The sequence below is a fragment of the Meles meles genome, chromosome 10 (assembly GCF_922984935.1).
Source record: "Meles meles chromosome 10, mMelMel3.1 paternal haplotype, whole genome shotgun sequence".
Taxonomy (NCBI): domain Eukaryota; kingdom Metazoa; phylum Chordata; class Mammalia; order Carnivora; family Mustelidae; genus Meles; species Meles meles.
In genome coordinates this window covers 106873718-107948119 of record NC_060075.1, presented here as the reverse complement: position 1 = coordinate 107948119, position 1074402 = coordinate 106873718, and the positions used below count along the sequence as shown (strand labels likewise).

At 40.0% G+C, this 1074402-nt stretch overlaps 3 protein-coding genes, 1 long non-coding RNA gene, 1 other non-coding gene and 1 pseudogene across 12 annotated transcripts; 2 read left to right on the top strand and 4 right to left on the bottom strand.

The window, feature by feature from the left end:
* Window positions 1-8257: 8257 nt before the first annotated feature.
* Window positions 8258-8360, bottom strand: LOC123952386. Its single transcript, XR_006820636.1, has one exon. It is a non-coding gene; the product is annotated as a U6 spliceosomal RNA (small nuclear RNA).
* A 53079-nt stretch (window positions 8361-61439) lies between these two features.
* On the bottom strand, window positions 61440-63790 carry LOC123951985. Its single transcript, XR_006820548.1, has 3 exons — window positions 63642-63790; window positions 62369-62462; window positions 61440-61794 (listed from the first exon to the last, which is right to left on the bottom strand). It is a non-coding gene; the product is annotated as an uncharacterized LOC123951985 (long non-coding RNA).
* Window positions 63791-89426: 25636 nt separating this feature from the next.
* CDK13 (cyclin dependent kinase 13) lies at window positions 89427-224757 on the top strand. Of its 3 annotated transcripts, XM_046020097.1 has the most exons (15): window positions 89427-90640; window positions 126029-126670; window positions 133104-133274; window positions 134675-134814; window positions 136484-136654; window positions 175441-175630; window positions 176833-176889; window positions 197406-197507; window positions 197604-197681; window positions 207130-207246; window positions 207809-207940; window positions 213053-213100; window positions 214602-214807; window positions 217263-217535; window positions 218165-223601. In XM_046020097.1, exons 1-15 carry the CDS (start codon window positions 89427-89429, stop codon window positions 219013-219015), a joined length of 4392 nt encoding a protein of 1463 aa, XP_045876053.1. In that variant the 3' UTR covers window positions 219016-223601. The 3 variants fall into 3 exon arrangements, with proteins under 3 accessions (XP_045876053.1, XP_045876052.1, XP_045876055.1); XM_046020096.1 differs by lacking the exon at window positions 213053-213100 and having other exon boundaries at window positions 217083-217535; window positions 218165-224757; XM_046020099.1 differs by lacking the exon at window positions 213053-213100 and having other exon boundaries at window positions 218165-223598.
* A 30197-nt stretch (window positions 224758-254954) lies between these two features.
* LOC123951966 (M-phase specific PLK1 interacting protein) lies at window positions 254955-257252 on the bottom strand. The gene is made up of 2 exons (XM_046021138.1): window positions 256788-257252; window positions 254955-255843 (listed from the first exon to the last, which is right to left on the bottom strand). The coding sequence occupies exons 1-2, from the start codon at window positions 257124-257126 to the stop codon at window positions 255643-255645; spliced, it is 540 nt and encodes a 179-aa protein (XP_045877094.1). The 5' UTR covers window positions 257127-257252; the 3' UTR covers window positions 254955-255642.
* A 275-nt stretch (window positions 257253-257527) lies between these two features.
* On the top strand, window positions 257528-1050647 carry SUGCT (succinyl-CoA:glutarate-CoA transferase). Of its 6 annotated transcripts, none has more exons than XM_046021132.1 (14): window positions 257528-257727; window positions 282690-282741; window positions 284155-284228; window positions 291143-291228; window positions 291799-291849; window positions 298214-298334; window positions 374957-375048; window positions 411277-411420; window positions 464320-464415; window positions 610935-611006; window positions 617611-617708; window positions 670681-670783; window positions 941993-942056; window positions 1050237-1050647. In XM_046021132.1, exons 1-14 carry the CDS (start codon window positions 257628-257630, stop codon window positions 1050398-1050400), a joined length of 1317 nt encoding a protein of 438 aa, XP_045877088.1. In that variant the 5' UTR covers window positions 257528-257627; the 3' UTR covers window positions 1050401-1050647. The 6 variants fall into 6 exon arrangements, with proteins under 6 accessions (XP_045877088.1, XP_045877092.1, XP_045877091.1 ...); XM_046021136.1 differs by lacking the exons at window positions 941993-942056; window positions 1050237-1050647 and adding exons at window positions 712840-712907; window positions 731085-731125; XM_046021135.1 differs by lacking the exon at window positions 411277-411420.
* Window positions 765306-765436, bottom strand: LOC123952343 (annotated as a pseudogene).
* Window positions 1050648-1074402: the final 23755 nt, after the last annotated feature.

Sequence of the window (1074402 nt, the reverse complement as noted above, 5' to 3'; positions counted from 1 at the left end):
GCCCAGTCAGACTTGTCACAAGGCATAATTAACATCGGTACGCAACAGCTAACTACGGACTTCATGGGATATCACCCGTGTCCCCCCTCTTTCCCTTTCACATTCTAACCCAGAATCCACACTGCACTTAGTCTTCATGTCTCCACTGTCCTCTCCAGTTGACGACAGTTACTAACAGAGTTGAGCTGAAGGCGTGTGGGCACGGGCCCCGTGGCAAAGAAGGCACCATCCGGTATGAGCTCCCCGCTTCCCCTCACCGGCCACCTGTCTGAATCGACTCCTCTTCGCCCTCAGACAGCCCCCATCTTGGCAGCTGGTCGGCAATCGACATACGAAATAGTGGGTCTTACATTCAAAAGGCATGTGGTTGTCGGCCAAGGTGTGGGGAAACATCGTGGAAGGTGATTTGGCACCATCTATTAAAATATAAGAAGCATAGGGCGCCTGGATGACTTGGTCAGTTGAGTGTCCAACTCTTGATTTCGACTCAGGTCATGATCTGAGTCATGGGATCCAGCCCCGCGTCAGGCTCCCCATTCAGCGTGGGGTCTGCTTGGGATTCTCTCTCTCCCTCAGCCCTGTCTCTCATTCTCTCTCTCTCTCTCTTTCCCCCTCCCTTTCTAAAATGGATACAATCTTAATATATATACACATATATATGTATGTATGCATATATATGTGTGTGTGTGTATAAATATATGTATGTGTATAATACCTTAATATTCTCAACACTCCCTTTCTCTGTATTGTGCTAAAGAAACACTCACATGTGCCCAGAGCCCTGTAGGGGCCGGTTCACTGCAGCACTGTTTGCTGGAGACCCATTGGGACCCAAGTGGACGTCTAGGAGCAGAGGTGTGACTAAACATAAGTCAGTCATACAACGCAAGGCTTTTTACAACCGTGTGAAGGAACAGACCAGAGCTATCTATCGGCATTAAGAAGCTTGCTAAAATATCCCTCATTCAATAATGCATCTTGCACTGTGATACAAACAGTATAAGTTTTTTGTAAAACCCATATACAAAACAGCACCATATACATTGTGAGTTTGTGTATCTTGAGAAAAGTATTTTTAAAAAATCTAGGTGCTATACCTCAAATACATAATGATGGTTATCCCCGGGAGGATGGTGGAAAAGGAACGGATTTGGGGGTTGAAACTTTATCAAACTTACTTTACTATTTTAAATAAAGAACACATCCATGTAGGGCATCTGAGTGGCTCAGTTTGTTGAGGCTCTCTCCTCTTTTCTTAAGATTTTGTCAGAGAGCACAAGCACAGGGAGTAGCAGGCAGAGGGAGAAGCAGACTCCCTGCTGAGCAAGGAGCCGGATGGGGGACCTGATCCCAGGACTCCAGGATCATGAACTGAGCCAAAGGCAGACTCTTAATTAACTGAGCCACCCAGGTGTTCCGAGTAGCTGACTCTTGATCTCAGCTCAGATCTTGGTTTCAGGGTCATGAATTCAAACCCCGTGTTGAGCATGAAGCCTACTTAAAGAAAAAAAAGAAAGAAAGAAAAAAATACATTCATGTACTACTTACATGATTGAAACTAATTTTTTTTTTAATGTTTTTTTTTTTTTTTAATTTATTAATTTTGACAGAGAGAGATCACAAGTAGGCAGAGAGGCAGGCAGAGAGAGTGAGAGGGAAGCAGGCTCCCTTCAGTGCAGAGAGCCCGACGTGGGACTCGATCCCAGGACCCTGAGATCATGACCCGAGCTGAAGGCAGCGGCTTAAACCACTGAGCCACCCAGGCGCCCCTGAAACTAATTTTTTTAAGTATGTGAGTACACATACCCAACAAAGGCCTTATATCAAGAATTTATAAAGAACTTTCAAAACTCCACAGTGATAAGCAAACTAACCAAGAAACAGACAAAAGGCATAAACAGGTATTACACTCACTGGCAAATAAACACATGAAAAGACATTCAGCATCATTAATCATTAGAAAAATGCAAATTAAAGACAGTGTCAAGAAAACGAAAAGACAAATCACAGACTGGGAGAAGATATTTGCAAAAGACACATCTGCTAAGAGAACGGTTATCCAAAAATACACAAAAAAACACTTAAAATTCAACAATAAGAAAACAAAATTTAAAAATGGGCCAAAGACCTTAACAGATACTTCATCAAAGAAGACATAGGCTGGCAAATAATCATACGAGACGATGCTGCACATCCTCCGTCATCGAGGAAACACAGATTAGAACAAGCGAGATCCCACTACCCACCTATCAGAATGGCCGAGATCCAAAACACTTACAACACCAAATGCTGGTGACGATGTGGAGAAAAAGAACCCGCATTTGTTGCTGGTGGGAATGCGAAATGGAACAGCCACTTAGCAGGACCGCGTGGTGGTTCTTAGAAAACTAAACATATTCTCGCCATACAATCCAACAATTGTGTTCCTTGGTATTTACCCAAAGAAGTTGAAAACTTACATCTACACAAAAACCTGAACCTGGATGTTTATAGCAGCTTTATTTTTAATTACAGAAACTTGGAAGCAACCATGATGCCCTTTGGTAGGGGAATGGATAAATAAATTGCGGTACATCTAATAATGGAATGTTGTTCAATTCTAAAGAATTAAGTGCATACCACTAAGGGAAAGAACTGAGCCTGAAAAGACTCCACATTGTATAATTCCAACTAAATAACACTCCAGAAAAGGTAAAATTATGGAAATAGTTAAAAGATGTGTGGTTGCCAGGGTTTAGAGAAGAGGCAGAGCACAGAGGATTTTTAGGGCAGTGAAAATATCCGTGTGATACCACAATGATGGTTACATGTCATTATAAATTTGTTCAAGTCCAGAGAATGTGCAACGCCAGGATGTACACCTAATGTAAATGATGGATTCTTGGTGATAACCATGTGTCTGTACAGGTTCACCAATTGTAATAAATGTGCCCCACACTCCTGTGGGGGATGTTGATAATGAAGGAAGCTGCACTTGTGTAGGGGCAGGGAGTACATGTCTCTTAATTTTGGTGTGAACGTAGAACTGCTCTAAAAATGGCTCAGTTGGTTGAGCAACTTTCTTCAGCTCAGGTCATGATCCTGGATCCCCAGATGGAATCTCACATGGGGCGGGAGTGGGGGGTCCCTCTGCTGCGGGGAAGTGGGAGAGTCCTCTGCTCAGCAGGGAGTCTGCTTCTCCCTCTGACCTTCACCCTCTCATGCTCGCTCTCTCTCATTCACTCTCTCTCTCAGATAAATACATAAAATCCTTTTTAAAAAAATAGACTTTTAAAAAAAAAAGATTTTATGTATTTATCTGACAGACAGAGATCACAAGTAGGCAGAGAGGCAGACGGAGTGGGGAGGGAAGCAGGCTCCCTGCTGAGCAGAGAGCCCGATGCGGGGCTCGATCCCAGGACTCTGGGATCATGACCTGAGCCGAAGGCAGAGACTTTAACCCACTGAGCCACCCAGACACCCCTAAAGTCTATTTTATTTTTTTTTAAGATTTTATTTATTTATTTGACAGAGATCACAAGTAGGTAGAGCAGCAGGCAGAGAGAGAGGTGGAAGCAGGCTCCCTGCGGAGCAGAGAGCCCGATGTGGGGCTCAATCCCAGGACCCTGGAACCATGACCTGAGCTGAAGGCAGAGGCTCAACCCACGAGCCACCCAGGTGCCCCTTTTTAAAGATTTTATTTATTTATTCCCTAAAGTCTGTTTTAAAAAACACAGGCACCTGGGTGGCACAGTCAGTTAAGTGTCCAACTCTTGGTTTCAGCTCAGGTGGTGATCTCAGGGTCAGGAGATCCAGCCCCATGACGGGCTCTGCGGTCAGCACAGAGTCTGCTTGAGATTCTCTCTCTCCCTCTCCCTCTGCCCCTCCCCCCACGCCACCCCACACTTACATGCATGCTCTCTCTCTCAAATAAATAAAACTTTAAAAACAAATAAATAAAAATAAAAATGCATGCTAAAAAACCCTCTCCATTTGCAAACAACATGATTTTGTATATAGAAAATCCTAAGGAGGGGGCGCCTGGGTGGCTCAGTTGGTTAAGCATCTGCCTTTGGCTTAGGGCATGATCCTGGGGTCCTGGGATGGAGCCCAGAGTCAGGCTGCCTGCTCAGAGGGGAGCCTGCTTCTTCCTCTCCCTCTACCCCTTCCCACTGCTCATGCTCTCTCTCATTCAAATAAATAAATAAAAATTTTTAAAAAGACAAAAACAGCAAAAGAAACATACATAGATAAATTGGACTTCATCAAAATTAAAGTCATTTGTGCTTCAAAGAATACCACCAAGGAAGCATAAAGAATGGAAGAAAATATTTGCGAACCACAAATCTAAGGGACTTGAATCTAGATTATGTGAGAAAACTCTTACAACAATAAGAAGATAACCCAATTTAAAAATGGACAAAGGATTCAAATAGACATTTTTTCCAAAGAAGATATGCAAAAGGCCATAGAGCATATGAAAAAATGATCAATGTCTCTAGTCGTTAGAGAAATTCAAATCAAAACCACAGTGAGGGACGCCTGGCTAGTTCGGTCGATAGAGTGTGTGACTCTGATCTCACGGTTGTGAGTTCGAGCCCCATGTTGGGAGTAAAGTTTCCTTAAAAATAAAATCTTTAGGGATACTGCTGGAATGAACTTTGACGACATCCTCCTCAGTGAAAGAAGTCAGACTACAAAAGGCTAAATAGATATGATTAAATATTAAATGATCCCATTTGTAGGAAATGGTCAGAACAGGCAATTCTCTATAGACAGAAAGCAGATCAGTGGTTGGGAGGGATGAGGGTTCGGGAGAAATCAGAAGACCGTGAGGACTGGTGGAAAGTTTCTTTTTGGGGTGACAGAAAGGTTCTCACTTGATTATGCTGATGGTTGCCGTCATCTTTTACTACATTAAGGCCCCTCAACGGTGCACTTTAAATGAATGGTATGTGAGTTATATATCCCTCAAGCTGTCACCTTTCAAATGAAGACTGCATACTTTACAAGTCCATTTATAGAACATTTCTCATCTAGAAACGGGTGGGTGTGAACACAAAGAAGCAGAAGGAAGTTCTGTTTCAGTGATGAAACAGATCCGTATCTTAATGCATGAATTTCTATGCAGATCCATACAAGTTGCAAACACAAATGAATACAGGTTTTTTTGGTTTTTTGGGTTTTTGTTTTTAATTTAAAAAGTGATGAAAAGTGGGATGCCTGGGTGGCTCAGTTGGTAAAGAGTCTGCCTTTGGCTCAGGTCATGATCCCAAGGTCCTGGGATCGAGCCCCACGTTGGGCTCTCTTCTCCGCACGGAGCCTGCTTCCTCCTCTCTCTCTCTCTCTCTCTCTGCGTACTTGTGATCTGTGTCTGTCAAATAAATAAATAAATATTTTTTTAAAAAAAGATGGCAAGAAATATATATAGTTAGTTCGTCCACGGGCTGGTAATCAGAAAGGCTTTTCTAAAGCAAACTTGGATCTGCGGCTCTGCAAGCCCTGGGATGCCCCCCACCCCCACCCTGGGCCACACACCCAGGCCTGAGTGTGTGATCTGGAATGTGGAATTCTCCCAGAAGTGCCTGGAAGGGCCAGCTGCCCTCAAGGGCCCCAGGTGACCCAAAGCTCTTTATCTTCTGAGGCTGACACAGTACCTCAGTTCAGCTCTCACTGAGCAAACCCAGCCCCAGCCCCGGCTCTTACGTAATGAAGTTGGAAGTGGACAGGGAGTAGAGGAGAGGCTCTTTCCAGAAACATCGCCAATAAGAAACAGAGCAACTTCCAGCTCCAGGAGCCATCCGAAGTTGGAGACTAAGTCTTACTTTTGAATCCCCCCCAATCACCCCTGCCCCAGTGCCTAGCCCAAAACAAGAGAAATACCTTCTGGATGAAGATCTCGAATTGTTCCCTCTCAGTCCTAGCGGGTCTCAACTATGGCTACACATTGGAGCTTTTAAAACATCTGCCACAGCCAGTTCCACACCAGAACAGTTAAATCAGATTTTGCTCTTGTGTCTTGCTTTCCGATTTCACAGCAGCCTCAATGTCCTTCTTACATCGCCCTCAGTGGTGAGCTTCTGAGGGATGTTTTTTTATGAAGACCTTCCGTAGAGGACAAGAGCTATCAATCCCCAGGAGGTTTCAGTCAAGTCGATATCCAGTTTGAGGCTTATCTAAGCGACTGTCAATTTATTGTCTCTACTTTTTTTTTTTTTAAGATTTTATTTATTTATTTGACAGAGAGAGATCACAAGTAGGCAGAGAGGCAGGCAGAGAGAGAGAGAGGGAAGCAGGCTTCCTGCTGAGCAGAGAGCCCGATGTGGGGCTTGATCCCAGGACCCCGAGATCATGACCTGAGCCGAATGCAGCGGCTTAACCCACTGAGCCACCCAGGTGCCCCTATTGTCTCGACTTTAATACATGAGTCAGCAAGCCCTCTTGCTCAACTATAGACCCCAACCATTAAAATCAGAAACATACAAGAGACAAGACCGCTCAACTCATGCTGTCACTGAAACCCACGGTTCTTACTTCTTGTTGCAACTTCTTGAGGCATGGAAGATGTTTTGCAATGACTGCAACATTCCAATTGCCAGGTCGGGCTTCCCTGGGAGCAATGGAACGCCTTGGAGGACCACCCCCACAGGTCCACCCCCATCCCACCCATGATCACATGCGGAACACCACCCCCCCAACCTCACGTAGGAGCACTGGCTCTCTGCCTGTTCCTCACACCTGTCCCGGCTGCCAGCACCCGAAGTAAGTCTCTCCCTTTCTCATTTCCAAAAACCTTGTCTCTTGAGTTATGGGCTTCTCTTGCTGCAGGTCTCTCTGAGTTTGGTTGGCAACAGCATTGGCAATCCCAGCCAAGAGCTAAGTTTTCAATTCGTCCAGCCCCTCCCCACTGACCAGGGTTCTGGGCTCACCCGCTCATTTCCCAAGTTTGCGCCCTTTCCAGATCGTTGGGTAACACCTGCACTTAGAAACCATAAACCCCAAAGAGCAAAAGTTGTACAGTGAAAAGCAAGTTGACTTCCCACCTTGGATCCCCAGAGGCCATCCTATGTACCAGCTTACGTTTTCTCCCAGACAGAGCACAAGCAGGGGGAGAGGCTGAGGGAAGAACAAAATTCCCGCTGAGCAGGGAGCCTGACGTGGGGTTCAACCCAGGACCCCTGGATCATGACCTGAGCCGAAGGCAGACACTTCACTGACTGAGCCACTCGGGTGCCCCTGGAGGTAGATTCTTAAAGACATCGTCCAGTACTGGCATTGTCGGACACCGCATAGAGGTGAATGCTCATGGCACAGGCTCACATTTGATAAATTAGCCAGCCTGTCCTCGTTCCTGGTGGTTCCTGGGCCTTCGTGCCCTTTCCCCTATGAGGGCATAAGCTATGGCAATCTGGACTCTCAACCCCAGGGAAAGGAAGGGAACAGCCGCACAAAAATGTCCATTCTGGAGTTCTGGCTTTCAGATTACATCTTGAGACAACAGGATGAGAGAGAAAGGTTTTGAGTTTCAAAAGCCAAAGCCCCAAGGGACTCAGAGCAGGCTGTTTATGGCAGAAATCATAGATTTGGGTGAATGCAAAGGAGCAATTTTTTTTCCTGCCTTAGGAGACTCTCTGCACTGAGGAAAGGAGAAAAAATTCAGAGGAGCAGAGAGAGATGAGGCACCGGTGAGCCCCCGCGAAGGGGAGGACGTGACAGAAACCCAAGTCAGTTGGAAAATCTGAAAGCCAAAGGACCTGTGCTCACTTCCCTGTGGGAACTCTGAGGGAAACCAATCCCCACGGTGCAATCCCAAGCCCAGGACGGCACAAAGTGTACCAGTAGGAACTGGATTCAGCCGCTATGGGTAGGATCTCCACAATAAAGTATTTACACACTTTGAAATTTCTTTTAAAAAAATTATTTTAATTCCAGTGCAGTTAACATACAGTGTTACATTGGTTTCAGGTGTACGACATAGTGATCTAGCATTTCCATACATCCTCCCCCTCCCCCCATCACTGACAGGTGCACTCCTCAGTCCTGGTCACCTGCTTCCTCTGATTTCCCCCGCCCCTCTCCTGTTGGTAACCATCAGACTGTTCTCTACAGTTAAGAGTCTGTTTCTTGGTTCTTCTCTCTGGGTTCTTTTTTTTCGCCCTTTGCCTATTTGTTTTGTTTCTTAAATTCCACATATGAGTGAAGTCATATGGCATTTGTCTTTCTCCCACTGGATTATTTCACTAAGCAGGACCCCATGATATCTTCTAGATCCATCCATAAGAATATAGAACACTTCACGAATTTGCATGTCATCCTGGCTCAGGTGCCATACTAATCTCTGTATCATTTCCAATTTTCAGTATATCAAAGTGAGCACTGAAATTTTTTTTTTTTAAGATTTTATTTATTTGAGGGGCGCCTGGGTGGCTCAGTGGGTTAAAGCCTCTGCCTTCAGCTCAGGTCATGATCCCAGAGTCCTGGGATCAAGCCCCACATCGGGCTCTCTGCTCAGCAGAGAGCCTGCTTCCTCCTCTCTCTCTCTCTCTCTCTCTACCTACTTGTGATCTCTGTCAAATAAATAAATAAAATCTTTAAAAAAAAAAAGATTTTAGGGGCGCCTGGGTGGCTCAGTGGATTAAGCCGCTGCCTTCGGCTCAGGTCGTGATCTCAGGGTCCTGGGATCGAGCCCCGCATCGGGCTCTCTGCTCTGCAGGGAGCCTGCTTCCTCCTCTCTCTCTGCCTGCCTCTCTGCCTACTTGTGATCTCTCTCTCTGTCAGATAAATAAATAAAATCTTTAAAAAAAAAAAAAAAAAAAAAAAAAAAAAAAAAAAAAGATTTTATTTATTTGAGAGAGAGAGCACAAGAGCAGGGTGGGGGGCAGAGGGAGAAGCAGGCTGCCCCATTGAGCAGGGAGCCGAATGTGGGGCTCAAACCCGGGACCCTGAGATCATGACCTAAGCCGAAGGCAGACTGACTGAGCCACCGAGACGCCCCTGAAATTTACTTCTCTTGAAAGTAAAAGTTAAGGTTGAATGTCCAGGGCTGGAGGTGTGCTCCCCACTATGAGGAACCCAGGCTCCTCTGCACTGCTGCTTCATCTGCAATGGTCTCAGCATCAGAGTTCAAGTTCTGGGTGGCAAGACAGAGGAAGAAACAGTGACAAAACAAAGGGAACCCACAAGCTGTTTCCTAAGGGCGGGCTAGGGACATCTTGCATACTTATTTTCTTTCTTTCTTTTTTTTAAGATTTTATTTATTTGAGAGAGAACGAGCGGGCAGGAGGAGAGTGAGAGGGACAAGCAGACTCTGTACTGGGCACAGACCCCAATGTGAGACTCGATCCCAGGACCCTGAGATCATGACCTGAGCAGAAGGCAGATGCTTCATGGACTGAGCCACCCAGGCGCCCGGCTCTTGCATATTTCTATCACAGTCACTTAACAGGAGGTTAGTCACCTTGTATTATGGGTTGAATTATGTCCCTCAAAAAGACATGTTGAAGTCCTAATCCCCATGCCTGTGAGTATGACCTCATTTGGAAACAAGATTTTTGCAGATATATTCAGGTTAAGATGAGGTCAGCAAGGATGGGCCCTAATCCAACATGACCCATGGCCTTGTAAGAAGAGAGGGACAGAGGCACTGGGAGACACGTAGGGAGAAGCCAGCACATGATGCGGGAGGCAGACATCCCTCTGCAAGCCAAGGAACTCACGGAATGCCAGCCAGCAGCAGAAGCAGTAAGAGGCAAGAGAGGATTCCTCTCCTAGGGCCTCCTGAGAAAGATGGTCCCATGACACCTTGATTTCGGAACTCTAGCTTCCAGACTGTGATACAATAAAGTTCTGTTGTTTGAGCACACCTAGTCTGTGGGACAGAATGGACGGTAGGGAGCCACTGTGGCTTCCGAGTGGGATAATGATGTGAGGAAAGTTGTTCTAAGGAGACTGTCTCCTTATCGCGCCATTAGGATACTTAGCCACTCATATAGGAGCCAGCAGGGGCCAGATCTTAAAGGATCTTGAATGGCAGTCTTCGGAGTCCTCCAAGGGTGGAAAACACCCAACATGAGACGCCCGCATTTACTCTTTGAGAGGGTCCTACGACAAGGTCATGTGCAGAGGGAAGCTGTCAGCAGAACTTTCTAGACTCCTGCAGCCCGCGTCTTACATAAATGAGCCAAAGATGGCCTCCATCTATCAGTCCCTAGGCTGTTCATTCCTTCACTGTGGGCTGAGACCCATCAGCTCAAAAGCACTCCCCCCTTCCCAGGGCAAAACTCAAATTTTTACATATTCGCTTATTTAAAAAGTAGCTCTAACAAGCAGATTTTTAGGCATTTAGAGCCTGCCTGCTTCACATACCTTGCAGGGCACAGCTCCCCCCACGTCTGCGATCCAGAGATAAGATAGAGTCTGAGAGTTGTAAGACTCCAAGCTGCCCTTTGACTCAGACACTGCCCCCTACCCCGCCTCCCACGCCGCTGAGCAACAGGAGCAAGACCTGTAAGCCCCCTCGTGGAGTCCCACCTCCCTGGGTGTTCCCTTGCCTCCCTCTGCTGGGGGTCGGCTCCTTCCACTCACTTTAAGCTTCGCAGGCCCTCAGAGAGTTCCCCTGGAGTGCACTTTTGTTCGAGCCCAACCTTGTTAAAACTTGTGTGTGTGTTACTGCCTCTCAAGGCTGTATGTTTTTCCTTGGCTGGGCCCCAAGTCCCTGGACCCTCGATCCCGTACTCCTCTTGCTCCTGGACCCTCGATCCCATACCCCTCTTGCTCCTGGACCCTCGATCCCGTACCCCTCTTGCTCCTGGACCCTCGATCCCGTACCCCTCTTGCTCCGTCCTGAGACTGCGGCTGAGGATAGGACTGAGCTGCTCGAACCCAGGCCCAGCTCTTCCTGGTAAATCTTCTGATTGCAGACCCAAGGGGAGAGAATGTACTGGGGCCAAGGGGATGGATACTACCCAGAGGCCTGGAGAGTTGGCCCTGAGACCTCTGTCCTTAGCACAAGGGAAGGGCAGCTTTGGGGATATGCTCGGGATGCCATTAAGAAAGGATACATTCCTGGGGTGCCTGGGTGCCTCAGTGGGTTAGAGCCTCTGCCTCTGGCTTAGGTCATGATCCCAGAGTGTTGGGATGGAGCCCCACATCAGGCTCTCTGCTCAGCAGGGAGACTGCTTCCTCCTCTTTGTCTGCCTCTCTGCCTACTTGTGATCTCTGTCAAATAAATAAAATCTTAAAAAAAAAAAAAAAAAAGGATACACTCTTCAGGGAAAAGCCCGTGAAAAACACATACTGCATGGGATTGCTTATATGTGGAATCTTAAAAAAAGAAAAAAAAGCCAAATTCATAGAAACACAGCGTAGAAAAATGGTTGACAGAAGCTAGGATGGGGGGGGAAGGGGAAATAGGGACATTTGGTAAAGGGGTATAAACTTCCAACTGTAAGATGAATGAGGTCTGAGGAGGTGATGAGATGTGTTAATTAACTAGATGGGGGAATCCTTCCACAATGTATACCTACCTATATTAAATCACTGCGATGTACCCTTCAAATATCTTTTTTTTTTCTTTTAGAAGATTTTATTTGTCAGAGAGAGTGCGTGTGTGCGAGAGAGAGCACAAGCACAGGGAGGGGTAGGCAGAAGGAGAACCAGGCTCCCCATTGATCAAGGAGCCCAACACAGGACTCGATCCCAAGATCCTGGAATCATGACCTGAGCCGAAGGCAAATGCTTAACCCAGGCATCCCTACCCTTCAAATACCTTGTAATTGTATATGCTGATTATACCTCAACAAAGCTGAAATTTTTTTTAAAAGGGGGGTACCCTCTTTTGCGACCATGTCTGGTCGTGATCTCTTCCCTACATTCAGCACAAATGATACTTTCAGAGCAGAGCCTGGAGTCTAGCATCTAGAAGGCAGGCTCCAATGCACCCTAGAATGCCGTCTCCTGGAGGGCCTGAACTTCTTGTGTGTGGTTCTCACTCGTCTATCTCCAGTCCTTGGACCAGGGTCTGGCTCACAGCTGGTCCTTACCAGGCACTGAGAAAGGGAGGGAGGGAAGAATGGTGGACTTCCCTCCAGGGACCCTCTCCAAGCTGGGTTGAGCCAGGTTCTGTGGCCTTCTAAGAACAGCCCCAGAATCTTCTGGGCCCAAAGAATCCTTAAGAAAGACACCCCCTTCCTCACCCCAACCACAAATACGAGTACACGCTTCCACATAGGAATGTCCCCTCGGGCCTCCGCGGTGTACAGACCCACGTTTCTCACTGTCTGCCGGCCGCCTCCGGGAGGAGGTAGTGGACAAGGCCGGCGTCCAGGCTCCGTACAGCTCCGCTCGGGCCAGTCCCCTCCTTCCCCCAGGCACGCCTCGGCTCAGCCCACTTCTGTTTCCAGGGTGGACTTTCCCCCTCCACCCTCACCGGTCCCTCCCACTGCTGCCTGCGCCCCTCCAACCTTTCCAGGCAGAAGCAACAGTCGCCATCGGATGCCTTAGCGCAGGCTTCTCTGACAACGCTCCTCTCCCGCCCTCCCCGACCCGGGGCCACTCGCTTGGAAACTGAATTCGGGAGGAGGCGCAGGTAGGGGGGTGGGCGGGGAGGCCGGTGAATCCGGAGAGATCACGAGAGGAGGTGCCCGTGGGGCATCCAGGAGGAGAGGAAGCTGTGCCTCTTGGACTCCCACCTCAATTCCTCGCCCCGCACCGTCCTTCCCAACCCCCAGCCAGAGGCTCCCTCCGCGTCCGAGGCTCCGCTCTCGGCCAACGCCCACCTAGCTACCGTCGACGTCACAGGAATCCCGCTATCTCATTGGTCGAAACCTTGCGTGGGAAGGAGGGGGAGCTGTGGTCCCCCGTGACGCGGGAGACGGTTTCCGTGGCGACTGCAGGAAGGAACCAAGTTGGGCGTCCCCCGGCCGCCTCTAGGAGACGGGATCCCCCCGGGCAGAGGCGGCTGCGTCCTCCCTGCCGGGAAACCGGAAGCCGGACCCTCCCAGCTCCCGCCGGGCCGCACCTGCGCGGAAGGGAGGCGCGGTGAGGAGGCGGCGCCCGGCCTCCCCAGCCTCCAGCCTTTAGCAGTGCGCCGGCAGCCGGCTTTGTTCTGCTCACGCGCGCGTCTCCTCTGGGCCTTTGTTCCTTTGTTCCTCCCGTGGAACCCCGGGAAGGACTGTCCGCGCTGGCCCGCGAGCGGCTTCGGCGTCCCAAGGGGAGGTTCTTGTCGACCCCCGGAGCCCTGCGTTCTAGACCCGGCGTTGCCTCTGGCCTCCGTTTTCTCGTCTGTAAAATGGGGATGGTGAGATTCGGACCGCCGAGCGTTAGTGCAGGGGCGCCAGAGCCCCTCGAGACTGCTGGTTCCAAGCCCGGGTCTCTCAGCTGCCAGGTGTCTTTAAGGGGCTCGAGATGAAGGCCCTTGCCCCAGGTCCCACAGGTAGACAGTGGCTGAGTCGGGACGTAGGTCGCTTCCAGCGCTTCGAACCAGCAAGGCCCCGGGCGACCTTCCAGAGCCCGCGTTTCCTCGCTGGTAGACGGGACTGCGGATCCTTCAGTGCGGTGTCCCTGGGATTACGGGAAACGATTTCCCCCTTTGGCGCGTCTGGCTTCCGGTGCTTCTCCCTCCCCCAACCCTCAATTCTGTAACTCCCAGGCACTCAGCTTGCTTCTCTCTTCTGATCGCTTCACTGCCCCCACCCCCACCCCCAGCTCCTGTACCCCAACCTGCTGCCATCTCCTGGGTTTACTATCTCCAAAGACAAGACCACAGATTTTGCCATAATTAATAGTTTTGTAGTTTTTAGCGCAGGAACACAATCGGGTGCAAGAAAAATAATGAACCGATATAATTATGAAGCTTGAAATGAGACCAAGGTATAATGGAACTGCTCTGCTCGGCACTTAAATGTTAGCATCCATCTGGCTACTGGCCTAGGCTCACGTTCCACCTCAAGCGCATCTCTGCAGACGGTTCCCAGATCTGTCGCCAGCTCGTATCTCTCCTGCGCTGTGGACTCAGCTGTGTGCTGTGCAGATGTCCTCATTCTTCCATTCAAGAACATGGACCTCCTCACTTGTCTTAAGTGGGTTTCAGAACAAATCAGTGAAAGACAGGCCCCACTTCTGATCTGACAGCCTGGTAAGGGAGTGGGCCCGGCAGGGGGCCACCTACGTAGGGCAGGAATGGGGGATGCTGTGTGAGAGAGCTGAGCCCCTGTACACATTTTGCTTAGTCTGATGCTTTGAGACCCATGAGTTTCTAGATTCCCCAACTCAGGCAGGAACTGAAAGTGGATCCCAGCAGAGTGAAGCTACAGAGAGCTCTGGGCTAGGGAAATGTTTTGATACACTGTTTCCTCCTTTCTCCTCTAATTAACTCAGGCCTTCTGGAGCTCGAGGCTGTCAAAACCTTTCACGGATCTCTTTCTCCTCAAAATGTACTTAGCACATGTTCTTCTCCCTGTCTAGAACATTCCTGGCTCCCTGTCCCAGCCCTGCAACTTACATCCTCACCAGACTCCTTGTGACCCGTCCTGATCTCAACTTAGATGTCGCTTCTTTTAGGAAGCCTTCCTAAATCTAAAAAATTGGTGAAATATCATTAACCATATGCATATCACAGTATGTGGGAATGAAGTAACATGTCTAGGATTTGCTATACAATTATGTTGAAAAAAGTAAAGAGGGATAAATGATCAGGAGTGGCCAAATTGTAATACTTAATGAAGTTGGAGGGTTGTATATGAGAATTCATTATACTATTCTCTCTTCCTTTGCATATATTTGAAATGCTACCAGCTAAAAAAGAGAGAGGGAAGAAAAGCACATAGATACAATACACAGAATCTTAATTAGGAGTGACAAGGCCCGGCATAGACCCCTTTGCCTTTGGTCAACATCCTGTCTTTGTCTCATGAGTGATTGGCTTAGAACTATTTGTCCCCTTGAAACTCAGTAGACAAAGGAGTGCCTGGGCGGCTCAGTCAGTCAGGCATCTGCCTTTGGCTCAGCTCATGATCTCAGAGTCCTGGGATTGAGCTCTGCAGCTCCCCCTGCTTGTGCCTGCTTGTTCTAGCTCTCCCAAATAAAATCTTTTTTAAAAATTTTAAAAAATAATAAAAGAAAAACTAGGTAGATACAGAGATAAACATTGCCCATTCAGCTGTCTGAGACCTCTCCTAACTGCAAAACAATCCCACTGTTTAGTTCTCCACACCTCTAACCTGCCTACTCATTCCTACCAAAATCTCAGGCAAAACCCTGCCGTCTAGACACTCTGACCTTCAGGTCTGGGAAGCTATCTCTAGTGCAACTGACTGACAAGCATTTATCTTTGTCTGTACTATGATTTCATAGTATTCCTCTCCACTATAGATACTATCTGTCTGTCCTCCCCAGCATCAAGCACAATGCCTGACATAGGGTCGATACTCATTAAATATTTGTTAAAAAGTGGTCATTCTGTGACTCTTCTTTCTGGTCTAGCCACGAGGGTTCTTCTTTTCAGTACTTTCTATTTGAAGGAATAATGTGTACCATATGTTTATTACAGAATGCTTATCTTTCTGTTCTCTGTAACAGGAAAATGAAATCTAGCCCACTTAGAAGTTTTATACTTTTAAATGAACAAATTGAAAAGAAGGGAGGGCCAGATCATAGTTCTGTATTGGGTTTTCTAACAGTTTAGTTCCAAGACCGTTTTCACGGAGATCTCATCTTCCCCTTTCCAGTGGGTGACAGCTGACCGTAGAGCTCACCTGGGGGTTTAAAAAATACTGATGCCCCGCTCCCACCCCCAGAGATTCTGGTGTAATTAGTCCAGGGCTTGGTTGGCCAATGGATTCTTAGAAGTTCCCCAAGTGATTCCAGTGTGCAGCCCCCAAACTGAGAATCACTGTTAGATCTGAGGCATCATTGGGGTCCCCTCCTGCCCAAGTGGTGGAAACAGCCTTGGTGGAACAATGGAGTGAGACCATGCTTGGGTGGCACAGCCCTGGGAACGGCAATCTGACCAGCAGTCTCAGAAATGGCAGCCCTAGTCAATTACAGACATTCCGGCATCACCAATCTCGACGGGTGGCAGGGAGCCATCTCTGAGGTGGATCAAGGTCTGGTACCTCCGATCGGATCACCAAGAGGCCTTGGTTGGTTGGGGGAAATCGGTCTATATAGCCAGACCACAAAAGCGGCTGAGAGAGCTGGCTGATGAAGAGGACTAATAAGGCTCGCATTCTCAATCTCAGGGGCTGATGATCTCAGCATTCTCACTGGAAAGTTACCTGCCTCATAAGTCATGATGGGGAATAAACGAGTCAGTCTACTGAAGTGTTATTAAGTGGGGTCTAAGTCTTAGCTACGATGACTACGGCTTGGAGAGGTGAGGAAACAGGGTAGCTGTTTTAGTGGATAAACCAGGAGGACTCCCTCCCCTACCAGTGGGGTCTCCTCACAGGAAGGTGTTCACAGACGACTTTGCCTCTAGTTCCTATCCCTCTCTCGCTCTCTCTCTCTCTTTTTTTAAGATTTTATTTATTTATTTGACAGAGAGAGAGAGATCACAAGTAGGCAGAGCAGTAGGTGGAGAGAGAGGTGCCGAGCAGAGAGCCCGATGCGGGACTCGATCCCAGGACCCTGAGATCATGACCTGAGCTGAAGGCAGAGGCTTAACCCACTGAGCCACCCAGGCGCCCCTCTAGTTCCCATCTTAATGAAAGTGTGGCAGTGTTTACAGTGTCGCAGCATCAGTGAACTTCCGCTTCACACGTCATGTAGTTTTCACTCACTAACATGCTTCATGTTCCGACAGGCTTCTGATCATTGCATTTTCCTCGTTTGGAACATCAGCTAGACATTGGGGATTACACTAGGACTTGTCATGTTTGAGAAGGCACCTTATGGCCTTTTGGGGCATGGAGTGACATTTGGGAAGGACCCCACATCTCCCTGCACCACCCAAATGTGGGGCTTATAACCTGTGGCCTGATGTCCTGGTCTAGATTATTGGGAACAAGACACAGGAGGCTGACACTCTAGCACCAGGGACCGTTGGGTGTGCCGTGCCCTGTCTGTGTGAAGTCGCTGGGTCATGGATGCTGAATAGTGAGAGTCCAGCTGCTCTGGCCCAGGAATCCTGACCTCAGCTGTCTCAGAGCTCCCCTGTCACCAGAGCTCCTCCCAAGTCCTCTGGGCGGCTCACCCTGCAGATATTAAAGTTGGAGCACAGGGGGCGCCTGGGTGGCTCAGTGGGTTAAGCCTCTGCCTTTGGCTCAGGTCATGATCTCAGGATCCTGGGATCGAGCCCCGCGTCAGGCTCTCTGCTCAGCAGGGAGCCTACTTCCTTCGCTCTCTCTGCCTGCCTCTCTGCCTATGTGTGATCTCTGTCTGTCAAATAGATAAATAAAATATTAAAAAAAAAAAGCTGGAGCACAGGTGCAGCAGCGCCACCTGCTGACAGGGCTGAACAAGACTATTCTGCCCTCACCAGGCAATCACGTTTCCTGTTTCTTCCGCCCTCCTGAAGGAAAACGGTCCAGGAACTGTCAACAGATTTGATCAAAAGCTGCTACCACAAGGCAAAAAAGGACCTCGTAAGAACAAAAGACCGTAGACCATTTTCTAATTCCCTGGAAAGCTGAGCATCTGTCGAAAGGATTGTTGCATCCCAAATCCAAATTCTGATACGAAGAGCCTTGAACACAGCAGAAGCAGGGCTGCGGCATTCAGGGGCGTCTTTGGTGCATCAGCCAGTGATCAGTGCTTTATGTACAATGAAATATTTCAAATCCTGTAAACCCAATTGTCTTCATTTTCGTTAAGTTGGAAAAGGAAGCTCTGAAATTAGAAGAGGAAGTTAGAAGCGGTGAAGTTAGAAGAGGAAGCTTCTAACTGCTATGCAGGCAACACCCCCAAGGTAATGTGACTGACAAGTGGTTAAGGCTGGAACGCCATTCTGGATCTATCTGCAGAGTCTGTGTACTTCGGGGAAGTAAGGGTTTTACGGGGCGCCTGACTGGCTCCATCAGTCAAGTGTCTGACTCTTGAGTTCAGCTCAGGTCTTGATCTCAAGGTTGTGAGTTCAAGCCCCACACTGGGCTCCATGCTGGACATGGAGCCTACTTTAAATAAATAAAATAAATTTTTAAAAAGAAAAATATGGGTTTTATAGAAAAGGTGGAAAATATACTGAGGCAAAAAGCAATCAAGTAATCAATCCCCCATCCCAGGTTACTGCTGAAAACATTTTAGGGTTATATCTGAAAACATCAATACATTCACCTGCTTTTGTCATCTGAGCCTGTGTAGTGAGCCTTTTTCTAGGTCAATAATTCATCTGTTGCCCCTACCATTAGACATTTAGATTGTTTCTTAGTTTTATTTTTTATGAACAGTGCTCTGATACATTTCCTTGTACATCTTTACGTAATTTTGTTATTATTTCCTTAGGGAAAAAAGTCATAAAATTGAAATTGCAAGGTTAAAGGGAAGGCACCTGGTAAAAGACCAACTCGTATACAGAAAGTGCACATATGAGAAGTGGACAGTTTGATCAAGTATCTCAAAGGGAACATATTTGTGTAAATACTACCCAAAGCAAGAAATAGAAAAATGTGAGTAACCAGAACCCCTCTCCTCCCTCCTCCTATCCTTTCCCGCCCTCACATTCCCAGATGTAACTGCTCTTCTGAAATTTAACGCCAAAGATTGAGTCTAGCTGTCTTTCTGCTTTGCATACATGGAACCATAGAAGTGTGCACTCATCTGTGTCTGATTTCTTTCACTCACTATTATCCCCGTGAACTTAATCGTGTTGTTGGTTCAGCCGTAGTTTATTCATTCTCACGGATGTATTTTTTTGGTATATTCTAATAGTGAATTTTTTAAAAGTCTGTATTCCAGGCACCTGGCTGGCTCAGCTGGTGAAGCATTTGACCCTTGATCTCAAAGTTGTAAGTTTGAGTCCCACCTTGGGTATAGAGATTACCTAATAAAATCTTTAATAATAACAATAAAAATAATAAAAATTAAAAACCATAAAAAATAAATAAGTGTATATTCATGTGAAACCAACATGCCAGGAGCCTGTCTTGTACCCCTTAGCAGTCACTGTTTTCACAAGGTAACCCCTCTTCTGGTTCTGATCACGCCTGATTTGTTTTGTCTATTTTTGAACTTCCTGTATAACTAGATCATACAGTATGTGTATTCTTTGATGACTGCCTTATTTCCCTCATCGTTATGTCTCTCAAAGGCACCCACATTGCTGGGTGCAGCCGGAGATCATTCTCTATTGCTGTAAATAAATTTTATGAATATACAATGATTTTCTTATCCATTCTACTGCTGATGGGCACCAGGATTTTATCTAATTTCTGGCTACTAGCAATAATTCTACATGAACATTCTTGTACATGTCTTTAATATTTGAAGGGGAAATGTCCCTATCCCTATTTTTCCTTTTCAGAATTCTTGGGCTATTTTTGTATGCAATTATTTCACGTAGATATTCTTTTTTTTTTTTTTTTTTTAAAGATTTTATTTAATTTATTTATTTATTTGACAGAGAGAGAGATCACAAGTAGGCAGAGAGGCAGGCAGAGAGAGAGGAGGAAGCAGGCTCCCTGCGGAGCAGAGAGCCCGATGCGGGGCTCGATCCCAGGACCCTGAGATCATGACCTGAGCCGAAGGCAGCGGCTTAATCCACTGAGCCACCCAGGCGCCCCACACGTAGATATTCTTTAGTACCGTTTGGCAAAAACCTCAGAAAAGCTAACGTTAGCATTTTGATTTGCATAATGCAAAACACATAGGTTAATTTAATACTTTAAGTTTGAGAATTCTTGTTCAGTGTTTATTTAGTTTCTTTTTTTTTTTTTAAGATTTTATTTATTTATTTGACAGAGAGAGAGATCACAAGTAGGCAGAGAGGCAGGCAGAGAGAGAGGAGGAAGCAGGCTCCCTGCTGAGCAGAGAGCCCGATGCGGGGCTCGATCCGAGAACCCTGGGATCATGACCTGAGCCAAAGGCAGAGGCTTTAACCCACTGAGCCACCCAGGCGCCTCCAGTGTTTATTTAAAGAATTTTATTTTATTTTTTTAAATTTCTTTTCAGCGTAACAGTACTCATTGTTTTTGCACCACACCCAGTGCTCCATGCAATACGAGCTCTCCTTAATACCTACCACCTGATTCCCCCAGCCTCCCACCCCCCTCCCCCCCCCCCCCCCCCCGCCCCTTCAAAACCCTCAGGTTGTTTTTCAGAGTCCATAGTCTCTCATGGTTCATTTCCCCTTCCAATTTCCCTCAACTCCCTTCTCCTCTCCATCTCCCCATGTCCTCCTTGGTCTTTGTTATGCTCCACAGATAAGTGAAACCGTATGATACTTGACTCTCTCTGCTTGACTTATTTCACTTAGCATAATCTCTTCCAGTCCTGTCCATGTTGCTACAAAAGTTGGGTATTCATCCTTTCTGATGGAGGCATAATACTCCATTGTGTATATGGACCACATCTTCCTTATCCATTCATCTGTTGAAGGGCATCTTGGTTCTTTCCACAGTTTGGCGACCATGGCCATTGCTGCTATAAACACTGGGGTGCAGATGGCCATTCTTTTCACTGCATCAGTATCTTTGGGGTAAATACCCAGTAGTGCAATTGCAGGGTCATAGGGAAGCTCTATTTTTAATTTCTTGAGAAATCTCCACACTGTTCTCCAAAGTGGCTGCACCAACTTGCATTCCCACCAACAGTGTAAGAGGGTTCCCCTTTCTCCACATCCTCTCCAACACGTTGTTTCCTATCTTGCTAATTTTGGCCATTCGAACTGGTGTAAGGTGGCATCTCAATGTGGTCTTAATTTGAATCTCCCTAATGGCTAGTGATGATGAACATTTTTTCATGTGTCTGATAGCCATTTGTATGTCTTCGTTGGAGAAGTGTCTGTTCATATCTTCTGCCCATTTTTTGATATGATTATCTGTTTTGTGTGTGTTGAGTTTGAGGAGTTCTTTATAGATCCTGGATATCAACCTTTTGTCTGTACTGTCATTTGCAAATATCTTCTCCCATTCCGTGGGTTGCCTCTTTGTTTTGTTGACTGTTTCCTTTGCTGTGCAGAAGCTTTTGATCTTGATGAAGTCCCAAAAGTTCATTTTCGCTTTTGTTTCCTTTACCTTCGGAGACATATCTTGAAAGAAGTTGCTATGGCTGATATCAAAGATGTTACTGTCTATGTTCTCCTCTAGGATTCTGATGGATTCCTGTCTCACGTTGAGATCTTTTATCCATTTCGAGTTTATCTTTGTGTAGGATGTAAGAGAATGGTCGAGTTTCATTCTTCTACATATTGCTGTCCAATTTTCCCAGCACCACTTATTGAAGAGACTGTCTTTTCCCCACTGTATATTTTTTCCTGCTTTGTCGAAGATTATTTGACCATAGAGTTGAGGGTACTCAACTGGGCTCTCTACTCTGTTCCACTGGTCTATGTGTCTGTTTTTATGCCAGTACCATGCTGTCTTGGTGATCACAGCTTTGTAGTAAAGCTTGAATTTATTTTTAAGTAATCTCTACATTCAACATGGAGCTCGAACTCACAACCCTGAGATCAAGAGTTGTATGCTCCACCAGCTGACCCAGCCAGGCACCCCTCATTTAGTGTTTAGTTATCAAAATCTTTATGTCTCTTGGCAAAGTTTTACAGTTTTCTTCACATCATTTGATGCATTTATTTTTAAGTTTATTCCTTGGTAGTTTTTATCTTTGGTTGTCTTTGTAAATAGGATCTTCTTCTAGGGAGGTCTTTAAATGACACTGCACAAAAGAAATAAGTGCGTACTGATTAGAAATTCAGTTATCTTACAGAAATTTTGCTTGTCTCTTTTGTTTGTAAACAATCATTTAGAATGTTCACAGTGACTTCATAACGTGTCCCCTTGGCTTTTAATTGCATGGTGGTGAAAGATAACATAGAACTCCAGACAAATCCCAAATTACATGGTGGTGTTGGAAGCGTTCCCAGTTGGGGAGTCGCTACAGAATTTCTACTCCCGCTGACAGGGGAGCATCTGCAGACCGGGTCATGTCACTGATCCTGGCCATGTGCCAGGGACTAAGTGCTGAGAAGAGTCATCAACCGTCAGATGACGTTAAAGGCATGTAGAGAGCTTTCAGTTTCCACACACCGGAGAGATTCCACAAGTTATCCAGTAAGAGCAAGAACTTTCCAGACAAAACCACCTGGTAAAAGGCCCAGTGGTGGGATGTTGCTGAGCACATTCAGAGAACAGAAGCCTGTGGCCCCGTGGTAGTGAGTAAGGGGCGTGTCCTGAAAGGAGTCCCCACCCTCCCCCTTCCCCATCCCCTCTCTGCCCCATGTGGGGAAGCATCTGCAGGGTCACCTGGGGACACAGTACCGGTGCTCCTCACCACTTTGGCTGACCCGAAAAGACCCAAAGAAGTGGCCAAGGGTATGAAGGAGCTGGAGGCAGGAAGTGAGTGGTGCGGCAGCACTGGCTGGGAGGTGGTGTGGGAAACTGAGTCAAGGTCCAGAGTCGGCCTCCTTCTATTGGTGCGTGAGTGCCAGTCACCTAACTCTCCGTGCGTCCAACATTGAGCCGAACATCTGGCGTTTTAGCTTCCTTCCCAGTGAAGTAAAAACCATAACTGGCGAAATGACCACTGAGAGAGAAACATATCAAAATACGTTTTTAGGCAGCATCATGGCAGACTTACCTCAGTTTTTAATTCTGTTTAATAAGCAGCAAGCTGGGACACTTCAGCTTTTGGGTTCTCCCTCTGTTAAGCGTGTTAACAATCTGCAAGTGAACGCAGGACAAGCCGCTTCTTAAAAGGACCCTTCTGAAAAAACAGGGAGTCCTTTGCTCATGGGAATAATTTCCCCTCTAATTCGATGCAGTAAGATGGTAAGTGATAAGCATTCTGTGTAACCAGGTCAACGACTGCCCAGTGTGGGAAGGGTTATGTGTATACACACGGAATCCCTTTTACTCACACTCTGCTGTGTCCTGTGTTTCTATGACAGATACCCGCTCGTTCCACTCACTCCCTCCCCCGCCCCCCAGGAAGCCATGGTGCGGCCCCAAAGAGATTTAGTGTGTGAAAGTGGTTTTTTACTGAAGAGCTAGACAGGTTGGGGTTATCATTAAATTAGATACTTCCTGGGGTCCCTGAGCATCTGGGACCAGAGGTAGCCCAATCAGAAAGAAGAGGAAGTGATACCCCAGGCCGCTGAATGTCAAACCAGACCTTTGAAATGTAATTTTCTTTCTTTTCTTTTTTTAATTTTTAAAATTTATTTTAGAGCCAGAGAGCCCAAGCAGCCAGAGGGGGAGGGGCAGAGGGAGAGGGAGAAGCAGCCTCCCCGCGGAGCAGGGACCCCCCCTCCCCCAAGGCAGGGCTCATCCCAGGACCACAGGATCAAGACCTGAGCCAAAGGCGGACACTTAACCGACTAAGCCACCCAGGAACCCCAAAATGTAATTTTCTTTCCAAAGTGGAATTCCCACAGTTCAAAATTGGGCACTAGTTTCCATGGAAAAAGGCTGTTTGCCTCAGCCCTGTGACCACATTCAGGACTCCAGGTCCAGCTGCCACATGGGCCCAGCCCAGCCCAACCCGGCTCCTGAGTGCCAGGGAGGGAGCAGTCACATGCCTCAGAGAGACCGTGACCCCATCTCCCAGCTTGCCTGCAATACGCCCCATGTACGCCTTTGTCCTGGTGTCACGACTCATCCTGCCGCTTTCTCTCTCCAAAGTGCCCCAATATGGGGGATAAATGACAGGTTTTCCTTACTGGGAACCTGACTTGGGTCTGCTCCTTCAAGAGTTAGCAAGACTTGGAATGGAGAAAGGGTCCAGGGTCATGGGACTGGTTCCCCAGAAGTAAAAGGAATGGAGAGGGCGTGAGAGGGTCTAGACTGTTCTAGACTCATAAAGGACAGACCCAGATGGCAAGGATACACGATCTGGTTCACCTCCACGTCTGGCTCCCCCTCATTTATGTGAGCGCCCATACTTGGGCTCCATGTTCTAGGAACCTGCATGCAGAAAGCAAGGTACACTGATCACAGCCTGTGCTTGGGAGGAAATCAGACATCTGTCCCAGCTAGCATTTGGATCATCTAGTATGTTCTGTTGAACACTTGCTGGGCCAGGAATAGGCACAGATACTGGGAATCCAAAAAGGATTTCAGGCGGGTATGCAGTGAGGTAAGTGCTGGAGGTGAGCTCCAGGTGCCCCCAGGAGCCCCGAGGAGGAACCAACTTACTTTTCCTGGAAACACCTCAGCTGGGGTGGTGGGGTGGGTCCCGGCAAAGCTGTCACAAAGGAGCTGTTTGAGCCTGGGCTGCAGACAAGACAAGGTATCAGCCCTCTCCATGTGGGAGGCAGGGAATTCTCAGCTTTCTAGAGCCAAACAGCCTGACTGGAAAGAGGTAAGCGAAAGCCAGCAGCAGGACGCAGGCAGCTGGAGGAAGAGGACGTGTCTGTTCCCGGAGGGTGGGCTGGCGCTCCTTCCAGACTTCTCTGTCAGGGGCAGCTTGCCAGGACTCGAGCTGTGGCCAGGGCTGAAGGTCCCCGGCATCCAGATGGCAGGTGGGAGGGAAGGGTGAGGCCGAGAAGCCGGAGGGCTCTGATAAAGTTTATCTGATAACAGATAAACTTCCTGGGGAACAGGTGGAACTGTGGGCAGAGGGTGGCCATTCAGAGAAGGAAAAGAAAATGGGGGAGCCCTAGGCACCAGGTTATGCTGGACCAGAGGGAAAGGTTTAGCAACAGGTCTGCCCTCACCACCACCCCGCCCCCCCCCCAACCTCTGTACCCTCCGGCATCCCTCCAGTGATGGCTTCACTCAACAGTGTGGTGGGGGATCTGGACACGGAGGATGCCATTAAGTTTCAGTGTCTGGATGAGGTCACTCAGTGGTTCTCAAGCATCAACATCCCCTCAAGAGGCCTGTTAGAACACAGATTGCTGGGTCCTCCTCCAGAGGTTCCCAAACCATACGTCTGGTGCGGGGTGTGCAAAAGTACACTTGTAACAGGTTCCCAGGGGATCTGGATCTCAGGTTTGGAGAACTGCCCAGGTAACCCATGCCTGGTGTGGCTTTGACCTGGTCCCTGGTGTGTGTGTGGAAGGTGCGGGGGAAGGGGGTGGGAGGGTAGGTGGAGAAGCTGCCTGGGAACAGGCACGTGCATTGCACATGGAAGGCTCTGGTGGTGGGCTGGCCTGGATCTTCCAGGTCCCTATCTATCTATGTATCTATCTATGTATCTATCTATCTATCTATTTATCTATCTATTTATTTATTTGACAGACAGAGATCACAAGTAGGCAGAGGAGAAAGGCAGAAAGAGAGGAGGAAGTAGGCTCCCTGCCGAGCAGGGAGCCCGATGTGGGGCTGGATGTGGGGCTCGATCCCAGGACCTTGGGACCACAACCGGAGCCGAAGGCAGAGGCTTTAACCCACTGAGCCACCCAGGCGCCCCCAGGGTCCCCCTTTATAAAAGGGTACTTCTCAGTTTCAAATGAGGTTCAACTTTCGATATCAATGTGCTTGAAGTTGCAAAACGTGCTGTTTTCTTCCAAAACCGTGAGACCGGGACCTCAGGACCACGCCCACATCAGGCTCTCCCCGGCCGCCGCTTACAACTCGCCCATGTTGTTGGTCTGCATCTTGGGTTAGGGTCCGCTGACAGTTTGTGCACCACCAGCGGATACTGGGGAGTGAGGTGGAGACGCACGAAGTCATTCAGGTCGACTGTTGGGTCACTAAGATCGCCCCCTCCTGGCGGGGGCCTGTTTCCGTGCGGGCCGCATGGACAGGGGGAGCCTGTCCTCTCCAGGAGGTTCCTCCCGCCGCGCAGCGCCCAGCTGAGTGCCGGGCGCCCCTCCTGGCCTCGAGGTTTGTTACTCGTCTCTCTACTTGGCGCGTCAGAGCCTCCCACGTGAGTGCTCGGAACCTCTAGAATGTCAGAGGGAAGTGTGGTTCTCTTTTTTTTTTTTTTAATTAATTAATTTATTTTTATTTGCTTATTTACAGCATAACAGTGTTCATTGTTTTGGCATCACACCCAGTGCTCCATGCAGTACGTGCCCTCCCTATTACCCACCACCTGGTTCCTCAACCTCCCACCACACCCCACCCCCTCCCGCCGCCCCTTCATAACCCTCTGGTTGTTTTTCAGAGTCCACAGTCTCTCATGGTTCATCTCCCCTTCCAGTTTCCCTCAACTCCCTCTCCTCTCCATCTCCCCATGTCCTCCATGTTATTTGTTATGCTCCACAAATAAGTGAGACCATATGATACTTGACTCTCTCTGCTTGACTTATTTCGCTCAGCATAATTTCTTCCAGTCCTGTCCATGTTGCTACAAAAGTTGGGTATTCGTCCTTTCTGATGGAGGCATAATATTCCATTATGGGTATGTACCACATCTTCCTTATCCATTCATCCGTTGAAGGGCATCTTGGTTCTTTCCACAGTTTGGCGACCGTAGCCATTGCTGCAATAAACATTGGGGTACAGATGGCCCTTCTTTTCACTACATCTGTATCTTTGGGGTAAATACCCAGCAGTGCAATTGCAGGGTCATAGGGAAGCTCTATTCTTAATTTCTTCAGGAATATCCACACTGTTCTCCAAAGTGGCTGCACTAACTTGCATTCCCACCAACAGTGTAAGAGGGTTCCCCTTTCTCCACATCCTCTCCAGCACACGTTGTTTCCTGTCTTGCTAATTTTGGCCATTCTAACTGGTGTTAGGTGGTATCTCAATGTTGTTTTAATTTGAATCTCCCTGATGGCTAGTGATGATGAACATTTTTTCATGTGTCTGATAGCCATTTGTATGTCTTCGTTGGAGAAGTGTCTATTCATATCTTCTGCCCATTTTTTGATATGATTATCTGTTTTGTGTGTGTTGAGTTTGAGAAGTTCTTTGTAGATCCTGGATATCAACCTTTTGTCTGTACTGTCATTTGCAAATATCTTCTCCCATTCCGTGTGGTTCTCTTGCACTGGAAACGTTTCAGCCTCTCTTTAAGTGTCTTGACTGCTCGTGATTTTGCCGTTCCGGTGTTTTGGCACGAACTGTCCAGAAAAGGAGGTTGGGGCGTTTAGGTTGCACAAGTGAATGCAGACTGGGTGGATCCCTTCTTGCGGGAGTGCAACATTTCTTCGGAGGTGCCACGTCCCCTACACGGGTGCGGCTCACTGCCCAGCAGCCCGCCGAGCCCCTGGAGGGTGTCTGAGCTGTGGACCTGTGTGCGGCTCATGGACCTTCTGGGGCTCCGTTCAGCAGCGAGCCCCAGAGCCGTTTTCCGCGACACCTAGCATTTCCGGAGCAAGAAAGCACGCAGAAGCCAATATGAAATTCCCACTATGCTCAGACAGTCCCCTGATGCATGGATTGTGCAGACTAAGCTGGGCGCTTGCTTGTAGCAAAACTGTCCATGCTGCTCCAACACTTGAATGCAGTCGTGCAGAATATGCTGATGTGGGAATGCCTCTAAAATTAATTGTGAAATGAAAAGCTCCAAGGTGCAAAATAACTAAAGTGCCACATCTCAGCAGGCGGGCAGAGAAAGTGTCTGTGGAGACCTGAGAACCCGAGACTTCTTGGGAGAATCTGCCAAATTGCCTGGTATCCCAGAGCTGGAGGACGGTTTAGAGCCATTCTTCCCAACATAATGTGCACACCAGCACATGGTGACTAGTATGAGGTAAACTGAGGCACATTAAAAATCTGGGGCTATTTGAGCAAGCATCCTTTGAATCAGTCAGTACCAGCAAAAAGCGGTCAGGAACCCTCTGGACAGGAGCCGGCAGAAAGGTTTTCAGGGAGAAGGTCCGGAAGCCAAGCAATGATGTGACTGGCTGTCGCTTGAGTGGTGGCCCTATTTGGGATAGCCTCCTTGGCTGTTTGTCCTTAAATTTTGTTTTCTGGAATTCCATGGCGCTGACTCTGGCTTAGGTTTTGGTTTATTTACGTAGACTATCAAGGCGTCAGAGCCACCCCAGTCCATGGCTTACACGGGGGTTCACTCTCGCCCTTGTCATTCTGTGCGTTTGGACGTATTTATAATAATCTGTATCCACCATTACAGTGTCATACAGAGCAGTTTCGCCGCCCTGAAAATCCTTTGTGCCCTACTGAGCCACCGCTCCCTCCTTCCTGACAACCGGAATGTTCTAGAGCTGGAATCACTCAGTGCGTAGTCTGTCCAGATGGGCTTTTTCACTCTGTAATATGGACTTCAGTTTCCTCCATGCCTTCTAGTGGCTTGATGGTTCGTTGTTTTTCAAAACTAAATATCATTCTATGTTGTAACTGCTGAAGATTCCAGAACCTTTTCATCTCAGAAGGAAACCCTGTACCCATTAAGCATCCCCTCCCCATGCCCTCCTGTCCCCAACCCCTGACCACTACTGAGCTACTTTTGGTCTTTATGGATTTGCTGATTCTAGACATGTCGTACAAAGGGAATCTCATGACTTCCTTTGCCTTCCTTACACTCTGGTCTTTATTTTTTTTTTTTTTAAGATTTTATTTATTTATCTGTCAGAGAGAGAGAGAGAGCACAAGCAGGAGGAGTAGCAGGCAGAGAGAGAAGCTGGGTCCCCACTGAGCAAGGAGCCCGATGAGGGACCCTGGGATCATGACCTGAGCTGAAGGCAGAGGCTTAACTGACTGAACCACCCAACCACCCCTACCCTCTTGTCTGAACCCTCTGTTCCTCGTGGTCATCTTCTTCTCTAGCTTCTCAACACTTCCCTCTCCGAAGTGTGAGCCTGTGTTAACATCCCTTGGAGTCTCTGCGTTTTTTTTTTTTTTGTTTTTTTTTTTAAATATTTTATTTATTTGACAGAGAGAAATCACAACTAGGCAGAGAGGCAGGCAGAGAGAGAGGAGGAAGCAGGCTCCCCGAGGAGCAGAGAGCCCGATGTGGGGCTCGATCCCAGAACCCTGGGATCATGACCTGAGCCGAAGGCAGAGGCTTTAACCCACTGAGCCACCCAGGTGCCCCAAGTCTCTGCGTTTTAAGCCGATATGAATGCAGCCGGTGGAAGGCAAGAAGCATGTATATATCCTGAATCCTATTTCTGGGCCTGGCTTGGATCGCCTTCCACCGACACCACCTGGTTCATTCTTTGAGTCACCTAGGGAGTTTCATCAAATGCACGGTGCACCTGCGCGCCGGGAACTCTTATCCTGGGTGTCTTTGGTATGGCTTGCAGATATGGCTTTTTGTTTGTGCATGCTTGTGAGCGCACTGGGGCACCGCTGAAGGTGGTGGAAGGCAGGCCCCGAGGTGCAGCATTTAGAGAACAACTCACACTGCCCCTTAACCTCACCCCAGTCAGGGCCCGGCTCTGGGGTCTCCTAAAATCATGTGGGGAGTTTTCTTAGAGAGCTGGCACCAGGGGCCTGCATCCAAACGTCATACCTACAAACCCTCCTGATATAAATGATGTGGGTTTTCACTGTTACCTTTTAAAAACTGATGTCTTTAGGGGCGCCTGGGTGGCTCAGTGGGTTAAGCCTCTGCCTTCGGCTCAGGTCATGATCTCAGGGTCCTGGGATCCAGCCCTGCATCGGGCTCTCTGCTCAGCGGGGAGCCTGCTTCCCTCTCTCTCTGTGCCTGGTTCTCTGCCTACTTGTGATCTCTCTCTGTGTGTCAAATAAATAAATAAATATTAAAAAAATAAAAACTGATCTCTCTAATTACTAGTCACAGCCGCAGGGCAATGTTTCTAGAGAATGCATGCCTTTGGGCCTAGAGATGTCCCAGAATTATTCATAACTCCTGCCATTACATTTTCTCACGTGGAAGGTGTGTAAGTTGTTGTCCTCGTTTCCTAGGACTGCTCTAACCCGGTTCCCCGAACTGGGAGGCTTTGAACAATGTATTCAGTGTGGGAGGCTAGAAGTGTGAAACAGGTGTCAGCAGGGGTGTGCTGCCTTGGAAACTTGTAGGCAAACCTTCCTTGGTTCTTCTAGCTTCTGGCGGCTGGCAATCCTCTGTGCTTCTCAGCGCGCAGCTTCGTCCCTCCAGTCTCTGCCTCCATGGCCCCACGACCTTGTCCTGGTCTCTGTGTCTCGGTCTCCAAATATCCCTCTCCTCAAAAGGCCACCACGTCACTGAATTTACGACCTCCCTGGATCCGGTATGAGTTCATCTTAACTTGATTCCATCTGCAAAGACTTTCCTTCCATAGAAAATCACATTCAGGGCACCTGGGTGGCTCAGTCATTAAGCATCTGCCTTCAGCTCAGGTCATGATCCTGGAGTCCTGGGATCGAGCCCCACATTGAGCTCCCTGCTCGGCAGGAAGCCTGCTTCTCCCTCTCCCACTCCCCCTGCTTGTGTTCCCGCTCTTGCTGTGTCTCTCTGTCAAATACGTAAATAAATAATCTTAAAAAAAAAAAAGAATGTCATATTCATAGGTTTTGGATGGACATGAATTTGGCAGAGTGGGGACCCTATTCAACGCAGGAGAGGTGTTTTCTCTCCTCAGTTGTACAGCTCTTGGTTTTTCATTTGATTTGGATTCAATCGCTTTCCCCCGGCTCCAAATAAACTGGAGTCTTGTAACGATGTTAATGGTTGTTGCCGACCATCTGGTGGCAGTTTATAAAGAACAGACAAGGATACTCTTCTGCCCAGGTGCATTGGCACAGCAAATTATCCTTGCGCTCTGCTCCCCGGTAGAAAGGCACGTGGATAGGGGAGCGTCCTTTAGGATTTCACCACCTGTGCCCACTGGTACCTTTCCAGATGTAGGAGACAGTACACCTTCGAAGGGTTCTCTGTTTCGAGGAAAGCTGGGATGAATAAAGAGAACTCCTGACGTGTTCTTGAATTTGGCAAGGAACAAAGGCTCGCTCATGAAGGTAGTGCCAGGGAGACCTGAATGTTGACGTTCTGCAAAACAACATGGAATCACCATCATTTGGGAGCCTCGAGGAACATGAGGTTCACCTCTGTTTATAGTCAGTTGAGCCCCATGGAGGCTGAGTGATTTCCCAAAACCACACAGTTCATCAGTCACCAACAAAATAGTTACTGACTCCCTACTACGTGAAAATCTCTATACTCAGTAGTACAGGGACCAGATTAGAACCCATGACTGTTTGACTCCTGGTCTTTGCTTTTTCCTATTTAAAATGCTGTTTCAGGGGCACCTGGGTGGCTCCGTTGGTTAAGCATCCAACTCCTGATTTGGCTCAGGGCGTGATCTTATGGGTTATGGGATCGAGCCCCACACTGGACTCCATGATTAGCGGTGAGTCTCCTTGACATTCTCTCCCTCTCCCCTTCTCCCCATTCATGCTCTCTCTCTCAAATAAATAAACCTTTTTTTTTTAAGATTTTATTTATTTATTTGACAGAGAGAGACACAGCGAAAGAGGGAACGCAGCAGAGGGAGTGGGAGATGGAGAAGCAGGCTTCCCGTGGAACAGGGAGCCCTGGTGCGGGACTCAATCCCAGGACCCTGGGATCATGACCTGAGCCAAAGGCAGATGCTCAACGACTGAGCCACCCAGGTGCCCAATAAGTCTTTTTTTTTTTTTTAAAGGATTTTATTTATTTATTTATCTGAGAGAGAATGAGAGAGAGAGAGCGTGTGAGGGGGAAGGGCAGAGGGAGAAGCAGATCCCCCCGCAGAGCAGGGAGCCCGATGCCGGGCTATATCCCTGAACTCCAGGATAATGACCTGAGCCGAAGGTATCACTCAACCAACTGAGCCACCCAGGTGCCCCTCAAATAAATAAATCTTTAAACAACGACAACAACAGAACTCTGTTTCAGCTCACAACCTCCTGTCCCCTGCCTCTGAACATCAGACATTATTTGCCTTTATACTGTGTTGAGTTACAGCGAAGAGCAGTGGCAGTAAATTTGTTGGTGCCTCAGAGTCAGTGAAGGCAGTGGCGCCAAATTGTACGAGTCATGGTGGCGTTCTTCATCTCCATGCCCTGCTGATTTTTTGAAAAGCCAATATCATTTAAGAACGTTATTGATAAAGCAGTAAAAAGTCACACATTATATCAACTCTCATTCTTGGCATACACATCTTTTTGATATCCTGTGTATGAAATAGGTATGCATAAAGCACTCTGTTGCAAACTGAAGTCCAACGGTTGTCCAAGAAGAGCACTGGAACCACTGTTTGAGTTGCAGACTGAACTAGCTGCAGTGTTCACTTCCTGGAAGAACACCAAACAGACAAACCAGATTTATTCACCCTTGAATATTTGGCAGGCATTTCCTCGAAAATGAGTGAAGGGAGCCTGTCACTTTAAAGACAACAATTGACAGCATTTGTTGGCAGTGATACAATTTGAGTTTTCAAGTAAAAATTAGAATTTTTGGAAAACTCGTATCCACCAGTATGAATTTGACAGTTTTCCAGCATATAAAGATTTTTTGAATAAGACTGATAGTCATATTTTTTACTATTTTTTATTAACATATAATGTATTTTTAGCCCCAGAGGTCTGTGAATCGCCGGGTTTACACACTTCACAGCACTCACCATAGTACATACCTTCCCAATGTCCGTAACCCCGTCACCCTCTCCCGACCCCCCCCTCACCCACCGGCAATCCTCAGTCTGTTTTGTGAGTTTAAGAGTCACTTATGGGGGCGCCTGGGTGGCTCAGTGGATTAAGCCGCTGCCTTCGGCTCAGGTCATGATCTCAGGGTCCTGGGATCGAGCCCCGCATCGGGCTCTCTGCTCAGCGGGGAGCCTGCTTCCTCCTCTCTCTGCCTGCCTCTCTGTCTACTTGTGATCTCTGTCTGTCAAATAAATAAATAAAATCTTAAAAAAAAGAAAAGAAGGGGCACCTGGGTGGCTCAGTGTATTAAGCCGCTGCCTTGGCTCGGGTCATGATCTCGGGGTCCTGGGATCGAGCCCTGCATTGGGCTCTCTGTTCCACGGGGAGCCTGCTTCCTCCTCTCTCTCTGCCTGCCTCTCTGCCTGCTTGTGATCTCTCTCTGTCAAATAAATAAATAAAATCTTAAAAAAAAAAGAAAAGAAAAGAAAAAAAAAGAGTCACTTATGGTTTCTCTCCCTCCCAATCCCATCTTGTTTCATTTATTCTTTACCTACCCCGAAACCCCCCACCTTGCCTCTCAACTTCCTCATATCAAGGAGATCATATGATAATTAAGACTGATACTCATATTAACAAAGGTGATTTTTAAAAATATCATATTATGAAATGTGTCACATTTTTAAAGATCTATATAACTCAGTTAATCAGTATTTTCCAAATGATCAATGCATAATGTTGAAAAAAACATGCATGGGTAAAAGATCGATTCAAAATACAGGATGGATTTTAATGCAGCAGAGTATGAAAAGTACATGGATATGGTTTCAGGTTCCACAATGCAACTTAGGAAACTACCATTTGTCAAGTCTGGGGCAGTATCAGAAATAGCTGTGGTTATCTAAAGATGTTATTAAGATACTCTTCCTCTTTCCAGCTATATAATAGTGGGGATGAATTTTCTTCAAACACTTTAACCAGAGAAGCTCATTGCAATAAACTGAATGAAGAATATGAGAATCAAAGTGTCTTCTATAAAACTAGGCATCAAAGAGATTTCCCCCCCAAAATGTAAAAAAAATGCCATTCTCCTCACTGAATGTTTTCCTGTTTTAAAAAATATTTATTATTTTTAAATATAAATATTTTAAATATAAAATATTTTAAATATAAAAATATATTTTATATTTAATATAAAATAAATATATCGTTCATATTTAATAATTATATTAAATATAATAATATTTTATATATTAACAAATATGTTAAATATAAATATAGATTTTAAATATAAAATAAATATTAAATATTTTAAATATAAATAAGTATTTTTAAAATATAATTTTTTTTTTTACTTAACATGTTAATGGGTTTGTTATTGTTATTGTTGTGGTCACCCCTTGGAGCTGTATGGACCCCACACCCAAAATATGCCTCAGCTTTTTAGACTGGTGCATCACATATACACCAAGAGGGCATAAAGCAATTTATTACTCACATAATGAGGCTTTCTGGGAAGAGCAGGGAAGGGACCAAGATGGTCCATACATGGCTCGAGAAAGCAGGGAGAGGCGACTGGCTTGGGGTTTTCTGATGGTTAAGAGGCGGGGCTGGAGCAAGTGTGCTCTCGTACGGACCAGAACTTGTGTGTCTGAATGTTTTGTTGGCGCCAAAGGAAGATGCTCATGAGCTTTCTTACCAGATGCAGGCAAGAGGAAAGGAGGCTGAAGGACGTCAGCCCTCCAATACATAAAATGGAGTCAGACTGATTATCACAACTCACTCCTGCTATTTGACTGATGACTGGAAACGCCCTGGTTCCTTTAACTGAACGTGACTTTAACAGATAAACTACTACGGTGCCTGATGAAACTGTAGCCTGAGTCTTGTTAGGGATCTCAGTCAAAGACCTTGTTCAAGGGCCCAGCATCGTGTATTTTGTAAAGTGAAATGTGTGCCTTGGTCACTGTCAGTAGAGTTTAGAATTGCAAAGAAGTGTCTCGGTGAACCCTCATATTGTGGTGTTAGTATGTACAGAGGTATGGGTAACCTTGGTTTATAACTTGGGTGTCTGTTAGCAATAGATTTCCAGAATTCTTTATCCATAAGGATGCGGCCTTGGATAGGGAATTGTTGCTGCTATTGCTGGACCAGATGGCTGAGCACTGGCAACAAATGACCCCAGTACCTGTAAAAATGTGCAGATGGGGTCAGTTGTCGGCCAGGGATCCGTGCTAAGCTGACTTCCTGTAGTGCAGCTAATTGTGCTCACCCTTGTGTCCCATCCTTAATAGGGATGTCCCAGGAAAGAGCTGGAAACCAGCAACTCTCCGGCAGGCTCCCTCATGTGTGATGGTGGCCATACTGTCATAAAGTAGCAAACCCCTATTGCTATTCATTGCTGATCCCCAGGGTCTCCTCATGGAGCCAAGGGGTCCTCCAGCATCAAAGCATATGGCAAAATCTGAGACATATGACCCAGGGCTACTTTAAAGGGGGTCTCGGGGCACCTGGGTGGCTCAGATGGTTAAATGTCTGCCTTCAGCTCAGGTCATGATCTCCAGGTCCTGCAGTCAAGCCCCATGCCAGGTTCCTTGCTCAGTGGGGGGGTCCGCTTCTCCCTGTCTCCCTGCTTGTGCTCTCTCTGTCTTGCTCTCAAATGAATAAATAAAATCTTTATACAAAAATAATAAATAAAGAAGGTCTCGATCCAGGCCTTGGGTTGCTTGCCTCTCTAACAGAGGCTTGATAGGACACAGCAAATGCAGCACAAAATAGCAAGTTCGAAGTGCCGTCTCCCCAGCAGGTAGCAGCACAGCTCAAAGAACACTCTGGCCGGCAGGCAGTGGCTCAAAATACACGCTCAGTAGCGGGCAGCAGAGCCGGTTAGCAAACCAAAGCAAGAGAAGAGAGACTCTTGGCAGTGGTCACCACTGAAATACCCTGTTCGTTGTGACAGCTGTTGGGCTCATTCTGCCTCCTTGGGGTGACCACAGCAGTTGTTAATATAAAAATTAATAAATTAATATGCTTTAGGCTTGTCTGAAGGTAGTGAGTTGTTTCTATTGATTGTTAACAGTCAATTACAGATTGAATGCTTTGTTCTACTCTTTCCCCCTTCTCATCAACTTCACTTGACTAGTCTAAAATATATACATATATATGTATATATTTTAATTCTCAGTTTTAATTTCTAATACAGCAAATATCAAAAGATGTATCCTACATAAGCAAAAAACTGTGGGAGGTCCTGCCTGTATTTTAAGGCTGCGAAGAGATTCTAAGAACCAGTGGCATTTTAACTGTAAAACTGTAATAGGAGTCTCATCGAACAATTGTTTCCTGATGTCATGTGGTGCACCCTGGTATTTTCTTCTTTCTCCTATTCTGTTTCATCCTTTTTTTTTTAAAGGATGTCAAATCATGTCCATGAATAATTCTTTAGCTAAGGCTTAAAAACACTGATGTAAAGCATGAGGATGGTATAATACCATTTTCTGGGGGACACGTTTTTTTTTTTTTTTAAGATTTTATTTAAAAGATTTTTTATTTATTTATTTGACAGAGAGAGACCGCAAGTAGACAGAGAGGCAGGCAGAGAGAGAGAGAGGGAAGCAGGCTCCCTGCCGAGCAGAGAGCCCGATGTGGGACTCGATCCCAGGACCCTGAGGTCATGACCTGAGCCGAAGGCAGGGGCCTAACCCACTGAGCCACCCAGGCGCCCACACTTTTTTTTTTTTTTTAAAGATTTTATTTGTTTATTTGACAGAGAGAGAGAGAGAGAGAGATCACAAGTAGGCAGAGAGGCAGGCAGAGAGGAAGGGAAGCAGGCTCCCTGCTGAGCAGAGAGAGCCTGATGCGGCTCCATGATCCTAGAACCCTGGGATCATGACCTGAACCGAAGGCAGAGGCTTTAATCCACTAAGCCACCCAGGTGCACTGGGGGACACTTTTTACTTAAACATGGTTGTTAGAGAAAGAAAGGTCTAAGCTCACATTGGCCCTTTGGATCATGTACTCACTTCTAGATGGAGTTGAAGTTACCATAAAGTTAATGAAGCTTGGACTTTAAGGCTCCTCCCCTACCCGGGTCTCCTCTTCTAGGGTAATATGGCATTCTTTTTCTTAAAGATAGCCACCCAGTCTGTATAAGCTTCAAACCGCACAAAACCTGATTCATGCCTGCTTCTAAATCATTTTTTCCCCAGTCGATGTGCTGAAATGTTTTAAAATAAAATTTTGCTGCTTTATACTGAGAAATAATAGTAATAATTAGAAACACAGCTGCTGTTTGCATTAGGTCCCTTTAAAGAAACTTACACGAGTTAGTTATCTCAAGGAAAAGGTAGTTGACTCTAAGAATACATGTGTACTGGGACTAGAGAACTATGCAGAACAAGTCTGTCCCTTTCTCCAGTGGTGGCCCCGTGATCTAACTAATGGCCTCTCTACTTGTTTCCTGTGAGTCTGTCTGCCCCGTCCTCTTCTTCTTACCCCTGGGCTTCTTCATACTTTCACTTTGCCTGTGGTCCACAGTGAGCCCTCCCTTGGTTCTCACAGCTAGCTGGCCCAGTCGCTCCAGCATCACAGGTTGCTGGCTCACCTGAGATGGGTCACCATTGGATCGAATGTCCAGTAAGCCATAGCTGGGGGTATGGGACAGGGTCATGAGACACAAACGAGCCAGGTAAGTCCACAGAATTTGTAAATAGGGCCTTATTTCTTAGGAGACTGGTCAGCATCAAGCTCAGCACATGGAGGTTATTCTGATCATTCAAATTTTGAGTTTTTGCTCCACATTCTTAATTAGATTTTAGTTCAATCGTAACTTGACTTAAAAAAAAAAAGATTTATTTATTTATTTATTTTAGAGAGAGAGAAAGAGGGTATGTGAGTGGGCGGAGGGACAGATAGAGAGGGAGAGAGAGGATCTCCAGCAGACTCCCCGCTGAGCACGCAGCCCACAAACCTGAGTTCATGTCCCAGGCCGAAATCAAAGGTCGAGAGCTTAACTGACTGAGCCACCCAAGCACCCCTTACCTTAATTATTTTTGAAATGCCACTTCCAAATACATATGGGTGTTTCACTTCACTTTTCACTGTTTAAGTTTGGAACACAAGGGAGGATGTTTATTTTTGGTATTTTCCATTAAAAAAAATTTCTTTTGGAGTGTATTGATCTCCCAGTTGCCTACCTTCTGGATTTTTTCCTAATTATTGGAAATTTGATGCAAGTGAATGATTTCAAAGAAATAATATGTTGCTTAGCTTTGCTACCTGCCAGTCTTAAAGAACGGTTATGACAGAATTATCAATAGAATGCATAATAAAAAGTTTAATTATGATATTCTTAGCTGCTGGAGAATTTAAGTTGAATCTTGGCCTTTAATTTGTGAGTAAGATACACAAATGCACTGTGTGAGTCAATCCCAAAATGTCTCCAGTTTCCTTTGTCTCTCTGGCGACACCCTAGGAGTCCCTGAATGTTTGATGTGGTGTGTGCTGCTCTGTGTTACTGCTTTGTTGTTGATGGCAAAAAAACATGTCTCTCTGGTTTTTTTTTTTTTAAACAGAATTCACGCATAAAGAAGTCTATGACGGGCATGCATTCCATGGCTTGTCAGGGACTAGCGCATTTTGAAGGCCAGGCAAGAGACGATGGCCAGACCCCACCCTTGCTCTGCAGCAGACGACCCTGCAGAGCAATGCTTTTCCAAGTGGGATCCTAGGACCAGCAGCAGCCTCACCTGGGAACTTACTAGGAATGCACCTTCTCAGGCTCCTCTCCAGACCTGATGAATCAGAGACTGTCAAGTGGGGTTAGCAATGAGCCCTCCAGGTGATTCTGATGCAGGACAGATTTGAGAACCATTGTTTGGAGGCTTGCATTTCAAGGTATAGCGATATGCAACACACACACACACACACACACACACACAGTACTTAGAACGGAACCAAATATACAACCCACAAGATACTACTCTCCTACCTTCGGCTGTTTCTCCAACTAGAATATTCTTTCTCTCTCCCTGTCCAGGCCTGTCTGTTAAAACATTGCTCATTGTTCAAAGCCATACCAGTTCAAAACCTGCTTCCTCTGAGAAATTTCTCCAAATCCATCCACCCCTCTGAAATGTGAGATCTTTCTTCTGAAGGGAAACCAATAGAACACATCTTGGTCCTAAAGATACCTAACAATTAGAAGCTTGACATATCCAGGTAAAAATAATTTGAAATGAGTTTAGGGGGCTCTTTCCCGTGATGACTACTGATTGAGGTCTCTGGATGAAACTTTCCTTTGCTTTCAATCAAGTTGTGCATGCTCCTGCTTCCAGGCCCGATGCTTCCGTCTCTTGGAATGTTTACTGGAGATCAGGGGTCACAGATCAGAAGTCAGCAAACATAGCCCACAGCTTACTTGTGTATAGCTTCTGAGCCAAGAATATTTTTTACATTTTAAAATGGTTAGAAAAGACAAAAGAAAAATAATATTTCGTGACCCATGAAAAGCACATGAAATTTAAATTTTACTGTCTGTAAGTGTGGGATTGGCGGGACATAGCCTCATCCACTCATTTATGCTGTCTGTGGCTGCTTTCTTGCCCCTAGGGTGAAGTCGAACAGTTGCAGCAGAGACCATATGACCCGCAGAACCAAAAATATTTGCTGTCTGTCCCCTCACAGAAAAAATTTGCAAACTCTTGTTCTAGATGACCTCACATTTCCCTCCATCCTTTATTCAGGTCTCCACTCGAATGTCACCTATCAGAGAAGTCTTCGTGGACCCCCCTACCTAAATGGAATGCATGCCCCCATCTGCTCTTTGCATCCATATGATGTTTTATTTTTCTTGGTAGCACTCATCTCTAGCTGATGTCATGTATGTATTTGTTTCTTATAGGTCTCTCTCCATTAGAATCCAGCTTCAGGAGATCAGAGCCATTGTTTTGGTTCATTACTGCATGCCCAGATGCTCTTAATTAACATTTAATGAATGAATAAATACTCTCTCAAAAGAATCCCTTCCAGGACACTTCCTGGTGGTTAAATTATTATTTTTTTTTTTTTGGAGGGACAGTGGTCAGTTCAGTATAGTTTCTAGGCTAAGTGATGGTAACATAAGGAAAATCTGAGATACTATTTGTCTTAAAAAATAATGAACACACACTGTGGGATAATTTTTTAATTAAGACCTGGAGGCAAAGCCTTCAGACCTGGTGGATGTTGATCAAAACAGTTCCTCTGACATGTAACGGGACTACCCAGAGTTGCCCGCTGGAAGTCTAGAAATTGATTTTGATCACTTGTTTTATTTTAAAGAGGTTTCAGGGACTTTTTTCTCCCATTCTGTTTCTCTTTTATTTCAAAAGTCTTCCGTTTTAATCCAGTTTTACAGAAAATAGAATATAGGTCCCTTAAAATGGCTTCCAAGACATAATTGCTGTTTAATTTAGGATAAGAGTTTTTCCAGAAAAGTAGCCAACATCACTCAAGACAAGAGCCTCAAGTGATCTTCCCAGGCCCCTTCAATCGAAGTCACATCAGTTGTTTTTAAAGGAATAGGTCATCTGTCTTTCCTTTCTCTTCCTAAGGCTCATCTTCCTTATTATAATAGAAACGGTCTCAAGTTGACCTTGCATTGGGTGAAGAGCGCTTGGTCACAGGAATCTGCCTCTCCCTGTCCCCTCTCAAAACAGAATAAATGTATCCATCTGAAAGGACAGATTTTGTCATTATATTAGGGGGAAAATTTATACGAATAACATCTGTCTGGACAATATGAATTATGAGATCTCAAAGTTATGATTTTTTTTTTTCAGGAGGACACACATTGTCACTTTGGGGACAATTATGATTTTGATTAAATTCTAAAGTATTTGGTTTTTTTGTGTGCTTTTTTGATATCATGGTCTAACCTCCAGATAATATCTGTGGCTTAGCTGTGGTTACACAGCCCTCTTTGGACCCATGCGTCTTGCATCCATCTCCCAGGTTTCATGCCCCTTCCCTGCAGCCTCCAACACCTCCCTAAAACACACTCCTGTGTTTTTCTCCTTCAGATCCACATGAAGGGAAAAACACAGGCTCGACCATCACTGGGTTTCCTATGTTTAATATTTGTCTAATTGTTGGTTAAGAATGGAGAGAGGCTCTCTCTCTGCCTGCCTCTCTGCCTACTTGTGATCTCTGTCAAATAAACAAATAAAAATATTTAAAAAAAAAAGAATGGAGAGAGACTGATTTAAATTGGATTATTTTTTTTTAAAGGTGTTTCTGGATTCTACTGAGTGGAAAATAAGAGGAAAAATGAATACATTCCTACATCAAGGAATGGTAGGACTTTTTGAGGTTTGATGACTATAGAAATAAAATGTGTGTTCTTCAAAGTACACTAAGCACTTAGGTTCAGAAAAGATTTTCCCAAATACTCTTTGGATGTAAAACAAGAGATCCCTTTGTCCTGGTGCTGATACATCTGGGAAGGTCAATGCCTCTGGGCTTAAAGAAACTGCCCCAGGGGAACACAATGGCCGTAGGGTCTGTTATGATGGCATTTGATCACTTAGAAGCTCTATGATCTGAATAAAAACAAACATGAGAAGAAGTGAGGAACAGCCACAGATCATCACCCTACACCAAAGAGCCCTCCAGTTTCTGTGCAAGATGAAAACTTTCTGTCATTTGAATAGGCAGGAGAATAAACAGGTTCTTTTAGAAAGATCAGTCTCAAAAGACCTATAGGTTAGAACAACAACAAAAGGAAAAACTGGGCTTACGTTTATTTACTTGAGTAACATTTAGTGAAATTATTTCAAGGGACATACTTTTATTTTTTTAGCACATACTTTGCAAAAGTAGGATATAGATGCAATTTCCTCCTGCTACCTAGAGCTAAGAGTTAGTTCAATTGAAAAATAAAACAAAATTAGACAGATCCAAATATCTCTCAGAGTAAGTGGTGCTACGAATAGAAGAAGGGATATTAAAATATTTATTGCACCAAAGTGAAAAATTAGGTGAGGGCCTACGTATGTTCTGATTGTGGTATCTCTCACTTTTGCCACACATAGTAGGCATTTATTGTTTTGGTATGTGTAACTGTCAGGCACCCGTTATGGGGAGAATGCATTGGATATTTGTTGTTTCTGTTGCTTTCATCCAGTTCTATTCTGTAGAAATAGTATTCCAATTCTGCTGTGAAAAACCAGCCCTCCCCCAAGTCTGCGGCCAGCAGATGAACCTGAATCCAGTCCTTTGCTCCCAGGGAGTGGTGTGTGAACCAGGCTAAACTAATCAGCACTATTTCCCCTGACAACAGTAATTGATTCAGGAGAGAATACATGACCCAAATTGGACCAATCAGGGCATAAAAGACTCCATTCAAAAAAAAATGATGAGTGACCTGTACCTGGGGATTCTTTCTCTGAAGATGTGAATGGATAAAGATGTGATGATAGATAGGTAGATGATAGATAGATAATAGATGGTAGAGACAGATATAGATAGATACACAATAGAATATTACTCAGCCATCAGAAAGGATTATTCCTTACCATTTACATCAACACGGATGGAACTGGAGGGTATTATGCCGAGCAAAATAAGTCAAGCAGAGAAAGATAATTATCATATGGTTTTACTCATATGTGGAATAAAAGAAACAGGACAGAAGATCGTAGGGGAAGGGAGGGAAAATTGTATGGGAAGAAATCAGAGAGGGAGACAAATCATAAGAGACTCAACGGTAGGAAACAAACTGAGGGTTGCTGGAGGGGAGGTGGGTGGACCTGGGACAACTGGATGACGGGCGTGAAGGAGACCAATGTGATGTGATGAGCACTGGGTCTTATACACGACTGATGAATTCTTGAACTCTACATCCAAAACTATTGATGTATTTGTTGGCTAATTGAATTTAAATAATAAAAAAAAACAAAAAAGAGTAGAGCTACTGCTATCATGCATTGCTGGGGAGAGTGCAAAATGTTATAGCCTTACAGAGGCGAATTCACAATACCCAAAGAGGCTGGCAACAGAACATGATTTATAATCTATGGCTTTCTTTGCCTATAAAAGGGAGCTCTTGGGTGGCTCAGTTAGTTTAGCATTTACCTTCTGTTCAGGTCATGATTCCAGGGTCCTGGGATCGAGTCCTGAGTCCAGCTCCCTGCTCCACAGGGAGTCTGCTTCTCCCTCTGCCCCACCCCCCACTTAATTCCCTTCCTCAAATAAATAAATAAAATCTTAAATTTTATAACTCAGACAATTAGTGAAATTGGAATAAGATGTGTGGATTAGCAGGCACTATATCAACCATATTATCTGGACTCTGATCATTGTATTTTGATAACTGTATTGTGGTTGATATCCTTATTTTTAGGTGATATACGCTAAAGTATTTAGACATAAAACGTCATCACATCTGCAACTCACTCACTGCGGTTCAGGAAGAATTACATTACACACACACGCACTCTCACACACGCAGGAATAATACATTAAAGTAGGGGACAAGAAAAAGAATGGTAGAGCAAATGGTCTGAAAAGTTAGCAATGGAGAAACCTGGTTAAAGGGTGTGGTGTAATAAGAGATACATTTGGTCTTTTTTTTTTTAAAGATTTTATTTATTTATCTGACAGAAATCACAAGTAGGCAGAGAGGCAGATAGAGACAGAGAGAGGGGGAAGCAGGCTCACTGCCGAGCAGAAAGCCTGATGCAGGGCTCCATCCCAGGACTCTGGGATCATGACCTGAGCCAAAGGCAGAGGCTTTAACCCACTGAGCCCCCCAGGTGCCCCTTGGTCTTTTTTTTTTTTTTTTAAGATTTTATTTATTTATTGGACAGAGAGAGACACAGCAAGAGAGTGAACACTAGTAGAGGGAGTGGGAGAGGGAGAAGCAGGCTTCCCGCTGAGCAGGGAGCCTGATGCGGGGCTCAATCCCAGGACCCTGGGATCATGACCTGAACTGAAGGCAGATGCTTAATGGCTGAGCCACCCAGGGGCCCTAACAGATACATTTGGTCTTTGTCCATGGTTCCTGGGACAGAGTCCTGAAAACCCTTGGCATTTTGTCATTCACAACAGGCCCCTCTTGCGCACTTTCATGCTAATGAGGTGACTTAGGCTGGGCCCCAAATCTAACCTCGGGATTTGGGCACCAGAGAGACCAAATAGAGAGCTGGAAATTTCAGCCATGCCCACCAACCTCTGGAAGGATGAAGGGGCTGAAGATTGAGCTCCATAAAAACTCTTGAACAGGGGCGCCTGGGTGGCTCAGTGGGTTAAGCCGCTGCCTTCGGCTCAGGTCATGATCCCAGCGTCCTGGGATCGAGTCCCGCATCGGGCTCTCTGCTCAGCGGGGAGCCTGCTTCCCTCTCTCTCTCTCTCTGCCTGCCTCTCTATCTACTTGTGATCTCTCTCTGTCAAATAAACAAATAAAATATTAAAAAAAAAAAAAACTCTTGAACAACAAGGTTTGATGAGCTTTAGGGTTGGTGAAAACATTCATGGTTTTGCATCCCAGTTTCACGGGGACGGAACGTCTTATCCTCGGGCCCTTCCAGCTTCCAGACCTTACCCTCTGTACCTCTCCATCCAACTATTCGTCTGTTCCTTTATAATAAACCAGTAAATGAAGTAAATGTTTCTCTGAGTTCTGTGAGTGACTCTAACAAGGTAATCAAACTTAAGAAGAGGGTCATGGGAACCTTCCATTTATAGCCAGTTTGTCAGAAACCTGTGAATTGTGATTGCCATGTGAAAACGGAAACAGCCCTTCACTGTGGGATCTGACACTATGTCCAATTAGACAGTGTCAGAACTCAGTTAACTTGCAGGACACCCAGGCGGTGTTGCAGAATTGCTCAATGTGTGTAAAACTAGCACACCTTTGGTGTCCGCAGTGAAGTGTGGGAGTGGTGTCGAGAGCAAAGGAGACACACAGGAAGCGAGTTTTCCTTTACAGAGGATATAAAGGGATTCTTTCCTGTTTTCATAACTCTTCTGTAAATCTAATTATGTCAAAATAAAGTTTACTGGAGAAAAAGAGCAGGAGGGAGAGGAGGAAGTGGCAGGAGAGGAGGAGGAAAAAGAAAAGAGTTGCTGTTGGCAACCATCTTAAAACCACACTGGGAAAGGCTGTCTCAGAATAGAATAGACCCGAAGAAGCAGAGCCAAGACGTGGGTCCGGGTGACTTTGCTGGAGCCCTACATTAAGTTTTAAATTAGTGAATCAACTCTTCATCTATACTTTTCAGTTTAAGTGAGTCAAAAAATTCCTTTTTCATAAGACTTGCTGGTGAAATATGTAATAATTCATCAGATTCCAGCTGGAAGCTACTACATTTCTTTTGCTTTCTTCTATTTTTATTTTTAATGTTGTTTACATTCCTAAATAAACACTGAAACTACACAAGAAGCTACACGCTTTGCCGGCAAAATACAAAAAGAGCTAAAAGAAAAAAGAGGAGGACGGAAATTACTTAGAGAAACACAACCATCAAGAGTTACGTGGACAACTCAACAACAATAATGCAAATGACCTGATTTAAAAACGAGCTAAGGACTTGACTAGAAGTTTCTCCAAGGAAGAACAGCCAACAGATACATGAAAAGATGCTCACATTAGGGAAATGCACATCAACACCACACTGAGACGTCACCTCACAACTATTAGGATGGCGACTATTAAAAAAGCAAACAAATAAACAAAATATCAAGTGTTGGCGAGGATGTGGAGAATTGGAATTTTTGTGCACTGTTGGTGGGAATATAAAATGGTGCATCCACTACAGAAAATAGTATGGAGGTCCACCCCTCAACCCCCCAAAAGCCACAAACATAGAATTAACATATAACCCAGCATATCCCCCCAAATAATGAAGACGTATTGAGTAATTGAAGAGTATACACCCCAGCCATCTTGAAGAGGTAGTTATATACCCATGTATTCCAGAAAGTGAAAGCAACTGAAGTGTCCAACAACCGATGAATGGACAAATGCAATGTGTCATATCCATACAATGGAATGTTATTTAGCCTTAAAAAAAGAAGGAAGGTCTGACACAGCTACAACCTGGACAGACCTGGAGGACATGGTGTTGAGTGAAGTAAGCCAGTCACAGAAGAACAAATACTGTGTGAGTCCACTTAGATGAGGTACCTAAAGCCTTCGAGTTCATAGAAAGTAGAATGGTGGTTGCCAGGGGCCAAGGGGAGGGGAAAATGGGGAGTTGGTGTTTAATACGTACAGGTTTCAGTTTTGCAAGATGAAAGCGTTCTGAGGATGGATGATGGTGGTGGCCTCACAATAATGTGAATGAACTTGATGCCACTGAAATTTCAGTATGTTTTTCAACGGTTGGTAAGATGGTAAATTTTATCTATGTATACTTTGCCACAATTTTAAAAAAAGTTATAAAGACAACTTGCTGTAGGACGGACTAAATAACTTACATAGTTTGGACAGAAAATGGCTACAGTTAAAAAACAAAACAAAACAGGTCACCTAAAGGAAGTGAAAAATCCTGAGGAAAAGTAAAATTTATTGTAAAAATCTAAGATAAATCTATGTAGAAAATCAGGAAAACTTCAACCAAAGGGAATTTGACCCTGACACATTGGTGTTTTAAGATTACAAGTAAAGGATTACTAAATAGGGATCACTGGGCATGGAGTCTCTCTTCTTAATTCTAGGAGTTCTCAGAAATATTGCCTCCACCAACACTCCTCCGACCTCACTGACGCCTTCCATCTCTTTGAGGCTTATTACTTTGGCTTAAGGCTTTTTTCTTCTGTCCTAACCTTGGTCCTAAATTCCAGCACCACATTACAAAAGCCTACTAAACTCTCTCCACCAGTTCTTCAAACCAGTATGTTCAAATATATGATCTTCTCCTCAGCATCCACTCCTTTAGATCTTGCCAATCACTCCTCCCTTGCCTCCAAATCTTGGAGTAAATTTTCCCTCCCCCACCTTCTGTGCCCTGTGTCTGTGTGGTGATTCCATCCTGGCCTGTCTCCCTCCCCAACTCTCTTTTTTGTCTCTTCTTTACCCCCTCATGGCCCCTACCCTATCCTCTGTCTATTGACTCCTAGGTCGCTGTAGCAAATCCAAACTGGCTCTCCTCCTCCAGCCTCTCCCCGGCCCCATAGGAGAAAGACTAAATACACATGTTGGCAAGCCTCAGGAAAGCAGGAAGGAAGGGAGGGAAGGAATGAGGGGCAGTAGGAGGAAACAATACTGGAAAAATTTCAAGAATTTGAAGATAAAATCAAAAGACTCATCATGAGACCCCTTTTCCCCCCAACGTTCGTGTGGCCGAAGGGTCAGACTATAGGTATCCTTGACCTGACATCTCCAGAGAGCAGAGTGCAAACTGCAGAGGCTGGAGTCAGGGCAGAACAGGCATTTAGAGAATTTCTTCCCCTCTTTGACCGAGTTTGAGTTGAAAGCAGTGTGGATGAAATTGTAACCGGGGACGTATTATATTTCCTGAAAAACCTCAAGGAAAAGCAACAGTAGTTGCCAGTGGGTCAGGCTTTAAAGGAAAAAGTGGAAACATTCAACCAGTTAGCATGGAAATTGGAGATAAATCTCTCTTCCCGGAACATGGAGGCACCAAAGTAGTTCTAGATGACAAGGATTATTTCTTATTTGGAGATGGTGACATCCTTAGAAAGTATGTAGACTAAAATAAATCACTGAAATGACACCAAGTAAAGCTGTCCATTGAAGTTGTGAAATCCTTCTTCATGTAAATAATTCTCATGGCTCTCCTTTAAAATAAATTAATGGTATCCAAACAAAGAAACAAACAGAAAGATTCATTATGAGAAAAATATAAAAGCTACCTTCCTTAACAAATTGCATTCCTTGAATATAATCCTTGTACATATACTTTTCCAATATTTTTTCCAAAATTTCCTAAAGAAAATAACACACACTTCCCACGAGTCCAGCCAGACCACAGTTTATGAATCATCACGATTAAATAAAGCATATAAGAATCAGTCCCAGCATATAGAACATAGCATGTTGAGTCTGGGATTTTGGGTCCAGAAAATCTGTCCAAGAATTTCCAGCCTTTTAGAAGACAGGGTGTCTTAAGAGGGTTACTAGGCAAATATTGTTTAATAATAATTTTCCAAGTTCTGATCTAAATCTGTTCTCTTTATCATCAGACTGACCCTTATGTAAAATTTGAGGGAAAGGGAGTTCAGCTCAATATAAGAAAAAAATCAACAATAGTATCTACTCTAGAATGGGCTGACTCAGAGGAAAGTGATTGGTCCCTCACTGGGGCTAACACAGGCTAACTAACACAGGATGAGTGTTTGTCAGGAAAATGTAGAATGCATTTAAGCATTAATTGATGGAGAGAAATCAAGGAGCTCCTCAATCAATCGTTCTCAAAATGGCCAATCATCGCGATCACTTGGAGCGCAACTGGTTTCACTTGTGGAAATTCTAATTTAGTAGGTCTGGGATAGAGCCTGGCGTGCGTATTTTACGGAAATCCCCAGAAAACTCTAACATAAAGCCAGCTTTGGGATCCACTACCTTATGTTGGTTTCGCAAATTTGGGAATACATAGTCTCCCCTAAATATGCACTCCTCACCCCAAAAGCCAGAAGCTAGAAGAGGCTTCGGTGGGGGCAGAGGGGCGGTGAGCCCAGCCGCTGCCCGCAGCAAGGTCAGCCAGCAGATCAGGGCAAGGGGAGCGTGCAAACCCCATCATATCTCACCTGGCTGTCCAAAACGCTGAGGGAGAAAACAATGCCTACAGAATTCCCTTTCTTTAGTATTTACTTTGTGTTTTGTTGTAAAACGAAGGCGTATTCCCTGCTGTCCGCCGCTGGTCTGAACACCTGTGTGGGTCCTTCGCTTCTCTTGGGAACCACCCACGACCTCTGTCCTTGGACTTCTCCCCACGATCAACAGAAAATCCCATAGAGTCACCAGGGCTCTTGAGGAGTTTGGCAAGTGCAGCAATTTTTTTTTTATGGTTTTAATGATATAAGCATTATGCTCAAAAAAATACTTCTCCTTAATTCCAGGACAGTGTCTTTTGAATACACCATACAGACGTGAAGTTACACTGTGTCTGTCATTCTGCTCTCTAGGGTAGGTCGAGGCCCCGAGTTACAATACTTTACAATACTTTGTAAAGTATTCTAACATTTGGAGGTAGTATTGCCTGGACCCGTGGTTGTCAGACTTTGGCCTGTGGTAGGATCACCTGGAAGTCTGGTTAAAACTCTGGTGGTTTTCATTCCTCTGATTAGGAAACTTGGGAGTGGGATCTGAGAACTTGCGTTTCTGTCAAGTTTCCAGGTAATGATGAGGGCACTGCTGGTCTGGGGGCCACAGTCTGAGAACCACTGGCTTTTTGGTTAAGATCACAGGGTCCAGGTCAGACTCAGTGGGGTGGAATCCCAGCTCACCACCTGTTGTGTGACCTTGGGATATTCAGTATCCCGTGCTCAGTTCCTTTCTAGGTAAAATGAGGATAATAATGGCATGTATGGGGGGGGGGGAGTTATGGTGAGGATTAAATAAATTAATCCACATGAAATACAGGTACTGTCCGAATCCACAAAGCATTTCATCCACAAAATACTTCCTCCACATAAAAATGGATATGGCATACAGTAAATACTCAAATGTTCGCTATTATTTTAATTCAGAATACGTTTTGTGAGTCAGTGATTATACTGCAAATGTCCATTATAAAATATACCAGATCCACAGCTCTTTCACACTCATAAAGGCTGAGTCTAGAAGAAATTGACATTTTAAAATTTAATTCTAGTAATTAGTTGTGAAATTTTCACGTCTCTTCGGTTTTTGTCTTTTCGTATTTCTTTAGTGGAGATCATGGAGCTTGCAAATACCAAGCAAATGCATTAGGAAAACAGTATTACGAAAGAATTACAGCAAGTACCTGCTCTTTTACAAAATACCATTTTATTGGAAAAAGCTCTTTACAGTGAGAGTTTAATTCCCTAGTTGAACAGAAGGTGGCAGCACCACACAGGGATTTGGCCGGAGACTGTGGCTCTGAGCCGCGCGCTCCGCCCCGCCAACCCTCCGCCCCACGGCCCCTGCCCCGCCCGCCAGGCCAGCTTTTCGCCCTTTGAACCCTGTTTCCCGGGTCTCAGACTCTTTCTTATCTTTTCTGAGGATTTAGAACATCTGCGGACCGAGAACCCTTCTTAGTGGGGACCCCAGTGCCCGTTCATGGGTGAAAAAAAGTTTCACCTCGACTGCAAGACTAACCCGAGCAGGTCCCTGTGTCTCCGTGAGCCTCAGTTTCCCCTGGAGGAAACGAGCACACTGGAAGAGGGGCTCACGAGGTGATCAGCCCCGACAGCCCAAGTTCGGGTCGGAGTTGGCAGGAGGCGGCCAGCAGGCGGGTGGGTCCGCGCTCCCCAGCGGGTCGGGGCTGCAGCGATCCAGGCTGGCGAGTGCGCGCCAGTGCGCGTCCGACACCAGCGTCCTCTGCAGCGTCCTGCGGACTGAATGGGAAACACCGTATGCTCTATCGAGACAAACCAGGAGATTCGGCGAAAAGTTGCACCAATTCTTAACATAAAACTGATGACAACAAAGTTGCATGCCCGAGGGAGACTCTCTAAGGGGCCGCCGGTCCGCCCTCCTATGTCCTTAGGGCTATTTCCGTGGAGACTGTCGCCTTGGGCAGGTATCGTATTTCATCGAAGCCTAACGGGTTTTAATGAACAGAAATGTCTTTTTTTGGCGAAGGATCCTCTAGCGCCCTCTGGGGACGCGTGCACGGTAAGGCATCACTCTCCGGACCCCGCCTTGGGCTCCAATAACCCAGCCTTTGCCTTTTTGAGCTCCATGGCACTGGGCTTCTGGATTATTAATTTTGCAGCTAACTCGATGACCCTCCACGATTCCACTTTGGCAATATGGACTGCAAGTTGCTGAGAGCAGAAGCGCCCATGAAGTAACTTGGAGGAACCGCCACGTGTTTGGGGTTGGCTCATTTCCTAGGAAAACGTGCCTTCCAGAGCCGGTAGTCAGCCCTGGCCCGGAGAGGGCACGTGTGAGAGGAGCCTCACATTGGCTGTGCTGTGGTTCAGAGAGCTGGCTCTCGGAATCCTTTTGCCCTCACCCCTAACTCCCATCTCTGGGCTCAACAGGGTGAGTAGGCATCCACCTGACCCAATGTTTGAGTTCCCTGTTCCTCACAGAATGGCTCCTCTTGGGCCCTAACAGCTTTCCCCGCAGTCTTGGTGAGTAAGGAGCCAGATCCGGCTCCTTGCACCTGGAATTGTTGCCAGCAATACCAGTCCTTCTCCAGGGACCGAGTGCATCAGAGTCTCCTGGGCTACTGCTTACAATCGGAATCCTCGGGTCCAGCTGGGGATTTGCTGCCACAGACTCTCCCAAGGTAGAGGGGCACCTGGGTGGCCCCGTCAGTTACGTGCCTGACTCTTGCTTTCAGCTCAGGTCCTGATCTCAGGTTTGTGACATCAAGCCCCGCGTGGGGCTTCGCGGTCAACATGGAACCTGCTCGAGATTCTTTCTCCCTCTTCCCTCCTCTCTCTAAAATAAAAAAACAAAAACAAAAACAAAAACAAACCAACAAACAAAGAATCTCTGAAGATAGAGATAAGAAGCATTTTAAACCAGACCCCAAAGTGATCACTGGGCAAGCCAAGGTTTAGGAATTGCTTCATCGATTTGTGACTCATTGTCATGACATTCTCTGTCCACATACCGAATGTGCGCATTTTGGCTGCCACCTTCCCACCTGCTGCCAACAGGATGGTACCTTCTTAGATCTGAGCCCCAGCCAGGCTGCACAAGCCTGGACCTCCTGGCTCCTGTCAGAGTTAATGTTCCTGCTCTCTCCTGGACCCCTCGTTCCCTTCATCATGCTGGTGAGTCTGAGGGGGCAGCAAGACGCTTGGCTGAGCAACCTGAAGTTGTATGTTCCGGTGACGTGTCAGGGATGAAGAGGGGACAAAAGCAGAAGTAATCTGAAACATACATGGACGCAGAATCATGCACATTTCAGCAAAGCAAAGCTCCCTCCCAGGACAACTGGGTGGCGTTTTGATAGCTTTGCTCAGCTGAGGCACCTTTGGTCTCTATTTGTGTCTATGTCTGTCTTTCGGTCCCTGGGAGGTATGGCGCTGACTTCGTGTACTTGACACTGACAGGAATACTTTGACATTGAGCATCTGCTGTTTCTGTTAGAAACAGGAGCCTGAAACCCACCCTAGGCTCAGGGACTCGGCGTCAGGAAGGACAAAGCCCGGCTTCTTCCCCAGGACAGCAGTCTCTTCTGCACGCACTCACTCAGGGGATATTATCTTAGACGTCTGCAGCTGTCCGCCTTGGACCTGTTTTCAGCGATACTTCTCCTCTAACCCAAGTTCTTCCTTGCCCGGCAAGGCTCACGAATGAGGCAGAGAACAAAACAGCCTACCAGTTCACTTAGTCTGGTCACTCATATCACGAGCGCTGATGCCCACATCTCAGACGCTAGAGCAACACAGTAGCCACAAGCCACATGTGGCCATTGAGACCTTGTTATGTGTCTCAAGCAGAATGTGCTTGAAATTGTGAAACGCACACAAGATTCTGGAGACCTTGCAAGAATGTCAAATATCTCATGAGTAATCATACATACATACTGATTGCGTGTTGCAACAATGATATTCTGGATTACTGGCTTGGATAAAATATATTATTAAAACTAATTTCAGTCGCTTATTTGTCCTTTTCAAATTTGGCTACAAGAGGGTTTAAAATTACGTCAAGTGTGTCAACCCTGCTGATCTGAGCCTGTGCTATTTCTCTGATGGTCCCTACTGTCACTAACTGCTTGGGGCTTAACCACTTCCCTAGGGTACTTGATCCATCTGGTTCTTTCTAGTTCTTGCCCTCTGACCAGCCCTATCCTATTTCCCACAGAGCTGTGTGACGCATGACAGCTCTTGCCAGGGAGCCTTGCTGGAATGCCCCCAATGGCTCCATGCACAAGTCCAGCTGTCAGAAGTTTCTTTCATAGATAAGCCAAAATATGCTTCTTTGGGACAGCTTGCTTCCTTTCTTCCTTCCTTCTTTCCTTCCTTTATCTCTTTCTTTCTTTCATTCCGATTCTATTTCTTTATCTGACAGAGAGAGCTAGAGAGCACAAGCAGGGGGAGCAGCAGAGGGAGAAGGAAAAGCAAGCTCGCCGGCCAGCAGGGAGCCTGACACGGGACTCTATCCCAGGATCCCGAAATCATCACCCAAGTCAAAGGCAGATGCTTAACCAACTGAGCCACACATGCGCCCCCTGGGACAGCTTTCTATGAGAATAAATGAGTTATGCTTAATGACTAGATAGTGACAATTTATGCCATATCTTTAACCGATTCCCTATTGTGAGTTACTGAATTATTTTCCGGTTTCTGAAAGTTGTGTTAAGACAATCATCCTTACAGTCAAATCTTTATACACGCTAAATGACTTCCTTTGGATCAATTTGTACTAATACAGTCTTTAAAGATTTTGACACTGTTCTGTATTATATGAACACCATTGGGAATTATGATTTTTTTTAATCTTTGTGATTCTTTGTGTCATTTTTGTTAAAAATGTTATATGAAAATGGTTTGAAATGAGTTTAAAATGGCAAATGTTGTTTTCCTTTGCTTCAGTGGCACAGTATTTTACCTTTCTTTGTTTCAAACATCATTTCTTCTCAAGCTCCTTTTCTGTTGATGGTAGAAATGAGATAGAATTCAAATGTCAGTTTCTGTGTGTGTGCTTTCTTCTAGAACGTTCTACACATTCCACACAAAGCTACCGTCCAATACACATTTTTCTATGTCCTTCATTTCCATATTTATTCTTTTTTTTTCTTTTACCCTTCTTTAACAAATGTCACCTGCTACCATCGTCTTATAACAACCACAGGAATCACTTTAAGCAGCGGTTTCCTTTCCTTTCCTTATTTTTTTCCTTTACATTTTATTTTTCTTTCCTTTATTTTCATTTGTCTTTTTGTCAGGTGGAAGAGGGGGCAGTCAGATCCTGAGTATCCAGGGGACCCACGACGGACAAGTTTGCTCACCCTAGCAAGGGTGGACACTGAGCCCCTGGGCTGGAGTACACCCACGCACTTCTCTCCTAGAAAACCTGCTGGGGGAGGCAACACATGAGAAACGACCATTGTCTCCTTCATAGAAGGAAAGTCCAGTTTCTCCTCCACGAGCCCCAGGTCCATTTCTTTCTTTTATCTCTCTATCTTGGTTTAACAATGCTTTGCGTATAATCAGCACTATACAAACGCTTGTTGAATGAATGAATGAATGAATGAATGAATGAATGAATGACAATATCAGTGGGCGAACACTAACCCTGGAGATCCCTGGGTAAGCTTGTTCAAGCAGTACCAAAGGCTGTCATCCACGTAAATGGCTTACCATGAAGGACCAATGACAGCGCAGCACAAACACTCTTGGGATATTACAGAATCACATATGGTTAGAGCTGAAAGAGGCCCTTGAGGTTTTCATGTCCCAAGGTCCTAAACTGGTAAATACCATTAGACTTCAGCTGACCGATTGTTTTTTCGCCTGCTCAGTCTTGTTGCTGCTGAAGTATAAATGTTGGGAGATTTCACAGAAAGTGTTTGGGGGCTTTTTAGAATTTTTTAACTGGCAAATCTGGTGCCCCTGAGTCCGTAGCTACACGTAGCCTGGGCTGAGTCACTGCTGTCTCTGAGACGAGATGTGGTCCGGTCATCTGGTGCGGCCCCTGACACACAGCGTTTGCCCAGTCTCGCCTAATCCGGTGGGAAGCCACTCTGCCACCCGCTGAATTCACCTCCTTAAACCTTTCGCTTGATTTGGGCTTCATCCCTGCAGTCTCTGGCCAGAGTAATTTCTGGAAGACCCAAACCGGACTAGGTCACGCTCCTCCTTAAACTCCCTCAGGGGCTCCTTCCTGCCTGAGGATCCCAGTCTTCTGGTTACGACACCTTTTGGTGCCAGCCCTGCTTTACCAATCTTTTTTTTTTTTTTAAAGATTTTATTTATTTATTTGACAGAGAGAAATCACAAGAGAGGCAGGTAGAGAGAGAGGAAGGGAAGCAGGCTCTCCGCTGAGAGAGACCCCGACGCGGGGCTCGATCCCGGACCCTGAGATCATGACCTGAGCTGAAGGCAGTGGCTCAAACCACTGAGCCACCCAGGCGCCCCTGCTTTACCAATCTTAACTCGGACAAGTCTAACTCACCAGGCATGCTGAACGCCTTCACGTCCCACTGTCCTGCCACATCTTCGGTGCCCCTGTGTCTCCACGCATGCTGTTCCCTTTGCCGCCACCGCTCTTGCCTACCCTCGTTTGTCTGGCAGAGTCTTACTCATGTTCAGTATTTGGCTCAGGCACCTGCGGTTCTAGCCTGTGAATCCCTCCCCCCTCACCTCATTATCTCTGCCATGGGACCCAGTTCAACGCCTGTTGATAGTTGTTAGAACAGTCTGTAAAACACCTCTAACCAGAGTATGTGATCCTTGAGGGAAGGGACCACAGATCATGAATTTTTATCCTTAGCATTTATCCCGTGCTCAATAAATGTTGAGTGAATGGATGGATGGATGGATGGCATCCTTGCTCCAGGTGACTTTGTTAGGGACACAGCTGCAATAAATTGTGGTCTTCTCCTGTTCCTTGTAGGGTTATGGCTGGAGTCCTCCACAAACCTGAGAGAGTATGGAGACAAGTGACATCTTTCTTCTATTCCCAGACTATCTCAGGAAACTTGGTCTTCACCTTGTGTTGTTTCTAGCCCTCCTCCTTCGTCTCCCACACAAACTGTATGCCTCATTTTGGCTTTAGCGTCCCGGTTATAAAGTTGGCTCCAAACATCCACTTGATTCCAAGTGATTAACATAAACCGATTGTCAGATTCTATACTCCTTGCTAGTGTTTGCTGCATGGATAGGCTTAAGACCAAAACTGGGTTAGTGAGATATGAGGAGAATCCTGCTGGACAGAAGAGGCTCTGAGAAATGTTCCTCCATCCATGGGAACAGATGCTTCCCCCTGTTATCATCTGGACATTGCCATTTCAGATTTTGATGTATGGAGGGGCACCTGGGTGGCTCAGTCGGTTAAGTGGCTGCCTTTGGCTCAGGTCGTGATCTCAGGGTCCTGAGATCGAGCCTGGCATCAGGCTTCCTGTTCAGTGGGGAACCTGCTTCTCCCTCTCCTCTTGTGTTCTCTGTTGCTTGCTCTCTCTCAAATAAATAAATAAAATCTTACAAAACATATATATATTTAAAAAGAATACGATGTAGGGAAACATGGAAAGTATCCTGCCACGAACCTGGAAATGAAGTCAATACAGAGAGATGGAATAAAGCCTGGAATGAAGGCATCATTGAACAGCTGAATCAGGGTCAATTTATAATTGCCACATTAGATAATAAATTTCTTTCTTGTTAAATGGTTTAAGTCATGTTTCTACATTCGAATTTAGAACTAAAACATACCACCTGATATAGTCATCTGATTTCCACTATCATCTGTAAAATAACTACATACGATCCTCCACATTCTGATTCTTCTGTTAGTCTATGAATGGCCTAACCAGATACGCTTTGCATGATCTAAAATTGAGCACCATAGAGGGGGAAGCAACATGACTGATAAAGTACATCTTAGAGGTGGCCAGGAGGGAGCCTTGTGGGTCATTCTTACTGTGCAGCACAGAGTCAGCTTGCATCCAGACTATAGCCAGGGTCCTTCCTTCCTAACAGCACCCAGGTGTTGTTTATAAGGCTATCCCTCTCCTTGTGGTCTCAGTACTCCCAGTTCTAAATACAGACCTGAGTCTTCCACAGATGATCACGCTGCACCTTGTCAATGGGTGGTTATGAACGAGACTGAGACTCCATTCTGGCCAATGAGACACAAAGAAAAGTCCAGGAGGAGGCTTCTGGAGAAACTTCCCTCGGTCCTGAGGGGGAGCTATAAGAGAAGTCATCCCCATTCCACCTGACAATCTTGTGAGAATGTGGAAACAAGCATTGCCGCTGATGTCTTCTTACGAGCATGAGGACGCAGCCAACACCAAGGACTTCAGAAGAGAAGGATGGAAAGAATCCAGGTCCTTGACTGCACACAGAGCTGTTGAACTGACCAATCCTGGAGCACTCCTCACCCTGGTAGAGACTTTTAGTGATGCGAGATAGTGCGTTTTCTTATTTTCAATCCAATTCGATTCAGACTTTCTGACATCTGCAACTTAAAACATGATACATCTCCAAAGCAGGAAAGATGTTTCATACTTAACCATTCTTTCCTTTCCTTATAACCCTAGGATCTTTTCGTATATTGTTTTTGATGGTTGAATTTTGACTTTTCCTTAACTGTCTGACACGGGGGTAACGTGACTGAAAAGAACATTTTAGGAAACAGCTACTCTTCAGTTCTCTTTCCCAACACAAATAACTGGTACATAATTATATTAGGATAGGATAGGATAGGATAGGATAGGATAGGATAGGATAGGATAGGATATAGCAACAAACCCTGAAATCTCAGTGACTTAGCACACATTAAAAAGTTTATTTCTCACCAGCACAAAATTTGATGCAGATGAGCCAAAGCTGTCTTCCACCTGATGAGTCAAGAATTCAGGCTTCTTCCATGTAGAAATGCTGCCTTCTCAATCGGGGGCTTCCAAGGTCACCATGACCAGTGGAAGGGTACATGGAGATAAACACTAGCTCTTAAACATCTTCATCCAGAAGTGACACATCCCACCTTACTCTCACATTTCACTGGCAAGAACAGTCAGGGAACACAGTTTCTCCTGATGCCTAGAAAGGAGAGGAGAACCAGGTGTGAAGAAGCCCTTTCAGTCTCGTCACTGTACACATATACTTGTGTGTAAAAGATGTACGTCTGTGTAATCCGACCAGCAACGCGTATTCTTTTCAATGTGTAAGTAGAGGAAACAACTCTATTATACAAAAGGGATCTCTACATTGTTTGTTAAAGTGGACTTCTCTGTTCTGAGAAGTAAAAATTATTACAAAAGTTGCCTTTAATTGCATCCCCCTTTTTAAAAGCTAGATATTTTAGTGCTTCACACTAAAATAACATTCTTTAAAAAGAGGGACTATGAAAGGGAAAAAAGGGGGGTATATTGTCCAAAAATATCAGTGTCATAAAAGACAAAAGCTAATGATGAACAGTTCCAGATTAAAGGAGACTAAAGGCACATGACAACTGATAGGATATGTGATCCTGGTCCGGAATCAGCACTAGAGGAAATAATGTTATAAAGGACATTGTGGGGTCACTTGGAAAAATGGGAATATAGACAAAGGATAAGGCAAAAGTATCTATGTTAAATTTACTGAAGCTGATAGCAGTATTATGGAACTACAAGAGAATATTCTTATTTGGGAAATACACACTGAAAAATTAAGCAATAAAGACTCACGAAGTAAGCAACTTACCAAAAAAGTGTACCATGCTCATGAATTGTAATACTCAATTTTGTTAAATGTCAGTTGTTGCCAAATTGATCTATAGATTCAATGCAATTCTGATAAAAATCCCAATAAGCTCTTCTGCAGAAAGTGCCAAGATGATTCTAAAATTTATCCAGAAATGCATACAATATAGAATATTCAAAATATGTTTGAAAAAGAGGACAAAATTGGAGGACTTACACTAGCTGACTTCAGTACTTAGTACCAAGCTTCAAGAGGGAAGACCACGTGGTAGGGGTGTGGGGGTAGACAGAAAGATCATTGGAACAGAAAGGGGACTTCAGAAATAGAGCTGTATATGTACAGTCAATTGATTTTCACCAAGGCAGCTCAGTTCCACCGGGTGCAGGCATGGAAAGAGTACAGAGTCGTGTGAAGTAGGAACTTCCCAGGTCCCAATGGGAAATAGACGACAGAGCAAATTGGGATTATTTCAGATTGGCTTAATAAAGAGACTACTCAAAAGATGATGGAAGTGACCCTCTGCCAGTTCCAGGCCTTGAACCTTGGGAAAGCCTGTTAGCTTCTGTCCTTGCAATTTTGGGAGCCCTTGAGTCACCAGGTCCAGGTACTCTGCTGGAGAGACCACAGGGAAAGAGCTTGCGGCAAGCCATTCAGAAAGGGGCTCATGACTGCTTGGGGAGAGAGAGAGAAGTCTTACCTTCTCAGCCCCCAGCTGGGCCCAACCTTCCTGCTGTCCCCACCTGACATGAGAGCGAAGACATATTGGGCATTCCAACCACCATGTGACTGCAGCTTTGTGAGAGACAACTTGTGAGACCAGTGGAAGAATCATTCAGTGGAAATTTGGTCAGTTCACAGAACCATGGGAAACAATAAAATGGTGATGGTTCTGTGTCAGTCAGTTGTGGGTTTTTTTACGCATTTATTTATTTATTTGAGAGAGAGAGCGTAAGTGGGGAGAAGGGAGAGAATCTCAAGCCGACTCCCCGCTGAGTGCGGTCCAATGAGGGGCTCAATCTCACCACACTGAGATCATGACCTGAGGTGAAACTAAGAGTCTGACTCTTAACTGATGGAGCCACCCAGCATCACCTAAGTCAATCAGGTGTTTGTTTGTTTTTAAGATTTTATTCATTTTGAGGGTTTTGAAGGGTCAGGGGTAGGAGGTTGGGGCAACCTGAGGGTTTTGAAGGGTCAAGGGTGGGAGGTTGGGGGAACAGGTGGTGGGTAATGGGGAGGGCACGTTCTGCATGGAGCACTGGGTGTTGTGCAAAAAGAATGAATACTGTTACGCTGAAAAAATAAATAAAATGGAAAAAAAAAGATTTTATTCATTTATTTGACAGACAGAGATCACAAGTAGGCAGAGAGGCAGGTAGAGAGAGAGAGGGGGAAGCAGGCTCCCTGCTGAGCAGAGAACCCAATGTGGGGCTTGATCCCAGGACCTGAGATCATGACCCAAGCTGAAAGCAGAAGTTTTAACCCACTGAGCCACCCAGGCACCCCAGTCAGGTTTGTGTTTGTTTGTTTGTTTGTTTGTTTGTTTGTTTTAATAAAATACTTACTTGAGGGAGAGAGAGTATGAGCAAGGGGAGAGGTAGAGGGAGAGCAAGAAGCAGACTCCCCACTGAGCAGCCTGACATGGGGCTCAACCCCAGTATCCTGGAATCATGACCTGAGCTGAAGGCAGACGCTTAACCGACTGAGCCACCCAGATGCTCCAGTCAGTCAGTTTTTTGATAGCTAACTAAAACAGCCGCCAGGCAGCAAACCCCCAGAGAGGGAGCCTGGAAATAAACATTTCAACTTCACTCTTCTCGCTCCCTCTAGTCTCCCTGTAGGTGTTCCTCATAATTTGAACTTAGACAGGAACAGAAGATAAGGGAGCCTTCCACATTCTCCACAAAGGTTTCCATAAGAGGCTTCTTAGAGCACAGAGCAGGGGAGAGGAGAATGGAGACTGGATCTGGAGAGGTGAACAAAATATACTGAGCAGAGTCCAGCCCCTTCCCCCTTCAACATTAAACCTTGCTCTAGCCCAGGTGAAAATCTGTCTTCCTGTTACAGGGGATATTCAAAGTTCTTCAAATTCCATGTTTTGGGAAAATGTCTGCTCAGTCATGGTTCCATCTGAAACCTGAAATATTGGCTAACACCAGTGTTCTTCATATCAGATGGTTAGGATAAGGGAGTGGAAGATAACTAATTAATATGAAATGTAGCTATTACCATCCCTGCTTCTGTGACTGGACATGAGGTCTAAGTAGGTGGTGATCATATCTGTCCTCTTCCACATTCACTTCATGTTTCTCATAGAGCCTGAGCTGCATGGAGTTCTTTTGCTGGCAGGAGGGACTCAAACCTTCGTTGTTACGGGATTTGAGTCCTTCGTGGTCTGGTTTTATTCTGTGGCTACCACTTCCCCTTGACAAGGACAATTGGACAATTGAGTACTAGGAGGCACCCAGCAAATCCTCTGTGACATTCACAGCGTTCTCTGCCATCCTCACGGAGCAGCAACCCAATTTCTCTCTGCTCATCGGGATCAATGACCCCAGTCAGCACAATAGCCCCATTCTTTGATTTGCTCCCTTGGGCACCAGGATCTTTAAACCCCCAGAGACCAAGATCACAGGGACAAAGAGCAAATATTTTTCAATAATGAAAGAGACCACTTCCTGGTTCCCAGGCCTGTGTATTCTGGTTAGGAAAAAAGAAGACACCAAATATTAGTTACTGGTTAAAAGTATACCTTAATTCATCGGTCAGCAGCCCAACCTCACAGGGTGATGTTTCCCCGCCGGTGTCAGGACTCAGCCTTCAGCAGGTCATTCCACTGCTCTGTCACACCAACTGCTTCCACGGCATGTGGCATGGGGCAAGACAGCAGAGTTCATAGACGGTGAGCCCATGGCTCCACTTCTCCTGCCCTAAAATGCCCTGCCTAGTCTTATGCAATTGCTGTGTGGGATTTGATAGTGGTGGATAAGGTGTCCCAAGAATCCAAAAACTGGGGGAACCGGCAAAAGCACTGAGATCTTGCCACCGATTTTCCAAAATCAATCTTTCCAAGTCCCTGACTGATAGAGTTACTCTTCACGTATCACTATAGTTCTGCAGGTCAGGCTGCCTCTTCTTCCATGTGAAATGGACAGTGAGATGTGGCCTCTAGGGATTCCCCTCTACCGTTGTCTTTCTGGGCCACCCTTGAGCAGAGGGTTAGTGCGGCAGCCACCCACTTCCAGCGGTGACGGTGTAACAGGTAGATCCAGCAATACGTCTAGCTTATTTTTTCCCTCTATTAACTGGCCAGGGAACTGCTCACAGGGCCCTGGTGGAGGCTGAGAAAGAGCCAACAAAGCAGCAGGAGCCCGAGCTTGGGAGTCTGTGCCACCTGCTTCTGCAGGTGACTTGTCTTCCAGACCTGCTTCTGCGGCTGAGCGCACCTCTTTTATATTATAAGAGATCTGTTGTGCATGTCTTCTTTTGATGTTTGATGGAATATATAACACCCAGTTTGTGATGGGCAGTTTGGGTCAGAGTTGTTTGTTTGTTTGTTTGTTTGTTGTGAAATGGAGAAGAGTTGAAGTCCTTTCCTGAGCTGAGTCCTTCCAAAGAGGGATGCAGCCATCCCTCTCTTTGATCTCCTTCTGGGTTTGCTAAGGGCTGAGCCCCAACGGAATCCAGAGAACGAGGGGTTCATTGAAGACTGTTAGATCATCTATGTCTGGATCTAGAGGGGCAAATAAAAGATATCTTGCATCGGGAGATTATAGGAAAGGGATGTCATGACATTTAAGCAGGGTGTGAGGGGGTGCCTGGGGCACCTGGGTGGCTCAGTCTATTTAGCATCTGCCTTTGGCTCAGGTCATGGTCCCAGGGTTTTGGGACCAAGCACCTCGTGGGGCTCCTCACTCATTGGGGAGTCTGCTTCTCCTTCCTCCCTCTTGTGCTTCTGCTCTCTCTCAAATAAATCAATAAAATCTTAAAAAAAAAAAAAAACATGGCAAGGGGGTTTGTGAGGACACGCAAAAGGGAGGAAAACAGTGAGAGAATGCAGGACCCATATCTATGGGTCCAAATGCAGGTCACAGGGTAATTAAGTGAGGTTACTAGACCAAGTTGGAAAGATAGAAGGTGCCTGTCAGGGGAAGGAACTGCTCAAAATAAAAATTCTGTGTGAACTATTGGTTATACTTCAATGGAACATTCTGCAATGATGGAAATATTCTGTATCTATCCCGCACCTGAAAGGTGACTAGTGTGAAGGAGAGTTTTTAAATTTTATTTAATTTTAATTGACTTACCTTTAAATAGCCACACGAGGCTAGCAGCTGGTGAATTGGACAGTACAGGTTTAGAGTAGGATCATATCAACTCCTTTATTGGAGGGGTGCAATCCTAGGGCAACAAAGAGTGATAGAAAGAAAAAGGGAAGGGGGGATGCACCCATAATGTGGCGGATAACTGAGCTGTCACAGCTTCACCAACAAACACACTGGCTGAGCCACACGGGATGTCTCTGGTGGTGCCGTGCAGCACTGTCGAATGTGGGGACAGCCCATTCTGCGGAAGAAGGGAAATTCACTCATCTACTGGCCCCTTGCCACCTCCTGCCTTCCACCGTCCTGTGCCCTCCACACAGCGTTAATACTCCGCTATGAGCTGGGTGGGGAAAATGGCGCCCAGCTTCATCTAGTCTGCGAGTGGCGGAGGAGCCAGTCGGTGGGTCCGCTGGGACCTGGTGCTGAACTACTGCTGCTTCATGAGCCAGTATGAGCCAACCCCTCAGCCTGGGGGAGTCTCAGTCAGCGGGGATGTTGGATGGGGTGAGCCCATTGAGCAAGAGGCCAAGGCTGGCGTATGGGGTCAGAGGGAGCCTGGCCTGAGGTCTGGGTGGTGCATAAAGTCAATTTGGGATCTTGTAAGGGGCCTTAGAGATGTCACCTGGCACTTTGTACCTTAGTACTCTCCTCTGCACAATGGGTAACATCATGACTTACGTCACACACTGGCTCCCATCGTTCATACATGTCACCCGGTATCATCACAAGAACTTTGTAACAGTAGGTGAGGAAGCTGTCATTCTTGTCATATTGCAAGAATGAAAATGGAGGGTGAGGGAGAGTAGATGAAAATACTGATTAAAGCAGAATCAGAGTACGTCTGACTCAGCCTCTTACGCCTGCCACGATAATCCACTTCCCCTTGAGATTTCTTCAAGGGACTGGATTTCAAAACTCTTTAAGAGAAAGATTCCAGCAGGAAAGTGAGTTAAAAGCTATACACAGGTACAGATATGATAAAGGGTAAAATGTTGGGGGGACAAGATGTGACCCTACAATTTCGTAACTGATTTTAACGAAGTAAAATATGCCCTGTACAGTTTTAGAAGGACTCCAGAAAGCATTTGTTTTGAATTCATTTCTTTCTGTTGCACTGCAGCGATCTGTTGTAACGTAAAATAGAGGACTCAGAGTTCCAGGCAGTTTTCAGGGGAACCGGTCTCATTTGACAGGCGAGCACAGCAGGGGAGCAGGCATCCTGAGATCACCTGCACTCCGACTTGTCAAGACCTACCTTCGTGTTTCCTCCTGCCAAGTGACAGCTGCCTCTCACGGCCAGAGCCTCAGTCGCTCAGCTCCCACCGCAGCAAACCTGTTGCAGATCTTAGCTCCAAAGAAAAGCCAACCAGAGGGAAGATTATGCAAAAAAAAAAAGAAAGAAAGAAAGAAGGAAAGAAAGAAAGAAAAAAGAAAAAGAAAGAAAGAAAAAAAAAAAGAAGAAGAAAAACTCCTCCGGACTGCTCTGGGTAAAAGGCAGTAATAACAACGAGCTGCAAAGGGTTTCATGTCTTTGCACTTCATGGAAATACAGAGCGAAGTCAAGACTCTAAAAAATAGGGCTGCTGCTTTCCAGCCTTCAAACGCTCTGCGAAAAGCGATATGGAGCGACTTTACTGAGATGGAGCTCGATATGGAGCGACTTTACTGAGATGGAGCTCGTCAGAGCCCTTAAAGAATCCTGCGGGTTCCCGGAGGCGCACGGCAGAGAGCAGCCCTTGCGTAACTGAAGACGTCTGTACTTCGAACCGGCTTCATCAGCCGAGGGAAGCAGAAGCTGGCACCCGTCAACTCCTGTTCCTGCCCTGGGAAGCTGTTGCCGGAAGGGATGAGGCCGTCCAAATGCTCCGCCGAGTCGGGCGTCCTGGACACCTAGACGCAAATGAGGATTCTGCGTCGCCAAACTTACTCCCCTTGCCCTCGACCAGAAGGGGGTGGCAGAGCCCAAAGGTACCGTGATGGTCACTAGGTTGAGGTACGACGAGAACCAATCAGCTTTGTGGGGAGCTGAACGGGGCGGGGCGTGGGGAGGAGGGTCACTACAGAGGTGGAGACCCACAGAACTATCCCCAAGGCTGTTTCTCATGATAGATAAGAGTCTCAGTGCTGCCATGCGGTGGGACAGTGGAATGCTGTAGAAGCAAAATTGAGGTCAACCTTCCTCGGAAAGAGATGGAAGTAGGGCTCAACGAATCTTTGTCATCAATCCTGATAGCAAAAAGGACTTGATTAAAACAAAACAAAACAAAAATCGGTCCTGGGCTTTCCACAGTAATTATCTGTTTGTCTTTCCCTGTTGGTAGTCAAGGGATAAAAACACGTGGGCTTTGACTTCACATTATCTCACGAGGCATCAGCAGGCTGTCATTTCACACACAGCTGTGAAAAAATGTTTCAGAACTATTCGTCCTCTCTAGTCTAATTCTCATTTCATCTCCTCTCCTTTATCCAGCATTTACAAATGTCACTTAAGATTGTGCTCCTTGCTGGGTGTGTGACAAAGGGCATCGTTTCTTTGATCTCACATTTCTACATTTGAGAAGTAGGGATAATAAGAATTAGAATAAGAATCCCTACATCCCAGGAGTGTTCTGAAAAATGAATGAGCTATTGTCTGTGAATGTTCTTAGCAGGGTGCTTATGCACGGTAGCTGTTCATAGCACTCTTGGGTTAACCAACGTGCAAAAATGACAGTTAACTTTCACCGACGATATGAAATTTCTCTTTGGACTCTGATGTGACTCTCCACAGGAAAAGAGAACGGAGCACGAAATGTTTGGAGAGTACTTTTGAGGAAAGTCGATGGTGTAGAACTGAAAATTTTTCTCAGATTTAGGCCAGTTCTGCCTTTTCTGAAAGACGGACAGTTTGAGTTTTCTTTTGTTTTTGGAGAATTGTGTGTAAATCAAAGACCTTCATATATCTGGCTTATTTTCAGAGCAAATACCAAAAAATCATCAGGAAAAAAAAAATCCTGCAGAATTTCTGGTTCTACCTGGATCTAAATTGATAGATTCTTATCATCTGTTGTATCCTTTTCTTGTAAAATGGGGCAAACTGTTTAACTTTCTTTTTTTTTTAAAGATTTTATTTATTTAAATCTTGCCATTTGCAACGATGTGGATGGAACTAGAGGGAATTATGCTGAGCAAAAAAAAGTCAACCAGAGAAAGACAATTATCATATGATCTCCCTGATATGAGGAATTGAGAGGCAGAGTAGGGGGGTGGGGGGGCAGGGAAGGAAAAAATGAAACAAGATGGGATTGGGAGGGAGACAAACTGTAAGAGACTCTTAACCTCACAAAACAGAGGGTTGCTGAGGGGAGGAGGATATGGAGTCGGTGGTTGGGTTAAAGACATTGGAGAGGGTGTGTGCTATGGTGAGTGCTGTGAATTGTGTAAACCTGATGATTCACAGACCTGCACCCCTGGGGCAAATAATACCTTACATGTTAATAAAAATAATTAATAAAAAAAGATTTTATTTATTTATTTGGCAGAGAGAGAGTGATCATAAGTAGGCAAAGAGAGAGGGGGAAGCAGGCTCCCCACTGAGCAGAGAGGCCGATGTGGGGCTTGATCCCAGGACCCTGAGATCATGACCTGAGCTGAAGGCAGAGGCTTAACCCACTGAGCCACTCAGGGGCCCCATAAGCTGTTTAACTTTCATGAATCCTGTCATTCTCCATTAAAATTTTGTGGGAAAAAAAACCAAAAACAAAAACAGTTAAAAACCACTCCTCATGGAATGTTTCTGCTAGTTAAGTCCAGAGACTGATGGAAATCAGGTCGTTTGAAAGATCGTCACCAGCAGCAAATATTTAGTGATTGCGTCCCATTTAATGCAATATGCTCACAACAGGACGTGATTCAAGCCTCTAGGATACTTATGTTCAAATCATTCAAAAGGAAAGTTAGGTGAGTTGATTAGGAATGCATTATACTATGAGAAAACAAACCTCTTTCTTGACTATTTTTTTTTCTCTTTGAATTTTTATAATTCTGGTAATAAACTGGGACACCTCCCGTGGGGAGTGGGAAGAGGACAACTGGAAGTGAAGGGATCTGAGGGTCAGATCTGGCAGGACAGGCAGGGGTTGAATTATTCATCTGGCTTGAGATCTGTCTGCTTTTATACATGAGCTAAGAACTAAAGCCATTATTTAGAAACAAAAGAAGAAACTTCCTCATTAAGCTCAACTGTTATGGTCATAAGGTGACAAGTCCACTAGTGAAATTAAGGTCAGGAGAGAGGGGGTGAACACACCAAGCTATGATGAATTATCCAGTAAGATCCTATGGAAATGCCCAGGATAGCATACAACCCAGCCATGGAGGGATGAAGAAGGCCCCTTCTTGGAGGAGGTGGCAGACCTAACTTGGACTTTCATTGATAAGTAGGAGTTAGCCATAGGAAAGAGGATTGAGAGGGAAGGAACTATACATGCCCAGGAGCTCAGATCCAAGGACCAGCAACCCCCACTCTTAGGACTGGGTGGAGAGCTTAGAGATGAGGCCAGAATGGCAGAGCAGAGGTCAGGTCAGGAAAGACCTTAACTGTCATGGAGGCAATGGAGATTCAGTAGAGGATTTAGGTTGGGGGAAGGCTTAAGCAGATTTGCCTTTGTGTAAGGACCTTTGGGATAGTGTGAACAGATTGAGGGACATATTCTGGCTTATTGGCCCAGTTTTCCTGCAGTGTTTCAGAGGGAAGAAAGTGACATATAATACCCCTGTTTCTCATGTTTAATATAATTTTAATTTCCTAATGTTGTTCTTAGAAGCAACTCAGAGATCTCAAATAATTACCTAACTCTATAAATTCAATTTGCGAGCTCCATGTAAATCTATACGGAGAATATGTTCATAGGTTTTTATAGAAACAAGAATTTCAAGACAAGCTGGGTATTGTTCTAGAGATGATCTTGCCCTTGTGCAATCGCTATGGTTTGGCTCCTTTGATTGGCTGTTTAAAATCATTAGTCATTGTTTTGTTTTGGATAACTTGTTTTTGTTTGTTGTATAACTAGGGATCTATACTCCCTCTTTGAAGGGCATAAAACACCTCCATGAAACACAGATGGTACCTGCAAGGGTTTTCTTAGGTGATTCAACAATGAAATCAGAATGGGGCGCCTGGGTGGCTCAGTCAGTTGAGCGGCCAATTCTTGATTTCCGCTCAGGTCCTGATCCCAGGGTTCTGGGATTGAGCCCGGCATCAGGGTCCCCGCTCAGCAGGGAGTCTGCTTCTCTCTCTGCAGCTCCCCCTGTTTGTGCTCTCTGTCTGTCCAAAAAATAAAATCTTTTTAACAAATCCAAACGTGTAGCTTCTCACAAAAAGTCAAATGGGGTATGTTTTAGTTTCCTAGGACAGTTGTATCAAAGCATCACAAACTAGGTGCTTAAAACAACAGAAATTTATTCTCTCCCCATTCTGGAAGCTTGAAGTCTGGAATCAGGGTGTTGGCATGGGCCATAATCTCTCCGAAAGCTCTAGAAAAGAATCCTTCTTTGACTCTTCCCAAGCTACTGGTGGTTGCCAAGAAACCCTAGCGTTTCTTGGTTGGTAGATGTTATCAAATTTCTGCCTGAGTCTTCGTGTGGCTGTCCTCCTTCCAGGTCTGGGTCTCCTTGTCCAAATCTCCCCTTCTTGTGAGCATACCAGCCATTGGATTTAGGGCCCACCCTGATCCTGCTTCACCTTAACTAGTTATAACTGCAAAGTCACTATTTCCAAGTCAGATCACATTCTGATGTCCCAGAAGGATGAATGTGGTAGGGACGGGGCTGGAGAGGCATGAACCCAATATATGGCCTATATGACCCTGTCCTAAGAACTGACCAAAGCTGGGCCAGTAGCTGAACTCTCCAAGTGGGGCAAGCACATACGAGTACACCAAAATTCTCATCACATCTATGAAGCAAACACTTGCACCAATACCTGAGCCCTATTTCTCATTTATGTTACCGGCTTTGCCCCCATAAAGAGCTATGTGGTAACTGGGCTATTGTTTACCTTTATAACTTTTATCTTTCTATTATCTATCTATCATCTTTCTATTATCTATCTATCTATTTCTATTATCTACCTTTCTATTATCTATCTTTCTATTATCTATCTATTTTTCTATTATCTATCTATTGGGTCCATAGGCTCCATGACCAATGTGGGCTTGAACTCAGCTACTGGCTGAGCTAGCCAGCTGTCCCCCTTTTATAACTTTTAAATAATATACCAGAACTCCTATTTCATGTTTCAGAAGCTTTTTCAGTATCTCACAGCTCCCTTCTTGTTTTGTAAGACCAAGATATTAGATTTTTTCCACTTTCCCCTCTCTCTTCCTTTCCCTTCCCACCTCACAGATTTTGCCAGAAGCACCTTAATTATTGTTATGGGTTGAATTGTGCCCCCCCCCAAATTCATATGCCAAAGTTCTAATCCTCAGTACCTCAGAACAGTGACCTTATTTAGAAATAGGCTGATTGCAGATATAATTAGTTAAGATGAGATCATACTGAAGTAGGGTGGGACCCTAATCCAATATGACTGATGGCCTTAGAAAGGGGAAATTCGGAGACAGACATACGCACAGGGGAATGCAGAGACTGGGGTGATGCAGCAGAAGCCAAGGAATGCCAAAGATTGCCAGAAAACCTGCAGAAACTAGGGGAGAGGCATGGAAAAGATTCTCCGTAACAACCCTCAGAGGGAACCAACACTACCGACATCTTGATCTCCAATTTCTAGTCTCCAGAAGCCCAAACATTGCTAGACGATGTCACTGAGCTGAGGAGCCAGAGATAAGGACTTGGGGAGGCTGGGATGGCTGTAGTTGGTAGGAGCAGAATATCAAAGGGGAGGGAGAGATGCAGAGAAAGAGATCCAAAAATTTGCATGGGGATGCCCTTATTGTTTGACAGAATAGTAATCTGAAATGATGTAAGGTGAAACTACATGTTCTGAGCAAAGAACACAACCTGGGAGCTATGAGCGAAACAATCCTGCAGCTCAAACAGGGCTCAGAGACGCTATCATCTCCTAACCATGTGAAGAAAACATAAAAACCTGAGGCATTCAATAGAGAACCAAGAAGTGTTATGTCTTGTAGAGGGACTAAATAAGCATTTAGAATAAAAGCTACTTTATTTTTAAGATTGATTGATTGATTGGTTGATTTGGGAGAGAGAGAGAGCACAAGTGAGGGGAGGGGAAGAGGGACAATTCTTGATCCCACAGTCCTGAGATCATGACCTGAGCCGAAACCAAGAGTCAGACACTCAACCAACTGAGCTACCCCAGTGCCCCAGAATAAAAGCTACGTTAGATCTCCCTGAACAAAGCTTTGTCTTTTTAAAAAAAGATTTTATTTATTTATTTGTCAGAGAGAGCGAGAGCATGCACAAGCTTGGGAAGTGGCAGAGGGAGAAACAGGCTCCCTACTGAGCAAGGAGCTCAATTCAGAACTTGATCCCAGGACCCCCGGAGCATGACCCACACTGAAAGCACGCTTAACCAACACCCAGGTGTCCCTGAACAAAGCTATAAACTAGGTCTTGAAATAATTAAGCTGATCCTCAAGTAACTAAATTGCCTGCCAAGCCAATTTAACATTCATCAAAAGAATACAACTCAAATATTCAACATCATAATATTCACAGTCAAAAACCACTAGACAAGTGAAGAAGGTAAAAATATGACCCCTAACCAGGAGAAAAATGAGCCAATGTTTCTTTCTTTCTTTTTTTAAAAAAGATTTTATTTATTTATTTGAGAGAGAGAGGGAAAGAGCAGGGGAAGGAGCAAAGGGAGAAGGACAAGCAGACTCTGTGCTGAGCATGGAGCCTGACATAGGGCTCCATATCCCACGACCCACGAGATCATGACCTGAGCAGAACTCACGAGTAAGACACATAATCAACTGAGCCACCCAGGCACCCCAAAGAGAACACTTTTAAAGAAGCCAGAAAAAAAGAAAAAATTATCACAAACTGCTCACTAGAAACTGTGTTTTAAGGCAGAAGATGGTGAAACGGTTTTCAAAATGGTGAAAGGAAAAGAAACTTCCAGACAAACAAAGCTAAATGAATTTGTTTTTCGCTGACCTATACTACAAGAAAGGTTGAATAATATTCTTCAGGCTGAAGGAAATGATGTCAAATAATATTGGATCTACACAAAGGAGTGACAAGCTTCATAAATGATAAAAATAAGGGTAATTATAACAGATCCTTATTTTATTTTAATTTCTTTTAAGAATGTTGATTGTTGGGCACCTAAGTGGCTCAGATGGTTAAGCATCTGCCTTTGGCTCAGGTAATGATCCCGGGGTCCTGGGAATGAGTCCCACATCAGGCTACCTGCTCTGCAGGGGGCCTGTTTCTCCCCCTGCCTCTGCCCCTCTATCTCTCTCTGTGTCTCATGAATAAATAAATAAAATCTTTAAAAAAAAAAAGACTGTTGATTGTTTACAACAAAAGAAACAATTTGCGTTCTGTAATAGATATATAGAGAGAATTAAAATCTTGACAAAGAAAGCATAAAGGGTAGAAGGCAGAAATGGAAGTATATTGTGGTAAGGTTCTTTAAAAAAAAAGGTTTTAGTTATTTAAGAGAGAGAGAGATAACTTAAATAACTCAAGTTATTTAAGAGAGAGAGGGCATGTGCATGCATGAGTGGAGGCAGCGGGTAAGGACCAGGGAGAGGGACAAGCAGACTCCATGCAGAGCACAGAGCCCGGGTGGAGCTCAGTCCCAGGACCCTGAGATCATGACCTGAGCCAAAATCAAGAATTGGACGCTTAACCGACTGAGCCACCCAGGTGCCCCTGTGGTAAGGTTCTTACACTAAACTTGAAGTAGTGTAATATTTAAAGTAGCTTCTGCTAAGGTAAAAGTGCATATTGCAAGACCTAGAGCAAGAACACACACACACACACACAACAGAGGTACAGTTAACAAGTAAATAATGGAGATAAAATGGAGTACTTGAAATTGACAGAATACTCTAATTAAAAAGTAGGGATTGTTGAACTGGATTTTTTTTTAAAAAGCAAGACCCAAATAGATGCTATATCTATCTACATATAATATATATAATACTTACATTAAATGTAAACAAGAAACTTGCTTTTTTTTTTTTTAAAGAAACTTGCTTTAAATGTGAAGACATGTATAGGTTAAAAAGATAGAAAAAGACAAAACATGCAAAGAATAATCATGAGAGAGCTGGAATGGCTCTAGTAAGAAAAAAAATAAACATCAGAACAATGAATATGCCAGATATAAAGAGGGACATTTCAGTATGAGAAAGGGTGGAGGGTCAAACTCATCAGCATGATATAATTTCTAAATGTATGTACAGCTAATAACAGCATTTCAAAATACATGAAGCACAAACTGATAGAATTAAAGGAGAAACAGAACGATCTTCAATTGCAGTGGGAAGATTCCACTCAGCTCAGTAATTGATAGATGAAGTAGGGAATCTGTAAGAATTTACAAGACCTCTAAGCCACGTTGACCCACTGACATTTACAGAATGCTTTCTCCTTATCACAGAACATTATACCCAACAACCAAAGAATACACATTCTTTCTAACTGACTTAGAGTAATCACTAAAATAGGCCATATACTGGACCATAAAACAAGTTTTGATAAATTTAGATGTACTGAAATCATAGTGAGTAGGTCCTCTGACCATAATAGAACTAAATTAGATAGACAAAAGATATATGAGTAGAGTCTAATTTATCCGGGTAATCAACACATTTGTCATTAATTTATGGATTAAAAAAGAAATCACAAAAGGAATTTTAAAATGTTTTGAACCAACTGATAACAAAATCACAGCATATCAAAAACTGTGGGATGCAGCTAAAACAGAGCCTAGGGGAAATGTATAGTTTTTAATGCTTGTATTTTTAAAAATGAGGTCTAAAATCAATAATCCATGTTTCATCTCAAGAAGTTAGTAAAAAAGGAGTAAATTAAATCCAAGGTAAGTGTAAGGAAAGAAATAGTAAGGAGTAGAAATCAATGAAATAGAAAATGGACAAACAAATATGAATAACCAAAAGCTGGCTCTTTGTAACATATCAATAAAAATAATAGCTACTAGCTAAATTTAGCTACTAGCTAAACAGATAACAAAGTAGAGACAACATATATTAAAAGTAACAGGGTTGAAAGGGGGAGACCACAAGACACACTGAAAGATAATAACATGATACGATGAAAAATTTAATGAAAATAAATCCTATAACTCAGATGAAATGGACAAATTCCTTGGAAGACAGAAATAACAAAAATTGGCATAAGACTTAATAACTATTAAAGAAATTGAATTTGTAATTTAAAAACTTCCCACAAAAAAAGCTCTAGTTCCAGATGGCTTCCCTAGTCAATTCTATAAAACATTTAAGGAAAAAAAATAATACAGGTTCCCAGAATGGAGAATGAGGGATTAATTCCCCTCATTTTAAGAAGCTAGTGTGGGCGTGCCTGGGTGTCTCAGTCAGGTCATGATCCCAGGTCTGCTTCTCCTTCTCCCATCCCCCCTGCTTGTGTTCCCTCTCTCTCTCTCTCCCAAATAAATAAAATCTTAAAAAAAGAAGCTGGTACATATACCAAAACCTAAAAAGACATGAAAAAAAAAGTTTATAGACCAATATCCTCATTTACTTAAGTGCAAAAATCCTTAACAAAATACTAACAAGTCAAATATCGATATACAAAAATGATAATGTATGTTGACCAAACAGGGTTTACTCAAGGAATGCAAGGTTGGCTTACCATATTAAGAGACTAAAAAAGAAAATCTATATGATTATCTCAATCAGTGTATTTCACCATGTTAGTGAAACTAATGACAAAAAGCACATTGTTCTTTAATAGATGCAGAAAAACATTGAGACACTCATTCAGGAAAACATTTGCACTCATTAATGGTATAAACACGTAGCAACTCAGGATTAACATGGAGCTTCATCCAATGTATAAAGGATATCTGTGAAAAATACACACCTAATATTACAACTTAATAGTGAAAGACTGAATGTTCTTTCCCTAAGACCAGGAACAAGGTAAGGATTTGGCTCTTATGACTTCTACTCAACACTAGAGTTCCAAGCTTATCAAAAACATTTTAAAAAGGCAATAAAAAGCAACACAGACTGAAAAGGAAGGAGTAAAATGTTTATTAGTGATAGTATAATCATGTGTATAAAATCCTAAAGACTCTACAAAGAACTTAATAGAACTAATATGTGAATTTAGCAAGCTAAAAGAATAGCAGGCCAATATACAAAAATCAGCTGTAATTCAAATATTAGCGGTAAACTGAAGAAAATGAAGTATTAAAAAGCATTTTATATACCTTTCACGAAAATTAAAAATCAATCACTGATCAAATCTTAAACTGCAAAGCTATAAAACTTCCGGTTGGAACATAGGAGAAAATACATTTGACCTTGGGTTTGGTGGCGAATATTTAGATACACCAAAAGCATGACCTATGAAAGAAAAATTTGGTAAGTTGTACTTCATAAAAATTAAAAACATCTGTCCTGGAAAGACAATCAAAATCAAGCCTCAGACAGGCAGAAAAATATTTGGAAAACACATATCTGATAAAAGACTTGTATGAAAAACATACAAAGAATGCTTGAAGCTCAACAATAAGAAAACAACCAAATTGTAAAAAGGTGCACCAGATTTGAAAAACAAAACAAAACAAAAAACTCCCCACACACATCAAAGAAGATATACAGATGGCAACTAAGCATATGAAAAGCGCTCAGTAGCATTTGACATAGGGGTCTTCAAATTAAAACAACAATGAGGTATTACTATGTACCTGTTAGAACTGCTAAAATCCAAAAACTGACAATACCTGTTGCTGGTGAGCATGTGGAGAACAGAAATTCTCATTCATTGCTGGTGGAAATGGAAAACGGTACAAACATTTTGGCAGTTTCTTACAAAGCTAAAAAGAGTTTAGACATAATAGTATTAGATGATCCAGCAATTGCACTCTGAGGTTTTTACTCAATTGATTTGAAAAATCATGTTTACCCAGATATCCACAAAAATCATTATCTCAGCTTTATTCATAATCACTCAAAATCGGAAGCAACAAAGACACCCTTTAATAGGTGAATAGATAAGCAAATTGTGGCACAATCATACACTGAAATATTTTTCAGTGATAAAAAGAAATTAGTTATCAAACCACAAAAAGACATGAACGAATCTTCAGTACATAATGCTAAGTGAAAGATGCCTGTCTGAAAGACCACTGTATAATGACAATGACAATTACCTTATGGAAAAGGTAAATGATAGCAATGTTAAAAAGATCAGTGAGTGGCCAGAGGCTTGAGGGGAATAGAAGAGGGTTAAATAGGTGAATCACCGGAGATTTTTCAGAGCTGTGAAACCATTCCTTTTTTTTTTTTTAAAGATTTTATTTATTTATTTGACAGAGAGAGATCACAAGTAGGCAGAGAGGCAGGCAGAGAGAGTGAGAGGGATGCAGGCTCCCCGCTGAGCAGAGAGCCCGACGCGAGACTCGATCCCAGGACCCTGAGATCATGACCCGAGCCAAAGGCAGTGGCTTAAACCACTGAGCCACCCAGGCGCCCTGTGAAACCATTCTACATGAGGCTCTAATCGTGGATATGTGAATGTAATAGTTTTATACATGATAGCTATCCACTGGAAACAACTTGAACGTCCATCCTGGAATGGATAAACAATGTGGTATGTCCATACAATGGAGTATGCTCAGCAATAGGAAGAAAGGAGTTCTGATAAAAAGCTACAACATGACGAATCTCAAAAACATTACATTCAGCAAGAGAAGCCAGTACTGCATACTTTATGATACAATTCATCAGAAATTATAGAACATGAAAACTCGTGAGGGGTGCTGGTAGCAGTGGAGATTGATTGCAAAAGGGCAGGAGGAAACTTTTTGTTTTGTGAATGAAGAATATTTATTCTTTGGTGGTTACATGCCTTATACATTTGCCACTATATCAATTGATTTCATTTTTTTTTTTTAAAGAGACAACAGTAAGACTGACTGGATGATTTGTACACAAAGAAGGAGATTCTCAGTTGATAGGGCTCCCTTGAGAGTACAGGTCAAGGGCTAGTTTTTGTGATGGAAACTTCTCATATGCCAGAAGGAGGAGGTTTTCTCTACTGCACCAACACCTTCCTAGCAACCCTAACTCTCTCTCGGCAGTTCTCTAGAAAGGAATTCTCCTCCCCAACCTCCAGGTGTAATTATCTGTCTGGCAACTATTCTCTTTCACAGGAGCTCTGTTCCCTAGACTCCTTGAGATCATTCTGATTCTGCCTCCCTGCTTTCTTTCCCTCTGTAATACTTCCTATACCCTACAATTCCAGAGTTGTTCATGTGTTCTTAGGATTTTTACTTTGTGATGTGGATCCATTGATTTAATCCTCGTTGATAGGCATTGTATTAGTTATCTATTGCTGCATAACAAATACTGCAAAATTTAGGGGCTTAAAACCGCAATAAAAGGGATGTGAGGATCATTGGGGCTCACCTTGGGGGCTGGCTCACCCCGTCAGTAAATACTTTCTTGTGTGTCTATGTCCCTCTACTTCATTTTTATTCCTCAGCATGTTTTCACCTGCTACTTATGAAGAAAATACCAATCAGTTTTTATTAGGATGGTCGATACTATGATAGACGTAGCTAAGACATTTATAGTATTTCAAAGTTACACTTGCATGTGCCTCTCTCTTTTTAAAAAAAGTAAGACTTTATTATTTTGAGCAGTTTTTTTAGCAGGCAAATTGAGCAAGACGGAGAGTTCCCATATATTCCTTACCCTTTAGTTTCTTCTATTAACACTTTCATTACAACAATGGTATTTCACTACCATACAATGGTATTTTCATTACAACTAGTGAGCCAGTGTGGATTCGTTATTATTAACTGAAGTTCATGGTTTACGTTGGGTTCATGCTTTGAGTCGCACATGTGTATGGATTTTGATGAATGTATAATGACACATACCAACCTTTACAGTATCGTACAGAACAGTTCACTACCTTTTTTTTGTTTATTTTTTAGGATTTTATTTATTTGTCAGAGAGAGCGAGAGAGTGTGCATGAACACCAGCAGGAAGCAGGGGGAGCGGCAGGCAGAAGGACAAGGAGCCTCCCACTGAGCAAGGAACCTGATGTGGAACTTGATTCCAGGACCAGGGATCATGACCTGAGCTGAAAGCAGATGCTTAACCAACTGAGCCACCCAGGTGTCCCAACAGTTCACGTCCTTAAAAATATTCCTTTCTCTACTTACATACATCCCACCCTCCCCTAAGAATCTCTGATCTTTTTTTTTTTTTAAGGTTTTATTTATTTGACACAGAGAGTCAGGCAGCAAGAGAGAGAGTGGGAGAGGGAGAAGCAGGCTTCCCGCTGAGCAGGGAGCCTGATGTGGGGCTTGATCCCAGGACCCTGGGATCATGACCTGAGCTGAAGGCAGATGCTTAAGGACTGAGCCACCCAAGCGCCCCAGAACCTCTGATCTTTGTACTATCTCTAGTTTTGCCTTTCCCGGAATGTCATATAGTTAGAATCCTATAGTAGGTAGCCTTTTCTTTCTTCCTTTAAGGTTTTTTATTTACTGGGAAGAGAGAGAGCACACTGACCGAGAGGGAGAAGCAGACTCCCCACTGAGCAGAGAGCCCAACTTGGGGCTCCATCCCAGGATCCCGGATATCATGACCTGAGCTGAAGGCAGATCCTTAACAGACACACAGATGCCCTTAAGCAGCCTTTTCAAACTGGATTCTTTCACTTAGTGGTATGCACTTGAGTTTCCTATATGTCTTTTATGGCTTGATACCTCAATTCTTTTCATTGTTGAGTAATGTTCTATTGAATGGATGTACCACAGATGGCTTGCCTATTCAGTTATGAAGGATACCTAGGGCGCTTCCAAATTTTGGAAATTATGAATAAAGCTTCTGTAGACACTGATTGTGCAGGTTTTTATGTGGACATATACTTCTTCTTCATCCCTGGTTCTTCAGGTTTATACTAAACTTTTTTTTCTTAGGTGGTTCATTTCTTCCATATCTGAGAAAAACTCTTCATCTTGTTTATATAAGCCTGAATTCTTGTTGGTTCTTAGTAAATATTAACCGCAAGTTTTCCTCAAAATTCAGACCAACACTTTTAACTTTGTTGAGTGATTTTCAGAGTCCTTTGGATTTCTAGGCTGATGCCTGTTTCCACAGAAAGGGAGAACCATGGGCTACAATCGAGAATGTAGCAGGAAATAACCTATCTGTAATGCAACCCAAATACTTGAAGTTCTTTTCAGTTGAGGTTTTAAGTGTCTATTTTGTAATATCTCTTTCTAGCCTTAACTGAGCTCTTCATTAAGTAAAACTTCTAGCATAAACACATCTGAATTACTGAATATTCCATTTGACGACAGAATGAAGATTATGTTTCTCTGAAAACATCACGCTCAATTCTTGCGTTTCATTACTTTTTAAGCTATTCTAGATGCCGCAAATACACACATGGTACCAAAACAAACTGCTCTGTATGGGAACACATACTTTGCTTTAGTTCTAGACAGCTGTAATGGACAGCTGGACTAGCTCGGCCGCACCATAACCATCCCTGCTTCCTGTTTGTGGAAATTTCTCTACTGTCTTACCGACAGGCAGGCCCTCCTTCCCATTCTGGAAGTGGAAGGGGCCATATCCCCTAGCACCCTGCATGGGCGCATGAGCTTTAGCCAATGATCACTTTTTTCAGAAATTTGAATCTTGAGCCAATGACGCAAAGATCAAGAGGGGATGAGATTTAATTCACAGAGGTGGGGAGATTACCGCCAAACAGCAGTGCCCTACAACAGAAGTGGTCATGTCCTTCCTCAGCTAGTCCTGCTAACGTTTTCCAGCTTTCTTGTGGTCTGGACTTATCTGGGTCTTTAGATTTTCAAGCCCTGGCGTTAGAGCTTCCTGTCAATTCATGAGTCCTTTACGTGTCTCCAACAAATTCCTTTTTAACTTGAGATTTTTAGAGTAGCTGTTAATTTTCAGTGGCATTATTTTAATTGACAAATCAGAAAAATCAACCCAGCCATTCATTAATTTTCCCAATATCCATTAAGCACCTCGGTACCATACGTAGAGTGGGCCTTAATAGGATGGTGAGTAAAGTAGACACTGTCCCTACTATCTTGGACCCTACAGTCTACTGGAGGATATCAATGAGGAAAGAGATGATTGCAGTACAAGCTTGGTGGAGAAGGACACTATTCGTCAGGAATACAAAGAAGGGGCATTTAACCCAACCTTTGTGGTGGGAGTGGCAGGGGATGTCAGAGAAAGCTTCAGAAAATTTAGATATGTAAAAATCAGACATACTTGAGAGGTAGGAGTTGGGGTGAGTATTCCAAATAGAAGAGACAGCCCATGAGAGGGCCCGGAGCTGAGAGAGGTACAGGACTTTCAAAGAGCTGAAAAGAAGTTGTCTGTGACCGAAGTGCAGAGTTTGCACAGAGATAACAACATAAATATGGAGCAATCAGATCATGCAAAAGAATATGAATCCCATGAAAGTGTTAGCACCTTCTCACACAAGCAGTCCATATTTTTTTTCCATTTTATTTATTTTTTCAGCGTTTTTTTTTTTAATTTTTAACAGTCCATATTAAGAAGGGTTTTAAACAGAAATCTTATTATACAGCAACCTGCTGCCTCAGTGCCTGAGAATATTGTGTAAGAAAATGTTGCAAAATTTGGGGGTGTGAGCAAAAATCTCTGTTATTTCCAGACTTTTTTTTTAAAAGAAAGTAATATTATGCTTTCTTTTATGTGTAGAAATGATATTAACGCGTTAAAAATTAGCAGATGGTTTGAGGATTTTCTTCTACAATGGTAATGGATTTTTATGAGTCATCAATATACTATAGAGGATTGTCTGTAACAGTAGCCTTCAGGTTTTTCTGCTTGTACTTCCTAAAATATTTTGAAACCCTCTATATACCTTTGCACATTTTAATATTAACATTGTTCTTTCATTATAAATTAAAATTAAATATTTGCAAAGGAGGCAATTTTCTGTATATTATGTTAACATTGATGTTTTTGAGATTTATTTATTTATTTGAGAGAGTGAGAGACAGAGCTGGGGGAGAGACAGAGGGAGAGGGAGAAAGAGGACCTCACGCAGATTCCCCGCTGAGCACGGAGTCCGACCTGCAGCTTGATCTCAGGACCCTGAGATCACAACCTGAGCTGAAACTAGAAGTCAGAGTCTCATTTGAGACTCATTTGAGTCCTAATTGACTGAGCCACCCATGCGCCCCTATAAATATTAATATTTAACAATAAAACTATTAGATTACTTTCTGTGTATCTAAAAGACTCTCAAATGATAGCTATTTGACACCCACTATCATTCTTCTGTTTGTTTATTTTGTCGGATTTTCTTTTTAAGTAATTTCTACACCCAAGGTGGGGCTGGTATTTACAACCCCAAGATCAAGAGTTGCCTGCTTTACCAACTGAGCCAGCCAGCCCCCGGCCCCCACTATCATTCTTTTAGAAAAACTGTATCAGCCTTCAATAGGCAGAATTTTACAATGTTCCTTTCTCTTTGAATTTATATTTTCATTCAACTTCTCTCACATAATTTTGTCCTAATGTAATATACTTACAGTTTTGCTTTAAAGTTTTTAATAATAAAAATGTAAAATAAAAAAGTTTTGATCACCTTAACACACTGCTATAAAAGTATGTAAAGAAGTAGAAATTTATGGGGCGCCTGGGTGGCTCAGTGGATTAAGCCGCTGCCTTCGGCTCGGGTCATGATCTCAGGGTCCTGGGATCGAGCCCCGCATCGGGCTCTCTGCTCCGCAGGGAGCCTGCTTCCTCCTCTCTCTCTGCCTGCCTCTCTGCATACTTGTGATCTCTCTCTCTGTCAAATAAATAAATAAAATCTTTAAAAAAAAAAAAAAAGAAGTAGAAATTTATGAAGGTTAGAATGTTTCTCCTAGTGTGAAGCAAAATTTTGACTATCAGTAATATACAATTGATCAAAACAGCAAAAATATTTCATGTTTGGATTAATCTTTTTTTTTAAGGATTTTATTTATTTATTTGACCGACAGAGACCACAAGCAGGCAGAGAGGCAAGCAGGAGGAAGCAGGCTCCCTGACCAGCAGAGAGCCCGATGCGGGGCTCGATTCCAGGACCCCAGAATCATGACCCGAACCGAAGGCAGAGGCTTTAACGCACTGAGCCACCCAGGCGCCCCTGGATTAATCATTTTTAGACATTAGTTCATATGCCCCCTATTAATTCTTCTGTCCATAGAAATATATTACCGACTACTATAATTAGACAGGTTGTCTTTATCTAAAAATCCTTCCTCACACTAGTGTTTTGATTTGTGGCTTGTTTTGTCTTTGTTCTTAGCTTTTGGGCAGTGAGTCCTTAGGATTACAGAATGAGGGGTGTTATCTTTGTTTTGTAAAGTGGAAGGAGGAGAACCTGCAAGAGACCTTTGACCACGAGAACGTTCTCAAGCAGGTCAATTTTAGAGGTATGAAGTTGAGCATCTGACCACTAATTTCTCAGAACTTTTCCAGCACATACGCCCCTTGGAATGTCTTTGAGTACCACTAGTGAGTTTGAAAATGTGAGTCTCATGTAAAGAGTACTGCTTGGGAGACCAAAAAACCCTGGATTTCTAATACAAAGTAGCAGTAGGACCTTAAACAAGACATTTCATTTGTGTAAATTTCAGTTTTTTATCAATAAAGAGAGTATGGGGCGATTGAGTTCAACGTTAAAGATTCTTTCCAGCTTTACAATACCCTGATTTCCACTAGAAATTCCTAGCTATGCTCAGGTCACTGGGAAGAAGGCCAGGTACCAAGAGGAGGGAGGAAGAAGAGATGGATGACATTTGTGTGGTCACTGAGGACAGAGTAGAGGAAAAGGAAAGGATTGCGTGGCTGGCTATACACCAAAAAACACTGTCTTAAGAAGTGTTTTTACTTGTGTTTAGAATGCATTTTGCAGGGGGGCACCTGGGTAGCTCAGTCGGTTGAGTGTTGGACTCTCAATTTTGGCTTAAGTTGTGATCTCATGGGTCGTGAGATCGAGTCCCATATCTGGCTCCCTCATCGGTGGGGGTTTGTCTGAGAGTCTCTCCCTCCCTCTCCCTCTGCCCCCACCCCCACTTGTGTGCACGCTCTAAAATAAATAAATAAATCGTAAAATAAAAAAGAATACATTTTCCATTAACATTCCAATTTCATATTATTGTTTCTGTGGCTGTAGACAATTTAATCTCTTTGAGCTGTACTTCCCTTAAGTGTTAAATGGGAATAATTCTGTCTACCTTGGGGTGCCTGACTGGCTGAGGCCACAGAGCATGCAACTTTTGATCTTGGGGCTTTTTTGTTTGTTTGTTTGTTTTTGATCTTGGGATTTTAAGTTCAAGTCCCACATTGGGTGTAGAGATTACTTAAAAACAAAATTTTAAAAATACTGTCTACTTTGTAACTTGGGTGACAATTAAAAGACAGAAACTAAGACTGATTTTGGCATAATCCTTTCAAAGTTCGTCTGTGTTGTAGCATGCATCAGAAGTCCGTTCCTTTTTATTGCTGACAAATACTATATTGTATGACTATGTCACATTTTTGTTTTTCCGTTCATCTATTAATGGACATTTGGGTTCTTTCTACTTTTTGGCTATTATGAATTATGCTGGTATAAACATTTATGTACAAGTTTTTCCATGGAGATATGTTTTCACTACTCATAGGTATCTACTTAGGGGTACAATTGCTGGGTCACATTGAAACTCTATGATTAACATTTTGAGGAACTGCCAAACTGTTTGCCGAAGCAGCTGTACCATTTTTACATTCTTGCCAGCAATGGATCCAAGGGTTCCATTTTCTTCACATTTTTCAACAAAACTTGTCTATTGATTATAATAGCCACCCTTGTGTTCGAAGTGGTATCTCATTATGGTTTTTAACTGAATTTCCCTAATTGCGAATAATGCTGAGCATCTTTTCATCCCCAGATCATTACAAAAGTTGCTCCAGGACAGGCATGAAACCTGGTTTAGTTGCTGTTATCTCTGATCTGTTGGTAATGGGCCTCTGAACCATGTGAGACATGAGTGTGGGAGCAGCACATCTATTACTGCAAAGTTTTACTAGCGAAATTCACCTTAAAATTTTATCACAAATATTACCTTATTCTGAAATGCATTACCTTTCTCTCTCGATCCCAGGCTTCTTTCAGAACAAAGTGGTGAGTAATGGTTGGATTAACATCAAGAGCATCACTGAACTTGACCTTCCCTCCAACCAATTCCCCAAACGTTTTGTCCCCACACGCATTGTGTTCCCAGTTCCTTCCTTAGTGAATGAAGAATTTAATTCCAAAAGCCATGGTATAAACGCCAGGGTTCTTCTCCCGTAGCTCTCCCTTCTCTTCTTTCTCAAATCCTGGGAAGGGGCAGACACCTCAGTCTGAAGGCATGGGGGAGCCCAGAGTGGTGAGGGACACACAGGGAAAGGATTTACCCTCAGGGAAAGGCTTCAAGGAGTTCAGCCTAGTGGAGTGAGGCACTTAGTCTAGGGTACCAAAATGAGGCCCTGGTGCTACAGAAAAGGATACTGGTGCCCCTGAGATAGGAGACCTGCAGCCTCAAAATCCTTTCATCCTGAAGAGTCACTGCTAAATTGCTTGCCCTTCTGGTGAGGGCCACAGAACCACACTTGGAGCATGTCCTTCTCAAGCCCAAGCTGCTGGGCAATGTAGCTGATGTGCTCCTGTGTGGGTTTCAGGCACTTATGTTGAGATGGAGTCTGAGGCCATATTTAGAATGTGCAGGAAGGAGTGCTGTCGTTAATTAATGATATCCATCATGGAAGTGGAATGAACATGGGTCACACCGCAATATTTAAGAATTTAGTTTGGCTGTAATAAAACTGGAAAAAGCAGTGGCTTAAACATATTGCCAGCTTTATGTCTTTTTTGTCCAGGGTTGGTTTGACACATGCACAATATCCTCAGGGAGACAGGCCCCTCTGGCCTTCCTTCACCTAGTAATTCTTAGCACATGTTTGTTTCTTTGTAGTCACAAGACGGCTGCTCCAACTCCAGTATTGCATTTGAATTCCAGACGTAAAGAAAACTAAGACTGAAGGGAAAAGGCACAGGGCACTTAAATTTGCCTTCCATTTTAAGAAGTATTTACGGAAGCCTTATCCAATAACTTCCACTCGCATTTCATTGGCCAGAACTGCATAATACGTTTAAGTCCTTCATCTGCAAGGAGTGCTGGGAGTTGTAGTTTTTCACCAGGCATATTTATACCCCCTTCAAACCAGTGTTCTGTTACTTATGATCAGGGAGAATCCATATTAGGAGGGTCTCTAGTAGTTCAGTCCACCATTCCTGTTCTATAAATAAGAACCCTTCAGCTTTATTGAACCAGGAAGAACTCTTTTCCTCCTCACCTGCCCCCCCCCCACCCCCGCCCCCAGCCCCCAAATCACCACACACAGAGGCAGCATTGCTCTTCTGCAAAGGATTGTTAGCCAGTATGGGCTCTGAACTGTGTGAAAGATGAGCATGGGAGAGGCACATCTTTTATTTCTGAGTTTACTAGTGAAATTGATCTTAAAATTTTATCATAAATTTTGCGTTATACTATTTTGTACTGGGGAACTTATTACTATATCTGTGTTCAGTATAAGTCTCAGGACTGATAACACTGTGAAACATCTTGTAATTTTTTTTTTAAAAAGAGGGAGGAGCCAAGGGAGAGGGAGAGAGAGAATCCCAAGCAGACTCCATGCCCAGAGAGAAGCCCAGTCTCACAACCCATGAGATCATGACCTAAGCCAAAATCAAGAGTCAGACGCTTAACCAACTGAGCCACCAAGGTACCCCAGGAACATCTTGTAATTCTTAAAAGACTGGACTATAAACCTAGATGGATTTGGGTTAGGATCCCAGAGCTATATTTACTAGCAATGTACATTTAATCTATCAATGCCTGTTTCCTCATATATAAACTGTGGATAATAATTCTTATAAGTGGGATGATAGGATAATTTATGTCCAAACTGGAAAATTTTAATGTGATGGAAAGGGGATAATATTAACTATTATGCTTGAACAAGTGGCATAAGCCCAGAACTATGGTCACCCTACTTCTAGGTACTGATGAGAGGATTAAATGAGAAAATAAAGCATTTAGTACAGAGCCTGATACAGAGCAAGTGCTCAGTAAATTATAGCCACTACGTTTTTATTTTTCAATTGAAAATTTCCATTGTTTCAGTTTTTCTAACAATAATACGTTGATAATCTTCCTTATGATAAAGAATAGTGGACTGACATAACAAGAGCTTGATTTTTTTTCAAGGTGGAGAAAAACCTAATTAAAAGTCAAACAGCCAAATTCTCCAGGGGAGGAACCGTGTTGAAAGACATTGCAGAAATCATTAGAAGCACAAAGCAGGGAGTCAGAATTTTAACGATTTTGTATACTATTTCTCAAAGGTTTTGGTCTGAAGATCCTCTTATACTCTTAAAAAATTTTTGAGGACCACAAAGAGTTTCATTTATATGAGTTATATCTACTGATATTATAAATAAAAGTGGAAAATATTTGAAAGTATTCATGCAAAATAACAATAACCCCATCATATATTAACACAGCGAACATTTAATTATCTTTACAAATAAAATAAGAATGAGAGGATTAATATTTCGGCAAATCTCCTTATTGACTAGTTTAATAGAACTGAAACTGATTCTCACTTCTGCCTTTTATGCAATTTGTTGCAATATGTTGTGTTGGTGAAAATATATGAACTGAGATAGGTCCTTGGAAACAAGGGAATATTTTAATAGCCTTTCTGTGGTTATTCTTTTATGCTACACCAAAACTCCACAGTAGTTTTTTTTTTTAATATTTTATTTATTTGACAGAGAGAAGTCACAACTAGGCAGAGAGGCAGGCAGAGAGAGAGGAGGAAGCAGGCTCCCTGCGGAGTAGAGAGCCGGACGTGGGGCTCGATCCCAGGATCCTGGGATCATGACCTGAGCCGAAGGCAGAGGCTTTAACCCACTGAGCCACCCAGGCACCCCTCCACAGTAGTTTTTTAAAGGTTAGATGTAAAGTGGAATCTGAAATCCTATCAATGAACTTTTTGTACTGTTATTTCAAAGCCTGCTGGTCAGTCTTGCACTTTGATGAATGTTTTACTCAAGATTTTGTAAAATCATCCATTAGTTTATTGAGTCATTCAGATATTCCAAATGTTTCACATTTGAGAAACCTAATACTGTATAACATTCTAGAAAATATAAGAACACACAAGCACACATTCCATTAGCCAGAAGAATGATGATGTCATGTTGTGTCTGGAAAACTCCATTGTAAATTCATGAGATGAGAGTGATAAAAACAAATCATGTTTTTTTTATTATGAAAATAGATTTGACTGCATGGGTCACTGAATAGGTTTTAGTCTCAAGACACACTTTAAGAACAGCTGATATGGTATGATATGACCGTTAGATAAATAAAACAAATTTAGGGGCGCCTGGGTGGCTCAGCAGGTTAAAGCCTCTGCCTTCAGCTCAGGTCATGATCCCAGGGTCCCGGGATCGAGCCCCGCATCAGGCTCTCTGCTTGGCTGGGAGCCTGCTTCCTCCTCTCTCTCTCTCTGCCTGCCTCTCTGCCTACTTGTAATCTCTATCTGTCAAATAAATAAATCTTTAAAAAAAATAAAATAAAATAAAACAAATTTACCACCTGCTTTTTTTTTAAATCAGGAGGCAATAAATTATAACACACAAACAGTGAGATACTAAAATATAATTCCAAATGGCAATTTCAAATCTTTTTATATGAAGACAAGTAGACATGCTTAAGAAACAGATGGCTTCTAATTTATAGGTCTTTCTCATTTTTTTTTTTTCGTTTGAACTCGATTATTAGTATTTCAACGTATGTAGGCAGGTATCTTTGAGAAGCTCATAATTTTTCGTTTCTTCCTCCTTTCCATTCTTCCCAAGACAGAATCTTTGCAGAACATGTAGGCAGCAAAACCTTACTAAAAATATTTTAGTACATCTTTTCTGTTTGCAACCTGGCCTGTAAGCTGCCCACTTATTATGGGTCGAGGTTGTTTTTTGTTTTTCCGCAAGTATAGATGACATTCTCAAGTGAAATTGGTTACAGATTTGAGAACCTGCTAAGTAAACTTATTCTGCTTTCCTTTTCTGTTACTCCAGGCTTTTCAAAGTACAATGATAGTAGTTAATCCTATTTTTTGGAAAAAACCGCTTGCTAACTGGTCTCTAGCAGGCTATAAGACCTCCACGCAGCAATACTACCAAAGAGAAATTTGTTTTAGGCACCCTGCCCCTTACTTTTCTATTCAGTTTCTCAATGCCCTTTCCACTTCCTGCGGGCTGCACACGAACCCCCACTGTGTGGCCCACCCAGGTCTACCTTCCTGGGCAATGCTTTGCCTCCTCCTTTATCCTTCAGCAAACATACACCCTTTGTATTCATTCTTTCACTTTAGTCTGATTTTCATCTTTGATTAGTCCAGTCTGAAATACAGTGTTAGTGGATGTCAAGCCAATTAAAAATATTTACACTAGGGCATGAATGATGGATGGGTACCAAGTGTTTAGGAACTAAGAACCAACTGACGGTCTGAAAAAATAAACCTGCAAAGGGGTTGCTATATGTAGTCCCTGAGTGGACTCCTTAGCTTTTCTTTTCAAGCACATGAAAGCCACCTGGCTGGCTCAGTTGGTAATGCACTGGACTCCTCCCGATCTCCCCGTAGTAAGTTGGAGCCCCATGTTGGGTGTAGAAATTACTAAAAAATACAATCTTAGAAAGAAAAGAAGATATTGCAAGCACAGTAAGAGCCAATTATCCCATGAGCCCAGTCTATCACTGAAAGGTAAGCTTAGTAAGGCAAGAAATTAGATGTGAAGACACCGAATGGCTACATTCGGCGCTTCCACAGGTTTAGACATTAAGGAGAAAGTGGGTGAAGTGCTGAGAGGGCAGCCCTGATTTGAGCAAATATTTTTACTTCAAGCAGCTGTAATAATTCTGGGATTTCCAGTAGTCCCTTTTGACGTTTCATTTACTCCCTGAATTAACGTTAAGGCTTTTTTTTTTTTTTTAGATTTTATTTATGTATTTGACAGAGAGAGATCACAAGTAGGCAGAGAGGCAAGCAGAGAGAGTGAGAGGGAAGCAGGCTCCCTGCCGAGCAGAGAGCCCGATGCGGGACTCGATCCCAGGACCTGAGCCGAAGGCAGTGGCCTAAACCACTGAGCCACCCAGGCGCCCCCTCTTTTTTTTTTTTTTAAGTGAATTTCAGTGTTACTAATGCTCAAGACTGTGACACCCAAGTGTGTTTTCACGTTAAGATGGGGCCGCGAACTTGGGCGTAGGTAAGGCGGTTTAAACACTGCCACCTCCACCTTCTTTTGCGGGCTGCCCTCTCTTCTCCCCAGGGTCTGGCTGAGGGCACATGATGGGGTGACTACCCAGTCCAGGAGGCCCCCAACGGAATTATTGAGTCCCCAAACTCTTGCTGTTGCCCTGACCTTTCAACAGGCGGGCGGTGCAACTCCACGTTGGACCCAACATGCACGACCGGCGTGCGATCACTGCGAGAGACTCAAGCGACAGCAGCACGCGAACACGAACCCTCCCTCTCCTTTCTTTAACCCTGCCTCACATGTAGTCCCGCCCTCACCGGAAGTGGAGCCGTTTCTACATTACGCCACGTCCGGTCCGCGCGCCCGTCTCTGGCGGGAGCGAGCACGCTGGTGCGCGGCAACTTTGTTCCCGCCTCCTTTGCCCCAACACCACTCACCTTCGGCTTTCTCGGAACGTGACGTGCGTGCGCGCCCCCGGCCTTGCGTCAGGGCCGAGGGGAAAGGCCGAAAGAGCGAGGCGAGGAGGGGTTGTGGAGGTTAGGGCCCAACCAGCAAGTCCCGTTGCCCTCCCTCCTCCTTGACAAGGATCGGAGAGGGAAGGGGAGGAGCGAGCCGGGGCCGGCCGCGCACACCAGGAGCCTCCTCGTGGAGGGGGGGGCGGAGGAAAGGGGAGCTCCGCCACCTCTGTTCGCGGCGGCGGCGAAGGAAGAAGAAAGTCAGGGCCCGTACCCACCGCCACAGGCTCAGAAACTTCCCCCTCCCCGCCCCTATCTCCCCGGAAACAGCCCCCCGCCCAGCCCCGCACACTCGCTGCCCCAACCGTGAGCCGCAGCCCGGTCGCCCCCGCCTCGCCCCGCCCCGCCGCCGGTCCCTGCGGGCGGCAGAGTGCGCGAGGCCCTAGGCCGGGAGTTGTTGTCAGGCCCAGGCCACTTCCGAGGCACCCGCCGTGTGCCGCCGCCACCACAGGAGGACGACGTCGACGCGGCGGAGGCGGCGGCGGCGGAGGCGTGTTGTTGTCTCGCCCACTCCCCTCCCCTGAACTCGCACCCAACGTCAGGGCGCGATGGAGTGAAGCGGAGACGAAGGTGGTACTTCCGCGTTGCGCTGCCCGAGTCGAGAGCGCGGCCGAGGCCGCTCCCCCACCCCCGGGGGCACTTGGAGGACTCCGGACTCCCCCGCAGGTCAGCGCCCGGCGCATCTGCTGTGCTTGCTGCTGAGGATAGGACGACGAGCACGATCGCGAGCTCCGCCACCTGGATTCCTGCTTCCCTCAGGCCCGGAGGCCGCTGCATACCCGACTGTGACCTGGAACCCAGGGACCCGAGTCCTGACCCGGATTATCGTGGCGTGTCTTCTGGCCGGTCCTGGCGCTCGTTGTCCCTCCGCCGCCGCCGCAGTTCGCGTTTCCGGCGGGGGAGATGGCCAGGATCTGACCCGGGAGGAGGCCGCACCCGCGCCGCGCTCTGCGGCGGGCTCTAGGCGATGCCGAGCAGCTCGGACACGGCGCTGGGGGGAGGCGGGGGCCTGAGCTGGGCGGAGAAGAAGTTGGAGGAACGCCGCAAGCGGAGGCGATTCCTGTCCCCTCAGCAGCCGCCGCTGCTGTTGCCGCTCCTGCAGCCGCAGCTCCTGCAACCGCCGCCGCCCCCGCCGCCTCTGCTCTTCCTGGCTGCTCCCGGCACGGCCGCCGCCGCAGCCGCCGCCGCCGCGGCCTCCTCCTCTTGCTTCAGCCCGGGCCCCCCTCTGGAGGTCAAGCGGCTGGCGAGAGGCAAGAGGCGCGCAGGAGGGCGGCAGAAGCGGCGCCGCGGGCCCCGCGCCGGGCAGGAGGCGGAGAAGCGTCGGGTCTTCTCGCTGCCCCAGCCGCAGCAGGACGGCGGTGGCGGTGCTAGTAGCGGCGGGGGTGTGACCCCGCTGGTGGAATACGAGGATGTGAGCTCCCAGTCCGAGCAGGGGCTGCTGCTGGGGGGGGCCAGCGCGGCAACGGCGGCGACGGCTGCCGGGGGAACGGGGGGCAGCGGCGGGAGTCCGGCCTCCTCCTCCGGCACCCAGCGGCGCGGGGAGGGGTCGGAGCGCAGGCCCCGCCGGGACCGCCGCAGCAGCAGCGGCCGCAGCAAGGAGCGCCACCGCGAGCACCGGCGGCGGGATGGGCAGCGCGGCGGCAGCGACGCCTCCAAGTCCCGCAGCCGCCACAGCCACAGCGGCGAGGAGCGGGCCGAGGCCGCCAAGAGCGGCAGCAGCAGCAGCAGCGGCGGCCGCCGGAAAAGCGCCTCGGCCACGTCTAGCAGCAGCAGCAGCCGCAAAGATCGAGACCTGAAGGCCCACCGGAGCCGGACTAAGTCGTCCAAGGAGCCGCCTTCGGCCTACAAGGAGCCGCCCAAGGCCTACCGGGAGGACAAGAGCGAGCCCAAGGCCTACAGGCGGCGGCAGCGGTCCTTGAGTCCGCTGGGAGGTCGGGACGACAGCCCGGTGTCCCACAGGGCCTCGCAGAGCCTGAGGAGCCGCAAGTCCCCCAGCCCGGCAGGAGGTGGCAGCAGCCCGTACTCTCGGCGGCTGCCGCGCTCCCCGAGCCCCTACAGCCGCCGCCGCTCCCCCAGCTACAGCCGCCACAGCTCCTACGAGCGGGGCGGCGACGTGTCCCCCAGCCCGTACAGCAGCAGCAGCTGGCGCCGCTCCCGGAGCCCCTACAGCCCCGTGATCAGGTGAGTCCGCCCCCCGGGCGTTCGTCCTTTGCTGCGCCGACCTGTTCCCCGGGAGGCTGGCGAAGTGGTGATTGGCCTCTTCCGAGCCGCCCCAGTCGGCCACCGGCGCTAGAAAACCCAACTTCAGGCTGGGTTCAAGTAGGGAGAAGCGTTTTCGCGCGCCCAGGACACCTTTTAGCGGGGTGGAGGGACAAAGCAACAGGTCCAGCAGAGTTGTTCTCCTCGCTGGGGCAGGGAACATTTCGAAGAAAGAGTTCCCAGAGTTTTAAACTTGTTGCATTAACATATTAACGGGGTTTCTCTCAACGGCTCTTTGCATTTCCAGCAGTTTCTCTGGGAAAACCTAGAGGTGGTTTAATTTGTCATAATTTTGAAAGCCCTCTGAAGAGGTTTCATCTTTGGAGATTTAGGGACCGACCCACATATTGTGGAGGAGACTCGCAATCACTTGCTGATGTCAGAGTTAGATGTGGATTGCACATGTTGCAGGCGATGAATACAGCGATGGAAAGAGCAGCTTTTCTCTAGAGTTTATTTTAATATGTGAAAAAAGCTTATGTGGAAACTTACAGCTCTAAATTCTTAAGGAAGATGCTCATTTTGTGATATTCTTGTGTGGAATGGTTTTTTTAAGTGTCAAAAGAAAAAAAATGACAAGATTGTGGTTTCACTGTTGGTTTGTGATGACACCCAGTTGCTAATAACGTATAATTAATTGGTGTAACCAAGTGAATGGTCTTGTTCGCCGTTACAGTATTACACTGTTTACTATTATATTAAATTACTACTTACATTTACTTTAAAGTTAGCTATATTTTTAAATATCACCATCATTGTTCAGAAATCTTTAAAAGGTATAATTTAACGTAGCGAAATTGGAGTAAATCTTTTATGTAGTTGTTATACCTTGTTATATAATTCTGTTCTTCAGGAAAAGTATGAGCATTGATCGATGCATACCTGTTAAGCAAAATTAATTAAAAATAACTTTTGAGTATTTTGGAGGTTCTATTTCTTGAGCTGTCTGAAAATTCTTGTAGTTTAGTGTATTATAGTTTAGAATATTAAAAAATGACTTTTCGCTGGTTGTGTTTTTCCTATTGGTCTTAGTTTTCAGTAATGCCAAGTGGATGCAAGTACTTCTGAGTAGACGTTATGTTGAATCTCGGTGCATGTACTTGTAAAATTACCGGATCTCTTTGAAGTATCAGCCTAGTAAATATTTGTCAAGACGGGATGCAAGTAGAGATCTGGTTGTGAGTTGTCCTTAAATGAAAGCAGCTGTACAAATCTCTTCATTCTTACAATGTTCAGTACACTTAAAATGCTAGTAGATGCTTTAAGGAAAAGTCTATCAACACTGATAACTCAGTTCACCAAATATATCTTTATATCACTCCTTGCATTTTACTTTTAGTTAAAATATTTTAGATTTGCCAGAGGTTTGCATTTTTTAATTGTTTGTTTGTTTTTTGCAATTAACATTGTTTTTGAAAACTGACTAGGTTAAGTCTCAGGACTTTAGATAGCAGTTTTGAGGGTTTGATGCAATTTTAAGAAATTGGGTTTGTGGGGCGCCTGGGTGGCTCAGTGGGTTAAAGCCTCTGCCTTCGGCTCAGGTCATGATCCCAGGGTCCTGGGATCGAGCCCCACATCGGAGCCCCACATCCGGCTCGCTGCTCTGCAGGGAGCCTGCTTCCTCCTCTCTCTCTGCCTGCCTCTCTGCCTAGTTGTGATTTCTCTCTCTGTCAAATAAATAAAATATTAAAAAAAAAAAAAGAAAGAAATTGGGTTTGTGTTTATCTGAATTTTTAGTTGCTGGATACTTCAGCAAGGTCCTACCCTTAAGAGTCACAGGTATTTTATATATATCGTGTAGTAGTGTCATGTATGATTAGTATTATTTGTATTTAGCAAATATTTACTCAGCACATCATATGCTAGTTACTGTTCCAGGGCCTGGAATAGATTCATGAAGGAAGCTGAAGTCCTTGCCTTCATGAAGATTGCATTCTAGAGGACCATTCGTTGCTGAATCTTTTCATGGTTTTTATACTGACCACCGGTATTTCTAAAGGATTGGATTTGGACAAAGCTTTAGAGTATCTTGGCCAACATTCCAGACAGCTGTCCATTTGGTGTGTGCCTAAATACATATAGACATGGAAAGACATTACTTTGAGACAGTCTCTTCTGTTAGATTTGGGACTTGAGAGTTCTAGACTGGACTGCTTTGCCCCAATATCCTAGCAAGACTCTCCCTTAGAGACTCAGTTTCCTAAACTGTAACAGAGAAATACTTGTGAGGTTTTTTGGGATTATTTCAAGGATTAAGTGAAATTTTATGTTTTGTAAAGTATAGAAATACTATAGATCATTATGGAAATGTAATGTGGTTGAATTATTATTGAATAGTTTGAATTATTAGAACCCTTCACATTGAAACTGAAATCTCCTTCCGTATAACTTTCTATCCATTGCTTCAAGTTTAACCAGAGCAAACTCGACTGTATGCTACTACTTTAAAAAAATGTAAGACACTTGCAAGTCTTCTGAGTCTTTCCTTCTTTGGTCCAAAAACTTCATTTGTCATGAGGTATGGTTTTCAGATTTTTCACATTGTATCTGTTTGTCAGCTGTCCTGCTTAAAATTTAGGGCCCAGAATTTACACCTAACATAGCTGATTGGAAAAATTAAAAAATTTTTAAATACAGCAAGTGTGTTATTACTGTTTAGGAATAGTTAATTGAACACATTTGTCCAGTTTAATGCAAAAAGTTTTACTTTAAGAATTTAGCAATGTCTTAATGGCCTGTGTTATTTAATGAATAGTCTGCTGGATTTTGAGCTCTGAAGGCAGCTATCCTGTCTTAACCCACCATTGTATTCCTAGTGTTCAGCATAGTATTTGGCAGAAGTCATTGCTTAGTAATTGTTGAATGGGTAAATGAAGGGATGATGGAGTTTACTGAGCATATGAAATATTGTGGGCCTGGATTGTATAAGTATTTAATAGAGACCATGTGTTATGCTATAAGAAAGAGCAGTATGATCTTTTACCAGCCCGCATGGACCTTATGTATTAATGACTTGTCAGTATAGATATTTTAAGGAGATGCATGCACATTGAAAATAGTATTCAAACCATAGTATGAAGATTTTTCTTGGTCTTATTTAGTTCCTGTCATGTGAGAGTATAGTAGAGCTGTTTTTGAAGGGAGGGAATGGTACTGACATTTGGGTCTTACCATGTGCCAGGCATTGATAAATACTTAACAACATGCATTCACCTCCTACATTTCTATTGATAGATGGGGAAACTGAAGCTCCAAAAAACAAGTGATTTGTTCCGAAGTCAGCTTGGATTAAAACCCTAGGTTGACTGAAGTGACATGTGCTTTTTTTTTTTTTTTTTAGATTTTATTTTATTCATTTGACAGAGTGAAATCACAAGTAGGCAGAGAGAGAGAGAGGGAGAAGGAGGCTTCCCGCTGAGCAGAGAGCCGGGCTTGGCTCAGGCCTTGATCCCAGGACCCTGAGATCCTGACCTGAGCGGAAAGCAGGGGTCCAACCCACTGAGCCACTCCGGCGCCCCTGAAGTGACATGCTCTTGATACTAGGTATTGATACTGTCATGGCATTCAAGGGAGCTGACCCCTTCAAGTAGTGATCTGTTTTGCTAAAATTCATCTCCTGTTTGGGTGTTTATGTATCAATTTATTCTACATGGCCGTTTTTTGCAGCATTTTCAGAATTGTGAAAAACAAATTCTTCTAGAGATTCTTTTGGCTCATTAACTTGTAGTTTTTATGAGTCTAAAAACATGTCCTTGAAGACTTTAATTATATTTAGTTATTGACAGTTTTTTTTTGTTTGTTTTTTGTTTTTTTTTTGCAGTGGGATATCTTGATCTGAACTCACTCTAGTCAGATCAGTTACAAACAGGACACTAAATTGTTATATATACTGTTAATTGGTTCTGTTTATGAACTTACGGAGAGTGAGATTCTTTTCCATTGAGAAGCAGCAGAAGCCTCCATTATGGAGCAGTATAGCGACCCTGGGAGTCTAAAGATGGGTGGACCGGTAGGTGTAAGTAAGTGAAGTTACTAGTATTTACTTGTGTATGGTATGGGGTACTTCTGTCATGGTTTATTGAATGTAATTGTCCTAAAAACTGTGTTCAGAAATATACAAAATGAAGACATTTCAGAATAAGGAAAAAAGGTCCTGTTAACTCATAAAGTGCTGCTGATTTGATTTGTGCTTAATAGAACTAAATCACGAGTATCATTAGGTGAATGTTATGCTTAAAATGTTTTTTTAAAATGTCAGATGTGTAGGATACTAGAATAACTGCAGAAACACTCAGAAGGAATGGAGATTTAGGTGAAGCCTTAAGTCTCCAAATCTGTAATCACTTATTTCATTCTCAAGATGGCCTTGTGTTTTGTTCCTTCTCTGACTAAACTTTACCCAACATTTACATCCTGCACAGTCTTTATCATTTATTTGTTCTAACACTAATATTTATCCCATTTCCATTTTCAGCAACTCAGTTTAGGCCTTTGTTTTTAATCAGACTTCCTGTTACCGTTCTTTTCTTGCTGTTCTTCCATTCCTTTCTTCCCAATTCATTCTTTTTCAGGAGAATTTTCTTAAGGTCTTGGTCAGATTGTGTCACTTCCACAGTCCAGATTTGCCAGTGCGTTGTCAGGTAATGCCTTTTATGAACTGGCCCCATTCTATCAGAATTCTATTTTTAGAGGCACTTTTATTTCTCTGTAGTTTTACTCTTGCTGTTCTTTTACCTTGAAATGCCCTCTTCCCCCCTTCTCTGCTTCAGGCTTTGCTTCAAAACCCAGCTCCCAATTCAACCATCTCAAGATCTTGCTCCATTCATGTAGAAAAAGTTCATTCTTATATTCCTATGGCACTTTGCTTTTTCTTTGTTATAGAGCTTTAAAAAATTCTACTTAATATTCTCATTATTTGGCTGGCTACATTTGTATTTTCTCTACTAGACTGTAAGCTCCTGGAGGACAAATTTTAATGTGTATTTATTAGTGGTTGAATCAGTTTAAATAGCATTTTCTCCACAGATTAATGCAAACCAACTTTGCACAGATTGCACTTGCATCTTGGAACTTACTTGCTATTTTGGTTCACATATACTCTAGGATAGGTGAAGTGATTGGTAAGGAGAGAATTTAAGAACCTTCTCTTTCCAGCTGCTGCTTTACTGGAATGAGTTGAGGATGCTAGGAGTCACTTCTAGTGTGAATAGAATAAATTCAGACCTCGTGTTTGTATTTGCATTCTGCTGTACTAATCAAAATAGGTGATATGTTTTCTTCGTGAAGATTTTCTGAACAAACTGTATGCCAAGCTTTATTTCCTAACTCTGAAAAATTATAGCTATTTCTCAAAAATCAGTTGACAATTAATATTAATATTAATATTTTAGATAATTTTGATCTCTTATTCTCTGCTTTTTCTATGAATAGCACTTACATTTTTATTGTTGTTTTTGTTTTTGCTTGGTTTTGTTTTACAGGTAGATATTTGTAAACTTTAAAGTGGATGTTAGAAGCAAAAGTAAGTGTCAGGCTAGAGTCAGAAGTATTACTTGTTTGTAGTGATTTTTTTTTGTTCCTTGAATTTCCACACATCTAAATTGTGAGAGAATCTAGTTTTCTTAGTATATTTTGGAAACAAAATAAATGTAGATTAGAGGATTAAAAACTAGAATTTATTTTATTCATTTTTTAAGTTTTTATTTAAATTCTAATTAGTTAACATATAGTGTAATATTGTTTTAGGTGTACAGGATAGTGACTCACCGGTTCCCTGCAACACCCGGCGCTCATCACAACAACGGCGCTCTAATCTGCATCACCTATTTAATCCATCCCCGACCCCCACCCCCAACCTCTGGTAACCATGTTTGTTCTCTGCAAAGAGTCTGCTTCTTGGTTTGCCCCCCCTTTCTCTTTTTTTCCCTTTGTTGGTTTAAAAACTGGGATTTGTAAAATGGAAATGAAAAAGGTAGTGAGAGGAACTGAAAACTGAAAGTAGTTAATGGGCTGCAGTCTCCCCACTTTTCTGTTTCTGCGTTTTCACTTGCATGGGGTACTTTCATTGAGATATTTTATAGACTCTCCAAACTTATCTAACATTAAATTAATTATTTCACCTTTCTTGGAGTCATTTCTTTTTCTGATACTGCTCTTCATTACTTTTCACCTGTTCACAAAGATACTACAGGCTCAAGGTGGAAGTTTTCAGTTAGTACAGAAGAGTGAGAGAGTAAAAGTCTTTATGAATCCAACCATCTAAGATGATCATCTTTGAGGTTTTAAATTACATTCTTCCTAGATTTTCCTCTGCATGTATGCATTGGGACAAAAGATTTTATGTAAATCTTAGGAATTGTGGGAACATATTACAGCTACTTTGTACACCATGCTCTGTACTATGTTCTTGTTGGCGTCTGGTATTTTGTAGTATGGATGTACTATAACTTGTTTGGCCAAGTCCATTTTGTTAAACTCCTAGTTTTTTATTTTCAAAATTTTTGAGATGTGTATTTATCTATTGCAAATAGCTGGTGTGCACATTTGTCCCCTTATCTCCTTATATGTTGGATTTCTTGGAGGTAAAATTGTTGAGTCAAAAATGGTATACACTTTGTAATTTTGATACTGTGTCATGTTGCCCTTCAGAAGGCTTTTGCCAATTTTTGTTTCCCAACAATGTGCCAGTGCTCATATCCTTAGTCCCATCATCACTTAGAGTTGTCAGGTACGCTATTTTTCCATTTGCATTTATTTAATAAGACTGAATTTATTTTAATTTGTTTATTGGATGTTTTAATTTCTTGATTAATTTCTGTTACTAATTTATTTTTTTAAGTTTTGATTTTTTTTAAAAGATTATATTTATTTATTTGACACAGAGAGAAAGATCACAAGTAGGCAGAAAGGCAGGCAGAGAGAGGGAGAAGCAGGCTCCCTGCTGAGCAGAGAGCCCCAATGCGGGGCTCCATCCCAGGACCCTGAGATCATGACCTGAGCTGAAGGCAGAAGCTTAATCCACTGAGCCACCCAGGCACCCCTCTGTTACTAATTTATAAGAGCTTTCTGTATGTTAGAGATATTAACTGTCTTTGTGGCATAACAAGTATTTTTCATGAATTTGTCTTTTGTTCTTTAACATTATGTAATGTTTTGGTTTCTTTTGTTTTTAAAGATTTTTTTTTTTTAACATTTATTTACTTGAGAAGGGGAGAGATGGCACAAAGTGAGAGGGAGAAGCAGACTCCCTGCTGAGCAGGAAGCCTGATGCAGGGCTCGGTTTCGGGACCGTCAGGTTATGACCTGAGCCAAAAGCAGATGCTTAACTGACTGAGCCACCCAGGCACCTCAAAGTGTTTTGTTTTAAGAACTGTTGACTTGGGGGGGTACCTCATGGCTCCGTCATTAAGCATCTGCCTTTAGCTCAGGTCATGATGCCAGTGTTCTGGGATCAAGCCCCGTATTGGGCTCCCTGCTTAGCATCAGCGGGGAGCCTGCTTCTCCCTCTCCAGCTCTCCCATACTTGTGTTCCCTCTCTTGCTATCTTTCTCTGTTATAAGTAAATAAATCTTAAAAAAAAAAAAAAAAAGAACTGTTGACATTTGTCTATGTTCATGTATCTTAAGTTACAGTAGTTGCTCCCAGGCACTCAGTGCCAAAACTTTAGTAATACTTAATCTCTTCTCCTTCCCCAGTTCTTGTGAATTTTTGTCTTTTCTGTTTGTCCTTTTGTAGCGGTCTTTATCTATTCTTACTTGGTTTGAAACCCCTTTGCTTATGTTTTTAATGTTGGATCTGATTACTTTGGGTTTTTCCTCTTCAAGCCTCTCCTGTTTTCTGGATTCATATTAATCTTAAAGTGCCATTTTGAGTCCTTCATATTTCTCTAAAACATACTTACAGAATCAAATTCTTGAACTGGGCACTTAAGATTCCTTACCTGAGACAGACCCAAACTTCCCTTATTTCTCAGTAAATGTGCTGATCACAGTACAAACTGGACTCCTTACTATTTAAAAACATGGAATTATAGGTTCCCTACACTTTAGTTTATGCCCTTCCCTCAACAGGCTAATCCTACTTGGCCATTCTTCCAGCCATAGTTGAGGTGTCATCTTCATTAATTTCATCCAGAAGTGATTTCTCATGTTCAGACTTGCATTAATTTGAGTTGGTTGCCCCTCCCCCCGGGTATTGGACATGTTTCATCTGTTCATTAAAACAGTTTTATTAAGGTATAATTTATCAATTTTAAATATACATTTAAATGGCTTTTGACAAATAGATGTACTTGTGTAACCACCACCACAGTCATGATAAAGAACATTTAATTACCCCAAAAAGTTTCCTGTGGCCCCTTTGTAGTTTGTCCCCTACTCTACCTGTGGGTCCTGGCAACTGCTACTCTGCTTTCTGTCACATTAGTGTATGTGTATGTGTGTGTGTATACACACAAATATATATATATGTATATATAATAAATCTACAAATTTGTAAAAGAACAAAAATAAAAACAACAAAATAAAAAAATATATGTATTTGTATATATAATAACAAATTTACCTTTCTTAAACTTCATATCAACAGAATTATATTGTATGTAATTTTTGGTGTGTGCTTTCCACTTAGAGTCGTCAATGCTATTGCATGTTTGAGTCATTTTTTCTTTTTTATTGCTGAGTAGTATTCCATCTCCTTATACATTCCATATATATACAGTAATTTGCTTGTCATTACCCAATTGATGAACATTTGAGTTGTTTCCAGTTTTGGGCTGTTATGAACAAAGCTGCTGTGAACATTTGAATATAGTTCTTTTGTTTTTATCTCTCATGAATAAATTAGGAGTGGGATTGCTGTGTTGTGTAGTTAGTGAATTTTTGACTTTATAAGCAGCCCGTTTTCCAAATGGTACCATTTTGCATCCTAGTCAACAGTGTATGACCATTCAGTAGCTTCACATCCTCTCTAAGACTTCAGTTTCTGTCAGTCTTTGTTCTTAGCTGTCTGTTCTGGTGGGTGTGTAGTGGTACATCATTGTGGTTTTATTTGTGAATACCTAATAACTAATAATGTTAAGCATCTTTTCATATGCTTATTTGCTCTTCATATCTTTTGTGAAGTTATTTGTTTTATTGAATTTTAAGAGTTGTACATACTCTAGATAAGTTCTTTGTCAGATACAAATACTTTGCAGATGGTTCTTCTCATTCTATGGCTTGCCTTTCCTTCACATAATTTTGAAGAGCAGAATTTGATGAAGTCCAATGTAGCAGTTTTTTTCTTTTATGAGTCATGTATTTTTTGCCACCCCAAAACTAAGCCTAACGCATGGTCACAAAGATTTCATTTTTGGTTTTATAATATGCATCTTTAATTTATCACAGTCTGTCTTCTAGTATAATATAATATGAAAAGAGCATGCTCACATTTTTCTCCTTTTATGTACCATTCTTGTCATATGTCTTATTTCTGTATATATATATGACTATGTATGTTAATTATGGACATGAAAAAAATGAGAAAAATCATGTATATCTGCTTTAATTTATATCTTTTCAGACACTTCTCATTCCTTTGTGTAGATCCAAAGTTTGATGTATTTTCCTCTACTGAGAGAACTGGCTTTCAGCATTTCTTACAGTTTCTTACAATGTAGCTCTGCCATTTTATTTGTCTGAAAAAGTCTCCATTTGAAAGATATTTTGGCTGGGTATGGAATTCTACATGGACTTCTTTTTCCCTTTTTAATTCTTTGACTTATTCTGCTTCTGGTTTTTGTAGTTTGATGAGAATTTACATAATATTTATTTTTTGCTTCAGCCACTGGATTATAAGTCCCATGGGGTTCTGTTTTAATCTTAATGTCTCTTAAGCACTTACCACAACATGTGATAGGAAATAGATACCCAACAAATGTTATAAAATTGATTTGTGTAAGAAAATATCCAGCACTTTACACTTTGAAAAAAAAAATCCTTCTGATATTAATAGGGTCTAATATTGGCTTATGTATAAATTTGTCATGACTAGAGCTGGATCAATCAAAAGAATATGCCTTTGTGCAGATCAAGTATTAAGCCTTCCCTCTACTTCTTACCATCTTTCCTTTTTCTCTCTTCAAAAACACGTATCAGGCCATGGTTCAGTGAAACATGAAGACAAGCATAGTTCATGTGCTCAGTGGACTAGAACTTGTTTGCCTGAGAAAATCCGCAAAAAGTCAGTCATGACTCTTATTTTCTCAACTTTCAGTGTTTCAGAAGGAACTAACAGGAAATAAGCACAAACATTTCAGTTTTATGTTATTTAATTTTTCTAGTTTTTAAAATAACATTTTTTGAGATATAATTCACCTACCATGCAGTATACTCCAATTTGAACTAGTACAATCAGCGGCCTTTAGTATATTCAGAGTTGTGCTGCCATTACCACTAATTTTAGAACATTTTAATCGTCTCAAAAAGAAACTCCATGCCTGTTAGTAGTCAGTCCCCATTCTCACCTCTAGCAACCACCAATTTTTTATCTCATGGATTTGCCCATTTTGGACATTTCATATAAATAGGATCATATTATTCATATTTTTTATGGCTGACTAAATTCATTTAAGCATACTGTTTTTAAGGTTCATCTATGTTGTAGAGTGTATCATCGGTTTTTTTGTGTGTGTGTGGCAAAATAGTATGTCATTGTATGAATATTCCACATTTTATTTTCAGTTGATGGACATTTCAGTTGCTTTCAGTTTTTGACTACTATGAATTATACTTCCTCGAACACTTGTGTTTAGTTTTTGCGTGAGATTTTTTTTTCATGAGATATGTTTTTATTTCTTTTGGGCATGTGTCTATGAGTGGAATTTCTGGGTTATATGGTAATTCTGTGTTTTAACATTTTAAGGAATTACCAACCTCTTTTCTTTTTTTTTTTTTTTAAAGATTTTATTAGAGACAGCCAGGGAGGGAACACAAATAGGGGGAGTGGGAGAGGGAGAAGAAGTCTCCCCTCTGACCAGGGAGCCCAATGACCCTGGGATCATGACCTGAACTGAAGGCAGACCCTTAATGACTGAGCCACCTTGGTGCCCCGCCAACCTGTTTTCCTCAGTGTCTGCATCACTTTTATATTCCAACCAGCAATATATGAAGGTTTCAGTTTCACCATACCCTTGACAGTTGTTTCACATATCTTGACAAGTTTTTAAAATTGTATTCTGATATCTCCTTGTACTTTTGATTTGCATTTTCCTAGTGACTGATACGGAACATCTTTTCATATGTTTATTGGCCATTTATATGTCTTTTTTTGGAAAATGTTTATTCAAATCCTTCACCTATTTTAAAAAATGGTGTTGGGGGGGGTGCCTGGATGGCTCAGTCATTAAGTGTCTGCCTTTGGCTCAGGTCATGATCCCAGGGTCCTGGGATTGAGCCCTGCTTTAGGCTCCCTGCTCAGTGGGAGGTCTGTTTCTCTCTCTTCCCCTTCCCTTGCTTGTGTTCTCTCTCTTGGCTGTCTCTTTCTTTCTCTCTTTCTCTCTGTCAAATAAATAAAATCTTAAAAAAAAAAAGTTGGGGCTTGTTGTTGAATCTCTAGAGTTTTTTATATATTTTGGGTACTAATATGCCTGTGACATTTCTTCTAGAAAGAAGAACTCTTGTATTTGGGAGAGTCAGTTTTAATTTAGTGGGGAAAAAAAAAGGACTCTTCCCTAGGTATAACTTATTTGTCAGTGTGGACCATAAGAAGAAAAAAAGAAGGAAAGAATTTCTAGGATCAAGTGTTAACAGAACAACCAGAAGATTCTTACCTAGTTGGCAGATCTTCTTTCTTGGGTTGACTGGGTAAATACCTACTATAAAGGAAAAAGCAAAGACTAGAAATTTACAGGTGTGGATTTAGGTACTAATTCTGGTGCTTTCATAGCAGAACACTATTAATCACTTTACTTATCCTTTTGGAGCTCTGGTCTTTTTACTTGTAAAATGGGAGAAATGATGCCAACCTAGCTTAAGAAAAAGAACAAAAAAATCTGGGAACAACCCAAGTACAGTCAATAGGGGAGCAATTAAATTATGATACAGATAGATGATTTGCAAAAATTTTTCCCATTGTATCACCGTTGCCATCCATTAATGCACAGTTTTTAATTTCGATGAAGTCCAGTTTATTTTTTCTTTCGTTGCTTGTGATTTGATGTCATGTCTAAGAAGACTTTGCCTAAACGAACATCACAAAGCTCTATTCCTATATTTTCTTCAAAGAGTTTTATAGTTTTAGTTTTAGTTTAGTCTTTGATCTATCTTGAGTTAATTTTTGTGTACGGTGAGAGAAACTGGCCCAACTTCGTTCTCTTGCGTGGAAAGCCATTTGTGCCAACATCATTGTTAAAAAAATTTTTTCTTTCTCTATTGAATTGTATCGGCATCCTTTTTGAAAATGCATTGACCATAAATGTGAAGGCTTGTTTCTGGACTGTCAGTCCTAGTCCATTGATTTACATGTCTATCCTATGCCAGTATCATACAGTCTTGATTTTTCTAATTTTTTTTTTTAAAGATTTTGTTTATTTATTTGACAGAGAGAGATCACAAGTAGATAGAGAGGCAGGCAGAGAGAGAGAGAGGGAAGCAGGCTCCCTGCTGAGCAGAGAGCCCGATGCGGGACTCGATCCCAGGACCCTGAGATCACGACCTGAGCCGAAGGCAGCGGCTTAACCCACTGAGCCACCCAGGCGCCCCTTGATTTTTCTAATTTTGCAGTAGTTTTTGAAATCAGAAAGTGCAAGTCTTTCAGCTTCATTCTTTTACATTGCTTTGATCTTATACCCTTTCTTAGGAGGAGAAGGGTTCTTTTCATTTCCACATTAATTTTAGGATCAGCCTCCCAAATTGTGCAAAAGGCAGCTTGGATTTTCATTGGAATTGGACTAAATTTGGAGATCAGTTTGGGAGTATTGCTATCTTAATGTTAAGTCATCAAATATGTCAATATGAAATGTCTTTCCATTTATTTATGCTCCCTCAATATTTTCATTGGTAATTTGAAGTTTTCAGGGTACAGTCCTTGAAGTTTTTGAGATTTATTCATAAGTTTACATTTTAAGGCTATTGAAATGGGATTTGTTTTGTAATTTCATTTAATTGTCCATTGCTTAGTGTATGGAACTGTAGTAGATTTTTCTACATTGATCATATATCCTGCCGCCTTGCTAACTTGTTTATTAGTTCTATTAGTTTTTAGTAGATTTCTTAGGATTTTCTGTGTACAAGATTGTCCTCTGCAAATAGTTTTACTCCCCTTCCTCCCCCAGCCTGGATTCCTTTTATTTATTTTTCTTGCCTAATTGTAATGGCTAGAATCTCAAGTACAGTGTTGATTAGAGGTGGCAAAATTAGATTTCTTTGTTCTGATCCTGATTCCATAGGGAAAGCATTTTAGTCTTTTTTTCTACAAAATGATGGTGGCTGTGAATGTTTTATAAATGTCTACTTTTATTTTTCTTTAAAATTGTTTCCATCAGGGTCTAATTTTTGGTATTGAAAAAAATTGTGGATGCTTTGGTTGTCCCTAATACATGAACTGGTGTAATTATTTATTACTGTCCTAGGGTCTAGGAAAAGAGGAAAATTCCTATTTTGTAGTATGTATAATGGTTAGCTGTATTGATTTCCTCAGTATGCATAAAGAAACATTTTTATTATGGGAAGTATATGCATTAATGTTTATAGCATTTTTAAAATTAGAGCTACTTAAGTACTCATGATTTTCCAAATTTAATTTTTTTAAGGTTAAGTAATTGGCATACTGGAGTAAACTTTTTTATTTTTATTAAAAAAAGTGGCAGTGTTTCTTTGTACCATACATTTTGGTTTGATGTAATTTCTGGTGTTCCTCTTTAAACTTTTTTGTTGGTGTTTATTTATTTATTTTTTTGATAAGTTTTGAGTATTATATTGTTCGTTGTTTGTTTTTAAAGTAATCTCTGTGTCGAACATGGTGCTTGAACTCATGACCCCGAGATCAAGAGTTGTATGCTCTATTGATTGAGCCAGCCAGGAACCCTGTTGGTGGTTTTTTTTGGTTGGTTTGTTTTTTTAAAATTTTATTTATTTTTACTAGCAAAAGTGGATTTATTTGGGAATAACAGAATAGCAATCAAGGGCATAAAGGCTACAACAGAACCATTGGCAAGTTCTGTTAGTGTTTATTTTTAAACTTTTCTGTGTTTTTCAATTCTCTACACTGAAACTGTTACCTTTTTTTTAAAAATCCATGCTCTGTGTTTAAAAGTTATATACAAGATGCTTGAAAACAGTCCAGAAGCATACATAGCAAGGTGTGAAAGCTACCCTTTATGTCCTTTTAAAATATATTACCAGTAGCTGTTGTATGTCCTTTTTCTGTGTATGTGCTTATATTCAAACTTAAATACATACACATAAACATTAAGAATGTTACCATACCATAAATTTTTTTTACATGCTTTTTTTGTTTAGCAGTAGGATTTGAAGGTCTTTCCAGATGGCTGCATAGAACTCCAGTATTGCATGAAATGTTTCAGGTTTTATTTAACTATCAGTTGCTGGGTACTATTTTTTCATTTTTTATTTATTACAGCCAATCCTTTTAAGAATATCTGCAGTAACTTTTTGACACATACGGAAGTGTTTTTATCAGATATGTTCTTATAGGTGAAGTTGCAGATCAAAAGCATAGGATAGATATAAAAGTCTGTGCAATTTTATATTCCTTCTGATAATTTATATAAGTGGCCATTTCTTTGTATTCTTATGAATAATTGATATTTTCAAAATTCCATTTTTTGCCATTCTGATGGATGGCTCCTTTTATTTTGCCTTTTCTGGTTACAATAGAGAAGGGAGTATTTACATTTCTTTACTGCCCATTTGTATTTCTTCTGTGACTATATATTTTTTTAATCTAGAGGACCCTGTAGCTACTAAAAATAAGAAATAAAGATAGTTTTACAATAGAAAAACTAGTTTCACTTATTAAATCCCTGTAGGATAATGGATGGAAAAGGTTTGGTTGTTAATAAAAATAATAAAGTCATCTCAGTGTTTATATGGGTTATTAATTTATATGGGTTATTAAGGGTTATTCTGTCTTCTAAATCTTAGTTTAAATAGAATTTTATCAGTGGACCTATGCCTATTAGTTAATTAGCTGGATAGCAGTTATACAAAGCGTTCTGCTTGTATTTGTGGGCAGCATTTAGGAAAGTAGTTGATAAACATGTTCTTTGTTCTTTTATTCATCAATTCAGTAAATACCTTTTGATTATTCCACACCAGACATAGTTCTGGCACTGGGGATATAGTAATGAACAAGACAGTGGTGGGAGGAGAGGGGTATATGATATGCCCATTTATCTTTCTGATGTGGGAGAGCCTCACTGTAGGGGTGATAAATAAATAGACCCCTGAATGACGAGATAGAGCAGCTATGTGATTTAAGCATCCTAGGAAGAGAAAACAGTATTGCTAAGACATCAAGTCAGGAAAGAAGCATAACTCTTTGAAGAACCAGAAAAGAGGCTAGTATGTGTAGATCATAGTGAGTGAAGGAGGGTGTAATAGAGATGAGAGGTTATTTGGGTCTTGCAGATCACAATAAAGATTTTTATTTTTATTCTAAATGCATTGAGAGGCTATTGGAGAGTTTTAGGCAAAGGTATAGCATAATCCAATTTATGTTTTTAAAAGATGGAGACATATAATACAAAGCAATATGTCACAAGCATTATGTGATTTTAGCAAATGAGGAGGTTATAGAGGAGGTGGGACTTCAGCTTGATCCTTAAAGACAGATAAGAATTAAATAAATGGAGGGGAAGGATGTAGTCTGTTGTGGTAACAAAAAAATAGTCCCTGGCCTTGAATTGGAAGACGTGGTCTTCATATTGACTCTATCTCTTTATAGCTCTTGAACTCTAAATAAATTTCTTAAATCTCTTCTTAGTTTCCTCATCTCCTTTCTGTATACCTTGGTTGCTATGAAGAACAAGTCAAATGGAAAATGTCTATAAAAGTGTTTTGTAAACTGTGAGGTTTATTATATGTTTGTTTACTCAGTAAAAGACTACCATCTGTGTGGTATGCTAAGGGCTGTGGAGTAATAAAAAAATGAATTAGACCTAGTTTCTGCGCCTCAAAGAGGATATAGTCTAATAGTGTGGTAAATATCTAAAATACAAAGTTATGAATGGTTAAGATCTTAAGAAAGATGCAGATAAGGCCCAGTGAGGGTTCACAGTAAGGGAGAGCCTTCTTGGAGTTGGTGGTGAGGCTTTATGAATAAGTAAGAACTTGAACTACATTCTTGGGAGGATGGATAGGACTTCGGTAGAAGACGGTGGAAAGACTCTCAGTGAGTCTGGGGGAGTAAAGACATGGTAGTATTAGGCAGAATCAGAATTTGATAGAACCAGGAAGATCATAAGTGAATTCTGTTCAGTAGAAATACTCTCACCAGTGTACCTGATTCTACAAATATTTATCGAGCATCTGCATTTGCCAGGTTTGTGCTGGTTAGGGCTGTGGAGGTACAGTGATCTCAGTCTAGTTGGGGAAGACAGATTATCTAATTATTATTCTCATGAGGTATGAACAAAGTAGTAGGATCATAGGATGAGGAACATCTCCAGCTCTCTGGCATAATGAGGGAAGGCTTGAAAGTGATGTGGTAAGTATCCCTGTACTTAGCCAGATATAAAAGGTGAAGAGAGGAATGTGAGAACAGCTTTCTTTGCCTGACTTTGTATGTTTTGGGTTGGCTGCACAGGGTCTTTGTATGTAGTGCAAGACTGTCAGGAGCTTTGGTAGAAGGGGAACTGAAAGATTGAGGTGGTGGTAGGGAAAGGAAATTGCAAAGGATAGAGATTTGAGGTGGGAAACCCAGAGAGAGACTGTTGCACCCGGCCAAGTAAGAGATGATACAGGATCTGATGAGAAAGAATAGCGTTGGGGACAAAGAGCTTGGAAAACTGTCGAGATGCTTAAGATACAAAATTGGCTGGACTTGGAGATCAGTTGGATGTGGAAGAAGAAAGGAAAAGGACCACGTGGGGTATAGAATGATTTCTGGATCTTTGCTATTTCAGAAATTCAGAATCTGCCATTGCCTGTGGATAGGGTATCTGTAAGAAGAAAAGGGGTGGATTTTGGATTTAATTGTTTTATCTGGACTGTGTTGAAGTTGCATGCATGTAGGATAATTGGGAGCGTGGAGGATGACTTGGTGGGGTAATCAACTTTTAGGTGATAATTTAAACCATTCATAGGATAATTAGATTCTTGTGGGTGGATGAACTTAGTGAAGAAGAGGGATCTTAAGAGAGCACTGAGAAATAGCCATAGAATATAATCAGGAAAAAGAAAAGTAAAAGTGGTTAGCAAGTGTTTTTAAGGGTGTGGACAGCATTGTCATCACAGGCATTGCTATTCCCCCCCCCCAAAGATAAATCATTGGTCACCTTAATAATTTTGGTGAGGATACAAGCCAAGTTAACTGTGGTTTGAGGGCTATGTGGGGGTGTGTGTGTAGGAGAATTTGGCTGTAATTGGAAGGAGAGGAAAAAGATAAAATATCAGAGTACCATTATTTGCTTGTTTTTTCTTACCTGTTTTAAAAGATCTTAGAGACTCGAGTTATTTAATCCTTGAGGGGAAATAGTCAATGGATAGCAAAGAGTTGAAGTCACAAGTCATAGAGGAGCCTAGCATAGTGCATCTCAAACTTTAGTGGGGGTCTTACTAAAATGCAGATTCTGAATTGGAAGATCTGGGTTGGGGCCTAAAATACAGCATTTCTGACAAACTCCCAGATGAGGCAGAAGCTGCAGATTTGTGGCCGACCCTCTTTGAAGTAGGATCTCGAGATAGGACATTGCTAGCATTGTACAGGAGTTAGCCTTGGGTAGGAAGAGGAGTATCTCTATTCTGAGCTCAGGTAAAATGTGAGGTAGATGGAGATACAGATTAAGCTTGCAGGCAGGAGACATGGCTAATAATTTTTGTGTTTTGTTTTATTTTTCTGCAAAATAGAAGTACTTTGGAAATTGTTAACTTGAAGACGGGTAGAAAGGTTTGGAACAGTTTGTGAAGATTTGGAATAGCTACTAAAAAGAGAAGGAAAGAGTGAATTTGGGACATGTAATATTCACTGAACAGTGAAGATTAGTTCAGTTATAGTGTCTGTAGAAATAATTGGAGCAGATAAAGACTAGATAGGAAGATTTTTTAGGATGATAAGGTAGCCCTGAGGGAAGATAATGAGGTCTGAAACAGAACAGGGACCTAGAGAAATAATTAGAAATTGCGGTCCACCCAAAGATGTCCCTGTGAAACTGTTAGTATGTTACCTTACGTGACAAAAGAGACTTTGTAGGTCTGATTAAAGTAGGAATTTTGAGATGGAGAGATTATCCTGAATTGTACAGGTGGGTGCCATGTAATCACAAGGATCTTTATAAAAAGAAGCAAGAGGGTCAGCAGAGTCAGAAAAGGCCATGAGAGGATAGAAGCAGAGGAAGAGGAAATGTGATAAAGGAAGCAGAGGTCAGATTGTTGGACTGAGAGCCAAGGCATGGACCTTTCGAAGCTGAAAAAGGCAAGAAAACAGATTTTCCCAAGAAACTGCAGAAGAAACAAAGCCCTGGTGTTGTTGATTTTAGCCCAATGCGACTGATTGTCGAATTTCAGTTCTCAAGAACTGTAAGATGATAAATTGGTGTGGTTAAACCATTATGTCTATGCTTAGAAGCGTGGATGTATGGGAATGTAGAGTTAGAACTGATAAAGTGAGACAGTTGATGGGATTGATGGGATGTGGTCTGGGCATCAGGAATCTGGGAAGATTTCTAGCCTGGGTAAATGGGTGGAGGATAGTGGTGAAATACAGAATTGCAAGGAGTAGATGTTAAAGGAAGGTGTTTATTTTGCAGTAAGTATGGATTAGATAGGGTGAAGGAAAATCTAAAGCAGGGAGAGGAATTTAAGAGGCTGCCATGGTACTGTTTATAGTTAATTGAAAAAAATGGGGAAAAAAAGTTAACTGAGCTGCTAATACCAGTATATGGCAAATTACATAGGAATATTTAGAATTTTTTTGTTTCCCCATTTTATTTATTTTTTTCAGCATAACAGTATTCATTGTTTTTTGCACAACACCCAGTGCTCCATGCAAAACGTGCCCTCCCTATTACCCACCACCTGTTCCCCCAACCTCCCACCCCTGACCCTTCAAAACCCTCAGGTTGTTTTTCAGAGTCCATAGTCTCTTATGGTTCGCCTCCCCTCCCCAATGTCCATAGCCCCCTCCCCCTCTCCCAATCCGACCTCCCCCCAGCAGCCCCCAGTTTGTTTTGTGAGATTAAGAGTCATTTATGGTTTGTCTCCCTCCCAATCCCATCTTGTTTCATTTATTCTTCTCCTATCCCCCTAACCCCCCATGTTGCTTCTCCATGTCCTCATATCAGGGAGATCATATGACAGTTGTCTTTCTCTGATTGACTTATTTCACTAAGCATGATACACTCTAGTTCCATCCACGTCGTCGCAAATGGCAAGATTTCATTTCTTTTGATGGCTGCATAGTATTCCATTGTGTATATATACCACATCTTCTTTATCCATTCATCTGTTGATGGACATCTAGGTTCTTTCCATAGTCTGGCTATTGTAGACATTGCTGCTATAAACATTCGGGTACATGTGCCCCTTCGGATCACTACGTCTGTGTCTTTAGGGTAAATACCCAGTAGTGCAATTGCTGGGTCATAGGGTGGTTCTATTTTCAACATTTTGAGGAACCTCCATGCTGTTTTCCAGAGTGGTTGCACCAGCTTGCATTCCCACCAACAGTGGAGGAGGGTTCCCCTTTCTCCGCATCCTCGCCAGCATCTGTCATTTCCTGACTTGTTCATTTTAGCCATTCTGACTGGTGTGAGGTGATATCTCATTGTGGTTTTGATTTGTATTTCCCTGATGCCGAGTGACGTGGAGCACTTTTTCATGTGTCTGTTGGCCATCTGGATGTCTTCTTTGCAGAAATGTCTGTTCATGTCCTCTGCCCATTTCTTGATTGGATTGTTTGTTCTTTGGGTGTTGAGTTTGCTAAGTTCCTTATAGATTTTGGATACTAGCCCTTTATCTGATATGTCGTTTGCAAATATCTTCTCCCATTCTGTCAGTTGTCTTTTGGTTTTGTTAACTGTTTCCTTTGCTGTGCAAAAGCTTTTGATTTTTATGAAATCCCAATAGTTCATTTTTGCCCTCGCTTCCCTTGCCTTTGCCGTTGTTCCTAGGAAGATGTTGCTACGGCTGAGGTCAAAGAGGTTGCTGCCTGCATTCTCCTCAAGGATTTTGATGGATTCCTTTCTCACATTGAGGTCCTTCATCCATTTGGAGTCTATTTTCGTGTGTGGTGTAAGGAAGTGGTCCAATTTCATTTTTCTGCATGTGGCTGTCCAATTTTCCCAGCACCATTTATTGAAGAGGCTGTCTTTTTTCCATTGGACATTCTTTCCTGCTTTGTCGAAGATTAGTTGACCATAGAGTTGAGGGTCAATTTCTGGGCTCTCTATTCTGTTCCACTGATCTATGTGTCTGTTTTTGTGCCAGTACCATGTTGTCTTGATGATTACAGCTTTGTAATAGAGCTTGAAGTCCGGAATTGTGATGCCACCAACTTTGGCTTTCTTTTTCAAGGAATATTTAGAATTTTTTTTTTTTTTTTTTCTCATTTTATTTATTTTTTCAGCGTAACAGTATTCATTCTTTTTGCACAACACCCAGTGCTCCATGCAAAACGTGCCCTCTCCATTACCCACCACCTGTTCCCCCAACCTCCCACCCCTGACCCTTCAAAACCCTCAGGTTGTTTTTCAGAGTCCATAGTCTCTTATGGTTTGCTTCCCCTCCCCAATGTCCATAGCCCGCTCCCCCTCCCCCAATCCCACCTCCCCGCAGCAGCCCCCAGTTTGTTTTGTGAGATTAAGAGTCATTTATGGTTTGTCTCCCTCCCAATCCCATCTTGTTTCATTTATTCTTCTCCTATCTCCTACCCCCCCATGTTGCTTCTCCATGTCCTCATATCAGGGAGATCATATGATAGTTGTCTTTCTCCGATTGACTTATTTCACTAAGCATGATACACTCTAGTTCCATCCACGTCGTCGCAAATGGCAAGATTTCATTTCTTTTGATGGCTGCATAGTATTCCATTGTGTATATATACCACATCTTCTTTATCCATTCATCTGTTGATGGACATCTAGGTTCTTTCCATAGTCTGGCTATTGTAGACATTGCTGCTATAAACATTCGGGTACACGTGCCCCTTCGGATCACTATGTTTGTATCTTTAGGGTAAATACCCAGTAGTGCAATTGCTGGGTCATAGGGTAGTTCTATTTTCAACATTTTGAGGAACCTCCATGCTGTTTTCCAGAGTGGTTGCACCAGCTTGCATTCCCACCAACAGTGGAGGAGGGTTCCCCTTTCTCCACATCCTCTCCAGCATCTGTCATTTCCTGACTTGTTCATTTTAGCCATTCTGACTGGTGTGAGGTGATATCTCATTGTGGTTTTGATTTGTATTTCCCTGATGCCGAGTGACGTGGAGCACTTTTTCATGTGTCTGTTGGCCATCTGGATGTCTTCTTTGCAGAAATGTCTGTTCATGTCCTCTGCCCATTTCTTGATTGGATTGTTTGTTCTTTGGGTGTTGAGTTTGCTAAGTTCCTTATAGATTTTGGATACTAGCCCTTTATCTGATATGTCGTTTGCAAATATCTTCTCCCATTCTGTCAGTTGTCTTTTGGTTTTGTTAACTGTTTCCTTTGCTGTGCAAAAGCTTTTGATCTTGATGAAATCCCAACAGTTCATTTTTGCCCTTGCTTCCCTTGCCTTTGCCGTTGTTCCTAGGAAGATGTTGCTACGGCTGAGGTCAAAGAGGTTGCTGCCTGCATTCTCCTCAAGGATTTGGATGGATTCCTTTCTCACATTGAGGTCCTTCATCCATTTGGAGTCTATTTTTGTGTGTGGTGTAAGGAAGTGGTCCAATTTCATTTTTCTGCATGTGGCTGTCCAATTTTCCCAGCACCATTTATTGAAGAGGCTGTCTTTTTTCCATTGGACATTCTTTCCTGCTTTGTCAAAGATTAGTTGACCATAGAGTTGAGGGTCGATTTCTGGACTCTCTATTCTGTTCCACTGATCTATGTGTCTGTTTTTGTGCCAGTACCATGCTGTCTTGATGATGACAGCTTTGTAATAGAGCTTGAAGTCCGGAATTGTGATGCCACCAACTTTGGCTTTGTTCTTCAATATTCCTTTGGCTATTCGAGGTCTTTTCTGGTTCCATATACATTTTAGGATTATTTGTTCCATTTCTTTGAAAAAAATGGATGGTATTTTGATAGGGATTGCATTAAATGTGTAGATTGCTTTAGGTAGCATAGACATTTTCACAATATTTATTCTTCCAATCCAGGAGCATGGAACATTTTTCCATTTTTTTGTGTCTTCCTCAATTTCTTTCATGAGTACTTTATAATTTTCTGTGTATAGATTCTTAGTCTCTTTGGTTAGGTTTATTCCTAGGTATCTTATAGTTTTGGGTACAATTGTAAATGGGATTGACTCCTTAATTTCTCTTTCTTCAGTCTTGTTGTTGGTGTACAGAAATGCAACTGATTTCTGTGCATTGATTTTATATCCTGACACTTTACTGAATTCCTGAACAAGTTCTAGCAGTTTTGGAGTGGAGTCTTTTGGGTTTTCCACATATAGTATCATATCATCTGCGAAGAGTGATAGTTTGACTTCTTCTTTACCAATTTGGATGCCTTTAATTTCTTTTTGTTGTCTGATTGCTGAGGCTAGGACTTCTAGTACTATGTTGAATAGCAGTGGTGATAATGGACATCCCTGCCGTGTTCCTGACCTTAACGGAAAAGCTTTCAGTTTTTCTCCATTGAGAATGATATTTGCGGTGGGTTTTTCATAGATGGCTTTGATAATATTGAGGTATGTGCCCTCTATCCCTACACTTTGAAGAGTTTTGATCAGGAAGGGATGCTGTACTTTGTCAAATGCTTTTTCAGCATCTATTGAGAGTATCATATGGTTCTTGTTCTTTCTTTTATTAATGTGTTCTATCACATTGATTGATTTGCGGATGTTGAACCAACCCTGCAGCCCTGGAATAAATCCCACTTGATCGTGGTGAATAATCCTTTTAATGTACTGTTGAATCCTATTGGCTAGTATTTTGGCGAGAATTTTTGCGTCTGTGTTCATCAAGGATATTGGTCTGTAGTTCTCTTTTTTGGTGGGATCCTTGTCTGGTTTTGGGATCAAGGTGATGCTGGCCTCATAAAATGAGTTTGGAAGTTTTCCTTCCATTTCTATTTTTTGGAACAGTTTCAGGAGAATAGGAATGAGTTCTTCTTTAAATGTTTGGTAGAATTCCCCTGGGAAGCCGTCTGGCCCTGGGCTTTTGTTTGTTTGGAGATTTTTGATGACTGTTTCAATCTCCTTACTGGTTATGGGCCTGTTCAGGTTTTCTATTTCTTCCTGGTTCAGTTGTGGTAGTTTATATGTCTCTAGGAATGCATCCATTTCTTCCAGATTGTCCAATTTGTTGGCGTAAAGTTGCTCATAGTATGTTCTTATAATTGTCTGTATTTCTTTGGTGTTAGTTGTGATCTCTCCTCTTTCATTCATGATTTTATTGATTTGGGTCCTTTCTCTTTTCTTTTGGATGAGTCTGGCCAGGGGTTTATCAATCTTATTGATTCTTTCAAAGAACCAGCTCCTAGTTTCATTGATTTTTTCTATTGTTTTTTTGGTTTCTATTTCATTGATTTCTGCTCTGATCTTTATGATTTCTCTTCTCCTGCTGGGTTTAGGGTTTCTTTCTTGTTCTTTCTCCAGCTCCTTTACGTGTAGGGTTAGGTTGTGTACTTGAGACCTTTCTTGTTTCTTGAGAAAGGCTTGTACCGCTATATATTTTCCTCTCAGGACTGCCTTTGCTGTGTCCCACAGATTTTGAACTGTTGTGTTTTCATTATCATTTGTTTCCATGAATTTTTTCAATTCTTCTTTAATTTCCTGGTTAACCCATTCATTCTTTAGAAGGATGCTGTTTAGTCTCCATGTATTTGGGTTCTTTCCAGCTTTCGTCTTGTGATTGAGTTCTAGCTTCAGAGCATTGTGGTCTGAAAATATGCAAGGAATAATCCTAATCTTTTGATACCGGTTGAGACCTGATTTGTGACCCAGGATGTGATCTATTCTGGAGAAGGTTCCATGTGCACTAGAGAAGAATGTGTATTCTGTTGCTTTGGGATGAAATGTTCTGAATATATCTGTGATGTCCATCTGGTCCAGTGTGTCATTTAAGGCCTTTATTTCCTTGTTGATCTTTTGCTTGGATGATCTGTCCATTTCAGTGAGGGGAGTGTTCAAATCCCCTACTATTATTGTATTATTATTGATGTGTTTCTTTAATTTTGTTATTAATTGGTTTATATAGTTGGCTGCTCCCACGTTAGGGGCATAGATATTTAAAATGGTTAGATCTTCTTGTTGGACAGACCCTTTGAGTAGGATATAGTGTCCTTCCTCATCTCTTATTATAGTCTTTGGCTTAAAATCTAATTGATCTGATATAAGGATTGCCACCCCAGCTTTCTTCTGATGCCCATTAGCATGGTAAATTGTTTTCCACCCCCTCACTTTCAATCTGGAGGTGTCTTCGCGTCTAAAATGAGTTTCTTGTAGGCAACATACTGATGGGTTTTGTTTTTTTATCCATTCTGATACCCTGTGTCTTTTGATTGGGGCATTTAGCCCATTAACATTCAGGGTAACTATTGAGAGATATGAATTTAGTGCCATTAGTAGCCTGTAAGGTGACTGTTACTGTATATTGTCTCTGTACCTTTCTGATCTACTACTTTTAGGCTCTCTCTTGGCTTAGAGGACCCCTTTCAATATTTCCTGTAGAGCTGGTTTGGTGTTTGCAAATTCTTTCAGTTTTTGTTTGTCCTGGAAGCTTTTGATCTCTCCTTCTATTTTCAATGATAGCCTAGCTGGATAGAGTATTCTTGGCTGCATGTTTTTCTCGTTTAGTGCTCTGAATATATCATGCCAGCTCTTCCTGGCCTGCCAGGTCTCTGTGGATAAGTCTGCTGCCAATCTAATATTTTTACCATTGTATGTTACAGACTTCTTTTCTCGGGCTGCTTTCAGGATTTTCTCTTTGTCACTAAGACTTGTAAATTTTACTATTAGGTGACGGGGTGTGGACCTATTCTTGTTGACTTTGAGGGGGGTTCTCTGCATCTCCTGGATTTTGATGCTTGTTCCCTTTGCCATATTAGGGAAATTCTCTCCAATGATTCTCTCCAATAGACCTTCTGCTCCCCTCTCTGTTTCTTCTTCTTCTGGAATCCCAATTATTCTAATGTTGTTTCGTCTTATGGTGTCACTTATCTCTCGAATTCTCCCCTCATGGTCCAGTAGCTGTTTGTCCCTCTTTTGCTCGGCTTCCTTATTCTCTGTCATTTGGTCTTCTATATCACTAATTCTTTCTTCTGCCTCATTTATCCTAGCAGTGAGAGCCTCCATTTTTGATTGCACCTCATTAATAGCTTTTTTGATTTCAACTTGGTTAGATTTTAGTTCTTTAATTTCTCCAGAAAGGGCTTTAATATCTCCAGAGAGGGTTTCTCTAATATCTTCCATGCCTTTTTCGAGCCCGGCTAGAATGTTCAGAATCGTCATTCTGAACTCTTGATCTGACATATTACCCATGTCTGTGTTGATTAGGTCCCTAGCCTTTGGTACTGTCTCTTGTTCTTTTGTTTGTGGTGATTTTTTCCGCCTTGTCATTTTGTCCAGATAAGAGGATATGAAGGAGCAAATAAACTACTAAAAGGGTGGCAAAGACCCCGGAAAAATGCGCTGTAACCAAATGAGAAGAGACCCCAAATTGTCGGGGGGAGAAAGGGGATAAAACAGCTTCTGAAAAAAAAAAGAAAAAAAAAAAAAAAAAAAAGAAAGAAAAAAATTTAAAAAATAAAACAAATAAAAAAATACAAAAAAGAAAGAAAAAATATATATATTTAGATGAACTAGTCAAAAAATGTTAAAAAAGAAAAGGGTAAAAGTTTTAAAAAATTTAGCAGAAGAAGAAAAAAGAAAAAAGAAAAAAAAAATTGAAAAAAGAAAAAAAATTGAAAAAAGAAAAAAAAAAATTGAAGTAGCCGCAAGACTAAAGAATCATGGGGAGAAAGCCATGAGTTCCGTGCTTTGCTTTCTCCTCCTCTGGAATTGCTCTGCTGTCTTAGGAATTGAATCTGCTTTCTCCTTGATAGATGAACTTCGTTCTGGCTGGATATTTTGTTGATCTTCTGGGGGAGGGGCCTGTTGTAGTGACTCTCAAGTGTCTTTGCCCGAGGCGGGATTGCACCACCCTTACCGGCGGCCGGACTAAGTAATCGGCTCGGGTTCGCTTTTGGGAGCTTCTGTTCCCTGAACGCTTTCCGTAGAGTTCCGGAGGACGGGAATGAAAATGGCGGCCTCCCAGTCTCCGGCCCGGAGGAGCCGAGAGCCTGGGGCCCCACTCCTCAGTGCGCCCCCAGAGGACAGCACCCAATCACTCCCGTATCCCCAGCCTCTAGCCGCGCTCGGAGCTCACCCAGCCCGCGACCAGTTCAAGGTAACCCCGAGCTGAGAGTTCAGTCCTCGGCTCTGTCTTGGCAGCCGGCTTCTCCGTTCTAATAGCTGCGAGCTCTCCGACACTCCGACACCCCCGATCCTTCTGTGACCCTGCGGGGCCTGGGGCCACGCTGGCCCCGCGTGGGCTTCACCCCGGTTTAGCCCCTGGAGCAATGTCCCTCAGTGGAACAGACTTTTAAAAGTCCTGATTTTGTGCTCCGTTCCTCCGCCGCTTGCCGGGAGCCGGCCCCTCCCCCCGCGGTCTATCTTCCCGTCGTTTTAGATTCACTTCTCCGCCAGTCCTACCTTTCAGAAAGTGGTTGATTTTCTGTTTCTAGAGTTGCTGTTCTTCTTCTCTTCGCTCTCCCGTTGGATTTGTAGGTGTTTGCAATGTTTAGATAAGCTATCGAGCTGATCTCCTGCTACCTGATGTAGTCTCAGGCTGCTACTTCTCCGCCATCTTGACTCCTCTCCCGGAATATTTAGAATTTTGACTGAGAATGTAACAAGGGATGATTGGGAAAGGCTTTTGAAACATTGCTACTACTTTACTGTTTCTCAGTTTAGAAAGCATTTTTTTTCCTGGTTTTATTAAGATATAATTGACAAAATTAGGGGCACCTGAGTGCAGACACTGGTTGGGTGTCTGCCTTTGCCTTAGGGGCCCAGGTCATGATTTCAGGGCCCTTGATGGAGCCCAAGTTCTTGCTTCTGCCCCTCCCCTCCATGCTCTCTTGCTCCCAAATAAATAAATAAGTCTTTTTTGAAAAGATATAATTGACAAAATTAATATATTTAAAGTATCACTTTGATGATTTGATACATGCATATATTGTGAAAGGATTCCCATAATCAAGTTAAGTAATACATCCATCATCTCATACATTTATTTTTTTGTGTGGCTAGAGTTCTATTTTTTTTAAAGTTTCATTTATGCAGTATTATCAACTATAATCATCATGTTACACATTAGATCCTCATACCTCATTAATCTTCTAACTGAAAGTTTGTATCCTTTTACCAGCTTCTCCTTTTCCCCCTCCCTCCTAGCTCCTGGGAATCACCCTTTATTCTGCGAGTTTGACTTTTTAAAGATTCCGCACATAAGTGATACCATGCCATATTTGTCTTTCTCTGGCTTATTTCACATGGCATAAAGCTTTTTAGGCTGTGTTGTTCTAAATGGCAGAATTTCCTTCCGTTTTAAAGCCTGTATTGTATTCCATTACACAGACATGTATACACACCACATTTTGTTCATCCATTCATCTGTTGATGGGCACTTGGGTTGTTTTTGTACCTTGCTATTGTGAATAGTGCCACAGTGAACAGGAGAGTACAGGTATCTCTTTGAGCTAATACTTTCATTTCCTGGGGTGCCTGGGTGGCTCAGTGGGTTAAACCTCTGCCTTCAGCTCAGATCATGATCTCAGGGTCCTGGGATCAAGCCCCACATCAGGCTCTCTGTTCAGCGGGGAGCCTGCTTCTCCCTCTCTCTGTCTGCTTCTCTGCCTATTTGTGATCTCTCTGTTAAATAAGTAAGTAAAATATTAAAAAAAAAAAAAAAAGGAAAAAATACTTTCATTTCCTTTGGCTTATATACCCAGAAGTAGGATATCTGGATCACTTGGTAGTTCTATTTTTAACTTCTAATCTCTTAATATTATTTTTCATAGTGCTGTATCAGTTTACATTCTCACCAGCAGTGTACGAGGGGTCTTTTTTCTCTACATCCTCACAAGCATTTGTTATTGCTTATCTTTTTGATGATAAATATCCTAGCAGGTGTGGTGGTATCTTTGTAGTTTTGAATTTCATTTCACTGATGATTAGTGATATTGGGTGCCTTTTCAGATACTTGTTAGATGTTTGGATGTCTTCTTTGCAAAAATATCTGTTCAGGTCCTTTGTCCACTTTTTAATTGGGTGTTTTGTTTTGTTTTATTTTTCTCTGTTTGAGTTATATGAGTTCCTTGGATATTTTGAATGTTAACTACTTACTAGATTTGTGGTTTGCAAATATTTTCTCCCATTCACTCTTACCTTTTCATTTTATTGATGATTTCCTTTGCAGAGCATAGTTTTTTAGTTTAATGTAGTCCCATTCTTTTTGCTTTGTTTTGTTTTTGGTGCCAAATATGAAAACCATTGCCAAAACCCGTGTCAAGGAGCTTATTCCCTGTGTTTTCTTCTAGGAGTTTTATGGTTTCAGGTCTTAAGTTTAAGTCTTTAATCCATATTGAGTTGATTTTTGTGTATGTTGTAAGATAGGGGTCCAATTTCTTTTCTTTTCTTTCTTTCTTTCTTTTCTTTTCTTTTTTTTTTTTTTTGCATGTGGCTATCCAGTTTTCCCAACACTCTTTATGAAGAGAGTATCTTTTCTCCATTGTATATTCTTGGCTTTTTTGTTGAAAATTAATTAGCCATATATATGTGGATTTATTTCTGGGCCCTTTACTGTGTTTCATTGATTTGTCTTTTTTTTTTTTTCCCCAATGCCAATACCATACTATTTTGATTACTGTGGCCTATAGCTTTGTAATACAGCTTGAAATCAGTAAGTGGATGTCTCTAAAATTGTTCTTTCACAATTGCTCTGGCTGTTCTGGGTCTTTGGGTTTCCATATGAATTTTAGGGTGGTGGTTTCTGTTTCTATGAAGAATGCCATTGGAAATTTAATAGGGATTGCATAGACTCTGTAGATGGTTTTGTATAATATGGACATCTTAACAATACTAATTCTTACATTGCATTAGCCCTGAATATCTTTCCATTTATTTGTGCCTTCTTCAGTTTCCTTAATCTGTTTCTTTCACTTCCTTGATTAAATTTATTCCTAAGTATTTTATTCATTTTGATGCTGTTATAAATAAGTTTATTTTCTTTCTCTTTTCAGCGATTTGTTGTTAGTCTATAGAAACACAATTGGGGTACCTGGGTGCCTCAGTGGGTTAAGCCGCTGCCTTTGGCTCGGGTCATGGTCTCAGGGTCCTAGGATGGAGCCTCACATCGGGCTCTCTGCTCGGCGGGAAACCTGCTTCCTCCTCTCTCTCTGCCTGCCTTTCTGCCTACTTGTGATCTGGCTCGCTCTCTGTCAAATAAATAAACAAAATCTTAAAAAAAAAAACACACAATTGACCCTTGAAGAACATAAGTTTGAACAGTGTGGGCCCACTTATACATAGAATTTTTTTTCAATAGATAGTACTGTAAATGTATTTCCTCTTTTTTATGATTATTTATTTATTTATTTTAAGATTTTATTTATTAGAGAGAGAAAGAGAGCATGAGAAGGGGGAGGGTCAGAGCGGGAAGCAGACTCCCTGCTAAGCAGGGAGCCCAAGGCTGGACTTGATGGGACTCTAGTATCATGACCTGAGCTAAGGCAGTCACTTAACCAGCTGAGCCACTCAGGCACCCTTCTTTATGATTTTTTAAATAAAATTTTCTTTTTTCTAGCCTTTTAAAAAGGAATACAGTATATAATGCATATAAATATACAAAATATAAATTAACTGAATGTTTATGTTACTGCTAAGGGATCAGGTCAACAGAAGGCTATTGGTAGTTAAGTTTTTGGGGAGTCAAAAGTAAAGGTGGGTTTTCAACCATACAGGAGGCCTCGGGCTCTCCTAACTCCTGCGTTGTTCCCGGGTCAACTGTTGATTTTATATCCTGCAACTTTATTGAATTTGTTCATTAGTCCTAACATCCTTCTAGTGGTATCTTTGGAAGGGTTTTCTACAAACAGAAAATTTTACCTCTTTCTGATTTTGGTGCCTTTTTTAAAGATTTATTTATTTATTTTAGAGGGAGAGAGTCTGTGTGCACACACCCACAACTCCCCCCCCCCCCCCCCCCCCCCCCCCCGACCAGGGGAGAGGGAGAGAAGTCCTCAGGCAGTCTACTCCCCACGGATAGAGGAGTTGTTGCAGGGCTCAATCCCAGGACCCTGAGATCATGACCTGAGCTAAAATCAAGAGTTTGACACTTAACCGACTGAGACACCCAGGTGCTGCAGTTTCTTATGTTTTAAAAAGAAGATTTTGGGGGGCGCCTGGGTGGCTCAGGCAGTTAAGCATCTGCCTTCAGCTTGGGTCATGATTCCAGGATCCTGGGATCAAGCCCCGCATTGGGCTCCCTGCTTGTGGGGGAAGTCTGCTTCTATCTCTCCCTCTCCCGCTGCTTGTATTCCCTGTCTCGCTCTCTCTCTCTCTCCCTCTCTCTCTTGCTCTGTCAAATAAATAATCTTTTTTTAAAAAATCATTTATTTATTTATTTTGCCTAATTGCTCAGGTTAGGCCTTCTAGTATTATGTTGAGTAAAAGTGGTAAGAGTGGGTATTGTTGTCCTGTTCCTGATCGTAGAGGAAAATCTTTCAGCTTTTCATCATTGAGCATACAATATTAGCTGTGGCCTTGTCTTAAATGGCCTTTATTATGTTGAAGGTTCTTTCTGTACTCAGTTTGTTTAATTTTTATCATGAAAGGATGCTGAATTTTGTTAAATGCTTTTGTGATTATGTGATTTTTATCCTTCATTTTGTTGATATGGTTTGTTGGATGATCCTTGCATGGGAAGTGGTTTTTATATACCTTTGGGGAGGGTAATCAACAAGTTTTTCAAATGGGTACAACTGCTATTAGCATGTAAAAGAAGCCGGGTAGGGGTGCCTGGATGGCCTCAGTCCTTTGGGTGTCTGACTTTTGATTTCAGCTCGAGGGCTCACACTGGGCTTGGAGCCTGTTTAGGATTTTCTCTTTCCCTCTCCTCTCCTCCCTTTCCCGCTGGCATGTGTGCTGGTTCTCTCTCTCTTTCTCAAAACAAAATTAAAATACTCTTTATCATATACTAAATTCCCATACTAGAAAGAAAAGAAATAAGCAGGGTAGAAAAATTAGGCTTAAAAAATGTTGAAAATAGTGGCTACTGTATCAGACACAACATGTATAGAAAGTTCCAGAAAGTTGTTTTGTTTTTTAAAGATTTTATTTATTTATTTATTTGTCAGAGAGAGAGAGAGCGCGCGCGGCGTGCGCACATGCTTACAAGCAGGCAGAGTGGCAGGCAGAGGCAGAGAGAGAAGCAGGCTTCCTGCTGAGCAAGGAGCAGGATGTGAGACTTGATCCCAGAATCCTGGGATCGTGACCCGAGCCAAAGGCAGCGGCTTAACTGACTGAGCCACCCAGGCATCCCCAGAAAGTCCTTTTGGATAGCACTGTTCGGTATTGTTTTATATAATAAGGGATTAGATCTTATTATAGTAAAATTATTAAGAATCAGTGTTTGCTAATTATGCACCATTTCAGAAGACCTGAACTCTTGGAGAGATTGTGTGATACAGTTGAGTGAATGGTACACCATGCTCTCTTTTCTAAGGAACACTAACCTAATTAACAATGAACACTAACCAGTTGAGTTTCGGGATACTGAGTTTCTTTTGTGCTTCTGCTTTGTGTTACATGAATTTGGAAACCTTAGAAACCTAGAAAGTTCTCTTCCTAAAGAGGTACTGTCATCTCTTGAAAACATTGGGATGCCTGGGTGGCAAAGTCAGTTGAGTGACTGCCTTCAGCCCGGGTCATGATCCCAGCATCCTGGGATCAAGTCTCATATCAAGCTCCCTGCTCCGTGGGGAGCCTGATCCTCCCTCTGCCTATTGTTCCCCCTTCTTGTGCAATCTCTCTCTCTCTTTCACAAATAAAAAAATCTTAAAAAAAAAAAAGCTTAAAAAAACCCCATTAATAACAGACAAAGAGCTAATACATATTCACTGCAGATTCTGTAGTATAGAAATAATTAGAAAAAACTTTTTTTAGAAAGAAGAAAAATTTTATCTTTAAAAGAAGGACTTGCAGGGCGCCTGGATGGCTCAGTTCGTTAAGCAATTTACTCTTGGTTTTGGCTCAGGTCATGATCTAGGGTTGTGAGATTGAGCCCCAAGTTGGGCTCTGTGCTCAGTGCAGAGTCTGCTTGTCCCTCTCCCTCTGTCTCTCCCCACTCTTGGTCATGCCCTCCGTCTGTGTCAAATAAATAAAACCTTAAAAAAAAAAAAAAAAGAAAAAGACTTGTTGTCTACCATCCATTTCAGTTCTTTTACTAAAACTTCATGATGTAATTCATTATATAGTCTCAGAGATGCACTTTCTTACCCTCCTAACTTTGGGTGGCTGAAGTTAGGTCATTAGTAAAAATGACCTAAACTTGGATTTTGTGATTATGTGTAATTTTGGGTTCCCAAAACATGTTATGAACATTAACTATATCATTGACATTTATTAGTAAATACGCACTATGTGAAAGAATGAATGTTTACTAGGACATGAAGTTAAAAAGTTAAGGAACTTTTAAAGAGAAACAAATTGGAGAGGAAAGGAGGGTATGGTATATTTTTTTAAGTCTTTGCTGATAATGCTTATCCAGATTCTCTCCAGTAAAAAATAATTTAATAGGCCAAAGGTGTTAATTATGTTGGGATTTTACCTGATATATTTGTCTCTCTTTTCTTAGGTGAAACTTAGTGGCCATAAATCTCTCAGTTAAATATAATTTATGTGTCTGTATGAATTTGGTGACCAGAATCTTGTTAGTGTAGGAAAGTTAATTTAACAAAAATTCTGTGCTATTACCTCTGATGAAATGATAGTCCCTTTGCTCTCCTCCTGCTCTACCTTTCTGCTGCTCTAGAAGCATGGTCAGACTTGTTTTGAGGTCTAAGGGTCTGAAGGGAGAAAAAATAAAAAATGTGGCTGCCTATTTCATATTATGACATTTTTGGTTCTTATACTAAAGTTGTCTATTTAACAAAACAGTTCCTTGCATTTCCACAAATACTTGTAAGCTCATTGATAATTTTAATGATTATTTAATGATAAGCAGGTGTTAGATTTGAATGTTTTCTAAACAGTGTTCCCACTAATCTAAAATACTGTTACATAAATACTATGTATAAAGTACCTCAGTGCTGAAGAGTAATTAGCCCTTAGTACATTTTGAAATCTTTTTGAAAAAATGAGGGTGAAGTTCAGTTTGTATTTGAGTTTATCTTAATCCTAAGTATCATTTCATTTTCATACTAGAATTGTAGAATGTTTCTTGGTATTTTCTTCCATGCTTTATTCATGTCAAATATAAACAAAATTCCCAGTCCTTCCTTTACTCTCTGCCCATTTTAATTAGGGGTTTTTAGGAGTTTTGTTGCTTTATGTACCCTCTCCATGGAACTGCTACAGAGTGTCAGCAGGAGCTGTCTCTTCCACAGTGTGTTCATTTGTGTATCCTGTTGACCTACCTACTCTTCAGTCAGGAGGTCTGGGTTTAAGACGGCATACGACTAGATCAGGCAAAGTTCTAGAAGGAAACGAATCCAGCTGAGATGGTGCAAGACACTTCAGTGAAGGACTGCAGAGCTAGGGGTGGATTAAGGGAACCCCCAAGGGATGTTTTCTATAGTTACAGCAGGAAGCTTCAAGGGATGGGGAAAATACAGTGTTATTAGAGCCTGGGGAGAGGAAGGGGGCAAGGGTGCCTGACAGGAGCCATGGTAGTCGGGTGACAAAGCTTCTGTCAGAAAATGTGACCAAAAGGAGGGAGAGTGCTGGAAAGAAATAACCCAGCATTTTTCTGCCTTCTGACCTACCAGTGACAGGTAGCACTGAAACCCAGAAGATGTGTCTGTTAAGGTTAGCCTCCTTGGGCACTGAGTTGGGCAGAAGAGTATTGGAGGAAGAGGGTAGTGGTAGTGAGATAATTACCAGTACATTTACTGATAAGTATGGGATTGATTTTAGGTTACATGGTATTTTAGATTAAATTTCTAATCTGCAAACTATAGATACTTCACTGGGGTTGATGTGAGCAATGAAAATGAGACATGGCAGACTTGTGAAAGTGCTATCATAGTGCCTTTGTCTGGTGAGTATTTGTTTTTAGTTTTGATAAGGTATTGATTTGAAAACTTCAGCTTCCTTTCACGTGGCGCTGTGCTGCGTTTGTTTTACAGGAATTTTGGTTGCCACCATACTTCTAAGTATGTGATAGCTTTTGTGTTTTCCAGTAATTTTGGGGAAGTGAATTACACAGTCAGTATTAAATAGTTTCCAAAATTTAGAGACTGTATTTACTCTCTTATGATAGGCATTTATCTTTTTCACTCTTGCTTTGGACAGAGCACTGCTGACTTCTGAGCTTGTGGGCAAGGACGCTTTTCAGGTGTAGAGATGGTCTCCCTGTTGAATGATTGGTCAGACTTGACCTGGCTGCTGCCACCATTGCTGTGTCCTTGTTGTATACTTCTGTTTTCCAAGACAGCGGGGATGTCTTGTCACACTTTTTCTCCTAACCTTAACAGTATTTCTTCTCACAGAGATCTGCTTTCATCCAGTCTCACCTTGGAGCATTCAGAGGCTAGACCAAGATCAATATAATCAAAATATATGATGATTTTGAAATTAAATAAATTTCTGTTTGATTTCACAGGCTTCGGTTCGCAGTTTTTATAAATTTCGAATTCACCTCTTCTGAATTACTGACTATATCTTCATTATTTTCCACCAGACGTTCTGCCAAATCCCGAAGCAGAAGCCCATATTCATCTAGGCATTCAAGATCTCGTAGCAGGCACAGATTGTCTAGATCCAGAAGTCGTCATTCTAGCATTTCTCCTAGCACACTAACTCTGAAGAGTAGCCTGGCAGCCGAGTTGAACAAGAATAAAAAAGCCCGGGCTGCAGAGGCAGCGAGGGCTGCAGAGGCGGCGAAGGCTGCTGAGGCCGCTGCCAAAGCTGCCAAAGCTTCTAACACTTCTACACCTACAAAGGGGAGCGCGGAGACCGGGGCTGGCGCGTCACAAACCAACCACGTGAAGGATGTGAAGAAACTGAAAACTGAACATGCACCTTCTCCCTCAAGCGGTGGAACTTTAAAAAATGACAAGGCAAAAACAAAGCCACCTCTTCAGGTAACAAAGGTGGACAATAACTTGGTTGTAGATAAAGCCACAAAGAAAGCAGTTGTAGTTGGGAAGGAGAGTAAATCTGCTGCTACAAAGGACGAACCAGTATCTCTTAAAGAGAAAACCAAACCACTTACACCAAGCTTAGGAGCCAAGGAGAAGGAGCACCATGTGGCTTTAGTGACCTCTACATTACCACCATTACCTTTGCCTCCCATGCTGCCCGAAGATAAGGACACTGACAGGTAAGTGCCAGAGAGTGTTGTCACCAGCAGTTGAAAGGAAAGTTTGAAGTGAGAACCTGTCTGACCCCCCAAAGAGAAAGGTTCTATAAAAAAATCATAAGTTGTCTTTATTATAAATGAAGCACATTGCTTGTAGGGTGGCAGAATTATAGTTTAAGAATTCCAGGAAGAATTTGCTGTTGCCTTGGGATACAACGTGTATTTCAGCTTGGGAATTGGAAATGCACATAGTGTGTTTTCTTTAGCTTAGTGTTCCTTAATGACACTGTCAGAAACGTGACAGTTTATGAGAGACTCTACCCTGGGTGAGATAAAGCAGGTGTATTGGTTATTTTTGGGTTTCTTCAGCGGTCTTATAAATTTATCACTCTGGGTAGCATTATGAGTTTATAGTTTTTAAGACTTTCTTGAACCTTTTGATTTTTTTTGCAGTTGGAAATTAATTATATGTTGCAGGAAACCCATAATGTGATTGTTTTCCTTTAACATGTTTACAGATTTCTATGTGAATATTGGGGGTGTGGGGTTTTTTAAAATTTTTGAAACATTTTTATTTTTTAGAAGATGAAGATAAGAGTGAGTTGAGTGTAAGGTAAATGCAGTTCTAAGAATATCTCTGAAATGTATGCTAGGATAGAAGCATTATGCTGCTGTGTAATATCTGTCTGTTATACCACTTAACATTTTTCATTTTCATTTTTATTTTTATGGAGAAATTAAAGCTGTTCTCCCCTCATTTTCTGTTAAAAAACAGCTATGTGAGCAGTTCTCCTAGCTGACATCTTTATAGGATTTGAAAAGTGGATGAAAATGTTGTGTGGGTAGGTCTTTCAAGTGCTCACTTTGGCTGGCATTATGAAAATTTTATAATTTAAAACAAAAAAAGAAATCATAATTCCTGTGTTTCATGCCCTCTATGATTTCTTTTTTCTATAATCAAAAATGTTGCCAAGAGATCTCATCATTATAATCAGGTATTCACCAATTATATCACTCTAATTATGGTATTTACAGGTTTGACTGTTCTCTAGGAACACTGAAGGTTCATAACAGAGTAGTGATTTATAATTTGGATGAGTCCGGGAATGGGCTCTTCATCACAGGGAGGCATGAATACAGAATTGAGTCACTTCATTAGTGAGTGAATAGCCCAGTTGCGAAGAATCCAGTAATCCGAGGGCGCCTGGGTGGCTCATTCAAACATCTGTCTTTGGCTCAGGTCATGATCTTGGGGTCCTGGGATTGAGCCCGAATCAGGCACCCCACTTGGTGGGAGTCTGCTTGTCCCTCCCTGCCAGCTCTCCCCCCTCCCCCCGCCATTTGTGCTCTCTCTATCTTAAATAAACAAGTAAAATCTTAAGAAAAAAAAAAAATCCAGTAATTCTGAGCCAGTGAGACTCGTTTTCTACTTTTCTTCATATATGCTTTGGAAGTAAATTTTTACTGGTGGTATCTTTAAGAACTCATCATATATGCAAGTGAGTTGCTTAAGGAGGGTATTCTTTGTGCATCTGTTTTTAATGGGGTGATGGTACATGTCATGCTTATCATTAAAAATTTTTTTAAAAAGATTTTATTTGACAGAGACAGCGAGAGAGGGAACACAAGCAGGGGGAGTGGGAGAGGGAGAAGCAGGCTTCCTCCCTAGCAGGGAGCCTGATGTGGGGCTTGATCCCAGGACCATGGCAGATGCTTAACGAATGAGCCACTGAGGTGCCCCTAAAAAATATTTTGACCCACCTTCTTCTCTGTCTCTTCTGCTTTTCTCTTCTGTTGTGTCTCTGCTCTTCTTTCTTTGAATGTGTCTGTATATTTCATGAATACAGTACATGGATACTACGAATTTGTGTGGCCAGAGGTCAGTTCGACACTAGTCACTCTTCTTTATGATGCTCTAAATGTCAGTGGGAACTCCTTTAAGCTGACTTATTTGTCCTTTTGACATGACCTATTTATTTTTGAGTACTTTCTGGCCAGGTAATATCTTTTAGGCTTATTTTGAACTTTGCTTCTCTTCCAGACCTGGAATTTATTATTCTCTGAAAATCACAAGGTAGACTGTTAAACTGTATGCTTTTGTATAATAAATTGATTTAAAAAAAAATTAGGATCATACTATGCATAATACTCCTTGACTTGTTTTTCTCATTAATGTATTAGAGATCTTTCCGTGTCGATATATAGATAGGTTTAATATTCCTATCTGTAAGAATGGATAAATCATGGGGTGCCTAAGTGGTTTGGTGGGTTAAGCCTCTGCGTTTGGCTCAGGTCATGATCTCAGGGTCCTGGGATCGAGCCCCACCCCCCCCTGCTGCTTTGCCTACTTGTGATTTCTCTCTCTGTCACGTAAATAAATAAAATCTTAAAAAAAAAAAAAGAATGGATAAATGATGCTCTTATTTACTATTCAGCTATTTATTAAGGGATACTTAGATTTTTAATTTTTTGCTACCAAACTCTATATTAATATTTTATGTGTACAAGAGCAATTTTTATAGGATAGTTATCAGGTTAAAGTATATACATTTATTTTTAAATTTTTATTATTTTTTAAAGATTTTATTTACTTGAGAGAGAGCAGGGGGTGGAGGGGCATAGGGAGAGGGAGAAGCAGACACCCCACTGAGAAGGGAGCCCAACGTGGGGCTTGATCTCAGGACCCTGGGAGCTGAAGGCAGCCCTTAACCAACTCAGCCACCCAGGCGCCCCCTCAAATTGTACTTTAATAAGACTGTTACCAATTTATTAGTCCTTAAAATATGGAATTATTTAATTTTGCATTTTTCTGATTATTGAGATATAGCAACTTTCTGAATACTTGTTGGGTATTTATTTTTTCCAGTGAACGACTTGTTCATCTTATGCTAGCTTTTCCTTAACATGTTTCCTTTTTCTAATTGAGTTGCAAGGTGCTCCTTACATTACGGATCTTGATCTTTGCTTATCAGAGTCTTTTTGCTTGTCTTTGACATTTATTTGTTTTGGTTTTGGCTATTTTCATTTTTTTTTTCCATTTTTAAATGTTGTCGGATCTAATAATTTTTCTTTATATCTTACGGGTTTATAAAGTTAAAAAGATTAAGTCAAGTCACCCAAATTTTTTTTTGTTTATTACATGAAGAAGAAAGATGCTCTCCCCCATCTCCCATGTAGACTGATAGATCCAGTTGTTTCTAACAACATTTAGTGAATAATCCATAATTTGTGGTGCCATATATAAAAATTATTATGGATACCTGTGTTTCTGGACTCTCTTTTCTATTATCATGTTTTATTATTTCTTTGCCAGTACTTCTTTGTTTTAACTTCTTTAGGTGCATGGTACATTGGTTCTCAGATTCAAATTTCTGCTATAGGGGTACGCAGCTAATACAAAAGTGAAGGGATAGAGTGAATTACTGATTAGCGAATAGCTCTGCTGTTCAGTCTCCGCTTCATTGTTGCTGAAGCCCACATAAATTGGGGCCCAGTGTTGCTAGAGCTTTTGATTTTTTTTTTTTTTAAGGAAGCCTGAAATCTGAATCTTCTGATTTAAAAATATTGGCAATTTAACTCATAGTTTTTTATAAAATGTTGGGTAGACCATAATACATACTCCTTGACTTCAGCCAATCTTGGGCTTCTGGTTTGCGATCTTTTAAAATAGGTTGACCACATGACAGGGCAAATTGCACTTAATCTTTTTCAGAAGATTTTTGGCAGATTTACCTTTATTCTTGACAGATTTTATAGTCAGTCTGCTTGTCAAGTTACTTTAAATTGTTTGGGACTCAACCAAATGTAGATTAATTTGGAGACTGATGGCTTTACAGTATTACAGTTTTCCATACAAAAACATGGCTTCTTTCTGTTCATTCAGATCCAGTTTTATGTTCATCAGCCCTATCTTTCAGTTTTCTTCTATTGATCTTGTGTATTTCTTGTTGAGGTACTTTATTGTTTTTGTTGCTAGAACACATGGAAACTTTTAAAAATCAAACTTCCAGGGCGCCTGGATGGCTCAGTGGGTTTAAAGCCTCTGCCTTCAGCTCAGGTCATGATCCAGGGTACTGGGATTGAGCCCCCGCCCGCATCGGGCTCTCTACTCGGCAGGGAGCCTGCTTCCCTCTCTCTCTGTCTCTGCCTGCCTCTCTGCCTACTTGTGACCTCTGTCTGTCAAATAAATAAATAAATAAATAATCTTAAAAAAAAAATCACACTCCCTATTTGGTTATTACAAGTACTCAGTTAAAATAATTATATTTTTAATTACATAGTGTTATTCTTGGAAAGTTAGTATTTCATTTCTCTGAAGTCTGGAAGCCTTGCTAAATTTGGTAGTTCATGTAATAATATATATCAATATAGGCAGTCTCTTAAATTTTAAATTATAAGTAAAATTAAGATTTTTAGTTTTTCCCTCTAGAAATGTTCATTTGAATATTCAGCCTAATGAGAATTTTTTGACTAAAACCTTACAAGTAAGAAACTATAGTTTTCTAAGTAAATTATTAGAGATAGGTTTATTTCCAGGTACAGTTCCTGTGGTATCTTTTTTAGAAAGAAGCTTTTACTGTCTTTCAGTCCTGATTTAGCTACCCTTCAGCTGCATTACTCTAGGAAGCCCTTTGTGTAGTACTTTATCCTGCTGCTTATTTGACTGTGTTCTCCCGATGACCATCCAAGCTCCTTTCTGAGAGGAGTTCTGTCTTAATGTGTTTGTTATTGTCTTTGCTGTTAAACACCAGTGCCTTACCTAATGCCTAGCACATAGAAGCATGAAATCAATGTGCAAATTGGACAAAACATTAGTACTGAAAAGTGGGCTGTGTGATACTATTATTTATTTATTTTTTAGAGAGAGAAGGGGGGAGAGAGAGAGAGAGAGGACACTTGGCACAGCATTTGGTGTGTTAGGGCAGGGCAGAGGGAGAGGGAAAATCTTGCACAAGCTCCCTGCTAAGCATGGAGCTTCATGGCTCAGTCTCACTACCCTGAGATCATGACCTGAGTCAGTTAAGATTAAGAGTCGGTTGGTTAACCCACTGAGCCACCCAGGTGCTCCCATACCCTTACTTGAAAAATAAAACTACAAACCAGTTTCCTTTTGAGCATATTTTCTCTGTTAAAGAACTTCTGGGGTGCCTCGGTGGCTCAGTCATTTAAGCCTCTGACTTTTTTTTTTTGGCTCAGGTCATTATCTCGGGTGGTGGGATCCAATCCTCAATGGGGTCCATGTTCAGTGTGGAGTGTGCTCTGGGTTCTCTCTCTCCCTCTCCAATGCCCCACTCCTGCTTAGTCATTCTCTGACACGAGCGTGTGCGCTTTCTCTCTCTCTCTCTCCCACTTTCTCTCTCTCAAATAAATAAATAAGGTCTTAAAAAAAAAAAACCCTTCTAGTGAGTATCACGAGGTTATGAAGAAAAGGCACAATTTTATTATAGTTATTGGTAAATGGTTTTTATCAGATGGTATTAAATCATGCATTTGTACAACAATGTTAATGTTCAAAATGAATAAGAGAAGTTAAAATGATTTGCTTTACTAATGTATTGGTAATTTGTGACCCCAGTAATATAGTCTCACTAAACTTTTTCATTATGGGACTCATAACTGCTATGAAACTGTGGGAAGTCCAAATTCTACTATCATAAGATTCTCTTTGAAGAATTATCTTATTATTAAAGAGATTTTTTAGTAACTGGGAGGTTTAGAATACTCAGATTACCTAGTTAAGATATATTTTATGCATTCAAAAAAGTACAGAACTAACTGAACTTAAATTTTTACCTGTAACATCAGTAAGCTAGAACCTTAAAAAAATTTAAAAGAATTATTGTCTAGTTTAAGAAAATTAACCCTATAAAGGGGCAAAGCTAGACTAGTTTGTGGTTCTTTAAATGGGCAAGATAAATAATAGCATGTATTGTTATTTCTTAGAAAACCTCTTTATGTTTCTCTAATAGTGTCAAACAAAACGCAATCACAAAACTATTCAATTTTTCTGTGAAGCATGGCAAGTTGACTTTTTTAGTATTAATTTACAATTTTATAGTAATTCTGTATCATCTTTAAAAGTATACTCTTTTTTTTGGAACAGTGCTAGATTTGCATAAACATTATGGTACTATCCATATACCCTGTAGTTAGTTTCTTCATTATTAACATCTTATATTAGTATGGTACCTTTGTTACAATCCGTGAACACATAACAGTACATTATCGTAACTAAACTTCACACCTTGTTCAGATTTCCTTAGTTTTTCTCTAATTCTATATCATTTTTACCCCCAAATTTTATATTTTGTAATTGAATATAGTACATTGTTTTAGCTGGAAAGAAAAGAAACTTGGTTTAGTATTTTGCCATTGCTATTTAAGTGTGAGAGGTGGCTGCGTTTTTATTTCTCAGATGTTTGGGTTTTATTTGTGTGACTCCTTTCTCTTTTAGCTTACGAGGAAATATTTCAGTAAAAGCGGTTAAAAAAGAAGTAGAGAAGAAACTCCGATGTTTACTTGCTGATTTACCACTGCCCCCAGAGCTACCAGGAGGAGATGATCTCTCAAAGAGTCCAGAGGAAAAGAAAACAGCAACACAGTTACATAGTAAAAGGAGGCCTAAGTATGTGCTTGCTTTCTGCCTGCTCTTACATTGGCCACAAATGATTCTGGGTCATCATAAAATCATAAAACAAAAAATTAAGATTTAAAATAATAAAAAGTGTATTTATTCTTTAAACTTAAGTATATGAATAAATTCTAGAATTTTAAAAAAATTTTCATAATTCCCCACATACCTATTCAAAATGACTAATAAAACCAGATTTAATTTTCTCTCACAGTTTGTAATGTATTAATTTCTTGGGTTATTATATGTTAAAGATAATTTCTATAATTAAGATATTTAAATAATACAAACCACTGAAATTGGAGAAGATGGAAGTCAGCATTCAGTGAGCCCAAACGAAATTAGTAATGGGCAAGCTGCTGTGTTTTCCTTTGCTTTTTAGCTCCATTTGCTCCCCTAACTAAATGTATTTTTCATTCTGCAAGAGGTGGAGTGGAAGAAGGTTTGAAATCTGTATCCTAAATTAGCTTCAAGTAAGTGCCTAGAACCAACTCTTTCCCTTGAAACCTGTTTATCACTTAAAGGGGGAGAATACTGATTCTTTTTTTTTTTTTTTATTTCTACTTAATCAAGGGAAAGTGTGAGTAAGACCTTGAGTTAGATCTGATTTTAGAATTGCCGTTCAGGTGCCTAGTGTGAGTATAATGTGATTTCCTAGTATAGAGTAGAAAACTAGAAAACTTTTAAAATTCTGAGTTTTGTAGCTTTATTCCTTTAGTGAATTTCTATTATATACCAGAATATTGAGAGACTACAAAATTACCTATTTTTTTAAGAATATCAAATATTTGTCATATGTATATATATATATATGACATATCCAGATACACATACACAGTGTGGATTACTGAGAGTTGATTATAGTAATACTTTTGTACTTTCTTGGACTAAAATTCTTTCTTGTGTTTTCATTTTTAAGGTAATTTCACTGAGCCATAAGTTTAAATTTGTCAGTAAGCTTTATAGTTAGATTTTTGGTAATATTCATTATCAAACTTGTTTCTTGAAAAATGAGTGTCATATATATATATATATAATGGATGAAAGAAAAACTTCTGGAGGTTGGTTAGAGAGCGTGACTCTTTGTATTAGTGTTGGTTTTACCCATTCATTGAAAATTGTGTTTTATTTTTGAAAGTTCTTCATAAAAGCTTTACTTATTTTTCTCAGCTTGTTCGTCTATAGAAGAAGAGCTGGTATGGAGAAATGATGCCTTGACTTTCATGATAATTTATAATAGCAAATTACAGTGTTACTTGTCTTACATGATCACAAATATTCAAGGGTGGGGGGAAATAAAGGATATAAGATTGGGGGAGGGTGGGTATTAAGTAGTAAACAGTTTATTCAGCTTGCTTGACTGCATATAAAAACTTCAGAACTGTATTTGATAGAATATGTGGGCCTCGCTATGGTGAAATCAAAGAGAAAGATATTGACTGGGGAAAGCGCTGCGTGGATAAATTTGATATCATTGGAATTATTGGAGAAGGTACCTATGGACAAGTTTACAAGGCCCGGGATAAAGACACTGGTAAGTATGTCAGCTGCTGTGGATCTCTAGATCTATTGAATGTACTTAATTTGTTTTTCTCTTCAAGTGTGTAATTTGAAGTTTGTTTTTTTTTAAGTTAAATTTGAATTTATTATGCTTTTGTTTCATCTTTTTTGTTTTATATGTACGCTTAATGTAAGGTATGAATACCTGTAAGTGGGTATGTAAATATTTTTAAAGTTTTTTAGTATTTGTGATGTGTAGTATGGTAGGATTTTGATTTCTTTAATTGTGAATAAATTCTTATGTTATTAGTAATCAGGTAACAAAAGTGTCTTCACCAACTTGTAGTAAATTTTGTTTTATTAAGTCTTATGTAACACTTTTTATTTTACCCAAAATATTCTTCTTTTGAAGTTACCCTTTGTTTGGAGGCTAGATTTAGCAGCCTAATCTTCTAGAACATAATCAGGAACCTGAGAGAAAGTTTTAAAAGTTTTTGCAGCAGAGTAAAAAAGTAACTATGTTAGAGGCTATGTATTTTAGCAAGTAATGGGTAGAGCCTGTACTTAATCTTTACTTATAATTCCTTGTTAAAATAACCCGTAGATTAAAATAGCAGAGTTATTTGAAGCCATTTAGTATAAGAAAACTCTGGAGGGCAATTACAGCATAGAGTAATAATATTTATAATGATTCTGTATTATCAAAAAGATTAAGTTATAACTTCTAGAAGCTGTTTATTAAACAAGGAATCATACATTTTAGACTTCTGTCAAAAAGAATCAAGGAAGTTTTGATAATTAAAAGCATAAATGTGGGCGCCTGGGTGGTTCAGTGGGTTAAGCCGCTGCCTTCGGCTCAGGTCATGATCTCAGGGTCCTGGGATCGAGTCCCGCATCGGGCTCTCTGCTCAGCAGGGAGCCTGCTTCCCTCTCTCTCTCTCTGCCTGCCTCTCTATCTACTTGTGATCTCTCTCTGTCAAATAAATAAATAAAATCTTTAAAAAAAAATAAAAGCATAAATGTTATAAATGTCCTTTTGGAAAATATTTAAGTACAGAATTCCTTTTTTCTCCAAAGAAGTGGAATGATAGTGAGTTTTTTCTTATAATGGGATATGTGTTTGTATGTTCTATTAATAGATCTTATCTGATGAGAACTCATTGATATCTGAATTGTGAAACCATTTAGTGTAGTGGGAAGAGCAGAAATACTTTTGAGATAGCTGATTCAGATTTTGAATCCCAGTTTCACTGCTAGGCAACTGGGCAACTTTGTACAAGTTAATATGTCTGAGCTTATTTTCTCACTTTCACAATGTACAGAATCTTCTCTGTTCAGAGATTTTATGCATGTATAACCATATTGGGTAAATTTATCCTCCCCTCCTTCACTTTTTAAAATTAGTAGTGTAATACATCTACTGTTCATCACATCATCTGTTTTTTTTACTTAATATATCTTGGAGAGCACAAAATAACAGTACTTATGTACCTGCCCCCATCCTTTTTAACAGTTGTATAGTATTCCACAATTTGGATAAATATTTTATAATTTTATTTAACCAGAGATTTAATTTCTTGTACTATAAACATTGTAATTTCAAGAGGTAGGAACAGACATTATGAATTAAAATAAAGTTTAAATTAAGAAAAATGTCATTTCGTTTTATCATCTGGTAACTTGATTTTACTTAATTTTTATAGGAGAAATGGTAGCCCTAAAGAAAGTACGTCTAGATAATGAAAAGGAAGGCTTTCCAATTACAGCAATTCGAGAAATTAAAATTCTCCGGCAGCTTACCCACCAGAGTATTATCAATATGAAGGAAATAGTGACTGATAAAGAAGATGCTTTGGATTTTAAGAAGGATAAAGGTATGCATACCTATTTACATAACCAATTTTGCATATGCATGATGTTGCTCACTTGGAGATTTTGTCATAGGTATTGACCAGTTGAGTAATTACTGGGTACATAAAACTATTGCATTAATGTCATACTCTAATTTTAAATGTGGTTGAGCTGAAGAATTAATTTTCTTTAGTAGTTTTTGAGTCACCCTACTAAACAAAAAAGCGTATTTGTCAATAGTAGTAAGTTTTTTGAACATCAATGCGTAATTTTTAGTCTGCTTTTTTTAGTTATTGAAAAATAATTTATAGTAGTACAGAATATATTTACCTTACATTTTTTAACATCATGCTTTAACATATAAGGAAACTTTATGGTAAACATGTTATTTCTGAAGGTGTGGAGGCCAAAATCTTATCTGAAGTTGACTTTAATAAACTATAGTGGCATATGCTTGATATTTAGTAGAAAAGCTAAAAAGAAATTAGCATGACTATTAAAGTGGTTATCATAAGGGATATGGTGAGTAAAAGGTTCTGCTTCTGCTAGGTTTTGGATCTTCAGAGTAAGATGTCGGAACCAAAGTTAACTGAATTATAATCTGTAGTTTTCAAAGAGAAAGAGTAAAATAGGTACATTCTGATAGAAATGGTATTTAGCCCCCTTCCATCCCCAACTGACACAGATGCATCTGTGTGTGCACACACCCACACTTACTCTTCTGGGGAACAGTATCAAAATGATTGACATAATACACGGTAATTTTGTAGAAAGGAACTTCTTTTGTCAGTATTCTCTATGTACTATGAAGATAATTAGAATCATCTTTTTAATGGGGGTCCTTTCCATTAGTTTTTGTCCGTGATAATACCCATATTCCTTAGCTTGATTTTTAATCCAGTTTGTACTTTTCACCTTATTTTTTGTTATTCCTTTATGTAGTAGAAAGGTGTAACTTGTGTTGCAATGTCTGGAATTCATGACTTTGCTTATGAGCAGTGCAACCTTATTAGCAAGTTCTTAGCCCTTCTGAGCCTCTGACCTATTCATCTATTAAAGGGAAACATTTCTCTTAACTGTGTATTAAGGATTAAATTAAGATCTTATACATGAGGGTTGTGTGTAATGTTGTTTTTCATTAACCTCCTCATGTAGTCAAATTAATATATTTGTTCTTCCTCCAGCATACCCTGGACCTCCTGCTTCTTTGATCTTTGGGATCATGCCCCTGCCCATTTCTTTACCCTCATCTCTGCTGTTTTTCTGGTCTTCCACCAAGCTTCAGTCATATGGGAGTTTTGAGTTGTCAAATATGCCAATGCACTTCTCTGTCTTAGAAGTCTTTACATATGCAGCTTTCTGGGCTTACACTTCATCCGCAACGCACATGCATATACACGCACGCACGCATGCACACACCATTTGGAAGGCTGACTTCTCATCCTCCGGGTCTCAGACTGAATGTTACTTTATCAGTGAGGCCTAACTGGACCACTTTCTATTTTATGTAGACACATGCAACTTAAAAGGCTTATTTTTTTCTTTATAACTTCTCCAAATAACTGATTTGTTATTTGTTTTCTCCACATGAGGATGGGAATCATATCTGTTTTACTCATTATTATAACCCCTACTGGTTAGGCCATGGAAGAAGATACTACGAATAACTAATTGCTGGATGTGTAAGTCAGCTCGAGTTGTTATATCCTGTGCATACTTTAAATAACTTTTTAAAAGACTGTTATCTTTGAACATAAAAGTATTCATAGTTTTCCTTGTATTATATTTATGACTGTAAGTTATTTTCCTTACTATATTATACATTCCCTTGAGTACTTTGTTTTTTGTTTTGTTTTGTCTCCCTCACAAGGCCTAGCACTGTAGTTTACAAATCATAGAATTCATATATTTGCTTCCTCATCTTCTTTTCCCCCCACCATAATCCTGTTTATAATTATTGGAATCATGATAAATAAGAAAAAGTCTTTTACTACAGAAGTTACATTCAGATGCCAAGTGTTAGTTAAATATAGTACAGTATGTCAGGGATATAATCATGGGATATAGATTATGTCAGCATAAAATCCTCTTTCAAAATTATTGAGATATAATTGACATATTAGTTTTAACTAATATAAGGATTACATTAACATAATACATATAATATTTAACACAAGGATTTAATATTACATATATTGTGAAATGAGCACTGCAATAAATCCAGTTAACGTTCTGATTTTTGTGTGTGTGTACACATAGAACTTTTTTTGTGTGTGTGTGATGAGAACTTCTAAGAGCTCTCTTAGTAACTTTCAGATATCAATACAGTATTTTTAACTATAGTAACCATACTGTGTATTACATCCTCATGACTTATTTATTTTATTATTGGAAATTTATACCTTTGACACCTTTCGCCCATTTTGCTACCTCCTATTTCTTGCTTCCGGTAGCCACCAGTCTGTTCTCTGTCTCTATATGTTTGTTTGGTTTTTTTTTTTTTAATTCTTGTTTTTTGTTTTGGATTTTGCATGTAAGTGAGATCATACGATATTTGTCTTTCTCTATTTGACTTCTTATTACAATGCCCTCAGGGTCCATTCATGCTGTTGCAAATGTCAAGAGTTCCTTCTGTTTTATGACTGAATATTCCATTGTATATTTATAATACATTTTCTTTACTCATTCATCTTTTGACAGACATTTAGGTTGCTTCCATGTCTTGGCTGTTCTCAGTAATGCTGCAGTGAACGTGGTGGGTGCATATATCTTTTTGAGTTAGAATTTTATTTCTTTTGGATAAATAACTGGAAGTGGAATTGTTGGATCATATAGTACTTCTATTTTTAATTTTTTGAGGAACCTCTATACTGTTTTCCATAATGGCTGTACCAATTTACATTCCTACCAACAGTGCATGAGGGTACCCTGTTCTCTACATCCTCACCAACACTTGTTATTTGTTGACTTTTTGATAATAGACATTCTAATAGGTATGAGATAACACAATCCTTTTTTAATGAATCTTAATTTTGATGGGAAACATCATGAGACAGCCTGATTTGGTGAAAAGGGAACTAGATTTGAAGTCCTTAGGTTCTAATCTAGCTCTGTGCCATTATACTAATTGTGATTGCTACCCTGGAGCAGAAGGACAGTGTGGGAACTATAATAGTTCATATTAAAATTCATAAGACTAAAAAAAAGTAAAACCAAATACTTAAACCAATTTAAATATGAAAATTTTAAACAACACACATACCAAGTAAATTTGTAATATAAAAATATAAACATTTAAAAAATATATAAACATTTGAATTATTATAACCAAATACTTGACTATATAGGAATAACACCATCAAGAGTTTTTTAAAAACTTGGCTCTACTTAAAGATGAAAAAAAATTATAAAAAATTGAGAAGTTGAAAATAAAATACTATTTTGTTTTAAAGAGGAAATCATCCTTAAGAAAGCAGGGTTAAGTAGTATCAGTAATTCAAAGGTGGATTTTTGTGCAAGATCTTAGAGATGCTGAATGAGCTTTTTGTGAAATCATCTGGGGGAATGGAGGAAGGTAAACTAATTCTTAGTTTTTTCCTAATATTCTTTATTTCCAGACTGTCCTGTCTTTTTAATAACCGAAGAGATCTTTACATCTTTTTGTCTGTTTTTCAATCTTTTTATTGCCTGCAAGGGAGAGCTTTTGTTTCAAAGGAAACATTTCCTGTACCTATAGATTTTTAATTGATTTTCAAATATCAAGAGAGTGAGATGCAATTATGGTATTAATTTTAGTACTCTAGTGTTCATATTTCACTGTTCATCATATATTTGAACTAGGGTGTGAATTATTTGGTAGTGGAAGCTTTGCTTTTTTTTAAATTTTTTTGCTCCCACTGAGGATTATGAATTTATAGAAAGATACTTTTTGAACGAATGTAATTATACTCGATTTAAAAAATTAAAGCAGGGACGCCTGGGTGGCTCAGTGGTTTAAGCCGCTGTCTTTGGCTCGGGTCATGATCTCAGGGTCCTGGGATCGAGTCCCACATCGGGCTCTCTGCTTGGCAGGGAGCCTGCTTCCCTCTCACTCTCTCTGCCTGCCTCTCTGCCTACTTGTGATCTCTCTCTGTCAAATAAATAAATAAAATCTTTAAAAAATAAATAAAAATAAAAAAATTAAAAAAAATTAAAAATTAAAGCAATTTGGGACACCTGAGTGGCTCAGTCGGTTGAGCGTCCAACTTGATTTCTGCTCAGGTCATGGTCTCAGGATTGTGAGATCAAGCCCCATGTCAGGCTCTACACTCAGTGGGGAGTCTGCTTGAGATTCTTTCCCTCTGCTCCTTCCCCGACTCAGGCTCACATGCTTGCTCTCTCAAATAAATAAATAAATCTTTAAAAAAATTTAAAGTGGTTTATAATTCTCTGGATAGAGAAGACTTTTTGTTTTGCAACTATATGCAGTATAAAATAAATCTATAGTCATTGATCTCCATCTCAAGATGTGAATATTTAGTATTCAGTTTAAAAAAACAAACAAATACTATTTCAACAAAATAGTATTTTCGTACTTAAAATTAATATGATATCCTGGATAACCAAAAACCAGTGTTAATAATTGCTGTGTTCAAATTAACTTAAGCTGTGATGCTTTCAGTATTAGTATTTGAAGAGGAAATTCTGATTTGGAATTTTCCTAAAAATCAGGAAAAAAATATTCTATAGTAAATGCATGTGGCAAAATGCCACTGTATGGTTGAGGGAAAAAGTCTCAATGTCACTCTTTGATAATCTGTGATTCCCACATGGTACTCCCCGGCCTTTATCGCATGTTATAGACAGTTCTGTTAGACAGTGGAGCCCGATATCCTTCCATTCTAATGTCTTTGTACATAAAACTCTTATCACATCTGATTATTCCCTAAGTAAATTAATAGAAGTAGGGTTACTAGAATTTGAACTTTGAAATTTCTTGACACATATCACCAAGTTGTTTTACAGAAAGGTTGTGCCAATTTATAAGGCAGGAATAGAACAAACTAGGAATAGAAGGGAACTATTTCAGCCTGATGAAGGGCATCTGTGAAAAACAAGAACGTCTGCTCTCACCATTTCTGGTCAGCATTGCCAGGGCAATTAAGCAAGAAAACTAAATAGATAATAAGATTGGAAAGGAGGAAGTAACTATCTCTAATGTGTTTGTGGTACACATGTGTGTGTATATACACACTTTATAGAGAATTCTATAGAATCCACTAAGAAACTCTTAGAATTAATAAATGAGTTCATCAGAGTGGAAGGATATAAGATCAGTACTGAAAAATCTGTTGTAGTTTTATATACTAACATTGAAGACTCCAAAGTGAAATTAAGAACACAGTGCAGGGGCACCTGGGTGGCTCAGTCATTAAGCATCTGCCTTTGGCTCGGTTCATGATCCCAGGGTCCTGGGATCGAGCCCTGCGTTGGGCTCCCAGTTCAGTGGGAAGCCTGCTTCTCCCTCTCCCCCCAACCCCCCAACTTGTGTTCCCTGTCTCTGTCAAGTAAATAAATAAAGTCTTTTAAAAAAAGAAAGAAAGAAAGAAAACAGTTCAATTTGTAATAGCCTTAAAAGGAATAAAGTATCTAGGAATAAATCAACAAAAAAATCTAAGGTCCTATACCTTGAAAACTACAGAATGTCATTGGAAAAAAAATTAAAGATAACCTAAATAAGTGGAAAGACAGTCTCTGTTCATGGATCCGACAAATTCCATATTATTAAGATGGCAAATTGATCTGTATATTCATTCCAATTTCTTCAAAATTCTAGCTCGCTTCTTTTCAGAAACTGACAAGCTGATTTTAAAATATATGTGGAAATTCAAGAGTGATAAAACAGTCAAGAAATACCTTTAAACAGAAGAACTCATCTCCCTGATATGAGGACATGGAGAAGCAACATGGGGGGTTAGGGGGATAGGAGAAGAATAAATGAAACAAGATGGGATTGGGAGGGAGACAAACCATAAATGACTCTTAATCTCACTAAACAAACTGGGGTTGCTGGGGGGAGGTGGGGTTGGGAGAGGGGGAGGGGGTTATGGACATTGGGGAGGGTATGTGCTATCGTGAGTGCTGTGGAGTGTGTAAACCTGGTGATTCACAGACCTGTACCCCTGGGGATAAAAATACATTATATGTTTATAAAAAAAAAAAAATTGGAAGGGGAAGCGAACCATAAGAGACTATGGACTCTGAAAAACAACCTGAGGGGGGCGCCTGGGTGGCTCAGTGGTTTAAGCCGCTGCCTTCGGCTCGGGTCATGATCTCAGGGTCCTGGGATCGAGTCCCACATCCGGCTCTCTGCTCTGAAGGGAGCCTGCTTCCCTCTCACTCTCTCTGCCTGCCTCTCTGCCTACTTGTGATCTCTCTCTGTCAAATAAATAAGTAAAATCTTAAAAAAAAAAAAAAAAAAAAAAAAACAACCTGAGGGTTTTGAAGGGTCAGGGGTGGGAGGTTGGGGGAACAGGTGGTGGGTAATAGGGAGGGCACGTATTGCATGGAGCACTGGGTGTTGTGCAAACAATGAATACTGTTACGCTGAAAAAATAAATAAATTGAAAAAAAAAAACAGAAGAACTCATACTTCCTGATTTCAGATCTTAACTACAAAACTAGAGTGATCAAGACTGTATAGTACTGGCTTTAGGGTAAACATAAGAACAGGAGAATAGATTTGGAAGTCTAGAAATAAAACACTAACATTTTTGGTGGTCAGCTGATTTTCAGTGAAGATACCAGGATAGTTTAGTGGTAAAGAACAGCATTTCAGTAATCATTACTGGCGTGCTCGCTTCGGCAGCACATATACTAAAAAAAAAAATAGTAATCATTACTGGCTCAGGTGGATCTCCATATGCAAAAGAATGACATTGGGCCTCTTCCTCACATCATACATAATAATTAACTCAAAATAAATAAGTGACTTAAATATAAGAGCTAAAACCTTAAAACTCTTTAGAAGAAAATAAAGGAATAAATCTTCATGACCTTGGGATTAGCTAAAGCCTTCTTAAGACACCAAAAGCAGAAGTAATAAAGGAAAAGGTAGATATATTGAACTTCATCAAAATTAGAAACCTTTGTGCTCCAGTGAATATTACTAAAGAAATGAAAAAACAATTTACAGAATGGGAGAAAATATTTGTAAAGTGTCTGTCTGATAAGGAACTTATATCTAGAATACATAAAGAATTATTAAAACCAAATAATAAAAGGACAAACCTGTTTAAAAGATGTAACAAAAGATCTGAATCAACATTTTTCCAAAGAAGAAATGCAAATGACCAGTAAGCACCTGAACAGATGTTTAGTATCATGGCTATCAAGGAAATGCAAATCAGAATTACAGTGAGATTCCACTTCAGTGCACAATAGGATGGCCATAAGAAAAAGGGTAGATACTAAGTGTTGGGAAAGATATGGAGATTGGAAGATTCAAACATTACTTACTGGTGGGAGACTTATACACTACTGATAGGGTTGTAAAATGGTACAACCATTTTGGAAGAAAATCTGGCATTTTTTTCAAAATAGTAAACACAGAGTTATCATGAGACCTAGAACTCCTACTCTTCAGGATATATCTAGGAGAAATAAAAGCATATGTCCACCCAGATACCTGTATACTAATGTTCATAGCAGGATAATTCATAATAGCCAAAAAATACAAACAACTCAAATGTCTATCAGTTGATGAATGAATAAAATCCGGTATATCCATACAGTGCAATATTATTATGCCATAAAAGGAAATGAAGAACTTATACCAACAAATTTGATAACCTGGGTGAAATCGAAAAATTCATGGAAATGTGCAACTTAAGAAGAATTATGAAGAAATAGAAAATCTGAACAGACCTGTAACTGTAAGGGAATGAATCTGTAGCAAAAAACTTCCAGCAGTTACAACTAAAAAGCCCAGAACCAGATGCTTTCATAGGCGAATTCTACCAGTCATTTAAAGAAGAATTAACACCAATCCTCTCCAGACTCTTCCAAAAAATTGAGCGTGAAGAAACACTTTGAAACTCATTCTTTGAGGACAGCATTATCCTGATAACAAACCCAGGCCAAGACATGACAAGAAAAGAAAACTATAGACCAATATTTCTGATGAACATTTATGCAGAAATCCTCAGAAAACACTAGCAAACTTGATTCAGCAGCATATTAAGAGGACTATATACTATGACCAAATGAGATTTATTCCTGGAATGCTAAGATAGTTAACATACGAAAATCGGTCAATGTAATACATTGCTTCAACAGAATGAAGGAAAAATTCTCACCATCATCTCAATAGATACAGAAAAAACATTTGACAGAGTTCAGCATTCTTTCATTTTAATATCACTCAACAAACTAGGAATAGAAGGAAACTATATCAACATATTTAAGTCCCATTTATGGAAAGTCCACAGGCAACATCATACTCACTGCTGAAAGATGGGAAGCTTTTCTTCTAAATCGGAGAAAACAAGGATACTCACCTTTGTCACTTCTATTCAGCCTAGTGCTGGGAGTCCTAATCAGAGCAATTAAGCAAGAAAAAGAAAGAAAGTCATCAAAATTGGAAAGGAAGAAATAAAATTTTCTTTGTTTATAGATAATATAATCTTAATGTAGAAATCCCTAAAGATTCTACCATGCCAAAGTTGATTAATAAGTGAACTCAGCAAATGGAAGGGTGCAAAAGACATGAGTTTCTGTATTCTAACAGGAAAAAAATCTGAAAGGGACATGAAGAAAACAAGTTTATTTACAGTAGCATCAAAAAGAATAAAATACGAATAAATAAACCAAGGAGAGGAAAGACTTGTGCATTGAAAATTACAAAATATTGCTTAAAGAAGTTAAAGACACAATAAATCAAAGACATCTGTGTTCCTGGATTAGAAGACTTAATATTGTTAAGATGTCAATACTACCCAAAGTAATCTAAAGATTTAATTGAATTCTAATGAAAATCCCAACAATGGTTGTTGCAGAAATGGAAAAATTCACCCTGAAAGTCATACGGAATTTCAAAGGACCCCCATATAACCGAAGCAATCTTGGAAAAGAATGAAGTTGGAGGTTTCAAATTCCTAATTTCAAAACTTATTACTGAGCTACAGTAATCGGATTGAAGTACTGTCATAAATACATGTATACATCAATGGAACAGAATTGAGAGCTCAAAATGAAACTCTGACGTATATGGTCAAATGATTTTTGACGAAGGTGCTAAATGGGAAAAGTGGGAAAACTGGACTTCCTTATGTGAAACAATGAAGTTGGACTTTTAACTAACACCATATTAAAAAAAAAAAAGCAACAAACGTAAAATGGATCAAAGACCTAAATATATGAACTAAAACTAGAATACTCTTACAAGAAAACATAGGGGGGAACTTCACTACCTTGGGTTTGGCAGCCATTTCTTAACATCAAAATCACAGGCAACAAACCCAAACAAAAAACTGGATTACATGAAAACTAACCCTTTAAACTCTACACCAAATGTAACGTGTGGCTCAAACTCATGACCCTGAGATCAAAAGTCCACATGCTCTGCCGACTAAGCCAGCCAGGCACCCCCCCAAAATAAAATTTTTTGTGCATCAAAGGACATAATCAAGAGAGTAAAAAATCAACTCATGAGATAAGAAAAAATATTTGCTAATCACATATCTGATAAGGTTTTATATTCAGTCTAAGAACTACAACTCAATACAAAAGTGCAAGGGACTTGAATGGATTTTAGGTATGTGAAAGACATTCAACATCAGCATTAGGGAAATGCAGATTAAAACAACAGTGAGTTACCTCTTCATAACCATATGGCTATTGCCGAAAGAACAAAAATAAAAACAACAGAAAATAACAGGTAATGCCGAAGATGTGGAAAAATTGGAGCCGTTTTTCTTTGCCAGTAGGAATGTATAATGGTAAAACTGCTGTGGAAAATGATACAATGATTCCTTAAAAAGCTAAAAGTAGGATTCCCATATGAGCCAGCATTTCCACTTATGCTTATATACTCAAAAGAACTGAAAGCTTCATCTTGAAGAGATATTGGTACCTTATGGTCATAGCATTATTCAGAGTATCCAAAACGTGGAAGCAACCCAGATGTCCTCAGATGGGTGAATGGATGAGCCAAATGTGGTATATGCATGCAATGAAATATTATTCAGTCGTAAGAGGGAAGGTAATTCTGACACAGCTACAACACGGCTGGACCTTGAGGACATTATGCTAATAATTAAAATAAGCCAGGAGAAATACAAAACAAAAGGAGAAATACAGGATGATTTTACTTATGGGAAGAACCTGAGGTAGTCAAATTTATAGAGAAACTGCTTTCTAGAGAAATAGAATGGTGGTTACCAGAGAGTAGAGGTGGGCGGTGCAAAATTGGCAGTTATTGTTCACCAGATACAGAATTTCAGTTTTGCAAGATGGAAACAGTTCTGGAAATGGATGGTGTGATTGGTTGCACACAGTGTGAATGAGCTTAATGCCACTGAACTGTACACTTAAAAATAGTTACCGTGCTTGATATATATATATATATGCATACATACATTACCACAATTTTTAAGAATTTTTTAAAAGAAGAAATGAAGAACTGATAAATGCTATAACATGGAGGAACCTTAAAAACAATATGCTAAGTGGAAGAAGCTAGTTTAAAAAAGACTTGTGTTATTCCATTTATATAAAATAGGCAAATCTGTAGGAAAAAATAGAGTGGTTGTTGTCCGAGCCTTGGGGAGGGGCTGAAAAAGAGGAGTGACTGCTAATGGGTATGAGGTTCTTTTTGAGGTGATTCATTGTGGAGATGGTTGCACAGCTCTGTGAAAACATTAAAACTGGGGCGCCTGCGTGGCTCAGTGGGTTAAAGCCTCTGCCTTCGGCTCGGATCATGATCCCAGGGTCCTGGGATCGAGCCCCGCATCGGGCTCTCTGCTCAGCGGGGAGCCTGCTTCCTCCTCTCTCTCTGCCTACTTGTGATCTCTGTCTGTCAAATAAATAAATAAAAATCTTAAAAAAAAACATTAAAACCAATTGAATTGTATACTTCAAATGGGTGAATGTATAGTATATGAATTAGACCTCAATAAATCTGTTATTTAAGACAGAAGCCCAAAGAGCTCCCCCAAATTCTTGGTTTTGATGAAGATACCGTGTAAGCTGAGAGGAGTAAGTGTCAGATGGAAGAGGAGGCTGGAAAGGAAGGCCGGGACCAAAAAGGGTGCTTGACCTTAAATGCAGTGCCAAGGCACCAAATATTTTTTACTTTTTTCAGAAAAAATAGGTCGGAGCAATGATTTTGTAGATCTTTGACAATTCGGATAGGTAAAAAATGGTATCCTGTCTTTTTAATAATTTTTATTACTATAGAGGTTAGGCAGTTTCCTGTGCTTACAGGCCATTTATATTTCTTTATCCATATATTGCTTATTTTTATGTCCTTTGCCCATTTTTTTTTAAGTGAGTGCATTTCTAGTGTTAGTGTTTTTCTTAATTGATTTTGAATACATTTGTAACATAGTAAGAATGTTCGTCTCTGGAGTGATTTATATAAAAACTATCCAGGCGTCTGGTGTCCTTCTAATCCTGTTTCTCATGGTAGTGTTCAGTAAGTGTTTGAGTTGAATTGAGGAGGAAAATATTTGTAAAACAGATTGTAGTCTGTTCCAGAATAACCAAATGAACCTTAAATTATTATCAATTTTGCGTAATCAGTTAAAAGATATAGGAAAGTATTTAATTAAATATAGCATGTAATGTTTTTAAAGGAAAAAATGTAAAATCTTAATTCTCTTCTCTGGATCACAAGGAAATATAGAGTTAGCATCTTGTGTTGAAATTTATAGTTAACTTTCATTTATTTGCTTTTTTTAGTTAAGTAAGCTCTACGTCCAAGGTGGGGCTTGAACTCACGACCCCGAAATCAAGAGTTATGAGTTCTGCTGAGCCAGTCAAGCACCCCTGAAATTTAGGGTTTTAAGAATATAGAGAAATCAGAATGTAGGTGCCCACCAGGAGTTGATTTATGGCAGAAGGATTGTAGAGTTCATGGGACAAGAAATCTTTGGGAATGTTGGGAAGGAGTAGATGGGCCTGAAAAGTGGGGAGTGCCTTTCTCTTGGCAATATGTCCTTTACAATAAGTATGTTCTTTTAGGGCACTTGTTACAGGGTAGTAGTGATGAGAAATGTGTGTCATGGTTAGAAGTGTACTTTGAATCCATGCTTCTTCCATCAATTATGTACGTTTTGGTTTCTTCATCCGGTAAATGGAGTAATAATGCCTAATTCCATAGGTTGTATTATATGAAATATATGAAATATATATGAAATATAATATATGAAATATAATATATGAAATAATGCATATGAAGCACTTAAGAATATTGCAGACAGTAAGCACACAGGTTTGCATTTATTATAGTTTAGTAGTCTATTGATTAGGGCAGAAATAGATCAGTAATACAATAATTGTTTATAATTGAGCAGAGAAGATGGAGGTTTGGGAGAACTATATATTTTAGTTTTAGTCCTCTAGTGAAATTTTATTAGGTGGAGAGCAGACCCAGAAATTAAGAAAAAGAAACTTTTTTTCTGAAAGCTTCAAAGTAGTCTCTAATTACTAATAGTAAAAGTTGTCAAGAAGAGTGTAAAACTTGGGGCACCTGGGTGGCTCAGTGGGTTAAACCTCTGCCTTCGGGTCGGGTCATGATCTTGGGATCAAGCCCTACATCAGGCTTTCTGCGCGGCGGGGAGCCTGCTTCCCCCTTCCCCTCTGCCTGTCTCTCTGCCTACTTGTGATCGCTCTGTCAAATAAATAAAATTTAAAAAAAAGAAAAAGAAGAAGAGTATAAAACTTGTCACATATGACTAGCTTTAACTGACTAGTTAACCTACCAGAAGTTAAAAAGTGAGGTCCTCAGTCAGATCAAACCCAGGCCTAGAAAAGGAAGTCCTAAGAGTAAAACTCAGCAACAGGGCATGTAAGACAGATGCCAAGTGCAGAGGCTATGGTATCAGTTTGAAATGGAGAGTAGAGGGGGAAGTGAAGAAGCAGGTGATCCGACATTGAGGATACTGTGGCCATTAATAAAGAGAAAGAATCCTGCGCTTGAATTCTGCAGGGGCCAGTGAGGGTGGAAGTAGCAGAGCCCCGTTCAGGGCATCATCACCAGTAGAGCAGTAAACAAAGGCTCAAGATTTTTCATGTTTTTGCCATTTCTTCTGGGAATTGCCTGTTTCTTTGGCATTTGCTACTCACAGGAAAGGTTTATGAAAATATAAATGTTTTGTGTGTTTCACATATAATTTTTCCCATTTCCATTGTTTGCCCTTAACTTTGTTTTTCTCTGTTCTTTGTTATTCTGAAACTTGTATGTGGTCATGCCTGTCAGTTTGGGGGATTTTTTTTTTTGAGGGAAGGTGATTTGTCTCATGCTTAGGAAGGCTCGACCCTCTGGAAAGGTACAAGAATGTTTTTTAGTTGTTTTTTTTTTAAAGATTTTATTTATTTACTTGACAGAGATCACAAGTAGGCATAGAGGCAGGCAGAGAGAGAGAGAGAGGGAAGCAGACTCCCTGCCGAGCAGAGAGCCCGATGCGGGGCTCCATCCCAGGACCCTGAGATCATGACCTGAGTCGAACGAAGGCAGTGGCTTAACCCACTGAGCCACCCAGGCGCCCTGGTTTTTAGTTTTTTAATTGATTAATTTTCAGGTATTAAAACAATTTTTAATGTTTTTAATTTAAATTCCAGTTAGTTAACATACAGTGTAATACTAGTTTCAGGTGTACAATATAGTGATTCACTACTTCCCTACAGCACCTAGTGGTCATCACAAGTGCGCTCCTTAATTCCCAGCACCCAGGTACCCCCTCCCCGAAACCTCTTCTCTCTAGTAACCATCAGTTTGTTCTCCGTAAAGACTCTGGCTTTGAGCCTCTCTCTCTCTCTTTTTTCCCTTTGTTTAGTTGTTTTGTTTCTTAAATTGCACGTATGAGTGAAATCATATGGTCTTGTCTTTCTCTGACTTATTTCGCTTAGCATAATACTCTTTAGCTCCATCTGTGTTGTTGCAAATGGCAAGATTTCATTCCTTTTTATGTCTGAGTATTACTATATATATATATAATCACATCTTTATTCATCTGTCGATGGACACTGGGGCTGTTTCCATAATTTGGCTATTGTAGATAATGCTGCTACAAACATCAGGGTGCATGTATCCCTTTGAGTTATTTTTGTCTTAGGGATAAAAACTTAGTAGTGCAATTGCTGGATTGTAGAGTAGTTGTATTTTCTGATTTTTAAGAAAAATTTCTGTTTTTTTTATTTTTTTAAGATTTTATTTGTTTGACACAGAGAGAGAGAGACAGTGAGAGAGGAAATACAAGCGGGGGAAGTGGGAAAGGGAAAAGCAGGCTTCCTGCCAAGCAGGGAGCCTGATGCAGGGCTCGATCCCAGGACCCCAGGATCATGACCTGAGCCGAAGGCAGATGCTTAATAACTGAGCCACTCAGGTGCCCCCTCTATTTAAGTTTTTAAAAATATTTAGGTATCTAAATTTCTTATGCTATTCTGTCATGTCTATCCTGTATAAAATGTGTACATGTTCTGGGCTCTCCTGTTCTATAGATCCTTTTGCATGTCCTGTTAGCACACATTGTTTTAATTATTGCAGCCTCATATTACATTTTAATTATGTTAGATAAAGGTTTCCTCCCAAATTCCACTTGCTTATTTTATGCATTTTAGGTGTTTATGAAGTGTGAAAACTTAACAATGGAGATTTGACTGGAATTATGTTCAGATTTATTTGGGGGAGGATAAGGATTTTTTAAAAAAAATTGTCAGTGTATGAGATCATAGGTAAATTCATCTAATGCTTGAGAGTGAAAATTGGTAAAGTTTTCATAGAGTAAGGGCATGTATGGTAGCTGGCACACACTAAAAGTGTAAGTATTTATTGTTGATATTATAATAATTATTTTTTAAAATGTAACGTGTTCTTTAACTTAGCAGTTCATTATTAGAAATATAGAAGGAAGTAGTCATGACTTCACATAAATATAGCTATGAGAATGTTCTTCATAGTATGACTTACAGTGCTAAAATGTTAGAAATAATGTAAATATCTTAACAACAGAGGATTATTGAACAGGAGTATGGCATATTATTACTGTGGAGTACTGTGTAGCCATTAAAATTGTGTAAAAGTTCAAGATAAGGAAAATTGTTCACTATATATTATGAACTGGAAAAAGCTTACAAAGGAATATATAAAGTTTAATCCATTTTCTGTATTAAAAGTATACTCCAGGAGCACAGGGAAACCTTTTGAGGGTGATGAGTGTCTTAGTTGTAGCCATAGTCTCAGAGGTGCTTACCCATATGAAAACTACTTAAATTGTACCTTCTAATTTACTATTGTTAATTAACACATTAAAACTTTAAAACATTTTTGTTCCGTTAAAATGTAAATGTAATAAGCTCAAGGAAAACTATTGAGTTTATTGCTTCAAAAATGAAACCAATAGAATAAGTGCACATACAGAAATTTATTTTAAGAAACTGGGTCATAGAATTGTTGAGGTTGGCAAGTCTGAAATTTGTGAGAGTGGCTAGTAAGCTGGAAGTTCTCACAGGAGTGTGTGTTGCAGTCTTGAGTTCAAAGGCATTCTGAAGGCAGAATTTCTTTAAAGGACCTCCGTCTTTTCTCTTGAGGCCTTCAGCTGATTGGATAAAGCCTGCCCACATTGTTGAGAGTAATCTGTCCTCAGAGTCTACCGACTTGGGTGTTAATCTCATCTAAAAATACCTTCACACTGGCCATTGTAGCCTAGTCAAGGTAACACATCAAATTAACCATCACACGGTATCAGAGTGATTTTAGCAGAGTGACAGGAAGTTCAGTTGAAATGGTTTAAATCCGATGGGAATGTATTAGCTTGCATAAGCAGTGGTCCAGAGATAGCGCAGGCAGGGTTAGTTGATTCAGTAATGGCTTAGGGATGTCATCAAAGGCTCAAGTTATACCATCCACAGTGTCTGTTTCATTCTCACTGTAGGATAGTGGGAAGAGGCGATTGGTTGTTCCTATCTGGTAAGGGGGAAGCCTGGCTTCCCATGGCTTTCTAAAGTCCATGAAGGGTTCTCTCTTAGGGACCTTCCTCAGTGCCTCAGTGGGCCCAAATCTGTGCTGTGCCTGCAAATCTGTGAACCACTTCGCCACACAGGAGGGTTATTAAGAATCTATTGAGCCTGGGCAGCTCAGTTAAGTGCTTGCCTTCAGCTCAGGTCACAATCCTTGATCCCAGGAGATCAAGCCCTGCTTTGAGCCTGTGTTGGGCTCCCTGCTCAGCAAGGAGCTTGCTTCTCCCTTTCCTTTTGCCCTTCCCCCCATGCATTCTTTCTCTCTCTCTCTCTCTCTCTCAAATAAATAAGAATCTTAAAAAAAAAAAAAAACTTACCATAAAATGTGCTGGAATTAGAATATGATTAAAAGAAAAGAAGCTTAAGAAAAGTACCACTTCCGGTACTCAGGATTTGTTAAGAGGGAGGGAGATAGCTAAGTCAGACAGAAGCTGGTTCTTGGCCTCACATGAGATCTGAAGACACTGCAATGTAATAGAAGATCAAGAAATACCTACTCTGCCATGCAAGTAAAAGTTACTCAAACTTTTTTCTGTTCAAGTTACTCTATGTCTCTAGGACAGGTGGGAATTGGCAGCCAAAATGCTGAGTCATAAAGTTAATGGAATTACTGACTGTTTTTAATTTAGGATATGGAAAGTTGCATTAATATCCTCTTAATGTTCTGACTTCAGTGTTTTATTTTAGTGAATGTAGTAATTATTTCCTCACTGCTGCTTCTATCACTGGGCTTGTTCAATAGGGTTTATGTTCATTTCACTCTTAAGTTTTTCAGGTACCAGACTTTTAATATGGGGATTTGGGGTCATTTTTGTGTATAGTGGGATTTTTCTAACAAATGCTGTATAATCATAAGATTTGTCCATTATTACAGATACTTGGGGTAACAGGAATTGAATGAGTTTTGCACTTCTCGACAGCTTTTTTTGGTTATTTGTTTCTGGTTGTAATAAGTTTTCTGAAAATGAATTGGAATGTTATAGTATGTTCTAGACTTACTATAACCAATAAACTTTAAAATTCCACAAGATCAGATTCTTGTACCACCTCATGTCATTTCTGCAGCAGCCGCTTGGCCAGCTGGATTCCCTTCACTGATACGTCTACACACTTGGACTCTTTCTTTTAAAGCTGTTCCCTTTCTCCCGGCATATTCAGTTGCATAAGAAAGCCTACACTGGCATGTTGTCCCTAAAATGCTTTGTGATTATATTTGTCCCAGAATGTAATTGAGGTTGCACAGACTTCTCACTGTCCGTCCAACTCTTACAGCAGAAGCTGCTTTAAATGATGCAGAGGCGCCTGGGTGGCTCAGTGGGTTAAGCCTTTGCCTTCGGCTCAGGTCATGATCTCAGGGTCCTGGGATCGAGCCCCGCATCGGGCTCTCTGCTCAGCGGGGAGCCTGCTTCCCCCCTCCCCGCCCCGCCTGCCTCTCTGCCTACTTGTGATCTCTGTCTCCGTCAAGTAAATAAATAAAATCTTAAAAAAAAATGATGGCAGTTTAATGGAGCACTCATGATTAAGGTAAATAAAAGTTGCTCAAACATAACAAAGATACTTTTAAGGGGGTGATAATATAGCTGTAGGTAAAACAGGTTGTAGATAACATTTTTAAAAAAGCAAGGCAACTTTAGGAAGGATTAAGCATACCGGGAAGTTACAAATGTTAAAGTTATAAGTTAAATTAATCTGAAAATCCCGAAGAGCAGTTGATGTGCTAGTCTTCAGAAATGATAATTTTGACTGTGTGAATGCTAGACAGTTCTTTTCAAGGTAGATTTAAAAAATTATGAAAACACTAAAAAGGTAAAGTGAAGGGGTGCCTGGGTAGCGTAGTCTGCTCAGGTCTTGATCTCAGGGTCGTGAGTTCAAGCCCTGCCTTGGGCTCCATGCTAGGCTGAAGCCTACTTAAAAAAAAAGTAGAGCCAAATATATTTTTTTGAAAATTATTCAGAAAACTAATTTAACATATTTGAAAGATGACGTAATGTTTTATTTAGTAAAATAATGATGATAATGATGCTTACTGTGGGCCAGGCACTATCCTAAGCAGTTTATAAAGATTAACTCATTTAATCCTCATAAAAAATCTGTGAGTAACAGAGAAGGAAATGAGATACAGGAAAAGTCAGAACCACTTTCCGATGTACACAATACCTGATACATGAAAAATAGTGACTAGAAATACTTCTTTTCAAGCAGATAGTCATTTCAGTTTGTTTGATTTTAGTAGGATGTGGGAAAATCTAACTGTGATGTATCACAGTATACCTGTGGGGAAAGTTATTAGGAATACAGATATTGAGGCCAGGTACACACCTGTTTCCTCCCATTTCCAGTTGTGGCATTAAGTGGATTTCTTCTCTTTCTGGTTCTGTTACCTTTCACATGGTGGGTACGTGTTTCCTAACCCAGGTCACTGTCACTGGTAGTGGCCTTAGAGGCCTGAAATGAGGAATGGAGAACCTCAGGTGACGAGCCAGGAGCTCTCAGGTTTTCAGAGTTGGAAGCTTTGGGCCAAATCCAGATAAGTATCTCTGGATTTGAGGTATTTGGTTTCAAGTTGGCACAAAGTCTCTCTTCTGCCTTTTCAGAATTGATCTATTTCTCTTTTGATTGCTAGTGACTGCCACTCCCAGCCACAACTTCTTGTAATGTATAACATGTATATATCCGTTTTTTGTTTTCTACCACTAATACCAATGAGAATGAGGGGGACGGGTTTCTGCCTTCTGTGTCAGTACCCACACACCAGCCCCTTAACCCAGATACATTTTTCTGTCTCTTTGGCCTGTGGGAAATGTGAGCTACAAAAGTGACTTTTGAGTAAATAAAAATGCTGAAATAAGATTGTCTGGATACTTTTAGAAGAGATTACTAAATATTTGTCGAGTACCTGTCATCTACCATGCGTTGTTCTAGGGGCTAGGAATAGGCAGTAAATTAGATAGACAAAATTCCTATCTTACAGTGCTTAAGTTCTAGTTGAGTAATACTTGGGCAGTCTTGGATATTCTACCATAAGAACTGAGGATTGGGGTTAGGCTGGGAAGGATTTAGCAGAATAGGGGAATGAAGAAGATGCTTTTCACTGCTCCAGCTTGAACAGAATGACAGAATCAAAAGCGAGGGGGAGTAATGTCCCCCATCCACTCCAGTGATACTATGTGGCTGGGATGCTGGTGCTAGTTTAATCATTTCCTCCTGTTAAAGCTAGAAATGTTTTCTGGCAGTTACAGGTTTAAAGGCAGAGATGACCAGAAGAAGAAATACTTTTTCTTTCTTTGCAGATTTGAGGCAGAAATGTTTTTGAATTTTATAGAAATGTCTTGAAAAAAATTTTTTTAATTTAATAATTTATTTTTTTGGTATTTTTTTTATTTCTTATTTTTTATAAACATATAATGTATTTTTATCCCCAGGGGTACAGGTCTGTGAATCGCCAGGTTTACACACTTCACAGCGCTCACCATAGCACATACCCTCCCCAATGTCCATAACCCCCCTCCCCCTCTCCCAACCCCACCTCCCCCCAGCAACCCCCAGTTTGTTTTGTGCAGTTAAGAGTCACTTATGGTTTGTCTCCCTCCCAATCCCATCTTGTTTCATTTATTCTTCTCCTATCCCCCAACCCCCCATGTTGCATCTCCAAATCCTCAATCAGTCGGAGAAAGATAACTATCATATGATCTCCCTGATATGAGGAAATGTCTTGAAAATTTATACATTACGAATTGAGTCTGTATGATTCTTTTACTTGTTTTAAGAACAATGCACTTTGGGTGTCGGGGTGGTTATTAGTTTATTGGCTGCCTTTGTGGCTTAGGTCATGATCCCAGCGTCCTGGGATAGAGCCCTGAATCGGGCTCCCTGCTCAGCGGGAGCCTGCTTCTCCCTTTCTCTCTGTCTGCTGCTCTGCCTATTTGTGCTATCTCTCTGTCAAATAAATAAATTAAATCTTTTAAAAAAGAAAAAAAAACAATGCGCTTCTTGCAGTCCTTAGTTTTATAGTGAGAATTGTTAAATCATCTCCATAAACTTTTCTTCCCTGATTATTTCTGATGTTACACAACTTATACTTCATTTTTGATTGTACATTTTCAGAAAGTAAAGATACTTGGAGTCATAATTAATGACTTTGGCCAGGAAACTCCTACCTCTTGATATCTGTCCTTCTGTTCTACCTGTCTGCCCAAACCTTCAACCTTGATCACTTTTCTTTTAAAAAGATTTTATTTATTTGACAGAGCGATTACAAGTAGGCAGAGGCAGGCAGAGAGAGGGGGAAAGCGGGTTCCCTGCTGAGAGCCCGATGTGGGGCTCAATCCCAGGACCCTGAGATCATGACCTGAGCCTAAGGCAGAGATGTAACCCACTGAGCCACCCAGGCGCCTCTTGATCACTTTTTTGATAATAAACTTACTTGAGAAAAATGACTGAAGTGTCAGGGTTTTTTTCCTCTCTAGGTTTTGGTTTATATTACTAGGACTTCAAGGCTCCTTAGACAACCCTTTGCTCCTTCTTCAAGTCTTTATAGCAAAGCTGATTCCTTCACCTTCCTAGGATCTTGGTTGCTTGTTACTTCTGCATTTCATCCATTTGCCTCTTCGTCTCCTTTCTTTCAGCACTAAACTTACTTAGGTCTCTTCTGTCTTGAGCAAAACAAAAAATCTTGTTCTGATAGGAGTCTACTATGACGCCATTACTCTTTTTCCTTTCCTTTGTTGCCAGACTTTTGGAAAGAGTAATCAGCATTTGCTGTCTGTACTTCCTTTTTCATTCACAAATTGGGTCTGAATTTTCTTACCACTTCATTAAGATAAGGTCACTAAAGATCTCTTGTCAGCCAGTGGTAATTTTTCATTTTTTTTCTTTATGTGGGCAACATTTATTATGTTGATTTGCTTCTTGAATGTCTTCTTGTCCTGTATGAAAAATTCTAGTCAGATTTGCTTTTCTTTGTGGCTTCATAGTCTTAATTGTTGGCACTTTCTTTGCCTTATCCTTAAATGCTGGTGTTCCTCGGGGTTATGTCCTTGGTGGTCTTCTCTCCTATTACCAGATACTCTTGTTGGCTAAGGTTGTTACCATCACTGACTCTGTGCGATTACCTTGTAAAAATATTTCTACCCCTGAGCTCCAGATAGTTACAGGCTATTCAACTGATTATCTCCATATTGACATTTCTCAAGCATTTCTCAAACTGAGTGTACCTCCTGTACCCATCACCCTGCTTGCTCCTAGCCCTAATTTTAAGCCCAACTTAAAATGTTTTTTTCTTGATTCCCTAATCAGGATACCAGCTGCATTTTAGGCCTAGCAATTGAAGTACTGTAGTATTATTTTATTTACTTAATGTCTGCAGTGCTGCCTTATTAGGCTCTTGATGTCAGCAGCTCTTAGTCATCTTTGTACTTCTAAACAATAAACTTCTGTTGACTGTTTTATTGAAAAATGTCTCAGGTAAAATTATAAAATGATTGAGATCATATAAAGAGCTTACATAAAATAATGTAACCTAGAAAATTATGATTTACAAATGGAAACCTGTAGTTTCTCATTCATATTCACTATTTCTGTTCCTTTTGTTTACTTCTAGGCATTACTGATTTATTAGCCTTGAACAGGTAGAATCTAGGTTAATGTAGATGATTTCTAGAATGGATGATTGAAAGTAGATTGGTCTTTCACATTCTTTCTTGAATAGTTTTCCCTATTAGGAATAATCTTACTGTGTAAGAATTTTAAAACATTTTTATAAATTGTGCTAGGTGATTTTTTTTTGAGAGAGAGAGAGAGAGTGTGCATGAGCTGGGCAGGGGAGGAACAGAGGGAGAGGGAGAGAATCTTAAGCAGGCTCCACACCCAGTAGGGAGTGGGGTGTAGGCTGGATCTCCAGACCCTGAGGTGCCCCACCAATTATTTTAAATAATACTTTATCTAAAACACCTCAAGGTGCATGTGCCTTTGTGGCTGAGTTGGCTAAGCCTGAACTCTTGACTTTAGTTCAGGTCATGATCTCAGGGTCATGGAATCCAGCCTCCTGTCAGGCTCTACTCTCAGCAAGGAGTCAGTATTTGCCTCTCTCTCTCTCTCTCTCTCCACCCCCAACTCCCTCACCCTTCCCCCACTTGTAGGTACTCTCACTCTCTTTTAAATAAATTAAATAAATAGATAAATAAATCTTTGTAAAAAAAAGATCCTCTCCTCCTCTCCCATACACATTCTCTCTAAAATTAAATAAAATATAAATTAAATAATATTAATATATTACATAATATATTAATATTTTATGAATATTTTATTTACAATATAAAATATATAATTTATAAAAATAAATAAAAACAAAATTTCCTCAGGTACTATCATTTCAACATGTAATGAGTAAAATTACTGAAATATTTTACATGTTTCTGTACCATCTTCAAAATCCATGGTACATCTTGTCTCATTGAGTCTAGCCACGTTTCAGTTACACCATAGCCACTTGTGACAGGCCTTTGAATGGACAACATAGTTCTAGAATATAGCTTGATATTGGCTTTACTTTGGGGTTGATACTGTATTTGACATGTTTTGATGTCTCCTACCACCAGTTTACCGTACTTCTTAGTGCCTTATTTCCTGTAGCCGTGGGCTTTTTGTCTCTGGGGCTCCACCTTCTACCTATTCATGTAGCTGTACAGCTAACTCCACTCCCAGCTCCTTAGGGGCACGTCACTGGTCAGTTACAGTAAGGTTTTCCTGTCCATGAAATTGAGACTTAGTCCTGAGATTTCATGCGTAGAGTGGGTTCCTCTTGCCTGTGAGGTATAAGCCTGAGAGCAAGAAGGAGCTCTTGCTCCAACCACCACCTTGTAACAGTCTGGGCTCTGCGTGTAGAGCTAGCACTGAGGGGCAGATAGGGAACCTAGACTTCTGCCACCTGACTTTGAGAGCTCTGTTTCATTCTGTACCTGAAACAAAGAATGTTTAGGAGATTGATAAATTGTCTTTTTTGTTCAGGTCAGTGTGCATTGGCTTGTAGGTATGGATTAGGGAGGTCCATCTTAAAATAGCCTGTGGTCTTAGAATGCCCTCATAGCACAGGGTTGTTCTGGGATTGATTGGAGGGTTTCTGCCAATTATAATTCAGGTCAAGTCGGGATTCCCAGGCTTCAGGCCTCAAATTCTTGACTTGACTTCTTATAAAGGGTTGTTCCAAATCTGGTGTGGCAGACATTTAAGGATTTAATCTAATTACAATGAACAGCAATGACTCAACTATCTATTCAGTGAAAGGGATCAGAAGTGCAAGTAAAATATAATTTAGTCCCCGGATTTATTTGTTCTTCTTACTGCATTTTATTGCTTTGCCTTTGAGTGTAGAGCTTATTGTGATTAGCTTTTACTGAATTTAAAATCTCTTGTATTTAAGGTCTTTTAACTATAAATTCTTTATTTTTAAAATTAAAAAAAAAAAGATTTTATTTATTTATTTGACAGAGAGACACAGCGAGAGAGGGAACATAAGCAGGGGGAGTGGAAGAGGGAGAAGCGGGCCTCCTGTGGAGCAGAGAGCCTGATGTGGGGCTCGATCTCAGGACTCTGAGATCATGACCCAAGCCGAAGGCAGATGCTCAACCGCTGAGCCACCTAGGCTCAGCTATTTTTTTAATATTTTTTTGAAAATAAAGTTCTGTAATAAGCATAAAAGTAAAAATGATTTTATCCTAATCATTGAAATAATATAAATATATATAAAGAAAAAATTTCCCTTTTTCTTCTTGCTACTTCCCAATCCAGGGTTAATAGAATGTTACATATCCTTCAAGACGCTTTGTGCTTAAAAATGGAAATAGAAATAATAGAAAAATATATTTAAATGTATAGATTGAGAGAGAGTGTCAAACAAGTGAAGCAGGGATACAGGGAATTCAAGTTTTGGTAGTCTGAGAGAGACTGTTAGAGACACAGAGAAAGAGAGACAAAAGGGCACAGAAAATCTCACAGGCACAGAGAATCTAACATCCCCACGCACAGAATACTCTCACTGTCTTAAAAATTTACCCTTGTGTTCCACCTGTTCATAGCCACCTTTTGAAACTCTGGCAAATACTAATTTTTTTTTACTGTCTCCATAGTTTTACCTTTTCCAGAACATCATTATAATTGGAAACGTGGTATGTAGCCTTTTCAGATTGTCTGCTTTCACTTAGTAATACACATTTAAGTTTGCTCCATGTATTTTTCACGGTTTCACACCTCACTTCCTTTTTAATGATGATTAATACTCCATTGTGTGGTTGTACTACATTTCTTTTTCCATTCATCCACTGAAGGGGACATACCGGTTGTTTCCAAGTTTCGTATAATTATGAGTAAAGCTGCTGTAAACATTCACATGCATGTTTCTGTTTAAATCCAAGTTTTCAGTTTCTTTGACTAAATACCAAGGATTGGTATTAATCCAACGATTGCTGGATCATGTAGTAAGAGTATATTTGGTTTTGTGAAAAACTTTCAAACTGTCTTTTTTTTTTTTTCAAGAGAGAGAAGAAAATTCATTAGGTAACAGAAAAATAAATAGATTCTACAAAACAAAAAATGATGTCATCCTGTGAAATAATTACCACCCAAAAAAGACTGGGCAATGACATCTCACAGGAACACCACTTGACACTAATAATTACAATCTGGTTTAGTAGTCACAAACTCTGTTAGTGCTTGTTTGTCTGGGAAACTCTTGATCTCTCCTTGGATTCTGAATGGTGCCCTTCCTAGAGTCTTCTTGGATGCAGATTTTTTTCGATTCTTTTTTTTTTTTTTTAATTCAGTGAATTAACATACATTATTAGTTTCATAGGTAGAGTTCAGTGAGTCATCAGTTGGGTATAACACCCAGTGCTCCTCACATCAAGTGCCCTCCTTGATTTCCATCGCTCAGTATCTCATCTCCCCACCCATTTCCCCTCCAGCAACCCTTGTTTGTTTCCTATAGTGGAAAGTCTCTTATGGTTTGTCTCCATCTCTGATTTCATCTTTTTTTTGTTTTTCCCTCCCTTCCCCTACAATCCTCTCTTTTGTTTCTTAATATCCACATTTGTCCAGAAAACAGTATGGAGTTTCCTCCCAAAGTGAAAACCGGAGCCACCCGATGAGCCAGCAACTGCACTGCTAGGTATTTATTTACCCAAAGGATACACAGAGGTTAGAAGGGGCATGTGCGCCCCAGTGTTCAGAGCAGCATCGTCCCCAATAGCTGAGCTACGGAAAGAGCCCAAATATCCATCGACAGAAGAATGGCTAAGAAGATGTGGTGTGCAGATGTGTGTGTGTGTGTATATGAATATACAGATTATGGAGTGTTCCTCAGCCATCAAAAAAATGAAATCTTACCATTTGTGATCAGAATATTCTTCCCATTCAGGACGTTGAATAGATCATGCCACTCCTTTCTGGCCTGCCATGTGTCTGTGGAGAGGTCTCTTCCTTCCATTCTCATGTTCATTGCATCAAGCGTTTCCTGTCTCAGTTCCTGCATTTTTCATTTCTGACTGGGTTTTTTATTTTTTTTAAACTCTAATCTCTGTGGTAAGGGCTTCCCTGAAGTTCTTTTCTTCATCCCAGAAAGTATCCTTAGGATTGTTGCTTTAAGTTCTCTATCAGGTGTGTTACTGTCTCGCTTAGATCTCTGGCATGGCTTTCTCTCGTTCTTTCATTTGGGATGAATTCTTCTGTCTTGGCATTTTGTCTGAGTCTCTGCCTTCTGGGTGCAAGAAAAGTTCGTTTGTTTCTCCACTTTGGAGAGCAGTGGCTTTATGAAGCAGAGGGTGTTAGTGCCTGGTGTCTGGCACTTGAGCCAGCGTCTCTGTGTGCGCCGCATGCACTCTCCTGCTGGGGTTTGGCCGCTCTAGCCTTTAGGCCGGTCATCGGCAGAGGCTCTCCTGGCCAGCTGTGGACAGTGTTTGGTCTCTGGCTGGACTGTGGCGAGTTTGCACTAGGTGTGCTCTGCTGCTTGTGGAATGGGACCCGACACTACTTGACTAGAATTGCAGCCCTGCAGAACTTCTAGTCGGAATGCCGTATGTGCGGGTGCTTGTGCTGCTCTTCCGGGCAGGGGCCTGCCAGTCTGGGACTGAGGCAAGCTTGACGGAGAAGGACAGCAGGGCCAGAGCGCCAGAGTGTGGGACTTGGCATCAGCAAGTCAAGCGGCCCACGTTCTTGCTGTGCTGCTTACCACCTCAGGTGGCTCTGTGGTCATGGAGGAAAATGGCACTGGCCACCCCCATTGTCCCTGGAAAGCAGTCGGCTTCTGAGGAAGGTTCTCTGAGAAGAACAAATCATCTCCCCTGATGTGTCCCAGGGCTTTTCCAGGTCACTCTTTTTTTTTTTTTTTTTTAAAGATTTTATTTATTTGACAGAGATCACAAGTGGGCAGAGAGGCAGGCAGAGAGAGAGAGAGGAAGAAGCAGGCTCCCTGCCGAGCAGAGAGCCCGATGTGGGGCTCCATCCCAGGACCCTGAGACCATGACCCGAGCCGAAGGCAGAGGTTTAATCCACTGAGCCACCCAGGCGCCCCTCTAGGTCACTCTTTCCAGGCCATGTGCCCCTGGTTTGCTGGCCTGCCTCCTGACCAGGAGCAGCGCAGTTGCCCTGTGGGTTCTATCCCAGTCGAGCCTGCTGACTTCTCAGATTCCAGCCTTCAGGGGTATGGTGTGGGCAGGGGTCTGTGCTGGTCTTCTAGGGGAGGGTCTCTCTGCGCTGGGGCTGAGGTGAGCTTGACCTGAAAAGACAGTCTCACCAGATTGCAGGGAAGTGGGGTCTGGTGGAAGCAAGTAAGGCAGCCTCTGTTGTCTCAGTGCCAGCTCCTGCTGGTGCATCGGTGTTTCTGCTGAAGGGCGCGGAGAGAAATGACGCCAGCCCTCTTCTGCGTGTCCACTGAGGCCTCTCCAGGAATGCTACCTCTCCAGCTCATCGAGGAAGGGCAAATCTCTCTTCAGACAGCTTGCCTCCACGGTGTTTGCCTGCCTTCTCTCTAGGAGCAGGACAGTACCCTTGGGGCTCTAGGCCAGCCAAGACCACTGACCTTTCAGACTCCAGGCTTGAAGCCCCGCTGGCTGAAAGAACTCAACAAAACTCACCCCCTCTTTTTCCCAGCAAATGACTTTGGGGAAATGTTCTCTCTGTAGGTTCCCCTCTGTGCTCCTCTGACTCTCTTGCTTGCTCTGTCTCTGTATGTCTCTCCCTTTCTCTCTCATTTCCTCAGCCAAGGGTCTCCTTCCTCCACAGCAGTCATGATTCCTTTCTTCCCCAAACCACACCTCTGCCCTTCCTGCCCCCTTCAGGGAGGCTTCTTCTCTCTGTTTAGTTGTAGAGTTTGTTCTGTCTGTCTTCAGGCATATTTCTGGGGTGCTTCGGATGACTTGATAGTTACCTCTTTGTGTTTCACCGACAAGACTTGCCTAGGGGCCTCCTACTCTGCTGCTATTCAGACTCTGTTCGGAAGTGAGCTGTATGGTTTTGTGCTTCCACAAGTAATGAATGAGAGTTTCGTTGTTCCGTATCCTCACAAGCATTTGGTGTTGTCAGTGTTCTGGAGTTTGGCCTTTGTAATAGGTATGTATGGAACCCATTGTTGTTTCAGTTTGCCATTCTTTAATGAGATATGATGTTGAGAATCTTTTCATATGCTTATGTGCCATCTCTGTGTGGGTTTTTTCTTTTTCTTTTTTGGTTTTTTCTTTTTCTTGATGAAGTATCTGTTCACATTTTTTGCCCATTTTTTAATTGGTCTGTTTTTTATTGTTGAGTTTAACAACTTTTTTGTACATGTTGTATACCAGTCCTTTATCAGAAATGCCTCTCCCTATGAACTGTAGAATTACTTTGTCAGTATTCATAAAATAACCTGCTAGGATTTAATTGGGATTGTGATAAACACATAGATGTGACTGTGAAAAAATGACATCTTGACAATCTTGTGTCTTCCATGCATGTACATGGAATATCTCCATTGATTTAGATTTCTGTGTCTTAACATTGAGGTTTGTAGTTTTTCTTATGTAGATCATGTACATATTTTATTTTTTATATTTATTATTTATAACTTAAGTATTTAATTATTTTTGTTCCTAATGTGAATCATATAATGTTTTTAATTGGAAATCTCAGTTCATAGCTGGTATATAAGAAAGGCGCTAACCTTGTACAGCAATTTTATATCTTGCAACCTTGTTATAATTGCTTATTAATTCAGGGACTTTTTTTTGGTGACTCTTCGGGATTTTCTGCATATACAGTCATGTAATTTGTGAGCAAAGACATTTTGTTTTTTCCTTTCTAATAGTGTATACCTTTTATTTCCTTTTCTTGTCTCACTGCATTAGCTAGGTCTTCCAGTAGGGCAGCAAATAGAAGTGATAAGAGGGGCTGTCCTTGGCTTGTTCTTTATTGGTGGGAGATCTCTCACCATTAACTATGATGTTAGCTCTAGGTTTTGTAGATACTCTTTCATAGAAGTTCTTTATTTTTGGTTTGCTGAGTTTTGGTTCTTTTAAATCAAGAATGAGTGCTGGATTTGGTCAGATGTTATTCCTGCCTCTCTTGCTATGATCATATGAATTTTTTTTTTTTGTTAGCCTTGATGTCATGGTTATATTAATTGATTTTTTTAATGATGAACCTGGCTTGCATATCTGAACTAAATTCCACTTGGTCATGGTGTATATATTTTTTCACATATTGTTGGATTCAATTTGCTTAAATTTGGTGAGGATTTTTATTTATTTATTTATTTCTTTGAGAGAGATTGAGAGAGTGATTTTGGCGAGGAGCAGTGAGAGACATAGACTCCTCACAGAGCAGGGAGCCCAAGGGACTTGATCCCAGGACTGTGGGATCATGACCTGAGCTGAAGGCAGACACTTCAACCAGCTGAGCCACCCAGGTGCCCTTGTGAGGATTTTTACATCTATGTTCATGAGAGATACTGGTCTGTGGTTTTTCTTTCCTGTGATGTCTTTGGTTTTGGTATTAAAGTAAAGCTGGCTTTGTAAAATGAGTTAGAAAGCAATCTGTCTCTCTGTATTTTCTGGAAGAGATTGTAGAGAATTGATATTTCTTTCTTAAGTTGTTAGTATAATTCAGTAAACCCATCTGGGCCTGGTGCTTTTGGTCTTGGAAGGTTATTATTGATTCATTGTCTTTAATACAGGCCTATTTAAGGGTGCCTGGCCGACTTGACTGGTAGAGCATACAACTTTTTTTTTTTTTTTTTTTAAGATTTTACTTATTTATTTGAGAGCAAGAGACAACAGAGTGAGCGAGTGAGTGAGCAAGAGTTGGGGGAAGGGGGCGCAAAGGGAGAGGGAGAAAGCATGCTCCCTACTGAGCAAGGAGCCTGACTTGGGGCTTGATCCCAGGATTCTGGGATCATGATCTGAGCCAAAGGCTGATGTTTAACAAACTGAGCCACTCAAGCACCCCAGAGTGTGCAACCCTTGATCTTAGGGTTATGGGCTCAAGCCCCACATTTGGTGTAGAGATTACTTAAAATAAAATCTTAAAAAAAATATATACAGGCTTATTTAGATTATCTGTTTTTCCTTGTGTGACTTTTGGTATATTGTGTCTTTAAAGATACTCTTCCATTTCATCTACATTATTGAATTTGTGGGCATAGAATTGATCATCTCTTCCTTTACTATTATTTAAATGTTCTTCAGAGAAATAGTGATGTCTTCTCTTTCATTTTTTATATTAGTAATTTGCACCGTCTCTGTTTTTTTCCCCTAATTAACCTGGCTAGAGGTTATTATTTGACCCTTTCAAAGAATTAGCTTCTAATTTTTATTATTTCTTTCCTGCTTGCTTTGACTTTAATTTGCCCTTTTTCCTGAGGTGTGGGTGCTTAGGTTACTGATTTTATTTTATTTTTTTAAAGATTTTATTTATTTATTTATTTATTTGTCAGAGAGCGAGTGAGCACAGGCAGGCAGAGGCAGAGGGAGAAGCTGGCTCCCTGCGGAGCAAGGAGCCCGATGTGGGTCTTGATCCCAGGACACTGGGATCATGACCTGAGCCAAAGGCAGAGACTTAACCCACTGAGCCACCCAGGCGCCCCAGCTAATTTTTTTTTTTTACTCTGTATTTTACTTTTCTTTTTCTTTCTTTCTTTCATTTTTTAAAAAAATTTTATTTATTTATTTGTGAGAGAGAGCTAGAGAGAGAGAGAGAGAGAGAGAGAAGCACACTCCCCGCTGAGCAGAGCCCAGTGTTGGGACTCAATCCCAGGAATCTGGGATCATGACCTGAGCCAAAGGCAGATATGTAACAAATGAGCCACCCAAGCATCCTGTATTTTACTTTTCTTACTAAAGAATACAGCATATCTCTAGGTGATAAAATTTTTTCACATAGCTGTATAATGTGCCACACTCTGGGTATACAGATTTATTCAACCCATTTCTTCATGAGTGTTCAATTTTTCCCATTGTTTTTTCCATTACAAACAATAGTGCTAGAAATGGTCTTATTCATGTATACATGCATACTGTTGTTATTATTTCCTTTGGGTTATTCCCAAATGTGGGATAGCTAAGTCAACAGACATTTGTATTTTTAAAATTAATAGGTAATTAAGTTATTTTGCCAAAAAGTTGTAGTGGTGTATGAGTTTCATCTGGAAATCCCTGGATGTTGTCAGTCTGATAGGTGAAACTGTACTTTCGTGATTACTAGTGAGGTATGGAGCATCTTACATATGTTTGTCATTTTGATTTCCTATGTGCATTCTTTATAACATTGCCATTTCTTTCAGTTCGGTTATTTGTCTTTTCCTTATCAAATTGCATATTAGATGTAGTTGTTAATATATTTAAAAATCACTGTTTGTGTTCCTAGTAGAAAAGTCAGAAAATGGCAGCATAACAGGAAAGTAAAAATCACCCATCTGCTCACGCAGAGATAAGCTGCTCTTAGAATTTTGGTATTGGACATTTTTCTAATTCTATGTATGTATATAAGTTCTTACCAAAATGAAAGTTTACTTGGCATGCTGTATTATAAAAACTACTATAACGTATGATTTTATTAATGTTTAAATACAATATAAGGAAAAATAATATGCAGTAGAATGAGCTTTTTAAAAATGCAGGTTGTCGGGACACCTGGGTGGCTCAGGCATTAAGCGTCTGCCTTTAGCTCAGGTCATGATCCTGGGGTCCTGGGATCAAGCCCTGCATTGGGCTTCCTGCTTAGCGGGAAGCCTACGTCTCCCTCCCATTCTCTTCCTGCTTGTGTTCCCTCTCTCTCGCTCTGTCTCTGTCTCTCTCTCTGTCAAATAAATAAATAAATAAAATCTTAAAAAAAAAAAAATGCAGGTTGTGAGATGCCTGGCTGGCTCAGTAGAGCGTGCAACTCTTGATCTTGGAATTGTGAGTTTGGGCCCCACGTTACATGTACAAACTACTTAAAAATAAAATCTTTAGGGCACCCGGGTGGCTCAGTGAGGTTAAGCCTCTGCCTTCAGCTCAGGTCATGATCCCAGGGTCCTGGTATCGAGCCCCGCATTGGGCTCTCTGCTCAGTGGGAGCCTGCTTCCTCCTCTCTCTCTGCCTGCCTCTCCGCCTACTTGTGATCTCTGTCTGTCAAATAAATAAACAAAATCTTTAAAAAAAAATAAAAATGAAACAATATTTTGAAGTACTTAAACATACTTAAAATAAAGAAAATGGGATGCTGACCCCAGTATCACCATTTCTCACATTTAACTGTTACCACATTTTACTATTCTTGTTTTATCTCTCCCTACTTGTTTTTATTTTGGCTTGACTATTTTTAAGCAATTCCAAGGCATCATATTTGAACATAAATACTTGATAATCATCTTTCTATAATAATGAAATTGTGTTTATATTAAGAGAAAGAGGCCTTATACCTAACAAAATGACAGTTTTATAATGTTATCTAACAGTCAGTGTTTACATTTACCCAGTTATCTTATAAATATTTTTTATAGGAGCTTTGTTTGAATATGGATGCAAACAAGATCTATATTGTATGTGGTTAATTATCATTTTAGATCTCCTAGAATCTGTAGTAACTTCTCTTGCTTTTTTGACATTACATTCCACTTATTCATTGAGGAATAGGCCACATTTTGGATTTGGCTAAATGCTTCCTTTTAGTGTTTTTAGCTTGTTCTAACTCGCATATTTCCTGTGTATGGTAATTAGAGCTAGAAGCTTCTTTAGACATAATCCAGTTGTTCGGCAGTTATACTTCAAAGATGATGCTGGAAGCCATTATCTCTTGTGGTTTCTATGGGCAGGGATTTGGGAGCATCTTGGCTGGGCAGTTTTGTTTGGCTCAAGTTCTCTCATGAGTTTGCCATGAGATGTTGATCAGGGCTGTACTCACAAAAAGTCTTGACTGAGTTGGAGAATCAGCTTTCCTCACATGGCTGGCACGTTGTAGTTCCATTATGATAGGGTGGATGTCTCATTATGACAGGTAGGATGTCTCAGTTCCTCACATGGGCCTTTCAGCAGAGTTGTTTGACTATCTTGACAGCTTGGTGGCTGACTTTCCCCAGGGCAGATTAATCCAAGAAAGTAAAATGGAGCCTGCAATATTTATGTGACCTTGCCTTGGTAGCCAGTGACATCACTTCTGCAGTACTTTGTTGGTCACACAGACAGTCCTTAAATCACTGTGTGAGGGCATAGATACTGGGAGATAAGAAGCATTGGGGCCATCTTAGCGACCTGCTACTATAGATTTTTTTTTTTTTTAAGAGAAACCCTTACTTATTTTTTATTTTAAGTAGGCTCCACATGCAACGTGGGCTTGGACTCATGACCCTGAGATCAAGAGTCATGCTCTATTGACTGAGCCAGACAGCTGCCCCTACCATAGATGATTTTAATTTAAAAGAATAGGGTTTCTGTTTTTTTATCTTAAACTTGTCTTTATTTTATACTAAAAATCTTGATTCCAGAATATTAATGCAGACCTACAATATACATAAAATAATTTTCAGAAAACAATATTAATATTAATTACTAAAAAAACTTTTTAGTTTTTTTTTAAACCACGGAATAAAGTTTTAGATTTCTTTCTGTTTCCTTTTATACCTAGGATATACCGCACTGGGGTGGTTAGTCAAAATACTATGATATAGATCATATGCAGCCAGTTTGACACACATTTAGGTTCATCTGTTTCCAGTTTTTAGGCATTTGTTTTTTTACCCCTTTGGTTTAATGATGTATATTAATCATGTAAAATATTACATGATTCCAAACTCAAAACTTTATTAGGCCACATGCAGAATAGTCCCACTTCATTTCTCTTGTTTTTGTTCTCTCCCTTACCTATGGGCACCTGGGTTTTATTTTTGAAATCATTCATCATTTTAGTTCCTTTCCTATATATTCACCCTCCCCTCTGTATATAAAAGCAGCATAATAGTAAATGCTGTACTGTGTATCCTGAAGATGAGTCCCCTGTCAGTAGAGATTGTCGGCATCCCTTTTTATGGATGTACAGTACTCCACTGTGTGGATGTGCTGGTGTATTCAGTCAGTCTCCTCCTGATAGACATTTGCATTGTTTTCAGTATATTACTGTTAGAAGTAATGCTGGGGGCGCCTGGGTGGCTCAGCTGGTTAAGCGTCTGCCTTCAGCTGGGGTCACAATCCGAGGGTCCTGGGATTCATCTCTGTGTCGGGCTCCCTGCTCAGTGGGGAGTCTGCTTCTCCCCCTCTCCCTGCTGGTGCTCTCGCTCTCTCTCTCTCAAATAAATAAATAAAATCTTAAAAGAAAAAAAAGAATGTTGCATTGAATAGCTCTGTGCCTGCATCATTTTGTATTTTTGTCACTGAATTTTGGGACAGGTTCCTAGAATTGGGCTTTAGTCAAAGGGAAATGCTAAATGTGATTAAACTTGATATTGCCAAATTCCTAGCAGTGTATGAGGGTTTCTCACAGTTTCTGCAGTAGAGTCTGGTGTCATTCTTTTGGATTATTGTCAGTTTGTTATTGTGGTGAAGTTTCAGTTTGAAAAATAAATTTTTTATGAGTAAGGTTAAGCATCTTTCCATTGATTTAATGGCAGTTTACTGTCCTTTCCCGCCCCCCTTCTGCCCACTTTTCTGTAAGGTTGTTAATCTTTTTCTTTACAACTTACAGGGACCTTTTATGATGGATATTATTTAGTTATCTGGAATATAAGTTTCAAATGAATATTTGCCAGTTTGCTTTACTCTTCTAAATTTGTAGTGTTTTTAGCCATGCATTAGATTTTTTTTTATAAGATTTTATTTACTTATTTGACAGACAGAGATCGTAAGTAGGCAGAGAGGCAGGCAGAGAGAGAGGAGGAAGCAGGCTCCCCGCTGAGCAGAAAGCCTGACACAGGGCTGGATCTCAGGACTCTGAGATTGTGACCTGAGCTGAAGGCAGAGGCTTTAACCCACTGAGCCACCCAGGCGCCCCATTAGATTTTTGTTTTTACCTAGTCACATTATTGAAGTGTTTTCCTCTTATTTTTGCTTGATTTGATTCGTAGTTAGGAAAGTTTTCCTCGCTCTGAGGCTATGAAGAAATTCATGTGTGTTTTTTGTTTTTTTTTAAAGATTTTACTTATTTGACTGAGAGATCACAAGTAGGTAGAGAGGCAGGCGTGGGGATGGGAAGCAGGCTCCCTCCCTAACCCCCCCCCCCAAATGTTGGAATCAATCCCAGGATCCTGAGATCATGACCTGAGCTGAAGGCAGAGGTCTAACCCACTGAGCCACCCAGGTGCCCCCAAATTCATGTTTTTTTAAAAATGTTTTCATGACTTTATTTTTTAATATTTATCACTGGTTCATGTGCTTTTTTAATGCTGGTATATGTTGTGAGAAACGGATCAGTTTGAGGAACTGCCTATTCAGTTCCTCAAATATTGCTGGTTAATAAGTCCATCTTTTGTCCCATTGACTTGATATGCCATCTTTATATTAAAGTTCTATACATGGCTGGACATATTTCTGGATTTGTCTTATTTCATGTTCACTTAGCAATATTACACTTTTTAGTTCTAGACCTTAATACCTGGTGGAGCCTCATGCCTAGATCCCCTTTTCTCTTTTAGGTGTTTTTGTTGCTATTCTTATTTATTTATTTTTCTCTGTGGTTATAACATCGACTTTGTGTTTAATTTTAGGAAAAAAAACCCTGTATTTTTAAAAATTGAGCTGTGGGGGCTCCTGGGGGGGCTTTGTTAGTTAAGTGTCTGTCTCTTGGTTTCAGCTCAAGTCATGATCTTGGGGTCGTGAGATTGAGCAAGCCCTGCTTGTGGCTCTGCACTCAGTGCAGAGTCAGCTTGAGATTCGTTCGCTCTCCCTTTCTCTCTCTGCCCCTCTCCCTGCTTGAGTTTTCTCTCCCTCTCTCCCTTTTTTTTTTTTTTTGAATAAATAGATAAAGTCTTAAATAAATAAGTAGAAATTGAGCTTGTGCTTAATTTATAAATTATTTAGGGGAAAAATTTTGACATCTTTATCAGGTTGAGCCTTCCTAAGAATTTATGCATTTTTTGTGTGTAAAGTTTTCTGTCTTCTGAATTCATCTTTGAAGGATTTGGTACATTTCTAAGTTAAAAAAAATCTCTTACTAGAAATGGTGTCTTCCCTTTTGTCTTTTAATTGGTAGTTATGTTAATGACTACTGTATATTTTCTGCTATTTTTCTAAATTGTGTTACTGTTTTTAATAATTTAATTAAATTAAAGAAATTAAAATAGTGTCTTTTTTGGGGAAACAAAAGATCATGTTATCTGCATCGAGAGATGATTTTAGCTCTCCAGTTTCAGTTCTTATACAATGCAGCTCTAATAGAAATAGAATGCAAGCCATTCCATTTTATTTTAAAATAATCTCTTAGCCTCATTTAAAAAAAATCACTTGCTAATTCAAGTATTTTTACTTAATCCAGTATATCTAATAGATCAGTGTAATCAATACAACAGTTATTGAGGTATTTTGTATTTTTTTTTTTGTTGCTGTAGGAAGTCTTTGAAATCTAGTGTATACGTCACATTTCCAGAACATTGGTTTGACCACATTTGAAGTATTCAGTAGCCAGTGTGGCTTTGTTGCACTGTGTAGACTTTAAATACTTTTTTGTAACTTAATGCCATCAAAGATAGATCTATCAAGTACCTATTATTTTATAATCTACTTACTTTAACTCAACATCAATAATACATTTCCACATTAATATCATACCTCTGCAATAATTTTCAAAGTGCATGGTATGGTGTATATATACCATAATAACCAGTTTTTTTGTTTTTTGTTTGCTTATTATTTTGCTTTTAAATATTTAATTCTACATTGCTTTTAGTGAACATGCTTGTCACTAAATCTTTGCAATCTTTATTTCATTATGCTAAATATCTATTAATCTACTTGCTATGTAAAAGGATATGTAATTTTTAAAGCTTTCATGTACATTGCCTAATTTTATAAATCTTCTGATTTACTAGCACTCTCTAACTTATCTGTTTACTTCACAGTATTTGTTACTACTGTGTATTTATTATCTTTCTTTTTGAAATCTTTTCCCTTTAGTTAAAAGTATTATATTACTTTGTATATTTTGGTTAATAGTGGGATTAAACAGGTTTTCATGTATTTTGTACAAAAATATCGTTTGCATGTTGACAGTTCATTTTATTTCTCATTTTCTCTTGTGGGATTGATCTTCTTTTGTACTGATTTTTAAGGCTTTGTCTTATATTAAGGATATTAACCCATTTTGTAGCAAATGTGTTTCTCTGGTTTATCATTTACCTTTCCCTCTCTTCCATTTGTTTACTTATGTACGTGATTCTAAATTTTTATTTAGTAAAATTTCTTGGTTTTTAATGGGGTTTTGTTTTGTCTTTGTTATAACTCCCCATCTTCCTAACGTGTCACACATTCGTCCCATTACCAGTTTGCCTCTTTATTTTCACTGATGGTTGCTTTCATAATTATTAGATGTATATTTAAGCTTTGTTTTCTGGTGTATATCGTGTTATACTTTTATATTTGTCCCTACAGGTCATATTAATCTCTGATAGGTTAATTTTCAGAAACATTTTAGCTGGTACTTTGGTTCTTGTTTAAGGTGAACTTTAGAATTATTTTGTGAGGTATCCTCTCAGCAAAAGAAAATAGAAGCAAATCCTTGATTTTCTTATTGAAATTGTTTTAAAATACAGAATTTTACAGTTTGGTATTTAATGAATTTGTATAGTTCTTGTTAAAGTTTATTCCTAATCCTTTGTAGTAATTTTTTTCCTTTTGTGGAGTTATTTAAATTTTATTTTCTAATGAGTTGTTACTTGCATATATGAAGTTTTTTGCTTTTTATATATGATTTTCTCTAACCCAGGTACTCTCTTTATTCTGTTGGATTTCAAGAAAAATAGTCATCTTTATCAATAATTATTTTTTTTCTATTTCAGTGTTTATATGTTGTCTTTAATTTTATTCACTAAATAATTTTGCTTACTAAACTTTTAGAGCAGTTACTAGTAATGAATGTTTTTGTTATGTTTTACTGGCATTTCAGTGTTCGATAAGACTTGGTTGTTGATTTGAGAGAGGTACCATTATAAACTTAAAAAACAATTTTTAAATTACAGTTAGTTAACATACAAGTGTCTCAAGTGTTAGTTCAGGTGTGGAATTTAGTGATTCAACACTTGTATATAACACCCAGGGCTGATCAGAAGTACACTTTTTAATCCCCAACTTTTAAGAATCATTCTAAGTTTACTGTGAGTGAGATGTTTGTTTTTAATTAGGAACTGATTGTTAGCTTTCTTCAGATGACTTTTTTGGCATACAAATAGCTTTTTTCTTTGATAGATATGTTGAATTTTGTTAGTTTTTCCATTCTTGAATTGATAAATTAAACTTAGTCTGATTAGAATATTTTTAGATACAGCTTTGGTTTCAATTTGTATGAGCTTCAGTTAGGATTTTTGAATCATGATTGTGTATGTACTATGTGTGATTTTAGGTTTGGGTAGCAAGATTAAGCTGGTCTTATAAAGTTGCAGTTTGTGTGCTTTCAAATGCTCTGGAGCTGTATAAACAGAATGAAATTATATGTTTTTTGAAGGCTTAATAGAAATCATCTAAAGTCCCAGCTGGGCCCAGAGGTTTTTATTTTTGTTTTGTTTTGTTTTTATTAAACACAATTGTTTTAACACTTTTAAAATTTTCTTTGATGAACTACACTGATTTTATTCAACTTCTGCTGAGAGACAGTTTGTTCAATATATAAAACAGTTAAGAATTTATTTTACTTTAATCACTACCCAGAAACTATGCACTGTAGAGTTGATTTGGCATTTTAACAGTTTTCTTCTAGAAAACTGAGTTAGATGTTTCCTTGGGATGCATTTATTGATATTAAATTCAGAGAGAAAGATGAATGTTATTGAAGTGACAAAGTAGGACTTCTTTTCAAGGAATAATTTTCTCCACAGCATTTAATTTTTAAAAATTTTGAACCTATAGAAAAGTTATAAGAATAAAAACTTTAATGAATTAATTATTCTTCTTCTTAGGTGCATTTTATCTGGTGTTTGAATATATGGACCATGATCTGATGGGACTACTGGAATCAGGCTTGGTTCATTTTAATGAAAATCACATAAAGTCATTCATGAGACAGCTCATGGAAGGTCTGGATTATTGTCATAAGAAGAACTTTTTGCATAGAGATATTAAATGTTCAAATATTCTTCTAAATAATAGGTATGATGTGAGTTTGATATGTGTTTAAAATCAGTATTGTATAATACATGCCTTGATTCTGTTAAAAAAACTTAAAATTTATTTTATTGCTCAGACTGTTTGAACATGAGCAGCAGTATTACTGCTTGAGGTATATCTGGACTTGTGTTAAATATACTTTAATTAATTTCCTATGATGGTTTTTAATGTACATAAAATAATACTTAATCGAATTTCTCATTAGATATTCTTCCAAATAATGTGAATGGATATTCTAGTAATTCATAATGTGATTTCAGCTTTAGGTTAAGAATAGATCTAAGAATTTTTATTTAGAAATTGTTTTTATACCAGTATCACAGTTTTAAAAAGAGCTTTTCTGAAGTGTGTATACACACACATATGCATAAGTTGATTTTTTTTTTTTTTTTTCCCCAAAGAGAAAGTGCAAGTGGAGGGTGGGGGGACAGAGGGAATGAGAGAGAATCTTAAGCAGTCTCTGCACCAGTTCAGAGCCTGACAGGGGGCTCAATATCATGACCCTGAGATCATGTCCTGAGCCAAAATCAAGAGTTGGACACTTAATTCGACTGGGCCACCCAGGTGCCCCTGCATAAATGGATATTTAAAGTGTATGTTAAAAACATTTACGGACAACATAACCTGAGCTCTGGTAATTCTGTTGTAGTTGGTGTTACTTGTTAGTTTAAGTGAGGCATGCCTAGTTCGACTTTAGTGTGTGAAAGGGTTTTATGTACCTAGTCCCTCTAAGAACTGGAAAATTAAACATAGATTTAAAATAATGTGGTTTAGTCTTAATGCATTATTGATTTGAATTGAACAAGTAATACATCGAATTACTAAATAGAAATTATCTCCGTTTATTTTCATTGTCTCATACTTTTCTAAATAGGAACTAAGTAGTACTAAAATACTGTTAATACTAGTACAATAAAAATGGTGGTGGTGGTTCTAGATAGAATAGTAGTAGCAGAAGTCACCAAAGGAGAAGTACTACTTTTTTACTTTGTTGTGAGATTATCTATTTGCCTTTTCTTTTAGGACTTAGGGTACTGCTGTATGATCAAAGTTAAAGTTTATATATTTTTTATTAGTTTTAGGAATAGAATATGAATGTGTATAATTAGATATCTATGAATGGATACAAATGTGTATGATTTCAGAGTAGACTAATGCTTTTTGTTCATTTTGTCTTCTACCAGAGGGCAAATAAAACTTGCGGATTTTGGACTTGCTCGATTGTATAGCTCAGAAGAAAGGTAAGAGTACTTTCAAGTGACTATTAAAGACAATAGAGACCAGTTTTAAGAATACCTTATTAATACTTTATTTTTTTAAGAAAAGGGAAATTTACTTTTCATTGTTAAATATGTGAAATAATATAATCTTGTACCATATTGGATTGACTATTTTAATTGCAGATTTTACGCATTTATTTCAATTTACAAATAATTGTTTTTTGGCATTTGGAGGTAAATATAATTTCTTTTTAAAAAACTCATACTTAAATTTCTAATGTAGACTCAGATATTAAGATGTTTATGATTTTTGTGTTAGTATATGCTTTTTTTAATATTGCGTGTTTAAACGTACACACTTTTAGTTATTATTTTGGACTTCTGTTTTTTTAAAACTATACTTTTATCGACAGTTATATTTGTTTTAATCTCATTAGAGCCTTTTATTTAAACAAACTATTGTGAAGAATTTCCATTGCATAACTTTTCTTTGTGGAGCTTCTGTGGCTGCAGTTAGGATGTATATTCCTTTGGCTCCTTTGGACATGGTGGTGGTGAAATATGACTTGTCTTATTAGAACTAATATGGGGTTAGCTGGCTGGCTCGGTCCGCAGAGCATGCGACTCTTGATCTTGGAGTTTTAAGTTCGAGCCCCACATTGGGTGTAGAGACTAGTTAAAAAATAAAATCTTTAAAAAACAAAAGAACTGATATGGAATTTCAAAATAAAATACTTCTGTGATATAATGGATTTTATGTAAATATATTGCAGACTTAATTGGCTTTAATATATCTCTAGTGTGGCCCATTTCTTGCCTGTCAAACAGTACTGTTTCTTTATTTTCACTTACATATTCTGAAGTACTTTCTGTTTGTCAATTCTGTAATTTCTTCAGTGTAACCATAATTTAATGTAATGATGCATCAGTTAATTGGAATTCTTAGAAACAAGTGTTTACTTTCACTGAATGTTGGCCAGTTTCTGGTTAGTTGGTAGAATATTCATTTTTTAATTTTTTACAGTGAAAATTGGTTTATTTTTGAATCTGGCCATGTCATCATGTCATTCTGAAAATTATTTTCATTATTTAGTGTGGAGAGGTTTTTAAATGGTGTGTTTAAGATCCATTAGAATGCATTAAACCCTTCAGAAAACTGTGGTGTAGACAGTTGTTTTGAACAGGGTTCCAGTCCCCTATACTTCCTTTAGCCAGAGTTTTCCACTTTTATTTGTTTTACTTGCTACACTTTTAATTAATGCCTTTTTTTAAAGAAACCATTGTGGTTGTTTTTTGTTTTGTTTTGTTTTGTTTTTTAAGTTTAACACTGTTTAGGTGGCTTGGTGATGGACATTGGGGAGGGTATGTGCTATCGTAAGCGCTGTGAATTGTGTAAGACTGAGGAATCACAGACCTGTCCCCCTGAAACAGATAATACATTATATGTTAATTAAAAAAAAAAAAAAAAACTGTTTTAAAGCACAAAAGCTGTAACCCTCATTTTGTATTTGAGACAACTGAGACCTAGAAATGGTTGAGTGACTTTAAAGATCAGAAAATATTTGTTGGCAGAATCAAGAGTGTATAATTTCAAGTTTCCAGCTATCAGGTTGTTTTTTGTTTTGTTTTCCATCTTATAAATAATACCTCTTGGTAGAAATTGAAGGAAAAAACAGACTGGCCAAATATGCACTTAATTGAAAACTCTCTTGATGTGTATTTGTGTATTTGGATAACCAAATTTCAATGACTGTTCTTTGGGGTGGGGGGAATTTTGCTTAATTAAGGATTCTATCTGCGTAGGTGGTTGATATTTCACTGTAATTTAGATCATCCTTAATACAGGTGTATGTGTTTGTCAATCTTGAATGTAAATCCCTTCTTATTTTCACGTTAGGTTTCAGTGGAGATGGAGAAGAGCAAAATTACTGTTTTCATCTTATAGATTCCTTTTTTGCTGATATTTATTCACATTAGAATAGATACATTCCAGGATAACTGACTGTAAAGTCAAATTTTACGTATTAGACTCCCATTTCCCTGTTTACTTTACCTTTTTAAAAATGGAATGTTGAGTTTCAGTGGAGTGCCAAGGGTGTGAAATGTTCATTGAGCCATGATCCCCATTGCTCTACTGAACTGATACAGGAATTTTGAGCTTACTAAAGTAGAAAATATAAAATTTGCATCTTCAGGTAACATATACTAAATTTTCCTGCTTACCCAAATTCGTAAGCTAAAAACTTGGTATATTATTTTGTTTTGTAAGCAAATATCCTGTCTTTTAGGGGCTTATGTATTCCCTTACAACTTTTCTTTTTGATTTTTGATTTGAAAAATTCTTTAAAATCGGAGAAGTAGGCTTAATTTTAAAGGAATGACTTTAAAAATACATGCATTGTTCTAGTAAATCTTAATAACATACCAATTTTTACCGTACTGCCTTTAGCAGATTTAATATTGTCCCAACTTTTCTAGATATTTATTGAAATAAACATGACAAATGACTTTTCATTCATATTTTTTTGTCATTATAAGCAGGAAGAAGGGTAAGCCTTTATCGTAATAACACCCGTACAAATGTTAAGTCACTTTCAAGTATTTTCTATGTAATTAGCTATTACAGGTAGAGTAACTGAAGTGTTCAAGAAATTATTGCAGTGTTTTTTGTTCCCAAAGAGAACACATTTCAGCTACCTACTGTAATAGCTTAACTACATTCTCACTTATTTGGTTTCAGATACCTTTTTTGAATTTGAGAACTAGATGAAGTGTGATAGTTCATACTTAGGAGTTGAGGATCGGGGGTGGTGCGACCGATGTGGATCTCTTCTGTCATGTGTGCTAAGTGGAAGAAAAGAGAACCACTGGGTTGAAATTAGGGGGGAAATGATTTTTCTAAACTTCAATAATCATTTTCTTATTTTGTGTATCAGTATTTATACACTGTCCCATCTGGTCTTGGAAAATACAGAACTGGGGACCAGAGGTTTTTGCCCATTTCTTTATACCTGTTCATTTTTTTTCAGTAGCTATTTTAAAATCAACTTTTCCTGAAACTTTTAGCCACAGGAATATATAACCCATTTCTGAGTTTTTATTTTACCAAGTCATTGCTCCAGTGCTCTTCCAAATTACAGGATCTTTTTCTCTTTATGTGACCATCCCATATGAGTAAATACGTGCTTTCCACATAAACTGAAGATAATTTCATTTTCTAGAAAATAAATTAGAACTTAGCACATTTTTAATGAAAGGAACATAACACCCTTAGAGCTCAATCAGGGAGACTTTGGCTCTAGTCCTGTCATTGCCCTTTATTTAAACAGTTGTGGAATCTTTGGCAAGTCAGTTAATGTCTGTCTTATCATTCTCAACTATAAGATGAAGGATTTAAAATCTCTGAAATCTTTATTTAAAGGGTATTAGAAAACATCTCTTACAGTTCTACAAGTTACTGTGATCAAAACAAGTTTCTTGAACATTTTTAAGGCAATATCACCACCTAGTGGCTTTTCATAAAATTGCCATTAAAAGCAAAACTAAACTTTTCCTATATATAGGAAGGCTATATATAGGTATCAGGGGAAGAGGGAGAAAGTATTACCTCTTGCAGCTTATCCAAGGACTAGATGAAATTATATCCAGGACTTATTACTTGTGTTCTTGTCTTTACACTCAAGCTAGAATTCTAGTTGATTTAAAGACAGGGACCATATTTTAAATGTTTATGTTTTTACCCTAAAGTTTAAAACACATTCACAGTAATTGCTTGATCAGTTCTGATCCAAGAGAAGGCCATTCTGATCTGGCGGGCCCTCCTAATATCAATTAGTGCAGGGAGCTTTGGGGACTGTAGATAATTCAGAGGATCTTCTGGCCCAGTTATTAGAACCATAGTAATAAGATCATTAATAACATATTAATAATAGTAAATAATGTGACTAATGTGACTAAACAAGCTTTAGGAATAGAAATCTCATTTAGATTGCTGACCTAATCACAAGATCAAGATTAAATTGTACTTCCTTTGGCCCTAATGGAGTAGCTTACATTTTTGAGCATATAAAATGGGAAAGGCAATTTAATTCTCTAGGGTATGGTGTGCCCCCTCTTCATGTAGGGGAAATCTGATCCATTCCCTTAATGCTGAAGATTTACGAATCTCAACTTCAAGACTTCATCTTTCTTTTGATCTCTAAACCTATGTGTTTACTGGACAGCTCCACCCAGGTGATGTAGGTACTGTAAGTTAAACATCTTGTTACAAAGCCTGTCTTCACATTCCCCAGAAAAACGTCTGCTCCTTTTCCTTTATTTTCTATTTTAGTTCAAGATACCCGGTCACTCTCACATATAGATATGTCTCCTGTAGACCAAATAGAATATATAGAATTATATTGGTTTTTGTGCTTCTGGTCTTTTTCCCTAACATTATTTTCTTATGTCCTTCTTACTACTGTCCCCTGCCTGCTGCTCCCCAACCCCTCCCCCGCACCGGCAAGCAACCCTTGAGTTATTTGTAGTTCCCTAAACAAGTTATATGCCTCTCTGAATCTGCATAAGTTGTTAACTTTTATATGCAGTTAGACTCTGCATGATCTCAATCTGACAAATTTGGTTTTTTGCTCCAGTTTGGTCACTACCACTCCTGAAAAATTTACCCTGATTCCTGTAGTCAGCGTTGGGCACGTCTTCCTTTATGTGTCCAGAATACATCTTTCATTAATTTACATAGTACTTAAAGTGTATTATTATAATTTCTATTACCGCCAGATTCTTAATTAAGGCTTTAAACAGCTCCAACCATGTTGGTGGTTGACTCTTTCGGCCAGCCATCTCTTGGTGCTTAGTACAGTACCGAGCTCAGAGTTGCATAAATATTTGTTGTTTATAAAAAAGGAACAAACTTAAGTAGCATTTGTGCATGGTAGTTTAGTATATATAGTCCCCTTTCACAAGAATTATTTTAAGCAAAAGCAGCAGTTTTTCTGAAACAGGTGGTATAGATATCATTCTTATGTACATTTTATTTTTTATTTTATTTTATTATTTTTTAAGATTTATTTATTTGACAGACAGAAGTCACAAGTAGGCAGAGAGGCAGGCAGAGAGAGAGAGGAGGAAGTAGGCTCCCTGCTGAGATGCGGGACTGGATCCCAGGAACCTGGGATCATGACCTGAACTGAAGGCAGAGGCTTTAACCCACTGAGCCACCCAGGCGCTCCATTATGTACATTTTAAATATAATGGAACTGAAATTTACATAATTTCAGTATATTTCAAGATTACCTAATTAGTGGTAGAGCTAAGAATCAAACTCAAATCTTTTGACAGAAAGACTTTATTTTCATTATACTGGAGTGCTGCTTCAGTAAGATTCTGCATCTAACCTTGATTTCTTAAAAGTATGTTCTTTTTAGATTTCCCACTTCTTAAAGTATCTTCTAAGTGCTGAATTCTTGGGGCATCTAGAGTCTGCTTTGGAGGTACCATTAGGCTGATGGCAGGTTTTTACATTTGTCAAAACAAACAGTCGCTGAATTTTATTGTCTCTATTTTCTTGGCCTTCAAATAATATATTTTATTTTTGCCCATTGAAGGATACTCATTTAGTTTTCCAGCAAGTTGTATGATATTTCCATTTCTGAATCTCCCGTAAAGCTCCTTAAATACCAAATGAGAAAGATGTAATTGAGACGTATTTTGATAGCATCAGATGTTTTAAATAACCTGAGATTTCACATGGAAGTTTTATTATATACAAGTCATCAGGCTTGTGAAAATACATTTTCATACTTTGTTGACCATATTAAGGTAGAAGTTTTGAAAAAACAAAACAAAGGGAGTATTCTTCTTGTTGTTTTTAGAGTGTTGGGGTTTTTTCAACCTAGCAGAAAAGAGATAGTACCTGCTTTCTTCTCAAAAACTGTGAAGATATTCAGTAAAAATTGAAATTCAGAATATTTACTGTTGAGACCATTATTTCTGGATCCTTACAAAGTTTAGTTTTTACTAAGAATAATAGCTTATTGGAATTACTGTTTGGTTTTTTAAATTTAATGCCAGAGGGATTGCATGTGTGTCTGTTTTGCCAGTTTATGGAATTTATTGCTTGGGAGTTTAACTTAATTATGGGAGTAAATGGGGTGGTTTATTTTCCATTTTTTGGCTTTTTTTTTTTAAAGATTTTATTTACTTATTTGACAGAGAGAGAGCACAAGTTGGCTAGAGAGGCAGGGTGTGGGGGCGGGGAGCAGGCACCCCACTAAGCAGAGAGCCCGATGTGGAACTCTATTCCAGGACCCTGAGATCATGACCTGAGCCAAAGGCGGAGGTCTAACCCACTGAGCCACCCAGGCGCCTAGGCTTTCTTTCTTTTAAAAGACTTATTTTAGAGTGCGCAAGCAAGGGGAAGGGGAGAGGGAAAGAGAGAATCTCAAGCAGACTCCCCAGTGATTGGGGAGCGTAATGCAGGGCTCAGTCCCAGGACCCTGAGATCATAACCTGAGTCAAAACCAAGAGTCAGACCCTCAACCAACTGAGCCACCCAGGAACTCAGGTTGTCTTCTTTAAAGTGTATTTATTCTGTACCATCTAAGAACCTCTTTGTTTCTCATTCCTGTTTCTTTTTTCATAGTTATAAATTCGTTTTTTATGGAAATACTGGGTAGAGATATCAAGAATATAATTTTTTAAAAATCCATGAAAGAAAAATAAAAGCATCATATATAAGGTGTCACATCAGTTGCATGTTTGTGATCTAAGTAAGACCATCTTGAGGATGTTGATAATGTGTAGCTAAACTTAGTAACCAAAAACAGGTTTGTTTTTGGGGCTTTGGGGTTTTCACTTATTTGTCTAATTTTGGATAATCTGTTTTCATATTACAACAGTACTTTAGTTTTCTTGAGATTTAAACTTACTGGTTTTTTATTTTTCAAAGATTTTGTTTCTTTATTTGACCCAGAAAGAGAGAGACAGAGAGAAAGGGAATACAGGCGGGAGGAGTGGGAAAAGGAGAAGCAGGCTTCCCACTGAGCAGAGAGCCCGATGTGCGACTCTATCCCAGGATTCTGGGATCATGACCTGAGCCTAAGGCAGATGCTTAATGACTGAGCCACCCAGGTGCCCCAAACAACCTAGTTTCAGAACATAGTTTCAGTTACTTTTATTTTCATCATTATGTTTGTAAAAACAGTTTCATGATCATAACATAGAATATTTTAGTACTTGTTTGTTAATCACTTAAATTAGTGAATTAGGTGATTTGAAATTGGCTTTATTTGCTAACTCCATCTACTTTGGAATTTGCTTTTATGATTAAAGTCTGTGTACTATCTCAGTGTTTGCTTCCATCTCATTTAACACTAAGGTGGAAAGTGAGGCAGGACACCTGTTTTGCAAAATTCTTGAATAAATCATGTTTTTTTTTCTTGACTAATAAAACTATCATTTTCATTGTCTTTTGCCAATGTTAACTTCTAAAAGTTTATTATAAACCTTATTTAAAATATTTAAGGGGTGCCTAGTGGCTCAGGGGTTTAAGCCGCTGCCTTCGGCTCAGGTTGTGATCCCAGGGTTCTGGGATCGAGCCCCACATCGGGCTCTCTACTCAGCGGGGAGCCTGCTTCCCCCTGCCCCTGCCTGCTTCTCTGCCTACTTGTGATCTCTCTCTCTCAAATAAATAAATAAAATCTTTAAAAAAATAAAATGTTTATTTAAAAAATGCCTACCTCAAACATTTAAAACATAATTATACCGCCACTATCTTCTTGAAAGTTTTCCTGCCAGCTCCGCTCTCTCCCTGGCTTTTTCTCCTAGCTGTAGAAAATGAACATTTGCTCAACCTTCTAAGGGAACTGATGGTTCATTGTGGTTGGAGCAAGAACCAAGTAATAAAGATTTTTATGGGCCTTGTGTGCATATTCTCTAGGAGGCAGCAGCGTGTATTAAAGGTATAAGATATTGACATTTTATGCTATCACTTTGACTTTATTTTGAAAAGTGGATTGACTTTGTAAGTATGGAAACAAGGGCAGTCAGTTAGAAAGCTGTTTCAGTAAACCTAGGCAGGATGATTATGGTTAGAATTAGGGAATGGGCATAGATGTTAGAAAGATGAATTATATCATAAGATATAAAATTGGTAGAACTTGATGGTTGAAAACGTATTGTTAAACACATCCCAGCTTGTACCCCTACTAAGATTTCTGCTTAAGCAGCTGGCTAAATAGTTTGTTAGGGTAAGCTAAGCTTTTACAACAAACAAAACCTCAAAATTCAGTGGCATAAAGAATACGAAATTTATATGTAGTTCTCACTTACAGATCAGGAGTGGTTTTGCTTACCTCAGTAGACAATTAAGAGTCCTTAACCATCTCATTATCATTAGGTCAGGGGGTGCTGACTTCATACAGTCATTCAGGGATCCAGGTTGGAAGATCTGCCGTCTTCATATGCCTTCCAAGGTATACTACCTCTTGTCAGCCAGAAACTAGAAAAAAGGAGGGAGGGTGTTATGAGCCAGACCTAGAAACGGCACTTATCACTTATATTCATGTTCCATTGGTGAGAACTTGGTCATGTGATCACACCCAGCTACAGTGATAATGGGAATGTAGTGTAGTGGGCAGCTACCACCGAAGAAAAGAACAGATTTTGGAAGACCACTTTCTCTGCAGGAAACAGGCTGCAAGTGGGTAGCAAAAAATGGTAAATGTCCTTTTGGATGTGTTTAGATACGGGTACTTATAGGACTTCTAAATTTATAGGACTAGTAAAAACAGAAAAGTGATTGTAAGGTGATCTCAGTTGGGAAAAAATTACTTTGGTTTCTCTGTAGCAATGTTATAATACAGAAGAGTCGCTTTTCATGGAATATATCAAAAGATAAGGGAGAAAACTGTGTTATATAAATTTATGGCATAGGTCAGTTGATTAAAAATATCAATAAGTGCTTATTACTCTATGCCTAACACCAACCGTAATGCCTACAGGTTAAGTATTAGAGCTACAGCTCTGACAGACAGACTGGGTCTCTGATCGCATTTACATGGTGGTGAAAGAAGGTAGACAACAAATCTATGGAATAAAGAATTTAAAATACTTAAATGCTACAAAGCAAATAAAGTAGTGACTGAACACTCTGGGCATGTGGGTAATTTTTAGGTAAGGTAGGTAGTACAGACCTTTGACAAAGTAAAACTGAGCTAGGACCAACCTGAGTGATGAGAATGGGATAACTTAAAGAAAAGAAGGTATAGGCCACGGACATTGCAAGTAGAAGGAGCTCAGCAGCTGCAAAGCTTGGGACTAGACTGGGAAACTTTAAGGGCTAAACATTTTCCCAGTGTAAAAATAGGAAATGAGACACTCGGGAATATGGTCTTACCCACTGAGGTAAAGTTTAAATGTTACGTAGGTACAGTAATATGAGCTGATTCTATGCTTTTAGAAAAAAAACCTTAAAAAAAAAATGGAGAAGGAAGGCTAGGGATAGGTACGGCAGAGAAACTAGTACCAATGAAAAGATAATGGTGGCTCAGACCAAAAGATAATCTTGACTTACACTTTCTGAAATTGTGGAAAATTGTTGGATTTTGAAATGATGGAAGTTGTTGATACATCAGATGTAAGATATGAAGGAAAGAGAATCAAAGACGACAGACGATTTTTGACTTCTGAAGCATAGATGTTAAAATCAGACCCCAGATTTCTTTTGTAGGTTTGGTAGGTGCTTCTGCAGTAGATTCTGAGGGAAGACATGGATTTGTGCATATGATAAATTTCGTTATTAACTGAAGGCTCTCCCATGTTTTTCTTAAAAATATTATAGTCTAAAAGAAGTATAGACTAGTACATATGTTGAAAAAAATGAAGCATTTATAGCAGTTTAGGTATTTCCTTTAATATAATTCTTTTTATTTCTTGTAAGAATCTTTAAGATTAGCAGCTCTGGTTTGTGTATTTTAATTATCCAGAACCTTCCAAGTACCTCAAGGGCCTAAGATCTTGCTCTGAGCATTTGCTTTTTGCCTTTTATCTGTTTAGACCAAATGGCAGGCTCAGCCACCTGCCAGCCTGGGGACACACCCTTAAGGTGGTACTTTTGTTTGTTGGGGGTAAAGGTAAGGAAGACCATAACTATTTCTCATCTCCCCTGATCCACCCATCTTTTGAATTCCTGGGATTATCTAAGGGCAGAGTATTGAGATCTGTCTTTGATCTCTATTGATACGTCATTGGATGTAAAGAAAAATACATTGAAAATTCAGTGATGGTACTTTGTTTTATTAAAAGTACGTATCAGTCTGAATATTTTATTCATTTTACAAATGAAAGCATTTCCACAGTTTTGAGATATTTATGTTTTAAAATTGAACCTCTGGTGTGCCTGGGTGGCCCAGTTGGTTAAACGTCTGCCTTTGGCTCAGGTCACGATCCTAGGAGTCCTGGGCTCGAACCCCGCAGTGGGTTCCCGGCTCGCGGTGGGGTCAGGGGTGGGGGATGTAGAGCCTGCTTCTCCCTCTCCCTCTCCCTGCTGCTTCCTCTGCTTGTGTGTGCGTGCTCTCTCTTTCTGTGTCAAATAAATAAATCTTTAAACGAATAAATAAAATTGAACTTCCTGTGTTTATTTTACAGTTGAATGTTTTTTCTGACTTTACCTAGTTCTTGTGGCAGAAACTAAGAATTTAGAAAAACTTGAAAAAGCCATTAATTGGTATACATGAAATACTTTTGCCATATACTTAGAAGTATATTTCATCTAGTTTTGTGTTTAATCATTTCTTTAAAGACTTTATTTATTTATTTGACAGAGATAGAGAGAGCATAAGTAGGCAGAGGGGCAGGCAGAGGGAGAGGGAGAAGCAGGCTCCCCACTGAGCAGTGAGGGAGCCCAATGTGGGGCTGGGATCATGACCTAAGCCGAAGGCAGTCGCTTAACCGACTGAGCTACCAGGCGCCCCTGTTGTTTTCGATAATGCACTAAATATTTTCACTTCTGAATTTGATAGAAGAGTTAAAAAAATTAAACTAGTCTTAATTTTAGCTGCTAAAGATAACTATGTTCTAAATGCTACCTAGAACTTAATACACAGTATATAAAATAATATTTAAATATTCTTTTTAATAAAATTTAATAACTTTCTTGTGTGATTTATATAATTCAACATATTTTTACTTTAAAAAATATATTTAAAAACACTCAAACAAAAAGATAAAGTATTAACTGTTTACAGAAGGATTTATATTAATTTAAACATTTTCTTGAGACCATAGGTATTCAGTTACATTTGAGTTAACAAGACCATAGGTTTCATATGCTTACAGATCCTTGAAATGTTTTTTGAAAACTGGTCATTATAATTTTCATAAACTTTGTTCTCCCACCCAGCTAATGCATGTATGTCAACTAAACTTAAAAGGCCACATACCTTTTTTTTAAAGATTTTATTTATTCATTTGAGACTGATAGAGAGATCATGAGCAGAGGGAGAAGCAGACTCCCCATTGAGCATGGAGCCTAATGTGGGGCTCGATCCCAGAACCCCGGAGATCATGACCTGAGCCAAAGGCAGACACTTAACTGTCTGAGCCACCCAGGCACCCCTAAAGGCCATATACATTAACGTATCTGACCCATGCCCCACGTTCTGGGCTTTGTCTATGGGGGTCATACCAAAAAATGGCACCTGGGTTTTTTGTCTTCTGGGAAAGATAGAAAACCCAAAATAGAATATAGTCTTAAGTATGATTTAAAAAATAAGAACGTGAAATTAAATCTGTTGATAATAGAGATTAGAATTTACAGAGATTGGTCTTTCAGTATGTCTTGAAGGAGGTGTAGGATTAAATGAGAAAAATAGGGGATTTCAAATTTGAAAGGAGATAAGGCATAAACAGGTGAACTTTTTTTGATCAAGGTATAATTGACATACAGCACCGTATTAGTGGGGCACCTGGGTGGATCAGTTGGTTGAGCGTCTGACCTTTGATGGTCTCAGCTCAGAGCCTGTGCTGCTCTGGGGCTCTGCTTCTGCCACCTGCCTCTCTCTCAAATAAATAAATGATAATAAATCTTTAGGGTTGTCTGGGTGGCTCAGTCGGTTAAGCGTCTGCCTTCCACTGGGTCACAATCCCAGGGTCCTGGAATCAAGCCCTGCGTCAGGCTCCCTGCTCAGCAGAGAGCCTGCTTCTCCCTCTGCCTGCCACTCTGCCTGCCTGTGATCTCTGTCTCTCTGTCAGATAAATAAAATCTTTTTTAAAAAATTAAAATAATAAAATAATAAATCTTTAAAGATTTTATTATTTTTAAAAGATTCTATTTATTTGAAGGAGAGACAGAGATAGCAAGAGAGCGAACATGAGCAGGGAGGAGAGAGAGAAGTAGACTCCCTGCTCAGCAGGGAGCCAGATATGGTGCTGGATCCCAGGACCCCAGTATCATGACCTGAGCCAAAAGCAGATGCTTAACTGACTGAGCCACCCCGGGAACTCCTATAATAAAGATTTTTAAATAAAATCTTAAAAAAACCATTAATCTCAGAATGTAATGATTTGACAGTTGTATACACTGTGAAATGACCACAGTAAGTCTAGTCATCATTTGTCACTATAAAAAGTTACAAAATAAAAATTTCTCTTATTCTTATGACAAGAACTTTCAAGATCCACTCTCCTGGCAACCTTTAAATATGCACTACAGTACCACTGACTGTAATCCCCATTCTCACACCACATCCCTATGACCTGTTCATTTCACAATGAAAAGTCTGTGCCTCCTGAACCCCCTTCATCCACTTTGCTCTACCTCCTCCTGGCAACCACCTTTCTGTTCTTTATATCCATGAGTTTTTTATTATTTGTTTGTTTGATTTTTAGATTTCATATATAAATGAAATCATATGGTATTTGTCTTTTTCCATCCACTTATGTCACTTAGTATAATACCTTCATGGGCCATGCATGTTGTCATAAATACCAAGATTTCATTGTCTTTTATGGTTGAATAGTATTCCATTGTATATGTGTAATCTCCCTGTCTGGGTTTTGTGTTTCACAGATTCAGATTACTGCGATTAACCCCAGTCCAGAAGCAGATGATCCTTCTGATGTATCATCAGAAGGTCAATAGTAGCCTAATGCTACATCACAGTGCCTACACATCATTCACCTCACTTCATCTCCTCACATAGGCATTTTATTATCTTAAATCATCACAAGAAGGATGAGTACAGGACAATAAGATAATTTGAGGGAGAGAGAGACCATACTCACAAGTTTCATTACTGTATGTATTATAAATGTTCTGTTATTGTTGCTAATCTCTTATTGTATCTAATTGATAAGTTAAGGTTTATTATAGTTATGTATGGATTAGCAAAAAACATAGTATATATAGGGTTCAGTACTATTTGTGGTTTTAGACATCCATGGGGGGTTTTAGATGGTATCCCTTATGGGTAAGGGGGACTACTATGTGTGCCACATCTTTTTTATCCATTCATCCATCTGTAGACACTTAGGTTATCCCATATCTTGACTACTATAAATAATGCTGCAGTGAACATGGAAGTACAGATTAGTACTTCCATTAGTGTTTCCATTTTCTTGGAATAAATACACAGAAGTAGGATTGCTGGGTCATATGGGATTTCCATTTTTAATTTTTGAAGAAACCTCCATACTGTTTTCCATAGTGACTATACCAGTTTACATTCCCACCAACAGTGCACAAGGGTTCCTTCTTTACATGCTTGGTAATCCTTATTATTTCGTGTCCTTTTGATAACAGCCGTTCTTACAGGTGTAAAGTGATCTCATTGTGTTTTTCATTTCCCTCATGAATAGAGAAGTTGAGCATCTTATATGCCTTTTGGCCATGTGTGTGTCATCTTTGGAAAAATGTTTCTTTGGATCCTATGCCCATAATTTAATCAGATTTTGGGGGGTTGTTTTGCTGTTTGGTTGTATGCGTTCTTTATATATTTTGGATATTAACCCCTTAGGAGATACATGATTTGCAGATATTCTTCCATTCAGTAAGTTGTCTTTTCTTCCGTTGATGGTTTCCTTTGCTGTGCAAGAGCTTTTTAGTTTGATATAGTCCCAACTTATTTTTGCCTTTGTTGCCTTTGCTTTTGGAGTCGGATCCAAACAAACAAACAAACACCTGATATCAGGGAGCTTGTTGCCTGTGTTTTCTTTTAGAAGTTTTATAGTTTCAGGTGTTAACATTCAAGTCTTTCATCTATTTCGATTTAAATGACATAAGATAGTAGTCCAGTTTTATTCTTTTGCATGTAGCTGTTCAGTTTTCCCAGTACCATTGATATTTAAGAGATTGTCCTTTCCCCAGTATATATTATTTTTTTAAAAGATTTTATTTATTTACTTGTCAGAGAAAGAGAGCACAAGTAGTGGGAGCAGCAGGCAGAGGGAGAAGCAGGCTTTTTGCCAAGCAAGAAGCACAGTGCAGGACTCAATCCCAGGAGCCTAGGATCCTGACGTGAGCTGAAGGCAGACACTTAACCCACTGAGCCACCCAGGCGTCCCTCCGCAGTGTATATTCTTGCCTCCTTTATCATAAATTACTTGACTGTCTATGCATGGGTGTGTATCTGGGCTCTCTATTTAGTTCCATTGATCTATGTGTCAGTTTATATTCTGTAATGTTTTGATTACTGTAGCTTTGTAAATTTGTTTGAAATTAGGGAGTGTGGTGCCTCCATGGCTATTTGGAGTGTTTTTTTGGTTCTGTATAAATTTTGGGGTAGTTTGTATTATTTTTGTGAAAAATGCCTTTGGTCAAAAACGAGTAATGTATTACAGAGTGGCTAACTGAACATAATAATAAGAAAAAATGCCATTGGGATTTTGATAGGAATTTCGTTGAATCAATAGATTGCTCTGGGTCGTGTAGACATTTTAATGATATTAATTTTTCCAATCCATGAGCATGGAACATCTTTCCATTTATTTATGACTTTGGTTTCTTTCATCAGTGTCTTTATGGTTTCAGTGTATAGGTCTTTAATCTTCTTGGGTAAACTTCTAGGTATCTCTTTTTTTTTTTTTTTGATGCAGTTATAAATGGGATTGCCTTCTTAATTTCTCTTTCTCATACTTTATTGTTAGTGTATGGTTGATTTCATATCCTGAAATTTTACAGAATTTATTACCTTTAACAGTATTTTGGTGAAGTCTTTAGGGTTTTCTATATATAAAATTATATCATCGATAAATAGTGACAGTTTTACTACTTCTTTTTCAGTTTTAGTGCCTTTTTATTTCTTTTTATTACCTAATTGCTCTGGCTAGGATTTTTCAGTGCTATGACAAATAGAGTGGATAGAGTGGGCATCATTGTCAGGGATTTTTGTATCTGTATTCATCAGGGATACCGGCCTGTGATTTTGTTTTTTGTGATGTCTTTGGTTTTGTTATAAGGGTAATGCTGTACTTATAAAATGGTTTTGGAAGTGTTCTCTCCTCATCAATTTTTGAAAGAGTTTGGGAAGGATAGGTATTAAATCTTCTTTAAATGTTTGGTAGAATTCATCAGTGAAGCTGTCTGCCTGGTCCTGGACCTGTTTGTTGGGAGGTTTTTGATTACTCATTCATTCTCCTTACTAGTAATCGGTCTGTTCGGATTTTATTTTTCTTCATGATTCAGTCTGGAAGATTATATGTTTCTAGGAATTTTTATTTGAGCCTTTTCTCTTTTTTTCTTGAGTCTAGTTAAAAATTTGTTACCTTTGTTTGTTTGTTTTCAGAGAACCAGTTCATGGTGTCTTTGATCTTTTCTGTTGTCCTACTAGTCTCTAATTCATTTATTTCTGCTCTTTGTTATTTCCTTCTTTCTAATACCTTTGGGTTTTGCTTGTTCTTCTTTTTTCTAATTCCGTTAGGTGTAAAGTTAGATTGTTTATTTGAGATTTTGGTTTTTTTGAGGTAGGCCTCTATCACTTTGAACTTCCCTGTTAGAACTGCTTTTGCTGCATCCCATAAATTTTGGTAAGTTACATTTTCCATTTTCATCTGTTTTGAGGTTTTTACTTATTTCTCCTTTGATTTCCTTATTGACCCATTGGTTGTTTAGTAGCATATTGTTTAATCTCTATGTATTTGTGATTTATTTCCCAGTTTTTTTCCATTCACTTCTACTTTCATACCATTGTGATTGAAAAAGATGCTTAATGTGATTTCAGCTTCTCAAATATATTGAGACTTATTTTGTGGCCTAACATAATTTATCTTGGAGAATGTCCATATGCACAAGAGAAGAATGCGTATTCTGCTTTTGGTTGGTGTGTTCTGTATATGTCTTTATAAAACCATATGATCTAATTGGTTGCTTAAAGCTGATGTTGCCTTATTGATGTTTTTTGTCCACATGATCTGTCCATTGGTGTAAGTGGGGTATTAAGTCCCCTGTATTATTGTATTGCTGTCCATTTCTCCTGTTAGGTCTTTTAATATTTACATTATCTAGGTGCTCCTATCTTGAGTGCTTAAGCATTAGAAATGTTAAATCCAGGCGCCTGGATGGCTCAGTTGGTTGAGCAACTGTTTTCAGCTCAGGTCATGATCCTGGAGTCCTGAGATTGAGTTCTGCATCAGACTCCTGGCTGAGCAGAGGGTCTGCTTCTTCCTCGACCTTCCTCCTCTCATGCTTGCTCTCTCTCTCATTCTCTATCAGATAGATAAGTAAATTTTTTTAAAAAAAAGAAAGAAAAGAAATGTTATATCCTTTTGTTGGATTGACCCCTTTATCATCATAAAGGTCTTCTTTGTCTCTCTCTCTCTCTCTCTCTCTCTCTCTCTTTTTAAGATTTTATTTATTTTATTTGAGATAGAGCATGTGAGCATGGGGTTGCCAGGGAGAAGAAGACTTCCCACTGAGCAAGGCACCCAATGTAGGACTCAGTCCCAGGACCCTGGAATCCTGACCTGAGCCATAGCCAGATGCTTAACCAGTGAGCCACCCAGGCATCCCTCTTCTTTGTCTCTTATTACACTCTTGGTTTTAAAATCTATTTTAAGTAAAGCTTATATAAGTAAAGCTACCCCTGCTTTCTTTTGGTTTCCATTTGTATGAAACGTCTTTTTCCATCTCTTTCAGGCTGTGTATTATTAGATCTGAAGCAAGTCTCTTGAAGGTTGCAGATAGAAGGATCTTGTTTTTTTGTTTGTTTGTTCGTTTGTCTTACTTAGCCACTCTGTGTCTTTTGGTTGGAGAATTTAATCCATTTATATTAAAGTAATTATTGATAGATCTGTACTTATTGCCATTTTGTTCATTGTTTTCTGGCTGGGTTTTAGTTCCTTTCTTCCCTTCTTGCTTTCTTCCTTTGTGGTTTGGTGGTTTTCTGTAGTGTTATGCTTAGATTCTTTTCTTATTATCTTTGTGCATCTCTTACAGATGTTTGCTTTGCGGTTATCTTGAGCTCACACATAGCAGCCTATATATAATCTATTTTAAGTTGATGGCAATTTAATTTTTTGTTTTTGTTTTTAAGGATTTCCTTGTTTTAGAGAGAGCATGCATTGGAGCAGAGGGAGGGACGGAGGGAGAGAGAATCTCAAGCAGACTCTGCTTAGTGTGGAGCCTGGTGCAGGACTCCCTTGACCTGAGCTGAAACCAAGAGTTGGACCCTCAACCAGGCATCCTGATAGCAGCTTAAGTTTGAATGCGTTCTAGAACTCTACATTTTTACTTACCCTGGCATTTTATGTTTTTGATGTCACATTTTACATCTTTTTCCTTTGTATATCCCTTAACTGATTATTGTAATTACAGTTCTTTTTACTAATTATGTCTTTTAACCTTTATAGTAGCTTTATGTGATTTAATCCAGTGCCATTAGTCTATCTTTACCAGTGAGATTTATACTTACATGTTTTCTTGTTATTAATCAGTGTACTTTCTTTTCAGCTTAAAGAATTCCCTTTAACATTTCTTGTAAGGCCAGGTTAGATGATGAACTTACTTAGCTTTTACTTGTCTGGAAAACTTTATCTCTCCTTTAATTCTGAATGATAACCTTGCTGGGTAGAGTACTTTTGTTTGGGAGTTTTTCCCTCTCAGCCTTGAATATAATGTGCTCTTTCTTCTGGATTGCAAAGTCTCTGCTGAAAAACCTGCTGAGAGTTTTATGCAGACCTGGGGGAGGGGAGGTCCTTTGTATGTAAAAGTTGTTTTCCTCTTGGCTGCTTTTTAGATTATCTCTTTATCTTTTACTTTTGACATTTTATACTGTGTCTTGGTGTAGATTTTTGGAGTTCATTTTTTTAGGCTCTTTTGGGCTTCCTGGATCTAGATATCTGTTTTTCCACGTTAGGGAAGTTTGCAGCCACTGTTTCTTCAAATAAGTTTTCTGTCCACTTGTCTCTCTCTTCTCCTCTGGTACCCGTATAATGTGGATGTTACTCTGCTTGGTGTTGTTCCATAGGTTCGTTAAGCAATTTTCAGTTTAATTTCTTCTTTCTTTTTGCTTCTCTGCTTGTTTGAATCCCATTGCTCTATCTTCTAGATCACTGCTTTGCTCCTGCTTAATGTAGTCTGCTGTTGAATCCCTTTAGTTTAGTTTCTCCCCCCTCCCCCCAGATCAGTTACTGTCTTTTTCAGCTTTGTGACTTCTCTTTGGTAATTTCTTACATTTTCTACCTATTTTTGTTCATTGATTTTTTTCCCCCCAAGTTCGGTGAACATCCTTATAACCATTTTCAGTCTATCAGGTAAATTCGTTGTCTCTGTTTCATTAGGTTTTTTTTTCTTCTGAGGTTTTACCCTTTTCTTTCATTTGGACATATTTTTTCTGTTTCCTCTTTTTGCTTGATTGTGGTTATTTCTCTGTTTAGGGAAAATAGCTGTCTCTTCTAGTCTTGACCGAGTGGCCTTGTATAGGAGATGATCTTTATCTTTCAGCCTTGCTCTAGCTCTTCTGTTTCTCAAACCTTTGTGTTTGTCTAAGCAGTCTGATTTATATTTGATAGGAGCCAACTATAGAGGATGTTCTAAGGTCCATCAGTGATGCAAAGGCAGGGCTCAGTCAGCACCTAGATTCAGGCTGATTGGAAGCCAGACCCTCAGGCAGCAGCTTTTAATGTATGCAAATATATATAGTCATATGGGACCACAATCATAAATCCTCTGGCCTGCAGACCAGGTTAATCTGGAGATATCCCTTGGACTACAGTTGGAAAAGTCAGAGCATAAGATGAGTAAAAGGCTCCTTTCTGAGAGGTACCAGTAATGAGGTCAGTAGAGAATGCAAGGATGGTGTCCCCTGCCCTACTTTCCTTGAGAGTACCTCTGTAGACTTCAGACATGTGGCAAACCTGAAGTCTGTCCCTTAGGCTGAAGCTCCAGGACATCTAGGTAGGCCTTCTGCCCGGAAAGACTAGGGGTGTGTTTCAGTCTGTGTAATGCCCTGAGCATGGTAGCCTGCCAAGAACTGTTTGATTATTACTTTCTCATGGGACCCAGAAATGCAGGTCCCCCTGGCCACCAGAGCCAGGTGATCAGGGAGCATCTCCTGTGTGGCGTGTGTGTGACCAACAGCTTTAGTGCAGCTGGGGGAGAATACAGGACTGGGGTGCACCTGCCAGCTTTAGTGGGGCCATAGGAGAGCGCAGGGTCGGAGTGCACCACCAGCGCTATCAGAGTAGAGGGAAGATGCAACAGTGGTGCCTGGCAGCACCTTTGTCCTTGGACAGAGCCTCGACAGGCCCCTGCCCCTGTTGTGGCTGGCTTAAGATCAGCCAAGGAATCTTCTCACAACAGTCTAGTGGCTTTTCATACAGCTGCTTTGTTGTTCATCCCTGGCATGAATGACTGCAGGCAAGCCTTTTAGAGAAGTGTCTCAGTTCCGTTCTCTACAGCCTATTTGGTCCACCAGATAAGCCCCACTGGCAAATAAAGAGGTAGCAGTATGTGTCTATCCTCTCTTTTAGAAGGTGACAAAAGAAATCGTCTGAAAAAGTATCGTACCTATTCCCAGTGGTACTTTGCAGAACAGACCTCAACTACTACAGTCTACATTTATGTACTTTGTATTTGCATACTGAAGTGGAGTTGCAGTCAGTGAAATATTGTCAAAAATATGCCCAAGTGAAAATTTTTGTTAGGCGATTCCAATTTGCACTATTATCTTGCCACACATTAGTAATTTGCCAGATTTGGTCAAAATCAATCAAGTCCTTTAAGTCAGTTAATCCCCTTTAAAGTTATGGAAAGGAAAAATAGAACTGAACAGTTGGGGCCTTTTTTTGACCAGATGACAGTTAAAATCAGCCATCTACTTCTCATTTTTATGTATTAAGGAAATTTTCAGTTAATCATGTTGCTCTCAAACGTATTTTTTGATCACATACGTCAGATGTAATAACATGTCTGAATTTAGTAGGCAGATGAAATTGGTTTTAGTTAGGACTATAGGATTGCTTTGATGAGCCAAAATAATATTTCTTTAGAGAATGTCTCTTATTAACAGATACTAACTCAAAAGAGTGCTATCTGTGTTTTGTAGTCGGCCGTATACTAACAAGGTCATCACTTTATGGTACCGTCCACCTGAACTGCTGTTGGGAGAAGAAAGATACACACCTGCTATTGACGTATGGAGCTGTGGGTAAGATGGCTTACTGGCTGGTTTAATTTACTTGAAATTTTTGGTAGTGAAGTAAAATCATATCATTTGATAATGATGCATATTTTTTTCCACTAGCTGTATCCTTGGTGAACTCTTCACTAAAAAACCTATATTTCAAGCAAATCAAGAACTTGCACAACTAGAATTAATAAGGTAAGCTCATGATTGTAATATTTGTTGGGGGTGTGTAATACTTCATAGGAAGTTTAAAGTCTTTCAAGTTTGTGTCTTTAGGAGAACAGCATGGTTTTCTTGAAGGCTAATGATTGCTGCATGGAGGAGAAACTAGAATGTGGGTACTTCCTGATACTTGAGCTAGTAAAATTAAAGATCTCAAAGTCCCTAAATCTTTTTGCTATTAAATGAAAGGGTGGGGGGGGGGGGGCAAAAAATAAGATGAGGAAGAAAGAGTAAATAACTATGAGGAAGGAGAGAATAAATGGTAGATAAATTTTTTTTTAGTATGGCAGGATGGAAGAGTTCATGTTTTGGGGATACTGTAAAGACAGACTCTGTTTTACATACACATATGCATACATGTTTATATGTGAATGTTTATACATGGAAACGTGTATGTATGTACCTACAGGCGTCAGTCTTCATTATTTGGAGTCTATCGTAGGGCCTAAGTCATAAGGCCATACATGCTAATCACCTTTCTCTTCATGTAATGTTTTATTAAAGTAATTCTTTTATTTAAAAAAAAAAGAGCTTTGGCTTTCATATATAATAATGTTAATTTGCAACTTCTAAGTTTTGTGTGTGTCTCAAAATATGGATGAGAACTTTTAGGAAAGATATTGGTATAAGGCACAGATACCAATATACTATGAACCTTCCCTTCAACAGACTTATTGGATTAATTGATGCTCTCCAGTCCCTCTGTAAGTAACAGTAGCATGATAACATGACATGCTGAATGTTTGCAGCTGGTAGACTACTGTTCTCTAGTAAGACTCTGTATTTATCCTACCCGTTGAAGTATAATGACTAAGAGATGGTTGTTTCCAATTTTGTATACCAACTTTTTATTATTATATGTGTGTCCTTTAAATATACACAGATGCAGTGCTTGCAAAGACTTAACAAAGTTGCTATCAAATTAACTGGGTGGGAGGCAAGTTACTTTAAGTTAGAAAGGTAAGTCATAAAAACTTAGAAGAATTTAGTACTGATAATTGCTTTAAATCCTTGATAATGTGGTTTGTTCAAGAAAGCTAATGCAGAGTCCCATTCAACAGATTCTCTGTTCAAAGAGAGGCCTTGCCCTGTGTCAGAAAATTGGAGAATGTATATTTTAAATTTTTCAGTTATAATAAAATATTTAAATTACATATCTGTGTTTCTTTATTATTATTTTTTTATGATTCCCTCTTACCCATTTTTTCACTTAATAAGGCAGTGGTCCTGATTCTTTGGATACTAGGGCTTCTATTAATGATCCTAACTTTTATTTATACGTGATGCAAGCATTTTTCTAAGAATCTCACTTGAATTAGCCTCAGTTAAGCTTCATACAGCCTTCCATTTACTTTTTATAATTAAGAAAATGGAACCTTAGAAAGTGAAGAATTTGTCTAGAGTCATATAACTAGCAAGCAGCAAAATCGAGATTTGAATTTAGACAGTTTTACCTTAGTAGCTAAACTTTTAACTAATTCTCTACACCATGTAAGAAATAAGACTTCCTGGAGCTTTTAGGTTAGTATGACACATATATCAATAATTGACAAAAACATCCAAAAAAGAAATTCTTAAGGAAAGATTAGCCAGCCATATCTAGCTTTTCATTAAAAATCAACTTGCTGAATGGAGCACTGGGTGTTGTGCAAAAACAATGAATACTGTTACGCTGAAAAAATAAATAAAATGGAATAAAAAAAAATCAACTTGCTGAGTCAGATAGGAGTCATTCAAAGAATACATGAATGTTGCAGTTTTAGGACATCCATTATTATAATTCACCACTTTAATAGAAATAATGTAATATGTTTTTCTTGGTAGGTGTTGAATAAGCTTTTGCTAGAATACAAGCTAAGTGTAAAAGTATATTTCTTTAACATGGTGAAAATACGTATTTTAGACTAATAGCCAGAATAATATTTAGTGGCAAAATACTAGAAGATGTAAGACAAGAATGATAAAAAGCGTCTTCTAGTATAATTATTTTAGGAGTGTTTTAGAAGTACTAACTGGTAAGAAGTACATACCAGTTAACTGGTAAGTGACCCAGTAAGAGGTATAAAGAGTGGCAGGATGAAGGCGGTATTGTCATAATTTGTATCGGAGAGCATTGCATACAGGCAACCTGCAATGAAATTACCTGAAACACCTTAAGTAAAAGAGTCTAATAAAATGACAAGTGTTGAGAAAATATGTGCTTGTGTATATTGTGTGTAAACTTATGAACACAGTATCCTAATATAACATATGAATACATACATACTAAAAGCAGTAGCTTCTTAAAAATACGTACCAGTAATAACCAGTTAGAAATGTACATGAGGAAGAAGATGCCTTTAACAAAAGTACCACCATATATACTCCAGGGATATTGAAGACTATAATGTCTCACTGAAAATTGTAAAGTAGATTTAAAGTAACTATTGGGAATGGAATATCTCATTTTTGGTTGGAGGCCTTAACTTTTTAAAATATGACAGTTCAACCTGTATTAATCATTGTAGTCCTAATGCGGATTTCAAATGACAGTCTCCCTCCAGATAAACATTAAAATAACTGGAAAAATTCTTAAAAAGAAGGAAGATTTGGCATATTGTATGTTAAAATTATAGCAACTAAAACCATATTACCACAAGATACATAGATGAAGTGGTGGCAGTACAGGGGAAGTCCTGAAGTAAAGCAAGTTGATACGGGCCTTCGAATATGATACAGAAGTCATTTCAAGTCAAGGGGGATGAATTGAACAAGTATCCATCGGTTTCTGGTTGTGTGCCAGTTCCGGGGCACTGAGGATACAGTGAAGGGTGGGGGTTGTATCCTCAGTGCCTGGTAACTAGCTAGCGCACAGCTCTTTCTAGTTTCTAATTGGGAGAGACAAGACAAATTAATAAAATACATCAGGTGGTTATAAGGGCAAGGAGATAGAAAATTATAGGAAGCAGTGTTACAGAGAGAGTCCGGGAGTTTCTCCCAGAGGTATCATTTGAGTGAAGAGAGGGAACAACAAAGTAATAACGATCCTGAGGCATGAGTGTACTTGGATTATTTTATGAACATGTTAAGTCAGTTAGTGAACTATATAGAAAAAAGAAAGCTCAATCCATCCACTTGGTGATATACTGTATAGATATGAAAAAGGAAATGGTAGACCTGGGGATGCTGACACAGGAAAGCAACCTTGTTTCATGATAAGCCGCTCGATAGAAGGCTGTGTTTGGTTTGCTCCCATCTAGTAAAACAAACACATCAGAAGAGTCTGGAGTTGTTACGTGAGCGTGGATTTGTGAGAGGGCTGTGAAGAGGACTATTTTACATTCCAGTTTATATATTTCAGCATGTTTTTGTTGGTAAAACCACCAGATATCAGTAATAATACAAAAGTGCTGCAGTTTTGATTCTGTGGCATTATTTTTAAAACACGAAGGAAAAAGTAAGTTTCTGACAAAAGAAACAGTTTTCTCCGTTAGGAAGGAGGCAGCAGTGTATTAACTGAAAGGTGGGGCTTTGGAATCTGACAGACCTGGGTTCTAATGCCAGCTCAGCTGCTTCCTGCCCTTGGGACTTAGGGTAAGTTCCACAGTGCTCTCAGTTTGTTTCTTCACAAGTAAAACAGGACGAATCGTATTCTTAGGGTACAGGAGTCCAATAAATGTAAGTTTCCTACATATTTCTTCCCCTCACTTTACTTGCAGTAATGCGGGGATATATCCCCAATCTGAAGCCCCAGGAATGATGAGTTCTAGTCTGCATGGTACAGAAATATGTATGAACTAATGAAAGGTGGGAGTACTAATCAGAATCTGTCTTAAAATGTTTCACACAGCAGTGATCAAGTTATTTGTGTTTAGCCTTGTTCCAAACACTATTTTAGGCAAAATACAGAAGTTTTGTGATAGAAATAGAGGGGATTTAAAAGGGATGGCAGGGGCACCTGGGTGGCTTAGTCGTTAAGTGTCTGACTACAGCTCGGGTCATGATCCCAGAATCCTGGGATCGAGCCCCGCATCAGGCTCCCTGCACAGTGGGAAACCTGACTCTCCCTCTTCCACTCCCCTTGCTTGTGTTCCCTCTCTCGCTGTATCTTTCTCTGTCAAATGAATAAATAAATAAATAAATAAACAAAATCTTAAAAAAAAAAAAAAAAAGTGATGGCAAAAGGCGCCTGGGTGGCTCAGTCGGTTAAGCGTCTGCCTTAAGCTCAGGTCATGGTCCCAGGGTCCTTGGCTTGAGCCCCGCATCCTGGCTCCTTGCTCAGCAGAGAGCCAGCTTCTCCCCTGCTTGCCGTTCCCTCTGCTTGTGTTTGCTTTCTGTCTTTCTCTCCCTTGCTCTCTCTGTGTCAAATAAACAAATAAATAAAATCTTAGAAAAAAAAAGTGAGAGCAAAAGAAAATGAAAAACAGGTGATGACAAAATGGGATGAATAAAGGCAAAAAATGTTTTTAACATAAGGGTCACATTTATAACCCTAAGCCTTCTAGCAGCCAGAAAGAACCTTTATATCACACAGTTATACATTGCTTATGAAATTTTTAAAAAATTGCAGTCATGGAAAAAATTAGATTGGAATGAAAAGAACCCTTCTTCTGTCTGACCTCCACTCCCTTCCCCCGACCCTAAACACACCAGGCCTGAGGCCTAAATGGTCACATAGGTGAGATTTTTATAACTTTAAAGGCTTAGACTTTGTTCTAGAATATATATAAAGAAGGGAAGCTCCCAGAATTTTTAAAATGAAGCATGTGTGTCTTCATAGAACAATAGCATAAAAAAATCCTATAAATTGCTACTTTTTGCGCTAAGAATTTCTCTGCACTCCTCAAAATTATGAAAGGTCCCAGGAGCTTTGTTTATGCTAGTTATATCTATTGATATTTATCATACTAGAAATTAAAACTGAGAAAGTAAAAATACCTATTTTAAAACAGTATGTTAACATTGTTTAATTATAAAATGTCTATATTTTCCAAACTAAAATAAATGTTGGTGAAATGAGTAGCACTGTTTTACATAAGATATTTTACATATCTTTTACAAAAGATTTTACATAAAAAGACATTAAAAGAAATGTCTGGCTTAATAGAGTAACATCTGGATTCTCCTCTCTGATACGCTGTTTTTGGTAGTCTTTCAGGTCATTGTGCATGTTCTTCTTTGCAATTACACTAAATAAGTGGTAATTTCTTATAGGTTAGTTGTAATATACAGTCTGAAAACATATGAAGGGATATTTTGTATTCTAATATATTAAAATCCATTAGTGTGTCTTGCACTCTGGATCTGTGATGATTTTGTTAACACTGGTAATACGGAAAATAGTGGGTCCCCTATTTCACAGATCTTCTAAATGTAACATTTCTTTATATAATTTTGGTTATCACCACTAATCTCATCAGAAAAGCCTGTAGATATTTATTGTGAAGCTGTCAAGTCTATGGCATAGATGTAAGCTTCCTAGTATTCTAATTTTCTCCTGAAAGCTTGAATTTTATAATTGAACATAAATACTGCAATTATTGTCCTTGAAGTAAAAGTGGACTCGTTCACATGTGAGAAAATGTCTGGCAGATACCCAACTCTGAGTGACCACAGTGTGTTGCTTGTTCATATAGGTAAAAATGACGGTCCATGAAAGACACACGGCTGCTTCAGCTTGTGGCTCAAATAATTGCACAAGTGCTTCTCAGGATAGCTATCAGAATTTCTTGAGCAGCAAAAGTACTTATGAGTATTTTCTGTATCATCACTGAGAATATAAAGAAGATATATACTGTTCCAAATAGTGTTAGGGTTTAATAACATTAACGATTTTTTAGTACATTCTTAAGTGGCATGTGGTGTATCTCTCCTCCACCCCCGCCCCGGGAGATGGTATAGTAGTGAAGAGTATTTACTGCCTGATAGTTTGGTGCCACTGCCTTGAATCGTGCTAAGGTGCTGGTCATTCTCCATTCTACCATCAGTGCAAAGTCAACACACTGAAAAAGGCAAATAATGTATTAGTAACACCTTTCACCTGAAGAGTCTGAACCCCATTTTTGAGAACTCCTGTATACCAGTCTCACATAGGAATATTGATGTACAACATCTAAATGAACAGGTAGGATACAGCATTACACTAAAATGGTAGTATATTACTAAGGCCAGGAAGTATTCCTCTGTTGAATATAAGTGTGGGTATTAAGAATGCTCTTAATATGATTCGTGGCATTAGTTATTCAGGGGGGAAAATGCAGATGATGATTATAATAGTTTCTAAAAATGAAACTAACAAAACTGAAGTATCCTTTAAAATTTAAAAGTCACAAAAATAAAGCCCACAGTAAAAAGGAATAAATGAATTCTTAACAGGATATATATGTGAGTTTGTGTGTGTGGCTGTGATTATCTTTATTATGTGTTGTTTTTCTCAAACCAGAAGTCATCATCCTTCCCATTTGTAAACAGTGAGAGGGGGTACTCCCATTAAGGTCAGAAACCAAACGAAACTACCCAATATTATGTGGCATCATTATCATTGTAACATTGTTTAGAAATTGCCACATATCATACCATATCAGGAAAAAGAAGTATCCGTGTTTGAAAAAATAGAGAAGAATTGATTGTAGGTGATAAGATTGTAAAGCTGGAAAGCCTCAAAGAAACTATTAAAACTATGGTAGGAGCCATAGGATCTCAGATGGCTATCTAAAACTTTGTATGTCATATTTAAGATGTCTTCTATAACAAAACTTCCCTATTTACTGCTTAGACTGTTTAGTAGGAATAAGAATACATTCAAAAAAGCAAAAAAAAAAAAAAACCTGATAAAAAGTAGTATATAAGGTCTAATTGAAGACATGTAAATATAAAACTGGAGGAAATAGAAAAATTGGGCATTTCTGGGATAGAAGTGTTAAGCCTTCTGAAGATAGCAATCCTTTCTAAAGTAATCTATGAATTCAGAGCGGCAGTTGGATCCAGACAGTGCTCTCACTTGTGGAGTGTGACGGCATTGATCCCAGGTTCATCCTAGGAGAATGCTGAGGAGAACAATTAGAGGAATGGATTATAGAAGGCTTTGTCCTGTTGGCCTCACAGAAATTAAAAGCTACCAGAGTACATACATCAGAATAGATTCCCAAAATAGACCTCAGGTATTTGCAGATTTAGTGTATGAGCCATCTCAAGACCTCTTCGGTAAGTGATTTTGAGATCACTGGCTGGCCATCAGGCTAGTTTTTGCTAATATGCAATTACCATCAATTGCTGTCCTGTCTACTTCCTTAGTTCCTAGTAACTTTCCCTGCCTCAGTGAATCTGTTCCGTCCGGTGTGCTACTCCAGCTAGATAACCACTCAGCTGTCTTCCCACAACACCTAAAATAACTGAAGCTCTTTAGAATAAGAGGTAATGAAACTTACTTTTATCGAAGAGCTTTTGAACAGTCCAGATGCCAGCTCATTTAGTCTCACAGCTTTGAAGGGAAATGAACCTCTCTTTAACAAAAGAAGAAACAGATTCTTCAGCAATGCAGTTTGACCAGTATCACAGACAGAATTCAGTTTTAAAGTTTGTTTTCAAAGTCTATCTTCATTATAGTTAGGCAAATTGCCTTTTAAAACATTCTGTGGCTCCTATCTGTGCTCTCAGCTAACCCTCCCTGAGCCCCAAGTTCTACCTGTTTCCTCTGTCTTCTTCCCACATGTCTGTCCTTGACTACTTCATGACTGTCTATGCACTTCTGTTTGCCAGGAACGTTTCTCTTACTCACTTTTGACCTGTCTGTTGCTCACTTATCTTTGGAGCTGTAGCCCAAATTCCGCACCTCTTCCATATCTGGAGTGCATGTTCCTGTGTTTCTGCAGTTGAAAGTATCCTTCATTTTTAAAAATTGCAGTGAACTTCATACTTCTGTAATAACACACCAGCCTGCCAAGGATTATTTATATTTATATACTTACTTGGAGAAATACACAAAACCATGAGAGACACGGTTCGCTTTAGTGAGCGAAACAGACAGGTCAACCAAGATACAAAGCAGCATGAAATACGAAAAAGTGTCCAAAGAAGCAAGTAGAATGCGAAGGGACCCTTCTGAGCAGCCATGAGGATACAGAAGACTGCACTGAATGGACTACTTTTGATCTGAATCTTGTGCAATGAAAAGATTGTCCACTAGTTAGAATCAAGGGAGAGAGAATCTGATCACGGACGTGGGAGAGTGTGATTGGGCAGTGGGGAGAGATGAATTGGGGAATGAGACTAGGAACGCGGCTTGAGACGCAAGGTCAGCCTTGTTTCCTAACGGAGCCACTGTATTTTTGAGGAGGTTGTAAAAATCTAGTTGGGAGGAAGAAGAGACTGGCCATGTACAAAGAATAGGCTCTTACTACCTTCTTAGAAGCTTGTGTTTCCAAAAATTGTAATATCTGTTGAAACCAAAAAAGTACATTTTAGGGACATAGCTTAAAAAAGATGAGCAGTTGTCTTATGTAAATATGTCTGTTTCTGAGATAGCGTTCTACAGCTCAGCTAAAGGATGGCTGGACACCGTTAGTCATCCTTTGTTTGTGCACACTGGTGCATTTATATTTATTACGTACAGAACATTTTTATTTTTAGTCGGTGATATATGGACACTTCCTCTTCACATGTGAAGATCAGCTGAGGATTTTATGTTCAATGTACATTTATTTTTGAGGTTCAGTACATGCAGGTTAACCATATTTAACAAATTTTTCATCTATATATTGCCGAGTGAGTTTTCAAATGCTTACCAGCTGGAGTTACCTCTACACGTTATTGTAACAGGGACTTAGTAGTTAGTACAAAAATAGGGCTTTCGAGCTACAGATAAGCACAGAGTAAAGCAGTTAAAATTTATCAATACCTTAAAATCAGTGGTATTACTTAAGCTGAAGAACTTCTGTGTTTCAAGAGTGTTACTTTGAGGGTCTTCCTGTTGATGGATGCAGCAGCAGACATGACAGTATCGTTCCCTTCCTGGGTGTAGGAAATTTGTTTCCGCGGTTCTCACAGAAGTAATGACAGGTACCTAGAAGACCAGAGAAAGACATAAACCTACGCTTTGGTTCCTTAATTTATTGGCATAAAATTTTTTCATCTCGGTTCAAGATATGGTCGGCATATTTAAAGCATTACCTGTGTTTTAAGACTTGATTTTGAAAATGTGAAGGTTTTCTTTTTTGGAATTGGAATGTTTGGAGTGTTAGAAATATCCACTGAAAATAAATTGATTCCTTAAAGCAAGTAATTAAGTTGGGATGCTAAAATATTTAATGAAATTTCTTACATATAGTATCAAGACTCCAACTTTTCTGTGTTGAAGGATGAGGGGATTTTTATATAGCAGTTGTTTGTATTTTTTTCTTCTGTGGAGTTTATATTGATGTACCTCTTTTTGTGTGTTGTTTAGCCGTATATGTGGGAGTCCATGTCCTGCAGTGTGGCCCGATGTAATCAAACTACCATATTTCAACACCATGAAACCAAAGAAGCAATATCGTCGAAAGTTAAGAGAAGAATTTGTTTTGTAAGAAGGGGATGCTTACGTGTCCATATCGCATTGAATTTTCTTTCCTTTTTTTTTAGTTATTTCTTGAGAATTCTAAATGTCACTCTGTCCTCTATTGACCCAAGGTAGACCTATCACAGTTCTTCTGTGTTCTTTACTTTTGAGTTTCCCTTTGCTACATGCAAATTACCATCTCACTGTCATTATGGTATCAGTGATTTAGGTGTGTGTGTTTCATTTGGAGCTTACATGACAAAACTTGAACACCACTTAATGGAGCAACTTTCATGTTATCTGAGCTCAGGTTTTTATTTTGTTATGGGAAACTGTTCTATTCAGCTCTTAATTTATGGCATAATCACAAATTTCCAACAGTAATAAGATACACCATTGTTGGCCAAATTTCAAATTATTTAGAATAGTAGTTTAAAAAAATTATGTAAAAATGACTGTTTCTTCAAAGCAAAATTTGGAATTTATTGGAATAAAGTAGAACAAACATGTTATGACATGTCAGCTTAAAGAAACACTAAGCTTGTGTCAGAGACCATGCATGACTTCTGTCGTCCTCTCCTGCCAGTATTCCTGCAGCCGCACTAGACTTGTTTGATTACATGCTCGCCTTGGATCCCAGTAAGCGCTGCACTGCAGAACAGGCGCTCCAGTGCGAGTTCCTGCGGGACGTGGAACCCTCAAAAATGCCTCCACCAGAGTAAGTGGCTTTTCATTATGTTAGATCCCATCTGGCCAGTTTTAATAGCATCTATATAAAACAATCAGAACCTCTTCCATGATTAGTTAAGTCAAAAGACGTAGCATAAATCAAAAGAAATAGAATAGTAGTAACACACATAATTCGTACATCTAGAATGCAGAACTTGTTTCATGTTCAGCTAACCAGGGTTAGCAAAAGCAGCCTTCCTCTTTCTAATTTTACTAGATTTCAACTCTAATATTCCTGCTGCCAATATTATTCTGGTACTACTTCTACCAGTCCTAGTGTTTATACTGCTGCTAGTTCCTGTAGTTAAAAATTTGAGTGCTCTGCTGAGCATTTTTCTTGTACTCCCTTCTATCAGGTGGGTATTATTATTGTCACTGTTCTGCAGGGGAGGAAGCAGGCTCAGAGGTTAAGAAACTTGCCCAAGAATACAAATCCAGTTCAGGGTGGAGCCAGCAAGTTCAGTAAGAAAGAGCAGTTCTGAAATACTCCTTGGCAGACTATCCAATAGGAAATCCTAAGAGCGTTAATAACAAAAGCCAGTATAGAATGAATTTATCGTACGATTGAGAGAAAATGTATAGAGAGTCACAGTAGCTGGGTTCTTGAACCTTCATTCCCTTGTGGCTCCTATAATTTCTCTAGATTTATTTGGGGGGTGGGGAGAGGGAGGGGACAAAGCAGTCCATTTGGTTCTTTTTGATAGGCTCTAGAAACTTTGTAGGGATAACTTTAAAAATTTATAAAAAGCAAGCCTATTTCTGTAATAAAATGTTTCCATGTAATAAAATTAGCATATTATGAATGAACAAACGTGGGCTTTGGAGTTCCAAATCCTGGCTCTTCCACTTATGACTTAGATTGGGTTTATTATATTTTCTAAGACCTTCATATTCAGCTTTATTAAGTTTTTATTGAACTATATATGAATTGCCATTATGGATGGTTTGAAAGAAAAAAAGGATCTATCATTTGAATGTTGAAGGATCTGAATCATTCTGTTGACACTTTGACTCTTCTTCCTTCAAAGAAGAATTCTTTTCAACTTTTGATTTGGAAACATTTCACCTCTACAGAAAAACAGGAAGAATAGTACAATGAGCATTTGTATAACCTTCATGTAGATTCAGTAGTTACTGACATCTGCTTTATCACTATATATAATAAACTTTTTTCCCTGAACTATTATATTGTGAGAGTGACACAACACTTATCAATGATTTGCTGTGTTTCTGTAAGAACTAGGACTTTATAACTACAGTACGATTATAAAGCGTAAGAAATTTAACATTGCAGTATCTAGTAGATAGTCCATATTCAGATTTCTCCAGTTGGGCCAGTAATTTCCTTTATAGTCTGGTTTTTTGGGCTTTTTTTTTTTGTCTTGGATGAAGAATTCATTCAAAGCTCACACATTTCATTTAGTTGCAGTGTCTCTTGAGTCTTTATTTAATTACTCTTCGGGTAGGGCTTTTATGACATTGAGATTTTTGAAGAGTTGAAGCTACCTGTTTTGTAAAACATTCTAAAATCTAGCTCTAATTGCTTTCTTGTGATCAGAATTAGAGTAACATTTTGTGTGTGTGTCAAGAATACTACTGAGGTAGGAGGTGAGCTTCCTGCTTTATCCTGTCAAGAGGAATATAAGGTCATTTTTCTCCCAAGGTAATACTAAGTTGATCTCTTAGTTTAAGTGGTCCGCAGGAAAGAATTCTGGTAAAAGCTATATTGAGCACATTTTTTAATTGGTGTATAAACTTTTTTAAATCAAGGGTTGGAATAATTGCAAAAGATATAAATTTCAGTGTATGGTAAGTGTTGACATTTTTAAATGGGCAGTTACATCACTCTTGTAAATGTGTCCAGCGGGATCAAAATATCTTAGCATTTTGATATTCACCAAGAGTCATTTAGAAAATACAAAGCCTTTTTTTTTTCTTCTTAATCAAATGATCTTTGCAAATATTACTACTGTGTATTTAAGTTTAAAAATGGAAAGAAGGGGCACCTGGGTGGCTCAGTGGGTTAAAACCTCTGCTTTCAGCTCAGGTCATGATCTCAGGGTCCTGGGATCAAGTCCCGCATCGGACTCTCTGCTCAGCAGGGAGCCTGCTTCCCCCTCTCCTCTCTGCCTGCCTCTCTGACTACTTGGGATCTTTGTCTGTCAAATAAATAAATAAAATATTTTTAAAAAAATGGAAAGAAAATTGTTGAATCACTATGTTGTACCCCTGCATCTAATATAGTGTTATGTTAACTCTACTTCAATTAAAATTTTTTTAAAAAAAGGAAAGAAAGGGGCGCCTGGGTGGCTTAGTCAGTCAAGTGTCCAACTCTTTGATCTTAGCTCAGGTCTTGATCTCTGGGTCGTGAGTTTAAGCCGTGTTGGGCTCCATGCTGGGTGTGGAGCCTACTTAAAAAATAAAAAATGAATGTGTGTGTGTGTGTGTGTGTAAATTTGGTTGGTGATGCAACCTAATGAAATAGTAGGGCTATGATCCCCCCCATGTAATTTTAATATCTGTCAGTTAATACGCTTATTCTAGAATGAAAGTCCCACATTAATTGTAATTTTATTTTTTATTTTTATAAGTTATAATTTACCCTTGTAAATAAGCCTTCGCGAACAGATGGACTCTTGTCATAGTTTTGTCACTGAATTCTTTGCATTTCTTCCACATGGCTTGCAAAAATCACAAAGTGATTTGTCATCAGATATTATTTTTTTTTTTTTAAAGATTTTATTTATTTATTTGACAGACAGAGCTCACAAGTAGGCAGAGAGATAGGCCGAGAGAGGAGAAAGCAGGCTCCCCGCTGAACAGAGAGCCCGATGTGGAGCTTGATCGCAGGACCCTGGAATCATGACCCGAGCCAAGGCAGAGGCTTAACCCACTGAGCTACCCAGGCACCCCGAGATTTTTTTTTTTAAGATTTTTATTTATTTATTTGACAGAGAGAGAGAACACAAGTAGGCAGAGAGAGACTGGGAAGCAGGCTCCCTGCTGAGCAGAGAGCCCCAGGTGGGGCTCGATCCCAGGGCCCTGAGACCATGACCTGAGCCGAAGGCAGAGACCTAACCCACTGAGCCACCCACGCGCTCCTGTCATCAGAAATTACTACAATGATCTTTCAGATGTCAACTTTAGGATTCTTTCTCATAATTTTCTTGATAGTAAAGAATAGGAAACCACGTGACTTGAAGAGACTTTTTAAAAATCCTTCTCAAATTTTTTTCAGAATTTGAGAAAGTAAGCTAAAGAAGCTTTACTAATACTTACTAAATGACTTCTTGTTTTCTTTTTTGTTTTTTTTAGAGGAGGGCACATGAACCAGGGGTGGGGGGCTGGGGAGGGGCAGAGGAAGAGGGAGAGAGAGAATTTTTTATTAAAGATTTTTGTTTATTTGAGAGAGAGAAATCCCGGACCTGGGGATCATGACCTGGAGCCAAAGACAGCCGTTTAACCAACTGAGCCACCCAGGCACCCGGGGGAGAGAATCTTAGGCAGGCTTCACACCCAGTGCAGTCCCGAACATGGGGCTCCAATCTCACAACCCTGAGATCATTACCTGAGCCTAAGTCAAGCGTTGGTCGCTTAACCAACTGAGTCATCCAGGTGCCCCTAAATGATTCTTTACACTTGGTACTTTTTCTTTTATTAGTGCCCGTTTCATCTAGTATACGTAGAAAAGTTTAGGAAGTCAACAGGTAATGTCAGTACAACTTAGCCAGTCCATATGTTAGATTGTTTTTCTTATTACATGTTTTTGTGGAAACCTGGGAACTGTAGATACATCCCATTCATGGGAAACGCTTGCCACGTAACCTAATTGGAAACTCCCCATATTGTCAAACACATCACCTAAATTCACTTAATTTTTATCAGAACACAACTGACTCATTTCTCCATTAAAAATAAGGATGTTAATACACATTTTGGTGAACAGGCTGTAATCCAGTAATAAATTAGGGATATATCACTAAAGCAGTCAGGTTGTAATTAAAGCTGTTGATTTAATGTATAAATTAAGAGTTATATAAGCATCTCGTTATTTTGTAATATGTAATAGGTAGTTAAAATGATCAGTTATCTGTGAGGTGAGGACTATGAAGAAAAGCATTGGCGTGGTATTCCTTTGGGAGCTATGTGTATGTATTAAACTCATCATTTTTTTTGAATAATCAAATGAGAATGGGATATTAAAACAAAAAACCAAAACAAAAATCTCTCAAATTAATTGTATTAGACATGGTGTCAGATTTTTCTGATTTAGCGAAAAGAAGGCATTTACTGCTAAAAAGTGAATTAGAGTGACAACTAGCCTATAATTTTATTTTCTCTTAACAGCAAGTAAAAAGCACCGAACAATTTCTAAGATAAAATGTGATCAACTGTAATTGGAGTAAATATTTCATGATGTGATTTGATTAAAGTAGTTTTCAGCTGTGGTGTTGAATGACGGTAAATGGTATCAAACATGAATAGAGTGCCTGCTGTGTGAGAGGCACTGTCCAGCGCCTGCGTATGTTAACATGTATTACCTCTACCCCGTAAGGTAGATTGTATTGCTAATCTCATTTTTAAAGATAAGGAAACTGAGGCACAGAGGTCAAGTTACTTGCCTGATGAGACACAATAAGTAAGTGGCTGAGCCAGTATTTGAACCTTCAGAAAAGCAAATAAAAATTTGGTCATCCTGGAAAACATCGCTGGTGTATCCAGAGTCAGCGTCACTAACCTGTACCTTTGAGCTGTTTGTTGGGTATTGCTTATCTTTCCTAGAGATGAGTGTTGAGATAATCCACAGAGGAAGCTCTTAGCTTTAAACTGTGGGAGGGAACCAAAGCCCTTGTTAGTGGAGTTCTTTGCTTGCTTTCCTCTCATGGGGCTTTACCGCAAGAGCATCGAAGTGAAGTCACTCCAGTTTCCCTACTCCGCAGTGTATCTGAATTCAGAATATCCCACCAGGGACATAAGGCCACACATCTTATGATACATGCACATGCACAGCGCACAGAAAGGAAAGTCTTCGGCGGGTTTATGATGCCTTAAAGCTTCCCAATATCAATATTTCAAATTGTACCTTTGTTTGTTACTCCAGGAGGTTTTTACACGCTGAGGCAATGCACCATAGTAAGATGGCTGAGAGGTATGCCTTTGTTTTGTTTTTGGACCTCAGGTGCATAGACTTGGTTTAATCATAATCCTTGTGTCACTCATCATTGGTCCATGCATGGCTCTCTTTTTTTTCTTTTAGTTACTTAGTTATTTTAAATGATTTTAATAAGCAGCCATGAACCTACCAAATAAAAGCTAGAACCTTGACAGTAACCTCCGTTAGTCATATCATCCCCTCTCCCCACCCCCTGCCCTACGACCTGTCCCCTTGCCTCCCTCCACCTGAGGTAACCATCATCCCTGTTTTCTTTTGTATATACTTTTGTTGCCATCTATATGTATTCATAAAAAGTTCTATTTAAAAATTTTAGTTGTTTTTAATTTTATTAAGAATTTATTAAAAGGGTGTCATGCTGTTTGTAATCTTTTGGGAATGACTTTTTTTACTTAATATTATATTGCTAAGATTGGACCATATTGTTGCATATGCCTTTACTTTGTAACGTGAGGTGAGAGTAACCGAAGAGGAGGTGTGAACGAACTTGCTGTGCAGGCCACTCTCCAGGGTCGAGGTCAGGAGAGAGGACAGAGAGTCTCGAATGATTTGACAGCAGCTTCAGGTGTACCCCTTGGAGAGCGTCCTGAGAGGGAAACATACCCAGGTTGAAGACGGCAGATCCGTCACCAGGTTGGGGCTGTGTAAGGGCATTTGTAGTTATTCTGGGCAAGTTTATTAACCTTTCCAAGCCTCAATTTTCTCATCTTTAAAATAGATACAGTAGTAACTTCCCACTGGAATTTTTATTAGGATAAGAAGAAAACAACTTACAAATCAAACATTTATGTCTTTAAGCAAAAGTTACTCTATAGTGTTGTCAGTTTTATGAAATCACATTAAGGCAGAATTGCTTCAGAATTGTGGGTAATTTTGATAGTTGCTAGTTTTTCAGAACTCTTTGTTGTTGGGTAGTCATGAGCCTGGATTACCTACTTTTGAAACTTCTCTGTAGCATAGTTTAATTTTAGAGCACTTCATTATGGAAGTAAATAAGAGGGCATTAAAAAAGTAAGACGCTTTTACTAGGAAGTTTTTCACAGACGTTATCTCCTAGCTTTTACTCCTTTTTAATCCTGTTTCCATTTTCTGCAAATGGCATATTTTTTCCCTTTTTTCCCATGTCCTGTTCAATGTGTGGTGGACTGTGAGAAGACCTGGCTTTAAAAGGTTGCACCAAGGATGATAGTAACATACTTTTATGAACTTGTGTTCTTCGTTCATAGTTTTACTAAATGATTATTTACTGATTATTCAGAAGTCACAGCAAAATAGTCTGGCTGTAGAGGTGAAGCTCTGAAGTTGGGGGGCAGGCGTCAAGGCTGTTTTTACTGAGGAGTCACACAGCGTGTGTCTGCAGTCTTCAGGAACGACTGGCGGGATGGGGGGGTGGGGAGCAGCTCTGTAGTGACTGTTAGCAGCTTTGGGGTGTTGTTAAGAAGTAACATTGCACACAGTTGGATACTTTTTTTTCCAGCCTTCCTTTATGGCAAGACTGTCATGAGCTGTGGAGTAAGAAGCGAAGACGACAGAAGCAGATGGGCATGACTGATGATGTGTCCACAGTGAAAGCCCCCAGGAAGGACTTGTCTCTCGGCTTTGACGACAGCAGGGCCAGCACCCCGCAGGGCGCACTGCCATCTTCGCAGCTGAAACCTCAGGCCAACTCGAGTCTCGCACCTGGTCAGTAGTGCTTTGCGCGGTAGTCGGTGTTCTTCCCTTGTTCTGGCCTCACGGTGATGAGACTGCTCTAGTGTAAGCATCTGTGGCCGAAACATTCAGGTTTATTCCCCACACTCGACACTTCCCTGGGAATTGCCTGCGCAGACGCCGCACTGTCCCCGGCGCCGCAGTAGGAAGCCACCGAGGCTTAAGATGGACTTGGCAGAGAGCGATCAGTGAACGGTCAGGTTTCTTGACTTCCTGTCTGCCCTAGTGCAGGAGTTCGTAGACAGAGGGAAACAGCCGAATTCCTAAAAGAAGCTCTTTTATGTGGCTTATAATGTCCACAAATCACTCTTAATATAAGTCCCATTATAGTCTAGAATCTCAAAGATTGGACTCTCCTGTGTGCCAGAAAGGACTTGATGTATGATGAAGAAGGCTATTTGGGGGAAACAGATTTCTTCCTCTGACTCAGTTGTTCTAAGAGTCAGCTGCTTCCTGAGAATGAAACCTTTTCAGTGTGGTTGGAAATTTATTAAACTCATTCTGTCACTTAGTTTTAAAGGTCAGTTGGTTGATGAAAATAGAACTGATCAGATTCAACTTTTGGTGGTGGAGTATAAATACAGAGTAGATTAGTTGAGAAAGCCTGAGAAAGATTACCTTTAATGCTTTCCCATGTAAGCTGCAAGCTTATACTTGACCTTGGTCAGACTACATTAAAGCGCTGATACATGTTACTTTACAAACCAAAACCAGTTGTTAGTTGTTGGTCAGCGTTTCATTTTTTGTCCCCCGCCCCTTTTTTAACTGTCACTGTTAAGTGAGAATTCTGGTTTTGTGAAATAGAAATGAATCCTTTGTGCTCCAATTTTGTCATCATCATCTGTCTTAAAATTAGAAAATGCCCTTTCTGTAGAGGAGAGAGCATCGTCACAGAAGCTCTGCTGATAGAGACATGAACTGGAAAATGAGGGAAACTGGCTCTTAGCGCCACAGCAAACAGGCTTGGCTCCTTACTTAGTAATGCCTGCGGGTCATAAGAAGAATTTGCAAAAGTTTGTTTCAAGTTACCCTAAAATTAACAAAGAAGTAATAAAAGTATCTCAGGATATATAAAGAGAGAAAATCAAAGGATAGCCTTAATCATCAGTGTTTTCATCTTCTTGAAGTCTCTCTTCTATTTGCCTTCTATTCTTTTTTTTTTTTTTTTTTTTTTATTTATTTATTTGACAGAGAGAGAGGTCACAACTAGGCAGAGAGGCAGGCAGAGAGAGAGGAGGAAGCAGGCTCCCCACGGAGCAGAGAGCCCGATGTGGGGCTCGATCCCAGGACCCTGAGACCATGACCTGAGCTGAAGGCAGAGGCCTAAACCACTGAGCCACCCAGGCGCCCCTGCCTTTTATTCTTATAGAAATTGCTTATCGATGTAGTATCACTGAGCTTCCACAGTAGTGTATACCCTCGAGCCTTGTTCCATGTGACTACAGAGGCTTGCACAAGAACCTGTGTAACCATCACAAGTCTAAACGGAAAATTCGAGAAAAACAAGGGCATCTGTTTTGCTGGTGCTGAGCAGATGAGCTTGTGTGCACATCATAAGCATGTTTCTGTAGGAGGTCCAAACTTCCCAAAGTGAGTTAACTTAAAAAACAGTGATTTGAATAAAATACATTTATGAAAGAGTCTACAACATTGCAGTGTGAATTTACTGCAAAAACAAGGTGCAGTCCTTAGATATAAAAAGCATTATTTGAGACGAGCAGTACAGTGAGTAGAGCTCTAAGTCTGGAATCAGAGCACCCAGGTTCTCACCTCAACTCAGCCACTTAGAGTGTGTGACTTCGGGCATGTGAGTTAGTGTCTCTGGAGGTCAGTTTCTTCAGTTAAAAAAAAAGGAGCGGCGCGTACTAATAACAGATCACGGCTTTAAGGTTGTTGTGAGGAGTAAAGGATGTGAAATGCTTAGAGAATGCTGACTCTGTAGGTGTCCTCCTCCTCCGCTCTCCTGATTCCCGCTTCTGTGTAGGGGATGGGCTTCCAGCCACAGTCTCACGTTTCCTTTTTGAAGTATTTCCCCCTTCAGAATGGGCCACAGTTTCAGTTTTAACTTCAGAGCAGTTCCATCTTAAACGTCCATGAAATTAGAACTAGACTGAGATGCCTTTTTCACAGCGTTTCTTAAACACTGTCCCACAAATGTACATATGAATATGGTCACACAGGGCCATTTTGGGGGGCGGGGTGTGCTATGAATGACGGCAATGCTAATTAATACAAATTTTGTCTTTAGTAAAAACAGGCCCTGGACAGCAGTTAAACCACAGTGAATTGGCAATTCTCCTAAACCTACTGCAGTCTAAAACAAGTGTTAATGTGGCTGATTTTGTCCAAGTGTTGAACATTAAGGTAAACTCTGAGACTCAACAGCAGCTAAATAAAATAAACCTTCCTGCTGGAATTTTGGCAACAGGTGAAAAACAGACAGATCCATCCACACCACAGCAGGAGTCTTCGAAACCGCTGGGAGGAATTCAGCCTTCTTCTCAGAGCGTGCAGCCTAAAGTGGAGACTGACGCTGCGCAGGCGGCCGTGCAGAGCGCGTTTGCGGTTCTGCTGACTCAGTTAATAAAGGCCCAGCAGTCAAAGCAGAAGGATGTGCTGCTAGAAGAGAGGGAGAATGGATCAGGACACGAAGCGTCGTTACAACTCAGGCCACCTCCAGAACCTAGCACCCCAGCGTCGGGTGAGTGTGCGGATGGCCGACCTCTAACACGCTGCTGCCCGCGCCGTGTGTGTGGTGTTGGGGGGCAGCGGTGACGCGGAGTGTCCGGTGGCATCGCCCGCGGATGGGTTCTGAAAAATCCCAGGTCACCGGTTATGGGTTGTTTCCTTATTCATTTATTTCTAGGAGCAGCTTCTTTAACAAATTATCCGTGGGTGACGTGGCTCATTTTGAATGCCGTAGAGTTTTGTCTTGTAAACCTGTAGTTGAGAAATAGTCTTTACTCCAACTACAAGACGATACTGACCAAGGCAGAGACTCTGTGTATAGGAGCTTTTGTTCTTCAAGCTATAAATAGGTAGATGTGAGATACCTTTGAAAAGTCAAATGCAGTTAAATTTTTCAGTCACCATAGACTTAGAGTAGCCCGCAAAGTAGTACTTATATCGCTTTTTCCTTCTTTTGCTTTCCCTTCCTCTCCCTTTTTTCCTCCTTTCCTTCCTTCCTTTCTCCCTCTCTTTTTTTTCCCTTTCTCCAGAGATGGAACTTCTAATGTTCTTTACAGCCACCCATAGGAAACATGGACTGTTTTGAACTTCTAGTTTTCCATGATAACTTTTAACTCTCTTTTTTCACTTTGTGTCACTTAGGGCAAGATGACCTCATTCAGCACCAAGATATGAGGATGCTGGAGCTCACACCAGAACCAGACCGGCCTCGTATTCTGCCTCCTGATCAACGACCTCCTGAGCCACCTGAACCACCACCAGTCACCGAAGAAGATCTGGATTATCGGACAGAAAACCAGCATGTTCCCACCACTAGCTCTGCGTTAACTGACCCTCACGCCGGAGTGAAAGCAGCCCTGTTACAGCTGCTCGCCCAGCATCAGCCCCCGGATGACCCCAAAAGAGAAAGTGGTATTGATTACCAGGCAGGAGACACTTATGTACCCACATCCGACTACAAGGACAATTTTGGATCCTCTTCTTTCTCTTCCGCTCCCTACGTTAGCAGTGACAGTCTGGGAGGTAGCTCTGCTCCAACATTGGAACGACGGAGCTTCATTGGAAACTCGGATATTCAGTCTTTGGATAACTACAGTACTGCTTCATCTCATTCTGGTGGTCCGCCTCAGCCTTCTGCCTTTTCCGAGTCATTTCCCAGTTCAGTAGCTGGATATGGAGACATTTACCTCAATACCGGTCCCATGTTGTTTAGTGGAGACAAGGACCACAGGTTTGAATATAGCCATGGCCCCATTGCAGTCCTGGCCAACAGCAGTGACCCTCCCGCAGGGCCAGAGAGTACTCATCCTTTGCCAGCAAAGATGCACAACTATAACTATGGCGGTAACTTACAGGAAAACCCGGGTGGCCCTGGCCTCATGCACGGGCAGACCTGGACTTCTCCTGCCCAAGGACCTGGATATTCACAAGGATACAGGGGACACATTAGCACACCAGCTGGCAGAGGTCGAGGCAGAGGGTTACCATACTGAGTATCTGTTTTTCCTCAGGCACATCGTTTTTATCTGGAAAGACTTTTCTAGCTGCAGTTTAAGGCAGCAATCCAAGAGACTTGAATAATATTAATTCAACAACAGCTTTATTTTTATGTGGAAAAGGGTCTTGCATACAATAGTTAAAAAAAAAAAAAAACCTTTGCTTAAATTCATGCTGTTCTAAAAACTAGATCTGTTGATTGTACATCTTCACAAATTCTAGTTAACTGTTTTATTTTGTATTCTTGCAGTTTTAAGTGGATGCTAATCTTAGGGACATAAGAGTCTTTTATGGCCCTCTTGCAGATCTTCTGAACTATGCACATTTGTGCTTTTTTTTGTAAGTTTGGACCAACTTTTATGTAACAACCAACCAGTCGTCCCCCCCTTCCCCGCCCCCCTCAGTTTTACAACAATCAGAAAGGGCACTGATTTATTTGGTATTTTCTTTTTACAAAGCTACCTTTAGTCAAAGGTCACTGTCAGTCTTTGCACCTGCTTTCAGTGTTATTGTGAAAGGTGTACTTTGTGCTCACTTCAGAAAATAAAACACAACCTTTCTCTTGATGCAACAGTTTTATAAAAAAAAAAAAAATGGTCAACGTTATTTTTGTTTTATTTTGCAGATTATCATAGCTGAGCAAAATGCATTCAAATGAAATAGTGGGTTTTATATGAAAAATATGGGGTGGGGAGGGTAAGTAAGTGCCTTAACAGGTAAGCTTAAGGTCTGAAAAAGCAGTTAACCTTTACACCCATTTGTCTTCTACAGGGAATCAATACACTGTATTGAAGAGGCAGGGAGCTCTCCAGTGTTTTCGGGGCTGCCTGTCAGTTCCTGCCAGATCCATTCCCTCTGCCTGTCCCACTTTCTTCTTTCCTGCCTGTCGTTGGGCTGTGTTACCTTCCACTATCACCTTGTCTTGATAGGAGAGTGAGAGCAAAGAAAGGGACTAGAACTCCAGTCAGGACCTTGTTACTTGCAAGAAGTTCTACAAAGTTATGTCATAAGTGGTTGAAAGTAATAGCTAAATGAGAATTTCCGAGTACCATTTTTTTCCGGGCTGCCATACTGTCCCTGTTTCCTTTTGTCATGGATCATTGGAAGGCGGTAGTGTAGACGCAAGGCTTCAGAAACAGAATTTCCCCGATTCTGTTTCAGCTCATGGGGGGGGAGGGAGGGTGGCAAACATCATATATCTTAAGTTATGCAATTGCCATTTTAAGAAAAAATTAACTGTTCAGTTTGTTAACTAGAAACATTGCCTAGATTGAATCTACTGATGCTAAAAAGAAGTAGTGAGAGAAAACCTCTTATCTTCCCTCCTCTTACCTTCTGTGAGGTTTATTACGACTTCTGCCAGATTTAGAGCAACTTTAGTTCATTTTAACATTTTTTTCCTTTGTTTAAAAGCAACAAAGAATGACAGACTAACCCCTATGTAAGCCGTAATGGTGTCAAGTCTGACTAACATTTTGTGCACGCTCACGCGCACACAGAATTATAATAATTCTCAACAGGAACCAAAGGTGAAGAACCAGTGTTTCCGTTATCACTAAATGGAAAAATAAACTCTGGAAATGAGAGTTGTGCCAATTAGCCGTTTTGTTTTCACTGTTCTCCTGGTAACTTACTTTTTGATTGGAATTGTAAATTGAAAAAACTGTTTTAGAATGGAAATTGCTCCACTTCTAAACTCAGTCTTTTTACCCCCACGCCCTCTATCTGACTTGTGACCCTTCATTTCAAAACAGTATATGGGAAACATTATAGTTTGGTGACAGTAAGGATATTTTAAAGTGGATATTTTACCATTTTACTGCTATAAAATGAGTTGATGTCAGTTGATCATTTTATTTTTTCGATGGAACTTTTTTTTTGTTGGGGAGAAATGAATGGAAGAAAAATTATTTTGCTTTTATTTGAATATTGCGTACTAACAACATAATAAAACTACATTGCAGGAAGTGAAGAAATATTTTGAAATTTAGCAAAATAGCTACAGTATTCAAGTATCTGAAATTTTAATATGGTGAGTCTTAGCGCTTTAGACTTTCCTATAAGTGACAGTATCTAAGTTATTCTTAATAGTCACACTCGATAATTCTGCTGACCATAGCAGCTAACTGAAAATTGAAGATATTTATGTGACATGAATAGCCTGTGTTTTAAAAATTAAATATTTTGTATAAAATTGAACTGTGTTTGGATAGTTCTTCCAACATTTCAGTTATGTATTTATGTTGGGTGAGTGGCTGGGAGGACAGGGAAACTGTTGATTGAAATTTGAACCGCAGCTTCTCGTATTACCCTAAGACATCGTTAATTGTGCGACATACCAGTATTTTACGTACCACTTAGAAAAAAATTGTTGCCAATTAAACGACAACACAATGCTAAGATGCATGAATTATGACACTTCCCAAATTCAGAGATGTTAGTCTACAAAAGAATCGATGAAATACGGTAGTAAAAATCTTAATGCATCCCTTCCGTACCATTGAATACTTGAGCAAATTTGGTTTCATAAAAAGAACAGGGATGGAAGTCACTAATTCCAATTATAATTACCGTAATCCCTGAGTATTTCTGAGTGAAATCTCAGGAACATAATATATTACTTAAGTTTGGGGGACAGACACAGGTAAGTCAGATGGCAGCTATAAAGATGAAAGTTGAAGGCTCAGAAGCCTGACCTACCAAAACAAGGCATTTTACTGTCTCCCCTGTGAAGTTCCCTTTTGCGTTTCCTGACCCAGGAAGTTCCTGCATGCAACTCAAGTCTCCTATTTGTTGGAGAGTTGTGGTCACCCATGAAATGTTAAGAGACTCATTTTAAGGGGTGATTGATGAAAATGGTTTGGGGGAATGTGAATTAGGATAATGCTCTAGCTGTGATTCAGGGCTCCGTTCTGTCAGTGAACATACCGTCAGCGCCTGCCCAGTGCCAAGCACCTGGGACGCGTCAGTACAGTCAAGTACCTGGTATGTCAGTACCCGCGAGGGGCATTAAGTCATACTTGTGGTGGGCTGCCAGGCTACTCAGCTATATCTAAGTTATGCATAAGCGAATGTAAGAGATGACGATGTGAGCGTGAAATTTTGAAGTCAAATTGGAAAAGAGCAATAACATTCCAGAAAGAAATAGAACTACTGGAAACTCTATCATGAAAACAGATTTTAACTTGCATCTGGCCAGTTTGTAAAAAGCCCATCTGCAGAAAAGATCAGGATTTCGTAAGAAAAATGGAAGGTGAAATGGGTTAAATGCTTCCAAACTACTCACAGGAACTTGTGAGTCAAAGTTCTGCTGTGTTTGCTGGGAGCACAGTCCAGTTTTACGCAACTTTTCACCATAGGTCCTTTTTTCTTTCTTTTTTTTTTTTAAAGTAAACCTGAAATACAAGTTCTGAATGAAGATCTACTGATCCTCGGGGATACTGGTTTGGGTACTTTTAAAGTCTGAAACGTATGTTCTAATAATCTAGTATCATATGATACTTCCCTTCGCTTTATATAGCTAAGAAAAAGGTTCAGAGATGGGTTGCCTGGGCTGTCCCTCTAAGCCTTATCTAAATTCTGCAGGAAACACTTAACTTTTTAACAAGAAAATGGACTTAAAATCGTTACCAGTGTCTAAAATAATTAAATTTATAAACCAAACAATGAGTTTAACACAAATGGCTTCAAAAAGTCAACTCTAAAAACAAAAAATAGAGAAATAGAAAACTTATCAGAAGCCTATAGCAGGATGTATAGGTTTTAAAAAAGAGGTTCCCTTTTTTTTTTTTTTTTTTAAGACAGTAGTTATTTAAAATCTGACAATTCGGTAGTAAGACAAAATCTTTCATTTAAATCTGTTTTCTGTTTGTAGGAGGAAAATCAGTAGGCCTCTGCAAACATTGCTTTTAAATTCTTTCAAGGTTTTATAATTTCCAGCGGTGTTAGGAGAGCGCAACAGTTTCTCATTTACCAAGCCTCTTTAGATCATTTCTTAAAGTGTTTTTAGTTTAAAAATAAAAGCTATTAAGAACAAATTAATAAGCTATCAAGTGATCCAGTTCAAGATGGAGAAAACAGAATATTGACCACAATGGAAAAACCTTGTCCTTTGAATTATGTAGACTAACAAGTCTTGTGGGTCTTACTCCTTTCAAATGTCCTATTAAAAAAGAATTTTTAGTTCTAATTGCATTCAGAATGAGGCCCTGTAAATGAATCACCCTTTGATTTTTTTTTTTTTACAGTTAGTTTGTTGTAAAGGTGTTGTGCTTTCTTGCAAGAACTTTTAGTAAAGTCTTGTAACTGTGAAATCTGATGTGTTTAATATAAGCCATTTGTTTAAAAAAAAAAAAAAGGCTGTATATGATAGTCTGTAAATAAACTGCCGTAAGAATTCCAGGCCATTTTTAGCCTTGTTTTATTCTTGCTTATACCCAGAACAGACTTTCAGGAACAATCTTACCTGACAAAGAGGACTACTTGTTATCCATTGTGCCATGTTTTAGGGACAAAGCTTAAAACCCAGAACACTGAATTTCCAGGGTGCCTGGGCGGCTCAGTTGGATAAGAACACTTATTTTTCCCTTTTTAGCCTGGTACACATCCGAAATGTAGGAACACATCCAGTCATAACCATTAATATTTAGCCTCGATGGATGTATATAAATGAGCATCTACTCTTCTTACAACAAATGGGGTTATATTGCCCATAAGTTTGTGGTTTTGTTTTTTCATTTAATAATACATTGTGAACATCCTTCTCTGTCAATAATTACATTCTACCCTCTTTTGGATGGTTGTCAATTACTCCTTTAAAGAAGAACTATAACCTAAAATTTCCTCATTGCTGGATACAAACTATTTCTAACTTTTCTGTTAAAAATGACAGTGTGCTAAAAATCTGCATCAATACACAATACCCATGATTTCCTTGGCATTGCTGGCGCAAGGAGTGTACTTCCAAACCTCTGCTGAGCCCGAATTGCCCAGGAAAGGTCTGCAAGTTTTACATTCATTCCTATCACTCTTCCTTTAGCTCTGTTAAAACTTTTAAAGCTGCCATTTGGACAGGTGATAGATCATCTTAATTTGTATTTCTTTGATTGCTGATGAAATTCATTATTATTTCATGTCAGCCAGGTATCTTATCTTTTATTAACTATTCACATGTTTAATTTTTAGGTGTTTATCTCTGTCGCTTTGAAGAGCTCTTTGTATAAGAAAGAGAGCCTTATGGAAACTATAACTTTAAAAATACTATATGGTGTGTTTTGATGTAGGAAAATTTAACAGTTACATATATATGTAGTCAGTTCTATTCTGTTCCTACGGTTTCTCCTTTGAAAAGCTTTCTCCAAGATGATTTTAATTTTCACACAAGTTTTGTTTTATTTCTCTGGCTTCCTACTCTCACCCTTCCGTGCTAAACCATTTTAGGATTTAATTGATTAGATGTTGTGAGGTAAGGGTCCAACTTTGTTGCTTTCTTTGAGTGGCGAACCTATGCAAACAGCCTTGGTGAACCGTACGTCCTAGTCCTAGTTCGTAAATGCCATCTCTGTATTCTGGGGGTCTGTTTCTGGGCTTTCAGTTACGTTCCACCCTGATTTCTTTTGTTACAAGTTTGCTTGGATCATATCTTTATCAATTATGCATCTGACATTGTAGTGTTTTTATCACTGTATTTTCAACTCTTTGAACAATGGGTAGTACATGGCAGACAATAATACTGTTGTAGGAGGGAACTTAAGTGTCCCTTTTTCAAAGGTTTCTATTCTGGCCTGTTTATTTTTCATTGTGACTATCAGCATCATTTTGATCACTGTTCCTATGGTATCCTCTTAGGATCGTAACTGGAAACATTAAGTGTTTAATTTACTTAGAAGTGTTTCTGTTGAGAGCATAGAATGGTTTTTTTCACATGTTCCTCCTTAAAAGTTCCAAAATTTTCTTTACCATAGTTCTGACATGTTGGTTTTTTAAAAAAGTTTCCAAAAAATATTTTTGTTGACTTTAGAAATGGCCTCTTGTTATATAAGTACTGTAATATTTTAAACTGGGCACTGCATAAATCAGAAAGGTGTCATGTGAGGGGCGCCTGGGTGGCTCAGCGGGTTAAAGCCTCTGCCTTCGGCTCGGGTCATGATCCCAGGGTCCTGGGATCGAGCCCCGCATCGGGCTCTCTGCTTGGCTAGGAGCCTGCTTACTCCTCTCTCTCTCTCTCTGCCTGCCTCTCTGCCTACTTGTAATCTCTATCTTTCAAAAAAATAAATCTTAAAAAAAAAAAAAAAAGAAAGGTGTCATGTGGGTTTTTAAAACACTGGCCACATTAACTTTTACTATGATTTTTAATAATTTTCAGTTGATTGAATATGATGAGCATTCTTGTTTCTGATTTTATGCACATCTAGTTTTTAGTATTTCACTCCTGTGTATAATTTTAAGTACAGATTAGAAATTGAATATTAAGAGTATGCATGAAGCTCATTTATTAGGAACAGACATTAAATTTTTTTCAAATGACTTTTCAATGTCTACCATTATATAGATTTGCTCCTTTGAGCCACGGATAATAGAAACAAACTATGTTAGTAGAAGCCAATATTGAGCCGCTCGTTTAAAATGCTGCTGTATTCTATTGACTAACCATGTATTTAGAATTTCGTATTTATGTTTATGCATAAGAGACAAGTCTGGTTTTGATTAACAGGTTTTGATAGCTTTGCAGAATAAACTGGGAAACTATCTCGTGCTTGATTTAGAATAGTTTATATATTGTGAGAATTACCGGTTTATTGACATTGACTCTTCTGCAAGGTGATTTTTTCAGTTTTTTTACTTCCTCATGTGTTCTTGCTCTGTTCAGGGTTCTGTTTCTTGAGTACATCTTGTAGTTTTCCCTTTTCTGGAAATTCATTGTGTGGTCTACCTTATATTTAAAATGTTTTCCTGGGGCGCCTGGGTGACTCAGTCGGTTGAGCGTCTGTCTTCAGCTCAGGTCATGATCCTAGGATCTTGGGATTGTGACCTACGTTGAGCCCTGCATTGGGCTCCCTGCTCCACAGGAAGACTGCTTCTCCCTCTCCCTCTGCCTGCTGCTCCCCCTGCTTGTGATCTCTCTCTCTCTCTCTCTCTGTCAAATAAATAAAATCTTTAAAAATAAATAAAAATAAAATGTTTTTAGCATTAGGGTACCTGGGTGACTCAGTTGGTTAAGTATCCGACTTCAGCTCTGGTTGTGATTTCCTGGTCTTGGGATAGATCTCCCCCTCAACCCCTACCTTGCCTCCCCTTGTTGGCTCCCCACTAGTGGGGAGTCTTCTTGTCCCTTTCCCTCCCTCTGCCCCTCCTGCTCTCTCCCTCAAATAAATAAATAAAATCTTTTAAAAAGTAAAATGTTTTTAGCATATAGTTGCACTTAATAATCCCAGTGTTGTAAATACATTTCTTATCTATTATAGTATGATAATTATAACATAATACTATCTATATTATAATGTGTCATTTTTTGTCTTCTCTTAGCCTGGCAAGGGTTTGTCCCTCCATTCTTTCTCGCCACCAGAGAAGAATGATCTCTTCCTCATTTTCTCATTTATTTCAGCATTTTGACTTTTACTCCTTTCTTCTACTTCCCTTACTTATTCCTACCACTTGAGGATCCATTACTGACTGATACGCTTGTTTTTCTTTCTCCAATTCTCAAACCATGTTACTGTTAGGAATTCTCTGATGGTTTTAATAATTTTCAGTTGATTGAATATGATAATGAGCATTCTTGTTTCTGATTTTATAAATATCTCGTTTTTAGTATTTCACTCCTATGGCTCCATCCCATAGGTTGAGAATGGTGTGTTTTCATTATTGTTTTCTAAATATTTGGTGGCTACAAATTTGATTGCTTGTTCGATCCAAGGATTATTTAGGATAGTGTGTTTCAGTTTGTAGGTGGTTGGCTGCATTTTTAATTTTTTTACCTTTTTTCTTGTTATTAACTTAGAGTTTCTATTTATAGCCAGTGCACACAGGCTGCTTTTTAAGATTTATTAAGGATTTCTTTTTAGCATGCTAAGCAAACACATTTTGTAAATATTTCCTGGTTCTCTGGTACAGGGTATGTCCTTTGAAACGATGTGTCATATAACAATTAGGTCAATGTTATTAATTGAATAGCGGTAAGAGTCTCTCGATCCTTCTATCTACGCTCTGCTTCTCTCAAGGAGAAATGTAAATTCTCATACTGCTCTTACACATTTTTCCTTATACGCCTAATCCTCTTTGTCTTACATAGTCTGTGCTGCATTCAGGACTTACAGGTTCATAGAGTCATAATCTTTATTCCGTTTATTCAAGTTTTGTAAACCTCTAATTCTGCTAGGTCCAGTTTTAATATTATCAAACCTACCTAGTCTTTTGTCAGTTGATTTTATACTCTTCTTTTTTCAGTGTCACCTTGCTGGCTTTGTTTTTAAACTTCTGCTAACTTTCTTTTTCTCTCTCTTTAAAATTCGTGTTTGGGGGCCTTCTGTTGATTTGTAATGTTCCTGTTTAGCTTTAAATGTTTGGAAGACATATGTAAACCCATTTTTTGAATGAATGACCTCAGGTATAAAGGAGTTGCTGTAGACCATCACCAAATAAAAAAGAAATCTGCCCACTTTCCCCATATCCTAGCCCTCCATTTCCTTGTGTATTTTTGGAAGTAAAATTCATGATTTTAGACTCATTTAAAAAACATGATGTTTCAGTTCTGTTACATAACTATTATAATCATTACCTAAACCTAAAGCCACATGGAACATACTGGCACAGAATGTTAGACATGCTCGTTTTAAGATCAGGAAGGGACAAAGATGCCCATTATTAGTTACTACTTGGTATTCAACATTTCGTGGCAGGTCTTTGTTACACAGTTATGAAAGCGGGGGAGAGAGAGAAAGGAAGAGAAAAGTAGGTTTGGAAGGGAAGAAAAAGTTCTTAATGGCAGACTGTATGACTGTCCACCTAGGACATCAAAGTGAATCTATAGGAAAGTTAATAGCATTAATACACGATTTGAGAAAGGTGCTAGAAACATTTATACAGAAGAACAGAGGGCCAAGAATAGCCAAGGTAATTTGGGGGGAAAAAAAAACAAAACAAGAATTTGGACTTGCTCTACTGGACATTAAGTTTGCTGGGACAATTGGTTATATACAACTACAGATACTAAAGTCAAAAAGAGAAAATGTTTAAAATACACATTTTGAGGGCACCTGAGTGGCTCAGTGGGTTAAAGCCTTTGCCTTTGGCTCAGGTCATGGTCCCGGGTTCCTGGGATCGAGCCCCGCATCTCAGCAGGGAGCCTGCTTCCTCCTCTCTCTCTGCCTGCCTCTCTGCCTACTTGTGATCTCTCTGTCAAATAAATAAATAAAAAATCTTAAAAAAATAAAAATAAAAAAGGCAGGTTCCTAAGCCAGCATCAAATTCTGGCTTTACCATATTTTGTTTTGTATAATCTTAGAGAAGTTATTGAAACACTGATTCTCAGTTTTGACATTTGTGAAATGGGTACAATACTAAAGTGTTATGGGTTTATTAACTCGATAGTGCCTGGAATATGGTAAATGCTTCAGGAATATCTGGTCTTGTTATTGACAGATTGGGTGGGAGTGGGGAAGGGCAAATTTTGCTTCCTCATTCATGCTTGCTTTTTATCTTAATATCTTTTTTTTAAGATTTTATTTATCAGAGAGAGAGCAGAAGCAGGGGGAACAGCAGGCAGAGGAGGTAGAGGGAGAAGCAGGTTCCCCGCTGAGGAGGGAGCCCAGTGTGGGGCTCAATCCCAGGACCCTGGGATCATGACCTAAGCTGAAGGCAGCCGCTTGACCGACTGAGCCACCCAGGCGTCCCAATATCTTTTTTTTTTAAGATTTTATTTATTTGACAGAGCGTGCACAAGCAGGCAGAGAGAGAGGGAGAAGCAGGCTCTCCGCTGGGCAGGGAGCGGGATGTGGGGATTGATCAGGACCCCGAGATCAGAACCTGAGCTGAAGGCAGATGTTTAACCGACTGAGCCACCCAGACGCCCCTCTTAATATCTTTTTGCAATAAGATAAATTTTAAGTTGGAAGATACCAAGCTCAGTCAACAAATAATAACATTCACCCTTGAGGCTTTCCACAGAATATAAAAACTGTCTTGAAGTATCTCCTGTCTGGTGTCTTCTTAAACATCAGAAGGAAGAGATGAACAGAGAACTGTGTGTTAATTCATGCACTCTTTTTTCCTTTGAACACTAACGTTCACTACCTTCAGATTTAGAGAAACGACTTCTTTCTCTATTCGCACTGGTGGAGGGAGGAGTGGGCTGGTTCTGTGTTTACTACGAGGAAATGGTCTAGGTCTTCCTGCACTGGAACCGCTCACTCTGGAGATCGAGGTCTCCCTCAGCGTTCAGATCGGCTGCCTCGGGCCACACTTGCATCCAAAAGCTTCAGCCCCCGGTGGGCATGAGAGTCACAGGTCAGTCTGACTTTTAACTTCGCATTTAAACTTTTATGTAAATATAACATGGATACATTAATGTAACAGTAAGAGCATCTAAGGCTTTTTTCTGTAAGTTTACACGGATGTAACCACCACCCGGATCGAGATAGACAACACTTCTATCCCGCTACAAGATCATGCTCCTTCCCAAGCAGTACGTCTAGGAATGACCCATCTAACTTCGGTCGCCGTGCATTAGTTTCGCCTGTCCTTACGCTGTACAATAAGGGAGCCGGACAGTATAAACTCTTATTAAACAACTTTGTTCCAATAAATTTGATAAATTTGTTGAAACAGACGAATACAACTTAAGACTGACAGAAGAGATTTAAACGTCTTATTTCTATGAGAGGAATTGAATCTATAATTAGAAACGTTTCCCCCCAAACAAAACAAATACAACTGCAGGCTCAGAACACTTTGCTGATGAATTCTTCTGCCTAACTCTTAGAAATTAGACAGGGGTATGTTCCAACTCCTATTAGGAGTTCAGCATAACCTGACAACCCAAACCTGATGTGGACTGTACAAGAAAATTGCAAGCCAGTATCTCTCATTGAACATCCCTAACAAAATGTTAGAAAATCCATATTAAAACAACAACAACAACAACAACAAACGATGGAGGCATGATGACCAAGCGGAGTTTACTCCAGAAATGCAAGTCTGGGTTAAAATTCTTAAATCAATGCAATTTACCACATTCACATGATAAGAAAAACTATATCATCATCTCAGCAAATGCAGGAAGTATGAAGATTAAACATCCATTTATGACAAAAATTCAGAAATAGACGGGAACTTCCTTAATTTGATAAAGGGTAACTATTTAAAACCTTTTACTATCATACCTAATGGAGAAATAGCAGACCCTTCCTCCCTGAGGTCCAGACAAGACAAGAATGTTATCACTGCTGCTGGTCAATATTTTACTACAGGTTGGAACCATAAGACAAGGGAGGAAATGGAAAGTTTGGGAAAAAAAGAAACAAATATGTCTTTATTTGCAGACACAAAATACAAAAGAAACCACAAAAAAGTTAATTTAGCAAGGAAACTGAATATAAGATCGAAATGCAAAAATCAATTGTATCTATATAAAATAGTACAGTTGGAAAACTGAAATTCCTTAAACATCACTAACATTAACATTAAAAAACCAATATTTAGGAATAAATCCTACAAAATTTAGCATATTTCTATGCTAAAAACTGCAAAACAGGGTGCATGGGTGGCTCAGTCAATTAAGCATCTGCCTTCCGCTCAGGTCATGATCCTAGGGTCCTGGGATCGAGCCCCACGTGAGGCTCCCTGCTCAGTGGGGAGACTGCTTCTCCCTCTTCCTTTGCTTCTCCTCCCAACTCGTTTTCTTTCTCTCTCTCTCAAATAAATAAATAAATCTTAAAAAACAACAACAACAACAACAACAAACAACTACAAAACATTGCCAAGAGAAGTTAAAGGAGACCTGAACGTACAGAGAGAAAGAAAGAGAATGAGCTAGCTCACGGATATAAATACATTAAGCTCACAGATCCGAAGCCTCAGTGTCGTTATGTCGATTTCACTCGTACTGGGCTATGTGTAGATTCAGTGCAATCCCAATCCCAGTAGAGGGGTGTGTGTGTGTGTGTGTGTGTGTGTGTGTGTGTGTGCGTGAGAGAGAGAGAGAGAGAGAGAAGGAGAGAGAGAGAATTGACAGATCAACATTAAAACTTAAGGGCACGTAGGAAAGGAACAAGGATGGACCTTGAAGAGCAAAGTTGAAGAATTTACTCTTCAATGTTTAACGTAAAGTAATGCTTTTAACAGCATTGACACAGGGGTAGACAGGGACCAATGAACAGAATACAAGTCCAGAAATAACCCCCACATACACATGCACTTTTGTGTAATTCAAAGAGATAAAATCATTTTTTTTAAAAGATTTTATTTATTTATTTGACAGACAGAGATCACAAGTAGGAAGAGAGGCAGGCGGGGGCGGGGGGAGCAGGGTCCCCGCTGAGCAGAGAGCCCGACGTGGGATCCATCCCAGGACCCTGAGATCATGACCTGAGCCGAGGGAAAAGGCTTAACCCACTGAGCCACCCAGGTGCCCCGATAAAATCATCTTTTTAGTAAACATTGCTATTGTAATTAGTATCCACGTGGGGGGAAATGAAGCTTGAGTCCTATATCCTATCATATTCAAAAGTTGATTTGAGATAGATCATAGGCCTAAATGTGAAAGATTGAGAAAGCAAAGCTTGTAGGAAACAAGAGACTTGTCGTGACGGAACGAAACACAGAGCACTAACAGTACTTCATCACATTTAGGAAGAAGGTCACTTCTTGTAGTCACTCTAAGTGGTATCCACAGATTCAAGTGGAAGTCAGAACATTTAAGTACTTCTAACATCTTCTTGATAGTTTGCAGAATGACCTTAACTAACATTTTACTGGTATGCCTTCAGTTTTTCATCTAGAGACACTGCTCATGAAATTAGGACTGCATTTGCTCTAAGTGATTCTTTAACCAACACTCTGGTGTTTACTGCGCTAAGCACTGTCCGAAGTTCTTTCTAAATATTAACTTACTTAATCCTAATAAGTCTTAGGAGCTGGATACTAGTCATAGTACATTTTACAGAAAATCATACTGCTGAAGAAACACTAAACAAATTGCCCACAGTCACATAATCCGTTACAGGCAGGGCTGGGGTTTGAACTGGCGGTAAGAGACTACCACAGGCGGGGGCTGACATTTTAAATGGGAATTTGCTTCTCCTAGTCTGGAGGCTGGAAGTTCCAGACAAAGGTCCAGCAAGTTTCTGTTTCTGGTAAGAGCTCTCTTCTGACTTGGAGATGGCCACCTTTCCCCTTTCTCTGAGTGTGTGGGGAGGCAGGGAGAGAGAGAGAGAAAGAGAGAGAGAGAGGGAGAAAGCGAGCGCGCACGAGAGCGAATGCAAACCCGAAAGCTCTCTGGCATCTGTTCTTGTAAGGACACTAATCCTCGCGTACCAGGGGCCACTCTAATGACCTCGTTTAACCTTAACTACTTCCTTACTCCATATTTAGCTACAACAGGGGGTTAGGACTTCAGTTTATGAATTTGCCCAGTGCGGGGGGTGGGGACCCAAACATTCGGTCCCTAACAGTCAATCTTGCTCCAGAGTCCCCACAGAAGCACTTATTTTAAGGGCCACAGAAAAACAGTTTCTTGAAATCAGTGCAGGGAGAGATTCGCACATTGAGCACACTCTCCTCCTAAAATGTATGTTTTTACAATTCAGTAACAGCATTGGAACACAGGCCTCTGTGTCCCAGAAGTTCTTAGAAATTCTTGGAAGATAGAAAGCAAAGGAAGTCGGAAAAATTTGAATAGAATACAATGAAAACCAAGGGGGAGACCCCACGGTGAAAATTTTCAGAGAAAGTCGAAGCTCAGAGCTACTAAATGTAGATCCTTGTGATGCCAGTGGAACTGGTGTGGCAGAAAACTACTCACAGGGAATCCACTTACAATGAGGGGGTGGAAATGGGGGGTGTATAACAGGGAAGAAAGTTTGCCTGGTACCCGATCTTTAATGATTATGAAAGCTATGAGAATAAATGTATTATAGGCAACAAAACTCATCATAATTGCAACTGTACTGTCTCTAAAAGGATACCAATTGAATAGCCTTTTTTTTTTTTTTGGTCATTTGTGATGTGATATTTGGAATGAAGCAGTGTAAGGATGAGACCCTGTTCATTCCAGGCTTCATTTTTGTAATCTCTTCATCCCTCTGACTTTCTCCTCCACGACATCTGACCTTGGGGCGATATGAAACAACAGCCTTGGGTAGGAAGGAATGATTCATGGTTGCATAGTTCTGAGAAAGGCCGAGTAAAGTTTATCTTTTTTCCTCAGTCTTATCTCCTCCTTTGTCTTCCACATCCTGGGGCAGAGACTTCAGCTTTTCAAGCCCGGTGGTCTTGACTTGAATCACAGTATGTAGAAAGGATTTCTGCTTTTAGGTAGGTCACCTTCGGCGGGGCGCAGCTCTTTCTTGTGGGCTACAAGAAATAACCAACATAGTCCAACATCCTAATTTTTCTTCCCACCATTTTGCTAACTCTACGCTTCTGTAGGTAAACCATGAGTGTCCCAACGTGTAAGGTAACAACGTAGCCAAATGCAAGGGTTGTCCAAACCTGGGACAGTGGGGATCACGTTGTCCGATTTTCTAGCTCCTTCACCTGGTTAATTATACACTTCAGGAAGTGCTCCTGGGATCACCCCACCTCCTGTAACCATATTCTCTACCAGGTCCGCACGTTTTGGTTGCACAGAATAGAAACTCCAGCTCATAAGCAGCAGGGAAATGTATTTTCTCACATAAATCCAGAAAAGGTTAAGCTTCAGTCCCGGTGTCAGGCTCCTTCTTCACTTCCTTGCAGCTTTCTCGGTTCTGCCCGTCTCTGTGCATTGGTTTCATCTTCAGTGGGGTTGCAAGACTGTTGTGGCTGTTCCCATATAATCAACAAAGCTCTAGAGCAGAAGGTTCACCTCTTGAAAATTACATCTCATTAGCCAGAACTGAGCTACATATACATTGCCAATTCAACTCCTGATAGGAGCAATGAGGTTACATGGTTAAAAGAACGTTGGAGAGTCAATTCTCATTAAGCATTTATTTAAAAAAAGAAAAAGGCAGATGCCCTCGTGGCTCAAGCAGTTAAGCATCTGCCTTCTGCTCAGGTCATGATCCTGGAGTCCTGGAATCGAGTTCCGACTCAGACTCCTGACTCAGTGGGGAGCCTGCTCCTCCCTTGCCCCTCCCCCTGCTTGTGCTCTGTCTCTCTCAGATAAATAAGATCTTTTTTTTTTTTTTTAAAAAAAAAGAGGGGCATCTGGGTGGCTCAGTGGGTTAAGCCTCTGCCTTTGGCTCAGGTCATGATCTCAGGGTCCTGGGATCGAGCCCCCATTGGGCTCTCTGCTCGGCAGGGAGCCTGCTTCCCCCCCACAATCTCTGCCTGCCTCTCTGCCTACTTGTGATCTCTGTCAAATAAATAAATAAAATCTTAAAAAAAAAAGATCTGACAAAAGTAAGAATCAGAGTTCTTGGGTATTGAAAACATGACTGCAAAGAAACAAAAAAGGGGCTGGGCTGTGGAACCAAATATCCACAGCTGAAGGTCAAATCAGTGACCCTGACAGAAGTGCCGAGGACGGTCCCTCCCAACATTCACCACAAGACATTTAAATGAAGAGAAGTATAAAAAATTGAATAGGAACATAGATAACGATCGCCTGCTATTCATCTGATAGAAACTCCAAAAGGGGAGAACAGAGCGAATGGAGAGGAGGAAATAAGCAAAGAAGTATTAGAAGAAAATTTCCCGGAGCTGGAAAAGGCAGGAGGCTTCTCGTTGAAGAGGCCAGAGCAAGACCTGTGGTCAAAGAGTCACACGTGAAATACATCAAAGTAGTATCTCAGAATTTTAAATTTTATTGGAACTTTAGATTTATTTATGTTGAGGAAGTAACAGAAGAAACAGTCAGGAGAAGACAACCTGCCATCAGAGCGCTCCCTGTGAACACTGGAGGCTAAAACTACGGCCAAGTCCAAGGGAAATGACTGGGACCCGAGAACACCCTCCTTGGTGTGTTCAGGTGTCTTTGCGTCCCTGGGGCCTTCCTGCTTTGACAGATGCCTGACTCCTCTCTAAGGATCCCGACTGCCCTGCCGCCTTCTCAGGTGACAGCTGTTTTCACTCCCTCATACCACGGGGCCTGGAATCTAGGTAGGTTTCCTTCTCGACCTTCGTTTTCCATTTCAGACGGCCCTTGCTGCCTCCTCAGAGCGACATGGTTTCCCCTCTGCTCTCATCAGACTGTTCACTCCCTCACTCCCGACCGGTTATTTTACTGACCTCTGAGTCATCTTTCCCTTTTCGCCCTCCCCTCCCCGCCGCACTCCACCCCCTACCCATTCTCGGAGAGTTTTAATTCCTGGCTCACTCAATCTTGCCTCTTTCTATCTTGATTTCCACATGTGGATGATCGTGCAAGTCTTGGCTTGTTTCTTGGCCACTTCTCCAACAGTCTTATCCTCCACCTCATCTCGCGGCTCATACCCTTGTCAGACACTGGGCTTTATCAACACCAATAATACAATCCTCCCACAAATCTGTTTCCAGCATACTGCGTACACTGCTGTTTGAAATCCCTCCTAAGATGCAGCTTGCTCCCCCTCGTCCTGGGCTCTGGCTACTTGCTTCACTCAAATCTCTCCCTCATCTACCCCTTCAGCTGCCTTGGGCACCCCCTTGCTTTCCTGTACTCATTTGCAAAAACGAACTCTATTTAGATTCATGCTGCAGAAACACTGTTTATTTATTTATTTTTTAAAATTTTATTTATTTGTCAGAGAGAGAGTGTGTGTGAACACAAGCAGGGGGAGCAGCGGACAGAGGGAGAGGGAGAACCAGGCTCCCCAATGAGCAGGGAGCCCAACGTGGGACTTGATCCCAGGACTCTGGGATCATGACCTGAGCCAAAGGCAGACGCCCAACCGACTGAGCCACCCAGGCGTCCCAGAAACACTGTTTAAATCCACTCTGTGTCCACATGCGTGCAGCGGGACATAGTAGGAAAAACAAACCGTGCTGACCAGTTTCACCTTCCTTCACCATCACGTCTCACTGTGGACCTGTGAGGCTGTCCTGCCACGTAATCGGTTCTAGAACGCACCCGTGTCTCCGGAACGAGGGCGTGTCTCACGAGTGCCACTAGGACACGCCACGCTGTAACTGGCAGGGTTTCCCTTTCCTGTGGTTCCTAAAATACTGGTGTGTCCTTCAGTGAGCGGCATTTGAGATTCGATGGAGACTAGCATGATTCTCTAGTCCTTCTGCGCGATCATTTCGCACATGCCCTCTCTCCGCAGACCCAGTACTTCCAGGAGGAAGTCGCCGGCACGGCCAACGCAGCTTCCCGCCGTGTGTCCACACAGTCTTCCTTCTGCGCGTGTCCACGCGTCCTGCCCGTGCGCCCGAACTTCCTCCTATCTGCACACACGTCATATGATAGGGGCCCACACTGACAGCCTCATTCTAACGCCATCACCTTTGTAAAGACGACTCTCCAGATACAGGGACATTCTCCGGAACTAGGGGTTAGGAGTCCAGCATGGGGATCTTGAGGACACACAACTGAGCCCGAAGCACTCTCCCAGTCTCACTTTCAGCTGACGGTGTTGTTGCCTATCTTACAGATGCAGAGATGAGAAATTCCAAAGTTCCTACATCACCTCCGCCTTTCAGGAATCGCCCCATTTCATTAGCTCCTTTCCTGTTATCACGCATAAACCAGGGACTCCCAGAAAATCTCTTCTTCCCAGACCAGGAGATCCAGTTCACCCCTCTCTCCTGCGTCATCAGTTTTCCCCATACAAACTCCGAAGGCACTAGTCTGTTTGGTTTTGTTCTCTACTTCCAGCCTCTAGCAATGCGTCTGGCACACCGTACAAACTCCATGTCCAGTGAACAAATACTGACTTTATATGTAAAAAGGAAACCCTTCACTGGAAGTACAATTGTAACGACATCGAGTAAGACAATAAAATGACACAAAGTTAAGTCAGTCTAAGAAAGACAGCGCGCTTGGTAGGAATAAGCAGCAGTCCCCCGAAGGAAGAAGCCTCCGTGTTTATCTCAGATATTACCGTGTATCAGAGACAAGAGATTGGGAAAGAACCACGGCTGATGAAAAATCTCACTTTACTGTCCAGATAGACTCTGCTCTTCTTTTCAATTAGGGTAGATGTGTGTTTTCATTTCTTTCCCAGCCTAATGGAACCCATCCTTCCACTCTTCCTCCTCCTCGTTCTCTTCCTTCCTCCTTCCCTCCTTGGTTCCTTCTTCATCTCTTCCCTTCCTCCTTCTAACTGCAAATAACCTGTCTCCTTGCCACCGCTGCAATACTGAGTGTGGTGAACTGGTTAAGTTTGTGATTCAGTCACACTTTGCCAGAAGGAGTTGTACTGTATCAAACCCCAAAACAGAAATATAGATCATTCCGGGCTTTTTTGAACTTCAGTATGAATGAATAACGAGACAGAGTTGTTCCTGTAAAAATATGTGCTTTGACATATATGGTAGCTACATTTGATCAGGTGTGACTATTTTAAAAAGTGTGTGTAAGCTGATTGCAGTGAATCCTGGGACTGGATCCTAGAGAAGACATCAGCAATGGAAGCCTGATGAAATCCAAAGCCTGCCACTTAGTATTCTTAGTCTTGACAAATGTACTGCGGTTATGTAAGATGTTAGCATCGGGGAAAGTTGTGTGGAAGCTATCTGGGAACTCTCTGTCCTATCCGTGCAACTTCTCTGTAAACATTAGAAATACAAAACAAAAACAGTGTATGTATAAAGAAACCTATATATGGCAACTGAACTGCCAAGAGATGGAATGTTTTTTCTTACTTAGCATTCATTTTCCCTTTGTCGAGAATATCCTTTCTATTGGGAAGCTACGCATTCTTTCACTCTCAGTCCTCATGATTAGGAGAACCACTGACTTGCCTCTGCCTCTGGGTGACGGGTGCCCAAGCATGACCTGCAGATCCACACCACATTCTCTGAGTCACATGAGCTTCAGGGATGGGCACGGCCTCAATCAATGCCTGGGAGACTCAATTCCAAGACTCTCATGAGACTGTTAACAAGGTAGGATCTCTCCTTTCCACTGGGGTTGCTAAGGGTTTTATCAGCCTTACTATCCTGAAGCAAGCCTGCTGGAACATGGCACCAAGACAGGAAAGAGCAGAACAACTAGCCAAAGGGATCAAACCCAGGAAGAGATAACATTGTCCAAGCTCCTCTATCCAGCCAGCCTCGGACTTGGTCAATAAAGTACATTTGCTGTGTGGGTCAATTTAAGTAGGATTTCCCGAACCTTGCAATTTGAAGCCAGTACCAAAATATCTAACTATAGTGGGTTAATACTAACCTGTGCATCTAGTGTGATACCCATTAAAATGTACTTGTGCATATAAAATCTTTGGAAAGATTTAATCCACTAACTGGGCTGGGGTCACGAGACTTTCACATCCTGAATTGTTGGGATTTTTTCATAAGGAATGTATGTTATTTCTATCATCAGAAGTAGCAAACATTAACCAGAACTGCTGTCCTATGAAGTATCCATGATGAAGAAAACAAAACAAAAAAATAGCTCAACCTTAGTTATTTTAATTTGCCTTGTTCAGTTAGGTAATTGAACCAATTCAAGGCCTAGACTGAGACACTAAAATTTTTTCCTTAATAAATGCCAAATAGCTGAAAGTGATAAACACTTCGCTCATGACAATGTACAGAATTTTGTGTAGGCATGAAAAACATGTGGCTTTTGAGAGAAAACTCTAGCAATGTGCAAACTTTTATTTTGTTAACATCTATTCCCTATAGTTTTGATTTTTGGTCCAATTCATTTTTGAGGGTTATGAATTTAAAATGATTATAGCATAGTACATAGTCCCAAAGTTTGAGATTAAATTTGTCATTGTTTTAAATTCAGGATTCATAATACAGTATTATCTTTCAAGAGGAATTTCATTCCATGTTCTATAGGCTCATGTAGTGATGTTGATTACATTAAAGAAAAAAAATCACAATCATCTATTAAACTTCGTTGAAGTACAAAACTGGTTGTAATATGTAGAATGTCAACCAACGAGAAATCCTTTATATCTACATATTTGGGAATTATTCAGAGAAGTTACTTAATAGATTCTAATCCTAGCTTAAAAAGTGACCTCCCCCATCCCTGGCTCAGCATTTACTGAGTGACATTAAAAGCATTTACAAAGGGACAACACGTATACATTTCTCTGCTGGTTGCTTAGAACAAAGGTCATAAACTGATGAGCCAAGGTTGGGATTCAGCTTATAGGTGGTTTTCTTTTACATAAAATGTTTAAACACTTAATTAATTTGAAACTGGGAGGGTTTTCGTAAAAAAGTTCAGATTCTAGGAGTCATTTGAAAAATGGGAAAAGCTGGCATCATTGCATTTCTGCATCAGGCATTTCGTACAAACTTACAAAGCGATTAGTTTCTCTACATTAGGAGAAGAAAGGAAAAGTGAAGTGGGGGAAACCGGAGGGGGAGACGAACCATGAGAGACTGTGGACTCTGAGAAACAAACTGAGAGTTTTGGAGGGTGGGGGGATGGGGTTTGGGTGAGCCTGGTGGTGGGCATTAAGGAGGGCACGTATTGCATGGAGCACTGGGTGTGGTGCATAAACAATGAATCCTGAAACACTGAAAAAATAAAATTAAACTAAAAAAATTCTCTGCTTCTGTCACGTGTAGAAGTAGGTCAGAAAAAGATGTCAAGAGACAGGATTCCTCCTCTTGCTCCGTCTCTTATAGCTGAATGTTGACGATGCTTCAGTAATAGAGAGCTCACTGTTCTACGAGAAGCATTAGAGCTTCTGATTTTCAAAGGATTAATACAATATAAAAGACCAAAGGGAATGGTAGTATCCAGTATTTATTTAAATGTTGCTTGAGCAGCATCAAATTACAGATCTAGTATGTTTAAAGGTCATTTGATAAAATCAAAACAAATGAAAAGCATGCTGATACTTTCTTATGGGGAAAGCTTACCCTAATTATAAAATGAAATAGAAGAAATGAAATTCGAGTACTAGATACTAGGTATTTATACAAAGGATACAAACATAGTGATCCGAAGGGGCACATGCACCCCAATGTTTATAGCAGCAATGTCCACAATAGCCAAACTATGGCAGGAACCCAGATGTCCGCTGGCAGATGAATGGATAAAGAAGGCGTGGTGTATAAATATATACGATGGAATATTACTCAGCTGTAAAGAATGAAATCTTGCCATTTGCAACGATGTGGACAGAACTAAAGGTATTATGCTTATTGGAATAAGTCAGTCAGAGAAAGACAAACACCATATGATTTCGCTCATATGTGGAATTTAAGAAACAAAACAGATGGAACACAGGGGAAGGGAAAGAAAAAATAAGAAGAAATCAGAGATGGAAAAAAACTGTAAGAGACTCTCAACTATAGGAAGCAAGGGTTGCTGGAGGGGAGGTGGGTGGGTAATGGGGTACCAGGGTGATGGGCATTGAGGGCATTTGATGTAATGAGGTATTATATGCAACTGATGAATTACTAAATTCTACCTCTGAAACTAATAATATGCTCTATGTTAAATTGTTTTAAATAAAAAAAAAGTAATTTGAGTGCTAGACATGAAGCTCAACCAAGTATATTTATTTCAGATGATATGGTCACCTAAAGAAAAATAAAATTTTGACGGTTTCCTTTGACTCTTCTTACTCTAGCCTCATGGGCACTGGTTTTTGGTGCTCTTTCTTTAACAAATCTTAACTACTAAAAAAGTTAGTGACCTATCAGGATTTGGATAATCTAGATGGCCCAGACACTCACTGATACTGGTGAGGTAATGAAAGTTGGTCTGCTGGTCTGTATGCAACAATTTCAGCTCACAGGATTATCTATCTGTTCTCTTCCCATTCCTCACTCCCCCTTACAAAAACAAAGAGGTATTTCCAGATAACAGCAGAACTTTACTTTTAGTATCGCTATGGATTGTGTTACAGCTAACCAATCAGAGTTTAAGGCATGAAACAAAATACACTATATTTATTAAGTGGGAAGGTTCTTTTTTTTTTTTTTAAGATTTTATTTATTTATTTGAGAGAGAGACGGGAGAGCGTCAGAGGGAGAAGCAGACTCCCTGCTGAGCAGGCAGCCCACTGCGGGACTCCATCCCAGGACTCCAGGATCATGACCTGAGCCAAAGGCAGTTGCTCAACCAACTGAGCCACCCAGGCGCCCACGTGGGAAGGTTCTTAGAACACCACCGGAACACCTGAAGGAGCAGGATCTAAGCTGGACCCCTGGAAGGCTGTCTGCAAACACAGAAGTCGTCCTTAGGGAGGTTCCTGCACTGAGGGAAGACTAGAACTGGAGAAACCACCAGCAGCAACTGCGTCCAGGTCCTAGGGAATCAGACCAAGAAGCTGCAGGCACCTAGAAGGCTGGCAAACGAACCCTGGAATCTTCTCAGATTCCACAATCTTTCTAGCCCGTGGCAAGAGCCCGAAAATGCTGAATACGGACTCGACTTACTTCTGCTTCCCAAATCTTGGGCAAGTGTTCTAATTGGCAAAACCAGATTTTGATTCCGGAACTGGGTCCAAAGGAGTCAGAGCATTTGAAAAAGCAAAGCAGCTTTCTACCAACGGAAGGTGAAGGGAAGTTGAGGGCCCACGGGAAGTATTTACTACGTCCCTGTTTTTGAAAACGACTTTGTGTCGAAATATTTTCACGAATGTATATTTAAAGGTATGTAGAGTTAAGGTGGTCCAGTGACAATTCTATGCATTTACAAGTATTTAACACAGATTATATATAAGGTAACAGGACTGAGAGAAAAACAAGAAAGAATACCTCCCTCGCACAGAAGCTGTAGGACTAATCCGGTAAATCTCCTTACTCCTGGAATCCGCCCTTTTCCAGCTCCCCTGTTGCTGTCTTGATGCAATTCATGACCACCTCTGACCCTGATTAACTTAGTGGCTTACTAAAGATCAAGTGTGGAGAATCTATCAACTCATTTCCAGACTGAAGTCAAAGTTAAAAAAAAAAATTAAATTAACAGACTTTATTTTTCTCACTTTAGGTTTACAGAAAAATGAGTTGAAAACACAGAAAAGTTCCCATATATCCCTTCATCCTCCCTTTACCCCATTTCCCCTGCTGTTAACACCTTGCATTAGTGTGGCACACATTTTATAGCTGATGAGCCATTATCAACACATTATTTAACATATAAGGCCATAGGTTAGAATTCACTCTTTGTGCTGTACATGCTGTGCGTGTGGGTCAATATACACTGACACGTATCCACCGTTAACAGCACCATACAGAGTAACACAAGAGGTCCACGGCCCTAACCATCCCCTGTACTTCAACTACTCATGCCTCCCTCCACCCGCCAACCCCTTCCAACTTCGATGACCACTCGTCTTTTTAACGGTCTTCACAGTCTTGCTTTTTCCAGAATGGCACATCGGTGGAATGATACGGTGTCAGGCTTTTCAGATTTACTTCCTTCCATTAGCAATATGCTTCTGGATTTTCTCATGAGTTCTCGTGACTTGGTAACTCATTTCTTTTTATTGCTGCGTAACTTCAGTGTATGGATGTACCACAGTTTGTTACCTGTTGAAGGGCATGGGGTTGCTTCCAAGTTTTGGCAATTACGAATAAAACTGTTTTAAATATGGATATGCAGGTTTTTGTGTGGACATGTTTTCAACTCATTTTTGTAAATGCCAAGGAACGTGACTGCTGGATCATTTGGTATGAGATCATTTAGTTTTTTTAAGAAATTGCCCCCATTCTGCATTCTCCCTGGCAATGCCTCAAGGTTCCTGTTGCTCTAAGGCCTTTTAAACATTTAGTGTTCAGTGTTTTGGATTTCAGCCATTGGATTAACCATTGTAACAGTATCTGTTTCGCAAATGTTTTTCCCTATCCGTGGCTTGATTTTTCATTCTCTGAACACTGTCTTGAAGAGAAATTTTCAATATTAATGAAGTTTAACTTACTTTTTCTTTTGTGGATCATGCTTTTAGTGTTGTGTTTTAAAAAGTCATCACCACAGCCAAGGTTACCTAGATTTTCTGTTACCTTCTTTTATAGGTTTGTTTTACATGTAGGTCTATGATTAACTGAGTTAATGTTTTTTGAATGTTGTACTTCTAGATTCACTTTTAATGGCCTGCAGATTTCCAGTTGTTCTAGTGCCATTTGCTGAAAGACTGTCCCTTCTCCACTGAATTGCCTTTGATCCTTTATCAAGATCAGTTGAGTATATTTGTGCTGGTCCGTTTCTGGTGACTGTACTCTGCTCCACTGACCTGGCTGGCTGTTCCTCCAATCCCACATGGTCCTGGTTACTGCAGCTTTGTAGAAGTCTTGAAGTCTGAAAATGCCAGTTCTCCAGCTATGCTCTTCTTCAATATTGTGTTGGCTATTTTGCTTTTATAATTAAACTTTACAATCGGTCTTTTGCCTATGAAATTCAATTAAGCTTTAGAATCGATTTGTCAGTATTTGCAAAATGACTTCAAGATTTTGATTGGGATGGGATTGACTCTATAAATCGACCTGGGAAGAACTGACATCATGACATCATTACGTTTTCCTGTGCACACGGCATCGCTCCACTTACTTTGACCAGTGTCGTAGTGTTCCTCATAGAGACCTTGCATGTATTTTGTTAGATTTATACTTGAGGTTTTTTTGTTTGCTTGTTAGGTGCTAATGTAGGCCATTTCGGATTTTTAAAAAAGATTTATTTAGAGAGAGAGAGAAAGAGAGAGAGAGAAGGAGCAGTGGGTTGAGGTGGGTAGGCAAAGGGTGAGGGAACCCCAAGCAGACTTGGTGTGGAGCCTGACCTGGGGCTCCGTCTCACGACCCTGAGATCATAATCCGAGTTGAAACCAAGAGCTGACTGCTCAACCGACTGTGCCACTGAGGCGCCCCACCCCAGTGGATTTTTTGGTTCAAATATTAATCACTCGTTGCTGTAAATAAGAAAGGAATTAACTTTGATATTAATTTTGTATACTGCAAGTCTTTTGTAATTGCTTATTTCGGTTGTTTGTTTTTTAATTGTGATTTTCTACATACACAATAGTATCACTTGTGAATGGGGTTTAATTTCTTCTCAATTTGTATACCTTTAATTTCTTTTTTGGGGGGGACTTCCAGTACACTGAAAAGCCATGATGTGAGGGGACATCCTTGCCTTGTTCCTGATCTTCGCTGAAATTTATTTTCTCACGGGGTGCCTGGGTGGCTCAGTCCCTAAGCATCTGCCTTCAGCTCATCATGAGCCCAGGGTCCCAGGGTCCTGGGATGGAGCCCTGCATGGGCTCAGCAGGGAGCCTGCTTCTCCTTCTCCCACTCTCCCGTCTGTTCCCTCTCTCGCTGTGTCTTTGTCAAATAAATAAAATCTTAAAAAAAAAAAGCAACTTACTTCTCTCATTAAGGATGGTACTAGCTGTAGGTTTTTGCAGATATTCTTTCTCAAATTGAGAAAGTTCCTTTCTATTCCTAGTTTGCTGAAAATTTTCATCATGAATGGGTGCTGGAGTTTGTCGAATACTCTTTCTGCATATACTGATAAGATCATATTTTTCTTCTTTAGCCTGTTGATGTGACGAATTACACTGACTTTTGAATACTGAATCAGACTTGCATACCTGGAATCCCACTTGTTCATGGTATATGACTCTTAATAGCTTGTTAGATTCAATTTGCTAATATTTTGCTGGTGATTTTGGCATCTATGTTCATGAGATAATGGTGTACAGTATTCCTATCTTGCAATCTGCCTGGCTTTTGTATTTGGGTGATTCTGGCATTACAGAATGAGTTAAGAGGTCAAAATGAATTTTTATTATGAAATACTTTAAAGAAATGAGGAAAATAAACACGTATACCTCATAGTCAGTCTTAATAAATCTTTTTCCAAATTTTGATAGCTTGTAATACACTCATCTATCCATTCACCCAAATTCATTTGAACCCTAAATCCCCCTACCCCCAAATCGTTACTATCATGAATAGTATTTCTTACTTTCATTCATGCTTTTATACTACTTTAGTTTGGCAGACTTTTAAATTTTCATGTAAAGAATATCACTAGCTTTTTTTTTTCCTCTTCTTTACAAAAAATTATTACTATTCTTAAAAAGATTTATTTGACAGAGAAAGAGAGACAGCGAGAGAGGGAACACAGCAGGGGGAGTGGGAGATGGAGAGGCAGCGGGGAGCCTGATTCGGGGCTTGATTCCAAGACCCTGGGATCAAGACCTGAGCAAAAGGTAGACACGTAACGACTGAGCCAGCCAGGCGCCCCCCATGAAATTATTTTGGATTTATTAATATTGTGTCATATAGCTCTAATTAACTTGACTGCTGAATTCTATTACATTTTGCAAATTTAAAACTTAAGTAATCTTTTTCCTATTGATGGTCGTTTAGATTATTGCTCATCTTTTGATTTTACAAACATCACTGCAAAGAACATTCTTGAATGTATCTCTGCAAAAATACAAGCACAAGTATTTATCTAGGTTACATACTGCAAAAGAAAATAGTTCATATTTTAGTTCTCTAATTTATTTCTAAAAATAATTTCTTCAGGGAGGTTTTCAGATATTTTATTCAGTAAGAGATTTAAATATATTTTTATGTTGAGTTCATTGTAAAAACAATGAGATCACGGTCAGCAGGTTATTATACAAAGTTTGTGAGCCAATTCACCTATAACAACTTAAGTAAACATAAATTTTATGCAGAAGTATTTTTAATAGTTTACTTTTCTATAACCTCATGTTGATATGTAATAATCCTTGGAGGGCAACAGTAAGTGCAAATCTAAGATTACAGCAATGTCTTTGGGCTTCTGAGTAAACACTTAACATTTAACTTAGAATTTATAACTGGTATGCAAATATTCTTTAAAAAAAAAAACTTTTCTAAACATATTTGCATTCTCCAAAGTAATTTTCGGCCTCAGAAAGTTTTCCTACTATAACCTTTTCTGATTTGTCGCTATGATATCAGCTACAGTTTTAGACAAGTCTGAATTACACTTAACACTTATAATCTAATTTTGTTCCACAATAGCTAGATGTGGATTTGCTGGGTTTCAGGTTTATTGAGCATCTCCAGCTTTGCTATATTGCCAAATGCTCTCCGAAGTGGTTCTACCTTATTATACTTTTTGTGGGAACTTATGTTGGATGCTCTGACACTTGGTGTTGCCATAAAAGCACATGATAGCTCACTGTGACTCCAGTTTATAGTCTTGTAATTACTAGGGACTCATGTACTTATTGTCCGTATGGATTTGCTCTTCTGTAATTGTCTTCTTGGCTCATTGAGTTGCTTGACTTTTTCACTGAATTGAAGGAATTTGTTATATATTGATATAATTTGTCATGTGTGTTGTAAAAATCCAATTTTTAAAAAAGATTTTTATTTTAGAAAGTGAGTGAGAGCAGGGGGAGAAGTAGAGGGGAAAGCAGAGGGGATGGTTAAGAATCTCAGGCAGATTCTGTGCTGAGCACAGAACCCCATGTGGCACTTGTTCTCATGACAGAGATCAGGACCTGCGCTAAAACCAAGAGCAGATGCTTCATCAGCTGAGTCACCCACGCACCCCGGGTCCCCTTTTAAGATTTTGTTTAGCTATTTATTTTAGAGAGAAAAAATCCCACCTTTTAACTTTGTTTATAATGCCATTTGTTGAGTTTTTAATAGTCAAGGTTGTCAACATTTTATATGGCTTCCCTATTTGCTGTAAGAAATCCTTCCCTAGGGATGCCTGAAAGCGTCCGCCTTCAGCTCAGGTCATGATCCCAGGGTCGTGGGATGGACCGCCGAGACCGGCTCCCTGCTCAGCAGAGAGCCTTTCTCTTCCCTCGGCTTGTGGGCTTGCTCTCTCCCTAATAAAAAAAAAAAATCTTAAAAAAAAAAAAAAGAAATCCTTCCTTATTACAAGTTCATAAAAAAATGCTGCTGCCCATGTTTTCTTGTTTTTATTTTTACTGTTCACATTTGGGTCTTCATTCTACTTGAAAATTTGCTTTTGAATGGCATAAGGAACCACGTTTACCTTTTTTGTAAGCCTAAATATTTTGAGTTGTGAGCACTTGTCTGTCCCGTCCCCAGTGAATTCCAATGCTATCTTAACCATATATCAAGTTTCTATAAATGTGTGAGTTTCTGGGGTCTCTTTTTTTGTCTTTAGTCTATTTATTCCTGTGCCAACCAGTCATTATGTTTACAATCTTCTTTATCTGGTAGAGCAAGTCTGCTTACATTTTTCAACATTATTATGACTAATCTTGACCACTTCCTCTTCCATATAAATATCTGGATCGTTTTGCAAGGCAAGGATTGAGATTTTTATTGGATTGAATTTATAATTTAAGGACGGACAAATTTACAATATTGTCTTTCCATCCATGAATAAACTCTCCATTTTCATGTTTTCTAAAAAGTTCTTAAAAAATGCTTTGCAGTTTTCTCTGTAGTTTCTCCCTACAAGATTGATTGCAGCTTTTTTACCTGTCATCTTTGACTGGTGTAATGCTCTAATTGTATATTGCTCTTGGATTCAGAACAATAATTCAAAAGTTTGCCTCCCTTGCAGTGGTACGCAGACGTCACCTGCAATAGGATTAGTTTCTTCTCTTCCTTTACACCTCTCATACCTCAGGTCTCTTTCGGAGCTCCCACTTCTCAAAGACTTTTGTGTAATTTTAAGAAATGCTTTGTCTTTGTTAGTGCGTTATTAGTATAGATCTTCTCCTTCAATCAGGTGTAACAGAAACAAATTTTCAGATGCCAAAGCATCACTGCAACTCTGATATACACCCTATTAGTTTTTTTCTTCACTTTTCTCTTGTTGGGTAATTGCTGAATTGTGACCTTATTTAAGATTTTTAACAACTATGTTCATAAAGACTACAATTTCCATTTATAGTCCTTGGCCAGGCCTGAGATCAAGTTATTATGAAGACTGTAGGCTGTGTTCGATACTTTTTCTTCTCCTTCCTTTTTTTTTTTTTTTTTAAGTTTTCGTGATACAGGCATTAATATGTCCCATGAAGACTTGGTAAGTCTGGTGTCCATTTATGGGGAGAATTATTATCAACTCCGTATCTTTCACGGCTATTGGTTTATTCTGGCTTCCTATTCTGTTTGAGTCAATTTTGATCATGGCCTTTTCTAAAAAATTACTCATTTCATCTGTTTTCAAATGCTTTGGTCATACTATGTTTGAGTGACTTTCAAACCCTCTATCAGAAGCAATGTAATTTCTTCATCTTAATCTTCAGAAAAAAGATAAGTCATTTGTCATCTGGGTCCAAAAGACCCTTTTAATTTTAGAAGTATTTTAAGTTCAGCAAAATATACAGAATATACAGTGAGATACAACTTTACTAGAAATTAGAATAAAAATATAAACATAGCAAATCCAATTTTTATTTCCCTGGTTTTCATGGTAATATATGAGGTACTGGGTAATCCTCAAATGCAATGGACATTCCTTAACTGTCACAAAGCCTAGAACATATTCAATGCATAAATCGTGACGCCAGATTCCAAGTATATCTCTAATGGGCTCTGAATTAGTATTCCTTTTGGTGGTTCTTACACTTCTTACAATCTTCAAAATGCAGTATAGTTTAAACATTTTTGAAGAGGATGGCCATCTTCTGTGCTTCATAATTGCAAAACATTTTCACTTTTAGATATGCAAACACCAATTAGAATGGTCAGTCCAATAGATTTTTCACTTTTATATCATTTACTTCATTTCAATCAACTTTGAATATGCACCTGCCTTTAAAGTTTGTCTTACAAACTCATCATATAAATTTTGATAAACAGGGGCGCCTGGGTGGCTCAGTGGATTGAGCCGCTGCCTTCGGCTCAGGTCATGATCTCAGGGTCCTGGGATCGAGTCCCGCATCGGGCTCTCTGCTCAGCAGGGAGCCTGCTTCCTCCTCTCTCTCTGCCTGCCTCTCTGCCTACTTGTGATCTCTGTCAAATAAATAAATAAAATCTTTAAAAAAAAAAATTTTTGATAAACAAACCCAAGAGATGTTCTTATGACATAGTATTGTGTGACGAAGTTCTTTCTTTTGGATGTGTTTCCTTTTGTCCTTAGATATGTATGTTCACTCATTGATTCCTGAATTTGAGAAAATTTTCTAGGATAGTGTCAACTGAAAATTTATAGTTAGGGTTAGAACCCAAAGTGCTCATTTGTCTAACAATCATGAAACACCTGTTAATTTTTTCTTTGCCATATGAATGCAAAATAAAAAATGACAAATTCCTAACTGTGCTCAATGAAAGCTTAAAAACTTTACATGGATAGTGTTCGCTAGACTTCTTTTATACCTTCTTGAAATATGATGCAGTACCTGGGCAATGCAATAAAAAGTGAAGGGTGATGCAATAATGAAGATTTATTTCATTTCACTATTGCATTATCCTTCTTGGTGATTCCATCACTATTGTTTTCTTACTGTAGTCATTTTTTTTTTTTTTTTTTTTGCAGAGTATTGATGTTATACCAAAGGTTAATATTATATATTCCCCCCCAACCAATTATTGTTTAGTTTATCCAAATAGGCTTTTGCTTTCTTAACATTCACCATAGTTTGTCTTCTGTGTCATGGACCTATTTATTTTTTGATGGAGGGTACTTTTTGTTTTTAAATTTATCAAACATTTTGGTCAGAAAACATGGTCTGCATATCAATCAAATCTCTGAAATTTGCAGACTCTTCGTGATTTAGAACATTTATAGAAGTTATTATATGCTGTGTGTACTTGAAAAGAATATTCATATAATATCTATAATCTCTTTTGTGCACCATTTCTCTATCCTTACAAATTCCACATCTGCTTGCTATATCCATGCCTGGTAGAGCTGTGCTGAATTCCCACCGTGAATTTGAATTTTTATAATCCTTTATTTTATAATCTTTCATTTTACTTTTTTTTTCTTTTTTGAGAGAGAGAGCACATTTGGGGGGAAGGGATAGAATCTTAAGCAGGATCCATGCCAGCATGGAGTGTGATGTGGTAGCTTGATCTCACAACCCTGAGATAATGACCTGAGCCAAAACCACGAGTCGGTTGCTTAAGTGACAGCCACCCAGAGGCCCTTATAACTCTTTATTTTAGATGTATCTTTGTAAAACAAGCAAATAGATGGATTCCATTTTCCTAATCCAATCTGATGTTTTTTTAAAATGAATTTTTATTTTTCTTAGATTCATTGTGATATATTTGGACTTAACTCCTGTCAGTTTTGCTTTTTCTTCCTTCTCTGATTTCTTTGGATTTATAGTTTACTGCATTGTATTTCCTTTCTTCCTTCTCTGCTGGAGATCTTTAAAATTTTTGGTCATATATTCTCTAAAATATTTTGAAAAGTAATATACCCTCTTCTAACATGGTCAATATAAAAACATTTTTACCTAATCTTAAAAACTGTAAAGGAAGTTTTTTCTGTAATATTAAAATTTTAAGCTAAATCTAGTACATTACAAAGGTATCCAGCTGAATCAATAAATCACAGCAATCTGATATTCACTATCACTCCCTAAAACAGTTAAGAGAAATTTTATGCTATTTTATTCCCGATTTGTATCTCCATTGTACTCTCCTATGTAATTTTATCTCATTGCAATAGTGTATTGCTTCAAAGTCTTTTACTGATACTCTATGATACATCTGTCCCAAAATACATGAAATACATATTTACTAAACTAAAAAATATTTTTAGAAATTAAATACATTTCCAACAACCATAAAGCTCCAAGTGTTGAACATTGTGTGGCTTATCATTATTATTCAAATGATAAAAAAATATTAATTTTTATAAATTAAAAACACAAAACAAGTTTTATTGGAAATGTATCTTAATGAGATGGATAGTGCTGCACTTTCTCATACTCATGGATAAATTCTAGCCATTGCTAGAATAAGACATCAATTTTATTACCATTTTTTATTTAAAGGTATAAACGCTGAGAAAACACATGTATATAGTAAAAAGGGACAGAAAGAATTGTTATAGTGATGCTACTCAATTCCTGGACTCCTTTTAAGTTATATGTCAAAATTATAAACTGCCTGTCATCAAGTTATTTTTAATAATTTTAATTGACAATCTGATTGAGGCTTCTTCAATTTTGAAAGCAAAAAATTGAAAACCACTCTCACTAAAGACCTTGTTGTTCAAGCCATTCTCCTTCTTGATTCTTTGGAAAGTTAACTAAAAATGTTTAGTAAGACTTATCTGTAACTTTTTCACTTACTCATCTTGCTGACAGAGCTTAAAATTAAGACACAACTGAGTAAAAAACACCCTCTACAAAATTGGAAATTGCATAATTTCTTGAGGATAACTCTATATAGAATAAATTTTACGTCTGAAAAACAATCATGTTTTTTATTGAAATTAGGATGTCATATAAATATCTGAAAAGGGGGGCGCCTGGGTGGCTCAGTGGATTAAGCCGCTGCCTTCGGCTCAGGTCATGATCTCAGGGTCCTGGGATCGAGCCCCACATCGGGCTCTCTGCTCCGCAGGGAGCCTGCTTCCCCTCTCTCTGTGCCTGCCTCTCTGCCTAGTTGTGATTTCTCTCTGTCAAATAAATAAAATATTAAAAAAAAAATTGATGGCATATCATAATTTACTGGGCAGTTTTTACTAAGTGGTATGTAATAGTGAGTCACACAGTAGTGTCTTAGATTAGATGAAAAATTAGATCGGAAATTAGGAGCAAAAAAGATAACGAATCACTAGCAAGTTCTGGAAACATGCAAGGTATACTGATGACTATTATATGTCTTATTTACAACAAACTCCATAATATGTTTATCTTAACATGGGGAGCGCCTGGGTGGCTCAGCAGGTTAAAGCCTCTGCCTTAGGCTCAGGTCATGATCCCAGGGTCCTGGGATCAAGCCCGGCATTGGGCTCTCTGCTCAGTGGGGAACGAACTTCCTCGTCTCTGACTGCCTCTCTGCCTACTTGTGATCTCTGTCAAATAAATAAAATCTTTAAAAAAATTGTTTATGTTAACTTAAACCTAAATGCATGTTAAGAATGAAAAAATAGGAAATAAAGAAGAAAGCTGAGCTATGTAAAAAATTAATACGTTTTACAGAATCTGATAATGAACTGGCAAAGGTTAAAAAAAATGTTCCTCCTAAGAATCTGAAAAATATACAATCATGAACTTACCTTTGATATGGGATCTTTTCACTGGAAAATCTAGTATTAGCATGTCAGAAATAAACATGGAACTTCTAACTTCTTCCTCCTTGAAATCATGCTAATTATGCTACTGAGACAGGTTTGAGACATATTTATCAGGCTTTTTACTGTTACGGAGAATGGTGGAAATAGCTTGCATAACAGCATTCACCAAAACCCATCATGCTTTTGCACCAATTTTGAATATTCCAAAATAGATGAGGCAAATAATCTAATCATTTGTTGCCTAAAAATAAGGTAACTTTACCTTCATGTTATGTTCTTGTTCTCTGCTTTACTTTCACATGATTCACCCAGGAAAAATGGTTTTTTGAAGTCAGGAAACAAAAAAGTCAAGGCCATTAAACAAAAACTGTCATTATACTATTTCCTACTTGACAATACATCTGAATTCTGAACATCTCCACATGGGCCAACAGACCCATTTCTAAGACCACACTTCACAGATAATGAAAACTAACTTCTACCATACTTTCTTAAATTGGGCAGTCAGAAAGGTCTGTCTGGAACAGGTTGAAAGGGAAGGGCTGTAACTCTACATCTTGACGGGGTAGTGCAAGGTTCTATAAGACTACGTGGGACCTGAAATATTGTTAGGGTTATTTTTATAAAACACAAGCTTGCCATAGTTGTATTATGTAAAGTGGGAGAGGATGACAATGAAAAGGCGGAAGGTAAAAAGAACTGGCATCATCCATTGAACATGGAAATGTTCTTTAGACGGATCATTTTAACAAAGAGTATATATATGGGAACTGAGGATCTGGAATGTTTTCTATGCCTGCATTTCCCTTAGAAGGTTGAAGACTCCCAGAAGTACACATACCCTTGTTTGAAGACCCAACTTCCATTCTTTAGTTACCTGAATATTTAAGATGTATACTTAGCTGAAAAATTTTCTAAGTTATATAACATTTCTACGGAGGTAAATATGTGTATTTTGGAACACTAAAAAACAATTATTTTTCATTTTAAAGAATGATCAATTCTTTGATTCAGCTAAACAAAGGTAGACTAATAATAGAAACAAACCAAATTATCAATGTCGCAAGAATTTTGTTAACTGAATACACTACCAACTAGAGCCAAACTGTAATGCGCCTTTCCTGAGGACAAAAGTTTCTCTCAGGAAAGTCAGAAAAGCTCGGCTCTGAAGTGGATGTTGGTGACTTAGCAAAAAAGAAATTTTACATTTAACTAAATATTTAATATTATACTTACAGTGAAATAAAATGCACGTAAACCATTAGAACTGTTACAATTTGTGTATCTTCCAAATACGTTATGAATACAATGAATATAATGGCACAAAATCCTTTCTGACTTCCTTTTTCATCTTTGCCAATAACCCAGTGATCTCTAAGAGGTGGTTTAATAATTATTTCCAAATGCCATTTCCTAAAGATGATATTTCTTACCTATAAAATTCATTAAAAGGTTTACAAAAGTATTCCATTTGCTCTAATTTTCATCACACTTCATGACCTCAAATCATCTGGGAAAGACGTTAGAGAAAAAAGACATTTCCTTTAAAATACTGGGGAAAATGACTAATTTACTATTCCTTTTATAACAGGAGACAAGGCAGAGCAATACAGTAGTTATAATCAGAATGCTTGCATTCATTCACCAAATATTTATTAAGCACCTACTATTTCCCCAGACATCATTCTAGCAGCTGAGGCTCTATAGGGGTGAATGAGAAAGTAATAGCTACCATTTATTGAGTGCTTACTATGTGCCAGGCTCTGGCCTAAGAGTTGCACACATATAAACCCTTTTAATCCTCAAACACAACACCTCTATGACATGGGTACTATTTTCATTTTACATATGAAAAAATTGAGGCATAGAGAAGTTAAATAACTCATCCAGCTTTTAATTGGCACAAATAGTCCTGGCTGTTGTGGAGCTTCTATTAGTCTAAACTCTTTCCCTCTCCTTTTCTTCTTTGCCTCTGAGACCCAAGAGGTAAGAAACTGAGTATGGCTCAAATAGGTTGTGTGGCCATTTCATTTTTAGATGTTTCTTTTTAGGAATGTTTAAAGAGATTTTAACTACCTTTATCTTCATCATGTTGTGATATCAAAATATCTAAAAAGCCTGAATGTTAGAAGATTTAGTTTTGCTAAAATATTTGGGGAGAAATAGTTAATTTAGGTATACACATGTAGCATCCCTTCCTTTGGAAAACAACTTTTCTAATCCAGGTAGGCCTAGTCGGGCTGAAGATTATGGAGCCCTTCTTATTATAGGGGAGGTTCATAGCTCAAGCTAATTAGGTCTCATTTCTTGGGCCATTATTGGTTCAGGAATACAGGAACATGATCCAGGCAGGACAAATCTGTCTTTCTTGGGATGGACAGTGTTGGGAGATGTTCTCTTCACAAAGGAAGTGATTTCAGAATGCTGGTACCCATCTTCCTTGGCTCAAGAGAAAATGACTCCAAAATATTGAGAGATGTTGAGAAATTCAGATACAGAACACTTTAATCTAGCTATGATCTATCATTGCCTTTTCCAGTTAAATGAGTATAAAAAGTATAAATACCCTTTAAGTGGGTTTCTGTGACTTTCAAGTTTCAATGCATTTACAAAAGCATTACATAAAATATGCACAAAGAACAATGGTTATAATAAATATGAATAGAATTCTTTTCTGTTCTCTTCATTCACCCTCTTTCCCTGTGAACAAATACAGAACTGTCTGTATCTCTAAGGATGGTTTATTTCATTTTCAAAAGTAGTATGCAAAATATTTACCTACGAATGCTAAGCAAGTGATTACAGGCAATACTTTAATAATTCTACTTCTTTAGCATACGACAAAACCACAATATATCTAGAAAGACAAAATGTTTTATTTTAAAACACTGGAAAACCACTGAAAGACAAATGTCCATTATATAACCATGAACGTTAAATATTTGGAAACTGAATCTTCTAAAATGTGGTAGGCACTTCCAAAGAGCTAAATATTGCAAATTACTCTACTGTATGTCTTCTCTAATCTCAATAATACTTGATAAGATGAAAAATACCAAGAAGACTCAGCTAATTATTCAAAGTCACCATCTTAGGCTTCAACTTAATTACAGGAGTAAAAGTTTTGTCCAAGATGTTCCTGACACATGAAGCTTCCGGGTGAATTTCAGAAATGTTAACAAAAGTATCTTCCTTTTTTGCCTGTGAATGTTTGAGTATTGCTGTATTGTTGGTTAATATCCACTACAGATACTGGTTCTAGGCCAGCCCAAGGGTCTTCAAGCATTGAAGGCTTGAAATAATTTTCCAACTCATTAGACATTCTTTTTTCTCTACCACGCCCTGATCCAAATGGTGTAGATGTCCTTGGAGAACCCTTTAGAAAAAAAATCATCAGTTAAAAAAATGTTTTGTAGAGATAATTGGCAATTTTTTTTTTTTAAAGCTAGTGGGGATCACACTGCTAGTTAAAAGTTATTTTGAACCCAAGCATGTTCAACTGCAAAGTCCTTTTAATCTAGTGTTTTTGTTTGTAAAAGTATTTAAGCCAATTTGACATATTTGTTTATTAATAACTCCATTCGTCAGCTCAAATACTTTTTGATTTCTACTGTAGTAACTCTGCAGGACAACTGGTGATGAAATAACAAACTGTGCTTTAACCCTGCAGCTTCAAAATTCCATCCTATGAAATTTTATCTACTTAGCTCCAGACTCAAAAGGGGTAGGGTTGGTTTAGCACAACGAAAAGCAGAAACCGTTTAAGTTTTAAATCACATGAATCCTAGGCACGCCAGAAACACTCCCTCGGTCTCCTGTGCTCACTGAGAGGAACGGGCAGTTTCCAAAAATCACCGATTTTTCCCTAGAAGACTTGGAGCAGAACCCAGTGCAGTCTGAAGCTCCCCTCCCACCACCTTCTCTCTCCCACCCCGCCCACGCCAAAATGTGTGCCAGTAGTGGGAAGACGGCACCAGTCTATAACCCTATACGCTGGGAATTCATTCGTTTTACCCCTCGGAGAGTAATTTACTCAGACGAACTGGCACGATCCCTGGCAAGGACAGGAATTAGGGACGGCAGTGTACTAGTTCAAAGCGGGAAGGCTCTAGAAACAGAAAGCACAGCTCCGCTACCTAATGTCACCTGCCGTAAGTTACTTAACTTCTCTCTCAGCCTCAGTTTACTCATCTGCAAAACAGGGCCAACAATAGTATCTCACCTCATAGAGGATCAGACAAAATAATCCATGTGAAGGGATTATTATTAGTACCATGCCTGCCATACAGTAAGAGCTCGGCAAACGCTGGCTATTATTACCTGGGGGTGGGTCTGCTGCTGCCCTGGGGAGTAGCCGAATTGCTGCTGGGACCCCGCGGGGGACTTGGAGTAGGAGCCAGGGTAGCCGCCAGGGGACGGAGACCCGAATCGGCCCCCCGGGAAGCTGCCGCCGTGTCGCGGAGAGTGGCTGCTCCCGTAGGGCCTAGACCGGGGCCCGTACGGCGGCGTGTGGTGCGGACTCCCGTACCCGTCCCGAGGGGAGGACGGCCGCGGTCCGCCTCCGCCCGGGGTACCCCGGAAGCTGCTCCCGCTACCCCAACCTCCTACACCCGCGCCGGGGTAGGGAGGAGTCGGGGGTCGAAAATTCTGTCGGTGCATCTCAGGAGACGAAGACGAAGACCTCACTGCCGCCTTCTCCCGCCGGAACTGTCCCGACCAACCCTTCTCACAGACTTGGTGGTCCTTGCCAAAACAGTCCTCCGGCCGCCATAGAGGCACAGCATATTGGTTCCGGCCTCACAAAGGTTCTGGCAGGCGCACGTTAGAAGTGGGTTGCTGAATTGGGTAGAGATCAAGCAGATTTAAATAAAGGCAAGAGAAAGAAAAAGGACAAAAGCCGAACACTCAGCTCCAGCAAAGGCATTTACGGCCTTGCGCCGCCTGCTCAGGACCGACTAATCAAACCACTGCACCAACTGGAAGGTACCGCCCGGAAAGCACTAACCGCGCAAGCACTGCCCGGCGAGGCCCCGCCCACTAGGCGGGAGGAGGGCGGGGCCTGGTTTGTTCAAGGGCGCCCCCAGTGGCGGCGGGCCGCTGGCGGCGCGCGCGTTGCACTCTTTCCTCACGCCGGCACCTAGGCTCTCGGAGAGGCGCGGGATGCTGGCGACGCTGGCAAGGGTCGCGGCTCTGCGGAGAACCGGCCTTCTCTTCGGCCCGGGCGGCGGGAGGGGTTTGTGGACCGGCCGCCCGCAGTCAGGTACCCTCCGAGACGCGGTCCGGGCGGCGAAGGGGACTCCGGCCCCGGTGTCCCCCTCCGGCGGCGCCGTGGGGCGAGCACCCGCGCTTTCCCGAAGCGTCTCCTGCCCCCACAGCCCAGCCTCTGGCCTTTCCCGCCTCTCGGGGCCCTCGCTCGGTGGCTCCGCGGCCGGCCTGGCCCCGCACCTCGGCCGCCCCGGGATCACCCTGCTCGGCGTCCGGGCCGGGGGCGGAGAGCTCGCGCCCCAGCGCGGTCGTCCTGGGCTCGCCTCTGCCCCGTACCCCTACCCTGCCCCGCGTCCCGAGTTTAACTCAGTTTGAGCAGGTCCACCCGGCCGCCTTTCAGAAAGGATTTCCGCGTACAGCTCTGCGGGGCGGGGGGAGAGGCCGTGGTAACTGAGGTCGAACTGGACTCCTTCCTGGTTCTGTGACACAGGGGCGGGAAGGGAGGTGGCCCCGGCGCACGGAGGCTGAGTTTGACCAAGCTCTGGAAATCTTGACTGTTTCACAGACTTTTGGTTATGAAGACAAATGTGCTAATGCAAGCATGACACCTGATGTCTAATAAAACACGCTTTGGTACCAGACACCTGTCCCAGAATTTCATTGAGATGTGGTTTGAAGTTATTGCCGTTTTGTAGAACTTTGTTGCCTCCCTCGGAGTTTGGGAACGATGGTCCCGCGTGACCCGTGGACTCAGCTTGTGGGAAGCAGAATCCTGAAGAACTTTGGGGCTCCTGAGATCACAGCCCAGGGGGCGGGGAGCCGCTCCTCGCTGTCTCTGTGACACAATTGCTCGGGGACAAGGCCAGCTGAGGTGGATGTGTTCTCAGCTTGCATCCCCCTCCAAGCGTGGAGGCGCCAGTGGCTTTCGGTGATTCCGAGGGAATTCTGTTCCCCTCATTTCTCCCTTTGACACAGTTGTAGAGTCAGTCAAGTCAGGATCGTGCCTTCAAGGCGTAGTGATGCAGTTAGGGCCTGAGGACCCCAGATGACCCACTTCAGTCTGTATTTCTCTATGTCGCCCCAAAATTTAGCCTTTGGGCGTTGTCTTTGGTGCTTAGCTTAATGCCTGGTTAACTGGGCACTCAAATATTTATTGAATGAACCATGGGGTCGGTCACATCATGATGGTTCAGAGATTCTCACTTGTCTTGCCTTTCATATCATCAACCACTCTTTTTTGGGTAGAGAGGGCAGAAAAATGAAGGCGATGGGGACCAAAATTACCTTTGTTAATTTTTTTTTAATAACTGGCAACTGATTTGCAGAATTGATTAAAATACAGTATGTTGTTTTTTACTTGGCCTACACTTCTAGAATGTTCTTTCTTGTAGTGATATCTTGCTGTCTTCTACACACAGGAACTTCCATTAGAAATGGGGGAAGGAAAGAAGTACAGTGCAGAATTTTTGACAGGTAGCTAACAGTGTACCCTTCATCAGGTTTGCAGGGATATGTAAGTGTTGAGAGTTAGTTATTATTATTATTTTTTAAGATTTTATTTATTTGAGAGAGAGTGAGAGAGAAAACACGACAGTGGGGGAGGGTCAGAGGGAGAAGCAAATTCCCCACTGATCAGGGAGCCTGGTGCAGGGCTCTATCCCAGGAACCTGAGATCAAGGCCTGTGCCAAGTAAGACGGCAAACCGTCTGAGCCACCCAGGCATCCCAGGAGAGTTAATAATTATATGAAAACTCCGAATCCCACTTGGATCACTTCTGAGAATAGGCAGTTTGCCCTTTTAGAGATGAGAAATAGGCCAAAAGAAGTTAAGTTACTTGCTTAAGTTCACGTAACAAGCAGAGGTGGAACCAGAACTCAGGCTTCTTGAATCCCAGGAGATTTTTTCCCCCTAAGTAAAGAGATATGAATTGACAATAAGTCTGTCCTTTTTTTTTTTTTTTAAGATTTTTATTTATTTGAGAGACAGGGAGTGCACGCGTGTCTGTGCGGGTGCTACCAAAAGCCTGAGCTGGGGGGAGGGTCAGAGGGAGCAACAGACTCCCTACTAATCAGGGAGCCTGACACAGGGCACCATCCAGGACCCTGGGATCGTGACCTGAATTGAAGGCAGATGCCCAGTCGACCGAGCCACCCAGTCTAACCTTTGAAAAATGCAATAGATAGGGGTGCCTGGTGGCTCAGTCAGTTAAGCATCTGCCTTACGGTCAGGTCATGATTCCAGGGTCCTGGAATCAAACCCACCATCAATTTCCCTGCTCAGCGGGGAGTCTGCTTCTCCCTCTCTCTCGGCTGCTCCCCCTGTTTCTGCTCTCTCTCTCAAATAAATAAACAAAATCATAAAAAAAATGCAATAGAGAAACATTGTAAATTTTGGAAGTGCTGTATAGCATATTATTTTAGATTTAGAGATTAGCACGTATAACCATAATATTGAATTTTTATAAATGTCGCTAGAATCTTCCCATGTGTTAGCATGGGAATTGCAATCTGGCGCCTGAACTGGTGGGTCTGAGGAATCTATTTGTATTCAGTTTATTTGTATGGTGGTGAGTGCAGGGGAAGAGAGGTGAAGGGAGGGGGAGGAAGTTTTATGTTGGGTTACCTGGAAGTAGAAAAGTGAGGAACTGGGATGGTGGATATGAGAGTATGGTTGGCTGTTCCTTGAACTCTGAGTCCTGTGAAGAGAAAAGGGCACTTATTTTTGTGAGCAGCAGAGGTTTGGTTCCTCCCAAAAGAGAATTACAGCATTGTTTAGGGAGGATCAGTAATAGAAAACAGGATACTGGATAGGGCAGTGCTTTCATGGAAGACACTACTCGTGTTTAGGTACTTTTTTTCAAGGGGCATTGAATACATAGGACATCAACAAGCAGAACATCAAGAACTTTCTGAGTACCTGTGAACTATATCTGGAGCCCCAGAAATAATTGGTTAACTTTGTGGTGTTCTGTGTTTCATTAGGTTTCACATTAATGCAAATACGAGCACCACACCAAGAAAATTTAAGTGTAAACATAAATGAAACCATGTCTGTTTCTATAAGACAGGATTTTTATTTAGGTTGCCCAGGATTTTTTGGTGGGTACCCCCCTGCCAAGGGGATTTCAAATATATATATATATATATATTTTTTGGTAGAGCCTTATCTTCAAAAAACATTATTGGAAGCCCAAAATTTGAGAGCAGTTGGGATGTATTTGAAGCAGGAATTGGGGTTTCAGAGCTGTGCTCACTCTGCACCTCTAAATGCCCCCCTAAAAGAGGCTTCTGGGGCAACTCCGAGGAATTCCCTAGGGCTCTCCAGAAATGGTGTGAAAGCCAATATTTTAGGAGGTGTCAAATATTAACAAGGGCTGCAAATATAAATGTTTTGGTTCATTTTACTGTATATTAATCAGGAAGTGTATATTTTTATGTTTCTGTATGGTCACAGCTTTGTAAGCCAAGAAAACTAGAACTTGGGTTAAAGGGCAAGACTTAGAAGTTAAAAGATTGTTAAGAGATTAGATTGTTAGAGAATGCCCAGGAAGTTTGTTTCTTTTTTCAAAGGGTTATAAAACTCAGAGCCAGAGACACATTCAAGATTGAGATTGTAAACCCGGTGAAGTTAATCTCTCCGGAGACATTTATTTACATTCCAAAGGGTAAGAACTCTGAGACCTTCCCTTTTCTAGGGAGAATTTGCTTACATTTGGAAGATTAGCTTTTTTTCTGCCTTTCTCTGGGAAAGTAGCAGTTGGGCAACTATGATAGTTTTGGGGCCCTTCCCTGTAATTCAACCCCTGTATGTACAGGCCTACCCAACTGGCTCGCTATAGGATGCCTGTGACATATTAGGTGTGGGAAAAGTGGTATACATTTTCTGGTGTAAGTAATAATAACTCTGATCTCTACTCCAGAACCTTGTAAATGCATACATGTAAATATTAAAAACATGTTTTTGACATAAGACATTTTGTTTTACAGGAGAGTATATTTAATAATTTATATGTATAGAAATGTTTATATGTATACTTAGAATATAAAATATAATATTTACCTTGGTATTTACTGAAACTTTCAGATTATTTCCATTTTTCTTATAGAGGTCCTGTTATTAGCTGTTTCATGTTAAAGACTTCTAGTAGTAAAAACGTCAGTGTATTTCTGGGATGTGATTAATTCAGTCATTTATAGGGTTAGGTCTATACTGAACACAGTGGATCACTTAACTATTACCTATGTAATATTTTCAGTGATAAAGCAAGTATTAGAAGCAACTTGTTCTCAGGAGTCTCTGAGAGCCAAACTTTACTGATGATCATCTTCTTTTCAACTCTAAGCATGTATGTATTGTCTGTGGTAGTCACGCATGGGTGAACTGTTTTTTTTACATAATTACTTATTTGTAGACTAATATTCTTTTTAAAAAAATACCTATATATTTAAAATATTTATTTATTTGACACAGAGAGAGAGAGAGAGAGACAGTGAGAGAGGGGACACAAGCAGGGGGAGTGGGAGAGGGAGAAGCAAGCCCCCGTTAAGCAGGGAGCAGGATGTGAGGTTTATCCCAGTACCCTGGGATCATGACCTGAGCCAAAGGCAGACACTTAACAACTGAGCCACCCAGGGCCCCTTAAATATATATTTTTAAAGATTTTACTTATTTAACAGACAGAGCCAGAGTGAGCCCAAGCAGGGGGAGCAGGAGAAGGAGAAGCAGTCTCCCCACTGAGCAGGGATCCCAGGATCCCAGGATCATAACCTGAGCTGAAGGCAGACGTTCTGTAGACTAATATTCTTTACTCAGGGGTAACACAGGTGTTAAAGCATTAACTCACACTTATAAAAATTTTCATTGCGAATAAAATTGCAGACAGAATGCTTCAATATGATGGAGAACCTAAGAGTATAATTATTGTTTTTGAGACACAAATTTTTATTTTGAAATTAGAAAATAAAATTTTATTTTCACTGGAAGTTGTATTTTTGTATTTTTCCAATTATAAAAATACAGACATTTTGTAGGTAACCTGAAGTGTTTAAGAAAATAGAAAGCAAGAAAAAATATTAATTGCTTATCCAAGAAGCAACTTTTAATATTTAAATAGAAAAAAATAAGCCTTAGATAGTTTTAGTCTTTAAATAAAATAGAAGCTTTTTAAATGGAAAACCCAGCTATACATGAGAATTTAGGTGATCTAGGTTTGGGAAAACATGGTACCTGTGCAGAAGAGTTAACATATTTATTTTTTGAGAGAGAAACTGGGAAGAACAGAGGGAGAGAAAGAGTCTCAAGCAGTCTCCTGGCCCATCATGGAGCTTGATGCAGGGCGCGATCTTAGGACTCTGAGATCATGACCTGAGCCGAAATCGAGAGTTGGACACTTAATCGACTAAGCCACCCTGGCAGCCCTCAGGCTGCTGTCTATAGAAGGACCATCTTAGAAGTTTAGCCCTTGGGTGGCATCTGGAAACTTGGCACTTGAACTGCTTCCTAATTAATAAGGGTGCCTAGATGGTTTGTACAGTCCTTGTGATTTATCATGAAACTGCTTTTCCTCTGAGTCTGGAAAGACTGGGAAGCAGAGCATGTCTATGTGAATAGCGCTCAGTAAAAACCTTAGATTCTGAGTTTTTTTATAAGATTTCCCTGAGCAGAAGCATTGGACATGTTGCCTTTTTGTTTGTTTGTTTCTGGAGAAAGAAACTGCTTGGTGTGGCCCCTCACAGAAGGAAGAGAACATAAGAAGCCTGTGCATGGATTTTTCCAGACTGTGCCTGTCTTTTTCCCTTGCTGATCCTGTAATATATCATTTTGCTGCAATAAACTTTAGTCACAAATACAACTATATGCTGAGTCCTGTGAATCCTTTTAGCAAATCACTGGAAGCGTGGGTAGTCTTTTTTTTTTAATTAAAGATTTTATTTATTTATTTGACAGAGACACAGTGAGAGAGGGAACACAAGCAGAGGGAGTGGGAGAGGGAGAAAGCAGGCTGCCACTGGGCAGGGAGCCTTGATGTTGGGCTGTATCTCAGGACTGTGCGATCTTGGCCTTAAGGCAGACGCTTAAGACTGAGCCACTCAGGTAACCTGGAATTGTGGGTAGTCTTGAGGAATCCTGATACAGTACCAGAGGCGGAAAGTAAAATGATTTTTTTGAAAGCGAAATTCCAATATAACTCAGAAAGCAAACGAGATAGGGAAAAGTTATTTTCACAAAATATGAATGATAAAAAGTTAATATTCTTTCTTCAGAAAGAATCCATACAAATCAGTAATAAGACAAATGCACCTTAGCAATATGGGGCAAGATAATTTACAAGAGAATTTATAATAATTTATAAGAGAAGACATGAAATGAGCGTATATGAAAAACTTTCAGAATTTGATTTCAGAAGTCATTAAATGCAAATTAAAATGACAGTGACATGCAAATTTTTAACTGTCAAATTTGCAACAAGTAAAAAAAAATCCCATAAAAACAAGAGATCATATCCAGGGTCATGGAAGATGATGGAGAATATATACCATTTTCATATACTGTTGGTGCCAGTATATATGGACACTTCGATAATTGGTATTAACAGTATTGAAGAGTTTGTAACATGAACACATGCAGGGCCTGCCTCTGTACTTGCAAACATGTTCTTTGCTTTCCCTTTTCCATCCCCCAAAACTCTAAATCCTTGAAGAATAATTTTTATCTTTACTACTTGAAGTTTCTGGGAGGGTTTCATAGACCCTCACATGGAAGCACCCTAAATTCTAGACCTCTCTTCTGCTCTTCAGAATTACCCACTGGAAGCTGTTAAAAACAAATCAGGGGCACCTGGGTGACTCTGAGTTAAAGCCTCTGCCTTCGGCTCAGGTCATGGTCCCAGGGTCCTGGGATCGAGCCCCATATCGGGCTCTCTGCTTGGCAAGGGGCCTGCTTCCTCCTCTCTCTCTGCCTGCCCCTCTGCCTACTTGTGATTTCTATCTGTCAAATAAATAAATAAAATCTTTAAAAAAACCAAAAAACAAATCAAATTGTAAAACATATTCTTTTTCATGTGTATATCCACCCAACACACTTTTTCCAGGCTGTGCCTTCCTATGCCTCCCCTTCCCCACTATTCCTCTTAGTTAAATATTTGCAGTGTTCTGTAAAATAGGACTCAATACCTTTTTTTGTGTCAAAAGAGAGCTCATCTTATTCACAGTCTAACACTGCAAAATCCCCCCCGCCTCCTTGCACACACATTTTCTTCTTTGCTGTGATTAAATTATAATTTCCCTCAATACTATCAACACATAATGATAGTGTTTCATGAACAACCTAGAGGGAGCCCTGTTTTGCCAGTTCTCTAGAAGGAGATGCCTTTTTCTAATTTGTGCAAAGAACTTACGTTTGGTTAGTCTTCTCACAGAGGACAGCCACAACAACAACGTTGAGTTCAAGGAGCGCCTGGGGTTTGTGAGCACTCATAGTCAGTAGTTAGTAACTATCATTTGCTCCACTAGTTCCTGGTTCAGCCACTTTGATCATCTGAGTAGTTAACTTCAGGATGGCGCATTAATGAGTCCTGAACATTGACTTTTTTTTTCCTCTGGCTTTCTGACTTTTGGTTATAAATTCTCTAACTCTAAATTGATTTACGTGGTCTATAAATTGATAGTGTTCCACCTTTCCACATACCAATCTGTAGTAGTGGTCCATCTCCTAAAGGACTGAAGAAACAATCCCTTGCATATAAGTTGGTATTTAAAAATTTTTATCCCTTAAAATACATTTTATAATAACTAAAGTGAGAGTAAGATCTGAGATGTGTGGGGAATATGCTTTTCTTTAGCCCAGTGGGCAGAAGGGTTGTGAAAGAAGGCTTAGTTGTAGGCTGATTAATTTTAGGCAAGAATATGTATGGAAGTTGAAAACCCGGAACTTGATTTCTTTAAAATGATTCATGTATCTTGTAGAAAGTCTCCCCATATCTCAAGGGACAGTAAAACAATTCCCCTGAAATGGACTTATCAGTTGTTAGCTTTGATGCTGTGACATTGCCTAGAGGCTACCATTTTTCTCCAATGCTGAGATCTCTACTCACGGTAGGCTTGGTTGTGCTGCAGTACAAATTAGCCCAGGATCTTCATGGCTTAATACAATAAAAACATCTTTTTTGGACGTCTAACTTCACTCTTTGTAACTTGCAGCCTCCAAGGTCACTGTAGTGTGAGAAGAGAAGCCCGGAGGATTTCATGCGGTATTTTTAAGGGTCGGGTCTAAAATGGCTTTTGTTACTTGTGCCTGTTCATTTCATTGGCCAGACCCCCGTTATTGGACCCCAATCTAACTGCAAGAAAAAGCTGGGAAGTGTGGAAGAACAGAGGGATTTTGGATTGGTGCTGACTTGTATTTTGGCTGTGCATGCTTTGCTCATGACTCAAAAGCCCCCTTTCTGATCTTTTTACATCATTCTTCCTATAAACTCCTCAAGTTTTCCTTAAAATAGTGGCATCCAACAGTTCCAAAACCTGTCTGATTGCAAATCCCACAGTAATAGTGGAGTTCTTACGGGTGAAGGACAATTGTTAAGAAATAGGATGTCAGCTATAAATTATTGTAAGTAATTACCCACCCAACTACTCTCTGGTGGTCTCTGTGTGATTGCCTTGCAACTTGAGCATCACTCCCACTCCACCTTTTTGCAGCTCTGAAATTCTTCTTTCCTTGGAATGTCTTCAGTGGATACTAATTTTTAAAGTACTCTAAACTCCTACAGTTACCTGTCAAACTATACTGTTAGGAACAGAGCTTTTTTCCAAGACTTCTAACCCATGCTAGAGAGAAAACATCCTGCTAACTATCCTAAATAAAGCTTCAGCAGATTTGGAGAACATGCTTTGAGAAGATGTCCATCTCCTGCTTTCTTACTCCTAAGTTCTGGTAGTTAAGTTCTCTGTAAAATATCAAATTGAAAAATCCTTTTAGTGTATATTACATGTTCTATTTGACATAATATTTGATCAGTTTGTTTTATGACTTGTTTTTTTTTTTTCTTTTTTCTTTTTCAATGTTCGCTAGTACAGTGGGGAGGGATGCTGTCACACAGATGAGCCACTTAGGTGGGCATCTGTCAATTATGTCTACTCTAGTGCTGCTCAAGTTTGTCTGTGTCCTGGAAACCTTAGGGCCAAATACCAGGGGAGACTTAGAAGCAGCTCTGGCAAGCATAGAATTGATGGTGCCTTCATTATAATTATACTTCTTTGCATGATTACTCAGCTGTATCCTTATAATAGCTTTTACTCCTAGAGGCTAAATAAAATAGAGCGGTATACAAGCTGCTCAATAGATCACAACAAATTAACAACTGATGCCCTTTCCAACTGTTTTTCCTCTTATAATCACCCTTTATTCCCATCCAGCTTATTCTTGTCTTTCACAAACTGGCAAAATATGGGTGTGTAGATATCCTTCTTAAGTACAGGGTATTGAGAGTCATGTTTATTTCTGTTCCTTCAAACAATCATGTGTCCTTCTTTCTTTCTTTCTTTTTAAAGATTGTATCCATTCATTTGACAGAGATCACAAGTAGGAAGAAAGGCAGGCAGAGAGAATGAGTGAGAGAGAGAGAGAGGGTAAAGCAGGCTCCCCGCTGAGCAGAGAGCCCAATGCAGGGCTCGATCCCATGACCCCGAGATCATGACCCGAGCCAAAGGCAGAGGCCCAACCCACTGAGCTGCCCAGGTGCCCCGTGTTTTTCTTATCTTGTTTTAACATTTGGAATAAGTTATTTACTTTAATAGGTGGTGTGACTATATATAATACATGTATGATAGTGATAATAATGACAAACGGAAACTTTTAGTAGGCAGTTATCATATGCCAAAAAGTGTGCTGAACACTTTATATACAACATCTCATTTAATCCTTGCAAACTCTATGATTTAGGTGTTTCAAATGAGGTTAGTTCAGAGAAGTTCAGAGAAGTGAAGTTATCTTGAAGGCCAGTGGGGAGTAAGTGCTGGGGCAGAAAATTGAATCCAGTCAGTCTCCAGCATTCATGCTCTTCACTGTGTAAAACTCATTCAGTGATTTGACTTCAATGTGCTCTGGAAGTTCTGTCTGGTAGTTACCTTGTATTATTTACTTGTATTATCTGTCTTCTCAAATAATACAAGTAAAATTCTATTGCCTGGTGTAAAGTGAGTTTAGTTTTTTGTGAGTTTAGTTTTTTGTGAAGTTTTTGCTTCACTAAACAAAGTTTTACTAATTTATTATGGCTGTGAGATGGCATTGGTCATGAAATGTAGACTTCCTTTACTAGATTTGGAATGAAATGAGCTTTATGGGATGAAGAGACCCCTAAATGTATTTCATGCATCATTTCAAATAAAACAGGGGCCCTGAAAAGAGATCTGAGTACAGATGACCAGTACTTTTGGAGATCTATGCAACAAGAAGAATTACTTGTTTATTCATTCCTAATGTCAAAATATCTTCTCATATCTGAGGTCTTTTTATGTTTTTTATTGTTGAAAGTATTTTTCTAATTTTGTGGATTTTTTATGTTTTCATTTTTTGCTTTTTGTCTTTTTTTTTTTTGCTGATTAGAAACATAATCACAATAAGCAAAATTGTAGAAATATATAATTTAGCTGGTAAAAGTTCTCAATAAATTCCTTCCCCAAGATTTAACCACTGATAGAATTTTATGAATGCTCCTACAACTACCAACATTTATTATTATTATTTTTATTTAGGGAGAGAGAGAGAGAGAGAGAGCTCACATATGCATGAGCCGTGGGTGGGAGAGGGACAGAGAGAATCTTAAGCAGGCTCCACACTGGTCCTCTATCATGACCCTGAGATCATGACCTGAGCCGAAATCAAGAGTTGGTTGCTTAACTGGCTGAGTAACCCAGGTGCCCCTACCAATATACATTCTTAATGTTATTATATATTTAAATATATGTATTTATGTATTAACAAAATAGGATTATATTATACATCCTATTCTATAATTTTATTTTATTTTTTTAACTTAGAACTGTATCTTGGGTCAACTTTCATGTCAGGATATATAAATATGTTTCATTTTTCTTAGTATCTACTTGAGAGTGTGTTGTAACAATGTGCGAGTGCTTATTTAACATTTCACCTCTTGTTCAATTTTTGTATTGCTTTTAATATTTTTCTTCAGTATTAAACTTAGAGGGGCAATTCACAAAAGAAGATATATGAATGACCAATTATTACATGAAAAGATGTTCGACATTATTCATCAGAGAAATGCAAATTGAAACCACAACAAGAAACATTATCTACCCATTAGAATGACTAACATTAAAAAGAATAACAATTCCCAGTGTTGTGAGGACGGGGAGCATCTAGAACTCTCATGCACTGTTGTATAACCACTTGGGAGATCTGTTTGGCAGTTTCTTAGAAAGTTAAAGATACACTCACCATATTACTCAGCCATTCCACCAGGTATTTACTCAAGAAAAATTAAATCATGTTCACACAAAGACTTGTACATGAATGTTCATAGCAGCTTAATTCACTCTTGCCTAAAAATGGAAACAACTCAATGTCCATCAATAGTTGAATGGATAACAAATATAGTAGAATACTACTCGCTTATAAAAATCCAACAACAGGGGCACCTGGGTGGCTTGATCAGTTAAGCAGCCGACTCTTGGTCCTCTGCCCCTCCTCCTGCTCGTCCTGTCTCTCCCTCTCTCAAATGAATAAATAAAGTCTTAAAAAAAGCAACAGCATGAATGAATCTCAAAATTATTATACTTTATGGAAGAAGCCAAACACAAAAGAATCCTTACTAAATGATTTCATTTACATAAAATTCTAGAAAATGCAAACTAAATTGTAGTAACAGAAAGCAGATCAGTAGTTTCCTAAGGCTGGGATTGGAGGGAAAGATAGTTTGCAAAGGACTGGAGGAAACTTTCAGCTGATGGAAAGTTCTGTTTCCTGATTGTGGAGGTGACTTCACTGGTGTATGTATCTGTCAAAACTGAATTAATTGTTACTAATTTTTTTTTTTTTTTTTTTTTTTTTTTTTTTGGTCTTAAGTAATCTCTACCCCCAAAGTGGGACTTGGACTCATGAACTCAAGACTCTGAGAGCAAGAGTTACATGCTCTACCCACTGAGCCAGTCAGGTGCAAAACTTAATTATTGTATAATTTATTGTATGTGAATTATTTTTAACAATGCTGATTGGAAGATATCTGAAGTATAGCAGAAAATCAAAATAAGTTCTGCAGTGAATGTTTTCTTACCTATGTCTAGGCATACTTGTGGAATCTTTTTGAGAATTATATTCCATCAACAGGAGAACCTAGTCAAAGGATTTTAACATTTACCATTTTTATGGGAAGTATTAAATTGCTGTGCTACAGAGTCATTAGTGATTTACATTCTACAGTGTATGAAAGTGCCCATTTCACCACATCCTTGCCAATACTGGGTGTTAATTTATGAATGTTTGCCAATCTGGTAAGAAAAAAATTTCTTATTGTTAAAATTTTCATCTTCTGCTTGCTCATTTTTTTTTTTTTGAAGATTTTATTTATTTATTTGAGAGAGTAAGTCAGAGCCTGAGCAGGGTGGGGGCAGAGGGAGAAGCAGGCTCTCCACGGAGCAGGGATCCGATGTGGTACTCGATCCCAGGACCCTGGGATCATGACCCGAGCTGAAGGCGGATGCTTAACTGACTGAGCCACCCACTCGCCCCTTGGGGGCCATTTTAAATGGTGAGATCACCAAAAAAACATCGAAATGTGAAAATGTGACACTAAATAAGCAAGTGCTTACAGTGTGAGACCTGAAGCAAGAAGGCCAGTGTGTTGCTTACTTTGACTTCAGCTGGGAACATGTACATCAAGTGACTAAAATTTTTCTGCCTTCTGTGCATGTTCTGGACGAGTGCAGAAGCCCTGCAGTATTGATCTTGGAGTCAGTGAGTAGTTGAATTCTCAAATATAGAATTTCCGAATAATGTGAATGGACTGTGGTTTCCCCTCTGAAGCTGCTGCCGTGTGTGTGAATAATGAATCAGGGAAGGTTTCAGAGTGACCATATTTGTTAAAACACTGCAGGGGCATCCCAGAAAGAAACGAGACTTCACCTGTTGCTCATCAGTTTAACATTACTTGTTTTTTAATTTTTGAAAATCAAGGTTTTACATATACTTCAGATCTGTAATGTTAATTATGAAAAACAGTAGCCTCTTAACGTCTCTCTGCCCTTTTCCTTTTTCCAGAGATAACATCCGGTTCTTTCAGCTGTTTCTTTTAGTTTTTACCTCCAGATCTCTAACTAATAGGATTATGATGCTGCTGCTTGATTTTGTTTTTAGGCGTTATATGTAGTGATAAAGACTAGCTTTGTCTTACTGTCATTCCAACAATTACACATACACTTTCCATCTTACCAAATAGTAAATTTTGCTAGACCAGTTCAGTAGTTATATTGTTAGGATTATACAGGTATTTTTCATATTTTGATTACGTTGTTGCCCTTACACACCTTTTTGTTTTTCCCTTGTGTTAATATTTATCTGGCTTCTTTATTTACTTTCTCAATATCTTTCCTTAATTCATTCTCAACTGTACCATAAATATAAATAAATATTTCAGCTATTGTGTTAGTATTTTCTTTATTATCATCCCGAGGATTCCTTTCATCTTTCTTCTCCTTTAGATCCTACATTTTCTGACCCCATATCTTATTTCTTATTCTATTTTTGATGGATCATATCCTCTAGAAATCATTTCCCCAAGAAAGGATAGGAAGGCAAAGTTTTTGAACATTTGTTTGATTGACTATATTCTTTTTCTAACCTCACACAAGACTCATGGCTTGACTGGGTTTAGATTTAAAAGAGAAATAAATTTTCCTCTCGGAATTTTAAGGTTTTGTTCCATTTTAATGTTTTAGTTTCCAGTACTGTTGAGAAGTTCAATGACATTCTGCTAGCCAATCCTTTTTGTATGCTTTTTTCTCCCTAGAAAGTTTTCAGATCTTCTTTTGGCAGAGAAAAAAAAATCTAATGTTCCAAATTCTTACATTGATGGGTCTCGGTGGGTGTCTTTTAATATAGTTTTTTAGTTTTTTAAATTTTTAGCACTTTGTTATTTTTTTTAATTTTAAATTTCTTAATTGAAGTATAGTTGAAACACAATGTTATATTAGTTTCAGGGGTGTTATGCCATATTCACCACAAGTGTAGCTACTGTCTGCCGTCATACAATGCTGTTAAAACACCATTTACTGTATTTCCTATGCTGTACCTTTCATTCCCATGAATTATTCATTCTTGGCATGTGTCCTTTTATTTTTATTAATTTAATTAAATTAGTAAATTTTTTCAAAGATTTTATTTATTTATCTGACAGACAGAGATCACAAGTAGGCAGAGAGGCAGGTAGAGAGAGGAGGGAAGCAGGCTTCCTGCTGAGCAGAGAGCCTGATGGAGGGTTTGTTCTGAGGACCCTGAGATCACGACAGGAGCCAGAGGCAGAGGCTTAACCCACTGAGTCATCCAGGAGCCCCAAATTGGTTAATTTTTTGAATTTTAGTATAGTTGATATAGAATGTTACATTAGTTTCAGTTGTACAATACAATGATTTGACAAATCTGTACATTGATGTTGTATTCATCATAAGTGTGTCACCATGCAATGCTATTATAGTATCACTGACTACATTCCCTAGGCTATACCTTTAATTCCCATGACTTATTCATTCTGTAACTGGAAGCCTGTATCTCCAGCTCCCCTTTACCCATTATGCCCATCCTCCTACCCCTCTCCCCTCTGGCAACCATCTGTTTGTATTTATAGGTCTGATTCTGCTTTTGGTTTGTTTATTCATTTGTTTTGTTTTTCAGATTCATCTATGGGTGAAATCTTACGTGATTTGTCTTTCTGTCTGACTTATTTCACTTAGCATAATACCCTGTAGGTTTATCCATGTTGTTGCAAAAGGCATGATTGCATCCTTTTTTCAAGGCAGAGTAATATTCCTGTGTGTGTGTGTGTGTGTGTGTGTGTGTGCGCGCACGCACGCGCGCACGCATCATGTTTTCTTTATCTATTTATCTATTGATGGACACTGGGGCTGCTTCCATAGCTTGGCTATTGTAAATAATGCAGTAAATATAGGGGTGCATATATCTTTTCAAAGTGGTGTGTGCCTTTTTAAAATCTGTGCAGGGCATGCAGAGGGTCTTTTCAATCTTGAAATTCATACCCTTCAATTCTGTGAACATTTTCTGAATTATTTGTGTATTAATGTTCTCTTTTGTGTTTTTGCTGTTCACTCTTTGAGCAGCCTATATTATCAGAATTCCTGGGATGATCCTTTATTTTTCCTCCTTCTTCTCCACTTTTCACTTTTATTATTTCTTTTTGTTCTGTCTGGGTGATTATCTTTTTTTTTTTTTAAGATTTATTTATTTGAGAGAGAGAGAGGAAGAGTGAGTGGGGAGAGGGGCAGAGAGAGAGAGAGAGAGAGAGAGAGGCAGAGAATCCTCAAACAGACTCACTACAAAGCATGGAGCCTGAAGTGGGACTCAATCACAGGACCCTGAGATCATGACCTGAGCCAAATCAAGAGTCTGCTGCTTAACCAAATGAGCTACCCAGGTGTCCCATCTTATTTTTATTTTTCTACCTTTCTCTTAAATTTTCATTCTTGTATCTTTTTTTAAAGCTCTAAGATCATATTTTTATTCTCTAAATATTTTTTACAAGTATCTTTTTTTGTTTTATTGGTGCAAATTCTTCATATTTCTGATAATGTTGATAATTTTTTATGGAGGTAAAGTTTGCATACAGTAAAATTTTTTTTTGTATATAGTTCCGTGAGTTTGGACAAATGTATGGAGTCATGTAACCATCACCATAATTAAGGCACAGAACACTTTCCTTACCCCTCAAAATTTGCAGTCATTCCCTCTCTTCATCCCCAGTTTCTCCCAACTCTTTCATGTTTTCTATCTTTATCTTTTGCCTTTCTAGAATGTCATATTGATGGAATCATAATGGTAGTTTTTTAAAAAGTTCTTTTACCTGCCTTATATCTTTTTTTCTCTCAGTTTCTTTTTCATGTTTGCTTTTGTCTCTTTCTTTCTTGATACAGTTTTCCCTATATTTTGCTGATTTTTGGCTGTTCTACATGATAAGAGATGGATATTAAAAGAACTGTTTGGAAACGGCATGCATTGGTAGAGCTTTATTATGGGCTGAATTGTGTCCCCCCAAATGCATATGTTAAAGTCCTAACCCCTTGATCCTCAGAATGCGACTATTTTTGGAGGTAGGTCCCTTAAAGAGATACTTTAAGTTAAAATGAGGCCATTCTGGTGGGCCTTTGCTGATTGGTGTCTTTTTTTTAAAAACATATATTTTTTAAGATTTTATTTATTTGAGCAAGAGTGAGTGAGTGAGAGAGAAAGCAGAAGAGGAGGGAGGTTCAGAGGGAAGCCTACTCCCTACTGAACTGGGAGCCTGATTGCAAGTCTGAGTCCTGTGGCTCCAGGATCATGACCTGAGCCGAAGGCAGATGCTTAACCTACTGAGCCACCCAGGTGCCCTTAACTTGTGCCTTTATAGGAAGAGGTTAGGAGAGATATCAGGGATGTACTCCACAGAGGGATGACCATGAGAAGAGGCAGCAAGGAGGTAGTAATCTGCAAATGAAGGAAAGAGGCTAGAGGAGAAAATAAACTTCCTAATACCTTGATCTTGGACTTCTAGATTCTAGAACTGTGACAAAATAATTTCTGTTGTTTAAGGCCCTTAGTCTATGGTATTTTGTTATGGCAGGGCTAGCACACTAAAGTAGGCTTCTTGACTGACAAATTTTGATATAGGATAATATGGCTGGACTTTTATGTATAAATGACTACTATCAGTATTTTTCGTTATTTTCTCTTGGGTTGGTAAAATTCTTCCCCAAAGAATAATTTTCCAGTAAGCTCATTTGACATGAAAACTAGAGAAGAAAGGGATTTGGAGTCTTATCGAGTGGAGAGGATTTGCAGTAGCTGTTTTGGGAAGAGACTCTTGTTGGGTAGCAATGAATTTGAAGGTAGGCAACTTAATTTTGTAGGGGACAAAACAGACAGCCCTCTCCAAAAGCTTGATGTTTATGTTGCAGTGTGTTAAGTGGTAAGGGTGCTTGAAGTCATGGTGTGTACACTCATTAAGGGAACTGAATTAAAAACGGACAAAAGTTTCAAGTAGATGTTTAGTTAAAAAAAAAAAGACATGATAATGGCAAATAAGCATATGAAAATGTGCTCAACATCACTTGTCATCGTGGAAATACAAACTAAAACCACTTTGAGTATATTGCCCAGTTTCCAAGATGGCTGTAATGATCCTTTTTTCCTCATACCCCCTTGTGTGAACACTCCCTAACTCCGCACCAGTTGGCCTGCGTGACTAATCGCATATGGCAGAAGTGATAATATGTTGCTTCTGAGATTAGGTTATAAAACACTGCAGCATCCATCATGGGCGCCAAGAAGTCCTACTTATCATTGCTGCAGTGGGCTTACATAATATTTTTTACAGTGTTCCATTATGACAGTCTATTAATACATTGTGGCAAAATGTGAGGACATTTTTTCTTCCATTCTGTCCTGTCTTCCTTCCATAAACATTTATTGAGTTCATACTACATTTCAGGTGCTAGTGTTTGGTATTGGAAATACAGAATGAAAGTCTGTTTTCTCAAGACTTTATCATCTAGTTAAGACTGACTAGAAGTCATAATTCAGAAGAGTGCTATTGACAGAGACTTGCTCAGGATGCTGTCATGAGCAGGAATGCCTCCTAAGGATGTTGACTTAGGAAAGATGGAAGGACTTGCGTAGGTGAGACAGGGCAGAGGATTGTTACAGTCAGAGGAAAGAGCACATACAGCGGCCTGGAAATGTGAGCGATTTGAAAGAATTATGACTGGTAAGACATTTCTTTTTTTGCAGATTGAAATTGAAAAGGTGGACAGGAGTGAAACCATGAACAATAGTCTCGTTTGCAGTTGTAGGAGGAAAATAGACTGTAAGCTTCATGAGGGAAAGGACCACGAGTGAGTGTGTGAATGAACAAGAAAGTGGCATAATGAGTTCTTCATTTTGGAAGATTACTCTGGAAACAGTGTTGAGAGTGGATTGGTGGGGACGGAGGTTAGGCAGAAATAGGTGAAGATGCTTTTGCAGGCAGTTGGGACAAGAAATGATGAAGGCCTGAGCGGAGGCAGTACCAGGGAACTGGGGGAAGAATCAAGCAGATTTAACAGAAAATTGATGGCTGATTGAACGTGGGAAGTGACGAAGACATGCCTGGGAAGGTTCTAAATTCTATCTTAGAGCAGTTGATGATGCCATTAACTGAGATAAGGAAGAGAGGAATGATATGGTTGAACAGATATGGTTGAAAAGATTGGGCCAATTTACATTTTGAAAAATAATTCTGGCAGCACTATGGAGGGTGCCTTTTCTTTCCCTTTTCTTTCTTTTGTTCTCTTCTTTCTCTTCTGTTCCTCCTCTACTCTCCTCTTTTTTTTCTTTAAAGATTTTTTATTTACTTATTTGACAGACAGAGATCACAATTAGGCAGAGAGAGAGGAAGGGAGAGAGGAAGGGAAGCAGGCTCCCCGCTGAGAAGAGAGCCCGATGTGGGGCTCGATCCCAGGACCCCGGGATCATGACCTGAGCCGAAGGCAGAGGCTTTAACCCACTGAGCCACCCAGGCACCCCTTCTCTTCTCTTTTTAATGTAGGCTCCAGGCCCAGTGTGGAGTCCAGCAAAGGGGTTTGAGCTCATGACCCTGAGATCAAGACCTGAGCTGAGATCAAGAGTAGTATGCTTAACCAACTGAGCTACCCAGGTGCCCCTATGGATATTGTTTTGAAGAGAGCCAAGATTGAAGCCTGGCAGAAGAATTACTAGGTTGTTAGACTAACTCAGGAGAGAGTTGATGGTGACCTGAGCTACAGTGGTGGCAGTGGGGATGAGAGAAGAGAAGCGAGCCAAGAGATATTTTTGAGAAAGACTATGCAATGAGTGGTTCTTTATTAAATATAAGGGGCACAAAAAGAGAGAGGGTTCAAGAATTTTGTTTGGGTTTTTGACTTGGGTAACCAAGGGTAGGAGTGCCATTTACTGATTCAAGAAACACAAGACAAGTTTGGGGAGAAGGTAGAAATGATACTGACACGAGCTGACATTTTTTGAGCTCCATGGCTAAATGCTTGTAAGGCAAGGTTTCATTTAATTTTTTACGGGGAAATCAAGGTAGAACAAGGTCGTAAGTACCAAATACCAAATTTGAACCTAGGATGGTACTCTTAATCATAATAGTAATTGTATCTTTCAGTTTTCCCCGGTAGATCATGAAATAGGAGGAGGAAGGGATATGATGCCTCTCACGTTGTATCTTCATAGAATGATTAGCACATAGTAGGGACAAAGGTTGTTTAATGGGAACTTTTACTCAGGTCCTACCTTGTGTACCTATTCTACTCACTCTGCCATAGCTCCAACTCACCCTCTTTTTAAAAATCTTCCCAAGAACCACTCATATAAGGTATTTGGGTTTGTGCTAGGCTTTACTGGATTAATTTGGTAATTTTGGGTAGGTACCACATATTATGTAAAATCTAATAATAACACTTGTAATATATTAAAAAAAGGTTTTTGAGCTGTCTTGTTTTTTTTTTTTTTTTTGAGCTGTCTTGTTAATGGAAATTTTTCCTAGGTAGTTTTTCTTCTGTCATTTTTCCTCAGCTTCCTCTCTCTGTCTGATTTTCCTTTCCATTCTAGCTGCTTACCTTAATCTCCAAATGCCCACTGAGTTCTTTGGCAGAGCATTTTCACTGTGTCTTTAACTGTGTCTTTTTTTTTTTTTAAGATTTACTTATTTATTTTAGAGAGAGAGCACACAAGGGCAGGGGAGGGGCGGAGAGAGAGAATCTCAAGCCTACTTCCCACTGAGCACAGAGCCTGACGTAGGGCTCGATCTCACCACCCTGAGATCATGACGTGAGCCGAAATCAAGAGTTGGATGCTTAACCAACTGAGCCATTCAGGTGCCCCTAACTGTGTCTTTTCCCACCGTATTCAGACTCCAGGTTAGAGAAAAATCAGCTATCTGACTTTGAAGATTCTGGTCTCTTTTAATGATTTTAGTAAGTTTGGGCTGCTATAATAGAATATCACAGACTTATATACCATAGAAATTTGTTTCTTATGGTTCTGGAGGCTAGAAATGTGAGATCAGAGGGCCAGCATGGTTGGATTCTGGTGAAGTTCTCTTCCGGATTGGGGGCTGCTTACTCCCTGCTGTGTCCTCACATGGCAGAACGGGGGCAAGGAAGTTCTTTGGGGCTCATCGTATAAGGGTACTTATACAATGTATAAGTAAGAGGGTGAAGGTTCCACCTTCAAGAGCTACCTACCTCCCAAAGGTCCCACTTCCTAATATAACTTCGGGGGCTAGTATTTCAACTTACGAGTTTTGGGGGGACACAAACATTCAGTCCATTGCAATGATCATATGAATTATTAAGTATATGAGTTCTTCCTCCCTCCCTCACCACTTCCCCGTGTGACCCTTCAGCTAATTCTTAGTGAGTGCCTACTGTATGCCGGCCACTGTTCTGGCAGGAGATACAAGACAGACAAGTCCTGCCTTCATTGAGGTCACTTTCTAGTGGAAAAGAAAGTACAATAAATAAACATATCAGGTAAAGTGAAGTAATCGTAGGTATTATAAAGAAAACGAAAGCACACTGAGATCCAGCGGGGTGCTGTTTGAGAACGGATGAACAGGCAAGATTTCTCTGAGAGTGCGGTGTTTGAGCAGAAATTTGAGTGAAGTAAGCAAAACATGCAAATGTGTGGAGGAAAAGAGTTCTAAGTCTAGAGAATAGCAAGTGCAAAGGTCCGTCACATCTCAGATTCTCCAGAAAGCAGATGTTGAGACAGAGTTGGAACAACAAAGGATTTATTGGGGAGTAACACCCATGAAAGGGAAAGGAAAGAAATAGGATTGGGCAGAGGAGCCATCAGACCTGCATGCACCTGTCAAATTCAGTACAGCAAGGACAGATGATACCGCATTTCACAGGAGGAAATGAACAGGCCTTTCTGCCCAACTTTGCTTGGTCATTTGACCAGGGACTGTCCTGAGAACGGAGCGCTCTCAGCTGAGTGAGGAAAGGTAGACCTTGAGGAAACTAATGCTGGAGCTCTAAGTTGACCATGCTTCTTGTAGGTTGGGCAGAAATTCCTTTCTTTGAAGGGGAATCTTGGTGGTCCAGCTCTGTTTCTGCCATAGGCCCCAAAACAGAAATATGCTCAGTCTGTTCAAGGAACTGCCAGAAGGCTAATGTAGCTGGGGAAGCCTGGGCGGGAGGGATGGGGTCATGGCCGGAGAGGTAGCAGAGGGCCAGAGCAAGCAGCATCCACGGCTTTGGGAAGATGCTGGGTTTTATTCTAAGTTTGGTAGAAAGCCATTAGAGGATTTCGAGCAGGGGCATGACATACGTTTTTCATTTTGAAAGGATTGCTCTGCCATAGCCATTGTATCTGTTTATCTATTTCTCTACAACAGACCACTTCAAAACTGAATGGCTTAGAACAACAGTGGCATATTTTTTCTCAGAGTTCTGTGAGTGTCCTGCTAGACTCACCTGAACTCACTCACCTGGCTGGATCTGAGTGTTTTGTTTTTTTTTTTAAGATTTTATTTATTTATTTAACAGATGGAGATCACAAGCAGGCAAAGAGGTAGGCAGAGAGAGAGGAGGAAGCAGGCTCCCTGCTGAGCAGAGAGCCTGATGTGGGGCTTGATCCCAGGACCTGAGCTGAAGGCAGAGGCTTTAACCCACTGAGCCACCCAGGCGTCCCCGAATCTGAGTGTTTTAAGATGGTTCACCCACATGTCTGGACCTCACCTGGGACAGCTACAGACTGGGATGGCTAAGCCTCTCTCCATTTGTTCTTTCGTCCTCTGCTTTTTCATCTGAAGGTGGAAGTGTTCCAGAAAGTCAAGCCCTACTGTGTGATGTTCCCTTGGCTTAAAGCAAGGCAGTTGTCCAAGCTCAGAGTCAGTATGGAAGGAGAACGTACAAGCGGGTGAATATCTGGAAATGTGATTCATGGAGGCCACTGCTGTAACAGTTTACCAGATTGAACATTGTTGTAGTTACTTCCCTTTTTCTGATCCTCTGCTCATCAGTTTATCCTCTGCGTATAATTTAGTTTCCCAAATAAGTGTGTTTCCAAGAAAATAATGCACCAGTTACATAGACTTCACATATTTCCTACTGCTGCGATAGCAATTTTTTATTGTAAAAGAATACATTGGCTGGTTTCAAGGACAAAATGCCCTTTGCTTATTTCTTCCTAGAGCAGTGTGGCCTGGGGACCCTCCTAGCTAAGAATGATTGTGCCACTGTGATACTTCTCAAGACTGTAATGGTGTGTGTGTAAATGTGTGACTCCTGCAACTTCCACTGGTGATGGAGCTGCCTTGAGATTTTTTTTTTAAAGATTTTATTTATTTGACAGAGAGAGATAGAGAGAGAGATCACAAGCAGGCAGAGAGAGGGGGAGGGAAGCAGACTCCCTGCTGAGCAGAGAGCCCGATGTGGGGCTCCATCCCAGGACCGTGGGATCATGACCTGAGCTGAAGGCAGAGGCTTTAACCCACTGAGACACCCAGGCGCCCCTGCATTGAGATTTTTTTAAAAAATGTATTGGACTAAGGAATTCTCATTCGTTGCTGGTGGGAATGCAAAATGGTACAGCTCCTTTGGAAGATGGAGTGGAAAACTAAACATACTCTCACCATACTATTCAGTAATCGGTACTCCTTGAGAGTTACCCACATGAGTTGAAAACTTATTCCACACAGAAATGTGCACACAACATTTTAGCAGCTTATTTCATAACTGTCAAAACTTGGAAGCAACGAAGGTGTCCTTTAGTAGGTGGATGGATAAATAAACTGGTGTATCAAGGTAACGGAGTATTATTCAGCACTGAAAAGAAATGATCTGTTGAGCCATAGAGGAAATTTAAAAGGCGAAAGATTTATGCGATCTGAAGAGAAACCAGAGCATAGAGGAAATTTAAACGCATAAAGAAGCCAATCTGAAAAGGCTACCCGCTATCTGATTCCAACTACATGATGTTCTGGAAAAGGCAAATTGTGGATACAATAAAACCCAATAAACCCAATAGAAAGATTGGGTTCCGGGGGCATCTGGGTGGCTCAGTGGGTTAAAGCCTCTGTCTTCGGCTCAGGTCATGATCCCAGGGTCCTGGGATCGAGCCCCACATTGGGCTCTCTGCTCCGCAGGGAGCCTGCTTCCTCCTTTCTCTCTGCCTGCCTCTCTGCCTCGTTGTGATTTCTCTCTGTCAAATAAATAAAATATTAAAAAAAATTAAAAAAAAGAAAAGTTTGGGTTCCAGAGTTTGTTTGTTTTTTTTAAATATTTTATTTATTTATTTGACAGAGAGAGATCACAAGTAGGCAGAGAGGCAGGCAGAGAGAGAGGAGGAAGCAGGCTCCCCACAGAGCAGAGAGCCCGACGTGGGGCTCGATCCCAGGACCCTGAGATCACGACCCGAGCCGAAGGCAGCGGCTCAATCCACTGAGCCACCCAGGCGCCCCTGGGTTCCAGAGTTTTGAGGGGAGGAATGGATGAGTAGTCAGAGTCAGAAGAGTAGTCAGAGCACAGAGGACTTTTAGGGCAGTGAAATGATTCTGCATATAATAATGTTTGGTACATTCCATTATCATTCCATTATGTGTTTGTCTAAGTCCATAAAATGTCCAAGACCAAGAGTGAACTGTGAATTAAGTGATAGGAACCCTTCAGTGTATCTCCATCAGCTGTAACGGATGTGTCTCTCTGGGGAGGGATGTCCAAAGTGGGGGAGGTTGTGCACTTGTGGGAAAAGAGGTACATGGGAATTCTTGGTATTTTCTGCTCAGTTGTACTGCCCAAATCTAAAACTGCTCTAAAAAATAGTCTAATTTAAAAATGTACTGAACCAGTAGTTCATCATTTTTCCCCAATAATTCAGCTTGGTATCAGTCATCATGACATAAACTTTGTAGACCATTTGGCGAGAATTTAACGTTGTGATATAATGTTGATGTTAAATGTTTTTAGTGAATTAGTGATATAATTGTTGACCTATCTACTTATTTTTAGAGCTGGTGGGTGAAGAGAAAAAGGACATACACATTTGATTGTTTAATAAACTTTTGTTTATTAAGTTGTTTAATAAACTTTTAAAAAATGCATATTGTCTCCCTGTCTTAATGTGGAACAGGTATGTGGAGGTCTTTGTTGTTCCTTTTTTGTTGTTTAGTTCACTTTTTATTTTTTTTTAAGACTTTTTTATTATTATTTTTTTTTACAGCAGTTTCAGGTTTACAGCAGAATTGAGAGGAAGGTACAGAAAATTCCCATATGTCCCTTGCCTGCACACATCCCCCCTTATCAGTATCCTCCCACCAGAGTGGTATGTTTGTTTCAGTTTGTTACATTTTATATCTATCTATCTATCTATCTATCTATCTATCTATTATGTTCAGTTAGCATGTCATTAGTTTTTGATGTAGTGCTCAATGATTCATTAGCGTTACAACCTATATTAGCGTAGTGCCCTAAAAATCCTTTGTGCTCACCCGGATGTTCATCCCCCACGACTTTTATTTTTCATTAGACAAACTATCTTAAGTGTAGCTGTGGACTTCATTAACGTGTATCAGCCCTTGTAATTTTTACAGGTTGACTTCACTGAATCAGGTCAAGGTTTCTGTGTTACATAGAAAGCAGAAATATTGTGAAGGAAAACATATATTTTTGGTAGTGATACAGATTACTTAAAACACAATACGAAGAATTCTGCATTCTTCCTCCTGAAAATTAGTAATCAATACTCTTAAAATATTTTCTGTGTTTTGCCAGATACTGACAACATGAAGCCCTTGGAGGGTGTGAAAATTCTGGATCTAACAAGGTTTGTATTGGTTTATCTGTGTTTTGGTGATTGAAGTTTTCCCTTCTTTCAAAAAAAATACATTTATTTTTTGGAATTATATTGCTTACTATCAAAATTTTAGAAAGGAAAACAGAAAAGAAAAATTTTTATATTTTCTAATTCTAAGAGCAATAGTATATTTGTGCATTTTTTGCCAATTTGCATATTTATATATAATTTTTAAAAACAAAAATTGGAACCATATTGAAATTACAGTTTTGGGGGCATCTGGGTGGCTCAGTCGGTTAAACATCTGCCTTTGGCTCAGTTGCTCAGCTGCTTCTCCCTCTCCCTCTGCCCCTACCTTGCTCATGCTCGCTCTCTCAAATAAAAAATAAAATCTTTAAAAAAATTGAAATTACAGTTTTGCCCACATTTAAAAGATAATGTTGTATTTTGAGTTTTTTTCCGTGTCACTCAAAATTCAAGAAAAATGTAAGATGATACTTTATTATATGGTTGTCATATAATTACTCTTCCCCTAATATTTCACAATTACAAATTAGGTTTCCTTTTACATAAATCTTTGCCTCAGGAAATCTTAGGATTTCTTCCTTAGTGTAGAATTCTGGAAGTGGAATTATTGAATCAATGGGAATATACTTTTTTTTGAAAATTTTATTTATTTATTTATTTATTTTTTATATTTTTTTTTTTTTAAATATTTTATTTATTTGACAGAGAGAAATCACAACTAGGCAGAGAAGCAGGCAGAGAGAGAGGAGGAGGAAGCAGGCTCCCTGCGGAGCAGAGAGCCCGATGCGGGGCTCGATCCCAGCACCCTGGGATCATGACCTGAGCCGAAGGCAGAGGCTTTAACCCACTGAGCCACCCAGGCGCCCCGAAAATTTTATTTATTTATTTGAGAGAGAGCGCGGGTGCTCACGATGGAGGAAGGGCAGAAGGAAAAGCAGACTTCCCACTGAGGGGCTAGATACCAGGACACTGAGCTCATGACCCTGATATCATGACCTGAGCTGAAGGCAGATGCTTAACTGAGTCACCCAGGCACCCCATGGGAATATACTTTTTTTTTTTTTAAGTTTTTATTTATTTATTTGACAGAGAAACAGTGAGAGAGGGAACACAAGCAGGGAGAGTGGGAGAGTGAGAAGCAGGCTTCCCACTGAGCAGGGAGCCCACGGGGCTTGATCCCAGGACCCTGGGGTTATGACCTGAGCCTAAGGCAGATGCTTAAAACTGAGCTCCAGGGTGCCCTGGGAATATACTTTTTAAAACTCTTAATACATAGTGCCAAATTGCTATTTTTGAAAAGTTTTAATAATTTTAATTCTTACTATCGTTAAATGAGTTTATCTATGTTAGTGAGCTATTAAGAATTAATATAAAAATCTGCAAGGTGGTAATTATTTATCATTGTTAATATTGTAGAGTACTGGCGGGACCTTTTGCTACTATGAATTTAGGAGATCTTGGAGCAGAAGTTATAAAAGTGGAAAGACCAGGTAAATCTATTGCTCTCTTTAAAACATAGAAACTAATACAGGTTTTTCTTTTTTAAAGATTTTATTTTTAAATAATCTCTACACCCAACGTGGGGCTTGAACTCATAACCCTGAGATCAAAAGTCACATGCTCTTCCAACAGAGCCAGCCAAGCGCCCCAAACTACTACAGTTTTTAGATGTTTTTTTTTTAAATAACCATGTGTCTGTATATGGAATGACGGGACAATTGAAATGAAATGATTATTTTTTTCCTCTCCATTCCTTACTTTCTCTGAACCTATACTAGTGATTTCTTCTTACTCTTTTTTTTTTTTTAATATTTTATTTATTTAACAGAGAGACAGTGAGAGAGGGAACACAGCAGAGGGGAGGGGAGTGAGTGAGGGAGAAGCAGCCTTCCCACCAAGCAGGGAGCCTGATGTGGGACTCCATCCCAGGACACTGGGATCGTAAAATGAGCCAAAGGCAGATGCTTCACGGCTGAGCCACCCAGGTGCCCCTCCTCTTACTTTTTATAAGTGCCAGGTTTTAAGGCTTTAGCCAGGCCCTTCACACGTACCTGAAAGCCTTCAGGAGAGACTGAGATGCACCATGCAGTGACAGGCACAGGTCTTAACACTTGGCCTGTATTAATTTATTTAATCTCTGCTACAAACTTATGGGCTGGCCCTGTATTATTCCGAGATTATAAACACAGAGACACAGAGACATAAAGCCATTCGTCCAAAGTCACACAGCTGATCAGGAATATCCACGCACTCACCCTGGCCCGGCCCTCCTTAGCCCCATACAAGCTACCATTGAGACTGACTTTAGAGCTGGCCTGACCACCCTTCCTTGCTGGGGGATGAGGGGAAGGCCAGGAGGAGGGGAGGGTAAAACGGAAGAAGCAGGACACACAGGAAGGAGAGAAGGAAAAGGAATCCGTGTCCTTCCAAAAGGAACCCAGATACTCCAATATAAGTCATTATTTTCTGTTTTTAATAAAAGAAACATTTTCTCATTTTATAATTGTAGGCATTTTGAGAGAGGAACACTGAAACTGAGATCAGTTCTTTGGGTTTGTTTTTCATCACATCTTTCCCATTTTTCCTTTCCTCTTGGTCTACCAAATCTATTCGGTGTACACAATTCTCACTTTTATTTGGTGCCTTCTTAGTATTTCGGTGTTTAGCTCATGCTATTATTGAAAGTTACTTCAGTACTTACTTTTGAAAGAAATTATTGTATGCTTTTTCTCTCCTACAAGCACTTAAAGGGCAGAGTCCATCTTCTCCATGTCCTCTGTATCATCCTATAAGGAGCTCATTTTGGAAGGTTTCAAAACTTCGCATTATTATTTATTCTTCAAGTTAGATCCTTATGGATATGGAACAGAATTACCAAATTAGTGAAAATGGTCTAGCCTTGAATAGTATGAGTATATCCGCAAGACTCATAAAACACTAGTTTATAATTACATCACCTTATTAATTTCCCAGAAGTGATTAAATACTATAAAGTAGAAAACATGGTGTAGAAGATGCAACTTTCTGCTTATTAGATTTCTTAGGAGGCCAAATCAATCAGCAGAAGATTCTCTGATCAGCATGGGGAATACTCCGTGTTATTATATCGTATTTATTTGATCCTGTGTTTACCGGGCTCCGGGTGGTGGAAGAGTCTGGTGAACCCTGCTTTCCAGATGTAACGAAAGCTTTATTTACCCGGTCACTGATGTTCACCACATTTGGTTGTTGTGGGATGCATGCTGAATAATGTTTACTTTCTGGTTGAATACCTTTTTGTCTTTTCCAGGTTTCATAAAACTTTGATTTCCATGTTACTATGCAAATTCAATACCACGGCACTTTCTCATTTCAGCCATTGAGTCTTCCCGTCCTAGACGGAGCATCAGGTCTACTTTCTCTTGCTATTTCATTTGATCGCTAGTCTAAATGTTTATGTTTATATTTATATTAATTTTAGAGGTCATTATTCCCTCTTTATGTAGTCCTTATTTCTCCTTTGTATGTTTTCCTTTCTTCAGTAGGGGGTACCTTCCTTTGTCTAGGCCTTCACATCCCATAACCATACAGTTGGGATTGAGCTTTGTTCCCAGTAGGTCATTGTTCATTGTTTTTTCCCTGATTGGTCTCTTTCCCTTAATCCTTCTGCATGATGCATTTTATTATTTATTTATTTTTAAAGATTTTATTTATTTGACACAGAGTGAGAGAGAGAGAGAGAGAGACAGAAAGAGAGAGAGGGAACACAAGCAGGGGGAGTGGGAGAGAAAGAAGCAGGCTTCCCACTGAGCAGAGAGCCCGATGCAGGGTTGGATCCCAGGACTCCAGGATCATAACCTGAGCTGAAGGCAGCCGCTTAACAACTGAGCCACCCAGGCGCCCCGGCATGATGCATTTTAATGTTCATATTATGTGTTTAACTGTTTCGGGTTTTGAGATGGTTATTCAACACAGATCTAAGGAAGAGTAATTTGGCAGGATTTTCAAAGTTCAGGAGAGAATTATTCTTTTCTCAGGCCACTCTTCCAGTCTTCCTTCCCGCTTGCTTGCTGACTTCCTTCTTTCCTTCCCTCCTTTTAAAAAAATTTTATTTATTTATTTGAGAGTGAGCGAGCATAGCAGGGGGAGAGGCAGAGGGAAAGGGAGAAGCAGAGTCCCCATTGAGCAGGGAGTCTGATGCAGAGCTCCATCCTAGGACCCTGGGATCAGGACCTGAGCTGAAGCAGACACTTAACCGATTGAGCCACCCAGGTTATAGCTTTCTGATTTGGGACTTAGACTATTCTTATTTTTGTAATCAAAGAGCCCATAGATTTTCTTTCTCTTCTTTCTGTAGTTACTTAGCTGGGCAACGTGGACTAGGGAGGGCAGCAAATGATGCTGCTGGTACTCGTGGCTTGTGGCCCTTAGGCAGGAATATGAGGGCAGAGGTGTGTGAGGTCCTTTGTTCACTGCTGTGTCTACTCTGCCTGGAGCACTGTCTGGGATGTAGTAGGTGCTCAGTAAGTATTTGCTGAATGGATTGAATGTGTCAAAATATCTTTTAAGAAAAGCAGTCTGAGGGGTGCCTAGGTGGCTCAGTGGTTTAAGCCGCTGCCTTCGGCTCAGGTCATGATCTCAGGGTCCTGGGATCGAGTCCCGCATTGGGCTCTCTGCTCGGCAGGGAACCTGCTTCCCTCTCACTCTCTCTGCCTGCCTCTCTGCCTACTTGTGATCTCTCTCTGTCAAATAAATAAATAAAATCTAAAAAAAAAAAAAAAAAAGAAAAGAAAAGCAGTCTGAAATTTTATATGAGATCTCCAGACTTTGAAATCATGGCAGCTAATTAAAAACTTTAAATTTTGTGTGGGTCCAATATAACCTCTGTGTTTCCCCAGTTGGTGACCTTTAGCCTTTATTTCTTGTCCACACCAATTCTTTCCAGGGCCCACTGATCCTCTCTAAAGCCCTGGGTAGGAAAACCATGTAGGCCTCCATTTAAGATTCCTGACATTATTTCCACTCTGAGAGATGAATGTAAACATGTAAAATTACCTAAATTTAGCCCTACCTTGACGTTGCTTTATTTTAAGAAAATTCGTGTATTGGAAGCTTGAGAAGAGTAGAAGTAGCTGGACTTTCTGTTTACTCTGAGAGGTCCTGTCTGATCCTGAAGATCCAGATTCACACCTGCCATGAAGCCTCTTACTGTTTTATTCTTGGAAGATTGCCTTTCTGGGATCTTAGAGTTTACTTTTCCCCCTTTTATTTTGAGCATGCCATTCCATTTGATGCTTACCGTTGATTTCTTTGTTTTGTTATTGGTTCATCTCCAGTTAGAAATAATGTGTCTTCTTTTTTTATTCAGATTTTATTTATTTATTTATTTACTTGAGAGAGAGAGAGTGGGTGGGAGCGCACGAGTTGGGGAGGGTAGGAAGGGAGAGGGAGAAGCAGACTCTCGCTGAGCAGGGAGTCTGACAGGACACCGGGTTCGATCCCAGGACCCTGGGATCATGACCTGAGCCAAAGGTAGACGCTTAATGGACTGAGCCACCCAGGTACTCCTGGAACTAATGCTTCTTTTTTCCTCTGGCCTGTGTTCTTTTCTCTTGGGAAGTTGTTGTTGTTGTTATTATTATTATTTTTTAATAAATGAATCTATTCTTTGGCCTCTGTTTTTTTTCCAAAAGGTTATGTCCACTTTTCTTGATCAGTTTTAGTGGTAAAGTCTAATGGGCTAATAGGTTAATTATATTATTTAGATGAGATTAGAATTTAAAGTCTAACTGGTATTCACAAATAGTCTCTTCATGGGGACCAGTCTTTAATTGTAATTACTTATATAGTGATTAGTTTCTTTTTTTAAAAGATTTTTATTTATTTATCTTTTGACACAGAGAGAGACACAGCGAGAGAGGAACACAAGCAGGAGGCTGGGAGAGGGAGAAGCAGTCTCCCTGCCAAGCAGGGAGCCTGAGGCTGGGGTCCATCCCAGGACCCTGGGATCATGACCTGAGTGAAAGGCAGACTCTTAACGATTGAGCCAACCAGGCACCTCATAGTGATTAGTTTCTATTACCAATATTTAATCAGGCCTTATATTATAAGATTCTTAAATGATACTATTTTGTGCCATTTAATCATTGATGGATTTTCTGAGTTCTGTCTACATTGTCAACTGCTTTTGGTGCCAAGGAAAATTTTTCTGTAACCCTATAGTTACAGAATTTAACACAAACATATGACTTGAAGTAGATGTCCAGAAAAATACACCCTATATTTTGATGGTTTTAAACTTCTCCTTTGAAGCAAGACCTAGTTGACTTAAAGTTTTATTCCAGAATACTATTTGAAATTAAATGAATCTGCTGTTCAGTAACTTATTTTGTCTCTCATGATTTGTTGCTGTAACACAGATGTTTTTCCTAATTGTATTGAGAAATAATCAACATACATCATGTATAAGTTTGAGGCACATGGCGTGATGGTTTGATTTACATACATCGTTACCACATTATTACCACAGTAGGTTCAGCTAACATCTGTCCTCTCGTGGAGATATGATAAAAAGAAAAGAGGAAAAGAAAAAAGGAAAAAAAATTCTTCTTATGATAAGATCTATTAGGATTTGCTTTCTTAACAAATTTGCTATATAACATATAGCAATGTTACATGTTACACCTTTGACCACCTTCCTCCAGTTCCCTCCGCCTGCACCCTCCACCTCCGGTAACCACAAGTCTGATCTCTTATTCTATGAGTTTGTTTGTTTTTTTTTAAAAATTCCACATATAAGTGAGATCGTACAATATTTGGCTTTGTCTGACTTATCTCATTTAACATAATGCTTTCAAAGTCCATCCATGCTGTCACAAATGGTAGGATTTCCTTATTTTTTATGGCTTAATAGTATTCCGTTGTGTATATATACTACAACTTTATTGATGGATGTATCCATCAATGGGCACAGGTGTTTTTGTACTTGGCTATTGTAAATGATGCTGCTATGAACATAGGGTTGCATATCTTTTTGAGTTAGTGTTTTTGTTTCCTTTGGCTATATTCCCAGAAGTGGAATTGCTGGATCATCTTGTAGTTCTCTTTTTAATTTTTCAGGATCCTTCATACTGTTTTCCACAGTGGCTGTACCAACTTACATTCCTACCAGCAGTGCAGGAGGGGTCCCCTTTCTCCACATATTCAACAGCATTTGTTATCTCTTGTCTTTTCACAGATGGCCATTCTAACAGGTGTGAGATGGTTATATCTCTGTGGTTTTAATTTGCATTTCCATAATCACTGGTGATGTTGGTCTTCTTTTTCTGTACCTGATGGCCTTTTGTCTGTCTTCTTTGGAGAAATAGCTTTTTGGGTCCTTTGCCCATATTTTGATTGGGTTATTTGTTTTTTTATTTGAGTCGTGTGAGTTCTATGTATGTTTTGGGTATTAACCTGTTATGAGCTATTTGGTTTGCAAATATTTTTTCCCATTCCATAGGTTGTCTTTTCACTTTGTTGACGGTTTCCTTTGCTGTGCAGAAGCTTTTCAGTTTGATGTAGTTCCATTTGTTTATTTTTGATTTTATTGCTTGTGCTTTTGGTATCAAATCCAAAAGAATCATTACCAAGACCCATGTCAAGGAAATTTGTTCCTATGTTTTCTTCTAGGGGTTTCATGGTTTTAGGTCTTATGTTTAAGTCTTTAATTCTTTTTGAGTTAATTTTTGTGAGTGATGAATGGTGTAAGCTACGGGTTCAGTTTCATTCTTTCACATGTGAGTATACAATTATCCTAGCACCATTTGTTGAAAAGACTGTCTTTTCTTCATTGAGCGCTCTTGGTTCCCTTGTCATATATTAGCTGACCATGTACGCTTGAGTTTATTTCTGGGATTTCACAGAAACTTAAAGATTTATTTATTTATTTATGATGCCATTTTATTATAAAATCTCACCATTATTCTGGTTTAATTATTTAACAAAGCTCTTTTGCAGACTCAGCATTTCTTTGCACATTTAATGCCAAGAAACACAGAAAGAGCTGAACTAAACTACCAAAGCTTTTTACTTTTTGACCTAACGTGCCAAAGATTTTTACTTTTTGCTTGCCAAAAAATGAAAGCAGTTTTTTTCTTTTAAATTTGCCATTTATTAAATCTGAAGACTGCTAAAAGATATTTCTTTCTGGATATTGACTTTCAGGGGTGGCTTCTAGTGAGAGATGATACAGTAGGACTTAGTGAATAAGGTAGAGTTTGGAGAGTTGGAACAAGTTCTTATGACCCCTGTAGATTGCTTAATTCCACTGAATTGAGGTGATTTTGTGTAGGCATCTGTGAATGTATATGATGGGTGAATGTTGGTTTGGATGTCTCATGATGTTTAAGAGTTAAAAATTAATTGCTCATACTCATATTTTCAGGAGTTGGTGATGATACACGAACTTGGGGGCCACCTTTTGTGGGGACAGAAAGTACTTATTTCCTCAGTGTTAATCGAAATAAAAAAGTAAGAATATAATTTCTTTCTTTGCTTTTTTTAATATAATTCTTTTGTAATAACAAAAATATATTTTTGTTATCATGATATATATATGTTATATATCATGAGCCATGATATTATCTTGGCTCATTCATTTCTATCCTTTTCTTGTATGTATAATTAATACTTAAAAGAAGGTGAAATTTTATTCATTCACTAGTTACAAAATAGAAACAAGAGAGTTTTGTACTTATTTTCCTTCTCTACTAACTTATTTCATGAGAATTTATAATGGTTTATAATGGAATAATTTTATTAAAGAGAGAAATCATTTGATTCTTTACATTTTATTCTTTCAGAGATTGCTAATTGCCTAACACTTGGTATTATTATTTGAAAAAATTTTACTAGAATTCGTGCTATCATCCTGATGTATCTCCATTGCAAATAAAATCAGTAAAGGTAATTCAAATGTTTCTTCATGAGGAAAATACACTTTAACAGGAGAACATATGATAATATGAATGGCTTCCTTATTGAACTGTCAGTAATATGAAAACCTTTATATTATTTTAATATATATATTTTAATTTTTAGAGTATAGCTGTTAATATCAAGGATCCAAAAGGGGTGAAAATCATCAAAGAGGTACAGTATGCTCTATGGAAGATATCTTACCACCTGGGTTGTAACTGGAGATTTGAACATGAGTTAAAGTGTTTTAAAACTTTATTTCATTGGCAATCGCTAATTTTCCTGTAAACGCCATTTAAGAATTTAACTTTACATTTATTGTAAGTAAAATTTGCTTTCTAATTTCTTTTCTTTTCTTAAAGATTTTATTTATTTATTTGACAGACAGAGATCACAAGTAGGCAGAGAGGCAGGCGGAGACAGAGGGAGAAGCAGGTTCTCCGCCAAGCAGAGAGCCTGATGCGGGGCCAGATCCCAGGATCCTGGGATCATGACCTGAGCTGAAGGCAGAGGCTTTAACTCACTGAGCCACCCAGGCACTCCTGCTTTCTAATTTCTTATTTGTTTTGTATAATATTTCTCTACCCTGTGAAAGTTTTCAGTCGTAATACTGTATCTACTGTTGACCGAGTGCCTTCTCTGCATCACTCTTAGGCTTGGACACTTTCCATATATTATTCCCTCAGATCCTCAGGATTTGACTTATACAGGAGTATTAGAATCCTCATTTTCATGGGAGGGCAGTGAGTCTCATGGGGCTCAGGGGATGCTCCGAAGAGGACATAGCTGGTAAAGGGAAAAGCTGATGTTTGAACCTGGTGATGTGGGTCCCATCACTGGAGAGCTCAAGCTTTCTCTAACTTTTATTCAGATAGCTAATATGTCCAGAGCTGATTTCAGCATCTTTGCTTGAGGGGCAAGATTGGGTTTCTGGTTTGGTGCACCCTAGTGCTCCACTGCAGAGGTTCTAATCCTTCTTTCTTTACTTACTAGCTTATGTGACTTCAGGTAGGTGATGTTAGTTGGATTTTTTAAAAAAGATTTTATTTATTTATTTGATAGACAGAGATCACAAGTAGGCAGAGAGGCAGGCAGATAGAGAGGAAAGGAAGCAGGCTCCCTGCTGGGCAGAGAGCCTAATGTGGGGCTCAATCTCAGGACCCTGGGATCATGACCTGAGCCGAAGGCAGAGGCTTTAACCCACTGAGCCACCCATGGGCCCGTTTTTGTTTTTGTTTTTGTTTTAAGATTTTCTTGCCTTAAGATTTTCTTGCCTTTAAGATTGATCTTGCCTTAATTCTCCTCTTTCTGTTCTGTCTCTCAGTATCATCTTCAGGGGTCACAGTTCCTGCTTCTTTCCTTCTATTTCAGAGCATTCTGATATTTTATCCTAAGTAGTCAAGGTTTCAGATTTGACTGAGCAAATACTTTGTGGTTTCATTAGAGCTTCTCAATGGGTGGAATTCATAATTCTTGCTACTAATGCATAAGTGTGCTTTTGAGTATTTTAGGAATGCATGTATGATTCTGACCAAAGTAAACAAATCTCCAGGACTTCCTTCGCACTGTCCTTGGATCTCGCCAGTCTTTTACCATTCTACTTTGAATTACATTTACATTCTACCTTGAATTAACTTTTTTCTTTTTTTTTAATAATTAAAAAAATGTTTTAAGGATTTTATTTATTTATTTGACAGAGAGAGAGAGAGATACAGAGAGAGAGGGAACAGAAGCAGGGGGAGTGGGAGAGGGAGGAGCAGGCCTCCTGCCAAGCAGGGAACCTGATGCGGGGGTCTATCCCAGGACCCCGGGATCATGACTTGAGCTGAAGGCAGATGCCCAGGCGCCCCTGAATTAACTTTCATTATGAGCTTGATTTCTCTTCATGTCTGATTGATAATAGTAAAGTACATTTCAAGTCATATTAAACTTAAATAGATTGTATGGGGACATTATTGATGTCTGTTGCTTTTAGCTAGTTACATGTTTTTAGCTTTTAGCATGTTATATATCTTATTGCCTAGGGAAAAATTATTTTTTGCCTAGTCTTTTTAAGCTTTCTGGCATCAATTTCTCTTTTAGCTTAAAGTAGCAAAACAACCTCTTTATTCAGACCATGGTGGCTATGATTGCTAATATACTGAGTTTAGTTTATGGAAACAGTTCCAAAGTAGCATACAAAGCAATCAGCTGGATACATGAGAGCTTCAAAAAATATGACTCCTTTGTCTTCTAGGCTAACTAGAAACAGCTTGAGCAAAAAACAAAACTCTGCTTAGAAAATCTATGTAGAGCCCAGTATTTTCATAGCAATATGATTTGATAACTTTTTGACATATCATTTATATTTCAAATAATTCTCTATGTTAACTAGTTGACAGTCACAATATCCGTATTGTGTGCACATGATATGTTCCAAAGAGCAATGTCATGGATTTTACTTTCTTTCTTTCTTTTTTTTTTTTAAGATTTTATTTATTTATTTGACAGAGAGAGAGAGAGATCACAAGTAGGCAGAGCAGCAGGCAGAGAGAGGGGGAATCAGGCTCTCCGCTGAGCAGAGAGCCCGACTCGGGGCTTGAGCCCAGGACCCTTAGGACCATGGCCTGAGCTGAAGGCAGAGGCTTAATTCTCTGAGTCACCCAGGCGCCCCTGGATTTTATTTTCTTATGAAAAATTCAGACATACAAAATAGCTGAAGGAAGAGTATAAGGAACTTTCTTCAACCCTATGCCTAGATGCAATAATGTTAATATATTGCTGTATTTGCTTATTTACATATGTATGCTTATTTACATATGTGTGTGTTTGTGTGTGTATTTTTAAACTATTGTATTTTTCTAAGATTTATTTATTTATTTATTTAAAGAGAGTGAGCAGGCAGAGGGGGAGAGGAAGAGGGAGAGAGAATCTCAAGCAGACTCTGCACTGAGCGCGGAACCCAGTGTGGGGCTTGATCATGACTCTGAGATCATGACCTGAGCCATAATGAAGAGACCGATGCTTAACTAACTGAGCCACCCAGACGCCTCGTGAACTATCTTAAAGTGGAAGATAGGAAACTTTGTGCTGAAATCTTGCAGAATACTTTTCCTACAAATAAGCATATTCTTTGATATAACATTTAAAAAATTACTTTATGATTTCTTTAGCAATGTGGTGAAATATTATCATCATTTTCCTTTCTATTTCTGATCTCCACTGTGTTCTTAAATTACATCTAACAAAGAGATCTCAGAATTAGATACTCTGTAGTTCAACTTAATTTTAGTTCTTATTTACTCTTTGGCTAGATGGAGGATTTTCTTTTTTCTGTTTTAGAAAGAAAAAGATAGTAGCTTCTCTACCTCATACAAAATTGTGCTTGCTTTTTATTCTGGGCCAGATTCTAGGATAGGTTTTTTAGGTGATTTGTGATCGCTTAGCTGAGGAAGAGGTGATCAGCAGTAAAACTGGAAACCAGTCTTCTCACTTTATTTCTTAGTAAATTACTGTATTTGGGAAATGCCAGTAAATAGTTGGTCTCCTTTGAAGCAATTGTCATACATAATACTTGTAGTTAGAGGGGGGAACAGTGTAACTCAGAGAGAGTTTCTGACGTTATGATTTTAGCACCCCCCCCTTTTTTTAAAAAAGATTTTATTTAATTGAGAGAGAGAGAGAGTGAGAGAGAATGAGCAGTGGGGAGGAGCAGAGGGAGAGAGATAGAGAAGCAGACTCCTTGCTAAGCAGGAAGCCCAATGCATGGCTCCATTCCAGGACCCAGAGGCCGTGACCTGAGCCGAAGGCAGATGCTTAACTGCCTGAGCCACACAGGTGCCCGAGATTTTAGCACTCTTGTGTTAGAATTTTTATGAATGATTAGCTGAAGCTTTAGGAAACATACATGATCTTGAAATGGGTGAATATCCTGAAACAGAGAAGGAGAGAATACGTTGAATGACAGAGCAACTAAGAATCAATATCTAGCAAGCGGCTAAGATATTTTTAAAATAAATATTTATAAAATGGAGAAAAGAAAAATTTCCGCACTATATACTTTTTTAAGGATGGTTCTTTATAAATATTATAATGCATGCATACTCAGTTCTTGGGTAAGCTTAAAAACTACTGTGCATCTTTATGAGTAGAAATGTGTAGCTTGGGGCGCCTGGGTGGCTCAGTGGGTTGAGCCTCTGCCTTCGGCTCGGATCATGATCTTGGGGTCTTGGGGTTGAGCCCCGCATCGAGATCTCTGCTCTGGTGGGGAGCCTGCTTCCCCCTCTCTCTCTGCCTGCCTCTTTGCCTGCTCTTTGCCTCTCTTGGTCAAATAAATAAATAAAATCTTAAAAAAAAAAAAAAAGAAAAATGTAGCTCTTAAATTCACCTGTTCCTATTTTTTTTAATAATGTGATAGAGCCTGACTGCCTGGTGCTCTGAGCACAGCTCTTGTTAGTTAAAAGAATCTTTGTCATGTTACACAAATACTAATATGTGTTCATGAAAAAAAATTAATATTTTACTGTATCAAGTCAAATCTCTTTATACCCTTATATACTCATTTTTCCCCCAAACATGAGATAATGTCATGTATATTGTTTTTTAATTTGCTTATTTTGAGTACTTAAAAATATATTTTTTTAAAGATTTTATTTATTTATTTGACAGACAGAAATCACAAGTAGGCAGAGAGGCAGGCAGAGAGAGAGGAGGAAGCAGGCTCCCTGTTGAGCAGAGAGCCCGATGCGGGGCTCGATCCCAGAACCCTGGGATCATGACCTGAGTTGAAGGCAGAGGCTTTAACCCACTGAGCCACCCAGGCGCCCCTTAAGAATATTTTTAATACTTTTTTATTAGCATAACTTATTCATTATATTTATTTTTTTGTCTTACTGAAACAGTGAACTTATTTGTGGTCCATCTGGATACTTAATGTAGATTGAAATGTGATTTGGGGTTCCACAAGGTCTGAAAATACAAATAGCCTACACAGTTAAAATGTTTTGTGTTGTGGTAGAATATATAGAACATAAAAATTTCCGTTTTAACCATTTTTAAGTGTACAATTCGGAGGCATTAGTTACATTCATAATAGTGTGAATCACTACTGCTGTCTGTTTCTAAAATATTTCATCACCCCAGACAGAAACCGTACCTGTTAAGCAATAATTCTCCACTTCCCTCTCCCTCCAGCCTCTGATAAACTCTCATCTACTTTTTGTCTCTGTGGATTTGCTTATTCTGAATATTTTATATAAGTGAAATCATACAAGTTTTATACTTTTGTGTCTGGTTAGTTTCACTGAGCATAATGTTTTCAAGGTTTGTCCATGTTGTACCATGTATCAGAACTTCGTTCTTTTTTTAATGGCTGAATAATATTCTACTTTATGGGTACATTTGTCCGTTGATGGGCACTTGGATTATTTCCATCTTTTGGCTATTGTGAGTCATGGTGCTATGAACATTTGCATACAAGTACCTGTTCGAGTCTCTGTTTTTGGTTCTTTAGAGAATATTCCTAGGAGTGGTATTGCTGGGTCATAGGGTAATTCTATGTTTAGCTTCTTGAGGCACCCACACAGGGTTTTTTAAAATTAAAAATAATTCATTAAATGCCCTTTGCATAAGGTACTACATAATGCACCGTGCAGAATGTATGCAACGAGAGTTGACCCATGTGGAAACCTACATGTGTTTGATGTAGTTTGTGTCCTTTACTGCCGGCAAGAGTGCCTACATGGGGTTACCGTTTAATAGTTGTTTTTTTTAATGGTTAATTAAATACATTTAGAACTTTTTGGAAAGGAGGCATCTGAAAAGTATAAAAAGATTTCTGAATCACATTTATATGTATTAAGTACCCGTATGTGCAGGTTGTAATGAGGAATATTACATAGTAAGGATGGAGAATAGCAAAGACATTGTATCTAGTTTCTTGTAAAGGATTTAAGATGTTTTTCATATATTTTTATTTATTTATTTATTACTTATTTATTTAAAGCTTTTTCTATTTACTTATTAGAGGGAGAGAGAGACAGCGGGAGAGGGAACACAAGCAGGGGTTGTAGGAGAGGGAGAAGCAGGCTTCCCTCCAATCAGGGAGACCGATGGAGGACTCCGCCCCAGGACCCTGGGATCATGACCTAAGCCAAAAGAAGCCACTGAACGACTGAGCCACCCAGGCGCCCCTGTTTTTCATATATTTTTGTACATGTATTTTAACTTTTCTATCTAAGCTACTTGAGACTGTATTTGGACCATGTCACCTAGATATTTCTTACATTTGCTGTAAGCATATCCCCTTAACACCACGATATTTGCTGAATATCTTGGTGGCCATTGTCTATTGTCCGTAATATCTCATAGTAGTTGACCCACTGGTGCCTTTATGTTCATTTAATTCTACTTTGTCATTCTACTTTTCCTGTGATTTTTCTGGACTATTACCATGTGAGGATCAACTGTGTTTACTAAAATCCAAATTGTGTCATGTGGGGGTTTGTTCAAAGGTTGGAAGTCCCTTAAGAAGTCTGACTCATCTTCCCTCCTTCCTCAGCTTGCAGCTGTTTGTGATGTATTTGTGGAAAACTACGTCCCGGGCAGACTGTCTGCTATGGGCCTTGGATATGAAGATATAGACAAGATTGCCCCTCACATCGTCTACTGTTCTATCACAGGTATTTTGACTCCACACTCTTGTCAGTGAATAGATTTTCCAGTGAGTTGGCTTTCTTTGTTCCTGTAAGAAACCTCTTGCTCGTGTTGGTTCTGGAAGTGACTCTGTTCTCCCTAGCCCTCGCCCTCTAATTAATCATTATAGGTAACCGAAATGAAGATTTTTCATGTATTTATTGGCTGTTTGTATTTCTTCTTGAATTGTACACCTGTAGTTTTGTTTGTTTGTTTTCGCAAATTGATATTTTACAGACATTTACAAAATACTGTTACTAATTCATACATAGAATTGTAGGTGAAATATTAATTGGCTTTAGGGTAGCACAGGAAATCGGCATATCCCCTTAATTTATTCAAAGGTGTTAAGCCAGGTGAAGGAAAGAAAAGAGTTCGGTAAAGTCTTCCAGATTGTTTAGCTGGGGAATGTTGTGGGTGTTTGTGTGTGTGTGTATGTGTTAGGTCCAAGGAAAAAGGTTATTATTTTAGTTAGTTTAATCTATTTTTAAGCACTTAGCTATTAATTAGGGAGGTAATATAGAAAAGTGGCTCTAAAAATTCTTAGTTACATTAATAGTTTTTATCAGAAAAAATTATAGTATTTTCAGTTCAGTCTTCATTCATCTACCAAATATTTACTGTAGGCGTGTGATTTGCCAGGCAGTATTCTATGGTTCTGGGATGTGGCCGTGGATAATACATGGAGGTTTGCCTTATATTATAGGTTAAGGAGATAGACAGTAAATAAATAAACATATTCTTTTTTTTTTTTATCATTTTATTTTTTTATTTATTTTTTCAGCGTAACAGTATTCATTCTTTTTGCACAACACCCAGTGCTCCATGCAAAACGTGCCCTCCCCATTACCCACCACCTGTTCCCCCAACCTCCCACCCTTGACCCTTCAAAACCCTCAGGTTGCCCCAACCTCCCACCCCTGACCCTTCAAAACCCTCAGGTTGTTTTTCAGAGTCCATAGTCTCTTATGGTTCGCCTCCCCTCCCCAATGTCCATAGCCCGCTCCCCCTCTCCCAATCCCACCTCCCCCCAGCAACCCCCAGTTTGTTTTGTGAGATTAAGAGTCATTTATGGTTTGTCTCCCTCCCAATCCCATCTTGTTTCATTTATTCTTCTCCTTTCCCCCTACCCCCCCATGTTGCTTCTCCATGTCCTCCTATCAGGGAGATCATATGATAGTTGTCTTTCTCCGATTGACTTATTTCACTAAGCATGATACGCTCTAGTTCCATCCACGTCGTCGCAAATGGCAAGATTTCATTTCTTTTGATGGCTGCATAGTATTCCATTGTGTATATATACCACATCTTCTTTATCCATTCATCTGTTGATGGACATCTAGGTTCTTTCCATAGTCTGGCTATTGTAGACATTGCTGCTATAAACATTCGGGTACACGTGCCCCTTCGGATCACTATGTTTGTATCTTTAGGGTAAATACCCAGTAGTGCGATTGCTGGGTCATAGGGTAGTTCTATTTTCAACATTTTGAGGAACCTCCATGCTGTCTTCCAGAGTGGTTGCACCAGCTTGCATTCCCACCAACAGTGGAGGAGGGTTTCCCTTTCTCCACATCCTCTCCAGCATCTGCCATTTCCTGACTTGTTAATTTTAGCCATTCTGACTGGTGTGAGGTGATATCTCATTGTGGTTTTGATTTGTATTTCCCTGATGCCGAGTGACGTGGAGCACTTTTTCATGTGTCTGTTGGCCATCTGGATGTCTTCTTTGCAGAAATGTCTGTTCATGTCCTCTGCCCATTTCTTGATTGGATTGTTTGTTCTTTGGGTGTTGAGTTTGCTAAGTTCCTTATAGATTTTGGATACTAGCCCTTTATCTGATATGTCGTTTGCAAATAATCTTCTCCCATTCTGTCAGTTGTCTTTTGGTTTTGTGAACTGTTTCCTTTGCTGTGCAAAAGCTTTTGATCTTGATGAAATCCCAATAGTTCATTTTTGCCCTTGCTTCCCTTGCCTTTGCCGTTGTTCCTAGGAAGATGTTGCTACGGCTGAGGTCGAAGAGGTTGCTGCCTGCATTCTCCTCAAGGATTTTGATGGATTCCTTTCTCACGTTGAGGTCCTTCATCCATTTGGAGTCTATTTTCGTGTGTGGTGTAAGGAAGTGGTCCAATTTCATTTTTCTGCATGTGGCTGTCAATAAATGGTGCTGGGAAAATAAACATATTCTTTAAGTTTTTTATTTTTTGGTAATTGAGCCCATTAATGATAAGGGCTAAAGAGAAATAAAGTAGGGCAAGAGGAATGGGATGAGGAGGAGCTATTTTATACTTGGAGATAAGTGAAAACTCCCTTGGGGCTGCCCAGGTGGTTCAGTTGGTTAAGCATCTGCATATCGCTCAGGTCATGATCCTGGGGTCCTAGGATTGAGCCCCACAGTGAGCTCCATGCTCAGCAGGGAGCCTGCTTTTCTCTCTCCCTCTGCCTCTCCTCCCCTTCCCTCTACCTCCCACTCATGCTTTCACTCACTTTCTCTCAAATGAATAAATAAAATGTTAAAAAAAAAAAAAAGAGAGAGAAGTCTCCCTCGATAAACTGACATTTGAGCAGAGTCCTGGATGAAGTAAAGGAGTGAATCATACAGATATTGGCAAAGATGCCTTCAGGAAAGGGAAATAGCAAGTGCAAAGGACCTAAGGCAGGAATGTGCTGGGCATGTTTGAGGACCTTCAAGGATGGCTGAAGCAGGGAACAAGGGGAATGTAACAGGAAGAAAAACAGGAAGATATTGGTTAGCAATATCATGAAGAGCTTGTTGACAACTCTTAAGGAATTTGACTTTTACTTTGAATAAGTTTGTAAGTTAATGGAGTATTTTGAACAGAAGAATGATAATGATCTGACATATTTTAATTTTTTTATTTTTTAAAAATTTCTCCTATTTATTAATTAACATATAATGTATTATTTGTTTCAGGGGTACAGGTCTGTGATTCATCAGTCTTACACGACTCATGGCACTCACCACAGCACATACCCTCACCAATGTCCATCACCAGCCACACTATCCCTCCCACCGCCCTCCACTCCAGTAACCCTCAGTTTGTTTCCTGAGATTAAGAGTCTGTTATGGTTTGTTTCCCTCTCTGGTTTCATCTTGCTTGATTTTTTCCTCTCCTCCCTTATCTATCCTCTAGATGGAGGATCTAGCCCTTGGAGATAGATAGATCCTCTGCCTTGTTTCTCAAGTTCCATATATCAGGGAGATCATATGATAATTGTCTGTCTCTGATTGACTTATTTTGCTTAGCATGATACCCTCTAGTTCCATCCACGTGATCTGATGTATTTTTAAAAGTATCACTTTACCTTTCCTTTCCTTCTCCTAATGTCCTGAGAAACAAAAACTGAGGATTTTGGAGGGGAGAGGGGTCGGGGCTTGGGTGAGCCTGGTGCTGGGTGTTAAGGAGGGGATGGATTGCATGGAGCACTGGGTGTGGTGCATAAACAATGAATCTTGGAACACGGGGGAAAAAAAAAGCCCTTCCCCCCCCAAAAGGATCACTTTAGCTACTGTGCTGAGAACAGACTGTAGAGGACAACTGTAGAAGTGGAAGAACAATTGTGAAGCTCTTAAACTACTCCAGGCTAGAGATACTGGCAGCTGGAGTGGTGGGGGTAGTTGAGGAGCAATAGGATTAAAAATGTTTCTTTATTAGTCATAAAGTAATAATAACCAAAATACTCCCGTTTCTATGCATTCAGGTTAATTGAGATATAATAATGCTTTGACTATGACATATTACTTTAGTATAAATGATGCTTTTCAAAGTATAATTATGTGGTGCTTTTTATTTTTATTTATTTATTTATTAAAAAGATTTTATTTATTTATTTGACAGAGATCACAAGTAGGCAGAGAGGCAGGCAGAGAGAGAGAGAGGGAAGCAGGCTCCCCGCTAAGCAGAGAGCCCGATGTGGGGCTCGATCCCAGGACCCTGGGATCATGACCCGAGCTGAAGGCTGAGGCTTTAACCCACTGAGCCACCCAGGCGCCCCATGTGGTGCTTTTTAAATGTAGATTAAGCTATAACTGCAAAGTTTGGTCGATACTATTTTAGAGGGGATGATCATTAACTTAGCTACCGAATCAACATGAGAGCCAGCGTCTGTAAATAGTAGATGACTCTTTGCCACTAAATCTGACTCTCTCTTAAATGTACTATTTTATAGATATGTAATCACACTTCAGTCTTTGTGTCTGTATATCAATATTTATATGTGTCAGAAAGAGGGAAAGGTTTTTCCTTAAAATTTCACAGTCTATTGGAAATGTGGAGGTCTAAATTACTAAAATAGGTAAAATATTATCTTCAAATTACCTTGTTATCATAAAAATGCTACATAACTTGCAAATGCACCATCTTCAGTGACGGTAAATATTTATTTCTCATTCCCATGAATTTGCATTGGCTGAGGTTCAGCTGATCCAGACTGGTTAGATTTGGCTCCAAGTTTCAGGGGCGGGGGGCCTGCTGTGCTGTACTTATCTTTCACAGTCCTTGGACCAGTGGCCACCAAATGGGTGTTTTCCTCATAGTGAAAGGCAAGAGTACAAGAGAATGAGCCTAACCTCACAAGTACGTTTAAAGCATTAGCTACATCCTATTGGCTTGCATTCCTTTGGTCAAGGCAAGTCACTCGACCAAGCCCAATACCAATGCATGGTGAAATATGTTCTACTCTTGTGGCAGGATCTACAGAGTCACATGGCAAGGCATGGATTCCAAGAGGGGTAAAGATTAGGAATAATAATGTATTTTTTCACATCCCCCAGCCAAACAAAAATGCTGATCCACTTGGGGGGCACCTGGGTGGCTCGGTTGGTTAAGCATCTAACTTTATCTCAGGTCATGATATCAGGATGGAGCCCCACGTTGGGCTGCCGGCTTCCCACTTGTCAGGGAGTCTGCTTCTTCTCTCCCTCTGCCCCTTCCCCTGCTCCTGCGCTGTCCCTCAAATAAATACATAACATCTTAAAAAAAAAAAAAAAAAGCTACTCCACTTGGGAAGCCTCACAGTTCCCAAAGTTTCACATCTATAACTAACTACAGTTAAAGCCAGCAGTTCTTCTGGGTCTTGGCTTGTGGTTAGAGGATCTCCGCATTTTCTTCCAGCTCTCAGATCCCGTGTTCACATTTTAGTGTGTCGAAGGGCCCTGGAGATAGATTGTATAATGCAGGAGTTTTCAGCTACGGGGAGAGTGCAGATTTGATATGCTCTTTGGTGATAGGGATGGGGGAATAAGGAGGTGATGGGGAGAGGCACTTACAGTCTGAACAATCACCTTCCATAATTTTGTAATCCTCTACATCCCCATCTCCTGACAACCATGAGAAAAACACCCATACAGTTCATTCTCCTTTATTTCCTGATAAGGAAAGAGGTCCGGAATGTCCAAGAGACCTCTGGTCACACAGCTATTTCATGGCAGACGGCTTTACAATTCAGGCCTCTTGACTAAATATTAAGTGCCTCTGTGTTTTCCATATTTAGGTGTATATCATTGTTGTATGTTACATTGTTATAACTTACATTATCAAGTGATGACAAGACACTGAACAGCTTGACTTGAGAAGAATATTGTCTTGGTCTTCTCTTTCATTTGTTGTTAATCATATTTACTCGTCAGGGAGTCTAAATGTCAACGGAGTCTTTGGAAGCAGAGGTTGTTTATGAGTGACAAATCTGTGTGTATATAAAGTAAGGGCCATCTCTTTTGTAAAAGTTTGATATTCTTGGTAACCAGTGTTTGTTTTTGATTTTTTTTTTTAAATAAGGCTGATTAGATCAGTCTAAAGTTGCACATGTTATGATTGGGATCCTAAACTTCCCTGCTGTTTCCTGGTGGCCTTGCTGTTCTGTCAGTGCTGTCCAAGCCCCAATAGTCTGTTCTCACTCACATGTTGGCCTTAGTGCTGATGAGAGTAATCTTAGAATGGCTGGGAGATTTATTTTAATGCACTCCGACAGTTGTGTGGTTGAGATGGCCTCAGTCTGTGAAATCTGGTCTGCAGGACAAAAATGCTCCACTGATCACAAGGGAGGAAGGACGGGATTATTTTTGTCAGCGAGGTCCTCTTATCATTTCGGAGTATGAACAGTAGGGGGCAGTGTTTAAAAAGCTATCATTCACTAGGAATTACTTTTTGAGAAAACTCATGTTTCCTCTGTATCAGTGGGTAAAGAAAATCTCTGAAAGGGCATATTTATATTTTTAAAGAAGTTTCGTTTTTTAAACTGACCATTCTCTACCTCTTTATACTTTTAGTATAATGATATTCTCCATGGCACTTTAATTTTAAGTTGTACCCTCTTTCCTTTATTTCTTCTGAGCATGTTACTAATTATAAAAAGTTAGCAGTAAAAATCCTCTCTACCACATTTAAAAATATTTACTTTTTTTCTTCTTATTAACTTCATTGCTCTTTTTTCCTAGAAGGATAAACATTGCATTATAGTATTGACCAGACTAATTTTGTGGTAGGAACATTGTGTATGCCCTTTAATAATTTTTTTTTGGGGTTGGGAAAGGGCTTTGCAAAGTACCTTTTTGATTTTTGTGAATTCCCCAATGGCATTTTCTTAATATCTGTCCTTGTATGGACAGATTACAGGATTCTGCTTGATGATAGGTCCTCAAGAGGGACCTCAGAACTCATTATCAGAGAGAATATTTTAAGAGAGTTAGACCCATTCTTTAGTTTTAAGTAGAAAAAAAATCTGAGAGCTCTACTTATGAGCTAAGAATAGCTAAGACAGTTTTAAGGAAGAACCTGGTGGGCAGATTTGCCTTGTTAGATAAAAAGACTGATAAAACCTGTAGTAATAATATAGTGTGGTATTCGTATGAGGATAAGAAATACATCGATGGAACAGAAGAGAGAGCTCAGAAACATGCTGGCATATATGGAAACATGTTTTTTTTTTTGGGTTTATAATCCAGATCATTAAAGGATAGAATATGCAATAATTGATGGTAGAACATTGGTTATCCTTACGGGAAAAGATAACCTGGATCTTGAGTGTATTCTATATAGTGACATAATATTGATTTATACCCTAAATATAAAAAGTAAAACTTTAAAACTTTTAGAAAACAATATGGGACAATGTCTTTATGACCTTAGGGCAGGGAGGAATTTTTGTAGACAACATACGAAAAGTATGAACTACAAAGGAAGAGACTGATAAACTTGACTACTTATTAAAATGAAAAACTTTTGTGCATCAAAAGCCACTATAAAAAAGCAAGCAGATGAGTCACAGATCCCTGGAAGATAACTGACAAAGGATTAATAACCAGAATATCTTAAAAATTTTTCTTTAAATCCAATAGAAGAAAAGAGAAACAGTTCAACAGACAAATGGGCTGAGCTCCAGAAAAGGAAACCCAAATGGCCGTAGACAGTTAGTCAGGCTCAGTAGTTTTTAGAAAAATGCAAACTACACTGTATGTTAACGAACTAAAATTTAAATAAAAAAAGAAAAATGCAAATTAAAACAAGAATAGTATTCCACTTCACACCTAAGAGATTGACAGACATTTAAAAACCTGACTCTACCAGACAAAGGAATCTGTGAACGTTGCTGGAGGACAGATACCCATGTTGGAAAATGATATCCATGTTGGGAGCAATATGGCAAGCTGTTTTGAGATTGTACAAAAATCTACCCTATGATCTTCAGTTTTCACTTTTAGGTACATCCCTATAGAAAGTCTCGAACATGTGCATGAGGGGACATGAAGAATGTTCATAGCAGCATTGTTTGTAATAGCAAAAAGGTGAAAATATGAGATGAAGTATATTTCAGTAGGAGAATGGCTAAATGTGTAATATAATGAATGGGATACCATTAAGCAATGGAAAGAGTAAGCTGGAACAACATGAATTCAGTTAGATTAATTTTCCAAACGTAAAATTCAGTGAAGAAAGCAAGTTACAAACAGTGATACGCAGGTTGATACTGTTTATGTAGAGTTAAGATAATAAAAATTGTATATATTTTTTAGTAATTCACTTAAGTGTGGTTAAAATATAAAGATATACGTGGTGATGAAAAATACTAAATTTAAGAGAATGATTACCCCTGGGGAGTGGGGAGGGAGGGATATGGGACAGGATAGGGACATACACGGGACTTCAACAGTATTTGCCAAATACGCATGCGTATTTGTTATATTATTCTGTGTACCCTTTTATTTTCAGCATAGCAAAAGATCCAGAAATACCCAAGTAATTCCCTCTCCCCCTCCCTCCCTTTCTCTGTCTCTCTTCTCCCACTCCAACGCATATTTCATGAGCTTCTGTATTTCCCCGCTCATTGAGTGTACAGGATGAACAATGCAGACCTGATTTCTGCCTTTAGGAGCTTACAGCCTAGTGTTAGAGACATTTTATAAAGAAGTTAAAAAAATCGTATGGCAAGTACTAATAAATTGTGTTAGTACTATGACAGAGATTCATAGAGGAGGGGATGCATAGTGTCAGAAAAGGCCTTTCTGGGGAGTTATCATTTAAAGACCTAAAACGGGAGAAGCAACCAGCCTTTTAAAGATCAAAGGGAGGAGCATTTCAGGAAGCAAGGACATTATGTACAAAGGTCCTGAGGTAGGAAGGATCTAAATTCCTTTAAAAGCCTACGAGAAAGCCAATGTGCCTGAAATACCAAAAACGATCAGAATGCTTGAGAAGACACTGTGTAGGGGTGAAAATGCTATGGCATACAGGGAAGGATTTGAGCAGTAGAGGGATATGATCCAGATTACATTAAAAGTAATCTTTAAAATAGGTAGGAATCAAATACTGACTAACCTGCTGAAGGACTTTCATTAATAACATTGGACATGGAATTATGCAGCCATAAAAAAGGATGAGGTCTGACATTTGTGATATTGAATGGACCTAGAGCATTATGCTAAGTGAAATAAGTCAGACAAAGACAAATACCATTTGATTTCACTCATATGTGGAAGCTAAGAAACAAACCGAATGAATAAATAAACAAAAAGCAGAATCAGAAATACAGAGAACAAACTGATAGTTGCCAGGGGTGGTGAGGGGGTGGGCCAAATAGGGGAAGGGGAGTGGGAGGTACTAGCTTTCAGTTATGGAATGAATAAGTCATGAGAATAAGAGGCACTGCACAGGGAATATAATCAATAATGTAATAGTATTACATAGTGATAGAATGTAGTTACATTTGTGAGCATAACAATGTATAGAGAGTTGAATTACTTACATTGTACACCTGAAACTAATATAATATGTGTCAACTCTGCTAAAAACAAAAAACAAAAAACTGACAAACTTCTAGTCATGCTGACCAAGATAAAAAGATACAAAGATACAAAGTTAACCCATATCAGGAATGAAAGAAGGGTCTTCACTTCTGACAACAAAGACATTAAAAGGATATCAACAGAGTATTGCAAATAGCTCCATGCCGGTTAATTCAAAAACTGAGATGAAATAGAATAGAATAAATCCTTAGAAGACAAAATGTACCAACACTTACTCAAGAATAATGTGAATTGTGCCAACCTATTAGAGAAATTACATTTTTAGTTGAGAACTCTTTGGAAAAAACTTCAGGCCCAGATGGTTTCACTGGTGAATCTTACCAAACATTGAGTAAGAAATACTGTCAATTCTACACAATCTCTTCCAGAAAAGAGAAAAGGGAATCCTTCCAAATTCATTTTATGAGGCCAGCAGCGCCCTGATTCCAAACTAAAGACATTCCAATAAAAGAAAACCAATGACCAGTATCTCTCATGAACATGGAAGTAAAAATTCTCAACAAAATAGGGACAAATTGAATCCAGCAGTATATAAAATCATAATACATCACAATCGAGTGGGGTTCATCCCAGGAATTTAGGCCGAGTCAACTTTCAAAATCTATGCTAAGCATATTAGCGCACCATAGAAGGGCATAAGAGAAAAGCTGCATGACCTTTGGCTTTGGCAGTGACTTTAGACATTTGATGGCAAGAGCATGACCTACTTGGCCATCAAAGGGAGTGTGGTCCTGGATGAACCTCAGAAACATCAAACTGTGTGAAACAGTCCAGATGCAAAAGGCTAGGTATTGTCTGATTCCATTTATATGAAATGTCTAAGAAAAGACAAACGTATAACCTGGAAAGCAGATCAGTGGTTGCCTAGGGCTGGAGATGGGCTTGGGGGATTAACTGCAAAGAAGCATGAGCAAAGTTTTTAGATTGTGGTGATGTTTGTAAAACTCTGTATGTTGATTTATGGACTTTCAATGGATGTATTTAATGCTGTATAAATGATGTTTTCATAAAACTGCCTAAAAAATGAAAAAAAGAAATCACTGGACATCGAAAGAAGGTTCATATTTCCAGAGAGTAGTGATTAAGATAAAATTTCCTTAGATTACTGAAGAAATCCCCATGCCTCCATAGTGTTTCAGCATCAGTAGCAGAGAACAGTGAGCCCAATGGCCATGGCAAACCATCCAGTGACTGCATCCAACATTCATATCATGGCAACGACAATACAAAACAGAACATTGCTGCACTTGGATTCTTGGGGAGTGAGCTGGTCTGTATGTGTGTGTGTGTATCTTCTCGTCATTTTCTGCATATTCACCACATAACCTCATCTCTTAAAGAAGAATTACTGGGGCGCCTGGGTGGCTCGATGGGTTAAGCCTCTGCCTTAGGTTCAAGTCATGATCTCAGGGTCCTGGGATCGAGCCCTGCATCAAGCTCTCTGCTCAGCGGGGAGCCTGCTTCCCCGTCCCGCTCCCCCCTTCCCCCGACCTGCCTCTCTGCCTACTTGTGATCTCTGTCAAATAAATAAATCTTTTTTTTTCCCATTCTTTTTTTTTATTTGTTTATTTTCAGCGTAACAGTGTTCATTGTTTTTGCACCATACCCAGTGCTCCATGCAGTACGTGCCCTCCCTATTACCCACCACCTGGTTCCCCAACCTGTGACCTGCCGCCCCTTCAAAACCCTCAGGTTGTTTTCAGAGTCCATAGTCTCTCATGGTTCAACTCCCCTTCCAATTTCCCTCAACCCCCTCTCCTCTCCATCTCCCCATGTCCTCCATGTTCTTTGTTATGCTCCACAAATAAGTGAGACCATATGATACTTGACTCTCTCTGCTTGACTTATTTCGCTCAGCATAATCTCTTCCAGTCCCGTCCATGTTGCTACAAAAGTTGGGTATTCATCCTTTCTGATGGAGGCATAATACTCCATTATGTATATGGACCACATCTTCCTTATCCATTCATCTGTTGAAGGGCATCTTGGTTCTTTCCACAGTTTGGCGACCGTGGCCATTGCTGCAATAAACATTGGGGTACAGATGGCTCTTCTTTTCACTACATCTGTATCTTTGGGGTAAATACCCAGCAGTGCAATTGCAGGGTCATAGGGAAGCTCTATTCTTAATTTCTTGAGGAATCTCCACACTGTTCTCCAAAGTGGCTGCACTAACTTGCATTCCCACCAACAGTGTAAGAGGGTTCCCCTTTCTCCACATCCTCTCCAACACACGTTGTTTCCTGTCTTGCTAATTTTGGCCATTCGAACTGGTGTCAGGTGGTATCTCAATGTTGTTTTAATTTGAATCTCCCTGATGGCTGGGGATGATGAACATTTTTTCATGTGTAAAAAAAAAAAAGAATATCTAGACGTCTGCCTGTACTGTAATCCCATAAACATGTTGAAGGGGAGAAAAAGAAGGAAGGAAGGAAAGACAGGAGGAACGGATGGAGGGAGAGAAGGTTGGAAGAAAGAAGGGAAGGAAGGAATGAAGAGAAAAAATTAAGGTATGTGGGATAACAATGGGCAAGTTTTTGTTTTTTTTTAACCTCTGAAAATTGTAGTTCAGTTTAGGTCACATGACATTCACATGGCAGTAAGCATCATTTCTAGACTGAATAAATAATCAGTATGGATACGACACGGAAAGGGATCCTTACAGTCAAAATAATTGGAAACTACTGGTCTGAATTATGAATGTCTTGGTTGCACCCTGTTCTCTCTGGAAATGTTTTTTTTTCTCAAGAAATTCAGAGTATTGTGACCATCTGTCCAACTTTATAGTCAGTGATCCCCAGCAAAAGTGTGGTTTGACATATTTACCGTTTCATACCAAACTCATTATTTAAACAAATAATGACACCATCTCTGCTGGGGAAGGAAACTTAACACAGAAATACAAGATTTCAAAACACAGCCCATAAAGCTAGGGACTGAGATTATGTTTTGTCTGTAGACATGGACTGACTCCAGAAAGTGACTTTATGCCTTTATTTTATCCCCAAAGGGAATAACCTCTTTATCTTTAAATACTTCTTTTTACCCTTACACATATAACAGATGTGTTGTACGAGTTGGACTCAGTGGAGTAGACACAGAAACTTCATTCTCTCCCACCCTACCTCTGCAACCTGTATCCTCGACTCATTTTCATTTTTCATGGATGAAATCCCAGAGAAGTCCTATTTTTTTTTTCTGGTTGTTTTATTTAAAGTATTAAAAAGTCCAGCCCAATCTAAAACTATAACTTCAGACTCTTGTGCAGTTTATGACTCTTCCCTTTTCCCAACTTGGGCCTGCCTTTTTGGGAGCCTGGGGAGAGAAAGAGAGAGGTCGAAGGGGAGAGAGAGGAGACAGAGAGAGAGAGAGGGAAGAGTATGTGTGTGTTGGAAGGTGATAGTTTCTTCATTCGTCCATGATTCTTCTCTCCCCTGTTGCTAGCTGCTGTGTGTAATTCCTTCAGAGTCAGGCTCTCTTAGGAAAAGGGAAGTGAGTATCCCCTTAGGGTACACAAAAGCCTTTGATTGACGGGTGTAGTTGTAGCCTTGGATTGGAGACTTCTGTATACCTGAAACTCAGTTGGTGGTTCTTTGTCTTGTGGGGAGCTTTGTAGGATCCTGAGACCTCAGACTGTAGTTCTTCCCCTTCAGCCCCTCTCTTTTTGTGGTCCTCTGTACACAGTCCTCTGTACACAGACCATGTGTACACACATGTTCCTATAGGCATCAGAATAAAATTTCTGCTTAACTTTATGGGTAGAATTCCTTTTAAACAAGCTAGTTCTGCTCTTCTGATGGGCCACTTGGCTCATAGGGCATACCATCCGTTTCTATCATTGGGGGTAGTGCAATTTATTTCCAAACCTGTTACTTTTGCTGCATTTAACCGATGAAACCGTAACATCTTGCTTTTGGTATGTTTTTTAGACAACAAGTCAAGTCCTTAGGTAATTTCAAGTTCTCAGAACACAGGCCAAGATCACAGATGCTTTTCTTTTTGTTTTTTTTGAAGTCTCCTTCAACTGGCTTGAAGTAAGGGGGAAGCAATTTGCCCCTCCCCTGTGGCAGGGTGAAATGCACAGCATGCTGACAGCTCTTTCTAAGGAAGCCCTTGCTAAAGGTCTTATTTGTCTTATCTCCCTACCTTTTCTTGCATACCTTCACATGGATGATAAGCTAAGGGCAGCAAAACTGGTTTCACGATATTTTAGTGTCATCCACACTGGTGTTCTGGCACTTCCGGCCTTCTTTTTGGGTTTGACATCTCAGATGAACAGAGACAAGAGAGTTCCATTTGAACATTCTTTAACTCAAATTTTGACAAACCTGAGATAATTGGTCTTAAAATTTTTTAAGTATGAAAGGATAATATTTGATGATAAAGTGTCTTGACTGATTTCATATGCATTCTCAAATATTTAAACACAAGTGTAAAGGTCAAGTTTTTCCATATACACAATTTCTAAATAAAGATCTTTTCCCATTAGCAAATACTGCTTTAAGGCTGATACGGAGTTGTTACTGGATATAAGGAACATTATGATAGTTTCCCTTGGGAACTCTTCATGAAACTGTGAAATTAAGGGAATCTACTGGACTGGAACATGAACAAAATGACTTCCCATTACGTTAAAAGAGACGAAATTGCTCTTCTTAAAAGAGTTCTGCTTAAAAGCATTCTGTATTTATGGATATGCACTGAGTACTATCTCATCACACAATTTTATGCATGAATGTATGTTTGATCTACTTCAGTCCCCAGTTACTTTTATTTTCCATATACTATTGATCAATGAAGGAGGAGCTCAAGATTTGAGAAGGAGGTTGAGCTGTTTTCTGAATGCTTTGTAATTCCAGAAGCAAAGAGATCGGCTCGGCCTAGCAATATGGTATAAATCTAGAGTCAGTTGGTTTCACCTTTGGTCTCTGATTTCTAATATATGGATGATAGTTCCCAATTTAAAGAACTCCTTGGGAACTCGAGACCAGCAGGAGGGAAAAAGACGACAACATTAGTTCATGTTAAAGTAGTAATTATTTCAAAATTGTCACAAATCAGATGATTTATGGATCGTGCCAGATAACACATGTCAAGACTTAGCTCTCATCCCAAAATCCTGTCATCGAACTGAATTGTTTCCCTTTATGGTATTAAGCCTGGGAAATAAGTCCATAAATTTAAAGAAGTAATGCTAGATAAGAAGAAATGTTATACTTAAAAAGATGCAAAAAATAAATGTTAGATAAAATTTAGATAGCATGTATTTCATGAGTGCTAATAATACTTTTTCCATTCTGTCAATGGTCTTCCAAGCCAGCATTAGTGCAATGGTACAACTTTCAGTCCTTTACTTGAACTACAATATTTTTCATCACTGAGCTTAAAAGTATGTGGAGTTAAGTCATAGTCACACAATCCTGAAAGATCAGAGATGTTGATAAACTATCAGATTGCGGAATCAGTGATTCTGTTTTGTAAAGAATGTAAAACCCACAAAAGTTTATCAAGTGAAAAAATATCAGCGTTAAAAAATTTGGCAAACATATTTGGGTATAAGAAAAACTAATCTAACAAACATGCCAATTAAAAAATGGGCAAAGGACCTGAATAGACATTTCTCCAAGGAGGATATACAAATGCCAACGAGCACATGAGAAGATGCTCGACAGTATTAATCGTTAGGGAAGTTCAAATAACGACCAAAATGAGATACCACCTCATACCGATTAAGGTGGCTACACAAAATTAAGTGTTGGTGAGGTTATAGGGAAATTGGAACCCTTATGCACTGTTGGTGGGGTATGTAACCCATGATGGAGGTCCCTCAAAGATTTGAACAGAATTACCACATGAGCCAGCAATTCGACTTCTGAGTATATGTGCAAAAGAATGGAAACCGGAGACTTGAACAGGTATTTGCACATGTATGTTCATCGCAGCAGCATTATTCAGAATGGCCGGAAGTTGGAAGCAACCCAAGTGTCCATTAATGAAGGCATGGATGGATGAAAAAACTGTGGCATATACATACAATGGGATAGCATTCAGCTTAAATGGAAAGGAAATTCTGACACGTGCCACAATGTGGATGAACCCTGAAGATGTTATGATATGTGAAATAAGCCTTACACAAAAGGACAAATACTTACATCCCGTTTACAGCATCCTGATTCATAGAGAGAGGAAGTAGAAGGGTCATTCCGGGGGCGTGGGGGGAGGGAAACGTGAGGAAGTGCAAAGGTTCAGTTTGGGAAGATGAAAAGTTTAGGACCCAGTCGGTGGTAATGGTTGCACAGCATCAACGCTCCCGCACTGTACACTTGAGCCTGGTTAAAATGGTGAATTTTATGTGGTGTATGCTTTGTCACCATTGAAAACGTAAAAATTAGCATGAAAAAATAGAATAAAAGAAAACATTTAAGTAAAAAAATAGTTTAAGCTACAAGGTAGACTATGGGAAAAATTATAATTATTATGTCACAGCCACAGGAAAATGTCTTGCTGTATCTGGAATAGTGGTATGCAGAGACAAGCACTTGATGACTAAGTATAAAACGCTCCTTTGTTCAGGAATAAACTGATTCTTATGGGTGTAAATTAAAAACCCTTTATTTCAAGGATTTTTCTTTTTTGTTTCTTTTCAGTCTGATGGGATTAGTGTATATATTAGAATATACCTGTACATTTGCTTAATACTAAATACTGATCAACATTCCATTTTTGGGGAGTCAAAATCCTATTCCATAATAGTACTTCTATGCCTTCAGATTCTTATGCTATTCACCCTATATTATCATTCCGTTGTAAATAATTTCTCATTCCTAACATTGTCTAGGAAATACTCAAAGGGTTGAGGCAAATATTTACTCATTTAAATGAATACTTTCTGGAGAGAATTGCCTGCTAGGATAAATAGTTACAATCATGCATTATAATTGATCAGAATTTCTGGTCTTAACTTCAAAAGAAAGAAAGAAATGCTTAAGTGTTGTCAATCTGACAGATGAATTTTTATGGTCCCAAATATTTATTTATTTTTAAAAAGATTTTATTTATTTATTTGGCAGACAGAGATCACAAGTAGGCAGAGAGGAAGGCAGAGAGAGAGAAAGAGAGGAGGAAGCAGGCTCCCTGCCAACGAAAGAGCCTGATGCGGGACTCGATCCCAGGACCCTGAGATCATGACCTGAGCCAAAGGCAGAGGCTTAACTCACTGAGCCACCCAGGCGACCAGCCCCAAATATTTCTAGGAGGGTACATTTCTGCTACTCCAGCCAGAAATTTCAATCTTGCTTCTCACAGCTCTCCAAGGAAAGCCAAAATGATAGTGGGGGATCTACCTTTATCTCAGTTAGATACACCCAGAATTTTATGTGTTCTCTTTACTATCCTTATATTTTGAGTCTTCTGCTCTTCCTGTATGGTGGTGTCTCGTGTGCTTGGGCTTATGTACTCTCAGTTCTGTTTCTAACCCAGCATATGGGTGCAGTGATTCTCCCAAGCTGTACATCCTGTCCACACAGATAACCCTCATTTAGATCTTTTACCTGCCGGTGTTTGGTTGAAGGTGCTCAGGATCATTTATCAGCAAAAGTCGTCAGTGTTTATCTTCAGTGCTTCTGTGTGTCTTTCCCTCTTTGAACGGAATACTGTATGCCTGTGTCCTCTATTCCTCCATCATTTCCGGTCTGATCTGCCCTTTGAACTTGAACTGTTTCTTAGGACACCTGGAGGTCCTGGGGATTATGGACGTAAGCTGTTTGGTCTGTCTTCTTGACTGTCGTGAGTTATGCAGTCTTAAAAACAACCAGAGCTAACGTGAAAGGCATAGAATCATTAACCGTGTGGCCCAGATACTTCTCAGTTGAAAAATAGGGGGTGGGAAAGAGGGATAAGTCACAGGAGGAATCTCATATTGTGAGACATAGGTGTGGAGAGGCACCTTTTGGAATGTTTCCCTCTTGTTCTGCCTGCCACCGCACTCCCAGCATTTCACTGGATTCTTTGCAGTTCCCCAGTTCAGTTACAAGAGGAGGGGCCTGTCATTTTTGAACATAAAGTTTTGTAGGAACACAGCCATGCCCATGTGTTTATATATATTATCTACAGCTATTTTTGTGTTGCAACAGCAGAGTTGAGTAGTTCATCAGAGAACATCCTCCCACCCCAACTCACAAAGCCTAAAATATTTACTATCTGGTGCTTGGCAAAATCTGCAGGCCCCAGATCTAGAGTATTTGGTATTCATGTCCTGGATGGCAGGATGACACCACAGGATGGAGGGAAAAAAACCCACCCTTTTCCTTTTATTTTATTTGTCCATTCCCTTTTACTCCCTTTTGAGTCAAAACTCTGAGGGTTTTTAAGATAGAAAATGCATTATGATGTTAAAGCTGGGAATCTAAGTCCTGTGCCTACAGTCCCAAGAATGAAAATAATTCTCCATAACAAAAGTGATTACAGATGTAATAAGAAACGAAATCAGGAGGCGCCTGGGTGGCTCAGTGGGTTAAAGCCTCTGCCTTTCGCTCAGGTCATGATCCCAGGGTCCTGGGATCGAGCTCCACATCGGGCTCTCTGCTTGGCAGGGAGCCTGCTTCCTCCTCCTCTCTCTCTCTGCCTGCCTCTCTCCCTACTTGTGATCTCTATCTGTCAAATAAATAAATAAAAAATCTTAAAAAAAAAAAAAGAAACGAAATCAGGAAAATATTTACATTTGGCTTGGCTATATAAAATAATATCTAAGATTTATTGCGTACTTATTATGTGTTAGGCGCTGTGCTAAATATCTATTATGTATTATCACATAAAATGGCACGTAATTGGCATAATTTACATATAGGCAGATCTTGTAATTATGTTAATTGCTTATCAATTATAAAAGATACCAGGCAGTGTCATCCAAAAAAGCTCTCAATGAGGATTTATGAGACTTGTATGAGATTGTCTTCTGACCTTGGGGAAGTCATTACATTGATCTGATCTTAAATGTTCTCATCTCTAAAATGGAGGTAAATCTGCCTGCTTACTTCATAAGCTTCTAGTGGAGTCTGAGATGTAATTTGTGAATGTTCCTTCAGATTTGTAAATTGTTATGAAGATATTAAAGATTAAGTCATTAAGTATGTTTCAGGTTATGTTACATGAATTTTATAGGGGGCATAATACTAGTCCTACTTGGAGCTCTTTTTCATGAGACTATGTAATGGAGAACAAAGGCCCAGGGGTTAGGGGACCTGGGGTGAATTCCTAGTTCTACCGTTATGGCTGGAGAACTTCGGTCAAGTTTTTAATCTCCTCTAATTTCTGTTTCCTGGCTGTAATACAGGAACATTGATGCCGGTGCCTCCCCCAGCAGTGGTATTATAAAGATTCAATAAAAGTGCAAATGGATCCTTAAAAGTGATACAATCTTCACGTGCAACGTTACTCTGAGACCTGAGTCTTCTACTCCCGCTCCTCCACAGTCCTCCAGACATTTTCCCTCCACAGACCCTCTGCTCTGGCATGTGGACAGCGAGGCTCAAAACTGACTGGAAGCTGCTCTCCTGCTACCATGTCTCAGGGCAGAGGCTGAACTAACTGTCCTAATGCTCACATTCTAACATTTCCCACATTCTGTGACTCAGGGCTGCTTTCTGTGCTTACTTCACTGTATATGTATTAAGATGCCATTATTTTTGATTTCTTAGATGAGCCAAAATTAAAAAGAATACAAATGTTAAGGAAAAAAAAAAGAGGGGTGCCTGGGTGGCTCGGTGGTTTGGGCCGCTGCCTTCGACTTGGGTCGTGGTCTCGGGGTCCTGGGATCGAGTCCCGCATCCGGCTCTCTGCTGGGCGGGGAGCCTGCTTCCCTCTCACTCTCTCTGCCTGTGATCTCTCTCTGTCAAATAAATGGATAAAATCTTTAAAAAAAAAAAAAAAGAATTTGTGGGACTTCTACTGATGTGACGGAATAGCTATCCATTCAAGAAATATGTATTGATGTAGATACTGTGGTGAATAAATGGGGTGTCTCGATCAGATGGAGGCCCCCCAAAAGTGGGGCAACGATCGGGTGGAAGCTGGTGGTGTGGCAGTGAAAGGGTTCACCGGAGGGAGAACAAAGGAGATAGAAGTTTACAGAATACACTTCGAGGGGAGCAGTGGGCAACTTAGCAGAGGAGAGACACTGTCTGCCACGAGCCAGTGCGTGAGGCTGTTTTTAAAGGCGGAAGATGAGGGAGTATGGGGACATATGGAATCTTCCCCTTTTTGGGATCTGTGCCTAGTTGTAAGTGGCCCACTGGGTACTCAGGGCCTATGGATATTTTGAGGTGGGTCGTCTTATGGGCCTGCCTGTATTCAGCCGGGGGGTCACTGTGGGTCCTTTCCATCCATCGCTCAAGTTTGTTTGTGCAAAAGTGGCCTCTACAGATACTTTGATAGGTACCAGGAGCATAAAGATTAGTAAGACACAGGGGCAGCCAGCAGCCCCTCGGGAAGGAGATCGTTCATATGGAACCCAGTCGTTACAGATCCATTTAAGGAATGGATAGAAGTGCTATGAAGCTCAGATTAGGGGCTGACTAATGCCGCGGTGGTTGTGGGGTGCTAGGGAAGTCTTAGCACAGGAGGTCATCATTAAGTTGACTTTTGAAATACGATTTTTTTTCTCCCCTAGGCAGGGAATGGAGGTAGAAGACATTTTAGACAGTTCGGCAGAGGAACTGAGACACAACTGACAAGTCGTGTTCAAAGAGCCGTGCAGAGGCCTGGGTGGATAGAGCCTGAGGTGGAAGATGAAGCTTGAAAAGTAAACTGAGGCCACCCAGAGGACTTCTATGCCATATTTTCAAGCTCAGTCTCTATCCTGTTATTAATAGGAAACCATCAGAGATTTTAAGCAGGGAAATGCCCTGGTCAAATCCATTTTAGGAGGATAATTAAGTGCACGTAGAGAATTGCATTTAACCAGAGCATATCCTGATAGCAGTTCACGAATTTCAGTAAAATAATGGGAGAAACAGAAGCAGTGGGTAGAGTGGAGGGGTGGATCAGAGAAGGATTTAGCACATGCACTAAGTGACCAAAAGAAAAGAGAAAGAAGGGAATTGAAATGATTTCAAATTGCCTAGCTTGAGCCATTATGGGATCTGGGAGAAATGAGAAATGAAAATAGGTTAAATATCGGGGGGCATGGGAAGAGAGAATTTCAAGGTGAAGATAAAATGATCAGGGTCAGATACTCTGCAGAGGACATTTTTGACTTGTAAGTTCATAGCCCTTTTTATACTCTTTTGATTTTAACATTTATTAGATTGCATTTATTCATCCAAACATGCAAGCATGCATGCGTCCACCCATTCAGTCATTCATTCATTCAGCAAAATAAGTGTTGTATATGCTCCCTGCCACGCAATATAATGTAACTCTTGAATTTTTTTTTAAATTTATTTATTTTTTTCAGCATAACAGTATTCATTGTTTTTGCACAACACCCAGTGCTCCATGCAATACGTGCCCTCCCTAATACCCACTACCTGGTTCCCCCAACCTCCCACCCCTGCCCCTTCAAAACCCTCAGGTTGTTTTTCCGAGTCCATAGTCTCTTATGGTTTGCCTCCCCTTCCAATTTTTTTTTTATAAACATATAATGTATTTTTATCCCGAGGGGTACAGGTCTGTGAATCGCCAGGTTTACACACTTCACAGCACTCACGATAGCACATACCCTCCCCAATGTCCATAACCCCCTCCCCCTCTCCCAACCCCACCTCCCCCCAGCAACCCCCAGTTTGTTTTCTGAGTTTAAGAGTCATTTATGGTTTGTCTCCCTCCCAATCCCATCTTGTTTCATTTATTCTTCTCCTATCCCCCTAATCCCCCATGTTGCATCTCCACGTCCTCATATCAGGGAGATCATATGATAGTTGTCTTTCTCCGATTGACTTATTTCACTAAGCATGATACCCTCTAGTTCCATCCATGTCGTCACAAATGGCAAGATTTCATTTCTTTTGATGGCTGCATAGTATTCCATTGTGTATATATACCACATCTTCTTTATCCATTCATCTGTTGATGGACATCTAGGTTCTTTCCATAGTTTGGCTATTGTAGACATTGCTTCTATAAACATTCGGGTACACGAGCCCCTTCGGATCACTGCGTTTGTATCTTTAGGGTAAATACCCAGTAGTGCAATTGCTGGGTCATAGGGTAGTTCTATTTTCAACATTTTGAGGAACCTCCATGCTGTTTTCCAGAGTGGTTGCACCAGCTTGCATTCCCACCAACAGTGGAGGAGGGTTCCCCTTTCTCCGCATCCTTGCCAGCATCTGTCATTTCCTGACTTGTTAATTTTAGCCATTCTGACTGGTGTGAGGTGATATCTCATTGTGGTTTTGATTTGTATTTCCCTGATGCCGAGTGCTGTGGAGCACTTTTTCATGTGTCTGTTGGCCATCTGGATGTCTTCTTTGCAGAAATGTCTGTTCATGTCCTCTGCCCATTTCTTTTTTTTTTTTTTTAAGATTTTATTTATCTATTTGACAGACAGAGATCACAAGTGAGCAGAGAGGCAGGCAGAGAGAGAGGAGAAAGCAGGCTCCCCGCTGAGCAGACAGCCCGATGTGGGGTTCGATCCCAGAACCCTGGGATCATGACCTGAGCCGAAGGCAGAGGCTTTAACCCACTGAGCCACCCAGGTGCCCCTGCTGCCCATTTCTAGATTGGATTGTTTGTTCTTTGGGTGTTGAGTTTGCTAAGTTCCTTATAAATTTTGGATACTAGCCCTTTATCTGATATGTCGTTTGCAAATATCTTCTCCCATTCTGTCAGTTGTCTTTTGGTTTTGTTAACTGTTTCCTTTGCTGTGCAAAAGCTTTTGATCTTGATGAAATCCCAATAGTTCATTTTTGCCCTTGCTTCCCTTGCCTTTGCCGTTGTTCCTAGGAAGATATTGCTGCGGCTGAGGTCGAAGAGGTTGCTGCCTGCATTCTCCTCAAGGATTTTGATGGATTCCTTTCTCACATGGAGGTCCTTCATCCATTTGGAGTCTATTTTCATGTGTGGTGTAAGGAAGTGGTCCAATTTCATTTTTCTGCATGTGGCTTTCCAATTCTCCCAGCACCATTTATTGAAGAGGCTGTTTTTTTTCCATTGGACATTCTTTCCTGCTTTGTCGAAGATTAGTTGACCATAGAGTTGAGGGTCTATTTCTGGGCTCTCTATTCTGTTCCATTGATCTATGTGTCTGGTTTTGTGCCAGTACCATGCTGTCTTGATGATGACAGCTTTGTAATAGAGCTTGAAGTCTGGAATTGTGATGCCACCCACTTTGGCTTTCTTTTTCAATATTCCTTTGGCTATTCGAGGTCTTTTCTGGTTCTGTATAAATTTTAGGATTGTTTGTTCCCTTTCTTTGAAAAAAATGGATTGTATTTTGATAGGGATTGCATTAAATGTGTAGATTGCTTTAGGTAGCATAGACATTTTCACAATATTTATTCTTCCAATCCAGGAGCATGGAACATTTTTCCATTTCTTTGTGTCTTCCTCAATTTCTTTCATGAGTACTTTATAGTTTTCTGCGTATAGATTCTTAGCCTCTTTGGTTAGGCTAGGTATTCCTAGGTATCTGATAGTTTTGGGTGCAATTGTAAATGGGATTGACTCCTTAATTTCTCTTTCTTCTGTCTTGTTGTTGGTGTACAGAAATGCAACTGATTTCTGTGCATTGATTTTATATCCTGACACTTTACTGAATTCCTGTACAAGTTCTAGCAGTTTTGGAGTGGAGTCTTTTGGGTTTTCCACATATAGTATCATATCATCTGCGAAGAGTGATAGTTTGACTTCTTCTTTGCCGATTTGGATGCCTAATTTCTTTTTGTTGTCTGATTGCTGAGGCTAGGACTTCTAGTACTATGTTGAATAGCAGTGGTGATAATGGACATCCCTGCCGTGTTCCTGACCTTAGCGGAAAAGCTTTCAGTTTTTCTCCATTGAGAATGATATTTGCAGTGGGTTTTTCATAGATGGCTTTGATAATATAGAGGTCTGTACCCCCTATCCCTACACTTTGAAGAGTTTTGATCAGGAAGGGATGCTGTACTTTGTCAAATGCTTTTTCAGCATCTATTGAGAGTATCATATGGTTCTTGTTCTTTCTTTTATTAATGTGTTCTATCACGTTGATTGATTTGCGGATGTTGAACCAACCCTGCAGCCCTGGAATAAATCCCACTTGATCGTGGTGAATAATCCTTTTAATGTACTGTTGAATCCTATTGGCTAGTATTTTTGTGAGAATTTTTGCATCTGTGTTCATCAAGGATATTGGTCTGTAGTTCTGTTTTTTGATGGGATCCTAGTCTGGTTTTGGGATCAAGGTTATGCTGGCCTCATAAAATGAGTTTGGAAATTTTCCTTCCATTTCTATTTTTTGGAACAGTTTCAGGAGAATAGGAATTAGTTCTTCTTTAAACGTTTGGTAGAATTCCCCTGGGAAGCTGTCTGGCCCTGGGCTTTTGTTTGTTTGGAGATTTTTGATGACTGTTTCAATCTCCTTACTGGTTATGGGCCTGTTCAGGTTGTCTATTTCTTCCTGGTTCAGTTGTGGTAGTTTATATGTCTCTAGGAATGCATCCATTTCTTCCAGATTGTCGAATTTGTTGGCGTAGAGTTGCTCATAGTATGTTCTTCTAATTGTCTGTATTTCTTTGGTGTTAGTTGTGATCTCTCCCCTTTCATTCATGATTTTATTTATTTGGGTCGTTTCTCTTTTCTTTTTGATGAGTCTGGCCAGGGGTTTATCAATCTTATTGATTCTTTCAAAGAACCAGCTGCTAGTGTCATTGATTTTTTTCTATTGTTTTTCTGGTTTCTATTTCATTGATTTCTGCTCTGATCTTTGTGATTTCTCTTCTCCTGATGGGTTTAGGGTTTCTTTCTTGTTCTTTCTCCAGCTTGTTTAGGTGTAGGGTTAGGTTGTGTACTTGAGACCTTTCTTGTTTCTTGAGAAAGGCTTGTACCGCTACATATTTTCCTCTCAGGACTGCCTTTGCTGTGTCCCACAGATTTTGAACCGTTGTGTTTTCATTATCATTTGTTTCCATGAATTTTTTCAATTCTTCTTTAATTTCCTGGTTAACCCATTCATTCTTTAGAAGGATGCTGTTTAGTCTCCATGTATTTGGGTTCTTTCCAGCTTTCCTCTTGTGATTGAGTTCTAGCTTCAGAGCATTGTGGTCTGAAAATATGCAGGGAATGATCCTAATCTTTTGATACTGGTTGAGACCCGATTTGTGACCCAGGATGTGATCTATTCTGGAGAATGTTCCATGTGCACTAGAGAAGAATGTGTATTCTGTTGCTTTGGGATGAAATGTTCTGAATATATCTGTGATGTCCATCTGGTCCAGTGTGTCATTTAAGGCCTTTATTTCCTTGTTGATCTTTTGCTTGGATGATCTGTCCATTTCAGTGAGCAGTGTGTTAAAGTCCCCTCCTATTATTGTATTATTATTGATGTGTTTCTTTGATTTTGTTATTAATTGGTTGATATAGTTGGCTGCTCCCACGTTAGGGGCATAGATATTTAAAATTGTTAGGTCTTCTTGTCGGACAGACCCTTTGAGTATGATATAGTGTCCTTCCTCATCTCTTATTATAGTCTTTGGCTTAAAATCTAATTGATCTGATATAAGGATTGCCACCCCAGCTTTCTTCTGATGCCCATTAGCATGGTAAATTGTTTTCCACCCCCTCACTTTAAATCTGGAGGTGTCTTCGCGTCTAAAATGAGTTTCTTGTAGGCAACATACTGATGGGTTTTGTTTTCTTATCCATTCTGATACCCTGTGTCTTTTGATTGGGGCATTTAGCCCATTATCATTCAGGGTAACTATTGAGAGATATGAATTTAGTGCCATTATTAGCCTGTAAGCTGACTGTTACTGTATATTGTCTCTGTACCTTTCTGATCTACTACTTTTGGGCTGTCTCTTTGCTTAGAGGACCCCTTTCAACATTTCCTGTAGAGCTGGTTTGGTGTTTGCAAATTCTTTCAGTTTTTGTTTGTCCTGGAAGCTTTTTATCTCTCCTTCTATTTTCAATGATAGCCTAGCTGGATAGGGTATTCTTGGCTGCATGTTTTTCTCGTTTAGTGCTCTGAATATATCATGCCAGCTCTTTCTGGCCTGCCAGGTCTCTGTGGATATCTGTGTCAATCTAATATTTTTACCATTGTATGTTACAGACTTCTTTTCTCGGGCTGCTTTCAGGATTTTCTCTTTGTCACTAAGACTTGTCAATTTTACTGTTAGGTGACGGGGTGTGTACCTATTCTTGTTGACTTTGAGGGGGGTTCTCTGCATCTCCTGGATTTTGATGCTTGTTTCCTTTGCCATATTAGGGAAATTCTCTCCCATAATTCTCTCCAATAATTCTCTCCAATATACCTTCTGCTCCCCTCTCTCTTTCTTCTTCTTCTGGAATCCCAATTATTCTAATGTTGTTTCGTCTTATGGTGTCACTTATCTCTCGAATTTTCCCCTCGTAGTCCAGTAGCTGTTTGCCCCTCTTTTGCTCGGCTTCTTTATTCTCTGTCATTTGGTCTTCTATATCACTAATTCTTTCTTCTGCCTCATTTATCCTAGCAGTGAGAGCCTCCATTTTTGATTGTACCTCATTAATAGCTTTTTTGATTTCCACTTGGTTAGATTTTAGTTCTTTAATTTCTCCAGAAAGGGCTTTTATATCTCCAGAGATGGTTTCTCTAATATCTTCCATGCCTTTTTCGAGCCCGGCTAGAATGTTCAGAATCGTCATTCTGAACTCTTGATCTGACATATTACCAATGTCTGTGTTGATTAGGTCCCTAGCCTTCGGTACTGCCTCTTGTTCTTTTGTTTGTGGTGATTTTTTCCGCCTTGTCATTTTGTCCAGATAAGAGGATATGAAGGATCAAATAAAATACTAAAAGGGTGGCAAAGACCCCAGAAAAATGTGCTGTAACCAAATCAGAAGAGACCCCAAATTGTGGGGGGGAGAAAGGGGATAAAAAGAGGTTCAGACCATGAGAGACTATGTACTCTGAAAAACAACCAGAGGGTTTTGAAGGGGTGGGTGGGTGGTGGGTGGGAGGTTGAGGAACCAGGTGGTGGGTAATAGGGAGGGCACGTACTGCATGGAGCACTGGGTGTGATGCCAAAACAATGAACACTGTTATGCTGTAAATAAACAAATAAACGAATAAAAAAAAATAAAAAAAATAAATAAAATTAAAAAAAAGAGGTTCAGAAAAAAAAGAAAAAAATTTAAAAAATAAAACAAAAAATATAAAAAAGAAAGAAAAAATATACATATTTAGAGAAACTAGTCAAAAACCGTTAAAAAAGAAAAGGGTAAAAGTTTTAAAAAATTTAGCAGAAGAAGAAAAAAGAAAGAAAAAAAAATTGAAAAAAGAAAAAAAAAATTGAATTAACCGCCAGACTAAAGAATCATGGGGAGAAAGCCATGAGTTCCGTGCTTTGCTTTCTCCTCCTCTGGAATTGCTCTGCTGTCTTAGGAATTGAATCTGCTTTCTCCTTGATAGATGAACTTCGTCCTGGCTGGATATTTTGTTGATCTTCTGGGGGAGGGGCCTGTTGTAGTGACTCTCAAGTGTCTTTGCCCCAGGGCGGAATTGCACTGCCCTTACGGGGGGGCCGGACTAAGTAATCTGCTCGGGTTCGCTTTTGGGAGCTTCTGTTCCCTGAACGCTTTCCGTAGAGTTCCGGAGGACGGGAATGAAAATGGCGGCCTCCCAGTCTCCGGCCCGGAGGAGCCAAGGGCCCAGGGCACCACTCCTCAGTGCGCTCCCAGAGGACAGCGCCCAATCACTCCCATATCCCCAGCCTCTAGCCGCGCTCCGAGCTCACCCAGCCCGCGACCAGTTCAAGGTAACCCCGAGCTGAGAGTTCAGTCCTCGGCTCTGTCTCTGTAGCCGGCTTCTCCGTTCTAATACCTGCGAGCTCTCCGACACTCTGACACCCCCGATCCTTCTGTGACCTTGTGGGACCTGGGGCCATGCTGACCCCGCGTGGGCTTCACCCCGGTTTAGCCTCTGGAGCAATGTCCCTCAGTGGAACAGACTTTTAAAAGTCCTGATTTTTTTTTTTTTTAAAGATTTTATTTTTATTTATTTGACAGAGAGAAATCACAAGAGAGGCAGGCAGAGAGAGAGGAAGGGAAGCAGGCTCTCTGCTGAGCAGAGAGCCCGATGCGGGACTCGATCCCAGGACCCTGAGATCATGACCTGAGCTGAAGGCAGCAGCTTAACCCACTGAGCCACCCAGGCGCCCAAAAGTCCTGATTTTGTGCTCTGTTGCTCTGCCGCTTGCCGGGAGCCGGCCCCTCCCCCCGCGGTCTATCTTCCCGTCGTTTTAGATTCACTTCTCCGCCAGTCCTGCCTTTCAGAAAGTGGTTGATTTTCTGTTTCTAGAATTGCTGTTCTTCTTCTCTTCGATCTCCCATTGGATTTGTAGGTGTTTGCAATGTTTAGATAAGCTATCGAGCTGATCTCCTGCTACCTGATGTAGTCTCAGCCTGCTACTTCTCCGCCATCTTGACTCCTCCTTTCGTAACTCTTGAATTTTTTAAAGATTTTGTTTATTTATTTGACAGAGAGAGAGGGAGAAAGAGCACAAGTAGGGGAAGCAACAGAGGGAGAGGGAGAAGCAGGCTCCCTGTTGAGCAGGGAACTCAATGTGGGGCTTGATCCCAGAACTTTGGGATCACGACCTGAGGCAAAGGCACATGCCCTACCAACTAAGCCACCCAAGCACCCCAGTGTAATGTAATTCTTTAGCTGACTTCCTTCTCCCTTCAAATATAAGTCTGCGATCACCTTGATAGCACTACTATGTCTTTTTTCCTTTGCACTCCCAATACTAGCATAACATTTGTAATACAGAAGTAATTCAAACAGGTGCCTACATGGCTCACTCAGTTAAACATGTGACTCTTGATTTCAGCTCAGGTCATATCAGAGTTACGGGATCAAGTCCCATGCTCAGCATCAATCTTCTCCCTCTGCACCCCCCTCTATCCCCAACTCGTGCTCTCTCTTTCTGTCCCTAAAAGAAATATTATCTGCCTTGGGGCGCCTGGGTGGCTCAGTGGGTTAAGCCTCTTGCCTTCAGCTCAGGTCATGATCTCAGGGTCCTCGGATTGAGCCCCGCATCGGGCTCTCTGCTCAGCGTCCCCCACCCCCCTGCCTGTCTCTCTGCCTACTTGTGATCTCTGTCAAATAAATAAATAAAATCTTAAAAAAAAATATCGTCTGCCTTTGGCTCAGGTCATGATCCCAGGGTCCCAGGATCGAGCCCCACTTTGGGCTCCCTGCTCAGTGGGGAGTCTGCTTCTCCTGCCTGCTGCTCCCCTTGCTTGTGCTCTCTCTCTCTGTTTCAAATAAATAAATAAAATATTTAAAAAATTAATGAACTCTAAAAAAAAAGAAATAATTCAAACAGATGTTCATTGGGTTCACTTTTTTTTTTTTAAGGATTTTATTTATTTGACAGAGATCACAAGTAGGCAGAGAGGCAGACAGAGAGAGAGAGAGGAGGAAGCAGGCTTCCTGGCGAGCAGAGAGCCCGATGTGGGGCTTGATCCCAGGATCCTGGGATCATGACCTGAGCTGAAGGCAGAGGCTTTAACCCACTGAGCCACCCAGGTGCCCCCATTGGGTTCATTATTGATCCAAATAGGATATGGACTGTAAAAAAAACCCATTAAACAATTAAGAGGCTAAATTAAACAATTGAAAAGTTATTGTTAATCCTGCAAGAACAATTCCCTAGACTTCTGGGAGAAGATGCCAATTTATAAGGGTGTTTAGGAGGGAATAGGAGGTGTTAAAATAACAAGCTGTCAATTTTTCAAGAGTTTTTGGATGATGGTTTCGAGGGCAGAAAGTGTTGAGAAGGCTTTGATAATACATGTGTTTCTTGAAATGCAAAAAAAGTGTCAATATTATATAAAATTTTAGAGACTGGATAATGCAACATTTAAACTGTATATACCATTTTAAAGTCAGCCTTTCGTTTTGCTATATAGAAAGGCAGATGACTTTGCTGACTGAATGACCTTTAAATTGTTACTGCCCAACTTTCTGCTGAAAATCCTTTTCCATCCCTAAATATGTCCTCATCAAATTGTTCATATTTTCCCTTATTTCCTTAAGTACCATACCCCTGGGATGTCTCCAGTTCTGTATTCTCAATTCAGCAGACGTATTTGTTGTCAAATGCCAGTTTACATGTTGTATAAGTCAGGGTTCTCCAGAGACATAGAATCAATAGGGTATCTATATCTATCGATACCGATATATGTGAGGAGATTTATTATAGGAATTGACTCCTGACGTTATGGAAGCTGAGGAGTCCCAGGATCCTCCCTCTGAAAACGGAGAGCCAGGAAAGCCAGTGGTGTGAATCAGTCCAAACCTGAAGGCCTGAGTATGGGGTAGGGAGGGGCCATGGTGTAAATCCTGGTCTGAAGAAGTCTGAGAACCAGCACTGCCAATATCTGAGGGCAGGAAAAGACAGATGGTTTAGCTCAAGCAGAGTGAGAGAGAGAGAAAATTTGCCTTTCCTCCACCTTTTTGTTCTATTCAGGCTCTCAGCAGATTGGATGATGCTAATTCACAATGGAGAGGGTGATCTTTACTCACTCAGACCGCTGATTCAAGCGCTCTTCTCTTCCTGAGACACCCTTACAGACACACCCAGAAATAATGTTTTACTGACTAGCTGGGCATCCCTTCGCCCAGGAAAATGGATACATAAATTAAACATCACACATGTACTTGCTTGATTTCAAGAATCCTACCTTAACTAATAATAGCTTCTATTTATTGAATCTTACTATGTGGTCAAAGCTTTACATGCATTACCCCATTTGGTCTTCATAAAAATTAATGTGGTATACTAATGATTTTTATTTCAGTGATGAAGCTGAGGCCTAGAGTCTTGTCCAAAATCACAAGTCTGGTGCCAAGATTCAATCCTTAACACTAATAAATTACCTCAACTTTTTAAAATAGAATATTGCTATAATAACTCCAAATTCTCAATGACTTTATACACTAGAAGTTTATTTTTTTCTGATGTCACAGCCTAACGTTGTGTCAGTAGGGGCTTTGCTCATGCAATCATTCAGGTATCTAGGTTTCTTAACTGTTACAATAAGTTCCAAAAACTCAAGTCATCTTTGAAAACCATCAGTGGGGAGAAGGGGATTAGGTAGGCTCCATGGATGGGGGGGTTGGCATTGGAGCAATGGCCTAAATGAACTGAAGGATCATACAAACTCGTATCTCGAAGAAGAACATTCATTCTAAGCAGTTTCAAGGAAACTTGAGCAGTTAATGTGGCTGGCTCGGAGTGAGTGAGTGGACAATTAGTGAAGTTTAGGTTAGAGAGGGGGTTAGGGATTGGATCCCATGGGGCCTTGTGGGCAGCTTTAAGGACTTTGGCTTTTACTCTGAGATGCCAAGCCCATGGGGGATTTTTGAGCAGAGGAATGATACAATCTGATCTGTTTTGAAGGAATTAAGGACAATTTGCAGGTCTCCCACAGGGGGCAGCGCACCCAGGAGTGGAGGAGCCTGAGAAGGGTCTGGGGAAGCCAATGGGTGAAGATACACCAAATGGAAGAAAGTGGGAGTTTTGCAAGGGTGGGGGAAGAAAGGGAACTGTCAGCTACCCTCCCCTCCCTTTTTTAACCTTTAGGGCTGAATGTAAATTGAAGATTTGGATCAATTTGGACAAGAAAAGAAACGCCATTATTTTAAAGTAGATTGAAGAAGTGATTTTTTATTTAAAACAAAGAAAGCAGAACTAGAGCATTTTAAAAATCCTTTTAATCCTTTTTTAAAATTTTTAATCCTTTCTTTTTTTTTTTAATTTAATTTTATTTTTTTGACAGATAGAGATCACAAGTAGGGAGAGAGGTAGGCAGAGAGAGAGAGAGGAGGAAGCAGGCTCCCCGCCAAGCAGAGAGCCCGATGCGGGGCTCAATCCCAGGACCCTGGGATCATGACCTGAGCGAAAGGCAGAGGCTTTAACCCACTGAGCCACCCAGGCGCCCCTTTTTAATCCTTTCTTTACATGTTACTTAGACCACTTTTGATTAACAAGAGTAGAAAGTGAGTAACTGCCCCGAGCCAACGCCAGGCAGTGGTGCGCGTCAGTTTTCCAGAGTCCTGCTTTGCGGGGTGTCTGCGTGCGCCTATGTGATGGGGGGTCCCCACGCACACTCGCTGGAGTCAGTCGCGCCCCGTATTGCTTCGTAGACTCTATAACGTTCTTACCGAAGTTTCCGCGGTCCTTATTCTTCAGCGAGGCCAGCCCGCAGTGGGTGCTGTGGCTGGGGATCGTTCACCAGCGCTAGGAGGGACTGGGTTACTTGGTGGGTTTTGGGTGCTGGCTTCGTTTTTAGCGCTAATTACCAGGCAGATCTGCCCCCTCGTCATTGTTCTGGTGATCTTTCTTTCAAATGATGTTTGGTGGTTTGAATGGAAACGCTGTTGGAAAGTTGATTCGCATGAGGAGGGCCCCCTTATTGATGGAGACTTGTCAGCCACAGTCAGTCCTTGCCAAGTTAATGCATTAGCTTCATCGACTTGGATGTGACCCAAGTTTTTCATTCTACTTGGGGATTTCTTCTACCTCCTTCATCAGCTTCCTCTTGGCCGCTGTCTTGCATCTGGTGCTGCTCTACAATCCTTTAAATATAAACAGATTAACATTACCAGTCAGTATCAAGGACTGTCAGACTAGATTTTTAAAAAACCACACTTTAACTCAATATTGCTTATGGGACATACCTTTAAAATTTTTTTTTTCTTATTTTTTAAAGTAGGCTCCACACCTAAGTTGGGGCTTGAACTCTCCACCCTAAGATCAAGAGTCACATGCCGTACTGACAGAGCCCGCCTGTGCTCCACTTATGAGACACATCTAAGACAAAATAATTCAGAAAAGTTGAGAACAAAAAGCTGGAAAACGATGTAGCATGTAAACATTAAAAGAAAGTTGGTGAAGCTATGCTAATACTAAAAATAGATTTTAAAGCAGAAAGCATTTTTAAGCAAAATAAAGGGTACCTGATAAGGATTCATGCCTTATGATTCACGTGGTTTGTAATGATAAATTCATGAGAGGTTTGGCAGTTCTAAAGATACATACCTCATACATACATACATAACATAGCATCATAATACATAAAATTGACAAAACTATGAGGAAAAACATAAATTCACAGTTATAGTTGAAGATTTTTATTTTAAGATTTTATTTATTTGAGAGAATGAGATCAAGAGAGCATAAGCAGGGTGAGGGGTAGGGGGACAGGGAAACCTGAGCAGGGAGCCTGGCGAGGGCTCAGTTTGGGGCTTGATCCTGGGACCTGGGCTGAAGACAGACCCCCCCTTTTTTTTTTGACGATTTCATTTATTTATTTATTTGTCAGAGAGAGAGAGAGAGAAAGTAGAAGCAGGCAGAGTGGCAGGCAGAGGCAGAGAGAGAAACAGGCTCCCCAGGACCCTGGGATCATGACCTGAGCTGAAGGTAGTGGCTTAACTGACTGAGCCACCCAGGCACCCCTGAAGACAAACCCTTAACCAACTGAGCCATCTAGGCATCCTTAGAGTTGAAGATTTTAATACATCTTTTTCAGTAATTCATAGGACAAGTAGATCCAAAAAAGTCATTAACAATTTGGAAGATTTGGATAATACAATTTTTTATCTTGATCTACTGGAAAGAAACCTTCCAAATCTTAAGGCAGAATGGTATTTTTTTATTAACATATAATTTATTATTTGCCCCAGGGGTACAGGTCTGTGAGTCATCAGACTTACACATTTCATAGCACTCACCATAGCACATACCCTCCCCAATGTCCATAACCCGGCCACCCTAACCCTCCTCCCCCACCCTCCAGCAACCCTCAGTTTGTTTCATGAGATTAAGAGTCTCTTATGGTTTTTCTCCCTCCTGATCCCATCTTGTTTCATTGTCTCCCTCCTTAACCCCCACGACCCTCTGCCCTGCCTCTCAAATTCCTCATATCAGAGAGACCATATGATAATTGCCTTTCTCTGACTGACTTATTTCGCTTGGCATGATACCCTCTAGTTCCATCCATGCCATTGCAAATGGCAAGATTTTTTTCTTTTGATGTTTGCGTAGTATTCCACTATATATATATATATATATATATATATATATATATATATATACACATACATACCACATCTTCTTTATCCATTCATCTGTTGATGGACATCTAGGTTCTTTACATAGTTTGGCCATTGTGGACATTGCTGCTATAAACATTCGAGTGCACATTCCCCTACATTTTGTATCTTTAGGGTAAATACCCAGTAGTGTGATTGCAGGGTCATAGGGTAGCTCTATTTTCAACTTTTTGAGGAACCTCCGTACTGTTTTCCAGAGTGCTTGCACCAGCTTGCATTCCCACCAACAGTGGAGGAGGGTTCCCCTTTCTCTGCATCCTTGCCAACATCTGTCATTTCCTGACCTGTTAATTTTAGCCATTCTGACTGGTGTGAGGTGGTATCTCACTGTGGTTTTGATTTGTATTTCCCTGATGCCAAGTGAGGTGGAGCACTTTTTCATGTGTCTCTTGGCCATTTGGATGTCTTCTTTGCAGAAATATCTGTTCATGTCCTCTGCCCATTTCTTGATTGGATTATTTGTTCTTTGGGTGTTGAGTTTGATAAGTTCTTTATAGATTTTGGATACTAGCCCTTTATCTGATATGTCATTTGCAAATATCTTCTCCCATTCTGTCAGTTGTCTTTTGGTTTTGTTAACTGTTTCCTTTGGTGTGCAAAAGCTTTTGATCTTTATGAAGTCCCAGTAGTTCATTTTTGCCCTTGCTTCCCTTGCCTTTGGCGAGGTTTCTAGGAAGAAGTTGGTGTGGCTGAGGTCAAAGAGGTAGTTGCCTGTGATCTTCTCAAGGATTTTGATGGATTCCTTTCTCACATTGAGGTCTTTCATCCATTTTGAGTCTGTTTTTGTGTGTGGTGTAAGGAAATAGTTCAGTTTCATTCTTCTACATGTGGCTGTCCAATTTTCCCAACACCATTTGTTGAAGAGACTGTTTTTTTTTTTTTTTTTTTCCATTGGACATTCTTTCCTGCTTTGTCGAAGAGTAGTTGACCATAGAGTTGAGGGACCATTTCTGGGCTCTCTATTCTGTTACGTTGATCTATGTGTCTGTTTTTGTGCCAGTACCATACTGTCATGATGATTAGAGCTTTGTAATAGAGCTTGAAATCTGGAATTGTGATGCCACCAACTTTGGTTTTCTTTTTCAACATTCCTCTGGCTATTTGGGATCTTTTCTGGTTCCATATCAATTTTAGGATTATTTGTTCCATTTCTTCTTCTTTTTTTTTTAAATATTTTATTTATTTATTGGACAGAGAGAGAGATCACAAGTAGGCAGAGAGGTAGGCAGAGAGAGAGAGAGAGAGGAGGAAGCAGGCTCCCTGCTGAGCAGAGAGCCCAATGTGTGGCTTGATCCCAGGACTCTGGGAACATGACCTGAGCTGAAGGCAGAGGCTTTAACCCACTGAGCCACCCAGGTGCCCCATTTGTTCCATTTCTTTGAAGAAAATGATAAGGATTGTGTTAAACGTGTAGATTGCTTTAAGTAGCGGAAACATTTTCACAATATTTGTTCTTCCAATCCATGCATATGGAACATTTTTCCATTTCTTTGTGTCTCCCTCAATTTCTTTCATGAGGACTTCATAGTTTTCCGAGTACAGATTCTTTACCTCTGTGGTTAGGTTTATTCCTAGGTATCTTATGGTTTTAGGTGCAATTGTAAATGGGATCGACTCCTTAATTTCTCTTTCTTCTATCTTGCTGTTGATGTATAGAAATGTAACTGATTTATGTGCATTGATTTTATATCCTGACACTTTACTGAATTTCTATATGAGTTGTAGCAGTTTTGGAGTGGAGTCTTTTGGGTTTTCCACATAAAGTATCATATCATCCGCAAAGAGTGAGAGTTTGATTTCTTCTTTGTTGATTTGGATGCCGTTTATTTCTTTTTGTTGTCTGATTGCTGAGTACTTCTAGTACTATGTTGAATAGCAGTGGTGATAGTGGACATCCCTGCTGTGTTCCTGACCTTAGGGGAAAAGCTCTCAGTTTCCCCACTGAGATTGATATTCACTTGGGTTTTTCATAGATGGCTTTGATGATATTGAAGTCTGTACCCTCTATGCCTACACTGTGAAGAGTTTTGATCAAGAAAGGATGTTGTACTTTGTCAAATGCTTTTTCAGCATCTATTAAAGGTATCATATGGTTCTTGTTCTTTCTTTTATTAATGTATTGTATCACATTGATTGATTTGTGGATGTTGAACCAACCTTGCAGCCCAGGAACAAATTACACTTGGTAGTGGTGAATAATCCTTTTCATGTACTATTGGATCCTATTGGCTACATTTTGGTGAGAATTTTTGCATCTGTGTTCATCAGGGATATTGGTCTGTAATTCTTCTTTTTGATGGTGTCATTGGTTTTGGGATCAAGGTAATGCTGGCCTCATAAAATGAGTTTGGAGGTTTCCTTCCATTTCTTTTTTTTGGAACAGTTTCAGGAGAATAGGTATTAATTCTTCTTTAACTGTTTGGTAGAATTCCTCTGGAAAGCTGTCTGGCCCTGGGCTCTTGTTTTTTTTGGGAGATTTTTGATGAACGCTTCAATCTCCTTACTGGTTTTGGGTCTGTTCAGGTCTTCTATTTCCTCATGGTTCTGTTTTGGTAGTTTATATGTCTCTAGGAATGCACCAATTTCTTCCAGATTGTCAAATTTGCTGGTGTATAATTGCTCATAATACGTTCTTACAATTGTTTGTATTTCTATGGTGTTGGTTGTGATCTTTCCTCTTTCATTCATGATTTTATTAATTTGGGTCTTTTCTCTTTTCTTTTTGGTAAGTCTGGCCAGGGTTTTATCAATCTTAATTCTTTCCAAGAACCAGCTCCTAGTTTCGTTGGTTTGTTCTACTGTTCTTTTGGTTTCTATTTCATTGATTTCTCCTCTGATCTGTATTATCTCTGTTCTCCAGCTGGTTTTAGGCTTTCTTTGCAATTCTCTTTCCAGCTCCTTTAGGTGTAGGATTAGGTTGTGTCCTTGAGACCTTTCTTGTTTCTTGAGAAAGGCTTGTATTGCTATAGACTTTCCTCTCAGGACTACCTTTGCTGTGTCCCATAGGTTTTGAACAGTTGTGTTTTCATTTTCACTTTTTTCCTTGAATTTTTTTCAATTCTTCTTTAATTTCCTGGTTGACCCATTCATTCTTTAGTAGGATGCTCTTTAGTTTCCGTGTATTTGAGTTCTTTCCACCTTTCCTGTTGTGATTCGGTTCTATTTTCAGAGCATTGTGGTCTGAAAATATGCAGGGAATGATCCCAATTTTTGGTACCATTTGAGACCTGATTTATGACCCAGGATGGGATCTATTCTATTCTAGAGAAGAATGTGTATTCTATTGTTTTGGGGTGGAATGTTCTAAACATGTCTGTGATGTCCATCCAGTCCAGTGTGTCATTTAATGCCTTTATTTCCTTGTTGATCTTTTGCTTAGATGATCTCTCCATTTCAGTAAGGGGGGGCATTTAAGTCCCCTACTATTATTGTATTATTGTTGATGTGTTTCTTTGATTTTGTTACTAATTGGTTTATAGATTTGGTTGCTCCCATGTTAGGGGCATAGCTATTTAAAATTTTTAGATCTTCTTGTTGGACAGACCCTTTAAGTATGATATAGTGTCCTTCCTCATCTCTTATTATAGTCTTTGGCTTAAAATCTAATTTATCTGATATAAGGCTTGCTACCCCAGCTTTCTTTTGATGCCCATTAGCATGGCAAATTGTTTTCCATCCCCTCACTTGAAATCTGGAGGAGTCTTTGGGTCTAAAATGAGTTTCTTGTAGACAGCATATTGATGGGTTTTGTTTTTTTTTCAATCCATTCTGATACCCTCTATCTTTTGATTGGGGCATTTAGCCCATTTACATTCAGGATAACTATTGAAAGATATGAATTTAGTGCTATTGTATTGCCTGTAAGGCGACTGTTACTGTATATTGTTTCTTTTCCTTCTTGACCTGGTAATTTTAAGCTCTCTCTTTACTTAGAGGACCCCTTTCAAAGTTCTCTGTGCCTCCTGGATTTTGATGCTTGTTTCCTTTGCCAAATGAGGGAAATTCTATGCTATAATTTGCTCCAATATACTTTCTGCCCCTCTCTCTCTTTCTCCTTCTTCTTCTGGTATCCCAATTATTCTAATATTGTTTTGTCTTATTATATCACTTATCTGTCAAATTCAACCCTCATGATCTCCTGACTCTGGAGTTCCACAGTTCTTGTTGATCGGTGAATGTGGTCTTGGCTAGATGTTCTTGCTGATCTTCTGGGGGAGGGCCTGTTGCAGTGATTCTCAGATGTCTTTGTCTGAGGCGGAATTGCACCACCCTTGCTGGGGGCCAGGCCAAGAAATCTGCTCAGGTTCACTCTTGGTAGCTTTTGTTCCTTGAATACTTTCCATACAGTTTCAAGGATGGGAATGAAAATGGCAGCCTCCCAATCTCTGACCCAGAGCAGCCGAGATCTCGGGGCCTCACTCCTCATTTTGCCCTCAGAGGTAAACTATCAATTTCTCTTATTGCCCTGGTCTCTGGCCACACTCTGAGCTCACCCGGCCTGTGACCGAGCATTTCTTTCTCTGGTGCATGAGCCCATTTGGAGTCTTCAAACCCAGCAGATTCTTGCTGTGTGCTCCTGCACCACTCCTCCTGGAGTAAGGAGGGGATCTCCCCAGATCTGGTGCTTGTGGGGTCTCTGCTCGAAGAGCAGTGGCCTGACTGTGCCTTGGATCGTGGCTTATGGTAATCTGAGTTGAGAGCCCCTCCTCGGCTCCATCTCTGCCGCCAGCTTCCTTGCTTCAATATCTGGGAGCTCTGACACACTCAGACACCTCTGGTGTGTCCTGAGACCACACACTGTTCCTGTGAGGGCTCCGCCCCCACGCTTAGCTTCTGGAGCAACGTCCCTCAGTGGAGCAGACTTCTAAAAGTTGCGATTTTTTTGCTTCACTGCTCTCTCACTTGCCAGAAGCTGGCCCCTCCCCTGGCGTTCTATCTTCTTGTCATTTCAGATTCACTTCTCCACATGCCCTACCTTCCAGAAAGTGGTTGAATTTCTGTTCCTAGAAATGCTATTCTTTTCTTCTCTCTCCTGTTGAGTTTTTAGCTGTTCAGAATGGTTTGATAACTATCTAGCGGAACTCCTGGGACCTGATGATATCTCAGTCTCCTCCTCCTCTGCCATCTTGCTCCTTCCAAAATGGTATTTAACCTTGAATTCTACACCCAGACAAATCAAGTATAAGAGTAGAGTAAAGGTTTTCAGATGTGTAAGTTTTACTCAAGTTCAGAAGTTTTACTTCTTTGCATACTTTCTCTGGAAGCTACTAAAGGATGTTTTCCAGCAAAATAAGGGAATAATAATGTAATAAATTAATAATTCAGTAGTAGTGAAGGAAGACCTGGGTTTTGGGAAACAAGAGATCCAACAGCATAGAGCTAGGTGTAGGAAAGCCCTAGAAAGCAGGCTTTGGAGCAGGTCTGAAGAACATCTGGCCCAGGCTGGATAGGAGGACACAGGACTCCAATTTAAAAAAAAAGTGGAACTTAGAGATTGCCTCATGTGTCTGGTCATCAGATAGGAAGTTCAGTTCTATTGGAAGGGTAGTGGGGAAAGATTTAGTATTAGGTATATAAAAAAACTAAGCACACTGAAAAGTAGAGAAAAAGAAAGATAATGTGACTCAAAAGTACACAATATTTTCTTTTTATATTTTTTATTTTAGGTAGGCTCCACAACAAATGTGGGGCTTGAACTCATGACCCTGAGATCTAGAGTGACATGCTTTATGGACAGAGCCAGCCAGGCACCCCAACAATATTTTCATGGCCATACTGAGATAAATACCAAAATTGACTATATGATTTTATATGGGACGTGTTGCAAAATCCACATCTTCCATAGCAGAAAGCTAATATTTAATGTCTGAAGTTGAAATTCTAGAAATAGTAATATGGATATAATTTTAAAAATATTAAGTTAAACACATAATTGTCCTATATTGTTTTCTAAAAGTTTTAAAGTTTTACTTTTTATATTTATGGCATAAATCAATATTATGTTACTATATAGAATAAACTCAAGATCAGTGTTATCTAGCTAAAAGAGTTGGGAATGATTGTCTGTTGGTAATGGGATTTGAGCCTAGGGAAGTGTGAGATGGAAGATTGTGTTTTTTTTTGTTATAAATCTTGTAATACTATTTAACTTAATAAACTAAATATGTATATTATTTATATGAAATGAAAATTGCATTACAGCAAACTTGAGGTTAGCAATGAGGCGTTATTGACATTTGCATTAAATATCTCCAGCACTTCTTGTTGGAATTAGTGATAGTAAAACTCCCTTTGTGGTTTGTCTCTCCACTTGCTTGCTGCTGCATGGCTGCATGTCAGTACAAAGTTAAGATCTGTGTTGTTCCTCTGCTCCCCAAAGGAATAGGGTACTTGCCGCAGTTATACATGATGACATTCTCTCAGTGCTTTCCTCCTTCGAAATTACTGCAGAACCGCACACCATGATATTTGGATTTCATTAGGAACAAACTTGGCTGTAAACACATTAATGCATGCACTGAAATTCTGGGTTAGTGCTTAGTTATGAAGTTGTCAATTAGGTGACTAAACTATGTTGGTGTTAATTATTTTGGGGAGGTTTATTACTGAATTGAAAATATAAAATTCAAAATTCTCTAAGAAAACACTTACCCACCAATTAAAGTCTCCAGAGATTTAAAAAAAAAAAAAAGAAAGAAAACACTTATCCATGAGAATATTTGCCAACCCTCTGCTGCCGTCTTTGGTGTGAAAAACATTAACCTCTGCTCTAGGTCTTATTATTTGTTTATTTAACATTTAAGATTTTTTTTTAAAGATTTTATTTATTTATTTGGCAGACAGAGATCAGAAGTAGGCAGAGAGGCAGGCAGAGAGAGAGGAGGAAGCAGGTTCCCTGCTGAGGAGAGAGCCTGATGCGGGGCTCGATCCCAGGACCGTGGGATCATGACCTGAGCCGAAGGCAGAGGCTTTAACCCACCGAACCACCCAGGTGCCCCTCTAGGTCTTGTTATAATAAAGTCCTAAATCCTTAGAAGATGACTAGATCTCTTATAGGGCTGATTTGACCTTGAATTGAAATACCTTTTAGTTCAGGGATTTTTTTTTTTTTTTTTTTTTTTAAATTTAGCAGTGATGCATTTATCCAATAGGCTTTCAGATAAACAAAGGCAGATTCAGGTTTTCAGACTGTCCAGGCTACCTCGTCTCAGCCCAGCAGGTTGGGGCAGTGTCCTGGTTGTCTCTGCTCCTACCGTTGTGCCCTCCTCTAACAGCAGCCAGAATGACTGCAGAGCAGCTCAGGTTCCTCTCCTGCTTTCCGCCCTCAGGTGGCTCCCTCAGAACCCCTCCTCATGCAGGTGGAGTAAGATCCAAAGCTCTCATTATGGCCTGTGGGACCATGCCTCTATCTACGGCCTCGTCTTAGAGTATATGCTAGGCTACCGTGCTCACCGACCCCTGTCACTCTGGTGTCCTTCTTGTCCCTCAAACTTCCAGGCTAATTCTTAGTGCGGGACTTTTGTGCATGACATTTATGCCTGGATTTTCTTTATCCAGTCCTTCTAATGGGGGCTTTTGTTTCTTCGTTCAGGACTCAGGTAAATGTGATCTAAGAGAGAACCGAAGGAACTCTCTTTCCAACTCTCCCATCCCTGCTGTCGCTTTGCCCCTTTTTATTGTTTTGAAAGCACTCACCCCCTATATTATGTATATTTCCAGTTCCATGCCAGCTCTTTTCTTTGTTTTCTATGGCTTTCTTTCCTCCAACATTTCTAACAATTTCCAGGAGTACTTACGTGTGTGGTATCATCATCCCTTTGTTAGTGGGTCCTGATTAAGGACATTTTTCCTCTAAGAGAGCATTTCTTGATCCTGTCTACACAGTGGCATCATCTGAAATTATTTTAAAAATGCTGATGCCAGGCTCCACCCCATTCAGCCAGAATCTCAGAGAGGGCAGGGTGGGGCCTGGCTCACACTTTTTGCAGATGTTCACCAGGTAGTTAAAATGTGCAGCCAGGGTTAAGAACCTGCCCTCAAAGTTAGTGGAGGGAGGACCAGAGGGAGGAACAGTGCTTTTTGTCACATATAACCTGAGCCACTGCCCGAAGCTTTCCAGGCCTGCTGCCCTTTCTGTGGCTGTTACTGTCCCCTAAGTTCTGTTCCTTCCACCAAGTGTGATCTAGTAATAGAAAGCCTCTAGGGACCCTGCCGAAGCTGGAGCCAATCTGTTCTAGACCACTGGGCCCCTGCCCTTTCTTCTCTCCATCTTAGATGCTCTGTTTATTTTCTAACACTTATTGGTGCTATGTGGTAAGGATATGATAAGTTCCTAAAAATTTGTATTTTGGCATAATTTTAGATGGAAAGGAAAAGAGCAAAGATAGTGCAGAGAGTTTGTATTTGCTCTTTGCCTTTTTCTAATGTTAACATCTCCTATAACAAGGATACATTTGTCAACATTAAGAAATTAACACTGATATCATATGTTAAACCCCACTCTTTATTCAGATTTTACCAATTTTTCCACAAATGTCTTCTTTCTGTCCCAGAATCCATTCCAGGATATTCCATTGCATATAGTTACTATGTTCCCTTAAATTTCTCCAACCTGTAACAGTTCCTCAAGCTTCCCTTATTTTTATGTCCTTGACACTTTCAAAGAGTGCTTGTTTGATGTTTCATAGAACGTCCATTACTTTGGGTTTATCTGATGTTTTCTTTTTTTTTTTTTAAAGATTTTATTTATTTATTTGAGAGATTGAGATCACAAGTAGGCAGAGAGGCAGGCAGAGAGAGAGAGAGAGAGAGAGAGAAGCAGGCTCCCCACTAAGCAGAGAGCCTGATGTGGGACTCGAACCCAGGACCCTGAGATCATGACCTGAGCCTAAGACAGAGGCTTTAACCCACTGAGCCACCCAGGTGCCCTGTATCTGATGTTTTCTTATGCTTAAACTGGGGTGATGGGCTTTTTTTTTTTTTTTAAATTTTTTATTTATTTGAGAGAGAGAATGAGCGAGAGCCAGAGAGGGGAAAGGGTCAGAGGGAGAGGCAGACTCCCTGCCAAGCAGGGAGCCAGATGTGGAACTTGATCCCAGGACTCCAGGATCATGACCTGAGTCAAAGGCAGTTGCTTAACCAACTGAGCCACTCAGGTGCCCGGGTGATAGGCTTTGGGGGAAGAATAGCACAGAGGAGAAATGCCCTTCTCATGGTATCGTGTCAGGGGTACCCAATGTTAGCATGGTCCATCGCTGATCATGCTAACTTTGATCTCCTGGTTAGAGTGGGGTCTGCCAGCTTTCTCTACCATAAATTCACTGCTTTTCCCTTTCTGTACAGTATTCTGGTCACTAAGCTCATCCTACTCTCAAGTTGAGGGGAATTAAGCTATACCTTCTGGGGGTGGGCAGTATCTACGGATACTTGTAATTATTCTGAAAGGATGATTTGTCCATTCTTCCTCATTTATTTGTTTATTCATTCATATCAGTACGAACTTGTGCATATATGTCTTACTCATTTGGTTATAATCAGTTGCTATTGTTATTTATTTTGTTGCTTAAATTCAGCTTGGAGCACCTGGGTGGTTTGGTTGAGCTAAGTGTCAGCCTTCAGCTCAGGTCATGATCCTGAGGTCCTGGGATGTAGCCCCACAGTGGGTTCCCTGCTCAACGGGGAGCCTGCTTCTCCTTCTCCCTCTGCCCCTCCCCTGTGCGCTCTCTCTTTTTCTCTGTCTCAAATAAATAAAATAAAATAAAATAAAACTGTGAAAGCTTCTCCAGCTTTGGCCATGGGTTGCACTTTTAGATTGGATTCTGTGTTGTCTCCATCTTTTCCTTTCTTTTGCTCTCTCTTGTTCTCCCTACCTGTCTCTACCTCTCTTCTAGCTTTTCTCTGCCTCTTTTTAATGTCAGTTTCTGGCACCAGAACATGTTCATTTTATTTTCCTTGCCTTAGCCCTGCAACTAAGTACTTTTCTAAATATACATCATCTCACCAAATCCTCAAGATAGCCCAGTGAAGTGGATAGGCATTAACTCCATTTTTATAAATCTTTGAGGCTGAATCCATGTAGTAAGTGGCCTACTGAGAACATGAAACAGCATTGTTTGAACCAAACTGCACCATTTCGTTATTGACCACTAAGGTATATGCCTTCTCCTTCTGAGAAGTTCATTCTGAGACAAATCTGTGGGGAAAACACTGACTGGTATGATGCAAACTGTTTCCCATAACTCTTCTTTCTCCTTGCCGGACTTTCTGTCCCTGGGAACTCAGCAATGAACAAAACAGAAAAATCCCTGCCTTCATGGACTCTACACTGTAGTAGGATAATAATAGTAGTTATTGAACATAAAGAATTTTAGGTACTGTTTGTCACTTTATATGTATTAAGAGAGAGAACTGAGTCACAGTGAGGGTAAGTTACTTGTGCAGGATCACCCTGCCAGTTCAGTGACTGGTCCAGGATTGCCCTGCCAGTTCAGTGACTGGTCCAGGATCACCCCAGCAGGTTCAGTGACTGGTCCAGAATGCACTTGCCAATTCATTGATGTGTCTAGGATCCCCTTGCTGGTTCATTGACTTGCCCAGGATCACCCTGACTGTTCAGGGACTGGTCCAGGATCACCCTGCCAGTTCAGTCATTTTTCCAGAATCCCTCTCTGGTTCAATGTCTGCTCCGGGATCGCCCTGCTGGTTCAGTCATTTGTCAAGGATCACCCTGCCGGTTCAGTGACTTGTCCAGGATCCCCCCCTGCCAGTTCATTGACTCGTCCAGGATCCCCCTGCCAGTTCATTGACTCATCCAGGATCACCCTGCTGGTTTAGTGACTGGCCCGGCATTGCCCTCCTAGTAAGCAGTGGAGCCAGACTTTGAACAAGGCAGTCTCGCTGTTCTGCCTTTACCACTATATACTCTCTACTGTTGCCTTCCTGTGAGGAGAGGAAGCTTAGAGGGGTGAGTTACATATCTACACTCTAGACCTATGTTCAAACTAATCCCATTTGAGTTGTGTGTAATAGAAGTTCCTGATAATTTGGAGGCCACATTACAGATTTCCTCCTTTTTGTAGTTCTTTGGTTATTTCTGTTAGAATGGGGAGAGCTTACTATCTGTGCCTGGAAACCCACTGGACATTTTTAAGTAGGGTTTTGATTAGTGCCTCTTTGTGTGTCAGAACTGTGGACTGGAAGCCGAGGTTGGGGTTACAGTGGCGTTCTTCATGAGGCATATCTTGGGTCTACACTGAGACTTAAAGTGGAAAGGCTGTATGGAGACGAGGGAATGTGAAATCTAGGAGATAATCTAGGTGTCAGATTGATAGGCCTTGATGATGTGGGGAATGAGGTAAAGGACTGAAAAAGATCCCCAAAATTTCTAGCATGGGCAAATATTTTAGAGTCAATCAAAATTAGTGATGTCTCCCTTTTCCTGGGCTATATTATGTGTTGGTATTTTTAGCTCTAATGATGCAGAACTTTTAGGATACCAGCAAACAAGAGCCGATCTAAGAGTTTTGTGTGTCATTTATTTCTTATCAAATGCTGATAATATTTTGAGTAAGCTGAGGGTTTGGAACTTTCATATTTTGAATGGCTCTGGATTTTGGAATGGCTCTTTCTCCACTAGTAAGTAGAGTTAGGTGACTGCAACCCATAAGCCAGACCTTTTAGAAAGAGCTGGCTCTAATTTTCTTTAGTAGGACAGAGATATTGGATCAAAACTAAAATTTACTTATAATTTTCCTCCACAGGAAAGCCCTGATCTACTTCCTTTACTTGTTTTGGGAAATAAAACTGTTCAAAAATTTTTTTCATTTTTCTTTTCTTGGTGCAGACATACAGATAGCTTGCAAGAAAGCTTGAAGGGAGGTGGGTAGGGGATGGGCAAAACAGATAAGAAGGATTCAGAGGTACAGACTTGCAGTTATGAAGTACATAACTCACTGGAATGAAAAGCACAGTATAGGGAACATCATCAATAATTCTGTAATTACATTGCATGGTTACAGATGGTGACTACACTTACCCTAGTGACCGCTGAGTAATGTACAGAATTGTTAAATCACTCTGTTGTACATCTAAAACTAATATAACATTGAATGTCAATTGTACTTAAATAAAAAAGGAAGCATAAGGGACAAGCTGGCTAAACTTGCCTCAGAAGGGTGTTGTAATTTATCTGTACCATCTTTCTGTACAGAGGGGAGAAGGATGACGGGCCCCTGGGGAGGCCACGTGCAAGGATGTTGCTGGTCAAGTGTTCTCTTCTATTCTCTCCACCAGGACGCTGGTGCCTCCCTTCTCTCAACACTAGGTCGCATGGCTGATTGTTCATGGAATCCATATCTGAATTTAGCTAGAGGTTTGCTGCGCTGAGGTTTTTAGTCTCTTGCTTTTGTTGCCTGATACTGTGATGAAGCTAGGGCCACAGATATCACGTGAAGTCCCCTCCTACTCCGTCCCCAGCCAAATTCCCAACCCTGAGTTGCTTCTAGAGTTACTCTTGTCTTTCCTCCTGCTCACAGTGCTTTTGCTTCACTTTCAAAGCATCCCAGTATCCTGCTCATCTACAATCCTTATGCAGCTTCTCCTGTTTTGTACCAGGAATTTGTTGGAATTTGAATGGTTATAGAAACAGAAAAGTGAATGGCCCTGATGGTGGACCCAAATTCTGGTTCTGGAAATCTTTTGTTTTTATGCAGTTTATGGGTTCTAGAATTACTGACTGTGCCAGGGTACTCTTGGAAAATCTTGCGTTTGTGGACAGAGTCACTTGCTATGTGATAATCCTTCTGGAGAAAGATGGCCTTGAAAAACTGTCACTAGCCTCACTCGAGTAGGTCAGCATGGTTAGGGAGTTTCATTCCAAGAGGACAGTTCACACAATTTAAAGGAAAGGGATGAAAACAAGAGATGCTTATTTTACTGTTCAGGGAACTATGCTACTATGCTATTACTACTTTGTGGTAGTAATTTTTCTATTCCAGAACAGAGGAAACCTGGCTCCCAATGCTCCAAATGAAAAAAAAAAAAAAAAAAAAGGTTTGTAATTGGATATCACTCATTTATTGTCACTAGGTGATCAGTCATCACAATTACAAACATCAGGTCACCTTGTCTCTTCGAGGGGCAGGGACCAGGCCATGTCTGTAGAGATTTTCCTTGGGTGAATCTTTCTACGCCAGTCATGCTGGTTGTAAGGGTCGTGACTGCTGTTTGTGTGCTTGAAGCAAACATCAAGCAGACACCACAAAACAAAAGCAAAAAATTAAAAAGCTCTTATCTGCAAAGGACTGAAAGAAACCACTGCAGATAATAACCATGTAGAAATTAAAAGGGACCTTATTAAAAGAAATGCCTTTGACCAAACTTTTTTCCTTAGAATTCTTAATTTTCTGTTCACTATCTCATAAAAAGTATCAATTACTTAATTAGGACCTTGTAAAGATAAGGAAGTCTACCCTAATCTCTGGCTGGTTTTTGTTAGCATAGGAACATGTGGGGAAAAAAAACCTTTCTTTCCCCCTATTGGTTTGAAGGTGGCCTGTATGGTTCCGGCTCAGAATAGTATGCATGTGATGTATCGCTCAAGAATGTGCTTTTTAATTCTTTGTACCAATGATGCTTTTAGTGGAAGTCTGCACCTGACATTGTTGGTGATGTTATCTTCCCTTCAACGTTTTTTTCTTTCTTCCTCCCCCACCTCCACTGGGCTCCATCCCTGCCCCCTGCACCCAGGTTTTGATCTTTACTATATTTCTCTATGTATTTTGATGGGATGTTGAGAGAAAGCATATTGGCCTGGCTGTCTCCTGCCATGTTAACTCCGAAGTTAGAAGAACCCTGATACTTCATCTGGCTCTAATGATATTCCCAGAGTGCTCCAGATGTTTATTTATATCTGGTGCAAAGATAGTATTAATTAAAAACATAAAGCTGGCTTTGGAACTTGACTGTATCAGGAGGAAGCTTGTCCTTGGTTCCCAACTTTGTGATAAGTCTGTTACCAAGTACTTTTAGGCTATCAGACCATCAGGCCGTGATAGTCCCTGAGTGATGATGGAGGAACGAGCTGCTTAATGGAAGTTGCATGTGGAAATGACAAAATCTGAAAGTCTGTAATCACTTCATCAAGGATATTTAACTGAGGGCTGCAACAGAGAATACGTTTTATGCAGTGATTTCTCATATAATTTGGGAAGTTTTCTATTCCTGGCACAGTTCCGTAAATAAATAGAAATACTTATTTCCTACAAAATAATGTTAGCCTACCTTAGTTTCTTATTCTAGCGTGGCAAATTCGAAATTATTTATTTTTGGATTATCCGCAGAAAAATGTTGAACCTGGTTGGACTCTCCCTGACACAAAATGTTTGGAAAAAACCTTTCTTTGCCCTTGTTTGGTTACTTGAAAGGAAATGTAATTCATCCTTTTTTTTTTTTTTAAAGATTTTGTTTATTTATTTGACAGAGAGAGAGAGAGAGTACAAGCAGGGGTAATGGGAGAAGGAGAAGCAGGCTCTTGCTGAGCAAGGAGGCCGATGTGGGGCTCGATCCCAGGACCCTGGGATCATGACCTGAGCCAAAGGCAGATGATTAGCTGACTGAGCCACCCAGGTGCCCCCAAAATGTAATTCATCTTGATGTGAGTTTAATTCAAACAATGAGGAAGATACATTTATTGACATAAAACCAGTTTTATAGTGGGAATACAGTAACTGGCAATTTTTTTTCTTTTTTTGAGTCAGTGTCTTTATCATTAGTGGAGATACTGTAGATGAGTATAGTTAGATTTCTTCTTGACATTTGCCATGCAGTTTGGAAAAAAAAAAGCAGTTTTCCTTTCATATTGGGAAGTATACTTTGAAACTCTTGTTCATGGAACATCTAATTGTAGAATAAACCAGATATTTACATTATCTATGTTTTTCTTTAGTTAAAATATTTGTTACTGCTTTTTGTCAGTCACAACAGGGACAAATGTTTATTGTGGGGAATTCTGAAAATAGAGGACTATAAAGAAGAAAATAATTATGAGTGAGAATGCTACCACCCTGAGATAACTGTATATGATTTTGGTGCATTTCCATAATCATTTTTAAATTAAAAAATTTTTAATCCAACACTTGCAGTTTCAAAAGAAATACTTCTGCTAATTTACAATCTTAAACCAAAGGAAAGGACCTTAAGTGGGACCTCTGGGAGGATTTGGTGTTTGTTCCCTTGAGCTTGGTAGATAAGTGGATTGATAGTGATTCATGCCTGAGGTATTTAGGGAGACAGAGGATGTCTGGAGAGCTGCGGTTTGGGAGCCACTGTGGTCTTGCCAATATTTCTCGTGGATCAGAGTGAGAAAGAGAAAAACACCGTGTGACCGCTTTAGATCCTGTCCAAGAGGGCAGAAGGAAGCTGGTGGTGTGCTGATGATGTCCGGGGCTGAGGAGGGAACATCCGTGATTAGCTGGAAAAGAGAGAGATTCTCCAGGGTAAAGAGACCCTGGAGGTGAGAAACCCCCACTGATGGAGTAGGGGAAATGTTTGAAGAAGCCATTAAAGTACTCTATGAAAACAGTAGGCTTTTAACCTCTGCCAAGCCTAGATCAACATGATAGTGCCAATTAATAAGACATTCCATACTGACTATGCTCTCATTTCCCTCTATTTCCACCCCTTCTAGCATATGCCCAACCACAGATGCAACAGAAACTATACTTAGCAAAAGGGGAAGCTACATTGAATTGGATTCTGTCATTATTGGACACCAGTGGTTTTCCCTTTGCTTTTTTTTAACCCATGGTTTTTCTTAAATGCTACTGATTTTCTTGCAAGTAACATTTACACATAGTAGATATTCAGTAGATACTTATCAAATCAATATTAGTGGAATAAAGTGTTGTATCTGATTTACTAGAAATGAAAGGACGATCCAGGTTCCTGCTTTGGGTTTGAGCACTGTGGTGGGTGTTCTTTTCCTTCCTGAAGTTTTGCTTCAAGTTCAACTGGGCTTAGCTCGTCCTGACCTCTTTATAGCCTTGGTCTTGTGTCTTCACAATGATAGTGTCATTGCAGCTTCAGGGAGGTATCTAGGAACATTATGAGGGAGGATAGTGTAATATAGTGTTTTAAAGTTATTTGGCCTTTTCTTCAAATACTTATATAGCAGCCTAATGCAGAGGAAGCTGGAACTGCTCGAATCAAAGCAGGGCAAAGAGAGCAGGGTGACTCAGTGGGTTAAAGCCTCTGCCTTTGGCTCAGGTCATGATCTCAGGGTCCTGGGATCGAGCCCCATATTGGGCTCTCCGCTCCGCGGGGAGCCTGCTTCCTCCTCTCTCTCTGCCTGCCTCTCTGCCTAGTTGTGATTTCTCTCTGTCAAATAAATAAAATATATATTAAAGAAAAAAAAAAGAGAGCAGGGTGTTGTCCGCCGTACAGTGGACGGGTTGACATGTCGGCTCTGTCACTTACTGCTTGTGTGGCTTTGGATGTGTTACTTACCCTGTCCTAATGAAATTTTCTCATCTGTAAATTTTAGGGTTATTATAAGGGTTAGTATAGGGTTATTACAAGGAAACGTTCAGGAAATGGTAGCTATGCCTCCTTCAATGCTGCTGCCTTCCCCGCCTCCTTTTCCTGTTTATCTTCCTCTTCTTCAAGCCTGGGGCAAGTTAAATGGTGTTCAGGTGTGTGTTAGAACTCATTACTAAAAAGAGCTAATTAAGGAAATAGAAACAAAAAGAACTCATTACTTATTGTTTATTATCCCGTGAACTTGGATATAAAAATACTTTTGCTCTAACCTTCTTTCTGCCTCTATCTATCATCTATCATCTTTCTACATTTTTGTGAACCCAATAAGAGTAACAAAAGTGTCCCTTTTTACAACAGGGAAGAGCTTTCCTTTTCCTTTATATCAGTGTTGAATTCATGTTTTATTCTATCAGTTCTAATCCTTTATTATCATTATTTATTTCAGTGCAGATTACCCTAGATTTGGCCAGTGGGAGTACCTTCAGGGTGTCCCCTGTGTCCTTTTGATATATCCTCACCATTTTTTGAGCACTTCTTAAATTTTTGGCATACGATGTTCTAGGTTTATCCCATTTTATGTCACTCTTCCTCCCCTGTCCTAATCCTGCAATCGACCATTTCTCCAAGGAGCCCTGGAGCAGAGAATGGTATTTAAAAACCAAGGTCTGAGCACTAGATGTCCTCTTTTTTTTTTTTTTTTCATGAGTAGACGAAACACATTTAATTCACAAGATACCTATAAGCAGTCTGAGATAAGAATGGATTATTTTCCTATTAGTATTTGCAACCAGGAAAATTAGACACAGCCCTATTTGGGACTATTGGCAAGTATCTCCCTTCTGCCTTCTTCCAAATTCTGTCCTGTTCCTCTCTCTCAAACAGTATCTCAGGATGAAATTCTGGCAAGTGGTCTAGGGCTGCCTGAGGTTCACTCCTTACTCTTCACAGATATACAAGAGACAGTCCTGGGGTGCCTGGTTGGTTCAGTTAGTTAAGTACCTGAGCTGAAGCTCAGGTCATGACTAGATGTGCTCTTAACTGCAAACTTTTTAGAAGCTTCCTTCAGTTTATTCTACAAATGAAGATTTTCACCAGTGCCGTTATATGTTATATACTTGTTGTCCTGATTTCTTGTTATTTTCCTGGATTTGGATTTGTTCTATACACATATATAATACTATGTATTTCCTTGTTTAGGAAACATTGCTTACCCAGAAGTCTGCAGTTTTGGAAAGACTTTAATTGCTCCCAACTTCGGCCAGTTCAAGGATAACTGGATTTCATTTAATATCTTTCTTCCCTGGGTTACTGTTATGCTGTTGTTTCATTGATCTCTATTAAATAAAGATGTAGACTGCACTTAATTGAATATTTTTCTCTTGGCAATGAAAGAAGGCTAAAGGTGATTCTTCTTAATTTGTTACTCAGTAGAGTTATCCACTTATCTGGATTTGATTTGAGATGGTGTTTAGTCTCTCAAAAGAGGTCAGTACTGAACATTTTTATGTTCTTTGCCTAGAATGTTCTTTCATAGTCTGACGTAGTGCTGCTATTTGGGGTGTGGGAATCTAGCTATAGGGAATTGGTTTTATGTGAGAGTCTGGCTGAATTTTTATTTTCTTTTCTGCTCACAGAGTATGTTTTATATTTCTGACATTTAAAATTTGATTTTGTACCTGAAAATGAAAAATACATAGCAATGGTAATTCTGTTCTTCTTTAATCATTTTATGGGGTCATTTATCAGACTATGAGCTGCATTTGTCTTATAGAAAATGTTGACTCTTGGGATATAGATATAACTGCTAATATAATTTCTTTAGAATACAGCCCATGAAAATTGAGTTCTTTTTTTAAATTCTTTTTTTAAAAGGATTTTATTTATTTATTTGTCAGAGAGAGTGAGCACACGAGGGCAAGCAGGGGGAGCAGCAGGCAGAGGAAGAAGCTCCCCGTTGAGCAGAGAGCCCGATGCAGGACTCAGTCCCAGGACCCTGGGATCATGACCTGATCTGAAGACAGATATTTAATCCACTGAGCCACCCAGGCATTCTTATATTTGAATTCTTATTTGAGGACAAATTCTGCAATTTATTTTCATTATATAAGTTTGGTTTATAGTAGTGTTGTGTAAGTCTTCTGGGATTTAGGATAACTGGTTTGTGTGTGTGTGTGTGTGTCCATGATTGCAGTGTAGTTAAAGTCACGTTTAACGGGATACCTTGACGTGATCCTGAAAGTCTTTGAAATTGTAGATTCCAGTTTCTTGATGGAGGTATTGAAGAGTTTTAATTACTTTTCCATAAAAACATTGTGTATATTATAGACAAGATAGTATCTTGATATCCAATTTCCTAACTCCTGTCAGTCCTGTAAAAACATTTATTTTGATAGTTTACATGAAGAATATCATAGGCATGCATGAAATACTGTAAAATACAAAAATATGCACCAGTCAGGTGACAAATGTTTACATTAAGTGCTTACTATGTGCTTATTGTTATGTTAAGTAGTTGGGAAAAATAAAACCTATGCCCAAGGAACATTCTTTTTCTTTTTTTAAATTAACATATAATGTATTATTAGCCCCAGGGGTACAGGTCTGTGAATCTCCAGGTTTACACACTTCACAGCACTCACCATAGCACATACCCTCCCCAATGTCAATAACCCTACCACCCTCTCCCTATTCCCCTCCCCCCAACAACCCTCAGTTTGTTTTGTGAAATTAAGAATCTCTTATGATTTGTCTCCCTCCCAATCCCATCTTGTTTCATCTATTCTTTTCCTATGCCCCAAACCCCCCACATTGCATCTCCACTTCCTCATATCAGGGAGATCATATGATAGTTGTCTTTTTCCGATTGACTTATTTTGCTAAGCATAATACCCTTTAGTTCCAACCACGTCGTTGCAAATGGCAAGATTTCATTTCTTTTGATGGCTGCATAGTATTCCATTGTGTATATATACCACCTCTTCTTTATCCATTCATCTGTTGATGGACATCTAGGTTCTTTCCATAGTTTGGCTATTGTGGACATTGCTGCTCCAAACATTCGGGTGCACGTGCCCCTTCGGATCACTACATTTGTGTCTTTAGGTTAAATACCCAGTGGTGCAATTGCTGGGTCATAGGGTAGCTCTATTTTCAACTTTTTGAGGAACCTCCATGCTGTTTTACAGAGTGGCTGCACCAGCTTGTATTCCCACCAATGATGTAGGAGGGTTCCCCTTTCTCCGCATCCTCACCAGCATCTGTCATTTCCTGACTTTTAATTTTAGCCATTCTGACTGGTGTGAGGTGGTATCTCATTGTGGTTTTGATTTGTATTTCCCTGATGCCGAGTGACGTGGAGCACTTTTTCATGTGTCTGTTGGCCATCTGGATGTCTTCTTTGCAGAAATGTCTGTTCATGTCCTCTGCCCATTTCTTGACTGGATTTTTTGTTCTTTGGGTGTTGAGTTTGATAAGTCTAAGGAACAATTCTTAAACAAACTTACACATACATATTAACATCATCAAATTGGATATTGTGAAACAAAGTGGTAATTCTGTGATAAAGACAGATATCATCAGAGTAAGCTTTTTTTAAAAAAGAAACTTCTAAAAAGTATTTATTTATTTGACAGAGAAAGAGAGATCACAAGTAGGCAGAGAGGTAGGCAGAAAGAGAGGGGGAAGCAGGCTCCCCCATGAGCAGAGAGCCCAATGTGGGGCTCGATCCCAGGACCCTGGGATCATGACCTGAGCTGAAGGCAGAGGCTTTAACCCACTGAGCCACCCAGGTGCCCCACTCATGGAGATATTTTGTAAAAGTGGTTGCACAGAAACGAGGATCCACAGTTTGATGATGACTTACAGATTCATGGTGAGTAGCTATGTGACCTTGGGGGAGGCACTCAATCCCTCATAATTTCATTTTCCTCAATAGTAATTAAAGTGCCTCATGTACTTTTTGTGAGACTGTGATGAAATGGCACAGAGCACCAGCGCAGTTCCCAGCACACAGAACGTGCTCTGTACATGTTAACTATTATTCTTGAATCAATTGCATGAAATAGAAAGTGGCTAAGAAGATTCTTCAGAGGAATAAAACTCTCCTGTTCAGATGAAGGAGAACCTGATAGGGAAACTGAAATCTTGAGTGTTTGTTCTAGGTTTGGTAATGATTGGCTTTATGACCTTGGACAAGTTACTTGACCTTCTCAGTTTTCACATCTGTAAAGCAGGAATTTTTGCCTCAGACCCATTCAGCTTTAATATTTCCTTGGTGTACTTTAAGATGTATACAGTGAAATTTTCATATCATTAAAAATTTATTTTTTGATATTTAATGTAGTTACATGAAAGTAGAGAGAATAGTATAATGATTCTTGAGGTACATGTACAACCAGCTCACGGCCAATCTTATTTTGTCTATAATCCCACATATTCTCCCTCTCCTGGTTATTTAAAAGCAAATCTCAGATTTTATATCATCTCATTTCTAAATATTGCAGAATATATCCAAAAGAAAAGGACTCTTTATAAAGCAGCAACACCTAATACATGTAAATAAAAAAATGAGTATAATTCCTTAATATCATTAAATATGCAGTTGGTGTTCACATTGTCCCAATTCTCTCCCTCTTTCACTTTACAGTTTGTTATTTTGAATTGGGGTCCAAATGAAGTCTAGTCATTGCAATGGATTGTTATGTTTCTTTTTTTCTTTCTTTCTTTTTTTTTTTTAGATTTTATTTCTTTATTTGAGAGAGGGAGGGTGCACTAGTTGGGGCAGCAGGGATAGGGGGAGGGAGAAAGCAGACTCTCAGCTGAGCAGGTGCCTGTTGTGGGGTGAGGACACTGAGCCCAGGACCCTGAGAACATGACCTGAGCCGAAGGCAGATGCTTAACTGACTAAGCCACTCAGGCACCCTGCAAATGATCGACGTGTCTTAAATCTTTAATTTATGTAGTTCCTCCTCAGTCTCTCTTTTCTTGTAAGTTATTTGCTTAAAAAATCAGTTTGTCGGTTGAGTTGTTTGAATTTGCTGATTATATTCCCATTTGTTTAATTTTGTTTTTGTTGTTCTTTAAAAATTGACATCTGTAGTCTTGCTCAGATTTTGGTTTGATTTTTTGTTGTTGTTGTTGTTAAGACTATTTCATAGGGGGTGCTTGGGTGGCTCAGTCATTAAGCGTCTGCCTTCAACTCAGGTCATGATCCCAGGGTCCTGGGATCGAGCCCCGGGGAGCCTGCTTGTCCCTCTCTCACTTCTCCTGTTTGTGTTCCCTCTCTGGCTGTCTCTCTCTGTGTCAAACAAATAAAATCTTAAAAAAAAAAAAATTTCATAGACGGTGATGTGTAGTTCCACTAGGAGGCAGGTAAAGGCTGGCTCTTGCTCTCTTTGTGATGTTAGTAGTCATTGATGATGATTGCCTAGATCTCTTAATTCATTAGAAATTAGAAAATGATAACATCCTAATTCTGTCATTGGTTCCTCATACGTTGGTTGGAAAATTTCTATAAAAGGATAGCCTCTCATCAACTATGTGATTAGCTTGGATTAGTAAAGGCAAGATGCATGTAAATTCTTTCCCTTTATTTACTACCAGTTCTCATAATAATGAATTTATTTCCTCTTATCCTCCAAGGGTGACTGATGACTTAAAAAAATATCATTATGACTTTTCAGAATCTAACATATTTGATGTGTTTCAGTCCATTGCAGCTATTATTTTTATTCATACTCAAAATGATTTCATTTTTGGCTATTGTGGGCCTTTTAGGTGTGGATTCTGCATTTTTCTGACATGACCAGTAGTCTTTGATAGCTTCTTTGATTTCTGGTGTAACAAGATATTCTAGGTGGATTTTGTATGTTTCCTGTGCCATCCTGGAATCAACAATTTCTCCATGTAATCCTAGTTCCTTTTTGTAGGAAATGGCATTTAAAGACTGCAGTCTGGATGGAAGAATGCTCATTGCCACTGGATTAGTCTTTGGTTCTAGGCCTTTCCACGGAACAAATAAGAAAATAAATATTAAAAAAAAAAAATGAAATCCAGGGGCGCCTGGGTGGCTCAGTGGGTTAAGCCTCTGCCTTCGGCTCGGGTCATAATCTCAGGGTCCTGGGATCGAGCCCCACATTGGGCTCTCTGCTCAGTGGGGAGCCTGCTTTCTTCTCTCTCTCTCTCTCTACCTACTTGTCATCTCTGTCAAGCAAATAAATAAAATCTTTAAAAACAATAAAATCCATTAGTAGTTCTTAATCTATCATTTTAGATTCAGAAACACTTTATACACAAGAAAATGAGCAAAGAAAGAAACGAAGTCCAGATTCAGTGGATCTTGAAAATGTGGGGGTTAGAGGTATTGAAACTCAAGCAGTTGAAACTCTGCATAAAGCTTTTGGCCCCCCAAACTTTACTACTAGCCTACTGTTGACTGGAAACTTTTCCAATAACATAAACAATCAATTAGCACATATTTCATATGTTCATATATATTATGTACTGTATTCTTAAAGCAAGCTAGGAAAAAAGTTTTATTAAGAAAATCGTAAGGAAGAGAAAATATATTTACAGTATTGTGCTATGTTGGAAATAATCTGCATCTAGGTGGACCTGCATGGTTCAAACTTGTGCTGTCCAAAGTCAACTATATTTATATGCATTTTGAGGATGACTTTATTTATTGTAAAATATTTTGTTGCCTTCTGATCTTCTTTCAGGTAAATAATCTATTATTGGAATTTCTGTAATTGCTGAAATAGTCGTATTACCTATCTAGTGAATAGCATGGTATTCCTGTTTTGTTTTTGAGTGCATTAACAGGATAGATAGTAGTCCTCTTGGAAACCGCCTTCTTTATTGTCCTTCCTAGTCCATTATCAACTAAGTCTGTATTTTGAGGAAGAGTATCTTTACTAGACAGATGGGAGAGGTGGGGTCACAAGTAAAATGGCACATACAGAGGCCTAGAGGAATGAAAGAGCCTTGAATAATTGGAAAGCAGCTATACGAAGTATGACTTGCTTTGGAGGAGTGACAGGAGACAAGATGTATGGAGTAGTTAGGGGCCAGGTCACAAAAGACTCAGTCAGTCATATTAAGGAATTTTTATCCTGTAGGGCAACTTAATAAGAATTTAATAAAGGAAATGAATTGATCATAATTACATATTTGAAAGGTCTCTGTAGCCATGTGAACAATAAACTGAGACAGGGGGACCAGTAAGGAAGCTCTCCCAAGACATGAGGGGTTAGATGGATTTGAGAGTTAGGATATTGAGAGACATGGATCTCGCCGCCAGTGAGCTCAGCATTTATGACAAACTTTCAGAAACTGTTGATTTGGTGAGACAAACAGGCCATCAGTGTGGCATGTCAGAGAAGGCAATTGAAAAATTTATCCGACTGCTGCTGGAAAAGAACCTCAGCGGGGGCCACCCCAGTATCCTCTCCTGATAGCTACGTTTAAGGTATTTGTAACCCTGGGATTAATCTTGCTTACCGCCTACTTTGTGATTCAACCTTTCAGCCCATTACTACCTGAACTGGTGCTTTGTGACCGATTGGATATGGATAGGAACTGAAGGAATTCGTGACCGGCTGAGAAAAGAATCCAGGGTGCCTCTTCGGTTTCTGGGTTGTGCAGATGTGTGTGCATCAGTGACGTGAATGTGGGAGAGGGAGCAGTCTGGATCGGTGGCCTGTGGGGGTGACTAAGGTGGGGTGATACTTTCTGATTAGGGTAACTTTAAGCTTGTGGTACCTTGGACTTTTTTGGTGGGGATGTCTGTACACACACAAGCAAACATTTTTAGATATAAGGATTCAGACTTGGGTTAAAATCTTAGTTCTGCTACTTCCTATCCATGTGGCCTTGGACAGGTCACTTAACCTTCCTAAGCTTCAGATTTTATAGCTGTAAAAAGGGGATAAATGGTACCTAACTGGTAAGGTTTTTATGTGAATTAAGTGATCTTGTGGACAAACATATACCAGTGTCTAATATGTAATAACCTGATACATAGTCATCATTATTCTAGACAGGGGATTGCCAGTATCTTGTTTGGAGCTGCGGTAAGCATGAAAGCCATTAGAGAGAACACTGAAGATGAGAGGGGACCAAAGATGTATGGACTCCTGGGGGATGTCGGAAGTTGAACCTGGGGAATTTAGTTGCCTGGACCTTCCCATATTGTTCTTCTGCCCAAGCCCCAACCAGGTTATTTCAGGTATTACTAGAGGAAGTACAGTTTAATCTTTGTTTTATAGCCAGTAGAAGATAAGTGTTAGTTTATTTATTTATATTCATTCATCTGTTAATACACATTTACTGAGATACTGGTAGACCTTATTCTAGGTGCTGAAGATATCACAGAGAACACACACCCCCGTCACAGCTAACATTCTAGAGGAGAGAAATATATTCATCTGAAAAGTTAAATATCAGATAGTGATAAGTACTTTAGAGAGAATGAAAATATGACAAAATGCTAAGGAGTTCTTAGAAGCTTCTATTGGATTGGGTGCTCAGGGAAGGTGTGTCAGGATCACAAAATCAGTAGTAGCCCCCCATGTGAAGATCGGAAGAAAGACCATTCTAGGTCCCGCAGTCTTCAGGATGGAAATAAGTAAGCTATGGGTGTATTCAGAGAACAGCAAGAAGACCAGTAGGACCCATGATAGAGGGCAGTGGGGAAATCGATGAGATTAGGCCGGAGAGCAGACAATGACTAAGACACAAGGATACGGAGTTTGGATTTACTCTGGGTGACTTGGAAAGCCCATAGAAAGCACTGGGCAGGACAGTAGGACACTCTGATTTAGATTTTCGGGAGATCACTATGATCACAAGAGGCGAGCATGAGGGAGGGAGGCCAGAAGTAGGAGGCTAATGATAGAGGCTGTGAGAGATGCTTTATTTTGTTCCCTTTTCTTTTCTTTTCATGATTGAGCCAAATCCCCATGCCGGAGCTCTCAGCCACTTGGAAGCCCCACAGCTGTCCTTGAACTGATCCCCTCAGGAGAGTTATGCTGATCAGGGAGGTGCTGTGGGCCTGGGGTGGGGGGCAGAGACAAGCAGGGATTTGCTTGCTGAGGGCCCTTGACCTGCCTCTTCACCAGGGCTGCACGAACGGGATTTGAAATGTGTTCAGTTATTTTCTTCTGGGGAGAGTTCATAGCTTCTCTCCCCAGGTTGCCAAAGGCCTGTTTGGCCGTCAGAAAGTTAACCTTTGCTAGTGGGAGGTGTCATAGGAGTCATAGAAAGCAAAAGTACCAGTGGGAGTTCCTGCTTTCTAAGCACTCAGAAGTTAGGAAGAGAAAGAAAACACAGTTAGACACAATTAAGAAGAAAGGTGAGCGAAGCCAGGAGCGGGAAGGCCAGATCATCTGGTATTCAGGGCAAATAGTAAAAGAAGAAATCTTTTCCCTTTAGTTTCTTTTCCTCACAGTTTGGCTTGTATGTCTAGGAATGCATTTTGCTTTATAGTCAATGTTCATAAAAGCCACAAGATGGCGGGGTTGCTCCTTAAAATGAAAGTGAGCAAGGGGGTGGGAGGGAAGAGAGAGAGGAGAGAGATTGACAGAGACGGAGGGAGGAGAAAGGGAGGGAAAGAATGAATGTATGTGTAGTGTTCCTCTCTGATTTTTCATAACCTCCTTAATTTTCCTTGAACATACAATAATTTTACTTGAACATACAATAGAACTGACATGCTTAGATATTTTCTCTTTAATTTGGAGTTTGATCATGGTGCTTTTGGAGTTGTAAAGCTAGAATAAAATGAAAAAGAAGTACCTGGATCCCATCCTTACCATTTTTTTCAGCTCCTTATTAAATTATTAATAAATCACTCTTCACATTGCCAACAGAGTAAACTTTACGAAATACCATTTGATAATATCAGTTCCCTGCTTTAAAACTTTCTATTTATTGTCAGAAATATTTGTTGGTTGTCCTGATAATCAGTATTCAAATAGTTAAGTTTAAGTGTAAGATGAAAAGGTGGAATGATTTTTGACTAATACTGTTACAGGATGGTCAAGTACAATGGTCAAGAAAGAATTCTTGGAAAAAAAAAAAGAAAGAATTCTTGGGAGGTTGTATGGTACAACTTAGGAAGTTTATTTAAGTAGCACGGGGAGAGGACCCATGGGCAGAAAGAGCTGCACTTTTTGCTGTATGAAGCTGGCGGTTATATGCTTAGTGTTCAAGGGGGAGGGGATGTGCAGGGAATATTAGATTATAAATGTCTTCTTAGAATTTCTACTTATAGTTTTGCAAGATTTCTCTGGTGCTTATCATTCATTTTGATACAAACTGTCAGTGAGATGTGTAGGCAGTCACGAGACCCTTTTAGAATGTGGCAACCAGCACATATTTGATCTTTATAGAAACCGTGCAGGCTGTAGGTCAGCCTTCCAGGCTAAAGATGGACATTTTTCTACTTCTGTCCCTCATCAGTGTGTGTGTGTGTGTGTGTATTATATATATGTGTGTGTGTATGTATGTTGTATATATATGTGTATATGTATATACACTGCTTATATAATTATATATATATTATTGTCAGTTTCTTCTCTAAAATGAACAAATGCAAGTTTCCAAGTACAAAATCTTCCAATTTTTATATGTTTTTAACAACATAATTACAGTGCTTTGAATATTTATTCTTATCCATTCAACCTACCTTAAGGCAATCTTCTTTTTGTTATTCTCAATATGTTGTGGAAAGGGTAAGCTACTATGTTATTAGTATATTGATTAATGCATATTTATTAATGAAGTGTATTTAGCTCTCAATGTAAAATGTGCTTTGGTTATGCTTTCTTATCAAATAGAATCCTCATAAGAAATCTATGTGATAAATGTGAATATTGCCGTTTTACAGATGAGGAGATGGAGGACCAGGGAAATCAGATAAATTGTTAAAGACTTAGTAGTTCGCACAGGGATACTTTGAATCCAGGTTTTTTCAATCCTGAAACTCATCCTTATTCACTACGCCATACTACCTCCACACGAATAACTATATTTCTCTTTAAAAATTAAATTATTTTTGAGAGAGATAGAGAGTATGTGCACACTTGAGTTGCAGGGAAGGGCAGAGGGAGAGATGGAATCTTTTTTTTTTTTTTTAAAGATTTTATTTATTTATTTGACAGAGATCACAAGTAGGCAGAGAGGCAGGCAGAGAGAGAGGGAGGGAAGCAGGCTCCTGGCTGAGCAGAGAGCTTGATGCCGGGCTTGATCCCAATACCCTGAAATCATGACCTGAGCTGAAGACAGAGGCTTCAACCCACTGAGCCACCCAGGCACCCCGAGAGAATCTTAAGCAGGCTCCACACCCAGTGCAGAGCCTGATGCCTGGCTCTATCTGACCACCCTGAGATCATGACCGGAGCAAAATCAAGAGTTGGATCCTTAACTGACTCAGCCACTCAGGTGCCCCTGTTTCTCTTTAAAAGAAGTACTTGGGGGCGCCTGGGTTGCTCAGTTGGTTAAACAACTGCCTTCGGCTCAGGTCGTGATCCCAGAATCCTGGGATTGAGCCCCACGTCGGGCTCCCAGCTCCGCAGGGTATCTGGTTGCTTTTTCCTCTGACCTTCTCCCCTCTCATGCTCTCTCTCACTCTCTCTTTCTCTCTCAAACAAATAAACAAAGATCTTTAAAAAATATATCTGGGGCGCCTGGGTGGCTCAGTGGATTAAGCCGCTGCCTTCGGCTCAGGTCATGATCTCAGGGTCCTGGGATCGAGCCCCGCATCGGGCTCTCTGCTCCGTGGGGAGCCTGCTTCCTCCTCTCTCTCTGCCTGCCTCTCTGCCTACTTGTGATCTCTCTCTCTGTCAAATAAATAAATAAATACATTAAAAAAATATCTAAAAGAAGTACTTGGAAGTTGTAATTTAAAGTAATTAGGTATTTATGCCTTCTCTTTGTTGTAAACTGAACAAAAAAATTTGTATCACAAGACCACTATTATGGTGCACTTTTATTTAGTAAGTTGTTTGTTTTTCTGAGCATATTTTCCTGCAGGCCTTTGTTTAGAAGACTCCCCTGTTGGTGAGGGTCCTCGATTTGTCCCATTTGAGGGATTTGGGCTCCTGGCCAGATTCCTGAGCACCTGATTTTCCTCACTGAGAGCGGACTGAAACTTAATTCCTTCTCTTGACTTCCTGTTGAGATAACAGGTGGTTCAGGGAACACAGTGTTCCTGTCTTATGGTGGAGCTTATCTCTGCTCCAGGGGACCAGTTTAATGCTGGAGATACTGTTGTGTTAAAATTACTAGGGGCACCTGGGTGGCTCAGTGGGTTAAAGCCTCTGCCTTCGGCTCAGGTCATGATCCCGGGGTCCTGGGATCGAGCCCCACATCGGGCTTTCTGCTCCACAGGGAGCCTGCTTCCTCCTCTCTCTCTGCCTGCCTCTCTGCCTAGTTGTGATTTCTCTCTGTCAAATAAAAAAAAAAAAACAAAAAAAACTATTTTGCGGAATACTGGAAGCCTGGTGTAAGGTGCCCTTTATAGTTGTAAACTAGGTGCTCTGGAATATAAATTCACTCCTAATTCTTGGTATTAATTTCTGTATTTTTGCATAGAGAATATTGCCTTAACGTTTCCCATTATGTTCCCTACGTATCCCATTTGTGCTTATCTAAAGATTTAAAAAGTAACAGTTCAGAATTTACAGATTTTTTTTTTTTTTTTGAAATTGGAATACAAACATGACAGTAGGATTTTGTGTGACTGGTTTTTACCTGAATCAAGACTTTTTTTATGGTTTTACTTTGTTCTTCATATAATAGTTTTTTTAAAAAGATTTTTAATAAAAAATTTAAAAATTTTTTATTAACATAAAATGTATTATTTGTTTCAGGGGTACAGGTCTGTGATTCATCAGTCTTACATATTTCACAGTGCTCACCACTGCACATACCCTCTCCACCGTCCATCACCCAGCCACCCTATACCTCCCACCTCCCTCCACTCCAGCAACCCTCAGTTTGTTTCCTGAGACTGAGTCTGTTATGGTTTGTCTCCCTCTCTGGTTTCATCCCATTTCATTTTTTCATCTTTTCCCCCATGATCCTCTGCCTTGTTTCTCAAATTCCACATATCAGTGAGATCATATGATAATTGTCTTTCTCTGACTTATTTTGCTTAACATAATACCCTCTATTTCCATTCACGTCATTGCAAATGGCAAGATTTCATTTTTTGATGGCCATGTAATATTCCATTGTATATACGTACACACCGCATCTTCTTTATCCATTTATCTGTCAGTGGACATCTAGGCTCTTTCCATAGGTTAGCTATTATAGACATTGATGCTATAAATATTGGGGTTCAGGTGCCCCCTTTTCACTACATCTGTATCTTTGGGGTATATACCCGGTAGTGCAATTGCTGGGTTGTAGGGTAGCTCTATTTTCAACTTTTTGAGGAACCTCCATTCTCTTTTCCAGAGTGGCTGCACCAGCTTGCATTCCCACCAACAGTGTAGGTAAATAGTTTTCTACCCCCTCACTTTAAATATGGGGGTGTCTTTGGGTCTAAAATGAGTCTCTTGCAGACAGCATTATTGATGAGTCTTGTTTTATTTTTGTTTTTGTTTATCTAATCTGATACCTTGTGTCTTTTGATTGGGACATTTAGCCCATTTACATTCAGGATAACTATTGAAAGATATAAATTTAGTGCCATTGTATTGCCTGTAAGGTGACTGTTACTGTGTATTGTCTCTGTTCCTTTCTGGTCTATGTTACTTTTAGGCTTTCTCTTTGCTTAGAGCACCACTTTCAATATATCTTGTAGGGCTGGTTTGGTGATTGCAAATTCTTTTAGTTTTTGTTTGTCTTGAAGCTTTTTACCTTTCCTTCTATTTTCAGTGAGAACCTAGCTGGGTATAGCATTCTTGGTTGCATATTTTTCTTGTTTAGTACCCTGAATATATCATGCCAGTCCTTTCTGGCCTGCCAGGTCTCTGGCCTGCCAGATGGGTCTGCTGCCAATCTAATGTTTTTATCATTGTAGGTTACAGACCTCTTGTCCTGAGTTGCTTTTAGGATTTTCTTTTTGTCTCTGAGATTCATAAGTTTTACTATTAGATATCAGGGTATTGACCTATTTTTATTGATTTATTGATCTCTGTGCCTCCTGGATTTTGATGCTGTTTCCTTCTGCAAATTAGGGAAGTTCTCTGCTATAATTTGCTCCAGTATAGCTCCTACCCCTCTCTCTTTCTTCTTTTTCTGAAATCCCAATTATGCTGATTTTATTTTGCTTTATGGTAACACTTATCTCTTGAATTCTCCCCTCGTGATCCAGTTTATCTCTCTTTTTCTCAGCTTCTTTTTTTCTCATGTGGTCTGTATCGCTAATTCTTTCTTCTGCCTCATTTATTCTATCAGTAAGAGCCTCCATTTTTTATTGCACCTCATTAAAAGCCTTTTTAATTTCAACTTGGTTAGATTTTAGTTCTCCAGAAAGGGATTTTCTAGTATCTTCTGTGCTTTTTTCAAGCCCAGCTAGCATCTTTATAATAGTTATTCTGAACTCTAGTTCCAACATCTTACTAATGTCCATATTGGTTAGGTCTGTGGCAGTTGGTACTTCCTCTTTTTCTATTTTTTGAGGTGAGTTTTTAAATTTTGTCATTTTGTTAAGAGAATAATAGATGAATGAGAGAACAAAATGCTAAAAGGGTAACATTGACCCCAGAAACATATTTGCTAAATTAATCAGAGAAGACCTGAAACTGGAGGTGGGGGTGGGGAAAAAGAATATGATCAGGCTGGTGAATAGAACAGAGCCACACACGATATTGTGCATGTATTTTGGTCTATTGGAAGAAATTGTCACCCAAAATTTTAAAGAAAGGAAAATTTTAAAGAAAGAAAACTTACATATATACAAAAATAAGGATAAATATGATGAAGGGATGACTGTGACTATAAAAATGAAAATTAAAAAAGATTTTAAAAAAGGAATTGATAAGAGGTTGATTGAAAAAAGAAATAAAAAAGATTAAAAAATAATAAGGAGAGAATGTGATCAGGCAGGTTACTAGAACAAAGCCATACACTAGATTTAGGGTATATTTTGGTCTGTTATATGAATCCACATCCCAAAATTTTAAAGAAAGAAAAAAATATATATATGTACACATATATATACACAAAAATAAAATTAAATACAATGAAGGGATAGAATATGACTTTAAAAATGAAAATTAAAAAAAAAATAAAAAAAAGGAATTAATAAAAAGTTGGTTGAAAAAGGAAAGAAAAGGGGCACCTGGGTGGCTCAGTTGGTTAAGCAACTGCCTTTGGCTCAGGTCATGATCCTGGAGTCCTGGGATCAGGTCCTGTATCAGGCTCCCTGGTCAGCAGGGAGTCTGCTTCTCCCTCTGACCTTCCCCCTCTCATGCTCTCTCTCTATCTCATTCTCTCCTTCTCTCTCTCTCAAATAAATAAAATCTTAAAAAAAGGAAAGAAAAATTAAAAAGAAATAGAAAATGAAAAAAATAAAGAAAATGAAAAATATTAACTTTGAAAGACTAAAGAATCACGGGAAAAAAACCCATGAATTCTGTGTGCTATATTCCGCTATGGCTGGAGTTTTGCAGTTCTCATTGATCGGGAAACTTGGTCTTGGCTGGATGTTCTTGCTGATCTACTGGGGGAGGAGCCTGTTTTATTAATTCTCAGTTGTCTTTTCCCCAGGTGGAATTGCACTGTGAGGGTCCAGGCTAAGTAATCTGCTCTGGTTAGCTATATGTGACTTTTGTTCTCTGAAGGCTTTCTGTGCAGCTTTAGAGGATGAGAATGAAAATAGGGGCCTCCCACTCTCTGGCCCTGGAGCCAAGTGCTTGGCCCCTCTCCTCAGTAAGCCCTCAGGGAAAAACAGTGAATCACTCCTGTCTCCCTGGTCTCTGGCTGCACTCTCTACTCACCTGGCCTGTGACTGAGCATTTCTATCCTAGGCACATGATCCTGTTTGCAGTCTCCAAACCTAGCAGATTCTTGAGGTGGGCTCCTGTGGTGTGCTCCTGTGCTCCTCCTCCCAGGGGGAGGAAGGAGAGTCTCCCCGGATCTGCCACTTTTTGGGTCCCTGCTCAAGGACTAGTGGCCCAGTGGTGCTGCAGATCATAGTTTATGGCAACCCCGAGCTGGAAACCCACTCCTCTGCTCACTGGTTATGACTGGCTTCTCTTCTCCAATACCCGGGAGCTCTGCCACACTCGGGCCCCCTCAGTCTTTCTGTGACCCCGAGAGTCCTGAGACAACACTGTTCCATTGAGGGTTCCACCCCTGCTTAGCCACTGGAGTGATGTCCCTCAGTGGAGCAGACTTCTGAAAGTTCCAATTTTGTGCTCCACTGCTCTGTCACTTGACAGGAGCCGGCTGATGGAGTCTCCCTTCCCCTCATGGTCTGTCTTCCCATATATTGCCACAGATTCACTCTAAGTATGTCTTACCTTCCAGAAAGTGGTCATTTTTCTATTCATATAACTGCTGCTATTCTTTTCTTTGATCTCCTATTGAGTTTGTACGTGTTCATAATGGTTTGATAACTATCTAGCTGAATTCCTGGGAACAGATGAAATTTAGGTCTCTTATTCCTCCACCATCTTGGACCTCTGAGTCATATAATAGTTTTAACTGAAAAATAAATATAGTGGAAAGAAGACTGTCTATGAATAAATAATTATGGAAGTTGCTGATGGATTTATTATATGATTCTCTCTACTTTATGTGTGAAACTTTCCATAATAATGCATAAAGGAGATACATGTTGTGACATCTTTTCTGTCATCAGTAATGATAAATATAATTTAATCTTGAACTACTTTAATTTCTTAATTTTAAGTGATAATTTTATCTGGGGACTTTTTTTACATATCTATATTTCTTCTTTATTCCCAAGCCACCTGAGAAAAAATGACAAAATTGTGTATATTTAAAGTGCACAGCGTGTTTCTGTATCTTTGCTATTGTGAATAATGCTACAGTGAATATAGGAGTCCAGATACCTTATGGAGACACTGATTTTATTTTATTTGGATACCCAGAAATGGGATTGCTGAATCATAGGATAGTTCCATTTTTAATTTATTTTTTATTTTTTTATAAACATATAATGTATTTTTATCCCCAGGGGTACAGGTCTTTGAATCACCAGGTTTACACACTTCACAGCACTCACCATAGGATAGTTCCATTTTAAAATTTGTTTTATTGAGGAATTTTCATAATGTTTTCTGTAATAGCTACACCAATTTACATTCCTATCAATATTGCTGAAGAGTTCCCTTTTTTCCATGACCTTGCCAATATTTGTTAGCTCTTATCTTTTTGATAATAGCTATCCTAACAAGGATATGGTAATATCTCACTGTGAGTTTGATTTGCATTTCCCTGATGCTTAGTGAAGTTGAGCATCTTTTTGTAACCATTGGTCTTTTGTTATGTCTTCTTTGGAAAAATATTTATTCAGGTTCTCTTTGCCCATTTTTAAATCAGATTATTTGATTTTTTCGTGCTACTTGGTTGTATGAGTTTCATGTAAATTTTGGATATTAACCCTTTATCAGAAACATGGTTTGCAAATACTTTCTCTCATTCTGTAGGTTGCCTTTTCATTTCTGATTGTTCCCTTTGCTTCGCAGAAGTCTTTTGAGTTTAATATAACTCCATTTGTCTATTTTTGCCTATGGTTTTGGTGTCATATCCAAAAGTTATTGCCAAGGTCAGTGTGAAAGAGCTTTATCTTTATGCTTTCTTCTAGAAATTTTATTATTTCAGATATTATATTTAAGTCTTTAAACCATTTTGAGTTGATTTTTGTGTATAGTGTAAGATAGGGGTCGATTTCATTTTTTTTTTTTTTTTTTTTTGCATGTGGATATCTGTAATCCACAGACTGTCCATTACCATTCTGTGTTCTTGGTACTATATGCATGGGTTTATTTTTGGGCTCTGTATTCTGTCCATTGGTCCATTTGTCTGTTTTTATGCCAGTACCACATACTGTGTTGATGACTGTAGCTTTGTAATATATTTTGAAATCAGGAAGTGTGATGTCTCCAACTTTGTTCTTTTCCTGACCAGTAGCTTTGGCTATTTGGAGTCTTTTGTGGTTTCATATAAATTTTAGGATTATTTTTCTAATTCCATAAAAAGTGCCATTGGGATTTTGATAGAAATTATGTTGAATCTATAGATGGCTTTGGGTAGTGTTGATGTTTTAACAGTGTTAATTCTTCTAGTCCAAGAGCATGGGTTATCTTTCCATTTAATGTGTCTTCAGTTTCTTCCATCAGTGTCTATTTATAATCTTCAGTGTATAGATCCTTTATCTTTTTGGTTAACATATTACACATATATTTTTTAGAGATTTTATTTATTCATTTGAGAGACAGAGAGAGCACAAGTAGGGGGAAGGGGAGAGGGAGAAACAGACTCCCTGCTGAATTGGGAGGCTGATGTGAGGCTCAATCCCAGGACCTGGAGATCGTGACCTGAGCTGAAGGCAAATGCTTAAGTATCCATATCCAGTATTTTATTATTAATATATATCATTAATATAATATAGTAATATTTAACATTTAATTTATAATATTAATATATTAATATTTATCATTTATTTATTTTTATATATTTTAAATATATTTTTGTATATAATATATAATATATAAATGTTATATATTTATATATTTATTAATAATTTATCAATAAATCATTAAATATTTATTAATAATAAATATTTATTTATTTATTATTTATTATTTATTAATAATAAATATTTAATATATAATATATTAATAATATCCAGTATTTTATTATTTTTGGTACTACTGTAAATGGGATGGCTTTCTTCATTTCTTTCATATGATTTGTTGTTGGTATATAAAAGTGCAACAGATTTTTAAAAAATTTATGTATTTATTTGGGTAAGGGAGGGAGAAAACAAAAGAGAGCATGAATGGGGGAGGGGCAGAGGGAAAGAGAAAATCTCAGGCAGACTTCCCTCTGAGCACAAAGCCCCAAAATGGGGCTTGACCACAACCTGGAGATCATGACCCGAGCGAAACCAAGAGTTGGAGACTCTACCGACTGAACCCCTGAGGCACCTCAGATGCAACAGATTTTTGTATAATGATTTTTGTATCCTGAAATTTTACTAAATTTGTCTCACAGTTTTTTGATGGAGTCCTTAGGGTTTTCTCTATATAAGATCACATCATTCAAAACCAGTTTTACTTCTTTCTTTCTGATTTGAATGCATTTTCTTTTCCTTGCTTAATTGCTTTGGGTAGGTCTTCCAATACTATGTTGAATAGAAGTGGTGTGAGAGTAGGTACTATTGTTTTGTTCCTGATTTTAGAGGAAAAGCTTTTGGCTTTTCACCATTTCATATGGTGTTAGCTCTGGGTTTGGCATATATGGCCTTTATTATGTTGTGCTACATTCCTTCTATACTCAATTTGTTCAGAGTTTTTATTATAAATGGATGTTGAGGGGACGTCTGGGTGGCTCAGTGGGTTAAGCCTCTGCCTTCGGCTCAGGTCATGGTCTTAGGGTCCTGGGATCGAGCCCCACATCGGGTTCCCTGCTCAGCAGGGAGCCTTCTTCCTCCTCTCTCTCTGCCTGCCTCTCTGCCTACTTGTGATCTCTCTGTCAAATAAATAAATAAAATCTTAAAAAAAAAAGAAATGGATGTTGAATTTTGTCAGATGCTTATCTGATCTATTGGGATGGTCATATGATTTTTATCCTTCACTTTATGGATGTGATATATCACACTGATTGATTTGTAGATGTTGAACCATCCTTTCATTCCTGGAATAAATCCCACTTGGTCATGGTGTATTTAAAAATATTCTATTGAGGGGCGCCTGGGTGGCTAAGTGGGTTAAAGCCTCTGCCTTTGGCTCGGGTCATGATCCCGGGGTGCTGGGATTGAGCCCCACGTCGGGCTCTCTGCTTGGCAGGGAGTCTGCTTCCCTTCCTCTCTTTGCCTGCCTCTCTGCCTAATTGTGATCTCTGTCTGTCAAATAAATAAATAAAATCTAAGAAAAAAAATGTTCTATTGAATATGGTTTGCTAATTTTTGCTGAGGACTTTTGTGTCATTGGGGATATTGACCTGTAATTTTCTTTTCTTGTAGTGTCTTAGTTGGTTTTGGTTTCAGGATAATGCTGGCCTTGTAAAATGAGTTTAGTAGCTTTCCCTCCTCTTCTGTTTTTGGGAAGTATTTGAGAAGGGTTGATATTAATTCTCCTTTAGATATTTATAGTAGAATTCACCAGTGAAGCCATTTGGTCTTAGACTTTTGTATTTTAGGTTGTTTTTTGATTATTGATACAATCTCCTTATTAGTAATTGGTTGGTTCAGATTTTATATTTCTTCATGAATCATTCCTGGTAGGTCATATGTAGGAATTTATCCATTTATGATAGGTTGTCTGGTTTGTTGTTGTATAATTGTTCATAATATCCTTTGTATTTCTGTGGCATCAGTTGTAACTTGCCTTTCATTTCTGATTCTTCTTACTTGAGTTTTATCTCTTTTTTCTTAATTATATAGCTAAAAATTGTTTTCTTAGTTTTTCATATTTACTTGTTCTGATTTTTGTTATTTCCTTCCATCTGCTAACTTTGGCCTTAGTTTGTTCTCCTTTTTTCTAGTTCCTTGAAGTGTAAAATTAGATTGTTTGAGATCTCTCTTTTTTTCAGTGTAGGTATTTTTCACTGTATACTTCCCTCTTAGAATGGCTTTTGTATTTTATAAGTTTAGTTAAGTTGTATTTTCATTTTCATTTGTCTCAAGGTATTTTCTTGGTTTATCTTTTGATTTCCTCTTTGACCCTTTTTTTTTTTTTCAGGAGCATGTTTTTTAATCTCCATGTATTTGTGAATTTTCCAACTTTCTTCTTATAATTGATTTCTAGTTTAATACCTCCATGATCAGAAAAAGTGCTTGAGAAGGTTTCTGTCTTCTTAAATTAATTAAGACTAGTTTTGCAGCATAATATATGATCTAAGGTTTCAGGTGTATGCTTGAGCAAAATGTGTATTTTGCTGCTGTTGGATGGACTGTTCTATGTCTGTTAAATCTATCTGGTTTAATGTGTAGTTTAAGTGCAACGATTTCTTATTGATTTTCTTTCTTTATTATCTATCCATTGTTGAGAGTAGGGTAGTCAACTCTACTGGTATTGTATTGCTGTCTATTTCTCCCTTCATTTTTGTTAATATTTGCTTTGGGGCACCTGGGTGGCTCAGTGGGTTAAGCCTCTGCCTTCAGCTCAGGTCATGGTCTCAGGGTCCTGGGATCAAGCCTCATGTTGGGCTCTCTGCTCAGCGGGGAGTCTGCTTTCCCCCCCTCTCTGCCTGCCTCTCTGCCCGCTTGTGATCTCTCTCTCTGTTAAATAAATCTTAAAAAAAAAAATTTTGCTTCAAATATTTAGTTGCTTCGATGTTAGGTTCATAAATATTTACAAATGTTATATCTTCTCATTGGGTTGACTTTTTTATCATTATGTAATGCCCTTCTTTGTCTCTTATTGGAGTCTTTGGCTGACAGTCTATTTTACTTGATATAAGTATACCTACCCCTGCTTTCTTTTGGTTCCATTTGCATAGAATATTTTTTCTATCCCTTCATTTTCAGTCTCTGTACTTAAAGCTTAAATAAATTTCTTGCAGGCAGCATGTAGTTGGGTCTTTATAAAAAGAAATCCGTTTAGCTATTATGTCTTTTGATTGAAGAATTTAGTGCATTTGCATTAAGGTAATTATTGATAAGTATGGACCTTCCTGTGTCATTTTGTTAATTGTTTTCTGGTTGTTTTGTAACTGTTGTTTCTTTCTTCCTCTTTTGTTTTCTGTTATGATTTGATGATTTTCTGTGGTGCTAAGCTTAGATTTCTTTCTCTTTTGTATGTCTGCTATAGGTTGTTGCTTTGTACTATCATGAGGCTTATGTAAAATATCTTACAGTTATAATAGTCCGTTTTACTTTTACTTTTTAAAAAAATATTTATTTATTTATTTATTTATTTATTTAGAGAGCACACAGGAGCAGAGGGAAAGGGAGAGAGTCCTAAGCAGACTATCGCTGGGCATGGAACCTGATGTGGGGCTTGATCTCATGACTCTGAGATCACAACCTGAGCTGAAACCAAGAGTTGGACACTCAACTGATAATGCCACCCAAGTGCCTGTATAACAGTCTATTTTAAGCTGATAACAACCTAACTTGGGGTGTATGGAAAACTTCTGAATTTTTACATTCTCCCTTGATATTTTAAGTTTTTGATTTCATAATTTACATTTTTTAATGTATCCATTAGGAAATTACTGTGATTATGGGAATTCTTAATAGTTTGGTCTTTTAACTTTTTGTTTTGTTTTTTAACTTTTATATTACAGTTATAGAAGTGATTTACCTACCACCACCACAACATTAGAGTATTCTGAATTTAACTATATATTTACCTTTTCTGGTGAGTTTTATACCTTGACATGTTTTAATGTAACTAATTAGCACTCTTTCATTTCATCCTGAAGAACTCATTTTAACATATCTTGTAAGCCTGGTCTAGTGGTGATGAAGTCCTCTAGCTTTTGTTCGTCTGGAAAATTCTTTATCTCTTCTTTGATTTGGAAGGATAACTCTTAGATAGGGTGTCTTTGCTGACAACATTTTTTATTTCAGCACTTTGAATATCTTATTCACTCCCTTCTGGCCTACATGGTTTTTGTAAAATCCACTGATAGACTTATGACAATTTTCTTGCATGCAACAAGTTGCTTTTCTTTTGCTGGCTTTGTTTGTCACCTTTGACAATTTAATTATAATGTGTCTGCATATGAATCTCTTTAGATTCATCTTATTATTATTATTTGGTACTTTTTGGGCTACCTGAATCTGGACATCTTGTTTTTTCTTTCAGATAAGGACAGTTTTTTTTTTTTTTTTTTTTTTTTAAAGATTTTATTTATTTATTTGACAGAGAGAGAGATCACAAGTAGGCAGAGAGACAAGCAGAGAGAGAAGGGGGGAAGCTAGCTCCCCGCCGAGCAGAGAGCCCCATGTGGGGCTCGATCCCAGGACCCTGGGATCATGACCCGAGCCGAAGGCAGAGGCTTTAACCCACCGAGCCACCCAGGCGCCCCGATAAGGACAGTTTTGAGGCATTTCTTTAAATTTGCTTTTGCCTCTTCCCCTCTCTCTCTTCTTCTTTTGGGACCTCTTCAATGTGAATATTTTTCTTTTTGATGATGTCCCATAAGTCCCTTAATCTATCTTCGCTCTTTTTCCTCTTTGCTTCTCTGATTAGGTGTATTCCATTGCCTATCGTCTAACTTGCTGTTCTTTTCTTCCAGTTGATCTAGTCTGTGGTTGAGTGTCTCCATCAAATTTTTCACTTCAGTTATTATATTCTTCAGCTCTATCATTTCTGTAGCACTTTTTGATATTCTCTCTCTTTGTTGAAATTGTCACTTTGTTCATACATCACTCTTCTGATCTTGGTGAGCATCTTTATGTTATTTTGAGGTCTCTATCAGATAAATAGCTTATTTCTATTTCTGTCAGATCAGTTTCTGGAAATTTACCTTTTTCCCTTGTTTGGAACATATTCTTGTTTCTTCACTTTCTTTGATTCTTTATGTTGGTTTCTATATATTAGCTAAAACAGCCACCTTTCTCAGTCTTGAAGATGTAGGAGTGTACATCTCCAGTGTAGGAGATGACTCTCATCAGTCAGTCTGGTCTGAGCGCCAGGTTCCTTCAGATCTTTATGATTGCCTTTGTTCTTTGTGGCTCCTCGTGGTTGGGGGTGTGCCAAGATCCATCTGTGTCCCCAGGGGGATGATAGCAGTTGGCACCTAGATACATGTTGATTAGAGGCTGGACCTCAGACAACAGCTGGGAAAGTATGCAGTCAAACCCTTCTGGGGAGAAAGGTAAAACACCTGGTGAGAGACCGGTGTTTGTGCCTTCTCCTTCTGCACCGAGCTGGGATGCATAGCCATGGAGTTTGCTCCTGAGCCTGTTTAAAAACTGCTTCTTTGTCTGGTATAGCCCGTGTCTGCAAAACCCATTGGCTGTCAGAGCCAGGTGATCTGGGGGCCCATCCCTTGGGCAGTAGGTGCAAAGGCTGATGTGCCAGACATGTGTAGAAGCTCTTTCCAGAGAGACACTGCTTACCTCATATTGGAGTGAGCGTGAGTGTGACCCACTAGCTCTTTTGGGTTCCAGGAGCGATTGCAGTGAGCACCTAGATATATGTCAATTACAGTCCAAATCCTCAGGTAGCAGCTTGTAAAGTATGCATTGAGACCTCTTGCAGGGAAAGACTGGGAGATGGATGGTTTTGCCTGATCCCTCTGTGCTGATCCCTGGAAAGATACCTGTGGTTAGTGCTCCTGTGCCTGTCAACAGCTTCTTTTTCTGTTTGTTATGGTCAGATGGGACGCGTGAATGTAAGCTCTGCTTGGTCTTACAGCTAGGTACTTCAGAGGCCTGCTCCTCACGTGGGAGCCTTTAAAGTTGGGGCCCCAGACATGTGGTCCAAACCCTTCACTCTTTGAAGAGAAGCTATGAGTTGGGGGCTCCCTCCTGAATATATGGTGTTGTGCCTGGAGTGGGGTTTAAACACCCATTTAGATGCGGGTATTTTCTTTATCACCAATGCGTAGGAGTCAGACAAATAGTTCTGGATTTCTCTCAGAGGGAATTGCTCCACGTGGCGCTGTACATTTGTCGTGTCTGTGAGAGGAAGACAATTCAGAAAGCTCCCATATTGCCATTTTGGTAAAAAACAAAACAAAACAAAAACTTCTTTAGTTTTTTTTTTTATTAAATTTAGTTGTTATAGATTGTTTTTTTTAAAAATTATTTTATGTGACAAGTATTCATTCATTCATTCATTTTTATCAGTGAGTGTTATTAAATTCTTCTCTAGATGCAGTGAATCAAATAGAAAAAAGTTTGGAGCACAGATTTAGGTAGGAGAGGAGACAGAAAATAAATCAATAAACACATAGCTATATTATATATCTTGTAATAAGTGCTACAGAGACAAATGTAAGGGGGATTAAAAGTGAGAAGTGAGAGCGCTCTTTTACAAGAGTTCTCTGGGGAAGCTCTTTCTGGTAAGGAGATGTTTGAGTACAGATTTGGAGGATGTGAGAGAGTGTGAGGTGTGTGGATCTATGGCGTGAAAAGGAGGGAGAGCATTTCAGGTGCCTGGAGAAGCAAGCAAAGGCCCCGAGGTACCTCTTTTTGATCTTTCTAAAGTGAGGTATGCAGGACATTTCAGCTAATAGCTGATGGCTATTCCATGTGTCCTCTCTGTGGTTGATAACATAGGATATGGAGACAGATTCATGTAGCACCTGAAATAACCTTTTTCATTCAATAGTAAGTGCCAGGACTGGAGGAGAGCAGGAGAAACTATTGTGTTCTCTTGATTTTTGCTGATGGCCAAAAAAAAAAAAAAAAAAAAAAAGGAAAAGGAAAGAGAAAGAGAAAAGAAAAAGTAAGACCTTCACTTTCTTTTTGTAATCTTAAAAAGCACTGCTAGGTTATATAATCGTATTGTTTATGATCAAAAATTTTAGCTGGGGCACCTGGGTGGCTCAGTTGATTCAGTATCTGCCTTCGGCTCAGGTCATGAGCCCAGGGTCCTGGGAGCTAGTTCTGCATTGGGCTCCCTGCTCAGCGGGAGCCTGATTCTCCTCTCTCCTTGCTCCTCCCTCCGTCCCCTGCTCATGCTCTCTCTCTCTCTCTCTCTCTCTTTCTCTCAAATAAATAAATAAAATCTTTAGAAATAAATTTTAGTCATCATTTATATATATGTATACACACACAGACACACACATATATGAAAAATGTAAACAGAATCCAGAGAAACACTATTTTATTTTACTTTGTTATCGTTTTGTATAAAACAAGAGTAGCATGTATGAATGGAGCTGGGAGGCAAGATTGAATAAGTGAATCAGGCTCAGGCATTAAGGAGTAAGAGTCACGGAGGAATGGCAAATTGGAGAATTTGTTTCCCTGTATAAAGGGAAGAGCTGTTATTAACTCTAGTTGATTGTTGTGTGGGCCTCGTTTTGAACTATTTTCTGATATTTCAAGAAATTTGCATTTTATGTGCTATCTCCTGCTTCTTTAAAATGTTGGAAACTAAATGAAGACATTTTAGGTCCCTTGTCAGGCCAGACAGAACATTCATGCAGTGGGATCTTGCCCTCAAGTTACCAGTTTGCAATGTTTTGGGATATAAGATCATGAATAATTTTTATTGCTTCCTTTTCAAGGGGTACTGTCAATCTCATAGTAATAAATTGCTCAAGATTTCTGGCTACAAACATGTCATTGTACTCTTGCTCTCCTTGCACGATGCTGCTGACTGTATCCATTCTTCTCATTTTAGGGTATGGCCAGACAGGCCCACTGTCTCAGAGAGCTGGTTATGATGCGGTTGCCTCTGCTGTTTCTGGTCTGATGCATATCACAGGGCCCGAGGTAGGCATGATTCTTTAGAATATTCATAAATTTCCCCCCTGTTTATTCCGAGGGGATTTTCTTATTCACTAACCTATAAGCTTAAATTTGAGTTAATTTTAGAAAGAAACTAGGGAGAGTGAAATCTTATTGAAAATGGAAGTGTTTATTACAAATGTACTTGAGGTTAAATGTCAATGTGGCTCCATGGAAGAATAACAATTTTTTTTTACTAACATGTAATGTACTATTTTCTTCAGGGGTACAGGTCTGTGAATCATCAGTCTTACACACTTCACAGCACTCACCATAGCACATACCCTCCCCAGTGTCCATCAGCCAGCCACCCTCTCCCTCGCCCCACCCGCAGCAGCCTTCAGTTTGTTTCCTCAGGTTAAGAGTCTCTTATGGTTTGAGTTTGTCTCCCTCCCCGGTCCCATCTTGTTTCATTTTTCTCTCCCTTCCCCCTACAGTCCCCTTCCCTGCCTCTCAAATTCCTCATATCAGAGAGATTATATGATAATTGTCTTTCTCTGATTGACTTATTTCGCTTAAGCATAATACCCTCTAGTTCCATTCACTTCATTGCAAATGGCAAGGCAAGATTTCTTTTTTTGATGACTTCATGGTATTCCATTGTATATATATACACCATGTCTTCTTTATCCATTCATCTGTTGACGGACATCTAGTCTCTTTCCATAGTTTGGCTATTGTGGACATTGCTGCTGAAAATATTTGGGTGCACGTGCCCCTTTGGAGCACTACATTTGTATCTTTAGGGTAAATACCCAGTAGTGCAATTGCCGGGTTGTAGGGTAGCTCTGGAAAATAATATATATATATTTTTTTTAGCAAGAAGCAACAGACCAATTAATGAACACTTGATCTGTTTTTGCATTATAATTTTGCATTTGTATTTAATTACTCAAGCTTGGTATAGGCCCTGGGTGTGACTTATGAATATTCTTTCTGTGAAGTGGAATAGTTGACTAGACCAGATGGCAGATGCCCATTTCCGTCAGAGTACCTTCATGTGGCATATGTACTCAGTGGAGGGTCTCTTTTTCCCTCTGCAATATTAATAAGTGGTTATGTATGTTAAAATTTGTTACTTAAGGCCTTAGGTGGAGTTGTGTCTGATTGTTACATACATAGGTTCTGACAGTGGGGGAATTATTTGATTTTATAGCAATCCCTATTTTGATAATAGGTTAGAAATTTCCTAGAAAGTATACAGATAGCTAAAACGTGTTATCTTACATGGAAGACTCTTAGAAAATGGACTCTTTGAGAAAACAGTAAGAATGGCATGAAAGTTAAAGGAAAGTGTGAGAGCCTAATAATAAAAATAATGAAAGGCATCCATTTTCAAAACAGCTTGGACTGGTAGGCGTAAAAACTTTTTCCACTTAGGTGTTCCTTCCCTGAATCGCTTGCATCAGTGATTTCTTTAGGAAACACAGTTGCAGTTCTGGGATGAGCGGAGGCAGAGTGACCTCGAGTTTTACTTCTTTTTGTTAATTTTAAAGCAGCTGTTGGGATTTCAGTGACTTGAGATATAGGTATTTGTACTTTCATTGTCTGTTTCATTTTCATAAGTCTAGGAAAAAAATGTATAAACTTTCTTTAAAATATTTAAGGATACCAGATTTCTTTCCATCCGCTGAGAGAATGGAGCATGGGTCTCTTTCTTTGCTCTGTCGCCCAGAAGTGCTTATGTGTATAAGACAGGATTGTTGAAAGTGCTGCACTCAGCCATGAATATGTGAAAAGATCTTGGGCTGTTAAAGTTGCACATTCACATGTTAAAATGAATTAACTCAGAAGCCTCTGTTGTGAAGGGTTACTGTGGTTCCTTTACTGTGTTAAGCCCTGCTCTGACAGGGCTAACCACACAGCGCATGCTCAGCCTTGTCATTTGTCAGTCACTCACAGGCCTTCTCTCTTTCATTGTGCTACTTGGTAGATGATGAGAGCGTTGACTGAGTGCTCACTAGGTGCCCAGCACTATTTTATAGACTTGACATGTGTTAAGTAAACTGAACTTCCATACACCATGTTTCTTCCACATGGACACACCCTTACGTCTTAAATCATCGATCCAGTGACTGGTCATTGCACATACTCCTTCTGTATGCTGGAAACTGGCAGGCACTGGCGAGACAGCGGGCAGCGGGGTAGGCACAATCCTTAAGTGGAGAAAACAAACATTAACAGAAAATAAACAGTAGACACAAATAAAAAGAACTCTGAAAAAGGGCTCGATATAGTATTAACATATGTCACAGTGGGCCTCAGACCATTAACATACTTCCAAAGTTCTCTGCAAAATGTAGTCTGACAATCAGGGATAAAAGCAGAAATGAGGAGAACTGGGCCGTGTCAGGAGTTGCCCTTAATAGAACTCCCTGTTAGAAAAACCATAAGAGACTCCTAATCGCAGGAAACGAACTGAAGGCTGCTGGGGGGCGGGGCTAGGGAGAGGGTGGCTGGGTGATGGGCACTGCGGAGGGTATGCGCTGTGGTGAGTGCTGTGAAGTGTGTAAGACTGATGATTCATAGACCTGTACCCCTGGGGCAAATAATACATTATATGTTGATAAAAAAAAAATAGAACTCCCTGTTACCAGCAATGCATTCTGCATCATGGCAGAGGAGGGGTCACTTCTGAAAGCCCCGGCTGACCTTGTCAACTGGCCAATGTAGAGGCATTATTGTCAGTTATATCGTGCTGCTTGTGAAATTTCATCAAACCGTACAGCTGTGTCTTTGTGCTGTAGCATAACTCCATTTTGTTAGATGACTGACGGGAACCCAGGCTTCTCCATCATTTATCGTTATCCCGAGGCTTCACCATATTACCCTGTATGATGCAGCCTGACCTCGCTGGGATGGAGGGTCAGAGAGGGCTTCTTCGAGAACCAGATGTTTAAGGTGGGACCCAGTTAGGGATTAGGCTGGTGACCGGAGGACCTCGCCATGCACGGTGTTTAACTGCTGGGGAGTTGGTAGGTTTGAGGAGCCAAGGAATGCCAGTGTCATTGGGTTGTTGTGAGCTGGCAAAGAAGGGAGAAAATTAGGTTGGAGAGGTAGGATGTGGGAGCTGGACTTACTGTTCAGGGACTTACTATATTACTCAATATTTCGTTAAGAAGAGATGATGCATTAGTATACATACACATTGTTTTTTAGTGATGATCTAATATATATATATATTTAAAATATTTTATTTATTTATTTGACAGAGAGAGAGAGATCACAAGTAGACAGAGAGGCAGGCAGAGAGAGAGGGGGAAAGCAGGCTTCCCACTGAGCAGAGAGCCTAATGTGGGTCTCGATCCTGGGACCCTGAGACCATGACCCGAAGGCAGAGGCTCAACTCTCTGAGCCACCCAGGCGCCGCTGATGATCTAACATATTCTGCCTAGAAAATGAGTGATAGTCCCACAGTATAGACTTGTATTTTGATTAAAAAAAAAAAACAACTCTCCTCCTCTGGAATTGCTCTGCTGAGGGTAAGTGCTATCGTGAGTGCTGTGAAGTGTGTAAACCTGGCGATTCACAGACCTGTACCCCTGGGGATAAAAATACATTATATGTTTATTAAAAAAAAAAAATTGGAAGGGGAGGCGAACCATAAGAGACTATGGACTCTGAAAACAACCTGAGGGTTTTGAAGGGTCAGGGGTGGGAGGTTGGGGGAACAGGTGGTGGGTAATGGGGAGGGCACGTCTTGCATGGAGCACTGGGTGTTGTGCAAAAAGAATGAATACTGTTACGCTGAAAAAATAAATAAAATGGGAAAAAAATAAAAAAAAAACAAAAAAAAAACAACAACTCTCAGCATGTTTTTTTTAAATAATGGGATAATATTGCCATTTTTATCCCAGAAGGGCATCATCTAAGTATATAATATATGATCAAATTTGTGAAAGCAGTCTTTATGATGAAATTTAAGCAAACTAGTGATAGCTGACTTCCAGTAAATCTAAAATTTAGCGTTTTAGGTTAGGTATGCAGTGGTATAGTGAGATGAGGTTCACATTTGATTGTGGGGAAAGAGAGAACCAGTAACATGGGCCTACATTCTGCTAGACCCATGCTTGATCCTCACACTGATCCTTCCAGGGCTATTGATAAATTGGTATTGATAGGTATTGATAAATTCTGTAACTAAATCTTAAAAGCTTAGATAAATTGTGCAGGTTGCTGCCTTGCTATATAAAGTGCTGAGGGTGGACTTTGAACTCAGGTTTGCTCTACTCCTTATACTCTGATGCCTCGAGCCACTCTCCATACTGCCTGTAGAATGAATCCTGATTTTTACTGTATTTGCCTCTTGCTTATGCTTGCTACATGATATGATGCATTACAGTTCGTGAACCAACCATTTGGTGGAGTGAGAAAGCACTCAATTAAGAGTCTGGGGGGCGTGGCTCTATCTAATTACTCTTGTGTAATGTTTACTGGCTGTCTAAACTTCTCCCCAGGAGACTATATGCCTCGTAAGAGTCTTTGCTTGGTCGCTGCTGTATCTCTATGCCTAGACCAGTTGGAACTTAGTCAGCACTTGACAAATTCATGCTGAATGAATGAATAAATGCATACCTGGCATTGTGCTAATTGATCTTGAATATATATAGCTTCTCTGTGTTTTAGTGAAGTGCATCTGGAAGTGATACACACTTTCTCTTCGAGATACGGTAATATGCAAATAAAATATCTTTTATAAGACATAAAAGCACACAATTGTGTATAATGCAAGATGCTACACAAAATAATCAGCCAGGCCTTGGTATATCTGCAGATTTCTCAGCTCTGTTCTTGTGGGCTTTAACCCAAATCAGTAATGCATATTTAATGATGGCCTCAAATGCTTCTGATGGAGATGGTTTGTGGGTAACTCTTAGAAACACTATGAGAGGTATTATTATTGAAAACCCTTTTGCATTAAAGGGGGTAGCAGATATTCTTTGATAGTCTCTAACAGAAGTTAATGACATTATTAAGGTCTATATATTATGATCTTCTGCTTCAAATAAAGTATTTTTTCATATACATGGATCAGTGCTAACCAGTTATTACTCAAAACAAGTATCTATCTATCTGTATAGCTATCTCATTTTTTTTAATGCATAAGGAATTTGAAGAGGGGATTGGAAAGGAGATCAATGAGTATGAGATTGTGGAAAGTAAATGACTGATAAATATGTAATATGTATTCTAAGTAATAAGTCATTAAACATTAAGAAAGTCATATTCGTCAGTTGATGAACAATGATGTATTGACTATATGGGTATAGTTTTCCCATTGACAGTTTCTTAAACTAAGACAACAGAGTTTGCTGCATTGATTACTCTTTCTTTCACGAACTCTTTCTCAGCAAGTGATGCTGCTTGATAGCATTTTACCAGAGTTCATGGTCTGAGAGTCAGTCCTCTCAAACAATGCCATTGTTTTATCAGCTAAGTTTGTCATATTCTAAATCTATTTTAGTCATTTCAGCAGTCTTCACAGCATTGTCATCAGTAGTAGATTCCACTTTTTTGCTCACGCATCAGGAGCAACTCCTTGTCTGTTCAAGTTTTCTCATGAGATTGCAGGAATTCAATCACCTCTCCATGCTCTAGTAGTAGCCTCAGAGATCACTGATCACAGATCACCAGAACAAATAGATAATGAAAACTTTTGGAATATTGGGAGAATTACCAAAATGTGACACAGAGACATAGCAAATGCTATTGAAAAAATAGTGCAGACAGATTTCCTTGATGTAGGGTTGCCACAAACTTTCAATTTATAAAAAATACAATATCTGTGAACTGCAATAAAGCTAATTGCATTAAAACAAAGTATGCTTATAAGGGGCACCTGTGTGGCTCAGTGGGTTAAAGCCTCTGCCTTCGGCTCAGGTCACGGTCCCAGCGTCCTGGGATCGAGTCCCACATCGGGCTCTCTGCTAAGTAGGGAGCCTGCTTCCCCCTCTCTCTCTGCCTTCCTCTCTGCCTACTTGTGATCTCTGTCTGCCTAATAAATAAATAAAATCTTTAAAAAAATAAAACAAAGTATGCTTATAACTAGAGATATGGCTCCTCTTAAACCCACACACATAAACACATACTTTCCTTTTTAAAAATTCTACTGTATTTGATCATTGGTTAAAATGTATGCTTCTCGACATTATTTTTATAACACTAGTGCCTAGTGCATTAGTTTGTACTCATTAACTATTACAAGGATTGTGAGTTCTTAGGTTCATCAAGTATATTTTCTTATTTTATGACTCACGTCAGGATAATATGTTTCCTTGATCTTAATCTTATTCATTAATTATGAATATTAATATATTAATAAAAGAAGTTAGGGGCGCCTGGGTGGCTCAGTGGGTTAAACTTCTGCCTTTGGCTCAGGTCATGATCTCAGGGTCCTGGGATCAAGCCCCGCATCAGGCTCTCTGCTCAGCAGGGAGCCTGCTTCCCTCTCTCTCTCTCTGCCTGCCACTCTGCCTACTTGTGATCGCTGTCGAATAAATAAAAAAATCTTAAAAAAAAAGAAGTTAAATAGTCCATATTAAATAATCAACTTGCCCTTAATTCATGTACCGTTCTAAGGTAACACTGCTTAAACATAGCTGATCATTGATTAGTCAGATTTAATGGTGAAGAACTTGCAAGTTTTATTTATATTTTATTTTAAATTAAAGTAGTTGATTTTATAAATAATAAATACTCATTATAAAAGGTTAGTTTGTGACCACTAAAACAGCCCTTCAAGAAATATTAAAGGGGACTCTCTGAGGGCAAAGGAAAGTTTAAATGTGGCAAAGACAAGAAAGGATTAGAGAAAATTTCCAGAAACAATGAAAAAGCAAGTAATAAAATGGCAATAAATGCATATCTATCAATAATTACTTTGAATGTAAATGGTTTAAGTGGTCCAACCGAAAGACATTGGGTGTCAGAATGGATATAAATAACAAGACCTATCTTTATGCTACCTATAAGAGACTCATTTTAGATCTAAAGATACCTGCAGATTGACAGTAAAGGAATGAAGAAACATTTATCACGGAAATGGATATCAAAAGAAAGCCAGAGTAGCAATGCTTATACCAGATGAACTAGTCTTTAAAACAAAAACTGTAAAAAGAGACAAAGAAGGGCATTGTATGATCATAAAGGGAACAATCTGACAAGAAGATATAACAATTGTAAATATTTATATACCCAAAATGGGAGCACCCAAGTATATAAAACAATTAATTACAAGCATAAAGGAACTAATTGATGATAACACAATAATAGTAGGGGACTTTAACACCCCACTTATAGCAGTGGCTAGATCATCTAAACAATATAAACAAGGAAACAGTGGGTTTGAATGACAGACTGGACCAGATGGACATAACAGATTTATTGAGAACATTCCATCATAAAACAGCAGAACATACATTCTTTTCACAGATACACAGGAGTTCTCCAGAATATATCACATATTACGTCAAAAAACAGTCCTCAACAAATACAAAAAGATTGAAGTCATACCATGTGTCTCTTCTGACCACAGTGCTATGAAACTAGAAGTCAACCATGAGAAAAAATTCTGGAAAGACCACAAAGACATGGAGATTAAATATCATGCTACTAAATAATGAATGGGTCATTAAGGGAAATGGAGAAGAAATTAAAAAATACATGGAAACAAATGAAACTGAAAACACAATGATCCAAAACCTTTGGGATGCAGCAAAAGTGGTCTTAAGAAGGAAGTATATAGAAATACAGGCCTACCTCAAGAAGCAAGAAAAAGCTCTCAAATTCAACCAAACCTTACACCAAAAGGAGTAGAAAAAGAACAACGAATGAAACCTAAAGCCAACAAGAGGAAGGAAGTAATAAAAATTAGACCATAAATAAATAAGGAAACGGAAAAAAAAAAAAAAAGAAGAACGGGGTGCCTGGGTGGCTGAGTTGGTTAAGCATATGCCTTTCCATACAGAAAGGGTCCTGGGATTGAGCCCTGCATCAGGGTCCCTACTTCTCCCTCTCCCTCTGCTGCTCCCCCTCCTTGTCCTCTCTCACATGCTTTCTCTCTCAAACAAATAAATAAATAAAATCTTTAAGGAAAAAAAAAAAAAAGAGCACACTGTTTTCCAAAGTAGCTGCACCAACTTGCATTCCCACCAACAGTGTAAGAGGGTTCCCCTTTCTCCACATCCTCTCCAACACACGTTGTTTCCTGTCTTGTTGATTTTGGCCATTCTAACTGGTGTAAGGTGGTATCTCAATGTGGTTTTGATTTGAATCTTCCTTATGGCTAATGATGATGAACATATTTCCATGTGTCTGTTAGCCATTTGTATGTTTTCTTTGGAGAAGTGTCTGTTCATGTCTTCTGCCCATTTTTTGACACAATTATCTGTTTTGTGTGTTGAGTTTGAGGAGTTCTTTATAGATCTTGGATATCAGCCCTTTGTCTGTACTGTCATTTGTGAATATCTTCTCCCATTCCATGGGTTGCCTCTTTGTTTTGTTGACTGTTTCCTTTGCTGTGCAGAGGCTTTTGATCTTGATGAAGATCCAAAAGTTCATTTTCACTTTTGTTTCCTTTGCCTTTGGAGACATGCCTTGAAAGAGGTTGCTGTGGCTGATGTCGATACAGGTGTAGTGAAAAGAAGGGCCATCTGTACCCCAATGTTCATAGCAGCAATGGCCACAATCGCCAAACTGTGGAAAGAACCAAGATGCCCTTCAACAGATGAATGGATAAAGAAGATATGGTCCATATATACAATGGGATATTATGCCTCCATCAGAAAGGATGAATACCCAACTTTTGTAGCAACCTGGACAGGACTGGAAGAGATTACGCCGAGTGAAATAAGTCACGCAGAGAGAGTCAATTATCATATGGTTTCGCTTACTTGTGGAGCATAAGGAATAACATGGAGCACATTAGGAGCAGGGAAGGAAAAGTGAATTGGGGGAAATTGGAGGGGGGAGATGAACCATAAGAGACTGTGGACTCTGAGAAACTAACTGAGGGTTTTGGAGGGGAGGGAGGTGGGGGGTTAGGTGAGCCTGATGGTGGATATTAAGGAAGGCCTGTATTTCATGGCGCACTGGGTATGGTGCTTAAACAATGAATCTTGGAACACTGAAAAAAATAAAATTAAATAAAAAAAAAGAACAGATCAATTAAACCAGCAGCATTGAAAAATCAATAAAAATTGATAAACCTCTAACTAGACTTATCAAAAAGAAAATGACCCAAATAAATAAAATCACAAATGTGAAAGGAGAAATAACAATGAACACTGCAGAAATACAAACAATTATAAGAGGATATATGAAAAACTATATGCCAACAAATTAGGCAACCTTGAAGGAAAGGACAAACTTCTGGAAACATATAAACTACCAAAACTGAAACATGAAGAAACAGAAAACTTGAACAGACTGATAAACAGCAAAGAAATTGAGTCAGTCATCAGAAGACTACAAACAAACAAAAACCCAGATAGTTTCAAAGGCCAATTCTACCAAACATTTAAAGAAGAGTTAGTGGGGTGCCTGGGTGGCTTAGTTGGCTCAGTGTCCAACTCTTGATCTTAGCTCAGATCATGATCTAGTCTTGTGAGATTGGGCGCCATTGTCAGGCTCTGCACTGAATGTGGACCCTGCTTAAAATTCTCTTTCTCCCTCCCCGCCCCTTCCTCTGCTTACAAGTTCTCTCACTGAAAAAAAAAAAAAAATAAGGAAGGAAAGAAGAGTTAGTATTTATTCTTCTCAGACTATTCTAAAAAATAGAAAAGGAAGGAAAATTTCCAAATTCATTATGTGAGGCCAGCATTACCCTGATACCAAAACCAGATAAAGACTGCACTAAAAAAAGAGAATTACAGGCCAGTATCCCTGATGAACAAGGATGCCAAAATACTCAATAAAATACTAGCAAATTGAATCCAACAATACGTTAAAAGAATCATTTGCCGTGATCAATTCAATAGACGCAGGAAAAAAAACAGTTGACAGAGTACAATATCCATTCATGCTAAAGACCCTCATCAAAGTTGTTTTAGAGGGAACATACCTTAACATAACAAAGGCCATATATGAAAAATGCTCAGCTAATATCCTCAAAGGGGAAAAACTGAGCTTTTCCTCTGCAGTCGGGAGAAAGACAGGGATGTCCACTTCAACCCTGTTACTTAACATAGCACTGGCACAGCAATCAGGCAACAAAAAGAAAAGGCATCCAGACTGGCAAGGAAGAACTAAGACTTCCACTGTTTGCAGGATAACGTGATACCTAGAAAACCCAAAAGGCTCCCCCCCGCCCAGTTTGCTGGAACTGATAAATGAATTCAGTAAATTTGCAGGATATAGAATCTGCATTTCTATACACCAATAATAAAGCAGCACAAAGAGAAATTAAGATATCAATCCTATTTACAACTATACCAAAAACAGTAAGATACCTAGGGATAAATCTAACCAAAGAGGTGAAAAACCCGTACTCTGAAAACTATCGAATACTGATGAAAGAAATTCAAGATGACTCAAAGAAATGGAAGGGCATTCCATGCTTCTGGATCATAGAACAAATATTGTTAGAATGTGTATACTACCCAGAGCAATCTACACATTTTATGCAATCCCTATAAAAAAATCAACAGAATTTTCCACAAAGCTAGAACAAACAATCCTAAAATTTGTATGGAGTCACAAAAGACCCCGAATAGCCAAAGCAACTTTGAAAAAGAAAAGCAAAGCTCAAGGCATCACAATTCCAGACTTCAGCCTGTATTACAGAGCTCTAGTGATCAAATAGACAAGATCTATTACAAAGATCTAGTGATTACAAAGATCTTGTGATGGTGCTGGCACAAAAACAGACACATAGATCAATGGACAGAATAGAAAACCTAGAAATGAACCCACAATTATATGGTCAATTAATCTTGGACAAAACAGGAAAGAATATCCAATGGAAAAAAGGCTGTGTCTTCAACAATTAGTGTTGGGAAAACTGGATAGCCACATGCAAAAGAATGAAACTGGACCACTTTCTTACACCATACACAAAAATAAATTCACAATGAATCAAAGCCTTAAATGTGAGGCCTGAAACCATAAAAATCCTAGAAGAGAACACAGGCAGTTACCTCTTTGACATCAGCCATAGCAGCTTCATTTTAGGCGTGTCTTCTGAGGCAAGGGAAATAAACTGTTGAGCCTACATCAAGATAAAAGATTCTGCACAGTGATGGAAACAATCCAACAAAACTAAAAGGCAACCTTTGGAGTGGGAGAATATTTTTGTAAATGACATATCCAATAAAGGGTTAGTATCCAAAATCTACAAAGAACCTATAAAACTCAACACCCCCAAAACCAAATAATCCAGTTAAGAAGTGGGCAGAAGACATGAAAAGACATTTTTTCCAAAGAAGACATCCAGATAACCAACAGACACATGGAAAGAGTCTCACCATCACTGATGATCAGGGAAATGCAGATCAAAACTACAATGAGACATCACCTCACACCTGGCAGAAATGCTAAAATGAAACATGCAAGGAACAACAAATATCGTCGAGGATGTGGAGGAAGGTGAACCCTCTTGCACTGTTGGTGAGATTGCAACTGTTGCAGCCACTCTGGAAAACAGCAGGGAGTTTCCTTAAGAACTTAGAAATAGAACTACCCTACCATCCAGCAATTGCACTGCTCGGTATTTACCCAAAAGAAAAAAAAAGTACTACCTCAAAGGGGTGCATAGACCCCAACATTTATAGCAATATCATCTACAATAGCCAAACTATGGAAACAGCCCAAGTGTTCATCGATGGATGAATGGGTAAAGAAGAGGTGGTATATGTATATTCCACTATATATACAGTGGAATATAACTCTGACATAAAAAGGGATGGAATCTTGCCATTTGCAATAACATGGATGGAGCTAGAGAGTAAATGCTAAGTGAAAAAAGTTAATCAGAGGAAGGCAAATACCATATGATGTCACTTATATGTGGAATTTAAGAAATTAAAGAAATGAACAAAGTGGGAAAAAAAGAGAGAGAGAGAGCCAATCCAAGAAACAGACACCTAGCTGTGGAGAACAAAATGATGGTTACCAGAAAGGAGGTAGGAGGGAAGGATATGCTGAATAGGTAGTGGAGATTAAGGAGGTTGCTTGTGATGAACCCTTGGTGTCGTATGTAAGTGTTCGATCAACATATTGTACACCTGAAACTAATAATACACTGTATGTTAACTAACTGGAATTTAAATAAAAATTTTAAAAAAGGAGTTAAGCAATGCAAGAAATAATGGATAAGAGAACAACAAATTATCCTAATTTTACCACTCAGAAGTTACTAGTAGTAATATTTGGTGAGCATCATTCCAGACATCTGTTTATGCTTTATAAGTGGACATAGTCACAGGGGATGATGATGGGAAATAATTTCATAACAAGATCATAATATATCTTGATCATAATATTCTTGTTAATTTAAAGCAAATAAATATTAAATTTAGTTGAATTTGACAGGGGAACAATAAACAAGTGAAATGGAAGACATTGCTCAAATTTAGCCTAATGTTTCTTTACAAAAATAATTGTTTGTAACAGATCCTTTCAAGGTTGAGACAAGAGATGATGAAAACCTTTAAAATGACGCTGGAGCGATTTCATGCTTTGTTAATTACCTTCATGCTCAATTTTAAATATTATGTGTTGATTTCGTGCTATGAATAGTTATTAGCACTCTTACATTTCTTCCCTCTATCTCCCTTTCGTCACTTCCCAATTTTTGCTGATGAGTAGTTTTACTTAGTTAAAGTTTAGTTAGTATTTATACTTTAGTACTTTTACTCACTTATTCTATCTCTGTTACCAGCCCTAAGCCAAGTCAAGTTCCATAGCCCTGAAGATCTGGACTGCCACAGTCATTTCCCAACTTGGAGCTGCTTGAGGAATGGGTCGAGGGTGAAGAAAAGGTGTGGGATGAGGCCAAGTCTTGCAGGACTGCAGCCTTTACCTGGATTTAGTGTTACTGTTTTTCTTAGACCCCCAAAAGTGCACTGTGCTAGGTCAGCTTCAGCCAGCTAAGGGAGAATGGAACTCCCATATGTATGGACAAGGATCCTGGTGGCACTTTTTGCCTTGGTTCTGGGCCTTAGACTTTCTCCTTTAAGGTTATTATTATTATTTTTGAAGATTTTATTTATTTGAGAGAGAGACAGAGTGTGAGAGCACAAGCTGGGGCTTGGGGGAGGAGGAAGGAGGGAGGAGCAGAAGGGGAGGGAGAAGGATGGGGAAAGAATCTCAAGCAGACTTTGGGTTAATTTGGTTAATCTGCCACTGGGCTTGATATCACAACCCTGAGATCATGACCTCAGCTGAAACCCACCAAGTCCAGTGCTTAACCAGCTGAGCTACCCAGGCACCCCTCGTATAATGATATTTTTGTTAACTTTTCTCAGAGTTTTTGTTTTTGTTTTCCCTTTCATTGTGCTTCTTTCCTCTTAGAGATTTTTCATCTGGATTCTCAGGATTTGGTCAACTAAACCTATCTTTCCTTAATACTGTGTGGGCAAGGAAGGAGAAGGGAGGAGCTATACCTCATGGGTGCATCTCACTCTTTGGCTCTTTTCATCTTTTCATGGCCTCTGCCATTCAGCATTACCTCATAAGTTTTCCCCAATCCGTAGTTTTATTATAATAAATGTTTTGGGATAGCATCCAGAAAAATGGAAGATGTTTTTTGAGACACAGCAAATGTTAGTAAGAATTTTCAAATATTATTACTACAGAAGTTATAAATTATAATTCTCAAAGTACTGAATTTTTAGAATTAAGACATATCATTCCTCTTATTTCCTAACATCTCTCAGAAATATAGTGTATCAGAAGGATTTGATTTATGAAAACTTATGAAAGCTAATGAATGTTGTAACTGTGGTAAGGAACTGTAGTTTGGAAACAGTGAGGCCATTTTGATCCATATCAGAGCAATTGTGTGTTACAGGGCAAAGAGCATGGACTTGGGAGTCACAGAGAGTTTGAATGTAGGCTCTGCTCTTTCTTATGTAAGTAACTTTAGACAAGCTACTATGAACCTCCATTTCTTCATCTGTAAAATGGCAGTAATGTACCTGTTTGTCATGGTTGTCATTAAGATTACACCTATTTTGTGCCTAAATAAGAACATGTGCTCAGTAAATGGAATACTTCAATTAATGTCCTATCAAGTAGATTTCAATTCTGAAAGGGCAACAACCCTTTTAACTTGTCTACCCATTCCCCTAAGATTTCCAATTACTTTCCAATGCCTTATCCTCCTTTATTTTTCTTCATAGCACTTCCCATCATGTGTGAAATTATATTTCATTCTTACCAGTTTATCATTTACTGTCTGTTTTCACCTTGAAAATATAAGCTCTGTGAGGTCAGGGTCATGTTACTTTACTGCCCAAATCTATGACAATGCATGGAACATAGTGGGCACTCAAATATTGGTTGACCGGATGTAGATATATATTTACATGCATTAAAACAACTAGATCCGGGGCGCCTGGGTGGCTCAGTGGATTAAGCTGCTGCCTTCGGCCTTTGGCTCAGGTCATGATCTCAGGGTCCTGGGATCGAGCCCCACATCGGGCTCTCTGCTCCACAGGGAGCCTGCTTCCTCCTGTCTCTCTGCCTGCCTCTCTGCCTACTTGTGATCTCTCTCTCTGTCAAATGAATAAATAAAAAAAATCTTTAAAAAAAAAACAACAACTAGATCCTAAGTCAGTTCAGTGATACTGCCAGTAAATTTAGAGAAAAGAAGTCATCCTGTTTTTTTCCCTTATGTGTAGCTGATTTGTTGGTTAACTTACTGACTATCCAATTTACTTTAATTAGTTTAAGTAGAATTGGATTTATTTATTCATTTATTTAAAAATTTTTTTAAAAGATTTTATTTATTTATCTGAAAGGAAGAGAGAGAGAGAGAGCGAGCAAGAGCACAAGAGCAGTGGGAGGGAGAAGCGGATTCCCCACTGAGCAGGGAGCCCACTGCAGGGCTTGGATCCCAGAACGCTGGGATCATGACCTGAGTTGAAGGCAGATGCTTAAACTGACTGAGCCACCCATGTGTCCCTATCATTTAATTTTTGAAGTGTTATTTATTTATTTTAGAGAGCTCAAGAGACTGTGAGTGGAGGAAGGAGTAGAAGGAGAGGGAAATAGAGAGAATCTCAAGTAGGTGCCCTGCTGAGCATGGAGCTGGACAACCTAGGGCTTGATCTCATGACCTTGAGATCATGACCCTGAGATCATGACCTGAGCCTAAATCAAGAGTTGGATGCTTAACTGACTGAGCCACCTAGGCCCCTCATAGCCACCGAGGCCCCTCATTAACACTACTGATATTTATTATTGAAGCTTATTTGATATTTTAGCTGTTATTCCATCGAATGTATTTGACAATGTAGTTTTGGTTTGTTTTTCTCACATTTGACCCCTAAATGGAACTAAACACAAAGAAAGACAGAATCATCTGTGAAATTAACGAAAGAATGCAGAAATTATCAAATTCCTCTAAAACAGATTTCAAATAAGTGATTTCACACACATACATGCATATACACTCACACAATCCCAGTTTTTTAAGAAATGAACTATAGTTCTTTGGGGGAGGAAAGGACTCATTTATTTGAGATAAGTGTTTTCTTTCAGAGAAAGCATTTTGTTTTGGAAGGATTATGTCTTATTTTGAAATATCTAATGCTTGCTAAAAATTTCTTTATAGTATGAAAAGTCATGCAGTTTCCTATAGTTTAATACGTTGAATTTATTCTCTATCACTGTTCCCTTTTCTGTAACTCAGATGCTTTTAAAAACATACCTGTTCTTTTTTCTAGAAAACTCCTTTTTCAAAAATTTAATAAATGTATGTTTAATGATTCTTTAGTTTTCATAGGATAAAAACCAAATATTTGCTTTAAACTTTGAAAGAGAGTACTAATAGGGATGTCCTTCAGTTTGAACTTATCCATAAATTGCAGTGGGAAAGAACAATAGGAGGTTTAGATAAGATGTGATTAATTAATTAATTTTATTTTTTTAGAGGGGGGAGGGCAGAGGGGGAAGAAGAGAGATGATCTTTTTTGTTTTTTTTTTCTTTTTTAAAAGATTTTATTTATTTATTTGTCAGAGAAAGGGAGAGAGAGATGGAGGTAGACAGAAGGAGAAGCAGTCTCCTTGGGAGCCTGATGTGGGACTCTATCCAAGGCCCTTGGGATCATGAGCTGAAGGCAGAAGCTTAACCGATTGAGCCACCCAGGTGCCCCCCAAGAGAGAGAATCTTAAATAGGCTCCATCACAATGCTGAGATCATGACCTGAGTCCAAATCAAGAGTCAGATGCTTGACTGACTGAGCCACCCAGGGAACCCAAGATATGATTTTTTTTTCTTCGTTCCATGAAAGAGTCAAAAAAGAAACAGACTGAATAGTCTGCTTATAATCTGTAGGTTTGTGTATTTTCTCTTATTCATAATCTCATTTTCCCTTGACATTTCCTTTCGATCATCAGTCTAAGATTATGTCATCTCAAAAACTGTATGTTACCTAGACTGATTACCTAGACTGAGGAGTGAGGGTGCATGTGTATTACCCTTTCTGGGGTGAAGAAATCTAAGCACCTAGTCTGTTTGGGAGTGAGGATTCTTAATGGTCTGTAGTTCTTGTTGTAGAGGCTATTATTGTTACCAACTTGCTAAGCTGTCTAGTAGATACAATCTGAATTTGAATACATTTATTTTATTTAACATTTTATTCAACTGAATTATTTATTTATGTTGATTGTTTTGATATTGTCAATGTCATTTTACGCTCTATCCACTCTTGTTTCACATTGCAGAGCAAGAAGATTATTATAGTTTATCTATATATAGTACTGGTACTCCTGGAATTATAATACTGAGTTGATTTGTAAACACCAGAAATGCCAGAGAAATGTCAACAAGTTGGAAACATCCCAAAAAAGTGTTAAAAAAAAATAAGCTTTTTTTTTTAAACCAGGAGGAAAGACTGAAGTAAATATAAACAGTTTGTTTAAATGTTGTAGGACAAAAGAGACATTTAATACCAGTATAGAAAGGGATTATAGATTGGGATAATTGTTTTGAAATATTATTTGTATTATGTATGGGTAATAGTCACTTTTTTTTTTTTTTTTTTCAAAATCCTCTCATTTGGAGGATGCTCATTCTTGGCTATTACACCTTCTACAAACTTCAAGCTAAGGGGGTGGTGTCCCAGTCTTCTTGCTGTCCATCCCTCCTTCTAGTCTGTGGTGCTACAATGTAGGCCAACATTCACTCCACTTCCAAAATCTCTGCACAAACTCTCTGTTTCCCACGCTTCCAGCTTCAGTCATCCTGGTCTTGTCTCTCTTCTGCCATCCAGGAACTTGACTCTCACAGTTGTTGTGTCCAGTCCAGTTTCTGTCATTACCTTGAACAGTTTTAACATCTCCATTAATGACCTGTTTAACACCTTCATTGCATGGTGTCAGGAATTAGAAATCTGGGTTTGAATGTTCGTCCTAGTCTGTCATACAGTATAGCATTAGAAATGTTGTCTGCATTAAGTTTCTTCCTCTGTAAAATAGAGAAGACATCATTTTAACATGGTGGTTGTAGAGTTGTAAAGTGATGGTAGAAGCATCACATGAATTAGAGGTGAAACCACGCTATAGTCTACTCAGTGGCTGTTCTAGAGTTATGTTTACTCAGTGCCAGTTTGATAAACCAATTTATATGTTCATGTTTTGTATTCTATTTTCTATATGAAGATTGTATTTTGGGCTGTATTCTCTGCGTCTTCCACACCACAAACTCCTTGACCATATTATCTTGTAATCTTTTAAACCCATCTTATTCATTTAGTCATTCACCTTTCTTTTACTCCATTTCCCCTGCTACTGTCCATAACTGAGAAGAAGTAGGATGATGGGTCTCTTCACTGTGTGGTTTCTGAGCTTGAGGTATCCTGTGCTCTAGCAATGGTTTTCATTTGGGGTAGTAGTCCTCACCCCTACCACAGGGGAGTTTTAAAATGACATGTGAGGTATTTGGGTTGTTATTAACATTTTAGTGCTTGGGGTTGGGATGGGTAAACATCCTTAATATTTGGGATGGGCTCACGAATCTAAAATTCTTCTTCCAAAATGCCAGTGGTGCCCCTAGATATCCAGGACTTTTGTTCATCCTTTAGTTACTTTCTTAGCCTTTTTTAGGCAAAACTTGCCACTTCTTTATGTCCCTATATGATTTTCATTATGCTGTTAATTGTGTGTCTATCTCTGTCTTTAGAATATAAGGGGCATAATTCAGGGAAAGTGTCTCAAGGACACTTACTCTCATATCCTAGAGTATAATATGGATCTTATGCATAGTTGGTATTCACTGAGCATTTGCTACATATGAATTTGGAATCTCTCTTTGTTCCAGGAAGGATTCAGCTTTCATTTGGTAATAAGAGGTTGATAAAATATAGCAACCTTTATGACATTTGAGTTTCTTTCTAAAGTTCTTTAAGAGACATAAAAATAAAAAGAAAATCTTTCCAATTGGGTAGATCACTTCATGTAAACATCTCATTCTCAGAAAATGTGAATAAGAGAATTTTGGGGTTGTGATTGGAAAAAATATGGTAAAATATTTGAAAAAATGCACAGTCTGAGGTACGATTAAAAAGTATTTAAACAAGTTTCCAATGTTTTTGTTCTTTGAATCATAATGGAAAGATCTTTCTCCTCCCTTTTTTTTCTATCTCAGTAAATGGTTACTTTTTAGAGATTTGTATTTATTTTGAGTCATAGTGCTTTGAAAAAGTTTATAATCAGGGAAGATCCTGAAAAAAGAATGGCCAAAATTATCCCAGGGATATAAAATAGTGTTTTTTGTTTTGTTTTGTTTTGTTTTTTTCCCTCAATGAAATCCCATAGGGACTGGATTTGTTTATTGTAAATAGGGTAAAGAAATGAATTGACTTCTGTTTTTACCTGTGTTTGAGGAGAGAATGTGGAATAGTTATTTTCATTGTTCATAGAATAATGAATAGGAAAACGTGAGCTCACATCAGAGAAGAGATTTTAGTTAGCTGAATGAAGCTTTCTGACCATTTGGGTGTTGAACAGTGCAGTGCCTAAAGAAACAGGTCATGCCTTTTCTTCTGGCATTGTGGGGTGGAAAGATACTGGGCTTTGAGACAGGAATCCTAGTCACACGTAATATCTTTGAACCTCATTTTTTTTTTTAATTTGCAAAAATGAGAATACTAAAGCATGTCCTGAAAGATGTCCTCGGATTAAATGAGATAATGTGTAGGCAAGCACTTGGGAGATAATGCTGGCTCTGTTCCCCTTTCTGGCACATGCCTAGTATGTTCTAGATACTCAACAATGGTTCTCCTTCCTCTGGAGATCTTTAAGGAGAGGGGAATAAGCATCACTGTTGGAAGATTAAGAAATATACCTGTCAAAGGGTACACTATAAAAGATGAGTTTAAACGGGTCCCTAAAGGGCAGTAGGCATCTTTGAGGAAATAAGATTTAGGTCAGTTAGTCTTAGTTTCTGAACCACATTCTTTTTACCCATTACTGTCCCTCTGACTTGCCCTCAGGCACTATAACCCTCTTTGGTGGTAACTGAGAAACAGTTTCCACATTAATTTTTGAAAAGGAAGTTTAATTTTCTGTCTTTTACTACAAGCTCAAAGAAGAATAGACACCTGCATTTTTGGCATGAAAAAAATCTAAAATATTAGGAGGAATGAAGTCTGTAAAAAACAATACCTTTTAGTAGAGTCAAATGCGATTTTAGTCAATGCTGGAAGTAGTGTTTCCGTTTATAGGCTGAGGATAAACAAGTGCACAAGTATTAAATACTGGGCTTGGAGTCCTAGTCTCTGGAGAAAAGAATTTCGGATTTTTAATAAAGCTCACGCTTGTGTTAGTAAATCATAATTCCTCTCCTGACATGTAAGGGAGGTTTAGGGACTGTCACCACAGAAGAGGGTCAAGACTGCGGCTGGGATCCTGGTGTTTCCTAGGTATCCTTTCACAGTGTGCCAGTTTCCTTCTTGGCCAGTTGTAAGCCCAGATTTCTGTTCTGCTAACAATTACTGTGTAGTAAGTCACCCTCAAACTTAATGACTTAAAACAGGAACAATTATTTTATTAACTCTCATAGTTTCCATGGGTCAGGAAATTGGGAAGGGCTTAGCTGGGTGGTTCTGGCTTGAGGTTTCTCAAGCAATTGTAGTAAAGCAGAGACAGTGGGGGCCAGAGCAGCATGGGGCTGCCAGGCATCTCTCCCATGTAATCTCAGGGCTTCTCCACGTGGAATGTGTGCATGAGGGCTCCAGGCTCTGCCCATACAAGTGTTCCAGTGAGCCAGGCAAAGGCACCATTACCTGTATGTTTGGTGACGTAGTCGTGGAAGTCACACTCTAACCCTTCTGTAGCATTTTATTGCTTCTCATCATGTCACAAGCCCACCCAGATTCACGGATCAGGAAGTGACCAGGTACTAGAAGGGCATACGGGATGGGAGATATTGCAGCCGTCTCTGGGAAATACAATCTGCCAGTCTTTGAACGTGCCACAATGCTTCATGAAGAGCAGGTGGGATGTAGGTGCGACCCGCTTTACAGAGAAATCTATTAGTAACAATGGACTTTTTGTAGATTTAATTGATATTTTCATGGCATTGTCTGTGGTAAAAATTGGTTGTGGGCTAAGCTTTAATGATCTCAATATAAACCTTCTCTACTGTTAGTGTTGTTATTAACCTAATTACCAAAGAAGGAACCAGGATGAGAGGAACAGAGCAGTTATCTCTTGACACATTGAATAGCAATGTTGAGCAGGTAAAATGATATGTTTTCACTGTTTATTCTTCACCTTTTAAAACTTGAATCTTAAGGATTTGATAATCCATTTGGATAAAGCAAATGCACTGCCATAGACACCAGAAAGGTAAATTTTTCTTTATGTGCTGATGGTTTCTCATTATGCACCAACATTGGTTATATATATATATATATATATATATATATATATATTCTGTCTAACTTTTGTCATGACTAAATAACACTAAAATAATCATTTTAATCAGATTATATCATGTTTTTATTTGGCTTATTCTAGCAATTCCATGCATATGGAGGGTGCAGGAAGAATCGTGTTGGATAACTTACGATACTGATGTAGAAAGATTCTTCCATCAAAAGTAATTGCATTCAAAGTTCATAGTTTGGGTCTTTGAGACATCATTTATTGGTGGGAAGTGAAATTAAATGAAGTAGGTAAAATCACAGGATAGGAAAAGCCCTCAAGAGTTTATCTGTTTTGTTGCTTCTAGGTATAGCTTACTTAAATTGTACCAGCTGTAGACTACTGACTAAGGTCTGGGGTGGTCTCGAACACCTTGCTGAAATACAATGTGAGGCTGTGTTCAGAGGAGGTTTTTTAAATGTAGGATTGATTATATGGAGATCTTAGTGGATATGAATGTTATTTTGTCTCAGAAGTTAGAAACATTGACTTTTTGTCTTCTTAAATTCATATTTGTTATGTCTCTTTTTTATGTGATTTGATCAGGGGTTTCTTCTGTGTGTATGTAAAGAAAATGTGTATTCTGTTTTTCTTGGGTGGGATGTTTTATATGAATCTTTGAGAACCGTGTATTCTAAGTATGCTTCAAGTAAAAAAAGTTCTTGTTGAAAAAAAACTTTAACTGCGGGTAATCATTTAAAATAAAGCTTATCAGAGGGAGACGGGTGGGGGGATGGTGAAGTAGGTGAAGGGGATTGAGAGTGTACTTAAGATTTAAGTCTTCTTAAAATAAACGATGACTTAATGATGACTACTGAGTAATGTTATATAGAATAATTGAATCACTACCTTGTGCATCTGAAACTAATATAATGTTGTATGTTAACTATACTGGAATTAAAATAAAAAAACTTAATATAAAAAAGAAACATTGACTTTTAGATTTGTTTTTGCTTCTTGCTGATGCATCACAGAAAGCTATAATACAGAAACTATTCTTGAAGAACAACATGGAAAGAAGTAAAAAAAATTTCCAAATTATTTCTTAGTCCATCTCTTAAAATATCACAATTCCCTAACCATCCATTCCATTTTCTCCCAGTCTTACCCTATTTAAACTTCAGAGGACGGCCAGGCGGGGTGATATTTTGGGCATCTCACTGTGGGAGTTAACTCAAAATGATTTAGATGGTATTTAATCGCTGGATAAGAAAATACTGTAATTGGTATGTTAAACATTTTGGAAATTTGTAATTTTGTCTACTTTTTAATTTGGTGGGCTCCCAATGAGTGGATTTTTCGAGTTTTCTGAAAAACGTCTGGTTTACATTTTTCACATTGGTAAAATCGTTTTTCTCGGTTAAGTGCGTCAGATTGTGCAACTCACTTGAATTACTTTGAACAAACCATCCACATCAGGACTGATGACTTCTTAACTGTAGTTGTAGAAATGACAAATCACCTCACCTCTTTACAATTTTGCTCTCTAGTAATCATCTGAAGAGGAAAGATACTAGGTATTGGAATTAGAAAAATGTACAGTGGCAAGATGGCAGTGAAAAGAACAGAAACTTTAGGGTCAGAGTTGGTGAGCTCTAGTTCTAATTGTACCATTTGCTCTCTATGATTTTGACAAGCTCAGGTATCATCTGAATCCTCCCATCATAATCTGTAAAATGGAGGTAGTATTGGTACTTATAGAATTACTGTTGAGAGCTAAATGTAACAGCATATGTTGAAGCATCTTGAAAAGCATGACATTTTATATAACACTGTAGAAATGCAGGAGACCTGAAGGGAGCTCCTTACTGGCTTACCAAAGAGATGGTAGTTAAGAATCCAGACCTGGTAATGAATCCTTTTTTTTTTTAAGATTTTATTTATTTATTTGAGATAGAGATCATGAGAAGGGGAAGGGTCAAAGGGAGAAGCAGACTTCCTGCTGGTACTCCAGGATCATGACCTGAGCTGAAAGCAGTCTCTTAACCAGCTGAGCCACCCAGATGTCCCAAGACCTGGTAATGAATCCTGGAAGACAGCTGAATGCAGTAATATGGTAGAGTCAGTGGGCTCAAGGTCACTTGATTTGCGGTCTCAGCCTGACTCAGCTACTAAATGATTGTAACGTCTTACAGTATTTAGTTAACCTAGCTGTTGCTCAGTTCCTTGTCCATAGCAGGGATTGCTTACTTCTGATTGTGCAAAGAGTTAGATACTGGTTTTAAAATGCACTATAGAATGTTATATTCTGTAGCTTTAATACCTCTCAGTTATACTTTTAATGTTTAGAAGTATAAAAAGTTTAATTTATTCCCAGAAAGAAATTCATAGTAGGTAGTGAAGTGTTCACTAGCAGCTGGAGAATGGCACAAATTGGTTTGTTTCATTTTCCCTTGAGCTGCCTGTTTGATACGGACTCTCTGATCTTTTTTTCTCTTGTCCTCTCAATTTCTCTTTTTCTTCCCTCTTTCTGGGGTCCCAGTTTGTTGTGGTTTTGGCTTCTGACTTGTGCTTTGTCAAGGTTGAAATGGAGATGTGTGGATGATGGATGGGTTGGGACTTTGAGTCTTCTTTTTTTTTTTTAAGATTTTATTTATTTATTTGATAGAGATCACAAGTGGGCAGAGAGGCAGGTAGAGGCAGGTGGAAGCAGGAGCCCTGCTGAGCAGAGAGCCTGATGCGGGGCTCGATCCCAGGACCCTGAGATCATGACCTGAGCCGAAGGCAGAGGCTTAACCCACTGAGCCACCCAGGCTCCCTGAGTCTTTCGATTTTTGATGAAGAAAATGATCTTCCTATTCCAGTCTCTAGGTGAAATGTCTGAAGATTTTTGTCTTGTTGGTACTGTCCACCCCTGAGAGCCTGGATTTAATGTATTACAGTTGGGAACACTGTTTGCTAGTAAGTACCAGAGATTGATCTCTTCACAGCTATACACTTTCCCGCTTTTCTGTCTTCACCCATAAGAGGACTGAACTATTAGGTCCTTTCAACTTCTAAAAAGATGTGATTTAGGCTTGAGGCCTCTGTAGTGTCAGGGAGGCATGTACAGGTAGATTTTGTTGTGCTTCTTTTTAGGTGGGAAAGTGAAGGCACCTAGGAGTTGGATCTGCAGCTCTGAGTTCAGTGTTTGAGCCATTACTTGGAATTTCCTTCCTATAAGGGAAATATTGCTTCGTAGAAATTTGTGTGTGAGTGTCAATATAAGCGTATTTTTAGCTTCAATGAGTGGTTTGAGGTAGAGGGTGTGTTTAGAGCAGGAGGTTCAGATACGGTGTGATTCCATAGTCTGCACCCATGAAATGGAAGGCCATGACTATAGACCGCATTCTTCTGCGCTAAAATATTTATTTGTTCTGAATATACCATTTTTTTGTTCTCCGTGTTGCCCTTTGTACTAAAGATGCTTTCCTATTCCTACTAGTTGGAGCTGTAAGTCTTACTTACAGTGGTTTTCATAATCAAAATACTACTCTCGTATTAAGAACAATTTCCTGTTGATTGTTTTTTCAAATTAATTTAATTTTAACCTCTCTTTTCACCCAATCCATACTCAAAGTCTAAGAACTCAAATTTCTAAGTATCTCTGGAGTCAATGTGTGCTCTCTTCCTTAATTGAGGTTCGCGTTGGCTCTCTCCCTTGGACTATTGCTGAATGTTTCTGATGGTGATCTCCTAGCACGACACCAAGTATCTCATAAAAAGTCACATTTGTGGGGGTGCCTGGGTGGCTCAGTTGGTTAAGCAACTGCCTTCGGCTCAGGTCATGATCCCGGAGTCCCAGGATCGAGTCCCACATCGGGCTCCCAGCTCCATGGGAAGTTTGCTTCTCCCTCTGACCTTCTCCCCTCTTATGCTCTCTCTCACTCTCAAATAAATAAAATCTTTTTTTAAAAAAGCCACATTTGTACAGAAAGTGCTTTTATTCACATTTTCTTGTTAAATTCTCATACCTACTGGTGAGGTAGATTTTATCATTACCTACCTTTGACAATTGGGAAAAAAGTAGAAAGGCTAAGAACTTTCCACAGATTACATGGTGAGTAAATGGTGGAAGAATTCATATTTCCGAAAACAGGTCACTAAAAATTCATGGGCCCCAAAGTAGGAACAAAATTTTCTGTAAATTACATTAGTATAGTGAATGACTGAGTATGAAATAAAAATATGACATCTAGACAGATACATTTAAGGATTTTTTTTTTAATTTTGGAGATGAAGCCAACTACTTAAAAAAAGGTTTTCACAATTTTGTTGTTTTGTGAAGTAATTAGTTTGAGTAATATAACTAAAAAGAAAAATGTGTGACTTCAAATTCCTGCCACTTTACTGAATATCTGCCAGAATTGATTTATAGTTTCTTACATATTTTTTTAACAAAACAAGGTTTTAAGTAATAACTTAGAAAAACATAATTTTTCTTTCTTCCACCCTTCCTTCCTTCCTTTAAAATCTATTTGGTAAGCTCTGAAAGTAGTGGGAATAGATATGGAGAAATGAGTGAAAATATTATACAGTCTTAAATCATATATGAGAAATAATCTTTTTAAAATTCTTAATTTTATAATTTAGGCCACCGTGATGACCTAAATTCCTATAGGTCACCGTGATGACTTAAATTCCTATATGTTTTAACAATACCCTTATCTATACCCTATATCCTTGAGTCCATACCTTTTACAATTTTGTAATGTTAACTCTTTATGAAACCATAGTATAATGATCAGAACTAAGAAATTAACATTGGTTCAGTACTATTAACTCAACTCTATTTGGATTTCACTAGTTTTTTAAAATTTTATTTATTTAAAAAATTTAATTATTTTTATTAACATATAATGTATTATTAGCCTCAGGAGTACAGGTCTATGAATCATCAGGCTTTCACATCGCACAGCACTCACCATATCACATACCCTCCCCAATATCCACAACCCAATCACCCTCTCCATACCCCTCCTCCCCCCAACAACCCTCAGTTTGTTTTGTGAGATTAAGAGTCTTTTATGGTTTGTCTCCCTCCCAATCCCATCTTGTTTCATTTTTTTCCTCCCTACCCCTCAAACCCCCCACCCTGCCCCTCAAATTCCTCATATCAGAGAGATCCTATGATAATCGTCTTTCTCTGATTGACTTATTTCACTCAGCATAATACTCTCTAGTTCCATCCACATTATTGCAAATGGCAAGATTTCATTTTTTTTGATGGCTGCATAGTATTCCATTGTAGGTATATACCACATCTTTTTTATCCATTCATCTGTTGATGGACATCTAGTTTCTTTCCATAGTTTGGCTATTGTGGACATTGCTGCTATAAACATTCAGGTGCACGTGAGGTTTTTTTTGTTTTTTTGTTTTTTTTTTTTAACTAATGTTTAGGTTTTACTTTTGAAATGCGTAAATGAATGGGGGTGAGAGAGTTTAAGAAAACAACACTGGTAACAGTGAAAGTGCAGAAATACATGAATGAATATGAAAAGGGAGTAATTGAGAAGACTTAATTTTTAAAAAGATTTTATGTATTTATTTCTTTAAAAGATTTTATTTATTTGAGAGAGAGAGAGAGAGAGAACACAAGCAGTGGGATTGACAGACAAAGGGAGAAGCAGGCTCCCCACTGAGCAAGGAGCCCATTGCAGGACTCGCAGGATTCCATCCCAGGACCCTGGGATCATGACCTGAGCAGAAGGCAGGGGCTTAACCGACTGAGCCACCCAGGCGTCCCTGAGTGGTGCATCTAGTTATTGTTATCAAACAGCTTTGGATGAAATGTAACTTCTAGAGTTTCCACTAAATATGTGTTCCTTAGCAGGCCTTTAAAAAGACTTCTTCAAAACTTCATTTCTAGGGGTGCCTGGGTGGCTCAGTGGGTTAAGGCCTCTGCCTTCAGCTCAGGTCATGATCTCAGGGTCTTGGGATAGAGCCCCACATTGGGCTCTCTGCTCAATGGGGAGCTTGCTTCCCCCCCCCTCTGTCTGCCTCTCTTCCTACTTGTGATCTCTGTCTGTCAAATAAATAAATAAAATATTAAAAAAAACCCTTCATTTCTAATTATTTCTGTTTATTTTTCTGTTTTATTATCATCATTATTATGATGTTTAGAAAAATAAAACAGTTTTACGGACATGTAATTCATGTACCATATAATTCACTCATTTAAGGTGTACAATTCAATGGTTTTATATTCATAGTGGTTTTTATATTCACAGAATTGTGCAGCTATCACCACAATCAATTTAAAACATCTTCATCTCTCTAAAAAGGAACCCCAGACTCATTAGCAGCCCTTCCTGTTCCACTTCCTCTCAGTCCCTGGCTCTACTTTTTGTCTCTATGGATTTACCTTTTCCGGACATTTCATATAATGTGTGTGTAAGGACCTATTTAGCCAGAGGCTTCCATCCAGGTTAAACAATAACCTTGTTGTTTAACCCTTAAACTGTCCCTGTCCCCCTTCCCCCAAGGGACTTACTCAAAAACAAGTCCCGGAAACCAGCCCCAGGTAACAAAGCCCAAATACAAGGGTGGGTCAGGCCAGGTGGAGACATCCGATCAGTGGGGCGTGCATACTGTCTCCCTAGCTACCAAGGAGTATGGGCCCCTTCCTTTGGGCACCTTTTGGGCACCAATTCTGACCATGGTGATAGGCTGGTTCAAATGTCTACTATAGGGTAAATTATAATTCAATTGGTCACTTATATGTGACCTAGCATGACTGTGCAGCTTTCTCTGTGTGTTACAATTTCATTGGCCACCTGTGCATGGCCAGGCCCAACCACATGGCCTTTGCCCTTAAAAGCTAGTCTGTGAAACAGAGAGAGGTCGCCCTCTCTGTAAGAGGCATGGCCCTGGCTGGTCAGTTTGATTCTTGATGCTTGGCGCGAAATAAAGTTTTGCTTAACCTTCGCTTTGTATTAATCACGGACCCATTATTGGGGACCTAAGAGTGTGTCCTTTTGAGACTGGCTTCTGTCACTTAGCATAAAGTCAGTATGTATCAGTACTTTATTTCTTTTCATTGCCTAACATATCCCATTGTATGGCTATCCCACACTTCATTTATTTATTGGTTGATGGACATTTGGGTTCCTTCCACTCTTTGGCCATGATGAATAATGCTGCTATAAAAATTTGTGTATCCGTTTTTGTTAGGACGTAGGCTTTCATCCTTTTGGGTATTTTCCTGGAAGAAGAATTGCTGGGTCATATGGTAACTGTATGTTTAACTCTTTAAGGAATGGCCAGACCATTTTCCACAGTGAGCATAGCATTTCCAATCCCACCAGCAGTGTTTAAGAATTTTTATTTTTCCACATCCTTGCTGACCCTCGCTATTATCTCTCTTTTTCATGACAGCCCTTCTAATATGTATGATGTGGTATCTCATTGTGGTTTTGATTTGCATTTCTCTGATGACTGATGATCTTGAGCACCTTTTCATGTACTCATTGGTTATTTATATGTCTTTTTTGGAGAAATGTGTGTGCAAACCCTCTGTTCATTTTTAAACTGGGCTGTCTTTTTGTTGTTGGGTTGTAAGCTCATTGTGGTTTTCATTTGCATTTCCCTGATGACTAATGATGTTGAGCATCTTTTCATGTGCTTATTGGCTATTTGTGTATCTTTTTTGAAAGTGTGTCAACACTCTGCTCATTTTAAATTGGGTTGTCTTTTTATTGTTGGGTTCTAAGCTCATTGTGGTTTTCATTTGCATTTCTCTGATGGCTAGGGATGCTGAGCATCTTTTCCTGTGCTAAAGGCCATTTGTATATCTTCTTGGAGAAATGTCTGTTCAGATCCTTTGCCCATTTAAAAAAATGGGTTATTTCCCTTTTTATTATTTAAGCTATAAATTACTGATTTTCTTTATAAATTCTAGTTATAAGTTCCTTATTGGTTATGTGACTTGAAAAAACTTTAAAGTTGTCTTCATTTTCTTGATGGTTTTCTTTGAAACACATATGTTTTAAATTTTAAATATGTTCCATTTATCTTTTTTTCCCTTTTGTTGCTATTGGTGTCATAGCTAAGAGATCATTGACAAATTTAAGATCATGAGAGCTTACTTCTGTATTTTCTTCTGCTTTATAGTTTCAGCTCTTATGTCTAGGTCTAAAATCCATTTAAAGTTAATTTTTGTATATGGTGTAAGGAGAAGTTCTAACTTCACTCTTTTGCATCACCATTTTTTGAAAAGACTATTCTTTCCCCATTGAGTTATCTTGGTATGCTTGTCAAAAAGGAATTGAAAGTAAACTTGAGCATTTCCTTGGTCTGTATATCTGTTTTATTCAGTATATTTTGAAATTGGGAAGTCTGAGTCTTCCAACTTTATTCTTTTTCTATATTGTTTTATCTATTTTCCTCATATTTCCATATGGATTTTAGAATTAGATTTTATTTCTACAAAAAAAGGGACCTAGGATTTTGGTAGATGAAGTTGCATTGAATCTGTAGATCAGTTTGAGGAGTATTGCCATATTAACAATATAAAGTCTTCTGATTCATTCCAGTGGGATGTCTTTCCATTTATTTAGGTCTTCTTTAATTTCTTTCAGCAGTGTTTAATAGTTTTCAAGATATAAGTTTGTACTTCTTTTGTTAAATGTATTCCTAAGTATTTTATTCCTTTAATGATATTGTAAATAGAATTGTTTTCTTATCATTTTTAATTTATTTATTGTTACTGTGGAAAGACAGTCGACTTTTATATATTGCCATGTATCTTGCAAACTTGCTGAACTCATTCATTAGTTCTGAGAGTTTTTTAGTGGATTCCTAAGAATTTACTATATATAGGATAATGCCATTTGCAAGCATAGTTTTACTTCTTTCTTCCAGTCCAGATTCCTTATATTTCTTTTTCTCTCCTAATTGCACTGGCTAAAATCCCCAGTGCGATGTTGAATTGAAATGATGAGAACAGGCATCCTTCTCTTTTTCCTGATATTAGGGGGGAAAGCATTCAATCTTTCACAGTTATGATGTGACCTGTGTTTTTCTTCACATATGTCCTTTGTGGGATTGAAGAAGTTCACTTTTCTACCTAGTGTGTTGAATATTTCATCATTAAGGGTGTTGAATTTTATCAAATGCTTTATCTACATCTGTCGAGATGATCATTTTGCATTTGTCCTTTAATGATTTGTTACATTGATTTTCAAATGTTAAATCAACCTTGTTCCTGAGAAAATTGATCCCAGTTCCTCATGATGTATAATCTTTTTGTATATTGCTAGATTCAATTTGCTAGTGTTTTGTTGAGAATTTGTGTTCACACTTATAAGAGATACTGGCCTGTATAGTTTTATTTTCTTGTGATGTCTTTGTGTGGCTTGACCTTAGTATATTACTGGCCATGCAGAAGAGGTTGGGAAGTGTTCTTTCCTCTTCCAGTTTTTGGAAGCATTTGCAAAGAATTAACACTAATTCTTTAAATGCTTGATAGATGTATGATTTTACTCATATGTGGAATTTAAGAAGCAAACAAATGAACAAAGGGGAAAAAAGAGAAGCAAACCAAGAAATAGACTTTTAACTATTGAGAACAAACTGATGGTTACAAGGGGATAAGTGGGTGGGGAGAGACAGGTTAAATAGGTGATGGAGATTAAGGACTGCATTTCCTGTGATGAGCACCTGGTGATGTATGGCAGCATTGAATCACTATATTGTATACCTGGAACTAATATTACACAGTATGATAACTAACTGGAATTTAAATCAAAACTTAAAAAAATGCTCGGTGGAATTTTCCAGGACTTTTTGAAGTTTTTTGGAAGCTTTTTGATTACAAATTCAGTTTCTCTAATTGTCATATCTATTCAGTTTTTCTATTTATTTGCTAGTTAGATTTATTTTTACTTTTTTTTTTTTTTTTAGAGTTCAGCTACAGGGGCACCTGGTGGCTCAGTTAAGCATCTGCCTTCAGCACAGGTCATTATCTCTGGGTCCTGGGATTGAGTCCTGCATCAGGCTCCCTGCTGAGTGGAGAGTCTGCTTCTCCCTTTACCACTCCTCCTTGCTCATGTTCTCACTCTCTCTCTCTCAAATAAATAAATAAATAAATAAAATTAAAAAAAAAAATAAGGTTCAGGTACAAATTTGTCAACTTCTGTTGATCTTTTCAGGGAGCCAACTTTTTTTGTTGTTGTTGATTTTTCTCCATTGGACTACTATTCTCTATTCATTATTTCCTGCTCTACCCTGTATTACTTCCTTCTTTTCACTTGCTTTGAGTTTAGTTTGCTTTTCTTTTTCCAATGTCTAAAGGAGGAATGCTAAGTTATTGATTTGAAATATTTCTTCTTTTAAAATATAGGTATGTACAGCTATAAATTGCCCTCAAATACTGCTTTAGCTCCATCTCATACATTTTGGTATATTGTACCTTTATTTTCATTTGTCTTGAAACATTTTCTTTAAAAAAATTTTTTTTCGGGGCGCCTGGGTGGCTCAGTGGTTTAAGCCGCTGCCTTCGGCTCGGGTCATGATCTCAGGGTCCTGGGATCGAGTCCCACGTCCGGCTCTCTGCTCTGAAGGGAGCCTGCTACCCTCTCACTCTCTCTGCCTGCCTCTCTGCCTACTTGTGATCTCTCTCTGTCAAATAAATAAATAAAATCTTAAAAAAAAAATTTTTTTTTCTACTTGAGTATAGTTGATATACACTGTTACATAAGTTTCAGGTGTACATCATAGTGATTCTACATGTTTATACATTATGCTATGTTCACCCAGGTGTAGCTACGATCTGTTATATTCCTTGTGCTGTTGTGCCTTTTATTCGTATGACTAATTTATTCCATAACTGGAAGCCTATATATTTCTCACACCCCTTCATCCATTTTGCCCATCCTCCACCTCCCATCCCTTTAGCAACCATTAGTTTGTTCACTGTATTTATAAGTCTGATTCTGCTTTTTGTTTGTTAATTCATTAGTTTTATTTTTATATGATATTTGTCTTTCTGTTTGACTTATTTCATTTAGCATAATACCCTCTAGGTCCAACCATGCTGTCTCAAATGGCATGATCTCATTCTTTTTTATGACTTTGTAGTATTTCAGCATATCTGTGCATGTGTGTGTGTATATGTACATACACATGTCCATACATACCACCTCTTCCTTATTCATTTGTCTACTAATGGACACTTAGGTTGCTTCCATATCTTGGCTATTTTAAGTAATGCTGCAATAAATATTGTGATGTATATATCTTTTTGAATTTGTAAATATCTTCTCCCATTCATTTGGTTGCCTTTTTGTTTGTTGGTGGTTTCTTTTACTGTGCAAAAGCTTTTTATTTTGATGTAGTCCCAATAGTTTATTTTTGCTTTTGTTTCCCTTGCCTTAGGAGACATACCTAGAAAAATTTTGCTACAGTTGGTGTTAGAGAAATTAGTGCCTAGAATTTTTATGGTTTCAGGGCTCACATTTGTATCTTTAATCTATTTTGATTTATTTTTGTGTATGGTATTAGAAAGTGGTCCAGTTTCATTCTTTTACATGCAGCTGTTTAGTTTTCCCAGCACCATTTATTGAAGACTGTCTTTTCTCCATTGTATATTCTTGACTCCTTTGTAATAGATTAATTGATCCTATAAGTGTGGTTTCATTTCTGGGATCTCTATTCTGTTCTATTGATTTATGTGTCTATTTCTTTTTTTTGCCAGTACCAAACTGTTTTGATTGCTACAGCTTTATTTTTTAAGATTTTATTTATTTATTTGAGAGAGAGACAATGAGAGCACAAGTGGGGTGAGGGACAGAGGGAGAAGCGGACTCCCTGCTGAGCAGGGAGCCCAATGTGGTACTCAATTCTGGGACTCTGGGATCATTACTTGAGCTGAAGGCATGCACTGACTGAGCCACCCAGGTGCCCTGATTATTATAACTTCGTAGTGTAACTTGAAATCTGGGATTATGATTCCTCCAGTTTTGTTTTTATTTCTCAAGATTTCCTTGACTACTTGAAATTTTTTGTGGTTCCATATAAATTTTAGGATAATTTGTTCTCTTTTTGTAAAAAAGAAACAACAAACCAAAAAAACCCACTATTGGTATTTTGATAGGGATTGCAATCTATAGATTGCTTTAGGTAGTATGCATATTTTAACATTCTTAATTCATCTAATCCATGAGCATGAAATATTTTTCCATTTGTTTCATCTTCAATTTCTTTCATCAGTGTTTTATAGTTTTCAAAGTACAGGCTTTCATCTCTTTGAGTTTATTCCTAGGTATTTTATTTTTTTGGTGCAATTGCAAATGAGGTTGTGTTCTTAATTTCTCTTTCTACTATTTTGTTATTAGTATCTAGAATGCTACTGATTTCTGGGTATTAATTTTGTATCCTGCAACTTTACTGAATTCATTTATTGCTGCTAGTAGTTTTTTGGTAAATCTAGGACTTCCTATGTATAGTCTCATGTTGTCCGCAAATAGTGACGTTTTAACTTCTTTACCAATATGGATGCCTCTTATTCATCTTGAAGTATTTTCTAATTTCTTATGTGATTTTCTTTGTTACTTATTAGTGCTTTGGAATTATGTTGTTTACTGTCCACCTATTTTTGGGTTTCCAAAATATGCCTCTGTTAGTAATTTTAAGTTCATTCAGTTATTATTTGAGAAAATATTTTGTATGAACTCACTGCTTTTAAATTTTTTTTAGTTTGTCTTATAGCCTATGATATTGTCTGTCCTAGAGAATTTTCCATGTGCACTTGAGAAGAATGTGCATTTTGTTGTTGGATGTGTTTTCTAGATATTAAATATACTTGGTTTATAGTGTTCAAACTTTTCTTTCTTTTTTGATTTTCTATCTGTTTGTTCTATTCACTATTCATATTTGAGTTTTGAAACCTTCTATTATTCCTGAAGTGTCTGTTCCTCCTTTCAAATAAGTCACTTTTTGCTTTTTGTTTTTTGGAAGCTCTGTTGTTGGGTGCATATATGCTTATACTTGTTATATCTTCCTGATGCAATGATGCCATTTTCTCTTGTGACATTTTTTTGGTTTGTTTTAATATCTATTTGCTCTGATATTAGTATAGCACTCCAACATTCTTATGGCTATTGTTTGTTGACATGTTTTTTCCCCATGCATTCATATTTTTAGCCTATTTGTGTCTTTGAATCTAAAGATGTTAGTAAGCCTGATTCATACTTTGAAATCTAAGTATGTTAGTAAGTTGGTGTTTCACTAAAATTATTTGATACAAATAATTTTATCACCTTTAACAGTGATAATGTTGTCTCTGATATATTGATGAATTAATGTTTACTTAATACTTATAATCTCATACTGTTATTCTGGATAATGTAGTGATGTTTTTGGAATATTAAGCAGGTATAGCCTCCCCTTTTCAGGAAGTTTAAATATAAGATAAAGGATTTATTGTCTAATTTATTCCTATTGGTCTGAGAAGTAGAGCAGATAAAATATGAGTTTATTCATTTTATAGCAAGAAAATGTGTCTATAAACTTAAATTTGGACTTTTCTCTCATTTTTTAAAAAAAGATTTTATTTATTTATAAATAAAAGACAGAGACTACAAGTAGGCAGAGAGGCAGGCAGAGAGAGAGGAGGAAGCAGGCTCCCTGCCGAGCAGAGAGCCTCATGCGTGGCTCGATCCCAGGACCCCGGGATCATGACCTGAGCCGAAGGCAGTGGCCTTAACCCACTGAGCCACCCAGGTGCCCCATAAATATGAACTTTTCTCTCATTTTTAACACTGTAAATAATCTTAAATCCCAATGGTGAATTTAATTTTAAATTTACTGATTCGAGCCACTACAAGTTTTTCTAATCATAATGGGTAGGAAACAGCCAGAGATTTCCAATTTTCATTGCTATCTCTTCATTGAAATTGTGTTGAAAAGCAGAGAAAAAGTTTAGTCATTAAATATTCTCATTTACTTGATTTTAACATTTTTCGCCCTCTCGTAAGATGATTGACATAGTTTATGTATGGACTGCAGGAAGGGAAAAATTAGCTTCTGAAAATGATTGAATAGCAGCTGGAATTAATGAATAAGGAGGTGATTGAATGAGTATATCAACCAGATAAAATATAAGCTTTTTAAATGTATTCTTTGTGATGAAATGGTTAACAGAATTCAAAGTAATGCAAAATAGAAACTCTATGATATAACAATGACTGATAATAATATTAATGATAGTGTTAGCTGATTTTTATAAGATACTTATTGTTTGCCAGGCCCTATTCTAGTATCTTTACATATAGGTCAAGGATTGGATTGTCAAATCAGACTAGCATGAATTGAAGATGTTAATCAGTATTAAGTTTTACTTGTAATTTTAAGGATACAAGGAACTGAAAGTCACAGGAAAAGCAGACAGAGGTCCTGGACATTGAGAGAGGCACCTAAATCCTTTCTTCCCATGGTAGACAAAACTCTCAATCCCGGAGCAGTAGATATGATCTCTAATGATGTACATGGGTTACCTTGTACAATAGGGAACATTATAGACTGAACTATTCCATTTTCTACTCCCATAATTGCATAGGTGATGTCTCTTATAAACCTACAGATTCTAGGTTTGTTTATCATAGTAGTTCTAAAACAAGAGTATTCTGCTAAAAGCCTTCTATGGATGAGTACTTTTTTTTTTTTTTTAAAGCTAATACCATTAGTATATTTGTCAGTAACTAACGTACTTATAAGGAGAGTAGACCAGGTCTTCTGCCTTCTTTTTTCTTGGGAGAGCCTCCTACCCAACAAGAAAGAAAAATAAGACAAAACCAAACCTCTCTTTCATTTCCAATGAATTTCCTCATTTAGATTCAAATTCAATTATTTATTTTTTTTCTGCTAAACTAGGTAAAATATATTAAGAAGGAACTTCAGACATGTTTAAAATATTCCATTTTATTTTATTTGGTTTGGTTTGGTCTGTAGGACATGGAGTGAGAGATACAGTAAATAGAAATATATTCTTACCAGCAGCAGATATCCACTGTACCAGCTTGGTGTATTCCTTTTGTGTGTGTGCATGCACATGTCATCTACAATTCTTTCTTCTGTTTGCTCTCAGAATATTTGAGAAATCATATGATGGTTTCAATTTTCAATTTTCTCTCCCCAACCCAGGACGGAGACCCAGTTCGTCCGGGAGTGGCCATGACTGATCTTGCTACTGGCTTGTATGCGTATGGAGCCATTATGGCTGGATTGATACAAAGATATAAAACAGGGAAAGGACTGTTCATTGATTGTAACCTACTGTCATCTCAGGTACCAATCCAAAGAACATTTGAGATTGTGGGGTAGGCATATGTCTGGGTTATACGCATCATATGTGGTGTGGGCATATGTCTGGGTTAGACTCTTTCATATTGAATCCTATGGTCAAAAATCCCATGTGCAAAAAGAAAAAAAAATACAGAAAAAACCCCACAAACAACAACAGCAAAAGCTGTTCTATTTTGGTATACTTAATTATTGTTAAGTTAAAAGAAACAGACCATGAAGATTTTTTTATATGTAGACACTGCTGTTGAATTCGAATTTTAAAGACTGTATTAAAATGGGTCTATTACTTTTTGTGAGAAAAGAGTCCATTTGGTTCTGTTTTATTGTCACATGAGCTCTGTAACTTCTTTTGACCAGGATTTCTTCACCTTTTATGTACTGTGGGCCCTTTGAATAGTCTGGTGAAGGCTATGGACCTTTTTTCAGAATTTTGTTTTTAGATGCATAAAATGATATACTTACAAGGGAGCCAGTTATATTAAAATATGGTTATTTCAATATAAAAACCAGTTTTGTGTTGTAATAACACATGTGGTGTTTTACTAATACATTAAACCATATGATCTATTATTGTAACCATTGCAATTTTGAGGTAATGTTGAACATATATGATGTTTTAAGATATCTGCAATATCTAGAATATGATATGAAAATATGGATAGTTTATTGATAATCAAGCCATAGGAACTACTAACATTCCTGGAGTTTGTTGCCTACATTCATAATTGAAGAAAATGGTAAATTTTAGTTGGAAGTTGGATGGATGTAGAGATATAATTTTTTTTCCATTCAAATTAATTACTTCCCAGAATTCTTTCCACGGACTCCAGGTTAGAATCCCTGGTTTAGAGAGTTATCAGTTATGCGTTGCTAAAAACTAACCTGGTGGAATTAAAAGGCTAACTAACTCTAAGATTGACATTTTGTCTCCTTTTTATTGGAGCAGACCTAGATGCCTATTCAAAACTGATAAATTTTCAGGAATAGAAAAAAGAAAATACCGAATTTATGCAAGCAGATATTTTACTATGGGAAAAATTACTTTATAGATGGAGACCTCAGTTAGGAATTTCAGATTTAAATGGCATACATGGGAGACTAGTAAACTTGGAAATCTGCTTGGAGATTTGTTCTCATAGACAAAATTAAGGAGTTGTCTAGAGGTTAGAAAAAATATCAAAATAGTTGAAGGTAAAATACTACATATGGGGTTTCAACATTAGCTTTGAGTCACAGTGAGAATTTTAATGGTTATATAAAAGGGTAAAATAATTTTCTCCAAATGAATGAACTGCCTTCTAAACAGAGAAACACAGATGTTGGTTATGGAAAGAAGGCTGAAAGCCTTTTCTTCCCTCCTCTAATTTTACATCTGTAAGGAACCTGAGGCAGGGTAAGTTAACTGGCTACAAGTTACACATTCAATAAGGTTGGAAGCCAGGAAGGCTTCAGGGGGTTTGACCTGTGCAGTCACAGAGGGTCCTAGGCTTAGTTTAAATACTCTGTTATCACTGCCTTGAGATTCTTAATTATTTTTGAATGAGGGGCCCCACATTTTTTTCACTCTATTTAAATCTCCTGATTTTTACCTAGTCTGCTTTACTTACATGTCAGTGATTAATTAGCTTTGGAAGAAATTCTCTTGTAGCGTATGGTAGAATTTAATTCTCTTCCAGCACCTAGCACAGTGATTCATGGTGTGGAGGTGTGTGGTTCCCTGGGGATGGGAGTGGAAGAGGGGGTTTGATATCACCAGTAGGGCTGTTTCAAAGTGAGGGTACAGGAAGTGCAAACTCATGCATGCATACCTACGTACCCTGCTTTCTAGTCATTTTGGGTATGTTTGTGTGTTTGTTGTTCATGTTGTCCCCTGAACCTGTAAGTCCCGTGAATGCAGGAATAATGTTTGTTCCTGCTTACAGTGGTATCCTCAAAGCCCAGCTCAGTACTCAATAGCGGGCTCTTCCAATCTTTTGAGATCAACAGGACACCCACTGTTAGCAGTGGGTATGACTCTTGGCACTTAAGTTTGCTACAAAAGTTAGAAAAATGTAGAAAAGCATGGAGTTAGGATAAGCACTTGATAAACAACTAATGATGAGATGATTTGCTTTTAGCAGACTCGGTAGGAGGAATTTAGCCTATTTGCTGTAGCTGATCCAGTCCAAGGTTGCTAAAGTTATTAGTGTGTTTTAGACTCATTAACTACCTTTGTGTATATTGCAAAATGATCACCACAATAAGTTTGGTTAACATCCATCCTGATACATAGTTGCGGTCTCTTTTTCCCACAGTATTATTAGCTATAGTCACCATGCTGTACGTGACATCCCTGTGACTTATTGATTTTATAACTGGAAATTTGTACCATCTGACCCCCTTCACCTATTTTACCAGCCCTTTGCCTCTTGCAACCACTGGTCTGTTCTCTGTATCTATGAGCTCAGTTTTTTTTTTTTTTTAAAGTAAAAATAATTTCCTCTAGATTCCACATATAAGCAAGATTGTATTTCTCTGACTGGCTTCTTTTACTTAGCATAATGCCCTCAAGGTCCATCCCGTTGTTACAAATGGCAGGATTTCCTTCTTTTTTTGATTCCTGAATAACATTCCATTGTGTGTGTATATATGTACAACATTTTTTATCCATTCATCCATTTTTTTTTTTTTTAGATTTTATTTATCTAATTGTCAGAGAGAGGGAGAGAGCACAAGCAGGGGGAGAAGCAGGGGGAGCAGCAGGCGGAGCAAGCAGAGGGAGAAGCAGGCTCCCGCTGAGCAAGGAGCCTGAGGCAGGACTCGATCCCAGGACCCTGGGATCATGACCTGAGCCAAAGGCAGCCACTTAACCGACTGAGCCACCCAGGCATCCCTAGCCGTTCATCCATTGATGAACACTTAGATTGTTTCTATATCTTGGTTATTGTCATTACTTTTTAACAATAAAAATCAATTAAGTCTTATTTTAAAACTTTTTTTTTTAAGATTTTATTTATTTATTTGACAGAGAGAGATCACAAGTAGGCAGAGAGGCAGGAAGAGAGAGTGAGAGGGAAGCAGGCTCCCTGCTGAGCAGAGAGCCCGATGCGGGACTCGATCCTAGGACCCTGAGATCATGACCTGAGCCGAAGGCAGCAGCTTAAACCACGGAGCCACCCAGGCGCCCCAAGTCTTATTTTAAAGCCATGGATTTTCAGATCTACTGTTTTATATGATTTTCATAAGAATCACTTGAGGTAGGTAGGGCAGGAATTTTTTAAAAAGATTTTATTTATTTATTTATTTGAGAGAGAGCACAAGAGTGAGAGCAGGGTGAGGGGCAGAGGGGGAGGAAGAAGGAGAAGAATCCATGGAGACCCCATGCTGAGTGCAAGTGTGGACTCCGTCTCACAACCCCAAGGTCATGATCTGAGCTGAAACCAAGAGTTCAATGCTCCCCTGGCACCCAGGTGGATAGGGCAGGACTTTTTATTCCTATTTTACTTGGAAAGAAACTGAAGCTAGGAGATGTTGATCTGCTTGACCAACAGAGTCACAGCAAGAATTTTGGTTTCTGATATCCTGACTGGTTCTCTTTCCCCTACATAATAAAGACAAAAGCTTTGGCACCGAGGGACAGGCAAGATCTAGCTTTCCTGTGAAGCTCCAGGAGAGAAGGCAAATTTAGTAAAAGGCAGAGGAAAAAAAAAGATCACTCAATGGAAAGGGTACATGTAACAAGACCGGCCCCTCCTGTGCCCACGTTGCATTCCAAGAGTCAGAGTAAGACAGTGCGACAAAGTGGACCTGTCTAGATCATTATCTAATCATGTTCAGATGCAGGGAGAGATAACTATCATAGAATTTCACCTGATGGACAAGAGTTTCTGTTGAAATATGGGAATTTTGAGAAAGAGAACATTTGGAGTGGGTTTTTTATGAGCTCTTGTCAGCTGAGGACTCACTGTGTCCCAGGCGCCGTGATAGCTTGGCTAGAGTGGGAGGTGACCCGTCTGTTCAGGGCTTAGTAGTAGAGATGGTCATGTCCTAACGGAGAGCTGGAGCTGATGCCTGGTTCTCTGTAGGAGAGAGTTTTAGAACAGAGTTGGGCCAAGAGTAGTAAGGGCCTCACATGTCATGCTCAGGAATCTGGATTTTCACCTCTCACAGCCTCTGGTTTTTTATCTAGCAGTTCCCTCGGTGACGGTCTTTTCAACCAAAGACTGTGTCTCCTTGGAGACATGCTATGGTTGCCACAACCAGAATAGCTTCTGAGCTGGGAACAGCACTAAGTTTTCAAGGGCAGTGGTACAGATAATAGTTTATGTTGAAGCCAATCTGAAGTCCAAGGTGGTGGGTGATAAGACCATCTTCATTCTCTTCACCCACTGCTGCCCAAGCTCTGGTCATCTCTTTTTGTCTCTACCCTATTTCTTTTCTCTGTAACTTCTTTTCTTCTCATCTCATGTGCCGCTCCAGTCTTGGGCATCTCTTTTCTCTTTTTCCCTCTTGTCTTTCTTTACTTCCCTGTTTTCCCTCCTATTCTGTGCTGCCTTTTCCCAGTCCCCTTTTCTCCGTCTTTCATTACATGGAGCTCTAGTTGAAGCTGTACTGTTCCCAGATCTTACATCTTTATAGTGTACCATGAGGGAAACTTACAGAATCTTTTAGCAGTTTCCATGGAAGAAAAAGGAAGACCTTTTTCACAGAAGCCCCAGAAAACAAGACCATACATTTCACTGGCGTAAGTGACTATTCCTGAATCATTTAATGAGGACTGGAAAATATGCTATTTGTCTTAAGCTTTTCTAGGTACCAGGGATGGGGTTCACTCCACCCAAACAATATGACTGTAACCAGGGAATTGTGATTCCCCAAAGAATGGTAAGGTTATTTTTTGGCCAGAGGCAGGGGAAATAGATGTTGGGGGCCAATCAACATTATATTAACAATACTGAGTTGTTTTGAGAATCTAGTGCACTAAAGGATGTGAAAAATTCTGCGTAAATTAGAAAGTATTCCGATGACTCGCATTAATTTTATTAGGTTATTGGGAAAATATTTTGCAGAGTTAGAAATGTACTGAAATTAAAAAGGTGGCTATTGACATAATTATTTTATCATCATAATTATTGTAGCTTTTCATAATAGAGAAATCTTGACTAACTTTACTTAGTCTTTCAATTTAACATAACATTTATAGATTCTAGATCCAAATACCAAACCACAGAATGATTAAACTTTGCTTTATGTAAATGTGAAGCACTATTTCTAGGTACTTTTCAAAGTATTATAATAGGAAACTTCACCTTTTAAAAAAATGTGTTCATTTTCTTTTTTTATATAAATGTTCACCTGCATTGAGCAGATAACATTTGAACTCAATTTCAGCTGCCTGGAGAATGACGGTGATTTCATGCCGTGGGTAAAAAAACGTACTTCTCTTCTCATTTTGATTGCATTACATAGGATGACAAACGAGTGATTTTAACATTCGATATCAGTTGCTAAAAATGAAATTTTGTACTCCTTCTCTTAGAAGTGAGCTGGTATACAATTACGCAAATTACACTTGATTTGAATAGTAGCTAATTATTAACTTGGAGTTGATTGCCTCAACCACAACAAAACCATTTCATTGTAGAGACACGACAGTGGCCGGGATGTGGTTTACAAGTGGGCACTAAATTTTTCATAGTTCCAAGGCTATGAACTTTTAACCCTTGTCATAAAATTCTTTGATTTTTTTTTTTAGTCTTAATATGATTTAAAGTTGTCAACTGAAGATTGTCTAACGTCAGCATCTAAACTGTATTCTTCAGATGATATTGGTAAATAACAAGGAAGTGGGTTTGGATGTGGTTCCAATTATTCTGTTGCTCTTATTCTTCTGTTGTGGCTTGCAGAAATATCTTTTGGAAGTTTTAATATCCTTCCTGTACTTAATTGCAACCAGGCTTCCCTAATTACTACGACAATGAATCTTTTTAGCACCAACCTTGCATAATTATTTTCACATATAGAATGTTTTGGCATTTTTGATGTCATTATTCCTTCTCCATGTTTGTAACACTGTTCATATCTAGGGTAGATAAAATTTCAGCTGTCATTATTGTAGCACACCTTTCTGGATAAATTTCTGAATTTTAAACAAGTATAGTAATCTGAAATTCATCTTTTTCTGTCTTTAGATACCTGTGTTTCTTCTTATCTTTTTAAATTCTGTATCTTTTTAAAAAACAGCTTTAGTGCTAAGGTGAGTGCTGTGAAGTATGTAAATGAAGTATGTGAAGTATGGCGATTCACAGACCTGTACCCCTGGGGCTAATAATGCATTTTATGTTAATAAAAAATAAAAAACTAAAAAAAAAAAAACCAAAACAACTTTAGTGAGGTGTATTTTTAAAAAAGTATATGTGACCCCTCCTGATCCCATCTTGTTTCATTTATATTGAGGGTTGCTCGGGGGAGGGGGATTAGGAGGGGGGGTGGGGTTGTGGAGGGTATGTGCTATGGTGAGTGCTGTGAAGTGTGTAAACCTGGTGATTCACAGACCTGTACCCCTGGAGATAAAAATACATTATATGTTTATAAAAAAATAAAAAAATAAAAGAAGGGAAAAATATAAAAATGTTAAAAAAAAGTATATGTGAAAGAGAGAGAGAGAGGGAGAGTGATAGAGCATGAGTGGGGTGAGGGGCAGAGGGAGAGGGAGCCACTGAACAGGAAACCTGATACAGGACTCGATCCCAGGACCCCGAGATCATGACCTGAGCTGAAGGCAGACGCTTAACTAACTGAGCCACCCAGGCACCCTAGTGAGGTATGTTTTGTACGTCATAACATTCACCCAGTTTTAAGGGACCATATAATCATTTCTAGTACAGTTAGTAAGATATGCAACCATTACCATAAATCAGGTTTTGAAATAAATTCTCATACAGTCATTTCTTGTCTGGGTTGTACCCATGAGGCTAGAAAGGACCAGTTTTGAGTGGGAAAGAATGTAACACTGGGTTGACTTGGAATTCAGGGCCCATTTTGATTCTGTGGGCCTTAGACGATTTTACCTTTGTGGGCCCTTTCCTCCATAAAAATACTAAGAACTATAGCTGCGTTGGTATAAAGATGAATATAATTCATTATTATGCATTAATTATTATTGTGTTAATTTTTTTCTCACTTTGAAATTAAAATTAAAACATTCTGTGTACCTCTGAGGTATGGTGAGCAGTAGGCCTAACTGAGAAGTCAGCTCTGGAAGAATTCCCTTAAAAATAGCCTGTAAGGGGCACCTGAGTGACTCAGTCAATAAGCATCTGCCTTGGGCTCAGGTCATGATCTCAGGGTCCTGGGATTGAGGCCTGCATCAGGCTCCCTGTTGGGCAGGAAGCCTGCTTCTCCTTCTCCCACTCCGCCTGCTTCTCCTTCTCCCACTCCCCCTGCTTGTGTTCCTGCTCTCGCTGTCTCTCTTCCTCTGTCAAATAAATAAAATCTTAAAAAAATAAAAAAAGAATAGTCTGTAAATGTGCTGAATTTGTGAGGAAAGACATTATGTATCTGGGAAGAAATTGGAGGTTGGAAGTTGAGATCTTGCTGAAGGGTGAACAGAGGATGGGGAGGGAGAGAAGCAGCAGCCTATGACCAAGGAAGTTGACAGCATGGAGCAGGGAGAGGAAAAATGAGGAGCTCATATTAGAAAGCTTAAGAAATCAGAGAACTGTGAGTTTACATTTGAACCTCCCTTTTTTGACAAGCCTGATGCATTTCTTCCATGAAGGCCTATGTCAGCCTATCATCCTTCATTACTTGAGGCCAATTTTTAATGTGTATCTGGTTTCCATTCTTAAGTGGCATTCTTCCTAAGTCCTCTCCTACTGTTTATTAAAGTTTGGGGGGTACAAATAAATATTAACATTTCTGATATCAAGATAACTAATTAGGAAGGTGAAGACACATCCAAAAGTGAAAAATCAGATGACTTCCAAAGAAAGTGATAATTTTAGGTAATCTGTTTTTTTATGTTATTATTTTATACTATTGGTTGGATACAAATTGGCTGTAATATAAAACATGATTTGCTTTAAAAATTTTTTTTTATTTTTAAGAAAATCTAGTGAAATATGTGTTGGGAGGCTGCTCTGATTTTGTGTAGCTGAAATCCTTAGTTATAGTCATTGGCATTGAATATTTTTATATGACATGGACCAAAGTGAGGGAAACTGGAGCTTTTAATTTGTAATAATTGATAATTACTAGTGGGAGAATATTTCAAAGGAGAACAGAATAAAACAAGACAAGTTTCATTGCGATCCAACTTAATTCTCTTATTAGATACTTTAAAACAACTTAATGCTTTTCTAAATGTTCTGAAAAATAGAAACATAATTAGGAGCAAGATATAAAAGAGTCAAAGAGAAAGATCCATTGGTGTTGACAAATATTCACCAAATTTAGATTTTGTCTTCGCAGAATCTTGTAGAATAATGAATTTAATGGACCGTTCCTATTAGAATCATCTTTATTGACCATATTAGAATCATCTTTATTCTCTCTGTTACCAGAGTTGGAAGAATTTGTTTTGTTGCTAAGTGAGACTGATCCTACCTTCATCCTTGTACTTTTTAGGATTGGAAAATTTTATGTAGAATAACATGTAATCAGGGGCACCTGGGTGGCTCAGTGGGTTAAGCTTCTGTCTTTGGCTCAGGTCATGATCTCAGGGTACTGGGATCAAGCCCCACATCCGGTTCTCTGCTCAGTGGGGAGCCTGCCCCCCTCCCCGCCTCTCTGCCTACTTGTGATCTCTGTCAAATAAATAAATAAAATCTTTTAAAAAAAAAGTTGCAATCATGTCCTTCTGTGTTGGCTAATTAATGGTGGCTTTATACTTGCCATAAGTTATGGGCCAGCTGATTGCTACTGGAACTTGTCTATTTGGTCCCAACAATTATTCCATCATTGTAGCTAAAGGTTAAGTGAACCACTAGCATCAAACATGGTGGCTGAGATTTAATTTCTAGGAAAATCACTTCAACTCTTTACAGAATGTATATGAAGAATAATGGTGAATTTATTTTTAGACTTAGAGTCATTACATACCAGCAGTATATAATTTTTACTTTTTTTTTTGTAGCCTAAGGTCATTATATACCAGCAATATACAGTAAGATCTTGATTAACTAAAGCACTTAGCAATTTGGATATTCTGGCTGATTTCATTTTCTACATGACTGAAGGCTAAAAGGAAACTACTTTGGTTTCAGCCATTTTCATGGAAAATCCTCTAAAATGCTTTAATTTACCTTGCTGTTATGGTAAATGCCATATACCAAATATATTTTCACCTAAATGTTATTATTCACATCTCTCTCTTTTTTAACCTATTGATACTCCCTTTTGGCAGTAAAAAGTGAAGTTGAATCCTCACTAATAATCTATTTGTCATCTACCCATTATTCATCCATCCATCCATCCATCCATCCATCCCTGTTTCTCATCTACTATATGGCAGAGTATACAATACATGATAAGCCAGCAAGTTCCCTGCTATATCAAATTTACATTGTCACTGAAGATGTAGATAAAAAACAAGTAGGGGCACCTGGGTGGTTCAGTGGGTTAAAGCCTCTGCCTTCGGCCCAGGTCATGGTCCCAGGGTCCTGGGATCGAGCCCCGCATCGGGCTCTCTGCTCAGCAGGGAGCCTGCTTCCCTTCATCTCTCTCTGGCTGCCTCTCTGCCTACCTGTGATCTCTGTCTGTCAAATTAATAAATAAAATCTTTAAAAAAAAACTTTTAATAAGTAATAAGTGATGCATTTGCAGAAGGAAATAAGCAGTGTAATAACCGTAACAGGGGCATTTCTGTTAGTGAGGAGGGCAAGATCATTCCAGAGAGAGGGAACAGTAAATGCAAAGGCCTGTAGCAGGACAAGACTTTGCATGCTCTCGGAACTGACAAAAGGCTGATTTAGCTGACTGAAAGACATCCCTTGAAGTTGACCTTGCACTAAATCTGGCTATTTATTAATAATCATCTGAAGAATAAACATGGGTTGTGACATTTAAATAATAACCCAGTAATCTATAGTTAGTAGGCCCATTAGAAGTTAGGAATCAGTAACAGAATCTGGTTTTAGTGGGGAAGGAATTTATTGGAGGGGACTAGGTCAAGCCTACAGGGTAAGGGTTGAGTTCTGATGCTGTTTTGGTGGGATGACAGTGGAAACAAGGACTGCCAACAGCTTTAATCTTTTCTGCCACTTGGGCTGACTGGAGGCCAGTACTGAGAAGACTGAGACAGGACGGTTGTGATTACTAACAACAGTGCCTGCCAAGGTGCAGCATTGGGAAAGTGCTATTCAACTTGCCGACCTACTAGTAGACACTGTATTATATAGGCTTCTTGTACTCTCGAAAAATGGAATTATTGAGAATGTCTTTAATAACATAGTAAAACTTGTATAATGTTTACTTTATACTAGACACTGTTCTAAGCACCTGGCATATATAATCTAATTTATTTCCTCAGTGGCTCTTTTGTTTCCCATTTTACTTAGGAGGAAACAGAGGCACAGAATAATAATGTAACTTGCCCTATGTCACACAGCCATTCACTGAGTCGTCGAGCTAGAACCTGAACTCGGTCTGGATGCAGAGACTGCCATACTTTTACTCTCGAGTGTATAAGGCTCTCCCAGTATTCATTAATTTATTTATGGACTTACAGATTTAAATGTCCAACGCTAGGAATACAGTGTTATGGCAAATAGGGATGTTTGGGAATATGTTTTAGCTATTCCAAGGGGCAGACAAAGATAATAAATCTTGACTTGTCTTTTGGGAGAATGATTTTAATAAGCAGAGTGATCAGCACTGAGCAATAGAACTTAACATGATTGCATATTGATCTCATATCTTGCAACCTTGCTGGGCTCATTTTTCTAGTTCTGAGTGTATTTTAGTGGATATTGTAGGATTTTCCATATAGAAGACCACATCATCTGTGCATAGGGATAGTTTTACTTTTTCCTTTTCAAAATGGATGCCTCTTACTTCTTTTTCTTGCCTAATTTCCCTGGGTAGAAAGAACCCCAGTGTAATGTTGAATAGAAATATCATGAGCAGGCAACCTTTTCTTTTTCTTCATTTCAGAGCAGAGCATTGCCAGTATGTGTGAGGTGAGCTGTGCTGTTTTCATTGATGCTCTTTATCTTTTTTTTTTTTTAAGATTTTATTTATTTGACAGACTGAGATCACAAGTAGGCAGAGAGGCAGGCAGAGAGAGGAGGAAGCCGGCTCCCCACTGAGCAGAGAGCCTGATGCAGGGCTCCATCCCAGGACCCTGGGATCATGACCTGAGCTGAAGGCAGAGGTTTTAACCCACTGAGCCACCCAGGCGCTCCTGATGCTCTTTATCAAGTTGAGGAATTTCCCCTTATTATTGGTTTGCTGAAATTTTTTTTTTTTAATCACAAAGGTGTTAGATTTTGGTAAATGCTATTTCTGCAACTATTAAGATCATGATTTGGCTCGCATCACTCCTATTAATATGTTATTTGATATTGATTGGCTTACATTGATTTTTGTATAAAAATCAGGTATATCTCAAGAATGAGTTGTTCCCTTCTCTCTTAGTTTTGGAAGAGTTTGCGAAGAATTAGTATTTTTTAGAATTCTGTATTTTAGTTCTTTGGTAGAATTCATCAGAAAAGCTAAAAAAAGCCTGGAGTTTTAATTTATTTTTTGTAAGTTTTATGAGTACTAATTTATTTGTTCTAAGTTTATGTAGTTTTTCTATCATTTGTCAGTTTCAGTAATTTGTGTCTTTGTAGGAGCTTGTCATTTTATTTAGGTGACTTAATTTATTGGCATATTATTGTTCGCAACATTTTCATATAATACTTTTTACTTCTGTGAGTAGATGTGCTCGCTCTTTTATTCCTGATTTTAGTAATTGAGTCTTTTCTCTCTCTTTTTTTTTTCTCTCCTCAGTCTCCCTTAAGATTTGTTAATTTTGCTGATCTTTCCAAAAACTAACTTTAGATTTCATTGGTTTTCTCTATTGGTGTTGTCCGTTCTGTTTTATTTATTTCTGCTCTTTATTATTTCCTTCCTTTTGCTAATTTTGGGTTTAGTTTTTTCTTCTTTTTTTGGTGTCTTGTGGTGGAATGTTAAGTTATTGATTTGAGATCTTTTATTTTTAAATATTGGCGGTTTCAGCTGTAAATTACCCTCTAAGAACTGTTTTACCTTCATCTCATAAGTTCTGGTATGTTGTGTTTTCCTTTTCCATTATCTCAAATTACTTTCTAATTTCCTTTTGTGATTTCTTCTTTGATCCATTGGTTTTTAGGAATGTGTTGTTTAATTTCCACTCATTTGTGAATTTCCCAAATACTCTTCTGTTATTAATTTCTCACTTCATTCCATTGTAGTTGGAGAACATTTTTAAAAAGATTTTATTTATTTGAGAGAGAGAAAATTTGAGTGGGGGGAGGGACCAAGGGAGAAGGACAAGCCGACTCCATGCTGAATGTGGAGCTGACATGGAGCTCGATCCCAGGACTCCAAGATCATGACCTGAGCTGAAGTCAGATGCTTAACCAACTGAGCCACCTAGGCACCCCTAGAGAACATTCTTTGTGTGAATTTCAGTCTTTTTAAATGGACCAGGGCTTGTTTTGGGCCTAATGAATGATCTGTCTTAGAGAATGTTCCTGATGTACCTGAGAAGGTGTGCTCTGCTGCTCTTATGGGGTGTTCTGTAGATGACTGTTAGAACTAGTTTGTTTATATGGTAATGTTATGTTTAATATTTTGAGGACCTGTCATTTTTTTCCCCTAAAAAAGCAGCATAATTTTACAGTCTCACGAGCAATTTATGAAATATCTAATTTTTCCAGGTCTTTGCTGCTTGCTATTCTGTTTTACTTCAGCTACTGTAAAGTAATTAGTGTAAAGTGGTTTTGATTCGCATTTCTACCCTTCTGTTTCTCTGTTGACTTTCTGCCTAGTCGTTCTATCCATTACTGAAAGTGAGATATTTAAGTCTCCATATGTTTCTGTTGGACTGTCTCTTTCTTCTTTCAGTTCTCTCAGTTTTTGCTTCAGGTCTTTAAGTACTCTGTTGTTAGGTTCATATATGTTTATAATCGTTACATCTTCCTGGTAAATATTATTGTTATAAAATGAATTAATTTATCTCTAGTAACAATTTTTTGGTCTTAAAGTCTATTTTATCTGTTTTTTGCTACCATTTTCATCATGTATTATTCCCTTGGGCTATCATAATAAAGTACCATACACGGGTTGCTCTAACATTAGAGATTTATTTTCTCATAATTCTGGAAGGTTGAACTCTGAGGTCGAGGCATTGTAAGGGTTGATTTCTTCTGAGGGCCATGAGGGAAGGATCTGTTTCAGTCCTTTCTTCTTGGCTGGTGGATGGTCATGTTTATCTGTGTTTTCACATCATCTTTTTTTTGCACATCTGTGTTCAGCTTTTCTCTTTATATAAAGAAATCAGTCATATTGGATTAGGGCATATCCTAGTGATCTCATTTTAACTTACCTGCCTCTTAAAAGACCCTGGCCCAAATATGGTCACATTCTTATTATTTTTTTTAAAGATTTATTTATTTATTTGTTTAGAGAGAAGTGCAAGAGAGCGCAAGTTGGGGGAGGAGGGGGGTAGGGGGAGGGGCAGAGAATCTCAGGCAGACTCCTTGATTGAGCCATCCAGGCACTATGCCAAATGTGATCACATTCTGAGGTACAAAGCTTAGGACTTCAATGCATGAATTTTTGAGGAATCACTATTTAGCCTATGACTCATGGTATATCTTCTTTCATCTGTTTAGTTTGACCTCTTTGTGGTTTTGAATCTAAAGTATGTCTCTTCTAGACAGAATATAGTTGAATCAATTTTTTTTATGCCTTCTGCCAGTCTCTGTTTTTTTATTTGACATTTGCTATTGTTTTTTAATATATCTTATGTCTTTTTTCTTTGTTCCTTCATTAATACCTTTTTTTTGCTAAATACATATTTTCTAGTATACTATTGTAACTCCCTTAATATATATGAAATATATATATATATATATATATATATATATATATATATTTTTTTTTTTTTAAATTAGTGCTGCCCTAGGAACTACAATTAACATCTTAATCTAAAACAATCTATTTTGGATTAATACCAACTTCATCTGAATATTCTATAAAAACATTGCTCTAATATAGCTTTGTTTCCTTCCCTCTTCTTTGCAGTATTGTTCATGCATATTACATCTTTATACATTGTATGCTCATCACAGATTTACCAATATAGGCTCTATTCAGTTCTCTTTTAAATCAGGTAGGAGAAGAAAGATTTATAGACAAAATATGTTTATACTATCTTTTATGCCTACTTGTTTTAGCTATCTCTACTTGTGCTCTTTATTTCTTTGTGTGGATTTGTGTTACTATCTAGGGGTGTTTTTTTGTTTTTTTTTTTTTCATTTCTGTCTGCAGGACTCACTTTGTATTTCTTGTGGGGCAGGTTCGCTAGCAACAAATTCTTTCCTTTTTTTTTTTTTTTTGTTTATTTAGGAAAGTTTTAATTACTCCTTTATTTTTGAAAGATCACTTATTTGCCAGAAATAGAATTATTGGTTGCCATTCTCCCTTCCCATAGCATAGTGAACATGTTATTCTGTGGCATCTGTGATTTTTAGTGAGAAATGAGGTAAGAAATCTTGCTACTTTCAAGATTCTTTGTTTCCATCTTTTGACAGTTTGTTTCTGATATATCTAGATTTGGATTTCTTTGGAATTTGATTGGCTTTTGTTGAGCTTCTTGGATGCTTAGATTAATGTTTTCCATCAAATTTGGGAAGTTTTTGGCCATTACTTTTTCAAATATTTATTTTTCCACTGTATTCTTTCCTCACCTCTGGACTCTACTCTTATAGTCATTCTTACTCTTTTCTTTAATTTTTCAGACAGAGTTCTTTCAAGTCTTTGTACATAATTATAGTAGCTGATTTAAAGTCTTTGTCTAGAAAGTATAACACTGGAACTTCTCAGAGAGTTTCTATTGACTTTTTTTTTTTAACCTGCACATGGCCATACTTTCCCATTTCTTTACATGTCTCATAATTTTGTTGTTTTTGAAAACTGGATATTTTAAAGAACAGAATGTAGAAACTGTGGAGTTTGAATTTCTCCTGTTCCTGAGGGTTTGTTGTTTTTTTAATGACTTTACCAAATGAATTCTATAAAGTCTTTATCCTTTGTCTTGTGTAGCCACTGAAGTCTGTGTTCACTTAGCTTAGCGGTCAGCTGCTGATTAGGCAGAAAATTTCTTTCTTGTCTTTTTTTTTTTTTTTTAAAGAGATAGAAGTTTATTGAATACATTGCAAGGGAGCAGCAGGCAGGACAGCAAAGCAGGGACTGTTTTCCAGGTGGCCACGATGGGGGTGGTAGTTCAGAGGGGAAGTAAGGAGGTATGGAAACATATGGAATTTTCCTTTTTTGGTATTTATACCTGGTTGTAAGTAACACACTAGTCAGCTCAGGCTTATGGTTATTTTAAGGTGGGTCACCTAATGAACCCGTTTGCTTCCAGCCTGGTGGTCACTTTTACCTTACTCAGGTTTCCATTGCTCAAGCCTGTTTCCTGAAAGTGGCCTCTGCATTCCCCTGACAAAGACAGATTTTTGGCATTTGGGTGGAGGTCTCATCTTCAGTAGCTGCCTCATGCTGGATGGGGGTAGGGGCAGGCTATTCCTACCTAAACTTGTTGATCCATCGGGGGTTCTGTGCAGTTATAGACCAGAGCATGGTATTATATTAATATATTTATATTTTATTTTATTATATTTTATTTATATTTTATATTTATATTTTATTTATAATTATATTAATATATAATATATATTAATATATAATATATAATATATCAGGAAAGGGTCCCATCTGAGTTCAAAATGTGTGTGGATTTACCCTGGACAAGCTTCCACTGCCAAGTGCATCATCACATGTTGGGAATGAGGCCTCAGGGGGATAGAGTGGGAGAGGAAAGGAGAAGAGTCCTTAGCCCTCACAGGCATGGGGAGTTTGGTCTGTTTGCCCTCAGACCTTCAGGCCACACCAAGGAGCTGACCTGGCCAAAGATCTTCAGTTGCCTGAGGAGTAGTAGGGTTAGACTGTTGAAGGTCGGCAGAGAATTTCTTAACTGCCTTGAACCAATATATCTGTTAGCTTTTGCACTGTGTGTGTTGGGGCAGGGTTCGTAAGTCTACTTTTGCCTTCACTTCATGTTTGTGGAGAACCTGAAGTGTGGCTGTAAGTGAAACATTAGGCCTTTTCAACTCTTTCTTGTTCATGTACATAGCCTTGCACATGCATGTGACCTTCTAGATTCCCAGGGAATATGTTGGAGCTTTTCAACATTCCCTATGGACAACTCTTTACCCCCTGTGTTTCTTTTTAAGTTTTTGGGTACCCTCTTGTTTGTTCTAATCAGTATTGCCACCTCAGCTAGCTGTCATGTTAAACAATTATTGCTGCTTGTTTTTCACAAATATCCTCAGGATAGGGCTTTGTGTACTGAGTAAGCTGTGAGGCAGGTCAAATTAAAGCAACCCAGAAAATGGGACTTTTCCAGGGCACTGCAAAACAGGTTAAATAGTGACAGTTTTCTTTTTCATAAAGCTTCAAACTCATTCTGCTTACTTTTGTGGCTTCTAGGCTGCTGGTTTTCTCAGCTACCTGTAGGCTATTGGTTTTCAAAGTTCCCTCAGAGCTGGTCGAGATGGATGGAATTATGGCAAATTAAGATATCATAAAGCTTACTGTTCTTACATAAATTCAGTCATTGTTTTTGAATACTCATTCATCATTTGTTCCAAAGATTTGCTTAACTTCCAGGTTCTGAAAAAGGTGATCTTGAGAATTTTTCCAGTGTTTTCATTTTGGAAGTTGTACTGACCAGGGTTCTCTAGAGAAGCAGACCTATAGTGTGTGTGTGTGTGTGTGTGTGTGTGTGTGTATGTATATACATATACATACATATATATGTATATATATATGTATGTATGTACATTAAATTAAATTATTGGCATTCCTATATCATATATATATATGTGTATCTCCTATATCATATATAGATATATGTACATACATACACACACATATATCTATATATGATATAGGAATGCCAATAATTTAATTCAGTCCATGTCTGAATGCCTAAGAACCAGTAGCACTGATGTCCAGGGGCAAGAGTAGGTGGACATTCCAACTCAAGCAGATCGGATGATGGACTGGGTCAGTTGATGCCCACTCGAGTTGGTAAGGAGATCTTCATTTGCTCTTTGTTTAAGTGCTAATTTTCTCTGGAAACATCAGAAATAATGTTTTACTAGATTATCTGGGCATCCCTTAGTCCATTCAAATTGACATAAAATTCACCATCAAAGAAGTACTACTTCCCTACATATGTAATTTAAATTGTTCTAATAGCCACGATAAAAAAAGTGAAAAGAAACCAATGAAATTTATTTTAATTATATTAATTATCATTAATTTCAAAATCAATTATAATTTTAATTATATATTCCATTTAACAAAATATACCCAAGGTATTTTTATTTCAAATGTGAAATTGATATAAAATTAAGAAGGAGATGTTTTACATTTTTTTCTGTACTAAGTCTTTCATATTTGATATGTGCTTTATACTTACAGCATATCTTAATTTGGAATATCCTCATCAAGGGCTCCGTGGTCACATGTGGCTAGTGGCTTTTGCAATGGGCAGAATAGTCTTAGAATGCAGGAGAATGGGTAGATGTGTTGAAATTCTAGTATTAGAAATTCTAGTAAAAGAAATCTTTGCCCACTTGTGTTGAAAGGGAAAACTGTTTAACCATCTGCTCCTTCACTGTGACCATCTGTGGTAGACCGGATAATGGCCTTGAGAGATGTCAATGTCCTTATTCCAGAACCTATGAATATTTTACCTTACATGGTAAAAGGAACGTTGTGGATGTGATGAAGCTAGGAGTTTGAGATGGGGAGATTATCCTTTGTACTTACAAAGGTCCTTATAAGAGGGAGTCAGGAAGATCAGAGTCAGTGGTTTGAGATCCAACCGTGATAGCGGGAAGGTAGAGTGGTGTGAGGAAAGAGACCACACACATAAGGAATGTAGATGGCCTCTGGAATCTCTGAGGGGAAAGGAAACAGATTCTCACCAGAGAGCCTCCAGAAAGAACCAGCCTTGTCTGCCCAGTGACAGTGATTTTAGACTTCCGACCTCCAGGACTGTAAGATAACAAATTTGGGTTGTTCTGAGCCTTTACGTTTGGGGCCATCTGTAACAGCAGCAATGGGAAATTAATTCACGACCTGAGCAGGCACGAGTAACTGTGGCAGAAAGTGGCAGAAAGTTTGTTTTTTATATAAATTTTTGTTGATATTAAAGAATTCATGGTCTGTGCAAATTAAGGTCCATATCAATTCTGGCTCAAGCTTTGCATCGCCGATTACGACACTCATTTTCAGTTTCAGCAATTTTACATCTTAGATGTAAAAATATTCACAAGGGCAGAAGACTTAAAAAACATGGCTGAGAGACAATTGCCAGAAATTTCAGGGTAACTCTGGAATCCATATATTTATCTCTAAAATTCCAGGAACACTGTGTCCTCTTGGTGGGATAGTTTGTTTTCAGTTCAATCAATTCTTTGTGAAACTGAACCACACTTACAGGATAGAAGATAATACGAATGCATTCTGAGGTTTCCTCTAAAGGAAGCTGCAGAAACTTAAAGCATGATTTGAAATCATGTAAACCATTCAGTCTTTTCTGAAATGATGACTTCCTTTCCACCAAATAGTTCTGTAATTCTTTATGTTTTTGATTTTATTGAACTCAAGCCAGGCCACAATAGTAAAATGAATACATTACCCTTTTGTGTTCTGTTCAATCTGTAGGCCCAGTGTGAGTCTGAAATTTGTACTTCTTTGGGTAGAACTATGTTCTCTAAATTCTGTGACTGTAGTTTTCCACTGTATTCAGATATATGGCCTCAATTTTAATAATGTAGTGTCTTGTAAGCCACTGAGGGAAAACCAAGTGCATCTGTCAAGTGTTTTCAACCACAGAAAAAAGATTTGACCCGAGAAACCGTTTTATTTCTCTGACATTGATGCAGAATTGAATATTTAGTTTGTTTTGATACACATTATGCTTCAGCATCTTACAAATATCCCCAAACTGTTGCAGATTGATTTGTAACAGTATGAAAAAATGTTCATTTGTCACTTCCTCCATCATATTATGTAATGAAACTGATTTACAATATTCAGAGCATAAGGTTTCTGTGCATGAAGGCTGGACTTAGTAAGTTTCCTTTTTGTTTGACTCAAATTGTTGAAAAACTTGGCCCCCCCTTCTTTGTATGTTGTCATATTGGTAATAAGTCTTTTTCTATGTTTAAACCATACTTAATTTTTCTTAATGGCAGTGTGTTAGGTTTTATTTGTTGCAGCCATGAGCAAGTGGGTATTAAACATTTTTTCTTGTTGTTATTGTTAAAAACCTTAAGTTGAGTGTGCCTAGGCACCAAGGAGTACTGACTTTGGTCCCCGACTTGTACCTTTATAACCAGTGCTCAAACTGGGCTGCAACTTGGGATCACTTGGAAATTTCAGAAAGTGCTGCCTGTGTCTCACCCCCAGAGATACCCGTAATTGGTAAGGGATACGACCTGGGCACTGGGATTTTTAAAAGTGCTCTAGATGATTCTACATCAGAGTTTGACAACTTGTATTCCACAATCTGTGGATTCCCGACTTAGGATGTATGGAAATCACGAAGGAACTTTTTTTTTTAAAGAGTAGTTTAAGGTTTACAACAAAATTGCAAGGAAAGTAGAGCTATTTCTCATAAATTCCTTGCTCCTACACTGTTATCAACATCACTGTCCAGAAGGGTACATTTTTTTTACCAAGGATGAACTACACTGACACGTCATAATCACCCAAAGTTGAACTTAGGGCCCATTCTTGGTGGTGTACATTCTGTGGGTTTAGATAAAAGTGTAATGACATACCCATCATTATAATATACAGAGTATTTTCACTACCCTAAAAATCCCCTGTTTGCCTACTGCTGATCGTTTTACTATCTTTCATTTTGCCTTTTCCGTGTGTCATATAATTGGAATCATACAGTATGTAACCTTTTTGGATTGACTTCTTTCACTTAGTGATATGCATTTGAGGTTTCTCCGTGTCTTTTCGTGACTTGACAGCTCATTTCTTTTTTATGCTGGATGATATTCCATTGTCTGGATGTACTACAGCTCTGGTAACTATGAATAATTGAAGTTTTGGCAATTATAAGGTTTGGGAATTATGAATAAAGCTGTTATAAACATCCACATAGAGGTTTTGAGTGATGTGAGTTTTTAACTCTTTTGGGTAAATAATGCAGAGTGCTATTGCTGCATTGTATGGTGAGAGCATATTTAGCTTTGTAGGAAACCACTAAGCTGTCTTTTAAAATTCTAACTTTAATTTATTTATTATTAAAACGATTTTATTTATTTATTTGGGAAAGAGAGAGATAGCGAGAGAGGGAACACAAGCAGAAGGAGTGGGAGAGGAAGAAGCAGGCTGCCTACTGAGCAAGGAGCCCGATGCAGGGCTCTGTCCCAGGACCCTGGGATCATGACCTGAGCTGAAGGCAGCTGCTTAACGACTGAGCCACCCAGGTACCCCTAAGCTGTCTTTAGGCATGGCTGTTCACCATTTTGCATTCCCACTAGCAATGAATGAGAGTTCTTGTTACTCCACATCCTTCCCAGCATTTGGCATTGTTGGTGTTCTGGATTTTGGCCATTCTAATGGCTGTGTCATGGTTCTGGGGAGATTAAAACAAACAAACAAACAAACAAATAAATGAAAAATCCAAACAGACTCCTCCCAGGCCTCATGCTGGGGCAGGACTCAGGAGCCTGCCTTTTGTTTTGTTTTGTTTTTAAGATTTTATTCATTTATTTGTCAGAGAGAGAGAGAGAAACAGAGAAGGGGCACACAAGCAGGGGGAATGGCAGGCAGAGGGAGAAGCAGGCTCCCCACTGAGTAAGGACCCAGGTGTGGGACCCAATCCTAAGACCCTGGGATCATGACCAGAATGGAAGACAGACACTTAACAGACTGAGGCACCCAGGTGGCCCAAAAGCCTGCATTTTGATGCAGAATCCCAGGTGACTCTGATGCACTAGACCTGTGGGTCACAATTTTAAAAGAAGGTGTGTGTTAGCATAAACCTGCAAGGTTTATTTCTGCCATGTACCATCTTGATACTCTTAAAATTAAGTGGCATTAAAATTTCCCCAGATAAATGTTTTTTTTAAAGATTTTATTTATTTATTTGACAGACAGAGATCAGAAGTAGGCAGAGAGGTAGGCAGAGAGAGAGGAAGGGAAGTAGGCTCCCTGCTGAGTAGAGAGCCTGATGCGGGGCCGGATCCCAGGACCCTGGGATCATGACCTGAGCCCGAAGACAGAGGCTTAAACCCACTGAGCCACCCGGGCACCCCTCCCCAGATAAATTTTTTAAAAAAGATTTTATTTATTTAATAGAGAGAGGGAGCAAATGCACGCAGGAACAGGGAGAGAGGCAGAGGGGGAGGGAGAGGGAAAGGGAGAGCATCTCAATCAGACTCTGTGCTGAGTGCAGGGCCCTGAGACTGGGCTCAATCTCATAACCTTGGGATCCTGATCTGAGTGGAAACCCAGAGCTGGATGCTGAATGGACTGAGCCACCCAGATCCCCCGCCGCCAAATAATTTTTTAATCAAAACTCAAGTTATACCTGATGTAACATTTTTGGCTGGTCTGTGGGTTTAGTTGTAGGCATCCCTGTACTTCAGGTCTTCATTCTGCAAGCTTTCATGGGGCCTTTAGCTAGAGAGGGAACTAAAAGAACATAGAGTGACTTAGAAAGAACCTTAATTTTCTGACTGTAAGGTAAATTGACCACAACTTTAGGCAAGGACAATGTGGATCAGCTGAAAATCAGCAGCTGACTGACAGTATGACTTAGAGTCTCTAAGAGTGTGGGAACTCTTCTTCATCCTGAACCCTTGACTTAAAGGAAACCAGCTGGAGAGAGGGACATTCCAGGGACCACAGACATGAACCTCAAGTCAGACTCCACTTCTCATGTACTGGCGACCAGAGTTCACATACTTGTCTTTTTAATCACATTTACACCCATAGGCGTGTTATCAATCATGGCATTTTAAACATGAAAGAATTTAAAAAGCTGGCTTAGCTGGTAACTGGGAAATATACTTGACCAAATAATTGGGTTTGTAAGTAGTTCTTTGTTATTTTAAGCAGAAAGCTGAGTTTTAGAAGTGTATGTGAAGATCTCAATTGCATAATGATCGAAATGTACAAGGGATATGTAGAGGAGAGAGAGAGATGCTTTAGTCAGTGTTTCTTCCTGATGACCGTAATAGAGTGAACACAGGACTTTTCTGCACTTTGCACAAAAGAAATGCATGTTCATAAAAAAAGAATGTTAAAAATATACAAATGTGTAACTTAGTAAGTGAAAGTTTTTTTTGAAATTCTACTCTTCAGCAATAACTACTATGAAAAGTGGTGAATATTTCAGAAAAAAGAGGTTTTATGAAAAGAACTCACTAATGAATTTTTCTTGAATGTCTTCCAGGGACATATATAATTATTTTGTCTTAGGATATAACCTGCTATGTAATATTAAGGTTTTTGATGACAACTAAACCTTAGAATTCAGTTAAGTCATATGGTAAACATTCCCAGTGTGAGAAATTTTTTTTTTAAATAATTATCTGTGTCGGTCTGTCGATACATTTTGCCTTGTTTGGCGCTTGCTCAGCTCCTCTCCCTACACCTCTGTCTCTCTTCCACCACCTGGTGCTACATCTGCCTCATTGTTCAGGGCCTGCTGAGGGGGGGCCTCCCCACAATTTGCATTGCTCTTTGGAGTGGATGATTCAGCTCTCGTCACTGACTACTTTTTTGAACTCCACTATCTGATGAAGTTCTAGAATGTAGTTGAGGTTCGGTGGGCTGAGGTCCGGAGCCCAATTCAAGAAAGAAATCTTGAGACATCTTTGGTGCAAAATGGTGGTTTATTAAAGCACGGGGACAGGACCTGTGGGCAGAAAGAGCTGCTGCCCAGGGTTGTGAGGGATGGCAGGTTATGTACCCTGTGGTTGGGGGAAGGTGAGGGAAAGGGAGGTTTCAATAGCGTTTTCATATGCTAAAGAGGGCCTACAAGGTGCCCAGAGTATCCCAGAGGCCTCTGGCTTGATCAATGTGGTCTTTTGGCAAGCCATTAACATCAAGATAGTTGGGAGATTCCTGTCTGGGAGGATTGTGATCTCGGCAAGTTAACTATTTGTTTCTTGTTTATGTAGGTCAGGGGTGCCTGAGGAGTGCTACATATATTACCAAGGGGAGCAGATGGAGAGGGGGTGCAAGGTGCCAGCTTTTGCTTTGTCCTCAGCCAGTCTCCTGCTCCCTCATCACTATCCATGAATTGAAAAGTTTTTTTCTTTTTTTTTGTTTTAAGCTTTTATTTATTTATTTGGTATACAGAGATCACAAGTAGGCAGAGAGACAGGCAGAGAGAGAGAGAGAGGGAAGCAGGCTCCCCACTTAGCAGAGAGCCCGATGTGGGGCTCGATCCCAGGACCCTGAGATCATGACCTGAGCCGAAGGCAGAGACTTAACCCACTGAGCCACCCAGGCGCCCCTGAAAAGTTTTATTAAAAAGCACCGATGTACTCCCTACGGTGACAGTGTTGTAACGTCACTGAGTGACAGATGCTATTAATCAACAGTTTGAAGGATTTCTTGAGAAAAATGAAGTACTCTGCTACATTACCAGCAACCTTTCTTACCCCTCACATGAATAGTTTGGATTGTTCTTGTCAAAGTCGTATTATGTTTAATTCGGAAATGAGTGGGGGGAAATTTGAGTTAAGGATCATTTGGCAAAAGTTATAGTAAATTAAAAGATAGGCATTACTCATGTAAGTTGCCTTTTTTGTGTGAAAATTCTAGATTAGTTATCAAAAAGATTATGGTAACCTGCAGAAGACGATGGACACGTGCTTCACCTACCTTATCACTGGATGGCACTGTGGGCTCAGGAACTGCACTAAAGATCCACTCTTGGGTGGTTGAAATCTTATGCTCCCATCTTTCTGTTTTTTTTTTTAATATGCATTTCTAATGTTTGTAATTGCACTTGTTACCTGTTGCCAAATACGTATTAAAATTTATATTGTGTTTGTTAGGTAGAACATTTTAATCTGAAGGCAAAATGTATTTTTTTCCTTTCACGGTAAAATCTCGGTTTTTTTTTTTGGAACTTAATTTTCAACTCATTGTTGAATTAACTTCTCTCCAGCTGGTAACCTTCCTATTTAGACTATGAAGTAGTCGTTTGGAGCAGGGACTCTCCAGTCAGATTGCTGAGATTTGACTCCTTTATGTGCTACTAAGTTGCTAAGGCCTTGGGCACGTCGTAAAACGGCTCTCGGACTCAGTGTTCTCATTCAGGAAATGGGCTAACAAGTGTTTGTCTCCTGCGGTGGCTGCGAAGATTAAAACGCATTAATGTACCTCAAGTGCTTATCACAGAGCCTGTTACATAGGAGGGACTAAATAAGTGTTAGCTTTTATTGTTATATTATCATTATCACCATTGTCCTTACCTTAGTTTTCCTGTTTTGTTTCCTTTATGTTTACTCGACCCCTCTTCTGCACACTCTCCCCTTATCACGGCCTTCCTTAACTTTGCATGTCCTCGCATAGGAGCAGACTAGTTGCAGCAGAGACTGGTATTTTACCCAGAGCCTTTACTTTTGATTAAGTCTTGCAGTTGATTAGAATATAAACATTAAAAAGCAAAAGTCATACTTTGTTACTGCCTTTTTTTTTTTTTTTTTAACGTACGGAATGTGCAAGCTACAATGCCTTAACCAAAATTAAACGAAAAATACTGATGACATGTTGCTTATTGTCATTATGGAGGTGAGACCCGTGGAGGCTGCAGGGAGCTTAAGCTAGGCAGAGGGCTGAGATCACTTGTTCTAAGTCCAGGAAATAGCTTCCTTACCAGTTAGCTGCAGTATAAACTTGAGAATTTTGAGTAGAAATACTCGAGTCACCTTGAGTTCTTTCACCGAAAGAACTCAGTACACCTGAAACTAATACAACACTGCATGTTAACTATACTGGAATTAAAAATAAAAATAAAATAAAATAAAATAAAAAGAACTCTGTTAATCTTGTGGTAACTGAGGCCTGGGCCTTTAGCATTACATCAGTGAAAATATACTAAAACAAAGCTCTACATTAATTAGTACACTTAATACAAACTACTGAATATAGGTAAAATTCGTGCTTTTTGTTACCGTTTTGCTTTGTTTTTGTTTTTGGCACTATCAACAAACTCCTTTTAAACATCATTTCCTGAGCTTTCTTTCCCATGTATACTGGAGAATGTCCCATGTATGGGATACGATGTAGAAAATCAGAAGCAAAATGTTTTTCATGGCAATCAGTAATAGTATTTGGATTCTACCCCAGCTCGAAATTCATATTGCGCAATCTGTTGCTTTCCATCTTCTTTTTTTTATCTTGGACCCTTTCTCTCATGTTACCTCAAAACACGCTTATGACCTTTCTTTGCTCTTGCCCTCTGCCCCTCCCACCTTTCCTCCCTTTCTATTTCTTTCCTTTCTTCCTACTGCTTTGCTATCCTTGATTTGTTGTTAAAGTAAAATTGAGCTTATTATAATCCGGGGGCTAGGATAGAATTCCAAATACTTGTTATTTTTGGGCATTTCAAAAGAAGAGAAAAGGCCAGTGATTATGCTGCAGTAGGTCTGAAACTGAAAACAAGTTTAGTGGGAAGTAGCGGAGAGGATATCGAATTTTATTTTATTTTATTTTTTTTAAAAGATTTTATTTATTTATTTGATAGACAGAGATCACAAGTAGGCAGAGAGGCAGGCAGAGAGAGGAAGGGAAGCAGGCTCCCCGCTGAGCAGAGAGCCCGATGTGGGGCTCCATCCAAGGACCCTGGGATCATGACCTGAGCTGAAGGCAGAGGCTTTAACCCACTGAGCCACCCAGGCGCCCCAGAGATTGAATTTTAAAAGTGGTGCATTGAGGTGAGACTTTTGACAAATGCCCACATTGCCCCTTCCTTATGCTGATGGTGATTATTGCTAGGACAGTATCCAGAAATACAAAACCCAACAGTGGGAACTGTTTTAGAAACTTCCATTGGTCTGTGTTCTTTCCCAAATTTTGTCCTCTGTCTTTGTTCTTGGGACTGTGGTAGTGGTTTCTGGAAAAATGCTTTTCTTCTGGTGGGTGAGACTCTGATGCTCATGCCCTGAGGGAAAGGAGGGATAAATGAAAGCACTATTGTGTTTGGCAGCACAGACCTATGTATTAGGGGAGGCTAAGCAACAGTCATCTATGTGTGAACCCACATGATGTGACATGAAAGGGAGTTTTCCTGACCACTATCATATCTGATTTCATGTTCAGACATTCTTATCGAGAGTCATTTAATCAGAGGTTTGTCTTGTGTCAGATTTTTTCTTTCCAGGTTTTCAAAATTTCTGTCAAATAGCCATTTGTCTGCAGACAAACTGAAAGGCTTCATAGTTTTATGAGGCAGTGATGATCTTTGCCCTGAAAAATAAAAATTCTCGGTTTTTCATTTTTTGTTTCTTAGGAGTATACAACTAAACAATGCTCTTACCATTTCAGCACTATCTATTTTTGCCAGCTGTTCCATTGATGACTTAAAAATCATCACAGTGTTCTTGTTCGCCTAAATAACACCATGATTAAAAAAGGAGAAGAAGGAATCTAAAGATGGTATTTCAGTTTGTCCAACAGTATTCCATTTAAGCCTGGTCTTTGTTTTTAACTACCAAGCAAGCATAGTGGTTTAGGTTTTTAAAAATTTTTTTTCCTTTGTTATCGTCTGAGAGGGTTTTTTTTTTTTTTCCCATCTAAGTATTATTTTGAAAAGAGTATGACTGTAAACCAGGAGTTGCAAAGTTAAATACTAAAATATGTCAGACAGTCATTAAGATGAGTGAACTGAGCCAGAGAAACAGTAGGGAATGGCGGTGGAGATGGCCTAAGGAGGGCATTGTCACCACTCACTCCAACATTTGCTGCCATGTGAGACTGCGGTCCCAAATGTGGCATATGCTTGTGCTTTCTTCAGGAAGAAAAGAGCTGTGATTTGTAGCATTTGACAATTCTCATTTGTGTACATTTTCCACATAGCTAATTTTAAGCCTCTATTGAGATTGTGACTGAACATGTTTGGAGGAGGTATTAACAGTTTTACCATACCATCGCCCAGTGTGGCCAGATTTCCAATTTTTTGAAGTAAGAAATTTGAATTTTTATATAAAGTTTTTCAATTTTGGAAATACTACATAGCCCAGACAATATAGTCGTGAACTGAATCATGATCATGAACTGCCAGTTTGCAACCCCTGGTGGTGAATCGCTGGTAACTTGTCTTAGAAATCTTATCAGAAATCATTTTTTGCAACTTTATAGTCTAACTGCAGATTGAATCAATGGTTTGATTCAAATGGTTTGATTCAAACATTGATTTTTAAAAAAAAATTTAATTCCAGTATAATTAACCTACAGTGTTATATTCATTTCAGGTGAAAATGTTGATTTTTAATCAGTGGTTCTACTGGTATTTTTCTGAACCAACAGTGTTTTATTTTTAATTATTTTTATTTTTATTTTTGTTTTTTTAAATTTAAAACAACAGAAGTTTATTCTTTTACAGTTCTGGAGACCAAAAGTCTAAAATCCAGATGTCAGCAGGGTCATGCTTTCTGGTAGAATCCTTCCTTGACTCTCCCCAGCTTCTGGTGGTAGCCAGTAATCCTTGGGGTTTAGGAACCAATTCCATCCGAGGAGTTGGCTTGTGGATTTCACCCAATTCCATGCAAGGAATTGGCTTGTTTCAGTTAGCCACTGTATAGTACATAGTTTTTGATGTAGTGTTCAATGACTCATTAGTTAAGTATAACACCCAGTGCTCATCACAGCATAACCTCCTCAATACCCATCACCCTGTTACCCCTTCCCCCCACCCCCCACACTCCTACCCCTCATCCCCCCCCCCCCCGCACCTCCCACAGCCCCCACTCCCCCCACTCCTCACCCCTCTGAAACCTTCAGATTGGTTCCCGGGGTCCATAGTCTCTCATGGTTCATCTCCTTCCCTCTCTGATTTCTCTCCCTTTAAATTTCCCACCCTTCCTCTATAGTCCTTCTTAACCAAGAGTGTTTTAATGTGTGTTTGATATTTATAAAACTTAAGAAGATTTGCAGTTCAGGAATTTCTTTCATTAATAAAAACAATCAATATACTTGGAATTTCTAAAGCTGACTAACCTGTCTTGCCATCTGTGGGAATTGTTTTTCCTAGATGGATTATTGGTATCCATGAAGGATGGAAAGCACCAATCTAATTCATAGAAATTACTAAATTGTTATATAGTAAACCCCATGTTAGCTGTGTGGTCTGTATTGGTGTGGACAACAGGTTTTTTTAAAGGGTAATTTTTCATGATTCTTCCTCTTGAGTATTTCCAAAGTGCTTTGACCATGTTCTTCTGAAATCATACAAACAAGAGCTGTGAGAAAGTGGGTTACGTTTTGCAAACTTGAGTCAGGGTTCAGAACTTCGTTGTGAGGAGCTAAGCTGAGACCGAGACTCAGGATCCAAATTTCTTTCCACCAGACTGCTGAGGATGTCAAAAAGATTCAAAGACTCTGCCCTCTTCAGAACTGTCTCGCCCTTCAATTGTGGTTAAGGAGTAGGTGGCGGATGTGGCTAAGAATGATCATTGTCTGAGGAATATGAGAATTGACACAACAAAGCAGAGTGGCTCCTTACGGGTTGTATCATGTTACAGTCTTCCAGCATATAAAAACAGATTTGTGGATATGTTAGAATGCAGATCATATGCAAATGCCCCAAATGAGGGGCATATGAGAATATGGATATACGATACAGTGTATCATCAAAGGCCGATTATGTCGGTGTACCTTTGAGGTCTTTTAGAGGTGATGTTGAAAAGTCCAAACATGTCCACAGTTGGCAGCTTAGATCTTAAAACCCATCCAGCCTGTGCCACGAGGCCTGTTGTTGATGAGTTCTGACTGTGATGTAAGTTAGCGAAGCTCTGAAATCAGTTTCCTTGATTGTGCTCTCTGGAGAGAGGTTCGTAAGAACAGAGAAGAGATTGTATAGGTGGCAGTGTATTCTCATTGTTTCTGTTCCCGGGAGGTGACTCTCAAATTCGTAAAGATGGCTATAATGAGGCAGATGGATTTGCCAAAAGCATTTTGTGTGTTGGTGGCAGGAGGGGGCAGGGAAGTGTGAAAAGAATGTGCTTATCATCCAAAGTCAACTTCGAGATCAGTCCCCGAGGCCTGCTTCCGGTCAGATCGCTGCCCCCAAAGTCCTCACGAGGCTTCACGTGTTTAACAGGTCTTCTAGCTAGATTCTGTGTCCCTTGAGGGCAGAGAATCCTTCTCTCTCACTGCCGTGTTCCTAGCACTAGCCTGCTGCCTGCAGCATAGTCACTCAGGAAATATTTGCCGAATGAAACAATGAAATGTTAAATACAAGATTAAAGTTTTCGAGTAAATGGAGTTAGTATATAAAATTATTGAATGTATTGTTTTTTCTCTCTTGGTGTTCTTAGAACTTGTTGTTGTTGTTTCTTAATCACCGAGTTGGTTTTGTTAACTAACACGGCAGGCCTTCATTGCATGCATTTTTGCTTGAAGTGTAATGACATAACACACATTTTACCTGCTGAATCATTTGGTCACTGACATGATTTCTTGTCCTAATTCACGCCGGGCTTTGCGCTTTCCCTTGAACTCCCACGAGGACGCTTTAAGGAGAGTCATCGCTGAAGAACTTAATCAGGTGCTGCGTGTTGGTTAGTCTGTTATTCTGGGAACTGTTCCACAGAAGCTCGGAGAGCGGTGCCACGCGACAGGGCCGGGAAAAAACCATCATCTGAATCACCTTTACAGTCTTGGATTTTAATCAGTGTATTGGATCAGATGTAGGCAGAGTGTGCACATTCGTTTCTATTCTCATGTCAGAGCTTGGCTGATAAGTTGTTGTTGTGTGCAGGGTTGTTTTACAGAGTTCTGCAACTTAAAGGTTTTAGGAAAGTGACTCAATGAGAAAATCCTTCTCCCATGAACTTGGGGGAAATGCCTGAAATTCCACTAAGAGAGATTCATTCCTTTAGCTCTAAGGCTTTTGTGTCTTCATTAGTTTTCTATTAAAGTCCCTATACCCTGGAAAAGGTAACCTCATGCACAGTCTTCACTTGACACCATTTTTGGTGATTTGGCTCACATTCCAGCTAGTGTTCTGTCTCTTTCCCCCTCTTACTGCCAAACTTACCATATTATTTGTATTTGAGTTTTCTGCCTTCTACCCACTTCTCTTAATCCTTTGTGCTATGATACCCCCTCCCATCACTCTTCCGACACATACCTCCTTTGAAGGCTAATTCCTTTTCGTTGAGTCCAGGATTCTCACTGTCCTTCTTGACCTCCCTTGGCTATTTGACGCATGTTCAGCACGATTCCTTCTAACTTGCTTCTACTTTGGCCTCCAAACACCACAACTTTCTGTTCTACTTACTACCCTTAGCTTCCTTACAGTTCTGTTCTTCTTTCGTCCCCTCCGTGGGTGACTCCAATGCTGCACCCTTGTCCTCTGCTTTTCCTCTCAGTACCCAGCGTAGTCATCTACTTCGATGGCTTCAGCCTTGTATTAATTCTTTATTGCCACATAGTAAATTAACATGAATGTGGCTTGAAATAACACAAAGTTATCATCTCATACTTTCTGTGGGCGAAGAGTCCGGGAAAGGCTGGATCACGTGCTCAGGTCTTAAAAGCCCACAGTCAAGGTGTGCGCAGGTCTGTGGCTCTCACCTGGGGCTCAGAGTCCTCTCCCAGACCCATTCAGGTTGTTGGCAGAACAGAGTTCCTGTGGCTGCCGGGCTCATGCAGACTGGGTCGGCAAGGCCAGTGGCAGCATGTCTCTCTGAGCTTAACTTTAAAGATTTTATTTATTTATTTGACAGAGAGAGATCACAAGTAGACAGAGAGGCAGGCAGAGAGAGAGAGAGAGAGGGAAGCAGGCTCCCTGCTGAGCAGAGAGCCCGATGCGGGACTCGATCCCAGAACCCTGAGATCATGACCTGAGCCGAAGGCAGCGGCTTAACCCACTGAGCCACCCAGGCGCCCCCTGAGCTTAACTTTAATGAATTAATTAGCTTTTGAATTTAAATTCCAGCTCGTTAACATACAGTGTAATATTGGTTTCTGGTGTAGAGCAGAGTTATTCAGCACTTCCACACAATAGCCTGTGCCCGTCACAAGTGCCCTCCTTCATCCCCATCCCCTTTTTCCCCCAGCGCCCTGCCCGCCTCCCCTCTGGCGACCAACAGTCTGTTCTCTAGAGTTAAGAGTCTGTTTCTTGGTTTGCTCCTCTCTTTCTTTTTTTCCCTTTTGCTCATTTGTTTTGTTTCTTAAATTCCACATATGAGTGAAATCCTATGGTATTTGTCTTTCTCTGACTGACTTATTTCACTTAGGATTACACCCTCTAACTCCATCCATGTTATTACAAATGGCAAGATTGCGTTCCAGCGTGTGTATACACATGTACCTTTGTGTGTGTGTGTGTGTGTGTGTGTGTGTGTACCACATTATCTTTATCCACATTCATCAGTTGTCAGAACTTGGGTTGTTTCCATAATTTGACTATTGTAGATAACGCTGCTATAAACATCGGGATATGTGTATCCGCACTAATGACTGTTTTTGTGTGTTCTTTGGGTGGATACCGAGTAGTCCAGTTGTTGGATAGAAACTTCTATGCTGTTTTCCAGAGTGGCTGCACCCGTTTGCATTCCCGCCAACAGTGCAGGAGGGTTCCCCTTTCTCCGCATCCTCGCCAGCCTCACTTGCAGCTTGTCTTGTTGATATTCTGACAGGTGTGAGGTGATGTCTTGTAGTTCTGATTTGTATTTCCCTGATTATCAGTGATGTTGAGCATCTTTTCATGTGTCTGTTGGCCTCTGTCTTCTTTGGAAAAATGTCTATTCATATCTTCTGCTTATTTTAAAAATTGAATTATTTGTATTTTGGGTGTTGAGTTTGATATGTTCTTATATGTTTTGGATCCTAAGCCTTTATCAGATACATCATTTGGGAATATCTTCTCCCATTCCATAGTCGCCTTTTAGTTTTGTTGATTGTTTCCTTCGCTATGCAGAAGCTTTTTATTTTAATGTAGGTCCAGTAGCTTATTTTTTATTTTGTTTCCCTTGACTCGGGAGACATACCTAGAAAGCAGTTGTTACAGCTGTTGTCGAAGAGGTTACTGCATGTGTTCTCTAGGAATTTTATCGTTTCAGGCCTCATATTTAGGACTTTAATCCATTTTGAATTTATTTTTGTGTGTGGTGTAAGAAAGTGGTCCACTTTCATTCTCTTGCATGTCGTTTCGGTTTTCCCAGCACTGTTACATGCTGAAGAGACTGTCTTTTTCCCATCGGGTATTCTTTCCTGCTTTGTCCAAGATTAATTGTATAGTTGTGGGTTCATTTCTGGGTTTTCTATTCTGTTCCATTGGTCCGTGTGTCTGTTTTTGTGCCAGCGCCATCCTGTTTTGTCCACTAGAGCTTTATCATACACGTTGAAGTCCAGAACTGTGATGCGTCCAGCCTTGCTTTTCTTTTTCAAGGTTGTTTTGGCTACTCAGGGTCTTTCGTGTTTCCACACAAATGTTCGGGTTGTTGTAGCTCTGTGAAAAATGCTGCTGATATTTTCATAGGAATTGCATTAAATCTGTGTATTGCTTTGGAGAGTCTATACATTTTAACAATATTTGTTCTTCCAATGTCTTTCCATTTCTTTGTGTGTGTTCGGTTTCTTTCATCAGTGTTTTATAGTTCTCAGAGTACAGGTCTTTCATGTCTATAGTTAGGTTTATTCCTAGGTATCTTATAGTTTTTGGTGCAGTTGTAGATGGGATTGATTCCTTAATTTCTCTTTGTTTTTTTGAAAGATTGTATTTATTTCTTTGAGAGAGTGAGTGTTAAAGAGAGAGCATGAGTGGGGAGCGGTGGGGGAGGAGGGGCAGAGGGAGAGGGAGAAGCAGATTCCCCTGCTGATCAGAAAGCCTGGTGAAGGGGCTTGATCCTAGCACCTAAGATCATGACCTGAGCCAGAGGCAGACACTTAACCGACTGAGCCACCCAGATGTCCTAGGCTCTGTGGAACACTGAGTGACATCAATCAGGTCAGTGGGAGTCAGTCTTTAGTCAACTTCTTAGCCTCTGAATTACCTCCTAGGACCTATCGGTACCCCTGTTACAGACTCACCTTCTCCCACCCCAGGCTAATTCTGACTCAAGGGAAGAGTTGTAATTTCATCTTTCCACGCATTCATAAGTCACGAGCATCATCTACGTACTTTTAGCCCAGTGAGGTCTTGACTCTTAAAGATTCCCTTTTTCTCTCTGGGCCACTTTTGTTGTTTTCTTTACCCTGAAGATGAGACCTTGGGCCCTGATGTGGCTCTCTAGCTGAGCCTCTCTGCTTATCCACTTGGTACATGGTAAAAGAGTGAATGGACTTGTTGTGTGTGACTCCGGTGGGCAGAGTTAGCATTTAGAGGGACAAAGAGGCAAATCTCAACCTGTGCTTCACATCCTGTGAAGATGTCTTCTACTATTCTGCTGTTCTGTGGAGATTGCATCCAAATTTCCTTTTTCACTTTCTCCTGCTCCCTCTGCCTCTCCATACCCCCCCTAAAATCTTAAAATCTTAAATAAATTATAAAATTAAAAATCTTAAAAAAAAGATTCTTCTCTCACATTAGAGGAAAACTGTGTCCTTTATTCATTTTTCAGGAGTTCAGTAAGAACTGAGGGCCTACAGTATCTCTCAGGCAGCATTCCTGCTGTTGGGGAGAGAAGCAAACAAATCACACCAGTCCTTTCCCTCATGAAGCCTGCATCCTAATGGATGGAGCCAGAAGAGGAAATGACTGCAGCTTAGCCATTATTTAGGGTAGCCGGCACTGAGAGATGATATTTTAACCATAGCCCCTTCACTCGTACTTCCTTTCTTATCCTTGCCTATCTTGCTTAAGACTCCACACCTTCAATTATCCCTTTTGCTTGCATAATTAAATGCACTTTAGGGATTTTTTTTAATCTTCCAAAATAAAACCTTTATTTTCCTGCTGAACGTGTGTGAGCTGCTGTTCACTCTCTCTCCTTCCCTTCTCTTTTCCTTTTTTTTTTTTAAAGATTTTATTTATATATTTGACAGAGAGAGAGATCACAAGTAGGCAGAGAGGCAGGCAGAGAGAGAGGGAAGGAGGCTCCCTGCTTAGCAGAGAGCCCGATGAGGGACTTGACCCTAGGACCCTGAGATCATGACCCGAGCCGAAGGCAGAGGCTTTAACCCACTGAGCCACCCAGGCGCCCCTCTTCTCTTTTCCTTTACACAAGCCTCAAAAGTACTCTTGTGGCTCCTGTATTCTTTTCATTCATTCCTTAGCTCCCTTTAATCTTACCTTTGTTTTTACTGCTTTACTGATAATTGTATCTTAATGATCATTATGATCTCCTGTTCATCCAATCTAATGCCCTCTTTCAGTTTTTTTCATTCATTCATTCATTCATTCATTCGTTCGTTCATTCATTCAGAACCAATACTTTTCCATCTCTGCCGTGACTTTGCCTACAGTATTTCTTTCATGTGGAAGGCCCTTTTCCCTGTTTTTACATGACTACATTCCCTTTATCAAAGGGTCACCTCAAATGTCACTTTTTATCTCAATTTGATATTGTTTTAAAAGTCTCTTGTGGGACTGATTATTTCTATTTTCAAGTTATAGATTTTAACTTTCTTGAGACAGAAAACCCTCTTTTGTCGACTTTGGGATCTCTGACTGCACCTGAGAGAGTGCTCTGCATATAATAAGGGCTTATTAAATATTTGTGCTGAATGCATGAAGGAAGCAATAAACAAAAGCAACTTTCATTTCTCATAACTTCTTTTTAAAACTATTGCAGAACAATGTATTACTTTATTCTAAAAACAGAAATAACAAAAAATTGAGTATAGTTGACATACAACATTACACTGGTTTCAGGTGCACAGCAAGTGATCCAGCTTCTCTGTACTCAGCCTATGCTCAACACAAGTGTAGCTGCCATCTGTCACCATAGTCATGGACTGTGCTGTGCCTTCTCTTCCTGTGACTTCCTCATTGCATAGCTGGAAGCCAGTATCTCCCACTCCCCTTCACTCATTTTGCCCACCCCCTCATACCCCTTCTTTCTGGCGACCCTTGGTTTGTTCTCTGTATTTATAGGTCTGATTTTGCTTTTTGTTTGTGTATTCGTTTGTCTTTAAAAACAAATATTTTAATATTTTATTTATTTATTTGATAGAGATCACAAGCAGGCAGAGAGACAGGCAGGGGTGGGTGGGGAGCAGGCTCCCTGGTGAGCAGAGAGTCCGATGCGGGGCTCGATCCCAGGACTCTGGGATCATGACCTGAGCTGAAGGCAGAGGCTTTGACCTACTGAGCCACCCAGGTGCCCCTAAAAACAAATGTTTTTTTTAGATTTATTTATTTATTAGTGAGAGAAAGAGAGAGAATGTGTATGAGTCAGGGGGCAGAGAGGTAGAGGGAGAATCTCCAGCAGACTCCCGGCTGACTGCAGAGCCCAAGGTGGGGCTTCGTCCCAGGACCCTGAGGTCATGACCTGAGTGAAACCGAGTCGGACACTTAACTGATTGAGCCACCAAGGTGCCCCAAATACAAATATTTTAAAGAATGAAGTTATTTAAAATGTAAAAACATATTTGAAGAAAACATTTGAAACTGAAGACATCACAGGACTAAATAAGTAAACCAGGTCGTTAAATGCTACTTTTCTATATTTCCACTTACTCATCACATTTTTTTCTTTTAGTTATTTATAACCACTTTCTGAGTGAAATGATTGACTGGGTCAGTAGTTAATGGTAAGAAATATGTTTGATGTATTATCCTAAACATGCTTTTGAAATTCTGTCTCTTTGTGTTGTCTGGTCTTCCCTTCTGGCATTTGATATCCAGTTTCTTCATGTCTGATTTTGATTCAGATGGATTGGCAAAATTATTCTGAGTATAATGCGAGTATTTTTTTCTTCTGAGTTCAGTACATAAAATAAACCTCAATATGATTTGACTACGATTAATGATAGTTTAGAGGAATGTGAAATGTGTATGTTTCATTAAGTTAAAAAATTGCCATGAAGAAAAGGATTTGATAATATGTTCTTCATTTGCTAAACAAGTAAAAGTAGAGATTTTAAAATTACACAGCTCTACTGGTTTTTTTCAGTGTTTATAGGTAAATTGTTTATAGGTTGAAGTTTATTTCTAATTACTTTGGAATAGAAGCCAAGACATGGTTGTTGCAAAGCAGAAATCTTTGAATCATAAGTATTATGTAATAATTAAGGTCATGTTTATCTGTAGAGGTTTTCCTGCTAGAAAAGGAGGTTTAATGACAGATTTTTCTTTACCAAGGTAGAACAGTCCTGTAAAACTTGTTCAGGATCATGGCCAGCTTAACGTGGTAAATGTGGTATGAATAGGTAGAATTCTTATTCTTTTTTCAATATGGGACAGCCTCAATACCATCTCTATGCCTGCGTGTCTTTCGTCCTCAGCCCTAATGATTCTGCAGGACTCCATTTCCTTTAAGCTGTGAGGGACAAAGTGTGGCAGATTCAACGGCATAAGAAGTTCTGAAATGTAACGTAATGGTGTTAGGATGAAAAAGATGTCAAGATCTTAACAGTTCTTTCTGATGGGAGGATAAGTCTTAAAAGACTTATGCTTTATGCTGGCCCCTTCATTTCTTTTTAAATGTATTTTCCCCAGAAGACATTTTATAGTTAGTGAATGAATGAAGTTGAGCAGAAAAAAGGGAGAATTACTGATTCAGTTAATGATGTGCTTTGTCAGCAGATATAGAGGACAACTGAGTGATGGTGTAGGGATTCCAGTCCATTTGAGTGATTTGGGGGCCTGTGCAGGGAATATAGAGTGTGAAGCCAAGGATATGATGAAGGATGTAGAACGTGAATCCAGGCACCGTGGGGGTGAGGGGGAGTGGGAGTCACGACGTTGAATAGAGAGAGAGAGGAGGTGAGTTCATGTAGGGATGGGTTGGAGAGTAGAGTGGCCTGTGTGTCAGTCATAATTTTGCCATTCAGCAGCTCGCTGTTTGATCTAGGTGAGACATCGAATCTCCCTAGGCTTAGTTTTCCCATCTGTAAAAAGGAGGCTGTAGTACCAAACTCATGTGAGATAATTTGGCTTAGTTCATTGCCCCCTTCTATGTAATATGTTCCAGGTAACAGCCAGCTGATCCAGTTCCTATAAATCAATGGCTTCCATATCCCAGATGCTTACCCAAGCCTGTGGTACCTACATGATCTGGCCCCTGCGTGTTTCCTTCGCCCCGTCTTGTACTAGTGCCTCTTCTCCTTGCCATGTGCCAGCGACAATGGCCTGCTTTCTGTTCTGAAATACAATAAATTTTTACTGCAGTAAAGTCTCTTAATTGACGTTGTTGCCTAGAAACATTGCCCTAGATTTTTTACATGCTTTCTACAGGTCTCAGGTGAAGTGTAACATCTTCCAAGAGGCTTTTACTAACCTGCTATTCTAGAAAAGCCCTCTTATCACTTCTTGATATTTTCCTGCTTGTTTATGCCTGAATGTACCTTACCCTGGAATATAAGCTTTGTGAGAGCACAACCCCGTCTGTCTGGTTCATGGCTATATCCCCTGTGCCTTGAACGGTTTCTGGCACAAGGCAGGTGTGATATTGAGATCTTAAGAAAATCTTTCTTTCTTTCTTTTATTTTATTTTTTATTAACATATGATATATTATTTGCTCCAGGGGTACAGGTCTGTGTATTATCAGGCTTACACAATTCATAGCACTCACCATAATACATACCCTCCCCAATGTCCATAACCCAGCTACCCTCTCCCTACCCCCCCACCCCAGCCCTCTTTGTTTTATGAGATTAAGAGTCGCTTGTGGTTTGTCTCCCTCCCGATCCCATCTTCTTTCATTTTTTCCCTTCCTGCCTGCCACGACCCTCTGCCCTGCCTCTCAAATACCTTGTATCAGAGAGACCATATGATAATTGTTTTTCTCTGATTGAATTATTTCACTTAGCATTATACCCTCTAGTTCCATCCACTTCATTGCCAGTGGCAAATTTCTTTCTTGATGGCTGCATAGTATTCCATTGTATATACACTACATGTGTATGTGGTTCTTTATCCATTCATCTGTTGATGGACATCTAGGTTCTTTACATAGTTTGGCTATTGTAGACATTGCTGCTATAAACATTTGAGTGCACATTCCCCTACATTTTGTATCTTTAGGGTAGATACCAAGTAGTGTGATTGCTGGATCGTAGGGTAGCTCTATTTTCAGGTTTTTGAGGAACCTCCATACTGTTTTCCAGAGTGGCTGCACCAGCTTGCATTCCTACCAACAGTGTAGGAGGGTTCCCCTTTCTCTGTATCCTTGCCAACACTGGTCATTTCCTGACTTGTTAATTTTAGCCATTCTGACACTGGTGTGAGGTGGTATCTCATTGTGGTTTTGATTTGTATTTCCCTGATGCTGAGTGATGTGGAGCACTTTTCCATGTGCCTGTTGGCCATTTGGTTGTCGTCTTTGCCAGGATGTCTGTTCATGGCTTCTTCACATTTCTTAATTGGATTCTTTGTTCTTTGGGTGTTGAGTTTGATAAGTTCTTTATAGATTTTGGATACTAGCCCTTTATATGATATGTCGTTTGCAAATATCTTCTCCCATTCTGTCAGTTGTCTTTGGGTTTTGTTGACTGTTTCCTTTGCTTTGCAAAAGCTTTTGATCTTGATGAAGTCCCAATAGTTCATTTTTGCCCTTGCTTCCCTTGCCTTTGGTGATGTTTCTAGGAAGAAGTTGCTGCAGCTGAGGTCAAAGAGGTTGCTTCCTGTGTTCTTCTCAATGATTTTGATGGGTTCCTGTCTCACACTGAGGATTTCATTTCATACATTTTGAGTCTGTTTTTGTGTGTGGTGTAAGGAAGTAGTTCAGTTTCATTCTTCTGCATGTGGCTGTCCAAGTTTCCCAACACCATTTGTTAGAGACTTTTTTTTTTTTTCTCCCATTGGACATTCTTTCCTGCTTTGTCGAAGAGTAGTTGACCATAGAGTTGAGGGTCCATTTCTGGGCTCTCTATTCTGTTCCATTGATCTATGTGTCTGTTTTTGTGCCAGTACCATGCTGTCTTGATGATGACAGCTTTGTAATAGAGCTTGAAATCTGGAATTGTGATGCCACCAACATTGGTTTTCTTTTTCAACATTCCTCTGACTATTTGGGGTCTTTTCTGGTTCCGTATCAATTTTAGGATTATTTGTTCCATTTCTTTGATAAAAATTGGTTCCATTAAACTTGTAGATTGCTTTAGGTAGCATAGAAATTTTCACAATAGTTGTTCTTCCCATCCATGAGTGTGGGACGTTTTTCCATTTCTTTATGTCTTCCTCAATTTCTTTCAGACTTTATAGGTTTCTGAGTACAGATTCTTTGCCTCTTTGGCTAGGTTTGTTCCTAAGTATCTTATGGTTTTGGGTGCAAAAATAAATGGGATCGACTCCTTAATTTCTCTTTCTTCTGTGTTGTTGTTGATGTATAGAAATGCAACTGATTTCTGTGCATTGATTTTATATCCTGACACTTTACTGAATTCCTGTATGAGTTCTAGCAGTTTTGGGGTAGAGTCTTCTGGGTTTTCCACATAAAGTATCATATTGTCTGCAAAGGGTGAGAGTTTGACTTCTTCTTTGTCGATTCGGATGCCCTTTATTTCTTTTTGTTGTGTGATTGCTGAGGCTAGGACTTCTAGTACTATGTTGAATACCAGTGGTAATAGTGGACATCCCTGCTGTGTTCCTGACCTTAGGGGAAAAGCTCTCAGTTTTTCCCCACTGAGAATGATATTCACTTGGGTTTCTCATAGATGGCTTTGATGATTTTGAGGTATGTTCCCTTCATGCCTACACTGTGAAGAATTTTGATCAAGAAAGGATGCTGCACTTTGTCAGATGCTTTTTCAGCATCTATTGAGAGTATCATATGGTTCTTGTTCTTTCTTTTGTTAATGTGTTGTATCACATCGATTGGTTTGTGGATGTTGAACCAACCTTGCAGCCCAGGAATAAATCCCACTTGGTCGCAGTGAATAATCCTTTTCATGTACTGTTGGATCCTATTGGCTAGTATTTTGGTGAGAATTTTTGCATCTGTGTTCATCAAGGATATTGGTCTGTAATTCTCCTTTTTTATGGGGTCTTTGTATGGTTTTGGGATCAAGGTCATGCTGCCCTCATAAAATGAGTCTGGAAGTTTTCCTTCCATTTCTATCTTTTGGAACAGTTTCAGGAGAATAGGTATTAATTCTTCTTTAAATGTTTGGTAGAATTCACCTGGGCAGCCATCTGCCCCTGAGCTCTTGTTTGTTGGGATATTTTTGATGACTGCTTCAATCTCCTTACTGGTTATGGGTCTGTTCAGGTCTTCTATTTCTCCTGGTTCAGTTTTGGTAGTTTATATGTCTCTATAATGTATCCATTTCTTCTAGATTGTCAGATTTTCTGGTGTATAGTTGCTCATAATATGTTCTTATAATTGTATTTCTTTGGTGTTGATAGTGATCTCTTCTCTTTCATTCATGATTTTATTTATTTGGGTCCTTTCTCTTTCCTTTTTGATAAGTCTGGCCAAGGGTTTATCAATCTTATTAATTTTTTCAATGAACCAGCTCTTAGTTTTGTTGATTTGTCCTTTTGGTTTCTATTTCCTTGATTTCGGCTCTTTATGATTTCTCTTCTCCTGCTGGGTTTAGGTTTTCTTTGCTGTTCTTTCTCTAGCTCCTTTAGTTGTAGGATTAGGTTGCATACTTGAGACTTTTCTTGTTTCTTTCTTTTTTTTAAAGATTTTATTTATTTATTTATTTGACAGATAGAGATCACAAGTAGGGAGAGAGGCAGGCAGAGAGAGAGAGAGAGAGAGAGAGAGGAGGAAGCAGGCTCCCTGCCAAGCAGAGAGCCCGATGCGGGGCTCGATCCCAGGACCCTGGGATCATGACCTGAGCTGAAGGCAGAGGCTTTAACCCACTGAGCCACCCAGGCGCCCCTGAGACCTTTCTTGTTTCTTGAGAAAGGGTTGTATTGGTATAGACCTTCCTCTCAGGACTGCCTTTGCTGTGTCCCATAGGTTTTGAACAGTTGTGTTTTCATTTTCATTTTTTTCCTTGAATTTTTTCAATTCTTCTTTAATTTCCTGGTTGACCCATTCATTCTTTAGTAGGATGCTCTTTAGCTTCCCTGTATTTGAGTTCTTTCCAACTTTCCTGTTGTGATTGAGTTCTATTTTCAGAGCATTATGGTCTGAAAATATGCAGGGAATGATGCTAATCTTTTGGTACCATTTGAGACCTGATTTGTGACCCAGGATGTGATCTATTCTGGAGAATGTTCCATGTGCACTAGAGCAGAATGTGTATTCTGTCGTTTTGGGATGGAATGTTCTCAATATTTCTGTGATGTCAATCTGGTCCAGTGTGTCATTTAAAGCCTTTATTTCCTTGTTGATATTTTGCTTAGATGATCTGCCCATTTCATTAGGAGGGGGTGTTAATGTCCCCTACTATTATCGTATTATTGTCGATGTGTTTCTTTGATTTTGTTATTAATTGGTTTATAGAATGGGTTGCTCCCATGTTAGGGGCATAGCTATTTAAAATTCTTAGATCTTTGTGTTGGACAAACCCTTTAAGTATGGTATAGTGTCCTTCTTCATCTTTTATTATAGTCTTTGGCTTAAAATCTAATTTATCTGATATAAGGATTGCCACCCCAGCTTTCTTTTGATGCCCATTAGCATGGCAAATTGTTTTCCATCCCCTCACTTGAAATCTGGAGGAGTCTTTGGGTCTAAAATGAGTTTCTTATAGACAGCATATTGATGTGTATTTTTTTTATCCTTTCTGATACCCTTTATCTTTTGTTTGGGACATTTAGCCCATTTACACTCTGGGTAACTATTGAAAGATATGAATTTAGTGCCATTGTATTGCCTGTAAGGTGATTGTTACTATATGTTGTATCTTTTCTTTTTTGATCTGGTTATTTTAGGCTCTCTCTTTGTTTAGAGGACCCCTTTCAGTATTTTCTGTAGGGCTGGTTTGGTGTTTGCAAATTCTTTTAGTGTTTGTTTGTCCTGGAAGCTTTTTATCGCTCTTTCTATTTTCAATGACAGCCTAGCTGGAAATAGTATTCTTGGCTGCATATTTTTTCTTGATTAGTGTTCTGAATATATCATGCCAGTCCTTTCTGGCCTGCTAGGTCTCTGTGGAGAAGTCTGCTACCAACCTAATATTTCTACCATTGTATGTTATAGACCTCTTATCTCGAATAGCTTTCAGTATTTTCTTTTGTCACTGCGACTTGTAAGTTTTACTATTAGATGTCAGGGTATTAACCTATTTTTATTGATTTTGATGGGGGGGGTTCTCTGTGCCTCCTGGATTTTGATGATTGTTCCCTTTGCCACATTAGGGAAATTCTGTGCTGTAGTTTGCTCCAATATACCTTCTGCCCCCATCTCTTTCTTCTTCTTTTGGGATCCCAATTATTCTAATATTGTTTTGTCTTATTGTATCACTTATCTGTCAAATTCTTCCTTGTGGCGCAGTAGTTGTTTGTCTCTCTTTTGCTCAGCTTCTTTATTCTCTATCATTTGGTCTTCTATATCACTTATTCTCTCTTCTGCCTCATTTATCCTAGCAGTAAGAGCCTCCATTTTTCATTGCACCTCATTAATAACTCTTTTTATTTAAACTTGGTTAGATTTTACTTGTACTTTTTCTCCAGAAAGGAATTTTATTTTTCCAGAAAGGGACTCTCTAATATCTTCCGTGCTTTTTTCAAGCCCAGCTACCACCTTGATAATTGTCATTCTGAAGTCTAGTTCTGACATCTTACTAATGTCCATACTGATTAGGTCCCTAGCCATCAGTACTGCTGCTTGTTCTTCTATTTATTTATTTTTGTGATGAGTTTTTCCACCTTGTCATTTTATCCAGATAAGAATAGATGAATAAGAGAACAAAATACTAAAAGGTTAGCAACAACCCCAGAAAGATATACACTAAGCAAATCAGAAGAGATTTGAAATTGGGGGTGGGAGGAAGGGGGTAAAAAAAAAAAATATACACATATATATATTAGACTGGTGAATAGAACAGAGCCACACACTTGATTTTGGGTGTATTTTGGTCTGTAGAAGAAAGTACCTCCCAAAATTTTAAAGAAAGAAAACTTAAATTTATAGAAAAATAAGGGAAAGCACAATGAAGGGATGGAATATGGACCATAAAGATGAAAATTTAAAAAGATTCTTAAAAAGGAATTCATAAGAAGTTGGTTGAAAAGAGGAAAGAATGTGATCAGGATGGAGACTAGAACAAAGCCATGTGCTAGAATTAGGGTATATTTTGATCTATTAGAAGAAATTATATCCTGAAATTTTAATGAAAAAATAACCCATATGTATACAAAAAATAAGGTTAAGTACAATGAAGGGATAAAATGTGATTATAACAATGAAAATTAAAATAAGTTTAGAAAGGTGTTGATAAGGGCGCCTGGGTGGCTCAGTGGGTTAAGCCGCTGCCTTCGGCTCGGGTCATGATCTCAGGGTCCTGGGATCGAGTCCCACATCGGGCTCTCTGCTCAGCGGGGGGCCTGCTTCCCTTCCTCTCTCTCTGCCTGCCTCTCTTGTGATTTCTCTCTGTCAAATAAATAAATAAAATCTTTAAAAAAAAAAGAAAGGTGTTGATAAGATAAAATCGTTTAAAAATGTTAAAATAGGAATTAGGGAAAATTTAAAAAGTAGAATAAGAAAAAAATAAAATTAAAAAAATTTAACTTTGAAAGACTAAAGGATCATGGGAAAAAAGCCATGAATTCTATGTGTTGCTTTTTCTTAGCTTTTGAGTTCCTCAGTTCTCATTAATGGTGAACTTGGTCTCGGCCAGATGTTCTTGCTGACCTTTTGGGGGAGGGGCCTGTTGTAATGATTCTCAAATGTCTTTGCCTGAGGTGGAATTGCACCGCCCTTGCCAGAGGTCAGACTGAGTAATATGCTTGGTTTTGGTCTCCAGAGCTTTTGTTCCCCGAATGTTTTCTGGACAGCTTTGGAGGACGGGAATGAAAATGGCAGCCTCCCAATCTGCAGCTGGTAGGAGCTGAGAGCTTAGGGCCCCACTCCTCAGTGTGCCCTCAGAGAAAAGCAGTCAATCCCTCCTGTCTCCCTGGTCTCCAGCCATACTCTGTGCTTACCTGTCCTGTGACCGAGTGTTTCTATCTCTGGCGCATGGCCCCATTTGGAGCTCCAAACCCAACTGATTCCTGCAGTGTGCTCCTGTGCCACTTCTACCAGAGGAGGAAGGTGAGTTTCCCCGGATCTGCTGATTGTGGGGTCCCTGCCCAAAGAGCAGTGGCCTGACTGTGCCTTGGATCATGTTTTAAGGTAATACCGAGGTGAGAGCCCCCCTCCTTGGCTCCGTCTCTGTAGCCTTCTTCCCCACTCCAATAGCTGGAAGCTCTGACACACTCAGATACCCCTGGTCTTTTTGTGACCCCGCTGATCCTGAGACTACACTGTCCCTGCGAGGGCTCCACTTCCCGCTTAGCCTCTGGAGTGATGTCCATCAGTGGAGCAGACTTTTTAACGTTCCGATTTTGTGGTCCGCTGCTCTACCACTTGCTGGGAGCTGGCCCCTCCCTGCACAGTTGATCTCCCTGAATGTTGCCTCAGATTCACTTCTCTGAACATCCTACCTTCTGGAACGTGGTTGATTTTCTGTTCCTAGAATTGCTTCTCTTTTCTCTTCTCTCTCCTGTTAAGTTTGTAGGTGTTAAGAATGGTTTGATAACTACCTAGCTGAACTCCTGGGACCTGGTGATATTTAGGTCTCCTACTTCTCTGCCATCTTGCTCCTCTGATACTGAGACTTTTGAATAATTGAATGAATGACTGAGTGAGTGAATGAATGAATGAATGACACTAAAATAAGTAACATTTATAATATAAAATTAAGATAAACATTCCCTTTCTTTACCTTATGACTCCTCTTCTTTTTATGCTTTGCTGTAAGACTGGAACATGACATCTACAGATGAGCCTGAGGGAGCTTGGGTGGCTCAGTTGGTTGAGCCTCTGACTCTTGGTTTCAGCTCAGATCGGGTTGTGAGATTGAGTCCTGCATCTGGCTCTGTGCTCAGCGGGGAGTCTGCTTGAGATTCTCTTTCTCCCTCGCCCTCTTCCCTTCCACCCCGCTTGTGCTGTCTCTCTCAAAGAAATAAATCTTAAAAACAAATAAATATAAGCCTGGAGCATTTTGTAGTGCCACAAAAGGAAGTGCTAAAAACAAATAAATCCTCACAATGATGGGTTGTGTGTCAGAGGGACACAGGCGCCAACTGAAAAGAGCTTCCAGTGGCCAGAATGAAATGATTTGAGCAACAAAGTAAAGTAGTATTGGATTATAACACAACGTATGAGATAAATACCATGGCTCTGGGCCGATATAAATAAATGATTGAATAAATGAATAGGGGTGAAGAGACAAAGTTCCTGGGCAGAATTCTAATAATTTATGGGGACAGTTCATTCTCAAGAAGGAGGAACACAACTCCCAACCCCTTAAGTGTGGGCTGTGCTTGGTGACTTCCTTCCAAAGAGTACAGTGTGGAAAGGGGGAGAAGTAAAAAGAATGATTTTGCAGTGGAGATAGCTGGTAGCCACCATTTTAGGCAGGTGATCAAGGTCAGTGCCAATGGTGATAAGTCTGATCCATTGTTTGTAACTTGGATATAATGTGATGAAAATGGCACTTTACTCTTGTGGGTTTTCTTCCCCAAATCCACACGCCCCATAAATTGAAACCCGTAATTTTCTAATTATGAGAAAAACATATCAAAAAATCCCCCTCGAGGAACATTCTCCAAAAATATCTGAACTGTACTTCTCAAAACTGTCAAAGTCATCAGAAGGAAGGAATGTATGATAAACTGTTATAGTCAAGAGTAGCCTAAGGAGACAATGACTAAATATAATGTGATAGGTACGCTGAATGGGCTCTGCGAACTGAAAAGAACATTAAAAACTAAGGAAATCTGAACATATGGACTTTAATAATAATGCATCAGTGTTGGCTCTTTAATTGTAAAATTCAGATCACACTGAGGTAAGATGTTAATAATAGGGGAATTGGGATAAATAAGTCATGGAGAAGAAAGGCGCAGTAGGGAATACAGTCCGTCGTTCTGTAGTAGCGTTGTCTGGTGGCAGATGGTAGCTACACTTGTGGTGAGCACAGCATAAGTATGGAGAAGTTGAATCGCCATGTGGCACACCTGAAATTAATGTAACATTGTGTCAACTAAAATTTAAAAAATAAATGAAAAATACAGCCAAGCTGAGAAAAAAATAAAAGTAATAGGGGAACTGGGTGTGGAGTATATGGGGACTCTTTACCATCTTGGTAAGTTTTCTGTAAATCTACACCTGTTCTAAAATAAAAAGTTGGAAAAAATTGTAAACGTTTCCCCACATGGGACTACGTTCTTCTGTTGTACCATTTGAAATGCCTACTTTGTCTGGTATTACATATGGATATTGCAGTTTATTTAACTTACCCCATTTGGGGGTATATTGGCACTGGTAGTTTGTACTTGCATCATTGGCCGTAACTATGAAGGGCTGTTTTTGACATGGAGGCTTACGTTCTTTTGTTTTATCTTATTTCTGATTTCATCTCTTATTTTCTTTCTCTGTATTTTCCCCTTAGGGAATGACTTTAAAATTTTCTTTTTTTTTTTAAATTTATATTTATTTTTATTTGTTTATTTACAGCATAACAGTGTTCATTGTTTTGGCATCACACCCAGTGCTCCATGCAGTACGTGCCCTCCCTATTACCCACCACCTGGTTCCTATATGCTGACGACTCCAGCCCAAATGACTGTCTCACAGACATCTCCAATTCAACATATGCAAAGATGGATTCTCATTTTCTTTCCCTTCCCCTCGTTCCTCTCTCTGACTTCCTTATTTCTGTTGAGGCCTTCAGAGCTTACCCAGATATTCAGGCAGAAACATGTTCTGTCCATTCTGTCCCTAACATATATTTAAACCCACTCATTTTTCTGTTTCCACTGCCACCAACCTGGTCTGAGCTATCATCAGCTTGTGCCTGGACCTGCACAATTTCCATAACCGGTCCCTTTTCTCTCTTGTCTCTATTCAGTCCATTCTTTGGATTTAATTGCAAATTCAGTGGGAAGCCCTATGAGTTTTATTTTATTTTATTTTTTTAAAGATTTTATTTATTTATTTGACAGAGAGAGATCACAAGTAGGCAGAGAGGCAGGCAGAGAGAGAGGAGGAAGCAGGCTCCCTGTGGAGCAGAGAGCCCGATGCGGGGCTCGATCCCAGGACCCTGAGATCATGACCTGAGCCGAAGGCAGCGGCTTAATCCACTGAGCCACCCAGGTGCCCCGCCCTATGAGTTTTAAATAGAAGGATGATGTGCTGCAGTTCTTGATTTTAAAGTGATCATGGTGAGGGGCACCTGGCTGGCTCAGTCAGTGGAGCATGCATCTTTTGATCTCAGGATTGTAAATTCGAGCCTCAAATTGGGTATAGAGATGACTTAAAAAAAACCAAAATGATCATTCTAAAAGGTGTGCAGAGAATGAGTCCTTCCTTACTCATGACCTGCAGCAGGTGGCATGGTCTGTCAACCTCTCCAGTTTCATTTCCCATCTTTTTCTTGTCATGCTTCAGTTACATTGGGGGTACTTGCAGATTTTTTTCCTTTTCTTTTTTTGTATTCTTTCCTCTATGCCACTCTCTTGCCTTATGGCTTTCACACGTGTTATTCTTTTTGCTTTTAAACTTTTCCCCATGGCAGTTCCTGTAACTGTTTTGTTGTCTTCTCCACTATTCTTAAGTCCAAAGGCGGCAGGACAGCATCTGTCCACTTACTGTTGCATACCCAGTACCTAACACAATGCCTTCTACAAAGCAGCTCTCCATATTTGTTGAATAAAGAAACTAGTAATTACTATTTTCACTTGTGTGTTAAAAAAATTACTGTAGAAACTCTACGTTAGGTCCTGTGAGAACGTATGAAGGGTTTGCAGTACGCAGTTCTTACATTGGAATAGTTCCAATTTAAAAGGAAGGATAGGATCCGCTATGAGTGATACTGCAGCATGGGGGAGGACACTGTAGCTGGAGTAGTTTAAAGTGCTGTCATTAGCAAGCTCTGGGACCGCAGATAAGTTATTTCCTTCTCTGTTTCTTTCTTTATCCATCTCTAATATTGAGGGGTTTGGCTAGATTTTCCTGAGGTTTTGGTTCTCAGATCTGGTGTGCAGTGAATGATGTATTAGTTAAATTATTTTTTCCCCCAGGCTCCATCCCTGGAGAGTCAGATTCAGTAGGCCTGCGGCGGGGTCGAGGAATTCTGTAGGTGATTATGATGCACAACTGGGTTTAGGAACTGCTGATCTAGGTCTTCTTAACTTGCCATCTTGTAAGTGTAGTTGTAGTACAGGGTAGACTGTGAGAGTGCAGCCTGAATAGGTAGGTTAAGGTGTTGTGTTTGTTCAGAGGCAAGGAAAATAGTGTTTTGCTTTGGTGATGAGGGGGACTTAATGGAAATGGTGGTGTTGAAATGGGCTTTCAAGAATGGATGGAGAGATGGGCAGGTGCAGAAGCGAAGCATGGCTGGTGTTCAGCCCAGCTCACTTGGAGGCCAGGATATGCAAGGGAGCAGGAGGGAAACACCCACCAGTTATGATGTAACGGACCAGAGTTCGAGTATTGTTTTCCCCACTTTACCCGTCATACTTGGTTGTCCTTTTGGAGATGAAAGATTCTATTATTGCAGCTCGATCCTCATTTGCTAGAAGTTAGCTATGGGGAGGCAGAGAGCATGGGGCTGCTTTGGGAAATAATTGGGTGTATTCTTCCTCATGTCTTTTGGGGCTGTGCCCTTTGAGATCCACTTTGACCATCCATTGGTTTTCTGGTTAGACACACAGAATATCAGGACCCACTATGTTATCTAAACTAATAGTTTTGCTGTCAGAATGATTATTATTAAACCAAAGTTGGCCTTTTTGTTTAGATGAAACCATATAAAGGCAACATTCTGAGTAAATTATATAGCATCCACATGATGAAATAATGAACCTAAGTTTAGGAGATGAAAGTAATGATCTAACGCAATATTTAGAATGGATATACAGTATATAGTTATTAACCTAAAAGTCACATCCTGCATTCTTTTGATTTGTGGAAAATTTGTCATTAATTGCCAGGAAGCCTGATTTTCATACAGAATCACATCATAACTGTTAACTTTCTCCCCCTTCTGCTGCCTTAAAATACTTCATTGTAAATAGTAGATTACTCTCAGATTTGCAATGCCCCTTTTAAACACTGGGTTGCTAAGTTTAGCCCTGTTGCTCTCTCTTTTTTTAAAATAGAATCCCCCTCCCCCAGATTTGCCTCTGAATACTGACGAATCACACTTTGTTTTTGAGTGGCCATGGCTTAAAACCCTTTCTAACCTTTCCTCCCAGTGGGAGCCTCCTGGTTCTGAAATACTTTTTGTTTTCATGAGTTACCACTGTGTAGAGGAAATTAATAGGGCATCCCATTTAGAAACAGCCTATGAGATGAGTTTTGACTGTCCATTCAAACTAACTCTGAAAAGGGCTACTTTTATGAAATGGTTGTTAGAGATACAGCTTAGCAAGGTAGGGTCAGAAACACAGAAGTCAAAATTGAGAAGAAAGAAAGAGGTTGTGGACCAGAAATGAGCAGTCAGGCCGATCTCCAGCCTAGAATCCAGTCCATACCTACTCCTGTCGAGCATCTCAGATCAGTCTAGGATTCATAGGTTAACCTGTGGTTATCCAGTCAGTCCTACCTCTTTTTTTTTTTTTTTAAGATTTTTTCTATTTATTTGAGAGAGAGAGAGAGCAAGTGTGCACACGAGGTGGGGTGGGCAGAGGGAAGGGAGAAGTGGACTCCCCACCGAGCAGGGAGCCTGATGTGGGGCTCAATCCCAGGACCTCGGGATCATCTGAGGAAGGCAGATGCTTAATCCACTGAGCCGCCCAGGTGCCCCAGTCCACTTGCAGCTATGCTGGTGTTGGTCTATTGCCTATCAGCTGACTTTGTCATTAAAAAAAAAGTAGAGATACCAAGGCTCTTATTACTCTTTGCTTGTAAAGTATTACCTTTGTTAACGTGACTCATTGGCCACCAGTAGCACCAGAATTTATTTCGAAAGAAACAGCCCCCACTCCCACTTCCAACAGAGGTAGATCAAAGAAAAACCTTTCTTATAGAAAAACCTCAGACTTGAGAAAATCTCCCCAATTTCAAGAAGAGCTTTTATGGGAAAATGACTACACTTGCATCTCTCGTATCTGCCAGACTATTAAGAAGAATAATAGTCAGAGGGGTAGACCCCATTAGAAGCAAATATAAGACCATTTACTATTTTGCAAATTGTGTTCTGTGTTTATGCGGCCCAGGGTGACATCGTGACATTGGAGGCCTTCTTCTGCTTCAACCAGAACACTGGGGGTATTAACCTGCTCACATATGAGGATTTCATGCATTAATTCGTTTTGATACAGGAGTTCTGCTTTAAAAAAAAAATATTGAAAACCGTCCCTTTTGGTCAAATGCCCAAGATTTTATAGAGAATGTGTCTGAAGGTCAACGTAGTTCAATTAAATATCGACAGTCGTACAACTACTTAGAGTTGACAGAAATGAAAAACCGTGAAACTGGACTTCCCATCCAGTGCATTTTTTACTACAAAATGTTGATTTGATTTTCCATTTTGAAAGACACAGAAGTGATCTGTGAAATGGCGATTCGCACTAGGCAGCCCCAGGCAGCCCTGGAATGCTCCATGGTTCAAATGCCCGAGACCAGATGGAGGTCCAGAAGTGGATGACTCAAAGTTTATTAGTTTTGCCACCTGGGCAGTACAGCCGAACCAGCTGCCATAAGGCAGTTCCAATTTCAACAGAGCAGTAAATGAACATAAAAGTGAGTGTAAATCCCAAGAATAAAGTAAAGGAGAATGTCTGCAGCTCTAAGGAAATTTGTGCAGGCTGCGGGAGGCAAGCTGCCGGGCCAGGTAGAGACCAATCACAGGTTGCCTCTGCAAGCCCTGAAAAACCATCCCTGGGGTTGTTCCAGCAGCCGAACTCAGTTTGGGATCTGTTTGACTTGCTGGCTTGGGAGCTACATCACATCTCATGATCTAGGATGGGAAAAATGAGCCAGTGGTATATCATGATTGGTTATGAGGCCAGAAGCTTTTTTTTTTTTCCTCTGGAAACTATGGAAGGTTGTTATTAGGTTTGTCTTTCATAGTTTAGGGCCCTTGGTGTCATGGGTGTTTGTGGGAACATAAGCTCCTTGTGGCGGGTTACCGGGAATTGAGTTCATTCTCTTCCTGTTCTCCTCATATGGAATTGGATGGTTGTAGGTTTTTAAGCGATGTGTATGAAATACTGTGGGAGTCAGATGTTCGCCTTAAGGCTTTAGATGACCCCTTTAACAGGTCTAGGGCTTTTGAAAACTGAAATAATTATAATAATGAGGCTATGGGTTTAGGACTAAGTTGAGGGAGGGAGAGCACTTTTTGTGTAAATGAGAATGATTTGCTGAGGAATTTTCACAAGTCAAATAATTTGGACCCTGTGTGTCCATTAAGTATGCTTTGGGCAGCTAGGAACAGAAAACTTGACTGAACGGACTTAAACAAAATAAAGGTTTATTATTGTTATTTTTGTCACGAAATGAGAAATTTAGAGGAATATGGCTCATGACTGGTTCAGCTGCTCAGTGATGATACAGGTTCTTTTTTTGTCATCTTGACAGAAAGTAAAAGGATGTGGGTGAAGAGGGGAGAGGAACGTACCAGTTGCCGATGTATTTTGCTGTGGTCTTGACGCTAAAGGCTGGCCCAGGGTTTTATCTATTGGGTCGACCTCTGTCTTCAGGTGATCTTTTCGAGCGCTGAGTGCTGTTCATACTTAGTTTCATGCGATAATGTAATACTGCTCTTCCTTTCCTTGTACGGTGATGCCTATATATTTTCTGATCTGCTTGGAGTTGCTTCTCTCTCTCTCTCTCTCTTTTTTTTAAAAGATTTTATTTATTTATTTGACAGAGAGAGATCACAAATAGACAGAGAGGCAGGCAGAGAGAGAGAGAGGGAAGCAGGCTCGTTGCTGAGCAGAGAGCTCGATGCGGGACTCGATCCCAGGACCCTGAGATCATGACCCGAGCCGAAGGCAGCGGCTTAACCCACTGAGCCACCCAGGCGCCCCCCTCTCTCTCTTTTTGCAATGACATGAAGTGAATTCAAATGAGAACTTTCGTAGTATAACCTTCTGCTTATGATTGTGGATAAACTACTTTTTTTTTTTTTTTTTTTTTTTTTCCTGGCAGGTGGCATGTTTGACCCAGGTAGCTGCTAATTATCTCATTGGCCAAAAGGAAGCAAAACGTTGGGGTACGGCTCACGGCAGTATCGTTCCTTACCAGGTAGGACTGATACACACAGCACAGGGTTGGGCTGCTCTGATCTGCAGTTTTGTATGATATGAGTTTGGGAGATTATTTCCCTTTGTAAGAAAAAAAAAATCCGTTCAGGATATTCTGTTATGTATCTTTGTCTGACTGTAACAAGGTCCTGTTGTTCATTTTAAATTCTGTGTTTTGCACATTTCTTCGTCAGAAGATTAGTAACAGGACACTTAAATGGATCAAAGGAACTTGCTGAAAGTAAGTGACTTTTGGCCTCAAATGATGGTTTATTTTTTTTTTCTCGCCCCAAAGAAGCACTGATTGTAACCATTTTATAAAGCATGGTTTGTTCACCATGTCAATTATAAACCAAATGTTACCTACCCCAGCTGACAATAATATTCTCACAGGGTTGGAGTAAAATGAAAATTTGCGTGTGACGGATCTTTATTTTCAGAGCAAAGCAGATGGTTCGGGAACTGCTGTTCTTTATTAAGTGTCTAAACTTGTCCTTAGAAATTCTTGACGTTGGCTAGTGTGAATGAATATGTGAGGGAACTGTGATCCTTCACAAATAAAAATGAGAACAAGAACCCTAACTCTTCCTCCAAACCCCTAACCTTTGCTTGACTCAGTTGTAGTATGTCCTGCTGTATTTGTTATGTCCTCTGTCAGATGTTGGAGGTTTGAGAGTACAGGTGTCTTTTTCAGCACTGTAGCCTTTCTTGCTTCCACCAGAAGCATTACCAGGCACCGTATTAATATCCGTTGAATGAAGGGGTAAATTTTACTGTGGCCATTTCGGAGCATGTGCTCTTTATGGAACACATCAAAGCCAGCATTTTGCATTTGCCAGCAAATCCATCAACACTGCTAATCATCCTTTTAGTCTTAAGAGCATTATTTCCTTCAGCCAAACTAGTTTCTTTCCCATTTCTTTTAATGCAGATTTGAGCAATTCAGTGACCCAATGTGAGTCTAGAATTTTTCTGTTTCTATTTATAGTTTCTTTACACATAAGGCGTTACTGTGATTTCCCTGCAGAGCTGCCCTTTGACATAGCTATGGTTGTAGAACATTTTCCTTAGTGCCTGCCCTCTTTTCTTGAGCAGTGCTTTTATGACCAGCATTAGTGACATTTTGGTTCCCTACATCCGAGCCCTATACTCTTGTAGCCAGACCTACCATGTGTCACTAAAGTGGCAATTTTGCACCTTTTAGAGATCATCAAGTCTAGTCTTCTCCCTTCTCAGATAGCAAATTTGATACCTGAATTGAGTAGATGGATCCCAACTCTGATCTGCCTCCTTGCTGAGTTATCTTTTAGATCTGCTGCCTTTGGCCGGAGAGTGTTATGATTCCAGTGTCTTCTTGTACTCCAACCCTCACTGTCTCCCTCAGACCTGTTCCTAGCGAATGGGTTGCATCGACTAACTGATCCTCATTGTTGATGAAGGAAGTCCCTCTCTCAGGCATTTTAGCAGAGGGAAATGTTGGAACACATGGGAATTCATTGCTAGTAATGGAAGTCCAGTCTTCAGTTTTTGGTGTGTGGAGAAAATGTTTTGACTTGGAAAGCTTTATAGTATAATTCCACATTACATCAAGTGGGAGGTGTTCGCTATGTTCTAGTGTAAGGTTTATAGTTTTTTGTTTTTTTTTTAAAGAATGTCTTTTAAAAGAGTTTGGTATAGACCTCTGCTGTCCCTCCTGAGTATTTGTACGGAGAGCTCTGGCATCTTGGGTATGTTCTCAATTATTTCACTGTGAGGTATAAAGAAATTTAGAATCCTTGGCTTTTATTATGGTAGGCAAAAGATACAGGAAATTCTGTGTATGTATGTGTGTGTGTGTGTGTGTGTGTGTGTGTGTATTCTGTAAAGGCAGAACTATACTTTTCCTGCTTGAATTGTCCCAGTCACATAAAGTGGATATCATGCTTATTTGATCTAGTTGATTGCAGCTTTATTATCTGCAAGAAATAAGAGAAGTTCTACTAGGATCTTTCCTCAGGAACTCCGAATTAACTTGTTTCCTCTTGGTGGAGGACTGGTTCAGCACCATGATTAAGGAACAAATGCAAATTCAGCTTGAATGAAATGAGCATACTAAGATGGATCCTAGATATGCTTCTAGACCTTGGTCTGTTTTTAATTTTTAAAATAGATTTGGGAAATATTTTTATGGGTGAGTGCCAGGATAATTATAATTCAGTTTTCTATAATAATTATAGCTTTGCATCTAATTTGAGTTGTCTGAGTTTTGAGCTGGAAGTCTATAATGGAAGACCCTGACGGTCTCAGAAATTAGTTAGGTACCCTGCACACTCTGCTTAATTCTTGTTGAACCCCATCTGAAATATCACAGACCTTGAGTGCATGAATATAAATTTCTGAAAAGTGGTGATCCTTGATTTGTGTTTTATTTTACAAACACGTAATTTTTAACTTCTCAGGTTGATTATCCACTTGTGTTCTTTCCTCCCTATTCTTTGCCAGCTTTTTAAAAATGAGTAAGCTAAACAAAAGTAGACAGCATTGAGATAATCGTTTTGCTACTTGTTGAATATATTGATGGACGCTTTTGCGATTTTTAGATTGACTGATTGATTTTAGAGCAGGGGTGGTGTGAAGAGAGAGAGAGAGAGAACAAGGACGGGGAGAGAGTGGGACAAACTGAATTTGTGTTGAGAGCGGAGCCCAACTTGGAGCTCAATCTTACAACCCTGAAATCATGACCTGAGCTGAAATCAAGAGTTGGATACTTAACCAGCTGAGCCACCCAGGTGCCCTGCGAGAAATTCAGATTTTTAAAAAGAACTTGGAGATTTCAGTGCTTCCTTTGTTTCCATTATCATTAGGCCTTGCCCTTGAGAAACACATAGCCCAAGGGATTAATAATTACATAATGTTCACATCTCTCTCTCTCTCTATATATATATATGATCTTATTTATTTAAGAGAAAGAGAGAGTATGAGCAAGGAGAGATGCTGAGGGAGAAGCAGACTCCCCACTGAGCAGGGAGCCCAATGTGGGGCTCAGTCCCAGGACCCTGAGATCACGACCTGAACCGAAGGCAGAGGCTTAACCGACTGAGCCACGCAGGCAACCCAGAATGTTTCTTAGCCATTCAGTTTTATTGATAATGACAGGAGGGTTGTGGGGGATGGGATAGGAGAGTGCAGAGAAAGCAGATGGCTGGTCTTCAAAAAGAATATGTTTTATTGTGTAAGATAGTAATCAGTGGGGCCGATGCCCTTTACGTATAGGATTAACATCATAATCTCCCTAATTTCATAACCTGTGTTTATGTTTCATAACCAAACTCTCTCTCAAATTTCTTCAACATCCCAGGACCCTGTATTTGCATGTTCTCCTCTGCTTTGTGGGCTCATGATCCTCATGAAACCTCAGCCTCTCTCCAGTCTCAACGAAGATCCATTCACAAATAGACTCACGAAGAGAGGAAACTATACTGTATATTTTCAAGGAAAATGAGAGAGATCTTTATAGAAGAAACTTGTACAGTCTCGGATAGGAGGCTTCACCTCTATTCACCATGTGCTTGGGCTGCTACTCGGGAGTTTCATTATCCTGAAGAGCATATGAATCTCCCCGTTGTTTCTGTTCCTCCTTCTCTTCTTTTTTCTTTTCTGTTTCTCTTTGAGATCAATGAATTTTTGTACTCTTAAACAGAATTACTGTGCTTGCTAGTGCAAGCAGAGATCTTTGGGTGGCCACCTTTATCCTAAATGCTTAACAACATACTGCTTCTGTTACCTAAGGAGAGTGCTGGCGTGTGGATCTAATGGAAGCCTACTCAGCTCTCTCTGTTTCTGATTAAGACCATCTCTCTCCCAGTCTGTGCTGTTTGCAGCAGACCTTGGGGGAGCTCACGGGGTTTTGTGTGCTCCTCGTCAAACCACAGCTTCTTCAGCAACAACATTGCCCTCGTGATCAGTATAACCTGCTAAAGAGACTAGTCTGGATGAGACAACCACAACTACCTCCTTCCCTTAAAAGAACACCAATCCCATCATCCTTCAGACATTTGCCTCAGTCACCAGCAGGACTCCAAGCCTTCCAGGTCATCTTATGACCACCTGGACAGTCATTTGCATATGGCTCTGTGCATCTCTTCCTTTGACCCAGTCATTTCTTCTGCCAACAATCTTGGCACCTTTACAATCCTCTTAGATCACCCCAGTGACATCCTTAATGATTTTTCTTGTTTTCACTTGGCCACCACTCAAGTATTTCTAAGACTTTCACATGCATCCGAGTCTCTAAATAGACATCTTGTGAAGATGCTTTGCCTGATTCCAGGTGATACGGATGCTGCACTAGAGTAATAAGGTTCTCGATGAGACTTTATTATTATTGGTGACGATGCTGTCTCCTTTGTGTTCAGCTGGCGAAATCCCACTGCTGATTAAACTTCATTTGTAGTGTGTGGCTGGAGGAAAACGTAGCTACCACGTCTTCAGCCTCACTCCCAGCTCGCGGCCATCTTTCTCAGGTGGGCCCTCAGCCTTACCCACAGTCCTGGCACACTGCCTACACATTTATTTTCTCTGGGCTGACCATTTCACTTCTTCTCTCTCCTCAGATCTTTCCCAGCCCCCTCCTCTTCCTTAGCCAAAGATGGTTTCTTATTTCACTGAAAATAGATACAATTGGAAGAGAACTATCTCATCTTTCCTCTGCCATACCCCCAAGCCCCTACTTGTGTGTTCTCTTCATTCCTTCCTATCACAATGAATGACTTGTCCCCTTCCACATTTTCTCTACTTAAAGGCATCGTTGCTGCACTTTATCTCCTCTAATACCTGCATTGCTATCAGTGGATAATGATATGACCATGTCCTTCACCTTAAAAAAACCCAGCAACCTCCATTAGACCCTCAGGGCACATTTTTTCCACCTACCATCCCATTTCTCCATGCTCTTTTATTACACAATTCCTCAAAAGCGGTTTGGCTGGTACCTACTAGAAAGAATCATTAGTCTCCAGGTTACATGGACCTCATAGGCCAAGAGTCGTTGGAGTCCTCAGTCCTCAGCAGTCTGAGTGCTGCGGAGTAGCTAGGGGAAGTTGACTTTCTGAGCAGTTCATTAACAGGACTCTTTATATACTTTTTCTTGAGCCTTTCAAAGGTAATGCCTTCAAAAAGAATTTTTCCTTTAAATGGCCTGATAATTCACGTGGCAATTTCTTTTAAACCTTTTTTTCCCCCTGCTCTGGAGTACCTTCTAATTCAAGAAATTGAAGAATACAGTTATTCAGATGATTAAATAAAATCACATCTCCCTTTCCTTAGTTTGGACTCATTCAACCAAGGAAGAAAGCAGGAAGCTGTGCTATGTTATTTCTGGTATGGACATTATACTGTATATTTAATTTGGCACAAGCAGAGACTCAGACAGGCAGTAAATTCCGAGTTTGAAGAGATGCAGCACTTTGCTATCTTTCCTTAGAAACGTTAAAATGCTGTTAAATCATAACAGATTAGGTAACCTTGGGAATCTTTCTTTTTAACCTATGTTAAGGATTTTTCAAAAAGTGAAAATGTAAATGATATACATGTGCCTCTTCTTTCGTGACTTTTTTTTTTTTTAACCCATGGTTACACTAAAGCATTCACTGAAGTTTGGAAGTATGATTGTAACAGGCATATGATTGTATCACATCTTTAATTTAATTGACGCTTTGGTAATAACAGTAAAAATAATCATGCAGGCTTTCATTGAACATACATTCTGTAACCATTTTATGTATGTATATATAATATTATATATATGTATAATAATATATGTATCTTTTTTTTCCTATTTTATATTGGTGAAAGGGAGACCAAAGAGAGAGAGAAAGAAACTTTGCTATGGCCATAGGTAGAAAGTCAAAGAACCTGGATCAGAACCATGATTTTGATATTTCAGAACTTGTTTCCTTTCCTTCTATATCCAAAGTTGTCATTCTTTTGGTGCTTGATACATTGTGGATGCCTGTCTGTTAGTTTCTTTGATAGATGGCAGAATTCTTTTCATCTTTTCCATCATCTCTTTGACAAATGGACTGCTTATTTCTAACTCTAGTAGGTATCAAACCCAATAAGTGACCTTGAAGTATGTTCAAATTTTGAGCTATGGGGGCAGTTAATTGTAGGTTTCTGCCTACCACGTTTTCAATTTATGCTTTCAAAATGACTTTTGCTTCTTCAATTAAGCAACAATTTGAGTCCCCTGTGAAGCAGGCAGTGGTTTAGTTAGTTCCTGAAGGCTTCCGAATGAGGAGGAACTGGGCCCTTGATTTCAAGACATTGAGAAGCCCTACAGCAGGCACAGCTGGGGGAACATGAGCTTTGGAGTCACCACCAGGACTCTAAGCCTTCCAGGTCATCCGTTAGGATGTGTGCTCTGCCACTCACTGACTCTGAAATCTTGGACAAGTCTTTTAATATCCCTAGTGTTAGCTGCTTCCTATGCAGAAAGGTCAATAATGACAGTTGTTTCCATGTTTTTTGAAGGAATTAAATGAGACGGTGTATGCTAGGTGTTTTGTGCCATACCTGACTCTTGTAAGAATTCAATGGAAAGTGGCTCCTATTATTACTTCTGTAGTTGAGCTAATGATTCTAACTTTGTAAAATAGTTTCTAGGAAGCTATAAAATAATCTCTGTGAAGACTATCCATGGCAGCTAAGAGGCAGAGTAAATAAAGAATAAAGATACATAGATGAATTTCTTTCTTAAGGGAATTTCTACTTTATTTCTTTTCTTTTTTTTCTTCTTTCTTTCTTTCTTTCTTTCTTTCTTTCTTTCTTTCTTTCTTTCTTCTTTCTTTCTTTCTTTCCAAATGGAAAGGAGAGAATACCACATGCTGTGGTATTTTTCTTTGTTTGTTTTAAAAAACTGTTCTTAAATCATGTTTTAAAGAAATTATAGTTGAGTTGAGTTGAGTCATTACTGAAATGTAGCTTTCTTTTCCCCCACAGTTTTATTGAGAAACAATTGATATACATAACTGCTTAAGTTTAAGGCGTATGGTGTGATGCTTTGATTTACATATATTGTGAAATGATTACTACAATAACTTCAGCTAACAGCCATCTTTTCTTATATTTACCCCCCAAAATAAATAAATAAAAGAGAGAGAGAGTGAAAGAAAAAAGGAAAAAAAAACCTCCTTGTGCTGAGAACTCTTATACCAACTTCTTAAGACAGAGTTTGAGGAGAATCGTACATAGCAATGTCCCCTACTTGTGTCAAAGGGAATGGAGCTTCTAGTTTACTGAATTTTCTAGTTAATCGAGATTTAGTCTAAATTCGTGGTTAACAAAATGAAGCATGATAAAAATGATTTTCCAAAGTAATCTCTGAGAAGCCCACAATATGGGAACCTATCTCTATAAAAGATATATCTCCCTTTGAGAACCAAACATTGTGCTGATTTGTCCCACAGTCTTAAAAAGTGAGAGAACTACAGAGGATTTTAAGCATCTCTTCTTGTAACATTGAAATGCAGTGAACTTTGATAATCTTTACCCAGTTAAAAATGCCTAGAGATTCACTTGGAACAGAAGTGCTGTAGGAAGACATTAGGCTACATCTCACAGATTTCTGAAAACTTCTGTATTACTTAGTACTGACACCTTAGAATATTCCAAAGACTTTTTTTTTTTTTTAATTAAGGCAGGAATTGTCCGAATTTCTCCCATCCCCTTTGTTCTAAAGCTTTTGGCAAGGTAGCTTTTGAATATTTGCTCTAAAGCTTATGTGTGCCTCAGGTCCTTCTGAATTTTGGATTCTTGTTAAAACAAAACAATTTTTTTTTTTTTAATTTGAAGGTTCTGGTTACTTTGAAGCCAAGTGTCCAGGACTTTGGTGTACAGTCCTAAGAATATAGAGAATTGAGCAGTCCAACAGGCAGATAAAAAAATGGCATATAGGCCAGCTGCTGGCGTACCAGCTGCTATCCTCTGGGCCTCTCCTGAGACGAAGTTCAGCTTGATTTAAAATAAAATTCTTAAATTTAAAATAAATTACACAGTGTGATGTTTAAGGAGATCGTATTGCACAAAGAATAAACATAGTTATGACTGTTCAAAAACTAATATAATTTTTAAAAATCAGAATTGCCTTCAATTGATAAATATATATATATATGTATATATACTTTAAAGATTTTATGTATTTGACAGAGAGAGACACAGCGAGAGGGGGAACTCAAGCAGAGGGAGTGGGAGAGGGAGAAGCAGGCCTCCTGCCAAGCAGGGAGCCTGATGCGGGGCTCGATCCCAGGACCCTGGGATCATGACCGGAGGTGAAGGCAGACGCTTAATGACTGAACCACCCAGGTTCCCCCAATATATATATTTTTAAAATGCATTTCACCAAGAGGTAAAATAGAAAGAGACACAAGGATAGGCACTGTTCGCTAAGGAATATATCTGAAATTCATTTAGGGTCTTATTAGCTTCTCTTGCATTCTCAGTATTCTCAACATATATGCAGAATTGATGGCACTGTTTGTTGTTTATGCCTCTCAATTTTGATTAAAATTTGGTGGTGGGAATGCCAGTTGGTGCAGCCACTTTTGGAAACAGAATGGAGGTTCCTCCAAAAATTAAAAATAAAATTATCATATGATATCCAGTAGTTCCCAAGGACAATGAAAACACTAATTTAGAAAGATATATGTATCCATATGTTTATTGCACATTATTTACAATAACCAAGATATGGAAGCAACTCAAGTGCCCATCCATTGATAAATGGATAAAGAAGATGTGCTGTATACAGACACACACACGCACACACACATAAATATATAAACAATGGAATATTACTCAGCCATAAAAAGGAATGAAATCTTGCCATTTGTGATGATGTGGATGACCTACAGGGTATAATGTTAAGTGAAATAAGTCAGAGAAAGACAAATACCATATAATTTCGCTCATATGTGAAATTTAAGAAACAAAACACAAACAAAGAAAGAAAGACAAAGAACAAAGCCAGACTCGTGAATACAGGGAACACACTGGTGGTTGCCCGAGGGGCGGTGGGTGGGGGTATAGGTTTAAGAGTTCACTTAAACTCTTAAGAGTTTAAGGGGATTAAGAGCTCACTCACCTTGACCAATGCTGAGAAATTTATAGAATTGTTGAATTGTTACATTCTGTACCTGAAACTAATATAACATTGTAGGTTAATTACACTTGAATTTAAAAAAAAGGCATAAAAAAAAAGGCATAATAAATACCTAAAAAATTTTTGCTAAAATGATCCAAGAGAATCAAATACCATTGTGAATATTCAGGTAAAGAAGAATATTAATAGTCACTATCCTAATAATATTATATTAATAATTGTAATAATCATTAGAGGTAACATTTATTGTATGATGGCAGCTACTAACTACCTTACATATCTTAATTCAGTCTTCACAACAGCTGCATGAAATGGGTATTGCTTCTGTCCTCTATTCAGATGAGGAGAGTGAGGATAGAGATGACCGACTTGCCCGAGGTCCCATGTAAGTGCCGTAACTGAAATTCTAACCGAGGCAGGGGCTCCCGACTATGCGGGCAAGCGAGGCGGTGCTACTTCCTGAAACTGGCATGTTGCGTTTCATTTTCTATCTTCATCCCCCTTTTGAGGAAGAATTATGTGGCATTTTCCTCTACCTATTTTCCCCTTTAGGACTGCCAAGAGTAATTGAAGAGATACAAACAGTTCTGTTGTTTACTCATCACAGAGATCCTTAATTATGACTTAAAAGCAAATTTCTGTAAGGAAATCAGGTTGTACATCTTTTGAATAAACCCTTTGATTGCAGACGCTAAAACTGTTAGAATCATAACTGAATCAAGTTATAGCGAGATAGGTATCTCTAGCTCCTTCTGGGTAATGAAAACAATATTGTCCTTGAGTGATAAGGGAGTTTGGGATGGTTTTAGCTATTGTGAGAGCCATCGTTTCTGATTCAAACTGGCTGGTAGCTGGGGGTGGGATTTAGAGTGGAAAGGAGTATTTGGGGCATGAAGAAAAGTGTTCAGGGGTGTGGGGCAAGGGGCAGCCTGGGGAGAAATCAAGTGGGCAGATCTCCAAGTATTCCAGCTTCATTTCTGCCAAAACACTTTTGTGTTTGTTTGAAATAGGAATTCCACTGCTTAAGAAATGATCATCTTAGATCAACCCACTTGTCCTAAATGATTTTACTGGACTAGAATGTGGGTTTTGTACATGTTTGTGTGTGTGTGTGTTTGGGGAAAGAGAGACTGATGTTTCGTCGATGGTGATGGCTTCTCGAACTGTGACCTCGAACCAAAGACGGGGTCTACTGTTGCTGAGGTGGGGGCCCTGGCAGGAATCTGAGTGGGGCCTGGCAGAGCCGCTCTGTGGAGGACATCACACCTGACCTTCAGCGGAGGGTCTCACCTGGAGGCTATGCGTGGAGGTCAAGGTTCTCTGGCTCAGAGAAATCACATGGGACTGGATTCTGGCAACAGCTGGATTTGGATATAGTCACACATCCTGTTCTGTTCTTGGGGTGTCCAGGGCAAATGTTGCTGAAATTCTGAGTAGCTGTGCTTGGCTCTTAGACAATACCCCGACAGCTTCCTGCTCAGGTGCAGGGCATCTGGGGGAAAAAGAACTGAGTTCTGATATGGTACAAATTACCTTTTTTCAAAAAAGATTTATTTATTTATTTATTTGACAGAATGAGAGAGAGAGAGATCACAAGTAGACAGAGAGGCGGGAGTGGGGGGGGGTGGGAAGCAGGCTCTCCACTGAGCAGAGAGCCCGATGCGGGGCTCAATCTGAGGACCCTGAGATCATGACCTGAGCCGAAGGCAGAGGCTTAAGTCACTGAACCACACAGGCGCCCCTGATACAAATTACTTTCACATTATAATTCAATACTGGGTAAATAAAATAATAACAGTGAAGGAAAACTTGCAAGAAGTTCTGAAGTGATCCTGTGTTGGAGACTTGAGCAAATCATGTGTCAAATAAATGTGATTGTGAAGGAAGGTCTTTCCTTCTTAGTTTTGTCCCTGGCACTCCAGAGGAGGAGCATGGGTGTTAGGCCTCTGTGCAGACAGGAGCTCGTAAGTGTGCATGCTGAGTTGGGCTAGTGAACTAGGAATTTAAAAAACTCATCTTCATTCATTTGGCCTAATTTTATCCTGGAAACAGTTCTCAAATGTCCCTTCCCTCTTTTCTCTCCTGAGGGTAAAAGCAGGTACGAAATGTTCTAGGTCCTTGCCACGAAAGGTCCATGGAGCGGTGGCATCAGCATTACCTGTGGCTTGTTAGAAATAATAGTTTCTAGTGTATTCTACTGAACCAGAATCTGCTGTTTAACAAGATGCTCAGGTGATTTCGATGTCATGTTAGATTTTGAGAAGCTCTGGTCTCAAGGCCATGTGAAATCCTTTTGGTCATTGCGTAAGAGTCCACTAGATGTCACTCTTGTAACCTGCTAATGGGATGGTACTTTTCAGTGGGGACTTGAAAAAAAAAAATGTGAATAATGAGCATATTATTAGGTGATTTTCTCCCTATCCTTAGAGCTACTGATATTCTACATTGATTATTTAAGGTAAAACTACCTTTCTTTTTGGTTCAAAGTCCTGAAGAGTGATTCCTGGGGATGATTTTCATTTTATTAGCACTCATGCCTTTCCTCTCCCTCCTTCAAGCCCCCGGTTGCTTGGGCCAGTTCTGTCATTATATAACCTTAGCACACATTATGCGCAGTTGCTTGGACTGACTGGCTGATGGAGAGAACAGCATCCCGGGCTGCTCAGCGCAGTGATGCAGAGTAAATGTATCAAGGTTTGATTTCCGTAGAAGTGATTGAGAGCAGAAAGCAGGCAAGGCTGTATCCTGAAATTATCATCCATCTCTGTGTGATTGTGGGAGGAAGTGCGGACCTTTCCTAATTCTTTGGGTGTCTCCAGGGTGGTTTTACAAAAAAGATCGAGTTCACTTCTGCTTAGAAAGAAATGTCCCGAGTGTAATCTTGTAGGGTGTTAGTTCCAGCCATGAAGATGAATATAAGGGACATTTATGGGTACGTTTTACTGTAGAGTAAAATCCATAGGGAGATGATATACTTGTAGAGATATATGAGGCCCCTAGGACAAGTCCTGCTAACAACTGGTTAGGTCTGCGTATTAGGAAAGGGGGTGAAAGGTTAAGGACTATGCTTTAGAATATTCTTTTTTTTTTCCCCCGGATGCCCAGCTTGAGAAAAGTTAGTTCTTGAAATAAATCAAACCCTTGCAAAACTCTCCTCCCTCTGAGTCTGATGTGGTTTTTCATCTGTTTCAGTTAACAAGGGTAGCAAACAACTTATAAAGTAGCAGGTGTGTGTGTGTGTGTGTGCGTGTGCGTGTGCGCACGCGCGCATGCTTGGGTAGGTTTGGTGAGCGTGTTTCCTCTTCTTGGTCTGTGAGAGGGGCAGTTAATTTATAATATCACCATATAAATGCAGAATGTTTAATTTGATTGATTTCAGTCAAGTTCTTATTGATGTGAAAACAATATGGTTTTAGCTTAAATAACATTTTTCTTTTGTTCAAAATAATTAAGGAAGCTGTAGTATGTACTTTTAAGCTTTAGAGTCCTTTTTGCAATGTCATTTATTATGATGTGATTCTTAATGACAGAGAGCAGAAGGAAGCGTTCCAAGCATTTTACTGAAAACCAATTTCATTTTTTAAAGCAGTATCGAAATTATGGAAAACAAGCCAAAAATGTTCATTCCCATTCCTAGCCAAGGTCCAGATTTCTCCTTCTGCAGGGATAGGATTTTCCACCATCATCACCCTTTATTGTTGAATTTCCTTCCCTCCCATCTTTAATTGTTGCTGCCGAGACGTCAGATGTTGCCAGATATGGCAGCTGACTTTAGATGTATTATTTAAAAGCATGGGCTTTGGAGTCAGACCTTGGGCAAACTGCTTCCTTTCACTGAGCCTCAGTTTCATTTGTAAAATCAGGATAATCTTTCCTGCCTCCGTGGGTGGTGGTGACAAATCAGCAAGACGGTGCATCTGAAGAATGTGGCGTAGAGTCTGGGACATTCATATTTAGCTGATGGTAGCTTTTATCATCATTACTGTGCCCATCCCACAGACCCCACGCCTGTGGCTTATCCCCATCTCTCATATCCACCATCTGTAGCAGGAGCTCCCATTTCTATACTTGGTCTCTACCAGAGGACAGCTCCAAGTCAAGGAGGAGTCTTCCTTTCCTCTGCCTGGCGGATGTGTGTGTGTGTGTGTGTGTGTGTGTGTGTGTGTGTGTGTGTAATGAGGAGGTGGGTTGGTGCGGAGCAGATCACTAGGATAGGAGAGTGGTGGGGAGGACGTGGATACTAGGACTGCAGCAAGGACAGAAAGGAGAGGAGCTCCCCCACAGCCTACACTGCAACGCTCAGTGGAACTTGCCCTCAGTGTCGTAAACGGTAATTGAGTTCGGCAGAATTGGGAGCACTGTTAGGATAGTGGGTACATCCGCATGACAGGCTGGTCCAGGATCCTGTTCGCCAATATAATTGTCGTTTCTAACAGAAAAAACAAACAAACAAACAAACAAAAAACCCCAAAACCTCTGAGATGCAGACTGCCAAATCTCCTTGAATTTCTGCAACATACTTTTCAGCTTACCTGCTCTTTTTTTAATCTTACCTGCTATGGAGTGACCCCTGTGGTCCGGGAGGACCTCTAGACCGTGGGGTCACTAGAATATGACCTGGGTAGCAGGAGCTTCCATAGGCTGCTGTGCGAAAGTATGAGGAGATCTTTCATCCTGAGAACATCCTTGTAAGGGTCTTTGCCATTGCATTGTAAGCCGCCCTAGGGTTTCACTGGATAATACCCTGTTGCTGAAGAACAATGGAGATTTTGATGGAACAGTAACTGTATGAGTGTGCTGCCTCAAGTAGGAGACGATTGAAAATATTAAGAATTGTGAGCATGATGCATTCTTAAAAATATACTCTCACTCTTTTGCTAGACTTTTGGAATCTGTATTGGAGTTTTTTTTTTTTTTTTACATAGTTCATTTTAATATATATTTTTGATAATTGTTTAAAATGCCTTCTCAAAAAACCTTTAAAAGGGCATGGAACGTTCTTTTCTTCCCTCCCATATCATTCTTGTCTCCATTGCAAGGAGTCAAATCAGTAAGTTCAGTCCAGTTCAGAGAAGAGGGGGGTAGGGCACAAAACTTATAATGGTGTTACTGTGTAGATTGCAAAAGAATCTGAGGTTTGTTCAGCAAATATAATGGTGCATTGAGGTGTTGTGTTAATGTGGGGGGCCAGAAAATGAGCTCTGTGTGTAGCAAATCTGTTAAGTGCCAGTTTAGCATTTAACCTAAAAATTGGGAGAAAGTTGATAAGTGCAGAGGAAGCATGAGACCCAGTTTGACACAGACCTTGCGAGGACGATGCTAGTGGGGTGAGGAGGGAGGAGTGTGAGGAGAAGGGGATTCTAGGGTGTGTTGGATGAAGATGGGATGGCAAAACTCTCTCTTCATATAAACAGAAAATGGACAGTTTTGTAGAAAAAGCAAAGCCTCAAGTATTTAAATGCATACTGAATCTATAAACTCTAGAAGTATAAAAAAGAGTTGATAGAGTGATTGGTAGCAAGTAAGGATCCCAATTCCATTTCCCCCCTCCCTTAGGCTTGGTAGAAGGATGAAACTGGTGAAAATTGGAGAAAACTGGTACTGTAGGGTTAGGAGATCTATGGGAATATTAGGGATGGATGAACTGATGGGATTATAACATTTTATATACAGAAATCATGAGAACAGAATAGGTATAATAAAAATAGTAAATAAATATGTACACAATACTGCTGGAGAAATAAATTCTCTGTGGATGAGAAATTCATGCTCACTAATAATATGTTTAGGGACACTATGGACCGGTGACTCAAACTTTTTTGTTTGTTTGTTTCATAATTCCTGAGAGAAACTGTTTTCATAGGCAAATAGGTTTTGCCTATGATTTCAGGAGTTTCTCAGAACTCCGAGAACCCATCTCTGGGCCCTGGTTAAGAGTTGCCACCAAAGACCAACTGATTAGGGTCAGGATATTAAAATTCTATTGATATCACTGGAAAATTAGACCAAATAATAATTATCAGGGAAACCATATCCTGAGACTAGAAGATCTCACATATATAGCTGTTTCTTCAGGCAAGAAGTTTTGGAATTAAGGAAGGAATGGAATTATACTGGATTTGGGCCTAAGATTAGACAGGGATTGGTGCAGGAAATTATCTGTGACTGTTGTAGTAATGCTCACAACTCAATTACATTCAGCCTTCTGAAGGGGAGTAAAGGCAAAAATAAAAAATCCTGTCATATTATTATTTAGTTTTAGAGAATGGAACCATGATCAAATCAATGTGTGCATGAAGTTAACATTGAAAGTAATATTTTAAAAAGTCTGTAACTTGTAGGAAACCTGGAAGTGCTTTAAACACATTAATGGCAGGGCAGGAAAATATGCCACATACCAAAGATGAGGAGCTCATATAAAAACTTTTGCATCCATCTCATAAAGTGTGAAAGAAGAAAAAGTTAGGGGTGTGGTGGGGGGAGGCAAAAAATTGTTCAAGTGAGAACAGGGAAGGCCTCCAAGTGTGACAGGTCAGGTGTAAATAAGTCAGACTGTAAAGGAATGGAAGAAACAGCACAAAAAGTACTGTCATCCAGAAATAAAAGCTTTTGTGTACATGAAAGGCAGAAGGTCCACTGGGGAATCAATGGGACTGCTTGATGATCAGGGCGCGAAAGATGTGCTCACGGAGAAGAAAGGAGATCTGGAGCCTCAATGATTTCTTTGCTTTGGTCTTTGTTGAAACATAGAAATTTCCACTGTCATCATGTCTTTTGAAGCAAAGAGGTGAGAGATGTAGTATTAGATCAAATGGTGGTAAGGGAACCGGATGTTCTACCTGCTTGGCGTGCTGAATCTAAGTAAATTGCTGAAACTTTGTGGCATCTCTTGTAAGGGCCTGAAGAAGCTCAAGGGAATAAGTGGCCCACGTGTAAGATAACTTATTGCACTCGTTTTTCACTATTCGTGAATTCCACTCTTGTTTCCATTCTGAGCTAGAAACCTGGTGAACATCTGCTGGTGAGTCTCATTCATATTGGTAAACTCCAAAAATTGTAGGATCATTGACCACTTAGTGTAATGAATGGAGAAAAACATTCTGATTTCTAGAACGTATCTGAATGGTTGGAGGAGGTGCAGAAGCACCAGGAAAAGAACAACAAATGTAATTTGTTTGGACTTTCAAGGAGTCAGTTACAAGTTTTACAACAAAGCTGTTCCAAAGCATGCTGCCGTGATATTAGGAGAACGATTTTGTCACATGTAGGTATGAATGGAGGGAACGAGAGGAGGATGTGTGAGCCTGCTGTTGGTGGAGATGTGTAAACAGGGAGGCCCCTCCAGGGATTTCTGCTGGGCCTCTTTAGTAAATGTGTTTATAGATAATCTGGAAGAGGAAGTACACAATGAAATTTTGGAGGGTGCGGGCCTGAGCTCTTTTGGCCAGTATAATTAAAAATCAGCAGGATCAAGCTTTTGAAAGATTGTGTAAGTGGAGAAGAAGGTGGCAGGGAAGCTCCGGTACTGTAAGAAGTGCTCCCTACTTAGGGAGAAACCAGACTCGACTTGTAAAATTGTGGGCTCCGAATGATTTAGAAACCTGCTTTCCTTTAGGAGCCGGAAAGGAATTTGGTGCCACTGTCATTTCATTCTTCTGAGCAGGCCACATGTTGGAGGATCCCATGTGAAGCAAAACCTCTGTGTCTGTGCATTGTTTTGGTTTTGACTCTCCTATCTTAGAAAGGAACATGAGAACTAACCTGGTTTCAACTCCTGATACAGTCCCAAAAGATTGTTAAGGGGACCAAATTAAACATGTGTAAAATTTCCCTGTCCATGGCAGCTATTGAATGCAGAGTCTCGGGAGTGGGGGACCTGATGAAATTAGACTCTTTGTTGGAAGAAATAATTCATTCTCTCACCTGGCGCAGCATAGTCTGTTCCAGATGCTGATCCAGCTTCTCTCCAACTCAGCTACAAGGAACTTGCTTCTTACCAAAAAGATGATTTAATTTTTAAACAGCTCTAATTGTCACTGAGGACTTTATACTTGGTTGAAAGCTACCTTTGTGTAAGTTATAGACCAGCAGAATAATGGAGAAGAAAGACCTGATATCACTCCTTGCTTTGTGGATGAGGATGAGGAACGTAAAGTGAAATCAAATTTCAGGAAAGTAAAGGAGAGACAAATGATCAGTTTCTGAACTCTGATTAACTAATAATTACTAGATGTTAAACTCAGAGTGGTGGGCCCTGTGGAGAGTGTATAGAGTACTAGAAATTCATTCTCAAGAGCCTTTAAAATAAATCTGGGGCTCTTATTACCCATATTAACACCTTCTAGTCCCAGAATATCAGAAGGTAAGAGAAGGTCCCAATATCTTAACAGTTGGTCCCCCTCAGTCTTGAAGCGATGAAGCCTAAACTTGCTGATTTTAGAAGAGTGGCATATAAGAAGTTTTCTGTGTGATCTAATGACTGTTGATAAACATCTTTATTTGCTTGTCTATTTGTTTGTTTAAAATCCAGGCTGAGCAGTGGAGTGATTTCCATAGTCATATGCAAGTACACACATCTGCATCAGCTTTTCACTCTCGGATTTATCTCAAAATGTTGTCCTAATCCATCTGTTAATTCCTAAGATTGTTATTGTTGTTTTTATTTGAGATTACCATTAGCTCACTAACTCACAGCTATTATAATTACTTGCAAAATATGATTTGTGGATTAGGAACTCATGATATTTATCTATATTAATGACCAGCAGTCCACCTCACAGAATGTTTCTGGGCAGGGTGACAGCAAATGAGACAGGCTTGGGACTTAAATCCAGATTTTTCCTAAAGCCAAGGAATCAGAAATCTTTGAAACTATGCCTGGTGTTTCAGTCATAGACTCTTTTAGGAAAAAAGAAAAAGGAAAAGGAACCATAGATACCTACAGAGATGATGGTATTTTACAAAATTTGTCAAGAGCAGAATCTCTTGGGCTGATCCTCTTACTTGAAACAATATCTTTTTCTTCCCACCATTCCTGGCCCCTTCTTCACCTATAAACATTTCTGTTAGGAATTCTGATCTCCTTTTCCTCCCCACCTTCCATGTAAATCTCAGGACTGTTTCCAGAAGGGTGAATAATGGCTACTCCACATGCTTCTTTTAGCCTCGATGCAACTGTGGTGAGATACATTCTGGTTCAATACTTGCACTTTCTTTTCTTTCTTACTTCCTAAAACTCGGGAAATTATAAACTTAAATTGCCAGCTTGAGATGTGTCTCCACACACGTGAGTTCACAAAACATTGCCTTATTGATATTTTTGTTTGCATTATTTATTAGTGTGTAGGTTTTATTTTGATATTTATAAGCTCTTCATATGCACGACCGTCTTGACCTTCCACTGTTTAGCATTCATTATCAGCTCCTAGTACTTATCCTACCTTCAGGTTGATTTAGTCTATTTCCTGTATTGCAACTGGCAGTCCTGTAGAGTGGGGGCTGGCAGACTATGGCCCATGGGTCAAATCCAACCTGTACCTGATTTAATGTGGTCTATGAGCTAAGAATAGTTTTTACATTTTTAAATGGTTAAAACAAATCAGGTAAATATTATGTAACACATGAACACGTAGATATTACATAACATGTGAACATTATGTGTAATTTAAATTTCAGTGTTCATCAATAAAGTTTTATTGAGTTACAGATGTGGTCATTTGACTATGTATTATCTATAGCTGCTCCTGTGCTATAACAGAAGAGTTGTGACAGAGACTACTCCCTGCAAAGCTGAAAATATTTGCAGTGGGCCATTTGTAGAAAAAATTTGCTGCCCTTTCTTTAAAGTGTCTTCAGGGCACCTGGGTGACTCAGTTGAGTGGCCACCTCTGTTGTGGCTCAGGTTATGATCTCAGGGCTCTGTATTGGGTCTCCGTGCTCAGCAGGGAGTATGCTTGAGGATTCTCTCTTTCCCTCTACCTCTGCCCCAGCCCCCGCTCATGCATTTACTCTATCTCTCAAATAAATAATTAAATATTAGGAAAAAAATTGGAAGTGTCTCCAAAGATCCCATCAGTATCACTCTCTATACCCCTTGGACCCTTCTCTCTCAGTTCCAGCTTAAATTTCATTTCCATCATGATCTTCCAGAATTGTTCTTTCCTCTACCCAGTATGTTTGATGGGCAGCATCTCTAATAGCTTTATGTATATTAAGTTTTGTCTTAAAAAATTTTTTTTTGGTAAATATAGTCTTTTTAAAGGCAGGAAGCATGTAATATGTTTAGCAACATAGCCCTCAGCCAAGGATTAAGAATATAGTGCTTGATTCCTACTAGAGACTTGCTGAATTGAATTGAATTTCTTTAAAGTCAGAGCCTCCAGAGTTCATAGAAGGAACAACAGTGAGGAAGACAGGATTTTGATACAAATGAATTTTGTGATTAGTGCTTTAATTGGGGTTTTACCAAGAACTGTGGGAGTCCAGAAGAACAGGTAACCAGAAGAGTTGCAAAAGGCTTTGTATAGGATATGAAGTTCGATTTAAATCTTGAAGCCTGGGTAGAAGCTTGGTAAGTAAGAGGGAGAATGGGGAGAAGAGGGCTTGAGCATTCAAAGCCTATGTGCGTACTAGGTGTGGATTGATGGAGCATGAGGGAGACCTGCTGTTCCCTTCCTTCACCATAGAGGAATGAATACCATCCTTAATCTGTATTATCAGTATCATGAATACTTTTAGCCTTGTATGTACATATATATTTAAAGAATACATAGTACTATTTTAGGTGCTGATATATCATTTTGAAAATTGCCTTTTTATCTTTCATTTTATGTTTTATCTGCATTAGCGCATACAGTTCTAATGCATTCATTTCCAGGCCCTACATTATTCCATTCCATGGAGTGGCACAGTGTTTACCATTTACCTGTGATGATGTTTAGATTGCTTTCCCATTTTTTACATTTACATTATTGCTGTAAGCATTTCTTAGATTTTTGTTGTTCATATGTCTGAAGTGCTCTGGAACCTAGACCTGAGAGTAGAATTGTTGGGTTATAGGTATGTATATCTTCAACTTTGCCTGAATTATATAAATAGATTTTCTAATAGTACATCATTTTTTGCATTCCCAGGAAAACCAGTGGGTATAACATACCATTTTTACACCTTTATAGATTTATTTTTCTGAGTTTTACATCTATTTTACATTATAAGTAAGCTGGCATAGAACTTTCTTTTCTCATGTTGTTTTTGTTTGGTTTTTATGTAAATTTCATGAAATGAGAGAGAAAATATCTATCCCTTTGCTGTTCTCTAGATTAGAATTATCTATATATTAAAAGTTTTGTAGAAACAGTCTACTAGGCCACATGGGCCTAGTAGTTCTTGGATGGGTAGATTTTAAACTACAGTTTTTTAAAAAGATTAACAATTTATATATGGATTTTCTATTTCTTTTTAAGTCAGTTTACATAGGTACATTTTTTCTATAAATTTGTTCATGTAATCTAAGTGTTCTAATTTCTTCTCATAAAGTTAAGTATATGTTCCCATAATTAGAAAACACACACACACACACCTCTGTTGTACCTATTATTGCTTTCTTCTTTTCATTCCTAACATAGGGAAAAGAACTATGGGGTAGTGAATGAAAGCACAGACTGTGTAGATACATTATCTAGGCTTGAATTCAGGTTACTCAATTTTCTGGTTATGTGACCTTGAGAAAGTTATATAACTTCTCTGTGCTTCAGGTTCTCAACTACAAAATGATAGTAAAATAGCATCAACTTTGCAGGCTATACTTAGAATTTTATAAATCGAAAAATAGGTATACACACATAAATACCTATATATACACATATGTGCATATACACAAATGTGCATATTTGTTCATGTATCTTATCTGCACATATATGCACACACATGCACATACATACATCATTATAAATACAGATGAACTCTATTGATTTATGAAATATCCTTAAAGTTCTAGATTTCTTGAGTAGTCATTTATGATTTTACTGTGGCTAATCTAGTCTGTTTTAGACAGCTAATTTTTGCGTTCTTGGCTGGTTCTGGTCTTGGGTACTTGCCTGAAGATCATTCATGTTTCTAACTATCGCCTACATTTTCTGTGCTTAGAACTATCTCATCATCTCTGACTTTATTCATTGTACCCCCATTTAATATTTAATATTTACTAAGATCCCAGGACAAACTGTCTACCAGGATTAATAATAATTACATGATTTTTTAATGCTTAGATATTTTGTAGAAACATTTTATTTTATGTAAAACAGTAAATTGATTTCTCTTAAGATCTGCATTTTCTCATTTAGTTTCACCTATAGAAATCATTTTTGGATTGTGTAGGCATAATGCCTATGAAGAGGTGATCATTTTTATGAATACTGGTTAAAAATACCCACAAATCAGTGAAGAGACTGTAAATACTAGTGATGCTGTTGTACATAGAAAAATGGATTGGATGGACTCTTGACTTGCTTATTATGTCATAGGTTATGTGCATGTGCATATATATATGTACAAATGTGTATATGTGTGTCATATATTTTATGTGTTAAATGGGGTTGAGAGGTTGTCCTGCTTACAGTTGAATTTCTGTCTTCTCTTGACCCTGTATGGCTCTGATTATAGATTATCCTCTAATATAAGCTTGATTATTATTGATTGTTTCTTAAATTTGCATGTGAAATGTCATTATTGTCAAGAAAGAAATGTTCAGTAAATTATAAAGTTAATCAGGAAGCATTGGAAATAATAACAAAACAATGAAATTCTATAATTTAACAATTGAAATTGACTGGATAAAAAATATTCATGGAAATAATTTTTTAATTAATTAATTTATTTTTTCAACATAACAGTATTCATTGTTTTTGCACAACACCCAGTGCTCCATGCAATACGTGCCCTCCCTATTACCCACCACCTGGTTCCCCCAACCTCCCACCCCCGCCCCTTCAAAAGCCCCAGGTTGTTTCTCAGAGTCCATAGTCTCTCATGGTTCGCCTCCACTTCCAATTTCCCCCAACTTCCTCCTCCTCTCCATCTCCCAATGTCCTCCATGTCATTTGTTATGCTCCACAAATAAGTGAAACCATATGATACTTGACTCTCTCTGCTTGACTTATTTCACTCAGCACAATCACCTCCAGTCCTGTCCATGTTGCTACAAAAGTTGGGTATTCATCCTTTTTTTTTTTTTTTTAATAAACATATAATGTATTTTTATCCCCAGGGGTACAGGTCTATGAATCACCAGGTTTACACACTTCACAGCACTCACGATAGCACATACCCTCCCCAATGTCTATAACCCCCTCCCCCTCTCCCAACCCCACCTCCCCCCAGCAACCCCCAGTTTGTTTTGTGAGATTAAGAGTCATTTATGGTTTGTCTCCCCCACAATCCCATCTTGTTTCATTTATTCTTATCCTATCCCCCTAACCTTCCATGTTGCATCTCCATGTCCTCATATCAGGGAGATCATATGACAGTTGTCTTTCTCCGATTGACTTATTTCACTAAGCATGATACCCTCTAGTTCCATCCACGTCGTCGCAAATGGCAAGATTTCATTTCTTTTGATGGCTGCATAGTATTCCATTGTGTATATATACCACATCTTCCTTATCCATTCATCTGTTGATGGACATCTAGGTTCTTTCCACAGTCTGGCTATTGTAGACATTGCTGCTATAAACATTCGGGTACACGTGCCCCTTCGGATCACTATGTTTGTATCTTTAGGGTAAATACTCAGTAGTGCAATTGCTGGGTCATAGGGTAGTTCTATTTTCAACATTTTGAGGAACCTCCATGCTGTTTTCCAGAGTGGTTGCACCAGCTTGTATTCCCACCAACAGTGGAGGAGGGTTCCCCTTTCTCCGCATCCTCGCCAGCATCTGTCATTACCTGACTTGTTAATTTTAGCCATTCTGACTGGTGTGAGGTGGTATCTCATTGTGGTTTTGATTTGTATTTCCCTGATGCCAAGTGACGTGGAGCACTTTTTCATGTGTCTGTTGGCCATCTGGATGTCTTCTTTACAGAAATGTCTGTTCATATCCTCTGCCCATTTCTTGATTGGATTGTTTGTTCTTTGGGGGTTGAGTTTGCAAAGCTCCTTATAGATTTTGGATACTAGCCCTTTATCTGATATGTCGTTTGCAAATATCTTCTCCCATTCTGTCAGTTGTCTTTTGGTTTTGTTAACTGTTTCCTTTGCTGTGCAAAAGCTTTTGATCTTTATGAAGTCCCAATAGTTCATTTTTGCCCTTGCTTCCCTTGCCTTTGCCGATGTTCCTAGGAAGATGTTGCCGTGGCTGAGGTCGAAGAGGTTGCTGCCTGTGTTCTCCTCAAGGATTTTGATGGATTCCTTTCTCACATTGAGGTCCTTCATCCATTTTGAGTCTATTTTCGTGTGTGGTGTAAGGAAGTGGTCCAATTTCATTTTTCTGCATGTGGCTGTCCAATTTTCCCAGCACCATTTATTGAAGAGGCTGTCTTTTTTCCATTGGACATTCTTTCCTGCTTTGTCGAAGATTAGTTGACCATAGAGTTGAGGGTCTATTTCTGGGCTCTCTATTCTGTTCCATTGATCTATGTGTCTGTTTTTGTGCCAGTACCATGCTGTCTTGATGATGACAGCTTTGTAATAGAGCTTGAAGTCTGGAATTGTGGCTAATCTACATGGAGACTAAACAGCATCCTTCTAAAGAATGAATGGGTCAACCAGGAAATTAAAGAAGAATTGAAAAAATTCATGGAAACAAATGATAATGAAAACACAACGGTTCAAAATCTGTGGGACACAGCAAAGGCAGTCCTGAGAGGAAAATATATAGCGGTACAAGCCTTTCTCAAGAAACAAGAAAGGTCTCAAGTACACAACCTAACCCTACACGTAAAGGAGCTGGAGAAAGAACAAGAAAGAAACCCTAAACCCAGCAGAAGAAGAGAAATCACAAAGATCAGAGCAGAAATCAATGAAATAGAAACCAAAAAAACAACAGAAAAAAATCAATGACACTAGGAGCTGGTTCTTTGAAAGAATCAATAAGATTGATAAACCCTGGCCAGACTCATCAAAAAGAAAAGAGAAAGGACCCAAATAAATAAAATCATGAATGAAAGGGGAGAGATCACAACTAACACCAAAGAAATACAGACAATTATAAGAACATACTATGAGCAACTCTATGCCAACAAATTGGACAATCTGGAAGAAATGGATGCATTCCTAGAGACATATAAACTACCACAACTGAACCAGGAAGAAATAGAAAACCTGAACAGGCCCATAACCAGTAAGGAGATTGAAACAGTCATCAAAAATCTCCAAACAAACAAAAGCCCAGGGCCAGACGGCTTCCCAGGGGAATTCTACCAAACGTTTAAAGAAGAACTAATTCCTATTCTCCTGAAACTGTTCCAAAAAATAGAAATGGAAGGAAAACTTCCAAACTCATTTTATGAGGCCAGCATCACCTTGATCCCAAAACCAGACAAGGACCCCACCAAAAAAGAGAACTACAGACCAATATCCTTGATGAACACAGACGCAAAAATTCTCGCCAAAATACTAGCCAATAGGATTCAACAGTACATTAAAAGGATTATTCACCATGATCAAGTGGGATTTATTCCAGGGCTGCAGGGTTGGTTCAACATCCGCAAATCAATCAATGTGATAGAACACATTAATAAAAGAAAGAACAAGAACCATATGATACTCTCAATAGATGCTGAAAAAGCATTTGACAAAGTACAGCATCCCTTCCTGATCAAAACTCTTCAAAGTGTAGGGATAGAGGGCACATACCTCAATATTATCAAAGCCATCTATGAAAAACCCACCGCAAATATCATTCTCAATGGAGAAAAACTGAAAGCTTTTCCGTTAAGGTCAGGAACACGGCAGGGATGTCCATTATCACCACTGCTATTCAACATAGTACTAGAAGTCCTAGCCTCAGCAATCAGACAACAAAAAGAAATTAAAGGCATCCAAATTGGTAAAGAAGAAGTCAAACTATCACTCTTCGCAGATGATATGATACTATATGTGGAAAACCCAAAAGACTCCACTCCAAAACTGCTAGAACTTGTTCAGGAATTCAGTAAAGTGTCAGGATATAAAATCAATGCACAGAAATCAGTTGCATTTCTGTACACCAACAACAAGACTGAAGAAAGAGAAATTAAGGAGTCAATCCCATTTACAATTGTACCCAAAACTATAAGATACCTAGGAATAAACCTAACCAAAGAGACTAAGAATCTATACACAGAAAATTATAAAGTACTCATGAAAGAAATTGAGGAAGACACAAAAAAATGGAAAAATGTTCCATGCTCCTGGATTGGAAGAATAAATATTGTGAAAATGTCTATGCTACCTAAAGCAATCTACACATTTAATGCAATCCCTATCAAAATACCATCCATTTTTTTCAAAGAAATGGAACAAATAATCCTAAAATTTATATGGAACCAGAAAAGACCTCGAATAGCCAAAGGAATATTGAAGAACAAAGCCAAAGTTGGTGGCATTACAATTCCGGACTTCAAGCTCTATTACAAAGCTGTCATCATCAAGACAGCATGGTACTGGCACAAAAACAGACACATAGATCAGTGGAACAGAATAGAGAGCCCAGAAATCGACCCTCAACTCTATGGTCAACTAATCTTCGACAAAGCAGGAAAGAATGTCCAATGGAAAAAAGACAGCCTCTTCAATAAATGGTGCTGGGAAAATTGGACAGCCACATGCAGAAAAATGAAATTGGACCACTTCCTTACACCACACACAAAAATAGACTCCAAATGGTTGAAGGACCTCAATGTGAGAAAGGAATCCATCAAAATCCTTGAGGAGAATGCAGGCAGCAACCTCTTCGACCTCAGCCGTAGCAACATCTTCCTAGGAACAACGGCAAAGGCAAGGGAAGCAAGGGCAAAAATGAACTGTTGGGATTTCATCAAGATCAAAAGCTTTTGCACAGCAAAGGAAACAGTTAACAAAACCAAAAGACAACTGACAGAATGGGAGAAGATATTTGCAAACGACATATCAGATAAAGGGCTAGTATCCAAAATCTATAAGGAACTTAGCAAACTCAACACCCAAAGAACAAACAATCCAATCAAGAAATGGGCAGAGGACATGAACAGACATTTCTGCAAAGAAGACATCCAGATGGCCAACAGACACATGAAAAAGTGCTCCACGTCACTCGCCATCAGGGAAATACAAATCAAAACCACAATGAGATATCACCTCACACCAGTCAGAATGGCTAAAATGAACAAGTCAGGAAATGACAGATGCTGGAGAGGATGTGGAGAAAGGGGAACCCTCCTCCACTGTTGGTGGGAATGCAAGCTGGTGCAACCACTCTGGAAAACAGCATGGAGGTTCCTCAAAATGTTGAAAATAGAACTACCCTATGACCCAGCAATTGCACTACTGGGTATTTACCCTAAAGATACAAACATAGTGATCCGAAGGGCCACGTGTACCCGAATGTTTATAGCAGCAATGTCTACAATAGCCAGACTATGGAAAGAACCTAGATGTCCATCAACAGATGAATGGATAAGGAAGATGTGGTATATATACACAATGGAATACTATGCAGCCATCAAAAGAAATGAAATCTTGCCATTTGCGACGATGTGGATGGAACTAGAGCGTATCATGCTTAGTGAAATAAGTCAATCGGAGAAAGACAACTATCATATGATCTCCCTGATATGAGGACATGGAGAAGCAACATGGGGGGGTAGGAGATAGGAGAAGAATAAATGAAACAAGATGGGATTGGGAGGGAGACAAACCATAAATGACTCTTAATCTCACAAAACAAACTGGGGGTTGCTGCGGGGAGGTGGGATTGGGGGAGGGGGAGCGGGCTATGGACATTGGGGAGGGGAAGCGAACCATAAGAGACTATGGACTCTGAAAAACAACCTGAGGGTTTTGAAGGGTCAGGGGTGGGAGGTTGGGGCAACCTGAGGGTTTTGAAGGGTCAGGGGTGGGAGGTTGGGGGAACAGGTGGTGGGTAATGGAGAGGGCACGTTTTGCATGGAGCACTGGGTGTTGTGCAAAAAGAATGAATACTGTTACGCTGAAAAAATAAATAAAATGAGTAAAAATTAAAAAATTTAAAAAAAAAAAAAAAAAAAAAAGAAATCATTTTTGGATTGTGTAGGCATAATGCCTATGAAGAGGTGATCATTTTTATGAATACTGGTTAAAAATACCCACAAATCAGTGAAGAGACTGTAAATACTAGTGATGCTGTTGTACATAGAAAAATGGATTGGATGGACTCTTGACTTGCTTATTATGTCATAGGTTATGTGCATGTGCATATATATATGTACAAATGTGTATATGTGTGTCATATATTTTATGTGTTAAATGGGGTTGAGAGGTTGTCCTGCTTACAGTTGAATTTCTGTCTTCTCTTGACCCTGTATGGCTCTGATTATAGATTATCCTCTAATATAAGCTTGATTATTATTGATTGTTTCTTAAATTTGCATGTGAAATGTCATTATTGTCAAGAAAGAAATGTTCAGTAAATTATAAAGTTAATCAGGAAGCATTGGAAATAATAACAAAACAATGAAATTCTATAATTTAACAATTGAAATTGACTGGATAAAAAATATTCATGGAAATAATTTTTTAATTAATTAATTTATTTTTTCAACATAACAGTATTCATTGTTTTTGCACAACACCCAGTGCTCCATGCAATACGTGCCCTCCCTATTACCCACCACCTGGTTCCCCCAACCTCCCACCCCCGCCCCTTCAAAAGCCCCAGGTTGTTTCTCAGAGTCCATAGTCTCTCATGGTTCGCCTCCACTTCCAATTTCCCCCAACTTCCTCCTCCTCTCCATCTCCCAATGTCCTCCATGTCATTTGTTATGCTCCACAAATAAGTGAAACCATATGATACTTGACTCTCTCTGCTTGACTTATTTCACTCAGCACAATCACCTCCAGTCCTGTCCATGTTGCTACAAAAGTTGGGTATTCATCCTTTTTTTTTTTTTTTTAATAAACATATAATGTATTTTTATCCCCAGGGGTACAGGTCTATGAATCACCAGGTTTACACACTTCACAGCACTCACGATAGCACATACCCTCCCCAATGTCTATAACCCCCTCCCCCTCTCCCAACCCCACCTCCCCCCAGCAACCCCCAGTTTGTTTTGTGAGATTAAGAGTCATTTATGGTTTGTCTCCCCCACAATCCCATCTTGTTTCATTTATTCTTATCCTATCCCCCTAACCTTCCATGTTGCATCTCCATGTCCTCATATCAGGGAGATCATATGACAGTTGTCTTTCTCCGATTGACTTATTTCACTAAGCATGATACCCTCTAGTTCCATCCACGTCGTCGCAAATGGCAAGATTTCATTTCTTTTGATGGCTGCATAGTATTCCATTGTGTATATATACCACATCTTCCTTATCCATTCATCTGTTGATGGACATCTAGGTTCTTTCCACAGTCTGGCTATTGTAGACATTGCTGCTATAAACATTCGGGTACACGTGCCCCTTCGGATCACTATGTTTGTATCTTTAGGGTAAATACTCAGTAGTGCAATTGCTGGGTCATAGGGTAGTTCTATTTTCAACATTTTGAGGAACCTCCATGCTGTTTTCCAGAGTGGTTGCACCAGCTTGTATTCCCACCAACAGTGGAGGAGGGTTCCCCTTTCTCCGCATCCTCGCCAGCATCTGTCATTACCTGACTTGTTAATTTTAGCCATTCTGACTGGTGTGAGGTGGTATCTCATTGTGGTTTTGATTTGTATTTCCCTGATGCCAAGTGACGTGGAGCACTTTTTCATGTGTCTGTTGGCCATCTGGATGTCTTCTTTACAGAAATGTCTGTTCATATCCTCTGCCCATTTCTTGATTGGATTGTTTGTTCTTTGGGGGTTGAGTTTGCAAAGCTCCTTATAGATTTTGGATACTAGCCCTTTATCTGATATGTCGTTTGCAAATATCTTCTCCCATTCTGTCAGTTGTCTTTTGGTTTTGTTAACTGTTTCCTTTGCTGTGCAAAAGCTTTTGATCTTTATGAAGTCCCAATAGTTCATTTTTGCCCTTGCTTCCCTTGCCTTTGCCGATGTTCCTAGGAAGATGTTGCCGTGGCTGAGGTCGAAGAGGTTGCTGCCTGTGTTCTCCTCAAGGATTTTGATGGATTCCTTTCTCACATTGAGGTCCTTCATCCATTTTGAGTCTATTTTCGTGTGTGGTGTAAGGAAGTGGTCCAATTTCATTTTTCTGCATGTGGCTGTCCAATTTTCCCAGCACCATTTATTGAAGAGGCTGTCTTTTTTCCATTGGACATTCTTTCCTGCTTTGTCGAAGATTAGTTGACCATAGAGTTGAGGGTCTATTTCTGGGCTCTCTATTCTGTTCCATTGATCTATGTGTCTGTTTTTGTGCCAGTACCATGCTGTCTTGATGATGACAGCTTTGTAATAGAGCTTGAAGTCTGGAATTGTGGCTAATCTACATGGAGACTAAACAGCATCCTTCTAAAGAATGAATGGGTCAACCAGGAAATTAAAGAAGAATTGAAAAAATTCATGGAAACAAATGATAATGAAAACACAACGGTTCAAAATCTGTGGGACACAGCAAAGGCAGTCCTGAGAGGAAAATATATAGCGGTACAAGCCTTTCTCAAGAAACAAGAAAGGTCTCAAGTACACAACCTAACCCTACACGTAAAGGAGCTGGAGAAAGAACAAGAAAGAAACCCTAAACCCAGCAGAAGAAGAGAAATCACAAAGATCAGAGCAGAAATCAATGAAATAGAAACCAAAAAAACAACAGAAAAAAATCAATGACACTAGGAGCTGGTTCTTTGAAAGAATCAATAAGATTGATAAACCCTGGCCAGACTCATCAAAAAGAAAAGAGAAAGGACCCAAATAAATAAAATCATGAATGAAAGGGGAGAGATCACAACTAACACCAAAGAAATACAGACAATTATAAGAACATACTATGAGCAACTCTATGCCAACAAATTGGACAATCTGGAAGAAATGGATGCATTCCTAGAGACATATAAACTACCACAACTGAACCAGGAAGAAATAGAAAACCTGAACAGGCCCATAACCAGTAAGGAGATTGAAACAGTCATCAAAAATCTCCAAACAAACAAAAGCCCAGGGCCAGACGGCTTCCCAGGGGAATTCTACCAAACGTTTAAAGAAGAACTAATTCCTATTCTCCTGAAACTGTTCCAAAAAATAGAAATGGAAGGAAAACTTCCAAACTCATTTTATGAGGCCAGCATCACCTTGATCCCAAAACCAGACAGGGATCCCACCAAAAAAGAGAACTACAGACCAATATCCTTGATGAACACAGATGCAAAAATTCTCGCCAAAATACTAGGCAATAGGATTCAACAGTACATTAAAAGGATTATTCACCACGATCAAGTGGGATTTATTCCAGGGCTGCAGGGTTGGTTCAACATCTGCAAATCAATCACCGTGATAGAACACATTAATAAAAGAAAGAACAAGAACCATATGATACTCTCAATAGATGCTGAAAAAGCATTTGACAAAGTACAGCATCCCTTCCTGATCAAAACTCTTCAAAGTGTAGGGATAGAGGGCACATAACTCAATATCATCAAAGCCATCTATGAAGAACCCACCTCAAATATCATTCTTAATGGAGAAAAACTGAAAGCTTTTCCGCTAAGGTCAGGAACACGGCAGGGATGTCCATTATCACCACTGCTATTCAACATAGTACTAGAAGTCCTAGCCTCAGCAATCAGACAACAAAAAGAAATTAAAGGCATCCAAATCGGCAAAGAAGAAGTCAAACTATCACTCTTCGCAGATGATATACTATATGTGGAAAACCCAAAAGACTCCACTCCAAAACTGCTAGAACTTGTACAGGAATTCAGTAAAGTGTCAGGATATAAAATCAATGCCCAGAAATCAGTTGCATTTCTGTACACCAACAACAAGATAGAAGAAAGAGAAATTGAGGAGTCAATCCCATTTACAATTGCACCCCAAACTATAAGATATTAGGAATAAACCTAACACCAAAGAGGCTAAGAATGTATATGCAGAAAACTATAAAGTACTCATGAAAGAAATTGAGGAAGACACAAAGAAATGGAAAAATGTTCCATGCTCCTGGATTGGAAGAATAAATATTGTGAAAATGTCTATCCTACCTAAAGCAATCTACACATTTAATGCAATCCCTATCAAAATACCATCCATTTTTTTCAAAGGAATGGAACAAATAATCCTCAAATTTATATGGAACCAGAAAAGACCTCGAATAGCCAAAGAAATATTGAAAAAGAAAGCCAAAGTTGGTGGCATCACAATTCCAGCCTAGCTGGATAGAGTATTCTAGGCTGCATGTTTTTCTCATTTAGTGCTCTGAATATATCATGCCAGCTCTTTCTGGCCTGCCAGGTCTCTGTGGATAAGTCTGCTGCCAATCTAATATTTTTACCATTGTATGTTACAGACTTCTTTTCCCGGGCTGCTTTCAGGATTTTCTCTTTGTCACTAAGACTTGTCAATTTTACTATTAGGTGACGGGGTGTGGACCTATTCTTGTTGACTTTGAGGGGGGTTCTCTGCACCTCCTGGATTTTGATGCTTGTTTCCTTTGCCATATTAGGAAAATTCTCTCCAATAGACCTTCTGCTCCCCTCTCTCTTTCTTCTTCTTCTGGAATCCCAATTATTCTAATGTTGTTTCGTCTTATGGTGTCACTTATCTCTCAAATTCTCCCCTCGTGGTCCAGTAGCTTTTTGTCTCTCTTTTGCTCGGCTTCTTTATTCTCTGTCATTTGGTCTTCTATATCACTAATTCTTTCTTCTGCCTCATTTATCCTAGCAGTGAGAGTCTCATTTTTGATTGCACCTCATTAATAGCTTTTTTGATTTCCACTTGGTTAGATTTTAGTTCTTTAATTTCTCCAGAAAGGGCTTTTATATCTCCAGAGAGGGTTTCTCTAATATCTTCCATGCCTTTTTCAAACCCGGCTAGAACGTTCAGAATCGTCATTCTGAACTCTTGATCTGACATATTACCAAAGTCTGTGTTGAATAGGTCCCTAGCCTTTGGTACTGCCTCTTGTTCTTTTGTTTGTGGTGATTTTTTCCGCCTTGTCATTTTGTCCAGATAAGAGGATATGAAGGATCAAATAAAATACTAAAAGGGTGGCAAAGAACCCAGAAAAATGCGCTGTAACCAAATCAGAAGAGACCCCTAATTGTGGGGGGGAGAAAGGGGATAAAAACAGGTTCTGAAAAAAAAAAAAAGAAAAAAATTTAAAAAATAAAACAAAGAAAAAATATTAAAAAAGAAAGAAAAAATATATATATTTAGATAAACTAGTCAAAAAACGTTAGAAAAGGGTAAAAGTTTTAAAAAATTTAGCAGAAGAAGAAAAAAGAAAAAAGAAAAAAAAATTGAAAAAAAAAAATTGAAGTAGCCGCAAGACTAAAGAATCATGGGGAGAAAGCCATGATTTCCGTGCTTTGCTTTCTCCTCCTCTGGAATTGCTCTGCTGTCTTAGGAATTGAACCTACTTTCCTTGATAGATGAACTTCGTCCTGGCTGGATATTTTGTTGATCTTCTGGGGGAGGGGCCTGTTGTAGTGACTCTCAAGTGTCTTTGCCCGAGGCGGGATTGCACCGCCCTTACCGGCGGCCGGACTAAGTAATCGGCTCGGGTTCGCTTTTGGGAGCTTCTGTTCCCTGAACGCTTTCCGTAGAGTTCCGGAGGACGGGAATGAAAATGGCGGCCTCCCAGTCTCCAGCCCGGAGGAGCCGAGAGCCTGGGGCCCCACTCCTCAGTGCGCCCCCAGAGGACAGCACCCAATCACTCCCGTATCCCCAGCCTCTAGCCGCGCTCCGAGCTCACCCAGCCCGCGACCAGTTCAAGGTAACCCCGAGCTGAGAGTTCAGTCCTCGGCTCTGTCTCTGCAGCCGGCTTCTCCGTTCTAATACCTGCGAGCTCTCCGACACTCTGACACCCCCGATCCTTCTGTGACCTTGCGGGGCCTGGGGCCACGCTGACCCCGCGTGGGCTTCACCCTGGTTTAGCCTCTGGAGCAATGTCCCTCAGTGGAACAGACTTTTAAAAGTCCTGATTTTGTGCTCCGTTCCTCCGCCGCTTGCCGGGAGCCGGCCCCTCCCCCCGCGGTCTATCTTCCCGTCGTTTTAGATTCACTTCTCCGCCAGTCCTACCTTTCAGAAAGTGGTTGATTTTCTGTTTCTAGAGTTGCTGTTCTTCTTCTTTTCGCTCTCCCGTTGGATTTGTCGGTGTTTGCAATGTTTAGATAAGCTATTGAGCTGATCACCTGCTACCTGATGTAGTCTCAGGCTGCTACTTTTCCGCCATCTTGACTCCTCCTTCTTCTTTTTTTTTTTTTCAAATTTTATTTATTTATTTGACAAACAAAGATCACAAGTAGGCAGAGAGAGAGAGAGAGGAGGAAGCAGGCTCCGTGCAGAGCAGAGAGCCTGATGCGGGACTCGATCCCAGGACCCTGAGATCATGACCTGAGCCGAAGGCAGAGGCTTAACCCACTGAGCCACCCAGGCGCCCTAACAGATTTCTTAATATTGAGTTATTCAAAAATTTCTGGGACCAGTTGTATTCAGTAATAGTTTATTTTTCTTTTATTTGCTGCGGATCTGATTTGGTAGCATTTTACTTAAAATGTTTACATCTATTTTTCTAAGTTTTGAATCTTAAATTTTCTTTATTATGTTTTAGTTTGTAGTTTGAGGGCAGTGCTAGATTTGGGGAACAATGTAGACAGTTTTCCAGTTTTATGAAGCTTTGAACTTCTTTCTTTAAATTTTTATTGTTGGGATATAACTGACATATAACATTGTGTAAGTTTAAGGCATACAACACATTGATTTGATACATTTGTACATTGCAACATGATTACCATTGTAACGTTAACTAACACCTTGATTATATCATATAATTATCCTCTGTTTTTTGTAGTAAGGACATTTAGGAGCTAGTCTGTAAGCAACTTTGAAGGTGACCTTTATGTAATAGGAGAGATTTTTTTTTTGAATGTTTGATAAAAAACTTTCCTAAAATCTCTGACTATAGGGTTTTTTGGGGGGGAAATAATTTTTAGTTCATAGTAGTCACTTGTCTCTTCAGCTGTTCCACTTACTATGTGATCACTTCTCTCAAGTATATAATGTTTCCTTATGATTTTATTAATTGCCTTTATTTGTCACCAGGTCTTTGTTCTAATTTTGGGTGTTTGGTTATTGTTCTTATTTCAAGTGTTCAAGTTTAGTTTTAGTTTTTTTTTATGAAACCGAATCTCATCTTTGATTTTTCAGAATGGTGAGTTTTTTCCCCCTTGAAGTTGGAATTTGCAGTAGGTTGTTTTTAGGTTGATCTTGATTTAGTAATTTTTTTTGTCTTTAATTTACAAACCTGTCTTTTTTTAACCAGGAAGGCATACTCCTATTATCTTTTTATCTCTTCTTTAGAAATACCAGATTATCTACATCAGGTGTCTCTCTGTCCTCCATATTTATTATGTCTCCTCACTTTCATTCTTGTTCTTTCTCTTCTTCATTCTGGAAGAACTTTTGAAGTTTTTTTCCCACATGACTTACTCCAGTCTCTGCAGTGCTGAAATTTGCTTTTTGCTTTTAATATATTTCTGTCATAGTATTCTTATCTGCCTCTACTCTAATTTCTTCTTTCAGGTCATGCTATTGTGTCAAAATCTTATGGCTTATTGCTTATTTCCAAGGGACCACGTTTCCTTGAGTTTCGTTGAGTGAATAAAGCATGTGCATAAATAATTTTGAAATTTTTGTCTTTTCATGTTTGTTGAGTTCTATGTTCCATTTCTGCTATGTTGTAGAATAATTTTTAAAAAGATTTATTTACTTATTTCAGAGAGAGAGAGCGTGCCAGCAGGAGGGGTGGAGGGAGAGAGGGAGAGATCCCAAGCAAGCTCTGCACCGAGCTTGGATTCCTTTGTGGGGCTTGATCCCTCAACCCCAAAATCACGACCGGAGCTGAAACCACGAGTCCCACACCCAACTGATTGTGCCACCCACGTGCCCCTATGATAGGACTTCTCCATCTCTCTTCTATATAATCCTTATGGAGTGAGTTTTCATCTGTGTTGTCTGGTGTTGGCTGACGAAAAAAGTAGGTGGCTTTGCTTCTCTTTAGTGCTCGCCACTATCTGGTTGGTGTTTTGAAGGCTTCTTTTAAATCTTAATGGGAAATACTCACTGATACAAATTCAAAAGGCATCACAGGAGTGGGCAGCCCATCAGGGGAGTGAAGTCACTTTTTTGTTCCAGTATGTTGATTTGAGCTCAGCGACTAAATTTCTGTATCAGACATTATAATAGTCTTTCTTTCCAAGTATAAACTGAGTCTTCTGTCAGAAATATTTGAGTCTAGCCCTTGGTATTCTGCTTTCTGTTTGGTATTGTCAGTGCACAAAATCCTCCCAGAGCCCTGCTTTCAAATATTGCCTTTTCTCAGTTGCAGAATGGAGGCTGTGGTGTTTGCTCCCAGCACTTGTATTATCTTGTTGCTCTAACAAGTTCTTTTTGCATTTTTGTCAATGTTGATTTCTACTTCTGTGAGTTATCAGTGGGTCCCTGATGATTTCATTTATTTTGGTTTGTTTAGAGTATACCTAGTGGAAAATCTTCAACATTTCCATTCCAGTACGCTTTATCCTAGTTGTGTTCTTTTCCTTATTTCAAAAATCATTTCATTGGGGCACCTGGGTAGCTCAGTCGGTTAAGTGTAGGACTGCTGATTTCTGCTCAGGTCATGACCTCAGGATCATGAGATTGAGCCCCTCCATTGGGCTCCTGGCTCGGCATGGAGGCTGCTTCAGATTCTTTCTCTCCCTCTGCCTCCCCCCGCCCCCAACCGACATGTGGGGTCTGTCTCGCTCTCTCTAAATATATATATATGCGTGTATATATACACACATATACATAGTTTATATATATTATATATATCATATATTATAACAAAATATATTTTATATTTATATTATAACAGTCATTTCATGTGTATAATAATATATCCATTCAAATGGAGGTATGGGAAGAGTAATAAATACACTTTTCATAAGTTACACATTGTTTAAACAATCTTTGCTTAATAGGTGAAACATACTCATAACTGTGTTGTTTTGTTATATTAATGATTTTGAATGTTTTTTCTCAGCTATTAAGTACATACTGAACTGACTGTGATTTTCAAGTGTCACGCAGTTGGTCCTCTCACTGGCCAGCCATGCCCATGGGCAATACCCCTCCCATTTTGCAGTTGTTTCAACTGCTTTTTTCCTCGCTTGTCTTTTAGCTTTGTTTCTGTGTTTAATGTATAAAATGTTATACTTAGGTATTACATTTAATAATTTTTTTTGGTGACCTCGCGGTTTTTGTGCTTAAAAAGTATGTTCCATCCAGAAATATGACAAGGATTGATTCCCTTTTGTCAAATTTTTATGATTTCCCATGAAAATATTTTAATATTTATTTCCCCTTTTTAAAAAATAAACCAGTTATGTTCCAATTTCTTTGAATGCATTACTAGATTTATTTTGGGATTCAATATAGTATTCTAATAATAGTGTGTATTTTCTTCCACTATCCTTCCAAGATTTTCCAAGCCTTTACTAGCATTATCTCATTAATTCATAACACACCCTTGTGGGTTAGGTAATAACTGTGATCAGAGTTCCGAGGCTGTTTTTAGAAAATCTCCAGAACAAATAAGGCTTAATTTTGTCAACAAAACATTTATAAGCTGTCTTTAATGACTACCTGACCTCACATTTAGATTTTGGGCTAAAAGCATAGTTCTGTTTAATGACAGCTTTGCCAACTTCTGTTTTCTGACTTCATTTTTTTAGTCTGTGGAAAATTTGCTAATCTCATACATCTTTCTTAAATGATGTAAGGTGGATTATGATTGAACAAATAGAGATTTTAATTCTAGACTAGTGGTTCTTGACTTTACATTAGAATTTTCTGAGAAGGTTTTTAGAAAATATTAATACTCAAATTTCACCCCCAGAAATGACTGCTTAATTGTTCTGTGGTGGTACTGAATATTAAGAGTTATTAAAAAGCTCCCCAGGTGATTGTAATCTGTAGCCAAATAATGGTTTTCTGTTTGGCATCAGTGGTTCTCAAAGTATGTCCCCAAACTTGCTGCATCACCTGGGAATTTGTTAGAAATGTAAATTTTCAGGCCACATCTCAGGTCTGTTGAATCAGAAACTCTGGGTTAGGGCCTAGCAGTCTGTGTGTGTGTGTGCATTAACTTTTTGTTATGAGATAATTGTAGATTCATATGCATTTGGGAGAAATATTATAGAGATCCATTTTTAGCAGTTTAACATACATTGAAGTGTGTGTTTGGTTAAGTGAAATTTTATGTGTCCTACCATCAGAGTGAAGATACAACAAGAATCTGTGTTTTCTCAAGCCTGCAGGTAATTCTGATGCAGCTAAAACTTGAGAAAAATCACATACTACTACTACTACTAATAATAATAATAATAAATAAAAGTAAAAAATAAAGTGAAATTACAAGAGCAGGAACAGAGAGTCGGACTTCTCAAAGTCCCTAACAGACCACTTGGATAAATGGGTCTCACCAGGGAGCTTGACAGAAATGCAGAATCTCAGGGTCCATCTCAGATCTAATGAATGAGAGTCTACATTGTACCTTGATACCCAGGTGATTTGCGTATACATTGAGGATGAAGGGTACGTGACAAATGGGTAAAACAAAAACATCTCAAACAAACAAAAAACTCAGTTTTCTGAAATTAGGCTCAGATATTTATTTTTATAGTAAATAACTCTTATAGTAAAGATAAAATCAATTTTTAAAAAATATTTTATTTATTTATTTGAGAGAGAGCGAGAAAGAGAGCATGAGTTTGAGCAGGGGACAGAAAAGGGAGAGAATCTCCAGCGGACTCCATGCTCAGTGCAGAGCCTGATGCAGGGCCTGATCCATGACCTTGAGATCATGACCTGAGCTGAAATTGATTGTCAACCTACTGAGTCACCCTGGTGCCCCAATAAAATCAATTTTTAGGCCAAATTAATATCAGTTTTTCTGCCTTTATAGCCTACTCATTTCAAGATTCTATTATGCTGTTACTTTTATCTGGTGGAGTTGGATTTTTTTCTTACCACATATGATATAAAATTTGAGATTTTACATTAATTAGTCTTAATATTATAACGTCTTACATATGAGAAATATGACAGCCATCATCAGCTTCATCAATATCAAACATGAATGTGTCTGAACCTTTCTCCCCTGTCTCTCTCTCCCTCTCTCTCTCCTTTTTTCCCCCACTTCAGTCACTTCTGATAAAATTAGAGATTCTGGGTTTGTCTCAGGTTCGTTTTGTAGCTCTTTTGATGATTATCACTATTTTGTTTTTTCATTTTTATGCTATTTGTTTTAAGAGTCTGAGAAAGTACTTAAAGGAAAACCTGCTACATTGAGGAAAACAAGTTGGGGTAGGTAACCCTATTAATAATAGGCCACCATTTTAGGCCATTTTCCAACTTCTTCTGCCTTGCTCCCCACCTAAGAGTAAATGAGGACGTTTATAGTTTTCCTCGTCTCCTCCCTCTCTTCTTCCACACTATCTAAGGTGCCAGAGATTAAGCAGTGAGCAAGATATGACTCTGTTTCTTAAGGAGCTGATATTCTGTTGAGGACAAGTAAAACCAATCACAATATGGTGAAGAAAGCATGAGGGGAACATCAACAAGAGAGTCCTCAGGAGGGGCACCTGGGTGGCTCAGTGGGTTAAGCCACTGCCTTCGGCTCAGGTCATGATCTCAGGGTCCTGGGATCGAGCCCCGCATCGGGCTCTCTGCTCAGCTGGAGGCCTGCTTCCTCCTTTCTCTCTCTGCCTGCTTCTCTGCCTACTTGTGATCTCTCTCTGTGTGTCAAATAAATAAATAAAATCTTTAAAAAAAAAAAAAGAGAGTCCTCAGGAGAATTGTTGCTGAGTAGTGTTTTATAGAATTGCATCCATTCAGGCTGAATGTAGAAGGCTGAATAAGAATTTGCTAGGCAGATTTATCAGCCAGATTTCAACGGGAAGTAAATCCAGGCCTGATAGCTTAAATCCAGGTACTGCATGTGACAGGGTAGGCAGAAGGCAAAGAAAGGATGGAGAGGCACACAGAGTGGGAAACTATTACCTCTTTACATGGCCAAAGGGACAAGAGGGAAACAGACGTCCCGGAGCCCAGTGTGAGCTGAAACTCTGGAGGAGGGGCCCCCGGTTGAAGATGCAGTAGGGGAGGCAACGGGCTCCTTCCAGAGATACAGTGCCTTGGCTGGGAGGGAGCGGCTAAGAAACTCCTGCATCTCTTCCTCTTCCCATTGGTGCCTCCCATTGGTCACATCTCATTAAAAGTCAGCTGGCAAGGGAACTGGGCCCTGCACCACACAGTCAGTGTCAAGAGTACTGAGCAGGGCAGAGCCCACTGAGAATGGATGGAGGTTGGATACAGTAAAATGGTCAGGAGATAAGGCGGAAATGGTGATTTCAGGGAAAAGGAACAGTATGCGCTGATGCACAGAAGTGCAACAGGTGCAACTCAGGAGTAACAAGGAGCACAGGAGGCAAGGAATGGGAGAGGAGAGTAGTAACAGATGCGGCTGGATAAATATTAATAATAGCCAGTATTTTTGGTCCCAGGCACTTAGCTAAATGCTTTGTATAATTTGTCCCATTTGGTCCTCACATGGTTAGGAAGTTGGCCATGGCGTGTACAACTATGACTTGTGTCCACAAATACGTATGCAATTTTTTTTTTTTTTACGTTGACTCAGATTTGGCTGTGAACTTTTAACCCATCTTTGGAAATTGTATCTCAGTCATTATTTTGGTGCTTGAACTCTCCATTAAGTTGCATGGAAAACTAGGAGATTTGCATGGTGCCCAGATAAATAAGCAGGACTCCAATTTCCAGGCCACTGATCCTGCTGACCTCATCCTTGTGACTTTCCTGGATTCTCATCTAGGAACACGAAGCATCTTGGTAGAGGTTGTGGGTCCCAGAGGGAGTCCAGCCTCTTCATAGATTCTTTCTTCATCATCATTTCTGATGTGATAATTTGTGTCAGATGTTTCGGTAAGAGTTTTAGGAGGTATGTTGTACTTTGTTCCTTTTTCAGACAAGGTTATACTTAAAGACTTTTTGATTTATATCAATCATAATCTATGATAACTTTTTATTTTTTATATTTTTGTAACCTATTCCACTTTGGGGAATTAACAGTTTATGCTCCTTGAAGACTGTGACATGCTCCATTTTACCACCATGCTTTTTTTTTTTTTTTTTTTCTGAGAGACAGAGAGAGAGAGAGAGAGAGAGAGAGTGAGTGAGTGAGTTGGGAGGGTCAGAGGGAGAATTTTAAGCAGACTCCACACCTAGTGCCTAGCCTGATGCAGGGATTGATCTCATGACCCTGAGATCATGAGCTGAGCTGAAATCAGTAGTTTAATGCCTAACTGGTTGAGCCATCCAGGTGCCCCACTGCCAACCCTTTTGAGCAGGGGTGGGCAAACTTTTTTGGTAAAGGACTACGTAGTAATTTAGGCTTTGCAAGCCAAAAGGCAAAATTGAAGGTATTTTGTGAGAACTTACATACTAAGAGAGAAAACAAATTTCCACAAAATTTTGGTTAATTAACTAAGAAATAAAATAAGTATGATTTTTTTTTTGATAAAACAGATTTGCTAATGAAAAGAATGGAATTTGGGGGGGTAATATTTATATTTAATTGGGGGTACAGAGTTAGTGGTCTCTATCACCAGAATTGGTTGCAAATGTTTTTCCCTTAATGTTGATCTGTAGCAAGAATTTACGTATTTCATCTTTGAAATGTTTTTTGTTCACAGAGAAATGTGCTGCCAAGTAGTGATATCAATCCACCAGCAGCTGATTTTAATCAAGCATATTCTTTGCCTGGATAGCATTTATAGAATTTAGTAGATTTTTCTCCTGGTACTCTTCTTTTATATGTTGTGATATTGCAGATTAATCACTTAAAATTGAAATTCAGGTGGAAGGTCCTCAATTGCACAGTTAAATGGATTTTGAAATATGGAAATATCCTTTGCAATTGCCTGGAAGTCTGAAAAACACTGCTATAGTTTGCACTCTGAAAACATATCCACGGCAAGTTCGTGAGGGAACGGGACTCTCACTTTTTGTTTTAACTTTTGCCAGAATGGAAAATACAGAAAGTAGGCCGACAGTACTTGTGATTCAGACATAAGTTGTCAACGAAATGACTTTATCACCATAAAAGTTTTGCATGTTAGTTCGTTTTGCCTTATAATTTTGGGTTGAATTCATTAAGAAGCATTATCAGTTCTGCAGGAAAATCTCATTTTTCCAAAGCTAGTCAGTGTTCATTTATAGTGGTTGAGGGTGGTTCTTCTTATTCAGAAAAGGCTCATTCTTGACCCTCAGCTTAAAAAAAATCATAGTCAGACTTGACCATTGTTAAGTCATAGTACTGCTGTGTGGGAGAGTGGGTCAGGCTATTCAGCTCCTATTTTTTTAAAGATTTTTTAAAATTTACTTAGAGATGTGGAAAGCATGTGGGAAGGGCAAGAGGAAGGGAGAAGTAGAGAATCTCAAGCAGACTCTGTGTTGAGCATGGAGTCCAGTGCGGGTCTCAGTCTCACAACCCTGAGATCAAGATCTGAGCCCAAATCAAGGCAGTCGCCTAACTCACTGAGCCACCCAGGCATCCCTATTCAGCTTCTATTTTTGAGAAAACTGCATGAGACTAATGATGGTTAAGGCTATCAGAGCAAATGAAAATCACCATTAACACTGCAGGTTGAATGTCATTTGATAGATTGAAATGTTTTCCTCAGTTGTACCTGCTATCAATAATACAGTGACTAAGCCCTTGGCTTTAAACACCCGGCATTTTTACAAAGCTCAGCCAGCTTGGCCAACTAAGTCTCTTTTACTCCAGACATAATTTTTACCACCCTAAGTTGTAACACATCCTAGCAGATTCCACTTAATAGCTTAAGTTGTATTGAATTAGTGCTTTTTCAACTTCTTTGGAAATATTCTTGTTTGTAGTTGTGCCATGCAGCCTATTCATAGAGGCTAAGTTTTCAGTCACTTCAAAATCAGCAAAATTGACTCTTTCTGTAAAGAACAACTGAGCAGTATCCATAACATCTGTCAATTCATCAAAGCCACGGAAAACCACTCAAAATAACTTGCCTCATTTTAAAATTGACTATTGATATTGCTCCCAATGTCTTCAACTCTTTGAACAACTGTTCTTACCAAAAGACTAATAATCCTAAACAAGTTTATTTTCTTTGGACACATTGCTCCAGCTGCTGCAATCAAACACAATTTAATTAGCTCACCATTGGTAAAAGGCTTTCCTTGCTTGGCTAACATGTGAGCCACTCAGAAACTGACTGTGGTTGCAGCCTCATTTTTATTATTTTATACTTTTGTGAAGAAATTCTGTGATGAGTTATTCTGTTTTGAATTTTATGATTTTTCTGACCACTGCTTTTCCTAGGAGTTGGAATACTGTGATAAGCACTTAATCGTGTCTATTTTATTCTTTTCTCATGGATTGAATATCACTGAATGATAAACAAAATACTTTGTTATCTAATTTAATTAAAAAATTGTCCTTGTTCCAGTGTGTGTTAAAATACAGCACATTTCTCCTCTTGTTTTGACATGATGGATATGCATTCGTCACAAAAGATTGTGGTAAAGTAATACATTTGAAATGCTGTTGAGTTACAGCTTCATCACTGTGATTTGTAGTGTGCCAAGCAGGTGTGCAAAGCCATGAGAGTGAGAGTGCCACGTGGGGTCATTGTCACCACCACTCAAGTTTTGTAGTTCAAAGGCAGCTGTGGATGTGAACAGATGAGTGTGGCTGTGTTCTAATAAAAATTTTATTTATGAATCCTGAAAGTGGAATTTCATAAAATTTTTAACTATTATAAAATATTATTTTTCTTTTGTTTTTTAAAGCCATTTAAATATGTAAAGATAATTCTTAATTTATGGATTGCCAAGCAGGTGTGCAAAGCCATGAGAGTGAGAGTGCCACGTGGGGTCATTGTCACCACCACTCAAGTTTTGTAGTTCAAAGGCAGCTGTGGATGTGAACAGATGAGTGTGGCTGTGTTCTAATAAAAATTTTATTTATGAATCCTGAAAGTGGAATTTCATAAAATTTTTAACTATTATAAAATATTATTTTTCTTTTGTTTTTTAAAGCCATTTAAATATGTAAAGATAATTCTTAATTTATGGATTGAACCAAAATGGGCAGAAATTATACTGATTATCATAAGTCACTCAGAATCTTAGAGACACTGAAAAGTACGATTGGTGCAGCCACTGCATAACACTTGGCATTTAGGGATGCCTGGATGGCTCAGTTGTTTAAGCCGCTGCCTTCAGCCCAGGTCATGATCCCAGGGTCCTGGGATCGAGTCCCACATCTGGGTCCTTGCTCAGCAGGGAGCCTGCTTCTCGCTCCGCTTCTGCCTGCTGCTCTGCCTGCTTGTGTGCTCATGTTCTCTCTCTCTCTGACAAATAAATAAATAAGTAAACTCTTAAAAAAAAGGACTTGGCATATAAATTAGGAAAAACGGACTATCTTGTTTAGCATTAAATATCTAGCAGTAGATGCCGAGTAAGTGTTTTTTGAGTAGGTTAATTATAGACTATTTCTGGCATATAAAATATAGCCTATAGTAGGTCTGTTGGATGAATGAAATGAATGAATGATTTATTATATATCATACACATATATGGGATCAGGTAATTCAGGTGGGAAGGAGGTATAGCAGTTAAGCAAAAGAGTCTATAAGACTCTTTACCATTAGGTATTATCATTAAATCCCTCAAAAATGTTATGCAGACTCTATCAAATTTCCATTGACATTTTTACACAGAACTAGAACAAACGATCCTAAAATTTATATGGATTCACAAAAGATCCTGAACAGTGAAAACAACCATGAGAGAGAAGATTAAGCTGGAGGTATTACACTCTGTGATTGATTACAAAGTCTATAAAACCAATATTACGACGTGTAGTAATCAAAACACTGTGGTATTGGCATGAACGTAGACATAGAGATCAATGGGACAGAATAAAGAGACCAGAAATAAACCCAAGCATATATAGTCAATTAATTTATACAAAGGAGCCAAGAATAGACAATGGGGAAAGGACAGTTTCTTCAGAAGATGGTTCTGGGAAAACTGGACAGCTGCATTGCCAAAGAATGTAACTGGACCACTGTATTACACCACACACATAGATAAACTCAAAATGGAATAAAGACTTGACTGTTAAGACCAGAAACTGTAAAACTCCTAGAAAACATAGGTGGTAAGCTCCTTGATGTTGCTCTTGGTAGTGCTGTTTTGGATCTGACTACGAAGGAAGTGACAACAAGCCAAACTAAATAAATGGGACTGTGTGAAACTACAATCCTTCTGTACAGTGAAGGGAACCACCAACAAAATAAAAAAGCAACCTCCTGAACGGAGATGATATTTGCAAATCATGTATCTGTTAAGGGGTTAACATCTAAAATATATAAAGAACTCATATAGCTCAATACCAAAAACCCCCAAATGGTCCAATTAAAAAAACGGGTGGAGGACCTGAATAGACATTTTTCCAAAGAAGACACCCAGATGGCCAGCAGACACATGAAAAGATGCTCCACATCACCAATCATCAGGGAAATGCAAAACAAAACCACCAGGAGATACTACCTCACACCCATCAGAATGGCTATTTTCAAAAACACAAGCTACAACAAATGTTGGTGAGGATATGGAGAAAAAGGAACCCATATTCATTGTTGGTGAATGTAAATTGGTGCAGTCACTATGTAAAACAGTATGGAAGTTCTTTAAAAAAATTAAAAATAGAACTACCATGTGATCTAGCAATTCTATCCTGGGTATTTATCTGAAGAAAACAAAACAGTAGTTTGAAAAGTTATATACACCCTGATGTTTATTGAAGCATTATTTACAATAGCTAAGGTATGGAAACCACCTAAGTGTCCACTAACGGATAAATGGACAAAGAAGATATGAACACACACACACACAAGAATGTTACTTAGCTATAAAAGAGAACGAAATGTTGCTATTTGTGACAATATGGGTTAGACCTTGAGAATATTATGCTAAGTGAAATAAGTCAGATGGAGAAAGACACATACCATATGATTTCATTTATATATGGAATCTAAAAAGACAAAAATTAACAAATAAAGCAAAACATAACTCATAGATAAAAAGAATAGATTGGTGGTTGCCAGAGGGAAGAGTGTGAGGGATGGATGAAATTGTTGGAGTCAAGAGGTATAAATTTCCAGTTATAAATAAGTTATGGGGATGTAATGTACAGCACAATGGCTAAAGTCAACAGTATTATATTGTAAAGTTGAAAGTTGCTAAGAAAGTGAATCTTAAAGGCTCTCAGCACACCACAGAAATTGTTTTGTTTTTGTTTTTGTTTTTTTTAAAGATTTTATTTATTTATTTGACAGAGAGAGATCACAAGTAGGCAGAGAGGCAGGCAGAGAGAGAGAGAGGGAAGCAGGCTCCCCGCTGAGCAGAGAGCCCGATGCGGGACTCGATCCCAGGACCCTGAGATCATGACCTGAGCCGAAGGCAGCGGCTTAACCCACTGAGCCACCCAGGCGCCCCAGAAATTGTTTTGTAATTTTGTACAGTGAGGGATGGTAATTAGACTTGCGGTGGTGATCATTTCACAATGTATACAAATATGGAATCATTATGTTGTACACCTGAACTATTATGTTGCATGTCAGTTACATTTCAATTAAAACAAGTTATGTAGAGAAAATGAGGAATTTTCAACAAGGGAAGAATTTCAAGCCAAAGAAGGTAGTAGCTAACTGCATTTTCCAGGAGGGTGAACTCCAGTGTATTTTAGCTACTTAATACACTAGAGTATTTAAATAAAATTCCCTTCACCAATTAATGTGTGCTTTAAAGAGTGTGGTTTGACTCCAGGATACAGGTAACTATGACTGCTAGCCAAAGTTGTCTACTTTATGCTGCATTTCACACTCTTTTAGATCACATGCAAGTAAAGAACTCAGTCAACCCTTCAGCTCTGGCATGGGGCTGTGTTCCATGGATATGCACTGTTGTATCCATCCCGCAGCCTTAACTTGGTGTTCTGTTACTAGAGCAAGATTAACCGTGACATGGCTATGTAAGTACAAGTTTCCTGTTCATTTTTTTTTTTTCTTCTGTAACGGTATATAAGAGAAGGGTTTGTATACTGGCTTTTTCACAACGTAACTGTTCTGTAGGCAAGGTGCTTCCCCTGACTGAGCCTTGGTTTATTCCTCTGACAAGTTGTAATATGATCTACTTTAGTGCTTGATTATGGAGATTAAATGAGACAATATGTGTCCACTGCTGAGCACAGTGCTTGGAGAATGGTAATGGTAGCTATTATTTATATTAAATGACAGGTATCATACTTTAATACTTCTTAATATGAGATGACTAGGTGACTGTTGACACTGCATAATACAAGGTCATTATGGGCAGAGTTAAACAGTAACTACTTACAAATGTTGGATAAATGAACTACAGCCTTTTAATATCTACAGGGTAGCCCATGGGTCTGCTGTACATGTGTGTGCAAGATTTTTTTAAACTACTGTTTTCCCTGTATTCTAACTTTTCTTGAAGAGGATTAATGCAAATTTCATTGAGATCTGTGAGAAGGGATACTAAGGGTTACAGTTAATTAATTAGTTAATTAATTGCCTATTTCAACAGTACTGAGCACCTACAGTGCGCCAGGCACTGAATGACAATGAAGAAAAGAAATTGTATCTGCTCCTAAGGAGCTCATTTGTAGTTGGGAAGACAATCAAGTTAGTGATTGATGCAGTAACAGAGTAAGGGCATGATTTTATGGGCGTGAGTGAAAGGGGCACCTAACCTGGTTTTGGGAGACTAGAAATTTCCCAGAAGAGAAAATCTGAAGCCAGGTGAAGCAGTGATGGGGGCATTAGGCTAGCAGCAGAGGGAGGGTGAAAGCATCTGGAGAGATTTGTATGAGCCTCATAAACCATGTTATGAAATGTGAACACTATCCTGGGGGCAGGAAGGAGTCTCTGAAAGGTTTTATGTACACAAAGGCATTTGTGTTTAGAAATACAATTTTGGTGGGAGTGCAGAATGAGTAAAGATTGTGGGTAAGAAGACCAGTCAAGAGGCTGTTGCTGTACTCCAGGTGAGAGGAAATGGTGGTTAAGGGGATGGAGAGAAAGCAAACAGCTACAAGACCCATTAAAGAGTTAGAAGTGATATTACTTGGTCTCTAATTGAAGGTGAGGATATATGAAAGATAGAGGATTTAATCATGATTCCCACATTTTTTTACTTTGGCCTCTGGGTGGCCATTCTTTGAGATAGGAAACATGAGAGGAAGAGCAGGTTTTATCTGGGGAAATGAGGAAATGATGAGTTCTTCTTTAGACACATTGATTTTTTTTGTGCTTATGAGATCTTTAGTTGGGGATCCTCTCCACCCCAACATCTGCAGTTTAGGAAGGGAAACTTAGGAAAGGAAAGGAAAATTCTAGCATTTGTCTGATTTCCCAGCAGACATTCTAGTCAATTTTTTGAGATACCAGCGAAGCACAGGCACCTCACACCTCAAAAAAAGAGAGAGGAAATTAGAAAAATTTAGAAAGAAGTTACTTAAACTTCAGCATGCTTTTGAATTTTATGTTATCTTAAAAAGTAAAATTTTATTTTGTTGTTTAGTGTTGTTTTTATTTGAGCAGCAAAGGCGCTCTTACCCACAATCTTTACTCATTCTGCATTCCCACGAACTGGAGATAACAGATTTGTGAGCCTTGGTGTAAAGGTGCTAATAAAGTGACTGAGTGGATGAGATTATCTAGGGAGGGAATCAAGAACAGTAGTTTTCTTTCCTGACTGTACATTGGAATCCTTTGGGGGAACTTCAAAAAAATTCTGATGCCTGAGACCTGTCCCTAGACATTCTGACTTTACTGGTTCAGGGTCACCTGGGTCAAGGTTTGAGAAGCTCTAGCTTAGAGTGAGAAGAGATCCTGGTAAAGAACATGGAGGACCGTGACACTTAAGAGTCAGATCAGAAAGGAAAGTAAGAAAGGTGGACTGACTCAGAATCCAGGGAAACAATACTCTTCAGGGTCATTAGGTGTAGCTGCTTTATATGTGCTTAATTCAGATGATCGAGTTCAAAGACTGACCAACCAACCAATCAACTGATCAATCATTGTAATCCTCCAAGGTCTCCAACCCTGCCAACTAAAGTAGCCCTGCTGGGATGTGTAGGATGAAAATGGCTGCTCTGGTTAAAGACTCGGGTACCAAGTCTGCTGCTAGAGAAGAGAGCTTGACAAAGGCATTCGTGCATGTATCTTTCTTCTGTGTGTGTGTGTGTGTGTGTGTGTATCTTTTTCCACTGTAGTACTATGTAGCTGTAAGCATTAATGATTATATCTAACACAGAGGGAAAGCTGAGAGGAAAGCTTAGGTCTGGAAGCAATAATATAGTTTTTAGAAAATTGAGATATAATTCATACCATAAAATTAATCCTTTAAAAATGTACAGTTCACTGGTTTTTTAGTATATTCACAAGTTTGTATAACTATTACTACTATCTAATTCCACAAAAAAATATAGTTTTGACCTTTGTAATAGGATAAGAATTTGCTTTTAGTCATTTTATTTGTAAAATATGACTTAATCTAATAGTATATGAAAACAGTTCTATTTTAAAAATTACAAAGTGAAATGCAATCACCAAAAAACAACCCATAAAACCCAACCCATTTTAAAAAAAAACTGCTGGCATTGAGATATTTACTAAAAGTAATATCAACTCACTAAACAACACCAAAAAAAAATCCCTTATTAAAAAAAAAAAAGTTGGGGTGCCTGGGTGGCTCAGTTTGTTAAACATCTAACTCTTGATTTGGGTGCAAGTCTATGATCTCAGACTGGTGAGTGTGAGCCCCGTGACAGGCTCTGCACTGTGTGTAGAGCCTGCTTAAGATCCTCTCTCTCCCTCTGCCCTTCCCCCACCCTACACATGCTCTCTCTTTTTCAAAAAACCCCTCAAATTCTCTTACTTCCATACAATGAAACCCAATGTTTTTTGCCATAAATAGGAAGGTAAGAGTAAGAATGAATATAATGGAAATTAAGATAATAAGATTTAACTAAGGTAAGGATATTTATTTTCAGTGTCTCTCAGCTCTCTCCTGTTATAACCAGTTACCTCCATCACTGATGCCCCCCCCCATCATCCTCAGAATATTGTAACCTCTCATTTTCCCCTGCTTTCACTCTTGCCTCACAAGCATTGAAGACCCAGTTCTTAACTTGGCCTTCCTGGCTCACATGATCTTTCCTTGTTTCCCGGCCCTTGTTCATCTCCCACCATTCTTTTCCATCTTCACTGCGCTCCATGTACACTGCCTGCTTATTTCTTCACATGAGTCACTCTTCTTTCCCCCTCCAAGTCTTTCTTCGTGACATTTTCCATCTCCCTGGAACACGCTCTGGCCTCCTCTCTTGGCCTCATAAACTCCCACTAGTCTTTTAGTCACCTTCTCAGGAAGTCTTTCCTGACCACATTCTTCTGGCCCTTGCCTACCGAGTCAAATCTCCCTTTGTAAGACTTTTATATATGTGTTGTTTTTTGTGATTATTTGTGTAACGTTCTTTATCTGTCTTAATGGGTCATAAATTCAGTAAGGGCGAGGGGTGGATCTGTTTGGCTTATTCTTGTATTCCCCTCACAGAGCACATTGTTTGGCACATAGTAGGTTCTCAGCATATATTGCCTTGAAAGAAATGAACGAATAAGTAAGTGAATGGGTCCATTGTCCTTGACTGCTTGTGTTCTGAGCTCCGTGTTCTGTCTTACTCTCTCTTTGCTGGATGCTTCTCTTCTGCTGAGCTGATAGGATGATGGCATTAATTTGTCATCTTCTTCTGCTGTTGTCTGAAGTTCAGACTCAAAGGACAGAGTATGCTCATTGCCTACATATCCATAGCTGATACTAATATCTATTCTGATTTACCACTGCTCAGAACCAGGCAATCATAAAATTGAAGAAAGTCCATTTTCCTCTAATGTATGGATTCCCCAATTTGCCAATTTTCAAAATCACCTGGAGACCTTTTCAAAATGTAAATTCCTCTTAATGGGAGATTGGTGGGGTTCTCTGAAGTCTACCTACTCCTCCCTGACCATGGATTCTTCTCACTTTGCCCGACCTGAAGGATCAAGAGTGATTTTTCCCCAGAGGGGTAACTGTTGGTCTCTCTGTATGAAGTTGACTGCTCTCTATGTAGCTGGGGTGGCAGGAAGAACTGCGCATGGGAATCCTCATCTGCAGGGGTTCTTTTCACCACGCTTAGGATGAGCGGAGAGTGTAAAATGAGAGAGGGGGAGAGAGAGAATGCAGGGACGTCAAGATATACCTAAAGGTTAGCAGTGGTTGTCTCAGTTGTAAGATTTGGGGTAATTTTCATTTTTTCTTTTGCTTCTCAGCGTTTTCTAAACACTTGTATAATTTGTGTATGTTACTTTTTAATAAGAAAACTGTGTTTTTATAAAGCACCTCAGCTATAATTTGCATCCGTGCAAAAATGTGAACACATGATTTAAACCAACAAATAATAAGCTCAGTGCTAATTTATTGAGTACTTGCCCTGTGTGAAACACGTCATCTTACGTAACTCCTAGTAACATTGTACAACATATATTATTATTATTATTTCACAGATGAATAAACTGATGCTCAGAGAAGTGACATGACTTGCCCAGAGACTTTTGTAACAAATGGCATAGAGCTAGATAGTCCGAACGCAGAAGGCCATAAATGTTTCTTTTATGCTAATTGTTTCATTATTACGAACATTCGTAAAAAATGCCAGAAAAGAAGAATCCATTTTGACCAAGTTCTCAGCTGTGACTTACTCAATTTGCATTCTCTCTCTCTCTCTCTCAATTGCTTGAAAACAGTTTATTGCTATATAAGTACTCAGTAAATGTTGTTTGGTTACTTTTCGTGACTCCTGAAGTTAAATACAGGGCAGGATGAGCTGGGAACTCTTATTTTATGCTTTGCATTCAGTGCTTTGCTTGATTTGTTATTTTGATTTCTCTTACAGCTTGTGAGCATACTGACAGTAGGCAGTGATGCCAGTGAGGAAAGACTAAGGAAGGCTATTGTACAAAAATTGTCAGTTATTAACCTTCAGGAATGGAGGTGTGGAGTCAGAGGAAGGCAAAAGCATGATTTCCTAGGCACTCCAAGTTTCTAAAGTAGTTTAAAAAAATGTAGATAATGAATTCATTACATTTTGTTTTCTCTTCTGCTAACTGAGTATGTTTGAGAACTTGACAAAATATTACACATTGCTTAAAAACATTACTAAGAAATCTTTGCTACGCACTAGAGATTCACTAAACTTCATACTTTTAGAAGATATTTTCAGTCTTGAAAGACTTGGTATTGTTTCCTTAGTACCATAATCATCACTGCTCGGAGATAACATTCAGCATTGTACTGATATTCAGAAAGATTATTAACAAAGCTTCCATTTCATTTCCTGAGGTATGGGAAGAAAAGAAGCTTTTGATTTTCTCCTCCCTAATTTAAAAATCATGTTCACAGGAAATTCTTTATAATTTTTTTAAATAAACAGGAAACATAATTATTTGCGTGGGGGTGTATATATGTGTGTGTTAAAAATAGTATAGGTTGAGGAGTACAACGTGTTTAAAAAAAAAAAATCAGGATTGTGTAGCATGCTTCAAATGAGATCCAGGGTTGTGTGTGTGTGTTTTTGACATGGTCTTACTGGCTTAAGGTTTTTTTTTTAAGTTTTGTTTTTGAATTTTATTTTTCTGACATTTCCTGTTTTCTTATAAGTCCAACAATGGAATTAGAGTTGAAGAGCTGGTGGATTCACATGGAGACAATTTTTGTAACATCATCTGTCAGGTGTCTGCTTCTTCTTATTAGTCATCTGGCATTTTGAAGACCGTTGAGGCCATTACAAAATGTACTGAAGATCATAGACCTTACATCTTTAGTTAATTAATGTTCACAAAACACTGTGCAATTGATTAATACAACTGGCTGTTGAAACATACTGAATGGGTAACTCTTTTTATATATTTCTCTTATTTCCACACCAAATGCATGAATCTAATTTAAAAAAAAAAAGTTGCTCTAGCTGATCTTAAACACTTTTATTTTGAGCTCTTCCTATGTTATTTACCATTCTTATAGGGATATCTTTCACAGTTTTGCTGCTTCTTATTTTCCTGGTACATATATATTCCCAATGGATATAGATTTTTCTCAGCTGGAAAACACCACTCAAATGTTATTTTCATTTTTTTTTTAATATTTTATTTATTTGGCAGAGAGGCAGGCAGAGAGAGAGGAGGAAGCAGGCTCCCTACAGAGCAGAGAGCCCCATGTGGGGCTCGATCCCAGGACTCTGGGATCATGACCTGAGCCAAAGGTAGAGGCTTAACCCACTGAGCCACCCAGGTGCCCCTGTTATTTTCATTCTTAATAGAATTAATTTTTGATATCAATGGAAAAAATCTGTAAAATTATTCAGGTCACTAAACCAACATCTATATAAACTTTGAAAGATAAAATTAAATAAAGATCACAGGGGATGTTTTCTAAGAAAAAAGACTATTCCATGAAGAATGTTTATTTACAAGAAAAGGTACTATTTGTTATAAAACACAGCAATAAATGTGACTCTAAGGAGCAGATACATCATGAATCAAATAATTGTAAAAGATTCAATGCAAGTAAGCTAGGTAATGCTGTCTTCTAGAAATTCATAATCTCAAATCCATATTGGTTCTTCATCACAATAAGTTGTAGCACAAATTTATATAGACAGAGGATTATTAGTTTGCAAAATGTAAAAATTTATACTATATGTAAAAATTATATCAGGTGGTTTGAATGTCTTAGCAGTAATTATTACTAAACAGTTTCAGGGGATTCATAGTTGAAAATACTATCAGTGAAACACAAAGGAATAAAACTGTGATAGTATGAATTCCTAGATGATGTGATTTGAAGTTAGAAAGTCCCATTTTTGTCTCCCTTTACTTTGTATGGAGAAGTTAAATGATTCTAGAAATAACAGGTATTTAATTCTGGGGTTTTCCACTTCGCTATGATAGAGTAGGATTTTTACCAAATTTAGATCAGTGAAAGGTAACCCTAAAGTTTATAGATTTTATCCCTGAACAGCATTATAAGATTTTAAAATAACTTTTAAGTTAATAATACCCTCACAACCTGCAGATATTAATTTCTAATGTGAGAATTGTTCATTGGATGAATATGTATTCTTGAAGAAGGAATAAAATATAAGGAAGTCCTCATATTTAAATCAGTAAGATACTGAGTGTCTGTGGATGTCTATATGTGTGTATTTCTGATTGTCCTTTATATTGGAAGTTGAATGCAAATTTATTTTTGACAGTCACAGTGGAGATAGACAAGTGATTTACCTATGATTGACTCATCCTGTTTGTGGCAAATCACTTTTGGAAAGTATTTTCAGGGGTTTTGACAAGATAACTGGTTTTAATAGGAATGAGTCAATGACAGCAGTAATAGAAATCTGTGAGGATGTTTCAAATATTCTGTAGATAAAAAGTATATGCAAATTGAACTCATTATCATAAAGAGTTCACATAGGTAGGTACAAAATAGCTATATTAATTTTTTCTTTTTATGTCTGCTGTTTATTGGCATATATACCTAGACCCCCTTTTGTATCTGGTCAAATACAAAAATGTTCTTGTAAATTTTTAAAAAATTTTTTATGTTTTGCTGTAAAGTAAGACTTGAAGCCTCTGAGTTACATTGCACCATATTAGAGAGGCACGCTGCTACTGTATAAACCATAAGACAAAACACTGATCAAAAGTGCTGGGTACTTTCCTGGGCAAGATTATACAGGAAAAGACTCAGGAAAGTAGGATATTAATCAATCTAGCCTTGAGCAAAAGCTATTTCTAAGTTGAGGATGAGGAAGATCAACAATTACAGTTTGAATTAATATTTATATGGTGATTTTTGCTTGTATTTTCTGATTCAGCCTTCAAAGTGACCACCTGATGTAGGTGTCGTTATCTTATTTTACAATGAGGAAACTGAGAGTCAGAGATACTGCCTTCAATGATAGGTGAGCGAGTGAGTTTAACTCAAGTCTTCTGGCTCCATATTCTTTACATTTCTTTCCATCAAGAGGAGACAGAGGCGAAGTGTTAGTTCAGGGGGGTCAGCACACAATGGTATGGGAAAGACAAGACCTGAAAGCCTTGAAGAAAAGGCAAAATCTAGATGTGTGGAACTAGGGATGTCACGCACTGTGTGAATGATCCATTAAGTGGATTCAGCCTGCAGATGGGTTTGATATGACTAGTCTGGTGTTTTCTTTTTTTTAAGTCTGGATTTGAATGCCTTAGGTTTCTACCTAAGCATTTCCTGGTTGTCTCAGTCTCCACTACTCTCCCATCGAACTGCACTCACTTATAATATCTACTCAGACTCTGATGTTCTTTGAATGCACAGTCCTGAGTGGAATGAGTCACATGAACAAGAACATGGAAGAAAAGATGAAGGTGAAGATAGAGAACAATTCATCTGGCCTGAGCAGAGGTTTTTATCCAGGGAAATTCAGTAAGACGTTGTTAAGGACCAGAGTATGGATGCTGTTTTTCTCTCTACATCCCCAACTGCCCCTGCCTCTTCTGTGAAATCTAGTTTGGATGAGTTGTCCACGTCCAAGTGAGTAAGAATTATATTGTGATCTATGAGGCTGAGTTCTTGGAAAGGAGGTACTGAAATTTCAAGCTTAATTGAGGTGGGTCCTATTTCTTGGGACAGCACTAATGGAGAAAGGTTCACAAAGCTGTCTTCTGAGCTTGCAAAAGGAATCATGGTAAGTGAGGTAAGGTCCTGAGTGTTGCTCCGAACATTGGCTAATGTTACTAGTACACTTTTAAGGGACACTGGAAGCATGTTGTTTTATTGATAAATTTTTTATCAATAAAAAATATCCTACTCAGAGGAAGAGTAGAAAGGTGCAATCATGTTGGTGTTTTTTGTTTTTGTTTTTTTTTTGCATGCATGTATAAGATTGTCTCCTGGGATACCTAATTAAGGCAAGCCACTTGGATTGGATACTTTGTTGGGGAGAGCGTTGCTTCTTTTCTTCCAATGGACTTTTGATTCTTTGGAGGGGAAATAAGATTATGAGAAATGACTTATGTATATCTATATTTATATCTATATCTGGATTTTGAAATCATGGACTTCTTTTCCACCTCAGGGACTTTGCACATGCTTTATTTCCTGAATGTAATGTTCTTCTCCAATGGAGAAGATGGAGCTGATTTGTTTTTTTTTTTTTTTTAAAGATTATTTATTTATTTATTTGACAGAGAGAGAGATCACAAGTAGATAGAGAGGCAGGCAGAGAGAGAGAGAGGGAAGCAGGCTCCCTGCTGAGCAGAGAGCCCGATGTGGGACTCGATCCCAGGACCCTGAGATCATGACCTGAGCCGAAGGCAGCGGCTTAACCCACTGAGCCACCCAGGCGCCCAGCTGATTTGTTTTTATCCTTGAAATTCTTTACCTATCAGCACAACTATCCCTCCCTTTGAGAGATTGTCTCTCACCCATCTAAAAAGTAATTTCCTATCCTAGACATATCTAGAAAATTCCTTCCACCTTTATTCTCGTCTTTATCTGTTGTTAATTTTCACCATGGCATTAATCAATTTATAATTTTTTTGTGTACTTACATATTTGTAATAACATACCCTCATAGTAATATACCCCAGAGTATCTTCATAGAATGTAAATTTTGTAGGGACAGGGATTACAAATTTAGAATCTAGTTCCACAACAGACTGGATCCTCAAATAAGTATTTGCAAATGAATAGATAGTTGGAATATAGTTGAAGAAAAAAATATGATGGATATTGGTAAGAAAATGTACAGTAGATTCCCATGTCAGGTGGAGGATGTGTAAGGTGCTTTTCTGGTGTGTATTGTAACAGGAATTTAATGTGCAATACCAACAGGGGAATATATATATATATATATATATATATATATATATATATATCTGATGAAAGTTTCATACTGCTGATGTAGAATATTGATTCATTCTTTAAAAGTTATATAATGAATAAATTTTGAGTATAAAAAATTTAAATGACTGAAAAGGCTGTAAAGAGAGAGTAAACCTTTTTTTCCCCCAATTCCATTTTCAGTTAATCACTATGAATACATTCTTAAATATTTTTCTAGAAATTTTATGTGTATGTATCTGTCATTGGTTTTATTTATCTCTTTAGAAAGTGAACTAGTTATCTACTTGTTATCTAAACCATTTTGATTATAATAGAAGTATGGTTCTGCCATTTGCAATTTTCTGGATATTTTTTCATGTGAACCTATAAATATTATTTAGTTAGGGTGGTGCCTGGGTGGCTCAGTCAGTTAGGTGTCTGACTCTTGGTTTTCTGCTGAAGTCATGGTCTCAGGGTTGTGGGATCAAGCCCACTGCAGATCTCTGTGCTCAGTGCAGAGTCTGCTTGTTCCTCCCCCTTTGCCCCTCCCCTAGCTTGCATGCACGTTCCCTCTCAAGTAGATAAATAAAATCTTTAAAAAATCTAATTTATATATTTATAGCCACTTCATTTCTGTATTATATAAAACTTGGTTTCTGTAGCTCCATTTTCTCTCTATTCCTTTTTGCTGTGATTTTTGTACAAATTTTATCTTTATAATTATACATCCATCAACATGGACTTATAATTATTACTTTATGCAGATGTCTTTTAAACCAGGAGGAGAAAAGAAGAGTTACAAATGAAGATACATTTATGCTGTTTTTTATACTTGCTTATCTAGTTGACTTACTGGTGTTCTTTATTTTTTTATATGGTTTTGAGTTACTCTCCAATGTCCTGTCATTTCAGTTTGAAGGACTCTTTAGTATTTTCTGTAGGGCAGGTTTGCTTCCAGTGAATTTTCTCATTTTTCATCTTTATTTTTTTCAAATTTTATTTTAATTTATTTTTTCAGTGTTCCAAAATTCATTGTTTATGCACCACACCCTGTACTCCCATGCAATATGTGCCCTGCACAATGCCCACCACCAGACTCACCCCCAACCCCCCCAAAACCCTCAGTTTGTTTCTCAGAGTCCACAGTCTCTCATGGTTTGTCTTCCCCTCCAATTTCCCCCAGCTCACTTCTCTTCTCCATCTGCCAGTGTCTACCATGTTATTCCTTATGCACCACATGTAAGTGAAACCATATGATAATTTACTCTCTCTGCTTGGCTTATTTCACTCAGCCAGTCCCGTCCATGTTGATACAAAAGTTGGGTAATCATCCTTTCTGATGGAGGCATAATACTCCATTGTATATATGGATCATATCTTTATCCATTCACCCGTTGAAGGGCATCTTGGTTCTTTCTGCAGTTTGGCAACTGTGGCCATTGCTGCTATGAACATTGGGGTACAGCTAGTCCTTCTTTTCACCACATCACTACCCAGTAGTGCAATTGCAGTGTCATAGGGTAGCTCTATTTTTAATTTCTTAAGGAATCTCCACACTGTTCTCCAAAGTGGCTAGACCAACTTGCATTCCCACCAACAGTGTAAGGGGGTTCCCCTTTCACCACTTGTTGTTTCCTGTCTTGTTGATTTTGGACATTCTAACTGGTGTAAGGTTGTATCTCAATGTGGTTTTGATTTGAATCTCCCTGATGGCTAATGATGATGAACATTTTTTCATGTGTCTGTTAGCCATTTGTATGTCTTCTTTGGAGAAGTGTCTGTTCATGTCTTCTGCCCATTTTTTGACATGATCATTTGTTTTGTATGTGTTGAGTTTGAGGAGTTCTTTATAAATCTTGGATATCAGCCCTTTGTCTGTGGTGTCATTTCCAAATATCTTCTCCCATTCCGTGGGTTGCCTCTTGTCTTGTTGACTGGTTCCTTTGCTGTGCAGAGGCTTTTGATCTTGATGAAGTCCCAAAAGCTCATTTTCACTTTTGTTTCCTTTGCCTTGGGAGAAATGTCTTGATAGAAGTTGCTGTGGCTGATGTCGAAGAAGTTATTGCCTATATTCTTCTCTAGGATTTTGATAGATTCCTGCCTCATGTTGAGGTCTTTTATCCATTTCAAGTTTATCTTTGTGTATGGTGTAAGAGAATGGTCGAGCTTCATTCTTCTACACATAGCTGTCCAATTTTCCCAGCACCATTTATTAAAGAGACTATCATTTTCCCACTGTATATTTTTTCCTACTTTGTCAAAGATATTTGACCACTGAATTGAGGATCCGTATCTGGGCTCTCTACTCTGTTCCACTGGTCTATGTGTTTGTTTTTGTGACAGTACCATGCTGTCTTGGTGATCACAGCTTTGTAGTAAAGCTTGAAATCAGGAAATGTGGTGCCCGCAGTTTTGCTTTTCTTTTTCAACATTTCCTTAGCAATTTAGGGTCTCTTCTGGTTTCCATACAAATTTTAGGATTGTTTGCTCCAGCTCTTTGAAAAATGCTGGTGGAATTTTGATCGGAATGGCATTGAAAGTATAGATTGCTCTAAGCAGTATAGACATTTTAACAATGTTTATTCTTCCAATCCTTGAGCATGGAATTGTCTTCCATCTTTTTGTGTCTGCAGTTACTTTCATGAGTGTTCTGTAGTTCCTTGAGTACAGATCCTTTACCTCTTTGGTTAGGTTTATTCCCAGGTATCTTACGGTTCTTGGAGCTATAGTAAATGGGATCAATTCTCTAATTTCCCTTTTTATATTTTCATTGTTAGTGTATAAGAAAGGAACTGATTTCTGTACATTGATTTTGTATCCTGCCACATTACTGAATTGCTATATGAGTTCTAGTAGTTTGGGGTTGGAGTCTTTTGGGTTTTCCATAGAAAGTGTCATGTCATCTGTAGAGAGAGTTTGACTGCTTCTTTGCTAATTTGAATACCTTTTATTTCTTTTTGTTGTCTGATTGCTGTTGCTAGGAATTCTAGAACTATGATGAACAACAGTGGTGAGAATGGACATCCTTGTTCCTGATCTCAGAGGGAAGGCTGTCAGCTTTTCCCCATTGGGGATGTTATTCACTGTGGGTTTTCATGGATAGATTTTATGAAGTTGAGGAATGTTCCCTCTATCCCTATACTTTGAAGCGTTTTCATCAGGAACAGATGCTGGATTTTGTCAAATGCTTTTTCTGCATCAATTGAGAGGACCATTTTTAAAATCTTAATTTGTCCATAATATTTGAAGTTTAGTTTTTCCCAATATAGAATTTTTGGTTGACATTTTACTTTCTTTTAGCACTATAAATAGGTTATCCCACTGTCTTCTGCCCCCCATGGTTTCTTATGAAAAGTCAACTGTTAATTGTGTTTAGGCTTGCTTCTATGTGATCAGTCTCTTCTCTCTTGTTTCTTTCAAGATTCTTTATCTTTATATTTTGATTGTTTGATTATGATATGTCTACATGGGGAACTCTTGATTTATCTAACTTGGAGTTCATAGAGCTTCTTGGATGTATAGGTTTTTTTTTTAATATTTTCATCAAAGATAGGATGTTTTGGCTACTAATTCCTTAAATTTGCTTTGTTTGTTTTCTTTCTCTCTCTCTCTCTCTCTCTCTCTCTTTTTTTTTTTTTTTGTCTTTTCTTCATCTCCTCTTTCTCTCTCTTCTCCCCCTCCTTTTTCCTTTTGGATTCCCATTGTGTCCTATTGGTACACTTGATTATGTTCCATAGGTCTCTGAGTGTTTTCAAGTGTTTTTTAAAATTTTTTTTTCTCTTTCTGCTACTCAGATTGGGTAATCTGAATTGACCTATCTTCAACTTCACTTTCTGCTGTCAGTTGAGATTTGCTATTTAGCACTACTAAGTGCATTTTTAATTTATATCATTGTACTTTTCAACTTCAAACTTTCTTTTTTATTATTTTTAAAATTAACATGTAATGTATTATTTGCTTCAGAGGTACAGTTCTGTGAATCATCAGTCTTACACAAATCACAGCACTCACCATAGCACATACCCTACCCAGTGTCCATAACCCCGCCTCACCCACAACCCCCTGCATCCCTCAGTTTGTTTTCTGAGAGGAGTCTTTTATGGTTTGTCTCCCTCCTGGATCCCATCTTGTTTCATTTTTTCCCCTCCCTACCCCCCACGATTCCCTACCCTGCCTCTTAAATTCTTCGTATCAGGGAGATCGTATGATAGTTGTCTTTCTCTGATTGGCTTATTTCATTTAGCATATTACCCTCTGGTTCCATCCACATCTTTGCAAATGGCAAGATTTCATTTTTTGATGACTACATAGTATTCCAGTTCAACTTTGAAATTTCTATTTTGTTCTTTTTATAATTTCAGTTTCTTTATTGGTATTATTTGGTAAGACATTGCTTTCATACTTTAGTTTAGAAGACATGGTTTCCTTTCATTCCTTGAAGATATCTTAAATAGCTGGTTTAAAATTTTTGTAATCAGCTAAATGTTGGCTTTGATGATATATTCATGTCCTAAACCTTGAAGCCTGGCTTTCATGGCAGAAGAGTAATTTATGGAAAAATATGTGATTAAGTTACAGATCTTGAGAGGTAGAAGATTATCTTGGATTACCTGAGTTGGCTCTAAATGTAATTGCATGCATCCTTATAAGAAATAGGGAGAGGGAATTTTGAGATACACAAAATAGGAGAAAGTAATGTGAAGATGGAGGCAGGGATTGGAGGGATAGAGCCTCAAGCCAAGGAGTGCTGGCAATCATCAGAAGGTGGAAGAGACCAGGAAAGGAATCTTCCCTAGAGACTCTGGATGGAATGTGGTGATGCCCGCACCTCCAATTCAGGCTTCTGAGCTCCAGAACCACATGAGAATAAATTTATTTTGGTTAAACCCACCAAGTTCATGATAACTTGTTATAGCAGCCATAGGAAGCTAATCAAGTCTGTCCAGTAAGTCTAATGGCTGGCCTTCTTCAGGAACAGTTTCTGTAGACTTCTTTTTTCCATGTTAATGGCCATAAATTTTGTTTCTTTGCATATTTCACATTTTTGTTATTGTTGTTGAAAGTTGCACTTTTAATATAATATTATGTGGCAGGTTTGACTTTTGCTGAGTCTTGGGGATGATGCATGCCAGGCCCAGAGTGATGATGTCAGCATGGCTCCCAGCTTGGTGACTGGGTTCTTGCTTTCAACTTTCTAGCTGCTTGCATCTCTATAACAATGTGACCGGAACTGTACTTAAGACATTGGTGGGTCTTGGTCTCGTCCATGTGGATCTCAGCCCAGACACTGTGCAAGAGGAGATGGCATTTCATCCTCACCCATCAGCTAGTCTGGTGATTTTATAATGAGATGCTACTCTTCACAGGGATGCACATGCTATCAGCCACACAAGTCTATACCATCTTGACTGTCCAGCTCTTTGCATTCTTATACCTACAACCTGTAGAAACAGACATTTTAGCATATAATTTTGAAAATGCATCTCAGACATTTGATGAGCTCCCAGCAAGATTTGGTTATAGACTCCCAGCTGAAGGTTTAAAAGGTTTTTTGATTAACTCAAAACCAGAAAATGCCTGTGAACCTATAATGGCTCCAGCACTGAAAGACAATTCATCTGGTGCTTTCATTGTGTTGATTAGAAGACTTGATTGTAATTTTGATGTAAAGGTTTTAGATTCACAGAGAACAGGATACAAAGCAGCCATGGTTCACAATGTTGACTCTGATGAACTCATTAGCATTGGACCCAATGACATTGATGTGCTAAATAAAATGGACCTTCCATCTGTCTTTATTGGGAAAGTATCAGCTAATTCCCTGAAAGACAAATTCACATATGATAAAAGGTGCCACATCATCTTAGTCCTAGAATTTAGTCTTCCTTTGGAATACCACCTAATCCCCTTGTTTATTGTAGTGAACATCTATCTGTCTCATCTTGATAGTCGTTTTCATTAAGTAGTAAATTAATGTTAAATATATTTTAAAAAATAGTATGGATGGTTCTAAAAATCCTTGTATTGAGTGAGAGGAGTCTTACATAAGGGAGTATATATTGTATGAGTCAATTTATAGGGTTGAGTCTAGAAAAGGTAAATCTGGGTAGAAAAATTGGAGCAGTGATTGCTTCTGTGGGGCTAGGAAAGAGTGAAAGATTTACTGAGAGTATGAGGGACCTTTTGGGGAGTGAGTCGTGTTCTGTATCTTGAGAGGGATTTAGTTTCACAAGTTTCTGTATACTTAAATTTTGTGCATTTCATTGTATAGAAATTTTACCTAAGGAAAAGAAAAACTAAAGAAAATATTAAACTCTAAGTAATCAGCTAAAGTGGGGGGACAGATACTGATGATCTGCAACCTACTTTGAAGTGCACAGTAAAAGAATGAAAAGAAAAAGGGATGTACTGATGGGTTGATAGAGGGATGGATGGGTATGTGATAAAAATGCAGTATAATGTTAATTGTAGATTCTAGGTAGTACATATATGGGAATCATATACTTTCTTCAAACTCTTCTCCATATTTGAAAATTTTCAGGTTAAAATGTAAATAAAGAATAGTCTGAGGACTTGAAAAAAATATTCTGTGGCGGATCTGGAAATCAGATTCTTCTCTCTCTTCAGGGTTTGTTGTTGCTGTTAGCCTAATGATTTTTCTGAGGTAAATCTGTAGTCTGTATTCTTCATTGTGTGTGACCTCTGTTAGAGGGGTGATTGGTTAATGATTGGACAGAGATTTGCATAAATGCCTGGAACCAATAAGTTTCCCAGTTTCTGCGGAGGGTCTCCCTATGTGTGCTGGGACGTATATCTTTCACACTCAGCCAGGCAGTTGACAACTCTGCCTTCTGCTTCACTTCCTGCTTGCACAGAGCTTCAAGGTCAGTCACAGCTGAGCTCTTTTCTGAGCATGTGCACAGCCCTGGTGAAGCAAACAGCCCCATACCTGTCAATGGACCTTTTAGATTTGCAGGAATATTTTGATGCTTTTCAAAGCTCCTTATGGGCGTTTCTTTCATTCCCCAGATTTCCCTTGATAGGCTTTTTGCTTAGTCTTTTGTTTGTCCCAATTGTTAACCACTGCACTGATGCTTAAACAATTAACAAATGCCTCCAAGACAAGGCTGTTCACACTGAGGGAACTCCCAAGTCAGAGTCAGGTGAAAAGAAGCCTTCCATAAATGGCGCGATTGTCATGATGAGCACTGTGTAATGTATGTAGTTCTTGAATCACTATCTTGTCCACCTGAAATTAATACAACACTGTATGTTAACTATATTGGAACTAAAAATTTAAAACACTTAATAAAAAAGCGTTCAAAATGGGGTCTTCCAGGTAGGTCAAATACTGACAATTATCTGGTAATGAGACTTTGGAAGTTCTAACCCCATTCTGTATCCTCTAGTGGCTGCCAGATTCCTGGTTTTCACTGTGATTGCAGACTATTGATTTTCAAGGCTCCTGTGTAGCTGGGAGCCGGGGGATGGGAACAGGTCAAGTTAAAATGCCATAAAACTCACTGTTTTTACTGTGATTTAGGTGTTCTTTTGAAATAAATGCTCTCTGGATTGCCGTAAGCCTTCGGTTAATTTTCATAGTCCTAAAAAAATTTTTTTTCAGAGTCTTGAAAAAGTTGTTATTGACCATTTTTGCCAATGATTTTGTTAGGTGGAGGAGAGGATTTTGGGGGTCTTTAGTCTTCCTTCCTTCCTTTATTTTTATTTTAATGTGACTCCAACATGTGGCTTTTGAATAAAGTGGTGTGTGTGTGTGTTTAAAGATTTTTTATTTATTTATTTGACACAGAGAGAGACAGCGAGAGAGGGAACACAAGTAGGGGGAGTGGGAGAGGATGAAGCAGGCTCCTTGCTGAGCAGGAATCCTGATGCGGAGCATGATCCCAGCACCCTGGGATCATGACCTGAGCTGAAGGCAAACACTTAATGACTGAGCCACCCAGGGGCCCCTGTTTTGTTTTGTTTCTTTAAGATTTTATTTATGCATTTTTTTGAGAGAGAGAGAGAGAAAGAAAGTGTGAGTGCACAAGCCAAGAGGAGAGACAGAGGGAGAGGGAGAGAGAATCCTCAAGCAGGCTTTCCGCTGAGCAGTGAGCCCAATGTGGGTGATCCCAGTACCCTGGGGTCATGCCTGAGCCGAAATCAAGAGTCAGATGCTTAACAGACTGAGCCACCCAGGCGCCCCTTGGGTGAAGTGTGTTTAAAGGACGGAGGGGAAAGAACTTCACAGTAGTTTTGCCTCATGACTTCACTATTGTTTTAGCATGATTTCTCTTTTCTTTCTCTTTCCTTTATGTAAATACCAGTTTCTGTTTCTTTATTGAGGTAATGACGAGTGTGTAGCTTGCCTCCTAAACAGGGAATAGCCAAGTGTCGCGTCCTTTAGTTGTATTCTATGGTTTACCTCTGGAGGGACAAGATGCATTGTGTTGGAGAGGCATTACTGGCCTTTCCCCCCACCCTGCCCTATCCCCCCACAATCTTACTGGCCTTTTCTTTGTGTTGCATCTCATACCCTAGATTCTACTTCATTTCTGATTGGGGGATACCAGTTAGAATTTTCAGAATTTTCTGGATTCAGTTTCTCTCATCTCTGCAGTGCTTCTTGATAATAATGGAAGGAGCTGAAGATTGATATCCTAAATCTTCAGTCTCTTGTCTCTGATGGCCCTTATAAAAACTTGTGGTGTCCTCCGTTTGACTGCTGCTCACACATTTTTGTTCTTTTTTCCTTTTTGTCTCTATTTTGTTAGGTTATGGGGGTAGAGGTTTAGTGATTCAGTTTCTTCTTTGTATGGACTATTTGAGATGATTCAGAATTATTTACTTGAAAATAAATAGTAAATGTCTGTCAAATGAGAGTTTTGGTTTTAGAAAAGTAAGTGTGTAGGCCTTTCTTTCTGGTTGTAGTTCGTTAGTAAGGCCCGTTGCTTACTGCATCCCACCTCATTTGTGCCGTCTCCATGCAGGATGGACTAATATTTCTTCTCAGTAGGAGGAGTCTAGTGGGACGTGTCAAGAAAAATAAGATATAGAATCCATTTTGTTTTAGCTCTTAAATACAAGTTATTAGTTCAAGAGTCACTTCAATCTTATAATAGTATTATGCTACAGGTTTGTATGACCCTGAATGTGTCTGGATATATAATACATAAATAGAAATAGAAATACTAGTACTAGTAGTACTAATAATAGGAGTAATGAGAAACTTTTGATAATATTTAAATGGTATTTTTGTGCAAGAAGGTTATAAGGCAGTTGTATTATTTAGATTTGTTTGCCCAAGTCTTATAGCATGTTTTCTTTTGTTCACGTGGATAGAATATCGAAATGTGAATATGTCATCTTCACAATTTTATGTTCTTTTAAACTCCAGTTCCTTTAAAAAAAAATCTACAAAGCATTACCAGTTTTGCTTTTGTAAAAAACAAAACAAACAACCCCCTCCCCAAAGAAACTCCTAAATTTATTGATTGATTGTTCAGAAAAAAATAAAATTCAGTAATTTCCAAATCAGTGTGATGAGGTTATTTACTTGTCTCAGGAGACTCCCTAGACCCAGTGGGGTTGTTCTAGTGTGGATGTAATGAAACTTAATACATTAAGGATTATATTGGCAAGTCCATAATATGTCATTCCCTTGTCTCTCTCACTGTACCAGATATCCTAATTATTAAAAAATCACAAACAGATACACAAAAATTCCACCAAACCAGATAATGACATAACATCTGGAGAAATGGTTTTGGTTAAGGAAGAAAACAATGAATGGTCTTTTTTTTTTTTAATGTTAATCATTTGTGTTTATATTTATCTTAAATAATACATTTAAAATAGACAGTTATTTTATTTTTAAAGATTATTTACTCATTTTAGAGAGAGAGAAAGGGCACACATCTGAGGGGAAAGGCAGAGGCAGAGGGAGAGAGAGAGAGAAGCAGACTCCCCCTGAGCATAGAGCCTGATGCAGGGCTTGATCCCAGGATCCAGTGATCGTGACTTGAGCTGAAACAAAGAGTCAGATGCCTAACTGACTGAGACACTCAGGTGCCCCTGGACAGTTATTTTAGAAGAGATGATGAACTGAACTTAAACATGCAATGCATCATGCAAGTGTAGCTGATTACATAGACCTGGAGTAAATGTAGCTCCTACCTTCAAAGGAGGGGTCTGTATAACCCTAGAAATTTCTTGAGTCCAATAATTAAGACATGGACTCTTATTTAATCGTGGTGGTATTATTTTTCCAAAAACACCTAGGATATTTAAATATAAGCACTGCCCTGTCATATATTCATTTTCATATGTCCCTGGGTAACCTATTTTAAGAGTTTTATGGGCATGTGGCTTATCTGATAGACTGAATATGTTTTTCAGGATCTTGCATAATCTAGTGACTCTCAGAATTATGTTGTCAGGAATAGAATTTTTTTGCTTGTAGGTTTCCTCTTCACATGTTTATACTCTTCATATATTTGTAATTTAAAAAGTGAAGAGCTATTTTAAGGTGGGAGGAAGTGAGCTTAGCTCATCTTGTGTTGTCCTTTGAGAGAACATCACTCTCAAGGATTTGGCATAGCCAGTCCACTTCATTGGGTAGGAAGAGGTCATGGCTTACTAGTTTCAGTCAGGTTCTCCATTTTATGGAAAGGAATACTCCCCAAGTGTTTAGAAAGGAGCATGTGAAAGAAGATACAAAGCTTTGGCTTTGTGTCTAAGATCATACCTTTAACTCATAATTACGGTGCCAACAATAATGGCTTATGGGAATGTAGTGAGGAATAAAGTGTTACAGCTCATTGAATCTACTATATTTGTGTTAATTCAGATGTAGTCATGAGATAAAGAAACCAATAAGTTTCAAATGTTCATATCAAGTTGAGAATTTCAAAGTTTATTTCCTACTGCTTTGATTAGCTGTATTCTTAAGACAAGTTGTAGTCTTTCCTTATTATTCACATAAAAGGTAGCATTTATGACTTACATGATTTACATCAATGACTTCATTGATATTTCACTTAACTACATCTGATTACTTTTTATTTTTTGATTTAAAAATCAAATATTAAATTGTGGCTATTTACAAAGAAACATTTTTCTTTTTTTTCTCTGCTTATAATAAGGGGTTTGCTTTCTGTATCGTACATGGAATCTCTAAATTGGTATTTTTACCTAATGATCCAAGAAAACACATGTAATGAGTTGTTTTATAGATGCATTGCTTTTAAGTAGAGAAAAAATACAGATGAAAATAGCAAAAAGCTGAAATAAAGCAAGAGAATTTAATTTAGGTTTCATGCTTAGAAATGTCTGAGACCATATTCTTTGAATATATAACCTTTGATGAAATGACAAATTGGATGGTTTGAAAATTACATTAACTCTTTGAAGTTGTGATCACCTAGCTTTTGTCCATCATCTTTGAAAATCATTTAAATGCTGAAACATACATGGTTATATAATTTACAAAGGCAACTACTGAAAAAAATACTTTATCTTTGTAAGATCTCATATTCTAAGATAGATTACACTCATTTATTCATTTTATTGAATATAGAGGGGATACATGGGGATAGACTTTAATTAAATAATACATAAATGAGTAGACATCATCAGTATCTTAAGTCCTGCAGAATGGAGATTTATAGCGCTGTGAGAGCATTATGTGGAGGGATTTGATGTAGTCATGGTCATCAGGGAAATTTCTCTGTGGAAGTGATGATGAGTGGAGCTCTGAAAAAAACACTGAGAATTACTAGACAAAGGGTAAGGAGAGTCATATTTCCTCTGCTTGGAATTTTTTTTTTACATATTTTATACTATATAATATATTGACATGTTCATTTTGGCCTGAGAGAGCAGCTCTAGTTCAGGTTCTTTTTCAGACAAGGATACTAGAACCCATGGAGGTTAAGTGACTTGCCCAAGATTCATAGCTACTTCTGAGAAAAATTGAATGAGGATGTATGATTTATGATCAATGTCTTTTCTAGTAAGCCAGGCTCAAGACCTAAGAATACCAGAACAGAGATGCACTTAAGTTCTTGTTCATTCATTTCTTTACTCACCTTAGAAAGCGCCACTGTGTGGAAGAGTCTGTGCTACTTGCTGTGAAAGATACGGAAGCGAATAATAGGTGGCATTTGCCTTTCGGGAGCTTATCATCTAGTAGGGAATAGAAAACAGTATCTGAATTTATAGAGTAAAATTATACATGTCAGCAGAAAAATACAGATAAAATATGGGAATTGAGATGAGGAAAGAATTACATCCATTTGGGATGAGTCTGTGAAGGCTTCCTGGAGGGAATGATAATTGAGCTGGGCTCAAGCATGAAAATGAAGGGCATTTGGTGCAAAATGAACTGCATGAGCAAAGAAGAAGGTTGTCAGGACATCAGCAGGTAGTTCTCGTTAGATGATACTAAAATGGGTCAAGGGAAAGATAGTGGGAAATAAATTTGGAACATGAGACTTGATTGTGGATAAATACTAAGATAAAGGAGAGCCATTATTAAAAAGGGGCATAAATAAATCATAACTGTAGGTCAATGCTAAGGGCACTGGGTAGAAGATAGAGAAAGATTGAATGCATAGTTGCTCTAAGGGGTGCTGGCGATACAAAGATGAATCCATACAATTTAAGAATAAGAGTAAGTGTGCTGTAGGAGATGTGGAGAAAACCAGGTGTGAGAGTGTCATGCCTAGGTTAGGGAGATAGCCATGAGTTCTCCTGTGAAGAGTTTTCAAAGGCTATGTAGTTAGGTGGAGTTTCAGTCATTCATCTCTTTGGACCACTGTGTTACTCTAAGTCAATCATGATCCAGCAGTTGATGGTGGAGTCTTACTGAGCCAGATGTTATGGCTACACCATGCGTCCTTTAGCTTACAAGGCTGCCCTGGCTGCCTCAACTGTTCATTCACCAAAGGTTTACTGAGAGATTACTATGTGTCATGCACTGTGATCAGGTGTTGAGTATCCTCAAGGGTCTTATGTCTGGCATGTTAAACCAAGTAATTAAAAATACAGTGTGATCAGTGTTAATGATAGAGGAGGGGTACTGGGAAGTATGGAAGATAAAGCCAGGGTCTTTTCAATGATCGTAACATTTTTTAAAAAAATATTTTATTTATTTATTTGACAGAGAGAGAGATTACAAGTAGATAGAGAGGCAGGCAGAGAGAGAGAGAGAGGGAAGCAGGTTCCCCGCCGAGCAGAGGGCCCGATGTGGGACTCGATCCCAGGACCCCAAGATCATGACCTGAGCCGAAGGCAGCGGCCCAACCCATTGAGCCACCCAGGCGCCCTGATCGTAACATTTTAAGGAAATTGAAAATAGTCCTATTATCTCATATTTTAGTTGTCAGTGCCAGAGTCATTAATGGCCACTAGGAAAAAATCCATATTAATTCTGAAATGCATGAAATTTCCTCACTGCATGAGGGGTAAAGAGAGAAGGAGGACTTATGGCTGGTTGCATGGCCTTGGATCCCATCGTCCTGGCTGGATTTAAGTCAGTACTTACTTGCTGGATGACCTTGTGTAAGCTACTTAATATCTCTGCCCTCAGTTCTCCAGCTGTAAATGGGGGAAAATTAGATCTACCTCTTAGTCAGACTTTAGTGAGATGAATATCTGAAGCATACTAAGTGTTCAATGAGCGACATCATTTTTACAAAGATACAGTGCTTATAAGAGAATGGAATCCAACTAGCGCCTTAACCTACCTGTAGTATATGGATCCCACCTTCACTGATTATTGTCCTTGGGCAAGCAATCTGAACTTGTGCTGCTTCTCCCATATACAAAAGGGATTGTGTTGCCCCCTAGAAGTTTTTAGTAAAGGTCTAAATATTAATTCTACCATGTAGTATTTTTTCACTTTTAGAGAAGATGCTACATCGAGTGTTTTATTTCTTTCCTCAAATTTATTTTTCTACAAATGCTTCATGTCTCTTTCTTATCTTATTTTTTTTTTAAATGCACGTGGCTGTTTACAGCTTTTAAGATGGTATGTGGACATTTCTCATGAAGCTAATAATTTGTGTCACTTTAAAGCATTGCCCAAGTCCTTTCTTGCCAGTCTTCTTACAACATGTAATAATTGTTAGGTGGGATGGATACATATACAGATGCTTAACCAGATTTTATTGATTAGAAATAAAATAGCTTAAAAATAAAACGTTAAAAATATAATGACTGCTGCCATTTTCATAAGAAATTCAGAATAAAAAAATATGGGGTATTCTCTTAGGGACAGGAGCATGGTTTGGTTCTTTCTTCACTGCATTTAGACATAGATGCAAGCTAGAAAGCCATTTTCAGAACTGTTACAGTACAACATAGAGTAGAAAAGGAGCGTTCAGAAGATAGGATTGGAGCTGATCGTGCTTTCAGAAAGGCCTTGACGCTATTCTCTTAAAAATGAAATAGCCAACCACACTCAATGGTGAAAGGTTAGAAAATTTTCCTTTGTGATCAGGAGCAAGACAAGGGTGTCCATTTTTGCCATTCCTACCCAACATAACACTGCAGGTCCTAGAGGTCCTAGCTAGAGAAATGAGGCAAGTTAAAGAAATAAAAGGCACCCAAATCAGAAAGAAGCAAAACCATTTATTTATTTACAGATGATATGAACTAAATATAGAAAATCCTGCAGACTCAACCCTTAAGAACACACTCATTATGATGACCACCATGTCATGTGTAGAATTACTATATTGTACCGTACTGTATTGTTCTGTATGGTGATTTTATGCCCTGCACCAATAAAACTTTATTGAATTGAAAAAAAAAAGAAATAGCTATAGGGCATATCCAGTCTTTTCAGTAAGCTCCAGTGTTTGTAAGAAATACCATGCTATTTATTTCTTTCTTTAAATTTAATTTAGGGCGCCTGGGTGGCTCAGTGGGTTAAGCCTCTGCCTTCGGCTCGGGTCATGATCTCAGGGTCCTGGGATCGAGCCCCACATGGGGCTCTCTGCTCGGCAGGGAGCCTGCTTCCCCCTCTCTCTCTGCTTGCCTCTCTATCTACTTGTGATCTCTCTATATATACCAAATAAAAAAAAATCTTTAATTTAATTATTTAATTATTTTATTTTTTAAAGTTTTATTTATTTAAGGACATGAGCAGGGGGGAGGTGCAGAGAGAGGAGAAGCAGGCTCCCTGCTGAACAGGGAGCAGAGAGCCTGATATGTGACTCGATCCCAGGACCCCAGGATCATGAGCTGAGCCAAAGGAAGATGCCCAACCAACTGAGCCACCAGGCACCCCTTTAATTTTAATTTTTAAAAAATTTTTAAAAATTGTGTTCAATTAACTAACATATAGTACATTATTTCTTTTAAATAAACCTAAATCCAACTCTGAACTCCCATCCCACTAGCTTGAAGGGAATTCCATTTCAGTCATAAGGGCACTCCCTCTCTCACTCACGAAGTTCTGGCGTCTGGTTCCTGGGGGTGTTGCACAGAACAGTGTTCAAGGTTGATACTTGGTCTTTTAGTCCAAATTAGTTTCCACTTTGATACCCATTGTCCACCAGTTTCTCTCAACTCAGTGTTACTGGCATTTTGGGTGGAAAAGTTTTTGTGGTGTCGAACTGTCCTGTGCACCGTAGGATGTTTTTGGCATCCCTAACTCTCACTCTTTTTGACGATGACAACAGCAACAACAACAGCAGCAAAAACTCTCTTTGGCTTATTTCACTCAGCATAATCTCTTCCAGTCTCGTCCATGTTGCTACAAAAGTTGGGTATTCATCCTTTCTGATGGAGGCATAATACTCCATCGTGTATATGGACCACATCTTCCTTATAAGTCGAGCAGAGAGAGTCAAGTATCATATGGTTTCACTTATTTGTGGAGCATAACAAATAACATGGAGGACATGGGGAGATGGAGAGGAAAGGGAGTTGAGGGAAACTGGAAGGGGAGATGAACCATGAGAGACTATGGACTCTGAAAAACAACCTGAGGGTTTTGAAGGGGCAGGGGCTGGGAGGTTGGGGAAGCAGGTGGTGGGTAATAGGGAGGGCACGTATTGCATGGAGCACTGGGTGTGGTGCAAAAACAATGAATACTGTTACGCTGAAAATAAATTAAAAAAAAAAGTGGAAAAAAAAAAAAAAGCCTTCCCTACCTTTCCAGAGTCCCTTAGTGGAGCCCCCTAATGTGTGACTTTCACCTCATCAGCCAATCCTTTGGGATCTGATGGTGTTGTGGCTACTGCATCGCCCAGTATGTGGGGATCCAGGGGTCTCGGGTGCTCTGAATGGGGTCCTGTGTGGCCACCTCGCTAGTGTTTCCTATGGACACCCAACCTCTTTCTTGGAACTCTGGAAGGAGGAGGCCTGAGATCCCTTTACTGAAGATCCCACAGACCTCCAGCCCTTCGTCAAGCTTGGGACAGTCTTCTTAATTCCTCTTGCTGCTTGTGCCACACTTGTCCCCACCTTTCTCTGTGACTCTCACACAGAATGCATTAGCTTTTATTGTTGCTGTTTCCATAGCACAAGGCTTTTGGAAAACTCTGGCAAAGAAAGGACATTCTCTTTAGGCAATTTCTGCCTCAGCCCTGCAGCCCACACTGTGGCAAAGAGTGCAGTAGGTCTGGTTATCCATTCTTAGAACGTAGAAGTGGAGCATAAGAAGGCCAGATCAAAAATGCAAACTACCAAATGTTGTTTCAGTCTTTTGCATCATTCAACAATAGTAAAACCAAAAAGCTAGTTAAAATCTCAGTGAGTTATCCCAGCCTATACCCAACTATATGGATTTTTATATCACATCACTCGAAAACAAATGTTCCCTTGTGTTATGGACACTGGGGAGGGTATGTCCTATCATGAGTGCTGTGAAGTGTGTAAACCTGGTGATTCACAGACCTGTACTCCTGGGGCTAATAATACATTATATGTTAATTAAAAAAAAAAAAAAAGAAAACAAATGTTCCCAACCTACCTGTCTGGTCTGATTTCATCATCTGTAACTTGGATAAATAAGACCATGGCTGTGGGTTAAGCTAAGGCACAGGGAATAATTGGGTAGGGTTGAGGGCATATGTACTTTTTTCCATTGGAGTTGTTTTTTAAAAATCATTTTATTTTTTTATCCATTTATTTATTTATTTATTAAGATTTTATTTATTTATTTGACAGAGAGAGAGAGACGGCGAAAGAGGGAACACAAGCAGAGGGGGTGGGAGAAGGAGAAGCAGACTCCCCACTGAGCAGGGAGCCTGATGTGGGGGCTCGATCCCAGGACCCTGGGATTATGACCTGAGGCAAAGGCAGCCGCTTAACTAACTGAGACACCCAGGGGCCCCTCATTGGAGTTTTTCAACTGAACAACAGAAAGCAGGGAACTGTTTGAACTGCTATCGTTCACAATTCTCCTGGGGATGTTACTTTCTAGTTTGATAAGAGAGAAGTTAATTTGTTCCATTGCAATGAATGCCTTGGGGCATTAGGATTAATTTTTCTTGCCAAATCCTTTGGAGTGGTTTGTGCTAGTCCCATTTATCTGGTCCTGTTGTCCTGTGAAAGAATCAGAACAGTGGCTTACAGATGGCTTGTCATCTGTTAAAGGAGGATGATAATAGGTACCTACCCAATGGGGCTGGTAAAGCTTAAAGGAAGTAATGTATATCAAGTACCCAGGGGGCGCCTGGGTGGCTCAGTGGATTAAGCCGCTGCTTTCGGCTCAGGTCATGATCTCAGGGTCCTGGGATCGAGCCCCACATCGGGTTCTCTGCTCCGCAGGGAGCCTGCTTCCTCCTCTCTCTGTCTGCCTCTCTGCCTACTTGTGATCTCTCTCTCTGTCAAATAAATAAATAAAATCTTAAAAAAAAAAAAAAAGTACCCAGAACACTGCCCGGCCCTCAGTAAGTGCTGTGTAAGGGATCATGTCTAGGGGTCCTGGCCCTAGGCTAAGCCCTTTACATCTTTGTGCTGTCTCATTCATGCTCCCTGAAACCTCCTGAGATAGGGATTATTATCCCCATTTCACAGAGAAGGATATGAGGCTTAAGGAGTTTTTTACTTGCCCAAGGAAACACAGGCTGTGAGTGGATGAGTGGGTGCTGGTTACAAGTGCAGAAGGAAACATTCTCTTTGCATCTGGGAGGAGCAGAGTGGCTTGGGCTCACCGTATCGTCAAAGCCTCCGTGAGTTTTGGGGGTGCCTGGGTGGCTCAGTGGGTTAAAGCCTCTGCCTTCAGCTCAGATCATGATTCCAAGGTCCTGGGATCGAGCCCCGCATCGGGCTCTCTGCTCAGCAGGGGGCCTGCTTCCCTTCCTCTCTCACTGCCTGCTTCTCTGCCTACTTGTGATCTCTGTCTGTCAAATAAATAAATAAAATATTAAAAAAAAAAGCCTCCGTGAGTTTTGGTTTCTACATGCAACGCACGTTCAACTGCAAGTAGAAAAATGAAGTAGAAATCTAATCGGGACTGTCCCAAGGTTAAGAGTGAAAAAAAAAATGAATCTGGTTCAGTCTGTTGAGTAACATAGAGTTTGCATCTGGAATATATTTGTTTGCGTCCCCCTTATACACCACTGAAAAACATGCTGTAATGATAGGCATTTAATGAAGCAGGCTAATGGGCACGTTGGTAATAGGTTACATTTTATTTTCCTTAGGGTAATTATAACAGGCTTATACTATAATGAGAGAATTCTGGTTTTGGAATTGAAATTAGTTTAAATACAAATCACTGGAAAAACACAAGTCAGAACATTTTCACATTTTAAAAATTAGCAGATGTTCTTGCAGAAATTCACATTTTATATTTTCACATCATGCTCTGAAGTAAAATAAAAGCAGGATCTCCTATTATTTTGGGTGTGGATAATGATTTAGTTATGAGATCTTTTTTCTCTATTAAAAAGTCCTCCATGATTCTTAGTGTTATATTTTTACAAATTAAGAACTTTAAAAATATGTTTGAGATGTTCATTCATCAATGAGAAAAACTATGCTTCCCTGTCTTTTTGTCGACAAGTCATTATCAGACTTCCCCTCTTGTTATTGTTTTAATATGTTTCAAGATAATTTCTTTTTGTAAGGAAGAGATATTTGTGACCATTATTAAGACTAACTTGAGTAGATTAAAGTGTAAAAATATTTTGCAGATTCCTTTGCAAAGGGTGAGACTTTTGACTCTGGAACACACGCATCAAGTTTTCTGTTCTGGCTTTAAATCAACAACAAACATTGATAATAACTAACATTCTGATAATAACTAACATTTACTTTGTTGGATCTGTACTCGGTGCCAGGTTATATCCTAAGCACTCTGTCTCATTAATTCCTAATGACAAAGCAATAAGGTGAATATGATCCCCATGGTACACATGAAAGAACTGAGGAATTAGGTTACATGATTTTCTCAGAATGTTGACAAATGGTGGAGCAGTGGTTTTTGTCATTAGCCAGTTTCCTCAACTACTGCATTATGATATGAATGAGCTAGAAGCTCACAGGCCACTATGGACGTACAGAAGTAGACACTTCACCAAACTTGGGAGGCTTGAGTCTTAAAGTACATCAATGAGCTTAGGGTGTTTCTGGAGGGGACAGGGAGAATTTGAGGGGGGTGGGGAAGGAAAGGAATTCCAGGTAGAACATTCTGCAAATAGGAGAACTTATCACTGTTCCTTGCAGTATACTGAGAGTATTAAATGAGACAGGGGACGATGCCAGTAAGGTCAGGTCCAAATTGTGGAGAAATCTGTGTTGAAGAGCTTAAGCATGTTCTTATAGGACAGAGAGATACTGATAGGTTTCAGGCATATAACTGGCATGGCTGTATTTGTGTTTTAGGTAAATCACTCTTAAATGGGTGAGGAGATGGTTTTCATAGACAAAACAGGAGGTGGGGAGGCCAGTTTTCGTCTTCTGTGTGAAGATGATGAAGACTTTGGATTAGGTCAGTGGTGCTAGAGGATCCGTTTAGGATGTATTTAGATATGAATTTGCAGTATTTAATCGCTCTTAGCTCTGGATGATGAGGGAGATAAAGGGATAAACAGTAAGTGACAGATTTCCAGCCTATATAACTCAGTGGATTGTAGAGTCACCAGTTAAGACTGAGAAAAATAGAGGAAGAGGATCATGTAGAAGGTACAGTGAGTTCATGTTGGGTTGATACAGCCAAATGGTAACAGCCAACAGAAATTGACTAAATGAGTCTGATCTTGTGGGCAGGGATTTGAGGTAGAGATGGGGTTAGGAATCATAAGCATTTTTGATAGATGCAACTATTAGAGTGATCAAGATCATGGTGCATGTGAGAATAGTGAGCTATTGATGGGCTATGGGGCACTTGGGTTGGGTGAATGAAGGGGAGCCGACTAAAGAGACAGAACAAGAGTAATCAGAGATATGATAAACCAGTGGCATCAGAGAAGCAGAGTTTCAGGGAAGTGATAAACGGCTGTGCAGTGCTGTAGAGAGGTGTTACAAGAGCTGGGAAACGTCCACTGAACGAGACAACGGAGAAAACTGGCGACTTTTGCGAGAAGAGAATCTAGTGCAGTGGTGTTGACAGAAATCACGTCACCTTGGTTTTAGACATAAATGTTAGGCTGGCAATTGAGATGGCAAGTTAGGAGTTTTCTTTTGAGTATTTTGGTTGATAGAGAGGATTGTGTAGTACTAAAGGTGAATGTATGTGTCTCTTTGTGTGTGTGTGTGTGTAATGTACTTGTACATGTAGTTATTTTTTTTTCCAAGGGGGGGAATAGAATTTAGCAGGTTTCTAGGCTGTGCGAGATGAGGCCACTGAGAGGGAGAGGTTAAAGACACAGGAGAAGCTATGACCAAAGTGCAAGCCCCAAGTGAGGTCCTAGGGCTGGATTAAAGAGATGGGAATCTGATGTGGGATTACAGGGCTGTTCCTTTCCTGGAGGAAGGACGGAGAGGAATAAAGATGGGTGTACTTGTAGATCACTCACAGGTCATGGGTATTAGTCTAGTGATAATATAGCTTGCTGGTTTCAGCCATTTGGAAGAAGAAGGAAGCTATGACAATTCTTAAAGATGAACGTGGTGAGAGATACAGAAAGTGGCAAAGCTTTGTTACTAGTCTTGAAGTGCTGGAGTTCAGAACAGCAACAACAAAGCCAAAGACTTGTGCTGGTATTGTGTCTTAGCTCCTAGTGACCACAGTGCAGATGGTCATGCAGGAACAAGCTATGAGCTCTTGACCTGGACTTTGAGCTTTGACTTTGGTGACCTTGTTTTATGTGCTGAGGCATGGGTTTGAAGGCAGTATTTCCTTTAGACCAGTGGTTTTCAAACATGATTGCTAATAGGAGTCAGTGGGAGAGCTTTAAAGAAATAGTGACACCATCGTCACCCTCTTAGCTTCTGGATTAACTGATTTTGGGTCACCAATATTTTTTAAAGCTCTGCAGGTGATGTGACCATGTGGCCAAGGTTGAGAACAACTGCGTTAGACCATTGGTCAGCAAATGTTTCTTGGAAAGGGCCACGTAGTAAGTAGTTCAGACTTTGTGGGCTCTATAGTTCCCTTTGCAACTACTCAGCTCAGTCGTAGCTCAACAGAAGCCATAGATAATACTTAAATAAGCTTGCTTGGCTGTGTTCCAGTACAACTTTGCTTATGGACACTGAAATGTGAATTTTGTATAATTTTCACATGTCACAAAATACTGTTCTTTTAATACCCACTCCCCCTCCACCTGCCATTTAAAAATGTAAAGACCATTATCTCATGGGCCATATGGGTGTGGGCTGCAGTTTGCTGACTCCTGCTTTACACCCTTGCTGCTTAAAATGTGGTCCCAAACTAACATAGGCATCACCTGGAAGGCAGTTAGAAATGCAGAATTTTGAGCCTAGACCCAGATTTTCTGAATCATAATCTGCACTTTTAAAATGATTTTATTTATTTTATTTGACAGATTTTATTTATTTATTTGACAGAGAGAGAGATCACAAGTAAGCAGAGCAGCAGGCAGAGAGAGAGAGGGGGGAAGCAGACTCCCTGCTGAGCAGAGAGCCTGATACGGGGCTCGATCCCAGGACCCTGGGATCATGACCTCAGCCGAAGGCAGAGGCTTAACCCACTGAGCCACCCAGGTGCCCCTCATAATCTGCATTTTAACAAAATTCTCAAGTGGGCTATATAGAGATTCACATCTGATAATCATTCATATGCTCCAGGCCATCCTACTTCCTTCCCCCCCAGCTCAGAAAATAGGGCACGTTCTTCATTCATCTAGTTGTCTCAGTGGCCTTTTAATGAAAAGTTGAGAGCCTTTGAGGAGAACGCTGTGGCAAGAAGCTGTCATCTGGGTGTTCTGAATTGCTTAACAATTCAGATAGTCTTGCTTTAAGTCTTAGAACTTTTAAGTGGAAGGTTAACATTCTTCTATGAAAGCAAGGACTTTAATTTCTATTCTAGCATATATAGAGGTTCTGTCTTCCTATGGAACAGGCATACTTTGGTCCCTGGAGGCAGAACTTATTTAACTTTCTGTTAAATTTTTCTGTAAGAAACACCTTGAACTTATTTAACAGCCTCTAACAAGAACTCTTTTGAGACTCGAGAACACTATAGCCAAAGGCATATCAGAGGTCATCTTAGCCTAGCCTTATGGGAGGAAAATCATGGAAATCACAGATTAGCCTCTACACTCATAGTGAGGCCATTACCCAAAGAAGTTACCCTCACTTTTTTGCATTGCAGAGATTCAAAAAGTGAATTATTTAGCAAATAATACTTCCTACTAAGACTCATTTCAGGTAAATTGGAAAGAACATTAAAGTGGGACTCAAAACATTTTTTATCACAACTCCAACGTGGGGAGGCTCTGAAATGTAGGGATGGATTATGATGCAGGTGAGCTCATGCTACTGTGTGTTTATGAGTTAGGCTAAGGCTCTGTATTTGTGGGTGGACAAAACAACTGTTAGGATGGTCCAAAACAGTCTTTGGGCTGAAGTATTTGTTCTGTAAGAAAGAAACAATTTCCTTTTAGCTTCGGTTATTACACTTCAGCAGATTTACTTCCCGTTTGACTCTGGTAAGAGTAAGATTAATAAGGGAACTGTAGTGAGACTAAAACGTTAACTCCCCCAGGATGTGGAGAAAAACCACATGCATACAAATGTGTTTAACATTGATTTTCCCACATTATTTACTTTGGCTAATTTCCTTTTAAACTCACATATATGTGTAGACTTGGACACCTGTTGAAGAGAATATTAAGCCTTGACTTATTTTGTTCATTCGTCTTTTTTATTATTACCTCATTCCAACTTTTTAATAAGACAGTGGCCTTCCCTTCTTTCTTTCAGCTGTATTTGGACAAACAGAGATTAAAAAAAAAAAAAGATCAGACTCTTAACTTTTATGCCATCCTTACATGATCATCAGGGAATGACCCCCTCTGAATTCCTACATTTCCTTTCAACAAGTTTGATATTGTAGACATTTTACAATGTGAAAACCAATCTGGTATTAAAAAAAATAATATGCAGATGATTGACCTTACCACTGGAGGCATTAATGTCATGCTGCTTTGAGGAGTTGAAAACTCTGGTGATAAATTACTGAAATGGTTAAAAATACATGCAGAGTGGTCTTTCCCAGCCTTATTCCCCAGCACACCTCTGTGATGTGCACATTATGCTTCGGCCAAACCAGACTGTTTCTCAGAGGAGTGTGCATTTTTCTGTGCTTGGAGCTTTTCTTATAATATTCTCTATATTTAGAAAGCCCTCTAGCCACCTTTTACTGACAAAATCCCATCCATCCTTCAAAGCTCAGCTCACAAGCCCCCTCATTCACATATCCTTCCTGATCCTGCCAACTGGATGTGATATTTATCTCCGTTGAGCCCTCAAAGCACTTTGTATGTACCTCTCTTATGGCACTTAGCTCATTCTGCCTTATGGTTTAGTTATTTGTGACCTTGATTTCTTCCTTCTGCTAGGCATCTGGAGAGCGGGGACTACATCTTCTTTATTCCTGAAACTCTTGAAAGTTAATGCTCCTGTTTGCTCAAGAAGATTGTTCTTGAGGAGCCTAAGGACAGCCTAGTCAGAAAAAGGACAGGTTATATCAAGCATAAGTTTCTTTTGTCTTTTGGATAATATTGATCAAAAGGGAGTAGATTAATTCAATATGGGAATTGTATCTCTGTTAGAAGTAGACATATGATGATATGTGAAGTAGGTGAATGAAGAGGCAGGAGGAGACTGTAGAGATCCATGAGACAATGAGTAGGAGAAAGAAGGTCACGGTCGTGAAACGGCTTGAAATGTGTTTAACTGTGTAACCAATGCTGTTGATGCCTCACCCCACACTGCTTGCATCTACTTCTACATTTTCCTACAGTGTCGTCATGGCCAGCTTCCTGTCTCAAGCATTTGTGTCTCTGTTTCTCTGCCCAAGGGCTTACTTCCATGTCATAGTTGCTTGCTTAATCCACATAGGCTAGCTCAGAAATGCCAGGGAGTTCCTGCCTCCATGGGCAACCCTCAACCAGTGAGGGATGACTGTCAGTGGTATACATTCCATCTTGTCTCTTCCCTGATGAGACAGTTCTGAGGTAGATTGTCTGTGGTTTGCAAGAAGGGCCCCAGTGGGATTGAGTCTCAGTTGGCCACACCAAGAATCTGATCATTATCTCATTTTTTTATTGGGTCCTCTACCTTCCTGATCTCATGTTTATGTCTCCCTAACTTGTGCTGCCCATGATCACACAGCAGATAAGGTCTTCTTTGGGTTAGCCCATCCTAAGACATTCTGACCAAGTAGAGCTGACATCTTAGAAAACAACCTTCAATTGTGAAGTTCAGTCTTTATATTAATAATGTGATGGGGCATCTGGGTGGCTCAGTCAGTTAAGCATCCGACTCTTGATCTCAGCTCAGGTCTCAATCTCAGGGTCGTGAGTTTGAGCCCCATTTTGGGCTCCATGCACAGTGTACTTTAAAAGACAACAACATGGAAATTATGTTATAATGACAGTAGCTATAGATAAAACAAGTGTAGGGTCATCAGAGAGGGGAAAAATGTGGCTTAGTTAGCAACATTTTGGAGAAGGATTTTTGTAGGAGTCTAGGAAGAATTTGTGCAGTGAACCAAGGATGGACTTATAAAGGGATGGCCTGCGGTTGTGGAGAAAAGTAATTGTTTTGAGCCTTCATGCTTGAAAATGCAATGTGTACTATATACTTTTCATATCTCCTGTTAAATTTGGCCATAGTCAGTATAATTAAATATATGTTTTATCTATCTACACTGCACAAATCTGCCATGTCTGGTTGCCATTCTGCTGCTGTTGCAGTGAGGGAAGTGAATCCAGAATCATCACAGATGAATCTACATTGTCAGCCTTTGGAAGAGGTTTACGGAGGATTGGCTTTGATTCACCAGTTAGAGATTAAAAAAAAATTTCACTATATTACATTTATTTTTCACACACGTGACAGGATAATATCCTTATATACTAATTTATATGTTATTTTACCCATGCAAGGTAGATTTAGAGTCAGCCTTTGGGGAAGGAAAAAAAAAAACAGCAGGAAAAGAATTCAAAAGTCTAACCCTGTGGGGATTAAAGGTATGAAAGAAGATATTAGATATTGTCCTTAAAAAAGGAATTTATTGTTTCATATAGCTGAACAGTCCAGGGATAGAACTCCTCTCAAACCAGTGTGATTCATGGTTCAGTGTTCTGTCATTTTCAGGCCCCACACTTAACGCAGTAGCTCTGTTCTCAGACTTCGAGATGTACCGCAGAGACTCGAGAATCTGTTCACCACAAGAAAAGATAGCACAACAGAAAAGACAGTTCATACTCAAATTCAGTCCTCACTGGCCTGACTTGGGTCATGAGTCCATCTCCAAAGAGAGGCCACAACAGTGAAATGAACACACTAGCTTGTTTGACTTTCTGCTTTCTAATCTATATGCCAATTGTGTCTTTTTTCTTGATTTATTGCTCTGACTAGGTCCTCTAGTACAATGTTGCATAGAAAGAGTAAGAACAGGTATTCCAGCTTTTTCCTGATACTAGAGAAGAATGGTTTTACCATAAAATACAATGTTAGTTTTAGGATTTATATAGATTTCATCTACCAGATTGAAGATGTCCTCTTCCATTCCTATTTTGCTGAGAATTTAAAAAAATCATGAATTGGTGTTGAGTTTTGCTAAATGCCTTTTCTGCATCACTGGAGATGATTATGTGGATGTTCTTCTTTATCCTGTTAATATGTGAATTACCTTAATGGATGTCACCTTGATTCTTACAAGGTCATGATGTATTGGATAAGTTGTGTAAGTTGCTGAATTCAGTTGTGTGTGTGCACTTAATTTTTATGTCCATGTTCTTGAGTGGTATTGGTTTGTTGAATTATTTTGTGTAATATCTTTACCTGATTCTGGTATCAGAGTAATCCTGGCCTCATAAGGTAAGTTGGGAAGTGTTCCCTCTTCCTCTCTTTTATGACAGAGTCTGTGTAAGAAGATGAACTTATTTTAATTCACGATCTTACTCTGATTCTCAAGTAGAGTCGGTTTTACCCAAGTGCATAAACTGATAGTGGAAGAGGGATGGTTCCTCTGAAAAAAATGGAGATCCCATTGCCACAAGAAAGAGTGGGAAGCTGGGTGACAGGCTGAAGTTATGGCAACTGACCATTATACACAATAAGGCAGAACAGGGCTTCTCGTCACCAAGACTAGATAAGATTCCTTGGTGGGGCGGAAAGGAGAGAGTAGGGTAGGAGGAGAAAATAGAGCTCTCAAATCAGGGGTTGTGAATAGGGGCAGAGTTAGTTTCTAGAGGTTGCCCAGTGTCCACTGTGATGGGAACCTCTTGGGAGCCAACTTGAGTCTCCATCTGAGTAAGAACTTGTTACTGCCTCCCTTGTGGCAAGCATGTGATGAGCTGCTCTTCTCATTGGCCTTTGGTGGGGTCCTCACCCCCTGCCAGAATGGCTTCCATTGACTTTCAGTGATGTGATGCATTTTTGTGCCTCCACATTTGGCTTCCTTCCTACCCTGTTCACCTAAGTGGCAGCCCACCTTGTAGTGTCCTTGGATAATCCTACTCCCTTCATCCCAATTCCCACAGGTACAGTATGAGCCTGTACCCCAAAAGTGGTGGAGTATAAGGCGGCAGAGCTTGCCACGCCTGTAGCTGGACGGGTTTGAACAGAGCCTGAGGCAACTCCTGATGCAAGTAATCATGAAAAAAAGCTGCCTAATTCATCTCTGAAGTTGTGAAAATGTTTTTATTTTGTACCATTTTTTTATCTTGACGTTAATTTATCTGTGATTCACCCCTTTCTTGTCAATGCTAAATTATTCTTCTTAACCATAATTGGCCAATGCTTTCTCCTTCTGGATTAGCCTCAGATACACTTCTTTAAAAGTTGTAGTCTTGGGGTGCCTGGTGGCTCAGTCTGTTAAGCGTCTGCCTTTGGCTCAGGCCATGATCTCAGGGTCGTGGGATCAAGCCCCACATTGGGCTCCCTGCTCAGTGGTGAGTCTGTTTCTCCTTCTCCCTCTTCCCTCTGCTCATGCTTTCTCAAACAAAGAAATAAAATCTTAAAAAAAAATAATAAATAAATATTGCCGTCTCTTGTTGTAAAAAGAAGAATTTTCCATCATTACCATCTGGTTAAAAAATCTTCTTGGGCTTTTATTACGCTAAACCTAAGAAATCATGATATGACAACACAGGCTCTGTAGGGCGTGTTATATATCAGGTGGCAGCAGGGCCAGACCCTGGGATGATGTAGACCAAATCTCTGCCCCCTGGGGGCTCTGCAACCCTGTGGAGTAGACGTGGTGGGCACTGCAGACGGGACGAGATGACAGAGTGGAACAGAATGTGAGGCTGCGAATTTAGGCAGCACACTCTTAGGGGCCAAGCAGAGAAGAGTCAGACTTGTGAGCGTTCTAGAAAGGTAGGTTAAGAACTCTGTGTTCTTTGGGGTTTGTACTTCCATTTTGCAGTCTTGGAGTTGGCCATTCAGTTAATGTAAGGAGTGATTAAGCCCTAGGGAAAACGTGCTCACAATGACCAAATTCTGATTTTAGCTAGAAATGAGTTTAATAACTTAAAATAGCAAACCCTTCTTCCTAGAAGGGAAGTTTACATAAGACCAGAAATAACAGGAGCTATAAATCAAGATGAGAAAGCAACCTGGTGAATATATACTATTTGAATAAAGAAGGATCCCTAAGGAAGAGCAGACCCCCAAATCTTAGAGTGCTCTAATCTCGCTAGGGTTCCTCTGTCCTTAACTGTGATCGCATTTCTTTCTGAGAATCTTTCAGAAATGCTCCAGTTGCTCCCTTCAATATTTTTCGTTACAACAATTTTTTTTCTTAAACCAAACATTCCAAATTGCCTTATGAAAAATACATTAAGTGAGCACGCATAACAATAATAGCTGATATTTATTGAGCATTTACTGTGTCTTTGTACTGTTCTAAATGTTTTCTATGGATTATCTTCTTCGTCCCTTATGCCTAATCTATGAAATAAGTGCTATTATCTACCCCCGCCCCCCCAGCCTTTTTCTAACGAAGAAATGGAATCTTGTGGAAGAAAATAAGGCATATTACCCTGAGCTCACCCCGTTAGGGAGGGTGGTTCCAGAACCCGTGCTACCGAGCATCTACAATCCTCTCCGTCTTTCTTTTGAGCTGGCTGAGGCATTAGAGATGATCTGCTGTGATCTGTGTACATTTTAAAAAAATTTTATTTTATTTTTTCAGTGTTCCAGAATTCATTGTTTATGCACCACACCCAGTGCTCCATGCAATCCGTGCCCTCCTTAATACCCACCACCAGGCTAACCTTCCCCTTACCCCCTGCCCTCCAAAATCCTCAGTTTGTCTCTCAGCATCCACAGTCTGACATGGTTTGTCTCCCCCTCCGACTTCCCCCAACTCACTTCTCCCCTCCATCTCCCAATTACCTCCGTGTTATTCCTTATGCTCCCCAAGTAAGTGAAGCCATATGATAATTGACTCTCTCTGCTTGACTTATTTCACTCAGCATAATCTCTTCCAGTCCCATCCATGTTGATACAAATGTTGGGTATTCATCCTTTCTGATGGAGGCATAATACTCCATTGTGTATATATGGACCACATCTTCTTTATCCATTCGTCCGTTGAAGGGCATCTTGACTCCACAGTTTCATGTTTGGTGTTCATTTTTAAGATGAGTGAATGGAGAAGGTGGACAAAGTCAAGCTGTCCTCTCTTACTGTGCTTTCTGACATCCTATGGCCTGAATATCAACTGCTTCATTATGAAGGGCAGCTTGTGGTCGAAGAAGCAGACATTTTCTTTTTTCTTTTTATAACATGCCATGGAGCAAAATCCATCATAAGACAGGGAAGCCCATGAACAACACACTATCACAGAGAAGGTGAGTTTTTTCTTTGTTCTACAGGGACTCTATTCGCATCCATCTTTTTTCTGTTCTTTGCCAAAAATCCACTTTTGAAAGTGTATCTGACTTTTCTATTTTTGGCTTAAATATGTGGGGATGGGGGTTCCTATTCGTAGCACTACACTAAATGGTTTTGGAAATAAAGTCTCTCTCTTTCCATCTCTTTCTTTCTCTCCTCTCAACTTTTAGAAAGTCCTCTCCTGTTGCTTCTTCCCGATTGGGGTGGACCCACCCTTTTTAGGGTGAGAGGAAGTTCAGTCTTCAAACAGCTTAAGCTTTGGACTGTCCAGAGAAAGCATTGCCAACTTGCTGATTGATGTGTGGTTTTAGTGATGAAGACTACTGTCTTCCGTGGATTTAGGTGAGAACACCAGAGACTTTTTACTGGAAAATTTGTGTTGCACTTCACTTCATTGCCAATAGGTTTGAGGGAGCTCAGTACAGGATCCTGTACAGGAAGGCATTATCTGGTCTTGGTGTCTGTGTTACTACTACGTTTCAAGCTGTGACCTTATTCCTCGTGTCCTATGTTCATTATTACATATATTTTTCCATTTTCCTTCTTTTGCCTTTGGGGAGTAGATAACTTTAAACTATATTAAACACAATGATTTTCTTTTTGCTCTCATTTTCCATAGTTTTATTAGGTTTTATACAAAAATGGAAGGACCTTAGCTGTCCACCAAGCACAAAAATAAGGAAGTAGAGAAGCCAAACAATATAAAAATCCTTCTGTCAATAAATAAAGAGTCCCATGCAAGCTTTGTTCACTGATTCATAGAACAAGACTTGTCGTGCTGAAGGAAGCTGTGTAGGGTTTTATTCACCACACACTTGAGTATGATTTATCTTACAATTGATTTGTCTTATGTATTAAAAACATGAGAATGCTTTCAGGAACACAGGCTTTTGCTAGAAGGACTGCAAGCCTGAAGGGAATAGCGTTTGCAAAGATGGACTAATAACTATATTTTTAACTGTTAGTATGTTGAGGAAAGTTATACAGGCATAAAAATGGAGGATCCATGTCAAATTCACAAGAAATGTTTACATAACCGAACATGTTCTGTGACTGGAACACAGGTCAGAATAGCTCAAATGTTGAATCTTGGTCGAGACTGTCCTTGTCTCTGGCTTTGAAGTACTCAGATGATTCATAACTTATTTCTACTCAATTTCTTCATAGGAGAATGGAACTAATTTGATGCAGTTTGATGGCAAGCATGTTTTTGTGTTTTCTTTGTCTATATGGCAAACAGGTTGAGTTTACAGTGTGAACATGCCTTTTTAATCTCTTTGAAGATTAATTTTGGAAGCAGCATCTGCTCCTGGTGATTCTTTACGACTGGCTCTCTGGCTGATGAAATGTCATCAATCTCATTGGAATCTTCATTCCTGTTCTTGGCCTGTCCTGGCCTGGCCTCTTCTCTCCTTTTCTCTTCTCTCTCTGCTTGCTTGCTTGCTTGCTTTCTTGCTTGCTTTCTTCCTGTGTGGGTTTTCTTTTTCAGGTTTTCAGTGATGCAGGAAAAGGAAATAAGGCAGGGATCAAGACAGGAACTGTACTGGCTTCATGCAGGGACCTAACACAAAGTGCATGGGTGCGGGTCACTTAGAAACAGAAGCAGACACAGGAACACTGCTCTGTGCAACAGGAGGGCCCCTGCCTGCATCTCAGAAAGCTTTGCTCTGACCGAAAGACCTTGGGCAAGTTGCTGAATTTCACCGGGCTTGAGTTTTCTCATTAGTGAGACGAATTAGAGCTGAGGAGGTTCCTTGCAGAGTTGTGGCTCCACGATTCTAACAGGGAAAGTGGCATCGGCCTTACTAACTAGGAAGCTAGGCAAGGCCCCTGACACCTTGCACAAGAGTGTGTACCGTAGCCATGATCTCTATCGTCCTTTAGCTTCCTTGGTCTGAGGAAGACGTTCCTTTGGAGAGGTGCCTAGTTGCACTTGTTGTCTTTGTACATAGAGGAGTTCCTAATGTTCTGGCATTTTGGTAACATAAGTCTTGTAGAGAAAAATACTCTTTAGGCCAATGCTTTGCTAGGTCTGTACTCCTCATGGAGTAGTGCTGGGACTAAGTGGTTCCTGTTCTTAATTCTAGTATCTTCATGGAATTCACTGGGCTTTGGCTTGAAACACCACAGCAAAGCTCCCTGGTATTCCGAGCTGGGGTATGGTGGTTTAATTTCTAGGCCCTCTTCACCACCCAACTCCAAAACCCACTCCTAAACCTCACGACCTTCCGGCAAGCTGCCTAGGAAATCAAAGACGAGAGCCCCTCAGCAGATCCCCCAGAGACCAGGATTGAAATATCCAGGCCCCTCCTGGACTGTTGGGGCAAGGCTGTGGCATTAGTTTATTGCTCTCTAGTCACGTGGCTGGAATCAGTAAGGAAGTCCTGATCAGTGAGGACACAGTGACCTCATTCACCCCAGTGTTTGATGCTGGTTTTAAAGAGGTAGGAGGTGTGGAAGGAAACTGTTTTAACTGTTAGTATGTTGGACAAAAGAAATTACATGAATATGGGCCTCAATTTCCCCATTGCTGTAATGAAGAGAATGTCTTTTCTTTTTTTCATTATCATTAAGATAATATGTTTACTGCTTTAAAGTTAGCATTTGAATATGTGATGTCTTATATTTTATTTTATGACAGAGCACATTTGACTTAGCGTCTTATAATATCAGTGTTTCTTATTATAGAAAATATTTTATAAGCTTAGCATTTTTCACAATAAGGAAATGTCCCTTTCAATTTCAGAAATCCTATAATGCTGTCAGAGCAGATTTTAATCGTGATGCTGTTAGGAAAGTGAAGCAGCTTATTTGTGTTGGAGAGCAAATCTGATTAGGGGTAGTTCCAGTTCTGAGCTGATTTATACAAATCTCTTTTATTCAGAAAGTTGTAACTTAGTCATAAAGAGTAAATAATATTGCTTATTCATAGTCATTGACAGCTTAGAGAATTCTGAGTTTTACAATGATCATTTAGCTTGGGAGTGGAAACAAAAGGTCCTTCTCTTTTTATTTGCTATTTTTGCTAAGCTTTAATTTATACATGTAAACAGAAAGCTGGGAAATATAATGATAGCCTAGGTTTTTGGTTTAAAAACATGTTGAAATGAAGTTCAGCTCAACAGAAACAAAACTTAAATACATTTTGTATTTCAATAGGCTTCAGATATGTATGTGAGATTGTTAAATATAGTTTTGGGGCAGAAAAAATAGTTTCAAGGTCTTCTTTTTAAAAAGCGACAACAAAGAAAACAGAAAATATGAATGAAAATGAGGATTCATATGCATACTAGAGAAATACTTGCAATGGGTTTTGTTGTCATAAAATTAACTCTTGGTGTCAACACCTGTGTGTTGATTGAAGACACATTTTCCCCTGACTTAAGTTGGCTCCACATATAAAAATATAATAGACGTAGCTATGCAGTGTTTCAAGAGCTGGATGAAATGGCTTTTACATCTACGAGCAATTCCAGTTATTTTCTTTCATTAAAACTAAATAAAAGTCAGAAAGCATTTTTCAGAATATTATGTGAAATTAGGGTCAACATGTTCACCTAATTGTAGCTCTTTTGATGAAGTTGGTAAAGACATCCAATTCGTGTGTACTACTACCGTGGCAAAAATTAAAAAACAAAATGAATATCATTATTTCGCCTCAGATATATATGCTTGAAAGTAGTCCAATTTAAGTTGTAAAAGGATAGAAATAGCTTCAGAACTTAGGAGGATCCTGCCAAAAAAAAAAAAAAAAAAAAAGAATTACATTGAGCTCAGTCTGTAAGTATTGAAGAGTAAACGCCATGGACAATGCTTTGCTTTTGATCTTTCCTCATTCAGTTTTGGCACTCCTCAGCAAAAGGATTTGGCAAGTGTGAGCTTTTAGAAGACTTTTTAAGGAGTATATGTAATAGGAGTACCATTTTTTTTATACCCCCCCAATTTATTTCTTCAATGCACACAGATTTGGCAATATAGACTAGAAGAGCATTTTCATTTATATTCAATCTAAACTAGACTATCTTAGCTTAAAACAGGACACATTCTCTGAAATAAGAGCCATCTGATTCAGTCCCCAGTGAGGCTGGGATAGTTTTCTATTACCATTAACTCACTAACCTACCCCTGAGTTCAAATGTTTTCTTTAGTTCTGTTTTACCTATTTCCCTTGGAAGGATATTAGTAACTTCTTGATTTTGATGCCAGCGAGCTTTTCCAAGACACTCAAACCAACTGTACCTTTCTATGGTCTTTGGTTGTCATTATGTCAAAAAATTTAATAGGTAAATTAAAGGCGGTACCTTTTTGAAAAAAATGGCAATATTCCTAGAGCATTCCTTCCAGCCATCTTCCTTCTTTTAAGGGACAGGCCCTCCTCATTTCCAGTGTTCAGCGTATGTGTGTTCACATCAGTGTTTGATGCTGGTTTTATGGCTGTATATTCTATTTCTCATGTATGTTGGAGCCACTACGGAGAACATATTCTTTAGTGATTTTTTTCTAGAGATTCTCATCTACATCCGTAGTAATTTAGAAAAAATAGTCACTCACATTAGACAGTTTTGGTTTGAGAAACGGTATTAGAAACAGGCTTCTGCCAACTGAGAAGAATGGGTCTTCTCTGATTTCTCCATCCCTCTTGGCAGCCAGCCCTTCCTACCCGCCGAAGGAGGCCTCACCAAACACCTTTCTGACCTGCAGCCTCTCCGCAAGCCCTGCTTTTCCAGGGCGGTGCCCAGCTCACTGAGGCAATTTTTACCCTTTTTCTCTTTCACACATTAGATGGGATATAGTTTGTTACCAAAGCCGTTTGTGTCCCTCAGTTGCCTTTCACTGTGGAAGGAATCTCAAGTTTATAGGATTAAAACAACATATTTTTCTATTCTAATTACAACTCTGATTGAATCCACACCATTAAAATAACATTCATGAGGTTTTTCTAATTACACAATTAAAACCTTCTCCATGCTGGGAATTTGGAGAGCTCCGGAAAATATCAAAGTGCTAAGGAAAGACAAAACAAATGGAAACACAACAAGATGAAAATCATTTGTAATTTTACTGCCTAAGTCCAGTTCATATTTTTATGGATTTCCCTCAAATGGTTATCTCATTAACTTATAACCACTCGTTAACTTAACCCTGAAGTGATACGAGCTCATTTTATGAACACACACACACCCAGGCTCACGCAGTTCTGGACTTTACGTTCTGTTCCATTGTCTCCCAGTTAAAGTCTATTATCATTATTTTAGTTTTATAAGAGTTTCAGACTTATACTTTTTTTTTTAAAAGATGATTTTATTTATTTGAGAGAGAAAGAGAGAGTATGAGAGATAGAGGCATGAGCAGTGGGGCAGCGGTGGAGGGAGAGGGAGCAGCAGGCTCCCCGATGACCCAGGGAGCCGGATGCAAGGCTGGATCCTAGGACCCTGGGATTATGACCCAAGCCGAAGGCAGACAGACCCTTAACCTAGCCACGCAGATGCCCTAGACTTCTACTTTTATAAGTTTTCTAACATTATTCTTTTTCAGTATTTTCTTGTTTATTATCTGTGTATACTTGGAGAGAAATTTTGAGTCAAATGTCAAGTTAAAAACATTTTTTCCAATTTGATTGGAATTGCTTTAAGTATAAGAAATTAATTTGGCTGGAGTCCTAACCGTAATTAAATCATCTCATCCAGGAACGTGACACGAATCAACTCTTATAGTACACCCCTTAGCCAGGGTTTGCAGATTTTTTTCATGTTAAGTCATATGCTTTTTTTCTTGTCTATTCCTGGATATCTGACATGTTTTGGGAACTGTAGTGGGTAGGATCTTTTCCCATTATGTTTGCCAGCTAGTAAGTAAGTGCTTATGATAATTTGGCTCGTGACTGGCTATGTCACTAGAATCTTTTATTATTTCTTTTTTATTTTTATTTTTATTATTTTATTTTTATTATTTCTAATGAGCTCTAATTCAGATCTTAAGCTGTATGATATTCACTTCCCCTCATTCATCTAGTTGTTTTAAATTATTTTTTAAAATTTGCCTTCATATTTTTTTGTCCTGAATTCTACAATTTTTGTTTGCTTGTGTGACATTATTTTACTTCTTTGGTATGCCTTGGTCCAGCAATGAAGGCCACAGAGAGATGTGACAGTTCTCTGCAGGGGTCGCATTGAGTCACACCCCTTTTGTCAGGTGGCAGGAGCCAGACCCCTGGGGTTTGTCCTGGGGATGCCACTTACTACTGCTTGACCTCAGGCCAGTTAATTAACCACTTTGTACCTCAGTTTTATACCATCCCGTAAAATGGGGGTGTGGGAGTTCAGTCAGTAAGTATGTGTAAAATGCCTGTGATAGTGCCTAGAGCTTTCTATATACTATCAGTATTTGCTATTATCATTTTTTATTCTTATATATACTTTAAACCTTTGGGAATAATTTTGATTTAGATATGTCTTTTAAAATACAGTTTTAAAATAAATGCTCATTCATATATCACCAATATATTTGGTTCTGCTTCTTGACTAATATGATTTGAATTAAAAAAAAAAAAAACAACTTTTCTGTTGTTCCCTTTGTTTTGTGTCTTCCGAGACCTGGCTGTATTGCTCTTTTCTTCCTTCAAGGAAGAATTTGGAGAGTATATATTTGCTTTAATTTTTACTAAAAATTATTTTGTGCTAAAAAAAGCTTACTTGAAACTACATTTTTCTTTTCTTTCTTTCTTTTTTTTTTTTTTTGGAACTACATTTTTCTAATAAACCATCCTAAGGGAAAAAAAAAAAACATATTGATTGTTTCTCTTGATAGGAGTCAAAGGAATTTGTACCTTTTGATTTTCTTCCCCCTACAACTTCCAGATTTGTTTGCATATTTTGTTACTTTTCCACCTCAGTTTTCATCTCAGTTACTACTTACTTTCTTCAGTTACTACTTATCTTTTTAATTTATGTATCATTTCTTTCAATAATTATTATACTGTTTTATATTTATATTTTAGTAGCTATATAGGTATAATTATGAGATTAAGTGGTGGCAATACTCATCCCCATTTCTTTCTTAGCTCAATTTGCATATCCATGGGGTTTTTGTCTTATTTAACCTGTGACTGAAATATGCCTCAAAGATTTTATTTTTCCTCTGTTATACATAGCTGGCATATTTTATAAGCCGTTGCATATTGGATAATATATTTCTGTTGTCTTTATAAATGAGTGACAATTTGTATGGCTATAGAATTCTATTTTTTTTAAAATTTTATTTATTATTTGACACAGATACAGAGAGAGAGGGAACAGAAACAGTGGGAGAGGGAGAAGCAGGCCTCCTGCCAAGCAGGGAACCCAAAGCAGGGCTGGATCCTAGGACCTGAGCCGAAGGCAGACACCCAATGACTGAGTCACACAGGCGCCCTGGCTATAGAATTCTTAAGCAGTCTTTCCCCATTAATAACTATTTTATTCCATATGTCATATTGTGAAGAAGTGATCTAGACCAATCTACCATTTATTTATTATTTATTTATTTATTTATGTTAGTCATCATACAGTACATCATTAATTTTTGATGTAGTGTTCCATGATTCATTATTTGTGTATAAGACCCAGTGCTCCAAGCAACCTGTGCTCTCCTTAATACCCAGTCTACCATTTAAAAAAATACTTAAGGACGATTTATCTTTGAGAAATATTCAGCAGGGTTTTTCTAGGTCAAATTAGTTGTATCCTGTGTAGAGTGAAGGCTTCTGGTCAGCAGATTTCGATTTTTTTATTCAACTCAGTAATCTTATTTTTTATGAAAAAGCTCTGATTAAGTGGAAGAAAGAATATAGGCTTGGCAAAATGGCTCATCTCACTCCTCCCTAACTCACTGACATAAGCCAATGAATCAGGCATGTAAAAAAGAAAAATTTATTGAGTGTGGTGGACAAAAAATGTGGTAGGGCATTCTTCCTGCCCCCTGTTAACCCATCATCTTACTTAGTAACCCTGATCATCTGCTGAAATGCTCCTCTTCTGGTTGGGCATTGCTGATGGCAGATACGATGGAAATGAGAATGGAAGTCAGGAGGCGCCAGTAGGATTTCATAGCTGATAATTCCTTTTATGGTGTCCCCCTCCCCATCTTGTCTCTTAGACCAGAGACGCTCCTAGTTGTCCATAGTCCTTATGACTCACATCAGAAGCCACTCTCCTCTCATTGACTTATTTCCTACTAAGTTCGACTCACAAATGGAATGCTAAATTCTTTTTTTTTTTTTTTATTTGACAGAGATCACAAGTAGGCAGAGAGGCAGGCAGAGAGAGGAAGGGAAAGCAGCCTCCCCGCTGAGCAGAGAGCCTGATGCGGGACTCGATCCCAAGACCCTGAGATCATGACCTGAGCTGAAGGCAGAGGCTTTAACCCACTGAGCCACCAGGCGCGCCGGAACGCTAAATTCTTATAGGTGCATTTATTCCATCCTGGTAGGTAGACAGGGTTTAATTAGGAATTAGGAATTTTTGGTGGCTGAATGTGCTGACCAAGACAATAGTCTTATTACTGCCCAGATGAATTGTAGTTTGTAAAAGTAGCTGATGCATGTTCTTTCTTTATTCTTCCAAGAGAAGATTAAACAACTGTTCTTATTTAAGAGAGATTTATCATTAAGTATTAGATATTTTTTCATTTGTTTAGATTTCTTCTTTAGTAAAATACATTATTTTTATGCAGAATTTTATATCTTCTATACTTTTTATCATTTTTGGACCATTTTAATATTTTGTCCCTTTCTTGTTCAGTCTTGGCTAAGTTTAAAAGTGTTCTTCTGATGACTTATTAGATTTTTTGCAGTACAGATGCTGACCTTTACAAGTTTTAGTTTTAGTGTGATTTTAAATTCTATTAAATCTTTCTCCCTTTGCTCTGTAGATTTTCTTTTCCTATAAGAGTTTTTCCTTAGCTCACCTTTACTCTTTTTGTTTGGAAGTCCAGAATGTTTTCTTTAACTTATTTGAGAGCATAAGTAAATGGATTTTAAAATTTACTTATGCACTGGGTGTGATGCCAAAACAATGAACACTGTTATGCTGTAAATAAACAAACAAACAAAAAATTTACTTATGTATTCTGTCATATTTACATTAAAATATACAGTACCTCTTACATGTTGTATTTATTTCTTTCATAACATCTTTATGGATATTATTTCATCTTTATATTGATACATTCTTTAATAAAAAAGATGTATTCTGGCTATGTACTTACCAAGAAATAGCATGAATGGATTTTGGGGGGGGTCCTTTCACAATAGTCTCTTGCATAATATTAGGATTCTTCCCTAAGCTCTACAGTGGAATGGCTTTATGGGGTAAATTTATATTAGTGACCCAGCAATCTGGTAGAAGTTGGAGACATGGGATACCCAAGCAGGGAAGTTCTCTCTCTGTGTGGTTTCTTCTCTATATGTAGGGAAATTGCAGTTCTGTAGGCCAGCTTTGCATAGCTACTTTCTTCTTCTCCTGGCTTCCCCTCAAATGTACTGTTTGCCTATGTCTGACCTCCTTCCTGGAGATCCTGCCTGCTGTTTCAGGGAAAACCCCTATTTCAATAGGAGAGTCAGATTCCTAACTCACTTTATCCACCAAAATAAACTCCAGATGGATTAAAGATTTACATGTAAAAAAATTAAAACTCTATGAGTACTGAAAGAAAATATGGGAAAGCGTTTATATACTCTTTGGGTGGCAATGTACATTTTAAGTCCAATACAAGGACAAATTATATTACTGATAGATTTAACTATTTGAAAATGTATAATGTCTGTATGAGAGAAGGTTCACTCCATATACACTATTATATGGTAAATAAAAATATTTATAACATGATTTGATGTTTGAGGAATAAGTGCTTATATGTAAAGAATTTTTGCCAAACAATAAGGAAAATATAGAAATCCTATTAGAAAAATGAGCAATATAGAGATAACTCATACAAAAGAAAATACAAAAGGCTAATAACAACATGAAAAGGACATTTGCATGTCATTAATAAGTATAAATCACAGTACTGAATTTTATTTTTATTATATTGAAAAATGTAAAGAAAAGGCAGTAATACTTATCTAGTAATAATACTTATTGTGGAATTTCATTTTCAAGATCTTCTTTTAAAAGAGTTGCATAATTTTTCATGGCTTGGTATAACATGATTTTCCCCCATTGATGGACAATACACTGTTTCCATTTTTTTTGCCACAGTAATAAATGCTGTAATAAACATTCCGTTAAGTATGAATAAACTATGCCTATTAGATACATCGGGTAGGATATCAGGAGTGGGATTGCTATAACTAAGGGAACAAAGAAGCAATTCACATTTTTATGAACAGTAAATGTGAATTCTCTTGTCCTACCTCTACTTTTTTCTAATACTGGGTAATATCACTCTTTAAAATTTTTGCCAACCCTAATGGGTAAGAAATTGAAGAGCAATGTCATTTTATTATTATTTTTTTAAAGGTTTTATTTATTTATTTGACAGAGATCACAAGTAGGCAGAAAGGCAGGCGGCGGGGGTGGGGGAAGCAGGCTCCCCGCTGAGCAGAGAGCCCGATGCGGGACTCGATCCCAGGACCCTGAGATCATGAACTGAGCCGAAGACGGAGGCTTAACCCACTGAGCCACTCAGGTGCCCAGCAATGCTATTTTAATATATAGTATTGGATATTTGAGTTTCTTATTCATACTATATTTTTGGTTGTTTTAATATTTTTCTTTATCAATATGTAGGAATTCTTTTTATATTGGTATTTTCGCATTCCAACTTTCATCTTTGACTCTTGTTTTTAATCTAGTCAATATCTAGTCAAATATGTCTGACCTTTCTTCTAGAACTTTTGGGCTTCCTACCTTTGATTAAAAAGGCCTTGATTAAAAGATTTCTGAACATTTATTTTCTTAAATTTTATTCCATTTTTATCTTATTTTTACATTTGTATCTTTACTCCATAGGAAATATGGTTCTTTATATGATGGGAAGGAATGTCCAACTTAATTTACTTATAGATGGGTAGCTAGTGTTGACAATGTTTTGACTAAATAGTTTTTTATCTCTGTCATATTAAATTCTTATATACGTTGGAACCTACTGCTGATTCTCTTTCATTCTACTGAATTATTTGTTCATTTCTTGTTTGACTAAGATGATGTTATAGTAAGTGTTAGTAGATGGTTGGCAAGTCTTCAACTTACTCATATTTATTTTTTCTCTTCTTACACATTTATTCTTCCATATGAATATTAAAAATTATTTTAACTTAATCAAAGTGATTATGATTCTAATTGGATTGCTTGAATCCAGAAGAAATGAAGAAATGAAACATACATGCTTTCAAAGTATATGCCTTGGGAGGGCATATATTTATAATATTTCGGCATCAAATCTTCCTTTTCAAGGACATGGTTTGCCCCTTGACTTATTAAAATCTTATTTTGTATTTGAGAATCAAATTTAATACCTCATTGAGTAGCAATTTTGTTTTCTTATTTTAATTTCTTGTGTTTGTTAGACATAAAATGTTAGTTTTGCATATGACATACCTCACCTTATCAAATTACTTTATAAATTGTAGCAGCTTTCTTTTAGGATCTTGAATTTTCTAGGTCTAATTTTCTAGATATATTGTCTTCATATATTAGACTCTCAAAACTCAGTTTTGGCTAAAAATTGTGATAAAGTGTCATCCTGACTTAAATAATGTTTATCTTTTTACATAATCTTTATTTATTTCCTTTCAATTTTTCTTTGGGCTCTTAGTAGAAATTATTGCTGAATTTTATAAAGTGACTTTTAGTACCATTTATAGAATCATACATAAATATGAATTTCTTTTTAAGTTTTGGATGCAATTCTTTTGTTATATTTCTTGATCTCTTTTGGGTTCCTTCTTTGATCATAGTTGTAGATATATCTTCAAATGTACATTTGAAGAATGTATCATTCTTTTGAACTATTGCAAATATTGATAGATTCGATTTGGGATAATTTAAATAACATTGGAATTTGAGTCCTGTTGGTGGGAATGCAAACTGTTACAGCCACTCTGAAGAACAGTATAAAGGTTCCTCAAAATGTTAAAAATAGCACTACCCTGTCCAGCAATTGCATTACTAGGTATTTATCCAAAGGATACAAAAATACAGATTTGAAGAGGTACCTGCACCCTGATGTTTATAGCAGCATTATCAACAATATGGAGAGAGCTGAACTATGGAGAGAGGCCAGATGTCCACTGACTGATGAATAGATAAAGAAGTGGTATATATGTATAATGGAATATTACTCAACCATCAAAAAGAATGAAATCTTGCCATTTGCAATGACATGGTTGGAGCTAGAGTGCATTATGCTAAGGGAAATAAATCAGAGAAAGACAAGTACCATATGATCTTATTCATATATGGAATTTAGGAAAGAAAACAGATGAACATATGGGAAGGGGGAAAAGAAAAAAGGGAGAGAGGGAGACAGTCCATAAGAGACTCTTAACGATAGAGAACAAACTGAGGGAGGGAGGTGGCTGGGGATGGGCTAGATGGGTGGTGGGCATTAAGGAGGGCACTTGTGATGAGCACTGAGTGTTGTATGTAAGTGATGAATCACTGAATTCTACTCCAGAAACCAATATTGTACTGTATATTAGCTACCTAAAATTTAGACTAAAAGGAAAATACTGGAAAGAGTTCAGTTGTAAATCTAATTGGGACTTGTACCTTTAAAAATAATTAGTTTTAAAATTATGATAATAATCATCATTAGTGGTTTGTTCAGGTTTTACTACTTGTTTCATTAGTTTTGGTAGTTTATATTTTTCTAGAAAATTAACCATTTATATCAGGCTTTCACATATGTACTTAGAATTTTATATAATATTTTTGAACTTTTTTTTCTAATTACTTCTATATCTATTATGTCTCTGTTTTAATTTCTTTTTGTCTACGTTAACTATTTTATCTTTTCTTCTTTATCAGACTTTTTCTTCTTTATCAGTGAGAATTCATGTATTTTTTTGGTCTTAGCAAAGAGTCAATTTTTTAATTTTTATTTTATTTTTTTTTAAGATTTTATTTATTAATTTGACAGAGAGAGACACATCACAGGTAGGCAGAGCAGCAGGCAGAGAAAGAGGGGGAAGCAGGCTCTTTGCTGAGCAGAGAGCCTGATGCAGGGCTCGATCCCAGGATCCTGAGATCATGACCTGAGCCAAAGGCAGAGGCTTTAACCCACTGAGCCACTCAGGCGCCCCGAATTTTTTTATTTTTTTCTGTTATTTTTCTGTCATATATTTCATTAGCTTTTTCCTTTGTTGATTTCTGTACTCTATTTTCTTTTGGTTTGTTTTGTAGCTTCTATTTAAATATTTAAAATGTATACTTGTTTCCTTTATTTTCAGTTTTTATTTATTCATTTTCTGTTTTTTTTTTTTTTTAAAGAAAGAGTGAGTGCACATGCATGAGTGTGTGCATAGGCGGAGGGGCAGAGGGAGAGGGAGAATCTTTTTAATTTTTTTTAAAGATTATTTATTTATTTATTTATTTGACACAGAGAGAGATTACAAGCAGGCAGAGAGGCAGGCAGAGAGAGAGAGAGAGGGAAGCAGGCTCCCCGCCAAGCAGAGAGCCTGATGGCGGGGCTCGATCCCAGGACCCCTAGATCATGACCCAGGTCGAAGGCAGAGGCCCAGCCCACTGAGCCACCCAGGTACCCTGAGAGAGAGAATTTTAAGCAGACTCCATGCCCAGCCTGGGGCTCCATCTCAGGACCCTGAGATCACGACTTGAGCTGAAATCAGGAGTTGGAGACTTAAGCGACTGAGTCACCCAGACACCCCCAGTTTTTATTTTTTAATAATAATATTTGAGACTGTACATTTTCTGTAAGATATAGTATAAACCCAAAGGTTTTGATATTAACTAATCTCTTTTTCATTGTCTTATAGATAATTAGTAATTGTAGTTTTCATTGATTTTCTGATCTAGGGATTACTTAGGAAAATAATTATAAATTTCCAAAGAGATTTATTTTTATTAACTTTATTATGTTTTTCTGACTTACTGGTTTATAATCAGAAGTGGCCCATAGAATTTGTTGGGTGTTGAAATTTTTAAGCATTGTGTGCATGTGTGTTTAAGTATGTGATTTATTTAAAAAATGTTCTGTGGACATTAAGAAATAAAATGTTCTCCAGTTATAGTATGTGAAATTGTATATTATGCATTTTAGTAACATCTTGTTTTCTGATTGTATTATTCAGTTTTTCTATTGATTATATTATTTAATTTTTCTATGTGGTTACATATTTATAATGTACTAGCTCTGTGGTATTTTGAAAGATTAATATGTCTCTCTGATTATGTTGTTTTTGAATTTCTCCTTGCATTTCTATTAGTTTTTGCTTTATTTATTTTGTTTTGTTTATTTACTTCTGATTTGCTTTGCTTTGTTTATTTAACATTCTTGTTATTTAACTTTTAAGCTATATGTTTTTGAAATTGAATCTTCCTTGTATAAATCATGTTTTGTATTATTGTATAATGCCTTTCTCTGTCATGTTTAATCCTTCTAACTTAAATTCTGCCTCATCAAAGATTCATTTTACTACTCCTGCTTTCTCTGTGTTTGCACTTGAACAGCAGTTGTTTTGTTTTTCTTTTAATTTTCGTCTTTTTCTATCATTTTTTAAAAAGCATAAACATATTGATTTATAAAATATGTTAGTGTAGAATGCATTTTAAAAAAGAAATTTCTAGGTAAAATTAACTTCATTTTATGACCTATAAGAGCTCTTATGGATTGAAAAGAAATACATCTATAGAAAAATGATCAAGAACATAATTTACATTAATAACAATACAACCTCTACATAAATACAGATAGGCTATTTCAGCCTTACTAGTGATTAAACTAATGTGACTTAAAACAAAAGCTTTCATTTTGCAACCTTTAAATTCACAAAAAATAGATAATACTTGATGTTTTAATGAAGTTCAATAGTTTCATATTGCCTTGGCCTTATATAACTAGGTAATCTACTTTTTAATTAATTAATTAATTTTTAAAGATTTTAATTTATTTGAGAGAGAGAAAGAGACAGATAGTGACAGAGATAGTGAGAGAGTACAAGCAGGAGGAGAGGGAGAAGCAGACTCCCTCCTGAGCAGGGAACCCGACACAGGGCTTGATCCCAGGACCCTGGGATCACAACCTGAGCGGAGGGCAGACACTCAGCCACCCAGGTGCTTGGTAAGCTACTTTTTGAAAACTGCTTGGCAGTGCCTTTCAAGAAACATGGTAGTGATTTTATTTTATTATTTATTTATTTATTTTTTTAAAAGGTTATTTATTTATTTATTTGACAGAGAGAGAGAGAGAGAGAGATCACAAGTAGGCAGAGAGAGGAGGAAGCAGGCTCCCTGCGGAGCAGAGAGACTGATGCGGGGCTTGATCCCAGGACCCTGAGATCATGACCTGAGCCGAAGGCAGCGGCTTAATCCACTGAGCCACCCAGGCGCCCCAACATGTAGTGATTTTATATCTTGGCTCAAAATTCCCACTTTTTACAAATTGTTCCTGAGGAATTTTATTTATGTCAATAACTAATAGCAAATCTGATCTCTAATGGAGCATGGTATTTTACATTATGATGTATCAACTTGATGGAATCTTTAGGCACTGAAACCTAATAGACTATATTGGGAAAAGCTTATCTCGTTTGTTTCTGTGCTATGACAACGACTGTATAAACATAAATACATGAATCTATGTCTGTCTATTTATCTATCTATCATCTATCTATCTGTCATCTTTCTGGATGATGAGTGGAAAATATTATGTAGAATGTTCATCAGTTTTGCCTTGGGATTATGGGATGTGTTCTCTTTAAAGTTATTTTTATTTCCTTTAAAAGTGTTAATTTCGTAAGAACATTTTTGCAGTTTGGTAATCTGTATTGATTTTGGCAAGTGAGGGTGTGTTTTGTGCTGATTTCAGCCTATTAATAACCAGTGTTGTGGCTGGTCCATCCCTTTTGGTTCTTATAGGATTGCAAGACACTCTTCAGCAACACCATCAAGGAACATTGGAAAGTTAAAGGTTTATCACTTACAAGACCTAGAAATTACACAGCATCCCTGGGGCCACAATGGGATTGCAGGTAGAGAGAGAGAGAGAACAAGAGTGGGTGGGCTGGGCTTTCTTCTTTTAGTAGGTTTGGGGATGGAGGCCTGGGGCTTTGCCACATCACTCTTTATTGGTGAATTTAAAATCTAAGAGTGAGAATTTAAAGTGCAGGAATGAGAAAAGAGGGGTGGCCAAACATAGAAACCAACCAACGTCTCTGAAAGAAACATGACATGCCTTGGGGGATTGTTGTTGGTGGTGGCCTGACTCTTTACTTAGTCCTGTGACTTACAATGTGTTTATTCAAGAAAGTCCTGTTTGGGGCATCAGCGTGGCTCAGTTGGAGAAGCAGCCGACTCTTGATCTCAGCTCAGGTCTTTGACCTCAGGGTCATGAGTTCAAGTCCTGCATTGGGCTCCAGGCGGGTGGGGAGCCTACTTTGAAACAAAACCAAACCCAACCCCTGTTTGAAGTGGATGCCTCTTTGAAATAGGTGGCTAGGCAAGCAAAGATTACCTTCAGCTCTTACGCTACAGGGTGTCTATGTGGGATTTTGCATTTTGAGCTAATATTTCTCCCTAATTTTCTGAAGACATTTCACATTTCCAAGGTAGAAGAATTTTGAGTAGCTTATTTTGCAAACAGAAAAGGGAGAAGCACAGTACTCAGTGATAGTAACTGTTTGAAGTGGCAGAACCAGTTAGGAGATGAACCTTGGTGGTCCCATGCCCTTGTCTAATTCCCTCCTCTAGAATACAGGTGGAACTGAGGACTTGCTTCTAGCCCACAGAACATTCAGAAGGTGATGGGATAGTCACTGTTATGGTTCTGTTGCAATATATGACTCTGTCTTCATGGACTAGGGTGAGAGACAGTCTCTGATGGCTACAAAGAAGCAAACAGCCATATCGTGAACTCCTTTTGTAGAGGTGTGGCTGCGAGCAGCTGAGGACCTCAGTCCTCAACCACAAGGAAATGAATCAGCCAACTAAGGGAGCTTGGAAGGGAATGTTTTCCTAGGTTAGCCTCCCATGGAAACATACCCTAGCTGTCACCTGGATTTCAGCTGTTGAGACCCCGCGCAGAGAACCCAGCTGAGCTATGCCCAAATTTGCCATATAGAAACTGAAATAATAAATCAGTTCCATTTTAAGCCAATAAATTTATAGTAATTTATTATGCAACATAGAAAAATCAATACATCAGATAAGCATTTCTTTTTCTTTTTAATTAATTTTATTCATTTGACAGAGAGAGCACAGGCAGGCAGAGTAGCAGGTAGAGGGAGAGGGAGAAGCAGGCTCCTCAGTGAGCAAGGAGCCTGACATGAGGCTTGATCCCGGGACCTTGGGATCATGATCTGAGCCAAAGTCAGTTGCTTAACCAACTGAGACACCCAGGCACCCCCTGATAAGAATTTCTATTTCATATAAGCCCCAGGCTTCACATTTCAGCTGGTTTCAGACAAACATGTATTTTTGTGTGTGAATATAACCCCAAAGTTGTGTATTTCTTTTGATGTTTGAAGAAGAGAAACCTTCCTTTCTGTTATATTTCTGAATTCTACATTTTGTGAAATTGTTTCTTTTCCTTCATTCTGAAATAGCCATACCAATTATCCAATACACACTATGTCAGAAGTCACCATGTTTCTAATTGCAGGCAGAGATACACTAAATCAAAAGACATTCGTTGTGAGGACTCACAGATTGGAAATCTCAGGAACGGTGTCTTCTCTAGGATCTGGTCTCTCGGCCCGCTCTGCTTCTCCTCGGATAATACCATGATCTCCCAATGACTGGCTTCCTTCCCAGGGACTCAGTATTGTTTTTGCTTCTTCCTTATTTTGGGACACATGTTTCATTGCCTTGCAATGTCCCTCAGTCACTTTCGTATTATATTTTTGTACGAGCTTCACATCTAATGACCCAGCATCTCCTTTTCCCAGTGTCAGAAGTTTGGGAGAATAATGAGATGGGACCCGTCCAAAGTTTTGGTCGGGAGGAGGCCACTGACTGGCCTGTCGATGGGCTGCCACTGCTCCGGTGACATTTCCTAACTCCCAGGAACTATGGCAGGAGAGGGGTTCCCTGGTAGAGGAAGGACTAAGCCACTTAGGGTGCACAGTTATAAGTGGGTAGATTATGAGGGGGTCTGGATAGTCAGTGACAACATTCCTTGGATAATCTGTCAGTTACCAAGAGATTCTTTAAGTGAAAAGCATCATCATTTTTAGTTTTTCTCATTTGTACAATAGAGGAAGTGACATTTTCCCATTTATCCTCTGCATGTTGGGCAACTTAATTTTGGAACAGTGAAAAAGAAATTAAAATGCCTTGTTAAGCATCAGAATCCATAAACTGTCATGTATTTATAATCAATTTTAAGATTCATTAGGGTCCTGAAAGAATGCTTTATGTTTTTTCTTACTCCCTGCCTACAGCATAATGCTGTAAATATATTTGCAAGTTACTATGGCAAGAGATGTAATTGTAAAGAAGAACATCAGTGTAAAGTATGTTAACTAAGTTTTTTGGTGTAATGAAATGCAGCGGAATCATAAAGGAATGTGTTCGTTTGTGGGGCAGTGTGATCCCGCTGCATGGAGAAAAAGGCCGGGCTCATGTTTATGTATTGTAAGTGGGTACTGCAAATGGATAGTTCTTCCTGGGTTTTATTGATTGAATTTCTTTGGCTGATGACACAGTTACTAAAAAGGAGTGCAAATAGAGATCTGATAGCAGGCATTCATTTCTTTTTCCCTTTTACTTAATTAACCACATCCGCTTTTGTTTTTTTTTTTTTTTTTAGATTTTTATTTATTTATTTATTTGACAGAGAGAGATCACAAGTAGACAGAGAGGCAGGCAGAGAGAGAAGCAGGCCCCTGCTGAGCAGAGAGCCCGATGCGGGACTCGATCCCAGGACCCTGAGATCATGACCTGAGCCGAAGGCAGCGGCTTAACCCACTGAGCCACCCAGGCGCCCCCACATCCACTTTTGTATATTGCTAGCCAACTCCAAACCTAGACAGATTCCCCAATATACTCATGAATCACTTGATTCATTACCAAAGGAGGGGAAATAATTTTTTGGCTTGAATTAGAAGGAAAAGGAGGAGAGTTCTAATTATTAATCAGTAAAAAGCTTCTTTCCCCCATTTTTTTTCTTTTTTCTGGCCACAACGATACACTGAGTTCAGTTTGTACTTCTATTGCTCCCTCTTCACATTATTTTCTTGTCTGATATCTGTGGGAAGAAATGGCCCATTGATTCAGGAGCTTGGTATCTCTCTGTGGATGTATGGTCCCAGTCCACTGTTGGGGAGGTCCACTGCCAAGAGACCTGTCTGGATGGAAGGAGCTTGGGAGACTAGAGATCTTGATAGGAAGTCTGGTTCTAGTCCTCGACTTTGGTGGTTACCTTGGGCAAGAAGCCAGGTAGGCTTCGTTGTTCCATGTGCAACACAGCAGAAGTGCCAAGGAAAGAGCTGTTGGAGTCAATCCTTCTGTTTTAATCCATTTCCAGGTGCTGTCTCTCGTGTTTCGCTTTCGTCCTGTAACATAGGTATTACATGCATTTGGCAGTAGAGAAAGGGGCCCGAGGATGTTATGTGCGTGGTAAACTGCAGAAAAGAAGCCTGTGCTTCTAGTCTGTGTGTTCAATTCCTTTCCCTGTGATGGGTTACAAGCTCCAGGAGGGAGAGCAGAAAGGTGAATCAGCACCTCGCATGGGCCATGGACCGAGGCAGACTGTGGAAGGCTGCTGGGGAGGACACAGACTGTGGGAGGTCAGAGAACTTTGGGAACATCAGAGGCTGAGGTGAATTTTGAGGCATGAGAATAAAGAAGGTGGGAGAGAACATTCTGGTGACAAGGAGTAGCATTCTGTGAGGTTCTGTAGGTAGGTAACTGTGTGGGGTGCGTTATTGCTACTTGTGCGGAGAAAGTTTCTTGAGACTTGTGATGGGGTGCAAAGGTGGGCAGGTCTCAGATCCCCTTTCGTAGTTGCTTTTTAGGAAGGTTATGTGTGCACATTCTTTGAAGTTTCTAAGTGCTAGGGGGTTGCTTCTGTACCTGTCTGTGCTGCTGGGATTTGCATCTCCATTTCCAGGGACAAAACCCTGACTTGGTGACTCAGTTTTGTTTGCCTGGACTCCTATACAAACTTGACCTTCTCCCTTCTTTTTTCTGATACGGACTTTCTTGAGCCTGGAAACAGAGCTTTGATCTAGTCTGCCCTGCTCACAAACTTTGCAGAGGTGTTCAAAGGTTTTATTGATTAAAATCTGGCTTTGGTAACATGGATGCTGTCAAAGGCTCCAACCCATTTTTCCAACTGTGTTTTCGCATCTCCTTCAACAACTTTGGTTCTCATCAAATGCCATTGTTCATGTTCTTACTGAGCCCCCTTCTTGACCTTCTCACATCTTTGGGTCTTTAAAGTCTGTGTTGTTCAGCCAGGTAAGAAAGTTGTAATAGATGCCTCTTAACTGATTCCTGAGATCCCCTGGCACCCTTCCAAGACTTTTAGGAGCTACCCTCTGCAGCTCTGGGGATTTTTCTAGTTTCTGACTTCTGCTTTCCACTTATATCTAATTTCCTGAGTTTCTATCTTATTGTCCAGTTCCTGGAGACCTGTTGCTCTCTTTTCCTTTGTTTTCTCCTCAATACCTCACCTCTTGTATCATCAACATCTGCACTGAGAGGTTGTAGGGCGAGTGACACCTTCCTCCTAGTCCTGACCAGACCAGGCTCTAGGATGTTTTCCCAGAATCCAAGCCTAGGATTCCTACTGCCCTCTGGTCCGAAAGGATGGTTGGCCCTGAATCCTTGAGCCTCTGTTGATTTGTTTTGTCATCTTACCAATTACCTACTCTGTGCCAAGCACTAGATGTAGTGGTGAGCCACACAGTAGGTACGACACCTCTCTCTAAGGATGTCAGGAAATGCCTCCTTGAGAATTCCCCAAGGCTAGTAGTTGTCACCATCCCTAAGACTATCCATTAACCCTGAGCCATTAGGGTTATATGAACAGTTGTCAGAAAAGGGCTCTGTTCTCCTAGCTTTGAGCTCTTTATCTTCCCCCACCTCTTTTCTATAGATATTAAAATACTGACCATATTTTGGTGAATTCCAGGATCTGCCACTTTGTGTCATTTGCTCCCAGATCAAGACCAGGTCTAGGTGACTGAAGGAACTATTTGTACTTATTTAAAAATCTGATTCCTTGAAGTCTGTGGAACAAATTAAAATGGATTTAAATGCTTTTCTAAATTAGTCTTAAATTTATAGTAAGCATGTGATATGGTGGGAGCAAGTGTGGGGCTCTTTGTTTAAGTTGGTATTATTTTTTAAGTGGTTAGAATGAGGTATAATTAAATTTTTAATAAATAAATAATTGATTGGCCAGCAGTTTTAGTAGTTAGTATGTGGCAGGCATATGCTAAAAGTTACCATATGTATTATTTCACTGAATCCTTTGGAAAAACCGTCAACACATCTTTCATTGGATCATGTGTAAATACTTTCTTGGGCTCTTCAGGATTTGGCTTATACCTTGTCCAGACTCATTTTTTCCACTCTCTTTGAACCTTTTGTGACAACTAAACATATTCTTGGCTATTTTGTGTGTTCTTTAGTGAAGGTTTTTTCTTCTACCTAGAATGCATTCTTTTCTCTTCCTCTGAGTGAAAATCTTACCCTTTTCAAGATATTCCAGCCAATCCGTATTGGATGTGATCTTTGGTACTTGCCGTAAATAAAGTAGAGGCTCGGTGAATATCTGTTGAATTAAACATCAGCTGCTTGGGGGTGGTTTTGCTAATTTATCTCACTTAAACCAGGAAGGTATTCTTTCACAGCCAGGTAATTAATATGATTTGAAATGGTTTGCTGCTCTTCATCCTGCCGTCTTAGAGAACTAACCAGCTGCCAAAACATACATCCTTTTTAAAACATGTCATCACTAAGCGTTTCTGCATTTTGAACAATTTCCATGATTTAAGAATACCTTATACTGTAGTTTAATAAAGGAGGTCCCAGGAAGTCTGGCTTATAACTGTTTGCCTAGTAGGTGCTCAAGTTTTTGAATGAGTGGATCCTATGCGACACGCACTCTTACTATTATCAGATTAAAAATGTGGTACAGAGACAGTAGGTACTTTGGCTCACACAGAGTAGCCAGTGGCAGAGCTGACGCTGATGTGACTTCCCAACTCTGTCAATGGTTTTCAAGGTATAATTCTAAGTTGAGTCTCATTTCACATTTAATGCCATTATTACTCTTGGTTAGACCGCCTTTCTAGGACTACCTGGACTCCCAAATCCTATGACAAAGGACTGTAGAAAAACACTAATGTCACTGATGCATGTCATATCTGGAAAAATAGTACATGTCAAAGTGTCTGAAATCACAGATTATTTTATAGGAAAAGAGAAGATTGAATTTATTTGGCAAAAGTTTCCAAAATATATTATAAATCTAATTGTCAAAAGCTTTTATTTAACTTTCCTATACAGTACCTGTTCCTCAAAATTAATTGAAAAAATCTTCCTCTGAATGATCAGCAGTTGCATTTCTCCCCCCACTTTTAAAAAATGTTACTGAGAACACAGATGCCAGATTTCACTTAATTGCATTTTTATGTGTGGTCATTAACTACTGAAAAAAAGTAACTTAAATGGAAACACTGACATAAACCTCATTACACTGGCTCCAATGTTTTGCTGTCATAAAGTATCCATCTTCTGTATGTGTATGTTTTCATAGGATGCTATTGAAAAGGTAATGGAAAATTAATGTTGCAATGGAGAATTTGATTCTGTGTACGTATTTTTAAACACTCTAGCACAGTGTATGTTTACAACATCAAGGGGTTTATTTGGAATTAAAGTTTATCATAAACTTTATGATACTTAAAACATATTTTTACAACTGGCCATATGTTATTTATGCTCCCCATTTTGAAGTTTTTCTTCTTTCTTTGACAAAATATTTCTTATGTTTTTTCTCTGTAGGCTGAACGGAGTGTTTATACTCAATTTTCAATAATTTCAAGAAAAAAACAAGCCTTAGGATTTCAGAGTGATCAATTACACTTTCTCTAATAAATGTTTTTTGGCGTTTGAATTTTATTTAATTTTTAAAGATTTATTTATTTGTTTTACATACAGAGAGAGAAAGGTCGCACGCAAGCGTGGGGAGGCGCAGAGGGGAAGGAGAGAACCAGACTCCCTGAGGAGCGTGGAGCCAAACACCAGCGTGGGGCTCCGTCGGTCTCATGAGCTGAGATCACGACCTGAGCCGAAACCAAGCGATGGAGACTGACTCAACTGACTGAGCCACCTAGGTGTCTGGATGTTTAAATTTTAATCTGTATTCTGCCATGGTGGAGTAGTGTGTCAAATGATAGGAATCGTTGAGTATAAAATAATCATTTCTAAAATGTCATTGTCATCATCGTCACCATCATTATCTTTGACTTCACTGGAATAGGCACGGAAACTTGCCCCACATACTTTTCATAAAGAAGGGAACCATTGGGGTGCCTGGGTGGCTCAGATGGTTGAGCATCTGCCTTCAGCTCAGGTCATGATCTCCAGGTCCTGGGATCGAGCCCCATGGCTGGCTCCCTGCTCAGCGGGAAGCCTGCTTCTCCCTCTGCCTCTCCCCCTACTCATGCTTGGAATCTCTCTCATATGAATAAATAAAATCTAAGAAAAGAAAAGAAGGGAACCAAAGTGTGAGGAATGGAAGCAATTGTCAAGAGAGAGTCGAGACTCTGTAATCATTGTCTTGTCAGTCTAATCATCCTAACTATCAATTTGTATAACTTGAGAAGTAACTTGAGTACTTTTCCTTTAGAACTTTCCCACACGGTAGGCACTTTGCAGGAAGGGGTTTGAAAGCATTGCTCTTTTTTTTCACTGCATAACCCCTGGACAAGTTGCTTACCTTCTCTGTGATCTAGTTTCCATGCCTGTAAACTGGAGATAATAACAGTGCCTAGCCATAATGTTGCTGGGAGGCTTACGGAGGTTATTGCACAATAAAGACTCAATAAATTTTACTATCAGATTTATTTTGAGTAATTTTGAGGCAGAATAGCAGAGCAGAGCTTGACAGAGTTGGGTTCTCATCTTGGTTTCTTATTTAATGGTGTTCAGCTAAGCTACTGAATTCTCTGAGGCCTGATTTTCTTCTGAGTAATATGGCATAATAATATTTGGCAGTCTCTTGGAAGAATGAGATTATGTATGTAAATTACCAAACATGGAGTCACACCCAATAGTGGGTGCTCCTTGAATGGAGCCATTATAATTACTTACAAAAAACACAGTAATAATTAGATTGAGTGCCTACGGACACTAAGTCTTTACAAAATAGCATTACTTTATTCAACAACATAAAGAACAAAGGTCAGTGTTCTGAGAAACTCATGTAGTTGAACATTACCTCTCAGCCAAAAGAAATATATTAGAGTAAGTGGTTGTAAATGCTATGTTCTATTTATACATGATGAGGGTGTTGTGAACTCTGGAGCCACATTTTAAATATCATGTGTGAGGGCTTTCTTGTTTCTTACCTTATAAAATGTCCTCATTTTAAATGTCTCTAAGTGTGTATAAACATATATAAAATAGCCCCAAACACTTGCTTTAAAATAAGCAAGATCTTCTAGACCAGACCATTTTCTTTCTTTTTCACAATTTTATTACAATCCTCCTATCAGGATTTTGTGTTTGATCTTAAAATCACAGATTTTTATAGCTGGAAGGGACCAGTTCAACACCCTAAATTTATGTGAGGAAACTATGACCTGGCAAGTTTAAGCGACTCGCCTAAGGCTAATATAATAAGTTAATAACACAATCCTGGTCTCTTGTCTCTAAGCCAGAACATTTAGGGAGGACAAATGACATAGGGATTCAGACAAAACTGAAGCTTTTGTAAACATAGGACAGGTGGTTTTGGGATCCTACAAAGTGAACATCAACTCTGTGGTACACAGCACACAGCTGAAGGAATGGTTAGGAAAGATTAGTGCTGGAGAGCCCCACCTGGTGGCAGAGGCTGGCCCCTGTGAAATTACCCGGATGGAGCCCTCCCCCATTTGTGAAGGATATTGCGATCTGAGGTGTGTTCAGATGCCCTAAGGATGTCAGGTTGAATCAGAAAGTCAAGCACCAGGTAGATATCCGGGTAGTGTGGCGGAAGATTCAAGGTCAGAAAAGCAAGAGCACTAAGCTTCAGGGAGGCTCTACTAATTGATAGCTTGAGGTAGCCACTTGCCTTTCAATGTTTTGGTTTTCTCAACAGTAAAGAGTGCTGATAATCAAGCCGCATAATTCCTTAAGTGAGGTTAACATGGTGTCTGGCAGGTATAAGAACTGCTTAGTAAATAGTAACTATCACTACAAGTCCAAGTGCTCAGTCTCTCCGTGGTGGAAGATGTTATAGGGACATGAATTCTACCCCTTGAGAAGGTACTTCGAGAACTTACCTACCATGTTTTCAGGTCCTAACAAAGTCACCCATGGTTTAGGATAGCATTCTAGTCTGAGCAGATAAAAGGGGTACTTAGTAGAGAAATTAAGGCAGAAACCCTTTTCCCTGAGCTGAGCAACAAGGTGGATAATCAGTATTCTTGGAGACTAAAACCTCTGGAATGTGATGCCTTCCAGGTTATACCAGTGACCTGGATATATCTGACTCAAGAGGCTCTGAGTCTCCGACACATTTCAGTGTTCTTATTCAAAGACTCAAAGAGCACTGGGGACTTTCCTCCTCCATTGTTTTAGAAAGATAACTTCTTTAAAAAAAAAAGACTTTATTTATTTATTTGGCCGAGAGAGAGAGAGAGAGAGAGAGAGAGAGAGATAGGTCACAAGTAGGCAGAGGCAGGCAGGGGGCGGGCGGTGGCGGGGGAAGCAGGCTCCCTGCTGTGCAGAGAGCCCAATGTGGCACTCGATCCCAGGACCCTGAGATCATGAACTGAGCTGAAGGCGAGGCTTAACCCACTGAGCCACCCAGGTGCCCCTAGAAAGATGACTTCTAAATAACATCAGGTTAATCTCTTATAATTGTTTACTTTAAAATTGACTGCTAACTAGTAGATCTCTTCTTTTAGATATGGCATTTTCTAATGTGTCTATTTTTTGTGTGTTTCTTTCTTGCTTGCTGCAGCTCCAAAATGAGTTGTCAGTGCTGTGCTGACTGGCTATAGCGCTGTTTAGGGTTTAGTCTCTAAAATGCTGCTCCAGGTTTTGATAAAGCCATATAACAATCCATCTCAACCTCAAAAATGTCAGCAACAAATTTGTCCCAACCACAAATTTCTGATGTATCCCAAGACCTGAAGATATGTGGTTTGTCTTAGCTGTTTCTATGGCTTAATTTCTGTCTATTCATCATAGACCCTTATGGCAAATCTGTGCGGCCTGAAGTAGCTCGAGTAAGGAAATGATGCGGGCACGCTACATGCAAAACTTGGGCACTGAAGATTTACAAAAGATACATAAATAAATTTACAGTGAATAAGAACCATTTATTTGTACATTAGCTCTTCCCAGATTTTTCTTAGAATGTAGACGTAAGTATTGCAAATTCAAGCCAACAAACTACCATAAAAAGAAAATGCTGAAACAAATAAGACAGAAGACATTAATTTTTTATTAGCCCTCACATTTCTCCCTTTCTTCCGAAGATGCAAGCTTTTACATTAGACTTCTTGGAGGTATATTATTTGAGTTTGTATTCCTAGTTCCCAGTGCCTAATATGGTGCTCAGGAGATACAGTAGGTGCATAATAAATACGTATTGGATGAATGAATGATGGTGGCTTGAATAAATAGTCCTGGGACAAGGAATAGCCTAGCAAATTTGGAGAACTTTTGGATGTTTTTGCTGTACGTGTAGAGTACTCTCTTTTAGTTCTCTTAGTAGGAGAACCTGTTTGATCAAATAAAACAACATACATGAAAATTCTTTATAAATTGCAACATGCTCCGCCAAAAGTAGGCCTTGCTAACACTTTGAGAACCTGGAAAGACCACACCCTCTGAATAAAGACCAAGGTCTATGAGTAAGGAAAATACTGAAACAGACCAACCCTAACAAAGGCTAAAGCCAATTCATGACAAGCTCTCAGGTAATTAAAAATGCTTGCCATAACAAAACTTAACACAAACATCCTGGAATTTTATAAAAGTTAACATCAGTCAGAAACTTAGCCATATATCCTTTATAATGTTTAACCCATGACTGAAAATTTGGAGATGTGAAAAAGCTGGGAAAAAAAATCACTAATAAGATAAAATCATCAAAGGTAACAGACACAGAGATGATCCAGCTGTGTGGGTTTTTAAATTTTTATTCGGTTTTATTAATCAAGGTTGATATGTTTAAAAAAAGATGGATTAAATAATGATAATTAAAAAATAGGCTATTTCCACAGAAATGTAAAATGAATTAAGTGGACATTGGAGAATACCAAAACTTATCTGAAATTAGAACTCATCAGATGGATTTTATCACAGACTGCACACAGCAAGACAGAATTGGCGAATTCATAGATAAGTCAGTAAAAAAAAATCCAGACTGAAATTCAAGATAGGAAAAAGGGGAACCTGGGTGGCTCAGTGGGTTAAGTGTTCATACCTTCAGCTCAGGTCATGATCCCAGGGTCCTGGGATCAAGTTCCTGGTCAGGCTTCCTGCTCTGCAGGAAGTCTGCTTCTCCCTCTGCCCCTTCTCCCATTTGTTCTCTCTCTCTCTCTCAAAAAAATAAAATCTTAAAAAAAAGATAACCACAATAGCCAAACTATGGGAAGAACTCAGATATCCATCAACAGATGCATGGATAAAGATGTGGGTGCACGTGTGCATACAAACATGCATGCGCGCGTGCACACACACACACACACACACACAGGAATATTATGAAGCCATCCAAAATGAAACCTTGCCATTTGCAAGGATGTGGATGGAACCAGAGGGTATTATGCTAAGTGAAATAAGTCAATCAGAGAAAGACAACTATCATATGATCTCACTGACCTGTGGAATTTAAGACATAAGGCAGAAAATCATAAGGGAAGAGAGGAAAAAAATCAAACAAGATGAAACCAGAGAGGGAGACTTAATCTCAGGAAACAAACTGAAGGTTGCTGGGGGTGGGGTGGGGTGCAGGGATGAGGTAGCTGGGGGATGGACATTGGGGAGGGTATGTGTTGTGGTGATTGCTGGGTGTTGTGTAAGACTAATGAATCACAGACCTGTACCCCTGAAACAAATCATACATTATATATTAATAATAAAATTAGACTTACTTAAAATAAAGAAATTGCAAAAAAGTTAAAAAAATAGAAAAAAGAATAGGAAGAAGAAAAGAATAAGCAGAAGAAAGTATAAGGTACAGGTTGTGTGCGAACACTCAGACATATGTGTAATTTTATCCCCGAAGGAAGGGCTAGAGAAGGGGATTAAGCAGTGTTTGGAGAAATTATGTGGGAATTTTCCTAAACTGATGAAAGCTATCAACCCCTTGATTCAAGAATCTCAGGTAACTAAAAAGTTCAGGACATCAGAATCTTACGAATCTTCATTGACTAAATGAAGCCAGAGTAGGGGAAAAAAGATATCTGTGAAGGAGCAATATAAAGAATAATGACTGATTATTTTTAAAGATTTTATTTATTTATTTGGCAGAGAGAGAGAGATCACAAGTAGGCAGAGAGGCAGGCAGAGAGAGAGAAGGGGGAAGCAGGCTCCCCGCTGAGCAGAGAGCCCGATGTGGGGCTCCATCTCAGGACCCTGAGATCATGACCTGGCTGAAGGCAGAGGCTTAACCCACTGAGCCATCCAGGCACCCCATAATGACTGATTTTTAAACAGACTCTGTGGAAGCCAGGAGGTAATTTGATGACATCTTTAAAATGCTGAAATTAAAGTGGAAAAAAAAAAGCCCTATTGGTATCAGACCTACTATTACTGTGACGTGTTGCTTTGACATCTGGATCCAGGAGAGCCTCGAATGGCCTAATAACAAGTTCCTTTCTGACTCTGCTCCCACGAATAAAGTCCTTTAGCTGATCAGCTCTCCTTATCAAACAGACCAGGCACAGCTCCTGCTGATTCCTGGTCTCAGTTTTCTGCCAGCTTGTGGAATTATCCAAAGGAGCCAATCACGTGGTTCTGTGGGAACTAGAGGGCACTCTTCACTCTTGATCCCACAAAGCCTGCTTCCCTGAGCCCCTGGTCATTCACTCTGTTCCTGAGTGTACTGCCCCCCCCCCCCCCCCGCCATGGCCCCCGATGTGACCCTGTGTGGTGTGCACTGCCCTCCTCCCTGAGGCTGTGGGTACAAGTGACAAACTGTTGTTCTTTTGTGCCCAGTTTTAGGTATGCTGTGCTTGACCATCCCTTAATCCTAGCACAGGGGATCCCTCCATCTCTTAAGGGGTGATGAGAAGGCAATTAAAACAGGCTTTCAACCTGTGATGCTGTATTACTGTACAAGGAGTTATGCTACACGCAGGGGCAAGGGTACTGATAAATGAGAAATCATCTCTTACTTCAAAGAGCTTATGACTTACAGGGATAAAAGAGAATAATCAAAACCTTAGAATCGGGATTATAGGATTAAAGCCAGGATAGTTGGGTCCTGCGATCAATTCTGGAGCAAAACATTAAGAGTAGTAAATTAGAAAGGAGGATCTCGAGGTTTAGAGGGCTTTAAGCAATACCAGGAAAGTTTTATAAAAATCGAAACCCCTGGCCCTCACCCTTACCCATTCTGATCCTGTAGATATTTGAAAGGCTTTCGTGTACCGTGATATTAGACGTGTCCTATGGTTAAAAACTACCTGAAAGAAGAACAAGCCACAAAAAGACTGATTTGGATTAAAAAATAAAGTCACCTCTGTTAGCGGTCAGAAATGCACATGTAAGGACTTGGTGACTTGGGCTGGTACTGACTTTCGCATCACTGAAAGTGTTACTGCACACGCAAGACAACCACCTGTGGGAATTCTGGAATTGTATTTCAGGCTCTTAAAGTATTAGAATACTGGAGAATATGTGGACTTATGATCAGTGAAGGTTTATGGAAGTAGTGGGTGCTGAGGTATGAGTAGAAGGCATGGAAGTAGGAAGACATGTTTTTTCTTCAGAGAATGCCACATTATGAATTTTGAGCAAATCATAGGTGTAGGAGTGATGAGGGGTGAGATTGAACAGGTGGGCTTGGATTAAACTATGGGATGTTCCTGGTGCTCTTAAGGATTTGGGGCTTGATAGATAACTAACAGGTGATAATAATAAGGATACTTGCTATGGTCTGAATTGCACCCCTCCTCCCCAATGTCAAGTGTTGAAACTTGGGTTAGAGTATTAGGAGGGGGCCTCTGGTCATTAGGTGGCGCCCTTGTGAATGAGACTGGTGCTCACAGAAAAGAGACCTAGAGAGCTCCGTTGTGTCCTCCACTGTGTGAAGAAGATACATGAAGTTTGTGACCGGGAGGAGGGCCTTCACTTCACCAGGCTGGCACCTGATCTCAAACTGCCAGCCTCCAGAACTGTAAAAAAATCAATTTCTGTTATTTATAAGCCAACTGATTTGTGGCATTTTGTTCTAGCAGCCCAAATGGCCTAAGACAATCTCCTTGGGATAATCTGCATAGTGTTCTAGAAGGTGGATGTTATTTTTAATTGACAGAAGAGGTCACTGAGGCTCTGTGATTTGTCTAGAGTTACACTGTTAATAAGTTGTTAGAACTGAGATTCAAACTCAGCTCTGTCTGAAGGTTCCCCTTCCAGAGTGTGTACACTGTCTACTCTTGTTTCTACATCTTATCTTTTAGTAGTTACTTTTCAAAACTTTGTTACTCTCTCTGCCTTCTCAGATACCAGGTGCAATGATTAAACTCTACCCATAGTCACTATATATATGTTATTGTTGTTGAATCTTGAGTTTTACCTGAACCCCATCATCAGTTACTTGTTAGTTCAAGTCCTCTGGTCCTTACTGATCTTCTGTGTTGACGTTCCACACATTGCAGATATCAGGGCATTGAAATCTCCTACTATTATTGTGTTGCAGTCTGTTTCTCCCTTCAGTTTTGTCAGTGCTTGCTCCATTCATTTGGGTGCTCTGAGGTTAGGGGCATGTATATTTCTGTTTTATCATCCTGGTGAATTACTCTTTTGTCATTATATAATATCCTTTTATTGGGGAGGGGGTCATGTTTGAAACTTTTTGACTCAAAGTCTATGTTTGTCTGATACCAATATATCCACCACTGTTTCGGTGACCATTTGCATGGAATGACTTTTCCATCCTTTCACTTCCAGCGCATGTGTGGACCCGAGTCCAATGGGAGTCTCTTGTCCATACTGTATAATTGGATCTTGTTTTATTCATTCAGCCACTCTATGTCCTTGATTGGAAGGGCTTAATCTGTTTATGCTTAAAGTAACTACATTTTAATTGTTTTTTGTCTTTTTAAAAATTGAAGTATGATTGACAATTATATGTTACTTTCATGAGTATAGTGTAGTGATTTGACATTTGTATACATCACAAACTGACCAGCACACTGAGTCTAGTTACCATCTGTTATATAAAGTTAATACCATGTTATTGACTGTATTCCCTATGTACATTACATCCCCATGACCTACTTGGTTTTTTTTGTTGTTGTTGTTTATTTTCACGTAACAGTATTCATTGTTTTTGCACCACACCCAGTGCTCCATGCAGTACGTGCCCTCCCTATTACCCACCACCTGGTTCCTCAACCTCCCCCCCCCGCCCCTTCAAAACCCTCTGGTTGTTTTTCAGAGTCCATAGTCTCTCATGGTTCATCTCCCCTTCCAGTTTCCCTCAACTTCCTCTCCTCTCCATCTCCCCATGTCCTCCGTGTTCTTTGTTGTGCTCCACAAATAAGTGAAACCATATGATACTTGACTCTCTCTGCTTGACTTATTTCGCTCAGCATAATCTCTTCCAGTCCCATCCATGTTGCTACAAAAGTTGGGTATTCATCCTTTCTGATGGAGGCATAATACTCCATTGTGTATATGTACCACATCTTCCTTATCCATTCATCTGTTGAAGGGCATCTTGGTTCTTTCCACAGTTTGGCGACCGTAGCCATTGCTGCAATAAACATTGGGGTACAGATGGCCCTTCTTTTCACTACATCTGTATCTTTGGGGTAAATACCCAGCAGTGCAATTGCAGGGTCATAGGGAAGCTCTATTCTTAATTTCTTGAGGAATCTCCACACTGTTCTCCAAAGTGGCTGTACTAACTTGCATTCCCACCAACAGTGTAAGAGGGTTCCCCTTTCTCCACATCCTCTCCAACACACGTTGTTTCCCGTCTTGCTCATTTTGGCCATTCTAACTGGTGTCAGGTGGTATCTCAATGTGGTTTTCATTTGAATCTCCCTGATGGCTAGTGATGATGAACATTTTTTCATGTGTGTGATAGCCATTTGTATGTCTTCATTGGAGAAGTGTCTGTTCATATCTTCTGCCCATTTTTTGATATGATTATCTGTTTTGTGTGTGTTGAGTTTGAGAAGTTCTTTATAGATCCTGGATATCAACCTTTTGTCTGTACTGTCATTTGCAAATATCTTCTCCCTTTCCATGGGTTGCCTCTTTGTTTTGTTGACTGTTTCCTTTGCTGTGCAGAAGCTTTTGATCTTGATGAAGTCCCAAAAGTTCATTTTCGCTTTTGTTTCCTTGGCCTTTGGAGACATATCTTGAAAGAAGTTGCTGTGGCTGATATCGAAGAGGTTACTGCCTATGTTCTCCTCTAGGATTCTGATGGATTCCTGTCTCACATTGAGGTCTTTTATCCATTTTGAGTTTATCTTTGTGTACGGTGTAAGAGAATGGTCGAGTTTCATTCTTCTACATATCGCTGTCCAGTTTTCCCAGCACCAATTATTGAAGAGACTGTCTTTTTTCCATTGTATATTTTTTCCTGTTTTGTCGAAGATTATTTGACCATAGAGTTGAAGGTCCATATCTGGGCCCTCCACTCTGTTCCACTGGTCAATGTGTCTGTTTTTGTGCCAGTACCACGCTGTCTTGGTGATCGCAGCTTTGTAGTAAAGCTTGAAATCGGGTAACGTGATGCCGCCAGTTTGGTTTTTGTTTTTCAACATTTCCTTAGCAATTCGGGGTTTCTTCCGAGTCCATACAAATTTTAGGATTATTTGCTCCAGTTCTTTGAAAAATACTGGTGGAATTTTGATCGGAATGACATTAAAAGTATAGATTGCTCTAGGCAGTATAGACATTTTAACAATGTTTATTCTTCTGATCCAAGAGCATGGAATGGTCTTCCGTCTTTTTGTGTCTTCTTCAATTTCTTTCATGAGTGTTTTGTAGTTCCTCGAGTACAGGTCCTTTACCTCTTTGGTTCGGTTTATTCCCAGGTATCTTATGGTTCTTCTTGCTATAGTAAATGGAATCGATTCTCTAATTTCCCTTTCTGTATTTTCATTGTTAGTGTATAAGAAAGCCACTAATTTCTGTACATTGACTTTGTATCCTGCCACGTTGCTGAATTGCTGTATGAGTTCTAGTAGTTTGGGGGTGGAGTCTTTGGGGTTTTCCATATATAGAATCATGTCATCTGCGAAGGGAGGGAGTTTGACTTCTTCCTTACCAATTTGAATACCTTTTATTTCTCTTTGTTGTCTGATTGCCGTTGCTAGAACTTCTAATGCTATGTTGAACAAGAGTGGTGAGAGTGGGCATCCTTGTCGTGTTCCTGATCTCAATGGGAAGGCTGCAAGCTTTTTCCCATTGAGGATGATATTTGCTGTGGGTCTTTCATAGATAGATTTTATGAAGTTCAGGAATGTTCCCTCTATCCCTATACTTTGAAGCGTTTTCATCAGGAACAGATGCTGGATTTTGTCAAATGCTTTTTCTGCATCAATTGAGAGGACCATGTGGTTCTTCTCTCTTCTCTTATTGATTTGTTCTATCACATTGATTTGCGAATGTTGAACCAACCTTGTAACCCAGGGATGAATCCCACCTGGTCATGGTGGATAATCTTTTTTTTTTTTTTAATATTTTATTTATTTATGTGACAGACAGAGATCACAAGTAGGCAGAGAGGCAGGCAGAGAGAGAGAGAGGGGAGGAAGCAGGCTCCCTGTGGAGCAGAGAGCCCGATGTGGGGCTCGATCCCAGGACCCTGGGATCATGACCTGAGCCGAAGGCAGAGGCTTTAACCCACTGAGCCACCCAGGCGCCCCATGGATAATCTTTTTAATGTGCTGCTGGATCCTGTTTGCTAGGATCTTGTTGAGAATCTTAGCATCCATATTTATCAGTGATATCGGTCTGAAATTCTCCTTTTTGGTAGGGTCTTTGCCTGGTTTGGGGATCAGGGTAATTGTGGCTTCATAAAAAGAGTCTGGAAGTTTTCCTTCTGCTTCAATTTTTTGGAACAGCTTCAGGAGAATTGGTGTTATTTCTTCTTTGAAAGTTTGGTAGAATTCCCCAGGGAATCCGTCAGGTCCTGGGCTCTTGTTTTTTGGGAGGTTTTTTGATCACTGCTTCAATCTCATTACTAGATATCGGTCTATTCAGGTTGTCAATTTCTTCCTGGTTCAATTTTGGGAGTTTATAGTTTTCCAGGAATGCATCCATTTCATCTAGGTTGCTTAGCTTATTGGCATATAACTGTTGGTAATAATTTCTGATGATTGTTTCTATTTCCTTGGTGTTAGTTGTCATCTCTCCCTTTTCATTCATAATTTTATTAATTTGTGCTTTCTCTCTTTTCTTTTGGATTAGTGTGGCCAATGGTTTATCGATCTTACTGATTCTTTCAAAAAACCGGCTTCTAGTTTCATTGATACGTTCTATTGTATCTCTGGTTTCTACCTCATTGATCTCTGTTCTAATCTTGATTATTTCCCTTCTTGCATGTGGAGTTGGTTTGATTTGCTGTTGATTCTCCAGTTCTTTAAGATATAGAGACAGCTGGTGTATTCTGGATTTTTCAGTTTTCTTGAGGGAGGCTTGGATGGCTATGTATTTCCTCCTTAGAACTGCCTTTGCTGTATCCCATAGGTTTGGGACCGAAGTGTCTTCATTCTCATTGGTTTCCATGAATTGTTTAAGTTCATCTTTGATCTCCTGGTTGATCCAAGCATTCTTAAGCAAGGTGGTCTTTAGCTTCCAGGTGTTTGAGTTCCTTCTGAACTTTTCCTTGTGATTGAGTTCCAGTTTCAAAGCATTGTGATCTGAGAATATGCAGGGAGTAATGTCAGTCTTTTGGTATCGGTTGAGTCCTGCTTTGTGACCCAGTATGTGGTCTATTCTGGAGAAGGTTCCATGTGCACTTGAGAAGAATGAGTATTCTGTTGTTTTAGGGTGGAATGTTCTGTATACGTTTATGAGGTCCATCTGGTCCAATGTTTCATTCAATGCTCTTATTTCTTTATTAATTTTCTGTTTCAATGATCTGTATATTTCTGAGAGAGGCGTATTAAGATCTCCTATTATTGTATTCAAATCAATATGACTCTTTATCTTGATTAATAGTTTTCTTATGTAATTGGGTGCTCCCATATTGGGGGCATAGATATTTACAATTGTTAGATGATCTTGGTGGATAGTCCCTTTAAGGAATTATGTAGTGCCCTTCTGTATCTCTGACTACAGTCTTTAGTTTAAAATCTAATTTATCTGATATGAGAATTGCTACCCCGGCCTTCTTTTGAGGCCCATTGGCATGAAAGATGCTTCTCCATCCCTTCACTTTCAGTCTGGGTGTATCCTTAGGTTCAAAATGGGTCTCTTGTAGACAACATATGGATGGGTCCTGTCGTTTTATCCACTCTGCAACCCTGTGTCGTTTTATGGGCACATTTAGGCCATTCACATTGAGAGTGATTATTGAGAGATAGGTTTTTATTGACATCGTGTTGCCTTTGAAGTCTTTCTGTCTATAGATTGTTTCTATATTTCTGTTCAATGATATTCTTAGGATTATCTTAGGATAATTCTTAGGATTTTTTCTCTTTTATAGGACCCCCCCCCCCTTAATATTTCCTGCAGTGTTGGCTTGGTGGTTTCATAGTCTTTTAAGCCTTGCCGGTCTTGGAAACTCTTTATCTCCCCATCCATTTTATCCAGTCTTGCTGGATAGAGTATTCTTGGCTGCATGTTCTTCTCATTTAGTACTCTGAATATATTTTGCCAGCCCTTCCTGGCTTGCCAGGTCTCTGTGGACAGGTCTGACGTTATTCTAATGGGCTTTCCTCTGTATGTAAGGAGCTTCTTTGTCCTAGCTGCTTTTAAGAGGGTCTGTCTTGAAACATAATTCCTCATTTTAACTATAAGGTGTCGTGATGACTTTCGAGAATCTAAAATCTTGGGGGGAAATCTCTCTGCCTCTAATACATGAACGTTGTTTTCATTCGTGAGATTGGGAAAATTTTCATAGACAACTTCTTCCACTATATCTTCTAGACTTCTTTCTTTTTCCTCCCCTTCAGAAATTCCAATAATTCTGAAGTTGGAACGTTTCATGGCATCATTTATTTCCCTGATTCTGTTTTCATGGCTTCTGAGCTGTTTGTTCCAGGCTTCCTCCTGATCCTTTCTCTCTATCTGTTTGTCCTCCAGATCACTAATTCTATCTTCTGTCTCAGTTACCCTAGCTTTTAGAGAATTTAGATTAGATTGGAACTCATTGAGAGCATTTGAACATCATCCCTGGTGGCTTTCAGTTCTGCCCTAATCAATTCCATTTGGTCATCGATGGCTTTCTCCAACCTAGCTATTGCCTGGATAATTGTTAGTCTGAATTCCTTTTCCGACACATTGTCTATGTCGATAACCATTAGCTCTGTTGCAGAAGGTCCATCCTCTGCACTTTTCTTCTGTTGGGTATTCCTCCTCCTAGTCATTTTGGTAAGAGATGACTGAACAGATGCAGCTGGATTTATCGATTGTGGTGCAGTCAAGGTGCACCCTGGCACGCTTCTGTGCAATCAGGGTTCCCCACCCAAATGAGAGAAAAAAGAAAAGAAAAAGAAATAGAGAAGAAGAAGGAAAAAAAAAAGGAAAAGATAAAAGGGAAAAAGAGAGAGAGAGAGAGAGAGAGAGACAGGAAAAAAAGAGAAGATAAAAGAGAAGGGTCAGCCCAAATGGGTCCCAAGGTAAGATTTATGAAGTATACAAACAAAAACACACAAACAAAAAGACTGATAAAAGTATATGACAAGAGAAAAAAAAATATATATATATAAGCAAAAAAAGGGAAGAACCTCATTAGAAAGAACCCCAAGTATAAGATTTATATACTATTAGGACAAACACAAATTCACAGAAACACTGCCACTGGTGTCTTCTGCTCCTGTAGAGATACAGACGTGTATAATTCTGATCTCAGGCTGATTTCACGGGTGGTCGGAGTTCTTTCGTAGGTAATCAGCTCACTTTAGGGTCAGGTTGAAACGGCTCCTCCTCCTACTTCCCTGCCATCTTGACTCCCCCCGGCCTACTTGTTTTATAAGTAGCAGTTTGGACCTCTTGATCCTCTTCACCCAATTCAACCCCTCCCCACCTGCCCCAAGAACGCTCACCTCCTCTGGCAACCACCACTCTATTCTCTGTACCTGTGAGTCTGGGTTTTGTTTTGTTTGTTTAGATTCTACTTGTAAATAAAATCAAGTGGTTTTTGTCTTTCTCTAACCTTATTTAATTTAGCATAATACCCTCAAGGTCCATCCCTGCTATTGCAAATGCCACAATTTCATTCTTTTTTTATGGCTAAGTAGTATTGCATTGTGTGTGTGTGTGTGTGTGTGTGTGTGTGTACCAGATCTTCTTTATCCATTCATCTATCTGTGGACACAGTTGCTTCTTTATCTTCACTACTGTAAATAATGCTATAATGAGCATAAATTTATATGGATCTTTTTGAATTATTAGTGTTTTTATTTATTTATATTATATTTATACTATATTTGTTTATTTTTATGTTTTTATTTTCTTCACATAAATACCCAAAAGTGGAATTTCTGGATCATATGGTAATTCTAGTTTTAATTTTTTTGAGGAAATTCCATTCTGTTTTCCATAGTGGCTGCCCCAATTTACACTCTCACTGAAGGTGCATGAAAATTCCCTTTTCTCCACATCGTTGCTAGCACTTGTTATTTCTTCTCTTTGATACTAGCCATTCTGAGAGGTGTGAGAGGATATAGTTGATTTGATTGGCATTTCCCCGTTAATTGGTGATACTGAGTCGTATGTATGTATGTATGTATGTATGTATGTATCTATCTATCTATCTATCATCTATCGTAGGCTCTATGTTCTGAGCCTACTAAGATCAAGACCTGAGCTGAAATCAAGAGTCAGACACAACTAACTGAGCCACACAGGTATCCTGAGCATCTTTTAATGTGTCTGTTGGCCATTGTACATCTTCTTTGGAAAGATGTCTATTCATGTCTTCTCATTTTTTAATTGGATTGTTTGTTTTCCTGCTTTGAGTAGTATGAGTTCTTTATATATTTGGGATATTTGCCCTTTATGAGATATATGATTTTCAAATATCTTCTTTCATTCAGTAGATTATCTTTTTGTTAATGATTTTTTTCACTGTGCAGAGCTCTTTTAGTTACTCAGTTTAGTTTGTTTTTGCTTCTGTTGCCCTCACCTTTGGAGTCAAATCCAAAAAAATCCCCAATGCTGAGATGGATATCACGGAACTTACTATATGTTTTCTCCTGGGAGTTTTATGGTTTCTGGTCTTATGTTGAAGTAATCCATTTTAAGTTAATTCTTGTATGTGGTACAAGGAAGTGGTCCAGTTTCATTCTTTTGCATGTAGGTTTTTCCATCATTATTTATTGAAGAGACTCTCCTTTCCCCATGGTATATTCTTGCCTCCTTTTTCATAAATTGACAATATATGGTTGGGTTCATTTCTGGTCTCTTTATTCTGTTACATTGATCTATATGTCTGTTCTTATGCCAATACCATACTGTTTTGATTACTATTTCTTTGTAGTATAGTTTGAAACCGGGGAGCTTGATACCTCCAGTTTTGTTCTTCTTTCTCAAGATTTCTTTGGCTATTTGGAGTCTCTTATGGTTTCATATAAATTTTAGGATTAATTTTTCTGGTTCTGTGGAAAATGCCATTAGATTTTATCGGGATTGCATTGAATCTGTATATTACTTTGGGCAGTATAGACATTTTAACATATTAATTCTTCCATTGTGTGAACACAGAATATCTTTCCACTTCTTTGTGTCTTCAGTTTCTTCCATCAGTGCCTTATGGTTTTCAGAATACAGGTCTTTGGCCTCCTTGATTAAGTTTATTCCTAGATATTTTATTCTATTTGATGCAATTTGATTCTATTTTCCTTGATTTCTATTTCCAATAGTTCATTAGTAGTGTATATATACACAGATTTTTGCATATTAAATCTGTATCTGAATTCATTTATTAACTCTAATGGATTTTTTGATGATGTCTATAATATTTTTTACATATGGTATCATGTAATTTGCAAATAGTGACAGTTTTATTTCTTCCTTTCTATTTTGGATGTCTTTTATTTCTTTTTCTTGCCTAATTTTCCTGGCTATGACTTTCAATACTATGTTGAATAAAAGTGAGAAGAGTGTGGGCATCCTTGTCTTGTTCCTGATCTTAGAGGAAAAGCTTTCTGCTTCTCACCATTGAGTATGATATTAACTAGGTTGGTCATATATAGTCTGTATTAAATCAAGGAACATTTCCTCTATAGATACTTTGTTGAGAGATTTTTTATCATAAATACACATTGAATTTTGTCAAATGTTTTTTTCTGTATATATTGAGCTGATCATGTATTTTTTTTTAATCTTTCATTTTGTTAATGGGGTCTATCAGTGTTGATTGATTTGTGGATGTTGAAACATCCTTGCATCCTTGGAATAAATCCCATTTAATCTTAGTATATGACCTTTTTAATGCATTGTTGAATTTGGTTTGTTGAAGATTTTTGCATCTATTTTTCTCATGATATTGATCTGTAATTTTCCTTTTTCGTTTGGTGTCTTTTTCTGGTTTTGGCATCAGGGTGATACTGACCTCGTTAAACTGAGTTTTAAAGTATTCCTTTTCTTCAATTTTTGGAAGAGTTTGAGAAGGATTGCTATTAATTATATGGCTAATTATATTGGAATTCTTTTTTTTTTTTTTTTAAAGATTTTATTTATTTATTTGACAGAGAGATCACAAGTAGATAGAGAGGCAGGCAGAGAGAGAGAGGGAAGCAGGTTCCCTGCGGAGCAGAGAGCCTGATGCGGGACTCGATCCCAAGACCCCGAGATCATGACCTGAGCCGAAGGCAGCGGCTTAACCCACTGAGCCACCCAGGCGCCCCTTATATTGGAATTCTTTTTGTGTTTGGTAGAATTTATCAGTGAAGCCATCTCATCCTGGACTTTTGTTAGTTGAAAGGTTTTAATTACTGATTCAATCTCTTTACTCATTATGGGTCTATTTCCTCATGACTCAGTCTTGGAAGATTGTATATTTCTTGTAATTTATCTATTTCTTTTAGGTTGTCCAATTTGTTGTTGTATAATTGCTCATTGTAGTCTCTTATGACCCTTTATATTTCTGTGGTATCAGTTGTAGTTCCTTTTATCATTTCCTGTAACACAGATCTAATGGTGATAACTTCCTTAGCTTAAGTTTTGCTGGGAAAATCTTTATTTGCCTTGTATTTTGGAAAATCCATTCTTGGTAATCTGGAAATCCCATTCTTGGTAGTCAGTTCTTTTATATCAGCATTTTGGAATATATCATCCCATCTCTTCTGGCCTGTAAGATTTCTGTTAAGAAATCTTGCTCACAAAATCAATCAATCAATCAATCTTGCTCACAGTCTTATGGGAGCCTCTTTGTGTGTGATGAGTTGTCCCATTTTCAACATTCTCTTTATTTTTGACTTTGGACATTTTAATTATAATGTATTTTAGTGTGGACTTTTTTTTTTTAAGATTTGTTTATTTACTTGAGGGAGAGAGAGAGTGTGTGAGCAGAGAGGAATAAGGAGAAGCAGATTTCCCACTGAGCAGGGAGCCTGATGCGGGGCTCGATTGCAGGACACTGATCATGACCTGAGCTGAAGGCAGACACTTAACTGACGGAGCCACCCAAGTGCTCCTTGGTGTTGAGTGCTTTACATTTATTCTAGTTGGATTTCTGGGGAGGAGTGACTTCTTGAATCTGGATATCCATTTCTTCTCCTGGATTTGGGAAGTTTTAGCCGTTTTTCCAAATAGCCCTTCTGATCCTTTCTCTATTCTCCTTCTTGGGATACTTAAAATTGTATATTTGTCTGCGTGATTGTGTCTCATAAGTTCCTTATGCTTTCTTCATCCTTTTTTCTTTTTTTCTTCTGAATGAATAATTTAAAATGACCTATCTTTGAGTTCAATGATTCTTTCTTCGATCTGATCAAGTCTGCTGTTGTTCAATTTAATGAACAATAAATTCTTTCTTTTTCAGTTCAGTTATTGTATTCTTTAGCTCCAAGGGTGGTAATGCAAGTTGGTGCAGCTACTTTTGAAAACAGTATGGAAGTTCCTCAAAAAGTTAAAAATAGAGCTACCCTATGACCAGCAGATATACTACTGGGTGTTTACCCCAAAGATACAGATGTAGTGAAAAGAAGGGGCACATGCACCCCAATGTTCATACCAGCAGTGTGCACAATAGCCAAACTGTGGAAGGAGCTGAGATTCCCCTCAGCAAACGAATGGATAAAAAAGATGTGGTCCAGGGGCGCCTGGGTGGCTCAGTGGGTTAAACCTCTGTCTTCGGCTCAGGTCATGATCCCAGGGTCCTGGGATCGAGCCCCACATCGGGCTCTCTGCTCGCCAGGGAGCCTGCTTCCCGCTCTCTCTCTGCCTGCCTCTCTGCCTACTTGTGATCTCCATCTGTCAAATAAATAAATAAATAATCTTTAAAAAAAAAAAAAAGATGTGGTCCATTTATATAATGGAAGAGTTTGGTTCTTTTAAATATTTTCTTTACTTTTGATGTTAGCCTCATTTTGTTCAAACATAGTTTCCCTGAGCTAATTGAGCATTTCTATAATGGCCATTTGGAAGTCTTTATCAAATAACTCATACACACCCATTTCTTTAGGATCAGTTCTGTAGATTAATTTTGTTTCCTTTTTTTTTTTTTAAAGATTTCATTTATTTATTTGACAGTGAGGGAGAGAGAGATCACAAGTAGGCAGAGAGGCAGGCAGAGAGAAAGAGAGAGGGAAGCAGGCTCCCTGCCAAGCAGAGAGCAGAGAGCCCGATGTGGGACTCGATCCCAGGACCCTGAGATCATGACCTGAGCCGAAGGGAGCAGCTTAAACCACTGAGCCACCCAGGCGCCCTAATTTTGTTTCTTTGATTGGACCAGAATGTCTCTGTTTCTTTGTGTACCTTGTAACTTAGTGTTGGCATTCATGTACTTGAAAAAACATAGCCACCTTTCCAGTTTTTATGCTCTGGCTTTGTACAGGGAAAGACTGTTACCAGTTATCCTGGCTAGATATCCTGGGGGTCCTCAAACCTTTTTGGTGGATGTATATTATCTGGACTGGTTTGTGTAAATTTACAATTAGAGGGATTTGCCAGTTTTGTTTTTCAGGAGCCCATAATCTTTTGCTCCCTCTGGTGTCTGTCTGCATTACTGCAGTTTCTCTGGAAGTGACACAAATTCCCAGCAACCTCTTACCCTCATTCCACCTCCCCTTGGCATCTCCCCCCCACCCCAACCCTGGGCTCCAGCCCTAGGTATCTAGTGTATGTTGTGTCAAATCAGTGCTCTGAGATTGGAGCAACAGAAACTAGTCCCTTGAGCAGCCCCGGAGGTGCCAGAATATTGAACGTACATGCCCCCCTCCCCCCGCCTTTGAATGAGAGGCCCCCTCGCTGTACAACACTCTGTCTGTTATACTGTGGTTCCTCTGAAATTATAGCATGCCACCCAAGTCTCTTTTTTAGTCTGCAACCCTAAGGCATCTAAAGTATGCTGTGTCCTTATAAGTGTTCTGAGACTTGCACAGCAGAAACTCATCCTTGGGCACACCCCTGAAAATATGGAAAATTATACACACTCCCCAACTCTTTCCCTCCCCAAGGAGAAGCCAGGACTTGGGAGTTTTCTTTCACTTTTTCTACAGTGAACCAGGGAGAGGGAATATGGTGAGAGAGTGTGTGCTAGTCCACACTCTCTTGTTCTCAGCAGCCCACAACCTGACATCCTTTCTTGTTAGCACTTAGATTCAAGCAAGATAAAATCCAGTTCCTCAGGTAGCCCTTCAGAAAGTCTGCATATTGGCCATACTTTTTTTTTTTTTTCTCGTTCCTTTCCCAAGGAAAAGTCAGCAGCCAGGGAGTTTTTGCTCAATAATGCTTCACGGAGCTGGGGCGGGGAGGGATTATGGCAAGTGAGTGCTACAGATTTTTCTACTGGCTTTGGTATGGTTTGTTTCATACTCAGTTGGGGTGCACCAGGCTTTTAACCATTTTCTGGATTTATCAGAAAGGATTTTGATCTCTGTTTTGTTATTGAGTCAGTGTTTCCAGGTGGGAAGGGCCTGGGCCTTCCTGTTCTGCATTTTGCGGATGTCGCCTCACATCAGGTTCTCTCTTTAAGGAGATCTCAGTGACTCATTTCCATTGCTGCCCTATTGCCACCGCTGCCACCACCACCACCACTGTGATTACTCCTCCCCCTCTTCTTCCATCCCCCTTCTTCTTTTTTCATATTAGTGTTGCAGATTAACTCATATGTATTTTGTGTGTGTGTGTGTGTTTTAAAGATTTTATTTATTGACAGAGAGAGACATAGCAAGAGAGGGAACACAAGCAGGGGGAGTGAGAGGGGAAGTACCAGGCTCCCCGTGGAGCAGGGAGCTTGATTCGGGGCTTGATCGCAGGGCACTGGGATCATGACCTGAGCCAAAGGCTGATGCCCAGTGACTGAGTGACCCAGGTGCCCCAATTTTGTGCTTTTTTTTCCTCACCATTCCTTTTTGTATGTCATTCCTTCTAGATTCAATTTCTTCCTAAAGCATATTTTTTTAGAGACCACTTCAGTGAGGATCTGTTGGTGATAAACTGTCTCAGATTTTGCTAGTCTGAATATGAGTTTATTTCAAGGTCATTCTTTAAGAATATTTTAATTATGTATAAAATTCTTTGTTTACAGTTATATCTCAGTTTTATCATCTGACTTCTATCATTGCTATTGCGGTTTTTGCTACTGGTACAAATGACATGCTTTACAGGTATTCTGCCCTTTCTCTTTGGATGATTTTTTTAAAAATTTTTATTTATTTATTTTTTCAGCGTAACAGTATTTATTGTTTTTGCACAATACCCAGTGCTCCGTGCAATATGTGCCCTCTCTATTACCCACCACCTGGTTCCCCCAACCTCCCACCCCCCGCCCCTTCAAAACCCTCAGGTTCTTTTTCAGAGTCCATAGTCTCTCATGGTTCACTTCCCCTTCCAATTTCCCTCAACTTCCTTCTCCTCTCCATCTCCCAATGTCCTCCGTGTCATTTGTTATGCTCCACAAATAAGTGAAACCATATGATACTTGACTCTCTCTGCTTGACTTATTTCACTCAGCATAATCTCTTCCAGTCGCATTCATGTTGCTACAAAAGTTGGGTATTCATCCTTTCTGATGGAGGCATCGTGTATATGTACCACATCTTCCTTATCCATTCATCCATTGAAGGGCATCTTGGTTCTTTCCACAATTTGGCGACCGTAGCCATTGTTGCTATCAACATTGGGGTACAGATGGCTCTTCTTTTCATTACATCTGTATCTTTGGGGTAAATACCCAGTAGTGCAATTGCAGGGTCATAGGGAATCTCTATTTTTAATTTCTTGAGGAATCTCCACACTGTTCTCCAAAGTGGCTGCACCAACTTGCATTCCCACCAACAGTGTAAGAGGGTTCCCCTTTCTCCACATCCTCTCCAACACACGTTGTTTCCCGTCTTGCTCATTTTGGCCATTCTAACTGGTGTCAGGTGGTATCTCAATGTGGTTTTCATTTGAATCTCCCTGATGGCTAGTGATGATGAACATTTTTTCATGTGTGTGATAGCCATTTGTATGTCTTCATTGGAGAAGTGTCTGTTCATATCTTCTGCCCATTTTTTGATATGATTATCTGTTTTGTGTGTGTGAGTTTGAGGAGTTCTTTATAGATCTTTGGATGATTTTAACATGCCTCGTTTGGCTTTGGTATTCTTTGGTTTTACTATGGTTTATCTAGTTGCCCATTTCTTTTTGTGTGTCCCACTTGGGATTCACTGAGTTTATAGAAATAATTAATTCTGGTTATTTATCAGGCATCATCTTTTATATACTATGTTTCCCCCATTTTCTGTGTTCTTTCCATCTATAACTGTAATTGGATATTTTCATTTTAACCTCCTTATCTCTTAATATCACTTTAAAATTTCTATATCTTCTTTCTGCTTAATTCTATCTAGCTTATTTTTCCAAATGTCTATTTCAGGTAAGAATTCTTATGTCCTGTCTACTGAATTTTAAATTTCAATAATGCTTTTACTTTTAAAAGTGATACTCTGTTCTTTTAAAAATGTACCTTTCTTAGGAGTAACTTACACTTTTCTCATATGCTTGAATCTATACTCCATTAAAAAAGTCTTAACCATGCTTATTTTATACTCTATTTCTAGAAATGCCATTGTTTTAAGATCTCGTGATTCTATTCTGCTTTTCATTGTTGCTTTCAACTCTGGCTCATGGTAACTCATTTCCATGTACATTGTATAATGTTGGATTATAGGCTTAAATACAACTGGACTATCTCAGTGAAAATCCTCTTCAATTTGGGTTGAGGGTTCCCTTCTAAGTAGGATTTGTATTTGCTTTTGCATAGTACCCAAAGGCAATGAAAACAGGGACCTGTTTTTTGCTAATTTTTTGGCTTTTGCAATCCATGCCCTTATGGATAAATTTGAACCTCTCTAAGGAAAAGCCATGATTAGGATTATTCAGGGGAGGTTTTTTTTTTTTTTTTTTTTTCTCTCCCCTTTTCTTATGAATGGATCATTCTCATTTACACTTTACTGGTGGAATAGCCCTTTATGTGTCCCAGCTTTATGAGGCTGTTTTCTTGGTTCAGTTTCCCAAGTTATTCCTTTTCTGGTTTAGATGGTATTTAAGTAGTTGAGTTTTGATTACCAACTTTGATTAATTTAGTACAAGATCTTAGAGGTGGTTCAGTATTAGAATGAGAATTCCTATAGAAGTTATGGTTGAATCTCTGTAACAGAGAGCGAGTTCACAGAGCCAAAGGATAAGGAGGAGGAAGAGAGGTGAGCTGAGGAGGAAAGGTCAGGAAATCCCATAGAGTGGGAGGAGTTGGAGTCTGGAGGAAGTAGGATTGTGTCTTTCTCCCTACAGTAAAATGGGAGGTTTGGGGACAAGGAGATAAAGAAAGGTGAGGACTTTGAGAAAAACATATTATATTAGGATGTCATTTGAGAGTAGTTTTGCTGTTTTTCTGGGACAGCACAATCCCAGGGATGGAAGGAAGAAGTGAATGGTAGGGAAGTGGAAGCAGAGACAGACTACTACCTGATAAGCAAAATAATCTATTGTACCTAATGTAGATAATTAGAAACTAAATTTTATTTTATTATTTATTATTTATTTTAGTGAGGTATAATTACCATAGAGTGTTGTATTAGTTTCAGGTGTAAAACATAACGATTCAACAATTCTGTATGTAACTCAGTGCTTATCACGATAGGTGTGGTCATCTGAATTTTAATTTTGTAGCATTTAGAGAGGTTCCTGAAGAATTTAAAGTATTTGGTCTTTGCAAATGTCACTCTCTTCTCAGAACACTGGATTTACAAGATTTAGAGGTCATTAAAAAGAAAAAAACAACAACTACTTTATCTAAATAATTAGCTATCATATTAAAAAAACTGAGATTATTGGGTGGAAAATATGGATTAAGGTAAACTAAGTTATAGCATTTTTCTTTTGGCATATAGCCAAAGACTTTATTTAAGGACTTGTCTACAATTGCCAGCAAAGTTTATCTATTAGGGGGTATATTAAATTAGACCTTAAGTAATTCAGTTAATTTGTGAAACTAACCTTAAAGAAAATGAAAGATCACACTCATTGTCATTAACACTTTCTGGAACAGTGTTTTGTGGAGTTAGTTTTGGGAAATACCAGTTTAAAATCTCTAGTTAATCTCTAGTTGTTGTTGTTGTTTTTGCCCTGTGCTAGGCAAATAGACATGGAGTCCATAAGATATAGACCCAACCTTCTCATTTGCTGCTTCCCAAAACTCTTCTAGCAAGAGAACTCCAGTCGTATATGGATCCTGAATTTCCATCATATAGCACAGTTTAGGAAATCTATGATTAAGTCTTTTTTAGTTCTAACAAACAGAAATTCAGTCAAACTAATTCTGATAAATAGAGATGAGGCAGATAAGGGGGGTTGGTTACTGTAAGGCTATAGAGATTTTTCAGAACCAAAAGCATAGTCTGGTTTCATGAGAAACAGGATACAATCAGACAGGGAGCAGTTACTTGGTCCCTATCTGTTTCTTTTGTGTAATTTCGTCTTTTGTCTCAGTTGTGGCCTTTCTGAGGCTTTCTTACTTACTTACTTAAGCCTACTGTGGCCATCTCAGCCCTACCTGAACATGACGTTTGAATTCTCAATTTAGTGTAATCGATCCCTGTCCAGTGAATCCATTAGCTGGCTTGGGAATGGTATCCACACTGTTCTAGTCAACCAGGGATGAGGAATGGTCAGCCACATGAAGTGTGGAGCTGCTTCTTCAAGTGGGGTTTGGAATGGAGTGGAAATTAAACATATTTAATGCCATTGGGATGAAGGACTGTAGTGTTTGAAGACACAGGGAATGGGTAAATTATTTCCAGCACATTCTGTTATTATGCATAAAAATTCTTATGCAGAATAAGTTTCCACCTTCATTTACAGAATGTGAATCCCATAGGAACTAAAATATAACAGTTATTCATATAGATAAACTCTAAAATAAAACAGAATCTCCTGCTACCTTTGACTTTTTAGCTAATATGACCTGTTAATGTTGACAGGGATGCACAGAAGTACCAAATATCTTCTCTTTATGTGCTTATGGAGACCAAAAAGGAATTATTGCTTTCTTCACCTTCTGACCTACTGGAAGGACTTACTGAAAATTCTTCTCAGGTTGTTTGTAAGAATGCTGTGCTGTTAAGTTACTTTGGAAGGGACAGCCTCCTAGTTGGTCTAAATTTTGATGCAAAAGAACTTTGCATAACACTCCCATGACCTCAGTCATGGTGTATGTGCCCATGTGAGTCCAACTTTTTTGGGTCACCAGTGATTAGAACAGGAATGTATAGAATAATATTCAGAGTGCATTGTTTCTTCTTTTGTGAGAATTTCATGAAATGTAAATGGTTGGGGTGCATTTTGAGATCTCTGTTCTCCAGTAATTCAGCCTGACTCCTTCTGTTGAATGAGAAGTCTTATTTCCCCCTGTTTCTTGTAGCCACACACAGACGACTCTACTGACCTCTCCATTGACAGATTCAGGTTTGACTCAGTATCCAGATGCATGAAGACTCGAGACAAGAAGTAATTCATCCATGCTTAATTCTGACAATTTTGCCTTCTGATTATTAGTTTCCCAGGGAGATAATTTATGGAACATTTAGTCTTCCAAGATTCTGGCTTCTACTATGGTTCTTTCTCACTCTACAGTGGTAATTCATCACCTTGGTGTCTACCTTAATCTCACATACACGTTAGATGCCTGAGTTAGGCTCCCAGGTCCTGATCACCTGGAGAAGGAGTATGGGACCAGTCCAGACCCTGAAATATGGCAGTCTCAGAAAAGTCTGAATTTGTAGCCTTCCACCTTTTCTTTCACTTTCCTTAGAAATGTTTACAGATATTTAAGACAGAGCTTTCCCATGCCCTTTTTCTGACCCTTGAGTTGACTTGTTTTAGATACTTGATTATCCCATGAGGACTATATCTTACCTCTTCCTGTGAGTTAGCAGGGCCTTACTAAAGTGCTTATTCTCCACTGTGTAACCTCAGTAGCTTCCCATGATTTTTGGCCAAGTCCAAAGATGTTTTGAGAATCTGTAGAGTTTGATTCCAAGTCTCTGTACAGGAACCATTTTATACTGGCTGGAAAATAAATTTCAATTCCAGTTCACATCCAGTTACTTGGTAACAGCTATCTGGATGGTCTGATGGAAAGAACACTAAGGGTGATCCTATATGCTTCAAGATGGTGTACCAGAGTTCCATAGCAACCTCTGTCTTGGATACCGCATTGGGGTGATGATGATGGAATTGGTGGCTGGAGGTAGTGGCAGTATGAATGGATCCTTGCCCAATGGGAGGTGCTAGAAGAATTCTCTTCATATTCTACAGGATAGCAGCTTCCTTGCCTCCAAATATCATGACGGGTTGAGAGAACCTTGGCTATCAGTATTAGGGAGATAAGGGAAGAGATCTTTCAGCCAACTAAATGGCCTCTGAAAAGGGACATTGTGCGTGGGCTAAATTTTGGCCATGGAAAGAAGGAGAAGTCCATAATTAGGGAGACGAAGTCCCACATTGTTCCAACTATAGGACCTATATTCTCCAGCTCCCCTTAAACATAATCTTCACCTTTAAATTTAGGCAATCATCAGTGAGGAAGGAAGCTTGTGGAAATCCATGCTTAGTATATTTGCCATTCTCAGTACATGCCTGTCTTTGAGTCATTGACACTTCCTCATCTCTTCTGCTGCATGATGTCCAGTTTTGCCACCATGCCTTCTCTATAGTAACAGCTCCCGAATTGCCTAGTTTGTTGTGATCTAGCATTGATCCATTGGCCTTGATTTAACAAAATGTATGAAGCGCCCATCATGCCAGATATTGTCCTGGGTGTTAGGTGTAACTACAGCAGGCTCTGCATTCTTATCTTCCCACCAGACTTCCCGGGTCACTCTCATTGCTTCATATGTCTTTGTTCAAAGGCTCAGGCTTCTGCTTTTGTCTCTGTCTCTGAGCTCCTCATCTAGTTAACTGCCTGGTTCCTGTCCCTCTACCTTTTGCCTTGTCTTCACAATTTCTTGTGCAGGAATTTGGAGGAAAGAGTTTGAGCCTCCTTCCCATCAGTGGGATTCTGTAACTTCTCTCTGTACGTCTCAGTGGCCAACTGCCTGCTATAGGATTTTAAGAATTATTCGATCAGAATTTCTTGCTCTGTCCCCTACCTGTACCTCCATACTTTATCTTGCCGACCGCTTTCCTGAGCCATGTTAATCAAACCTTTCAGACTCTGGGCTGAAAATTCTGCTGTCACTGGACTTGTACCCAGTGCCTCTTTAGGTCTAGAGGGTAGGTCTAATGTCACAGCCTCACCCCAACCCTGTTCCTACTGTGAATGTCCTATGTGTTGTCACTGAAAAATATTGAAATATGATGGAATTAAGCTACATTTGGAAAACCTTGTTGCAAGCCACTCTATGATCCACATTAGAATATTATTTTATTTTATTTTTTATTTTTATTTTTTACTTTTTTAGAATATTCTTATTTTAATTATAGTTAATATCCTTTTCTAGCTTGGTTTTTTGGTTGAAAGTGACATCTTGAATAAAGTTCTGGCCTGTGAATGCTTTGAACTGGTGTGAGATCAGTGTAGGCTTGCTGTCAGAAATAATATTTTCATGGATAGTCTATAACTAGTATGGGACTGTGATTGCTGTAATATGTTTGAGATATAACTAGTGTGGGACTGTGATTGCTGTAACATGCAGAGAGCACTTTAAAAATGCTTAACACAGGGGTGCCTGGGTGGCTCAGTCAGTTAAGCCTCCAACTCTCGATTTTTGGCTCAGGTCATGACCTCAGGGTTGTGAGATCGATCTCCACATTGGACTCTGTACTGAGTGTGGAGTCCACTTGAGATTCTCTCTCCCTCCCTGCCACTCCCTGCCACTCACTCTCTCTTAAATATGTGTGTGTGTGTGTGTGTGTGTGTGTGTATTAATACAGTCAGGGAATTTTTACCTTGAAGTGCTCCTGAAAAATCAATATGGACTCGTCCAAGATTTTTGTTGCTTGCCATTAAATGGTAGGCAATTTTGGTAGGCTATTTCAAATAATCTGACTTACCATTCTTTATAGTGAAATCAATAGGATCACCAAAATCAGTTTCTGGCCCATACCTTCCAGTAAAAATAGCACCATGTGCCATATTCCATTGCGTCCAAGATGCATGGTGACTGCATCTTTCATGATGACAGCAGGCTTTCATGACAAAGGGCTTATTTTGTAAGAAAAATAGCACCCATTGACAGTTTGTGAAGAATATAGAAACATTAAGACAGTTTCCATTTTCTTCCTTGCCACTGTCTCCATCTCCAGTGTCAGAAACTAGGTGATTGAAGACCGTCGATCTGTTTGATTTTAGTGAGATTGAATCGATTTGAAGAACCTCAGGTATAGTTTTGAACAGTCAGATTTCCTGTGGAATTGGAAAAATCCCGGCCTGGATCTGGGGTTGCAGGAAATCGCCACATCATGTCTCTCTCAAGGCTATTCTAGAATTCAAGGCCAGGGTTTGTATTTAGAAATAAGTCTTCAAAGTGGCTTATTCACAATGATGGAGAATGTCCAGACAAAGCCAAATAGTAGGCGAGATGAAGGACTCTTGGCCTTACTTATCCACTTGTTGCAGGGTCCCATCCCGTGGAGGGCACTGTTCTTGAGTTGTAAGCAGGTTTGTGCCTCGTTGCCATCTGGCTCAGCCAGCTTCGGCACCATAAGGTGAACTGAACTGTTTGTGATAGGAAATAGTGCTCTATATTTGTCACGATGTACTAGCACAGACCCAAAGTCAGTAACTGCTTGACATTCCAGAAAACATTCTCATGGTAGTGAGTTAAACTTCAGGGAATGTCTTTTTCCAGTGGATGATGAAGTCATTTAGCAACAGTTACCTTTTGTGGAAGAAAATTTTGTTAAGATGTAGGTAGCCCCAGGAGGCCCAGGAGTTTTTGCTCTTGTTTTTGAAGTAGATGCACTACTCATTGTGTACTTTATTTAGACCAGAGGAAATACTGATGCATCAATATGATAGCTTAAGAGGGTGACACAGAAAGTTTCAGTTTTACTTTTTTTTTTTCATTTTCCTCTTGACCATCTGATATATTGAGTTGCTGTAGAACTTCTGGAGGTATTTCTGTGGTTTTAATCATAGGCAGTTCAATAATTAAGAGATCATCCGTCCAGGTTAGAAGGCCTGGAAACTGGGAAAGCAGAGCATCTAGGAAGCAATAGAAAATTCCAAGAGCAATGGGAATTCCAGTTTGACCCTCTTATTTCTCTGACTTCATGTCTGCTCAGTGTTCTCTACTCCTGTATCTTACATGGCCACCCTTCAGTCTCTCAATGGAGTCCCTTCTATACCTGAAACTGCTCTAATCAGAGGAATTGAACTCTGACTCTGTCTTCATGTTTCCCAGATTGCTTGTAAGTCATGCAGTTTCCTTGGGATGGCTAATCCCTTGACCCATCAGTATTTTTCTCAGTCTGAGAAACACCTCCTTCCCCAAGAGAGGAAGTATGTCGTGACTAGAGTGTGAAGAAAACTGTGAAGTTTCTGTGTGATCTCCCCTACTGGTGACACTTGTCACCCTTGAATCAGCACAACCCCCAGCAAGGAGCACTTCTTTTCCCAGGAATAATAAATCTGGCGTCCTAAGAGGGAATGGCTTGGGTTTGGCCTCGTCCTTTTAAAGCTGTAAACACTGGTCCCTGTTGCCCTCTCCCTCAGCATTTCATGCAGAAGCAGTGGCTTCTTTTCTCCTGAGGCCTGAATTCCTTATATGAGAAACACCCCAGCCATGAGAGTTCATAGCCCAATTAGGTGCTTTTGATGCGAATTCCCCCTGTGATGGAAAGCCTGCTAGCAATGTGTGTGTATGGCATGTTGTCACTTGCTCAGTGTGGAGAGTGAGACAACTAAGGTAATAAGGAGAAAGAGAGGAGTTGTTTGGTGTTAGATGAATGCCCAAGAGTCAGGATCTAAGGGCTTAGAGCACAGTCAGAAGCTCCTTTTAGGTAGATGCTGTATATTCGTAATTGTGTAATGATAATGCTATCTATTGAGTCCCTACTCTTTGGCAATGAGTCTATGGATCTTATACTGTGGCTCTCACATCCCACTGGATCTGCTTCACTTCAACAAGCACTGAATCAAGTATTTTACATTGTGACCACCCATGGTCTCCTGTTTTTCCACCTTGGATGTACAAGCATTTCCTGCATGACTGTCTTTGACTTCATCAGGATTTCTTATCCACTGACATCTTTCCCTTTGCCCTATCTATAACCTCCTCCCATCTTCACCACCTTTTTCCATATCCAGTTAGTCCATGACCCATCACCCAGTAACATTATGGCCAGTTTTCCAATTTTCCTGCATCTTTTATCTTTTTGTTATTTTCATCTGACAGTACCCCAGTAAATGCAAATATCCGTTTATTCTATGTCTGTGACTGAGAGATGTTGGAGACTATCACTCAGTGGGGCTTCCAACAGGACTATGTGTTTCTTGTCACTCGGCTGTTCCACTCTTCAGTGGGACGTCAGAACTTATCCACTCTTTTCAGGCTTCCAGTTTCATGTGTCCCAACCCTTCTCTCAGTTGGTGACCTCACTCTTTATTTCAGAGGAAAGTAGAAGCATTCAGTGGGAACTTGCTCATCTTCCTACAACCACACCAACATGGTGCCTGCATGTGCTCAGTCTATGTTCTCTGCGTGTTGATTCTTTTCCTTCACAACCAGATTTATCAAACAGATGTTTGCATGTGCTCTCCCCATTCCCCTGTTACTTAGTCCCTGATTCACTTCAAAGTTCATTTGGTCCACATTGTGATACCAGAACAGCATTTGCTGAGGGAAGGAAAGACCACCTTGTGGGCATTCTTTGGTCCTCCTCTTACTCCTATGGCTAACTCCTCTTCTGCTTGGACTTGAGATGGGGGTGACTTTCAGACTCATCCCTTGGCTCCCCCCCTTTTTTCCTATTCAACTGTTGAACTCTTCCTAAATGACTTCATCTGTGTGATGGCTTTGGTTATAGATTGTAATAAACCATCTCAAGTTCTATCTACAGTTCAGACTTACATCTGGTCTCCAAGTTCTGTTCATTTGGAATTTCCACAGGAGTATCTCAAAAGCTCCTCAGAAACCTAAAGCTCACCATGACATCTTGCTTTCCCCCAGTCTTCATCTCTTGACCATCACATTCAAGTCATCACCAACTATAGCAGATTTTACCACCTAAATATATTTTTTGAAGTTTTTATTTTAATTTCAGTTAATTAACATACAGTATTATACTAGTTTCAGGTGTATAATATAGTGATTCAGCACCTCCATACATCACCCAGTGCTCATCATGACAGGTGCCCTCCTTAATCCCTGTCACCTATTTCACCCATCCCCTCACCCATCTCCTCTGTGGTCACCATTAGTTTTTCTCTATAATTAAGAGTCTGTTTTTTGGTTTGTCTTTCTTTCTTTTTTCCCTTTGCTCATTTGTTTCTTTTTTTTTTTTAATCCCACATATAAATGAAATCATATGGGATTTGTATTTCTCTGACTGACTTATTTCACTTAGCATGATACTCCATAGCTCCTTCCATGTCATTATGAATGACAAGATTTGATTCTTTTTTATGGCTGAATAACCGTTGTGTGTGTGTATGTGTGTGTTACTATATCTTCTTTACCCATTCATCAATTGGTAGACACTTGGACTGCTTCCATAATTTGGCTACTGTAAATAATGCTGCTCTAAATATTTCTTGATTCTATTTTTTTCTATCTCTGTTGTCAGGGCCCTAATCTAATACATGATGACTTAAAAACATTAAACCTAATTTTTTTTTGAGATAACAGTAGATTCACATGTAATTTAAGAAATAATAGAGATCTTGTGTCCCCATTCCCCAGTTTACTCCATTTTCAGATTGTATGAAACTATAGTGCAATATCACTCAGGATACTGATACGGATTCAGTCAAGATACAGAATATTGTCATCATGACAAGTATGATTCCTGCTGTCCTTTTTTTTTTTTCCCTGCTGTCCTTTTTAAAAAAAAAACATAAATTTTAGTGTTTAGAGCAGTTCTAGGTTCAGAAAAAAATTTAACAGGAGGTACAGAGATTTTCCGTATACCTCCTTCCTTACATGTGCACAGCCTCACCCCATTATCAACATCCCTCACCAGAGTGCTACGTTTGTTGTAACTTCTATAACTACACTGACATAGTATAGTCAAGTTTGCAGTTGACATTAGAGTCCGCAACACACAAATTGGTGTTGTACAGTCTGTGGGTTTGGACAAATGTATAATAACATGTAGGTATCATCATAGTATCATGCAGAGTATTTTCACTGCCCTAAAATTCCTCTCTGTTCTACCTATCTATCTCTTCCTGTTCCCAGTCCCCGGCAACCATTGATCCTTTTACTGTACCCATAGTTTTGCCTTTTTCAGAATGTCATATATTTGGGATCATACAATATGCAGTCTTCTGAGCCTGGCTTCTTTAATTTAGTGATATGCATTTAAGGTTCCTCCGTGTCTTTCATGTCTTGGTAACTCATTTCTTTTTAGCGTGGAATAATATTCCATTGTCTGGATGTTTATTTTTCCATTTACCTACTGAAGGACAATCAGTCAGTCACCTGGCCACACCGTTGGTGTTTTCTTCTGACCATGCTTTCTCATTTTTTACAATATGGATAGACTGGGAATTTTCCAGATTTTCAATTTCTGCTTCCATTTTCCAGAACAATTCTGTCTTTAAGTAATCTCTTTTTTCACATTGTACTATAAGCAGTCAGAAGGAGCCAGGTTGCACCTTTAACATTTTGCTTAGAAATACCTTCAGCTAAATACCTAATTTCATTACTTGCAAAGTTCTACCTGCCACAAAAAACTGGAGTGTGAACACAATTCAGCAAAATTGTCTGCTGCTCTTTATAACAAGGATTGCCTTTCCTCCAGTTTCCAACCACATGTTCCTTATTTGCTTCTGAGACATCATCACAGTGGCCTTTCCTGTCCATATTTCTAAACATTTTGTTCGGCATTCCTTAGGTATTCTCTAAGAAGATAGAGACTTTCTCTATAGCTCTCCTCTTTTCTCTCTGAGCTCTCAACAGCTCAGAATAGGCTCTTCAAAGCTGTGTAGACTTTCTCTACCATGTACCTGAGATCTCTCCCAGCCTCTACCCATTGCCTAGTTCTAAATTACTTGAACATTTTTAGGTGTTTGTTACAGCAGCACCCCACTTCTCAGTACCAGTTTCTTAATCCTCAGGCTGCTATTACAGAATACGGTAGTCTAGATGGTTTAAACAACAGACATTTATTTCTCATGGTGCTCCAGGCTGGGAAATCCAGGACCACAGCAGAGGCAGATTTGGTGTCTGGTGGGGCCTACTTCGTGATTTGTAGATAGCCATGTTCTTGCTCCTGCTAATCTTAAAAATAAACTTGGCCATTATTTTTAAAGCAAAAATAGGTTTATTTGGGAATAACAGATTACTGCAACTCAGGACATGCAAGCTATGGCAAAAGCAAGGCAAGTCCAAACAAAGAGGAGGAGGAATGTTATTTTATGGAGATGAAGGAGGAAGTTGGGAGAATTTGTTTTGAATGAAAGACCATCAGAGGAAAGCAAGAGTTGAGGGTGATGATGGTTTCCCATTGGCTGAGCTGCAGGGGCAGTTGATTTCATGTAGAGGATTCAGTGGACATGTGGCCTTTGAACAACATGGGTTTGAACTGCATCGGTTCATTTAAACTTGGAAATTTTTCTATATGTACAGTACAGTACTATAAATGTATTTTCTCTTCCTTATGACTTTCTTAACATTTTCTTTTCTCTAACTTTCTTTACTATAAGAATATGGGTATATAATACCTCTAAGATTCAAAATATGTTAGCTGACTATTGATGGTATTGCAAAGGCTTATGGTCAACAGTAGGCTATCAGTAGTTAAGTTTTGGGGAGTCAAAAGTTATACATGGATTTTCAACTGTGTTTTGGGGTATTGGTGTGGTTCAAGGGTCAACTGTACATCTTTTCCTGTGGGGCCTGTAATCGATCCTTCTTTCCTATTGATGATTCTTCTGTTGGGGTCTGTAACTGACAGTTCTTCTTGTAATTGACACCGAGTGGTATGACTTTTCCTTTTAGTCTCCTTACTTCACTTTAGTGAGATTTCCCTTTATTAATTACCACACTCATAATACCATCATACTGAGATTAGGGTTTTAACATGTGAAACTTTGGTGGACATAATTATTTAGTCTTCAGCCAATAGTATTGTTTTAAGTTTTTACTTAAAATATATTTATTAAATAAACACTGTAGCAATAGTAACAGGGGACAGATAAGTATTTTAAGAGCTCAATTTTACCTTCATCCTTTTAAATCTATTTGGTGACCTTTAATTGTGTTTGGTGGCTCAGCTACTAATCAGTCTTCATTTTCCTATGATCATTAACTAGTTCTCTGTGCTCAAAGTTTTGCAAATTGTATATTGATAAAGATATATTTCATGGTATAGTTAAGGCTTAAGGAAGAAACACTTCTGCATTAATTAAAAGGAAATGAGTATCTCCCAAAATGTAAACTTGCTGAGTATCCTGTCACTAATCTAAAATTTTTAAAAGTCTTTTTTCACATTATTCTTGGTAACACACATTTTTATTTCACATTACTTACCCACTCTCCAACTTAGTTTTTCCCTGCAAAAACAAAACAAAACAAAGCAAAACAAAACACCCGAGCAAACAGACAATGTGTGTACCTTCACACTGTCAGCTGTGTTGCTGAGACATCTCTGCTCAAAATCCTTTGCCCCCTACTCACAGCTCCACTGCAAATTCCCTTTCTGCGGTTTAGGAAACACTAATGCATTATTTATAACACTAACTTTGCTTTTGCCCTGTGAACCGGGAAAATAATAATTTAAAATAGTTCATGTGTTATCTTTTGAGTAGCATTCATTACTAAACCAAGCAAAAATGTAAATAGAATAAACCCCATTACAGTGTTTTGCTTGAGATCCATTTTTGCCACAATCCTATTACATGGGAGCAGTTATCTGAGAGATTCATTACATTTTACAACCACTTATTCGTTGCCTGACACTCTTCAGATATCAGGTTAGGCCTGGTAGGTAGAATAAAAAGAAAACCTGCAAACTACCAGCTTGGGTCTCCCAGCACCCCACTGCAGGACTTTGAGCAATGACGGGAATGCTGTCTATCTGTGCTGATGTGGCAGCTGCCAGCCGCACGTAACTATGGAATTCTTGGCTTGTAGCCAATGCATCTGTGGAGCTTTAATTTTTCCCAGTTTAATTTTTCCTAATAGCATCTCTATTGAGATATAATTCACATGTCCTATAATCCGGCTATTTGAAGTGGACAGTTCGGTGATTTTTGGTGTATTCACAGAGTTGTTCTGCCATTACCACAGTTGTGGAACCTTTTCTTCACCCCCACAAGAAACCAAGTACTCAGTGGTAGTTACTCCCCCAATTCTCCCAATGTTCTCAGCCATGGGTGACAGCTAAGCTTTCTGTCTCTATGGATTTGCCTATTTTGGGCATTTCATACAAATGCAATCACAATATGTGGTCTTTGGTGAATGGCTAATTTAATTTTAGTTTAATTACATTCAATAGCCACATGTGCGTAGTGGCTACCATTAGAAGCAAGTGCAGTGGAAGACCCCACGCAGATCCGTAAGGAATGCTGAAGGCTAAGAAGACAATCACGAAAAGGGGGCCTGTGGAATACAGGTCAGAGAGATTGGAGATGAACCCAGTTGGAGCCTAGAAATAAGATAGATTCCTGGAGGAAGGGATGGTTAACAGCACCAAATAATACAGCGGGGTCAAGAAGGTATAGTGTCAGTGTAGTGATGGGGTAAGAATCCTGATGACAAAGGCCATCAGAATATGGTATTGGTGAAGAAGTATAGGCAGGTAGAAATTTTGTATCTTTTAGAGATGGAGAGAAGGAAGAAAATTTCTAGATAGTTTGAGAAGCATGTCAGGACTGATGGAAATTTTGTTTTCCTGCTGTTAATATTTTTAGTGTAGGCCTGAGCCTAACTGTAGGCAGAGAAAAAGGACTCAGTGGGAATGAAGAGATTAAAGATGACAGTGGGGTTCTGAAGGATGTGAGTGAAGGTGGGACCAGGGTTAGCATAGGAGCAAGCCTTGGCAAGGAAGATAGAGGTCATCTTTCTCAAAGGCAGCAGTAAGTGAATAAAAAGTAGGTGAAAATACAGAACAATTTTTATGTGAAAGGGAAGGAAACTAAAGAAACTCATTTCTTAAGGAAAAATGGGGATGAAGCCTTCTGAGGGTAAAGGTTGGTTCCTCCAACCAGCACAGTGATCACATGTGGAGAAGGGAGTCCTCCAGAGTGTCTAGGGCTCTGGGAGGTGGGAGTATCAGTTATTTATATTCTTTTTGCTGCTCTAAGGAATATGTCTCCTAGAAGCAACAAACATTTTTCAGGTACATAAAACCACATGAGGTACACAGATCCACATGCGCCAATTTTCACTTACAGAAGAATGATGATGTCCAAGAGTTTACATTTGAGATCTTCAAAGATGAAATCTATCAGCTTATGTGTCTCCCTTCCTCCCTCCCTCCTTCCTTCCTTTCTTCCCTCCATTCTTCTTACACTTAGTAGAAAGCTATGTATCCTCTTGCTCTTTGCCCTCCAAGGAAAAATGGAAACAAAGCACAAAACTTTGGAATAGCCAAATAATCCATACTGTAATGGATATAGAATTTTGTGTTATGTATTACAACAAAACTATTATAGTTTAGTTTAGAATTTTCTTTATTTTTTCTAAGTTCCCTACCCCCACCCATGTTACACCAGTTAGTGGAAGAGCTGGGAATTGCTTTGAAAATGTCACATAAAAATAGCTATGCATCTATAAAAGCAAAATATACTAATTAATTGATATGGTTTTAATAATGTTGATTTAGAGCATGCTTTCTGTGTAGAAGTTTTAGAAATTGAAGCTAACTTCTGTGGTATTTTCAATATATAAAATTATATATTTATGTATTCATTTATTATTTTAGGCTTTTAAAACCAAGGATGGATATCTTGTGGTTGGAGCAGGAAATAATCAGCAGTTTGCTACTGTGTGCAAGGTAATCAGTAATCACTGGGATGGGTCAATGATCTGTGCAATGACTCATTTTGTCCAAAGCCAGGAAAGTTCAGTTTCACCTAGAACACTGTCCTTAGGTCTATAGCTAGCTCGAGACCCATACTTTCTCCCCTACACTGTGCCATTTTTATACTCGCAAATGCTAAGGACATGGTCTGAATTAGCATACTAACTGTTTTTTTTTTTTTGAGGTATCTAGCTGTATTTTGAAATGAACCAAAGTGTATAGTACCAATATGACCAATGAGGAAAGGGAAAGAAAAAGAATTCATTTTAAAGGCATTTTTAACATCAGGATATTTTTCTTTTTGCTTTCCCTTTTTCTTTTCTGTTCTTTGTTAACAATGTGAGACCTAATTAAGCCCAAATACAATACCAAATTATTGTTTTAGCCACTAAAAAACGAAACTTTTTTTTTTTTTCAAATTAGCCTTTGTTTAATGAGTACCTTTCTGCAGAGTTCATGTTTTAAGTTAAGTTTTAGCAATTAAGGTTGTATTAAAAATGTTGCTCCTCAACAAGATTTTTAAAAAAGGCCTTGGAGTCATTAAGGATAATTTTATGTTGAAGATTTTAAGTTTTTGGCATCACTTGGGTATTTTTTTATTTGATGTTTTTACTACTAACCTAGATTTTTTTTTTGTTTTTATTTAAGTCTTTAGGTTCCTGTTCACTTTTTCTAGTTCTAACCCCAGAAATATAATCTAGCTTTAAAAATCTATATTTAAGTTTTCATTTCAATTTCTTTTACAGCCAGGGAGAAGTCTTACCTGTTGTGGACGTTTTTCTGATGGGGAGTTTATTTTCTTGTCCTAATTAATCATAGATAACCACTCACTGTGAGCTTTCAAGTTTGTTAAAGATGCCTGTGAATTCCTTAGGGCAACCTTCCTTATTGTCCTTAGCTTCTTATGTACAAAAATTATTTATCACTGTGGCTCTTTTGTGCGAGAGGTTAATGAGCACAGCGAAAAACCACAGCAAAGGGGTGGGAAGTACCGCGGAGAAGGTGACAAATGGAGACAGTTCCTATTGCAGGAAAGGCTGGAACATCTGAGGTGGGAAAGAGGGGAGCTTTCATAGCGGTGACTCTGAGTAAGCGGAGAGAAAATGGATTCAAACATTTGATCTAGGATCAAAGAATCTTTATTATGAACGGTCAGTGTTAAAAACATGAAACATACGGAAGCTGTTGCCTGTGAAGTCATTTGCGTACTCTAGCTGCAGAGATATAAAAGCCAGTTCATTGCTATAAATGAGTACAGATTTTCTTCCCGGGCCATATGTTTTGGAGTTTTCTCTCTCCAGAAAGGGGGGTGGGGGGGGGGAGAAATTACTGGTTGACATATTCTTCACTGTTGAAAATAACTGTACTGAATTCTTTTTATTTTTGATTCATTACCGCTGATCAGTTTGAAACTTTTGAACTTCCTCATAAATATCCATACGGAACGTTTTTGAAAAAGATTTTTGTTTCAAAGCAGAATATTGGCCATAAGTTTGAGTACTAAAATATGACTTATTGTGATGGTGTGTTATGATACATTTATTTAAAAGGAGACCATCAGAGGGCCTTTGAGAATGGCATACTTGACCTTGCTTTTCCATATGTGAGTTATGAATGATAATCCCTGTTATGAGCCCTTAAGACAATGTCTATCAAATTCTTTGAGATACTCAAGGAAACTTTTATGAGTAGAGGATTTTAATGTTATTTCCATCTTGAGCAAACCTTGCAAACTGATTGACTTTATATAGCCTTACATGTAAACTTGCCCTAAAAACCTTTTAACCTAAGAAAAATGGCCTGTTTCCTTTTTCCATATATAGTGGGTTTCTTCTAAGTATTTTTTGTTCAGATTTATCTATTACTTAGGGGCTTACCATTCAAACTGGCCTTGTAGAAGAGGAGGTCCCCAGTTTTTTAAAGTAAGCCCACCAATGGTTCTTTTGCCAAGTAAATAGTGAAAGGTAGGGCAGCTCTATCTCCTAGGGAGAAATATAGCAGTATTGTCTGTGATGAATGCATAGAATTTACTTAGGCCTATTCTCTTTCCAAAATGGAATTTGATATACTGGCTGACTAATGCTTCTTGGGGATGGGTCCTTTTAAGGAGCTCTTATTGTCAGGAATTAGAGTGAGAACAAGAGCAGTGGGTTCAAGGCTTGGTGTTCAGAAAATCTTTCTGCATATAAAGTGAACCTTGGCTTAGAACAAATCCTATTTTATGTCTCCTAACATGATACAGAAGAGTAGGGAACATGAGCATATGTAAGCTATTTTAAGCTGATTGATGCCAATACTAATGGGTCTTCCTATTTGAAGTACATTGACATCCTTTTAAAAGTCATTTAGACTGAAAGTTTCTTGTATTGCAGGGAATATGCGTTGGCTCTCAACTTTAGCATGCAGAGGGAATCTCCTTGAGCTTCATTCCCCAAAATTTTGACTTAGTATGTCTGAGGTGGGGTACAGGAAACTCCAGTTCGAGTAAGCATTGTTGATGCTGGAGTGGGTGGTCTGAGGACGTGATAGCAGATTCTAAGGCATACCATGAGTCTTGACACTAGTCGGGTGACCTCTGGTGAGACACTTAATCTTGGCCAAGCATCTGTGTTCTAATAGTCAAATGAAGATTATAATATATAACTCTCCTAATACATAACTTTTGGAAATTTTGTAAGAGTTAGATTGGATAAGTAAAATACTCAGCCCAGTCCTGGCTCACAGTATGTGCTTTGTAAATGGCCTCTATAAAAATTAGGTTTGGAGATTCTGGTTCTGGATAAGATAGAGTAAGCACACTTTTCCCTGTCTCTTCCACTGAATATAATGAAAAAACCTGGATAGAATGTATGGACCAACTCTAAGAGGATGCTGAAACATAAGTAGTGGTAGGTGAACCAGAGAAGAACACCAGAATTTAAAGTACCTCTGAAAAAAAATGAAGTACCTCTAGTGCTCCTGGGGGGCTTAGTCGGTTAAGCGTCTGTCTTCAGCTCAGGTCATGATCCCAGGGCCCCAGCATCAAGCCTCGTATCAGGCTCCCTGCTCAGCGAGGAGTCTGCTTCTCCCTCTCCCTCTGTGTTCTCCCTTCCGCTCTCTCTCTCAAATAAATAAATAAAATCTTTTTTTTTAAAGATTTTATTTATTTATTTGACAGAGAGAGATCACAAGTAGATAGAGAGGCAGGCAGAGAGAGAGAGGGAAGCAGGCTCCCTGCTGAGCAGAGAACCCGATGCGGGACTCGATCCCAGGACCCTGAGATCATGACCTGAGCTGAGGGCAGCGGCTTAATCCACTGAGCCACCCAGGCGCCCTAAATAAATAAAATCTTAAAAAACAAAACCAACCAAACAAAAACCTTCCAAACCAGAATTAAGTTTACCAGCTTTCTCTACAACGATTTCCTCATGTGGATACAGTGGAGCCGAAAACATGGAAATGGGCACTAGGAAACAGAGCGGAGTCCTAGGAGATGCCCTTTGTTCCTGGAGTGAGGAGCACGAAAGTAAGCTCTAATAGCAGAGAGAGTGTGGAAATCCTGCGTCTACCCCTCAAAAGAGGGAGGAATCTTTGTGGCTTTTTCCTCTGTCCTCCCACCGCTTGGCCTCCACCCTGGAAGTATGCAGGGAAGTAAGCTAACTATAGGGGAGCCCCAGGGAACTGGAGGGAGCCTGCTGAGAGGGATGAGCTTTGGAAAGTGAGCTTTGAAGGTGTTTGTGAACTTCTGCTCTCAGCCCTGAGCGGCATGTACACTAATCTGATCCTAACCAGCCCACCAAAGAAGTTGTGAACCAAGTTAACACACAGAATACTGCTCAGGAGTCAGCCTGACCATTAAGTGGGACACACGCAGGACAGACTCAAATAGCATCGCAGGGGCTTTGAGAACTGAACTAACACAAGAACCAAAGCACATGGAAGGCGGGTTGGGGCTTGTGGCCTGGACCTAACCAGATCAGTTGCTTGCTAAAAACAATAACAATAAAATGTTGCTGTAGGATTTAAACAAGACCCAGAGGCCCGTAATATAATATTTAAAACATCCAGGATACAATCCAAAATTACTCAGCATATGAAGAACCAGAGCTTGCATGAGAAAAGACAGTCAATAAATGCCAATGCCAAGAGGACACAGATGTTGGAATTAACTTACAAAGACTTTAAAACAGCTATTATAAAAATGCTCCAACAGGCATCACAGACACTGTTGAAATAAACGGGAAAGGAGAAATGTCCAGCAGAGAAAGAGAAGATAGGAAGAAGAACCAACTAGAAACTGGAGAACTGAACAATATGACCACCAAATAAAAAAAAGAAACCCCTCACCGATGAGCCCAATAACACAACGGAACTAAGCCACGGAACTTAGAATAGGTAAATAGAAATTATTCAGTCTGGAACAACAGAGAGAGAGAGAAAAAAGGATGGTCCCCTCCCCCAAGAAATGAAGAAAGAAAGAACAGATCTTCAGGAGCCTTCAGGATAGTAATGAGAAGTCTATATTGGTATCATTGTAATCCCAGGAAGAGAGGATGAAGAGTACATGCTGAAGAAATATTTGAAGACATCGTTGCTGAAAACTTCCCAAACTTGGTGAAGATAAAAACCTACAGATTTCACAATTTCAGCAAATCCCAAATAAGATAAACCCAAGTAAATCCATGCCTAAACACACCCAAGTCTTCCCACTGAAAACGAAGGACCAAGGAAAAGGTTTCGAAAGCACCCAGAGGAAAGTAATAGGTTACCTGTGGGGGAACACGGCCTCAGCTGACTGAAGACTTTTTGTCAGAAACTGGGAGCCCAGAGCCAACTGGCACCAAACGGTCAACCCAGAACTCTATGTCCAGTAGAAACGGTCATAGGAAATTAAGTTTCATTAAAGACATTCTCCCTCCCCTTCCTTTCCTCCCTCTTTCCCGTCCTTCTTCAACAAGCCCACACTTCATTTTTTCTTTTGGGGGAAATAGTACCTCGTTGGACTACTTCACATGTATTTGGTGCTCGGTATGTCAGACACTGTTGCTGACATTGCTTCATTCCACCCAGGCCATGCTTCCTCAAGCCCGTAAGGGCTGCTTGTGATCACAGCACTGGCAGCAGTCTCTCTAGAAACACTGTGAAAGGCAGCATGGATAAGGACAGAACCGTAATTACCTTGACCCACTGTTTGAGACCAGCTTGCTCAGAGAAAAGAGGTGCGATGAGTCAAATTCAGAGAACAGCATCTGAGGGCGTCCCGGTTACCACTGAGTACAATGGCTGAGCAGCTTTTTATGCAGCTTACACTATTTCTGGGTGAGGCCAGATTTGCAGGTTTAACCTGTGATTTGGAGAAGGCACTTGCTTCTTCCGGAAATGACTTATTCACTCCTAGAGAGGGGAGGGCAGGTTTCCATTCCTGCACAAGCCTGGCGGCTGCTTCTAAAACCATGAAATCAGCTGTGGTGACATGGAGGTTTTTAGGAAAGGCTCTCTACGTGATGTTGCTTTTTAAAATCTGGGGGAGTAATGCTGTCTTTATTATTCCTCAAGGAAACGAGTAAGTGAAGCCCGTGAAAGAGAAATGACACAGTGGAGATGCTCTCTTTACTCCAGGGAAACTTCTTCACTTCTCTGTCCTTTGTGAGATGATTAATGGATTGATTGTATTTAAACTATGGGAAACAAATGAAACCATTAAATGTTTATATTTCAAGCAAATACATTACTCAAGCTTTCTGTTGGCCCCATGGCCTGCCCCGAGCCCATAAATGCTCCTTCTGACTTTCCAACACAACTGCCAAACACTGCCTCCGCACATTCTTTATAAAACTTCTTTTCCATCCCAAATCCACTTGGTACTTTCATTATGGTCTTGTTAAAATTGCAAGATGTCCAAAGGGACTTGCAAGATAGATTTGCCCTTTATTGAGGAGGAGCAAAAGAGGAAGTATATAAAAGCCTTTCTGTTTGTTATTCCTTCAGGGAGACATAGTAAAGAAAAATAGTGACACTTCTATAGGAGGAATACCTTTTAATTTGACATTGTTTTAATGGCGAACATTTGGGGCAAATGTATACGCTTTTCCTTTATTTTAGCACCTTGTACAACATCCTGGATAGGGCTTCTGGGATGAATAATATTATTTTATTTATGTATGGAGCAAATAAGTGGACGTACCTACAAGATTTATGTTGATTATGGGGTTCATGTAAGTGCGGACATGTAGTTATGATATTGGCTCTCAGAACTAGGTCAGTTCTATCTGGTTTTGTATCTCTGTACCTACTCTCTCTAGATACGACTTACTGTGGGGATCTGATAACTCTTGTTCTGTGCTCCCATCTGTACGCACATACCTAAATGTAGCCCAAACTTCTCATAAGTGACAGACTCAGTCACAGCATCACCTGCCCTGATTGCATGATCCTTCCATCTCTGTTCCTTTGTTGCTCCGTATGCCTTTGTCTGGAAGCATAAAGGTCAGCAAGGAATGATCCCGGGGAGCATGTTGGTAAGCCTGGAACACTTGCACTCACAGGCAGGTACACGAAAAATTGTGAATTATGCATTAAAATTATTTTTCCTTTTTAGATCTTGAATTTGCCCGAACTGATTGATGACTCCAAGTATAAAACTAACCACCTTCGTGTGCAGAATAGAAAAGAGCTTATCAAAATACTGTCTGCACGGTAAGCTTGGATCTACTGTTGGTACATTTAAGAATGAATATGCCCTTAGCATTTGCCCGATTTGTGTCTGTGTGCATATGTATGTGTATGCTCTTTTTTGCCTTTTTTAGATTAACTTGTAATTCTCTTCCATTTCGCAGAATGGGTTAGTGGAAAGACATTTCAAAGCTATATTTCCTTTTCTTTATTTGAAAGTACTTTACGTGTCTTATGAGTACTGACTCATAAGAATGATATTGATAAGAAAATCACAATGGCTTGAGATAGATCTCTTCTCTATAGCACGTGTAAGTGTTTGGGTTTAGTCTATTGTAAATACTAATAACAAAAATACTAATAAAAATAATTTACCATTTTTTTTTTACCTTTAAATGCTCTGCATAGACCATCCCATTTAACCCTTACAGTTATCCTGTGAGGTAAATTCTATTCCCATTTTACAGATGAGGAAACTGAGACAAAGAAAGGTTAAGTCGAAAGTTCTCCTAGGAAGTCTGTCATGATGATGTTTTGAAAATGCCAGATTGAGTTATAGGTCTCAAGGGATTAATGTTAATCAGTGAGAGTATTCGATTTCCATATTATTCCATACATGTCATGTTATGCTTTTGTTAAAACCTGCATCAAATCTTTCAACTTTCTCTCAGAAAAAGGTGCTAATTCTTTTCTTTAATATTATTTTATTTTATTTCATTTTATTTTTGTTTCAGTCTTCCAAAATTCATTGTGATTTTTAATATGTCCATTTTTTTCATTTTATTTTACTTCTTTTCAGTGTTCCAGAATTCACTGTTTATGCACCACACCCAGTGCTCCGTGCAATACGTCCCCTCCTTAATACCCACCACCAGGCTCACCCATCCTCCACCTCCCTCCCCTCCAAAACCCTCAGTTTGTTTCTCAGAGTTGACAGTCTCTCATGGTTTGTCTCCCCCTCCAATTTCGCCCAATTCACTTCTCCTCTCTATCTCCCCATGTCCTCCATGTTATTCCTTATGCTCCACAAGTAAGTGAAACCATAGGATAATAGACTTTCTCTTCTTGACTTATTTCATTCAGCATAATCTCCTCCAGTCCCGTTTATGTTGATACAAAAGTTGGGTATTCATCCTTTCTGATGGAGGCATAATACTCCATTGTATATATGGACCATATCTTCTTTATCCATTCATCCATTGAAGGGCATCTTGGTTCTTTCCACAGTTTGGCGACCGTGGCCATTGCTGCTATAAACATTGGGGTACAGATGGCTCTTCTTTTCACTACATCAGTATCTTTGGGGTAAATACCCAGTAGTGCAATTGCAGGGTCATTGGGAAGCTCTATTCTTAATTTCTTAAGGAATCTCCACACTGTTTTCCAAAGTGGCTGCACCAACTTGCATTCCCACCAACAGTGTAAGAGGGTTCCTCTTTCCCCACAACCTCTCCACCACATGTGGTTTACTGTCTTGTTAACTTTGGCCATTCTAACGGGTATAAGGTGGTATCTCAATGTGGTTTTGATTTGAATCTCCCTGATGGCTAGTGATGATGAACATTTTTTCATGTATCTGTTAGCAATTTGTATCTCTTCTTTGGAAATTGTCTGTTCATGTCTTCTGCCCATTTTTTGACGTGATTATTTGTTTTGCGTGTGTTGAGTTTGAGGAGTTCTTTATAGATCTTGGATATCAGCCCTTTGTCTGTGGTGTTGTTTGCAAATATATTCTCCCATTCTGTGGGTTGCCTCTTTGTTTTGTTGACTGTCTCCTTTGCTGTGCGGAAGCTTTTGATCTTGATGAAGATCCAAAAGTTCATTTTCGCTTTTGTTTCCTTTGCCTTTGGAGACATATCTTGAAAAAAGTTGCTGTGGCCGATGTCGAAGAGGTTACTGCCTATGTTCTCCTTTAGGATTTTGATAGAGTCCTGCCTCACGTTGAGGTCTTTTACCCATTTCGAGTTTATCTTTGTGTATGGTATGAGAGAATGGTCGAGTTTCATTCTTCTACACATGGCTGTCCAATTTTCCCAGCACCATTTATTGAAGTTATTTTTTCCACTGTATATTTTTTCCTGCTTTGTCGAAGATTATTTGACCATAGAGTTGCGGTCCATATCTGGGCTCTCTACTCTGTTCCACTGGTCTGTGTGTCTGTTTTTATGCCAGTACCACGCTGTCTTGATGATCACAGCTTTGTAGTAAAGCTTGAAATCAGGTCCCTCACCTGATGCAGAGAAAGCATTTGACAAGATACAGCATCCATTTCTGATTAAAACGATTCAAAGTATAGGGATAGAGGGAACATTCCTCAAATTCATAAAATCTATCTATGAAAAACCCACAGCGAATATCATCCTCAATGGGGAAAAGCTGACAGCCTCCCTTCCAGGAACACGACAATGATGCCCACTCTTGCCACTTCTGTTCACCATAGTGCTAGAAGTCCTAGCAACAGCAATCAGACAACAAAAAGAAATAAAAGGTATTCAAATTGGCAAAGAAGCAGTCAAATTCTCTCTCTTAACAGATGACACGATACTTTCTATGGAAGACCCAAAAGACTCCACCCCCAAACTACTAGAACTCATGTAGCAATTCAGTAATATGGCAGGATACAAAATCAGTGCGTAGAAATCAGTTTCTTCCTTATATACTAACAATGAAAATATAGAAAGGAAAATTAGAGAATTGATTCCATTTACTATAGCACCAAGATACCTGGGAATAAACCTAACCAAAGAGGTAAAGGATCTGTACTCGAGGAACTACAGAACACTCATGAAAGAAACTGAAGAAGACAAAAAAGATAGAAGACCATTCCATGCTCATGGATCGGAAGAATAAACATTGTTAAAATGTCTATACTGCCCGGAGCCTCCTATACTTTCAGTGCTATTCCGATCAAAATTCCACAGGCATTTTCCAAAGAGCTGGAGCAAACAATCCTAAAATTTGTATGGAACCAGAAGAGACCCCGAATTGCTAAGGAAATGTTGAAAAAGGAAAAAAAGGGTGCTAATTCTTAATCTTTTCTGCCTGTTTCACTTTTGTGTATGTCTAAACTTCTCCGTATAGAGTAGGCATTGCTTTTTTTTTGCAGATCTAAATGCCCACATGAGCTGTTCTTCAGTGTGGAACATTTTCCCCCCTCATCATGCCCATAAATGAAGTGATTTTGTTCCAATATCAGGTCTTGTCTTTTGAAAGAGCCCTTGTCTTTCTCCGTAGTGTGTTTCAAAGTTCTGAGACAATAAAATTCTGCTACTGTAATTTTATTTCTGTCCGCCTGGGATTGGGGTATCTCTGGGTGGATCAACAACGTTCATTACCTATTTACCCTTCCCTGGGCTGCTCGCATCTCTTCCTTGTGCCCCAGACTCTTTGATCAATGGGGGCTCTGTGTGGGGCTGATGCTCAGAGAACATGGGATGGGGCTCCCCTGTCCTGGTCGTTGGTGAAGTATCAGTCTGATTCCCTCACAGAGCCCAAGAGCCCTCAATCATTAACCTTTCCCCACATGAGAATTGGCCATTTATTTCTGCTTCTTGCCTCTTTGCCTCTCCAGCAGTTTTTAATCCATTTAATTCACTGATAGGACTTTCTCCTTTCACACCATGGTTACCCAGTTTCAATAATAGGCATTTGTGAGAGCCTGATCAAAAGCTCTTTGATAGTCTAAATAAATCACATCCATGCTGTGAGAAGAGTGGACCCAAGAAAAATCCCAAACCTCGGCAGATACAAGTGTCATCTTGTTCTTTACATGCTGGCCCTTTTATAACTTCAGGAACCACAAAATTAAGTTTTTGGTGTCCAAGGCCCTGAAACGTTTATTCCTGGCTAACTTCTGTCCTAGAAATCCGCTGTGGGGAGACTTCTAGTGGCACCTGTAACACATTAACTTCTATTTTCTCTCTTTGGGGTGAATTAAGTAATTTGTCACCTTTTTCTTTCTCCTGTTCTAGACATAGGAGTGGAAATTTCATCATTTTGGAACCCTTCAGGTTCTTATGTCTTAATTAGGATGTAACAAGGAATAAGGAATCGAATCCCGTGATAGAGACGAGGGGTAGCCTGGAGAGAGGAAACTTATAGGGGACGTCACACCATCCTGGGTCCTGCTGTTCAAACGCAGACCGCAGGGAGCCTGCACCGCACAGAGGGTTGCTTTCCTGCTCTCCCGTGCCAGCGTGTTGGTGGTTTTTGGTGCTCTCCTGGGTCTGTGGTTCTTCCCTCTCTGTCAGCTCAAGTCTCTTCTGCCTGGTGGATCCAACAGGGATGAGCAGGGGAGATTAGGATGCAATTCACTCCCATTTACAACCCTGTCGTTCGTCTTCCTGAGCAAACGTCACTGGATTCATCAGTGCCCTTCAGTGCTCGGCATTTAGAATTCAGAAGCCTCCGTGAAAGTGCAAACATGTATCGTTTCATGAGATGATTCCATGTTTTCTATGAAATATTCAAAATGTTTAGTGGCTCTTGATTATTGGATTAAATCTGGTCTTTTTAGTCGGACGTCATGGTCTTCCACAGCCTGACATGATCTTTTCTTTCCACCTTTTTCTCAGCCTAAAGGCCCTGCTAGGGCCGCACTCCCATTCTGTGTCTTTTGTTCTCTGTCTGGAATGCTTCCCAGACTTACTATTAGCCTGAACACAGTCGTGCTTCTGGGTCCGTCCTACAGTTTCGGGAAACCATCCTCAGACGTCTCTATTTGGGGTCCCGGCCAGACGACAACACTTTCAGAAAAGAAGTCCTCCTTGCCCGCTGACTCAGCACCAGCCTACCCTTTATCCAACACACATAGCATCTGTTTTACCTTCTGCAGGTGGTGCTGTTCCACGTGTGTGGAACACACTGTTCCTTTCACTGGACAGCTGTCTCAGGACCTGTGAATCACAGACACACTGATGACCAGCTGCAGAAAGGAGGCAGGGAGAAAGGAAGGGGAGGAACCAGCATTTATTAGATGCCTTGACTTACCAGAGGAGCGTTGTTATTCCCGCTTTACTGATGAATATTCTGTAGTATAGGGAGGTTAGTTTCAAGGTTCCACATGTAGTGAATAGTTAGAATTCAAAAGGCTATGTTTCTTTTCCATTTGTCTTACTGCCTCCCTAAAGTGCTACCTGAAATGTTACTCTCTCTTTATTTATTTACTCAATAAATATTTACTGAGCACTGGGAATAGAAAAATAAATGAGACAAGCTAAGCTGGTGACAAGTAATGCAGGGAAGGAAAATGAGAAGTGGCAAAGTTGGTTGTGAGGCTGGCTGTTACATTTAAGCTGCTCAGGGAGGGCCTCTCTGATAAAGTGACATTTGAGCAGAGTCTTGGAGGAGGTGAGGGAAAGGGCCTGCGGATAACTGGGAGAAGCTTTTTCGGCAGCAGGTGCGTGGGTGGGAGTTTAAGGAGTAGCAAGGAGGACAATGAGCCTGGAGCTCAGTGATTCAAAGGAAGAGTGGAGGGAGGTGGGTCCAGAGAGAGAGAGAGAGGGAGAGAGAGAGAGAAGTGGGTCCAGGGAAAGGGAGTGGATGGCAGAGGGGTTAAGGAGGGTGTTGGTGGGGCAGGTAAGAAGGTTTAGGGAGAGAGAGGGGAGGTGGCCAGAAAATCATGTTGTAAAAGTTATGATAGACTTTATAATAAAGTAGTTTCTTAAGCTTGTGAAATAAAAGAATTATTTTCATCATAAGATGATTTTGTTTCTCAGCAACCACTATTTTCTATTTAGCCTGAAGACTTTTTTTTAAAAAAGATTTTATTTATTTGAGAGAGAGAGATAGAGAGAGAGAACAGAGGGAAAGGGACTAGAAGTCTCCTCGCAGAGCAGAGAGCCCAATGCAGGGCTTGATCCCAGGACCCTGAGATCATGACCTGAGCCAAAGGCAGATGCTTAACCGACCGAGCCACCCAGGTGCCCCTGAAGACGCATTTTTTTCCAGTTTTATTGAGACATACTTGACATGTGACATTGTATAATTTAAGATGTACAACACAATGATTTGATATTTGTATGTATTGCAAAATGGTCATCACCATCCCTTAACATCCATCACCCCACATAGTTACACATTTGCTTTTCTTGTGATGAGAAGTCTTAAAATGTACTCTCTTAGCAACTTTCAAATATACAGTCGGCTTGGTGTTCTCCTATGACATCTATAGACTTTGTTGGACAGCCTACCAGAAATGTCAGTCACTTACCTCACTTCTCTGTTATTCTTGCTAAGTGCGGTCCGATGCTCCTCTCTGAGAGCCGCCGGGCTCATTCAAGAAGGCAGCCACGTGTTTTTGTCATCAGCTTCGTTGTCCGCAGCCAGCACACACACAGTTCCCCCAGGTGCTCTCAGGTGTTACTATTCCCCAACTGTGGCCGTGAACATTTTTTTTTTTTTTAATTTAAAGGTGAAGGCTTTCCCCTTGAGCTTGCCATTTTATCCAGGGTGTTGCAGAAAGTCTGTTTACCCAGCTGCGAAGGCTGAAAACTATGCCAAGCTGAAGCATGTTAAAGTCCCCAGCTAGAAGAGCGAAGAGATAGAATAGACACTAATCTAGAGCCCGTTAAAACAAACCCCTTCTTTGCAATGCCAAGGAGCAGCGTCTCCTAAGCCTGTGCTACTCACGCCCTGGATCGCAGTTTTGCAGACGTAAGGACTTCAAGGGAGAGACTGAAAATCTGGTGTGCGTTGAAACCAAGAAGAGAAGGATAAAGATGTAGTGTTGGGAGTTGGGGAAAAATAATAGGAAGACGTGGAATGAGGAGGAAGGAAGCGAGAAATGATGGAGAAAATAGACATACAATTCGTTTTCTTTCTCTCCCTTCCTTTCTTCACCATTACTGGCCACTGACCATGTGCACTTGTCCTGCAGCTATAGGGATGGAGGGAGAGATCTGGGCTCTTGAGGAGTTCATGATCTAACTAGGAAAACAAACAAGTAAAGCAGTGGTTTAAGTAGTGTGTGCTAAGTGCCACGGTAAATATATAGGGTGCCGAGAGCACAGAGAGTACCTCAATGTGGGGAAGTCAAGGAAGGCTTCCTGGAGGTGGTGCCACCTCAGATGAGTCTTAAAGGACAAAGAGAAGTGGGTGAAAGAAAAAAGATACCACAAAGGAGGAAATATTGGACAGAGTGTAATTTCCGAGGGAGAAAACACAGTAAGTCATATATAAATGACATATAAAATAAAGTAGCTTGGAAAGAAACTGAGGACAACTTTAAGATTTCTTTTTGAAAAAAGCTACATGTGTTCAGCAAGTGAATGCCAATCATTAAAAAGTTGGTTACACTAAGAGGATATAAGTAAAAACAGTGTAAGATAAATTTGCCTTTTAAAATGCTGTGGCAATTACTTAGGTGAAATAGTATTTTTGGTTTTGAATGATCTGATTTTTCTTAAGCTTCTGGGATGTAATTGAATATTTACTTATTTTCAGAGTTTACTGTACGAAAATGCTGTGAAATTAAGTGCTGTAGCTCAGGGCCCAGGCCCTCTAAACGGAAGTGCTAAACAAATATTTGTTGAACTCAAAGTTTATTAACGAGCTGCATCTTAACTGATCACTTCCAAAACTTGGTGTCAAATTATTTTTAATTGGCTTGTTCAGAATATTGGAGAACTGAACCTGGAGCCTTTTTTTTTTTTTTTTTTTTTTTTTTTTTGCTGTTGAGAGAAGGACTGTAATGTCAGAGGTGCCTAAAGATGATGTTAATTTTTAAAAACTGACATCTTGGTACCATTCAGGCAAATTTGGTCCTTCTGCTTCAGAGTCTCCACACTTTGAGGAGAAAGGTTAAACTATTTACCTTTTTTTTTTTTTAAAGATTTTATTTATTTATTTGACAGACAGAAATCACAAGTAGGCAGAGAGAGAGAGAGAGAGGAGGAAGCAGTCTCTCTGCTGAGCAGAGAACCCAGTGTGGGGCTCGATCCCAGAACACTGGGATAATGATACGAGCCAAAGGCAGAGGCTTTAACCCACTGAACCACCCAAGCCCTCCCCCCTTTTTTAAAGATCTATTTATTCATTTTAGAGAGGTGAGGCAGAGGGACAGAGGGAGAAGGAGAGAGAGAGAGTCTCAAGCCAACTCCACACCGAGCAGTCAACCCCATGACCTTGAGATCACGACCTGAGCCGAAACCAAGAATCGGATTGCACCACCCAGCCACCCCTAAACTATTTACCTTGCCACATGTAATCACCTCCCACCTTGCTGCACCTCCTTATAATGTGGCCTGGTGTTTTAACCCTGTGTGTCTTCCCATCTGCTCATTGCTTTTCACTAAAGGATGTAATTTCTTTGTCTCCCTGGCTGCTACCTTCAAAATGAGCTCACAGTCTGGGCGCCTGGGTGGCTCAGTGGATTAAAGCCTCTGCCTTCAGCTCAGGTCATGATCTCAGGGTCCTGAGATTGAGCCCCACATCAGGCTCTCTGCTCAGCAGGGAGCCTGCTTCCCCCTTCTCTCTGCCTGCTGCTCTGCCTACTTGGGATCTCTCCCTCTCTCTGTCAAATAAATAAATAAAATCTTTAAAAAAATGAGTTCAAAATTCAGAGTTTTTCCTGCCTCACTTGTCTGTTGTAAGCAGCCCCTCTCACACTGCTGCGTCCAAGCATCTGCTGTCCTCAACTATCATCTGTTGTCCTCCTTGACAAGGCGGTCAATTTCTAAATCTCTTAGATAATCTTGAAATTTCTTAATTTCTTATTTAAAGACTGTTTTTAGAGCCAGTTTAAGTTCACAGCACTATTGAGAGGAAGGTACAGAGCGTTTCCATGTGACCCCCGCCCCCATCTGCCCCCACCAGAGAGGGACATCTGTTGCAATTGATGAGTCTACACTGACACACCATAAGAGACGATACTTTTTTTGATTTTTTTGATTTTTATTTCTAATGTCTCTTTGGGTTTCCAGCACTCAGAAAAGAAACGTTCTTGGGGCGCCTGGGTGACTCAGTCATTAAGCCTCTGCCTTCGGCTCAGGTCATGATCCCAGGGTCCGGGATGGAGCCCTGCATTGGGCTCCCTGCTCAGTGGGAAGCCTGCTTCCCCCCCCCCCCCGCCACTCCCCCTGCTTGTGTTCTCTCTGTCAAATAAATAAATAAAATATTAAAAAAAAAAGAGAAATGTTCTTTTAGTTAGTGAATTGGAGTCAGTGAAGGACTGAATGTGAGGCAGGAGCCTTCCAGTGACTAACTCTGTGGCGTTGAGCTTGTGCTCTGAGCCTCAGGTCCTCCTGTGTATACGATGTGCATAACAATTCCTGCGTCATCCTGAGAATTAAAATCCAGAATGCACATGAAAGCAGCTTCACAACACTCAGCACACAGCAGAGCTCATTCTATTTTAGGGAAATCTTAATCCCTCAGCATCCTAAATTACAGTTCTCCAATTTTTTTTACCGCCAAATTTCTCCTGTATCTTTTCTCATAAAAAAGATCGAATCCCCTAGTTTTGAGAAATTTTTCTCTCCCTAGCTTAAAGCGTTTGTGAGTTCCACAGTTTTTATTTAATAAAGTTCTGTAGAACTTCCAGTCAAATCCTGATTAGAATGATATAACGAGTATTATTGTATTGATTTAATTCCAGCAACAGGAAAGCATGATATTGTGTAGTTGGCCTGTGTGGCCTTGTTGCAGCTAAATAAATGATTTCTGTTAAACCCTTTTGAAATATTAAAAATAGCTCACAAGACTTGGGATACATTTAACTTTGTACAGCATTCTTAATAAAAGCTATTAATACTGCTTTGTTTTTTTAAACCAAAAGTGGACCTTAATGGCTCATAGCCTATTCCCTTTCAAGAAACACTTGTTTCTCGGTGTGGGCAATGAATTTGGAACTTGTGAACACTCCACTTAAATTATTCCTTGCATTTGTGGCTGTACCCTCATAAAGAATGAAACATTTTGTATTCCTTAGTTGCTATGCAGTGTTAATAGCCTGTATGAAAAGCTTCAGCCAGGGCCTTTGAACTGGGAAGTAAAATATACCCATGGGTTCCCCTGTGTCATTTTTATGGTTAAGTTTTTCAGAGTTTTAGTGGATATTTTTGGTCTTCCTGAATGCTGTTGAATTTAATTTTCTGCTAAACCATATCTGTTATTTCCTTAATTTTTATTCTTACTAGAAAATGAAGCTATAGTTGACCCTTGAGCAAAACGGGTTTGAACTGCACAGGTTTGCATACATTTTTTTCCGGTAAATACAGGACAGGAATGTAAATGTACTTTCTCTTTCTTGTGATTTTCCTAATAACATTTTCTTTTCTTTAGCTTACTTTCTTGTAAGAATGTGGTATATAACACGCTGTAACATACAAATATGTATTAATTGACTGTTCGTGTTATTGGTGAGGCTTCTGGTCTACGGTAGGCTGTTAGTGGTTAAATTTTAGGGAAATCAAAAATTACACACAAATTTTCAACTGTGTAAGGGGTTGGTGCCCCTAAACTCTGTGCTGTTCATTTGTTCGTTTATTTATTTATTTATTTATTTAAGATTGAGAAAGAGAGAGTAACCCAGTGGGCAGAGGGGCAAAGGACGAGAGCCAAAGAGTGAATCTCCCCCCCGCCCCCCAGCAGGGAGCCTGATGCGGAGCTCCATCCCAGGACCCTGGGATCATGACCTGAGGTGAAGGCAGACGCTTAACCCACTGAGCCCCCCAGGTGCCCCTAGCCTCTGTGCTGTTTAAGGGTCAACTCTACTGTATATTTAATTTCTAACAGCTATCATTAACTCCTTCGTCTTCCCTGCTTCTTAAATCTCTATTTTAGTGCTTCTCCTGTCTTCCTTTCCTGGCTCTAGCTTCCTAGCCTTATCTTATCTTTTACAGTTTGAATTGTTTTAACACGAATTTACAAATGGATATTATGTATCACCTTCCTTTCCCTTATTTGCACGAAGGCTTCATTGAATAAGTGGTTTGCTTAGAGAACAGGGGAGGATTTTATCAGTGCCCACCTATATGATAGAATTTAGCAAGGCTGGAAGGAACCTCTATTCCACGGAATATAACCCTTCCTTATACATAGTTTGCTGATTTCAGGGGTTAGGCAAGTATAGATTTTTTTTTTTAAAGATTTATTTTAGCGAGTGGGGGGAGGGGCTGAGGGAGAGGGAGAGACTCTCCATCTCTCCATCGGACTCTCCACTGAGCACTCTTATTCTTTAGTGTAAATAAGTTTTCTCAGACCTCCTCCTCAGAGAAACGCGGAGAAAGCAGAGAAATCATTAAAGCTCAGACTGCCCAAGGGCGGCAAAGAGCAGAGGGAAAGACTGAGAGCAGTCACAGTCAGGAGCCCCAGGGATCCAGTTCCCCCTGCCGATGCTTCTGCCAGGGCTGGGAGGCTGGGGAAGTCTCTTTTAACTCTGATTCATTCCTCCCCTCTCTAAACCTGGCAACCATTGACTCTCCTATGTCTGCATGTTTTTAATATATATAGAGAAACTTATTGTTTGCTCCCTCTGGAACTCTTTGGTTGGTCTAATATTCTCTTTCCCATAATGATCACACTTTAAAATCTTCCTGCCAGCCTCCCCCCTCACCCTCCACCCCCCTGCCCTGCCCCCCTTGACTTCTATTAGTATCTTATGAGGCTGCATTTCATGTGATTTATGTATATCCTCAACCTACATGTTTAGTTTATTGCAACCTCCCTCCTGACCTCTTATAATGCTTTGAATCCCATTCTTGTAGGTTTATCTGGCATTCACTGCAGAGGGCTGATTGGGATAAATGGATCTGATGTTTTGGTGAGGGTCACATTTGTTTTTTTATGCACTCCATGGCAGCTCGGCCATTATCAGCTAATAGATGGTTCCTTGTAAAATGTCTATATTTTATGTGGTACATTTTCTGGATGTTGGTTCTTTGGAGATAGGTTTAAGTGGCTATGTGTTGTTACTATAAAATCAGCCTGGAGGGAAAAATAATGAAAGAAACACAGCTCTGGAATGTATCCTTTTGGCTTACAGGATGCGAGGGGAACTACCGCAAATCCAAACAAGCTCCTCGTGACCAGGGAGCTTTCCACCCTGTTAAGAGAATTCTTTGTGACTGAGAATCAAGTGATGTCTTTAAATGAGTCAGGATGAAATGGAATGTCATCTCCTTCCTCCCCCATTTTTTTTTTTTTTTCTTTCCAGGAGGGCCATAAACCATTCCAGGCTGCCTTTTAGTAGAAAGAATTAGATGGTAGTGGTGGGATATTTATATGTATGTGCTGGGGCAGCTGGGAGGGGGGAAGGGGGGCAATGGTGGTGGGAGGGAGTCCAATAAACTCCGTCTCCCTGGATAAAACATTTAATATGCTCATTTCTTCATTGGAACTTAATGTATATTTTTGGATTTATAGAATGTTAGAGTCCTAATCACTTGGGGAGCTGGAGAGAGCTTCAAACACCATCAGACTTAACCCTTCCTAAGAGTAAGAACTAGAATTTAACAGCATCATGGCTAGGGCTCTGTGCAATCTGGTGGGAGACTCAAAGCGAACTCAGAAGGCCTTCCTTTTGGGAGGATGTAGGCACAGTTCTCCAGACTTTTCTGGCTGACCCTGTTTTGCTCTTGACTTTCGAATTGGACAGAGAATTTGGAGTTTGATTCAGTCTCTTGACACTCTGGTTTGCTCCTCAGGCTCCAGACTCGTCCCTGCCCTGCCCGATTTCCTGCCTGCCTTCGGCACACACTGAGTTCTCTTCGGCAACTACTTTGAGGCTGCTTGCATTCTGTCGGTATCTCCTCTGAGCTTTAGAGCTCTAGCGTAGGCCTTCCTCTGGTCTTTGATCTTACGTTAACTGACGTTTCTGGTAAGAGCTGACTCCACCTCTCCCCCAGTGTTGACAGCTGACATCCCTGCTGAGTCTTGATTTCCACCAGCTGTCCAGCATCTCGGACCATTTCCCTGGTGACCCGCTGCTCCTGACTGCCTTCACCGGGACAGTCCGCAGTAGTCCTGGCAAGCTGCTCACTGCTCCCCCATGTCAGACTAAACCTACCTTAGTTCCAGTTGCACATGTTTTGGCCCAATAACACACAGCTCTTTGGTGAGGCTCACATTGGAAATCTGATTATCAATGCCTTTTCCATAGTACTCACAGAATAGTGGCTTTTTCCTCTTTTCTCTGAGTATAAATGTTCTATTTAGGATAATACTGGCCAGGAAAAGAAAATAAGTGCACATTCCGCACCCCACATTTACAAACACACATGCAGACACACACACAACTTTTAATCTCTGAATTTAAAAAATTTACATTTTCCGTTCTTAATGATTTTTCTTCCCTCTATTGTGAATTGTTTTTCTTTTTCTCATTTGCTAACTTTGGAAAGAAAAATCCAGACATTGGAATGTCTGAGTTTATTTAAGTCTCAGTACTCTGTTCAATTTAATGAAGGGAAACAAAAAAGGGAAAATCAGAGTGCTGGCCTGGATCTTCATGGCCCCGGGGTTGACCCTCTCTGGTGGTCACTGATCTATACTATATCCGCGAAATAAGAGTAACTGATTGTTCCAAGCTATTTTTAAACACGTCAGGATATAGAAATATACTCTAAAATATAGAAAGAACTAGTAGAAAGTTAGAAATTGTGAGGAACCTAATTGTTTTTATATTAATTAATATGCTCTTTTCTAAAATAGATTAAAAAAGGAAAAGAGGACTTATTTAGTATATTGAATGTCATATTGCATACCCAGCTAACAGAGAGCACAGTCTTTTCTGGTGTCTATGGAACATTCACAAACACTGGTTCTAGACCAGGTTACAGAGAAAAAAATCTTAGTAAGTTTCAACAAAGAAAAGTCAACTACAATGAAATATTTTAAAAATTAGTGATAAATTTAGAAATATAAGCATAGATAAACCTATAAAACATAGTGTATAAATAAAAAATTTTTAAATAGGATTAAAATTTTAAAATCTTAGTTACCTATTGTGGTAGGCAAAGCATCCTAAAACTTAACACTTTAAAACAAGTCCACAAACCGTTTCTATAAAGGGCTAGATAGTAAATATTTTTGGCTTTGGGGACTAAATGATCTGCACCACAGTGGCTTAACTCTACCAGCACAGTGAGATAGTAACCATAGACAAGACTTCAGTGAACAAGCATGACTGTATTCCACTAAAGCTTTATTCATAGATACAGGAAGCTGAATTTCTTTCTTTCTTTTTTTTTTTTTTTAAGATTTTGTATTTATTTATTTGAGAGAGAGAGTGTGAGAGAGAGAACATGAGGAGGGGCAGAGGGAAACGGAAAGGGAGAAGCAGGCCCCTTGCTGAGCAGGGAGCCCAATAAGGGGCTCGGTCCCAAGACCCTGAGCTCATGACCTGAGATGAAGGCAGATGCTTAACTGACTGAGCCAACCAGGTGCCCCAGAAGCTGAATTTCATACAGTTCTCATGTGTTAGGAGATATTCTTCTTTTTATTTCTAAGAACCATTTAAAAATATTAAATCCATTTTTTAATGAGAACTCATAAGATTTACTCTATTAGTTTTCCTATATGTCATACATCAGTGTTAGCTATAATCATCATGGTGTACTTTATATCCCTAGTACTTACTTATCTCATAACTGACAGTTTGTATTTTCTGACCACCTTTCTCCATTTCCCCCAACCCCCACCATCTACCTCTGGTGATCGCAAGTCTGATATCTTTTTCATGACTTTGATCTTTTTTTTTTTTTTTAGATTCCACATATAAGTGAGATCACACAGTATTTATCTTTCTCTTTCAGACTTATTTCACTTAGCATAATGCCTTCAAGGTCCATCCATGATGTCACGAATGGTAGGACTTCCTCATTTTTTATGGCTGAATAATATTTATTCACATATTCATATACATGGGGATAATAATAAATTTAATATTTATAACACCCAATCATATTATTATAGTATGTGTTATATAATAAGTAATGACTAATATTAATAATTAATGATATTAATTAACGATAATAAATAATATATGTTCATATTTGTGTCATATAACACATTCACTGACATGTATAAAACAACTTCTTTATCCATTCACTCATTGATGGACACTTAGGTTGTTTTCACATCTTGGCTATTACAAATAATGCTGCTATGAACATGAGCTTTTTTTTTTTTTTTGAGTTAATGTTTTCATTTCCTTTGGATCTATTCCTACAAGTGGAATTGCTGGATCATATGTGGTAGTTCTATTTTTAATTTTTTGAGGGTCCTTCATACTGTTTTCCATAGTGGCTGTACCAATTTACACTCCTACCAACAGTGCACAAGGTTCCCTTTTCTTTACATCTGTAACAGCATCAGTTATCTCTTGACTTTTTGATGACCATTTTAATGGGTGGGACATAATCTCATTGTGGTTTAACTTGCATTTCCCTAATGAATAGTGGTGTTGCACATCTTTTTATGTACCTATTGATCTTTTGTATCTTTTCCTAGGGGTAATGTCTATTCAGGGCTTTCTCCCATTTTTTAATTGGGTTATTTTGTGGGGGGGCATGGTTCACTATAAGGTTGTATGAGTTCCTTTTATATTTTGGATATTACCCTCTTAACAGCAATATGATTTACACATATTTTTTCCCATGCTGTAGGTTGCATTTTCATTTTGTTGAAGGTTTCTTTTGCTCTGCAAAGACTTTTAGTTTAATGTAACCCTCCTTGTTTATTTTTTATTTTGTCCATTTGCTTGTGCTTTAGATGTGGTATCCAAAAAACCGTTACCAAACCCATATGAAAGAACTTTATTCTTATGTTTTATTCTAGGATTTTCATGATTTCAGGTCTTACATTTAAGTCTTTCTTCCATTTTGAGTTAATTTTTGTGAGTGGTATAAGATATGGGTCCATTTTTATTCTTTTATTTGTGAATATTTAATTATCCCAGTGCCATTTGTTGAAAAGATTGTCTTTTCTCCATTGAGTATTCCTGATTCTTTTGTCAAATGTTAACTGACTGTATATGCTGGTTGGGTTTATATCTAGATTCTTGATTCTGTTGCACTGGCCTATTTGTCTGTTTTTATTCCAGTACCATATTGTTTTGACAACAATAGCTTTATAGTATAGCTTAAAATCATTAAGTGTGATACCTTCTGGTCTGTTCTTTTTCTCCTTTGGAGTTCTTGGGCTACTTGGAGTCTTTGTGGTTTCATATAAATTTTCAGAGTGTTTTTTTCTACTGCTGTAAAAAATGCCATTGGACTATTGATATGGGTTGCACTGAATCTATAAATAGGTTTGGTAATATTGACATTTTAACAATATTAATTCTTCCAATCCTTGAACATGGGATATCTTTCTGTTTATTTGTGTCTTTTTTACTGTCTTTCATCAATGTCTTGTTGTTTTCAGAGTAGAGGTCCTTCAACTCCATAGTTAAATTTATTCCTAAGTATTTTTTATTGGTTTTGATGCTATTATACATGGGATTTATTTATTTATTTTTCAGAAATTAGTTGTTTGTGTATAGAAACACTACTGATTTTTGGGTGTTAATTTTGTATACTTCACCTTCACTGAATTCATTAATTAGACCTAACAGGGTTTGGTTGAGCATTTAGGATTTTCTGTATATATTATCATGTCAAACTGTAAATAGAGAAGATTTTATTTCTCTCCCATTTCTGAAATTTTATTTATTTTTCTTGCCTGATTGACCTAGTTAGGATTTCTAGTATGATGTTGAATAAGAGTGGTGAGACTGGTCACCCTTGTTTTGTTCCTGATCTTAGAAAGGAAGCTTTTACTCTTTCATCATGGAGTATGATGTTAGCTATGAGCTTGTCATATTTGTTATTTACCATGTTGATATGTTCCTTCTATGCCTGATTTGTTAAGAATTTTTACCATGAATGGGTGTTGATTTTTTCAAATGCTTTTTCTGCATCTAATGAGATGATCATATGATTATTTTCTTTCATTCTATCAATGTAATGTATCACATTGGTTGATTTGCATATGTTGAACCATCCTTGCATCACAGGGAAAAATCCCACTTGATCATGACATGTGATCCTTTTAGTGTGCTGATGACATCAGTTCGCTGATATTTTGTTGAGAATGTTTACATCTATTTTTATCAGGGATATTGGTCTTTAGTTTTCTTTCACAGAAAAAAAAAGTTTTTCTGGTTTTGGTATCAGGATAAACCTGGTCTCATAAAATGACTTTGGGAATGTTCCTCCTCTTTGATTTTTATCAACGAGTTTGAAAAGGATTGGTGTTAATTCTTTAAATATTTGATAAAACATCTTGTCCCGGACTTTTCTGTGTTGGGACATTCTTGGTTACTGATTCAGTCTCTGTATTAATAATTTGCCTAGTCAGATTTTATATTTCTTCCTGATCCAGTCTTGGTAAGTTATATATTTCTCAGAATTTTCTCATTTTTTTCAAGATTGTCCAGTTTATTGGTATTCATAGTAGCCTCTTATGGTCCTTTGAACTTTTGTGGTGTTAGTTGTAAAGTCTTTTTCACTTATAATTTTGTTGGTTTGAGTTCTTTCTCTTTTTTAAGTTGGTTATCTTAACTTAGGGTTTGTCAGTTTTGTTTATCTTTTCAAAGAAACAACTCTGAGTTTGGTTAATCTTTTCTAATGCTTTTCACTTCTCTCTCTCACTTATTTATGCTTCAATTCTTATTATTTCCTTTCTTCTGCTTATGTTTTCTCAGTTTATTCTTCTTTTTCTAGTTCCTTAAGGCATATGATTAGGTTGTTTATTTGGGATCTTTCTTGCTTCCTATGCAGACCTTAACTGCTATGAATTTTCCTTTTAGAATTGCTTTTGCTGTATCCCACAAGTTCTGATATGTTGTGTTTACATATTGTTTCTCTCAAGAAACTTTGTTTCCACTTTAATTTTTTCATTGATCCAGTGGTTGTTCAGGAGAGTGTTGTTTAATTTCCATGTATTCATGAATTTCCAGTTTTTTTCTTGTCATTGATTTCTAGTTTAATGCCATTGTAATCAGAGAAGATACTTTTTATAGTTTCAATCTTCTTGAATTTGCTAAGACTTGTTTTTTGGCCCAACATATATCCTAATCTAGAATATGTTCCATGTGCACTTGAGAAGAAATGTATTCTGCTGTTGTATAGACTGTTCTCTCTCTATATTTTGGGTCTGTTTGGTTTATAGTGTTATTCAAATCTACTGTTTCCTTATTGATTCTCTATCTGGATGATCTATCTGTTGTCAAAATTGGTGTATTAAAATCCCCAACTATTATTGTATTACTGTTTATTTCTCATTTTAGCTGTGTTAGTTTTCACTTTATATGTTCAAGTGTTCCAATATTGGGTACACATATATTTACAACTGTTATGTTTTCTTGGTGGATTGGCCCCATTAGCATCATATAATGACTCTGTCTCCTTTTCCCATTTTTAATTTAAAGTCTATTTTGTCTGATATAAATATAGCTAACCCTGCTTTTTTTTTTGGGTTACCATTTGCTTGAAATGTCTTTTCCCATCCATTTGCTCTCAGTCTATGTGTGTCCTTAAGGCTAAACTGAGTCACTTGTAGACAGCATATTGTTGGATCTTTTTTTAAAAATCCATTTAGCCATTCTATGTCTTTTAATTGGAGAATTTAATCTGTTTACATTTAAAGTAGTTATTGATAAGTAAATAAGGACTTAACTTTTGTCTTTTGTTGATTACTTTCTGGTTGTTTCTGGAGATCTATTGTTTCTTGTTTTTTATCCTGCTGTCTTTGTCTGTATGTGTTTTGATGTTTTTGTATCAGTATGCTCTGAGTTCTTTATTGTGTTATTTTTTTTAAAGATTTTATTTATTTATTTATTTATTTGACAGAGATCACAAGTAGACAGAGAGGCAGGCAGAGAGAGAAAGGGAAGCAGGCTCCTCGCCAAGTAGAGAGCCGATGCGGGGCTTGATCCCAGGACCCTGGGATCACGACCCGAGCCCAAGGCAGAGGCTTTAACCCACTGAGCCACCCAGGTGCCCCTTTATTGTGTTATTTTTTAAAATGACTAGAGGATTTTCCTTCGTGGTTACCATGATGCTTACATGAAATGTCTTACCCTTTTTTTTTTTTTAAGAATTTATTTACTTATTTGATAGAGAGAACACAAGCAGGGGTAGAGGCAGGTAGAGGGAGAGGGACAAGGAGGGAGCCTGACATGGGCTGGATCCCAGGACCCTGGGTTAATGATCTGAGCTGAAGGTAGATGCTTAACTGTCTGAGCCACCCAGGTACCCCTAAAATGTCTTAATTTTTTTTTAAGACTTTTTTTTTTTAAGATTTTTATTTATTTATTTATTTGACAGAGAGAGATCACAAGTAGATGGAGAGGCAGGCAGAGAGAGAGAGAGAGAGAGAGAAGCAGGCTCCCTGCTGAGCAGAGAGCCCGATGCGGGACTCGATCCTAGGACCCTGAGATCATGACCTGAGCCGAAGGCAGCGGCTTAACCCACTGAGCCACCAGGCGCCCCAAAATGTCTTAATTTTTTAAAACCCTGTTTTAAACTGATGACAACCAACTTCAATAGAATTCATGAACTTTATACTTTTATTTCTCCTTCCTCTCACATTTTTGGCTATTGCTTTTAAAATTTACATGTTTTAAATACTGTGCAAATAATATTGTAATTATTTTTACTAAGCTCATTTAAAAAAAAATTCATATAAGAGTTGTAAATGAATAATGCATTACTCAGCATATTGCGGCATCTAACTACACATTTACTGTTATCAGTGAGATATAGCTACCTTTTATCTCTTTATGATGCTAATTATCATTCTTTTACTTCTACTCTAAGGACTCCCTTCAGTATTTCTTGTAAGGCAGATCTGGTGATAATGAACTCCCTCAGCTTTTATTTGTTTGGTAAAGTCTTTATCCCTCCTTGTCTCTGAAGGACAGCTTTGACAGGTCTATACCTATATTCTTAGCTGACAGCTATTTTATTTCAGTATTTTAAATATGTCATCCCATTCTTGCCTGGCTTAAAAACTTTCTGTTAAGAAATTTGCTGATGGCCTTATGGGGGTTCCCTTGTGTGTAAGTTCTCTCTTTACTTTTGTTGCTCTTAAAATTCTTCCTTTACCTTTGACTTAATTATATACACTACTTATATACACTTAATTATAATGTGTCTCAATATAGCCCTATGTGTGATCAATCAGTTTGGGGTCCTTTGGGGGTCGTTGATCTGAATGTCCTTTTCTCAGCCGCTGCCTTCGGCTCAGGTCATGATCTCAGGGTCCTGGGATCGAGTCCCGCATTGGGCTCTCTGCTCGGCAGTGAGCCTGCTTCCCTCCCTCTCTCTCTGCCTGCCTCTCTGTCTACTTGTGATCTCTCTCTGTCAAATAAATAAATAAAAAATTAAAAAAAATTAAAAAAAAAAAGACTCCCCTATAATCCCTGTGGTCTGAGGTCAGAGTAGGGGTTCCTGCAAAGTGACCCACAATGCTGGAGAGGGGTCTGGTTGTTCCCCTGGGTTCTTTTTTCTCCCTGGGGGAAACATAGCCTCAGGGGAGACCTCTGCCTGTGGTGCTACACTGGCCCAGGTAAGAAGCAGTATGGTCAAGGTATAGCTTTGTCTTAGTCTTCTAATGCAGTCTGTCTTGATCTGTGTGGGGCCTGGGGGTGCTTGAGCCTAAGCCCCCTGTTCTAGGATTCTCTCAGCGGTGTCTTGTTCTTAAATAGTTGCTGGTTGTTCCTGTGAGGGGTAACAAACTCAGGAATGATGTATGTTGCATCTTGGTGATGTCACTTCTAAAATCCATTTTTAGTTTGAGGGTTGTATAAAAACAGGTGAACTAAATATGGCCCATAGGTCACATTTTTTAGTTTTTGAGCCCCTGTTTTAAAACTACAATGATTTATTATTTCTCATGATTCTGAAGTTGGCTTGGTGGTTCTGCTGAATTTGGGGGCCCACTTAAGTGGTTTCTTTTAGCTAGTGGGTTATTTGGGCTAGAAGGTCCAGAATGGCCTTACTCACTTGTTTGGCTGGTGTTGGCTATGGGCTACATGGAATCACTTGGTTCTCTTCATCTTTTTAATGCTTCAGCCTAGAGAGACTTCCTTAGTGTCTCTAAGACTCAAAGACAGTGCTCTTTGAACACTGCTGAAGGGCAGAAGAACAAGACTTCTTGAGGTCTGGAGTCCAGAATATGCATAATGTCTCTTCTATTACATTTTATTGGCCTAAATGAGACCCAAGGCCAGCCAATATTTAAAATGAAGACAAATATTTTATTTATTTTTTTGGAGAATTCCTTACAACGTTAATATGCTGATATATATTATGAATCTCTAGGGAGAAACGTAGCAAGCAGTGATTTCCAAACTAATGTGGCCAGAGAAACTTTTTTTCTCCTTTCTACTCCACTAGCCCCATCTCCTATTAACATATCAAGCAAGGGGTGTTAGCATGCCTTGGAACACAGTTTGGAAACTAGGATATATAATCTAATATAATTTAGGAAACCGGATACTGAAATAATATCAGATAGAATATAAAAATATATTAAAAGAGTAAACTCTATAATTAAGTAGAGCTTATCTCAGGAAGTTCTAGGAAACCTAGGAGTGAATTTGCGCAGGGGTTTCTAGGTTTCTAGGAAACCTAGAACCTAAAGTTCTAGGAATTTGCACAGGGGTTCTGACTGTTACTGTTATATTTCAGTAGAGTAGAATTATGTAGTTCTTGGACTGAACTGGATTATTTTAACACCAGAATGAAAGGACTGTGTGTTCATTACCTAAGACAGATTGGAAACCCCAGGATCTTTCCAGGATTTTACCCAGGGTTTGGAAAATACTAAATCCAGAGAATGGGTTGGAAGTTGGGAGAGAAAATAAAATCGGTATCTGAATACACATTAACAAATACAGACTGTTCACTAAAATGATTATACTTGTCAGATGAAAAAAGTATCAAAAATTATCTGCATATGATATTAAAGGAATAATACTTTAGAAGAATTAAATAATACTTTAGAAGAATAATACTTTAGAAGAAGAATTTACAACTTAACAATAGAGTTAAGCATGTGATCAAATACAAAAGCAATGTACAGAAAACAGTACTTTCCTCTATCATCAAAAAATAGAGGAGAGATTCTGTACATGGTTAGCAGCAGCAACCCAAATACAAACTACCTAGGGAAAAGGTTAATGAGGTATGGATGGGAGTTACATGGGAAAAAACTATAAAAACTTACTGCTAAGAAAACTGAATATTGTAAAGATGTCACTTTTTCCCGTTATTAATAGTTTAACAAAATCTGACAGAGTTAATTTTGGAATTTAGCAAATTCTAAAATTTGTCTTCAAGAGTAAGTAGACTAAATGAATTTTTAAAAAGTATTAGAGATGACAGTTCATACTGTATATTAGAATGGCTCTAGTGTTAACACCATAAATAAATTGAAAGAAAAACGAAGTGGGGAAAATACTTCCAACAATAACTACAGATAATGGTACTTATTTTACAAAGAAAACAGTCAAATAGATTAGGGGAAAAAAAATCCACAAGAACCTCAGCATATTAACCTGAAATAACTCATAAAAGCTGAAATCCTAATGTCAAATTAATGTATGAAAAAAGCATTTGGTTTTACTAGTAATTAAATATATGTAAATAAAGATGGCTCAAATATGTTTTTCTTTTTTTAGTCATTCATATATTTTTTAAACATAAATAATAATTGATGTGTCTTAACACACGGTAAGATACTAAAGTTCATACCATGCTGAGGAGAAAGTAATTGGGCAGTGGGTGTATAGAGCATTGAAGTGACTAGTCTTAGTGACTTAATTATTCTATTTTAAAATAATCTTCCTTTACATTCTAGCAAATGTCTTTAGAGGAATCAACTTGCAGAGTTGTTCACAATAATGAAATATGCAAAGCACATAAACATCTAACATTAGGCTGATAGGTTAAGTACTTACTTTAGAATATTGTGAATTCACCAAAAATTAAATTCAGTGATAATTTTTTATAGGAAGAGAAATGCTTATTATATAATATTAATTTAAAAAGGAAAACTATAAACCATATTAACAACAAAGGAGAGTGTTAGCTAATATTAACCATGGTCATCTCTAGAGAAAATTAGTTTCACCCATTTTAAGAGCACAAACCTCATAATACCAAAAATAAAACCAAAAAATAAATTCTGTGCTCTGACCTAGTTGGTAAACATACCAACAATTTTATTGTAGGCATTTGGTCATTGAGGACCAAGATTAGCATGGAACATAGAAGTCAAAATAAAGGTAAGAAGTTAATGCTATTTAAGGGAGTGCCTCCTTAGTTCTTGTTCTTAATTCGACTTGGTATAAATGTCAAAATCAAAGATAGTTTTGATTTTTTTCTAACCTTAATGTTAATCTGGATAAGCAGCTAAATTCTTATGATAACGTCCTATACATTTTACTATACTATACATTTTATTTACTTGTTTTCACGTGTAGTTTTCTTCCTTATAAATTTCCTGAGAAAGTTGTATATATCCTTTGCTTTGGCTTACAGGAGGGAAAGTGTAAAATTGGGCAAGAAGAAAAAGTACCATGTCTTTTGTTTGTGTGCTACAAAACTTCATTTTTCAGTGGGGGAAAGAATATTTTGATGAAACACAGTCCACCAGTGAATTCTGCTGTAAATAGCAGAATCTCCTAATAATTTATGCATGCTTTTTGTGGTTGTTTATGGTGTTGTTCAATAAAACTTACATATTTGTTGTAATAGTAACCATATGAAGCATCTTAAAGCAACATGTACAGGCAAAAGCTGTATATTTGAGAAATGTCAATAATTTTATGATAGCATGTGACCTTATTTTTTTCCATGCAGCAATAGCAGTAAAAGACAACATGTAATTATTAAAATATTATTTTCCAGGAGAATAAAAAAAAATAGCTACAAAGTAAGATCGCATTTAGGACACCTTCCCAAGCGGCTTTTGCTTTTCCCATTGCCAAGCTGTTTCGAAGTCTGCATGTTCATTCTTTAAGACAGCAGCCCTGGAGCATTACTGGTTTGTCAGTCACCTGTCACTGCCTCCTAAAAGTACTCCTGGGGGTGGGGGGAGTACTCTTGGCTTGAGAAGAGTGGAATTACGATCTACAAATGGTGGCATGATTTGATTTTCCAGTTTGCCAGCCCAGGTTGGTTGCTTTTTCCTAAGTCCTCTTAACTCCCTTTGAGTTTATCCAAAAAGAAAATGATTTCCAGAACTCATGCCTTTCAGAAATGTTTCTGATAATGAGGCATTCTGTAATTTGGTACTGAGCGTCCACTGGTGGGTGAGAGGGTAGTCGAAGACCTACATTTCACTTGAGTTACAGTGATTAAGTTCAGAATTCCTGCCTCATATATGTCTTCCATTATTTTGCCATTTTTCCTTCCCTAAAGCTACTATTGGGTTTAGTTGGTGACCTAAAAGAAATTCAGGCTAACCCCTTTAATTTTCCCCCAAGACATGCTCCATTTTAGCTTATAACATAAAACAATCAAAACACATATAATGAATGGCAGAGCTATCTATGGTATAATTAAAAAGACAAATTGCTTAAATTCTTAAAGAAATTAAATTAAGTAGTTACTTAATTACTTGAAGTTACTGGAAGATTTCAGAGTGATTCAGAAGTAGCACAGGGTGATATCTTAGTTGGGTTTCTCCCAAAGCAGACCCTAATGCAAGGACTTGGGTACAGGTAGTTCATTAGGGAAATGATCTCATGAAACACAAATAAACAAGGGGAAAATAAGACAGAGAAGGGTGCGTTAAAGAGTAGGTTGCCCTTGAGGGCAGCTGGGGCTCAGCCATGCTGAGAACATTGAAAACCGTGTGGATCACGCTTCAGAATCATCTCACCAGAGAATGGGGATACTGGTCCTTTATCTCATTTCCCAAGTGCTTGAGGATTGTTTCTGCAGGTGTGGCCTGGAAAATTCCTGTCCTGCTGGAGAAAGCCCACATAGAAGGAAAAGGGGCAGAAATTTGAGACAGGAAGCCGTCAGCAGGCTGGAACACTCTTAGCTGTAGCTGAATTCATGCTGGTAAAGGGCACACGGCTTGGGGATCCACGGCCCCCGCAGCCATGAGTGTCAAGAGGACTAGAAAGGCCTAATAGAATTAACAGAAGCCAAAGCTGGAATTAGACTGCTCAGATTTCAACACTTGTCCTATCCTATTAATTGTAAGAGATTAGGCAAACTGTGTGACTTTGATAGTCTAGATTTTGCGGGATGGTGATAATGATCCTACTTCTGGAATCGTGGAAAGCAGTGAGTGAGTGAGTGCACATAGGTAAAGCTCTCAGCACAATGCCTGGCGTACGGCAAGCCCGAGGTCAGTGTTACTGGTATCATGGAGTGATAGTTAATGTGTTTGGAGTAGGAGTTCTGTTGTCGTCTGAGCTTTCACTCTTGTCTGGCAGCTCTGTGGCATGTTGACATGCATTGAGTAACCACAAATCACCTTTAAAAAAAAAAGAAAACAACTATGGCTACCAGTAAGCCCTGTTTCTCTGTGCATTTATTATTTTTGGACTTCAATACATTTTCTATTAATTTTGTTTAAGACAAAATTGGCTCTGTTTAAGCCAACTTGATTGCTGTCTCTACCAATGTCTTGTTATGCACAAACCTAACCAATATGACATCCCAATGCTCGTTTCATTTCAACAGAAACCACCCTTACTCCCCAGGATTGAAACCGAACTCTCCGGGTGTATGGTCGCCTGGCTTTAAATTTACCCATTAGGTCATTATGCAAACTGCATTTTTCCGTCTTATCCACAAGTGATATTTTTAGTGACCCTGTGAGTAGCTTTGGTGGAATCCAGGAACACTGCCACAGTATTTCTCTCCCATACCTGTCAAGGACCCCATCAAAAAAGAAAATAGATCTGCTTGGTGTTTTTGCCTCTAAGAAAACCATGTTGGCTGCTAAGTCTTTTTTTTTTTCTTTAAGATTTTATTTATTTATTTGTCAGAGAGAGACAGAGAGAACACAAGCACAGGGAATGGCAAGCAGAAGGGGAAGCAGGCTCCCTGCTGAGCAATGAGCCCAATGCAGAACTCGATCCCAGGACCCTGGGATCATGACCCAAGCTGAAGGCAGATGCTTAACCGGCTGAGTTACCCAGGCCTCCCTTGGCTTCTGAGTCTTACAACTTCTTGTTCTTCTTCTTCTTTTTATTTCATTTTATTTTATTTTACTTATTTATTTTCAGTGTTCCAGCATTCATTCTTTCTCTAAGTATTTAAAGTTATTTTCAAGTCCCGCATTCAACAAATACATTGAGCTCCTACTCTGAGAAGCATCATTTTTGTGTCTTGGGGTGACTTTTCCAAGATTCCACAGCAAGTGAACAAAACCCACTTTCTTCATGTTAATGAACGGACAGTAATAATGCATCCTTGCCACGTTGCTCCTATGATTTAGTGAGATAATGTATGAGAGCACTTGGCCCAGTGCCAGAGTGGAAAAGGGGTTTCCTATGTCAGTCGCCTTTCTCAGCTTCCAGAGAGAGTAAATGCAGAGAGCTCATACTCTCTGTGTTCTCATCCTGGATCTTTGACTGACTGTGACTTTGCCAAGTCACTTAAACCCCTCACTGCCTAGGGTTCCTCATCTATCAAATGGGGACGATAGTAGTATTTATGTTACAGGCTTGTTGTATTAAATGTGTAATCCATGTGAAGAGCTTAGAACAGCGGCTGGCAGATAGAATATGCTATAGAAATGTCAGCTTTCAAAGGGCAGGCTCTGTCCTGGTGTAAGGATACAACAGAAAATGAGCCAGGCCCTTCTCCTGCTCCATAGTACTTAGGGTTAGTGGGGATCCCCGTAGTCTTCTCAAAGCCATGAGACTGCTTTACTCATCTTGATTTCTTTTAAGGATTTGAGAAATTTTGCAGAAAAAGAGAATATGATGAACATTTAGTGCTATTTATATCTTGCCAAATTGTTTTGTGGAGTTTTGTTAATGTATATACATAATGAGATATAATTATATGCACATACAATTGCGAGTTCTGTTTTTGCATTTCCTAAAGTATTTTTGTGTATATTGTATAAAGTATTTAGTGTATATTGGCTATATATTTACTTTAAATTGCTTATGTACTAACCTGTTGTATAAATATTCTGTAGTATACAAAGGCATTTTGCTGTTTTCTAGGCATTTAGGATATTTTTACTTTTTTACTGCATTAGAAGCTTTTGATTTGAATACCACTGTACAAATGTAATCATTCAAACTGCATGAACAGATTTATAGTTCTTATTACTTCTTAACAGATTGTTTTCAAGAAAATCTGAGTTAATTTGTAGGACCTCAGTAATATGTAACCATACTTTTTTCCCATTTCCTACAATGTATAATGATACCTCAAATCATTTAACTTGCATTTCTTAAATTACAAGTGGGACTGAGCATGTTTTTCTGTGATGATTTATTTTCATCTTTTCCCTGTGAATAAAATGTTTTTCTCTACTGATGGGTAGGCTACGAATTGTTTAAATTCTTCATATGTGCCAAGTTGAGGCATGGGTAAAGGATGTCAGGGTGTTTAGCTTAGAGAAGAGAGGACATGATGGAAGGCCATGATCTGCTGTTTTAAAAAATTAAATGACTGATGTGGAGAGGAACATGGTGTGAGGCTCCTCGAGACTCAACAAGGATCAATGGGAAGACGTTTCTAGAGCCAGCTTCTAGGATAGATGTGAACAGTTGTGTTCTTCCATTTACAGCATTGGTTCTCATCTGGAAGGAATCTTAGGCTCTCTCTCTGGGAAAGGAGACCAGGGTGGGTGGAGGTAAGAAGGAAGAGAAAGGAGCAGAAAGATTGGGAAGTTAGAATTCTTGCTCAGAGATTTCCAAATGTGAAGTGGGTTCCTTTGGAAAGTACTGTCTTCCCTGGCAGAGTGCCTCCTGCACTATTGACATGGAAAAGCAGGTGGGGTGACCGGGCTTCCGGGTTCTAAGGTTTGGAGGACATTGTCCATAGAACTCATTCTACCTCTGGGATTCTTTGGAATAAAAAAAATAGCATTCTCTATCCTATAACTCTTTTCCTTCATATCATTTTCATGTCAATGTGTTGTGTACAGTAACAAAATAATGTGCCCTTTCCTAAGTAGAATTTCATACTTCATTTTAAAATATCTTTTGTTTAGTGAGTGTAAATCAAATTCAGTGGAAATGCATTAAAAAACAGTGTTTTGAAACAGGAAAATTAAGGAGCAGTTGCAGACTTGCATTCTATGGTGTGTTGTTTTCCATTACCATATACCTGGATTTAGAGTATGTTCAATATGATGCTGATGCACTGAATGTGTATTTTAAGTGAGTAGAAGAGGTAGACATCATTAATCACCTGCATTCTATGTTTGAGTCCTGCTCGGGACTAGTAGCAAACAATGAAAAGATGACTCCCGGTCTGGCGATAAGAGGTTGAACGTGGCCAGGAAAAATAATAAAAATTGAATCATAAATGAGTTTCTTTGCAGCTCAGAATGGCAGCTGACTTGTAATCTATAGGGAAGCGTCTCCAAATTTCTAAAAAATAACACCCTTGAATTTCTGGGGACATTGTGGTGGCAGGGCAGCCTTGTCTTGGCATCTCCCAAATCTCCACATAAAGACTGAGCTACTGGAAAAAAATGAGAAAAAAGCGTAGAAAACATTTACAACAAGAGGACAAGGAATCTTCTTGAATTCCAAAGAACCTCCACTAAAAGCCATGGGACCTGAATAATAGCAGCCTCTATCTGTAATGGAAATAAGGTAGCACTGGGGCCTCTCTCATAGACTTGAGTGCGAGTCCAGAATAACCTAGAGGTTTTCTTCAGAATGGGAAGAGCAGCTCTGAGGGCAGCAGCAGAAACTAGCAGCTGAGTGCGGGGGTTTCCTGATAAGCTCTGAAGAAACTGGGACAGGATAGCTGCTCTGACGTGTTGGAAATCACCCTCCAGGAGAGGGCTGCACGCTGAAAAACTGCAGGGAGTGAAATAAAAATTGAGCAGGATATGGACATGAGCGACAAGGACAGAACATACAGATAAAAGAGGGGAGGACAGAGCCGGAAAGTTTTGGAAACCAGGCTACCCTATATATTTTTTTTAATACTGCACAAAAAAACTGAAGATGGAATTTTTTTTTAAAGATTTTATTTATTTATTTATTTGAGAGAGGGAGTTGAGAGAGAGCATGAGAGGGGAGAAGGCCAGAGGGAGAAGCAGACTCACCGCAAAGCTGGGAGCCTGATGCGGGACTTGATCCCAGGGACTCCAGGATCACGACCTGAGCTGAAGGCAGTGGCTTAACTAACTGAGCCACCCAGGCGCCTGAAGATGGAATTCTTCAAGTAGTTCAGGGAAACTAATTTTAGGTTAAAAAACCAGAAGTAACAGAAAAGTGTTGAGACTCAAATCCCATACAGACTTTTTATAAAATTAAAAAAAGAGAATAAGTAGGGGGAGGAGTCAAGATGGCGGAGAAGTAGCAGCCTGAGACTACATCAGGTAGCAGGAGATCAGCTCGATAGCTTATCTAAACATAGCAAACACCTACAAATCCAACGGGAGAGCGAAGAGAAGAAGAACAGCAACTCTAGAAACAGAAAATCAACCACTTTCTGAAAGGTAGGACTGGCGGAGAAGTGAATCTAAAACGACGGGAAGATAGACGGCGGGGGGAGGGGCCGGCTCCCGGCAAGCGGCGGAGCAACGGAGCACAAAATCAGGACTTTTAAAAGTCTGTTCCACTGAGGGACATTGCTCCAGGGGCTAAACCGGGGTGAAGCCCACGCGGGGCCAGCGTGACCCCAGGCCCCGCAGGGTCACAGAAGGATCGGGGGTGTCAGAGTGTCGGAGAGCTCGCAGGTATTAGAACGGAGAAACCGGCTGCAGAGACAGAGCCGAGGACTGAACTCTCAGCTCGGGGTTACCTTGAACTGGTCGCGGGCTGGGTGAGCTCGGAGCGCGGCTAGAGGCTGGGGATATGGGAGTGATTGGGTGCTGTCCTCTGGGGGCGCACTGAGGAGTGGGGCCCCAGGCTCTCGGCTCCTCCGGGCCGGAGACTGGGAGGCCGCCATTTTCATTCCCGTCCTCCGGAACTCTACGGAAAGCGTTCAGGGAACAGAAGCTCCCAAAAGCAAACCCGAGCCGATTACTTAGTCCGGCCGCCGGTAAGGGCGGTGCAATCCCGCCTCGGGCAAAGACACTTGAGAGTCACTACAACAGGCCCCTCCCCCGGAAGATCAACAAAATATCCAGCCAGGACGAAGTTCATCTATCAAGGAGAAAGCAGATTCAATTCCTAAGACAGCAGAGCAATTCCAGAGGAGGAGAAAGCAAAGCACGGAACTCATGGCTTTCTCCCCATGATTCTTTAGTCTTGCGGCTACTTCAATTTTTTTTTCTTTTTTCAATTTTTTATTTTTTTTTCTTTTTTCAATTTTTTTTTCTTTTTTCTTTTTTCTTCTTCTGCTAAATTTTTTAAAAAACTTTTACCCTTTTCTTTTTTAACGTTTTTTGACTAGTTCATCTAAATATATATATTTTTTCTTTCTTTTTTATATTTTTTTATTTGTTTTATTTTTTAAATTTTTTTCTTTTTTTTTTTTCTTTTTCTTTTTTTTTCAGAACCTGTTTTTTATCCCCTTCCCCCCCCCCCCCCCCCACAATTTGGGGTCTCTTCTGATTTGGTTACAGCGCATTTTTCCGGGGTCTTTGCCACCCTATTAGTAGTTTATTTGCTCCTTCATATCCTCTTATCTGGACAAAATGACAAGGCGGAAAAAATCACCACAAACAAAAGAACAAGAGACAGTACCGAAGGCTAGGGACCTAATCAACACAGACATTGGTACTATGTCAGATCAAGAGTTCAGAATGACGATTCTGAACATTCTAGCCGGGCTCGAAAAAGGCATGGAAGATATTAGAGAAACCCTCTCTGGAGATATTAAAGCCCTTTCTGGAGAAATTAAAGAACTAAAGTCTAACCAAGTTGAAATCAAAAAAGCTATTAATGAGGTGCAATCAAAAATGGAGGCTCTCACTGCTAGGATCAATGAGGCAGAAGAAAGAATTAGTGATATAGAAGACCAAATGACAGAGAATAAGGAAGCCGAGCAAAAGAGGGACAAACAGCTACTGGACCATGAGGGGAGAATTCGAGAGATAAGTGACACCATAAGACGAAACAACATTAGAATAATTGGGATTCCAGAAGAAGAAGAAACAGAGAGGGGAGCAGAGGGTCTATTGGAGAGAATCATTGGAGAGAATTTCCCTAATATGGCAAAGGGAACAAGCATTAAAATCCAGGAGATGCAGAGAACCCCCCTCAAAGTCAACAAGAATAGGTCCACACCCCGTCACCTAATAGTAAAATTTACAAGTCTTAGTGACAAAGAGAAAATCCTGAAAGCAGCCCGAGAAAAGAAATCAGTAACATACAATGGTAAAAATATTAGATTGGCGGCAGACTTATCCACAGAGACCTGGCAGGCCAGAAAGAGCTGGCATGATATATTCAGAGCACTCAACGAGAAAAACATGCAGCCAAGAATACTCTATCCAGCTAGGCTATCATTGAAAATAGAAGGAGAGATCAAAAGCTTCCAGGACAAACAAAAACTGAAAGAATTTGCAAACACCAAACCAGCTCTCCAGGAAATATTGAAAGGGGTCCTCTAAGCAAAGAGAGAGCCTAAAAGTAGTAGATCAGAAAGGTACAGAGACAATATACAGTAACAGTCACCTTACAGGCTACTAATGGCACTAAATTCATATCTCTCAATAGTTACCCTGAATGTTAATGGGCTAAATGCCCCAATCAAAAGACACAGGGTATCAGAATGGATAAAAAAACAAAACCCATCAGTATGTTGCCTACAAGAAACTCATTTTAGACGCGAAGACACCTCCAGATTTAAAGTGAGGGGGTGGAAAACAATTTACCATGCTAATGGGCATCAGAAGAAAGCTGGGGTGGCAATCCTTATATCAGATCAATTAGATTTTAAGCCAAAGACTATAATAAGAGATGAGGAAGGACACTATATCCTACTCAAAGGGTCTGTCCAACAAGAAGATCTAACAATTTTAAATATCTATGCCCCTAACGTGGGAGCAGCCAACTATATCAACCAATTAATAACAAAATCAAAGAAACACATCAATAATAATACAATAATAGTAGGGGACTTTAACACTCCCCTCACTGAAATGGACAGATCATCCAAGCAAAAGATCAACAAGGAAATAAAGGCCTTAAATGACACACTGGACCAGATGGACATCACAGATATATTCAGAACATTTCATCCCAAAGCAACAGAATACACATTCTTCTCTAGTGCACATGGAACCTTCTCCAGAATAGATCACATCCTGTGTCACAAATCAGGTCTCAACCGGTATCAAAAGATTAGGATTATTCCCTGCATATTTTCAGACCACAATGCTCTGAAGCTAGAACTCAATCACAAGACGAAAGCTGGAAAGAACCCAAATACATGGAGACTAAACAGCATCCTTCTAAAGAATGAATGGGTCAACCAGGAAATTAAAGAAGAATTGAAAAAATTCATGGAAACAAATGATAATGAAAACACAACAGTTCAAAATCTGTGGGACACAGCAAAGGCAGTCCTGGGAGGAAAATATATAGCGGTACAAGCCTTTCTCAAGAAACAAGAAAGGTCTCAAGTACACAACCTAACCCTACACGTAAAGGAGCTGGAGAAAGAACAAGAAAGAAACCCTAAACCCATCAGGAGAAGAGAAATCACAAAGATCAGAGCAGAAATCAATGAAATAGAAACCAAAAAAACAATAGAAAAAATCAATGAAACTAGGAGCTGGTTCTTTGAAAGAATCAATAGGATTGATAAACCCCTGGCCAGACTCATCAAAAAGAAAAGAGAAAGGACCCAAATCAATAAAATCATGAATGAAAGAGGAGAGATCACAACTAACACCAAAGAAATACAGACAATTATAAGAACATACTATGAGCAACTCTACGCCAACAAATTGGACAATCTGGAAGAAATGGATGCATTCCTAGAGACATATAAACTACCACAACTGAACCAGGAAGAAATAGAAAACCTGAACAGACCCATAACCAGTAAGGAGATTGAAACAGTCATCAAAAATCTCCAAACAAACAAAAGCCCAGGGCCAGACGGCTTCCCAGGGGAATTCTACCAAACATTTAAAGAAGAACTCATTCCTATTCTCCTGAAACTGTTCCAAAAAATAGAAATGGAAGGAAAACTTCCAAACTCATTCTATGAGGCCAGCATCACCTTGATCCCAAAACCAGACAAGGATCCCACCAAAAAAGAGAACTACAGACCAATATCCTTGATGAACACAGACGCAAAAATTCTCGCCAAAATACTAGCCAATAGGATTCAACAGTACATTAAAAGGATTATTCACCACGATTAAGTGGGATTTATTCCAGGGCTGCAGGGTTGGTTCAACATCCGCAAATCAATCAATGTGATAGAACACATTAATAAAAGAAAGAACAAGAACCATATGATACTCTCAATAGATGCTGAAAAAGCATTTGACAAAGTACAGCATCCCTTCCTGATCAAAACTCTTCAAAGTGTAGGGATAGAGGGCACATACCTCAATATTATCAAAGCCATCTATGAAAAACCCACCGCAAATATCATTCTCAATGGAGAAAAACTGAAAGCTTTTCCATTAAGGTCAGGAACACGGCAGGGATGTCCATTATCACCACTGCTATTCAACATAGTATTAGAAGTCCTAGCCTCAGCAATCAGACAACAAAAAGAAATTAAAGGCATCCAAATTGGTAAAGAAGAAGTCAAACTATCACTCTTCGCAGATGATATGATACTATATGTGGAAAACCCAAAAGACTCCACTCCAAAACTGCTAGAACTTGTACAGGAATTCAGTAAAGTGTCAGGATATAAAATCAATGCACAGAAATCAGTTGCATTTCTGTACACCAACAACAAGACTGAAGAAAGAGAAATTAAGGAGTCAATCCCATTCACAATTGTACCCAAAACTATAAGATACCTAGGAATAAACCTAACCAAAGAGACTAAGAATCTATACACAGAAAATTATAAAGTACTCATGAAAGAAATTGAGGAAGACACAAAAAAATGGAAAAATGTTCCATGCTCCTGGATTGGAAGAATAAATATTGTGAAAATGTCTATGCTACCTAAAGCAATCTACACATTTAATGCAATCCCTATCAAAATACCATCCATTTTTTTTTTTCAAAGAAATGGAACAAATAATCCTAAAATTTATATGGAACCAGAAAAGACCTCGAATAGCCAAAGGAATATTGAAGAACAAAGCCAAAGTTGGTGGCATCACAATTCCGGACTTCAAGCTCTATTACAAAGCTGTCATCATCAAGACAGCGTGGTACTGGCACAAAAACAGACACATAGACCAGTGGAACAGAATAGAGAGCCCAGAAATCGACCCTCAACTCTATGGTCAACTAATCTTCGACAAAGCAGGAAAGAATGTCCAATGGAAAAAAGACAGCCTCTTCAATAAATGGTGCTGGGAAAATTGGACAGCCACATGCAGAAAAATGAAATTGGACCACTTCCTTACACCACACACGAAAATAGACTCCAAATGGATGAAGGACCTCAATGTGAGAAAGGAATCCATCAAAATCCTTGAGGAGAATTCAGGCAGCAACCTCTTCGACCTCAGCCGCAGCAACATCTTCCTAGGAACAACGGCAAAGGCAAGGGAAGCAAGGGCGAAAATGAACTATTGGGATTTCATCAAGATCAAAAGCTTTTGCACAGCAAAGGAAACAGTTAACAAAACCAAAAGACAGCTGACAGAATGGGAGAAGATATTTGCAAACGACATATCAGATAAAGGGCTAGTATCCAAAATCTATAAGGAACTTAGCAAACTCAACACCCAAAGAACAAACAATCCAATCAAGAAATGGGCAGAGGACATGAACAGACATTTCTGCAAAGAAGACATCCAGATGGCCAACAGACACATGAAAAAGTGCTCCACGTCACTCGGCATCAGGGAAATACAAATCAAAACCACAATGAGATATCACCTCACACCAGTCAGAATGGCTAAAATGAACAAGTCAGGAAATGACAGATGCTGGAGAGGATGTGGAGAAAGGGGAACCCTCCTCCACTGTTGGTGGGAATGCAAGCTGGTCCAACCACTCTGGAAAACAGCATGGAGGTTCCTCAAAATGTTGAAAATAGAACTACCCTATGACCCAGCAATTGCACTACTGGGTATTTACCCTAAAGATACAAACATAGTGATCCGAAGGGGCACGTGTACCCGAATGTTTATAGCAGCAATGTCTACAATAGCCAGACTATGGAAAGAACCTAGATGTCCATCAACAGATGAATGGATCAAGAAGATGTGGTATATATACACAATGGAATACTATGCAGCCATCAAAAGAAATGAAATCTTGCCATTTGCGACGACGTGGATGGAACTAGAGCGTATCATGCTTAGTGAAATAAGTCAATCGGAGAAAGACAACTATCATATGATCTCCCTGATATGAGGACATGGAGAAGCAACATGGGGGGGGTAGGGGGATAGGAGAAGAATAAATGAAACAAGATGGGATTGGGAGGGAGACAAACCATAAATGACTCTTAATCTCACAAAACAAACTGGGGGTTGCTGGGGGGAGGTGGGATTGGGAGAGGGGGAGCGGGCTATGGACATTGGGGAGGGGAGGCGAACCATAAGAGACTATGGACTCTGAAAAACAACCTGAGGGTTTTGAAGGGTCAGGGGTGGGAGGTTGGGGGAACAGGTGGTGGGTGATGGGGAGGGCACGTTTTGCATGGAGCACTGGGTGTTGTGCAAAAAGAATGAATCCTGTTACGCTGAAAAAATTAATAAAAAGGGAAAAAAAAATAAAAAAAATAAAATATTTGAAGAAAAGCAGTCATCCAGAAAATTAAGGTCAACCAAAAGCAGATGGCATCTATGAAATAGGGTGTTGAATTCTCTGTTATGCCAAGTAAAAAAATAAAACAAAATCTGTATTAAAAAAAAAAAAAAGAGAATAAGTAGAATCATATTCCTATAGGTAGTAAAAATACCACAAAGACATACCCATACAACAGATAAAAATGAAGTAAAAGACAGTAATAATGATAGGAGATATGAAAGAATAACTTGACTTTGAATTTGAAACACACAGAAATTAAGCGAACGAACTCAGGAAAATATTAGGTACAAAAGAAAAAAATCAAGATTAAATTAGAAGGAACACAAGAGGGAATCAACACAGATGATTCTTCAGGAAAATAGTGAAAATAAAGAAAGTTGTAAAAATTGAAAAGCAGTGGAAAAATATATTTCAAACAAGAATTAGAGCAAAGCACCAAATGTTGAAAATGGTGGGGGGAAAAAACCTAACGCATGACCTACAGGAGTCTCCAAGGTATGAAACTAACAAAGGGGAAAAAAACAAACACAGAAACAATAGGGTGTTTATAAAGTAGGGAAACACAAACTAATAGACATCGTGTCATAAAAGACATTTTAAACAATATAGGTAAGGGGCGCCTGTGTGACTCAGTTAAGTATCTGCCTTCAGCTCAGGTCATGGTCCTGCAGTCCTCGGATGGAGCCCCACCTTGGGGGTCCCTGTTTAGGGGGAGCCTTCTCCCTTTTTGTCTGCCACCGCTTCCCCCCAACCCCATGTCAAATAAATAAATAAATAAAATCTTAAAAAATAGGGAGTATTGATTTAAACGTTAAAGCAAATTAATCAATGAGTACCCACGAAAGTAGTACCCATTCAAACACCAGAATGTGAGTCCACCTGTGTGTTACTAACCTATGTCATCATCCTGTCGCCTCCTGGGACAAAGGAGCAACTACACTGGGTTTTGTGTTCATTTCCTTCCTTTCTTTATGTGGGTTCCTCACATATTTGGTAGCCTAAGCGAGAGGTTGTTTAATTCATAAAAGACATTTTAATATGTAAGAACATAATAATCTCTGTTCCCAGACTTTTAAGATAGTCACTGTAATTGAAGAATATTTCCTGGGGTTAAAAAAATGATTGGAAGCTATATGTTGGAATAGTTTACCATGTACCTGAGAGTATTGATTCTAAAAAACAACACTAAGACATAGTAAAATTATTGGACTTTAAAGGGAAAAAAATATCCTTCAAGTCTTTAGGCAAAAAGAACATAGAATTTAAAAGGGAAAGAATTTATATTATCAGACTTCTTTTTTCGCAGGAGCAATGTGCCAAATAAAAAGGGGGGGGGGGTGCGGGGCATAACATTTTAAAGATACTTAAAGAAAGAAAACTAAGAATATTCATATGCACTAAAACCTGACCTTAAAGTAAAAAAGGATACAAATTTTTAGTAATTATGCAAGAATTCAGTAATCTACTAAAGATTGAGCTTCAGATAACAAAATTGACTGTAGAGATATTGACCTAAAGACTGGTGGCAAGCCTCATTTATACATGTGAAATACATATAACTAAATGAGAGTGGAAGGGAGAGTCTGAACAGTGGTAGTGTATTCTGACCATGTAGATACATAGATACAGAACATTAAACGTGGGGGTAGAATTGGGCCACAGAGTCAAAAAATTTTTTTTAAATCATATTTGTGGTAAGATTAAAATAGTTATTCTGAGATTATTGTGTATGTGATATAGGATAACACAAATGAGTAATTATAGGTTCTTCTAATTCTATTATAACCTATGTCCTTAAGAATCAGAATTATTCTAAAAATTATTCTAAAAATTCTGTACAATAAAAACCACCATAAATAAAAGGTAAAGGTAAATACAAAACCTATTAAAACCTTTCAAACATTAATGAGAAAGAGGAAAACCCAGTAGAAGATTGTTGAAAGAATATTATCAGGCATTTGGTAAATCAAGATACACAAATAATCAACAGTGTTAGTAATTAGCAAAATGCTTTTTTCCCCCCTTGGCTTATCAAATTGGGAAAAAGCAAATCAAATGATAAAAATAATACCAAGTTTCTGAGTTTTTGTAAGAGAAACTGTCCATACGATGCATTTGACAACATTTATTCTTTTCATTGAGACTTTCTTAAGTCATCCTAGTAATGTGTGGTTTTGTTGTTGAGTTTTTGGAGTTCTCTGTATATTCTGGATATTAATCCTATATCAGATAAATGATTTGTAAATATTTTCCCCATTCTGTGCATTGCCTTTTTACTTTATGAATTGTGTCCTTTGATGTACAAATTCGTAAAATTTTCATGAAGCCCAATTTGTCTATTTTTCTTTTGTTACCAATACCTTTGGTGTCCTATCCAAGATATCATTGGCAAATCCAATATTGTGAAGCTTTTGGCCTATGATTTCTTCCAAGAGTTTTAAAGTTTTAGGTGTTGCATTTAGGTCCATGATCCATTTTGCGTTAATTTTTGTATATGGTGTTACATAAGGTCAATTTCATTCTTTTGCATGTGGATATACAGTTTTCCCTACACTAGCTGCAAGAAAACTGTCCTTTCCTCCTTTGAATGGTCTTGGCACCCTATCAGAAATCATCTGATTGTAAATGTGAGAGTTTATTTCTAGGCTGTCTCTTCTATTAGTCTCTATGTCTATCTTTATACAAAAAGCACAGTTTTGATTACCGCAGCTTTGTAATAAGTTTTGAAATCAGGAAGTGTGAGTCTTCTCTTCTGTTTTCTTTTCAGGACTGTTTTGGCTATTTGGGGTCCCTTGAGATTCCATATGAATTTTAGGATAGGTCTTTCTATTTCTACAGGTTCCTATTGCAATAGGAAATGCACTGAATCTATTGTTTGCTTTGAATAAATATTGATATTTTAACTATACTAAGTCTTCTAATCCATGAACCTCGGACATGTTTCCATTTATTTAAGTCTTTAATGTCTTTCAGAAATGTTTTGTAACTTCTAGTTAGTCTTAAGAAGGAAGGAAATTCTGCAATATTCTTGATGTGGGTGAACCTTGAAGACATTACGCTAAGTGAAACAAGCTAGCCACAAAAGACATGTACTGTGTGATTCCATTTATATGAGATACTTAGAGTAGTCAAAATCATAGACACAGAAAGTAGAATGGTGCTTGCCAGGGCCTGGAGAGGAGGAGAGACGGGAAGTTAGTGTTCGGTACAGAGTTTCAGTTTTGTGAGAACAAAGAGTTATAGGAATGGATGGTGGTGATGGCTGCTGCACAACACGGTGAATGTATTTAATGCCATTGGACTGTACAATTAAAAATAGTCCAGACGGGGTGGGGGCGCCTGCGCGACTCAGTTATTTAAGTGTCTGCCTTTGGCTCAGGTCATGATCTTAGGTTCCTGGGTTGGAGCCCTACATCAGGGTCCCTACTCAGTAGGGAGTCTGCTTCTCCCTCTCCCTCTGTGATCTCTTTCACGCTCACTCTCTCCCAAATAAATAAATAAATAACTTTAAGAAATGGTTGAGATGGTAAATTTCATGTATATTTCATTTTATTTATTTATTTTTTAACCCACTGAGCCACCCAGGCGCCCAATTTTATTTATTTATTTTTTAAAAGATTTTTTTTATTATTTGACAGAGCAAGAGAGATCACAAGTAGGCAGAGAGGCAGGCTGGGGGAAGCAGGTTCCCTGCTGAGCAGAGGGCCGGACTCGGGGCTCAATCTCAGGACCCCGGGATCATGACCTGAGCTGAAGGCAGAGGCTTTAAACCACTGGGCCACCCAGGTGCCCCTCATGTGTATTTTAATACAGTAAAAAAGAAAAAACCCGTATGATCCCTTTTTATTTCTTAAAATGTATATTCATGCAAAAATGCTAAAGAATATATATAAGCTAAAATTATTTCTGTATACTAAGGTTATCACTGATTTTATTTCTTCTTTTGTGTCTGTTGATATTTAAATATTTTTTCTATAGAATTGCATATTGCTGTACTAGTGGTTCTTCACAAAGAGATCTCAATTCAAGAGGCTTACTTTTTTGTGTGAGAAGTCCTGGTGTAAGCTATTAATTGGATCTTGGCAATGTGGGCAACTTCCTTATATCATGTTTGCAGTGATGCTGCTTGGGCTGTATGTACAGTCACAGCAAATGCTGGTCAAACCGTTGTAACATATGACCCTCACTTCACTGAAAATCTGTACAAAACAGAGTATGTTTCTGAACTGTGAATGATCATTTGTATGGATCCGAACTGTGAATGTGGTGATAATTCATGGTAACTTAAGATATAGTGGCTACTCAGCCTAGTAAGTGTCTTGATGTGTTTAAGAACAAGTTGTAGGATAAGTTCTGAGTGGCCCTGTACTGGAAGGCAGTGACCGGATTCCCTGGATGGACTTTCACTCCATCTTCTGTAGGGCCTGTAGCTTGTCATTCAGACGAAGGAGAGAGCTAGTGAATGCTAGAGGGAGAGAAGGATAACTTTAACCATAATTTATCAGAAATAGTAGAGATAAATTCCTAAGAGGAAATAAGGTCTGAGAAGACTACAGGAAATATTAAATCTGTGATTCTGTTTACGGTAGAAACGCCGACCAACTAATTCCAGCTGTTCCTCTCTGGGTTACAGAAGTGTCACAGGCCTGTTTGTAGTTACTGCTTGTAGACTTCAGCCCGGATCTTACAGCATCCCATTGCTTTGGTTTGGGTTTGCTCAGATTTGTCCAAAGAGACCTTATCTGTAGGCTATGCGTTTATGAAATGTAGCCCTGTACCAAATTTTTGTTTCCAAAACTTCTAGTTTCTTCCCCCTCCTTGCTAACATTTCGACTTTTCAATAATGTAAGTGTAGTTTTATCTGTTTACTGTGACATATGTAACACGGACCTGTACCATGCTCTGTTACACACACCTTCCATTTGATTCCTCATGACAAGCTTAACAAGTTAGATAGTACTTCGTAAGTCCACATGAAAAGCAAAAATCTTACAGGACAAGACTCATGACTTGCCTGCATTAAAATTAATAGCTTCTGATTGGAAGGGGAGGTGAACCATGAGAGACTATGGACTCTGAGAAACAACCTGCGGGTTTTGAAGGGGCGGGGGTGGGAGGTTGGGGGAACCAGGTGGTGGGTAATAGGGAGGGCATGTGTTGCATGGAGCACTGGGTGTTGTGCAAAAACAATGAATACTGTTACGCTGAAAAAATAAATTAATTAAAAATTAAAAAAAAAGAAAATTAATAGCTTCTGTATGGAAATGTAAATAAGCCTAAAAGACAAGCTATAATCTAGAAGAAATTTAAAGTGCATAAATCAGTAAAAAAAGAAAAATAGTCCAACTGAGAAATGTGCAAAAAATACAAAGAGGAAAGAAAAGAAAAAGAAAACCCATCTAATAACCTTTAAGGTGGTGAATAGATGTTTAATTTCTCCAGCTGTGAGAAATGCAACCTAATTTAAAGTAATCATGAGATACCATTTTACCTCTACAAGACTGACAAAACTTTAGTCTGATGGTAACAAAAGTTGATGAGACTATGGAGCACGGAAAATCGACGCCAGTCTCTTTGGAGAACAGTCTGGCAATATCTAATGCAGCTGATGATGTGTCTATGACTCAGCAATTCTGCTTCTCCATATATGCCTTAGGGAATCAATCCTGTTGGAATAGACAGAGAAAAGTGTGAGGTTCCATTGAAGCATTGTGAGTAACAGTAAGAGACTGGACACAATGATGGACCATAAACAGGAGGAAAGGTAAATTGTTGAATATTCACACAGGAATGTGCCCAGTGGATAAAACACTTGAGCCAAATCCTTATGCATGAACACAGATAGATCTTAAAGTTAAAATGTTCAATAAGAAAGCAAGTTCTGGCATTAAGTTTAAAAACCCACATGATACCTCATGTCTCTCATGGATTAATCCAAGCAGATATATACACATCTGTAATAGGACAGTGTTTCTTTTGAAGAGAAGAAAAAGGACAATGAGGTAAAGGAGAGGTACAGAAGGGGCTTCACCTGTGTTGGTAACATTTTGTTCCTTAAAGATGTAAAGCAAATACACTAAAATGTTAAGATTCTTATGATGTGGGTGGGTGATGGGACATAAGTATTTGTATTATTTTCTTTTCAATAGCTTTCTCTTTCATAGTTTTCATGCACTTTTTGATATGTTTGAAATATTTTACAAGAGTAAAAGTTAAACTTAATAATTTAAGAACTAACTCTAGTGGATAATATTCCTGAATTCTCTTTTAAGAATCTTAGGGAAACATTGCTATAATATTGAAATAACCTCTTCCAAAAACTTTTATGTTATGTGGACAGCATATCTTTACAAAGTTATATTCAGTTCTTACTGTCTTCCAGTATAATGTATTTTGCAGTTCTCCATTGTTTTTGTTAAGGCTCTGCAAGATACTAATTTTTCTTTCTTTCCTTCTTTCGTTTTTTTTTCAAAATTACTTGGAGTTTAAAGGCACAGTCTTTCGTAAATCAAGAAGGTGTCATGTGAAAAGTTTGTCTCCACTATTCTGGAGAGCCACCCTTAGGGGAAACCCACAATGTATTTGTATTTATTTATATAAGGGGATGGAACTGATGTATACAAATTTTAAAAGAGTGTGGGTTCTGGGTATATAAATATTGAAATTTATTTCCAGAAAACCATGGTTGGCAAATCTACAACTCTACCGTAGAAACAGTATAGTAACAAGACCAGGTCTACTTTTCTACTTATGCAAAAATGTGAATTTTTTGCAAATTGATTCATATTTCCAATTATATGAATAAATCATTGTGTGCATTGAAGATTGCTTTTATAACATAAAGTTGTATTCCAATGTTAGTTAAGTTACATTTGGATTTTCATATAAAACCTCTCTGAAAATACAACTAACTAGAACCCCAAAATAACTTACATTTTTGAGTCCTGAATTTTTATGTGGAAGAATGATTGAGGGGATTCAGAGATTTAAAGTCTTGTCACAGAGTCTGTGCATATAGTTTATCCTTGAAATACTTTTCTGTTCTGACCCAAAAGTGGGGAAAGATTCATGAAACCAAGAAGGATATGATTTTACTTTTGCCACAAATCTTGCCATATTCTCTGCTCAAGAAACTCTGAAAATCATGGAAGAAAGTGTCTTTGAGCATCTCACAAAGTCTAGTGTGTGGTAAGGATAAAAGGCAAAGGCTCCAAGTTGCTGTCGCTGACTTTTAAATCACCAGATTTTGTCCCAGGGGCACCTAAGGATCTCTTAGGGAAATGGGACCTTACCTAGTTATGGACATAGCATGACTGCCAGTAGGCATTATCACCAACAGGAATTGAGACTTTGGACTTCCTCTGAACCACAGGATGAGATCAAAAAAAGACAAGATTTAACCTGTGGCTTCTCTACAAACTATATTGATGTTGGTACCTCTTTCAACTATTTCAACTCTCCAGGTTGCTAGCCTGGTGAAATGTGTTTGCTTTATTACTCCCTGCTTAGCCTGATATTTCTGCATTGTCACTAAGTACTCTGGGATTTCCATGTGTAGTGAAGACCGATTGAGATTTCTGATGCTGGTGTCATCACCAATCCCCAAGAAGCTTCAGTACAAACACTGATATTTTCTAGAAAAAGAAATAATGAGTAGCAAGTATATACATTTTAGAAGTCCCAGAGACTTTGACTTTTTATCTTTAAATTAAAAATAATTTTTGACTGAGATATACAGTTGACCATTGAACAATGTGGTGGTCAGTGGTGCCAGACCCCCACACAGTTGAAAATCTGTGTATACTTTTGACTACCCCAAAATTTAACTAGTAATAGCCTACTGTTGACTAGAAACCTTACTCATAATGTAAACAGTTCATTAACTCATTTTGCATGTTATATATATTATATACTGTATTCTTACAATACAATAAGCTAGAGAAAAGAAAATGTTATTAAGAAAATTATAATGAGTGGCACCTGGATGGCTCAGTCATTAAGCATCTGCCTTCGGCTCAGGTCATGATCCCAGGATCCTGGGACCGAGCCCCACATCAGGCTCCTTGCTCAGCGGGGAGCCTGCTTCTCCTTCTCCCACTTCCTCTGCTTGTGTTCTCTCTCTCGCTGTGTCTCTTTGCCAAATAAATAAATAAAATCTTAAAAAGATAAACATAAGGAAGAGAAAATCCTTTTACCATATTGTATTTATTGAAAAAAATGTGTGTGTAAGTAGGCCCACACAGTTCAAACCAATGTTGTTTAAGGGTTAACTGTAATTGATGTATAACATTATATTAGTTTTAGGTGCACATCATAATGATTTGACATGTGTATGCTTATACTTTTATAACCATAGAATATCTTGAGAGATGATCAGCAATAAATAAGGTCTGCTATGTGAATTGTTAAAGTTCCTTCCCTGGATTTGCAATTTTAGACATATTTTATTATTGTATTTATTTTTAGTGAAAGTGACACTACTACTAAGTGAAATAGCAGTTATTGTGTACTCCCTGTATGCTGGTGCTGTGTTAAGCAATCTACAACTATAATTTTCTTATAGCAGATGAGAAAATTGGAGCTCAGAGAAGTTAAAAACTTACCCAACATCACAAAGCTAGGTGAGGTTAGGAAATACCTTTCATTTATTGATTTGTTTGTTGACTATCTTTCATAAATGGCAGCAGTGCATAGTGAGATGAGCTCTGAGTCTGGGATACAAAGACCGAAGTATGAGTCTCAATTATGCTTTAATTTTTTTCATCTTCGAAATAGGGATAACTTGTCCTTTCTCATACGATTCTTAAAAAGATCAGATTGGAATATGGTGGTCAATATTATGAGACATTATAGGACCATAGAATTGATCAATGTTCAGTGGGAAAGAAATTGGGAATATTGAAGCCTAGGCGACTCACTTGGTACAGGGTTAACTTCCTTCTGTCCCCCAGCTCTGATTTGCCATGGCCTAAGGGCAGCCCTGTGTGCTGGACTTAACTGGGTTGATGCTGACTTCTAGCCAGTCTACCCCATTGAATGAGCATAGAGAAAGACCAGTTCAAGATCCCACCAGCTGATAGATTTGAGCTGGTAGATTTCTCTTACATATACTTCCCTACTTGACTTTTCTATGCCTTAATTTCTTTAGTCATCAGAATCATAAAACTCATCTTACAGGATCATGATAACTAGAAATAATATGTGCAAAGTATTTCCTGTGGTGTCTGGTACATAAAGTGTTCTCAGTTAAGACTAAGGTCAAGAGGCCAGGCTTCAACTACTCCTTTCTCAGCCCTCTGTGGGACTGGTCTTTGGCAGCACATAACTCACAGAGCTTTGTCTGGTCTGTTCTCCTGGATTTTGCTACCTAGAATCAAGCAGTAGAAAGTGATGGTTAACACATGGGCTTGGAACCCAAGATAGACTTCCAGCTTGACTACTTAATGTTGATGTGACTTAAAAAGGTTACTTAAACTCTCTTAACCCTTGGTTTACTCATGTTTCAAATGAGCATAATAATGATACCTATCTCACAGGATTGTTGTGAGAATTAAGCTTTGATTTGAAAAATTGTGAATGTTATTAACTGATATTTTTATTAAGGTCATATGGGTGGGAGGTGCTGGGGCTGTGACTCAAATCCAGATCTATCTACATCTCCTGCCTTTTCTACTGTAGCACACTTCCTGTGTTTGAATACTTACAGTAAGTGAGCTGCCAGTATGCTCCTTATTACTAGAAATATTTTCAATGCACATAATAGGATGGTTTTGTAGAACACAGAAAAGAATAATTTTTTAAAGATTTATTTATTGATTTGAGAGAGAGAGAAAGAGTGCATGAGTGGGGGAAGGGACAGAGGGAAAGAGTATCCAAGCAGACTCTCACTGAGCACGGAAACCAATGCTAGGCTGAGCCATGTGATCAGGACCTGAGCTGAAACCAGGAGTCGGGTGCATAATCGACTGAGCCACCCAAGTGCCCTAAACAATAGATAATTTTTGAGGTCTTTAGAATTCCTAAGATCTTATAATTTTCTGGATAACATAGTCCCTAAATTGAAATATTATGTTCATAAGTTAGTTTTTGGGAACTTGAAGTTTATTTCTGATAAGACATGAAGATTTAGAGACTGGGTAGAAGAAGAAAGAAAAGAAAAGAAGGAAAAGGGGAGATACTGTGATATTAATTTAAAATGAATACCATCAGGGGCGCCTGGGTGGCTCAGTGGATTAAGCCGCTGCCTTGGGCTCAGGTCATGATCTCAGGGTCCTGAGATCGAGCCCTGCATGGGGCTCTCTGCTCCTCAGGGAGCCTGCTTCCTCCTCTCTCTCTGCCTGCCTCTCTGCCTACTTGTGATCTCTCTCTCTGTCAAATAAATAAATAAATAAAATCTTAAAAAAAAAATGAATACCATCAAATTGTCTTCCTTTACCTAGTCACAATGTCTAAATAAACCTAGTCTCAGGAAGATTTTGGGAGAAAGTAATCCACCCCACTAATTCAAGGTAATATGACCAAGACCCTCTAATTCTGACCAATTAGTTGTATATTCCTTCAGCAAGTACTGAGTGCCAACTGTCTTCTAAATTATGGGTGTATAGCAGTGAGGAAACAGTCTGTTTCTCTAGTGTGAAAGAAGATAGTTATCCTTGGGAAAGAGACAGTTGGACAGACTTGAGACATAACTAAAATTTGTTTTACTGAAAGGAGGAAAATTGGAGGCAATAAATTTTATTTTTTTAATTAAATTTTATTTACATTCCCTTAATTAACATATAGTGTATTATTAGTTTCAGAGGTAGAGTTCAGTGATTCATCTGTTGTGTATAACTTATACTTTATATAACTTATACCTTATATAACTTCAGTGATTCATCTGTTGTGTATAACTTATAACCTTATATAACTTACACCATATACCTATAACTTACAACCCAGTGCTCATTATATCACATGCCCTCCTTAATGCCCATCACTCAGTTACCCCATATCTCATCCCCTTCCCCTCCAGTAACCTTCAGTTTGTTTCCTATAATTAAAAGTATCTCTTGGTTTGTCTCTCTCTCTGATTTTTTCTTATTTTATTTTCCCCTTCCTTTCTCTATGCTCCTCTGTTTGTTTCTTAAATTCCACATATCAGTGAGAGGATATAATAATTGTCTTTCTCTGATTGACTTACTAAGCATAATATCCTCTAGTTCCATTCATGTCATTGCAAATGGCAATATTTCATTTTTGATGGCTGCATAGTATTCCATTGTGTATACATACCACATCTTCTTTATCCATTCATCTGTTGATGGACATCTGGGGTCTTTCCATAGCTTGGCTATTGTGGGCACTGCTGCTATAAACATTGGGATGCAGGTCCTCCTTTGGATCACTACATTTGTATCTTTGGGATAAATACTTACTAATGCAGTTCCTAGGTCATAGGGTAGCTCTATTTTTAACTTTCTATGGAACCTCCATGCTGTTTTCCTGAGTGGCTGCACCAGCTTGCATTCCTACCAATAGTTCCCCTTCCTCTGCATCCTTGTCAACATCTGTCATTTCCTGACTTGTTAATTTTAGCCATTCTGACTGGTGTGAAGTGGTATCTCATTGTAGTTTTGATTTGTATTTCCCTGATGATGAGTGATTTTGAGCATCTTTTTATTTGTCTATTGGCCATCTGGATGTCTTCTTTGGAAAAATGTCTATTCATGTGTTCTGTCCATTTCTTGACTGGATTATTCTTTGGGTGTTGAGTTTGATAAGTTCTTTATAGATTTTGGATACTAGCCTTTTATCTGATATGTCATTTGCAAATAATATTCTCCCATTCTGTAGGTTGTCTTTGGTTTGTCAACTGTTTCCTTTGCTGTGCAAAAGCTTTTTATCTTGATGAAGTCCCAATAGCTCATTTTTGCCCTTGTTTCCCTTGGGAGGCAATAAGCTTTTAATCAACTGTTGCGATAGTTCAAGTGTGAAGAATCAAGGGACTGAATTGTGGTAGGAACAGTGGGACTAGAAATATAAAACCTAACTGTTGAAAAGTTGATTCTACAGGCCAATGATGTATAAATTACAGGAGGTGATGAAAAGAAAGAGTTCCCAATTTAGCCAAGAGTGTGAATTCAGGCAAGGAAGAAATAGAAGGTTTATGGGGGAAATGGAAGTCTTAGTCATCTATGGGCATGTCGGATTTATGGGGGTGATAGTGGATCTAAGTAGAAGTATCCCATGGTAGCTAGGAAGAGGGACTTGGGGAAGGTTAGGGCTGAAAATAGATTTGGGTATCATCTGCATGGAATGATAGGATTACTGAGATGAGTAAAAGAGAACAAAGGAAATTGAGACTGGAAGGAAAAGTTAAAATAATTAATAAAAGAAACAGAAATGGCCACAGAGGTATTAAAAATCCAATAAGTACAATAGCATAGGATATAAAGATAGGATAGTCAACAGGATCAAATGCACAGAGAACATATAGGATGAGGACTATGAAAAGAATATTGGGGAATGGTCCCTGAAGACCCTTGGTGATGGGGCAAGAAAAAGTGTTGGTGTACAAGTCAAATTTCAGAGCCTCAGGCAGTCATGACAGACTGGAAATGGAAGATAGGATAGGAACTAAGAATGTCAAGAGGAGCTAAGAATGTCAAGAAAACTTTTTTTTTTAATGAAAAATTGTTATTATTACTTGAAAGATTGTATTTATTTATTTGAGATAAAGAGAGAACGAGCAGGGTAAATGGCAGAAGGAGAAGCAGAGTCCCCAGCAAACAGAGAGCCCAATGTGGAGCTCAGTTTTGGGACCCCAGGATCATGACCTGAGCAGAAGGCAGATGCTTAACTGACTGAGCCACCGAGGTGCCTCCAAAACTCGTTTATTTTTGACAATAACATGGAAGATATTGATAGAAGGGGAGATTTAAAGATGCTTCAGAGAGAGAGAGTCTGTTGCCTCCTGTCAAGTTTCTTTGCCTGTTGTCTCATCTGGATTCTTCCATTCCCTGTATTAACACTGATTATGTCAGCCCCCCACTGAAATACCTCTCTGGGTGTCTCATGGCCAGTGGCAAAGCAATATCCCTAGCATAGCAGACAAGATGCCTTGCACTCTTTTTCTAATCTTCTTTTCCCATTTTATCCTTCGCCACTCAGGGCACAGGAGATTTCAGAATTTTTCCAGGTTGGGTCTTTGGACACATTGCTCTCTCTGGAAAACCCTTCTTTCCATCTTTCACATGGAAAATGCTAACTCATCCCTCAGCAGCTGGCTCAAACATCGCCTGGCTTTTGAACTCTTTCTTGACTCCCCAGGCCCAGTTCAGGTCTCCTTCTTTGGTACTTCAGCTGTAAACTGGACACTCATTTTTTGTCTCGGCGTCTTGCATCGCAAATCATCAATTTCCTTAGGGGTGTTCTCCATTAGACTGTATGATCTTTGGAAACAGGGACGTTTTTATTTTTGTAATCCCTATGTCTGGGACAAAACAAACTCTTGCAAAAAGCATCAGGAATGAATGAGTATTAGTGTAAGGAGATGTATCTTGAGCTATAGAGGATGGAAATGCTAAGTGAAATAAGCCAGACACAGAAATACAAATACTGCATTGATCTTACTGATGTGTGGACTCTAAAAAGTCAAACTCATGAAAACTGGACTGTTGAGTGGTGGTTGCCCAGCACTAGGGTGTGGGGGAAATGGGGAGAAACTGGGCAAAAGGTACCAGCTTTCAATTATAAGATGAAAAAATTCTAAGAATCAGTCATCGGAGGTAATGCCATATTTCATACTTAAATGTTCTTAAGTAGATCTTAAATGTTACCCCCCCCCCCCACACACACGGTAACCATGAGGTGAAGGATGTGTAAATTAATTTGATTGTGGTAATAATCATTTCATGATGTGTATTGTATTAAATCATTGCACTACACTGCACTCTAAAAAACCATGTTGTACAAAGTAAATATATACAATTTTTATTGGCCTGTCATGACTCAAAAAAGTATGGTGAAGGGGCGGAAGCTTTATGAATTTGAGCAAGTTAATTTCTCTGAACCTGAGTTTCTTCTTGGTCATATGAGAATAATACTTCCCTTACAATGTGCTTGTGAGTAGAAAAGCTACAAGACATGGTAACCAGCATTTAGTAATCATTAATGTTAGAATTATTTCTAGCTTTACCTTCACAGCCTCTATCTCTTCGTTTCTCTCTTGTCTTGGATTTGGCGGCAACTTTAATCCATTCTCTCAAGAGAAGTTTTTTGTTTGTTCTTTAACATTTTGATGCTAAGAAATTTAAACTCAGGTCCATCGTCACATGCTAATGTTACATCTACCTCAATGAGTCACTTGACAGGAAGTGAATTCAGCAAAAATCTAAAATTGAATATATGGGTTGATTTAGCAAGTTCACAATTAAGTCTGACTTGTTTTAAGAGTTTTCCAAGCAACTGCCCAGAGGAGGCTGAAGCTTTGAGGCTTCCTACAACACTGCATGGAAGGATACCCTTCCTGTCCTATCCTCAGTACTGTTTTGCCCTAAGTGATTTAGAACAGCTCTTTGCATTTTTTTTAAGCAGCATTTTTGTGGTTAATAAAAACATGCGCTTACAGCTTTTTTGCATAGATAAAGGAAAAGATTCCACATCAGATTTAGATCAAGAGATAGATTTTCAGAAGAAAATGATGGATGTGTCCTCTGGGAGCAGCAGAATGCCGCAATGTTCCGTCTCTGGCCGCTTGAGTTGAAGGCATTTATGAACACTTCCACGCCTACGCCCACGCACATCCACAAACAGTGGTCACCACGCAGCTCCAGACACTGTCTCGATCCCCAGTCTCATTTCCAAAGCGCATCCGTTGTTTTCCATAACATGAAATAAATCCCCCTCTCTTGCCCAGTGGTGAAAAGCTTATATAAATACTAAAACTTCAACTATTCCCCTGAGTTTTCTGTTGGCAGGCCTGCAGCTATGGGTTTGCAGGGATCTTGACACGCATTTTCTGTGCAGATCTTTGAGGCCACTTGGGTGAGTCCGGTGGTGATAAATACACTTGTCTTGAAAATTTATCAGGTTAGCCACGATAATGCTCTGCTTATGGAGACTTAAATGATTGACACCCGGATTGAAAGGGCTCCAGGTTCAAAGTATCTCTTTTATTCTTTCAGCATATATCATTCTGGTGATATATACGTCTTAGGAAGTCTTGGCCAGGAGATGATTTTAACAGTCCTTAAAAAAAAATAAGGTTGTGAAGAATCGATTAATATAAGACATTTCATCTTGCATGGTGGTGTTCCCATGAAAGAATGCTTTTCAGTATGTAGAGGTGAAGTATTTGATTGTGTACCAAGTAGGCAAAGTTAACATTACTGCCTGTAAATAAAATGGACAATGGAGGATCTTTATTCATCAAAATGGCGAGATTAGAAAAGTGTCCTCAGGGGCGCCTGGGTGGCTCAGTGGGTTAAATCCTCTGCCTTCGGCTCAGGTCATGATCCCGGGGTCCTGGGATCGAGCCTCGCATCGGGCTCTCGGCTCAGCAGGGAGCCTGCTTCCTTCTCTCTCTCTCTCTGCCTGCTTCTCTGCCTACTTGTGATCTCTGTCTGTCAAATAAATAAATAAAATCTTTAAAAAAAAATAGTGTCCTCAAAGTACTGATATTGTTTCCACCCTTGTTGTAAACGGTGGAAGAAGTAGTGCATTCTCCATTATAATTTCCCGTGGCATCTGCAAACCTAAGATTAATTCTAGCTCTGTCTAAGATTGCTGAGTAGAAGCCCGTGAATACTATTTCTACTATATTTCCACTTGCCCACCCATAGTAGTGAAGCCTTCTGCTTGCTGCCAATAGTCTATTTTACCTAATGTTTTTTAAGAAAATCTCTTTTCACCTAGATTATTACTTAACTAGAAATAGTTTGCTATTTTAAAAACTAGTAATTCTATATTCTTCATATATTACAAGTTATGACTGTTGAGTTGTCTTTGAGGATCCAAGATTTTATTTCTGTTTCACTGTCTTAACAAAAGGAGATATAAAATTGTGAATCTCATCAATGAATTAGGTCTTTCCTTGAGACCTAAGAGAGAAAACAAAGTCAATCAAATAAGCTTTTTATCTGTGAAGTCTAATGTAAATTACAGAAAAAACAAAACAGAGGAAAAGGACTTGGCTGGATTTGAGTGTTGCTGTCTAAACAGATTTATCCGTCTTCCCATGCCTAGATTTGTTCTGATTAGTTAGTCTTAGTGCAAATAAGTAGCTAAAGTTGTGTTGCGGCTGTTAATTCTGGTATATTTTAAATATAATGGAGGTAGAACATACAGCTTTCTCTTTTTTAAATTAAAGACTATCTATTTGAGAGAAAGAGAGAGAGAGCAGACTCCTTCCTGAGTGGAGGGCCCAGTGCGGGACTCTATCCCAGTACCCTGAGATCATGACTTGAACTGAAATCAAATTCGGACGCTTAACTGACTGAGCCACCCAGGCACCCCAAACGTATAGCTTTCTTTTAAAACAACTACATTTGTTTTTGTTTTGAGAAATTTACCTTAAACTGATGTATTATGCCTGAGACCTAAAAAACACTTTGCACAATGACACCCCCCCCCATTGCAATTATATTATTGGATTTATAAAGTGCTCAGTACCACAGCAATTTAAGCTCACTTAAAACCATTTCCCACACAATCTGTGTCTTCTGCAAGGGATCCTCTGTCAAAAAGCACACAGAGACAGAAATAGGAGGGATTATATCTCTAATGGTAGACCTTCCAACAATGGGAGCTGGGTGGCTATTCTTAACCACTCCTGGGCAAGTCAAGTTGTTACCATTAGGCAACATCCTCAAAACTAGGAACAAAGAAAGCCTAAGGAACATATTCTTGTCATTACTGGTTGCTTCAAAAGAGGGCCATATGAGAAAAAATGTTGTGTTATGTTCTTTGTAAAAAATGCCTCTTTTTTGGATCTGTTCCTAGGTTTGAAGAAGAAATGACCAGCAAGTGGTTATACCTCTTCGAAGGCAGCGGGGTTGCGTATGGCCCAATCAACGACATGAAGAACGTATTTACAGAACCCCAGGTTTGGTTTTTGAACTTTTTAGTATATGGCAGTTAAAAACACAAGAAATTGCCTCCCTTTCTTTATCCAGTTTGATTCACACAAATACATGTGAGCCATTGGTCATGGGCTTCTGTCACATAATGTGATTTTTGATGGTGGCACTAGATTGTGGGTCTGAAGTAAAAAGAACCAATTTAGAACTGGCTGTCTACAGTCATACTTTATGTCCATCAGATCTAATGTATTTTTGCAGCAGTCTCTACATAAAGTTTGCTAGTTCAGGACATTTGTTTCTCCTGAAAAATCGGAAATGTAGACAATTGAGAGATTGGGCTCAGGCCGTCAGAGAGCATTCTGTGTAGAAGGAAGTATGACAAGTTTTATAGTTGTTATATAATTTGTATAGTTTTTAGTTAGAGCTCACATCTCACCAGATGGCTATCTTAAAGTGTCCAAAGCAAGTCAGAGTTAACTTTGCAAATGAGAGGCTTTTATATATTTTGATTAATAAAGTACATTATTTGTGAAGAATCAATCGTACTTTTATAGAGGTTGGTACTGTACAATTCTTTTTTTTTTATTTTTTTATTTATTTGACAGACAGAGATCACTAGGAGGCAGAGAGGCAGGCAGAGAGAGAGGGAGGAAGCAGGTTCCCTGCTGAGCAGAGAGCCCGATGCGGGGCTGGATCCCAGGACCCTGAGATCATGACCTGAGCCAAAGGCAGAGACTTTAACCCACTGAGCCACCCAGGTGCCCCTGTACTGTACAATTCTTGTAGACTTCTTCTTTGGCCCCAGGAATAAGGATCACCTGAAAAAAATGAGTTTTTTCCTGTATCATTGTTCAAATTGTTATTTTTAGAAGCTATCAAAAAAATTTTGATTTATTACTTTAATCAGTATCACTGCAAGCAATTTACTGTTTCTCAGAGTTGCATATTAATCCCTAAAGGTAGAGGAACCCCATTTTTCTACGAAGCTTTCACTATGATTATTCACATATCTTAGCAGCTTCCAACTCTTCAAAATTATAGACCTGAAAAGATTCTTTATATTGTAACCAATTTTTCTTTGAAATGAAGTACTGAAAATGGAAGATGATTTTTCTAAGGGAGGAGAACTTTGTTGAAAACTGACCTAACTCTTTAACTTTGGTACCTGTCTTCTACATGAGTTTCTGCTGCAAGGAGAATTGACATGTATTTAATTCAATATTGATAATATCTACTGGAGAAAAAAAAAAATGAATGGATTCAGAAATTCTGCTTGGTGTTTTCTTCCTGCCAAGATCCTGAATGTGGCAAGGCTTTGTCCGGAATAAAACAATGGCCGATAAGTATTTGAGATAAGGGGGCCCGCTGGATGCTGGATACGTATTGACTTTATGTGACCAGGTCCTCGCTGCATCAGCGGGTTAATGTCTGGTAATCGATGCCTCCTTGCCCCAAGGCTGCAGTGCGCATGCTCTGAAATGTACTAGACCCTAAGGACCAGTTTTCTCACATTGTAGCTTCGAATGAGGCCAAGCTTTGGCTCTAAGTTGTTGTGGGGGAAGGGGTGGGTTTTACTATTATTTTCCTGCTTAAAAGTGGTACCAGCTGTGTAGGATTTGGCGTTTAACTCGATTTGAGGGCACCTTTCTCTAGAGATCATTGCTGAGAGTTTTATCATCGGCATTTCCATCATTCAACCTGTGTTTCTTCAGGCTCAAAGACACCAAGGTAAAGAACGTTATTTTAAAAATCTCTGGGTATCTTCTAACATTGCCTATTGTCTAGGTTTTGATGAGCAAAGAACCAAGTTTCCACTCTTCAAGTTGTTCATCTTATGGGCTGCTTCAGACTGAATATAGGATAGTTAGGATTTTCATTCCCACTTTTCCCTTGTAGTTAGGTTCATTACTTTCATCGTTCTATCGCAACTCTTGGACCCGCATGAGTTTCTAATATTGGTCTATGGCATATTTTTAGCACTTCAGTCATTTTTCAAATGGAAAAGATTGCTATTACCTCAGCCAGGATACTGGCTTTTGCTACTACCCTGGGAGTCTCTGAAAATTGCCTTCTTATCCACCAAAAAGTAGATTCTAACTGTTAGCATTCTAACATCAAAAATTTTTAATCATTCAGTGATAATTACTGACAGTTGTACCCAAGCTCCAAGAGTAGAGTTGGTCTCTTTAATATATAATCTCATTCTTTGCAGTTTAAAATACCAAATGTGCACATAAAATTTTTGTGGAGTTTTAGAAAGACTAGAGAGCAATGTAGTGTTGTTAACATTTTAAAAATTAATACAGATGACTCTGGCAATTGTGTAGAAATGTTTGGCCCAAGAGGTAAGGACACTCGGGTCTTTTAAAAAGAACTCCTTATCATTCTGAATATTGGAAGGAATGTAAAATGCAAAAAAATCAGGGAGTTATGTTTTTGGACTACTTAAAAAAGTTAATTTGCCAAACCTTTATTGTACTTACGTACCAAGTGCTAGGGATTTAGCATACTTTAGTAATTCTCTTCCTTTCTGAAAAAATAAATTTAAAATCGACTTAGATAGCAGATACAGAGTAAATGCTGTTGATGTATGAATCAGTGAATGAATGAGTTGGTTAACTTGCCAAGTATAGGTTTTCCAAATGAACAAGGGGCTATTGTGGGGCGACAACCTCTTCGTAAAGCCTTTGTTTGGAAAATCTGCGTTGAAAAGCACTGCATAATGGTTAAGACCCTGGAGTCCTAGTTGTTGGGCAGTTTTATAAACTTACTGGGCTTCAGTTTTCTCAACTGTAAAGTGGTGTAATAGGATCTTTTCTCTATACTGTCCTGTTACGTGAGATAATGTTTATCAAGGGCAGCAGGATTTGCCAGAAGTAAAGGTGCAAGACACGGTGTTAGCTCGGGTAATGGTTGTACCCTTACTTAACATAATAGTTTGGTTAAAAAAAAAAAAAACCTTCTTTGGTGGAGACCTTTGCTAAAGGTTATGTTTTTGTTTAAAAAGCACTTTTGTTTGGTGGCTACAAAGAAATTCAGTGTGGCAGTGGGGCCGGGGATCCCTGGCTTACAAATCAAGCTGTAATAATTCTTAAAAAAAAAAAAAAAAGGCACCCGCGCGCTCCGTGCCAGAGCTCCTCAGCCCTTCATCATTCCTGATGGCTGCAACCCCTCTTATTTTTTGTTTTCCGTAAAAGTGTCATTTCCGTTGAAGGTGTCCTCCCTTGTTTTTCCCCCGATGAGCTGTAGAGTTTCTTGGCTCCGGGTGCACGGAACCGGCCACTGGCGCTCAGCCGTGGGACCGCGCGGCTGGCCCGTGGCTGGCTCCCCGCGCGCATGCGCTGCCACAGCCAAGTGGCTCGCTCTACCGGAAATTGATTTGGGTCAAGTACAAGGCCTGGACCATGGCGCCGGAAGTGGGGCTTTGATGAAGTGAAGAGGGGTATGTCTAACTAAAAAGAAAAAAAAAAAAGTCAGGGGCATCCAAGTGCAAGAGAGGACTTTCTGGGGGCCTGCTTATCCAGTGGGCCCTTTGCCTTTCATCTGTGGTTTGGGCTCCCTCGGCAACAAAAATATACGTGATGGTAGAAATTATTTCTAACCTAAATAATTTCATTATGGCCTCATGTTCTGAGGAAACTTGATTTTTTGGCTCAGCTGAAGGAGCAGATGATTTATTTATTTTTTCTTGGATAGATGAGAAGTTGTCTACCTTTGAGCCTCTGATTATCCGCTGCAGATGCTGAAAGGTTGGAAGGATCCTCCGAGCGTCCACTGTTGAGTTAGTCAAGAATACTGTGGGGGTTTTGGTCTGTAATTACTGAGAGCTTAGATAAATTTTGATCCGAAAGACTTCTAGTGGTAGTTTTATTGCTTTTCTCCCTCGGTGATAAATTATCTGTGGAAAATTCTGTGTATTCTGTAGAACTGTGTAATATTGATTATCTGCATGTAGATTTTAAGAGTCATTTTTTAAGCGCTCTCTTAAAATATCTTCTTTTTAACCAGGCCAAGATTGTGCAGTACATTAAAGGAATTCTTAAAAAGTTTAAAAAACTTGCTAGATGACCTCAGTATGGTCCTATTTAACATACCATGGGGAACATGTGCATGAAATGCATTGTGGTTTGAGGTTTTCCAACCCAAACAAACTTAAAAGAAAATGCAGCTTTTAATAGAAACTATTCAGATTCCCACAAAAATAGGTATGGATCCCACCGATGAGAGCGGTTACCAGCATCATTATCTACCATGAGAATCAAAAGAGATTGTGTGATCCTGTTTTTTGTATTTTGCTTAAGACCCGTGTATCTGGTGATTCTAAGGGTATTCTTCGACCAAACTGCATGATTAAAAAACACATAGATATGAATGACCGAATCTCTGATTAATGTTTTTTGTTTTTTTGTTTTTTCCTCCTTGATGCCATGACCCGTGGGTGGGGAAGAGAGGGCAATGGGTGTCGCCAAAACTGGTGTTATTTAACCGTCTTCACATTTCTACCACACAAGTTGAATCCATCAGGTGTAAGACATCACCCCGAAGCATCACTTCTGAGAACTATTGGGAGGGAAGTATCAGAACTGAAATATCACAGCTGGCCCTGATTTTAGCTGGTGCCAAACACCTGCAGGCTCTAAAAGGATACCAAAACAAAACCCCACCCCGTGGCAGCAAGCCATCCCTTAACAACCCTTCCTTAACTTTGTATCACCATCAAAATTAATTTAACATTTTCTACAGAAACCTTCTTTTTCCTGTCCCAGAAGGCCATTACAACTCCTTTAGCAAATCTTTTGTATGGGATAAATATGTCATAGAAGCAAACAGAGCAAAGTATTGAAATATTTGATAGCTTCAAATTATCTGTTGTTTTCATATCATTATTTGTGGAAGCCTGTGAAGTTGGAGGTTTTATTAATCTCTAGGCTAGCTCATATTCTCCAGGCGATTTGGTTTTTTAGCATATTCTGGCAAACAATCTGAGCATCTGGAAAAAAAGTCTTTCAAAATTCATATAGTAAGTGTCAGAATCACCCCAAAATACAAAGCTGTTTTTCAAGCCCTTTCTACACTCACGCGTGCATGCGCTTCCGCACGTGCGTGCACGCACACACACAGACACACCCACACCCACGTGTTATTGATGTGTTTTAAAGATTGCCTTCTCCATGACATTAGCTAATATTTATTGAAATGTGGTTGTGTAGTCCTGGCGGGCTTACACACCTCAAGCACAGTTATGTGCTCACACAGTGCTTACACTGCTGGGAAACACACATACATGCAGTGTTCCCTGCAACTGGAAAACAGTTGATGAAGATCTAGACAAAACGATATGTCTGGAAATAATCCCTGCTAGACAAAGGAGGTAAAAAAAATAAATTTTGTATGTATTTCCAAACATACATGACGTACTTTAGGTGGTGAACAAATTCAGATATATTATGTGTGTGTTTGTCTTATGATACCTGGGGATAATACTTTTAATTTTTGAAGAAATAATATGCTTTAGGTTTAAGTGTTTAAAAGATTAAATGAAATAAAAATGGAGAGTTTAAGCCTTCAATTTATATTAAAATATAAAGTATTGGGGAGTAATATCTAATTTTATTTTGTTGAGCTTAGAAGAATCCTAATGCAAGAAACCTCATCTCTTATTATGTAAGAGGAAACTCACTGAAATGTCAAATAAAAACTAAGGACGTAGTACAATATTACTGGCATTTTACGTTCATTTTTTTAAATATAGCTAAGAAATTTGGAGGCACCAGTTTCTTTGAACTATAACACAAATATACTTAGCTATCCAACTGGAATGCCTTGGACATTAATTGATTGATGTTGATGGAAATAAGATTGTAGAATTTATGTTAAAGAAAAAAGCCTTCTTTTGATCTTTTTGTGAAAATGTGAGAGATGTGGTTCAGGACAAAGGAGAATGTAATCGCTTATTCACTCAGTCAGACATTCATTCATTCATTTAGTAAATAGTGATTGATGGCTGTCACATGCTTGCCCTCTCCCTCCCTTCCTCCCTCCCTCTCTGTCTCTCTCTGTACAAGACTATGTTATATATCCTGTGCTATACGCGTAGTCTTGTATTAGGTATTTGGCAAGGGGAGCGTGTGACGGAAAGCAGCGAATCAGCAACGACAAAGCTATGAAGCACTCAAGGAGGTCCTCCAGTCCAGTTTAAGGTAGATTGTGTGCAGTGTCACAGAAGAGTTACACAGAAATGTGGGTGTTTGAGCAGTGAGAAGGAATAGGCATAAGGAATCCTATTTAGTGAATTAACAGTTTAAAACCTGACAGAGGGTTGCAAAATGTCTTAATAACTCAAGCACGATTATAGTACCACTGACTATATGCCCTACTCTGCAACTTTAATTCCCATGATTTATTCATTCCGGAACTGGAAGACTGTCTCTCCCAACTTACCAAAGAACTCTTTATCCTTTTAAAGCCTTTTTGTAGTCAGTTTGTCGTATTACTCATAAGTTCCATCTCAGTGATTAAGAGGAATTTAATGGAGGGTTTCCACTTCTACTGTTCAAGGATTTTGAAATTACTGTGACCCGAGAATATCCGAAAATTTCCTTTTTTTTTGTAAAGTTATTCTCTCCATATGTGTTCTCTCTCTCTTACAGCCAATATTAAAGGTTATGATTTCACAGATTTATTCAAATGAAAACATTTTTCATTATCATTTCATTGTAGTTATTACATTAAATAGTATTTTAGTTGTATTATTGGTAGTGCTGAACATGAGCAATGATTGACAGGGACCGAGCACCACTGATGTTTGAAGAACTTTTCTAAAATGATTAATGATGAAGGAGAAAGAGGTACAAAATGGTGTATTCAAAGCCTACAGAGACCTTGAAATGGAGTTCTATATTCTGTAAGAACTCAGCAGTTAGAAATGGAGCCTGAATTCTCAGTTTGTCTCTTTTACTTTGATTACCTGGGCTTTAGGTGTTGTACTAAAAAACCATCGCTGATCTAAGGACATGAATATTTACTCCCATATTTTCTAAGAGTTTTATAGTTTTTACATCTTACATTCAGGTCTATGATCCATTTTGAGTGTGTGTGTGTGCGTGTGTGTGTGTATGCTTATCCTGTAAGGTGTGAAGTCTAACTTCATTATTTTGCATATGGATATATCCAGTTGCTTTAGTATCATTTGTAAAAAGACCAATATTTTCCCATTGAATTTTCTTGGCGCTGTTGTTCAAAATCAATTAGCCATTAATATAAGGGTTAATTTCAGAACTTTGGTTATTTAAAAGTGTTTTTATTTATTTCCACATTTGTATGTATTTCTCAAACTTTCTAATACTGATTTCTGATTTCATTCCTTGTGTTTGAAAAAACATACTTTGAATGATTTCAGCTCCTTTGGATTTATTGAGGCTTATGTTATGTCCCAGCATGGGATCCATTCTGCAAAATGTTCACGGTATTCTTAAGAATGTGTATTCTTTTGGAATATGCTAGAGATGTCTGTTAGGTCTTGTTTGTTTTTTACTGTTGTTTAATTCTTACATTTCCTTGTTCATCTTCTGCCTAGTTGCTATAAACATTATTGAAAGTTGGGTGTTGAAATCTCCAGCCATTATTCATGAATTGTCTGTCCCTCCTTTCAGTTTCTGCTTCATATATTTCGACCTCTGTTCTTACATGCATATATGCTTACCACTGTTATACTATTTTTAAGAATTATCCCTTTATCATCTTGAGAAAGAGATGATTCTTTATTTCTAGTTAGATTTTTTTAATATCTGTTTTCTGCTATTAGTATAGCCACTGCATTCTCTCTCTCTCTCTCTTCTAAGATTTTATTTATTTATTTGTCAGAATGAGAGAGAGAGCACAAGCAGGCAGAGTGGTAGGCAGAGGGAGAGAGAGAAGCAGGTTCCCTGCCATGCAAGGAGCCCGATGTGGGATTCGATCCCAGGACCCTGGAACATGACCTGAGCTAAAGGCAAATGCTTAACCAACTGACCTGCATTCTCTTTTATGATTGTTGTTTTCATTGTACATCTTTTTCATCCTTTTATTTTCAACCTATTTGCATGTTTGAATATGAAGTGTCTCTTACGTAGACAGTGTATAGTTGGATCCTGTTTTTTTAAATTCATTCTGAAATGTATGTCTTTTGATTGAATTGTTTAAAACATTCATACTTAGTTACTATTGATATGGTTGGATTTACACCTGACATTTTGCTTTTTGTTTTCTATGTGTCTCATGTCTTTTTGAGTTCTTGGTTCCTTTCATTGTCTTCTTTTGTATTAAGCAGATATTTTCTAGTATAATATTTTAATTTCTGTCATCACTTTCAATGACATTTTGAGTTTTGTTTTTTTTTAACTGATTTCTTTAGGGACTATAATATATACCTTAACTTTATCAGACTTCAGCTTCAACTTTATTGACTTCAGCTTCTTTTTGAGTATAGTTAACACAAAATGTTACATTAGTTTCAGGTGTACAACATGGTGATTCAGCAACTTTATAGATTATGCTGTGCTTACAAGTAGCCACCATTTATCACATACAACAGTATTACCATACCATTGACTATATTCCCTATGCTGCATCTTTTATTCCCATGGCTTATTCATTCCATAACTGGAAGCCTGTATCTCCCACTACCTTTCACCCATAATTCCACTATGGGGTACTTACCCAAAGAAAGTGAAAACACTAATTCAAAGAAATATATGCACCCCTATGTTTATTTAAGCATTATTTATAATAAGTAAGATATGAGAAGCAACCCAAGTTTCCATCAATAGATGAATGGATAAAGAAGGTCACACACACACACACACACACACACACACAATGGAATATTACCCAGCCATAAAAAATATGAGAGCTTGCCATTTGCTATAAGATGGATTGACCTAGAGGGTCCTGGAGAAAGATGAATACCATGTGATTCCACCTTTCTGTGAAATCTAAAAACAAAACAAAACAAATGAATAAACATTTGTGAACGAAAAGCAAAATCAGACCTCTAAATAGAGAACAATCTGATGGTTGCCAGAGTTAAGAAGGGTGGGAAGATGGTCAAAAAAGAATTGACTTCACTTTTATACTGTTTTTTTTTACAGTGGAATATGGAAACTTTACTCCTCTCTCTCACATCTATATATATTATAAACTCAGCAATACACCATTATAATTATTACTCTAAATAATATGTTATAGTAGATATTTCAGGACAGCTGATAAAAGAAATGAGAGCAAATATATATTTATAGAATTTTTATATTAATCTTTTAATTTTATCTTGTTTCCCTAATTTCTACATATGGATTTGAGTTAAGGATTTTAGTTGGATCTGATCTCCTTTCCTCAATCCAGTATACATTTTTGCCCTTATCCACTCCCTTTGCGCTATTATTGTTAAATACATTACATTTATATGTTATAGGCCCAACACTACACTTATATACAGATTGTATACTGCAATAGCTTTTTAAATCAGTCAAGAGAAAGGAAAATATGTAATTATATCATTTTTATAATTGCCTGTGTGATTATTTTACTGCTATTCTGTTTATCTGTGGTGGATTCATAGAGCTATATGGTATCATTTACTTTTAGCCTGAAGAACTTTCTTTGATATTTATTATAATATAAGTCAGCTACCAACAGATTCCCTGTTTTGGTATAACTGGGATTATCTTTAGTATGCTTTCATTTGTGAAAGATAGTTTTGCTGGATACAATATTCTTGTCTGACAGTTTTTTACTTCTAACACTCTTAATATGTTCCCTTCTAACTTCCATGATGTCTGATGAGACATTGTATGTTAATCTTACTCAGCTCCCTGGTATGTTATCAGTCATTTTGCTTTTGCTCCTTTAAGGGATTCCTCTTTGTCTTTCAATATTTTAAGTTTATGTTTGTGGGTATGTGTGAGTCTCTTAGCATTTGTTCACTGAACTTGAATGTATAGAATAATGTTTTTCATGAAATCTGCAAAGTTTTAAGCCATTATTTCTTTGATATTGTTCCTCTCTTTCTCAAATGTCCTTCTGGTTCAGCTATTTATGTGTATGTTGGTGCTTTTAATGGTGTTTCACACTTCTCTAAGGCTCTGTTCTTTTCTTCATTTTTTCCCTCTCTTCAGATTGCCTAATCTCTATTCATCTATCTCTGAATTTGCTGATTCTTTCTTCTGACAATTCACATACATGGTCAAGCCCCTCCAGTGAATTTTTCATCTCAGTTATTCTTGACTGCAGAATTCCCATTTGGTTCCTTTTAATAATTGGAATATTTCTCTCTCTCTATTGATATATCTTTGATGAGACATTGTCCTCATATCTTCCTTTAATTATTTAAGCATGGCTTTCTTTTGTTCTTTGAACATATTTATAATAGCTGCTTTGAAGTTTTTTCTTGCTAAGTCCACCATCTGGGCCTCTTCAGAGGTGGTTTCTATTGCCAGCATTTTCTTTCTGTGCAGTGGTCACACTTTACTGTTTCTTTGCATGTCTCATAATTCTTTGTTGATATCTGGACATATTAGATCCGCTTCGACCCCAAGAGCTGTTTTGTCTGTCTCATAACAGGTCAAAGAGCAGTGACTTGGCTGCACCAATTCTGTGAAGTCCATTTTCCCTGCAACACCCTTAACCACTGAGGTCTCAGCTCAGATGGTTTCTACCTGCTTTTATCTTTTACCTGCGGGTCTCTCCTGAGTTGGCATAAGCCACTTACTGGGTGAAGGTTATTTTAGCCAGTTAGATTCTTATCCTTTGTAGTTGGTTGTGTGTGTGACTTGGAAGCTGCTGTCACAGTAAAGGGAATCCCCCCCCCCCTTCAGGCAGGGACTAATAGCTTGGGGATTCCCTCTGTGATTTGCTACTATGAGAGTACAGACTTGGGCACTCAGTTGCCCAGACTTCCAAAGATAAGTGAGATTTGATTTTTAAGCATAGCTTCCTAGACTCCTGGGTCAGAGTAGCATATGTAAGTCAGTGTTTGGTAGATTGAGCCCGTGCCAGTGAGGCTTTTGATTTTTTGATGGGTCAGGGTGCAGCGTGGTGAATGCTTTCAGATCTGTCTCCACATCTGGCTCTGATTGCTCCTAGTGGGCACAGCCTGGGATGCATGCACCCCTTCCTTACCATGAAGAGTTGCTTGTGATCCCAGGAAGGCTTTCCCCAAAGGTCTCTTTCCCTGGTTCTCTCTTTTAAATTTTTGGTGATTCTCTGCTGTTTGGCTCCTGTTCTGGAGCTACTAGCTTTCTTTTAATTGCTCTCCATAAAGATCCCTATTGTTCTCAACAACCCCCTTAGTTCACTAGATGTGAAGTTTCCATCTTCTCTTATCAAAAAAAAAAGCCAGTGACCTCAGGGAGAGCTGGGGAACTCTTTATTTTGATGACCTATTATGTCCTCCCGGCTATGCCTGCCTGGAATATAGCTTCAGGATGTCTAAGGGAAGTCAGAGATACAGTCGCCTGTCCGGAATGGGATACAACTGTAATCCCAGAGTGAGAGTTTGGCAGAGAACAAGCTCCCATTATCTTGGCCTCACTTGCTTGGAGTAGAGTGCTGGGTTAAAGCTTTCATCACATGGAATTCTGAAGCTTGTTGGTGGTGGTGGTGGAGAGGGCATATCAGCGGAGTGCCAGATTCTCGCTTCTTTCTAAGACTCAGCAGATTTTCTTGGGAGAATATTTCTTCATCTGCTGTATGCCCTCATAATAATTTCCAGGGATTTAAAATTATATTTAACATGAATTTCCACATGCCAACTTGCTATGTCATTGAGAAAAGGGTCTGCTGAGCAGTTTACTCCATCATTTCAGAAGTCCTACCCGCTTGCATTCCACCCTGCCTTTTCGGGACATCCTGAAGTTCTTTGGCCTGTCGGAATATCCACGTGCTAATTTCTTTTACTTGGTACTTTGTGCTCACCCTCCTTCCACTTACACTTGTACCTTAAGAAGTTCTGACTGTGCTCTGCTGGGCTGCTTGGTCTCCTTGTCCTCACCTTGCTAGGTATGGTCTCCCCTTTATTGCTCCTTTTGAAAGACAAATGTGAAAGTTTTATGGTAGTGTTTTTACAGTGCTCTCCAAAAGAACACCTGGCTTAGAATCATCCAGGGGCCTTGTTAAAATTCATATTTCTGGAGCTAACCAAGCCCAGTGGTTTTTAATGTCTCTGGATAAGATTCAGGAATTGGCTTATGTAGATTTCCCAGAATTATTCTGGTACAAACTGTATTTTGAGAATCATTATAGGGGATGGTAGAAGATTACGTTGGAAGTGTAACTTGGGTCCTAATCGTGAAGTACCTCAAATATTACTCTGATGGATTTGGGTTTTTCCGTGTGGGCTAAGTGTTGGAATCAAAAATGGCCTTATATATCATATATATAGTACTAAGTATCATCTGTGTCCCCTCACCTTCCTTGATGCACCTCCTTTTCTGTTACTGACACTTTGTGTGCTCCTCACTCACCCAGTGTGCCCTTAGGGTCCTCATCCTTTTTTTTTTCCTCAAAGATTTATTTATTTGTTCTTATTTGACAGAGAGAGAGAGCACAAGCAGGGGGAGCAGGGCAGGGAGAAGCAGGCTCTCCACTGAGCAGGGAGCCAAATGGCACGCTTGATCCCAGTAACCTGATATCAAGACCTGAGCCAAAGGCAGACACTTTACCAGCTGAGCCACCCAGGAGCCCCTAGAGTCTTCATCCTTTATTAGTCTCTGTTTCCTCTCCTTTCTTTGCCTCTGACTTCCTATCAGTTCAGCATTACCTCATCTACCCTTCCCCTCTAGGCTCTTAACGCATCACTTTGTTTCTTTCTCTTTCAAATAAAAACTTTAGAGACCATTTCTGCAATACAAATGAATTTCTAAACCAGATCCTGTGTGTAGGGAGTTATTTCTAATGTGATTGTTTCTTCTACCTGCTTTTCTGTATTGCCTTCCACTCATGCCACAAGAAAAAAGGACAGTAACCTTGTGCATAAATTCTGAAATATTGTCAACTCCTAAAATTCTTTAAAACTGTCAGCCTAACATAGGCATTGATTAAAAGTGAAGAATTTTTTAACAAGGCCACGCAAATCAAGAACTTCATATTAATTAATTTGGATGCTAAGTGCAAGATGATTTGATGGGTACTTTTTTTTTTTAAGATTTTGCTTATTTATTTGTCAGAGAGAGCGCGAGAGCACAAGCGGGGGAGCAGCAGGCAGAGCAAGAGGCAGGCAGAGGGAGAAGCAGGTGCCCTGCTGAGCAGGGAGCCCAATGAGGGACTGGACTCCAGGACGCTGGGATCATGATCTGAGCTGAAGGCAGATCTAACTGAGCCACCCAGGCATCCCTTGATGGGTACTTTTAAAACCACAGGAGGAAAAAATACACAGTGGAAAAAAGTCAGTCTCTTCAATAAATGGTGGTGGGAAAATTGGACAGCTATATGTAGAAAAATGAAACTTGACCATTCTCTTACACCGTACAGAAAGAGAAACTCGAAATGGATAAAAGACCTCAACGTGAGATAGGAATCCATCAGAATCCTACAGGAGAACATAGGCAGTAACCTCTTCAACATCAGCCACAGCAACTTCTTTCAAGATATGTCTCCAAAGGCAAAGGAAACAAAAGCGGAAATGAACTTTTAGGACTTCATCAAGATCAAAAGTTTCTGCACAGCAAAGGAAATAGTCAACAAAACAAAGAGGCAACCCATGGAATGGGAGAAGATATTTGCAAATAACAGTACAGACAAAAGGCCGATATCCAGGATCTATAAAGAACTTCTCGGGGTGCCTGGCTGGCTCAGTGGGTTGGGCCTCTGCCTTAGGCTCAGGTAATGATTTCAGGGTCCTGGGATCGGGCCCTGCATCGGACTCTCTTCTCAGCAGGGAGTCTGCTTCCCCCTCCTCCCCCTTGGCCTCCCTCTCTGCCTACTTGTGATCTCTGCCTGTCAGGTAAATAAATAAAATCTTAAAAAATTTTTTTTAAAGAATGAGCTCAAACTCAACACACACAAAACAGATAATCATGTCAAAAAATGGGCAGAAGACATGAAAAGACACTTCTCCAATGAAGACATACAAATGGCTATCAGACACATGAAAAAATGTTCATCATCACTAGCCATCAGGGAGATTCAAGTCAAAACCACATTGAGATACCACGTTACACCAGTTAGAATGGCCAAAATGAGCAAGACAGGAAACAACGTGTGTTGGAGAGGATGTGGAGAAAGGGGAACCCTCTTACACTGTTGGTGGGAGTGCAAGTTGGTGCAGCCACTTTGGAGAACAGTGTGGAGATTCCTCAAGAAATTAAAAATAGAGCTTCCCTATGACCCTGCAATTGCACTGCTGGGTATTTACCCCAAAGATACAGATGTAGTGAAAAGAAGGGCCATCTGTACCCCAGTGTTCATAGCAGCAATGGCCACAGTCGCCAAATTTTGGAAAGAACCGATGCCCTTCAATGGATGAATGAATATGGAAGATGTGGTCTATATGGTCTGAGTGCATGGTAAGATGCTCAGCTCATAAATTATTAGGGAAATATAAATCAAAATTATAGTGTGATGCAACTGGGGGACTGTAATGAAAAAAGACAGTAACAGGTGTTGTTAAGTATATAGATGAATTGGAACCCTTGCACAGTACTGGTGACAATGTGAAATGGTGTAGCTTATTTGGAAAATAGGCAGTTCTTCAAAATGTTAAAAACGCAGTTACCATTGGACCCAGCGATTTCAGTCGTAGGTATAAGAATTGAAAAAATATGTTTGCACAAAATGTGCATGCATATGTTCATGGAAGCTTTATTCATATATCTGAAAGGACACAAACAACATAAATTTTCATCAGGAGATGAATGGATAATCAAATGTGGTATATCTATGCAATGGAATATTATTCATCCATAAAAGGGTATGAAGTACTGATATATGCTGCAGCATGAATGGCCCTTGGAAACATTATGCTAAGTGAAGGGAGATACGCATAAAAGGCCATCTTTTGTATGACTCCATTTATATGGAATGTCCAGAATAGATAAAACCCATTCAGAGAGACAGAAAGTACTTTAGTGGTTTCCAGGGACTGAGGGAAGGAGGGGGTGGGGGAATGGTTGCTAAGGAGTATGGGGTTTCCTTCTGGGGTGATGAAAATGTTCTGGAATTAGATAGTGGTGATGGTTGCACAAACTTGAGAATATATTTAACGCACTTTAAGAGGATGAATTTTATGTTATATAAATTATATCTCAAAATAAAAACAAAAGATTCCATAAGAGGTTAGAAATTCATTTTCCAAGAACAAATTAGTGTTGGGAGGATTTAATTTGTTGCATGGGGATGAGCATGGAGAGTTAGGTCTTAAGTTTTATGAAAGAGTAGGTTATCGCATATACTCCCTTAAAGCTGGTTCCTTTGGTTTATTGGTCTTTGTGCTCCTAATTACTAGCACAATATAGATCTACAAAGTGTAGTTGCAAACAGGATGAGTAGAATATTCACAGATTCTTGTTGTCCCATAGATTGCTGAGACCTTGTCATTTTTATTCAATTGTCTTACCCTCTCTTTTTCACAAGACATTGATCCTTTCAAGGTGATTGGGTTCAGACTAAGTTCTGCTTAGCCTTTGAAGGGAAAGTGTCCTAATGTCAGTTCAATTTTCTAACCTTTTAAGAGCTATTCAAATCTGGTAGTGTGTATATACCACCTCATACAGTCTGGGTTCTGGGTGGCGTTGTATCTGTTAATTCAGTTCTCAAAGTATGATTTGTTGAACTTGATGTAGGCATGTGTCCAGGCATTCATAAGTCATGTAATGCAATCATATTCCCAAGTTCTCTCAGGATCTCCTTGGTCATTTCCAGTTTCCTGGGGTGTTTCGTTTTGGTCCTCTGGCTGGATATGATGGCTTTAGTTGTGTTCTTCTCCTGTTCACTTTCACAACGGCTGCTGTCTTTGGGGCCAAGTGGCAACAGGACAGTGAGGGGAAAAATGCAATCAGATTTGAGTCCACTCTTTGAAACTACAGTTCCATCAAACTTCAAGGAATGTTCCCTTCTCTTGGGATTTTGGCTTTTGCTGGTTCCCATGGCCTTGCTCGTCAAAGCTGCTGCTACCCTGTCACCACAGCATTTTCTGAGAGCTGGCGGCGGGGGGGGGGGGGGGGGAGTAGGAGAATAGATAAAAGAAAGGGAAAAAATGGGGGGTTTCCACACTGTTGTTGAGTGGGCATTCCCTTTCCCATTCTTTGAACTAGAACTAAAAGGCTTCTCCCTGTCCTTTTCCTGTTTGCATCTATGCTAATCCATTCGGGCTGCTATAACAAAAATACCATAGCCTGTGTTGCTAATAAACAACGGAAACTTATTTGTCACATTTCTGGAGGTGGCAAAGTCCAAGTTCAAGATGCTGACATATTTGGTGTCTAGTGAGGATCCACTTCCTGGTTCATACCCTGCTGATTTTATGCTTTGTCCTCTCCTGGTGGAAGTGATGAGGGAGCTCTGGGAGGGCTCCTTTATGAGGATGTTAATCCCATTCCTGAGGGCTCCACCCTCCTGACTTGCCCCCCCCCCGCACCCCCCCGGATTCCACCTCCAAATACCATCCATTTGTGGACTAGATTTCAGCACAAGGAATTGGGGGGGGCATGGGGGATGGGCACAAACATTCCGTCTATAGCAAAGTCCCAGCGCTCACTTCTTTGTTTCCTATGTAACGAGTTCAGACCAGGGGATACAGCAGTAAAAAAATTGGTAAACTTACTGCTTCTATGGTGGTATTTGAATTCTGTTCTTCCCCAATCCATCTGCTGCTGTTTACTTTTGAATCCTCAAATAGCCGCTGCATGTATTCTGTCGAGGTTTTTAGCCACATTCAGCCAGAGATAGCGTGGAGTATACTGATTTCTCTGTAGTACCCAGAACCTGAGTGTTTCAACATTAAAGCAAAATTTCTAACTATTTTTAGAAGAGTTCCTGGATAATTTTCCTTGAAGAGAACCCTAACATATTAAGTGAAAGTGCTCATAGACTTTGTAGCTACTTTGTCATGCAAATGAGGCTTTTCCTGAAATGGGTAATCAAAACAAAATATAGATATAAATTGAATGGAAAAGGTCATTAAATAACTGGAACTATCATATAGAACCCCGATTTTTATACCGATTGTAGAGTAAGTTAAATGTTACAGTTTTGAACATTGTATTTGTACTAATATACTAATACACTATTGCTTTTGAATGCTTTGTATATTGGGTTTTTTTTTTATTAAAATAAAGGGTTTTCTGCTAAAGGGAAAATCTTTGGACCTGTAGGAATGAATCGTTAGCTTTTCCTTAAGCTACTTTCCATAAATGTCAATTTTCTGTGTCAGGCATTTGACGTGTATCTAGTACTTCTTCCCTGTTCTCTGGCAAATGATATATTTTAGAGTATGAGGGAAAACAGAATTTTCAGAAAGAGGAATAAAGTGTCAGAGCCAGCAATGGTCAGGGAGACTGAGGAAGAAAAGTATATTTTCTCGTTTTTGAGCAGTACTAAATCTGAAAGCATTCACCCAGTTTTTTTGTAGCAAATATAGTATAACTCATCATGTGATGACAGTGAGGGGGTGCTCACAAAATGATGGGAACGTGGAAGAAGTACGAAAGAACCAACTTCAAAGAGTTCCCAGGGGTCAGAGTGGGACCATCTAAGTAACAAAAATAAATGGAATATAATTACAGTAATGAATCTTAATCCATAGAATATCCACAAGTCTGTCCTAGTATAAATAATTGAATCAATAAACAAATACTGAAGAAGGGAAAGAGCTGGCCAGATTGTAGGATCCCAATTAGTAAATGTAGAAGGAATGGGGGAAATCGAAAATTACCTTTAGGTAAACATCCCAGTAAAAACTGTTGCAGGAAAGAACCACTGATGGAGGCTAAAATTACAGTGAAAAAGAGGATATTTGTGGACTCTCAAAGTATCCCTCCATATTCTCCATCACAAAGGAAAAACGATTAACTTTACCCTGAGGGAGTCTTACCAATACCAGTTTTAACCAAGTGACCCAAGTTAGTGTCCCCAGTAATAAGACCTATCAGCATCGGGATGCCTGGGTGGCTCAGTCCACTAGACATTTGCCTTGGGCTGGCGTCTGTGATGGAGTCCTGCGTTGGCATCAGGCTCCTTGCTCAGCGGAGAGTCTGCTTCTCCCTCTCCCTCTGCCTGCTGCTTCCCCTAGTTGTTTCTCTTTTTCTGACCAAGAAAATAAAAAGGTCTATCAGCATCATGAACTCTTTGAAATGATTCATAACATCACCTTCTTGCCCCAGATGCGTAATTTTACCAGATAGAGGCTGAGGAACTGTCCCAGATGGGAGATAGCTAAAAAAGGTATGGCAGTTAGATGCAGTATGTGGGATTCTGGATTGTCTCCTGGTCCATAGAGAAGGGCCAGTGTGATCCTCATCAAAATTCACACAGTTTCTCAGTAAGAAAGAGAGTACCCATGCAGAGTGTTTGGTTTTGATAATTTTACTGTGGTTAGGAAAGCTGTTAATGGTAGAAGCTGGGTGGAGTGGTATTTGAGGACTGTGCTTTGTAACTTTGCTGTAAGTCTAAAATTATTTCCAAATAAAAAGTTAAAAACAAACCCACACACAAAAAAATCTGATTTCAAATACCTCACATTGTCTAGCTACAAAAACAATAGGGATTGCATTAAAAAAAAATTAAAGTGGAAAGGGGCAAAGGGGAAGTCCTCTCTAAATGTGCAAAGTAAAATTTCATATTTCATTGCCCTTCCCTCAGATTTCTGTCACCTTAAAACGATGCTTATTAAAATGTCAGAGGACTCTTCTATGCCATTGTTTGTGTTCTCTCACATTTCAAATGGACTGATTATAACAATTCTCCCTTTGCTGTTTCAGAGACATAAAACACTGAGTAGTTGAAGCCTGAAGGATTGCTGATATTTCTGCACCATAGCTGAGATTTTATTTCTGATGCCTGAGGACCACTAAGACAGCCACACACTCAATCAAATGTTCAGATCTTCTCCACCCAATTGTAGTTGATTCCTTGTCAAAAATTTAAATGAAAGATAATTTAAATTCATTTTTCTTTACAAAACAGATTTTTGCTAATTTATAAAATGTAATTAAAATGTTACCAGAATGCAGTTACTCTTGGAAATACTTCTCTACAGATTCTCATTTTTGCAAAATAGATATGTCTCATTTAACTTTTATGAAAAATGGTTAAATTTTCAAAATTGGTTTCAGACGCTGTCCAATTTCTTCGTGGTACGTGGAAGTGTCAATAGTTGTTGTAAGCCCTTTTATATCGTCAGGCAGTGATTCTCAAACAGGGTAGGCATCGGTCACCTGCAGAACTTTTTCAAAATAGAGATCCTGCAGGTTCTAGCAGCAGGATTTTGATAACACAGGTTAGTACCGAGTTAAGGATATCTGGATTTTTAGAAGATTCCCCCAGGATTCTATGGTAGAAGCACAGAATGCTTTGGAGAGAGGAGAGTGTTGTTTATGAACATGGTCTTTATAGTTGGACAGAACTGGCTTTTATTCCCGCTCTGCCACTTCCTCGTGGAGTGACTCTGGGCACCAACCAACCTTCCTGCGCCTCAGCCTCCTCCTCTGTAATATGGAGGTTCGAATCATTTCTGCCCCATTAATTACAACAAACAAACAAACAAACAAAAAACCACACAACAAACTTCAGTGAGGTAATGCATGTGAAGAGCTTCAAACGAAGGGACTTATAATGGATTCTTTTTCTTTTCAAGACGACTGGGTGTTTTCTGGAAAATGCAGTGCTGGATGGGAAAGTACTTCAGGCGGAAGCGTTAACCGAGCAGTGCAGTGGGCGATGTGGCGCTGCCTGGGGGAGGGCGGTGGGTCATGGCTGGAGCACGGCGTGCAGAGGAGATCTGGTGGGAGTTGACAACGGGGAACCCGACGGTCAGTTCATGGAATACTTGTGCACCGCGCTGAAGGGTTAGATCCACATCCAAGACGGCAGCCCCCGCGGTGTGACGCCGGCGCTGGGAGCGGAGCCGAGGGACTCCTGCCAGCGCGCTGGCGGTCCTGGGTGGCAGGCAGGGGCAGGGTTTACGTGTGCCTGCATACAACCATCCATGCCGTATGCAGAGTTTATCCGTTTCATGGTAGACATTCGGGACAGAAGATAGAATTCCTCAAGTCCAAGCTGTACTGGACAGAGCCTACCCGAAAACATGCATGGTAAGAGCTAGTAGAAGCTTTCCATTCTTCATTTTATATCCTGTCCGCCACAACTCTGGCCCTGAACCTCTCATAAACTCCAGTTCTGGTAATCAGCTACAGATGACCAGTGTGTGAGCATTGTGTAGAAGTATTCTCCAGGTTACAGGAAATTGGGTACTTCAGTAATTATAGACATGTGTGGGCATCGTGGGGAGTGGTATTACTGTGTTGCAACTGGACTGACAGATCTCATTTAAACCTTGTTCCCAGCCATCTCGGATGGTCAAATTTGTTTTAAAGAGCTTTCTCCGGGATACAGTTCAGTTCCTGGTCCCATGGAGATCTATCTTCCTTATCCTCAAAGTGTCACTGCAGATGGGGAAGCCAGGACACCTGCATGCAGGAGCACATAGTAGACTAGGTACTAAGATGCTGGTCTATAGTCTGGGATCCTCTGACCCAAGGCACACAAAGATATTATATCCTTATGTCATTGAAAAAGTGGATTTTTTTTTTCGTTAAGCAACTCTTATCCCAAACAAGTTTACAAATCCCACTAGGGCTTACCTAAATTATGAAATTCTCATACAAATAGTGGTAATTGCATGGTCTTTAAGCTCAGAGAAGTATATTTCTACAAACTATAGAAGTACAGTGAAAGAAGGACTATATTTTTTCAGAGACTGAGAAATTTATATGTGGAAAAGAAGAAGCTTTGGGTTATTGCGATGTGTCATTGTTAATTCTTTATTTGTAAAGATGTAATTGGTGGCAGATGTTGATAATGGGTTATGCGTGTGTGGGGGATGGGGAGAAATGAAAACTCTTTGGACCTTCCTTTTAGTTTTGCTGTGAACCCAAAACCGCTCTAGAGAATCTTTAAATAAGCAAAAAGGAAGATGCCCTAATTAGAGTTCGCTGATGCCTTTAGAGGATGCTTCAGAGTAATGAAATGGAGGTACCGCAGCTGTTTGCTGAGACCGAAAGATCACAGCTCATTCATAGTCAAATAGTTCATGAGTGTCAGCTGTGTGCGAAGTGTAAAGCCCTGTGCTAAGCACCAGCCGAGAAAGAAGCCCAGTACGAGGTTGACTCTAAGCAAATAGGAGACTAATCAATAAACAGGAGTACCAAATAATTGTTTTGTAACGAGAGATATATTTATGCCTCACAGTCTGTAATATGTTATATTTATCTGCCAAGGTGTCTTTTTCAGTATTCAGGAACTCGTTGAGAAGCAGGTTAATCATTAAGACATTATTGACAGAGATTGGATTCAAAGACCATTGAAGGCTTTTAAAATACTTTACTCACTTTTTATTTAGAAAGAGTTAGATTCACAGAGAATTCCAAAGATGATACCGAGAGGTCCTGTGGACTCCTCACTTGCTTCCCTCGATGATTACATCTTCCTTACATAATTATAGCGTAACAGCAAAACCAGGAATCTGACGTCAGTAAAATGTGTGTATATATAGTGCATGCTGTTTTATTACACGAATGTGTAGAGCACTGTAACCATGACCACAATCCAGGCGCAGAACTGTTCCGCAACCACAGCGATCTCCCTTCTGCTGCTTCTTTAGAGTCACATCAACCACTGGCCCATTCCTAATGCACGGCAACCGTGAATTTTCCTTCCATCTCTATAATTTTGTCATTTCAAGAAATGTTAAATAAATGCAACCGTACAGTGTGTAACCTTTTAAAAAACTAGGAGCTTTATTGAGATGTTATTCATATACTGAAAAATTACCCTTTTAAAGTATGTAACCCATGGTTTTCAGCACATGCACAGCGCTGTGAATTCTATCACCGCTATCTAATTGCAGAATATTTGTATAACCCCTAAAAGAAGCCCATTAGCATTTCCTCTCCATTTTACCCTCTTCTTAGCTTCCTGTCACCACTAATATACTTTCTGTTTTTATGGATTTGCCTGTCTGTGCATTACATATAAATAGAATCATTCAACACGTGTATGTGAGTGGCTCCTTAGTGTGATGTTTTCAGCGGTCTCCCACGTGATAGTATGTACTGCATTCCTTTGTATGGCTGAATAATGTTCCTTCGTATAGACGCACCACATTTTACTCTTGCATTCCTCAGTTAATGGGGATTTGGTTTATATCCACATGCTGTCTATTATGAATCGTGCTTTTATGGAAATTCAAGTACAGGCTTTGTGTAGACATATGTTTTAATATAGCATATTATATTGCATATATGGCCAGGAGACTCATATAACTCTGTGTTTAACTTCTTGAGGAACTGCTAAACTGTTTTCCAAAATAGCTGCCCTGTTTTACAATCCCACAAACAATGCATGAAGGTTGCAATTTCTTCATGTCCTTGCCAACACTTACCTTCTTTCCTCCCTCCCTCCCTTTCTCCTTCCCTCCCATATTTCCTTTCTTCCTTCTTTTTTTCTTTCTTTCTTTCTTTCTCTCTCTCCCTCCCTATCTCCCCCCACTTCCTCCCTCCCTCGACCCTCTTCTCTCCCTTCCCTTCCTTCCTTCCTCCCTCCCTCCCTCCCTCCCTCCCTCTGACTTTTTTCCTTTATTCCTCCCTCCCTCCCTCTCTCTCTGCTTTTCTTTCTTTCATTCTTTCTTTTTTCCCTCTTCCTTCCTGGCTTCCTGCCTTCCTCCTCCTTCTTTCTTTCTCCCTCTCCCTCCCTCCTTTACTCCTTTACTTTTTTCTTTCCTTTCTTCCTTTCATATCCATAGTAGTGGGTATGAAATGGTATCTCTCTACAGTTTTCATTTGCATTTCACTAATGAAATGATGTAAAAAATATTCTAAAGTGATTATTGGCCATTTGCATGCCTACTTTGGATAAATGTATATTCAAATGTTTTTGTATTCAAAAAATGTATTCAAATGTTTTGCCCATTTTTCAATTAGGTTATTTGTCCATTATTATTATTGAGGTATGAAAGTTCTTTGTGTCTTCTGGATACAAGTCCCTAATCACATATATGACTTGCAAATATTTTCTTCCAGCCCGTAGGATGTCTTTATATTTTCTTGATGGTCTCTGAAGCACAGATGCTTTTAATTTTCATGAAGTCTCATTTATCTATTTTTTTCTTGTGTTGCTTGTGTTTTCGATGCTGTATCCAAGAAACCATTGCTTGATCCAAAGATATCAAGATTTTTGATTATGTTTTCTTCTAACAATTTTATAGTTTTATTTTTTTACATTTAGGTCTCTAATCCATTTAGTTTAATTAATTCCATGAGTTAATTTTGCATATGGTGTGAGGTAGGAGTCTACCTTTTTCCTTTTACATAAAAATAACCAGTGGCCCACCACCAATTATTAAAAGACAGTTCTTTCCTACATTGAATTTTCTGGCACCCTTATTGAAAATCAATTTATAGTAAATGTGAGGTTTATTTCTGCTCCATTAATCTGTATGTCTGTTCTTTTGCCAGTACCACACTGTCTTGAACTGTGGCTTTGTCATAGTTTTAAAATGAAGAGTGAGTACCCCAACTTTGTTTTTCAAGATTTTTCCCCCCTTGCATTTCCACATAAATTTTAGGACTAGCTTGTCAGTTTCTGCTAATTAGTTAGTTGGGATTTTGATAGAAATTGTGTTGAATCTGCAGATCAGTTTGGTAATATTGCCATTTTAGCAATATTGTCTTCTGATTCTGAAGATACTGTCTTTCTGTTTATTTCCTCTTCTTTAATTTACTGCAAATGTATTTTGTATTATCAGTGTGCAAGTCTTGTACGCCTCTGGCCAATTTTGTACTTGAGTACTTTACTTTTTGATGATATTATAAATTGATTGATTCTCAATTTTAGTTTTATATTTTTAGTTAATACTGCATGTAAATAAAATAGATTTTTCCTTCAGTCATGCTGAATTTATTTATTAGTGCCAAGAAAATTTTTTAGGGGACGATGTGGATTCTTTGGAAATTTTCTGTATGTAAGATCATGCTATCCTCCTACATAATCTGGATGGCTTTCAGTTTTTGCCTGAATTCCATAGGTAGAACCCAAGTACTATATTGAGTAGAAGTAGCAAGAGCAGACATTCTTGCCTTGTTCCTGATCTAAGGAGCAAAACATTTAATTTCTCACCATTAAGTATAAATTTTGCTGCGGTCTTTTAATAGGTACCTTTATTCAGGATTGAGGAAGTTACTTCAAATTTATTGTTTGTTGAATGCTTTTATCAGAAAAGAGTGTTGTTTTACTGTATCTATTGAAATGATCATTATTTTTTGTCTTTTTTTACTGATATGGTATATTACTGTAATTGATTTTCAGATGTCAGACCAAACTTGCATACCTGAGATAAATTTGGATCAGTCATGGTGTATAATCCATTTTATGTGTTGCTATATTTGGTTTGCTAGTAATTTGTTGAGGATTTTTTTTTTTGTCTATTTTCATAAAAGTATGTATGTATGCATGTAATTTTCTTACATCTTGTTTGGTTATTGTTTCAGGGTAATACTGGCCTCATACAATGAGTTAAGAACTCATATAATGAGTTGGTCTCATATATACACATGTTTAAAAGGCTTTCTTTCATATTTAGTTAAAAGGAGAAAGAAGAAATATATATTTATTATATCTTTTATATTTGATATTTGCCTTTACTGGTTTTTTTCATATGGACTAGAAGAACTTCCTTTAATATGTCTCTTAAGATCTATTAGCAACCCATTCTCTCAGTTTTGTTTATCTGGGCATATCTTTAGTTCATTTACCTTTATTTATTTATTCTAGACAGGGAGAGGGGCAAAGGAAGAGGGAGAGAGAGAATCTCAAGACAACTCCCTGCTGAGCAGGGAACCTGAGTTGATGACCTGAGCCAAAACCAAGAGTCAGAAGCTTAACTGACTGCACCACCCAGTCACCCCAGTTAACTCATTTACATTTTTGAAAAACTGTTTGAAAAATAATTATTTGATAAATAATTTTGTAAGATTCTTGATTTTTTTTTTCAAAAAATTTCAAAACTTTTCAATATAATAACCCCTGCCTTCTGGCATGCATTGTTTTTTATGAGAAATCACCTGCCAATCTTATTGGTGTTCCCTTTTTGTTCCAAGTTGTTTTCCTCTTGATTTCAAGATTTCCTTTTTGTCTTTGGTTCTCAGCATTTTGATTAAGATGTGTCTGTGTGTGGATTTCTTTAAATTGATCCTAGTTGGAGCTCATTGAGCTTCTTAGATGTGTAGATTAATGTTTCATCAAATTTGGGAAATTTTTAGCCACTTTTTATTTAAATATTTTTGTGCTCCTTTCTTCCCTCTTCCCTGGTACACTTATTATGCCTCTGTTGTTGTATTTAATGGTATCACATTTTTCTGAGTCTTTATTTTTCTTCATTCTTTTTTCTGTCTGTTTTTCAGACTGTATAATCTCTTATCAATTTATCTTCAGGTTCACTCATTCTTTCTTCTTCTACTTCAAATTTACTTTTCAGCCCCTCTAGTGAATATTTTGTTTTAATTATTGTATTTTTCAGCTCCAGAAGTTTCATTTGGTCCTTTAAAAATAATTTCTTTCCCACTATTGATATTCTCTATTTGGCAAGACCTTTTTCATCATTCTTTCCTGTAATTCATTAGGCATGGTTTCCTTTAGTTTTCCAATCATACTTATAAGGCTATTTTGAAGTCTTTATCCATTAGGTCTGACATCTGGATACTCTCAGAAGTCGTTTTTATTGCCTACTCTTTCTTGTGTGTGAGTCACATTTTCATGTTTCTTTGCATGTGTCATCATTTTTTTTTTTTTTTTTGAAAACTGGACATTTTAGATAATGTATTGCAAGCAATTTGGGGTACATATTCTCTCGCAACCCCTCTGCAATGCTTGTTGTTATTTCCTGTTTATTTGTTTAATGACTTTTCTGGTCTGATTCAGGGAAATCCCTCCTCCCCCTCCCCCTTTACAGTTTGAACTCTCTGATGTTTATATTCAGAAGGTGTGGCCTCAGGCATGAGTATTCTCAGCATAGGATTACAGTGGTTTTAGCAGAGCTCTGTTTGACTTTTCCTAATCTCTCTGTTAAATTGTCTGCCTTGATTGATATCATATCTGGATGTTAGGCCCTACTAATTGCCAGGTTTTTCTGTGTTGTTTTTAGCAATGCTTCTGGGCATGAATAGCCCCATAGTCTGATCCAACTAAATTGGTTCCTCTTTATGGGGATAGTTTTCTGAGGCCTGTCTTTGTGGTTTGTTCTGACTACAAGAATAGGTCTATTTAGTTTTTCCTTTCTTTGGTTCTCTCTGATAAATACTGGTTCTCCAGTTTACTTTTTATCTCTCTGATAACTGGTTCTCCAGTTTACTTTTGTTTTCCTTTCATACAGCTACTATCCTCCTATTAATTGCCTACCAGCAAATCTTCATTATTTTTAAATTAACATATAATGTATTATTTGTTTTAGGGGTACAGGTCTGTGAGTCATCAGTTTTACACAATTCACAGCACTTACCATAGTATATACCCTCCCCAAAGTCCATCACCCAGCCATCCCAAGCCTCCCACCGCCCTCCACTCCAGCAACCCTCAGTTTGTTTCCCGAGATTGAGTTTCTTATGGTTTGTCTCCTTCTCTGTTTTTGTCTTGTTTAATTTTTCCCTCCTTTCCCCTATGATCCTGTCTTATTTCTCAAATTCCTTATATCAGTGAGATTATATGATAATTGTCTTTTTCTGATTGACTTATTTTGCTTAGCTTAATACCCTCTAGTTCCATCCATGTCATCATGTCATTGCAAATGGCAAGATTTCAGGGTTTGTTTTTTTTTTGATGGCCACATAATATTCCTACACACACACACACACACACACACACACACACACACACACATCTAAATCTATCTCACATCTTCTTTATCCATTTATCTGTTGATGATTTTGAGAGCATCCTTAGTCCTCAACTTCTCCACACTCTTTCCAAATACATTCAATTCCTTTGGGAGAATTCTTAATCTTTCCAGCAACGTCTCTGAGGCACTATTCTGGAGCTGTAGGCAGGGATGGCGGTAGCTTCTCAGAATGATACTCTTGCCGCTATAAGCAGGGCACTTGGTGGGATTGGTAGCTTCTCATTTTGTTTTTGTTTGCCTTTCCCAGTATGGAATCTCTGTTCTATGAGCAAATGGGACAAAAGTAACTGGGATCTCAGTATTCTTGGCCTGTTATACCTGGGGTAAAGCCTCAATGAGTCAGGGTTAGGCAGAGGAAGACGGCCCCATACCTCTAACATTTCTTGTCTGAAGTAGTGACTTTGCAGTAGTGAGCTCAGGGTGGGTGTGGGTGTAGGGGAGGGTTGGTAATGAGAAATACTGTTGGCCTGCACCTTCTGGAGAGATACTGTCCTTGGCTGGGGGCTGGGTGGATGGGGAGCCCTTTGTTCTTGGAGGCACCACTGGGAGTAGAACTTCTATCCTGCTGATCTCAAGGGTGCCTAAGAGAGGGGTGATTCGTGGAGAGAGTGGGTTGTGGCCCAAATGCCACAGACTTATGCTCTTCTTATTGAGATTTAGTAGATTTTATTGAATAAATATTTCTTCCTTTGCTATATATCCTTAGGATAATTTACAGAAACTTTAAATGGTTGTTCTTAATAATGATTTTTACCAGCTATGATTGTTTCATTGAGGAGTGAATCCATGGAGCTACTCATGTTATCATTCTGGAAGTTGCCAACCCCCCTCCCACCCCTACCCCCACCACAGACACACATCAGGTAAATTTTAAGTTCATTTTGCTATATAAAGGCAGCCAGGAACAAAAGCCTGCATATTATATAATTACATTTATATAGCATTTCCCAAAAAGGCAAAAATACAGAGTTGGGAAACAGATTAATGATTGATATGGTTAAGAGCTGAGGGAGAGATTGATTACAAAGGGGCAGCACACAGGAATTTCGGGGGTGATTGCACTGTTCTGCGTGGTACTATGGTGGTCAATACAGAAATTTATACCACTTGATAGTATGAAGAGTATGTAAATTAATAAAAAAATCAACCAGGATGTCAAGAAGACCAAAGATGCACGATCTTGACTGTGACTCAGGAATGATAAACTACACTGAGAGGAATAGGGAAGAAAGGAGCTGACCTAAGTGACTTTGGAAACCAGAGTTTTGACTGGATACTGTCAGGCTAAAGACAAAAATGACACACATTAGGGTTGGTAACTTTGTCTTTCATGTGGGTGTGGGTTAGCAATTCTGAAACGACTTTACATGTATAATAGGATTGAGCAGATGGGCAGATCTACTGTAGATAAAGAAAGCCAGGTTTCTTTTGTTGTCAAAGCATTTAGAAATAAACACAGTGAAAGTAGAATGAGCCCTGTGGTGCTAGATTGGAGTCAGAGATATCAATATCAACTGTGTGGGTTTTTTTTAATATATACAGATAAATAAATACAGAAAAAATATACATATACGTGTGTGCATTAGAAGGTGTTCATACATGTGAGGTTCCTAGGAGCAGTGTTTCCATAGTAGTCATGAACATACTTAACTCCCAGATCTTGCTTTTTAATATTATCCTCTTACTAAATAGTATCAGAGCTTCTTGAAGTAATAGTTGCTTACAGGGCTTGTGGAGGAAAATTCAAGGTAAGCCTGGACACCAGGTGGTGCCAGAAAATATGGGAGTACTAAAACAAAAAGTATAGGGACACACCAGGAGGATATAGGAGCTAACCTGAAAAAACTTCAATGGCCCGAGTTAGAACAAATGGAATAACAAATGATCCAAGCAAGAGCATAAAACCCCAAAGTATTTGAATTACAGCTCAAATAACAAAATGATTTACTTGTTCACACCGACCTAATGACTGATTAAATACATGAATATGTGAGATGAAGAGACAAGTCTTTCTTGCAGAAATATTTCAGTTAATGCATGTAGAAGGAATGAAGGAAATAGAAAACCACTGTTAGAACATCACAATAGTAACTACAGTAGGCAAAATCCACCAGTGAATGCTTACATTGGTGGGTGAATGTTTAATGAGGAGCAGAGTATTTTCAGAATGTCACCATCCTCCCCCCAAATATTTATGAACTATGGTAGGAAGAATAATAACTTTATAGCAGAGAAAACTGGTAGACACACTTTTATTCTGCAGCCTGGTACCATCACCGGTGATGATGTAATGATGTAATGATGATGTAATCCTGAACTAGATCCTTGTATAGGGAAACGACATTCAGGGAAAAGCTAGTAAAATCCAAATAAAGCAAAGCTAGGTAAAGAGTAGTAAGAACACTTCCTGCTTTTTATTTTTTTTAAACTCTTCTCTATGTCCAAAATTGTTGCAAAATAAATAATTGTAATAATTAAACAAAAAATACAGTGAAACAACACTGTGTAAAACACATCTTGGGGCACCTGGGTGGCTCAGTCTGTTAGGCATCCGACTCTTGATTTCGGCTCAGGTCATGACCTCAGGCTTATGAGATCCAGTCCCTAGTTGGACTCCTAGCTCAGCGGGGAGTCTGCTTGAGATTCTCCGCTTGCCTTCTGCCCCTTCCCCGAGCTTTCTCTTGCTTCCAAAATAAGTAAATAAAATCTTTTTAAAAAAATGATTTCACAGGATGCTTTATGTATAGTAGATACAAAAAATTCTTTGAGCTGAGAAAAGAAGAGTAAGAAAAATCTTGACAGCATATATCTGAATTAAATCTCTGGAACAGCCTTCCAGAGGAGTAGAATTTGTAATAAAAAGTACTATGATGATCCAAGTCATAAAGAAAAGACAAGCTATTGATAAGTTTCATTAGCTTATAATAGCAGACAAACAGATTATTTTTGCTTAAGAATACAAGTGGATTTTCTTTCTAGTAGGGAATTTTATATTGCCAAGACAGAATCAGTGTGAATTTGAGGGAACTCTAGGGCAGAATTAGGATAATTTGTAAAGGTGTCCAACAAACTTTGACTTTGTTGAAAACCTCGTTCAACAACTTATTAATTCCAGGTACTATGACTCATCTGATACTTTGGAATTTGGACCATCTTTAAAAAGAGGAAGCTCTGGGGTACAGTGGGTTAAAGCCTCTGTCTTCAGCTCAGGTCATGATCCCAGGGTCCTGGGATCGAGCCCCGAGTCCTGCTCTCTGCTCGGCAGGGAGCCTGCTTTCCCCCACTCTCTCTGCCTGCTTCTCTGCCTACTTGTGATCTCTGTCAAATAAATAAATAAAATCTTTAAAAAAATAAAAATAAAAAGAGGAAGCTCTGATAGCTTCTAATTTTAAAGTTTAGAAAACTTTAAAAAAAAGTAAGCCTGTAGGAAACAGGCTTACTTAATACAGACAGAAAGAATAACCAAAGGAGAAAATAAGGAATTTTTACATTGAGTTAAAGGAAAAGAAAGGTCCAAATAAGGATTGGCACCCAATTTGTTATGTAGAAGGTACTAATAGCAAGTTTCCTAGACATATGGAATATAAACAAAGCATTAAAAAGCACATGATATCCTTAAAAAATGCTAGAATATCCCTAATTTTCAATATATAGCTTTTTTAAAGATGAGACCACTTGAAGAAATTCTGGAGGCTATTACGGTTAAATTTTCTAGGGGCTTTCATGGTTTAGAAGACATTTGGGTGAGAAAATCTTGTTTTCAGTCCCATAATCTTGAGTGCTAGTAAACCTCAGCTTCCTGTGAAATGGTAGTAGTAATATTGATCTCATGAGATCAAATAAAATAACAAATATGAAGGACTTTGGCTAAATATTAGCATATTTTTAAGAAAATGCTACGAAACTCAAGTTTCAAAACCTGAAACTTAAAACATTCAAGTCATTTGCTCAATAGGAAGAGGAATAGAAGGAATTCTTGGCCTGAACCAACATAATTTGAGGTGAGGGCTTTGCCATTCCATGTATGCTCTCCCTTCTCTAATACGGTTTGTGGGCACAGGTATCTCCGATACAGTAACTTGAATCAAGAGTTTCATTTTTCCCTTATACGTTGGCAGCACACTGATGCGGGGCTGCAGAATCCCTGGGGGAAGGCATTTACTGCCACATTTTAGATGGCTGGAGAAGGGATGGAAAAACTTATAAGGGACTTGTTCTCTTAGAGTTATCACTCAGGCTGGCAGGTACAGGTTGAAATATTTTGTTTCTAAAACAAGATCTCAATCCAAAAGGTTGTAAATTTGTTGCCAGAGTGTCTTAAAGGATTTAAAACACCCGGAATTGCCAGGCAATGAAGAACACAGGGGAAAAAAACCCTAGATTATGGAAAATAGGATAGATGTCAGTAGGATGGGGAGTGGTCAGGGTTGAGGCCAAATTTTTGTTTCCCTTGGTCTACATTTAAATGGGGGTGCATATGAACTTATTGTTCAAGAGTCTTTAAGATCAAGAAGTATTGCCATTACTAACTGAACTGTTTAATTTCAAGGACTTACTTCTCTTGTTTACACCATTCTTCCTTCCCTCCCTCCCTGTCAGGTTCCCTCCTTCCCTGTGGGCTTCCCTCTCTCCCTTTCTCCTTTACTAGTCTAGCACATGGCTTTTGGAAGCAGACAGTGGTAACTGTCTCTGTCACTAATTATGTAACCCTGGATGAATGACCTATCTCTAACCCTTAGTGTCCTTAGTTGTAAAATGGTGTCTCTAATATTGGCCATTGTAGGCTTGTGATGGCGCAACGAGATCATGTGAATACTGCATCGCAAAGTATGGGTACACGTACAGCCTCAAGAAATGCAAGCTATAGTTGCATTATTACTATGCAACTAAGTTGCTATAATTACTACTACCGTCACTATTAATTCCTGTTTTTGACTGTCTCTTATGTACTGCTCACTGTTGCTGGGTGAATTCACGTTTTTTAAAATAATCTAAGTGGTTCTAGAAGTAGATACCGTTATAAATTCTCCTTTATTTGGGAACTTCAAGAATATACTGGATGTTAACTTTGGCTTTGCTCATCCAGTCTCTGCATACTTCTTTCATACACGTGTGACATTAACACGACCTTCAGTGACATTACCTTGCCTCCTCTCTCTTTGGTCAGCCCTTTCTGGTCTTCTGTTTGTTGCCACCCACCGCTGTCCCCTCCTTGTCGTTGGATAACCATGCTGATCAACCATGCTGATCGTGCAACTCCTGGCAGGCCCCAGTGATACTTGGTTACTATCTCCATGTCTCAGCTAAAAGGTGATAAATGATTTTATATTAGTCTATTTTAACCTCTTGCCTTGTCTGTTCAGTTCTTTGCAACACTGACCTTGGTGAGAAGCCTCACTTTTATTTTTTAATTTTAATTTTTTAGCTTTAAAAATTTTTTAACCTATTTTATTTACTTATTTTATATATATATATATACATATATATATATATATATGGAGAGAGAGAGAGAGAGAGAACATAAGCAGGGGGAATGGCAGAGGGAGAGGGAGAAGCAGGCTTCCTGCTGAGCAGAGAGCCCCATGAGGGATTTGATCCCAAGACCCTGAGATCACGACCTGAGCTGAAGGCAGATGCTTAACCGACTGAGCCACCCAGGCACCCCCAATTTTTTTTTTTTTAAGATTTTATTTATTTGAGAGAGAGAAAGAGAGAGAGCATAAGCAGGGGGAGGGGCAAAGGGAGAGGGAGAAGCAGGCTCCCCACTGAGCAGGGGGCCCGACATGGGGCTCAATCCTAGGACCCTGAGATCGTGATCTGAACTGAAGGCAGCTGCTTAACTGACTGAGCCATCCACGCGCCCCAAGAGCCTCACTTTTTAAAACTAGGGTTTTGGGGTTTTTTTTAGCCTTATTGATAATGTAATCATGTCCTTTCTCTGTTTCAGTTTCATTTCTGGTTCCTGTTCTTGATTCTTTTAGAGACACTAGAATAGTGAGAGATTGTGTAGGCTAGAATCAAACAGATTTGGGGGACATTTCTTGCTCTTCTGGTTTCTCTTCTGTGACTTGGGGCAAGTTACTGAACTTCCTTGAAATTGCTGAACCTCTCTAGGCCTCAAAAGTCTTATTTATAACCTATAGCCTCCCTCCCCTGCATAGGTGTAGAGTGTGAAGATAATTGTGTCCCATGTTCATGCTCGTTAGTGGCTCTCAAGCAAACAAAATGACACGTTTTTTTAACGGATGTCAGTAAGTCTCTTTTCTCAGCCACCGCAGTCCCTGCTCAATGGGCCCATGCACAGCATAGCCATGACACGGGGATAGAGGCTGTGGATGGGCTCAACAACATAGATTACTACTCCCCAAGGGTTGTGTCTTGTTTCGTGCCTACCCTTCCAATAGCAGAGACCACTTCATGGTGGGTTGATAACTTGGGACCCATGCCATCATGGGGCGGCACGATTTCCCCACCAATACTGACATGTAATCCTGATATGGATTTGCCTTCCCTGCCCCAATGCCTCTGCCAGGACCGCCATCCTTGGATTCACAGAATGTATTGTCTGTGATCATGGTATTTCTGTACAACTTTGTGCAGCGTCTCACAACTAAAATGTGCATCCATTGGCTCCAGCCTATGAAATTAACTTGTCTTACCCCTTGTCTCATCACTTGGAAGCAGCTTTCCCAGTGGATGAGTGGAATGGAGACCACAGCTGGAAGGATGGGGGCTGTCTTCCAGAACGCAGTTACACTTTGATTCAGAGTCCAATGTCTGGTGCTGTCTCCCTTGTGGCCAAAATACATGGCTCAGGAAATCAAGGAGTTAGGAATGGCTCCATGAATGATAATGTCTGAAAGCCCATTCTCGGCATTTTGGCTTCTCCCTCTACAGGTCTGGGGGTTAAGGTCTGGGGGTAGCCACACTTCATAAGGAAAGAAGGCCTCTACCAGGTGACACAGTACCGATTCATTGAATTGAACATGAGGCAGCCACCTGACTTGTTAGGGATTTAAATTCCACAGGAGCAACAAGTTAACACAGGTGGTTACTGCTGGCTGGAGTAATGGATCCTGATTGCCAAGGGAAAATAGGGTTAGTGACCACTGCACGAGGCCCAGGAGGACCGTGTCTGAGACCCAGCGCATTTTCCTGGGAGCCTCGACTTAGTACTTCCAAATCGAGTAATAGAAGTTACAAAACCGGATTCAGATACGTCAGGAGTGAAGGTTTGGGTTGCCTCACCAGGTTAGAACACTGACTGACTAAACTTTTGGCTATGGATAGAGGAAGCTTGGGAGAGACAGTGAAAGAAGGAAGTTGTAAACGTCAGTGACAGCCTTGTGACCAGTTGCGTAAATAGCGTAGCAGTTTGTGTATTTTTCTCTTTGTATTTTATAGCTTTCTTGAGATGATTTTCCAATTAGTGTTAGGTAAGAGAAAATGCAGATGGGACCGTGGCCAAATTTGGAGAGTAGAATTGCATAGGGATAGATACCGAGATTGTTGAGATTTTTGTCTCCATTGATTTTGAAGGGAGGGTGTCTTCGCTTATACTAATAAGACATCATTTGTACTAATACAAATTCACTTGCATCTTGTTACGTGCACACAGCTGTGCTGTTGCTCAAGCTTATAGGAAAGCATATTGGACGTGCACCGTCGAAGGGCTGAACCAACTGCTGAGCTGTTTCTCAGGCACATCCATGCTTCTGTGCTCTGCTCTGTGATGTTGGAGTTGGGACTCGAAACCACATTGCTGCTTTGCCTTCTGACTTCCTGTTTGAATCTTGCACAAGGGAGGCACTAGAGGGAGTCACCAAGGTGGGAAGGGGACAAAAAGACATTCTCTTGCCTGTTTTTCTGCTTTCTTCCCATGGATTCCAGCTCATTTGAGGTTCCTGCGCTCATCACGCCAGCAACACCCCCCCACCCCCGCCCACGGCAGCGGACTTTTTTTTTTTAAAGAATTTATTTATTTATTTGACAGAGGTCACAAGTAGGCAGAGAGGCAGGCAGAGAGAGAGGAGGAAGCAGGCTCCCCGCTAAGCAGAGACCCTGATGCGGGGCTCGACCCCAGGACCCTAAGATCATGACCTGAGCTGAAGGCAGAGGCCTAACCCACTGAGCCACCCAGGTGCCCCGGCAGCGGACTTTTTAGGAGACGGCAGCTGAGTTCAATTTGAAGTTTTCTGACACTTACAGAATTCACTTAAATGTCCTGTCTTAGAGAAATCATCTCTCCCAGGCCAGTACCTTCTTGGAGATCTGAGTTTTAACTCCACAGCTCCTATTTCTAAGGGCCCAAGTTTAATAATTCTAGCATTTTCTATTGTTTCCCCTGGTTCTGGGGGTGCTAAATTCTTCTTACAGCCGCTACCTTCGTAATATCTTAGAATTCTCTTTTTATCCGTTCGGTTACCAACTTTAGGTGGAATGCTTTTTATTCAGTTATCTCTGAAGAGAGAAATGGTGTGATTTCTGCCTCTTGACTTGAACCTGACTGATACCGGAAGTCTCATAAAAGCACTTTAATTTGGAGAAAAGTTTGTGTAGGAAACGTAAAATATGCCAAAAGGGAAAACATCTCAGAAATAGTTGAAATTTTCCATCAAGGGAGTAACTCGACTGAGTTGTCCTTTTTTCCTCTTAGTTCTGGCTGATGAGGAGACCGACTTGCAGGCCCTGCAGATGACAGGCTAACACACTTCTTCCCACTTGCATATTGACAAATCATTTCCTGTCTCTGCCCACCAGGGGTTCAAGGGCTGTTGTAAGTGAGGCCCTGACACCTGTAGGCAGTGCCCACAATTCTCTTCCCCAGTGGGAAATTCCCACGTAGTTTACTTGTTAAAATCCATTTCAGAAGTTCCAACTGACACAAACATTTTGCTTACTTTCTAAAAATTTCAGGATTCAAAAGTCAACTCATAAACTATGTTTTATGCATAAATGCTCAATAATGTACTATAATGAATGTCTGCCAAACTCTTAAGTGAAGCTGACAGTGAAATATAGAAACTGAGTGTCCCTTTTATCCCTATTTTAATAATAAATAATTTTACAACATTACCTACAGAATTCAAGAAGACATGAAGAATGCCCTAATAGCAAAGACTGAGATATTTAGGACAAACTTGTAAGTTTATTTACTCTCAGCCAATAATATCCAACCACCAAGGTCAATTTTATATAACATGCAGACATCTAAGGAGTTCCAAAGTGATAGTGTATCAGCAGATATAATGAAATTATACATAATTAAAAAATCAGAGAGTCTTATAAATTGACATTTAATATCTATCTGAAGAATTATAATTTGTATCATTTCCTCCACTAAAAGGGCTGCAAAGGTGAGAGCATGTGTTAATGTTTATATCACCTGATACAGGGTCTGATGGTATTAGTTTTCAGTTATTGCTAAAACATTTTTTTTTATATAACCACTTAAAACAATACAAATTTATTATAATTCTGGAGGTCTGAAATCTGAAATAGGTCTCACTGGGCTAAAAGTCAAAATGTCTGCAGGGTGAAATTCCTATGGGAGCTGTGGGGGAGAATGAACTTCCTTGCCTTTTCCAGCTTCTAGAAACCATGCATGTTCTTTCGCTCATGGCTTTCTTCCATTTTTAAAGCCAGCAGCGGACATTTGAGTCCTTCTCATACTATACATCACTTTGAAACAGATTCCTCTATGTCCACTTTGCTCTTTTAAGGACCCTTGTGATTGTACTGGGCCCGGCCAGATTCCCAGCATAATTACTACATCTCAAACGCCTTGATTTAATTATATGTAGAAGGCCCTCATTGCTGTGTACAATAACACATTGACAGTTTCTGGAAATTAGGGTGTGGACACCTTTGAGGGGTTATTTTTTTACCTATTGCACTGGTCTTTAGCCGAGAGCCATTATTGACTCAATGGACACAATAAAGTTGCACATTGTACCTAAAAATGGAGACAGAGAATTTCCATGTAAATATTTAGTATGCAGTGGTTAAGGGTATGCAATGGTGGGGCAATGTGGTCAGTATTTTTAAAGAAATTTAAAGAATTTGTTTTAAAATCCTTATTTATATGTTATATGTTATGATACTAATGATGAATTATTTAAATATCTCACTATTGTCAAAGAATACATATTGGTATGTGGGAATAACACATTTTTTTAAATGGCACATATATGACCTGAAATGTTTAAATGCACAGAGTAAGACAATGTGCAAGTTTTCTAGAATAAATTCCTTGAAGTATGATTTCTGGGTGAGCAGGTAAGCACGATTTAAAGTTCAGTAAAAACTACCAAAATGCTTCCCAACAGGCTGTGCTGATTTATACTCCAGTCAAAACTGAATGGGAAATGCTGTTTTCTCACACCATTGCCCATACTAGATGTTCCTGGTCCCTGCTGCTTTCTTTGTACTAAGCTGATTCAGAAAGAGGTGACATTTGCATATCATGAATGTGAGCACTAGTACCTTCATTTCCTAGATTCAAAATGAGAACAGGAACTTTTTAGGTTGATTCATCTTAACTGTTAAATATCTATTAGATTTTGAGAAGTCCTTACTTTTGTATATTATGGATTTTAACCCCTTTTCTATTTACAAACAGTAAACTTTCCCCCTGAGTGATGCTTGCTTTCTAACTTGATGCTTTTTAAAAAGAATTTATTTATTTATTTATTTCACCAAACAGGACATTTTGGTTCTTCATGTGGTCAAATAAGTCAGTTTTTTTCTTTTATGGCACCTGAGCTTTGTGTCTTCTGTAAGAAGACGTGCCCTCTCAAAGTTATTAAAATATCTGCATTTGTTATTTCTTTGACATTTTTATAGCTCTGTTTTTTTTTTTTAAAGATTTCATTTATTTATTTGACAGAGACAGAGAGAGATCACAAGCAGGCAGAGAGGCAGGCAGAGATGGGGGAAACAGGCTCCCTGCCGAGCAGAGAGCCCGGTGTGGGGCTTGAACCCAGGACCCTGAGATCATGACCTGAGCTGAAGGCAGAGGCTTAACCCACTGACCCACCCAGGCGCCCCTATAGCTTTGTTTTTAGCTCTTTATTATACCAAGGATTTTTGTCTATGATATAAGATTCTAAAATAACTTTGTTATTTTTCGTTTTAAACCACGTAAAAAGCCATGTATCCCATGGCATTAATTGTTGTTAGTCTTCTGTTTCCTGCTGGTTTGAAATAGAACCATTATCATGATAAATATCACATGTGTATGGATATTTTTCCGGATTCTCTATTCTGTTTACAGTCCAGTCTATATATCTCTGGATTAGTTTCTTGCTGATTTTTAGTTACCCTATTGCATTGTATGTCAGGCCAGATTTTCTTCCTTTTTAAAAATGACCTTGCTCATTTCATGAATCTATTTTATATAGATTTTAGAAGGATGAGGGATTTTCTTTAATTTATAAATTAATTTTGGGCAAATTCACTTTTACAACATCAAATCTTCCTAACCAGGAACATGGTGTTTTTCTAGGATTTAAGGCTTATTATATGTCCTTGGTAAGATTGACAGTTATTCTAAAAATATCTTTTGCACATTTACTTTATCTTTATTCTTAGTTATTATGTGAGTGTCCCTTGAATTCTGAATGAAATCTTTATGGGCTTCGTCTTCTAATTTGTGATTGTTAGCGTGTGAGATAGCTACTGATTTTTATATTGATATTGTTTCCATCTGGCTTAGTAAACTCATATGTATTTTAATAATTTCCTAAATTTTTTGCTGGACATCACGCTGTTGGTAGTGAATGCTAATTTTGTTTCTTACACTACTTGCTTGATTCCGTATGTTTTTGGCAAAAAAGTGTTTTTGCCAAGACCTATTTTTGTCCCTTTTATTCTACTGTGGGAGACTTCTTATGATCTTCCAAATCACTAATTGAAATTTTTCTCATATGCATATCCACTTTACTATTTATTCATCTGTTTATATCTTTTATTTCAGCCACATTGTTTTTAATTTCCAAAAATGCTGATTGTTTCCTTCCTTCTCTTCCTCCTCTTTCTTCTAGTCTTTCTTATCAACTGTTTTTATAAAAGAAGGCAGTATTTTCTTTAGTCTTGTTGATTATAATAATTATAATCCATTTAAAAGTTCTTTTTATTTCTTTCAGAAATTCTTACTTTTTAGGGATTAGTTCTTTTTGGAATCCTTTTACAAAAAGATTTATCATTTATTTGAGAGAGAGAGAATGGAGGAATGGGGCAGAGGGAGAGAGAGAGAATCTCAAGCAGGCTCCACAGTAAGTGCAGAGCCCGATGTAGGTCTTAATCCCACAACTCTGAGATCAAGACCTGAGTTGAAGTCACAAGTTGGATGCTTAAATGAGCCCCCCAGACATCCCTGGAACATTTTTTTTTTCACTCCATTGGTTTCACTTAAATGTTGGTGATTCTTGTTAGTTTTTTAAATAGAGTTGAAGGACTCAGTTGATTGGTTTCGGTAGTTGGATGGTTATTTCCTAAGGGACACATAGGAATCCCTATTCCTCCAGCAATGAATTTAGTCAAATCCTGGGAACCTTGGCTGTGGTGGTGCTTCTGTGGAGAGAGGAAGGAGGGAGTTGGGTATTTGCTTCATGTCATGGATGTGAGCCTCTGGAGCAGAAGCTTTCTTCCCCTTTATCTCTGGCATCTGAAAGCTCAGGTTTGATATTTAAGCCAAATGCTGCTGTATAAGCTAACCAAAGACCCATGTTAAACTTCTAGGCACTTACCATTTTTCTCCTAACAGTTATAAATTCAATATGGCAGAATAAAGAAGTTGGAAGCACTAATCTGTAATCACATCCTAAAGAGTAAACAGACATTAATTTATTCTGTGCTTTAATGCCTGTTTTCAACTTTGCATTTCATAGCCATTGTCTTTTGTCTGAAGCTGTGGGGGAGGGATGAAGATTTGCTGGAACATCCATGACACGCTTTGGAGACGATGAGTTTGGAACGGCGATTCGAGTTTAGGAATCACTTGAGGAGACCACTGGAGATAAATCCAGAGCCAGGCTGTGAAGATGTTCACATCTTTGGGGAGTTTGGACTTTATCTTGTCACTAAGGGAGTATTTCTGATGGGATTTGAGCAAGGAAGTATTGTGATAAAAGTGACTTTGAGGCTGGTCTCCATGATAAACATGAGAAGGAGGTGCAGATGCCATTGTGGCCATCCAGGACAAGATCATAAGGGCCTGAGGTAAAGTAAGGGAGATTGGAATAGAAAGAAAGTGACATATACAAGAGTCTGAACAATATGATTTTAGGCTTTGGTGATTTCTTGGATGAGAGAAGGAGGAGAAAGGAATGCACACAAAGACCTCACGGCTTCAAGCCAAGTGACTACATGAGGTAGTGGAACTATGTAAGAGGATAAAAAGAGGCTGTTAGTTTTTTTCCTGATTTGAGCTGTCACTTAAACACTTCAACCCATCATCTTTATCTTTATCTTCATCTAATTTTTTTCATCAGATGATTCATGCTTAAAAATATCAAATGATCGATGTGAATTATTTGATATTTTCTGTCCCCCGATGCTAAGAATATCCATTGCTTTCCTAAGGGTGGAGGGTTGGCCGCAGGGATGGAATGTGCTGGTACCTGCCATCATACTTACCACCAACACTACTCAGTGTGTCTGGGTAGCTGGCCCCAGTCTGCATCTCATTCTGGACCAGAATGAAGGCTATCGGAATGGAACCAGTTCAAGGAGTTGATTCATGAAAAAGCTAGACCTTGACCCATTTGCTTTTCCAAAGAAATTTCAAAATTTTAGGATGGTTTTTGTCAGTAAAAATTGCTTCAGAGGTGCATGAAAATCCTCTCTTCATTCCTCTGTTTATTCTCTCAGTAGATCTACATTCAAGAAACCCACTGTTCTCATAAGAGCACTGTCTTTTCTTGGGAACCCAGTTTCACTGTGCCCAGTTTAGCTAGTGAGTGGCGTGGGTATAGCAGCTACAAGGTTGACAAAAAGGTTAAATCAGTGACTGTAAGTAAGATGTCATACAGAGCTTTGCTCAGAGTAAGCGTCGATAACTCCTGACTGTTACAACTGTTCAGATTCAAGGGCGTCTCTTCCTTGTATTGATCATGTTGTGACATTTAAGGCCGTAGATCTCAAACTTCAGTGTGCATGAAGATAATCTTTAGGATTTATGAAAACATGGATTACCAAGCCTTATCCCCAGAGTTTTGATTCAGCTGGTCTTAGGTGGAGCCTGAGAATTTGTATCTCTTGCCAGTTCCCAGAAGATGTTCCTGTGGCTGGGTGGGCACTGAGTTTTTGAGAACCAGTGGTTTGGGGGCTGGGATGAGGGTAATGTGGTTTGTATTCATAGTGGAGTCAGTTATTTTGCCGTTAGGAATTCCGTTCTTTTCTGGCTGTACATTCTGAACCCTGATCTGATGTGCTCTTTGTTTTCTGAAGCAGCAGAAACCAGTCAGCAGGTGACAAATTTCATTACTCTCCTTTCTTTGAATTTTCCCAGGGATTACTAAGTATACCACTGTTACTGCTGGCACTTTCTGTTATTTTAAGGATTTGTTGGTTTCTCCAAGGTGGTTTCCCCTCGACGCCAGAAGACGTGAATAGGAACCATCACACGGCGATGCTCGGTTCCGTGTTGGTATTTGCTATCCTGTAGAATTTATATGTTTCACTTAATATCAATTTTAATCCCTGCTTTTCTTCTTCACATCCTTTTAAATTCTCATTTAATTAGTCAGAGTTACAAATGGCATCGCTTATAAACGTCCTCGTGTAAGCCGGGCAATGTGGCTTTCGGCATCTCTGTAATGAAAGTTTAAACGACTTGGAACTCGAGCTTACATTCCTTTAAGTCTTTATGATCTAAATATTCTTTTCCATGATGCCAAAAAGGTTCTGTGTGATCATCTAAAGTTTGAAATACGTTTTCAGATTAAAGGCACTGCCAAACTGGGAAGCAACTGTGTGAAGAAAATGTGTGGAAACACCAGTCATTACAGGTTGGTTTATAAAAAGAGTTGCGGATTGATCGGTCTTTGAAAAATGTTTGGTGACACGAAACTCTTTCAATCAGTTCCAAATCTGGCAACTCTCTTGTTGCATTAGATTTTCTTTCCTTCACTTTTCTTCTCTTTCTAACAGAGACAGACACATCCCTTTTCCTGCGTCCCATTTTAGATGACTGACGGAAAAGTAAACACCAAATATGAGCATGTGGGGATGGTTTATTTCTTTTTACATTGACTAGAAGGCAGTGTTGAAAGGGAGACACTGCTGTCATTTCACAATGTAGGAAATTTAGAAAAGGTGTGAGAGCTGTTTTAAATAATTTCTATTTTTGGATTATGCCATTCATGAGGGTATGTAGTCTTTCCTTTAGAGAAGGAATTTGTTTAAAGTATATCTGAGATCGCTTGGTGACAAATAAACAATGTGTTCAAAAGAAAGCCCTGTAATTTTTTCATTAGATGATTCATGCTTGAAAATGTGAAGTGATCAGAAACGAAAGACCCAGTGATCGGGTCATTTAAAACATATGGTTCTGGGAGTTATTATGCATGCCAACACTAAACATGGGACCTCGGTCCTTTCTTTTGTCCTTATAAAGATAGCAGAGTCCTTGGTGCCTGGCTCTTTTCTTACACCTCACATTCAGTGCCCTCACGTTTCCCTCACCTGTGTGGCGGTGCCAGTGTGGTGGTGAGATGTAAAGACGTGGTGGGGTTTTCCAGAGTTCAAATAACTCTACTGGTTAGACTTTGAGTGGTGTTGAGGAAACTGCTTGCCTTCCTGTGCCTCCATTTCCTAATTTGTCAACTCAAAATAGGTACACTTACCTCGAACCATTATGGCAAAGATTAAATAAAATTAACACCAGTAATGCCCTTAGAGAGGTTCCTGGCACGTAATAGCAGACTCAGTCCACGTTAGCTTTTCTTATTTCCTTTGGTTGGACTTCATGGTGTGATCAATCAGTTATTTCCCCCCGAGAAGGAAGATTGTGACAACTAACCTCCCTGTAAATTGCTATTTGGGATATCATTTGGGAATAGTAGAGAGTTAAAATGACTCAAGTATTATAAATGCAGACCCATCTTGATGAAAATTGAATAAGTGATATTTTGGTCTTGAGTTCTATTTCTGAAAATTAGAAACCATGTTCTATTACAGTAATTGCTCCATACACTAACAATGGGAAATTCTTTTAGGCCAGTAGATTTCAGATTCTTTTGCTTAGTGAGATCTGTGATTTTTATTTCTGCTCTGTTTTCTATGATGAGTGAAAAGTTTGTATAAAAAACATAATTTGTTAATTCCATTGAACCATTACGAATGGTTCAAGTTAAATATAACTTCACAGAAATGAATTCTTCTGAATATATTTATGTTATATATAATGTATATATTTGGACTTGAGAGGCACATTGTATCAGATGTATCAGATTTCTTTTCCCAAGTCCCTACTTGTGCCTTGGTTCTTCCATCTCATTAAATCAAGAACATCCATTACTTCTTGGGAAGGAAAGCCCTACAAGAGAGTCATAATTTGACTTTGAACTTTCAAATCGAATTTGTCACATTGATAGCAAGATCGTGGTCTTGAAGTAAGCACCTTTTGTTGACAAAAGCCATTCTTTCTCAAGAAGGAAAAAAAAAAGAGGGGTAATACATAGTGATTTTCTTATGAATCAAAACTTGGAGGCAGGATTGAGGAGCAGAGCAGAGCAGTGACGTTCCAACAACATGAGAAGGAGCAAATGTCCCAGTGTTGGAGGGAGTCCCTGAAAGGGAAGTAGGTCGAGAAAGGGGACAGAATACCTTCACTTCTCCCCCCCCCTTTAAAGTTTTATTTATTTTCTTGTCAGGGAGAGAGAGAGAGCGCACAGCAGGGGAGTGGCAGGCAGAGGTAGAGGGAGAAGCAGGCTTCCTGCTGAACAAGGAGCCCAGTGTGGGACTCGATCCCAGGACCCCGGGATCATGACCTGAGCAGAAGGCAGTCAGTTAACCAACTGAGGCACCCAGGCGTCCCCAGAATACCTTCACTTCTGCATCCTGTGGCCTTCCAGTGGGATCTAGAAACTGGGAGGGGAGAATTAAATATTAACAAATCTGTCTGAATTCGAGAACATTGAAAGTCAGTACCCCTTTTACTTGGGGGGAAAGCCTGGGAAGGTTGCAGACCCTTCCTTCGTCACAGCAAAATGTCCAGCAGATAAAGCAGCTGAAGGCTTCTTCCCTATTCTCTCTCCACTATCCCCTTTCTGGGAGGACCAGTGGACCAGAGGAGGATGCGGGATGCAGGGATCTCACTGCCAGCCACAGTGGCAATCTTCACGGTCATCGCAGCAGGTGCCAGATGGACATGGTAAAAAGCTGGGCCAAAGAAACCAGTCTCACCAGCAGAGGTGTCCCAGCAGATGGCAGGTCACAGGATGTCTCAGTGAAGGCAGAGAGAACCCAGAGGCTCCGGGAACCAGAATGCTCCTCTTGACACAGACAACACCGTCTTAGGAAGTCTTCCTTTTAAGACTTCCTTAAAAAGAAGTCTTCCTTTTAATGCTCAAGTTAAAAGATTTTTTTAATTTGTTTGTTGTGTTATCAGAATGAGACCTGAAAGGAAAACATTATCAGAGATAGAAGGTAAAATAGGTGAATTTACAACAGAAACGTCACACCAGCTCAGAGTATTAGTCAAGATCAGGATTCTGTGTTTAAAAATACGTGAAAGGTAGTGCTTTCCAAGGCCTGAAAATGTGGCAATGTAAACACAGCTCATTCAGCCCCACGATGGACCACATGCCCCCAGAGTCCCACTGTTGGGAGGGTTTTTAACAAATTGCTCTCCTTTAAATTCTGTCCTGCATGTTTCAGAAGCCTCTTTCATCAGATAGTTCCGTAGCTCAGAAACCTCAGTGATGCATGTGTTTGTATGGGTATAAAGTACTGTGATTGGCTCTTACGGTTTATTTCTTGATTTATTGCTATTTTTGTCCCCTTTGAACTGTTCTAATTATAACATATCAAGTTGGGAGGAGTTAGTCTGTAATTTTTAGCTACAGAAAATGGCTATTTGGAATCAGTTCTCTTTCTCTGCCATTACTGCTATTTGAAACGTAATATGTCCATTTTGGCATGAAGATTTGGTTTTTTCAAGGAAGAAGCATATGAACCAATAGCAGGAGACATGCATAGCCCTTCAAATTCTACTGCTAGGCAATGGAATTCAGTGACCAGACTGAAACTTGAGAAAATCGTGCTTACCATTTGGCTTTGTGGTATATTGACATCTTGTATGTCAGTTTTCCTCTTTCATGGGATTTGTAAGCTTGAAAGTCCTTGATGCTAACTTAATACAAACAAGATAAAACATTCTTAACAGAGTGTGCTGACCATATGTGGGGTTCATTTCATGGTGATTTTCATTTCCTTTAGACAACTTCTCAGGAACCCTAGCGGTTATTGTTCGGAAGTTTAAATGGCAAGACCGAAGGGATAGCGTGGCAAGCATAGGCTGCATCATTTCTAAATTTCAGATTGTGCTAACTGAATCTGAATCCATACTGCATCACAAATAAGGCCCGATGCTCTCCTGCATGTCATACATTCATTGAATCGTCCATCCAGTACCTCCCCCCTTCCCTGCCCCCACTGTGGGTTAGGGGTATACTAGGAACCAATGATGAGATGAAAGAGATGGAAGACATAGTGTAGGAACTCGAGGAATGTAGAGTGTGGTCAGGGCGGTGCACCAATAAACAGGTAAATATTACATTTGTACAGGTCGATCTTGGGGCTTAGAGGATGAACTGATTCAACTTGGAGATGGTCAGGGAAGGGTTCCTTGAGTGCTGGTGAATTAATCCGTATTATCCAGACAGAAGAAGATGGTTTTCAGATCAAAGGGGTAGAATGAAAGTGACACCTTTAGAGAACCTCGAGGAGTTTGGTGTGACCAGAATATAAGATGCATGTTGAGAAAATATAAGGATACTCCAGTCTAATGACTGAAAATTAGGAGGGAAGTCAGATCATGAACCACCTAGGTTAAACCCCATAAAAACACTGTCCGGTAGGTGGTGTTGTGTCTGCTTTACAGATGAAGAAACAGACTTGGAGAGCTTAGACATGCTTATGGCTATACAGTGAGCAGCAGAGATGGGGGTCTTCTGACCACAAATTCAGTGCTATGGCGGAGGAGTTTATTGGATTTTTTTTTAGTCTCTTAATGACATCATCTGCTTTTAATGATATAATCAGCCATAAAATGTGAGAAAGTATTAAATTAAAATTGCTTTGTGGTTGTGAACAATGCTATTTAGAAAATTAAATTAGTGAAAAATGCATTAATACTAGAAATACTAATACTAATAATAATGTGGTTTTTGCTCATATTGAAACGGGCAAGAAATTCCTAGTCACCTCCATGGTGTGCTCAAAGTCTGTACTGAGCATGAGGATTTAAAAAATATGTTTCTGCCACGTGTATGGAACAGTCTCTAGCTCAGTCTTTCTGAATATCCACCTGTCCAGAAGCCCGAGAGAGGAGATCACACCGCCAAGGGAGCTAAGGGATGGAGCAGACTGGAAGGTTGGCCTCATGTGGATTTTTATATGAAGTTGGCTAAAATCACTGCATGATTTCTTCAGGAAGAGGGAACCAACACTACCAAATGGTTTGATGTTTTAGAGTGACTTTACCATAGCAGAAACATTATAAGAATTTATTTTAGGCCCTTGGGTGGCTCAGTTGGTTAAGCGTCTGCCTTTGACTCAGATCATGATTCCAGAGTCCTGGGATCGAGTCCTTCATCAGGCTCCCTGCACAGTGGGGAGTCTGCTTCTCCCTCTGCACCACCCATCCCCTGCTCGTGTGTGTGCTCGCTCTTGTCTCTCTCTCTATGATAAAATCTTTAAAAGAAGAATTTATTTTAGAACTCTTACAATAAAACAAAGCAAGCCAAAATGAAACTAACCCATGTCTTATCATCCTTTGGGGACCACAGAGGGAAAATCATCCTTTTTGAAGGGAAAATTGACTAACCTGGGGCCCATTCTCCCTAGGAGAGAGCCTATGTTAGGCTTCAGCCAAGGGTAGATGTGTATATAATACATCTGAAATGGAGGGAAGGAACTATAAGATTCCTTTATGTTCTCAAAGGGACCAAATAAATCAGGAAAGATTAAGAACCAATTTAAATGTGCCACCCCAGACTGAGTGTGTATGTGTGTATGTGTGTGTGTTGGGGGAGTGCTGGCCTCAAATTACTTTTAAATTTGTAGTATTGAATTCTCCAGATTTGATCCTAAACAGGCAAGAGGTTTCAGAAAACATTTCGTATTAGTATTTGACAAAATAAGGTTTTAATTTTTTACATATTGAGCGATTTTCATAGAGCAACATACCAATCCCATTATCTCATCCAAACAATAGTATCAATCAATGTTGTTCCACAGCAGTAAAGCTTATGGACCTATAATGAATGTTTAATATGTGAATTAAAACAGTATTTTAATTATGATGAAATTAAATCGATACCACATCATCCATCTCTCTGCTCATAGAAATGCATAGAACGGTGGCCTTTAAGTTCAGTTGAGTTGATTAACAATTCCTGCTTTTTAAAATTTGTGACAGGCTACTAAATCTCTTGATAAATCCTCCTTTTAACCTCCAAGACTTTTTCAGATAATTCAGAGTAGAATATGAGTTGCTATAATAACTATAAACCAAAGTAATATACCACGCAGCAGCCATGAAATGCGGGGTACATTATTATGAAGTTTGTATTAAATAAAAAGCCTGAATATATAAAGGTAATTCAACCATAAAAAATGAAACAAACAAAACAAAAACCCAAAACAAAACAAAACAATATTTCATTTTATGTTATTGATAAAATTAAAATCTGGGAATCATGTTTGTAATCATCTGTAGGGTTTTTGCATATCCTCAATTATTTAAGTGTTATTTCTTTTAAAGAGTAGCTCTTTTATTTCGCCCAAATTATTGGTCTCAAAAGGTAAATTTAAGTTGGATAATATTGCATCCAATTAAGCAGTACATATTTCAGAATAGTAACTAAATATCAATATTTATCTTTTTTTGGAGAGCTATGGAGAAATATATAACTCAAAAAGCTGTAGTCTTGTCTTATCTGAGAAGGTTTTGTTGATCTTTACATGTTTGGAGGATTTTTTTAATATGATTTCCACCCTTTTGCAATCTATTTTGAAATGTAGCTGAAGATAAGAAAATGTCTATAATTCTGTTTTTTTTGGAAAGAAGCCTTCTAACTCAGGATATGATGAAGAAATTTTGAGCCCAGTGTAAATTCAGATTTGCAGCAGAATGTCACCAGACCCCTTGATATATCAGCCACTTTTTTGATTGAAAAATCATTTTCTACAACATCCAGTGTTCTCATAGCTTTTGGAATGTTTCGATCACACCTAATAATGCACTATAGTGCAGGTCCAACATTGTTTTTAAAAATTATGTAGCTTCTTGCACCTTATTAATCTCTACTTGTTGATATTTTGAAAAAAACGGCCAATCCTTTTGCGGATGCGGAGAAAGAATTGCTAGTATTGGGAATGGTTTGCAGTTCTTTAGTTGCCATCTCCTTGGAGAACTTTATCACTTCTAAATCTGAAAGACATACAGGACAGAGTAGATACACTTACATTTTGCAGCAAAATGTCTACATGTGTCAATGGCATGATATTAGACTTGGCTTAAATGTTTCAGAAAATAATTTTGAATTGGTACAATTGAAAAACAACTTAATGTAAGATGACCCACTGTTCTCTACTGTCTCCCTTTCATCTGGTTTCTGATGTCAACTGCATGTATCTGATACAAATAGATGCTGTCTTCTGTGGTAGACCTGTCGTCCCCTCTAATATTACTGAAGAGACTGAAGGACATTAAATCTCATTAACAGTATTCGATATGAATTTGGTCCTTGTTATACCAGTGCTTTTATATGGAATTTAGGCAAGTCTGTAAGAATTGAAGACTTAATTCTTAAGTTAAAACAATTTTCTTTATCTTTCATTCTGATTTTCAGTAATTTCCGAAAACCTTCAGTCACAGTTGAAAAATTATTTATGCCATCTTAATGGTAAACATGTTTTTAAGAAATAAGATGTTTTCAACCATAAGTTTCGCCTACTCTCTGTTTTTCTTAACATGTTTTTATAATTTATGGGTGACAGTTGATCACAAAGGGATTCATTCCAACACTGAAACTATTTTAAATATAATTATTTGTATGAGTTATGAATATTTTTAGTATTTTGTGAGTCACTCTTCTCTATAGATTTTTGATGGCAGGACAGATTTCTATCAATTTAATGTAATATCCTAATTATCATTTATCTAAGTATTGAGATGTTTTAAAAGATATTGAGATCTGTTTTAAAAATTTTATATTATAGAGATAATTGTGTGCTTACAGTATCACTTATTTTTATTGCCTCACACTATGCAGAATCCAGGTTAAATACAGCACTGTCATCTATGAATACGTTGATGGCACATCTACGTTAACAAAATATTTCAGGTGTTTGATCTTTTTGCCATTAACATTATGGCTTGACTTCCCCATTTTAATGAAATATTATAACACAGACTTTCATCTTAACACCATTGCTGAGCTAACTAAAGCTTATAGGAATCCCACATCAGTGACTTAACATTGACTTCTAAGTTTGCCAAGTCGTACAAGTACTTGACAGGCGTTGTTTACGCAGAGAGGTTTCTGTGGGATGGAGAGGCAGAGCCCCAGTAGCATAGGTTTAGGTGTTCCTAGGAGTGAGTGAACCAGTTGGATTGATCTTTCCAGGAGCTTGGCAGTGAATGGAAGGTCAAAGGTATGATTAAATAGAGACATTGGATCAAGAATGGGGGAGCCTTGCACACTTCCCAGAAGGCACTACCACAAGAGAGGAAAATGTTGTATGTTCTAGAGAAAGAAGGAACAGAGCAAGTGGAGTAAGATCTTGAACATGCAAGACACGGGAAGGGAGAAGAAAGAGAACCAGGGAGATAGGCACTGTATGCTCCGAGACTGGCAGGAAGAAGGGGGAGATGGGTGGTGTGAAGGTGAAGAAGCAGGAAGTAGAGGGAGTGCATGGCTTTGTTTATTTCCTCAGTTCAGGTGGAGGCAACATGGTTTGTGAATTGTAGCAGGGGAAGACAAGACAATTGTGAGGCACATGAGGATGGAAAGTTTCGGATGGCTGTTCTCAGATTGGAGGTGAGCTGGCCAGCCAGGGCCACCAGTACTTAGCTGTGAGATGCTGAGACCCATTAACTTAATAAGTATTTCCCGAAGGCATGCCACATATTCAGGACTTGGTTAGGCTCTGGGGATACAGAGATGATAGACCAGGTCCTAGCCCCTAAGGAGTTTATAGACATGTAAATCACTAGTTACCACATGGGTGCTGCTGTGGGAGCTGGGAGAGGGATGTGTTTCTCAGCCGCAGAGAAGAAAGAAGCTGGAAAATTTTCTTTTAAAGGAGAGCATCTTAGGCTCTTTTATGTGCCTGGTTAGCTTTACTTTATGCATTTCAAAGAAGATTATCTAGTTTTCAAGCTAATTAGCAGCAGAAAATTCTAAGGTCTAAGTTATGCTCTAAATGACATCTGACAGAACAATAGGAAATAAGCCACAAAACCTAAAAAAATGAGTACCAACATCTTAGACTCTTTAATTGGTTAGTAACCAAAATCTAATTCAAAGTGGATTAAAGAGAAAAGAATGAAATTAGAAATTCCCATCATTGCCAAAGTCTGGGAGGTGCTCCTGGGGTCAGGACTGGCTGCATTTAGGGGTTCAAATAATATCATCAGGTGTTGGTCTTTCTACAGTTTTTGAGAAAGGAACCTCTTCTTTATTCTGGCGATTTCACACCGCAGCACCATCAAGCCTGTGTATTTCTCTTTGAGAAGGAAACATTTCCCTTTTGTGTAAGAAGTGTCGTAGACTTGTGAGCCCAGGCTCTGGAAAGCTGTATTTCCTGTCAATATGGGCCAGTGAATCTGATGGGAAATTTTTGCCTTCTCATGAGAGTAATAGAAAAAAAAATTTAAGCTATTATTCATATTTTGGTTAAAACTAGGGGTAAAACTATAAAACCCACAATTAAACTTATCATGACTTTGTTTCCCCTATGGATTACTTGAGTATTTGTAGCCTTTTTTCATTAATCCTGAAAGCTTCATCTTTACTAACCAAATAGTCACTAATTACTTCAGTATAATTCTGAATACATCCCATGTGCAGCTCTGGTGTTAACAGAGAGTGATTTAAACAGCAGAAAACAGAAATATACATTAGAATCCTCAATGTAGGTGTAGACTAAATCGTATGTGCTTGTCTGAGCAATAATTGTTGTGGTCATAGAGCTCTGAATAAAGCATCGTCAAACCTTTACTGTGGTGTTCCCTTTCTATTTGGATATACTGGCCTCTTGACAGAGATCGTAAAGATTTTGAACTTAATATCATCCCAATGACTATTAAGCACTTTTCCTGATAATGCTTAGTACAGATAGGAAATAGTCAGGTGGTGAGAATTTAATATTCCCAGACATTAGAAACAGTCAAAACAGAGTAGCATAAGGGTAGTTTTACACTGACTACAACATGAGCAAGGGAGTTTCTATTTGGGGATGTTTAGAAAATATCATATACACGTTTTATATGATTAATCAATATGAGTCATTTTAGTGTGTCCCATTGCATCTATTTGAATTTCTCTACTCCTTTGTTATTAGAATAATAACCAGGGATATCTACAGAACACTCTTTCCTTCACTTGATTTCCTTTAACCCTTTTACAATCTCAGTGGCATTCATCTGTAGATGATCAACTTAATTTGATGATTGGTGTTGCCTTATTTAAAAAAATCAAGTAAGAAATTATATCCATAGTGAAGCAGGCCATATTGTGTTTTGGTAGTTCAGCTTTATTACTATGCTTAACGGTGGTGATAACTATTATTATTTTTGTATCATTTAGTATTGATATTTTTTGACATAAGAAGCCATCACCACCTATTCGTCCCCTTAGCATTAATAATTTGTAATGTTTGGATTTTGACATCTTACGGGAAAGCAGTTCGAGGATGCATTTGTTAGGATTATTACCACTTACCAAATAAATGTCCTGGCATAGGAGATATTAAGCAATATAAAAGGTTTAAAGCTTGTGCATGGCCTACAGTGGAAAGTGAAGGCAAGGCCTATGATTTGATTTTTGAAGTCAAAATCATCCTCTCCCCTCCTTCCTAATACATACTGAACCAGATAAGATTACAGTTTTGTTCCCCAGGCTTTTAATTTTATTTTTATTAGAGTGGAGGGTGAAGCTGTGTAAAACAAAGTAAGCACCATTGTTACATAAGTGTTGCATGTAGACAAGGCATGTTTAGCTTTTAAGGTACTTTAGAATATTAAAGACTAGAATATGAAAGCTGGTAAGCTAGGTAAGTTTTTCCAGAAATGTTTCTCTGGAAAAAAGAAAAAACACCCAAAGTTTAAGGCTCAGGTTGACAACACAAAGGAATGATAAGAAGCAAACATTGAAATTTCACTGACACATTTTCTTGAGTAAAGATGGAACATGTAAGACGCCCCCCACCCCCTTACACTCACACTGCCGACCCTGTGAAGTAGGTGTGCAGGTGAAGACCGAATGAGAGGCTTTGGGACTGCCCAGGGGCAGAAGGCAGACGCACAGATAAAAGGTGGCGCTCTCCTGTCAAAAACTTTAAAGTAAAGCCCAAAACTCATTCTTCCCTAGTCCTTGAGATTGTCCTTTTCCTTATTTAACTTTCTCCCTCAAGAAGATAAAAGAGCACGTAGGAAAACCCAGGCAAAGAAAAATATGTGTACAAATAATAAAATATGCCTCGGAAGGGTCACAAAATCCCAAAATGCTGTGTAGTCCAGCACATTCAGAAGTGAGCTCGACTTTTGTCTGAGATTTCTGGCAGCCAGCAGTTACAAGCATCACCATTTTCATAAAATAAGCCATTGGTCTAGACAAGCAAACTTCTTCACTGACACTGTAAGAGAGACATTTTTCTTCTTAGTCCTTCTCAAGTTTGGGAAATGGTGGTTTCTTGTCTTTTGTCTCAAATGTTAGGTAGAATCTTCTCATTTACAAAGTACCGAGTGAAAGTTGAACATCTCTCAGTGATAAGGTAGAAGGAAAAGGATTTGCCAACATTACTTCATCCCTGGATAAATGCTTCTGACATTTTGAACCATAGAATAGGTTATTGTTTTAGTACCAACTAAATGCCAGTAAAAACTAAGGTGCTGGCATTCTCAGTTCAGTTAGCCAAGGGAAAGAATAGTATTTATTTATTTATTTATTTATTTATTTATATTAACATATAATGCATTATTTGCTTCAGGGGTACAGGTCTGTGAATCATCAGTCTTACACAGTTCTCAAAATTTACCATAGCACATACCCTCCCCAATGTCTGTCACCCAGTCACCCTGTCTCTCCACCCCCTATCCCCCAGAAACCCTCAGTTTGTTTCCTGAGATTAAGAGTCTCTTATGGTTTGACTCCCTCCCTGGTCCCATCTTTGTTTCATTTTTTTCCCCTCCCTACCCCTGACAAGCCCCCACCCTGCCTCTCAAATTCCTCATATCAGAGAGATCATATGATAATTATCTTTCTTTGACATATTTTGCTTAGCATAATACCCTCTACTTCCATCCACGTCATTGCAAATGGCAAGATTTCTGTCTTTTTGATGGCTGCATAGTATTCCATTGTATATGTATACCACATCTTCTTTATCCATTCATCTGTTGATGGACATCTAGGTTCTTTCCATAGTTTGGCTATTGTGGACATTGCTGCTACAAACATTCGGATGCATGTGCCCCTTCAGATCACTACATTTGTATCTTTAGGGTAAATATCCAGTACTGTGATTGCTGGGTCATAGGGTAGCTCTATTTTCAAGTTTTTGAGGAACCTTCACACTGTTTTCCAGAGTAGCTGCACCAGCTTGCATTCCCACCAACAGTGTAGGAGGGTTCCCCTTCCTCCACATCCTCGCCAACATCTGTTGTTACCTAACTTGTTAATTTTAGCCATTCTGACTGGTGTGAGGTGGTATCTCACTGTGGTTTTGACTTGTATTTCCCTGATGCTGAGTGATGTGGAGCACTTTTTCATGTGTCTCTTGGCCATTTGGATATCTTCTTTGCAGAAATGTCTGTTCATGTCTTCTGATCATTGGATTGCATTGTTTGTTCTTTGGGTGTTCAGTTTGATAAGTTCTTTATAAATTTTGGATACTAGCCCTTTATCTGATATGCCATTTGCAAATATCTTCTCCTATTCTGTCAGTTTTCTTTTGGTTTTGTTGACTGTTTCCTTTGCTGTGCAAAAGCTTTTGATCTTGATGAAGTCCCAATAGTTCATTTTTGCCCTTGCTTCCCTTGCCTTTGGCGATGTTTCTAGGAAGAAGTTGAATGGCTGAGGCTGAAGGAGTTTCTGCCTGTGTTCTCCTCAAGGATTTTGATGGATTCCTGTCTCACATTGAGGTCTTTCATCCATTTAGAGTCTATTTTTGTGTGTGGTCCAGTTTCATTCTTCTGCGTGTGGCTGTCCAGTTTTCCCGACACCATTTGTTGAAGACTGTCTTTTTTCCATTGGGCATTCTGGAAAATCATGGTTTAGGAAGAAGGTGAACCATATCCAACTTATTTAAAATTCAAAGCACTCATTTTTTCTGTGACTTTTTCTATCCACTCTTATTTCCATGCTTTCAGTTTGGTTTTGTGTACATATTTTGTCTCTCAGGTGCTGTGGTAAGCACTGTAATGACAGCAAAAATGAGCAAAAAACAAATCAAATCAAAACAAACCCACCTGAAGGGAATTTGTGATCTTGCAGTGAGCAAAGAGAAACAAGCAAATATTTTGGTTAAAAAATATCTCCAGGCTGTGTTAAGCTAACTGCTCAAGAAAAGTAGAACCATGAAAAATAAATGCAAATGAAAATAATGATGCTTACACTGAGTAAAGTAGCAAAAATTAGAAAACTGGAGAGAGCCAAGTGTTGGCAGAGATATGGGTGTATAGTGGCTAACATGCACTTTTGGGAGAGTGTGTACCCATGCAGACATTCTGGAGGACAGTTTGGCATTACTTAATCAATTTCTTGTGACCTTGCATTTCTTCTGTTCAGTATATATACCAATAAAATTCACAAACAGGTCCATAAGAGGTCACGTGTGAAGATAATCATTTCTGGTGACCAGGAGAATATTGTCAAAAGTGTAGGTGAAATGTAGGCAGTCTACATCAGGGAGTATTTTTTTTAAAGATTAAGAAAAAAAAACTATTTATTTGAGAGAGAGAGAAAAGCAGGAGGGAAAGATGGAGAGGGAGAAGCAGACTCTCCGCTGAGCAGAGAGTCTGTTATGGGGCTTGATCCCAGGACCCTGGGATCATGACCTGAGCCAAAGGCAAATGCTTAACCGATTGAGCCGCCCAGGTGCCCCGCATCATTCAGTATTATGCAGTGGATCACAGTACTGGTAGCAACATGGAAGGATCACAGAACAGCATGGAACAATAAAAGATGCAGAATAAAATTTATCATGGTACCCATTTCAATAAATTAATATGCATGTCTAAAAATAGTACATATTTTCCAAGAATGCTTCATAAAAACATATGTATTTAATATATTAGAACAGGTTTTTGTGGAAAAGGAGAATGGAAATGGGAATGGGGAATAAAAGGGACAAGAAATACAACACAGGGATGATCCATTTGCCCGTCTTCACAACATGACATTCAACAAGGAGCGTGTTGAATTCAGTGCTCTACATCAGGGAAAACAAACATGGAGATTCAAGGTGGCAGGATGTTACAACCTGACGTGTTGAGGACACACTTCATAGAAAAGTGGCATTTGACTTACATCCTAAAGGATGGCAAAAATTGGACAGAGGTTAGGGAAGATGAGAAGCTAGTCCAGGGGATAGATACCGCGTTATATGAGAGTTGCCTTCTGGAGAAAATAAGGCCAGCAACTGCTTGGCGGTGCAGTGCCCAGGCGTCAGGGTTCAGCGAGGAGGGAAGGGCTCACTCTGGTTGGTGCATAGGGTAAGATTGGGGCACAGTAATAACAGCCGACATTTGGCACCCAGTGTCGGGCTTAGTGCTGAGTCCTTCATGCACCTTATCTAATTAATCTCCATGATGGCCACGTGACATCCTTAGTCTACACCTGACCATCGTCAGTCTTCATTACTCACCTCACTGATGGGGCAACTATGTCTTAATGAGGTAGGTCCCTTTCCAGGCACACATCCTGTGATTGCTAGATTCGTGACAAAAAGCCTATGCCCTTCACCCCCACGCTCGACTCGCTTTCGAGGAAGTCCTCCGTCAGTGTGGATGCAGAAGCACCTGGTAGTGAATTGGTTAAAGTAGCTCAAACTCAGCCCTATGCTGGGTATGGCTTTAATTATCCCTTACTACTGATTAGTTTGATAGCAAAGGGATATTCGAGAAGGAAGCTGCCCATATTATGAAGTTCTGCCTACATTTTAAAGGCCTTTCTGCTCATGTGTCTCTCATTGACATGATGAAGGGGCTCTGCCAACATCAAGCTAAATAAGGACAAAACATTTATAGGCACCCTTTTAACCCCGTTGGAGCTGTGCATTCCGAAATCCCTCCACGGAACAAGTGGGTAAGCACAAAAGGGGCAAAACTGGCCCTTTTTAACTACAAAGACTGAGGTTTAAGCTTTATCGTGCTGTTTATCTTGCTGCCTTCATTAAACTCCAAGCTTCTCTGCCATAAAGATGGGAGAAATGACCCCGTCTCTATGGTAGAGTTTGGAGTCTCAGCTTGCTGAACTGGAACGCAAGACAGATCATTCAGGTCAAAAGAGGAATAGAATTTGGTTTGTTGGAAATGAATGGCCAAATAAACATTCAGGCCAATTACTATGACAGTTTCCATGTTTCGGGAAGTGGAATTTGCAACATGAGGAACTGAGGTATAGAAGCCCACCAATGGAAAACAAAAGCCCACGTGTTTAGAAAGGGCTTTTAGTGACAGACCCAAGTGAACTGAAGTTTCAGCAGGTCTGGTTTTTATTTATTTATTCCTCTTTATTGCATCCCCACCCATTTCTCAAATTCTTTCTTTGCTATTTACACATCAAAACATCTGGGATTGGGCTCCCAGCACCTGCTATAGGAAGCAGAGATTTTTCCTGCCGAAAATACACTTCTCAATGGCAACATTTAAATTAAATACTCCTCATTTTGTTCCAAAAGAATGTGTTTTAAGGTCTGGTTCTAAGCAAATACACGGCTTACGAAACGAGAAGAAGAACCTGCTCATCCTAACAAAAGACATACCCGAACCTGAAGATCTTGATAAAGGAATAAAACAAATGAAGGATTCAACACACAGACTGAAAACAGCCTCTTCATAGTTTAGACCTGGAAGACTGTACAGTACATCTGTTTAGCATCTTACAAGCTGAAGAACTCTGCCTTGAAAAACCTTCTGTACCAATGACACACAGAATGAAAGGTTAGGTTATGACTTTCAGATGGAAACCTGCAAAAGTTTATCTGCTGGACGGGATGGTTAACTCTTACTACTTCTGATTCCAACTGCTAAAGAGATTTTTCATGTGTGAATTCTAATTAGCTTCTTAAGTTTCTATCAGAAACACCAGAAAGAATTTTTGCGTGGAGAGAGTGAACAGGTCGTGGACTGACTAGAATGGTTTAGTTGTAACCTCCATATGGAATTAAAGTCCCCCCCCCGCCCCGTAGGGATTTTATAGAGTGCGTTTTAATAATAAGCATATATGTCTATATATTGGGTTGGGAACAGAAATACCATATTTGAAATATGAGCGTGTTACAAAGCCTCTTTAACTGGTAACAGCCATTGGAAGTTTTGCCGAGATAAAGGAGGCTGTTTGTTTCCAAGTGTGGGTGCAGAGAAATGCCCTTAGACTGATGTGGCAAAAATCATACTTACTGAGGAGGTACCATCGTTTGTCACAAAGTCGCGGAAAATTAGAAAAAAAATCCTTTTGGTGATGAGTTTGCTACCAGAATTGTATCGTCTTTGTTTGCAATTTACTTGACACACACACCCCCCTGGGGTGGGGGGCGTAGGGAGGGGAGGTGGGTAAGAATGAAAAAGGGCAGTTTCCATACACACCAGGTTCTCTCCCCTGCTTAGTTGTCCCAGGGATGGACGTTTTCTTGACCCATAGGGAGGAGATACTTTCTTCTTTCCCGACCACAGGGGAGGCTTGCTGCCAGCTCCTTTGCCTCGGTGCCCCCGGCATCCAGCAGATGCATCTCAGAAACACTATTTGAAGTTGTCTGTGCAGCAAGTGGGTGTGTGAAGGAAGGAGAGGTATCATTTCCTTCGGAGACATACACACCCTCCGACCCAGACGGAGGAGGAATCTGCTACCCAGCGGGCTCGCTGCAAGGGATTTTCCATGTGCGTTTTATTACGCTGAAGCTGACTGTGGCGACAAGCTGCACATTGAATAGTTATCTGTCTCTCCTGAAATTTCACATTCTCTCCTCTTTTGTAGGGAAAGTGATGTAATACCCTATTGCTTGTGTAAACAGTATCATTTAATTAGAGGGTGTCTGTTTTCTCTTGCACACCGTGAACGCTGCATTCTCCTCACTCGGATGCCATCATGCACTTGGTTGCACGGCGATGACCTGTGCTCTTGGGGACAGCGAGGTGCGCACGCTGACACCGTTAGTAGCCAGAAATTTTCGCTGGGGAAATAAGTTTAGGACACTGTTATTAATTTGGTTCAGAAAATTGCTGCACAGCACTCCGATGAATAAGACGTAGCCGAACACATGGTCTTCGTTATTCAATAACTATCCCTCTGCAAAGGAGACATGGTCTATTTCCCATTTGAGAAGGAGCTTACAACAAACTAGTAAATATGGAAAAAGGGCTACACATGTACTATAATTTTATTGAAGAGTGCACTTATGTAGCCCTCCCCCACCCCGACACACTCACACAACTTGTCCACATCGATGTAGTCCCAGCTGGTATTAGCATAATCATTACCACATTATAAACAAGCCTGTGGAAAAATAGCCTGAGAGATTTAGATGTCTTGTTTTATAAATGAAGGCAGGTGGGGAGGGAGAACCAGATATTTTGGGAACAAATTCTTTTTTTCCCCTCCCTCTTTAGAAATAATAGGTTAGATCTCATAAACCTCAATTAATGGCATGGACAGAGGAGGTGGAGTTGGAAGGAGTCATGACACATTCAGCATTCCTGGATCGAAGTCAGCCAAAGGCTTACCGTGGAGCCCCTCCACTGGAAGAAGTTCTTATTTGATGATGGAAACGTTGAGCCTCCCTGTTTTCTTTCCTACTGGGGCACAAGTGGAATACTTTTCATAGAGTTCCTGTTGGTCAAGGTCTGGCTCTTTGTTTCCTTCTCTATTGTACTTTTTCCTGGAGTTGACCAGATGAGAAATCTGGACTTAATAGCTAATTCCAAGTTTTCTGCCAAGACCAGAAATAAAATATGATGTAAAATATGGCCTTACCTGAAAGCTTCAGGACATTAAATGCTGTTAGATCCAGGTTTAATTGTAAAAAGAACCCAAGACAGGGGAAGGAAACGAGTTTTATGAAAGTAAGCCTTGTCCATGTGTCCAGGTTCAGACAGCAGGCTGAAAAGAGGTTTAGCGTGCTCCCCCTTTTCCTCTTCTTCTTATCCTATTGATTGTTACAGGCATGCAGAGAATCAGTAAGTATGCTAGCCACGGAAGGATCAGGGCTACGTTCTTTCCAACTTCCGACAGGAGCGGTGCCCAGAGAACAGTTTGGTGGGTATAGATGACATTGGTGAGTGCGGTTGAGGCAGCGCCCTCTGTGGGTTTGTTACGTCTTCTGTGGATGCGTGATTTGTTTGTAAGGTGCCTTACTTTGATCAATGGGCTTAACCATCTGTTCCTATAAGACCAGAATCATATATGAGTTTCAACGTCCAGGAAGTTAATCTTCGAGGACAGTCCTCTCAACTTTGACATGAAATTTTTTTTTTTTTTTTGTGACTTAAACAACATATATTTATTTTCTCATAGTTTGAGAGACTAGAAGTCAGAGATCAAGGTTTGGTTTCTTCTGAGGCTGCCCTCTTCATTGGCTGGCAGATGACTTCCTTCTTATCTGACATGAGATTTCTAGTTGGAATGAAGTTAACAAGGCTGTCTCTTCCTACGCTGGCTTGGACTGAGGTCGAGGTAAACATCGTAGATAACAGACTTATGGGAAAGGAATGCCCACATATCAAACTGGCACGATCATCTGCTTTACTGGAACCTCGCTTAACCCCTGTGCAATATCCTCAAATTGCATCAAGTGCTGAAATTACTTAATGTTTCATTATAAATAAATTATCTGATATGAAATGTGTTATTCACATAAATTGGCTTTTTCCATGACTAAGAAAGAGAATTAGATTAAAAAGGGCCTGTTTCAAAGCGACATGGCCAGTTTTCCTTTATATGTTTGCTAAGTTAATAAAGTAATTGATATTGCAAAGACTTGGCCAAAAGGCAGGACATTTTCAGGCCTTACAATTAAACCATCATGTCCACAAGAGCTTGCTTAATGTATTATTTATGGAGCACTGATGGAATGGATATTCAGTGTAGTGTAAGAACAAAGTGCAGCCAGTGTATCCACAGTGTGAGTAAAAGCGTGTGAGTATTGTTTTCTATTGATAATAGAAGCTGAGAATTACAGAACAGAAAAGGACCCTGGAGGGTTTCTGGTAACCACTCATTTTATAGATGAAGAAGCAGAGGCTGAGAGAGGGGGAAGTGACTGGCTTACCCCAGGGCAGAATAATTCCGCTGCAGTTAGAACTCAGCCCTGTTGATTCTCAGAGCACTAGAGCCGTCCTCTCCCACTGGCTCCATCATTATTTTTGCCCCATTTCCGAACAATTTTGGAATTCTGAAGAATTCCGGCTGGATTCTGAGCCTCTGCCCACTGCAGTCTGTCCTGCATACCAGTATAAGATGAACCTTCTGTAAGTCCCGTTCTTTTCAAGAACCCCTTCTGCACTGCTGGGTATTTACCCCAAAGATACAGATGTAGTGAAAAGAAGGGCCATCTGTACCCCAATGTTTATTGCAGCAATGGCTACGGTCGCCAAACTGTGGAAAGAACCAAGATGCCCTTCAACGGATGAATGGATAAGGAAGATGTGGTCCATATACACAATGGAGTATTATGCCTCCATCAGAAAGGATGAATACCCAACTTTTGTAGCAACATGGACGGGACTGGAAGAGATTATGCTGAGTGAAATAAGTCAAGCAGAGAGAGTCAAGTATCATATGGTCTCACTTATTTGTGGAGCATAACAAATAACATGGAGGACATGGGGAGATGGAGAGGAGAGGGAGTTGAGGGAAACTGGAAGGGGAGATGAACCATGAGAGACTATGGACTCTGAAAAACAACCAGAGGGTTTTTTTTTTTTTTTTTCAACCAGAGAGTTTTGAAGGGGCGGGGGGGGGGGGGTGGGAGGTTGAGGAACCAGGAGGTGGTGGGTAATAGGGAGGGCACGTACTGCATGGAGCACTGGGTGTGATGCCAAAACAATGAACACTGTTATGCTGTAAATAAACAAATAAAAAAAAATGGCAAAAAAAAAAAAAAAAGAACCCCTTCTGTATTAGGATTCTCCAGAGAGACAGAACCAGTAGGAGACAGATGTAAGTCCCGTGGGAGGAGGTGTGATACGGTTCCGGTGTGAGCGTGCGGGTCACATGTACCCGTGGGGGGAGGTGTGCTGTAGTTCTGGGCTGAGTCTGCAGGTCCACGGACCGGGAGAGCCAGTGGTTAAGTTCCAGTCTGAGGGCAGGAGAAGACCAGTGTCCCAACTCCGGCTCGCAGACCAGTGAAGCTCCCAGCCTCTTTGTTCTATTCAGACCTTCGGTTGACTGGATGATGGCCACCACATTAGGGAGGGTGATCTGCCTTACTTAGTCTATAGATCCAAAGGTTGGTATCATCCAAAAATATCCTCACAGACACATGTCCGTTAATCTTTGACCAAATATCTGGGAACATCATGGCCCAGTAAAGTTGATGCATCAAACTAACCATCATACTTTCCTTAAGAGCATATAATGGCTATGTCGTCTTCTTGCTTTTTTTTTTTCTTTTTAGCCAAACTTTTTATTCATTTCAAAACTCTTTCTTGGACTGAATCTGATTATATCATCTCTTGGACACAGAGAGAAGGGAAGGAAAGGCTGACTTTAGTGCCAAATTGCTCTGAGGCACTACAAAAGTCTTTTAGGACTTATTTCTGTTACAAAATAAATACATGTTTACATTAAAAAAATGCAGATAATAGAGATAAGCAAAAGAAGGAAATAAATGTTTTCCTTAATTCAAAAGGCAGACGTAAACTCTATAGCCATTTAGACTTTTCTGTATGTAGTTATATAAAATTTATATATGATGCTCATTCTCAGTGCTATCATTTTTCACTTACACACTCATATACCTATGAATGGAATATTTTTCATTTTTTCACGGTATTTTCTTTATGAAAATCCCATAATCTGTTAACTAATTCAGGATTGGATACCAAGATAATTTCCATTTTATGCTGAGACACCACTTTGGACATGCAGCCTTGCATACATTTCTAATTATTCTTTTATAAAAAAATACAGGTGAATTTTTATTTTCCTGATCACAGCAACTCTAACACCATTTTGCCTCATTTTCACCTTCTCATCCTGTGTTTTCTTCAACTTTCTAAAACAAATCTTTTAATTTAGTGAACTTGGGTTTACATTGTCGTGTATTTTTTACTTTTTCTTATGTGTTATTTTAGTCCTCCAGAGAAGCTATGAAGTTCTTGAAGGGAAGAATCATATTTTATATTTTCATATAAAGATATAAGCAAATAATCACATAATTTGAGTTGTTCATGAAACATATTATGGATTGTTAGACAATTTTTAGTGCAGTAGCCTAACACCTAAAGAAATGATCTTACAGAGTTCCTATCAGCTTTGAAAATTTGATAACTCACCACTTAAATGTAAATAGTGAGTTTCTCAATCTTTCCATCATTTGACACATATAATTGAGGACTTTGTGAAGATTATTGCAATGGTCATGTCTGAGAGTGTCGTGTAGCACAAGAGACTGTTTCTACATCTAAAGATATAGCAAACAACCTAGGTCACATATAATAGGTTAAAAATTATTCTGGATACTCTTGTGCTTGCCCTGGTATGATGTTCCATGAAGAAATTATTCCATTTAACGAATGGCACGAAGGTTGCCCTTTGTGAATATGACATTCACTGTCGCTTTATAGTTTGGATTTTTATTTGACATTAGGTCTCATGATGTAGACTTTCTATAGACTTGATTAATAAATTATGGATAGAAAATATTATTGCATTCTAATAATAGAACTCTTTTCTGGTAATAATGAATAAATACTAATAGGCCTTGGAATAGTCACCAAGTTTAAATTGAACATGAAATCAGAACAAGCATTAAAGAAATGTAAGTGTAGGGCGCCTGGGTGGCTCAGTCGGTTAAGCATCTGCCTTCGGCTCAGGTCATGTTCCCAGGGTGCTGGGATCGAGTCCCATATTGGGCTCCCTGCTCAGCGGAGAGCCTGCTTTTCTCCCTCTCCCTCTACCGGCTGCTCTACTTGTGCTCCCTCTGTATCTCTCTGTCAAATAAATAAAAATCTTAAAAAAAAAAAAAAAAGAAATGTAAGGGTAGGCTGAAACTTTGGGAGGAAAACACCTAGATGGTAAGACTCTATTGAAGAGTTTATTATCCAGTTGGAGATTTGGACACATACAATTCTCTAGTATGTCAGTTTCCCAAGGTGATGCAATTAGGCATTAACATAATTCAAGTATATAAGCAGGGATAATTACTGTGACTAAGGGGATTAAGGAAGGAGTCATTGGAAAAAACATGGGAAAGGGGCTTGAGAGAGAAGTGGGATTTGGTGTGCGAATAGTGGAAAGTGAATTACGAGTATTAGAGATAGAATGAAGAGCCAGTATAAATATCTGAACATATTTATTCCTAGAACATTGAAGTGTTTGGTGTAGTGGGGGAAAAAAGATGAGGGAGGAGGAAAATGGTCGAAGAAACAAAAATGGAAGCGTGGATTGGGGTCTGACTCAGGGCTATTCAGTGTCGCTCTAAGCAGTTCAGAATTCATTTTCTAGGTACTGGAGGGCAACTCTGGGACAGGATTTTAAGCAGAGAATGACATGATTGGGTTTATTTCTTAGGTTAATATTCTGACTTTGTCACAGAAGATAACTTGCAAAGGCTAGACGCTGGGGGTAAGAGAACCATTGGGAGTCTACAAACTGAAGTTCAGGTTGACTATCCATAATTATGAATTGTTATTTATAATAGTGGCTCTATCACCTGATGAAGAGATTTTAATGGACTTGAAACTGTCTTGGGGTGCTTGGGTGACTCAGTCGGTTAAGCGACCAACTCTTGATTTGGGCTCAGGTCACGATCTCAGGGTTGTGAGATGGAGCCCAGGTTGGGTTCTGCACTGGGTGTGGAGCCTGCTTAAGATTCTCTCTCTCCTTCCACTAACCACCTCCCCCCACCAAAAAAAGAACACAAAAAGCTGTCTTGGATTTTATCTGTGACTTTGGATCTTCCGGTGTTTTTATGAGGTATCAGCGGCTTTCATCTTCCCTTCTGCTCTCTGTCCAATCTCTCTAGGAGGCTATGTTTGTATTGTCATAGGTGGTGCTGGTGGGACTCAATTTTTCTGATCTCTAGCAGTCCAGATTTCATCTTCTCTGTAATACCTAGTCTTTTATGAGTTTTTGTTTCCTCTCGTGGACAGATTCTTTTGTCTTCTACCTCGGGTCTCTTTTGACAGGAAGGCAGGAACAGAGGTGGAACCAATCAAGAACCGTCCATTCCATGGGGCGCCTGGCTGGCTCAGTGGGTTAAAGCCTCTGGGTCCTGGGATTGAGCCCCAAATCGGGCTCTCTGCTCAGCGAGGAGCCTGCTTCCCCCTCTCTCTCTCTGTCTGCCTCTCTGCCTACTTGTGATCTCTCTGTCAAATAAATAAATAAAATCTTAAAAAAAAAAAAAAAAGAACTGTCCATTCCTGCTTGGGTGAAGAATGGCTACTACTCACATGTTATAACAATGTCATTACAGGGTCTTCTCCTGAGACGTAAAACCAACACAGATTTACCTGAGCAGCATGTAGTCATACACTGTGGTGATAACATTAACTAAATGTATGAAATGATGGTATGAACATCACAAACAAATACAAATATACCACTATACTTCTTCTTGGCTCTTGGACTCCATTTACGGGGGAAGCTCTCCCTCACCAGAATAGCCATGGCTCTTTCTCTGTCCTGTTACCCTCACACTCTCTTTTTCTGTCCTGCAAGGGGCTCTCGATGTCTTGCAAGGTCCACATACGTTTCACCTCAGTCCTCAGAACCGATTTACTATATTCCCAGAGCTCTCCTGGCCTGGAAGTCTTAAGGGGGCCCTTTCCCTTCTTTCTGCTTTCCCTTTTACTCATTTTGCCTGTTTCCTTTTTCTCTTCTGTGATTTTTCTCCTTCCTTGGCAGCCATGCCTTTCATCATCTGTGACTTGGTGTTCACCAAGCCCTTCTCAGGCCCCCTGCTTCAAGTGGGCATGCTCTCTGGATGGTGGGTGCCCCTCAGACCCCTCTTATTGTTCTCTCAGGCCACTTTTGTTTTTATGGATTACAACTTCCCTGTTCTCCTGTTTTCCCTCCACAACTCCCCTCCCCTGCCCCCCATCTGCATTGGTTAAATCCTCGTGAAGGTTCTGGCCTTTGTGTTGAAAACTGCTTGCTGGTCTAAAAGACAACTTGGTTTCTGCTGAATATAAACTTTTATTTATTTTCCCTCAGAATATACTATCTCTTCAGAGGGAGAGAATTGACTTCCAGGCTGAATGCCATCATCTCTGTAAATATGTTCAACCTATGCTTGCATAGAACTTTAAAACACATTTTATTTTATTATTTTATTTTACTTTATTATTTTATTTTATTTTATTTTATACAAAGCAGTGGTTCAGTGAGTTCATGAGGAAGTATACAGTGTAAGCCAAAAAGAGAGATAAATAGATACTGTGCTAGGTTGTGATAAATATTGACAGCCCAGACTGAAGTATATTTATTTGTTCACAGAGCGCACAGCAGTGGAATGTGGTGTGTGCTAGGTTCCGTGGACATGAGGCAGTAGGAGACATACTGTCCGTCTGCAAGAAGTCAGTCTGGTTGGACGGACAAACGCGCATAGGGATGGGAGGATTATGGTGATGATGGTGATTATGGTGATGGTGATTACAATGAGGTAGGATGGGTGCCCTGAGACAGACGGGAAGTAATCTTGAAAGCCCAGATAAGAATGTAAGTTATTCTGACCCAGCCCAGGAAGGAGCTCTGCAGGGGATGGGGGGTGGGGGCCTCAGTTAACCAGCCTGAGAACTACAGAAAGGCTGGAATCCAGCTGCCCTCACAGGCGGGCATCCCACCTGGTTTGCAAGCCGCGACACGCCACTTTCAGCTCAGTTACAGAGTTTATCGGAATCGTTCCACTTGAGCTATGCGATCTTGGAGGGCTTGCCCAAACTTCAGGGATCCAAGTTGTCCAGACAACAGAAGCATCTATGAGATGCTTGGAGTTGTTCATCAGAGGTCGTGGGTTGCTGTTTCCCATGTCAAGTCAACACTTTCCCTTGACAGCGTGATAGCAAAACGGTAACATCTGTTTCTCTGCGACTCCGCTATGAGTACGTTGAAGGGGACACAGGCCGTGATTCAGGGCAGCCTGCGACTTGTAAGGAATTTCATATGGAGAGAATTCGACTCTGTGGTTCTGAAATTAGGGTGAAGAGGAAGTTGCTTTTATTACTGTGGCATAAGAGGCCCCTCTGCCCTCGATTTCTCTTTCTTTTTCTAATTTGTAACCATTTCCTGACCAACTTTTGTGTTGCATGCTTTCTCGTAAGTTCCCCGATGCTTCCAATCAGTTAGTTACTGTCCAGGGCTGCACCGGGCAGGCCTGGCGTCCCTGCACCTGTGCTCAGAGCACGGATAGATGACATGGGGGCTGGTGCGGGCTGGCCAGGGCACATGGAACTGTTCAACCCCACGTCCTCCGCCACGATGGTCATGCACTGGGGGCCTGCCCGGCTCGCTCCTCTCATTTTCCTTGTCAGCATGACCAAGATCAAAGTGCAAGACGGCTGCATAAGTGATAACCTAGAACTTGGCCCCAACACAGAGGCTGCGATCAGGGCAACGTCCCCCATCCCACTTTCCCCAAAGGCACGGAAGGAAAAGGGCAAATTATGTTTAAGTACAGCCTTTCTCACGAGGCCGCTTCCAAGCACCCCCCTCGCTTTGTTTCCTGAACCCATCAGAGTCATATTAATCAATTGGTTCAGGGATTTGAAATTTCCTGACCTAATCACGGGATTTGGGACATACTGATTTCTGTTTATGTGAAGCAGTGGCCGTGATTGCAACATCTGTACCGGGCTGAGCTCACATGTGTCCTTCCATATTCGGGGATTGAGATGGTTCTAGCCGTTCTCCTGAAGGGTGGGGGTGAATGATCCCCGCTTGGGTTGAGAGCAGAGGATAGTTTACTTCAGGAATGCGTTTTGTTTAAAACAATATTTATTAATTCAGTCTTCATTGACAAACAATGTTCATAATGGCAACGCTAATTTAAGGAAGTGATCAGACAGGTAATAATTACCTTTGGGTTTGTGTTCCAGCTTTAAAACAAAAAAACAAAAAACCTTGCAGTGTTTCTAACTTTACTTAAGTCATGCTGTATACTTCCTCTCTTCAAGATGAATATTGGTGTCTTAAAGAAAGTGAGCGCTGGGCTGGGGATATAGCCTAAAATTAGGGAATAACTGGGAGTTGAGTGAAAGGAGTCATTCTTTTAGAAAAATAACACAAGTTTCAGTTAGCGAAATTTCTAGACCTGTTCTCTAGATGGACACTGCCTCTGAGATCATGCATCATATGGAGTAGGCCTGGAAAGTCGGGACTGAATAATGCAGCCCTTGCTTAATGCCGTCGTAAGTGTTTAGTGTTTTCTTTATCAATGTGATTGATTATATTTTATAACAGATGATAATTCCTCCCTGGCTTCCCAGACATCCCAGCTAGTCCACATGACTATTCTCATCCCTTTCTGAAAACGGGTATCTCTATATTAATATCTACATGATCTCTAGCTCCGTGTATCTACCTACATGCACACGGATTGATGTACCATTAACTGGTAGTGGAAAGCTGAAGTGTAGATGCTGCCACGCTCCTGTCACCTTTACTAAGCTGTCACGTTTGTGCACGTGTGTGTACACGTGCCTGCACTCATGGGCACGCACACTTGATCTTGTACATGTCTTCACTGCTGTTGGCTGGGCTGCATTTCACATACTCTTGTGTCCTTTCTCAGAAAATGCCGGTATGTTTTGGAAATGCTGAAGGTGATCCCAGTCAGTACGCACCATCCCAAGTAGTGAGTCAGCGTGGCCCCGGGACTCAGACAACTCGGGTTAGGTCTTGCAGGTGGATTCTTGGTGAACTGGATGCTTGCCTTCTCTGGGTCTCATGCTCTGCACCTGTAAAATGGTGACACTAATGAACACCACAGAGGGTTTTTACAAGTTTTAAATTAAGAGCTGTAATGTATGGAGAGACATGGCTTTAGTGCTTTGAATTCTGGCCCGGAGTTGGCGTATATGGATTTGCATCCTGGCTTTGTTTCTTAAAAGCTGTTCATTTAATCCTCTGTGTCTCAGCAAAAAAAAAAAAAAGACGTAAGACACATAAAGAGCATAGAGCCTGGCACATAGTAAGCACTCATCAAATATTTGCTGTTTTTATAAAATCTTAAAAAAATTTGCTATTTTTATTTAATTGTAGCAGCTATGCAGATGTTAACTTCCTTACAATGGGCTGATAACAAGGCAGTGTCTGACTCCGAGGGCTAGTGGTTTCCTAAACCTGTTCTAACTACTGATCTGGAGAATATAGTGGCATGCCAATTAGCATTTTGTTCTATAACCTGCAGGATTTGTGAGGAAGGGAATGTATTTGCCGGCTTAAGCCAAAAGTGTGATCGCATGCATGTGTCTTAAGGACACCTGGAGTCATTCAGCTTGTCCACATTTCAAGAACGCCTCGATGGTAACTGTGAGAGTTCAGTAGCTTCTCTGTGGGGATAGTTTTAATGACTGTTGTTCTGTGGGTAAGAATGAATTTTCCGTTTCAGAAAAAAAAAAAAATCAGACGTTTGTAGAGGAGTTGTTTCACCTTAATTGATATCTTCAGTCTGCAGAAAAATGTTTCCTTGTCATTCCTTAGTTAAGTATTTGCCAATTTTATCTCTAGAATTTCCCATGTATTTTTCTACTATTCCAGAAGTTTTACTTCTGAGCCTCCTAAGAGGTTTCCCTTCTTCCAGGATCTTTTCTCTGTAATTCTTTTTGCATACCTTGTCAGAGACACTTACTAAAGCTCAGGCTCTGTTCATTTCATGGCCAGGCCTAATGGTTCCTCATCCTCACCTAGGATGCCTATCCCCAAAATCATATTTCCAAGACTCCTTTCTGCATATCCTGTCCCACTAAACTATGCTATTCTTTCCTAAAACATAATTTTATACATTATTATTATTTTATGAGGGGAGAGGAAGCATGGGAGAGGCAGAGAAATAATCTCCCCCTTTGAGGAAGCCTCAATCTCACGACCCTGAGATCATGACCTGATCCAAAATTGAGTCAGATGCTTAACCAACTGAGCCTCCTAGGTGACTCCATACTTTTATATGTTATATATTTATGGTCATTTCTAAACTGTTTGTTTATAAGAATTATGTGATCTTTCATATAGTGTTTGATTTGCAATTTCAAACTATGGTGGTGCTGCCAGACCTCATCTCCTGTTGGCATAAACTGTTAGCCTGTCGTTTTCTGAGTATTGTGAGCCCCTGGAGCTGCCCCAGTCCCCAAGGAAGGAGGAGGAGTAAGAACTTTTAGAACTCTCTGGAGACAGAGAGGGGGAATGGCCCCCATGGTGGTCCATGCCCTCTCCTCTGATCAGCAAAATTGTTCCTCTGTCATTTTTTTTTTCATTGAATTGGCCTCATGTTTCTGCAATAGCTGAGCTTCAAGCTTGTAGGTCCCAAAAGGCTGCTCTCCATTATGGTTATCCCTTCTTCTAGTCCAAGATCCACTTTTATCCCTTGCTGTTATTCTTCAGCTAGAAGATAGAGACACAGGGGTGAAGAGAGGGAGCAGGGGAGTGTGGTGGGGGCAGGCAGCAGAGTCAGCAGCAACCTAGTGCACCTGCGGCTCAGGAGAGCTTCCATGGGGAGGAAGTTGAGGTGGTGGTAGAATGTGTCCCACCACCTTGGGCATGCACGGCTTACTGAAATAGACTGTTGGACTCCATTGCTGAGTGTCTCATTCAGGTAGGTCTGGGATGGGGCCTGAGATTTTGAATTTCGAAACACTTTTTTGGGGAACTCATTATATTCGGTAATACAGTGTTGCTGAACACTGCCTGATCGTGAAGGTGCACTGTGCCGTCATTCCTCTGTAGGGTTGCTCCGTAGTTCGATTGACCTTGAGGGCTCTCCCCAAAGCTTGCCATTTGTAACACTCAGGTTGAATGCCACTTCTTTAGTGATTTTTTTTTATTTTTTATTTTATTATTATTATTTTTTTAATTTATTTGACAGAGAGAAATCACAACTAGGCAGAGAGGCAGGCAGAGAGAGAGGAGGAAGCAGGCTCCCTGCAGAGCAGAGAGCCCGACGTGGGGCTCAATCCCAGGACCCTGGGATCATGACCTGAGCTGAAGGCAGAGGCTTTAACCCACTGAGCCACCCAGGTGCCCCGATCTTTTTTTTTTTTTAAAGATTTTTTTTTTAAATTTATTTGACACAGAGAGAAAGATCATGAGTAGGCAGAGAGGCAGCAGAGAGAGAGGAGGAAGCAGGCTCCCTGCTGAGCAGAGAGCCTGATGTGGGGCTCAATCCCAGGACCCTGAGATCATGACCTGAGCCGAAGGCAGAGGCTTAACCCACTGAACCACCCAGGGGGCCCCTCTTTAGTGATCTTTTATGAGTCCCTTAACCAGGGCATAAAACAGTTGTTCTCTCCAATTTCTTAGCAATGTATTTGCCCCTCATAGTAATTACCACCATCTACACTCTATAAAGTAGTCATGTCTTGACTTTGCTACTTGAAGGCAAATGTATTAGTCTCATTTATCTCAGTTCTTCAAGTGTTTGCTATAGTGCTTTACACACACGAGGTTCTGTTGGTGGGCTCTGCCCACATCTCCTCGATCTCTTTGGAGATTTATCACCCCTGTGTATCTATCCTCTAGCTTCTGTATGCTTTGTTCCTACCAACCTGAAGTTCTTACTTTCTCTAGAGGACTAACCTTGAGCTACTTGAGCCACTTAACTCAGACACGTGAAGAGCTATGATTTTCTGGAAGTTCACACCCCCAGCAGAGTGACCTGCAGCTAGTACTGTAGCACACAGATCCTTTCCTTGAGATGGACACACACACACACCACAACTCTCACAGGATCAGGCTGAGACAGGGACCTGACCTGGAATGAAACTCTTGTTTGTCATCTTCTCCTTCCCTATCCTGTCCTTACTCCCTTAACGGGTTGCTCCTAGGAACATTTCCTGAATAAATCACTGATACATGCATGAGCTCTTGTCTCAGGGCCTGCTTCTGGGGAACTGGCAGGCATCGTGTAAATGCCTAATGAATGAGTGCTTGAAAAGGAATATAACATCATAGTTGGAGCTTGGGCTCCAGAGCTGCACTGCTTGGATTCAAATCCCAGTTCTGCCACTTAATGAGCTCTGTGACCTTAGGCAAGTTATTTAACCTCTTTGTGTTTAAGTTTCTTTATCCATAAAATAGAGTTAAAATAGTTCTTTATGGGGGTGTTAAGAGGATTAAATAAATTAATACTTGTAAGTCATTTAGAATAGGGTAAATGTCAGTTAAGTGTTTGTAAAAACAAATTAAAAAATAAGTGCATTTTCATTTCTTTCAGAAATTAAAGAAAGCATCAGTAATTTAAAGACATACTATGTTCAGTGATAAGAAGGCAATATGTAGATGATAGTACTACCCAAAGTGATCTATAGATTCAGTGTAACTCCCATCAAAATCCCAAAGGCTTTTTTTTTAAAAAGAAGTAAAAGTACTAAAGGGACTCTGAATAGCCAAAATAATCTTGAAAAAGGATGAAGTTGGAGGACTCATGCTTCCCATTCTCAAAACTTATTATAAAGCTATAGTAATCAAAACAGTGTGGTACCAGTATAAGGACAGGCATTTCGTGGCTATCCCTCATATAGGCAATAAAAACCCTCGGTTATGTGATCATTTGTTTTTTAACAGAGGTCCCAAGATGTCTGGGAGGGCAGTCTCTTCAACCAAAGTGTTGGATATCTACACACAAAAAGCCTACACCATATACAAAAATTAATTCAAAATGGATCAAAATCCTAAAATGTGCAACCTAATACTATAATACTGGTTGAAAAACAAAACAAAACAAAACAAAACAGGAGAAAATCTCCATGACTTCGGATTTGGCAGTGATTTTTTTGGGATATGATTCCAAAAATACAGAGAGCAAAAGAAAAAAAAATAGATGAAATTGACTTCATTAAAATTAAAAACTTTTATACATCAACAACCCAGAGATGGGGAGAACATATTTAAAAATCACCTATCTGATAAGGGATTAACATCCAGAGTATATAAAGAACTCCTACTACTCAACAACAAACAATCCAATTTAAAAAACGGGCAAATAACCTGAATAGACATTTCTCTGGAGAAGATATATAAATGGTCGATAAACATATGAAAATATGCTCAACATCATTAGTCATTAGGGAAATGCAAATCAAAACCACAGTGAAATACCACTTCACACCCATTAGGATGGCTAGTATAAACAAACAAAACAGAAAATAACAAGTGTTGGTAAACATATGGAGAAAGTGAAACCCTTATGCAATGTGGGAATGTAAAATAGTATGACTGCTGTGGAAAACAGTTTAGCAGCTTTTCAAGCAGTTAAACATGGATAATCTCATTTACAATTGCACTGAAAACAATAATATATCTAGGAATAAACTTAACCAAAGAGGTGAGAGGCGTGTACTCTGAAAACTATGAAACACTGAAGAAAAAATTCAAGACAAAGCAAAGAAATGAAAAGACCCTCCATGCTCATGGGTTAGAAGACCAAATGTTATTAAAATGCCTACCCTACCCAAAGCAATCTACAGATTTAATGCAATCCCTATCAAGATACCAACAGCATTTTTCACAGAACTAGAACAAACAATCCTAAAATTGTATGGAACTACAAAAAAACCTCAAATAGCCCAAGCAATCTTGTAAAAGAAAAACAAAACTGAGGTATCGCAATTTCAGATTTCAAGTTATATTACAAAGTAGTAGTAATTAAAATGGTATGGTCTTGGCATAAAAACAGACACATTGATTCATGAAATAGAATTGAAAACTGATTAATAAACCCACAATTACAAGATCAATGAGTCAATGAATCATCAACAAAGGAAGAATGCATATACAATGGGGAAAAGACAGCCTCTTCAACAAATGGTGTTGGGAAAACTGGAGAGTCACATTAAAAGAATGAAACTGGACCACTTTCTCACACCAAACAGTAAAATAAACTCAAAATGGAGCTAAAGACCTAAACCTGAGACCAGAAACCATAAAAATCCTAGAAGAGAGCACAGGCAATAATTTCTCTGATATGGGCTGTGGCAACATTTTTCTAGGTGTATATCTGGAGGTTAGTGAAAGAAAAGTAAAAATAAACAAAAAATAAACTATATCAAATTAAAAAGCTTCTGCACAGTAAAAGAAACAGTTAACAAAACTAAAAGGCAAGCTATGGAATGGGAGAAGATTTTGCAAATGACAGATCTGATAAAGGGTTAGTATCCAAAACATATAAAGAACATTACAACTCAACACCTAAAAAACCAAATAATCCAATTAAAAAATGGGTAGAAGACATGAACAGATATTTCTCAAAGAAGACATATAGATGGTCAACAGACACCTGAAAAGATGCTCAATGTCACTGATCATCAGGGAAATGCAAATCAAAACTACTATGAGATATCACCTCACGCCTGTCAGAATGGTTAAAATAAAAAACACAAAAAACAAGTGTTGGGAAGGATGTGGAGAAAAAGGAACCCTCCTGCACTATTGGTGGGAATGCAAACTGGTGTAACAACAGTGGAAAACAGTATGGAGGTTCCTCAAAAATTTAAAAATAGAGCCACCCTACCATCCAGTAATTGCACTACTGAGTACCCCCAAAATGCAAAAACACTAATTCAAAGGGATACATACACCCCAGTGTTTATTGAAACTTTATTTATAATAGCTAAGAAGCAGATTGATGAATGGATAAAGAAGAGGTGGTATGCATATATATAGAGAGGTGATATATATATTATATACATATATGCATATATATAGTGGAATATTATTCAGCCATAAAAAAGAATGAAATCTTGCCATTTACAATGACGTGGATGGAGCTAGAGAGTATAATGCTAAGTGAAATAAGTCAGTCAGAGAAAGACAAATACCATATGGTCTCGCTCATTTGTGGAATTTAAGAAACAGAACAAGCAAGCAAGCAAAGGAAAAAAAAAGACAAACCAAGAAACAGACTTAACTATAAAGAACAAACTGTTGCCAGAGGGGAGGTGAGTAGGGGTATGGCTGACATAGGTGTTGGGGGGTGGAAAGAAAAAGATGTTAAACATGGAATTACTGTATGGTCCAGTAATTCCACCAGTAGGAACATATCCCAAAGAAATGAAAGCAAACACTTAAAAAGATACTTGTATTCCAATGATTACAGCAGCATTATTCACCATAGCTGTAAGGTGGAAACAACTCAAGTGTCCATTACAGATGAGTGTATGAACAAAATATTATATACAATGGAATATAATTCCATATTATAAGTCCATATAATTCCATATAATGGAATATAATTCAGCCAAGGGAATGAAATTCTGATACAATCACAACATGGCTGAACTTCAAAAACATTATGCTAGGTGAAATAAGCCAGACACAAAAGGACAGATATTAATGATTTCACTTACATGGGGTACCTAGAATAGGCAAATTCATAAGAGACAGAAAGTAGAGGAGAGTTTACTGGGGGAGGAATGAGAGTGGGGGTTATTGTTTTATTGATACTAAGCTGCTGTTTAAGATGATAAAAACATTTTGGGAATATTGTGATGATTGTGTAATATTATGTATGTACTTAATGCAGTTGTGTACTTGGAAATGGTTAGATGGTTTATTTTATGTTATGCATATTTTAAAAAGAAAATGCATTAGTTCTAGTCTTTCCTGTCTGTTTTGGGGACTTTGATTATCTGTCTCATTAATTTTTCTTTTCTCCTTTATGAAGGAAAGACGAGTGACTTGTCTGTGATATTTAAACAAAATGCTTGAGTAGCCGTGAGTTTTTAAACATCCAAATAAAAGCAGAGAAATGAAAAAAAAAAGCACTGTGGATAAACATGAATAAATAAAAAATAGATTATTTGAAAATTCCTTAGGTTTAGTCAGATTTTGTTATAACCCCATGAGTGCTATGAAAGCAGTCTGAGCCTAGAGTTTTCTTCAGCTTTACCGTTTATGATTTTATAAAAGCTGTCCATATGGGTCCACTTGGTTTGGGCTCATAGGCAAATTGGTCTCCAGCCAGATGCTCCATCTTCTTACGTATCACACCTCTCCGTAGAGCTAAAACGTTCCCCTGAAGAGAAACTTTTAAAAATCCCACAGACTCTAATTTAGATTTGGCAATCACGGTGCTGTGATGTTTGAGTGTTTTAGACTTAGCAATAAATAATGTTTTATAATTTCCCATGTTTGGTGTCTTAGTTGCTGTGCTGTTTGTATCTATAACAAAAACCCTAGACATAAGATTAAATTAAGTCTAATAGAGTCTCTTGTTGGCCAAGATTGTACTTCCCACCCCATCATCTCAGATCCTTCTCATTTTTATTATAAATAGTGAAGTGAAATGAAAGAGGTAAGGAGAGGAAGTTCATTTGTTCATGAAATAGTATTCCTCAAGGAATCAGTAGAAAATTTCAAATAATCATGACATTTACTCTGATATATTTTTGTCTTCACTTCATACAATTTTTGCGTGTTTATTTTAAGACTTTTCAGCCATCATCTGGCTAGTCCAGTGTTGGGGGTCCGTGGGACAGAGGACCGACCCACTCAAATATATATTATCCTGCTTCCAATTTCATCAAAAGGGATACAATAGGAACTAAAGACCAAATTCCACGTAATAGTAACTTTCCCGAATTCAGCCAGTCTCACACTTATTCCAAACAAAACTACTCTAAGTCCTTTCTGGAACAAGACAAGACAAAACAGTAAACAAACAAACAAACAAACAAAAAAAACAGTAATATGTTGAACTATTTAACACACAGGAGTTGAATATGCAATAGTATAGTGTTATCTTTGCACCTTGGATTCAAATCAGCTCCTTTTTTGTCATTGGTCTAGGGTTCTTAGGCGAAAGGGGAGTTTGTTATAAATTAGCCTGTTTAAAACATCTTGATGTGTGTTACTGGTGGCTCTGCTGTCAGAGACTAAAAATATAATACATCTGTTCATCCGCTGTGCATGGAATTAACTGTGATGACAGATGAGTACCCCTGAGTGTGTAGCTAGGTTGACCTAGTGAGTACTTAGTCAATACCCACTGGTCGAAACTCTGAGTGTTTGGAAAGGGACACACACACACACACACACGCACATATATGTATCCATGTGCACATAATACATACAGGGGCAGCTATGTGTATTTCCATGTCAGTGACATGCCCAATGGACAGAGAGGCAGAAAAAGCAATGGGCACAGACAGGGCAAAGGGCAGCATTCATTAAGGTTTTGGTTGTCAAACTAATTTCTGGGGGTTCCTTGCTCTCTCTACACAAGGCAGAGAATTATTCTCACAAAGTTAACAGCATCCCAGCATGCTCCCTTATGGCAAGCATGGAACTCCTGGAAAGTCTCTCAGGAGTGATATATCTTAAGTAGAAATCCTGTACCCCCAAAGATCTTCGATTCATGAGTAGAGATTATACCAATAGAGACAAATTGGTTATTTCCACCCAAACTTCCAAACCCCACTGTTCGGCTTGGTATCAAAAATCGAAAGTAAGCCTTTATTTACCTTTACTGCAAGACTTGGTTGGTGGAAGTTTGTTGATATGCAGCAAATCCCTAGTGGGAAATTACTACAACTAACAAGACTAGGAATATTTGTTTTCAAATGGATTTTTAAATTGACCTTGATAGTTTTCAATGTTTCTTAATTAGTGTTTGCAAATCTGCTGATTTTATGAAAAATCTGTTTCTTGCTGTATTAGAGTGTAGCATCACAACAAAATTAGCATTCCATATGTTGTTTTGTTAAACATACTTGGTGACTTTCTTTAAAATCCCTTGGGAAATGTTTTGAAATTTGTTGAAACAAATATGCAACACTTGCAATTAAATGGTGATTATCACCACATTGTTCTTTCTTTAAAGCATCGCCTGTGTTTGGATTCATTTAGGAGTGCTATCACTGAACACATACCCTTCAGAAATTACTAGTGAATGGGTAAGGCTTAGATACGAGCCTTTTCACCCTAGGTAAGTAAAAGCAGTTTTCTACAGAATTCTTGCAGTGCCTTGATGAAGCCCATCTACCTTACCAAAGGCCGGAGTGGCAAAAACCATCATTTAAACAACAACAACAACAACAACAACTTTATTTAGGTTTTCTCTTTTCTTTTTTTTTTTTCCAGTTTAATTTATTTATTTTTTCAGCGTAACAGTATTCATTGTTTTTGCACAACACCCAGTGCTGCATGCAAAACGTGCCCTCCCTATTACCCACCACCTGTTCCCCCAACCTCCCACCCCCCGCCCCTTCAAAACCCTCAGGTTGTTTTTCAGAGTCCATAGTCTCTTATGGTTCACCTCTTTTCTAAGTGGAATGAGAAAATCCAGCTCCGTTTTCCCAAAATCTCCTTCAGAACTTCCTCTTAAATAGGAACAGAAGTTTGTATTTCATCTGAAATTGGACAGCTGGGTTGCCTCCCACAGGTAGCACCAATCATTAACCTTCAGTTGTTTACTGCATCTGAGGTTTTCATGTCCATGTCTTCATTTCAGCCTTAACATTTAGTCAATCAACAAACTGAACGTGTACTATGTGCCAGGCATTGTGCTAGGGATTGGGGTTTCTGTTGGGAATAGCACATAGTGGATCGATAGCTCTCATCTCAGGGCATCACAGTTTAGTGGGAAAATTATGGGCAGCACGCTAGGGCTAAGGGGCTGAGGGGTTTAGGGAAATTGGAGTCAATGCTTAAGCATCAAAGCAAATGCAAGCTTACCAGATAGAAGAGTCAGGAAAGGATCTTGCAGGAGGAGTGCCTGATTCATACGGCACTGAAGTGTAAAAGTTTGCACATTGTTGGTGACCATGTGGTGGCTGGAGCAGAGGGCTCAGGTGGGCCTGGGGGTGGGGGAAAGCATTTGAAAGGTAGATGGGTGTGTTTTTCCACCATGCTGAGGAGTGTGGATGTGGAGAGATTCTGAAATATTTTAAGAAGAGACAGGTATCGATCAGTTGTATGAGACAGAGGGGAAGGGGCTGAAGGCACTGGAAGTGAATCCTAACGGTGGAATTAAAAGGCTCTCCTGTTGGGACATCTGCGTGGCTCAGTCGGTTAAGCATCTGCCTTGGCTCAGGTCACGAGCATGGAGTCCAGGATCAAAGCCCTGCCTCAGGCTCCCTGCTCAGCGGGGAGTCTGCTTCTCTCTCTTCCTCTGCCCCTCCGCACCCCGTAAGTGTGCTCTCTCTCTCAAATAAATGAATAAAAAAAATCTTTAAAAAAATGCTGTCATCTTTTTAGATCTGAGAGAGATTTAGGAAGACATGATTTCACCTGAAGGAGTGAAGGTCAGAGAGAAGGAGTCATGCTGAACTCCAAAGTTTGTGGTTGTATTTACTGAGGACATTGTGGTTAGGGGCTATAGTAGAGGTTTTGAATGGAAGGAAATGAGTTCTAATTTGGACGTGCTGAGTTCAAGGTTCCTGTGGAATGTGTAGGTGGTATGGATCTCTGCCTTGGCTTGGATAGCTGAACGTTTTCTGCCTCCCTGTAGTGGTTAAGGCTTTTCTTCCAATGATTAGAGGAGGGTCCAGGCAAGTGAGTGGGGTTAATGCTTGTACCCTGGTAGCAGCTGAGCACACTTGCTTGCATGTGCACTGAAGGGGCTCTCTCCAGCCTCCTGTCCTGTGGGTACCCATGGAACAGAGCTTGCTAGCATGTGGACTTCTTTCCTGCGTGTTCCAGTTATCCTGTCATGCTCGCTGATGGTCAGACTTGAAGAATCTGTTAAAAACTTTAGCTCTTTGCTTCTTAATAGCATTTACGGCCGTCATCTCTTCTTCCCACACTCTGCCACAGGTGAAATATTTCCTGTGTCCCACCTCTTCCCAGAGGGCTTATCCCTCTGAACTTTGGTTCCCCTGGTTGCCCTGCTTCTTTAAGCTCAAGGGTGTGCTCAAGAGAAGTCATGGTGTGTAAGCTATTCAGTCTTTTCTCCTTGTTAGGGGAAGAACCTCTTGGGCTTTCTGCATTCTAAATGGAAGCAGTACTCCCTCTAGGGAATCCATTTTGATAATTAAGGAACTGGCAATTACTTTACAGCGTGATCTGAAAGGACAGCTTCCGGTGGGTAGTCACAGTAGGACTGTAGGTATACTTGAGAAGCTTCTCTACATTGTTCCCCAAACCAGAATTGTTTCCATAAAGACTGCCTTTACCTACTATCTCTCTTACCCCCTCAGCACCTTGAGGACACCACCTTGCAGCTGAGGGTACATAAAGCAAAAAGCGAAACAAACTATAGTGTGTCCCTAAGCCTCTAATGATTCACTATGGACATGCTGGTTTGGAAACTCAGACTATGGCAGTGAAAAACCTAACCAAGGCAAAAGAAATACGGAGGAGGGGGTAGTTGGACACATGCATTGTATTTTTATTTGGGAGGTAGATGGTGGGGGAAGGTGTGGTCCACACACTTCCTCTGTAAAAGGCTGGCCAGACTGTACCAACTTGAGGCTTTGCAGGACTTAACAGTCGTGTCGTAGTCACTCTTGCAACTGAACTCTGCCATCGTAGAAAAGAGCAGCTGTGGTTAAGACACCAATACGTGTGGCTGTGTTCTAATAAAACTATTTATAAAAACAGGTGACAGCTGGATTTGACCTACAGGGTTACAGTTTGCGAGCCCCCAAGTTATAGGATTGATTCAGAAAACCCAGCATACTACATCACCATTTTGGTAATGACAATCTATCTACATCACTCATGTTTGCAAGGAAACTCATTGAACCCAGGCCTAACCAGATTTATTGAATCAGAATATTTGCCTGTGAGACAGGATTCTTCTATAATATGTGTGTGTGTGTATATATATGTTTATATATAAAATAACTGAAAGGAAGGAAACATACCAAAATATTAATCTTTCTTAGATCTGAGTTGTTGAATTGTAGGCAATTTACTTGTTAAAAATAGGCAAAGTTTCAAACAATAAGTCTGTATGACTTTTGTCATCACCCAAAAATTATTGAATGCACTTGAAATTGTTGTATATGTAAGAATTAATGTTAATCTGTTCTGTTTACTTACCTCAAGTCATTATTTGGAAATACAGTTTTTTTTTCTTGCTAGAGATTTATCCATTCCTTTAGACTCTGATTTAACATCTGAGATTGAAGATAATTTGTAACATGAAAAAGGCTTATTATTACTGAGCCCTGGGCCAGTGGTTCTTGTTAACATGGCCTGTCATAGGAGGGGCTGGTCCTAACTTCCCGTACCCAAGGATGAAAGGACACAGACCTTTTTAATAATTAGTTTTCCTTTCTGCTACTGAATTGGACACTCTAGGAGACATTTATTAATTAAGAACAGTCTTTTAGTATATTAGCAATGAAGATAATTTTCCAACCTCCAAAGGGCCCAATATTAGTCTGGTCTAGATAAAAGGCGTTTGCTAACTGTATTCTCTTAGAAGTGGAACCACATCCAACTTCCTGTGCCGTGGGAAGAATGATAATCCGGGCTGGATAACTGTGCCCTTTGAACGGAAGCCCTGGATCCTGCAGAAGTAGGGTGGGCACTGGAAACACGCTGTGGATGTGGGCAGGTATCATTATCAGGACTGGCCTTTGGGCAGTTGAAAAATAGGCAGGATTCCTTGTCACTGTCTTCCCACTTCTCCATTCCATAGTGTTCTCCCAGTTCTTTATGATTACTCAATCACTGTTGAGAATCTAAGACACAGCGTTCGTTCCCTGGATCTCTTTGTTATCCAGAGGCTGATGAAGCCTGCTTTCTGCTTGTAGTCACACTGGGCAGAATCATCTCATTCTTGATACACACTGATGACTTACATGACAAAGTTGCGATATTGCTGTGGTGTATTCTGCAAGGTTGAAGGGAACATGGTTTTGATGAAAGGAACAAAGGCCTGATGTAATGGTGGACACATTTCTGGGCCTAGTCTGTTACTGCTGTGTTTGCTATTCTGTCCTCGTGGGATGCTTTTCTACAGACAACCACAGGGCTCCCTTCCTTATTCAGGGCTCTGCTCAAATGTCAACTAAACAGAGGTTTTACCTGACATGGTGCTCTTCCTTTCTTCTCTGTTCCCTTTCCTGGCTTCATTTTCATTATATTATTCATCAACCCTTGGCCTTAGATAGAGATATGCACTGTGTGTGTGTATGTGTGCATGTGTGGCCTTTCTCTCCACTAGAACATAAATGCCATGAGCTCATTTTTTTATATCGTGTTCATGGTTCTGTTTCTAGCACCTAGAACAGAGCTTGGGCATAATATACAAACAACAAACAACAAATATCTGTAGATTGTTGGATGACTGCTCCACTTGGAGCATCTATAATTCAGTCTTCTTAATCTCGAGTTCTCCTCCCCAGCACATAATCGGCTAAACAAAGAAGGAAGAGCATGACTACACCAAAAATACTTATTAAGGGAATTAAATCATAAGTTCCAGTCACTTACCAAAGACACAACTAATATTAGATCCACAAGTTCCTTTCCTAGAGCCTCGTTTTCAGGACATTTGGCCGTTGTGACTTTGGTTTGGCTCTGCTGTTATTTTTACATGGTGTTAATGTGTTCCTGACATATTTCAGAGACCGGGCTTGTCATTTACTTTGAGGGGTCCCATGAATTTCTCTCTTACACTTTTGAAATGAAATTTCAGAATTGACTCAAATTTATTGTTTCAATCAAAATGGATTTGATTTACAGATGTCTGATCCCTTAAAAACAGATCTAAAAAAAGAAAGCTTCCATCAACTTCAGTTCTTGTTTTCTTGTCTCCTCTAAACAAGAACTCAGAACTTTCTATAAGAAATTTTCTGTAAGACTTTATTGTGTTAAAAACATCAGTGCATGTTAAACCAAGTACATCATATTTGCTTGTGTTTTAAGGTTCATTTCATCGGGGAAGTAGTATAATCCACTAGCAAGTTGTGTCTGCCTTTTCAGAATGTGATTATTGCTCATAAACGTGGTTTTAATTGAAAATTTTATGTCATGGATAGCCTATAGCAGTCTTCAATCCACATACCTATATTTATGTGTCTATAATTTATTTTTTAAGATTCCCTATACAACACTATTTTTAAATTACTAAAAGGGTTTTCTTTATTTTTTTGTTATTCATCTGGGTGACTTAAAAAAAAATATTGCTGTTGTGTTCAACTGTTGGCACCATTGCAGGCAACTAAAAGCTTAAGAAAATTATTCCCCCTCCTGTCCCCTCCCAAAGCCACATCTAAAAAGGTCACAAAAGGAAACACACAATTCAAATAATCTCCATGCTGTATCTTAGATTAACTGGGACACAGATGTTTTAACTTATAGTTTGATCTGGCATAATATATACATTTAACAAAATCCTGTTTTGTATTGCTTCTATAAACACTGAAGTATGATAAAAGTGTATTGATTTTTCTGCTATTTAAGAGCTTTTGAACCAGTGCTTAAAGTGGGTTTTTTCCAAGGCCTAAATTAACTCTTTCGGCTTTTGACCATGGTTTCCGTGTAAGGGTGTGTGTGCATGCAAGAATGTGTTTGTTTATGCTTGAAATGGATTAGAATGGCAAACCATTTTGTGGTCTGCAATATTTTACTTGCTAGGGATAATCATTAGACTTTGTTCTTGATTTTTTTCTTAGAAGATGAAATGATTCAACACTGTTCATTACTGTTCATTTCCTAACCACACTGTAATCGTTATAGGCCTGCATATTATCTGAAAAGTCACTGAAAATATTAATGCAACATGAAGAGGGTTTTCCTCCCCCCTCCTGGGCATTTAAATATGGACATCATGCTTCCTCTTCCTGGTCCTCAGGCCTTCAGCTGATCTTAACATGCCGGCTCTTCCGGAAGTGACCCAGGGGACATCAGTCCAGTTTAAGTCTGTCTTGCTTTCAAAGCCATTCCCACACCTCTTCTTGCTTGGCCCTCCTTCTAACATCCCACAAGGTCAACTTCCCACCTTGTGAGGAGCAGGGCAGCCTCCACAATCAGACCAGAATTGTGACCTTGGGGAAAAAGATATCCCTAAATTTAATAATGTCAAAAGGAACATCAAATCCAGCAACACCATGACCTTCTGAAGCTACAGAGACTGTTGCCAAGTGAAATATCTTATGATGGTATGAAAAGATAGATTCTGAGTTGGATAGGACTCTGGCTAATTAATGTGAGGGCCTATTAGGTATTGTCATTTACAAAAAGTCTTTTTAAAAAAAATCTTATTTATGTATATATTTGTCAGAGTGATAGCGAGCACAAGCAGGCAGAGTGGCAGGCAGAGGCAGAGAGAGAAGCAGGCTCCCTGCTGAGCAAGGAGCCCCATGTAGGACTCGATCTCAGAACCCTGGGATCATGACCTGAGCCAAAGGCAGCAGTTTAACCAACTGAGCCACCCAGGCATCCCTTACAAAAAGTCTTCACCCGAATGACTTTATTTGAGTCTCCATGTAACTTTCTGAAGTAGGTGTCTTAGCTATCTCTACTTTGCAAATGACAACACAATCTCCGAGAGAGGGAAAGTGGTAGACCAAGAACCTAAATCCTGCATTTCTTTTATTTCACCAGATAAAGGGTATAACGGACAAATAAGCATTTAATTTATTGGAAAGTTAATCAAATAGTGATTTTTGTGTTGTTACTTTTTAAATTCATCATTCAGGTTCACAGTAAGTATGACATATTAGTAGTAAGAACATTTATCTACTTATCAGCCACACATGTGTGCGTGCCCCCCCCCCCCCAAAACCCCTCTCAAGGTCAGGGGATAAAAATAAGTATATACTCCAAAACTAGAAACCAATAAAGTTTTTTTTGTAAAGGATTCTCTCCATACCTTAAAGAGTTTTCTTGAACAAAACTTACAGAACGTAAACATCTATTTCAGTGATTGCCGTAAAAACCACTGTGCATAGAATTTGTGTCTCAGCTACCAGAGGCTGCCTGCTTCCCTGAGACAGAGCTTCCAAATTCCTTTAGGCCGGGGGTGGGGGGGTGGGGGGGTGGGCAGCAATTGCTCATCACCTCTGCAGAGTGTAAACTGGAGGTGTGGCTTGTCCACACATGGGCTGGAAAGTGACTTTGTAGGCCTCTTGGGAAACCCAGAACATTGTCTCAGGTGATGTTAGTATTTCTTGATGTCAAGATTATAGAATGTGTTTGTGGACATTTTCTTGAGATTCCATTTTATAAGAGAAAAATATCTTCCTTTAGCAGTAAACACTCAATGACTTCCTCAGTGAGGATGGGGGTTCTGTCCGCAACAGTGGAAGTCAAGAGAATAGTATCATTCTGAAGGGTGGGTTTCGATCCCGGCACTGCTCTTGGCTAGCTGTCTGCTCTTGGCTAAGCGAATTTTCTCTTTGAGTCTCCGTCTTTCTCATCTGCAAGATGTAAATAATAACATCTACCTGGAAAGGGTTGTTTGAAAGGTGGTAGAGAATGTACACATTGGCCCAAGATGACTTTGAAAAATTCAGGTATTTAATTTAGGGGATGAATGGGACTTGGGATCATGAGAAGTTTCATCACAGGACATATATCCTACCAAGGACCTGTAACTCCATGACCTGACCAAACGAGGGAGAGGAGATTAGGGGGCTGGAAGGGGAGGGTGTAAGGAACAGCTGAATCCTCAAGAGAGGTGCCTCCCCTTATCCCAGTGGTGGCTGAACCTTTTGTGAAGGCAGCAGTCATCAGATCAGTAGAGTGTGAATGTCATCCTGTTGCTTAATATCTCTTCCCGTGTGTCTTTGACTCATATCGGCTCATTTTACCCACCAAATTTGCTTTGATTATCTTCGGCTCTGGAGAGCCAGCACATCTCTGCAGGCATGAGCTGGATCTGCTTCTGCTTCTCACAGCCCTGACAGAGCTGTCAAGCTTCATTTCCATCATGAAATCTCGGTAGCTCGTCAGGGTGTCAGAACTCCGTGTTTCCCGTCCCAGGTTGAATTGGCACAGCTGGGGCGGAGAGGAATCTTCTTTCGACTTGTGAACTGAGCAACTCTGGATTAACGAATCACTGAGAAGATAAAAATGTGGGCTTGAATTTTTACTGTTAGAAAATCTCAATTATCTGAATGTCAAAAAGATCATAAAAATGAACTTGGAATTAATATGTGGGTAGTTGAAAGTTACATTAGGCAAAACAATCAGACCATCTGATCCCTTTGAGAGACCTGTGGTCTGTTCTAAACAATATAATTGCCTTAAGAAGCTTTTAATCTTATTAGATCTCGAGTCCTAACCCAAGTGAATAAGCTGATATTGTCTTTCATTTAATTAATCGGAAAAAGTAATAGGCAGAAATGTAGATGGTTATTCTTCCACCAAAATGTGAAATATGGCCTCCAGAGTTGACGATACGTAGCTTTCTTCCACAAAAAATGAAGGCTGTGTAGCCACATTGTTATCAAACCTCTCTTGTATATAGTAAGGAAAATGTCGGTTTCAAGAGAAATGACTGCATTGGGGCAATAGCGCAGTGGTGATTGTATTGTATTTCAGAAAATAAGAATTCTTCTAGTTACCTGAAGTTGCTACTGTTTATTTGTTTGTTTATTTATTTGTAAGATTTTTATCTATTTATTTGTCAGAGAGAGAGAGAGCAGCAGGCAGAGGGAGAAGCAGACTCCTTACTGAGCAGGGAGCCTGATGCGGGACTTGATCCCAGGACCCTGGGATCATGACCTGAGCTGAAGGCAGACGCTTAAGGACTGAGCCACCCAGGTGCCCCTCTGCTGTTTTTATTCTTAAGACTGACTCATTTTAAACATCGGTAGACATACAGTTGTGCGTATTTCACTCTTCTTTTGAGCTAGGATAGACTATAGAGAGCTTTTTTAGAAAGACACAGAATTAACATTTTAGATACTTATTCTTCCATTTACTTACTCAACAAATATTTGCCTGGTGCCCACCCAGTAATGGTTGCCATATAAACCTCAGCTTGAAGAAAGGACATTGCCCCATGAAGCTGGGGAAGGGAAGGGTTCCAAGCAGAGACAGCCATAAGGTGGGAAAGAACTTGGCAAGTTTGCAGAACCCAAGTGCTGTGTGGTTAGAGCTCAGTGAGGAGGAGGAGGAGGAGGAGGAGGAAAAGGGACGGAGCAATTGCATGAGAAAGACAGACTGCTGCGCAGTTCAGCCTTCTGGGGCAGTTAGTGGAAAGTGTGGAGTTATCAGCCTCAACTTGCAGGCCATCGGGCTCCTGTACGTCGTCAAACGCATGCGCCGTTTTTATCTTGTAACGCTTCGGAAGTTCTTTCTTCTAGTGTCTTCATTTCTTGATATTAATTCTTGGAGTTTGCAGCCATAACTGCATCTGATGCCAGGAACTCCATCTTCTTTCTTTCTAATTTGCTTTCTATTGGGTCGAAGGATCAAATAACCAAACTAATTAGAACGATGTGGAAGGTAGGAGTGACAGGCCACGAATCTCAGGTAGAGGCCGTTTCCTCCGGGCAAAATCAATAAGCCTTTATCACTGGGCCACCTTCTTCTAGACCTCAGTGTTCGCGTCTATAGAAGCTGACTACTGATCAGAACACCCCCGAGTGTCCTTGCAGCCTGTAATTTGACCTACAATAGCTTTATAATTCCTCTAAACATTAATTGCCTTTTGTTGTGCTTACCATAGTTAAGCTTGCCATATCTTAATTATCTGGAAGGGTTAGCTGCTACTTTAAAGAGCTGCACCCCCGATGCCCTCCTATTGACTAAGAGAAACTAAAAATTTAAAGTGTTGAGAATCTAAGTATCCAAATGAGGATCAATATTTAATTATAAATCATCTCTCCGCTTAATTTTTCTTCATCTGACTACAAGACGCATCATGAGACTGCGCACTCACGCACACACAACAGCTTAACAATTTCTGCCCTCGGGGAATGTATGTTGTTATTTTCCTAGTTCAAAACTCTAGACTCTAAACTTTTGAGCAGAGGAGTGAGCAGTTGTGTGCAGACACACGCTATTAACTCTTTGAGGGGAGAAACTGTCTCTTCTCTCTTCATCTCACTGAAGCATGGGCCCCAGCATTTTGAGCAGATTAAATGCTCAGGAAAATGTTTCTTGAATGAATGCATACAAGAGTAAAGTCTGTTGGCTTGAATCTGACCTCGATTTTGCTAAATGTATCAGGAGTTAGCACTCAGCTGCTTTTCTGTCTTCAAAAAAGCTTTTGTCAGGCATTGGTTCCTTAAAAATAAAGTGTGAATGTGTGGTATTCTAGAATTCTCTGGGATTATATAAGAATGTCTAAGATGGTCTTCTACTGTCTCAGGAGAAAAGGGTTAGTAAGAAGCACTTACACAGAAATCAAATAGTTTCAGACAGTGGTCAACCTCAGCAAAATATTTGCAAAACAGTCATCAAGTGGCTTTTTCCCTTTGCTTTTGGAATGAGAAGCTGTCCACTTACCTCCAGATCTCACGCCTGGCTAATTGCAGGGAGGGATGAGTGGAAGGCGGGGTGCTAGACAAGGGCTGACATCTGTCCCGAATGTGGCATCTTATTTCCTGCAGGCTCAGGTCTGCTTAGTATTACACAGTGCTTAGCTTTGGTCAGGATGTGGTCAGTTTGTTGGAAGGTGTATAATACGAAATTGGCTTTCCAGGAGGAAAGCTCCCCACAATTTACACTGTGCATGCAAATTTTCGTGTCGAAAATTGCCTGTAAAAATTCAGGATGCGGGATGGTGGGGGGAAGGGGGAGAAAATTGGTTTGGCAGCAAGGAAAATATTTCTTTGCCTCCCCCAAGAAAGAAATTCCATAGGGTTTATCATCTATATTTGGAGAGAAATAAATCCATCCCTAGAAATATTTTGGCATCACTGGCTCTCATGTGGCTCGGGGTCCATTCATCAGTGGTCAGATGATTCTGGAAGCTTTGTGGGGGTCAGGGAAGGAGACGTGAAGAGGTGGGCTAGAGGACCGTGCAAGGCCGGCAGGTTACTCTGGTGTTACAACAACCCTTGAAGATCATGAGGAAGTAGCGGGAATTATTTATTGAATTAATCTGTGCCTTAACTTAATGGGGATTATCCCGAGTTTGAAGAGCCATGGGTGGAAAAAGGCATCTGGGGAGAAACTTGAAGAACTTCTGGAAGAAATTTATGATTTTAATCTCATCCTATTACTGTACGTTTAAAGTATTAACTCTTCCTTAAGAGTAAGCAGCTAAATTGATGGTGTGTGAAGTCCCCACTGGCTCTGGATGCTGGGATTAGTGAAGAATGGAGGGTGTGTCTGACGTAGACCTGATGCATCTCCTTATTTCTAAATAAAGTAGTGTCATTGGTAGCACTTGTGGTGGCATGAAATTCTGTGGAAGAAGAAACAGGACATAAGCCATGTGGGGAAGTGATGCATGTTGATGAAGAGCTCTGTCCTTGGAACTGTGTGGAGAGTTGGCTGTGAAATCCAGGTGTGAGGAAGATGAGAGGAAGAAAACAATGCGTCCCGTCACAACGTGTGAGCGCAGACGTTCACTTTTTCTTTCATCTCGAGCCGTGACCTCTCCAGATTGCTTGCTCAGCCTTTCCTCATACCGAAGCAACTTAAAAACAAGTCACTTTTTTTTTTTTTTAAACCAGAAACTGCATAGAGCAGCTCCTCTGGGTCTCTGACTTTGACAGGATTCATTCTGAAATGGTCCCGTGGTCCACAGCCTATACAGCAGATTTGTTACTTTTATAACAGAAGAATCAGACAAGATTGTCCAGAGTCCAGCTGCGGCTTCTTCGATTGTCGTCATGTTACTCAGAACAGAACAACTGTTTGAACGGAAGCCAAAGATGTCCTTGAATCATTTGGTATCGGGGCACTAATGAGCTCTGCAGACATTTCAAATTCCTTTTCCTTCCCTTCTCTCCCTCCCCTTCCACCTTAACCAGGTGTGACTTAATCCAGTTTACGTTTCCCCTAAGTAATAAACTGTAATAACACACAAGGGCACGCACACACACACACACACTTACATACATATGTGTATGTACACACATAAGATTTATGTATAGACAGTTATTTTAGTGTGAAGGGAGTTTTCAAAAAAGTGGGTTTCTTTTTTTAAAATAAGCACTAGATACTTTATTGATGTGTTTTATGAACAGGTATCTAGAGGCAATACTTCAATTCATTGTCTCCTAGGCTCTTTAGAGATGACAGACACCTTAACGATCTGGTAAGCCAGGTCAGTTTTTGGAGATGAGAAAACCGAGGCTCAAGGTTTGAAGAGATTTTCCCCAAGATCACTCAGGGGGTGGCTGGTGGAGCTGAACTAGACCAGCCCATTGGACTCCTGTGCTCTTCCCTCTTGAACACATGATTTTTTTTTTTAAAGATTTTATTTATTTATTTGACAGAGAGAGAGAGAGAGAGAGATCACAAGTAGGCAGACAGGGCAGGCAGAGAGAAAGGGGGAATCAGGCGCCCCGCTGAGCAGAGAGCCCGATGCAGGACTTGATCCCAGGACCCTGAGATCATGACCTGAGGCAAAGGCAGAGGCTTAACCCACTGAGTCACCCAGGCACCCCTTGAACACATGATTTGAGAGCTTTATTCAATATATCTCACTTCTCTCATTTTTCTCCACTTAAAATTCTCTGCTAGGCATGGGCCAGTTTTATTCACCAATGACACTTCCTTTTTCTTGTTTTTCATGATGAGTTTGTGAAATTATGTGATCCTGAAGTCACATGTTATGTGAACACCTTGAATTTCTGTTAAATTCAAGGTAAACTTGAATTTAAACTTGGTAAACTTGCTGCTCCCTCTGCCTCCTCTCATCTCATCTGTCTGATGTACTCCCCCTGATAACCAAGACTCAAGTCCTCTGTGAGTCTGTGCAGAGTGAAACCTTCCCCGGACAACCACCCCCCGATCCCCCACCTCCCTCAAGCTGTGCTCTAGCAACCATTTGTATATGTGACAATAAACACCTTTTACATTGTCTCATATTGAGGGATTTATTCATTCACTTCACTCTTTTTATCCTCACTTCCACAATATAGAAAGTGGAATTCTTTTCAGAACAAACCTCTATATAATTTAAAACCCTTTTAACCTTCATTTCTCATTTTGTTTCTCAAGACATATATTGTCTCAAAGGGGTCCTATTAGTTTAGTCTCACAAATTGTTGGTGCATCAACCTTTACCTTCAGTTAACTGACATTTATTGAGCACTTACTGTTACAAATAACCGTTAGAGTTGCTCCTGTGGACATCCTGATGAAACCCTCACAGCAATCACAGGAGGTCAGTTGTCATACACAGTGTATAGCTATCGAAACTGCATTGCAGAGACTATGCATCCTGCCCAGGCTCCATTTAGTGGCTTAATCTAAAATTAATTCAAACCCAACCATTGGAGCAAGTCCTCAAGTGTTTTTTTTGTTTTTGTTTTTGTTTTTGTTTTTTGTTGTTTTGTTTTTTACCTTACATCCATTCTTACCTTGTTCAGAACTTTCTTTAGTAAGCCTAGACTTCAATACGATGAAAGAGTGGCTTTGGGGAGGGACGTTGAGAAAAATTTTAGAAATTTGGAGAAAAATTCACTGCATTATCTGCCTCGTGTGTATTTTTTCAAAAGTCACTACCACCAATGTCAAAAGGTTGAAAATCTTACACTTTTGAAAGAAGGGGACTAAGGCTCCCTCAGTGTTTTCTTTGCTATTATTGCCTTTATTTCTATTTACACCTTGCCTGGTATAATTTCTCACCATATATATATATGGATTATATATAATTTGTAGACATATAAGTATATATATGTATGTATGTGTGTGTGTGTATATTTTAACTAGTAACAACTTTAGTATTCTGACTCCTGGAAGATAGCTCTTAATTATCTGAGAGTCATGGAAAAGAGGGGATAACATTTAAATTACTAGTTGATTCAAATGTAGAATTTGAGGATGCCTGGGTGGTTCAGTTGGTTGAGCATCTGACTCTTGGATTCGGCTCTGGTCATGACCTCAGTGTTGTGAGATCAAGCCCCACGTTAGGCTCCATGCTCAGTGTGGAGTCTGCCTGTCCCTCACCCTTTGATTCTCCCAGCCTCTCTCTCTCCCTCTCTCTCATAAATAAGTTAAATCTTTAAAATAAAAAAAAAATGGGCGCCTGGGTGGCTCAGTGGGTTAAAGCCTCTGCCTTTGGCTCAGGTCATGGTCCCAGGGTCCTGGGATCGAGCCCCGCATCGGGCTCTCTGCTTGGCAGGGAGCCTGCTTCCTCCTCTCTCTCTGCCTGCCTCTCTGCCTAGTTGTGATTTCTCTCTGTCAAAGAAATAAAAAAAAAATCTAATTCCTTTTGGGGCGCCTGGGTGGCTCAGTGGATTAAGCCGCTGCCTTCGGCTCAGGTCATGATCTCGGGATCCTGGGATCGAGCCCCACATCGGGCTCTCTGCTCCACAGGGAGCCTGCTTCCTCCTCTCTCTCTGCCTGCCTCTCTGCCTACTTGTGATCTTCTCTCTGTCAAATAAATAAATAAAATCTTTAAAAAAAAAAAGTAGACTTTTTCTCACAGTTCTTCCACTAATTTTTTGTCAGAACTTCTAATTCACATCAAACAGAAACTTCAACTCCTTTTTTTTTTTAATCTTTTAATCTCAGAAGTTCTATGGATTCTTTAAGGAGACATAGACAGAATGGTAAAGAGGAAGAGAAGTTAAAAATCTCTAGGTTTTCCTCACACTGAATTACCTGTAGCTGAATAAGTACATCCCGTGTAACACCGGTCTTGTGTTGTGGAAGGGAGGCCCGTTTGCTGAACTGTGATAAATCAGCCTTTCCTTAGTCATTGTTGCTCATATTTGGTATTTGTTGCTTCATACTGAAGAGTAAAAGATGGGTCCTTTATTCACATAAGATTAAAAAAAACAAAAACAAAAACAAAGAGGCTCATAAAGTTTGCTAAGCGTTTTGAACAACTCAGCTCTAGTGGTGGAACAGGAATGTGTTTAAAAGGATTACAAGGAAGGAGAAGTGTTTCTCCGAAGGTCAAGCAGCAGCTTGAAGACTGAATGTTAGCTGGAGCTTCACAGCTTTCAGTGGTTCAATCTAGTTCATTTTCTGCCTTGCAGCTGTCAAATATGGGTGGAAGTTTTTAGAAAGGCAAGAGAGAATGGAGGGAAAGGGGTCTGCCCTCACCAGAGGAAAATGCTTTTTCAAAACGGTTTATAAACTTCTAAGAAAGCTGTTTCAGCCTACTAAAAGTGTAACAGACAAACAAAAAACAACTCTTCAGTTTGTTGAGAGCAGAGAACGTGTGAATTTGGGAAATCAGAAGGCTCTTAGAGACCTTAGTGTTATTGTAGACCTAGTATGTGAAAGTTAGAATAAGGTTGTAAGGGAAGGCTGTTCAAAGTAGCTACTGGGCATTCCAGGTGGTCAGCCAGACCAGAAAGAGGGCATCACCAGCATTGTCTTCATTTTACAGGAAAAAGCTTGGTTGCGTTTTGTTTAGAGCCATTGTTTTCAAATATGTTTCTCATCACTTGAACTCTTATCAACTGCATATCAATATATAAAACTGATAACAACAGAGCTGCTTTGGTTGAAGTGGGGGAGAGGCTCTGGACCCCTGCCTCCTAAGCATCACCTTTCCTCTTATAGCTGACCCTCAAGCATCAGATTTTCCCAGGACAGAGCTTGGAAACCATAATATCACGTTTGGAAATGAACCAGTGGTTCTCAAAGTGTGGCCCCAGACAAGCAGTATCAGGATCACCTGGGAACTTGTTAGATATGCAGGGTTAGTGTCAAAAATCCCTTGGGCGTGGCCCAGCAATCTGTGGTCTAACATGACCTGCAAGTGTGAGAACCATTGCTAGACCATTGGTTTGGACTTTTAGATTTCTCAGACCAGTTGTATAACTGGGTCCTCAAGAAACAGACAACAAGATGAGATTGAACTAGCAAGGATTTTAGTAGAGGAAACACCTGTGAGAGAAAAATGGAGAGGGAGCTGGGAAAGGGTGGGAGAGCTTTCCAAATTCAATGCAGGTCTACCCTGAATAAAGGAGACAAGGAAGGAAGATGGATGGAAGAATCTCAGAATAGAAATTCTAGTATCTGGTTATTTCCATTGTTTAATTTTTCTCTTGAAAATGTTTTATTTCCCTGAGTGTGTTTTGGAAAGGAGGAAGTGTATATTGAGTAAATCTGGCTTGTTTTCTGGTCGTTATGAATGATCTTTTGTAGAGATTCTGTATTTTGGTATACTCCTCTGAAGAGTCCTGGTTTTCTAAACAGACTCTAAATATTGCTGGACTCAAACTACAAAATCTCTTCCCTTTGAATCTCAATTCTTGGTTCAGTTCTTCTTAGTCTTAGCTGTCAGCGCTACAGGGACAGTCCAGGGTCATCATTGTTTGGGCAGAGTTTGTAGACTTCCCTTTCGGCCTCTCTCCTTTCTGGGATTCTCCCTTCTCTTTCCAGTGGCTGGAATTTCCTCGAGTTTGGACTTCTGGTTCTTCATGCCAGTAAGCCTATAAGATTTCAATTAGCAATAATCGCACCTCGGATAAACCTCATTGGCTACGATACTGCCACTGCGCAAAGCTGCCTATAAGATTTCTAGAGGAGTTTTATGCTTCTCTCACAGATCCAACCATTTTGTGTTTATTTGTTTTTGGTTTTTGCTTTGAATATTTAGTTTTGTTGTGGTTTCTTATCTCCAGATTGATGATTGGTATTTATATATTTTAAAAAATAAATTATGCCTTTCTCATTACCTATCTCTTGAACTTTTCAGTGCTTTGTCCTCAAATTTCTCATTTTTGATATTAATATTAGTTCTTCTACCTCCTTTTATTTGCATTTGCCTATCTTTTCATTTATTTGTTTATATTAAATTTTTATTATTTGGTTTTAATTTTTAAAAATCTAGCTTGCCACTCTATCTTTTATGAGAATATGCCCATTCACATTTATTTTACCACTGATATACTTAGTGGCTTTCCCCCCATTTTTGTTTTACATTCAGTATTTATTTCCTTTTTTGAAAAATTTATACCTATTTTCTGATGCTGTAATTTATTAACCTTATTCCCTTTTCTAAATTAGTTTTCTATTCCACTAGTGGTTGTCTTCACTGTCTAGTACTCGAAGTATCATAAATATTTTTAAATTATCACAAGGAATCAAGATACCAGAGTTTTCCTTAGCAACCTACAGAAAATTTCTACTGTCTATTCCTCTCTCCCCATATTTTTAGCAAACTTCTAGGTTGTACTGAGATAATGCAATGTTTTAAGTTGTGGGGTTTATTAAATTTTCTCTCATGGTATATCTCTTTTCATCTCAGGAGTCCTTATTTAGCGCCCAATTACTGCATTTGTAGACAGTCTGACCTAGGTTTAATTATATGCAGATAGCATACGTGTGTATTTCTCATTAATGTTTCCTCCTTTCTTAATCTTTTCTTGAGGCTTCTGTTCATATTTGTTGTTTCAATAGATTTTTTTTAGTGTTTTTTTTTTTATAGTTGGACATATGGTTTGTTTGTTACCTAAATATTTGCATATCTCAAGATACAAGGATTTTTTCAGGCCTAATAATGAGTGCAGGTTCTTTGAGTTGCAACTCACTCAGTGGACTCTTTCAAGTCTTTCTTCCCCTTGGAAGTTTTTTTTTTGTTTTTTTTTTTTTTTAATTCATTTGCTACTTCTTTTTCCTCTGTTAGTTCCTCTTTTCTACCTCCCAGGGTTCCCACTGTTTGGATGTTAAGGGCTCCTGGATTTATCCATAGTTGATTTTTCTTTTTCTCATGATTTCCATCTTTTGGCATATTTTCTCTTTGATTTTCTAGGCTAATTAATTTGACTCTTGACAGAGACCAACTTCTATTTCAGTTTTTATAACAAATTTTTTAGTTTAAAAATTTTGGTGGTTTTTGGTTGTATTTTTAAATCCTCTGGTTAGGGTTCCACAAGCAGTTGTGATCTTGGGGAATCGTAGTGGGCAGGTTGTCTCTGATCTCAATGAAGTAACAAGCAGATGGTGAGCTTTGTGTCCAAACACCAGAAATCCTTTCTGTTCTTTGGTTTCCATACCATCTGTCAGCCTCAATGGAGAACGTGCACCCTACCTGTTCAGTATTACTCACTATCTTGGGTTCCAAGGACACCAGTAGGCCCAGCTTTTCAGAACCAAGTCCAGAGACTCTCCTTGCTTGGTCACCAGGGAAGCAAGAAGGTCCACAGGAGAGCAGTCCCTTTCATGTATCTCTAATATGACATCCCTTAGGTCCTGTTTGACTGCCTGCTGGCTTCGCCACCTGCTTGGCTCAAGACAGATGCTTGGATTGGAGTGGATTTGGGGAATGGAGGGAAGAAAAGTGGACTAAGCCCCTCCATTTCCAGTACAAAGGCAGTCTTGATGACAAGGCAGAGCATTTGTCACTTTTTAATTCTTTGAGAAGAAGATAACAAGTATGTATTTTTTGATTGTGAGTAGTTTGGTATTTTATTAATAAGGTACTTTATTCTGAGGAGTTTCACAGTCGTTTGAGCCTTTTGTTGACTTTTTTTTTTTTGCTTCTGATTGTTTAAAAACCATAAACATGTGTTTTATTTCTTGAGCACAATATGGCTTTCTACCAGCTTATGTGTTCATAAAATTTGAAGAGACTAATATTTTTCCCAACTAGAGGCACTATGAAAATATATCTGGGTGGGATCCATCCTTCTTTCTTTCCTTCCTTCCTTCCTTTTCTAACCAGTGTCTACTTCTCTAACCTTATCTCTATTGTAGACACAGTTTTCTTTTGCTCTAACATAGTGGCTCTCAAATTTTAGCCTGCATCAAAATCATGGGGCGGGTCTCTTAAAACACAGATTGTCCCCCCACCAGCATTTCTGATTCCCTAGGACCAGTCTTTGAGAACCACTTCTCTAACTAGTTTTCCAAGGATGGCTCCAGTTTTTAGCACTGAAGGCCAATGTCCCTGGAAACCCCCCAGTCCTGGCCAAACCAGGATGACTGGTCGCCTTACATGGAACACAGTTGTCTATTGCTGTGTTCTACAGAGTAACACCGATTCTTGGCCCTCACTGCTCCACAGTCTGCTGTATTTATTGGGTTTAGGGTGTGCTAATGGCATCTTTATGTTTAAGGTCCTCTAGATGATTCTAATCAAATGTTTATTAGTCATTGCTGTCGTTACAAGCCTCACTCCCATATGAAGACTTTTGTACTAAGCAGTTTCTTGGCTGGAATGTTCTTTCTCTTGAGTGGTTCTCATTCCTGGCTGTCCATTAGAATTGGCTTGGTAACGTTTAAATACACCAGTGCCCAGGCCCCACCACCTAATCCTGGTGAAATCAGAGTCTCTGATTCCTTAACTCCCCCAGTGGTCCCCATGGGCAACCACAGAGGACAGGTATTGTGATCTAATGGCTGGCTCCAGTCATTTAGTGAGGAAGACCCCTCCTAGTGTCTCAATTCAAATTAGTTCCTCAACCCCTCACCAGGATACTTCCCAATAGCACTTACCATTTTCTCATATTTTCTTCTTTATTTAATTCTCCATTTATTTGTTTCCTGCCTCCTCCCCCCACATAGAATGCAAGCTCCATGAAAGCAAGGGTTTTGTCTTGTTGGTCGCTATAGCCCCAGATCTCAGAACAGTATCTAGAACATATAAGCACTTAATAAATATTAATTCATGCCAGCAATGTGCTAAGCACTATGTTAGGCCCTAGGGACAGTGCAGTACTAACAATAGATGAAAAAAGTAGTGCTTTCTGCCTTCATAGAACTCACAGTCGAGTGGATTACTGGGGTTTTGTTTTGTTCTGTTTTTACATTTTACATTATTCTATTAGAATCTCAGAAAAGTAAATGATAAAATAAAAGGAAACATTTCACCACTTAAAGACTGTTACTAGCATTCCATCTTTTCATTGTAACTATCAGCAACACATTTGCACCATTAAATAGGCTCCATGATTTATAGAAACTGAAATGACGTTTCAACCCTACCTTCTAACAACCTGAGCCATGGTTGGGGGCTCTGATTTCTTCTGTCTTCCCTTGCATCTTAGTGCTCTTGAGGAGCTGTGAGACGCTTCTCCCACACAGTGGGTCTTCGATGGGATCCTCCCGGTGGTCTGAGACCAGAGCTGAGCTGTCCTGCTGTGGTTGGGCTGCAGGAAGTACTCTGTAGCCCTTCAGTTCAGCTGGACAGACACATGAGAGGGCCCAAGAACACACACAGAGAAAACACATAAACAAGTGCATGCTCATCCATTTTTATGGAAACAGACATAAATGGTGTGGGTGTGCTTTAGCACACGGCGCGTCTAGATTCTAGAGCGTTTAATCAGGAGACAGTGACTAAATCTTGACAGGAGAAGTTTCAGGGAAGGGAGAGCTCATTCAGGGAGGTCAGAACTGAGTGGAGCACTCAGGCCAAGTGAACACATGTGCCAAGTTTAGGAGACTGTAGCTAATGTACCTTGGGTGAGGCCCAAGTGAGTAGTCCCTTTACTGATCTTTGGGGGGGTCCTGCCTGCCCTGGAGCAGGATAGTTCAGGGATGTGGTAGACTTGGAATTTCTTCATGCTGCCTTCCTTCTGAGAGAATTCACCTATCTGGTCAGATTTATTATATATAAAAGGGATACTTGGAAAGCAGTTTATTCATCCATTTGAAACAATCCTCATAGCCAGTCTAGACACTATAAGGAAACAAACATCAACTTTGACTAGCTTTATCTAGATTTATTATGTCTTTAATTATGAGGCCATTAAAAAGCTTAATCTAAAGCTTTGTGTTTGCAATGCAGACTTCAGACAGAAATCCATTGGTTGATTGATGCATGAGGGGGAACAAGAAATATTTTCCCATACACAGTTTTTTACAGTATTTACTCTGTCTACATATTATATATATTCTATCATACTATATGATGTATATAGTATTTATATGTCTCTCTTTCTATCTAAATGAATTGACAAACTATTGGTTTCCCAAAAGCTAGTGAATATTTTACGTAAGAAAATGTGCCCTATAAGCATTAAAAATATTTATGTTTTTAGTGAAGAAGGTTTTTTTTTTAATATTTTATTTATTTGACAGAGAGAGAGGTCACAAGTAGGCAGAGAGGCAGGCGGAGAGAGAGGGAGAAACAGGCTCCCCACTGAGCAGAGAGCCCGATGCGGGGCTGGATCCCATGACCCTGAGATCATGACCCGAGCCGAAGGCAGAGGCTTAACCCACTGAGCCACCCAGGCGCCCCGAAGGTTTTTTTTTTAAAGTGCTAGAAGACTTGTAGCTTGTGGAGGCATAACCTCTGCCTAGTCATATTGTCTTTTAAATTGCTTTGTGGGCCAATACCCAAGCCACTCTGTCCAAGGCAGGGTGTGGAGCCCTGCCCTGTACTTTGTTTAGGGTTAAGTAAGCACAGCAGTCCCCCAATGGCTCCACAAAGCAAAGGTATTCAAATGCAATGGGTCAAGAGGAAGGCATGTGACATTTCTTGATTAATTTTTGATCGTACATTTGTGTGAAAATATATTTGTACAGCAAAGGAGAGTACAAGCATTTTATGACACTGTATTGTGTTTCTTTAGACAACTTCCTTAAAAAAAAACCTGTTGTCTGTTTTAATACTTATTCAATTATTAATTCAACACATTATTTCTTAAGTATGTATCATGTACCCAGCTACTGTGGCGGCCCTGGGTATACAACGGTTAACATTTTTAGAAATTTGCAATCAAGTGGAGGAGGCCGGGCATTAAAAACTCTATTATGACAGGTGTGGTCTTACTTAAATGAAAATGGGCTATGAGAAACTGATGTGGGGAATACAACTTATATGGGAGTTGGGGCAGCTCCGTGACATTTAAGCTTAGGAGGAGTTAGCCAGCTGACGAGTACTTCACATTTCAGGGTTTCCATAAAATCTTCAACATGACATATTTTGTTTTCCTTTCTAAACTAAAGGAAGAAGAGGGACAGTAACTTATTTTAGTTTTTATTGCATTTTTGGAGAAAGATATGGAAATTAATTTTCCCCCTTAAATATCGTAATCGTGGAGGAAGCCTAAAAAAGATTGCTTTATTTTTGTTTCAAAGTTGTGATTTTTATCCCACACATTTAATACCCTACCCCCCCAAAGATGTGTGTGTATGTGTGTGTATAATCTTTTTCCTGATACATATCAAGTAAAAGACTGTACTTGCACAGGAAATAAGAAATTGGAACACCCACGGGCTAGAATATTTGAATAATTCCTGCAAGATGTAGTACAAATAGGGTCTAATTTAGGGAGGTTCTGCTCAGCCTGCCATTTATAGCTTGGGAAGGAAAAGGCCACCTCAAAATGAGTGGAGAGAGTCTCAAAGAGTCGCAAATCACCTCGTGTTTGTAAAGACTCGTCCATGAAACTAAAGATAGGAAACTGATGGGCACAAAAGTAAATGTTCCTCCTCCCACAGGAATAATCTGGGGAAACAGAACTTCAGGAAACATAATCTTCCTTCATTATACTTCTGTACTGGGAGTCTGAAACAGGGACATGCACGCTCTCTAGAAGATCCCATTATAAAGTCCAAACCTGGATGGACATATACCAAGTCTTACAAGGTTGGAGGGAAAAGCTACTGGGAGAGATTGCTTCCAGAAGCAATGACCAAACATAAAAAATCCTCATTTTCTTCACATGGAAAACAGGGTCATTATAGACTATAAAGCTACACCTGTATTTGGGTTTGAAGGTAGAGTCATCCCCTTCAAAATGTCCTCGCTGGAAGGATTATGAAATGCACACTTCACTGCTGTAATCAATACGTTGCTTCCTAATGAAGATATATTGACAAATTGTGTGATGGTCTTGGTATCTCTCAACAATGATACATTTTTAAAGTTTTTTAAAAATGGTGTTCTTTTTAGTTTTTATTTAAATGCCAGTTAGTCAACATACAGTGTACTGTTAGTTTTAGGTGTAGAATTTAGTGATTCAGCACTTCCCTAGATACCTGGTGCTCATCACAACCCGCGCCCTCCTTCATCCCCGTCACCTTTTTAACCCTTTCCCCCACCCACCTGCCCTCTGGTGACTGTCAGTCTGTTCTCTATAGTTAAGAGTCTGTTTCTTGGTTTGCCACTCTTTTTTTTTCCCCATGCTCATTTGTTTTGTTTCTTAAATTCCACACATGAGTGAAATCATATGGCATTTGTCTTTCTCTGACGGACTTATTTTGCTTAGCATGACACTGTCTAGCTCTACCCACGTCATTGCAAATGGCAAGGTTTCATTCCTTTTTATGGCCGAGTACTATTCCAACAATGACGCATTTGAATTCCATTATTGTGTTTCACAACCAGAACTAAAGTTTAGTCACTATTTGCCGCTAAAGAATTCTAATCAAGGTATAGGGTCTAAAGTTTGTTTTTCATTCCTGAAAGTGCTGTAAACTTTATTCATCATTTGGTATTTGATAGTGCTTTTTTGGTGGACATTAATTTTTGATCTACCCTGAAGATACACTATGGTTCAAACTTTGAAGTATAATTTGTTTACAAAAGACTTTTACTGAAGACCTGCCCCTCTTCTGACAATTCCTGCTGCAAACAGAAAATTAGTTTGCTGTGTGAGAGTAAGTGCTCCAGAGTCAGATGACCCCAGCTTTCTCCAGCCACTTTGCCTTAATTTGTTATCTATACATCCGGGAAACTAAGAGTCGCTCTTGTGTTGAGTGAACCCTCAGCTCGGTGCCTGTCACAGAGCCCAGGCTCAGTATATATTAGCTCTGTATCCTAAAATGTTAGGAAAACAATGGTCTACTAATATCAATATTGGCATTTTTAATAATAATAATAATAATAATGCTGATATTATTGGTATTTCCTAGATATTGTCTTTTTTTGTTTGTTTGTTTTTTTTACAAAGAACCTTAGGTTAGCTCTATATTACATTGAGGTACAACTTCCTTAAAAATTAAAACAACTCAAGAACAAAAAATGGACTCACTATGCAAATACAGTTTTGTGGAATACAAAAATTGGCAGCTCAGTAACTTGCTTTACAACATAGTACCCTTAAATAACAATTAGCTGGTTATCTGAAGCTTTTGAAAACCATAAATTCATTGAATGGCCAGCTATGTCAGTAAGGGTAGATGTGTTTTAAAAAACTTAAAACTCAGTAAAGCTCAAAGGTGAAAAAAAATAGCCCTTGAATTCCTATAAGACAATATAAAAGTCTGAACCTTAATGGTTAAGTTAAAGTGAAAGAGTTTTTTTTTTTTTTTTTTTTTGAATGTAGAAGGAGATAGATTTTTTTGTGCTCTATGCAAAAAACTCTGTTGTCCCACATGGAGAATCGATCGTTCCTTGGTTCTTCTAATAAGCTCATTTTAGCATGTTTCTCTTGAAGAGATCATTAAAGGTCAAATATTCTTGCCATGGTTAATTCAAAGTAAATTTTCCAAAACAGATCTTCCTCATCAGAATTGTCTGATGATCTTTAGTGACACCGAGTCAGTGTTTTCACCTTCATATCCAGACAGTTCAGCTGAAAGTCAATTCTTCAACATACCAAAAAAAAAAAAAAAAAAAAAAAAACCAAAACAAAAGACAAAAAAAAAAAAACCAACAAACCTGTTTCCAAATTAAACCAGTGGCTCTTTTTGTATCCGCAGCATGCCTTAATTTTTACCACATATGCGTAAATTGGCAAGTACCTTACGGACTATAATAATCCTGATGGCTTAGAATCAGGGTTTTACCATCATCAAACAAGTCCGGAGCCCATCTTCCCGGACTCCCTGCGTAAAGATAGAGCTCCCTCCCGCCGTGCACCTGGTCAAGTTGTGCAATGGTGACCAATAAGCAGCTGCTAACAATGAGGGTATTGTGCTTATGTAACAGAGCTCAGGATCTGATGTTTAGTCTCTTGATAAATGGTGAAACGCTAGGGAATTCTCTCTTGCCAGGATGCCGGCTTCATGGAAAATACCGGGTCTATGTTGCGGCGTATCCTTAAATCTACTCTGTGTGAGTTGGTGGACTCGGATTCTAGAAGACCACAGTAGCCTCCCCACTTGGTCTTGAGGGGGTTAAGGATCTCTCCGCCAAGAAATGGCCATACAATGTGGTAGCGAATGTAATTTTAGGAACTGTTTCCTGTATACTTGTTTTACCATGTTAACAAAAGTCTGTATTATGTTTCTTCCCATTGATGTGGGTGTGTCCTTGTGTGTGTATTCAAGAGAAGCTTCCGTTTGTTGAGTGATCTTCATGCAAACATCTTGGAGTGCTTTACAAAAGAATTTTAAAAATTAAACCAAACAGGATATGAAACTGTGCTGCCAAACAAGTAAGTCTTTAGGCATGATTTAAATTTAGTTAATGACATAAAGAGCTAAATCTGTGAAAGGAAGCAAGTTCCTTGGATCAGAGAGAAAGAAGCAGAAAACAGATACTCGTATTTGTGTAAGTCTTCATTTGAGTAGCTCCAAAAATGTTCTTTCAGAAGTGCAGTTGGAAAACCCCAGGCTAAGTGAGTTCCAAGGCACAGTATTTTAGGGAAGAAGACCAAATAATAGCTCCCGTGTGCATGGCGATATGCAGATTATAAAGTTTTCCCAGCCATTATCCCCCTGGATTGTCATAACACCCCACCAAAGCAGTTAAGGAACGTGCTGTCCCATTTTACAGATGAGTATACTGATGACAAGACAAATGGAGGGTTCCACTAAGGTCACCCCGCTGGAAGGGGAGAGAGCTGGGATTCTGATGTGGCTCTTGATCTAAATCTGGTGTGCCCTTTATAGGTCCCCGAGTTTTTGGCACGTTATTTATGCTGGACACTTTTCTCCTGCTGTTCTAGTCCTCTGAACCTGACGTTATATTCTGGCTTCCCAGGATAACCTGGCATTCTTCACGCTCTCGAGAGGAACTTCTGACATTGCTGTGTAAGTGGGAAACTAGAGAGCCAGGGTCTTCTACTGCAAGGGCATTGCCAATGGTCATGCCATGGATTAATCCTTTCATGACATTCAAACTGACCTCGATGGTTTGCCTTTTATTTATTTCTTTTTATGATTTCCTTTTTTTTAATTTTAATTTTATTTTTTCAGTGTTTGCCTTTTAAAAGTCAGCCCCCAGGGGGTCCCAGATTGCTGCCCAAGGAGACGTGATTAGAAGGATAGGGGCACCGGTTTCCACTGTTGTAGGTAGCTTCTTGTGGTAAGAGATTGTCGTGGGCATAGTGGGGAATTCTTAATGAGCTTCCTGCTCATCACAGACTTGGGCCAAGTGTGGTTATTCTAGAAACTCTGAAGATTATAGGAGCCTTGTGGTTTCAGACAGTAAGTCTTGGCCTTGTGCCCGAGGAGTGGGTGATGTCGTATCTGGATTGGGTCTTGAGACTTACAGTCTCTCTTTAAGGCAGATCCCTCAGAAGGGACGGGGCTACTGCTGGCAAGCTTCATTGTTGTTGTGTTGCCTTTTCCTCCAAACACATTTGATTCTCATCCAAGGTCTGGACTTTAGAAAGTTTACATTTTCATTGATACTCAGTTCACTGCAGACAAGCTGGGGAAAACACTGTTTTGTGACTCGAGATCTTTTGGCAAAACACATGTGGTGGAACCAACAAGCAGCGGAAGCTATCTATGTCTCTGGGGCCAGCTTCTCGAGCAAGTCACTCGAGCCAAATAAGACCCCAAGAAGGCCACGTAAAAAATGCAGGGATACCATTGGGACAGTGAGGGCCTCGAAGGAAGCCAATAAACTTAAGGATGTTACTTCTTACCTTACATTTCAATAGAGTTTGTTTTTTTTTTAAACTTTTACCTTTATGCTTCAAAAAATATTAATAACAAAGGCTTCAGCTGTCTTGCCACTAGCCAGTAAGCATAGCATATCCAAAAGATTTGTATGACTTCCATATGTCATTTGAGCATCTGAGACAGGAGACAAACCATCTCATCTGGAACTCTCAGGGATAAAAGGTAGCTGGGACAGCATTTCCAAACTGGCTGCATTCCCCAGCCTGGCCTCCTGCATGGGCACCCAATCTCTCCTCCTTTAATCTCTCAGGCGATGAATTATTTCTGGCTGGACCGTGCTAATCTTTGGACACCACCTTCCTGCTGTGTTTATCTCAGTATCACTTTGATTGCCTGTTCTCTTGTCATCTATTCGTTTTTTTTCAACTTGACCTGACTTTGCTTCTTAGCCCGTACCTCTGGACTTGCTCTATGCACACACCTTTGCCAATCTGCCCTGAGTTTGATCTCTGAGCATCTGGTTTTTGGCTGCTCTTTCTGTGGCTGTCCCTCACACACCATCCTCTGTCATGTGACTATATTTATTCTCGTTACGGATTTTTGGATTCCCCCATGTCTCAGTGTGTTAGTTATGACCCGATCATGGGATGTAGCACAGTGCCCGATGCTCTGGAGGGAATATAGAAAAGTATAACACAGGGTTCTACCTACTTGTACATACCTTGGAATACTCTTTTTCATTTTTGTCATACATCTTCAATGGCCCACTCCTTTGCCAGCCAGACCTTGGTAATCATTTCTTCTTTTAAATTCCTTTAGCTTTTATCTTCCAGGTGGCTCAGCATCACCTAAAAGATGCTGTATCATTGTTTGCTGCTGGTGGTTGCTGAAGGCTGGGCTGGCCATGGCCGTTTCTTAAAATAAGACAACAGGGAACTTAGCTGCATCAATTGACTCTTCTTTTCCAGAACGATTTCTCTGCAGCAGGCGATGCTATTTGATAGTGTTTTACCCACAGTAGACCTGAAGCAGGATTGCAGTCTGGCCTCTCAGACCTCACTGCTGGTTTCCCAACTTAGTTTATGTGATATTCTAAATCCTTTGTTATGATTTCCACGGCTGTCACGGCATCTTTACCAGAAGTAGATTTCATCTCAAGAAACCACTTTCTTTGTTGCTGCGTCAGAAGCAACTCCTCCTTCCTTAAAGTTCTATCATGACATTGCAGCAATGCAGTCCCATCTCCAGGCTCCACGCTTAATCCCAGTTCTGCAGTTTCTCCCCCACTGGCGCTTACTTCCTCCCCCAGAGTCTTCAGCTCCTCAAAGTCATCCATGAGGACTGGAATTAGCTTCTTCCAAACTCCTGTTATTGTGGATACTTTGACCTCGTCCCCCAAAACACATGTTTTCTTAATGGTGTGTAGAAAGTGAATCTTTTCCAGAAAGTCTTCAGTGTATTTGGTCCAGATTGATCAGAGGAATCGCTATGGTAGCTTTAGCCTTATGAAGTGTATTTTTAATGATAAGATTTAATGTATTTTAAATGATAAGATTTGAAAGTCAAAATTACTTCTTCGTTTTTGGGCTGCAGAGTGGATGTTCTATATTAATTCCACTGTCTATCTTTATCAGGGCCCTCAGGTGACCAGGTGTTTTGTTAATGATCTATACTATTTAGAAAGGATTTCTTTTCCTTTATTTATTTATTATTATTATTATTATTATTTTTTTTTTTTTACTTTGAGTAGTGGGTCTCAGCAGTGGGCTTGAAATATTTAGTTAACCATGTTGTAAACAGATGTGCTGCTATCCAGGCTTTGTTGTTCCATTTATAGAGCACAGGTAGCGTAGATTGAGTATAATTCTTAAGGTCCCTAGGATTTTCAGGATAATAAGTGAGCACTGGCTTCCACTTAAAGTCGGCAGCTGCATTAGTCCCTTAAGAGCCAGCCTGTCCTTTGCAACTTTGAAGCCAGGCATGGATTTCTCTCCAGCTATGGGAGTCATACATGGCATCTTCTTCCAGTAGATGGCTGCTTTGTCTACACTGAGAATCTGTTGTTTAGTGCAGCCACCATCACTCAGTATCTCAGCTGGATCTTCTGGAGAACCTGCTGCATCTTCTCCATCAGTACTTGCTGCTTACCTTGCACTTTTATGTTATGGAAGATGGCTTCTTTCCTTAAACCACATGAACCCAGCTCCTCTAGCTTCAAACCTTTCTTCTGCAGCTTTCCTCCTCTCTCAGCCTTCACAGAGTTGAAGAGAGAGTCGGGGCTTTGCTCTGGATTAGGCTTTGGCTTAAGGGAATGTTGTGGCTGGTTTGATCTTCTATCCAGACCACTAGAACTTTCTCTATATCAGCAATAAGACTGTTCTGCTTTCTCATCATTCATGTGTTCACTGGAGTAGCATTTTTAATTTCCTTCAAGAACTTTTCCTTTGTATCTATAACTTGGCTAACTTTTTGGCACAAAAGGGCTAGTTTTTGGCCTGTCTTGGCTTTTGACATGACTTCCTCACTACGCTTAATCATTTTTAGCTTTTGATTTAAAGTGAGAGGGCTGCAACTCTTCCCTTGAACCCTTAGAGGCCATTGTAGGGTTTTTAATTGGGTTAATTTCAATATTTTTGTGTCACAGGAAATAGGTTAAAAGCCGGGGGGGGGGGAGGAGGATGCAGGAATGGCTGGTCGGTAAAGCAGTCAGAACACACACATTTATTATTAAGTTCATGATGCCTCAAAACAATGATGATAGGAACATCAAAGATTGCTGATCACAGATCACCATAACAAGTACAATAATAATGAAAAAGTTTGAAATATTGCAAGAATTACTGAAGTGAGACAGAGACACCAAGTGAGTAAATGCTGTTGGGAAAATGGCACTGATAGTCTTGCTCAGTACAGGTTGCCACAAACTTTCAATTTATGAACGACACAGCATCTACAAAGCACAAAGAAGTAAAGTGAAATAAAATGAGGCGTGCCTGAGTCTTCGTTGTCCAATATGGCAGCCACTAGCCACATTTTCAAGTTATGCACTTGAAACGTGATGACTGTGCCTGATTTTTTAAGCTGCAATTCATTTAAAATTGAAAAGCCACATGTGGGTAGTTGCGGCCAGATTGGATAATGTGCACTGTGGGAATGTGGAGGATGGAAAGTTAAATGGGGACTATGGTTTGGGATGTGTGTGGCCTTCCTCATAAGGGAAGATGAACTTGGGCCTTGAGGATGGGAAGCAGAGAGAAGGAGTGATGTATTTTAAGTGAAAGGATATAGTGGAAACTCTGAGGTGATTGAAGATGTTATGTTTGGGATCAGTTTGAAGACTAGAAGTAAGGCAGAGTTTGAGAATTAGAGATAACAGTAATAATAATGGCAGCTATTAATTGATACTACAAGTCACATACTAATTTAATCTTGACAGTAGTATTATGACTCAGAAAATACAAGCAATTTGCCTAAGAGAACATATTAATAGATGGCAGACCTTCGATTTGATCTGTCTCGCTCAAAATCCTAGGCTCTTAACTACCATCCTATAATGTCTCATGCTTTGACATGTTAAGAAAGACTGACAAGTAGAAAATAGCCCAAATGTCCTTCATCGGGTAAATAGATCAGTGAATAGTGTGATGTACCCAACCAACGGAATATTCCTTAGCAATATAAACAGTTGCAGAATTACAGATAAATGTAACAATATGGATGAGTCTCTAATGCATTATGCTCAATGGAAGAAGCCAGATAAAAAGACTACGTACTGTATGATTCAGTTCATGTAACATTGTAGAAAAGGTAAAATTGCTGGCGCAGGAAACAAATCAGTGACTGCCATCAGCTAGGATGAAGCGCAGGAGTTGACTATAGAAAAATGAGAAATTTGGGGGCATGATGAAATATTCTACATTTTGATTGTTAGAGATGGTTACCTGACCCTGCATTTGTCAAACTCACAGAAACCCGAACCAGAAAGGGTGAATTTCACTGTATGTGAATTGTACTTCAGAAAGCTTGACTGAAAAAGAAAGAAAGACTTACAAATAGATCCAAGTTTATTTTCACAAAGGCAGGTGGGAATGGGAATGTGGTTGGTTACTCTTAACTCAGCTATTTTGAAAAATAAATAATTCTAATTTTTTGTGTCTAAATATATCTTCATATTTATTATATGTGTATGTGTGTGTATGTGTGTCTACTCATACAAAAAGCAGAAAAGTGGTGTAGGAATTTATGACTCTTAAAAGAGGTGTATGTGTGTGTGTGTGTATGTGTGTGTGTCTAAAGCTGTTAAATTTATATTTAACATGAATTGACACAGTAAACGTTTATTCAGCTTGGTGTTTATTTGCCATTGGCATGGGAAAGAGGCTGGGGTTGGAAGAGAAAAATATATTTTAATTAAACTTGAATGGTAAGATGTCATATGATTTATTCCATTTTCTTTTTATTTTGTTTAAGTGAAGAATAACTACCACATGAGGTCATGAGCCCCTTTGAAAGCTTGCTTTAAAATTTCCCACCCAATACATAATGAAATTCTTGTTTTTACAACAAGCCACTTATATGAGACAATAGTATAATGGATATCTTTTTGTAGATACTGATTTCCTCTTTTTATATTTCCAAGAAAGCTGTCAAGCAGAATTGATTATCTAAAAGGCTTACATGACTTTGTCTTCATTCATGTCGCTGTGTGATCATAAAACCATGGACATGTTAAATATTTAGGTAGAGGGGATGTCAAAGTATTATACGGCGCGATCTGTTGTCTGTGAGCAGATAAGGGGTTATCTCTGTTTTACAACTGAAGAAATCACTTTGTAATGGACATAAAGAATAGTTTAATAAGTTTCCCATGATCACACTTCTAATGGGTAGGGTTTTATGCTTAAAAAGTGATTAATCTTAATAAAGAACTGTAAGCAAGATTAATTAATGATTATGATTTAAGCATTTTTCTTGGTTTTCTGCTTTAAGCATTCCTCCAGATTCAGGCCTTATTAACATCATATATAATAATCCTTCAATAATCCTGGTTAATCTTACAATAGTCTTCTTAGGGAAAGTATAAATTACAGGATATGGGTTTTTTTTTTTTTAATAATTCCATTTACTCATGTGGAATTTGAGGTGATGAATATGAAAACACTTTGTTGGCTACAAAGCCCTGAACGAATGTTATTTTTTTTCCTTTGATTTTTATCTTTCAGTCATGTATTTGTTTTTCTTAGAATTCTGAGTGGTATAATGCATACATTTTGCAGAGAAAGCTGACATCTGATATTTTTGATAGCTAGGAAATGTTTCTGTTGTGGTACAGATAAATACGTAGTTAAATATGTGCATCTACATATAATAAAATTTCAAAGAGATCTAATTAAAATAATGTAAATAAAAGTGCTTCTTGAACCAATACAAACTCAGTAATTGGTGTCACAGGGCCTCATCACTTTGTTTAGTAATCTTGTAGATTATTTAAGTATATAATATACCCGTGTGCGTGCGTGCGTGTGTGTGTGTGTGTGTGTGTGTGTGTATCCTTACAACTCTGATCCTAGGCACCATTTTCATACTTACCCCCTTTATTTTTCTCCTTGTAATTTCATTTTAAAGATATATAGGAGGACAGAGACACATATAAGCAGGGTCAGAGAACTTGTTGACTCTTTATTTATGTTAGAGTGATAGAACTATCTCCATGACAAAATTTTTTAGACAGAACATGAAAACTTAAAATCAAAGAACCAAACAGTAACTTTGTCGATTATGGCTTCTTTTTTAGATTTTCTGCTAGATTTAAAACATTTTAGATATAGTCTTTTGCCTTTTCCATCCATTTCTAGTTATTTCTTTTCACAAAATAGAGTAAAACCGCAAAAGGACAGAATTATTTCGCCGTGTGGCAAGAGGTATCAAATTTACATTGGAAGACAAATCTCTGGTAATGTTGAAGGACAGATGTAAACACTTGTTGAAAATTTGGGTTTGATTTTCATTTTCATTAAAGTCACTTTCTTTTTTCGTGAATTGCTCATTGCCGTACTCATGAACTGGACCAGTTTAGCTACTGGTAACTATGGCTCAAAAGATAGGGATCTGGTTCCATCGTTTCTGTCATTCCCTTGCAGCAGAGACTCAGGTAAAAAAATAATGGATCTGCAGGCTTGACGATGTGAACTCTTACAGTCACTGGTTGTCTGGAAGAGAGAGTGTATTAGCTCATGTTGACCAAATCTGCAGGCGTTGGGCAGAGGAATGGTGGGCATAGGGTTTGTGCAGAGAACCAGTGGAAATAAGAAGGTAGGGTCTGTTTACACCCTAAAATGTGGGGCTACTAACTTAGGGAGATGCAGATGGAGTGGGTTCCGGGGTCATATTTGGAAAACGTGTAGTAAACTTAGAAGGAAAGTCACGCCTGGGGCTTTTCCATTTGATTTTAGATTCTACATTTGGGTTCTACTGATGAGGCACTGACCTTGAGTTAGGCGACATTTTCAATATGGTTTTAACAGAGCTATTTTGATGTGTACCAAAGACAGAGAGAGAGAGAGAGAGAGAGAGAACCCGTGCAAGGTAGTGGTCATTTGCCAGTGTTTCCCCCATATGAAGGAGGTAAGGATGGTCTTTAGCTCAACTTAGGGCTATTTCTCATTGTTGGGTGTTGGGAATCGCGACTAAAGGGCAGAGATGCACTTAGTGCAAATCTGTTGCACACATTTCTCAGTTATAAACGGTGATTTTTCCATTTGTATTTACATCAGAAAGCTCTCCAAAGAGCTAAGTGAAATATCCTGCTTGGAATTAAGGTCACAAATAAGAGCCAGGTGATCAATCTAGATCAGAGCCAATGGGAAAAGCATAGCTGTGGACCAGACGCAAAATGACTGAGTGACAGGAAGACGAAGACGACATGGCCAGGTGAGAAGGCAGAAGGCTCCTGGAACTGTTAGCTGTTCAGGGCCATAGAGACTGATGTTGCCTTGGAAGAGGGACCAGGGAAGTAGCTGAAGACCCCAGCTCTGCCCTGCTCAAGTTCACGGTTCAAGAGATCCAAGCAGGAGCCTCTCTTGGTTTGACTCATTCTCTCCCCTGCCTCTCCAAACTCAGACCTTCCCTGGTGCCCAGCAGCCAGCATCAGAGAGGTAGGAACAGTTAAAGTGTATTATCCCCAGATGCTGATTTCAGGCCTGGAAGTGGATTTTGATGATGACTGGAAAACAGGTATTGGCAAAGGGAAATGGCCAGAGTCGTCACCCCGAGAGTCTGGCCTGTCAGGGGGGTTCATGGGGGAGGAAGTTTGAAAACAACATTCTAGAATAGTAGCAAGAAAAAAAATCTTTAATGGGAAGTTTTTGAATTAAAAAAAAATGCCTCGGAACTATTTTTTCAAATAAAATGTCGTGCAAGATGTTGTCACCTCTAGCAAAATTATATTATGTGATCATACTTCCTTTTCACACCCAGTCGTTATGTCAGGAACCGCTCCTTGCCAAATGGCTGAGAATTGGCCTATCTCAAAATGCTCTCCAACAGTTTAATTACCCCACTTGGGTAAGTGACTTAACCTCCTTGTGCCTCAGTTTCCTTCTTTGTACAATCAGGATATCTACCTAATAGAGTTCTGGTGAGGACCAAATGAGTAAATAACTGTAAAGCACTTAGTGCTTGTCACATATAATGCCATAGACGTGTTAATTTATTATTATTTCTTTCTATTTCTGCCTCATGCCTGCCCAAGAATCAGCACCTCCTTCTCCTGGTCCCCTGTTTGTCTAGCTCAGGCTCTTGAAGTCACCAGATGGTTGCCTTGGGAGAGCATGGTAGGTGAGGTCCTTTGTCCAGTGACAATGACACTCCATATTTTGGTTTCCAAAGAAGGACCTTGTACTACTACTTTTCTCCAAATGTGGATACAATTCCATCAGAACTCACCACGTCACTTCCTGTGAGACACAACTGTGATTGCCTGGGGTAGGGGGTGACAGAGGGAGAATACACCCCAGGGTGTGACTCTTGGAAGCAGCCTAAGTCCAGACCCAGCCCAGACCCTTTCTAGGCCAGCAGCGACCTCACTCAGCTTCCCCCACAGGGCGGGGACAGCTCGTCCTCTGCCACCTAAACCACTCAGCCCACAGCCTGGGCATCGGGGCCAAACCTTGGCCCCAGATGTGCCTGCCCTACTCAAATTTCCCAGGCTTACTCGCAGTGAGAACAGCTGTCCTTTTCTGGGGAAACGCCTTCTCCCTTCATAGGACTAGAGCCCGGTGTGTGGCACCAACAAGAAAATGGTAACTAGGCCATCATTGGTGCATTTCCTAATTTCACCCTTATACTCGGTCAGGAAGAAACAGGGCAGAGGACAGCTGCTTTGGTGGAAGTCGGGCAAGAACCCCAAAGTCTCGTCTGCTTGGGGCTTCCCCAGCCTCCCCTCCAGTCCTGCAGGCCACTCTGCTGGGTTTAGAACAAAGATGGCACCTTTAACGCATCCTTTCTCCTCGGAGTGGTTAATTGACTCTCTCCTCTTTCTGTGTTATCACCGAATCATTCTCTCTTTGGAGTCGCCTCCTGCCTGGGTCGTGAAAAAAGGAAGGATTTTTATTTTTTATTTATTTATTTTTTTGTCAGATTGGGAAAAAGAATGTTCTCCATACACTTCATATTATATAGAAGAAATAGCTTTAAATATCATACCTCGATGCCGTCTGCCATGACTTTGTGATGACACCATTCCCCTCCACATGACGGCTGGTGAAAATGGGCTCCTCCAAGAGGCGAAGTTATTCGGCCTAGGTCATAATGCTGCAAAGTGATGGATCTGTACGGCGCGAAAGGCCGCATTCTTTCCATTCCCCTGTTCCCTCTGTGGACGCTTCAGGAAATGTAGTGTGCTGCTTTGATGTCTGCTATAATATGATGAGTGTTAATGCCTTGGGCAGAGAAGCAAATGGCGTAAAACCGGTGAACCTTGAAAGGCATTTCATAGAAAGCTGGGAGTGGCTCATTGGCAAGTTGAAGTTGGTAAGACTGACAACACATTAGAGGCAGAGGACGAGGACTCGTATGACTTCTTGGACAGAGACTCGGAAAAGGAGAAACTTCAGGAAATTTCAACAGTTGCCTTTATGTTGCGTATCTCCATGAGCTACTAGATACACTCCTTCCTTCTGCTTCTTCCGTCCCTCCCTCCCTCTCTCTCTCTCTTTCTGCCATGGAAAAGAAGAGTACAGTGAATTTTTGATGTAACCCGAGAACTAGCTAGAACTAGCTAGAGTTAGCACCACCCTCTGCCTCAGGACCACTCAGCAGACATAACTCATTAAAGCTGAAATGTGGTAACCAAAATATGGAGATGGTGTTTGCTAACAAAGTTCAAAACATAACAGAGCCTGGGGCACCTGGTGGTTCAGTTGGGGAAGCATCTGCCTTCAGCTCAGATCATGAACTCAAGGTCCTGGGATCAAGCCCCATGTAGGGCTCCCTGCTCAGTGGGGATCCTGCTTCTCTCTCTGCCTCTGCCCCTCTCTGCTGCTGGTGCTCTCTCTCTCTCTCAAATAAAATCTTGTGTGTGTGTGTGTGTGTGTGTGTGTATGTGTGTATGTATATAAAACATAGCTGATTCACTGGGTAGTGAATCTGGGTAGGATTTAGAATCTGTACCAGTAGTTGGTAGCTTATGATCTTAAATTTAGTTGCTTAAACAATTTATATTCATCAAAAGCACTTACTGGTACCTTTCCCCTGCCTGAAGTTGATGGAAAAAAGTGCCCTAAATAGGACAAATAATTGGAAGGAAAATCATCTTAAAATAACACTAAATCTTGGACATGTTGAAGGGCAAATAGTCACATTCCCATGTAGTGTGAAATCTTCATTTTATTCAGAACATGACTGACATGTTTATAAGCTAAGGTTCTTTTTAGACCCGAGAATCCTGCAGATGTCTCATCTGGGAGGACTTATGGGCCGTGTGACTTACTTTATTGTTATTGTTAATAATAAAACAAACGGTTTAATTTAGAAACCATTTCTTATCCTTTTCATTGCTTTTTGCACATTTTCTTTGTAGCTTTCAAAAGATCCTTTGTATTTTAATAGTTTACTCACTCCTTCCAATAAAAATAGCTAAAAAATAAAACTACAATAGGCATTGGGAGTACACCAAGTCCTTGGAAGACACGTTGGTACCACCAATATTAAAAGGACCACAGAGGCATGGAGAAAATTCTAGAACTGCTTCAGCAAAAATATAGGGAACATTTTGATAATGTGGCGTGCTGCTACTGCCGTGCAAATCTTCGGACGTCATTTAGGAAATTGGAGTCTTTCAAACACGGACAAATTATTCTAAGTTGAATACCTAGGAAGTCAAAGGAGAACGCTTAAAGGCCCTATGAGCTAGCCAAGAAGACATGAAGCTTCAGTTCATGAATGGGCCCCAAACTGACCAGTTTGACTTCATGTACCTTTTATGTGGACGTATGTTTCATTGCACGCTGGAGGTCCAGGGGTCGGGGTTGGATGAAGATATCTCAGTTGCTCTACTGAAGTGCTAAAGTGTCTTTTTGCCTCTTGTTTTCCTGTCTTCCCCTTCACTTATTTTTCCTATTACCTCCCTGTAGGGGCTTCTATTGCAGTGCATTTTTAAAAAATGATTTTATTTATTTATTTGACACACAGAGAGAGAACACAAGTAGGCAGAGAGGCAGGTAGAGGGGGCGGGGGGGGGGAAGCAGGCCCCCCGCTGAGTAGAGAGCTCTATGCAGGACTCGATCCCAGGACCTGATCATGACCTGAGCTGAAGGCAGAGGCTTAACCCACTGAGCCACCCAGGCGCCCTATTCCAGTGCATTTAACGCATCAGCGAAAGTCTGAGTAATTTTCATAGGATGCTGTCATGTGTTACTACATTCTGTTATTTAGAGCCACGTGATTTTGATCACTACTGATAATTAGGTTATAAGATTCATGGAGTCAGGGATTATGCCTCTTTTCTCTTGGTCTGTATTGCCAATGAAATTATGAATGAAGTCCAGCCGAGTGCCTGTACCAGTGGATGTTGAATGGCTATCCCGTAACTGGGTGAAATCATGTTATCTGTATCTGGGTAGAAACACTGAGGCATGTAAGCTTCCGAGACTCCGAAATTAAGCAGCGGGAGGTGGAAGATGAGGAACTTCTATTTCGTAGATTTTTGCCATTCTAATCAACTTCTGTTTCCCGTCAGACTTTGCTTCCTTTGAAAGGAAATTCTTAACTGTTAGAAATCTGATTGTTGATAACTAGATTAATTTTTCCAGTGTTTTAATCAAACAACGGGAGCCAGTCTGAACAGGCTTCCTTAGTCAAACTCCTTACAGGTCAAACTGTGCATGCGACTGTGCCACGTCAGGTTCCAATCGATTTTTCTAGAATCTTTCAAACCGGATGCAGAGACTTTCAACATCTATGAACAATGTGCATTTTATTCATTAAAACTAAATCAACAGGAAAACCTATTTCACTAAAATATCATTCAATTTATTGTAACAACTGTGATCTCCTTTACAAGCTTGGGGTACAAATAAGGTCATGTGGTAGTCATCAGTGCTGTTTACCAAATATTTCCAGCTTTCTGCCTTCTGGCAACATGGTAGGACTGCACTTCTTGGCTGTCTGACAGCGAGATGGGCCTGTGTGACTCGATCCGGCCAATTTGTTGTGAACAGAGAGTGTATGTCATTTCCAAGCCAAAGCATTTAGCATCGGGCCCGAGACCCTACACAGCTCTCATCCTCCTGGACGTGGTGGACTGATGAATGCTTGAGATGGCAGCTTCTCCTCAGCCTGGATCCCTGAGTGGTTCAAAGGAGCAGAGTCTACTACTGACCCAGTGTTACTATGTAGCATGTGAGAAAAAGGAGTCTTTGTTGTTTTAAACCATTGGGATTTGGCGTTGTTCCTGTAGCATCACCTCACCTATCCTAATGGACACAGATAATATTTCTCTTCTTTTCCCACCTACCCTTTGGGACATTCCAAGACTATCATCTGCCTTCTCCACCAATTTGTGCCCACCTTATTTTACCCAAAAATGTCATCCAAAGGACTTTAAAGTCTTATTCGTCCACTGCTGCCTTTTCTGCATGTCTGCCCGTAGTGTGCCCACAGTGTCCCACAAAGTCACTTTTTTGTTCTCTAGAGTGATAATATTCTTGCTGGTTCAGATCCCCATTTAGGTCCAAAGGGGTGCCACATGCCAAGACATTAGCTGCTTTGATCCACATCTACGTCCTGAGCAGTCACCCAAGTATAGTGGTGTGAAAGGAGAAGTGGGCCACCGATCGCTATACTGAGCCACCCTTCTAAGTATGGGGCAGAGCTGGTCTCTCTCCAGACCTGAGCCCTTGAAGCTCTAGTCTGTCAGTAGATCATAGTTAGAGGCATAACTCACCAGGGAGATTCCAGTCATCTTGGCCACCAGTGTAGAGGAAATCAATGCCTTGATCCTTGCACAGAAAGATGCACACATACACAATGAATTCAAGTACACATCAGGCTATGTAATTATTATAGAGGCAGAACTCTGGTGAAGGGTGATTGGAGCGAGGCCTCATAGAAGTGGTCATTAATTTGAGTCTCAAAGTATATGATTTTTTTCCTGATAGAAACTGCAGAAAGGCTCCATGGCCAGAGCATCTGCTTAAGATAGACAGGAAAGTGTTACGGAAATGGTGAATCCCAGGTGGTTGGAGCGGGCATGGATCTCATGAGAAATACATCTGAAAGGAGTTTCTTGGGACACATAGCGAGTGAGAAGTGACTGTAGGATATGACTTGGAAAATCACATGGGAAAGCAGGTGATGGAAGGTGGTAACTTTGACCGGTGAATGATGCCGCTGTCCCAAACACAGCCATCTTTGTAAATAGGCTGCTGATTTCCACACTTCTCACATGGGATACATGACTTCTAGAACCCAGAGTGTCCTCTGTCAACTGACTCAGAAAGAGGGAGCACACTGGATTTTCAACATACTGACAAAGGAATAGTGATCCCTAAATAGATTGTCTCCATCACCTCCGAGACCATAGATACGTTTTTTTCTATCCACAATTCTGAACGTGTTGGTGGCAGAGATGGACTTGTGAGTGAAGCCGAAATGTGGCTCACCTTCCTCCTCCCTTCCCTCTGAATAAAATGCCATCTCTCGTTTCTGCGGCTCATTTCAGAAGCCGCAGGAAGCAGCAATGCTTTGTGGTCAGATGCAAGAAGGGGAGGTTGAAACCAGTCCTTTCGGGGAAGCCTCAGAAGCTGGTGCTCCAGCTGGGCTTGCCATGTTGTCCTTGTGTGGGGGGGTCATTTTGAGAAGGTTGCGGGTGGCTTGTGCATTCCCATTAATTAGAAAATTAGATTGTTGACTATAAATTGGAGGGTTCGGAATGTCTTTATTTAAGGTCAAGGAAATGAAGCGTGGGAGGTTAGATGATAGCTAATGGCTTTTTGCACCAAATTGCCATGGTTTACTTGCCTTGGCTTTGGGGTTACATTAACGTCGGCACCAAAGCTGGTCCCTCAGGAGGCTGTTCAGCCCTCCTCTGGAGGGGTTTGTTTTATGAGATTTCCTGCGTGACCACGATTCTGAGTCATCTGAGTAACGTTATTGATTACAATGCTTTTTTTCTCTTACCCCCTCAAACTGCCCATCGGATTTCCTTAAGAATCCCTTACTCTTTCTAGAAACAAACTTTAAATCCACTGTTTTTTTTTTTTTTTAATTTCTAAACCAAGTTTCCCTAGGCTTACCAGCTTGTGGATAATCCATAAAAAACTGAAATACCATGTCCACTCACTAGCATAATTCCTGGTTTCTAGTTGCCCTCTTCATTTTTCTTCACTTCAGCCGCAGATGCCCTTTCTGGGATCCAAACCCCAGGATAACTTAGGGGCAATGGCTTATGTGGCCAACAGGGTCCACTCTAGGAATCCTGGCATCTGCAGGAAAAGAGCAGGCAGCAGGGCTGTTCAAACTCAGCGTGTCTCTGCGGTGCTGGGGTCCCTGCGTATCTCACCGTGGGGAAGCCATACTGGGTTCTGTCACGGTCTCTTCCTGGATGTGTACACAAAACCGTTTTACCATTCATTTTCAAGAACCTGTCCTCCAAACAAATAAAAGCAAAAAATTCCAACAACGAAAGCATGAAAGCCAGAGTTTTTAGCCACCCACTGGTCAGGTGTGTGCAAATCCCCATCTGGATTCAAGCTGGATTCCCGCGCATCTAGAAGTTACCTTGTGCAAGTCTTTTTTAACCAAACCAAAGAGGACATGCTGAAGAATGTCTTCACCAGAATCCAGCGCGTCTTTGTTGCTGGATGAAGGGGTTATCATTTGCAGGGTATCATCCAAGGTATTAATTTTGCAAATGTCACAACCTTTATTAGGGAGCCTCTGGGCATCGGCCTACTCTCCAGAGCTTTTACAGAAGTTCAGGGGACGAAGTCATAACAATCCCTGTTCCTTTCGTTCTGGTGGGAGACACAGGATACTTGGTGCTTGACTTCCGATGTGATTTGAAAAATCAAGCTTCAGGGGCGCCTGGGTGGCTCAGTCCCTTAAGTGTCCCATTCTTCACCTCAGCTCAGGTCTTGATCTCTGGGGTTGTTTGTTTGTTTGTTTTAAGATTTTATTTATTTATTTGACAGAGAGAGAGAGAGATCGCAAGTAGGCAGAAAGGCAGGCAGAGAGAGGGAAGCAGGCTCCCTGCTGAGCAGAGCACCCTATGCGGGGCTCGATCCCAGGACCCTGAGATCATGACCTGAGCCGAAGGCAGAGGTTTAACCTCCTGAGCCACCCAGGCGCCCCTTGATCTCAGGGTTTTGAGTTCAAGCCCTGTGTTGGGCTCCATGCCCAGCATGGAGGCTACTTAAAAAAAAAAAAAAAAAAAAATTAAGCATCAAATACTTTGGGGAAAAGTGGAATTGGTTAAAATCAAAGTAGATCGCTTTTCTTTTCTTGGTCATGGGGACATACGCATTCAGAATTTCTAAAGAGTTAAGGCAGAGATGTTTCTCCTAGCTTGGGGATTAGACTCAACTGATGGGTGTTCGTTGTGTGTAAAGGAAGTAGACCTACCCATGGGCTGAGCTTGGGACACAGCATTTTCTAATTGAAGACAGCTTCGTTCTGTTTTGAAACCATCCTTCTTTGCTGTTATGGGTGGTATTCAACTACATTTTTTGGTACCTGTGTTCCGTATCCTGTTCCAATATTATTCTGGAACATGGACCTTTGTCGTTCTAATGGCACCATACACGCACGTCTCTGAATCCTGTGCCCATTCCAGAAAGGAGGAGAAGGGGACGATGTTTTTCAGGTCCCAGGTTTCCAAGAAACACAGAACTGCTCAGGTGAGAGGGAAAACAAACAGATCCCCGCCTAGATGGTGCCAAAGGAAACAAATAGCTTCCAGGTAATAATGTACAAGTCAGAAAAATGCAGTCTGTGGCATCTGAATGAACCTGCTAGATATTTCTCATTATTTGAGTTTATCTTCTGTCCTATTGTGTTCATGTGAAGCTCCTGGCCCATCTGATCGGGAACCAAAGGGAGAGATAATGGGCCTGCAGATCCCAGGCTACCCTTAGGTCCCTAACCACCTGGCACACGTGTCTTTACTACAAAACCACGTAAAGGATTTTGGTGATAAACTAATACCCCTGAGAAAAATTTTCTGAAGCTTTCGAGTGTGTTAGCAGAAACAATTATGTGAACCACACAATACCCTGGCTTCGCATTGTGGTTCATTAACACAAAATTCCATGATGTGGACGATCACAGTATCTCTCTCTTCCCCCTTCCGGCACTGGATGATAGCAGCTCTGCTGTAGAACGCCCACGCCGAGAAAATATCACCCAAAATCAGATCTAAACGTTCCAGTGGCCAAATTCAATGTGTATTGGAAAATCCAGAATTGCCCTCTGCCTGGAAGTTTTCATTTTAAAGCTTCTAGCATATCTAATTAGAAATAGTTCCTTTGGCCTTTTATGGACATATGATTTCAATTTTGCACGGAAACGAAAATGTTAATTTATGTCATTATTTTGAAGGCCTCTGCATGTAACAATACTTAGGATTTCAAACGCGGTTCGTACTAACTAATCTCAGCTCGACTGTGCCGAGTAGAATAGATTTCCTTTGTTCCCTAATCCTGTCTGCTATAACACAGGGTCCGACTGTAGGTCTAGCCTCTAGCTACGGTTCTATGCTGACTCCGGGCATGGGGATAAACAGACAAACCAACCCAAAAAGTAGAGTTACTGAAGCAGTGGGAAGTCCTCTTGCCCGCGTGAGAACATACTTAGAAGCAATACCCTTCCTTTCTGACCTCTTCAGTTCTTTTTGTCATCTACGTCAGTTACTTCTGGGTGCACTCTGCCCCCCTTCCAGGGATTAACAACCGCATGCTAGCCATTATTTATAGTAGCACTATCATCCTTTTCGACAGAACTGATGTCCTTAGAATTTGCCCACTCGCTTCCTGAAAGTGACAGGGATCTCCCCAAGGCCCTGATTGGCTGCTTCTCTCAGACTTGCAGGAATGGCTGGATTGTGGAGCAGTTGGGCTGGCAAAGCCATTTTAAGCATAAATGGGTCTGAGGGAACAAAAGACTCTCCTCTGAGCTTGGGAATGTAAATTTTGAGAGGAGCTATGTACATTTTTCACTTACAGTCATTCTCTAGTTTGGTGTTCACTTTTTTTTTTTTTTTTTTGAATATCCAGCCTCTGCTTGTAGGAGAAATACAAGTTAAGAATATAGAAAAAAAAAATAATTGATTTAAATTTGATTTTTCTAAATTCAAACTAAATGTCCTTACTTAGAGAATTGAGTGTTAGAGACTAAGAGGCCTTAGATACTTAGGAATGCATACAAATGCACAAAAAGTGCTTTCGTTGGTATGTTTATTTGCTTTAAGATACCCCATAAAAAAGTGTTTTCCTCTCTACTTGATGTGTCTATGAGTTTCTAGAAGACAGAGATTGCGTTCTGTTAATCTCAGAGTTCCCAGCAGAGTCCAGCATGGTGGTTTAACCTACTATTGACTCTGTAAGTATTTGTGAAATGAAATGAAGCTCCTGTCTAATAAATACTACTTTTCTAATTGGAAAGTCGTGTTGCAAGGTAGGTCACTTGAGATTTTATTCTGAGTTCAGCTAGCTCTAGGCCTTGTGGTCTGCAAAAATGGGGCCCTGGGTTTAGGGTAAGACTAACGCACTAGAAATGGAAGACTCCCCATTCTTATGGGTATGTCCTGGTTTTCAGGAATAAATGTCTGCTCTTGCTAGGTCTTATCAGAATTAGTAAGCGTGAAATTTAATTTAACATTTCGTATTTGATATGCATAACCTTGGCCCACTGTCTTCTATTTCTAGAGCGATCTTCCCAACATGCAAATCTGACCATGGCCCTCCCTGTTTAAACCTCTGCAGTGGTTTCTTCTGGCATCGGGATAAAATCGTACCCCATAGTACGACTTGCCATGAGCTACAACAAGCTTGCCTTTCACTTCTCCCGGGCTTTGCGCTCTGTTCCTGGTCAGGAGCGCCTGTGGGCTTCCAATAGTCATTCCCCATCCTGCTTCCTGAGCCAGGTGCAAGGGGTAAAATTCTCTGTAGACCTCTCATGACTGCCTGAAATGTATTTTGAAGGAAAAAGACAGTTTTTTGAAAACTCTTTCTGCATATTAACAAGAGGCCCTTGCTATGTGCTCCCTCCCAGCCAGGTTTTGGTGTTAATGGAGCAGAGGAACCATCTCCCCATAAGGACTGAAATGTCCCTTTGTTCTCCTCAAAGGAATCGCTGTGGGGTTCCTTGTGAGCTCCTTGAAATCTGTTCAGTTTATTTTTGTCTTGCCTTTCTAGATCAGCGGCCCTCACTCTTAATGACAGAAGCATCTGTCTCCAGAATCTGAGAGTATATGATGTTCTTTCTCCTCTTCCACTAGTTAAGCCTCCTAAAACGTGACTCCCTATTTAGGGAAAGGAGTTCACCCCCCTCTTAGCCTTTTACAGGCCTGATGACCTTCATGTTGCACTTCCGATGCCTCAACCATCTAAACCAAACCGCCAAGAGCAGAAAATACTTTTTTCAAGTTGGGGGAGGGGCAATTTGAAAACCGCCTCTCTGTCCCCTTTCTCACCCTTAGCAGGAAGGAATCGGAGTGTGAGCTACAACCAGCGGAAGATGCTTTTCTGTAGCTGTCCTGATAAGTAGGAGTGAGTTAAAGTTTTCTTTTCCAAAAAGTCATCACACTCCTAAGTGAACAGCCTCCCCTTTGCCCTCTCCCCGTTTGCTCCAAACCCGGTGTGCCTGAGAGCTGCAAGTTCACGGACACCTCATTGTGAGTGGGAAGAAGAGAACAGAGCGCCAGGGAGCAGGCAAGGACAGGAGGTCAGCGCACTGACCCGGATTTGGAGGCTTGGATTTATGGAACAACTTCACCCTGGTTCCACCGGGCTGGCGAGGTGTTGGGCGCCGTGCGCCCTCTGCTGGGCAGAGCAACACATGCGGCTGCCCACCTGGTCGGAGAATTTCAAGCTTTTGCTAACCCTGGGGGCAGATTTTCTTCTCAGAGGTGATGCTTTGTTGGTGTAAGATGATGGTCCTGAAAACAGAGACTGGAGTTTTTAAAGGGTAATTTTAAGTCCAATCTGAGAAAACAAACAACAAGTCATTTTATGTTCCAACCTGGTCTTCTTCGTACTCACCCATTTCCTCCCTGTGCTGAATGTGGCTTTAATCATGTTGTAATGGCATTGAGTTCAATGGCACAGTACATCAAAGTGTGTCTTTGTGCTCAGAGTAAATAGAATCACTGGAAGAATAACTTACTCACATTTTTTGCTTAACATGTCATATTAGGGGGAGAGTGGTAGATTTTCGCCCATATGAATGCTTTCCCTTATGTTTAACTTAGCTCTTTCTAAACATTAATATTCCAATATCAGGGCCTAAAATTTGAGTGCTGTGCATTATTTTTTTAAAAGATTTTATTTATTTATTTGACAGAGAGAGAGAGATCACAATTAGGCAGAGAGGCAGGCAGAGAGAGGGGTGGCTCCTGCTGAGCATGGAGCCCGATGCAGGGCTCAATCCCAGGACCCCGAGATCATGACCTGAGCTGAAGGCAGAGACTTAACCCACTGAGCCACCCAGGCACACCACCGTGCATTATTTCTTTAGTCATTTAACAAACATGAATGGGCACTCACTCTATATCGGTCACTCTACAGGTGGGTGTTGAGCACTAGGAGAGAAAGAAGAAACACCTAGACTTTCAAGATGCTTGGTCCACAAGGGGGGCTTTTACACTTGCAGCATAAATAGGTCTTAAGAAAGAAAGGGCTCCAGCATGCTGAGCAGAGTGGATCATACAGCCGGCGATGGGGACACCTGGAAAGTTTATAACACGGAGTCAGAAAGACTGCTTTTCGTTGTGGAACTATCTCAGGAAGGTAGAGGATGGGTAGAGGGTGGGGGAACGTTAGAGTATCAACAGGAGGCTATTTAAGAAGCCACTGGAGTATAAAAGAAAAAAATGAGAGTGGAGCTCCTGGGAAAAGGTTTCAGCAGACGTTGCTTAACAGTTGGACCTAGGTGTGGAAGATGAGGAGGATGGAGGAATAAAAAGCAGCTTGGCTGGTGGATGATACCAGGCTGGGCAGAAAAAGATGTGGTGGAACCGAGTGAGGCGTTCAACTTGGGGCATGTTGAATTTGAGGTGACTGCCTGTAAGGATATGGCCTAAGTAGCAGGAAATATGGGTCTCTTGAGTCCTCTCAGAGAGGGGATGTGGCTCACCGGGGTACTGGGAATCAGTGAGAGTGTCCAAGAAGTCTGTGTAAACGGGGAGAGAAGCAAAAATGCAATGTCTCACACACCTCTTCCACTCAGTCGAGTTAGGTAACAATTTCATTACCTGCTTTTATTTTTTTTTTAAGATTTTATTTATTTATTTGACAGAGAGAGATCACAAGTAGGCAAAGAGGCAGGCAGATAGAGAGGAGGGGAAGTAGGGTCCCTGCTGAGCAGAGAGCCTGATGCTGGGCTGGATCCCAGAACCCTGGGATCATGACCTGAGCCGAAGGCAGAGACTTTAACCCACTGAGCCACCCAGGCACCCCTATTACCTGCTTTTTAAATATTAAATGTTGTCAAGCATGTGGATTTGGGTAATATTTTATTTTGATGAGAAAGCTATTTAAAAGTAAGTTTAAAAAAATTGTGCCCATATGTGATTGAGTCCTCATTGTGGAGCCCGTGAGCTTTCGCATCAAATGCATCTTCTCAAAAAATCATATTAAATCAGAAATGACTTAAATCTTGATGAACTTGATCTGTGCAAGTTAAAGCCAGGATTAAATTATATACGTGATAAAGCATCAAAGATTCAGTTCTTTTCGGGTGGGCTTTGCAGTGGGAAAATGGAAAACGATCTAATTTGTTCTGATCTAGGGGGATCAACGTTCATTTCAATCTCTATTCATATGCATAACTAGTTCTGAAAAATGGCTAGAATTCTAACCTCTTGGCGAGGAGGGAAGGAATTTAGAGATCATGTGGTAAAATTGTATGTTTTATAGACGAGGAAACGGAACAGTGAATTTAAGAAGCACTGCAGGCTGCATCTTCTGTCTCTGGGACAGTCATAATTCACCTGGTGTCATTAAAGGCTCGGAGAAGTTCTTCAGGAAAGAAAATACTGATTTTGTTTAACTTATTTTTTCCAGTCTTATTTGATGACCAATATTTCCCAGAGTTTGAACACTGGTACTTAGAAGTTTTCCTTTATAATTAAATGGGCCAACGCAATATATCCATCCACTAGCCCCAAAGCTCAATTTAGTTAGCAGACATTTATTTATCCCTTAATATTTAGGGGCACTGTATTAGGTACTCAGGGCCCAATGGTTATTCATAAAGTAACAATAATAAATAACGGTAATAACTGTAGTTAGAACTTGTTAGTACTCACCAGGTGCCGGGAGATTTGCTAAGTATTTTACAGATACTATCTCATTTAATCCTCCCAACCCTGTGAAGGAAGAAGGTGAAGGGATTTTCCTAGAATCGTGGACGTAGTGAATGACAGAGTTGGTATTCCAGTATAGTTTCCATCTGATTCCACCTCTTACAGTCTTAACTATCATAGTTTTCAGAGAATTTTCAGACTAAATGGTGTCCCTAAGCATTCCCAAGATCAGCTTCAGATATTTGGGCTTGAGCTTTTCCAAACTGTGACATCTAGTGGGAACCCCTGACATCGCCTTGACAGTACTGTTGACAAGTCTATGTTTACCCACCAGGGTAGCCTCTTTCTGCGTCTGAAGCTCTCGGTATCAAACAGCCCTTTTCTTTGTTGGGCTGTAGTATCTGGTTTCTTCTGTATGACATAATGCAACAGATATGAAGTCGATCAGGATATAGCTAATTTACAACTTTCCTGTATGGTTCCTGAATGTCCCTTTTTCATTGTTTTGTTTTGTTTTATTTTAAGTGGGAAAAATGAGCACTAGATTTTAAATCTTCTTTATACACTCTAGGCAATACTTAAACGTTTAACTCTTAGCAATTTATGTTTTTAATGGAATAGGGTTTTCCTTTTGGGTCATTTTCATAGAGTAACTTTGGTTGTCCAAACATACTCTGAAATACGTTGGGGATTATGGTTTCAACACATGTAAGCCTAAGGCCAAGGTATGAGTAACACAAGATATTTTGTTACATTTCGTGAACAAACCACTGTTTTGTGGTATAATACAGAACATAGCTAAGTAGTTTAGATCACTATCAGGCATTACAAGGTTAGGTTTTCAATTTATGTGATTACTCAAAGCTCATTAGAAGTATATTCTCTAGCTCCAGGGAACACAGCCTAGAAAATTGTGGTTTCCCTTGTGAAAATGGTATATTTTTAGTCCATTTATTATGTTTTTAGTTTATCTCAATTATATCCCTTTGTACTTCTAGTACAATAGTTGAATTCACAAATGAACTGACAAAGTCTACTTACCAATGAGCCAAACTGGGTGAAAAAAAAAATAGAAAGAGAAAAATACATTATTTTTATTTATTAACTTAAGCTCTGTCTTCAGAATGTCATGGACTTTCTGTCAGTGAAACTGCTCTTCCAGATTCTTGCCTTTGAGATTGTACCGACTGTGATCTAGTAGAAAGTTCCAAGCTCTAGTTCTGGCTCTCACATACACTAGAAAGACAGCTTGACTTTTTATTTTCCAGTTTCCACACTTAGCAAATGGGCCTCCTATCACGTGCCCTCCTATGAGAGAGTTCTTCTGATGTATATTGGGAGTAACGCGAGCTTCGCAACTGTGTATTTATGGCGAGAATTCTCCTGTTGGCTCTGGGATCTTGAGTGAATTTTTGAATCTCTTTGAGCCTTGGTTTCTTCATTTGTAAAACAAGGATGGTGGTAGCATCTACCGGATAGGGTTATTCTGGGGGATTTAATTAGATAATATACACGAGTACCGGAGACCGGGATGGTATATTCTGTAGTTTCCCACTGCGTGTTAAATTCCTTTCCTTCTTCCTTATCATATACACAGTATTGTGATTTTTGTCTTTTTATACGAGTACTTCTAAAATTGCAATTAAAATCCTTAATAAATCACATGAGAACAATAGCTGTGGCTTATGATTGTACTTGAGGAATTGGGCTAATTTGATCCAGCCCTTTCACTGATCTTTTGCTGTGCATAGTACATAGGACCTGCGAAGGAGACCTGATCTCTTTCTCAATTCCTGGTGAGTCCACATTTCAAAACTGGGAGGATGGTTGTTTTGCTTCGTTTTTGTTTCACTTTTAGCAAAAACGAGAATGCGTTAGTGGAATAGAAGGGCCGTCACTTGGTCATAATCCATTGGCTTGGATTAAAATAGGAACTTGAACATAGTTTAAAAAGGGAAGTTTGTAGAGACCTTCCTTCTAGAGTCTAGAGGCCTTTCTCCTGGGAAGGGCTGCAGGATATTCCTCGGAAAGAGACATGAGTGAAGGAAACATTTTCCTAGCCTGCATCGGTGAGTTTTCAGTAGATACACATTAGTTGACATAGTCTGACCTGACCTGTAATTCTGAAGTAATCATTTAAATCTGGCTGCATATCTTCAGTCCCTTTATCTTCATTTTAGAGACCTTTTCTTTATTTGGTCTGACCATCAGGAAGCTTAAAATTGAATCTGTGACCCAATTATATTCACCTGTGATCTTTAGCTTGGGTCTTATTTTTCTTGGGCCTGATTTTTAGAATTTGTTTTTTTAAAATTAGTTATCTCATAAATTTTGTTGAGTAAGGCATATTAACATAATAAATAGATACATACATACACACATAAGGAAAAAAATCTAGTTCAGCCTTTTGTTAGAAGAGATCTAGTCCCCAGTGAGCCAGACATTTGACTCTGAATGGGTAAGAAAAACATGGGTCAGCTCACACCTCATCTGGTCCCTTTTGGAAAATGCAAACCCCAAATTGAGTGTTTGGAAATGGGGCATTCTTAGAAGAGACCAGAAAATCCCCATGATTCTGGACTGCTCTGGGGGTTAGAGTGCAGGTTTGAACAATAATCCTGATTTTTTAACAGCTTGTTATATGTGGCTCTACTTTGCTCCAAGGGAATTTATTCGTGCTCATGACTTCAGATTCTAGCCTTGAGCCTCCATGTTGCCTCAAGTCAGTTTAAGATTAATTATGGTAATTCTCAAGGCCACGGAATGCAAGTCAGAGTTTCCGTCTGAATCGACACTCGTCCTGGGACCCAGAACCCAGGCTGGGGAGACTGGGAAAGGAAGTAGACTTTGGGGAAGGACAATCATTTCAGACGTTTCTCCTGAGCATGGTTGGTTCCAGTACATGAGGCTCGACTTCCTACTGTGACTAGTGCAAGCGGGCACTTTCATGTGTATTTGCTGTACATTCCCTGGCTCTTGCATCCATTTTTATAGTCAGGATATGTAAGATTTAGTAATAAAACTCCAGAATGACCATATGCTTTGAGGTACAGTTCCTTTTCCAACACAGAAAATGAAAAGGCAATTAGGTCGTGAATCTGTAAACAGTTATTCTCCTGTTCAAGTAGGTCAAGTTAACATCAGTAAATTCAGTTTTCTTTATTTTTTAGTATTTAAAAAAATATTTTATTAATTTATTTGACACAGAGAGAGAGCACAAACCGGGGAGCAGCAGGCAAAGAGGGAGGGAGAAGCAGGCTCTCCGCTGAGCAGGGAGCCCAACGTGGGCCTTGATCCCAGGACCCTGGGCCGAAGGCAGACGCTTAAGTGTTTTAATATTGTAAAGTGTTTGGAATGCATGGCATAGATAAGTGCTCAATAAATTCTAGTTATTATCCTTACATTACAGATGGGGGAGCTGAGGTTAGACACTCGCTCCCAGACACACAGCTGGTTAGAGGCGGAGCAGGGCTCTGAACTGAGGCTGTCACGCTCCAGAGCTCATGTTCAACCACTAGATGAGCAAGAAAAATCAGGACATCTCTGAATTATACTTTTTTTTTTACCTGCACTGATAGTCAAGCAGAAGTGAAGCTTTTCTTTTACTAATGAGAGGCAGCAAGGTATCAGGAGTCAGAGGACAGGATCTGGAGTCAGCTTGTCTAGATGGAAAGATCATCTCTATCCCTTGATAGCTGTGCAACCTTGGGAAGTTGACTTAAACTCCCTGTGCCTTGGGTTTCTTATCTCTACAATGGGGATAATTCCATCTCACAGGGTGGCCATGAAGATTAAATGAGAAAAACCTATCTAAAGCTCTTACTGTAGTTCCTGGAGTATGGTAGCATTTGAATCAGATTAGTTAACATTATTATGGTTATTAGAAATGAACTTACACTTGCATTTCACAAGTATACTTTGAATTTTAAAGCCACAGATTCAATCCTAGGAGCCCAATTCAATGAGTACTTTTAATAAGCTATCCCAGGCTCTGAAAGTCAGAGTGCGGGCTGTTAGAAGAGGGCTGAGGGGGAACACCATGAGGCTGGAGGAGCCGGTGGGCGGCATGGTCTGAAAATGCCAGAATGATCCACACTGCTACATTGATGTTGGGCCCTTAGAAACCGTGTTTGGACAGTTTATTCTCGGGTTGTGTGGGGAGTCAGAAATCCCTTAGCCTCAGGCATGACTGTTTTCCAGAGCTGAGATAGAAGAAGGGGAGAGAGGGACAGTGGGGAGAGACAAAGAGTATATACAATGACTTTGTGACATAGCTCCTTCCCCACTTTCGATGCCTTTATTCTTTTTTTAAATAAGTTTTTTTAATAGACCTTTATATATATTTTTAAAGGTTTTATTTATTTATCTGACAGATGGAGATCACAAGTAGGCAGAGAAGCAGGCAGAGAGGAGGAAGCAGGCTCCCTGCTGAGCAGAGAGCCTGATGTGGGGCTCGATCCCAGGACCCTGGGGCCATGCCCTGAGCCGAAGGCAGAGGCTTAGCCCACTGAGCCACCCAGGCACCCGTCGATGCCTTTATTCTTGGGCAGTAAGCCAGGTGGCACAGCCTTCCTGCGACAGTCAGCAGCCACGTTTGTGTTCCCTTCCCGTCTGGCCGTGCACCCAGCCTTTCTCAACAGCACAGTAGTGAAGGCTGGAGCTTACACTTTTGATTTCTATTAATTTTTAGATTGTTCCTGTTGGGTTTTGAAGGTCTCATCTGTGCTTATTCATACACCCAAGATTTATTTATTTTTTATTTATTTTTAACAGTCCTTGTTCTCTGAAAGCCTAAAGTTTCCTTCAGGGACTAGTTCTGGGAAGGGGGAAAATGATAAATAAAAAAACCATAAACAAGCCCAAGGCAGCATTTGTTTCAAAACCCACTGCATTATCCGGTTGACTCTGAGGGATGTTGCTTCATTTTTCTTGCTTTCTCCTCATTTCGTTGAGTTCCACTTTCGAGAAGACAACACACTGCCATGTGGCTAACAGCCTGCCTCCCCAGTCGGTTTACAATGGCAGTTCTCAGGATGTTTCTAGGTGCTCTGCTGATAGCATGGGCTGTTGTACATTAGTTTGGGACCCACTGGCTTGTCTGTACAGCACAACTGGGCTTCTTCTCTGCTGGGCTTTCTAGGGACTTTGCCAGCCCTGCGTACTCATCAGTCTCTAAGAGGAGATGCTCCTAAAATGTATTTATTTCTCTGTGGCATCTTTATTTCTTAGAGTTGGTGTCTGAGGACCATGTTCTGAGAAACGCTGATTTATATGGCCGTCATTTCTATAGGGGGGTTTAGTTAGGGAAATGTGCTAGAGCTTAATGGTACCTGTGCTATTATTATATCTGAAGCAGTAAAAATGTCCTACCACAGTGTATTAAAAATAAGGAAATCTTGACTTCAGAACTCACTAGAGTGCTTTTCCCCCAACATCAGACTGAAGAAAAAGAGGAAAATGACAGAACCCATTTAAAAGCACACTCTGATTCTCTACCAAATCCTGAATCCACCAGCAAGTTAATCTAATCGTATTCATAACTACCTGCAAAATGTCGAGAGACACCTGGGTCTCAGGTACCACAGGCCCCTCAGCCATCAGAGATGTTGTTGCATTTCTTCCTTCTCCTCCTCCCTCTTCTACAGATACAAGACAGTGCAATATCGATTAACCAACCACTGATCAGTCTTTATAAGACAGATTGAAACAAAAATATTTCTGGACTGCCCCAATGACCCAGGAATCCATTTTTCCAGAATCTGCCAATGCCAGAATCGCAAATGGGATGATCTACTGTGATATTTTAATTTATGCCCTTTAATTCTTAGGTGGGAAGAAATTCGCGGGTTGCTCTCATGAAAATAAGCAGATAATAAGGCAGAAAATCAAAAGGTCTTGGTGACCTTGTTGAGTCCAGATTCCAATAGGCACAGAGCCTGATACAGAACAGCTACCCGATGCCTGTCCGTGGCACGAACTTCACCTAGCTTTGACTTCCCATCTGTTCAAAGGAAAGGTGGGGCAGAAGACAGGACCTCTGAGGTTCATTAGAGATGGGAGGGCAGGCTCTGTGTACCCTGTGGCTCCTGGATTGTTAGGGAAGAAGCAAATGTTAGCTGGAGCAAATGCAAACAGTTCTCTGTTTGCTGTAGATAGTAAGGACAAGTATATGCTTTATTTTAAAAATTGAGTCTTTCTCCCTGCTTCGGCTTTACCCTGTTCGTTGTCTGTGACATCCTTTCAAATGAGAAGCATGAGCCCTCTTCTTTGCACAGAAAGTAAATCAAATTGTTGTTGTTATTGTATACATGAGTCTGCTCTCAATCTTGAAAGTCTCCCACCATTTAAAATGTTTAATACGTCATTAGGACTTAATTAATGCACTTAATTAACTCTTGGAAACAGGAAGCGTTCCCTTTCCCTCCAAGGCCTCTTTTGTATACTTTGATTCCAGGATGGCTATCTAAAATGTCAAAAATATAATAATACTTACTGAATGCCTACGATGTATCAGACACTACACAATACGTTTACGTATTTATATATACGAACTTCCTTTTTTTTTCCCCCAAGAAACCCAAGAACTAGGTACGATAAAATTGAGAATATCAAAGCTGAGGTGCAGGTGATTTGTGCGAGATCCAAGAGCTGGTAAATGATGGAATGGGAGTACAAATCTAGTTATCTTCTGAGAAAAAGAGAAGTATTTTGGGAATAAGTAGTCCATTTCCAGCGTGTGACGGACTATGTAACTGTGGGATGAGTAGGAAGAGGGAAGAACCAGAAGGAGGCAGTGGGCTAAGGGCCTTCATGTTCCCCGACCAAGGCTCTTCCGTAGAAGTGGGGTGTGACCCCCTTTTCGACTTTGCACCCCAAGCAGAGCTTAAACCTTACGAGGCGTTCCATTCCAAATGGTGTGGCCTTGAGGACAGCACATTTATCAGGATATTTATTTGCTTAAGTTTGGTTGTCCTGGCAATATCTAGATTTTTTCCATTTGCATATAAATGAATCCAGATACTCAGTAAAATTTCCAGTTCACATATGAAAAGGATATCCTTAGTGGATTAAAGGTCAGGAATAGTTATGACTGTTTCTCGTACCATGCTATAAGGCAACTGAGTATTATGTCTTTTCTTTTTAATTCATACTTCATTTTTCACCTTTGTTTTACTTCTTGTTTAATGTCTGAGAAAAAAAATGCCAAAGACATTTGCCTCTACTTCTTACTGTTTGGAAGGACTCATTCTAAAGACTGGGGTTAGAAAGACTGGTCTTTGAAAGGTGGATGAGCACCATTTTCATGTCTAGCTGAACACCTTTGTCATCGGGGCTTAATGAATGCTCTTGGATGATCAAGGGGAGATGAAAGCATTGGGAGGCCATCTAGTCCCAGGCTTTGAATAAGATCTTCTCCAAGGTTTCTGTTGGACTTGAAGCTTTATACTTTTATGCTATCTGAAGCTTGCCCATGAAATGCGTGCTTTTGACATATTTTTAAAAGAGGAAGTTTTGATTCTCACAGTAAAAGAGCTCAGAGGTCCAGTAAAGTGCTGATATAAATTTAGCTGGTTGGGTTTCTTTTCAAAAAATTATTATTTAATAATAATAGGGAAGAAATAATAGGTCAGTGAATACTGACTTTTTTTTTTTTAAGATTTATTTATTTATTTGACAGAGAGAAATCACAAGAGAAGCAGGCAGAGAGAGAGGAAGGGAAGCAGGCTCTCCGCTGAGCAGAGAGCCCGATGCGGGACTCGATCCCAGGATCCCGAGATCATGACCTGAGCCGAAGGCAGCGGCCCAACCCACTGAGCCATCCAGGCGCCCCAATACTGACCTTTTTAAGGAAAAAAGGAAACTTAGCTACTTAAAACAAGTCACTGTAGATCCTTACTAAGGATCCTTACTAAGGATATAAAAATAACCCTTAGTGGTGCTGAAGAGTTAAGTTTTCAAATCTGAGAAGATTTAAATCAAAACACCTCAGAAATTTTGTTTACTTTAGACCATTGCCTGTAAGGTGATTCTGAATATTGAAAACCAATAACTACATACATATCTCTAGTGGAAAACAATGACTGTATGTTCTTCCTTCGAGTGATAAGCCTCCTGTGTTACTTAAAAAAAAAAAAGCCAAGTAAATTCTTATTTCTTACGTTTTACCAATTTTCGAAAATAATGTTGTACTTCAGGTTTTTCATAATTATTCCATAGATTATCTCAAATAATATTTTTCTTCCTGTTTTTTGTTGCCTTTTATATACTTAAGACAACAAATATATTTCTACTTTATTATACCTCTGCTCTGTAATTACATTCTGTATTGCTTGTAATCTCTTTTGTTCTTTTGCTAGAACCATTCTTGGAGATTTCCACTGATTTCCGTGTTTTAATTTTTTTTTTTTTAAATATTTTATTTATTTGACAGAGAGAAATCACAACTAGGCAGAGAGGCAGGCAGAGAGAGAGGAGGAAGCAGGTTCCCTGCAGAGCAGAGAGCCCGATGCGGGGCTCGATCCCAGAACCCTGGGATCATGACCTGAGCCGAAGGCAGAGGCTTTAACCCACTGAGCCACCCAGGCGCCCCCCGTGTTTTAATTTTGACCAGTTGTTTTCTAGGCCTGTTGCAAAGCTAAGATCCCAAGGATTATTTTCAAAGGACTCTTGAACTGGTTTCAACACTATATGCTACTGATGTCTTTCCTTTTGGTCTTTTTGTTCCTACTTGACATTTCCTCTTAGATGTCTAATAACCATCTCGAACTTAATTGATCTTCCCGCTAGACCTGCTCTACCCAAAGTCTTCTTCATCTTTCTTGAAGCATGGTGGTTCCATGCTTCTGCTGCCCAGGCCGGAAATCTTGAAACCACACTTGACTCTTTCTCTCACTCTCCAAGTCTAATCCAACAGGAAATGCTTTAGCTTTCCTACCAAAATACTTCAGAATCTAACCAGACCTCTGCTGTGACCAGGGGCATTATTAAAGTGGTAGGCATATGCTCTCTCAGAATTATAATGAGCTAATAACTTTGTAATCATTAACAAACTGGAGCACTTAGGAAGAGAGAGCTAGCATAGTGACATGTCTTGATTCATTCTGTTTTGAAATCTGCTCCCCTCCCCCACCACACCAAAACAAAAACAAAAACAAAAACAAAAAAACCCTTGGTGGCACTCAGTAGCTATTTTTAAATAAGTTAGGGACTGTCAAATACACATAGTAAGAAGTGATTGTTGAGTTCACATCATGTATTCATTGTATGGTGACTTACAGTTTATAAAGCACTTTACATCATTATGTCATTGGATCTTCATATTCTTTTTAGGTAGCTATTTTTATCAGTGTTTTGCAGATGGAGAAACTGAGGCTTGGAGTCTAAATGATTTGGTCTCAACCTAAGGGGGATGACATCAGAATTGAAGTCTGATTCTTATGTTTTTAAATCTTACATGCTTTCTGTTACCCTGTCTGTCTTCTGGGAGGCATAATTAGGATCGGTGGTCTGAACTTGGACATCTTACTGAGCAAAGATGGATACCTTGGAAATGGAGTCGTCCAGTGCTAAACTGTGTCCCGGAGATGGCAAGTTTTCTCTGTGGTGGTGGCAGGTGGAGGCAGATCCGCCCTCATGCCCCCAAACTCTGGCCTCCCATTCTGGCCATGGATACCATGGGAATACCACATTGGTTAGGTAGCTTTTGGGGATGCCTTCCACACATCCTTTCAGAGATGAATTTCTGTTATTTATAAAGGCCTACGAGAATGTTGGCTTCTATAGGAACCCATATGTTGGAGATACTGCCAGGCTTCTTGTATTCTAATTTTTTTAAAGTATTTAATTTATTTATTTTGAGAAAGAGAGAGAAAGCGAGAGTGAGCATGAATGGGGGGGTAGAGTCAGAGGTAGAGGAAGAAGCAGTTTCCCCACTGAGCAGGGAGCCCGACAACGGGCTTGATCCCAGGACCCCAAATCATGACCTGAGCCAAAGGCAGACAGTCAACTGACTGAGCCACCAGATGTCCCTAATGATTGGTTTTAAAGTCAATGTTGGCAATCTACCTTTACTCCAATCAGCTCTCTTCTTCTTGGGCATTGGCACTTATGGATGCCATAGACTCATCTTTCAGAAAGGAGAGATGCTTTTCTCTCTTTCCTTTCATTAATAGTCATGAGGTAGACAGGTATTGCAGATATTGGCTTGATATGTAACTTTAATGATGAATTTTAGAGTATTTTGGAGAGTAACAAGTCAAATACATTTGAATGATTTTAGCCAATGTGAGGTACAGATGAAAGAAGAGAAGAGGAAAACCCCCGATGTTATAGTTGAGGACTAAGTAGTGTGACTTGACTTTATTGGATTAAAACATTTGGTTTTGAAAAAAAACCAAAATCTTAAATGAAGAAATTGGCCCCATGTCAAAAGAATGGTGATATTTCCCATCAGTAGACTTGTAATACTTTATATGATTTTTTTTGCTATTATTACTTCCAATTCAGCTTTCAAAGTTGTCCACAAAGAGTTTTCACTTTTTCTTTTAAAGATTTTATTTATTTATTTGACAGAGAGCAGGAGAGAAAGTGAGAAAAAGCAAGAGCAGGGGGAGTGGGAGAGTGAGAGGAAGAAGCAGGCTCCCCCCTGCGCAGGGAGCCTGATGTGGGTCTCGATCCCAGGACCCCGAGATCATGACCTCAGCTGAAGGCAGATGCTTAACCTACTGAGCCACCCAGTTGCCCCAAGAGTTTTCACTTTTTTTGTTGTTGTTGTTGGAGTTTTCACTTTTGATTCTAATCTTACACAGTAACAACGGAATAATTGGGTGCCCTTCCTCTATGTTTTACCTTTTCAATAAATGCAAAAAGAATCTGACTCCTACAAATTGTTTGGTAGCGCCAGGGGAGAGACATGGCCAGTGTCCAATTTCCATACTCATAGGATCACAGGAATGGCTCAGTGGATGACTATTCCACCTCTGAATAAGGCTGGCCAGGATTCAAACAGTTGTGTATGGGAGCCCATGCCACAGCTCAGATGTCACCGTGTCCATGCCCTTCCCAGCTCTGTGCTCCATGACATCTCCTTGGCAGCCGGAGATCCCTTACTGGGAGTATTTATACCATGGGAACCAGCAGATATTACAGAACTCTTCTCTGACCCCAAAGAGCTGGTTGATAAACATTTACCAGCGCAACCCTGGTTGGACGCGCTCGATTTATGTGTCTTTGCTCAAGATATTTGACCTCTCTGAGCCTATATTCCATCTCTGTGGGGTATGGGGAGCTAGTACCTACTTCACAAAATTTTTGAAAAAGTTTATGCGAGATAACTTAGTTGACGTGGGACTTCATTAATGGCTATGCTAACGACATTAACGATAAAAATAAGGATTTCAAACACAAATAGATCGCTGGTATTAATTTATAGGGTTGTCTCACTCACTGTTAGCTAAGTAACAAGAGGAGTAAGATTGCAAAATACTGGGCGAAACTTGCATTTTTGGGTGGACAGAGTCTCCATGAGCTCTTTCTCTTATCAGTCTTTAAACTTTTTGATTTAATTCAGCATCTATTTTCAGTATACATCATATGGCAGACCACTATGGTAAGTATAGTGAGGAGTATGTTTTGTATTTTGCAGTCTGTTTCCTTTTGCTATTCTGAAACAGTAAAACAGTTCTAGAAGTAAGCACCAACAATTTATTGCGTGTTGTTATTCATTCTATCTTCTAAGACGTTTTTATCATATTTACTTATTTATATATGTAATACATATTATATACATTTTTGCTATTCTGTTTATTATCTGAGCAGGTGGAGAAATAAATGGGAACCAAGAAATTGAAGATACACAAGGAAGTCAGCAATGATAGCCCAGGGAATGCAATGGAAAGAATGCTGTTGAATAGGGAGTTTTTCCATGTTTGTTACTTTGTTCTTTTTTTTTTCCCCCTTTCTTTCTCCTTGTAAGGATCAGAGATTAAAAAAAAAGGCAGGGGCTAGTGTGGATCCTCTGAGCATCAGCTGGAGATGCTAAGCTGCATTTTGCTCCCTGGCCTGGAGTTTGAGAGGACAGAGGCTCAAGGGTGGAGTGGGTGGACATAGGTACCTAAGGAGAAGGAGCTAGGTTAATTCTCTAGAACCTTTGCCTACAGAGCAGGGAAGGCTGGTCGTGGCCAGTGAGCCAGCTCTTAGGCTGTTCAGAAGGGGCTAGAGTGAGGTTTCCTGACATATGGAGCAGTTGGAGAAATTTGGAGATAAAAGGAAGAAGGGTGGTTGAATAGCTTGAGGAGAAGGTAACAAGCAAGAGAAAATCAGAGATGCAGGATGTGAAATGAAATGATGGAACTTTCCATCTTAATGTAGACCATCTGGTCATCTTATCTTTAAAGCAGTGATTTCTCAGACATTTTTCATCTTATATCACAATGACCATATGTCCCAGATTTCCTAGGATGGGCCAGATGTCAAATATTTTTTGCCATTGTTAGACCATTGGTCCCAAATTGGGATTGGAAAATATGTCACTATTCTTACATCCTCCTCTCCCAACTTTTGTTTACCTTTATCACATTTGGTTTCCAAGTAGTTAACAGCCATCACCAAGCAGTTGTCCAACGCAGTGGTTCCCAAATCTGACTATGTGTCTGAATCATCTGGGACATTTGTTAAAATGCTAGTTCCTTGGTACCTGCCCCACCTTTATAGATCTCTAAATTTAGATTCATTAGCATCTGGAAGATACTCAGATGTCTGTATTTTTAACAAGTATCCTATGTGGTCATGAGGCAGCTGGCTTATGGATGGGTTTTTAGAAGTCGTGGACGGACCAGTCAACACCATTCATACCTTCCTCTGAGCACTGCAGAGCCACTTACAACAAGGCTGCTCATACAAGGGGTCCTTTGACTTCCAATCTTGGAACTCCTGAATTTTTAATTCTAAATTTTGGAGTATGGGTCTATAAGCAATTTCCGGCGGGGGGTGGGGAGGAGGACCACATCTCAATGGAGTTAATGGACAACGAAGGTTGCTAACCCAGGAATGTAAAATCATTCAGAAGATAGAAAGTACTTTCTTCAATGATCTTAGACTTCACTACCCTCCTGTTTTGTTTCGCTTTGTTTTGTTCATCTTCTAATTAGTCATATCTAATTACTGATCTAGTTGAAGTCTTTTTTCTGGGTTTAAGGAAAACGCACACATACACATGCACACACAGACACACAGACACACACCAGTGACTTATTCTAAAACAATGATTCTTCTTGCAGACAAGTATTTTTGAATTTATCAGCCAAGTGTGTGTGTGTGTGTGTGTGTGTGGGTGTGTGTGTGTTGAGGGTGATGGTTTGTTGGATGGGGAGATCTGGTCACCTACTTTAACCTCCCTGTTTCCTCCGCCATTCCTGCCCAGTCTTCCTTTGTGCGCCAGCTTTCCCTGTGTATCCACTGAAAAAGGTTACAGATCTGTGATCCGGTGAAATCCTGTCTGTTTGAAACCTTGGGGTTAATACTCTCCAGCTGTGTTGCCTCAGCTCTAGGGAGACTTCTTCCTTGACAAGCGTTTGGGTTTAAGGAGCCAAGTAATAGACTGGAAACTTCAGGGCTATGAGTTCCAACTCAGGGTCTGCCCGGACACAGCGTGTGACCTTGGGCAATTCATTTGATCTCTGTCCGGATTCTCTGATGCTTGATAACAGGATTTTCTAGAAACCTCCCTGCCAATAAAGACATATGGAACCACTCCTTGGTTCCACAAGGGAAGGCTACACTTCATTATCCTTCAGGCTTTTAACTCTCTTTCTCCCTTTGCCCGCTTCCCTATGCCAGGGACTCCTGAGTCTTACTGTGGCTCCCTTCCCAAGTCTTAGAAACTACTTTCTTATTTTTCTTTCCAAAAATGTGTCAGCCATGCTCCTCTATTTCAGCTTGCCCCAGGATGCCAAACTTTGTCCCCAGATGCATACCCCACAAGACACAATTGCCCAGGCAGCCTTGGAACAGTGCGGGTTCTGGGGAACCGGCCTCCGCCCTGGATTTCATGTGGCCACTGTACGGACAAGCGAGCTGAGTTTCCCTCTCATCCCCTGCACTCTACAAAGGACAATTTATTGCTTTATGAGCCTCCACAAATCATTTTTATACTCCCTCTACTTTTTAACATCTCCTTTTATAGAAAATGATTAAGTTAATAAATTTTATTAAAAGTGATACAATTCCAAGAATTTTTTTTTTTTGGTAGAAACTATGCACTATTTCAGCATTTGGACTCTGTTAGAAGATCATTTTCCCTGATAATAGGGGTCTTTTAAGTTTTGGGAACACACACACATACACACACATATTCCAGTGGGTAATATAGAGTTTTGTAGGGTGGCAGAGGAGAAAATGATGTTTTGTAGGGAACTTTGAAATTCCTGATAATGGTTCTCCTTTGAGAATACAGCTGGAACAGTAGAATTGTGAGTATTTCTTTTTTGCTGATATCTTGCTCTACTTCTTGCTTAGGATACCGTACTCTTCTGCACATTGGGTTGGGATGTTTTAGTCACCTCAGTTCTGCCAATGATAATTAAAGGTCCTTGGACTAAAATACTAAAAAAAAAAAAAAAAAAAAAAAAAAAAAAAAAGCACGTGGTTTGAAGGAAATCAGTCCAACAGATTTGAGTTCCCCCGTGAGTGGACTAACTTAATTGTCCACTAAGTTAGTTGTGTGTTTTCACTTATATGCCCGCTGACTTGGAGTGGTAATAGTGGTTTCTCTTCTGGGAACCTTCCTTCCCCTGCCCATCACTCTCCTCTCAGTCTGAGGCTGCCCCAGAGCCCCCCACCAACCCTGATGTTTCTCCCCAGTAGCTTCCTCTGCTGTGGCCCATTCTTTCCCTCTTCAGCAAGACCTCTTTGGGGTAATTGCCAACCTGGAAATTACTTGATTATCTAATATCTACACATTATTTCATTACCAAGGAAGTATATTAAAGTAACAATAATAGTTAACGTTATTTACTCTGTGCTAAGTCTTCTTACGGTACTTGACATTTAACACTGCATTTCGTGATACCAGTAATCCTGTGAGGTCTTTTATACACATATATGAAGAGCAAAAAAAGGGTTAAGGTAATTTGCCAAGACTCAATGAGTAACGGCAATCTGATTGGACACCTTGTGTGCATAACTAATATGCTCCTCTTGTGTATTTCCTTATTTCTTGTTTATTTATTTATTAAGTAGGTTCTATGACCAACATGGGGGTTGAACTCATGACCCCGAGATCAAGAGTCGCATGGTCAACGGACTTGAGCCAGCTGGGTATTTCTGAATGTGCTCCGTCTTTGAAAAATAGGCAGATGAACTGTTATATGTGGCCTTAAAACTGGGGTGGGAGCCTCCTTTCCCCTCCTCCCTCCCCACCCCCTCCCCTCCCCCCCACCCTGTCACTAGAGCTGCTCTAAGGGGGACCAGAAAGTGGACAGTGGAGGAAACAGGTAGATGGGGCTCTGTCCCCCCTTCTCCTCTCTCTCTCTCTCTCTCTCTCTCACACACACACACACACACACATGCAAGTGCACACACCAAGCTGAATAGATATTCTTTTATCTGTTTTCACAATGGACTTCCAAGTCATGTTTCTTTTGAAGAGTTTCTCTGTTAAATACAAATAAGCTTTGAAAAGGACGGCTTTCCACCATCCCACTTACTTATCACAGCGCAGGCTTATCTCCCCCCCACCCCCCATCTGGAAAGGCTAGTGTAACTCAGATGGTAGCTGAGGTCACCCCTTGTCTCTGAGGCTGCCATGTCCTTTGAAATTTAAATAAAATTGTCTCTAGCCCCCTTTCCTATCTCCCGCGAGGTCCCAATGCCATGCCCCAGACTGCTGCACATTCTCCAACCTGTTTTCATGGGCAGTGTTTCCCGGTTAAACTCTTGACCTCACTGAGTCTTACCTCCCAAAGCTGCCTTTTCCTCCGTGTTCTTGTTGACCTAGAGGGGAGCTCAAGCCATTTTCCTTAACTTGCCCCCCTCCCCCATTCCTCCACAGTTCACTCCCACGAGGAACTGTTTCATAACGAAGACCTGCAGGCCACAGGGGAGGGCTTATATCCCAGCAAAACATGTAAGTGGAATATTAAAGCATCCTCGTTCTTAAACCATGTGAAATCACTTTGCCACCAGGAATTCCTAATTGACTGAATTCCTATGCACAGCAGGTCCAGACCTTCTCACTCTCCGTTCCTTCCCCTCTCCCCCTCACTCCTCCCCTTTCCTCTCCTCCTCCTCCTCCTTCCTCCTCCTTCTTCACCTCCCCCTTCCTCTCCCTCCTCTTTCTCCTCCTTGCCATCCCTCAACTCAAAATCCTGCATTTCCTCAGCCAGGGTTTCCTTCCTTGCTTCTCTCTCTCCATGTGTCCCAGAACCTCACCTTTTCTATCTCAAGCAGCAAGCACTAGGGTATTTTTGTAGACAAAGATCATTTTCTCTGCAGAGAAACTGTAGTGCAAGCCAATGAAAGGGTTTCCCCCAGCTCCAGGAACACGGGGTAGCCCTGTTGGAGAGATGGAACCAGCCGATGAGCAGTCCTGACCGGAGGCTGACTTCAGCCCTTACTGAAGAAGAATCAGGGGCCTGCGTAAAGGGTGGGGAAACAATTTGTCTTTTTCCTGGGCAATTAATATGGAGTTACCAATGATTAATCAGACGCTCAGCCTCAGGCACTGTGCTAAGCACCTCACCTTTTTCATCTACTTGAAATCTCACACTGTACGAAGTACATATTTCTGTTTCCTTTTGGCTAGTGTCCAAGGTGAAGCCCCTCGCCCCAAGTTCATGGTTAGGAAGTAGGGCAGCCTCCTTGGGGGCCTGCACTGACCTTCCGCACTCTCAACTGTACAGGAAGACGCTGTTCAGCCGCTTAGCGGTCAAAAGAATACTTTCTTTTCCTGAATGTTTCGGTCCACCTTCTGGTGTCCCTTACTCCCCACAGAAAGTTCCTCAGACTCTGTGTCTTTTTCCTGCCTTCTGAGAGACTCTGAGGGATGCAACTATTTTCGGCTCCCTTCTGGGAATATGTGCTTTTTCCAGTACACGGCGAAGAACTGAGCTTATCTGCAAGTCATGTTAACTGTATATTTAGATATCTGTATCTCTAAATGAAATGTGCTAAGTAAACTTTTTTTTTTTTTTTAAACAATAATGACAGAGCTCATGAGGAAAGGGTCCAGACAGTCATGGGCCTAAATCCTGGCTTTACATCTTGTGTGTCCCATGACAAGTTGCTCATCTTTGGTAGCTTCCATTTCTGTGTCACATGCACAGTCCTGCCTCCTTCCCTGTGGAAGTGCTTGACCCGCAGAAAATGCTCAAGAAATATGAGTCTGTTTCCTTTTATATTTCCAGTTGAAATTCTCATCTCGGCATATGCACTCAGTATTTGCTCAAAATACTGAGTGATTTCAACATTGAAAGTTGAAGGAAGGGGGTGCATGGGTGGCTCAGTCCGTTAAGCCTCTGCCTTCAGCTCAGGTTTTTGGTACTAGGGTCCTAGGATCGAGCCCGGCATCTGGCTCCCTGCTGGGTGGCGAACCTGCTTCTCTCTCTCTCTCTCTGCCTTCCTCTCTGCCTACTTGTGATCTCTCTCTGTCAAATAAGTAAATAAAATCTTAAAAAAGTTGAAGGAAGGTGCTATGTGAACTTGTTCTATTTTTTCAGTTTTCCTTAACTTTTTATAAGCCTTTTCCTTATTTAAAAAAATACAAATAGAGGCCTGTGATCTTCTTTTTTTAGTATTTTTAAAAATTTATTAATTTATTTTTTTATTTCTTTTCAGCGTTAACACTATTCATTGTTTTTGCACCACACCCAGTGCTCCATGCAACACGTGCCCTCACTAAGACCCGCCACCTTGTTACCCCAACTTATCCCCCCACCCCTTCAAGACCCTTAGGTTGTTTTTCAGAGTCCATAGTCTCTCATGGTTCAACTCCCCTTCCAATTTCCCTCAACTCCCTCTCCTCTCCATCTCCCCATGTCCTCCATGTTATTTGTTATGCTCCACAAATAAGTGAGACCATATGATACTTGACTCTCTCTGCTTGACTTATTTTGCTCAGCATAATCTCTTCCAGTCCCGTCCATGTTGCTACAAAAGTTGGGTATTCATCCTTTCTGATGGAGGCATAATACTCCATTGTGTATATGGACCACATCTTCCTTATCCATTCATCTGTTGAAGGGCATCTTGGTTCTTTCCACAGTTTGGCGACCGTGGCCATTGCTGCTATAAACATTGGGGTACAGATGGCTCTTCTTTTCACTACATCTGTATCTTTGGGGTAAATACCCAGTAGTGCAATTGCAGGGTCATAGGGAAGCTCTATTTTTAGTTTCTTGAGGAATCTCCACACTGTTCTCCAAAGTGGCTGCACCAACTTGCATTCCCACCAACAGTGTAAGAGGGTTCCCCTTTCTCCACAACCTCTCCAACACACGTTGTTTCCCGTCTTGCTCATTTTGGCCATTCTAACTGGTGTAAGGTGATATCTCAATGTGGTTTTAATTTGAATCTCCCTGATGGCTAGTGATGATGAGCATTTTTTCATGTGTCTGATAGCCATTGTATGTCTTCATTGGAGAAGTGTCTTTCATATCTTCTGCCCATTTTTTGATATGATTATCTGTTTTGTGTGTGTTGATCTAAGTAAGCTGCTACTTTTGGTGAAGACTGAAAGGCAGGCAGACAAAAAGGGGGGAGTGGTTGGGCATCCCAGGAGGTGAAGCTGCCTTTGTTGGGGCCTGGACTGCATGAAGGAGGTGAGCATGGTTTTCAAACACGGAAATGTGTGGCGTACGTCCATTTGAATATAGTGGTGCACGGACCATTTGAGATTTTTATGTGATCGACATTTACTATTCTGAGTGGTTCTATTTCCAAATTTCCTGTAAATGTTTGTTATTTAAAATGGGCTCGTTCAAATGCAAGGTGTTCATGGCAGCAGCTGAGGATCTGACAGTGATTTTCTCTCAATAACTTTGAGCGCAAACTCTCTATCTACACCGAACTTGTCTAGAACCACTGATGTGGCAGATGGGATTTAGTCATTGGACTCTGCCATCGAATTTCACTTGACATTGGTGGTTCCCATCAGGTGGGACAACGGTATCCGGCCCTCTGGCTGTGGCAGGCACACCCAAGGGGCCTGTCATATTCAATGCAGAGATGTCATCTGGCAGCCAGTCCTGCTTGGGCTCGACATCAGTAACTACAAGCTAAAAGGAGACCCGTGTATGAGGTAACGTGTTCATTCTCCCTTTAGGTTCTAAATTATCTCACGAAGTGAATAGTGGTAAAATGCTTGAAACTTGCTCTCTGTTTATGCCCACTTAGTACACTGGTTCTCCAACCTCATTCCCAAGCACGACTCCCAGATCCCTACGTGCCACCCCTCTATAGGTTCTGATTGAGTTAACTTGGATGGAATCCAAGAATCTTGACATTTTAAAAGTGTCTATTTTTATTTTTTAAGATTTTATTTATTTGACAGAGAGAGAGAGAGAGAGATCACAAGCAGGCAGAGAGGCCAAGCAGAGAGCCTAATGCGGAGCTCGATCCCAGGACATTGAAATCATGACATGAGCCAAAGGCAGATGCTCAACCGACTTAGCCATCCTGCTGCCCCAATAAAGCATCTATTTTCTTTTTTTTTTTACATTTTTTTAATCTTAATTCCGGGATTTTAATTCCAGTGTTAGGTTAGTTTCAGGTGTACAATATAGTGATTCAGTGATTATATACATTACTCAGTGCTCATCATGATTAATCCCCATCACCTGATCTTCTTGAGTATTTCTGTACAGAAAGTGCCTGTCTTTCAATTAGCTGCATTACAATCAGTACACACACCTAGCTGCTTCTGCTCCTTTTCTATCTCTGAAATACCTCTTTGTTCTTCTGCCTTTTCCTCCCTCTGCCCAATCCCATGTGGTTCTTTATAAAAAAGTTGTTTTATAAATATTGTTGGGTTTCCATGGGCTCTGAAGTGAAAGAAGGAGCTGCAGGGATAATTAGCATAGATCACTGTTATGCAGGGATCTCAGTAAATCTGATTTGCCTAAGCTGTGCCTGGATTCCTGTCCAGGACTCTGATTACTCTGCTTGGTCGGGGAGGCGATTACAGAACCTTTCCACTGTCTTCCTCCAAGGCTGCCACTGACTCTGCAGGAAACTGATGATAAAGAAGCTATTGCTACCAGAGTTCTGCTTCCCCTGCTGCCCTAGGAAAGCAGCAGTGGCTGCTTAGCCAGGAAGAGCCTAATTCAGGAACAACACAGTCTCTGGCAGAAAGGGGTGGGGGGGATGCTCCACACTCTGCTTCTCTCTCCATGTGACTTACTATTTGACATCAAAATTTCATGGAAGATCCTCTGATTGGTGGAAACTAAGTCTTGCCTGAAACCCTAGTTACAAGAGTGTCTTGGAGTTGTGCCCCCCCACCCCCAAATTTTAACTCTCCAATCTCTTGCTAACTAGAAGGGAGCTAGAATAGATCTTGGACCAATATAATCCCAGCATCTGCTAATTCCCTTGCAGCTTGAATGTTTTCACTTCATTTTATTATATTTTCAGAAGTGTCATCATTTAAAAGTTAATTTGGGTCCTAGAATTCTGCGAATACTTTATTATAGTCATTGTTTCTGTGAGGGGAAAAAACATTTCCAAGATCAAAAAACATTCTTATCAATATATTTTTAGATTGACGCTCTTCATAATGTGGAGACTGCCTGTTTGGAGAAGCGTTCTTGTTATGTATATGCATATGTATGGATGTCTCTGCCTATGTGTGTTCTATTAGTGCAAATGACCTTGACCTGCTACCTAGGCTGTCATGGCTATTGACAGTCATAATGGTCAACTAGAAACCCTGGCAGATTCTGAAGCGTCGTAATAATCATAGTAGATAGCATTTGCTGAGCCCTGACTGTGTACCACGAACCAAGCTAGATGTGTTCTTATATTTAAATTCTTAAAATTCTGTGAGTTAGCTATCATAATTATCATCCCATTTTACCAAAAAGGAAACAGAAACAGAGAGATTAAGTAATTTGCCAACAATCCGTAGCCGGTAAGCGACACAGCCAGGACTCGAATCTAGTATTCAAATCATCCAGCAAAATTCATTAATATAATTTTAGTATAGGTGTTTTATTTTAATCTAATACCAGATGGCATAATTTGTTCTTTCTCCATCTCTTTCTGCCTCTTCGCTGGTGTATGTGTATGTGTGTGAGTTTGGTTTTGGACATGTTAAGTTTGAGGTCCTATGCGGGGAGGTGGGGGCATTCTTTTATCTCCCCATCTTTGTTTAGAATGAGATTTAAGATAAAAAGTTTATTCAGCTACAGTTCCAAAAGAAATACTAACCCACATTTGTCCAACTGGTGAGCAGGAAAGGAGAATGTATAGGTTCACAGCTCATCGGAAAGTAGAGCACTTGTGATACTTCACCATCTGGTGGTCAGAAACTCAAGTGAGCCATCTGGGCACTAAGCAAAGACCATGTTATTGAGGTACCTTCTTACTTAGCTGAGAATTCTGTTATAACTTGGCCATTAGCCAGTTCCAAGGACTGCTGGCTTGCTGTCATGCGAAAGTAGAATTCTCAGCTCCTGCTCTAAACCATGCAGATCTTAGCATATCTGCCGATTGTGTGAATTCCTGCACGCCACTGTTCCTGATCCTGCGTGCCTCTGCTGCAAACCTTTTCCACGGAGGCCATTTATGACCCTTCTAGGCATACCCAATCCCATTTTTCACTCTTGACCACTTGCACTTCCTAAATTCTGTCTTCCATCATTTCTGGAGGCACACACCCCCTTCTGGTTTTTCCCTCTACCCCTTCCTTCTCAGGTACCTCCTTAAACGTTCCTCTTATTTTGTTGGTCCCTAAAATTTAGTTATGTATCAGGGTCCTGTTCTTGGCCTTTTGGGTTCATTGGGGAACTCTCGGCAAGTCTTAATAACCTCTAACTCCTAACTTCATCCCCAAGGAAGAGGGGTGATGAAATGGGATCCAGGGTAATGACATTTATTAGATCCAGATGCAGGGGATTCTCTCTATATGTATCTCTTGATTATTACAGTCCCTCTCTTCCTCCCATGAGACTGGGAGTGATGTGGATTTGGAGCCAAGAATTCCTTGGTGCCTGGATTAGATAGTTTCTACTATAGATCATGGGAAAGGTCCCTACTTTGTCCTCTTGTTTACTTCAGTCTACTTTACCTTCGACACACTTTTCCTTGCCATTGGAGTGGTCAGATACAGAGAACCGAGACCTGTGTTTCAGTTTAGGGCAAATGGACTAAACAACCTTCTCAGCCTACTTGAAACATTGTAGATCCTTTCTGTCTGCCTCAGGCCTTAGAGCATGGGTGGTCCAGCCTCACTCACCAGGGCACTTTCCATAGTGATGAAGGTACATGGTGAAGTGTTACAGTGGTAAAGCCCATGCTTTGACCTCATCTTTGTTCTTAAGGTCTGAGCTTGTATTTGCTTGGGGAATTTGTGATGGGAACTTGAGGGTGAGGGGTAGAGCTTGGGAATTCATTGGCAAGACAAAATTTAGGGTTTTGGTTTCTGAATACCTCTTAATAGATTTCCATCATAGTCATTGCTAAGAAGACCTACTTCTTATTCTCTCTATCCTTCTTTTTGTTGTAAATAGAACTCAGCTACCATGTACATGCTGGCTTTTCTAATATTCTTGTCTTTAATCAAATTGTCTCTACTATATTCCAGATACATATAGTCCTCGGTCATCTGGAAATTCTTCCTTGGATGTCCCCCAGCCCAAGATCTTAAACAAGTCCCAACTAACCTTGGACCTTTCCTTTTCTCACCCCCTGAATTTGCCCTTCCTCCTCTGGTTCGGCAGTAGCAAGCACTCCCAGTCAGAAACAAACCTGGCTGTCTCTTCACGCCCATATCCAACCTGGCATTAAGTTTGACAGAGAGAACCCTGAAAGTAGCTCCTTTGGATTGGCCCTCTCGTCTTCGCTCTTGGTGCCAGTGCCTTCCTTAGGCCTTCATCATTTCTCACATGTTTTAATCACAGTCCTAAGAGGTCTCCCCCTTCCCATCACCACCTTACAGCCCCCAGGTATGCAGAGGATGGGGTCACCTGCTGTCAGTTTTTCATCACAAGACCCAAAGCCCCCATCCTCCTCCCCTATGGTCAGCTCTGTCCTCTCTCTGCCTGTGTGGCGTTCAACTGCACAGCCTCCCATCATCAGAGTGTGCACTCCACCCATGTCCCAGGGAAATGGGAGCCCAGCCACTGCCCCCTCCGCCCCTGATGTCCTCACCCTGTGGACTCTGCTGCTCAAGCTACTTTCTCTTTCTTTCTGGACTCTCTGATTGGGACTCATTCCTTCCATATCATTACATAGCTCCTTTTGCTTTTCTCTATCATAGTACTTGCCTCCTCATATTATGATTTTCCATTCCCTCATCTGTTTACTCATCTTTTATGAAACTGTGCTAGCCATAAGATGAAGAGCTAGGCCTTTTTCCTGATTTGCCTAAACCTAGTAAGACACGCAGCCTGGCACTTACTATGCATAATTTTTGTAGCTTAAATCAATGAATTATCCAGAAAAAGAACTTGTGTACCACCCCTCGGGATATGTATTATCTAAACATTATAGCCCCATCATTTGAAATCAGAAAGTGTCTCATCTAGAGAATAAGTAATAAATCAAGAGTGGAGAGAAAATTCTCTCTTCCTAAGCATCATTAGAACAGTCAGGGAGAGCCTCACAAAGGAAGACCTTTGAGGATAGCCTTGGAGGTCCACCCAATTTGCCAGAGGCACAAGAAGCAGAGGGACTTTCAAATTATAGCTGTCAAGATGATGTCTGTGGGCTGGCACCTGGCTGGTTCAGTCAGTAGGACATATGACTCGATCTCAGGGTCGTGAGTTCAAGCCCCACATTGGGCCTACTTAAAAAAAAAAAAAAGATGACATTTGCCTACCTCCACTAATCCTGTGTGGCTGGAATAGGAGATCGGAGCGTCAGAGGAGGTGGGGGTCGATTCTGAAGGACCTTGAAAGGGAGAGTGTATCATTTGAGGCCACAGAGTCTGTTAATAACTAATTTGAGAATGGAGTTATTTGAAAATGAGCCAGGAAAGGTATTTTTCAAAGATCAGTGATCAGAGTTAACAATGGCCCCATCCGTCAGACTATGTATCATGAACTGTCAATCTTGTGAATCTGAATTATATATTCTAACCAAATATAAAATTTGAATTACACATGAAATATCAAGGGACGAAAATGTTTATGACCCTTTAAAAGATCTGTCAATCTGTAAGGCAGAGCTCCATTTGCGAACTGCAGAGTTAGAATGGAAAGCTACAGTTTGCCAAGAAACATCTCTGTTTTTGAGGTCAATTTCAGTGGGGGGTGGGGTGGGGGAAAAAAAAACAGCACTTCCGGAGAAGAAAGTTTTTGGGGGCAACCTGCTTGTATTTCTCCTGACTTTGGACTTCCTCCCCACCCCCAACTTTTTTTTCTTTTTAAGACTTTATTTATTTATTTATTTATTTATTCATTTATTTATTTGAGAGAGAGAGTGAGTGAGTGAGCACAAGCAGGGGGAGCGGCAGCGGCAGAGGGAGAGGGAAAAGCAGGCTCCCTGTTGAGCAGGTCCATCCAGGACCCCAGGATCGCGAGGCTTAACTGACTGAGCCACCCAGGAATCCCTGACTTCCTGTCTTTTTGATTAAAGCCTACACTTAGGCAGGGGATGCCCCTTACCTCCCCTGTCAGCTAGCCAGCTCAGTCCTCCACTCTGGGCATGCTGACACTTCCTCTACCCACTTTCTCTGTGCCTTCAGGAACCCGCTTCTCTGTCACCACACCCCCCTCACCCCGCCTGCTCCTCCAGACGCTGTTCCTTCCCCCAAACCCAGAATCCTCAGATACCAGTCACCTACTAAGTCCCATGGAAGGAGGAGGCTCCTCTCTGCCTCTCTGTTGGCTCCTGGGCAATGGGGAAGTAGATTTCTTCCTCGTTTCTCTCCTGCTTCTTCCATTCACACTAACGTGCCTTCTATCCATTCATAGCTGCTTGACCCAGTCTCAGAACCGTGATACTATTTCTTAGGAAAGAGTGAACACAAAACAAGGACAAGCAGATGCTAGAAATAGCAGACCTCTGATTGTCACATCATTTATGGGAAAAGGATTTCGCATGTGCACACTCATAACATGGGGACTTGGGTGCCGTCTTTCTCTTGTTCTCGCTTCCTCTCTTCAATGGAGACAGGGGCCCTTGTGACATGAACAGTGAAAGTTAGAAAAGCAGAGATGGAAAAGAACATGTTTTCAAGTACCTATTCTATGCCAAGAACTTTCTGAACCCTTGTGGCTGAAAGATAATAAGATACATATTCTGTCCCCACTGAGCTCTCAGTTTAATAGAGAAGGTGAATTTGTAACAGCTACTTAGAGAGTTTCTTATGCTTAAATACACACAGGATTCTGAGCTAACAGATTGGGAATTGGTTAACCAGTGACTGTGTGTGCGACTGTGTGTGTGTGTGTGTGTGTGTGTGTGTGTGTGGAGAGAGAGACAGAAAGAATCTTATTTGTTCTATATGAAAATCCTATGAGATAGTTATTAATATCTCTGCTTTATAGATTTGAAGGTTGAAGCTTGGAGTGGCTGTGTAATTTAACCCCAGTCGTGTAGTAGGTGCTTCATGGGACATTCACACCAAAGTCCCAAGTTCTCTTCTTTCACTCCACTGGCTCTTGTCTCCGCATCCCTGTGTCCTAGGATGACAGAAGAGAACAACTGGATGAAAACAGCAAACAGTTTTGTTAGCAGTACTGTATCATAACGATGTGTTGCATGGCCTTACTGTGGATGGTTCTGGTTTCTCTTGCCTGCCTGCCTGCCTTCCTCTTTCTTTCTTTCTTTTTTTCTTTCTTTCAGATTTTATTTATTTATTTGTCAGAGAGAGAGCAGAAGCAGGGGCAGGCAGAGGAAGTAGCAGACTCCACACTGAGCAAGGAGCCTGATGTGGGACTTGATCCCAGGACCCTAACAAGAAACTGATTGGCCTTCAACATGGACTCTTGATTTATGTCTTCCCAACTTTGGCTCTGTGTGTATGGTTATGGATTTTGAACCTAATATGCACCCAGACAAGAGTTAAGATTACAATGGAACCTTCGTTGTTCCTGCCACCAAATGTTTAGGTTTAGTTTTACAAATTCGGCATTGGAAACCTAAATCAACAGATGCCCCACAAGGTGTCAAAAGAGCCATTTTGTGATCTGAAACCCTGCGCCTGGATTGGATCAGGATGACTGTGGTAGGGGTTGTAATCAGGAAGGAAACACCACAGATTTCTCGGATCAGATCTTTCCTGTAGATGACCATCTCTTCTGAGACATAAGACCAGTTCCATCTCAAAAGCCTACATGGAGTATGACAGACATAGAGAGAAGACCATGGAGTTAAGATTCCCTTGATGATTGAGGACCCCCCCCACCCCATCCTGCCCGCCTTCTCTAGGAAAATAAAGGTCAACTTGGTTGCTGCACAAATTTGAACCTGGAGTCATCCCCCACATCTACATTCACCTTTGACTTTAATCCCAGCTTGTTTTTGAAGTTACTGGATTCTTTCTTTGGACTCTGACTTTCCCCTGGAGATGCTTCCAGGCCCAGAGTCCTTTCTGTTTTACTGGAATGCTGGCTCTGTGGATGAAAGGCCTCCGTTCCCACAGCATCTCCATGGCCTGAAATAGTGTCTTGTGTAATATGTGTAGCATGAATTTGGCCCAACTAGACACTCAGGATGATCCATTCTTGTCTGAGATTGTTTTCTTCCTAGGATGGAAGTTTTGCTCCAATCTTGGTCATATAGCATCACAACAAAAGCCTTTAAAAGTTTTTTTCCAGTTTTTTAAAAATTATTTTTATTAATATATAATGTATTATTTGTCCCAGGGGTACAGATCTGTGAAACATCAGGCTTACACATTTCACAGCACTCACCATAGCACATACCCTTCCCAATGTCCATAACCCAACCACCGTCTCCTTACCACCCCCTCCCTCCAGCAAACCTCAGTTTGTTTTGTGAGGTTAAAATCTCTTATGGTTTGTCTCCCTCACAATCCCTCCTTGTTTCATTTTTTCATTCCCTACCTCGCAAACTCCCACCCTGCCTCTCAAATTCCTCATACAACAGAGGTCATATGATAATTGTCTTTCTCTGATTGACTTAATGCCCTCTAATTCCATCTACATTGTTGCAAATGGCAAGATTTTATTTCTTTTGGTGGCTGCATATTCCATTCCATATTCCATTGTATATATGGACCACATCTTCTTTATCCATTCATCTGTTGATGGATATCTAGGTTTTTTCCATAATTTGGCTATTGTGGACATTATTGCTATAAAAATTTGGGTGCACGTGGCCCTTCAGATCCATACATTTGTATCTTTAGGGTAAATACCCAGTAGTGCAATTTCTGGGTCATAGGGTAGCTCTATTTTCAACTTTTTGAGGAACCCCCATACTGTTTTCCAGAGTGGCTGTACCAGCTTGCATTCCCACCAACAGTGTATGAGCGTTCTCCTTCCTTCACATCCTCACCAACATCTGTTGCTTCTTGACTTGTTAATTTTAGCCATTCTGACTGGTGTGAGGTGGTATCTCACTGTGGTTTTGATTTGTATTTCCCTGATGCCAGGTGATGTGGAGCACTTTTTCATGTGTCTGTTGGCCATCTGGATGTCTTCTTTGCAGAAATGTCTGTTCATGTCTTCTGCCCACTTCTTTTTTCTTTTTTTTTTTAAAGATTTTATTTATTTAAGAGAGAGAGCACGAGAGGGGAGAGAATCAGAGGGAGAAGCAGACTCTCCAAGGAGCAGGGAGGCCGATGTGGGACTCGATCCCAGGACTCTGGGATCATGACCTGAGCTGAAGGCAGTCACTTGACCGACTGAGCCACCCAGGCACCCTTCTGCCCATTTCTTGATTGGATTCTTTGTTCTTTGGGTGTCAAGTTTGATAAGTTCTTTATAGATTTTGGATAGCCCTTTATCTGATATGTCATTTGCAAATATCTTCTCCCATTCTGTCAGTTGTCTTTTGGTTTTGTTGACTGTTTCCTTTGCTGTGCAAAAGCTTTTGATCTTGATGAAGTCCCAATAGTTCATTTTTGTCCTTGCTTCCCTTGCCTTTGGTGATGTTTCTAGGAAGAAGTTGCATGACTGAGGTTGAAGGGGTTTCTGCCTGTGTTCTCCTCAAGGATTTTGATGGATTCCTGTCTCACATTGAGGCCTTTCATCCATTTGGAGTCTATTTTCGTGTGTGGTGTAAGGGAATGGTCCACTTTCATTCTTCTGCATGTGGCTGTCCAATTTTCCCAACACCATTTGTTGAAGAGACTATCTTTTCTTCATTGGACATTCTTTCCTGATTTGTCAAAGATTACCTGACCATGGAGTTGAGGGTCTATATCTGGACTCCCTATTCTGTTCCATTGATCTATGTGTCTGGTTTTGTGCCAGTACCATACTGTCTTGATGATGACAGATTTGTAATAGAGTTTAAAGTCTGGAATTGTGATGCCACCAATGTTGGCTTTCTTCTTCAACATTCCTCTGACTTTTCGGGGTCTTTACTGGTTCCATATCAATTTTAGGATTATTTGTTCCATTTCTTTGAAAAAAATGGATGGTATTTTGATAGGGATTGCATTAAATGTGTAAGTTGCTTTAGGTAGCATAGCCATTTTCAGAATATTTGTTCTTCCAATCCATGAGCATGGAACATTTTTCCATTTCTTTGTGTCTTCCTCAATTTTTTTCATGAGTACTTTATAGTTTTCTGAGTACAGATTCTTTGCCTCTTTGGTTAGGTTTATTCCTAGGTATCTTATGGTGTTGGGTGCAGTTGTAAATTGGATTGACTCCTTAATTTCTCTTTCTTATGTCTTGCTGTTGATGTATAGAAATACAACTGATTTCTGTGCATTGATTTCATATCCTGACACCTTATTAAATTCCTGTATGAGTTCTAGCAATTTTGGGGTGGAGTCTTTTGGGTTTTCCACATAAAGTATCATATCATCTGTAAGAGTGAGAGTTTGACTTCTTTGCCAATTTGGATGCCTTTTATTTCTTTTTGTTGTCTGATGGCCAAGGCTAGGACTTCTAGTACTATGTTGAATAGCAGTGGTGATAATGGACATCCCTGCTGTGTTCCTGACCTTAGAAGAAAAGCTCTCAGTTTTTCCCCATTGAGAATGATATTTGCTGTGGGTTTTTCGTAGATGGCTTTGATGATATTGAGGTATGTACCCTCTATCCCTACACTTTGAAGAGTTTTTTTTTTTAAGATTTTATTTTATTTATTTGACACACACACAGAGAGAGAGAGAGATCACAAGTAGGCAGAGAGGCAGGCAGAGAGAGAGGAGGAAGCAGGCTCCCTGCTGAGCAGAGAGCCTGATGTGGGGCTCAATCCCAAGACCCTGAGATCATGAAGGCAGAGGCTTAACTCACTGAACTACCCAGTCCCCCCCTTTTGAAGAGTTTTGATCAAGAAAGGATGCTGTACTTTGTAAAATGCTTTTTCAGTATCTATTGAGAGTATCATATGGTTTTTGTTCTTTCTTTTATTAATGTATTATATCATATTAATTGATTTGTGGATGTTGAACCAACCTTGCCACCCAGGAATACATCCCACCTGGTCGTGGTGAATAATCCTTTAAATGTACTGTTGGATCCTATTGGCTAGTATTTTGGTGAGAATTTTTATTTCAAGGATGTTGGTCCGTAATTCTCCTTTTTGATGGGGTCTTTGGTTTTGGGATCAAGATAATGCTGGCCTCATAAAATGAGTTTGGGAGTTTTCCTTCCATTTCTATTTTTTGGAACAGTTTCAGAATAGGTATTAATTCTTTAAATGTTTGGTAGAATTCCCCCAGGAAGCCATTTGGCCTTGGGCTCTTGATTGTTTGGGAGATTTTTGATGACTTCTTCAATCTCCTTACTGGTTATGGGTCTATTCATGTTTTCTACTTCTTCCTGGTTCAGTTTTGGTAGTTTATATGTCTCTAGGAATGCATCCATTTCTTCCACATTGTCAAATTTGCTGGCGTATAGTTGCACATAATATGTTCTTATAATAGTTTGTATTTCTTTGGTGTTGATTGTGATCTCTCCTCTTTCATTCATAATTTTATTAATTTGAGTACTTTCTCTTTTCTTTTTGATAAGTCTCACCAGGGGTTTTTCAATCTTATTAATTCTTTCAAAGAACCAGCTCCTAGTTTTGCTGATTTGTTCTACTGTTCTTTTGGTTTCTATTTCATTGACTTCTGTTCTGATCTTTATTATTTCTCTTCTCCTGCTGGGTTTAGGCTTTCTTTGCTGTTCTTTCTCTACCTCCTTTAGGTGGAGGGTTAGGTTGCGTATTTGAGACTTTCTTGTTTCTTGGGAAAGGCTTCCACCCCTATATACTTTCCTCTCAGGAACACCTTTGCTGTGTCCCAAAGATTTTGAACAGTTGTGTTTTCGTTTTCATTTGTTTCCATGAGTTTTTAAAATTTGTCTTTAACTTCCTGGTTGACCCATTCATTCTTTAGTAGGATGCTCTTTAGCTTCCATGTATTTGAGTTCTTTCTAACTTTCCTCTTGTGATTGAGTTCTAGCTTCAGAGCATTGTGGTCTGAAAATATGCAGGGAATTATCCCAGTATTTTGGTACTGGTTGAGACCTGATTTGTGACCCAGGATGTGATTTATTCTGGAGAATGTTCCATGTGCACTGGAGAAGAATGTGTATTCTGCTTTGGAATGGAATGTTCTGAATATATCTGTGATGTCCATTTGGTCCCCTGTTTCATTTAATGCTTTTGTTTCCTTGTTGATCTTTTGCTTGGATGATCTATCCATTTCCGTGAGGGTGGTGTTAAAGTCCCCTACTATTATTGTATTATTGTCAATGTGTTTCTTTGATTTTGTTATTAATTGTTTTATAGAATTGGCTGCTCCCATGTTACAGGCATAGCTATTTAAAATTGTTAGATATTCTTGTTGGACGGACCCTTTAAGTATGATATATAGTGTCCTTCCTCATCTCTTATTATAATCTTTGGCTTAAAATCTAATTTATCTGATATAAGGATTGCCACCCCTGCTTTCTTTTGATGTCCATTAGCATGGTAAATTGTTTTCCACACCCTTACTTGAAATCTGGAGGTGTCTTTGGGTCTAAAATGAGTTTCTTGTAGACAGCATATTAATGGCTCTCTCTCTCTCTCTCTCTTTTGTTAATCCATTTTGATACCCTGTGTCTTTTGATTGGGGCATTTTGCCCATTTACTTTTAGGGTAACTATTAAAAGATATGAATTTAATGGCATTGTATTGCCTGTAGGGTGACTTACTGTATATTGTCTCTGTTCCTTTCTGGTCTGCTACTTTTAGGCTCTCTCTTTGCTTAGAGGACCCCTTTCAATATTTCCTGTAGGGCTGGTTTGGTGTTTGCGCATTCTTTTAATTTTTGTTTGTCCTGGAAGCTTTTTATCTTTCCTTCTATTTTCAATGACTGCCTAGCTGGATATAGTATTCTTGGCTGCATATTTTTCTCGTTTAGTGCTCTGAATATATCATGCCAGTTTTTTCTGGCCTGCCAGGTCTTTGTGGATTAAGTCTGCTGCCAATCTAATATTTCTACCATTGTATGTTACAGACTACTTGTCCCGAGCTGCTTTCAGGATTTTCTCTTTGTCACTAAGACTTGTAAGTTTTACTATTAGATGATGGGGTATGGACATATTTTTATTGATTTTGAGGGGAATTCTCTTTGCTTCCTGGATTTTGATGCTTGTTCCTTTTGCCATATTAGGGAAATTCTGTAGTATAATTTTCTCCAATATACCTGCTGCTCCCCTCTCTTTTTTCTTCTTCTGGGATCCAAATTATTCTAATATTGTTTCATTTTATGCTATCACTTATCTCTCAAATTCTCCTCTTGTGGTCCAGTAGTTGTTTGTCTCTTTTTTGCTCAGCTTCTTTGTTCTCTATCATTTGGTCTTCTATATCACTAATTCTCTCTTCTGCTTTTTTTATCCTAGCAGTAAGAGCCTCCATTTTTGATTGCACCTCAATAATAACTTTTTTTCAACTTGGTTAGATTTTAGTTCTTTTATTTCTCCAGAAAGTGATTCTCTAATATCTTCCACGCCTTTTTCAAGCCCAGCTCTCACCTTGATAATTGTCATTCTGAACTCTAGTTCTGATATGTTAGCAATGTGTGTATTGATTAGGTCCCTAGCCATTGGTACTGTCTCTTGTGTTTTTTCTTTTTTTTTTTTTTTTGTGGTGAGTTTTTCCATCTTGTCATTTTATCAAGATAAGAACATATGAACAAGAGAATAAAATACTAAAAGTGTGGCATTTTTTCCCAGTTTTATAGAGATATAATTGCCATATAATATTGTATAAGTTTAAAGTCTACAACATAATGATTTGATATGAGTATAAATTATGAAGTTGTTACCACAGTAAATTTAGTTAATTCCCATCATGTCACATAGTTGCAGTGTTTGTCCTTGTGATGAGAACTTTTAAGATCTACTCTTAACAACTTTCAAATATACAAAAAATATTGTTAACTATATTCTAAATGTTTTATATTACATCTCTAGGACTTATTTATGTTACAGCTGGAAGTTTGTACCTTTTGACCCCCTTCATCTAATTCCTCCTCCTCTTATCCTCTGCTTCTGACAACCAGAAGTCTAATATGCTTCTAGGATTTTGATGTTTTAGATTCCACAAAGAAGTGAGATCAGACAGCTAGTTATCTTTCTGTCTGAGTTACCTCACTTAGCATAATGCTCTCATGGTCCATCTCTATTGTCACAAAAGATTGGATTTCCTTCTTTTTTATGGCTGAATAGTTTTCCATTATAAATAAAAAATTTAAAAATATACACACACACATTTTTTCTCACATTTTCTTTGGATAGCTAGCTAGATAGTCTCACATTTTTTTTTAATCTGTTCATCTGTTGATGTTTTTTAATTTGTTCATCTGTTCATCTTCAGCAAAAATTGATACCTTTTAGCAGGTGCTTGGTGCAAAATCAGGCAATCAGAAGTTGTCTTTGAAAATTAGAAGAGCTAGAGAACCAGCTCTCACTCAGCTAGAGTGAGATTCCGAAATTCAAAAGATATAAAGGCTCCTCAGTGGAGTTATTGAGATCTACAAAGGGTTTGTTTCCCCCGTGAGGAATGTAACCTGTGTTTTTCTGCATATCTTCTGCTTTCACATAAATATGCACACAAAGTTATATTCTTTTGGTAGTACCAGCCCTGAATCAGATATTCATCAGACCTCTGCATTACCTACAGCACTTGTTTCCTAATATTCTTCTCAGTTCTTTATTATAGTAAATATGTTATCTTCTGCAGTGGCAGAGGCAGCAGACTTAATTTACCTCCTCTTCGTCATGATAAAGATGAAATTTTTAACTATGAAAATCATAGGGGCACCTGGTGACTCAGTGGGTTAAAGCCTCTGCCTTCGGCTCAGGTCATGGTCTCAGGGTCCTGGAATCGAGCCCCGCATCGGGCTCTCTGCTCGGTGGGGAGCCTGCTTCCTCCTCCCTCTCTATCTCTCTCTCTGTGTCTACTTGTGATCTCTGTCTGTCAAATAAATAAATAAAATCTTAAAAAAAAAAGAAAATCATAGAGATTTTCATGCAAAATCAAGGATAAGAATTAATTTTATTCCAAGTTTTTTTCTGCGTTCGAGACGGCAGAGTGGGTACACACAAGTGTACCTCCCCATGCATTTGGGACACAGAAAATTTAAAAAAAAAGGACTTTGCAAAAATAGAGAGTGTTACTACTAAAGCAGAATTGAAAATAAAAGTCTCCAATGAGCAGAAAGAGAATGAAAGTCCACACAGCAGGGAGGAGCGAGCTGAAGTACAAAGGGCTCTGAGACTGGAAAGTGGGAGCAGAGTTAAGGGTCCAGGCCACATGAGGGACTAAATGTACTCACCGTGTGAGTCATAGGGGCCCAGGCCCTCTCTGATGTCAGGGGCTGTGTTAGAATGACCTGGTGAGGAAAGGCTCATTTATTCCAGTGGATTTTCCAGTAATGTCTCCATCTGTTACCACAGTGACTGTGGGCTCCCCATTGGGCAGGGACCCAAACTGCTAGTGTAAGATCTTGTTCTGAGCTGTGGACTCTGGGGTCAGACTGAGACAGTTGTGGAACTGTCCACTCTGTGAAGATGAGTGTAGGAAGAGATAAAAACAAAGAAACAAAGCAAATAAAATTTCCTGGGCAAGAAGAGCTCACAAGCCTGACCCAAGAACACATGTGGATAAATATGGAGAATAAATCGATAGTTGCCAGAGGAGAAGGGAGGGGCAGGGGATAGGCAAAACAGGTGAGGGAGATTAAAAAGAATAGACTTTCAGTTATAAAATAAATAATTTACATGTATGAAAAGTACAGCATGGGGAATCTAGTCAATAATATTATAATAACTTTGTGTGGTGACAGATGGTAATGACAGTTATCATGGTGAGCATTTCATAATGCATATAATTGTCAAATCACTGTGTTGTACACCTGAAACTAATGTAATATTATAGGTCAACTATACTTCAATTAAAATTTTTAAACCTTAGAAAAAGATTGCATGTGGACATCTAAGACTTTGGGGGGAATTACACTTAAGGATTTAGAATTAATCAAACATTTGTCAAACAATTTCAGTAACAGTATTTTATAAATCTTTGAATGACTAGAAAAAGGATCCCATATCCAAATTGAACAGTAATAAGAGACTGTGAATAAAAAAAATTTTTTTGAAAGTAGTATGGATGAATGCAGCTAAGAACCTATGAGAAATCTTGCAAGTGAATTTTTGATATAGATTAAAAATTGAAAAAAAGACTAATAAAGAAGATAAAGAATAGATTGGACACAGTTGAAGCAATAGTTAATGAAATGGAATTAGAATTAAGTGACACAGAATGTTGAAAATTTAAAAAAAGGTATGAAAAATATGAGAAGAGTTAGAGGATGAATTGAGACATTGAAATATATTTCTAAAAGGAGTTCCAGAAGGACAGAATGAAGAAAAGATGTTAACAGATGATAACAGCTGAGAATTTTCTAGAACTGGAGTTCTCAACCAGAAAAAACATAGAGCAGCAATCAGTGTAAATGAACACAAGACAACAAAAATCTGTCCACATACACATTTTACTGAAGCTTTAAATGAAGGGAATATTTTGAAACATTAGTTTTTCTCCTTTAGTCCTACTGTTGCCAGAACACATCACCTATTAACCTGTTTTTCTCACCAATATTTATTAAGTGAAGTGGCAAGCAATTAAAATAGCCAAAATTTGAATTTTGTTTTCTTACCAGAGAGCACACTTTGGTTTTGCCAGTGTTACATGTATCCATGAATAGTAGATATTTTTAAAATATTTTATTTATTTGACAAAGTGAGAGAGAGAAGCAGGCAAGGTAGGCAAAGGGAGAAAGAGGATCTCCACTGACCAGGGAGCCCGATGTGGGACTCAATCCCAGCACCCTGGGATCATGAAGGTCACCTTCTAAAGGCAGATGCTTAGCCAACTGAGCCACCTAGGTGTACCAAGGGCAGAAAAATTAGACTCATCTTTTGATAAGCAAGAGTATCAAAGAATTACAGAATTAGAACCACTATGGTCCTTTCAGGAGGTACACAGAGAAGTCAAATTCACAGCAGAGGTTACCAGGAGCTGGGAGGGAAGGGAAATGGGGAGCTATTGTTTAACATGTACAGAGTATCTGGGGGAAGGAAAAAGTTCTCAAAACAGATGATGGTGATGGTTGCTTGATATTGTGAATGTACTTAATGTCACCAGATTATACACTTAAAATAGTTAAAAGGTAAGTTTTAGGTTATGTGTGTTTTACCACCATAACAACCACAACTGCAACACATAGTCTATGTTTGAATGAATCAGTGCCTGACTATTTTGGTCTTAAAGTATTTTAAATATTCCCCTGAGTACATATATGTCCCCAAAGTATTCTTTTTATTTTAAATTTTATTTTATTTTTCAGTGTTCCAAAATTCATTGTTTATGTACCACACCCAGTGCTCCATGCAATACATGCCCTCCTTAATACCCACCACCGGGCTCACCCAAACCCCCACCTCCCTCCCCTCCAAAACTCTCAGTTTGTTTCTTAGAGTCCACAGTCTCTCATGGTTCATCTCCCCCTCCAATTTCCCCCAATTTACTTCTCTCCATCTCCCAATGTTCTCTGTGTTATTCCTTAGGGTTCACAAGTAAGTGAAACCATATGATAATTGACTCTCTCTGCTTGACTTATTTCACTCAGCATAATCTCCAGTCCCATCCATGTTGATACAAAAGTTGGGTATTCATCCTTTCTGATGGAGGCATAATACTCCACTGTATATATGGACCATATGATCTTTATCCATTCATCTGTTGAAGGGCATCTTGGTTCTTTCCACAGTTTGGTGACTGTGGCCATTGCTGCTATGAACATTAGGGTGATTATGGCCCTTCATTTCACTACATCTGTATCTTTGGGGTAAATACCCAGTAGTGCAATTGTAGGGTCATAGGGTAGCTTTATTTTTAATTTCTTAAGGAATCTCCACACTGTTTTCCAAAGTGGCTGCACCCACTTGCATTCCCACAAACAGTGTAAGAGGGTTCCCCTTTCTCCATATCCTCTCCAACACTTGTTTACTGTCTTACTGATTTTGGCCATTCTAACTGGTGTAAGGTCGTATCTCAATGTGGTTTTGATGGCTAATGATGATGGACATTTTTTCCTGTGTCTTTTAGCTGTTTGTATGTCTTCTTTGGAGAAATGTCTGTTCATATCTTCAGCCCATTTTTTGATGTTATTATTTGTTTTGTGTGTGTTGAGTTTGAGGAGTTCTTTATAGATCTTGGATATCAGCCCTTTGTCTGTACTGTCATTTGTGAATATCTTCTCCCATTCCATGGGTTGCCTCTTTGTTTTGTTGACTGTTTCCTTTGCTGTGCAGAGGTTTTGTTCTTGATGAAGTCCCAAAAGTTCATTTTCGCTTTTGTTTCCTTTGCCATTGGAGATGTGTCTTGAAAGAAATTGCTGTGACTGATGTCGAAGAGGTTACTGCCTATGTTCTCCTCTAGGATTTTGATAGATTTCTGCCACACATTGAGGTCTTTTATCCATTTCGAGTTTATCTTTGTGTTTGGTGTAAGAGAATGGTTGGGTTTCATTCTTCTATACATAGCTGTCCAATTTTCCCAGCACTATTTACTGAAGAGACTGTCGTTTCTCCACTTATATTTTTTCCTGCTTTGTTGAAGATTATTTGACCATAGGGTTGAGTGTCCAAGTATTCTTAAAGGTGTGGACTCCTCACTCCTCCTTGGCTGGCAGGGATTTCATGAAGGCAGAGGTGAATATTACTAATGAAAGGAGTGGTGACTTTTGCTGGCTTCATGCTCTTGGGGCCTCAAGTTCCAGAAAAATTTGGAGTAAACTATTTTATTCAGTGAACCACCCAACTGGGGAGCTCCTGTTCATAAATGAGATGACTGATGAAGCACACGTTTTCCAGTTCTGTTTGATGCACTCAGGATATCATTTCACTCTAGGGAAAACTCACTGAAAGGAAAGTTATAATGGAGATTTTCAACTTCTAAACCTAGCTTCCTCTTTCTTTCCATCAAAGGGAGGAAAAAACACCTAATCCTCAGTGCCTCACAGAATTACATGGGGACTGGTGAGAAACGTGTTAACACTGACCACCTAATGAACATCAGCCACAGGACCTTTGCATTCTTGTCACGCCTCGTGCCTCCATGAAAACATTGGAATTCAGGATCTGGAATCAGGGATGAGTGTGGCTGGGTCATAGGAACCAGTGTCTGGGAAAGGTAGAAGTGTTGAATTTTGAACATTGGGCACTCAGCCCTGGGATTGTTTTGTACAGCATTAGACCCTGGACCACTCCCATGAATAGCAGTGTCTTCCTGGTATATTTGTTGTTAATTCTTTAACATCAGAACTCAGTCAGAAAACTGTCACAAAACATGGCTCACCAGTCTTAGAAAGTTGGCTGCCTATATTTCAGCATGATGGCTTCTCTTTCTGTAGGAATCCCAGAGCCTGTTGTCTTCATGTTTGGCCACTGACAGATAATCCCCACAAGTGTTCTAATATATTTACCTCTGTGGTTTCTTAGTTTTCTAGTAGTGATAACATCCCTACTTTAACTAATTGATTATTATGGTAACAGCACAAATGTACTCCTTTGAGAATGTCATATGATGGTTAAAACAGTCTTTAAAAGGAAAGGTTTAGTCGATGCAAAACTTAACAAAGTCAGCCAATGTGGATGGAAAGCTTCAGGCTTGGTATTGTGGTGTTTCTCCTTCTCACTTTTATGGGGCATCTGGAAATATTTGATAGCATCATTTTTAGTTGTGGTGATACTGCTTGAATTGTCCAGAAAGTGCTACAGGGTAAATGTTTGCACATATGTGGTGAATTTTATCAGGCCTATGCATGACTTAAGATAATGGGTCATTAAAAAGTATCACATGGGTCCCTATTTTAGTTAACAATGCTTTGCTCTAAAAGTAAGGGTCAGAGAATAAATGTCCTGTCACCCATAGGGATGACTGGTGTGAAGGAAGCCTTCATGAATAATTGGTCTGGCTCAAGTTAAAGAAAAAGTATACTTCCAAAGTTTTTTCTGGTTCTTTGGGTAGTGTGTGTATGTGTGTGCGTGTGTACAAATTTTTTCTCAGTCCAAAATTTATATATCTATCGATAGAGATAAATAGGTAGATATTTAATGGTTAATAAAAGGGACCTACGGGCGCCTGGGTGACTCAGTGGGTTAAAGCCTCTGCCTTAGGCTCAGGTCATGATCTCAGGGTCCCGGGATCGAGCCCCGCATCGGGCTCTCTGCTTGGCAGGGAGCCTGCTTCCTCCTCTCTCTCTGCCTGCCTGCCTCTCTGCCTACTTGTGATCTCTCTCTCTGTAAATAAATAAATAAAATCTTTAAAAGTAAGGGTCAGTTGGGGCGCCTGGGTGGCTCAGTGGATTAAGCCGCTGCCTTCGGCTCAGGTCATGATCTCAGGGTCCTGGGATTGAGCCCCGCATCGGCTCTCTGCTCCGCAGGGAGCCTGCTTCCTCCTCTCTCTCTGCCTGCCTCTCTGCCTACTTGTGATCTCTCTCTCTGTCAAATAATAAATAAAATCTTTAAAAAAAATTTTAAAAAAAGTAAGGGTCAGTTGCCTTTAGAAGGCAAGGTAACTGGCCATTGTCTTAAAAAATCTTGTGGTTATTTTTGGTGGCAGGTTTAGTAACACAGTGCCTTGATTGTGAGATATATTATAAACCTTGATAATTGCCTACTACAAGTTAAATGAAATTTTAGAAGAGTTTATTAAAAATAAATTAGATCAAATTCAGGGTTTTCCCTTTAATACTATCACTCTGATTTGTGTTCATAAAGGCTTTCTGGGTGGAGGGGAGTAGGTGGAGCTATGACGGATCACTCCATTTCGTCATCCATCATGAGGATGTTAAAGAGTTCTGGCTCGTTGGGCACTTTGAGTTCATCTTGGCACCTTGCTTGGGTCTGCTTTTGAAAAATCTCCAGCCCAGAATGACTGAGCACATGTCTCAAAGTGGTGAAAGCTGCATTAGAGTGCTTCCAGAAAATTTCTCACTTTCTGCTTAACGTACGGGAGGAAAGGACAAAGGTACTGAGAATACCACTTTGTCCTACCCGCCTGTGGGGCATGTTAATTCCTGGTGTGTGGAGATGCTGTAGAGGTCAGCAGTGGGGAAGGGAGACGGGGCGTGCAGTAGGCGAGGGATGGTGTAGGGATGCAGAAGGACCTTGAGGCCGTGTGATGCAGACGAAGGGGGCACTGCTGGGTGGGGAGAGGGAGTAATGGATGGCTTCACGGATAGTATTAGGACACACAGAAGATGTGACAGAGAGAAGGGCATTATAAAGACTTGAAATCCAAGGAAAGAAAGTTGATTATTCTTTTATTTGCATTTGAAATGCTTCCAGTACCTCGGCTCTTATTATTCTATTTGGCCCCTCAGAGATCTCAGTCAAGCAAGGAACACTGATTGGATGATATCCATTTAAATGGAAACATCAAGATACTGAGATTGACTTGGGTGAGCAGTGGGATGAGTTACAGTTTTAGGGAGATGAATGTGATGACTCAATAGGTATTTTTCTGTAGCTTTTTGTGCAGCCTGCAGAATTTGTACCATCTGGCTAGGTCCAGTGTGTGGTCCCTAGCATGCTGGACTGCCTGCTAATAACCCACATTTCACTTATTATTACTCCTTGTATGTCTGTCCTCCTGGTTAAGTTGTGAACCATGAGGGCAGGACCACATCTATGCCACTAACTCGTGCATTCCCTGTACAGTGCCTGGCAAAAAGTCATTGCTAACTAGATGTTGGCAAGGAGGAAACATAATATAGGGAAAAGACTGCAGTGTCTCAAACCAGATGACCTTGAATTTGAATTCTAGGTCTATCATTTACTTAGCAGATTTCCAACTTGAGCCAGTCATGTGAATTATTCTGAATTTCAGCCTTTTTTCTCTTTGCCTATAAAATGAGGATAATAGAATTTGCTTTATAAAGATGTTAATAATTAAAGGCAGTGTTTGTAAAGGAGTTCACTTTCTGGCTCTTAGCAGTTGCCAATAAATGCTTTCTATTATTGTAATAATAACATTAAAGTCACCTCTCTCTGGTATTTGCTTTATTGAAGAAGCTACGAAGATTCTAGCATCACTGTGTTTGAAAACGTAGGTGAGAATGTGCAAACCATCCTTGAGATGCTTGCTAGAAATTATTCATTTCAGAAGATTATAAAACAATGCTTGCATCTTCTTCGTGAAGTTTCCATTCAAACTTCCGGGGGCTGTCCTTCTCCATGAAGCCTAGTAAGCCAGGAAATCAAACAATGAAACCAAAAAAGCGAAAACTAACCATGGGAAGTGAAATAAATATTTACACATGGCTTCCATAAGCATGATATATGTTTATACCTTTAGTAGGTCTTGATTTGTGTATCCTACCACCTCAAGATGTAAGCTTCTAGCAGCTGGGATCCTTGTCCTAGATGTATTTTGTTTGCTTTTTTTGTATCTAATGACTTCAGTGTCTACCGAGGGATACCCTAGATTTTGTGCGGATGTGTGCCTTGCTCCTTCTGCAGGCAAGCATTTCTTCTTTTTCTCCTCCTCTTTCTTCTTCTTCTCCTCCTCCTTCTCCTTCTTCTTCTTTTTCCCCCCAGCAAGCATTCCTATCTAAAATGTTGTGTTTGTGCTTGACTGCTGTGTCAGTAGACTCAAAGGCATGGCTACAGCTGTCCTTAGAGTCTATCTGTAGAAGTGCAGGTGTTCAGCATTAGCAAATAGTTCTTATTATATGGATCGACTTTTGGCAGCTAGTAACGATGTTTCCTGAGATTGAAAAATGATTTTCTATCTTAAACAGTGGTTTCACATTACTGGAATGCCGAATTACCAAAAAAGAAAGAAAGAAAAAAAAAAGCCACACGAAATTCCTCTCATCAAATAGTACTGAAACTGTTTTTGTTAGTTGTATACATTTCATGATTTGTATATTTTATAGTAGAATGTAAGCCTTTCTTTTTAACTGTTGTGGTTAGGTTTGGGTCCTTTGCCAAATGAAGCAGACTATAAAGAATTAGGAAGGGTAATGCATCCTGGTAGAGGGGACCAGGACCTGGATAGATGCCAAAGTAGGACCTGGGCTGGAGATGTTTTCAAGGCTTTTAAAAATATCAGTACATTTTTGTGTCCCACAATTGGAGGCTTGTTTTTGCATCAATGGATACTAGCAGATGGCCGTTTCTCCCCATTTACAAGGAGTTCGAATGCCCTTTATGATGTCACTCAGCTGTGCAGAATTTGAGGACCTTGTTGAGAAATCCTCTGTCTGCATTCTGTTTCCTATATGCCTACCTGTTGAATAAACCAGAGGAATAGCTATAAGGCTTGTACCCGTTAACTTCTAGGTAAAAAATGAAGACTAAAAGCTCAAAGTAGGGGACAGAGATATTGTGCTTTGGAAATAATGTAGAAAAAAATAGGAACATCATTTGCAGAGTGCGAACGAAGCTTGCCTCTAATATTTGTGCTCTTCACTGCCTCCCTGGGAGTTTGGGGGAGGCACCAGGGAAACCTGCTCCACTAAGTAAATAAATGACAAGAGAGTGCTATTAGGTGGATGACGTTGGAGGGGACTATCACTGAATTGATCTTAAGAAAGACTAGTGCTGTTAAATAAGTAATTTTCCTTCCTTTGGTAACACATCACTGGCTTTTTGGAATCGTGACAAAGCAAGTAAGCCTTGATATTGAGGAAAGCCAAACAAACCAATGTCATTTACCCGAACTAAGCTCCACTCTAGCAGACTTGAGTTACAGCCCGTGGTGGGAGCATTCAGAAACGTTCCACGTGCGGAGCTTTCCCCTTTACCATCTCCCCTTCCTTCTCCTTCAGCTCTTCACAGCGGAGTGCTTCAGGTGTTTGTTCCGCATATGGAAGGCTCAGTTTCAAAGGCTGGGGTTTTCGCATCCTTGTCAATATCACAGATTGAAATGTGACACGGGTACCTGGCTGCATACTTTCTTTAAACCTGAGCCAGGCGCGCTGCAGAATATGAGGGGAGGCATTCTTTCATCTCACACTTTAAAGTGAAAGGTTTGTTGATGTAACCCAATTTCCAGCCTGTGGAGGTCAGCCTGTAATGCAGCGCCATGATGATAAGCCCATCAATCCTGTTTGATGTTCGAACTCCCCTTCCCCTGGTTTCACCCCCACTTTGTTTTGTAAAGTGAGTTTAGTAATAGTGATATACTGGCTTGCCAACCTGTGATGATGGGATTGCCCTCAACACCCATGGAGTGGCCTTTTAAAACCGCGCATATGCTTTGTAGGGATTATACCCTGGATGTGATTATGAGAGGGAGAATAGAAATAGATACCTTCCTACAAAATTCAGTAGTGTTCTTGGGAAAGGTAAGTGATCAGATGCCAAGGTACTCAACTCTGGTTCCTGGCTCTCCTGTGGCCTCTGCCATTGGTGAAAGTGGTTCTGCACTATAAGCATGAGGCAGTTGATAGGAAATCAGGCGGTGGTCTCAGAGTGGCCACTGGGTGGTGTGTGGGCATGAACTGAGGGTAGGAGCAATGAGGGGACAGATAGGAACCAGGGTTAGGGAGAGGACAGCAGGAGGTGATGCCTATGACGTCCTCAGTCGTCCTTGGTAGAACATCTGTAATCTAAAGTCAAAGGCCACACCACCATTTCTGCTCCCCATCCTAAGCCAAAAAACAGAATCAGGGAGAAACATGGGCCAAAGCCTGTTACCTAGCATACTTGGAAGGTCCAAGTCGGTTGGGGACCAAGCCGAAACATGTAAGCGAGCCAATACTTGGCCACTTATGATTTATAAAAACAAAAAATGTATGACTCAATGTTTCCATTTCATTTGATTTCAACGATTCAACCTAATGCTATCTTCAGTAGCCAAATCTTTTTTTTTTTTAAGATTTTTATTTATTTATTTGATATAGAAAGAGACAAAGAGAGAGGGAGTGGGAGAGGGAGAAGTAGGCTTCCTAATGAGCAGGGAGCCCAATGCGGGGCTCGATCCCAGGACCCTAGGACCATGACCTGAGCCGAAGGCAGACACTTAAAGACTGAGCCACCCAGGTGCCCTGCCAAATCGGTTTTATCCTTCTATCTTAAGAACATTCTCCTCTCTACCCCTTTCTCAGGGAAGACCAGGCCTCTAGTGAGGGCAGAAGGTTCTAACTACCAAATGTCTGTTGGGACAACACAGGATTTCCCTTGTTTTCAACCCCTTTTGGATAGGAGAGACAGCAAGACACCACGATCAGATTCTAGTGTTGGAGGTCAGCTGGGCAGCTCCGAGACTTTATCCGTTTTCCCCCTGGTTGACCCATACCGATCATTATTTACCCTTTCATAAAGATCTGCGTCAGCAACAATGGCAATAAAGGGTATTTAACGCTTTTCTTGGTGATACTTTTCAGTGTGAACTCCTCAGCTACGTGCAGCCGCCTCTAAGACCTGGGGGCATGACTAGATGGGGTGTATGGCAGTCGAAAAAGGAGACCAGTGTTAACTTAGGTCCCCTGCAAGTGAGTTGAAACTTTCTGTGTCGCCCTTAAGCCGCCCTCAAGGTGAGGATTTCCGAGATGGTTCCAGTAGCCCCCATTGTCACCGGTGACTCAGCTGCACAGTTTGGCTTCGCAGGTTTCTTAGTAACTAAGAAACATCACCTTGGCTTCCTCTGAGTTGCCTTTGGGTGGTTGCTGAGGAAGGGAGTGTGTCCCCGTGGGTCCCCGCCTGGGCTTTCCAAACCTCTTACCTTTCGCTCCTTTTGGGTAGAATGGCTCTGTCTCCTGTGTTTTATATCCGAAGAGTGACTTCGACAACTGAAAACAAAACAAAACAAAACACATTGAAGGCCCCTGGAACAAATGATCGTCAGGTCTTATAGCTCATTGAGAAATTAGAATTTTTCCCGTAAATATCAAAATGTAAAATCTTGATGGTATACGCCAGTACAGTGCAAAGAGAATGATTTCCTTCCTTTTCCAGGCATCCCTTTGGAGGCCCATAAAATAGAAACATCTGTCCTTCTGAAGATACTGGGAAGGGCTCTCAGCCTTTCTTTCCACCCCTTCCTGAAGGAGAGGGAGACTTCTTTGATGCCGAATCTGGGGAAAGGAACTGACTCTGTGGCTCAGCGCCCTGCTGGGTTTTCTTTCTGTAAGGCCGGTGGACATGCAGGCCAGTCGTGCTCTTTCCTCCTGGGGGGAATCAGACAGGGCAGGCTGTCCTTCTGCCTCGGGAAAACCTGCTGTTTGGCTTGGGTGTGGGGAAGGAGGGAGCCTCACCGGGACCTCAGCACTGGCCGCATTCTCTGAGCCAGCTTTACCAGCAATAAAGCTGATAGATGGATCCCTGTGTGACTCTTGCATCCATTTCTTTGTAAGTTCTGGAACTAGAGGTCTGGGAGATGGAGGAAGTTTCCTTGGAGAAACTCCAGCAGCTAAATCCTCATTCCCTGGCCATCAACCCTCGGCTTCCCCATATACACAACAGCCCCCCTCTGGCTCTCTTGGCCTGTGTGACGGTGCCTTCCATGTCTGGATGAATCATCTGTCCTCGTATATGTCTTCTCGCCTCACCGCCTGTCTTATTCCGGGCTCTGCCCACAGCTGGCACGCAACCACTGTGCACTGGGTCCTTGAGCCCCTGTCCATACTGATCACACACTCTCTTCTGTCGGGGTTCCTTGCTTTGCCTCGCATTGCCCCTGCAGTTCAGCTGAATTCACGGCCCTGTGGACTACCCGAGGTGGATCTGGTTTTCACAAGAGAGTGGGGAGCTCGACTGGCGAACGCCATCAGCTCAGTCACGGCTTTATGTTCTCAGACACACCTGGCGTTTTAATCTCAGGATCCCTTCCTCTCTTCAGTGGCAAATCGAGGTGCCTGTCACCTGCAAGCTTGCAGGAAGCTCGCAGCCTGGCGTGAAGTTTGCAGCTCCAGGAGAAAGCCCCCATTGTTGCTCTTGTCTCTGCGTTTCTCTCCTGTGATCCTTGTCCCCAGACTGCTTTGTGGGACCGGGTTCAGGGGGAAGGCAGATCCTATGCTTTTCCCCAGTTGCACTGCTGCTGTGTTTTCTGTCTCAACTTTTCTCAGGGGCTTCTGGCATGATACATTTCAAAATGCATTTCCTGCCCTTCTCCCATTCCTGCCCTCTGCTGGTGCTCCACTCCCATGGGCCTGTGCCCTGTACTCCGCTGACTGAGTCAGCATGTCATTCATTGCCGCAGGTGCTGCTGTTCTCCGCACAGTCGTGCTCTGTGCCCTGCTCTTTTCCACCTCTTCATCTGCCCCTGCCTTACTGTCCAGCACATACCCGAACTGCTGGTGGCTCCTGCCAGGCTGTGGCTCAACGGGGTGCTTTCCTTTCTCTTGGCCACTCTGCCTGTAATGCCTCCCCCACCCCCCACCCCCCCAGGGGTTGCGTAGCGAGAACAGGGAGCATCTGATCTGGAGGACAGGTGAGAGAACAGTCCTAGGAGAACCCCAGGGCCGGGCACCATTGACACGGCACTTTCCTCTCTCCTGGGCTGCTGCGTGCTGGGGGAGGACCGGGTGTGCAACAAGGGCCAGAGGCAATGTGGACATGAGGGAAATGCTCTCAGGGGTATCTTTCTTGTACGCTCCCCAATTCCTGCACTTGAGCATACGCGGTGGAATGCAGAGGCGCTCTGTCCTGTGATTTTTCTCACGCTCGCTTCCGCAAAACACTGGGATTTATCTTCCTTGGAGACACACTGCCTTTCCACTAAGACTCACTTAAAATAGTTAGAGTGCCTGGTAGAACACAGGTGCATGGTCCACAACAGGCCAGATTTGGATCAGAGGGGCAGACTGTGGCTCTAGAAGCCTGGCAAGAAATATCTGGGTCGTTTTGGTCTAGATGTTGTGCAGGATTCCAGTGGGATCCAAGAGTAGACCCCAGTTTCCTGCAGGGCCTCCACCTCAGGGAGAAGAGTGAGGTGGGAAGTCAGTCCCTTAGCCAGCAAAGCTGGGGTTCAGGCCAAGGCTTTAGTCAGAGTAGGAACTGGCTCCCAAGGTCTGGGCAGTTCTGACCCTGACTGACTTCCCCGTTTTCATCTGGAGCTCAGACCTACAGATCAGTTCCAGATGTGTATCTCCAACTGCCAGCTTTCATCTCCACTGGGTTACTAGATGTCGACCAGGTATTTGACATGTAGGATATTTCAGTTATCCCATGCAAGACTCAACTCTTACCCTCGTTTTCTACTCCAGCATCACTAGTCCACCAACGAGATTTTCTCCATGCCTAGCCTCTGCATCGGTGGCCCTATATCCAGCCATTTGCTCTAGCAAGAGTGCTGATAAGATTTCTTCTTCCTCACACACAGTGTAGTAGCAAGCTCTACCATTTCTTTCCCAACAGAAAACTCAAATGCACCCAAATCCCTGTCTCCGCACGGGTCCAAGGCCTTGCTACACTTGGGGAACTCTTCCTGGCCTCTCCACTGGTCTCCCCATTTCCACGCCTTTCTACCTTCTCTTTTCCAGAAAGGAGCCAGTGTTATAAAAACCCAATTTGAGTAATTGTTGTCCCTTTGCTTGAAACCTATCAATGTCTTCTCAGTACAGTTAAAACAAAATAAGGATATATTTCTTATTGCATCCTACAAGACCAGGGAAGGGCTGGCCTCTCTGGTTAGCTCACCCGTATCTTTTCTCTCTCCCCTGGGCTTTTGCACCTGCTTCGTTTCTGTCTTTATATTTATCTAGCACTTTCCCCATCAGGACCTTCATGTAGTATTTCCTCACCTGGGTCACTGTCCCACCCTTTTCTTTGCCAAGACTGTTCCCCTCATCCTTGGGTTTTGAATACATTGTTACCTCCTCAAAGAGGCCTTCCCTGACTACCCAGTCTGACTAGTTCACCTCTTCCTGTTTTTTGCCCCCATCTTTGCATCCTCTTAGTTCCTTCATGCTGCTTATTACAATGTATAGTTCTATATCTGTTTAGTGCTTTAATTCACTATGCTCCGAGAGGGTGGGTGCTATTTTATTCAGCATCTAGTACAGGGCCTGGTATTCAATAGCTGTTTGTCCCGTGCCCGAGTCATCTAACTCTGCATGGGTCTGGGTGAGCAGGATGGTGAAGCCAACTCAGAAATTGGGTGAATCCCAGACTGCTGTGCTCTTGGGGAGAGGGCTCTGAGCAAAATGCCCCGGGGTCAACAGGCTGTGCTGGGTGCACACGAAGGTCACGGGCCTTGAACCCCTGAAGCTTGACGGGGAAAGACAGGAACAGATGGGAACTCCCAGTAGCAGAGCCCTCAGTGTCCCCTGTGGCCTATTTCACTGGGGCTGGGCAGGTAACGGCAAGTCTGTAGTATCAGATCACTACCAGATCAAGGCATTTGAAGGATATAAAAAATATGTGCAATTGTATCATTCTTGCCTGTGTATTCGGCAGGGAAGGGGAAGGAACAAGCCAGCCCTCATTTGCATCACTGGGACCTCTATGCCTTGTATACAGTTCAAGTCATCATACTGCCTTTCAGGGCAATACACTGAATCAGAATATACATGTGGAAATTTAGAAGCTGTGTTATTACTATGACTACTTCTATTCCTACTAATAGTACTAATATTAATACACCATATGGCATTGTTGGTACCTGAAACTCCCCTCTCATACACCATATGACATTGTTGGTCAAATTGTAGGTAAAAACAGTTGACCCATCGTTTCTGTTGAATATGTAAGCAAAAACCTCGCCAAAACAATAGTTTGAAGCCAGCCCTATTATATTCCAGTTTACAGATTAGGACAGTGAAACACACAGAGGTTAGGTCTCATGCATGCTCATGCAGCCGGGAAGGAACAGATCTTGACTGTAGACTGTAAACCTGGATTATTGGTATGTGATCTTACCTAATATGTTACTTGTAAACTTAAAACCATCTCAATCCCACATGCCTTGTGCTCTACTGAATTCCTTCAAAAACCAAACACCAGCATATCCCCAACTGTCAGAAGGTGGGTATGGGACATACACGTGACATTTACTGTTATAAAGCAGACAAAGACTATGAGAATCTAAAAAAAATTCTAACTGTAAGAAAATGTTGCCAGTACTGCAGTTATAAAGATGATAATAAATATCCTCTTTAATCCTGTCAGCCAGTGTTAAGCACTATCAATATTTTAGTGTGTTTACTTGGACACTTTTTTCCCTGAATATTTTTGCATAGATTATTTGACGTCATTATATCTTTTTACCTACTTATCTATTTGTATTTTAATATTTTTACTCGACAGCCTATCACTACCATTTCCTCACATAGGAATTAATCTTCCACATCTGATTTTTAGTTGGTTTTAAATATTGGATTACATAGATGCATACTAATTTGTTTCTTTATTGTTACCTACATAAATTGCTTCTGGATATGGTGTAGGTGTCCTTTTGTACATGGTACATCGCTGTGATGGATTGAATTGTGTGCCACAAGAGACAGGTCAAAGTCCTAAACCCTGGGACCCGTGAATGTGACCTCATTCGGAAATAGGGTCTTCACAGATGTGACTGAGTTAGGATAACTCATCCTGGTGGACGTTGGTCCTAAATCTCATGACTGGTGTCCTTGTCAGGAGGGAGATATTTAGAAGCAGAGTCATGCACGCAGAGAAGGTGCCCACAGGGGGACGGAGGAAGCTGCCTCTGAAGGAAGGCCACGGCCTGTGGGCAGGCACCAGCAGCTAGAATGAGACATGAAAGGACTTGTCCCTAGAGCGTCCAGAGCAAGCGCAGACCAGTCGACACCTTGCTGGCCTCCAGAACTGGGAGGGAATACATTTTCCTTGTTTTTAGCCCCCCAGTCTGTGGCAATTTGTCATAGAAACCCTAGGACCAACTAATACAATAGTAATACGTTTTTTGACTGAATTTGAGAAACATTTTTCTTTAAAAAGTGGAATGGGCAGGGGCGCCTGGGTGGCTCAGTGGATTAAGCCGCTGCCTTCGGCTCAGGTCATGATCTCAGGGTCCTGGGATCGAGCCCCGCGTCGGGCTCTCTGCTCTGCAGGGAGCCTGCTTCCTCCTCTCTCTCTGCCTGCCTCTCTGCCTACTTGTGACCTCTCTCTCTGTCAAATAAATAAATAAAAATCTTTAAAAAAAAAAAAAAGTGGAATGGGCAGAAGATATGAACAGACACTTCTCCAATGAAGACATACAAATGGCTATCAGACACATGAAAAAATGTTCATCATCACTAGCCATCAGGGAGATTCAAATTAAAACCACATTGAGATACCACCTGACACCAGTTAGAATGGCCAAAATGAGCAAGACAGGAAACAACGTGTGTTGGAGAGGATGTAGAGAAAGGGGAACCCTCTTACACTGTTGGTGGGAATGCAAGTTGGTGCAGCCACTTTGGAGAACAGTGTGGAGATTCCTCAAGAAACTAAAAGTAGAGCTTCCCTATGACCCTGCAATTGCACTGCTGGGTATTTACCCCAAAGATACAGATGTAGTGAAAAGAAGGGTCATCTGTACCCCAATGTTTATAGCAACAATGGCTATGGTCGCCAAACTGTGGAAAGAACCAGGATGCCCTTCAACGGACGAATGGATAAGGAAGATGTGGTACATATACACTATGGAGTATTATGCCTCCATCAGAAAGGATGAATACCCAGCTTTTGTAGCAACATGGACGGGACTGGAAGAGATTATGCTGAGTGATATAAGTCAAGTAGAGAGAGTCAAGTATCATATGGTCTCACTTATTTGTGGAGCATAACAAAGAACATGGAGGATATGGGGAGATGGAGAGGAGAAGGGAGTTGAGGGAAGTTGGAAGGGGAGATGAACCATGAGAGACTATGGACTCTGAAAAAGAACCTGAGGGTTTTGAAGGGGTGGGGGGTGGGAGGTTGGCGAACCAGGTGGTGGGTAATAGGGAGGGCAAGTATTGCATGGCGCACTGGGTGTGGTGTGAAAACAATGAATTCTTTTACGCTGAAAAGAAATTAAAAAAAAAAGTGGGAGGGCTTCATCTATTTTCCTTTGTTTCTACCATTAATATAATTTAGTCTAATATCTTTGATTCATTTGATTCTTTTATATATGCTTCCATCTCTTACTCTTTTGGGGGGTCTTTTTATTTGTTTATGCTTCTCCATTGTTTTGAAAAGTATCTATTTTCTTACTTCTATACTCTTCAAACCGTTATTTGTCTTGTGTTTTTTTCTGATTGTCAGAATGAAGATTGAAACTGCAGTATCTGAGTTGGCTATACTTGAGATGGGGAGTGGAGCAAATTTACCTTTTCCTTCATTTCCACTTTCAGCTCTTAAAATACAGTGACAACACCTCACATTTCCTGAGTAGGCATTACGCTGCTGTGCTAATGTTTCATGCAATAGCATATCTCTGCTTCACAGATGAGGAGACTGAAGCATTGGAAGATTGTGGAACTTGCCCAAGATTACTATGCAAACTTTGTTGGCCCCGTGCTCCAATAGAGTCTGCTACTTCTGGAGCTGTGTTCCCTCCCACTGTACTATCAGGCCTTCCAAATAAATTCTGGAGCTTTAGGCCTAAATCGTAATAGATTATGGTGATCTACGTTAATGATCTCTTCTATTTTAAGATATTTTTGGAGATTTTACTTTGGTATTAAAGATTGATTGAAATTTAAATAAAAACTTATAAAGGCAAGCAGAGAAAGTCAATTAACATATGGTTTCACTTGTTTGTGGAACTTAAGGAATAGCATGAAGGACATTAGGAGAAGGAAGGGAAAAATGAAGGGGAGGAAATCGGAGGGGGAGATGGACCATGAAAGACTATGGACTACGGGCAAGAAACCAAGGGTTTTGGAGGGGAGAGGGTAGGGGGGTGGTTGGCCCGACGGTGGGTATTAAGGAGGGCACATATTGCATGGAATCCTGGGTTTTATATACAAACAATGAATCTTGGAACATTACATCAAAAGCTAACAATGTACTGTATGGCGACTAACATAATGTAATAATAAAAAATAAAGATAGATTGATAGATGAATTAATTAATTGATTAGCTGATTTCTAAGTCTGTGTAACCCATGACCACAGACTTGATGGATTCAGCACTTGTATCTAGTGCTTGCTCAGATCACAGGTGACTCCCATCTCAAGACCAACACTGATTTTCAGTTATTTAAAGATAGGCCATATGGTAGAAATCCCAGAACACCAAGTGACCCAGAAACCAGTCAAGAATTATGTTCTATCCCCTTATTTTTTCCTCAGTGTTAACATGTTATATATTGGTTATCTATTGCTGCATAATAAACTACCCAGCACTTTAGTGACTGAAAGCAGCAAACATTATTATCTCAGAGTTGTTGTGTCGGGAGTTGGCCTGGTTTAATTGGATGCCTCTGGATCAGGTCTTTAGAGAGATTGCACTGGCCAGGCGTTCCCATCTGAGGCCTCAACTAGGGCAGTGGATTTGTTGGCGGGGTTCATTTGCACATAGGTTGTTGGACTGGAGGCTCTAGTTCCTCACAGGTCCTTGGTGGGGGGCCTCTTTCAGTTCCTTGCCATGTAGGCCTCTCAACTGGGCAGGTTACACCATGGCACCAGGAGATTCCGGTGTGAGGGGGAGAATGAGAGGGCTCAAGGCAGGAGCCACATTCTTTTCGTAACGTAATCCTGAATGAAACATTCTGTTACCTCTGGCACATTCCATCCGCTATAAGAGGATAACTAAATTCGATCCACTCTCAAGGAGAGGGGTTAAACAAGAGCATGAGTACCAGGAGATGGGGATCACTGGAGGTCATCTCAGAGGCTGCCTACCACATCCTGGTTTCAGCTCTCCGCTCATGTGATAACATTTTAACATCATACTTCTGGTATGAAGGTTTGAATCACTTGAGGTCTTTTAGAGGCAGCTGATACTGAGAGTTTGGACTACTGCTGGGCACACGCTTCTGGGGAAAGGTTCTGCCGCCTCTTACAATCTGTTTCAGGCAGAAATGATTAGCCGTGATCACGCGGATGCTTTAACTGAGTTTCAGCATGAATTAGATGTTCCTTCATTGTCATTTTCTCCATGATGTTGCAAAGAATATTGTTAAGAGGGATCAAAGTTGGTTGCTTTGTATTCTCAAACTTGGGGATTTCTTTCACTTAATTTTGTTCTTTGGGGCATGCCTAGGCCTGCTCTTTTTCACTGCTTTTCCTGTGAACTTTTCCTGTGAGCTGTTGACCACTGCAGTCTGCTTACACAGGCGTTTCTTCCTCCTAAGGAAGTTTTTCCTCTTATATCTTTGATAACTGCTGGTTTCTTTTATTTCATTCTTTTCTTCAGAAACCACTTTCAGACTCAAGTCGGCTTTATGGTTTTCATCATCTGTAGGTCTTATTTCCTTCTTCCTGCTTTGGGTTTTCCTTTGTTGTAAGAAAACTTCTATGCCCACCATGATGGCTTTGAGTTTTGGGATCATTAGTTCTGCCCTAACTTCAATACAGATTGTAAAGACGTTAATTCTAATAGAATGGTTTTCGTGTCCTTGCCATTGGTTCTTCATTTTATCTTCACCCTTTTAATTCCTCCTTTTATCTTTCACTTCATCAAGATTGTTCCTATTCATAGTTGTCTTGTCTTCTTGCCCTTCATTGAGGAAAACAAACATTTTCTTAAAATTCTTCTCAGTCCTAAAATAATATTACAAAGTATTTTATTCATCCCTATCTGCTGAATGCTATTTTTTCTTTTCTCTTTTTTCTGTGAATTATTTCCTCCATGTCAGTTTTCTTTTTACTCATCTTCAAACAAGAGTCCAGACTCACTATCTTCAATAAACTAGATTAGATTGATCTTTATATACCCTGAGACTGAATTACTTTCTTGGTTGTACACATGGAGGCAGGTTTATATATTTGTGTCCTGTTATACAAGAGGCTTAAACTATACTGCATCTCTACCCTATTGAAGGAACAACTCTCTCCTTCCCCGATTTCGACGAATTGATTAAATAACATCGAAAACTTTAACATTTGTGATCCTGGGGTTGTGTCTATACTAGTGTTCCAAAATGGACCATGCTATATCTCTAGAACCTTCTCCCCATTATTTACTATGCAGTGACTTTTTGGCTTTCTGCTGCAAATTGAGTCTTAGAGAGACATTGGGTAGCCTGGCTCCACCTGTCTTCTAATTATTGTTCATTTTTCTAGACTCAGACATGATTGATATTGGTTTTCAGTGTATTTTACTTTTTCTGTGTCTTCATGGACACAGAAAAAGGAAGCTGGAGGAATTGCCCTGGGGGCTGTTATCAAACATTGTTTTAAAAGAAAATATGTATAGATAGAATAATACTTATCCTCTCCAATCTGTTTGCAGCAATCCTGCTTAAAGATCTTTGTAAAAGGCATAGATTACATCACTCCCTTCTCAGAGCCCCTGAATGTCCTTCCTATCCAAACTTCTTGCCATGGAATCTTCAATCTGCAAAATCTTCCATCTGCCTAAATCTCCAGCCTCCGCCCTCACACTGGATTCCAACCCTCTGTGCTTGAACTAGTGGCCTTCCATCTGTCTATGTTGTCCTTTCTTCCCAGTGTGTCCTGAACATGCTTGATCAAGACAGCTCTGGCTTCATCTCCGTGAAGAGGGGACTTGATAATTCCATGTTTGTGCCACCATCAGGCCCCAGGCATGAGCTGATCTCAGTCCTCTATCTCCTTATCACTTTTACCTGGCTGTGGTTTAGAAGAGATGCTTTCTAGTTTATTTGGATCCCCAGAACCTGATACCCATTGTCTGGCCTGATACAGACCGATATTTTCTGGTCTATCCAATGCAAAATATCTAGTACACATTGAATGCATTAAAAAAGGATTTCAGATTCAAAGACAACTTGGGTGTTCAAGTACATTTCTCCTTGTTCCCAGTAAAATAAAGAGTGATAAATATGGGGGCTAGTTCTTCTGTTTAGGTCCTCTTATTGCTTAAGGATTTACAATTCAATTTTTGAGGTTTCATTGTTGTTTTGCTAAAATTAAAACCTCTTATCCTGTAAAAAAAAAAATCATAAGCTGCATTGTGATTTAAGTGCTTGTGACGCCCGCTGTGTGGCTGTCCGGTATGCCGATGCTCCTACTGGAAGCAAGGAGGGTAGCCAACTCATAAACGGACGTTCCCCAAGTGCATTTAAAAATCTGAATCCAGTCACCCCATCCTCTTTCTCTCCCTTTCAGTTCCCACTTCACTCCTTTCCAGAGTTGTTATAGTTTAAAAAACCAGAATATTCTGGGAGTTGCCTGGTCAGCTGCAGGGAGGCTTATGCTGGTGTTGGAGCAGTTATGCCGTAAATCCCTGAGGAAACCATTTATTTACCTCTGTGGGTGTCTCACCTTTAACCTCTGAAAAACAGGTTGACCTGGTTCACTGGGTTGTTTCACATGCCACTCAGCTATTAAGTAGCACAGAAGTAGTGTTGTTTTTCCCTTCCTGGATGCTAAAATTAGTTTTTGTGGCAATGATTTAGTTGTCGCTAGCAGTATTACGGACTCCTGTGTGACACAGTCGCAAGTACACATCAGCTGTTAAGAAACAAAGATCTTGCTTTCCTACTGGAGACATATGGTTAAAACCACAACAACAACAATTACAAAAAGTACCAAAAGGATATTTTGCACACACTGAAAAAAAAAAAAAAAGGCAAGAGAATTAGTTTTAAGTCATCTATCACCGACTTTTCCTTGAAGTATCAGGAGCTCAAAAACACTGAATAGCATTGATCTGATTTTTGGAAAATTCGATGTTAAATTAAGACACGAGTTACTTTAGCAACAAGGAGATGGATAGAGCACGTTAGGGAGTGAGAAGTAGTCTTTTGCTGTTGTCACTTATGAGAATTAAAGTATAAGAAGAGCTCAGGCAAAAAAAAAAAAAAAATTCTAATTGCAGTGCAATCCACAAGTTTGCACATCCTATAACAAGAAAGCTCCTTGTTAGCTGCCAAAATCTGCCATCCAATCTGTCTGGTAGTTGATTTCATTATTGCATTTTGATGTGCCCTTGACAAGCTTTAGCACACAGAAACTCAACACCTCCTCCTGAGCCCTCCAGAACCAGAAAGATCATGGAGGGATGACAAAGGCCTGTGCTTGGCTTCTTATTATTCACATCGCTGGAGTGTTTATAAACAGAACGAGTGTAACGAGAGCGAAAAGCTCAGCTCCATCAAGCGGCTCCCTTGCGCTGCGTGCCATTTCAACATTGACTCTCCCTGGTCCTGCATTTTGTGCTTCACACACACAAAGACCCAGACCAAGGAAGGGCCTGAAAACTGTCCTTAAGGGTTTAAAAATGTGGACAAACAACTCTTCTTTTCTTTCGGTAATTCCAATGCATTGTTCCACCACTTCGGGTCTGTGGCATCTGGTGTTTTTGAAACCATCTTTCCATGTCACCCTGATCCGCACAGTTCCAGCAACAGCGCTCGGCCCTCTCGGTCCCCGAGGCATTGTCGGAGGTGGACTCCCGCACCAGGACTCAAGTGGGGAAATGGAAAGGATGCAATATTACTATTAATTTTATGAAATACATTACAGACCTCAGAAGAACTTAAGGGAAAGGCAATAAAAACCACCAATGCCACGCTGCCTTAGCAAATATAATTAGATCCTCCCTCTCTCTCTTTTCCATTTACTGGTGTTAATGTGATATAAACGCTTTGGCTGAATTTCATTTCAAAGGTCATAACCTGCTCCTCGGGAGTGAAATGTTGCTTTCAGCATCATGCTTAGCTACACGGAACTTCTTCATTGCAAGGCAGAATTTGCTCCTACACTCTGGCCAGAGTGTCAGTTGATAAACTTGTCCATAGGTGACTGTTAGAGAGATTGGTTACAAAGGAGATGACACCCTCTGGCCCAGGATGGACTCGAACCCCAGAGCCTTTGACTGCCCTGATTTTGGTGAATTGAGATAACTTTAATATGCTACTGTTGACTATTTTGGGGGAAGCGGAGAGGGCAGTGGTGAAACCATAAAGGTACAATTTGCTACCATCACAAAAATATATCTGGGTGTACATTTCAGGGAGTGCCTTTAACTTTCAAATCCATTAGTATGTTTTATTTTCTTATACTCTTTTGTGCTATCCTGCTGACGTTTTAGGTTGCAGGGTACATACATACAGCTTCCTGTCTCCTCATATTTGCCAAAAATGTATTGCTTTCAGAAAAAATAAGCTAACAAAGAAGAGAGTCTAGAGATTTAACATTTGTGGATTACCTTCTATAGCCGCACAGTCTCATAATTGTTGTTTTACATACGCTATGTAATTTAATATAATAATCAGAACACAGATCTCATCCAGATAAGAATTATTCCCATTTCCCAGTAAGAAAAAGATAAAGAAAGATTAAGTAACATCCCCAAAGTCACACAGCTAGTAAATTAAAATCTAGGTCAGTCGGATGCCAAAACCATGCTCTCTCTCAGCGTCTTTTCTTTTAAAGAGATAAGACATCTGAACACCTAGATCTGACCCAAACACACAGACTTTCAGGCAAAATGTGCAGCTCAAGGGGGCATTCAAAAATTGGCTTTAGCTGACCAGCAACTGATAGAAACCACGTACGGATATAGTCCTCACGATTCTGGTTGAAATAAGAAGCAAACATAGTCATTATCTAGCAGTGGCCTGTTTGCATTTGAGATTAGCTGGAAATCCTAGGTTACTCTTTTTTGTTTTTAAAAATGTAATTAAACCAACTGTCCTAAGAAAACTCTTCCTTCTGTTCCACATATAACCAATTCCAGATGTGAAACCGTTTCCCTGCAATAATTGGTTCACGTTTTACTTTGACTGGCCTGACCTTCCCTGAAATCGACTCGTCTCTCAAACTCATTTGCTGGTTTCCAGACTGAAATCAAATTTGGACCCCAACGTGAGGAATGTCTGCAGCCTGAAAATTCCAATTTAATTCACACACTCTTCTCGAAACATTAGAAGTTGAAGGGAAGGAAGGAATGATGATCTCCCCAGGACCACAGGTCCAACCCGGGTCTGGTGTGTTCCTGCGGCGTAGCCCCTCTCCCAGGCAAGACCCTCGACTGGGGCTTTCTTGGCTTGGAGGCATTTTGCTGCACTTAGCATTCAGTTCACACATCATTAGGTGAAGTCCCGGTTACAAAGATACAGCGCTCTTGTCATGCAGAAGTATGCTGCGTGCACCTGTGGTTTGAAGTTTTCGTTGAGGGAATAGACTGAAATGAATGAAAATATCGAAACCATTTACATTTTTGGTGACTCCACCTGCTGTGGTATATTTTTGTTGGACAGGATGACTGGAGGTGTGTTTATGGCTTTAGGGAAAGGATACATTAGGGGTTACGTGGTTTAAGGCTATTTTTTTTTTCTTTAAAGCTATAAATCAAATTTCCATGAAGACAGTTATACGTACATAACTGTTATAGATTTCGTGTATGTATGTAGATATGTGTCATACTTTCTCCCCGTCCCCTCTTTGGCGAGTCCGGAGGGAATTATTTCCTTCGTGGTTGTCAGCCCAGGCATAATTTGCTCGTGGTACGGGTGTGTGAGTATCCGACCTGTGTTGTATTTGACGTTGACAATGAGGTCAGAATAGAACCTAGCCTACCAATCCTTACAATTTATCGCTTCTAGAGTCTTTTGGGAGAGCACATTCTATAACAAGGGTCCATTTGGGCCCTGTAACATTTTCTGAGTGATCTCTTCAAATGCATTTCATGATCCTCACTTTCCAGATGAAGAACCCAAAGTCAAAGGAGATAAAGGACTTGGGAAGCTCCTGTAGCACTTATGTGATAGAGCTGGGCTGAAATATGTGGTCCGTGGACCCCAAGTACGGTGATCGGTTACCCAACAGTACCACCGTTAAAAACTGAAGTCCCAAAGACAGTCAAATACACCATCCCTCTATCAGTATGTGTCGGGCCTTCTGTTAACCCATTTATTTCTACCTCTGACTTCTCAGTATTCCTTCTGTGTGTCATTTCAGTTGTCAGCCTCTAAATATTAATACATCAGAATGACTCTATGTAGTATAACCTCTATACTGAGGGGTCTCAGCTCACCGAGGCAGAGACATGAAATGGCCTTGATGTTTACCAATTACTGCTTTCAATTCAGTAATATCAGACCCTTCCCCCACCTTCCTAGCTACTATAACATTGGTGTCACACCATAAATTTCCAGTTATGTTAATATCAGGACAAATATTGGTCTAATACCATACTCATTTGAAAGTCCTCTCTTTTTCTACCAAAGGCTGGACATCTCCTACAGAGTGGAGGGATATATGTCCTAGCTCTGATTCACCTTCTTTCCATCTTCTTCAAGACTCAGATCCTGATCTATTGGGGCCAGACAGGAAGAATAGCGCAGGGAGATATCTTCTTTTCATTTCTTTTCTTTTTCAAATCCATTTTCCCCCCTAGACCTTTCTTTTGAGGTATAATTGACCCGTGAAGTTGTAATGTGTTTGAAGGGTACTACCTGGTGATTTACTGTACATCGATATTGTGAAAGGATACCTACTATCAAGTTAATTAACATATCCATAACTTCTTATTATTTATCTTTTTGGCTTTGGGTGAAGGCCCCCACCACTTTGCTCTTTCTGCTTTGACACACTGTACTACTTGTGAAGCCAGTAACTCACCTCTTAGTCCCCTCTCCATATAAACTAAGGAGGAGGGATGTGGAGTAATGCTTGGAGGGTGTAACTACGAAATTAGGATTTTAGTAATTTTGGGAGAAGGGCTCTGGCTCTAATTATGAGATACATGATAGATACATATTAGTTAAAGTAGTATTAGCTAGTAGTAGAAATTTCATTGGCTTATTCAAGAAAATTTGTATTTTTCTCACATAAAGCCTCCTAACCAGGAGAGTTGCTCTGTATAGTCATTCAGGCCAAGAGAGGCTCTGTCACATTCAATCTGAGGCCTTCTGTGTCACCCTGACCTTGACATCCAGCCAGTGAAAGCGCCAAGGCAGAAAACATGGCAAGGGTTTGCGGGCCAGGCCTGAAGCGGGTGTTCGCATCCCTGTTCAGGTCTCACTGACCAGAACTTCCTTACACCTGACTCGTGCCTCCACCTGACATCACAGGCGGAGGGTGGAGGAGATGGCTGGCCGGAATAGTTGCCTACGCCGAGGAAGGGGAGTTTGAACCTTTGCTGGATGGCCGGTCATCACAGTCCAAGGATGGCATTACACATGTAATGTGACACACACGTGAGGCGTGACACACAAGACACTTGCTCAGGGAGAAAAGCCCTCCCAGCAGGGATGGCCCCGCGTTGCCTAGCAACCACAGGCCTCCCGAGCTTGCCAGTCACTGAGTGCGCGGACTCAAGGCCCGTCCCAGCGGTCCCCACATCCTAGTTCTCTTTGGGGCTCCCCACCTGCCTTGTCCCCGGTCCCCTTGTGCTTTGGGACCGCCCCAGTCACATCCCCTTTGCCATCCCCCACTCTCTCACGCTCCAAGCCTCCCCATCGTGATCTCCCCTCCACTTCCTTATACCCTCCCCCTTTACTTGGAAAGTTCCGGTCACTTTCTTGCTCTAACTCTAACCCAGCCTGGCCGCCTCCCGAGCCCGCTGCCTCTCCAGCAGCCCTCTCCCGAGACGGCCGTGTGGACTTCCTGCTGCACAGATCTCAGGGCTACCAGGCCAGGTGGGGATCCCTTTCTCTATTTCTGCTTCTGAACTGTCGTGTCTTCTTTGCTCTTTGACATGCACGTCGTCAGACTTTTCTACCCTTGGCCCTTCCTGTCGTCTTCTCTTGGGCTCCTGGCGTCTTAGCTAATGATGATGTCAGATGTCAGCAACTGGGGGCTTATCTCCCTTTTGACCACCCTTCCTTTTGGCAGTTTCCACATCCAAGCAGGTAACTCGGACAATCCCCCCCGCACAGTGGTTCTCTGACCCCTTTGAGGTCCATGATCGTCTCTACCACTGTGTGCTGACGTCTTCCTGCAGTCACACCTGCGATGTTTCCTCACTGACAGGTGATTTGATGAAAGCAACACAGAATGACCGTCACCTCCTGTATTTCCAGCTGGCTTCCTCTGGCTCTCCCTTTCCAAGAAAAGCTCTCTCACTAATCTAGCGGAGTCTCTTCAACTGCTCGTCATTCTCCTGGTCCCCTAACTTCTCTGCCTACCGCCCTGGAGTCCACGGCTCAGCACTTGCAAACTCACATTCCTTGCTCCTCTGTCTTTTTGTCGTACTTGACTGGCAAAACCCCAAGTCTAGTTAAATCCAACTATCTACTTATGCCACACATGTATCTGTGCAGCTGAACATTGCTAGTGAAAAAAAAAATACAACTTTACTGACTGGACTCATTTCAAATTTATGACCCAAAATCTCAAATGGGCAGTAGTCTTGGTTTCCATATATAGAACATGGGAAGGTTTTACTACTTTAAATGACATTAATAAAAATTTAGCTTAATGTCCAAATAATGGCAAAACATTAGTGTACTAGTATATGTCTATACAGCAGTAAAGAATTATTGCCCTCTTTTATGAAGATAAATAAGACTGTTTAATTTTCTTGCTTTTGTTTGTTTAACTTTTAATTAAGGATAATGCTTTGAAAAACAACATTTTTTTCCTTTTCCTACTTGTAATACATAAGTATAAAATTCAGAAAATTTATATAAAAAAGACAATTTTGTAAAAGTGTTACTTTTAAGGCCAGCAAGAGAAAATTATTTATGACCTTTTGGTGTAATGTATATGTGTGCTTAGTTACTTAAAGTACCCTACCCCTTAGTCTCTCTTGGAGGTCCTCTGTGAGCAGGGTGGTCTCTTGTACACATGTTCTTAAATTAATCCATACCATAGTCATGACCGGTAACCCATTTCTAGCACTCTGGCCACCAGTTGGTTATCCCTTAGGTAATTTCAAGCTCATTCATCTAGAATAAGAGGGTCTAATGCATAGGAAACATATCAGTAAAGCCTTGCTATTCAAAGTGTGATCCATGGACTAGGAGTATCAGTGTCACCTGGAGGTTTGTTGGAAATCCACATTATTAATCCCCCACCCCCGGATTGTCTCACCCAAATTTATATATGAAGGCCTAACCCCCAGTGATGTGTCCTTTGGAAATATAGCCTTTACAGAAGTTATCAAGTTAAGATAAGGTCATTACAGTAGACTCCAATCCAGTATGACTGGTGTCCTTATTAAAAGGGGAAATTTGGACAGGAATTTGGAAATTTGAATTGAGGGAAGATGCCATCCATAAGCTCAAGAGAGAGGCTTGGGACAGACCCTAGTCTTAGAGCCTTCAGAAGAAACCAGCACTGCAAATGCCTTGATCTTATACATACTGACTTCAGAATTTTGAACACATTTCTTTTGTTTAAGCCACCCAGCTTGTGGTATTTTGTTACAGCAGCCCTAGCAAACTAATTCCCACTATAGACCAGTGAATCAGAATCTGCATTTTAATGAAATAATCAATTGATTTTTATGCACATTTAAACATGAAGTTTTATGCACATTGGAAACATGGAGTTAGAATGCTTTCAAGAGTAAGTAAGGAAAACCCTAACTTAAATAGTCAGCAGCAATAAAGAGGTTTGGTTGAAGTGGTTCAGAACGCTTGTGGCACATCAGAATCACCTGGAGAGTTTTTAAAAAATATGGCTGTCAGAGGCACAACCCAGAACACATAAGTAAGACTCTCTGGGATGGGTTTCAGGTATCAGTAGCCTTCCCAGAAGAATCTAAAGGGCGACCAGGGATAAGATCTACCAATTTATTGACTTAAGTAACTGAAAAGTCCTGCATAGTGTGGGCTCTGAGTGTGATGAATCAGGGTTTTGACTTTGATTCTCTGCTCTCCATGTGTGATTTGTCCTCAGATGACTTCCTTCAATGTCAACAGCTTCTGCTGACTTCAGTCATGGCTGCATGCTTCCTCAGCCCTCTCCAGAGATGGAGGATGCCTTGCTTAGCTTGAATGGGCCTAATTGTGAAATTGCTTGTCCTTGAACTATAGCTAAGGCCCAAGGAACACTGGGTACTTAAGGCTTGAGCCTGGTTTGTGTGCCCATTCCCAGATCTGTAATGATGATGAGGGTAGAGGAGCCACTCTGAATGGCTTAGACCAAACATAAATACAGTAAATAGGTAGGAAGGAAGGAAGGTGGCTCTGCTGAATCAGATTTAAATAAAGTCAGCTAAAATAGAAGGTTTAAATGAGATCCAGAGTCTCATTACATAATATTAAACTGTGCAGGTTTCAATCACTTGTCATACTAAGAACTAGGAATACCTCAAATTTAATGAAAAATGACAATAAATGGGTGCCAAAACCGAGACGATAGAGATACCAGAATTATCTAACAAATATTTTAAAGCAGTCATAGTTAAAATATTTAAACTAACAATTATAAATATGCTTGAAACAAATGAGAACAAAAAAAATCTAAGTAAAGAAATAGAATGTCTCAGCAAAGAAACAGATGATGTAAAAAAGAACAAATGAAAAACATAATAATAAAAAACCTGTCAAAAAAAAAAAAAAAAAAACCAAAACCCCAGTACTCAACAAATGGATTCAATAGCAGAGCAGAGGGGAAAGAGAAAAGAATCAGTACACTTCAAGATAGAACAATAGAAATTGCCTCATATTGACAACAGAGAGAAAATAGACTGGGAAAAAAGAACAGAGCATCTGGGACCTGTGAGATCTAACACTCCTGTTACTGGTGTCCCAGAGAGACAAAATCATAAGGGTGGGGCTGAAAAAGTACTGGAAGAAATAATGACTAAAAACTTCCAAAATTTGGCAAGAGATGTAAATGTAGAGGTTCGGGAAGCTGAGCAAATCCTGAAGAAAAACAAACAAAGAAATCCATGCCAAAGCACATCATAATTCTGAGAACTTCTAAAAACTAAAGACAGAAAAAATTGTTTAAAGCAGCCAGAGAAAAATGGCACCTTACCTATAGAGGAAAAACAATTCAGATACCAGCAGATTTCTCATCAGATATCATGGAAGCCAAGAAAGAAGTAGCACAATATGATTCAAGCACAGAAAGAAGGGAATTGTCAACCCAGAACCTTATAAACAGCAAAAATATGCTTCAGGAATGAAGGGGAAAATGAAGATGAAGACATTCTCGGTTGAAAGAAAATAAAGGGAATTTGTCACTAGCAGACTAAAAGAATGGCTAAAGGAAACTCTAAATAGAAAAAAAAGTATAAAAGAAGGAATCTTGGAACATAAGGATGGAAGAAAGAACATGATGAGTAAAAATATGGGTAATTACAATAGACTTTCTCTCGAATTTTTTAAAATCATATTTGAAGATTGAAGCAAAAAGTCAGACACTGATGTAGTTCTAAATGTATGTCAGGGAACTATTCAAGACAATTATAAATAAGGGAGGATAAACATGTAAAAGGAGGTAAGGTTTCTACACTCCATTTAAAATGATAAAAAAGTAAACTGGTAAAATGGTGATAGAAGTGGACAGCTATAAAATATGGAAATATAATATCTAGAGCAGTCATTTAAAAAGCTGCACAGAGGTACACAGTTTGAAAATATCATACCTAAACTACAGTGGAATTTTTAAAAGTATTTGATTAACCCACAGGATGGTAGGAAAAAGAAAAAAAAATCAAGAAAACAGAAAACACAAAATGGCAGACTTAAGTTCTAAAACATAAAAAACCTATTATTATAGGTAAGTGGTCTACATATACCAATTAAAAGACAAAGATTAGCAAAGTGAATTAAAGACTCACCTGTATACAATCTATAAGAAACTTACTTCAAATTCAATGAAATTGGTAGATTGAAAGTAAAAGGATGGAAAAAGATCATGAAACATCAATCAAAAGACAATGAGATTGACTATATTAATATCTGGTAAGGTAGACTTCAGAGCTAAGCTAATTACCAGAGGAAAGCTGGATATTATATAATGACAGAGGTGTAAATATACCAAGAAAAGAGCAAGTTCTACATGTGTATGCGGCAGACAACAGAATGAAAAATGTGTGAATCAAAACTGATAGACTCAAAGGGAAATTCTCAAATTCATAATTATAGTTGGAGATTTCAACACTCCTGTCTCAACAACAAGAGAACAACTGGAGAGAACATCAGCAAGGAAATAGAACTCAATAACCATCAGCTGACATCCAGCAACAGCAGAATACATATTTTCCCAGGTGTCCACAGAACATATACCAATATATATCATTCCCTGGGCCACAGGAAGCACCTCAACCAATTTAAAAAAGTAAAAATCATAGAGTTTACTCTGGCCACAGTGAATTGAACTAGAAATCAGTAGCAGAAAGGTAATAGAAAAATCTCCAAAAATTGGGAAACTAAACAACACAGATCAATAATTCATGGGTAAAAGAGAACTAAGAGAGGTCAAACAGAGAAACAAAGCTAACTGAACAGAATGAAAATACAGCCTATCAAAATTTGCAGGACACAGCTAAAGCAGCAAGGAGAGGGAAATTTTGAGCACTAAATGTGAACCTCAGAAAAGAGGAAGTCTCAGCTCAATAAGGTTACCCTCCCACCACAGGAACCTACAAAAAGAGCAAAGTAAAACAGATGCAAATGGAAGGAAAGAATTAATAAAGGTAAGAGCAGAAATCAATGAAAGTAAAAATAGAAAAGCCAATAGAGAAAATCAATGAAACAAGGAACTGTTTCTTTGAAAAGATTGATAAAATTGATGGGGTAGGGGCGCCTGGGTGGCTCAGTGGATTAAGTCACTGCCTTCGGCTCGGGTCATGATCTCAGGGTCCTGGGATCGAGCCCCGCATCGGGCTCTCTGCTCCGCAGGGAGCCTGCTTCCTCCTCTCTCTCTGCCTGCCTCTCTGACTACTTGTGATCTCTCGCTCTGTCAAATAAATAAATAAAATCTTTAAAAAAAAAAAATTGATGGGGTAACTGGGTGACGGACATTGAGGAGGACACGGGATGTAATGAGCACTGGATGTTATATAAGACTGATGAATCACTGAACCCTACCTCTAAGACTATGCACTGTATGTGTAGTGCTCTGCATCTAAAACTAATACGCTGTATGTTAATTAACTGAATTTAAATAAAAAAAAATTGACAGACCTCTACAAAGACTAACAAAGATTTAAAAAGAAAAGAAGAAGAAGAAGAAGAAGACAAATGACCAAGGTCAGTGATGAAACAGGGGGTATTATATCCAAAGGATAATAAAATAATGACTGTCTGCACATAAACTCAACAACTTAGATTAAATGGATCACTTCTGCAGAAAACACTAACAACCACAACTCACCCAATATGAAATACTTAAATAATCAAATAAATCATTTGAACAGCCCTATAACAATTAAGAAAATTTAAGTCATAATTTTAACCCCCCCGAAAAATATTAAAAAAGAATTAACATCAATTCCATGTAATCTTTTCCAGAAATTAATTTTAGAGATTAGCGATTAGAACACATTTTATTTAGTTCATTTTGTGAAGATAACGTTACCTTCATATCAAAACCAGAGAAAACAGTACAGAAAAGAAAACCACAGACCAATATCCTTCATGAATGTAGAAGCAAAAATCTTAAATAAAAATTAGTAAACAGAATCTGGCAATATGTAAGAATAATTATATGAATGACGAAGTGGAGTTTATTGCAGAGATGCTAGGTATAGTATTTAGAAATCAAAACTTGTCTATGTCCTGCTGGGATTACAGTAGGAATTGTGTGAAACCTATTTATCAAATTGGGAGAATCAACATGTTTCCAGAGTTGAGTCTTCTGATCAATGGGTTACCAGAGATTCACTATATTAATAGGCTAAAGAAGACCCATGACATATCATGTCAACCAATGAAGGAAAAGCACTTGAGAAATATTTAAAACCCATTTATGAAGAAACTTTAAAAAATAGGAATAGAAGAGAATTTCATCAACTTGATAAAGAACATTTGCAAAATTCTGGAAGTTCTAGCCACTGCAATAAGACAATAAAAGGAAATAAAAGGCATACACATTGGAAAGGAAGAAAATAACATGGTCTTTGTTTGCAGATGACATAACTGATTATACCGAATATCCTCAAAAATCTACAGAAAATACTTAGAACTAATGAGTGAGTTCAGCAAGATATCAGGATCCATGTTAACCATACCAAGATCAATTTCATTTTATATACTGAGAATGAACATGTGGACAGGACAACAAACTTAAAATACCGTATCGTTTATATTCTCTGAAAAATAAAAGTGAAATAATTATGTGTATAGGACTGGTATTCTAAAACACAAAATGCTGATGAAGGAAATAAAAGAAGATTTAAATAAATGCAGAGACATGCCATGTCTGTGGATTGGAATACTCAACATAGGGACTATGTCACTCGTCATATTGATAATACAGGTTTAATGGAATTCTTAGAAAAATTCCAGCAAGATACAGACAAGCTTATTCCAAATTTTATCCTACATCTAAATTCTAGGCAGTTCCAAGACTTACATAGCTACAGTAATCAAGACTTTGGAATAGGAAGGCAGCTAAACATGTAGATCAATGGAAGGGAAGACAGAACCCAGAAAGAGACTCCCACAGATATGCCTACCTTATTTTTGACAAAGGTACAAAAGCAATTCAACAGAAGAAGGACAGGCTTTTCAACAAATTGTGCTGGAGAAATAGGACACCCATGAGAAAAAAACAAACAAAATAAACCTAAGTGTAAGACTCACACCTCAGACAAAAATTAACTCAAAAATTTTTGCAAACTTGAATCTAAAATATGAAACTATAAAACCTTCAAAAAAACAGGAAAATATCTTTTGGGATCTAGGACTTGGTAGAAAATTATTAGACTTAATGCAAAAGCACAATCCACAAAAGAAGAAAATGATAAATTGAATTTCATTAAAATTGAGAACTTTCCTCCATGAGTACTTTATTAGGAAGATAAAAGACAAGCTACAGAGGAGAGAAAATATTTCTAATCTACATTATCTGGCAAAGGACTAGCACTCCTAGTTTAAAAGCAAAATGATTTACTATCTATTGGCTAATTGAACATAATAATAAAAAAATGGAAAAAATTACAAAAGCAAAAAAAAAAAGGCTTAATATCACAGTAAAAAAAATCTGATTAGAAAATGGGCAAAAGACATTAACAGATATTTCATTCCCCATTAGGGGAATGCAAAATAAAGCCACAATGATATACTATTACCCACTTATCAGGTAATAATAATAAAAAATAGTAATAATGCCAAATGCTGGTTGAGGATATGGAGAAGCTGGACCACTTGTACCTTACTTATTGGAATAAAAATGATATAGTTACTCTGGAAAAGTTTGACAGTTTCTTAAAAACTGAATATTAAACTAACACATGACCCCATAATTCTACTTGTGGGCATTTATCCCAGGTAAATTAAAAGTTATTTTCATATGAAAATCTGTATTTGAATGTTTATAACGGCTTTATTCTCAATAATCCCAAACTGGAAACAGCCCAAGGATGAATGAATAAACAAAGCAGTATACCCATACCATGGACTATTACCCAGCAATAAAGAAGAATGAACTAGTAAATCATAGGGAGAAGCCTTCATGAAGTTGGACTTGGCAATGATTTCTTGGATATGGCACCAAAAGCACAATCAACAAAAGCAAACATAGGCAAATAAGACTACATCAAACTTGAGAGCTTCTGCATAGCAAAATAAACACAAAATAAACACAATAGAAAAACAACCTATGGAATGGAAGAAAATATTTGCAAATCATGTATCTGATAAGGGGCTATTATTCACAATATGAAAACAACTCCTACAACTCAACAAAAACAACAACAAAAATAACCTGATTAAATGGGCAGTGGACTTGAACGGACATTTCTTCAAAAGAAGATATACAAATGGTCATTTAAACATGTACATATGCATATACAAATGCATATTAAAAGATGCTCAACCTAGGTAGTCATCAGGGAAATGCAAATCAAAACCACAGTCAGATATCATTTCACACCCTTTAGGATGGCTACTATCAAAAAAGAAAAGAGGAAGAGGAAGAGGAAGAGGAAGAGAAGAGAAGAGAAGAGAAGAGAAGAGAGAAAGCAAGACATCTGATAAGTTTTGGTGAGGATGTGGAGAAAGTAGAGTGGTGGTTACTAGGAGCTGGGGTGGGGATGGGGAATGTGGAGCTGTTCAATGAACATAGGATTTTTGTTTTGCAAGATGGAAAAGTTCTACTAGAGATTTTTGCACAACAATGTACATATAGTTAACCCTACTATACTGTACACTTAAAATGGTTCAGATGATAAATTTCATGTTATGTGTTTTTATCACATTTTTTAAAAAGCAACAAACTTGTGATGCATATAATAACCTTTATTGATTTCCAGGGACTTGTGATGAGTGAAAAAGCCAATCCCAGAAATTTATGTATTTTATCATTCCTTTTAAATGTACATACTTGAAATGACAAAATTTATAGAAATAGACACCAGATTGATGGTTGCCTGGGTTTAAGGAAAAGGTAGGGACAGGAATGAAGTGTGTGTGGGTATCAAAGGGTAACAACAGGGATCCTTGTGGTTATGGAAATATGGTGAGGGAATGTATCTTGACTGTATCAGTGTCAGTATCCTGGTTGTGATACTGTACCATAGTTTTGCAAGATGTTACCATTGGGGAAAATTGGGTGAGAAGTACCTAGGATCTCTGCATATTATTTCTTAGAACTGCATGCAAATGAACAATTATCTCAAAATCAAAATTCTACTAAAAGTAAACTTTAGGTAATTTATAATACAGTAAAATGCATTTTTTAGAAGTAATCTCCATGCCCAACATGGGGCTCAAACTCACGGCACTGAGATCAAGACTTGCATGCTCTATTGAACCATCCAGGCACCCCTAAAATGCATTTTTTCTATGTGTATAGTTTGATGAGTTTTGACAAAGGTATACAGCTGTGTAACCGCCACCATGAACACTTGGGAATCTCTGTCCTCCATATCTTCTATTTTCTTTCTTACATTGTTTGCATTTCTTTGTCTCTTTCCTTCATGTGATGAGAGAACTTTCAATCTCTATCCCCTAAATCACTGATTTGATTTCCTGCAGAGTGGCATGTTTTCCAAATGTGAATATAGATTTGGATACTTCTGTATCCAAATATCTGCTTAAATATTTCTCGAATACTACCTGTGGGTCCTGCTGCTCATATTGCTGTTCCCAAATCTGAACCTCCTATGCCCTTTTACAATTTAGTTTCTTCTTGGATGCTATTCCATTTCTGCCAACACTCCTCCTGAATCACTGAGTCACTTCCTCTATTTAAACCTTGCATCAAAGCTCTTTTTTTTCCTTTTTTTATTTATGAATGAAGCTCTCAGTGAGGAATTTTGTGATTCTATTTAAGGGCACTATGTAAAGCCGAAGAATATTATATAACCACCCATAAAATGTCTGTGACTGAAATAAAACATACAAATGGAGGATTTACAATTCGTAAACTTCTTTTATGGTCACCTGTCACTTAATAAATATAAAGGAATCATAGGTATCACATTTTTCCTGTTGTTGTTGTAGAACCAATGTTTGAGACAAATTTACCTGTGTTTTGGAGCCAGTTTTAAGTTTCATGGCCAAAATTTGCATGCATTGTGAATTTGCTATCTTATGGGGGAGAAAGAATCCCTCCCTCAAATTTACACGCAGTTTTTGCTACCTTAAAAGATACTGCAAATATCTAGAAGCCTCTTCTACACCCCAAACTCATTTCCTGCCAAAGTCATTTAAAACAACATACAACCACAACAACAAGAAAAACAATGAAAACCAAGTCCAGATTTTAAACATTTTAAAGTTCTAAAATTAAGATAAAGAGGGAGAGTAGATTGAAGACTAAACTGAATTAATAAGGAAATAAATACAAAAGCCTTAAAATGTGAGACTGTTCTTTCTTTTTCTGAAAGAACAAGTTTGTCATTGCAGTACTAAATGGTATTTCTTCCTGGAAAGAATGAATTTTCTGTAGGGAGTAACTGCATGGAACAGAGACTTTTACCACAGGATATAGTCTATGGAAACTTCATGTACCTTGTAGTGCAAGCTCCCTATTACAGCCTGTTACTTAATCTGACACTTCACTTCCAAGAAATTCAGCTGGTTTGTGCCAGCTGAGACAGAAGAAGTCCTTTGAAGGGCAGGCAGGGCTTATTGGTTCAGAATGGCATCATATTCATATTTCATAATGTGCCCTTTCTTAACTTTCTACTGAAAGACTTATGAAGACATAGGAACTTTTACAGCTATGAAAAGAATGACAATAGTGAGCCATCTGATAGCCACTGGAGGAACTCCATCAACCATAGAAGGAAAAAAAAAAAAAAAACCAAACTGGATGGAGACGCGAATCTGTGGCCTCCACACGCATGCTTTAACTTCTGGAAAAGGGCAGCTTCATGCAATGAGAAATTAAAAAAAAAAACAAAACCCTAAAGACAAAGTAGAAAATTAGAAAAATGACTATAGTTTAAAAATAGATAAGGGGAGATCAAGATAGGTTTTTGTTTTAGTTTTTGCCTTTTTTTAAAGAGAAGGCAGTTGATATAGGGGAAAATCTGCAAAAAAAATATTTAGGTATATAGCACTATTAGAATCTAACTGGTGATAGTAAAGAACTATAGAAAATCAAATCAGCGATTTAGTAAAGACAGATGAGAAGTTCCTTCATCCGTAGATTAGAAGGGGGAGGTGGGTGTAAATATTAGGAAAGCAATTTTTGAGTGAATCTTAGTCTACTTAGAGAGTCAAGGTGTGGTAAAGGATATTAACTAGACTGACAACATTCTAAAGTTGAAAGGGAATTTGTTCTGTTAAATAATTATATTTAATTATAGATGTAGATATAGAATGTTCTAATATATAATTACTCATCATCTAATATATGTGCAAAATACACATCATTCACATGTGTAGAAAATGGGTGTATTTTATGAGCAGAATGAGTAATTAAATGTGCAAGTTTAGTTAGACCAGGCGCTTGGGTTCTTTGTTGCGTCTGTGAAACTAGCAGAATATTGCCTATAATTACATAAATGTGGGTAGCGTGCAGTGTGCCAACAAAGTTTTACTGTGATAATTTGGTGCTAGTTGTGATATAAATTAATGGACAGAACGCAGTTTCACTTTTGTTTATTAGAGATTGTCAGCTCTTTAGAGTAGGTTGTATCTTGACCAATTTTGATTTAAATGAGCATGCAGACATTTTTTAAAGGAATAAACTGAACATGTATTGAATACTGGGAGCACAAGGATGAAAATTACCTACAGAATCAAGCCAAGAGAGAGAGAGAAAGACAAGACAGTGAAGACTGAAATTTATAGAAGCACTAGGTGCTTGAGAAGTGATATCTGAGATGAAGGACGTGTGAGAGGTCGCCGGGCCAAAACAGTTAGAGAAAGTGCTCGGGCCGATGGGGCAGTCTGGGACAGAAAGCAAAGATGGCTCTGAAAGCAAAAGGAAGCAGGAGGACATGAAATGAGCTGGGAGAGCTAGGAGATAGAAAGAGGTGTCAAGACGGGGGGATGCCGGGAGCTGAGGCTGGCGGGCAGGGAGTGGGTGAGTGACACAGAGCTCTGAGGTGTCACGCCAGGGAGTTTTGACTTAAATCATTAAAAAATAATGTATAAACATGAACAAGTGTAGACTTGAGAAGGATGTCTGTGGCTGCAGCCGGATTGGAGGAGATCCAGGGACACCAGTGAGGAGGTGGAGGCCAGTCCCATCAGGAAAGCAGACAACATTGAGGAATATTCTAAATAAATAATTAACAGAAACATTCAGAGGCATTACAACATGATGATGTGAGTAAAAGCTCTGTAGCCAAACGAGGCTGGGCTTCCTTTATAAGCATTCTCAGTTTTCTCCTTTGGCAAAGGGACTGTTGTTGTGAAGATCACATAAAGTAATGTGTATAATGTGCCTTAAAGCCTCTGCAGGCTTGATATGTGGTTATAACTACCTTTCTTTTCTATCATAGGACAAAGAGTGAAATAAACATGTTTCATGAGGTCTTTAGGCCTGCCAACTGTTATTTCCCATTTGTGGGCTAACTGGGAAAAGTATATATCTGAATCCACAAAAGGTTTGCTTGCTTGTTATTTATCAAAGCAGAGGAAAGACAAAAGGAGAAAAATCTTTTATGCTTTGAAGTTGCCTGCTTAGTTTCACACAATTGTTATGGGAAACCACATGTACAAACCCAAAGCATTCAGAATGACTACTTGGTGTGTATGTATCCTCTTTGACTTGTCGTGCCCTGAGGTGTCCACAAAGGTCCTTTACCTCCCCATGTGAATTTCCTAAACATTCTGGAACAGCCAAGAAAGGTGTACAGAGAAAAGTCTATCGCAACCAGATTTTCTGCATTTTCCCCTAACACAACATTTTTTTGTTTCAATACGTAGTCTGTATCCCAGCAGGCAACAGTTGAAACAGATGCTTCCTCACTGCATGACCAGAGTAATCCTCTTTCCAGAGATAGCTGAACCTCATAGCCTGTCCTACCTCTCTCCTCAGCCAATTCTACATTTTAGGGTCTGTAATGTAAAGCACTCCCTCTTGGTTCCAAAATCTGCATTAGTGAGGAATGCTGTCAGCTGTAAATAATAGAAACCCCAACTAATAGTGGTACAAAAATTGGGTTTATATTAGTCACTTTCCAATGTGGGAAGATGTAGCTGGCAGTCATTCATCTAACCAACGGTGTTGTCGGGGACCTAACCTCTCTTCTTTTACTCCATGCTCCTTTGCTGCATCCCACTGTTAGATAGCTGCCTCAGCTCCAGACATCATTACATTCAAAGAAGAAACTTGGGGGGAAGGAGCAGTTTGAGGGAACTCTCTGCTTTTACCTGTTCCTTTTCCAAGAAATCTCCCTTAGTAGACTACCCCTTTGGTCTCGTTGGTCAGAACAGGTTCCATGACCACTTCTAACTACAAGAGAAGCAAATAAAAATCAGTATCTTGCTTTTAAAACCTCTATGATAGGAGACTTTCAAAAGAGAATGGAGTTGAAAATGCTGTAGGCAGTTAGCTCCCTATTGCTTGCTGTATAACAAATGACCCCCAAATATAGTGACTTGAAACAAAATAAGTAAGTGACATATTTTCTTTCACAGTCCCTGTAGGTCAGGAATTCAGGAACACCTTAGCTGGGTGGGTTTGCCTTGTTGTTTATAGTCGCAAGTTGGCCTTGTCCGCAGTCATCTGAAGGCTTGACCGGGGATGCAGGGTCTGTTCCAACATGCCCCACAGTCGTGGCTGGCAAGTTGGTGCTGGCTCTTGGTGGTTGGCTTTAGTTCCTCTCCAAGAAACCTCTCCAGAGAGCACAGCAACTGGCTTCCCACAGAGCAAAGGGTTCAAGAAAGCATAAGCTCTGGTCCTTTTTATGACTTACTCTCGGAGTTCTCGTACCAGCACTTCTGTGGTATTCTATTGATCACGCAAGTCAGCCTTCTTCCGAATAAGAGAAGGCCACACAAATGCAAGAGTACTAGAAAGCAAGGATAATTGGTTGCCATTTGGAAACTGGCTACCCCAGCAGCAAAGATCTAAGCTATTGCTCCTATTTTATCTTTCGCCTCAGAGTGTTTTCTTGGCAGCCACGGTGACATTTTTACAGTTTTCTCTCCTCCTGATCTGTGAGCAGGAATGAATGAATGTGTGAAGTAAAGAGGCTTGATCTAGAGTTACATTTAGCTGTCAAGAGATAATTATCCATACCTCCTCACTTCACCAGAAAAATCCTTCTGAACTGCCAGTCATCAAAAGAAAGAAAACAATCCACAAATAAGGCATGCATGGCAACTCTGGCTTTCCCTTTCTGAGTAAATGCACTGAAAAAAATTCCACTACAGTAACATAGAGTGGTTGGTATGAATTGTTTTTCTAGGGGTGAGTAGTTCACATGGTATTTGAGACCTAGGGGCAAGGAACTGTGAAATTTTGAATACAACTTCGGACTTTTAAGAAAGATACTGTTTTCTCACATGAAGAAAATATAGGCAATTTGGTTCAATTAACCTTCCATTACAACTGATTTGGTTTACTTGCCCCAAGTTTTTAGGAAAGTCTCTTGATTGGAAAGGAACCTTAGCCAGCTTGCTTATTCATAACCTTTAGGTCCTTTCTGGTTGGTTTTCATAACTGCCTAGAGCTCCAGATAGTGGTGACCAACAATTGTTCAAATCAGAGGCTGGATACAAGACTTCGTCAGGGAGCCTAGGCCACCATTCTGAAAGGTACAGGCTATTGGGCTTACCAGATTCCCAAATGTCCTTTATGAGAAGGTAGAAATGCCCCTACCATATTTCTATCACATATTTTGCTACTAATATCATGATTAAAGACTATTTCTAGGGGCATGGTGGTTCACTTGGTGTCTCGTGGTTTTGGCTTGGGTTACCATCTAAAGGCTGTGACATCCAGCTCCACGTCAGGCTCTGCACTGTGTGTGGAGCCTGCTTTGGGATTCTGTCCCTCCCCTCTCTCTTAGGCCCTCCATCCCCCTGCTACCACACTCATGTTCTGTCTCTCTCTTAAAAAAAAAAAAATTCTAATATTCAATCTGTTAATGAGCAAAGCCCCTGGTGTTTATCAGGTTTGAAGACTGCTGAAGACTATCTTGTGGTGACTCTATTTGGAGCTGGCTTTTTGATTAAGATTTTTCCCATGCTAGTTCACCAGCTCTGGAATGTGTACCCCTGATTAGTGCAGATGAGCAGCCCAAGGATATCAATAAAAGCTAATATGCGTAGATACATCAGTATCTATCCTGGAGTATTTTAAAGAAGGCTACAATCTTGTGACAACCACTCACTGGAAATCTGGACAAGGCTTCAGCCGACTGCATACATCTGTGCCATCTTAGTCCTTCAGTGAAATCAAGATCTTTTATTAACAACAGTGAGTCGCACTGTAGGTGCTTTTCTACGTGCTCCTGTTTTGTTGCTTTGGCCCCTGTTTTGGTGGCTGGAAGCAGTGACCACTTTGTCTGGCATGGACAACAGAAAATAACAAGTTGATAAAATAGTGATAACACTGGAAAATTTATAAGAAAAAAACCCAGATGTTAGGATAGGGTCCTGAGTCCAAGGCCAAAACCCTCGTGAATTAAATTTTTAGTTTGCTTTTGTTAAATTTCCCCTCCCTTTTTCCAGTCTCATTTGCTGTCCTGTGATGGATCCCCAACACACACTCCAGTATTCCCCCATGATGGGAATTTCATATCCAGCCTAGGGAATGCCTTAACTTGCCATACCATAGCATTTTATGCCATGATAGAAAGATATGCTATTTCATTTTTTTTTCCCATTTTATTTATTTTTTTAGCGTAACAGTATTCATTGTTTTTGCACAACACCTAGGGTTTTGCTATTTCATTTTTAAGCCAGTATTGCTAGTATGTGTTCCTCCATCCTAAATTAAAGGTCTAGAAAAAAAAATGTAATGCCACATTTTGGACCCTTTGGCTTTTTAAGGACCAAGTCCTCATGAGGTCATGTCTTTCTCTTCACAGAGACTTTATTTTTACAGAGAAATACAACTTTTTTATTTCTGGGACAGAATAGAGAGGAAGGATTTACTGTCAAAATAACCTAACTAAATAGAGCTAATTTTTTGTTGTTGTTGTTTGGTAATAGATGGATTTGGTTCTTTAAAAAATTAAAGTCAGCTGTTTAACACCTGCAAAAGATTCAGAATCTATTATGTTCAATAAGTGTTAACTTTTTAAAAGGGGAAAAAATCAGCAAATAAAAAAAAATTCTTAGTACAATAAATGTTAGCATCTGAGACTCTCTCTTTGGCTTATTCATGAGTGTTACTTAGAAGTCCGTCTGAAGCTCATTAGGCCATTTAAAATCACAGGTCTATACATATGTAGACCAAATGTTTAAGAAAGGATTGCACACCCACAAAAGAAGTAAAAGAAAAATAAAAGACCTAACAGTTTTGCCTTGAAAGTCCCAGGGTACATTCTATTGTCAAAGGTAATTATATCCCCCACCCTCCACCCAGGGATGTTCCTTGTTTCATGAAGCTTTGTAGGGAAAAAAAAAAAATCTCTATTTCACATTGGTTAAGTTCCAATCTGGAGGGAGTCTTGACATCATTTATGATTGGAAATCTCCTCTCTACATTTTCTATACGCTCTTTGGTTATGGTGATCATAGTTTCCAGATCCAAATCTGGGATGTGTGACCAGTATAGCCATGGTCATGCTACCTGGAGATGGGGATCTGTTAAGTAGTAGTGTAATAAGTGAGACTCTAGAAATAGTAATGAGCAAAGAGATGAAGCACTATGTTCAGTTCATTACCACGACCCATTTCAACATCAGATAACCTCCACACTTCCATTAGGAAAGCCCATGACTTTTTTTTTTTAAGATTTTATTTATTTATTTGACAGAGAGAGAGATCACAAGTAGGCAGAAAGGCAGGCAGAGGGAGAGAGGAAAGTAGGCTCCCTGCTGAGCAGGGAGCCTGATGCGGGGCTCGATCCCAGGACCCTGAGATCATGACATGAGCCGATGGCAGAGGCTTAACCCATTGAGCCACCCAGGTGCCCTGAATTTTCTTTAAATTAAGCAGAACTTACACTTTCCACAGAAGAGGTCAACTGAAGCCTTCCTTTGGGACATTAATCTCAAAACGTCCTGATCCCCCTTTGTAAATACACTTTAAGTACAGGGCACCTTGAGGGCATTACATAGAAAGCTGAGACAAAAGACAAAAATAAATCCTCTTACTCTCCCCAGGGGGAAGGAGAGAATTTCATATCTTATTTGTTTTTACCTAGCTTGAAAATAGTCTTTATTCTTTGTTGATTTGCAAATGAGGACATAAGTTATATTCTTCTTCTTCTAGTCTGTTTGATGTTTCCAAAAGGAAAGGATTTGAAGAATGTCCGTAGTGCAAGAGTTGAAAGGATCAATTCCATTTGTATTATTGCTATTCTTAAAGGGTTTTGGACCTTATGGCCTGTCTGTAGTGGAAATGGGGTTTCTTTTTGTATTTTGTAGTTTGTCAGTTTATTTCCCTGACTTTATATCAGTAATTTACTCTTCTAAAATTTTAAATTAGATGCCTTTCCTCCTTAAAGAAACCCTAGACTTTTCTGAGTAGAAATTATAATAAAAACAATTTCCCAGTTATTCTGTGTAAATTTCATAAGGCTTTAATGTAGTAAGAAAAGATCCTGAAAAATTAACATCACAATCAATAGGGAAATGGAAATGATGATATTACCTCACACCTGTTAGGATGGATGGCTATCACCAAGAAGACAAGAAGTAACAAATGTTGGCAAGGATGTGGAGAAAAGGGGATCCTGCTGCACTGTTGGATGGGAATGTAAATTGGTGCAGCCACTGTGGAAAACAATATGGAAGTTCCTCGACAACCTCAAAACAGAGCAACCATATGATCCAGCAATTCCACTTCTGGGTATTTATCCAAAGCAAATGAAAAGAAGATATCAAGAAGATATCTGAACTCCATGTTTATTTCAGGATTATTTACAATAATCAAGACATGTGATACATAATACAGCCTCAGGACTATTACTGGAATGGAATATTACTCAGCCATGAAAAAGAAGGGATTCCTGTCATTTGTGAAAACATGGATGGATGGACCATAATGGGAATTATATTAAGTGAAAGGTCAGACAGAGAAAGCAAATACTGTATGATATCTCAAATATATGGAATATGAAAAAGATGAACTCATAGAAATAGCATAGAATAGAATGGTGGTTACCAGGGGCTGGGGTGGGGGGCAGTGGCAGAATTGAGGAGTCACGCATCAAAAGGTACAAACTTACAGTTAGAAGATGAATATGTTTTGGAGGTCTGATGCATAGCATTGCATCAATAATACTGTATTTTATACTTCAGAGTTGCAAAGAGAATGGATCTTGAAGTTTCGCCACAAAAAGAAACAGTAATTATGTGACATGATGGAGGTGTTAGCTACCACTATGGTATTGCAATATATAAATGTAGGAAGACAGCATGTTGTACACCTTAACATGCACAGTGTTATATGATAATTATATCTCAATTTAAAAAGAAGTTTACAACAAGAAAAAAAAAAGAAAGATCAAAGCTATGGTCTTCTTCATTTGCTGGCTCTCAGGTTGAAGTTAGAGATAGTTTGTGCCTTTAGTTAAATATAAGTTAGCTTGAAACTTTTGTTGATGTTGCTACAGAGACTGCTGTTGGAGCAGGTCCGTTTCTCCAGATGCTCACCTGTGCTCAAGACTGCCTTCTTCTTTTTGCAGTGCCTACTTGTGAAGTGAGATACTCTGCTTTTATCTTGGGTGTTTACCAATATTTGTATTCCATCATAAACCCATCCCACTGGCTTGGATGCATTTGATAGGAATGGCTCTAATAGGAGAATATGGAAGAAGTTTGGATGTTTGAAGCTTCCTTCTCCATGGTGGGAACCTTCAGACCTTTGGCCATGCTCAAAAGTACTGATCAGTGTTTGATGGGTAGGTGGGTTCTCCATTGCTTGACTCACAGGTGACCCAAGTCACTTGTATTGAGAAGATAAGATGACCTTTCTGGTGAATTTTAAGTTTATGGGTTTATTAAGCCTATTGAGTGTCCACATACACTCTCAGACTTCCACTCAGATTTTCCCAGTGGTAGTAAGTGCGTGAGTTGGTTTAGAAACTGGCAGTATGTTAGTTTTTCTGTTGTTGCCATGACAGATTACCACGGATGTAGTGGCATAAAACAACACAACTGTATCATCAAAAAATTGTGTAGGTCAGAATTCTGGCATGGGTCTCACCAAGCTAAAACCAAGATGTCGGTAGTCTGCATCCCTCTGTGGAGACTTTATGGGACAATCCATTTCCTTGTCCATCCTGACTGTTAGCAAATTCATTTCCTCATGGTTGTAAGATCAAGGTCCCCATTTTCTTGCTGATTATCGACTGAGGACTCCTCTGCTGCCTTCCTTGGCTCATGGCCCTCTTTCTTCACCTTCAAATTTAACAAGGGTGGGTTGTGCCCTCTTATGTTGTGTCTCTTCTGCTGCAGCCAGTAAAGGTTCTCCACTCCTAAGACCTCATGTGATTGAATTGGACCACCAGATAATCCAGGATAATCTTCCCATATCAAGGCTTGTAACCTTAATTACATCTGTATTTTTCTGATCTAAGGAAACATCACAGATTACAGGAAATAGAGGACATGTCATGTTTGGAGACCTAACAGTCTCTGTGTGGCTAGGGAATAGAAATGCCAAAGCATGAGGTTTTACTTGGAGGCCAGTTCTGAGACTCTAATCCACCCTTTTAATATTCTTCCTTATAATTAAAAAACATCATTTTATCAAGGTAATACATACATGTGCTTTGAAGAAACAAGTAGAACTCATAGGTTTACAGTGAAAAGCAACATCCTCTTGCCCCATCATCTTCTCTTCCAGATTCTCTTTTTCTGAAAACTCTAAACGTTGTTTCTTCTAATTACCTCCACATTTCTAAGTAACAGAGCCCTATCTCCTAACTTCCTGAGATTGTAGATATATATTTATTCCGTCCTGTAGACAATGAGGATTTAGCTCTCTGGAATCATTTCCCACACAACTCACAACCTGTTTTTCACCTCATCCTTTTCCAACATAATTGGTGACTGTTTTTGGTTAAATCCATAGCCAGTGTTTGCATTACTATGAGGAAATAAATATTTCTCACAGTTGAGACACATACTGTTTTATGAGTATATTTTACTTTTTAAATTTTTTTCTAAAGATTTATTTATTTGAGAGAGAGAGAGCGAGAGAGAGAGCATGCACGTGTGAGTGGGGGAAGCGGCATAGGGAGAGGGAACTCAACCGGGCTCTAACCCAGGACCCTGAGATCATGATCAGGAGCTAGCCACTTAACTGACTGAGCTACCCAGGAACCCCTACATTTTCCTGAATTTAACAGCTGTCCTATTTATCCATTTCTTCGCTTTCAGTGTTTATAGTAGTAATTCAAACTTAAATTCTTCATTGGAGTTGTTAAACTCCACTGTAAGGTGAACAGTGATAACAACAAAAAACAGATGATTATCAGCGAGTATTGATCCAAAGACCTCCCTCTGAGTGCTCTGATTTGGATTAAATCTCTCTAGTTCTATTGTCAGATGACTTCATGAAGTCATCTGCATCACCAGTGTGGGGCTATTTTCTAGAATCCTGTCTTCTTATCAGAAAAAAGACACAAAAGACATAATTTTGTTGAGACTTTACATGTTGGAAAGACTTTTTATTTTGTTTTCACCTTTGGTCAATACTTGGTTAGGTGCTACTCATTGTCTTCTGTCTTTCAGAGTCACTGTTGAGATGCCTAATGCCATTCCTTTATCTTCTTCGTGTTTGCTTTCCTCCCTTGAAACTTCCAGGATACTCTGTTATATTTGGTGGCTGAATGTTTACCAGTTGTGTGCCTTAGTATGACTCTTATCATTTATTATGCTGATTGGATATTCACAGGCTCATTTAATCTGGAGGTTTTCTTGTATTATTTCTTTGCTAATTTCATAGTCACAGCTTACTCTGTCTTTTCTAGATAGATCTAGATAGATTTAGAGAAAACTCTCCAATTTTCTGTTTTTGTCTTTTCCTTCTATAATTCTATTTTATAACTCACCTATTGAATTTTCTGTTCCCATATTCTTTTGTTCTCTGAATAAGAGAGCATCTTGGTGCTTTGTTTAGTTTTGTTTAAATGGGTGCAATGAGTAAATTGAATAAGTGTGTTATAGTTGATTTACACTTTTCTTTTGGCCCCTGGTTGCCTGTTTTCATTGTTTCCCTTTTCCGTGTTTGCCTTTGTCTCTACATTTATTTCAAGGTGTTATAATGTAGAGATTAGAAGCATGGGCTCTGGTTCCAAACCAAAAGACTGTGAAACTGGTCACACCACTTCAATGCTTGTCACCTCGAGCAAGTTATTTCATCTTTAGGTATCTCAGTTTCCTTATTGAGAAATGAGAACAATAACTGTACTTACCTTATAGGATCGTTATGATGATTAAATACATCATATGTATTAAATACATTTGTATGTATTTATATGTGCAAAACAATACCATATTTAAAGGAATAGATAAGCAAATTTGTGTAAAAAATGAAAATATGCTTTGAATGCTGCTTAGCACATAGAAAGATAGCGCTGGGTCTATTCATATTGAAGAAGGTGACACCAGAAGGCTAGCTGGAAGCTTGTAGGTGAGGCAGGACTTGTGGACTGATTGCTTCTTGAATGCAGGCCGATAAGAAGCCCTTTCTTTGGGGGACCCCCAAATATCAGCATCTACACATCTATTCTCTTGGTCTGTTTAATTCTCTAGAAAGAAATCCTACAAATCTCTGCCTGTGGGGTTTAAGCCTGGTCATCTGTTTCCTAGGAGTCAAGCTGGGGAAGGAGGCTAGGGAATCTCATGATTGCCATGCAGACTTTTACTTAATTGTCTGGTTCCCTGCATTGAATATTAATTTTGGCTCCAGATGTGTTTTGGACATAAAAGATATGTTTTGCCCATGAACTTGCTTACCAAGGAAGTGATTTGGTAATATGGAGCTGTTCATCCTTTAATAACATTTATTGAACCTTCAAGCTGTTAAGACCTACCTGGCAGGTATTATAGGAATATCAAATCAAAGTAGTACTCTTAGTGCTATAGTGAGTACATACATGTTAGTGCTACGTAAGTATAGACCTTTGGCCTTCCATGGCATGATGACTCTTAGACTTAACCTTGCTCATGTCCATGTGACAATATGGATGCCATTAGCCACCCAATCTCCCTCTCTTACCGCAATTCCAGCTGGATCTGCAGAGTCCAAAAAGGTCTCTGTTGCCAGAGATCTAAAGTGAGCTGCTTCGAGATCTGCTAGCCATTGTGCTTCTGAGTTCCAGTTTGTCCCAATACTTTGAACACCAGGTATTGTTCCCAAATACTGGGATAGTTGCCCTGGCACTTTTATTTATCTTGAAATTATGTTTGTCCCCAAATACCATTAATAATAAAAACTTAAAAACAACTTCCATAGCCCCAAAGCAGTTATATCTAAATAATAGATTATCATCAAACCATTAAAAGTATATAATATTTCAGAGATGATAGCAAGAGACAAAATTCCTAGTGCACTTTGAACACAATTATAGTAACAGTAATACACAAAATAAAAAGTTTTGGAAGAAAAATATACTCAGATGCTAATACTAACTGTGTTTGGGAAGGAGATTATGGGTAAATTTTCTCCTTTTAAAATTTTTTCTGGGGTCTCTTGGGTGGCTCAGTTGGTTAAGCATCTGCCTTCAGCTCAGGTCATGATCCCGGGGTCCTGGGTTCAAGCCCCGCATTAGAATCCCTGCTCAGTGGGGAGTCTACTTCTCCCATGCCCCTCCTTGCTGCTTGTGGGCGTGCTCGTTCTCCCAAGAATAAATAAAATCTTATAAAAATTTTTCTGCATTTCCTGAATTTACTATAATGAAATTTTATTCTTTTAGTTAAAAAATAATTTATAAATATTTTATATGTAATATAAGTAATTTATATGTAATATATATATCATATTTTCATATAATAATTTATATGATAAACATACATTTACCTTAAATCAAAATTGGCATATTTGTAGATGAAATGAAGTATTTAAATTCTATATTCATATTTTCAGTAAATTCGAAGGTCCCCCTGTGGAATTTTGAAATGGAATGAATGGATTTACTTAAAGTCTAATTTATGGGACTGTGGGACCAAAGTGGGAGTTTTATATGTTGTCTCCTCCTTGTACACTTTGTCACTGAAGGAAGGAAAGGAAGAAATTTACTTAATTCTGTGAGCAAAAGACCCAACTTTACATTTCTTTAAAACTTACTGTAAGCAAGACTTTCTCAGAAAGCCACAAACTAATCGTTCTGTATTCCAGTTCCCACCACCCTGCATTTCTCTCTGTGTGTTTACTCATTTTAAGCCTATCGAGTAATCGAAAATGCAGACTTTGCTGGAGCAGACATCTCATTGTTCTAGAGATCTGGAATGTCCAGTCCATGGCAAGTGATGGGTCTCCAACTTCTGGGGAAAATAAAAATAACAGGAAGGCAGTATTTCTTACCTTTTTATGTCTGCATTCACACACACAAACCATAGATTGTCAAGCCAAGAAAGAGCAGTATAGTTTGTTTAGAATGTCACTCTCAAAGGTTAAGAAAGATTATCATGAGGGTGGCTGGGCGATGGACACTGGGGAGGGTATGCGCTGTGGTGAGCACTGTGAATTGTGTAAGACTGGTGAGTCACAGACCTGTACCCCTGAAACAGATATTGCATTCTATGTTAATAAAAAAATAAAAAGAAAGATTATTATGAGAAACTTGCTCATGAAATAATTTAACAACCTTAATGGAACAACCATCATCTGATTTTAGACGGAGCCTTTCTGCTGCGGGTTTGCTGGGTCCCCATAAAGACAAAACTTGCCCTTGATCCATAGTTCCTTCATTCTCCATGTGAAAGGCATCATAGAGTAAAGGCAGGGGAACTTCTTGGAATTGTGGTATGAATGATAGGAAACCATGCAGAAGGATCATTTCTTATAAATAGACCAAGTCTGTTTGCTGCAACTCACACTCTCGTAGCAAACTCTGCCAGACATTTCTCATTTAACTGAGTGGCTGGGGGTGCTGTGGTGGGACTGGAAGGTGAGGCAGTGGGTAGAGAGTTGGATGCACGAGCACGATGCAGCGTGAATGAGGAGGATTCGCTGTGCGTATTATTTTACTCAGGCTACTCTCTTCCTTAATCCCTTGGTCTACCCCCGTGGATTTTCCACATTTAAGCAATAAGTAGCCACCGTAAATTATCACTAATAGGATCAGTTCCTCATGTCAGAAATCTAAAGTGTTCCAACAGAAAGGGAAGTTAATATTTTGCTTTTACTTTCCGAGGATGGATGCATATGGTCACCATACTCCAAAGAGTTTCAAATTCATATTTAGATAAATGGATTTGTTCTCTTATGCATTTGGAATAGCAACAAAAGGGAATCTTCATAGTTTGGCCCTTATTGTCGAGTTAAAAAAAAAAGAAATGCCCAAAACATGTGGAGCTTGGGATATGGGCCAAGATGGTAAACATAATGGTTACAATTCGGTTGTCTGCGACTGTTGCCTTAAAGCTCTTTTTAAAACTTGTATTTACAGTATCATTATATGTATGAACAAGAACATTTTTGTGATGTGAGCTGACTTCTGTTCAAAAGAGAGTTTAAAACAAGAAAATGTTTTAGGCCTTAGATTTTCTCTCCAGTCTCCTTTAAATATGCTTTACAAATCAGATGTCATTGTTCTTAAGTGCCGACTTCTTCCCCGTCACTAATTATGTTACGTATTGGTTACTGAAAAGCTACATTTTCTTAGGTCTTACTGTAAGTCACATGGATGAATTAATAAGAGAGATTCATCCATACAAATGTTTAAGCTGGAATCTTCAGGACTTAAAGATTTTGGCCAAAAATCACTGAGAAGGTCTGTTTCTCCTCCAATAGCAAAAGTAATAGCGCATCAAGATCAAATATACCTTTTGCATTTGGCTCTCTGATTTTTTTTCTTGGAGACAGAAGAGGAGGGAGGGCATAGGAAAAACTGAGATTGGAACTGCTTTCTGTTAGAGAACTGAGGATCTCAAAGAATACCAAAGAAATCTATAGGAACAGGGGAGAAAACAAAGCTAAATGACAACTTGAAGTGACCTGAACTTCTCCTCGAGGATGACAGAAATTATGTTTGTGTTTAGGTCAATGCATCATATTGTCTCATGTAGGATAAAATGTATATGAGTTTTGTGGTAGGCTCCAGAAAACTGATTAATTTACTTGAGCAACTTACTGAAATAAGACCAGAAGTTTTCTCCTGACAGGCAGCTCATAATCAGAAGCCATGCTGTTTCCTGATTGTGAAATATCACAGCCTTAGGGGTCTGGAAAGAGTCAAATCAGCATGATCCACAATTCTCCCCAGAAGGCAGGCCCAGCTTTCTGGTGAGAGTGGGACCAGAAAAATCATGTTAGATATATTAAAATTTTAATGGAGCCAAACCAAGATAGCCTGATATCTACTCCATAATGATGATGACTTTGTCAGTGGGCCCAGAAATATTAACGACCACTGGCTTACGATCCAACACCTAGGGGTGCCTGGGTGGCTCAGTCAGTTAAGCATCTGCCTTTGGCTCTGGTCATGATCCTAGGATCCTGGGATCGAGCTGTGCGTTAGGGGAGGGGGGGTCCCTGCTCAGCAGGGAGTCTGCTTCTCCTTCTCCCTCTGCCCCTCCCCTCTCTCATGCTCCCCCCTTAACTAAATCAATAAAATCTTTTAAAAATTCCTACATCCATCTCCACACTAAGGCCACATTTGCTATCAGGTTTGTGATATTCAAGTCAAGTCTTAGGCACTGCTCAGAGGGATTCTCCTAAAACCTGTCATTATAATTCCCTTAGCCAAACTTTCAACAGCTACATTCCTCTGTCATAAGAAGAAATAGTGTGTGGATTGAGGAGAAGTGGAAGAATATAAAGAGAAGAAAATGTGTGCAAAATTTAAGAGAGACAAAAATTTGTTGAACGTGCACCACGTAGCAAAGATGTTTACTTTCCTTTCTCATTTACGTCTTGCATCAATACTGTCTGTTTCACAGATGAAGAAACAGAGGTTTGTTTATAGGGTCTTGCTTATGGTCATATAGCTAGGAGATGACAGAACAAGAATTTGAATGTAGATCCGTCTGACATCAAAAATTCTACTCGTTCTCGCTACACCTCTCCTACACTCTGCCTCACCTACAGCGGTCACCTTTTAATGTTTTTTTTTTTTTTTCTCAGTAAACCCTGTTGAGTAGCTATTACATCTCAAGACTGTCTTAGGTACTGAACAGAGAAAGATCATGTGCCAAATGTGATAGGCTCATGAGAAACTGAAGAATGCAAAGAAGGTGAAAATGTTGCCTTGCAAGGGGACACAGATGTTTATGTGGGCTGGGAAATCTGCAATGGAGGGTGGCGCTTGTCTTCCCCTTAGAGGAGGGGCAGGAGTTTTGCAGGCTAACGGGACACATCGTCGTGGACACTGTCGTGGGGCAGGACAAGGAAAGAAGAAGGTATTCGAGCTCTCGAGAGAACAGCAACAACAAACACTGGGAAGTTTGAAGGTCCTGCTTTATGGGCTTCTCTGGTACAGTCACTGAAAATGCAGAAAAAGTGTGTTTGAATATGTACTGAGAGGATGGGAGCCTTCATTGAGGGGAAACTGGATGAGAAAAACAGAGACATGAAATTTATGTTGTGGACACTTTTGTTGACCAGAGAACACCTCAGGGAGCCTGGATTCCCGGCAGGGACAGTGGCAGTGAGGGCGGGTCCAGAAGAAGGACAGGTGCAGATAAGGCTCAGGCACGGACACTGACCTGCCTTTTAAAGTCCTGTGAGAACCTGCTAGGCCTCTCTGCCTTCACCCAGAAGGCAAACGGGAATTCAGTCAGGCAGCAAAATTCTACCAATGGCAGATCCAGTGGTGATGAGAGATGCACGTTCTCGGGAAGGCTGTTGGGACAGAGGGAAGAGAAGGACTTTCAAATATTCACGCTTTGTGCTAAGCGTTAAGAAAGTGACCTGACTAAACTAAGGGCAGAAGGGTTTTGCCTGCGGTCATCTTTGTCTTCACGCCTCTTCACCCGCTTTTCCAAGTGCTTTGGAGAGAGGAAGGGAGTTAAGGATGCCCCCTAGACTGTCATGGAGAGTTACTTCCCAGACTAGGAATTTTCCTAATTTTGGCCCTGGCAGCTATTTCCTTTAGTAGCAAAGACCACGTCTTCCTCTCCATGGTCCTATTCTCAGACACATTATATAGTGGGCTTGGCTTTGGCCTGAGAACAGGTTATTTCAAGTACTGGCTTCACTACTTCTGAGCTGTCTGTCCCTGAGCAAGTGAAGTTACCTATCAAATCGTCACTTTCCCATCTGTGAGACGAGAATGATGGATAGTACTTGCTTCACATGGTCTGTGTGAGGATGCAATTAGATGAGGAAAGCCAGAATTGATGGAGAGCTTAAAATACTCCAGGCACTGTTCTTTCAAAATGCTTCGCAAGCATTCACTCATTTAATGTGTGATACGATGACCCTGTAAGGCAGGTAGCATTATGATGCCCACTTAACAGATGAGGGAGCTGAAGATCTGAGAGGTTAAGTAAGTTTCTCAAAGACACACAGCATCAGAGCTGGGATTTGACCCCAGACCTTTGGACTGTAGAGGTCACACTGTTTGGTTCCCATGTTATACTGACTCTCAATGAGTATAAAGCATTTGGGCAAATATCCTGGAAAATATTATCATGAAATAAAGATGAGCCAGCTTTTGGAGAGCTTAGCTTTTTACTTGAGCCCGAAGTCCCACATACTCCTCAGTGGTAGAATTTCAAAGTCTTCCTCTTACCTTGATGACCCCTTAACTGATACTTCCTCACAAATCCTAGTTGCTATATGCAGGTCAAATATTTCCTCTTTCCGTGGTCTGGAGGGATCCGAGGAGTAGTATGCCCTTCCATCACTGTTTTTTTTTTTTTTTTTAAAGATTTTTTATTTATTTATTTGACAGAGAGAGATCACAAGTAGGCAGAGAGGCAGGCAGAGAGAGAGGAGGAAGCAGGCTCCCTGCGGAGCAGAGAGCCCGATGCAGGGCTCGATCCCAGGACCCTGAGATCATGACCTGAGCCGAAGGCAGTGGCTTAATCCACTGAGCCACCCAGGCGCCCCCTTCCATCACTGTTTTAAAGCAATTTCCTTCCGACCTGTGGAAGATAGAAGTCAGCGTATCAAGCCCTCACAGAAACTCTGCCCTGCTCTGTTTTCACGACACTTTTTGAAAAACGTTCCCACAGCTCAAACAAATGCAGGACGTCGTTTTACACGATGTCACCAACCCATACCTGGATGTTTTTGGGGGGTGCTTCTTCATAGCAGTCCCCGCCCATTCTGGTTTTATTGGCCATGGTCCTCAGAAGTGATCTCCAGATGTTGTAAACGTTATGATCTTGATTTTGACGGGCTGCCATGTTTGCTTTCCATTTTGAAAATTTCTGTCAAAGGTCCCGAGTGTGAATGTGGAAGATTACCTTTCGCCCCAAACCTACCAGCTTGTTTCCATGCTGCAGAAAGCAGACACTGAGAAGGCTCAGCACGGATGTCAGGTTCGCCCTCACGTATCTATCCTGGTTTGCAAAGCATGTGAGCCGGCTCTTGGCAAAACCCTGAGGAGGGGAACTTCCCCAGCTGTGGCTCTGGCCTGCCATCCCTCCCTTGAACTTGGCACTTAATGAATCGGTCTTTGGCTTGTTTGCATCTCAGAGTCAGGCTGGAATCAGCTGCATTCTCAATGTAGGGCTTTTCAGTTTTGTCTCTAGTATTTCCTTTGCAATAGAAATTTTATTAACATTCATAAATAAAGTTTTCCACATACTGTCATCTATCTCTCTTCCACCTAACTTATCCCAGATTTTCTGGGGATTGTCTGAAAACGATTCACATTGTTAGTGAACAATTTCCACATTGTTCTTCCTGGTCTCTAAACAGAACCCTGCCCTTGCTGAAGTCAGTGAGCAAGATAGGAATGTGTCCTCTTTTGGTCTCGTTAAACACATAAAACAAAGGAGACATTAAATGATGTTTGCCATCTGTGGCCATTAGCGCTCCTCTTAGAAGGTGTCGCTGGCTAGGAAATGGTGCTGCACTTTCTAAGATAAAATTAGCACCTCACTTCAAAAAGTAGCAGGATGATTCTGGACCACATGCCGAGTGACATTTTGGGGGGCTTAGATTGCCCCTGGGTCACCTGGTCATTTAGTGGGTTTGGCTTGAAAATCACCTACATTTGTGCTGACCAGCACATAAGTCTTGGTCTCAGGAAAGATGGACGTCAGCACTGGGTGCAAGATGAGTACTTATGAGGTACCGCTGGGAGGGGCGAGGTGTGACACTGCCATCTGCTTTCAAATAGCCCCTACCAGTTGCCCCAGTTAAGAGTGCCTGGAGAAGTCCAGCAGCTTTCTTAAGGTCTCATGGCTGGTAAGTGGCAGAGCTGGGACTCTAGCGCCCTCCTGAGTATAAACTGTTGGTCTACCGCCTGATAACAGGAGTGTCCTCAACCATCCTCTTCTCTCTGTCTGATACCATACATCTAAGGGGCATTTGCTTAGTGCACTCTATGCTCACCCGCATGCACCCAGGTCCAGCAAATAAATACTTGTTAATATTTCAAAGCACTCTTCTTCTTCTTCTTCTTCTTCTTTTAAAATATAAAACGCTTTCACCTTTGCATGCCGTCCTTATGCGGGGACCACGCTAATCTCTGAGTTGCCCCCATGTTAGCACACGCACGGTGGAAGCAAGTAGTGTTTCAAAGCACTCTTTTTTTTTTTCTCCCATTTTATTTATTTTTTCAGCATAACAGTATTCATTGTTTTTGCACAACACCCAGTGCTCCATGCAAAACGTGCCCTCCCTATTACCCACCACCTGTTCCCCCAACTTCCCACCCCTGACCCTTCAAAACCCTCAGGTTGTTTTTCAGAGTCCATAGTCTCTTATGGTTCGCCTCCCCTCCCCAATGTTCATAGCCCCCTTCCCCTCTCCCAATCCCACCTCCCCCCAGCAACCCCCAGTTTGTTTTGTGAGATTAAGAGTCATTTATGGTTTGTCTCCCTCCCAATCCCATCTTGTTTCATTTATTCTTCTCCTATCCCCCTAACCCCCCATGTTGCTTCTCCATGTCCTCATATCAGGGAGATCATATGATAGTTGTCTTTCTCCGATTGACTTATTTCACTAAGCATGATACGTCGTCGCAAATGGCAAGATTTCATTTCTTTTGATGGCTGCATAGTATTCCATTGTGTATATATACCACATCTTCTTTATCCATTCATCTGTTGATGGACATCTAGGTTCTTTCCATAGTTTGACTATTGTAGACATTGCTGCTATAAACATTCGGGTGCACGTGCCCCTTTGGATCACTACGTCTGTATCTTTAGGGTAAATACCCAGTAGTGCAATTGCTGGGTCATAGGGTAGATACCTAGGAATAAACCTAACCAAAGAGGCTAAGAATCTATACACAGAAAATTATAAAGTACTCATGAAAGAAATTGAGGAAGACACAAAGAAATGGAAAAATGTTCCATGCTCCTGGATTGGAAGAATAAATATTGTGAAAATGTCCATGCTACCTAAAGCAATCTACACATTTAATGCAATCCCTATCAAAATACCATCCATTTTTTTCAAAGAAATGGAACAAATAATCCTCAAATTTATATGGAACCAGAAAAGACCTCGAATAGCCAAAGGAATATTGAAAAAGAAAGCCAAAGTTGGTGGCATCACAATTCCGGACTTCAAGCTCTATTACAAAGCTGTCATCATCAAGACAGCATGGTACTGGCACAAAAACAGACACATAGATCAATGGAACAGAATAGAGAGTCCAGAAATGGACCCTCAACTCTATGGTCAACTCATCTTTGACAAAGCAGGAAAGAATGTCCAATGGAAAAAAGACAACCTCTTCAATAAATGGTGCTGGGAAAATTGGACAGCCACATGCAGAAAAATGAAATTGGACCACTTCCTTACACCACACATGAAAATAGACTCCAAATGGATGAAGGACCTCAATGTGAGAAAGGAATCCATCAAAATCCTTGAGGAGAATGCAGGCAGCAACCTCTTCGACCTCAGCCGTAGCAACATCTTCAAAGCACTCTTAAGGTAACTTTGCACTGCTTCTTAGGCATCATCAGATGGGAATAGTGGAAAATGAAATTTACAATTGGGTCATTACAGTAGCTGTCGCTGAGTCAGGAGGTACATTCAAGTGGGTTTCTGCAGTCACAAATAGGAGTTCAAACCCAGAGTCCCCATTACAGGCAACCCCTTATTTCCTAGTGGGGCTCTGCTTAGCACCGCCCAGGCTTTATCTCTGGTTTGGACTCACAGACCATCCCAGTGACCAAGGGATAAATCAGATGATGTGAAAAGGCTTCTTACCCATGTGCTATTGTGAGACAGAAATGACAAGGGAGCCGAGGCTAGCCAATTGTATTTTCTGTTTTTCTTCCCATCCTGTAGTCATTATCAAAACCTCCAACCTCTGGAGCTTCCTCCTCTTGTCTGAAACAATTAAGCCTCCAGGAAGATGTGGGAATGCTACTAGCTTTAATGTTGTGTTTCATTCACTCCTGACTGTTGACATCAACTCTTCATGCTCGGCAACATTTTCTTCGTTCCTTCATAAACACATGAATATTTATTACTGTGGGGGAAAACATGCCACTGTTCACAATGACTGCGGCTGAAAAAAAATGGTAATAAACATGAGCGATTAACAGGGCTCGGGAGAGGAAGTTTTCGGGGCTGGTAAGCCAGCCAGGGTCTGCGGAATGTTAAAACCACTGTCATCCAAAGAAAAGCTAAAATGGGAGAGACGTGCGAGGGGATGTTGTGTCGGCAGAAAGTTACTAAGGGGAGTTTTAGATGATAGTGTGTAATTGGTGTGTAATTAGCATTTGCATAAATATTCGTACCAGTGTATTTTGTGGATCGTAGTAGCACGGATTCAAAACACACTCAGACGTGCACACACACACACACACACATAGACACACACACACACAGCTAAACAGGGTCAAAAAAATATATTTGGTGCACACATCGGTTAAGATATGCCTCCACACTCATCTCCTTGGCTAAATCTTTCCTATTTCCCCTACAAAGAGCAGCTGCTGGTTCCCTCAGACCTGGATGACTCTCCCCGTTTATAAATCTATTGCTTGTCTTGACTCCAGACCTCTCCAGACCCTCGGTTTGGCTGGTATTTCTTCCCCAGTGCCTGGTGAATGTTTCTATGTAGTAGATGGTCCAGACATGATGGCTGGGGATGCCTCAGTGGCTCAGTAGGTCAAACATCTGCCTTTAGCTCAGATCACCATCCCAGGGTCCTGGTGTCAAGCCCCTTGTCAGGCTCTCTGCTTGGTGAGGAGCCTGCTTATGTCTCTCCTCTCCACTGATGCTCCCTGTCACTATTTCTGTCTGTCTGTCTCTCAAATAACTAACTAACTAAATAAATAAATAAAATCTTTTTAAAAAATACATGATGGCTGAATGAACAAAGATTGGTCAGGGGAAGAATTACGTGGTTCGGTGTCATTCGGCTAACTGGTAACCTGCACCAGGCTCCATGGTAGGCACTGAGGAGCATCTCGGAGAACGTTGGGCCGTTTCTTCCTGGTGGTCCGAGGTGATGGCTAGACCATGCCACCTTATTGCTGTGGAATCATTCCATTAGCTGGTCAGCCAGCACATTCTTTCTTCGGTTCTCCTGTGTGCCAGATGTTTGCCGGACCGCTGAGGGCACAAGCAGAGATGTGAACAGGAATTACTCTGTGGTCTCATTAATGTTGTGCTGGATGTATGTTCAGGATTTGGGGGAAACAGAGGAAGAAGGGAAGTCAGTCAAGACTTCCCAGGTCGTGTGAGCTGTGTCTTGAAGGGCAGGGGGTTGGCATGGCAGGGGCAAGGTACGTTAGGGCTTTGGGGCCACTGGAGAGGAAGGGCGGTGTCCATGGGATGAGCCATGCAGGTTCAAGTGGCCTGACAGAGGCTGTTCCAGGGACCCGCGGGGAGGAGATGGCTGGGGCAGCACTAAGGGTTCCAGAGGGTGAACAGCAAAGGCTGAGGCCAAGGGGGTGGGCTCACCTCCGATCTGTCTCCGGAATCTTCAGGGATGGAGTGCAGACACTTTCGCACGTGTCCATCTGTCGGTGAAGTTCAAGGTCAGGGCTGAGGGGTGCTGGAGATGCAGTCTCCTTCAGGGTCGGGCCTCCTCGCGTCGTCCCCATAAAAAGGAAGTGGCCTTGGCCCCTGGTTATTTGTGTGGAAGGCTCACCGGTGCTTTGAGTTATACTTGTCGGGATATCAGCAGCATCTTTTTAGAGAGCTTGCCCTTTTTCTCGCGGATTTCTTCTTCGATTTCAAAGTTGACTTTGTCTAACTCGTGGCTAAGATTGTCCTTAGCATTCAGTTAGGGTTGAAACGTTCCATTTTACTATCCAAATAATTGGTGAGTTAAAAATACTTCCAACAGTTTATGACTCATACTTTTCAACTCATAGATGAGGAAAACCAAAGGTGGGTGACTGTGAACGCCTGTGACTTCGGTACCAGCTGAAGTTCCAGTGAGTTCTAAGTGGCATTTCTGGCCTGCGAGGAAGGCCCCGACACTCCCAAGCCATCCCAGACTTGCTGCCTGTGCCTGAAATCAAATAGAGCCACAGCCCCTGGATTCAAGGGTTCCCTGCAGGGATATACAGCATTTTAAGTTCCTGTCAATCATGCGGTTTATGGGTTTGAATGATCTGGGCATAGAGGCTCCGACTGGCAGGAGTCGCGGTTGAGAACGAGCAGTTACAGGAGGAAGGACAATGCCCACGATTTACCTGTCTTGCAATTTTATCAGATTGTTTCAGTTTGGTTTAACTTGCCAAGTATTTGTGCAAGAGGCGTGCAGTGCTGTGTCCTCGGACCAGCAGAGGTGGCCTCACGCGCTCCTTGCCCTCAGCGGAGTTTCTGGCCTTGAGGGACACTAAGATGAGTAACGAGTGGCGGAGAGGAGCTTACCACGGAGAGGTGGAGAGGGAGTGGGTATGTGTGTTCAGGTAAGAGAGGCCACGACTTGGGGAGACGGGAGCTCAGGCCACATGCATGGTCACTGAGCCAATGGCTCGGCTGATACAGGAATGTGACCTTTGGCAGGTTACGCAGATGAGGCTTGGATCGCTCATCGGCAAATTAGGGATGACGAAGTTTCCCCTTCTCCATCAGAGGTTTGTTATGAAGGTCAAAAGAATTACCTAATGTTAAAGAACTTGCAATCCATCAAGGGTGTATTTCATTATTTGATTGTTGGCAGAATCAGAGCTGGAACCCAGGTTACTCTGATTGAACCCCAGAGCCACGAACACTCGGAGACTCTCTGAAACTTGTCTTCTTTTTTTCTTTTTGTTGGACTTCACTTTGTTGGGAACTCTGTGGCTGCTGTAGGCAGCTGCATGTGTCTGGATTTCTAGAGGAGGTAGAACAAGGACAAGGGAGATGATGACACTGATGAGTGGGTGAAGAATTCTGAACGTCGTGAGTCAAATACAATTCCCGGGGCTCTGAAGATGCGTGGCAGCTCTCGGAAGACCGCCTTACACGCCACGTTTTAAAGTGCACCGTGCACAGACATCAGCTCCGTGGGCCTGCTCTCACGGGGCCGGTCCCATCCGAGGACTGCAGATGCTGAAAACACTCGGGGAACTTCTCTTCTTCTTAGGGGATGGGTCTTTCAGGCCCTGCCCGTGCGGGATCTGACCTTGCAGGGTTTAAGTGGTCGTGACACGAGAGAGTGAAAACTGACAGGTGTCAGAGGGAAGGCTCCAAGACTTTCCCTTGTCCCGGAAATCCCGAGAAAGAAAGCTATGTATCCGCTGTGTCAGTGGCTTTCTCTCTAGGTTATGGCCCCTGTCCAACTCGATTCTTGCCACGGTTTCCAGCAGCAGTGTTCAGAGAGCCAGGTGATACATTGGGTAACACATTTTGGTGGAGACCACGAGGACTGTGGGACGCACCAAACAGACTCCCCTTTAACTTCTTCAATCTCTCTATGGTGGGAGCATGAGAAGATAAGGTCTGAGACCTGCAGCCACTCCCTGAGGATAGAAGAGCGACCCCAGAAACAAACCCACACCCCACACCCTCTCTGAAAAGCTTCCTTCAGCAAACGAGCCTCAGGAACCTTCTCTCCCCCTCTTTGGTTCTGCTGGTAGTAGCCTGCTGAACCCCTGGCTCCTTTTATCATTCCTTCCTTTTATAGTCTCTCCAGGAAAGCCCCGGGCCTCTGAGGCTGCCTCCCACCCCCATCGGAGATTTTAAATGCGAGGACAGGAAACGCTTGCTCGGCTTCGTCATTTTATGACACGCTTGCCCACTCCCCCACCCACACAGCCTCATTTGGTGCCTCCTGAGGAGTTCTGCCAACGTGAAGCAACCATCTTTTAATGTGGCTTTGGCTGAACTTGTGCTCTAGGAAGTGAGTGTGGCGGGGCACCCCCGTCCCGGCCGATCCAGCCGCTTCTGAAAGCTGAGCTCATCTACCCCGCGGCACCCCGGGGCCCAGCTGGCGTGGGCCGCCTGTGACCAGTGCCGGCGGCCCGAGGGCACTGGGCTGCCTCCGCAGGACAGTCTGGCTTCTCCTCAGACCAACCCTGGCCTTCCGTACTTTTAAGACAGACGTCCTGAGAAACAGTGATCGTATGTTGGCTGTAGGCATGGTATTTGACAGAGGATTACCTGGAAAAGGACAGAATGTTTTAACGGAAATAGAGAGATACCTATAGAGATGAAAGGGATTATTCAGAGCCCACAGGCCCCTTGGCCACTGATGGGAGGGGACTCTCAGCTCTCCTTTCCACCAGATTGCCTCACACGGGCTGTGTTTGGTGGCTAGCGCACGTTCACTGTTGAGAATGTCTAGAGCAATTGTGAAAACATGACAGGCTCTGCTATCTTTTTTTTTTTTAAGATTTATTTATTTATTTATTTGACAGACAGAGATCACAAGTAGGCCGAGAGGCAGGCAGAGAGTGAGGAAGGGAAGCAGGCTCCCTGCTGAACAGAGAGCCCGATGTAGGGCTCGATCCCAGGACTCTGGGATCATGACCTGAGCCGAAGGCAGAGGCTTTAACCCACTGAGCCCCCCAGGCGCCCCAACGGGCTTTGCCATCTTGATAGGACGCCACAAAGGCCTTGCCCCTACCTTTCAGTGGAGGAAACTGAGGTGGGGGAGTTCAGGTGCTGCCGGGAGCCAGACCGGAAGTTAAGGGGAGACAGGTTCTAAAAACTTGAGCCTCAGGCGTAGAGTGTCTGGTGTGCCTCTGGGTCCCTGTTCGGTCCCTTCTCCGCTGACCCAGGCTTGTCAAGGCCAGAAGCAAGAAATGCGTAAGAGACTTCTATTAGTGAGAGCCCGCCTGGATTACAGGACCTCGGGATGTGATTCTCTGTCTTTGTCATCAGCCCTTTATGGAAACCCAGCCAAGTGCGAGCTTCCCAAAATAACCCTCGGCACCACCAGAAGCCCGAGCCTGGTCTCCCTCAGATTGTCTAGGAGGCGGTAGAGAGGGAATTAGCAGTGACCAGCTTACTCTGGTGTCTTTACCATTTCCCTGGACGGGCAGGCAGGCTGTAGAACGAGCTTAGAAGAAATTTAAAATCCAGTTTCTAACTGTCGATTCTGTGGACTTAGTTTTCCTAATGCGAAAGCAGCTTGGCACAGTTTCAGATGAGGGAAATAATAGCGTGGAGAACACGCATTTTCATGTGGCTTTTCCGTGCAAACATCAAAGTGGAGAAAACCACGTGAAATCATTATTCATTACCTCTGGAAGCCACAAGTTACCTTCTCGGCTTTTCAGGCTTTGGGCATTTGTCTGCCTGTTCCTCCCCTCTGTGTTCAGCATTGGGTCTGGAGCCTCTGCTGTTGGTCCATTGGATTTATGTGTATTTTTTTTTTCCATTTTATTTATTTTTTCAGCGTAACAGTATTCATTCTTTTTGCACAACACCCAGTGCTCCATGCAAAACGTGCCCTCCCCATTACCCACCACCTGTTCCCCCAACCTCCCACCCCTGACCCTTCAAAACCCTCAGGTTGTTTTTCAGAGTCCATAGTCTCTTATGGTTCACCTCCCCTCCCCAATGTCCATAGCCCGCTCCCCCTCTCCCAATCCCACCTCCCCCCAGCAACCCCCAGTTTGTTTTGTGAGATTAAGAGTCATTTATGGTTTGTCTCCCTCCCAATCCCATCTTGTTTCATTTATTCTTCTCCTATCCCCCTACCCCCCCATGTTGCTTCTCCATGTCCTCATATCAGGGAGATCATATGATAAGTCAATCGGGATTTATGTGTATTTTAAAGGCACTGAGTCTACCTCAATTTAACCTTCTTTGCCCTCGGGGTCGACCTACTGTAAATTGACTTTCTTTCGTGGGAATCTGTCAACCTGAGTGCTCCATGTTTTCAGGGCCGAGAAAACAGTGGAACAAGGTGTTCTTATTAATGTGCTGCAGGCCCCCGTGTGGGATTTCCAACCCCATAAAAGGTCACTGAAATGCCTTTTCCTGGGCTAGTTTCTCATCCTGTGGGGCCGTCACCTATAAACCAGAGCTAAACATGGAACGTGTTACAGTCAAAAACCATGCCACTTTCACGTCAGCCCACATGGTGTGCAAGAAGATTTTGGCTAGAGGCAGTTTTTCTTCTGTAGGCGTAACGAAGCCATTCTTCCATTCTCGCCCGCTCCTTCTGTGATTCCAAGGAAAAATGTTGAAGTAATATCTACTCAGAGTATTATAATAAGAGAAGTATACATTGTGTGTGGGTGGGGGCGCAGAGAGAGAGAGACAGAGACGGAGACACAGAGGGAGAGAGAACGAACGTGTATGCATACCTGGGTCTGGCTGTCTTCTCCAAGAGCACTGGTTGTGGCCCAGGCCCAAATGCGTATTGAGCCCTCTCCTCTTCCCACCTTGCCCTATCTCTCTACGGATTCTCAAATGCCTTTGGAGACTGGAAGGATGCAGGTGCTGCTTTGCAGAGCAGATTTCCTGAAAAGTGATAAATTCCTTTCATAATATGAGGAAAGAGATCTGGTAGAGTTTAATCACTTGCCCAAGATCACACTGGATAGTGATTTTATTGAGAATTCCATTCTTAGCTCCAAGAGCTAGCAAAAGAGCAAATACCCTTTCTCTTCCTTGGGACCAGGGTGACTGATAATTTAGGTGTCTGGACTCATAATCTAGGGGGTCAGTCATGTATAGTAAAGCTTCTCGAACAGAAACGTGGACCAAGTCTGCCTTTTTGAGCATTGTTCCAGATCAGGAGGCCAACAATCTGAAGTTACAGTCCACCGTACTAGTTGTTTTGAGTGGATACAGATAATGACAGCATGTGGTCCCTGTATTCTATGAGCCTCCCATCTGTTTGGGGAGACAGAGCTCTAAAGCATCTTACAGAACACAGAAAGCAACATGTGCTCCCACATTGAGTGTGGCCTACGTATCGGAGCAGTTGACTTGCCAGGACGAGACTTGTGTGCTAAGTACTCCTATTTGGAACACTGACAAGAATCAGGAAGAAAAAAGTAAAGCCATCAAGAGTCAACCAAGTTGTCCAAAAGCCCATGCGAGAAAAATGGGAAGCCCCATTGATCGTTACTGGGAATCTTAGCTTAGACATGGTGCTTCTAATGTGGGTCATAGGGGGTCCCATCACTCTTGAAATATCCATGTTTTTGATTCAGAAGAACTGGTTTTGAGATTGGTTGCTACTTTTTGCTGGTCGTGTGATCCTGGGCAGCCACTGACTTCTCTGTGTTACCCTGTCTTCACTACGTAGGGAGAGTCATATCTACCCAACCAGGACGCTGTAGGGTTAACAGAGGTATTGCATGGGGGATGATGACACCAGATACCAGCACAAGGGGTTGTCAGGAACAGCCCGTTACCCAGTTACAGTGGACTTGACACACCATTAGGTGGGAGGTGGGATGGATAACTGCAGAGGCAGACGTGTTGAGGAGAGCAAAGAATTCTGGCTCACGGTGACCACGAAGGCAAAGTGTTGCGTACTGCAGATCATCAGCTGTCAGGATAAATGTCCCAGCCCGACTCAGTGTGAGGGTATATTTATATCAGGCAGGTCTGTCCAGAGTTATCCCGCCAAATCCCGAGTAGCTGAGAGTCTGGCATCGCTGAAGGATTTATCTTTTTTTGTATTTAATAGTAATAATTATAAGAATGACAACGAACTCAGCTAATACGGCTCATGTTACTAGGCTCCAGATATTATTTGGTTATTAACTCTTTAAATCCTCGCACCAGCTCCTTGAGGAAGCCACTGTCCCCATCTCACAGATGGTAAAGCGAAGGTAACTTTCTCAAAGTCACGTGCTATCACATGATAGAGCCATGACTTTTAATCCAAGGATTCTGCTTCTTTCAACCAGAGTCCACAATTTAACCAGGATATAAATGACACGAAATTAACTAAACTTTCATTTGTCGTATATGTAGAAACCATCTGAGTACCTGCCTTTCAATTTTATTATTTTTGGACATTAGAAATTTTTCATTTATAGGGGGTTAAATTGGTCAATTTTTTTTTTTTTTTTAAAACATTGGATTCTTCCTTGGCCGAGTTCAGCTCCTCTGTCATACTATAGTCGCTCTCGTCTATGATTATTTTTAAATTTTATTTTTACTTTTTATTTTGACATGATTATAGGTTCCCGGGAAGTGGCAAAAATAGTAAAGTCCTGTGTGCCCTTCACCCCGTTCCCCCCAATGGTTATGTCTTACATAATTATAGTACAGAGCAAAATCAGGAAACCGTCAGTGGTGCGATGTGTGTGGGCCTCCTGCTAAGCCATTTTATCGCAGATGGAGATGCATGTAATAATCACTGCGATCAAGATCCAGCACGATTCCATTGCCGTGAAGATCTGTACACTTTCCTTTTCAGTCAGACTTTCTTGGTTCATCTGGAATTCAACATGATGTATGAGAAGTAAGGAAACCATCTTCTAATTTCCAATTTTCCCAGCACCGTTTATTTCATAAACCATCGTGTTGACACTGATTAGAAATTTTGCTCTTTGGTTCCTCGTACGTGATCACGAACCCAACATCCTCAGGCCCTAGAGCCATTTCTCCTTCCAACTGGGCCACATTACCTTCTAAAAATTGGGTCTCGGCAGCAGTGGGATGTGATTGTTACGTCCTCAGAAACAACAGAACTTACATCAGGGGCTTGGGCCACTTAATTATACTGTTGGTGTGAAATTGTGGCCTTTTTTTTCTTGGAAATTTATCCCTGGGTCTCACTGGGACAGTTGGGAAAGCTGTACCCATTGGGTCCTTCCAGGACTCTACATCTCAAAAACTCAGAGGGCCTTGGGTGTGAGATCAGAGTCACAAAACTCTAGGTCCAATCAGTTTTGTAAATTTTCTTACTTTGTCTTCAGCTTTAGTCTCCTCATCTAAAAAATGAGGAAAATTATATCAATCTCGGAGGGCTGTGGTTTTTATGAGGGTTAAATGAGGTAATAAATGTAAATGCACAGCCTAGGAAGGGTTCAACATAGTTGAGTACTTTTATAATCATTATTATTTCTAATAATATAATATATATTTTATTCTATGGCAAATATATTATCATTATTTACATTAGTGTGTGCCTTCAATCTTGATGGTATTTCTTAGTCCCTCTTGAAAAGTCAGTATGATAGAGTCTTACAATTGAGGAAATGTGGTCATTGTAAGATTTGAGTACAAAGTTGATGACCAGTGTCTCAGTCTGTTGAGGCTACTATTAAAAAATACCATAAATTGGGTGGCTCATAACAACAGAAATTAGTTTTTCACAATTCTGGCAGCTCAGAAGTCCAAGATCAAGGTGCTGACAGATTCAGTGTCTGGCAAGATCCCACTTCTTGTTCACAGCCTGCCTTCTTGTTGCTGTGTCCTCAGGCCCGAAAGGGAGAGGAACTCTCCGGGCCTCCTCTATAAGGGCATGAATCCCATTCATGAGGGTTCTGCTTCCATGACATAATCACCTCCCAAAGGCTGCACCTTCAAATGCCATCACACTGGAGATTGGCTCCGACATACGAATTTAGGGAAGACACAAATCACTGTATAGTGATCAGTAAGTGGGAACATCTTCTTTCCTTTATGAGTGGTATTCTCATGGCGGTAGCTTCTGTTGGCAGTAACGTCCACTCAGCTTCTTTCTAGAGGCTGCTCTGGTGTAGGGACAACTAGCCTCGGTCCCAAGACCACCTCCAATGGGTAGCTGTCTCTAGGGACCTTGCTAAGTCTTAATCTAGAGGAAACCACAGCATTGCCAAGAGTCTACAGGACTTTTGTATGATAATTTCATGTTCAGGAAGCAAGGCTGTGTAACTTAGCTGCCCACCCCCAACCCCTTCATCTTGTGGACACAGCCCCAAAGACCCTCACTTCAGGCAGAAGAACATACGTGTTCCTTAATGGAGTCATCATGAACACTGAGGTCATCTCACAGCTCTGATGTAGAGCATTTCCTACCCTCACTGTCACCTTGAAACTCAAGAGTACTTCCGTGTTAGCATGCTCCATCCAGCAGCAGCCCTGGGTATCCCATAATTGCCTGGGGTAGACCTAAACTTTTCTAGTGACCCAGGTTATGTAAATTCACATCTAGCACTAAGGAAACATCTGCTTTCAAATGAGGGGCATAGATGGGAAGTCCCAGTGTAAACTCTGAAAATACAGCAACAGCTACTATTTTTTTTAAATAAGGAGGGGCAGTTTGCGGGGAAAGGAGAATATTTCTTTCCTCTCCTTTCTCCGCTTCATCCCCACTTTTTTGGAAAGGTGTTTTGCACTCACCAGAAAACACGAGAATGATGGCTGTCATTGCCATTTTCGAAAGAGGCGCTCCTACAGGAAATTGGGCTGCGAGGGAGGAAAAGTGTGTTTTCCTGAAGGAAGTGCTTGTAGAAAGCCAGATCTGGGAAACAAATCATAGGGAAGGTATACATAAACTTCTGGCCCTTTGTATTTTGAATGGTGAGATAGTACCTTTGGTCCCAAGGAGAGCAATTTCTTTTGGACATGATCCTTCAGGCACGTGAAAGATTCAGGCTTAATTTTAAAACCAGCACCTTCATTCTTCCCATTTTCCCTAAACTGCCTGACCACAGGCACACACGCTGCAGCCACCAACATCGGCAAACTTACAAATGGGAAAATTGAATTCCACTTGGAAAAAGGGTATTAGAAATCTCTGTGGAGTGAGGCCTTAAAAATTGTTTCAGAGTAAGCTCTGGTGGAGTTTTGTTCCTTTTGACAGAATTGGCTTCCTATGTTAAAACTTGCTTGGGTTATAATTGTAATTGAAATCTTTTTTCCATGCATTTAAAAACTTATAATAAAATTTCAGCAAATAATAGATTTTATTGGGAGCGAAAAAACAAAGTAGAAATTTCTTGTTGTTAGCATAGATGATATCAAATGTCTTCTTTTGTGGTATTGTTTAACAGCGTTATTTATACACTTTGAATACAATGAAATGGAAAAAAAAATGCTCCTTACATTGTGGCTTTAGAGAACGGACCTTGTTCTCAGTAAAACTTCCCAGATCTGCATAGTACCATATAAAACAACAGGAAGCAGGAAGCTGTTTCACGAAACATAGTAGTACTAGTGTCAAAGTGGGGATCCAGGATTGAAGCACTTCCTTGGTACTCTGTGCAGTGATGATGTCTATACCTAAAGCGGTCTGCGTGTCAGAGAATCAGTGCTTCCATAAATCCTTTCTTCCCACTGCAGGTCGTGATAAAGCCCAGGGGGAAGGAAAGTTGCATAGCGTATGCACATAGCCTAGGGCCCTTGGAGCTTTCACTGGATTAAAGTCAGTGAGTAGGGGGTGTCCGAGGGGCTCAGTTGGTTAGGTGTCTGCTTTCGGCTCAGGTCATGATCTTGGGATACTGGGATCAAGTCCCGTGTCAGGATCTCTGCTCAGTCAGGCCGGAGTCAGCTTCCTCCCCCTCAACATGCTCATGCTCTGTCTCTCTCTCTCTAATTAAAAAAAAAAAAAATATATATATATATATATATAATATTATATATATAAATATAGCATTTATATATTATATATTAAATATATATTTCTATATGCTATATATATTTAATATATAATATATATTATTTATAATATATAAGCATAAATATATATTATGTTTCATAATATAATAAATATATTTTATAAATATATATATTATATATATATAAAGTCGATGAGTAGATAAACAATATTTCCCAGGAAGCCCTTAAATAGCTCCATCTCATTCTTGCCTCGTCTGTGGCAGGATCCTCTTATCTGTGGTCTTTGATTCTCTTGCCCCACCTACAGTCTCTTCTCTATAAGGATAGACTTCTAAAACATAAATCCAATCATGCAACTGCCTGCTCAGAACCCCGGTGGGCTTCCCATCAGGTCCTGTGCCCACTATGACCTACCAGCCCCTACATGGGCAGGGCCCCAGCTCCCTTCTGAACTCATCTCCTGCCCCTGTACCCTCCCTCCCCACCCACTAACCAAGCCCTTTCCCAGGGTCTTTATACTTGGTTTTTTTCTGTCTAGAACACTAGGAATTCTCATGACTTTGCTCACTGCTATTAAGTGTCTGCTCAAATATCACCGCCTCATTGAGCTCCCCTCCCCCGCCCCATTATCACTCTCTACCCCCTCCCTCTGCTTTACTTTCCTTCATAATATTTCTCACTCTTGAATATCGGATTACACATATTCGTCTGTTTATTGCCTGTTTCCCTCATCAGGATGGAAGCTCCCTGAGGATGGAGACTTTGCTTGTAAAGTTTACTATGTAAGCCCCAGGGCCTGGCACTTAGGAGCTCAACAAACATTTGTCGAATGAATTGTTTTATGTTAGTGAGCATCGATATCTTCCCCTCTTGGGACTTCTCGTACTTTCTTTTCATATAATTGAACATAAATCAAATTGTATAGTAGTCACTACTAGGGATTGTCATGACCCATACATTTCAGAATTGGAATGGTCAGTAGAGATCATCTAGTCCATCAGTGTTCAACCTTTACTTTCACCTTCCTGAAACGCAGAGTAGAGCCTGAAACACTTGTGAGAAGACTCCCGTGGGCATTCCCATATTTGGAAACTCTTCTCCTCACTGAACAGGAACTATTCCCGAACCCATCACTGCTCTAAGAAAAGCTTTGCAATAATTTCTGAAGATATGTCCCAACCATTAACAGTATCATAGTCTGGTTCTTTCGAAGGAGAAAGTGTGAAAGGGATTTAGGTGCACTGATTTAATGAGGGAACAGTCTTTAGGAAAAACCTGGACGGGAGTGAGGAGAGCGAGATACGGAAGGAGAAGGAGTCCCCAGGGATGTGATGTTAGGTCAAGTCTAACCTTGGCTTGATGCATAAGGCTCACAGGGCAGAGCAGCTCTTCCCTTCAGAGGGTCTAAGCTTAACCTTATTCCAGTCAGTCATTGGGTCCCCCAGGCTGGGGTGGCCGGTGGGTGGCTTCCCAGGCATCTCTCCTGATTCTGTCAGTCAAGGATGAGTCTGGAGAAGGCCATGGGAGTTAATCCTCAGTTGTCTTACTCAAAGCAGCCCACAGTTGGGTGCACTAGATGGTCATGGGGCCTGCAAGGGTAGACACCAGCAACCTCTACCACAGATGGTTTCTCAGTGGTGACTATTCCACACAGGGGACAGTTCTCAAACTCAGCAAGCACGGGACTCACTTGGAGGGCTCCTTGAAATCCATATTGCTGGGTTCCAGTCTCAGAATTTCTGACACAGGTCTGGGGCGGGGCCCAAAGTTTATCCTAACAAGTTCCCAGGTGGTGCTAATGCTAGTCAGGGGTCAGGTGAACAACTTTGAAAAGGTGTTTTTTGTTTGTTTGTTTTTTTAAAGATTGTATCATTTTAAAGATTCCCTTAAAGTCACTCTCAGATAAAAGAAACACAAATCTTACTCCAAAAGTCCTGGAAGTGATAGAGGTCTTTATTGAAATTCTCTTGAAGAAGGGGTAGGAGTATGCCATGCCACACTCAGCAAACTTTCTAAGAGATAGGTTTTAGATACTGTTCCTCTGTTCAGCTTTTCATTCTTTCCCCAAACTACCATCTCCCACAGCGGTACAAAACACTCTCTGTATGTTTGCTGTAAGAAGGGCCACTTCTTTCCCATTCCAGAAAGTGTTATAGAATGTGGGGCAGAAATACTTGACTGCAAACATGTCTTTCAGTTTGCTTTTATTTACATGGAAACAAGTTATCTATGCATTTTTATTCTCCAGGTCTTAGGAACAAATTACTTAGGACCTACCTCATAGCTGAGGAGTAGATATGTCCCAGCCTCTGTTTGCAGCTGATGAGTAGAGGGGCCTTGAGGGAATGAGACCTTCAGTGTCTTTGGAAGTTTTCTTCTACCCCATTCCTCCTCCAAGCTCAGTTTTTTAGATCTTGCTTAAAAGGGATAGTTTTAGGGATTAGTGTGTGTGTGTGTGTTTATGAGAGAGATTGAGAGAGATTTCTAAAATCATGCCAAGGAAAAAAAGAAAGAACAAAAACAAAAACAAAAATCCTTTTAGTGACATTAAAAAGTAGTCCGGGGGTGGGGGGGGAAAGAGGTGCTAAAACTAGGTAATTTTATTTGAGTGGACAAGTTGCAAATCATCATCAGTTTATTGAAAGATCAGCTTGAATGCTCATCGGAGGTTTTATTATTATTTGATTTTTTTCCCCCGGGATCTAAATTTAAAAAAATTTCCTTTAAGAGTTTTTGACCTGAAAAGATGCCGTCTAAAGTAAACTCCAGGTTGCCTGTCATCTTTCTGTGCTTAGAGTGTGGAATGCAACCCTTGAGATGTTAGAAGGGTTCTTGCCAGTGGAATGGGTAAGGAAAGGAATGGGGCATAATTTGTGGTTGCCCAAGTGGGCCGATGTTCACTTAGGTTAGGGTCGCTATTTAACCAAGTTGGTGAAACTTCTAGTTCGGAGATTAGAATCCAAATACCTACTAGGGCCATTCAGGGAACACTGGTAAGTGAAGGCCAGAGTTTGTAAGAAACGCTAATGGAGGGCGCTCTGGTGACCCGGAGAGGGTGATACATTTCCTCTTCCGGGGCAACACAGACTCAGCTCTGTCTTTAGAAGAGAAACTGCACCAAGATTTTGTTGTGAAATCTTCTAGTGGAGCCACACTGATTCCTCTTTTCCTACCCAGACCTCTCCCGAATCTCCATACACCATCCTCTGGAAACCCATTGCCCCGTGCTTCCCTGCCTCCTGTGGAGTCCTAGCTCTGACTCTCTGAGCCAACTGGTCTGAATTGACACTGTTCTGTGAAGTGTCTTTATCTGGACATTTGAATCCTTGCTGAAATGTCTCTGTATGTCCCCACTAGATCGTAAGTTTGTGAACTCTCTGAGCACAATGTCCGGTCTCCCGACCTTGTCTTCCCTGGAGTGACTCATGCCCTGACAAGTATGGAGCAGGACGGCAGGCCATGTAGGTCATGCTTGCTTTGTGTCCTTACTCATTCTGTCCTGAGCCCTGACCGTGGTGCTGTCAGGGAGGCCTGCCTCGAAAATAGGAAACTGAGCCCCAGCGAGCCCCCCTGACCTGGCCCAGGCATAAAGGAAGAGCTGGCCTTGACTTCACTGCCCGTTACATTACTGCCTCCATCAGTTCAGGCCGCCATGACAGAAATGCCATCAAGTGGGTGACTTGAACGACAGACATGGCTTTCTCATAGTCCTGGAGGGTGGAAGTCCAAGGTGAAGGTGCTGGGCAACTTGGTGTCTGGTGAGGCCCACGTCAGGTCTGCAGCACCTTCCTCTCATTATATCCTTGCCTGGCAGAGGGCGCTGAGACAGGAAGCTGTGCTCGACTTATAAAGGCACTAATCCATTCAAGAGGGCTCACCCTCAAGACCCTCTTCTATCCCAAAGGTCTCACCTCCAAATACCGTCACGTTGGTGATTAGGATTTCAACCTATGAATTTTGGCGGGTGAGTGGGAGGACACAGACATTCAATCCATCACAATTATTTATATATATATATATATATATACACACACACACACACACACATATATATATATATATATAAAATCTTTAAAAAAATTATATAATTTTTTAAAAGATTTTATTTATGTGTTTGACAGACAGAGGTCACAAGTAGGCAGAGAGGCAGGCAGAGAGAGGGGGGAGAAAGCAGGCTCCCTGCTGAGCAGAGAACCCTACATGGGGCTCGATCCCAGAACTCTGGGATCATGACCTGAGCTGAAGGCACAGGCTTTAACCCACTAAGCCACCCAGACGCCCCCACCACAATTATATAGACTAGAGCTTGCTTGGTAAACAGGTATTTTCAATAATGAATCCATGAGTATTCCAATTATTTTTTTATACTGATGGCCAGATTACAGTCTTCTAACTTTCAGGATATGCTATTTGTTAAAGGAGGCATAGTAACAGAGAAGGAGGTTAGTGAGATCTGATCAAAAATATAACCTACCTCCTTTTAACCTCAAGGAATTTTATAAGAATAGATCAGCTGTATTTTCTAGCCAAATAAATTCTATTCCATTTCGTTAGGCAGAGCTGAAAAGCAGTGTATACGTCACATTATATGGTATAAGTAACTTGATTTCCCCCATAATTTGTTGTAAGATGTTGCACGGACCTTCCCATAGCATAATGCCGTGTAGAAGGGAAACTACCAATCGCCTCTGTAGGGAAAATGAGTTTAAAATCATATAAAACTTGGTTTGAGTATGCAACCCTTACTTGTAAAGAAATACCGACCACAGAAAGTAGAAGTATATTTGTTTCTTTTCTTATCTTTGTTAGAACCACTACTTGTAAGCTACCCTTGCAAAGAAGGACATTGGATCAGATGTTTCAATGCTGAGCCCCTGACAGCTGCAGAGAAGGACGGGGTCTCTGAGCGGGAGAGGTGGGTCCCCTGTGGGGCCCTTGGAATGGGCAGGCCTCACTTCTCCCTACAGTTAAACTTAGAGCAGATTTTAGGGGATGCTGACAGTCCTTCATTTGTTTTACAGCTTTGGATTTTCTTGCTGCTGGGTCTTGGGAAGGTCCTTTAACTTCTGCAGGGAGTTGATAACAGAATTTTCCCACATCACTTTCTTTCTTTTTTTTTTTTTTAAGATTTTATTTATTTATTTGACAGACAGAGATTACAAGTAGGCAGAGAGGCAGGCAAAGAGAGTTGGGGAAGCAGGCTCCCCGCTGAGCAGAGAGCCTGATGTGGGGCTCGATCCCAGGACCCTGGGAACATGACCTGAGCCAAAGGCAGAGGCTTTGACCCACTGAGCCACCCAGGCCCCCCTCCCACATCACTTTCAATGGTAAGATTCAACTCAAATGTAATTCATATGTCTGTTCCAGTGAGATCATACAATGTCTGAACTTATTTTAAAATGATACTCTTATTCTCCCCCCGCCCTCCAGCCCAGGCCCACTTCAATTCAGAAGTCTGCAGTGGTGGGGGCGGGGGCGGCGTCTGTGGGGCTCCGTCGTTAACGTGTGGCCTTCAGCTCTGGTCATGATCTCAGAGTCCTGGGATCGAGTCCCACGTCAGGCTCCCTGTTCAGCGGGGAGTCTGCGTCTCCCTCTCCCCCTGCTCATGCTCTCTTTCACTACCTCTCTCTCTCAAATAAATAAAATCTTAAAAATAAAAAAGAAGTCTGCAGTGGGGGGCAGAGGAGGGGTACACAGTAGGCTTCCTTTCTGTTTTCTCACTTGTCCCCCTCCCCTACCCATGCTCCTCAGCCCCCAATTCCCACCCTGCTGGTGGGATAAACCTCTGGGTCTTTTTCCCTCCCTCCCTCCCTCCCATCCCGTCTCCCTGCCTCCCTCCCAACTTCCCTCCCTGCTTCCCTCCTTTCCTTCCTGCCTCCCTCCCTCTCTTTCTTTCTTTCTCTCTCCTTCCTTCTTCAGATTTTATTTATTTATTTGACAGAGAGCGATAGAGAGAACGGGCGCACGAGGGGGGAGAGGCAGAGGGAGAAGCAGACTCTCTGCTGAGTAGGGAGCCTGATGTGGGACTCGACGCCTGGATCATGACCTGAGCTGAAGGCAGATGCTGAACTGACTGAGCCGCCCAAGCGCCCCCTCCCATCCTTTCTTAGTTGTCTTCCTCAAGCTGCTCCTGGTAAGCCCATGGGAGGCAGGATTCTTACATGGCCAGAGGCTGTTACTCTGATAAATGCTTCCGTGCTCTGACATTTTCACATGCACGAAGTGGAGATGGAGCAAAGGGTTACCAAGCAATTTTCTCCATTTCTTGTAAGCCCTACAAAGGCAGTCTAGACCCACAGCCACCCGTTATTTTGTGTTTAACCTTTGGGCCTTTGTGTTTAACCGAAACAGAGGTAGCGATGATTCTGCTTGAATATCCTGTAGCGCTTGTCACTCTTCCTCTGGACGTGGGCATCGAGCAGGGGTCCCTCGGAGTATCTGTCTGGGAAATATCCATTGTGTGTGGAATCGTGTGGATTGTTCTTTCCGACTCCGGCCCCCCCCCTTCTCCAGCCCCTGCCCCCACCCAGCCCAGTGCATCCTACTTTCTAGCTTCCCTCATCTTCTCTTCCCTCTTTGAAGGAGGCGCGGTGACCACATCAGGGATATTGTTTGGCATCTACCTTGCTTTTGTCTCTCAGAAAACGATCCCAAGTTATTAAGAAATATTCTAAACTTCGTGTTGCTTTCCACGGGGATACTATTTAGCTGACCTTAATTATTGAAAACAAAACAGAAGACAAAAGAAACACAACTACTCCCTCCTCCTCCCCCTCCAAAAGTCTAAAGATTCCCTGAGATTTGTCATATACTTAGTTCAGTGTCTCTAAAACCAAGAGCTACGGTTTCGCTGGAGTTTCTACTTAATCTCCCAGTTTTGCCTGAAGCCATGGAGTCGACCTCCGAGCAGAGGCTCTCTCCAGCCCTTACTGCCGAAATGAAAACCATGTGCTTGTGTGGGGTTTCTTTGTTTTTCTTTTTAAAGTTCTTCTCCATTATTTAATGAAACTATTTAGTAATGCATAGGTCTTAAATAATATGGTTCGCATGGGCTGTTATCAATTAAGTCACATTAACACAAACACTTGTTCTCAGAAGCAAATTTAACTCTGGGCATGTTTAAAGCCATTGGTAACACCGTGGAGGAGGTGGGAAACTCTGTGAATTTTTACAAGTCAGACAGCACAGGACAGTGCATAAAAATACTGTGTGTCTGAACGACTTAATACTCGCACAGCCCCCACCCATCTTTTCCTCCTTTTAGGAAGGCAGTTTACCCGTCTGAACTCCCGTCCTGGGTAGTGTTACTTCTGACCCTGGTTTAGTGGTAGAAAAATCTAATTCACGCTGGTTTTTCAACCCATCCCAGAAATCGGGATGCGAGTCCCAGGTCTGTACACCAAGTGAGTTGTGAAGATGTCTCCTTCCACCTGCCAGGGGTTAAGATTGTCTGGAAAAGAAGATTTCAAGGGTATGACTTGGATGGTGAAAATCACCCTTTTGGGGAATCAAATCCTGGGGAAGTATTTTAAAAATAAATTCCTTTTCCTGTTTGTTTGTTTTGAAAACAGACCAACCTAGCACAGATAGGTCATCCTTGAGTATCATTCTGGCGCAGCAAACACAACAGAGGGATTGATGGCGGTGGGATGGGGAACTCTTGCCACTGTGACCTAATCTGTGAATCGCAAACAACGTTTGGCCTTCTTGAAGCCCCTTCTCCCATTTCCTGGCATCCCCGGCTGCTGTGTCTTTGACTGCACCATGAAAGGAAGGTCACTCTGTGGCATGCTCCCAGATGAACTCTCCTTAGTTCCCACAAATCTAATGAGTGAAAGAGCTCCACTCTTCATTTCCCAGCGAGTGTGCTCTCACACGGGAAAGCAAATGAATGAGGGTGATTTGCAGTTGAGTCTCCTCTGAGCTCCAGACTCGTAGGTGTCCAGCTGTGAGCCGACACATGCTCTGGTCTTTACCTATTGGCGGCAGCTCACACTCCAGTTGTGTGAAAGGACTTTCCCTCTGTCCCATGTCCTGTGTTCACTGTCTCGTGGCTGGGCATAGACATGTTACCAAACGTACAAGCTACTGAATGGGCGATCTGCCCTGATGTCCTGTCTCTACCTCTCCAGGGTCCACCAGTTGCCAAGTGCTAATTCCGCCTCCTTACGCCGTCCCTGCCAGACTATTGTTCAGTCTCCCCACACTTGTTGCTGGACACATTCACTGCCATTTTGGTGCCCAAGCCCACAGATCTGCTTGCCATTTCCTCACCCAGACGGGCTGCCGGTCTTCGGATCTGCTAAATTCTTCAGAGATCTCTTTCACGTGGTTTTCTGTCCTCTTCCCTTCCTCTCGAACCACTGACCCCTTCTTTGTTCTCTTACTGCTCTCCTACTGGACGCACTAATCCGAGGATTGGATTCGATGGCCCTTCCCCGCAATCGACCTGCCTTTTTCCTCCGCTGGCTGGTTCTCTGAGGGCAGACGTGTTTTTGTCCCCATCTCGTCGGCGCGAGGCACAGAGCAGCTGCTCAGCGCGTGGGAGTTGGCGCACTGACTGGATATGGACGTTGTAGAAGATGAGCTTGTGGGCTCAGTGGCTGAGCTGGGTGGGGGAGGTGTTCCTGACTTGAGCCCCAGTTGGCTTTCAATAAATTCCTGTGCAGTATACTGTTACGCTGAAAAAATAAATAAAATGGGAAAAAAAAAAATTCCTGTGCAGTTTGGTTGAGAACTGAAAGCAGAGGCTCTCCAGCCCGCCTCCCTTGTCACCCTGCCTCCCTGCTTCCAGCAGGGCCAGAACGATGGTCACCAACAATGAGAAACACTGGTTTTCAGTTTGCTGGGTCCTCTTGTATGTTACGTGGCTGAAACGGGGATACGTCAGGAAGCCAGAATGGCCTTTCACCCCTAAAACTAGAATCCCTTCAGAAGTGCTGAACTGTGACACCAAAACCTTAACTTAGACCAAAGTCTACAAATTGTTCCTACAAATGGAATTCATCAATCAATGGAAATCTATTAAATGCTTGTTCTGTGGACACTGAAATAATTGGGGTTACTAATGTTTACTCAGAATAAACATGAAATACGAGCAAAAAGAATTGCTCAATGAGTATTAGGATAATTAGTGTATTCATTTGTGAAAAAGTAATTTTCAAGTTTATTAAAGAATTAAGCATAAAGTATAATACAGGAGGAAACGTAGGTGAATGTTTTTTTCATAAAATTAGAGAAATCATGAACATGACAACTAATGAAGAACCCATCTGACTAAAAACTAAAATTCTCTGTGTGTCTATAAACATAGCCACGTCATAAAGGCAAATACCATATTTTATGGCATTTAAGACATTGATTATATGATATATCACTTTATTATCAATGTCACTGAGAATGGGAAAAATAACAAACCACCAGTTAAAATATGATATGCTGTCAACTAGGAAGCATGAATTGATTTTAAGGATGTTAAAATGTGGGGGAAATGTGCTTCTTGGGATCAAGGCAGTATGGTAGCAAACTAGGAAAAAAATGACAGAAAAACATCATCTGTTCACCTCCAATGGGAATATAACTTAGTACAATCTTTTTGGATGTAATTTAGCAGTTAGGTATCAAGATTTTTGAAACATACATCCTTTTGACCCATAATTTTACTTCTTGGAATTTGTGCTGAGGAAATCATCAAGAATGTGTAGAAAGATTAAACTACATATTTTTTCACTGCCATAACATTTATAAAACCAAGACATCGAATCACTTAAATGTTCAGAAATCAGTGATTAGTTTCTGCAACACATTATAGCATATCCCGTATCAAGGGCACTGTCTTCTGTCATATTTAAAAATGATGCTTAATTGAATATTTAATTGAAAATTTAATTTAAAAGTTATGCTTAATTTAATGAAAAAAGTGAAGATTGAAAAATGAAAAGATCTTCACTGCATGTTTTGACTGTTTCTCTAAGAAAACATCTATAAATGTAATGTATATTATGTATATGAATATACAGAGAAAAAACCTGGAACTAAATTTATTTTTTTTTATTTTTACTTTTTAAGTTTTTAAAAAAATTTTTTAAAGATTTTTTATTTTTTATTTGACAGACAGAGATCACAAGTAGGCAGAGAGGCAGGCGCGGGGTGGGGGGGGGGGAAGCAGGCTCCCCGCCGAGCAGAGAGGCCAATGCGGGGCTGGATCTCAGGACCCTGGGATCCTGACCTGAGCTGAAGGCAGAGGCTTTAACCCACTGAGCCACCCAGGCACCCCTGGAGCTAAACTTATATGAGAAATGACTGCGGAGGGTGGTACCATAACAAACTTTTATTATTTTTTTTGTTTTATTCATCTATTTTGTTTTTTTTTAAATATAATCTACACTAGCACAATAATGAAAAGTTATTTGCTATTTGAAATGAAAGTCTGCCTTTAATAGATGTAAAAAGACTATTGGAGCACGAAGGGGAGAATACAAGTGAAAATCATTGAGAAAGAATATAAACTGGGCCCTTGATTTTAGTCGTTTGTGTAAAATATTTCATGCCAAGTAATGAGCATTTTGTATAAAAACTAGTTTCTCCCTGTTTTATTGCTACTTTGATTAATAACAAGTCAAGTTCCTATTGTGTCTCATGTGTGTCTTAAGATGCTAACCCCTGCAACCAAACTCAACAAAGCCTTGTGAAAAATTTTAGAAACGATTCTTGAGAAGTAACCAGGCACTTAAAAATTAACAAGTATTCGGTGTAACCTGACCTTGACTGTCACATTTTAACATCTGTTTTTCATGTTGTGATACTTATTTGAGATCTGGTATTATTAAGTAACGAGGAAAATATCTGACTGTTACCCTAGGTAACAGGGCAGTAATTTGAGGCGGACGGAGTGGCATGCTTTGTCCATATAATGTAATTCAAATAAAGTCATAACATTATGGCTCTAGACTTCATCCGTCAAACATTCGTACATTTTTTTTCTCTGATAAATGAACTGCTAGGCTTTATGACTGGTTAATAATAGTCCAATAAAAAGGAAGAGAAACAGCCTTTGGCTTTCCATTTAAAATTGCCATCGGCAGCCTGGAGATTTAGGTATATACGTAAACATTTTTAAGTGATTCTGCAGTGGCATTTTTTTTTTTTTCGGTGAAGGAACTTTGAGTATTTTAAATAATACTTATTGAAATGGATTCCACATACTTGTGTCTGAGCCAGTGTCCACACTATTGCCACAAACTCTGGGAACAAATTCTTATAATATTAGAGACTGCAAAAATATTTATTTATAGTCTTTCTTCCCAAAGACTACATCATATAAAATGTTCTAAAAACCTGCAGTTAGGAAAGGAAGCCACTTGGAAAAGGCGATTGAATACGGCTCCTTCAGTTATGGAGACTGATGTGGAGACTTCCTGAGCAACATTCTTAGAGGGGGGATTTCATCGAGTCATTGCATGCTTAAGCTTTCCAGCATCTCTCCGTTGCCCTTCGGATAAAGTCCTAGCTCCCAGCACAGCTTACGTGTGATCTGGCGCTGGCCAGCTTCCATACCTCGTCTCTCCCTGTGACTGCTTCCCAGTCTCCCCTGCTCCAGGCAGCACTTCCTTTAGGACATCGGATTAGCCCGCCTTCTGGCCATGGGCCTTCACTCACCTTCTTCTCTCTGAAATGATCTGGTCCCTCTTTCTCTCGCCTGCTCTTTGGTCCTCCATATCCAGATCCATTTCCTGTTCCATTCCCGGCTGTGAGCTTCATCCTCTCCTCCTCCAAGCCCACCTCCTCCTTTTTCCCTGTCCCCTTCTCCTTCTCCCTCTTCTCCTTCTCCTCCTCCTCCTCCTCCTTCTTCATCTTCATCTTCTGCTTCATTTTTGTCTTCTTCTTCATCTTCTTCTTTTTCCTCTTCCTCTTCTCTTTCTTTTTCTCCTCCTCCTCCTTCTCATTTAACTTTCTCACTACTCTAGGTATCTGGTGTTTGCAATAGATCAGTTTCTTCAGTCTCGAGTCTCATCTCCCTCAGAAGCTTTTGGTTCCACTTGCTCTTCCCCCTTGGGTCCCCTTGGCAACCTACACAGTGTAGCCTGCCCCCTGGAGCTGCTCAAGCCAACCAGAACTGGGTCAGGCAGAGAGTTACCAAAGCCCATGACAGAACATTCAAGAGCAGAATGAGGTTGGGAATTGGGTGAACATGGAGGGAGAATTGGGATGAATAAGAGAGCCTGGTGGGCTAAGTGAGGCCGGAGGCAGCAAAGCTAGATGAGAAGGAAAGGTGTGGAGAATCAGCATGAGGACACACAGGCTCAGGCACCATGTCCAGTCCAGAACCCAGCACACGTGACTCCGTGGGACCATCAGACACTTAAATTCCAGTCTCTCTCCTGCTCCCCATGACCTTGGGCGAGTCCCCTAATCTCACGTGATGTTAGAGTCATGTGACTTGGTGAAGTCACGCACTCTCTGGGCTTCAGCATTCTGATCCATCAACAGAGCAATTTGGGTGAGATCTGTATTTGCCAGTTTGGCCGTAGCGATACCCAGACGTGCAGTGCACTATGGTAGGAATCCACAAAGCCCCAGGATAAAACATAGGGCTCCCTCTTGGAGCGTTCATTGTCTATAACAGAGCAACAGTAAGCATCATTTCTTTTATATTCTTCAAATTGTATTTATTTATTTTGAAAGAAAGAAAGAGAGAGAATGGGCAAAGGGGAGGGGAGGGGCAGAGGGAGAGGGACAATCAGGCTTCCTGCTGAGCAGGGAGCCTGACATGGGACTCGATCCCAGTACCCTGAGATCATGACCTGATCTGAAGGCAGATGCTTAACTGACTGAGCCACCCAGGCGCCCAAGCATCATTTTTTTAATTTACAGAAAAATAAGTATGTCATGGAATCAAATGCAAAATCTAAATACGGTTTTAAGATAAGCATGAGATGACAAAGAAATTTTATCCATAGCCTCTGTGGGCTTTCCCCCAAATCCCTAAGGGCCTCTCTACTATTTGGGGCCTTCCAGTGGGCCATGTGTGAGAAGGCTATAGTGTTACCCAGACTCCTTCCAGCTCAAACAAGATTTTTTTTTTAACAAAATAAAAAAGATTAGTGTAACGTGTTAAATAACGATCTCTGTCAAGAGCAGTGCTCTGCCTCTTTGAAACAGGTAACATAATAACCTTCCTATGACCAAATGCCGCCTCTGTCTGTCCTGTTTTTCTTCTCAGATGCATGTATCTCGTATTCAAACACACCTTTACGTATCGTCTTTGACCTGGGGCAGGAAGCTACATGACATTCTGACAACATGAAGGAAACTCTACCACGTTACATAAAAGATTTTAAGACAGAGCTGTATTTCCTCTATCAAATGTCTCTCTAGGTTGTACCTGCGTTGATAACAGTGGGATTTTTTTCCCTCCCCTGGTCTTTATGAGCCTTATCTCTCAAAAACACAGCTAAGGTTAATTTTCCCAAACACTCCAACAGTGAGTCTGGTGACAGTAATTGGGGCTTTTGATTTGCCCACTTCAGTGACTTGTTTATGCAAAAGCCCCAAGCAGCCAGGCTCTGGAGCCGGTCTGTGGCAGCTCGCTTCCCTCTGAGGACGTGCTGATGGATGAAAGCAGAGCCCAGACAGTCACGACCTATCAGTTGCGGTGTGAGTGAGCACCCCTGGATTTTGAATAGGTGGGGGGCAGATCACAGGGCGGGGAGGGAACAGAACCGGATGAGCAGGAATGGAGCTCCCACGTACGCTGTCCCACACTCAAGTGGCCCTCCCTCTGGTTTCTTTTTGTTTTTCATCCCCTGAGAGATACTGCGGGCTTTCTTCACTGTGTGTTGTATTTAAGGCCTTTGGATAGTCTGTTGTCTGCAAGGGGGGTGGCATATCAGGAATGCGATCAGCGTATCTCCCTGGGAGACAGGAGGGTGAAATGTTGCAATGCGTGGAATTTTATTTGGGCCTGCAATTTAATAAATGATGGACTATCTCTGGGTCAGATCTAGTCCACATCAGTCACTACCATCTGTCACCAAGCTACAGCCAACTGGCAGCTGGTTGGTGGCCATTATGAAATCCATTAGTAATTTCAGTCCACTTCTTAATTAACGGACAGACTGACGCACAGAACATTCCATAATTGACCATTTTCTTAAGTGGCTTCATTCCGTGCCTATAACCTGGACGTTCTTGGCCTCTGAGGGGTGTCCTCTGGTGGTTAGTTGCTAGAATGGGGATAGAGTTTCTCCTGTCTCTGTTCCTCCACGCGTATACGGTCGGGGGGTGGGGGGGAGAAATGGTAGGTTTGGAAATCTCGGTTTACATTACAGAACAGGATTCCCAACGAGACTTCCTTCTGGAGTTGGAAGCACTTCAAGGCTGCCCTTCCGTGAGGGCTCTTCGCGCCACATCTATATTCTGGTCCTGGATGAGAGCAGGTCTTACAGAAGGCTGTGACAGTAAGGAAAACCTATCTGTTGAAATAGGAGGCAAGCTGGCCATGTTTGGGCCTGTTTTCCCAGTCGGTTTTTATTTTCTCTGAACAGTTTCATCCACCACAGATTGACAGAGTAGAGAACTGCCTCTTGCCACCGTACCCAACAGGCACGCTTTGCTACCAGTAAATTCTCCTAAATAATAAGCGCAATGAATAACAACCGATTGGGGGGAAATTTTTAACATAAAAAAAAAGGCTTGACAGTTGTGAAAACAAAACAAGCATGCAGATCTTCAATTTAAAGAAATCCTAGCTCGCTCTTATACTACAATGTAGGAGAGTCTCTTGGCAGAGTCATCGTTTTGCTCTATTTTTGTATAATAAATACACATATAATCAAGTGAAAATAGACCTTGGTGCAGTGCTCAGCCATTCCCATGCTGTGACGATATAGCTCATTTAAATGCTCCTTGGGAATGTTGGCTCGTTCAATGAGAAAACAGTCGGTTTTAGACCAAATATAGTCAATTCCAAAAAGCAGTCAAACCAGTAGCATGAAAATGAATTTTTCGCTTTTCCACTGGTTGTTTTGGCATCAGCACAGGCAAAAAGATGGAATGAACATTCCCAAACCACACTGTTTATCCGCTCTAGATACAGTGACCCTCAAGGAGGTCTGGCGAATCTGCATTTTCTGAAGATGCCTGTGGTCCTCTCTAAACAGGACTTTCCAGGGGAGGGATTGGAGGGATGCTCTCTGGATCTGTTCGGTTGGAGTACAGATGCTCTGGGATCCTGGGCTGGGTGGTTTGCTGAAGGCCAGAGAGTGTTCTCTTCCCCAGAAACCCATGCATGGAATTTTTACCGCTTGTGTGCAGCTGATGAGCCTGGAACGCAGACTACGCGCAATTCTCCTGCCAAGGCCAACGCTTCTCCTTTCGAGGCATTAGCTTCAGGGTGAAATTAAGTCAGATTCAGGGGCTAACCCTTTATTTTGTACCTACGCCTCGATGAGGGCTCTGTTCCAGGAGGTAGCCCTTGAGGAGATAAAACTGTGTACATAATGTCCCTCTCGTGAATCTGTGACTCAGTGACTCACTCTCCATGCTTTCCAAACTGTCAGGCAGGGGGTTCTGGGCAAGACTTACTGTTGTATTCGGCGATTCCTTGATCCAGTGAATGAGATGAATAGAAGTTAAGGAAAAATCGAACGCAAATCTCCATACCATGTTGAACCTTCCAGAACTCCTGAGCGTGGATGCAAGAACAGTCAGAGTGGAATGTGGAAGACTCCAGAAAGATGAGCTCAGATGGAGAGCTAGTGTCTGTTTCTAAGGGATTTTGGCGTTAGCCTTACTTAAACCAGCGGTCATTAGGTTGACACTCAAGACACAAAGTGAAACGAAACTACCCCAGATCCTTGTAGTGTTGCAAAAGCCTCCCCCAGGCAACCCAAGACAAATCACACATCCCTGCAAGGTTTACACTTCACATCTATCATTTGGGAAACTGGTCAGACAGGTAATTTAATCTAAAAAGTCCACATCCTGAAGTTTATTGGCTCAGAGAGGAAAGAAACTGTAAAATCAAAGTAGTGTGCATTTTCATAGTCTTGTACGCATTACAGAAGTGTTGCTCAGCCGTGGTCCGTCATGAACAAAGATACAGAAAAGCAGGCATTCTGGAAGACGCTTGGCTTCTTGGTCCAAAAAAGCTCACGCCTGGAAGTCCACATTAATTTGATTGGATCCATTCAGACAAATAATATAGTAACAGTTTCCCTCATATGGAAGAAAATGCATTTGAGAAAATGTAGTCTGTTGAGCCCCCGTGTTTGAGTGTAGCTTGAGATTTGGAAAAAAAAAAAACAAAAAACATAGGGAAGAGATGAATAATTCCTACGTAAATCTTGCCGAACGTAACGTAACATAAATCTTTCCGAAAGGTAGTTTTTTGTGTCTTGTAAAGATTTTATTTATTTTTTTATTTATTTGAGAGAGAGAGAGAGAGAGAGGAACAGAGAGTCAGGGAGGGGGGAGGAGCAGAGGGGGAGGGAGAGGGAGAGTCTCCAGCAGACTCCCCGCTGAGTGTGGAGCCCAGCCCTGGGTTTGATTTCAAGACCCTGAGGTCATGACCTGAGCCAAAACGGAGAGTCCGACTCTTAACCGACTGAGCCACCTGGGTGCCCTCCCCCGCCCCGCCATGAGGTAGTTTTTGAAGAAGTGTAGCCACATATTATCTTTTTTAAGTTTCATTCTTCAGGGTTTAGACTTCTTAGAAGGATACGTGGCATATATAAATAAATCAGTAGTTTAGAAGCTCATTACTTGGAACTATGGGTTGGTAAAACCCCTGCAGGGACGTGTCCAGAAGACATAGCTGATAAATTATTAAACATCCCACGTGTGTAAAAGAGATTTTCTTTTAATTTGAAAACAGAAGCGATCAGTAAATAACTCTTGAATGTCCGAAGGAGTAAAATACGTTTCCATATACCGTTCAATGCATATACATTTGTTCCCCAAGCTCAATTGCTCTGTTCCTATTTGGCTTTTCCTAGCACATCTTTTTAATGTGCCCCTTTGAAGTGAAGTATTTCCCCCCACACACAGACAAAAAGACTCTTTTTCTGGTCAGTAAAATGTCCATGTGGCACATCAGGGCGATATCCTTCAATCTGATAAAGTTATTTATAAGCTGTATACATCATAAACAACATCTGTACTTTCAAGAAATGTTTGCCATCTGACACCAATCTACCAATAGTGCTGTGTAAGTGATTTGCTTCCAAGATCAGCTAGCTTGGGGTCCAAATACAGAAAGCAAACTGGCAGAGTTTTCTCTGAGCTTCTTATAGGGCTAGTGGAACTTCTAGATAACTGATAAATAAAATGCTTCTACAGAATGATGGGGAACCTGGGGATCCTGACACTTCCTAAGTGCATGGCTGTGTTGCTATGAGACTGGACCCCGGATACTCACCTAGCACTGGATACAAGATCTCTGAATTTAGTGGGAGGTAGGTGGACTGGATTCTGTCTCTCCCCTTCCCAGCAGATGTAGGCATAGGAGCTGTTGCTTTTTCTTTTTCTTTTGGTTCTATTTGCAGAAAGATAATAAAAGCACAGATACCTCAAGCGCTCATTGGACAAGTGGGCCTGTACTGTCTGGAATGTCCCGTTTCCTCAAAGTCATGGTTCTCTGAATGAATGGGGGTTATTTTGATTTAACAGGAGCAGTTTCTGATACTCATTCCCAGTAAGGGACTCCTACTTCTGATTCTAACTTCCATTTAAATTATAAAACGACAGGAACTATCTGCCTAATTTGTTTTTTTGTTTCTTTGTTTTTGTTTTTATTTTAAATTTTTTATTTATTTATTTGTCAGAGAGAGAGAGAGAGAGAGAGAGAGCGAGCTCAAGCAGGGGAAGCGGCAATCAGAGGGAGAAGCAGACTCCCCATTGATTGAGGAGATGGATGCTGGACTCGATCCCAGGACCCTGGGATCATGAGCTGAGCTGAAGGCGAGGCTTAACCCACTGAGCCACCCAGGTGCCCCTAGAAAGATTACTTCTAAATAACACAAAACAGGGGGATTTCTTCACCTGGGGGCACCAGCAAGTGTGAGGACACTGGATCTCAATGTTGCCACCTCTGACCCTCACTGTGTCTGGCCAGCACAACTGGTCACTGCTCTCTCCTATTTGAGAGATCCTGGTGGCCTGGAATCCCAGATCCAAGTGCAGCCAGTGGTTGACCGACCTCTCCTCTGAAGTCGGTTCAATGCCATCGAATATGTTTTGTACGTGTAATATATGCACTTATTGCATACGCGATATGTTCTAGAAATGTATATACACATTCATACATAGAGCATATACGTATGTTTATCTCATAGGCACAGGAGCCAAGTCTCTATTGGAATCAACCCTATATCCTTTATTTAAAAAAAAGTGGAAGCAGATAAAACTTTAACAAACTTATTTTATTTAAGGTTTGAAAAAACAAAAGGAAAATCCTTTTAAACATCTACTGAGCCGCCATAGAAGGGACCTCTGGCTGCTAAAGCAGGTGGACACTGAGGGCCATAAAGGATGCTGGGAGGTAGAGACCTCTGCTCTCCCCAAGCCTTTCCAAGTTTTTCCATTTTGTTTTTTTCTTTCTTATCGCTCTCCTTTAACTACTGGAATTCACTCGAACTTTCTGTGCTTGTGTTTGGCTCACATGCTTCCTCCTAGAGATGATCTTTTTAATCCTATATTAATTGTCTATGCTTAATAAATTCTCAGCAGACTTGATCTGAGTCTAGTTCCTAGAATTGTCTCCAGTCCCAAACTCTTTCTATGTAGAAATTGAATATTGCCCAATTTCGCCTGCTTTAAATCCTTGGACAGCCTTGATTCAGGAGGGGATATATATATATATATATATGTGTGTTTTTTTCTTTTTTAGACAAGGAACCCGCCAGAGGGAGTAAAGAGAATGTGGGACTTTACTGAAAGCAATTTTTCATGAAGAATTATAGCTAACTTTATGCCTCAGTTAAGGGTCCAACACTTGGTTTTGGCTCATAATCTCAGGGTGGTGATATCCAGCTTGCCTTCGGTCTCTATACTCAGTGCGGAGTCTGCTTGGGATTCTTTCTCTCCCTCTCCCTCTGATCCTCCCCAGTGCTGGCACTCTCTATATCTCTCTCAAATAAATAAATAAATGTTAAAAAAAAGAATAATTGTTAAGTTTGTAATCAGAAAGGCAGTTAAGAATGGCGATTGCCCTGGAACCCCCCAGCCCTGCCATTTAAACTAGTGGGGCGACCTTGGCAAATTACATTGACTCCGTGCCTCAGTTTCTTTGTAAAATGGGGCTAATAGACCATGAAAGGAAATCATACATAGAAAATGCTTGGCACAGAGTAAGTATTCCTTAAATGTTGCAGTTATAAGCTAATATATACTAATCTGTATGCTCAAGGCACTTAACTCTCAAATGTCACTGATTACACTGAAGATGTTTTATCTTCTACTCCGAGACAATAACTCACAGGGAGAGATGACATGTGGGGCAAGGTGAAGGACAAGGGGAAGCTTAACACCAGTGCGGTAATCAAGCAGCCAAGACTGGGGTTTGATCTTAGAGGGCGTCAGCAATGGGGGTGTCTCCCCTCCATCCCGAAGGCACACACTGGAACTGACTATGCAGGTGCCATTGGGGCAGGCATCTCTATGCCAGGAACAAGCTGGATTATCAAGGGAGGGTAAGTGCTTATAGCCAAAGGGCTATGCACTAAGAAAACCAAGGCTGATACATAAACAAGGCACAACACTTGTGTGGCAGGTGAAAGATGAATGAGGTACTTAAGCAAGGCTCTCGAGACAGAGCAGTGTGTGTGATGGAAAGGCTGCACGGACTATGTTTATTGTGTTTGGAGAAACAGGTGAGGCCCCTGTGGGCTGTCAGATACTGAATAATATATTAGTAGGAATGGTATCGTGTTCTTGTTAGTGACTCCTTGTGCGCTGTTAGCTAAGGCAGTAACTTTTTCTCTATGCAAGGATTTCGTGACCTTCAAGATTGCTTTTTTGCCTTCTGCAAGTGCATTTTCAATGCTATATACAAAGATGTCATGATTTCTTTGGGAGGAAATCTATTATCGATGTCCCCTGGAAGTTATTCTTTAGCCTGTCCAAGAGATACGAGTTCACTTCTGCATTTCCCAGTGACAATGGTTGGCTCTCTAGTCTCGGGCTAGAAAAGCTGCAGAATTTGGGGAACTATTCGCCAAGCATCCTTCCTCATCTTCAGCAGTAGACTATAACCCACTGGACATTCCCTCTCTCGGAAGCACTTTGCATTAGGTGAGTCCCAAGGGCCGCTGTCATCGTATCTCATCACCCACTCATACCTCCTGACCAATGTCGACCATTCCACTGAGAATATCCCGTTGTGCCTTCATGTCTGATAGCGGTGCCGAGGCTCAGCCAGAAATCCTTCCATGGCTTCTTCCAAATTAGTCATCCTGTTCACGTTAGAACTCGGCTCTTCACACTTTGCTTCTCGACAAACAGTGTTGCTCTCCACGCGACAGAAACTTTTGGCTGGTTCTGAATGCACGCATCATGAAGATGAGGTACTTAGCGACTCTAGGCAGAGAGAGGATTTGGCCTACGGCAGGAATGCTGTGGTTCTAGAAGCCTACCTACTGAAACAAGTGAAGTGTGCTTCCTACCATCTTCTTCTTTTTTTTTTTTTTTCATATTTGGGATTATCTTATTCATACAGATTGGTATCTTGAATTTTTTTTCAAGATTTATTGATTTGTTTTAGAGACAGAGGATGCAGTTGAGTAGGGGGAGGGGCAGAGGGAAACAATCTCAAGCAGACTCACCACTGAGCGTTGGGCTCAGTGTCACAACCCATGAGATCTTGGTGAGCTCCAGGCACCCCTGTATCTTGAATTATTAACTTGCTTGCATTGTCAAATAACTTTGTGAACATCATTTTAATAGCTCTTGAGGGTTCAGTCATGCATTCGTATTGTTAGTTATTTATTATTCTATTTTGGGCACTTAAGTTACTACCATTTGATAATGCTACAAATATGTGGAGATGGACCTTGTTGTGAATGAATCTTTTTCCTTTTTAAAAGGAAAATTCTTTAGAATTACTTGGTCAAAGGTACATATTTAAAGTTATATGCATATATAGTATAATTATTAATCACACATGTTTATATATTAATATTTTATATTTACAAAGTTCTATGTATATTTATATATACATATATAAATACACACACACACGCACATAGTCTTCTCAAAAAGTTATATAAATTGTTGTCTTAGGCATATCTTATTGCTTGATTTAATTTAACTAGGATGACTTCTCTCCAATAAAGTATATTTGTTTAGGACTAAACTGTAGCTTTAGGAAAAGACTTTTCTGAAGGCAAAAAAAAGGGCTTCTAAATTTCCTTAAATATAAATAATTTTACCTCATACAGGTAGAAGGTGAGATTTAGAATGCAGCTGTCTCATGAGAATGCTATTCTGTAGGTCCAGTTTGTGGGTGTGTTGTAAAAGGGAGATTTCTTGATGTAAAGAAGTCTTTGTATAACAGAACAATAACAATAATTACAGCTAAATGTAGTAATGATAACTGGGTGCCCTAAGCTATTCAGGGCTTTATAAATATCTTATTTAAGCATCTCAGTGACCTTTGAAGCAGATGCTATTAGAATTTCCATTTGTTATCAAACTAACTGAGAAAAGATACTTACGAAACACTGAATAGTTGGCAAGCAGAAGAGCTAGACGTTGAACACAGAAAATCTATTCCAGAGCCTGTACCCTTAGCTGCTCCACTATGATTTTCTCTCTTGCTAGGATCCCACATGGAGAGCATTCATATTAAACTTCAGTTTATGATGCCTAATATTGTTTGCTCCAGTTCAAATAAAATGTATTGAGTGCTTTCTGGGTACCAAACCGTGGATGAGCACCTCCGCTTCATATTATTATTATTTATTTATTTATTTATTTATTTTTTAACCAACACTTAGTAACATCTATCTATACCAGGTGCATGGGGGTAGGGGTATGAAAGGAGTTGGTGGTGCCTTTCCTCGGGAACTTGATAGTACGTCCGTGGGTAATTAGAAACCCATGTGGTACGTGATTTCATAGCATAGGATTAGAAGAGGAAGCACAGAGTTGTTCCGGGCTGGCGGAATAAGGTGACACAAGTAGTTCCCTGTAAATAGTCTTACAGGATACATGTTTGCAAAGAAGAGAACGTTGGTCGGTGTGTGTGTGGGATGTGGACGCGTGTTAAAAGCCAAGGTGGATTGAAGGAATGTGATGTTCAAGAACCTGGAAGTGTTCACGCTACATCTTGGTGACATGTGATGGTAAAGGACGTCTTTAGGCTTTATGCTATGGATTCACCTATAGGTGCCAGGCCAGGTAAGCAGGAGTGGTGGAAACAGGAAAGCATATGCCACAGCTGAAGACAACAGCAGCCTCTCGGCTCATGTAGGTTAGATCCGGGCTTTCCCAACCCTTTCGCTTTTCATGAAAATTCATAAATCCAGATGTATATATAAAATCTCCCTATTCTTCATCTTGGCCTGTAAGATCGAAAATGATGATGATGATAAAATATTGTGCAAGCCAGAGAATGCTGTTTGGCTCAGGCTCTGCTAAGCAGAGGGGCTGTGGAAGGATGTAGAACAGGGGAGCACATGGTCAGATCTGGAGTCTCGAGACTCAGTTTAGATGGTTTGTGTTGGTGGTGATGCATGAGGTCCATGGGGAGACCCATTCAGAGACTTTTTAGTGGTCCAAGCAGGTGGTTCTGAAGTCCTGATTTATGGCCTGTCTTTGGAAAAAAAAAAAAAGCATATTTGAGAAGTGATAAAACTTGATCATGAATTTAACTTGACTAGAAGACAGGTGGTCAGGTGTAAGATTGGGGCAAAAGTCCAGGAGACTTCACGATTAGGAGACATGGTGGGGATTCAAAGGCACAGGTTTGAGGTTGGGTGACCAAGAGTTCGATTTGGACTCCAGTGAACTTGAGAGTCTTTCAGGGCATTCAGGTAAACATAGTTTAATTCATCTGATTCTCTTAACAAGGTGATGTGGTAGATCCCATTAGCCTAGTTTTAAACAGGTTGAAGTTTAAACAGGTTGAAGTCCAGAGAGGTGAAAAAACTCTGTCCAGGTTCGTAGCCTGGTTCGTGGCAGTGCCAAGATCAGTCAGCCTTCCTGCCTCTAGTCATCATGGTTTTCAGACAACGTTAAGGTCTTCTGAAATACCCGTCAGAGTTCATCATTTCCTTATCGCAGTTTCTGAGGACTCTGATCTTATAGGGAAATACAGGTCATTTTAAAAGCATGCCTTCCTACATTAAGGGAAAACTTGGAAAAGTCAAGATTCAGGAGTCCTCAGAAAATAACTGTGTGCTGCCAGTGAACCCAAATAGTGAGGATGATGTACACCTTTGTTTACATGGTGCACATGGGAGCATGCGGGTGTCTAGCAGCCCTTGAACCTGAACTCAGGTCCTTTGCATCAACAAATCAATGAAGTGGAAGCTAGAAAAATTTGATGGGTACATGGACCACATCTTCTTTATCTGTTAGTTTGTTGAAGGGCATCTTGGCCCTTTCCATATTTTGGCTACTGTGAACATTGCTTCTATGAACACTGGGGTCTATATACACAGTGGAATATTACTCATCCATCAGAAAGGATGAATACCCAACTTTTGCATCAACATGGATGGGACTGGAGGAGATTATGCTGAGTGAAGTAAGTCAAACAGAGAGAGTCAATTATCATATGGTTTCACTTATTGTGGAGTGTAAGGAATAGCATGCAGGACATTAGGAGAAAGGAAAATTGAAGGGGGAGAAATTGGAGGGGAGAGGAACCATGAGAGACTATGGACTCTGGGAAACAAATGGAAAGTTTTAGAAGGGAGGGGGATGGGAGGATTGGTGAGCCTTGTAATGGGTATTGAGGAGAGCATGGATTGCATGGAGCACTGGGTGTTATACACAATGAATCATGGAACACGACATCAAAAACCAATAATGTACTGTATGGTGACTAACATAACACAATTAAAAAAATAAAAAGGAAAAAAAGAAAAATTTGATGGGAAAACAGGATTTGGTTTTAAGTGATTACCAGGTTATCAATGAAAATGACAAAGCTAGTTCCAAAAGGGTGCGAAGTAGGATCGGAAAACAATATTCTTTCATAAAAAGAACTTCAGTAAGATGCCAGCTGGTTGATCGAAGTCTGTACACTGCTTAAAACATGGCTGTCTCCTTTATGTAGGACCTCTGAATCTCATTTGGATTTATCAGATGTGGCAATCAGTTTTGGGGGGGCAGGAGATGTTGTTAAATAGGGGTGCATGAATGAAATGGAATTTTAACTTCTGCGGCTCTATCTGGATGAAACGGAAGAGGTAGACCAGTGCCTCCCAGGACACTGTCACATGACCATGAACTGGATGGCTTAAATAACAGATATTTATGCTCTGTCAATTCTGGAGGCTGGAAATCCAAAATCAAGGTGTTGGCAGGACCCTACTCCCTCTGACAGCTCTAGGAGAGAAGCTTCCTTGCCTCTCCCAGCTTCTGATGGCTCGAGGTGGCCTTGGCTTTCAGCCACCTCACTCCACCCTCAGCCTCTCTCTGGTGACACCGTCACCTCCCCTTCAGGGTGTTGGTATTAACTTCTCTTGCTTGTCTTTTATTGGGACATTTGTGATGGCATCTCCGGCGCACTCAGATAACCCAGGGTGATCTTGGCACTTTACAATCCTTAACTGAATCACATCTGCAATGATTCTTTTTTCCCAAATAAGGTCATGTTTGTAAATTCTGGTCATTAGGGCTTGATATCCCTGGGAGGCCATTATTCAACCTTTCTACATACATATAATGGTTGATTCAAGGACTAAGCTAAACAAGTTGTGTGTTTGACCACAGGGCTCAGGTCTAAAGGAAAATCTTCCTTGTGAAAAGAAGCGAAACGTCCCCATCAGAATAGTGGTATGAGGTCCAAAAGATACAGCATGGTTATGAATAGGAAGACAGATCACACAGCTAGAATTCAGAAGCCAGTGTTTTCCGTGATACTCCAGGAAGCAAACCAGAGGCAAGAATCACGTTCCCGGCTGCTCCATTGAGATATGACACCACTACGACTACCCAGACTGACAGATGTATCTATGAGGCAAGTCGATCACCTGTGATTGTAACTAGGAGCCACCAGATGCAAAAAGTCAGCTGGGAAAATGAATGTGTCTGAAGGGAGCTCAGGGCCAACTCTCAACTGGGTGCACGTCTCTCTCTTCTGGTTTCTTTGTATCACTTTCCCTCCCCTTCTCCCCCCTACCCCCCATATCCAAAGAATTCAAGCCACAATCACATATGCATGACTCAGCCATTTCTGACTGATTAAATCTTTTGGCATAGCCAAAGGGTCACTTGTCCACAAAGTTATCAGTGACCCCCCCCCACTTATCGATGTTATCCCCCCCACCCCTCCTCATACAGACTCCTTCCTAAAATACTTCCCCTTATCTCTTGCCTCAAGGCAAACCAGCATCTGCTTCTGACATATTCCTCCCGAAAAAAAAAACAAAAAACAAAATGTAAAACGAAAAAACGCAGAGTTTATTCATTTTTGTTCCTACCACCACCTTAAGTGCTTTTGTCTTAGAACCATGCTAATTGTCATTGTGATTCTGTGATTCTGTTCTGTTCTGAATCAGAGCAAATCCTGTGACTGATGAATCAGTGCAAGAGGAGAGATGGTGGGCGGTGTCCACGATCTGTCCATGGCCACAGGACTGCCATTGGATTGCCTCTTGGGTGGTTACAGTTCTCTAGAATGGACGACCTGAAGTACACAAATGCTATTGCTTCCTCATGGCAGAGGAATGAGTAATCATCCCATTTATCAACTGCTGTTCTGCTCTGTGGTTGTTCAGATTATGGTGTCTGTGCCACAACACCATTTCCTCTGTGGTTTCCTGATGTTGGCAATCTTTCCGGGTTAAACCGGTATCATACTGTATCGAGAGTGATAACGAGTCAGACATATTTGGCATGCATGACTTCATTCAAGAAGAAATTCTTAAGGAATCAGATGTCGATGCTTTGTTATGTCCCGCTGTCCTTCGTATTCCTGTGGCCTTCGTAAGGAAAAGCTTTACTGCAGCGAATAAAGAGATGCCTTATTGTAATTAGCTCCCAGAGGAGAGTTGATCTCCACAGAGTTTACAAAACACTACCATCAAAGAGACAGAAAGGAAGCCCTCCATAAAATATTGCTTGCGTCTCACTATATCTGAGCTCCCAGGCAGCAGAAGAAATGACAAATGGCTGGTGGCAATCATTTGGAATATTTGGTGTCCCCGGTGATTCTTTCTCTTTAAATCTGTGTTGCACTCAGGTCAAGAACACGAGAATCTTATTATAGTGGGAAAAGGGACCAAACACTTAAGAGATGGCATAACGTGGTGGAAAAAAATATGTGCTTTGCTGGCAGAGAAGCATGAGGAAGGCACTTTTTTCCTGCCTGTTAATGGGATTAAAGTCATTTTACCTCTCCAAGTCTGCTTCTTCATCTATAAAATGGAAATAATCCCACCCACGTCTCTGTATGGATAACATGAGCCAAGGCATTGCAGATCACCCCGTGGATAGTAGGCAGGTGCTAAGCTCTCACACTCACCCCTTCCATTCTTTACATTCATGCTGGCTGGGCTGTTGAACCCTGACACATCACTTAGAACACTGTGCCCACTCAGAGAGTCCACGTAAAATTTTTTGTTGCTGTGCTATATTTTTACCCAACTGACTTTTTCCCTTGTCACACTCAGTTGTTACTTTGGTCTCTGAAAGAGTAGAGTGGTTGGCATGATTCACATTTAAGTGATGATTTCTTGACCAACAGATGAATCTTATTAAGAAATAGGATGATTTCCAGGGCACCTAGGTGGCCCAGTCGTTAGGCATCTGTCTTTGGCTCAGGTCGTGATCCTAGGGTCCTGGAATGAAGCCCCACATCAGGCCCCCTGCTCAGCAGGAAGCCTGCTTCTCCCTCTCCCATTCCCCCCTGCTTGTGTTCCCTCTCTTACTGTGTCTCTCTCCCTGTCAAAAAAATAAAATCTTTAACAAACAAATAAAAAAAAAAGAAAAGAAAAGAAAAAAAGAAATAGGATGATTTCCATGGCTGCTGAAAACAGTTAAGAACTATACATAAAACAAATTAGATCAGATTATGCACCTTAGGCTGTGCACCCAGATCTTTGCCTAATATCTTCAGAGTGTCCAGGAAGAAGAGGACTGTATTGATTAAGAGAGATGACACATTTCAAACCTCCTGACCTGAAGCATCTGGGTCGCTCAGTTGCTTAAGCTTCTGCTTTTCCCTCAGGTCCTGATCTGAGTCCTGAGATCAAGCCCCGCTTCCACTTCGGGCTCCCTGGCTTCCTGCTCAGTGTGGAGTCTGCTTCTCCCTCTCCCTTTGCCCAACCACCCCCAAACCCTGCTTATGCTCATGTGTGCACGCTCTCTCTCTCTCTCAAAAAACAAACAAACAAAAAACAAAACAAAACAAAACAAAAACGTTAAAACCTCCTGATCTGTTCCTAGAACTAGTGAAAACTCAATTTTCCCACTGGAAAATTGGGAGGTTCCTAAGAACAAAGGGATTTGGTTCTTGCTCCGTAAAGACAGCGCGCACAACCACCCTGCTGATAACCTCTGGGAATGGCTCCTTTCACAGGCCTGGAGGGGAACAAATGCTTTCTCAAACTCCACCCAAGTTTGTAGCGACGGGTTCTGAGATAATTTCATTAAAGACCCCATTGCCAAGGAGGACTGAGTTAAAGGTCTAAGTCCAGACTTCTAATATCCTGACTGTCAAGTTCATAAATCACCTTTGTATGTCACTGGATTCTGTTGTATTTCCTCTTCCATTTACTAGTTGTTATTTTTCTTCTTCTTGGGGCTAATTAATCTTGGGAAAATTGGAGCACCAAATGAAGCCTGAAAAATGTAGCTTAGAGAAGATGTCCAGAGAAATATCACATAGTGACACCCAGAGGATGGATGACAGCAGACGACCTCTGTTTCTGTCAATGTGGAGGACTGTGTGACCTGAGAAATCCTGCTGGCACAAAAGTCACTAGAAAACACACATGCAGGAAGCAAGCACTGGACCAACTCTGGCTAAGACCTACTGGCTTAGAACTTGGACTTGAGAGACCTTAACAAATGGGGCTAAAACAAAAATCCTGAAGCACATGCTAGAAGAGACATTGGAATTCTGAATAAAACTTGGACATCCCGAAGTCAGCCTTTTTCATGGGTGAACTAGGTGAAAATAAAACAAAACAAATAAATGTCAAACCCTTCCCTGAATGAAGAGGGGAACAGTTGGGAGTCTAGCCTGTCTTGACTTTGTTGGAGGAAAGACAGAAAGAAAAAATCTTTCATGAATGTCTTAGCCACAAACCTACTGTTCTGCATATAAGGCAACAATTAATCCCACTGGGGGACCCAAAATATACAAGCATAAAATTTAATTTAATGTTGGTGTTGCCCCTGAACACTGGCTTGGAAGAAGCAAATGCAATCATCTTTGGATAAAGCACAAATGCATGACGGACAAATTAGATAGCAGATGAGAGGGAGCATAAGAGAGGATTTGTGATCTGATACATAGATGTGACTAAATTAATTAGATTCATCCAGAGAGACAGAGGGAGCAAACGTATGGCATGCAGAATCCTATAGAGTGATCAAGTTCAAAGCATAGCTAATGTGTGTCTAATATACATCTAATTGGAGTTCCAGCAGATGCTAGAGAGAATTGGTAGAGACAATGTTTGAATGTGATTGGGAATTTTTCCAGAGCTTGTAAAGACCGAATTCCTCGGGGTCATGAAGTACTAAAGACAAAATAGATTACATAAAATTTGCAGAGCTTTCATAAAAAGCAAGTGAGGCAGACTGATGCTGGAAAACCAAAACCAGAGGGAGGGTGTTTAATCAGCCAGATTACCTACACAGGCATGACCGTTAGGCCTGTAGCTCACTTCTTAAAAGCAACAATGGAGATCACTAGACTGTGGAAGAATATCATCAATGTGCCAACAGAAAATAACCATCAGCTTAGGAGTGTAGAACTGGTAGAGGCATCTTTCAGAATGGGGGCAAATAAAGTAACTTCTAAGAAGATAAAAACAAAGAGGATTTATTATTAACAGAGGACTAAGGAAATTCTAAAGAACATCTCATAGTAGAGGGAAACAACTGGTTAAGGAAAGTCTACAATAAAAAAAAAAAGTGAGCCCCAAATATGGTAAGCTAAAAATCCTTGACTATGAAAAATGGTATTGATATTGTCTGTTTTGAATTACCAAAAAAAAAAAGAGAGAAATCAAATATAGAGCAACAAGAACGTTGAACTGTTGTTCCCAAGCTATTTATTGAGGCACCCACAGCATCCTAGTGAACACACAAGGGAACCAGAAGTTACTAGAAATTTCTAGGGAGATGGGGCAGCATCTGTTGCACGCAACATGGAATGCTAGCTCAAGGCTGTCCACGGTTTCCATATTGAATTCATTATGCTCCTTTCGATTCCGTCTTATCTGTATGAAACTGAGTTTTCCGATGGATATTTCTAAGAAAAAAAAAAACCTGAATACCAGAAGAAAATACGTACTTAACAAGAAATAAGGGCAGAAATGTATAATTTTTTTCCAAGATTTGAGAAGTTGTGTAGTACCTAACAAGTGCACATGTGGTGTAAGAAAATAATTTGGTTATTGGAGAATGAAACAAAATTATTTCTCTCTTCGATTTAAATCTGTTACTTTTTTCAGATAGCTCCCAAGTTGTTAGGATATAAATACATGATAAGTTGTTTTGACCTAATTATTTAATAAACAAAATGAAATTAGTTAATAAAACCAAAGATTCTTCTTTTTGTCTTGGGGCACTGTGAAGAAATTACTGAGACATTACAGACACGGGGATCAGAGAAAGTTTGGGAATATCCGGATTATAAATTAGCAAGGGGATAACTGGGTAGCTATTAACCAGATTTGTATTTTATTAGTTTAAATGGGTATGTTAAAATTTGTAGAGGAAAAGAAAAGCATAGGTGTGTATCTTCCAAGCCAGTAAATATGGGAAAAAGGGAGTGTGGGAAAACAATCTCAACTAATCCCAAATGAGGCAAGATGAGATTCTTTTTCATAAGTGTGACAAAAAGAAAGCCCTAAATCTTAAGGTGCTAGAAATAAATTCAAACTTATTAATTATCCTGATTCCCATGTAAATACACTAAATCAAAGACTGGCGAAGTCCCATGATTTTCTATTTTCAGGAGACTTGCCTAAAACATAAAACTTAGAAAGATTGATTGTAAAGGCACAAAATGATACATGAAGACAAACCAAACCAAAATGAAGCTCATGTAGCTTTAATAATGTTAGTTCAGACTTTAAAACAAAACGCATTACTATAGAAGTCTACCCTATAATAATAAAAAGTTCAATTCATTGAAAAGATGCAATAATTCTAAAATTATATAGTTAGTAATGAACAATTTTAGGACAACAAATTTGAAAAGTTAGTATAGTTATAAACTCCCAGAAAATATGCATTATTGAAACTTACTCAAGAAAAAAACAAAGAATATCTAAAATTCCCTATATTGAATCAAAGAATTAACTGGTAATGAAAAATCTTCTCACTAACAAAACACCAGTCCCAAAGAGAGTATGCAGGTGAGTTTCTACCAGGACCAGATATTCCAATCTTACACAAATACTTTCAGAAAATAGGAATAAAAGGGTTTACTCTAGCTCACATTATGAAGTAAGGATTACTCTTGTTTTTAAGACTCAAGAGCAATACAGGAAAGGAAAATTGCATGCCATTCTCATTCACGAGCTCGATTCAAAAAAAATGTTAAAGCATTAGCAGATAAAATTCAAAACTTATTTTTTTCTTGAAATGTAAGATTGATTCAGTATTAGAAAATTCATTCATTCATCATGTCAACAGATAAATGGAAGAAAATAATGTGATTCTTTTAATAAATGGATAAAAAGAATTGATAAAAGGCAACATCTATAATAAAAGTTCTCAACAAACTAGGAATGTATTCTGTAGCCTAATACACTGTGTCTACAATGCTTTGGTGCAAAAATAATGATGAAACATTAAGTATAATTCCTTTAAAATTGAGAACAAGATAAAAATGTTCTTTGCTAACACTATCAATATACTGGTAGTCCTAGCCAATGAAATAATATAAGAAAACAGAATAAAAGGTCTGATTTGGAATGGAAAAACAAAACTATACTTATTCAGAGATGATATCATTACTTTTATAGAAAACCAAAAGAATCTACAAATGAGTTAATAAGATCGTTTGCCAGATATAATTTTATAGTAAATTTTATTTCTATATAATAGCAATAAGGAGCAACTTAAAAAAAAAAAAAAGATCCATTTCACCTTGGCAGCTAACATGGGCTGCTTTTATAAGGGACAAATCTAATGAAAAATGCGCAAAGCCATTATGAAAAATGCTAAAAATGACTTAAATAAATTGAAATTATTAAAGTAAACATTTAATGGATAGTAAGATAATATTGTAGTGATATTATTTCTGCCCAGTAGGGTTTTACTTGAACCTGAAAGGCTGACTTTAAAATTTATAGAGAAGAGTAAAGGTCCAAGAACCCCTGAAGACAAAGAACAAGGCAGGGGTGTGCTGAGGATCTTGCCAAATGAAACACTGATCCGTATGATGAAAGAGAGGGATGTGGTCAGTGTGGTATTGGCCACGGGGTAGACAAATGTACCCACGGGACCGAACAGAGAGCCCAGGAGCAGCCCCAACAGTACAGAAGTGATCTACCCCAGAGCTGGTATTACAGATTCATGAAGAAAGGAAGGAGACTGCTCTGAATGGCTCTGGGGGAAAAGTGAAATGAATCCCTTCCCCCATCATACGCAAAATTCAATTCCAGTTTTTTCCAAAAGCAAAATATGGAAGACCAAAATTTTTAAAAAAATTATTAAATTTTATTTTTAAGATAATTATAGATTTTCATGCAGTTGTAAGAACTAGCACAGGGATCCCGGGTGGCCTTTACCCAGGTCAACAATGGTAACATCTTGCCAAACTATCTTGCATCAGAACAACCAGGGTAATAACATGGATACAGTCAAGATACTGACAGCTCCATCACGAAATCCCTCCTACTGCCCTGAAAACCGTTCAGCTGCCATCTTTCCTGAACCCGCTACTGGAATCCATTGTCTGTTTCTGGAATTTCATCACTTTGAGAATGCCGTGTAAATGGAATCAACCGTACACTATGTAATCTTTGGGGACTGGCTTTTTACACTCAGCACGATTCCATCAACATTCATCCAGGCTCTGGCGTGAATCAAAGGCTTGTTTCTTCTTATTTCCAGTATGGAGTATTCCATTCTATGCTATACCGCAGTTAGCTTCGTGACCCACGGGCTGGAAGACATCTCTGCTGTTCACAGTGTTGGGCGATTACAAATAAAGGTGCTATGAATGTTCATATGCAGATTTTTGTCTGACATTCTCCACAGAATTGTGTGAGTGATCCCGTTTCCATTCGCTAATGTTTGGTGTCCCTTCTAAAACTTTAGCCATTGGTATTGTGTCATTATGCTTTTAGTTTGTATCTCCTTCATGGGTAATATTACGTATCTTCCCATGTGCTTATTTGCCATCTATGTATCTCCTTGGGCGACATGTCTGTTTATGCCTTTGCCTGTTTTCTCACTGGATTTTTTTCCTGTTAAGTGATGAGAGTGATAAACGCACACACACCAGATACTAGTCCATTGTCAGATACCCTGCTTGCAAATATTTCTCTCATTTTGTAGCTTTTTTCCATCCCTTGCACATGATCTTTGCTAAGCAATGTTAAAGATTTCCCCCTAAGATTTTAGAACTTCAAATTATACATTAAAGTCCATGATCCATTTAAGTTATCTTTTTATATAAGGAATGAGATTTAGGTTGAGATTTTTCTTTTTTCTTCTGATTGTTCCAGTACCGTTTGTTTAAGAAGCTGTCCTTCCTTCATTGCATTTGCGCCTTTCCCAGAATTATCTGGGCGTACTGTGTGGATATATTTCTGAGTTCTCTATTCTATTCCATTATCATACTCTGTAAGTACATATAGGATATATAGCATCTATCTAGTATACCTTAATATCTGGGAGACAGGGTCTCTTTCATTTTACTCTTATTTTCAAGACTGCTTATTCTAAGGTCTGTGTCTTTCCATATAAATTTTAGTATAAGTCTTTTTACATCTACAGAAAAACTCTGCTGGGATTTTGGTAAGACTTGCATTAAACCCATAGATTAATTTGAGGAGAATTGACATCTTCACTATGTTGAGTCTTCAAATCCGAGAACACGGTAACTTCTCCATTCATTTAGGTGACCTTTGATCTCTCTCATCAGCATTTTGTAATTCTGGCATTCAGAGGCTACACCTGTATGTTGAGTTGGTGTCTAAGAATTTCATTTATTTTTAGCAATTTTTAATGGCATCATGTTTTTCGTTTTTGTTTCCTCATGTTTGTTGTCAGTATATGGAAATGTGATCGATTTTTGCCTGTTGATCTTGTGCCCTGTGACCTCATTTATTACTTCCAGAAGTATTTCATATATTTTTGGGATCTCTGTGTGGACCAGCATGGCATCTGTGTGATTTCTTCCTTTTATTATATTTCTTTTTATATTTCTCCCTTGTACATTTACTTACTTATTCTGTTATTTTTCCCTTACAATCTGTATGCCTTAAGCAGATTGTGCCTTTTTTCCTGGATTTATCCTCATGGCTAGAACTTCTAGTAATATGTTGAAACAGAGTGGTGATAGCAGACATCCTTGCCTTGTTCTCAGCATTAGAGCAAAGGTTTTCGGTTTATTAGCATCAAATATCATGTTGTCTTCAGGGGTTTTGTAGACAATCTCAAACAAGCGAGGTAATTCCTCTCAATCCTTGACTTGCTGTGGGCTTTTGTTATAAACAGGCCAATGTTTTAAAATTTTAATAGGAAAATTTAGGAGACTATCCTGTCATCTAGAGTTGGGAAGAATTTTTAAAATATGTCATAAAAGATACAGAACATAAAGGGAAAATTCAATAAATTTCAGAAAGCTGAAAGTAAAAACTTCTGTTTGTCAGAACACCACAAAATGAGTGAGAAATAAAGCCATAATATTGTCAATTTATGTTCCAATGAAGGATTCATAACCAGAATACATAAAGAACTCATGAACCAGTGAGAAAAGATAATTAAGCAAATAGAAAAAATGCAAATGACTTGAACAAACATTTCATTGAAGGGGAAATAAAAAGCAGGGAAAATATATTCGGTCTCATTAGTCACCAAGGAAATGCAAGTTAAAGCTTCAGTAAGATAGCATCGCAAAGTGATTGGATTGGCAAACCCTGATAATATCAAGTTTTGCTACCATTGTAAAACAACTGAAAATAATATTCACTACTGGTAGGAGTGTTGTTACCTAATATTAAAGATACGTGTACCTGGTGTCTAGGTTTGTGCCCTAGAGTCATTGTTGCATGAAGAGATGTTTAGTATGACAGCAGTATTTGTTGTAGCGAAATAACTGAAAGCAGTGTAAGAGCAGAATGGATTAATAAATTATGATATATCTATATAATGGCATAATTTACATTAGTGGCCATAATTGCCCATGGCCACGATACTTCAAAAGGACGAGTCTCAAAAACCAGGTTAAAGAGAAGAATGATTTCATTGATATAAATCTTATAAATGGGTGAAAACAGGCACTAAGTTCTTAGAGACATAAACATACAGGCTACAAGAATGAAAAAAAGGAAGGATAATTTTAAAAAACCAGGAGATGATTATTTGGGAATAGAAGAGGGAGGAATTGGGACAAACTCGGGACTGGAAACACGTGGGTAATGTTCTCAAGTTTTTACATGTTCTCATCAAACTATACATACATATTAGAATAGCTCTTTGAAAGACTAATATTTGTGTTCTTCATTAGAAAAAGGAGGGGGAAAGGCTGTGTCATGTGTATTAACACCAGAGTAATTCGGTGATAGCAATCGTTTCAAAACGAGTAAGACAAAAGTAAGTGTCAGCACTTAAATCCGTTCTCCATGATCTAAGTTAGGGATTTACTCGTTCATCTTTTTCATGAATTGTGTGTTATGTTTGCGTTTTTTTTATTCAGGAGAGTTGAATTAACTTTTAGTGTATTAGTTGTATGTTGTGCCTTCCGTTATTGAAACTTTAGCACAGCTGTTCTCCTGTCAAGCTACAGGGTTGACTGAGTGATAAAGGACAATGGAATGAATGAGATCATTGGAAGGCTTTGTTGCTTTCTAAGATGCCAGTGCCTGTTTGGGGAATGGTTTTCTGAGTTTTCCCAATGAGGAAGAATACTATTATTTTCTTCAAGGGCGGTAGATTCACTTCACATGTATAATGCACGTGCCCACTGTTTCTGTTGAATTCCCGCATCCCCCCTTGCTGGTTTTTCTTCACTCTTAATGACCGTGGTCCTCTCCGAGCTTCTCCTCTTGGCCTCTGCAGTGTTTTTGGATAGGCTCACTATACCGAGGGCAGATTCCACATATTTGGAAAACTTTAGGAAACTGAGGGAATTGCGGCAAGGCGACATTGGAACTTGATAACTAAGTTCCTACAAATGAGTATATTTTGGGAAGCCAGTAAAACATTTTAATGCCTAGAGAAATCTAGGGATTTATTAAAATTTTAAAAGAGACAACACCCTCCACTAAATGAAGAAACCAAAAGGAACCACTTGCTACTTAGTTAATTCAATTTAATCAGTTAGTTAGTTAATTAAATAAATGAATAAATAAATGTAGTTTGTTAAACCCAATAAAATATTATTTAGCATCTATCAGATAGTCCCAGGTAAATTTAAGGCACTGGGGATATAGCAGGGAACTAAATAGATATTTTTAAGTAAAAATAGCAGTCTGGTGGATACCATTTAATTAAAAAATCTGCCTTATAAGACTGTAGGCTTCTGGAGGGCAAGGACCTTTCTTGTTTTTTGTTTTTTGTTTTTAGCACTTAATAATGCCTGGAACATTAATATGCATTTAATGCTTATTATTGATTATTAATCATTACTGTTAATATGTTTATTTTTGTCACATGAATGAAGGTACCTTAAAGCCCTACAGCTTGTCCTTGGTGGAGACAGAGTTTGAACCCAGTCTAATGATAATGATAATTAGTTGCCATTAATTGTGACTTTACTCTGTCCAAGGTGCTATGCTCGCCGTTTTATACTCATATCTTACTTAATCCTTATGAACTCCTGAGAAAGAGATATTATTGCTACCTTCTTATCAAGGAGGGTTTTGAGCCTTAGAGTATGTAAGTGCCTTGCCCAAGGTCACCTGCTGGGTCTGTCCTCTTCAAAATCTGAGCCTGGCGGGGGCCAAAATCCTTCCTCTTTTCAGAGCTTCTGTATCTGTGGTAGCCTTGGCTCCCAGGAAGGGAGCAGCTCAGTTTATTAACTAATTGGGCTACATGATGCCAAGCAATCGTTTGGCTGATTTTCTTTCCCCAGCAAATTGACTAATTTGTTTTACAGAATTGACCACATCAGCTAGTTATTTTAATGGTAAATCAAATTATGCTTGACTTTTTTTTTTTTTCTTTTACTGAGTCTCCAACTGGCTAAGAGGTTAGGGTCAGACACACCTTAATTATAATCCAGAGTCAACCATTTATTAACTGTGAACCTTGAGCAAGTTCTCGACCTCTTTAGGCTTCCCTCACCTATCAGTAGAAATGCAGATGAGAATAATTCCTACCTGGTCTACTTAATGAGATGATTGGACAGAGATAGCTCTTCCCCTTGTAACACAATGCCTGACCCTTAAGGAGTTTTGTGGGCGATAACTGCTGGTATTATATTTATCCTTGCGATTGCTAACCTATAGCATTTTATTTTGATACTGTCTTTGTGCAGTGCCTTTTACTAGGTCCTGCAGCTTCTCTCCAAGGTAGACAAAGTCACTTACTTGGATTTCGCTCCTTCACGTGGAGCTTAAACTGCTGTAAAAATTGGCTCAGGTCTCTTATTCCCAACCCTCCCTTCTAATTACAGGCACTTTGAATGCAAGTTCATTCATCTTTTTACTGCCAGCGCCATCCTATTGTCTAATATATAGGTGCTCTGTGATGTTTATTCAGTGGAATGAATAGGTCACGTCTCTGTTCAAAGTCAGGGGGTAGGTCAGTTCGCTATTGCACAGCCTGGTTAATGTCATTCGTGGGATTATATTGATTTTCAATACGATCTTTACATATACCATTCGTGTGTGTCACTTAATGCCGGCAGTCTGTCTCTTTTCCTTTGTGTATGTTTTGCTCCTTCTACTCATGACCCAGAGCTCTTGCTTTCCTGAGAGATTTTCACCACCTATAGAGTGGGTACCGCTTTTTTATTTTTTACATTTCTTTTCTTGTTAGCACTGTATTACAGACTGGGTCTACCACTCCTGCTATAGGACTATTTGAAAGACTTTACTACTTTCACTTAAACTTTTATTTCCCACATCACTTTAAGGTATATATTTTACCCTTCTCCCCACCCCCCATCATTAATACATTACCATTTGACTCTGTCATTAGGCTGTCAATCTGTGAAACTCTTGAAGAAGAAAGAAAAACCTTATTTTAAATCGGCCTGATACTTTGCTGAAGAGGTTGGTGTACCGCTACAATTCTATTCTTGTCAGGAAGAGGCTTTTGCAATTTTAAGGAGGAAAAACGAAATTTAGAAGAGCTACCCCACCATAAGAGATCTAGGGAGGATCAAATAAGGAAAAGAAGGACAACATTCAGTGCAAAGCTCTAGGGAAGGTTCTTTGCCTCATTTAAAAATAACTAAGTGTGTACCCCAAATGCTCCAAATGTCCAGGCTGAGGGGTTCCAGCCATGATATTGCCTTAAGAGAAAATGGTATCGGAGGCCCCTAGAGCTGAGGTCCCCATTCCATTGTGACTGGTCAGAAAATGAAGCACTTTCAATCTGAATATCTAGGTTAAGGTAATTGAGTTTAGGGTGTTGAGCCCTGGTGAGAAAAGGAACGGGGAACATTTCGTCACCATTCCCAAGGAAGTGTTATCCGAAGGCTGGTGCGCACCAAGGTCCTGTGTTTCCAATGAAGTTAGGGGGAGACAATACGCTTGAAGTGCAGGAGGAGAAATTTATGCTAAAATTCAGACAGACTGCCTGGGTTCTGAGATTCTCGAATATGTTACTAAACAGAGCAGGACTCGCCCCACAAACAAGGCTGGAGACTTTTCCAAGATTCCGAGTCATTAGGCAGGGTTTCCAGGGACAGCAGGGCTCCAGCTTCAATTGTTCCCCGAGATCATCTGACCTGATTCACGAAGGAAGCCTATGGAATTGTATTGACTCGCGCTTTTCCATAAAAGTGGCTGGTGACCCAGCAGGGGACTCGGTCCGTGCTTTCTGAAGACAGGGGCTCAGGCTAGCCCATTTATTTCCTAAACGTACGAACGCTATAGCAAATGAAAAGCTGCAGTTAACTTCCTCTGCCAAGCATGGGAACGATTTATATTTCTGCCTGAAACTGAGTGATTTTCGATGCAAGGGAAGTGATGAGGCAGGATTACAAAGTTTCCTGTTGGGAAGATCACATACAGACAGTAATGCGGGGAGGGCTGAAGGAAGTACCTTCTTCAAGCTGCTTCCCCCAGAAACTTCAACCAACCGCGAGGTTTTGCTTGCACAAAACTTTGACGTACGTCCCTTGACCTTTACCAACTACCCTTTCACGTTTGACACTTAACGTTTCCACCACGATTAGAATTCAGCGTTAATTAATTTCAACAGTATCAGTTCGGTTATATTTAGCGAAAGAACACTCACTTTTGTCTTTTGTGAGTAGCACTGCAGTGCTTTTACGAAGAGGTAGTCAGGAGGGCAACAGATAGGAGAAGAGAAGAATGATTCAGTGTGCAGATAATTGTTTCGAGTGAAATTTAGCTTGGTATTTTTGTTCCTGTCCTCAGTAGAACTGAGATTTAGCACCTCGCCTTGGCGTTTAGCCCCACACCCACATGGGAGGAGGCTGTGCTGGGCGGGTGCTGAGAACGAGCCACACCAGAGTTAAATTATAGCTCAGTTCTAACACTGGCAGGAATCTTCTCTGGCCAGCTCCTGGGTGCAAAGCTGGTGATTCCAAAAGAGAGGCAAGGCATCCCTAGAAAGGATCTCCATATGGTGTGGTATCACCCTCGCCCGGGGGGGTGGACGGGGTTGTTTAAAGAGCATCGTCCCAAAGGTGGTGACCGTCCCCAAAGAAAACAGCGGCTGGGGCACCCGGGTGGCTCAGCGGGTTAAAGCCTCTGCCTTCAGCTCAGGTCATGATCCCGGGGTCCTGGGATCGAGCCCTGCATCGGGCTCTCTGCTCAGCAGGGAGCCTGCTTCCTCCTCTCTCTCTCTCTGCCTGCCTGTCTGCCTACTTGTGATCTCTGTCTGTCAAATAAATAAATCTTAAAAAAGAAAACAGCAGCACCCCAGAATATTGAGGCACACCAGGGTCATACTTCTAACCTTAAAACATCACCTGCGAGGTTGTCTTACTGGCTTATTCCGTAACAGGACCAAAAAGCTCCCTGGAGTTAGAGAGAGCCCAAGAATTTTGACCTCTTTCCTCTGGGTTATCCAAGTGAGAAATCATTTTTGTTAGTTAGTTTTGTTTTTGTTTTTGTTTTTTTTTTTTAAATTCCATGCTCTTTTAACTCTGTGTGAAAAGACTATGATGAGGGTATGGATATGCACATCTTGTTTTTATCTGAAGCTCAAAATCCTGTAGAACCATTACAACATGTGGCTCTTTGGGATATTAGCAAGAAAGCCTGGTCCCTAAGTTTACTGTGCCACTCAATCACTTCTGCCTCTTAGATCCCTGCACAGAATGGGAAGAGAGAAGCTCTCCATTTGGTAGGCAGTACAGGTGAAGTCACTTCATACGTAAGCTGCCCTTTCATGTCTCAATGAACATTCAGTAATAGGAATAGTAAATTGAATTTGGGGGTTCTTTGAGACAGTATACCCAGGTAGCCTCCGATTGTTAAAAAATAAATAAATAAACAAAGGAAACCAACTTTTGTAGCATTTTTGTTTGTGTTTGACCAAACATTTTGCCTCCCATAATTCAGATTTCAGGTTCCGGAATCAAGTTCCATGTCCTCATCTCGTCCTCCACCCGCACTTGGAGGACTCTTGATCCCTGGCACATTCTGGATTCCTACCTCCACCCGCAGTTGGAGGACTCTTGATCCCTGGCACATTCTGGATTCCTACTACCCCGTAGGAAAAATGAAAGCCATGGATTTAGGTAGCTCTGTTTCAGTGCTCAAGCAATTCAATATCAAGTTGCATTTCTGTTTCTCGGGTCCTGATAGAATGTCCCTGGCCTAGTAACTGGCCTTGTGTCTTAAACCTGAAGTCAAGTCTGCCTCGTGTTCTTGATCCTGGTCACCGTGCATGGGAGTCTAACCATCCCTCTAGGATGGGGTCTCTGTTGATGCTGTTGTTGTTTTCCTCAGTTTTCTCCTTGCCAGCTCCTACTGACTAGTCGTTCTGAAATTTAGTCTGATTGTTATTGTCTTGTTACCACTGAAAACATGTCTGGTTTCCATCTCCTGCTCAAGCGTCTGACCTGAGTCCACTCTGGGCTCCTGGCTCTGGTAACAGCAGCCCCGAATCTGTCCACTCCCAGCAGCCACTGGGCCTTCCAGTTCTGGTTCACCTTTCAAACTGGTCTGTCTCCCCACACCTTCCACTGAATACATTGCTGGGAACACATATCCCATCCCTATTGGCTGCTCTGTTCCAGGTCCTGGTTCTTCTCCCATTCTGTCCTTCTGCAGTTGACTTGGCCATGTCCTGCAGGGAGTTAATGCAGGAAGAGGCCGAACTTTAGTATTTAGAGGATCAGACATAGATGAAAGGGGGGAAAATCATACTCTATACTGAGGATCAAATAACATTTTGAAGAGTGGGAAGACTTTATTAAAAAATGCAGTTTGCTAGTCCTGGAATATTCTAATTCTTTTTGGCTTCGCTTGGTTTAATAGAGGATGGAAATATTTTTATTCAAAATATTCACTTTCAGGGGCACCTGGGTGGCTCAGTGGGTTAAAGTCTCTGCCTTCGGCTCAGGTCATGATCCCAGGGTCCTGGGATCGAGCCCCACAGCAGGCTCTCTGCTCTGCGGGGAGCCTGCTTCCTCCTCTCTTTGCCTGCTTCTCTGCCTACTTGTGATCTCCATCTGTCAAATAAATAAATAAATAAATATTTAAAAAATAAAAAATAAAATAAAATAAAATATTTACTTCCAAATTAAAATTCCAAACATCTCTGTGTTTTGCAATATCTTTTCTTCAATGGACCAAATAGGTGGCTTTTCGAACTCCTTGAGATTAAACAGTTTTATTTTATAATTTTTTCTCCTGTCTGTTTTTACATTTAAAGGTGTTACACAATGGTCTCATCATGGAGTTGAAGCATCCAACCGTGGGGAAGATATCAGTGCCAGGTTTGAAAATTTTTATCATTTTCCTTAATTCCTTCCTTCCTGAATTGTTCCCTGTGCTGATAGCCGCAGATAGGCGGTGACTCCCCAGCTTGTTGAGATGTTATCCAACATCTTTGTTTGGATTAAAGGGAAACCCTAGTTATGTCACACCCACGAGCATATGCTGAAGCTATAGAATTGTGTCTTGGCTCGAACGAATGTCCGATTGCCTTGGTGACCCGAAATGCTCATATTATCTGACTCCATTTTGTGTAATCATGTGCTCACCAAAGTACATTATATAATTGCCAAAGACAGACAACCATAGAGATGGCACCTCTCACAGATGAGAGCGGAAGCCAGGCACCATGGAGTTGTCTCCAGACGTCTGAGGCCAGGGACCTTTCCTTTTGAACTGTGGTTTACAGTGTGGTTCTCAGCTTTGTAGATAAGGAAACTAAATGTTTTCACTTCACTCAGGATACACTAAATTTTTCTAACTTGACTCATACCAAACAAACTCACTAAGACATTTTGGTCTAAGCCAAGATGCCAGCTTTTTCACTTCTGGGAGAATTCTCTTTCCGGAAGCCAGAAGCCTCATGCCTACTCTCAGAGCATCCAGAGTGTCGTGAGAGCTCATGACCAACCTGCCGCCCCCCACAGACTTCACTCCTCTAATGATCATAATGTTACCATTCTTCAGATCTGCTGTCTCTGCTTGGGGCACCACTGGGAAGACACGCCACATTCTTGTCCATCGGGTCCCTATTTCCTAGACTATACACAAACCAGACACTTATTTCTGTCTCTTCTTCTGACAAAGGATAAAAAAATTACTTAGGACTTCGGTCATTGTTTACTTGAAACTATATGCTGGTTACGATGCTTGAAATTTGGGCATTCCCCAAAGCCTCACTCACCTTAGACAAATAGCATAGAGCATTTACTTCTATTGGATCACATTTATTGAATAACTGTTATGGTTAAGTTCATTCCAAGTATAATCTAATTTTAAGATACAGGATTAGCTTGGTAATAATGTTCTAGAACAGATCCGATCGTGGCTATCAGTGCCAAAAGGATAAGAAGAGGAAGGTATGGTGAATAAAGCAAGTTGAAAGGGAAAATTCTGACGTGCAGGGGTAGAAGGAACATCATACATGAATTAAGGAAGGTAACTAAGAGAGAGAGAGCAGGTGTGAGCATGTCAGAGACTGGGACCACGTGTTAACAGGGAAATACTATACAGTGGAGGCAGGTGGTAGTGAGAAAAAGGCCTGTTGATAAAAACTTAAGGAAGTCATTTATTCATTCATATGATTGAGCATATACCATATGTCAGGCAAGGTTTTGGGTGCTAGAAATGCAAAAATAATGGAGCTCCTACTCAATGGAAAGTCAAATAGTAAAAGTAGCCAGCAAATGCTCCTGTAAGTGTAAGTCATGATGAGTGCAAAGAAGAGGGCACAACTTCCATGTTGTCATGGAGAATAATGGAGGCAGGTGGGACCTATATTTGTTTGAGTGATCCGGGAAAGCCTGTGGCTTATCAGTGGAAAACTAGGATAATCAGAAGTTGACATGAGAAGGGTAGGGCAAGAGTGTTCCAACAGAGGCACCAGCACGGGAGAAGACTCTGAGGGGGAAAGGGCTGGGTGTTGAAGCCTACATGGCAGGTGAGGTAAGGGCCAGGAAATCAGACTGCAGAAAGGCAGAGCCTGAGGCCCCACCAGTTGTGGTTTTACTCTAATTTGATGCAGGGGAATGAAATGGCATAATTTATAACCTATCGCAGGGAGTACGTCAGGAAGTTGTGATGGGAGTTGAGGTGATTATATCTTAAGTTAGGGTTCATGGTGGTAGTGATGAAGAGATGGAAGTGGCCAAAACAAAACCCCTAAACACAGTGTTTCCAGTGTGAGGAGACGTTAAAAAACATGTTTTAAGCATTTTAAAACTTTTTAAGCAGGGGAACTAATTTTCCAAGTAAAATCTCAGTAATCTCAATATCCAAGATAGATCAAAACAGAGTTTTGCTGGTGGAGAGGTTAGCACTCCAACCATTTAGCTTTTTCCTCCTCTGCTTCCATCATGCGGTCTCCTCCAAACACCTGCTTGGAACCTGGGACCCAAAGGACATTCAAGAACCACTGGTGTAATTTAATTCTACAAGTTTTCAGATGAGGTCACAGTCATTAATGTCCCCAGCACATGAGAGGACAGGGTAAACATTTGAACGTTAATACGATTGTTAGTGTAGTAAGGAGGAAAGTGAGTCAGTGGCCAACCTAGAAGGAACTCACTGGATGTAACTCTCTAGATCAATCAGATGTGAATTTGCTGATTTCCTGGTAAAAGAGTGAACAGTCAATCTCGGGAAGAGAGAAATATTTTTTCAGATTCCTAAGGGACAGACGTAGACTTTTTCTCATTTTAATGTGTAAGTGTATCACTTAGCTATTGTCAGAATAATGCTGTGTAACAGATAACCACCAAATCTGAGTACCATCCAGACAGAAGCATTTGTTCATTCCATGCACGTACACGAGGGGGAGGACAGTGAGCCAAGCCCACCCTTGGTTGGGCGGCTTTGCTTCTAGGTGCAGGTCTGGCCAGGTGTCTCTGTGAGATGGACTCAGCTCTGCCCCATGCGCTGCTCACCTTCTTCTTGTGGCAACGACAAAAGAGCAAGAAGACCAACAGAAACCACCATGCGTAACCAACAGAGCCTTCTGTCCACATTCCGCTGGCCAAACCAAGTTTTAGGTTGTGTTCCAAAGAGTGGGGAAATCTTTCTCTCGTTTTAAGAGAAACAGCAAAGCTACATGAAAGAAAACATGGGCACAAGGAGGGGCAAAAACTGGGGCGCAAAATTTAATTTATCGCAACAAGATTCTCAGATCTACAGCTATTTCTTTTTTATCTGTTATCGTTACCTTTATTTCCCTTTGGAAAATTCTACCTATTTAATATCTATTGAGCTTAGGCATATTTTTGGTATATCTGCTTTATTGACTTATATTCCTTTTATAGAACTTTTATAGAACTGTCACTATACCAAGTCTCAGATTTCAGGTGGCATGGATATGTTTAGGTTATTTTTGGAATTAGCATCTGAGTGTCTTTTGAGAGCTGCTGGCACACTGGGCTCCCCAGCAAAAAGGAGAGACAATTCTGCTTATGGACATGAATCAGTTGCTATTGTGTTTCCTAATTCCCTGTATCCTATCGAGAGGCCACGCATATAGGGTAAGAGATATTAAATGCAAAGCGGATTTATCAGTAAGTAATTATTATTTTTCCTGTGGATTTCCCCCTTCACTGACTGTATTTACCTATGATCATTCTGCCTTTCTTTGTAAGGGATGTCCCCACTGGAGACCTCATGAATGCTGTAGAAATGACTGGTTCTCCTGCAATGCCTCAATGAGGTGAATCTGCCAAAACAGGAAACCCAGAGTGGAGTTAAAAGTGATAGTATGCTACATTGTGTTCTAGTTAGCTAGTGGAGACATATTTTTGAATTCATTAAATGCAGTTCTATATATACACACATACACACACACATCTATATATATACATCTTTATTTTACAGGATTTTTACTGTAAAATATTACTTTATAATACTGTAAAATGTTACTTAAAACTACTTTAATGTTACTTTAAACTATTTATTAAAAATAAGTAGTTTTATTTCTGTTTCCTATGTTTATTTATTTATATTTATTTACTTATATTCCCTATGTTATTAATGAACTTCCTGCAAACTTTACTGAATTTTCCATACGTTGCACTGATCTGCCTGAAACGTTTTCTACCTTGGTCATTTCTGGAAACTTGTCTCTTGAAGAACAGCAGTAATTCTTATACAGTATTTATGGCACTGTTTTTCCAAGATGTGTAAATGCACACTACCCCTTGGATTCTCAGTTTAGAGCTCGCACCTAGGAGACTGCATTGATTCATACCTTCAAGCTACTACTGATCAATGAATGTTTAATATACTATGAACGGGGATGGGAAATTATTAACCTCTTCAAAATCCTTTTGGGTACTTAAATAATTACTATAAGTACTTACTACATTGTTCCGATATTTGTTATCATTACCAATATTAAAGTAAAGCGAGTACTATGACCTAAACTATGTGCTTTATTAATTTATCTCTATTGCTACATCCTCCATTTTCATATCATTTCTGACCACTTCCAATGAATAGGAAATTATTTAAGAAGAAATTTCATTTCTGCATATGCATTTCCTTGATAAAGCATGCAAAGTAGTTCATGTTCATACATTGTCTCCGTGAGTTGTTGTTAGGCTAATACTATTGTTCTTTATTTCATATGCTATTCATTAAACTACTCTCTCCTTTGAACTTTAAAGCCTATTTGACAGCTCAAGGTGCAAAGAGACTAAGAGGAAGTAATCACTAGTGGTGGGGGTGTAAATGAGAAAAGGTGTGGTGCCTCTCTTTGCCAAGCTTAAATATTCTGGTGTTCTAGAGTCCCCAGGAGGGCAGCGGGCCACTGTTAGTTTAGGGACAGAAGTATCCACATAGTGGGCACCATGTACTACTAATTTGCTCCTGATTAACTTACGTAATTTGAGTACTGAGTTGAGTAGTCAAACCTCAAACACACAATCTCAACTCTTGTCTTCCCTATGCTAGATGGAGCTCTGATGGAGCTCGCGGGGCTACTCTTCACCAGGGAGGGCAGTGTGAACAATAGATAGGGGCAAGGAGATGACAGTTTCCGTGGAGAACTATACACCATGGGGGGGAGAGTATGGACCAGGGAGACCTCCCCCGGGTGTGGCCTCACAGAAGGCTTCCCTGAGAAAGTGTAAACAGACACACCGGCAGTGGGCAGCTGTGCTTGGGGCCAGTGTGGTGTGGGCTGTGGGGGTGGTGAGGAGGCTGTGTGGTGCACAGAGGAGCTGAGGACAGGTTCCCAGGTAGAAACCCGGAGGGAGCAGGCTCACCCTCAGTCACCCTGGAGAGGCAGGTGGAGGCCGGAAGAAGAAGACCTAACACGGAGCTGATGCCCAAACTAAAACCAAATTAACATGGAAAGGGGATGTGTGCTGAGCTGTCTGAGGTCCCTACTGCCCGGAGGAGAAGGGTCTTGGAAGAGGAGCTCGGGTAGGAGCCGCGATCTGGTTTGGCAGATGTCCTCACGGATGGCTTTTAGCAATTCCAAAAAGCCTTCTCACACAGTTGAAAAGTTTTTGTAAAGCTCCTAGCATCCTGACATTTAAACTGTGAAAGCTATGGCAATTGGGGTTCATTAGTTACCAAGGTAAAAGGTACATTCCAGTTCATAACACAAAGTTTCGTCAACCAGAGACTGGCCATTATAGAAACATTCGCCTTATTTGTGACTCGAGTGGAAAGATCTCACATGAGTTACTATAGTGCAGAGGACGGCCAGTTTCCACTGAGCCCTTCGCCATTTGCATCTTCTTCTTGTAATTCTGCTGCCCATTTGCCTTTTAGCCAGGGAGGAACACGCTGTCCTTCCATGTACTTTGTAGTGCCAAACCCCCTTGGTTTTGAGATCCAAACTTCAAAGGATGTCACTGAAATAGAGTTTGATGGGTAACTCTTAAGTTTCTCACCGTAACCTTTTCCCAGCGACTTCCCTGTGAGTGTGCATCGCCGTTGCCCATTCCTGCAGTGTTTTTGGGAAGTATTTTCGTGGTGAGTGTGAAAGGGACGCCGTCTTCTGTGCATGCAAAATGACTTCAGATCGAATAACCCTTGCCTGCTGGTACCCTGGTCTGTGTTTTTCAGCAAGCAGCTCTAAGCTCTTTCCAGTAAAACTTTTGTTCAATCTTTTCCCCGTAATATTTTAATATTCCTATTTGGAGCCTGCAAACAATGTTTAGCTAGCTGGTGTTTGGTGCCGGAAGGAGTTACTGACTTCCTGGATAATGGAGATCTGGCTTTGTTAGTGAATTTTTCCAAAGTTGAATGTGCTGCTTTATTTTATCTGACATTTTTTTTTATTTTTGAATGTTTTGCAAGGCTTTATAAATGGTGAACGTCTTTTGTAAAGCTTCTGGAGGACAAAGATACTATATCCATTTAAGTCAAACGAGCACCCCACTAAACACTTGATAGACATTTTCTGGACATTGATTAGAATGAAAAACTATTGGGGAAAAGAATTAAAAATGTGATTTGTGACCGTTTTTAGCAGTATGCATTCTTTTATGAACAGACGGGTTACCTGTGGAAGTTATCTGAAAGATATTTATTTTACTTCTTTAGTTTGTTTCCAGTTTGAAGTACATACATTATATGGAGTGACCTAGTCCCTCATGTGGTCCCCATTCTCTGTCTGCTAAGCCTTCATGCTGCCCTGGTGTTTTTAGCTCTTTTCTCCTTCAAACAGAAAATCAGATAGTGTCTCTGAAATCACATATCCTCCAAGTGCAGTTAAATTTCTATAACGGTTAACAGCAATGGGGAAAGCTGTCACAGATCTCACCAGGGAGAAAGAAAAATTAAGAGGGACCCAAGTTTCAGCTTATATCCCTCCATAAAGTTTAAAAAATGTTGGTCCTCCTAAGGAATTCTATGTAAAGCCAGTCTGAGAATGAAAGGTGAGATAAGTTATTCCTTCCAGGTAGAAAAAGCTTTCAGATGACAACAGGAAGAGTGTGTAAAGTTTTCATGTTGTGTGTAGTGCTCAATCTATCTTCTAGAAAGAACATACTCCTTCAGGGACCAGGTTAAGCTGTAAAGAGAGGAAAGAGATGAAAGCAAGGTTCTACAGTCTGTCAACAGAATGAGAGAAAGCTGGCAGGGAAATGAATTTTCAAATAGACTAGCCATGGTACTTCCCAAAGCCCTCCATTATGTTCAACTTTATTAAACCCTTAACCCACAGCAATGTACTGAGAGTTAAATAAATCAGTGTATTCCCGGATGATTTGACATTGAGTGCCTGCAGCCTTCTCTGGCAGTCCCGTTACAATGAGGCAGGGTCGTAGACATAGTTATCCTTTAGTGAGAAATGAATAGCACAGTGACTTTCCTTCCTAGGAGAGCAGGGAGGAAGCGGGGGTGGGGGGGTAGTGAATCGCATCTCCAGGAATGTCGTTCCATCAGGAACTGGAGAAACCCTAGGAGCCAAGTTACTGTCGCTGATATGACTTAGGGATCTCCATCAACTATGCTTATCTGTGCCATGAGGAAGAAATATTTCGTGAGAGCTGGGCTTTCATGCTCAGGGAATTCATGTTCCTGTTAGTTGGGACTGGGAAAGTGGCCAAGATCTCAGTTGTTCCTCTTCAGCATGTCCTCATCAATCTCGACTCTAAGATAAGTGAATCTGTCTAACAGACGAAAAACTCTTGTTGCAAGGCAGTCCTAAGTTATCAATAAAGTTCTGGGATGCATAGTTGTTTTCACTGTTAGAAAGCAATATGTGGCTGAAGAATTTTTCTGGGTGAATCTCTAATTGGATTTACACATTGTTTGAGGTGCTTTCTCTGACGTAACCCTATGCGGAATGATCCTTTTGAGGTGAGAGGTGTTTGAAATCATCTGAGAAGACCACAGCATGTTGAACCAAAATCTAGAAATCAAAACAAAACAAAGTAAAAACAAAAACAGAAAGCCACAGGAAGAGGGGAAGGCTCAATGATGGTCAAGCATTTTTTTCTTATCTTGTCCTAAAAGGTGGGTGGACACTTTCTGGGATCCATGCTTGAGTCCTTGCTGTTGCAGCTGTAGCCGACGTTCACTGGGCACCCAGAGAAGTCTTTTTCTGGGTCAAATTTAAATACTGACTTTATGATAAGTTTTTAGAGAATACATTATTTAAATGTAATTAGGCATGCAAACTGGCTGGAGAAGTAAAATCAGAGCACAAAAGGATAGAATGATCTTTCAGTTTGGACTTCCATGTTATGGACTTACCTTGATTCATCAAGAGGTGACGTTATTTTGCTTCCCAGTGGGCTTCAGTTGAGAGTGGCTTGCTTGCCTTCATTTCTGGGTTTATTCATGGTTGGTCCTCTCTGGAAGAGGAATGGCTTTGTTCTCCTCTAGCATTAGTAGGTAGAAAGTCTTTGGTCCATGAAGAGATATCAGTTGTGCTGAATCCCATATGAGAATTGTTTTCTTTAAATATGCTGCCTTAGGGAGAATGGGTGATTTAGTCCATTAAGTGACTCTTGCTTTCGGCTCAGGTCATGATCTTAGGGTCCCGAGATGGAGTCCTGCATGGGGCTCTGCACTGGGCAGGAAGCCTGCATAAGATTCTCTCTCTCCCTCCCTTCATCCTCACCCTGGATTCGCACTATCTCAGTCTTTCTCAAATAAATAAATTAGTAAATAAATAAATGTGGTTCCTAAAGATGTCAAGATATACTCCTGTTAAGAACACTTAGCCATAGGGACACCTGAGTGGCTCAATCGGTTAAACATTTGCCTTTGTCTCAGGTTGTGGTCCCAGGGTCCTGGGATCGAGTCCCACAAAGGGCTCCTTGCTCAGTGGGGGCTCTGCTTCTCCCCCTGCCTGCTCTGCCTGCTGCTCTCTCTCTCTCTGTCTCTGACAAATAAACAAATAAATTTTTACAAATCTTAAAAAAAGAGAGAGAGAAGACTTAGCCAGAGAAAACATCAATGGTGTTAATCATCTTTTTGGTAAGAGGATTATCGTTTCATTTGGACTGGGCATGTAGTGCTGTGTTGATATTAACGGGAAGGGTTGGAAGCAATGGTAGTAAAGAGCTAAACAAGAACCTCCAGCAATCTTAATGCCACCGATAGGTCGTGTTGCAATATCCCATTCATCACAGTGCCTCCAAGTGATAAGGGTTTATTTGACTTTGACCTGGGTCTGTGGGGTCATTGCTTACATCTTTCTTGGCAAGAGTGAATGCTGTCTCATGTGTGTCATTATGTATCAGCTTCTCTGGAACCATATTTCGGTGTTGTTGCATTGTTATCTGCCATGGTATTAGCAGTGAGTGTGTCTCTGGGTTCCTCCTCTGAGTAAGATGAGGGCCCTGCATGGAGGGGGAAGAGGTAAGGGACATTGAAAAGCTTCCCCAGCTTGTCCTCCATGAGAACATCAGAGAAGGCACAGCGGCCACGGGACTGTTGGGGGAACCACTCCGAACCCTGTGTCTGTTGAAAGTGCTCCCAGGAACCCTGCTCTCCAATTTACCATAAGAAGCCACGTGCTTTCAAACAATTAAGCAAAATCAAATTTTAATTAACTTAAAAATGCAAGAAAAAGTTAACACAAGATATTTTAGCGATTTTAGGAGTATGCATGGAGAAGTGCCAACAAGCTAGGGAAACACAACTGCCCATAGATTTAAAGAACATCCTCAGTATATCCTCACGAACCCCTCAAAGACCGAACCTACATTCTCTTTGTGACTGGCCCTCCAAATCTGCATCGGATCTCAAGTAACTCACTTTGCCTTGACTTCTTTCCCAATGAACTGTCCATCCTTTCAATGTAAAGATAAAATGGAGGTCACTCTACTATGTGCAAATATATGTTTGTGAAGAGATTTTAATGGCGTCTTTGTGGTGGAACACTCAAATTTGTAACAAGGGAGTACAAGTGAATATCTGTCGAGTCCTTCTCTATATATGATGGAGATATGAGCACTTTATAGACACAGTTGTTTAATCTTCAGGACAATTCAGTAAGCCATTCGTTATTGTCATTGGAAAACTGACACTCGCTGAGTGTCACGGGGCCAATGGGAGCCCACGTCGGGGTATCCCTGACCTCTGTCCTCTTTTCCCTGGTTACTACCAACTCCTAAGTTTGGCTAACCATGGAGTTTTTACTTTACAACTCTCGTCCCTAATCTGAAGGCCGCTTAATGTGTATCTTCAATGTTTCATTTAAAGAGCAGCTTGGCAATTTATTTAAAGAATGCTTAAATTTTAAGAATTTGAACTTCAATTGAATCTCTTTCCTTTGGGGATTAAGAGGTGTTTTGTGTGTGTGTGTGTGTGTGTGTGTGTGTGTGTGTGTTTTGTTCTATTTTTGTTTGTTTGTTTTTAACCAAGGCTATACCTGTGTTTCTATGAAAGACAAAAAAAGCTATTGGAAAATATATCGTTAGGCCATTTTGATATTCTCAAGAGCATGTAAGTGTAAATGCACCAAAACATGTGGATTACATTTCCCGCAAGTTGTACTGTTGAAAAGCAGTTTGAAAGGGAAAAAAGAGACATATTTGGGACATATATGCAGATTTCAATCATCAAAAGACCCAGATCTTAAACTACAACCCAGACTTACCCAGATTTGCCATCTTTCCTGGGATCTAGCCATGCCCTGTGTGGGCAAATTTCCTCTTTCTCACAGAGGACTGATTTTGTTTTAAAGTTAGAGCCCAATTCCTTTTGAGTAACACTAATTGACTGCAAAAATGTGGTGTTGGTATAAGAAAGTTAAGATAATTTTTCATTGTCGTTCCAGTGAGTGGTTGATACTCTTTCTAGAGCAAGAATTTAAGTGTTAACACTGGCAAATTCTGTAAGATGCCACTTACATGAAGTGCCTAGCGTAGTTAAGTTCATGGAAACAGAGAGTGGAAGGGTGGTTTCTAGGAGCCAGCCGAGGGAGAGTTGGGGAATCTGTGTTTAATCCGTACAAAGTCTCAGTTGCAGAAGGTGAGAAAGTTCTAGAAATGGATAGTGGTAATGGTTGGGCAACCGTGTTACTGTCCTGAATGCCACAGAACTGTTTGGTAGGTTTTATGTTCTCAATATTTTGTCACGACAAAACATGATTACTAAAAAAAATGCAGCTAACTTCTAAGGTGTTTTCCTGTGCCCAGGTGGTGTTTCTGTGTGGAGTGCATGTCGGCTCAGCCAGTGAGACCTGAGTTCACAACCTGGCTCTGCAGGTCACAGCTAGAGGTAATAGACCGTCTTCCTCATCTGTCTCACTGACCTGTCTCATCTGTAATCCAAAATCAAAGCTGTGACTTACGGTCATTAACTATTAGTATGGGCCAGGGCTCCACGCACAAGCATGAGCAGAAGTGCATTGTAGATCACTAATAACCTCTTAATAACCTTAATACTGTTAATAACCTCTTAACAGTATCTGCAGGAGCAGTGACTCTCGGGGGGGAACCGAAAGTCTCCACATTACTACTTACCTGTCAAACATTAACATAGAAATAATCATGAATATCAGGTCATTTTTCTGCTTAACGAACATTTATCCAGGATCTACTCGGTCCAAAGCACAGGCTGACAAGGAACTCAGTCTAATGGGACATTCGACGGTGACCAATCAAAGACACGCAGTGGGGACCGGGAAGCACCCTGGTCTGTCGCTGCAGCCAGATGTGTGACATAGGCCAAAAGCAGTCTCTCTATTCATCTTCCAACTAGGAGCTCTTGGATACGTGTGTTGTGTGTAGAGTCAGTGGAAACCATGCATCGTGAAAGCATCCGCCCCAAACAGCACTGTTCTCCGACAGAAGGTGCGGGTGAAAACAATAACTCAGGGATCCCAGATGAGAAAGTAACAGTTTGTTGAGGGGGAGATTAGAGATGCCATGCAGCGTTTCCAGAATATACTCTGCGGACGCAGGGTTTCTTGAGGTCCTAATAATCGTCCCATCAAGAAACGACTCTTGTCCAGCAACTCTGGACAACCTGTGTTACATAAAGGTCAATGAATGCCCTTTACCTCCACGTTTCTCAGAACTGCTAACGTTCTAAGATACGTTTGGAGCCTCTAAGAGCGAGATATTAAATGCTGTGTTTCCTTACGCTGTTGAATAGGGGACCTTGTTTTCCCCCCTCAAAGCTCCTGCTAGGATCCCATGGAAAAGCATTTTGTGGGCCATCCCACTGGAAACATGTGTCCCCTACAGCTGTATGGGACAGGCTGTAATGGTCCTTTACTGGAGAAGTTGGCTGGTTTATGCGAACAAGGGGAGAGGAAGCCAGATAAGAAAACTGACCATCAGGGGTGGGAGGTTGGGGGAACAGGTGGTGGGTGATGGGGAGGGCACGTTTTGCATGGAGCACTGGGTGTTGTGCAAAAAGAATGAATACTGTTACGCTGAAAAAATAAATAAAATGGAAAAAAAAAAAAAAAAAAGAAAACTGACCATCCACAGAGGGCTAGAATCTTCTCGTTTCTTAGTGCAAGGAACCAAGGGTCCTGAGGCTTTAGAAGGTTTTTTCTGTTGTTTTTGTTTTGTTTTGTTTTTGTTTTTTGTTTTTCCTCTTGTGGAGGTTGAACATCCAGAAACACTGGGCAGGAGAGGGTCAGCCAGGAGCAGAGCCATGGGGGTCTGAGGGCGGCCAGGAGCATGGAGTGTGTGGGAGGGCACCTTCCCTCCAAGCTGGCTCGGCCCCCACCAGCGAGAGCCGCATTCAGCAGCGAAAGGCACTGGGCACAGATTGAGGGCGATGCCGGAGTGCAGCTCAGGAACAGCTCACACGGTGATGCTCTTGCTCTAGGAGCAGAAACTATCCTGGGATGGAAAGAAATCACTTAAGGAGAAACACTTTCTCTTCCCGGCTCCTCGGTAAAGCTGCATGAGGAGGGTTCTGCACGAGTGTTCGTACACTAGCAGGGAAAATGGAGTTGATTAAGTGGAAGGAAAATTTTTAAATGTGACAAAGATGATGAGGTGATTAAGGGGTGGAATTGAAGTGGCAAGATGTGGAGAATTGAAGATGTACGATTGAGTAGCGATGACAGTGGGGTACACGACAGCTGCCTACAAAAACCCAATTAATTGCTAATGTGGCAAATGAGAAGAAACAGGCTTTAAGCACAAAAGGGAAGCTTGAACTGAAGTCTGTTAGGGAAACAGTGTTTACCAGGAAGGGTGATCTGACTGCCATCGCACGGGAAGTCGGTGGAGTTATCTGGAAAGAGGTTCGGGCTGACACTTTTCTTTTTCAGAATATCCTGATGTCAACAGAGTTTCTTCCTTTAGAACGAATGTGTACGTTTTCGTGTTCCTGAGGAGCAGACATTGAAGAACAGAGAAAAATATTTGATTGGCAGCTGGGTCTTGTGGGCTGGTAGCAACATGTAGGGTCTCTTCCGGCCTCTAGACATGTTTTCCTTTAAGCTGAATTATACAGTAATATTCTTAGTGGTAAGAATCCTAGAAAAGGTATGTATTTTGTTACACTGTGTGGGGAGATACAGCTTATAATGTAAAGCAGAATATGAATAGTTCCTTTTGGGGACACCTGGTAAAACTAGCCCCCAGGGAATATGATTATGCACAAGGTGCCTTATACAGATCATCTCTATCGTGTCGACACCTCAGGGAATCTTTAGTATCCCCATTTGACAGATGAGCAAACTGAGCCTCAGACCAATTAAAGAACCTGACCAAAGTCACACAAGCAGTCCATTACCGAACCAGAATTTGCCTTCCAGCATGAGTTCCTAAAAAAGAAAAAAAAAATTTCTGTCCTTTTATTGCGATGTTCTGCTGCCTCCTGAAGGCATTTTTGATCATCACTTTTATACGCTTTAGACCAATGGCTTAGTGTCTGTGAAGCACTCGTGAGAGCGAAATGGGCTGCTCGTGTTTGAGAGCACGTGGTCACTAAGAGTGTTGCCCACGCTCAGTGCAGAACTGGACGGGGCTGGAGGAGAGGACGGTTGGCTCCAGCTCCCCCAGCAATCAGAGTTGGTACGTGGAGCTCCATCAGATCTCCAAAACAGCATCCAGATTTGATTATGACTTCTCTCTGTGGTCTTTGAAGACTTCTGTTATTTCTTCCCTGGCCTCACGGAGTCCAGATCTATTTTCACATAAACAGAAATGATTCCTCCTTTCTGAGCACTTCATTGTTGGTGGCATTGTGGAATGTCCCAGGAAGGGGGAAATGGGGCCAATTATAATGGAGAAATTCCTCTCCGGCTTTTATGTTTATATGAAAATGCCAAAGCCACCAGCTGTTACAATAGCAGGCCTCGGTAAAGCCTTCCTTCCCACTGCCCAGTGGTGTACACACAGCAGGGGGAGATCATCCCAGCCGACTCCAGGAGAAGACGGAAAAAAGGCTCCCCCCAAAGTATCACCCTGCGTTCCTGAGTTACAGGAAATATAGGAAGTCTGCACTTAGATACACTTTCTATTTCAGTAGGAAGTTCCCAAATTGTAAGCATGCAAGCGACAACTCAAATTCTAACCGTTCTCTCAAATACCTTAGCTCAGCTTACCACCGAGGAAGGAGTGTTCTTCCTGAATAGAGGGAATATACATTGAAAAAAAAAAAAACCTAATTTCACATTCGTATTTATAGGACATCTGAGACCAACGGCCCCTCAGGGTGACCATTCTCTCATTCACCTCTTTTCACCATCAGGACCGACTACTTATGTCTTTTACATTCACGAAGCACATTTCAAATCTCAGGAATTCGGTTCCATGGCAGGACCTTAGCAGAAAAGTTATATATCATCTTGTTTGGCTATGTTTATAATGCTTTCTTCTTTCCTTAAAAAACCCCACATAAATGGTATATTAGTACTGATGGGAAAACCAGATCTGATAGGAGGGTCTTAAACAATTCTTCTGGAATAATTCAAGACCCCGGGATGGAGTAGATTCTAGAAACAAAACAATATAATCTTAAAGATTACATTTTTTTTTAATAAAAAACTAAGCTTCACTGGAGCTGTTTTACCCTATTAAACTTGGCCTAGGCATCTTCCCTGTCAACACTCCCGACCTAGGTAACCCCAGTCCCATTTCCTGCCTCTGCCACCTAGTGTCTGAGGAGAACCACGTATTTCCTGGACGGTAACAGGAGTGCAGCTGGGACATGCCCGGCTCGCCACAACAGGCCACAGCATGCTCCTTCCAAGGAGGGAACTCTCCATTCTCAACTTTCTTTCTCTATCACTTAAGGGTCCGTTGTGTGCAGGGCAGCTCAGGGTATCTTCAGAATGGTGTTCTCAGCTGCTTTGTCCCAGTCTAGCCATGGGGTCCCTCAGGCCTCAGAAAGCAAAAGTGACGCTTCCTCCATGCTTGGCATTTTAGACTCAATGGTTCATTTGTAGTGAAATACAGATATTTTTCTTGCTGGTTTGTTTTTCTGTATCTTAAATTGTGAAAATTTCCAGTAAGACAAGGAAGGAAAAAAAAAAAAAAAAGAGCTGTCACTTAAACACATTTGGTCTTAAATCAAATTAAAACTATAGGAATTCCAAACCAGAGGTTGCCATTCCAGTTGAAATACCATGATATTTTCTGTGGAAATAGATTCTTTTCCTTAAACAAAGCAAAGCAAAACAGAAACAAACTTTGCTGGAAGCAGCTTCCTGGGCTCTTGCATTCATTCATCCCCGGATGCCCAGCCTGGGATCCAGAGTCCGGTACGAATGTTGTTAGCGGCATGTTGTTTTAAAAAAGAAAACAAAAATTGTGTGCTTCCCTTGAAATAGAAAGTAACCGAACTTACTTTGAGACCTTCACGTCCTCTCTTTGGGTATTTGAGCCAAAAGAGAAATCAGAGAATTGGAGGTTTCCAAACCAATACAAAAAGCAAATTGGACCCCTCTTTATCATTTGTATCCCTTGCTTTTATTTAAGAGGGAGCAGGAGACCATGACCAAGAAAACCAAAGGAAGGCAAGCCAGGGTAGGGTGGGGGGACAATTGAATTTATGAGTGGAAAAAAATGGAGGAAATACTCATATTGGAACAGTTTTGAAATGGCTTAAATGGCTTAAACCTTCCCCTCTAGTCAACCAGCACACCTTCTCTGAGACGCCACCAAGATGGCGGCTTCTTGCGTGTTCCTTGAACATCACATCAGCCCCCTACATTTTCAGGCATGGATGTTATTTTCTTCAGACTGCTCTTCTTTACTCTTATTAAGTTCTTCACTATACAGAAAGAAATGTCAACATTTAACCCTTCGTGTGAGGTGGGAAAGGAAAAATGTTTATTTCAGCTCTCTTCCATTTAAATGCAGCAGAATTCTGTTGCAACTTTTTGTTCTTGAATTCCTGTGTGATTAGGTTGAAACCATGATCCCCAGAAAAGTATAGAAAGAAGCAATACATATCATATGTACACAGATCCCAGTGTCCGTTCTGGTGTTATGAGAAAATTCAACTTTATATTTTTGTATACGGGTATTATGCTTGTTTCTTTCTCCCCCAAATCCAAATTCCTGCAAATCCCAATGGCAATTTATTTTTGTTTTCTAATAAAAAATGTAAATCTTTGCATGTTAGTGAAAATTAAGCCTTTCAATTAATTTTTCCCTGCAACACTCTATTAAGGTAAATATAGAGAATTTCTGGGTAATTTGAAAAGGAACCAGTTTTAGACTTGACCAGAAATACATATGTTTGATATAATCATCCCAGTATTATCCTTCTGGCCTTATACGTACCTTGATGTGTTTATGTGTTTGTGTGACATACTTTCAAATGTCCTGCCAACTATTACATTAGGTAGATGTCAGTAATTGCTATTACTGTGTATGTGCCATGGGAAATTTTACAACATAAAATGGAGTGATGGATTATAGGTCGTAGTGTTGGCATAAAAACTGGGGTCCATACTTAAGGAGATCTCGTTCTTATGATGATGATTATGCAACAGCAATATTTCTACGTCTAACGTAAAAAATGCTTAGACACATATTGTCTGGCCTATTTACTTATTAGGTGCTTTTGAAAATGTTCCAGTGACTTAAGACCTTTAAATCTGTATTTAAACAAACAAACACGCAAACAAGCAAACATTAAAGCTCACCTAAACCACAAGACTAAAACCTAGTAGATAGTAGGAATTAATCTCCTATATTTTTTTTCTTCTTAATAACATAGGTGGTCTCTTCATAGACCTTTCTAATATTAATTCCTGTGCTTGGGAAAGACCCTCCTCTTCTACTTCCATACACAAAGGGTACGCTATAGAACAGAAGTCATGTGATATAAAAGAAAATTGGATGGTATTTCGAAGCTTTAGCACTTCAAAAACTATCTTAATGGGGGTATTTTTCAAAATATCATTAGTCCAAAGGACGACTCATGGGATTCCCTGGGTGTTGTAATCCTGGGAGTGGCAGAGTTATTCCCCTGGCAGGAAGGAGTAGCCTAGTTAGCGGAAAACTCAGAACAGGAAAGATATGCTGGTGTGGGTCAGAGGGATGGCAGGGGACAACCTGCCTACTGGCCATGGAGAGAATGGCAACCCATCAAGTGGGGCATGATAACTGGTAAGCATGGTGTCATATTTACCAAGAGATGGCAAGGCACCCTACGGGCAGTGGATAAAACACACACTGAGATTGTAGGCTCAAGGAACACCACAGAAACCTGAGCAGTGGCCCTCAGGAAAATCCTTCAGCTTAGCAAGGGTTGGTATTTAGGAGAAGAACTCAGCTCCTGACGTAAGAGAGAAAAAAAGCAAGAGCAAGATGGCATCATTGATTTTTCCAAATCCTGGAAGGACAAGGCAGCCAGGATAGTTTTAAGGCTAGAAATGAGTCTCAGGACAAAGGCAGAACCTACTTCTCAAAACTTGACCGGAAGGCAGGCGTTGGTTTCGGGGCAAGATAAAGCACACGACCTGGTGTGAGGCGTGCAGTGAGCACTGGACCAGCACTCTGTCTTCTGAGTCCAGTCCTGTGCGGAAGGATCCCAGGCCCATAGGCTCCACATAAATGAGGAAGGAGTATCAAGGGGGCAGAGAGCCAAGCCGAATATTGCCCAGGGAGTGTTTTCCAATTCAAGTTTGGGCTTTTTCCTCTCTGTTCAGCAGATGAGAGTCGAGAGGCAATGGCTTCAAGCTGCTTAACAGCCTGTTTCTCAGAATTCTGCACAGCTGCTCCTGAAAGGATCATGGCAGTCGGTCTGTAGGAATCTAGGCTGCTCCCCTGCCCAGACAACCCTTTAGGAATTTTCTGGGGTCCCTGTTGGCCCCACAGACTCTCGATCTCTGTGAACACCATCAGGATTTTTCACCTTCTCTAGGCCACTTTGTGGGAGTTACATTTTGGCCAGCAGGAATCTGTTCCGTTTATTGGGACAGCTAGATGACAACAACTGACATGTTTTAAAGACCTCACAGAGCCACCCAGCTGTCTTTTCTGTCACCATTTCTAGGAAGCAGGTATGTTCAACATGATCAACACCACAAATGGTGCTCTTCAAAAGAATATTGGCTGTGAAGCCCATGCAGGATTTAGTTTCAAAATAATGTATTTACCGTATTGCAGTCTAGATGCCTTCATATTGTGGTCGATGCTGCTGCTGACCCTTTCATGATACATCTAATATGTGTGTGCCTTTTTAAACGTAAACACCTGATCAGGGATCCCAACACACATTAGCACCATGCACCGTCAGACTGCTGTGCGATGTGTCTTCGTGGGGAAAGTGGGTGTGACAAATTGTCATTGGAGGAGAGAGCGATCATCAGGGTGGGGACCTTGAAACTGTGTCCTGCACGGGGCATGCACACGAGAAGTCTCCGATCCCGTGGTTACTTACAGAGGCATATGCCTTCGTAGGACCAAGCTAAGAACAAGGGATGTTATAGGAAAGGCTACTGGGCTCAAAATAAGGATAGATTTTCTTCCACGTGGAGCAGTAAAGAAAAAGACAGGGGTGGGGAGAGTTGATCTCCCTGGCAAGATGGCGAGCCCCACGAGAATTCTATGGAAGTAGACGGTGGTGGGCGCTTCACAGGAATGTTGTGTTTACCGGTAGAGTAGGGTATTGGCTGATGCGGTTGTAAGTGAGTGACTGAGTAGGAATCAACATTCTAATTTCGCATTTTGTAATCTGGAATTCTTCCCTGATTCCTTGCTGTAATAGGCCAAAAATAGTCCCTGGGACACATGAATGTTACCTTCTATGGCAGGAGGGACTCAGCCTATGTCTCTCAAGACTCAGTCAAGGTCTCAAGTTGGGGAGATGCCTCTGCTCTTAGAAGCAGGTAATCCAATAAGGAAGAGAGACCATACCAAAGGTGGTCATGTGTTGCCATAGCTACAACTGATTGGAACAGAGAGAATGAAGGAGTGACCCTGGGGACTGGGGAGAACATTTCTTCAGAGTATTCTAAGGGATACCTGCTCAGATTTTCCCACTACCCTCTACCTCAAGAACGGTGTAGAGGACAGTTAATGAACCGTCTGTTTTTCACCCTGCTCCTTAAAATGAGGGTGACCATAGCTTCCAGTGTGCTTGGGACTGTCTCCTTCTGTGCGTGTTGCCTGCGTGGTTACTCAGCCTTCCTCTCTCACATCCCGGGTCAGCCAACTTAGAGCCCGCTCCTCCAACCCCAGCAGCGTGTGCTCTCCCACACTTCGTTATTCTTCTTGGCCTTCCACACCTGAGCATGGAAGAGGAGGGAAGGAGAGCAGCTCATTCTCCTGGAAAGTTCAGTTTCTTGCTCTGGCTCCCATATTCCTATTACCACCTGCTGAATATTAGCCTTCCATCAACCCTTGTAGCTTATGTCAAGCTCCCATGGGTTATGGACTAAAGCCTTTCTCTGGAGGAGAATGTGCTTCTGGTTTAAAGAAGAAAAAAAGAAAGGGATATTTCCATGTTTGAGGTCCAAAGCATTTCTTTAGATTTAGTAAGATCATTCAGTGCTGAGTACACACTCTTTCTCAAATTGAATGATTGGATCTGCTGCCGCTAATTAGGTGTTTGGTATTTATAGATGTTTTCTTCTGGGGGAATGAGTTGTTCTGTAAAGGTGACTTTGGTCTATGGATTGATCAGTTGGTCAGTGGATCGGTGGTGGGTGGGTCAGAGAGCTTACCCTTTAAGTGCTAATCCTTTAGAAATGTTTTCCTTATTTGATGGAACCTTGTAACATGACTTAAATACCTATCCGGCTATCTTAATTTATGTGGATGGAAGAAAATGAAACATTGTCTGTTTTCACAATCATTAGAAATGTTCATTATTCTTTCTTTTATATAATAAGTGATGTCCTCATGGACTGTGGAGGCATATGGGATTGCTTGTGCTTTTCCTATAATTTTTAATAAGTATCTTTTTCTATGTCATATCATTCTAGGTTTATTGCCTCTGTTAGTTCCTCTGTCTCCCTCGTGATTTGTTTCTTCTCATCTGCTATGTAAGCTCAAAAAAACCAACATCAGTGTAATGATCAGAATTGTTAATGAAATCAAGGTAACTTTGCTCTCACTGATCAGCCACTCTCCAATGGGGAAAATGTATGGGTTTTTGTGACTTCACTTTTGGCTGCACAGATACTTTCTAGCTTGCTTTTTGTCTGTGTTCCAAGTAGTGGGGTTTGTCGAATAGTTGACCTCTAGATAAGGAAAGTGTTTTTGTAATTCTATTTGAAAATTAGTGTGGAAAATTAAGGTGTGCACCCCTATGGAGAAAGTTGAGGTCAAGTAGTTCATTCCTGAAGCTGTGCAGTCATAAAGATTCACATACTGGGCTCAGAACTAGTATTAACCAATCAAATTGCTCCCAGAGGGGTGCTCACTTCCTAGGTCAACCCTTAAAACACTCCACATAGCCATTTTAGGCTTCCAAATACTCGCTTGGTGAATGGACAGAGAAACAGGAAATCAGAGTGAAAATGGATGCTATAAATCTGTTTTGTACAGAAATGTGTTGAACAACTTTTAGGGAGGACAAATGTACTACATCAGATTTTAGGATTCCACAATGCTGCTTAATTTATCTGGGAAACTAAATCTTTCTTTTGTTCTGCCTTTTCCCTTTGAATTTGAGACTCAACAAAATTGTAGAAAACTGGTGATTATTTCAGAGTTTTAAAAGTCAGTCCTCCTTCCCTTTTATCAAAGGTTAGAAAACAATTCTATGAAGTAGATTTAACTTAACTAGTGGAAGGCCAATGTTATTATTGCCAAAAGAGCACCTTCAGAAACTAAAACCAAGATTTGCTCTAATTTACGTGAAGGGAGCTCAATGAGTACTATAATATTTATGTGTCTGTTACTCTCCTTTTAGGAATCAATGCTAAAAATTGACCCTGAAAAGTTCTCAGACACCAGTGTCCCAAGAAATTAATCCATCATTTTCTCGTTATCCATTGTGGACGTGGGAAGAGAGTTGATCTTGTGGATTCTTTGCTACATTTCGGTTTTTAGAAGCTCAAGTAGAACCTGGAGGCCAAAGACACTATATCTTGCCTGAATGCAATTATATTTCCCAACAGAGTTATTTCTGGTGCTGATGATATTTGTATACAGATTATTATAAAGACTTGGAAAGGCTTCTGGGTTTTGATTTTAGGTTGGCTTTCTCCACAAGTTACATATTTTCGATCTACCCCTCAAATACTGCAATTGTGAAATATAATAACTAAGGCATTTTGGCAAATCTCACAAATTTATTCTGAACGTCAAGATATAATGAGTTGTCGTGGCCATTAATGCTCTTCCATTAGGAACATTTAGGGAAAAAGAGGGAAAAGTTATTAAAATGATTCACATTTTAAAAAAAATTTAAAACAACAACAGAAAAACCTTGAAGTGGGCCAAATGCTTATTACTGGAAAAATGTATATTTTGCAGTAGTATTTCATACTTATTTTTTGGTAACTGCCTATTACTATACAATACGATTGCATTGTATCACTGGGGGTTGTTTCTGCACAGAAGGGATAACAAAACAAAAACAAAAAAGCAAAGAAACAAACCAAATAACAAAAACAAACTTCTAGAAGAGTTACCTGAATATTTCTGGAGGTTTTAAAAGACAAACCAACTTTCCCATCTGCAGCCATCAATGTAGCTTGTACTCAAAGGAGGGGGTCTCAAGGGTCTGCACATCCCAGCAAGCTCTGCTCCCAACGAGTGGGGTGTGTTTGGTGCCCTGACACACCCTGACTTACAAGTCGCTGTATTTTATTTCTGGACCCAGCCACCAACTTACACCTGAGGTCTCTGGCACGGCATGGAGTCCCACTTCTCTCTTTTGGAAAAGTAAGCTTCCACGGGCATCGGTAGTGAACAATGCTAGGAGGTGTATCTTTAAACTAGTAGTTGCTATGCGCTGAGGGCTGACTCCAGCAGACACTGGATTCAGGGTCATCTTGCAAGGTAGATACTATTTTGCTTGCGCTGGAAAACTAGAGTTCAGATTGATGTAAGGTCACACAGCTGGTAAGAGACAGGACCCACGTTCCAACTGATGTGAACTGGATTCTAAAATCATGCACTTTATTTTCCTTTACTTCACCAGAGAAGAGAATCTCATCTGATTTTAGATGGATGCACTTTATGCCTTTTATTTTTTTATTTTTAATTTTTTTAAAGAAATACTTATTTGAGCAAGTGAGCGGGCGCAAGCAGGGTGGGGAGTGGGGAGAGGCAGAGGGAGAAGGAGAAGCAGACTCTGTGCTGAGCAGGGAGCCTGATGTGGGACTCGATCCCAGGACCCTGGGATCATTACCGGAACTGAAGGCAAACGCTTAACCGACTGAGCCACCCAGGTGCCCCACTTCATGCCTTTTAGAATGCAAACTTAAGATGTCAAACTGTCTCCGGCTTAAGCGTGAAGTGAGTGGATTATTTCTGCTTTTTATCTCACTCGTGGAAGTATAAATAATATAGATGCAGTCCTCCAAATTCCTTTAAAGAAGCAGCGACATAAAATCCCGTCTGCACGTGGGATCAGAGGGAGACGCTCCGTACATGTTTGAAACACAGATGAGTCTTTCAGAAGTGGTTCGGTGTCTTCAATTAGAGCCTGGCCTTTTCTGTTTCCAAAGTTTCTAGAGTCTGTCCAGTTGAGATGTCTTGTCCTTCTGTGTCAGCTAATCTCCTGGCCATTCCCCTGAGCCCTGACTAGGAGGAGCCTTGGCCAACCTCCTGCTGGGCCATATTGCCCTCTGCAGGAAGGTGCCCGGAGGTGGCCTCCCTGCCGTCATTGGGAAAGCTAGCTGGGGAATCCCGGTGTCTGATGGCCACAGAGAGTCAGCTCTGAAACAGCTCCTTTATTCTCTTTGCCCAGAGTTGGCTATTGATTCACTTAGGGGCCTGGGAACCAGTTTTCCTTTTTCACTCTGACTCAGTTTCCAAACTATCAACCTAAAGAAACACAAAGAAGCCATGTTCTGAATGGAGAATCCAGTCTTACCTAGATTAGATCCTCAAAAGGATTTTTGAGGTTTTTTTTTTTTTTTTTTTTTTTTTTTTAAAGAATCAGACCCCCAGGGATGCCTGGGTGGCTCAATGGGTTAAAGCCTCTGCCTTCGGCTCAGGTCATGATCCCAGGGTCCTGGGATGGAGCCCTGCATCTGGCTCTCTGCTTAGCGGGGAGCCTGCTTCCCTTCCTCTCTCTCTGCCTACCTCTCTGCCTACTTGTGGTCTCTGTCTGTCAAATAAACAAATAAAAAAAACTTTAAAAAACAAAAGAATCAGACCCCCAGTTTATTATATCATCACTGTTTTTTTTTCACTTTTATCATTTTCTTTTTTTTTTGTTGCCATTGTCTTCTTTTATTGAAAATAAAAATCATTGTTCTTTAACACTCCTGAACAATCCATCTCTATTTGTGATTTACCTAACCATTACTTATAACCATTACTCATAAATCATATGACTACAATGTCCCACCACATATCATCACAGGAATATTGTCTATAATATTCCTGAGACATGTATAAATATACGTCTCCTTGAACAATACCAGTGAAGGGCAAGTTACTGCCCCTGAAAGTCAACTTATTCTACTCCATTACTAAACCATTCCAATATTTGAAAAGTTTTTCCATTCTTTGAACATACATCATTTTCTTTTTGATTCGCATATGGTTCTTTCCCATCCTGAGAAAGATTTTACATCCCAGATTTGAGTTTTCATATTCTTCAGTTTCACTTTCAGTTATTAATTAGTTACTGGTATTCTCTCAAAACCTGTTGGCAACAAATTTTGTATCAGTGTTATTTTCTATATATTATTTTCATTTTCAGTGTCAACATCTCTAAAAGGGGTATTTGAAGCTGAATAGTTTTGTGCTAGGCTCAAAACAGCAGTGTGCTAAACCAAACCCTTGCTTATATATTAAGGCTCTAAAGTGAAGCTGGCCAGTGCTTAGTGTCCTGGCTCTCTCCCCTCCCATGCCTGTGGCAGACATTGCTAATCAATTCTGGGCCCTTTACCATCAAGCATAGGGGCCACTTGGCTTTCAAGAACTCTTCTTGGCACAGGGCTCCAACAATCATTTGGAGCTGGCCTGCAGGATAAAAGCAATTTGCCATCCATGTAACAGTGCCCCGTGTAATAAACACCAAGGCAAACAATGACTTTTCTCCTCAGGGAGCACTTTGAAAACTTAATGAAAAGATATATGTTTTTAAAAAAGATTTTATTTATTTATTTGACAGAGAGAGACACAGCAAGAGAGGGAACACAAGCAGAGAGAGAGAGAGGGAAGCAGGCTTCCTGCCGAGGAGAGAGCCCGATGTGGGGCTCGATCCTAGGACTCTGGGATCATGACCCGAGCTGAAGGCAGATGCTGAAGGACTGAGCTGCCCAGGCACAACTGAAAAGATATTTTGTAGTGGAGTACCAAACCACAGAGAAAGCCCTGAAATTCTTACATGCTCTAGGAGAGTGTAATGGACCCCCTCTATGAAAGATACTTTGTGAAGAAGTAACGTTCTGAATTAAAAATCCCATGACCAGAGGTGGGGAGGGGGAGAGAGAATTTGCTCCCCTTCCGTAGACAGTAAAAATACTATACTTAACCTGGAGAGATTGTTTGGAGTCATGTTCACCAAACACTGATGAAATTTCTTGTGCCTTGACCCAGATCTTCTCTAGGGATGGTTCCCATTTACTTTTTTCTCCTTAGCTTGAACACCAAGATATGATCTGGAGGCATGCAATGAGATGAACTCTCATCTTTTCTATGAACACTGGGATGAACTCCTTGCAATGAGTAGTAAGGTAACACATTCCTTTAACATTGAATGTTAGGGCAAAAAGACATCACAGCCAAACTGAATAGCCCTATTTCTATTTCTATTTCCTTGGTGGGATTTCTTTCTTTCTTTCTTTTTAATCAACTCCCTTTTTTGGGTCACGTTTTAATCTAAGTGCAAGTAATAGAAAATTCCGGCGATACTTCATTTTAATTTTGGAGGAAGAATGACCAAATTACTCCCAAGTGCTCTAATCTGCCAGGAGTTGCCCTCGGGGTGTTCTCTTCCAGGAGCCCTGACATTGCGGGTTTGGGGAGAGCTGCGTGTGCCTGGGGCGGCACATTGCGATGGTCGGGCTACCCCACAAGGTCTTTAATCATTTCCTCGGGGGCCTTTGTTCTTCTCAAGGCTCTTTTGGTTACAAGAAACAGACATGCACTTAAGTTGCCTCACGTGAAAGAGGATTTATTGCAAGTTTGTGCATGGAGAAACTGAATGACCAGCTTCAGAAGGGCTTCTAGACGCTAAACCACAGTGCCTTTCTAGCTTGGTCTCTCAGAGTCATCATGCTCCTGCCTCCCTCTCCTGATTTTCCACCCGGGTTCCTCTGAGCACTCGGAGTCACTCCGGTCTCATGAATTCCACACCCGGCTGGCCCGCAGCGGCCATTCCAGCTATGACTACTTCTCGGTTAGCCCTCGAGGTTCCAGCGAACTAGCTCAGTGATTTCACGTCCGGGTTCTGGGCACAGCTTCTCTTTCCAAACCAGCCCATCGATCGTGTCCCCTCGGGGTTAGCTGTCCTTGAGCTTCCTCAGCTATGGCCAGAGGTTGCAGAGCGAGATTGTCGGCATCACAGCTGCCCTTCTCTCCTTAGGTGTATGTGTGCTTCCAGCCCTGTTGGAGGTCTGCGAAGTTAATGACCAAGCCTGGCATTAGAATCACAGGAACCAGCGGGACATATGCGGGGATTAGTGGAACAAGGCAGGAGCCCCTTCCAAAGCGGACAATAGGTTTAGCATTACATTTAGAAATTTAACTATGACATTTGCCACCTGTGAAATTTATATCCATCTTCACATCTTCGTTTTCTGGCTGAGGTCGGTTCATTCCAAAGCACTTCTTTCTCCTGTAATTATTGTCATTGGGTTACTTCATGATTTCATGACCTAGGAATGCTCTGTCACCCAGAGGTGAGGTGAGGCTGCAAAGAAAGTGTTCTTATTTTTGTGCTCTGCACTCTGCAAGCGATCGGAAATTCATCAGAGTGCAACACGGGCTGGGAGGTCGAGGAAGCTGGGCTACTAATATGGACCCACTTGATTTAAAGCTGTTCTTGCCCTGACATTTCCAATTAATGAAATATGATGTTAGCACCAACTTGGGATCAGACCTGAGAACCTTGAAATAAAACATTCTTTAGAACTGTACTTCCTCTTGGTAGGTGTGATGAGGCCGAGAGCTTTTGCATAAGGAGATTTTCCACTTTACTCTCACTTTGTGGATGGCTTTTATCAAGTACAAATCCATGATTAGAGGCCATGTATCCCGCCCTTTGCTTCCAGCCACCCAAGCAATGTTAGCGTGGACCTTGACCGACACTCCCTCTCCCAGCCTTGTAGAAGAGGCCAAGTGCATTCTGAGCAGTGACCTTGGAGAAAAAGATCAGTCAGGATGGCTCAGGGGTCTGAGATCCTGTGGGGTCTTTCCCTGCTTTCTCTCTCTCTTTGTCCTCGACCTGGAAAAATTCACCCGATCCCTTTCCAGGTCTTTTTCCCTCATCTGCAAAATGGGAATCCGTTGCCCTTGAGGACCGCTGATGACAATTATGAAGTTTGCTTGTTAATGATGCTAAGAATGCTTGGAACTTATAAATATTTCCTAAGAAGCGCTGGTATCTGTCCCCTTGCTATAAGATTGCAGGAAGTATGCAACATCTCTTCTGCTCATCTGTAACTTAGTCAGCTTGTGTACAGACCGCATTGCATTAAACGCTGAACTCCGATCCTAGTGTTTAAACATATTAAATACAAAATATGAGTAGTATAAATTGTGTGAAACACTTTGGTCTCCCACTTGGAGGCCTAACAAGATTTCAGTGCAGGGTCACCACAAACATTATACAGACACTGCTAACAAGGGTAAGTGGTAGTCTTTCAGACCAGGTGGCTCGATTATAGTCTTAACCCCCCAAGTCGGAGAAGCCCATCACCAGCGATTTATAAGTGGGTGCAGGAAAATTGAGGGGAGCCAGTCTCCACGGCGCATGGGTGGGCAAGGACGAGAGGTATTTGTTTATTTTATTTGCACATTAACTTTTATAATGCTATTGCTCTGAAGAGCACAGAAAAGCTTTACAAATAGCAGACTCCAAGTTTTAAACTCTTCCTCCCCACCTCCCCACAGCTTTGCAGGGCTTTGCTGCCACAATTAATCAAACAGAGCGTCCACCCATTTCTCCCTTTAGGAAAATAAAACTCGAAGACAAGGGCATTTTCCATTAGTGTTTCAGGAGAGCGGATACCACCTCGTGTCGGATCCCGGCTCCACATTTTTGTTAAAAAAAATACAAGGGATTTGACACGCCAGATATGTCCGTGGGCAGACGCAGCCCTGGGGTCACCGTGGAGAAGCCACTGGGGAGAAGTCCCGTCTTCCGTTGCTGGACTGCAGCTGTCACGGTTTTTGTAATCCACAGATCCTTTAAATTATGCATTTTTTCCCCTTCTTCCTTTTTTTTCCGGAAGAAGTGGTCATGTGTTGCCCTCCTTTGCTTTTACGTTTGGGGAGTGACTTGCAGGCGTCCACGTCGCTACGGTTGTGTTTCTGCAAAGTCACATTGGATATGGGTCGGGTACTGAGTGAATGTTTATGTCACAAGACAAATGGGAAACTCCTTGACCTTTTCATTTTTTATATCCCGCTGTTTTCCGTTTGGTCCTGGCCCTGGTTTTTCGATTGTACTATAACAACCTGAAGTCTTTATGGTCTTTAATATTTTTGTCTGGGGCAGAGACCAAGATGCAAAGGAACTCTGGGCAGAGTGGTACAAACTGTTGACCAGGAAAGTTTGCAAATGCCCGTGTTCTGTTGCTGTTTTCGAAAACCGGTGAGCCGACACAGAGAAACTTCAGCAGCTACACACACCGGCCGATCCCTGTGTCCTCTGAGAAGGGAGAGATTTATGGAATCCACAGAGACTAGGGCCACATAACCCAGTTTGAGCTTAGAAGGCGTTAGTTCCTTAATGCCAAGTAAATTTTGGAAATGATTCTCCTTTGCTGACAGTACCCTCATTACTGATTGTGTAGAGTAATTTATCAGGCATTTCTTAAAATAAACCGTTCATTTATACTAATAGGACTTGGCAGGAAGGAAAAATTGGCAGGACTTGGAGTTCCTAGTGTGGGTTTTTTCTTTTTCTTTTTTCTTTTCTTTCTTTCTTTCTTTTTTTTTATTTTAATTTTCTTGTCTTTAAAAAATTTTAAAGCACCAACATTGAAAAGTTCTAAACATTTTGACGATGCAGTTTTTAGGGGCCAGCTTGAAATCCCTGAAAACAGAAGGAATTGCATCATAAATCTTCAAAATGGAAGAAAGGAAATATTTCCAATGATGGAGTTCAGCAAATGAAAGAATAAGGACAATGTCACTGATTTTTATCCTTCTGCATTCTTCAAGCATTGGGTTCCTCTTGTCGATGACTTTGTTCCTTGTTTTTGGTATCACACGGGCTTTTGAAGAGAGCTCATTTCAGTTTTTCTCCTCTGTGTACAGTTAGAGTGTCCTCCTTGAAGCCCGCATCAGCTGGCCGCTTCTCTTCAGTGATGCACGTGATGTAGCAGTGTTGTTTATATCTACCCAAGATACTTAGCCTCGGGCTTTCTGATTATCTGTGTGTTCTTAGCCTTGGGCCTCTGACAGTACTTTCCATCTTGCATTCCCTTGGAATTTAAAAGGACATCAGCAGGGATAGTAACATTTTCTCTTAAATAAAAGGATAACCATGTAAATCGTAATAAAACATAAGTAACAACTGAATCTTTAGGCTCAGGGAAAACAACAACAATGCTTCAGCTCCCCTACCAGCCCTGGGGAGAAGTAAGGGCTGAGAGCCAAATTCTGAAAAAAATGCCCCACTACAGGAGTTATATACCTGTATCCTTCCATACACGTATGCACATACACATGTGTTACAAAGAAATTCACATACACAGACATATCCTATACGTGGACAAACACACACATGTATATAAACACATGTGTGTATGTATATTTTTAAATAATGGTGTGTGGAAGTTACAGCATGTTTTGAGAGGCATGCCAGTAAGTTATGTGACTTCAGATCAAAACAGAAAGAAGAATTTGTTGTTTTTGAGAATAAGCAGACTTCTTCGAAAGTTCAGGGGTCCTTTGCTGATTGGATCAAACCGAACAGGGTAATGTGGGCCGAATGGGACTTATAGGAAAGGGTTAGCAATGGTTTATCTACCACTGAATTAGCAATGCTACCAGCCTCTTGGGTAAGAGGACATCCTTGGCTGACTTGTTAACGCCAGAAGGTAGTTAGCTCTGTTTCCTTCCTCTCTCCTATCAAGATGTTAGAGCTGGCTGTTTCCTTAAAACCCAACTTTTACATTGTTTTGTAATATCCAAGATTTAGCATAATTGATATAATGAAGTTTGTGCCTTCTTAAAAAATGTCTGGAAGGAAATCCATCAAAATATTAATGTTGGTTTTATGATGTTAAGAATATCTTTCTGATGGGGCGCCTGGGTGGCTCAGCGGGTTAAAGCCTCTGCCTTCGGCTCAGGTCATGATCCCAGGGTCCTGGGATCGAGCCCCACGTCGGGCTCTCTGCTTGGCTGGGAGCCTGCTTCCTCCTCTTTCTCTCTCTGCCTGCCTCTCTGCCTACTTGTAATCTCTATCTGTCAAATAAATAAATCTTTAAAAAAAAAAAAAAAAAAGAATATCTTTCTGGGTGGCAAGATTACGGGTGATTTTTTTTTAAGATTTTATTTATTTATTTGACAGACAGAGATCACAAGTAGGCAGAGAGGCAGGCAGAGAGAGAGGGGGAGGCAGGCTCGAGCCCAGGACCCTGAGATCAATACCTGTGCTGAAGGCAGAGGCTTTAACCCACTGAGCCACCCAGGTGCCCCAATTACGGGTGATTTTTATCTTCTTTATCTTATTTAGTATTTTTCTAAAATTTTTACTGTGTGACTTTAATATTTAGAAAAAAAATATTTCCAGAAAAACAAGGAGAAAAGGCAGGTACCTTATTTTTTAGGAGTACAGTATAAATAAATAGAATATTGCTTTTCCTAGAAAGTTTTAAGTATGTTTGTTATTTTTTTTACCATTATGCAAGTCACATTGTGTTCTATATGTCCGTATTTTTTTTATAACCACACGTTTTAAATGAGCCTGACAACGCATGGGTAGCTTCTGACTCTCCAGTTTTCTCATCCTTGCATCGCCCATGTTTCCTTTGCTATGACTTTTAGACTGTCTAGTAAGACAAGTGTGTGCAAACGTTTCAGATATGGGCACCAGTGGCCTATCATATCCGGAAATTAGGTGGTAAATACATGGGCTTTGTCAGTTTCCTTTTCTTCCTAACCAAAGATTTCAAACAAAACTTCCTGCAGAATTACTCCTGTAGCCACCAAATTTAGATTATTGTCTTCGATTCCAAGATGAAGGGTCTAGAAAAGTTTGAGGGCAGCCTGTATCTGGATTGGCACAGAAATAACAAGAGAATCCAGAAAAAAGGTCATTGCTGTCAAGGTTGAAAGTAATGTCATGGGCCTCATTCCTTGCCCTTTTCTGGATTAAATCCAATTCATGAAGTTGTCAGCTTTTTTGTGTAGCAAAAGTAACTGGAGAACAGACGAGCACAATTACTGATCAGGAAGATTTGCTTTATCACAAGGATTCCCAACAAACTCAGGAGATTTCTCTGCTTCTGTGGTGACTTTTCTGGCTTCCCGTTGCCTTTGCCTTCCCTGCAAATGCATAGCAGGGAAGGCAAAGGCAACGGGAAGCCAGATTTGCAGGGATCAGAGTCAACAGGAATGAATGAGAGGCTAACTCCGCCTAGATGAGTGTCGTATGGATATAATGTTGTGTAAGACACTGGGCTTCAGCTGACCCTGTGCTGAGGGAGATCGTCCTGAGCATGGCTTTCTCCCTTCCAGCCAGAAATTGAAATGGAACTTGTGTCTTTTGCTAATAATGCTGGGTGGAGACAACGTTCTGAAGCTTGCCACGTGGGGTCCAGCTGGTGCTAGGAAAGGGACATCAGCTTGCCATGCTCATAGAGTTACCAGGTAGATCTAGAGAGTAGCCACCGCTTTTTCAGGGAATCCGTATCGAATGAGATAGCCCCATAAGCTAACTAGCTATGACAGGTCAGAAAACTTGTCCTAATTAGCTTGCCTGTAGATGTAATATTCTCCTTATTTCCCTTTTGTCTTTGAATATTTACTAGAGGAAACTTCTGAAGGTTTCAGCTGAAACTAATGAACAAAACCAATTTGTTTGTGTCTGTTTCAAGATGCTAACAGTTGGGGTCACCTGGAGGGGAATAAGAATCAGGGGTGGAGTGATCCGAAGGGGCACGTGTACCCGAATGTTTATAGCAGCAATGTCTACAATAGCCAGACTATGGAAAGAACCTAGATGTCCATCAACAGATGAATGGATCAAGAAGATGTGGTATATATACACAATGGAATACTATGCAGCCATCAAAAGAAATGAAATCTTGCCATTTGCGACGACGTGGATGGAACTAGAGCGTATCATGCTTAGTGAAATAAGTCAATCGGAGAAAGACAACTATCATATGATCTCCCTGATATGAGGACATGGAGAAGCAACATGGGGGGGTAGGGGGATAGGAGAAGAATAAATGAAACAAGATGGGATTGGGAGGGAGACAAACCATAAATGACTCTTAATCTCACAAAACAAACTGGGGGTTGCTGGGGGGAGGTGGGATTGGGAGAGGGGGAGCGGGCTATGGACATTGGGGAGGGGAGGCGAACCATAAGAGACTATGGACTCTGAAAAACAACCTGAGGGTTTTGAAGGGTCAGGGGTGGGAGGTTGGGGGAACAGGTGGTGGGTGATGGGGAGGGCACGTTTTGCATGGAGCACTGGGTGTTGTGCAAAAAGAATGAATACTGTTACGCTGAAAAAATTAATAAAAAGGGAAAAAAAAAAAAAAGAATCAGGGGTGGAAACTTGAAAAGGGAGCTAAATTCAAGAGGAAAGACCCAGGGGTGTTTTTCCAGATGTCTCTTCCCGGTAGATTCTCGTTCTAGTGCTCAACTCTGAAAGTCCCTAACTATGTCTTATGAAAGGAAATGAATGGTGAAATACTGAGGAAACGTACCGGTGTTGATGTGGGTTTGCTGATAGAGGCTGGGACGCTAGATTTGCTCTCACCCTGGAACTTACCAGAGATTTTGCCATTACTCCAACTGGATCCCTGTGATTTACTTACCCAGGAGATTTTTTGATTTTTATATTAAAATTATTATTGCTTCTTCAAATAGTTGATTCATGCCCTTTAAATTCATGTAAAACTAGGGGCGCCTGGGTGGGTCAGTGCGTTAAAGCCGCTGCCTTAGGCTCAGGTCGTGATCCCAGGGTTCTGGGATCGAGCCCCCCCACATCAGGCTCTCTGCTCAGCGGGATCCTGCTTCCCTTCCTCTCTCTCTGCCTGCCTCTCTGCTGACTTGGGATCTCTCTATCAAATAAATGAAAATAAAATCTTTAAAAAAATAAATTCATGTAAAACTAATTCGTACCAGAAAGCCAATTAGATTCTGAACTTGTAAAGGACAGTGGTTGTCTTTATCATTTTTGATTCCTGAGTACTGAGCATGGATGTGTGACTCAACCAATGCTTGTTGAATGAATCTGTGCTAGGTCAGTATGTGGGAAAAGCTTTTCACCATGTCTCAATATTTCTGTCCTTGCCAATAGTACCTTCTGGGTTTGAAAGCATCGGATGGCAAGTTGGATTTTGCAAGATGGCTTCAGTCTGGTTTGAGGGCAAGTGGAAGCAGGTGGGTTAGAGCAGTCATAGGAGGAGGGTGATCTCAAAACTCTGTGAAAGATTATTTCTGTTCCAGTCAGCAGCAGATCTTTGCTGTTATCAGAGACCTGAGCTCCTCTGATGGTGTCTCTCTTGGGCAGGGTGGACAGCATTCTTTTCATTCTTATTTTCAGTGTTTCAAGTGAGCCATTCAGAACTGCTCCAACCATTGTCTTCTTATAACAATTTCGAACCCTTTTATAGCATGAAAATCCCACATTACCAGGATTACATGCAGAAGACCAGATTCCCTTGCTTCTGGGAGGAGCTCTCATAGACTAATCCCTTATTAATACCCTGTTAATTCCTGGGTCTCTTGGGCCAGAGAATGCCCCTTCTTTGACCTCTGTCTATTCTATCTTTTCTGTAGGGGCTGGGGAAGCAAGTAAATTTAAAGCAATTATAAGGCCAGTGCTACAACGACTTCAGAAATGCCTCGATAATTGTTTTCTGCAACATTACAGGCGTGCCTCCTTTTACTGGGCTGTGCGGTACCCTGCTTCTGTGTTTCTTGCGAATGAGAGGTTTGTAGCAGCCCTGCTCAAGCAAGTCGGTCAGTGCCGCTTTTCTAACAGCATTTCTCACTTCGTGTCTCTGTCACATTTGGATGATTCTCTCAATATTTCGGTGATCTGTGACACGTGATTACAACTCGCTGAAAGTTCAGATGTTGGTTAGCATTTGTTAGCCATAAAGTATTTTTTAAAAGATTTTATTTATTTATTTGACAGAGAGATCACAGGTAGGCAGAGAGGCAGGCGGTGGGGGGGGTGGGGCAGGCTCCCCGCTGAGCAGAGAGCCCAATGCAGGGCTGGATCTCAGGACCCTGAGACCATGACCTGAGCTGAACGCAGATGCTTAGCTGACTGAGGCACCTAGGCGCCCCAGCAATTAGGTATTTTTAATGAAGGTGTATACTTCTTTTTAGACGTAATGGTTCTGCACTCTTAATAGACTACGGTGTAGCATATACATAACTTTTACATGCACTGGGAAACCAGAAAATTCATCTGACTCTCTTTATTGTGATGGTCTGAAGCTGAACCCACAATATCTTTAGGATATGCCTGTGTTAGACACAGAGTATATGCAGCTATGACTTAGATGGTGGCCAGCCGCGAAGGACATTGAGCTAAGAGTTAGAATCCAACTTTTCCACTTCCACATTTTGTTACCTTGAGCAAGTCACTTAATCATACTTTCTCCCTTCGAAATAAATAAAGCTTTACTTATTGCCACATCTACACCTATTCCTAGGTATTTCTATCTATAGGATCCACAAATGCAAGGTACTATTGCATATAACATCTTGATAAGGATTATCCTTGGAGAGACCACTTCTGAGTGGACATTCACATTTCTGATCACGACCCATGGCTGGTTGTACAACCATAGATGGTAGCAGTCTCTTAATCCCTGCCACCACTATTCTCCCTTGGATGCCCTAACATTTAAAAATTCTGCATTTTTTAACAAAGAACATGGAGGACATGGGGAGATGGAGAGGAGAAGGAAGTTGAGGGAAACTGGAAGGGGAGATGAACCATGAGAGACTATGGACTCTGAAAAACAACCTGAGGGTTTTGAAGGAGCGGGGGGTGGGAGGTTGGGGAACCAGGTGGTGGGTAATAGAGAGGGCACGTATTGCATGGAGCACTGGGTGTGGTGCAAAAACAATGAATACTGTTATGCTGAAAATAAATAAATAAATAAATAAATTCTGCATTTTTTTCCATAAATTTTAACATGAAAATTGCCTTGTAAACTGAACCAGGGGTGCCTGGCTGTCTTAGTCAGTAGAACAGGTGTTTCTCAATCTCAGGGTTGTGAGTTCAAGCCCCATGTTGGGCATGGAGCCTACTTAAAAAAAAAGAAAAGATAATAATACACACACATGCATAAAGTGAACCAGAATGTATACAAAGTTGAAAAAGTGAACCAGAATGTATACAGAATGTATATAAAAATTTTTTATATATAAGGAAACATAAACTGCTGGATTGTCCATTCTTGAAGAAAGCTATTCTCACATGAGCTGTTCTGACTACCCGTTTTTCAGTAGTTCTTTATGGGTAGGAACCATGATTACATTAGCTCAATATGAAATAAATTCTGACCATCTGGCAGGCTTCCCGTCTCTAGTAACCACCCATTCACAGTAGCTACAGATACGTGAGCCGCACCTCTCTCTTTAAAAGGAGCTTAGTCCTAGTTACACAGCGTAAGTTAGATATTGAGATTTCTTGGGACTCAGTCGTTCACCAGGCCCTTGAGGTAGATCCCAGCCTCCGAAGCCTTGGTCACAATGGCTGGAAACAGTAATGTACCTATAATGCTTTTCCTTCCCCTTATAGCATGCAGCACCATTTCCAAACTAACATATGAGATCGGAAGAGATAAGGCATTAAAAATTGCATGCAGTATCCTCTCAATTGGTCAGTTTCTGAGTGAAAAAAAATACGAGGAAGTGGAGATTTTGCCACTGCATGGCAATTTAGCAAAATCATTAATTAGGCTTTGGTTTGCAATTTAGTTCAAAGAAAAATAAGCTACCTTAATTAATGCCCTGAATCTCCCTGTAGAAGTAAATAAGTGAATTATAAGTGAATAAGTGATTAAGGCTGTTGGTAGACATAAAACATAATATTCTCATGTGTTCTTATGAAATTTGAACACATTATCTCAGACAAGCATAGTGGCAATAATACTGAGACCACAGTTCAAGGAGTAAATGATTACGTGAATAATAGAAAGATAAAGATGGCCACTATTAATGACTCTGCAATGATTATTTTCTGTAAGATGCGTTGGAGAGCATTCTTAGTTTCATCTATTCAGCGTAACATTTTTGATTAGTAAGAGAAAATTATCCCAGCAGTGAGGTTAGCCTTATCAGAAGTTATTTGGCTTAACCTGGTAATTATGTCTGATTTTAATTATGTTAATAAAAGATAAGGATATTCATAGACTAGAAATCAAAATAGGGCTCATTAGCAGAAACAATTCTGAATATTTTTGCTTATTATATTGTTGCCTATCACCCAAATAAATGAAAGAACCATGGCCAAGCAATTCTCCATGGAAATAAGCAAGACGAAACTAAGATTAATTCCTATAATAAAAGAAAAAACAAACTTGGATATACATTGCTCATGTGTACACAGAAGTGGTGTTCAAAGTATTTAACGATAGCTAAGCTCAGGCCCTTACCAAAAATGATAGGATGCTAGCCATGGGCGTCGCCCTGACCAGTTGTTAGCCCTTTATATACATATTTTGAAGTACTTAATTTATTTCTTTGAGAGAGAGACAGCATGAACAGGGGGGAGGAGCAGAGGGAGAAGCAGCCTCCCAACTGAGGAGAGAGCCCGACACGGGGCTCGATCCCAGGACCCTGGGATCATGACCTGAGCTGAAGACCTAACTGGATGAGCCCCCCAGGCGCCCCAGCCCTTTATATTTTGGATCATTAGAAATTTCAGTGGGATCCCAGGGTGGGGGACAGGGAAAGGAGGACAACAATTATTTAGTAATTAATAAATCAATATTTTAGTAGCCAATATGGATATACCAGTGAGCACAACCTGAATATCAGCCATGGAAATACTTAATCATCCATTGGTAAACTTTTGATTCAGTTCCCATTAAACTTTACAAATGGAATCTGTCCTGAGTGTATGGCCTCCTTTGTCAGAATTCATTTGTAAGCCTGGGGCAGGTACAAAAGATGAGAATACCAGGGGCAATGCTATCTAAACACCAGTAGGAGAGATCTGAGAGTTTCATTGTTGGTAATGCGGAGACGAGCATTTAGCACACCAACCATCCTAGTAAGAACAATAAGAAAAACAGGATAATTTTTAAAGATCTGTTTGAAAGTCCTGAGGAACTACCAAGAGAGCTAGGACTTCAGAGGCCCAGTCCCAAAGAGAAGTAGGGAAGTGGGACCAATGCACTCCTTAGCTTTCCCTCACTGAGGACAGGACCATTTTTTTGACACATAGGATCCGTAGTGACTTGGAACCTGCACTGTTTTGCTGGGTTTGGGTTTAGGTTCTGGGATACCTAAGGCATCCAGGACTTGATGGGTCAAGATCTGAGAGAAAAAAAAATAGATATTAAAGATAAACATAAACAGACTCTGAAAGATGGAGACAATAAGTCAAACCAGCTAGGGATCGTGGCACCCAGGGACTGACATGGCCCTGAGTTCCTTGGGTTTGTTTTCTTTTCCCCTCACATTATCACAGTTGGGGATTGGAGAAGCCTAACCAAAAATTCCAAGACCAAAAACCAAAAAACAAACAAAAAGAAGCTCCAAGAAATGCCTGTTTTCTCTTGCCAAAGGACCAGGAAATATGCAGGCTAGAATGACAGAAGTCTTTTAGAGAATAACCTCCTTACTTCTCTCAAACACCACAGGCAAACCCTGCTGCCCCACTCTGCCTCTGTAGGCAAAGACAAAGTAGGGAGTCTAGACTTTTATCCTTGCTTCACTGAGATGAGAGCCCCACTCAACCCACACTCACACTTGGGTGCCATCAGAGAAAGCCGGGTGGGTAGCCTGGACTTTCATTTCTTCCTGGCAGGAATGAGAGTCACCGCCATGATGGAAGTAGAGACCCTTGGGGAGAATGGACTTCTGCTCTGGCTCCCACCCAGGGGTAACAAGGCACGTGTCCCCATTCATGCTGAGTGGTACCAGGGGCAGCTGAGCGGAAAGCCTAGACGCGCAGCACTTTTTAGTGATGGCAAGCCACCCACTCCACCTGCCGGGTCAGTCGAAGCCGTGTGAGTGGGTATAACCAGGCCCTCCTCTCCCTGTGAGCCAGGTTAGTATCAGCAGAGGATTAGTGGGGAACTGGAACTCCCATCTTGCCCGGCAGTATTGAGGAGGAGCCCCCCTCACACACCCCACCAACATAGGGTGTCTGTGGGGATGGAATGGAGACACTGGGTTTCCGCCATCACCTTGGAGCAATGAAATAGCTCCCCCCTTCCCCCTGCCAGCACAGAGTCAGAGGAGTCCTATAAAACAGATGTAAATAAGATCTAGAGATTCATAATATACCCAAGATGTCTAGGATATAACTGACAAACACTCTTCATACCAAGAACCAGGAAAGTTTCTTTTTTTTTTTTTTTAGGTTTATTTATTTATTTCTTTGAGAGAGAGAAAGAGAGAGAGAATGAGTAGGAGGAGGGGCAGGGGGAGAGAATCCTCAAGCAGACTCCCCTCTAAGCACAGAGCGGGGTCCAGGGTTTGATCCCAGCACCCTGAGATTGTGATCTGGGCTGAAACCAAGAGTTGGGATGTTTGTAACGGACTATACCACCCAGGCTCCCTGAGAAAATGTCTATTTTATATTATAATCCTATGGATTAAAGTAGAGAAAGGAACTAATTTTTTAATTTTTCTTAATTAGCATATAATCTGTTATTTATTTCAGGGGTACAGGTCTGTGAATCATCAGTCTTGACACACTTCACAGCACTCACCATAGCACTTACCCTCCCCAATGTCCATCACCAGCCACCCTATCCCTCCCCTCTCTTCCGGCAGCCCTGAGTTTGTTTCCTGAGATTAAGAGTCTCTTACGGTTTGTCTCCCTCCCCGGTCCTATCTTGTTTCATTTTTCCCTCCTTTCCCCCATGACCCCAACCCTGCCTCTCAAATTCCTCATATCAGAGAGATCATATGGTAATTGTCTGAGAAAGAAGCTAATTTTTATTGTGGACTTACTTTGTTTTCAAATCTCTGTCCTGGGTTTTGTAATCATCAACTCATCGAATTCTCATGAAACCCAATGCGAAGAGTGTGATGCCCACATTTAAAACACATGAGTAAAGACAATTAGGAAAAGCATCTGAGTTCTCTTGACTAGTAAATGCCAGAGGTGAACTTTCAAGGTCTGAAATGGCTCATCTCAAAGACTGCCTTCGAATTAAGATTTATCTGTACATATATGAGGCAGATAGAATGTGATAAAATAATAATTTCTCCATTGCTGGATTGTCACTGCTGTGATTCAACATTTAGATGTATGCTTATATGAGAAACCAAACACTTGGTAGTGCGCCAATTTACAAAGAGGAGATTTTTATCAAAATATCTTTTCTTGGAAGGTCTAATTCAGATTTAGAGAACAATTCCAATGGATAAGAGAATAAAATGTTGGTCTGTTGAAATTATTCACAGGAAAATAAAATTAATTTCAATGCAATAGTGAAATAATCCAGGAATACCATGTCACCAACATGCTTCCTTATGTGCCTGTAATCTTGAAACTCTAATCACTTTCCCTGGGGAAAATAGAAATTTGAGGTATTATTGGTGTGTTTTTTAGAAACTCCCTTTAAATTATATTTTATTTTTTTTTTCAGCGTAACAGTATTCATTCTTTTTGCACAACACCCAGTGCTCCATGCAAAACGTGCCCTCCCCATCACCCACCACCTGTTCCCCCAACCTCCCACCCCTGACCCTTCAAAACCCTCAGGTAGAAACTCCCTTTAAATTATAGAGGGATGAATAAACATTTGAGTGCGATCTGTTTTAGATATAGGATTTTACTCTGTCCTTAGACAATGACCGATATTCACTATTTCCATCTGTAAGCAATGAGTTAAATTTCTTTTTTGATGCAGTCCTTTTATTTGCTAGTCAAAGAATATTACGAATGATTGAAAGGATTTATAAAATGAGGTGGCTGAGATTTGTTCTTATTTGCTTCCAGCTGAAAGCATACTACACTTAATGTTTCCAGGATATAGAGGAGCTAACAGATGTCAAGAGAGCAGAGAAAGCTATTTTACTAAAGATTGTTCAAAAGCCAAACAAAGACCTTTTCTTCTACAAAATTCATAAACTTCGTTTATCAGACATTAATTATATTTGACATAAAATGCACTTGTTGTTTACTTAGACCATATCTTTTTCCTTTTCAATTAAGAAAATAAAAGTTGTTATGATCAAGGTAAGTCCACTGGATTAAAATGAGCAAAACACAAGTTAGTCTTCATCAAATAACCATTTACGTAAACTGTATCTCTGTAACTCTTTACTGTCTATGGGATACAGACGAATAATTTTGCTTGAAGACGAAAACAAAATAATTAAAAATCAGAGACTGTTTGAACTCCCTGTTTTGCTTAACCAGGCCTCTAACTGATCTGAGTTTTCAGGATTTACTTTAGGGATCAGAGTTCTGTAAGCCTTGCTAACGAGGTCAACTTGGTAGACTTGAAAGAACGACCGTAGTGTTGCACGTTAGAATTTTAAGAGCAAGATGGTAGTTTGAAGGAATAAATTGCTTAATGCTGTTTCCATAGGTCCCATGTAAACAAACAGTAAAAGGCTGGCAAGTTTTTGCAATCAAGGCCAATGTTTAATAAAGGCAGGAATGAATAAAAAATGGAAATATTATTCCTGGATTTACATTTTGCCTTACCTCCCGTCCAAATTCTTAGTGTTAAAACAGTCCAAAAATATATTTAAGATCTCACCTGGGCTGCCACCCTGCTCTTATAAACATGCGATTTTAATGAATTGGTTTGTTTCTGACAGACGCTCCCTTTGAAATTAGTCAAGAATACTATGAATACGGTAACTGTTGGCCTCACAAACTTCTATCTTCTCTCTCTCTTTTGTTTTCCTAGCCTTTCTTCTTCTTCTTCTTTTTTTTTCCTCCTAGGGAACCTCCTCCCCCACACATGGAGATCAGGACCATGTTGATCCTGCCCCTCTGGCCATACTTGATTACTTGAGGGCTAACCTAAGATAAACTGGGTAAATACGAGGCATCACCACGAAATTTTGCAATTATAATGGAAGAACGAGTTTGTATCCCATGGCTGGAGCTGCTCTGAATTAATTTTTTAAAAAGTCATATTAAATTTATACATCTGTCTTAAGACACATCTTGACTTTAGAAATGTGAACATGTGCTCATGTCTTAGAATAGAAAGGAGCAGTGTATATTAAAAAAAAGTTTTAATCTGAAGCAGGGCTCGGGTGGTTAGCTAAGTGTCATGTGTGCTCATCCCAGTCCCATCCAAGTACCGTCAGCCCCATCGTCGGACAGCTACTGAGGCGACCTCACCCACGGGGCTGGTTGTTGTCAACACACTTGCATATTCCAGCCTTGTTGAAAACCATTGCTTTGGTGGGAAGGCTATTTCAAGGGATTTTCATTTATCTAGAGCCCCTTGTTCTGATTCCATATTCATCAGCAACCTTATAATTCCCATAAAGAAAATATGTTGATGGGATATACTAGACTGAATGTAGTTCCCTGGTACATGTGATAATGGTAGCCCATGTAAATTGTTGAAGTCTCTTCTTGTAATTATATTTTCATACAGTTGACTGTAGGTGGAGATGGGCCAATCATGTAAACATGAATATCTGTGCTTCACACGGCAGTTACGTACAGTAAGGGTGGCATTCTGGTATCTGTTTCAGTCTCCAAGGCAGTTTGATTTTGAGTTTTGAGTGGATCAACTTTCACGGGACTGAGAGCTGATAAGAACCAGGTTCTGGGTCTTGGAAGCACAAGGCTAGAACTAGCTGGAATTCTCTTAGACTGAAAGTTCCCAAACTTGTCACTGTATCAAAATCACCTAGAGAGCTTTTTGTTAAAGTATAGATTCCTGTGTTTGAGATGCTGATTCAGTGGATCAGATATAGTACAGCTATTCACATTTTAAGAAACTCCCAGATGGTTCTAATGCAGAGCCGTGTTTGGGAACCACTGCTTTAGACTCTATTTCCATACGACATTCAGATGTGCTTTCTTTTAACTGATTTTTAAAAAGCCATAATTAGATTTAGGGAGTTGCTCGATTTGCCTGCACTCTACTCATAAATTTGGCCCTAGATGGAATTCCTGGTTGAGCAACCATAGTGCACATTTCTGAATTTGTAGGAGAGGTGGAGGGAGGGGACGTGAGACAACAAACATGAGAAAGGACAGTGGCATGTGAGATGTGGTAGATAGGCATCGTGGCTCCCTGCTCCCTTCCCTGCAGACTTCAGTTCAGGAATGATTAGTGATGGCTCTACCCTTACCATATGGTACCCTTTCTCTAGCTAGCTAGTCATTTAACTGGTCAGATTCTGATTCCTTTTACTTTGTTCCCATAATTACAGAAAATTAACGAGGCCATTTGCAAGCACTGGTAACATCCACACCTCTGGCTTCATGTTTGCTGTTGGGATGTCTGCTGTTTATCTGATGATGTTCCTTGTGGGAGATATTTTTCCTTTCTCTCTCTGTTGCTCAGTTGAAAATTTTCTCCTGAGCTTTTATCTCTCTTCCCCAATTTCCTGAAATGTGTCTGGTTATAGATTTATTGATGTTTTTATTATCGTACTTGGAATTTGGTAGGCTTCCTGAATCTGAGAAGTCATGTCTTTCATTGACCCCAGAAAATTCCTCAAATGTGAACGCTCTATTTTCTCCTTCTGGAATTCCAGTTGGATATGTGTTAAACCTTGCCACTTGATTTTTTCACATCTTTTCACTTCTCTTTCACATTTTTCAACTCCTTGTTCCTCTTATTGCATGATGAGTAGTATCTTCGGTTCTGTTTTGCAATTGACTAAATGCCTCTTCAGCTGTGTCCGATGATATTTATTCTTTTCAGATATCTCTGATTATCCTTATAGGCTTTTATTTTTTCCTTACAACTTTGATTACTCCTTTTCTTTCTTTTTTTTTTTTAAAGATTTTATTTATTTGTAAGAGAGAAGCAGTGAGAGCAGGAACACAAGCAGGGGGAGTGGGAGAGGGAAAGCAGGCTCCCTGCTGAGCAGGGAGCCTGATGCAGGGCTTGATCCCAGGAGCCTGGGATCATGACCTGAGCCAAAGACAGACGCTTAATGACTGAGCCACCCAGGTGCCCCTTCCTTTGATTTCTTTAAGACTTTCAAAATGGGGGGAATCCAAATCTGTATGAAGACTACGTATGTGGTTATACCTTCTCAAGGAAATTATTTTGTCAATCTTCATCCGAATCAGAGTGAGGCAGAATTTTTCTTGCCATTCTGCCATGCAAGGTGGATTTTATTTCCGGTTTACCGTTTCACTGAGGTCTCACATTTTTTTTTAGAGGGGGAGGCAACATCTCAACTTTACTTGCGGGGGTCTCAAATATGACTTTTTACCTTGTATAACCCATAGGCTATGTCTTCTGTTTTCCCACAGCTTTAGGTCAGTAAGCACTAGTAGATGGTCTTGGGGCACCTGCTTACTTCAGAACTTACTTAACTTTTTATGATTTTCTACCTCTGTTGGGTCCTCCCTCTCTAAACCCAACCCCAACCCCTCACCACCATGCAAGGATTTATTTTAATTTCTTGTTAACACAGCCATACATTTAAAACATTTACAAAATATATCCTAACTTTTTAAAACGTCTCAGGCCAAGAGGGTTTTTCCGTGATAGTTGCTCCACCATATTTCCATAAACAGAAGTTTCATGTTCTCTCTAAAATGTAATTGAGAAATTTTTTTCATTCTCCAATTCTCCTTTCATACCACAGACATTTTTTAGCAATCAAGCAGTACAAAATCTTACAGGAATCTTAATATATGTTTTTCTACTACCCTCATCTTTTTTTTTTTTTTTCCTGATGAGTAAATGTATACCTGGTGTAGTGTTTCCCAAAGTGATTTCCTTAGAACATGAATTTTGTAGTTACGTGGTCAAATAAGCTTGAGAAACACTGGTTTAAACAAAGTGACAGATTTCCTCACTGAAGAACTTGTGCAGTGTGTATTATGTCGTGCATCTCTGAGGGTGGGATAACACAGCACTTCCCTGAGGCGCACTTGAGGAAAGCTGGCATAGAGGTAAAAATGGCTTCCCTCAAAATGTTGAAAATAGAACTACCCTACGACCCAGCAATTGCACTACTGGGTATTTACCCTAAAGATACAAACATAGTGATCCGAAGGGGCACGTGTACCCGAATGTTTATAGCAGCAATGTCTACAATAGCCAAACTATGGAAAGAACCTAGATGTCCATCAACAGATGAATGGATAAAGAAGATGTGGTATATATACACAATGGAATACTATGCAGCCATCAAAAGAAATGAAATCTTGCCATTTGCGACGATGTGGATGGAACTAGAGCGTATCATGCTTAGTGAAATAAGTCAATCGGAGAAAGACAACTATCATATGATCTCCCTGATATGAGGACATGGAGAAGCAACATGGGGGGGTAGGGGGATAGGAGAAGAATAAATGAAACAAGATGGGATTGGGAGGGAGACAAACCATAAATGACTCTTAATCTCACAAAACAAACTGGGGGTTGCTGGGGGGAGGTGGGATTGGGAGAGGGGGAGCGGGCTATGGACATTGGGGAGGGGAGGCGAACCATAAGAGACTATGGACTCTGAAAAACAACCTGAGGGTTTTGAAGGGTCAGGGGTGGGAGGTTGGGGGAACAGGTGGTGGGTAATGGGGAGGGCACGTTTTGCATGGAGCACTGGGTGTTGTGCAAAAAGAATGAATACTGTTACGCTGAAAAAATAAATAAAATGGGAAAAAAAAATGGCTTCCCTAAGACCATAGAGATAGTTAACAGCAGAGCCAAGACTAGAACATGGTTCTTCTAACTCTCCCTTCCTCTTTCTCATCACAATGAAACATTTTGTAAATAGCTCCTTGTGACACTATTTCCAGTAGTACCCCATCCTCAAATTGAAATGCGTTTGGAGCCTGTCTTCTTTCACTAAATGAAAGGAAAGTTGGCTTCTCTCCCGAAAGCAGTTAAATAGGAAAGCTCCAGAAGTTCTTCAAGGAAAATAAAATCTGAAGTAGAAAAGCAAAGGTTCCAGATCTTGACCTGACATAGAAAATCAGCGTTTTCGTGGGGCTTCCATCCAAATCAATGCAGAGACATAGTCATCTTGTCTGATATTTAAGAGGGTTTGTACTTTCCTGAAAAAAATCATAGTTTTTAGTTGGCAGGGAACAAACTCCCAAGAACAAGTTGTGACAGAAAACTTTTTAAAAAACTACTTTTGGATTTCAACCAGCAGAATGTGCACAGTTTCTGACTGTTAGTGTATTCTTCCCACCATTGCTCAGAAAATGGACTGTGACGACTTAGGAAGGTGAAGCACAATGTTATTTACATTTTTGTGCCAAAACATTATGAAGGGAAATAGTCAAACACACTGAGTGAGGGCAGCATATGAAAATTAATAGGAACATTTTGAATATGTGATATTTTACTTGAAACCATATAAATGAAAAGGGTTCTGTCGAGGTACTTTTTTGACCTCTTCTAGATGTTTCTTCTTCTTTTTCTTTTTATTTTATTTACACTCTCAGTTGTTTATAACAAACCCCTTTGGATCGTAGACCAAAGGATTTTCCTTTAGAATTTCCTTTTCTCTTTCTGTGTACAACAAATACCTTTCAGAGAAACAACAACAACAACAAAAAAAAACCCAAAAAACAAAAAACAGTGCCTTGAGTCCTCTAAAGAGTCAGTTCATGACATCTACTAGCATTGAATTAGGACAGCAAGGGTGAGTACTGGGTTTGGAATCCAAGTGTTGGTGTCCCGTTTAGTCATCAATCCCTGAAAACAAGTGGATATATACAAAGGTATTCAAAGAGGATGAGAACATTATCGATATTTTAAGGCAAGAACTTCTAATTGAAGACGAAGCTGTCAGCTAAGCATTTCTGAGATGGTGCTTTATAAGATGGCAAGTTGACAGCATTTGCACTAGCAAAAAGAACATTATGGAGAATTCATAATAAAGTGGAAGAGAAAGAGAAGAAGAAACATTGAGCTTTTACCCTCTGTCAGATACCAAGTTCATTACTGCGCACATACTGTATTTTATTTGTACCTCAAAGCTAGGAGGGAGAGTTTGTTATCATCCTTGTTACAAGTGAGGCTTAGGGAAGGAAGAAACTAAGGTAATCTGTTCAAGATCTTACATTAGAAATGGCAGATCAGGAATTTGGACCCAGTTGTTTTGTTTCTGACACCATACCCCTGGCTTTAATTGCCAAGCTATAGTGCCTCCTACAGCAGGCATAGCTATAGGTTATATCTTTAAAAAAGTTGTTATTACTGAAGCATAGTTAACATACAATGTTATATTAGTTTCTGGTGTACAACATCCTGATTTGACAATTCTACACATTATTCAGGGCTCACCCCTTTAAGTATGGTCACTATCTGTCACCATATCACCAAGATTATATTCTTTTTTATATCTTCACCATTTTAGAGAAAGGGTTTGACTTTATGCAGTGAATCTAAACCACTTGAAGTCTGGAGCCAAGTGGTCACCCCAGTAGTTTGGGCACAACCCAAGGATGGCAGTAAGTGGATGTCAGCAATAGATGAGCCAGAGGCTGGTCCCTGGAGACAAGCCAAGGGCAGCCTGGAAGCTGCATGTCCAGGGAACAAGGCAGGGTAGAGTCAGGGTTAATTGGGATATGCACAAAATAGTAAGAGGATTAGGACATTTCTGTAAAAGCATTTTCTATTGGGCGTAGCCAACTTTCCTCAATTTGTGGTCTCTAGGGTATCCAGAGGAGCTCTTTTAAGTCTTGTAATGACTTTTTACATGTCTAATAGGATGGAGAGGAGAGCAGGTGATATAAGGTTTAATACCATGCATTTTAGGTTAGTATTTATGAAGTAGCGTACCAGGAATTGATCTTTTCACCATAAAACTGACATTTGACCTCAGTATTTAACTTAAGAACACAGCGCTTCATAGTTGTAGTGATAACCCAAGTTGAAATACCTGCCTCATTTTCTCACAAAAATACTGCCTATTGAGTGATTATAAATCAAATTTTCATTTAGAAAATATGACTACTCTTTTCACAATGCATAGCTATTTTATTTCAATTTCCTAACTCAAGGTCTCTCTGTCTATCCTCTGAAATCTCTTCCTCCTCTTGTGTTTACTCCCTGAATTGTCAGCCCTATCAGTCACTGTAGCTGGAAACTTAGCAGTCATCTCTAAGGTGCTGCTTCTCCCTCATTCACATCTGTCCAGTCAACAGAGCCCTCCATTCTAAGTCATATATGCTCTTACACACTTTTGAATTCCTAAATTCCCTATCCTATCTAACTTATGGGCCAGTAGACCTTCTCATGTCCAATATTTGGGTCAGACACTGATTCTCAGCTTGGCTTATTATCATCGTCAAGCTTGTGGGGTCACATGATAAAAGGCATGGAATCCAGAAAGAATGACCAGGGACTGCTTTACTTAGAAGGGATAATGTGAGTAGTGGGTATTTTTAGGGTTCTGAGCTTCTCAGTATTAAATATGTACCATACATGGGCTTTGTATTGAGGTCAGAACTTAAATTCCTGGATTATGAAGACTTCATAACTGGGACCCCATCCATCTTCTTTGCCTTGGTCCACTCCCAAACTCACACCATATATCTAAGTCACTTAGACATATTGCTACATTACGCTCCTGAGCTCGATGTGTGCACCCCCATCATGTTCACCAAGACATCCCTAATTCCTCCTTCAGAATTCAGGCATCAGCAACTCTGATGGAATCCCCAGCCACGCACGTTCTCCAAACCAATTTACACCTCTATGCAGGTACATTTTCTAGGATCTATCAAAATGTGTTATAATAATTTCTACTATGTCTCCCCCTTTACCCAGGGACCTTCTTGAGTGTAAACCCATATTTTATTTATCTTTTATCCCCAGCCCTTTTCTTGAGATCTGGGTCCATAAATGTATATGTTCAATGAATGATTGTGTAAAATCAATTAATTATGACAAAGAAATTATCCTGGCCCCTTTGATAAATTCTGTTGTACTTAGAAAAAAAAAAGTGGTGCACTCCTTTTTGTGAGATACTTCGAGAACTGTATACCTGATTCAATATAAGTAAAATAAAAAGATCTGTTTAGGATTGTTGAGTCAGAACATCAACATATAGAAAAGACATAGGAAGTGGTTGTTAACAGTAATAAGAGATGAAGTCAGGAGTCATTGCTTGCTGACATAACTTTAATCAAAATAAGAGGTGAAGTTTTAACTAGTTTTAGCATGTAATATATCCTCTTGCTAGTGGCTAGTATTTCAAAGTATGTTGGTATCTTGGATTTTAAATAAAAATATCATGTTTTCTTTAGTGCTGTAAGTTTCAAATGCCACCACTTATTTTCTCTGTGTTCTTTATGCCTTGTGAATGCTACTTAAATTTTCTGAACAACATAATCCTTACCTTAAAGCACAGGAAATGATACCTAGCTCACATAATTATCACAATGATCCAAGGAAGTAAAATACCTAAGGTCCCAAAATACTGGCTGACATAATTACCATTTAATGAATAAATGTTGATTTCTTTATTTTTATGTTTTTTTTAAGTCATTTTTGTTAGGTGGGCTCTACCCCAGAATATTAGGTTCACAAATACATAATAACTCATCGTTCATAATTATGAGTTACAGTACATGGTACCACTATAAATCCTTATAGATCATCACTTTAGGAAGATAGCAGTAGACTCCACGGATGGATTTCTTTGCTTTGGTGGAGGCCAAAAACTCTGGGCTGAGGAAACCCACAGCCCCTGTGGGCAAAGGGATTCCTTCAAGGCAGAGTAGGTCCTGGGCCCTCACTCATCTTTCTTTTCTTTTTTTTTTTTTCTTTTTTAAAAAAACTTTTATTTATTTATTTGACAGAGAGAGAGCTCACAAATAGGCAGAGAGGTAGGTGGGGGGGAGGGCAAGCAGGCTCCCTGCCAAGCAGAGAGCCCAATGTGGGGATGGATCCCAAGACCCTGGAATCATGACCTGAGCTGAAGGCAGAGGCTTTAATCCACTGAGCCACCCAGATGCCCCCCCACATCTTTTTTTTTAAATATAAATTTTTAATTTTTTTATTAACATATGATGCACACACATCTTTAATCACATTTAAACGGCTAAAAGTCCACCAGAGCTGCCTTTCCCATGAAGGGCATCTTGAGCCAACCCTCTTGTGTACCATGAGGCCCTTTGGATCCCCTAGGTCCTCACATTTATCTAAATGTTCAAATCAAGCCTTTAAGAAAAAAAGCACTAACATCAGTGTTATTGAAAAATATTAATAGTTTTGGTTAGGAATAGCATACTGCATTTGAAACCTTCTAAAGAAAGCATCCTAAAAGCATCCTGTATATTTTCTTTGAAAAATTGACAGAAGCTTTTTTTGTTTTTTTGTTTTTCTGTTTTTAAGAAAATTACCCAAACAACCAGAAGGAAAGACAGAACAAGGGGTGGACAAGTGTTGGTTGGTTGATGCTTGACATGTGAAATACTTTACCATTCAAAAAATATTGAGGTTATTTGGGCAGAGGGGGAAATTGTTAAGGATTAGGTTTATAGCACTTGACCATGTCTCAGAAGTGCTACTCTGTACAACTTGTTGAAGACAAAAAATGGGTCCTGTCGTTTTATCCAGTCTACAACCCTGTGTCGTTTTATGGGCGCGTTTAGGCCATTCACATTGAGAGTGATTATTGATAGATAGGTTTTGATTGACATCGTGTTACCTTTGAAGTCTTTCTGTCTGTAGATTGTCTCTATATTTCTGTTCAATGATATTCTTAGGATTTTTTCTCATTGAAGACAAAAAATGAATGAACAAACAAATAAAAACAAAACAAAAAGCAATCCCATTAGGGAACCCGGGCTTCGCATCCTGTCACTTATTAAATTTGTCAGTTGAAGCAGTAAGGATTATGGCAGTCGATGTATTAATCTTCAGAAAACCTGGCATGGAGAAGTCTTCCGGTTGGCACTCAGTTGGAAAATGCGGTGAGGGGAGTTAGTGAAACAAACACAATGCTGAGTACCTGCCGTGAGAAAGTCATTACCGTAACAAACCTGTCATGGATGGAGCCAGGTAACAAATTTTGGAAGGGCTACCTCCCTGAGAATCAGCAAGGTTTTATGCAGAATCTTTTTGTGCAAAGGAAAATGCTTTTGTAGTACAAGTACCGTGGTGACTCCAGGAACCATGGGCCTGGAAAATGACATTGTGCGCTAGGCAGACGTTTGTTTTCATTTCTGACATTCAAGACTCATTGTCATGAATGTCCAGATTCATACTTGCCCAGCCAGCCAAAAGGCGGTACTTACTCCATTCTCTTCAAAGAAGGATGGGCGCCACGGGGCTCTGGGGTCCTCTCACTGACCATCCCTGCCCTGGGCGATGAGAGTGGGTATAATCTGGGGCACAGGTGGGCAGGGGAGTTGTACTGTGGCCTTTTGAGGTCTTTGCTGATCATGATGGATACCACAGAGACCAATTTTTCTATTTTTCTATTTTTTTTTCTCGGTTGCTCACCGTAGATCCAAGTTTCTCTACTTCCTTCTTTCTTTTTTTTTTTCCTACCCAGGAAGGAAGACAGGATATACAGAAGCTTCTAGATTTTGTCCTGAAGTTGGACCTACAGGGTCCTAAATGTCCACTGTCCACAATTACAGAGTGTTGACTCTATTTCAGGCTTTATTTTAAACACTCAGATATTAGTGAATTGAATCTTGTCATCTACACACCAGCCCGGGGTGGGGGTGGGGAGGTGCTATGATTACTACTGTTTGAGGTTTGAGGAAATCGAGACAGGGGACTCGGGTGGGGTCACAAACCCCAGTAAGTGGTGGCTGGCTTCGGTTTGGAACACCTTGCTAACCTGATCAAGAGCAGTCGACACGGCAGTGGTAGACAGTCTGGTTCATGTGAGCCAGATCAGCTTGTCTATACGGAGTGACCTTCCATTCTAAGTACAGATAGCTGAAAGGGGAAGACAATGCAGGGGAGGAAGGGGAAACATAGTAAAAATCTGTGAACCCTCTCTTGGATAGAGCCCCAATGATCAAAACCTTTGGTACTTTTTATCATGCATACAAATCACCTGAGGCATTTATTAATTTTGCCCTCACCTGCAGAAATTTCTGATCCGTCAAGCCATGGCACTTTGGGGCTACATGAATGTAAGCACTCCCAAATAATTCAGAGCATCTTGAGGGTGCCTGAGAAGTATTTCAGCTTCGTGAGAGATTTGTGCCCTGTTCCCACAGTCTTGGGATTATTTCAAAGAGGATAGAAAGATACTAAAATTTTAGCCTGAACATCTCTCCTATCTTGTGGATGTGTGCCATGTAAGGAACTCTGCAGGACTCTAGTTCACCTTCATGGCCAGGTTTCGCCTGGGCAATGAAGAAGGGCTTTGGAGACGCTGGCAATAGTGAGATAGACCATGATCTTAAAGATCTTAACATGAACATGAAGACTTGATTTTTTTAAGATGATGCCCCTTCTTCTGGAAGGTACAGCAGATGGCAGTGTACTCCTCTGAGGAAGTATGTTTAGAAATAAAAGCTTGTGGGACATTTCAAATAGGGCCGAACTTTGAACTCCTGCCTATATGCATTGGACCTAAGAATGGGAGAAAAGAAAAAAACAACCCTCAAGGTCATCTGTGGCTTATCAGATGTGCTTAAGGCACCCATGGGCCAGGGTGGATACAACTAAAAATACCTTTGCAATTTTACTAGATGAGGGTTTGACCCCACTAACCAGCCCATCTAGCTCTCTTGAAGAAGAAAACAATCCGCCTATCTTCTTGGGTCCCTTCAAGCCAATGTTAGGCACAGCTACAGATGATTTAACCCGATCATTAAAGTGAAAAGAAAACAGAAACTGTTTCCTATGACATGAATTTAAAGAACAGATGAACTCCCCCACCCCCATTGAATAGAAACAGTGAATTGAAGTGGAATAAAATTAAGCTAAATAAGAGGAAACAGTGAAATTTTGTAGACTGTGGAATGGTCTCCCTGGGAACATTTTGGAAGCCGCATCACTTAGTCATTTCAAACTAGACCAGACAAATGACTTGAAGATATGCTGTGAGAGGCAGGGTTATAGAGAATGGATGAAGGGATTTTTTTCTATCCCCTATGGAAATTTCCTCAGTGGTGTCAACTGGCGTTCTCTCTCTCTCTCTCTCCCTCTCTCTCTCACACACACACACACACATACACACACACACACACACAGTTGCTTACTTTCATATGGTTTCCTTTCTGACTTTTCAATTTGATCATCACCAAAACAACATTTTAAAACCTCAAAAGCCTCCTTCTATTGCTGGGACTGTATTTACTATCTATTCTGATCCCTCTTTTCCTTCATTATGGATGAGGTTTTCCGTTCAGACTATAAAATCCTTAAAAGTTTCCCTTTGCATCTTTAAAGCCTTGTAAACACCTTTCCTGGTGAGTCCTGGTGATTGCAAGTCATGAGCAGTGAGCTTGATGGGGAGCAGAAAGGATCACTCAAGGCACTTCCCCAGGCTCATGCGATGTACCCAACCAGAAAACCCCCACCTATTTCTTCTGTCCCTTGAGTAACAACACTTTTCATGGATAGCTGGAAGAGCAACCTCTTGCAAATTTGGAACTGAAAGTGGGGATACTAAGCATAACCACCCCCCTTCCTATTCTTCAGAATTTAGCCTGTCTTGCACCAGAAGATATATAAATGACTGGATTTTATTTACTTTTTTGTTCCACTTTGTGTTAGTTACAATAAGAAATTTGATTGAAATTTAAAGAGTACTTATCATTCCATTATGCTTTTATTCCCTGATTATGAGAAATTGGGAATTGTTTACATGTTTCTTCAAAAAAAAATCTGTATTTACCTATTCCAACTAACAATAATGAAATAGAATAAAATATGGACTTTTATTTTCCATCATAATTTTTTTCTGAAAACAAAGCTTTTTAAATTATAATTCATTCCTTTTATTCTTCTCCTTGCTGCTCATGGTCAAGATCAAGCAAGATTCTCCATGTGGCTTCATGACGTATCACAGTATAATAAAATTACAACAATAGTGATAATAAAAAACAGCGACCATTTATAGAGTACTCACAGCTATGGCAGATCTTGCATTAAAGCATTTATAGGTATTGTTCCATTTTATTTTCACAACAGCTTTATAGGTAAAATGTTCCCATCTTACCGATGGGAAGATTGATCTTAGAGAGTCTCACCTATGTTTAAAATCATACAACTAGGGTTAGCAGGAGTCGAGCCAGTTTTTTTTTCTGACCCCAAAGACCATGTCTTTAACTATCTGCCTGTAAGCCTCAAAAAAACATTGTTACTTAAATCTTTTTTAAAAAATTTAAAAATTTTATTATTTTATGTTAGTCATCATATGGTACATCATCAGTTTTTGATGTAGTACCATTTAAATCTTAAGAAAATCATTGTCTTTGTTGTGGTCCTCCCTTCCCTCACATTGTGGCTTCTTATTCCATCCTCCAGAAGGAAAACAAGAGTTCATCTTCCAAAATAAAATATTTTTGAGCCATTAAATTAAATTAAATTTGAATTAAATTTGAGCCATTAAATTGTTATTGATTTTGACAACTATAAAGAGAGTTACACAAATGATCATGCAACTGGGGATGGATTCTTTGGGTAAGCTAAAGAAATCAAATAGTGGTTCTGAAGAAAATCATATAGTAAATTAAAAACCATTTCTAGCACATTTGAGCTATTGTATTTAGTATATATTCAAATGCTATTTTTATTCAAGAGTAGAACACATATTGTTACAATCCATAGTGGGAAGGGTGGTACACTAAATTACGTTTGAAGAAGAGGAAAAGAGTGATTTATATTACTTTTTTTATCCATCATCCAGAAAGATCAGCTACACAATACAAAGTTCATTCACTTTCCACATGAAAAGCAGTCCATTATAGTAGGTGACAGAATGGAGCATGGGATTGTGAGTCAGTGGTGTTTTATTCATTGTTTCCAAGATGCTGATCATAATCACCTAGGAACTGATCACTGCCCTGGAGAGAAAAGCGAGGAGACTTCTTCCTGTCTTTCCAATGCTTACGCATATTGGCAGCATTATACATTTTGTGCATAAATATAACGTTGGACATAAAACTAGAGAGCAGGGGCTTAACAACAATTTAAGCAAGTGCATAAATGAACAGGGAAATATTGGTGTACTGATTTTCTCCACTCCAGATAGAATGCCAGCGGCATGAGAGAAGACAGTTGGCATTCTTATCAACTGCTATCTCTGTAGCACCTAGAAAAGTACTTGGCACATACTAGATGCTTAATAAGGACATCGTAGATAATGTGAGCTTTAACAGAAGGAATCGAGGGGATGCTGCCCCTCTCCCTTCATTCGCTTCTACATCCCTGATGTCCACTTTCCTTTTAGGATTATCACTGTCTAGGCCATTGCTCTTCTCAGACAAGAAACATTCATTCCGTGTAATCAATATTGCAGGTGATTCAGCGGCTGGATATCTTAAGTATAAGCATCTGTTAAAAAACATGAGAAGGCACTCAAGGACAGAGTCTTTGTTATTTATATGTTCTGAATGCTGCCCACCTCCCCATGGGTGAACAGTGAGTCCAAATTACCACAATAAAAGGTCAGTGCCCTTGCTGTAGAAGGGCACTGTGTCTCTCCAGCTTTTAAGCACAGAAAACAAGTGTTGGCACCATGGGATGGATTTTGCACCCACGTGGAATAATTTAATTCCACTAATAATGCTAGAAATGTTAAGAAAACATTTTTAGGGGGAAAAAGCAGCAGAACATGGGTGCATGCAAAACCAGTCTTTTTCATCTGAACTCCAGGATCCATTTGTTCTCCATTGTTTGCTGTACTTATTCTGGATCTGTTTTCACTTTTATTTGTGGTCAGCTTGATGTGTCTACACGAAAGCACACATCAGAAGTAGAATGACTGTGTCTTTTTAGAGTATGACTTCAGACAGTTGGACAGTTTTAGGACTCAGTGGCTCCTGGGTCAGTTTTCCCATGCCTGCTTAAAGCATGCTAGTTAACATAGTGCGGAGAAAAAAGGCATGGTATTTGAAGGCACATGAATCCAACTCGTTGAGCCAGACTCTGGGCTCAAACTGCCATCAGACCTTCATGCCAAACCCCCCACAACCTGCTTTACTCCCCTGAAATTCTCTCATAGTTTTCATTGACTACAGTGGGACTCATCTGGGTGTGTCCAAGGGCAGAGTCTGGCTGGCTGCGTGTAACATACTGTTTGAGTTGGGGTGTAAAGCCAAAAAAGCATTGTTTACTATTTATATGGGCCTCCACCAATTTCTGGATGCCAAAAGTGGTGAACTCACTGCTTCTGAATAACTCATTCATCAAACCAGACATGAACAGTTTTCTTCCTTCAGTTTCGTTAGAAAGAAAACCATTTGCTGGTTCACTGCCTGGAAGCCAAAATGTGTTTGGGGTTCTCCACTTCAAGCCAAGCTGAGAACCCATGTGCTGACAACGCCTCAAAGCAGGATGACTTGCTTTCGTGTGGAGAGGGTGGTGTGTGTGTGCAAGCTGTATGGCCATGAGGGTATAGAAAAGACGCTGAGATGGCCTTGAGCCTTCTCAAAGCTTTCCTCCAAAGTTCAAGTTCTTGCAAACCATTTGGGGAGCCATCACTTTGGTAGCGTCCAAATGTGAATGCAGCCTAGGAAATTGTTAAAGCCTTCAGTGTCAGAAATCAGCATTTCTTCTGTAGAGTTGATTTAATGGCAGTTGTCATTTGTTTTATGTCCTTGTGAAAAGAGTACATACTCCTTTGGGCTACTTCTTAATATAAAAATGTTAGTGGTTTGCTTTTGGACATATTAAATGATTCCACGTGTGTTACCAAGCTGTTGGAGGAACATGAAATGAGGGTGTTATTTTGCCTCGGTCTAAGATCATTATGCATGTGTGACACGTCATCTAAGAAGTCTCAGAGACAGACACCACAAATACAGCAGTGAGAAGAAAAGGCTCCTTAAGGAGTGCATGCATCTTGGAAAGTGCTTGGGGAAACTCCTAGAAGCAATGGATAGATATACTTCCAGACCCTCAAATATCAAGCATCCAAGTGAAAACCATTAAGTTTAATAAAATCTTTTGTCTGTAAAAGAAAACTAAAAGGTTAAAAATTTTTCAAGTTTACAAGTACCTACACCTGGATATTTTAAACCAGATTCCAGCTTTTAAGAAGGGGTATGTCTGAACCCTACCACACTGCTGAGGTTTTGTCTCCAAGGGTTCCAGGTGGTCCTGAGTAGCCAGTACATTTCATCAAACTTATGGTCAAAAGTTGCAGATGTTCAACCCCAAATCCATCCTGCTTTAAATCTACTTTATTCTGTCCATACTTGTATGAAGGTTCAGAGTAATTTCCTCGTGGGGACTTCTTTGAAGAATTGAGATTCCATTCAAGACAACCACAGCCTCTCTTCTAAACCACCGTCACTGTAACTTCCCTCTTCAACCTGATTTTCCTCTTTGCTCATCACTGTTACTCTGGTCTCTAAACTTTACAAAATTAGAGAAACTCTGGTGGCTGTCATTAATGTTGCTTTTTAATGCCCACCCTTGGAGAACTGTAGCCTGGTTCTGTTGCTCCCTCCCCTTTTATTGGTTTTGTTATGGAAAACATCATTATGGACGTTCACCTTGAGATCAGGTTCTGATTTCCACAGGTTTGAACTCAGAGTGGCTCCACCACCTAACCAAACCATTTTGAATGTCATGGAATCAGTGGAAAGTTATAATATCTGTACAAATGCTGGGATAAGAACCCTGGAGTAAATAATTGGGGCCACTTGAGGCAGGGGCCAGACTGTATGGTGCAGGTACCTTAAGGAGTGAGATGATTAGATTACTCATAACCTATTCACCATGTGGTGCCATGGCCCAGCAGTCAGCAATCTCTGGCTTTGATTCTGCATCTATCAATTGCTTCATCTAGAGAAAGGAAGTAAGAAAGATATCTACTACCCATCTCTTACAGTTGTAAAGATTAAGCATGTTCATATATGTGAAGTGTTTAGGACAATGCCCATCATCCAGAAGATGCTCTTCAGTAATGGTGATACTAGAAACAGCAGTCAGTAGCTTATCTGCTATTATGGTAACTTCATTTCTGTATAAGCTCATGAGTTGGAGAAGATCATTGACAAGCCATAGGCCAATCCTATATTCATCTCCAAAGAATAAGGATATGATTTGATGCATAATGCTATAGAGTCACAGATCTTGATGTGAGGCCTTACGTGATAGATTTTCAACAAACCAAGACTATTGAGGAAGGTCAGGTTGCCAAGGCAGGTGGAGTCTGGAGGACATTACTTCACTTAGCAGAAACAAGCAAATTGCTCAAGGACCAGGCCATGTAACTAAAACAGTCAATAAGGTGAAAATTAGGAAAGGACTATGGGCCCTTGAGGAAGAGTCTATAGGAAGAATTTGGACAGCCAGACAGAAGCTCAGTAGTCTGATGAGTCTAACTTGGGGGTAGTTTGAATTGTGATAGAAGGGCTGTCTGACTACATGTCCCTAGCAACTGCAAACTAGTTTGTCTCAGCAAACCGTGTTTGTCAGCAAGAGATGCACTGGACTAGGTGAGGGCAGCACTGGGGCTCAAATCACAGAGGAATTCCAGGCCTGAGAGAGCTGGTATCTGAAGACTGGCCCCTGACATCACCAGCTGATAGAGGACATCATATATCCAGCCCCAAGGGCCCAGACAGTCTGAACAAGGGGGAATGGCCATCTGGAAAACTAAGAAGGCTTAGATTTGTAAAAACTGTGTTCAGCCAAGTCTGGATTATCTGCACAGAGGCGTCTCTGTGCTTGGGCACATCTCCTCCCTCACTGCCCAAGGTCTACTTCCAGACCATGGTCTACTTCCAGCCATGCTCCCTGGGGACATTGCCTCCATTCCCTAAGCCTTACTCTTCTGCAGTTTCACAAAGCCTCTTTGATTTAAATTCTTTGCCCTTCCATTGTCCAAGCCTAATAAGGAAGTCAGTCAGCTGTGTGTTGGGATAAGAAGCTGGTGGTGAGGAATAACATTCCTGCAAGGGCCTTTTGATCTTTAAGAGGCTATAAGTGGCCCAATTCCTTGCTTTTATGCAAAAATATCTCTTCTATGTGTCATTCAAACAGACTGTTTTCCTTCCCATAATGTAATTGTTGTCTCTTGGAGATTTTATAAGAAACAGAATGCAGCCATCCAAAGCCAAGCAAAGAGGAAAGCGTATGACTTGACTTTGCTCACCTCCTAGACCTGTCTTTCTTATTCACTGATATCTGTCTTTACGAGTCGTATATTTCAATGACAAGTGAAGATGCTCCCTGGTAATTCCTGCCTAGTCCTAACTCTGTTCCTGACCAACTATGTGTCCTTGAAAAGCTGTTTCACACCTCTGGGACTCAGTATTCTTATTTGGAAACTGAGCATGTTGAACTTTGTGAGGTAAATTTGATAGGCAGTGTTATTACTATTAAAAACATGATTTTGAAAATGAATATACCTGATTTTAAGTCCTGGTTCTCAGGCGCCTGGGTGGCTCAGTGGGTTAAGCCTCTGCCTTCGGCTTAGGTCATGATCTCAGTGTCCTGGGATTGAGTCCGCATCCGGCTCTCTGCTCTGCAGGGAGCCTGCTTCCTCCTCTCTCTCAGCCTGCCTCTCTGCCTACTTGTGATCTCTGTCTGTCAAATAAATAAATAAAATATTTAAAAAAAAATCCTGGTTCTGTCACCTGCCATGGTGACTAAACTACCTCAGAGTCTCAGTTTTCTTACATATTAACAAGGTTGTTATAAAGATTTTTAAAAGATAATGTTTATAAAGCCCTTACTAGTGCCTGAGTATTTGAGTGCTGAATAAATTTTAGCTCATATTATTTTTTCCATCTTTAATTTTCCTTATGGGTGTAAATTTTACATAAATCTATTATTTTCTACCATATATGCTAATATTTCTTTCCCTTAGTTTGAGCAAATTAAAATGACCAATGGTGACACTATATTTTATATATATTATATATACACACACACATTTGTGTGTGCACATGTATTCTCTCTCTCTTTCTCTCTCCCTCTCTCTCTTACACACACACACACACACACACAGATGAAACAAAAAAAATATAACTGGGTTTCATCTCATCAGCAGAACCCGCGATATGCTCAATTAGAGGATAAGCTCATTCAATACCAACATTTGGTTCCTCAAGTTCTTGCACAGATCCTTCCGTTTGAGTCAATGGCTCATACAAACAGCAGTTTTAAAGCTGAGGAGGTTGTTAAGGGCATTCTTCAGCAACCCCATTGTGTGCAGAAGCACACAAACAGAGATGGTGGGAAAGAAAGAAAAGAGATAGCCACATAAATAGGAGGAGCACCAAGAAGACTTCTATCACCTAAGCACAGAAATAAGATGATTGTTAGGTGTCTCTAGTACTCATGTAGAATTTTTGCTAGCAAAGCATACGTTCATTCAAGGTTTCTTAAGCAACAGTGGCTTTATGGCAAGTACACACAGAAAATGAAGGACATAGGAACCCTATTCATGTATCCAGGTTTGTAGAGAAGAGGAGCTGTATTCCTGTAGAGTTTCCAATACAGTTTAGAAAGCAGAAGTTTGTTCAGGATATAACACAACTCTTGCAAATCAGGATAACTTGTTGCCTCCTGAAGGTACTACAAGAACACAGAGGAGGCACCATGATCCTCCTTCAGGCTTCCTGCCATCAGCCCTAATTCTCTGTTTCTCTATGGAGGTCTGCATGCTTTGGCTCCAAGCTATCTCTACTGGCCTTTCAAGGAGAAAATCCAACTGGTTTAATTCATCCCCATTTTTATAAATGGAGAAAGACGTCATAGTCCATAGATTGTGAAAGTCTTGGGTTACTTGTATGTTCCTAACCTCTGTTTGCAGTCAGCTGTAGTCAGGGAGGCAAGGCAATATGGCACCCAGGCCATGATTACCTCTTCATAAGGAACCACCAAGGACTTCTTTCCCCCACAAGTAGTCCTGGAAGATGCTTTCTGCTTTAAGGCTTATTCTTTATGACCGTGGACATGGACAATGTGGAAATCTTGGCACCCCAGGAAGAGCAGTTTCAATGGAGTGCTGGAGATGGAAGCCAGGATTTGAATTTTAGTAGATCGAGGATAAATGGGAGGCAAGCTAGTAGAGACAGTGAATTTAGATGAGTCTTGGAGGGAAGGTAGATTAGGAGGTATAGTACCAGAGCTAATAGGATCTTTGCTTCCAAGACATGATTGCCCTATAAGATAGAAGATACTTCTACTACATATGCATAGTAATAGAAGAAAGAGAGAAAAACATAGGGCATATAGGCACAGGAGAGGAAGACTGATAGATTGGAGTCTCTAAAGGACTGGAAGGAATCTGGCAGAGCACCATCATTCAGTTTATATATATCTACACTTGTCATTGGGCTTCTGACATTGTGGGTGTGGAGAAATTCTGAGAGATGGAGAAGGACTCCAATGACAGTGAGAACATGAAGACAATGAAGAAATACAATGCCTGAGCAACTAGGAAGACCAATAGTGTAATAAAAGAAGGATGGGAAGGTCAAAGAATGTAAATAATCACTAGACAGGAGTTTGACCAAATCCCCAAGGGACACGTTATGGGTCCTTTTGGATGTTTTGATGAGTCTAGAGGTTGCATTATTTCTCTGGCTACAATTAGAAAGCCAAAAGCAGGGCTTGGTTGTGATGTCTCTTGTAACTGACTACCATAGCAGGCAAGTCCCCAGATATTCCAGGGCTTTTTATTTTGTATCAATAAATATTTACTGCTGTTGTATCACCTTAGTGACGATTTTTACCATACATCCTGTCTGAATTTCTTGGAACAATCCCTTTAAAAATTTTTAATACCAGAAATAATCCCAGTGGATAAGCCAATTAGGTCTTAAAAATAGAACCTTTGTTAAAAAGCCATTACAATTTCTCTTCTGGTGTTGGGCTCTGTCATTGATAAATTGCCCCCAGGCTCCTCTCTTAATGTCTTAGGTTAAGACTGTCTCTAGTACATACATATACCAGAAGCACTAAGATTTGTTCATTTAAAAATAGATCCAAAGGCAAACATATTTCAAGTGTATTTCCTACTATGGGGATTTCAAAAATTAACACTGGAAAATGAAGGTGGAAACTATAGTTTTACATTTGTACTTAGCAAATGCAAGTTTTGCTCTGGTACTTTTTCCATTTCCTCCACCGAACTCTACTACACTGCTTACTATAAATAAAAGTTGTAAGGGGCAGATTTTGTAAGCATTTGAGACCTCTTTTTTCTGCTTTGAAAGGAAAATGGGCCTCCTAACAAGCTTTTCTTTTCTTTTACTTCTCTCTTCTCTTCCTCCTTCTTCATTTGAGACAAGGGAAAAAATAAGTTATGTGACGGTAGATTAAAAGGTGGTATTTCTATTTAACATATCATTTCCTTTAAGTATCAGATCTGGGATTCAAATAACCATGGATGAAGAGAGAGGCCAGACCGCTGTCCCTGTCCCATGAAATTGCCCTAATTCCTCTTGACAGAGTCAAAGCCGATTTGTTTCTTGGTTTATAATCTTATCACTAAACAATATCCAACATTTTTTTGAGCACCTAGTAGGTGCCAAATACTGAGGATAAAAAGGAAATAAGCATGAGTCCCTTTCCTAAAATCTCATGCGTTAGTGGTGACCACCAAGTAGTTGCTAGATTAATGCCCCAATTCAGGCAGAGTGGACGCTCAAAAGAGAAAGTGACAGACAGCAGTGGATATAAAATTTCTCCTTCTTATTCATTCAGGCTTATGACAAGCAGCTAGCTATATCCTTGACTTCACTCTGTGACTGGAGAGAACAAAATATATTCCATGCTCAAAAAAATGTTCCCCCGAAGGAAAGAACTTTACGTGTAGCTATGAAGCTGATTGATGTCCTTAAAGCCCAAGGGGTCTTCGCTGACAGGCCTGCTTGCCATTTCAAAACCAAAAAAGGGGGCTGGTAAAGGGAAAGGAGTGTGTGTGTGTGTGTGTGTGTGTGTTGGAGAACCAGGGATGAAGGGGAGAAACAGCAGGTCGGGAGACAGAAGGAGCACTTGTGTAGATGAAATATTTTCCTAATGTTTACCTTATAACATTAGGAACCTTACAACCTCTGGGTGAGGCAGGAAGTAATCAAGAGAGAGCAGCTGTGATTAATATGGTGCAAATTAGTGGGAGTCAGTAATGCTAGCCACTATAACAAGCAGCCCCTGAATCTCAAATAATGAATCCTCGTTTGCCCCTGTCACAGTACAATAGGGTCACAGGGAAGGGGACATCATTTCACACAGTCTTCAGGCACCCACAAGCTTTCTGCTGTGATGCCACCATCCTGTGGTCCCGGGGGTACAGAATAAGGGGCAGAGAGGTGTTGCAGATTGGGTAGGAGGAGGGAGGCTACAGCCAGGCCAGGAGGTGGTATACAAAAAACGTCGCTTGCATCTCACTGGATGGAATCCAGGACTCACGGCCCAAAACTAATTGCAAAAGAAACTGGGAAATGTAGTCTTCCTGTATGCCCAGAAGGAAAATAAATTGTTTTTTGGTGAACATATGGCATTGTCTCTGACATGTGGTAGTACTTTCATCAAACTAAAATTGACAGTGATAAGAGTCCTAAAAAGCATACAACAAGTGAGGTCTTGCCCTTGTTGGAACACTGGCTGCCTTGTTTTCAGCATTACTTAGAAGACTTTGAATCTGTATACTTATTATTTACATCTCTCTATGGCTTGAGTGAAAATCATTTCTGAGGTTTCAGATTTTCTGAGGAAACCTAACTTGAAGTGTATGTCATAGGCTAAAGACGATGCCTGCCTGCCTGCCTGCCTCCCTCCCTGCCTTCTTTCCTTCTTCTCTTTTATCTTCTTTTCTCTCCTTCCTTCCTTCCTTCTTTTTCTTTCTTTCCCTTTCCTTTAATTTTCTTTCTTTCTTTCTTTCTTTCTCCTTCCTTCCTTCCCTCCCTCCCTCCCTCTTTCCTTCCTTTTCTTTCTTTTCTTTCCTTCCTTTCCTATTTCCTTCCTTCCTTCCTTCCTTCCTTCCTTCCTTCCTTCCTCTCCATCTCTCTTTTCTATGAATCACTGTGTCAATTACATACAGGAAAGGGAAAAGAGAAAAAGAAAAATCCCTTTTTTAAAGTACTAACTCTCCACACGAGGAAGGGAAAATGGAGTGTGGCCTCAGAAGCGTTCACTCTGAAGGAGAGACTTCTTCCCAGCTTGGTCAGAGTTGACTCACTTCATTAAGTAGCTAGCCGGTGCCCCATCCATCCCACTGTCTGATGGGTCAAAATAGACAACTGTGGCAGCTAGCGGGACTGTCTTCTGGGATTCGGATTGCATAGGTCCTTTCATTCTCAGCTTGAACTTCCTGTAAGTCCCTGTGGCAGGTCCAGGAAAATACAGTATGAAAATTAGCCATCGATGTTAATTTTTTTGAAAAGGTAGAAAACTGTACTGTTCACTGTCGTGAAGATCCATTTATGTAATACAAGCTAGAAAATGCATGAGGATATGCGTCAGCGTGGTAGTAACAATAACAGCCACATCCACCACGACCACAGTGCCCGACTTCATTGAGAGCGTTCCATTTGCTGGGTGCTGTTCTCATTAGCTCCCTAAAGCTGCTGGGAGGGAAGGAAGTGGGGTGGGGTGAGACTTCAGTTGTATTCAAAGTGAATATAGCGAAGTGGCAAAATGGTCACAAATCACAAAGTTGGGTGGAGTACACGTTATTTTCTTTTCAGTATTCAGTGCATTTGAAACCTTTCCTAATTAATTAGAAGGAAGCAAAGCCATAATGAAGGGAAATATGCAGACTTTGGGTTAGAAAGCACCTCTTCTGCCTAAGGACATGCCCTCTCAACCTCCACTCTTGGAGCATGTCCCCGCCGACCTTCGCGGTGCTGCCCCGGTTGGGTGGAGGTTTCGTGCTTCTCTACTCTCACTCCCCAGATGCTGCATCTGGTCCCATACCTCTCAGACACAGATGCGTCTTGCAAGAGCTCCTTAGTCCGTCCTGTAAGAAGCATGCCTGCTGAGGCCTCCATAACATCTATCCCAGGCCCATGTCCTTCTGCACCCCAGGACCTACCTTATGTCACACAGACTCCCAAGGGCACATCCAACCCAACCTGCTCCAAGGTGAACCCGACTTCCCAAAACTATTTCTCCCACAGTGAATTTCAGTCTCCTTTGGAGTACAAACAGCCACACTGATTTGTTCTGAGCTCCCTTCTTTCTGTTGCTCTCCACAGCCCACACAGAAGCAAGTCTTACTGGCTCTAATTTAAAAATGCACCTTCCCTCAGGATGCATCTCAGCCTCACCACTCCCACCCTGGCCCCAGCACCGTGGGGCCTGTTCCACTGATCAAGGAGCCACCCTCGCTTGCCCCCTTCACCTTCCGTGATCCATGCACCACAGTCCCTTTTCTGTATGGATTCTGTAAAACCTATCCAGGGCACTAGGACTCCATAGAAAGGCATCTCTGTGGTCTGTGGAGTGCACATCGTGCACCACCTGTCCCTCCCGTGCCATCCTGTCTCTGCTCCCTCCACCACAGTCACAAAGACCATCAAGGGCCTTCTTCCAGGTTCTCAGTGAGGCCCAGACAAGCTCCAATAGTCTGGCCTTTAATCCTGCTCTTACCTCTGCCTGGAGCCCTTTTATCCTAGCTAGTTTCATGGCTCTCCGCCTTATTCTCATCACTCAGGTCTCTGGTCAGATCTCGTCACCCTACTGAACATAACAGTCCTATGGTTTCCCTTCTCCTTGCCTGGATTCATTCTTCTAGAACACTGCCTGACCCATAGTGGGCCCTCAACACACACCTGTTGAAATCCTGAATTAATAATACCTTTTGAGCACCAGCTGGTCCCAGCATTCACACACACATTAACTCATTTAGTACCCACCAAAGCTTTCTGAGGAGGTCCCATCTGAACATCATAGGCAACCGACCCTTGGAAAATGTGCACAGGCTCTCACTTGTGCCAATTCTAGGCTCTAGAATCCTCTTTGCTCTGGTCTTTCCCCCATACCACACTGAGGCTCTCAAAGGAGGAGAGCCAGGAGGAATGACATTCAACAGTGCTCTGTGCTGCCGGGGATGGTGTGGGTCACAGGAACAGAATGAGTTTCACCTTCACAAACACCCTCAGAAGTTAACGATATCTCCATTCTAGAGATCAGGAAACGGAACTTTCTGAGAGTTTAAATACTTAGCTTAAAATTGCCACTTCGCCTCGGTGACAGGATGTGCCCAGCGCTGCCTTTTCTCCAGCTTGTGCTCTCTTAAAGAGAACCATCCTGTTTGCCTCCAAGTTCCATTTTAATTCCCGTAACAGGCTTCCTTCCCTGGAGCCTGTCCACGGCACAGGCTTCCTGATTCCTGCCTTCTCATGAATGATTCCAGCTCTGTCTCCTTCCTTCTCCTCACTCCCTCTCTCTGCTGTGGGGACCTTTCCCTAGAACTTTCACCCTCTCCTCATTGCTTACGCCGGCTGTAGTCTCAGAGGAGCAATCATTCTCACCGGCCACCCAGAAGTTGGACATGAGTAAACAGGTTAGGTCGAAGAGAGCGAGTGGGAGAACATCCAGTGCTAGAAGGCAGACGGTGCCCAACTCGCAAATGGGTTTGTTTGCTCGAATTTCTTTGGAGGACGGTCTTAGGCAATTTGAAACACATTTTCCCGTGGAAACAATATTATCGATGATGAATAGGGTCTCAGGGTCCTCCATGAAGCCCTGAATAATGTCAGTGTCTGATCAAGACTCTACTAGATACTCTGAGAATTATTGAAGCTCACTAGCAAGTCAACATCAGTCACATGGATTCTGTGGAAAATGGGATTTGAGTTCCAACTGGGGACATCAAGAACACTTCTGCTCCCATTATTCATCTCATGCTCCTGTCTCTGTGTGAGATTCTCCTTGCCATGTGCCCCACCACAGCTGAAAGTATGCAGGGATGTTTGTTGGCCTCAGGTAGTGGAAGGTGCTGGACACCTGAAGGAGGAAGGAGCGAAAGAGGGCTCCCAGAACAGAAGAGCCTTGGGCAGGGACCTGTGCTTCGAACCTAGAGGTAGGAGTGGCACCAGTTTCCAGGCCCCGTGCATGTGGGAGAGTCTTCTGTGATGTAGTACAGTGATCAGAGGAAGCAGAGCAACAACAGGACGTTAGCAACAGCGAGGCAGTCACCATTCAGAAGGGGGCGGCAAGTGCAGATGTGTGGCTGCTCCCCATGTGCATCCTAACATCTTTGGAGAATATGGATGAGCCGGTGGCCACGCCCAGTCGTGAAATTACCCAGAACAGGAACCAGGAGGCCCCAGTCCTTGCTCTGCTTCCTTAACTGAGAACTCTAGGCAACATGTGATGTCTCAGAGCCTTATTTTCCTTTCATGCTATGTGGGAAAAATCCCATCTCGGGATCGCAATGACCATCTATGAGGATATAATTGGGAAAACGCTGCTATAGCCCATTCCATGCTAATTAGTATTAAGCTTAGCATTACATAATAGGCCAAGTGCTCTCCAAAAATTAATATTGTTCGGTACAAAACCGCTGAGAGAGGGACATATTAAAAAACTTCCATCTATCCACTATTGTTTGTTTGTTTGTTTGTTTGTTTGTTTTTTTAAACACTCCTGGCAACTGAGAATTATCTAAAGACGGAGATTTCAACCCCGACACCCATTTTGTTCCAGGCTGAGAACTGCCTCCCCCTCGTACTCCATGTCTGTTCACCTCTATCCCTCAGACCATGCAACTTAGCACTCTGTGTGGCTTTGTGTTCTCCCTTCAGAAAATTTAAAGGAGTCCTCTTCTTTCTCTTGTCGTCCTTCTGGGAGAGAATCTAATCAATAATCATTTTTTAAAGCCTAATCAAAATTGATCACATTTTAGATGTAGATTTCTGGAGGGAAAAACAAAATCTTTATCCAAACCCCATATGTAGGACTTTGAGATGAGATGGGTTGTATTCCAGCACCCTGTAATGAGGGGACATTAACAACCCAAGGAGAGGTCTCTATTTGGAAAACATTTTTTCCCTTACTTGCTGAATTATTTCTCCCCAGTTTGGGACATTATGTTCCTCTGTGGAGAGGAAGCATTGACTTGACTGACTCCTTTTAAATGCATGTTTTCTGCAGGGGAAGTCAACCTGTTTAGTGCTTTGCCATTTCAACACGTGTTCATAAACCTATTAGTTAATATGTCAGATTCTCTGTTTTAAGGTCCCAGACCATTTGAACATTTGAAAACAGAAGCCATGGACACAAACCATTTTCAAGTTGGAGAGACATTAAAAACAATTATGTCCTACAGTGTTTCTCTAGAACCTTGCCTTTTAGGATCCTGGCACCTGCTACATCATTACTGTATAGCCACTTGCTTTGAGAACAGACGCTGCAAGTTTTCCTCTATTTGTCTCTGGACTGATGAGTCAGTGTTAAATTTTGTTCTAAAACATCCCAGCTGGACAGTGGTATAGGCTGCATTTAGAACGCTGAGTGCTTCTCTCCCAAAGCCAGTTCCAGTAGTTCTGTACCAGAGGTATAGGACTGTGGGAAATACCAAACTCATTAGAATTCAGCACCTTTATTATTGTATGAAAATCAGAATCATTAGAAAGGACCTCAGCATTGCTTTAATATAAAATTCTCGAGTTGCCCATTTGGCCATGCCAAGAGTCTAAGTGCATCTTTAGTTCTCCAGGGCTGATGAGTTAGTTTTCCTTTTTCTTTTTCTTTTCTTTTTCCTTTTCTTCTTCTTTCTTTCTTCTTATTTATTTCTTCTTCTTCTTCCTCCCCCTCCTCCTCCTCCCCCTCCCCCTCCCCCTCTTCCCCCTCCTCTTCTTCTTCTTCTTCCTCCTCTTCTTCTTCTTCCTCCTCCTCTTCTTCTTCTTCTTCTTCTTCTTCTTCTTCTTCTTCTTCTTCTTCTTCTTCTTCTTCTTCTTCTTCTTCTTCTTCTTCTTCTTTTCTTTCTTTTCTGTTGTAAAAGCCTTCCTCCATCATCTTAAACTTGAAGGTTTCAGTATCTGCTTTTAGCCTTCTTGGGAATATGAAATATGTTGTAGGAAATTCAATAAAATCTAGATGACCAGGTATGTCTTTGTAGGTAAAATGGAGAAGCATGTGCTGAATATTACTATCGCTGGACTGACTTGAGAATGTGTTATCCACACTTTCATGATTATTGGGCTAGAGGTAAATGGTCATAAGAATTTTCCAAGGACTTGGAAAACATCCTTGATTTCTCTTGTCAACATTTTAATACTTATACTGGGAAAGATGTAGAAGGTCATGCATTTGCATCCAACACAAAACAAACAGTGTTAATGAATTTGCCACCTGAAATACTGAAAAGGACACTGGTGAGTCATTTCATGGACAAGTTAGTAGAAATAAGACACAAAACATGTCCATTAGTTGTAGCAGTGGGACATGTTAATCAAGGTTTTATTTGACTGAAGACTCATTACAAATAAATTGATTGGTGGGGTTCCTAAAAAGACACCTTGTAATTTCAGTTGGTAGAAATAGAGACATAATGTCTAGAACAAAGGAGAAGATAAATCTTTTATACTCCGAGCACCTGAAACATGCACTTAAGTTTGGCACTTTTATGCCTGGAGCATCTTAACATGCATAGCTATTTGATTAGAGAGCTGGGTACATTGGAATACAGAATTGTATCCAGGAGTGAACTGTGAGAATAATGAAAGATGTAAAGTCATAAAACAGTTTCAAAGTATAGGAATATTTATTTTGCCCTGAAAAAGAAATAAGGAAATGATCATTACTTGCCAGAGGAAAGGATGTGTTCAAACACAGACTTGGACCACCCGAAAGATTCACGCAGGTGACCACTGTTTTGACATGATGATGTTAGGACCCTTTACAACCCCGCCCTTTAAGGCTGCCATGGGAACACTTCTATGGAGCTGCCATTTTATAAAAGTGTGTCCTTTTTAAATTAAAAAAAAAAAAAGTTCTGAAACTTTGTAGCATTTTACTTAATCGTCTGGATTGCAGCTACTCAATACTTTATTGAGAAAATGGAAATGTTTTCTGTACTGTCCAGTATGATAGCCACTGACCGCATAGAGTTAATGAGAACTGGAAATTTGCTACTCCAGCTGAGGAGCTGGATTTTAATTTTTTTTTTTTTTGTCATTTTATTTATTTTTTCAGCGTAACAGTATTCATTCTTTTTGCACAACACCCAGTGCTCCATGCAAAACGTGCCCTCTCCATTACCCACCACCTGTTCCCCCAACCTCCCACCCCTGACCCTTCAAAACCCTCAGGTTGCCCCAACCTCCCACCCCTGACCCTTCAAAACCCTCAGGTTGTTTTTCAGAGTCCATAGTCTCTTATGGTTCGCTTCAACTTTAATTTTTTTCTTTTTTTTTATTTGTTTATTTTCAGCGTAACAGTGTTCATTGTTTTTGCACCACACCCAGTGCTCCATGCAGTACGTGCCCTCCCTATTACCCACCACCTGGTTCCTCAACCTCCCACCCCTGCAGCCCCTTAAACCCTCTGGTTGTTTTTCAGAGTCCATAGTCTCTCATGGTTCATCTCCCCTTCCAGTTTCCCTCAACTCCCTCTCCTCTCCATCTTCCCATGTCCTCCGTGTTCTTTGTTATGCTCCACAAATAAGTGAGAACATATGATACTTGACTCTCTCTGCTTGACTTATTTCGCTCAGCATAATCTCTTCCAGTCCCGTCCATGTTGCTACAAAAGTTGGGTATTCATCCTTTCTGATGGAGGCATAATACTCCATCGTGTATATGGACCACATCTTCCTTATCCATTCATCCGTTGAAGGGCATCTTGGTTCTTTCCACAGTTTGGCGACCATGGCCATTGCTGCAATAAACATTGGGGTACAGATGGCCCTTCTTTTCACTACATCTGTATCTTTGGGGTAAATACCCAGCAGTGCAATTGCAGGGTCATAGGGAAGCTCTATTCTTAATTTCTTGAGGAATCTCCACCCTGTTCTCCAAGGTGGCTGCACTAACTTGCATTCCCACCAACAGTGTAAGAGGGTTTCTGCACAACCTCTCCAACACACGTTGTTTCCTGTCTTGCTAATTTTGGCCATTCTAACTGGTGTCAGGTGGTATCTCAATGTGGTTTTAATTTGAATCTCCCTGATGGCTAGTGATGACGAACATTTTTTTCATGTGTCTGATAGCCATTTGTATGTCTTCATTGGAGAAGTGTCTGTTCATATCTTCTGCCCATTTTTTGATATATTATCTGTTTTGTGTGTGTTGAGTTTGAGGAGTTCTTTATAGATGCTGGATATCAACCTTTTTCTGTACTGTCATTTTCAAATATCTTCTCCCATTCCGTGGGTTGCCTTTTTGTTTTGTTGACTGTTTCCTTTGCTGTGCAGAATCTTTTGATCTTGATGAAGTCCCAAAAGTTCATTTTCGCTTTTGTTTCCTTGGCCTTTGGAGACATATCTTGAAAGAAGTTGCTGTGGCTGATATCGAAGAGGGTACTGCCTATGTTCTCCTCTAGGATTCTTTTTTTTTTTTTTTTAAACATAGTGATCCGAAGGGGCACGTGTACCCGAATGTTTATAGCAGCAATGTCTACAATAGCCAGACTATGGAAAGAACCTAGATGTCCATCAACAGATGAATGGATCAAGAAGATGTGGTATATATACACAATGGAATACTATGCAGCCATCAAAAGAAATGAAATCTTGCCATTTTTTTTCTTTTTTACAGATAGAGAGAGAGATTACAAGTAGGCAGAGCAGCAGCCAGAGAGGGGAGGAAGCAGGCTCCCTGCCAGCAGAGAGCCCGATACGGGGCTCGATCCCAGAGACCCTGAGATCATGACCTGAGCTGAAGGCAGAGGCTTAACCCACTGAGCCACCCAGGCGCCCCTCTCCTCTAGGATTCTGATGGATTCCTGTCTCACGTTGAGGTCTTTTATCCATTTCGAGTTTATCTTTGTGTACGGTGTAAGACAATGGTCAAGTTTCATTCTTCTACATATCGCTGTCCAGTTTTCCCAGCACCATTTATTGAAGAGACTGTCTTTTTTCCATTGTATATTTTTTCCTGTTTTGTCGAAGATTATTTGACCATAGAGTTGAGAGTCCATATTGGGTCTCCACTCTGTTCCACTGGTAATGTGTCTGTTTTTATGCCAGTACCACGCTGTCTTGGTGATCACAGGTTTGTAGTAAAGCTTGAAATCGGGTAACATGATGCCGCCAGTTTGGTTTTTGTTTTTCAACATTTCCTTAGCAATTCGGGGTCTCTTCTGATTCCATACAAATTTTAGGATTATTTGCTCCAGCTCTTTGAAAAATATCGGTGGAATTTTGATTGGAATGGCATTAAAAGTATAGATTGCTCTAGGCAGTGTAGACATTTTAACAATGTTTATTCTTCCAATCCAAGAGCATGGAACGGTCTTCCATCTTTTTGTATCGTCTTCAATTTCTTTCATGAGTGTTCTGTAGTTCCTCGAGTACAGGTCCTTTACCTCTTTGGTTAGGTTTATTTCCAGGTATCTTATGGTTCTTGGTGCTATAGTATATGGAATTGATTCTCTAATTTCCCTTTCTGTATTTTCATTGTTAGTGTATAATAAAGCCACTGATTTCTGTACATTGACTTTGTATCCTGCCACATTACTGAATTGTTGTATGAGTTCTAGTAGTTTGGGGGTGGAGTCTTTGGGGTTTTCCATATAAAGAATCATGTCATCTGCGAAGAGAGAGAGTTTGACTTCTTCCTTGCCAATTTGGATACCTTTTATTTCTCTTTGTTGTCTGATTGCCATTGCTAGGACTTCTAATACTATGTTGAACAAGAGTGGTGAGAGTGGGCATCCTTGTCATGTTCCTGATCTCAACGGGAAGGCTGCAAGCTTTTTCCCATTGAGGATGATATTTGCTGTGGGTCTTTCATAGATAGAGTTTATGAAGTTCTATTCAACTTTAATTTTAATTTAAATGCCCACATGGGATTGGCGGTTATGGTCCTGGGCAGTGTAGGTCAATGTATTGCCTTTCTTTTCCATTTCACCTTGCTAACATCTTTGGTATTTGTTTTTGTTTTTGTTTTTTTAGCCCCTTCCAGATTAACCTAAACACTTAAAAGCAAATGAGTAAAAGAATTAAAATCTAATATCCAGATTACTAAATGTGAACTCTTTCTTTTTAAAATCCTTTCCAGCTATTTCCTAAGTTCCATATCCAGATTCTTTAAGTTTTTCTTATCAAGTGATGTCTGATTCAAAGTACCTTCCACCCATTCCTTTCATGTTGAAATACTGATAGCAGAAATTAAGTTCTTCCAGAGCCTTTGTTTCGGCAGCACTCATGATCTCTTGCAAGTTCTCCAGAAATGGTGTTCTTCAAAAGGACTAGGATTTGCTGCACTCAGTCCACTGTAAACTGATTTGTGTGACATGGTAGGTAGTCCCCCAATGTTTGCCAACAATTTGGCAGAACATATTTGATGGTTGTATTGTATTTTCTCATTTGGTTTCAAAACTTTAAAAATACAAACATCATTTTGGAGTTGAGGCAAAGTTTATTCTTGGTTTGATGCAAATCTTCCTAACCCATTATTAAGTCTCCAGGAAAATCACTTCCCTAAAACAATAACCCAATTTCAGGATCCATCCAGTTCATTTAGGAAAATACTCAGTACTTTTATTGGGAGGAAATTATAAATGTCGTCCATTTTCTTGAGATGAGTTGTTTATTATAGAATGATTTGATGATTTATAGTGGAAAAAAATTAATCAAATGGAAGGTACTGCTTTCATTTCTTTTGGTCTTTTTATGGGGTTTTCAAAACTTTTTATTTTGAGATAGCTGCAGATTTATATGCAATCATAAGAAATAATTCCTTCACCCAGTTCCCCAATGATAATACCTTGTATAATTATAATACTGTCCTGCATTAGGCTCTTTGGTTAGTGGCGAAGCTGCTTCTCCCTCTACCTGCTGCTCCTCCCTCTACCTGCTGCTCCCCCTGCTTGTGCTCTCTGTCTGTCTCTCTCTGACAAATAAATAAATAAAATCTTAAAAAAAATATTTTAACATGGTCTTTCACTGAAAAAATGTCTTTAATTTTAACAAAACTCAATTTATCAATTTTTCCTTTTAGGGATCCTCAGCCCCAAAGATTTTTCTCCAAGTTTTTATTCTGAGTTGTAAAGTTTTGCATTTTACACTTATTTATACGATCCCTTTTGGATAAGTTGTTTTTTTTTAAGATTTTTATTTATTTATTTGACAGAGAGATCACAAGTAGGCAGAGAGGCAGGCAGAGAGAGAGGAGGAAGCAGGCTCCCCACGGAGCAGAGAGCCTGATGCGGGGCTCGATCCCAGGACCCTGAGATCATGACCTGAGCCGAAGGCAGCGGCTTAATCCACTGAGCCACCCAGGCGCCCCAACCCTTGGATAAGTTTTTTATAGGGTGTGCAACATAGCATGAAGTTAGATTACCTATGGGTAGTCAATTGCTGCTGCACCACTTGTTGAAAAGCTCTTTACTCTGTTTAACTGATTTTGCACCTTTGCCAAACACACTGACTCTTCCAATCATTAACACAGTATATCTCTGTTTACTTAGTTCTTTGATGAGTTCTTTGATTAGCATTTTGTCATTTTCAGCATATTTATTTTGTATGACATTTGTTCATTTTCTTTACAGGAATTAGAAATAGTGTTGTTTGTAATCAGTTTCCACATTTTCCTTGTTAGTATGAAATATGATTACTTTTTGTATTTTTATCTTGCACTCCACAACCTTGCTGAAGTCGCTTCTAGCAAGTCAACCTTACCAAAAGGTGTTTGTTATTTTGTTTCTAGATTATTTGGGATTTTTTCACATATTTATGTCATCTGCAGAGGGAAATGTTAATTTCTTTCTAACTCATATGACTTTCATTTCTTTTTCTTGTCTTATTATAGGGGCTAGAGCTTACTGTACTTATTGGTGAATAAGAATGGTAAGAGTAGACATCCTTACCTTGTTCCTAATCCTAAAGAAAAGTAGTCAATCTTTTGCCATTAGGTATGATGGCAACTATTGGGTTTTGTAAATGCTTTTTATTAAGTTAAGGAAGTGCCTTTTATTCCTGCTTTGCTGAGAATATTTTTCACAAATAGATGTTGGATTTTGACTGTGATTTTTTTCTACATCAATTGATATGATCATGATTTTTCTTTTTCAGCCTATTGATATGGCAGATTGAATTAATTAATTTTCAAATGTCAAACCAGCTCTTGCATAAATGAACTAGATCCCATTTGGTCAAGGAGTATACTTTTTTTTTTACGCATTTAGTTTGCTAATATGTTGGGAATTTTTTAGATTAAAATTCAAGAGACATTAGTCTCTAGTTTTCCTTTTATGTACTATCTTTGTGTAGTTTTTAGCTCAGAATAATACTAATCTCATAAAGTGAGTTTAGATGTGTACCTTAATTTTACATATTCTGGAAATGATTGTGTAAACTTTGTGGTAATTCTTTAAATGGTAAAATTCTCCAGTGAAACCATCTGGATTTTTCTATATCTATTGAAATGATCATATGATTTTTTGTCCCTCATTTTGTTTATGTAGTGTATCACAGTGATTAACTTGCGGGCATAGATCCATTCTTGCATCTGTGGAGTAAATTCCACTTGATCATGGTGTATGATCCTTTTATTTTTTTAATATTTAAATAATTTTTATTATGTTATGTTAGTCATCATACAGTACATCATTACCTTTTGATGTAGTGTTCCATGATTCATTGTTTGCATTTAATACTCAGTGCTCCATGCAATATGTGCCTCCTCAATACTCATCACTAGGCTCATCCAACCCTCCAACCCCCTACCCCCTTAAACCCTCAGTTTATTTACCAGAGTCCATAGTCTCTCATGGTTCATCTCCCCTTCCAATTCTCCCCCCCTTCATTTTTCCCTTTCTTTTAATGTCCTCCATGTTATTCCTTATGTTCCACAAATACGTGAAATCATTTGATAATTAACTTTCTCTGTTTGACTCTCTTATTTCACTTAGCATAATCTCCTCTGGTCTCATTGAAGTTGATGCAAAATTTGAGTATTCATCCTTTCTGATGGCTGAGTGATAGTCTATTGTTATATATGGATCACATCTTCTTTATCCCTTTATCTGTTGAAGGACATCTAGGCTCTTTCCACAATTTGGCTATTGTGGACATTGTTGCTAAGGACATTGTGATGCATGTGGCCCTTCTTTTCACTCCATCTGTATATTTGGGGTAAATACCCAAAGTGTAATTGCTGGGTCATAGTGTAGCTGTATTTTTAACTTTTTGAGGAAACTCCACACTTTGTTTTCCAAAGTAGCTATAACATCTTGCATTCCCACCAACAGTATAAGAGGGTTCTCCTTTCTCCACAACCTCTCCAACTCTTGTTGTTTCTTGACTTGTCAATTTTTGCCATTCTAACTGGTGTAGGGTGGTATCTCAATGTGGTTTTGATTTTAATTTCCCTAATGTCTAATGATGATGAACATTTTTTCATGTGTAGGCATTCTTTTGAGAAGTGTCTGTTTATATCTTCTGTCCATTTTTTGACTTGATTATTTGTTTTTTGGGTGTTGAGTTTGGGAAGTTCTTTAAAGATCTTGGATACCAGCCCTTTATCTGTAGTGTCATTTGCAAATATCTTCTCCCATTCCATGGGTTGTTTTTTTGTTTTGTTGACTATTTCCTTTGCGGTGCAGAAGATTTTTATCTTGCTGAAGTCCCAAAAGTTCATTTTCACTTTGTTTCCCTTGTCTTTGGTGATGTGTTTTGAAAGAAATTGCTGTGGCTGATGTCGAAAATGTTGCTGCCTATGTTCTCCTCTAGGGTTTTGATAGATTCTTGTCTCATATTGAGGTCTTTCATCCATTTTGAGTTTATCTTTGTGTATGGTGTAGGAGAATGGATGAGTTTTATCCAAAAAAACAAGAGTCCAGGGCCTGATTGATTCCCTGGGGAATTCTACCAAACATCTAAAGAAGAAATAATACCTATTCTCCTGAACCTGTTTCAAGAAACAGAAACATAAGGAAAACTTTCCAACATAAGGAAAACATAAGGAGTTCCAAAACTCCTTCTATGAGGCCAGCATTACCTTGATCCCAAAACAAAGTGAAGACCCCATCAAGAAGGAGAATTATAGACCAATATCCCTGATGAATATGGATGCCAAAATTCTCAACAAGTTCATAGCTAATAGGATCCAGCAGTAGATTAAAATGATTATCCTTTATGACCAGGTGGGATTTATCTCTGATCCTTTTAATGTATTGTTAAATTTTGCTAATGTTTTGTTGAGGATTTTTGCCTCAGTGTTCATCAGGAATATTGACCTGTACTTTTCTTTTCTTGTACTTTCCTCTGTCTGCTTTTGACACCAGGGTAATATTAGCCTTGTAAGTGAGTTTGGAAGCATTCACTCCTCTTTAATATTTTGAAAGAGTTTGAGAAGAATAGGCCTTAACTCTTTAAATGTTTCATAAAATTCATCTGTGAAGCCATCTGGTCCTGGACTTTTATTTGTTTGGAAGTTTTTGATTAGTGATTCAGTCTCCTTACTAGTAATCAATCAATTTTCTATTTCTTTATGATTCAGTCTTGGAAGATTGTATATTTCTAGGAATTTATCCACTTCTTCTAAGTTGTCCCGTTTGTTGACATAGAATTGTTCATAATAGTCTCTTATGATCCTTTGTATTTTTGTGGTATTAGTTGTTAACTTCTCTTTCATTTCTGATTTTATTTATTTGAGTCTTCTATTTTTCACTCTTGGTGAACCTAGCTTAAGTTATATCATTTTTTTTTTATCTTTTCAAAGAAACAGCATTGAATTTCATTGATTTTTTTTCTATTGTCATTTGCTATTTCATTTAATTCTGTTCTGATCTTTATTATTTCCCTCCTTTTATTAACTTTGGGTTTCATTTCTTCTTCCTTTTTCTAGTTCCTATAACTGTACAGTCAAATTGTTTGAGATTTTCTTGTTTCTTGAGGTAGACCTGTAATAATCACTTTTGCTGCATCCCATAGATTTTGGTATATCATAACTCCATTTCCATTTATTTCCACATTTTTTATTTCCACTTTGATTTCTTCAATGACCCATTGATTGTTCAGTAGCATATTGTTTAATCTCCACATTTTTTTCAGTTTTCTTACAAAATTAATTTCTTGTTTCATACCATTATAGTTAGAAAAGATGCTTGAGGTGATTTTAATCTTCTTGCATTTACTGAGACTTGTTTTGTGGCCTAATGTGTGACCTCCTCTGGAGAATGTTCTATGCATACTTGAGAAAGATATATTCTGCTGCTTTGAAGTGCAGTGTTCTGTATATATTCATAAGTTCATTTGGTCTAATATATTGTTGAAGGCTTGATGTTTCCGTACTTTTTTTATTTTTAACTTTTTTAGAGAGGGAGAAAGGAGGGTCAGAGAGAGAGGGAGAGAATCTTAAGCAGGCTCCACCCCCCACTGAGGAGTCTGAGGTGGGGCTCGATCTAATGATCCTGAGCCTAAATCAAGAGTTGAATGCTTAACTGACTGAGCCATCTAGTACCCCCCCCCCCACAAAGTTCCCTTATTGATATTCTGTCTGGATAATCTATCCATTGATGCAAGGTGGGGGGTATTATAGTCCCCTACTATTAGTGTATTGCCCTAACTTTTCCCTTTAAGTCTGTTTGTATATATAATATATATTGATAAATTTTATATCTTCTTGCTGGATTGATTCCATTTCTTTACATATTGTCCTTTATTACAGGTTTTGTTATGAAATCTATTTTGTATCAGATGAGGACAGCTTCACCAGCTTTCTTTTCATTTCAATTTCATGGAATATCTTTTTTTTTTATCATTTCACTTTAATTCTGTGTCTACTTACTTCTCAAATGAATCTTGTAGAGAGCATATATATGAACATATAGTCTTTTTTTTTAGTCCATTCAGTCATTTGGTTGGAGAGTTTAGTCCATTTATATTTAAAGTAATTATTGATATTTATGTATTTATTACCAATTCATTAATTATTTTTTATTGCTTTTGCAGTTTCTCTTTGTTCATTCTTTTCTTTCTCTCTTTCATTCTGATTTGATAATTTTCTTTACTGTTATGCTTAGATGTCTTTCTCATTTTTTGTGTATTTACTCTAAGTTTTTACTTTGTGGTTACTGTGAGATTCAGATAAATTACATATAACAGTCTCTTTTAAATTGGTAGGAACTTAAATTTCAACACATTCAAAAAATACATTTTTTACTACTCCCCCCCATTTTATGTTTTTGATGTCACATCTTACATCTTTTTATTTTATGTATCCCTTAACTAATTATTGAATTTTTGGTTAATTTTACTACTTTTGTTTTTTGATTCTTGTACTTGCTTTATAAGTGATTAATCCACTACTTTTACAATATATTTATTTTTTCTAATGAGATTTTTACTTTCACATGTTTCTTGCTATTAGTTAGTGCCATTCTTTTTAACTTAAAGCAGTCCCTTTAACATTCTCAAAGGTCAATTTGTTGGTGATGAACTCCTTCAGCTTTTGCACATCTTGAAAACTGTATCATTTCTTCTATTCTGAATGATAACCTCCTCAACTCAGTCTAGGTTTGGGGTTTTTTCCTTTCAGCACTTTGAATATGTCATGCCACTCTTTTCTGGCCTGAAAATTTTCTGCCAAAAAATTTGCTGATAGCCTATTGGTTTTCCACTGTACATAAAAAGTTGTTCTTCTCTTGCTGCTTTTATGATTCTCTCTTTATCTTTAACTTTTGACATTTTAATTATAATGCATCCTGTTGTGGAACTCTGGATTCTTCTTGTTTGAAACCCTCTGGGCTTCTTGGATCTGGATGTCTGTTTCCTTTCCCAGAGTAGGGAAATTGTCAGCCGTTATTTATTCAAAAAAGTTTTCTACCCCTTTCTTTCTCTTTCTTCTTCTAGGACCACTATAATGTGGATATTATTCTGCTCACTCTTGTCTTATAAGTCCTCAAGTTATCTTCACTTTTTAAAGTTCTTTTTTCTTTTTGCTACTCTGGGTGAGTTCCATTACTTTGTCCTCCAGCTCACTATTCCATTCTTCTACTTCATCCAGTCTGCTGTGTAACCCTTCAAGTGTATTTTTCAGTTCAGTTGTTGTTTTTCAGCTCTGTTTGGTTCTCTCTCTTTGTTGTAATTATTACTATGTTTAACCATTTTTCTCCTAAGTTCACTGAGCATTTTTTAAAAAAGACTTACTTATTTGAGAGAGAGTGGAGTGGGAGGGGCAGAGGCAGAGGGACAGGGAGAATCCCCAGGCAGATTCCCTGCAGAGTGTGGAGCCCAACACAAGGCTCAATCCCAAGACCCATGAGATCATGACATGAACCAAAACCAAAAGCTGGGGACCCAACTGACTGAGTCACCCAGGCAATCCCCAGGGAGCATTTTGATAACTGTGATGTTGAAGTTTTTATCAGGTTGATTACCTCTCTCTATTTCCCTAATGGCTTTTTCTAAAGGTTTGTCTTATTTTTTTCATTAGGAAAGTATTTCTCTGTCTCTTCGTTTTTCCTGATTTTCCGTGTTTATTTCTATGTATGAGATTAAAGAGGTACTTCTTCCAGTACTTTTTTTTTTTTTACTTTTTGGGGGAGTGGCATTGTGTAGGAGATGACCTGTGGGAGCCAGAAATGCAATTGTCCCTTGGCACTAGAGCCAAACACTCAAGGTGTATATCCTTGTATAGGCTGTACATTGTCCACTGACCATGACAGGTCTGCAGCTATAGCAAGGGTGGTGGGCAGAGTGCTCATCTGGCTGGCTCTGGTGTGGCTGTGGCATGGGTTGGGAGGCTGAGGTGCTTGCCTGGCTGTTGGTGTGTGGCTACAGAGTGGGGGGTGAGGCATGTCCAGCACTGCTAACAGGTTAGAGGGATCTTGCCAATACATTTGCCTGCCCACATTAGCAAGATAGAATAAGGTAGCAAAAATGGTTAGAGTCCCCAGTGAGAGTCCTAACAGATTCCAGTCTCCTCAGCAGTCAGTTTAAAGTCATTAAGTAGGTCTTTACATACACATAGACGTTTTTGAAATTACTTCCTTTGCACTGGGTCCCAAAACAAGGGGGTCATTTGTGAATTCTAGAAGAGCAAATTCTCTACTCCCTACAATTATATGGTTCTCCTGGATGCACTTTCCAGTGTTTTAAAAGCCAAACATTTTGGGGGCTCATAACTTCAGTGGAAGACCTAGGAATTGGTGTGCCTTATATGGAGGACAAGCCCTTTGTTCCTCAAGGAAAACTTCCATATTTTTGAAATCCCTGCTGATTGTGTGTTGACATGCCTGGAATAGGATTTTTGGTGGAATATCTCTATCAAGGGTGAGAGAGGCTTTTCTATCATTTGTTGTGGATGTGCTGTTCATTTAGTTTTCAGGACTTTTTCCTAGGAAATTATTCCATATGTGGTAGGTTTGTTTTGTCCATAGGAAGAGGTGAATTCAGGATCTTCCTGTGCAACCATCTTGAACTGCCTTCCTCTAACATACATTGAACACATCATCAGATGGTGTAATAATTTTTCCTTCAATCATCAAATATAATTTTGAAACTCACAAGAAGGGTAGTCTATTACATTTAACTTTATTTTCACCCTTTATTATGTTCTTTTCTTTCTGAAGCTCAGAGTCTTCTTGTTTTACAATTTCTTTTCTGTTTAGAGAATTTTCTGTTTATGAGGGTAGGTTTACTATCAAGAAATTCTTTTAGTTTTCCTTTTTCTGAAATATCTTGATTTCTTCTTCATTCCTGAAGGATATTTTTGCCAGATATAGAATTCAGAACTGACCATTCTTTCCTTTCAGTAATTTTATTTATTTATTTAATTTATTTATTTTTAAATTTTATTTTATTTTTTCAGTGTTCCAAGATTCATTGTTTAGGCACCACACCCATTGTTCTATGTAATAGGTGCCCTCCTTAAAACCCACCACCAGGCTCATGCATCCCCCACCCCCTCCCCTCCACAACCATGTTTATTTCTCAGAGTCCTCAGTCTCTCATAGTTCATCTCTCCCACCAACCTCCTCCAATTCACTTTTCCTTTCCTTCTCCTAATGTCCTGTATGTTATTCTTCATGTTACAAAGTAAGTGAAACCATATGATAATTGACTTTCTCTGCTTGACTTATTTCACTCAGCACAATCTCCTCCAGTCCCATCCATGTTGATACAGAAGTTGGGTACTCATCCTTTTGATGACTGATAAATATTCCATTGTATATATGGACCACATCCTTATCCATTCATCTGTTGAAGGGCATTTTGGCTCTTTCCACAGTTTGGTGATTCATGCTTCTCCCTCTGTCTGCCATTCTCTCTCTCTCTCTTTCTCTGACAAATAAATAAAATCTTTGAATTGTTGCCTGGGAGGTGCAGTCAGTTCAGTAATTTTTAAAAAGTTCCACTTCCCTCTGCCCTACATGGTTTCTCATAGGAAATCTCTTATCATTTGCACTGTTGTCCCTCATAAGTAAGTTGATGTTTTTCTCTGACTGCTTTCAAGATTTTTTCTTTGTGTTTTGTTTTCAGAAGTTTAATTATGATGTGTCTTGGCATAAATTTCCATGGACTCATTCTATTTGGAGTTTGTTAAAATTCTTACACCAGTATATTTATGTCTTCCACAAAATTTTCTGAAGTTTTGGGCCATTACTTTTTCAAATATTTTTTCAGAAAGTCTTACTTTCTCCCTTTCTTCATCTGAGACTCCAGTGATAGAAATGTTACCTCTTTTGTTATTGTCCTGATTCTCTGTGCAATTATTTTTTTCAGTCTACTTTCTCTGTTTTTAGACTGCTAAATTCTATTGATTGGTCCTCATGCTCATTGACTTTGTCATCTCTACTATGTTGTTGAACACATCAGTAATTAAAATTTTAGTTATTTTGCTTTTCAGTTGTATAATTCCCATTTGTTTCTTTTTAATAATTTCTTTTTTTTGAGCTTCCCATTTTTTTCTCCATTTTATTTATTTTTAATAATTTCTATTTCTTCTATTTTATGCTAAGATTTTATATTTTTCATTTGTTTATTTATGAAGCATTTGTATGTCTGCTTTATAATCCTTGTCAGATAATTTCAACAACTAATTTATCTTGACATTGGCATCTGTTGATTGTCTGTTCTCATTCAGGTTGTTATTTTCCTGGGTATTGCTATGATGGATGAATTTCAATTGTATGCTGGGCATTTTTGATATTATGTTATGAGTCTCTGCATCGTTTTCCATCTCTATCACTCTCTCTCTCTCCCTCTTTTTTTTTTTTTTTAAAACAAACAACCCTCCTCTTAGGGTGGAGCATGAAGGCTAGGTGTTCTTTAAGTTCAGCTTCCTACTGGGCTCGCAAACCCATTCAGCTCACTGTTGGGTGCCCATGACACTATCTTGGCAGGGTAACTGGAATACAACTTTTCTGTTGAATGGGGAATGAAGTATTTGCTCTCTGTTTTGGTCCTGCTGACTCCCCAGGGCTGGAAAATCAGAGTGCCACTGCCTGCTTCTGTGAGGGTGGGGTTGGAGGGATAGGCTAGAAGATCAGCTCTTGGCTTGGCTACACTGAAACCACCAGGCAATAGTGATAGAGAGATCTTGCATTGGTGTTTGCCCAGAGTATGGGAGAAATTGACAAAAAGATTTATGGTTCAGTTAGGCTACCCTTTCCTGGTTCTTTGGCTTGGAGGAACAAGCTTTTCTTGCCATTTATTTTGTCTCAGGTTGGAGAGGCTTCTGTTGTGCCCTATCTAGGATGTATAGGAGGTAACAAGGAAACCCAGAAAACTCTCCTCAGGGGAATTCCTCAAGTTCCAAGATCCCTTGGCAGTCATCTTTTTGTTTCAACTCTCAGAATTTTCCTATGATTTTTGCTGCCTCATGTCCATAGTTTTTTAGTTGGAACAGGGATAACTTGAGAGAAATAGGGCTACTTCATCTTGGCCAGAACTGGAAGTCCAAGGTATTGTTTTTTTATGTAATGCTTTATTAAGCTTTCGTCTTTTCTAATGGTAAAATAAATAGCCTCATTTCAGAGTCTCTGTGCACAGAGTTCAGACTAGATCCTAAGCATGAGTTTGAATCACTATTGGTTATCATGAAGCAGGAACTCAATTCTATTACCTCTTACCCCTAAAATCCTACAGTTAATTATAATAAGAAGAAAGAGAAGAACTAGAATTCTCAAGTGCTTAGTATATGCTGGGTTCTTGGTTAAGTACTCGGCAGGCATTTTTTTAAAATTTATTTATTTATTTTCAGCATAACAGTATTCATTGTTTTTGCACCACACCCAGTGCTCCATGCAATACGTGCCCTCTCTATTACCCTCCACCTGGTTCCCCCAACCTCCCACCCCCCGCCCCTTCAAAACCCTCAGTTTGTTTTTCAGAGTCCATAGTCTCTCATGGTTCATCTCCCCTTCCAATTTCCCACAACTCCCTTCTCCTCTCCATCTCCTCATGTCCTCCATGTTCTTTGTTATGCTTCACAAATAAGTGAAACCATATGATACTTGACTCTCTCTCCTTGACTTATTTCGCTCAGCATAATCTCTTCCAGTCCCGTCCATGTTGCTACAAAAGTTGGGTATTCATCCTTTCTGATGGAGGCATAATACTCCATCGTGTATATGGACCACATCTTCCTTATCCATTCATCCGTTGAAGGGCATCTTGGTTCTTTCCACAGTTTGGCGACCATGGCCATTGCTGCTATAAACATTGAGGTACAGATGGCCCTTCTTTTCACTACATCTGTATCTTTGGGGTAAATACCCAGCAGTGCAATTGCAGGGTCATAGGGAAGCTCTATTTTTAATTTCTTGAGGAATCTCTACACTGTTCTCCAGAGTGGCTGCACCAACTTGCATTCCCACCAACAGTGTAAGAGGGTTCCCCTTTCTGCACAACCTCTCCAACACACGTTGTTTCCTGTCTTGCTAATTTTGGCCATTCTAACTGGTGTCAGGTGGTATCTCAATGTGGTTTTAATTTGAATTTCCCTGATGGCTAGTGATGATGAAGATTTTTTCATGTGTCTGATAGCCATTTGTATGTCTTCATTGGAGAAGTGTCTGTTCATATCTTCTGCCCATTTTTTGATATGATTATCTATTTTGTGTGTGTTGAGTTTGAGGAGTTCTTTATAGATCCTAGATATCAACCTTTTGTCTGTATTGTCATTTCGGCAGGCATTTTTATTTTTTTATTTTTATTTTTTTTAAGATTTTATTTTTTTTTTTTTTTTTGACAGATAGATCACAAGTAGCCAGAGAGGCAGGCAGAGAGAGGGGGAAGCAGGCTCCCTGCTGAGCAGAGAGCCTGATATGGGGCTCAATCCCAGGACTCTGAGATCATGACCTGAGCCAAAGGCAGAGGCTTAACCCACTGAGCCACCCAGGTGCCCTCAGCAGGCATTTTTAAATTTAATTTTCCAAATTAGTGTATGTAGGATATGGTTATCACCCTCCTGTTCTAAATGAAGCCACTGAGGCTAAAAGAGTTTAAAATATTTGACACCAAATCCACATAGCTTGGGAGTGGCGGGACTTTTCCAACTTAGTGACTCAAAAAACTTCTGATGTTCATACTCAAATGCAGATGACTAGCCCTACTACCAAAGGTCCCGATTTGGTGAGTGTAAGGCCAGGCCTAGCAATACATAATATTGACTTGTCAGACTAGAAAACTGAGGTAGGAAGTCCTTTAGGCACACTTTGACAAACATCTAAGGCATTTGCTTCATCTTTAGTAAGATGGCTCTTACCAATAAAGGGTGAAGAAATAAAGCAAATTTGTCTTTTTTAAAGAATACAAGAATCTAGGAATGCTCCTCTCTGGGTTTTGCCTAAGAAGATGTCCAAGACTTTCTAATATGCTCTATGGGGTTTACTGAACGTTCACTATCATACCACTGGGCGGGGCAATCGGACTCACTCCAGAGTGGTCACTTGGATGTTTCTTGAATGTTCTGTTTCATAGGAAACAAAATTGTGGTTATCCTTAAAATATATATCATGTGTTTGGATGTTTTTGACTTTATAACACTCTTTTTATAGTGTGCCAACTACCAGATCCTTTTATAGTGTACAAAAATAGTCACTTTCCTCACATAAACTGTTTTATACATTGTCATGTAATTTTAAGGTACAAAAACTTTCAGGGTAAGTTTTACCCAGAGAGGACTCTTAATTTACAACATATTATTGTTATAATACATACCCTTTTTTTTTTCCACATGATTCAAAATGTCAGGTAGAAACTTCTACTTAAAGTTCTTCTTATTTACTTATTTTTGTTAAGAAATTTACATTTGACAAGTTATCCCTGAATCACTGCTCATCAAAAACTTTCTAACTTGGGATAATCTATAATTGGGGACCAGGTCTTTTGTTTTATGGACCTTGTGAATTTAGAGACTTAAGAATAGTAACATTTTAAATTTGGTTTTCATTAACTTCAGATGTATGATCATTTAAATGTTTAGATGATCATTTTGAGGTTTATCTTTGTGCTATCTTGTTAAAGACAAATCCCTGAACCAATTATTGTCTTAATTATGATTACACAGGAAATGTTTCAATGTTCCTAAAAACAAGCATGCTGAAACACAGGAAGAGTACCCTTTGTAGGCAAAGAACTGATTTACTATTTAAAATCCACTTCTGTATATTGTTAAGTTTTCTTATGGATTTACAAGACATCTCTGGTCTAGTTTTATTTATTTGTAAGAAATGATGTTTCATATTTTTCATTTGCTTAAGCTGGATTATTACTCAGGCAAAATTAATGAAATTCCAGTGTGGAAAGAATGTCTTCCCACTCAGCATGGATTGAGGATATCCTCACGCATTTCAGAGACAACAGCCAACTCTACCCTTAGCGGAAGAAGAGAACCAAGTTTGTGTTCTTATAAGCTGTGCAAAGAGCTTTATATGGGAAGAGAATATTACCCATGCATTTAACTAACAAGAAAAAAGTAAATGACCATCTTCCAATTTACAATGTAACTGTGAAAATGAAAACAACACTTCAGATATTTAATAGCCTTTTTAATCTTATGTGTTAAATACATTTAAATAATTCAAAAGGTACTGGGAAAGCATAACCACAGAATTAACGTGCAAGAGAGTCAGCCGGGCATTTTGTTAAGCTCCAATCTATATAGCTAACGAGGAGAATGTGGGAAAAGGGAAGAATCAATAAGTAGGAAAATGTTTGCATATCACAACAGGCGTGTATTATTATTATGTGAAATTTACAACACCCACTAGCAAAGAAACATGGGAAACAAAATTAAATTAATGTGCAATTGTAAAAATTATAGTCTCATATAAATAAAACTGAGACTTATGTTTTCCAAATAGAGAAACAAATAGTCATTAAAAATCCAAAGACCTTATGTTCTTCCAAGAAGGAATAAACATTTTTTTAAGTCTGACAATGTTTTTGTGAGCTATTTTACATTGTTCATAGAGTTCTACATATTATTGTCAAAATAAAAAATTAACTTCTAAGTAAATTAAATTAAGGTAAAATTTGATATCATTGTACCAACATCCAGATGGTAAAACCTTTCTTTGAATGAACAGCAAAATTACCTTGCACTGACTTGTTTATTTCTGAAAATATAGGGGTCCTTTTTCTTCATGCATACATTCACTCAACAAATATGTGTTGAGCATCCCAATTTATTGGCTTCTGGACATACAGTGCAAACAAAACATATGATTCTTGCTCTTGTGGAACTTAAAAATCCTCCTGAACTCTTGTTTTTGTCCAGTCTATGAAATGAATCTTGATACCCAAAAATTCTGCACAGCTGTTGGAATGTTGCATCTTTGGAACGTCGCAGGTGTCTGTCCTCATGGGTAGTATAAGTTTAAGTTATACAATTGGATAAGCCAGATGTGGTAAGGACAAACACATTGCATTTAACAATTTTCTGTTCGTGTGTAACTATTTTAGCTCATAGTCAACAACAGGTTTTTTTTTTTTTTTTTACCTTGCTTTAGAGTCTGTTTGGCAGGATTTATTTTGCCAGAATCTTGAGGTCTGACGCAACAAACACTTTTGAGTTTCATTGTTTAAGAACTCTGAGAACTGAATTCAAAGCTGAGTTGAATGAAATAATTCACTCACTCATTCTTTCACTCACATTCAGCAAATACTTGTTGAGGAAAACAGACAATGCTCCCTGCCATTGAGAAGTTTACATTCTAGCAGAGGGAGACAAAGAACAGTAGACATGCATGAAAAGTACAATGGAGAAAAGAGAAAGTAAAAGAGGAAAGGAGATTGGAAGTGGTAGGGTCAGAATGACAGGTGGAAATGATAAATGTAGTAGTTAGGGCAGACCTCATGGAGCAAAGAAGTAAAGGATTTAAGGGAACAATTAGTGTACATATTAGAAAGAAAAATGTTCCAAAAGGGAGGTCAGCCGGAACAAACCCCCTAAGGGTGAGAGGCTTGGTGAAAAGCAGGAAACCACTCCTTCTTGTGAGGTGAGTAGGAGTGTGGAGGGCAGGAAGAGAAGTCAAGGGTAGCTTAGTGGGGAGGCAGGTGGACTATGTAGAACCCCAAAGCCCACTGTCAAGAGTGAAACAGGGAAGCTTTGCAGAATTTTGAGCAGAGGAGTGATGTGATGTGACTTAGGTTTTTAAAAGGTGACTCCAGCTGCCTTAGTGAGACTATATTGTGGGGGAAGCATGCAGGCAGGGAGTCATGATAGGAAGCTCCCACAGAAATCCAGGTGATGGTGGCTAAGACCAGGATGTTTGTAAAAAAGAAGTTGGATTCTGTATATGTCTGGAAATAGAACCAATAGGATTTGCTGATGAGTTGGATATGGAGTGTAAGCGAAAGAGGAATCAGGATGACTCCATTTATACACCATATAAACAAGCCCTAATGTTTCTTTACTTCTATATATCATAGATTTCTAGTGGTCTTGTTTCCTAATCTAAGATGCTAGTTAGGGGGCTTTTTTTTTTTTCCCTAATCCTTCAGTTATTTACTGAACACTCACCATGTGGTAGGTGCTATGAGGGATACAAGATGAGCAGAACATTAATTCTGGTCTCAAGAACGATCTCAAGAAGCAATACAATTAGAGATTGAGCTATACCATTGAGGTAAAGCAGATCAAATGTTATAGGGAATCAGACAAGAGATGTTTCTTTGAACCCTGAGTAGAAAGGATGACTTGACATCGAGTTAGCTTGAGCAGAGCTTGCAGAATAACATGGGCTTGAGGACTGCCATGCCGGGATGCATTCCGGGTCAGCAAAGGGACTGGCACAGTGTCCGGTCCAGGCGAGAATGAATGCAGTTTAGCTGGATGGAGCAGCTGGGAATAAAGATTAAGCAAGCTGTCCTCCTATTTCAGAATGCTTTGGCCCAAGGAGGTGGCAGGAAAGATGAGAAGTGTGGGAATGTGTGAGAGACATTTCAGAGGTAACACCACTGGGATAGCAAGTATCAAAGGCAAGGCTGGGGATGAAGGCTCTGTCATTGAGAGGATGATCCCGCTGAAATAGAAATAGGGGCATAGAGGGGAAACATTTTCTAAAATATTTCCTTCTGGACCTCAGATGTGAAGTGAAAGGGGAAAACTAAGTTAACACATTTCCCAGCGGCAAGTTTGGGGACCTGTTTTTCTTGATCGCCTATTTTCTTGGGCTATGACTGTGGTTTATGTGATCTCAGGCACTCTTGGAAAAGCCAAGAAGAAGATGGCAAATAGAAGGCTGATTCCTTTAAGATAGAGATTAAGAAGCACAGAAAAATTTTATTAAGTTATAAAAGACCTTCAGAGGCTTCCAGAAGAGCTTTTCAAAGCTCATCTGTAGCAAGAGCCACAAATAACCACCTGCTCCAGCTCTGCTTAGTTCCTCCCATCAAAACTGAATCGAAATGCAATCTGGCTTCTCTGACTGGAAACTTCTTCCGGTATTTTCCTTAATGGAGCACAGAGGCAGAGGAGGTGAGGAGAAGGTCACTACTTTGAAGGTCTATGAAGCTGAAAATGTTCTGGCTACAGATTTCAGCTGAACCAATTTTGTTTTCCATGGTGAAGTCTAACCAAACAAAATCCTGGGAATGCACCCAAAGAGCTTGTATTGGATACTTGAATTTTAGAAGGCAAAGAAGTGGGAGAATTGATTATTTTGGCAAAGAGTACATTGTCAGCAAGGTGTTTCTTCACCCTTTTCAGCATTTCCAGAAGTGTTGAAAATAATTAGAAGCAAACACAAATGTTAGAAAGAAGCGTTCAGGGGAGCCCTTCCTCCAGTCCAGCATTTTTCAGAGATCGCAGCCTCAAGTTTGGGTAGCGTGCTCTGAGGGGAGATGGCATGTTTGCTAATGAATATGAATAGCATTTCCTTATGGGCCATATATTTTTCCAGCAGGAAATGGATAATCTACTATGACATTTCAGTGGGTTGGAACAAGATAGATAAATCAAAAGCAAGTTGCCCTGTTTCTTTTTCAAATGAAAGGCAAATGCCTTAATGGATTAGCAATCATGAAATATATAAGTATTTATAATACAGTACTGCTTTATAACACCATCTGCCAAAGAATGGTATTTATTCATCCACTGATATGAGAACAGATTTTCTTCCACATTATGCAGGGAGGAAATACATCCTAGTGTTAACGAGCATGCACTTTGTATTTAACCAGCCTAAGTAGTAACGAAATTCCTTAGTTGACTGGCTGTGTAATTTTGATAACATTACTTAACCCCACTTCCCTTGTTGATAAAAGGGTGCAATAATAATCTGACTTTTTAAAGTCATTTAGTCTATCAAACAAGGTAATATATGGAAAGAATTCCACCAAATTCCCTACACATGTAAGTACTCAATATATAATAGCTGTTATCATCATTCCGGTGGTCAAAATTGGCTCTGCACCAAGATGAGAGCTTCAAAGTATTTGGACTCTCCAAACTGAACGCTTTTTAAAGGAGTGCTGAGGGGCTGGGTGAAGAAGTCCCTCCTTTGGCCCCAGCAAATAGATCTCTGTATTAACGTTGAGGCATGTAATCGGCCTTCATAGGCTAGGTTACGCCGTAGTAATAAACAATCCCCAAATAACATCGGCACATGACCACACAAATGTATCTTTTGCTTACGGAAGTCTGCATCATGGGTTGAGGGGCCCCGGCCTCATGGAGCGGTCACTGTCTCACACACTGCCAGGTCACTCCGTCAGAGAGACGTAGAGGGTCTTAAATCAGCGATTGAGTGTTCTGGCCTGGAGGTGGCAAACCAGTCCTTCTGTTCACAGTCAGGTGACCTCATCCAACATCAGTGTGCTCTGGGATGGTGAGACCTGGAGGTTTAAGGGACCACACTGATGCCTACCACAGGGCCATAGACATTATTGAAAATATACTTTTACCTTCCAGGTAGTGGCTCTTAAGGACTTCTTTATTGAGTCACAGAATAATGAATTAAAATGTGTAATGACAAATGGTGCCTGTAAATTCTGGATGAGACCAGGGTGATCCTTCCAAGCTGGTGGTACATACCACATGTTTGCTTTGAGTTTCTGGGATGCCTGACCACAAAAGAAGGGCCCCAGATTGAGTTCTTATATTAAAGAGGTCCAAAGCCATTTTTGACTCTCTGTGGCTTTTTCCCACTGCCCATGCAAGTTTAAATGGCTTTATCTGTTTTTATCTCACATCTAATGGGCTTAATGTGTTCTAACTGTGTGGCTCCATTTGGCGCCTTGGATGCTATGGCTGAGAGGCGCCATATAAAAAATATTGTTATTGTTATGATGATGAGTTCAAGCACTGGAGGGGAAATTGTGAAATAACTTGGTACTGAAGCTATCATTATTTTCAGCAAAATGAAGTTTGGCTTCTTATTAAACTACTAAGCCTTGAAGATTAAATGGTATCTACAGCATGTATCTTAGCGATGGGCCAAAGAAGTCAAAATAAAAATGTTTGATATAGCATTTCATATATTATAAAACAGATGTTTGCTTTTAAGTATTCTTGGTATTTTTAAAAGTTGACACCCGTATCAGGCATTAAAACAAGAAAAGATCCACACACTTAGTTTTAATTTTCTTCATTCTTTCTCCCATTCTGATCAGACAGGCCAGCTATGTTAATTAATTTAACCCTTAGTGTTGATCATTTGCCAGTTTGCTGTGAGGTTGAGCAATGGATTGTCTCATTGCTTTAGAAATGCATCATCAAGACGGGAGGTGCGTGGAGTTCTGGAAAAAAGGACTGTTTAGGTCCCTTCCCTCATGATGATGTGATATTATGTTCCCATTACTTGAATATTCATTATGGTTTCCCACATGTTTTTGGCTACCTCTGTTTCCTGCAACTGTTTACATTATTAAGTTGGTCTGGATTATAGAAATGTAGCTTGAATGATGTATATAGTTAGAGGAGCTTGGGATGTTTGCATAGATTGGGTAGATTCCCTTTTTAGCCTAAGAGAAGCATGGAAGTTTTCTAAAAGGAGATGAGACAAAATAGTCAGGGTCTTGTTACTGAAGGGCCTCAAACCACAGATGGAAAACACTACAGGGCTTGTCTGAGGAATTCTCTGGCACACCAGGAACTGGCCCTCCCAGTGCCTTGAACCAGATAACTTTCCACAGGGAGCACAGGGAAGGCTTCGTTCCTTTTGGGGTGGGTAGAGGGGAAAGCTTTGGAGTACATTGCCTGACTCAGGAACATGGGAAATTGGGCTTGTACGGATGCTGCTGTGATCCCAGGGATTCCTGCAAGGAAATAAGTGGCATATAACAAATGGATTTAAAAAGGTGAGGCAGTAATGAATACATATTGCACAAGTTATCTGGTAGGACTGTAATCTAGAAAGACAGAGACAACAGATTGGTCAGAGATGAAATGTAAAATTGTTCTTGGCATGTTCTACTCCAAGACCTCTGAGTTTGGTTTCAAACTTAGACAATCTCCTCTACTTGGGCATTTCTGTGGCTCAGTTGGGTAAGTTTCTGCCTTCTGCTCAGGTCATGATCCTGGGGTCCTGGGATCAAGCCCTGCATCAGGCTCCCTGCCCAGAGGGGAGTCTGCTTCTCCCTCTGCCTCTGTCCCTCCCTCTTGCTTATGCTCTTGGGCTCCCTCTCTCTCTCAAATAAATAAATAAAATCTTAAGGAAAAAAAAATCCCCTCTTCTTTTGCTCTTTCCCTTTCTCCTGGGAAACAGTTTAGCACATTGGCAAAGACTGGGGGTTTGGAGTGAGACTGGGTATGAACGCTGGCTCTTCTTACTAACTCTGTGACCCTGAGCAAGTGACTTCCCTTCTATGCCTCTCAGTTTCCCCATTCATAAAACAGTAATGATAATTGTAGGTTCTGGCAGTATCTTAAGAGCTGAAGGAATCAAATGTCTAAATCCCATAAAATAGTGCCTAGCACATAGTGTTCGTTAAATAAGTAAAATAAGTTCCATGTTTTCAAACTCATTAAAATCTAAGGGAATATAAAATTGATCTCTGATGTAGGTTGAAAATCTCTGATGCTGTTGAAAACAGTAAGTGTAGGGGCGCCTGGGTGGTTCAGCGGGTTAAGCCTCTGCCTTCAGCTCAGGTCATGATCCCAGGGTCCTGGGATGGAGCCCCACATCGGGCTCTCTGCTCACCGAGGAGCCTGCTTCCTCCTCTCTCTCTGCCTACTTGTGATCTCTGTCTGTCAAATAAATAAATAAAATCTTAAAAAACAAAACAGCAAGTGTATACTTATCAGTCTGTGACATGGGTAATCTAATCTCCCTTAGCCTGCCTTTTGCTATTTGTAGGAAGAGGGGAAAATACCTATTTCCAAGAGTTGTATATTAGGGAATGAATAAAATAAACATTTGGAAAGTGCCCATTAGGTAATATGTGCTTAGGAAATGGTTGATTTCTTTCTTCCTTTTCCTTTTCTTTTAAATACTTGTATCCTTTACTGTGAGGGATTTTTATAAGTTAAAACTTTGGGGGCACCTGGGTGGCTCAGATGGTTAAAGATCTGCCTTTAGTTCAGGTCACGATCCCAGGTCCTGGAATCAAGCCCCAAGTTGGGTTCCCAGCTCAGCAGGGAGTCTGCTCCCCCCCGCCCCCCGCTCTGCCTCTCCCCTTGCTTGTGCTGTCTCTCTCTTTCTCTCTCAAATTAATAAATAAAATATTTAAAAATAAAATAAAATAAAAGTTAAACCTTTGATCCCCAACTTGCTATCATGAATCTGAAATGTAGCTAAGCTGTCAGGGTCCTGAGAGGTCCATGTCTGAAATTGGCAGGTGCCAAGGAATCTAGGTTGCGAAGGCAGGCACCGCAGCAGAAGGAAAGAAAATGGTGGCAGCTAGAATGGATTAAGTGCTCACTGTGTGCTTGGTACATTTCAAAGAATTTTCTCCTAAGTCCTCACAACCTGATAGGGTAGATGCCGTTATCATTCCTATTTTACAGAGATAGAGACTGAGGCTCTGGTAGATTTGTCAAAGCCTCAAGGAGGTAGAGCTGGGATGGGAAGCCACACGCTCTGGTTCCAGAACCCACACTCTTAATTACCTTGATGTAATGTTTCTCAAACCCAGTAGCTACGAAGTCAACACATCTATATGGACATCTGTTGTATGTCCTTATATGCATTTCATCACCTCTTGGAGTTCCATGCTGCTCTTCTGTGATAATGGAATAAAATGCATTAATGAATATTTTAAAAGGGCCTAAAGTCATTGTGAGGATTAAATTAGGGAACAACCAGAAAGCACTCAGCCCCAGGCCTGGTTTACAGCAAGGACTCACTAAGTCCTAGCTTCGGATGTTCCTGTGTATGGGTTACAGACTGTGATAGGACTTCCTCTTACCTGCCTTTGCATTGTGATGGCCCACCATCTCTTGAACTCTCGATTTTTATGCAGTTTATCAATTCTGCCTCTCAGGAATGGGCATACACAGAAGTTGAAGCACAAGAATGCTAGAATTTTTCTAGAATCCTATAGACTATCTATCCCTGAGGGAACCAGGGGATTCCCTGGGCATTTCACACATGGTCTTCAGTTCGAGGAGGGTAAGCCTAGAAGCCATGCCACCTAGCACCCTTTCTGGTGAGGGGCATGAGGATACTCAGGGCCTTGACCACTAGTTGTTAGACTAGGTGGTTTTCTCAAAAGGACGGCACCTGCAGTTCTGGATTTGGTAACGAGTGAATTGCTACGTTGGGCACGTGTTTCAGTGTTTTCTAGTTTGATTAACTTTATTAAAACAGAAGAAAGACTCCCCCCCCCCTTAGTTTATCCCTTAGTGGCTATGACTCAGTTTCCCTCCCCGTGCCCCTTTCTGTGGGCACAATGTTCATGGTTCTTTCAAAAATAAAAATGTCCAGGGTACCTGGATGGCTCAGTCAATTGCTTCTGCCTTCAGCTCAGGTCATGATCCCAGAGTCCTATGATGGAGTCTCTCATCAGGCTCCCTGCTCAGTGGGAAGCCTGCTTCTCCTGCCTGCTGCTCCCCCTGCTTGTGCTTTCTCTCTCTGACAAATGAATAAATAAAATCTTTAAAAAATTTTTAAATAAAATTAAAAATGCCCTATTTTCAGCTGTCAAGTCAATGGGAATTTGTCTGTTTAAGGCCAAGAATATGGAATCTCTTTTAAAGAAATGCATTTATCTCCAAAATTACCAGCTATGGAGATCAACTTATTCATTTATTTTGCTTCCTGTGGATACAAAACATTTTGACACAATAGATATTGATATAGAGCTTAGATAGTAGAGAGAAGACTGCCTAAACAACTGATTTAAATCCTCAGCATCAGGAAATCTGGGTACCTCAGTTGGTTAAGCGTCTGCCATCCACTCAGGTCATGATCTCAGGGTCCTGGGATTGAGCCCCAAATGGGGCTCCCTGCTTAGCAGGGAGTCTGCTTCTCCCTCTCCCTCTGCCCCCCACCCCATCTCATGCTTTTTTTCATTTTTGTTCTCTCTCAAATAAATGAATACAATATTTAAAAGAAAATCTTCAGCATCAAGGATGTTGGAATAAATACAGTTGCCATGAAAATACAGTGTTTAGGAATATGGACATTTAGATGATACGTGACTTCTACATTTATATGTCCTGGCCCAAAATTGTGCCTGAATTCCAGACTTGCGTAGCTAAAGGCCCACTGACCTCTGTCCTTGGAGGTCTCACAGGCACCTCAAGCAGCATGTCCAAAAGAGAATTTGACTTCTGCTTTCACCAAAACCTGTCCAGATACAATTCATTCAGTCTTCCTGTATGGCAAATGGCCCCATCAGCTTTCAACCCAGAAACACAGGTTTCCCCTTTGATCCTTTTCGTTCCTTTCACAGCTATCCTGGACCATGTAATCCATCAGCAAATCCTGTCATTCTATCACCAGCATAACTCTCAAACACATCCACTTTTCTCAAACTCTCCAGGCACCAATCCTAGTCTGGGCCACCACCACCTTTTTTGATCTACCCACAGCAGCCTTGAACAGCCTCACTCTCTGCCTAGCAACGGGAGTGTGTTGTTACTGCTCTCAAAACTCCATGGGACCCAGAATAAGATCCAACTTCACTACTGTAACTTTTAAAAAATATTTTACTTATTTATTTGAGAAAGAGAGAGAGAGAGAACAAGCCCAAGTTGGGGGGATGGCAGAGGGAGAGCAAGAGAAAGAGAGAAAAGCTTAAGTAGACCCCATGCTGTGTGCAGAGCCTGGGCAAGAGGCTGACCTCACCACCCTGAGATGACGTAAGCTGAAACCAGGAATCAGACCCTTAAGCAGCTCAGCCACCCAGGTGCCCCATCACTACCATAACTTCTAAATTCCTGTGCATGCTCTACTCAGTCTCTCCCTCCAATTGCATTTAGAACCTCACTTCTACTAAATTCTGTTCTAGCCACATTGGATCTTTTTTGAGTTTCTTGAACATCAAACCTGTTCATGTTGCCTGTAATCTTCTTTCCTTCACTAGTGATACGGATAGATCAGTTTAGGACTCAGCCTTGGGATCATCTAATAAGTTTGTCCTTATAACGCATGCCATCTAAAACAGTCCTTTCCTGGCACCCTGGCTTCTCCCCACTCTGCCTATGATGTTCTCCTCTTTACAACTAGATTTTAAATAATTTTGTAATTTCTATAAAATTTTAACTATTTATGTGTTGACTTGTTTGTGGTCCGTCTCCCAAATCAAAATATAAATTCCACCAGAGTAGGGACCAGGTATATTGGCTAATACATATCTAAGTCATAGAGCCAAGATCCTGGCGCAGGGATAGATGTTAAAAAATTATATGTTGAGTTAATTAGTGGCTAAATTAACTAAAATGACATAAATGATATTTATTCAACAATCTTTAACTGTTAGTAATCTTTAGTTCAACAAATTCATTTGAAATGACAGAGCACGGACCATGGACCATGGAACCTGATGTACAGGAGCTCTTGTCCTAGTGCTATTATTTTTTTAGCTGGATAACCTTAGACAAACCAACTAAACCTTTAAAGGACCTCAGTTAAAATGCCCAGTGGAAGAAGCTGTGCTTTCTTTTCAACGTGGCCGCCAAAGGAGGAGGCTGATGAAGCAGCATTCGCCAAGCCCTCCCGGCGGCTGCATCTGCGGGCCAGTTGCTGGGCTCTTCCAGGTGCAACAGAGCCTTTGAGGTGAAGATGAATGAAGGTCGTTCTGATATTTTCCAGAGACTGCTCAGAGGATGGCTGTGATAAAACCACTAGGAGCACAACTGCACGCAATGAGAGTATATGTAGATGCGGATGAATATTCAAGTCCATAACTATCACTGTTAAACTGTTTTCTTACCTCAAAGCATGCAGTTGGACGGAAAAATGATGAAGATCAATAAGACATGAATGGAGACATGATGAAAACTAGTATTTAACAGTGATCACCTCACAATAAGTTGCATAGAAAAAATACCTGTTTGGATACTTATAATTGCTGGGCAGTAAAGTCTATTATCTTTAAAATATATCAAATGTTTAAACAGCTCTATTCTCATAATCAATGGTCAGACTTGTTTTTAACATACTTTAAGAATAGTGTGTCTTTGTCAATAACTAGCTCATTTGTGGAATGGGCCCCCTCCTTTGAGGGGGCAGTCAGCTGGAGAGACATTCTAACACCTCAGTTTTCCTGTCTCTTTCTTACCTTAGGGGATTGCAGTAAACTAGATAACCATGGAGGCCTCCCCTTCAGAACCTGCTATGATGCCTAACACAAGTATTTGGAATCTCTTAAACACCTTAATGAATCATCCCTTACAAGTAAAGAGTTCACCTGTGACCTACAGGGTTTTTTTTTTTTTTAATTTAAAACTTATTTTATTCTTTGTTTTTATCTTTGAATGAAAAAGTAATTGTGGGTGGAAAATAAAAAAAAAAATAGAGGACCTTAGTTTTCTGATCCATAAAATGAGAGTTATTATGCTCTGTGGGGGAGGCTGGGTGGCTCAGTCAGTTAAGCCTCCCACTCTTGATTTTAGCTCAGGTCATGATCTCAGAGTTGTAGATCAAGCCCCACATTGGGCTCTATGCTGGGCATGGAGCCAGATTAAGATTTTCGCTCCCTTTCCCTCTCCTTCCCCAACCCGCCTCACCCATGTGCGCACTCTCTCTCTCTTTAAAAAAAAGGGGGGTGACAAAACTATAAGATACCTAGGAATAAACCTAACCAAAGAGACTAAGAATCTATACACAGAAAATTATAAAGTACTCATGAAAGAAATTGAGGAAGACACAAAAAAATGGAAAACTGTTCCATGCTCCTGGATTGGAAGAATAAATATTGTGAAAATGTCTATGCTACCTAAAGCAATCTACACATTTAATGCAATCCCTATCAAAATACCATCCATTTTTTTCAAAGAAATGGAACAAATAATCCTAAAATTTATATGGAACCAGAAAAGACCTCGAATAGCCAAAGGAATATTGAAGAACAAAACCAAAGTTGGTGGCATCACAATTCCGGACTTCAAACTCTATTACAAAGCTGTCATCATCAAGACAGCATGGTACTGGCACAAAAACAGACACATAGATCAGTGGAACAGAATAGAGAGCCCAGAAATCAACCCTCAACTCTATGGTCAACTAATCTTCGACAAAGCAGGAAAGAATGTCCAATGGAAAAAAGACAGCCTCTTCAATAAATGGTGCTGGGAAAATTGGACAGCCACATGCAGAAAAATGAAATTGGACCACTTCCTTACACCACACACGAAAATAGACTCCAAATGGATGAAGGACCTCAATGTGAGAAAGGAATCCATCCAAATCCTTGAGGAGAATGCAGGCAGCAACCTCTTCGACCTCAGCCGTAGCAACATCTTCCTAGGAACAACGGCAAAGGCAAGGGAAGCAAGGGCAAAAATGAACTATTGGGATTTCATCAAGATCAAAAGCTTTTGCACAGCAAAGGAAACAGTTAACAAAACCAAAAGACAACTGACAGAATGGGAGAAGATATTTGCAAACGACATATCAGATAAAGGGCTAGTATCCAAAATCTATAAGGAACTTAGCAAACTCACCACCCAAAGAACAAACAACCCAATCAAGAAATGGGCAGAGGACATGAACAGACATTTCTGCAAAGAAGACATCCAGATGGCCAACAGACACATGAAAAAGTGCTCCACGTCACTCGGCATCAGGGAAATACAAATCAAAACCACAATGAGATATCACCTCACACCAGTCAGAATGGCTAAAATTAACAAGTCAGGAAATGACAGATGCTGGAGAGGATGTGGAGAAAGGGGAACCCTCCTCCACTGTTGGTGGGAATGCAAGCTGGTGCAACCACTCTGGAAAACAGCATGGAGGTTCCTCAAAATGTTGAAAATAGAACTACCCTATGACTACTGGGTATTTACCCTAAAGATACAAACATAGTGATCCGAAGGGGCACGTGTACCCGAATGTTTATAGCAGCAATGTCTACAATAGCCAGACTATGGAAAGAACCTAGATGTCCATCAACAGATGAATGGATAAAGAAGAAGTGGTATATATACACAATGGAATACTATGCAGCCATCAAAAGAAATGAAATCTTGCCATTTGCGACAACGTGGATGGAACTAGAGCGTATCATGCTTAGTGAAATAAGTCAATCGGAGAAAGACAACTATCATATGATCTCCCTGATATGAGGACATGGAGAAGCAACATGGGGGGGTAGGGGGATAGGAGAAGAATAAATGAAACAAGATGGGATTGGGAGGGAGATAAACCATAAATGACTCTTAATCTCACAAAACAAACTGGGGGTTGCTGGGGGGAGGTGGGATTGGGAGAGGGGGAGCGGGCTATGGACATTGGGGAGGGGAGGTGAACCATAAGAGACTATGGACTCTGAAAAACAGCCTGAGGGTTTTGAAGGGTCAGGGATGGGAGGTTGGGGCAACCTGAGGGTTTTGAAGGGTCAGGGGTGGGAGGTTGGGGGAACAGGTGGTGGGTAATGGGGAGGGCACGTTTTGCATGGAGCACTGGGTGTTGTGCAAAAAGAATGAATACTGTTACGCTGAATAAATAAATAAAATGGAAAAAAAAGGGGGGGTGATACAATGGTCTCTATTTTATAAGTTGATTATAAATCTTTAAGAAAGGATGGTTGCCATTATCTTTATTTTGTAGCACAGTGAAAAGCATAGAGGGCACACGAGCAAACACAATTGGCATTTTCCTGCCCTCATAGGAGATACAACTAAACAGATGATGTAATACACCATACTTAGTTCTGTTATAGAAGATGAACAAGTAATATGCCCTACTCGAATGATCTTGGCATCAAAGTCAACTGGAGTTTTTTTGTTTATATTCCATCATTTGCCTCATATTTGGATCTTCATTTTTTACACAGATTTTGTTTTTTTTCCCAGAGTCCATTCCTTTTCCATTTCTACCTTATTGACTGTCCAGTTCTGAGTTATGATCCTGAAGTCTTCCTTCCCTGCACTCCCTGGTTGGTTCCCACCGTGTACCAAAATTTTATCCTTCCATTATTTACTCCTATGTTCTACTAGATTTAAGATCAAGTAACTTACTTGGTAAACTTACTTAATCTTTGAACGTTTGATCATGTCTTCATATTTGATTAATCATTTGTGTGGATATGCAATTGTAGGCTTAATATTTTCATAAAGAAAATTGAAAGCAAGTTTTATTTTTCTTCTAGTTGCTAGTACAAACTAGTAAATTATTCTAAACTGACACAATCTCTCTGCTTTCTGCCCTACTTCTCTTCTAAGACCTGTCCCTCTCATAATCACTGATTTTAAGATCAGAACCTCTTGGGGGTGAAATGGACTATTAACACCCACTTCTCTCAGTCACCTTGTAGAATATTCTGGGCTTCATCTTCTTCTACCTCTTTTAACATATAAGCATTATCCTGTCCATGTCATTCTTAAATTTGTTGAAATATCTCATTTATTAGTGATGCTACTACCCATTCTCTTCACTCATAAAGTTTTATATTTGTTAGTTTCTAAGTTTTTATGTCTGTGGTATTTCAGGAAAGAGTGATATGTGTTCAAAGTATCCAAAATACAGCTTTAAATTACTGTACATACAGGTTGCCTTCATTTAAATGTACTGTAATTTATAAAACCAGTGCTTAAGTGTTGGACATATTTTCCAAAATTTTTTTTCAATATGACAGCTATGTGACCTTTTCATCTGGAAGGTAGGGGTAGGAGATAGACCTATGGGCACAGTATATGAAGGAATGTATTGGTAAACACCTATTTCTAACAAAGTAACTTTGGGAACTTAAAGTTTTTTTTTTTTAATGTACAGAATAACACACATTAAAAAAAAAGAACCCTAACAACCTAGAAGTTAAAAAGCTGTGTGCGAAGCAGATAGGTATTAAGAATATTGAGCATATTTTGAAATTTGTATAGATCCTTGCCTATGGAATTTGTGAACATCCTGATTAAAGCCATTGAAGAACATTTTTAAAACAGAATTACTCCATTAAAGTGTGGGAACACTTTTAAAACTCTTCATATTTAGTTGACAAAATTCCCACCAGGAGGACAGTACCAACTTGCACTCCTACCGGTCACTGACCTCTTAAAAACAAACCAAAATATCCACAAGATTTGATAATTTTATAAAAAAAATTGCACCTTATTATTATCTTCATGTGTATTTCTTTGATTATTGCTGATATTGAATATCATCCATATTATATTACTCAGATGCTCAAACTAACCCTTGGTAGGTATTATCCACCTTGTCTTACAAATGTATAGACTGAGGCTCAGGGACTTTAAGAATTCTCAAGATCATACAGCTTGCAAGTGTTTGAAAGCATATGTGAACATAGATGTTACTTGCCAAAAAGTAATTTAAGAACATGTGACTTATCTGCTTATCTTTTTTTAATGGAAGATCAAATTATTCATTCTTTCTGGACCTTAGATATAAATAATTATGTCAAACATTTTGTACTTCTTGAGACAAATGCATTTTAAAAGGCCTTTATTCCTGTGTGCAAAGCCTCCCCTGGGAGGGATGTCCCTGGTACGTAGCATTATTGCACAGGACTGCAAGAAAAGGAGATTTCAATGGACTCATGAGAACTTAGCTTTCTCTGGGATCTGGATATCACCTTTATTTGTCCCATTGCATGCATATATATAAGAGACTATAAATTTTATTTATTTTAACTATAAATTTATATTTATTTTATTTTGTGGCTTAATAACCCACATGGCAAAATAATATTTTTAAAATGTATAAAAATTACAATTGGATCTTTAGGGTAAATACCCAGTAGTGTAATTGCTGGGTCATAGGGTAGTTCTATTTTCAACATTTTGAGGAACCTCCATGCTGTTTTCCAGAGTGGTTGCACCAGCTTGCATTCCCACCAACAGTGGAGGAGGGTTCCCCTTTCTCCACATCCTCTCCAGCATCTGTCATTTCCTGACTTGTTAATTTTAGCCATTCTGACTGGTGTGAGGTGATATCTCATTGTGGTTTTGATTTGTATTTCCCTGATGCCGAGTGACGTGGAGCACTTTTTCATGTGTCTGTTGGCCATCTGGATGTCTTCTTTGCAGAAATGTCTGTTCATGTCCTCTGCCCATTTCTTGACTGGATTGTTTGTTCTTTGGGTGTTGAGTTTGCTAAGTTCCTTATAGATTTTGGATACTAGCCCTTTATCTGATATGTCGTTTGCAAATATCTTCTCCCATTCTGTCAGTTGTCTTTACAAACATAGTGATCCGAAGGGGCACGTGTACCCGAATGTTTATAGCAGCAATGTCTACAATAGCCAAACTATGGAAAGAACTATGGAAAGAACCTAGATATCCATCAACAGATGAATGGATAAAGAAGATGTGGTATATATACACAATGGAATACTATGCAGCCATCAAAAGAAATGAAATCATGCCATTTGTGACGACATGGATGGAACTAGAGCGTATCATGCTTAGTGAAATAAGTCAATCGGAGAAAGACAACTATCATATCATCTCCCTGATATGAGGACATGGAGAAGCAACATGGGGGGGTAGGGGGATAGGAGAAGAATAAATGAAACAAGATGGGATTGGGAGGGAGATAAACCATAAATGACTCTTAATCTCACAAAACAAACTGGGGGTTGCTGGGGGGAGGTGGGATTGGGAGAGGGGGAGGGGGCTATGGACATTGGGGAGGGTAAGTGCTATTGTGAGTGCTGTGAAGTGTGTAAACCTGGCGATTCACAGACCTGTACCCCTGGGGATAAAAATACATTATATGTTTATTTAAAAAAAAAATTTGGAAGGGGAGGCGAACCATAAGAGACTATGGACTCTGAAAAACAACCTGAGGGTTTTGAAGGGTCAGGGGTGGGAGGTTGGGGGAACAGGTGGTGGGTAATGGGGAGGGCACGTTTTGCATGGAGCACTGGGTGTTGTGCAAAAAGAATGAATACTGTTACGCTGAAAAAATAAATAAAATGGAAAAAAAATTACAATTGGAAAATTTCAAGTACAGTACATGTATATGCACCATACTTTGATCTTAAATTACGTGAATGAACCCCAACTTCAGAATCTTTCTGAACTCAACCATATGCAAAATACCTGGTTTCTGAAGGGGCTTATGGGAAAGTATATACAATTTATTAAACTGTGATATGGCTTCCTCAATAACATACAATTGTTTAAAGAACCATAAGCTTTCCAAATATATAGTATTTTTCCAAGTGCCTTAAAGCTAGCAAGTCTAAAAAACAAACAATATCATCCTAGTTCTTTAATAATACCATTCTAGTAAATGGTAGTTAGTAATGCCATTCTGAATTAAGACTTTTTTGTGAGACACCTAGGTGACTCAGTCAGTTAAGGGTCTACCTTTGGCTCAGGTCATGATCCTAGAGTCCTGAGATTGAGGCTTTCATTGGGCTCCCTGCTCATTAGGGAGCTTGCGTGTCCCTCTGTCTATCATTCCCCCTGCTTATGCTCTTTCTCTTTCTCTGACAAATGGATAAATAAAATCTTTATGAAAAAATGGGACTTTTTTGTACAGAATGTTAAATATCTCTCATCTGGACTGGTAGCAGAGTCTTCGGGGTAGGTCTAGAAGGTACCATGAAAGTATAGTGTTTACTAGGAGTAACACAAGTAGTGTGGCTGTACCCGAAGATTCCCTCTGCATGGAGGCTCAAAGCCCAGGTTCTTAGTACTGATCCATGCTGCTAGGTGGATGGATCTCAAACATCATGCTATATGAAAGAAGCCAGACACAGAAGGTCACATAAGTATGATTCCATTTATACGCAATATCCAGAATAGATAACTCCAGAGACAGAGACAGAAAGGAAGTTCATGGTTGTTGCCAACGGTTCACGGGAGGGCCGAGTTGAGGGAGACTGATAGAGGGATAGAGAGTCTGACTTTGGAGTGATGGAAATGTCTCCCAACTCTTACAAAGAGGCAGTCATTGCACAGCATAGAGACTATGAAATGCCACTGAATTGTTCACTTTTAAAAATTTTATTTATTTATTTGACAGACAGAGATCCCAAGTAGGCAGAGAGGCAGGCGGGGGGTGGGGGTGCGGGTGGGGGAGAAGGCTCCCTGCTGAGCAGAGAGCCTGATGTGGGGCTCAATCCCAGGACCCTGAGATCATGACCTGAGCCAAAGGCAGAAGCTTTAACCCACTGAGCCACCCAGGTGTCCCTGTTCACTTTTAAATGGTTCATTTTCTGTCATGTGAACTTCATCTCAAAAATTATTATTTGTTTAAAAACCTACGTTCTTGCACCCAACAAACTTGGGAACTGAATCTTACTTCCTACTGTGGGGTGTTGGGCAGGTTATTCTCATTCCCTAACCCGAACCCTCACTCTAACCCTTGTACCCGAAGCCTCCTTGGCCTCCAGTGTCAGTCCAGGTCTGTAAGGGTTCTCAGACATGATAGCTCACGGGCTGATGCACCCCAAGTCCCGACAAAATGGCAGCTGCCATGCTGCACCACCCTCAGTATCCCGGCAGCATTGTCCAGCCCAGACTCTTGGTGTAGTCAAGTGACTTTTTCCCACCTGGGAGTCTCACTCCAGGTCACTCAGGTAGGAAGAAGTCACATGACATTGATTCTCTCAGCAGCATCCTTCTTTTGAAAAACATGTTTTAGGTTAAAAGTGTTTTAATTAATGTCAAAATTGGAACAGACTTGGAGAATAGTGAATAAGGATCACATCCCCAAAACATTATCAGCCTTGTCATGAACGTAGTGGAACCTGCCTCCCCTTGACCCTTGACTGAAAAGAGACCGACCAGTGAGGAAACAGTTTACACTAGAGCCTTTAGAAGGAAGTGTGGGCTTCCATGCAGATTCTAAAATGAAACAAATGAATAAACAAACAAAAAGCAGAGACAGACTCATAAATACAGAGAACAGACTGGTGGTTGCCAGAGGGAAGGGGGAGGATGGGCAAGATGGGTGAAGGGCCGTGGGTTGTATGGGCTTCTGGTTATGGAGTGAATGAGTCATGGGGATGAAAAGTACTACATTGGAAATGTAGTCACTGGTACCATGTGTGTGTGGTGGCAGATGTTGGGTACACTTGTGGCAAACACAGCATAATGGGTAGACTAGTTAAATCACTGTGTTGTATGCCTGAACCTACTATAACATCATGTGTCAACTCTACTTCTGTAAAAAATACAATTTAAGACACCAGCATTTTTCAAAATGCCGGAGCAAACAATCCTAAAATTTGTATGGAATCAGAAGAGACCCCGAATTGCTAAGGAAATGTTGATAAAGAAAAACAAAACTGGGGGCATCACATTGCCTGATTTCAAGCTTTACTACAAAGCTGTGATCACCAAGGCAGCATGGTACTGACATAAAAACAAACGCATAGACCAGTGGAACAGAGTAGAGAGCCCAGATATGGACCCTCAACAATGATCAAATAATCTTTGACAAAGCAGGAAAAAAATATACAGTGGAAAAAAGACAGTCTCTTCAATAAACTGTGCTGGGAAAATTGGACAGCTATGTGTAGAAGAATGAAACTTGACCATTCTCTTACACCATACACAAAGATAAACTTGAAATGGACAAAAGACCTCAACGTGAGACAGGAATCCATCAGAATCCTAGAGGAGAACATAGGCAGTAACCTCTTTGACATTGGCCACAGCAACTTCTTTCAAGATATGTCTCCAAAGGCAAAGGAAACAAAAGTGAAAATGAATTTTGGGGACTTCATCAAGATCAAAAGCTTCTGCACAGCAAAGGAAACAGTCAACAAAACAAAGAGGCAACCCATGGAATGGGAGAAGATATTCACAAATGACAGTACAGACAAAGGGCTGATATCCAAGATCTATAAAGAACTCCTCAAACTCCACAGACACAAAACAGATAATCATATCAAAAAATGGGCAGAAGGCAGGAACAGACACTTCTCCAATGAAGACATACAAATGGCTAATAGACTCATGAAAATTGCTCATAATCACTAGCCATTAGGGAGATTCAAATCAAAACCACATTGAGATACGAACTTACGCCAGTTAGAACGGCCAAAATTAAAAAGACAGTAAACAACATGTGTTGGAGAGGATGTGGAGAAAGGAGAACCCTCTTACACTATTGGTGGGAATGCAAGTTGGTGCAGCCACTTTGGAAAACAGTGTGGAGATTCCTTAAGAAATTAAAAATAGAGCTTCCCTATGATCCTGCAACTGCACTACTGGGTATTTATCCCAAAGACACAGATGTAGTGAAAAGAAGGACCATCTGTATCCCAATGTTCATAGCAGCAATGGCCACAGTTGCCAAACTGGAAAGAACCAAGATGCCCTTCAGCAGACGAATGGATAAAGAAGATGTGGTCCATATATACTATGGAGTACTATGCCTCTATCAGAAAGGATGAATACCCAACTTTTGTGTCAGCATGGACAGGACTGGAAGAGATTATGCTGAGTGAACTAAGTCAAGCAGAGAGAGTCAATTATCATATGGTTTCGCTTATTTGTGGAGCATAAGGAATAACATGGAGGACATGGGGAGATGGAGAGGAGAAGGGAGTTGGGGGAAATTGGAGGGGGAGACAAACCATGAGAGACTGTGGACTCTGAAAAACCATCTGAGGGTTTTGGAGGGTGGGGGATGGGAGTCTGGGTGAGCCTGATGGTAGGTATTATGGAGGTCATGTATTGCATGGAGCACTGGGTGTGGTGCCTAAACAATGAATTCTGGAACACTGAAAATAAATAAGTAAATAAAAATTTTTAAAAAAAGACAGTAAAAAAAAAAAAAGGCGAGGAGAAAGCAAACATTTGGCCATCTGTTGAAAGTTGCCATTTGTCTGTACTGGATGGTGTCACGCAAAAGTGTGGCTTCATGGTCTGGGGAGGTGTGTGTCCTCTCTCTCTATCACCAACAGTGGCTTCAGCCACAGTACTCTTTTATTAATGGGATTCTCCGAAGAGCTTGAAGCACATTTGCTGCTCTCCTCACTGCCCCTGTGTTACCCACACATGCTTTGGTTTTGCATGTCCTTCCTCTGTGCACCCCAAATCAAGAGCAGGCTGGAAGCATCTTTATGACATAGAAATGCACTGTTTTGTAGTCTTCTGGTGACTATATAATTTGTTTTCCCGAAGCCTAGTCAAATGAGAGGTGAAGAACAGCCAACATAAATACCATTACTGAAACACTGTGCTCCCCAGTGCCTGGCCCGCTTCTCTGTGGAAGAGTGGGAAAGGAAGAGCAGGCCCCTGAGCTTACACAGAGTGCATGGTCCTCAGTGCCAGACTGCCAATGAATGTGGACTGGAGTCCCAGTGCTAGTAGCTATTTGCCATGTGACCTTGAGCAAAACTTGAGCTTTTGGGGCTTTCACATCCATACGGTAAAGAATGAGGATCATAAAAATATATTTCCAGTGGTGGTTGAGAGTCCTGTTTGAGTTACCCCATATACAGTGTCTCAGTGCTCTGCAAACAGCTGCCAATAAATATCCCCTCCTCCTTGCACAGCACCTGCAAACCCAGATCTCTGACAGGGAAACTTGCACCCAATACCTCTTCTGCCACCAAAAGGCTTTGGCAGGGTCTGGTGGTGGTTTGGTTGATCTGCAGCCTGCTGAAGTAAACCTTACAGTCTATGTAGGAGATGCTGAATAATAAATGTCTGGATTACCTTCACCTGGGGTCAGATTTCCAGATTCAGAGACAGACAACATGTACCTGTGGCCCTTGTTCTTTTGGATGCAGAGAGTCAACCCAGTTGAGTGAACAACCTCTGAGAATCTTGGTGACAGTACTGGCCACTTCTGTGTGGGACTGGTACACACCAGGCACATACATGTCCCCCACCCCCCATCCCCACATGGGCAGGTCAGATGACCACTGCACAGCTGGATGAGTCCGAGTCAAGAGAACTTCATGTAAAAATAGATTTCTTTCCAAACTGTGCCGCCATTTTGTAACTGGCAGTGATATTTTTGGCATTCATTGAAAACACCCCAGGCTGCTTGGGTAATGATTTTCCTAGGGTTAGTCATTAACAGGCTTCCTGCTTTCCTCTCTTTTTGACAGGCCCAGCTGTGAGATACAGTAAGTTCCAGATGTCAGAGGCCAGGCCGCCCCCCTTGCTTGGGCAGCATACCACGCACATCCTGAAGGAGGTCCTTGGATACGACGATAGGGTCATTGAGGAGCTGCTCGGTGCTGGAGTGGTGACCCAACATGAAGCCGAATGACCGAAAATGCTCTTAACACCACAATCAGAATATACTTCACTAGCGAAGACAGTCGTCTTTCTGGACCCTTTTCTCCAGTTCTGGTGCCTGCCTCTGCAAAGAAAAGTTAGAGTAATTCCAGATTTCCTGCCTGGCGCTCCTAGAATGGCTCTGGTATCAGTGTATCTAGGGCTTTTGTACCCCACCTTCTACTCCTTACTGTTCTCTCCCCCACCGCAGATAATAGATTAATTGTGGATTTGTGGAATTTTTGTGTGTGTGTGTGGAATTTTTTTTTGGAAAGATTTTTTTTCCTGGAAAAATACATTCCTCATTCTAATTACATTAATAGCCTAAACGTTTGCCCCTCCAGCCCACGCAGGTCTGAAAGAGAGCAGATCTCTTGACGTTCTCTACTTGCACATAAAGTCTTCATTTAAACCTTTGTTAGGAAGTCAAAGCAATAAGCAGAATGACAGTTTCAGTGATTGATTTTAAACAGAATAACTTAATTTTGAGCTCATGAGTCCTTTGTTAATCTGTAATTTAAACCATGGATTTTGCTGATGTCCGTTAGGAAAACTGAGCTTCATTCTCCGCATGGGGGTAAATATTTGCTTTATGTTGTATTTCCCTGATTATTTCATGTAGCAGAAAATCAATTTCCAAAGCTGTATGTTGAGGTGCATGGATCTATCTGCATTAGGGGGTGAAGAGCGGCTCTTTAATCAGCACCTTAATTTGAGCCAAGTACAAATGCAATGGGTTTTTAAATGAGTGTCAAATGACCACCTAGGTATTGAATAATGTTTAAATAATAGGAGAATGAAAGGAAACCATTCCCTTGTAATCTGAGCACTCACCAGAGAAGAATATATCATGCCTTAGTATTAAGTATTTGCATTTAAATATTAAGGTATTCATCAGAGAACTTAAAGCATAGGAAATGTTTTCTGTCCAGAAGGTGGCAACTGATTTGACTCTATGTTCCAGGGTAAACTGTCGCTCAGGCTGCCAGTCCCCCAAGCCCAGGTATAGACCAAGGCATCACATGACCTCCTGATCAACATCCCGACGTGATCTGAAGTCATAAACATTAGGCACACAGTTTGCAGCTGTCTCATGACCTACCACGTGGCAACTGAAACTTAGGTTAGAGATGTCTATCTTTCAAACTGTGATTTAGAGCTGGTTTTCCTTTCGTGTTTTTTTTTTTTGATGGGGATGATTTGAGTCATTTGCCCATGCTGTGAGCCCCATATATTTCTAGAATCAAGGATTGCAAATAAATAGGAAATGTGTCTTCTCACAAGGTCTCATGGGACCTTTTTGAAGAATGCCTACTAATTCTTGGAAGAGCTATTGTTCCCCCTGCATTGCTCTTTGGGGACATTTAATTCTGAAGCCTCCTGCTGTGATTCCACAAGTTAGACTTTCATCCCACAAGGGTAATGCCTTCTGCAGTGCTATTCCCCCAATATTTGGGGGACATTCGCTTCAGGTCAGGCATCTAAATGAAACTCCTCCATGTCTATACAATCAGAGATGAAAATGGCAAAAGACGAGATGACAGAGAATTGGCAAAGTCACAGATCTTGAAAACCAGATTCATCATTTCTCCTAGGGGTCCAAGTAGATATCTTGAAATGCAGATTACTTGATTAGTGAGCCATCACCCTAATTATCTGGGTAGCCTTGTGTGGGAGGATACTGATCATTCAGGGTCACAAAATGCCTTTAAAACCTTGAAATCCTTCAAGACTGAAAAAGAATTACCACTGGTGACTGTCTCCAGGGTAATCCTGTATCCAGATTTCCACGTACACAATTCCGAATGACCCGAGAGAACTTTGAACCTATTCATCACCTAACAGAAAGCATTTACTCTCCTGACTTAGTGAGAGAAATAATTTAGAATATATTTCAAGTTCAGATCGATAATTAGTCCTGAAAGAAAGAATCCACTGGCTAAAATTGCTAGCAATATGCCCAGATCAAGTTATGCTTATAAACAAATGTGCTGTTTTAATTATCAGGGCCTATTTTCTTACACATTCCCACAGCTGAGCACACCACTAAGAGACCATATGCTCAAGTTCAGTGTGTGTCAAGGCCTGCCTTCTGGCAGGTTTGTGTCTGGGGTTGACTTAGAAAATTCTTCAAAACTTAGTGGATTAATCATTATGGAACTGAGGGTGTGTCCATAAGCAACTAGTCTTCCTTCTCTTGATTTTGTCCTTAAACTTTTTGCTGCCATGATTTTCTGGTTAATCTGGTTAAATGCTGGAAATGGTATTTTCCAGCATGTACTCTGATATTCTGAATGCTTCTCTAGAAGAAGAGAAATGAACATTGACCAAGTATGTGTGACTAGTGTGTGACTGTCCAGCTACTTGAACTAGTCCTATGTCTTTGATCCATCTACTAGGAGTTGGAAGTACAGTCTTGATTTTAAAAGGACAGCAGGTCTCATGGGCTATTTCATATGAGGTCATTAGGCTACCTTACCCATGTAGCCTCATACTGAGGAGTTTTGCATGAAGACTTACTTTGTGACCCCTGTTTTCAGCCTTTTTCAGGGAAACTCACTCTACTTCTGGGTCACCTACATTTGATATTTCACCTCTATCTCTTTCATCCCATGACATTAACATGTTGTCTACTTGAAAAGCTTTGTAGATGTATGTCTTGCCTATCACTCTCCCATATGGCTTAATGCTGCCTTCATCCACAGGACTCTGAGAGAGAATGCCAGCCCAGAGATGGACAGACTGTCTAGATCTACCTCTCCCCTGACTGCTCACTGTGGATTCTCAACTGGCAAAAGAGATGAGTGGGAAAAAAAGCACATGACTTACCCTCCATACCCTGACTCTGGGCTGTTCATATTCAATCTTGTTCCTAAGATTATGAGATTCTTCTTACATTTGCCTCTATTTATGGGAGACTATCTGCTATAGTCAGCCCTTATAATTGATGAGATTCTTAAGATGTAATGGGTCTCAAAAAATTGTTGTTCACCTTGAACACTGTAGTATCAATGATCCTTATGAGGCCAGAATACCAAGCTCACATCTTTTTCTTCTTTATTTTGAGGTATTAGGGCAGGTATAGTTATCATTTGATACGGAAGATGAAAAAGTTAAAAAAAATACATACTTCCATTCCAAACAGCAGTTAAGAAAAACAACAACAACAACAACAACAACAACAAAACACATCACAAGAGGCTCTCCTATTGGTCTGTAGAAGGTTTCTCAGATATCAGGACAAAGTTGTGTTCCTTCTTACAATTCTGGAATAGCAATACCAGAGTTGAATATTTTATAAATTGTTACTCTCATAAGATACTTAAATAGTTTCTCTGTATAGATATACCAAGCTATCTTCTGAACACAAATGACCCTGAACTTTTAAACCAGGCTATCTATGTGCAAGACACATTTATGTGGTGGGGTTAGTGGGCTATAAGCAACTCCAAAAGACAGGTATCCTCCAACACCCAAAAACAAGTCTTCCAGCATCACTCGACGTATTATAGACAAATGAACGCAAATACTTCACACTCATATTTATTCCGCATATTGGGGAGGGAAGCACAAAAAAGGGAGAGTTTTGAAAAAAATTGAAAGTTGGAATATGACAATTGGATTAGCAGAAAATGAAAAGAGAATGCATGCCCAGGTCAGACAGAACCAAGGCTGCATTTGTTCTAGAGACCCTGATGAACCCATAGCAGTCTGAACCCAGCCTGACCTGTAGATGCCAAGAGGGAAGGCAAGCTCTAGAAGGAGCTCAAACACTACCTGGGAAACAGATTTCATCCACCTTAAAATTTTTCTTGAGAAATAGCTCTTTTCCCCTATTCCTTAAGACCTTAACATTAAAGGGCCTGCTCAGTCTCCTGTCTCTTTGCAACATTCTTTTTTTTTTTAAGATTTTATTTATTTATTTGACACAGAGAGAGAGAGATCACAAGTAGGCAGAGAGGCAGGCAGAGAGAGAGAGGAGGAAGCAGGCTCCCTGCTGAGCAGAGAGCCCGATGTGGGACTCGATCCCAGGACCTTGGGCTCATGACCTGAGCCGAAGGCAGAGGCTCTAACCCACTGAGCCACCCAGGTGCCCCTCTTCGCAACATTCGTAATGAGAGGCTCTGGTAGGTAGTATAATGGCCCATCAAAGATTCCTGTGTCCTAATTCCCAGAATCTGTGAGTATATCACTGTCCCACGCAAAAGAGAATAAAGGTTGTTAATCAGCTGACCTTGAAATGGGGAGCTTATCTTAGATTATCCTGGCGGGCTCTGTGTAATCACAGGGGTCCTTCAAATGTGGAAAAGAGTCAATGTCAGAGAGATGTGATGTAAGAAAGACTTCAAAAACTGTTGCTGGATTTGAAATGGAAATTAATGAAGGAGTGTAGGTATATTCTAGAAGATGAAAAAGGGCAAGAGAAAGGGACTTTCCCTTCGAGCTTCCAGAAGGAACTCACCCCTACTTGATCCTTAGCCCAATAAGACTGGTTTTTGACTCATGTTGGACTTCTGATCTCTAGAACCACAAGGCAATACATTTGTGTCATTTGAAGCCACGAAATGTGTGGTATTTTGTTATAGCACCAGTAGGAAACTAATACAGAGGCTGTTCTGCCTTTGAGTGTCTGAAGTGACAGAAAAATTACTACTTTCAAAGTGATCAACAGACACCTTGTAACTCCATTTTTTTCTTTCTTCCCCCTCCCCACCTTTCCTACCTTTCTTTTTTCTCATTATTTGAAGCTCCAGTCCTTCCTTTCTTTCCCACCGGTAATAATATCCTTTCTCCCTCTTTCTGCAGAGTTCTAGATCCCTGTTACACAAACCTATATCCCCAAACCTGCAACTGACCTTCAGAAAAATAGGACTAGCTCAGTGATTTGGAAGGTAAACTTGTGATAATTCTGGCCATGACTTTACCTCCAATAGCAATTCTGAATTAATCTCTGGTGGGGGTGGCTCTCAAATAACTGGCTGTCCCCTATTTTATCCCTGAAACTGAGGAAAGGAAATGAAAGAGAAATTCAAATGCTACTCTGGGCTGTGAGCAAGCCCTCAGGCTTACTAAACCTCTGCCCCATGTCCTCAGTCCTGAGAAAAAACTAAAATAAATAAAATATAATACAGAGCAGAATTTAGCCTTTGTGACAGTCAGAGTCCTACTGTTGTAGTTATTAAGCCTTTAGCAGAGGAAGGGGGGGAAGGGTATGACAATCAGTGATTCTGTTCTTGCAACTAGGCTTTAGCCTTTGTTTCTTGCTCTTTCTTAGAAACAGTGGCTTGCTCAGTCCTCGGTTAGTGATGAGTAGTTTGTACCTTGGCATTTTAGTCCAGGGGAATGCTACAAATTTCTTGACCCTCTCCAAAGGAAGAACACAATAATGTTCATTAATAGTATATTTCAAAGCTACTGTCAAGAACTGCCTTCTTCTCTACCTTGGTTTTGCCATCTGTTAAACAGGGTGAGTGGATCCTCACAGCAAACTTTGCTTTCTTCTTTCAACAGGATGAAGAACACTTTGCCATATCGCTCCTCCACCCTCCCCCCACCTCCCTTGCCCTTTCCTTTTCTTTGCAAATTAACCACATGACCATCTGTTCAACTCAAGTTGGTTTCTTTGGCTTCTGACCACACAGATGGGAACAACAATGCTTTCCTGCTCCTCATCCCATTACCTGCACCCTTTCCTCCTGCCCAGAACTGCGTACATGCTCACCATGAATCAAGACACTGAGTTTCAGAATACACAACTGAGATGGTGAAAGAAAGTAACGTGAAACTGCCATTGGAAAATATCTTTCTTTCCACCCCTTTACCCCTTTGTGACTCCCAAGGAAAAACTCAGATTTCCATAGCTTCTCTTGGTATGAGACATGGCAACATATGTAATACATTCACCCTGAGGGGCTTGGATTTATATTTTCAGATTTTTACAAAGAACTCCCTGGCTGTTCTTGACAGAAGATTTGAAATATACTATTAACGAACATTATTGTGTTCTTCTTTTGGAGAGGGTCAAGAAATTTGTAGCATTCATTTTAGGGAGACTGTTAAAGAATCACTATTTCTGGGGGTAGAAGAAATAGGTATATATCCCCAGCTAGTACTGCTCCTATATACAGCCAAACATGCTTGCAGTAGCATCCACATAGACTAGAGGGCAGAAGAGAAGTTCCATGATTCCCACAGGTCACCTCTGGAAACAGTGCCCAGTGATTAGAATCTTCTCAGCCTGATTTGCTGAACAGTGCAATGGGAAAGGTCTGAGATAAGAGCAAACTAGTGTCCCATTCTTAAAAACATGCACTGATCTGTCTGTCAAATAAATAAATAAATAAATCTTTAAAAAAAAAGGGGGGGGTGCCTGGGTGGCTCAGTGGGTTAAAGCCTCTGCCTTTGGCTCAGGTCATGATTCCAAGGTCCTGGGATCAAGCCCCGCATCGGGCTCTCTGCTTTGCAGGAAGCCTGCTTCCTCCTCTCTCTGACTGCCTCTCTGCCTACTTGTGATTTCTGTCTGTCAAATAAATAAATAAATAAATCTTAAAAAAAAATAAAAACATGCACTGGGTGTGGTGCAAAAACAATGAATACTGTTACACTGAAAAAAAAAAATAAAAAAAAAAGATGACAGTGTTGGAAATACCCAATCACTGGGGCTTCCACTTCTGGGTCCATGTTTCCCATCTTCTGAATCTCAAACATGGTGTCTGGTTCTCCAACTTTACTTTCTGGGAGAATGTATGTGAAGGGATGTGGACTCTGTGCAAGAAGACGCCGTGCTCAATTAGCTGAACTCAGTGACAAAACCATGGAGAGATGACAGGAATGGAAGATGATGCTTTGTACAGCTACTCTTCTGTGACCCCAGTGACATGAGGTGAGTATGGTGGGTATCTGCATGGTGCACTTCTGGGGGAAGATTTATCAACTCAACCACATGAGCACTCAGATCTAGAATAGGCCCAGTTGAGGAAGGAAGAAGACTCCGTCACTAGTCAGATTTATCTTTAATCTCCTGTACAAAATGCAAGCAGATTTATTCTATTCATCCCTGTAAAATAAGAACTCTTATTGCATTCTTTTTTCTCTCTTAGGATACATACCAGCAATTGTTTGGAAATGCTGGCAGATCTGTTCATGAGCTCTGTGACTGGGGTTAAATTTGATGCTAGTAACATTTAGTAAGCATGACATGTAAAGCACTGTTATAGGTAGGAGACTTAAAGGTACCAACTCACTTAAAAAACATGCCTGGGAGGGCCTGACCGGTGCCCCTGAAGAACATATCCTCTAATCTACCATATTCAGTGGGACTGAGTGATACCTGCTGTTATTACCATGATACTATCCTGGAATCAGGTCCCTAAAGCTATGGGCCCTGAACTTTTATAATCTTCAAAGGGGTGAAGGACAAACACATCAGAAGCAAAATGACCCTAGTCCAAATCTTTTCAAACTTTGCAAATGTTCTAAAACTAACAAGGATCCTATCAGAGTCAGCTGAGTTCAGACACTGTCAACAAAACCCTGACAAAAGTCTTCTCAGGTTGCCACCTCAGGGAGATACTAGAGTTTCTCATGTGTTACAAATCCTGAGAAGATATACTTCTACAAAATAGGACCTTAAGATGTTTTCCTCACCCAGCAACTTTTTCTGGGTGTAAATTTACAGATACAAGCTTCTATTTTTAGTTCTTTTGAAAGGTGAAGTGGGAGTCATAAAGCTGACTGATGAGGTAGGTCAAAGCAGCTCTCCCAAAGACCACTGCTGAGCACAATGAGAGAAGGTAGAGTTCTTTGATTTAACCACTTAAAGGAGCATCACTCCGGCTAGACAATAGCCAGCAGACTGTTGAAACCCAAAGAGAAATTCCAGTGTAAATAAGCCTTGGCTTATCAGAGGTGATTGGAAACTGAGCGACACCCATTTCCAGTTCCATTTCAGAGTCTTCTGGGACAAAGAAAAAGGAAGTAGGAGAGATGTCTAGGATGATAGTGATGACCCTAGCAGGAGTTAAAAGTTACATTAGTAGGAAAATATTCATTTGTGTAAAAAACTACTCAGTCAGCAAATTCCATGAAAAATGCATTGCCCCAACTGAGAAGATACAGCAGTGAACCATGAAGATAACTTCTTTTGATTTGGAGCATTTTCAGTGTATGAGTAGAGGGGAGAGGGAAGTACAGCTCAGTGTTTGTCCCTTGAACCGTGAATAAAACTTCTGATCTCCGCAGCTGGAAGTGATCCCTGAATCTTGTTTGCCGTCTCAGCCCTCTGTATTTACCTGACCATAACAGTTATCACCTCTGAGTTATAATTACTGGTCACCAATTGCTCTCTCCCATTAAACTATGATATCCTTGTGGGTATCTTCATCACTATTATATCTACAGGGATTATCACAATGCTTACTCTCTAGGAGATCCACAGTAAATATCTGTTGGATAGACATTCTCTCACCCACCAGATTACATGTTCTCTGAGAAAGGAACTGGTCATATTCATTATTTTCATTACTCATGGTGCTTTTATAATAGGTGATCTGCAAAGATGTTTATCATCAATTACTCCTTTCCTATATGCAAGAGATACACTTTATTTCCCTCTTCCTGGAATCTGAGCTGGTCTGGTGATTTGCTTTTTTGTTGTTGTTGTTGTTGTTGGTATTTTTATTTTAAATAATTTTAGATTTACAAAAACTTCCAAAAAAAAAAATACCTTGAGTTCCCACATACTGTTTACCCAGTTTCTGCTAATGTTAACATTTTATATAACCAGTGTACAATATCTAAGGCAGAAAATTAGCATTGATATGGTACTATTAGTTAATCTACAAATGCTCAAATTTTACCAGCTGTCTCACTTTGGCAGGGAGCATTCTAAAAGAGTCCCAAGGATTTGTAGTCCCAGTTGTGCACACTCTCTCCCAGTTATTCATTCAAATACTAGTCTAAGTGCCACTATGGAAAGGTTTTGCAGCTATAATTGAGGCCCCAAATCAGTTGACCTGAGAATAGGAAGATTACCTAGGTGGGTCTGACCTTATCATATAAGTCCTTTGAATCTAGGTCTAGAGGTCAAAGGCATTAGACCAAAGATTTGAAGACATGAGAGAACTTTCCAAAAGGCTATATCTTCCAAAAGTGACTCACTTTGACCAATTAAATGGGGTGGGAGTGACACTATGCCATTTCTAGGTGAAGCCTTAGAAACAACATGGGGGGGTAGGGGGATAGGAGAAGAATAAATGAAACAAGATGGGATTGGGAGGGAGACAAACCATAAATGACTCTTAATCTCAAAAAACAAACTGGGGGTTGCTGGGGGGAGGTGGGATTGGGAGAGGGGGAGCGGGCTATGGACATTGGGGAGGGGAGGCGAACCATAAGAGACTATGGACTCTGAAAAACAACCTGAGGGTTTTGAAGGGTCAGGGATGGGAGGTTGGGGGAACAGGTGGTGGGTGATGGGGAGGGCACGTTTTGCATGGAGCACTGGGTGTTGTGCAAAAAGAATGAATACTGTTACGCTGAAAAAATTAATAAAAAGGGAAAAAAAAAAAAAAAGAAAAGTGTAGCATCGAAAAGACCTCGAATAGCCAAAGGAATATTGAAGAACAAAGCCAAAGTTGGTGGCATCACAATTCCGGACTTCAAGCTCTATTACAAAGCTGTCATCATCAAGACAGCATGGTACTGGCACAAAAACAGACACATAGATCAGTGGAACAGAATAGAGAGCCCAGAAATAGACCCTCAACTCTATGGTCAACTAATCTTCGACAAAGCAGGAAAGAATGTCCAATGGAAAAAAGACAGCCTCTTCAATAAATGGTGCTGGGAAAATTGGACAGCCACATGCAGAAAAATGAAATTGGACCACTTCCTTACACCACACACGAAAATAGACTCCAAATGGATGAAGGACCTCAATGTGAGAAAGGAATCCATCCAAATCCTTGAGGAGAATGCAGGCAGCAACCTCTTCGACCTCAGCCGTAGCAACATCTTCCTAGGAACAACGGCAAAGGCAAGGGAAGCAAGGGCAAAAATGAACTATTGGGATTTCATCAAGATCAAAAGCTTTTGCACAGCAAAGGAAACAGTTAACAAAACCAAAAGACAACTGACAGAATGGGAGAAGATATTTGCAAACGACATATCAGATAAAGGGCTAGTATCCAAAATCTATAAGGAACTTAGCAAACTCAACACCCAAAGAACAAACAATCCAATCAAGAAATGGGCAGAGGACATGAACAGACATTACTGCAAAGAAGACATCCAGATGGCCAACAGACACATGAAAAAGTGCTCCACGTCACTCGGCATCAGGGAAATACAAGTCAAAACCACAATGATATATCACCTCACACCAGTCAGAATGGCTAAAATTAACAAGTCAGGAAATGACAGATGCTGGAGAGGATGTGGAGAAAGGGGAACCCTCCTCCACTGTTGGTGGGAATGCAAGCTGGTGCAACCACTCTGGAAAACAGCATGGAGGTTCCTCAAAATGTTGAAAATAGAACTACCCTATGACCCAGCAATTGCACTACTGGGTATTTACCCTAAAGATACAAACATAGTGATCCGAAGGGGCATGTGTACCCGAATGTTTATAGCAGCAATGTCTACAATAGCCAGACTATGGAAAGAACCTAGATGTCCATCAACAGATGAATGGATAAAGAAGAAGTGGTATATATACACAATGGAATACTATGCAGCCATCAAAAGAAATGAAATCTTGCCATTTGCGATGACATGGATGGAACTAGAGCGTATCATGCTTAGTGAAGTAAGTCAATCGGAGAAAGACAACTATCATATGATCCCCCTGATATGAGGACATGGAGAAGCAACATGGGGGGGTAGGGGGATAGGAGAAGAATAAATGAAACAAGATGGGATTGGGAGGGAGACAAACCATAAATGACTCTTAATCTCACAAAACAAACTGGGGGTTGCTGGGGGGAGGTGGGATTGGGAGAGGGGGAGGGGGCTATGGACATTGGGGAGGGTATGTGCTATCGTGAGTGCTGTGAAGTGTGTAAACCTGGCGATTCAGAGACCTATACCCCTGGAGTTAAAAATACATTATATGTTTATTAAAAAAAAAATTTGGAAGGGGAGGCGAACCATAAGAGACTATGGACCCTGAAAAACAACCTGAGGGTTTTGAAGGGTCAGGGGTGGGAGGTTGGGGCAACCTGAGGGTTTTGAAGGGTCAGGGGTGGGAGGTTGGGGGAACAGGTGGTGGGTAATGGGGAGGGCACGTTTTGCATGGAGCACTGGGTGTTGTGCAAAAAGAATGAATACTGTTACGCTGAAAAAATAAATAAAATGGATTAAAAAAAAAAAAGTTCTTCTCACCTGAATAGGCTTACTATTGTCACTTGAGGAATGAAGTAGTTTGAATTACTTTGATTATGTAGTGCCTTGGGGTCATTGTTCTGACAAGATACAAATCCCTTCCCATCGTCAGGTGAAACTAAAGACACGTATGTCAGAATTCGTCATGTTTCTGATCTGGGAAGAGGTTAAACTTAGGACAGTTTTAGGTTATTGGGGGGTTTCCATGGTAGGCAGCTTCTAAGATGGCCCCCAGTGGGCCTCAGCCCTGCTTCAGAACTTTGTGCTGTCCCTTCTCACATTGTACCAAGGCTGGTCTGTGGGAACAATGGCATATAGAAGAGGTGAAAAGGAAGCTTCTGTTCTCCCTTTCTCCTTCTTCCACTGTCTTTCCATCTCACCCCTCACTCTGTGGGAAGCCAGTTGCCATGGAATGAGCAGCTCTATGCAGAGGCTCACAGAACTAGGAACTGAAGCCTCTGGCCAAAAGCCAGTGAGAAGCTGGGGTCCGTTCAGAACCACATGAATAACTTTGGAAGCAGATTCTCCAGCCTCAGTATCGCCTAATGTCTGTAGTCCCAGTCAGCAGCTTATTGATATGCAGCAGAGCTATTCCCAGATTCCTGCCCCTCAGAAAGTGAAATAATAGGTAGCTGTTGTTTTAGCTTTTAATTTCTTTTCATTGTTCCAGAATTCATTGTTTATGCACCACACCCAGTGCTCATGCAATATGTGCCCTCCCTAATACCCACCACCAGGCTCACCCAGTCTCCCACCCCTGTCCTCAAAACCCTCAGTTTGTTTCTCAGAGTCCACAGTCTCTCATGGTTCATAGCTTTGTTTTTAATAGATTGAGTTAGCTTCAATTTGGGGCAATTTGTTACACAGCATTAGATAAATAATATAGTTCTCCATTGGATTATGACAAAAAGTTATTTTTATGTACAACTTTCAGGTTTGACCCTTAATGTTGTATTTTTTTAATTAGTTATATCCACTCTTTGCTAAGTGTGATACAGCTGTACCATTTTGTTGGGGTAGGACAATTATGAACAGGAAGGGACAGTGTTCGCCTCCGAGGTGGAAATTACAGCAGTAATGGTAGAGTTGGTGGAGTAGGGGAATGGAATACAGCTACTGGTAGGAAATCTCTGACGGGACTCCTCAGAATAACCATATCCACAGTGTGTTTAGACCCAGTGGTTCTAAAGGAGAGGGAGCCATTTATCTCCCATGGGACATCTGACAATGTCTAGAAACTTTTCGGTTTTCATAACTGAAGCAGCAGGGGGAGAAGTTTGCTACTGGCATTTAGTAAGTAGAGGCCAGAGATGCCGAGAAACATGAGCCATACACAGGATGCCCCCCACAACAAAGAATTATTCAGCCTAAAATGTCAACAGTGCTGGTACAAGAACTACTGTTCTAGAGGAAGCTGGCCCTGAGACAGAAGAGCAGGTGCCTGATTGTCACGTCTATGTTCTTTCCTTCTACATTACCTAAGTTTAAGGGAGAAGGGAGGTGGGCTTATTGAAGCATCATATAATCCCCAGATGAAGCCTACAATTTTTCTATGGAAATGCAAAATTTATTTTGACTTCTTGTCATAAGTATGTTTTTAAAGGGGGCAGAGCAAAACATTCTAGTTAATGGTGGGAACTTGTTAGTTGTTTTTCATAGCTATTGTTACATTAAAGGCATAAATCAAATTGTCGAAACAGTTTTAGTCCTTAATATAATCAGAGAACTATAACATGCCCAAGAGACAGTGGCCAGACCACATTCCCCTTCTGGGTTGTAATTTACTCTGTAGAGTTAGGGACTTTGATGAGATAATTACTGAGATCCCTGTTTTAAATTCTTCCATTCTATGGTTCTTTCATTTAGGGTCATTCTGGGGATGTACGTAGTATAGACAAAGTGATGGACAGGTTTGAACAATACTATTTAAAGGAGAAAGCAATTTAAATGAGGAATTAGGAGTGCCCCTTTTGGGTATCTGGTAATCCAGAATGATAGGGAAGTAGAATGTTTACAAAGTTAACAAATAGGAAGGGGAAATATCCACACAATCTTTGGCACATCCTCCTGTCTCTTTGACATATGCACTCTATGGATATCTGCTCTGGAGGAGCATTGAGGGTCTCAGGGCAGGGCTAGTGGATCAGATCTCAGTCATAAATTCAGCAGAACCCAGCTGAGCCCTTGATTAGCACATGCCCAGTAATTCCCCCCACATCTCTGAAAGCCTGCAGGTCTGGATGTGATAGGGTCTTCCCTATAACATTGAACTTTTGAGGACATCAGGTGAATAAGCACGTGTGCAAAGCATTAACCTACACTTGCAATTCTGTCCAATTGTTCTGACAAGGTTAAAGTAAGGACCAAAAAACTCACTGACAAGCTCCCACTGGAAAAAGTTACTTCGCCAAAGGAAATGATTTCAAAGAATTGAATGGAAGAAGAACATTTAAAGGTCATAAGATAGAACTTAAGCCTAGATGACGACTTTTTCTTGGCCCTATTTGTCAACTCTATAGACCTACGCAAGTTACACCTAGAAGATATGCAAAGGGAAGGGCATCTGGCATCCAGACTTTTGTACCAGTTTGTTGATTTTATTCAACTATCAGAACATGGCCAGGCTCCCATATCCACCCATTCCTTTCCATATCCACAGTCACCATTTTAACCCTCATCCGTCTTGCTTCCTCTCCTTGTTGACATTTCTGTCATTTTTGTCCTTTCTTCCAACTCCACTTTAAAAAATCCCCTGTTGGGGCACCTGGGTGGCTCAGTGGGTTAAAGCCTCTACCTTCGGCTCAGGTCATGATCCCAGGGTCCTGGGATTGAGCCCCGCATCAGGTTCTCTGCTTAGCGGTGAGGCTGCTCCTCCCCCGCCCCCACCGCCTGCCTCTCTGCCTGCTTGTGATCTCTGTCTGTCAAATAAATAAATAAAATCTTAAAAAAAAAGTTCCCTGTCTATGAAGACTTTTAAAATTCATTCTAGTCCATTCTAGATGATAACTGGTTACTCTTTTAGTCTCCTCAATGCTTATGCCTAGTTTTATTTTGCTGTCTGCAGCATCATTGAAGGTTGTGTTTGTGAAGCTTTGGGCAAGTAGAGAGGATGGGAACAAGGTGTTTGATATCAAGGAACTGGAATTTGAACGGGGAAGATAGGACATGTATATAAACTTGATGCAGAGTAACTCATGGTCCTACATATGAATGCCAGTGCTATGGAAATTCCGAGGAGAGAATGATGTCTGTAATCTGGTATGTTTAAGAAAGTAATTATGTAGGAAATAAATTTTCATCTTCGAACAAAAGTGATATTTAAATAACTGGAGGCAGGAAGAGTGTTGTATGCACAGGTGAGCAGGCCATGGAGACAGGGAGGCTACCTCTTATTTGGAAAGAGAAAACAGTAAAGAAGGCTTTTCTTTCGGCAGTGCATTGGAAGACTGGAGAAGAGCAGACTTTAGAACACGTTGGAGGCCTTGAAAGTCAAGAGGCCAGTTTTTCTGTAGGTGCTGGGAAGCCATTGTAGATTTTCCAACAAGGAAGGGACTTGCCCAATGCTGAACATTGGGAAGGTAGCTCTGGTAGCTATGACAGAGCACGAGGCAATCCAGGAACTGGAGCCAAGAGGACTGACTGCGGCAATCTGACTGTGAGTCAGTGAGAACCTGGACCAGAGATCAGAGTCTTGAATGTTGCATTATACATTTTGTTTCACATATTTATTTTGTATTAGTTTACCCAGATTATAAATGCCTTATAAACCAAGAACATTTCCTCCTAGTTTCATAACATGTTCCTTCCTGCCTACACAGTGCTAGGGATTAAGTTTCTGGTGGTGAGTCAAAGGTATTGTTATTATTACTCTATACATTGTTATCAGGCTTAGCTGTTCCACACGAGTTATAAACACACAGCTTTGGTATGGCCATCATGTAAATGTTGGTAACAAACAATATATTCTTTACATAATATATTCTTTAAGGCCAAGGGTACAGAACCACTTAGATCCAGTCAATCATGTTTGCATGTGAGTCCTCAGGGTAGTTGGAAGATGGAGCCTTGGGAAGCCATTCCACACTTCAAGAGCCCTAGCAACCTACCATCTCATTAGGCTTTAAGACTGATCCTACTCTGGGAGAAGATGTGTCTACACAAGGTCATGGCATGGTGAGAGCTAACACATGGGAGAAACTGATGCTAGGTATGAAAACCAGTGAGGCCACCTGTCTGCCTGCTCCATGGAAAGTATCTGTCCTTATTACAGATTTGGGCTGAGCCCACATGCCAGTCTGCAAAATGGTGTTGCCGCTAATTAGGGGATTCCCGTTGGTCACTTTAGTCATGGCCAATTAAAATGGCTGTAGCAATTTTCTCAGGCCATGAATTCTAGGTTGTCTTGGTCTACTATTTAACCCTTTACAACCAACATGCTTTATTTTCAGAGATAGATTGGAAGTTTCTTAAGGATAGAGTTGATGTCTTACATTCCCTTTATATTCTGCTAAGCACCTGACACAAAAGAGGAAAATGAGAATTTGTTCAGTAAATGGTTGTTGAATTGGTCTGTTGAGAAAACTCATGTTCTCAGAAATCTGGAAGACCAATTATTCTGTCAAACTTATTGTTCAGTGATGAAAATGCACCCTTGGTTTTAGTCTGGAAGGCTTAAAGGAATGCTCAAGATAGTCCTGTGTGGCCTAAGGTTTAAAGAGTGGCAGAGAGAAAGAGGGTCTAATTGTTCAGTTCCACCCATGGCATTGAAGAAGACATACTTTGCACATTGCACCTATGGCTAATTCCTACAACTGATGATTTTACCTTCCCCTTCCATAAATGGAACCCTGGAATTCTTAAGTACTCCTCTAGACAGCCGCTAGAAAGAGATCTGAAGTGGCACAAGAAAAAAAAATCCATTTGCAATTTCAAGACTGTTGAATCTATAGCTGGTTGCATCTTTGGGAAAACTTCCTATACGACTATAAGGGTAACATAGTATGGACAGTGATGTTAGTAAGAGGTCATCCTTACTGCGTATTTTAACGATCTTCCCTTATATCCATTTCTCCTCCACAAGTGAGTCTATGCCAGTCCTGGTGATCCTATTCTACCTGTGGTGTTCATTTTAGAATGGGCTTGTGACCCAATTCTGGCCAATGGGATGAGAGAAGTCTACTGGAAAGCTTCTGGAAAATTTGCCTTGCCCTTTCTTATTGAACACAAATGAGAAATAATGTAGTCCTAGTTGCCACTGGAAGCCACAAGGTGACCAAGAGAAGACACAGCTTTGGGATAAACCAATGCCAAGAGTAGACTATGAGAGAGGGAAAGAACCTGGGTTTTGGACAGTACATCAAGTTGTCAATAATTTTGTGCAGGAAGTGTGCTTTTCTCGATTTCAGCTCATATGAAACACACATTTACTTATTGTTTTAGCCAGTTTGAGTTGACGATTTTGTTGTTTGCAGCCACAATACCTCTGGGTAGGGGAATATCTTAACTTTACAGAGATTATCTCAATTAATCCTCATAGTAGCTCTGTAGGGTTGACACTATCTTCATCCCTATTTCTTAGGGAAGGACAGTAAAGATTAGATTGTGTTAACTAACTTTCCTAAGGGCATGGGACACTTAGGCATTGGAGCTGTTATTTGTACTCAGGGGCCCACAGTCTTTTTTAAAAAATATTTTATTTATTTATTTGGCAGAGAGAGATCACAAGCAGGCAGAGAGGCAGGCAGAGGGAGAGGAAGGGAAGCAGGCTCCCTGCTGAGCAGAAAGCCTGATGTGGGGCTCGATCTCAGGACTCTGAGATCATGACCTAAGCCAAAGGCAGAGGCCTCAGCCCACTGAGCCACCCGGGTGTTCCTGGAGCCCACACTCTTAAACAGTATGCTGGAGTCAAGCTGTCTGTCAACTTACTCCATGGAGAAAAAACCAAGCAGGATAATACTAGGAAATGTACAGGGCATGTTGAAGTTTCTAGAAAGTCTTTTCTAACATATTCGAGGAAAGGGGATTATGTGTCTTTACCAAGTTGAAGACATGACTAAGGAGCTAATGGCCCCCTTAATTTAGAAGTCTATGTTCAGAAAGTGTTTAATTTGGCTTCTTTCCCTCTAGTCGGCCAGAGCTGTATTTCAGAAGGAAGGAAAGCTTCGCCACCATAAATCAGACGTTCCTCTCCTAACTCCACGTGCATTGTCTCAGGCCCGTGGAAGATAAAGTTGGTACTCTGAGATGGTAAGGCCCTGTGGGGTGGATTGGCTAGTCATTGTGCTGAATGAGTATGTGTATGTGTGTGTGTGTGTGTGTGTGTGTGTCCTTTCTAGAGCTGTCCCACTTGACAAATGCTTCTCAGCATCACAGTTCTCACTGTGAACAGACATTATGCCACTGCTGCTCCTGGAGGAGCCTGTGTCACCGGGAGCCATTCCAGGCTTCCACATTATCAGGGTTCGAATTTTCCCTGGGATTAGCCCTTTATTCCTTCCTCCCTTCCTCCCTCCCTTCCTTTCTCCCATCCTTCCTTCCTTCCTTCCTTCTTTCCTTTCTTTCTTTCTCTCTTTTTTCTTTTCCTTTCCTTTCTTTCTTCCTTTTCTTTTCTCTTCTTTTCTTCCTTCCCTTCCCTTCCCTTCCCCAGAAGTGACAGTGCCCTTCCCCAGAATTCACAATAACTTTTCTCTTCTTCAGTATATACATGGATGTCCCTGCTTTTTTACTGAGAACCTGTATGAAGTTCAAAAACATTTAATGTTGAAGTTTACTTAGGACTTTTTTGAAGAAATATCTTCCTTTTGTGTATTGATCACATTAACCCACTTGAAGACTCCTTTTGCCAAAGGATGTTTTCAGACAAAGTTTCTCTTGGATTATGGCTTATAATCAAAACTTTAAGTGATCTTTTTAAGAAAAAGCTTTATGTATTTATTTCAGCGAAAGTGTGTATACATGAGCAAGCAGGGGAGGTGGAGTGGGGGGAGAGGGGGTAGAGTGGGCAGAAGGAGAATGACAAGAAGACTCCATGCTGAATGGGGAGCCCAATGTGGGGCTCAGTCCCAGGGCTTTGAGATCATGACCTGAGCCAAAAATCCAGAGCTGGGCACTTAACCAACTGAGTCACCCAGGCCCCATCAAAACTTTAAATGGTCTTTAGATAAAATGTAAAAAACAATTTCACAAGAGCCTCCTAAAAACATCTCTTACGTTATACGCAAATCTGTGTCTATGTCTATGTATGTTTACTAGAAATCACGTTCATCAGTGGATAGCTTCCTCTAAATCATTATCATATGGATTCTACATGCTTTGATAAGCATTTTTAGACATAGACTGTGCAAAGGTGATTTTGAGATATTTTGTGGATTTTCCAATAATGTGCTTGGAGGCACTGATGTATACTCAGTGAGTAGAGCATGTGTGTGAGTTAAAGTTCTTCTTACTATGCAAAGCTTTTCTTTCTACAAAAACTTCAAACATAAGACTCATCCAAAACTTGCAAACTTTTGGAATTAAAATGACAGGAACCTCTTTAGGGAATTGACTTTACTATGAGAGAAATTTGGTGTTTTGTTTGTTTGTTTGTTCTTGGAACCTTAACCTTTGCACACCAAGTGCCTACAGTACAGAGGCTAGACTTTGTGATTTTTGGTTCTGGAAATAAAAGCCTGAGTGAGTTATTAGGTACTTGAGGATTTGCCTCTTAGGATGCTAAATCATCTTTGGTTTTACATTTCTAAAACATTCTCATCACATCAAATTGTTTCTGCACATGTGAAGGTCATATATTCTGAAAATGCATGATGGCAAAATCAGGCATGATGGAAAACTGACAGTTGAAACAAAGCTCTGGTATTCACTGCCCCTCCCCTTGCCCACTCCATTCACTCCTCTTCTGTGTGCCCCTAATCCCTGCCTCACCTTCCCAGGGATGGAAATTACCTCAGGTCTCTTCTGGTAGGGCCTGAATTGTCTTCTTTTATCTTTTCTCCTTTGTTTGGGTGGGACATAGTGGAGGCTGGGACTTAATTTTAATTCCTATCAGTACTTTAGCTTTGATTTTTCCTTTTTTTGTAGAATCCTATTCTGGTTTTCTGGATGCCATCTTGTTTCAAATCCCTCTGAGAATATTAATTAAAAGTTTTCCCTTCTCTAAAATATTATTCTCTGTTTCCTAATTATTTCTGTTTTCTCTGGTGTTATTTTTCCTCTGCTCTGCTCTGTCATGCTGCAGATGTCCTTAGAAGTGCATGCACATTCAGCAATGGAGCAATGGGCACCTGGGTTTTTTTCCTCTGTGGGTGGGGCTGATTGTCAGGTAAGCTTCCCTTCAGGGTGAACATGTGGGGAGCTCACCATTACATTAAAATACCAGTTTGGGGAGTGCTTTGCTCTTGGGTGTCAATGTGCGTATCAGCTGTCCTAGTTTTCCCAGATAGATTTTGTTTTGTTTTATTTTAAAAAAAGAAAAAAGATTTAGTTATTTTTTACCTGGATGACAAACACTTTATTGGGCATCTTCTGTGTGTAGATGGGTGGATGGGGGGATGTCATAATGTCAATGGTTGGTTATACGGACTTTCACTTAAACCCATTGTTGTCAGTTCTGTACTGTGCTCTACAGGGCAGGCAACACTCTTCTTAAGGACACTGTCCCCCCTGCAGACCCCCAACACACACACACACACACACACATACACACACACAAGAATGAAGCTTTCTCAATCTTACTTTCTAAATTACCCTCATCCAAACACTGCACCTTCCAGAAATGTTGGAATTTTCTTGTCTGCTGGTGACTCCCATTATATCCTGTTTGTCATTGTTTGTTAATGCCTTTTAGTTTATTTGCTATAGTTTATAGATTATTTATAAGGAAGATTTAAAAACATACATAAAATTAGAGATAATAGTATAGTCAACCTCTCCATGCTTAAAGTCCAGCTTCAACAGTTATCAATATTTTGTGACCCTTATCCACCCTCTTATTCTCTTTTCTTGGGATATTCCGAAAAAAATTCAGGCATCCTGTCATTTGACCCATACATAACTCACATTACATCTCTAACTGAGAATGTATGTGTATGTGAGCATGCTCACACCTGACAAAATTGATAATATCTCCTTCATATAACATAATACACAGACATTATCCAAATTGTTTCAATTATCTCAAAAGTGACATTTTAAGTTTGAATTGTTTGAACTGTGATTCATTATCATGGTCCACAGCATGTCTTCAATAATCACATTGCTTAAGTTTCTTTTCTTTTGTAACAGTTCGTGTGTGTGTGTGTGTGTGTGTGTGTGTGTGAATGTGTGCCCATGTATGAGTGTGTGTATGTGTGTGTGTGTTTTGGGATGGGAGGAGGTTCATATTAAATTTGCCAGTTTTGCTGGGGTCACAGATGACCCCCAAATCTCAATGGTATTAAAAAATATTAATAAAAGTTTTTATTTCTGGCTCCTGTTGCACATTGTCTGAAGTTTGGCAGTGGTTCAGCTCCTTTCCACGTGTCTTTGTATGCTGGGACCCAGCACTTTGTGTCAGGATGTTCTTGCCACAGACGTAAAAGGGCAACAAAGCCAGTGACAGGATGGTCGGCAAAGCTTTCTTAGATGTGGCCCAGTCTCACTTACTCACCATGAGGCAAAGTCATGAAGCCCAACTGGTATCAATGCGACAGGAATGTACACAGTTTCACTGGGAGAGTGGCCATCCAAAAGTCAGTAGGCACAAATGTATGATCCAATTACAAATGAATAATCCTTCCTCTTGCAGGAAGGGGGAATGAATAATTGGGCAACAATAAAATCTACTTCCCCTGCCTTTGATCAATTAGAGAAACTAGGTCATTTGTTCTGTAGACAGTTCCATGTTCTGAATATGGCTGATTGTTACCTCATGGTATTGTTTGATTTGTTCTTTTATGTCCTGGACACTGGTATTGAAACCTAGAAGATTGAACGGATACGAGTTTGATATTTTTTAAGGTCTCATGGATACTCTTCATATGTACTTCCTGTTGTACCTCTGAAGCCATAGAAAAGTTGATTAACCAACTTTCACTAATGCTATTTGGTAAATAAGCTCAGTCAGTATCAGCCTGATCCTTCCATTAAAAATTTTTAAATAGTCTCCTATCAACCTTTCATCTTAGGGTTCCAGCCTTCATTCATGATTATTGCCTGGACCCATTGTCTCATTAGTGACTGCAAAATGATGAATTTTCCCCTAATTCAATCCATCTTTACTTATTAGGTAAGAATAATAAAAAGTTCTGATGAAACTGCCAATTGAATCATAGCTACCAAATTTATTTTCTATTTTGGAGCCTGAATAAAATTTTATTTGAAAAAAATGTTATTTAAGACAGTTCAGAAATCACTGAGCCAAAGGATCTTTTGGGTACCTTTTAGCTTTAATAGTTTGTGATTCAGTGACCTGTGCTGAACCCATGTTTTAAGACAGGACAAAGAAGGACAGCTGGTGGAAGTTCTTTTGGGAGTGTGCAAAGATAACCAGTTAAATTGTCACTCTGGCCTCAAAGAACTTGGATTATGATGAGGCCATGCCCTCTGAGAAGCAACTTCTTGTAAGGTAGAGGGAGAATGACCATCAAGCCTTCAGTCCTTAGAAACCATACCAAATGATTATTATGCTAAGTTGTACAAGTATATGTTGTGATTTTAAAAAAAAATGTCAAAATGTCTACACTGCCCAGCGCAATCTATACTTTCAATGCCATCCCAATCAAAATTCCAATGACATTTTTCAAAGTGTTGGAACAAACAATCCTAAAATTTGTATGGAATCAGAAAGAACCCAAATAACCCAGGAAATGTTGAAAAAGAAAAACAAAGCCGGGGCATCATATTGCTTGATTTCAACTTATATTGCAAAGCTGTGATCACCAAGACATCATGGTACTGGCACAAAAACAGACACATAGACCAGTGGAACAGAATAGAGAGCTCAGATATGGATTCTTAACTCTATGGTCAAATAATCTTCAACAAAGCAATAAAAAATATCCAATGGAAAAAAGTATCTTCAATAAATAGTGCTGGGAAAATTGGACAGCTATATACAGAATGACACTTGACCATTCTCTTACATCATATACAAAGATAAACTCAAAATGGAAGAAAGACCTCAATGTGAGACAAGAATCCAACAAAATCCTAGAGGAGAACATAGACAGCAACCTCTTTGACATCAGCCACAGCAACTTCTTTCAAGCCGCGCCTCCAAAGGCAAGGGAAACAAAAGTGAAAATGAACTTTTGGGGCTTCATCAAAATAAAACTTCTTCACAGCAATAAAATAATAAAACAAAGAGGCAACCCATGAAATGGAAGAAGATATTTTCAAACGACACTACAGAAAAAGGGCTAGTATCCAAGATCTATAAAGAACCTCTCAAACTCAACACCCAAAACATAAATAATCAAGTAAAAAAATGGGCAGAAGACATGAACAGACACTTCTCAAAAGAAGACATACAAATGATCAACAGACACATGAAAAAATGTTCATCATGATTAGCCATCAGGGAAATTCAAATCAAAACCACACTGAGATACCCCCTTACACAAGTTAGAATGGCAAAAATTGACAAGGCAAGAAACAACAAATGTTGGAGAGGTTGCAGAGAAAGGGGAACCCTCTTGCACTGTTGGTGGGAATGCAAGTTGGTACAGCCACTTTGGAAAATAGTGTGGAGGTCACTCAAAAAATAAAAAAAAAAAACAACAGCTACTCTATGAACTGGAAATTGCACTATGGGTATTTACCCCAAAGATATAGATGTAGTGAAAAGAAGGGCCATATGCACTATAATGTTTGTAGCAGCAATGGCCTCAATAGCCAAACTGTAGAAAGAGCTGAGATGCTCTTCAACAGACAAAATGGATAAATAAGATGTGGTCCATATATACAATGGAATATTACTCAGGCATCAAAGGATGAATACCCAACTTTTGCATCAATGTGGATGGGACTGGAGGGGATTATGCTAAGTGAAGCAGAGAAAGTCAATTATCATATGGTTTCAATTATTTGTGGAACATAAGGAATAGCATGGAGGACATTAGAAGGAAGGGGAAAATGAAGGGGTGGGGGAAATTGGAGGGGGAGAAAAACCACGACAGACTATGGGCTCTGGGAAACAAACTGAGGGCTTTAGAAGGGAGGGGGGTGGGGAATGGGTGAGACTGGTGATGGATATTAAGGAGGGCACATATTGCATAGAGCACTGGGTGTTATATGCAAACAATGGATCATGGAACACTACGTCAAAAACGAAAGAGATGCTGTATGGTGAATAACATAACATTAAAAAAAAAGAATTGTAAAAAAAAAAAAAGGGCATAACAAACATAACCTTGATCCTTATCTTCTCCCCATCCTCCACTATAGGACCTTTTGTATCCTCTAAAGTACCGGAACTATCCCCATGTTTTATGGGATAACATGTGCTCCCTGTTCTCAGAAATACGGAGACATCCATCACTAACCTCTTCTCATGACCCATCACCCAAAGACTTGGCTGCTTTGAAGCCGTAACCTGCCACTACTGAAGTACACACCTTTGCTATATTCTCTGAC

Excerpts from the sequence above, each read along its gene's own strand:
- CDK13 (XM_046020096.1), top strand. The coding sequence starts at position 89,427 with ATGCCGAGCAGCTCGGACACGGCGCTGGGGGGAGGCGGGGGCCTGAGC. Across the intron at positions 134,815-136,483 it reads GGCCCGGGATAAAGACACTG|GAGAAATGGTAGCCCTAAAG; the intron begins GTAAGTATGTCA and ends TAATTTTTATAG. Across the intron at positions 136,655-175,440 it reads GGATTTTAAGAAGGATAAAG|GTGCATTTTATCTGGTGTTT; the intron begins GTATGCATACCT and ends TCTTCTTCTTAG.
- SUGCT (XM_046021132.1), top strand. The coding sequence starts at position 257,628 with ATGCTGGCGACGCTGGCAAGGGTCGCGGCTCTGCGGAGAACCGGCCTT. Across the intron at positions 375,049-411,276 it reads TGCATATCACAGGGCCCGAG|GACGGAGACCCAGTTCGTCC; the intron begins GTAGGCATGATT and ends TCCCCAACCCAG. Across the intron at positions 617,709-670,680 it reads ATCAAAATACTGTCTGCACG|GTTTGAAGAAGAAATGACCA; the intron begins GTAAGCTTGGAT and ends ATCTGTTCCTAG.
- LOC123951966 (XM_046021138.1), bottom strand. The coding sequence starts at position 257,126 with ATGCACCGACAGAATTTTCGACCCCCGACTCCTCCCTACCCCGGCGCG. Across the intron at positions 255,844-256,787 it reads AGCAGCAGACCCACCCCCAG|GGTTCTCCAAGGACATCTAC; the intron begins GTAATAATAGCC and ends TTTTTTCTAAAG.